The sequence below is a fragment of the Diabrotica virgifera genome, chromosome 5, assembly GCF_917563875.1.
Source record: "Diabrotica virgifera virgifera chromosome 5, PGI_DIABVI_V3a".
Taxonomy (NCBI): Eukaryota; Metazoa; Arthropoda; class Insecta; order Coleoptera; family Chrysomelidae; genus Diabrotica; species Diabrotica virgifera.
The window spans coordinates 141,825,379-142,893,840 of record NC_065447.1 but is presented as its reverse complement, the minus strand read 5'-3'; the positions used below and the strand labels follow the sequence as shown (position 1 = coordinate 142,893,840).

Here is a 1,068,462-nt window from a genome sequence, read left to right as displayed (position 1 = left end):
GAATTAATTGAGTCAGTAATAATAAGGAATTTTTCTGATTTGACTGTTTGTATATGGTTTAGAGCTCTGTATATTGCATACATTTCTCCAGTTATCACAGTGGATTCTGTGGGCAATTTGAAGCTTTTTATTGTGTCTCTTATAACAAATGACGATCCTACACCAGAAGTTGTTTTAGATGCATCTGTGTAAACTTGGATATATTCAGGGAAAGAAGAAAGTATTCTATTATAATTGCTTATAAATATTTGTGGATTGGTTTCGGATTTATGGTATGATAATAGTTGTAAATTTAAAGTAGGCAAAGGTATTAACCAGGGAGGTGCCGTGTTTACATTTGCTGAATGTGTTGAGGGAAAGTTAAAAATTTCAATAGAGTTTAAAATGTTTTTGATCCTTAATTGAAATGGTAAATGTGTCCTTATGTTGATATTAGATAACGATGACTGAATAAGAAAAGGGTTGTCAGGTTGTAATGATGATTGTTTTGAAACGTAAGATAAACTAAGTAATTTTCGTCGTTCTTGTAATGATGGCTCTCCAAGTTCCCACTCGAGGCTTGCAACAGGAGTTGTTCTGTAAGCTCCAGATATTATGCGTAATGCATTGTTGTGTATAATGTCTAAGATTTTTAAATTTGACTTTGACGCTGAAGAATATGCAATACATCCGTAGTCCAATTTTGATCGGATTAGGCTTCTATACAACAGTAGTAATGTATCCCCGTCAGCACCCCATTGTTTGTTGGCTAAACATTTAAGAAGATTTATACCATTTTGACATGATATTGCCAATTGCTTAATATGTGATTTCCAACTTAAAGTTTCGTCGAATGTTAAACCTAAATATTTTATCTCTGTACATCGTTTCAATAACTTTGTGCCGAATTTTAAGGTAGGTATGTTAGTGTGAATAGGCTTTTTGGAAAAAATAATATATTGTGTCTTGTCAGCTGAAAAATTGAATCCACTCGTATTAGACCAACTATCAATTTTGTTTAGTTCTTCTTGTAAAAATTTGACCATGGAATTAATATTTTTTCCTTTGACGAACATTATCATGTCATCAGCATATAATCTAGCCTGTGCAGGTCTCTTGAGATTTTTTATAACATCATTCATTGCAATTAAAAAAAGTGTAGGGCTAATTACAGATCCTTGTGGTGTTCCATTGTCCTGAGACTTAATAGTAGAATGTTCTCCATTACTTCGTACTGAAAATTTGCGTTGATGTAGAAAGTTATTCAAAAATGCCAACATGTTTCCTTGAATTCCCCAAGTCTGTAGCTTTTTTAATATTCTGTATCGCCATGCCAAATCAAATGCTTTGTGGATATCAAAGTAAACAGCTATGCATTTCTGTTTGTTACAGAAGGCTTCATTAATTTGACTTTCTAAATGTAAAACATTATCTGTAGTGGATCTTAAGGGACGAAATCCAGCTTGTTCCGGTATGAGTAAATTGTGATGTTCCAAATGCCACATAAGTCTATTATTTATTATTTTCTCTAGCAATTTGCAAGTAGAACATGTAAGTGATATTGGCCTATATGATTCTGCTGCTGTTGCCGGCTTATTAGGTTTTAGAATAGGGATGACAATAGCTTGTCTCCATAAGTCGGGAAATTTTTGTTTACACCAGATTATGTTAAAAAGGTTCAATAGGAAGTCTAAAGCTTCGTTAGGTAACTGTTGTAGGAATATTGCGGGTATGTCATCTGGGCCTGGTGATGTGTTTTTTAACATTTGGACAGCTTCTAACAGTTCTGTTTTATTAATTGGAGTATTTATATCATCGTTACTAGCTACAGCTTCTATTGGATTTGCTTCTTCTTCTTCCCGATAACGTAAAAAAATATTGTTGTAATTTTCATTTGTAGACTCTTGTCTGTATGTTTCAGCTAATTCTTCTACAATTTTTTTGTTTTCAATAATTAGGTTTCCATTTCGTTCTAGGTATTTTATTCCATTTTGTGTATTGACGCCAGCTATTTTCTTTACTTTTTTCCATGCGGATGACATGTTAGTATTCCTGTTAATACTTTGAACGTATTTTTTCCAAGACTCTTTTTTAGATCTGGTAGTAATTAATTTTGCATATGCCCTTTTTTTCCTTAGCTCTATCAAGTTCTCATTAGTTTTATGTCTTTTGAAAGTATTTAATGCTTTTTTACTTTGCTTTATTGCCAATTCACACTCTTCATTCCACCAGGGAACAACTTTGTTTTTTGCTATGTACTTTGTTTTTCCCATTGCAATTGTGGCGGCTTCAGTGATTAAGTTATTAAACAATTTTAAAGTTAAGTTTATGTCTTCTTCACTTATAGGGATATTTGATATTTCTTCGGTAATTTTTGTTTTAAAGATGTTCCAGTTGGCTTGCTTAATTTTCCACTTTTGAAAAGGATTGGTTTTTGTTGTGGGGTTGGAAATTTTTGTTATTATTATTGGATAATGATCACTTCCATATAAATCGTCTACGGTTTGCCATGTATGATTTAGTAACGTCGATGGGTCAGAAATAGACAAGTCAATTGCTGAAAAATTTCCAGAAGCTGCGTCGAAACGTGTTTTAGCTCCATCGTTCATTATTGTTAAATTCAGGCTATTGATTATGTTTGCTAATAACTTTCCATTTTTAGTAGTTTTTTCGGAACCCCATAGGAGATTATGGCTATTAAAGTCACCTAGAATTAATTTTGGTGATGGAATTTGCATAATTAAGTCGGAAAGTTCATTTCCTTGGATATTATGGTTCGGGGGAATATAAATATTACATATGTTCATTTTTTGATTAGTACCTGTTGTTACTGTTACTGCTATTGCTTCTAAGTTTGTATTAATTGTGATTCTGTGTACTTGTAAATCGGTTTTAGTATATATTGCAACACCACCACTGGCATGATTTGTCTGTCTATTTTGATAGTAGACATTATATGACTTCAAGTCACACACATTGTTGTCTTTAAAATTAGTTTCTTGAAGACATATAATATCAGGAGAATGTTTCCTAATTATAACCTGAAATAAGGGTAGGCGGGTGTGAAAACTGTTTAAATTCCACTGTAAAATATTATTATACATGAATTATATTTTTATTTAAATAATTAGTTTTGAGATACATCACTGTCGAAGTCAGATGAAACAGAAAGTCGGAGCACTTCTTTAGTTAATTTTTTAGTTAGTCTAGTACATTTGATTTTCATTTTTCGATCTTCAGTCTGCGAATGTATTGCATTTATCATATCTATAAGAGATGGAATATTTTCGGTATAGTCTTTAGCAATGCTTAATGCATCACTACTACCGTGAGTATTCTCTAATAGGTCAGTGAATTGTTGACTATCGAGTGGGAACTTAGGATTGTGGTTGTCAATGAAATTGATTATGTTTTGGGGCAGTTCTCGAAATTCTAATGAGGGTTTGCCTTCCGACTTCAACTTTTTCTTTGGAGCTTTTGGGACAGGTTTTGTAAAGTAAGAGTTTGCTTCTGAGGAATTAGTAATATCTGGTGTATCTTCTGGACTAGATGTTGCATTTCGTTTAGAGGTCGTAGGATTAGTTATTGAAGTTGTTTGAACTTTAAAAGAAGTGGGTATGTCGTGATTAGGCTCATTGAGTATAGGAGTAATTGGTGTTTGTTCACATATCATTTCAAAGTTAGTAGTATTTGATATAGACTCACTTGAATTATTGCTGTCTGAGGGATTGTCTAGAGAGGAACTTTGTTGTTGTGATTTAGTATATGGAGTAGGAGCTTGGAGTTGGAGGCTGGCACATCGTGATGCCAAATGACCTGGTAGTTTGCACTTATAGCATAATGTATCTGTTGTAAGATATATGTGATATGTTAAGTCATCATGATAAATTTCTAATACTTCGGGAATTTGGAAATTATCTTCTGGAGGAGATATGTAGACCTGCCTTCGAAAACTAAGTATGTGACTATACGCTGGATCAGGTGCTCCAATTCGTAAGAATGTGATAGGTGACATTAGCTGTAATCCAATAGTTTTTAACTTGGTTTCCAATAAATTATGTGGAATTGTGGGACTTACGTTGGATAGAACAAGTCTTTGTGATGGGGTAACTAGCTTTCTTACTGGTATTACTGTGTTATTAATTTTAATAGAATTATGTTCTTTTAAAAATTTGTCTACCACTGATTTACTTGATAAGTATACACAAACACGGTTGTTTGAAATCTTGGATGAAAATATAATGTTTTTTGGATCTACAATTGGTCCGAGTTCTAATAAGTAATCTTGTAGTTTGAGGCCCTCTATTGCAGAAAAGATAATTCCCTGTTCTTTGCTTGGATAAGTTATTGGTGAATGAGTCAATGCTGTGGAATATTTTTTAGTGTTTGGTAAGTTATCAGTATTAATAATACCATTGCTGTTATTATTATTCATTTTGGTCGTTTTCGATTTTTCGGTTTCATTAATTTGGCTGAGTACGGACCTGTTTTATTTAAAAGTTGACGAACAACCAGATTTTGATAATTGCTCTTTTTATTCTAACCAAATTGTTAGGTTAGTCAGAACAATGGTCAGTTTATTATCATGCAATCAAACAAAATGAGAGTTTTCTTTACTCACGTATGATTTCCTGCACTTAAATAATCACTATTATCACTTTAGTAGTAATTTTAACTTGTTAATTAACGATTTTTACTAATATTATTTCAGAGCTGTTTATAAAACCAGTTGCTGGTAACACGATCAGGTCTGGAATGAGAAGTTATACTTCTATTATATGATTTCTTAAAAATAAATATACTTTAAACAGTTTGTTTTAATTTTTTTTTAAACACCAAACTAATTTTGTGCTTACCGCTTTCAAAAAAAAAAAAAAGTATAGGATTGCACTGGATTCGAACTCAAGACCTTTTGATCTCTGGCCGAATTAGTCGAGGCATTGAAGCACAAAAAAGGCCTTACTGTCGATTTTTGGCGCAGTAAGACGGATTTTAATGCAGTTTGGTGCGTTGGATTCGTGAGAATGTCAGGAAATTTTGTGAACTAATGCAATGAATAAGAAATCTGAAATTGCATTTGTGCATAAGAAAAATGCATTTCAAAAGTGCATTTTGAAATAGGCAATTATTATAAATTTGCAACTCGGTAAATAGTTGGGCAACATCCCGATTAATTATTTTAATTATTTTTAATCATTTTTAAGTCCATATAATAGTCTAAGATGTCAATAAGCATTAATAATAAACAAAAAAATTTTCCTCCTACCTCTACCGAAAGTATACTTTTCCGGACCTGATTGTAGGGACCAAAGTTGTTCCTCCCTAGGGAGGAAAAGTAAAAGTGACGTCATGGTATTTTATTCATGAAATATAACTTATTGACGCCCTGCACAATATCTATTTTCTATTACGTAAGTATCTATACATTTTAACGTTTATTTATAAATCACCCTGTATTTGGCGAATGGTAAAAAACAGTAAATTGTTATTTTGATTTAACAATGTTTACATTAATAATTTGAGCTATATTTGACAGTTGACAGTTATATTGTACCTACTTGTTAGTTTTAGTTTTAATAAATTTTGTTGGTTAGTTACATAAATAAAGTAAAAATGAAAAAAATGACTTGTTATTAATTTGAGGAAGGTGGAAAAACCATATGTATAACATGGGAGTAAAGTGCCCTTTCCTCCTTTGAATGATTACTGCCCTCCGCTACGCGTCGGGCAGTAAACTTCATTCTCGGGAGGAAAAGTAGCACTTTCCTCCTTTGTTATACAAATAGCTATTTCCTTATGGGGAATCGAACCAAGTACTAACATGTCCGTAACTAGATACACATACCGCTAGCCTACGCAGGCACTTGCTAGACACGGTCGATATTAGGTATAAACAAAAACAAATAGGTAAGTAAAAATTGTAAAGAAAAATAACTACATACTTAAATGTACTATAAAATTAATATATTCCTAAATTTTAGAAGAAACATTTGTAAATAGGTACATTTATACAAAACATTCGAAAAATCGACACTTCAGTCCTTCAATGCCTCGACTAAATGCTATACCAAATACGCTACGAGGACTGTGTCTGTATCGGTTCGGACGTACCTAATGACAATTCACGGTAGCAAACAGACAAGGTGAATAAATATACAATAAAATGTTTTAATAATACTCATCTTACTCCTGAGGAAGACAAATCCAAAGACACAAAAATTATAATAAATATATTTACTAAAAACACTAATATATTCTTTTCACACCTTTTCTTGCACTGATATATTTATACATAACTAGAAAGATTTTAGCAACTAAACGCCATACTGTCTGTGTGCGCATGCGCGCAGAATTATGAAATTTTACTCTTAATCGCGCCTAAAGAAGTATAACTTCAAAAAAATGTTACGAGAATTGGAGAACTTTCCGGATTGAAATCTAATCGACGACTTGGTGGGAAAACGGACGATTTATGGTTATTCAAGTAGAATGTAAGATTTATTGGACATTTAGAAATACATATAAAAAGAGATATAGCCCAATAAATGACCGTTTTGGAGTGTAATTTCCAGGGTCAACTCCGAATTGCATGAAAATTTTGATTTAAGTTCTACTTACCTTCCACTTCAAAGTTGAATTTGTGCCGTTGGTTGCTTTTACTTGGGGGATGACATTTACCCCTTCTCCGGGGGTGAAAAACGCGTGTTTAAAATAAGGCCGGAAATGGATAAATTGACTTATTTTAAGCACCTTTTGTTCTATAAAGTTTTTTACGTAAGTCAATACTTTTCGAGTTATTCACGATTTAAAATGTTGATTTTTCGACAAAAAACTACGTTTTCAGACCGTTTCTCCCAAATAACTCAAAAAGTAAATATTTTATCGAAAAAAATATTTTTAGCAAAAGTGTAGCCTATAAAAAAACGAAAAAATGGTGTACCGGTAAAATCTACAAATTGAGTAGAAGCAAAGTTGTAGCTCATGAAAAATACGTTCTTATTCGTCTAATTCCAAATCGAATAATTCAACGCGAAATCACCGAAGAAAGAAGCATTTTTCGGGAAAACCTTATTAACATTTTTAAAGTATCGAAAAAAAGCTTATTATTTGTTTTTTTACAAAAGTTTACAGCATCAAAAATAAACGAGTTACACTGAAAAAAAAGTTGGCCCCTTTTTTTTGGTAAAAAAATCGTGAAAACCTCCCTTTATTTAGCACCCTAAATGAAATTAATCGTTTGGCTTTACCATCTATTTTAACTGTATGTGTATTGTTTATACAGGGTGAGTCACCACTAACGGGACGGAATATTACAGCGAAACGGTAAAAGATTTGAAAAAAATTTAAATTGAATAGTTTGTAAGTTGATAAAAGCTACATTTTAAAATTATTTTGAAATATACAGGGTGTCCCAATAAATGGCGGCGTATCAAAGTTATATTTTTTCTTATGAAACACCCTGTATTTTATTGAATTTTTTAATTGTCCTCAAAAAATAAGGTATAGTTTCATAAGGCTTTCCTATACCTATGTACAGAGTGTTCTGAGTTATGTTGACTTTTCTTAAAATGTAAAGTTTTAAAAGAAGGCTTATTCTCAAGTTATTTAAGAAATTGTGAAAACATTACTTTTACATCTAAATAGTTGGATATTGGTTGAATGTATTCCATGATTAATTATTACACATTTGTCTACAGGGTGTTCAAAATTTATAGTTTCATTAGTGGGGTATTCATTGTGTCATATGATGCGTATTTTAAATGGAACACCATGTATATTAATAAATAATTATACTTAACAAATTTACCTCTTTCGAATGGTATATGGATGTCCTATACCTAGGTCTCATAGTTTTTGCGTAATTTACAATTATTTAAATTCTTACTCTGTAAATCTATTTTAAAACAAAAGATGAAGTTAATTAATGTCATTGTATGACATTGTCATTTTATGACAATACGTTCTGGTAATTATCTTATAATTAATGCATTCCATGATTGATTATTACACATTTATTTACAGGGTGTTCAAAATTTACAGTTTCATTATTAGATTATTCAATGTAGCATAATATGATGGGTATTTTATTAGAACACCATGTATATTAATCAAAGATTGTACTAAACACAGGTTTCTGGGTTAGGAAGTGCAGCATTTACAATATTTTTAATATAACCTTATTTAAAAAAATTACTGTATCATAATAAAATGAAAGCTATGTCTATTAACTAGACGATTATTATTAAAAGTAGGTAGATTCGTCTGTACACAATACATTCTTAAAAAAATCAGGATTTTCTCCAAATTCTAAAGTCTATAAACGAAAAGTTAAACGTTCCTGTTCTGTCTAATGCTGGTGTAGTTGAGTTTTATACGGATGATAGTGGTTTTTCTTATGTATTCTATATACACTTGTTAGACTGATCTCCAATTGACTCGACATTTTTCACGTAGGTACTAGTATTTGGGTTTTCCGTAACAGAAAGCAGGACATCAAGTTCGTTGACGTCATCAAAAATAAATGGTTTATTTTTATTTAACTTTTCCTACCTATGCAAAATTACCAGCAGCACGGAATCTATCGAGAAATTTCTCAAAAAAGTCCTTTTTTGGGTGTCCTCTATCAGGATACTTTTAAGCGTAAACTTTAGAAGCTAAGAGAAAATTCTAAAAATATCCCCCAGTGCAAAGTAGCATGTCTACTCTTTCATAGATAGTGTGATTATTCATTTTTAGGAACAATTAAATTTGAATGTAATTGGCTCTTCCAAAGCCATTTTTAAGTAAAAAAAATTGAATATCATACACGGATGTTTATAGTTTTGATAATTACCAGACCGTACTGTCATAAACTGACAATGTCATACAATGACATTAATCTTTTGTTTTAAAATCGATTTACAGATTAAGAATTTAAATAATTGTAAATTACGCAAAAACTATGACACCTAGGTATAGGACATTCATATACCATTCGAAAGAGGTAAATTTGGTTAGTATAATTATTTATTAATATACATGGTGTTCCATTTAAAATAAGCATCATATGACACATTGAATACTCCAATAATGAAACTGTAAATTTTGAACACCCTATAGACAAATGTATAATAATTAATCATGGAATACATTCAACCAATATCCAACTATTTAGATGTAAAAGTAATGTTTTTATAATTTCTTAAATAACTTGAGAATAAGCCTTCTTTTAAAACTTTACATTTTAAGAAAAGTCAAGATAACTCAGAACACTCTGTACATAGGTATAGGGAAGCCTTATGAAACTATACCTTATTTTTTGCGGACAATTAAAAAATGCAATAAAATACAGGGTGTTCCATAAGAAAAAATATAACTTTGATACGCCGACATCTATTGGGACACCCTGTATATTTCAAAATAATTTTAAAATATAGCACATCTATGTGCACACTTTGTCTTTCTGGCATTAGTCAAATTTAGAACTAAATTATTAAATCATATTTTTTATCATGAATTGTAAAAATTAAAACATTGGAACTTGAAAACCATTAGGATAAAGATTTTTTTAGATATTTTATGTTTTGTAGAAATGTTAAATTAAGGAACAAACCTCACGTTCTAATCCTGACGAAGCAAATAAATTTTGCGAAAGCTTGATTATAACACAGAGTTTATCTTACCCTGTCCCTTAGAAATAAATGACTGCAACCTCAATAAAAAACTAAAGTCTACATATTGTCAGTCAATAATACCAAACTTCTTTATATATATATATATATATATATATATATATATATATATATATATATATATATATATATATATATATATATATATAAGAAGACAATGAGTCTTTGCTGACAGTAATTATATAAATTTGGTTATTGGGTTATGCAGCAAATGAAAAAGTGTACTCTTTTAAATTTCTTTAATCCGAGCTTTCGGTTAAGATTTTAACCATCATCAGGGTGCTACAAAGATATTTTTGGTGTAAGATAATATGAAAACATGTATAAAATTTTGTACTTACAAACTTATTGAGGATATTTCAAATATGGTGTAACTAAAATGAGAATCAAACTTAACATGGTCATGTAAATGCTTCAATGGAAAAAACGTAAAATAAAGTAGTAATTTAGTAAAATAAAAGTTAATTAATTTAGCACAACTTCAAAATCAATAAAAGATAAAATGACATTTAGACATGACATGACATTATTTGAAATATCTTACAAAAATTTTTTTTAATATAGATGAACAATTTATTGAAGGACCAATAGGGTCAATGATAAGAATTGAATATTTTTAATTTTTATAAAATATTGTTAGCACTTAGAGGGATCGCAGTGATTGTGACTATAGGCCGACTATAAATTGACTGTCCTTCAATAAATTGTTCATCTATATTAAAAAAAATTTTTGTAAGATATTTCAAATAATGTCATGTCATGTCTAAATGTCATTTTATCTTTTATTGATTTTGAAGTTGTGCTAAATTAATTAACTTTTATTTTACTAAATTACTACTTTATTTTACGTTTTTTCCATTGAAGCATTTACATGACCATGTTAAGTTTGATTCTCATTTTAGTTACACCATATTTGAAATATCCTCAATAAGTTTGTAAGTACAAAATTTTATACATGTTTTCATATTATCTTACACCAAAAATATCTTTGTAGCACCCTGATGATGGTTAAAATCTTAACCGAAAGCTCGGATTAAAGAAATTTAAAAGAGTACACTTTTTCATTTGCTGCATAACCCAATAACCAAATTTATATATATATATATATATATATATATATATATATATATATATATATATATATATATATATATTGTTATATTTCTCTTTGATATGAAAATTAAATTTTGATAATTATAAACAGAATTCAAATTAATATAAAATATTTTCAATTTTCTCAACCACGGGCATATAAATTTAGAACAACCTGTATACAACAAATTGTTATATTTAATTTTAAGAAGTGATTAAACGAAACTCGGGACAATGCGCTTAAAATAAAACTCAAGTGAAATCGATAATAGGTCATTATCGTTGTTCGCGGAAGGTTCGATCATTAGCCGATGCTAAATAAGACTTAGTGGAAGTAGATAATAGATCATTAAATTTTGTAATTAGTAGAAAGTAATTTTAGAATGGGAATTAACTATTTTTCTTTTGAAATCCATTAAGCATATTTAGAAAGATTAAAAATTGGTTTTGAGGAATACTGCGAATGAGAGTTGGTGGTGGAAGTTTGATTTAGGAATCTGGAAGGGATATTTAGAAAGTAGGGGAATGAATGACAAATAGAGATCAGAATGTTTTGAGCTGTCGAGAAGTGAAGTCCAGTAGTAGACGGTAGTGTACGGAGAGTGAGAAAGCCGGTGTAGTTCCGTGAGTGTGGAGTATCTATCGTGGAACGAGAGGTAGGCCAGGTTGAGAGTAAAAGAACCTCCTTGAGCCAAGAGTTCCCGGTAGCTGATTGCAGTTTCGAAAAAGGTAGAACACAGCATCACGACAGAAGCAGGAAACGAGAGCTATTCGAGCTAGTTTCAGAGGAGAACATTACTGGAAGCCAGGACGAGGTTTTGATTGCAGCCAAGGATAGCAGGAAACGTGTCTTGTGTGAAGACATTCTCAGTTCACCAGAAAAAGGTCAGTCTCATTTGTTGGACATGAATGTATGGGTTTTTCGTATTAAATACCACATTTAAAATTGAAGAAACATAATCAATAATATCAGAAAAGCTTCATCAAACTTAAATAGAATTGTTGCTAATAAATCATAATAGTTAAATGTTAATAAAAACTTTCAATTGGAAACCAAAAGGAAATAAGATTCCCATGTGTAAATGTTATGTTTAAGAATAATAAGATATAGCAAATATTAAGCAGTGATTGCCATTTAAATAAAATAAACAATATTTTGATTACAATTGTAACCCATATGTGTTATTATTTTACTCTTTTCTTTCCTATCCCGATTAGGAACCATTGAGAAATACTTAGAAGCCACGTATGTAAGTAATTAATTTTATAAAAAGCCCTGAGATTGAAAACATATTGATATGTGATCTGGTAAATTAATTAGATTATTATTAATGCATTGATTAAATTAAATGACATATAAAAATATTATCTCATATCAATAATCAAGATCACATCAACTGTCGTCCAATGTGGAAAGCATTGTAAAGTATTTCTAGTGGCAAATTTGAAGGATAGAAAGAGTAAAGCCGGTATTTGAAAATTTATATGCATGTGGTAAAAAGTGAGATACTTACATTTGATAACATAAAATTTTAGATCTCTTTAGGTACAAATTTTACATAACTGATTTAATATTTTATTTTTACGATATTTACATTTGATATATTTATTGACAATTGATAATATTTGGGTGAGAAAAAGTCGTCTTGGCAACATACTAGTAAAATTTCATATTTGGCGGGGACAGTACTTCTTGAAAACAAATGTCTGTGACAAGAAGCCAAAGCAAGGACAACAAAAAACAAAAAGAACATTCAGACCAAGAAGATATTTTAGACACGACAATCATGGCATCAGAACAGCAAGAATTATCAGGAATAGATAAACTATTACAACTTATGCAACTCCAGTCACAAAAAATGGATGAAGCAAAACGAACAATGGATAAAAATCAGGAAGAAACATCAAAGAAAATGGATGAATCACAAAAAAAAATGGATGAATCACAACAAAAAATGGATCAAAAAATGGATGAAACACAACAGAAAATGGATAAAGTGGATCAAAAAATGGATGAAACACAACAAAAAATGGATGAAACACAACTAAAAATGGATGAAACACAACAAAAAATGGATGAAACACAACAAAAATTGGATCAAAAAATGGATGAAACAAAAAGAATAATGCAAGAAAATCAGAAGGAAACAAAACAAGCCATAGAAGAGAACAACAAAAAAATGGAGGAACGCATAGAAAAGTATGAAATGAAAATTCAAGATAAAATAAAGGAACTAGAAAATTTGGAAAATAAGTTGGAAAATGCTATTCAAGTAGACAGAGAAGAAGTGGAAAAAAGAATCACAGAAATAGAAAAACAGGTCACCGAAAATCGGACGCAACAAAATGTAGGAGAAAGAAGAGAAATGGTTATACATAGCACAGATGACGTGAAGATAAGGTTTGGCGGGGATGTAAGAAGATTACACCCAGTGCCGTTCATAAATAGCCTGAAAAAGAAAATACAGCACATCGGAAATTTCGAAACAGCAAAAGAAACTATCAGAAACCATCTAAAATATGAAGCAAGCCTATGGTTCGATTGCAAAGAAGAAGAATTTGACAGTTGGCAACAATTTGAACAAAAATTTTTGAATTATTTCTGGGGAAAAGTCCAACAATTGGAAATTAACAAGGAATTGCAAAATGGGAAATACAATGATAGGATGGGTATATCAGAAAGGACATATGCATTACAAATTTACTATAACGCAAAACATTTACAATATAATTACTCATCGGAACAATTAGTCGAACTGATTGCAAGACATTTCGAAGAAACGCTGGAAGAACATATCACATTGCAAAACTACAAAGACATAGATAGTTTATGCCAATTCCTACAAATAAGAGAATCACGTTTAAGGGAAAGAAAATCAAGAAGGTCGCGAGAAGATTACAGGCTCCGAGAAACACAGGATTACAGAGATAGAAATCAAAATAGGAGGGACTATACAAGACGAGATTTTAATCCCAGAAGGGAAAACGAAAATAGAGACAACGGAAGAGGAAATTATGAACAAAGAAATAGGCAATGGAATGAGAACAGAAATCGAGAATACCAGAATAGAAACACCACACGCTCAAATCAAGAAAACAGAAATAATGGTAGACAAAATGAACAGGGATATCGAGAAAACCGAAACAGATCCGACAGACCAAGAGAAAATAGAAGAGAAGTAAATAATACCCAGACAGATGAATATGACGGAGAGAGACATTATGACGAAAATATAAACAACGATGAGCAACCGGCGTCTTTTCACGACGGCGCTCACTAAAAACCAAAAATCAAACAGGAATCTTTTGTAACCCCAAGGAGTTTATTAAATTGGCAAGAAACAACGAAAAGAAAAATGGAGTTAATTTAAAATTTGTGGATGGATTTATCAACGAGAAACCAATTAAAATTATGATAGACACTGGATCTGAAATAACATTGGTCAACAGAAAACTAATAGAAGAAGTTAACTTAACAAATTTAATTTACAAAATACCTAGGGTAAATTTAGTGGGCGCAAAAAAAAAAAAAAAAAAAAAAAAAAAAACGGACATTGGAAACTATAAATGAAGGCATACGAGTAACAGTACGAATGGGTAAGAAGATGTATGCACTACAATGTGTAATAATGCCAAACATGTCACATGACATGATAGTAGGAGTTGACGAATTGGCAGAAAAACATGTAGTGATAAATTTTAAAAATAATACGATGAATATAACAGAAGAAAAAGAAGAAGAACAGGACAAGGAACAGGAGAAACAAAATACGGACGAATCAGATAAAGAACAAACAGTGGAAATGAATTTGGCAACGAAGCAAGGACAAAGAAGAAAAGGGAGAAAAAGTCAGAAAAAGACAAAAGAAAATGAAACCTGTGGCTCCTCAAAAGAAGAGTTGAGCCCAGAAGAAGAAAAATTGAGAGTATCAAAAGCAAAAGAAAACTGGGTTTCCTCAAAAGAAGAGATGAGCTCAGGAGAAGAAGAAATAAAGCTAACAAATGAAAGCGAAAAAGATATGATCGAAACAGTGGCATTTGAAGAGGAGGCATATGAAAACGAGGATGCAGAATACACGGTAAAAGTATGTGAAAAATCTGAGGAAAAAGACAGAAGATTGATATGGGAAAAAGGGAAAGACAACATAATAGCCGACACTCTAACACAGGATGAGGACACTGAAAATAAGGAAACAATTACTCTACAGGTGGGACTAATTAGAGTAATACAAGAAGAAGGGGTATAAGACGTAGATTAAAGTAAGGAAATATGCAGGGAGCTGGTTTTGCCTCGAGAAAATTTATTTAAAATTGCAGATAAATTTTATCGAATACAAGGCGGGGATTTGTTATATTTCTCTTTGATATGAAAATTAAATTTTGATAATTATAAACAGAATTCAAATTAATATAAAATATTTTCAATTTTCTCAACCACGGGCATATAAATTTAGAACAACCTGTATACAACAAATTGTTATATTTAATTTTAAGAAGTGATTAAACGAAACTCGGGACAATGCGCTTAAAATAAAACTCAAGTGAAATCGATAATAGGTCATTATCGTTGTTCGCGGAAGGTTCGATCATTAGCCGATGCTAAATAAGACTTAGTGGAAGTAGATAATAGATCATTAAATTTTGTAATTAGTAGAAAGTAATTTTAGAATGGGAATTAACTATTTTTCTTTTGAAATCCATTAAGCATATTTAGAAAGATTAAAAATTGGTTTTGAGGAATACTGCGAATGAGAGTTGGTGGTGGAAGTTTGATTTAGGAATCTGGAAGGGATATTTAGAAAGTAGGGGAATGAATGACAAATAGAGATCAGAATGTTTTGAGCTGTCGAGAAGTGAAGTCCAGTAGTAGACGGTAGTGTACGGAGAGTGAGAAAGCCGGTGTAGTTCCGTGAGTGTGGAGTATCTATCGTGGAACGAGAGGTAGGCCAGGTTGAGAGTAAAAGAACCTCCTTGAGCCAAGAGTTCCCGGTAGCTGATTGCAGTTTCGAAAAAGGTAGAACACAGCATCACGACAGAAGCAGGAAACGAGAGCTATTCGAGCTAGTTTCAGAGGAGAACATTACTGGAAGCCAGGACGAGGTTTTGATTGCAGCCAAGGATAGCAGGAAACGTGTCTTGTGTGAAGACATTCTCAGTTCACCAGAAAAAGGTCAGTCTCATTTGTTGGACATGAATGTATGGGTTTTTCGTATTAAATACCACATTTAAAATTGAAGAAACATAATCAATAATATCAGAAAAGCTTCATCAAACTTAAATAGAATTGTTGCTAATAAATCATAATAGTTAAATGTTAATAAAAACTTTCAATTGGAAACCAAAAGGAAATAAGATTCCCATGTGTAAATGTTATGTTTAAGAATAATAAGATATAGCAAATATTAAGCAGTGATTGCCATTTAAATAAAATAAACAATATTTTGATTACAATTGTAACCCATATGTGTTATTATTTTACTCTTTTCTTTCCTATCCCGATTAGGAACCATTGAGAAATACTTAGAAGCCACGTATGTAAGTAATTAATTTTATAAAAAGCCCTGAGATTGAAAACATATTGATATGTGATCTGGTAAATTAATTAGATTATTATTAATGCATTGATTAAATTAAATGACATATAAAAATATTATCTCATATCAATAATCAAGATCACATCAATATATATATATAAAATCTTGTTAATTTTGAGGTTGCAGTCATAAATTTCAGGGGGCAGGATAAGTAAAACTCTTAGTTATTATCAACTGCTTTATATATATATATATATATATATATATATATATATATATATATATATATATATATATATATCTATATATATACATATATATATATATATATATATATATATATATATATATATATATATATATATATATATATAGTGATTTTTTTGAATAACGGCAATTCGGTCAGATGAAATAAAACTCTATTTGTTCTAGGTCTCAATATTTCGTCACTATTTGGTGACTTCTTCAGGAGAACACTGTAAATTTATTAAGATTAGATATGGACAAAAGACAAAACATTTCATTACTTACAACTATAAGAGTGATAATTTAAATTCGTTTAACATATTATATTGAACATTGACTTGAGAAATGACTGATGTTATTTTGACATATATTTCGGAGAAATGGTAACTGCAATATATTTTATGTTAATAGAATATTGTCTAATATTGAAAAAAAATTTTAGTGAATACGTCAAAGTAAACAAGAGAAAGTATTTGCGAAATTTTAAGGTGGAAAGGTAATAGTAGACAAATGAAAAAGGAGATTGAAAATATAGAAAAAAAAAACAAATGAAAAAAAAAATTGAGACCTAGAACAAATAGAGTTTTATTTCATCTGACCGAATTGCCGTTATTCAAAAAATCACTATTTAACACTGTACGGTCGAAAATATTTGTACAATATATATATATATATATATATATATATATATATATATATATATATATATATATATATATATATATATATATATATATAAGAAATACTGGATATTAGTGACTGTCAATATCAACAAACAAGTGGTTTATTAGGGTTGCAGTCAGAAGTTTGGCCAGGATATCAAAGAAACACTCGTAATTTCCATAGTAGAGCCATCAGTCACCGTAGTGACATAAAAGTTAACAAAATAAATGCATGTGCACTAACAGAACATGCTATAACATTGAAACATGAGTTCAATTTCGAGGGTTCCTGTATTTTGGCAAGGGAAACAAACCACTGTAAACGCGTTTTTGTGGAAATGTGTTGCATAAAATCTAGCAACTCATGTATAAATAAAAAATCAGATATAGAAAAACTTAGCAACATATATTGTTATCTACTTGCGCAACACTAAAAACCAAAACATAAAAATACTTGTTTGTTTTACAAAACACACATGGACGTATAATGAGTTGCATACTCTTAAGTACAGTTAGTGAATTTGAACACACCTTGTATGGGCCTCTGATGTTTTAAAAAGAACCACAATAATCATAACACTTAATTACTTTTTTATTTGATACTTTTTAATTTGATTGTTTCTTCTTTCTGTTCTCTATGTGTCAGAGTTTTTGACTTACATTATCAGTAGGTTAACATGACAGAATAATTATTGTATTTCTGCTAATTATTCAAAAATTTTAAAATGTATTGTGTCCTTTGTTTTCTGTTTTCAATATTTGTGTTAATTTGAAATGTTGAGCATCATCAAGCTTCTCTTTAATAATCTCAACGACTAGTAGGTTTACTAAAACAATGTAATATTTTAAAATACTTACATTTTTGTTTTATATTACAGAGTCTTGATAAAGGGGTCAAACAACCCCGAAAGCTAGACAAAAAGTCAAAAGAGTGTTTCTTTGATATCCTGGCCAAACTTCTGACTGCAACCCTAATAAACCACTTGTTTGTTTATATATATATATATATATATATATATATATATATATATATATATATATTTAAAAACATAAGATGTAGATCTTTGAAACACACTCAGTGTTGAATTTATATATATTTAAAATATTTAAAAAAAACACTATATATATTTAAAAACACAGAGCCCAGAGAGGTTGAAGAGGGCGAAACACATTTCTAAGAACTGGTGTTTGGATCTTTGATTCTATTCGAAAAATTTTTCCCAGCCCGAAATGGTGGATGTGTGAATTGTTCGTAAGGGGATTTTTCCACATTCTCTATTTCATCTATTTGATATATATATATATATATATATATATATATATATATATATATATATATATATATATATATATATATATATATATATATATATATATATATATATATATATATATATATATATATATATATATATATTGATGTGTTCTTGATTATTGATATGAGATAATATTCTTATATGTTACTTTATTTAATCAATGTATTAATACTAATCTAATTAATTAACCAGATCACATATCAATATGTTTTCAATCTCAGGGCGAATTATAAATTAATTACTTACTTTCGTGGCTTCAAATATTTCTTAATGGTTCCTAATCGGGATAGAAAAGAAAAGAGTAAAAAAAAATACACATATGGGTTACAATTATAATCAAAATATTTTTTATTTTATTTAAAAGGCAATCAATGCTTAATATTTGCTATTTCTTATTATTCTTAAACATAACATTTACAAATGGGAATCTTATTTCCTTTTGGTTTTCAATTGAAAGTTTTTATTAACATTTAACTATTAGGAGTTATTAGGAACAACTCTATTTAACTTTGATGAAGCTTTTCTGATATTATTGATTATGTTATTCAATTTTTTATGTGGAATTTAATACGAAAAACCCATACATTCATGTCCAAACAAATGAGACTGACCTTTTCCTGGTGAACTGAAAATGTCCTCACACAAGACCCGTTTCCTGCTATCCTTGGCTGCGATCAAACCTCGTCCTGGCTTCCAGTAATGTTCTCCTTTGAAAAACTAGCTCGAATAGCTCTCGTTCCTGCTTTTGTCGTGATGCTGTGTTCTACCTTTTTCGAAACTGCTATCAGCTACCGGGACACTCTTGGCTCAAGGAGGTTCTTTTACTCTCGACCTGGCCTACTTCTCGTTCCACGATAGATACTCCACACTCACGGAACTACCGGCTTTCTCGCTCTCCGTACACTACCGTCTACTACTCGACTTCACTTCTCGACAGCTCAAAACATTCTGATCTCACTTTCTCATCCATTCCCCTACTTTCTAAATATCCCTTCCAGATTCACAAATCAATCTTCCACCACCAACTCTCATTCGTAATATTCCTCAAAACCAATTTTTAATCTTTCTAAATATGCTTAATGGATTTCAAAAGAAAATATTTAATTCCCATTCTAAAATACTTTCTAACTATTTACAAATTTTAATGACCTATTCTCTCTTTCAAATGAGTCTTATTTAGCATAGGCTAATGATCGAAACCTTCCGCGAAAAACGATAATGAACTATCATCTATTTCACTGAGTTTTATTTAGCATAGGCTAATGATCGACCTTCCGAGAAGAACGATAATGGTACGCGTCATTCACTTTGTTTATCTAAGCACATTGTTCCGAGTTTCGTACACTTATTCTAATCACTTCTTAAAATTAAATATAACAATTTGTTGTATACAGGTTGTTCTAAATTTATATGCCCGAGGTTGAGAAAATTAAAAATATTTTATATTAAAGTGAATTTTGTTTATAATTATCAAATTTTAATTTTTATATCAAATAGAAATATAACAAATCCCCGCCTTGTATTCGATAAAATTTATCTGCATTTTTAAATAAATTTTCTCGAGGCAAAACCAACTCCCTGTATATTTCCTTACTTTAATCTACGTCTTATACCCCTTCTTCTTGTATTACTCTAATTAGTCCCACCTGTAGAGTAATTGTTTCCTTATTTTCAGTGTCCTCATCCTGTGTTAGAGTGTCGGCTATTATGTTGTCTTTCCCTTTTTCCCATATTAATCTTCTGTCTTTTTCCTCAGATTTTTCACATACTTTTATCGTGTATTCTGCATCCTCGTTTTCATATGCCTCCTCTTCAAATGCCACTGTTTCGATCATATCTTTTTCGCTTTCATTTTTTTGCTTTATTTCTTCTTCTCCTGAGCTCGTCTCTTCTTTTGAGGAATCCCAGGTTTCCTTTGTTTCTGATACTCTCAAATTTTCTTCTTCTGGGCTCAACTCTTCTTTTGAGGAGCCACAGGTTTCATTTTCTTTTGTCTTTTTCTGACTTTTTCTCCCTTTTCTTCTTTGTCCTTGCTTCGTTGCCAAATTCATTTCCACTGTTTGTTCTTTACCTGATTCGTCCGTATTTTGTTTCTCCTGTTCCTTGTCCTGTTCTTCTTCTTTTTCTTCTGTTAGATTCATCGTATTATTTTTAAAATCTATCACTACATGTTTTTCTGCCAATTCGTCAACTCCTACTATCATGTCATGTGACATGTTTGGCATTATTACACATTGTAGTGCATACATCTTCTTACCCAGTCGTACCATTACTCGTATGCCTTCATTTATAGTTGCCAATGTCCGTTTGTTTGCGCCCACTAAATTTACCCTAGGTATTTTGTAAATTAAATTTGTTAAGTTAACTTCTTCTATTAGTTTTCTGTTGACCAATGTTATTTCAGATCCAGTGTCTATCATAATTTTAATTGGTTTCTCGTTGATAAATCCATCCACAAATTTTAAATTAACTCCATTTTTCTTTTCGTTGTTTCTTGCCAATTTAATAAACTCCTTGGGGTTACAAAAGATTCCTGTTTGATTTTTGGTTTTTAGTGAGCGCCGTCGTGAAAAAACGCCGGTTGCTCATCGTTGTTTATATTTTCGTCATAATGTCTCTCTCCGTCATATCCATCTGTCTGGGTATTATTTACTTCTCTTCTATTTTCTCTTGGTCTGTCGGATCTGTTTCGGTTTTCTTGATATCCCTGTTCATTTTGTCTACCATTATTTCTGTTTTCTTGATTTGAGCGTGTTTCTATTCTGGTATTCTCGATTTCTGTCCTCATTCCATTGCCTATTTCTTTGTTCATAATTTCCTCTTCCGTTGTCTCTATTTTCGTTTTCCCTTCTGGGATTAAAATCTCGTCTTGTATAGTCCCTCCTATTTTGATTTCTATCTCTGTAATCCTGTGTTTCTCGGGGCCTGTAATCTTCTCGCGACCTTCTTGATTTTGTTTCTCTTACACGTAATTCTCTTATTTGTAGGAATTGGCATAAACTATCTATGTCTTTGTAGTTTTACAATGTGATATGGTCTTCCAGCGTTTCTTCGAAATGTCTTGCAATCAGTTCGACTAATTGTTCCGATGAGTAATTATATTGTAAATGTTTTGCGTTATAGTAAATTTGTAATGCATATGTCCTTTCTGATATACCCATCCTATCATTGTATTTCCCATTTTGCAATTCCTTGTTAATTTCCAATTGTTGGACTTTTCCCCAGAAATAATTCAAAAATTTTTGTTCAAATTGTTGCCAACTGTCAAATTCTTCTTCTTTGCAATCGAACCATAGGCTTGCTTCATTTTTGAGATGGTTTCTGATAGTTTCTTTTGCTGTTTCGAAATTTCCGATGTGCTGTATTTTCTTTTTCAGGCTATTTATGAACGGCACTGGGTGTAATCTTCTTACATCCCCGCCAAACCTTATCTTCACGTCATCTGTGCTATGTATAACCATTTCTCTTCTTTCTCCGACATTTTGTTGCGTCCGGTTTTCGGTGACTTGTTTTTCTATTTCTGTGATTCTTTTTTCCACTTCTTCTCTGTCTACTTGAATAGCATTTTCCAACTTATTTTCCAAATTTTCTAGTTCCTTTTTCTGGCCATTCGTTAACTCCTTTATTTTATCTTGAATTTTCATTTCATACTTTTCTATGCGTTCCTCCATTTTCTTGTTGTTCTCTTCTATGGCTTGTTTTGTTTCCTTCTGATTTTCTTGCATTATTCTTTTTGTTTCATCCATTTTTTGATCCAATTTTTGTTGTGTTTCATCCATTTTTCGTTGTGTTTCCTCCATTTTTTGATCCACTTTATCCATTTTCTTTGATGTTTCTTCCTGATTTTTCTCCATTGTTTGTTTTGTTTCTCTTTGATTGTCATCCAGTTTTTGTTGTGTTTCATCCATTTTCTGTTCCATTCTTTGTGACTGGAGTTGCATCATTTGTAATAATTTATCTATTCCTGATAATTCTTGCTGTTCTGATGCCATGATTGTCTTGTCTAAAATATCTTCTTGGTCTGAATTATTCTCTTGATTTGAATGTTCTTTTTGTTTTTTGTTGTCTTTGCTTTGGCTTCTTGTCACAGACATTTGTTTTCAAGAAGTACTGTCCCCGCCAAATATGAAATTTTACTAGTATGTTACCAAGACGACTTTTTCTCACCCAAATATTATAAATTGTCAATAAATATATCAAATGTAAATATCGTAAAATAAAATATTAAATCAGTTATGTAAAATTTGTACCTAAAGAGATCTAAAATTTTATGTTATCAAATGTAAGTATCTCACTTTTTACCACAGGCATATAAATTTTCAAATACCGGCTTTACTCTTTCTATTCTTCAAATTTGCCACTAGAAATACTTTACAATGCTTTCCACGTTGGACGACAGTTGATGTGTTCTTGATTATTGATATGAGATAATATTCTTATATGTTACTTTATTTAATCAATGTATTAATACTAATCTAATTAATTAACCAGATCACATATCAATATGTTTTCAATCTCAGGGCGAATTATAAATTAATTACTTACTTTCGTGGCTTCAAATATTTCTTAATGGTTCCTAATCGGGATAGAAAAGAAAAGAGTAAAAAAAATACACATATGGGTTACAATTATAATCAAAATATTTTTTATTTTATTTAAAAGGCAATCAATGCTTAATATTTGCTATTTCTTATTATTCTTAAACATAACATTTACAAATGGGAATCTTATTTCCTTTTGGTTTTCAATTGAAAGTTTTTATTAACATTTAACTATTAGGAGTTATTAGGAACAACTCTATTTAACTTTGATGAAGCTTTTCTGATATTATTGATTATGTTATTCAATTTTTTATGTGGAATTTAATACGAAAAACCCATACATTCATGTCCAAACAAATGAGACTGACCTTTTCCTGGTGAACTGAAAATGTCCTCACACAAGACCCGTTTCCTGCTATCCTTGGCTGCGATCAAACCTCGTCCTGGCTTCCAGTAATGTTCTCCTTTGAAAAACTAGCTCGAATAGCTCTCGTTCCTGCTTTTGTCGTGATGCTGTGTTCTACCTTTTTCGAAACTGCTATCAGCTACCGGGACACTCTTGGCTCAAGGAGGTTCTTTTACTCTCGACCTGGCCTACTTCTCGTTCCACGATAGATACTCCACACTCACGGAACTACCGGCTTTCTCACTCTCCGTACACTACCGTCTACTACTCGACTTCACTTCTCGACAGCTCAAAACATTCTGATCTCACTTTCTCATCCATTCCCCTACTTTCTAAATATCCCTTCCAGATTCACAAATCAATCTTCCACCACCAACTCTCATTCGTAATATTCCTCAAAACCAATTTTTAATCTTTCTAAATATGCTTAATGGATTTCAAAAGAAAATATTTAATTCCCATTCTAAAATACTTTCTAACTATTTACAAATTTTAATGACCTATTCTCTCTTTCAAATGAGTCTTATTTAGCATAGGCTAATGATCGAAACCTTCCGCGAAAAACGATAATGAACTATCATCTATTTCACTGAGTTTTATTTAGCATAGGCTAATGATCGACCTTCCGAGAAGAACGATAATGGTACGCGTCATTCACTTTGTTTATCTAAGCACATTGTTCCGAGTTTCGTACGCTTATTCTAATCACTTCTTAAAATTAAATATAACAATTTGTTGTATACAGGTTGTTCTAAATTTATATGCCCGAGGTTGAGAAAATTAAAAATATTTTATATTAAAGTGAATTTTGTTTATAATTATCAAATTTTAATTTTTATATCAAATAGAAATATAACAATATATATATATATATAAAACAAGGTTGAAATATTGGGGTAACAGCAATCTCAAAGAAAACTCTTTATAATAGTTCCATTATAAATAAAATTCCATTTATAAAACTATTATAAAGAGTTGTTTGAAAAGAGGTGCTGCTACCCCAATATTTCAACCTTGTTTCCTAACTGTTCAGCAAATATTATATACCTGTTATATATATATATATATATATATATATATATATATATATATATATATACATTGATTTATTACAATTAAGTTTGAAACATGTGCCTAGTTCTGCTTCCCTTCCCTAAACAAATATTTTTCTATCAAACAAACACTAAACATAACAAAATAGCATGTACCAAAATATATAGTCACTGCGCAAGCTAAATAATGACGTCACTGGCTTGATGAAGTTTAATTCGCGTCTACCTAACTTTTTTATTTGCGTACACTTTACCGTGTACCTAGACACAGCGAAATATACCCATAATCAAAACTAATGCAAAACTATGTGACGTCACGGGCCGTTTCAACTATTTTATACCGCAGAAGACTTTAAATATGTATTTCTAAGTTATTACAGGTTTTTGAAGCGTGAAATTTTGGAAATCTCATTTTTAAACAAAACTGAACATTAATATCTAATAAAAAAATGTGCAAGTTCCCTATTACACGAGAGCTCTAAAATAACCGATTTATATCCCGAGTGACACTTTGACAGTTTTAATTTCACAACTCGAAGGGGAGTGAAATTATGTCAAAGTGTCACGAGGGCTAAACAAATCGGTAATTTTTAAGAGATCGAGTGTTAATTCGGTATGATTATTTCATGAATAAAACTGTTTTTAAACCATTTTAACTAATATTTTATTGATATCTTCGCCTGAGTAATTGCTAATCCTGTTCATGGTGTTCTAATTGACAAGTTGTAAAATATTAATTCTTATTAATGTCACTGAATGTTCATTTTTGCCTAGCAACGAAGGGCATCTGACGTAATACTTGACGACGGGAAATTATAAAAAATTAACGCTGTAATTTTCATTCTTGTAGGTTTTTATTGGTCAGAATCTCTATGAATGAAATAATCAGTAGTAATTACTCGAGAGCTCTAAAATTATTGATTTGTATATCCCGAGTGACACTTTGATAGTTTTAATTTAAATATGTCAAAGAGAGTAATTCGTTAAGATTATTTCATGAATAACTGTCTTTTTAAATCATTTTAACTAATATTTTATTGATATCTTCGCCTGAATATTTACTAAACCTGTTTCTTGTTGTTGTCTGTGACAAGTTGTAAAACATTAATTGCCAATAATGTCGCTGAATGTATTTTTGTAATCTAAACTATCTAAAAAATAGGTACTAACTTCCTTATAATTGCGAATGTAACTAACACTTTATTGTGAACTACCGATTAATTTTCTTGTTTTGCTTAATATTAGTATATCCTTACTAATACTTAGTTTTACCACATATTTTAAAGAGTTTTAACAATGTAGGATTTGTATCGAACAACTTTTTGATGATCATTGCCAGAAATATCGTAAGTACAGCACGACCAAATTCACTTTGTATTAGAGATTTGAATGTCCACTGGTGTGGACGTTTGGTTTTTCCAAATTTTTTAAATTTAATTTTGGTAGCGTCTCTCCAAGTAAAATATCGGCACGGTACCAAAATAAAATTCAGAAAATGTGGAAAAACCGAACGTCAACAACAGTGCACATCCAAATCTCAAATACAAAGTGAATTTGATCGTGCTGTAATTCAATCGTAATCTTTATCTGAAAAGGTCATCATCATCATTATCATCCAGCCCTTTGCGTCTACTGCTGGACATAGGCCTCCCTCATATTTGTCCATGGTGCTCTATTTTGAAAAGGTGTCAAATAAAAAAATACAACTAGTGAATAGGCTTAACAAAATATATTAAATTATAGGTATAGCTTACACATATTAGAAAATATCTTTAACAATAATTGTATATTATCATCTAAACATTCATAAATTAGTATAAAATCAGTTATGTGTTATGTGTTGCTATTACAGACTTCATTTAATAATATTTTTGTCATTTTAAAACAAAATTATCATTATTATCTAACAATTATGTAGAAAAGTTTTTTCACAGAGCATTGTGTGAATATAAACTGCCTCCATTTCCATTTTGTAGAAGAAAATGTATCTTTCTTCTATTTTCAACTCTTTTATTTCTTTTTAGTATTAGATATTTTATAAGTAGTGACATTTAGTAGCATACTATAATGCTAGCTAGGTGCTACGATAGTATATGGTCTTGCTGTCACTATCTATAATAATAATGTTCAAAATAAGCCAATTTTTGTGGCTTATTTCCAACTAAAATTCCTATACCTATACCTATGTGGCTAAACAATCATCATCATTAATCAGCCAATCGCGTCGACTGCTGGACATAGGCCTCCCTCAGTTTTTTCCAGTTTTCTCTACACTAGGCCGCTTGTCCCCAGTTTCCTGCTAGTCTTTTTATATCGTCGGCCCATCTAGTCGCGGAGGTCGTCCTCTGCTTCTGTATAGTTTCTGGGCCTCCATTCCATGATTCGTCTTGTCCACCGTCCGTCTTGTGTTCTACCTTGACGTCCGTCTTGAACTCTTGATCTTTGCCTGATTTGTTGGTTTGTTATGTGGCCTCGAAGGTTCACGTTCTGCAATGCTGAACTGGCTAAACAATACCATAATCTTTTTAATCTTTTCTCAGAAGGGTTTGCACACTATAATGAAAATCTTTACAAAGTGAATAAAACGCATAAATGAGAAGAATTATTATTTTAATTCTACAAACTAATACTTTGTCGTATTAAGTTACTATTTTAATTGGGAATAGGCCACAAAAATTGTCTAAGTCCCAACTAAAATATGTAGGAAATAGAGATATAACAAAGGATTATTTGTAAAATTAAAATAATAATTCTTCTTTTTTATGCGATTATAAATTCGACGGTAGACCGCATACTATAGTAGCACCCTAGTTATATATGTATTTTTGATTTTGCTGGTTATTGTGTCATTGTGTTCTTGATCATTTTCTTTACTTAAAAACTCTTCGTATAAATTTGTCTTACTTCAGTCTCGTGTGTCTATATTCTATATACCTAAATCATACCAGCCACTACACTTTTCAGATGATCATTGTTGAAGGCCGTGGACAAACGTAAGAAAACATTGACGTTTTATTCTAATGATTTTTCTTTGGCTTACCTACCTCATAAGAATTCTTTAATATAATGTGTCTATTATAATTATTATTGATTTCCGAAAAGATAAAACATAACTGATTTTAAGAAAATATTTTATCCAATTTCATGTGCAACTTATCCATATCAATTTTTGGATTCTAGAATAGGTCGGAATAATATTTTTTTTAATATCCTAATATTATTTCGCTAAATTCGTTAGGTACTTTAGAAGGACTTTGTATTCTTGTATAATATATTAGACACACTAATAATTGTGAAAAAAATATGTAAATAATATATAAGATACACTAGTTGAGAAAAAAGAAAAAGTTATTTACAGATTGGTACTTCCCGCTTAACAAAAAAAGCTTGCATAGTTTTAACTTTATCTTTATCTAGTACTTATCATAACTATTGTCTTTTTTTTCTTCTTTTTGACGTAAATTAATTAAATTAACATAAATTTGGATTAAACTAGGTATTTGTTTTCTACACAATCCTTCCTCTTGAAAATTCATTACAGTAGTCGCATGTGAAATTCGAAAATGTTAATCACAAAGTCAATATCACAAAAGACAGTTTTTTAGACAAGGTAAGTAATCAACCCTTTACACAAATATAATTCTAGGTTATGAAGATATAATATAAAAACTATTTTATTTTTTATAATTTTTTCAACTTTGTGCACAGACATCAAATTTGACATATATGCTGATAGGATATACTATCACATCAAGTCTTATAATTTTAATTTCAAGAATAATTTTTTTTATTTGTACAACTTTCGAATAAATAGAAACTTTTAGAACAGTAACACATAAATTTTTATAGAATTTTTTAATTAATATTTCTGATATATTGGTGTTAAAATTTTTTAAATCTAAATAAAACTATCTACACTGTTACAGGTATCAATGTTAACATCAGTTTTTGTGACACCTAAACATCAGTCATCAGTAAGAGATGGAGCATATAATAAATGAACTCATTTCAACCACTTCACTGGAATTAATAAACTTTTTATAATAGAAAAACAAGTTTATAACAGATCAATCACAAAACACAACCCTTTTATATAAAGTCCTTTGAAAGTGATAGAAAATCTTATACTTATGTCAGCTTGATACCAAACAGAACAATTCATATAAACGGTATTTTGTAAATCCTTAAATAGATTTTTTTTTCGGGCCCCCTTAACGAACCCCCCCGTGTTAAGAGCCAATATATGGTATAGGTACATCTGCAGGGTACCAATTTTCTCCCCATATGATAATCTGACGCGCTCGAGTAACTGCAAAAATCTCCGCTTGGGCTCCCCTACCATAATAATAAATGTGAGTTTAGAAAAGGTAAAATATTGAAAAATTTTTTAAAATTTTATCAAAATATATATTTACTAGAATTTAAGTTAGTGATTGTCTATACGAAAGATAAATTCTTTTTTATCATTTTCACTAACATTAATTATAGGTATAAGATATTTTGTAGATTTTTGGATACAGTTTTAATACCTTCTAAACAGTTTTAACGTACATTCTTTACAAAGCCGTACTTTAGTATCATAATGTGTACTTATCGAAAACCGTAGGATACACGGTATACTGAATATTTTAGTGCTGCCATTAAAAGTTTTCATCTCCGATTTTGTTGTACCTCCAGCGATTTTCATGAAAATTAGTAAGTGGTTGTCACCCTGTGGGTGGATGCCACCCTTTCTCGAGGGTGAAAATTATTTTATTAAAAATAACCTCATAAATCAGATGGAGGGACAAACTCTAGCAAAATTTGTTATATAAAGTTATTAAAATAAATCAATACTTTTTGAATCATTAAAGAGCAAACATTTTAATTTTTCGTGAAAAAAATGCATGCTTTAAAGCGGTTTTTCATAAATAACTCAAAAACTATAAGTTTTACAAAGAAATTAAATAAAAAATACAATAATTTTCTTACTTGAAAAACCATTTAACCCTGCTCTCCTGTTCGGGTCTATTTGACACAAAAAAAATTATTTCTTATTTTCAAATTATTATGCGGCGTAACGATTTGATGTTTCGTGACTCTATTACCTAATATGAGGTCTTTCAATTGCATAATCTTGTTCTCATGATCATTTTTCAGTGCGTCATTAATTATGACGTCATATACTGTATTGGGCGTGTCGAGACTTATTTCATGTAATTATTGACGAATCTGACAGATGCTAGAATCGTACTTAGCCATAGGTGAAAAGCTTGTGGAATTAAACTAATTAGTAATTTAGTAGATTTGATTTTTACACAATATGTTAACGTGTAGGTATTTTTTATAAAGGGGAATAAAATTAAAAAGTAAACAATATTGTTAATTAAATTTATAAATATGGAAACATTAAAAAATGACACAAAACTATCCATAAACTGTTTTTATTTTCTTCTCTAGGTGCTGTCTCCGCTTCAAAAGTTGGCAATCATCAGAGAGATCTTTATTTCTGAAACCGCAGCTCTAAATAATTCATTGTTATTACATTCAAACCAGTTCCTAAGGTTCTTCAGCCATGAGTTACGTCTTCTTACTATGGATCTTTTTCTTGCATAATGACCTGGAGTATTAGATATAGGGGAAGTCGGGGCAAACTGAACCGTTGGAGCAAAGTAAAGTATCTTTTTAAATTTTAAATTATTCGCGCCAGTAATACAGTTTCAAACGTAAATTTAATATATTTAAGTTGGTAACATTGTGCTTACGACGAGAACACGTTTGACGAAAGCTGCTAAGTTGTGGATGAAATTTTTATTTTATGGTGGTAAAATTCTAATCTGGTAAGTGTGTAATCTAATGTATAACTCAACTAGTTATTATTACATTCAAACATTGTTAATCTATTATGTTAGGCATCTAATTAGAGATAGTTTTGCAAGAAAACGAAGATGATATGTAATGACAGTTTTACATTAACATCAAATGTCAAAAAAGTACCAGTGTGGGGTAAAGTGAAGTTTTTCGCAAGGGGCAAAGTGATCCTAGGTTCACTTTGCCCCCACTATTGTTTTGTAGTAGATAGATTTGTAGAATGTGTTTATTGAAGGTTGAAGGTTAGAAACTATATTTAGTCTCGGTTTAATTTATCCGAGATTAATTTACTAATTCTTGTATCGCCTAAAATTAAACCGGATAAAAAAACTACTATAGATATATTATAGGTCTGGATCCCGCGTATGAAAAAAAAGTTGATTAATAGCAAGCTGAAAATTTGTTAATAGCTTAAGGGTGTCTAGTCGGATAAACTTTGATATATGGGAACACTGGAACAGGGGCAGTTTTAATTGTGGAACAGGTTAAAAATTTGGAACGGTCACGCCACGAAAACGGCACATTTATTTTGTCCGACAGAACAGACTTAAACTCTTCGAACAGAGATTAAACTCTCATGCAAAAATCAGACGGCTATTTATCACCAAATGGGCGTTTTAATGAGTGGAACATGTAGAATATGTCAAATGACAGGAATTATGAGAAAAAAGTTGCAGTAAAACGAAAAATTGCTGTTCCAGAATCTTCTGACTCCGAAGATCATGATGTTGATGATGCCCACTTGTGCGAAGATTCCAGTGACACGGAAACCTTCAGTGATGAAGTTGTTGAAATTTTGCAAACAAACCAGCTTACTGCAGTTCCAACGAAAGATGTGTTTGCCAAAGATTTTATAATAGTTCAACTAACTAAGGATAAAATAAAAAAAGAATTTGTTGCCCAAGTTAAAGGTCCATTAAAAACGGGTATGAAGTAAAATTTCTGAGACGGTATAGAGGAAACTGGAACATCTTCGTCTTTCCAGAGGTAGATGATATCTCGGTAATAACTGTATCTCAAATCATGGGAAAGCTTCGCTCTAAAAGAGTCAGATATGGAACAATCCAGTTTATATAGAACCTTTTATGTTTTAAGTTTGTTTAATTGTATTTCCTGATTAAATATTTAATTGATCTAATATGTTTTACTTTGCCCCAATACCAAAGTTCACTTTGCCCCGCCTGAGGGGCAAAGTGAACTTTTTGCGACTTTTGGGAAATATGTTTACAGCATATTACATAAAACTGTTTTTTAGTTTTTAGGTATTGGATTATGTAGCCAAATGGTTCTGCTATCGTATGAACAAAAAATAGTCGTAATTATTATTTTCGTATGTCATATTATTTGACAAATCTTAACTTGTTCACTTTGCCTCGACTTCCCCTACGTCTCTCATCACATGTCCCATATATCTCAGTTTTATTCTTATTTGTTAGTTCTTCTCGTTCCTTATGCGTAAGTCTCATTACTTCCACGTTGGCTATTCTATCTACTCATGAGATATTTAGCACTCTTCGGTACATCTCGAATGTCTCTAGTCTCCTCACGCCAATGACTAACTTTTAACGAACTAAATTCTAAACCAAAACACAAAATAATGCACAAAAACGTTGTGAAACACAAGGGAAGTCGAATTCGAAATTTCAAAATGACAGGTACACAAAATACTGACCTGAATAAGAACCGTCACTTGACTCTTTGACACTTCTAAAAAATGGCCAAAATGGACAAAGTTTTCGTCAAATGTTCGTAATACGTGTATTTGATTGGCTAGAAAAAACGCGCATTCTAAATATCAGCGAATCAAACGTAGGTTAGGAATAGACATCTTATGTATATAACCATTGAAATGCTGCATTATTTTTGTGTTTAATCACGGAGCTACCGCTTTTTCCGTCTCATCTAACTTAATGCATTAGAGAGAAATCGAAAAACTGTGACGCACTGAAAAATGATCATGAGAACAAGAATATTATGAAATAAACAATCAACTTTATGATTTTTTTGATAAAAATTAAATTGTTACCTAGTTTACGTTCGGGTCAATATGACTCGCGTATTTAAACCGTTAAAAATTACCTGTGTATGCATGTTTAGTTGGCAGTATTCTATATTTTCTAACAGTGTTTGTCAGTCGGGTACATCTATAAATAAAAAGAGGTTTCTGCAAGCTAGAACTTATAAACAAATTGTAGTATAGCTGGACGATGTTGCAAACATAGTTGCAAACCAAATTATAGATATGACCAACATCGAATGACAGCGTATTTTTGGAACCAACTGGAAATACTTGATAAAATTAGTTTCCAAGTATACATTGGTCTTTTATTTTTAGCTCGACTTTTTAAGTCCCATTGTGAATCAACTGAAAGTTCGTGGAATGAAGAAACGGGTCGTAGTAAATTTCGATCAACAACGTCCCTTGAAGTATTTACAAAAAGTTCGCAAGTAATACGCTTTGATAAAAAAACTAATAAGACAGTACAGGAGACGTTATGATAAACTTACTTCAATACGTGAAATTTGGGAAAAATGGATAGAAAATGTACCAAATTTTTTTACCTCTGGTCAAAATGTTACCGTCGATGAGCAACTAGTTGTCTTTAGAGGCCGCTATCCCTTCAAGTACATTCCAAGCAAGCCAGCGAAATATGGCACAAAATTTGGGCTTTATGTACTTATGAACAGTAAAACTTCTGATGCTCTAAAATTACAGATCTATACAGTAAAGCAGGTGCCGAGCAAGAACGAAATCAGGGAATGCGTGTGGTGTGTGACTTAAATAGTAGATTTGAAAGGCCACAATACTACTTGTGATAAATTTTTTACATCATAAAATTTAAGACAATGTCCTCTAAAAAAAAGTAAAATGTCGGGGACTATAAGAAAAATAAACCGGAGCTTCCAGCAAAAATTGCGAATAAAGAAGTTCATAGTTCGTCTTTTTGCTTCACGCAAGATACCACTGTTGACAATATTCCTCAAAATAATAAAAATGTTGTTTTCATGAGTACTCTGCATCATGAATCAATGCATCATGCATCACTTTCATCAAATGAAAAAAGCCACAAATTATTTTAGATTACAATTCCAAGCTTTAGATTACTCTAGATTAGCTTGTTGGTACATATAAATGTAAAGCCGGGCTCAAACGACTCGTGTACTTGGCGAATAATCGTTACTTGCGTTACTTACTATGTCTTTTGGGAGGGTTACTAGAACAATTCTTTATCAATTAATAGTAGTATTAACATTATTATTATTAGTGTTTGACAAATAGTACAATAATTGTACTAGTAACCCACTCACACAGCATTGCCAGTATACGCAAGTGACGATTATTCGCCAAGTACACGAGTCGTTTGAGTCCGGCTTAAGAAGACAAATCGCTAGCCAATGAATGTTTTTTATAATCTGCTGGATATTTCTGCCTACAACGCGTTCGTTTTATGGACGTAACAATAAACTGTCAAAACGGCGAATTTTTTTTGAGGATTTGGGAAAAAGACTGATGAAACCAGTCAACGTTTCCAGAAAAAATATACCAATAACTAAAGGCTCATAAGAACTGGTAAAAAGGACACGAGCAGTAACGAGCGGAATGGGACGTTTCATCGCCGCCGGTTCATCGCCGCCGTTTCGACGCCGCCGGTTCATCGCCAGTCCATTTCATCGCCAGTTAGTCATTTGATTTTATGTTATGGGAGATGACACGACACGACGTTAAATTCAGTTCAAAAGTTATGACAATTAAAAAGATAAAAAATATTATTATATTTACAGCCGGTTTCCGAAACGTTATTCAAATCTCCGATCATCTAATCGGCTGTCAGATTTGATCAACTGTTAACCTGTGATGGGTTTCTCAAACGCCAATTATTGTAAAATTGCATGATCATAGATCATGTAATCGATGATCTGACATACAATTTGGTAGCGATACTGTCACAATTGGCTGTTATCCTTCAAAATTTCAATTATATTAACCTCTAAATCCAAACTTGTATCTTTAGATTCTAAAGGTGCATTCTCTCTTACGTACTGTCACTTTTGTTTGGAGCAAGAATTGAACGAGAGCATTTTAAAAATGAGGCTAGGTAATGTGACGAGAGTTGGAGATATAAAACAGTTTATTTATGATCTATAATATTTTATAATCGTATTTTTATTTTTGGTCTATATATTTACTTTTTATATTTATTTTTAATTTATTTACCGGCTGTTTTATTGTCTTCAAAGTTAGCTGCTATAATTTCTCACACGTTTTCCCTCTTATTTACATCGCTATAATCATTATGTTCTGCTTTTTAGAGCTCTGGCCTCTCAAAAAATAGCTCTATAGGTCTAGCATCCTTGTTATCTTACATTTTTTAAAGAAAAAAAAATATAAATTATATAATCAAATATAAAAAATGTCCGAGATATCCATGTTCTGCAAGTTAAATAAATATTTTAAATTATTTCTTCCACAAAAAATCTTATTTTTATTGAATAATATGATTTATATCATTTATATATGTGTTATTTGACAATTTTTTCCCGGTATTTGTTAATTACAGTAATTAAAAAACTAAAAAAAACTTTTAACAGCCCGTTAATCGACGGATAGTCGCAGATTAGGTAACAGTCCATTTTTACCGCCGTTTGACAAGCGAAACTGATTAATCGACCTTTCGGAGACTCAAAACACTCATGATCGGCTGTTAACTAACGATTAATCTTTTGTCAGGTGATCGACTGTTGTTAAAACTAGTTTGTTTGACGTTTCTGACGCATTTAATCTATTGTTAATCGTCGATTACATAATTTTTGAGATGATCATCCTTTCGGAAACCGGGCGTAAGTCTGTCAACGGGAATGGTCATATCTAAATCATAATTAATACTAAAATTAAATAATAAAAGCAACTGTCGAAAATATAGGCATTATATCAGATAGCGATTAACTGACTGGCGATGAATCGGCCGGCGATGAACTGGCGGCATCGAAATGGCGGCGATGAACTGGCGGCGATGAAACGTCCTAGACCCGTAACGAGTAGACAAGACGGAAATGCTAGTGAACCGTTTATGGACAATCTAACTCCGCCTACTAAACGACCACGACCACGCTGTAAACTTGCTCTAAAAACGATATCATGACTAATTTTGATGTTGTAATCATAAACATACAGTTGAGTCCGCGAATCTTTACCCGTGCGTCATCATTTAAAGCATACGAAATAAGTCGATGATAAGTCGGAAATTGAAATTTACTAAACGCAACAGCAAGTCACTTACTGTCACTTGCTATTGCGTTTAGTAAATTTCAATTTCCGACTTATCATCGACTTATTTCGTATGCTTTAAATGATGACGCACGGGTAAAGATTCGCGGACTCAACTGTATTTGTAAAACCGATTCGTTGTATTACTGTCCCAGCTGTAAACTGAATTAAATTTTTGTAGATATTTGTTACTAGGCTTTTTTTGTTAATGAAAGAAATAATACCTTTTAGGTTTGTTAATAAAGTTTAATTTACATTAACAACAAAATTTTTGTTTAATTAACCATAATTTTTTGTTAGTAAAGTTTTATTTATCACCATTAGCTTATTTTATTTCGATTAAGGAGCGTAAACCACAGTTGGGTCATATTGGCTCGAACAGTACATTCGTGTAGTTGACTCGAACGGGACAGCAGGGTTAATATTACATCAAAATGAGTTATAGGTAATTGAATGTATATTTTTTTCGGCGAGTAGTACTAAAATTTAATTACTCAAGCTTAACAGGAAAACGATGAATTTTGTGAAATATACTTACTAAATACTTGTCAAAATACTCAGGAATATTTATCAAATGAGCTCCAGAAAAAGTTGATAGCATTAAACGCAAAAAAGTTATGATAAAAAGAAGAGAACTCTTTCGAGTTTTTAAGGAAAAAGTGAAAAATAAAACATAAGTACGCCATTTTCACAAAAATTAAAATTTATGATAATTTCCATAGAAAATAATAGATATTTTCTTTATTTTAGAATAAGTAATAACTTCAGGGAAAATACACTCATTGGCACAAAATTCCGCCACCCAAAATTTTTTATTAAGTTTGACAATCTATAACTTTTTTATTTGTACTCCGATTTTCAAGATTCTTACACCAGTTTGTAGGTACATGTATTGATGTCGTTTGATATTAATCCGGTCACAAAATTTTTTTGCTTAGATGGCATTATACGGGGGTGAATGGAAGCGTTGTATTTTGTCCTATTTTTAAAAAATTTTGTATTATCCTGGAGGATATGGAACAAAATCGGCTCTTCCATTTTCCGCAGAATTTTTTAAAGTTAGGAGAAAATACAACGCTTCCATTCACCCCTGCATAATACCATGCATGCAAAATTTTTGTTTTACCGGAATAATACCAAACGATGTCAATACATATACCTACAAACTGGTGTAAGAATCTTAAAATTCGGAGCACAAATAATAAAGTTATAAATTGTCAAACTTAATCAAAAGTTTTGGGTGGCGGAATTTTGTGCCGCTGAGTGTAGATAGCAGAAGGGGTCCAGGGAGGAGGAGACACTCGTAGCTTTAAAACTTGCGGTACTGGTTCGGGTTTCGGATTGTCATCTGCCGAACTATTCAGATCTGCCGTAAACAAAGTCAGAATAGCCATGTTAATTGCCAACGTTCGGAACGGACAAGGCACATAAAGAAGAAGAATGACTTCAAAAATTTTGACTAGTTTAGAATGCATATTTTTGAAAAAATAAATAGAATTTAAAAAAATTAGAATTTTTCCAATTCTCGTAATTTCCACTTTTTTATTATATATTATATCTAATAACTCCCCAAATACTCGATATACGTAAAAAATAAAAGAGAACCAAATTTTAGATTTTTCTTTAGCAAATATCTTACTTTTGTGGGATAAAAAATAACCGAGATATAAACGTTTAAAGGCCAAATTTTACTGCCAGAACCATGTAAATGGGCCCTTTAACCCTTGTCTTTAAAAATAAAGGATTTAAAAGATTCATTTAATTCAATTTTATAGCCCTTAGAATTACATTTCAAATGGTTTTTAGATGAACCTGATACATCTCGTAAAAATTAATGGAGTTATCCAAAAAAAAAAAAACCAATAACATTTTTTAAAAAAAAATTTTGGAGCATACATTTTAAAAAGTTTCTGAAGCATAAATTGTAATGCTATAAACTTCTTCGCATTTTATAGATAATATTGAGTAATTTGACAAATATTCAGTAAATTCGCCGAAAAAAATATGCATTTAATTATCGATAACTTACTTTGAATTAACACTAAAAGATTTTCCAAGTAAGGAATTTATTTGATTTTTTATTATTTTCAATTTTGGTAATAACACCTTTTTTGTAAAAACTTATAATTTCGGAATGACAAATTAGAATCTTTGATCTTTAACATCTCAAAAAGTATTGCTTTGTTTTAATAACTTTAAATGAGGCTTAAATTTTGCTTAGAATTTATCCTTTGATTTATTTATGGGGTTATTTTAATTAAATAATTATCACTCTCGAGAAGGGGTGGCATCCCCAGGGTAAAAGCGCAAGTTGGCACCATGTCACTTTTGTTCCTTGCGGTATCTTCTAACCACTTACCAAATTTCATGAAAATCGATGAAGTTTCAACGAAATCGGAGGTAATAGCTCATAACTACCTTCAGTGACTACACTAATATATCTAACTATGGTTTAACTTCAGTCTATGTTTTATTTTCATATTAACCACTAACATTCTCCTAATTTTAAGTTAATATAAATCTGTAGCAGCGCTATGAACCCTTATGATGTTCTTTAACACCATGGTGAGTGAATATTTTAAAACTTCTCTTAATATGTTTTGGTTTCTAAGAGGATAAGTACGGCTTTGTCTTACCATGCAAATCAGTCTTAATGTCTGTGCACACGTCTACCATGACCATGGTACCTTCTGTCAGAAGCATCGTCGACAGCGTTAATAATCATTCCCCTCGTATCGAACGAGATCCTTCTGTTGCTCTCCATCATAATCATTGGATTTCTGCCGTCCGATACAATGGAATGTCGTCTTCCTTCGAGGACAGCTGCTGGTCGACCATCAACGACAGGAACGTACTTTGTGGTAGCCTGCATAGAAAATCTGCGCCCTCCCGTGGAAAATCCACGATTGCTTGAAGAAATAGCTGGAATATTGCTTGGAGTTACCGGAAAGGAGCATTGTCGGTGCAAAGGTGTGGGTAATTTACCTGAAAAAAACAAGTATTCGATTGTTTTGGAGCAATATTCTTATGACCAATTAAAGTGCAGGCAAGTGCAAGTTGCAAAGTGGAATGTACAGCGAAAGTCACGTTTGCTAGCTTTTCTCCATTTGCATGAATAAAGAATAAAAGAAATAAAATAATATCATACAGCCTAAGAAATTTTATACAGCGTATATACATTTTTTCATTAACTGGATAAAAATTTATTTTATTGTAAACTGTAGACATATAAATTTTAACTTCTTCTTCTTAGCCTTCTATCGTCTATTCTTGAATATAGGCCTCTCCCAACTCCTTCCATCAATCTCTGTCCTGAGCAACATACATATTTATAATTGGTTCCGGCTATTTTTTTATATCATCTCATCTACCCATATCATCTGTAGTCTTCCTCTTGGTCATTTACCTTTGTAAGGTCTCCAATGTTGCATTGTGGCGTTCCAACGTTGGTCTTTTTGTCTAGCAAAACGCTCATTTGAGTTGCCTGCGAAGCTCCATTTGAGTTTAGAAATTTTTATTATGATATCCAGGACTTTTGTTTTTGTTCTTATCCAGTCGTTCCTCTTTTTATCTGACAGTCGTATACTTAACATTGCTCTTCCCATTGCTCTTTCTGTTGTGGCTAGTTTATTCATATTGTTGATGAAACCTTTAAACAACCAATACTGAGCGTGCAAAATGAGAAGACACATAATGGAAGATAAAGAGATGTCAAGCTCGCGGTATGCTGGTGACGCTGCGTTGGTTGCCAAAAACGAGGACGACCTGTAACGACTCTTGCATCAATTTAACCTCAGAGCCAAATGGTTCAACGTAGTGATATCGCCGTTAAAAGAAAATATATGACAACATTAAAGATACCTATAAGATGTAAACCTAAAAACTTGTAAATCAACTAAGTGAATAAATCGATTATCCAGAGGTGAAGTTTAAATAAGTATATACACGCACCGGCACGAAAAACGGGCACCCCAAAAAATCAGTCAGTTTTGATGGCTCGTATTTCCTAAACCTGTTGTCCGATTTAAGTAATTTTTTTAATATGTGTTTTTTTCTAAAAGTTTAAAAAGACAGGGAACACCCTGTGGAATATTCTAGCATTTATAAAATACTGAAATTAAAACCCAACTGCAGCCTCAGGTTTTCTTAACATTCTGTTTTTTTTTATTCATTCGCTTATGTGAAATAATAAAAAAGTTAGGTACTTTAACAACTAGCCCTGTATTTCATCAATTCAAGATGTTTCTAAATAAGTGCGACAAACTTTAAGATGTAATTCTGCATGGAAAAATAATGAACGTTTGCTTTGTAAACATATGTACGCAAATGCTTCGTTTCCGAGATACGGATGTTGAATTTTTTCTTACAAACTGACGATTTATTTATTGCTCTAAAACTGGTTGAGATATGCAAATTAAATTTGGTAGGTTTTAATCAATAAAAAAATCACTTAAATTGGACAAGAGGTTTAGGAAATACGAGCAATCAAAAATTACCCATTTTGTGGGGTGCCCGTTTTTCGTGCCGGTGAGTGTATAATGTACTCTGTATGAGTATATTAAAATACATTTCTATCACATCCAAGTTTGGTTTGGGAAAAATATGGATCCGATTTATTGGGAGTAGACCACACTACTTGAAGGATCATTGCAACCCATCCTGCCTCAACAAAGTCCGACATTACAAGAACTCTTGCAAACGATATTTGCTTCTGCAAAAGAGGATGCAGTGCATCAGTGGCTGTCTAAAAGTTTTATTGGCCTTTTTATGAAGTTCAACTTGTGGCTGATATCCTGGTTAAGATTGCCAAAATAGAGCTTCAATAACAGTTGAAGTAGAGTAAGGAGAAAAAATACCGGTAATGATGATGCCAATGATCAACTTGAATTATTTATTTTATGATTTAATTAATTTTATTTTTTGTTCATTTATGTGACCTAGAATATTGTACATTATACTGAACATACGAAGAAATAATTATTCCTTTCTAATTTTCAAACTTTAATTTTTTTTACATTTTTTAGCTATGAAGAGTGGCCGAACTAACTGATCTAAGTGACAAAAATTAAAAATTGCCGTAAAACAAAGAAAAATTATTCTCCTTCATCTTATTTTTGTGTAGACATGACTGTCTGTTTTTCAATGAGCCTACAGTAAGTTGTTAAATATATCGTTTTCGTGGTTTTCCCTACTGAACGTTTTTCTGTTGGGGAACCGTCTCTCGCCGTCCTTACTACTACTCTATTTGTTGTAATTCGGCTTATGTGGTCATTCCATTCTACGCTTCTGTTTTTTACCCAATTATTAATGTTGTCCACCTTGCATCTCCGTATCGTCATATTCTGCAGTTCTAGCTCTATCCCATAGTGTCTTACCATCGATTTTTCGAAGTGTAAGAAAACTTTGTGGACGTGGACGTTTACGAAAGCAAACATGGACAAGATCATAAAAACGCAAAGATCAATGGAAAGGCAAATGTTGCACATAAGACTAATGGATAAAAAGAGAAACGAGTGGATAAGAGAAAAAACCAAAGTTAGGGATGTTAGACAAGAAGTTACAAAGTTGAAATGGAGATTTGCCGGACACACTATAAGACAAAAAGAAGACCGATGGAACAAAATTCTCATAAATTGGAGACCGTGGGAATATAAACGAAGCAGAGGAAGGCCACAAATGAGATGGGCAGATGAAGTCAACAAGCACGTGGCTCTAGGTGGATAACTGTAACGACAGATAGAGAAGAATGGAAAAGGTGTGGGGGAGGCCTATGTCCAAAGATGGACCGAAGAAGGCTAATTAGATAGAAGAAAATTTGACGGTCGGCCAAGAAAACTTTACCGACCAAAAAAATAAAACAAATATATAATTAAGATCTGTACAGATATTCTTTTTCACGTTTTGATGTGATCTTTTACCATTTATCTATCATGAAGAGTGTACATTTGAACACTGGCACTTAGATCAATTAACAAAGAACATGATGCCGCATTTACAGACTTTGGGTTTTGTTTGCAACCGCTAAAGTGAAGATAGCACGTAGATCTCATAGGGGGCCATTGGCATAGGAACATAGATCATATTGATTGAAAAAAAAAAACAAAAATTATTTTTTGGCAGTTAGGTCACTTATCTCCGTGACTCTTTCTATGAGGTGTAGTTTTAAGGGATGAAAATGTGTAAAAAAATTATATTTTAACTCAGTAAATAGATAGAGGTGGTTAAACACGTTATTCCAAAAGTTTTAAAATATCCCGATTTAGCGGTACTAACAAATAAATATATTATGTGAATTATACTATAAAATAGTTATTTATCGACTCTATCTCATATAAGTTTTTAGTTTGTGAAAACTGTCATTATAGATAGCAGTTCGTGAAGGATTTAAAGTGTGCGTGAAGTAACAATGTATTTTAAATGGGATTTACTTTTTCGCACTGTTTTTGGCACACTTTCATATAATCAAATATATTTAACTTTCGCGTTGTCATGGTGATACATGTGAGCAATAAACTACAACAAAACTTTTGACAGTTTGGTGGTTTGAAAGAAGTTAGAATTTTTAAATGTCAAAGTTCTAAAAATTGTAGAATAGAAATGAATTCCAGTGACGAAGAGTTACAGTTTTTTTATTTGTTTATCGTAGATAAAATTTTATATGAAACTGTGCGTGAAGTATTTTTTGCGAACTTACACGATGTATAGCGTGCGTTCTCTAAACATCGCGTGCGTTCGCAAAAAGCATACTTCACGAACTGTTTTATAAATAACTATTATGAAACAGTTCGTGACGTATATATTAGAGCACGAGCGGCGCGAGTGCTATACATCGCGTAAGTGCGCAAAAAGCAAAAAGTACTTCACGCACAGTTTCATAAATATACTGAATTCGCTCTGCCGAGACACAACTGTCTGGTGACGTTGGTAATTTCTAGATTTGACTGGAAATTACTACACAACCAAACATACCTGCGCATTGCCAATATTATTAATAGGAAACAGACATAAAAATAACATAAACCTTACGCCAATCAATAATATTTATTCACACCATTATAATGTATTGATAACAAATGAGAAAATTATTTATTGTACACAATAAAAATATTTTGTAGAAATAAATTCCACAAAATTTTACTGGCTTAGTATACACTCCCTGCTCCCACTATTTCCAATAATTCTTCTTTTTTTAGTGAACGATTAAGTTGATTTGAGCAGTTAATAGTGTCAGGTAGGAATTTTCCCAATGCGTCAAAGTAAATCTCGGCAAAGAGAATTCAGTATACAATATTTTATCTACTCTATCTCATATTATGTATAAGTTTTTAGTTTGTGAAAACTGTCATTATAGATAGCAGTACGTGAAGGGTGTAAAGTGTGCGTGAAGTAACAATGTATTTTAAATGGTATTTACTTTTTCGCACTGTTTTTTGGCACACTTTCGTATACCTAATCAAATATCCTTAATTTTCACGTTGTCATGGTGATGACATGTGAGCAATAAATTACAACAAAAGTTTTGACAGTTTTGTGGTTTGAAAGAAGTTTGAATTTTTAAACGTCAAAGTTCTAAAAATTGTAGAATAGAAATGTATTCCAGTGACGAAGAGTTGCAGTGTTTTTATTTGTTTATCGTAGATAAAATATTGTATGAAACTGTGCGTGAAGTACTTTTTGTGCACTTACGCGATGTATAGCACTCGCTCTGCTCGTTCTCTAAACATCGCGTGCGTGTGCAAAAATCATACTTTATAAACTGTTTCATAATAGTATATTATTCAACGAGTATGTAATGATGGCTATTACTCACGATGACGAAGTTTGCTACACGAGCCGTAGGAGAGTGTCGTAATTCATCAGAGTGTCTAATAGCCATTACATGCGAGTAGAATACTATACTTTTTCTACGACCTTTTTTTATTTTAATTAGTAAAAAATATCATTATCAACTACACGAGATTTAATCTTTACCCCTAGTACATGGCTAAATAATTGGTTGCTTACTTTTACCAAATTCTTATGTATTGTAAAAATACAACAAGAAATATTCAATCCAAGTTCTATTCGTTTCCGAAAAATTATATGCATAAATTTGTACCTACTGTCAATGAATCTAATAAATAGGAAATGGCTATTATCGGCGTACGTATTTAATTCATGAAGTTTTATGTATATTTACATTTAACTATATGTATAATATAATAATATAACTATACAGTGATGATCGTGCTAATAACCGACAAAATAGCGCAAAAGATGGAAAACGTATTAAATTGTGAGATAAAAAGAAATGAACTAGTCGAGCTGGTAAATTTAGCGATATTAACGTATAAATTTACATTATATTGATTGTTTCTCACCTTTACACGTATCAGAGGAGTATGTCAACTAAAACTACTGTCACTGTGACATTGTCAGTTGCTAAACTCGTCCGATACGTCTAAAGGTGGGAAACAATCAATATAATGTAAATTTTCAGGTTAATATCGCTAAATTTCTCAGTTCGACTAGTTTCATTTCTTTTATCTCACAACTTAATACGTTTTCCATCTTTTGTGCTATTTTTCCGGTTATTAGCGCGCTCATCACTGTGTATAATATGTTATAACATATTTTTTCTACGACCGTTTAATAATATGCTCTTCTTCTTCTTCATGTGCCATCTCCTCTAAGAAGGTTGGCAACCATCACGGCAATTCGCACTTTCGATACCGCTGCTCTAAAGAGATCAGCAGAAGTGCAATTAAACCAAGCTCTCAAATTGTTTAACCAGGAGATGCGTCTTCTTCCGCGACTCCTTCTACCCTGTATTCTTCCTTGCATTATCAATTGTAACAAGTTATAACGCTTGCCCCTCATAACATGTCCCAGATAATCTGCTCATTATTCGCTATTTTTGAATAGATAATAACACCCATTACTTTACCCGTGAGTAATAGTTCATTACTCAAGGGCTGAAATTAAGGTCAACTGGCGAATGTCACTTTTTATTAGTCTTATATAAACTGCAAATAAAAATACTTACTTAAACTTGTTTATTTAACACAATAATTATTGTAATGTATATCAATAATTAACTTCGAAAAATTTTTAAAGGATTTTTAACTGTAACAATGCGTTAGTATACACTCTGGACCAAAATTAACCGGCCACCTTAAAAATGAGTTATTTTTGATGTCTTATATCTCCTAAACCTGTTGTCCGATTTAAGTGATTTTTTTAATGTGTTATAGCCTTATTCCTTGACAATATCGTTATAATAATATTGTTGCTAAACACGCAAATTTTCATTGTATATCGGGTGTACGAATAAAACTGTGTTTTTTTCTTAAAGTTTGCATCACCCTGTGGAATATTCTAGCATTTGTAGAATACTGAAATTAAAACCTTCATATAGCCTCGTGCTTTCTCAACATTTTGTTGTTTGATTGCTTCGCTTATGTTGGATACTAAAAAAGTTAGGTGCTTTAACAACTAGACATGTTGTTTATCAATACAGGGTGTTTTTAAAAAATTTTGGCAAAGTTTAAGGGGTAATTCTGCATGAAAAAATAATGACAGTTTGCTTTATAAACTTATGTCCGCAAATGTTTCGTTTCCGAGATAGGGGGTGTTGAAATTTTTCTGAAAAACTGATGATTTATTTATTACTTTAAAACCGGTTGAGCCATGCACATGAAATTTAGGGAGTTTTAATAAGTAGTTATTGCACATTTTTTGGCATACAATTAAGCATTTCATAGTCACCATTGGCGCGCCTACGGGTAATATGATGGCTCATATTACCCGTATGCGCGCCAATAGCGAATATTAAATTCTTAATTGTATGTCAAAAAATATGCAATAACTACGTCATAAAACCCACCAAATTGCATTTGTATATCTCAACCGGTTTTAAAGCAATAAATAAATCGTCAGTTTGTCAGAAAAGTTTCAACACCTCTATTTTGGAAACTAAGCATTTGCGGACCTAAGATTATAAAGCAAACTGTCATTATTTTTTCATGCAGAATTACCCCTTAAAATTTGCCAAAATTTTTTAAAAACACCCTGTATTGATAAACAACATGTCTAATTGTTAAAGCACCTAACTTTTTTATTATCCAACATAAGCGAAGCAGTCAAACAACAAAATGTTGAGAAAGCATGAGGCTATAGTTAGGTTTTAATTTCAGTATTCTACAAATGCTAGAATATTCCACAGGGTGATGCAAACTTTAAGAAAAAAACACAGTTTGATCCGTACACCCGGTATACAAGGAAAATTTACCTGTTTAGCAACAATATTATTATAACGATATTGTCAAGGGATAAGGCTATAACATATTAAAAAAATCACTTAAATCGGTTTAGGAGATATAAGACATCAAAAATAACCCATTTCTAAGGTGGGCGGTTAATTTTGGTCCAGAGTGTATTTTTTACTTTTATACCTTGTTTACTATTACGACTTTTGACATTTACCATTTTCAATGACAGTGACATTAGCGTATTTGGTGTGTTTATTGGAATTTAAAATTTATAGGTCTGGATCCCGCGTATGAAAAAAAGTTGATTAATAGCAAGCTGAAAATTTGTTAATAGCTTAAGGGTGTCTAGTCGGATAAACTTTGATATATGGGAACACTGGAACAGGGGCAGTTTTAATTGTGGAACAGGTTTAAAATTTGGAACGGTCACACCACGAAAACGGTACATTTATTTTGTCCGACTGAACAGACTTAAACTCTCCGAACAAAGATTAAACTCTCATGCAAAAATCAGACTGCTATTTATCACCTGTCATAATTCCTGTCATTTGACATATTCTACATGTTCCACTCATTAAAACGCCCATTTTGTGATAAATAGCAGTCTGATTTTTGCATGAGAATTTAATCTCTGTTCGAAGAGTTTAAGTCTGTTCTGTCGGAAAAAATAAAAGTGCCGTTTTCGTGGTGTGACCGTTCCAAATTTTTAACCTGTTCCACAATTAAAACTACCCCTGTTCCAGTGTTCCTATATATCAAAGTTTATCCGATTAGACACCCTTAAGATAATAACACATTTTCAGCTTGCTATTAATCAACTTTTTTTTCATACGCGGGATCCAGACCTATTACATTGTGTCAATTTTATAAAGTTATCTTGTGTTATATATTCTAAATATATTATATCATATTCTAGATAGTTATATTATTATATTATATGTATATAGTTAAATATAAATGTGCATTATAACTTTTTAAAAATAAGTCCACGCACCGGTAATAGCCATTTCCTATTTATTACAATGCCAGTAGGTAAAAAATACTTATAATTTTTCGGAAATGAAAATAATTTGAATTGATTATTTCTTGTTGTGTCTTTTACAATACATAATTAAGACAGCATTGCTAATTAATAGTAAGCAACCAATTATTAAGCCGTGTACTATTCATAAACAAAATTTATTTTTGTAAATTATAATTTTAATCTCGAGTAGTTGATAATTATGTTGTTTTACTAATTAAAATAAAAAAGGTCGTAGAAAAAGTATAGTATTCTACTTGCATGTAATGGCTATTACTCACTCTGATGAATTACGACACTCGCCTACGGCTCGTGTCGCAAACTTCATCATCGTGAGTAATAAATAGCCACCATTACATGCTCGTTGAATAATATACTATAACACAATACAACTTAAAAGATAAACACAATATTAGTTATAAATTCCAATTAACACAAACAAAATACGCTAATGCCACTGTCACTAAAATAAATGATATACGTCAAAATTTTTAGTAAACAAGATATAAACGTAAAAAATATACCTACGGACATTTTTACAGTTAAAATTCCTTTAAAAATTTTTGGAAGTTAATTATTGATATAAATTGCAATAATTATTGTATTAAATAAACAAGTTTAAGTAATTTTATTTGCAGTTTATATACGATTAATATTAAAAGTGGCATGCGCCACTTGAATCTAGCTTCAGCCCGTGAGTAATGAACTATTACTCACGGGTAAAGTAATGGGTGCTATTATCTATTAAAAATTAGCAAATAATGAGCATGTTATTAAACGGTCGTAAAAAATAACTATTATCTACAATAAACAAATAAACAAACTGCAACTTTTTGTCACTGGAATATCTTTTTATTCTACAATTTTGAGAACTTTGACATTTAAAAATTCAAACTTTTTTCAAACCACAAAACTGTCAAAACTTTTGTTGTAATTTATTGCTTACATGCCATCATCAAGACAACGCGAACGTTAAGGATATTTGATTATATATAAGTGGGCCGAAAACAGTACAAAAATAGCCCAGTCGGGATAGCATTTGACCTTGCATTAGGAGCTGCCCCAAATTTTATTTTTCTAACCTTTAGGGAGGGTCAATATTAGTATAAATTTAAAATCTCGACTGAATTTCACCGTTGCGTTAGCCGCCATCTTGATTTTAAACGAGAACCGTTTTTGCTCAATATCTCCGCCATTTTCAATTTTTTGACAAAAAGTGTAGAAACTGAAATTGTTGAAAATGCGATTTTCTATAATTTCATTTATTATAATTTTTTTCGTGCGGTCGATATTTTCCGAGTTATGAGGGGAAAATAGTGACAGTTGTAGCATAATTATTGAATTATTGAATTATCTCGTTTATTATTAGTTTTACAACAAATATTTACCTATATAAAAATGAAGAGAATTAAATTTTGTATAATTTTCATGCCATTAATTTTTTTGATAAAATCAATATTTAAGGTAGTACGTATGTGGTAAAGGTGCGAGCGTAAGACCTGATTGATTTTGTAGCAATTGTTTTTGTTCAATATCTCCGCCATTTTCAACTTTTCGACAAAAAGTGTAAGAACTGAAATTGTTGCAATTACGATTTACTACAATTTTTCGAGAGAACCAGTGGCGGGTCTACAAGGGGGGAAATGGGAAAATCCCCCCAACAGGGTCCAAAATTTAAAAAAAAAATTGTTGGAACATCACGATATATTAGCTGACATAAAACTTAAAATATCGACAGACAAATTCAACCAATAAAACCCGCTAGTTAATAAAATTAAGTGAACTTAATGTATATAATGTCTTTTTATGTCTTTTATATACTTAATTTGGTTGATGTTTCATTGGAAGTTTCAAAAATTGTATAAAATATAATTCTCTTTATTTTTGTTTATGTACAATTATGTCGTAAAGTTAATAATAAATGAGACAATTCAATAATTATGCTTCTCCTCCGCTTCCATTATTTTCCCCCTTAACTCGGAGAATATTGATCGTATAAAAAAATTGTGCCAAAGAAATTGTAGGAAATTGCATTTCCAACAATTTTCTTTCCCACCATTTATGTCGAAAAGTTGAAAATGGCGGAGATATTAAGCAACAATAGTTCTCATTTAAAATCAATATGGAGGCTAATGCAACCGCGGAATTCAGTCGAGATTTTAAATTTACACTACTATTGATCTCTCCTAAAGGATATAATTATAAAATTTGGGGCAACTCGGATACAAAATTCAATTCAATAATTATGCTCCCCCCACCACTTTTTACTATTTTCCCATGTAACTCGGAAAATATCAACCGCATGAAAAAAATTGTTAAAAAGAAATTGTAGGAAATTATATTTTGAACAATTTTAGTTGAAAATGGCGTAGATATTGAACAAAATCAATTGCTATAAAATTAATCCGGTCTTACGCTCGCGCCATTACCGCATACGTACTACCTTAAATATTAATTTTAGCAAAAAAATGAACGAGATCAAAATTATGTAGAATTTAATTCTCTTTATTTTTGTACAGGTACATATTTGTTGTAAAACTAACAATAAACGAGATAATTCAATAATTCGATAATTATGCTCCAACTGTCACTATTTTCCCCTCATAACTCGGAAAATATCGACCGCACGAAAAAAATTATAATAAATGAAATTATAGAAAATCGCATTTTCAACAATTTCAGTTTCTACACTTTTTGTCAAAAAATTGAAAATGGCGGAGATATTGAGCAAAAACGGTTCTCGTTTAAAATCAAGATGGCGGCTAACGCAACGGTGGAATTCAGTCGAAATTTTAAATTTATACTAATATTGACCCTCCCTAAAGATTAGAAAAATAAAATTTGGGGCAGCTCCTAATGCAAGGTTAGGCCTGTTATTCGTCTAACCCGACTGGACTAAAAAGTCACATTGAAAATACACCCACACTTTACTTTTTTGTTACTTCACGCACACTTTAAATCCTTCACGCACTGCTATCTATAATGACAGTTTTCACAAACTAAAAACTTATACATAATATGAGATAGGGTAGATAAAATATAATATGTATTTGTAATTTTGCTGTAATGGTACATCATTTATATCACATACCTTTTTAATAATTTTCTTTACATAGCCTACTATTTACATCTACAGTATTGGAAATATTTTTCGGAACAATATATTTCGGAATTATATTCTTTATTTAACCAGTGTTTTAACTATTTATAATGGGAAATAAGCCACAATATTTTAAAAAAATGATTTTTATTAACGTTTCGACGTATTTTTCAGTAGTATTTTGTATTTTGACAACGGCATCCGATTTGGGCGTCGAAACGTTAATAAAAATCATTTTTTAATAATATTGTGGCTTATTTCCCATTATAAATAGTTAAAATTGTAAAAATGCCACAAGAAAATAGCTTCAGAACAACATTAACCAGTGTTAATTTCAAGACAACGTCGCGATGTTTCATATTTAATTCATTTGTTCGACTGCACTGAACTGAGGTGCCAATCGTATTGCATCGTTTATGCGATACCCAGCGGTAGAGGGATTACAGTCGAACAAATGAATTCACTTTAAAAGATCGCGACGTTACATTGAAATTTATACTGGTTAATTGCAAATCAACGATCTCAGTTCGGTGCAGAACAAATGTCCGATCTCAGTTCGAACAAATGAATTAAATATGAAACATCTCGACGTTGTCTTAAAATTTACACGGGTTAATTGCAAATCAAGAATCCAACTTATTGCATTGAAAGTTCCTATATTCCGAAAAAAGATTTCCAATATTGTATACAGTCGGAAAAATGAAAGAATACCTATGAACGATCACATCAATCACTTATTTTGTATTTGCTATATTTTTCTGTAACAAATGTTTGTTATTTATAGAAAAAGACAGCAAATACAAAATAAGTGATTGATGTGATTGTTCATGGGTATTCTTTCATTTTTCCGACTGTATTAGACTCGTATTCTGTATTTGGTCTATAAGACCAGGACTAATCTGTAAAAAAACGTCTATTTGCGGATTTTTGCTGATAAAGTTAGGTGACACCTTCAGTAATAAATATTGACTTATGCTCCTTCTCAAATATGCCCGGACCATTATTAAAAGAATTAAAATATTTAAAAATTTCGAAAAACATCGATTTTTTTCTGCTTTCTTTGCTTATAACTTTAAAACGATTTGTTTTGGAACAAAGTCGTAGAGAAATAAAATAAAGATAATTGAATTTTGTATGATACACGACTGGTCAAAAATGTCTTTAGGTATTACCTTTCCTGCAATATAGCAATAAATACAAAATAAGGGGAAAAATACGCCTGTTGTTATTCAATGTTTTTTAACCAATTTGGTGGCACTTGGAACCTTAGTAATTCGCTTAGAAAATTCTTATAACTTATTTAAATGGTCTACCAAATTTCATTAAAATCCACTCAATGGATTTTGCATAATAAATTTGCAATCTAAATGTTTTTAAAAAAGTTCAAATTTTTTAAAATCTTTCTGAACAAAAGTAGACCATTTAGAAATTGGCTAATTTTTTACATATAAAGAGGTGCTCTGCCTATCTAATACACTTTACAGAATTAAAATCGGATTATTTAAGGGGCCTCAGCAATGTTTTAAAATTATAAACAACTTTTTGGCTTTTAAACAAATAGCTTTGTTTAATAATAATAATAATTTTTAGCAATGCAAATAATTAAAACCGGTATAATTTGACTTAAACTTTCAAATGCTGTCAGCAGAATTGCTATTTTCTTTTTTAATCAAAAGTTATTCGCGTTCAAAAATTGCAATTTTTCGATTTTTTGAAAGTTCCACCGCGTTTATCTCGAAAACTCCTTTAAGGAACTTTATCAAGAAATACAAAAAAATGTTTTATTTTGCGAAAAATCGATGTTATGTAATTCCTCAAGTTCTTTGTTTATAACAGTCTTATCGACATCCGGATCAAATGTTACCCAAAAAATTCGTGTTCTACGGGTCAAAATACATAAAAAAACTTGGCTAATTCCATCTAAATAAAGGAGCCCGTAGCACCCCCTCCTGGCCACAGCACTAATTTGTTTATAAGCCAAAAAATTGTTTATAACTTTAAAACATTGCTGAGGCTGCTTAAATAATCCGATTTCAATTCTGTAAAGTGCATTAGATAGGTAGAGTGCTTCTTTATATGTAAAAAAATTTACAAATCTGTGTATGTTCTAGTTTTTGTTGTGCAAGATTTTAAAAAATGTTAATTTTTTAAAAAAAGTTTAGATTGCAAAATTATTATGCAAAATCTAGTAAGTTAATTTTAATGAAATTTGGTGGACGGTTTTAGCACATTAGAAAAATTTTCTAAGCGAATTAGGAAGGTTCCAAGTATAACCTAAGTGATGGAAAAACATTGAATAAGGACAGGCTTGTTTTGCCCCCTTATTTTATATTTATTGCTAGTTTGCAGCAAGGGTGATAAATTAAAACATTTTTAACCAATCGTATCTGATAGGAAATTTAATTATCTTTGTTTTATTCCTTTACGATTTTGGTTCCAAAATGAATTGTTTTAAAGTTATAAGCAAAGAAAGTAGAAAAAAAAACGAAATTTTTGAAATTTTTAAATATTCTATTTTTTTTATTAATGTTCCGGGCATATTTGAGAAGGAGCATAAGTCAATTATTATTAACAAAGTTATCACCTAACTTTATCCGCAAAAATCCGAATGCCACCTCTCACATCCACCTAGAAACAGATCCTTTCTGGTCTATATATTGTTGTTAAAAATTCATGTATTACGTGTTTTATTCAACATTTGATTTAAATTAAAAGTAGCTTCCTATCGAGTGTAGTGTAAAAGAAACAAATACTGGCCATCACGGTAAAATTCATCATCATCCAGTGAAGAAATCAATAGCCAAAGGATACATGCAGAGTAACCAAATACTTAAAGTATAGGTACCCGTACCAGCTATCTAAGAGACTCATTAATATTAAACTCAGCCCGGTACTATTGTTCGAGATGTGAAATGACATAAACAAGGGATCATTTCATAAAACAGGTAGATCTCTTATTTAGAGAATTCCACACCTCGAACAATAGCATCCCGCTAAGCTGAATATTAATGAGCATCTTAGATAGCTGGTAATACTTTAAATTATTGTTCTCTCCTAAATTTGTTATTTTACAGGTAGATGAGTTATGAAGGAAACTCCCTTAGACCCCAGTAAATTAATTATATTTAAATTTCAAAAGTAATAGTTTCCAGTTCCTTATAATAATCTCTTCTTTACAAAAATATTCTCCTTTATTAAACATTAAAGCAAGTACTTTATCCGAATATTCGACAAAATAACTGCTGACAAAATATTCGGTGGGTCGATATAAATTCAAAAATTAAAATTAATATATTCATTTAAACATTTACCCCAGCAAACGAAACCGGAAAAGCACTTGAAAAATCTAAAAATTACTGGCAGCTAATTTTTTAACTGGAATATCTGGGGGCAGTCACTAGAAAGGCTGAAGAAAGACTGTCTCGTGGGTATCAAAATTTTTACTGCGCCATTTTATTAACATTTAGCAAAAAAGCAATTTTTTCATTTTTCTAAACATTGTGAGAAAAACTAATCCCAAAGAAGAGGAGGACCCAGAACGAAGTAGATTAATAAATTGGAGGAAGACCTAAAGAGGAAGAAATACTGTTCATCAGGCCCTTTAGACTTTAGAGTAATGATTAAGAATTTTGTATAGACTTAAGTTTGAGTTTTGTTTAAAATTATTGTGATTAGGAAAGTTAATGTTAGGACACTGTTTTATAAAAATGCCCTAGGTCTCAACGGCCTGGTGTGCGTATAAATACCTAAATACATTAAAAGAAATGAAAGTAGCGCTCCGGTCTGACAGACTGGACGAGAGTACTGCAAGGTTAAAGGTCCCCTTAGCTATTAAAACCATCCTGCGAACCATTCTCAGTCTATATGTTACCGTAAAAGTCAGATTTCAGTTAAAACCCGAATTTACTAGGAAAAACTAATTTTAACTATGGGCTTTCGACAATTCTAGTTTTAACTGGTTAAAATTAGATTATCAAATATTTTCAGTTAATTCTAGTTGACACTAAACATATTTCAGTCAAAACTAGTTTTTACTAAACTTTTCAGTAATTTTCAGATTTTTCAGTAATTTTTCTAAAACGTAAAATACTGGACAAGAGCATAAACGTAAAAAATGACAGTTCTTTTGACCACGTTGTGCTATTCTCTTGCAACCAGGGCGCTAATTTTTTCTCAACCTTGACTCTTGCTGTGCCTTGGTTTTCCATGAACTAATTTTGCCTCAGGCCAGTTTGGCATTGCCTCATTTATAACTGCATTAATGAACTCTCGGCCATTATTGGAATGTAAAATGCATGGTGCGCCAAAAGTCAAGAATATATCCGTTAATTGTTAAGCAACTACTGCCGCCCTCTTACTTTGTAATGATCTCAATACAACAAATTTTGTTAAATGGTCTTGATAAACCATATTAAACTTGCCTTGATCCTCTTGTGATTGCATATCGATCAAATCTACCTAACAGCGACTACTCATTTCTGAATGTAATATAGGTTTCGATACATGACCATTCTTCGCTTTAGTACTCTTGCATTAGCAGGTTTCACACATTAATATAAAATTATTGAACATATCATTTGTCATATTTGCGTATTTTCTGGCGGTTTCATTCTTCAACGTATCTCAACCTCCATGACCCACAGCAACGTGGGCTGCTTCAATTATGTCAAAAATGTCTTCAGCAGATACATAATATTAATTTGATGGGTTCAGTTCTAGAAGCCAACTTTTTTATTTCGTCAACTTCAACAATTCTAAATCGTTTTGGTGTTTTCTTGGCAGACAATTATTCCGCATCTTGTACTTCGGCCATTAATTTATTATACATGCTTTTGGTCGCAACATTGTAGTGACTTTCTTCTCGCTCTGTTCCTTTTGTAAAAATCTTTTTTTAAAAAATGTTATTTACTCCATTAAAATCTTACATTTTTAAGCCGTACCTTGCATTTCTTAGAGGAGTCAATTTTATTTTTTTAATCTGTAGGGGGTTCAGTAGAAGCTTAAGTTCAAGTTTTTGGGGTCGCCACCCTTGTCCCCCGGCCGCCATCTTGGAAATGGGGTGCAAAGGAGTTTCGCGCTATATCTCGTAAACTACCAACCCTACGGAAAATCTAATTAAATATAAAAAGTAGCAAATTAAATTTTAAACAATTTTGTTTCTATTACTTTTTATCGTCAAGTGACCAACAAAAAAGATATAAACAAAAATATGTAAACATTTTTTAACAAGTTTTTTTTGGAGGTTATAACTTTTTTTCAGTTCATTTTAAAATAAAATAAGATTTTAGCAATTTTGTAGAGGGTTTTTCAGCGAACAATTTACACTATAAAGTTGTTTAATTATATTTATTTATATAGGTTTTACAGCGCTCCAAACTTGACCAGATTCTCGAATGCTCATAGGGATACAATAAAAACAAAAGTTAGGCTTACTTTTCTATGTAGGTATATATATTTTTTATTCATACAATTTAGTATGATTTTAACATTCCTATGCTATTATTAATCTGTTTTTGACCTTTTTTCCCATTATAAAACTTATAACCCTAAGCATATATAGAAAAGGCCCAAGAAGTTGTTTGAGGACAAATTCGCCGGTTCAGAAGAAGAATGGCGCAACCGCAAAATGCAAAATTCTTAAGAAGAGCAAAAAAACGAGTTTTGATATCAAAATCATAAAGTATGATCAAAATTAGCCATTCATACACCGTGGTCAGGATCTCGAGATATAAGCGTTTTTTGGGGTGTGCAGCTTGTCTATGAAGTAGCATAACTTTTTTCCTATTGTATATTTTTACTTAAAATTTTCCAAAAAACTTCTTCATGAATTATATTTTATTGTTATGTTGGTTAAAATTATAAACTAAAAATTTGTTCCTCAACTTTTTTAAGTAAATATGAAACTAACGAAATATGATGACAAAATGTTTAAAAATTAACAACCTCTTTTTTATGTGTTTAAACATTTCGGATAAATTTCGTTCTTATCAAAATACTTTAAAGATGACACAGTAAAATTTTCAAAAGGAAATATTTACAGCGACCAAAGATACAGCGAGGTAAATTTGAAAAATAATCAAAATTGATTTTTGGCATTTTTGTATAAAATTTGATTTTTGAACATGTTCCACCAACTCTAGATAAAAATAAACTTCATATTCGGATTAAGCGACCTCAAAAACATAAAAATAAACTAAAAATGGTCATTCACCTTAAATTTGATTTTCGTGGTCGGCATGTCGCTCGCCTAATACACATATAGATATAGAAAAGTATTATATACCTATGAGAATTCGAGAATCTGGTCAAGTTTGGAGCGCTGTAAAACCTAGATAATAAATAAAATTAAACAACTTTATAGTGAAAATTGTTCATTGAAAAATCCTCTACAAAATCGATATGATGTTATTTTATTGTTAAATGAACGGAAAAAAAGTTATAACCTCCAAAAGGAAACTTCTTACAAATTTTTTTCTTATTTTTGTTTATAACTTTTTTGTTGGTCACTTGATGATAAAAAGTAATAAATTTAAAATTATAGGAAATTTAATTTGCTACATTTCATGTGTAATTAACTTTTCTGTAGGATTGCTAGTTGGGGAGATACAGCGCGAAAGCCCTTTGCACCTCTTTTTCCAAGATGGCGGACGGGGGACAAGGGTCTCAACCCCAAAAACTTGAACTTAAGCTTCTACTGAACCCCCCTACACATTAAAAAAATAAAATTGACTATTCTAAGAAATATACACTAAATGTAACATTTCAATGGACTAATTTCTACGTTCTTATGGTAAGACCCCATTTTAACAGTCCCCGTTTCAGCGGTTCTCGATTCCACTGACTCTTTTCAGCAGTCCCCGGTTCAGCGGTACCCATTTCAGCAGTCCCCGTTTCGGCGGTTCTCGATTCCACCGACCTGTTTCAGCGGCGTTTGGTTCTGCAGCATGCCGTTTGAGAGGCATCGTTCAGGAAAATGAGTAAGAACAGGACCCTCTTGGGGACAGTAGTTTTAACAATAAAAAATGAACATATAAAATTATTTTTTCTTTTTTTATATGCATTTTTTCATTGAGCCTACATACAAGCACGGAACATAAAAAATATCTAAGTTATTCTAATTGTTTATAAGCTAAAAAGTCAGGTCTTTTTCAAACAGTTTTTTAATAACAATTTCAATAAAATGTTAAAAATTTTTTAATACGTCTTAAAATTAAAGTCTCAAATAATCGACTGCGATCTGCTAAATATCTCACAGAGTCACTGTAGGGCAAGAACAGTTGTATAAACAATTGCTCTCTGGGAAAAACAAATTGAATAACTTATAAACTATTTGGTCGATCTGGTTGAAATTTAGCACACTTAAATAACTCATTAATTGACATAATTTAAAGTCATTAAATTTTACGTCATTGTGCAAAAAATAAAGTTATTAATATTTATAATTTACTGCAAAAATGAGGGTTTTTTGAAATTATCTCGGTCAATTGTTTATATATTACAATATGCTTACCACCAAATTAAAGAACTTTTTAAGATCTACATTTATTTGAAACATTTTTCTCTAAAATGTACAAGAAACGTTTTATAGTCAAAAAACTGCTTTTTTCATTCTTTGCAATTGTTTAAAAAAAAAGCAAAAACTGCTGTACGTCTTCACGGAATTATCATCAGTTATCCCTCATCTAACGTTTAAAACTTTGAAAACCCTGTAGAACATTTTTACCTGAAATCGATGATTTTTTTCCCTATTAACTGGGGTATATACCAGATACTTAGATATTACCTGTATATTTTCAAACAAGAATAGGTTAAAATAATCATCATCATCATCATTCTCTTTGCCTTATCCCTATGCGGGGTCGGCTTCCCTAATTGCATTTCTCCACACAATTCTATCTTGGGCCATATCAATGTTAATCCCCTTTACCAACATGTCCTGCCTTATCGTCTCCCCCCAGCTCTTCTTTGGTCTTCCTCTCCTACTCCTTCCAGGAATCTGCACTTCAGCTATTCTTCGTATTGGGTGGTTAACGTCTCGACGTTGAACATGACCAAACCATCTTAACCTATGCTCTCTCATTTTGGCATCAATTGGTGCCACACCTAGACTTCCCCTAATATACTCATTTCTAATTTTATCCTTCTTTGTCACTCCACTCATCCATCTAAGCATTCTCATTTCCGCCACATGCATTCGCTGTTCCTCTTTCTTTTTCACTGCCCAACATTCAGTTCCGTACATCATAGCTGGTCTTATGGCTGTTTTATAGAATTTTCCCTTCAGCTTCATTGGAATTTTTCTGTCACACAACACACCACTCGCTTCTTTCCACTTCATCCATCCAGCCCTAATTCTACTGCATGCATCTCCATCTATTTCTCCATTACTCTGTAATACCGATCCTAGGTACTTAAAACTATTGCTTTTTACAATCATTTCACCATCCAAAGATACCATTTTATTTGTAGTAGCTCCATCTTTAAATGAACATTCCAAATACTCTGTTTTTGTCCTACTAAGTTTTAAACCTTTTTCCTCCAGAGCTTGTCTCCACTGTTCCAGTTTTTGTTCTAAGTCTCTTTCACTATTTCCTACTAACACGACATCATCAGCATACATTAAGCACCATGGAATGTTACCCTGTATTTTCGCTGTTATCTGGTCCAAAACTAATGAGAATAAATACGGACTAAGCACAGAACCTTGATGCAATCCTACTTTCACATGAAATTTATCAGTCTCTCCCACACCTGTCCTAACACTAGTCGTTACTCCCTCATACATATCCCTCACAATCTTTACATATTCACCAGGGACTCCTTTCTTATTGAGTGCCCACCACATAATCTCTCGAGGAACTCTATCATATGCTTTCTCAAGATCAATGAATACCATATGAGCGTTTGTTTCTTTACTCCTGTATTTTTCCATCAACTGCCTTATAATGAAAATTGCATCTGTTGTTGATCTACCCTGCATAAAGCCAAATTGATTCTCGGATATTTCGGTTTCTTCACGTATCCGTCTATCAATTACTCTTTCCCATATTTTCATGGTGTGGCTAAGCAGTTTTATAGCCCTGTAGTTTGTACATTGTTGTATATCTCCCTTGTTTTTGTAAACAGGTACCAGTATACTGCTTCTCCATTCGTCTGGCATTTGTCCAACTTCCATAATTCTATTAAATAGACCTGCTAGCCACCTTGTTCCTGTCTCTCCCAATGCTCTCCATACTTCCCCAGGAATATCATCTGGTCCTACCGCTTTTCCTTTCTTTATTTTTTGAAGCGCTTGAGCCACTTCCTCGTTGGTTATTTTGGTGACCATTGCTGCTACTGTCTCCGTTGACTCTACAGGCTGTCTGTCAAATTCTTCATTTAATAAGCTGTCAAAGTACTTTCTCCATCTCTTTTTGACATCCCTTTCGTGAACTAGTATTTTATTATTTTCATCTCGGATACATCTAATCTGATTAAAATCTTTTGCTTTCTTTGCTCTCTGTTTGGCTATTTTATATATCTTCGTTTCGCCTTCCCTGGTATCAAGTTGATCGTATAGGTTTGAATACGCTTCTGCTTTAGCTTTTGCTACTGCTACTTTCGCTTTCTTTTTGGCGACCATATAGTTTTGAAGATCTATGTCCGATCTGGTTTCTTGCCACTTTTTATATAATTTTCTCTTCTCTTTTATGTTTCCTTGTACTTCATTTGACCACCACCAAGTCTCTTTATCTTCAAACTTCTTTCCTGACGTTTTCCCAAGTATTTCAATAGCCGTCTCTCTAATAATATTGGCCATTTTTCTCCAAATTGTGTTAGGGCTTCCTTTCATGTTCCAACATATTTTTTCTACTATTCTTTCCCTGAATAGACCTTCCTTCTCATCTTTTAGCATCCACCACTTGATTTTTTGTGGTCCTCTCCGATATTTTTGTTTAGTTTCGCTTTTTACTTCGATGGTTAAAATAGGTTAAAATAATATCCTACAATAAAACTAATTACTTATCATTGTCATATTATTATTTTCTAATTGAGACCGCTCTATTGGGGACCGCGTTTATGGGGACCGCTAAATCGGGCACCGTTGAATCGGGGTACCGCTGAAACGGGGACCCGCTGAAACGGGGACCGCTGTATTGAGACCGCTCAATCGGGGACCGCGATTATGGGGACCGCTGAATAGGGGTGAGACCGTTCTTATATCTCTGCTCTCAACCTAATCTTCGACATTATCTCTCATGGTGAATAATACACAGTAGTGTAATATAACCAATAAAAACGATGCGAAAAATTAACAGTTGCAAACACTAGTTTGTTACCAACCAGTCGCCTTCGTCACTAACTCTATCCCGAACAAGCCAAATCGTATTTTTTGTCTCTTCTCGCAACGATTTTAACTGGTATTCGCTAGTAATTCCAGTAAAAACTATTTTGAACTAGTATAAACTATTCTAAATGAAATGTGTTCGGGATTTCTAGTTTTAACTGAATTTAGCAGTCAAATCTAGTTTTGATTAGTTAAAACTAGAATTGCCTAAAGCGCATAGTTAAAACTAGTTTTTCCTAGTAAATTCGGGTTTTAACTGAAATCGGGTTTTAACGGTAACATATATACCAGCGACGACGTAGCAATAGCTGCAAGAAGTCTGAATTCAAACCTAGAACAAGATGCCTACAATATGCTCTAAATCGACTGAAAAATGGGAGCATTCAAAGGAAAATCGTAGTAAATCTAGAAAAGTCACAGGCAGTTATGTTCCATAAAAGATTCGGAAGTGCAGATTGTCAAGTGAGGATGTTTATTAATCAAATTAATGTAAACAGAATTACATACAATGCCAATAACGCTATTACTAAGAACAAAAATAAAGAAGCACGGTAAGATTATTATTGAAACCTATTATTGAAACAGTTAAGCCTGAACATGAAGTTAAGAATGGGAAACAGCATTATCATAACAATAATCCTAATATGGATCAATAGCTTAAAGCTAAACCACTAAATCTAACAGGAAGAAGACATAAATAGCTAAGATATTCGAATATTACATCGTTGCAAAGTCGATTAGGTCACCTCTCAAATGAAGTGACTGCCACCTTGGTTAAGTTTTAAAATAATCATCGGTTACGTCGTTACGCCAACACTGATAACGTAATATTAATGGCCATTCAAAAATAAAAATTAAAGTGTTTTAATATTTTTAAAATTCACTTGATTCTGAAATAAATAATTTATTTAATACTTTGGCTTCATACTGTATAATTGTGATAATTAAATTTATGAGCAATATTTTATAATAATTTTTATTTAAATTTGTTATTCATAAAAATATAAACTAGGGTAATATTTTACATATAATTTACTTTTTCGTGTAGGTTTATTAATTATATTTTAATGCAGTAGGAGTAATACTAATAGAAAACTTATTAGATTAGAATATATTTACAACTTTCTACGACGATTTTTGATACCCAGTCGCCATGTATCTATATCTCTTCATACGTCTTGATCTAAGTTGCTGTCTCTAATTCGTTATCTCTTCATACGTCTTCATCTAAGTTGCTGTCTCTAATTTGTCTGTCTAAGTCTTCTCTCCGATTTTTCTTGGTCTTCCACTTTTTCTGCGTCTTTGAAGTACCCAATTTAACAGTTGCTTTGGTAGTATATCTTCTGTCATCCTCTGTACATGACCATTGACCATACCATATAAGTTGTTTTGTCCTAATAATATACAATATCGTGTGATCGACTTTCATTATTTCTGTGATACGGTCATTTTTTTCTCGTTTTCTCCTAGACTTTCCTGCGGATCTTCACAAAAGGTCCATTTCTGTATCTTGAGGCATTTACCCTGCTTTAGTTTTAGTTTACCAGCTTCACAGCCGTAAGTTGTAATGTTCTTGACTGCACTGCCAGTCATTGACTGCACTTCCTTTCATATTAGCTCTTGTACCCTCAATGGGAGGTTTATGGACACGGAGGTTTATGGAAAAACCCGATAATTCTAAAATAGCCCAGAAACTAATAAAACTGATTCTATAAAGAATGTCAAGCAGACTAAGAAAAAGGTACCAGTTCTCAGAACATCGGGACTGATGCTAAAATTATTTTAGCCCATTATTTTAACACCTTTCAATATTTTTGTCGAACTTGACAAATAGTTTACACATGTTAGGATACTATAACTAGTGTTAAAATATACTTCATTCTCACCTTTCCCCCTCACAGTCTATGCCACTGTCGTAATAATCATTTTAGCATGTTTTTGGATTCTTCATTTCATAACAACAGTCTCTAGTTTTATACCTCTGAAGAGGCTTTGGGATTATAGCAGGATAATCTGCTATATCTAGAGCCTACGATATACAGGGTGTCCCGAAAAGATTGGTCATAAATTATACCACAGATTCTGGGGTCAAAGATAGGTTGATTGAACCTCACTTACCTATATACAATAGTGCACACAAAAAAAGTTACAGCCCTTTGAAGTTACAAAATTAAAATCTATTTTTTTTCATATATCGAAAACTCCTAGAGATTTTTGATTGAAAATGGACATGTGGCATTCTTATCGCAGCAAAATCTTATAAAAAAATTAAAATTAAATTTGTGCACCCCATAAAAATTTTATGGGAGTTTTGTTCCCTTAAACCCCCCAAACTTTTGTGTTCGTTCCAATTAAATTATTATTGTGGTACCATTAGTTAAACATAATGTTTTTAAAACTTTTTTAGCTCTTAGTACTTTTTCGATAAGCCAGTGTTTATCGAGATATTTTGAATATTTTTCGAATCCACCACATATTTGTATATGGTTATGTACGATTATAGACACCTGTTAATAATCTGAAAATTTATTTATAATTTACATGTTTAGGTATATTTTGAAAAAGAAGCCACATCTCGATAAAAGGTGACTTATCAAAAAAAGACTAAGAGGCAAAAAAGTTTTAAAAACAATGTGTTTAACTAATGGTACCACAATAATAGTTTAATTGGAACGTACACACACATTTGGGGGGTTTAAAGGAACAAAACCCCCATAAAATTTGTATGTAAATATATTAAAAAAGAAGCCGCATCTCGATAAAAACTGGCTTATCGAAAAAATACTAAGTGGCAAAAAAGTTTTAAAAACGTTGTGTTTAACTAATGGTACCACAATAATGAATTAATTGGAACGTACACAAAAGTTTGGGGGGTTTAAAGGAACAAAACCCCCATAAAATTTGTATGGGGTGGACAAATTTCACTATAATTTTGTTTTAAGATGTTCCTGCCATAAGAATGATACATGTCCATTTTCAATAAAAAATCTCTAATAGTTTTCGATATATTGAAAAAAATCGATTTTGATTTTGTAACTTCAAAGGGCTGTAACTTTTTTTATGATCACATTTGTACTAAAGTAAGTTAGGTGCAATCGAACTATTTTTGACCCCAGAATGTGTGGTATGATTTATGACCAATCTTTTCGGGACACCCTGTATAAGGAAGGTAACAGGGCCAGTGCTAAGCTTCAACGGCCTATTATTACCAATGGTTTTACCCAAGGTACTCATTTTTCTTGATTTCAATGATTCTTCGTTACTTTATACATAAATATCATCCATTTGTCTCAATGTGATAGAGTAAGTAGTTTTCAAGTTATTTGCCAAGGTATTGGATTCAATAATCAATAAGATACTTTTAAACGCATATAACTTGAAAACTACTTACTCTATCACATTGAGACAAATGGATGATATTTATGTAGAAAGTAACGAAGAATCAAAAAATATGCTGAAATGATTATTACGAAAGTGGCGTAGATTGTAAGGGGGAAAAGGGGGAAAAAGGAAGTATATATTTCTACAGCACGCGTCTGGTAACCGAGGAAAACTATCTTTTAACACTAAGTAGTTAAAGTATCTGTAATACTCCTAGATATAGAATACTCCTAAAATACATATACGACACTACAACTATGCAAATAAATGTAGCAGAAGACACCTAACAACAAGCAAAATAAGAACTGAAAGAGGTGTTAGACAGGGAGACACCACATCTCCAAATTTATTTACTCTTGAATTAGAAGATGTGTTCAAGAAGTTAAATTGGGAACAACGTGGAATTAAAATCGATGGCAGATTTTTAAGTCACCTGAGATTTACCGACGCAGTGGCGCACCTAGAATTTTGCTCTGGGTGGGGTTGGTTAGGTACCGAAATTTTTTTGTATTGTTTGTGAAAGAAGTTACATTGTTCTATAGGCGAGGAAATAAAGCATTACACTTCTAAATTTTTTAAAGTAAGACGGGTCGTTATGAAACATTTTGCATTCAATTCGGGAGAGCTTTAGGAAAATTCTTGAACACTTGGCACGAGAGACAAATTAAAATTGCATTGTTGTAAGCGGAAAACGCATTTTTTAAAGTGCTTCCCAAAGTGTTCAAAAAATAAAAATTTACAACTGGGAAATAGTCATGGAAATAAGTGCAATTTTCATACTCGTTTTGAGGTCGCTGCACAGAAAAATGGGGTCACCGGTGTTGTAAGAGGTACCTTGTGCCCGGTATCTATGTTATCTCCTGAAGTTTCATGAAAATTCGTTATGAAAATACTTGAAATTTATTATCTCGCGGTTTTTGAGGTCGTTGAACACAAATATTGCATTGAAAATGCTGTACGAGGCACCTGTTGCGGGTATCTACGTTATCTCCGGGAATTTTATAAAAATTCGTTGTGAAAATAGTTGACATTTATTGCCTCGAGGTATTCGAGGTCGCTGAACACGAATATTAGATGTAATACGCTGTACGAGGTACCTAGTGCCGGGTATCTACGTCTTCTCTTGGAGCTTTATGAAAATTCGTTATAACATTCAACAGTGAGTAGAAATAACAGTAATAATTTTTATTCAGAGTGCAAATTATGGAAAAAAAATCATTCGAAATTTGTTTCAGCGTTAATAATAATTTTTTTAGATATAAAGATGTCAGAACCTCGAGTATGTGATTAAAACTGTCAGTTGTCTTAAAAAAACCCGGAATAACAAGTGTCAACAAAGTTTATTAAGAATTTTCTTAAAATTCCCGGAGACAACTTAGATACCGCGCACCAGGTACCTCGTACAGCATTTTCGTTGCACTATTCGTGTTCAGCGATATCAGAACACCAAGATAATAAATTTCAACTATTTTCATAACAAATTTCCATAAAGCTCCAGAAGATGACGTAGATACCGGGCACCAGGTACCAGCATCGCCGAAATGTTCAGCGACCTCAAAAACCTCGGGATAACAAATTTCAACGATTTTCATAATGAATTTCCATAAAACTCCAGGAGTCGACATGCATACTGGGATACCGGGCACGAGGTACCTCTTACAGCTTCGCCGACGCTATACTCCTGTTCAGCGACCTCAAAAACCCCTGAATATGAAAATTGAACTCATTCCCATGGTTATTTTCCGAGTTGTGAATTTTTATTTTGTGAACGCTTTGAGATGCACTTTGGAAAATGCATTTTCCGCCTACAAGAATGCAATTTGCCTTTGTCCCTCATGCCAAGTGCTGAAGTGCTCCAGAATTTTTCTGAAGCTCTCCCTATCGAATGCAGAAGGTTGCATAACGATCCGTCTTGCTTTAAAAAAGTTGGAAGTTTTAGAAGAAAAGTTAGGCGATTTTAGTGCTTTATTTCCTCGCCTACTACTATTCTTTATATGCCCCCAAACCCCCCCCCCCTGTACCGACGACATAGTACTCATAAGCAACAATACGGAGGAACTGATCTGCATGCTGAGAGAACTTAAACGGGAATCTGAGAAAATCGGTTTAAAGATGAATCTATATAAAACAAAAGTGATGAGGAATCAAAATATCACAATCGACTTAGATGGAAGTGAAATCGAAAGTGTCGAAGAGTATATACAGGGTGTCCCAGACTAATTTATCCGGACTATATCTCTTAAACGAATAGAGATTTTCGAATAGAACAAAAACTGGTCTATTTCATTTGTAATGCACTTTAATATGGCGTAGAAAAAATCATCCCCTAAATATTCATAGTTTGTTTGAATTTCGAACGAGACAGTCGATATTACCAGTTTGCTTATCTATAGTTAAATATAAATACAAAAATAAAAATCCAGTTTTTGTGGTGAAACAAATTAAACGATTGTTAATGGGACCCAAAAAGCGAAAATGGATTCCGCTTCGACGGCGATAAATCGGAATATTCTGCAATCTAACGAACCTATGCAATGCGACGCAATGGGTACTAGTCAGCAGCCAGTGGCGTACGCTCCAAAATACCAAATGTGCACTGATCAACAATTACAAGGTAATATGCAAATTTCTCAACCATTAAACACATCTTACTCTCAACCCTTAAAGCAACCCCAATATACTAACCCACCTTCCACCTCATTAAATCAAACCGAATGGAAAACAGTCGAAAACTCCAACAAAAGACATCGAACTAGTCCAGACAAAAGAATTGTAAAGCAAACAAAAATAAACGATTACTGGCTGAACTCGCCGACTACCACTTATAACAGATTCGAGGCACTAAATAGCGAGTCAAAAGATGATGAAATAAATGACAATGAAAGCACAAGTGAAAAAGAGAAAATAACCAAACCGCCTCCAATATTTATTAAGGGGGTTAAACACATACCCCCACTTATCGAATTACTAAACCAAATTGCTGAAAATAATTACGAATTAAAAGTTCTTAGCTCCGATCAAGTTAAACTTCAGCCAAAATCTGCTGACTACTATAGTACAATAACAAAAGCCCTATCGGAAAAAAAGACAGAGTTTCATACTTATCAAATAAAAAACGAGCGCAGTTTCAGGGTTGTTCTTAAGAACATGCATTACTCGATGGACAAAAATCTTATAAAAAAGGAAATAGAAGAGAAAGGCCACACTGTTAGAAACATTTGGAACATCAAACACCCTAAAACTAAAGATCAGCTATCACTATTTTTCGTCGACTTGGAACCTTCTGATAATAATAGAAATATATATGACATTGAGTTCCTATTAAACCATAAGATTAAAATTGAACCACCGTACCAGAAAAGAGAGATACCACAATGTTCTAGATGTCAACGATACGGACATACCAAATCATACTGCCACCTTAGACCACGATGTGTAAAGTGCACAGGGGATCATGCAACAGAGCAATGCACTAATAAAGAAAGAAGTGCCAACGTCAAGTGTGTACTCTGCGAGGGAGACCACCCAGCAAACTACAAAGGTTGCAGGGTATACAAGGAGCTACAAACGAAAAAATTCCCAACGATTAGACCCAGGCCTAGCATGCCAATTAATCATGCACAACATGTCCAAGCAGGAGTTACCTACGCCCAAATCGTTAATAACTCACAACAAATTACGAATGGTAATACAAACCAAACAGAAGTAATTACTACCAATACTCCCGCCTCAAATGACATGGCTGAACTAAAGAATATGTTAAAAGTCCTGATGGAACAAATGGGTACACTGTTAAACCTTCTCACCACCGTCGTCACTAAATTAACAAAATGATCAAATTCTTGAAAATAGCTATTTGGAATGCCAACGGGCTAACAAATCATGCTCAAGAAGTTAAAGCTTTTATACTAATACACAACATCGACATAATGTTAATATCTGAAACACACTTTACAAATAGAAGCTATCTGAGAATTCCCAACTATGCAATATATAACACCAAACATCCAGATGGCACTGCACATGGAGGAACTGCAATCATAATTAAGTCATCTATAAAACACCACGAGTTAAATAAGTTTAAAAGAGACTATATACAAGCAACAAGTATTAGCATAGAAGACTGGAACGGTCCTTTAACAGTAACTGCAATATATAGTCCACCACGACATACTATAGCCAAAAATCAATACCAAGAATTCTTCAACACACTTGGAAACAGGTTTCTAGCAGGCGGCGATTATAACGCAAAACACACTCACTGGGGATCCAGGCTAATAACTCCGAAAGGTAGGCAATCATACATGGCAATGGAAACCAACAACCTTAAATACATATCTACTGGCGAACCCACATACTGGCCCACAGACACAAACAAAATTCCAGATTTGGTTGATTTCTGTGTGACTAAAGGAATACCACTTGAATCCCAGACAGCACAATCTTGTTTCGATCTTTCATCCGACCACTCTCCTGTCTTGGTCATGATATCTACGAATATCCTCGAAACACAACCTCCACCATATCTAAGTAGTAAATATACCAATTGGATTAAATTCCGGGCTATCCTTGATGAGAGACTGGACCTAAACATTCCACTAAAATCGGATGGCGAAATTGACGAAGCAGTAAATCAATTAAGTAGGATAATTCAGGAAGCTGGCTGGCAGTCAACACCTAAACAACCAAGAACAATCATACACAAAGATTTACCCAACGAAATAAAAGAAAAAATCGCAGAAAAAAGAAGACTAAGGAAAGTATGGCAAAGAACCCGTGCACCCCAGGATAAAAATAGATTAAACCAAGCTACAGCGCGACTAAAAACTTTGTTAAACAACAATAAAAACAACGACATAAAACGATATCTACAAAATCTATCTGCTACGGAAACCTCCGAATACTCGCTATGGAAGGCAACACGAAAGATTAACAGACCACAACTCTCTAATCCGCCTATCCGGGCCAGTAACGGACGATGGGCTAAAAGTAACAACGAAAAAGCTACAGTCTTTGCCAAATACCTGGAGGAAGTGTTCCAACCACATGCCCAAAACAACAACTCTGATGCAGAAGATAATATTCAATTGTATTTAGAATATCCATACCAACTAGAAGCACCGTTGGAGAAATTCACAGCCAAACAAGTTTTCAACAAAATCCAAACAGATATGAATCCGAAAAAGTCCCCAGGGTTCGACTTAATCACTGCAAGAATTTTAAAAGAACTTCCCAAGAAAGGCGTGCAATATTTGACACAGATTTTTAACGCAATCTTAAGAACTGGTTACTATCCCCTTTTGTGGAAAGTGGCACAAATCATCTTAATACCCAAACCAGGCAAGCCTGTAGAAGAAGTTAAGTCCTATAGACCTATCAGTCTACTTTCAGTGATGTCAAAGGTTTTTGAAAAACTCTTACTAGACAGATTACAGCCAATCCTCGTGGAAAAGCAGCTAATACCCAACCACCAGTTTGGATTTAGACAACAACATGCTACCACCGAGCAAATTCATCGAGTCTGCAATTCCATAAACAAAGCCTTAGAAGAGAAGCAATACTGCTCTGCAGCCTTTTTGGATGTCTCGCAGGCTTTTGATAAAGTCTGGCACACTGGCTTGCTATACAAAATAAGAAAAGTCCTTCCTCTCAACTACTTTCTAATCCTCAAGTCCTATCTCTCCGACCGCCATTTCCTTGTAAAAGTTAAAGATCAGTGCACTAACTTATATCCAATCAACGCTGGAGTACCTCAGGGTAGTGTCCTTGGACCAGTTCTCTACCTACTCTACACAGCAGATCTTCCTACAAGCCAAAACATCATCACAGCCACATATGCAGATGACACAGCAATCATTGCAGCTCACTCAAACCCGTACATCGCCTCGCAACTGCTCCAGACAAATCTCGACAGTATAAATATCTGGTTACAAACATGGCGAATTAAAGTAAACGAAAGCAAGTCAGTACATATAACGTTCACTAATCGAAAAGATACGTGCCCAACCGTCTCAATAAATAATCAAGTACTACAACAAAAGGATGACGTAAAATACCTAGGTATGCACTTGGACCGCAGATTAACGTGGAAGAAACACATATTCACGAAAAGAAAACAGTTGGGTCTGAAACTCAATAAAATGTACTGGCTGATAGGAAAAAGGTCACAACTGAGTTTGTACAATAAAATTTTAGTATACAAGGCAGTGATTAAGCCAATATGGAGCTATGGTATCCAACTGTGGGGATCTGCGTCGAGATCCAATATCGACATCCTGGAGAGATTCCAATCGAAAACCTTGCGCATTATCACAAATGCACCGTGGTACATGCCCAATGAACACATCAATCGTGATCTCCAAATGAAGACTGTCAAAGAAGAAATTGCCAGTTACGCCCAAAAATACGACATCCGACTACAAAACCACCCCAACAGGCTAGCGAAGAACCTAATGAGACCCCAGGCAAACAGAAGGCTAAAGCGCCACACTCCAAGCGATCTACGAACAAGATTTTAAATTTTAAATTTTCAAAAATATTTTATTTATTATAGAGTTTTATTTATAGGGTTTTATTTATTAGTCACAAATAATTTTGTTAAGTACTAAAATTATGATTTTATAGGATATTGTCACTGGACAGTCTCCTGCAAGTCTCTTTTAATTGTTAAACAATTTACTTATTGTAATCATTATTACAGATTGTAAATAAATGGGATGTTAAAAAAAAAAAAAAATATTCATCCCTTAGTTACAACCCCTAACTTTAATTTTTTTGATAGTACCTGTACATTATTTTATAGTTTTGGATGTGGTCTTTCTTCTATGGTCTATTCAACAGATTTTTTAAAAATAAAATCGGTTTGTAAATAATCAAAAAAATATCAGTTTATTTTTTATTTTTGTTATGTGTCCCAGAATAACTTATCCAGGCTACATCTCAATAGAGATTTTCGAATGAGACAAAAACTGATATATTACATTTGTAATACATTTTAATATGGCGTAGAACAAATCATCACCCAAATATCCATCCATTAGTTACAACCCCTAACTTCAATTTTTAATAACTATACCATAATTAACACAAATTAAAAATAAACTGATATTTTCTTAATTATTTACAAACCGATTTTATTTTTAAAAAATGTGTTAAATAGACGATAGAAGACCACATCCGAAACTCAAAAAAATATACAGGGTGCTATTAAAAACATTAAAGTTAGGCGTTGTAACTAAGGGATGAATATTTAGGGGATGGTTTTTTCTACGCCATATTAAAGTGTATTACAAATGGAATATATCAGTTTTGTCCCATTCGAAAATTTCTATTAGTTTAAGAGATATAGCCTGGATAAATTAGTCTGGGACACATAACAAAAATAAAAAAATAAACTGATATTTTCTTGATTATTTACGAACCGATTTTATTTAACAAAACATCTGTTAAATAGACGATAGAAGACCGCATCCAAAACTATAAAAAATGTACAGGGTGCAATTAAAAAAATTAAAGTTAGGGGTCGTAACTAAGGCATGAATATTTAGGGGATGATTTTTTCTACGCACTATTAAAGTGTAATTAGAATATATCAGCTTATGTCTCATTCGAAAATCTCTATTCGTTTAAGAGATATAGCCTGGATAAATTAGTCTGGGACACCCTGTATACCTAGGTCACACGATCAAACTAGGCAAACAGAATCAAACGGCAGAGATAACTAGAAGAATTTGAATGACTTTGGCAGTAGTAGGATACTCAGTGATGTGTTAAAAAACAAAGAGATACCAATAAATCTAAAGAAAAGGGTATTCAACAGTTGTATTTTATCAGTTATTACTTATGGAATGGAGACCATGACACTTACAAAGGTATCAGCCAATAGATTGAGAACGACACAGAGGGTGATCGAACGAGCTTTGTTAGGAGTTTCTTTGAGGGAACATATACGAAATGAGGAAGTGCGAAGAAGGACGAAGGTGGAAGATGTAATTGGAAGAATTGCGCAAATGAAATGGAACTGTGTAGGACACGTGACACGGCAAAACAATGACAGCTGAAACCAGTGGCGGCTGGTCTGTAAGTGAAGGGGTGGTCATATCCGGTGGTTCAAGATTTTTTTGGAAAAACAAGACCTACAAATCCCATTTTAAATAATTTCTTATTCCATCATCTGTATTGGTTTCTTATAACTTATTTTGCAATATGTTGTTTAAATTTAAGCGGATCTTTATTTGACAAGTAAATATGAAATAAGTAAAAGGAACAAGTCTTCATTACTAATTGTCAAATAAATCAGGTAAATAGTATGATATAATATGTAATTATAACAGCCAGAATATCAACAAACTACTTAAACTCAAAACCTAAATAAATAAAAACTTACATTTTTATGCGGATTTAAAAAGTAAATCGATTCTTCTTCAATTTAATTTCATTTGGCGTTGGAGTTCATTTATACTAACCACTACCGACATTTTATAATAATCTATAATAAAATAATATTAATCTCACGAACGCATTTAACTTAACTTTGTAAATTCCGAACTAATCTTACTCCCTGCGTAGATAGTCACGTCTCACTCAACCGTAGATCTACGGTCTACGGTCAACGACCACGATGGTACCAACTTGCATATAAGAGCGTATTTTCGTGAACGTTCGGAATCCCAGTGCTGTATTCTCACAGTGAGGTCAAATAAATTTCTTGACCATCGTGAATGTTCGTATTTAGCTGTTTAAGAGTAATATTGCGGTAGTTTCAGTCAAAGATAAATTTGGATTTTCGGTACTGTCAAACAGCTCGTATTTCATGTTTATTTATCGGTAATCTTTTGGCGGCATCCTTGTTGCTATATTTTACACCAACAAAATGACTGAAAAATCAATACAATAAAAGCAAAATTTAACTTTGAACGATACTATTGTATTCCGAACATTTTTAATACAGAAAATTTTCTTTTTTTAAGGAAATAATTACATTATAATCGTTTGATTGTACAATTATTACAGGGAGGTCATTGACCAATTGACCTAAAGGGGTAACCGCCACTGGGTGAAACGAGAAACATTGTACATTGGAGACCCCGCGAACACAGCCGTAGTAGAGGAAGATCACAAAAACGATGGCTAGACAACATCAAAGGCAACCAAAGTAGGGAAAAACCAAAGTGGCAAAGTTAAAGTGGCACCAAATAGCACAAAACAGAGAAGAGTGGAGAGCTCATGGGGAGGCCTTTGTCCAGGAGTGGATGAAAACAGGCTGAAGCAGAAGAAGTTAAAATATCCTAACAGCTAACATGTGTAAATTTTTTGTCAAGTTTAAACAAAAAATATTGGAAGGTGTTAAAACAATGGGCTGAAATCATTTTAGAATACTTATTTGTAATAAAACACTCTGTATCTCGGTAAGGAGGAAGTGTTTTAGGATAAATCTTCGTATTTTGTGTTAAGGTTGCTCTAGTTACTAAATGGACAATTCTTAATGAAACACCCTGTATAAGCAAAATTAGTGGACTAGCTTCAATTACAAATAACAATTGAGTCCATTCTAGGAAATTATGTGTATCTATCTATTGCTCTTGATCGTAAAATAAAGCAGGCAAGTAAAAATGTTCATTCTGTTTTATTTTTAAAGTAATCAGAGGGCAAAACTAGATTATTATTATTTTTTATAAATTATAGTAATTTTTTTATAAATGGAGAAAACGTACAAAAATCATCTTCCAAATGTTAGAATATTAAATTTTTTATTTTTAATAAATGTTTAATAAAAGGAGTTTTTTTGGAAATCATACTGTATTCACAACAGGTAAAATAAGAACAAAAATCTAATTCAGGCAAGAGAGTGCAAGAAAACATGTTTACCATCAAAGACTACACGAACACAAAACACAAAACCACCAAGTTGCGCTCTACCTTTCAATCAAAACGCAAAGGTGGTCTGGACACCTTCCTACCCAGTTTGGAGTAAATGTGCTCCTCGGGTACTTCCATAATCGATTCTCTTCTCACCATTTCTTTTCTGTGATGTTTCATTACTGTTAGATCAGCTAAGGAGCATTTTCGACTAAGGGAGTTCTTTCCATCTTTTTTGGCTGGTTGGCGTTTGGCTTTATAGAGCTCCAATACTGCTGCTCCTAGAGATACCATTAGAACTATACCAACCGCATAGTTAACAATCGCTGGCACTGAAATAAAAAATCAGAAGATAGGACTATCGCTGAAATGTTGATTGTTGTAAATATTTCAGTAATATTCAAGTGTATCGTTGTTTGTATGGCAATACATGCTTGAGAAAATGTTTTAATATGAAACTTATTTTTTTTTAACTTAATTTAATATGAACCTTATTTTCATATTAAACCTGATTATGGAGGAAATAATAAACAAAATACGAAAGAAAAAAGGATATTACCGAATGGGAGAAAAACAACTTAAAATAATTTGCTATGTATACTACGCAATACTAATCTCTCAAAGTAAAGATGATTTACAACGTATGCTGCACCAATTTAATGTAATACATATCTAACCGCTAGTAAATTTAAAATTATCTCCCAAAAAAGACAAAATGCATGGTTATAACAGCAAATCTGTTGAGATGTAAATTGGGGCTGGACGGTCAGATAATAGAACAAGTCATGGTGTTTAAATATCAAGGCATGACACTATCTAACTAGAGAAAGCTCGAAACATAAGTGAAAGATCAATTGAATAGAACAAATAGAGCAAACAAAGCCGCAGGATGCCCGAATGAAACAATATGGAGGTGCAAAAATTTCTGGATAGAAACGAAAGGCACAATTTATTAAACAGTCTTCAGATCAATAATAAAATCGCGACAGAAACACGACCCGACTCAGAGGGAACAAAGGAGACCCTTTGGTGATGAGACAGAGCTTTAGATATACGAAGGTAATGCAAAGTGGAGTACATCAAGGACTGGGTAAGAAAGAAAAGAGTAGAATGGAATGATCATATAATCGAATGGAAACAAATATAGTAGTGAAGACGGCGAGAAATGGTTTCTCAATAGGAAGACGATCAGTAGGAAAACCACGAAAACGATGGAATGACAACTTACTGAATAGACCAGGCAACGAAGCATTAAACCTAGGAATTTTGTGCAGTAAGATGAATCGTCATGAAACTTTTTGCATTTGATTCGAGAGAGTGTCAGGCAATTTTGTGAACTAAACTGATCTCCGGCAAAAATTTTTGTGCATGAGAAAATGCATCTTTAAAGTGCATCTCGAAGAGATGAAAAATATAAAATTTAGTACTCGGAAAGTATTGACGGAAATGAGTTCATTTTTATACTTGGGGGTTTTGGAGGTCACTGAACCCGAATTTCATGACGGCGGTGGTCTCCGAGGTACCTGGTACCGGGTGGAACTCGTCGCCTGGGACGACCGAATAATTCGGGGGACGATCGAATAATTCGCGAAATGAAGATTTGATCAAAAAATTGAAAAATACGTGCTCAATATTTTTCAAAAATCTATCAAATGACCTAAACACGACCCCCTACTCCACCCCCTGGAGGGGGGTGGGGGTAACTATAAAATCTTATATTGAAACCCCATTTGTTATTACAGATTGGAATTGCTTACGTTAAAGTAAGTAACTCTTATTCGAGACATATTTTCGAATTGTAGATAGATGGCGCTATAATCGGAAAGAATGATTTTTTGTAATACCATAGGTAAATTGGATAGAGTTATTCGAAAAGGAACCAAGCGACAAATTCGAGAATATTAAGAAATTACCACCAACCGATTTCTACTGGAGTATATTGAATATTCTAAAAATATCTAAGCCCCAGAACGACTCCAACGACATCTATTAACAAGAACACCAAGCGCCAACAACAACGATTTATAATTTAAACTAAACTTCTAACGTAATTTTCATTCGTGACAAATTCGAGAATATTTAAGAAATTACCACCAACCGATTTCTACTGGAGTATATTGAATATTCTAAAAATATCTAAGTCCCAGAACGACTATAACGACATCTATTAACAAGAACACCAAGCGCCAACACCAACGATTTATTTTTTAAACGAAACTTCTAACGTAATTTTCTCCGAACTACTATGTAAATAGGCGCTTGGTTCCTTTTCGAATAACTCTATCCAATTATAGATACTGTCTAATATGTCGAGAAATACAGTTACAAATAAAAAACCAAAAAATATTTGTTTAATATTTTCAAGAACCTATCGAATAACATAAAACTACCCCCTGGAGGTGGAGTGCGGGGTAACTTTAAAATCTTAAATAGGAGCCCCCATTTTTTATTGCAGATTGGGATTCCTTACGTAAAAATAAGTAAATTTTATTCGAGACATTTTTTTGAATTATGGATAGATGGCGCTATAATCGGAAAAACACTATTTACATACAACACCCACCTCCAGGGGGTGCAGTGGAGGATCATGTTTGATGTTATTCGATAGGTTCATGAAAAATATTAAATACGTATTTTTTGGTCTTTCATTTGGAAGTGTATTTCTCGAGATATTAGACCGTTTCTATAATTTACCTATGGTATCACGACAAATCGTTTTTTCCGATTATAGCGCCATCTTTCCACAATTCGAAAAAATGTCTCGAATAAAAGCTGCTTATTTTTACGTAAGCAATCCAAATCTATAATAATAAATGGGGGTTTCCATTTAAGATTTTAAGGTTACCCTCACCCCCACCCCACCTTTAGGGGGTGAAGTGGGGGACGTCTTTAGTGTCATTCGATAGATTTTTGAAAAATATTGAACGCGTATTTTTCAGTTTTTCGATCCAATCTTCATTTCGTGAATTACTCGATCGTTCATGGAGACCAGCTCCACTCTGGGCACCAGGTACCTCGAAGGCCATCGCCGTCATGAAATTTGTGTTCACTGATCTCCAAAACCCCCAAATATAAAAATTGAACTCATTTACTTCAATATTTCCTGAGTTCTAAATTTTTTATTTTCCATCTCTTCGAGATGCACTTTGATTATGTATTTTCTCATGCAAAAAATGCTTTGCCGGAGATCAATTTAGTTCACAAAATTGCCGCCTAACACTCTCTCGAATCGAATGCAAAAAGTTGCATGACGATTCATCTTACTGCACAAAATTCCTAGGTTTTTGGGCTTTTTAGTGCTTCGTTGCTTCGCCCCTAGAAGGCAAATTAAAGAACAGACAGAGTCATGCCTACACAAAAAGAAAATGACGAAGGATCTTATTTTCACGATACTGATGCATTAAACATTAAACAACAAAATAATACTTTGTAGCAATAGTACGATTAATAATTATTTTCAAGACTAGTACCTAAAAAATCAAATCGCAAAAAAATTGGAAAACAGTAAAAATTGACAATATACAAGGTGTAACAAAAAGGCAGGCCATAAATTAAATCACATATTCTGGGACCAAAAATAGTTCGATTAAACTTAACTTGCCTTAGTACAAAAATGTGCTCATGAAAAAAGTTACAGCCCTTTGAAGTTACAAAATGAAAATCGATTGTTTCCAATATATCGAAAACTATTAGAGATTTTTTTATTAAAAATGTGCATGTGGCATTATTATGGCAGGAACATCTTAAAAAAATAAATATAGGGGTCTTGTTCCTTTAAGCCTCCAAAACTTTTGTGTACGTTCCAATTAAATTATTATTGTGATACCATTAGATGAACACAAGGTTTTTAAAACTTTTTTGCCTCTTAGTATTTTTTCGATAAGCCAGTTTTTATCGAGAGCCGTCTTCTTTTTAATATGTTTCATAATACACCTTAAAAATGTAAATTATAAAATAAATTTTCATATTAGACCAGGTCTTTATAATCTTTGGCTTATCAAAAAAGTCCTAAGAGGCAAACCTTCGGGGGGTGGGGGGGGGACAAAACTCCCATAAAATTTTTATGGGGTGCACAAATTTCACTGATATTTTTTAAGATGTTCCTGCAATAAGTATGACATTTTCAATAAAAAATCTAATAGTTTTGGATAAAAAATTTATTTTAATTTTGTAACTTTAAAGGGCTGTAACTTTTTTATGTGCACAGTTGTAAGGTAAGTTAGGTTTAATCGAACTATGTATATTTGGTCCCAGAATATGTGATTTAATTTATGACCTGCCTTTTTGTTGCACCCTGTATATTGATTATACTTTTATATTTTCATAGTGAGTGGAAACACTCACTATGACAAAATGAGAGGAGGACTTGAGAATATTGGAGAGGAATGTGATCTGCTACACTGGTAAAAGAGCTGTACTGGGACCTATTAGATGGTCTGAAACAGAATACGGGATTAGGACTAACAACGAAATGAAACAAGAGCTGAAAGATGGAGATATCATTAAAAAAATTAAAATTACAGAGGAGATGGTTGGGGCATACATGGAGAGCAGGTAGCGCAACAACCATCCACTCAATTTTACAATGAGAACCCGGAGTTAGAAGAAGACGCCGAAGACTTAGACTAAAATGGTTACAGGAAGTAAAGGCAGATTCACATAGGACAGGAATTAGAGACTGACAGGGAAAGAGAGGGGATAGAAAGAAATAGAGAAGCATAGCCAATAGTTTCGAGTAGCAGACTGGGAATGATCCCCCCAAAAAAGATGGATCTAGATAGCTTTTTAGCGGCTCAACCCCACCTGGGGTATTTAGCCATTTTATTATTATTATTATATTGATTATACTGACGAACTGAACCACATTCTATAAGAATTAAATATTTTGAAAACACTTACCTTTTGCTTCTGTCTTCCCTTGATATGTTTCTTTTCTAAAATTTCTTACGGCACTTTTAGGAATTTTGTGTTTATTTGAGTTGTAAAAGTCATTTGGTGTACAAAGTTCATTTTCCTCAATTAATTCCGTTAAAATTTCATTAAATATCACCAATGTGTAGCTTTTATTACAGCTATTTTTATTATCTTTTTGTTTGTTATCTACTTGAACATCTTTTGTAATCTCTACGTTTTCAGTCAAAATTCTATCAGTTACCTTCTCAATTTCCTTGGATACATCTATTGTCTCGATTTGAATTTGGTCAGTTTCAGTCGATATTACACTAGTTTTTGCTCTTATGGAATATTCAACTAAAGGTAGCATAAATATAGCAAGTATCACTACTTTTATTATTGTTAGAACGACGCTAAACTCATTGGGTTGTGAATTATTTAAGCCATTTCCTGTAGTATTATTTTGCTCACTCATTTTTATAATTTTTATTTGTTTAATTTTATATAAAAAGCACTAAAATCACGAGCATTCATTTTTTAAGTTCGTAGGAAGTACGAATGTAGGTAACTGAGATAAATCGATAAAATGGCATGAGTTGGTGTAGGACAAAGGGGTAGAGCGGGAGGGAAGACCATTTGATTTATTAGTTAAAAGCGCAAGCGTGTGTTTTGTAATGTGCTTATTTTATCTACAGAGTAATTATTTTTGGAGGAGATATAAATACTAGACTACTAGACAATTGTTTTTGTTTAATTTATTATTTTAAACAAAATATTACTTGAATCGCTTATTTATGAAATGATATAAGTCACAATAATGAAGTTTTGAGATAATTTAAAAAAAGTATTTATATTTGAAACAAATAAAAAATTTGTGATTTTTCCTGGAATATGTATTAAAAAATGAATAAAAGATGAATATTATAAGTTTGATAACAATATTGTATGTATATTGATTTTTTTTAATTAATAGATATTTTATTCAATATTTTATTCGTCTGACATATCTTTTCACTAATTAATTAAAAAAAAAAAATGTCTAAACTATTATTTTTGGCCGCATTTGTCGAAATTAACAAAAAGAAAACGTTTATTGGCCAACTTTATTACCAGTTATTAACACACGAAATATTTTAAACTAAAAAAATAAAAATTAAAAGCAGTTTTTTATAAGATACTCATACGTTCAGTACTTTCCATTTCAGTGGTTGGCCAACCAATTATTTCCGAATAAAATTCTTGATAATATTCTGGAAGACACCTAGTAATCTTTTGAATATCAATGATTTTTATGTTAATTGGAATTTTTTCCACAGGACAAGCTCGTTCCTTTGGAAGTTGAACATTTTCGTTGTTATGACTTTTTAGAACAAAGGAACTGGTTAGTGCTCCATCGATAAACTTCAATGCTTTTTTGTATTGTGATTGTAGCGGAACTCCATAAAGCTGGAAACGGCGAAAGACTCCTTTTGTGAACATTGAATAGATGTAGCGGAAGTTTCAACAAAATAGCACGTTTTTTTGTAATATTTGGACCACCAATTTTTAAAATTCAAAATGTCATTAGTTCTGACCATTCGTACAGTAAATTTCTGCCTCTTTGCAGAACTATAGATTGCTTCAAAAACTTCCATTGGTGTATGCAGCCTATCCATGCGATTGAGTTTGCGTTTGGCAAATTTATGAAACGATATTAGTCAATGACACTTACATCTTTTCATAAATAAATGGAACGTTCTGTTTACTACTTACCTATCAACAGTACCTACTGAACACTTGACTTATATTCTTTTATGACTAAACGCTAGATATAAGTATTGAAAACAAATTTTTATCATAATCTCAATTTACCTAAAATAGTGACCTATATCCTTTCATAAATAAGCGATTCACTTATGATCTTAAGACAAATCCAACTGTAGTAGTGAGTTTTATTTAGAGCTAGATACATATCTATTGGAGATTTATTAATGAAGAAATATTATTTAAAGTTATATTATTCACATTCTTCTTCTTTTGTAGCTGAAACCGAAATAAATAAATGTTTGTGTTTAACTTTTTCTGTTTTACACGCGAAATTGCAGAATTTTACAGCCAAAATGTTTATATTATTTTATGTCTTTGTATTTCCTAGGAGGATAAAGAGGTTTGAGGTAAAAAAATTAGGATGGCCAAAAATACTCCTTCTTCTCCATGTGCCGTGCTCAATTATCGAGAGTTGGCTATCAAATTGGCTATATTATATATAGTAATTTTGTTGACAACAGCTTGGGATACGGACGCAGCGGATCTGTTACACCATTCTCTCAAGTTTCTAAGCCATGACGTTCTTCTTCGACCTGGCCCACTTCTTCCGTCTACCTTGGCCTGTATTAGGGAATGGAATATATTAGATATATATCTATGGGTGGCGCATAACATTGCCAAAATATTCAAGTTTTGACGACTTCCGTAATTTTTCTCATCCGGTGCAGAACAACCGTTACGAACTCTATTCAACCAACTTATTCGTACTATTTTCCAATACACCCAGATTTCAAGGGCTTACAGATTCTTGAGAAGTGTATCCGTTAAAGTCCAACCTTCCAATTCCCATGGTAAAGTCAGATCCCAAATACATAGTGTATCAATATATAGTAGATTACGACAGAGTGGAAAATAACGAGAGAGCAAAAGAAGGTGTTATTATGTCAATAAGCTTAAGTTGCAGGTACTGTTACTGTATCTCTCTCCTGTCGTTTCCCCATTACTGAGGATTGTGATTTCTTCCAATATTCCTAACAATGTTTCTCCATTGGTCTCTATCTTCAGCTGCTCTAAAAGCTTCGCAGAATGAGTTTCCAGCTGAATGCTTTATTTGGTCAGACCATCTAGTTGGTGATCGTGCTCTTGATCTTCTCCCCGGAACGTTTCCAGAAACAATTAATCTCTCCAAACTGTCGTCACCTCTGCGAACTACGTGACCAAAGAATTGCATAATTCGTTGCAGACATATTGTGGACAGCCTTTTTTTAATATTGAGTTGGTTTAGAATGGAAACATTTGTCCTATGAGCTGTCCAAGGTATGCGCAGCATTCTTCTCCAGCACCACATCTCAAAGGCATCAATTTTTTGGCGCTCGCATGCGCGAATAGTCCAAGTCTCTGCTCCGTATAGAAATATTGAGAATACAAGGGCGTTCACCAGTCTCATCTTGATATTTTGAGAGATAGATCTTTCTTTCCAAACTTTAGTTAGGCGACTCATCGCATTTTTTGCCATACCAATACGTCTCCGAACTTCTGCTTCACAGTTACCATCGTTAGTTATACTAGACCCGAGATAGACAAAGGTGTTTACTATCTGGTATTCCTGTAATATGTTAGTCAGTTGAATAGTGTCAAATCTGTCGACCACCATTATTTTTGTCTTAGCTTTATTGATTTCAGACCAACTCTATTGCTTTCGTACTCAACTCTTCGCAGAAGATCAAACATTTCTTTCTCATTTGCTGCTATAAGTGTAGTGTCATCAGCAAATTTTAAATTTGAGATTTTCTTACCAGCTACTGTTACTCCACCGGCCCATCCTTCTAAAACCATCCTCATGACATGTTACTGTATAAAATAATGAAAATATATATTCCCTCGCATCTCAGCCACTGAACTTAATACAGGAGAATAATATATAAACATACTGTCGACTTGTGCATCCCAAGATAATAAACTAAAAGCATACAGGGTGTAATGAAACAGCAAAACCTTTATAAACTAGGTTTTAATATACAAGAAATCAGCATGAGATGATTAATGAAATTACAAAAATATGACATAAGCAGATGACAGTAACTAAGATGAAAAATAACAAACATAGTTCACAGACTACTACATTCACCCCAGCTTTATTTTTCAGCAAAGTCTTTAAGGTAAGCAGGAGCGTTTCTTTCCCTTGTACCTCTTCTAATGTTTCTCAAATCAGTTTCAATGCCACCCTCTTCCGAACGTTAACAGGAGAAATAATTGGATTTTCCTCACATGTATCACTCAATCTAGGGCTTGGCGGATACTTGATAAACTGTTCATTGCAAAGCTCAGACTCCGATCCAGTAACATTGTCACAGCCAAGTAGAGATGCGTCTCCTCGTGGTGCAAGTTGTCTTAAAGCCACTGTTGTTTCTTTGCCATCTTCAGGTCTAACAACAGCATAGTTCGGATTTGCTTCAATCAGTTGCACTTTTTCAACAAGAGGGTCATATTTGGAGTGCCTCACATTCTTTTTCATAAAAACCTTTCCGGGGGTTATCAACCATGAAGGAAGTGCAGTTCCATTTAAAGCTTTTCTAGAATGATGAAACATTCGCTCATGAGGGGTACTATTTGTAGCTGTACACAAAAGAGAGAACGAATTGAATGAAGAGCTATATCAACTACTTCTTCCCACTGTTCAGTTTTTAAATTTTTAGATTTTAAAGCAAGAGAAATAGTTTTCCATATAATTCCATTATATCTTTCTGTCTGGCCATTGCCTTTAGGATTATACTTCTGCTGCTGTGAAAAGTTTGAAATGTTACTTTTGCGGATCAACTGAAAGACATCCTCGTAGCCTATGCCCTGCTAGAGACAAAGTTTTCAAGAAATGCTCGAAAGTTGGACATTTTTCTAAGGTATGTAGGCTTCAGACGTCCAATTCAGCGTCAGCTGCAGTTTTAGCTACTACTGCATCTAGTTCGAATGTTAGAAATCTGGCTTCTGCCCCTTAATGCTTATCTAAAAGTGTTACTAAAATAAAGGTGAATGGAAATACAGCTGAAAGTTTAATAGACACAGGTAGTTCTGAGTCATATATCAGTAAGAATTAATTATGCATTGTCTATAAAAGTGAAAACATTTAGAAGTCATGCAAGCATACTAATGGCTTCAACAGCGCTCATAATGAATATCTCAGGACATTGCTTTGTTAATTTAGAAATAAACGGACATTCCTATAAAAATGTCAAATTATCAATAATTCAAGATTTATGTGCTGATGTAGTAATAGGTCACGACTTACTTAAACAACATTCTTCTCTAGAAATCACTTTTGCGGGCTCAAAAATGCCTTAAGTTATTGACCGTGTGGATAACATCTGTAGTTTGGCATACTTAAATATATATAGCCGCCCAAATTATTCTCCAATCTATCAAATGAGTGCAAACCAATAGCAAATAAATCAAGAAAATTTTCAACTGAAGATAGAAAATTCATAACTGACGAGATAAGGAATCTCCTATTGAATGGAATCATAGAAGAAAGCAACTCTCCTTGGCGTGCACAAGTACTTATTACAAAAAGTGAAACCCACAAAAAGCGAATGGTGGTAGATTATTCACAAACGATTAATAAATTTACTTACTTAGATGCCTATCTTCTCCCAAATGTTGAAGATATTGTTAGAAAGTAGCAAGATATTCTGTCTTCGGTACTATTGATCTTAAAAATGCGTACCATCAAATTCCAATCAAAAATGAAGAGAAACTATACACTGCTTTTGAAGCCAACGGTCAACTATATCAATTTTGCCGGATCCCTTTTGGGGTAACCAACGGAGTGGCCTGCTTTCAAAGGGTTATCGATGACATTATTAAATCCGAATATTTAAAAGGAGTATATGCCTATCTTGATGATATTACTGTTTGTGGATTAAATCAACAACAACATAATGAAAATCTGAATAAATTTATGGAAGTAGCGAAGAAATACAATTTAACAATTAATCAAAATAAAAGTTCTTATACACTCAATTCAATCAAACTTTTGGGTTATCAAATAGAGAATCAGACCTTAAAACCTGATCCTGAAAGACTTGAACCATTAAAGAAGTTACCATTGCCAAACGACTCACAATCACTAAAGAGAGCTGTTCGAATGTTTGCACATTATTACAAATTGATTCCACAATTTTCAGACAAAATACAAAAACTAGTCACATGCAGACTTTTCCTTTAACAGAACAAGCAGCTGAAGCTTTTCAAATTCTTAAATCTGGAAATTATTTCTTCAGCTGTTACTACAACTGATGACAAGATTCCTTTTGTTGTTGAATCTGATGCTTAAGATTTTTTTATGGCTGCTTCTCTTAGCCAAGGAGGAAGACCTGTTGCTTTCTTTTCAAGAACTTTATCAAAAAGTGAAAGAAATCATTCATCAGTGGAAAAAGAGGCTTATGCAATAGTGGAAGCTCTTAGAAAATGGAGACATTTCTTGATAGGTAAACATTTTCGACTTATAACTGATCAAAAGTCTGTGTCTTTTATGTTCAATATGCGTCACACTAGTAAGATAAAAAATGAGAAGATTATCAGATGGCGCCTTGAACTATCATGTTACAGTTTCGATATTCAGTACAGACCAGGAGTTGAGAATGTAGTGCCAGATTCTTTCTCACGAGTGTGCTGTTCAATAAATCGTCGACCAAGTCTATCTGAACTACATCAATCCTTGTGTCATCCAGGAATCACCAGAATGGTCCATTGGATAAAGACACGTAATATATATACTATACTATATACCTATACTATTAATTAAGTCCGTGAAATGACCAATCACTGTCCTATCTGTGCAGAAATAAAAGCAAAGTTTTTGAAAACTCAAGGGAGATTAATTAAAGAAACTTCGCCTTTTGAAAGATTGTCTCTGGGTTTTAAAGGACCGCTTCCATCTAGATCTCATAACAAATATATCCTAACACAGGGAACTTCTCCGTGGTCAACTTCAAGACACAATTGATAAACTAGTAATACCTAACACATTATGACCGACCAATAATCATCCTAGAAGACTTAAATGCCCGCATTGGTAATGAATTTGTATCAGGGGAAATAATAATAGAGATTAAACAAAAATATACTGAACGATTATGGAGAAAAGCCTGCCACCCACTGTACTGCGGTGTTGTTCGACAAGATCGTCGATGATATCAATTCTGCAGTACTGCAGCAGACAGGTCAGTCTCTCTATGGTCAAATTGTACGATTTTGTTGGATGCACGGTCACGCACGATCAAAATTTTTGCCAATTAGTCGAATTCGACAAAATTGAACGACCGACGCTGTAGTACCGTGAGTGGCCGGCTTTAATGATAAACATGTACGTCTTCAACAAACTACTTTGTGTACTTTTTGGTTGGGAAAAAAGTAATAAATTATCGACCGTCATCGCTTCGACCAAGTAAATATTTGAAGTGAAACTTCTTTAGGGACGTTGTGCACTTTTTCGATGGAAAAAAGTATTAAATTAGCGACCGTCATCGCTTCAACGAAATAAATATTTGAAGTGAAAACTTCTTTAGGGATGTTGTGCACTTTTTCGATGGAAAAAAGTATTAAATTAGCGACCGTCATCGCTTCAACGAAATAAATATTTGAAGTGAAAACTTCTTTAGGGATGTTGTGCACTTTTTGGATGGGGAAAATGATTAAATTAGCGACAGCCATCAGCTCGACGAAATAAATTTTTGAAGAGAAAACTTCTTTAGGGGCGTTGTGCACTTTTTCTATGGGGAAAGGTAATGAATTAGCGACCGTCATCGCTTCGATGAAATAAACATTTGAAATGAAAACTTCTTTAGAAACGTTGTGCTCTTTTTGGATGGAAAAAAGTATTAAATTAGCGACCGTCATCGCTTCGATGAAATAAATTGTTGAAGTAAAACCTTCTTTAGGAACGTTGTGCACTTTTTGGATGGAGAAAATTATTAAATTAGCGACAGTCATCAGCTCGACGAAATAAATTTTTGAAGAGAAAACTTCTTTAGGGACGTTGTGCACTTTTTGGATGGGGAAAAGTAATGAATTAGTGACCGTCATCGCTTCGATGAAATAAACATTTGAAATGAAAACTTCTTTAGAAACGTTGTGCTCTTTTTGGATGGAAAAAAGTATTAAATTAACGACCGTCATCGCTTCGACGAAATAAATATTTGAAGTGAAACTTCTTTAGGGAAGTTGTGCACTTTGTCGATGGAAAGAGTATTAAATTAGCGACCGTCATCGCGCCTGTCATCGCTTCGACGAAATAAATATTTGAAGTGAAAACTTCTTGAGGGACGTTGTGTACTTTTTGGATGGGGAAAAATATTAAATTAGCGACCTTCATCGCTTCGACGAGATAAATTTTTGCAGTGAAAATTTCTTTAAAGACGTTGTGCACTTTTTGGATGGGGAAAAGTATTGAATTAGGGACCGTCATCGCGACCGTCATCGCTTCGACGAAATAAATTTTTGAAGTGAAAACTTCTTGAGGGACGTTGTGCACTTTTTGGATAGGAAAAAGTATTAAATTAGCGACCTTCATCGCTTGGACGAAAGAAATTTTTGCAGTGAAAATTTCTTTAGAGACGTTGTGCACGTGCACTTTTTGGATGGGGGAAAAGTAGTGAATTAGGGACCGTCATCGCGACCGTCATCGCTTCGACGAAATAAATTTTTGAAGTGAAAACTTCTTTAGGACGTTGTGCACTTTTTGGATGGGAAAAAGTATTAAAGTAGCGACCTTCATCGCTTGGACGAAATAAATTTTTGCAGTGAAAATTTCTTTAGAGACGTTGTGCACTTTTTGGATGGGGGAAAAGTAGTGAATTAGGGACCGTCATCGCGACCGTCATCGCTTCGGCGAAATAAATTTTTGAAGTGAAATCTTCTTTAGGGACGTTGTGCACTTTTTGGATGGGAAAAAGTATTAAATTAGCGACCGTCACCGCGACCATCATCGCTTCGACGAATTAAATATTTGATGTGAAAACTTCTTGAAAGACGTTGTGAAATTAGCGACCATCATCGCTTCGACTAAATAAAATTTTGAATTTAAAATTTCTTTAGGGACGTTGTGCACTTCTTGGATGGGGAAAAATTATTGAATTTGCGACCGTCATCACTTTGCTGAAATAAATTTTGTACGTAAATAAATTATGTATATGTATACATAAATAACATAGAGCATACGCATCGCGTATATGATATAGGTATAGCACTTTTTTTCGATGGGAAAAAAGCATTGAGCTCGTAATTTATATACTATAAGAAGTTTTCACTTCTGTCGGCACTCCCACGAGTACTTTCAATTTTTTTAAACTCCAATTTTTATAAAATTGGCCCTTTTAAATAGGTCAAACTTCTTGAATGTATTGATAATACATATATAAAAAGAATTACAAAAGGGTGATGATCAATTTTAATTAGGAGGAAAGTTAGGGGGTTGTTTTCACTGATGTTTTTTTGTAGAAAATAGTAGGTACCGACGTTATTTTGATCATGTCGCTTAATTTTTATGCTAAAAACTTTTTCTTATATTTTTGAAATTTCTGATTGTATACTTGAAAAAATATTTTGTAAGTTTTTCTCGAAAAATGCAAAGTTTTCCCGTTATTTGGCTTTGAATATTTCAAATTATGCATTTGACAAAAAAGCTAACCTTTAACATGTCGTATCTCGGTTTATGTTGGTCGTAGAAAAATTATAAAAAAAGAATTTTGTTTGTGTTTCTAAAAGATGCAATGTTGGTATTTACAGTTTTTTGATTAAATGCATATTTTTTGAGTTATTCTCAAAAAACCCTCGAAAAAAGTCGATTATTTCGTCGAAAACTTACGTTACCTTCAACTGCGAATAACTCGAAAAATATTAGTTTTACCGTTTTACGAAGAAAAGGCAAAGAACATTTTTTTCTTAGAATTACTATTTCCATCAATTCCCATAGTTAGAATGTAACGAAAAATTCCCACCTCCAAGATGGGGTGGCAATTACCCCCAAGGTTTTAGTGTACAGCGGCACGATATAGAAAATGATCCTTGGACTATTCCCTACCCTCTGTGAACATTTCAGGTAAAATGTAATTTCATGCTGGACGAAAAAATTGCGAGCCAAAATGCTTATTACATGAAACCGTTCACTAATGCTAACGCGCGTTTTAAGCAGAGATATGTCAAGAATAGATCTGGCTAGGGATATGCTAAACAATGCATCGGGGTGTAACGTCGATATCAAGTACGGTATTCTAGCTATCTATGTCTGTCGTGCGAGTGTGAGCGTATCTACCAAGAGGTGGGAGTAATGGAACGACAGTTACACAGAGGCGGCAGCCATCATACGCTAGAGAGAGAAAGCTAAGCGCCTGTAGAAAGAGATAGATAGACCACCGAACCGAACTGCTCCGCGTTACGCTATATTTCGGAATTGGATAAGTCTATGTGTCATGTGTATAAGATCTTTGGTTTTAAGTCATTAAAGGTGAGGCGAGTATGGGATATTATAGACTGCGAGAGAACCTGAGCAACGTACCAGTTAAATCAGGACACAGTAAAATAATAAATGAGACTAATGCATATGCGTAACCAGGATGATCCTAAGGGGGGGTTACAGCTACCTGAAAGGGGGGGGGTTACAACTACTGGAAGGTACCTGAGGGCTATGGTGTTAAGAGTATAGAGCTCAAAGTACATCCCAATGGGGGGTTATAACCCCCAAAACCCCCCCTGGTTACGCCTATGGACTAATGATGCCGAATGGATGATGATTTCTGACCATATGACATCCAGATACAAGCCTGAGGTACCTTTTCAAGTGGACATTTGCCCACGAGAGGAATGGGACAGAGGAAACTCTCGACCCAGACTGCAGGGTTACACCTGGTATACGGACGGGTCTAAAACTGCAGAAGGTTTGGGCGGAAGAATATTCGGTAGTGGTGGAAATTTTAACATTTCTATTCCACTGGAAGAATATACCTCTCTATTTTTGGCAAGAGATTTTTACAATATTGCAGTGTGTAAGAGTGAACAACTTAAGGGCCTTCGAACTGCAGCGGCTTAACATATGTACAGATAGTCAAGCAGTCATTGGGGCTCTTATAAACCATAAGGTGAACTCTAGGCTAGTGTAGGAATATCGACAAGAACTTGAAGGAGTGGCGCAACATAACAGTGTTATACTGGTATGTGTTCCAGGTCATCCGGGTATACGGCACTTGCCAGGAGAGCATGAGCTACAAAATACCTGGGTCCAGAGCCGGCCGTGGGAGTGTTAAAAAGCACCATCCGCGAATGTATAAAAAAGCGTGGATCCGAAGCCAACACAACTCACACTGGGAGGGTATACCCGGTCAAATACATGGCAAGACGTATATCGGATGAACATGTGCTAGTAGGGCTGAATTACTGCTGAAAACAAGCAGGCATCAGCTCAGAGTCATAACAGGTTTCCTCATTGGGCATGCGCCACTTACGGGTCATCTGCATACAATGGGTATGTCAGAGAACCTGAAACAGTCAATAATTTCTTGCATGACTGCGAGGCATTGGATCGAAGGCGGCAAACACTTTTCGGAGACACCGAAGCGACTCAAAATATATATGGCACGTAATCACTAGACCTGTATAAGCTGATACAAGGTTCTAGAATTTTGGAATGGGTTTCATAAAGGAATGAAAGGTGTACAATCAGCCAAGTGGCTGCAGTACGTCAGGTTCACAACAGACGGCTTCCAGGGAAAAACTGTCCAGCAGTGGATGCGATTGGCTAACTGATGATGATGATTAAGTATAAATGCATATAATTCATGTTTGTGTTGTGTCAAGCCATTAACAAATTTCAGTGCATTAGTCATCATCATACTCTTTAACAAATTCTGTATGTCATTTGTATATGTTACAGTTCAAGTTGATTATCCAGTTGGAGTTGACTTTTCCTAGTTCGAGTCGACTCAAACGGCTGGTTTTAGTAAAAGTTGATTATAAATATAAAATGAAGATTTTTATTCAACATTTACTAGTAAAAGTAGACTCCAACTAGTTAAAGTATACTCTTCCCAATGCCATTTAGTAAAAGTTGATTCACACAAACAACCGATTCTAGAAATTAAATGTTACTGTATATTATGTTCAAATCGTGATATTTATAGTCCACGCTGTATCGTCGCCCCCGTTAGGTAAATTATTCCAGTTCGATTTTTTTGCACAAACTTACTCAAATAGAGGTCCTTATAACGAATCCACAGGGTGTCAGGTGGTACCGTAATCGAAAAATTGTTTAAACAATTTTTTTTAAACAAATTCACAAAAAAAATTCACTTCGGACATTTTTTTACATAATTAATTTGGGTCATTCGGAGCAAAAGAGGTCTTTTGTGATTTTTCTGTAAAATTTATTGTTCTCGAGTTATACGGGATTTAAAATTTGAAAAATGCGAAAATAACCATTTTCAAGGCTTAATAACTCAGTTAAAAATTATTATTATGAAAGTCAGAAAGTCACCAAATCAAATTTTAACGACCCCCCTACAAGGTACTGAAGAAATATTTGTCATTATTGTATTACTAAGCTGCTATTTTTAATTATTAACAATGAGCGCTAGGAGCATATTGAGGTGGCTGTCAATGTGAGTGCGACTGAGATGCACCATTGGACGGTCGGAATGGAGGATCTTACTCGCACTCACATTGACGGCCGCCTCAATACGCTTTTAGCGCTCATTGTTGATAATTAAAAATAATAGCTTAGTAATAAAATAATGACAAAAATTTCTTCAGGATCTTGTAGGGGGGGCTTTAAAATTTCATTAGGTGACTTTCTGACTTTCATAATAATAGTTTTTAATCGAGTTATTAAACCTTAAAAATGGTCATTTCGCATTTTTCAAATTTTAAATCGCGTATAACTCGAAAACTATGAATTTTAGAGAAAAATCACAAGAAACCTTTTTTGCTCCGAATGACCAAAATAATCTAAAAAAATTTGTCCGGAGTGAAATACTTAGTTATTTATAAAACAGTTCGTGAATTATGCTTTTTGCGCACGCACGCGATGTTTAGAGCACGAGCAGTCCGAGTGCTATACATCGCCTAAGTGCGCAAAAAGTACTTCACGCACAGTTTCATACAATATTCTATCTACCAAAAAACAAATAAAAAAACTGCAAATCTTCGTCACTGGAATACATTCCCATTTTACAATTTTTTAGGACTTTGCCATTTAAAAATTCAGACTTCTGTCAAACCACAAAATTGTCAAAACTTTTTTTGTAATTTATTGCTCACATGTGATCACCATGACAAGGCGAAAGTTAAAGATATTTGATTACATGAAAGTGTGCTAAAAAACACTGCGAAAAAGTAAATCCCATTTAAAATACATTATTACTTCAGGCATACTTTAAACCCTTCATGTACTGCTATCTATATATACAATTTTCACACAATAAAAACGTATACATAATATGAGGTAGAGTAGATAAGAATTATTTTTTTGAATTTGGTTAACAAAAATTGGTTAAACAATTTTTCGACCGCTGTACCGCCTGACATTGTGTATTTGTTATAAGGATGTATTTGTTTGAGTAAGTTTGTGCAAAAAAATCGAATCAGAATAATTTACTTAACGGGGGCGACGTTACAGACTGGACTAATAAGTAGTTGAAACGGTCAAAACAAAGAGATGCACACTCATCAAAAATGCACGTGAGATTATACTCGTATAAATTGTATAATCTACTTTTACTAACAAGAGTTAGGAAGAGTCAACTTCAACTAGTAAAAGTTGATTTAAATTTTTCAAATCAACTTTTACTGCTCGTTTCAGTTGGAGTTGACTCGAACTAGGAAAAGTCAACTCTAACTGAGAATCAACTTGAACTGTAACATATATGTGTTACAGTTCAAGTTGATTCTCAGTTAGAGTTGACTCCAACTAGTTGGAGTCAACTCCAACTAAAACGAGCAGTAAAAGTTGATTTCAAAAATTTAAATCAACTTTTACTAGTTGGAGTTGACTCTTCCTGGATCGATTCAGTAAATGTTGATTATACGAGAATCTCAAGTGAATTTTTGATGAGTGTGCGTTTCTTTGTTTTGACCGTTTCAACTACTTATTAGTATAGTCTGTAACGTCGCCCCCGTTAGGTAAATTATTCTGATTCGATTTTTTGCACAAACTTACTCAAAGAAATACATCCGTATAACAATCCTTATAACAAATACACAGAGTGCCACGCGGTACCGCGGTCGAAAAATTGTTTAATAGTTATTTATGTACCAAGTCAGTAAAGTGGCTCTTTATCGAACGAGTCTGATATTACGAGTTGAGGTGGTGCGTACAAAATTGTATCGTCAATCATAAAAAACATACAACGTTGAGGAAATTTTTTTAATTTTAGATGAAATAAAAAATTCGCATGACAGTAATAACAGATGACTTTTGCATGATGGCCGGTTTTGATGTTTAATCGATAGTTATCAATATTGTATACCTACCTAATTACTAAATCTGTAAAGTTTTGATTTACATATTTTGTATGAATATAATTGCGAAACACTACAGAATTTTACTTTTTGACATAAATTTTATTAATAATAAGATAAATTTTGTACAATATTTTTAATAATTAAAGTAAATAAATTTTAATTTCACTCAAATAAATAATCTATTGCTGCCATTGACCACTTACATTCAATCTCGGTTAATTTGATTAATAATCGCGGCAGATAAAGTAACATTCTTCTTTCAATACAACAAAGTGTTATTTTACTGCCGAAAATGAGGGCAAATGATTACAATAATGAATGATTTTAGTGACGTTTGGCGATAAACAATGATTTTAAACAAATTCGCAAAAATAATTTTTTCACTTCGTACAAATTTTTTTAGATACTTTGGGCCGTTTTTTCTCTAAAATTGACTGTTGTCGAGTTATTAGCGACTTAAAATTTGAAAAACGCCAAAATAACCATTTTCAAGGTTTAATAACTCGGTTAAAGATAATTATTGTGAAAGTCGAGCGAGCGGCCGTGGAGTACCGGCATAATCGCTGGCCTCATACGCCAGTGCACGTGGGTTCGAGCCCTGCCAAAGACAAACCATTTTCATTTCCAATAATGACACGAGCCGTCTCACCGTGCCTCGGAGAGCACGTTAAGCCGTCGGTCCCCCTGGGCTAGTGTAGATCGACACTAGTTACTTGAAACAGGGTTAAACATGTAATTGGCGCCGGAACTGTCCGAAAGGCAAAAATGCCATACGATATTATATATTATGAAAGTCAGAAACTAAAACAAATCAAAGATTAAAGCTACCTCTATAAGATCCTGAAGAAATTTTTGTCATTATTTCATTAATAAGATATTATTTTTAATTATCAACAATGAGCGCTAAGCGTGTATTGAGGCGGCCGTCAATGTGAGTGCGAGTGAGATTCACCATTGGACGGCCGGAATGGAGCATTTCTTTATCACTCACCATTGACGGCCGCCTAATACGCACTTAGCGCTCATTGTTAATAATTAAAGATAACAGCTTAGTAATAAAATAGTGACAAAAATTTGTGCTGGATCTTGTAGAGGGGGCTATAAACTTTGATTTGGTCACTTTCTGACTTTCATATTAATGGATTTTAACCGAGTTATTAAGCCTTGAAAATGGCTATTTTCGCATTTTTCAAATTTTAAATCGCGTATAACTCGACAACAATCAATTTTAGAGAAAAATCACAAAATACCTTTTTTTGCTCAGAATAACCCAAATGATCTAAAAAAAAATTTATTCGAAGTGAAAAAATTATTTTTGTGAATTTGTCTAAAAAAATTGTTTAAACAATTTATCGATCAAGGTACTGCCTGGCACCCAGTAGATTTGTTATAAGGACCTCTTTTTGAGTAAGTTTGTGCAAAAAATTCGAATCGGAGTAATTTACCTAACGGGGACGACGATACAGCCTAGACTAATTTGAACATATTCAGTAACATTTAATTTATAGAATCGTCTGTTTGTGTGAATCAGAATCAACTTTTACTAAATGGCATTGGGAAGAGTATACTTTTCCTAGTTGGAGTCTACTTTTACTAGTAAATGTTGAATAAAAATCTTCATTTTATTTTTATAATCAACTTTTACTGAAACCAGCCGTTAGAGTTGACTCGAACTAGTAAAAGTCAACTCCAACTGGATAATCAACTTGAACTGTAACATATGTATAAACGCGTGGACGCAATTACTATAAAATATGTTTCACATAGTGAAATAACCGCTTAACAAGAATTGCCCGCGACATACACTCCGTATATCCCCTCGAAGCTGTGTTTATTTACAAAATTCATAACACACCTGCCTACTGCCAGCAGACGCGATATTATTAATTGTTTAAATATTTGTCGTAATGCATATGGTGTAACCTTTATGCTTGCGATAAGAGCGAAAAACTGATAAGCATTGACCCCTGATAAACCTACAGTTCACCTCAATTTACCTATATTGTTGTAGACGTACTGATGTAGTACCTGTAAACGTTGATTTGTTGGCGAACAATTTTCGTGTTTCTATAGTGAAATTCGGCAAAATTCGAATCCTTCTTTTTGTTTATTCTGCATAGAAAGTAGTGAATGCGTTTGTTTTTGTTTGTTTACATTTTTTAGTGCACATTCTTGCTCGGGACATTTTAATTAAAGGTAGTATAAATGCAATTATATTAAACAAATACAAGTAAAATTATTGTTGATTTATTGATATTAACTATTGTTGAATTTTTGTATAAACAGTATTACATGAGTTTATATGTCGTTTTTATCTTCTTCTTATTATTTTTTTTGTCTCTTACTTTTTGCTCTTTCTTGATCAAGTATTTGTACAAAAAATATATAAATATGTAGTATAAGGTTATGTATTTATTTCATTGTTGTTTAGGTATTCTATCCTACATAATGATTAAGGATATTAATTTATATTATCTTACAAAACAAAGAATTGTCTTTATCTATTTAACCATTTAAAGGGATGTCACCTTTTTAAAGTTGTGTTTTTCCACGATCAGTTTATTAATCAGAATAATTTAAACGTTGCACTATGAATTTCATTTTAACAAAAATAATCTAATCTAAAGATGTTAATGATACGATTATTATGATCGTATAGTAAATAAACATGCCTAATAATAATGAAAAGGGAGTAGACTTCTACAAATATAGCATTATTATATTAGCACCGATCATGACGTACGCGATAGAAACAAGATGTGACACAGCAGAAAGCAAGAGGATACTGAGAACATCAGAAATTAGAATTAACTGGGTATTAACTGTCATTAACTGGGAGAACACTGAGAGACAGAATACCGAACGACAGAATAAGAGATCTCTGTTACATACAAGACATAGTACGGTGGGCGTAAAGGTGGCGAAATAGCTGGCAGTCAACATCACAGCTACGAATAAAAGCTCAAAATCGGTTATACAGTGATGAGCGCGCTAATAACCGGAAAAATAGCAGATAAGATGGAAAATGTATTAAATTGTGAGATAAAACGAAATGAAACTACTCGAGCTGGGAAATTTGGCCCATGTTAACCTATACATTTACATTATATTTATTGTTTCCCACCTTTACACGTATCAGAGGAGTATGTCACCTAAAACTGTCACTGTGACAGAGGTAGTTGCCAAACTCGTCCGATATGTCTAAAGGTGGTAGGTCTGGATCCCGCGTATGAAAAAAAAGTTGATTAATAGCAAGCTGAAAATTTGTTAATAGCTTAAGGGTGTCTAGTCGGATAAACTTTAATATATGGGAACACTGTAACAGGGGCAGTTTTAATTGTAAATTTGGAACGGTCAGACCACGAAAACGGCACATTTATTTTGTCCGACAGAACAGACTTAAGAGGAAACAGTAGCGATCAACAGGTAGCAAAAACGCGTTCCAAGATTGCGGCTGTAATTTTGAATATTTTTTCGAGATATTTGGCACACGTATTCGTAATATAATAAAGAATGGCGGTACAGAGCCCAATTTGAAAAATATATTAATATGTGGAAATTACTCTGTAATTAAAAACAATATTAAAAAAACGAGCCTGTACCGCCATTAAGAAGAACAAAAAAATGCACTTTCTTCAAATAAACTTTTTTATCCGATGCCTAGATTTTGTGTCATTTTGGAACTACTAAAATTTTTTATTTCATTAGTAGTTCCAAAATGACACAAAATCTAGGCATCGGATAAAAAAGTTTATTTGAAGAAAGTGTATTTTTTTGTTCTTCTTAATGGCGGTACAGGCTCGTTTTTTTAATATTGTATTTAATTACAGAGTAATTTCCACATATTAATATATTTTTCAAATTGGGCTCTGTACCGCCATTGTTTATTATATTACGAATACGTGTACCAAATATCTGGAAAAAATATTTAAAATTACAACCGCAATCTTGGAACGCGTTTTCGCTACCTGTTGATCGCTACTGTTTCCTCTTAAACTCTCCGAACAGAGATTAAACTCTCATGCAAAAATCCAGGGGCGTAACAGAGGGCCCCGCAGCATGAAGCTTGCGGGGGGGCTCCAATCGCTTAAGGGCCCCATCTTGTCATCTGATATTATGTAAAAATCTGTTATTCTTATATTATTTTTACGTTGTCTGTTTAAATTTAAAAACGTAAAAATTTCTAACTATGTAGACTGTAGACGTATTTGCCAAGTGAATCATCTCATAATATCTAGAAACTTAATCCCTTCCGGCCTACCTAAATTTTATGGCAGCGACAATAAACTATATAATGTAAACTTTGTATGTGACTCTTGAAAGATATTAGAATTGCAATTTGCTGAATTTAAGAACAATATTTTTAAATCTAAAAACGTTTTCTTTCTCTCTGTTCTTTACCTACTTTTAGTACAATTTCGATACAATATTATCGCCAGTAATTTCATATTGGTTGTTTGCATTGAATGTTATTTATGTATGTGTTGTTTTACGGTTATAGTTGCATCAGTTGGGTACGCATTTATTTAACAATTATTGACGACTTTTCTTGTGTAATCATTGGACAATCTCTCAACAGATAAACGGTAAGATAAGAAAATTATAACACTTACGCTTTAGAGGAGTCAATGTAGAAAAACTTACATAGTCTCGGTTTCGGAAAAAATCAAACAAGCTTATATTCTTCTAAAACATTTTTAGTTAGTTTATATATCTTATCTTAAAGTGAAAAGTTCTACTCACAGATGCCTCTAATAGTTTATTAATTTTTTAAACAATGAAACTGTTTTATATTAAATAATTTTAAAAGATATCGGTGAATTCATCATTTTACTTTGTTCAAAAATGTTTCTATTTGCTTTTTGATTATGCTGAATTCGAATATGTCATTAAATCAGGGCCATAAGTACGATGTTGGGGGCCCCGGGGCAAACGTGATCTGGGGCCCCCCACCGGGGAGTCTGGGGTTAATCACCCAGCAGAAGGAGTCCGGGAAAATTGATATTTAACCACTTGAAAACGCATTTTAACGTACTATATGACTGAAGTTTCCTGTACCTACCTACATATTGCTATTTTAGTTGACCAACACGAAAAAAATTTGAAATCACATTATTTTAAGCTAAATATTTACCATCAATATAACATCTTTTCTGTTTTAATAAAAAATATACTACATATAATGTTACTTACATTCTTCGCGGCTATAATGTAGGTTTTTAATCGCGTTATATTGCCTATTGGCAGTATAACGCGATTACAATCCATTACAGTGCCCGAGGCACTGTCCCGGTTGCCCCAATGTAGTTACGGCCCTTATGTAAATGGTAGTTACGGCCCTGTCAGACATTACAATTTGAAAATTCAAAATAAATTTTTTTGAGCACTTATACAGTATGTCTGCGTGGCTTCGAACCATATGGGAAATATTTTTATTATCAATTTTATGAAAAAAGTTATTCTTCATGAAATGCTCTGAATGGTCTTAAATCTGAGATACAAAATAAGCCAGATAAACCATCAGATATCAAAGCTTATCAATTTTATACGAGTTAAGTCAAAAAATAGGAATTTAACTCAAGAATAAAGTACTTTTATATTTAACAATATACGATTTTAATTTTAATATGTAATTACATCCTTGTAAATAAAAAATTAATTTTTCCAAATATTTCTCAAATTACCGATAACCAACATATCATTTTATTACAATTATAATAACTATTTTATTATTAATTATTTAATTTTACGAAAAAATTCTTTATAAATTTCTTATCAGATTCTTTATAAAAAGCTCTGCATTATCTCAAAACGAAGATTCAATCGTAATATATCACATTTTACCAACTTTATACGAGGTATGGCGATCACATTTTCTATTAACTCTCTGTTTCTTGCAATGTGTATCAGTGATTGTATGTCGGTAATCCCTGTCCATTGCCTTATGTTTCGGAGCTAGGACATTTTCTTGCGTCCTATTCCTCTCTTGCCTTCAATTTTACCCTGGATTATAAGTTGAAGGAACTGGTATTTTTCGTTTAGCCCTTTTTCGTTTTGGCCAATTCTAGGTTAGTATTTATCAATTACGTAAATATAAATATTTTATGTCATTGGTATATTCCGACATTCTAGAGTGAAATTTTATTTTATACCTATTTATTTATTTTTTCCTTAAAATATTTTAAATATTAATATTCTGGAAAATATTTATATAAATATTGATATTTATATAAATATAAATATTCTGACAACTGTCAGATTTAACTGATATGTCATGTAGTGATTTCGCGACATTCTTAAAATTTTATATGGCGTTAAAGACGCACTGAAAGTTTGGGATAAACTGTAATGTTTTCAAGGGGGAAAGGCAGTTTTGTTTTAATTTGATTCAGAGTTGGACCACCATCTACAGATAGCTATTTCTGCATCTTATGCTTCATCAGTGTAGCTATGCAGTCCCAACTCTGAAACAAACATCAACAATTCTGCCTTTTTGAGGGAAATCACCTCGATGCAGTAATTCCACCTTTGAGGCGCAAAACAGCGACATCTCTAGTAAAACTAGGAAGACGACTAAAAGACCCAGATGCAAAGTTTAGTGTAATAAAACAATTAAAATAATTGAAATAAAACAATAAACAATATTTTAAATCCAAGACTTTTCGTCGAAAGAAACTGCTTTCTGGTTACATCCTGAATCTCCGGCTTTATAAGCACGGAGACGACGAATATAGAAGAAAGTAGAAAGAACAACGGTCACGTATCTACTCCCTTTTCGTCTAGGAAAAAGTGCCGAAAGACAGTTTCGAGTACTCAAAAATCTGAGTAAAGAAGAAAAAGGGAGAAAGGCAGTTTTGTTTTAATTTGATTCAGAGTTGGACCACCATCTACAGATAGCTTATTTATGCATCTTATGCTTCATCAGTGTAGCTATGCAGTCCAAACTCTGAAACAAAAATCAACAATCCCGCCATTTTAAGGGAAATCACCGCGATACAGTAATGCATGTAATGTTTTCATTTAACTTGTTTGCATATAAATCATGCCGTTTGGGCAAAGATAAAATGGAACAATTCACATTTTAAATGTTACTAAAGTGAGGAACGGCAACGACCACCGGGACAGACCTGCTACTCTCAGTATAAGTGGTTATGTGTTTTATGGTACATCGGATGGTATACCAGATATAGGAGATAATATAATATTAGGGAAGGAAATCCAATATCACCTCTTCTTCTTTGAGTAGCGTGCCCAAATTTTAGGCGTGAGTAAATTCCCAGAGGATCAAAGATTCCTTTGAAAGAGGCAAATTCCCAGAGTGCCTAAAGATAGCCATGATTATTCCCCTTCATAAGAGTGGTGAAAAATCTAATGCTTGCAACTATAGACCTATTGCCTTACTACCGGTACTTTCAAAAATTATTGAGAGACTCATAAAAACCCGTCTTATGTCCTTTCTCATTGATAACAACATCTTATCCCAAAATCAGTTCGGCTTTGTAACTAATAAATGTACCACTGATGCCATGTTTTCTGTGCTTCATGAGGTTTACCAAGCACTAAACAATAATCTTTATACTGCCACTGTTTTCTGTGATTATGCCAAAGCTTTTGATTGTATAAATCACGACATTTTGATTAAAAAACTAAATTTCTATGGGATTCGAGGTATTTCTTTGAATTGGTTCCAATCTTACTTGAATAATAGGAAACAACTAGTTAGAGCAAATGATACTGACTCTAGTCTCAAAAACATTGTATGTGGAGTAGTGCTGTGAGTCGAGAATATTTCCAAGCGAATATTCGCGAACATTGGAAAGTTTCCGATAATATTCGCCTATAAAAAATGGAAATATTCTCCTGACCGCGAATATTCCCGGAAACTTTCAATGGAAAATTCTCTAGAATATTTCCGAGAATTTTCTAGAATGTTTTCAAGAACTTTCCATAATATTTCCGAGAACTTTTGAGAATATTTCCAAGAGCCTTTTGGACATAAGAGTCAGTGACGTAATTTGAATTTACATGAAAGTAGCGCTATTTAATTCACACAGCCAGCGAACCTATACCACTGCCGAGTACAAAAGGAACATTGATTTGAACATTATAAAGCTATACTTAAATCACAATAAAGATGCACTAGCACTAGAATAATCAAACTAAGACACGTTGAATGTTACGAGGAGTACTCCCGAATCATGATTTACAATGTATAAACTTTGTAAATTATGATTTGGGAATGCTCCTCGAACATTCAATGTGTCTTGGTTTGTTTATTTCTAGTGCATCTTTATTGTGATTGTAGTATAGGTATAATGCATGGGAATATTTCAAAAGTGAAATAATATTAAAAGAAAAAATTCAAAACTGTAATAAAGTTATATCATTAAAACTTCATGTAAAAACTAGATGGAGTTCAGTCGTTAACTGTATAAATAACCTTATTGCATCTAAAAGTGTTTTACCGATGCTTATGATCATAGAAAGAAAAAATTTATAATTTTCACGGAATGTTAAACAGAACTGTTTGGAAGATGATTTTGGATAAAGTTGCAAAAAGTAGCAGTTGTGCCACCAATTTTGAAATGGATTAGGTACTATCTTGGAAGGCAATATGTTTAAAATATCCCAGGGTGTCGAGGCATTTAAGGACACAGAAAATATTTTTACCAAGAATATTTCATTCCTTCCAATCAGTAGGTCTTAGGAAAAGGAATGCTTATATAAATTAGAAAAAAAATGGCAGTGAAGCCTGTGCACTATGCTGCAAACTTACTTGATTCTTCTTTAACAAGATAAAGCCTCACTGGTGAAGAGCATATATTAGCTTTGCAGTGTATAGACAGGATATTAACCAATCATCCCAAGTTTATTGATAAAAAAAAACATTTTTACAGAACTAACAAAGTTCTGTGCAAAAGCAAACCTTTGGTCAATGGATTTTATTTGGCTTTCAGTACGATCAGTAGATTGTATAAGATTCATTTTCAAACAAATTAAGTCAAAACCTAAAGTAAAACGAACGTCGATGTGAATATAACTTTTGTATACTGTATGCTATATACTATATACATTGGCGTACGTTTCACTTTATGTTTTGGTTTAAATAATTTTAAAATGAATCGTGCCACATGGGAAAAGATAAAATGGAACTAGGTACTATAACAAATATTCAGAATATTTTTTTAATAAATTTAAATAAATGTTAAAAGTATTTTTGGACATTTAATTTTTAACAGATTCTTTCTGTAGTCGGAATACCACAACAATAAGTAATATAATAATACTGATTTGTATAATTTATTTTAATAATTTTAATAAAAATGTAATGTTTCCATAAATTTCCGAAAGTTTCCAATATTCCCGGAAAGTTTCCGGAAACTTTCCGTCCTTTGAATCTTCCCGGAAATTTTACATCACTAATGTGGAGTACCACAAGGTTTAGTATTGGGTCCTCTACTGTTCCTTATCTTTATAAATGACATCACTAACTTAAAAATCGATGGAAAAAATTTTTTTTTTGCTGATGATACCAGTATCACTTGGAGCAACTCAACTATTACATCTCTTCATGCAACTATAATTTCTGATTTGCTTATGATAAAAACCTGGTCTGCCTCTAATTTACTCTCTTTTAACGTGGATAAGACAGCAGCATTATCCTATAAAAGTGCTCTTCAACCCTTACTTGTTAATAACAGCCAGATCTCTACCGTTGATTCTGTAAAATTTCTTGGTATTTTTTTAGACAGCAACCTCAAATTGTCCCGTCATATCGATTTGTTAAGTAAGAAACTCGCCTCAGCCTGCTATGCTATAAGATCTGTTTCGAAAGAACTCAATTTAGCATCTTCTAAACTAACATATTTTCCTTGTTCGAGTCTCATCTTCGATATGGTCTTCCTTTTTGGGGTTCTAGTACAGCTGCCCAATTAGATGTTATTTTTAAATTACAAAAAAGAGCAATAAGGTATCTGTTTGGCCTCAGAAGAACAACACATTGCAGAAGTTACTTCAAAGATCACGGAATTTTAACCCTTACATCTTTATATATTTTAGAAACTGTTTGCTTAATTCGTAAACACATGCATGTCTTTCCAGCAAGGCCTCATCATGACTACTCCACCAGAAATTCAAATTTTGATGTCTATTTACCGATCCCGTCCTCTGAGTTAGTAAAGAAATCTATATTATATTCCGCAAAAAAACTATACAACCATCTTCCTTTACAACTCAAATCTGCAACATCTTTCCCCAAGTTCCGTAAAATGATAAAAGCTCATCTATCTAAAAGACTATATTATTCAGTAGAAGAGTTTCTTAATGACTAACTAAGAAGTTACAGTAATGTACAAGTAACCAAACTTATCTATATTTGGGTGTCACATGCAGCAGCTTAAACTTATTAATTCCTATGTCTATAGTTTTCTTTGTTGTATGTTCACTTTGCAATTTCTATAAATTGTTGCAATATATCGATTTTGTTTTTTTCTTCTTTACTTTATTAACTTATATTTTGTATTTTTGTATTTTTTTTTATATTGACGATTTATCAAATTTCAGAAAATTGTATTTGTTATTGTTATTGTTAGATATTATTTATTTATTTTTTCTGACTTCATATTAAGCTTTGTCCATAAAATTTGTATAATTTTCAGTGACAATAAAGGATATTAAGCCTTCGATCTTGGGCGGCATGTAACAATTCATCTGCTAATAAGCCAGTCCATTGACGAAGAATTCGGAGCCATGAATATTTCTTCCTACCAACTTCTCTTTTTCCTTCGATCTTTCCGTTGAGTATTACCCACAGTATCCAGTATTTGCTACCTCTCGTTATATGCCACAGATATTCCCCAGACAGCGCCGGATAAATGGGCGGACGAGGCGGGCGATTGCCCGGGACGCCGAATTTTGAGGGGCGCCAAATTTTAATTTTTATCACCCATACAATATTAATGCAGACTAAAATGTTTTTTACGATTTAAAAAGTTTGTTCAGGTTTTAAAAGGACATTTTTGTCACGTACCTGTCACTTATGGTAATAATGTACCGGGTGTCCCAATAAGAATGGCTCTCGGCCATATCTCAGGAACCGTTTATACTACAGCTTTGGGAAAAAAAAATTTATAACAAAAGTTGCCCCGAGAAAAGCCTGGAAATTATTTTCATAATTGTAGGTCCACCGCTAGAGGGCGTAATTGAATATCAAAAATTAAAAAATTGAAATTTTACAAAATTTGCCTAATGAAAGGGCACTGGAAATCCAATCATCGTATTCTTCATACAATTCTATGCATACTTTATTTCACAAGTTTAAGTCTACCTGTGCAAATAAGAGGAGGGGGTGAGTGGGAACCTTGTTATGAAAAATCGCTGTAAGTCCGATTCTGCTTAATCGATTTTTACAAACTTGGTCTTGTTGAAAACAGCTCTTTTTCGTCAATGTAATAGTTATAATTTGGAAACAGCCTATTACGTAATATGCAGGCTAGAAGGCGCTATTTATTTTTTTTAGAAATCTAGTTTTCTTTGGAAAATATTAAATACAAGTATGTATTTTTTTCCTGTATTACAAAATTAGACCAAATTAGCAACAGAATACCGAAAACCGCATGTCGATACCTTTTTTATATCTCGAGATATCTTGAGAAACGTGTAAATTTTAAACATAACTGTTGCTGTCATATAAGTGGAAATATATAGAAGCACGTAGTGTGCTATGAAAAAAAAAACAAATGAAAATTGTCTAGATATCACCGTATATAATGAATCAAAGCAACAATAAGACAAATAACACTATAAAATATAACAAAAAAAGAGTGTGTGTACTTTGTACGCGAGTAAGAAGTTATACTTCTATTATTACGATTTTAACGAAATAAATATATTTCAAACAGTTTAATTTTATTTTTATTTATATATTACACTAATTTTAATACTTAAAATAATACCAAAAAAATAGTGTTAATATGTAAAGTTTTATGAATTGTTGCCTCCGCGCATTTGCTTTTCCCTCGATGAATCGTAGAAAATGTAAAAACGTCAGATTTTCTACACAAATTTTTAATTTTTATTTCATTACATTTTAATATCAATTATCCTATTCCCAACTAAGATAAATACATAACTGTTATTGTCACCGGTACACTAAGTTAAGGAAGTCAAAGTGGAAACAAGTAGTGTGCTATGGAAAAAATAGAACTATTAGAAGTATTAACTTCAAAAAGTCATCATGTGTCAAATTATGTGTCGAATCAGTAAAACATAAAAATTTGTTCATTGATGGTTTGTTGCGGTTTTGGTTCTATTAAATTTTATATAAAATTTATACAGACTGAAATTCAAGATGATTCTTACAAATTAAGAAGCATTTGACATGATAGCCACATTCTTTGAATGCATGAGAAATGCAACTGTTGCGGCTAGAATATATGCAATGAAATATCCCCAAAGACGTCACCCCAGTAGTAGAGTTTTTCATATTTGGTTTTGATTTATTATATACGGTGACATCTGGAAAATGTTTCTTTGTTTTTTTTTCCATAGCACACTACTTGCTTATATATATTTCCACTTATATGACAGCAACAGTTATGTTTAAAATTTACACGTTTCTTAAGATATCTCGACATAGAAATAAGGTATAGACAAGCGGTTTTCGGTATTCTGTTGCTAATTTGGTCTTATTTTGTAATACAGGAAAAAAATACATACTTTTATTTAATATTTTCCAAAGAAAACTAGGTTTCTAAAAAGAAAAAAAAATAGCGCCTCCTAGCCGCATATTACGTAATAAGCTGTTTCCAAATTATAACTATTATATTGACGAAAAAGAGCTGTTTTCAACAAGACTAAGTTTGCAAAAATCGATTAAGCAGAACCGGACTTCAGCGATTTTTTCATAACAAGGTTCCCACTCACCCCCACCTCTTAATTGCACAGGTAGACTTAAACTTGTGAAATAAAATATGTGCAGAATTTTATTAAGAATACGATAATCGGATTTCGAGTGCCCTTTCATTAGGCAAATTTTGTAAAACTTCGATTTTTTAATTTTTGATATTCAATTACGCCCTCTAGCGGTGGACTTACAATTATGAAAATAATTTTCAGGCTTTTCTCGAGGCAACTTTTGTTATACAATTTTTTTCCCAAAGCTGTCCTATAAACGATTCCTGAGATGGCCGAGCGCCATTCTTATTGGGACACCCGGTACCTACTAGTGATGTAACGAATGTCATTTTTTGAACATTCGCGAATACGAATGCGAATGCGAATATCTGCTACCAACATTCGCGAATGCGGATGCGAATGCGAATATTCAGTTTCTTTAAATTTTGTTTGTATTTTTGTAATGTTTTCTAAAGTTCTAATGAGAAGATAATTGATATTTAGTTTAAATCAATCTGAATCTTAAGCTTTATTACATACATAATAACAAATAATAAAATACCGTGAAGGCTTGATAATGTGATTATACGAGGTTAAGTTACCTTTTCTTAATAAAAAAAGATAAGATGTGAATAGATTTTGATTTTATTAACCTAATATTATCCAAAAATTATATTTTTTTCTGATGTTCATATTCGCAAAACATTCGCACAAATCTCGCGAATACGAATGCGAATGCGAACATGCAAAAATATGCGAATATTCGCGAATGCGAATGCGAATACGAATATTCGTTACATCACTAGTACCTACATACATACTTAAAAAAATTGACAAAGGTCAAAGGACCCCGCAGAAACCTTATGGGAAATGGTTTTCTGTCAAATGCTCTGAAACTTTGGGTTCTGGTAGTCCTTGATGTGTAGAACATAAGACTCACTGGGCGCGTAGCTCCAAAAAATCATGGTTTTAAGATATAGGCCTCTGAAGTTGGAAGTATAGTGAGGACGTTTGAGTTGGAATAAATTCATTTTCTCGAGAATGGGCGACTCTGGAGATAAATTACGAATCAGGTCGATTTTTATTTTTAGATTATAATTGTTTGGCATATATATCATACTAGTGACGTCATCCATCTGGGCGTGATGACGAAATCGATGATTTTTTTAAATAAGAATAGGGGTCGAGTGATAGCTCACTTGAAAGGTTATTCAATTTTCTATTCAGTAATATAAACAATAATATAATTATTTATACAGGGTGCCCAAAATTTTTTTGAATTAAATTAATCGAGACAAAAAGAAGAATGTATATATATATATATATATATATATATATATATATATATATATATATATATATATATATATATATATATATATTTTTTTTTATTACTCCAATTTATTTAACAATCTGTTCCGTTAGGAACAATCAGTTAAAGTTATGACTTTCTTAGGCTATGACATGTAGGTAAGAATTCCAATGATGAAAACTTTCCTTTCTAAATTATCAACAAATGTATAGATAGTACTACTAGTAAAATAAAGTAAAACTTAAAGTAGTTCTAATTTATCTAAAATCTATTTGGTAAGTCAGTTGGTTTATAACGCTTAAGTCTGCGAACTTCACCCTCCGTGTTTAATAATTCACTCGCGAAATCATTTGGATGCGCACTAAGTCTTTCTTCATACTTTGCTTCATACTTCATACTCTTGTATTTGCTGATTTCTTCTTTGATGCTGGGAACTTTCAGGTCTCTCTCTATTATTGCGTTGGGGACGTACCATGGAGCGTTTACTATGGTTCTTAATGCCTTATTTTGAAAACGTTGTATAATTTCCAAGTTAGAGTTACTGGCTGAGCCCCATAGCTGTATGCCATAGAATGTATATAATTTATATAATTTGAAATACATTTTACTGCTATCATCATCAACAGGTACTCGTCCACTGCTGGACATAGGTCTCCCTCAGCTCTTTCCATCTTTCTCTGTTTTGTGCGGCTTGCATCCAGTTGCCGACAATACGCTTCAGATTGTCAGCCCATCTGGTTGGTGGTCGTCCTCTGCTCCGTAGTGCTTCTTCTCGTGGCCTCCACTCGACAATACGTTTTGTCCATCGGTTGTCTGACAATCTGGCGACATGTCCTGCCCAATTCCACTTAAGCGACGAGATTCTTTCGACGGCGTCCGTTGTTTTTGTCCGAGACACCCAACATCTGGCGCCTCATAGCCCTCCGAGTTATGCGAATCTTGTTCACTACCTTTTTTGTGAGTGTTAATGTTTCTGCTCTATAAGTGAGTACAGGCAATACACACTGGTCAAAGATTTTCCTTTTCAAGCATATGGGTAAGTCCGATTTAAATACATAGCTCAGTTTACCAAACGCTGCCCAGGCTAATCCTATGCGACGTGGGAGCTCACACGTCTGGTTATCTCTTCCCAACCGAATTTCATGTCCCAAGTACTTATAAGATGCAGTCTGCTCAATATCCATTCCATCAACAACAATATTACACCAAGGGCGGATCCAGGACCGATTTTCGGAAGGGGCCATAAACTTTTTTTGGGGAGGAGTACCAGAAGTACGGGGGGTAATTTTTAAAAATTAGGGTTACAATGGTGAGTTTTAAGTCACTTTTCACATACTTTGAGAAGTGCCTTAAAACTCCCCATTCCTGCCATAGTACCGATTCCTACACATTTCTTCGGATCCAAGTGCAGTTCTTTCAACAAGTTTAATACTATTTTTTCCAATGCTTCTCCTGCCAGGCCTTGTTCTTTTCCTCTTTCTTGATTTTCACTAATTATTTTTAGGTTCTCATAAGCGTCAATGAATTTGACAAAGTCTTCACGAATGTTGTTATTGTGTATGTATCCCAAATTTAGAGAAAGCTGTTCCACGTGGGATACGTCAGTCGTTTCGTCAAATATTATTTGTTCAATTATTTCTTCACCACAACATGTTATTAATTGATTTTGACTGCTGCTACTAATGCAGGTTGCTCAGGAAGATGCTGTGGATACGTGTTATTTAAGAGTCTTATCTCCTTATGCGATTTTAAACCTTAACACTGTGATGCTAAGGCAAAACCCGATATGTCAAAAAACGTGATTTTGCAGCAGATGAGTTTAAAAGTTCGCGGTGTTGTTGTAATAGTGGACATATCGGAAACAATTTTATTATCTACTGGTTACATGGATGCATTTAGCCATGTAGGGTTTTGTCATCACGTTCTTCATCGCTCAATGTACATATTGGCATTAAAAACGAAAAGTCGATAGTTTTTGACATATTATCGGGTTTTGCCTTAGTACCACAGCAATTTTCTCATTCCTAGGTCCAGCATCTTCGTCCAGAAGCATAAGGCCATCATCACGATGGTCTCTTAGAGGAATATTTTGTCGACCTAAGAACACTATAGACCCTACTATTGGTCGTAGTCTTTCTTTATTTTCTGTTTCTGTTTAGACCTCTGAGAGTCTATCTGGTTAATGACTGATTTTTGAGGGTTGCGATAACTTTTTAGAAAAGCCAGCTCAACCTGAACGCACTCCTTGTGGTATGATGTTTTTTCATGGGTTTATATGACTCCGTCTTTGCTCATGAGTTTGGCGAAAGATGTAGGTTTCGTGACAAGGCTTTGAGCTGTCATCCCGTTATTGTGACCATATTTTTCATTAGAAAAATGAAACGCAATATTTGTAAAACAATTCCTTTTGACTGTGCGAAAATACCAACCAACTCCTTTGTTCTAAGTGCTAGTAACCCAAGCAACGCTTCACTTCTGTTTTATTCTTTGTGTGTATAGAATATGGAAATTTATACGATTTTTATGGCTGTCAAGATCGTTCTAACAATTGGCACTCTGTAAAATTATCAACATTTTGATTTATAAAAAACCCAAAATTCATTCTTGAAGCCTCTCCGTTACTTCTTTTTTCAATTCTAGTCCAGAAAACGTATTTATTCCCTGTTTTGTACATATATATGTGTTTGAAATTAAAAATATTTGAACTGCAACTAAATTCTCGGAGGGGGCCATGGCCCCCATGGCCCCCTCCCTGGATCCGCCCTTGTATTACACTGCTATCAGAATTTAGAAAAAATGTTTATTTGAAAAATAAACATTGCTTTTCGCTTAAATTAAATGTTCAAACTTCTAAGGGGCAGGTGGGTGGCAGCTTTAATATTGAATTTAAGCGAAAAAAAAAACAATATTTATTTATTAAATAAACATTTTTTTCTGTTTTCGGACAACAGTAAAATGTATTTCTAATTAAATAAATTATATATGTTACAGTTCAAGTTGATTATCCAGTTGGAGTTGACTATTCCTAGTTCGAGACAACTCAAACGGCTGGTTTCAGTAAAAGTTGATTATAAATATAAAATGAAGATTTTTATTCAACATTTACTAGTAAAAGTAGACTCCAACTAGTTAAAGTATACTCTTCCCAATGTTATTTAGTAAAAGTTGATTGAGATATTCGTGGTTGAAAACTGGTCATTTTCATTGAAACATAATACCTTTTCGAACGGTTTTTTGCGAATACCTTAAGAACTGTGCATCTAACCAAAAAACTATATTAAACATTTTTATAGGTTATAAAAAAGCCAAGAAACACTTGCCTTCATAAATCTTCTAGTTATAATAGAAACCGAGATATGGTAGGTGAAAATAGTTTGTTTTTTGGTACATTCTCAAATTGGTGTATTCAACTTGAAATAACAGAGAAACGGTCAATTTTAGATGTGTAATGCTACTAATATATTTTGTAATGCTTGAAAAGACCTTTAAAATGAGCTATATTAAATGTCGATTACACTAAAACTAAGCGAGATATGCTGCAAACAAAATTGATAACTAATGTATTTTAAGAAAAAATGAGAAGTAATTTTAACCCCCATCCACCAAAATGTAAATGCATGGTATTACTTCTACAATACCTTTTATTATAGTGTTATTTCTATGTTCAACAGTTGGACGGGTTTAAAATGAATGGTTTTTGAAAATAAGAGATCAAATTATAAAGCGCATTTTTAAATTTTCTTAAAAATCTTCTTTTTTCTCCATGTAACTTGAAAATGATAAGAGATACAGTAGTGAAAAATAAAAAGGAAATTTTTATCTGAAAAAGCCCTACATTTTTGTGTGGTATCTTTTTTTTTCGTATCTCTTATCTTTTTCGAGTTACATGGAGAAAAAAGGAAGATTTTTAAGAAAATTTAAAAATGAGCTCTATAAGTTGATCTTATTTTTTTTTCAAAAACCATTCATTTTAATCTAGCCCAACTTTTTGAACATAGAAATAACACTATGGGCCATTCCACGAACATACGCCTGTTTTGGATTACTTCGACAACGAATATTTTACTGTGCAACATATGAAGTACAAAAGTAAATGGCGCTAATAATTATTCCAATAAACAACAATGTAATTTGCAACTTACTTTCGTTCTTCTTATTTTCCACAGTAAAATATTCGTTGTCCAAGTAATCCAAAACAGGCGTATGTTCGTGGAATAGGGTATTAGGTCTGGATCCCGCGTATGAAAAAAAAGTTTATTAATAGAAAGCTGAAAATTTGTTAATAGCTTAAGGGTGTCTTGTCGGACAAACTTTGATATATGGGAACTCTGGAACAGGGGAAGTTTTAATTGTGGAACAGGTTAAAATTTTGGAACGGTCAGACCACGAAAACGGCACATGTATTTTGTCCGACAGAACATACTTAACCTCTCCGAACAGAGATCAAACTCTCATGCAAAAATCAGACTGCTTTTTATCACCAAATGGGCGTTTTAATGAGTGGAACATGTAGAATATGTCAAATGACAGGAGTTATGACAGGTGATAAATAGCAGTCTGATTTTTGCATGAGAGTTAAATCTCTGTTCGGAGAGTTTAAGTCTATTCAGTCGGACAAAATAAATGTGCCGTTTTCGTGGTCTGACATTCCAAATTTTTAACCTGTTCCACAATTAAAACTGCCGCTGTTCCAGTGTTCCCATATATCAAAGTTTATCCAACTAGACACCCTTAAGCTATTAACAAATTTTCAGCTTGCTGTTAATCAACTTTTTTTTCATACGCGGGATCCAGACTTATTATAATAAAAAGTATTGTAAAAGGAAAACGATGTATTTAAATTAGGATGGATGAGAGTTTAAATATACTTCTCATTTCTTCTTAAAATACATTAGTCAGTAACTTTTTTGCAAAATATCTCGCTTAGTTTGCATGTAATCGACAATATTAGTATTGCTCATTTTAAAGATCTTTTCAAGCACTGCAAAAGTTATTAGTATCATTATACACCTAGAATCGACAGTTTCTCTGTTATTTTAAGTTGAATACACCGATTTGAGCATGCATCAAAAAAAGAAACTCTTCTTACCTACCATATCCCTCTTTGTATTTTAACTAGAAGATTTATGAAGGAACGAATCTATTCGTTTTTTTTATAACCTACAGAAATATTTTATATAGTTTTTTTGTTAGATGCATAGTTTTTAAGGTATTCGCAAAAATCCGTCCGAAAAGGTGAATTTTTCAATGAAAATGGCCAATTTTCAACCACGAATAACTCAAAAAGTATTGAGTTTTCAAAAAATAATCATAGAACAGTTTTTGCTTAAAATTGGGTTCTCTAGCCTTTTCTGTGGCTATTTTAACCAAAAAATTTTTCACCCTCAAGAAGGGGTGGGAACCACCCCCAAGATAAAAGCGCACATTGGCATAGAGTAGGCTTTGTTTCTTGAGCTATTCCCTACTTACTGTGAAAATATCGAGTAAATCGATGTAGTAGGATGGAATTCGGAGCCAAATACCCTCATTGACTGCCCTAGTATTACCAGGCAAAAATGGAGATGGGGGGATATGCTGCAAGAATAAAAGATGACAGATGGACAAAAAATTTGCTTCAGTGGAGACCACTGGCAGACAAGCGAAGCCGAGGAAGAACCCCAATGGGATGGACCAACGACCTCAGAAGAATTGTGACCAATTGGATAGCAGAGGCGCTGAAGAGAAGATGGAAATATCTGGAGAAGACATATGTTCAACAATGGACAAACCAGGGCGGATTGATGATGATATTTCCACAAGTAGGTTGAATTCGCCGGGTGTAATAAATTTCCATATAGTCCAGAGAAATAAGATTTTTTTCGTGACACATCCCTCTCCAGGCCGAAACCAAATTTTTTGATTAGTACGGACATCTATATTAATAACCTCTATGTTTCCTGCAGCCGACATTGATGATATACATAGTTATAAACAAATGAAGACCAAAAACCGGTAAATTTTCGCTTTTTTCGTCTATGACTAAAAAGTGAAGCATTCTAAACAAGGAGAATAAGAATAAATCATATAAAAAACTTCAATATGGCTTTCGCTGAATATGTCTATCTTTATTTGTTTCTTAGAAAATTGCAAAATAAGTCATAAATTTTGAGATTTTATAAATGTTCATAACTTATGTCAAAATTAAGTTAGAACCTTCTTATTACAAGGAATGCTGAAACTTCTTGTGCTTAAATTATATTTTAAATTTCGAAGCAATTGGTCAAATAGTTTAAAAGGTATTTAATTTGTTTATCCCAAATTCATTTTTTTGCAACACTATAAGTCAGAAAATTATGAGGTTACAGTAATACTTCGGACAGTTTATGAAAGAAGAACATTTATACTATTAACTTAATTAAAAAAAGTCACAAAGTAATTTTAAACAGTATAAAATTATTTTGCAAAAACATGTCGATATTTAGCTTACTTATAAAAAATTAGAATAACTTTTTAACCCTTACCACTAGAAAAATTATGTTTTCATATTTAGAGAGACTAAATTTTTATACACATTTAGAAAGAAAAACAATTGTCCTAGGACAATTAGGGACGAAGTTAGTCCCCCCCCCTTTTTTAATTCACACGTTCTTGCAAAATAATTTTGCAATATTTAGAATTATTTTTTGTCATTTTTTTTTAAATTAGAATAATAGTGTAAATCTCCTTTCATAAACTATTCAAAGTATTACTGTAACTGATCATTTTCTGACTTATAGTGTTGCAAAAAAATTAATATAAGATAAACAAATTAAATAACTTTTAAACTATTTTACCAATTGCTTTGAAATTTAGGGTATGATTTAAGCACCGTCTCAGCATTCCGTGCAATAAAAAGGTTTAAGCTCATTTTTATACAAGTTATGAATATTTATAAAAACTCAAAATTTATGATTTATTTTGCAATTTTCTAAGCAACCAATAAAGATAGTCATATTCAGCGAACGCCATATTGAAGTTTTTTATACGATTTATGAGTTTATTACTCTCAAGTTTGTTTAAAATGCTTAACTTTTTGCTAATACATGAAAAAAGCGAAAACTTACCGTTTTTGATCTTCATTTGTTTATAACTATGTATATCATCAAAATCGGCTGCAGGAAACATATAGGTTATTATTACAGATGTCCATTTGTCCATTCTACTCAAAAAATTTGGTTTCGACCTGGAGAGGGTTGTGTCACCAACAGGATATGTTTTTTCCTTATTTCTCTGAACTAATAGAATTTTCGTGAAATCTGGTTTTCAAATAAACATTTTTAGCGTTAGTATTATAGGCCTGGATCCCGCGTATCAAAAGAAGTTGATTAATAGCAAGCTGAAAATTTGTTAATAGCTTAACGGTGTATAGTCGGACACACTTTAATGTATGGGAACACTGGAATAGGGGAAGTTTAAATTATGGAACAGATTAAAAATTTGGAATGTCATACTGTATTACGAAAACGTCCCATGTATTTTGTCGGACAGAACTTCCAATTGATTTGTTACCCTTCCATTAAACTCATCATTCTCTTCGCCTTATCCCTATGCAGGGTCGTCTTCCCTAATTGCATTTCTCCACACAATTCTATTTTGGGTCATATCAATGTTAATCCCCTTTACCAACATGTCCTGCCTTATGGACTCCCTCAGGTCTTCTTTGGTTTTCCTCTCCTACTCCATCCAGGAATCTGCACTTCAGCTATTCTTCGTATTGGGTGAATAACGTCTCGACGTTGAACATGACCAAACCATCTTAACCTATGCTCTCTCATTTTGGCATCAATTGGTGCCACACCTAGACTTCCCCTAATATACTCATTTCTAATTTTATCCTTCTTTGTCACTCCACTCATCCATTAAGCATTCTCATTTCCGCCACCTGCATTCGTTGTTCCTCTTTCTTTTTCACTGCCCAACATTCAGTTCCGTGCATCATAGCCGGTCTTACGGCTGTTTAATAGAATTTTCCCTTCAGCTTCATTGGAATTTTTCTGTCACACAACACACCACTCGCTTCTTTCCACTTCATCCATCCAGCAATAATTCTACTGCATGCATCTCCATCTATTTCTCCATTACTCTGTAATACCGATCCTAGATACTTAAAACTATTGCTTTTCACAATCATTTCACCGTCCAAAGATACCATTTTATTTGTAGTAACTCCATCTTTAAATGAACATTCCAAATACTCTGTTTTTGTCCTACTAAGTTTTAAACCTTTTTCCTCCAGATCTTGTCTCCACTGTTCCAGTTTTTGTTACAAGTCTCTTTCACTATTTCCTATTAACACTACATCATCAGCATACATTAGGCACCATGGAATACTACCCTGTAGTTTCGCTGGTATCTGGTGAGAATAAATAAGGACTAAGCACCGATCCTTGGTGCAATCCTACTTTCACCTGAAATTGATCAGTCTCTCCCACACCTGTCCTAACACTAGTCGTTACTCCCTCATACATATCTCTCACAATCTTTATATATTCGCCAGGAACTCCTTTATTATTGAGTGCCCACCACAGAATCTCTCGAGGAACTCTATCATATGCTTTCTCAAGATCAATGAATACCATATGAGCGTTGGTCTCTTTATTCCTGTATTTTTCCATCAGTTGCCTTACAATGAAAATTGCATCTGTTGTTGATCTGCCCTGTATAATGCCAAATTGATTATCGAATATTTCGGTTTCTTCACGTATCCGTCTATCGATTACCCTCTCCCATATTTTCATGGTGTGGCTAAGTAGTTTTATAGCCCTGTAGTTTGTGCATTGTTGTATGTATCCCTTGTTTTTGTAGACAGGTACTAATATACTGCTTCTCCATTCGTCTGGCATTTGTCCAACTTCTATAATTCTATTAAATAGGCCTGCTAGCCAACTTATTCCTGTCTCTCCCAATGCTCTCCATACTTCCCCAGGAATATCATCTGGTCCGACCGCTTTTTCTTTCTTTATTTTTTGAAGCGCTTGAGCCACTTCCTCGTTTGTTATTCTGGTAACCATTACTGTTACTGTCTCCGTTAACTCCACAGGCTGTCTGTCAAATTCTTCATTTAATAAACTGTCAAAATACTTTCTCCATCTCTTTTTGACATCCTTTTCGTGAATTAGTATTTTATTATTTTCATCTCGGATACATCTAATATGATTAAAATCTCTTGCTTCCTTTGCACTCTGTTTGGCTATTTTATATATCTTTGCTTCGCCTTCCCTGGTATCAAGTTGATCGTATAGGTTTGAATACGCTTCTGCTTTAGCTTTTGCTACTGCTACTTTCGCTTCCTTTTTGGCAACCATATAGTTTTGAAGATCTATGTCCGATCTGGTTTCTTGCCACTTTTTATATAATTTTCCCTTCTCTTTTATTTTTCCTTGTACTTCATTTGACCACCACCAAGTCTCTTTATCCTCAATCTTCTTTCCTGACGTTTTCCCAAGTATTTCAATAGGCGTCTCTCTAATAATATTGGCCGTTTTTCTCCAAATTGTGTTAGGGCTTCCTTTCATGTTCCAACATATTTTTTCTACTATTCTTTCCCTGAATAGACCTTCCATCGTTTAGCATACACCACTTGATTTTTTGTGATCCTCTCCGATATTTTTGTTTAGTTTCGCTTTTTACTTCGATGTCTAGAACAAGCAGCTTATGTTGTTGGCTTACTGTCTCACTAACTATTACCTTGCAGTCCTTGCATTCACGTATGTCTTCTTTCCTTATCATGAAGTAGTCTATTTGGGATTGATGTTGTCCACTTTTTTAGGTAATAAGTTGAGTTTCTCTCTTTTTAAAGAATGTGTTAACAATCGCCATATCCAATGCTGTTGCTAATTCTAGCATGTCATCTCCAGCTTCATTTCTAGTTCCAAAACCTAATCCCCCATGTATTGTTTCATATCCTGTCTTGACTTGGCCCACATGTGCATTGACTAATGTCTATGCCATTAAATAAAAAAAATCGATTTGAAGTTCTGTCCAACAAAATGCATGGGACGTTTTCGTAGTCTGACGTTCCAAATTTTTAACCTGTTCCACAATTAAAACTTCCCCTATTCCAGTGTTCCAGTACATCAACGTTTGTCCGACTAGACACCGTTAAGCTATTAACAAATTTTCAATTTGCTATTGATCAACTTTTTTTGGTACGCGGGATCCAGGCCTATTAGTTTGGTCGCATATATTATTATGTTGCAAAAATTCATCCGTCAATAACATTCTAAAATAATCAATAGGCCTTTCACCAGGAAGAGGAACTAGCATAGCAATTTTTAGCGTATTTTTGTTTTAATTCGACAATTATATGCAGTCTCGAAGAACCCCGTATCAGACTAATCGTACTGATCTATTAATAGTGTGATATATATTCGTGGTCAGAATATATGTTTCATTTTCCGTGAAAGGTGTCAGCTATTTCGAAACGAAACATTTTTAGATTAGACTGAGAGTGAGAGGTCGACGCAGGTCATATTCTACGTTTAACTTTAACCTATGTACTCTCTGAAAAAGATGCTACCGTTCGTCTGAAAATGAATTAGTTTTCAGTCGTGGACAAATTTTCATGTAATTAAGTCAGTTGGGCAAGAAAAGTTGTGCTATAATTTTCTAAATAGTGCTATTTTCTTTTAAATTATATCGGTGATGTTAATTTAATTAGTAAGTTCCAATAATAATATGTTTTCTGTCCTAATGTTTAATAAACCCTAATAATATACAGTCTAGATTAAAATCTAACAAATATCCTAAGATATCTTTTTAGATTTTCCTAAATTGTGTTTTACCCGACAGTTAAATTTTAAAAGTCTTCTATAATGCCTTTGCTATTATTTCATACGATCATTTCTTTTTAAGGTTAAAGCATATAGTTCAGAACTATTCTATTTCATAATTATGCTAATACTAGTTTACTTATAGTCCAGGGAAAAAGTTTCTCTTAGGAGATCTGAATAGCCAGGTATTTGACGAGTTTTTCATTAATACATACCTATAGTAATCAAGCCTATACGTTTTCTGCAGAAATTTTGCCGTGATTTTTTAATTATTAATAATTAAGTTGCGAAAAATGCGATTTTTATACTTAAATGTAAACATGTTATCTGATAAGACATAGAAAAACCTTCAAAACCTTTGTTGTAATCATGTAACATCATCATCATGACATCTACAATCCTAGCGGAGTGATTGCCGCCCTCTTTGGGCTCTTCCAATTCATTTGTGGCGGGGAATGAATTCGCACTAACATTTTGGTTTTACAATTGGTTGTGGGACTTGGCATCTTCTACAATTTTTCTCCATTCGTTCCAATTTTTGTTTATGGTTATCCATTCTCTCCCATCTTCTTAAGGTCCTCGACTATCTGGTTTTGGATCTCCCTTGTGGTCTGCTTAATACAGGTTTTAAATTGGTAATTTTTTGATAACGGCTTCTGGATTTCTTCTTTCTATACGTCCCATCCATCTGAGTCTCTGTGTCTTGATAAATCTCACGATATCTTCTCATTTCAAAAGTTCTCTTACTTCGAGGATCATCAGTTTTCTAAATTCATTATTACCTACATAAGTTTAGTGCGCCTGCTATCCTCCGAATTATTTTTCTCTCTAGGATTCTCAATCTTTCTTCATCTTTCTGTGTCAGACACATTAATTCAGCAGCAAGTGTGATTACTGATCTAATTGCTGCTTTGTAAATTTTCAATTTATCATTCTGCATCTTCTTATCTTTGAGAGAATTGTTGTATTTCCAGTAGGTTGTGTTTCCTGCCTGGATTCCTTTATTGATTACTATGCTTCTATCATTAGTTCCATTAAATGAGACCCCAAGATATTTAAAGTGTTCTACCTTTTCAAACTCTTATTCACCAATATTAAAACTTGTCACAATAACTGAATTTTTTCTTGAGAGCATATTAAGTATGATTTATCTTTTGATTTCTGTTTTCTTTTGATTTATTGATTTATGCCAAAGTTCTTTTTGATGCTTTTTTACACATTTCGCAAATTCTTTCTTTAAACTGTTAGGTGTCTGCTTATCAATGCTATGTGGTCAGCATACGCCACAGGTTGGGACGTCGTTGACAGAATTGTACCTTTTGTTTTTGTAGCTCTTATTGTTCCTTTTATAGCGACATTAAACAGTGACGTTGATAGAGAGTCGCCTTGTCGTAATCCAGTTGCTACTTCTATAGTTTTGGTGACTCCGTCTCTCCGTCATATGTTATTATTTCTGCAGTCGATCCTTCCATTGTTATTTCCGTAAGTTTTATATAAGAGAGTAACTTTCTGTTTTCTGCTTCATCGTCTAATATGAGATTACTAACACAAGAATTTTACTAACTTGTAAAGGTTGTATTACAGATCGAATATACATATACAGTGCTAGTCCGTTCCCCCCCTCGTATCTTTTGGACTGTAATTCTTGTAATAGTGAAATTTGGAGGGAGAAAATAAACGGACGTAAGCTTCTTAACTAGTCATAACAGGTGACGTAATAGTGACAGATGACTTTACAGCGCCACTGTGAACTGTGACCGATAATTTTAAATTGGACCTTATAGCAAGTGATACCTCGTTTGAAAGGTATTAATAATACCTATTCAGTCATACTAATTTTGTTTGAGTTTAATTTTAGTTAAAAGTAAGTAAGTTTAATTGTAGAGTAAAATTGTAGTTTCGCATTTAACACGTTGACGGACAGAACCTATATAGACGTCTAATTTCCATTGATGGAATGTGACACAACGTCTATAGACGTTGCTTTTTCCCTATTCTACTATGCAAAACACATACAGTGCGTTCATAAAGTAACGCATAAATTCGTTATTTCGTAAACTGGCGACTTCAAGGAAAAATCCCGAAAGAGGTTGATTTTTATTTTTAAATTGTGATTTTTTGGCATATATTTCATACTAGTGACGTCATCCATCTTGACGTGATGACGTAGTCGATGATTTTTTTAAATCAGAATAGGGGTCATGTGATAGCTCATTTGATAGAGTATTAACTTCTCTATTCAGTAATATAAACATGGCTATCATTTTTATACAGACTGACCAAAAAGACATTTTTTTTAATTAGATTAATTGACAAAAAAGGATAAATGTTTGTTATTTTAATTCTAAATACATTTTACTGCTGACAGAAAACAGCAAAAATTTTTATTTGACAAATGAACATTGATTTTCGCTTAAACGAAGTGTTCAAACTGACAAGAGACAGGTGAGTGGCAGCTTTAACATTGAATTTAAGAGAAAAACATTATTTATTTGTCAAATAAACATTTTTTCTTGTTTTCTGACAACAGCAAAGCGTATTTTAAATGAAATAAATAACACACATTCTTCTATTTGTCTCAATTATTTTAAATAATTTTTTTTTGTCGCGCTGTATAAATAATTATGTTAAGGTTTATATTACTGAATAGATAATTGAATACCCTTTCAAATGGGCTATCACATGACCCCTATTCTCATTTAAAAAATAATCGATTACGTCATCACGCTCAGATGGATGACGTCACTAGTATATGATATATATGCCAAAAAATTGTAATATAAAATAAAAATCGACCTGTTTCGGGATTTTTCCTTAGAGTTTCCAGTTTACGAAATAATGAATTTATGCGTTACTTTATGGACGCTCTGTATAGTGTCACAACACTTGCTTATACATTTGACGGACTGACCGTCAACGTGTTAATTAATAAAAATTAAAACTTATATCTATCGTTACTTGTCAAAAAGGTTGACGTTGAGAGAACTGAAAAACGTAAACTTTTTTGACAAAAAAAACATAGGCGGACATTTTAATTTTTATTAATTAAATGCGAAACTACAATAATACAGTATGTCCATGTAAGTAGTATCCATATGGAAAACTTTTTATTATTAATTTTACGAGAAAAAGTTTTTCTTTATAAAAAGCTCTGCATGGTCCAAAACGTAAGATTCAATCATCAAATGTTAAATTTTTTGAATATTAAACGAGGTATGTCAAAAAGTTTGAATTTCACTCAAGAGTAAAGTAGCTTTATTTTTCACAATATTGAAAATTGCTATTATGAAAAGTTGTTTTGAATTAAAAACTATATTCTAATATGCAATTACATCCTTCTAATTGATTTTTTTTTTGAAAAATTATGGATAACATATTAATTTCTCTTATTTCAATTCTGATAACTCTTTTATTATTAATTTTACGAAAAAAAGTTCTGTATGGTCTAAAACCTAAAATACAACCATCTCATATCAAATTATATCAATTTTATACGAGGTATGTCAAAAAAGATAAATTTAGATCAAAAGTAAAGTACCTTTATAGTTCAGAATATTTCAATTAGATGAATGTAATTACATACTGAAACATAGTTTTTAATTTTAAATACCATTTCATAATAAGAATTTTCGATATTGTGAAAAATAAAGGCTCTTGAGCGAAATTAAATATTTTTTGACATACCTCGTATAAAATTAATAAAATTTGACATAAGATGGTTGTATTTTAGGTTTTAGACCATACAGAACTTTTTATTAAGTATCACTTTGTACCGTAAAATTAATAATAAAAGAGTTATCAGAATTGAAATAACTGAAAATAATGTTAGTTATCCATAATTCAAAAAAAAAAAAAAATTAATTAGAAGGATGTAATTGCATATTAGAACATAGTTTTTAATTCCAAACAACTTTTCATAATAGCAATTTTCAATATTGTGAAAAATAAAGCTACTTTACTCTTGAGTGAAATTCAAACTTTTTGACACACCTCGTATAATATTCATAAAATTTGATATTTAATGGTTGAATCTTATGTTTTGGACCATGCAGAGCTTTTTATGAAGAAAAACTTTTTCTAGTAAAATTAATAATAAAAAAGTTCATTCATCAAAAAAGGTCAAGTTCAAGTAAAAAATACATACTGTATATTTATGTAATTTATTCATTAAAATCAAAATCAACGTAAACCCCAAAAAATAGTATGACTGAATAGGTATTTTGAATACCTTTCAAACGAGGTATCACTTGCCATAAGGCACAATTTAAAATTATCGGTCACAGTGGCGCTGTAAAGTCATCTGTCACTATTATGTCACCTGTTATGACTAGTTAAGAAGCTTACGTCCCTTTATTTTCTCCCTCCAAATTTCACTATTATAAGTATAACCGTTCAAAAGATACGAGGGGGAACAGACTTTTGACTAGCACTGTATATAGGGCTTTTCGTCGATTGTCATTTATTTCGAGCTTCTGTCATGTGTCACATAATATTAATATATCTACGTCATATTCTTCGGTTTGTATCATTGGTAATACCAATAACGTACGACGTAGATATCATAGAGTTATATATTAGCATAGAGAGAGTGTCATTCAGAGCGAAGTGACGACACCATCTTTTTTATTTGGATTAGTGCTGTTTCACTCTTACGCATAGTAAAGCTGCTACAGTTGTCCTCCTCTTCCGTGCCTATATTCACACTGAATGTCATCATAGATTTTCGATACAATGTGTTAGAAAGAGATGCAGCAAACCAGTCCATGAGATCTTGTCGTTAGGAAGCGCGGAAGGTAGGCTCCCTCTATGTTAATATATACCTCTATGGTAGATATATTAATATTATGTGACACATGACAGAAGCTCGAAACAAATGACTGTGAATGAAAAGCCCTATTATCTACTGCCATTATTTTTCTGATAGAGGTGATGTCAACTCAAGTGATTTGAGTGAGACAGACTAATGGAAGAATTAATTATGTTTCTAAGCAAAAAAAGGAATAATTTGTTAAAATTGTATTTCTTAATCGATTGTCGAGTTATAAATATCATTTTTAATTATCTCTCTCTAGTTTCAACCCCCCTTGTAGATTGAAGGCTTATGCGTTTCTTGACCAAAATGGTAAATCGCTGACTGGCTCGGTCAGCCAATTTTTAATAATTATTCAGTGTAGTTTTTCCCAAAAATACATGGTAGAATATAAAGTATTTATGTTATCGGACAAAATAGTTATACCTCGTAAGTCATAATCATAGTTTTTTACTTAAAAATCTTTTCGTTTGAATGCATCCTATACAATAATAGTCCAGAAAGCCAGTGCGCATCCGCTAGTAAAAATATTCTGATTCGGATTTTTTGCACAATCTTACTCAAAAAGGACTCCTTTTAACAAATTTGTATGTTGCCAGGACCAAAAGGTGGTCAAAAATTTTTCAAACGTTTTTTTTTGTTTTTTTCCTAAAATTATTTTTTTTGCATGGAAAAAAGTCTTTTTTAGGTTTTTTGGATCATTCCAAACAGAAAAGGTCCTTAGTGACTTTCGTCTAAAAACGATAGTTTTTGACATATACAGTGCTAGTCAAAAGTCCGTACCCCCCCTCGTATCTTTTGAACGGTTATACCAATAAGAGTGAAATTTGGAGGGAGGAAATAAACAGACGTAGGCTTCTTAACTAGTTATGACAGGTGACGTAATAGTGACAGATGACTTTACAGCGCCACTGTGACAGATAATTTTAAATGGGACCTTATAGCAAGTGACACCTCGTTTGAAAGGTATTGCAAATACCTATTCAGTCATACTAATTTTGTTTAAGTTTAAGCTAATTTTGATGAATAAATGAAATAAATATAAAATTGTAGCTTTGCATTTAATTAATAAAAATTCAAAATTCCGTCTATGAATACTTGTCAAAAAGGTTGACGTTGACGTAAAAACTACTAGAGAATTGAAAAACGTCAACTCTTTTGACAAAAAACCCATAGGCGGACATTTGAATTTTTATTAATTAAATGCGAAACTACAATATTATATTTATTTAATTTATTCACCAAAATCAAAATCAACTTAAACCCAAAAAAATTAGTATGACTGAATAAAAATTTTGAATACCTTTCAAACGAGGTATCACTTGCCATAAGGTCCCATTTAAAATTATCGGTCACAGTGGCTCTGTAACGTCATCTGTCACTATTACGTCACCTGTCATGACTAGTTAAGAAGCTTACGTCCGTTTATTTCCTCCCTCCAAATTTCACTATTATAGGTATAACCGTTCAATAGATACGAGGGGGGGTACGGACTTTTGACTAACACTGTATAAGTGATTAAAAATTGAAAAATTGCGAAATCGGCCATTTTTAACCCTCAAAAACTATGTGAAAAACTGAAAATTCGAATGTTGCAAAGGTAGGTAGATATTCTTTAAACATCGATTGATGAAATCCCGAAGAGTTTTTTGCAATACAATATTCAAAACTCCTTTGTTTTTTAATTGCTAGTCAAGCGTGCGCGACACTATTTTCCACCGACAGTATGGTGCAAATGAAAGGAATAAATTCGTTATTTCGTAAACCGGCGACGGAAAAATCCCGAAACAAGTCGATTTTTATTTTTAAGTTATGATATTGTGGCATATATGGTATACTAGTGACGTCATCCGTCTGGGCGTGATGACGTAATCGATGGTTTTTTAAATGATAATAGGGGTCGTGTGGTAGCTCATTTGAAAGGTTCTTCAATTTTCTATTCACTAATGTAAACATTTACATAATTAAAAGACTAAGTTTTCACTCTAATGGCATATAACATATCCCACCAGAATGAAAACAATGGGAACCTTCTCTGGTTCCCATTGTTTTCATTCTGGTGGGATATGTTATATGCCATTAGAGTGAAAACTTAGTCTTTTGCTAGCAGTTGCCGCTAGGGCATCTATGTCATTTCGTTCGTTGCAATTCGGGACTGCACGCTGGGGTTTGTTTTGGTTGGATCAGGGAGAGCAGCATATGTGCCTCCTGATGAGAGACTAATAAGTTTCGAAACCGGTAGAGGTGCTTGCAGCACTCTCTGATTGGACTGGAATATGGTTCGGCTGTATTTTCGTTTTGCAACGAAATTGAAAATGGTTATTCATTTTTGATTTACATAATTATTTATACAGGGTGTCCTTCTACTTCTTATTTTGTCAAATAATTTAATTTAATAAAAATTTTTTGGACACCCTTTATAAATAATTATGTAAATGTTTATATTACTGAATAGAGAATTGAAAAACCTTTCAAATGAGCTAGCACACGACCCCTATTCTCATTTAAAAAAATCATCGATTACGTCATCACGTCCAGATGGATCACGTCAGTAGTACCTATACAATATATGCCACAATATCATAACTTAAAAATAAATATCGACCTGTTTCGAGATTTTTCCTTAAAGTCGCCGGTTTACGAAATAACGAATTTATTCCTTCCATTTGCACCATACTGGCATGGTGGTGGAAAATAGTGTCGCGCACGCTTGATTAGCCATTAAAAAACAAAAAAGTTTTGAATATTGTATTCCAAAAAACTCTTCGGGATTTCATCAATCGATGTTTAAAGAATATCTACCTACCTCGGTAACATTCAAATTTTCAGTTTTTCACATAGTTTTTGAGGGTTAAAAATGGCAATTTTTCAATTTTTAATCGCTTATCTGTCAAAAACTATAATTTTTAGAGAAAAGTCACTGAAGACCTTTTCTGTTTGGAATGATCCAAAAAACCCAAAAAAACTTTTTTCCACGCAAAAAAAATAATTTTAGGAAAAAAACAAAAAAAAAACGTTTAAACAATTTTTGACCACCTTTTGGTCCTGGCAAGATGCAAATTTGTTAAAAGGAGTCCTTTTTGAGTAAGATTGTGCAAAAAATCCGAATCAGAATATTTTTCCTAGCGGATGCGCAGTGGCTTTCTGGACTATAACCGAATATTTTTATTGTTGGTGATGAACAATATAAAGTTATTACTGGTTGGTAACCTAATAACCAACTAATTGTACTTTACTTCCTACCCCAAATTTTTTATAATTCAAAAAATGCTTTATAATGGGCATCATACTGCGTATTAAAAAATAACTAAAAATTCCAGTTTCGAGAAATCGTTATTTTGAAAGTAAAATATTTTTACTACTCAAAGATAGATGTCGCCACAGGATCTGATTCAAACAGTAATGTGGGAGAGATTCCATTTCACTGGATTCAAAAATACTGTAGGGAGTTAAATAACTTTCATAACAAACAAATATTTTTAGTCAATTAAATAAAACTTGCTGAGACATTTTGTTTGTACGAATATTGGGTATGGATTTCTCTATTTCTCTCACATTTAACTGTTCCTTTTGGTAGGCGGACAGTTTGTTCTGAAACTGAAATTCACATTATAGGGGAGGAAACGAAACATTACACTTAGGAATTTTGTACAGTAAGATGAATCGTAATGCAACTTTTTGCATCCGAATGAAAAGAGTGTCAGGAAAGTTTGTGAACTAAATTGATTTCTGGCAGATGAAAATTTCCATAAGAAAAATGCATTCAAAGTGCATCTCGAAGAGATGGAAAATGCAAAATTTATAACCCACGAAATACTGACGGAAATGAGTTCAATTTTTATACTCGGGGGTTTTGGAGGTCGTTGAACACGAATTTCATCTCCCCGATAGACTCCAAGGTACCTGGTGTCCAGGGTGGAACTCGTCGCCTGGAGTTTTATGTTATACCTAATTATTCAAAATCGGTCGATAACTATTATTCGGGGATTTTGGTGGTCGCTGAGCACCAACTTCATAACGGCAATAATCTCCGAGGTGCCTAGTGCCCAGGGTGTAACTCGCCGACTGGTGTTTATGGTTATAATCATTCAAAATCAGTGCATAACCATTACTCGGGGGGTTTTGGTGATCGGTGAGCACGAATTTTATGACGGCGATGGTGTCCGTGGTACCTAGTGCCCATGGTGGAACTCGTCACCTGGAGTTTTATGTTATAATCTTAAAATCAGTCAATAACCATTAATTGGGTGTTTTGGTGGTTGCTTAGCACGAATTCCATGACCGCGCGATGGTCTCCGATTTACCTGGTGCCCATGTTGGAACTCGTCGCCTGGAGTTTTATGTTATAATCATTCAAAATCAGTCAATAATCATTACTCGGGGGTTTGTGTGACGATGAATATAAATTTTTTATTAGTAAACAATGTACCTCAGAGACCATCGTTGTCATGAAATTCGTGCTCAGCGACCAGAAAAACCCCCCTAGTAATGGTTATTGACTGATTTATAATGATTATAACATAAACCTCCAGGCGATGACTTCCACCCTGGGCATCAGGTACCTTGGAGACCATAGTCGTCATGAAATTCGTGCTCAACGACCCCCAAAACCCCCGAGTAATGTTAATTGACTAATTTTGAATGATTATAACAGAAAACTCCAGGCGACGAGTTCCATCATAGGCATCAGGTACCCCGGAGACCATCACCGTTATGGAATTCGTGCTCAGCGACCTCCAAAACCCACCGAGTAATGGTTTTTGACTGATTTTGATTATAAAAAAAAACTCCTGGCGACGAGTTCCACTCTGGGCACCAAGTACCTTGGAGTCCATCGCCGAGATAAAATTCGTGTTCGACGACCTCCAAAACCACTGAGTATAAAAATTGAACTCATTTCCGGCAGTATTTCCTGAGTTATAAATTTTTCATTTTCCATCTCTTCAAGATACACTTTGAATGCATTTTTCATATGGAAATTTTCATCTGCCGGAGATCAATTTAGTTCACAAACTTTTCTGACACTCTCCTGAATCGAATGCAAAAAGTTGCATGACGATTTATCTTACTGCATGAAATTCCTAGGTTTTTAGGCTTTTTAGTGCTTCGTTACGTGTTCACCTTAATCAGTTTCAACATTCAACAGGATCAATTTTGTACCTCTTTGCTTTGCACGTTTGAAATAAGTACTTAAATAAATAAATAAGAAATAAATTCTTACAGCTGGAGAAATTTATGCCTTTAAGTTTTAATCCCTGCCAATTTCTTATTTCTTTTCTCATTTTTCATAAATAAAGGGTATCGCTCTCAATAATAAGTAGTGAGTACTTTAGAAAATTGGGGCCAATTTTTATCTAAACTAACGGCATCCGGGATATCATTTATTGTGTGAAAAAGAATTCCATGCGGCTAAGGCTGACTACTAACAGTCTTTCCGTAAGTATGTAAATTTCCGATGGGTCCCCGCTTAGTTCGTGTAGGTGCATGGATGCTTGTAAATTTCGAATAAGTTTCCATTATAATCCAATCATGGCTGATGAACTTCCAGCGTTTTACCTATTTGTTATAGAAACAATAAGTACTTGATAATATTATGAAAATACCATTACAACAATGATTTTTTCTTCTAATTAGACGATTATTTTAATTTTAATTTAATTTTTAATAAATTTATATACCATCTACCTACAAGTGAAGTTTTACTTCCTTAGTAAGATTAAGTTATTAGGTTATTATAAGGGACCCTATAAACATGGCTTGCCCAACTTGGCATGGCATTAGACGTTGGGATCTAATCTCTTTGACTACGTCGCTCTTCGCTAGTCCTATACTAGTATACATCTGTTTGGCGTCAGCAATTGTTTTCATTCGGTATTGGTTAGTATTCGGGTCGTGATAACGTTCAAAGATTGTTCTGAGGATTTCTCTCTCAAAACATCTTAAGTTTTCTTCCATTGTTTTTGTCAGCATCCATGTCTCACACCTTTAGGTACATGAGCACCGGTCTAGTTGTTATTTTTTTTTTCGGTTCTAAGATAACTAGATATAAAAAAATACACTTAGTCATATACTATAATAGCTATTTGAATACTATTAAGGTTTCTCTAGCGACTGAGCAATAAATTGGCCAATATAATATTTAAATACTAATGTTGTTAAATGAAAACAAGTTTAACAGTTGTAAACTAATTTTTATTAAATCAATTCAAAAGAAGTTTATATTAGCATTAAGAAATAGTTGATACTGCGTAACCATGCTTACTTCCGGTTATAAAGATCTTTTTTATTTCTTAATTAAATCCAAAAACTTTTGTACCTAATAAGTTATATTTTGACACTCTTCTTTTGGTAGCTTTCAGTTTTGAAGCTGAGATTATATTCATTGGTTTGTCTTCTTTAGCTTCCTCTGAACAATTTAGTAATTAATGCTATAGCACCTTTTTTTCGAAATCCTTTTGTTGTTATAACCGGTCGTTCTGTAGCCAATTATTGTGTATCTTTCATTGATGTAACATTCTGGTACAGGTTTTAGTGTTAACAACTATTTAAGTAGCCGTAATTAGCCCTCCAAAAAACGATAGGGGCTAAATTAGATTAGAAATTAAAAAAATTCTAAGCATCTGACTAAAAAAAACGTCAGGCATGGTAAGCCACCTAGATGAACAAAGTCATAACTACAGCACCTGCCTTTATGTTAGATGAAGTATCTACACAGAGTGATCATAAAGTCAGACATTGACTTACATTCATTTGTTTCAGTTTACGAGAGTTTTTTTATCTAAATTAAAGGTTTATCCTTAACATTGGATTTTAAATATATTTTTTTTGCAGATGAATCCCTCGGACTTAAAGTGTAATATGGAGATAAACTCTACTGAGGTTGAACTAAACAGTGTTGAAATGTTAAAAAGTGAATGTGATAGTGTAGATGAAGTAGACGATTCCCCCCGAAGAAATGGATTATTTTCTATAACAGAGAATTTAAAGCACCACAAAATACAGGGTAAGGAGAAAACGTTATATTCTACTATCACAATTTTATGTTCGGCTTTTAGATTTTCTTTAAGTTTGTGTCAAAAGACATACAGATAAGCAGGCGCGGAGCTAGAAATTCATAATAGGGGGGGGGGGAGACTTACCTCAACTACTCAAATATTATATTTTCCAGATTTAGCCATACGACTCACACTTACTCTAAGGATAAAATACACTATATAATCCCAGATAGGATTGATAGACAATTCACGACTATTAATCTCACTGGTCGTTCTTTACCATAAAGATTAACCTTTATACCATCAATGGGTAGGTTCGCATGTATTATCTAGTAAAATACAAATTTTTATATCTTTATTGTATCGCAAATTTGAAACGCGACTTTTCATGAGATAAGGTTTATACCCAGTGTAATGTATTTGCACTTTAAAATATCATTTTTGATATTCTTTGAATTGAGAAAAATATTTCCGTTGTTTATGGTTCCACCGGTACGCAAACAAATGCGCCTGCAGATAATTTTTCAGAGAAGGGTTTTTTATTAGATTTTATGGCTTCTTTCAATTCTTTGGAAGCGGTTGTCGTGTAATTTAGTGCTGTACTGATGGCTTAAAGTTTAAAGTTAACAGAAAAAAATAATAATCATAAAAAAATACTTATAGACTAATAGGCTATTGATTATGTACTATAGAAAGGAACTACAACGTTAACGGGGTTTTATTATTTCATATGATCAATGAATCTCTATATATGAAAAAACCGCGGAGTGCTACCATTTAAAGGGGTGCGTTTTTGAGGAATGGGTGAATTAGTCCCTGGGCACAGGTTCACAGGTTACGTTAGGGTGAGTTTTCTGCACTTTTGGTACAAACACGTCTACATAAAAATTGTTCCTGGTTAAATTTCCTATCTAAATATAACTTTTTAAAGTCAAAGATACTTTTTTTTACAAAAATATATTCAAAAGAAAAAGCACAAAGAAACCCAAAAGAAAGAAATTTTGTTTTTTGTCCCATAACTTTTGTCCACAGGGATATAAGTATAGGCATTTCGTCACAGAAAAAAAATCTACATATTTTGTCTTTAAAATGGTGTTTGGTACAGGTCATTAGGATTTACAGTTTTCGAAATATGATTTTTCAAAGTTCGCTACTCACAGCAATTTTGGGCAATTTTCCTTGTTATTTCGCAAATATTGTTCTGTAACTTTTTTCTACGTAACTTTAGACATATTATGCAATGGTACATGTAAGAGAAATAGAAATCAATTACCTTTAAAATATCCTACTGTATAATGTTGTACGACTTCTTTTAAAGAGCTTACCTTTGTCAAGACTTTATACTTTTAAGGAGTTTTTATATTCTTTACGATTATTTTTTAAATTTCCCATTATAACTTTTTTTTCTACATTTAGGTACAATATTATATATTAAAAAAGAAAGCTTATTCTGTTTACTTTAAAATGGTGTATTATAAAAAATTCTAGGATTATTTTTGAATAGGATATGCCTTTTCAAAATGTAATAAGTACTATAGTCGGTTCGCTAAACTCAGACACAACTGGCTAGTGATTTTATTAGGTATTTTTTTTTTGTTTTTTTGCCAATTTTGCCAAAATTGGAAAATTTACTAACTATTTAGTAATTTTTAACTATTTAGTAATTATTTTTTTTTGCCAATTTTACAAAATTGGCAAAATTACTTACTAAAATCACTAGCCAGGTGTGTCTGAGTTTAGCAAACCGACTATAGCAACGATTTTTGATTTCAGGATTATTTTTTAAATTCCTCATTATAACTTTTTTATGTGATTGTGTGTTATGATTGAATCTTATTTTTTATAGGTAATACTTTGGATCCACTTGACTCGGCCGGGCAAACTTCAAAATATGGATTAACCAATATTTACAGTCAAAGCTCCTGCACCACAAGCTTTGCTTGAAAAAATAGCATGTAAATGTACCAAAGGATGTACAAAAAACTGCGGTTGTAGGAAGATAGGAATTACTTGTTCAATATTCTGCAAAGGGTGCACGTGCATGTGTACTAATTGTGGGAACTCTAAGATAACTGAGGTGTCAGAGGAAGATATTGAAGCTAATGCTAACGAAGAGATGGACTTTGATTTTGAAAATTTTTAAATGGCAACGTTTAAATAATTTTAACTAAAGTGATGTTTTCTAAGACTAATGTTTATGTAATTTTTGTTAAAGAAATAATTTTAAATAATACAAGTAAAAAAATATCAAAGAATCACTCGGTTTCCATTACATATTTAAATATAGATGATATACCACTTAAAAGAACAGAAAGTAAGCCCTCTTTATTGAGCAATATATAGTAGGTATATTCATGTACAAGAAAAAAAAGTTATACTGAAAAATTTCAAAAATAATCGTGAATAATGTAAAAAGTAATATTTTTCTATATTAGGTATTATATTATAATATATAATAATACATTATATTATATATACTATATATAATATAATACTATTTAATATATTATAATATGTTATATAATAATATTATTTTATTTTTATATTATATTATAAAAAATCGTTAAAAGTATAAAACCTTGAAAAACCATAATCTCTTTAAAAAAAGTCGTACAACGTTATACAGTAGGCCATTTTAAAGGTAATTGATTTCTATTCCTATTACGTGTACCATTGCATATACCTAAAGTTACGTACAAAAAAGTTACAGAACAATATTTGCGAAATAACAAGGAAAATTGCCCAAAATTGCTGTGAGTGGCGAAATTTGAAAAATCATATTTCGAAAACTATAAATCCTAATTACCTCAACTAAACAACATTTTAAAGAAGAAATATGTAGGTTTTTTTCCGTAAGCAATATCTATACCTATATCCTCGTAGACAAAAGTTGTGGGATAAAAAACAAAATTTCTTTCTTTTGGGTTTCTTTTTGTTTTTGCTTTTGAATATATTTTTGTAAAAAAAAGTATGTATCATTGACTTTAATAAGTGATATTTAGATAGGAAATTTAACTAGGAACAATTTTTATGTAGATATGTTTGTACCAAAAGTGCATAGAACTTACCCTAATGTAACCTGTGCCCAGGGACTAATTCACCCATTTCTCAAAAACGCACCCCTTTAAATGGTAGCACTCCGCGGTTTTTTCATATATAGATGTCCATTGACCATATGAAATAATAAAACCCCGTTAACGTTGTAGTTCCTTTTAGCTATCTTATTTTGAATATAATCAATAGCCTATAAATACAATAGGAGGGTCCATGGACCCGTTGACCCCCCCCCTGTATCCGCGCCTGCAGATAAGATTAAATCAAGTGCAGAAATATTTGGCTGTAGAACAAACACAGTAGCAAATGTTAAGCTCAAATTATTTTTAAATCTCGTAGATTCAGTACGATATGATTTTAATTCAACTTAAATGTAATCATGTTGTTTGTTTGGGTTTACACGACACTAAATCCATTCGCCAATTTTACAATTTTTAATTATTAGTCATATTAACATATAATATGTCATTATAAATACTACTGTTATCCCACCTTTACAAGAAAAAATTGCCATTAATGTTGCCAAATAATAAGCATAATTAATTTTGTTAGATCTAACTGCTTTTGGTGAGTTCTAGCCGTGCCTTTAAACTGATAAGACGTGCTAATGGTTTAAAGAGAGAACCGGATTTCTATTAAGTTTCGTTGTTTTATTAAAAACTCGACAAAAATTTAATAACATCGTTAATAGTGAATTTTTAAACAATTAAATTAAAAGACTAAGTTTTCACTCTAATGGCATATAGCATATCCCACCAGAATGAAAACAATGGGAACCTTCTCTGGTTACACCTCCGAGGCTTCTACAATTTGCAAGCCATACGGATGCTGAGACTAAGGAAGATGAGGGAATTCTACAATTTACAATTCACGTCCCATCTGCTCAGCGCGGTAAAGTTCCAACGAGACTGGTTCCCTTCATACTCCACACAGAGTAAATGTAAATCAAAAATGAATAACCATTTTCAATTTCGTTGCAAAACGAAAATACAGCCGAACCATATTCCAGTCCAATCAGAGAGTGCTGCAAGCACCTCTACCGGTTTCGAAACTTATTAGTCTCTCATCAGGAGGCACATATGCTGCTCTCCCTGATCCAACCAAAACAAACCCCAGCGTGCAGTCCCGAATTGCAACGAACGAAATGGCATAGATGCCCTAGCGGCAACTGCTAGCAAAAGACTAAGTTTTCACTCTAATGGCATATAGCATATCCCACCAGAATGAAAACAATGGGAACCTTCTCTGGTTACACCTCCGAGGCTTCTACAATTTGCAAGCCATACGGATGCTGAGACTAAGGAAGATGAGGGAATTCTACAATTTACAATTCACGTCCCATCTGCTCAGCGCGGTAAAGTTCCATAACTCTCTGATTGGACTGGAATATGGTTCGGCTGTATTTTCGTTTTGCAACGAAATTGAAAATGGTTATTCATTTTTGAATTAAATTAAATTTTATCACATTTAGAAGATAATAATCTTGTTAAAAATAAATTACTAAACGCTCAAAATTTAAAAGCTTACATTCCAAATCTCATAATGACCTTCACCTTTGATCTTACATTCGTTACGGCTGATCTAGTCACGAAAATTAATTGGTCTATACATACATACCTTGGGATTGAATCATTTTATGATCTATATGGGAATTACCGACATTCAGTTGCCTAAAGAAATTATTCCTAAAAGTTAATGGAACACAAGAAAGGCTAAAGGCTGATTCATATTAGGCGCTCAGGTCACGGTCCGCTCAAGCTCCGCTCACGATCAAGAATTTTGTACACTATTTACATTAGACGCTAAGGTCACGCTCCGCTCACAATCTAGAATTTTGGTATATATGGTTGTACTCTTCAATTTGACGGGAGTCAGACAATAGGCACTGTTCTTTGCGTAGGTATGAATTAATTTAAACATGTTTAAAAAAATCTCAAACAGTGATTTGGGTGTCATTGCTTTATGTTTGGATGAAGAAGAGCATCAGTCGACCAATAAACAACTAAGAATATGGGTGCACAACATTTTAAAAACAAGGAAAATAGAAGAGGAGTTTTTTACTCTATATAAAGGTCTCTGTGACGATGAAACTAAATTTTTTCAGTACTTTGGAATGACGAAATATAAATTTTATTACATTTTGAATAAAATTTCGGCTGGAGAAAGTCAGTTTTCTTCATTGCCAAGACAAGGAGGGAATGCTCATCAAAGTGCGTTTCTCGTCCGAGAAACATTCAAAGACTTTTTAACTCTGATGTTGGTTGGGAGTGTCCTTTGGCAAATCCATAAATAGTTATCAAATCTAGCCTAATTATTGTTTCTTACAACAATCAACAATTTTATTCACTTATAACCTTAAATAAAACTATACAGCCAATACTTACTTTACGTGTTTTATTTAATTTAATGCCAGTGTCCTTTCATATTTTATTTTTATGTACTCTATCAAAATAGAGTCTATCTCCCTGGTTATACTATTCCTCACAACAGCGCACCAATTCAATTAACATTTCATCATCCATCGTGGAGCTGCGAAAATCGTACCTTCACCTGATCGTTACTAATTCACACTATCCTCCCACTTCGCTCCGCTCAGCTCAGGCCACGATCAAACTATTCTCTCGGAGAAACCCCGCGGTCAAAAGAGCGGGACGGAACTTGACCGTCGTGTTTAGTGCGGACAGCATGATTAAGATGCGTGTAAGAATAGTTGACCGAACCTTGAGCTGAGCGTGAGCGGAGCGTGACCTGAGCTATAATGTGAATCAGCCTTAATTGGTACATGTACGAAATCTCAACAGAGCAATTTTTCAGTAACTATTACCAAATGGAAAATACAGTGGAATACAAATTATGATAACATTATCAAGGAAAGAAAAGAAGCACTTTTTAAATTATAAACAAAACCGTAACTTTGAAAATTACTTAAAATGTCACGATAGCATGGCTAAAAGTAAAAAAAATTAAAAGTAATAGCTAAAGAAAGTTGGGACCATTTTCCTGATACACTAGCCAACGAAATTTTTGATCAAGTTGCTCCTCCATCAGTTCAATTACTCAAAAGCTACAACTATGCTTCAAATGACCAAAATAATTTTTTGCTAGAACCGTTTAAGATTACAGAATTAGAATATGCTCTTACAAATCGAAATAACACAAGTCCAGGTTTGAGATAATATTAAATTAATATCCCATGATACAAGACCTTCCAAAAATAGCTAAACTCTTGCTATTTTAAATATTCAATGAGGTAATCAGTAATAGAAGTTTAGTTCCTGAATTTTAAGATGTCATTATTATACCAATACTGAAACCAGGTAAAAATCGCAACTTGGCACAATCATATAGACCTATATCTCTTATGTCATGCCTTCCAGAAACAATCAAGCGAATGATAAAACCGAGGTTAGAATGGTGGTTAGAAAACAGAAATTACTTCCCAACTTTCAATTTGGGTACATAAAAGGAAGAAGTACTTTAAATGCCCTTTTAATATTAGTGGTAGATATACAAAACACATTTACATAATATAGCAATTATTTACCTGCAATATGTATGGACATAGAGGGTATATATGATAGAGCCTGTCTAGATATTTTAGTTGAAAAATTAGTCAAAAATTTCCAAATTCCAGCTCGACTAGCAGAAACAATATATATAATTATTACTCATCTCGAAAGATATATCTCTTAGTGCACAACAGTGGTCTCATAGGTCCACGATACAATAACTTGGGGCTGCCCCAATGATCAGTGTTGAGCCCTTCGTTATTTAATATGTATACTGCTGAAAAAAAAATAAAAATTGAAAACTCCACATTGAAGATTATACAATATGCTGACGATTTCCTTGTATACTCATTTTTCAAAGATGTAATTGGACTTCGTTAGTCTTAGGTTTTCACCCAAAGTAATAGAAAGTAGAACTGGAAGTCGATATTTGAACTCTTCGTGTAACTTTGCGTCGATTGATATATGATTTCACTAATTTTGAGTCATTGTTACTAAACTTTGGGTCATCATCGTTTATACAGAAATGACTTCACAACCGGAACTAAAAATTCAAACTCAACTTTTCAATACGATTCAATTGATGTGTTACATGTAGGTATAATACTATTTCTGCGACTACAATGGTACTTCTGGTTAGAAATTTTTAATCGGAAATGATATCAAAACCAAAATTTTACATTTGTTCTCATCTTGCGGAGGCACGTCAAATGATATATCGTTTATACTATTTCGGTGACTTTAAAACAGTAGGTACTTACGGTTGCATTTCTAAAACCAGAAGTCCGATGTCAAATTTTTCATCTTTAATACCATCCTTGGGTTATAAGCTTTCATTCGACACCTCATTTGTCATTCTGTCTGTATTAATAACGAAGGGGTTGTATTCGCGGACGGACAGACGGTCATGAAACCGGAAGTATATATTTTGTTCTTGTCTTGCGAAGGCGCGTCGAATAGTATATCATTTGTACTATTAGCGGTCTGCAAGTACTTGGAGGGGATACGAGAAACGATCGTGCGCGAATAGCGGAGAAATATTGCAACTTTCTTAAATAATTCATATTGTCAATTGAAATAATTGTCAAATTGACGTATATTTCATACCTACTGTCATTGAAGAAGAAAACTTATATGTTGCTCACAAAATTGATATGATATGCAATTATTATATAAAATGTATATTGTAGTACTGCATTTTAATAATTAATTTTATTTACTACATACAATTGTTTACCTTTTAATAACATAACCTAAATCTTACTTTTTCTTCTTATAATTTTTTTGGGCTACGTCCTTGACAATTATCCAGCAACCAGGACCAATATGATTGGCCAATATAATTAAAAGTGCGAAAAAAGTTGGCGAGCTATGAAACCAGGTGTCGGTTTCCCGAACTTGCACTGTTCCAATTCCGGTGACTTTAAAACAGTATTTCTGGTCGTATTTCTAAAACCGGAAGTCCTAGGTAAAATTTCTTACATTTACATAGTACCATCCTTGTATCAGAAGCTTTCATTCGACACTTCATTTGTCATTCTACCTGGTATAGTGGCGGATAAGTTATATTCGCGGTCGGATGGACAGACTCTCACCTTAAGTACCATCCTTGAATTATAAGCTTTCATTTGACACCTCATTTGCCATTATACCTGGTATAATGGTGGAGGAGTTGTGTTCACAAACAGACAGACAGACGGACGGACAGACGGACGTGGATAATTCAAAGATTACACATTTTTTTTAAAATGGGTGAAAACAAAAATATGATAATTGTATACAAACATTAGGTAAAATGCACAACTTATTAAAAATTGGTTCCAACAAAATGGATTTGAAATTTCCACAACCAAATCGAGTGTTTGCATTTTCACTCGACATAACTTACCAAACATTGATAAATAATAACTAAGCAATCGCGAGTATAGTGTCCAAACTTCTATCAAATACTTATGGATGATACTTGATCGCAAACTAACATGGAAATCACATATTGAGTTTATACTAAACAAATGCAACCAAGGAATAAATTTTCTAAAAGCAATAATTTCAAAAACGTGTTGAAACATTATTACTTTTCTGCAAAGCTTATATACGATCAATCATATATTAACAGCATGTATACTTGTATATGGTTCTGCATCTGATCTGGTCCTAAGCAGAATCGACGTAATACAAAATACAGTTCTAAGGACTTATTTATGGTGCTATAAAATCAACTACAATTAATGCGTTACATGACGAAGCTTTAAAAATGTCACTGAAACATAGAAGAGAATATTAGGCTATTGATTATGTACTATAGAAAGGAACTACAACGTTAACGGGGTTTTATTACTTCATATGGTCAATGAATCTCTATATATGAAAAAACCGCGGAGTGCTACCATTTAAAGGGGTGCGTTTTTGAGAAATGGGTGAATTAGTCCCTGGGCACAGGTTACATTAGGGTGAGTTCTATGCACTTTTGGTACAAACACGTCTACATAAAAATTGTACCTGGTTAAATTTCCTATCTAAATATAACTTTTTAAAGTCAAAGATACTTTTTTTTACAAAAATATAGTCAAAAGAAAAAGCCCAAAGAAACCCAAAAGAAAGAAATTTTGTTTTTTGTCCCATAACTTTTGTCCACGGGGATATAGGTATAGACATTGCTTCACAGAAAAAAACTAACATATTTTCTCTTTAAAATGATGCTTAGTAGAGGTCGTTAGGATTTACAGTTTTCGCAATATGATTTTTCAAAATTCACAGCAATTTTGGGCAATTTTCCTTGTTATTTCGCAAATATTTTTCTGTAACTTTTTTCTACGCAACTTTAGGCATATGCAGTGGTACATGTAAGAGGAATAGAAATCAATTACCTTTAAAATGTTCTACTGTATAATGTTGTACGACTTCTTTTAAAGAGGTTATCTTTTTCAAGATTTTATACTTTTAACAAGTTTTTATATTTTTTACGATTATTTTTTAAATTTCCCATTATAACTTTTTCTCTTCTACATTTAGGTATATATTATATAATAAAAAAGAAAGCTTATTCTGTTTACTTTAAAATGGTGTATTATAAAAAATTCTAGGATTATTTTTGAATAAGATATGCTTTTTCAAAATGTAATAAGTACTTGCAACGATTTTTGATTTTAGGATTATTTTTTAAATTTCTCCTTATAACTTTTTTATGTGATTGTGTGTTATGATTGAATCTTATTTTTTATAGGTAATACTTTGGATCCACTCGACTCGGCCAGGCAAACTTCAAAATATGGATTAATTCCAATATTTACTGTCAAAGCTCCTGCACCACAAGCTTTGCTTGAAAAAATAGCATGTAAATGTACCAAAGGATGTACAAAAAACTGCGGTTGTAGGAAGATAGGAATTAGTTTTTCAATATTCTGCAAAGGGTGCATGTGCATGGGTACTAATTGTGGGACTCTAAGATAACTGAGGTGTCAGAGGAAGATATTGAAGCTAATGCTAACGAAGAGATGGACTTTGATTTTGAAATTTTTTAAATGTCAACGTTTAAATAATTTTAACTAAAGTGATGTTTTCTAAGACTAATGTTTATGTAATTTTTGTAAAAGAAATAATTTTAAATAACACAGGTAAAAAAATATCAAAGAATCACTCGGTTTCCATTATTTAAATATAGATGATACACCATTTTAAAGAACAGAAAGTAAGCCCTCTTTATTCAGCAATATATAGTATATTCATGTACAAGAAAAAAAAATGTTATAATGAGAAATTTAAAAAATAATCCTAAAATCAAAAAACGTTGCAAGTACTTATTACATTTTGAAAAATAATATCTTATTCAAGAATAATCCTCGAATTTTTTGTAATACAAAATTTTAAAGTAAACAAAATAAGCTTTTTTTATTATATAATATAATATATACCTAAATGTAGAAGAAAAAATGTTATAATGAGAAATTTCAAAAATAATCGTAAAAAATGTAAAAAATAATATTTTTTTTATATTAGGTATTATATATTATATAATATAATATTATATTATATATACTATATATAATATAATATTATATAATATACAATATATCATATAATAATATAATTTTATTTTTATATTATATTATAAAAAATCGTTAAAAGTATAAAACTTTGAAAAACCATAATCTCTTTAAAAAAAAGTCGTACAACGTTAGACAGTAGACCATTTTAAAGCTAATTGATTTCTATTTCTATTACGTGTACCATTTCATATACCTAAAGTTACGTGGAACAAAGTTACAGAACAATATTTGCGAAATTACAAGGAAAATTCCACACCTGTAATTTTGAACCAATCAAAATACGTTATTTTGACAGATCACCATGGCAACGGAGGTATTTTATCGGAAATTTTTTGCTCGTGGGGTATCCAACAGCGAATTATAGTGGAAATTTTTTGACGTTTACAATAACAGAACATTTTTGACAGACTGGTTTTTATTTGTTTACATAATTTAGTTTTGATTCATTTTCTATCACTTGTAGTTACTCAAAACTTATGTAAAATTGAAGAATATACTATTTTCTATCTTGAAATGGTATTCCCATGCAACTACAATGAGTAGAAATTACGAATTTGAAAGCCTAAATAATTGCTGACAAAGCTATGGCGCGCTATTAATCTGTTCATGCAGCTTTGGATTTTCAAATGCAAATTTGGTGTGGAATTTTCTTACCGAATACCACGCGAAGTCAAATTAATATCCGGAAATTTTTTTTGATCATGAATATTTTTAGAAAATTTCCCTCGTCTGCGACTCGGGAAATTTTCAAAATATTCATGATCTCAAAAAAATTTCCGGAAATAATTTGACCTCTAGTGGTATTACTAGTGAAAATTGCCCAAAATTGCTGTGAGTGGCGTACTTTGAAAAATCATATTTCGAAAACTATAAATCCTAATTACCTCTACTATACAACATTTTAAAGAAGAAATATGTAGATTTTTTTTCTGTAAAGCAATGTCTATACCTATATCCTCGTGGACAAAAGTTAAGGGACAGAAAACAAAATTTCTTTCTTTTGGGTTTCTTTGTGCTTTTTCTTTTGAATATATTTTTGTAAAAAAAAGTATCATTGACTTTAAAAAGCGATATTTAGATAGGAAATTTAACCACGAACAATTTTTATGTAGGTATGTTTATACCAAAAGTGCATAGAACTCACCCTAATGTAACCTGTGCCCAGGGACTAATTCACCCATTTCTCAAAAACGCACCCCTTTAAATGGTAGCACTTCGCGGTTTTTTCATATATAGATGTCCATTGACCATATGAAATAATAAAACCCCGTTAACGTTGTAGTTCCTTTTAGCTATCTTATTTTGAATATAATCAATAGCCTATATCTAAGCAAAAAATTTATTATGAAAATACAACATAAAGATCCTTCCCATCATATAAAGAGCACATTGAGTGAAGTAGATTTAACGAATAAATATTGGAAACATAAGAATTCACCTCCACTTTGTGAAGCTTTTCGCAGTATGTCAAATTCTGATTATAGTTTAAATCCAGACGAAATCTTAAACTTTGAAGATTTTTCTTCTTTATTACATTTGGTAATAGTTATTTATGATATAAGTGTTAAAAGTACACGTTTAAGGCACGCATGTGAAAGTTTGCAGAATGAGCGAAGCGAGTTCTACAATTCACATGATTGCCTTAAAAATACAATATCTTTATATCATACAATATTTTTTCTACAAACGTAATTACAGGACAATATCTACAAAAAGTTTTACAGTAGAAAAACTGAAGAATACCCATGAACGAACATATAAAACACGCTGTATTTTCCTGTCACCGTGTCACACAAAAAATTGGCCAGCGCAAGTACATGTAATAATTATTATTACATGTACTTGCGCTAGGCAGTTTTCTTTGTGACACGGTGACAGGAAAATACAGCGTGTTTTATATGTTCGTTCATGGGTATTCTTTCATTTTTCCGACTGTACTTGAACTTGACTGACATTCCATTTTTATATTTTTTTGACATTACATTAAAATTGCCTATAGGGTCAATACGAACTGCAGTGCCTCAAAAATTTTAAAGCACTAGTATGGAGTGCTAAAATTGCATTTTTAACACGTTTGTAGAAAAAAGTAATTATACCAAGTTATCATGAAAATGCAGCTATCAGGTATAACATCTTAAAAAGTATCTTGAAAATTTTTTCGGAGTCTATAATTATCTACACAGATGCGTCGAAGTCAACGTTTGGCACTGGATGTGCCTAGCCGAGAAGGAGCAAGTGACCATGTCTTATTCCTACCTTAACTCCTGAATATAATAACTGCAATATTATCAACCATATTTACGGTAACATTTCCTGATCTTTCTTATTTTTGTTATGTTTTATATTTTTGCAATGCATTTAGATTTAAAATACACTTATTGTGACTGGCTGCGTGGCGGCAGTCCTTGCCAAAAAAGAAAAGAAAAGAAAAGAAAAGAAAAGAAAAGAAAAGAAAAGAAAAGAAAAGAAAAGAAAAGAAAAGAAAAGAAAAGAAAAGAAAAGAAAAGAAAAGAAAAGAAAAGAAAAGAAAAGAAAAGAAAAGAAAAGAAAAGAAAAGAAAAGAAAAGAAAAGAAAAGAAAAGAAAAAAAAAAAAAGAAAAGAAAAGAAAAGAAAAGAAGACAAGAAGACAAGAAGACAAGACAGGACAAGACAAGACAAGACAAGACAAGACAAGACAAGACAAGACAAGACAAGACAAGACAAGACAAGACAAGACAAGACAAGATAAGACAAGAAAAGAAAAGAAAAGAAAAGAAAAGAAAAGAAAAGAAAAGAAAAGAAAAGAAAAGAAAAGAAAAGAAAAGAAAAGAAAAGAAAAGAAAAGAAAAGAAAAGAAAAGAAAAGAAAAGAAAAGAAAAGAAAAGAAAAGAAAAGAAAAGAAAAGAAAAGAAAAGAAAAGAAAGAAAAGAAAAGCAAAAAAACTGCATTTGATATCTCTTTTCACGAATTGTCACCAATTTGAAAATCAACGTTTTCTTACGATTTTGTTGGGACCAAAACGACACTTTTTTCTTCTCTGCTTTAATTGGTATTGGTATGTAAAACTGGGCAGTAAAGAATTCCCTACAAAACAGCAGAATAGACTACAGATATACCGACTTAATTACAAATATTTATAATAAGGCAACAACAACTATTAAGCTAATGAAACAAACGGAACCTATTAAAATAAACCGAGGAGTAAGACAAGGAGATACCATCTCGCCCAAGCTATTCAACCAAGCGCTAGAAGATGTGTTCAAACAAATACACTGGGATGGTTTGGGTATAAACATAAACGGGCAATATCTGAATCACTTACGATATGCTGATGATATTGTATTAATAGCAGAAAGAAGTGAAGAAAAACAAAGAATGATGGAAGAACTAGATAGAGAATCGACAAAGATAGGACTGAAGATGAATTACAGTAAAACAAAAACCATGACCAATCAACAAGAAGAACTAGTAATTACAGTGGCACAAACAAGAATAGAACAAGTAAAAGAGTATATATATCTAGGACAAATCACTAGATTAAATAAAGAAAATCAGACCGAAGAAATAAAGAGAAGAATAAGATTGGCCTGGGCATCATTCGGAAAACTGTCTTATATTCTAAAGAACAGAAAATACCCGCAATACCTAAAAACAAAAGTCTTCAATCAATGTATACTCCCTGTTTTAATATATGGCTCTCAGACATGGACGTTTACAAAAGAGAATATGGAAAAAATAGCAAAGACAGAAAGAGCCATGGAAAGACAAATGCTAAACATTAAATTATCAGACAGGAAAAGAAACGAATGGATCCGTAACAAAACAAAAGCTTAAATGGAAGTTCGCCGGACACACCCTACGGCAGAAGGATGAAAAATGGACTAAGATGATTATACATTGGAGACCATCATGGAACCACAAACGAAAAAGGGGAAGGCCACAGATGCGATGGTCAGATGACCTGAAGAAACACACTGGGTCAAAATGGATGCAAATTGCCCAAGATAGAGAGGCATGGAAGAAGGAAGAGGAGGCCTATATCCAAGGATGGATGTTTAGGGCTGATTAGATAGATGTAAAATTGGTTGTAATTTTACATATTTTCCTTTACTCAGTTTCAATTATCTAATACATACGTACCAAATATCCTGTCAATTCTGATTGTGATCTTTATTTATGTTTTGTGGTCGTAAATTTTAATTATTATCTTCTATTTTTGGTCAGTATAATAATAAATAACTCTCGGATGTTTTATCCAGACATCGTTGAATTGACAATTCATTGCTTTCAACATGTTTTCGTGTAGAATTCATTGTTAACTGCAGATTATTACCGTTTGAATATATCGTAAGACCTTTGAATTATTTTGATTTTCAAAGTAAGTTATCAATCTAAGTAGCACAGAAAACGATAATAAATATCGTCTCCATACCACCAGATTGACAACAGGTGGAATACTTTCTTTGGTTACACCTCCTGAGATTTTCAAAATTTATAAATCAAATAGGATGCCGAGGAAATTAAGATGAGAGAATTTTAAATAATTCACAACTCATCTGCTCAGCGTGGTAAAAGTTCCAACAAGAAAGATTCCTTAATACTCCTTCAAAAGAGTAAATGCATTAAAAATGTATAAACATTTTCAATTTCTTTGCAACACGAAAATGCAGCAGCTGCATAATACTCTGGTTAAATCGGAGAGTGCAGGAAGAGTCTTTACCGGTTTCGGAGGTCTTTTCCCCCTCATCAGTAGTCCCATATCCTCTTCTCTCCGATTTCTCCACGTATCATACTTTGGGCCCTTCCGAATTGCAAAGAAAGAAATGTCACGGATGAACTAGAGCTATCTACCGAAAATCAAAGTAAGTTATCAATCGAAGTAGCACAGAAAACGACAATAAATATCGTCTCCATACCACCAGATTGACAACAGGTGGAATACTTTCTTTGGTTATTCCTCCTGAGATTTTCAAAATTGTATCATACTTTGGGCCCTTCCGAATTGCAAAGAAATAAATGTCACAAATGAACTAGACCCATCTACCGAAAAACAAAGTTGGAGACGACAAAGTGACTCAAAATATATATGGCACACATCCACTAGACCTGTAAAAGCTAGTTCCGGGTTCCAGAATTCTAAAGAAATGGAAAATCTGCAATACCTAAGCCATTTGGCTGCAATACGACCGGTTCATGATAGATGGCTCCCAAAAAAACAGACCGTATATTATTCGACGCGCCTTGCAAGACCAGAACACATATGTACTTCCGGATTTTATACCACTTTCGGTGGTATAAAGTGGTAACTGGAAGTGCAATATTATAGTAGCACAAATAGTATAATAAAATCTATATATACCTAGTGAAATCGTACCTATATCAATCGACGCAAAGTTACAGGAAGTGTAAAAATATCGACTCCCGTTTCTACTTTTGGTCACGTTGCATGAAAACCTACGACTTACGTAGTGCAAATGCTTGTTGTCTAGTTTGTTGTAGTGTGTTTCTCCTGGTCATTTAGCAAAATTTTAGATCTGGACGCTTAAACTGCAAGTTCACGTAAAGTTCATAACTTTACGTGAACTTGCATTTTGCATTAAAACTGAGCATTTTTTATTAAAATATTTAAGGACTATGTCCTGTTTCTTCTGTTACAGTCTTTGCTGCGATCCGGATCTCTCGTACCATCGTTTTTGGGGTCTTCCTATGGGTCGCTTGGTGTTGGGCTTCTATGTTTTTGCCCAATGCGCCATACGTTCAGGGTCCATCCGATCTACGTGGTCTCTCCACATGCGTCGTCGCGCTCTTGTCCATCTCACTACGTCTTGAACGCCTAGCTCTCTCAATGTGTCTTCGTTTCGTATTCTATCCCTGAGTGTGATACCTCTTATGGATCTTAGGTTTTTCATCTCTGTTGTTCTCATTATTTGTTTGATCTTTGTTGTCTCGGTCCGTCTCAGCTGCGTATGTCAGTACGGGTCTAACACATGTCTTATAAATGCGGACTTTGCTTTCAGTGCTCTTATATTTATTCCGCCAGATTATATCCCTCAGGAAACCAGATATTCTCGCTGCTTTCGTTGCCTGCTGTTTTGATTCTTGCCACAGATGCCTGTCGCTAGATATTTCCACACCTAAGTATCTACAATCCATTACCTGTTCGATTATAATAATAATAATAATAACTTTTTTAATTATCTGCACATGCGACATCCCAATGAGGTCAGCCAAGACTACGTCGACAATACAGCGTCGAACTATTGGTTGACATCAGGAAATATGTTCCCTGAAACGGAGGGTTCATTACTGGCCATTCAGGATCAGGTTATACCAACCAGAAATTACCTGAAATATCTCATCAAAGACCCTCAGATTCAAAACGACAGATGCCGATATGTATGTCAAGCCCAAGAAACCATCCACCATCTTACAGGGGACTGCCAGGCATTTGCTGCAACTGAATACAAGGAATGGCATGACGCAGTGGGAAAAATCCTTCATCAAGAGATAGCTATCAAGCTGGGACTTCTCCAAACGGACCATCTCCCGTATTATCAATACGTCCCCGAGAGTATGCTTGAGGATGGCAACTACAAGCTATACTGGGACCGCACTGTGCTCACAGACCAAACAGTGGCACATATTAGACCAGATCTCGTACTAGTTACTAAATTAACAAGACAAACAACACTAATTAATGTGGCGATACCTAACAACAATAATCTACGTAGTAAATTTACTGAAAAGATCGCCAAGTACAGAGATCTGATCTGGAAATTCAAATACGAAGGCAATGGAGAATGCAAAGTACCCAGACGATACCGATTATTATGTCTACTACTGGAGTCATTCCGAAGACCCTCCTCGAAAGCATAAAAAAGCTGGGTCTAAATGAACACCTTTATAAGACCATGCAGAAAGCTGTTACTACTCGCGACGGCCAGATGCATACGAAAATTTCTGGGAGAAACTCCAGCATACCAAGAAGTCACCTAGGGCTCGATAACACGGAAAGAGTCCCACCAGAGCTCAATCCTTTTGATACCGTAGGTATCTGGGATGAGTCAATTTTCCCCTTAGAGGGAGTGTGAGCCGTATGGCTAAATCTGGATAACTTTTTTAAATGCATTCGTTATTTCATAGAAATATAGTTGCAACAGAAATTTTAATTTATATTAACAATAAATAAAATTTATATTTAAACAATTAAAACTTGGTGATCTTTCCGGGCTCCATTAAAATGCGGGCCCGAGGCAGGTGACTCACGGGCCTAGTGGTAAAATAGGCCCTAAAGACGGCACATAATATAGTCTACAATTGAACCGCAAAGTCAACAAAGGCATGGAATAGTCGATATGTATTACGGTAGTTTCCCAAACGGTTTCAAATATACAGAGAGAGTCTGTAAAGTGGAATAAATTCAATATCTCAAATACTAATTGTTTTTTTGGAAAATGCTCAGACCCGTCGATTAGTATTTCAAATTGTCCTTTTTGACATTCAATAATAATATATACAGGGTGTCCCAATTTAGAGATATGACGTCATCGTCGATTTTCTTAAATAGCAACACTGTCATTTTGATAGCTAATTTGATAGGGTTTGTAAAGTTATACATAACTGCAAAATATCAAATTTTTATTCTCTACCATTTACAAGATAATAGAAAATAACAAAGTTATATCTGTAATTTGGAATATATTCAATAATTAAAATACTAACTGTTTTTTTGAAAAATGCTCAGACCCGTCGATTAGTATATCAAATTGTCCTTTTTGACATATAATAATAATGTATACAGGGTGTCCCAATTTAGAGATATGACGTCATCGTTGATTTTCTTAAATGGCAACACTGTCATTTTGATAGCCATTTTGATAGGGTGTGTAAAGTTATACACAACTGCAAAATTTCAAATTTGTATTCTCTACCATTTAGATGATAATAAAAAATAACAAAGTTATGAAAAAGAAGTAATCAACTAATAATTGAATTTAATTATTTCAATAAATTAAGCAAAAACTCATAATGTTGCCCTCAATTATTGTCAAATTGTCAATGGGCAACGTTATGAGCATTTGCTTAATTGAAATAAATAAATTCAATTATTATTTGATTACTTCTTGTTCTTCATAACTTTGTTATTTTTTATTATCTTGTAAATGGTAGGGAATAAAATTTTGAAATTTTTCAGATGTGTATAACTTTACACACGCTATCAAAATAGCTATCAAAATGATAGTGTTGCCATTTAAGAAAATCAACGATGACGTCATATCTCTAAATTGGGACACCCTGTATACATTATTATTATATGTCAAAAATGACAATTTGATATACTAATCGACGGGTCTGAGCATTTTTCAAAAAAACAGTTAGTATTTTAATTATTGAATATATTCCAAATTACAGATACAACTTTGTTATTTTCTATTATCTTGTAAATGGTAGAGAATAAAAATTTGATATTTTGCAGTTATGTATAACTTTACAAACCCTATCAAATTAGCTATCAAAATGACAGTGTTGCCATTTAAGAAAATCGACGATGACGTCATATCTCTAAATTGGGACACCCTGTATACATTTTTATTGAATGTCAAAAAGGACAATTTGAAATACTAATCGACGGGTCTGAGCATTTTCCAAAAAAACAATTAGTATTTGAGATATTGAATTTATTCCACTTTACAGACTCTCTCTGTATATAAATATACATTAAATCACATATTCTAGGACCAAAAATAGTTCGATTGCACCTAACTCACCTCAGTACAAATGTGCACATAAAAAAGTTATAGCCACTTGAAGTTACAAAATAAAAATCGATTTTTTCCAATATATTGAAAACTGTTGAAGATTTTTTATTGAAAATGGACATGTGGCATTCATATGGCAGGAACATCTTTAAAGAAAAATAAAAGTGTAACTTGTGCACCCATAAAAATTTTATGGGGTTTTGTTCCCTTAAACCCCCCCAAATATTTGTGTACGTTCCAATTATATTATTATTGTGGCACCATTAGTTAAACACAATGTTTATAAAACTTTTTTGTTCCTTTGTAATTTTTCGGTAAATCAGTTTTTATCGAGATATTTTGAACATTTGTAAAATCCAACACAAATTTTTACATGGTAAGTATAGTCCAGAAAGTCACTGCGTATCCGCTAGGAAAAATATTCCGATTCGGATTTTTTGCACAATATTACTCAAAAAGGACCCCTTTTAACAAATTTGCATGTTGCCAGGACCAAAAGTGGGTCAAAAATTTTTTAAAGGTGTTTTTTTGTTTTTTTCTTAAAATTATTATTATTTTTTGCATAGAACAAAGTTTTTTTTAGGTTTTTTGGATCATTCCAGAAAACAGAAAAGGTCTTTAGTGACTTTTCTCCAAAGTTGATAGTTTTTGACATATAAGCGATTAAAAATTGAAAAATTGCGAAATCAGCCATTTTTAACCTTCAAAAACTATGTGAAAAACTGAAAATTTGAATGTTTCCAAGGTAGGTAGATATTCTTTGAACATCGATTGATGAAATCTAGAAGAGTTTTTTGCAATACAATATTCAAAATTCCTTTGTTTTTTAATTGCTAATCAAGCGTGCGCGACACTATTTTCCACCGTTGGCGTTGTATGTGTATACAGTATAGTGATGTAGCGAATATTCGTACTCGCATTCGCATTCGCGAATATTCGCATGTTTTTGCATATTCGCATTCGCATCCGCATTCGCAAAATTTGTGCGAATGTTTTGCGAATATGAAAACCAGAAAACAATAATTTTAAGATAATATTAGGTTAATAAAATCAAAATCTATTCACTTCTCATCTTTTTTATTAAGAAAAGGTAACTTAACCTCAAACATGCAGCTACTCTCAAATGGAAATACATATATGCAGGACACAACAGCAGACAAAGAGACGGAAGATGGAATGAAGCGATAACTCACTGAAGACCTTAGGACTACAAAAGGGGAAGGGGCAGACCACAGACGAGATGGTCAGACGACCTAAAAAGATACCTACACAGTTACCAGATCCGCCAGCATTAGCACGGAACCGAGAAGAGTGGAAAAATAAGGGGGAGGCCTACGTTCAACTTCGGACAGATGAAGGGCAATAGATAGATAGAAGTTAACCTTGTATAATCACATTATCAGCCTTCACTTTTTTTATTATTTGGTATTATGTAATAAAGCTTAAGATTCAGATTGATTTACACTAAATATCAATTAATCAATTATCAATTTTCATTACAAATTTAGGAAACATTACAAAAATAGAAACAAATTTAATAAAAACTGAATATTCGCATTCGCATCCGCATTCGCGAATGTCGGTAGCAGATATTCGCATTCGCATTCGCGAATGTTCAAAAAATGACATTCGTTACATCACTAATACAGTATGATGCAAATGAAAGGAATAAATTCGTTATTTCGTAAACAGTCGACTTTAAGGAAAAATCCCAAAACAGGTCGATTTTTATTTTTAAGTTATGATATTGTGGCATATGTGATATACTAGTGACGTCATCCATCTGGGCGTGATGACGTAATAAGTGATTTTTAAATGAGAATAGGGGTCGTGTGCTAGCTCATTTGAAAGGTTCTTCAATTCTCTATTCAGTAATATAAACATTTACATAATTATTTATACAGGGTGTCCAAAAATTTTTTATTAAATTAAATTATTTGACAAAAAAAGAAGTAGAAGGACACCCTGTATAAATAATTATGTAAATGTTTATATTACTAAATAGAGAATTGAAGAACCTTTCAAATGAGCTAGCACACGACCCCTATTCTTATTAAAAAAAATCATCGATTACGTCATTACGCCCAGATGGATGACGTCACTAGTATACCATATATGCCACAATATCATAACTTAAAAATAAAAATCGATCTGTTTCGGGTTTTTTTCTTAAAATCGCCAGTTTACGAAATAACGAATTTATTCCTTTCATTTGCACTATACTGTCATGTCGGTATAAAATAGTGTCGCGCACGCTTGATTAGCAATTAAAAAACAAAGGAGTTTTGAATATTGAATTGCAAAAAACTCTTTGGGATTTCATCAATCGATGTTTAAAGAATATCTACCAACCTTGGCAACATTCAAATTTTTAGGTTTTTACATAGTTTTTGAGGGTTAAAAATGCCCGATTTCGCAATTTTTCAATTTTTAATCGCTTATATGTCAAAAACTATCAACTTCTGTCAAACTAGAGAAATGTCACTACAAACCTTTTCTGTTTGGAATGATCCAAAAAACCCAAAAAATCTTTTTTCCATGCAAAAAAATAATTTTAGAAAAAAAAAATAAAAAAAAAACGTTCAAAAAATTTTTGACCCATTTTTGGTCCTGGCAACATGCAAATTTGTTAAAAGGGGTCCTTTTTGAGTAAGATTGTGCAAAAAATCCGAATCGGAATATTTTTCCTAGCGGATGCGCTGTGGCTTTCTGTACTAGTAAGATTATAGAGACTGGGTAATACGTGGTAATACCTACTATGAAAATTTATTGTGAATTTGTATTTTTTAGGTATATTTTTAAACATATTAATAAATCGATAAAAAATCGTTTATCGAAAAAATACTAAGAGGCAAAAAAGTTTTAAAAACATTGTCCTTAACTAACGGTACCACAATGATAATTTAATTCTAACGTACACAAACATTTGGGGCGTTTAAGGGAACAAAACCCCCATAAAATTGTTATGTAAACATATTAAAAAAGAAGCCGCATCTCGATAAAAACTGGCTTATCGAAAAAAATACTAAGAGGCAAAAAATATTTGTCGATCGGATAGCTCAGTGCGACTAGCGGCTGACCCGCACTTCACTTCGCCGTGAGGTACGAGAGTTCAAGCCCAAGCCAGGCCATCGGAAAAACAAAAAGGCTAACGCGTCAGTATAAAATTCTAAATATGAATCTGGCGCTTAGACTGGAATATGCGGGCATCTGATCGACCTATGAGGGAGCAGTACGGCAAGGGATAAGGGCTTGCGGCTCGGTGATACTCCCCCATAGATCCCTACCGAAGGGCGTTGACGCCTAAGAACGGTGTATATACATACAAAAAATATTTAAAAACATTGCGTTCAACTAATGGTACCGCAGTAATAATTTAATTGGAACGTACACAGAGATTTGGGGGGTTTAAGGGAACAAAACCCCCATAAAATTTTTATGGGGTGTACAAATTTCACTGTTATTTTTTTGAAATTTCCCTACCATAAGAATACCACATGCGCCAATTTGCAATAAAAAATCTCTAATATTTTTCGATATATTGGAAAAAATCGATTTCAATTTTGTAACTTCAACTTTGTAACTTTTTTTATGTGCACATTTCTACTAAGGTAAGTTAGGTTCAATCGAACTATTTTTGGTTCCAGAATATGTGACTTAATTTATGACCTGCATTTTTGTTACACCCTGTATTTTTATGAATCTTATAATAGCTAAAATCTAGACTACTGAATAACAAACTTCGACAAAATGTGCGCTAGAGACCTAGATTTTTCCAATTGCCCGATATTGATATAAATTCCTAAAGTAATCCCACCTAACGCAATTAAAAATATATTTTTCTATAATCCCACATTGATACACATCTAGTTATTTTTCTGTTGATAGAAATCAGTTTTTTGAATTAAATTATAACAAGGAATTTGTTACATGTTTGTATTCTAGCATTTTGTTACGTGTACACTTTCATCTCACACTCATAAATATTTCGGCAGTTGCTCTTTTTACCATTAGAAAGGAACACGAGGTTTTGTTTTATTTGAAACAGATAATATTTTTACAGCAAGTTATGTCTACATTTTCTTAAAAACATAAGTAACCACACTGTGGTAACAATACTAACGACACAGAGATGGGATCTCGAGATAGCCATCCAATGACATAAAATAATCTCCAACAGGATGTTCTAAAAATAGAATTTACGGTTTATATAAGTCATTGGGGATTAAAAAATAAACTGTTACTATTTTTTTTTGTTTTCTTAAGTTAATTTTTTTATTGCATCCTAATATGCGTATCTGTGTAATCCGATCCCTTATTTAACAAAAAACCTGAGTGTGGCGTAAGTCTTGGTGATATACATACTTGCATATTATGATAATAATATGTATAAATTATTCATCTAAAATGTGCGGATTCCTGACTATTGCCAGGAATTGGTTCCCGACCAATATGCGCTAATAAATAACTCTAAGGCCGTCCGCACATGGGGCGACGCTCGAACTACTCGACTCGATTCCAGTCGCGTAGGTCTCTCCTTGCCAGTCAAGTTCCTTCGTTCTGGAATTGAGCTCCGTACACGGAGCGTTTAGGATTGCAAATCTCCTCGTCTTGTACGACTCTCGTCGCTTGCGATCCGTAGCGCACGAGAAAGTTCGATTGAGACGCACGTTTCCAGTCATATAGGTAGTTTATTTTATTGGTTTCCTTGGTTTTTTGCACAAAATTAAATTTTAGTTTTATTTAAAGATTGGTGCATGTTATGTTCGTTGATTGTAGTACTGCCTACTAGCTTTGTGGAAATATATTGTTTGTAATATAAAATTCTGAAAACATTGAACTTCTGTTTCTAGGTGTTTAATATAAAATTCGTTGGGGAAGTAGAAAAATGCCCTCAGTGTAATGCTCATTGTATTTAAATTATACTAAAAATGCAACAATACCATACTTTACACAGATCGAAATAGTCGTTTTGGTTGATATTTATAAAATGCGTTCTTCCTGGTTGGAAGATGTGAGTAAACTGAATCGACTAGTGTGCGGAGAACAATCGCTTGTACCGCAGGGTTCGTACAAGACGAGCAGAACGCGCGAGCTTCGAGACGTGTCTTTGATCGACCCATGTGCGGACGGCCTAAGGCCGTCCGCATATGGGACGACGCTCGAACTACTCGACTCGATTCCAGTCGCGTAGGTGTCTCCCAGCCAGTCAAGTTCCTTCGTTGTGGTATTGAGCTCCGTAAACGGAGCGTTTAGGATTACAAATCTCCTCGTCTTGTACGACTCTCGTCACTTGCGATCCGTAGCGCACGAGAAAGTTCGAGTGAGACGCCCGTTTCCAATTATATATGTAGTTTATTTTATTTGTCTCCTTCGTTTTTTGTTGTTTTTTGCGCTTAATTAAGTTTTATTTAAAGATCGTTGCATGTTATGTTCGTTGATTGTAGTACTACCTACTAGCTTTGTGGAAATATATTGTTGGTAAGATAAAATTATGAAAACATTGAACTTCTGTTTCTAGGTGTTTAATATAAAATTCGTTGGGAAAGTAGAAAAATGTTCTCAGTATAATGCTCATTGTATTCAAATTATACTAAAAATGTAACAATACCGTACTTCTCACAGATCGAAATAGTCGTTTTGGTTGATATATAAAAAATGCGTTCTTCCTGGTTGGAAGATGTGAGGAAACTGAATCGACAAGTGTGCGGAGAACAGTCGCTTGTGCCACAGGGTTCGTACAAGACGAGCAAGACGCGCGAATTTCGAGACGTGTCTTCGATCGACCCATGTGCGGACGGCTTAAGACTATAGTCAAAGCTATAGTCACCTCTGAGTGTACTTATTATTGTGGAATGCAGGGTTTTTTGTATGAATATCACAAAATTTCTACTGAAGCGACACTTCCTCAAGTTAATTTTACTTATTAAGTAGTCGTTCCCGTTCCCTATTCCCCTTCTTTGTTATTTGATCAAACGTGGTCGATACAAACCATAGATATGAATTTAGAACTAAGTCCTTATAGTCCATTCATTCACGGTCAAATATTACAAAACCTCTAAAATTTTAAACAACCTCTTGGATTGACATGGAATTTGGCATACATTATAGCTAACATGTCATTTATACAATAAAAAAAGTGATATTGTGCGGATGTGTGCTTTTGCCCTGGGGTTAAGTTTCAGCCCTTCGTTTTTTTTTTTATTAACTCCATTGAGTACAACAATCTGCCCATTGGGCATTAAGCATTTGTTATGGTAAAAAATATAGACATGTAGAGAGTTACTCCAGTGAGTAACCTCTTTACAATTCTAAAACTAAATTTTTATCAGTCTGAATACACTTTTGATTACGTTCAGTTGGTTAAGTCGGACGGCAGTTGCCGTTTTAGTCTACGCACTTCAAAGACGTCCCGCACATTTAATTGTCTGGCAAACGCATTAGGATGCACTAACACTCGTTCAAAGTATTTAACACTAAAACGTTGTATGGCTTCTTTCACGGATTCTAGGGGGATGTCGTGTTGAATCACCTCGTTGGATACATAGTATGGCGCATTGACTATGGAACGCAGCACCTTGTTTTGAAATCTCTGTAAGATGTTTGTATTGGAGACGCTAGCAGTGCCCCATAGCTGAATCCCATAAGTCCATATGGGCTTGAGGATGGACTTGTAGAGTAAAATTTTGTTATCCAGAGATAGTTTGGAATTGCGTCCAATGAGCCAATACATATTTCTCAATTTAAGTCCAAGCTGTTTTCGTTTTGTAAAAATATGTTTTTTCCAAGTAAGGCGGCGGTCCAAGTGCATGCCAAGATATTTGGCGTCCTCGGATTGAGGAATTAGACAATTATCAATATATACAGGGGGGCATGTTTCTCTGCGTAGCGTGAATGTTACATGTAATGATTTAGTTCCATTAGATTTGATGCGCCATACTTTCATCCATTGCTGAATTCTATTTAGGTTTGATTGAAGATTCCTTGATGCTGTTGTTGGATCTGTGTGGGATGCCAGGATAGCAGTGTCGTCTGCATACGTTGCAACTGTAGTTGTACTAGATGTTGGAATGTCCGCTGTGTATAAAAGATACAGAATTGGGCCGAGAACGCTGCCTTGTGGGATGCCTGAGTGAATGGGATATATCTTGGTGTGCTCGGTACCGTGCTTCACAAGGAAGTGTCTATTTTCTATGTAGGATTTTAAGAGCTGGAAGTGAGGATAGGGTAGGAGCTTCTTTAATTTTATTTGTAGCCCTATGTGCCATACCTTGTCAAAAGCCTGAGATATGTCAAGGAAAGCAGCAGAACAGTATCTTTTGGAGTTAAAATCCTTGTTTATTTGGTTGACTAGCCTATGCACTTGTTCTATGGTTCCGTGTTTGTCTCGGAAACCGAATTGGTGTTCTGGAATTATTTTATTTTCGTCTATTATCGTTTTCAACCTTTTTACGTACATTTTTTCAAAGACTTTGCTAATCATAGGCAAAAGGCTTATAGGCCGGTATGAAGATGCATTTTCCGGTCTTTTTCCTGGTTTAAGGATCATTAGGATTTGTGCCACTTTCCATGAACTAGGGAAGTACTTTAGGCGCAGAATTGCATTAAATATAAAGGTGATTAGTTTTATGCACTTATCCGAGACTTCTTTTAGAATCTTGCCAGAGATTAGGTCAAATCCAGGGGCTTTTTTGATGTTGATTTCATCTATTATTGTTTGTTTTACTTGGTTAACTGTAAATTTCGTGTGGGGCAGATCCATTTGAAACGGTGCTGTTAGGAATCTGGTTAGTTCTGTTTCTTCCTCTGTAGATACTGTAGAAGGGTATGGCGTAAATACTTTTTGAAGGTGCTTGCCAAAAAGATCAGCTTTTTCTTTGTCGTTCCTAGCCCAGGTGTTTGCCTCATCTTTGATTGGTGGGTTATGCTGTTGGGGCCGTTTGAGCTTTTTCGTGGCTTTCCAGAGTGAATAATCTGTAGCTTCAGTTGGTGTTAAATTTTCTAAATATTCTTGTATTCCATGGTTTTCTTCTTCATGGATTAATTCCTTTAATTCCTTTGTTGCTTTGTTAAGTTTTTCTTTATTTTCTGCTGTTCTTGACTGTTGCCAATTTTTGCGTAATTGTCGTTTTTCTAAAATTTTTTGTTTAATTGTGGGAGACACATTATTTCTGTTTTGAGATGGTTCGTAGCTGGGAGTCGCGTACCATGCAGCAATTTGTATGCTTTCTGTTAGTTTATCTACAGCTGATTCAAGTTCGAGTTCATTTTTCAAGGACAGATTTAGTGAGATCAGGCTGTCTAGTTTTTCTCTAAATTGGGACCAGTTAGTCTTGGTGTTATGCAAAGTTGGTTGATGTTCTTTGTTTAAGATTTTTTCGGAGATTGTTATTATAAAGGGTGAGTGGTCTGATGATAAATCAAAGCATGATTCAGCTTTACATTTTTTGGTATCGATGCCTTTTGTGATGCAGAAGTCAACGACATCAGGTATTTTGTTTAAATCAGACGGCCAATAAGTTGGTTCGCCAGTAGACATTTGTTGCAGGTTATTTTCTACCATTGCTTTAGCTAATTCTCTGCCTCTTGGAGTTGTTAGTCTAGAACCCCACATCGGATGTTTTGAATTATAATCTCCACCTGCAATGAATTTGTTCCCTAGAGTGTTAAAATATTTTAGGAAATGTTCTTTTTTAACGACATGTTTAGGTGGGCAGTATAAGGCAGATATTGTTATTGGGCCGTGTGCTTCCTCAATTGTTAAGCTGGTTGCTTGCAGGTAGTCTTTGTTATATTTTTCCATTTCGGAGTGTTTAATAGAATCACGTATAATCATGGCGCTTCCACCGTGAGCTCTACCGTCTGGGTGATTTGTATAATACAACTTGTAGTTGGGAATCCGCATGTAGTGTTTTTCTGTAAAGTGTGTCTCAGAAATTAATAATATATCAATATTTTGATTAAGTATGAATGTTTTGAGTTCTTTAGCCCGTTGATAAAGGCCATTTGCGTTCCAGACTACTATTTTATATTTAAGTTGTGAAGCCATTAAGCAATCTTATTGATGATTGATGACAGTAGTAAGCAAATTGAGCATTGTGCCCATTTGCTCCATGAGTTTTTGCATCATTTCTTCCAGCTTGGCTAAGTTGTTATTAGGTTGGTTAGGTCCTGGTATTGTTTGGTTGTTATAGCTACACTGTGGTTGATTTTTGTTGACTATTTGAGCATAGGTTAAATCAGGTTTTATTTGTTGAGTATTATTTGTTTGGATATGCGGTTGCATGATTCTTTTCTCTCTTAGTGTAGGATATAGCTTCTGCTGTAGTTGAATGTGAACTTGGCATCCTCTATAGTTAGCCGGGTGGTCACCGTTACAATTGACACATTTTACTTTGTCATCACGTGATTTCCGAGGACAATCTTTTGTTTCGTGATTGCCTGTACATTTTACGCATCTGTGTACTTTGCGGCAGTATGTTTTGGTGTGTCCGTAGTCTTGGCATCTTGTACACTGGGGGATTGTTCTTTTCGTACGAGGAGGTTCGCATTTGATGATATTGTTTCCTAATTTTTCTATTTTATAAACCTCTTTGTTGTTTTCCTTCGATACGATATCAATGAAAAACATTGGCAAGGGGGTTTTTGATACATAATGTTTTATATTGTGAATGTTCACTGCTTCGTGGCCTTGTGCTGCTAGATTTGCCTTTATGTCATCAGTATCTGTACCATGATGCAGTCCTTTTATGACAAACCTGAATGTTTTCTCGCTTTTTGGCCTAAAAGTATGGTATTGAGTATTGTTGAAACTTTATTATATAATCCAAATTCTAATCTTTGCTTTATTACGCCCCTAAAATTATGTCACATTTAATACACGATTTTGGCCTTCTTAAAAAATCTATCTCAAAAAATGAGTGACAATTCCTAAATAAAATATTTGTCAATGTTACATATATTTAAAAAAAACGATAGCTTTTTCAATTATAATAGTTCATAATTAAGTCCAAATTAATATTTGGGACTTTTTTGTACAATATTAATTCTCGATGTGTCTGGCGTAAAAGCTAAACTTAGCTTTAGTAAGTGTAGTCTTTTTAAATAAACCAATTAGGAAAAAGAAGTAATTTATTCTACAACCAAGAGACGGAGAAAACGGTTTGGGAATTAATACCAAAGCGATACTTCTTCATTTGGCCTACATCGAGCCGGATTTTTGACCAGCATAAAACTTATGGAAAGTTCTTCAAGATTATTTGCCGACACAACAACAAAAGGATATACTGGGTGAGATAAGTCCATTTATATACCCTTTGTTTCATTATTCTATTTGGCTATCAGTTATTCAAAGACATTAAAATCAATAAATTCTGTGATTCAAAGACATTTTCGTGTTCCAATATCTTTAATAAAAATGGATGAGTTCAAAAAATACAGAAAAATTGCTAAGTCTTCTCTTACTCGTATGTATAACTGGTTTATAGTCAAAAAAGACGTAGAATTAGATGTTACCCAGTTCGAGACGCGATTAAGTAGACTTCATTTAATATTTCATGATTATGAAAAAGCACAAAATGAAATCGAATTCCTTGCATCAAATACAGGCAAAGAAGAAAAAGATAGAGAGTTTACAGAAAATCAATATTTCAAACTTGTAAGCGATTTGACCGCTTGTGTTAATAAATTAAAAGCTGCACCTTCTCAGATAAGATCTAGTTCATCCAGTGAGGGTTCTTGTAGTGCTCCAATAGCAGTTCGTCTTCCGGATATAAAAATTTCACAATTCTCAGGTCATATTAGAGACTTTCAATCGTTCATCGAGCTCTTCGATGCGCTCATAGTGAAAAATGAGACATTAACAGATGTCCAAAAACTTGTGTACTTGAAGAGTTATTTAAAAGGTGAAAGCCTTCAACTTATAGATTCATTACCGATAATTAATGAAAATTTTGTAATCGCGTTAAATATTTTAAAGAAGAGATACGAAAACAAATTTGCCATAATAAATTCTTATTTGCAAGCAATTTTTGATTGTAATAATATTTCTAAATGTAAGTCAGACACATTAAGAGAATTAATCACTACAATTCAAAAGAATATTTTGTCACTAAAAAATTTGAATTTAACTTCCGAAAATTTATTCGACTTAACACTTATATTCATTCTAAAAAAGAAGTTAGATTTTCAATCGGCTAAGGCGTATGAATCTGAGAGGAATCACGATGAAATACCTACTTTAAATCATTTCTTAAAATTCTTAGAAAAACGTGCAGTAATTCTGGAAAATGTTGAAATTTCTAGTCCTAAAACTACCAGAAAAAATTTCTCATCTCATTCGACAATGCATGAGGCAACTTCAAATCGCCAATTTCAATTAATTTGTATCTACTGTAACAAGGAGGGCCATAAAATTTACACTTGCTCTGAGTTTAAAGATATATCTCATTCCGCCAAATTGCAATTTATTAGGGCAAAGAATTTATGTATAAATTGTTTTGGTAAACACAATTTGAAAGAGTGTAAATCCTCTAAAAAATGTTCTTTTTGCTCCAAGTCACACAATTCGTTAATGCACATAAAAATCGGCGAAAATCAACATTCTCCGCCAATGACTAGTAGTAAGCGTCATTCACATTCTCTATATAATAATGGTTCAAATTCTCAACCTAATAGCTACGCAGGTAACCATAGCTCTCTAATCTCATATAATAGTTCTTATTTAGATAATACTGCTCATGTTCAAAATGGTAATAATTCATCTTCTCATCTCGATAGTAATTCAAATCTTCAAACCCGTTTTCTGGATATCCAACCAGTACAGGAAAATTCAGGAATAACAAATTTTCAAGGTCCTTCGAGAAATTTTACGGAAAATAACCCTACCGCAAATAATCATTCAGCGAATCACTCTGTTCAGTCAGTAAAAAATAGTCATATTCTTCTGGGTACTGCAAAAGTAACCTTACTTGGTAAAAACGCTAATTTCTGCATAGCGAAAATTCTTTTGGACACAGGATCCCAAAATTCATTTATCGTAGAGAAGCTTGTGAACAAGTTACAATTAGATACGTATAACAAGGCAGTACATATATCAGGAATAGGAGGGAGTGGCTCGACTTGTACTAAAATGTCAGATATAACCATATCTTCCAATTATGATCGTCGAAGAAGTTTTCATTTTTCAGTAGTTGTATTACCCGAGATTACTTGTGCTCTCCCTCAATCAAAAATACTAGTGAAAAAATTAAATATTCCGGAACAATTCTTTCTAGCAGACGACGAATTTTTTAAGCCTTCTGAAATTGACATTCTAATTGGTTTGGATCTTTATTACGATATTATTTTACCTAACTTCGTCAGACTTGGCAAAAATCTTCCAGTCTTACAAGAGTCTCACTTAGGTTTCGTGGTAGCTGGTACAGTTCCTGATCATTTTACTGTATCCAATATATCTGTTACAGACAGTAGTTCAGAAGTTTTAACTGAATCTAATTCACTTCTTTCTACATTACAATTAGACAGTCGTTTGAAAAAATTCTGGGAAATCGAGGAAATTTCCAATAAATTCTATCTTTCAGAAGCTGATGAGGCATCTGAAAACCTATTCCGTTGTACAACCAAAATTTTACAAAATGGTAGATTTCAAGTAAGTTTGCCGCTGAAATCACCTTCAGAAAATCTAAAGTTAGGAAATTCTTATTACATGGCCAGAAAGCGTTTCATTTCTTTAGAAAATAAATTTAAAACTAATTGCAACTTTTATCAAGACTATAAAAAAGTTATTGATGAATTAATTGAACTTAAACATGCTCATTATGTACCCCTAACTTTGCTAAATGCCAAATCTGAAAATAAATATTTTATTCCGCACTTAGGTGTAGTTAGAGAATCCAGTTTAACAACGCGTTTGCGCGTTGTCATGGACGCCAGCGCCAAAAGTTCCTCAGGGTATTCCTTAAACGACGTGTGTTTAAAGGGATATCAGGTCCAACCAGAATTGTATGACATTCTATGTAGATTTAGACTTTTTCCTTTTGTATTCACGGTAGATATTAAAAAAATGTTCCGACAGGTCCTCGTGAACCCGGAACAAACTTTTCTACAAAACATTTTATGGCGAGAAAACCCTGATGAAGACTTTAAATGTATCCAACTCGATGTTGTAGTTTTTGGAACCAATTCAGCCCCGTTCTTGGCAACAAGGGTTCTTAAAGAAATTGCTTGTCTAAACTTTTTAGAATTTCCTCTTGCGTCTGATGCAATTCTGAATCAATTCTATATGGACGATGGCCTTTGTGGTTCATATAATCACAACGAACTTTTCAATTTATACTCTCAATTAAATACCATCTTAAATAAGCATGGGTTTGAGTTGCATAAATATTGTTCAAATAGTGATTATTTTCTTAAAAATATTTCCAAAGACATTTCGGAAAATCAAAAAGCTGATTATGACATAAACATAGATGAAGTCCCAAGTAAAGTTCTTGGGCTAAAGTGGAGTACAGCAGAAGATACTCTTTGTATTTCCGTGCCTCAAGAAATCGTGCACGGTCCAGTTACCAAAAGAAAAATACTTTCTATCTTAGCTCAATGTTATGATCCGTTAGGCTTGATAAATCCTGTTATAGTAAAAGGTAAGATACTGATGCAAAAATTATGGTTCAAAAAGTTTCATTGGGACACCGTAATAAACGACGCTTGCATTCTTAAAGATTGGCACAATTTTATTGAACATATCCCCTTGCTTTCACAACAAAAAATAGCTAGACAATATTTTCGTCCGAAAACTATTAGCAAAATAAAAATTCATGGCTTTTCAGATGCAAGCATAGAGGCTTATGGTGCTTGCATTTATTTTCGAGTTCTTTATTCTGACAATGATATTTCTTCTACTTTAGTATCTTCAAAATCTAGAGTCGCCCCACTTAAATCAGTTACCATTCCAAGGTTAGAACTTTGCGCTATGCTCTTGCTGGCGAAACTTGTAAACAAAATTCTACAAGTATTCGAAAATAAATTAGAGTATGACTCAATAAATTTGTGGACCGATCCTCAGGTCGCTTTATATTGGTGCAGGGCACCCCCTAGTAAATGGTCAGTGTTCGTATCGCATAGAGTTGCTCAAATTCAAGAACTGACGCAAAATTGTCAGTGGCGATACGTTAAATCAGCTGAAAACAGTGCTGACATTCTATCACGCGGTTTATCAGCCCAAGAAATTCTGGACAACAAGTTGTGGTGGTCCGGTCCTACTTTTCTTCTTAATCATTCTTTAGAATTCTCTGATGAACCCTCAATAGCTGATCAGCTAATTACAGAGCACAGAAAAACTCGTTCCAATATACTCACAAACGTCAACTCAAAACCTCCTTGGGAACAATTATTTCAAAAATTTTCTTCTTTTTCTCGATTACGTCGTACTATCGCATATGTACTCAGATCTGTCAGTTGTTTAAAAGGAAACGAACAATCTGATTCCCTCACTGTTGAAGAATTGGACCAAGCTCTATATTTTATAGTTCGGCAAGTTCAGCTAACCAATTTTTCTAAAGAAATTTCCGAACTTTCTGCAAACCAGCAACTATCAAATAAACAATTATTATCTTGAAATCCATTTCTCGATGAATTATCAATGCTGAGGATCGGCGGACGGCTTTGTAACGCCTCCATTCCCTACCAACAGAAACATCCCTTGCTTTTGCCACCCCATAATCATACGACCTACCTCATACTAGAGTACGAACATAGGCGGCTCGGGCATGCTGGTGCTCAAACCGTTCTGAGCAATATTCGTTTACGTTTTTGGCCCCTTAATGGGCTCAGAGAGATCAAAAAAATCATTCGAAATTGCAATATGTGTTTTCGATTCAATAATCAAGTCTGCCAACAGATTATGTCAAGTTTGCCCTCTGATCGTGTAAATGTTTCTAGACCATTTCAGAAAGTTGGAATTTATTTCGGAGGATTCTTTCAAATAAAATCCTCAAGGCTTCGTAAATCTCCACTCATAAAATCATACATTGCGGTTTTTGTTTGCATGGTCACCAAGGCAGTTCACATAGAGCTAGTTCTTGGACTGTCTACTGACTCCTTTCTGAACGCTTTAAAACGTTTTGTCTCGAGAAGAGGAAATCCGTCAGTGATCTATAGTGACAACGCCACCAATTTTTTAGGTGCAAAAAATGTCCTACATGAGTTGTATCAATTTTTCAAAACTAATAATAATGTAAATATTATCTGTGACTTTCTTTCACAAAATGAGACCAAGTGGAAATTCATTCCACCTCGATCTCCGCATTGGGGTGGAATCTGGGAATCCGCCATCAAAAGCGCAAAATTTCATATCAAGAGATTGGTGGGTAATGCTTTGTTCACTTCAGAAGAGTTTAACACTATTCTTTGTCAAATCGAGGCAATACTAAATTCTCGGCCCTTAGGTCCAGTTTCTAATGACCCTACAGATTTAACCTGCCTTACACCGGGACACTTTCTGATAGGGTCTCCTCTCACCGCTTATCCTGAAAAGGATCTTTCACATTTAAACGAACATAGACTTTCCACCTTCCAGCAGATTTCTAAAATTCAACAAGTTTTTTGGAAACGTTGGTCGGTTGATTACTTAAATCGCCTTCAGAACCGGCCTAAATGGGCTGAAGAATATTCTAACCTGCAAGTAAATAAACTAGTTTTACTCAAGGAAGATAATGTACCTCCAATGATGTGGCCGTTGGCGCGCATCATTGAAGTATATCCTGGTAAGGATGGCAAAGTCCGTGTGGTTAAGCTCCGTACGGCTTCCGGAGAGTTTATCCGATCCATTTCAAAGCTTTCTTTATTACCAAATCAAACTCAACCTTAAAACGACCAACATGCTTATTTCTAGTTTTGTTACATTCTTCCTAACACTTTGTTTTTTCTGTTTCTGTTACTGTGTAATTTAGTTGAAGCAGGAATGCTTCAACGCGGGGGAGAATGTTGAAACTTTATTATATAATCCAAATTCTAATCTTTGCTTTATTACGCCCCTAAAATTATGTCACATTTAATACACGATTTTGGCCTTCTTAAAAAATCTATCTCAAAAAATGAGTGACAATTCCTAAATAAAATATTTGTCAATGTTACATATATTTAAAAAAAACGATAGCTTTTTCAATTATAATAGTTCATAATTAAGTCCAAATTAATATTTGGGACTTTTTTGTACAATATTAATTCTCGATGTGTCTGGCGTAAAAGCTAAACTTAGCTTTAGTAAGTGTAGTCTTTTTAAATAAACCAATTAGGAAAAAGAAGTAATTTATTCTACAACCAAGAGACGGAGAAAACGGTTTGGGAATTAATACCAAAGCGATACTTCTTCAAGTATTTCTTTTATCAAGTTCAGTGATCAATTTTTTAAAATGTTCGGCCTCAACGACTTGAACTTTTACTGTTTCATAACTAATGGTTTTAATAGTGTATTTATCTCCTGTGGTTTGTTTCAGTAGATCATGAATGTGTTGGACAACACCTACATTATATATGGTTATCGGTGGGGGCTTGGGTACATGTTTTGTATTGTTTTCTTGATCTTTTGCTTCGTCTTGGCTTTCTTCGTTTTCTTCTGTAAGCATACTATAAGAGTTTTTTGTTTCTAGTGGCTTTTGCAGCCAATAATCACTTAATTTTGTTTGTTTCCTGGATATTTCCATTTCGGGACTTCTTATTCTTTTTTTATTTGTTACTTTCTCCCATTTATCTTCAGATTCAGAGTTAGGAGCTGCTTGTTCATTCATGTGTTGGACTACCTGTGGATTTTGTGGATTTTGATATACTAAGTGTTGGGGGAGAGGTAAAGGATTTGGTTGTGAAAGATATTGTGGGAAAATTGGTTGCATTTGAGTAGATGAGCCTGGCATTTGCTGATATACGGCCTGTTGATTTTGATCATGGTAACCCGTTTGGGGCTGTGACATTGACGTAGGAAAAAAATATTGTTGATAAGACATATTATTGTTATTCACCTGATATCCGGATTGATGAGTTGGCACACCATTTCATTTGATATCCCTTTTTAACTCCACTCCACTGGTATGAAATTGGTGAATATTTTCTTCAGTTATTATCACTTATTGCCTTATGATAACTAGCTCGATTCCAAAACACTTATTTACTTTTAAAATGTAAAAATGTAATTAAAAATAAAAACTGAATTTATTTATTAGAACAAGTTTACGGAGACGTTCAAATTACTGATATTAAAACATGTAGGTAATTAAAATCACATTTAAATAATCACATTTTGTACACAAATCGAAATTAACGTTTACAATATAAAATGTTTTAAAATATTCTGGACTGAATGCGACCGCCTTACTCGGAGGTTTGTGGTCGACTGAATTGGTTCCCGGTGAGGAATTGGTTCCCGACCAATATGCGCTAATAAATAACTCTAAGGCCGTCCGCACATGGGGCGACGCTCGAACTACTCGACTCGATTCCAGTCGCGTAGGTCTCTCCTTGCCAGTCAAGTTCCTTCGTTCTGGAATTGAGCTCCGTACACGGAGCGTTTAGGATTGCAAATCTCCTCGTCTTGTACGACTCTCGTCGCTTGCGATCCGTAGCGCACGAGAAAGTTCGATTGAGACGCACGTTTCCAGTCATATAGGTAGTTTATTTTATTGGTTTCCTTGGTTTTTTGCACAAAATTAAATTTTAGTTTTATTTAAAGATTGGTGCATGTTATGTTCGTTGATTGTAGTACTGCCTACTAGCTTTGTGGAAATATATTGTTTGTAATATAAAATTCTGAAAACATTGAACTTCTGTTTCTAGGTGTTTAATATAAAATTCGTTGGGGAAGTAGAAAAATGCCCTCAGTGTAATGCTCATTGTATTTAAATTATACTAAAAATGCAACAATACCATACTTTACACAGATCGAAATAGTCGTTTTGGTTGATATTTATAAAATGCGTTCTTCCTGGTTGGAAGATGTGAGTAAACTGAATCGACTAGTGTGCGGAGAACAATCGCTTGTACCGCAGGGTTCGTACAAGACGAGCAGGACGCGCGAGCTTCGAGACGTGTCTTCGATCGACCCATGTGCGGACGGCCTAAGGCCGTCCGCATATGGGACGACGCTCGAACTACTCGACTCGATTCCAGTCGCGTAGGTGTCTCCCAGCCAGTCAAGTTCCTTCGTTGTGGTATTGAGCTCCGTAAATGGAGCGTTTAGGATTACAAATCTCCTCGTCTTGTACGACTCTCGTCACTTGCGATCCGTAGCGCACGAGAAAGTTCGAGTGAGACGCCCGTTTCCAATTATATATGTAGTTTATTTTATTTGTCTCCTTCGTTTTTTGTTGTTTTTTGCGCTTAATTAAGTTTTATTTAAAGATCGTTGCATGTTATGTTCGTTGATTGTAGTACTACCTACTAGCTTTGTGGAAATATATTGTTGGTAAGATAAAATTATGAAAACATTGAACTTCTGTTTCTAGGTGTTTAATATAAAATTCGTTGGGAAAGTAGAAAAATGTTCTCAGTATAATGCTCATTGTATTCAAATTATACTAAAAATGTAACAATACCGTACTTCTCACAGATCGAAATAGTCGTTTTGGTTGATATATAAAAAATGCGTTCTTCCTGGTTGGAAGATGTGAGGAAACTGAATTGACAAGTGTGCGGAGAACAGTCGCTTGTGCCACAGGGTTCGTACAAGACGAGCAAGACGCGCGAATTTCGAGACGTGTCTTCGATCGACCCATGTGCGGACGGCTTAAGACTATAGTCAAAGCTATAGTCACCTCTGAGTGTACTTATTATTGTGGAATGCAGGGTTTTTTTATGAATATCACAAAATTTCTACTGAAGCGACACTTCCTCAAGTTAATTTTACTTATTAAGTAGTCGTTCCCGTTCCCTATTCCCCTTCTTTGTTATTTGATCAAACGTGGTCGATACAAACCATAGATATGAATTTAGAACTAAGTCCTTATAGTCCATTCATTCACGGTCAAATATTACAAAACCTCTAAAATTTTAAACAACCTCTTGGATTGACATGGAATTTGGCATACATTATAGCTAACATGTCATTTATACAATAAAAAAAGTGATATTGTGCGGATGTGTGCTTTTGCCCTGGGGTTAAGTTTCAGCCCTTCGTGGGGGTGAAAAAATATACGTTCAAAATATGTCCCGAAGTGGATACACTGACTAATTCTAAACAACTTTAGTTCTATACAGTTTTTTCACGAAGTCAATACTTTTCGAGTTATTTGCGAGTGAATATGTTTATTTTTCAACAAAAACAAAACACGTTTTTAGTTGTTTTTTCGCAAATAACTCAAAAAGTAAGTATTTTATCGAAAAAATATTCTTAGCAAACATATCGGTTATAAAAAGACAAAAAAGTCAAACAAAAATGGTGTATATACAGTGAGCACGTAAAGGTTGGAATAAATTCATTTTCTCGAAAACGGACGATTTTGGAAAAAAATCCCGAAACAGATCAATTTTTATTTTTAAATTACGACTTTTTGCCATATATATCATACTAGTGACGTCACCAATTTGGGCGTGATGACGTCATCGATGATTTTTTTAAATGAGAATAGGGGTCGTGTGATAGCTCATTTGAAAGGTAATTCAATTATCTATTTAGTAATATAAACATTAACATAACTGTTTATACAGGGTGTCAAAAAAATTTTTTTTAATTACATTTATTGACATAAAAAGAAGAATATGTGTAATTTATTTATTTAAAAATACATTTTACTGCTCTCAGAAAATAGAAAAAAATGTTTATTTGAAAAAAGAAATCATTGCTTTTCGCTTAAATTAAATGCTCAAATTGTCAAGTGGCAGGTGGCTGGCTGCTTTAATATTGAATTTGCAAAAAACGATATTTATTTGTCAAATAAACATTTTTTCCTGTTTTATGATAGCAGTAAAATGTATTTTGAATTAAATAAATTACGCAGATTCTTCTTTTTATGCCAATAAATTTAATTAAAAAAAATGTTTTGGACATCCTGCATAAATAATAATGTTAATGTTTATATTACTGAATAGAGAATTGAATTACCTTTCAAATGAGCTATAACAAGACCCCTATTCTTATTTAAAAAAATCATCGATGGCGTCATCACGCCCAAATGGGTGACGTCACTAGTATGATACATATGCCAAAAAGTCGTAATTTAAAAATAGAAATCAACCTGTTTCGGGATTTTTTTCCAAATGTGTCCATTCTCGAGAAAATGAATTTATTCCAACCTTTACGTGCTCTCTGTATATGAAGTCAGTAGATCCACTAGAAAGAGAGTTCTAGCTAATGAAAAGTAGGTTCTAATTCGTTAAATCCCCAATCGAATAGTTCAACGTGAAAGAATCAAAAAATGAAGCGCTTCTCTGGGAAAACTCATCTCAACTTTTTTAAAGTGTTTAAGAAAAGCTTTTAACAAAGTTTCTAGCATCAATAGTAAGCAAGTTATGCTCACAATAAAGTTGATACCTTTTTTTAAGCAAAATCAGTCGTTAAAATCACCACCTAATTAGCATCCCAAATGAAATTAATAGTTATCGCTTCATAAGTTGCTTTACTTATGTATTGTTTATATGACCTGTAAGCTTTATCGGTTCAAAGTGCTTATTTTTGAAAAAAATTGCTTTTAAATGATTTTTTTTATTTTGAAAAAATGATTTTTTTTTAAATAGCCTAATTATTATTTTTTTTAGCTAATGCCTCGACAACTAGTGGCCATTGGCATGGTAGGTACGGTGATTTTTTGCAGTCAGGTACCTAGTGTCATGTGTAGTGTGTGTGTTGAGTAAGTGTCTTGTTACTTTGCAAAGTCGACTTCATTGTCTTTGGAAAGAGACGCTAATTGTATCCGAACGTCTGCTGTCCCTCCGGTGAGTACCGATCCCACAAGGACAGAAACTATTTTCATTTATTAATTTATAATAAACGAAAAATTTCTGTCCCTGGTGAGATTCAAACTCACGAGTATTTGGACCTTTCGATCCAAAGGTAGGCGCTCTTACCACTGAGCCACAGTGGGGGTAAGTTAATTATTATTGTTACCATAAATTTTAAAAAGTAAAAAAATGCAAGTTTTGCTTTATGGAATATTTGAGATTTTTGGTTTTTGTGTAAGAGAAAAATTGGTTAAGATAATATGGCGGTTCAAAGTTTGAATACACTCGTGATTAGTGACTCGTTTAAACTTTTTTGACTACAGCTCTTTCAAAAATAAGCACTTTAAACTGATGAAACTTACAGATCATATAAACAATATATAGAAAAAGTAATTTGTAAAGCGGTAACGATTAATTTCATTAGGGATGCTAATTAGGGGGTAATTTTCACGATTGTTTTTACAAAAAAAAGGTACCAACTTTATTTTGAGCGTAACTTGCTCACTTTGAAGCTAGAAATTTTTTTAAAAGCTTTTTTTAAACACTTTAAAAAAGTTGTGATGAGTTTTCCCTGAAAATCGCTTCATTTTTTGGTTCTTTCACGTTGAACTATTCGATTGGGGATTTAACGAATTAGAAAACGCCACTCAAAAAGTTGAGTGGCGAAATTTGAAACTTAGCTTTTGAATTACGATCTTGTTAAAATATAGAGTACAAGAAGTTTCCTGGAAAGTTTAAGATTAAAATGTTTTATATAAACAAATGGTGCAACTTTGAATGCCGACATTATAAATCTCCAAAATAACGCTTATTTTTCGAGATACTGACCATCGGTGAATGGTGAATGGCTAATTTTGGCCCAATTTTATGTTTTTAATGGCGCTGAAAACGAAAATTAAGTTTGTTTTGAATTTTAGGTAGGGGAACATTGTCAAAATAGCAATTTTACCCTAAAAATAAAAAAAATTAAATCACGTTTTTCTTAATCCGGGAGCAGTATCGCTCACTTCTGTCACGTAAGCAGTCGCGCTTAGAGGAAAAAATCTAACACTACGAATTTAAAACAAATTCCTATTTTACAATATTGTTATATACTTGTTATGTTAAAAAAATATATATTTTTAACAATTTTAAAGCAACAAGGCCATATATTCCACAAAAACAAATTAAAAAAATAAAAAAATAAAAAATTAAAAAACAATTAAACAAAATTCCCACGCATCACTAAAATCTTCCCCGAGGCACTTACGAGTGGAAAGTTATGTTGCAAAATTTTTCATCGAGTTATCACGGAGAAGGATAAAATATTGGATTTTTTTCTAAAAAATTTTTTTTTTATTTTTAGATTAAAATTGCGGTATTGACAATGTTCTCCCACATAAAATTTAAAATAAACCTCATTTTCGTTTTCAGCAGTTATAAAATAAGTTTTAATTGTGAAACAGGTTACAGGTTTCGAACGTCAGACTACGAAAACTTCCCATGTATTTTGTCGGACAGAACTTCCAATCGATTTGTTACCTTTGCATTAAACTCTTATGCAAAAAATCAGACTGCTATTTACCACCAACACAATTCCTGTCATTTGACATGTTCTACGTGTCGGACTTATTAAAGTGCCTAACATATTTGTCGGACAAACATGTTTTCATATATAATATGAAGTTTGTTATCGAATAAACTTAAAAATAACCTGTTAGTTTTCACAATCATAAACTTGTCAGGATGACAAGTTCCACAATTAAAATGTTAAGCTTTTAACAAATTTTCAGCTTGCTATTAATAAACTTTTTTTTGGTACGCGGGATCCAGGCTTATTAGTACCTGGTCATTTTGGGGGTGCATACACGCACCCTATCTCTCACAAATTTAATCTGTTTTTCATGACAGTGACTTACAGACAAATACATGCACTATGATGAACATTTATTTATAAAGTAGAAATTTCTATGATATATCATCCGTTTTTACAACTTTTTAAAACTCTTCATTCACTGAATTGTTGTGTTTAGTCACTTCCACTAACTTTATATACTCTTAGGTACTCTATTTTTTTTTCAGATTTAAATAGACTATCCCGATTTAACAGTTAATAATGTCTGATTAAGGTCCATAAAATGTTGCTACAATGACTTTAGGACTTTACAAGAACTTTATTCTTTAATTTTATTTCTATTATCTTTATTTCTGTTCATAGTTAGATAAATAGACAAGATAAATAAAAGCCTAATGGTTACTTCATGAGCAAAACCAATGTGTTGGAATACCTCTTGTTAAGTAGGTAGGTAAATTTACAAACCTCTCAATTTAACGTGACTGTTGTGGGATGTTATCCTTCTTTTCTTGAAGGTTTATACACTTTTCTGTCTTGTCTGAGGTTTTGAGAAAAAATGCAAATAATTTACTATATATTTATAAAGCATATTCAAATATCTTCTCCAAGAGGAAAAGAAAGGAAAAACTTTTATGCGATTGGTTAAAAAAAAAAAACAAGAAACCATAAACTTTGTTATAAATATTTGATTTCTATCGTATACTGTAAAATACGACAGCTTAGTTTAAGTCAGATTAAAAGCTTAGATCTTTTATTATGCTATCAAGTCAAGTTTTGTTGTTTTTATTATCTGCCACATAATTTTTACATAAGCACCAATCAACATATTCTAAAGCGTTCCATGCTTATTGTTTAAATAAAGATGATGGTTAGGAATATTAAAGTAGGATATTTAAAATGTAAAATAGGTTTGAGAAGGTGTCAACATGTTATTAGGCATAAAAGTTATATATTCGTCTTTTATGCAAAGTATCTTAGACGTAAGCTGTTTAAATATTTAGAAAAATGTTTTTACGGTGAACAGAAGTACGATAAAAATATGATATAGTCGGTCCGCTAAACTTAACTGGCACACACTGACACAACTGGCTAGTGATTTTAGTAAGTAATTTTGCTAATTTAATAAAATGGATTTCACCTATTGACATTCATTGTCAGTTATAGCCCGCTATAACATTTCCCATGCGTCACGATTCATTTTCAAACAAATTAAGTCAAAACATAAAGTGAAACGAACGTCGATGTGCATATACATTTTGTATACTGTATACTATATACTACACACATCTGCGTACGTTTTACTTTATGTTTTGACTTAATTTGTTTGAAAATGAATCGTGACGCATGGAAAAAGTTATAGCGGACGAACAATAATCGAAGTTTATGGGTAAAAGTGCATATGAGTTCAACATGTTTGCAAATGGTGTATAGAGTTTAGTGAAAGCCGAACGGGTATTCACGATGACTCCGAAGGCTTTCCGACCCCATCTTCATCGTGAATTTCCGTTCGTAGCGAACATGTTGAACAGATATGCACTGTTACCAATAAACTTCGTTTAATTGACGATAAATGTCAATAGGTGAAATCCATTTCGCATTTAAAAAACGTATCACAACATCAATTTCAGTTTGGCGTGAACAGTAACCGTGACCTCCACCTTCAAAGGCTGCTAGACCGACACTGAGCATACTGAGTTATGCGACGTGTCGAAAGTGGCGAGGTGGGAGAGCACTCTTTCTTAGCGGCATAGGAAACCTATTTTACGAATGACCCTCTAATAATATTATTGCTGGCGGAATGAATTGATCCACAGCATTTACGCAGGAAATCCTCTAAACCAGTGTTTCCCAACCTTTTTTGGGCCATGCCCCCCGTTAGCCTTTCTAAAATCTTATGCACACCCCTCCCTATGTAACGTATATAATTTTAAATATTACAAAAATTTAATTGTTCATAGATTTTTATATGTTAATTTATTATTTTAATTTACTGAGATTCTTGTACTTAATGCTTGGTGCACAGAGATTTCATATTAGCTTCCAACTTGGTTAGTTTCAGTCTCCAGTATTGGTAGAAAATTATTATATATTTTTAGTAGAAAATCATTTACAGCACTTATTTCACATTCAGTTAAATATGAAGATGGAAATGGTAGCAATAGCTTTCTTGCACATTTGGTTGAATTTGGATATTTATTTCTGTTTCCACTTTTTTTATTAAACACACCTTTACTTGACTCATTATTTTACAATTTTTGCGAGTTTTTCTTGATATTGTACATTTGATATATCAGGCAAATCCTCTAACATTGGCTGCATCATCCATGTTCAACATAAATTTGTTTTATATCAAAAAATATTTCTTTTAAATCAGCCGATAGAGTATTCACATGATTGGCAATAACAAGTAAAGCGGTATCAGTTACTTCACATTTTTTGAGTCAATGAAACTGTTCAAATTTTTTCAAAAAGTATAAAACTGAGTCACAATTTTTTTCAAGCATCTTAGGTAGCCATTTTACTTCATTATGAAATAAAAGTCACATTGGGTCTTCATTTTGTTCTTCACAAAATAGTTTGAAGAGACGCTCACATTTGGCATTAGTTTTAATAGTATTAACACACTTTATTACTGAATGAAGTACTTCATTTAGAACAGTCGAGATGTTTTTAGCTACCAAGTTTTCCCTATGGATAACACAATGCACAATAATCATTTCTGGATTCGCATCTTTCATCAATTTTAAGCAGCCATTTTTCTTGCCCGTCATATTAGGAGCACCATCTGCAGTACAAAATGTTATATTTTTTATCGGTATATCATTGACATCAACCAGTTTTTTTAGCTTAAATATCTTTAAAATTAGTGGTGCTTTCTAGTCTTTTACACAACAACAATTTTTCAACAAACTGCTCTTTATTTGTCAGTATATCTTACGTAATCCATTTTCACTGGCAAAGTTCTTGTTTTCAACTTTTCAACAAGTTGTTTTTCAATATCTTCACTCATTTCGTATATTTTTCTGCTAAAAGTATTGTTAGTGAGCTGCACAGCTTTTAGATATTTGTCATCTTTTTCAAGAACCGTTAAGAAATGCTGCTATTGATGGTGTTATCAAATTCTCTCCTATTTTATGATTTTTTCTGTTTAAATGATTAATAAAGAAATTGGATAACCATCCTCAAGAACACGATTATTAGTTGAAGTATGAGTAGTACATAGAGACTTTAATGTTGTTCTATTTTTAAAATTTTAAATTTACTTGAGGCGCCAAAGATGAAATTGGAAATTTGGTCTAGCGAAATTATACCTAATAATTATTTACTGTAATTATTTAAGAATTTGCTTTTTTCGTTTTTGGTACCGAAACCTAGCATTGCATTTAAATGGCCAGTAGCGAAAGGATTTAACTCGTGTTAGGTCCATTTTCGAATTGCCCCCCTTAACAATCAAATTGCCCCCCTGTGGTCCGTGGGCCCCACGTTGGAAAATACTGCTCTAAACCAAATATGCGGCAAAATAAACAGTACTGAAATTCGTATGCCTCAAATTTGTATGTGTCAGGCGCTGAACCGTACTGTGGTTTCCGAACGTCATTATAACGTATGTGAAGGTCATGAGAATGTTAGGTGCTTCAGAATGGTTCTCAGTATTGCAGAAAAAATTTTTATGGTGGAGTACTATTTTCGGTCATACGGAAAAGGTCACGAAAACGGTTCAAGCTTAAAATCAACAATGGTTTCAGCAGGACGGGACAACCAGTCACAACCAGGGAGTCTCTTGCGAATACTGCGCAATCATTTTGGGTGTTACCACTCACCAGAACTAAAGACAACAGGTGCGTGCATATGGGGAATTCTGAAGGAGTAAGACAGTTCCACCGTCTGCCATTTTGGAATTTCTGACTAGAATTTAAAGATTTTTCGTTCCAGAGGCAGCGACTGATCTAGAAATTTGCCTTGGGAGGAGAAATTTGCCTTAGGGGGAACTTCCAATAAAAAACCAACCAAAAGACACAAAAAAGATAAACTCAGATTACATAAAAGACACAAATAATAACGTATAGGCATTAAGTTTCTTAATTTTCCTAACTGGCGTGTTTATTGGGTTGAATTAGTCTTTCTGTAGTTTCGGTTTCATGTCAGCGAATATATTTTTATGTATGAACAAATTTTTTTCTTTAATTTTGGACCTTTCCTCATTTTCTCTCCTCGCAGATCCTCCACTGCTCAGAGGGTATCTTTAACATCTGTTTTATCGGGAACGTGCATCGTTGTGAATAATGTTTGCAAGGCTATATCAGGTATACTAGATATATAAATAGTCATAAACATTTCAATATTCATTTCAGAACTGTTTATTTTGCCGCATACTGTACTTTACATGATGGTTGAAAATTAATATTAATTTTGAAATAGTTTTTCCTGCATATATTTTACTGACTTCTTTGATATGTCACCTGAGCCTGTTTCTATAATTTTTTTACATATTTTGTAACATCCCGCTATTGCACGAATCGCACTAAACCTCTATTTTTGTTTTATTGTAGGTATACGATATAATTTCTTTCGGTGCTTTCGCCAAATATTCCAGTTTGCTCAAATTTGTTTTGTTTTTGTGTTTTATCTTCAATGTTTATGTTGCTGCATCATTTTTTAATTTATTTATGCCTTTAAGGAGACCTTTTGAATTATACAGGGTGTTTCATTGGGAAACGGAAATACTTTAATGGTGAATAGAGGTCACCCAGCCGGTTCTAGGTATACTACATTTTTTGCCCTACCGACTTTTATAACCGAGTTACAGGGTGTTTTATCGATTTTGCCCATTTCTTTCCTAAGCCATAACTTTAGAACCACCCTGTATATGTTTTTGATATTTGGTACACATATGTCTCATTCAAAACCCAAACGACCGACATACTAACCATAAGAAAAATCCAGGTCCGGATTAACACAAAATTATGAAGTAATTGTGACCTTAAAACAACACCCTGTATATTTAAATTTTGAAAATCTGATTGCATATTTGAAAACAGCACAAAAAAGTAAGTTTAATAGTTTGCTTTAATTTTTTGGCCAGACCATTTTATGACTTTAATTTTGAAATTATATTGAATTTTTTAAGAACTCTGACATTAAAAAGCAGATATTATTAACTTTTAGTTATAAATTATTAAAGTTAATGAATAAATACTCATTTTAAAAATAATCAATACTTATTTACCACATTGGAACGACCCAATTACTAATGACAAGAAAAATCCAGGTCCGGATTAACAAAAAAATTTTAAGTAATTGTGACCTTGAAACAACACCCCGTATATTGAAATTTTGAAAATTTGTTTGCGTATTTTAAAAGAGCATCAAAAACTGCGTTAAAGGGTACATGTCAAATTTTTGCGCAGATAATTTAATTACGGCAATTTTTAAATCATATTGATTATTTCTGTCAAGGTCACAAGAAGCTGCCAGAAAAATGAAGAACAATCCCAATGTAATTAGAAAATAGATTCGAAATCTTTTAAAACGAGCAAGGGAATGCATCGAACCAAATGGCGGACATTTTGAGCAACTGTTATAGTTCAAATATTTTTAATTTATGTTAAATTGTTTAATTGTTTAAACAATTTCTTTTTATTAGATATAGCTGTTTTTTTAATTCTTTACTAAATCATTAAAATATCCCAATTCTCGCAATTCTAATTTTTAATGATGTGCATACAACTACAAATCCTGAGAATCCATGAAGCCAGCGTAGTAAATAAGTATTAAGTATTTTTAAAATAAGTATTGATTCATTAACATTGAATTATTAAAAGTTAATAATACACACCTGGTTTTTAATCTCAGAGTTCTTTAAAATTCCAATATAATTTCAAAACTGATGTAATTAAATCAACGGCGAAAAAATTAAAATGAACCTTTCATCACAGTTTTTATGCTCTTTTAAAATGGGCAGACAAATTTTCAAAATTTCACAGTTTTTGTGACTGGAGTTGCATCAGTTGTAATAGTTTATCTATTCCTGATAATTCTTGCTGTTCTGATGCCATGATTATCGTGTCTAAAATATCTTCTTGGTCTGAATGTTCTTTTTGTTTTTTGTTGTCCTTGCTTTGGCTTCTTGTCACAGACATTTGTTTTCAAGAAGTACTGTCCCCGCCAAATATGAAATTTTACTAGTATGTTACCAAGACGACTTTTTCTCACCCAAATATTATAAATTGTCAATAAATATATCAAATGTAAATATCGTAAAAATAAAATATTAAATCAGTTATGTAAAATTTGTACCTAAAGAGATCTAAAATTTTATGTTATCAAATGTAAGTATCTCACTTTTTACCACAGGCATATAAATTTTCAAATACCGGCTTTACTCTTTCTATCCTTCAAATTTGCCACTAGAAATACTTTTCAATGCTTTCCACGTTGGACGACAGTTGATGTGATCTTGATTATTGATATGAGATGATATTCTTATTTGTTATTTAATTTAATCAATGCATTAATAATAATTTAATTAATTAACCAGATCACATATCAATATGTTTTCAATCTCAGGGCGAATTATAAAATTAATTACTTACTTACGTGGCTTCTCAGTATTTCTCAATGGTTCCTAATCGGGATAGGAAAGAAAAGAGTAAAATAATACACACATATGGGTTACAATTATAATCAAAATATTGTTTATTTTATTTAAATGGCAATCACTGCTTAATATTTGCTAGATCTTATTATTCTTAAACATAACATTTACAAATGGGAATCTTATTTCCTTTTGGCTTTGGAGGTTCTTTACTCTCAACCTGGCCTACCTCTCGTTCCACGATAGATACTCCACACTCACGGAACTACACCGGCTTTCTCACTCTCCGTACACTACCGTCTACTATTGGACTTCACTTCTCGACAGCTCAAAACATTCTGATCTATCTTTTCATTCATTCCCCTACTTTCTAAATATCCCTTTCAGATTCACAAATCAACCTTCCACCACCAACTCTCATTCGCAGTCTTCCTCAAAACCAATTTTTAATCTTTCTAAATATGCTTAATGGATTTAAAAAAAAATGGTTAATTCCCATTCTAAAATTACTTTCTACTATTTACAAAATTTAATGACCTATTATCTACTTCAACTGAGTCTTATTTAGCATAGGCTAATGATCGAACCTTCCGCGAACAACGATAATGACCTATTATCTCTTTCAACTGAGTCTTATTTAGCATAGGCTAATGATCGAACCTTCCGCGAACAACGGTAATGGTGCGCGCCATTCACTTTGTTTATTCTCGGCGCATTGTCCCGAGTTCCGTAAGCTTTTTCTAATCACTTCTTAAAATTAAATATAACAATTTGTTGTATACAGGTTGTTCTAAATTTATATGCCCGTGGTTGAGAAAATTGAAAATATTTTATATTAAATTGAATTCTGTTTATAATTATCAAAATTTAATTTTCATATCAAATAGAAATATATCAAATCCCCGCCTTGTATTCGATAAAATTTATCTGCATTTTTAAATAAATTTTCTCGAGGCAAAACCAACTCCCTGTATATTTCCTTACTTTAATCTACGTCTTATATCCTAACTTACTATCTACTTCATGTATCTGTCTTTTATTCGTGATATTTGTATACATCGTGAATATTATAAATTCCTCGGATCTTTTCCGAGTTCCTGTGCCTCAACTCATAACTATTTATCCCATTTTCATTATTCACGATGTACGGGCCTTCGAAAACAGGCATAAACTTTGCGCAAATGCCCCCAGGAAGATTTGATACTCGTAATGCCCTCACGAGTACTTTTTCACCCTTTTGGAAAGTCACTGGTCTTCTTTTTCTATTTTGTTCCTGTCTTTGGATATATTTTTCGTTGCTTCGCCGTAATCTTCTCTGTACGGTTTCAATCACCTGTTGATATTCTTTTGGCTCTTGGTCTTCCCATGGCCTTATCGGCAGTACACCCTTCATGATGTATTCTGGGGTCTCTTTTGTTACTGTGCTCGGAATTGTATTTAGATACCTTTCTATTTCCGCCATTTTCCTGTCCCAGTGGCGATGTTGACCATCTGTTGCAATGCGAAGAAATTTCGTCACTTCCTGTATGAATCGTTCCGAAGGATTACTCTGTGGATGCCTGATGCTGACAAAATTTGTCTCTATTCCTCGTTCTCGAAGTTGTCCCTTGAAACGATCATTTCGGAAATACGTTGCATTGTCCAGTAGAATCTTTTTTGGTGTTCCTACTATGGCTATAAAATTGTCGATTTTTCTTAATATTTCTTCCCCCTTTGTGGTGCGGCAACTATATAATTTTACGTATTTTGAAAACACATCCACCATTACCAGAATATGTTTGTTCCTTTTAGTGGTCATAATTAGATCGCTTAACATATCTATTGCTACAATGTCTAGTTTGTTTCGGGCTTCAATATTTTTGGCAACATTTTCGTTTTTGAAATTCCGACTCTTATATTTTTGACATACATCGCACTTCTGGGTAATTTCCTTTGCAATGCGGTAATCCTGTCGGCTGATGTAATTTTCCCTAAAAACGAGCCAAACTTTTCTGCTACCGATATGCCCATTGTCCTCATGTAATTTCTTTATTATCTTTTCGGCCAATGTCTGTGTCACTAAATATAGTTCCTTTCCGTCTATTCTCTTAAAATATATGTTATTTTCTACTTCCGCTCTTCTTTTCTCTCTTTCCTCTAGGTCTTCCTGGTTTGTCCTTATCTCATTTAACGAATATATCCCTTCTTCTTGTATTAATCTATTTAGTCCCACCTGTAGAGTAATTGTTTCCTTTTTTCCGGTGTCCTCATCCCGTGTTAGAGCGTCGGCTATTATGTTGTCTTTTCCTTTTATATATCGGAACTCAAAATCATACTCCTGTAATAATAGAATGCCTCTATGTATTCTATTATTTACTAATCTATTCTTCATGATATGTACTAAAGCTGCATGGTCTGTTTCGATTGTGAATTTTGCTCCCAATAAGTAAAACCTCAATTTGTTTACGCAGTATACACTGGCAAACTCCAATTCTGTAACACTATATTTTCTCTCATGTGTTTTAGTCACTCGAGATATAAAACATATCGGCACTTCTTGGTCGTTTTGTATTTGAGACAGAACTCCTGCAAATTTTTGTATGGACGCAACAGTTCGGAGTATAAAAGGTAAATTGTAAATGGGGTGGTATATTTTCGTTCCTTTTGCGAATTCTCGTTTTAATGTTTCGAAAGCTTCCTCCTGTTCTTCTTTCCAATTCCATTTTATTCCTTTTTTAAGCAATTTTATCACAGGGATTTCCTTTTGGCTCAAATCGGGAATCAGCTTTTTAAAATAATTAATCGTGCCAAGAAAACCTCTCAATGTTTTCAAATTCGTTGGTCTTGGGTATTCATCTATGAGCTTGACTCTGTCTTCGGCTAATCTTACTGTTTTGGTGTCCAATTGAAAACCCAAATAAATGACTTCTTTTTGAAAAAATTGACATTTTTCAATGTTTAATTTCAATCCCGCTGTGTCCAATTCTTCCAGAATTATTTCTATGTGTTCCAGATGACTCTGAGTATCTTGTGAAAAAATTAATAAATCATCGATATAATGAACTATGAAATCTTCATGGCGATTCAAAATGGTATGTAGAGCTCGGACGAGTGCAGCACAAGCACTCTGCAATCCAAATGGCACTACCTTAAACCGGTAGACAATACCATCAATAGAAAAAGCGGTGTAGTTTCTACACTTTTCAGCTAACGGTATCAACCAAAAACTGTGTTTTAAGTCAATTTTCGAAAATATGTGTGACCCAGTGATTCTTCCAAAAATGGCCTCGATGTTTAGAGGTGATTCATATTGTGATACAGTGTGCTGGTTGATATTCCTGGCATCTAAACATAATCTCAATTCTCCATTGCTTTTCTTTACTATCACAATCGGGTTAACATACGGTGAATCACATCTTTCGATGATTTGATCTTCCAACATTTTATTTATTTCTTCTTTCACCTCTTGTCGATACTTGTATGGAATCGGGTAAGTCTTTGATCGAAAATTTCCCAAGTTTTTCACCTCAAATGAATGTTCGTACTTTTTAGCCACTCTGTTTTCCTCATTGATCAAATTTTCGTAGTTTCTTAACATCAACCGCAATTCTTTTTCTTTCCCTTCTCCACATATCAATTTTCTGTCTTTTTTCTCAGATTCTTCACACATGTTTACCGTACATTCTGCATCCTCGTTTGCATATACCTCCTCTTCAAATACTACTGTTTCAATCATATTCTTTTCACTTTCATTTTTTAGCTTTATTTCTTCTTCTCCTGAGCTCGTCTCTTCTTTTGAGGAATCCCAGGTTTCCTTTGTTTCTGATACTCTCAAATTTTCTTCTTCTGGGCTCAACTCTTCTTTTGAGGAGCCACAGGCTTCATTTTCTTTTATCTTTTTCTGACCTTTTCTCCTTTTTTTTCTTTGTCCTTGCTTCGCTGCCAAATTCATTTCCACTGTTTGTTCTTTACCTGATTCGTCCGTATTTTGTTTCTCATGTTCCTTGTCCTGTTCTTTTTCTTTTTCTTCTGTTAGTTTCATCGTATTATTTTTAAAATCTATCACTACATGTTTTTCTCCCAATTCGTCAACTCCTACTATCATGTCATGTGACATGTTTGGCATTATTACACATTGTAGTGCATACATATTCTTACCCAGTCGTACCATTACTCGTATGCCTTCATTTATAGTTGCCAATGTCCGTTTGTTTGCGCCCACTAAATTTACCCCAGGTATTTTGTAAATTAAATTTGTTAAGTTAACTTCTTCTATTAGTTTTCTGTTGACCAATGTTATTTCAGATCCAGTGTCTATCATAATTTTAATTGGTTTCTCGTTGATAAATCCATCCACAAATTTTAAATTAACTCCATTTTTCTTTTCGTTGTTTCCTGCCAATTTAATAAACTCCTTGGGGTGACAAAAGATTCCTGTTTGATTTTTGGTTTTTAGTGAGCGCCGTCGTGAAAAGACGCCGGTTGCTCATCGTTGTTTATATTTTCGTCATAATGTCTCTCTCCGTCATATTCATCTGTCTGGGTATTATTTACTTCTCTTCTATTTTCTCTAGGTCTGTCGGATCTGTTTCGGTTTTCTCGATATCCCTGTTCATTTTGTCTACCATTATATCTGTTTTCTTGATTTGAGCGTGTGGTGTTTCTATTCTGGTATTCTCGATTTCTGTCCTCATTCCATTGCCTATTTCTTTGTTCATAATTTCCTCTTCCGTTGTCTCTATTTTCGTTTTCCCTTCTGGGATTAAAATCTCGTCTTGTATAGTCCCTCCTATTTTGATTTCTATCTCTGTAATCTTGTGTTTCTCGGGGCCTGTAATCTTCTCGCGACCTTCTTGATTTTCTTTCTCTTAGACGTGATTCTCTTATTTGTAGGAATTGGCATAAACTATCTATGTCTTTGTAATTTTGCAATGTGATATGGTCTTCCAGCGTTTCCTCGAAATGTCTTGCAATCAGTTCGACTAATTTTTCCGATGAGTAATTATATTTAGTCTAAGAGCTAGTGAACCTTTTGACTAACGGTCGTCCTGTAAGGCTAGAAATTTGTAGAGTGATAATTTATAGCACACCAAAGCTAAAAACCATGACCTGGCAGGCCTCAGCGGTGCACGTGTATCTACCAGGTGAATCGAAAAGTGCAAATTTAGGGGGTAAAATAAACTTTCTCCTGTAAGGTTTAAATTTAAGTATGTGTTTGAGTAAGTCATTTAAAAGAAATGTGTAAAATGACAGGCGATTCTGAAGAGCATAAGACCTTGCCAGGCGAGGGGAAAGATTAGGGGTTTTTCCTAAATTTATTTTTTTTGCATCGAACAAATTTTTTTTAAGTTTTTTGAATCATTCCAAACAGAAAAGGTCTTTGGTGATTTTTCTCTTAAGTTAATAGTTTTTGTTATATAAGCGATTGAAAATTTTGAAAATTGCGAAATCGACCATTTTTAACCCCAAATCGGATATTTATCTAAAAATCTCAAAGTTGCCAAGGTAGGTAGATATTCTTTAAACATTGATTGATGAAATCCCAAAGAGTTTTTTACAATACAATATCGGAAACCCCTTTGTTTTTTAATTGCTAATCAAGCGGACGCTTCACTGTAGTATAAGTGAGGACGTTTGAGTTGGCATAAATTCATTATCTCGAGAATTGGCAAATTTCAAGAGCAATCTTCAGACAGGTCGATTTTTATTTTTAAATTAGGACTTTTTGGCATATATATAATACTAGTGACGTCATCCATCTGAGCGTGATGACGTAATCGATGATTTTTTTAAATGAGAGTAGGGGTTGTGTGATAGCTCATTTGAAAGGTTATTTAATTCTCTATTCACTAATATAAACAATAACATAATTATTTATACAGGGTGTACAAAAAATTTTTTTTTATTAAATTAACTTTGATTAAATTTGACAAATAGAAGAAAAATTTTTTTTGTACACCCTGTATAAATAATTATGTTAATGTTTATATTACTGAATAGAAAATTAAATAACCTTTCGAATGAGCTATCACACAACCCCTACTCTTATTTAAAAAAATAATCGATTACGTCATCACGCCCAGATGGATGACGTCACTAGTATTATATATATACCAAAAAGTCCTAATTCAAAAATAAAAATCGACCTGTCTGAGGATTTCTCTTCAAATTTGCCCATTCTCGAGATAATGAATTTATGCAAGCTCAAACGTCCTCAATTATACTACAGTGTAGCGCCCGCTTGATTAGCAATTAAAAAAACAAAGCGGTTTTCGATATTTTATTGAAAAAACTCTTCGGGATTTCATCAATCAATGTTTAAGGAATATCTGCGTACCTTGCCAATATTGAAATTTTTAGATAAATGTCCGATTTGGGTTAAAAATGGCCGATTTCGCAATTTTCAAAATTTTCAATCGCTTATATTAACAAAAACTATTAACTTAAGAGAAAAATAACTAAGGACTTTTTCTGTTTGGAATGATTCAAAAAGCCTAAAAAAAATTTGTTCGATGCAAAAAGAATAATTTTAGGAAAAACCCCTAATCTTTCCCCTCGCCTGGCAAGGTCTTATGCTCTTCAGAATCGCCTGTCATTGTACACATTTCTTCTGAATGACTTACTCAAACACATACTTAAATTTAAACCTTACAGGAGAAAGTTTATTTTACCCCCTAAATTTGCACTTTTCGATTCACCTGGTAGATACACGTGCACCACTGAGGCCTGCCAGGTCATGGTTTTTAGCTTTGGTGTGCTATGAATTATCACTCTACAAATTTTTAGCCTTACAGGACGACCGTTAGTCAAAAGGTTCACTAGCTCTTAGACTAATTGTAAATGTTTTGCATTATTGTAAATTTGCAAAGCATATGTCCTTTCTGATACACCCATCCTATCATTGTATTTCGCTTTTTGCAATTCCTTGTTAATTTCCAATTGTTGGACCTTTCCCCAGAAATAATTCAAAAATTTTTGTTCAAATTGTTGCCAATTGCCGAATTCTTCTTCTTTGCTATCGAACCATAGGCTTGCTTCATATTTGAGATGGTTTCTGATAGTTTCTTTTGCTGTTTCGAAATTTCCGATGTGTTGTATTTTCTTTTTCAGGCTATTTATGAACGGCACTGGGTGTAATCTTCTTACATCCCCGCCAAACCTTATCTTCACGTCATCTGTGCTATGTATAACCATTAGGGTGGGCTGAAAAAAATAAATGTTTTTTTTTTCAAGTGCTATACCGCGAAAAACTTGCATATATACTTCATAAATAAAATGCAACTGAGAAAAAAATTATTTTTTCAATATCACGGTAGCGCAATGCAATTAAAATAGTTCGTTTTTTGAAAAAAACTTGGATTTTTAAAATTTTTTCTCCGGTGTAAAAACTTTAAATAATCAATCGCTATAGTGAAAAAACTGTATAATTTGACTTAGAAAACAGAAATACACAATGAACCAGTTTAAAAAACAATGTTTACGGTAGCGCAAACAGCTTTAAATAACGGATAATTACGCTAAAAGGCGCAGTTTACAACACTGCCGTCCCGCGCGGAATGATTCGTTTTGTATGTGACTGTACCGTTTCCCCCACCACTCGTACCCAACCCACAATTCCTTGTGTTGTGTACGCTTGCTTCGCCATTTTGTGAGCTCGCGTCAGTGACTCGGCAGTGTTTGTCAGTGTCAAAGCTTTTGTTGTGTTACTTTTACTGTTACGTTGAGTGTGTGTTGAGTGTCATGGCTTTGTCCAAGAAAATTACGCGTAGTGAGTTTGATTGTCCAATATTCGGTTACCCAAAGGAACTACCTGTAAGTAAACTGCCTTCCTATGAAAACGTTTTAAAGTGCTTCTTTCTTGAACATTACAATTTAGCTGTGGAAACCAACAACAAATTGTTGAACAACAACAGTTTTTCACAAATTTCTAATATTGTTGCACCGAAAGTTAAGCAATTATTTGATAAAGCCTCAATACCAACAGTCTCCCTTTACAGAATTGTTCAAATGATCAATGCCTACAATAACAGTTACAGAGGTCTTATGAAGTGCTACAAACGAGATAAGGAAAAAGACTCGTTCAAAAAAAAAGTTGAAGATTTCAAGCAAAAGTCCTTGCGACTGTTTGATATCTCCGCATGCAAATGCACAATAACATTAGATTGCAATTGCCGAAAGGCCGTTGACTTGTGTGAGTGTCCGGTATCGATTGTTTGTACATGTGAGAAGTCAAAAAAAGTACCAGTCATTGAACTTAAGTTTTTGTACCTTCAAAGAAAACATAGTTTAGGCAAAATTGGTAACGTAGATGTGAAGGAGTCAAAAAAAAATTATTCAAAGACAAAAAAGAAAAAACACTGAGTCTGAGTACAGCAGATGTCAGTCGAACGTTGACTCATTGTCACAGCCATCGTGCTCAAAAACTATGGAACCTACACAAATAGAAGACTTTGACTCAACTGAAATAAATAGAAATGAGGATAGTAGCGATGAAGAAGAGTTTGAACCTGTTGTAAAGTCACCATGGCAGATGCGAATTAAATTGACTAATACTGCGCTAACAAGTGATCGTTTTGGAGTTTCTGATAGAGCAACAGCTGCTATTGCTTCTAGCCTTTTGCAAGATTTTGGTATTATAACTGAAACTGAACATTCTAATGTTATTGATAAAAATAAAATCCGAAGGGGGAAAAAGGTTATCCGCACAGAACTGCAGGTGCAGAATAAGGCTGAGCTCAACACATTTCAAGGATTGTATTTTGATGGAAGGAAAGATGACACCATTGTGATTGAGAAGGTAAATTCAAAGCATTTTCGGAGAGTGATTAAGGAAGAACATTATTCTATCATTCAAGAACCTGGATCTGTATATGTTGGTCATGTTACACCTTGTTCTGGATCTGCTCAAAACATTGCCGACAGTATAATTACTTATTTGAAAAAAACTGGACTTTCCCTTGATGATTTAGACGTCATTGGATGTGACGGCACCGTTACAAATACAGGGTGGAAAGGGGGCGTAATTCGAACAATTGAAGAAAAATTGAAAAGGCCAATGCAGTGGGCAGTTTGTCTCTTGCACTTCAACGAATTACCACTCCGACACCTGTTCCAGTTTTTGGATGGAGACACTACAGGGCCTACAACATTTAAAGGACCTATCGGAACAGAGCTCAATAACTGCGAAAAACTCCCCTTGGTGAAATTTGCTAGTGTGGAGTGTGAAATTCCAGATATTGACCGAAGCATATTGAGCAAGGACCAACAGTATTTACTGGACATAAGTTCTGCTGTACAATCAGGAATCTGTCCCATAGATTTATCTCACCGTGAACCTGGCCCACTCTCTCACGCAAGATGGCTAACAATGGCTAACAGGATTCTAAGATTGTATGTGAGTGTTGAATATCCATCAGACGAACATAAAATCGTAGTTCATTTTATTCTGAAGTCATACATGCCTGTTTGGTTCAATATCAAAAAAAGCAAGTACTTAACTGATGGACCAGAACACATATTTCAAACTGTAAAATCCTCAAGATTCCTGCCTGAAAATCTGCTTCAAGTAATAGACCCCGTTATTGAAAGGAACGCTTACTTTGCCCACCCAGAAAACTTGATGTTGAGTATGATAGTAGATAAAAGAACTCACATAAGAGAATTGGGATTGAGACGAATCATAAAGGCCAGGACATCAGCACCCAAAAGAAAGTCAATTAGAGCTTTCCATCCACCCAAATTAAATTTTCAAGCCACAGAGTACAGTGAACTGATTGACTGGACTGCCACCACATTGTCACCACCACCATTACTAAGAAGAATCAGCGACGAAGAAATTCGTGCAAAAATCTTCACTGGGGACACCGCAGCTGAATGGAGATTCGACAAATTTCCTTGTCATACGCAAGCGGTTGAACGATGCATCAAACTTGTAACCAGCGCTTCACAAAAAGTAGTTGGTTTTGAAGCAAGAGATGGGCTCATCCGAACTACACTACAGTCAAGAGCAGCTATGCCATGCTTTGAAAGCAAATCAGCCTTCAAACTTCCTAAACAAGAATGATTATGGACTTAGTGATGAAATATATTCTACTAATCAAAATTCCTTTTTGAATTTTCAATAACAATTTTCATGAAAGATTTGTAATGCTATGATTTAAGTTGATGCTAATAAACTATGTTAAAAGGAATTTGAATTATTAATTTGCAGTCCCCACACTTTAAACAACAAATAAATTAAAAGAAATCTTTTTATTAAAAGGCATTGTGAGTAAACTGTCGCAGGACGGCAGTGTTGTAAACTGCGCCTTTTAGCGTAATTATCCGTTATTTAAAGCTGTTTGCGCTACCGTAAACATTGTTTTTTAAACTGGTTCATTGTGTATTTCTGTTTTCTAAGTCAAATTATACAGTTTTTTCACTATAGCGATTGATTATTTAAAGTTTTTACACCGGAGAAAAAATTTTAAAAATCCAAGTTTTTTTCAAAAAACGAACTATTTTAATTGCATTGCGCTACCGTGATATTGAAAAAATAATTTTTTTCTCAGTTGCATTTTATTTATGAAGTATATATGCAAGTTTTTCGCGGTATAGCACTTGAAAAAAAAAACATTTATTTTTTTCAGCCCACCCTAATAACCATTTCTCTTCTTTCTCCGACATTTTGTTGAGTATTGATTTCCGCAATCTTTCTTTCCACTTCTTCTCTGTCTGCTTGAATAGCGTTTTCAAACTTGTTTTCCAAATTTTCTATTTCCTTTTTCTGGCAATTCGTTATCTCCTTTATTTTGATTTTGATTTCTTTAATCTCTAACTCCTGTTTCTCGCTCTTTTCTGCAATCTCTTCTATTTTTTTAACCATTTCCTTCTTAATACTCTCTATATTTCTGTTGTTTTCTTCTATGGCTTGTTTTGTTTCCTGTTGATTGTCATCCATTTTTTGCTCCACTTTATCCCTTTTCTTTGATGTTTCTTCCTGATTTTTATCCATTGTCCTTTTTGCTTCATCCATTGCTAGATTTGTTTCCTCCTGATTTTTATCCATTGTCCTTTTTGCTTCATCCATTGCTAGTTTTGTTTCTCTTTGATTGTCATCCAGTTTTTGTGACTGGAGTTGCATCAGTTGTAATAGTTTATCTATTCCTGATAATTCTTGCTGTTCTGATGCCATGATTGTCGTGTCTAAAATATCTTCTTGGTCTGAATGTTCTTTTTGTTTTTTGTTGTCCTTGCTTTGGCTTCTTGTCACAGACATTTGTTTTCAAGAAGTACTGTCCCCGCCAAATATGAAATTTTACTAGTATGTTACCAAGACGACTTTTTCTCACCCAAATATTATAAATTGTCAATAAATATATCAAATGTAAATATCGTAAAAATAAAATATTAAATCAGTTATGTAAAATTTGTACCTAAAGAGATCTAAAATTTTATGTTATCAAATGTAAGTATCTCACTTTTTACCACAGGCATATAAATTTTCAAATACCGGCTTTACTCTTTCTATCTTTCAAATTTGCCACTAGAAATACTTTTCAATGCTTTCCACGTTGGACGACAGTTGATGTGATCTTGATTATTGATATGAGATGATATTCTTATTTGTTATTTAATTTAATCAATGCATTAATAATAATTTAATTAATTAACCAGATCACATATCAATATGTTTTCAATCTCAGGGCGAATTATAAAATTAATTACTTACTTACGTGGCTTCTCAGTATTTCTCAATGGTTCCTAATCGGGATAGGAAAGAAAAGAGTAAAATAATACACACATATGGGTTACAATTATAATCAAAATATTGTTTATTTTATTTAAATGGCAATCACTGCTTAATATTTGCTAGATCTTATTATTCTTAAACATAACATTTACAAATGGGAATCTTATTTCCTTTTGGCTTCCAATTGAAAGTTTTTATTAACAGTTGAGTATTAGGATTTATTAGCAACAGTTCTATTTAAGTTTGATGAAGCTTTTCTGATATTATTGATTATGTTCTTCAATTTTTAATGTGGTATTTAATACGAAAAACCCATACATTCATGTCCAAACAAATGAGACTGACCTTTTTCTGGTGAACTGAGAATGTCTTCACACAAAACCCGTTTCCTGCTATCCTTGGCTGCGATCAAAACCTCGTCCTGGCTTTCAGTAATGTTCTCCTTTGAAAACTAGCTCGTATAGCTCTCGTTCCTGCTTCTGTCGTGATGCTGTATTCTACCTTTTTCGAAACTGCAATCAGCTACCGGGACACTCTTGGCTCAAGGAGGTTCTTTACTCTCAACCTGGCCTACCTCTCGTTCCACGATAGATACTCCACACTCAAGGAACTACACCGGCTTTCTCACTCTCCGTACACTACCGTCTACTACTGGACTTCACTTCTCGACAGCTCAAAACATTCTGATCTATCTTTTCATTAATTCCCCTACTTTCTAAATATCCCTTCCAGATTCACAAATCAACCGTCCACCACCAACTCTCATTCGCAGTCTTCCTCAAAACCAATTTTTAATCTTTCTAAATATGCTTAATGGATTTCAAAAAAAAATAGTTAATTCCCATTCTAAAATTACTTTCTACTATTTACAAAATTTAATGACCTATTATCTACTTCAACTGAGTCTTATTTAGCATAGGCTAATGATCGAACCTTCCGCGAACAACGATAATGACCTATTATCTCTTTCAACTGAGTCTTATTTAGCATAGGCTAATGATCGAACCTTCCGCGAACAACGATAATGGTACGCGCCATTCACTTTGTTTATTCTCGGCGCATTGTCCCGAGTTCCGTAAGCTTTTTCTAATCACTTCTTAAAATTAAATATAACAATTTGTTGTATACAGGTTGTTCTAAATTTATATGCCCGTGGTTGAGAAAATTGAAAATATTTTATATTAAATTGAATTCTGTTTATAATTATCAAAATTTAATTTTCATATCAAATAGAAATATAACAATACATACATAATCGGTTGCCTCTTTTACCATTAGGTGTCGAGGATTCCTCCTTTACATAATACTCTCTGCAAATTTACGCCACTTTTGCCTATCTGCTGCTAAAACTTTTGCTTCTTGCCCGGATGTTCCTCTTTTCTTGAGTATTTCGTTTACACTAGTGTTCCAGCTTTCCTTGGTCTGCCCCTCGTGCTTTTACCGACTGCTTTGGCCTCCCATGTCATTTTCACTTGTCTCTCACCACTCATTCTTATCATGTGTCCAGCCCATTTTAACTTCTTTTCTTCAACTTTTTCGTTGAGCGATTTTACCTGTAATTCATGTCTTATATCTTCGTTTCTTCTTTTGTCTAATCTTCTTGCCCCCACCACTTTTCTTAAGTATCTCATTTCTGTAGCTTGTAATCTTTTTCTTTGTCTGTCATTAAGTACCCAGTTTTCTGTCCCATATATTGTAATTGGCATATATACAGTTTTATATACTGTCATTTTGGTTTTCCTCGATATTTCTTTTTTGTTTAGGAAATTTTTATACAGTGAATAATAAGTTTTTTTTTTTTTTTTTTTTTTTTCTTTGGAGTTGTATGACTACGGGCCCTTCAAAGCTCATTCGCCGATTCACCAATTTTGCTCATTTATTTTACAATAATATTTTCCTATACTTATCTACTCAACATTTTCTATCCTACTTATTCTACATACTTTATAAGGAATGACCACTGATCAGTGGGAATACCACATCAGGCAAAAACACATTTTTACTTATATATTGTAATAGATTTTAATTTCGGTCTTTACGTTAGTTAGTTTATAATTTGATTTTTATATTTTTAATATGTTCTATAAATAATTGCATTAATTCTGTATTATTAATTTGTGATATTATATATGTTAAATTTATTGGGTGTGTTATATTTTTACAACTGTATAATTTACTTATAAACATATTTATTTTTATTTGTATTAGAGGGCAATTTAAAATCATATGTTCAGCATAACCTATTTCTCCACATTGACAATATGGATTGTCTCTTAAATGAATTTTATGTAGATATGTTGGAATCAATGCATGGTTAAATCTTAACCGGCATATTTGTCTCACTGCGTATTTTGGAAGAGTTGTCATTGCAAACCATGGTCTTGATGGTATTGTACATTGGATTTCTTTATAGTACCTACCTTTTTTAATTTCCCCAAATTCTTTGCTCCAGATTGTTTTATATATATTAGTGCTAATATTTTTAATTTCTTCAGGTGTACATTTGTAGTCAATATATATCCCTTCTTTTAGAGCCTGCTTAGCTAAGGAATCCACCAGTTCATTACCCATAATTCCGCTGTGTCCTTTGACCCACACTAACCGTATTTTTTTAAATCTGTATTTAATTTGTTAATATTTTTGATTATTTCCAAAATAATATAATTTACTTTGGAAGTTATCTTCAGGTGCTTTATTTTTGACAAAGCGCTTTTACTGTCACTTATTATAACAATTTCTGAATTTGTGACAATATGTTGACAATACTTCAAGGCTTCTAGTATACCTATTAACTCCGCCGAATATATGTTTGTGTTTATATTTAATTTTACCATTTTTTTTATACTTAACTTGTGGATCATATATTGCACAGGCTGTTCCCTCCTTGTTTTTTGATGCGTCTGTATAAATTTGATATGAATTTGGTACTAATTCTTTTACATCTGTTTCAAACATTAGATTTCTTATTTGATTTGGATATTTCGAATAATCTCGAAGGAAATTTATATCTATTTTCATCGTTTCTTCGAATTTATAGGTATAGCTTAGATTTATTGATGTAGTGTGAATATTTTCCCTGTACTTAGCCAATTGTCTATAGCATTCTGCAATACAAGGTGATTTCTTTTTTGCCAGTATTTATTCATTAAATCTTGTATTGACAATCGATGAATTTTTTCAATTATATTGGATTCTTTATGAAGTAATTTAATTAAAAATTGACTGCCTAGTTTGCATCTTCTTATTGTCATAGGCATTTCAGAACACTCTATAAATAAATTATTTATTGGAGTAGACTTTAGAGCGCCTAAACACAGTCTTAAACATTTGTTCACAACGACTTCAATTTTTTTGTAGATAACAGTTGGCTGCGTCCGCATAAAATACTGATCCATAATCTATTATTGCTCTTATATAAGCTCTATAGACCAAAAGAGAAAGATTGGGATCTGCTCCCCATGTGGAATGTGAAACTGCTCGTAAGATATTTACTCCTTTTTCTGTTTTCCTAATTATATTTTCTATTTGTTCTTTCCATAGAAGTTTTTGATCCAATATGACACCGAGGTGTTTTACAGATTTTTGTACCGGAAAATTTATATTATTTAATTTTATTTCTACTGGGACATTTTTCCTTTGTCTAGTAAATAGACAGGCTTGAGTTTTATCTTTAGATAATGTAAGTCCATTTTTAAATGCCCAGTTACTAATTGTTATGTAGTTATCATTGATATTTTTGATTCCTTGATTAATTTCAGTTTGATCTTGATAAATTACCACATCGTCTGCAAATTGTATAATTTTTGAAAATTTTGCTGTTTTTTCTAAATCATGTGTATATATAAGGTACAATACTGGACTTAATATGCCTCCTTGTGGTAATTCATCTCTAGCAATTTGAGGTCCTAACAGGTTATTGTTGATGTTTAGGAATATTTTTCTGTTGGAAAACATCTTAATTATTTTTTTATTAAAACTTTCCGGAAGACCAATTAGTGACATTTTGTTATATAGAATACTAAGATTGACATTATCGTATGCTCCTTCTATGTCCATAAATAAAGCTGTAATAATAGACTTATTTTCAGTAAAACTAAGATTAATATCTGTTACTAGATGACCTATGTTTTCTGTGGTAGAATATCCTCTTCTAAATCCGAATTGTGAAGCCGGTATCTTTTCATTAGATTCTAACCATTTCTCCAATCTCCGCTTTACCATTCTTTCAAATAAAAATTGGAATAAATCCTTTGTAAAAGGTATAAAATTTATTAAAATCCCTAAAGGGCTACATCAGAACAAAACGTTTTCGAGTGTAAGATAGTCTGGATGCTAGCTGAGCCACCAAAGAAATATAGGTCTAATAACCTTTCAAATATAAAATGTATGCTTTACAGATGCATATTTACTTAAAATGCCTTGTGATGGGCAAAAGGCAACAGGAATAATGCCCTAAGGTAAGGTACTTAAATTCCCAACATGTGGGATGCAAAATTCTTTCAAATGTTTTACTAATACAAGATCCTAACGAGATTCCTCGATATGATTCTTGCAATTCTGGATTTTTGTATGGTTTTAGAAAGGGTAAAACTACAAACTCTCTCCAACTTGATGGATAACATTCGGTATTCCATATTTTATTGTAAATTGCCAGTAGCATATTCTTAGCCCCTTCTCCCAATTTACTTATCATGATATATTGAACATCATCAAGTCCTGGAGCTGTGTTTTTGTTTATTTTTATACTCGCTTCTAATTCATTCATAGTAAATGATTTTACTAAATAATGTTCTTCTACATTAGTCGAGTATATGATATTTTGAGCAGGACCCGGTTGACAAATTTTATTAAAAAAATTTATTATCCAATCTCCTTCCATAACTGAACTTATGGGTGGTTTATAGGCATTATTTAACATTCGTATTTGACTCCAAATGGTTTTAATATTTGTGTTTCTATTTAAAGAGACACAAAATTCTCTCCACGCTTTTCTTTTACTTTGTTTTATTATTTTTTTAGTAATAGCTGTGCATTTGTTGTAGTTAATGTAATTTTCAATTGTTCCTTGTTTTTTATACTGTTTAAGTGCAATTGTTGTTGCTTTATTACTCTACTACACTCTGGATTCCACCAATTCTTATTAAATTTTGCGTGAAACGATTTTTTCTTCTCTGGAACAGTAATTTTAATACATTTTTTAAATTCTTCAATAAAGGTATGGTAGTCATTATTATTTTTATTAATTTCAGCATATTGTTCCATAAGAGAAGAAAAAAGCGTCCAATCTGCATTCTCTATATTCCATTTTTTTCTAGTATAATTAATATTATTAACGTTATAATTCAAATTTATCTTCATTAAAATTACATAATGATTTGAACCTAATGTCGTATCATCCACGTCCCAGTCAAATAAATGAGCAACATCGGCTGTAGAAATAGTAATATCTATTGCCGACTTATTAATACTTCCCGGTCTAGACAAAATAGTTTCTTTACCATTATTTAAATATATTAAATTGCATTCATCAATGGCCTCTAATAAATTTTTCCCCAAACGATCCGTAGTACTACAACCCCAAGCAACGTTATGACAATTAAAATCACCACCTACCAAAAATGGTTTTTTCAAACTACCAAAAAATTTTTTCCAATCATTCTGTGAAATACTTAATCCAGGTTTAACATATATTGAGTATAAGTTTATTGTTTTTTCTGAAGGTAATCGGACAGCTATGCTAATAGTCATTACATTATTTATTTTATGATATAATGGAGTTGGAGAAACAGCCAAACCGCTTTTAAGCAGCAAGGCCACTCCTCCATATCCATCATGTCTGTCTTCTGTATATATATTATATCCTGAAAAATGAATATTCATATTTCTTTTAAACCAAGTTTCCGATAAAAAACAAATAGAAATATTTTTATCAAAAAGATACCTTTCTAAAGTACCTTTGTTTGCTAAAACAGACCTACCGTTCCATTGCAACATATTAATATTAGCCATTAGTGTTATTTATTACTTTCTCTATATTATTTTTTAAAGCTGCTAATGTTTCTATGTCCATAGTATAACTTAATTGATATAATTTAGTTTTTATAAAATCTAATATATTTTCACAAAAATTTTTAGTGTCCATTTGTAAATTATCACTATTATTGTGATAATTAGGTATATTATGGTAGTTTGAAAAAACCGGTTGTGACTGTACATTGGGATTACGTAATATTTGTTTATGTTGCTCCATTGTTGCCGTATCTTTCGTATATCTTTCCGTGGAACTAATACTTCCAGTCCTTCTAGTCCGTTCTGCTATTGTATAATAACTCGAGGTAGTTGCTGGATTGCTTTTAACCACTGTAGAAAAGTTTTTTTTGTATTTGACGTTGGCTTCATAGTAAGATAGTTTTTCTGAGTTCATTATATTTTTAATATCTTTTTGCTTTTCCCTTTCTGGACAACGTGCCGTCATATCTGTTGCCATATGATTACCGCTACAAAGTGCACATTTTATATCTTTTTTGTCGGTACAATTATTACTTTCATGTTCTTCACTACAATATTTGCATCTATCTTTTCCTCTACACTGGGAACTTACGTGTCCAAATCTCAAACATTTCAAACACTGAACTAATCTGGGGATATATGCTTCGACTTCATATATCATTTTTTCTATAATTACCTGCTGAGGTATCGTTTGACCCTTAAAAGATACTATTATGGTAGATGTAGGGATATACTCTATATTTCCATCTGAATTCTTAACTCTTCTGTTAATTCTTTTTACATTAACTACCTTAAATTTATATCCATATCTAGGTTGAATTATATTAATTAATTCTTTCTCATCCAGGTCTTTATCAACTAACTTAATTACTCCCCTTTTTTGTATAAGGAATGTTGGTAAGTAAACATTATACTCCTTTGCTGCTAACTTTTCGGAAATTATTAATTTATTTGCACTTTCAAAAGAATTAAGTTCGACTTTTACTTTATTCCTACCAATTACTGTTATTAATGTAATATTATTTTGTACCTCCGGCACTGTATTTAATATTATTCTGGCTGTCCCGATTCGGTGCAATTTATCAAAATTACCGTTTTTATTTTCGATATATACGTAAAAAGGTCCGTTATCATTATTTGTGTACAGATTTTTTATGACCTTATCATTTTCATTTGTTGACATCTTAGAATTTTTTCCCCTGTCAGGTGGTTCTGGCGGAATATTGACTTCCATTTTAGTTTTATCAGCTATTATTTTATTATTATACCGTAAGGAGTAACGCCCACCTCCACAGTTCCAAAATGCTTACTCCTATCTCTAGCCAAATATTTTTATTTGACAGTTGTTAAATATTATATGTTGTCAGTTTTAAAATAATTTAATTTTCAAAATTTTTTACTTACAGCCTCTTCCGCTTGTAATTTTTGATTCTTATTTTCACTTTATACTATAATTTACACTAATATCACACTTTAAGTTCAAAAGGCAGTTTATACAAAACTAAAATTGAAATATAACACTGAGCTACTTTCAAACGTCTGTACTAATTGACAGTTGATCTTATGAACGAATAATAAGTTCTCGTTGCCAATTTTATTCTGTTTCCAATTTCATCTTCTTGTGTACCTTTGTTGTTTAACATTATTCCCAGATACTTAAAGAGGTCTACTTGCTCGATTTTTTGCCCTTCCATTTCAATATTTACAGTTGATTCTTTGTTGGCTATTGTCATTACTTTAGTTTTCTAATTATTTATTATTAAGTTGTAGTTTTTTAGTTCTTCAGCCCAGATTCTAATGTTATCTGCGAGAGCCTTTTCAGTTCTTGCAACTAATACAATGTCATCAGCAAATGCACAGGCGTCAATTTTTATTTGTTGCAAATTTCTATACCCTATAGCGCATTTTTTAATTTTTTTTCCAACACTTTTTAATAACTTCATCCATAACGGAAATAAATAACAGTGGGCTCAACACTCCACCTTGTCTAACCCCGTCGTTATTAGAAAATTCGCCGGAGATTAAGTTACTTGTCCTGACCTGGTTTTTTGTGTTGACATACAGACTCTTTATTACACTTACAAGTTCTTCATCTACTTCCTTGTTTATCAGGCTTTGCCATATTCCTTCTCTATTGACCATGTCAAACGCCTTTTTCATATCTAAAAACGCCAGGTACAGTGTATCGTTTTTTAACAGTGTTTTTCAGTAATTTGCTGTAGTTTGAATATATGATCTTGTACGCTGTGTGATGGTCTAAATCCACTTTGTATATCCGCCAGTCGAGGCTCAACTATTTCTCGTAGTTTCTTTTCTAGGATAATTTCGTAGATTTTCAACGCTGAGCAGAGAAGTGATATACCCCTATAATTACCGCACTCTTTTGTGTCTCCCTTTTTGTGTATAGGCAGTATTATTGAAATGTTCCAATCCTCTGGGATTTTTTTGTTTGTCCACGCTAAATTTAGTAGGTCATGTAATTCTTGTTTACCCTGTTGTCCAAGATATTTCAATAATTTAGCATTTATTCCGTCGATCCCTGCTGCTTTACCAACTTTTAGTTTTTCTAGTGCATCTTCAACTTCTTCCATCTTTATTTTAGTTTCATAAACGACTTCTTGCTCTCTTTCAGGTGTTTTTATCTGTTATCTGTGTGCGATTTTTTGCTGTTGTATTTTCATTGTTTAAAAGTTCCTTGAAATATTCTGTCCACCTTTCTATAATGGGCTCATCCTCAGTTATTATATTTCCGTTTCTATCTTTTATCTGCTGTAGTTTAATTTCCGTTTTACTTCTCATATTCTTTAATACTCTATAAAATAATTTTGTATTTTGGGTACTATTTTCTTCCATAGTTCTTCCAAATTCTTCCCACGCGTTCTGCTTTTCTTGTTTTACCCTTACTTTAACTTTGTTGCGCTGTTCCTTGTATTTATCGTATGCCTCTTGATTTCTTTTTTGTATGTACATTTACCATAGCCTTTTCTTTTCTCTGACTTCTTTTTTAATATCGTTGTTCCACCAGCTTGTCTGCTTTTTATGATTATATCTTCTGGTATACCAGCAAACTTGTCCTGCTGTTTCTAATAGTATTGCCTTAAATCTGATCCACTTTTCTTCTACATTTCTACTTTGTCTTCTCTTTTCAATCCTTGCAAACTGTTTTTCTGTTTTTTCTATATACTCATTTCTTGTTTGCAAATTTCTCAGCTTATAGGTCCTTATTCTTCCGCTATAGTTTTTGTTTTGTATCTGTTTTCGGTCCTCGACTTTGTTGTTATTCTTGAATACTCCTTCTAGTAGATAATGGTCACTACCTATATCGTAGCTTCTTTTCACTTTGACATCTTTAACTTTACTCCTTTTTTCTCGAGGAACAATTATGAAGTCTATTATTGATTTTTCATTTCGCTGGGGCATTTCTCTTGTTATCTTGTGTATTTCTTTGTGTTCAAAGAAAGTGTTGGCTATAACTAAATCATTATCTATACAAAATTCTAGCAATCTTTTCCCGTTTTTATTAATTGTGTGTTCTCCGTGCCTACCTATAGCTCCTTGCCATTTCATGTTTTCGTTTCCCACTCTAGCATTGAAGTCTCCCAATATTATGAGTGATCCCTCATAATCTTCTACTGTCTGCTGTAGTTGTTCCCAAAATTGATTTTTGTCGTTTGCTTTGTCACTTTCTCCAGGTGCGTATATTACAATCAAAGTTATAATATCGCTTTTACTACAATTCATTGATACTTTCAATAGTCTCTCATTGATGAACTCCCAATTTCTTATACCTTTTCTTTATCTTTGGGTATCAAACAGGCTACTCCTGCTCTGGCCCATTCAGTTTCCTTTAAACCACTGTATATTAATAGATTTCCATCTCCTATTATTTGTGTCCCAGCTCCCTTTTTTTTTTGTCTCAGTAATGGCTATTGCAGCATAGTTTGTGTTGCTAAGGGTTTCTACTAATTCTAACTCTTTTCTACTTATTCCTCTAACATTCCATGTCGCTGTTCTCCATACCTCTCATTTCTTATCTATAACTTTCAGTTCCATTTCTTTTTCCGTTTTCATTGCCGAATTTGTCATCATTTTGTCCGCCTCTGCTTTTATTAGTTTTTTGGATTAGCTCTGTTGCTCTCTTTTTCAATTGTGCCAGTTTTCATATTCCATTGCCATATTTCATCATTTATAATGATCTTCTGGTATTTAACTTTTACAACATTAGCTTTTTGTCTCTGTTCATTTGCATATTCTCTTAGTTGTTTTTGAATCTCTCTTTCGTGGATCGTATAGTCATCATCAATAAAAAGTTTTCTTCCTTTAATATGTCTTAACTTGTTCTTATTTTTCATTATATCTGCTTTATCACCATATGTACTCAATTCTAACTTGCACATTCTCTTATTCAGTTTCGTTATCTCTTTTATCTCACACTTTCTTCCAAGAAAAGTTTGCAACTGATTCTCTATATCTTCTTTTAGCTCTATAGTATCTCCTGCAGTTTCAAATCAGGTGATAATAATGTTATTTCGACGTTCTTTCTTTTCCATAGTTTCAAGTTTATATTCTAGCACCCTGATTTTAGTTTTCATTACTTAATTTTCTCTCCTAATCTCTTTTACTTCTTCCACACTCTGCTTCCATTCACTTGTCAAATCTTTGACAATTTTTATTAATTCTTTACGCTCAGTTCTCATTTATTTCATTTCATTTGCTATCTCTCTCATTCCGTTTGTTACTTCTTTAACCATCTCGCTCATTTCATCCATTCCGCATCCCTCTGATACGCCTATGGACATGTGTAATATGTGTTGCCTATCTGCTAGAGCCAACGATCATCTACAATTCAACCTTGCGGATAGATAAATCGCTACCAACAGAAGACGCCACGTTATTTTGATTTCAGCCTACCTCGAATATTATTAGTCCTATTGTGTCACTAACACTCTCAGCACTTTGTTGTAGTATATTATTTGCTCACAGTTCACTCTTACAATTTCTAATTCTTGATATTTCCGAAATTCGGATGAAATATCAGAGCACTCAAAATTGCGTTGTTTATCAGCACAGTCTGTATTTTTTTTATATTATTTTATAAATAGACTGTGTAAATTGTTACTCTGTACAGTCTGATATGAAATAATGTTCATCCGTTAAACAAATTAGTGAAGGTAAAAATAAATTAAGGGTAGAGTGACATTAACACCATTTTAACTGTTTCTAATAACCATCCAAATAACATTTAGTTGTAATTACATTTATCTTATCTCTTTTACTGTGACAAGTAAAAAGAAAAAAAAACAAACAAAAAACAAACTCTAAGCTCGCCAGTACTTTGTGCTGCCAGTCCTAAGACTGGATAGATGGTGAAGGGATGTTGATGTTACCCTTGCTCAGATTACAATCCTGTTTGAACACCCTGTATTATGTACCTTATGCTTTCCGGTCTCCTACTGTTCGGTCTAGTGAGGTTTCGGTAAAGTGCTTTTCGGTCTAATGAGTTCGGTCTACTGCTTTCGGTCTAATGATTTCGGTCTTTTTACAGTAAACCAGTACGAATAGCACGAGATTGTCACCAAATGGACAAAGAAGTATTGGCAGACAAAAAAAGGTAGTGCGATAATTTAAACAATTTAGGAGGCTAATACAGTACAACCTGCCATGTCCGGACCTGTCATATCCGGATCTCCCCATATCCGGACGGTTCTGCGCCGTCCGGATCTACCGAAATCTACCGAGAAAGGCAGTCCTGCTGTTGGACAACGCACTAAAAGAAGAACTAAGAGATGGCGAAATAATGTATTATAGAATCTATAAAACGTGTCTATCGACGAAAGTTATTGACGGCGTTGTTTACTGGAATCTGGAATGTATGAAGGAGAAAACGTTTCAGAGACTGTAAAAAAATAGTGGTCTTGATATCCGGATTGGTCTGTCGCCACATTGATCCGGATATGGCAGGTTTGACTGTACTGAAAAAGAAACAGGCATTAAAGCCTAGAAGAAGAAGATTTTAGTTCACATTTCGACTGGTCTTTAAAAATCGTCTTCAAAATAGAGATTAAACAATTTTCTGATCTACTTTAATCGAAAGAAGAAAAATAAAGACATTATGAAAATACTATTATTTTTAAAATTTCAAAAAGAGAAGTCATTACATTTGTTTTAATTCAGTGGCGAAGCTGGAATTAAAATGTGTTCACTATACTACTTGTATTATAGTTCCGCTATCTTCGATACCATAGCGGCGTTGAACTACCTACCATTTCCAGCAATCAATTTTACTACTTTGTTGTCTAGTTATACCCTACAAGAAATATCTTGACGCACTAAAAATATTTCATTCTTCTGAGAAAAAGAATTTAGATGCCCGCCTATGGTTTCCTCTGACAGGGTTGGGCGCGGCCAACCCCAGGGCCTGTAGAAGAATTGTGTGTGTTCGAAGAGAGGTCAGAGTTCATATTGTAATACAGTGGGTGGAAGACACAACACACTGTGGGTGTATAAAAACTATATTTCGATTCTATCTAAAGATTAAGAATTAATATAGTGACCTCGAAACTATGTCAAAAGTGATCTAATAAATCCATAAAAGTTTTAATAATATGTTTAACCTCTTTAGTAAAAATTTAATTATATACATAGAGTGCTACAGCTCAATGAAAACCTAATCTGTATTCTCAATAAGATACGGTTGAATGCTCGAATATATGCATTTTACAAATAATAAAAGGCAAATATCGAGCACATTTCAAGTATTCATATCAAGAATAGTACTTTCTGTCAAGAAAGTACTATTCTTTCAAGTACTTTCTTTCTTCTGTGAGTCTTGTTCAAGGGTGCCATCACTTGCCCTCGGGTGTCGGAGACACCAAGCTAACACCAAGCCGCGGATTTCACGTTGAATTCGCTTAGCACCACACATCCGTTGCTACTATCTTTACTCACCTCTTCCATTATTTCATTTATTTTCCATTTAAAGTCATTCACTGCTATATTTAGCGAGATATGTATAGCAGCAAATGAGACTAACTCTCTCCAGCCTTACACACAGGAAGCCCATGTGGGGTTCCATCTTTCTTACTCTTAACTTTGAATTCCGGATCCCTACAGTGACGCGACCCGAGTCGTCCACAAACCAGCCACGATTCCTGACCAAGGTAGGGTTTGTTTCCGACGCCACCAGAAAGTCAAACATTCCATCAGTGGCGGAAGCAACGGCTACATCGTGTGAAAATCTCGCCGTACCCATGTTGGTTTGGAGAACCCTCAACTCAAGATACCGATTTTTATTCGCCATGTCAGGCAGAGAGCTCCTATCTATCGCAACGCGTTGGCAGACCTACGCCTGGCCTCGTCAACCAAACGCCTGAACTTCGGATACTCGTTGCAGTTAGCGCACCACGATTTACTCTCATTGCATTGTCTGGCGATGTGACCTTCGTCATTACATTTCATTACAAATGCCTGGCATCTGTGGCATCTCACAATTTAGACTCTTTCCTCTACTAATAGACAGGATATTATTCCCACCCTCAGTCTCTCCCTCCGGATCAATATCTCTGCCACGCAAAGTTCTACATCAACACTGTAATTTTTTCCACCGCATGACGGTCGAATGTCCTTCACCTTACATTCGCACTTTTTCCCTGCAAAGTCCTCTATCGCATTCATCACGTCTTTCTCGGTATTTATCACGTCCATGTCGATCAGGGAGATCGTCTTTCTCGGCACTTCGCCCTTTCGCTACGCTTTGGTAATGGTAACACAGGTGTTATACAGCTTTTAGGAATCTGGCTTGTTCATCTCCATAATGGTTCATGTGCTGTTATATTTTTTTATTTTATATGTAGTTGTGGAAAAGATTCTTGCTATTTAAGACGTTACACTGAACCATTTATAGTTATTTTTGACATTTTGCCATCTTTTACCTGGTCCTGGTACTTTGTAATTTTTGGCTTTCTTTGGTGCCTTAGGTATATCTTCCTCTGTAATTTCGGATTCCTCCATCATTAAGGTTATATGGTCTTGTGAGATACATACTGCGGTCTATACTCTACTATTTTTGTTTAATGATTTGTCCACTCCTTTATTGTAATAATCTGGATGATACTTTTACTTCGTTTATTACTTCTGATGTTTTTTTAAAATATTTTTCCATGCTTTCGTTGATCTCTTATACCCTATCGTGTTGTATGTGTCTGCACATTCTCTCCCATTAGTCTTTCTTTTCGAGTCTTATTTTTTGCGTGACTTGTTTTTTGAGGATGACATATTCTTCTCGTGTTCCTGTGGCTCTGTCTTACTCTGAATCTAATAGCAGAATATATTGGTATATATTTCAGGTTAGTAGCACTTTCAAGGTAGAGATTTCAGGTTTTGCAATATATCGTTCTTGTGTTCCTGTGGCTCTGTCTTACTCTGAACCTAAAGTAGAATATATTGGTATACATTTCAGGCTGGTAGAGCTTGCGAAGTCATACTATATTATACTCTGTTTTTAAACCTGAAGAAGTAAACTCAAAAGACAGATTCGCACCCTATATTATCATTAGAAAAATCACCAAATTCATCTTCTTCTTTAGTTGATCATCTCGGCATTTGACAGTAATCCATAAATATTAGGTATATTATACTATGTCTCTAATTATAATATGTCTCTAAGTAGTTTTAAAACAACCGTTTTTTATACAAAAGCAGACTAAAATCTAAAAATTAAAGGAATACTGCAGAGAACACAAAAAATCGCCGATATAAATTATATAAACCTATGGAATGCCAATAGAGACGGCAGTAACGAAAGTGTCAAAATTTCATAAATGTCAATAGTGCCAAGATTTCATAACAGTGGAGTAAACTTGACTAAGGTTGGACCAATTGCAAGCACGCATTACGGCGCAGTAAATTTGAATTACTCCTCCTAGTTTAAAAAGAGGGTATAGTGCCACCGAACAATTATTATAGACAGATACACTCAACGAAAAAGGTACGAAATATTAATAAAAATGTTAATTCAGACAACAAAAGCAATAGGTACTTAAAGTTTGTCCAATTCTTGGTTTTATTGGAACAACAAAGCGATGTTCATCAATTCATTATGTTCGTTAGTTGATCCAATGTATTACGTTTATTGAATGGATAAACATCCATTTATTAATATTACGAATACTGTTCACTGTAATATTGGAACACTGTTCACTGAGCCAACGAACATTATTCATTGAAACAACAACGTCGTTAATTGACTGTCGAAGACTATTCTTTGTGTCAATAACAGTGTTTCTATTTTCTTCTAACGTATTTCGTTTATTTCTGCAATTATTTCCGTTTATTCTTACAATGAATTACGTTCATTCCCACAATAAATACGGGTATTCTTACAAGCAATTCTATTCAGCCCTACTATGAACGTATTTTATATTGATAATTACTGAATGCATACTGCATTAGCTCAATATATGATATTAATTAATTAATAATAATTTTGCAAATCCCCCTTTTTGTCCTAAGCCTAATGGACTTTACACTGTGTGATTTCTCATATGATTTCACTTATACAGTGCGCTGGAAAAAGTGTTGTCCCCTTATTAACTTATTTATTTTTAGCACATAAGCAAAACGTTCAAACAGGTCGATTTTTAAAATAAACAAAGTATATTATAACATCAATGTTTCGAACTTCCCGCGATCCCTCTTCAGGTCACAACTTTGGTTTTTTTAAACCAAAATTGTATAACACTTTAATCCTTTTGGAAAGCGCGGGGGCAAAATTTCGATCGAATTCTTTTTAAACGCATTCATTTTTTTTTGGAATCCTGAAAAAACTAATAAGTATTTTTGAAAAATTTGAACGCAGAATAAAATATTACATTATTACTGAGGGCTGAAAGTCCCTTAGAATGAACAAAAAGTTTCTCTTGAATGGTATATTTGAAATTAAAAATCATACTAAATTTTCTCTTTTTCACCCCTGTGATTTATTAAAATAATCATTAAAGAAGTTCTCAGGGACTTCAGACCCTCGATAATACTGTAATATTTTATTCTGCGTTTAAATTTTTCAAAAATACTAATTAGTTTTAGGTTTCGGCGAATACGAGGAATAGTACAGGATTCGAAAAAAAAAATGAATACGATTATTTCATCCATAGGAGATTCTGACCAATAGAAAGCTACAGAAATCTGAATTAAATCGATAATTTTTGATAATTTCCCGTCGTTAAGTATATTACGTCAGATGCCCTTCGTTGCTACGAAAAAATACATTCAGTGACATTAATGATAATTAATGTTTTAAAAATTATAAAAGTGATGACTTGCAATCGTCAAATATTTATAAAAACTGTGTGTTTAATGGTACTTACATAAATAAATTACAATAAAATTTTGGTTTTGAACAGTTTTATTCATGAAATAATCGCAACAAATTGCACTCGACCTCTGAAATTAATATATAATTTCAGAGCTCTTGTGCAATTACTACTGATAATAACTGATAATAAATACACCAAAACTTCCTTCCAGTACGGACTACACTTGGAAACGAAATGAAATTATTCGGCACTTCGGCAGAGGTAACAGCATTGTTTAACAAAGAACGATAAGGAAAAGCTCAGTACATTTCAAATGGTCAAGCAAAACATTTATTGATTCAACAACTTCGTTTATTGTGACCATGAACGCATTGATTGTGGTTATTAAACGCAGTAATAGATTGATTAATACATTCGTTGTCACAACAATCAGTTTACATCTATGGAATAATCAAATATTACTCTTATTAACAACATTTGTACATTGTTTTAATGAAATCTGTACGTTGCCACGATAAACCAAGGTAATTATCTATCATCTACGAAATCAAGAAAGTGCTTTGCTTCCAGAATTACCATTATTTATTAAATATACGTAACTAACTTATTGTGTGAATAAATTGAGTGTTATTGATTAATGTACTCTAGTTATTTTCACATTTATTATTCAATCATTGTGACAATAACCAAATATATTGATCAATGTCTAAAAGTTCGTTGAAACAAAAAATTAAATTGTTGTTACAACGAAATACTATTCAATAATCACTGTTAATCAATATTATGAACTAATTTTTTTTGTGTGTAATATGAGTTTTTATGCATTGTTTAAAATATCGTGTAGATCTACATCTAAAATTATCTGAAAATACCATTTTTATTTGTAATATTCCTTATTCTTCACAGTCGACCTCCTTCAACTCGAACGATGATTGAATATCATAACAATTCACTAACAATTATTTCGTTGTTTATGTTTTGAAACGAGCTCTGTCGCTTGTATAATTTATATAAATGATAGTTTATTATACGGTGAAATATGCGTTTAAATTTCAGTTTCCGATGTTTGTGGGAACTTTTCAACGGAAATAAGCTGGACATGGGATAGTAGCATAGTGTACACAAAGAAAGAATAACAACATCACCTGAAAAATTTGTAATTTCGTAATATATTATAAAGGCGACTCAAACAAAAACTATTTCTTGACAGCTTGGTTTCAATCAGGTGTACGTTGACAGTGATGAGACAGGCATTAAGAGTAACAACTCTACAACTGGTTTGATTTTATAGACGAAGCAACGAAGCACTAAAAAGCCCAAAACCTAGCAATTTTGTGCAGTAAGATGAATCGTCATGCAACTTTTTGCATTCGATTCGAGAGAGTGCCAGGCAATTTTGTGAACTAAATTGATCTCCGGCAAACATTTTTGTGCATAAGTAAATGCATTTTCAATGTGCATCTCGAAGAGATGGAAAATAAAAAATTTAGAACTCAGGAAATATTGACGGAAATGAGTTCAATTTTTATACTTGGGGGTTTTGGAGGTCACTGAATACGAATTTAATGACGACGATGGTCTCCGAGGAACCTGGTACCCAGGGTGGAACTCGTCGCCTGGGACGATCGAATAATTCGCGGAACGATCGAATAATTCGCGAAATGAAGATTGGATCGAAAAACTGAAAAATACGTGTTAAATATTTTTCAAAAATCTATCGAAGGACACGAAACACGACCCCCACTCCAACCCCTAGAGGTGAAGAGGGGGTAACTTTAAAATCTTAAATGGAAACCCCCATTTGTTATTGCAGTTTGTATTGTTTACGTAAAAATAAGCAACTTTTATTCGAGACATTTTTTCGAATTGTGGATAAATGGCGCTATAATCAGAAAAAAACATTTATCGTGATACCATAGTTACATTATAGAAATGGTCTAATATCCCGAGAAATACACTTGTAAATAAAAAACCAAAAAATACGTGTTTAATATTTTTTAAGAACCAACCAAATAACATCAAACACGACCCTCCACTCCACCCCCTGTTTGTGGGGTGGGGGCTAACTTTAAAATCAAATAGGAATCCCCATGTTTTATTGCAGCTTTGGATTCCTCATGAAAAAATAAGTAACATATATTCGAAACATTTTTAGAATTGTTGATAGATGGCGCTAATAAATAGTGGTTTTTCGATTATAGCGCCATCTATCCATAATTTGAAAAAATGTCTCGAATAAAAGTTGCCTATTTTTACGTAAGAAATCCAAATCTGAAATAAAAGGGGGGGCTCTTATTTAAAACGGGCTCCACACTCTCGGCGAAGTTACTTCGCCAAAGTTGACCGAAGTCCGAAGTACCCTCTCTACACACTCGTTCGAAGTGCGATACCGACAAAGCGCGGTGCGATACCGACAAAGATCCCTTTGACCAGACCGACAGATTTCGGAAGTAGAACGAAGTCAGGCAAAGTTACACAAGGTGGCCGTCTACACTCTCGTACTTGTTAAACCTCGATCGACTTCGGCGAGAGTGAAGTGCGGACTTAAGATTTTAAAGTGACTCCCCCCCCACATCCAGGAGGTGGAGAGGAGGGTCTTGTTTGATGTTACTCGATAGGTTATTGAAAAATATTAAACACGTATTTTTTGATTTTTATTTGGAAGTGTATTTCTCGGGATATTAAACCGTTTCTATAATTTACTTATGGTATCACGATAAATCGTTTTTTCCGATTATAGCGTCAACTATCCACAATTCGAAAAAATGTCTCGAATAAAAGCTGCTTATTTTTACGTAAGCAATCCAAATATGTAATAATAAATGGGGGTTTCCATTTAAGATTTTAAAGTTCCCCACCCCACCTCCAGGGGTGAAGTGAGGGGTCGTATTTAGTGTCATTCGATAGATTTTTGAAAATATTGAAAACGTATTTTTCAGTGTTTCGATCCAATCTTTATTTCGCGAATTATTCGATAGTTCCGCGAATTATTCGATCGTCCCATGCGACGAGTTCCACCCTGGGCACCAGGTACCTCAGTGACCATCGTCGTCATGAATTTCGTGTTTAGTGACATCCAAAACCCCCAGGTGTAAAAATTGAACTCATTTCCGTCAATATTTCCTGAGTTCTAAATTTTTCATTTTCCACCTCTTCGACATGCACTTTGAAAATTGTTTTTGTTATGCACAAAAATGTTTGCCGGAGATCAATTTAGTTCACAAAATTGCCTGACACACTCTCGAATCGAATGCAAAAAGTTGCATGACGATTCACCTTACTGCAAAAAATTCCTAGATTTAATGCTTCGTTGCCTCGTCTATTAGGCTATTTCCTTTAATTCTTCTTTAATTTTCGATTATCGTTTTTATGATTTTATTATTATTATTAAAAAATTATTGTTAACAAATCAATCAAATATTAACAATAGGCAAAAGCCACAAAAAAAATATTAGTAACAAAACCCCAAAAACGGGCATGAGGGGAACACATTGTCGTAAATAAGTGTGTGGTTACTGCCTTCTGGTCCCAATTAATTAAAACTCAGGTTTTCCGATAACATTATATTTAATTCGAAGTCGATGATTCACTACATAAGTTGTTTACAATATTAACTTGACCTATCCTATACGTGAATACCTTCCAACTACATCAATAATCATAATAATCTTTCTCGGCCGAGTTAATGTTTATATACACATTTAAATAATAACAAAACATGACAATTCAATGTTACTTGCGGTTATTGAATCCAAGAACAGATACTACATGGATTAATGACTTTGAATGAGTTTTAAACATCTTTTGTACAGGGTGATATTATAATACCATACCTCCCCGTTTTGTTAAAATTACATATTTTTAAAATATGATGCTCCTCTTTCCCTTTTACAAAAATGTTTATGGTTACCTAATACTATTTTCAAAAATTAAATTTTCTAACTATCCTAACTAACTGTAACATGGTACGTTTCAGAGTTTTTTTTTAATCCTAAAAATTGTTTATTATTATCACTAATTCACTTTCTGTTCCGTCTTGCTTTTTAGTCTTTTCTCCATTCACAAAACAGTGTCCACATAAAAACAGTGACTAAACCTATCGGGATTTTTAATATAGTCTTTTAGTGCCTATATGCATCTCCTATAAGCAGGGGAATAATCTAATCTACCTAACTAAAAATCTCGTATCTAACTAAAAGTCCTAAGCTAAGCTAATATTACTCGAATAAGTAAAAAAATGTATCCTTTACTCTATTAATAATTCCTATTTCAGTCTTCTTTTGATTTATTTATATATGTCTTACTAACTTTAAAATAATGTACCTATAATAGAAATGTAATCTCTCTAAAAAACTTCTAATGTGTCTCTAAAAAACTTCTAATAACTCTCTTGTACCTACAATAAAGATTTAATCTCTCTAAGAACTTCACTGTTTGTGTCCCTTTGCTTACTATCTACTAACACTATTGTAAGATATTGTCTATCCTTAATTCAAACACTTCCATTTTCCACGAAAATTTAACCTGAATTCATTATCTACATTTAAAAAACAAGTTATTTATAATTTACATTACTTTAGAGAAAAAAAAATTTACAGCTTTAATTCTTAGACATATTTCAATGATTAGCTACTTGTTTGCTTAGTATCTTCTTAATTTTGCTTCTTTTCTTGTAATTTTTATGTGTCTTCTTTCATTTTTCCCACATATTTTACTAAAAATTCTCTTTTTTCTTTATTTTCTTCTTGTCTGGTACTACAACTCATATAATTAATTTTTCTTCATATAATAGCACTTCTACAGTGTACATAATTTATCTTCATATACATATTTCATATAACAATCATATATCATTTATCTCATATAACATCATAATCATCACTTCATATACTAGCTCCGATACCTTCGTTTTACCTTAATAAAAGAGGTTTCACTCGGATGTCTTAGTTCTCCGCCAATATTAACCCGAATTTTCGCCCTGATCTGTACGCACCATTTAGGTGGTATAGTTAACACAAAACACGAAATAGGTATTTTATGCGGTTCAAACTCTTCTAAAAATATCACAACCTCAATCCCTTGCTTTGAGGCCGTTGTTTATTCACGAATAATCATGAATAAAATAGGTACCCTTCAAAACACAGAGTGGGTCTCTAATAAGCTATCAAGCTTCTATAAGTCACTTCCTAATTTGACAATACCTTCCAGTACCTTCCTAATTTGACATGAGCAGTGGGTTTCTTATTGTCTGTAGTTGCCTCATAATATTTAGCTTATAATATTGTTAGTTATTCTTCTTATCTATATAGTTCTTCTCCAAATTCCTTATCTCGACTCATCAGGTCGGTTCGTTAAAAATATATCTCTTGCTTATAGCAATGTTTGTCTTAAAGCTCTGATATCAACGTATGTCATCACTAATCATTATTCATTAAAAAAAATATCATTTATCACTCAAAAAATTATTAATTCAGGTTCACATCATACAAAATTTAACACAAAATCGGCAAAAATAGAGATAGCGGGAATAGAGTGCCTCACGCTGGCCTGCATTGATCGGGGTAGGATTTCATAGGGAGTCCGTGTACCCAAGACTCCCATATGATAAGCACTTTGCTGTTTGAAAGCCCCTATAGCGCATCAGAGTGCTATCGGGGGGTAAGTGGATGGTCTGGAGCATTGAAGCGGGGTGGACTGATTCCTGCTTACGGGAGTTAATACTCCTCACCCCAATGAATTGTATCACCCGAATGTCATTCTCTAGGGGTGAGCAAGTCTCTCAGGCTGGGTTAAATCATTATGCTGGCTTGCTTATTATTATTATTATTATTATTATTATTTTATTACAACGTTTAAGGGCCGGTTTCACCAACAACAAATAAATCAATGAATAATTATTCATCGAATAAAATTAATTAGTCGATTATATTTTTATTGTATTTCAATAAAATTTTGATAATTTACAGTTAAACTAACGAATTTGATTTATTTTTTTTTAGTAGAAATAACCCGCATCAACCACAAAAGGTTATTAGTAGTGGTACAATACTCATTAAATTAATATAAAATATATATGGAGTTTTTACAAAGTAGATTATAATTTGAAATGTTTCTTAACGTATCACTCATATTTGGTTATATAATTTCGTTTTTTTTTAAACCTTCATTTTGTCACAATTCGCACTGTCTAATGCACACTTTATATCACTTGGTAGTCCAGTAGCTTGTCTTTCTATTTGATATAATGCACAGTCTATAACAATGTGACCTATCTATAGTTATATTTTTGTAACAGGTGTCGCATATTCTAGGAGGTTTCTTCTTTAGTAAGTATTCGTGCGCCAGTTTGGTATGCCCTATTCGGATACGATATACAACTTGGTCCCTTCGCTTTACTAAATTTGGTGTTTTCGCTGATAGATCGGGGTTTACTTGCAGCAATTTATTGTTTGATAAGATTTGTCATATTCGTAACCATAAGTTATTTGTGTACTCATTGATGCATTTTTTTGAGTGAGGAATTTTGTTACTTACACCTTCGAATCTCTCCATTTTACAAGCTTCTTTGGCTATTTAATCAGCTATCTCATTTCATGGTATGCCCACATGAGATTGTATCCACATAATATGTACTTGTTTATTATTATTTTGTAGAGCCACAAGATCTTTTTTAATCTGTTCTAGAATCGGATGATTCGGATATATTTTCTGAATGCCCTGGATTGCACTTAAGGAAACGGTAAATATTACTGCCACGTCTTCAGGTCGATTAAGAGTTTGTTGCACTGCCTTGGATATTTCAAAAGGTTCGGCAGAATATATTGAGTAGTTCTTAGGTAGTGGAAACTTGCGCACATAATCCTCTGTGACAATGGCAGATTACACTGTTTCCAATTCGGGTGTTTTTGATGCATTGGTGTAAACTAGTTGACAGGATGGATATTTATTTTTAATATTGTAGAAGTATTGGAGAAAAGAGATGAACGGGTGTTGTCCTTAGTATAAGTGGATATATCTGTGTTACAATATGGAATTTGTATAGTCCAAGGGGGTACATAATCAATGCTGGTTTGCATACTACTCGGAAATTGCTAATTTTTTTTCTAAATAATGGTCGAAGATTAGGATTTTGATTGTAATTAGAATGGCAATATGTGGAAAAAGCGTAGGGGTAGGCCGGATTGTTTGAATTAGTTGATAGCTTGCTTGTGTATAACTTAAACGTAATCTTCTAATAGAAAGTGGAGATTCATTCGCTTCGACATAAAGACTTTCAACTGGACTGATCCTGTAGGCTCCTACTGCTAGTGTAGTGCGGTATTTTGTACAATATCCAATTTTTTTAATGTTGGGTCCTTAGCTGAATTATATAGATATAATATATCCATAATCTAATTTACTGCGGATTAAATGTTGGTAAATATTAAGTAACTTTGTCGTGTCTGCACCCCAGTCATGATGTGCTAGTACTTTAAGAATATTTATGTTCTGTAAACATGATTTCTTAACTAGTTCGATGTGTTTATTCCAAGTAAGTTTTGAATCAAAAATCATACCTAGGAATCTAAGTTCCTCAACGTTTTGTAAAACTTGATCATACAGTGTCAATTTTGGAAAATTTGCAACAATCTGACGTTTTCGAGAAAAGCACATTACTTTGGTTTTAACCGTAGACAATTTCAGTCCTGTTGTTTTAGACCATTCTTGTAGGGAATTAATTAAATGTTAAATAATGTTTGATGCCATATTAAGACTATTATGAGAAATATAGATTACGAGGTCCTCTGCATATATGATTGCTTTATAGGCGAGGAAACGAAGCATGACACCTAGGAATTTTGTGCAGTTAAGATAAATCGTCATAAAACTTTTTGCATTCGATTCAGGACAGTGTCAGGAAAGTTTGTGAACTAAATTTATCTCCGGCAGATGAAAATTTCCATAAGAAAATTGCATTCAAAGTGCATCTCGAAGAGATGGAAAATGAAAAATTTATAAATAGGGAAATACTGACGGAAATAAGTTCAATTTTTATACTCAGGGGTTTTGGAGGTCGTTGAACACGAATCTCATCTCGGCGATGGACTTTAAGGTACCTGGTGCCCAGGGTGGCCTGGAGGTTTAGGTTATAATCATTCAAAATCATTCAATAACCATTACTTGGGGTTTTAGGGGTCGTTGAATATAAATTTTTGATTTTCACATTAAGGCATGTACCTCGGAGACCGTCGTCGTCATGAAATTCGCGCTCAGTGACCAGCAAAACCCCCGTGTAATGGGTCCTGTCTGATTTTAAATAATTATAACATAAAACTCTAGGCGACATGTTCCACCCTGTGCACCAGGTAACTTGAAGACCATCGCCGACATGAAATTCGTGCTCAACGACCCCCAAAACCCCTCGAGTAATGGATATTGACTGATTTTAAATAATTATAACAAAAACTCCAGGCAACGACTTCCACCCAGGGCATCAGGTACCTCGGAGACAATCGCCATCATGAAATTCGTGCTGAGCTTCCCCCAAAAACCCACGAGTAATGGTTAATGACTGATTTTGAATTATTATAACATAAAACTCCAGGTGACGAGTTCCACCATGAACACCAGGTATACCACGGTGACAATCGCCGTCATGAAATTCGTGCTCAGCGACCACCAAAACCCCAGAGTTATGGTTATTGACTGATTTTGATTATAACAAAATTCCAGGCGACGAGTTCCATCATAGGCACATACCTCCGAGACCATCGCCGTCATGAAGTGCTCAGCGCCCCCCCCCCCCAAAAACCCCGAGTAATGGTTATCGACTGATTTTGAATAATCATAACATAAAACTCTAGGCGACGAGTTCCAACCTGGGCACTAGGTACCTTGGAGTCCATCGCCGAGGTGAAATTCGTGTTCAACGACCTCCAAAACCCACGAGTATAAAAATTGAACTCATTTACTTCAGTTTTTCCTGAGTTATAAACTTTTTATTTTCCATCTCTTCAAGATGCACTCTGAATGCATTTCTCTTATGGAAGTTATTATCTGCCGGAGATCAATTTAGTTCACAAACTTTCCTGACACTCTCCTAAATCGAATGCAAAAAGTTGCATGACTATTCACCTTACTGCACAAAATTCCTAGGTTTTGGGCTTCTTAGAGCTTCGTTGCTTTGCCTGTTAACAAGGTTTCGGATACTGTTCACGATATCGTTAATTGCAACCAAAAAGAGCGTTGCGCTTAGTGTAGATCCTTGGTGTATGCCATTTTCTTGAGTATAGTATTCTGAAAATTCCTGATTTGATTTAACTCTGAAATTTCTGTCATCTAGAAAATTTTTGACGAATGCTAGAAAATTTCCATCTATGCCCCAATGTTGTAGTTTAACAATAACGCCATATTTCTATAAGGTATCATAAGCTTTAATCATATCAAAGAAGACAGCTATAACTTGTCGATTAGTTGCAAATGCCTCATTAACTGCCGACTCTAGTGACACAAAATAATTGTCAGTTGTGCTTCTTTTTCCTAAATAGTCCAAGCTGTGGGTGAAAAATAGGTCGATTTCAGGATATAATTCAGGAATTTTTGATACCTATCATAGGTCTGGATCCCGCGTATGAAAAAAAGTTGATTAATAGCAAGCTGAAAATTTGTTAATAGCTTAAGGGTGTCTAGTCGGACAAACTTTGATATATGGGAACACTGGAACAGGGGAAGTTTTAATTGTGGAACAGGTTAAAAATTTGGAACGGTCAGACCATGAAAACGGCACATGTGTTTTGTCCGACAGAACAGACTTAATCTCTCCGAACAAAGATTAACCTCTCATGCAAAAATCAGACTGCTATGTATCACCAAATGGGCGTTTTAATGAGTGGAACATGTAGAATATGTCAAATGACAGGAATTATGACAGGTGATAAATAGCAGTCTGATTTTTGCATGAGAGCTTAATCTGTGTTCGGAGAGTTTAAATCTGTTCTGTCGGACAAAATAAATGTGCCGTTTTCGTGGTCTGACCGTTCCAAATTTTTAACCTGTTCCACAATTAAAACTGCCCCTGTTCCAGTGTTCCCATATAACAAAGTTTATCCGACTAGACACCCTTAAGCTATTAACAAATTTTCAGCTTGCTATTAATCAATTTTTTTTTCATACGCGGGATCCAGACCTATCAGGTGTTGTAGAACGATGCCAGAAATAACTTCTACTACTAAAATGTAACCAAAAATTTTGGAAGCTTTTTTATTTATGAGGTTTTTCATTTGTTCCATTTTCAAATTTTAAAGATTTTTAATTTTGCAGCTTAGTATATTCATTTGAGAGAAAAAATTTTAAATAGAAAGTTGTAGTAAATTAAAATACCTACCTTTTGAGCTGTGGTGAATTTAATTTCGTTAATTTGTTATTGCAAAACAGCCGGCGAAAATTACAAATTGGCCTTTTTTGCAGTTGCTTTATTTATTGTAAAAATAACTTTTTTTTAATATTTAAGACTTTTAAATCAAAATTTTTAAATTACACACATAAAAAAATTTGTAAAGCCCGATTGGTGAACTTGTTGCTTAGATATTATAAATTGTTTATCCCGAGAGGTCAAATGTAGAAGGCTATACCTTTTTGAAAAAGAAATCGTAGGGAGTTAATCCTTTATCCTCATTCTAAAGACTTATATTTTCATATTCTGATGTAAATAAATACGTAAAACATTTTTCAACCTATTATCTCGGGTTTGAAAATAAGGGGCCAAATTTCGTTATAAACATTTAGAACTGAAGCGGCCCCTATACATCTTATGAATTTCTAACTTGCAGATTGTTGTTGCTGAAGACAAAACAAAGATTTAAAACAAAATAAAAAAACTGAAGCCGAAATATTTTTTTTGTTTTTAAATCGTAGTGACTTTATTTAGTACAAGTAAGAAATTATTTCACAGTCATTGACTAAAGAAAGATTTATATTATCTTAAAATAAAAAATTACTTTAAAAGAAAATTACCTTTAGTTATTAAAAATTATTTTTAAAGTGGGGTGGAGATGTATTTTTTTTATGATTGTGATTTATTTTTCTTTACGATTGTGAATTATTGTGTCGGTTGCCCTTAGCAACTTATCGTACAGTAAATCACGGTTTTTGCTTCTTTTAAAGAACCGCCTGGATTCACAAAAAATTTGGCATACGCCTGAATAATATGGCACTGGGGTGAGTTTCACCCCTTAAGGGGGATGAAAAAATATACGTTCAAAATAAGTCCGGAAATTAATAAACTAAATCTAAGCAACTTTTGTTCTATAGCATTTTTTCACTAAGTTAATACGTTTCGAGTTATTTGCGAGTAAATACGTTCATTTTTCAACAAAAACAAAAAATACGTCTTTAGTCGGTTTTTGCAAATAACTCAAAAAGTAGGTATTTTATCGAAAAGGACATTCTTAATTCTTAGCAAAAATATAGCCCATAAAAAATGATTTTTGTATAAGATCCCTAGACCCTAGGTTCTTACTCGCTAAATTCCAAATCGAATATTTCAACGTGAAATAACCAAAAAAAAAGGAAGCACTTTTTGGGAAATCTCACTACTCAATGTTGTTCTGAAGCTATTTTCTTGTGACATTTTTGTAATTAACTAGTTTTTGAGAGTAAACTAAAGTAAGACCTAATAATTACGATGTCGGGATGGTATCACGAAGTTTTTTCCTGGCTTTCCCTCCTGATTTACTATGGAATCTCTAACGCGAGAATTTTACTGTCACCGTTGCATGTGGTTGTCTTTTCAAAGACAGATCACATGTTATGATTTTTTTGTGATGGATATTCTTGAGTTGGGAGGATTTCATGTAATCTTTCAGTAAAATCGTCCCAGGAACGCCACTCATAAATATTGGCAATATCATTTTAAAGTCTTCTACTTTAAAATGTATAATATATGTCTGAATTGCCGATATAAATGAGTCAGATTAAATAAATTATTAGAACAATTTTTTACTAAGCAACAACATTTTTGTTTAATTCATTAATATTTTTTGTACTTTCATAACGGCATCCGTTTTGGACGTCGAAACGTTAATAAAATCATTTCTTTAGTAAAATTGTGGCTTATTTCCCATCACAACTAGTTAACTCATTACTCATGGGGAAAAAAGACTTATTATTGGTTTTTAAAAAAGTTTCTAGCATTAAAAGTAAAGAAGTTGCGCTCAAAATAAAATCCCTCTTTTTTTGGTAAAAAATCGTGAAATCGCCCCCTAATTATCATCCCAAATGAAATTAATCGTTTCCACTTCACAAGTTGCTTTACTCGTATATGCATTGTTTATAATGATCTGTACGTTTCATCGGTTCAAAGTGCTTAGTTTTGAAGGGGATGTAGTTGAAAAGACTTGAACTAGTCAATAACCACGAGTGGATGCAAATTTTGAACAGCCATATCTTAACCAATTTTTGCCTTACAGAAAAACAAAAAATTAAAAATATTCAGGAAATCAAAGCCTACATTTTATTACTCTTTGTAATTTTTAGTATCACTAACAAATTTTAAGTTATTTAAAATTTTTTTTTTCAAAATGAAATATTAAAAAAAAATGCTTAAAATCCATTTTTTTAAATAAGCCCTTGCACCGATGATAGTTAGAGATCATATAAATAATAGATAAGTAAAGTAACTTGTGAAGCGGTAACGATCAATTTGATTTAAGCTGGTAATTAGGGAGTGACTTTCCCGAGTTTTTTTGACCGAAAAAAAAGAGACCAACTTTATTTTGAGCGTAACTTGCTTACTTTTGTGCTATAAACTTTTTTAAAAAACAAAAATTAAGCTTTTTTAATGATAAAAAAGTTGTAATGAGTTTTCTCGAAAAAGAGCATCTTTTTTGGTTATTTCACGTTGAAATATTCACTTTGACATTTGACGGATATGAACCTATCTTTCATTAGCTATAACTTTGCTTCTTATGGGTCTAGAGTCTAGAGAGTTCATGCGCACACTATTTTGTTTAATTTTTAACGGGCTATATATTTGCTAAGAATATTTTTTCGATAAAATATTTACTTTTTGAGTTATTTTCAAAAAAGCGCCAAAAAACGTATTTTTTTTTTGTTGAAAAATGAACGTATTTACTCGCAAATAACTCGAAAAGTATTAACTTAGTCAAAAAATTCCATATAACAAAAATTGCTTAGAATTAGTCGACTAGCTGTATTGACAATACAGTATTGTTGTTTGCCTATCTATATTTTACCAATTTATGTGTACCCTACTGATAATAAAATAGTTTTAACTTCGCTAATTTTACACCTTACATAATTTATGGTTGCTAACTATTGAATGCTTATAATCCCAACACACTGATGTTTGTTGTTATTATTGTTTTTTACCACAAACAACTTTAAAATTTAGTGGCTAGTGTAACTTTAAATCATTTCACAAAGCTTCACACGTTGCATTGCCAATCTCGTTGTGAGATCAGCCGGAAATGCTCTTAAACTTTTACTTTAGTTGCCACTCACCGTTCTCAATGTGAAGAAATAATTTTTTCACTTAGCAACTCACGTGCCTGGTGGGAGTCATATAGTGCCGCAGGGCCTTATCCTTAGGGATTATATCCATACTTTGGAGTTTCTAATTAATTTTACAATGTAAGACATTTATTCAACGTTTAAAAGGTTTTAACCTATCTATTGTTAGGTGGCTCAGCATGTCAAGTCAGTAAGTATAAAGAAAACTTTGTTTTTTTACCTTGGTCAACATTTCAATTTTAACTTTTGTCTTCACTAATACGGTTATATTTATTTTAGGTAACACTGACGATACTCTTTTTAGAGAGCGAAAACGTTATGTGATATTTGTAGCCCTTTTAAGGGTTTTTAAATAAATAAAACTTTTATAAAGAAACATTTTTCATTAAATTTACTTGTAATTAATAGTATACATAGAGCCAGGTACAGGATGGCTTGTGGATTTTAAAAAATATTTTCATAGTCTAACTTATAGTAATATTAATACCTTGGGTTATGTCAGCATAAATATTTCTATATCGAATAGACATGTTTCTCTATTTTATGTTCCTGTCTTAAGATAAATTCTCGAATTAATCCAGAACCGAGGTAGGCCTATTAATTAAAAATTTTATCGGATTATTAATTCATTTTCACTTCCTGCTACATTATTGCAACGGTATCACGGCTTCCACAAGATACACTTATATTGATTATCTCGATTTATGAACATCTTGATAATGAAAAAGTGAACGACTCCTGGACATACATACCTACCGGAAATATCATTTTAAAGTCAGCTTGAAATTTATCTATGGCGTTTGTAATTATGAATAAAAAATTACTTTCGATTTTACTTTCCAGTGCTACCCACGAGTGCAATAGTGCAGTCACAGAAGGTTTTCACCTCCGATTTCGTTGAACCTCCATAGATTTTCATGAAAATTCTGGAGTAGTTATAAAATACATCAAGAAACAAAAGTGACATGGTGCTAACTTGCTTGCGCTTTTACCTTGGAGAGGATGACACCCCTTGTCGGGGCGAAAATATTTTATTAAAATGACCCCATAAATCGATAGAGAAGCAACATTTGTTATATAATGTTATTTAAATAAATACTTTTTGAGTTACTACAAATCAAATATTTTAATTTTTCGTGAAAGAAATGCATGTTTTAAAGCGGTTTTTCATAAATAACTCAAATACTACGTTTTTACAAAAAAATTATTACCAAAAATTAAAGCAAATCAAAAATCGAATAATTTTCTTTTTTGAACAACATTTTAATAATAATTCAAAGGGGGTTATAGGTAATTGAATGTATGTACTTTTTCGATGAGTACCTAAGTACAAATCTAAGTACATATTCAAGCTAACGGTAAAACGACGCAATGTATAAACACATCAAAATACTCAGAAATAGGTACCTATCAAACGAGCTCAAGAAGAAATTGATAGCATCAAAAAGAATCCTTTCGAATTTTTGCAAATAGTGATTACATTGTATTTTATATTGATATACCATATACCTATGTCAAAGATATTAAATTATTTAAAAATGACACTATACTGATAAAACTCTCATATGCCATTTTAAATATTTCGAAAATTATTAACTTTGGACCTGTAAAACCTTACACAAACTCTACATGTTTTTAAAAAATATATTCAAAAATTATTTGTAAACATTTTTTTATCGGCATAGTAATATTACAGCTTACACACCAATTCTCTTGGTAGACCGCAAGCTATAGCAGAAACACGATGGTAGACCGCATAATAGCACCCATTTTACTAAGTAATTATACATTTGAATATAAAGGAATATAAAGGAAATTCATAATAAAAGGAATTTCAGAAATATGTTAGTATGTGGAAATTACTCTATAACTAAATAGAATATTGAAAAAAGGAGCCTGTACCGCCATTAAGAAAGACAAAAAATATACTTTCTTCAAATAAACTTTTTTATCCCGTGCCTAGATTTTGGGTCACATTGGAACTATTAAAAATCAATTTTTTTATAACAAGAAATCGAACGTCACTGACTTGGCAACATTTCGCGCCTATACGTATAAAAATTATTGTTTTTGATAGTATAAACGTCACTGTCAGTGCCGAATTACCGACGCACTGTTGCCTCACTTTTGAAAGTTCGCAGAAATTTAGCAATCTTGGACCGCGTTTGTTGCTACCTGTTGATCGCTACTGTGTACTCTTAAATACATTTTTTGGTTTTCAACTACTTGTAACACACTTTGGTTGCTTTTTCATCTTTTGTGAGGGACAATAAAATGTCTCGCATCAATTTTACACTTCTCTCAGAAACATCATTAGGAAGTCTAATATTTTTTAAAAAGTTCATTGTTGTGATAGAAAAATGTGTTGTTTTTTTAACGAGAATAATTTTCATAGTTAGATACTCAAGATATCTTGAAAAAGACTAATAAATATGAAAAGTGAGTAATTTATGATATTTTAATCCCCATAATCAACTTATCATGGCCTGTAATATTTTTTTCTGAATATACCTATATATAAAATAACAGTTAAAGGCAAGTGTCCACAGGTCCGCATCGTACGCATCGGACGCATCGTACGCATCGGATTAATTTTTCATACTGCGTCCACTGTATCGGCAGCGATCGGATTGCCGATGCCACTACCTGCTAGGGTAGAAAAATTACTAAGGTAGACTTTAAAATTTTTTGTTTATTTATTTATTGGTTGTTTATTTAATTTAATAATTAGTTTATGCATATTAACTACATTTATTAGTATGATAGTTTAATGTATCTGTTTAGTAATAAAAAATCCACAAAAACGTAAAATGTTAAACGAAATATCTACAAAACGAAACATGCTAGGTACATACAACCTGATACTAAAAGAAAGCCTGTAACATTTACTACAAAATGCAATACTAATATACAATATACAGGGTGTACCATTTAAAACAATGAAAAAAAGTGTATTTGCAAATAGTGAGCACATTGTATTTTATATTGATATACCTATGTGAAAGATATTAAATTCTCTCTCATCTAAAAACTCTCATATGTCATTTTAAATATTTCAGTTTATACACCAATTCTCTCGGTAGACCGCAAGCTATAGCAGAAACACGACGGTAGACCGCATAGTATTACACATTTTCTAACTAATTATACATTTTGATATAAAGGAATACACAAAGCTGTTACAATTTGGTTTAAATGGAAAATATTAACTACATCAGTAAAAGTTTCTTTAAAGATAAAGATAATTAAAGTTGCCTTTCTGAAATCGGTAAAATACTTTCTGTGTTTTTAAACAGTTTGGCCAAACTGTACTTGTAACACACTTTGAATGAGTAATAATTTTAAAGTGAGTAATATTTATGATATTTTAATCCCCATAATCAACTTATCATGGGCTGTAGTATTTTTACCTGAATATACCTATATATAAAATAAAAGTTAAAACTGAGTTTACTTGTTTCATTACGAAGAAGATCATCATCAAATGCAAATTAGCCGTAGATTAGCTCCCACTGGGCCAAGTGAAATTCCGAACAGAGTGCGTCCACTGGTCGGCATTTCGAATGATTCATCGGCACGCATCGCAAAAGTTGCCTCTCGAAGGAACACTTCGGCATTACCCATGATTCAATCCGTACGATGCGGATCAGTGGACGCAGTTACATAAGTTTTTGTACAAGGCAAACTAAAATCCGTTTCGTACGATGCGTGCGATGCGTACGATGCGGATCTGTGGACGCTTGCCTTAAAACTGAGTTTACTAGTTTCATTACGGACAAGACGATCGTTAAAATGCAAATAGCCGTATATTAGCTCCCACTGGCCCAAGCGAAATTCCGTGGGGTGCGTCCACTGATCGGCATTCCGAATGATTCATCGGCACGCATCGCAAAAGTTGCCTCTTGAAGCAACCCTTCGGCATTCCCGATGGTGCGATCCGTACGATGCGGGTCAGTGGACGCAGGTACATAAGTTTTTGTACAAGGCAAACTAAAATCCGTTGCGTACGATGCGTCCGATGCGTAGATGCGGGTCTGTGGACGCTTGCCTTAACGGACGTATGCGGATAGTGCATCATCTCTGAACCGAAATTAAACATAAGCTGTTTTTAATTTAATATTAGGTTTTTCGGGTCAGGAATGAAAAACCGCTTTAAAACACGCATTTTTTCAGGAACAATTAAAATATTTGATATTTAGTAACTCAAAAAGTATTGATTTATTTTAATACCTTTATATTATTATAACCAATTTTGCTCCTCTATCGATTTAGTGGGTTATTTTTAATAAAATCATTTTTACCACCAAGACGAGGTGGCATCTAGCCAAAGGGTAATCCTCTAATCAGTCACCAATTTTCGTGAAAATCGATGGAGGTTCAACGAAATTGGAGGTAATACCTAGCTCAATTCATATCCTCCTTCAGTGACTGCACTAAAACGAAGTTTTACAGATTACATTTGATCTTTAGTATTCATAATTAATATATTTAAGTGAAAAGGTAAAACTCATTACTATAATAATTGCTTGTTCTATAATTGCATTCTGTTTGGATCATGAAACGTAAAATAAATTATTACTAAGTCATCTGTTAACCCCCTCTGTGGCGCAGTGGTAAGAGCGCCTACATTTGGATCGAAAATTCCGAATGGTGGTGAGTTCGAATCTCACCAGGGTCAGAAATTTTTTCATTTTTTATAAATTAATGGATGACGATAGTTTCTGTCCTTGTGTGATTGGTACTCACCGAAGGGACCGCAGATGTTCGGATACAATTAGCGTCTCTTTGCAAAGACAATGAAGTCGACTTTGCAGAGTAACAAGACACTTACTCAACATACACACTACACATGACACTAATACTCATGTTGTGACTGGCTGAATGATATAAAGTCCATGCCATTAAAAAAAGTGATCTGTTCTATTGATTTTAGTACAGTGGAACCCCGATAAGTCGGCCCTCGATAACCCGGAAGTCCGGCTAACCCGTACCAATTTTCATCAGACAAACATTTCAACAATAAAATTGTATGTAATATAATATTTGAGTGACAATGTGTATTTGTGTAATTTGAACTGTACGATTGTAAAAATGACTCATGGCACACGGCGGCAGAGCGACGTTCATTCTCTGGGATTATCGGTAACAACAGGCTCTTGCCTGTTGCAATTAACTTGCACTGAATGAGTCCGGTTGAATGTGTTTAGCAATAATTATTGTTTGTTTTATGTTTATACTTTTGTAATATTGTCTCCCTGTGAAATTTTATTAAGTAAATTTTACAGGGAGGTAATAAGAATAAAATTGTATAAAAATTTATATTGAAAAAATTAAAAAATAAATAAATAAAAAAAATAATATGTATAAAAAAATTTAAAAAAAAAACAAGAAAAAAGAAAACAAAAAAAATAACAAAGAATATTAAAAACCAAAAAAAAACAAAAAAAAAATAAATAAAAAGGTATAATAAATTATAAAATAAAAAAGAGAAAGAGATTAAAAACACAAAGAAGGTCTAAACCTCCGCGGTGTCTAACCGGGTTGAAGCCTTAGCGCTGTGTTAAAAAAAAACTTATTAAGTTGGTTAGGGCCATGAATGAAGGGTATACCTGCCGGTCAATTTAATGTTTCCACCACCCTTTTTGTTTTTTTTTTTGCTTTTTATTGATTTCAGTATCTACCTATGTATGTATGTGCGTGCATAAGTATTAAATGTGCGCATATGTACGTAATCTTATTATATTTGGAATATTGTAGCAAACAGTAATTTAGTATCTATCGTGGCTGAATGGATCAAGTAATCCAAAGCCAATAAGGAAAGAAAAAAATGGTCTTAGTCTCCACTGTACTTAAACATAACATCGTTCCGATTGTGACCGTATTGTGTGTTGTACAGTCGTATTGTTCGTTTACGTTCTGTAATCGTGCATCAGATGTTGGCGTGTTTTTTTGTCTACGTAATGGCAACAAAACGTAAAAATGTTGTCGTGACAATGGAAAAGTGACTAGAAGCATTAGGTAGGATTGATATAGGCGAATAAAACAATTGCAGCATCATATGGTGTCGGTACATCTACAGTATCGGATTGGAAGAAAAATAGAACTAAAATCTAAGAATTTTATTTCAAAATGTTAACAAAAGACAGTTTGGACAATCGATGCCGAGCTAAGAAAGCTAAAAATGAGACTCTCGACGACGTTTTGTATGTGTGGTTTTGTGCGGAACGGGAACGTGGTTTACCAGTATCTGGACCAATTATTCAAGAGACAGCACTCAAGCTGAATAAAATGTTGCCTGATTGTGAACCAACTTTCACTGCGAGTCAAGGTTGGCTGGATAGATGGAAAAAAACGTCATGGAATACGCCAACTATCTATCGCTGCTAAGTATACCGTATTTTATTAATTTTTACCATATTCTCCGGCTAACCCGGATTTTCGATAACCCAGATCGGCCGCGGTCCCGATTAATCCGACTTATCGAGGTTCCACTGTATTTATATTTATTATTTTTCTTTTGTATTCTGCTTTTACTTCAATAATAAATTCAGGTATATTATTGCATTATGCTAAGTTAATTTAATTTGAAAAATGCTGATTGCTATTATACAAGTATTTTTTTATACATGTCATATACTACATATGACTTTAAGCAGGAACGAGAAGTATAGCTCTAGTCTTTCTAATTACTAAAACATTACCAAATAAACCGTGTTGCTTCTAAATTAAAGTCTGCATGTAGTTGAACACAGTGTATACGATCTTTTTCTACATGAGATTGAAAAGCGCTTAAAATTTTTTTGAGACACATTAAAATGAATCGTCTCTAGATGGATGGAACTAGATATGGACCTAAGAATTATGATTGTGTTAAATAAATGTCGCTACAGCGTCTGAAAGCGAATTATTTTGTATAATTTTGTTTAGGGAGACAGTTTCTTTTTGAATGAACTGAAAAGTCTCAGATACAGAATCCACCATTATAATTAAAAATTAAAATGGTAAATAATTATTTAAATCTGAAACTTTTCTTGTTAGAAATTCTTTCTGGTACATTCTTAATCTGCGACTTTTACAATTTATAAGACAGCAGACGACGAATATAGAAAACAAAAAGGACTCTACTATATGCAGTCACATTACGTTTTCATTCGTCTAGGAAAAGGACAGAAAGAAACTTCCTAGTACTCAAATCTGAGTAAAGATAGAAAAGTAAAAACGGTTTTTGCTTGCATTCGATTCAGAGGGATGCCCAATCCCTGGACAGCTGTATCTGCCGTACAGGCTTCCTCAGCAGAGCTAGCAGCTGTCCAGGGTTTCAGGTATTATTTTTGACTCGGAGCAGACCATAGCCCTCTCTGAAGATCGCCAAAGGGTGAAACGTAAATAAGATGATGATGGTCGCCTCTGAAACGGAATGAAATATTAATTTTCTTTCATTTTCTCTTAGCTTACTCGTATTGTGAGGAAAAGGAATCAACATTCGACGGAATTTTTCCTAAATAAATTGAGGGTAGATGACTGCATATTGTAGACTCCCTTTTGTCTGCTTCATTTATTCATTTGCTTCATTTGCTTTGGAAGTTTTAGAGAAAGCACTTATTCAGGTTGTCTCCAGAATGTTGGTTCTAACGATAGAAGTCTTTACATTCTCAGATTTAAGACTTTTCATTGTGTTAAAACTCTTGCTTAACATAATAAATTACATGAAGAGAAGTATCCATTCCCAAATGTGGTCTCGAGGTAAGGAAGTACAAAACTCAAAGAAGTACCACAAAATGTATATATTAAAATTATATATTAAAAATATATAAAAAATTTTAAAAAATTTTACATTCAAATTAACTAAATAATAATACAACATATAAAAAATAAAAAAAACTTTAATAATGAAGTCTATAGAACCATAAAAATGTAAACTAGTAGATTCTTCTTCCTTCCTGGTCTGGTCAGTTTTGTCTTTGCTCCTGTATTTTTAAGCTGATGATGGCTCGTGAAGAGCCGAAACGCGTCCTTATATGACCATTTTATTAATATATACATTTTGTGGTACTTCTTTGAGTTTTGTACTTCCATAATAAAGTACTCTAAATAATTCTCATTGGAAGTTTGTTTTAAATATTGTTTCTACGTTTGTTTTAATCTACTTCTAAAAAAACCTAGCATCCTTTGCGACCTACTATTGTTACCGGATCTTGCTCTGTTTCACATATTTAAGGCCTCGCCAAATAGTTTTTTGAGATTACATACAATATATTAGGTATATATTGTTATGATTTACTTTTTATTACTTTAATATCAATTAATCTTTATTTGATTACTCCAATTAATTATTTAATCAATTATCCAATTGTCGCAAATCATACAAAAAAATTAAGAAAAAATCTCAGGGTGCCTTTTTATAATACAAAAAAAAAAATAATCTAAATTATCTTATGTTATACTTATCTTCTCTCGTGGTTTCAGTAGGTATCTCTTAGATGGTTCTAATCGGGAAAAATATTAGGAAAGGGAATTAAATAGAAATATAAAATAAGCATACAGAATTGTCTTTTATCAAAATCAATATTTTAAAAATCGATCAAATTTAAAACCTGTGGACACAGCTGTCCGAATGAAATTTTTACCACTTAAATTTATTCTAGTTAAAAAACAATTTATCGGTTTGTTCCCGATGACTTTGATAAAACAAGCTAAACAAAGAAATTTAGGTATTCGCAAAATTACCTATACTTCCTATTTACTTTTTGAAATATTGGAATCTTAATTCATATGCTTTTACTCAAAATTTTAGTTTCCGAACATAAAAATATCTTTCACATAAATTGACTGACCTTTTGCTTCACTCACTCTGATGTCTTCTCTTGACCCAAAACAGCTCTCCCTCGTTGACTATGTTAGGCTACCTATCAAAGCCCTCTCCGTTCTCAAGCTTCAAATCTATCAGCATACCAGCACCAATTCTCCAACGAACCAGGCCTTTTTTTAACCAGTACTCGATTCAAACAGACTCCAAAAATTCTCTCCTCTTCTTCTCACAATAATACAGAATCAAAGAGGTATTTCGTCTCAATTTGATCTGTTTCTCGTTCCACTTTTCAGCTCTATTCTCCACTATCACACAACCACTGGTACTTGCTATCTAACTATCCACGAAAACGTTGACTGCTCTTCAGCGATGCCAATAACATAATAATCTTTTCTTTTTCAAACTGTCTCAACTTTCAAGCTTCTCTTTCCCCCTTCCAAATTGTCTAGCCAATCAGAAACATTTATCTCTCCACCTTCCTCTCTTTTCATTCGAAAACAAACAGTCATTCTTTCAAAAATATTCCTACCATCATAATAATTACTTTCGGGGAATTCTACAACATTTACTCGGGGTTAAACAAAAAGAGATTAAAATTCCAAACTTTCTTTTAAACTATTTTTCTAGAAACTAATAGTTACCTCTACCTGTAGATTCTACTTTTCCCGTAATAAACAATCTTTTTACATTATGATCCTAAACAAATCTTCCTTTCACTTTAATTATTCACAAAAGTCTTTAATTCTTCATCGAAAAGCTCATTAAAGGAGAGACCCACTTACATGCTAGCTAACTTCTAATAAATATTTACAAATCAATATACAGGGCGAATCAAATTTATGTGCCCGTGTTACATAAAAATATAATTTTTATTCTATCTTTGATTGATAAATTGATACACAATAATATATATCTCGAAGTTGTTATACCAGTTTGTCAAGTGATTAATAGATAAACTAAAATTAATAGCACGTAGGGGTAATCCCTAATCCCGCCATGATCAGGAATGATAATTATATAACTACATCTTCCTTGATTTCACCACTTCTTTTGCAAATAACGCAAACTCTAATTGCATCTTGGATTTCTCTGCAACAAATAGAATAGCACATAGTCCCTAAGGCACCAAATTGGTCAGGTCTTCAAGAAAACGTCGTAACAAGAATGCAGAGGTATTTACACAGAATAATAGAAAATCTCATAGTAGACCAGGGCTAATCTGTAAAAAACGTGTATTTTTGGATGTGAGAGGTGGCATTCGGATTTTTGCAGATAAAGTTAGGTGACACCTTCAGTAATAATAATTAACTTTTGCTCCTTCTCAAATATGCCCGGAACATTAATAAAAAAATTAAAATATTTAAAAATTTCGAAAAACATCGATTTTTTTCTGCTTTCTTTGCTTATAACTTTAAAACGGTTCGTTTCGGAACAAAGTCGTACAGAAATAAAATAAAGATAATTGAATTTTGTATGATATACGATTGGTCAAAAATGTCTTAAGGTATTACCTTTTCTGCAATATAGCAATAAATACAAAATAAGGGGCAAAATACGCCTGTTGTTATTCAATGTTTCTTAACCACTTTGGTGGCACTTAGAACCTTTGTAATTCGCTTAGAAAATTCTTGTAACTTACTTAAATGGTCTACCAAATTTCATTAAAATCGACCTAATAGATTTTGCACAATAAATTTGCAATATAAATATTTTTAAAAAAGTTCAAATTTTTAAAAATCTTTCTGAACAAAAAGTAGACCATTTAAAAGGTGGCTAATTTTTTAACATATAAAGAGGTGCTCTACCTATATAATACACTTTACATAATTAAAATCGGATTATTTAAGGGGCCTCAGCAATGTTTTAAACTTATAAACAATTTTTTTAATTATAAACAAATTAAAACCGCTATTTTATTTTTTGCTGATAATTTTTTCAATGAAAAACATTAAATAAGGACAGGCTATTTTGCAGCAAGGGTGTTAAATTAAGACATTTTTAACCAATCGCGTCTGATAGTAAATTTAATTATCTTTGTTTTATTCCTGTACATACACATTTTTCTATACAATCGTGACCCAAATAGAAAAAATTTTAAATTCGCGGCCTCTCTCACCACTGTCCAATAACCGAAATTTTTATGACTGCCTTGCCCCTGGGCATTTCTGGAACTGCATATACTGCTCATCTAGAAGAAGACATCTCGCAATATACCTAATTCAAATAGGTGGAATGTATACTAGGTTGAACTTTTTTGGAAATGGTGGAAGTTGAAGTAAATTCACCAGTTGCAACATGGACCTATTAAAAGATGTAAACCAGTAAACCTGTAATTAATAATTTGCTCTGAAAAATGAAAATATTTTGAAAACTAATAAATTTAGACATTCGGAATGTTATATAAAAATTAAAGTACGGTTTATGGTACTTTTCGATAGTGATATAAAATATAGAGTGCTTCATTTAAAATTACTGAGAAAATAATGTACTTGCGTTTTGACACCCTGTATTCAATATAAAGAAAATTAGCAATGTCAATCATTTATGAAAATTTTGACAATAAATAAAAAATATGGCATCAATAATCCATTGCTTTTGTGCATATTTTTATTTATACAGTGAGTTGAACTTGCTACGATTTTCATATAAAATTGGTTATAACTTTGTAAATACCATGTATAACATAACAAACCTTTATATTTTTCTAACGAAGAAGTTAAGAATATTTCCTTTGTTACTTTGTTCCTGTGTTACTTTACTGCCGCAAATGAGGGCAAATGAGTACAATAATGAATAACTTTAGTGACAGTTGGCGATAATAGTACATTGTTTACCGGGTAGGAAAAGCTTAACATTCCTGGACGACTGTGAAGATTGCTAAGTCGAGGCGCAAGCCGAGACTTAGCAACACAGAGTCCAGGAATGTGGCTTTTCCTACGAGGTAAACATACTATTTTTCCGCAAATCGTTTAAAATTCGACAGATATTGATTGATTTAAAAAAAACGCGATAATTTTATTCCCAAATAAATGGTGCTTTGAAATTCCTAATAAAATTACTTGGGTTACTATGGAAACGTATTGAGGTTGAATTGTCAAACTTGACGCTTATAAATTTAATTGCTGGTGTTCTCGAAAGTAAAATGATAAGTGATGATGAAATTTCCATTCCTGGGACTCCTCCAGAGCTGGTTGAGGCAGTGAATACTGCTTCATTAGAATTATTGCCAAAGAAATCAAGAGAAAAGTACGAAGATGCATACAGACGTTTTATGGATTATTAATAATTTTCTATCATTTATGTAGAACACTAACAACTGTACGGAAATATCATTTCCTTACAGTAAGGAAATGACATTTCCTTACAGTAAGGAAGTCCTGACTTTTTCTTCAAGAAATTTTGACAGGAATGTCAAAATTTCCTGGCGATTTGCGGAAAATAACTTTATCGGTGACGTCCTAACACTCACCCGGGAAATCTTAAAAGGAAAAACAGTTTGCTAGATGTCTCTCCACAAAATGAAAATCAAAGTGTTTGTTTTGTTTTTCTATGCTCAATGATATGGATTAATAAATTTATTCGTTTAATTTGTACGATCCTGTTTAAACACCATATCTGGAAGCAATATGAAACTGTAAGTTTATAGTATGTTTTAAACGTACCGTAATAAGACCATAATTTCTAACTCACTGTAAATTCTTCAACCTCATTTTTCTTTGTATATCGAACATAATACGGTTGGCACGGTGTATTGAGAGGTCACAGCATCAGAAGATTGGTCTTGAAGCAATAATCTTCACGGTATTCAGTGTTCTGAGAGCATTCATTACCAGAAATGATTCGGCAGATTGACTGCAGGTAGCTCGACGGCAGAGGTCACGGTAACTTTTATTAGCTTTTTTTAACGAATACCAGCGGCATTTACCATTAGGATTTATTTGAGGGCAATCAGTCAATTTATTATCCTACTGTTATGATTAGAGCCTGGATTATATGCACTAAAAAATTGTTAAAATATGCATGCAACATTCACTTAAAAAGTAACGAAATATGCATTTATATATTATGCACTTTAAAAAATATTTTGAAATTTCAAGGCTTAAGATTTAGTGAGAAATAAAATGATAGTATAACTTAGAGAGTGTTTATTTATTACTACATTTAACAATAAAATTATGAAAATTCACAAGAAAATGTGCTCATTCCTGCCGTTAAAGTATATAATCATAAGATGTTCAAAATTTCCCAGAGTAACACTACCTATGCCTTCTATCAGTTAATATGTGTTTATAATATGAGGAAGACGATCTTTTAACATTACGAGATGTAATTGGCGCAAATCTAAAGTTTGACACTAGCGAGGGATATATTAACCGCTTCGTCAAAGCTTCCATAGATTATGTTACTTATTGATCGCAATAAAGAAAAGCCTTCATTTCTGTTTAAAACTTCACTAAATTTATCTTTAAATTTATTTCCAATTGTCCCTTAAATATTTATTATTCTTTCTTTGACAGAATCAACAATGCAAATGCTATTAAAGATAATTTTTGACTCTCTAACTGGCTAATTCCAAGAATATATTATGTAAATATGTATAGAAGGCTATTTTGTTTGTGTGATATTTTCAAATACATCAAAATATGCCACAATATGCTCTTCATCAAGTAAATATGAGTAGCATATAGAAACCCACTAATATGCTGCATGTTTATGCACTTGCATTTTGCATATAATCCAGGCTCTAGTTATGATTTTATCAATAAAACTAATATTTACATATTATGCGGAATATGTATAGCAGAAAATACTGAATTTATTTTTATATGCAAATTATTTTTATGGCATTTATAATTAAAAATAACAGTAATTAACAACAAAGGAGACATCGAGGACGATCTTAACAACAGAATGGAAAACACAGCAAAACTATTCCAAGCACTAAATAGAAGATTCCTTAATAACAAAGAAATATCAACAAAGACCAAGATGACAGTATACAAAACATTATATAGACCTACGGTGACATATGGAGCAGAAAATTGGATATTAAACAAAAGACATCAGAGCAGAATTCAGGCAGCAGAGATGAAATACCTCAGAAGAACGATCGGAGTAAAAAGAACTGATAGAATCAGAAATGAAGAAATAAGAGAAAGACTCAAAATCAAACCGATACTCGACGACTCAATCAAGAAAACCAAATTGGCATGGTTCGGACATCTAACCCGGATGGACAATAATAGACAAGTAAATAGAGTGTGGGACGCCAAACCAATAGGGAAGAACAGAAGAGGAAGACCCATTAAAGAATGGAACAGTGACATCTCGCAGATACTGCAGAGTAAGGGTAAGACTTGGCAGGAAGCAACACAGATGGCATCCAATAGGAAGGAATGGAGAAAGTTCGTTAAGAGCTAGGACAACTCAGAAGATTGTAAAATATTGTAATTTAATGAATTGTATTATAAACGGCCCAACGCCCAAATGTACAAATGGGTCTACTGATTAAGTAAAGTAAAGTATAATTAAAAAACTAATAATCCATCCCATTTACAAATTCTTCTTCTTCTTCTCGTAGCACTAACACCCGGGGTGGGTCTTGGCTTAGCTGACTGCACAACCCGTTTCCATATCGAACGGTTGTTCATGATAGTTAAGTCAGTGGATAGCCCTATTGTTTTTAAATCTGATCATACGTTATCTCTTTATCGCTTTCTTGGACTTCCTAAGGGCCTTCTCCTCCCTGTTTAACCCTTAACTACTGACATGGATGTTTCAGGACGTAGAATCTGATATGCGGTATGTCATACCGTTGCCTGTTCTCCTTTGTTTTTAATATGAATTTGTCTTATATATCACTGTATGTGTATTTGTTTTTTACATCAACTATGGAATGATTTTTCACCTGCTGTAGAATAAAATACTGCTCCAAATGAAATAAACTTCATCTGTTTAAGAAAATTACGAAATCGTGTATAAGTACTATTAAAAAATGATGGACGTTCTTACAAAATAATTTACAACCTGAATTACAAAAAACTTAAGTATTAATAACTTAAAAATAGTAAAATAGTATTTTCCACATGAAGATAGAACAACTGGATGAACTTGCTGCCATACCAATAGCGAAATAATATACTGGACGGCTTTTAAGTATAGAAACTTAAACACTGACATGCGGTACGTAATACCGCAAGAAAACTTTACGTCAACGTAGCTCAAAGATGAAAAATGAAGCAGTTGGGAGCAGGTAAAATTACACACAACTTGAAGGTACACAGATGGTGTTCTATAAATCATTTATAAAACACTTTTGTTACAACAAAATATATTTTCGGCAAGGCATGACATACCGCATGTCAGTGGTTAAGGGTTATCTTGGAAAGACGATTATTAAGAAGTCTATAAGTCTTAGACGTTAGGATTTAATCTCTGGGACTAAGTTGCTAGCTCTATACCGACACCTGTTTGAGCTCGGCATTCAACGTCTCATACCCATACATGGGCACTGGGCACCGGTCTAGTCACTGTTTTATAAATCCTGATTATTGATGTTCGTGTTAGGCTCTTCGATTTAACACTGTTGTGGAGGCTATCCATACATCTGTTATATACAGGGTGTTTGGTAAAGAATGGGCCATAGCTTAGATTCCTGAGCTTAAAATATGTCGATTTAAGCTAACTTACCTCAGTACCAAAGTTGATAATAACCGAATAAATTTATTTTATTTATTCTTGAATATTTCCTGACAGACATGGGATAACAACACAAAATTTGGTAAGCGGGGGTTTTTTGGGATGAGAAATCTAAATTCGCCACCAAAAATGATGTATTACCCAGAGGGCGGTACATACGTCTTTCAGCGCTCATTTAATACGTTTAATTTTTTTATCCCCCATTCCACGTACTTTCAAAATTGTTATCATCTTAATATTTTTACTTAAAAAAGGTGTACTACATTCATCTCGCTAAACTCAACTGTTTTCAAGTTAAACGCATTTTAAGTCTGCGATGCAACATAATTTTTTGCATAATATCATTGTAGTTGACCGGAAAAATAAACTTGAAACCATAATAAATGTGTCAGTTCTCATATTTTTGTCATTGCATCGCAAATTACATTTGAAGAAATTTGCGATATATTTTTGTAAATTTTTATGGTTTTGTTATTTTTTGGGTGTAACTACAATGATATGCAAAAAATTATGTTGCTTCGCAGATTTAAAATGCGTTTATTTCGAAAACGGTTGAGTTTAGCGAGATGAATGTAGTATACCTTTTTTAAGTAAAAATATTAAGGGAATAAAAGTTTTGATTCAAAAAGTATGTAGAGTGGGTACATCTCTGGATAATACATCATTTTTGGTGGCCAATTTAGATTTCTCGTCCCAAAAAACCCCCGTTTACCAAATTTGGTGTTATTATCCCATGTCTGTTAGGAAATATTCAATAATAATAAATAAAATAAAAGGTTAAATTTGACACTCTGTATTTCGGTTATTATCAACTTTCGTACTAAAGTAAGTTAGCTTAAATCGACCAATTTTAACCTCAGGAATCTAAGTTTAAGCTATGGCCCGTTCTTTACCAAACACCGTGTATATTTGAATTTCTCTTCATTGACCCTTAGACCTGGTTTTTTGCCACTAACTCTAATTAATTGAAAGTTTCTTCTACATTATTGGCGATCGTGTTTCCCAAAATATCAATGTCTTCCGTGTATGCTGTCAATAATTTTAGTCAATTTACTGTCATTCGATCTGTTCCTTGTACCGTTCTTATACTACGTTCTCCAAAATTATGTTAAAACGGAGAGGGCAGAGCACGTCTTCCTGTTTCAGTTCACTGCTTATTTGAAACGATTGTACTTAATACCGGATTTATACTCAGCCATTGCCACTGCTGCTACCGCTGCCGAAAATATTACCCGAAATACGATATCGACGCGAGTGAGGTGTTTACATCAGTCCTCACCAATGTCATCACAACTCATTTACCGAACGACTCTCAAGAATGGAATGTGACGACAGCATCGTCTTGCTTACTTACTCACTTGCCGTTTTGCCGGCGGCAAGTGAGAGAGAGTAGTTGAATGTGAATACTCTTTCGCACTCGCGCTGCCAGTCCTTTGACTTCCTCCCGAAAACCGACTTTTTGGGGAGCGCCGTGCAATGGCAGTACCATTAGTATGGTATAGTTAGACCCAAACCCAGACATCCAAAGTGAAAGTTATCCTCCAACACCAAATTGTTCTATATGGTCCACATAATGTTCAGAAAAAAGTCACACCATTTTGAGCGTCGGGTTTGGGGGAGAGAGGGGGGAGAAATCTGCAAATTCGTAGTTTCTTAGGTTTTTCGTCAATATTTCTAAAACTAAGCGGTTTAGCATGAACAACCTTCCACACAAAATTGTTCTACATTAAATTTGAAATAGAAAAGGCCCTATGCATAACCCTTCTAAAATGAACGGTTCCAAAGTTACGGAGGTAGTATAGTATAATTGGTCCAAAAAAAGGCCTAACACAGACATCCAAAGTAAAAGTTTTCCTTAAACCCCAAATTGTTCTATATGGTCCACATATTGTTCAGTAAAAAGTTACACCATTTTTAGCGTCCGCTTTGGGGGGGAGATGGGGGAGAAGTCGGTAAATTAGTAGTTTTTTTAAAGTTTTTCGTCAATATTTCTAAAACTATGCTTAAGCGTAAGGAATGTTTTATAAAAAAATGTTCTAAATAAAATTTAAAACAAAAAATGTTCTATACATAATTGTTATAAAATCAACGGTTCCAGAGTTACGGACGGTGAAAAGTGGAGGTTTTCGATACTTTTTATATTTACCGATTTCTTTCCCCTCTCCTCCCCCCATACCCGACGCTCAAAATGGTGTGACTTTTTTCTGAACATTATGTGGACCATATAGAAGAATTTGGTGTTAAAAGATAACTTTCACTTTGGATGTCTGGGTTTTTGGTATAGTTATATCATAAATATTGCCCAAAAAATATAAAAAGTGTCGAAAACCTCGACATTTCACCCTCCGTAACTCTGGAACCGTTGCTTTTATAACAATTGTGTATAGAAGATTTTTTGTTTAGAATTTCATGTAGAACATTTTTTTATATAATATTGTTTACGCTAAAGCACAATTTTAGAAATATTGACGAAAAACGTAAAAAAACGACTAATTTACCGGCTTCTCTCCCATCTCCCTCCCAAACCGGAAGCTCAAAATGGTGTAACTTTTTACTGAACAATATGTGGACTATATAGAACATTTTGGTGTTGGAGGAAAACTTTTACTTTGGATGTTTGGGTTAGGCCTTTTTTTGGACCAGTTATACTATACTACCTCCGTAACTTTGGAACCATTCATTTTAGAAAGATTATGCATAGGGCCTTTTTTATTTAAAATTTAATGTAGAACAATTTTGTATAGAAGGTTGTTCATGCTAAACCGCATAGTTTTAGAAATATTGGCGAAAAACTTAAAAAACTACGAATTGACCGATTTCTACCCCCTCTCCCCCCCAAACCCGACGCTCAAAATGGTGTGACTTTTTTCTGGACATTGTGTGGACCATATAGAACAATTTGGTGTGGAAGGATAACTTTCACTTTGGATGTCTGGGTTATGCCATCTTTTGGATCAACTATACTATACTACATGAGCAGCCGCAGCGCGAGTGAGCTATTTACACATTCACGCTGCCCACTTCCCTGCCCAATTCCCTGTCCAACAGGACTGAGTGTAAATGCGACTTAAGAGTTTGTTACCTATCCATACTCTGAATCTACAGCAATTTACGCATATTTATTTTAAAGAGTTAAATAAGTTTTTCTGGAACTAAAAGTTCTGTCATTGCATTTCAGATCTGATCCAGAGCGACGATCAACTGTTGGTAAGCGATGCCAGTGACATCGTTACAACAAATTTGACATGCTTTATCAACAATTAAATATTGAAATAATTAAGATATGGACCTGAAGAGAAATACGACTGTGAGGAGATTTTATTGCAAGAATTGGAAGGAAACGAAAATTATAAAAAAAATAAGGTGAAAAAACTAACAATAACAATGTAGGAAGACCACAATATGCATTCAAAGCAACGTAAAAGTGTTTAATGAGCACTTTAATGAGCACTGACATAAAAATACAGAAACATATGTGGAGAAATGATGCAAGAGATCGATCATTAATTACAAAAAGGAAATATATTTCGCACATCATCAAGGAGATCAAGTTCCAGAAATTAAAAAAAGAATTGCGAAGGGAAGGCGAGCGTTTGGAGCATTGAGCAAACTTTTAAAAAGTAGTCTTATTCAAGAGCAGCAAAATTGCGGTAATATAGTACGGTGATACCAGTGGCGTAACCAGGGGGTTATAACCCCCTCCATTTGCATGTACGTTGAGCTTAAACTGGCGGTATTCCATACCCCCAGAAACCCTCCAATTGTTTTAACACCCCTTGGGAACATCCTCGTTACGCCGTTGGGTGATACAACCTACAGTATTGCATCGTAGTGATTGTGGGGCTCTGAATAAGAAAGAAGAAAATGCATTGGAAAGATGAGAACAGAGCGTGATGAGAAAGATTTTCGGTGGTGTGAAATTGGGAGAGAACGAATCGAGAAGACGGATGAATGCGGAAGTTTAAAAACTGTTTGGTAAGCCAGTAATCTGTCATATGGTTAAAACTAGAAGAATAAAAATGTATACCATTTTTATTATTCAGTTGCAATGCGAAGGCAAAACAATCTTACTTTTCAATTAGAATACGGAGTGCAATCCAGCTCTCTGAATCGCGATTTTCGATTCTTATTGGAATCTCATCGGAGAGAGCGCAGGCTTGTTCTCCATATCCTAACTGACCAGCACCGAGAGCTTTTCCCACACATTGCAACTGAAACAAATAGGGTAGGTGACTAGCGTCATCTGGCAATTGAAAGATGAAGTTTTTCAATCCTAAAGCAACATTAATAATATTGAAAATATTAAAAATATTACTAAAAGATTTTTAAATTGAAAATCTTATTGGTGTATTTTCCTGGTGACACCTCCAAGGCTTCTACAGTTTGCAAGCCAAATGGATGCTTCAGTGAAGACAAAGGGAAGGAATTCTACACTATGCAATTCACATCACCGTTTGCAGCTTGGTAAAGTTCCAACGGAAAATGCACCTAGTTACTCTAGAGTAACTAGGTTAGGTTTGGAAGCCTTGGAGGTGTCACCAGGAAAATGTACCAATAAGTTTTTCAATTTAAAAATCTTTTAGTAATATTTTTAATATTTTCAATATTATTAATGTTGCTTTTAGGATTGAAAAACTTCATCTTTTAAAACTAGAAGACTTCGTTGGCTGGGATATGTCGAAAGGATGTCAGGAGACCGATGGGCGGAAAGTATAGTGTTAAGAGGTGAGGGAAGAAGAAGGAGGGGTCGTCCGCGGAAAAAGTAAAGAGGATCTACAAAGAGCAGGCGTTGTAAATTGGAAGACATCTGTCCTGGACAGAGTGAAATGGAGAAAGACAACTGAAAAATTTCAAGTAGCGATCACTGTTACATATCGGTCACCTATAAGTACTCTTACATAGAGCTCCATTTTCCCGGTCCCTTTTAATTTCCCGGGAATCGAGAGTTGTTAATTTTGATTTCCCGGGAATACCCCGGGAATCGGGAAATTTAAAAATAAAAAGCAGAAATTGTTTTTGTTCTAATTTTTCAATGCAATTAGTATAAAGAATTTGATTACAAATTAATACCGTTTAGAAAAATTCAAAAATTTAATTAAAAGAAAATTAAACATTTTAAAGAAAATTTTAAAAATAGAAAAATTATAAATTTGTATAATCTGAATTTTCGTTGCTTTTATTATTGAAATATGTTTTAAAAAAACATAAATTGTTGAGTGTTTGATCTTTCAGGCTGGCTCTTTTTTTGTACTTATAGAAATTTGCTGAAGTTGAAAACGCACTTTCTGTTGATGTAGGTCTGATGCTTTTTAGTGAAGTGATTAATTTTTTAAACTTCAGGTCAACTGATTTGCACTAATCTAATACCTACCGTATTAAATTTCCTATGTACTAATTCTCCATAACCAAAATAAATATTTATGTTATAATTCTGGATGCTTCAAAATGAATCGGATCGTCGCATAAACAAAAGAATGTTTATGCTGACGGATGTGATACATTCTGATCTTACCCCAAAACTGGAAGGTTTAACCCGGGAGCAGTCGCGCCAAAAAATGTAACATTTTATCCTCTTCCGTGATAACTTGAATAAACATTTTGTAACATAACTTTTCACTCGTAAGTGCCTCGAGGAAGATTGTAGTAATGCGTGGGAATTTAAAAAAAATTTTTAGTTTTTTTTAGTTTTTTATTTTTTTTTGTGAAATTTACGGCTTTGGTGAGAAACAATTAGCTTTAAAATTGTTAGAAATAGATATTTTTAACGTAACAAGTCAATAAAAATATTATACAATAGAAATTTCTTTTAAATTCGCATTTAAATTAGTATTCTGAGATTTTTTTCTCTACGCGCGACTACTTACGTGACAGAAGTGAGAGCGACTGCTCCCGGGTTAAAATATAATTGAAAAATAAATATTTTAAGTGGAATGATTTAAAATGATTATTAAACAGAGATAATAATTGTATCAGAATCATTTACTCATTGTGAGTTAGTAATATCTCCGCCCATAATTTAAAATAAAATATTTTAAAATCCCGAGAAATCTGTAAAAATTCCCGGGAATCGGGATTTCCATTTTTTACTGATTTCCCGGGAAATGTATCCCGGGAATTTTCCGGGAATGCAGCTCTACCTTACATCTGGAAATTTTAGATTTAGATTTTGTGGAAACAGCGAAAAAAAAGTTTTCAGTGTTTTATTGTTAGATGAAATGAATTTCCATCAAGTAACGGTCGAATCCATCAAGCCCTATGTTTCGTTTTTTTATCTTCTAAAGTTGTAAATAAAAACTCCCATTTAAAAACCGTTTACTCCAGCACTGAGTGGCCTTTAACTGGTCATTTAAGGTCCAACGGCGGCACTTCTTACAGTTGCTTGACTAATGATTGTTGCTTGGAAAATGTGTGTATTTGATGAGAATTCTATCTTCAATTAAATACCAAATCATGGTATGAAATCGTAATATCGTTTTATAGAGAATATTTAAATTGTTTCTCAAGTATATTGAGAGTTTAATGGATTCTTTAATTGTCAAACAAATTCAGCTCAGAAAATTCTGGACAAATTTATTATGTTTACTTTGTGTACTTTATAAAATGGAAATTATAATATATCTATTATTTGATATTATTTACTCAATTTAAAATGTGGAATTTTTTTAAATTTATTGATCTTGGGAAAGCACACGCTGGAGTGCCTTGGGAGATTCTCTGGTGTGCTCTCGATAAGAAAGGAGTTCCCGATAAAGATGTAAGTATGTATCGTGAGTAGCCCAGTAAACGATCAAGAAATGCGGCGATACCGTGTAATTTTCAGGTTCAACTGCGAATTGCATGAAAATTTGGATTTAGGTTCTATTTACCGTCCACTCCAAAATTGAACTTGTGCCGTTGGTTGCTTTTAGTTGGGGGTGACAGTCACCCCTTCTCAAGGGTGAAAAAAACGCGCGTTTAAAATAAGTCTGGAAATGGATAAGACTAATTATAAGCAACTCTCGTTCCATAGAGATTTTTAAGTTGTAATGATAGGCTGACGCTCCGTCCAAACATCGACACTCGGAACCGTGCGATTCTCTCAAATCGCGCAGGTGCCCCCACTAAGTTCCACCTCTCCGAACCAACGCCGCCAGAGGGATATTTAAGAGCATCGTAAGCGACGATCCGGCAGTCCTGAACGACCGTTCTGGGCTCCATAACCAGCCAAGCGAAGTGAGCGAGGCCGGCCAACCTGAATCGCGACGTGCACCGTTCGTGAGGTGATTCGTAAACTCAGGCAGGCCAACTCGAGACGAGACGCACGGTGTACCGAAGTGAGGTAATGTGCGACTCGTAATTCAACGGAGGCAAGCGTATTGAGCGAGCCCCGATAGATATAATATATTTGAATACCTCTGTTAATTTTGGTTCTTCTGTTACAGACGCCCATCCGGAGGAAGACTTCGCTGGAACGGGATAAAATATCAAATTATTATTTTGCGTTATATTGTTATAATTTAGAGTTAATAAATTTGCTTTGTTTTCAACCTGTGTTTTACTGAGTCTGTCGTCCTGAAAGAACTACCCGTTACAAATTTGGCGCCCGAGCAAAAGTCGAAATATACGCAAGTAAACGTCGTTATTCGACGCCCAGATAATAACAAAAATGCCGACAGATAAAGACACAGACTCAGTATCAGGTGCCACGACGGGTACGTCATGGATAAATCGTCTTTCCAAAGAGGAATTACAGCGCGACGCCGAAAGATGCGGGTTGGATTCCAAAGGAACCGTCGACGAGTTAAGATTAAGACTCAGAACCTTTTATAAGGATCGCGGGGAAGCGACAGGAACAATCCCAAAAAGCAATACTTCCAAGGAAGCCGAACCAGAAACACTGACCCAAGAAATTTCATTAATCAGAAACCAATTACAAGACTTAACAATGACAAAACAAATGAGGCAATCAGATTTGCTAAATCAAGTGCGGAGGTGGAACACACACTTCGACAAGAAACATTCGGATGCAGTAGACTTCATAGAAAGGATAGATGAATTAAGCCTAGCCTACGAGGTCGATAAGCAAGATCTGCTAAAAGCATTACCAGAATTGTTAGGAGACCACGCATTGTCATGGTACCGAAACAACAACAGAAATTGGGATTCATGGACGGACTTCGTCAAAGATTTTAAGAAAGCTTTTTATCCCAGAGAATATTTGCTACAGCTAGAGGAGCAAATCAGAAACAGGAAGCAAAGGAAAAACGAACCAGTGGATAGATACATCACGGATATTCAAACATTGATCAGACGAGAGGGATCTTTGTCAAGAAACCAAGAACTCGACAGGATATATAAAAATATGCTGCCAGAATATAAGCTCTACGCTCGCCGCCGGGATTTCGAAGACTTATCGGGATTGCAAGAATTGGCCCAAGAGTACGAAACTTTGGAAGACGAAAGGACCCGAGAAAATAAAAATTTTCACGGAAATTGGAGACGTACAGACCCTACAGAATACGATGCCAAAAGGACATGCTTCCGGTGCAAGATGACAGGTCACTTCCGTAGGAATTGTAAAAACCCATGGAAAAAGTTTTGTTCGCGATGCGGCAAAGAAGGGGTCTACAGCAGTGACTGCTGTTCCAGACGTCAGGGAAACGAATAACAGACTGGAGAAACAAGGAGTCGTCCCAGTCTGAGGAGCAAGATTCGACTCCGCTCGTTCTAGCCGTTACACAACAAGCAGGAAACGACATGCGACTATTCGCATCACTGAAAATCGGACAAAGTTCCTACAAAGCATTAATTGACACAGGGACCACCCAAAATTACGCCGGAGATAGAATAGCGCAGATATTCAAACACTCCCTACATAGCTATAACGGAAGAACTAGACTAGCAAACGGATCTTCAATGGAGCTCAACCAGAAATTAACAATTGACTGCGAGATCGATAATTTACAAACAAGACAAACATTTATAATAATGCCAGGGTTAACGGAAGATGCAATACTAGGAGTGGAATTCCTCAGGGAACATTCGATCGAACTTAAGTTCGATAGGGATACATCCAAACAGTACGAACAACATCAAGAGGAAACATGTAACATTTTAAAAGACTCCACCCAAAATACAGAGATAGAAAGGTTCCTAAGAAGAGAGCTTAGGGAATTCGAGAAGTTAACAGGTCCCACCAACTTAATAAAGCACGAAATAAAATTGAAGAAAAGGTGCGATCCCGTCAAACAGCCGTATAGGCGGCAAAATCCCGCAATGTTGCAGATCATCAACCAAGAGGTGGATAAAATGTTGAAAGAAGGAACTATCGAACCCTCTGCAAGTGGTTGGAGTTCACCGATTGTACTAGTTAAAAAAAAAGATAACTCGTACAGATTTTGCATTGACTTTAGAAAAGTCAACGAACTATCAGAAAAGGACGCGTATCCGTTACCGCGGATATCAGAAATTTTGGATAGACTTAAGGAAGCAAATTTCATCTCAACTCTCGATTTGAAGCAGGGATATTTTCAAATACCCCTGGAAGAAACAAGCCGCCCAGTGACAGCATTTAGCGTACCCGGAAAAGGTCATTTCCAATTCAGAACTACCCCGTTCGGACTGCACTCCGCCGGAGCAACTTTCCAACGACTGCTAGACAAAGTAATACCGCCCGATGTAGAATTCGCGTTCGCATACTTGGATGATATCGTGGTAATATCGAAGACATTCCAAGAGCATTTATATCACCTACAAGAGGTCTTCCGAAGACTAAAAGAAGCCAGGTTACAACTTAACTTCGAAAAATGTACATTCTGCCAGCCAGAACTCAAATATTTAGGACACGTTGTGGGAGCAGAAGGAATAAAAACTGACCCGGAGAAGACCAGCGCTATAACCGAACTTGCACCACCGAGAAATGCACGTCAGCTCCGTCGCTTTTTAGGAATAACCTCATGGTATCGGCGATTCATAGAGAATTATTCGACAATAGCAGGACCACTAAACATGCTTCTAAAGAAGAAGATAAGATGGAAATGGACGGATAAGCAGGAAAACGCGTTTAAGGAACTCAAAGCGAAACTTACGACGGCTCCAGTATTAGCGTGTCCCGATTTCTCAAAAACATTCTACCTACAAACAGATGCATCAAACTGCGGACTTGGAGTTGCACTAACACAAAAATACGACGGCCAAGATAAGGTAATCGCATACGCTAGTCGAACCCTCACACCAGCCGAGACAAAATATTCCACAACGGAAAAAGAATGTCTATCCATAGTGTACGGGATAAAGCAAATGAAGCCATACATAGAAGGGTACAACTTCAAGGTTATATCGGATCACCAATCTCTCAAATGGCTGAAGAATCTCAAAAACCCGTCAGGTCGATTAGCCAGATGGAGTTTAGAACTGCAGCAGTACGATTTCGAAGTCATATATAGAAAGGGAGTTCTGAACAAGGTAGCAGATGCTTTATCACGGCAACCACAAGAAACCCTTAATGAGGAACCAGAGCTGGAGTTGTTAGCATCGGAACTAGAATCATGCGATTGGTACGATAATTTATATAGGAATGTGCTCCAAAACCCAGGTAATTTCCCGGATTTACAGATATCAAACGAGAAACTATATAAACACATTTGGAGCAGCCGCAATTTAGCCGACCCAGAATTTAACATCCCATGGAAATTATGCGTACCAAGTTATAAAAGGAAAGAGATTTTGAAAGAAAATCACGACTCAACCACAGCAGGCCATTTAGGAATTGCAAAAACAATTTGCCGGATAGCGCAGAAGTACTACTGGCCTAAGATGTTCAAACAAATTGCAGACTACGTTAGAACCTGTACGAAGTGCCTTCAATATAAACCGTCTCAAATGCAACCAGCCGGGAAAATGCAACCGTCAGCTGTAGAAAAGCCTTGGCATACTGTCTCAATCGATTTAGTGGGACCATTCCCAAGATCTACAAAGGGAAACGCTTTCCTGATAGTCGTGCAAGACCGGTTCACTAAATGGGTCGTCGCCCAACCAATAAAAGCAGCTTCTACGAACTCCCTCATCGACTTTCTACGATCAAAAGTAATTATGCAATTCGGAATCCCAAAGAAAATCATCTCGGACAACGGCGCGCAGTTCACAAGTAGCAGCTTTAGGGCATTCATGAAGTCATACAATATAGATCACATTCTGACACCACCATACTCGCCTCAATGCAATCCAGTAGAACGAACAAACAAGGTACTGAAAACAATGATAGCTACTTACGTGGAGGATAACCATAAAGACTGGGACAAATTCATACCAGAATTCTGCTATGCCATAAATTCGTCAAAACATGATTCGACAGGATTTTCACCAGCGCTTCTCAATTTTGGAAGAGAATTAGATACAACAGATGTGACAAATGACCAGGGTATACAGGGGTACGCAGAAAACTTAAGCAAGTTAGAAGCGTTGAGGGAATTGGCAAAAGTACACATGGAACACGCTTTCGAGGACCAAAAGAAACATTACGATTTAAGGCGAAGAAACTGGCGGCCACATCCAGGAGACCGTGTCATGAAAAAGGAACACTATCTATCATCGGCTAGCGCAGCGTTCACCAGCAAGTTAGCGCCAAAGTACTCAGGACCATACACAGTAACATCCGTGATATCGCCAGTAATCGTAAAACTGAAATTTGCCGACAGCAACAGCCGTAAGCAGATAACGGCGCATGTGAAAGATTTAAAGCCATGGGTGGGGGAAGACGTCTCGACAGAAATCCCATCCCCACCAAAGGAAATCACTATATAAGCAGCAATATTAGCATTCAGAATTTAGTTCGTCCACATCCACCATGGAAGATATTCTAGAAATTCCTGAACAGATGACCCCCCTAGGAACGCCAGAGAGGCCCGGTCTGCCCGTGACACCAGGGAAAGACGCGGAACGGATGTTAAAGAGATTCCACGAACTATTTGGAACGCCGCCATCCCCGCCAAGGAAGCAGAGTGTCCTCGAATCCCCGGCGGCCCCAGATACACCAACGGGGCTCGAAGCCCAAGCCGCATCCACTCCAGGAGAACCTCAAACCGCAGAATACTCTGACCTATTGGAAGTCGTCCCAAAGCGACTAATTGAAGGAGGGACCAAAAGATACAGAATTTCATGCAATAACGGGAGAAAAATTGTAATAAAGATACCACGAGGGATAGATGGAATCAAACGACTATAGACGCCAAAAAAAAAAGGTATGTTACTTCTTTTTTTTTTTTCGAAGAAGAGGGGGTGTAATGATAGGCTGACGCTCCGTCCAAACATCGACACTCGGAACCGTGCGATTCTCTCAAATCGCGCAGGTGCCCCCACTAAGTTCCACCTCTCCGAACCAACGCCGCCAGAGGGATATTTAAGAGCATCGTAAGCGACGATCCGGCAGTCCTGAACGACCGTTCTGGGCTCCATAACCAGCCAAGCGAAGTGAGCGAGGCCGGCCAACCTGAATCGCGACGTGCACCGTTCGTGAGGTGATTCGTAAACTCAGGCAGGCCAACTCGAGACGAGACGCACGGTGTACCGAAGTGAGGTAATGTGCGACTCGTAATTCAACGGAGGCAAGCGTATTGAGCGAGCCCCGATAGATATAATATATTTGAATACCTCTGTTAATTTTGGTTCTTCTGTTACAGACGCCCATCCGGAGGAAGACTTCGCTGGAACGGGATAAAATATCAAATTATTATTTTGCGTTATATTGTTATAATTTAGAGTTAATAAATTTGCTTTGTTTTCAACCTGTGTTTTACTGAGTCTGTCGTCCTGAAAGAACTACCCGTTACAAAGTAAGTTAATACTTTTCGAGTTATTTACGGTTGAAAATGTACCCATTTTTTGGTAAGAAATATCGTGAAAATCTACTCCTACTTAGCACTCTAAATGAAATTAAGCGTTACCACTTTATAAATAATTTACTTTACTTGTGTATTTTTTATATGATCGGGACCTCGATGTTTGACCCTTCGCTTCGTTATCGATCATTAGTTATCTGTATACTAAACAGATACGAAGCGAATACGTTCGATAACGAAGCGAAGGGTCAAAAATCGAGGTCCTTTAAGTTTCACCGGTTTAAAGCGCTTAGTTTTGAAAGGATTATTTATAGTTAAAAGGGCTTGAAGGAGTCACCAATTACGAGTGTATGCAAACTTTGAACAGCTATAGGCTGTAACAGCTATATCTTAACCAATTTTTGTCTTACAGAAAAACAAAATGAAACTAGCATATTTATAAAACTAAAACCTACATTTTTTTATTTTTTGAGATTTTTCGTACACTAATACTTTTTCAATTATTTTGAAAAAAGCGCCTTTTTCCAAAATTTTTTTAATATAAACACAATCTTTTTCAAAAATAAGCATTTCGAACCAAAATTTACAGATCGTATAAACAATACACATGACATATAAAATAAATGGTAAAGCGGTAATGATGATTAATTATATTTAAGGTATTAAATAGGGGGAGATTTTCGCGATTTTTATTACCAAAACTTTATTTTGAGCGTAACTTCATTATTTTTTATGCTAGAAACAGCTATAAAAATAAAAATACATAATATTTTTTCACTGTAAAAACATTTCATAAGTTTTTCCCGAAAATTGCTTAATTTTTTGGTTATTCACGTTAAAATAATCTATTTGGAATTTGATGAATAAGAAAGTATTTTTATTGAACTACAACTTTGTCTTTACAGCGTTTATAGACTTCATACACCAAGTTTTTCGTTTTTTTATAAGCTACATTTTTGCTTACAAAATTATTTCGATAAAATATTTACTTTTTGAGATATGTATTTGCGAAAAACCATCTAAAAACGCGTTTTTTCTTATTAAAACTCCATGATAGAACGAAAGTTGCTTGGTATTAGTCAATTTATCCATTTTTGCGCTTATTTTAAATGCGCGTTTTTTCTTCCCCGAGGAGGGGGAGACTTATAATTAATCTTGATTTTCAAATCATACTGTTTAAGGTAATGCTAGTGGAACAGTTTAAGAAATATTCTCAAGAAATCAGTGTACAAAGTGTGATAATAAACTCCTTGACATTGACAAAATTTTACCTATAGGAATATCTCTGCGCCAAATGGCTAGTAGTCGGTATATGTCTGGTCGTCAAGGATAAAAGATATAAAAGATGGAAATATTATAAGTAAAAAATGCAACAGTACCCCCCGTTAAGATAGGCAAAATCACTCACTCTCACAAATAAATTTTTTAATTTTTTTACGTTCTATGTGAGTAAAAAATAAGACTTTTTAATCTCAATTTTAATCCTCCACCCCCATCCTCTCATCCTCCACCAAAAACGTAATTTTTTAGTTTTTTTTAGGTGGAATGCAATCACTTTAAAAATCTCAAAAATTCACATACATACTTGAAGCTTTGACAAAACATGTCTATTTTTTATAGAGCCGTAGCTCATATAGGCATCACTTATCCTCAAAATGCATTTTGATTTTTTTTAATAAAGCGTATAGTATGATACAGTTGATCCACAAAAAGACATAACCCAGACATCCAAAGTGAAAGTTAATCTTCAACACCAAATTGTTCTATATTATGGTCCACATAATGTTCAGAAAAAAGTTACACCATTTTGAGCGTCGGGTTTGGGGGGTAGAATGGGGAGAAATCGGTATATTCGTAGTTTTTTACGTTTTTCGTCAATATTTCTAAAACTATGCGGTTTAGCGTGAACAACCTTTTATACAAAACTGTTCTACATTAAATTTGAAATAAAAAAGGTCCTATGCATAATCCTTCTAAAATGAACGGTTCCAAAGTTACGGAGGTAGTATAGTATAATTGGTCCAAAAAAGTCCTAACCCAGACATCCAAAGTAAAAGTTTTGCTTCAACACCAAATTGTTCTATATGGTCCACATATTGTTCCGTAAAAAGTTACACCATTTTGAGCGTCCGGTTTGGAGGGGAGATGGGGGAGAAGTCGGTAAATTAGCAGTTTTTTTACGTTTTTCGTCAATATTTCTAAAACTATGCTTTAGCGTAAACAATAACATGTTCTATACAAAAATTTTCTACATAAAATGTAAAACAACATAAAATCAACGGTTCCAGAGTTACGGAGGGTGAAAAGTGGTGGTTTTCGATACTTTTTATATTTACTGGGCATTACATGGAAATTTTTTTTAACAGGATTGTGTTTTGTAAATAAAATTTGCTATTTCAGTGGCCGATGGTATGTTAGTGTTCAGCCTTGAACACTTCGTGTTGAAGAAACGTCAACCTCACCACCTTCTCAAGGGGCGCTACTTTTTAAGGGAAAAGAGGCTTCCATAGGCCTAGGCCATATAAACCTGTGGTACGGAGAAACCCAGTCTGAACTATCTATGGACAATGTCGCATGAATATCTTTTCAACAGTAATTTCCAACAAAATAATTTTAAATACCCGAAATATTTCTTAATATTAATGATGGTTATAATGCAATAAGTTTTAAGTGCTGCATATGCTTGAGCACTTTAGCCCACTCTTTCTATACTCACAGTTACGGATGCATTGGTCCTTGCAAGTACACACTATGAGGGAAAGTAATTCCTAATAGTAAGTAATTGGTGTCAGGTGTTCGTCAAGGCAGCTTTATCCATTAGGCAATATAGGCAGTTGCTTAGGGCGGCACATTATGAGAGGGCGGCATGAATAATGTACAAAAAATATCTGAGTATAAAAATTATGGATCTGGGTTCTGTCAACAAAGAGTATGAAGCTCTTTCAAATTACTTTACCAAAACTTACTTTACTTTACTTTAAGCCAAAAAATTGTGCCCAAATAAAACATCACCTGATAGACGTCTGGAATCTTATCGACTTATTCATCAATGTTTTCGTGTTACATATTAATATATTTGCCAAAATTAAGCAATGAAGAAATTATAAAAGAAGCTGAAAATCTGATACAAAATAAAGACGATTAAGATACATCATTCATACATGAATGCATTCACTTAAAGGATCTTTTGGATATCACAATAAAATCACTAATTGACATAAGACGAGTTAGTGCAGTCACTGAATGTGGATAAGAGCTATTACCTCCGATTTCGTTGAACCTCCATCGATTTGCATGAAAATGGGTCAGTGGTTAGAGAATATCTCAAGGAACAAAGGGGACATGGTGTCAACTTGCGCTTTTACCCTGGGGGTGGATGCCACCCCTTCTCGGGGGTGAAAATTATGTTATTAAAAATATCCCCAAAATGAGATAGAGGGACAAATTCTAAGCAAAATTTGTTACATAAAGTTATTAAAATAAATCAAAACTTTTTGAATTATTAAAGATCAAAAATTTTAAAAATGCATGTTTTTAACCGATTTTTCATAAATAACTCAAAATCTATAAGGTTTTACCAAAAAGTTACTATTACCAAAATTAAAGCTAATATAAAATGAAATAAACTCCTTACTGGAAGAACCTTTTAATGTTAACTAAAAGTGAGTTATAATAGGTAATTGAGATGCCTGGTTGCACCAACAGATCTTAAGCTCCAGCTTAGCTAAGCTCTACTTATAGATAGTGCCTCCTTGCGTATCACTTACGTTGCACCATAATTTTAGATTCTTACCTTATTATCAATTATATCTATTATTATATTATGGTATTCTTATTGTAATATATTATAATTATATTATATTAATTTTTATGATATTCTCGACTTAAGCTTAAGATCTGTTGGTGCAACCGGGCATGAATATATATTTTTTTCGGCGAGTACACAAATCTAAGTACCTATTCAAGCTTAAATAACGGGAAAATGATACATTTTATAACATAACCTTATTAAAAATTTGTCAAAGTGCTTAGAAATATCTATAAAATGAGCTCTCGAACAAATTGATAGCATTAAAATTTATGCAAAAAATATTTTTCAAAATCTTTCTTTTAAAATTTTTTCCAAAAAAGTTATTGTTTTTGTTTAATAACTCCGTTAATTTTTACGATATCAGGTTTGCCTAAAAACCATTTAAAAGTTAATTTTAATGGCTATTTAACCACGTTGAATCTTAATCTTTTAAACCCCTTACTTTTTTAAAAATAAAAGGTTGAATTGCCCCGGTTACATGGTTCTCGCAGCAAAATTTAAGCTTTAAACGTTTCTATCTCGGTCATTTTTTATCCTACAGAAATAGTAAAAAGGTAAAATATTTGATACAGAAAAAAATAAAATTTGGTTATACATATTATATCACTTTTTACGTATATTGAGTATTTTTGGAGTTATTATAAAAAGAAAATGAAAATTACGATAGTTTTAAAATTCTGATTTTTTTAAATTACATCTGTTTTTCAAAAATATGAATCCTAAACCGGTCAAAATTGTTGAAATCATTATATTTTACAAGTATATTTAATAAAATGCATCGTTTTCTCGTTATTTAAGCTTGAATACTTAAATTTGCGTACTCGTCGAAAAAAATATACATGTAATTACCCATAACTCACTTTGAATTAACATTAGTTTACTTTTTTAAGTGAGGAGTGTATTCAGATTTTTATTATCTTTAATTTTGGTAATAATAACAAAAGCTTATAGCTTTTGAGTTATACGTGAAAAACAGCTTTAAAACATGCATTTTTTACGAAAAAATAAAATCTTTGATCTTTAATAACTCAAAAAGTATTGATTTATATTAATAACTTTATATAACAAATTTTGCTTAGAATTTGTCTCTCTATCGATTTATGGTATTATTTAAAAAATAATAATTTTCACCCCTGAGAAGGGGTGGCATCCACCACCATGGTAAAAGCGCAAGTTGGCATCATGCCACCTTTGTTCCTTGAGCTATACTCTAACTACTCAGCAATTTTTATGAAAATCGATGGAGGTTCAACGAAATCGGAGGTGAAAACCTTCAGTGACGACACTAAGTGGATTGAAAGATATTTTCCCCCTAATTTTGACATTGCTTTGCACATTTATTTGTGCATCCCAGTTGCCAACGTGTCCGCTGAAAGGTCATTTTCGAAAATGTCAAGAATTAAAAATAATTTCCCATCAAGTATGACGCAAGAACGCGTTAAAATTTGTCAATTTTGTTAGGAAAAAAATTTTTTTTTTTGAAAAGAATTCTCTGATGTGATCGAACTGGAGTGACGATTTTTTCTGTTATAGGTATATAAACATCGTAGTTTAAATCCATTTTTAGTGTATTCGTATTTAAATAAAAATTTCTGCAATTTTTTTTTCGCACAAAATGGTAGGTACATGTTTGAAGGGCGGCTACTAGAGAATTGCCTAGGGCGTCAATTGACCTAAACGCGGCCCTGGTGTTCGTTAATCTTCTTCCAATCCTACTCCGGCGGATTCTTCCTCTCATTCAGCCACTGCTGTACCTGGTGGTAGGTTCTGAATGAATGTTGGCTGGAAGCTGCTGAAGTGGGGGGTAGTGCAGCTAACTTGAGCAAAGAATGTATTTATATGCTGCTTCAAGGACTTATCACTAACATAATATCGGCCACTGAAATAGCAAATTTTATTTACAAAACACAATCCTGTTAAACAAAAAATTTCTTTCAACAGTAATAATATTATAAATTGCCCAAAAAATATAAAAAGTATCGAAAACCTCCACTTTTCAGCCTCCGTAACTCTGGAACCGTTGATTTTATAACAATTATGTATAGGACTTTATTTGTTTTAAATTTTATGTAGAATATTTTTATATAGAACATTGTTTAAGCTAAAGAATAGTTTTAGAAAAATTGAAGAAAAACTTAAAAAACTACTAATTTACCGACTTCTCCGCCATCTCCCCCCAAACCGGATGCTCAAAAAAAAACTTTTTACTGTGGACCATATAGATCAATTTGGTGTTGGAGGAAAACTTTTACTTTGGATGTATGGGTTAGGCCTTTTTTTGGAGCAATTATACTATACTACCTCCGTAACTTTGGAACCGTTCATTTTAGAAGGATTATGAATAGGACCTTTTGTATTTCAAATTTAATGTAGAACGTTGTCTATGCTAAACCGCATAGTTTTAGAAATATTGAAGAAAAAGTAAAAAACTACGAATTTACCGATTTCTCCCCCCTTTCCCACCAAACCCGACGCTCAAGATGGTGTGACTGGACATTATGTGGACCATATAGAACAATAATTTGATGTTGTAGGATAACTTTCACTTTGGATGTCTGGGTTTGGGTCTAGTTATACCATACTGATACTAGTATAACTTTTTTGTTACGCAGACGACGCAATATTGATAGCCCAAGATGAAGATAGTCTGCAAAGATTAGTCCACAGATTTAAAATTTCGAATTACCCTTATTTTCTATTTAATTTAAAAGCTTCATTTGGATATATTTATAAAATATAAATAAAACGCAATACAATCAAAATATCAACTGGAATTCGTTACAATCACGCGTCGATAACTACTGAATTTACAAAACTAATTTGTTCGTTTTATTTGTGTGACGATACAGTCATTATAAAGAAAAAAAACGATGGTTATCAGTAAGAGGCGCAAAGTCATAACAAGGATCCAGATAAAAAATGAAGATATTGAGCAAGTGGACAAAATGAAATATTTAGGAGTCTGCGTTACGGAAGATCTAAATCCGAAATCAGAAATCAGAAATTCTTCTTCTTCTTCTTCTTCTTCTTCTTCTTCTTCTTCTTCTTCTTCTTCTTCTTCTTCTTCTTTTTCTTCTTCTTCTTCTTTTTGTATAGACACGACTCTGTCTGTTTTTTCAATGTGCCTCTAGTAAGTTGTCGTTCCATCGTTTTCGGGGTCTTCCCACTAATCGTCTTCCCACTAATCGTCTTCCTATTGGGGAACCGTCTCTCGCTGTCCTGACTATCCTATTTGTTATCATTCGGCTTATATGGTCATTCCATTCTATTCTTCTGTTTCTTACCCTTATCCAGTTATTAATGTTATACACCTTGCATTTCCGTCGTGTATTTCTAGCTCTGTCCCATAGAGTCTTACCATCGATTTTTCGAAGCGTTTTCATCTCCGCTGTTTCGACCAATCTTTTTGTCCTCTCTGTGTCGGGTCGTGTTTCTGCCGCGTATGTCATTATTGGTTTGATGAATGTTTTATAAATTCTGCCTTTCATTTCTTTTCCGCTATTTTTATTTCTCTATATTGTGTCATTCATGTGTCTATTATCTGACCTTCCAACTCTAATTTACATCTTATTGGATCTGCTGTTATAACCATGCATTTTATCTTTTGTGAGGAAATTAACATGTTAAATTTTCTGGCGATTATATAACTGGTGCAGCATACGTTGTAAATCGTCTTCACTTTGAGAGATTAGTATTGCATCGTCCGCATATCAGATTATTTTAAGTTGTTTTTCTCCCATTTGGTATCCTTTTTTAGTTCTTACTTTTTTTATTATTTCGTCCATGATCAGGTTGAACAATAAAGGACTCAAGGAATTCCCCTGTCTTATTCCATTGCCGGCTTCAATTGGGTGAGTTAATTCATCGTCCACACTTTTACTTTTATAGTGTTGTTCTGGTAGATGTTTTCGATCGTTTTAATTATTCCTAAAGGGACCTCTCTCGAGTATAACAAATGGATATCGTCCTTTATTGTGACCCTGTCAAATGCTTTCTTAAGGTCCACGAAACATAAATATGCCGGTTTGTTGTATTCCAAAGATTTCTCTTGAACTTGCCTCATTATAAATATAGCGTCAGTGCATGACCTTCCCGACCTAAAACCTTGTTGTTCTTCTGCTAATGTTATAATTTCATTCAATTTGTTTGTTATCACTTTGGTTGTTAATTTTAATGTTGTGTTTAATAAGTTAAGTCCTCTGTAATTCTCCGGGTCCGACTTGTCTCCTTTTTTGAAGAGAGGTATTAGGATGCTTGATCTCCATTCTTGTAGTGTTCTGTTTTATTCTATTATTTTTTGTACTAGTTTTAATAGTTGTTTAGTTAGATCTTGTACTCCGTACTTTAGGAGTTCGTTCGATATTCTGTCCTCTCCTGGAGATTTTCTATTTTTTAATTATCTTAATGCTTCCTTTATACCTCTCCCTCCTCGATGTTTATTTCTTCGTTTGTTGTAACTTCAGGTGTTGGTGGTTCATTACCGTCGCCTTTAGCAAATAGAGATCGGAAGTAGTCTGCCCATGTTTCCTTCTGAATGTGTTTCGCTTTTATTAATTCGTTCATCTCCTTTCTTTGCCCTTTTTGAAGATGACAAAATTTCTGAGTAACCGAAGACTCAATCTGCAAATCCGATATGGTATGGTAAAATATTTTATCCACTCTATTCTTCCTTGTGTTGTCGAAGCCTGGGCTGTTAATGTTGATTTAATGAGAGAGCTGGAATCTTTTGAGATGTGGTTTTTTAAGAGAATTGTGAAAATATCGTGGACGATCATGTTACGAACGAAATGGTGTTACGCAGAATGAGAAGGGACAGAGAACTTTTGACCACCATTAAAAGACGAAAAACAGGATATTTGGGGCACATACTCAGATATGAAAAGTACGAGTTGTTGCAGCTTATTACGAAGGGTAAAATCGAAGGAAAAATGGGGTCCTGTAGATGACAAATATCCTGGCTGAAAAACATTCGCGACTGGACCGGGTCAAACACACAGATCCTTAAAAAGACAGAAGATAGGGACGACTTTGCAATGGTTATAGCCAACCTTCATTAGTGGAGACCGCACTAGAAGAAGATAATTATATTTAAAACAATATTTATTTAAATATAAAATTTGGAGATTACAAAAATCGAATTTAATACAAAATTTCTCAGGTGCATTGGACCTCCTGAGAACTTATATTTGTTATTACCAATATTATAATTACCATTGAGCCTTAATAGATGACTATCAAAAATATTGTTTTGTTTTTACACAGAAATAAATTGCCTACTAGCAACTCCTATTCTAGAAGTTTTAGGTAGGAAGATTTTTAATTGGATTTCAAGCTATCGATAGATTCATTGATGTTCGGTGAGGAAAATAGAATGTGCCTTTGAACTTGCGATAAAACGAGAAACATTTATTAAGCAATACCGGCTACTACAACTTTTTCTATTAACTAGTCAAACAGCAAATTTTGTACAAGATTTTGATAAGACTAGATACATGACATTAATTAAAATTATATGAATAAAAGATCAATCATACCTATACATATTTGATAATAAATTATACACTTTCTAAAGCGATCGCCGATTAAAAATGAAAAATGCCATGATATGGACAACCTCTTTTATGTCAATCATGTGGTATTATACCTAAGTTTACATCTAAAATCAAAAAGTCAATAAATCCAGAAATCACTGTAAACATAAAAAAAATATAATGAAAATAATAAAAAGTTATTACAATTAAACAGAGAACAACCAACATAACATAAAGCCAGCATAATATGGATAGCAAACTTTTGTATCATAACCCACTTATTAATACACCACAAAATTAACCAATTAACAAAAAATATTATGATCTATATTAGTCCAAATAATGAAGCTTAAAATAGGACAAAACCTTGCAATTTTTACAGAATGGATCGATTTGCTTGAAAATTTGAGAATAAGTAGTGGATAGTCTAAGGATCAAAATCTATAGGATGCCAAAAGGCGCTTTTACCATGGAGGTGGTTGCCACTCCATCTCAGGGGTGGAAATTTTTAATTATATTTTGACCACAAAAGTTGGTAAAAACATTCATTATAAGCAAAAAACGTTCAATACATTTTTTTGATAAAATTAATAGTTTTCGATTTATTTATTCGCTATCGAAAGTGTTAGTTTTATATCGAAAAAATTAATGTTTTTAATCAGTTCTCTGCTAATAACTCAAAAAGTTTTCGTTTTATCAAAACAACTTTACTTAACAAAAATGTACCTTTTAAAAAAATAAATAAAACTGTTTTTTTTTTATTTTTCTTTAAGACCAATAGTAATCCAGCTATACTTTATTATATGTTAGCTCTTCTTAACTAGCTCAAACTAATTTAAAGTATTTAAAAATATCTATCTCCAGAAATAAAAAAAAATCTCGTGACTTATAATGAAAAGAATGTCAGTCCCTATTGTTTTAGCAAAAAATGATCAGAAACAACCCCCTAATCACCACCCAAATTAAAATTACTCATTGATCTGATTTAGTCTTCTTTATTTATGCATTATTAATAGCTTCTACAAGTTTAATCGGCTTAGATTAATTAGTTTTTAAAAAAATAGAGTTAAAAGCGAATAACGAGTTTTTGTAGTTTGGCAAAAATGCTCTTTTCTTCAGAACAGAAAGACTAGCATCAGAGACACGAAAAAATATTTCAATATGAAATTGTAGCCTATTTAATTCCCAAGAACTTAGTTTAAATAAATTTTTCTACTACAAAAATTGCTGAGCTATTGACAATTAAAACTTGTAATAACATGCAAAAACCACCTTCACCAACCATTTCAATGTCACCTCTTTTTGTGATTGAGGATTTTAAAAATATTTAATATTAATAGCCTTAGATCTTGTAAAAACCTACAAAATTCTTTTTTACCAAACTTTCTAAGATAAAAACTAAAAAAGTTACCGTTAAAAAATCAATAAATTTTTTTGAAAAAAAAAAAGGGAAAAATCCAATTATAAGCATAATTAATAATATAAGTTAGCGGTGTTTTTAGTCATTGGCCTTCATTCTTCTTTATAAATTAGTGGAACGGTCGAATATTTCGCGAACTAAACATCGGATCGAAAAACTGAAAAATATGTGTTCAATCATTTTCAAAAATCTATCCAATGACACTAAACACCAACCCCCACTATACCCCCTGGAGGTGGGGTGGGGAGTAACTTTAAAATCTCAAATGGAAACCCTCAGTTTTTCTTGCAGATTTTAATTTGTTACATAAAAGTAAGCAACTTTTACTCAAGACATTTTTTCGAACTGTTAATAGATGGCGCTATAATTGGGAAAAACGATTTATCCTGATACCATAGGTAAATTATAGAAACGGTCTAATATCTCACGAAATACACTTCCAAATGAAAAACTAGAAAACAGATTTTTAATCTTTTTCGAAAACCTATCGAATAACACCAAACATGACCCTCCAACCCACCCCCTGAATGTGGGGTGGGGGGTAACTTTAAAATCTTAAATAGCAACCTTCACTTTTTATTACAGATTCGGATCCGTCATGAAAAATTAAGTAACATTTATTCGAAACATTTTTTAGAATTGTTAATAGATGGCGCCTTAATTGGAAAAATTCGATTTATTAGCGCCATCTATCAGAAATTTTAAAAAATGTTCCGAATAAATGTTGCTTAATTTTTTATGACGAATCCGAATCTGCAATAAAAAAGTGTATTTAAGATTTTAAAGTTACCCCCACCCCACATCCAGGGGGTGGGTTGGAGGGTCATGTTTGGTGTTATTCGATAGGTTTTCAAAAAAGATTAAAAACCTGTTTTTTGGTTTCTTATTTTGAAGTGTATTTAGTAAGATATTAGACCGTTTCTATAATTTACCTATGGTATCAGGATAAATCGTTTTTCCCAATTATGGCGCCATCTATCCACAGTTCGAAAAAAGTCTTGAATAAAAGTTGCCTACTTTTACGTAACGAATCCAAATTTGCAAGAAAAACTGGAAGTTTGCATTTAAGATTTTAAAGTTACCCCCCACCCCACCTCCAGGGGGTGTAGTGGGGATTGGTGTTTGGTGTCATTGGATAGATTTTTGAAAATGATTGAACACTTATTTTTCAGTTTTTCGATCCGATGTTTAGTTCGCGAAATATTCGACCGTTCCACTACTTTTGGGACACTCTATATGTATTATTAATAGATTCTAGAAGTGTGACTGGCTTAGAATGATTAGTTTTTAAAAAACTGGAGTTTAAAGCGAATAACGCATTTTTGTAATTTGGTAAAAAATTCCATTCTCTTCAGAATAGAAAGATTAGCATCAGAGATACGAAAAAATGTTTGAATATAAAATTGTAGGTTATTTAGTTCTCAAGAACTTGGTTTAAAAAAAGTTTTTTCTACGGCCAAAATTGAGTAAATCGGAGATGAGTATACCATCGAGAAAACTATTAATTTTATCAAAAAAATGTATAAAACGTCTTTTGCTTAGAATGAACGTTTTTATCAACTTTTGTGGTCAAAATATAATAAAAAATTTCCATCTCTGAGATGGGGTGACAACCACCCCCATGGTAAAAGCGCCTTTCGGCATTATATAGATTTTGATCCTTGGACTATCCACTACTTATTCTCAAATTTTCAAGCAAATCGATCCATTCTGTAAAAATTGCAAGGTGAGAAGCTTCGGTTCCTGGACTATATAAATAAAAATGAATATTTGTTTGTAAGTCCTTTATATAATCGTAAACTAACATTTAATCATGTGATCATCTTAAGCAAAGTTATTGTGCATGAGGCCGCGAAGGTTTTTAAGTTAGTATGTACAACCAACCTGTGAACAACAAAGTGATTTGATATTTACGCACCGCACGCACCACAAAAAAGATATTGTTTATCAGAAAAAATTTTATTGATTCAACTTTGTATATGCTATAGTCAAACCCCGAAGTTCCGGTACTCCTAGGTTTTACTAGTCAATCCTGAGGTCTGCCTAAATGACTTAGTCAAACCCCGAAATAAATTCCGTTTTCGGCCTTTGACTGAAGTGGTTTTAGTCAAACATAGAAGTGCCTAAGTTTTCGGGCAAACGTCGAAAGAAAAATAATCTGTTTCGGGCTTTGCTTAGGCAATCCTAGAAGCGACTGAAAGACTCGGTCAAACGTCAATCTATTGTTTAATTGTTCAATTGGTCTAATTGTTTAAACAATTTTTTTAACAAATTTATAAGATCACCTTTCATTGCTCAAAAAATATATTTTTAGGTTTTTTGGGTCATTCTAAACAATAAAGGTATCTTGTGATTTTTCTCAAAAATTGACAGTTTTCGAGTTATAGGCGATTAAAAATATAAAAAAATGCGAAAATACGAATTTTCGAGGCTTAAAAGCCTCGAAAAAATTATGCGCATAATGATGCGGCTGTAGTTTCGTGTTGCAACGAAATTGAAAATGGTTATTCATTTTTGATTTATGTTTACTCCCATTGGAGTACGAAGGGAACCATTCTCGTTGGAACTTTACCGCGCTGAGCAGATGGGACGTGAATTATAAATTGTAAAATTCCCTCATCTTCCTTAGTCTCAGCATCCGTTATGGCTTGCAAATTGTAGAAGCCTCGGAGGTGTTACCAGAGAAGGTTCTTATTGTTTTCAGTCTGGTAGGATGTAGAATGACATTTTTGGATATTGTTTTATGTGCTATTAGATTGAAAACTTAGTTTTTTGATAGCAGTTGCCGCTAGGGCATCCCTGCCATTTCGTTCGTTGCAATCCGTGACTGCACGTCGGGGTTTGTCCTAGTTGGGTCAGAGAGAGCAGCATATATGCCTCCTGATGAGAGACTAATAAGTTTCGAAACCGGTAGAGGTGCTTGCTGCACTCTCTGATTGAACTGGAATAATGATGCGGCTGTAGTTTCGTGTTGCAACGAAATTGAAAATGGTTATTCATTTTTGATTTATGTTTACTCCCATTGTAGTACGAAGGGAACCATTCTCGTTGGAACTTTACCGCGCTGAGCAGATGGGACGTGCATTATAAATTGTAAAATTCCCTCATCTTCCTTAGTCTCAGCATCCGTTATGGCTTGCAAATTGTAGAACCGTCGGAGGTGTTACCAGAGAAGGTTCCCACTGTTTTCAGTCTGGTAGGATGTAGAATGACATTTTTGGATGTTGTTTTATGTGCTATTAGATTGAAAACTTAGTTTGTTGATAGCAGTTGCCGCTAGGGCATCCCTGCCATTTCGTTCGTTGGGGGTTCGTAGGGTTTGTCCTAGTTGGGTCAGAGAGAGCAGCATATGTGCCTCCTGATGAGAGACTAATAAGTTTCGAAACCGGTAGAGGTGCTTGCTGCACTCTCTGATTGAACTGGAATAATGATGCGGCTGTAGTTTCGTGTTGCAACGAAATTGAAAATGGTTATTCATTTTTGATTTATGTTTACTCCCATTGTAGTACGAAGGGAACCATTCTCGTTGGAACTTTACCGCGCTGAGCAGATGGGACGTGAATTATAAATTGTAAAATTCCCTCATCTTCCTTAGTCTCAGCATCCGTTATGGCTTGCAAATTATAGAAGCCTCGGAGGTGTTACCAGAGAAGGTTCCCATTGTTTTCAGTCTGGTAGGATGTAGAATGACATTTTTGGATGTTGTTTTATGTGCTATTAGATTGAAAACTTAGTTTTTTGATAGTAGTTGCCGCTAGGGCATCCCTGCCATTTCGTTCGTTGGGGGTTCGTAGGGTTTGTCCTAGTTGGGTCAGAGAGAGCAGCATATGTGCCTCCTGATGAGAGACTAATAAGTTTCGAAACCGGTAGAGGTGCTTGCTGCACTCTCTGATTGAACTGGAATAATGATGCGGCTGTAGTTTCGTGTTGCAACGAAATTGAAAATGGTTATTCATTTTTAAAGTATTTAGGGTATAAATATTTCAATATTAGTTAAATTAGATAAGACTGGTCGAAACTTATTTATGTAGATTATATCTTTAGTATACTGAGTATTTCAAAAACGTAAGGATAATTTGTGAAACAATAAATTATTCCATATTATAGCATACAGCATACATGAATATATTATAGCATACAGCATACATGAATATATTATAGCATAATTTACTTACTTGAATAATCACTTAAACACCAAGATGTAAGGTGACCATTGTTGCCAACGTGGGTAAATCGGTTCGCATATTGAAACTACGCGACCGATTTATCCGGAATTCTTCATTTATCTTAGATTTTAAGACCAAATTTCCCCTTGGGTTAATTTTTTCATCACTTAAAATAATCCTCAACTTCCATAACTAATACTTCTTCTTCTTCTTTTGTATAGACATGACTGTCTGTGTTTTCAATGTGACTCTAGTAAGTTCTCGTTACATTGTTTTCGTGGTCTTCTCACTGATCCTCTTCCTATTGAGGAACCGTCTCTAGCTGTCCTTACTATTGTCACTAATGTTACTAATGTCTATTTGTTGTCATTCGGCTTATGTGGTCAATAACTAGTACTTATTTAATTTATTATTTTCACATTACTCATTTGTAAAATATCGATGTTTCTAGAGCATCGATGTCGCATCCCTACTGCATACTAGTAATGTTGATTATAGTTACTTTCGAATATTCGTTACAAATCGTTACTTTTGTATAAAGTAATCATTTACTGTTTACAGTATTCGTTACTTTGATTACTTTTGTTACTTTTGTATTTGAGTACCGGTAATCATATCGAGAATCGCATTTCTCAGTATTTTGTATAAGTATAAGATCCGATATAACATCCACCTTCACCGATCTATTTAATGGATAGAAATTAAATGATATGTAATATATTATGTTAAAAATTATTAAAAACAAGGGTTGCTCGACATAAGTTTGTCCAGGCTAATTATTAATTAAAAACAATATTCTGTTTGCACCAATTAAGTGCCAAAAACAAACCCTCGAAACTCTAGATGACGTACCTTAGCAGTAACCCTGGGCACCAGGTGCTTCGGAGGTCCCTTCTGATTGCATATTCGTAGTCAGTGACCCCAATTACCCCGAAATAAGAAAATATGGCCCTTAATATACTGATTTTAACATGTTTTTGCATTTTTCGATGCGTTTTATACACTTTCAAATGTAATATTGCATTTCAACCCATTTTAATATTGTAGACTTTTTTCCAGACGTCATCCTAATCCTAAATACAATGCAAAAAGTTGCAGGTCGCTTTGTATCTACTATATTTAAAAATAGATTTATTCCTGTATTTTTAGTGCTAAATGCCTTGGTCTAATAAAAACAATGCCATACCTACATGTAAAATTAAAGTTTACGATCATAGTCTAGAAATATTATCATTTCTACATTTTTTCCGGTCAATCTAAGCTATTTTTTTCTAGGCCTGATAAGAATGGTGTGTATTTATTATTAAAATATAATGTGTTGCATTTTTATTTTCAAAGGAACGAACATTTGTGAAATTCTGTGAATTATCTACCTCGACAAATCGTATAGACATCTGTTTCTGTGTGCATGCTTTGTTAAATGATATACCTCCCTCTGTTTCAGCTACTTTTCAGCACCCTGTAATCCTGTAAAACTCTTCATAGTCTCCATAGCCTTCGCCCTTTACAGATAAAATTTTAGTTAACTGTACTGATACCGAAAACTCGTGGAATCCTGGTCCGATTCCGATATCAACCGATTGTAGATACAATAGGTACTCAAATAGGTACTCGCTCTGATACGATTGGTACGAAGTAATCAGAGTAATCAAAGTAATCAAAGTAACGATTTGCTTCTCGGTATAGTAATCGTTACTTTCGGTATTCCTAAGTAACGACGAGTACTTTGTAACGAATAGATACTTTTTCAACATCACTACTGTATACTCATCAATAGACTATTACTATTAAATAATCTATTTGTCTGAACAGTAAAGGAATTTCTTTTTTAAATTAAGTAGTTTGTTTTTATACTATGTAATATAATTATTCAATATTCAATCTGTACTCAGAGCACATTTTTGAAGAGGCTCTAAAAGATACTGATGGAGGCATCTCAATAAATGGTAACCTCCGGTATGCAGATGATACAATAGTGTTTTCCAATGCCATAGAAGGGCTGCAAAACTTAATGAACAAAATAACGGAAACAAGTAGAACATATGGACTGGATACGTCGATACGTCGAAACACCAGCAAAATAAAGCTAATGATCATCAGCAAGGAAAACAGAACTGGAGCCAATCTGTATGTGAACCAAATGAGAATTGAACGTGTCACACAATACAACTACTTAGGAACTATACCTAATCAATGAGTCCTGGGACAATACCCAAGAGATTAGATGTCGCATCGGAAAGGCAAAAAATGCATTCTTGACTATGAGCTCTGTGTTGAAGATCCATGACCTCACCCTAGAAACAAACATAAGTCTCCTTAAACGTTAGTGTACTCAGTGCTTCTATACGGAAGCTCAGTGCTTCTATTACATTGAAGGCGGAAACTCTTTCAAAACTTCAGGCTTTTGAGCTATGGTTGTACAGAAGGATCCTGAAGATACCATGGACAGACAAAGTCACCAATGAAGAAGTACTACGGAGGATGAACAAACTGCAGATTTGGTTAACATAGTGAGGGGCCGTAAGCTGCAGTAATTGGGACATATAATGAGAAATCAAAGCAGATACGAGCTACTCCAATGCATTTTGCAAGATAAAATTGAAGGAAAAAGGGCCCCAGGACGAAGAAGAATATCCTGGATTTCTAACCTGAGAGCACGGTATAGAAAGACCTCGACACAACTATTCCGTATAGCAACCAAAAAAAATCATCATAGTTAGAATGATCGCTTTTTGGCTGACTGTACAACTTTTTTCCAATTTGTGCGGTCTTCCATCAACCTAGGGTCAAATGGAATGTTCATTTTCCGGAGATCTGCTTGGATGTTATCTCTATATCGCATTCTGGGACGTCCGAGTTGTCTTTTGACTGTAGGAATCTTGTCCCATATCAATCTTACAAGTCTCTCGTTATAAAGTCTGTGCATGTGACCTGTCTATCTTAGTCGCTGTGATTTAATTTATTGGACAATATCGGCGTCATTGTAAAGTGCTTTTAATTCGATATTGGTTCTGATCCTATACTGGTTTGTGGTGAGGTCGTGGTGAGGTTCGAAAATTTTTTCCGTTCAAAACGTCTGAGCTTTTCTTCGTTTGCTTTGGTCATGGTCCAAGTTTTGCATCCATATGTTAATATAGGTCTGACGATGGATTTATAATTTTGATATTTGAACATAAGATCTTTTTATTTTATTGACTTATCCAGTGCGAATAGACAGCGGTTTGCTGATTTGATTCTGTCTTTTATTTCTTCAGTAAAAGCGTTGTCAGCTGTGGTTACGGATTATAATCCAGAACAGTATATAATATTGTTCTGAATTATATTACATACGTAACAATATGGAATATTAATCATGTGTGGACTGTTTATTTGAATTTCAAATATCGATAAAATTTTAAAATATATCGATATTTAACGTATCGATACATCATTGCCATCCCTAGTCCTATTTCTGTCAGGAAGCTTAAGATCTTTATGGTTAGCAGATGTGAATCTACTTTTTCTTCATGATTCACCAACAACTCAGATTCCATGGAATAAATATTTTTTTATTTTTATCTGTTAAAAGTTAAAACCGTAAATTTATGGTTTAAAAGTTAAAAGTATTTAGTTTTAGATTGAAATAGACCAATACATTCATGTATTCCAGTTGTAGTTACTATATTGGAGACGTCCCCTCATTGTTTGCAAGGTGAATCTTTTAATTGTGTACAATATAATACAATACAATAACAGCAGTTACTTAAAAAATATTTTGTTTGTAAATTAATTTCATTTATGACGGTATTTAAAATGTCTTGATTCTTGTCTCTAAAAGTAACAAACACCATAGTTAAACACGTCATTTGTTTTTATTGTAATATTTGCATTTGACTTACTGATTTAATCCACCACACTTAAGCACAAACAAACCGACGACTGCTATTTTCTCTAATTACCAGTGTCAGTAGTTGTAGTCTACAGGTTCATCATAAAAGCAACGTGTACTTCCTTCATCTATTATGGTGTTCAAGGAGCATGAATGGCATGGAGAGGCATGAGCCTGTAACGGACTACGGGCTAACAGGGCACGCGACCATCTAAAACACTAGCGTTACCAAAAGGGTCGCCAGACAAAATAGATAAAAACTTACAGAGAAGTAAAACTTCGTTTGTAAAATGGGATAATGTTTATTAAAAACTTTAAAAAGTCATCCAAATGGATTATAAAATTGCATCAGAAGGTTTTCGATCTTATCAGATCATCAGCAGTGACGTTCTGTGTAGTAGTTGAAGCTAGCCCGCTAGTTGAAAATAAAACTTCAATATTAGATCGTTTTTAAATAAAATTTAAATTTGTGAAACGACACTAGGTTGATGTCGGAAGATTTTTACTTATGGAGCAACATGGCTTCCCTGCTTGCAAAAACAAAAGTGGTACTCATTAATTTAACTGATAAAGACTTAATCTGGCCTGATAAATTGATAAGCGAATTCGGTCTGTATCAATCAAATGGATAAGTACCACTTTTGTTCTTTCGAGCAAGAAAGTCATGTTGCTCCATAAGTAAAAATCTGCTAACATTGACTTAGTGTCGTTTTACAAATTTAAATTTTATTTAAAAACCGTGTAATATTGAAGTTTTATTTTCAACTAGTGGGCTAGTTTCAGCTACTAATACTTTTCAGAATGTCACTAATGATGATCTGATAACATCGAACCCGTCCTGATGAGATTTCATAATTAATTTGGATGGATTTTTAAAGTTTTTAATAAACATAATCCCATTTTATAAACCAAGTTTTTACTTTTTTGTAAGTTTTTTCCTTTTAATTTATACAAAATAATTGTGGAAGACAGAATTAAAAAAAAATTCATACCCTAATATAACTAACGTAATTTAAAAACATTTAAAATAATTACAACATAATATGTAATGGCAACATTACTACAGATGAATAAATAAATGCAAGAATGAGTATTTTTTATAAGATTGATTTAGTTCTTGTGTTACTTTAACTCTTTGTTTGCTTTTTCAACTAGCGCAATAAATTATTTTTATCAGTTACTTTTTATATGATAGAAATTATTCTAGTACATAATAGTTATCATAGAGAGAAAATTTTGCCGGCAATATTTTCGACTGGTATGAAAGTTTGTTGCCTGGCAATTTTCGCGAATTAAATTTTATCAAAATTTCATAAGCAAAAATTGTCATAAGGCAACACACTTGCTTAAAACCAGAAGAAAATTTTGCCGGTAAATAATTTTCTCTCGAATGATATTCGACAAGACTATTTCACGAGACAATTAATGCACCGTATCAACGAAACATAATCTTTATTTATTTGTTAACAATGTTAAATGTACAATTATTATTAGCTATATTAGTGTACCCATTATTTTCTACCAAAGCATGATTTTGTATACTATTGACCTCTAGCATTAGGGAACTCGAAGGACCAGCTTTATTTGCTGTTCTGAGATTTTCGATCAACTTCTGGTGGTGACTGGAATCCAGCTGCAGATATGGTTTTAGAGAGCTTGCATTTGAGTGACCCGTTAATTTAATTAACTCCTGTTCAGAAACACCTTGCTTGAACAAGGCCGACACAGCTGAAGATCGATGAGAATGGTTTGCTATTTTATGTTTTTTTGTGTCTATTCCAATTTTTTCAGCTGACATTTTTGTCCACTTAGATACGGTGTTGATTCCAAGTGGACAGTTTTTGAACCAAGATCCATCCTTCCAGTTGGGGTGAACGGTAAGAAAGAGTCTGTCTGATAAAATCTTGGGTCCCCTTTTTTCCATTAATTTCAAAAATAATCTAACTGGGAATAAATTTTTGTTTGATAAATTTCTTACTAGCCATTTGCTGCTTGCTAAACTTTTCGAACCGCCTTGATTTGTTTTGGAAAAATGCTGTTGTATTCAATTTGGCCCGTAAATTCTCCAATAGCATATCAAATTCCTTCTGGAAAAAGTGAATCTCACTGTGAAGTATACGGCCTCATTGCCTCTCCAAGCAAGTTCAAATAAGCAAAGGTGAAAAAAACTTTTTTTGTGCTTAATCGGGGATTTCCTCGTCGAAGCTTTGAATGATATTTAATAGTTCTTCGGTGTACAATGCTTTTGAACTGAGTTTTCTTCTTTCTTGAACACTTTGAAGTTGCCTCCGCTTGGTACCTCTGGCCAATATTGCACATTTGAAAGATATATCTTTGAAATGGTCGATTTTTATGCCGTACTCCGTAAAATATTTTTCTTGTACCATTTTTGCTGTAGTATTCCACATTGACTTTACAGACGACTCATAGTCTTCGCCATTGCCTTTTTTTCATGGTGAAGGCATAATCCGCGAGAATTTTTGCTAGTTCCGTTATGGTACATCTTTCAAGCGTAAAATTTCTCACCCGTAGGAACTCCGAAAATTGGGTCCAAATAGAGCTTCTCGACCCCTGCGTGTTCAATGGGGCATTTTCCGAAACCAATTTTTTGATTTCTTCACCTGACTGGCATCCAAATCTTGATTTTACGTCTGGATTCATTATATCTGTCAAAAATGTATTACGTCTCAATGACGTTTGTCAAACTGACAATATAATTACCAGACACCTTCGTGACGAATCTGTCATAATTTTGTCGCTGAGAAATCACGGACAGGAATTAATCACCCTTAATGATTATAATGCAAAATACCCTAATCACCTACAAATATATACCGACGAATTCCAATACATCAATATTTTCAGCAGAAACCATAGCTATCATAATAGCATGCCAATACGCCGAAAATAAAAATCTAAAACAAATAAACATATTACTCGACTCATTATCAGTTTTAAAAAGTTTCTCTATACTAGTCAACTAGACGAAAATTCTGTTAACGTAAATCCCTACATCAAAGAATTAAAGATACTATTATCTAATCTAACAACTATGCAGTGTAATATAGTATTCACGTGGATTAAAGCTCATATTGGACTCGAAAATAATAAAAGAAGTAGATCAGTTGGCAAAAGACAGCATTTTCAGTGGCGAGGAAACATGGAATGATATTGGACTTCAAGAATGTATAACCATAAGTAAAACCAGATTACATGATAACTGGAAACTTCAATGGAATCAATACTGTGTAAATTGTCCGACAAAGTATATTCTTTTACATCCGAAAATCCCGACAGATTATTGGCATAAAAATTTAGATTTTTCAAGACACGATATTGTTACTACCTCTCGACTAAAATTTGGCAATGCCTGTTATCCCGCACATCTATATAAAATCAATATAATACAGTCGGATTTGTGCGAAAATTGCAATACAATAAGTGACTTGGATCATATATTTTTTGCATGTGACAAATATGTGACAAAAATAAATTTGTTGCAAGAAAACGTTTATCCGCCATATAATCTGATGAACAAACAAGCTTTGAACAAACCGTCAATCTTTAGGATTCTTCTAAATTATGTTAAGTCGTGTAAATTGAAACTTTAGATTATACAATTAGTCTTGTAAATTAATAATACCCCGTATCCCTACTTAGCATGTAGTTAGTCACCCTGAACGATCTGGGTGCGAAAAGTTTTTTCCCTTACCTACCCTGGATTGTTTTTGTAATGGATTCGGACTTCGGAGATAAATTCGTAATGGTCTTGGTGTATGGTAAGGCGTCGATTTCAAGAAGTGTTGCTGGCTAAATGGGCCAGCAACAAAATTCCCAAAGGCCATAAAAGAAAAAAAAGTTTTGTCAGTAGGAAACGTGGCGTTGCTATGACGTTTCATCAGTTAAACATAGTCTAGTGAAATAGTCGCTAAGCTAGAGTTAATTCCAATTATTTATATTATACATATTAAGTTTTATTAAAGGTGAAACTTCAACTTAATTCCAATCGTTTTTCCAAAAGTTTCACCGTTAACGACCGACGTGGTCACTCAACATTTGAGTGATTTACCGTCCTCTTTTTTCTTTTTGCATTGTCTATAATCAAATAATCATATATAATGCCTTTTGACAATGGACAACTGTTTTTAATATATTGCTAAGTTGCTCTCGTAGGGTATTTAAAGTTTAACTTCACAGTTTTCAAAATAAATGTTTATTTCTTGATGGTTGAATATTAAATGGGAGAAATACATTAATATGTTAGGACCAAATACTTTTCAAACTGAATTATATTATATTATATTATATTATTATTATAGACCACAAAGATTCAGCACACGTTGTCTTTCATTATTTATTCCGTATCTCACTTTTCAATTATAAATCTAGTTTGTTATTCGGCATTATGAGTTTATAAATGTTTTTTAATCATAGCCATAGCAATAAAAGAACAATAAATATCCTAGGTTAAAAATCACCTTTAATATTTTTTCGGGAAACGCCATTGACCGGAAGTCACTGATATGTAAAGAGAGGGACCAAGAGGTAAACCGGAACCGTGCACTATGACTTCTTTTCTTTTATAAATACAAATGGAGGGTATCCGTTAACGAGAAAGAAGTGAGGAAAGATGCCTACTGACCATGACTCCTCGTGCATTCACGATATCACGAGGAGACTGTCAATTGTTTTTTGTATCCGGCACACTTTGTTTTCTAATTAGGTAATATCGTAAGATTGTTAACGATTTCGTGTTAGAATTAATTATTTCAAACAACTTAATGACTGGTAATAATCACATATTTATTTATATTATGTGAAAATTGTAATTGCTCTTTATGGGCCTTTATGATAGTTGTAAAATTCTTTTTTATTGCAAAAATCACTAAATAAAACAGTAAACACGGCTTATATGTGTACACTAAATAGAAAATGTTAATTTCTTGTTAATTGGATACTTGTGATTTGTTAACTTTCTTATATAGCTTTATTAATATCATCTGAAAGTGTGCACAAGGAAAATAGGTGGGCGATGGTGAGAATTTGCTTACATAATATTACGTTCCTTTAACTTTGGTATCTACATCTATATTAATAAAAATTCTTCTTCTTCTTATTGTGCCACCTTCTAACGAAAGTTGGCGATCCCTTCTTTAAACTCACCCTATATTTTGCAACGTGAAATATCTGTTCAACACTGAGGTTAGTCCAATCTCTGATGTTTCTCTACCAAGACTTCTTCTTTCTTCCCAAGCCTTTTCTTTCCTCTAATCTTACTCGCATTACGACGTGTAACAGAGAGAATTTATCGTTTCGAAATATATGGCCCAGATACGATGTTTTTCTTATTTTAATTGTGCTCATAAGCTTTCTGACATGAGACATGACCAATTCGTCTTAAAGTTGGCCACTCACGGCACTGCGGTGTCGTTCGACAAGATCGTCGATGATATCAATTTTGCAGTAGGCACTGCAAAAGGAGACAGACAAGTCTCTCTGTTGTCAAATTGTAGCGATTTCGTTGGAGCACTGTCACAAACGATCAAAATTTTTGTCAATTAGTCGAATTCGACAAAATTGAACGACGGCGCAGTACCGCTGACGCTGACTCAGTCCCCCCCACTACTTAAAAATAGGGATATTGAATCGATCTTTGCGGCAGAATTACGAGCTATTTATGAGCTCTTGAAATGATATAGTTTCGATTTTTGAGCTCATCCCCTTCACCCCAAACAACCCTTTAATTTATTTAACTTAAGAGAAACATGCTTAAAAAAATGAAAATATATCGTATCGCGGATATAATTCCTATAGCTTATATATTCTAAGAATAAACTCTTAAATCACGCTTATTTCGATTATTGAGCTACAACCCCTTCGCAAGAAAAAACCACCCCATCTTCCCGGCTTAAGAAAGAGTTGTACTGAAAATGCATTAAATTAATTATTTGGCGACTACATATCATTTAATCATTTATGAGCTCGCAAAATAAGCGCATTTAGATCATTAAATTGCAATTCCTTTTGTATAGTGCAGTCACTGAAGGTAAAAATCAACTATTACCTTCAATTTCGGTGAACCTTCATCGATTTTCACGAAAATTGGTGTGGTTATAGGATACCTCAAGAAACAAAGGTGACATGGTACTACCTTGCGCCTTTACCCTGAGGGTGGATACTGCCCCTTCTCGGGGATGAACATTATTTTATTAAAAATAACTCCACAAATCGATAGAAGGACAAATTATAAGCATAATTTGTTATATAAAGTTATTAAAATAAGTCAATACTTTTTGAGTTATTAAAGTTCAAAGATTTTAATTATTCGTGAAAAAAAATGCATGTTTTAACCCGGGAGTAGTAGCGCTTACTTCTACTATAAATTTTATAATACTATAAAATTTTTATTTTATAGTATTTTTATTTACTTGCTATGTTAGAAATATTATTTCTAACAATTATTAAAGCTAATTGGCTCTCCCCAAAGCCATAAATTCCACAAAAAGAAGAAGAAGAAAAAAAAAATACCTACCCATTACTACATCCTTCCTCGAGGCACTTACGAAATTTTTTCAAAATTGTAAAATTTTCATCAAGTTATCGCGAAAAAGGATAAAATGTGAGATTCTATCTAACGGCGCGACTACTCGCGGGTTAAAGCGGTTTTTCGTAAATCACTGAAAAACTGTAAGATTTTCCAAAAAAGTTAGTAGTAGTTTAATTCGTATACGTTATATTCTAAGAATAAACTCTTAAATCACGCGCATTTCGATTATTAAGCTGGAACCCCTTTGCAAGAAATTCAGCCCATTATCTCGGCTTAATAGAGAATTGTACTTAAAATGAATTAAATTAATTATTTGGCGACTACATATCGTTTATTAATTTATGAGCTCGCAAAATACACGCATTATAATTATTGAATTGCAATTTTCTTTCTATAGTGCAGTCACTGAAGGTAAAAATCAACTGCGACCCTAGATTTCGGTGAACCTGATTAATTTTCACGAAAATTGCTAAGTGGATAGAGGATACCTCAAGAAACAAAAATAACATGGTACCAACTTGCAGTTTTTGCCTAGGGTAGATGTCACCCCTTCTAGGGGGTGAAAATTACCTTATTAAAACTCCACAAATCGATAGAGGGACAAATTCTAAGCTAAATGTGTTATATAATGTTATTAAAATAAATCAATACTTTTTGAGTTATTAAAGATCAAATATTTTAATTTTTGTTAAATGAATGCTTTAAAGAGACTTTTCGTAAAGTTTTTACAAAAAAGTTTTTATCACCAAAATTGAAGCTAATAAAAACTATAATAAATTCCTTACTTGTAAAACCATTTAATGTAATTTAAAGTAAGTTATAGGTAATTGAATATATATTTTTTTTCTGCGAGTATTCAAATCTAAGGATCCAAGCTTAAATAACGGGAAAACGATGCGTTTTATAACACTTACTAAATACTTGTCAAAGTACTTAGAAATACTTATCAAATGAGCTCCAGAAAAATTTGATTGCAGCAACATTTATACTCCACAAATGATTCCAAAAAAATAATATTTTTTTTTTCGAATAAATCTGTTAATTTTTATGGTATCAGGCACATCCAACTATCTGAAAGATAATTTCAAGAGCTATAAAACTGTATTATATTTATTCTTTCAAATACTTTATTTTTTTAAGATAATAGGTTAAAGGGCTCCAGTTACATTGTTTTCGTAGTATTGTTGTTTATTTGGGTTTGTATGACTGCGGACACTAAATCCATTCGCCATTTTCGTAGTAAAATTTCTTTAAAAATCTTGGTTATTTTGATTCATACAGAAATCAAAAGGCAAGTAAAATATTTGCTAATAAAAAAAACTCAAATTTTGTTACCTATCTAGAATTTTTTACGTCTCTCGAGCATTGTTGGAGTTATTATCAAAAGCAAATAATTTACGAAAATTTCTAAAGTTATGATTTTTTTTAAATCATATATAATATATTTTTTAACAATATGCATTCTAAATCGGTCAAAATGTTTAAGGTCATTACTTATGCCAAAGTAAATAAAGTCTTATAGGGATTACTAAAGATTTTAATTTTTGTGGAAATGGCGTTCGTTTTATTTTTCACTTTTTACTAAAAAATTTGAAAGGGTCCTATTATTTTCATGTTCATTTGCTTAACTTTGATGATATTAACTTCTTTCGGTTCTCATTTAATAGGTATTTCTGAGTACTTTGACAACTGTATATTAAGTATATTTTATAAAATTTTCCTGTTTCCTGTTAATTAGGCTTGAATAATTAGATTTTAGTACTCGCCGAACAAAAAAAATACATTTAATTACCTATAACTCACTTTGAATTAAGTAATAACAAAAGGATTTCCAAAGCTTTAATTTTGGTAATGATAACTTTTTTGTTAAAAACTTACAATTTTTAAGTGATGTATGAAAAACCGCTTTAAAACGTGCATTTTTTCACGAAAAATTAAAACCTTTGATCTTCAATAACTCAAAAAGAATTGATTTATTTCAATAACTTTATCTAACAAATTCTACTTATAATTTGTCCTTCTATCGATTTGTGGAGTTATTTTTAATAAAATAATTTTCACCCCCGAGAAGGGGTGGTATCCACCCTCAAGGTAAAGGCGCAAGATAGCACCATGTCACCTATGTTTCTTGAGATATCCTATAACCACTTACCAATTTTCGTGAAAATCGATGAAGGTTCACCGAAATTGAAGGTAATAGTTGATTTTTACCTTCAGTGACTGCACTATACATAAGGAATTGCAATTTAATGATCTGAATGCGCGTATATTGGGAGCTCATAAATTATTAAATGATGTGTAGTCGTCAAATAATTAATTTAATGCATTTTAAGTACAACTTTCTTAAGCCGGGAAACTGGGGTGGTTTTTTCTTGCAAAGGGGTTGTAGCTCAATAATCGAAATGCGCGTGATTTAAGAGTTTATTCTTAGAATATATATGCTATAGGAATTATATCCGCGATACGATATATTTTAATTTTTTCAGCATGTTTCTCTTCAGTTATATCAATTAAAGGGTTGTTTGGGGGTGAAGGGGATGAGCCCAAAAATCGAAACTATATCATTTCAAGAGCTCATAAATAGCTCGCGTAATTCTGCCGTTTTTAAGTGGTGGGGGGCCAATATAATATTAAATTCCTGCTCAGTGTAACGAGCTCAAAATTTTTGATGTGCGGAATATGAAAGCTCATAAATAGCTCATAAATCAGCGCTATTTGTTTTTTAATTTTTGCAAGTGGGGGGGGGGGAGGGGCAGCTCAACACAGGTCATTTCGAATGCCACCAATTGTTTTACGGATTGCGCTTTCAGTGTCCATATACACTACTCAACAATTGAAGTGGATAATTTTAAAATTCCTAAAATTAACATATAAAACTATTTTTAAAATAATTGCCTGTACTATACTCTATATACTATCTTTATTGCCAATATTTTTTGCATGTGTTTTTTTTCTCCCTATTCTTATCGGCCCTTATCTCGTACAAAGAGAGAAATGTTGTTCCAAACATGAATATATCATTCGTATAAAAGTGCTTGTATTGGCTTTACCAGTTGTCAATAAGTCAAGAAATCTATTTATCACAAAAACATTATGCCGCAAAGACGTTTAGAGCTAGTGCAGCTCGAGCAATTAGTTCGTTGGATCCAACAAGGCATAACTCAACAAGAGGTTGCTATGAGGCTAAATGTGTCGCAAAGTGTGATAAGTCGTGCATGGAATCGGTATGTAGCAACTGGATCTGCAACATACAGGTATGGAGGAGGAAGAGAACGATCTACAACTCGTCGGCAAGACCGTTTTGTAGTTCTGACGGCAAGAAGAAACCCAACATTCACGGCTTCCAGAATTAACAGTATCTTCAGTAGTGTTGCCCAAATGCAAGACCAAGACGAGACTAAGACAGTCTTGGTCTTGGTCTTGCGGCAGTACACCTGGTATTGGTCTTGGTCTTGGTATTGCGCTCCCAGTCTTGGTCTTGGTCTTGGTCTTGCAGCAAGAGTCTTGCAAGTCTCGCAGTTGACCATTAGCCTATTGCATATCTTATAACAACGTAACAGAGAGGTACATTTTAAGCTTGAATATCATAGCCATAGTAAAAACTAGCCAAATTAATAAATATCTAAACAACTGACACCGGGTGGGGTTTGAACCCACGATCTAAAGTGATCGCTGTTATGTTCTAACTAACTAAAGTTAAAACTACCTCTTAAAACCCACAAAATTTCATTTGCGTATTTCAGCCGATTTTAGAGCAATAAATAAATCGTCAGTTTGTAAGAAAAATTTCAACCCCTCCCTATTTGGTAAACAAAGCATTTATAAAGTAAACGTTTATGAAGTAAACTGTCATTAGTTTTTCGTGCAGAATTACCCATTAAAGTTTGCCATACTTATTTAAAAACATTCTGTATTGATGAAAAACATGGATAGTTAAAAAAGTACTTAACTTTTTTATTATCCAATATAAGTGAATGAATAAAAAAACATAATGTTAAGAAAATATGAGGCTTTAGTTGGGCTTTAATTTCAGTATGCTATTATTGCATGCTAGAATAATAAGTTAGCATAATGCTAGAATATTCCACAGAGTGAGAAAAAACACAGTTTGATTGGTACACCCGGTATACACTGACAAAATTGACCTGTCTAGCAACAATATCTATTATTACTGCGATATTTATAAAGAATATAATAAGACCAGATATTAAAAAAAATCACTTAAATTTAAATAACAACAGGTTTACGAAATTTGAGACATTAAAAATGACCCATTTTTAAGGTGGTGCCATGGACGTATAAATAAAGATGGGTGGTGCGTTAATTTCTTGGAGAAGTGTACCTATATCGTTAAAATAATATTTCGGTATTATGTATACACGATATCCGGCATATTATACGGGGCCTTGGCGCTGCATGTCGAAACAAAACTTCCATTGAAAAAATTGAAAATATTCTACAATTTCCCTAATAAAACGCTTTGAAACAGTGTATTGTTTGGATGTCGACCTTTTCGTACAATGGATTCTTTATCTATAATATTGTATTGTAAATCATAATATATCCATTTGCCGCCGTATTCCATAACAACAAAGAAGCTTTGTTTTTGTTTTCAAGTTAGATACTTTTCATGGTTCATTTACCGTTGCCGGTGACACACTGTAAAATGGCCAAATTGCAATTTTTGTTATCGCTTAATCCTTGACGATTTGGAACAGTGTGTATATGTATTGTTTTGGGTATATTTGCGTGTACTTAATCTATTTATTGTTTAGCCCATTTTTTCATTCTCCAGCACCCTTGGCTTACATAACAAGTGTTGTTGAAAAAACTGAATCTGTTTTCAAATCTATTTTTTGAGTTTGGTTTATTAGAGTTTATTAGGTTTATTAGGTTCAATTTGTGCAGTCAATTCAGAAAGTTTAAATTTTAAATTCTGAAAATATTGTGAAGTGAAAAAAATTAGTGAAATAAAAAGAGTGTAGCTGAGTGGAGCGATGAAAAGAAAAATGAAACAAAAAAAGAAAGAAGTTTCGAAGAAGATAATACCCAAAATTTCTTCATTTTTCCATCAACCAGATTCTCAAAGTGATTTAGATTGCAATGGTAAGTACTAGATCTAGATCTCTATCTACTAATGAAACAATAATTAATTCTTATCTAATTGTCGTCTGTAACAGGGGTGGCCAAGGTCCTTGATATTCTTTGATAGAAATTTGAAACTTTTTAGAAGCCGTCATTAAATGCGTATTAAAAAGTTATGCAAAAGAAGTGTTAAAAAATTTTCTACAGAATTTTGTACAGAATATTTATTGAACACGTGTAAATAAAAGTACAACCTATTTGTACTAAATTTAAATATTATAAATTTATTTTACTTCTTTTGATAATTCTTTAAATCTTAGTGAATAAATGGTGACAGCACTTCTTAGTAATTTTTTCAGATGCTGGTTAGTTGGTACTGATGAGTAATTGAATTTCAGGAATTTTAAAGTGGAATGAAATTATTCACACATGTCTTCTTCTTCATGTGCCGTGCTCGATTATCGAGTGTTGGCTATCAAATTGGAGCTGGAGTTTCTCAAACCACTCTCTTAAGTTTCTAAGCCATGGCGTTTTTCTTCGGCCTGACCCTTTTCTTCCGTCTACTTTGCCTTTTATTATTAAATGGAGTATATTATAATTCTCTGGGTGGCGCATTCTTCTCTAGGTGCCGTCTCCGCTTCGAAGGTTGGCAATCATCAAAGCGATTTTTACTTTTAAGAGTGCAGCTCTAAATAATTCGTTGTTACTACATCCAAACATCTCATTCCTGGATTTTACTTACATAATGAAGTGGAGTATTAGATATTTATCTCCTCTCATCACATGTCCCATATATCTCAGTTTTCTTCTCTTAATTGTTAGAAGTACTTCTCTTTCCTTATGCATACGTCTGTCTCATTACCTCTACGTTGGATATTCTATTTACCCATGAAATCTTCAGCACTCTTCGGTACACCCACATCTCGAATGTCTCCGGTCTTCTCACGTCAATTTTCTTCAGTGTCCACGCTTCCATCCCGTAGTATAATACGGATAGCACATAGCACCTCATAGCATGGCCAAAAAAATATTCAAGTTTGCGAGTTTTTACTGTTCTGATGACTTTCCGTAATTTTTCCCCTCCAATGTATAACAACTTCGTTACGAACTCTATCCACCCAACTTATTCGTAGGATCCTCCGACACAAAGGTTTCAAAGGCTTCCAGGTTTTTGAGAAGGGTATCCGTTAAAGTCTAACCTTAGACACCATACAAAAGAGTACACATTCACATAAGTACGGTGTTCCATCGAACATTTTCTAGCACTACCTTATATCAGTTCTTGAAAAGGGCCCCGCGAAAATCTTTGATACGGGGCCCCTGTGGGGCTAGCTACGCCACTGCTGCTGAGAAAGAATGTATGACTAAAAAATTTTATTTTTACATTATAATAATGACCTCTCAGTACATGTCAAATGTGTCGAGTGTTCCTTTAATGGATATTTTGATTTGCTATGTATGTTTATGGTATATACTATACATACTTATGAATACTTTATACTTATGAATAAACATAAATGGAAAGAAACTAACCCACCTAAGATATGCAGACGATGTAGTAGTCATAGCATCAAGTTTTGAAGAACTACAAACCATGCTAACCGAACTAGCAAATGAATCCGAACAAATAGGTCTAAAAATGAATTTTGCCAAAACAAAAACAATGACAAACACACAAGACAATAGAAACGTAATACTTAACGACACCACAATAGAAGCGGTTAATGATTATATATATTTGGGACAGATTATAAAAATAAATAAGGAAAACCAAACAGCGGAGGTAAAAAGAAGGGTCAGATTGGCCTGGGCAGGATTTGGAAAATTAAAATGGGTCCTAAAGAATAAAAAAATACAACAATACTTAAAAACAAGAGTGTTTGACCAGTGCATACTCTCAATTCTCACATACGCATGCCAAACATGGACCTTGACTAAGGCAAACATGGATAAAATAATAAAGACACAAAGAGCCATGGAGAGAGCAATGTTAGGAGTAAAATTGACAGACAAAAAGCAAAACAACTGGGTCAGAAATAGAACAAAAGTCAAAGACGCAGGCCAACATATAACCAGGCTAAAATGGAGCTTCGCAGGTCATAACGCTAGACAAACGGACAATAGGTGGAATAGCACGATACAACAATGGAGACCATGGACAGGAAAGAGAGCAAGAGGACGACCCCAGATGAGATGGGGAGACGACATTAAAAAGATAGGAGGAACGCACTGGAAACAGAAAGCACTAAACAGAAGCGAATGGAGGAAACTGGGGGAAGCCTATGTTCAGAATTGGACGAATTAAAGGGCAAAAGAAGAAGAAGAAGTTTATGGTATTGTTCATAATGCGCATAAGTCCAATTTTCAAAATTTTTGATACAATTTTTTTTGTTTCTCATAGAGTATCTAAGAATATAGCCGAACTTATATACTCCCTAAAACGACCCTCAGTTCTAACTGCAAGACGCAAGAGTCTCGCAGGCTTAGTCTTGTTCTTGCTCAAGTCTTGCACGGTAAGTCTTGGTCTTGGTCTTGCTAAAATTAGGCGGTCTTGGTCTTGGTCTTGGTCTTGGTCTTGCGAAAACGCAAGAAAAAGACCAAGACTGCAAAACCAAGACCGATTTTGGGCAACACTAATCTTCAGACATGCTACTGGACGAGCGATTTCCAGTCAAACTGTCAGAAGACGGTTACATGCATCCAATTTAAGGGCTAGACGGCGCGCTACCCATCCACGACTAACTAGGGAACAGCGTGCATGCAGATATCGCTGGGCGATGGAACACTATCAGTGGAATTTCGAAAATTGGAGGAATTGTCTCTTTACTGACTAGTCCAGATTTCGTTTGTATACGAATGATGGCCGAATATTGGTGTGGAGGGAAAGAGGACAACGTTACAGTGAAAATCTGGGAGTCCCAACCACTCTTTTTGGAGGTGGATCTGTTTGCGTGTGAGGAGGCATATGTTTTGACAGTCGTACGGACTTAGTCCTCTTAATTAATGAGACAATGACTGCTACACGATATCGAGACAGAGTCATAGTACCAATAGTTGTTCCATTTTTTGGTGCAATAGGCGAACAATTTGTTCTGATTGATGATAATGCTCGCCCTCAACCTGGCGAAAATTGTCAACGAGTGTATAGAAGCTCATGGCATTACAAGAATGGAGTGGCCACCGTGTTCACCTGATATGAATTGCATTGAACATGGGCCGAAATGTCTAGGCAACAAAACAGGCTCCTTCAACCGCCCCAAACCTTAGATCAGTTGGCCAATACATTACGCGCGATTTGGGAACGTATACCGCAGCAATTCATCAATAATTTAATAAGAGGTCTTCCAAATAGAGTTAGAGCGCTAAGGCGACACAGAGGTGGACCCACACACTATTAATTTTTATTTTCGGGATATTATAAATTGAGCAGGAATATCAATTTTAGGTTGTTAATTTTACAATTTTTGTTTATTTCCTTTTTCTTTTTTCTTAAAGAATATCTTTCTTTCGCTTCATTTGTATGAAAATACGAAGTAAAAATAAATCTTTATTTATATCACTCCATTTTTCTATTTGACCTTATGAACAAAAAATAAAATACACATTTTTATAATATCCACTTCAATTGTTGAGAAGTAGTAGTCCCCCATATACCTAGTAATTGCGACCAAGCATAACATTCGACGAACCTTAATCTTATAGCCATACTCAATTTCTTACATGTAAACATTGACTTGTATTTTATAAATCCCTTTCCAGCTATTTCTATTCTGACATTTATCTCCTCATCTTGATCTAACTGTGAGTTTATAATTGCTCCGAGTTATTTATACTTGTCGACCTTCTCTAACGGTCTACCCTCCAATGTCAGATGTATGCTGTCAACAGGGTTATTCGAGATCACCATGTATTTGGTTTTATCTGTATTCATTGTTAGTCCCATCTTTTTGCTTTCTCTGTTAATAATTTCCAGGAGAATTTGTAAATCGTACATATTCTCTGCCATGATTGCGGTATCGTCTGCAAATCTTATGTTATTAGTGACGCTTCCTCCAATCCTTACGCCTATAGTTCATTCCCATAGTTTCCGTACACATTAAATAATTGTGGTGACATCACGCATCCCTGTCTGACTTTTCTTTGAATTTCTACTTGGTTTGTCTCACTATTTTTCACCCGTACGAGCGCTGTTTGATGGTAGTATAGAGTTTTGATTAAATTAATATCCTTGGAATCTCGTTGTAGGTATGTGTTTCAATGTATGTATAAGTTTGCCATGTTAGACTCTGTCAAACGCCATTTGGAAATCTATATAACATATAAATACGTTTATCTATTCTATGTCACATTATGTATAAGTTTTTAGTTTGTGAAAACTGTCATTATAGATAGCAGTGCGTGAAGGGTTTAAAGTGTGCGTGAAGTAACAATGTATGTATTTTAAATGGGATTTACTTTTTCGCACTGTTTTTAACACACTTTCACATAATCAAAATATCCTTAACTTTAGCGTTGTCAAGGTGATGACATAGTGAGCAATAAAGTACAACAAAAGTTTTGACAGTTTTGTAGTTTGAAAGAAGTTAGAGTTTTTAAATGTCAAAGTTCTAAAAATTGTAGAATAATAGAAATGAATTCCAGTGACGAAGAGTTGTAGTTTTTTTATTTGTTTATCGTAGATAAAATATTGTATGAAACTGTGCGTGAAGTACTTTTTGCGAACTTACGCGATGCATTCTAAACATCGCGTGCGTTCGCAAAAAGAATACTTCACGAACTGTTTCATAAATAACTATTTTATTATATTCCATTGCATTTTTGTAATAGTACCGTCATTGCGCACAATGCCTGTCTCTCTTGCTCCCATTCCACCTCTAAATTAAAACTGTGTGTTGTCTAACTGTTCTTCACATTTTATATATTATACCCTATTGAATAACTTTTTATATAATACTGTTTAGTATTTTTAAAGTGTTGTGCATAAGGCTAATTAATCGGTACTCTTCACAAGATTTAGGATACATTTCTTGGGTAAGGTCAAAATGATAGATTTCAACCATTCATCAGGGATTTGGCCATCGTGGTATATTTTATTAAATAATTTAGTTGGGCAATATTTTCACATTCAGGATTTTTAATGTTTCTACCAAGGGCGGATCCAGGACCGATTTTCGGGAGGGGCCATGAACTTTTTTTGGGAAAAGCTACCAGGGGGCCTGGGGGTAATTTTTAAAAATTAGGGTTACAATAGTGAATTTACAGGTACTTTTCACACACTTTTGAATGCCATAAAGACATTCAAAACTTATCTTTGTTAAAGTCAGTACCGATTCCTACATATTCCTTCGGATCCAAGGCCAGTTCTTTCAACACATTTAATACTATTTTTCACAATGCTTCTCCTGTCAGGCATTGTTTTCCTCTTTCTTGATTTTCACTAATTCTTTTTATGTTCTCATAAGCGTCAATGAACTTGACAAACTCTTCATGAATGTTGTTATTATGTATGTATCTCAAATTTAGAAAAAGCTATTCCACGTGGGATACGTCAGTCGTTTCATCAAATATGGCAGAGTGATAATTTGCCCTTCGACTCTAATTCATTCATTTGTTCAATTATTTCATCACCACATGTTATCAATTGATTTTGACTGGTGCTATTAATGTATGTTGCTCGGGAAGATGCTGTAGATAGGTGTTGTTTAGGAGTCGTATCTCCTGATGCGATTTTAAATCGCCCCTCAACTTCCCCTCCCAGCATTTTCGTCTAGAAGCAGAAGGCCATCATCACGATGGCCTTTTAGAGGAATATTTTGTCGACCTAAGAACAGTATACTATAGACTCTACTATTGGTCGTAGTCTTTCTCTATTTTCTAGTATCTGTGTAGACCTGTGAGAGTCTATCTGGTTAATGACTGACTTTTGCGGGTTGAGATAACTTTGTAGAAAATCCAGCCGAACCTGAACGCACTCCTTGTGGTATAATGTTTTTTCATGGGTTTGTATGGCCCCGTCTTTGCCCATGAGTTTGGCGAAAAATGTTAAAGGTTTTGTGACAAGGCTTTAGCCTGTCATCCTACCAACCAACTTTATTCTAAGTGCTGGTGACCGAAGTATAACTCTTAATTTCTTTTTTATTCTTTTTGTGTACAGAACATGCAAATTCATACGATTTTGATGGCTGCCAAGGTCGATCTAACAATTGGCACTTTGTAAAATTATCAACATTTTGAATTAGAAAACATCCTATGTCATTCCTGAAGCTTCCGTTATTGCTTTTGTTCAATTCTAGTTCAGAAGACATATTTATCCCGTTTTTTTTTACATAATATATATGTGTTTGAAACTAAAAACATTTGAACTGCAAATATTTAAATTTCTATTTTTTCACATTCTCGGGGCCATGGCCCCCTCCTCCCCGGATCCGCCCTTGGTTTCTACTGGAACTTCATCAGGAGCTGACACTTCACCACTTTTTGAGTTTTTAATTGCCTGTTTCACCACCTATGATATGAGAATTTGTAGAATTTCATTAGTTGGCAATAATAAAAGTTAACCAGATGTATAGATAAAATATACAGGTACATGAACATAAAACAAACTAACATATAATAGAGGAAAGGGAAAGGAAAGAAATGGGAAAGGGACATAATTAATAGCCTTCTCCATTAGTCTTTTCGATTTGTATTTTTGAATCAATAACATATTTTATCTTTGTACCTAATGCTTCATTTCTGTGAACTAAAACGCACACAAAATAATTTGGAACTACGGAACGATAATAGGGAAAGTAGTACTACATCTGCATACTTTCGATTAAATCTTAATCGAAAATATGATGATATAGTAAAAGTAAAAAGAACCAATCTATTAATACTGTAACAAACGCCACGCCTATGTAAGTGAAATCTAGGATTGGACGAACATCTGCATAAATCTTGTCACAAAATGATCTAATATAATTCCAGTTCGATTTGCATAAACTTTAGACAGTAGCCATTCGTTAAGGCCTCGAAAACTTTCATAACAAATAAATAAAATATGAACCTTATCAATTACCTTAGGAACAATTAATATATCTCAGCTAATTGCTACGCCTACCATCTTCAGTTAAGAAAAAACGGTTGAATAACAAATTGTTCACATCATTAATTCTCCTGAAATGTAGACATGGCCGGAGTTTCAGATGTTGTAGGGGTACATTTGAGAAATAAATTAAACCGAACGGTTAATCTGATCGGGAGATGATTAGAAAATAAGATGCAAACATATATTAAAAAGCTTAAAGTAGACAAGATATCCATATCATACATAATAAGATAGGTACATAATATACAGGGTGTCCCGAAAAGATTGGTCATAAATTATACCACAGATTCTGGGGTCAAAAATAGATTGATTTAACCTCACTTATCTATATACAATAGTGCATACAAAAAAAGTTACAGCCCTTTGAAGTTACAAAATGAAAATCGATTTTTTTTCATATATCGAAAACTCTTAGATATTTTTTACCGAAAATGGACATGTGGCATTATTATGGCAGCAACATCTTAAAAAAAAATTAAAGTGAAATTTGTGCACCCCATAAAAATTTTATGGGGGTTTTGTTCCCTTCAACCCCCCAAACTTCTGTGTACGTTCCAATTAAATTATTATTGTGGCACCATTAGTTAAACACAGTGTTTTTAAAACTTTTTTGTCTCCTAGTACTTTTTCGATAAGCCAGTGTTTATCGAGATATTTTGAATATTTGTCGAATCCACCACATATTTTGTATATGGTTAAGTACGATTATTAGTCTAAGAGCTAGTGAACCCTCCGACTAACGGTCGTCCTGTAAGGCTAGAAATCTTTCTAGTGATAATTCATAGCACACCAAGGCTAAAAACCATGACCTGGCAGGCCTCAGCGGTGCACGTGTATCTACCAGGTGAATCGAAAAGTGCAAATTTAGGGGGTAAAATAAACTTTCTCCTGTAAGGTTTAAATTTAAGTATGTGTTTGAGTAAAGTCATTTAGAAGAAATGTGTACAATGACAGGCGATTCTGAAGAGCATAAGACCTTGCCAGGCGAGGGGAAAGATTAGGGGTGTTTCCTAAAATTATTATTTTTGCATCGAACAAATTTTTTTTAGGTTTTTTGATACATTCCAAACAGAAAACGTCTTTAGTGATTTTTCTCTGAAGTTAATAGTTTTTGTTATATAAGCGATTAACCCTAAATCGGACATTTATCTAAAAATTTCAATGTTGCCAAGGTACGTAGATATTCTTTAAACATTGATTGATGAAATCCCGAAGAGTTATTTACAATAAAATATCGAAAACCCCTTTGTTTTTTTAATTGCTAATCAAGCGGGCGCGTCACTGTAGTATGAGGACGTTTGAGTTTGCATAAATTCAATATCTCGAGAATGGGCAAATTTCAAGAGAAATCCTCAGATAGGTCGATTTTTATTTTTGAATTAGGACTTTTTGGCATATATATATAATACTAGTGACGTCATCCATCTGGGCGTGACGACGTAATCGATGATTTTTTTAAATAAGAGTAGGGGTTGCGTGATAGCTCATTTGAAAGGTTATTTAATTCTCTATTCAGTAATATAAACATTAACATAATTATTTATACAGGGTGTACAAAAAAAAATTTTCCTCTATTTGTCAAATTTAATCAAAGTTAATTTAATAAAAAAAAAATTTTTTGTACACCCTGTATAAATAATTATGTTAATGTTTATATTAGTGAATAGAGAATTAAATAACCTTTCAAATGAGCTATGACAAAACCCCTACTCTCATTTAAAAAAATCATCGATTACGTCATCACGCTCAGATGGATGACGTCACTAGCATTACATATATGCCAAAAAGTCCTAATTTAAAAATAAAACTCGACCTGTCTGAGGATTTCTCTCGAAATTTGCCCATTCTCAAGATAATGAATTTTTGCCAACTCAAACGTACTCACTTATACCACAGTGTCGCGCCCGCTTGATTAGTAATTAAAAAACAAAGGCGTTTCCGATATTGTATTAAAAAAACTATTATTAATAATTTACTATTAGGATTGAAAACTACTTCGTCTTTCAATGCCAGATGGCGCTAGCCACCTACTATCATCACTTCAGTTGCAATGGGTGGGAAAACTTCTCGATGCGAATCAGTTAAAATATGGAGAAGAGTGCCTACGTTCTTTCCGAAGAAGGCTCCAATAAGAGCCGAAAATCGCGATTCAAGGGACTGGACTGCACTCCGTATTCTAATTGAAAAATAAGATTGTTTTGCCTTCGCCTTGCAACTGAATAAAAATGGTATACATTTTTATTTTATTTAAAAAAAAACTCTTTGGGATTTCATCAATCAATGTTTAAAGAATATCTACCTACCTTGGCAACTTTGAAATTTTTAGATAAATTTCCGATTTAGGGTTAAAATAAATGTCCGATTTCGCAATTTTCAAAATTTTCAATCGCTTATATAACAAAAACTATTACCTTAAGAGAAAAATCACTAAAGACCTTTTCTGTTTGGAATGTATCAAAAAACCTAAAAAAAAATTGTTCGATGCAAAAAGAATAATTTTAGGAAAAACCCCTAATCTTTTTCCTCGCCTGGCAAGGTCTTATGCTCTTCAGAATCGCCGCCTGTCATTGTACACATTTCTTCTAAATGACTTACTCAAGCACATACTTAAATTTAAACCTTACAGGAGAAAGTTTATTTTACCCCCTAAATTTGCACTTTTCGATTCACCTGGTAGATACACGTGCACCGCTGGGGCCTGCCAGGTCATGGTTTTTAGCCTTGATGTGCTATGAATTATCACTAGAAAAATTTCTAGCCTTACAGGACGACCGTTAGTCGGAGGGTTCACTAGCTCTTAGACTATAATATAGACCTGTTAATAATCTGAAAATTTATTTATAATTTACATTTTTAGGTATATTTTGAAAAAGAAGCCGCATCTCGATAAAAGGTGACTTAACAAAAAAAGGCTAAGAGGGAAAAAAGTTTTAAAAACACTGTGTTTAACTAATGGTACCACAATAATAGTTTAATTGGAACGTACACAAACATTTGGGGGGTTTAAAAGAACAAAATCCCCATAAAATTTTTATGTAAATATATTAAAAAAGAAGCATCTCGATAAAAAATGGCTTATCGAAAAAATACTAAGAGGCAAGAAAGGTTTTAGAACGTTGTGTTTAACTAATGGTACCACAATAATGAATTAATTGGAACGTACACAAAAATTTGGGGGTTTAAGGGAACAAAACCCCCATAAAATGTTTATGTGGTGGACAAATTTCACTATAATTATGTTTTAAGATGTTCCTACATTTATTTTCATTTTGTAACTTCAAAGGGCTGTAACTTTTTTTATGAGCACATTTATACTAAGGTAAGTTAGGTTCAATCGAACTATTTTTGACCCTAGAATGTGTGGTATAATTTATGACCAATCTTTTCGGGACACCCTGTATCGGGGACCATATCGGGATGGGGGACCATGTATCGGGACACCATAACAAGATACATAGACAATGCTGTTACAAGATACATAATTTTTGATACATCCACATAGCGACCAAAAAAAGTAATCGGCTAAAAAATACAAAAGAATAAAAATAAAGGGCAATGTCAAACAAAGTATGCAGATTTTGGGTTGTATTATGGTGAGGTACAAAAAGAAAAGAGGTTAATAGCAAGAATAGTAAGAATAATAATAAATAAACAAGGGTTGACCACCCTGATCTTGGTAAATATTCATTTGATTTTGTAAAAATCTTAAAACAGGTAGATATGGTGTATTCCACGAATATACGACTGTTTTGGATTATCGCGACCACGAATATTTTAGTGTGCAACATAAGAAGTACGAAAGTATTTTGCTCTAATAATTACTCCAATAAACAACAATATAATTTGCAATTTACTTTCTTTCTTCATATTTTGCACAGTAAAATATTCGTTGTCGCGATAATCCAAGAATGTCGTATATTCGTGGAATGGGGTATAGATTTTTATTCCAATAGAATCATCTTTGAACAATATGACATCTGTCATTTGTCAATTTCTTCCCTACCAGCACCACAGACCTGTTATATTGACTCTGTTCTTGTAACAAAGTCGCAATTTGTTAATTACACCTCTCATATAATTAAAAGGAAAAAAACGTTCCGTCACGTCAAAAACTACATTAAAAGAAATTCCCAAAAAGCTTAGTTATTTGAACGTCTGAAGTTCAGAACAAGTATCTACTTTTGATTATTTTGAAATATTATAAATTATAACATATGATGGGAAAACGGACATGGCAATAAGTATCTAATAAACTTAAGAAGGCTACTAACTTGTATTACTCATTAAATATTACAATTTTTAGTGTGTGTGTGTTTATGTTTTATTCGCACTGGTTTAAGCAACCAACTGGCCAGTCAATGTGTTTTGAATTCTCTCTTTTACAAAATATATGCTTAGTATCTAAATTTAAAACTATTAGTACTACTGTTTTTTTTTACTGTTTTTTTTATTATTTTTTTTATTATATTTTTTAACATTTTTTTTTATTACATTTTTTATTTTTTTTTTAGTTTTTTTTTTTTTTTTTTTTTTTTGTACATTTTTTTATCGCGCTAAGACCTAAACCCGATTCAACCTCGCGGAGGTTTAGATCTTAGTAACTTTTTATTTTATTTAATTTTTTTTTTTTTATTTTTTTTTATTTTTTTTTTCTTTTTTTCTCAGAGCTTTAATTTTAAACAATTAACATGGTTGTACAAAATTTTATAAACATCTAGATTGTTTGATTGTAAAAGGTATATAAGATTAAAAGGAAATTGTACATTAACTTGAACTAGATTGGCAAAAAAGTTTGATATTTCAATAAAATGTAAAGGACATTCTAACAGCATATGTTGTAGATCAGCTAGCTCTCCACATAAACATTCATCATTATCTACAAGTCCTATTTCTCTTTTGTAGACTGGAGTCAGACAGTGATTACTTCTTATTCGACAAATAGTTTTGATAAAGCCTTTGTTGGAAACTTGATTAAACCATGTCTTGATGGGAAGTGTAGGCTGGATTTTTTTGTAATAATTTCCTTTGTCTGAATTATTGTATTGTTCCTGCCATTTCGTCCGTTTGATAGATCTCATAATAGAAATTATGTCTCCCATAGGAAGTTGATAAGTATGCAGAGTGGATTCCTTCGTTGTTGCTTTTTTAGCCAGATCATCTACTATTTCGTTGTTTTTTATACCAATGTGTGCTTTTATCCAACACAATATTATATTTTTGCCCGATTTCAAAGCTTCACTGTTCATTGCTATGATGTCACTGATGATATAATTTTCTGCAAAATTATGTACATTATATTTCAATGTCTTTACAATGCTTTGGCAGTCTGTAAATATAACATAATTGAGTTCTTTTTGATTAATACATATTTTGTATGCTTCTTTGATTGCAATGAGTTCAGCTGTGAAAATTGTCATTTTATCAGGTAATCTGTTGTTTATTTTTATACTTTTTTGTGGGTAATATATAGCATATCCAACTTTTCCTTCCATTTTTGAACCATCCGTATATAATTTCTGATAACTCCCCCAGTTTTTTTGTACACACTGAAGGTGGTCTATTTTAGTAAGGAAGTCTGTCGCACGAATATTACTTAAATGACAGTTAACTGGAGATAAATAATCTTCATAATTTAGCTTTCGAGACGAGCTTTGTTCAATTTGGTGTACCTATGTCGCCAATGGAATTAGAAACGTTGAGGAAGCTTTCCACAACTAAAAGCAGTTTCTTTTTTTCCCAGTGATAATGAGTTAGGTATGAGGTGGTTAAATGAACAATTTTATTTAATAGCAGTTTATCGTTAACCGCTGTTTTAACTATAAATTTCTCACTTAGGTATTCCCTGCGTAATGAAAGTGGAGGTTCATTAAGCTCACATTCCATGACCAATATAGGTGTGCTACGAAGATAACCAGTGCATAACCTAAGTGCCTTATTTTTGATCCTCTCGATTTTTTGGAGTACAGAGTTTGATGCTGAGCCATAAAAAATAGATCCATAGTCTAAGATTGATCTTATCAAATTTCTGTATAGTAATATTGATATGTTTGGATCAGCTCCCCAGTTACTGACACTTACAGTCTTCATGATATTCATTGCATTTTCCATTCTTCGTAATATGTAATTTGTGTGTTCTTTCCAATTTAATTTGGAGTCTAAAAATACGCCAAGAAATTTTATTGAAGTTTTATAAGGAATACTAGTATTATCAAATTGTAGATGGCTTTGAGGAACATATCGTTTTTTAGTAAAGATAACAATGGTTGATTTACTCTCTGATATTGTTAAGTTATTATCGGTAGCCCATTTTTTTATAATATTCAATGTCGATTTAAGGTAGTTACTACATCTATCTATTGACTTATTTTCTGCATATATCGCAACATCATCAGCGTACTGTAGGATTTTTATGTGTTGAGGAAGTTTAGTTTCTAAGTCAGCAGTATACAGTATATATAATATAGGACTTAGGATGCTACCCTGAGGTAGTCCCAAAGATGTGTATCGGGAGTTAGATTGATCTCCATTTAATCTAACGTGAACTGCTCGATTAATGTATAAGTTAATGATGTTCCATGTTACTATCTCGGGTATTCCTATTTCCAACATTTTCGCGTATAGTATGTGAAGATTAACGTTGTCGTAAGCCCCTTTTATATCTAAGAACAAAGCACTAACTGCTTTCTTATAAGTAAAGGAACTATAAATGTCTATTAAAAAGTGGCAGAGGCTATCTTGTGTGGATTTACCTTTTCTAAAACCAAACTGACTTCTTGGTAATAGGTCGTTCTTTTCTAGCCAAAATTCCAGACGGTTTTTAATAAGTCTCTCATATGTTTTTAGTATACAGGAAGCCAGACCGATTGGACGGTAAGAATCCCAATTCTTTGATGATTTTCCTGGTTTTAAAACCGGGATAATAGTGTAAACGTGCCAATCGTCAGGAATCTTTATGCGGCGCATCCAAATTTCATTATATATATTTAGTAGTGCAGCCTTACCAATTCTTGAAAGATTTGATAGCATCGAGTAATGGATATTATCGGCACCTGGTGCTGAATTTGAGTTTTTCTTCAACGCAAAGTTTAGTTCAGTGGCAGAAAATGGTTTGACTAGGAAACGGATTGGTTCTGGATAGTCGTACAGAGCATTTAGTTGTAAATCAGGAATTACTAATTCTGCAGACGGCGGTGTGATATTTTGATGGAACTCTTCTACCCACGAAGCTTCCGACAGAATAACAGGGACTTTGTTCATTGTTTTTCTATTTTTTATTCGGTTAACTTTTGACCATACATCTTTAATAGGGACTGACCTATTTAGGGATCCGACATAATCTCTCCAGCTATTTCTTTTAGTTTGTTTAGTGATCTTCTTGACATGTGCATCATCTTTTTTATACTTAAGTAGGTTTTCATGGTTTGGATTTTCTTTGAATATACAAAAACTTTCCTGTCTTCTTCTGACTGCTTCTTCACATTCTAAATCCCACCAGTATTTTCCTCTGGAAGTCGGTTTTTTTATTTTAAATTTGGGGATGCAGTAGGATGCAGTTGTATTTATATTGTGCAAAATTTGTTCATAAGAATTTATATCTTTAAATTGAGAGAATACATCTTCCGAATACTGTTCATATAATTTCCAGTCGGCATTCTTTAAATTCCACTTTTGTGAATATGGATTATATGTATGAGTTGGTTGATCCTCTAACTCTACTCTTATAGGTGTATGGTCTGAACCAAATAGGTCTTGAAGTGTTTTCCAAGTGATCAGGTGGTTTAAGTCAGGAGTACAAATGGTCAGGTCTATTGCCGATTTCGAGAAGTTCCTAAAGAAAGTAGGAGAGCCATCATTTTTGAATATTAAATTATTATCGTCTATACAGTCCATCAAGATTTTACCTTTCATATCTGTTTGGTTGTCTAGGCCCCAGGCAATGTGGTGAGCATTAAGGTCACCTCCTATTATAAATGGTCTTTCTATAGATGTTATGAAATTGTTCCATTGTTGTAACAATAACTTGGTTCCTGGGGGAACATACATAGATATAAATGTGACAGTATATGACTTAAACTTTATTTTTATTGCTACTTTATTGACGTTTATTAAATCTACTTTCATGGTGACTTCCTCGTAATATAGGTTTGAATTTATTAAAATTGCTGAGCCACCGCCAACAGTTACTGAAAAGCGGTCGTCTCTGACAATATTGTACCCGTGAAAGTTATAATACTTTTCTGGTTTAAATCTAGTTTCTGACAATAATGCGATATCAACTTTCTGGTCTTCTAATAGGTGGATAAGGTTTTCTCTATTAGAGTTAGCCGATCTACAATTCCATTGACAAATTACCAATCTATTCATTATTATATAAGAGAGAACTTAAAACTGATTGAATTGAATTTACTAGAACTGATTTTTCTGGAATTTCAAAATTTTTGTGATTTATATTAGAGATAATACTTGTAACTATATTTGATATTAATTCTGTTAATTCTTTTGATGGTTCATGTATTTTAGATCCTTGTTCTGGATTAAATGTAGATTGATACGAAGAAGAGGTGATAATACCACCAGGTCTGTTGGACATGGGGTTTAACTTTATTATTTTTTGATGTTCCATTGTTACTTGGTCTGGTGAGGAAGAGATAGGTCGTTTGTATTTTGGTGGTTTTATTATTGTATATCTATTTGAAACTGAAGGTAGAGCGAACTGATTGGAAGATGTTTGAGACGTGGACAATTGAGTAAAGGAATATGAAGAGGATGGTGCATTCATATTTGGAGTTTGATGAGAATTTATTGAGGAATTATTGGCTGCTATAGATGCATAAGTTATCTTAGGAAAGAGTTTAATTGTTTCCTTAAAAGATAAGCTGTTTTCAGACATATAATGTTTTATTTTCTTTTGGCGATCAAATTCTGGGCATATCTCCCATTCATTAGTGAAGTGTTCACCTTCACAGGATAGACATTTTTTGTTAAACGATGATAAAGAACAAGAATCGGAAAGGTGAGATTCATGACACTTAAAACAGCGAGGATTACTTTTACACTGCTTACTCATGTGCCCATACCTATAGCAGTGGTAACAGATAATTACCTTTTGCTGGTATTTTTCAACAGTGTGTAAGACATGATTAATTACTACATACTTTGGTATATTCTGGCATTTAAAAGACACAATAACTGATTTTGTTGGATTAAATATTACTTTGTCATCTGCTACTATTTTTCTTGTTATTCGTTTCACATACTCAACCGAGAATTTGCAATGGTGATCAAATTCCTTTATTCTATTTTTAAGATATTCTTCCGATATATCTGAATCTATATCCCTTACTACACCTAGTTTAAACAATTGAAATTTTGGAATGTATGCGGTCAGATTTTTTTGAATAAGGAATTTGGAAGTAACTAAAGCATTTGCGCTACTATAATTTTTAAATGAGACCCTAACTCGGTTGCGTCCGATTGAGTCAATTTTTTTTATATAATTGTCAATTTCTGGATGTAACGTAAATAGGATCTCGCCTATTTTAACAGCGTTTAATTTTCCTGTAAAATTTAAACTGGAGTTTTCAATGAAAATGTAAAAAGGTCCTAAATCAATTTTTTCGTATAAATAAACAGGCCTGGTTTTTTCTGGTTGATCTGAGTTTACTAAAGTATTTTGTTTTTCATTAATATTGTTAAGATTAATACTACTACTTATCTTATTTTGAGGCTGGTTGGGTAGAAATCCATTTAAATCTTGTAAATCACAGCTACTATCCATCGAATTCTCAATATCAGGCGGTTCGCCTCCACTAGATGACTCCATAGAGGAGTTTTCAAGTAACGTTTAACTTATGAACACTTTCAAAATGTAAACTAAATAAGGAAAAGTTTAACAAAACTAAACAAACTAAATTAGAACGGTATAAATCAAATAATCCGCCAAAAATTAATATTTTTCGGAGAGATTTCCAAATTTAAATTAACTTTGACAATTATTTTGACGTATATGACAATTTTTAGGAAGTCAGAAATAGACAACAGAACTAAATTCAATCACAATAAAGATGCACTAGAAATAAACAAAGACACGTTGAATGTTCTAAGTTAGAGTTGACTTTTCCTAGTTCGAGTCAACTCCAACTGAAACGAGCAGTAAAAGTGGTTTGAAAAATTTAAATCAACTTTTACTAGTTGAAGTTGACTCTTCCTCTTCGTAACTCTTGTTAGTAAAAGTAGATTATACAATTTATACAAGTATAATCTCACGTGCATTTTTGATGAGTGTGCGTCTCTTTATTTTGACCGTTTCAACTACTTATTAGTTCAGGTTATAACGTCGCCCCCGTTAGGTAAATTATTCTGATTCGATTTTTTTGCACAAACTTACTCAAACAAATACATCCTTATAACAGATACACAGTGTCAGGCGGTACCGCGGTCGAAAAATTGTTTAACAAATTTTTGTTAACCAAATTCACAAAAATAATTCTTATCTACTCTACCTCATATTATGTATAAGTTTGTATTGTGTGAAAATTATAAATATAGATAGCAGTACATGAAGGGTTTAAAGTGTGCCTGAAGTAATAATGTATTTTAAATGGAATTTGCTTTTTCGCACTGTTTTTAGCACACTTCCATATAATCAAATATCCTTAACTTTCGCCTTGTCATGGTGATGACATGTGAGCAATAAATTACAAAAAATGTTTTGACAGTTTTGTGGTTTGACAGAAGTTTGAATTTTTAAATGTCAAAGTTCTAAAAAATTGTAAAATAGGAATGTATTCCAGTGACGAAGAGTTGCAGTTTTTTTGTTTTTTGGTAGATAAGTGATAAAATATTGTATGAAACTGTGCGTGAAGTATAATTTTTTGCGCACTTAGGCAATGTAGGTATAGCACTCGGCCCGCTCGTGATCTAAACATCGCGTGCTTGCGCAAAAAGCATACTTCGCGAACTGTTTTATAAATAACTAAGTATTTCACTCCGGACAAATTTTTTTAGATTATTTTGGGCATTCGGAGCAAAAAAGGTCTCTTGTGATTTTTCTCTAAAATTGGTAGTTTTCGAGTTATACGCGATTTAAAATTTGAAAAATGCAAAATGACCAATTTTAAGGCTTAATAACTCTATTAAAAACTATTATTATGAAAGTCAGAAAGTCACCTAATCAAATTTTAAAGCCCCCCTACAAGATCCTGAAGAAATTTTTGTCATTATTTTATTACTAAGCTGTTATTTTTAATTATCAACAATGAGCGCTAAAAGCGTATTGAGGCGGCCGTCAATGTGAGTGCGAGTAAGATCCTCCATTCCGACTGTCCAATGGTGCATCTCAGTCGCACTCACATTGACAGCCGCCTCAATACGCTCCTAGCGCTCATTGTTAATAATTAAAAATAACAGCTTAGTAATACAATAATGACAAATATTTCTTCAGTACCTTGTAGGGGGTTCGTAAAAATTTGATTTGGTGACTTTCTGACTTTCGTAATAATTTTTAACTGAGTTATTAAGCCTTGAAAATGGTCATTTTCGCATTTTTCAAATTTTAAATCGCGTATAACTCGAGAACAATAAATTTTACAGAAAAATCACAAAAGACCTCTTTTGCTCAGAATGACCCAAATTAATGATGTAAAAAAATGTCCGAAGTGAATTTTTTTTGTGAATTTGTTTAAAAAAATTGTTTAAACAATTTTTCGATTACGGTACCACCTGACACCCTGTGGATTCGTTATAAGGACATCTTTTTGAGTAACTTCGTGCAAAAAAATCGAACTGGAATAATTTACCTAACGTGGGCGACGATACAGCCTGGACTATAAATATCACGATTTGAACATAATATACAGTAACATTTAATTTCTAGAATCGGTTGTTTGTGTGAATCAACTTTTACTAAATGGCATTGGGAAGAGTATACTTTAACTAGTTGGAGTCTACTTTTACTAGTAAATGATGAATAAAAATCTTCATTTTATATTTATAATCAACTTTTACTAAAACCAGCCGTTTGAGTCGACTCGAACTAGGAAAAGTCAACTCCAACTGGATAATCAACTTGAACTGTAACATACATTGTAAATCCCAAATAATGATTTACAAAGTTTATACATTGTAAATCATGATTCGGGAGTGCTCCTCGTAATATTCAACGTGTCTTGGCTTATTTATTTCTAGTGCATATTTATTGTGATTTTAGTATAGGTATGTCAAATTGGGCGATTTTACTGGCCGTTTAATAAAACCTCTTCATTCAATCCATTGCCTAGGAAACCAACTGTTCATTAATGTATCGCCTTACGATAATGACATATAGGGCGGAAACATGGATTGTGCCAAAGATGCATAAATCAATGATAAACGCGAGATGAAATACATGATAAGAATAGCTGGAGTTAAAGTGTGAAATATGTAGAAATGATGATATATAAGGAGGGAGCTGGACCAAAACCGATAATGAGGAAGATCGGAAACAAACAATTGAACTGATTTGACCACATAGAGCGAATGGATCAAAAGAGACTAACAAAGAAGGTACATTAAGCCAAAATGGGAAACAAAAGATAAAATTGAAGGCAGAGGAAGATATGGATGGAGCAAATCCTTCGTATAGACAAAAATAGAGACATAAGACATATTATGACGAACAAAAAGAGAGACATAAGAAAATGAGAAAGAAGAAAAAGAAGTGCTGTTGATATCGTTAAACATCGATATTAAATAAGTATTTTTAAATTCGTTCGAAATGGTTTATTCTATCTTGTATCATATTATATATTCATTCAAAAATGATAACAAGTGCTCTGAAAATCCAATTTTCAAAAAAGAGACACATCACCGCATTATAACTTAATCGTAAGGCGATACATTAATGAACGGTTGGTTTCCTAGGCAATGGATTGAATGAAGAGGTTTTATTGAACGGCCAGTAAAATCGCCCAATTTGACATACGTGGACTTCTTTAGAATGCCAAAATAATGAATCTATAGAGCTAGAGCCGTATTTCTAAATGAAGAATTTACTATGTTGCTCAAAGATCTAAGCTTCAATCTAAAAGACGTTTAATTTTATGATATATTTACTCTGTTCTGTTATACGAAGTCGAGGCGTGGATTATTTCGGAAGCCATGGAGAAACAAATACAGGTATTCGGGACGTGGATATACTGGCGAATTATAAAAAAATTCACGGACAGCAAGAGTTACCAACGAAGAAATACTTAGAAAAATAAATTGCCAAACTGACTTCCTGATAACAATAAAATGTCGAAAACTACAATATTTTTTACACGTTGTGCGAAATGAAGGAAATATGGGTTACTCCAGGGAAATATTGAGGGCAAGAGAGATCCAGGAAGAAGAATGTCCTGACTTGGAAACCTGCGCAGGTGGTGTGGAGCAACATCAACAGATCTATCCCGCAGCGCAGTAAATCTAGTTGGCATTTCCTTGATGGCGGCCCAACATGAGTTCTTCCTATGAGGTTATTTAAAAAGTAAGATTTTAATACCATTTTTGCTTCATGGGAAGAACTAAGACGAGTAAGACGACGAATAGTGCACGAATATATTATAGTCTAATAAGCCCTGAAATGCTTTAAAACAGCGTTACTCAACCTTTTTTTTTCCCTGGGCCACATACTAGCTATTGCCACAGCTTGCGGGCCACATAGGTGGTGTACATTGTATACAGGGCGTTTCAATAAGAATCGGAAATATGTACTTAAATGGTGTATAGAGGTCACTGAGGCGGTTCTAGATATTCTACATTTATTGCCCCACCGATTTTTATAACCGAGTTACAGGGTGTTGTTTTTATCGATTTTGCCCATTTTTGTCTGTATACATAACTTTATAACCACCTTGTATATTTTTTTATGTTTTCCATAACTTTATAACAACACAAGACGAAGATGACCTCAGTTTTATGATGAGGAAAATGGAACAGGAATATACAAAGAATGGGATGGAAATAACCCTAAAGAAAACTGAATACCTAACAGCGGAGAATACAGATATAAAACACCTGGAAATAGACGAAGGTAAACAAATCAGAGGAACAGATAAGTACAAGTATTTAGGTTTTATAATATTAAACAAAGGAACAACTGAGGAAGATATTAAAAATAGACTAGGACAAACAAGAGACTGCATACGAAAAGTGTACCCGATACTGTGGGATAAGAACATCAGCATAAAAACAAAAAGAAGAATATATAATACCATGACAAGAAGTATCCTCACTTATGGGTGTGAAAATTAGACAATAAATAAGAAAACCAAAATATATACACGACATAGATGGAATTCCTAAGGAGAAGCTGCAGAGTAACAAGGAGAGATATAATAAATAACATAGAGATTAAGAGAAGAATGAGAGTGAACTCAGACATAAGAGACTACATCGAACAGAAGAGATTAACCTGGTACGGACATGTCAGAAGAGCAGACCAAAATTGGTGGATAAACCGAATAACAGAGTGGAGCCCGATAGGAAAAAGGAAGAGAGGCAGACCTGTTTCATGGTTCACCTTCATTTTTTTGCACAGACAATTTAATGACTTCAATTAATTTTAAAATTATGTCGAAATTTTTTGAGAACTCACAACAAAAATTTCGATTTAATTTCGAAATTAATGTCATTAAATTGTCTGCACAAAAAATTGAAGCGGTCAATTAAACTTTGTTTTTGTAGTATTTTCAAATGTGCAAACGGATTTTGACAATTTTAATATACAGGGTGTTGTTTCAAGGTCACAATTATTTCATATTTTTTTGTTAATTCAAACCTGGGTTCTTCTTGTGATAAGTAAGTGTCATTCCAATGTAATTATGGATTAATTTTAAGTGCTTTAAAAACCTGCTTTTTAATATTAGAGTTCTTAAAAATTTCAGTCTATTTAATGTCAAAATTAAAGTCATTAAAATTTTCTGAGTCCAAAATTAAAGCGAACCTGTAAACTGTTTTTGTGCTCTTTTCAAATGTGCAAATAAATCTTGAAAATTGAAATATACAGCGTGTTGTTTCAAGGCCACAATCACTTTATATTTTTTTGTTAATCCGGACTTGGATTTTTCTAGTGATTACTAAATGGGTTGTTCCAATGTATCTAGTAAATAAGTGTTGATTATTTTTAAAGTGGGTATTTGTTCATTCACTTTAATAATTTATTATTATCTAAAAGTTAATAATACCTGCTTTTTAATCCCAGAGTTCTTAAAAATTTCAATATAATTTCACAATCACGCACAAACACGCTTTTAAACACAGCGGTACACTATCAAATAATTTGACAAACACGTGAAATTTGACAAATAATTTGATCGTTTACAGGGCCTTTTAGTGAGCCGTCGGGCCGCATGAAAAACGATAGAGGGCCGCATGCGGCCCGCGGGCCGCAGGTTGAGTATCACTGCTTTAAAATGTTCATAATTTCCAACAGCGACTGGATAATTATTATACGGACGTTGGTGAATATCATTTTATGTTTAATTAAATATAGATGATGAGTAAACCATTTTGAATTAGGAATTTATTAATTTAAAATTTGGTTAATTTTATTGACGTTACATTTAATAAAGTTTGCTATTAATTTAATTCCTACTAATAATTTAGCTTTGCAAATTGTGTTTGAACATAGTTTTTGACGGGTAAACATTAACATTGAAACTAGCAAAACATAAACTTAACGCTTAGTTTGTAACAGGTGTAATACTTTCCATAAACTGACACTTTTTCACAAAAATAGAGTTAATATGGTGTAATTCTTTAGCGCAATACCTGTCTTGTTTCTTTTCCTTGTTGCGAGATATTTTATACCGATACTTTCTGACTTATACCTTGATTTTACTAGTAACTCGCATTAACCGATTCTTCTTGTTTGAAATGTTCTAAACCTTTGGCATTGCTTTCCTCGCGTAGCTGTAGCTTCCTCAGTGGATGTTTTAGTTGTTGCTCTGGAAACCTCAGAGTCTTCTAACATTATTATTATCGCCACAAATTTTTCGCATTGCTCCTTTCCCAAGTTAACACACTTCTATTCTAATTTGACTGCACTTTAATTATGACGACCAATAATTAGACAAAAGGGGCGTAATGCTAGTTCGCCTCCATGTGGTGCACCCTGGGTAACGCTAAATGAACTAGCAAAAATTTGGCGGCAGACGAACGAAAAACAAAAACAATATCCTGCCAACATCACAGATCACAAACAGAAATCTTATCTATACGTAAACATACGATGGGAACAAATAAAGGTTTTTCTCAGAACCAACTGACTAGAGATCTCGGACCGTGTATCCGAGTCTGTCACCTTAACATCGAGGGCATAAGCCAGGCAAAATGCCAAGTGTTGCAAAAAATCCTACACGATAACGACATTGACCTGGTTGCCATACAAGAGACCCATACTGAAGACAAAGTCCAGCTTGATTTAACGGCAAAGATACCTGGCTACGATTTACTGGGAGCCACCTATGATAAACATTACGGCGTCGCAACCTACATTCGCTGCAATATAGAAAATGGTTTCCTACTTTCTGCTTCCAATGAAAATAATATACATGAAGTAGTCACCAAGATTGGAGATATTACCGTAGTTAACATATACAAACCTCCAGCCACTACATGGAACCCAGAAGTGCTAAAGACTCATCCACATCCTACTATATACATCGGCGACTTCAACAGCCACCACGAAATGTGGAAGTACACCACGAATGATGAAAATGGGGAGGCACTAGTAGAATGGTCCGAAGAGCAAAACACATACCTAGTTTTTGATGCCAAAGACAGAGGAACATTTAAATCAGCTGCATGGAGAAAAGAATATAACCCAGACCTATGTTTTGTCTCAAAAGATACCAATGACAGACCACTAACAACTGCGAGAAGTGTCCTTGCAGACTTCCCACATACTCAACATCGTCCGGTGCTTATCACCATCGGAATATCAATTCCAATAATTAGATCATATCCTCGACCCAGGTGGAATCTTAGAAAAGCAAACTGGAAGAAGTTCTCTGAACAACTAGACCGGACCTTGAGCTGGGTCCCTCCAACCAGCAAACATTATGAGAGGTTTGTGGGCGCAGTAATAAGCACTGCCAAGAAAACCATCCCTAGGGGGTATCGCAAAGAATATGTGCCTGGATGGACTGAAACATGTGAAGACTTATACACGAAGTTTCTCGAAAGTGGTGACCGAGAAATAGCCGATGAGCTTTTACACAACATCGATACAGCTAGACGCCAAAAATGGATAAAGACTGTCGAAAACCTTTACTTCAAAAAATCAAGCCGGCAGGCATGGTCCTTGTTGCGGAAAATTGGAGGAGCTAACCAGCTGGAATCCAGAGAGTCTAAAATGTCTCCTAACAAGGTTGCCTCCCATATAGTATCTCTATCCAGAGCTCCACGAGATCGAACACATACTACCAACGTGAAAAGAGACTTAAGGGCATTAAAACAAATGAACAGAACGAACTCCGAATATTCAGCAAGAATACTTATTTCTGAAATCACACATGCGCTGAAAGAAATGAAATCAGGTAAAGCACCTGGCTTTGATGGTATCCATCCAGAGTTCTTGATACACAGTGGTGCATACACGAAACAGTGGCTTGCAATGTTCTTTAATGATATACTTCAGTCAGGTAACATTCCTGTCTCACTTAAGCGAACAAAGATAATTGCAATTCCGAAACCGGGCAAATCAAACGATAAGCCAGAAAACTACCGCCCCACAGCTCTACTCAGCATGGTATATAAACTATTAGAAAAGCTTCTCCTCAACAGAATTAGTCACAGGATACAAGAAAATGTCCCCATTGAACAAGCTGGCTTCCGCCCTCATCGAAGCTGTACGGACCAAGTGCTGTCATTAACAACTTTTATAGAAGCTAGTTTTCAAAAGAAACAAAAGACAGCAACAGTATTTATAGATCTAACAGCAGCATATGATACTGTTTGGAGACAGGGATTAATATATAAACTGGCCCGCATTATCCCCTGTAGAAAGATAATTAACCTCATTGACAACATGCTGACCAACAGAGCCTTCCAGGTTATAATGGGAAAGGAGACGAGTAGACAGATGAAACTTAACAATGGTCTTCCACAGGGTTCTGTCCTTGCCCCTTTACTTTTCAGCCTCTATATTGCTGACATGCCTGAAACCGAATCTCGGAAGTTTGGATATGCTGACGACTGGACCCTTGCAACAAGCCACCAATCTTTAGAAACTACAGAAATCACTCTCACGAATGACTTATCCATCCTCAGCGAATACCTTAAGAAATGGAGACTACAGCCAAGTACTACAAAAACTGAAGTATCAGCTTTTCATCTAAACAACAAGTTGGCAAACAGAGAATTGCGAGTGTATTTTAATAACAAGCTGTTAAAACACAATAAATACCCGAAATACCTTGGGGTTACTCTAGACAGAACGCTCACATTCAGAGAACACCTGACGAAAACAGCAGCAAAATTGAAAACACGCAACAATATAATACAGAAACTCTGCGGCACTACATGGGAGTCCACAGCATCAACATTAAGATCCTCTGCTCTTTGCCTGATATATCCGGTGGCAGAATACTGTGCTCCAGTGTGGCTAAATAGCAGGCATACCCACCTGGTCGACACCCAACTAAACCGTACTATGCGTATGATAACAGGCACAATTAAGCCCACCCCTACAATGTGGCTACCTACCCTTAGTAATATAGCACCACCCAACCTACGCCGCGAACATGCATTAGTTAAAGAATATAACAAAATAATGGACAGGCGCCAGCTTCTAGTCCACAACGACATCCCCGATATTCTTGGAAACCGTCTCCGATCCAGGTTACCCCCTCTACAATCTGCTCAAGCGCTGCAGCAATCCAACTTTGACTTAAATACCCGATGGAGAGAAGATTGGGAAAGTAGGACAGATCCGCATTACCATAGTCTACCGGACATCATAGGGAAACCTGGCGAATTTGAACGTCCCCGTAAGATTTGGGCAGCCCTTAATCGAATTCGAACAAACTGTGGAAGATGCGCCGACTCCCTCCACAGATGGGGTAAACTCCCCTCGCCTTCTTGTGACTGCGGCGCTGCAAGACAGACGATCAGTCACATTGTTCAGGACTGCCCACGCAGAGCATACACAGTCAACCCTATAGACTTTGTAATGGCAACCGAAGGGTCAATCGAATATATAAAAAAATTGGACATCTGTTTGTGATGCATTGTATAATGCATAAATCTAAATATATTCTGTGATATACTTAAGCCATACGCTAAATAAATTAGACAAAAATACGTATGCGTTGTTGCCTTCTGTTGGATATTGTAAAGATAGTTTTAGTAGACCACTCTGTAAAACCTAACAACTGTTATCAGAGTAACACATTTCTTATTATTGTAAAAAGTACATTCGCCAAATGAGTATTAAATGAGCCTTCTTTGTAGAAAGATGTGTTTTATTTTAGTAATTTATAGTTGTAATATTCACCCTCAAATTAGGGCTAAAATATATTACACCTTCCATCTTATAGGTATGTATTCAAATTTTTTTTCCCTGTTGCTAGATATGCCGATCCTCTCCGCCTTGATTTTACTATACCTACATACTCAGTCATATTATTAGAAGTGTTACATCCAGAAGGAATAATTTCTTGAACTTAAGAATGACTATTTAAAGCATAAGAAAATGCCTCGAACACATCAAAATTATCACTATCTTAGCGATTTTGACAGGGGTAGAATTGCTGCCGGCAATGGCGGTTACATGTGTGCAGGGGCGTAACAGAGGCCCCCGCAGCATGGAGCTTGCGGGGGGCCCCATCACATCTTGTCGTGTAATACATATATGTAAAAATGTGTTATTGTTACATTATTTTGAGCATACATACGCAACGTATTTAAGAAACGCAGTATTGAAAATGAAAATGCCCATCAGATTAATACAATTTATCGTATGTGTATTGTATGTATCATCATCATTCCCTTTGCCTTATCCCTATGCGGGGTCGGATTCCCTAACTGCATTTCTCCACACAATTCTATCTTGGGTCATATCAATGTTAATCCCCTTTACCAACATGTCCTGTCTTATCGTCTCCCCCCAGGTCTTCTTTGGTCTTCCTCTCCTACTCCTTCCAGGAATCTGCACTTCAGCTATTCTTCGTATTGGTTGATTAACGTCTCGACGTTGAACATGACCAAACCATCTTAACCTATGCCTCTCATTTTGGCATCAATTGGTGCCACACCTAGACTTCCCTTAATATACTCATTTCTAATTTTATCCTTCTTTGTCACTCCACTCATCCATCTAAGCATTCTCATTTCCGCCACATGCATTCGTTGTTCCTCTTTCTTTTTCACTGCCCAACATTCAGTTCCGTGCATCATAGCCGGTCTTATGGCTGTTTTATAGAATTTTCCCTTCAGCTTCATTGGAATTTTTCTGTCACACAACACACCACTCGCTTCTTTCCACTTCATTCATCCAGCCCTAATTCTACTGCATGCATCTCCATCTATTTCTCCATTACTCTGTAATACCGATCCTAGGTACTTAAAACTAGTGCTTTTCATAGGCGTAACCAGGGGGGTTAGGGGGTTATAACCCCCCCCATTGGGATGTACTTTGAGCTCTATACGCTTAACACCATAGCCCTCAGAGACCTTCCAGTAGTTGTAACACCCCCTTTCAGGTAGTTGTAACCCCCCCTTAGGATCATCCTGGTTACGCCTATGGTGCTTCTAACAATCATTTCACCATCCAAAGATACCATTTTATTTGTAGTAACTCCATCTTTAAATGAACATTCCAAATACTCTGTTTTTGTCCTACTAAGTTTTAAACCTTTTTCCTCCAGAGCTTGTCTCGACTGTTCCAGTTTTTGTTCTAAGTCTCTTTCACTATTTCCTAATAAAACTACATCATCAGCATACATTAGGCACCATGGAATACTACCCTGTAGTTTCGCTATTATCTGGTTCAAAACTAATGAGAATAAATAAGAACTAAGCACCGAGCCTTGGTGGAATCCTACTTTCACCTGAAATTTATCAGTCTCTCCCACACCTGTTCTAACACAAGTCGTTACTCCCTTATACATATCTCTCACAATCTTTACATATTCGCCAGGGACTCCTTTCTTATTGAGTGCCCACCACAGAATCTCTCGAGGAACTCTATCATATGCTTACTCAAGATCAATGAATACCATATAAGCGTTGGTCTCTTTATTCCTGTATTTTTCCATCAGTTGCCTTACAATGAAAATTGCATCTGGATGTTGTTGATCTGCCCTGCATAAAGCCAAATTGATTATCGGATATTTCGGTTTCTTCACGTATCCGTCTATCAATTACTCTCTCCCATATTTTCATGGTGTGGCTAAGTAGTTTTATAGCCCTGTAGTTTGTGCATTGTTGTATATCTCCCTTGTTTTTGTAGGTACTAATATACTGCTTCTCCATTCGTCTGGCATTTGTCTAACTTCCATAATTCTATTAAATAGACCTGCTAGCCAACTTATTCCTGTCTCTCCCAATGCTCTCCATACTTCTCCAGGAAGATCATCTGGTCCGACTGCTTTTCCTTTCTTAATTTTTTAAAGCGCTTGAGCCACTTCCTCGTTTATTATTCTGGTAACCATTGCTGTTACTGTCTCCGTTAACTCCACAGGCTGTCTGTCAAATTCTTCGTTTAATAAACTGTCAAAATACTTTCTCCATCTCTTTTTGACATCCTTTTCGTGAATTAGTATTTTATTATTTTCATCTCGGATACATCTAATCTGAATAAAATCTCTTGCTTTCTTTGCTCTCTGTTTGGCTTGTGTATTGTATGCTCTCTATTGTATGCTCTCTTGGTATGTGTATTGTATGTATTGATGTGATCTTGATTATTGATATGAGATAATATTTTTATATGTCATTTAATTTAATCAATGCATTAATAATAATCTAATTAATTTACCAGATCACATATCAATATGTTTTCAATCTCAGGGCTTTTTATAAAATTAATTACTTACATACGTGGCTTCTAAGTATTTCTTAATGGTTCCTAATCGGGATAGGAAAGAAAAGAGTAAAATAATAACACATATGGGTTACAATTGTAATCAAAATATTGTTTATTTTATTTAAATGGCAATCACTGCTTAATATTTGCTATATCTTATTATTCTTAAAAATAACATTTATACATGGGAATCTTATTTCCTTTTGATTTCCAATTGAAAGTTTTTATTAACATTTAACTATTATGATTTATCAGCAACAATTCTATTTAAGTTTGATGAAACTTTTCTGATATTATTGATTATGTTTTTTCAATTTTAAATGTGGTATTTACTACGAAAAACCCATACATTCATGTCCAAACAAATGAGACTGACCTTTTTCTGGTGCACTGAGAATGTCTTCACACAAGACCCGTTTCCTGCTATCCTTGGCTGCAATCAATACCTCGTCCTGGCTTCCAGTAATGTTCTCCTCTGAAAGTTCGTATAGCTCTCGTTTCCTGCTTCTGTCGTGATGCTGTGTTCTACCTTTTTCGAAACTGCAATCAGCTACCGGGAACTCTTGGCCCAAGGAGGTTCTTTTACTCTCAACCTGGCCTACCTCTCGTTCCACGATAAATACTCCACACTCACGGAACTACACCGGCTTTCTCACTCTCCGTACACTACCGTCTACGACTCGACTTCACTTCTCGACAGCTCAAAACATTCTGCTCTCTATTTGTCATTCATTCCCCTACTTTCTAAATATCCCTTCCAGATTCACAAATCAAAATTCCACCACCAACTCTCATTCGTAGTATTCCTCAAAACCAATTTTTAAACTTTCTAAATATGCTTAATGGATTTCAAAGAAAATAGTTAATTCCCATTCTAAAATTACTTTCTACTATATACAAATTTTAATGACCTATTCTCTATTTCCACTTAGTCTTATTTAGCATCGGCTAATGATCGATCCTTCCGCGAACAAACATAATTACCTATTATCGATTTCACTTGAGTCTTATTTAATCACTTCTTAAAATTAAATATAACAATTTGTTGTATACAGGTTGTTCTAAATTTATATGCCCGTGGTTGAGAAAATTGAAAATATTTTATATTAAATTGAATTTTGTCTATAATTATCAAATTTTAATTTTCATATCAAATAGAAATATAACAAATCCCCGCCTTGTATTCGATAAAATTTATCTGCATTTTAAATAAATTTTCTCGAGGCAAAACCAACTCCCTGTATATTTCCTTACTTTAATCTACGTCTTATATCCTAACTTACTATCTACTTCATGTAATTCTGTCTTTTATTCGTGATATTTGTATACATCGTGAATATTATAAATTCCTCGGATCTTTTCCGAGTTCCTGTGCCTCAACTCATAACTATTTATCCCATTTTCATTATTCACGATATACGGGCCTTCGAAAACAGGCATCAACTTTGCGCAAATGCCCCCAGGAAGATTTGATACTCGTAATGCCCTCACGAGTACTTTTTCACCCTTTTGGAAAGTCACTGGTCTTCTTTTTCTATTTTGTTCCTGTCTTTGGATATATTTTTCGTTGCTTCGCCGTAATCTTCTCTGTACGGTTTCAATCACCTGTTGATATTCTTTTGGCTCTTGGTCTTCCCATGGCCTTATCGGCAGTACACCCTTCATGATGTATTCTGGGGTCTCTTTTGTTACTGTGCTCGGAATTGTATTTAGATACCTTTCTATTTCCACCATTTTCCTGTCCCAGTGGCGATGTTGACCATCTGTTGCAATGCGAAGAAATTTCGTCACTTCCTGTATGAATCGTTCCGAAGGATTACTCTGTGGATGCCTGATGCTGACAAAATTTGTCTCTATTCCTCGTTCTCGAAGTTGTCCCTTGAAACGATCATTTCGGAAATACGTTGCATTGTCCAGTAGAATCTTTTTTGGTGTTCCTACTATGGCTATAAAATTGTCGATTTTTCTTAATATTTCTTCCCCCTTTGTGGTGCGGCAACTATATAATTTTACGTATTTTGAAAACACATCCACCATTACCAGAATATGTTTGTTCCTTTTAGTGGTCATAATTGGATCGCTTAACATATCTATTGCTACAATGTCTAGTTTGTTTCGGGCTTCAATATTTTTGGCAACATTTTCGTTTTTGAAATTCCGACTCTTATACTTTTGACATACATCGCACTTCTGGGTAATTTCCTTTGCAATGCGGTAATCCTGTCGGCTGATGTAATTTTCCCTAAAAACGAGCCAAACTTTTCTGCTACCGATATGCCCATTGTCCTCATGTAATTTCTTTATTATCTTTTCGGCCAATGTCTGTGTCACTAAATATAGTTCCTTTCCGTCTATTCTCTTAAAATATATGTTATTTTCTACTTCCGCTCTTCTTTTTTCTCTTTCCTCTAGGTCTTCCTGGTTTGTCCTTATCTCATTTAACGAATATATCCCTTCTTCTTGTATTAATCTATTTAGTCCCACCTGTAGAGTAATTGTTTCCTTTTTTCCGGTGTCCTCATCCCGTGTTAGAGCGTCGGCTATTATGTTGTCTTTCCCTTTTATATATCGGAACTCAAAATCATACTCCTGTAATAATAGAATGCCTCTATGTATTCTATTATTTACTAATCTATTCTTCATGATATGTACTAAAGCTGCATGGTCTGTTTCGATTGTGAATTTTGCTCCCAATAAGTAAAACCTCAATTTGTTTACGCAATATAGTACACTGGCAAACTCCAATTCTGTAACACTATATTTTCTCTCATGTGTTTTAGTCACTCGAGATATAAAACATATCGGCACTTCTTGGTCGTTTTGTATTTGAGACAGAACTCCTGCAAATTTTTGTATGGACGCATCAGTTCGGAGTATAAAAGGTAAATTGTAAATGGGGTGGTATATTTTCGTTCCTTTTGCGAATTCTCGTTTTAATGTTTCGAAAGCTTCCTCCTGTTCTTCTTTCCAATTCCATTTTATTCCTTTTTTAAGCAATTTTATCAGAGGGATTTCCTTTTGGCTCAAATCGGGAATCAGCTTTTTAAAATAATTTATCGTGCCAAGAAAACCTCTCAATGTTTTCAAATTCGTTGGTCTTGGGTATTCATCTATGAGCTTGACTCTGTCTTCGGCTAATCTTACTGTTTTGGTGTCCAATTGAAAACCCAAATAAATGACTTCTTTTTGAAAAAATTGACATTTTTCAATGTTTAATTTCAATCCCGCTGTGTCCAATTCTTTCAGAATTATTTCTATGTGTTCCAGATGACTCTGAGTATCTTGTGAAAAAATTAATAAATCATCGATATAATGAACTATGAAATCTTCATGGCGATTCAAAATGGTATGTAGAGCTCGGACGAGTGCAGCACAAGCACTCTGCAATCCAAATGGCACTACCTTAAACCGGTAGACAATACCATCAATAGAAAAAGCGGTGTAGTTTCTACACTTTTCAGCTAACGGTATCAACCAAAAACTGTGTTTTAAGTCAATTTTCGAAAATATGTTTGACCCGGTGATTCTTCCAAAAATGGCCTCGATGTTTAGGGGTGATTCATATTGTGATACAGTGTGCTGGTTGATATTCCTGGCATCTAAACATAATCTCAATTCTCCATTGCTTTTCTTTACTATCACAATCGGGTTAACATACGGTGAATCACATCTTTCGATGATTTGATCTTCCAACATTTTATTTATTTCTTCTTTCACCTCTTGTCGATACTTGTATGGAATCGGGTAAGTCTTTGATCGAAAATTTCCCAAGTTTTTCACCTCAAATGAATGTTCGTACTTTTTCGCCACTCTGTTTTCCTCATTGATCAAATTTTCGTAGTTTCTTAACATCAACCGCAATTCCTTTTCTTTCCCTTCTCCACATATCAATTTTCTGTCTTTTTTTTCAGATTCTTCACACATGTTTACCGTGCATTCTGCATCCTCGTTTGCATATACCTCCTCTTCAAATACGACTGTTTCAATCATATTCTTTTCACTTTCATTTTTTTGCTTTATTTCTTCTTCTCCTGAGCTCGTCTCTTCTTTTGAGGAATCCCAGGTTTCCTTTGTTTCTGATACTCCCAAATTTTCTTCTTCTGGGCTCAACTCTTCTTTTGAGGAGCTACAGGTTTCATTTTCTTTTATCTTTTTCTGACCTTTTCTCCTTTTTTTTCTTTGTCCTTGCTTCGCTGCCAAATTCATTTCCACTGTTTGTTCTTTACCTGATTCGTCCGTATTTTGTTTCTCATGTTCCTTGTCCTGTTCTTTTTCTTTTTCTTCTGTTAGTTTCATCGTATTATTTTTAAAATCTATCACTACATGTTTTTCTGCCAATTCGTCAACTCCTACTATCATGTCATGTGACATGTTTGGCATTATTACACATTGTAGTGCATACATATTCTTACCCAGTCGTACCATTACTCGTATGCCTTCATTTATAGTTGCCAATGTCCGTTTGTTTGCGCCCACTAAATTTACCCTAGGTATTTTGTAAATTAAATTTGTTAAGTTAACTTCTTCTATTAGTTTTCTGTTGACCAATGTTATTTCAGATCCAGTGTCTATCATAATTTTAATTGGTTTCTCGTTGATAAATCCATCCACAAATTTTAAATTAACTCCATTTTTCTTTTCGTTGTTTCCTGCCAATTTAATAAACTCCTTGGGGTGGCAAAAGATTCCTGTTTGATTTTTGGTTTTTAGTGAGCGCCGTCGTGAAAAGACGCCGGTTGCTCATCGTTGTTTATATTTTCGTCATACTGTCTCTCTCTGTCATATTCATCTGTCTGGGTATTATTTACTTCTCTTCTATTTTCTCTTGGTCTGTCGGATCTGTTTCGGTTTTCTCGATATCCCTGTTCATTTTGTCTACCATTATTTCTGTTTTCTTGATTTGAGCGTGTGGTGTTTCTATTCTGGTATTCTCGATTTCTATCCTCATTCCATTGCCTATTTCTTTGTTCATAATTTCCTCTTCCGTTGTCTCTATTTTCGTTTTCCCTTCTGGGATTAAAATCTCGTCTTGTATAGTCCCTCCTATTTTGATTTCTATCTCTGTAATCTTGTGTTTCTCGGGGCCTGTAATCTTCTCGCGACCTTCTTGATTTTCTTTCTCTTAGACGTGATTCTCTTATTTGTAGGAATTGGCATAAACTATCTATGTCTTTGTAATTTTGCAATGTGATATGGTCTTCCAGCGTTTCCTCGAAATGTCTTGCAATCAGTTCGACTAATTGTTCCGATGAGTAATTATATTGTAAATGCTTTGCATTATTGTAGATTTGTAAAGCATATGTCCTTTCTGATACCCCCATCCTATCATGGTATTTCCCATTTTGCAATTCCTTGTTAATTTCCAATTGTTGGACTTTTCCCCAGAAATAATTCAAAAATTTTTGTTCAAATTGTTGCCAATTGCCGAATTCTTCTTCTTTACTATCGAACCATAGGCTTGCTTCATATTTGAGATGGTTTCTGATAGTTTCTTTTGCTGTTTCGAAATTTCCGATATGCTGTATTTTCTTTTTCAGGCTATTTATGAACGGCACTGGGTGTAATCTTCTTACATCCCCGCCAAACCTTATCTTCACGTCATCTGTGCTATGTATAATCATTTCTCTTCTTTCTCCGACATTCTGTTGCGTCCTGTTTTCGGTGACTTGTTTTTCTATTTCTGTGATTCTTTTTTCCACTTTTTCTCTGTCTACTTGAATAGCATTTTCCAACTTATTTTCCAAATTTTCTAGTTCCTTTTTCTGGCCATTCGTTAACTCCTTTATTTTATCTTGAATTTTCATTTCATACTTTTCTATGCGTTCCTCCATTTTCTTGTTGTTCTCTTCTATGGCTTGTTTTGTTTCCTTCTGATTTTCTTGCATTATTCTTTTTGTTTCATCCATTTTTTGATCCAATTTTTGTTGTGTTTCATCCATTTTTTGTTGTGTTTCATCCATTTTTTGATCCACTTTATCCATTTTCTTTGATGTTTCTTCTTGATTTTTATCCATTGTCCTTTTTGCTTCATCCATTTTTTGTGACTGGAGTTGCATCAGTTGTAATATTTTATCTATTCCTGATAATTCTTGTTGTTCTGATGCCATGATTGTCGTGTCTAAAATATCTTCTTGGTCTGAATGTTCTTTTTGTTTTTTGTTGTCTTTGCTTTGGCTTCTTGTCACAGACATTTGTTTTCAAGAAGTACTGTCCCCGCCAAATATAAAATTTTACTAGTATGTTACCAAGACGACTTTTTCTCACCCAAATATTATAAATTGTCAATAAATATATGAAATGTAAATATCGTAAAAATAAAATATTAAATCAGTTATGTAAAATTTGTACCTAAAGAGATCTAAAATTTTATGTTATCGAATGTAAATATCTCACTTTTTACCACAGGCATATAAATTTTCAAATACCGGCTTTACTCTTTCTATCCTTCAAATTTGCCACTAGAAATACTTTACAATGCCCTCCACGTTGGACGACAGTTGATGTGATCTTGATTATTGATATGAGATAATATTTTTATATGTCATTTAATTTAATCAATGCATTAATAATAATCTAATTAATTTACCAGATCACATATCAATATGTTTTCAATCTCAGGGCTTTTTATAAAATTAATTACTTACATACGTGGCTTCTAAGTATTTCTTAATGGTTCCTAATCGGGATAGGAAAGAAAAGAGTAAAATAATAACACATATGGGTTACAATTGTAATCAAAATATTGTTTATTTTATTTAAATGGCAATCACTGCTTAATATTTGCTATATCTTATTATTCTTAAAAATAACATTTATACATGGGAATCTTATTTCCTTTTGATTTCCAATTGAAAGTTTTTATTAACATTTAACTATTATGATTTATCAGCAACAATTCTATTTAAGTTTGATGAAACTTTTCTGATATTATTGATTATGTTTTTTCAATTTTAAATGTGGTATTTACTACGAAAAACCCATACATTCATGTCCAAACAAATGAGACTGACCTTTTTCTGGTGCACTGAGAATGTCTTCACACAAGACCCGTTTCCTGCTATCCTTGGCTGCAATCAATACCTCGTCCTGGCTTCCAGTAATGTTCTCCTCTGAAAGTTCGTATAGCTCTCGTTTCCTGCTTCTGTCGTGATGCTGTGTTCTACCTTTTTCGAAACTGCAATCAGCTACCGGGAACTCTTGGCCCAAGGAGGTTCTTTTACTCTCAACCTGGCCTACCTCTCGTTCCACGATAAATACTCCACACTCACGGAACTACACCGGCTTTCTCACTCTCCGTACACTACCGTCTACGACTCGACTTCACTTCTCGACAGCTCAAAACATTCTGCTCTCTATTTGTCATTCATTCCCCTACTTTCTAAATATCCCTTCCAGATTCACAAATCAAAATTCCACCACCAACTCTCATTCGTAGTATTCCTCAAAACCAATTTTTAAACTTTCTAAATATGCTTAATGGATTTCAAAGAAAATAGTTAATTCCCATTCTAAAATTACTTTCTACTATATACAAATTTTAATGACCTATTCTCTATTTCCACTTAGTCTTATTTAGCATCGGCTAATGATCGATCCTTCCGCGAACAAACATAATTACCTATTATCGATTTCACTTGAGTCTTATTTAATCACTTCTTAAAATTAAATATAACAATTTGTTGTATACAGGTTGTTCTAAATTTATATGCCCGTGGTTGAGAAAATTGAAAATATTTTATATTAAATTGAATTTTGTCTATAATTATCAAATTTTAATTTTCATATCAAATAGAAATATAACAGTATGTGTTAATAAAATTGTAGATAGGTATATTCGCTGACAGTAGTGCACGAAGAAAGTTGTTCTTCTCATAGAATAATACTATGTAATAATGTATTCGTTTATTAATTTACTTTCTATTATATTCTATACAAATAAAGATGACAAATGTAAGTTGTCATAAACAGTGCATGAATACACTAATAGCCCACTAAACGACCGTTTTGGAGTGTAATTATCAGTAGTAATTGCACGAAAGCTCTAAAATTATCGATTTGTTTCCCGAGTGACACTTTGACAGTTTTAATTTCACGACCCGAAGGGGAGTGAAATTATGTTAAAGTGTCACGATGCAACAAGTCGATAATAATTTTAGAGATCGAGTGTAATTCGCTGATATTATTTCATGAATAAAACTGTATTTTTAAATAATTTTAACTAATATTTTATTGATATCTTCACCTGAATATTTGCTAAACCTGTTTCTTGGTGGTCTTTGTGACAAGTTGTACAACATTAATTGTCATTAATGTGACTGAATTTTCATTTTTGAGCCCATTCAAATAAAACCCATTCAAAGATAAGCACTTTGAATCGGTGAAACTTACAGGTCATATATAAAAAAAGTTAAGTAATTTGTAAAGCGGTAATGATTAGTTTCATTTGGGGTGCTAAATAGGGGGAGAGTTTTACAATTTTTTTTTCCAAAAAAGGCATTAACTGTATTTTGAGCGTAACTCACTTAGTTTTGATGATAGAGATTTTTATAAAAAGTAAAAATATCTAGAACTTTTTTTAAAAGTTTTAATGAGTTTTCCCCGAAAAGTGCTTAATTTTTTTTGTTATTTCACGTTGAAATATTCGATTTGGAATTTGTCGAAAAAGAACAATTTTTCAGGAGCTACAAATTTGCATTTACTTGGTCGATAGACTTCATTTTTGTATAAGCTACATTTTTGCTGCTTACATAATATGAATACTTACTTTTTAAGTTATTTGCGAAAAACCGCATGAGAGCGTGGTTTTTTTTTGAACAATGTTGAACATTTTCTCTCGTAAATAACTCGAAAAGTATTGACTGGACCACTTCGGTGGTCGCATTGAAAATTACACGGTATCGCCGTATTTCACGTTCATAACACATAAGTTTTTGTTACACATAGCGCATTTAGTAATTTTTTAAAGGGGGCCTATGCCGGTACTCCACCCTTAGGAACATCCCATGTTGGTTGGGGGTACTTACCCCCTATGATAGGGGTTGATGAAGTAAACACTACTCGCTGTATACATATTTATTTACCAACTCTAAGTATAACAGTAAAGAGTTGGTGTGCTTACGGTATAACCATCTGAACGAATGATAATTGATAACAGATCGAATTAGAATGAATCACGCTTCTTCTGCTGGATGTATAACTAAAATGTAAGGTGTTGTTGTTTTGAATGCTGATACAGCGTGGCCGTGAATTACAATAATATTGACTAGCTGACCAAGCGTTATTGCCGATTAGTGTACTTGTGTTGAGAAATCTGTGTCACCTACTTAATTGAAAACAAACGTGGTGTTTGTTTTTCTAGGACATTTAAAAATTAAATGTCTATGTGTTGCTCTTATTTTTGGATTCTGATGATCCTGATACTGGCCCCTTTTCCAAAATTCCAATTCTGCGGGGGCCCCGACGGGTTTTGTTACACCACTGTATGTGTGTGTCGTTTGCGGACAAACGAAAGGAGAGGAACACGAAGAAGACCAACTGGCCAACCGAGGTATAACACAGAGCGCCAAGATAGGCGCTTTAGACTTCTGGATCTGCGAGACCGTTTTTCTACTACTCATCAAATCGCTGACCTATGGTTTGGAATAGAAGGTAGACGTGTTACTAAGTATGTGTACGCTAGACCGTCGCATTCGGACCTTTGGACTGGTTTCATTTCGCCCACGGCTAGTGCTTCCTTTGACTGCAGACCACTATCATCAACGTTTGAATTGGTGCAAAGAAAGGCAGCATTGGTTGGAGAGCGGCATTATGTAGCATTCAACGATTAATCGCGATTCCTATTACAACGTTTTTGAATCAGTGTCCAACGTTTAGGAGTGCATAATGGTCGTAGGATGGTAACACGCCGACGTGGAGAGCGACGAGATATCAGGACAGTTGGAGTCATGTTTTGCCGTGGCCACCCCGTTCAACGGATCTAAATCATATCGAACATTTGTGAGATATGATGGCAAGGAGACTGTTCACTTTGCACTGTCCACCTTGCACCTTCCTCCACACACTCTGGCACATTATTTAATCTATGAAGTTTAAGTTGCTTGGAACGAGGTGCCACAAGCAGACATCGATCATCTCATTTTGCCAATGCCTAGACGTGTACAGGAGTGTATTCAGCTACGGGGTCGGCAAACACATTATTATTATTTTTTATTACATGCTAATAAAAATTCTTGCAACGTTATCGTTTTATTCTTGATGTAAATCTACCATGTTGATAAAAAATTAAGTTCAAGAAATTATTCCTTCTGGGTGTAACACTTCAAATGACACTGAGTATATTCACTCACAATAACTTTTTCTTATTTGGAACGTTATAAACGTTTGGCATTCCTTTCCTCAAATAGCTGTAGCTTCTTCCGTAAATGTAGGTACCTATTAGTTGTCGGTCTAGAAACCTCAGAGTCTTCTAACATTATTGCCACAAATTGGTCACATTGCTTCTGTATGTTAGCTTCTGTATTTCCCAAGTTAGCACACCTCTTATTCTTGATGATGACCAAATAGTCAGAAATACATTTTGTTATTTTTCCTTGATGAGAGATATATACCGATGCTTTCTATCTTGATTATATTATAATACCTACTAAAATGTGTTCATAACCATAGGCGTAACCAGGGGGGGTTTTGGGGGTTGTAACCCCCCCATTGGGATGTACTTTGAGCTCTATACGCTTAACACCATAGCCATCAGAGACCTTCCAGTAGTTGTAACCCCCCCCCTTCAGGTAGTTGTAACCCCCCCTTAGGATCATCCTGGTTACGCCTATGTTCATAACTGGGTAAAAAAGAGATTATACTAAGCTGTGCTAAAAACTTTGCGGGTATAGGTACTTTTGTTTGATCAATCAGGATTAAAAGCATGAAGGTAAATAGGGTGTTACTGATGATTGATTTTTAATTAATTTAATAAAGTGTGTTAAGTGTGAGCCACGTAGTACTCCGTCTTAAATGTCCTTGGCCGTAAAGCTAATTTCCACAGCTAATAAATTCCTAATTTTTTAACGCTGATCTAGCTGGCTGCCACCGAACAATGGGCAGTCGAGCGCAATCCGGGGCATCTGCGTCGAATAAATCAAGGCGGCAGAGAGAAGTAGGCGGTACCTTTTGCTAGCGCGGTGGTGGTTCCGTGTGGTACCACTGCCGCGGTACCTGTCTCTCCACAATAGCCTACTCGACTTTGCGTTAGCGGCTCGCATCGGTCTTTGATAATGCCTGGTAGACGGTCACGCTGATTTCCTACCAGAATATGAAATACAATGCGTCATACGTCATAGGTAAGTTGGATTCGACTGTGGCCGTGTCGGTGCTAGGGGGGACACTGGTCGTACTGTAATAAATGAGAACCTTTAACCTTTAATATTACGTTCAGGTGGTTCGCTCGGAAATTGCTGCTGGACGGGAATTTAATTGGAAATAAAAAAACAACATTTCCAACTCTTGATATATTTTCTCCTTCGCTGTAATAACTACCTGTCTTTTATTCTTTGGTTTATATCTTATGAACATACACGATATTTTTTGCCTCAAGAAAACGTTATTAAGAAACTTATTAGAAGTGTATATTTATGAACTGGTGCATATTATAATGTAACGTGGAATAATAATATACCGTTATTATTGCACATAAACTAAATACCCCTTAATTGTATTAGAAATGCAAGCAAATAGTAAGGAATGCATCAAGCATTAGGTACTGTTTTAGTACACTGATCAAAACGAATAAGAAGCCATTAACTTAATCTAATGTAAATTGTTTACAGAACTTAATAACATTTTGGAATCACATTTATTCCGTTATTGAATTTCTGTCGATATTTACGTTAAAATTATTAAGAATTAATGATATATTTTGACGTGCTTGGTGCTTGGAAGGCTTAGAGTATCTACCTATATTTCACTGAGATTCAAATTGCTAGGGCAATAACTTTAATTGAAGAAAAAATAAAATAAAAATTCCATTTTTATTCAGTTGCAATGCGAAGGCAAAACCGTCTTATTTTTGACTTAGACCAGCACTCTAAATCGACGACTTTCGACTCTATTTGGAGTCATCATCAGAGAGGCGTAGCTTTGCTGCTCTCTGCCCGAAGTGACAAAATCACGAAAGCTTATCCCCGCATTGCAACTGACGTTTATGGAGTAGTTGATTAAGTTTACAACAAGTTTTCAATTAAAAATCTTTTAGTAATATTTTTCAATATTATTAATGTTTCTATTAGGTTGAAAACTTACTTTGCCTTTTTAATTGAAGAAGTTTACTCAAGATGCCGTAGGTAAGCAGAAATGTTAAAAGGTTAGTCGTGCTGCGCTGAATAGATCCTTGACCAGAAATGAAATGTATGGAGTTATTAGAAGACAACCTCATACGTATCGTGCAAGCAAGGGCGACTACAGCTAGACAGGATCGACTTTTGCAACTATGGGCTATTGATCGTCGAAGTAGGTACTGCTTGAACGCTACAAAATGAATTGGTAGATGCTACGGGCACAAAAGTAAATACTAAAACTATACGTAATTTGGCTCACGAACATGCTTTGAATGCAAGAAGGCCAGCTAGAGTATCTCCTTTGACCCCTGCATATCGTAGAGCCAGACGATTAATGGACCCATAGCATAATGGAGTAACGTGATGTTTACTTACGTTTCCAGATTTCCTTTAAACCATGTTGATGGACGTGTAAGAGTCTGAAGAAGACCAGGCGACCGCTTTTTGGATTCCATAATTCAAGAAATCCAGAATTTTGGCGGAGGTTCAATTATGATTTGGGATGGGATAGCTTTAACTGGCCGCTCTGACCTAGTAGTTATTCGGCGAGGAGCGATGATGTCAGAGCGGTACATTAACCCTTTTATTGCGCATGTCACGTATTAGTGCCAGGCGGAGATTTTACAGTACCCGTGACACGGATCCGTGACACTGTTGCACATGCACATTGTCACTTTAATTACCAGTAGGTACTGAGCGCTAGTTCAAGGTAGACGTGCGTTGACGGGGGCGTAGCGTACATATCAGGACTTCTAAAAAGTTTGTTCGTTTCGGATTTTGTTTCTCGTAAGTAGATTAATATGGATGTCAATAGGGCATGGGCGTCGGGCATTAAAAATGCTGCTTCTGGGCATGTCTTCCAGCAAAATGTAGCAGTAAATGGGCTAATGAAGTTCTTGAACCACATGCTGTCCCATTTGCTGAAAATATGGGTTCATAATTTATCTTCCAGCAAGATAATGCGAAGATTATCCTAATCCTTACAGGATAGTGCAAAATTATTTGACACAATATTCAGGTTATGGACTGGCCAGCGAGGAGTCCAGATTAAAATTCCATTTAACTCATTTGTGATACATTTAAAAAGCATTTTAAAGATAATCAGCCACTAATGCCGCCTCTACACATCGGCAGACACGTCTGGAGATGCATCTGCCGATGTATCATCACGAGCTGACCACACAACTGTAGGTACACATCTTTAATCGTTCAGTCTGTGTTTATTCTCGGGTGACGCAATATCTACTTTGAATTCACTGCGAAAACTAATGAGTCGTAGAGGTCAGAGATCAGATGTGTGGAGAGGCATCGCACGTTCGCACCGAAACCCTTTGATCTGTGCTGGGAAAACCGACTACAATCGGATATTCCGCAGACGCGTCCGCCGACGTGATATATAAACAACAAACGATCAAATTACCCCATCTACACATCTGCGGATGCATACGCAGATGCCGTCCACGGACGCGTCTACCGATGTATATATATATAGGAGGCATAAGAAGCCTACGGCATATCAAGGAGGTTCTCGTGAAGAATGGGAAAAACTCTATTAAGAAACTATTCGAAACGTGATTGAATGAAAGCATGACTGGACGTTTGTAGTTGTGCAGAAGTTCGGCGAGTTAGAGGAGCTTAGGCACATTTTTAGTTTTATTTTAAAATAAATTTATCAACGCTGTTATTAAAAAAATAAATTTATTTTTATTTACAATTTAGGATAAAAAATTTGCTATATTTATAGCGAAAAGCCTCAGATATTATAAAGTATAAAAATAATATAATTATAAAATGAATTAGTTCAAAAATAAATAGCTCCTTTTTCATTTTGGTCAGTGTATTATGAGTACTTGAAAAGTCCAAAATCATGAAATTTACCAGACTCAGATTCTCTAGTCATGAATTATACAAATCTAAATCTGGTGAGTAAAGTACCTTGGGATAATATTAGATTCGGTGTTTACTGTGAAGCAGTAGAATGAATAATATAAATAGTAGGCTACTGATTATGTTCAAAATAAGAGAGCTAAAAGAAAGGAACTACAATGTTTACGGGATTTTATTGTCTCTTATGGTCAATGGACCTCTAAATTTGAAAAAACCGTGGAGTGCTACCATTTAAATGGGTGCGTTTTTGAGAAAGGGGTGAATTAGTCCCTGGGCACAGGGTGAATTAGGATGAGTTCTGTGCACTTTTAGTACTAACACGTCTACAGGAAAATTTTTTCAGGTTAAATTTACTATCGAAATATCCCATTTTAAAGTCAAAAATATATTTTTTTACAAAACTATACTCAAAAGAAAAGCAAGAAAAAAACACGAAAGAAAGCAATTTTGTTTTTTGCCCCATAACTTTTTTCCACGGAGACATAGGTATAGGCAATGCTGCAGCGAAAAATTACTTCTACCTTTCCTCTTCAAAATGACCTTTGGTAGAAGTCTCTGGAATTTATAGTTTCAGAAATATAATTTTTCAAAGTTCGCCACTTAAAGCATTTTTGGGCCATTTACCCCATTATTTCGCAAACATTGTTCTGTAACTTTTTTCTATGCATTTCTAGGAATACGCAATGGTCCATTTGGTAGAAAGAGAAGTCAATTACCTTTAAATTGGTTTATGTATAAGGTTGTACGACTATTTTTTAGGAAGTTGTGCTTTTACAAGATTTTATACTTTTAATGGTTTTTGATATTTTTTATGATTATTTTTTAAATGTTTCATTATGACTTTTTTTCTTGTACATTTAGGTATATACATTGTAAAACAAAAAAAGCATATTTTCTTTACCTTAAAATTGTGTATTGAAAAAAAAATTAGGACTATTTTTCAAAGGTATCCGTAATTTGAGAAAAATTTTATAATTTTTTATTTTTTTCAATTAGAAGAATATAATTGCATATTATAACATATTTTTTAATTCCAAATAACTTTTCTTAATAACACTTTTCGATATTGTGAAATATAAAGGTACTTTACTCTTGAGCGAAATTAATATTTTTTAACATACCTCGTACACTATTGATAAACTTTTATATCTGATGATTGCATCTTAAGTTTTAGACTATGAAGAGCATTTTATAAAGAATAACTTTTTTCATAAAGTTAATAATAGAAAAGTTTTCCATGTGGTTCCAACTTAGTGGGACCTAATGCATGTGTATACGTCGCACTTTGAAAAAGCATATCTTGTTTAAAAATAGTCCTAGAATGTTTTACAATACACCATTTGAAAGTAAAGAAAATAAGTTTTCTCTTTTATTGCACAATGTACATACCTAAATATACAATAAAAAAAGTTATAATGAGAAATTTAAAAATAATCGTAAAGTATATAAAAATCATTAAAATTTAAAAAAACCATATTTTGCTTAAAAATAGTCATGCAGCCTTCTACAATAGACCATTTCAAAGATTCAAAGCTAATTGACTTTTCTTCCTATTAAATGTAACAATGCACATACCTAAAGCTGCGTAGAAAAAGTTATAAAACAATGTTTGCGAAGTAACAAGGAAAATGTCCCAAAATCGCTGTGAGTGGCGAACTTTGAAAAATTATATTTTGGAAACTGTAAATCATAGGGATTTATACCTAACGTCATTTTAAAGAGGAAGGACGGAAGCAATGCCTATATCTACATCCCCGTGGGAAAAAGTTATGGGGCAAAAACCAAATTTCTATCTTTCGTGTTTTTTTATTGCTTTTCTGTTGAATATATTTTTGTAAAAAAAAATATTTTTTACTTTAAAATGTGATATTTCGATAGTAAATTTAACCTGGAACAGATTTTTCTGTAGACGTGTTTGCACCAAAAGTGCATAGAACTCACCCTAATTCGCCCTGTGCCTAGGGACTAATTCAACCCTTTCTCAAAAAGGCACCCCTTTAAATGGTAGCACTCCACGGTTTTTTCATCTTTAGAGGTCCATTGACTATATGAAACAATAAAACCCCGTTAACGTTGTAGTTCCTTTCTAAAATACATAATCAATAACCTATAGTAGTGAGTATTTTAATGAGTGCCAGACGTACCTTCTCATGAAAAATGTAGGATCTAAAACCAGACATGTTATACTGGATATATGCCATGTCGTTAAAACCAACAATAATATATGCATCAGTATTATGGTGACAAAAGATGCAACAAAAATTTGCTTGTCTTGGAATTAGAAGATCTTACCAGTAGTAGTTATATTGGGATTTCTTTTTTTGCCTATCGTTTTTCTACTTGTGGGGCTGTCTCCTTTAGTGGACGTTAGCGACTGCACTGGTAAATATGTCTCTGTCCAATCCGGCTCATCACAAAGATGTTGAATAAATGCTGGTCCAGTCTCTGATATTTTTAAGCCATGAAATCTGGCGCCTACCAGGACCCCGTTTCCCTTCATTCCATTCTTCGAATGGAGAACCTCCATTCTTGCCCTGGATGATCAGTTGCGCGAGGCGGTACTTTTCGTTTCTTATTATGTGTCATAGGTAGCTAACTTTTGTAACTTTGATGATCTTTAGCAGCTCCCTTTCTGTACCTAATCTCCTCAGAACATTTTCGTCTTTAGTCTTTAGGACAAATGACATCTCCTAAGCTAAACTGTAGTATCATAATTTAATTTAATTTTTGTAAAAAAGGCATTTGCTTTTTAGAGAAGTATTAGTTTATATCGTGGTAGCAGGTTGTAGCGAGTAGGAACTCCTTTTGGATAGTCGTATCAGGGAAAGTGAATCAATCCCTGCCTTCCGCAGATTCCAGGTATTTCCTAACCGGGACACTAGTACCTGCTAAGGGTCCCTTGTCCAGGGTCATGGATAAAGCCTACATCATGGATAAATCCAAGGCGGGGAAGAAGATCTTCAAAACGGTCTGGAGGGCGGAGGTGGCAGCCCACTTGTTTTAGGGCTTGTATAAAATCGAGGGGAAGATTGATCTCCAAAGTCCAGAAAAACAGTCAATCGAAAAGATGAAAACCTTAAGACAAATTTCCTGGCCCTTCAGTTTGGGGGTTGGATCCTTAATATCTAGAAAAAAAAACTACTGCTATAAATCCGAAAACAAGCATCGGAAATATAGATGGATCTAAACAATGACGAAAACGGCTATGAAATAGGACCATGATGATAGGTACATAGAATGTACAAGGAATAAGGGGTAAAACTGAAGAGATCATCAAAGAAATAAAACAACTTGGCTTCAACATAGTGACCCTCACTGAAACAAAGAAGAAGCGCGTTGGATCAGTAATGATAGGAGATTACATACACCTGTATAGCGGCGTACCAAAGGAAGAAGGAGCTAAAAGAGGGGTATCCGTAATTATTAACAAAAAGTTTAAAAGGAAAATAACCAGCTGCGGGCTGCAATAGATGAAAATATCCTGCAAATAAATGTGACGCTTCACCATAAAAAACAATAATACTAGCAATCTATGCTTCCTCAGAGGATGAGAATGTAACCACAAAAGCCGAATTCTTTGCAAAATTAAATGAAGTTATTACGAGAATTGGAAATAGCCGAGAAATATTCATATTAGGCGATTGGAAGAACAGGCCACAACAATGTAATTGGACCTAATGGAGAAGACGTCGTAAATGATAACGGTGAAATACTTATTAATCTCTGTGGAGTAATAGACTCAAAATAACTAATGGACATTATTGTCACAAAACATACACAAATATACATGGTTTCAACCAACAAACAATCTTAAGTCTATAATAGATTACGTGATAGTTAAACAAAATTCACAAATACTGATTAATAATATTAGAGCTATGAGAGGATCAGTGTGTGGATCAGATCACCACATGGTCAGAGCGAAAAAATTGTTTTCCCATATAGATTAAACGAAAATGTCTCACCAAGCCAAGACGAACAGCTTTTAGAAAGAATTGAACTTGCTCAATACAGTCTGTCCTGTTGAATTCATGAGAGCACCTGCACACTATATAAGACTCGAATATCGGCGCCCATACTCATGGGTAGGGGGGCCCCTAGCTTTTCGGGTACTTTAAACTATATATGGTTATTCAAAGTATACAAAATATAATGTGCAATATCTTCACGTCTGCCCCCCTCCCTAAACATAGTTATATAGGCGCCGGTGATCGAATGGACTACAAACTTGAAGAAACACTAACAAATACCAAATACATAAATGAGAACATAATATCAAGATCAAGTATTCATCAAACAGCACAGGAGGTCTTAGGAATCAAACAAAATAAAATTAGTAACAAGCTTCGGTGGAATGACGACGTCTGAAATGCGGTAACAGAAAAGAAAAGATTATACAATAAATGGTTGAGTACAAAATGTGACGCAGACAAAGACCGATACAATGAAATGAAGAGGAAAACTGGAAAGATAATTATGACTTCCAAAAATGAGACATGGGACAGAAAGTGCAGAGACATAGAATCTTATATTGGAGGACGACAATACACTGAGGCGTGGAATTTTATAAACTCTGTTAAGAAGTCGACTAACGAGAAAGTGATTTTAAATCCCATTAATCCCGAGGATTGGACACATTATTACAAACATCTATTAAATGAGAACAGAGACGAATTTAAAGAAGATATGAATTCATCAAAAATCTAAATTCTGGGCGAGGCTATTACCATAGATATCAACAGAGTTAAAAAAGCTATACCAGGGATGAAGAATGGGAAAGCAAGCGGACCAGAGTGAGTAACTACGGAACTAATAAATAAATGCTCAGAGAAATTACAGAATGATCACTAGGATATTTTTAACTTAACGCATATATTAACGGACATCCAGCAACAGATGAATGGAAAGCAGCATATATGACTCCAGTATATAAAAAAGGTGACGGGAGAAATTGTAAAAACTATAGAGGGATATCGGTCACAAGTTCAATGAGTCGGCTATAGGGTCAAATACTACGGGACCTGATAGAGGAAGATTATATCAATCGTCTGAAGACGAAGAATATGGAGGATTTAGAGCAGGTCGCTCATGTACAGATAATATCTTTTGTCTTAAACAAATTATATAAAAAAAGTTGTGACAAATAGAGAGTTACATAATATATGACTTTGGTAGATCTTAAGAAGACATATATGACACAGTCCCCCTAAATAAACGATGGGAAGTCCTGGGTACGTCAAACATATATCAAACATTGGCTAGTTCGCTCAGAGATCTATATTATGGTTCAAACTCCCAAATTAAATTCGGAAACCTCTTGGCTGAAAAATTTGCAGTTACTAAGGATCCCAGACAGGGATGTTGTATCTCTCCGACTCTGTTTAAGATTTATATCTATACAGCTCTGAAACAATGAAAAAGGAAAGTCAAAGGAATGGGTATACAATTAAACAATGAGGATTGCATATATACTTTACAGTTTGTAGATGATCAGGTGGTGATCTCAAATGACAAAGATGACATCGTTGCCGTTAATGTAAAATGTCATATGTTAAATACTGCACTTTTCAGGAGACAAAAAAGAACTAAATAATATTTACTGTGTGAGTAGTTAGTGTGTTTCTTCAAATTTGGGCTTATAAATTTTATATATCATCTTTTTTTTTTTCAGTATATCTTCTAATTTAGAGAAAAACACTACTTACGCAGTAAATACGATTTAGTTTTTTTGTCTCATGAAAAGTGCAGTATTTAACATATGACATTTTGCATTAACTCTCTATTTGTAACGACATGGAATTATATGCTTAGTAAACTAATTGAAGAATATCAGAAATGGGGATTAAATATCAATTTAGAAAAGACAAAATACCTCTCAATTGGCGCTGAAGCAGAACAACTCGATATTGACGACAATCAAAAAATAAATCCATGTGATGAATAGAAATAACTTGGCGTCATCTTCGACTGTAGTGGAAAAGACGAACGAAAAATAGAACATCGAATCATACAAGCACGAAGGGCTATAGCATGACTAAATGGAGTTCTATGGAGTAAAGAAATATCAAAGAAAAGAAAATGGAACATATATGAGACAATGGTTAAAACTAGCCTACTTTATGGAGCCGAGACATGGAGAATAACCGAGAAATATAGGAAAAAGGTCAAAGCCTTGGAAATGGACACCATTAGAAGATCGATGAGAATATCAAGTGCCTCAAGAATAAGGAATGAAGTAATAAAACAACAAATGGGTATAGAGGGCATTATAATTGAGGATATAGAGAGAAAGCAGCTCATATGGTATGAGCATGTGAGCCGAATGGGTGACGAAAGATTGCCTAAAAAAACTATGATGTGGCAGCACCCAGAGAAGAAAAAACGAGAAAGACCACCACAGAGCTGAAATTTGTGAGTTAGGAAAGCGATTAGCGCTCGAAATCTAAATGAAGAACTAACTCATGACAGAATACAGTGTCGTTTGGAAGTCAGACAACGTCGTAAGACGTTATAAAACCGAATATATAGATTTAGTTTATTAGCTATTTATTTGCCCTGATTTACCACTTCTTTTCCAAATTTCACTAAGACCTTAAGTTATTGCCTCCAGCCCAATGTGTTACCAAGTTTGTGTCTAGCGGTATCGACAACAATCTACATTAATCACATGCTATCATTTTTTTTTCATGTCATCATCATTAGCCCATAGTAGTCCACTGCTGAACATAGGCCTCCTCGAAAAAACTTCCAGTCAGATCTATCTTGCGCTGCTGCAATCTAAAAATCGTCTTTACGTCGTCAGTCCATCTTGTGGGTGGTCTTCTCGGGTTTCATCTATCTGCTCTCGGTCTCCACTCTAAGATTTTGGCCCACCTATCATATTTCATTCTAGCGACGTGTCCTGCCTACATTCATTTAATTTTGGCTATGTGTTTTATACACCACTTCTTCTACGAATTTCTTCGATTCTTACCCTATATCTCTCAACATTATGCCCAACAATGATCATTCCATTCTACGTTGCGTTACTTGTTTTTGGGCAGATATCCTTGTTAGAGTAAATGTCTCTGCGCCATATGTAAGAACAGGCCGGACACATTGATTAAATGCTCTTCTTTTTAATCTGATAGATATATTACCTTTAAAAATATCACGCAGTCTTCCATATGCTGCCCATCCCAGAGTTATTCTTCTTAGCAGTTCAGCAGTTTGATTGTCTCTGCTTGTTTGATTTTTTCATGTAATCAAACGAAATAGGTATGTATACTCAAAATAAGTTCAAATCACTCTTAGAAATACTAAGAATAACATTTTAGTAATTACTAGCAACTAGCATCTACTATACTAAATTTACAATCAAGATGCAGTAGAAATAAACAAACCAAGACACGTCAAATGCTACTAGGAGCACTCCCAAATCATAATTTGCAATGTATAAACTTTGGAAATCGTGATTTGGGATTTACAATGTATATACATTGCAAATTATGATTCGGGAGTGCTCCTAGTAGCATTTAACGTGTCTTGGTTTGTTTATTGCTACTGCATCTTTATTGTAAATTTAGTTTAGGTATTCTTTAAAATTTATAATCACGAGTATGTCACTGAAGGTGGATATGAGCTATTACCTCCAATTTCAGTGAACCTCCATCGATTTTCATGAAAATTGGTGAGTGGTTAGAGGATATCTTCTAGAAGAAATAAAAGTGGCATGGTGCCAATTTGCTCTTTTACTCTGGGAGTGGAAAGGGTGGGGTACCAGAGAAAGGGTTTTATCCCTTCTCTGGGGTGAAAATTATTTTATTAAAACAAACCGAATAAATTGATAGATGGATAAATTCTAAGCAAATTTTTTTATATGAAGTTATTAAAATAAACCCATATTTGTTGAGTTATTAAAGATAAATTAATTTTTAGTAAAAAAAATGCATGTTTTAGAGCGGCTTTTCATAAAATACTCAAAAACTACAGTCGAGAGCAAAATAATCGACTCACTTGCAGAATTCTACACGTTAGAAGTCTCGAATTTCCTAAACCTGTTGTCCGATTTGAGTGATTTTTTTAGTATGTTAGAGCCTTATTATTTAAGAAAATCGATGTAATATTATTGTTGCTAGACAGGTAAAGGTCAATTTATACCGGGTTTAACAATCGTTCTGTATTCTTTTCTTAAAGTTCGGAACACCCTGTGTAATATTCTCATATCAAATTATCATATAAAAAATATTAAAATTAAAACTCAATTGTAGCTTTAGGTTTTCTTAACTTCTTATTTTTTTACTCATTCGCTTATGTTCGGTAATAAAAGAGATATGTACTTTTATATTACAAATGCAGTATGCTATTTGGTCTTGATCAATATCATTCCAAATCTCGAGAGCTACTGTTTCTACCTCTTGTAATGTTCTAGGAGGTGGCACACGAAGTCGTAGTCTTCTGCCAATTATGTCACACAAATATTCGATTCGGTTAAGATCTGGACTACGCGATGGCCCATGCGAAGACCGAAGATTTACCTGTTGTAAATATTCGTTTACAGTCCGTGAACGTGAGGTCTTGCATTATCGTGCATAAGCAAAAAATTGTTACCAATATAAGGAGCCAATAGCATAGTAGCTAAGTCATTCGCTATGTAAGATCACTGCTTGAACACAATAATCGCGGGTCAAATTCCTTGTATCACATTCCATTTCCACCAAATCACAAAGAAAACTACGGACGTAAATGAAGCTTTAAATAATAAATCTACTAATTTTCACAGCAAACCAGACACTTTTTGATGTTAACCATATGACATCCATTAAATTGTTAATTTCCCATAGCCTACTTTAGGCTTGTTTATTAAACTAAGCAGAAAATGATGATTTATTGATGAAAAACATGGCTAGTTGTTAACGTACCTAACTTCTTTATTATCCAACATAAGCAAATGAATAACAAAAGAAAATGTTAATCAAGCCTAAGGCTACAATTGAGTTTTAATTTAAATATTTTTTATATGCTAGAATATTTCACAGGGTGTTTCGAACTTTAAGAAAAAAAAAGCAAAACACCTGTCTAGCAAAAATAATATTGCATCGATTTTCTGAAATAATAAGGCTATAACATACTAACAAAACCACTCAAATCGGACATCAGGTTTAGGGAATTCGAGACAAGTTTTTACTTGTCTTGAACAAAAAGTGTTTACAAAAATGTTATAGATATACCCCTTAACATATTAAAACCATTTAATATCTATGTATTAAATAACTCTTAACATCGAAGTCAAAACTCCTGCGTAATAGATATAGTTTTAACTGAAAATGAAAATCTTACAAAATCCAAATAGATTACATAAATGTTGAAATGTTCAAAACGTTTTCGTTCCTATCAGTCCATCTTCAGTGAACTTTTATACTTGCTTAATAGCCCCGGAACCAAACAGTGGCTGAATTTAAAATGCAATTTGCATTGTTAAATTGTAAAATTAAAACGGCTTAAAGCCAATGTTAATGGATAACTTCCGGGAACATGAAGAATCTCTACACGAACAAAATTAAACGTTCTTACTTTGTAAGAACATATGATTTTTGAATTACGCGTCTACTGATATAATAGTACGTGTACCTATAAAGTGTCACTTCCGGTTATAATATTTTTAACCGGAAATGATATAAAAAATGGAAGTCTTGTCTTGATAAGGTGCGTCGAATAATATATCGCTGTACTATTTTGGAGATTTTAAAACATTACCTCAGGTTGTAACTCTGGAACCAAAAGTGTGTGGTCAAATGTGTCACCTTAGTGTCATCTTTGAAATATAAACTCTCATTCGACATCTCATTTGTCATTCTATGTGTTTTAATAACGGAGAAGTAACGATGGGCGGAAATAATTGTCAACAAAATGAAAAATTTAACATGCAGTTTTTGTTTCGTTGTAAACTTTTTTTATTTGTTAGTAGGTAGGTAGTTGTTAAAGAATTATGCACCAATATATCTATAATTTATAGAGTGCTCTGTTTGTAACTTAAATTTTATAGTGAATAGACAGTATTCTACTATAAAAAGCTTAAATTATTCTCACCTAACTGTTACCTACTGTCATTATCATAATATACAAACAGTTTGTGTGGTCTCACTATAACACATGATGTGAGTGTCGGCTGCAGATAGCTTTTATTATTACAATAGAAATTACTATTATATTATTACTGACATGATCGTCCCCAGCATAAAGAATTCAAAACGCGATGAATATGATCAAGCATTATACCGTGTTTCAATTGTTGTTTAAGATGCCATTGAGTGTAAGCGAAAAAATGTTGTAGACTAATATTTTACTGTAGACAGTAGAAAAATATCTACTCAACGTATTTTCACAACTCCATATTGTTGTCAGAAAAAATTCTGAACCACAATAAATGAAACCTTATTGATAAATTACCTTAAAAAATAATATGATTTGTCTGTCCATTTGAGTATATTAAATACTTTGTAAAAGACTAAGTTTTCACTCTAATGGCATATAACATATCCCACCAGAATGAAAACAATGGGAACCTTCTCTGGTTACACCTCCGAGGCTTCTACAATTTGCAAGCCATACGGATGCTGAGACTAAGGAAGATGAGGGAATTCTACAATTTACAATTCACGTCACATCTGCTCAGCGCGGTAAAGTTCCAACGAGACTGGTTCCCTTCATACTCCACACAGAGTAAATGTAAATCAAAAATGAATAACCATTTTCAATTTCGTTGCAAAACGAAAATACAGCCGAACCATATTCCAGTCCAATCAGAGAGTGCTACAAGCACCTCTACCGGTTTCGAAACTTATTAGTCTCTCATCAGGAGGCACATATGCTGCTCTCCCTGATCCAACCAAAACAAACCCCAGCGTGCAGTCCCGAATTGCAACGAACGAAATGGCATAGATGCCCTAGCGGCAACTGCTAGCAAAAGACTAAGTTTTCACTCTAATGGCATATAACATATCCCACCAGAATGAAAACAATGGGAACCTTCTCTGGTTACACCTCCGAGGCTTCTACAATTTGCAAGCCATACGGATGCTGAGACTAAGGAAGATGAGGGAATTCTACAATTTACAATTCACGTCACATCTGCTCAGCGCGGTAAAGTTCCAACGAGACTGGTTCCCTTCATACTCCACACAGAGTAAATGTAAATCAAAAATGAATAACCATTTTCAATTTCGTTGCAAAACGAAAATACAGCCGAACCATATTCCAGTCCAATCAGAGAGTGCTACAAGCACCTCTACCGGTTTCGAAACTTATTAGTCTCTCATCAGGAGGCACATATGCTGCTCTCCCTGATCCAACCAAAACAAACCCCAGCGTGCAGTCCCGAATTGCAACGAACGAAATGGCATAGATGCCCTAGCGGCAACTGCTAGCAAAAGACTAAGTTTTCACTCTAATGGCATATAACATATCCCACCAGAATGAAAACAATGGGAACCTTCTCTGGTTACACCTCCGAGGCTTCTACAATTTGCAAGCCATACGGATGCTGAGACTAAGGAAGATGAGGGAATTCTACAATTTACAATTCACGTCACATCTGCTCAGCGCGGTAAAGTTCCAACGAGACTGGTTCCCTTCATACTCCACACAGAGTAATGTGTGGAGTATGAAGGGAACCAGTCTCGTTGGAACTTTACCGCGCTGAGCAGATGTGACGTGAATTGTAAATTGTAGAATTCCCTCATCTTCCTTAGTCTCAGCATCCGTATGGCTTGCAAATTGTAGAAGCCTCGGAGGTGTAACCAGAGAAGGTTCCCATTGTTTTCATTCTGGTGGGATATGTTATATGCCATTAGAGTGAAAACTTAGTCTTTTGCTAGCAGTTGCCGCTAGGGCATCTATGCCATTTCGTTCGTTGCAATTCGGGACTGCACGCTGGGGTTTGTTTTGGTTGGATCAGGGAGAGCAGCATATGTGCCTCCTGATGAGAGACTAATAAGTTTCGAAACCGGTAGAGGTGCTTGTAGCACTCTCTGATTGGACTGGAATATGGTTCGGCTGTATTTTCGTTTTGCAACGAAATTGAAAATGGTTATTCATTTTTGATTTACATTTACTCTGTGTGGAGTATGAAGGGAACCAGTCTCGTTGGAACTTTACCGCGCTGAGCAGATGTGACGTGAATTGTAAATTGTAGAATTCCCTCATCTTCCTTAGTCTCAGCATCCGTATGGCTTGCAAATTGTAGAAGCCTCGGAGGTGTAACCAGAGAAGGTTCCCATTGTTTTCATTCTGGTGGGATATGTTATATGCCATTAGAGTGAAAACTTAGTCTTTTGCTAGCAGTTGCCGCTAGGGCATCTATGCCATTTCGTTCGTTGCAATTCGGGACTGCACGCTGGGGTTTGTTTTGGTTGGATCAGGGAGAGCAGCAAATGTGCCTCCTGATGAGAGACTAATAAGTTTCGAAACCGGTAGAGGTGCTTGTAGCACTCTCTGATTGGACTGGAATATGGTTCGGCTGTATTTTCGTTTTGCAACGAAATTGAAAATGGTTATTCATTTTTGATTTACATTTACTCTGTGTGGAGTATGAAGGGAACCAGTCTCGTTGGAACTTTACCGCGCTGAGCAGATGTGACGTGAATTGTAAATTGTAGAATTCCCTCATCTTCCTTAGTCTCAGCATCCGTATGGCTTGCAAATTGTAGAAGCCTCGGAGGTGTAACCAGAGAAGGTTCCCATTGTTTTCATTCTGGTGGGATATGTTATATGCCATTAGAGTGAAAACTTAGTCTTTTGCTAGCAGTTGCCGCTAGGGCATCTATGCCATTTCGTTCGTTGCAATTCGGGACTGCACGCTGGGGTTTGTTTTGGTTGGATCAGGGAGAGCAGCATATGTGCCTCCTGATGAGAGACTAATAAGTTTCGAAACCGGTAGAGGTGCTTGTAGCACTCTCTGATTGGACTGGAATATGGTTCGGCTGTATTTTCGTTTTGCAACGAAATTGAAAATGGTTATTCATTTTTAAATACTTTGTCTTCATCTTTATGTACAACTCAATATAACATGTTAACAGTTGTCGTCATTGTGACACGACTGTAATAAGATTGATACTAGTAATTTGATGTGATTGATTTGATACTAGTAATACATTTTCTACCATCTTTAATATAATCAGTGAGAAAAATAATAAGTTTGTTCAGTTAAATGATGGTTTCAGACGAGGAAAGCCTCATTCTGGTGCTTCCATTACATTCCATTCCGAAGTAAACATCGCAGACAACGATCACTATGGATGCATCCAATTACATCGGACAGATTAGACGAGGGCATTTAGCACAAAATAAATAATTTGTTAAATTCAGCACATAGAGACTTGCAGTTTTTGCATTATGTTCAGGATGACGTCAGGAAAAAAGTCTACTATTCAAAAATGGGTGGAAATGCATAATTGCACTGTAAAATGCATAAAATGCATCCAAAATTGCATAAATATAAAAATAAAGCCAAAATCAGTATACTAAGGAACAAAATTTATTATTTGGAGGGTTTTTGGGGTCACTTAATACAACTACGCAATCAGAACTGACCCCCGGATCATCTGGTGCCCAAGGTCAATGCTAGAGACGTCATCTTCTGGAGTTTCGATGGTTTTCGGCATTAAGTCGATGCAAATGGATTACTTACGGGTTTTAAGGGTCACTAAGTACTAATATGCCACCAGAATTGACCTACGGAGTACCTGGTGCCGGGTTCGCACGTCATCTTCTGGAGTTTCGATGACTTTCGGCACTAAATTGATGCAACTGGACTATTCGGGGGGTTATTGAGGTGGTTAAACACGAATATGCCATCAGAACAGACCTCTGGATCACCTGGTGCCCAAGGTCACTGCAAGGGAAGTCATCTTCTGGACTTTCGAGGGTTTTCTTTATTAAATTGGTGGAAACGGATTACTCGGGGGTTTTTGAGGTCAGCAAACACGAATATGCCATCATAATAGACCACCGGATTACCTGGTGCCCAAGGTCACAGCAAGGGACATCACCTTCTGAAGTTTCGAGTGCTTTCGGTATTAAATTGATGCAACTGGATTACTTACGGGTTTCTGGGGTCGCTAAATACGAATATGCCATCAGAATTATTTCCGGAGTACCTGGATCGCTACTAAGGCACGTAAACTTCTGAAGTTTCGAGTGTTTTCGGCATTAAATTTATGTAAACGGATTATTCACGGGTTTTTTGGGGTCCGTAAACACGAATATGATATCAGAACCGACCCCCTGTTCACCTGGAGCCCAAGGTCACTGCAAAAGAGGTCTTCTTCTGGAGTTTTGAGGGATTTTGGCATTAAATTGATAAAAATGGATTACTCAAGGGATTTTGTGGTGTTAGACACGAATATGCCATCAGAACTGACCACCGGATCACTTGGTGCCCAAAGTCACTGCAGGGGACGTCATCTTCTGGAGTTTCGAGGGATTTGGGTATTAAATTGATGTAAACGGATTACTTACAGGTTTTTTAGGTTGCTAAACACGAATATGCCATCATAATTGAACTTCGGTGTACCTGGTGACCAGGGTCGCTATTAGGGCACGTCATCTTCTGGTGTTTCGTAAACAGGTAAAACACGTAAGTAATCCGTTTGCATCAATTTAATACCGAAAGCCCTCGAAACTCCAGAAGATGACGTCCCTTGCAGTGACCTTGGGCACCAGGTGATTGAGAGGTCTGATTTGATGACATATTCGTGTTTAACGACTCAAAAATCCCCGAGTAATCCATTATTGTCAATTTAATGCAGTGAGCTTGGGCTCCAGGTGCACAGTGCACAGGGAGTTTAATGCAAATCTTGCAGTGAGCTTGGGCTCCAGGTGCACAGTGCACAGGGAGTCGGTGTTGACGGCATATTCGTGTTTAGCGACCTCAAAAACCCGTAAGTAATCCGTTTGCATCAATTTGATACCGAAAGCTCTCGAAACTCCAGAAGATAACGTCCCTTAAAGTGACCTTGGGCACCAGGTGATCCTAAGGTCTATCCTGATGGCATCTTCGTGTTTAACCACCTCAAAAACCGCCCGAGTAGTCCAGTTACATCAATTTAGTGCCGAAATCCCTCGAAACTCCAGAAGGTGACGTGCCTTAGTAGCGACCCTGGGCACCAGGTACTCCGGAGGTCAATTCTTATATCATATTCGTATTTAGCGACCCCTAAAACCCTCGAGTAATCCGTTTACATCGATTTAATGCCGAAAACCATCGAAACTCCAGAAGATGACGTCTCTTGCCGTGACCTTGGCACCAGGTGATCCGGGGATCAATTCTGATGGCAAAGTCATATTCAGTGATCCCAAAAACCCCCCAAATAATAAATTTTGTTCCTTAGTATACTGATTTTGACTTTATTTTTATATTAATGCAATTTTGGATGCATTTTATGCACTTTGCAGTGCAATTATGCATTTCCACCCATTTTTGGATAGTAGACTTTTTACCTGACGTCATCCTGAACATAATGCAAAAAACTGCAAGTCTCTAGGTGCTGTATTTAAAAATTTATTTATTCGGGTATTTTTAGTGCTAAATGCCTGGTCTAGATTATTAACTGAACAATACTATACATTAAAAATGAATTAAAGCAGACTCGTTCGATTTAAAATGACTCGTTCCGTCTTCATATTAATAATTAAATCGTTTATATAAGAAACTTAAAATCTAAGATACAGTATTTTAAATATTATACACATTTTTAACCCTAAATAAAACCGATTTCGTATCGCAACCAGTAAAGATATATAAAAATGCAATAATTGATTGCACTACTTTAAATTTAAAGCTATTGATTCAATAAAATTGTGTTTTGACTAGGAAAGTTTTGGGGTAGTTCTGATTTCTTCCATTATATATGGATGTTGGGCTGCTGAAAATTTCTTGCCGGAACATTGAAAAAATCGCGAAAAAACCGAAAAATTTCAGCTTTTTTCCGCTTTTTCGCTCAAATCTCGAAAATTATTAACTTTTAGTAAATGGTCGGTCAACAGAAATTAAAGTAGGTACTTAAAATTATCTACAAATACACTATTTACTTTTTTTTTTCAGACGAACCGTTCGGTCTAAAGTGCAAGTTGAAAATTGCCAATTTTTAACGGTCTCGGCGAAACCCACTTTTTACATTCCAAAATTTTTATCTTTTATTAGAATGCTGCCATTTGATAAATCTCTCCTAGTTTTCTGTACAAATTATAAATGTTAGTTCATAGGTATAGTATGTCTCTTGTGACAGCTTCCATGAGTCCATTCCGTCCTAAGAGGCCGGGAATGTCTCTGCTTTTTCCTTAGAGCCAGAGAAGATCAGGCACAGATGGAGTCACAGTTTCAGTTGCACCGAGAGAAAAAAATTCTTGACCTAAAGAAACTTTATTAATATTTAAGAAAGATCGACTTGGCATATTGCCTAAGAAATATATCTTTGTATGTAAGATATAATTTTTTTAAATATTTCAAATAAATTCTACTATAGCCAAAGAAATATATCTTAAACATGATTGAACTATCACTTTCTGGCAAACTTCAAACCCATTTATCAGAAAGAAATTACACTTGATGTTAATTAATTTTATTAGTCATAAAAATATATTTTCTACACATTAGAAAACTGTTCTTTCTGAGCAATAATATTTCTTAGTAAGGAATATTATTATTTTACTATTAACAATTTATTTATTTAATGTTAAGAAATATATTTCGCAGAGATAAACGTATATTTAGAGTTAAGTTAATATTTCTTGAAAATAAAGTGATATTACATACGGCGAAATAAATCATTGTGTTAAGGTAAAATCATTATTTATTAATAAAACAAGATATAAAACCTTATTATTACATACAAATATTTTCTCCACCCTTAAACCACTGGCTTCTACACAACAATAAAAGGATGGAGAGGCAAATCCAACTTCTTCAAATTTTCCTTCTTTTGTTAATAGCACTTTGTATAACAGCAATTCACTAAAACAAAATCGTTATGTAGAAAGAGTAAACTTACTTTAATAAATTTTTTTTTATAAAGATATAGATATTTATTTTGACAAATTTCGGAAATACAAAAAAAAACAAATACACAGCCCCACGTAAGAACTATTAATACTAATAATAATCAATCATATTTAGTTCAAACATATGGCATTATTTAACCTACATATATTTGTTTATTTTTTTTCTTTTTGTTAAGGAAATATTAATTATTTATCTGTATAATATTAAGTCACACAATAAACATTGTTAGCTAAAACAAGAGGGAAAATACAACCAATGTGAAGCATTGAAGCAGACATAATAATATGTAATTTTTTTAATTTTTATAATCTAAAAGAGACAGCATACCTAATCATTAAGAAATTTTATTACGGGAAAGTATTATTAGTTTACATCTAAGTCATTTAATATATATTTACTAATTCACGGTTTTCGGCAATAACATTTCTTAACCATAAACATATATTTCTTTTAGACTAACTGATTTCTTTATCTCAAATAAATTAACAGAAAAAATCCTCAGCGTTGCACCCGCCATGTTTGATATAACGTTATATTGTATATTTTTATAGAAGACGATACATTCAAGAAACCTATTGTAGTTGATACATAAGTATACACATTTTTAAAAAGGTACTTACATGTATGAAGTTCTGGAAGGTCCCGCAGTTGGTTAATAACTCCTTTCTTAATATTGTTCTGAAGCTATATATTATATCATTCTGTCCCAGCTTTAAATTGTGGCATATTTCCCAGTTAGAATAATAAGCTCCTTTATTTCAGAGTCGTCCATCATTATACCTAAAAAGCATATAAAGATACTATTATATTTCTTTTTTAACCATTCGGATATATACGCAACAATATTATTATCACATCTTAAATTACTCAATGTACTTTTATTTAATACCTATATATGTACGTACCTTCAAAATATCCGTTAATTTTTAAAGTACACCAATAAATCCAACATCCATCTATATGAACATGAACATATCACGCCATCTTGACAAACACTGACGACTAAATCATAAATAGTTAATCTGCGCAATTCTTTTGTGGAAGAAAATCTCTTTGCAAGTAACATTTCGGCATTAATGACAAAGTTTTTATTTTATAACCACAGTTACTACAGATGGTATTTCTGAAGAATTATTTCTTGTGGTTTAAAATATTTATTTAATTGCAAGAAAATTTCTTGTTCACAAATATAAATATGCATTAACTTAACATTATATTTCTTATACTGCAAAATATTTGTAGTTTTCAATTTAAGAAATAAAAACTTTAGGATAAGAAAATTACATGTAGCCATTAATGCATTTCTTAATATTGAAGAAATTATCTGTAAGAAATTATTGAGTTGTGTTTAAAAAACTCGTTTCTTTATATGTGAACCGGTATGTTTAAGTTAATAGGATATGTTAACTTTTAAGAAATATTGCTCAAAGAGATCGGTGTTTTAGGAGAAAAGAAATTGTTCTCTCGGTGTGGTGTGAACATTTTCTTCGGATCTGTTATCTTGATTTCTGATAAACCTTGGGGTTTTGTCCTTTTAAAATGAATTAGTTGAACAGCTTCCTGACTTCCATAAACTTCAGGCTTAGGATAATGGATTGCTTAGGAACTGCATGTTTTGGTGCAATACAAGAAATGCCACATATGACGTGAAAAGTGTGGTATTCGTCGATTGTATGTACGTTAAAATCAGCGTTATCGTACACCTGCTGTGTAAAGCACGGCAGGTCAACTTTCTGCGGATCGCCTGCGAATGCTGACACTTCCAGGCGAACAGCTTCTGTATAGGATGAACAAAACCCCAAAGAGGAAACTGCATCAACCTATTTTCTTGAGCCGTTACTTTTTGTAGAGAAAACGGCCAACCCTGCAAGGAATGGTGAGACCAACTATCTGGGCCGCTACAAGACTTTGAGCAAACGAGTTGCTTATCTGGAACTGTCAGCAATCGCAGGAGATCCGCAGAAAATTGACCAGCCGTGCTTTACACAACAGGTGTACGAAAACGCTGATTTTAACCCTGTCTATGCCAGACCTTAATTTGCATGTTGGTCCCTCAATCCCAAAGGTTTTTCATGCTTAGAGTCCCATTGCCTTATATATACGTTGCATATCAGTAAACAAATAAATGACCAAAACATGTTTTGTAATGAGTTTTTTAACCAACTTAAACGTTTTCTTTTCAAAAGTACTCATCAGAGAGCAAAACTAACTTGAAAAAATGTAACTAACTTAAAAAAAAATAATGTAATGTAAATTAACATTAAAAGTTTCATTTTGTGTGGTACTCCTCAAAACATGACACTCCGCAAAGGCCGACTCCGCATCTTGCACGCATGTATCTCGATTCGCTTCTTTTTTTTCTGGTCTTTTCGGTGGCTATAAACGCTTCACCTTCTAGCAGCTACCTATAAGCGTTGCCACCAGTGCTACAATATAGCATATATCTAAAATATGTGAACAAATATATATGGCAATGGGTCCGCATGACCTGTCTTAGGTGCCAACATTTTGGGGCTTTGGGAACAATAATCTAACATTTTCAGACATATTTCTACGGCATTGGGACATCAATGGGTCTAAAATTTTACAAGCAACGCATATTTTCGGCTTTGGTAAATTGAGACCATAACACCTTGAACGTATATACAGGGTGTTTCATTAATAATTGTCCATATAGTAACTGGAGAAACCTTAGCACAAAATACGAAGATTTAACCTAAAACCCTTAAATAAAATGTGGTTCCTTACTGAGTTACAGGGTCTTTTATCTAAAATATTAAAAATTATTTTTGCTCAGCATTTTAAAACTATTCGACCTATCCTTTTCATACTTGACAGAAAGTGCGACTACTAGATACCCTACTAAATTATGATAAACAAACGTTTCTAGCTACTACCAGAGGCGTACGACAGGGGATGGTGAATGGTTGGCCCTTCTCAAATTCTACGCCACTGGAGGAATTACTATTTTAGTGCCATTTTTAGATTCTCCAATATTTTCTACGTAAATAATGTACTCTTTATTGGTAACGATAAAGTCATTAGTTTTCGAGGTATTTGAAGTTAAATATGAAACGACACAGTTATTTTGATTAATATATGATATGATTCATATGATTAAAATTTAAAAATTATTTGTACCCAGTACTTTAAAACTATTTGGCATATCCTTATCATACTTGGCACAAAGTGTAGGTACTTTACACCCTACTAAATTAAGATAAATAAACATTTCTAGCTACTACCAGAGGCGTACGACAGGGGATAGTGGCTGGTTGACCCTTCCCAAACTCTACGCCACTGACGAAATTGCTATTTTAGTGTAATCTTTTGATTTTGCAATACTTTTTATGTAAATAATATAATCTTCATTCGTAACGATAAAATCATTAGTTTTCGAGATTTTTGAAAATAAAAATGAAGCGACACAATACATTAATCAAAATAACCGTGTCGTTTCATTTTTAACTTCAAATATCTCGAAAACTAATGACTTTATCGTTAAGAATGAAGAATATATTATTTTCATAGAAAGTATTGGAGAATCCAAAAATTGAACTAATATAGCAATTTCGCCAGTAGCGTAGAATTTGGAAAGGGTCAACCATTCACTTTCCCCCGTCGTACGCCTCTGGTAATAGTCACAAACGTTTGTTTGACATAATTTAGTAGCTATACTTTTATTTTGACATAATTTAGTAGTAGTACAGTACCTATACTTCCTGCCAAGTATGAAAAGGATACGTTGAATAGTTTTAAAATGCTGAGCAAAAGTAGTTTTTAAATTTTAAGATAAAACACCCTGTAACTCAGCAAGGAACCACATTTTATTTAAGTGATTTACGTTAAATCTTCGTATTTTGTGCTAAGGTTTCTCCAGTTACTATATGGACAATTATTAATGAAACACCCTGTATACGGCGGCTGGTAATACAGATCCACTTTTTCAAAAATATATATATGCAGCGTTGGGACAGAAAGGGTTAACGTACATACAATCTACGGATACCACACTTTTTACGTTATGGGTGACATTTCTTGTATTGCACCAAAACATGCAATAGCTCATAACCAATCCATTCCTCGGCTAAAAACTAAACCCGCACCTGGGGTTTATGGAAGTCAGAGAGCTGTTCAACTAATACATTTTAAAAGGACAAAACCTCAAGGTTTATCAGAAATCAAGATCCGAAGGGAATGTTCACACCTACTGAAACTGACTCCATCTGTGTTTGATCTTCTGTGGCTCTAAGGGAAAAGCAGAGACATACCATATTCATATTATGAACTAACATTTATTATTTGTACAGAAAACTAGAAGAAATTTATCAAATGACAGCATTCTATTAATAACTAAAGTTTTGGAATGTAAAAAGTGGGTTTTGCCGAGACCGTTAAAAATTGGCAATTTTCAACTTGCACTTTAGACCGAACGGTTCGTCTGAAAAAAAGGTAAATAGTGATATTTGTAGATAATTTTAAGTACTTTAATTTCTGTTAACAGACCATTTACTAGAATTTAATGGTTTTCGAGATTTGAGCCAAAAAGCGGAAAAAAGCTGAAATTTTTCGATTTTCTCGCGATTTTTCCAACGTTCCGGCAAGAAATTTTGTCCACAAACCTCATATTCGAATTCAGCAGCCCAAAATCCATATATGTATAAATGAAATCAGAACTACCCCAAAACTTTCCCACTAGGGAGCTTGTAGAGTACAACTTGACTGAATCATATTGGTACTGAAATATTGATTTTGTTTTTTGACTCTTCGAAATTTTTTGGAAAAATATGTTGGATTTATCTATTCCTAGTTGATAAAATAGTTAAGAAATTTGCATCAGTCACAACGATTATATCATTTTCCTCATATTTTGAGCTTCAAGAGCAGTTTTTACTATTAGTCCATCAGCATCTTCGTTTGTTTGTTTTGTACAAAAATCTTTTTTTAATCTACAAAAGACACCACAGTCTGGGACGACAACGCTCCGGAACTTGAATAGCCCTTTTAAGGCCGAGCAACACATTATAAGTACCTACCACCTTCATTTATCCATAGACTGTCAGCAAGGAAGCTCCATCTGTCAGCAAGGAGCTGTCCTGGCGACCTGGCAAGACGGGGCTCATACACTCTGCCTGTGGGACCCAAACTTGTCATTGGGATGCCCTTTAGTACTGGGTACGTGTTAATCTCAAAGAGCTTCTTTTGCGGAGCTTCCAGTACCCCTAGGCCAGTTGTGGAGGTTTGGGAGAGGCTAGACTCCACAGATTGAGACCATCCCAAAGTCTCACAGCCTAACATCTTCTTGTAGACCGTAAAAGATGCTCCCTGGTGGTAAGAATACTTACCGGCCTCCGTAGACTTCGGCGGCATCTTGCTCTGCTTGGATTGGCGGATGGACCATGGTGCCGTATATGTGGTGAGAGGAGGAAACTGTGTCTTCCGGAAGTGCCCAGCATTGGCCTATCAAAGGTGGTACATCCTGACTTTATGCAGGCGAGTCAGGTGAGAGAGTTGCACTTGAAGAGACTTGTGGCTTTCTATAAGGATATGAGGTTGCTAAACGAGTAGACAATAGGGGTGGCAGGAGAAGCTCAGATTTAGGAGCTCGGTGTTGCCTGGTTTCCATGTTTGGGGCTCACCGGGCACGCTGAAGACCTGGTTCGTATGGACTTAGTCCGTATGATGGGGATGATACAATGGACACGCAGTAGGAGGTCTAAATGTCTTAAGGGCTCACAAGTGGGGCTACCCCGAATACCATATCTTTCCATCTTATCTTTGGCGTTGGTATAGCTATATTATTTCTGCTTTCTTCGTGATTACTGCGCTAATATAATTAGGTACACTAGTGGTAATTTAAATAACTTTAAAATTCTGTAGACTTTGGTTGCGTATGCTGTATCTTCTTTCGTAATTAGTACATCGGGAAAAGGATGTGAATTATTGTTTTAAAATCCACAAGGAAATTGAATTCCTGTAGCTGGCTGTATACCATGAATCACAAAAAATATAAAATTTGTTTGTAAAAGATATATTTAAAAATATTCATAAAAAGGGCTCCATCCAGACAACAACTGTTTTTGGAATGAATAAAAATTGCATCATCAGGTTTTAAATTCAACATAGCATGCATGAGCCACCAATATAATAGGGTCAATACCCTTTAAAGTAGTTAATGTTTACAAATATTGTACATAGTATGTACATAGTGTTGTTTTAAAGTTAGGATGTTTTAAATTTTTCTAGATTTAACTTCAGGCAATATATTTATATAATTCTGCCCCATGTTGGTTAAAATGTCCAGAGGGTGAACATCTATTGACGGACTTCAGGTGGCAAAACAACTTCAGTTGAATACTACTTTTACTTTTACTTTTTTATTACTTAGCAATATTTATTCCCGTTGATAAAATTTTTTGACTTCCTTGTAAAAAATTGTAGGTATCCCACAAACTTTTGTAAAATAAGTTTATTTTCACTTTTTTTATTGTATTTTATTTATAAACAGTAATTTGCTTTATAAAAAGCAGTTGAGTCACTCCTAATACAATCATTTACTATTTTGCCGATCAAAATATAATACACTCACCAGCACAAAATTCTGCCACTAAAATTTTTGAGTAAGTTTGACAATTTATGACTTTATTATTTTTTACTCTGATTTTCAAGATGCTTGCATGAGTTTGTAGGTATATATCTTGATATCCTTTGTCATTATTCCGGCATCAAAAAATTGCTTAGATGGCATTATACGAGGCTGAATGCAAGCAATGTATTTTCTGCTAACTTTAAAAAATTCTGTGGAAAAATTGAATAGCAGATTTTGTTTCATAGTCCTTTCATATTATCCCAGATGCATCCCTAAGATTTTGTTTTTTTGAATTATCCGAATATCTCTTTTCTTGTAAGAGCTGCACAATTTTTGGGTGTCGCGAAAAAAGGTCGCCAACAATTGGTCGAGCGAAAAAATGTCGCGCACATTTGAGCGCGTATCAAAAGGTCGCCGGCGAAAAAACAGCGCCGACGAAATAAGGTCGCGTGCAATTGATCGCGCGAAAAAAGATCGCGTCATGTTTTACATTATTAAAACCATTCAATTGGTTTTCAAAAAGGTTCTAAAGAAATTCTATTTGCATACTTTAACTTTATGCATTATGAGCCGATTAGTCTTGGAATTCCATCTAATTACTTTTTAATGTATTTTGGATGTATAAGAAGATGGGAAAAATAACGTATATCTAAATACTTTTTAATGTATTTTGGATGTGTAGGAAGATGGGAAATATAGGAGAATGGGAAATTATTTCATATGGTATTTTCAGGTTATTCAAGTGAATATACTTGAAAATTGAACAATTTTTAACATGAAGAAAGTATTTTTTTTGTTCTACGTGAATAATTTTAATATATGGATCTAAATTCAGACAGGTACTTTCCTTCACACTTTTTACAGGCTTAGGACTGTCAGCAAAAAACTGGCGTGTTTAAAAGTGTTTGCTCTTCCTAATCGGATATCGTTAAAAATGTACAGTAATAATAGTTCTATTTACAGTATATATTACATACAAACGAATACCAGGTACCAGTTTACCTATTTTTGGTATTTTCAGAGACCGGTAATTAGCATAATTGGTTCTTAGTAGAAAGTCGTTATGCAGATTAGTGAAGAATAAGTAGTTTAGATAAGGGCACCTTATTGTGTAGGTATTTATTAGGAATTCCATGAAGTCATTACGATAAGACATTATTGGAAATGCTAAAATAAATATTGTACAAAAGTTCTTTGTCTAATTGTGCGTTATTCACTAATGTGGTAATTATTATTCCATATTCGTGAAACGTACTTTTATTACTTTTTAATGTATTTTGGATGTATAAGAAGATGGGAAAAATATCGTATATCTCATTATTCATTAGTTTGTCGATTTGTCAAGATGGTCTTAACTTACGTAAAGAGTCAAAAAGGTGCCAATATGTTGGTGTATAATGGATATATCCATAGAAAGGAAAAAACGATTGATCAAAAGACAATTTGGAAGTGCGCTCAGTACAATAAGCATAAATGTACCGGGAGAGTTCACACAGTGGGAGATGAAGTAGTGAAAAGTACAAGTCACAACCACGTTGCCGATGCGTCAATATTAGAAGCAAAAAAGGCTTGTAACAGAATGAAAGAACTGGCTCATCAAGTTGAACTAACAACACAAGGAATCATAGCTACCGTTTCACAAGAAGTGTCTGTGGGTGCAACTGGGCAGCTACCTTCTATTTCATCCCTAAAGCGAACTATTCAGAACACACGCCAAAGAGTGGAAGCTATTCCGGCAAATCCAAGAAGCTTAACAGAGCTTATTATTCCGGAAGAATACACCAGAAACAATAACGGCGAACCGTTTCTTTTATTTGACAGTGGTCCAAACGAACAGAGAATTTTAATATTTTCCACTGAAAGAAATTTAACTTTGATGGCGAGCTGTGAACACTGGTATGCCGATGGAACATTCACATGTACTCCTCTATTGTTTGGTCAGCTGTATACAATACATGGCGTACAGTATAGCAACGTTATTCCAACTGTTTTTGCTCTACTTCCTAATAAAACTCAGGCAACATACACTCGACTCTTCCATGAATTAAAAACGTTACGACCAGGTTTACGTCCTACAACAATAATGGTGGATTATGAAAAAGCAGCAATTAATGCTTTACAACAAGAGTTTCCTGAAGTCAGAATCCGTGGATGTTTCTTTCATTTCACACAATGTTTGTGGAGAAACATGCAAGGTACAGGACTGCAACAAGTTTATACAGAAGACGCGAATTTTGCTCTACATCTGCGACAATTGGCAGCCCTAGCCTTCGTACCTGAAGTAGATGTTGTTGCAACATTCGGAGAGCTACTGGACAGCGAGTTTTACACTCAAAATGAAAATTTACTAACACCTTTAATAAACTACTTTGAGGATGTATGGATAGGCAGATTGGATCGACGACAACAAAGAAGACCGCCAATGTTTCCAAGGAATCTTTGGAATTGCTTCGAATTTATAGAGGAAGATCTACCGCGTACTAATAATGCTGTCGAAGGTTGGCACAACAGCTTCTCCTCGATATTAAATGCAGCACACCCAAATCTATGGAAGTTTATTACGGGGCTAAAGAAAGAAGAGAGTTTAAATCGATTAAAAGTGGAGCAATACATAGCTGGAAACCAACAACCTCAAAAAAAAAATTTATAAAGATACAGCGCGGCGAATAAAAACGATTTGTTTGCAATACGGGAACCGGCCAAATCTAGAATATTTAAGAGGAATTGCCCAAAATTTTCAACTGCAAGTATAAAAAACTAAAAAACAATTAAAAAAAAAATTTAAAAAAAACAAAAAAAAAATAAAAATTAAAAAAACACAAAAAAATAAAAATAAAAAAAAAAAATAAATAAAAATTAGAAAAAAATAAAGAAATTAAAATTAAAAAAACTTTTAAACACGCCAGTTACTAACTGCCAGTCCTAAGCCTGGATAAAGTGTGAAGGAAAGTTAAAGTATGCAAATCTGTTATTAATATAAATGTATTCTTTAACTATGATATCTTCAATAAGTACTCACCAGTGACAATGTATTAATGAAATTGTGCCTGTTATATAATTTTTAACCACAATATCATTATTTTATTTGGGAAATTTTATTTTAATAAAGATGGTAGCCCTTAACCTACCCTATCTATATGTAGTCTATACCCTGTAAAATATATTAAGCTTATATTAAAACTTACTCTTAAATAACCAAGGGTAAATTTTGCGACACTGCCAAGTCGTGAAATAATACCTCTAGGTACTTTCCCTACAACATTTACAGTTAAAATTACCTTAATTCGACCATTAAATTGGTCGAACATTTTACATGATCAATTTCAAATAGGATTATTTACTTCCAATTATTTTCCTATTATTTAAAGTGGAAAATAAAACTAAAGTCATTTAGAAGTCAATATTGGGTTGACGAAATATTTTTTACCAATAGGTTAAAATGACTAATAAGAAAATATTTAACTGTTTGGGTCATTATTTAACAGCAATCCTTTAGTTCTATTGCATCATCTAAATCTGACCTAAGCCTGGATTAAGTGTGAAGGAAAGTTAAAGTATGCAAATGAAAACATATTTTCTGACGCGATCTTTTTTCGCGCGATCAATTGCACGCGACCTTATTTCGTCGGCGCTGTTTTTTCGCCGGCGACCTTTTGATACGCGCTCAAATGTGCGCGACATTTTTTCGCTCGACCAATTGTTGGCGACCTTTTTTCGTAGATCCCAATTTTTGTAAATAAAAACACTGATTGACACATAAACAAAATACCTATATCTTAAATAGAGGTTGGATCGATAAGATTAGAATGGCCAGCATGCAGACCAGATCTCAATCCTATCGAGCGTTTATGGAATGAAATGAAATTCGCTATTCGCTGTCATCCTAGGCCTCCAGAAAATTTAGTGCAGCTATAGGCCTGGTAGAGGAATATCGGGCTAGTTTTCAGGCAAGGATAACGTATCTTAATTTGATGCCAAACAGATTGCGAGCAGTCGTTGCTGATAGAGATCAACCTACCCGCTATTGAATTGTTTTGTTTTGTTGTTAATTTTGTTTTGTGTTGTTAAATTTAATACGTTGAATATTTTTTATTAAATTAACCTTCAAAGCAGTGTTTTTGTTTACAGCTTTTACAAGAACAGAGATATTCGGATAATTCATAAAACAAAATGTTAAGGATGCTTTCTCTTCAATTTTTCCACAGAATTGTTTAAAATTAGGAGAAAATACAACGCTTCCATCCACACCCGTATAATGCCATCTAGGCAATTTTTTTATCTTGAAAATCGGAGTACAAAAATAATAAAGTTATAAATTGTCAAACTTAATCAAAAATTTTTAGTGGTGGAGTTTTGTGCCGGTGAGTGTATGTATCTACCACTACTAATAGTCCCTTTTTGGACAATAATAATAATTGTCTACTGAGTGTGTCGGAATGTGAGATTTCCGTTGATACCTACTGTCTTTTTTATTTCCATACAAATCGTTATGGCAATTATATAAGTGACAAAAAAGACATTATTACCGTAGTTTTTGTAAAAGAACGTATTAAATAATGACCACCATATGTTCAATTTCTTATTCGGTTAAGAAACAAACTTCAAAGGGTATTCATATTATTAGACTATAATTTACTATCGTGTGGTAAAATACCTTTTGTTGTTAAATGTAAAGAATGGTTCATATACCCCTGAATTAATCTAAGCTTTTCTTCACATCAGAAACGTTTAAATAATTTTACTGAGAAAGTATCATTAGAAAAAAACACGGAAAGAAACCTTATGATACTATCCCGACATGGTAAGACTTTGGTCTTACATTTAGTTTACTCTCAATATTAAGATTTTTTACTTATGTTCTTATAAAGTATGAATGAAGTATCCCATATTATATGTTATTGACTTATAAGTAGTGGTCATTTCTTATCAGTTTCCTTTTTATGGGTAACCAGGCGAGGAAATAAAGTATTACACCTCTAACTTTTTTAAAGTAAGTCGGATCTTTATGAAATCTTTTGCATTCAATTCTAGAGCGCTTCAGAAAAATTCTTGACCACTTGGCATGAGGAACAAATAAAAATTGCATTTCTGTAGGCGGAAAATGCATTTTCCAAAATGCATCTCAAAGTGTTCAAAAAATAAAAATTCATAACTCGGAAAATAACCATGGAATTGAGTTCAATTTTCATACTCGAGTAGTTTTTGAGGTTACTGAACAGGAATATCGGGTCGGTGAAGCTGTAAGAGGTAGCTGGTGTCCAGTATCCCGGTATGCAAGTCGTCTTCTGGATCGTTGAAACTTTTTATCTCGAAGGTTTTGAGGTCTCTGAACACGAATATAGCTTCGGCTGTACGAGTTACCTTCTTTTTCTTTAAAGGTCATCTCCGCGACGAAGGTTGGCAATCATCATGGGTGTTTAGACCTTCGAGACAGCTGCTCTGAACAGTTGCCTTGAGCTGCAACCAAACCATTCTCTCAGGTTCTTCAACCAGGAAACGCTTCTCCTACCCTCTATTTTTCCTTGAATTATGAGTCTAGAGATGTTATATCTTTCGCCTCTCATCACATGTCCGAGATATTGCAGTTACCTTTCTTTTATTGTGTTTTCAATTTTCCTCTCCCCGCCTATTCTCCTTAAATAAATAGAAAAAGACTGTTTGACTTGTACACACTTCTATATAAATCTAAACGGGAACTGGTGTATGTTTTCAAAAGACTGATAGTGTGTAAATAAATTTATTAAATCAGCTAAGTACTTTCAGCATATTATGCCATCATCAGAGCTATCCTATAAAAAGACTAAGTTGAAAAATCTTATTCATAAAAAATTATAAAGTGAAGTTTACACCTATAAGACGTAAGTTTCACTTTATAATTTTTTATGAATAAGATTTTTCAACTTAGTCTTTTTATAGGATAGCTCTGATGATGGCATAATATGCTGAAAGTACTTAGCTGATTTAATAAATTTATTTACACACTATCAGTCTTTTGAAAACATACACCAGTTCCCGTTTAGATTTATTCTCCTTAACACTTCTAGTATCGTGTCTATATCTACCCATGAAATCCTTAAACGCTGTTTCACATTATAAGAATTTAAACGTACGAGGGTTAGAACGCACGACAACATTCAAATGGTGGCTCATGTAATCATATGAGCTTTTACACATTATAAGAATTTTGAACGTGCGAGGGTTTTCTCGTGCGATAGTTTTGACGCACTTGTCCTTTTCACACAATAAAAATTGAGTCGCACGAAGACAGTGGCGTAACAAACTCCGTCGGGCCCCCCCCCCGCAGAATTTGAAATGGGGCCCCTTTTAATCCGGGAGCAGTAGCGCCGTTAGAAAAAATCCAACTTTTTATCATTTTCCGTGATAACTTAATGAACAATTTTGCAACATAACTTTCTACTTGTAAGTGCCTCGAAGAAGATTGTAGTAATGCTTAGGATTTTTTTTTTAATTTTGTTTTTAATTTCATTTTTATTTTTTTTTGTGGAATTTATGGCTTTGGTGGGAACCAATTAGTTTTAAAATTGTTAGAAATATATATTTTTAACATAACAAGCAAACAAAAATATTATAAAATTGAAATTTGTTTTAAATTTGTATTGTTAGATTTTGTTCTACGCGCGACTGCTTACGTGACAGAAGTGAGCGCGACTGCTCCCGCGTTAAACAATTACTAAATACGACTTATTTAACAAAAACTTTTTTGTGTTAGCGTTATCATTCACTGTTCATAACAACTTACATTTCTCATCTTTATCGGTATACAGACCCATTCCAAAAAAGTGTGTTTGCGTAGCTTGGAACCTATGGGAAAGTTTTTTATTACATATCTATATTACGAAAAAAAGTTATTCTTCATAAAATGCTCTGCATGGTATAAAACCTAAGTTGCAATAATCAGATATTAAATTTTATTGATATTATACGAGGTATATAAAAAAATATTAATTTCGTTCAATAGTACCTAGACCACCTTTATATTTTACAATATTGAAAAATTTTATTATAAAAAGTTGTTCGCAATTAAAAACTATGTTTAAATATGCAATTATATCATTCCAGTTGAAATATTGTGAACTATAAAGGTACTTAACTCTTAGAGAGAAATTCATATTTTTCGACATACCTCGTATAAAGTTGGTAAAATGTGATATATTACGATTGAATCTTCGTTTTGAGATAATGCAGAGCTTTTTATAAAGAATCTGATAATAATTAATAATAAAATAGTTATTATAATTATTGTAATAAAATGATGTTGGTTATCGGTAATTTGAGAAATATTTGGAAAAATTAATTTTTTATTTACAAGGATGTAATTACATATTAAAATTAAAATCGTATATTGTTAAATATAACAGTATTTTATCCTTCAGTTAAATTCCTATTTTTTGACTTACCTCGTATAAAATTGATAAGCTTTGATATCTGATGGTTTATCTGGCTTATTTTGTATCTCAGATTTAAGACCATTGTTTCCCATATGGTTCGAAGCCACGCAGACATACTGTATAAGTGCTCAAAAAAATTTATTATGAATTTTCAAATTGTAATGTCTGACAGGGCCATAATTACCATTGGGGCAACCGGGGCAGTGCCTCGGGACCCCCGGCGAAGGGGGCCCCGCGATTGTAATCGTGTTATACTGCCTATAGGCAATATAACGCGATTAAAAACCTACATTATAGCCGAAGAATGTAAGTAACATTATGTAGTATATTTTTTATGAAAACAGAAAAGATGTTATATTGATGGTAAATATTTAGCTTAAAATAATGTGATTTCAATTTTGCTTTGTGTTGGTCAACTAAAATAGCAATATGTAGGTAGGTACAGGAAACTTCAGTCATGGAGTACATTAAAATGCGTTTTCAAGTGGTTAAATATCCATTTTCCCGGACTCCTTCTGCTAGGTGCTTAACCCCAGACCTCCCGGTAGGGGGCCCCCAACATCGTACTTATGGCCCTGATTTAATGACATGTTCGAATTCAGCATAATCAAAAAGCAAATAGAAACATTTTTCAACAAAGTAAAATGATTAATTCGCCGATATCTTTTAAAATTATTTAATATAAAATCATTTTATTGTTTAAAGAATTAATAAACAATTAGAGGCATCTGTGAGTAGAACTTTTCACTTTAAGATAAGATATATAAACTAACAAAAAATGTATTAGAAAAATATAAGCTTGTTTGATTTTTTCCGAAACCGAAACAATGCAAGCTTTTCTACATTGACTCCCCTAAAGCGTAAGTGTTATATTTTCCTTATCTTACCGTTTATCTGTTGAGAGATTGTCCAATGATTACCTACACAAGAAAAGTCGTCAATAATTGTTAAATAAATGCGTACCAAACTGATGCAACTATAACCGTAAAACAACACAAACATAAATAACATTCAATGCAAACCACGAATATGAAATTACTGGCGATAATATTGTATCGAAATACTAAAAGTAGGTAAAGAACAGAGAGAAAGAAAACCCATTTTTAGATTTAAAAATATTATTCTTAAATTTGTCAAATTGCAATTTTAATATCTTTCAATAGTCACGTACAAAGCATTATATAGGTAGTTTATTGTCGCTGCCATAAAATTTCGGTAGGCAGGAAGAGATTAAGTTTATTATGAGATGATTCACTTGGCAAATACCTCTAGTTAGAAATTTTTACGTTTTTAAATTTAAACAGACAACGTAAAAATAATATAACACTAACAGATTTTTACATAATATCAGATGACAAGATGGGGCCCTTAAGCGATTGGGGCCCCCGCAAGCTTCACACTGCGGGGCCTTCTGTTACGCCCCTGCACGAAGATATTTCGCTGTGTTGTTTGGTATATTATTTGTATTTACACTATGTATATTATTATATAGAAATATATAAAGATAGAAACTTGACGAGAAATGCTTCGCATGGTGTATACCGTGCATTTAACAGTGAATTTGACGAATTAGGTGATAAAGAAAAGAAAACATTTGGTAAGCACAGCAAAGTTAATTATATGTTACTGATAACAACAGTTATTGAAACTGCTAAGTATATTATAATAAACTTTATTTTTTGCACGATTTATCATTTTTGACTGTTTACCGTGACAGATTTTACGTCAGTAGGTGACATTTACTAGCAACTCGACGGTAAGTAATCCAACTCGACGGTAAGTACTCCAACTCGACGGTAAGTAATTCACTTACCGTCGAGTTAAAAAATCTCTTAATTTTAATTTATTTTTTGAAAGAATAAAGAAAACTAACCAATTATTTATTAATATTGAAACTTATGGTACAATTTGTTAAATTATTTAATGAAATCCCACTTGTTTGGGCTGTGGTTTCACTTCTAACAGAAACTCCTGCAGAATCGCATACATTAGTAGTATCCAACATTTTTTCTCTTCAAATACGCGATCAAAGTTGAAAACTTGGAAATATCAATGCCATCATAAAGAAAATCGGTGGATTTAATCATTGAATATTCTGCCCAGAGGCTTCCAGGATCTTTCAACTGCATATGTCTTTGAACGAAATACGCCAATAGAGTCTTTTCTTCGATTCTTAAATTCTTGCCTTCGCACCATTTTTTAAAACTTTGGTAGGTATTTTGATAACGGATTTTGGATTTTTCGGGAATAATTGCGGAACACCCTTCTTCCCAAGCCCGTTCAATTTCTTCAAATTCACTTTCGCTCATATTTTAATTTATAATAATCAAAATTGTACTTAAAATTATTGACAACTAAATAAAAACTCAATTCTCCATTGTTGTTATGCACCCTAGTTACTACCTAACAACCAAAGTATCTATCTTGATAAAATGAATGAAACTAGTCAATATGACGAAAATGTTTAATTTTATAATTTATAATGGTATCAATCGTGAAAAAAACGTTATAAGCATGTCGAACGTTAAGTGTAACCGATCTCAGACAATAATTGCGTCGTCCGCTCCTCCTCCAAACAATTGTCTTCGATCGGTATAAAACCATTACCGTTCTCCATACTAAAAAGACTATTACATATGTTGTTCTGAAGCTATTTCCTTGTGGCATTTTTATAATTAAGTATTTTCTATGGGAAATAAACCACAATTTTACTAAAAAATGAATTTATTAACGTTTCGAAGCCCAAATCGGGTTTCGTTGTAATTTTATTTAATTTTATTTCACAACGAAACCCGATTTGGGCTTCGAAACGTTAACAAATTCATTTTTTAGTAAAATTGTGGCTTATTTCCCATAGAAAATACTTATTTATTTTACATAGTTGCAATTAACGTTGAGTATAGAGGGTGTTCCATCAATATGTGTGAATATAAAAATCTATAAATCGTATCTTTTTGCGTTCATAGGATTGGCTCTTATTTCTCTTTCTTCGACAATAAAGTAACCACAACGCTATAATTTGATTTCGCTTCATATAATATAACTACCTATACCTTTTATTTTACGAAATTATATTAGTTTTATAGGGTAACGACTCGGAAGTCTGGAATAGGGCCGCCGTCGCGTCTTGTATGAAATTATCTAAAAACAACATTTAAAACGAGGGGAACAACATTTAAAAACGAGTGGATGATGGAGGGTCTTTTAAATTCTGTACATGAGAAACATAGATTGAATGTTGTTCTGAAGCTATTTCCTTGTGGCATTTTTGTAATAAACTATTCTAAATGGAAAATAAGCCACAATTTAACTAACAACTGATTTTATTAACGTTTCTACGCCCAAATCGGATGTCGAAACGTTAATAAAATAATTTTTTTAGTTAAATTGTGGCACATTTCCCATTTAGAATAGTTTATTACATATAATGTATGAGCTAATTAGATGAGTTAATCTCAGATCCCACAAATAGCTTAGTAGAACAACGATTATAAAAACAAATTAAGACTTTTAATTAAAAACATAAGAAATAATAACTGACAAAATAGAAATTGCAAATGAATTAAATACGCATTACAGTACATTAGGACAAAAGTATGGACAAAAAATACCCATTTGTAATGATAAATCGTAATGATACATATCAGACATCGTATCATGTACCGACCTCTGCCACAAAGTGTAAATAAAACTAATATACCAAACAACACAGCAAAATATCTTCGTGCGACTCAATTCTTATTGTGTGAAAAGGACAAGTGCGTCAAAATCGCACTAGAAAACCCTCGCACGTTCAAAATTCTTATAATGTGAAACAGCACTAACACTTTTCTAAATGTCCACATTTCAAACGCGTAAGTAGATTCATTACATTTTGATTTAATGTCCATGATACAGCTTCATAGAAAAACACACTGTGTACATAACATTTAATTAGTCTTATTCTAAATGGAAAATAAAAATGGAACGGTCACTGCTTGGACTGACTCTCAGAAACAGGGACAGAAACGAAGAAATCAGAAGAATGACAGGAGTCAGAGATCATAGAGCGAGTAGCATAGCTGAAGTGGAATTGGGCGGGCCATGTAGCCAGAATGAATGACGGGAGATGGACCCAAAAAATTACAGTGTGGAGACTAAGAGCAGACAGAAGAAGCAGAGGCAGACCACCTACACGACGGACAGACTACGTCAAAAGGATTGCTGGGAATTGGTTGCAGGAAGCCCAAGATCTACAAAACTGAAAGAAATTAGAGGAGGTCTATGTTCAACTTTAGATGCAGAATACTGAATGATGATTCTGAGGACCAATGTCAAATCTTTGCTGCATAAAATCTCTTTCATTTTCACGAGAAGTGAAAGTGGAAAATTTCATCGCGGAGTGTCTCTATTACCGTCCCTTTCAAAACTATTAGAATGGTGCGTAAATAAACAATTACTTCTTTTTTTAAATAAACATAAAATTCTAACAACTTCTCAATATGGCTTTAGATCTGATATGAGTACTACAGATGCAGCATTTTCTCTAATCGAAAATGTGCATAAAATCTTGGAAGCAAAACACCATCCTCTTGGTATTTTCTGTGATTTATCGAAAGCATTCGATTGCGTAGACCATCAAATACTACTGGACAAGATCTACTACTACGGCATTAGAGGTACACCACATAAATGGTTTCAGACATACCTATCACACAGAAAAATGTGTGTTAGAATAAATAATTCTGATAGTAGCTGTGAAGCATCCTATTCAAATTTCGCAGAAGTTCAGTGTGGAGTTCCACAAGGGTCTGTTTTAGGACCAACACTGTTTCTTATCTATATCAATGACTTGGTAGCTAGTTTCCCGAATACCACATTTTCACTTTTTGCAGATGATACGAGTATAGTAATTAAAGGCGATAGTTCTGATACATTAACATCCTGTGCCGCTACTACAGTTGAAGAGATATCAGACTGGTTTCTCGCCAATAAATTGGTTCTGAATATTAGTAAAACACACAGTATCCGGTTTAATTTGTATCAAAATGTGGAAGATGTTGTTATTAAAGTAGATCAAGAAAGCATTAATTCTTGTCATACAATTAAATTTTTAGGCATAAACATAGACAGCAAACTTGATTGGAGTTACCACATAACTGAACTTAATTAAACCCTCAGCAGAGCTACATATGCCATAAAAGCAATTAGATAGAATACAAATTTTTGTGTAGCAAAAATAGTTTATTTTGCTCAATTTCAAAGTATTATGCAATATGGTGTGGAATTTTGGGGCGCGGCTAGCACAGCAGAATCCACATTTGTGGCTCAAAAACGAGCAATTCGAGCACTATTCAACTTAACAAATAGAACTTCATGTAGACCTCTCTTCAAAGATCATGGAATAATGACGCTCATTAATATTTATATTTATAAGATGTCTCTACTTATACATAGAAAACGACATGAATTGTTCAAACCTTATACACAGTCAAGATACACGCAGGCAAGATATAATTCTTCCCAATTATAATTATAGACGTACTCGAAATGGTCCATTGTACTCCGGTATTAAAGTATACAACCATTTGCCCACTGGGATTAAAGCACTTTCAATATGTAAGTTTAAAAAAAAAATAAAAAATTGTTAGGTCAATATGTTTTTTATAGTCTGGATGAATTCTTTTTAATAAATTTTAATGATCTAGACGGTTCCAACGCTTAGGCTAAAATCACATATTGTTCTTGTACAAATATTTTTGTTAAAATTATATTTATTGTAAATTTGTGATTTTTTGGAATAAAGATAACTAACTAACTAACTAACGAAGGTGGCACGTGCTTTATTTATTCTCACCCTTATTTCTGCAGAAAAATTTTTATTTTCTGTGATTATCATTCCCAAGTAAGTATATTTTTTACTCCCCCAATCTACTGGCCGCCTACCGTTAATATTTCGTTTGTATTCTTGTTCTTGCTACTTTTCATAAATTTGGTTTTTTTATGTTAAGAGAGTCCGTATTCTCCACTATATCTTAATATTTTCTTTCAAAGTCTTTCAAGTTGGTACGAGGCACCTGGTGCCCGATAATAATGCCATCTGGTTTCATGAAAATTCGTTATAAAAATAATTGAAATTTATTACCTCTGGGGGTATTTCTTTGGACGCTGAACACGAATATTGCATGGAAGGTACCTAGTGCCTACGTCGTCTCCTAGAGTTTTATGGAAATTCGTTATAAAATTCAACAGTGAGTATTAACGATAAGTTATTTTAATTCAGAGCGCAAATTATGAAAAAAAAAATAAATCGAAATTTTTTTATGATAAATATTAATTTTTTTGGATATAAAGATGTCAGAACCTCGAGTAAATGATTAAAATTTTCAGTAGCTTTATAAACATCGGAATAACAAGTTTCAACAAAATTTATTACGAATTTCCATAAAATTCCCGGAGACGACGTAGATACAGGGTACCTCGAACAGCATCTTCGTTGCAATATTCGTATTCAGTGACCTTAGGGCTACGGCCAGACAAGCGATAATTTACAGCTCTGTAAGAGCAGTAAAATGAAGTGCGAAAATGGGTCCCACGGTTAGTGTAGTGGATGACCAGGCTGAGCTGTAAAATATCGCACAGCAACATAGCATTATAGGATAGGACCCATATTTCTCGCTTCATTTTACTGCTCTTACAGCGCTGTAAATTGTCGCAGGCTCGCCGGAGCCTAAAAATTCCGAGATAATAAATTTCAACTATTTTCATAAAACCCCAGGAGATGACGTAGATACCGGTCACCGGTCTCCTACATCATCGCCGAAGTAATATTGGTTTTCAGGAACCTCAAAATCCTCGGGATAACAAGTTTCAACGATTTTCATATTGAATTTCCATAAAACTCCAGTAGACAACGTGAATACCGGGATACCGGGCACCAGGTACCTCTTATAGCTTCGTCAACCCAATATTCCTGTTCAGCGACTTCGAAAACCCCTAGAGCAAAGGTCGGCAACATTTACCGGATGGCGTGCCATTTTCAAAATAAAACTTTTTTTACGAAATTTTTAACAAACGGTTTAAAACATAGTTTTATAAACTCTGTGTAATACTTTTATGTAATATTTACCCTGTATGCTTTGTCTAGATAAGAAAACCGTTACAAGTAACAAATTATAGAGTTAGAGAAATAGCTGTCGACAGAGGCAAAATAGTTTAATAAATTGTTTGCAGAGAATTTAATCAATAAAGTAGCGGTTGTATTAGATTTTTGTAGATTACTTTTATAGACTCCTCGGTATTATTTACTGCTTCAGCGAACAGAAGCCAAGATGGGATGGTTAAAGAGATAAAAGAGGTTAGGAATTGCGGAACCGAGAAATGTGTGCAAAAAACCTCTTGGTCAGTTATAGTAGATTATTTGGATTAAATAACATAGCGAAGGCGAGGTACTTTGTAACATGATTTTAGTTTCTTGGAATTCTCAATTGATTGAATCATCTCAACAAATATGTATAGTTACTTTCAATAGTTTTACGTTAAAAGCTTTGAGGATGAATAGGATTGTTAATAATGTTATTTATATAAAAAATAGCTAACAATATAAATGAGGAAAGCTCGCGATATAAAAAGACAGAAGATAAGATAATGCGCATAGTGGGCGGAGTCAATGACGGCAGCAACAGAGTTATAGTCGATTCGCTAAACTCAGACACAACTGGGTAGAGATTATATAGTCGGTAATTTTTTTTTGCCAATTTTGCAAAAATTGGCAAAATTACTAAGAATTTAGTAATCATTAACTATTTAGTAATTATTTTTTGCCAATTTTACCAAAATTGGCCAAATTACTTACTAAAATCACTAGCCAGTTGTGTCTGAGTTTAGCGAACCCGCTATATCTCGAATTCTTTATGTAACTTTTGTATTTTATATCGCATTCTTTCGTGTCTTCAACGTCTACCGTGGTTTTATCTGTATATTGAATTTATTGTATATTGTATAAGATTGTGATATTTATTTATAACGTTGTGAATATTTCCGTTAAACATGCGTTGTGCCGTTTTTGGATGTGGATCTGACCAGAGCTGCCGCTAACAGTTGGGCGCCCGCGTGCAATTCCAAAAGCCGCTCCCTCTTTAAATATAACTATTTAGATTTACCTTTCAGAAAGTCCCTTAGTTTTGTTACATACATTAAGGGCGTGAAAAAAGAAAAAAATACTTCACAAATAATAACCATTTAATAATGATAATTTGCAATACAATATTTTAAAACTACACATTAATATTCTTAAGAAACACTTACTACAAAACAAAAAAAGTAATTATCATATTCTTAAATAATACAAATTGTTACAAAATTATTTAAATGATTGCTTGTTTTAAAAATACATTACAAAAAAGTACAAATTTTTATAATAATTATTAAAATTTAAAGAATAAAATAACTCATTATGTAATTATTTTATAATTAAAAATGATTTTAAGCAAAATGATTTAAAGGATAAAAAGAAACACAGCTTTAAAATTTAATAATTTAATTATTTAAAATTTAAAGCTCCAATAAATGAACGTAAAATACGGCGATACCGTATAATTTTCAGGGTCAACTCTTAATTGCATGAAAATTTGGATTTAGGTTCTACTCATCCTCCACTTCAAAGTTGAACTTGTGCCGTTGGTCGCTTTTACCTGGGGGGTGAAAGTCACTCCTTCTCGGGGGTGAAAAAAAATATACGTATAAAATAAGTCCGAAAACAGATAAACTGACTAACTTTAAGCAACTTTTGTTCTATAGAGTTTTTTGACTTAGGTACTAGGTTAATTCAGTAGTACTAGAGTCATTTGCGACTAAAAATGTTTACTTAAAAAAAAACACGTTTTCAGGCGGTTTTTCGCAAATACTCAAAAAGTAAGTATTTTATCGAAAAAATATTCTTACAAAAAATGTAGCATATAAAAAAACGAAAAAATGGTACCTATATTCTTAGTCTATAGAATCAGTAAAAGCAAATTTGTAGGCGCTCTTATCTTTCAAAGTTCAAATCAAATTTTTCAACGTGATATTACCAAAAAATGAAGCTCTTTCGGGGAAAAACCCATTAAAAATTTTAAGTGTTTACAAAAATCTTTATTTTTATGTTTTATAAAAGTTATATACGGGTAGGAAAGACAAAGGAACGAATTTTCGAACGTGGAAACAGACGACACTCCAGATTTACCAATTTCTGGACAATTGATCCAAAGGCTGGATTCTAAAAACGAAACAGTTGTGGATGTTCAAGCTTTCAATGAGAGTCAGAATAAAAATAAACATTAGTGACCTCGAGTATGATGGTTTGGAAAATTTGGCTGGCTGTATCTGCCATAAATTGAAGGACTCCAGTATACAATCCGAAGATTTTTCACGTGGGTTGATCATTTGAGTGAGGGTGATTTATGTAAACCATCAGACACTTTTTTGTCATATATTGAGCAACTGGAGACAATTTTTCGATACACACATGGTGATTTCATTTTCGTAACTAAAAATTATTTAGAAAACCGTATGTCCAAAAGTGTAACTGTAGACTGTTCTAATAAAGTGAAGAAGTTATTTTTTAGGTCTCGGATGTACTTCCAAATTAAAGAATTAAACAAGTCTCTTAACAACCTGATATTGCGTAAAAGAAAAATTATAAAAACTGCTATATAGTTGCTGTATGTATGTCTATTTCACAATCACAAAATTTGAATAAAGTGCATGGCATGAAAACTGTAAAACTTATTTTTGTATTTTCCGAGTCTGTCACTTTAATCTGATGAAATACATTATTTAAAAAGTAAACATTTTGTTTTTTTAACAATCCATTAACTTTATGGTTTCAATTTTTGGGGTTTGTCTTCCCCTTGGTAAAGATTATATTTTCTAATGTGTAGGCCAATAATCAATTTTTGCCAACTAACGAAATATAACAATTTTATTAGATATCGATTATATGATTAATTTTATTTTCCGGATCCCAATATAATCGAGACTGGAAACTTTACAAATAACTGAAAATCTATTTAAATGAAAGGAAATAGTTTAATAATTTTCCTCTAAACTATAAAAATCACTTAGTTTCTTCTAATCATAATTCATTAATTTTTACTATTCTCTAATTTCATTCGCTTTCGTATTACGAACGCATAGACGGGATTATGCTTTACTCTGTTGCTGACGTCATGCGCCAATCGGACGAGTTTCCGTAACTAGAATATCAGGGCCAGGAAAGCTAAGGTCTGTTAAATTTTGTATTTATTTAATAAAGTCAACGTTCTGATTTTTGGTTATTCATATTCCTGCTGGTTTTTTACAAATTTTCTATATCATCATAAACATTTTTAGGCACGGATAAGTTGATGATGCTTGCACCAAAACTATTGTAATTAAATGTTTGTATTGTATAATAATAATTATAATGTTTATAGTAATGTAGATTGTTTACTGAAATTTTCTTGGAATTTTTTTTCCAATGGATCAATTTATTGTTTATCAATTCCAATCCAATGATTTATCAGTTCATAAATTAAGCGTGTACACTTTTTAACAATGGATGTTTATCAATTCGAACATTATGTTTAAGATACTATAATTCGTTATTGTTAATAATTTATTGTTTAAATATAATTTAAAGTGCAAGTGAATGCTGCCGTCATTAGTAGGTACATATAAGTCACAGTTCCAAATTTATATAATTAACAAAAAATAAAAGAAAACACTGAGAGAATACTCTGGGCAAATTAGGAAAAACAAGGAAAAGTTATTTACCAGCTATTAAGATTGCATATTTTAGTAATACAGGTATGCAAAGTCCACAGAAAGTGTGCTATTTTGTTTATAAACAAATTAGCGCTCCGAAATCTTTTTTTTTTCTTCAATTATTGCTCTGTACTAGCTCCGAAGATTTTAACTTTAAACGAAAAACACCCAAACAAAAATCCACCGTAATTTAATTATGCACAGAGCTATTTTTTTATAAAAGGCATTATACTAACGTACTTTACAGAAATGAGGCGCATTGGACTATTTGAGTGGCCTCATGAATGTTTTAAATTCATAAACAATTTTTTGGCTTATAAACAAATAGACTACCTCGGCAACTATCAGACTAAATTAAAATAAAGAAGACGGTATTCAAAAGGATGCGGCAAGGCACCTCTTTTAAAAGAGAAAAGTTAAATTGCGAGGAGTGGTTCCTGAGATACAACCAGTCAAAGTTGACCAACATTGGCGACAAAGTTGTAAACAATAGGATGGTAATCTTCAAACCATTACCTGTTTATTTCGGTCATCTTTCTACATACTTTTTATATCTTCAACAGACTCATATAACATTTATTATAATAAAAATGCGTCATTTTTCTTCCGGACCGGCGATTTGTCCTACTACAAACTACTTGGGCCTTTTCTACATACTTAGGGTTCTAAGTTTTGTTGTGGGGAGAAAGGTAAAAAATAGTTTAATAATAGCGTAGGAATGTTAAGATCATAATAAATTGTATGAATAAACAAATATATACAGGGTGGGGCATTAGTGTGACGAAGTCCAATTACTCGTTTGTCATAAGAGATGAGGAAAAAAGTTGTGTAGGTAAAAGTTGGGGTACAGATAGGACCATAATATAAAAATATTTTCATAATACAGAGCCACCCGTATTGACAGGGTAACACAAACTTATATATTTTTTAAATGAAATACCCTATATATTTTTACATTTTTGGATTGTCTTTGATGCCTTCTCTAAAAAATATAGGGTTTTTTGTTACGTTTATTGTTAATTTCATAACAATATTCAGACCCTGTAGAATTGTAGTGATTTGACATCAGAATTTCTATTTATGTTCAAACGATTTTTAATATAGTCTACTATTATTTAAGATTATTAATATACACAATTTAATTTTAGTACACAGGGTTGGTCGAAACTCGGAATTAGTATTTTCTGAGTTTTCTTGTAGTTTCTGCTCCAATGCTATTTAAATGAGATTGATTTTTTTTTAATCTTGAGAAAACTAATAAGTATTTTAGAAAAATTTAAACCCAGAATGAAAGATTACGTTATTAGCGAGGGCCGAAAGTCCCTGAGAACTCCTATTATGTTTATTTTAATAAGTTACAGGGGTGAAAATCTAAGAGAAAATTTAGTGTGATTTTTAATTTCAAATATCTCATTCAAAAGTAACTTTTTATTTATTCTAAGGGACTTTCGGCCCTCGGTAATAATTTAGTCTTTCATTCTGCGTTTAAATTTTTCAAAAATATTTATTGGTTTTTTCAGGATTCGAAAAAAATGAACAAAATCTCTATGGTAATATTTTCCAAATCTATCTTTGTCATACAACGCACTCAGTCGAATAGAATATTGTCAGCATATTGTCAGTCATACAGTGACAATTTTAAATATTTGACATGGTATCGGGAATATTTTGAGTTGTTGATTAAATAATATTGATAGTGTATTTTTGATAAATAATTGATTTAAGACGTAAACTTAATAAAAAGTTATTTATTGTTTATTATTTATGGAAGATCCAATCAGAGAATACACAAGGATATATTCAGTGATCCAAGTATTTTGTTAAAGATGTTCAATATTATTAAAAAATCACTTTATCACTTTTCCTCTTTTCTCGATTGAATATTAGTTTTTGCTGGACAGTAGATAAATTATTACAATCAGTGAATACATAGTTCGTGAAAAATTATCATATTAATTAACTGAATTAATATTTAAGGCAATTAATTATACAAGTAACAGCTATCCAAGAACATTCAAAAGCCATCTTTAAAGTTAATGATGACATTGTCAAGTAAAGTTTACATATCCATACTAGCGAGAATTTTACTACACGTAATTTACCGTGTAAAGACAGAAAAAGTAGGGATAGCTGTAAAATATTTGCGAATTATGAACCGATGGCCTTAAATGGAACAGCCTGTATTTTAATATTGTAATGAGATGATATTTTTGTACTTTTTTATTTCTTAAGCATTCTCTATACTTAAGTGCTTAAATTTGTGAGTTATTCGTGATTCTCTAAGCCAAACATTAGTTGCAACAAAAATTACGTGAAATTTTATTAGGATACCCTGAAAATATTCAATCAAAAATATTTTTTCGAAAAAAAATACATATCAATCTAGACTGATCGGTAATTTATTAATATTGGATGAGTTCAAAATACCTATGTACCGACGCACCGACGCTTGTCGGTGCGTAAAATATTAATAAAAACATACAATAATATTCTATCTAGTTGGCTATGACACTAAATTTGCTTAAACATTTGACATTATACTAGTTTCATAGTTCCAGTTGCTTTGTTACCATTAGTAATATTAATTTTTCCAATCGTTTTCCAATAAGGAACTGATTAATTTGGTTGTTGTGTTAGGAGTGTATAACAAAAATGTGCTACAATTAATAATAATTTATCATCAGTAATTCCCTGATACACGACAACCAAGAAGAGAAACTTTTGAAAGTATGTAGGACTAAAACGGTTTCAACAGAGTAGACACTTAGATTATGTGAACGGTCCTTCTAATAAGCAGATCTTCAGGGACACTAAAGATTACATTTGATTCATTTTATTCATTTACAATAGTTTTTGTTCGATCAGTTTTTTCTCGTAATCTAAGTGTCCAGTCCGTTGAAATCGTTCTAGTAAACTACACTCTATTAGAAAAGAGTTTCTCTTCTTGGTTGTCGTCTATCAGGGAATTGCTGAAGATAAATTCTTATTGCTAGTAGCACATTTTTGTGATACAGTTATAGCACAAAAACCATATTAATCAGTTACTCATTAGAAAAATTCATATTACATAGTAATGATAACAAAGCATCTAGAACTATAAAAATTGTATAATGTCAAATAATGTCATAGCCAACTAGGTAGAGTAATGTATGTTTTTATTAATATTTTACGAATCAGGAATCTTAACTACGAAGGTATTTTGATATTTCAATCAATATTAATAAATTAAGTATCAGTCTAGATTAATATGTATTTTTTTTTCGAAAAATCATTTTTGATTGAATATTTTCAAGGCCACCTACTAAAATTTTCTCATCATTTTTGTTGCAGTTAATGTTTTGCCTAACGAATCACGAATAATTCACAAATTAAAGCAATTATGAATAGGGAATGCTTAGGAAATAAAAAAGGATCATAAAATAAAATTCCATTATAATACTAAACTACAGGGTGTTCTATTTAAGAAAACTCATAAAATATTCATTCCGAGTTTCGACCAACCCTACCACAGCTATTTCTGAGCTAGAATTATTTTTTTAATTACTTGGTTTGAGGTAGAACATGAGACATGACAGTTAAAATAAAACACTGGATAACTAATATAGAGAGAGATATGTAATGTCAACATAAATTTAAGTGCCTTTTAACATGGAAATATTAGTTTGATTTTAACAGTTTATAAGAACAAAATTAATTTATTTAACCAATGCCCAGCTGTTTCTTTCACATTAATATTGTAACGAAAGAGTTTCGAATCGGCGCAATAAACAGTCCCCGGCTTGGGAGAATTCCAACCGTCGGAATAACAGTAGCCGTGACGTCACAGAAGCGACGGCGCTGTGAGTGAAGATCTCCAGAATATTCATTAGGCCGAGGGATATGTAGACATTTCGAGAACAGGACCTATTGGCTATTTAAGCGGAGCGCGCTGTTATTAGTTTTTAGTCTTAAGCTAAAGTTTGTAAAGTAAACTTGTATAAATAAAAAATAAAGTCGTATATAAATTACGAACCGCTAGTTTTATTGTAATTAGAAGTAATTACACTAATCACGCTACAGTTGGTGTCGGTGTTCGGTTAACTTAGTGCGATATAAATAAGTGAATTACAGAGAGACTTTAAAAGACTTTTGAACTTTATTCGTCGGGAATAACCGGAGTGCGTTAATTGTTCGGTATTCGGAAAGACTTTAAAATACTTTTGGACTTTATTCGTCGGGAATAGTTAAAGTGCGTTGATTGTTCGGTATTCGGAAAGACTGTTAAAAGACATTTTGGAAAGTACGTGTGTGCCGACCAAAGATGTTGCTACAAGAACTTACAGTAAAACAGCTCCGTGAACAGCTCGAGGAACGGGATCTGGACAGCAGTGGGCTCAAGATAGTCCTACAAGCACGACTCGAGGATGTCCTCACGAAGAACGGAGAAGACCCAAAGACGTTCCACTTCCAGTCAGCAGAACAAGCAATCTTATCGAAATTAAAAACTGTTTCTGAAACGATTGATGATACTTCTAAGATAAGCAACGAGAAATTTGAAAGTGTTTCTCAAAAGATCGATGAAACTTCTAGACAGAACAACGAGAAATTTGAAAGTGTTTCTCAAAAGATCGATGAAACTTCTAGAAAAAGCGACGAGAAACTTGAAGAAGTTAGTAGAAGAAGCGACGAGAAACTTGAAGAAGTTAGTAGAAAAAGCGACGAGAAATTCGAAAATGTTGCTAAAAGATTCGATGAGACTTCTCAAATAATTAAAGAGGTCTGTAGGCAAAACAACGAAAAACTAGAAGAAGTTTGTAAACAGAACAATGAGAAATTTGAAGAAGTTTCTAGAACATTCGATAAGATGCAGAAAAGTGTAGAGACCGTAGAAGAAAAGATCAAACAGCTAGAGAGCAGGATAACCGATACAAAAGTACAACCATCAGTTAATGCAGCAACGTTAGATCCTTTAGTGAAAGATGAACTACCGAGAGACGAAACGTCGCATAATATGAGATTCAAATTACCACCATTTGATGGAAAGTCCTCTTGGTCCATATATCTTAGACAGTTTGAAGCTATTGCGACCGCCAATCATTGGACCGAACAAGAAAAGGCTGTTTCCTTGACTGCTGCTTTACGAGGTGATGCTGCAGATATATTAAGGTCAATTCCCAAGGGTCAAGAAAATTGTTACCAGACCTTGTTCACTCGTCTAGAAAAACGCTATGGAGATGCCCATCTACAACAAGTATACAAAGCACAACTGCGAAGTAGAAGTCAACGAGCAAGTGAGAATCTGCAAGAATTTGAAGCAGATGTGGCTCGTGTGGTGCGGTTGGCTTATCCAGAGGTGCCAGACAGCGTTTTAGAAGAAATTGCAGTAGATACCTTCGTCAATGGGCTGAAAGATAATGAACTACAGAAAGCTTTACGACTAGCAAGACCGAAAGTTTTAGATGACGCACTTGCTATTGCATTGGAACACGAAACGGCTAGTCAAACTTCACGAGGCCATAGAGTAAGAACCATTGAAGAAAGTGACGAACACAACGATGAACGTCTGGAGGAAATGATACGGAGAGTATTAAGTAATCAGATGCCAAAGAGACGCGAGCCTAGATGTTGGAATTGTGGAGACGTAGGCCACATTCGTCGTAATTGTAAGAAGATCGTACAGCCGTCGGAAAACTAGAGCGGGTCGACACCAAGGGGCAACTGCCGACCTCGAGAACTAGAGCCCCCATAGTAACTGTCAACCTTACGTCCTCCGGTGGAATCCACAACTTATACATCGAAGGTCGTATCAGTAATAGATGTAGATCATTTTTGGTGGATACAGGTGCAACGAGAACTATCGCACGTCCAGATGTAGTACGAGACCATAATAAATTATCACCTGCAACAGTAAAGCTTAGAACAGCGACTGGTGAGCTAATTAATACATATGGCGAGGCTAATATGTCAGTATCCATTGGCCAGACCACAGTTGAACATCAAGTATTAATTGCTGAGATCTCCGACGAGTTCATATTGGGGATGGACGTACTACGAAAAGTGGGGGCAATATTGGATGTTCAAAATGGAGTTCTCAGGATCAACGGTGAAGAGTTGCCCTTTCACGACCACAAAGAAGATGTCATCCGCTTACTAACTACATGCGACGTAACCATACCCGGTAATAGTGAGAAAATTCTGATGACCATGCTTGATGGACACTGCCGAGAGGGAAGTTTAAGGATGGTCGAAGATGTAGAAAATGTCGAGTTCCTAACGGCGAAAACTTTGGTAAAAGTTCGAGATGTCATCCCTGTAAGAGTTATGAATTTAAGGGAAACTGCTATTAAGTTAAGTAGAGGAGCTTTGATCGGACAGTGTGTTCCCGTGGCTTCAATTTGCTCTATGAATACCAATGAGAAATCATCAAAGTCAAAGTATCCAAAAGACCTTGTCGAGATGATCATTGAAAGATGCCAAGACCTTGACTATGAACGAACGGAAAAAGTAAGGTCTATGCTGATAGAGTATCAAGATGTTTTTGCTATTGATAAGAAGGATAAGGGCAAAACAAGCATAGTAACGCATAAAATAAATACCGGAGACGCTCAGCCAATCAGACAACGGCCTAGACGACTTCCATTTGCGAAAAGAGATGAAGCCGAAGAGATTATCAAGGATATGGACAAACAAGGGGTAATTGAACCATCGAACAGTCCATGGACATCACCAGTAGTTCTGGTAAAGAAGAAAGATGGTTCAACGCGTTTTTGTATCGACTACCGCCAGCTCAATGCGGTAACAAAAAAAGATAGTTATCCTTTGCCCAGAATAGACGATACATTGGATACTCTCTCCGGTTCTCGTTGGTTTTCCACACTCGATTTAAAAAGTGGATATTGGCAAGTAGACATGGAGCCAGCCGATCGGGAGAAAACCGCATTTTCGATAGGATCAGGGCTTTGGCAGTTTACGGCTATGCCGTTTGGTTTATGTAATGCCCCTGCCACATTTGAAAGATTAATGGAGGCAGTTTTAAGAGGTCTAACATGGAAAACATGCCTGGTTTACTTGGATGATGTAATTGTGGTTGGAAGGTCCTTTGATGAACATGCCAAGAATCTAATAGACGTCTTTCAACGATTGAGGGCAGCGAACTTGAAGTTAAGTCCGAAGAAATGTCACATGTTTCGACGAGAAGTTAAGTACTTAGGACATATTGTATCGAGTAATGGTGTAACAGCTGATCCTGAAAAGATTGATGCAATTAAAGATTGGCCAGTACCAAAAGATAAACATGAAATTAGAAGTTTCCTTGGCCTATGTACATATTACCGACGATTTGTCAAAGGATTTGCCAATATCTCCAAGCCCCTAACAAAGTTGACGGAGGAGGGCAAAGAATATACATGGAGTGAGGAGTGTCAAAAAGCTTTCGAACAACTACAAAGGGCTCTGATCAGTGCACCGATATTAAGCTACCCGGGACAGGCAGGAAAATTTGTTTTGGATACCGATGCTAGCAACAGTGCCATAGGAGCTGTTCTCTCACAAATCCAGGATGGACAGGAAAAAGTCATCGCTTATTTCAGCAAAGTCCTGTCGAAACCAGAAAGAAACTATTGCGTTACCAGAAGAGAACTGCTGGGTGTAGTGAAGGCTTGCGAACATTTCCATAAATACTTGTACGGCAGAAAGTTCCTTCTTCGAACAGATCACGCTGCTCTAAAATGGCTCATACAATTCCGTAATCCAGAGGGACAGATGGCAAGATGGTTGGAACGACTTCAAGAATATGATTATGAGATAGAACACAGGGCCGGAAGAGTTCATTCAAATGCTGATGCCCTTTCGAGACGACCATGCAGTGCAAATTGTAATCACTGTGCCAAATTAGAGGAACGATTTTGCCCCGTGAGACGAACCACCGTCGTTAATGAGCAATGGCAGCCACAACAGTTACAAGAAGCCCAAGAAGACGATCCATGTATAAAAAGAGTATTGGATTGGATGCGTCGAGGTGAGAGACCTAGTTGGCAAAACATTAGTGCATGTAGTCCGGAAGTCAAGGCCTACTGGAGCCAATGGAATTGCCTGATACTAAAAGATGATCTTCTGTACAGAACCTTTGAGAACGATGATGGTACAGAATCTAAGCTTCAGTTGATTGTACCTAAAAGTAAAGTGTCAGAAGTATTGCGTCAGTTGCATGACGGTACATCAGGTGGACACTTTGGTATTACGAAGACTCTGCAAAAGGTTCGAGAACGGTTCTATTGGGTGAACTGTAAAGATGATGTAAGAAGATGGTGCCGGAAATGTGAACTGTGTGCATCCGGTAATGGTCCAGTTGGTAAAAAGAGAGCACCCATGAGACAGTACAATGTTGGAAGTCCTATGGAAAGAGTAGCAATCGACATTGCAGGTCCATTTCCAGAAACCGATGCTGGAAATAAATACATTCTGGTAGCCATGGACTATTTTACGAAATGGACCGAGGCCTATGCATTACCGAATCAAGAAGCTGCTACCGTTGCAGAGGTACTTGTTGAAGAATTCTTCAGCCGATTTGGTGTTCCCTTGGAGATCCACTCCGACCAAGGGCGAAACTTTGAGTCAGCTCTTTTCCAAAACGTTTGTAAATTGATTGGTGTCAATAAGACCAGAACAACACCCCTGCATCCTCAATCAGATGGGATGGTCGAGAGGATGAACCGAACGATGGGTAAACACTTGTCCAAAGTTGTATCTGAATATCAGCGAGATTGGGACCAACACATTCATTTATTCCTGATGGCCTACCGCTCGGCCGTAAATGAAACTACAGGTCAAACACCAACCTCCCTGATGTTGGGTCGTGAAGTTCGTTTGCCCTGCGACCTAGAGTTTGGCCGCAGACCTTCTGAGGAACATGTTGCAGGCGAAGAATACGTCGACCGCCTGAAGTTACGAATGAACAACATTCATGAACTTGCCCGACAACACATCCAGATAGCCAGTGACAGAATGAAAGATCAATATGATTCTCGATGCAAGAATGAAAGCTTCGAAGTAGGTGATCTTGTCTGGCTTTATAATCCACAACGTCGTCGCGGCTTGTGTCCTAAACTGCAAAGACAATGGGAAGGTCCGTATGAAGTTAAGAAGAAAATAAATGACGTAATATACAGAATTAAGAAGTTGCCAAACGGTAAACCAAAAGTTATTCACATAAATCGTCTTGCACCATATGCTGGCTCAAATGAAACAGAAGAAGCCCGAGTCCTCCAACAGGAGATGAAAGACGCCGCACAGCCAAGTTTTAATCAATTTATGTCAAATTACGCAGCGAGAAAGAGTGCTAGATTCGGCGTGACCACAGAAGTTCAGCAAGATCTGTTTGGTGTTCCAGAAAACGTCTCTCTAGCCCACTGTGTTGCCCAAGACCTCGAGATGACCAAAGGAATCTCGTCCGTATTCAATAGAAAGTTCGGCCGCCTGGACGAGTTAAGAAATCAACAACCTAAAATTGGAAGAGTACTGCGATTGGAAGATGGTCCTCGATCTTTGCTGTATATGGTGACCAGGAAGTCTTATACGGAAACGCCAAGCTACGAGAACATATGGCGTGCTCTAACTAATTTGAAGAAAATCGTGTGTAATTATGACATCAAAGATTTGGCTTTACCAAAAATAGGCCATGCAGTAGAAAATCTGGATTGGAAGATTGTGAGAAGCATGCTTGAGGTGGTCTTCAGAGAAACTGGTGTACGAATTACTGTGTGTTGCATGAACCCGAAGATGTCGGATCCTTCAAAGACAGTAGACTGTTATTTCTTCTTGAAGGGTGTATGCAAAGCTGGAGAGTCGTGTAGATTCCGCCATCCTGAGCCTTCATCTAGAGTTGCTGATCGGGACGCTCAGATCTTAAGAGGGGAGCAGTGTAACGAAAGAGTTTCGAATCGGCGCAATAAACAGTCCCCGGCTTGGGAGAATTCCAACCGTCGGAATAACAGTAGCCGTGACGTCACAGAAGCGACGGCGCTGTGAGTGAAGATCTCCAGAATATTCATTAGGCCGAGGGATATGTAGACATTTCGAGAACAGGACCTATTGGCTATTTAAGCGGAGCGCGCTGTTATTAGTTTTTAGTCTTAAGCTAAAGTTTGTAAAGTAAACTTGTATAAATAAAAAATAAAGTCGTATATAAATTACGAACCGCTAGTGTTATTGTAATTAGAAGTAATTACACTAATCACGCTACAATATAATAACTTGTTATTTTAGTTTCCTTTTTTAGACCTATTTGACCCAACCTAAATTGTATGGTATGTTAAACAGTAAATGGTTAAGTTCCATAGTTACCACTATAAACAGCCCGGATTAACCGATAATAGTATAAAAGGCCCGGTTTCAGGTAAAATTTATTTTAGGCTTTATTATGGGAGTACCGTCTAGTCAGTGTTAATTGCAAAAGACCAACTCTGTCTACCTCGGTGGCTTATCGCTCCGGGTGGGTCTTAACAATGGGCCAGGTCAGATAAATTTAATAATATTTACGACCGCACTAATTGAAATCAAACCATTTACTGTTGAACAAACCATACCTAGTTTCTTCTTGTTTTTCTCCCATTAAAAAAATATGTTACCGTCTTTTTTCCTTCACTAATACATAATTGCAACTGCAATCTTCTTTAAACTTTGAATGTTGAATATTATGTTAAATTTCAGATGTACTCCTATTATGACTTCTTCAAAGCCCCAGGATTGATAAATACGTACAATTATTGTACTGCCGGAACACCCTAGCAAAAGAAAAAAAAAACAATAAAAATAACTGAACTCTTAAACCTCAAAACCAATAAACTGACCAAAAATGACATCCGCTTACTTTTAACATACAAAAGGGTCCATTAAACAACTCTCAGCCTGGCCACTAATACTTGATTAATATTTGAGGGTTTACCCAAAAATTCTTATCGTGCCCCAAATTTCCAGCACACCAACGGGAACCTCAACAGAAGAACTCCCAGCACATCCCATCAACGGATTGAAAAACTACCATTTCCAATTTAATACTGGGAGTTAAAATCGCCGGCCAGGCTTCAAAAGTGCTTTTTCAAAAATCTATCTATTGAAAAAGAATGAACATTGTTGTTTGGCTACCAAGGCGTTCAAAAACAAAAAAAAAAAAGAAAACTCTACAACAAAAATCTTTTCTCACTAACTCACACAAAAAGCATATACATCCAAATATACAAACTATACATCCTCCAAGCACAAAATAATCGGTTACTAAATAACCAAAACTCAACAAACGTTACTATATATACCTACTAAATTTTCAACCGTAATAACCCTGTATACTAAAATAAAACATTTCGCTATATTAATAATGTTTAACAATTGTAGAGTATATTAAAAATCGTTTGAACATAAATAGAAATTTTGATGTCAAATCACTACAATTCCAAAGGGTGTGAATATTGCTACGAAATTACCAAAAAAAACGCAATTATCTTTTAAACTGCCTTGTACAATATTATAAAACCTTATACTTTTTTAAAGAAGGCATCAAGGAGAATCCAAAAATTTAAAAATATACAGGGTGTTCTATTAAAAAAAGAATATGCGTGTACTTTGTACGCACGTAAGAAGATATTCTTCTATTATATAATAGGTAATTTAAACGAAGTAGATATACTTAAAAGGTTATTTGCACTTATTTTATTTAAAAATAAAACTAACTTCCTTCAAAAATTATATAATAATATAAATAAAATTATATAAAAAATTATATAATAATATACTTACAATCATAAAATCTATAAAAATAAATAAAAAAATAATAACTTGCTTGGGGCCTGAACCCACTTCACGTCTACCGCGCCGTACGAAAGTTGACGCCATTTCAAACTGCACCAAACTCTCGTATACGTCATGTGGGAATATACACAAACTAAACGTTTACACCATAAATTTATATGAATTTAATAAAATTATTAGTTTGATTTTTGTCGAAATAAAATACAACAAAATATAGAGTAAGAAAACGATATATGAGATGAAGATTTGTAGAAAGTTTGTTCGTAATCAGATTATGTAAATTAAAGCATTGCCTACTAATAGGTAACTACATTATTTTGTTTACATTTTCCAAATAGATAGGTATTGAAACTATTAGGTATTTCCAACTGAAACATTTAGAATTACGTACCTGCGGCTTTTCAAAACTATTTAAAAAGTCACTATAATTATAAATTTGATTTTATTTCTGTCCACACATCAATAAAAACTAATATTATACAATATTTTTGTTTACCGATAACCTCCATATTGAACAATTATTGACAGATCATTTCAAAATTTCAACACCCAATCAGAGCTCGTATAACAACTAATACCATACTGTCGGTGTGCGCATGCGCGCGGATCACTCAAATTTTACCCTCAATCGATTCGCCGCTAAAGAAGAATATCTTCAAAAACATAAATATGTGTCACCCTGCCAATACGGGGGGCCCTGTATATCGTCGTCGTCACGGCAAAACCAGTCCATTTTTGTCAAAATTGAGTTACGTGTACTGATCGATTCACATTATCAATTTTCATAGTCTGGCAGATATAACGAATTCCTACAATAGTACATTCTTTCACGGTTTTTGCTCTAAATTTTAAAGAACCGCTTGGATTGACATGAAATTTGGCATACGCATACATAGCTTATATGTCAAAGAAAAAAAGTGATATTGTGCCGATGTGTGCTTTTGCCCTGGGGGTGACCTTCACCCCCTCTTGGGGGTGAAAAAATATAAGTCCAAAATAAGTCCGGAAATGGATAAACTGACTAATTTTAAGTAACTTTTGTTCTATAGAGCTTTTTCGCCAAGTCAACACTTTTCGAGTTATTTGCGACTGAATATGTTCATTTTTCAACAAAATATTTTTAGACGGTTTTTCGCAAATAACTCAAAAAGAGTATTTTGTCGAAAAAAACGTTCTTAGCAAAAATATGGCCTGTAAAAAGTAAAAAAATGGTGTACGCATTAGGTCTCTGGACCTCGTAAAACCAGAGTTATAGCCAATGAAAAATAGATTCATATTCACCAAATTTCAAATAGAATACTTCGAAGTGAAATATCCAAAAAAGTAAGCACGTTTTGGGGAAAATCTGTTATAACTTTTTTAAAGCGTTTGAAAAGAGCTTTATTTCTGCTTTTATAAAAAGTTTTTATCATTAAATTTAAGCAAGTTACGCTCAAAATAAAGTTGGTCCCTTTTGTTTTGGCAAAAAAAAATTGGAAAGACCACCCCCTAATTAACAACTTAATGAAATATATCGTTACCGCTCCACAAATTATTTTACCCATGTTGTGTTTATATGATCTGTAAATGTCATCGATTCAAACTTTTTATTTTTGAAAAAATTTGGTTTTAAAGTGAAATTTTTAAAAATTTTAATTTTGAAAAATATGATTTTTTTCAAAATAACTTAAAAATTGTTAGAGATACCAAAAATCTCGAAAAACAAAAAAAGTCAGCATTGCTTTTCTGAATATCATGTATTTTTTTGTTTTTCTGTTAGACAAAAATTGATTAAGATTTGGTGTTTCTAAATTTGCATATATTCGTGATCAGTGACCCGTTCAACCCCTTTTAACTACAGCCCTTTCAAAAATAAGGACTTTAAACCGATGAAACTTACAGATCGTATAAACAATACATACACGAGTCAAGAAACTTGTGAAGTCGTAACGATTAAGTTCATTTATTGTGATACTAATTAGGGGGTGATTTTCCCGATTTTTTTACCAAAAAAAAAAGGGACTAACTTTATTTTGAGCGTAACTTGTTTACTTTTGATGATAGAAATTTTTTCTATAAAACAAAAATAAAGCTTTTTTAAACACTTTAAATAAGTTGTAATAAGTTTTCCCCTAAATGAGCTTCATTTTTAGTTATTTCACGTTAAAGTATTGCATTTGGAATTTTACGAATATGAACCTATTTTTAATTAGCTATAAGTCTGCTTCTGCTAGGTATACAGACGTAATATATACACCATTTTTTTTTATTTTTTACAGGCTATATTTTTGCTGGGAATGTTTTTTCGATAAAATACTTACTATTTGAGTTATTTGCAAAAAACCCTCTAAAAGCGTGGTTATTTTGTTGAAAAAATGTACATATTCACTGGCAAATAACTCGAAAAATATTGACTTAGTGAAAAAACTCTGTAAAACAAAAGTTACTTAGAATTAGTCAGTTTATCCATTTCCGGACTTACTTTGGACGAATATGTTTTTACCCCCAAGAGGGGGTGAAAACCACCCCCGGGGCAAAAGCACATATCGGCACAATATCGCTTTTTTTTTCTTTGACTTGTTAGCTATGTGTATGCCAAATTTCATGTAAATCCAAGCGGTTCTTTAAAATTTAGAGGTTTTGCAATATTTTACCGTTAAAGAACGGACTACAAAGCACGTAGAGTTGGGTGCCTAAAGCACTGAATATACTTAAGTACAAAATTACCATTTGTTATCAGGCAGAAGTCACTAACTGGGCGTAATGATGTTTGCCAGATTACGATGCGACAGATACTAGTAAAGAGTAATAGTTAATGAACGATAAAATCAATCAGTTATTTTGTATTTGCTGTCTCTTTCTATAACAAAAGTTTGTTATTTATAGAAAAAGACAGCAGATACAAAATAAGTGATTGGTATGATCGTTCATGGGCAATCTTTCATTTTTCCGACTGTAGTGTGAGCACATGTGACTGTTGATTTGTGTAGATCGTAATTGTTGTGTTGTTTAGCGCGAAAAGGATGCCAATGCTGCTAAGGACAGTGATAAGAAAAGAGCAACTGAAAATCCTGGTTTTGTCACTGCTACTTTTGACCTTCAAAGTGTGCTGCAAATACCAAGTAGTGATGTATCACCCTTATAGACTGGGAGATATTATACAGAAGTTCAGCCACGATTTTCTAAGTCCTGCCTTTTGCAATACTGTCAAATGTCAAAAATTTCCTGTGACATTTTCCTGTAAAAATGAGATTTTCCCAAAAAATAAAAATAGGCTTTTGCGATGAATTTCTAAGTCCTGCCATATCCGTAGATAGACAGGATACTATCGATTTTATGAAGAAAATTTTTTGGGCAGGAGGGTTGCAAACGGGGTAACGGAGTATATATGTATACAAACATGTAAGGAAAATAATGAAATTTTCATGATTTTCTACGTCCTGCCAACTAAATATACTAAACATATTTATTTCAAAATGCTCAAAAAAATATTGGCATGACGTCTCCTAATGGTTAAGTATACTTGTCCCTTGGAAAATTCTGCGGAAAATTTTCACCCTGATTTCGTGATTTTCTTAGTCCTGCCTTTAAAAAGTTATAATACTTAAATACAATCAATACCTTTTCGGTACTCGGCAGGAAGGTTAAATGGTTCTTGTAAGACGGCAGGAGTCCTAGATTTGTAAGAAAATTCGTGAAAAAGTCAACGATTTTCTGAGTCATGCCATTTTGCACATGTTTCAAGAATATTAATATAAGTCTATTTACAAAGAGGCAGAATGGTTTTATGGTTATTTTGTATACAGGGTGGGGCATTAGTGTGACAAAGTCCAATTACTCGTTTGTCGTAAGATATACGAAAAAAGTTATTTAGGTAAAATATGGACCGCAGATAGGACTATGATTTAACAGTATTTTCTAATATACAGGGCTACCCGTTTTGACAGGGTGACACAAATTTATGTTTTTTTAAATGGAATACCCTGTATATTTTTACATTTTTGGATTATACTCGATGTTCTCTTTAATAAAATATAGTGTTTTGAAATATTATACGAGGTAGTTTAAAATATAATTACGTTTTTTTGTTAATTTTGTAGGAACATTCACACCCTATAGATATTGTTAGTGATTTGATATCCAAACTTTTATTAATTTATGTTTAAACGATTTTTAATATAGTCTACTATTGTCAGTTATTAACAGTATACCAAAATGTTTAATTCTAGTATACGGGGTTGGTTGAAACTCGGAATGAGTATTTTCTGAGTTTTCTTAAATAGGACACCCTGTATTTTAGTATTATAATAAAATTATATTTTATGGTACCTTCTTATTTGTTAAGCATTTTCTGTACCATATTTATATACTAATTTCGGCAGAAAATTGATACAGACAGATTACTCAGGTGGTTTTTGGGGTTACTAAACAAGAATGTCACATTAGAACAGATCTTTACCTAGTACTCGGGGTGACTGATATACACGCCATATTCTTAAATTTCGAGGCTTTCAGACACTAAAGTGATGCAAGTAGATTACTCGATGAGTTTTGTGGTTGCTGAAGATGAATACGCCATCAGAATCGACCTCCAAAAACCCTCTAAATTCGAGATCAGTCACCCTGAGCACCAGGTGCTCCGAGGGTCGGTTGTAATGTCATATTCGTGTTTTACCATCCCAAAAACTCTCGAATAATCTGTTTGCTTTAATTTATTGCCGATATCCCACGAAACTCCAGATGACGTGCCTTAGCAGCAACTCTGGGCACTAGGTGATTCGGAGGTCGGTTCTGCTTGCGTATTCGTAACTCCATAAACCTCCCAAATAACAAAATGTTGCCCTTAATACACTGATTTTGACAGGTTTATGCCTTTTTGGATGCATGTTATGCACTAAAATGCAATTTCCACCCATTTTTATATTGTACACCTTTTCCTGATATTATCCTGAACACAATGCAAAAAGTTGCAAGTAGATAGGTGCTGTATTTAAAAATCGATTTATTCTGGTGTTGTTAGTGTTAGGACATTTTGCTATTAAATATAGGAAACAATATCAGGACAATATCTACAATCCTACAATATCAGGAAAACTAGTTGAGTGCGGCAACTTAGCGCCTGTTACATGCGTGTGTATATTGTGGGAAGTAAGAAAGCGGGATAAAATTGCTATGCAACAAAAATATATTGATAATAAAAAACAACGTTTCATGAACAAATCTTAAACAAATCTTAAAGTCCGCCTACCAATGAAACGAGTGTGATTCATGCTCATAAAACATTTTTATTTTCGGAGAGTCGCCTAAATGGCCGGACGTCTATTTGTTTAGCAGTGTTTTATTTCCATGAAACGTAATTTACGTTTCATGTTTCTTTGATATGCGGCCTGCCTAAGGGAGCTAAAGCTCTTTACAGATGGCGCGTTGTAATTAGTTTTTTATATCTCCAGAACGCTTCCATTTCGAAAGACAAAAACTGGTCCGCCTTTTTTTCTTCCAGAGATAAATCGATTCCATCAATTGCGAATCTCTAGTACCAATCATAGGAATCTTTTTTGTCTCTTTCCCTTTTAGGTATTTTTGACACTAGATTATTAAATTGTGAGGTATTCCAGTACTAAAAGGTACTCCTGCTTTAAGTCAGTAAGATGCACGGTTTTCTGGAAAAATCCATTTTAAAATTTTTTGTTTGTTGAATTTGAAAAAAAAAATAAAAAACTGGTGTATTTGCCGACTCAAAGCAAGAGTAACTTTTAGTACTAGAATACCTGATAATTTAATACTCTACTCTCAAAAATGTCTAAAAATTTAAAGACCAATAAGTTATGAAATAAAATATCCCTTAATCTACCCAAGACGGATGCCTATGACCAGTACTAGAAATTCACAATTGATAAAATCGATTCATCGCTGGAAGAGAAATAAACGTAGCAGTTTTCGTTTTCCTAAATAGAATTTTTCTAATTTCTTTTAAACTCAAAAAACCAAAAAACGAAAAATTTTTCAAATCGATTTTTCTAGAAAACTGCGTATTTTTCTGAGTTAAAGCAAAAATACCTTTTAGTACAAAACTATCCCAGAATTTAATAATACAGTGTCAGAAATGCTTAAAAGTTAGACAGAAAAGTATTCGATAAAATATCCGTTTCTGTACCCAAAACGGACCCCTATGACCGGTACTAAAAATTGACAATTGATAATTGACATTTGACAATTGACCTCTGGAAGATCAATAAGTACCAGTTTTCGTTTTTCCAAATAAAAGCATTCTGGAGCTATTTTAAAGAAACTAATTACAAGACTTCGATATGCTTCTTCTAGACGAAGCATATCGAAGTAGAGGTCGTCCGCCAACCAGATGGTCTGATGACATCAAACGGATCGACAGAAACTTGATGCAGACAGCACAGGACAGAAATGCATGGAGAAGACTGAGGGAGACCTATATCCAGCAGTGGATAGATCCAGGTTGAATTATGAGGATGATGAATTACAAGACGCCATCTTTAAAGAGCTCTAGCTTTTCACGGAAGCATTTTGAACTAGGTGAATTGAGTTAAATTTTCTTAAAATTATCTGAGGAATCTTCGGTTTTCGTTTGGTGTGAGAGTTTCTGGACACCCTGTACAATATAACGGGAAGGTAAATTTCCTACTATAACCAATAAATTGTAAAAATTGTTTATTTACTTTTATTGCGTTTACTTAGATAAAAATATGATCTAATCACTTAAAATAAAGATGTTACAGTTTGCTATTAGATTTGAAAAGTGTAAAAATTCCGAGACATTATTCAGGAAAATAATATATAATAGGATACGATTGTTTTAATGATATACAAATTAATTTTTTGTATTATTCATCTTTGCGGTTATCCTGCCAAGTTTTAAACGGTTTTAGATTAGTGTTTTTTAAGCATACTCGACATGGCATGACTCAGAAAATTGTGGTGATATGAATATGTTTGTATAACACCCTGAAACATTCTACAGACACACAATTTAATTTTTTTTATACGAAATAACTATACAACCATCCTGCCCCTTTGAAAATAGATTTATATTAACCTTCTTGAGATATGTGCGAAATGGCATGACTTAGAAAATCGGGTAATTTTCCACGAATTTTCTTACACATTTTTTAACTATATATAGTAAAAAAGGTGTAACCAAACATCCTGCCATTTTGAATAATGTCTACTGAAATTATTTATTTTATAACAAAATTTATTTTATGACTTAGAAAATCACGGAACCAGAGTGAAAATTTTATACAGAATTTTCTAAGAAACAAGTGAAGTTAAACATTAGGTGACGTCATTCCCACATTTTTTTTTGGTCATTTTGAAATAAATATGATTAATTTATTAAGTTGGCAGGACTTAGAAAATTATGAAAATTTCATTATTTTCATTACATGTTTGTATATCTGTATACTCCCTTAGTCCTTTTGCAACCGTCCTGCCCAAAAAATTTTCTTTATAAAATAGATAGTATCCTGTTATTCTATGGATATGGCAGGACTTAAAATTCATCGCAACTCCCAATTTTTTTTTTCATGGAAAATCTAATTTTCACAGGAGAATGTCACAGGAAACCAGTGGATTTTTCCACAAATTGTAAGTACCTTCTCTAACCTTCGTTTATTGCAAAGGGCAGGACTTAGAAAATCGTGGTTGAACTTCTGTTAATATCTCCTGGTTTAGTTGAAAATTACATGCCTTTAATTTATACATTTATGAAGGAGCTCACCCAAATAACGCACACTGTTTTACCTGGACTGAACTGCCAGAGGGAGCTTAGAAATTACGACATGTTTGTATCGCTATTTAAAAAACCTCCCTGCGAGAGTCACAGAAGTATGACTGTTTTCCGATACTTGTGGGGGACAAAACAGGAATCAATTTGTCATCGCAATGCCGTATTATTTTGTTCATGTGTTATCTGGCTACAATATTACTGTTCTCGAGCAGAAGTTTCTAGAGTCAGGACATACGATGATGGAATGCGACAGTATGTATAGCGCCATCGAGAGAGAAAAGAGGTATGTAGCAGTACACACGCTTCATGACTGGAAAAATATTTTTGTCAAAGCTAGGTCTAAACGAGGCATCAAAAAGAAGGACCCTTATATAGTCCATGAGCTACAATATTCAGATTTTATTAACTGGAAACTACTTGCGAAAAATATGTTAAAAAACACAAAACTACATAAATTTGGTGAAAAAGTTAGGTGGTTGCAAATAAAATGTTTCAGAGTGGAGAGGGAATATCCAAGAATCATCAAATGTCGCTACGAGCACTACGGTCCCTACTTTGAACTAACTATTTATGGACGAGGAAGACCTCCAACACAAACCTCCCTATCACTTCAACAGGCTTACCTAGGTATGCGTCCAATTTCGTTAGCAAAATTTAACGATTTACAGAAATTATGCACTACCGACGTTTTTCCTTCGGAGTTCCATGCTTGGTATTCGTCTCTGCCAACCTCCAAATCAGTTATTGATAGAAATACTGAGCGCAGTATTTATAGCGATAGTGAATCAGAGGGAAGCGAAGACGAACAGCGTATCTAAATTCATTGAATTTTAGTTTTATTTCTATTAAATGTGTTTATTTTAGTGAGTTACTTTAATTTAAGTAATAAATAGTATTCATAATGTGCTTAACTAATTCACCAAATTTACCTTTTACCAATTTGACAGAAATCACTAAGTTCATTAAAAATATTGTTTTTGACCAAATAACATGGATTTCAAATAACATAGTGTATTCACATATCAAAGCATTACTAGACTTGTACAATTGCATCGGTAATTTCCTTGACTTTTATAAGGATGAATTTTAGACGACAATTTAAACTAAAATGTTCGTTTTCTCAGATCTCTTATTTTAGACTTAATGACTTTTGCCGCGACGACGACGATATTTGAAAATATTTTTAAGTTATGGTCCTATCTGTACCCCAACCTTAACGTAAATAACTTTTTTCGTATCTTTTACGACAAATGAGTAATTGGATTTTATCACTCTAATGCCCCACCCTGTAGATAGAAAAGTAAGCCTAACGTTTTGTTTTTATTGTATCCCTATCAGCATTCGAGAATCTGGTCAAGTTTGGAGCGCTGTAAAACATAGATAAATAATAGTTATTTATGTACCAAGTCAGTAAAGTACGAGTCGAACGAGTCTGATATTATGAGCAGGCGGATAACGGCGAATAACAGACGAGTTCGATAAAGAATCTTTACTGACGTGGTGCATTGTGACGCCTCACAACCCGGCCTAGTTATTCTTGAATCTTCTCGGCGTTACGAGTAAAGGCCAGACCTTCCACGGCGATTCGAGACGACCGCTGTCAGAGTATTTAAGAACAGGAATTCGAGCACAGGCCAGTCAGTCAATGAACGAGCCGCGACGCGTGATATAATTGTATTCGAATCGGATTTAGTGTGTGTAAATACAGTGTGGAATCTTTAATAATAACTAAATATAAATCGTAATAAATAAAGAGTGTGACCATGTCTTCACAGTGTAAGCCGAAACTTTCTGATCTGCGCCTTACGGAGCTCAGAACAGAACTGGAAAATCGTGAGCTCGACGCAGCGGGGAAAAAGGCTGATCTAGTGGTTCGTCTGAAGATCGCACTACAGGAAGAGGGTCATGATCCAGAAACCTACGTGTTTGAGGACAGGCAAACTGCTTTAATTTCTTCAATTTCTAAAGAGATTTCTCAAGTTTCGACAGACATTACATCGTTAGAGAGCAAGGTTTCTGGTGAAATCTCCCAAGTTTCCTCGGATGTTTTGAAAGTTTCTACAGACATTACATCGCTAGAGAGCAAAGTTTCTAGTGAAATCTCCCAAGTTTCGACAGACATTACATCATTAGAGAAAAAGGTTTCTGGTGAAATCTCCCAAGTTTCCTCGGATGTTTTGAAAGTTACTACAGACATTATATCGTTAGAGAACAAAGTTTCGAAAGTTTCGGGTGATAGTTTATCCCTTGAAAACAAGATGACTAACGAAATCTCTAAAGTCACTTCGGATTTTGACGACAAGATATCGTCCATAAAATCTACTTTTGAAGAAAAGATCAAGGAAATAGAAAAGAAAATGGAGGAAACGGAAAAAGTAGACAAAGGTATGGAACCCATCTTAACAGACATTAAAAATGATGAAACCAAATACAAATTGGAGCCACGGTCGATAGTTGAAGGGAGTGTAGGTCATGCTCGTGTTAAGGTGCCAAATTTTGACGGAAAGTCATCATGGAACAACTACATGAAACAGTTCGAATCGGCGGCCAGAGCGAATGGATGGTCCGAAAAAGAAAAAGCTGTAAACCTCACTATTGCTCTTCGAGGCGACGCTTTGGATGTCCTCCAGACCATAGCCGTAGAAGAGACAGATGACTTCGAGCAGCTGAAAAAGAGACTGAATATGCGATACGGGCACGAACATTTAGAGCATGTCTATCAGTCGCAGTTTAAAAATCGAAGACAAAAGAAAGATGAAGCTCTTCAAGAATACGAGGTCGATATTGCCAGGTTGGTACGATATGCATATCCAACAGCTCCCGAAGACATGATGGAAAAGTTGGCTGTTCAAACATTTATTGATGGCCTTCGTGATCATGAAATGCAAAGAACACTGCGATTAGCTCGTCACAAGACGCTGGTCGATGTCTTATCTGCCGCTCTCGAATACGAATCAGCTACCCAGGCCTCTGGTGGGTACAGTAAAGTGAGGACTGTGAAAGAGGAACAGGATGACGACAAACTTGACCAGCTTGTTAATATGATGAAAGACATTGCATCCAGGAAAACGAAGACCATAAGGTGCTGGAACTGTGGTGAAATGGGACACGTACGGAGTTCGTGTAAGTACCCTAGGCACAATAACAATCAAGAGACTCACTAGCAGGAAAACTAGAACGGGTCGGCCTTAGGGGGGCAGCTTCGACCCGCAACTTTTCCAAAGACCCTCTCATACTAATAGCTTCTTTGAAATGTCGTGAAGATAGTGTATATGTGGATGGAGAAATAAATGGTAAAAAGTATACATTGTTGGTGGATACCGGAGCGACCAGGACCATTATGCGACCGTCAGTTTTAAACAGCCGTAAGAAACTCTTACCAACGAGGTTGCGACTGCGGATTGCCACAGGTGAAAATGCCAACATCCACGGATTAATCCAGATACAATTAGGGATTGGAGCAGAAAAGTTCGTCCATACTGTCATAGTTGCAGACATCGAAGAAGATGTTATATTAGGAATGGACGTAATGAATTTGCATGGATTTCAATTGGATTTTAAGAACAGGGTAATCAAACTTGGCAACGAGGAGGTATTTCTTCATCCACATGATGACAGCACTATGCTAGCAGCCATTAAAGAAGATACAGTTGTGCCTGCGAGGAGTGAAACGATCATCGTAGCGCGGCTACAGGGAATTGTAGAAGAAGGAACACCTGTTATGATGGAGCCATGGAACCACGACGAGGAGGTTGGCCGAGGAATCATAATTGGAAAGGAATTGGTTACTTCTGCTAAAGAAATTCCCGTGAGATTGATTAATGTCAATGACTACCCGGTGACCATCAAGAAGGAGACAAAAGTAGGAACTTGTGTACCCGTGACGTCCATAATCCGTCAGACAACAACATCAGATAATTCCAACCAAGTTCGACCAAATGGTTGCAGTTGCAGGCCAATCTCTAAATCAAGTGGAGAAAAGGAAATTAAGGGAATCTCTTCGGCAATATCGCGACATATTCGTACCGAAAGGAGGAAAGACAGGAATAACGACAGTTATCAAACATAAAATTGACACTGGTACCGCTAGGCCAATTCGTCAAACCGCTCGACGATTACCACAGGCGAAGAGAGAGGAAGCTGAAAGGATTGTTCAAGAGATGAGGAAAGACGGGGTGATAGAACCTTCTACGAGCCCATGGGTCTCTCCGGTGGTCCTGGTCAAGAAGAAAGATGGAACTACGAGGTTCTGTGTGGACTACCGTTTGTTGAATAATGTTACCAAGAAAGATAGTTATCCTCTGCCTCGGATCGACGACACGTTGGACACATTGGCTGGAAGTAAATTGTTTTCTACGTTGGACTTGAAGTCTGGATATTGGCAGGTAGAAATGGATCCAGTGGACAAAGAGAAGACGGCTTTTACGACAGGATCTGGATTATGGGAATTCAACGTTATGCCGTTTGGACTCTGTAACGCTCCTGCGACATTTGAGAGGCTTATGGAAAATGTGTTGAGAGGGTTATCTTGGAAAACGTGCCTGGTGTATTTAGACGACATAATCGTTTTGGGAGAGACGTTTGAAGACCACCTGAAGAATTTAGAAGACGTTTTTAATCGACTTAAAGCTGCCCAGTTAATGTTAAATCCCAAGAAATGCCAGTTATTTCAAAGTAAAGTCAATTATTTAGGTCATATAGTCAGCAAAGAAGGAGTGGCCGTGGATAAAGGAAAAATCGATTCCATTAAGGAATGGCCTGAACCAACTGATAAACATCAAGTGAGAAGTTTTCTGGGACTATGTACATACTACCGGAGATTCATTAAGAAGTTTGCAGATATTGCTAAGCCATTAACGCGACTTACAGAGGAAGCAAGGGATTATTGCTGGGATGGAGACTGCCAAACGGCCTTTAAAACTTTGAAGAGGCATTTAATTACAGCGCCAATATTAGGGTATCCACTGCCAGAAGGAGAGTTCATCTAGATACGGATGCAAGTAATGTGGGAATTGGAGGAGTGCTGTCGCAGATCCAAGGAGGACAGGAACGAGTCCTTGGATATTTTAGTAAAGTGCTTTCAAAACCTGAACGAAATTATTGCGTCACGAGAAGAGAACTTCTAGCAGTAGTAAAATCAGTGGAACACTTCTATCAATACCTCTACGGAAGGAAGTTTCTAATCCGAACCGACCATGCCGCCCTTAAATGGTTAATGCAGTTTAAGAATCCAGAGGGTCAGATAGCCAGATGGATTGAACGACTTCAAGAATATGATTTCAAGATCGAGTATCGGGCCGGAGTTAGCCACAGAAACGCTGATTCTCTATCTAGAAGACCGTGTCCAGCAGAATGTTCCCATTGCAACAAAACAGAGTCGAAGGAAGCAGCAGTACTAAGAACAACAGTGGTCAACGACGAGTGGATGCCTACCAAGATCAAGGAAGAACAAGAAAAAGATCCAGTTTTACAGAAGATTCGAAAATGGAAAGAAGAAAATCGTCGACCATCTTGGCAAGAAATATCAAGCCTAAGCTCAGTAGTTAAGACGTATTGGGCCCAGTGGGACTCATTTATCTTGGAAGACAGCTTGCTTAAACGAGTAATAGAAAACGATGATGGTTCAGTGAGGAGAAAACAGTTGGTGATTCCAAAAAGCAGAGTAGCCGAAGTACTTCGTCAGTTACACGACAGTCCATCAGGAGGGCATTTTGGTGTAAAGAAGACCCTTCAGAGAATTCGGGAACGATTTTATTGGATGAATAGTTCCGACGATGTGAAGGACTGGTGTAAGAAATGTACTACCTGTGCTACAAGTAACGGACCCTACCGGAAAAGGAAGGCTCCTATGAGACAATACAATGTTGGAAGTCCGTTTGAAAGAATAGCTTTGGATATTGCCGGGCCATTTCCAGAAAGTGACAATGGATGCAAATACATGTTGGTGGTAATGGATTACTTCACGAAATAGGTTGAGATCTACGCAATTCCAGACCAGAAGGCCGCCACTATTGCAGATGTGTTAATCAAAAACTGCATCAGCCGATTCGGAGTGCCTCTGGAGATCCATAGTGACCAAGGAAGGAGCTTTGAGAGCGATCTATTTCAAGGAATCTGTGATAAACTAGGCATGAAGAAGACAAGAACCACGGCCTATCACCCGCAATCGGATGGAATGGTGGAGCATATGAATAGGACAGTCGGCAAGTATTTGACAAAGATGGTGTCCAATCATCAACGAGACTGGGACCAGTACCTTCCGTTCTTCGCAATGGCCTATAGATCTGCTGTTAATGAATCAACTGGCCAAACACCAGCAAAAGTCCTTTTTGGACGTGAGATGCGTCTACCCTGTGATCTAGAGTTTGGATGTCGACCTGGAGAAGATGTTGCTGGTGAGGATTACGTGAATGAATTAAGAAGAAGAATGGACGATATACATGAGTTGGTCCGTTCTAATCTTCAGATCGCTAGCGACCGAATGAAGAAACGATACGATACCCAAGCCGAGAAGGGATGTTTCAGGGAGAACGACAAAGTCTGGCTTTATAATCCAAAGAAGCGAACAGGTTGTTCTCCCAAGTTGCAGCAGTTCTGGGAAGGTCCGTATCTCATTGTCAAGAAAATTAATGACGTTATCTACCGAATAAGCAAGATTCCTAGGGGAAAGCCGATGATAGTCCACCATAACCGGTTGGCGCCGTACGAGGGAGACCACGACGTAGATGAAGAAGTGGAAGTAAACCAAGTTCGAGAAATACCTGACCTCACGTTCGAGGAGTTCATGGGGGCCTATGGAGGTACCGGTAAAGCGAGACATGGTGTTACCAATGAAGAAAAGCGAGATCTACTCGCACTTCCCGATGACTATTCACTGGCCCATACCATCCCGGCCAGTATCAAAGACGCACGAGGGTTGGCATCCGCCTTCCGAAGGAAGTTTGGTCGAGTTGCAGAACTTCAATGCCAACTGCCAGCTCCTGGCAAAGCATTGAAACTCCAAGATGCATCACGTTACCTATTCTATCTGGTAACAAAAGACACTGTCCGTGACCAACCTACCTACCAAGATGTATGGGATGCATTAATTCAATTGAGAGAGCACGTGTTGGAGTCCGACGTGCAAAAGTTAGCCATGCCAAAGTTAGAATGCAGCCAATTAGACTGGAGAGTTATCCGAAATATGGTAGAAGAAATTTTCCAAGACACCGAGGTCCAGGTGTTAGTCTGTTGCAATCCGCATAGTTACTGGTGCGGAGAGAAGACCGTCCCCTGTCACTTTTATACAACTGGGAGTTGTAAAAGAGGGTCCAGTTGCAGATACCAGCATCCAGTTCCAGTCCCGACAAGGTTCCAGGAGGAACCATCTTTTAAGGAGGGGGCAATGTGACGCCTCACAACCCGGCCTAGTTATTCTTGAATCTTCTCGGCGTTACGAGTAAAGGCCAGACCTTCCACGGCGATTCGAGACGACCGCTGTCAGAGTATTTAAGAACAGGAATTCGAGCACAGGCCAGTCAGTCAATGAACGAGCCGCGACGCGTGATATAATTGTATTCGAATCGGATTTAGTTAAATGTATTTATTAGTTATCGTAATTATTATGTTTAGTTAATTAAATCATAAATTTGAGTTTGTAAATAAATTAGATGTGTTAGTTGGTGTTATTTGTAATTATTAAAATAAATAAGTGATGTAAATAAAATAATATAAGTAAGTCTTCCTTTATTTAAATTAAACTTAGTGCCTAAAGATATAAATAAATAAAATAGTAGAGTCAATCGCGTAACAGCATACAAAATTTTATCGCATTTGATATTGGTTTTAACACCTATAGTATTTTTACTACAAAAGCGATGTTACGTAGGTCAAGATTTTTGACGTAAGAGAACTGTCAAAACATTAGAATGTGACTTTTCATTATTACCATGTTTATAATAAATTTACAATTTACAATTTAAGAACTTTTAAAATTTTAAACGTCATAATAACTTCATGACAGTGATGACAGATAACTTTTGCAAGATGGCTGCTTTCAATTTTTAATCGATAGTTATCAATATTAGATAATTACTAAATCGGTAAAGTTTTAATTTATTTTATATGAATATAATTGCAAATTATTACATAATTTCACTTTTTGACATAACTTTAATTGATAATATCGCAAATTGTGTACAATATTTTTTTCCACCTACCTCTACCGAAAGTATACTTTTCCGGACCTGATTGCAGGGAGCAAAGTTGTACTTTTCCTCCCTAGGGAGGAAAATATTTTTCCTCCCTAGGGAGGAAAAGTAAAAGTGACGTCATGGTATTTCATTCATGAAATATAACTTATTGACGCCCTGTACAATATCTATTTTCTATTACGTAAACATCTATACATTTTAACGTTTATTTAAAAACACTCTGTATTTTGCAGAATGGTAAAAATCAGTAAATTGTTATTCTGATTTAACAATGTTTACATTAATAATTTGACTTATATTTGACAGTTGACAGTTATATTGTACCTACTTGCTAGTTTAAGTTCTAATAAATTTTGTTGGTTAGTTACATAAATAAATTAAGTAAAAATGATAAAATGACTTGTTATTTGAGGAAGGTGGAAAAACCATATGTATAACATGGGAGTAAAGTGCCTTTTCCTCCCTTGAATGATTACTGCCCTCCGCTACGCGTCGGGCAGTAAACTTCATTCTCGGGAGGAAAAGAAGCACATTCCTCCCTTGTTATACAAATAGCTATTAATTACTAAAGTAAATAAATTGTAAGTTAACTCAAATAAATAATCGATTACTGCTATCGACCACTTACATTAAATCTCGATTAGTCGCGGCAGCTAAAGTAAAATTCTTCTTTCAGTACAATAAAGTGTTACTTTACTGCCGCAAATGAGGGCAAATGAGTACAATAATGAATGACTTTAGTGACGGTTGGCGATAAATAAAATTAAACAACTTTATAGTGGAAACTGTTCGTTGAAAAACCCTCTACAAAATTTCTAAGATGTCATTTTATTGTAAAATAAACTGAAAAAAAGGTATAACCTCCAAAAGGAAACTTGTCACAAAATTTTCACTTACTTTTGTTTATAACTCTGTTGTTGGTCACTTGACGATAAAAAGTAATACAAATAAAATTGTAGAAAATTTAATTTGCTACATTTCACTTTATTTAAAGTTTCTGTTAGGTTACTAGTTTACGAGATGCAGAACGAGAACCCTTTGCTCCCCTTTTTCCAAGATGGCGGCCGGAGGATCAAGGGTGGCGACCCCACAAACTTGAACTTAAGCTTTTACTGAGCCCCCTTATATAATAAAAAAATAAAATGGCGTCCTCTAAAAAATGCAACCTTAAATGTAATATTTCAATGGACTAACACTCTTTCTGTAATACGCTTTCATCATTATTCAACCCGGATCTATCCACTGCTGGATATAGGTCTTCCTTAGTATTTTCCATGCATTTCTGTTTTGGGCTGTTTGCATGAATTTTTGTCGATCCGTTTTATGTCACCAGACCATCTGGTTGGCGGACGACCTCGTCTTCAATATGCTTCTTGTCTTGGACTCCAGTATTATTCGCTGTGTCCATCTGTTATCCGACATTCTAGCTATGTGTCCAGCCCAGTTCCACTTTAGGGTCATAGTTATTTTTATGGCATCCTCCCTTTTCGGTTCCCTTTTCTGGTTCTTTCTCCCTGTTCGTAATTAGATCCCTACGAGAAATGCCCAGCATTGGGCGTTCCATGGCTTTTTGGGTAACACAAATTTTATTTCTTACTTTGTTCGTTATTGTTAAAGTTTCTGCACCATATGTAAGTACTGGCAACACACACTGATCAAAGACTTTTCTTTTGAGACACATCGGCAGTTCTGACTTAAGGACATAGCTCAGCTTACCGAATGCCACCTAAGTGAGTTCTATGCGGCGGCTTAGTTCGCACGTTTGATTATCTCTTCCTATGCGTATCTCATGCCCTAAGTACTTATAAGGGGTAGTTTCTTCAATAGACATGCCATTTACTGAAATATTTTCGCTTGACACAAGATTTCTCATGATTTGTGTTTTTGTATGGTTGATTTTTAATCCAACTTGTAAGGAGGCTAGGTACAGTTTCTCCAGTTACGATACTGCATTATCGATGCTGCACTCGGCACTCAACAAAAAAGGTACGTAATATCAATAAAAATGTTAATGCAGACAACTAACGCAATACTTAAAATTTGTCCAATTCTTGGTTTTATTGGAAAAACAAAGCGATGTTCATCAATTCATTATTTTCGTTAGTTGAGCCAATGTATTACGTTTACTGAATGGATGAACAGTCATTATGTATACCATAATATCACTTTATTGATATTACGAACTATGTTCATTGGGTCACCGAACACTATACATTGAAACAACAATGTCGTTAATTGACCGACGAAGACTATTCGTTGTCTCAATAACAGTGTTATTTCTCCTAACGTATTTCGTTTATTTCTACAATTATTTACGTTTATTCTTACAATTAATTCCGTTCAATCCCACAATTAATACGGATATTCTTACAAGTAATTCTATTCACTCTTACAATCAGTTTCGTTCATTCCTACTATGAACGTATTTTATATTAATAATTACTGAATGCATTAGCCCAATGTATGATATTGATTAATAATAATTTTTTAAATCCCCCTTTTTTGTCCTAAACCTAATGGACTCTGCACTGTGTGATTTCTCATAATATGAGAAATCATATTATGATTTCACTTATACAGTGCGCTGGAATAAGTGTTACACTCCCCCCTTTTCTATTTATTTTTAGCACATAAGCAAAACACTCGGACAGGTCGATTTTTAAAATAATCAAAGTATATTATAACATCAATGTTTCGCACTTTACACGATCCCTCTTCAGGTGACAGGCATAACTTTGATTTTTTTAAATGGGAAAGTACATCATGTGACAGCTCGTTTGAAAGCGTTTGAAATAGTGATTCCAAAAATGTATATTACTTTAAGTTTTTTTGAGAGTGCAGGTGCAAAATTTTGATCGAATTCTTTTTAAACGCATTTATTTTTTTTTTGGAATCCTGAGAAAACTAATAAGTATTTTTGAAAAATTTAAACGCAGAATAAAAGATTACATTATTACCGAGGGCTGAAAATCCCTTAGAATAAACAAAAAGTTTCTTTTGAATGGTATATTTGAAATTAAAAATCATACTAAATTTTCTCTTTTTCACCCCTGTGACTTATTAAAATAATCATTATAGAATTTCTCAAGGACTTCAGACCCTCTATAATACTGCAATATTTTATTCTGCGTTTAAATTTTCAAAAATACTAATTAGTTTTCTCAGGATTCGAAAAAATTTAAAAAGAATTCGACCGAAATTTCACGATAATAGACACACAAAAACGTCCTTCTACTACGGACTACACTTCGGCAGAGGTAACAGCATTGTTTAGCAAAGAATTCTGTTTTAAACAATGGTAACACACAGAAACTAGGGGTATCACGATAAGGAAAAGCCGTTACATTTCAAATGGTCAAGCAAAACATTTATTGTCTCAGCAACTACGTTTGTTGTTACCATGAACGCATTGATTGTGGTTATTAAATGCAGTAGTAGAGTGACTAATGCATTCGTTGTCACAACAATCAGTTTACATCTATACAATAATCATATATTACTCTATATTAACAACATTTGTACATCTGGTTCCAAAAAAAACTGATACGACTCTTAAAGCGTAGTTTGTAGAAAATTGAGCAGTGCATTTTGAAGGATAAATAATTATTATTTACATTCTGTCAATGTCACTGCCAAATCTTAAAATTTGTCACATAACTTATTCTGTTCAACGTCAAAAAATGGCTGTTTGTTTGTTTATTTTATTATTTGTCTGTCATAGTAAATATAATATAATGTCAGATCAATCATACACTGCTCAAAATGATCAAATATTACTAAGAGTCGTATCAGTTTTTTTAGGAACCAGCTGTACATTGTTTTAATGAAATCTGTACGTTGTCACGATAAACCAAGGTAATTGCTTGTCATCTACGAAATCAAGAAAGTGAGTTGCTGCCAGAATTAACATTATTTATTAAATATATGAAACTAAATTATTGGCTGAATAAATTGAGTGTTATTGATTAATGTACCGTAAAATGGGGTGACTTTGACTGATTTTGTACTTTAATCCTATAAAAATCATATTTTAAATTTTGCTACATTTTTCTATATGCAAATATGTTATGGGTTTAGGCGTCTACTTTCAGTAGCTTAGATTATAATTACAAGAAAATAATCATGACTTAGAAAAAAAAAATAAAAAATGCCTTTGGTCAAGTTCACCCCATCTGAGGGGAAGTTGACCGTATATGCATTTTGACTGTAAAATTATTTTTCTTGTAAGTGGGGTTAATTTGACCGTTTTTAAACCATTTTTTCTTAATTCGTTATATCGGTGGATTTAACAACCCTTGGAATATTAATTCTTTTTTTTTAATTAAAAATGAATTCTTAGATATTTATAAATTTGAATCGTTAAAAATAATTTTAAAAATTATACAGGGTGGCTGAAGTATATCACAATAGATATTTTTCTATGTTTTCGGTCAAATTCACCCTAGCGGTCAAAGTAACCCCATTTTACGGTACTCTAGTTATTTTCACAATTATTATTCAATCATTGTGACAATAACCAAATACATTCGTCAATGTCTAAAAGTTCGTTGAAACAAAGAATTAAATTGTTGTTACAACGAAATACTATTCAATAATCACTGTTAATCAATATTACCAACTAAATTTTTTTGAGTGTGCCAGCAAAAAGAACAAGATCGTCAGCGGATCTCAAATGACTAAGTATTTCTCCATTGATATTAATTCCTGTTTCACTCAGATTTGCGTTCTTAAACATATATGCTCTAATAAAAACAATTTTGGCGAAAAGAGTAATTTGTTTTACTTTGAATATAATTATTATGGTCGTGTGAGCCCCTTCCCTTCCTAAACAGCAATGCCTTTCTAAATCTCCTTTTGATTTTTCCACTGTATTTTGTATATTTGGCAATATATTATTATTTACCAAAAATTCTTCAATTACTAATAAAGTTATTCAATAAACAGGAACGAAATAATTGTAAATAAATCAACAATTATAAATGAAAATGACCTAAGTCAACATCATATTTTACACCATTTCCGGCAATTAAAATCTACTACTTGACGTTTTAATATGAATCTCAACTATCTCTGACCGAAAAACAGATGCACAACTCCGGATGTTTTCCGCCTTCTTGATTCCACTGACCTGTGACCACTCATTGAGCCCAGCACGGGTCAGGCGAGACCGTTCCGGCACGCGACCACCTCTATTTACAATTGTAATTATAATTTTTGTAATTACAACCCTTAATTGAGAGCGTATGCGTCCATTCACTATAACTGGCATTACCTAATTGATGAGAGAGACTACTATACATTTTTATGAGGTCGTTGTTGGGTTGTAGCTTCCGTTATTAACATGTAATTACTTGAAGATCTACGGAGAGGTTGCCAGAAAGTGGCTAGTAATTAATTATATGTTTTATTATTTTAATTATTACTTAGTGAAGATAGGCTACAATGTAGGTAAAGAGATATTTCTGTTTTGCATAGGTACTGTAATCACGAAAACATCGGTAACTTTGTCTGTAATAAATGTTTCCCTCAGTAAAATAGGTAAAATATATTTGACTTGTAATCACATGGTTTGGCATTAAAAAATAAAGAAAGGAAAATAGGATATAGTCAATGAAAATCAAAGTTTATTACTAGTACCATTAAATTTAAGCAGACCTATAAGAAAAAAAAATAAATTAAGTATATTCAAATATGTATTATTAATTCATAATTTGAAAATGTTACATATCATACAAAATCAGGCACTATAAAAGAGATAAATAGCTATTTGTATAACAAGGGAGGAAAGTACTACTTTTCCTCCCGAGAATGAAGTTTACTGCCCGACGCGTAGCGGAGGGCAGTAATCATTCAACGGAGGAAAAGACATTTTACTCCCATGTTATACATATTATGGTTTTTCCACCTTCCTCAAACAAGTCATTTTTTCATTTTTACTTAGGTAATTTATTTATGTAACTAACCAACAAAATCTATTAAAACTAAAACTAACAAGTAGGTAGAATAGAACTGTCAATTGTCAAATATAAGTCAAATTATTAATGTAAACATTGGTAAATCAAAATAACAATTTACTGTTTTTTGCCATTCTGCAAAATACAGGGTGTTTTATAAATAAACGTTAAAATGTATAGATACTTACGTAATAGAAAATAGATATTGTACAGGGCGTCAATAAGTTATATTTCATGAATGAAATACCATGACGTCACAACTTTGCTCCCTACAATCAGGTCCGGAAAAGTATACTTTCGGTAGAGCTAGGTGGAAAAAAATATTACATATTCTTTGATTATTTATAGTCTGTTCGCTAAACTCAGACGCAACTTTCTAGATATTTTAGTCGGTAATTTTCCCAATTTTAGTAAAATTGGCAAAAAATAATTACTAAATAGTTAATAATCACTAAATAGTTAGTAATTTTGAGAATTTTTGCAAAATTGGCAACAAACAAAAAAATTATCGACTAAAATATCTAGCCAGTTGCGTCTGAGTTTAGCGAACCGACTATAACATATTATTGACGCGTTGTTTCCATGCGTAAGTTAGACATGTATGTTTTACCTGCATAATGTTTCTTCGACTACGAGTTAGTATGTTTGTTTAAAATTTGTCATTGACTGTATTTTCGCTAGTAAATGAAAAGAATCTGCAAGCTGAGTCTTGAGTATTGTAGAAGTTGGACGGAATTCTGCACGTAAAATGAAAACACCAATCCCGAAAAATAAACTTTATTGTACACTGGACCCGGGATAGTCTGTCTGAATATCTAGAAACGGTTGGAATAGATGATAAAGATCTGAGACTTTTACAATATCTATATTGGGATCAAGAAGCTTCTATTCTGGTAGATGGCAAAGAAACAGACAAAATTTGCTTTCAAAAAGGTGTCAGACAGGGTTGCGTGTTATCCCCAACTTTGTTTAACGTATACTCAGAAATAATTTTTAACGAAGCCCTGGAAGCACAACGTGGAGTTCAAATCGAGGGAGAAACTATTATCAACATCAGATATGCAGACAACACCGCGATCATGGCTGAAAGTATCGAAGCTCTTCAATTCTTTATAGATCGAGTCCCTAGAGAATGCTCCAATAACGGACTTAGCATAAATACAACAAAGACATAGTTACTTGTGGTTAGCAAACAAGAAGTCGGCCCATGCAACTAATTGTCAGTAATGAACCAGTAGAAATTGCAAGAGGAGAATTTATAAAATTTAGATCTATTCTGAGCAGCTCTCCGCTGAATTTACAACTAAGAATCAAGTTCCTAAAATGTTATGTGTATCCTGTATTACTATATGGATGTGAGACCTGGATCATGAAGGTTAACATGATGAACAAATTAGAAGCCTTCGAGATGTGGTCATATCGTAGGATTCTCAGAATATCTTGGGTTCAACGCATTTCCCACAAAGACGCCTTAAACAGAATAGGTAACGCGAACGTGACTTAATCAAGATGAAAAAAGAGAAGATTTGAATATCTCGGGCTTAGAGATTTAAAATTTCCGGTACAATTGGGTACAGGAAAAAAACCTGTTTTTCCGGAAAAACAGGAAAAAAGAAAAATACGGAAAAATTGAAATTTGTTACAATATACATACCTACTAAACAAATTCTGCATAACGTATCAACATCGATAAATTTAGTAGAATCGGATATATCTATATTATCAGAAGTGCCTTTTGTCTCTAGGTATATAAAAGACACAATGTAGTCGGTTCGCTAAACTCAGACACAACTGGCTAGTGATTTTAGTAACTAATTTTGCCAATTTCGTAAAATTGGCAAAAAAATAATTACTAAATAATTAATAATTACTAAATAGTTAGTAATTTTGCCAATTTTGGCAAAATTGGCCAAAAGCAAAAAAAATACCTACTAAAATCACTAGTCAGTTGTGTCTGACTTTAGGAATCGACTATATTAAATATTCCTCAACAAGTTGACCAGACTAGTTCTCTTATCGAAAACTTGCTAAAATATGTTGTAGACCGCTACGATTTTTGTTCTTAGCCGATTTACTTTGCAGCCAATCTTCTTGGTGCTCGCTTTAAACAAGAACAATTGAATGAAGACCAACTAATGGAAGCTATAGGCTTATATCTCTGAAATGACTCATTCACTAAACCCAATGTAGGGAAGGTGGTGGCAAATCTGGCCCAATTTAGAACAAAAACTGAATTCTTTTGATCGAAATTCGTTATGGGATAGTGCGAATGGTACTCATCCTTATATGGTGGCAAGGTGTGTGTACATCGCAGCCACTTATGCCAATTGCCTCCCGAATTTTAAATGGATCTCCATCTTCCGGCTCTTCAGAAAGAAACTGGTCTTTACACGGCCTCATACATACAAGAAAAATAAATATAATTATCACAGAATAAAATTCAGAAGTTGTTGCTATTCATTTAAATTTTGTTATAAACGAAAAATTGATATTCATTTATGATGCGAGACCAGATCCACTTTTAGAAGAGACTGACAAAAATCATGTTGTTTTATCCGTCCAGGATGATGAGGCGGAGATCGAGTCTGAATCAGATGCGTCTGAAGATTTAGACTCAGATGAAAATATACCACTGAGCGCTATAGTTAAATAATGTGCTTTCTACGTTTGAAGTTTCGGTTTTCATAATTTGAATTATTAGATAATAATAATTATAATTTTTGACCCCATATACATGTTTGTACTTATATCTTACATATCATTATTACAAAATATATTTAAACGAGTTTAAAATTGATACTTTTCACGTTTCAAGTCTCTATAAAAAATATTTAAATTTTCCCATTTTTTCCAATTGTTCCAATTGTCGGGGAAAATACCGTTTTTTTTCTCAATTTTTCCCGTTTTTTCTGATATGTTAAACCTCTATCTCGGGCATATAATGAGAGGTAGCAAATACAGGATGCTGCAGTTAATACTCAACGGAAAGATCGACGGAAAAAGAGGAATTGGTAGGAAGAAATATTCATGGCTCCGATACCTTCGTCAATGGACTGGATTATCAGCAGATCAACTATTACATGCCGCGCAAGATCGAGAACGATATCGGCAAATTGTCATGGAAGCTACCCATGCCTAAAATTTGGGCACGAAGAAGAAGACCTGGGAGTCATCGGCTACAGGTTCGTTTATAGAGTAGAGACCCTCTCGGCTTTCTAAAATTATGACCCTGTCCTTTATTATGTAATGTGGTTTTATTAAATGATTTTTAAGTCAGCTGTACACGCTTCCATTTATTATAAATATAAAAAGAACAAAGAGATATTTATAAAAATTAACATCGGCATTCATTTGCAATAACTAAAATAAATTTTCCTCCAACACGTTCCAAAATAAAAAAATAAATTAACACATATATAGTTAAAAATGCCTTAACCCGATTTTGCCATAAACGATTCAAATTGAGCTTAGCATGACTTTAACTCTTCTTCTTACGGTGCGCCTATCCGTTCCGGATGTTGGCGATCAGTATGGCTATTCTAATTTATCTTGCTGCTATTCGGATTAGTCCGATTGCAGATGTATTGAACTACTCTCTCATGTTTTGAAGCCAAGATATTCCTCTTCTCCCTGGTCTGCTGTTTCCAAATTTCTTGCCTTGAATAATGTTACAACTAGCCATATCTATGTTCATTTCTCATAACATGGCCAAGATATTCCAATTTGCGCTCTTTGATTATATTAATAATCTCGCATTCCTTGTCCATTCGACATAGGACTTCAACGTTTGTCACATGATCCAGCCATGAAATTCTTAACTTGCGTCTGTAATACCACATCTTGAAGGTCTCGATTTTTCTCAAAAAAGTGTCCAGATCTCCCTTTCCCTCCCCAGAATGCACCCTTTTCTCACTCCTCTGTGTCTATGGAGACTACCTCTTTCAACTGTTCATTTGCTTTAATGTTGGCAGTTTGATTGTAATATAAATTATATATGACTCTAAGGGCCGGTTGTTCGAACGCTAATCAACAATGATCATTATCAAATATTTAATTACTGTCACCAACTGTCAATGTCTACTTTGTTTGGGTTGCTGAAAACATAATTGATTACAATTATGAAATTACTTAATCAATTATGTTAATAATTGTTATGTTAATTGATTAACAAATCTCATAATTATAATCAATTATGTTTCCAGCAACCCAATAAAAGTTGACATTGACAGTTTTGGTGACAGTAATTAAATATTTGATAGTGATCATTGTTGATTAGCGTTCGAACATTACAGGGCCGGTTGTTCGAACGCTAATCAACAATGATCACTATAAAATACTTAATTATTGTCACAAACTGTCAATGTCAACTTTGGTTGGGTTGCTGAAAACATAATTGATTATAATTATGAGATTAGTTAATCAATTAACATAACAATTAATAACATAATTGATTAATTAATTTCATAATTTTAATCAATAATTATGTTTTCAGCAACCTAATCAAAGTTGACATTGACAGTTGTAACAGTAATTAAATATTTGATAATGATCATTTTTGATTAGCGTTCGAACAATGATCACTAGGTACCTATCAAATATTTAATTACTGTCACCAATTGTCAATGTCAACTTTGATTAGGTTGCTGAAAACATACTTGTTTATAATTATGAGATTAGTTAATCAATTAACATAGATAACAATTATTAACATAATTGATTAACTAATTTCATAATTGTAATCCATAATTATGTTTTCAGCAACCCAAACAAAGTTGACATTGACAGTTGGTGACAGTAATTAAATATTTGATAATGATCATTCTTGATTAGCGTTCGAACAACCAGCCCTAAGGGCTAACAATTATTAACATTATTGATTAAATATTTGATAATGATCATTTTTGATTAGCGTTCGAACAACCAGCAAATATTTAATTACTGTCACCAACTGTCAATGTCAAATTTGTTTTGGTTGCTTAAAACATAATTATGGATTACAATTATGAAATTAGTTAATCAATTATGTTAATAATTGTTATGTTAATTGATTAACTAATCTCATAATTATAATCAATTATGGTTGATTCCGTAATTATAATCAATTATGGTTGATTAAGTATGGTTGATTTAATCAATCCGGCCGGTTGTTCGAACGCTAATCAACAATGATCACTATCAAATATTTAATTACTGTCACCAATTGTCAATGTCAACTTTGATTGGGTTGCTGAAAACATAATTGATTATAATTATGAGATTAGTTAATCAATTAACATAACAATTATTAACATAATTGATTAACTAATTTCATAATTTAATCCATAATTATGTTTTTAGCAACCCAAACAAAGTTGACATTGACAGTTGGTGACAGTAATTAAATATTTGATAATGATCATTTTTGATTAGCGTTCGAACAACCGGCCCTAAAGTTTTGAACATCTAAGCCCGCTTCTTTCAATACTGTTTACGAGCTTATCAGGTTTTACTCTATAAAATGCCTTTTTGTAGTCCATATAACAAATATATGCGTCACAGTTGATATCCCTGTACCTCTTCATAACGACTTGGATAGCGAATAGGGCGTTTCGAGTGCCCAAGGCACCGCGGCATCCGAATTGTGACCATGGTACTTGTTCTTCGCATTCTTTATAATATATTCTGCCGTGTATCACTTTGGTACGACTTTTGTAGAACATTATCTGGTTGAATAAAATCCAACTTTTTATGAACTGGTCGGACTGATCACATTCTTGGCTTAAATGGCCTGGGGTGGGATCACGACGAGTAGAATTCTATTTTGCTGACGTCACGTTGCCTAGCAACCGTCGATTCCCCCATTGTAAAATTCGTTTTGTGACGTCAGCAAAATAGAATTCTACTGATCGTGATCCCACCACTGATCGAGTCTAGTCTTACCTTAACTAGTCGAACTGAGAACGTCCTTACCTTAACTGACTATTTGATGACTTTTTTTCTAGAAACGTCTTAAAGAAATTATACATACTTTACCTTTACCACGTGATAACGTGATATTTTAGTTAATATTGATGCAGCAAGTATTACTGGCGCGGTTCTTAATTTTTTAAATAATACTTCAGTGTTTGTTTTAATCAAATGCGGCTGATGCCATGTTGAAATCAGGTAAGTATTCTGCATGCGTGAAAACGTGAGACGTTTTGTGCCGCTCTAGCAGCACTTGATCAGTAGTAGATCTAGACAGGCGCATTAAGAGTAGTGGTAGATCTAGACATTTGCCTTGGGAAGACGAGAACTTTTTCAATAAAACGCCAACCAAAAGACATAAAATAGTCAAGCCCAAACAACATAACAGACATAAATTTAAACTTATATTGTTCGTCCACTCTAACTTTTCCTATGCGTCACGATTCATTTTCAAACAAATAAGTCAAAACATAAAGTGAAACGAACGTCGATGTGTATACATTTTATATACTGTATACTTTATACTATATACTACTCACATCGGCGTACGTTTCACTTTATGTTTTGATTTAATTTGTTTGAAAATGTATCTATAAAATATATCTATAAAATGTATCCCATGGTCAAAGATAAAATGGAACTGCATATGCATTAAGTTCTCTTAATTTTCCTAACTAGCAGGTTTATTGCGTTGAATTTCTCTCTCTGTGGTTTAATTAAAAATTAATCTATCTAAAACCCAGATGATGACAAATATTTTACTCAGCGAAGAGATATGCTTAGGAAGAAGATCCTAGACCTGGTAAGTGCTTATAAATACATAGGTCATGAAATTCACATAGGAAAATATAACCAAACCGTTGAGCTTCTTCGTCATATGAGATTGACTTGGGCAACTTTCGGCAAGCTGAACCATATTTTCATTCCTTTCAATCATCTTACATACCAATATGTCTTAAAAAACCTTTAATCAGTGTGTTTTGCCAGTGTTGACTTACGGAGCGGAAACGTTGACCATGAGAAGGAGAACAGTGCAAAAGATCCGTGTGTCTCAAAGGGCGATGGAGCGTGCTATGTTAGGCGTTTCACTACGAGACAAGATCCCAAACCGCCAGCTATGACAAACATCAGGAGTGGCTGGCAGTAAAGAGAATAGCAACACTGAAACGGAACTGGGCAGGGCACGTGGCTCGAATGACAGATAACAGATGGACAAAGCGGATACTGGAATGGAGACCAAGAAATGATGCCTACCGAAGCAGAAGTCGTGATCCAACACGTTAGATTGTCTATGTCTAGCAGTTGGAGTGTTGGATATCTATGTCCAGCAGTCTACAAGCGAATGTTGAATGATGATGGTTTAAATGTCATCTCAGCTAATATGTTTTTTTCAACAATTTTTTTCTTTATATTGAACTGTGTTGGGGGCAAATTTTTCCTATCTCCCTGGTAGATTCGCCACTGTTCAGTACTTTTTGGGTAATTGGGGTATTTAGGGTATTGTATAAGTGTGAAGCATTCGTGAAAACATGATAATTCTTATGTCGCTGTAGCAGTTCATTTTCTATCGTTTTTTTTTTCAATTTTCCGAGGCCGTTTCTGAGGTTATCTGAAGGCTTAGATGCATAGATTTTTGACCACGGATTCATAATATGGATTCATATTTGTATAAATATGCATTTAGACAAGGCGAAAACGGCGCGTTCGTTGGAAAAAATATTCACATGAGATTTTTTTACATAATCACATTTGTGAGATACCCCAGAATAAGGTTCAAGAAGTCGCTCACGCAAAAAGTGGTCCAAAATTTTTTTTTAATTTTTTTTTAATCAAACTGCAAAAAGCAATATTTTCAGCCGTGATAATTTTTTTAGATTTTTCGGACAATTCCGGACAAAAAAGGTCTCTTGTAATTTTTCTCTAAAGTTGATCGTGTTCGAGTTAGAAGCAATTTAAAATTTGAAAAACGCCAAACTGGCCATTTTTAAGACTTAATAACTCTGTCAAAAATTATTATTATGAAAGTCAGAAAGTGATTAAATCAAATATAAAGCCCCTCCTACATGATCCTGAAGAAATTTGTGTCATTCATTTATTACTAAGCTGTTATTTTTAATTAGTAATATTGAGCGGTAAGATCGTATTGACGCGGCTCTAAATGTGAGTGCGAGTGAGATGCGCCATAGGCGCATGAATTTAAACTTTAATTTAGTCACTTTCTGACTTTCATAGTAATACCTTTTAACGGAGTTATTAAGCCTTGAAAATCGCCATTTTTCGTTTTTTCCAATTTTAAAATGCTTTTGTCTCGAAAACGATCAACTTTAGAGAAAAATTATAAGAGACCTTTTTTATCCAAAATGGTCCAAAAGACCTAAAAAAATTGTACGGGTAGAAAATATTGATTTTTGCAATTTAATTAAAAAAAATTGTTAAAAAAAGTTTGGACCAGTTTTCGCGTGGGCGACTTCTTGAATCTTATTCTGGAATGTCTCACGAATGTGATTATGCAAAAAAATCTCATGGGAATATTTTCTCCAAAGAACCCGCCGTTTTCGCCTTGTCTAATTAAGAAAATGAGTCTCTGTTCTTTCAATAATAAATAGTTTTGTTAACTTGACTCTGAATTATTGCGCTTGACGTACACTGAGCACCTGAATCCAATAACTTCAGAAGACTGTAGTTTCAGAATAATAGATAGTTTTCAGACCTAGGTCCCATGGTTTCATGGGAAGTTGAAAATCGATGGTAAGATACTATTGTCTAGTGCTAGAAGTACAGATATACGACGGAAATGAAACTTTTCCCAATAGGAAAGTATTAGTGGAAAGATCGCGAAAACGACGGAACGACAACTTACTGGAGGTACATTACTGGAGGCATAGAAAAACAAACAGCGGCATGTCTACACAAAAAGATAATGAAGAAGAGGAATAATAAAAAGGAAAAAATTAAACGTAAATGCAGAGGTTTGCCATTGCAAACTTTTGTTATTGTTAGCAAAAGTTTATTATCTTTTAATAACCGCATTATTATATTTTTATTTTGATATCCGCAGCATAATTGTGTGTTTTGTTTAATATTAATTGGTGATTGATATTCATCAGAATATTTTCGTTACTTTTTCTCTTTGAGTATAACAGGAGCTTGGTTCTGTACTTTTACTAATATGTAATTTTATAAATAATATAATATTATGTTGTCGAAATAAATATATCATCAAAGACGAAGCCACTTTATTACAGAAACTATTCAAACTGGCCTACAATAAAGTTCAGAGGTAATAGGTCTTGAGTCAACCATTACGTTCCATCTCATCTCTCATTCGGTCTTAAATATCAAAGTCGTGCTAGAATCCTCTCATAATGACTAGATCTAACTTAAATATCTCGACATTCAATTGGAAATTATTACGACACTTTCAATAAACAAAAGAATTTATTCGTAAAATGCTAGTTTATTATTCTACAATGAAGAATAAAATATAAACAATTTATTAGGTATTATAAAACATAGTGTGTACATTCAGACATACATATTATGATTATGTATTTATGTAAGCATTTATTTTGTGAAATATATATAGTCCATTAAAATGTTACATTTTTTAGGCCGTACCTTGCATTTCTTAGAGGAGTCAATTTTATTTCTTTAATGTGTAGGGGGGATAAGTAGAAGCTTAAGTTCAAGTTTTTGGGGTCGCCATCCTTGTCCCCCGGTCGCCATCTTGGAAATGGGTGCAAAGGGGTTTCGCGCTATATCTCGTAAACTACCAACCCTACGGAAAATCTAATTAAACATAAAATGTAGCAAATTAAATTTTCCACAATTTTGTTTCTATTACTTTTTATCGTCAAGTGACCAACAAAAAAGATATAACCAAAAATATGTAAATTTTTTTAACAAGTTTCCTTTTGGATCTTATAACTTTTTTTCAGTTCATTTTAAAATAAAATAACATTTTAGCAATTTTGTAGAGGGTTTTTCAGCGAACAATTTCCACTATAAAGTTGTTTAATTCTATTTATTTATATAGGTTTTACAGCGCTCCAAACTTGGCCAGATTCTCGAAAGCTCATAGGGATACAATAAAAACAAAAGTTAGGCTTACTTTTCTATCTATATATATTTTTTATTCATACAATTTATTATGATTTTAACATTCCTATGCTATTATTAATCTGTTTTTGACCTTTCTTCCCACTATAAAACTTATAACTCTAAGCATATATAGAAAAGGCCCAAGAAGTTGTTTGAGGACAAATTCGCCGCTTCAGAAGAAGAATGACGATTTTTGATATCAAAATCATAAAGTATGATAAAAATTAGCCATTCACCTCACCGTGGTAAGGATCTCGAAATATAAGCGTTTTTTGGCGTGTGCCGCTTATATATGAAGTAACATAATTTTTTTCCTATTAAATATTTTGACTTAAAATTTTCCAAAAAACTTCTTTATGAACTATATTTTATTGTTGTGTTGGTTAAAATTATAAACTAAAAAGTTTCTCATTCAACTTTTTTAAGTAAACATGAAACTAACGAAATATGATGACAAAATGTTAATAAATTAACAACTCCTTTTTTAATCTTTTTAAACATTTTGGACAAATTTCCTTGTTATCTACGTACTTCAAAGATGACACAATAAAATTTTTAAAAGGAAATATTTACAGCGACCAAAGATACAGCGAGGTAAATTTGAAAAATCATCAAAATTGATTTTTGGCATTTTTGTATAAAATTTATTTTTTTAACATGTTCCACCAACTGTAAATAAAAATAAACTTCATATTCGGATTCAGCGACCTCTAAAACATAAAAATAGACCAAAAATTGATCATTCACTTTAAATTTGATTTTCGTGGTTGGCATAATGGAATGCCGCTCGTAGATAGAAAAGCATTATTTTTCTACGAGAATTCGAGAATCTGGTCAAGTTTGGAGCGCTGTAAAACCTAGATAATAAATAAAATTAAACAACTTTATAGTGAAAATTGTTTATTGAAAAATCCTCTACAAAATCGCTATGATGTTATTTCATTGTGAAATGAACGTAAAAAATTTATAACTTCCAAAAAGAAATTTCTTACAAAATTTTCTCTTATTTTTGTTTATAACTTTTTTGTTGGTCACTTAACGATAAAAAGTAATAGATATAAAATTGTAGAAAATTTAATTTGCTTCATTTTATGTGAAATTAAATTTTCTGTAGGGTAGCTAGTTTACGGGATACAGCGCGAAAGCCCTTTGCACCTCTTTTTCCAAGATGGCGGCCGGGGGACAAGGGCCTCAACCCCAAAAACTTGAACTTAAGCTTCTACTGAACCCCCCTACACATTAAAAAAATAAAATTGACTCCTCTAAGAAATTCACACTAAATGTAACATTTCAATGGACTAATACTGACGCGACGTGTAGAGATTTACTGCAGTGAGTAACCTCCTTAAAAATAATTTTTTCCACCTACCTCTACCGATAGTATACATTTCCGGACCTGATTGTAGGGAGCAAAGTTGTACTTTTCCTCCCTAGGGAGGAAAAGTAAAAGTGACGTCATGGTATTTCATTCATGAAATATAACTTATTGACGCCGTGTAAAATATCCATTTTCTATTACGTAAGTATCTATACATTTTAACGTTTATTTATAAAACACCCTGTATTTTGTAGAATGGTAAAAACAGTAAATTGTTAATTTGATTTAACAATGTTTACATTAATAATTTGACTTATATTTGACTGTACCTACTTGTTAGTTTTAGTTTTAATAAATTTTGTTGGTTAGTTACATAAAGAAATTAAGTAAAAATGAAAAATGACTTGTTATTAATTTGAGGAAGGTGGAAAAACCATATGCATAACATGGGAGTGAAGTGCCTTTTCCTCCCTTGAATGATTACTGCAGTAAACTTCATTCTCGGGAGGAAAAGTAGCACTTTCCTCCCTTGTTATACAAATAGCTATTCTACAACCGTGTTAAAAATGCAACTTTTAGCACTCCATACGAGCGTTAAAAATGCTACTTTAAGGCACTAGTGCTTTAAAAAAATTTTAAGGCACTGCAGTTCGTATTGACCGTATATGCAATTTTGATGTAATGTCAAAAAAATATAAAATTGGAATGTCAGTCAAGTTCAAGTAAAAGTTTTTGTAGATATTGTCCTGTAATTACGTTTGTAGAAAAAATATTGTATGATATGCATGTTGAAAAGTACATTTTTAAGGCACTCGTGTGAGTTGCAGAACTCTCTTTCGCTCATTCTGCAAACTTTCACATGCGTGCCTTAAACATGTACTTTTAACACTTATATCATAAACAACTATTAAAAGTTATAATATGGTTATACTTTATTTATCTGTTATGTCTGAATGCACTTCACTTAATTTGATTGAGACCTGAGGCAGGTCGGATTGCAGTGATTATTTTAGTCTACGTACTTATATAGTACGTGCATATTTCATTGTCTGGCCAGCACATTAGGATGCACAAGCACTCGTTCACAGTACTTTGCACTAAAACGTTGTATGGCTTCTTTGACAGATTCTAAGAAGTGTCATGCTGAATCACCTCGTTGGGGACAGAATATGACAGATTGACTATGGCACACACAACCTTTTTTTGCTCTGTAAGATGTTTATACTGGAGACACTGGCGGTACTCCATAGCTGGATTCCAAAAGTTCAAATGGGCTTATCGATGGACTTGTATAATAAAACCTTGTTATCCAAGAATAATTTTGATTTGCGATCAATGAGCCAGTATTACTTAACTGAAGTCCAAGCCTAATTTGTGTTTCGGGGACCTTAAGAAGGCATTTGACATGGTTAAATTAAAGGATTTTATCCATTAATTGTACGCAAGGGAGGTACCTCTAGAAATAATTAAATCGGTAGAAAATATCTACCCGAAACAACACAATAAAAGTAAAAGTAGAAGAAGAAATAGCTGACCCAATTGAAGCTGGCAATGGGATATGGCAGGGAGACTCACTGAGTTCTCTACTGTTCAACCTAATCATGGATGAAATAATAAAAGTACCAATTTAATACAGTCGAACCCTCATTGGAATAGCCTTCGTGCCAAGCAAAAGAATTCCTATAACCGGGATATTCTAATAATCGATCATTGGTGGCTGGTAGAAACGTTTCGAAACCTGAAATTTCTGTTCCTTAAACCGGGATGTTCCTATAACCGGTATTGTAATAAGCGGGTTTGTCTGTATAACCGCTAGAAAATTTAACACGTTAATTTCCCCAAAAAGACCAAATGCACGGTTATAACAACAAATCTAATAAAATGTAAATTAGAGCTGGAGGGTCAGATAATAAAACGAGCCATGAAGTTTAAATATCTAGGCATCACACTATCTAGCTTCGGAAAGCTCAAAACAGAAGTGGAAGATCAAGTGAATAAAGCAAACAGAGCCACAGTTTGCCTGAATGAAATAATATGGAGAAATAAAAATATCGGAAAAGAAGTGAAAGGCAGAACTTTCAAAGAAGTCATCAATAAAAACAGTCGTCAATAATGACATATGCGGCAGAAACACGACCATGATATACAGACAGGTCAAAAGGAATGCTAGAAACAACAGAAATGAAAACCCTTCGAAGTTCGATGGTAAGAAACAATTATGGGATAGAACTAGAAGTGCAGATATACGACGGAGATGCAAGGTGGATAACATTATTAACTGGGTAAAAAACAGAAGAGTAGAATGGAACGACCACATAAGCCGAATGACAACAAATAGAGTAGTAAGGACGGCGAGAGACGGTGCCCTAATAGAACGACGTTCACTGGGAAGACCACGAAAACAATGGAATGACAACTTACTGAAGGCAAAATGAAAAACAGAGTCAGGTCTACACAAAAAGAAGAAGAAGTCCAAGCTATTTGCATTTGGTAAACATGTTTTTCCAAGTTAAGCGGAGGTCTAAATCAAGTAGAGTAGATGTTACGTGAAGTGAACATTACTGAATTCTATTCAGGTTTGACTGGAAGTTTTTTGATTAATAATGGACCTATGTGGAATGCCAAAATGGAAGTGTCGTCTGCATACGTTGGTCTGCGGGACCCGTGACCGTATAGGATATATCTCCATTCTCCATGTACTTGGTTTCGTGTTTCACCAGGAAGTGCCTATTTTTTAAGGTGGATTATGAGTGCTGGAAAGGATGGTAGGGTAGAAGCTTCTTTAGTTTTATTTGCAGTTCTGTGTGCCAAACATGATCGAATGCCTAATATATTATGTCAAGGAAATCAGCCGAGCCATATCTTTTGGCGTTTCAGTCTTTGTTTATTTAGATAATTTATTTATGGACCTGTTCTGTATTTCCGTACTTGCCAGGGAAAACAAATTGATGTTCTGGAAGTATTTTATCTTTGTCTATTATAATTGTTTGCCTTTTCACGTACATCCGTATATCTTCTCAAAGAATTTGTACAGATCATGAGCAGAAGGATTATATACCGGTAGGAAGTTACATCTTCTGATTTTATAGATCATTAGAATATGTGTCACCTTCCAGGTACTGGGGAAGCAGTTTAAACTCAGAATTACATTCATGCATGCAGCAATGTAAAAGTGATTAGATTTATGCATTGATCCAAGTTTTCTTTATCTGGATCGATTCTAATCTTTGGCATTTCTTCGAAAGATAAAAAAGTTTAATCAAAAAAAGATTAGTAATAAAAAATAATAAAATATTATTTAATACTTATTGGGTTCAAGATTGTGTATCCTGGAAATATTTTTTTATTATTTTATAATTCTAAAAGTAAAGTATCACGATTATTTAAGGCCACGGTTTTGACTACTAGCCCGATCAAGGAACACAAACATTTACGAAAACCTCCAAAAAATAAAGGAAGGATAAAAATTTGAGAATAGGTAGTTGAAATTGTCTATTATTATACAGTGAGCAGAGCACGTAAAGGTTGGAATAAATTCATTTTCTCGAGAATGAAAGATTTTGGAAAAAAATCCCGAAACAGGTCAATTTTTGTTTTTAAATTACGACTTTTTGGCATGTATATCATACCAGTGACGTCATACATCTGGGCGTGATGACGTCATCGATGAATTTTTTAAATGGGAATAGGGGTCGTGCGATAGCTCATTTGAAAGGTAATTGAATTCTATATTCAGTAATATATACATTTACATAATCATTTATACTAGGTGCCCAAAAGAATTTTTTTTTATTAAATTTATTAACATAAAAAGAAGAATGCATATAATTTTTTTAGTCAAAAATACATTTTGCTGCTCTCAGAAAACAGAAAAAAATGTTTATTTAAAAAATAATCATTGCTTTTCGCTGAAACTAAATGTTCAAACTGTCAAGAGGAAGGTGGGTGGCGGCTTTAATATTGAATTTAGGCAAAAAACAATATTTATTTGTCAAATAAACGTTATTTCCAGTTTTCTGATAGCAGTAAAATGTAGTTTGAGTTAAATAAATTACACACATTCTTCTTTTTATCTCAATAAATTTAATTAAAAAAAGTTTTTTGGACGCCCTGTATAAATAATTATATTATTTTTTATATTACTAAATAGAGAATTAAAATATCTTTCAAATGAGCTATCACAAGACCCCTGTTCTCATTTAAAAAAATCATCGATTACGTCATCACGCCCAGATGGGTGACGTCACTAGTATGATGAGTATGCCAAAAAGTTGCTATTTAAAAATAAAAATTGACCTGTTTCGGGATTTATTTCCAAAATCGGCCATTTACTTGCTCACTGTATAAGAAAAAATTTACAATTCTACATCCCCTCCATTTTATAAAAATGGAGGGGTTTACCTCTTCTCGGGGTTGAAAAAATATACATTCAAAATAAGTTCGGATTATAGGAAATGACTAATTCTCACTAAGTCAATACTTTTCGAGTTATTTGCGAGTGAATATAACAAGAAAAAACATGTTTTTGGACAGTTTTTCGCAAATAACTCAAAAAGTAAGGATTTTATCAAAAAAAATATTTTCAGCAAAAATATAGCCCATAAAAAAGTGAAAAAAAATGGTGTATGCACGAAGTCTGTATACCCACCAGCAGCGGAGTCATAGTTAATGAAAAGTAGGTTCATATTCGTCCAATTCCAAATCGAATATTTCAAAGTGAAATAACCAAAAAACGGAGCACTTTCCGTAACGGAACAAGTTTACTGTAATCATTCAAGGGAGGAAAAGGCACTTTACTCCCGTGTTATACATATGGTTTTTCCACCTTCCTCAAATAACAAGTCATTTTTTCATTTTTACTTAGTTTATTTATGTAATTAAGCAACAAAATTTATTAGAACTAAAACTAACAAGTAGGTACAATATAACTGTCAACTGTCAAATATAAGTCAAATTATTAATGTAAACATTGTTAAATCAGAATAACAATTTACTGTTTTTTACTATTCTGCAAAATACAGAGTGTTTTTAAATAAACGTTAAAATGTATAGATACTTACGTAATAGAAAATAGATATTGTACAGGGCGTCAATAAGTTATATTTTATGAATGAAATACCATGACGTCACTTTTACTTTTCCTCCCTAGGGAGGAAAAATATTTTCCTCCCTAGGGAGGAAAAGTACAACTTTGCTCCCTACAATCAGGTCCGGAAAAGTACACTTTCGGTAGAGGTAGGTGGAAATAGTATATTGTTCAACAAGTGAGAAAAAAAACATATTTCTCACGAGCGCAGAAGTTTGTTGGCAGGAGCCGAAGCACGAGGCAAGGGCCGCAAATCAAGCGAGGGAGAAATATCTATGTCATTTTCTCATGTGTTGTACACTGTACTTTTTCTATGGATGCGGTTTTGTCAAGAGTTCAAACTTCAAAATTAAATAATGTAGGTTCTATTAGGTATATTATATACATGAATTAAAATAAAATACATGTACATGTAGTTATTTAATATTCTTAAAATTTATATACCTTACTTTTTAAAATTCTAATTAACAGCTACTTTTAAGAGTTTTGAAAGATAATTCCTGAATAGTTTTGCTTTGACACATTTGTTTGACAACAATAATTGTGTTCTTATTGTGCATGTTACCATGGAAACGGCGATCATAATATGGAAAACCGTAGGAGAACCCGTGAGAAAAAATATTTCTCACTGCAATGGCCGACTTTTCTCACTGCGTGAGGAATTGTTCGTTTTAAATGTATGTAAGTAGTGAGAGAAGTTGCATATTGTATAGCATCCATAGAAAAAATAATAACATATTTTGTAACTTGAGAATTCCGAATAATTTATGAGTATTACTTAGATATTATTTAAATAAAATACTCTAACAAGCTTAGTAAGCTATTTTATTTTAATAATATAGGTGAGATTATTTCTTGTAAAATAATAAGGTATTTTAATTAGTAACGAAAGGGCCCGCAAGAGGCGCTTAACGGATAAAATTAATGCATGTAAATTTGAATTTCCCGCCAAATGGTGATTAGTAACCACTACGGTCGCAAGTGGCGCAAGGAACCAAAATTTTACAGTGAAAAATCGATTCCATCAATTATTGCGAATCTCTAGTAACGGTCATAGATATCCGTTTTGGGTAGGGCAAAGGTTATCTTATCTCACAACTTTTTGTATTTAAGTTTTAAGCATTTTTGATAATGGATTATGTCATTGTGAGGTATTACTAAAAGGTAGATACGTCTGCTGTAAGTCGGCAGGATATAAAAGTCGGATATTGTAAGTCGCTTTCTATAAAAATCGATTTGAAATTTTTAGATTTTTGAATTTGAGAAAAGTTTTCAAAATAAAGCTATTTAGAAAAACGAAAAGTCGTACGTGTATTTATCTTCCAGAGATGAATCGATTTTTATGTATTCTATTATTAAAAGTTACTCTTACTTTGAGTCGGTAAAATACACACTTTTTTTGAAAATTGTTTTCAATTTATATTTAAATTAAAAAAAAAAGGAAAATTTTCAAATCGATTTTTTTACAAAACGATGTAAGAGTACCTTTTAATACTAAAATACCTCACAATTTAATAATCCAGTGTCAGAAATGTTTAATAATTGATTGAAAAATTTTTAAAAATTGATTTATCTCTGGGAGACAAATAGGCATACCAATTTTAATTTTTCTAAATAAAAGCGTTTTGGAAGTATTAAAAAACCAATTACAAGACGCCATTTTCAAAGAGCTCTAGCTCTCTTAGGAAGAATTTTTTTCGGACTAGGTGAAATGGGTTTGTCAGGAGAGTTTCTGAACATCCTATATAAAATAATTGGTAAATTCTATTAATAACATAATAACCTTATAAATGGAGTCGGTACTCTTGCTTTGAGTCGGTAAAATACACTCTTTTTTTTTGAAAATTTTGTTTCATTTTATTTTTAAATTACAAAAACGCCAAATTTTCAAATTGTTTGTTTTCCTACAATAGATGTATCCTACCGACTTAAATGAAGAGTATCTTTTAATACTAAAATACCTCATAATTTAATAATCCAGTATCAGAAATGTAATAGTTGATTGAAAGAATTGAAAGAATTGATTTATCTCTGGAAGACAAATAGGCATACCAATTTTTATTTTTTTTAAATAGAAGAGCTCTGGAAGTAATAAAAAACTAATAACAAGACGCCATTTTCAAAGAGCTCTAGCTCACTTAGGGTTTGCTCACTACGGAGACCAAAGGATGGTATCCTAGCCAAGAGCATGGTATCGTACTCTTCATATTCGTAAATTCTCGCATTTAAAATAATTAGTGGAGTCACTGAAGGTTTTCACCTCCGATTTCGTTGAACCTTCATCGATTTTCATGAAAATTGGTGAGTATTTAGAAGATACTTCAAGGAACAAAGGTGACATGATGCCAACTTGCGCTTTTACCCTGGGAGTGGATGTCATTCCTTCTCGGGGGTGAAATTTTTTTTATTAAAAATAATACTAGAAATCGATAGAGGGGCAACTTCTAAGCAAAATTTGTTATATAAAGTTATTAACATAAATCAATACTTTTTGAGTTATTAAATATCAAAGATTTTATTTTTTTTTTTAAATGCATGTTTTAAAGCTGTTTTTCACGTATTACTCAAAAACTATAATCTTTTATAAAAAAGGTATTATTACCAAAATTAAAGATGATAAAAAATTTAATAATAAATTTAATAATAAAATTTATTAAAAATAATTCCCCACTTAAAGAACTAAACTAATATTATTTCAAAGTGGGTTATGGGTAAGTAATTGAATGTATATTTTTTTCGACGGGTACTCAAATCTATGTATTCATGCTTACATAACGGGAAAACAATGCATTTTATAAAATATACTTGTCAAGCACTTGTCAAAGTACTTCGGAATACCTATCAAATGAGCTAAAGTAGAAGTTAATAGCATCAAAATTAAGCAAGTTATGATGAAAATAAGAGAACCCTTTCGATTTTTTTAGGAAAAAGTGAAAAATAAAACATACGCCATTTCCACAAAAATTTAAATTTGTAGTAATCCTCACAAGAATTTCTTTAGGTTAACATAGTTAATTATTTCAACAATTTTGACCGGTTTAGAATGCATATTTTTGAAAAAAAAAAGATATAATTTAAAAAAATCAGAATTTTTTAAATTATCGTACTTTTCATTTTCTTTTGATAATAACTCCAAAAATACTCAATAAACGTAAAAAATGATATATAACTAAATTTTAGTTTTTTCTATTCCAAATACTTTACTGATTTCCGCAGAGTAAAAAATAACTGAGATATAATCGTTCAAAATTTCAATTTTGCTTCGAGAACCATGTAACCGGGGCCATTTAACCTTTTATTTTTAAAAAACGTAAGATGTTTAAAAGACTAATTTCGACGTTTTTTAATAGCGCTTGGAATCAGCTTTTAAAGGTGAACCTGATATCTTAAAAACTGACGGAGTTATTTAAAAAAAAATAACATTTTTTAGAAAAATTTTTAAAAGATACATTTTGAAACATTTTTGATTCATAAATTTTAATGCTATCAACTTGTTCGAGGGCTTATTTGATAGATATTTCTATGAACTTTGACAAATGTTTAATAAGTTTATGTTATAAAATGCATCATTTTCACGGTATTTAAGCTTGAATACTTAGAGATTTGGGTACTCGACGAAAGAAATATACATTCAATTACCTATAACTCACTTTTAGTTAACATTGAATGGTTTTTCTAGTAAGGAGTTTATTTGATTTTTTATTAGCCTCAATTTTGATAATAATTACTTTTTTGTAAAAACTTATAGTTTTTGAGTTATTTATGAAAAATCGGTTAAAAACATGCATTTTTCTCACGAAAAATTAAAATCTTTGATCTTTAATAACTCAAAAAGTTTTGATTTATTTTAATAACTTTATATAACAAATTTTGCTTATAATTTGTCCCTCCATCGAATTGTGGGGTTATTTTTAATAAAATATTTTCACCCACGAGGAGGGGTGGCATCCACCCCCAGGGTAAAAGCGCAAATTGGCACTTTGTCACCTTTGCTCCTTGAGATATCCTCTAACCACTCACCAATTTTCATGCAAATCGATGGAGGTTCAACGAAATCGGAGGTAATAGCTCATATCCACCTTTAGTGACTGCACTAAATGTATTTATTTTACCTGGCGACCGAAATTATATTATCCATCGCTATGTAAAATAAATGCAATATTTTGAATGTCAGAATTCACGAATATGAAGAGTAGGATACTATGCTCTAGGCTAGGATACCATCCTTTGGTCTCCGTAGTGAGCACACGCTTAGGAAGCATTTTCGGACTAGGTGAATTGGGTTAAATTGTCTTAAAATTATTTTTCTTAAAAGAATTTCCGGTTTCTGAACATCCTATATAAAATAATTGGTAAATTCTATTAATAACATAATAACCTTATAAATGGAGAAGATATTATATTAAAAAGAAAAATCCTTATTACTTTATTAGCTTTATTGCTAACATTTTATTTCGATACTTTTGATGATACTTTCACAAAACTATTTGAGAAAAATAATGTATTACACAAATCTTGTGCTTAATGGCAAGAAAAAATTATCGTTAGAGTTGCATATACAGTGTGTTCCAACGAAAATTTGACCCCCACTAGAAACTCACAAACTAAGAGTTTCTTCACAATTTAAGAAAACACGTCGATTTGTATTGTGAGGGGGACGAATTTTCATGCAAAATTCATGCCCTCAAATGTAACCCCCTACTGCCCCGCATCAACCCCCCGCTTTTTATATAGCACGTGTGGTCGAGTGGCACGTCATTTGAAAGGTTTTTTTTCTCTACACGACACTCTATTTTTTTTTATTTATATAATAACTTGGAACAACAAGATAATTTTGGATTTAACTATCTTATTAGTTGAATATCCACATTAACCAATTAAATGTTCTTAGTGACCTCCAATACAATAATTCAATCAACCTGCAAATCGATAACAACACGCCACGGTGTTGAAGATTTTTTTTCTTTTTGTGAAAACTCACTTTTTCATATGAACTTTTTTTAAAAGATAATGAATCCTAATAATTATCTTGTTCACTCAACGAAAAAGGTACGTAATATCAATAAAAATGTTAATTCAGACAACAAATACTCAAAAAAATTTAGTTCGTAATATTGATTAACAGTGATTATTGAATAGTATTTCGTTCTCACAACAATTTAATTTGTTGTTTCAACGAACTTTTAGACATTGACGAATGTACTTGGTTATTGTCACAATGATTGAATAATAATTGTGAGAATAACTAGAGTACATTAATCAATAACACTCAATTTATTCAGCCAATAACTTAGTTTCGTATATTTAATAAATACTGTTAATTGTGGCAGCAACTCACGTTCTTGATTTCGTAGATGACAAGCAATTACTTTGGTTTATCGTGACAACGTACAGATTTCATTAAAACAATGTACAAATGTTGTTAATATAGAGTAATATATGATTATTGAATAGATGTACACTGATTGTTGTGCCAACGAATGCATTAATTAATCTACTACTGCCTTTAATTCCCACAATCAATGCGTTAATTGTGACAATAATCGTGGTTGTTGAGACAATAAATGTCTTGCTTGACCATTTGAAATGTAACGGTTTTTCCTTGAAAGTGCCGAATAATAATTGCATTTTGTTTCCAAGTGTAGTCCGTAGTAGAAGGAAGATAAGAATAAGATATTACTTATTTTTTATATTTGAATAAAAGTAAGTTTTTTCTGATAAGGTAAATACGGGAGAACATTCTAATTAAAAATAAACTTGTCAGTGTCTTATGTTTGTAAGTGTTTACTTTTAATATTGTCTTGTGATGTTATTTATAAGATGAACTGAAAATGAATTTTCGAATCCTGAATGAAAAAAAATAATTAGTATTTTTGAAAATTTAAACGCAGAATCAAATATTACAGTATTATCGATGGTCTGACGTCTCTGAGAACTTCTATAATGATTATTTTAATAAGTCACAGGGGTGAAAAATAGAAAATTTAGTATGATTTTTTTATTTCAAATATACTATTCAAAAGAAACTTTTTGTTTATTCTAAGGGACTTTCAGCCTTCAGTAATAATGTAGTCTTTTATTCTGCGGTTAAATTTTTCAAAAATACTTATTAGTTTTCTCAGGATTCCAAAAAAATGAATGCGTTTAAAAATAATTCGATCGAAATTTTGCCCCTGTGCTCTCAAAAATGATTAAAGTGTTATACATTTTTGAAATCACCATTTCAAACACTTTTAAATGAGCTGTCACATGATGTACTTTCTCATTAAAAAAAATCAAAGTTACGCCTGTCACCTGAAGAGGGATCGTGTAAAATTCGAAACATTGATGTTATAATATACTTTGATAATTTTAAAAATCGACCTGTCTGAGCGTTTTGCTTATGTACTAAAAATAAATAAGTTAATAAGGGGTGGGGGGAGTGTAACACTTATTCCAGTGCACTGTATATGCGATATAATAATTATGAGAAATCACACAGTGTAAAGTCCTAAAGGTTAAGGACAAAAAAGGGGATTTCAAAAATTATTATTAATCAATTAATATGATACATTGGGCTAATGCATTCAGTAATTATTAATATAAAATACGTTCATAGTAGGAATGAACGAAACTGATTGTAAGAATGAATAGAATTGCTTGTAAGAATAACCGTATTTATTGTGCCAATGAACGGAATTAATTGTAACAATAAACGGAAATAATTGTAGAAATAAACGAAATACGTTAGGAGAAATAACACTGTTATTGGCACAACGAATGGTCTTCGTCGGTCAATTAACGACGTTGTTGTTTCAATAAATAGTGTTCGTTGACTCAATGAACTGAGTTCGTAATATCAATAAAGTGATATTATGGTATACATAATGAATGTTTGTCCATTCAATAAACGTAATACATTGGCTCAACTAACGAAAATAATGAATTGATGAACATCGCTTTGTTGTTCCAATAAAACCAAGAATTGGACAAATTTTAAGAATTGCGTTTGTTGTCTGAATTAACATTTTTATTGATATTACGTACCTTTTTCGTTGAGTGAACGCAATACTTAAAGTTTGTCCAATTCTTGGTTTTATTGGAACAACAAAGCGATGTTCATCAATTCATTATTTTCGTTAGTTGAGCCAATGTATTACGTTTATTGAATGGATGAACATTCATTATGTATACCATATGTTGTTCTGAAGCTATTTTCTTGTGGCATTTTTACAATTTTAACTATTTAGAATGGGAAATAAGCCACAATATTATTAAAAAATGATTTTTATTAACGTTTCGACGCCCAAATCGGGTGCCTGAATTGCCGATATAAATGAGTCAAATTAAATAAATTATTAGAAGAATTTTTTTACTAAGCAACAACATTTTTGTTTATATTAATAGTATTTTGTATTTTTGACAACGGTACCCGATTTGGGCGTCGAAACGTTAATAAAAATCATTTTTTAATAATATTGTGGCTTATTTCCCATTCTAAATAGTTAAAAATGTATACCATAATATCACATTATTGATGTTACGAACTCTGTTCATTGAGTCAACGAACACTATTCATTGAAACAACAACTTCGTTAATTATTGACCGACGAAGACTATTCGTTGTGTCAATAACAGTGTTATTTCTCCTAACGCATTTCGTTTATTTCTACAATTATTTCCGTTTATTCTTACAATTAATTCCGTTCATTCCCACAATAAATACGGTTATTCTTACAAGCAATTCTATTCATTCTTACAATCAGTTTCGTTCATTCCTACTATGAACGTATTTTATATTAATAATTACTGAATGCATTAGCCCAATGTATGATATTGATTAATAATAATTTTTTAAATCCCCTTTTGTTGTCCTAAACCTAATGGACTTTACACTGTGTGATTTCTCATAAGATGAGGAATCATATTATGATTTCACTTATACATTGCGCTGGAATAAGTTTTACACTCCCCCCTTTTCTATTTATTTTTAGCACATAAGCAAAACACTCGGACAGGTCGATTTTTAAAATAATCAAAGTATATTATAACATCAATGTTTCGAACTTTACACGATCCCTGTTCAGGTGACAGGCATAACTTTGATTTTTTTAAATGGGAAAGTACATTATGTGACAGCTCATTTAAAAGCGTTTGAAATAGTGATTCCTAAAATGTATAACACTTTAATCCTTTTTGAGAACGCAGGTGCAACATTTTGATCGAATTCTTTTTAAACGCATTTTTTTTTTGAATCCTGAGAAAACTAATAAATATTTTTGAAAAATTTAAACGTAGAATAAATGATTACATTATTACCAAGGGCTGAAAGTCCCTTAGAATAAACAAAAAGTTTTTTTTGAATATTATATTTGAAATTAAAAATCATACTAAATTTTCTCTTTTTCACCCCTGTGACTTATTAAAATAATCATTATAGAAGTTCTCAGGGACTTCAGACCCTCGATAATACTGTAATATTTTATTCTGCGTTTAAATTTTCAAAAATACTAATTAGTTTTCTCAGGATTCGAAAAAAATTTAAAACGAATTCGACCGAAATTTCACGATAATAGACACACGAAAACTTCCTTCTACTACGGACTACACTTGGAAACGAAATGAAATTATTATTCGGCACTTCGGCAGAGGTAACAGCATTCTTTAACAAATAATTTTTTTTAAACAATGGTCACACATAGGGGTATCACGATAAGGAAAAGCCGTTACATTTCAAATGGTCAAGCAAAACATTTATTGTCTCAACAACTACGTTTATTGTCACCATGAACGCATTGATTGTGGTTATTAAACGCAGTAGTAGATTGATTAATGCTCTCGTTGTCACAACAATCAGTTTACATCTATACAATAATCATATATTACTCATTAGGTTTGTTCTAGCATCAGTTTCAAACGGTTTGAAACCATCAGCGAATAGTGGACCAGCGCGAGTAGAGGGGATAGTACTGGTGACTGTATTACGTTCTGTCACTGACCAACTGTTTGCTGACGGTTTCTGACTAGTTTGACTGTTTGCTAGAACAAACCTTATATTAACAACATTTGTACATTGTTTTAATGAAATCTCTACGTCATGATAAACCAAGGTAATTGCTTGTCATCTACGAAATCAAGAAAGTGAGGTGCTGCCAGAATTAACATTATTTATTAAATATACTAAACTAAGTTATTGGCTGAATAACTTGAGTGTTATTGATTAATGTACTCTAGTTATTTTCACAATTATTATTCAATCATTGTGACAATAACCAAATACATTCGTCAATGTCTAAAAGTTCGTAGAAAAAAAAATTAAATTGGTATTACAACGAAATACTATTCAATAATCACTGTTAATCAATATTACGAACTAAATTTTTTTTAATGTTTGCCTGGTTACCTTTGATTTGAGATTTATCAACGACTGACACAGATATTATCGTAAAGACTTACAAAAATGGGATATTCTAGTGAAGAAAGAATAGCATTGGTCAAGCTATACTATGGAAATAATCAATGTGTTAAGGCTACGGTAAGAATCTTTAATACACACCATCCAGAAAAAAGCGTAAGACAACTATCTCGCATCTTGTATCAGCATCAAGTCTTTATCGAATTATAAAATCCCATAAATTTCACTCTTAATAAATACGATTATTTTGAACATTTAATTGATTAATTTGATGAGATTTTATGTTTGTTGTTATTACTGATGTTCAATTAATAAATTAGTTAAATTTAAAATTACCTTCAAAGTTATTCCGTACATAATATTAAAAAAAAGTAGAGTGACGTGTAGAGAAAAAAATATCTTTCAAATGATGTGCCACTCGACTTCACTTGCCATTTAAAAAAAACTGGGGTTTGCTGTGGGGCAGTACGGGGTTACATTTGAGGGCATGAATTTTGCATGAAAATTCGTCCCCCTCCCAGTGCAAATTTACGTGTATTTTTAAATTTTGAAGAAACTCTTGGTTTTTTGAGTTTCTGGGGGTCAAATTTTCCTTGAAACACACTGTATACGAGAAAAACGGCATTAAAAAAGTACGAATATAGCAGCAGTTAATATTTTTATTGTTAATTACTTTAAAACCTTTTGACATATGTTGATGGCTTTTACCTGTTAAAATAAAACCATATTTATGACTTTTTTTGTCATGTGCTTAAGAATAATGAATAATGAAGAATAATAATAAAGAAGAACGTATGGTTTTTCATTAAACGTCTAAGTATAAGTTACTTTATATACCTATTATTGAAAAATATATTTAAAAGTTCATACTATTATTTTTATGGTAAAGAAATAAATAAGATTATTCTTAAAATAACATTTACAAAGTAAATACCTTGAGCTTTTTTGAAATTTCCTTAAGCGCCGTATCACTACCTGTGTAAAACATACTTAAATTGAAATGTTTTGTATAAATCGACATAATGATAGATTTAGCGTTTTTTTTTTATTGCAAGGCTAAAAGTCGCATTCACTCATTAGCGACATTACTGTAATTAAAAACTAAATTTTGTGTAGCATATTATTACATTTTTTTATGTAAGTGTTAGAAAACCAACTACAAGTTTATAAATGTCGGAATACTTTATGTCGTTAAGGACCACATCTTCTCGACCTTCAAATAACTTTGAAAAATTGTAAATTTTAAAGTGCAGTCACTGAAGGTTTTCACCTCCGATTTTGTTGAACATCCATCGATTTTCATGAAGATTGGTGAGTAATTAAGTCATCATCATCCAACCAATTTACGTCCACTGCTAGACATAGGTCTCCCCTAATTGTTTCCACACTTCACGGTTTTGTGCTGATTGTTACCAGTTTTTACTAATCTGCCTGATATCATGTGTCCATGGTGTAGGTGGCCTTGTGCAGGAGTAATTGAGTAATTAGAGGATACCTCAAGAAACACATGTGACAAACTTTTACCCTGGGATGGATGCCACCCCTTCTCGGGGGTTACAATTCTTTTAATAAAAATAACCCAATAAATCGACAGGGAAATAAATTCCAAGCAAAATTGGTTATATCAAAGTATTAAAATAAATCAATACTTTTTGAGTTATCAGAGATCAAAAGATTTGAATTTTTCATGAAAAAATGCATGTTTTAAAGCGGTTTTTCATAAATAACTTAATAGTTACTTATGATATAAGTTATATAAGTGTTAAAAGTACACAAAGTTAAAAATGTACTTTTTAACACGCATATCATACAATATTTTTTCTACAAACGTAATTACAGGACAATATCTACAAAAACTTTTACTTGAACTTGACTGACATTCCATTTTTATATTTTTTTGACATTACATCAAAATGGCCTATACGGTCAATACGAACTGCAGTGCCTTAAAAATTTTAAAGCACTAGTGCCTTAAACAAGCGTTTTTAACGCTCGTATGGAGTGCTAAAAATTGCATTTTTGACACGGTTGTAAAAAAAACTATTATCTACATACAAGTACAACACAAAATATACTAAGTTTATACAAAAACACACATTGTGTGTGACAAAAAGTTATTATAGTAGGGGAGGAAACTATGCTAAATGTGCAGTCACTCGAGCGCTTTGGGGACCTATTGGATTGCGAAGAGTAGGTTCTAAAACCAAAAAAGTTAAGTAAAGATTTCCATTTTAGTGAAGACTTTCCATGTTTAATTTAATTTTCCATTTCCAACAATCGTTTTTTCCTATTCTAGCGCCATCTATCCATAATTCGAAAAAATGTTTCAAATAAAAGTTACTTATTTTTACGTAAGGAATCCGAGGCTGCAATAAAAAATGGGAGCTCCTATTTAAAATTTTAAAGTACATCCGTGGGGGTTCGTGTTTGATGCCATTCGATAGATTTTTCAAATATATTGAATAAGTGTATTTTTCAGTTTTTCGATCTGATGTTCATTTCGCGAAATATCGTGGGATTCGTATTTAAAATTTTAAATTTACACCCACCCCTCTCCGTGGGCAGTCGTGTTTGGTATCATTCGATAGATTTTTGACAAATATTGAGCACGTATTTTTTAGATTTTAGATCTATCGTTTATTTCGCGAAATATTCGCTTTTTTCTTGTGAAACTTTGTGACTCACTCATTTCCTTACGTCCCGCCCAAATCGTTGGATTTTTGAAATGTACACTGTTTTGTATGTACTTAACTTACCTTATCTTAATCTGACGATTTCGAGTTTTTCTAAGGATTGATTTTTTTTTCGCCCCCCCCCCCTCTTAACGAACTCCCCTGTGTTTAGAGCCAATATATGGTAGAAGTGTAGAAGTACATCTACAGGGTACCAGGGTTCTCCCCATATGATAATCTGACGCGCTCGAGTTACTGCAAAAATCCGCGCTTGGGCTCCCCTACCATTATTACGAAAATTAAAGCTAATAAAGAATTGAGAATTATCTTACTTTATAAACTTTTATAGTTAAGTATAGATAATTGAATGTATATTTTTTTCGGCGAGTACTCAAATCAAAGTATTTAAGCTTAAATAAGGGGAAAACGATGCATTTTATAAAATATTATGTATTTAACAATTGTCAAAATACTCAGGAATACCTATCAAATGAGCTCCAGAAGAAGTTGATACCATCAAAATTAATCAAGTTATGATGCAAATAAGAGGACGTTTTCGAATTTTTTTAGGAAAAAGTGAAAAATAAAACATGTGCCATTTCCACAAAAATTAAAATTTATAGTAATGCCTTTGAGAGTTTCTGTATTTTAGCATATCTAATGACCTTAAATATTTTAACCGGTTTAGAACGCATACTCTTTAAAAAAATATATTAAGTATTTAAAAGATCAAAATTTTTCAAATTTTCGTCAATTTCATTTTTTTTATATGAACTTCAAAAATACTCGATATACGTAAAAAATTATAGAAACCGAAATTTGAGTTTTTTTGTTAGATTTTACATATTCTTTGTTATTTTTGTAGGATAAAAAATAACCGAGGTATAAATATCTAAACCTATATGTTACTGCGAGAACCATGTAACCAGGGCAATTTAATCTTTTATCATTAAAAAATAAGTGATTTAAATTACCTTTCAAATGGTTTTTGGATGAATCTGATATAAAAATTAACGGAGTTATTCTAAAAAAAAAAACAATAACGTTTTTTGTAAAAAATTTTGTAACTTAGTTTTCAAAAAACTTTGGAGCATAAATTTTCACTAGTAATACCACTAGAGGTCAAATTATTTCCGGAAATTTTTTTGAGATCATGAATATTTTGAAAATTTCCCGAGTCGCAGACGAGGGAAATTTTCTAAAAATATTCATGATCAAAAAAAAATTTCCGGATATTAATTTGACTTCGCGTGGTATTCGGTAAGAAAATTCCACACCAAATTTGCATTTGAAAATCCAAAGCTGCATGAACAGATTAATAGCGCGCCATAGCTTTGTCAGCAATTATTTAGGCTTTCAAATTCGTAATTTCTACTCATTGTAGTTGCATGGGAATACCATTTCAAGATAGAAAATAGTATATTCTTCAATTTTACATAAGTTTTGAGTAACTACAAGTGATAGAAAATTATTTTTTGGCGTTTTATTTTAAATTATGTAAACAAATAAAAACCAGTCTGTCAAAAATGTTCTGTTATTGTAAACGTCAAAAAATTTCCACTATAATTCGCTGTTGGGTACCCCACGAGCAAAAAATTTCCGATAAAATACCTCCGTTGCCATGGTGATCTGTCAAAATAACGTATTTTGATTGGTTCAAAATTACAGGTGTGGAATTTTCATTCTTATTTCTTGCTTTCAACTTTTCATGCTTCAACTAATTCTGAAGCTCATTTGATTGGTATTTCTGAGTAACTACTTTGACAAGCGTTTAGTAAGGATATGTTATAAAATGCATCGTTTTCCCGTTATTTAAGCTTGGATACTTAGATTGGAGTACTCACCGAAAAAAAAAATATACATTTAATTAACCATAACTTACGTTGAATTAAGATTAAACGGTTTTTCAAGTAAGGAATTTAATAAGTGATTTTTTTATTAACTTATATTTTGGTAACGATAACTTTTTTTTGTAAAAACTTAGGTACAGTTTTTGAATTATTTATGAAAAACTGCTTTAAGTACGCATTTTTTACGAAAAATTAAAATCTTTAATCTTTAATAACTCAAAAATTATTGATTTATTTTAATAACTCTAATAACTTTAATAACTGTATAATAAATTTTGCTTAGAAATTGTGCCTCTATCGATACATGGGGTTAGTTTTAATACAATCATTTTCACCCCCGAGAAGGGGTGGCATCCACTCTCAGGATAAAAGCGCAAATTGGCAGCATGTCACTTTTGTTTCTTAAGGTATCCTCTTAGTACTGACCAATTTTCTTGAAAATCGATGAATGTTAACCGAAATAGGAAGTAGGTACCTAATAGTTGATTTTTACCTTCATACATACAATGCACTATTGACCTTTATTTTAAAATAAAACTGCAAATGTAATATCTATTTTAGATGTTTGTTTTATTATTAAGTAGAAATTATTTTTTAACTAATATTAAATGACAATGTTAAATTTCCAACATATTATAGCAATTTATCTTATAGATAACCTATCCCACTTGCAATAAAACCGATTTTTAACATCTGTTTTTTGTTCAACAATTATTATTATTTACCAATTCTTCATGTTGACTTTTAACATTTATTTGAAATTCGTATTGCGTAAAACTAGTTTGTCAGTTGATTAGTTGTCGTAATTGTGCAGTTGGTTATTTTAATCTACGCCCCTGTAACTTTCTGACCTGTTGGTCAAAGATGGAAGAGCAGGTCAGAGGTGGTTAAGTTCAAGGAACAAAATACATTTATTTTATAGACTGTGGTGTGTGGTGTTTGCTGGATGGGAATGATTTTTAAACTACCTTCTCTGTTCTTTTTATTTCTGGATTTTACAGAGTGTACCAAAAAAAATAGACATACATTATCATATCACATAGCTTGGAATACTAGAATACTATTATATTTGTGTGAATTAGAACAATAATGTGAAATATACAGGGTGTTCCAAAAAAGTGGTTTATCAAAATTATTTTTTCCTATGGAACACCCTATACAGTGCGTCCATAAAGTAACGCATAAATTCATTATTTCGTAAACCGACGACTCTAAGGAAAAATCTTCTGGTCTATATACCGTACTAGTGACGTCATCCATCTGGGCGTGATGACGTAATCGATGATTTTTTTAAACAAGAATAGGGGTCATGTGATAGCTCATTTGAAATATAATAGAATAGAATAGAAATATCCTTTATTGTCATGAACATTTTTACAATTTTATAGACAAAGCTTAAAATAATCATAAATAAGAACAATAACAAATAACAAATACAATTTACTAAAATGATTTAAATCGTCAATATAAATAAAATATAATATAATGAAGTGAAACAAAAAACAGTAACAATCTATGGCAAAATTTAAAAAAATTGCAATTTGCATAATCTACCTTAAGAAATTTAAGCTGAATATGACACTCAAATATAGATTACGATTCTACTTTATAAATAAGAATACTGTACTTTCTTAGTTATTGGTTAAGAAACTCTTATATTAAATAATATGGTCTTTCTGATAAATAGGCTTTAGTCATTTTACGGAACTTGGGGAAAGATGTTGCAGAGGGAGATGGTTGTAAAGTTTTTTTGCAGAATATAATATAGATTTCTTTACTAACTCACTGGACGGGATCGGTAAATAGATGTCGAAGGTAGAATTTCTGGTGAAATAGTCATGTCTAGGTCTTGCTGGAAAGACATGTAGATGTTTACGAATTAAGCAAACAGTTTCTAAAATATATAAAGAAGGTAGTGTTAGAATCCTGTGATCATTGAACTAGCTTCTGCAATGTGTTGTTCTTCTGAGACGAAACAGATATTTTATTGCTTTTTTTGTTATTTAAAAATAACATCGGATTGGGCAGCCGTACCAGAACCCCAAAAAGGGACGAAGATGGGACTCGAATAAAGAAAAATATTTTATTTTTTAAGAGGCTAAATTCATTTCCTTCGAAACAGATCTTGTTTCAAAGCAAGCTAAGGATAGTTTCTTGCTTAACACATCAATATGAAGGGACCATTTAAGGTTGCTATCTAAAAAAATACCAAGAAACTTTACAGAATCAACGATACTGATCTGGCTGTTATGAAGAGGTAAGGGTTGAAGAGCTCCTTTATAGGATAATGCTACTGTTTTATCTACGTTAAAAGAGAGTAAATTTGAATCGGACCAGGATTTTATTGTGAGTAGGTCACAAGTTATAGTAGCATGAAGAGTTGCGATATTTGAGTTGCTCCAAGTGATACTGGTATCATCAGCAACAAGAAAAACTGTTCCCTCGATTTTTAAGCTAGTCATGTCATTAATAAGGAAAAGTAGAGGACCATAAGGAAAAGTAGAGGACCCAATACTGAACCTTGTGGTACCCCACATACAACATTTTTGAGACTAGAGTCTGTATCATTTGCTCTAACCAGTTGTTTCCTATTATCCAAGTAAGATTAAAACCAGTTGGAAGAAATACCTCGAATTCCATAGATAAAAATCTAGTTTTTTTATCAAAATGTCGTAATTTACACAATGAGAAGCTTTGACATAATCACAAAAAACAGTGGCAGTGTGCAGATTATTGTTAAATGCTTGATAAACCTCATGTAGTACAGAAAACATGGCATCTGTGGTACATTTATTATTTAAAAAGCCAAACTGATTTAAAAAAGGATATTCAATTCTCTATTCAATATTATAAACATTAACATTATTATTTATGTCTACAGGGTGTTAAAATTTTTTTAATTAACTTAATTGAGACAAAAAGAAGAATGTATGTAATTTATTTAACTCAAAATACGTTTTACTGATATCATAAAGCAGGAAAAAATGTTTATCTGACAAATAAATATTGTTTTTCGCTTAAATTCAATGTTAAAGCTGCCACCCCTACCTTTTGACAGTTTGAACATTTCGTTTAAAGCCCGCCCGATCAAAGAACAATCTGACCCCAAAAAAAATAAAGGAAGGATGAAAATTTGGGAATAGGTAGTTGAAATCGTCTATTATTATATAAGAAAAAGTTTACAATTCTACATCCCCTCCATTTTAAAAAAAATTGAGGGGAATACCCCCTCTCGAAGATAAAAAAATACATTCAAAATAAGACCGGAATTGGATAAAATGACAAATTCTAAACAACTTTTCTTCTATAGAGTTTTTTCACTAAGTCAATACTTTTCGAGTTATTTGCGAGTGAATATGTTCATGATTAACAAAATAAAACATGTTTTTGGACGGTTTTTCGGAGATTACTCAAAAAGTAAGTCTTTCAGCGAAAAAAATATTCTTAACAAAAATATAGCCCATCAAAAATTGAAAAAAATGGTGTATACATGAGGTCTGTAGACCCAGTAGAAGCAGAGTTGCAGCTAATGAAAAATAGGTTCTTCTTCGTCAAATTCGAAATCGAATATTTCAATATGAAATAACCCAAAAACGGAGCACTTTTAGGGGAAAATTCATTTTAAATTGTTTAAAAAAAGGTTTACTTTTGTTTTTTTTTTAAAAACTTGTAATATTAAAAGTAAGTGAATTACGCTCAAAATACTGTTGGTCCCTTTTATTTTATGGTAAAAAAATCGCGAAAATCACCTCCTTATTAGCATCACATATAAATTTTAACATTACCACTTGACAAGTTACTTTATGTATGTATTATTTATATAATCTGTAAGTTTCATCGGTTCAAAGTGCTTCGTTTTGAAAAAGCTGTAGTTAAAATGGCTTAAACGAGTAACTAATCACGAATAGCATAACCAATTTTTGTCTAACAAGAAAACAAAAAATCAAAAATATTCAGAAAAGCAAAACGTACATTTTATTACTCTTTGAGATATTTGGTATTCCTAATTGTTTTTAAGTTAATTCCATAAACAATTACGTTTTTTTCAAAATAAAAACAAAAGTTTTATTTTAAACCCAATTTTTTTCAACACTGAGCACTTTGAACCAATGAAACTTATAGATAATATAAACAATACATAAGTAAAGTAACTTGTAAAGCGGTAACGATTAATTTTATTTGAGAAGCTAATTAAGGGGTGATTTTCGCCATTTTTTTACCAAAAAATAAAAGGGACCAACAATATTTTGAGAGTAACTCACTTAATTTTAATGTTAAAAGTTTTTAAAAAAAAACAAAAATAAACCTTTTTTTAAACAAAGTTGTAATTAATTTTCCCCGAAAAGTGCTCCGTTTTTTGGTTATTTCGCATTGAAATATTCGATTTGGAATTTGACGAAGAAGAACCTACATTTCATTAGCTGCAACTCTGCTTCTACTGGGTCTGCAAATGTCACGCATACACCATTTTTTTCAATTTTTTATAAGCTATATTTTTACTAAGAATATTTTTTTCGCTAAAATATTTACTTTTTGAGTTATTTCCGAAAAACCGTCCAAAAACATTTTTTTTTGGTTAAAAATGAACACATTCACTCGCAAATAACTCGAAAAGTATTGCTTTAGTAAAAAAACTATAGAACAAAAGTTACTTAGAATTAGTCATTTTATCCAATTCCAGACTTATTTTGAACGTATATTTTTTTCACCCCCGAGAAAAAATTTTTCACCCCGTATTTTCCAATTTTTGTAAAATGGAGGGGATGTAGAATTGTAAACTTTTTCTTATATAATAATAGACAATTTCAACTACCTATTCCCAAATTTTCATCATTCCTTTATTTTTTTGGAGGTTTTCGTAAAATTTTGCGTTCCCTGATCAGGCTATTAGGGGAAAATCAATGTTTATTTTTCAAAGGTAATACCACGAGTCCTCTAAATTTTATCGATAAATTTTTTTGTTTTTACGAAAACTTCTTTATTTGGTAAAATTACGAAAACAAACCGAATGATAAAATCACCAGTCCGAAGGACGAGTGATTTTATCCATTTCGGTTTGTTTGAGTGATTTTACCCTAAATAAAGAAGTTTAAGTATGAAGACGAAAAAATTTATCAAGCAAAATTTAGAGGACGAGTGGTATTTGAAAAGATTATTTTGTGAACCAATATGTATTATTAGTAAATACGGGCATCTGTGAAATATTTTTAAGACAACTAGGATCAATGTCTTAAGTAGGTTATAGATAAATTATTTTATGATTTAAAAATGAACCAATTTATTTATTATATTGTTAATACATAAAAAACTGTTTAAATCGAAAATGAACAATTATTAAAAACACAATTTTTATAACTAATATGAGATTTTCCAATGTCGTTCGTAACGTATTATGTGAAATTTAGGGTACCTTAAGTTTTATCAGGGAAGAGACTGTTTTATCAAGGAAGAGGCTGTTTTATCAGTATTACACTCAATGATTGGCTAGAACGACGCGTGGTGATTAGCTGAAAAAGCAAAAACGTCAGAATTTGACAGGTGAAAAAAATAATCAAATAAAATTTTTTTGTGTTTCTGACAGCAGTAAAATGTATGTAGAATTAAATAAATTGCATAAATTCATCTTTTTGTGTCAATTCATTTAATTAAAAAAACTTCTGAGACACCCTTTATAAATAATTAGGTTATGAATAGCTGCTTTATAGGATAATGCTACTGTCCTATCTACGTTAAAAGAGAGTAAATTAGAGTCGGACCAGGTTTTTATTATAAGTAGATCAGAAGTTATAGTAGCACGAAAAGTTGCAATATTTAAGTTGCTCCAAGTGATACTGGTATCATCAGCAAAAAGAAAAAAAATTTCATCCATTTTTAAACTAGTGATGTCATCAATAAAGATCAGGAAAAATAGAGGACCCAATACTGAACCTTGTGGTACCCCACATACAGACTAGAATCTGTATCCTTTGCTCTAACCTGTTGTTTCCTATTATCCAAGTAAGTTGTTCTGAAGCTATTTCCTTGTGGCATTTTTATAATTAATTATTTTCTATGGCAAATAAGCCACAATTTTACAAAAAAATTAATTTATTAACGTTTCGAAACCCAAATCGGATTTCGTTGTCAAAATACAAAATACTATTAAAATAAACAAAAATGTTGTTGCTAAGTAAAAAAATTCTTCTAATAATTTATTTAATCAGACTCATTTATATTGGCAATTCAGACGTATATTATACATTTTAAAGTAGAAGACTTTAAAATGATATCGCCAATATTTATGAGTTGCGTTCCTGGGACGACTTTACTAAAAGACAGTTCATTCGATTACATGAAATCAATCCCAACTCAAGAATATCCGTCGCAAAAAAATCATAGCATGTGATCTGTATTTAAAAAGACAACCAAATGCAACGATGACAGTAAAATTCTCGCGTTAGAGATTCCATAGTAAATCACGAGGGAAAACCAGGAAAAAACCTCGTGATATTATCCCGACATCGTAAGTATTTGGTCTTACATTTAATTTACCTTCAAAAAACTAATACCAAATTCTGACTTTAATATGTTTAAATTATAAATAATATTAATAATACATAGATATACAATAAGTAATACTAAAATATAAAATTTGTACTAACTCGATATGTTATTGATTTACTAATCGTGGTATTTTCTTTCTATTGACTTCCTCTTTCAGTATGGGTAACCACATCCTACTGCATTCTACCGAGGAATTTGCGACACAATTGGTTTCATTTAGCATAATTAGAGCCGCTTCTTTGATTTTTCTCTTTTTACTATCTGATTCTTTCAGGACTATACTTGAATCTCTCCACTGAACTCTATGTTCATTATCCCATGCGTGTTGACATATTTGAGATCTATAAAATTCTCTATTTTTAATATAAGACTGATGTTCACTTATTCTAACGTTTAATGGTCTTGATGTTTCACCTAAATAAAATTGTTCGCATTCACAAGGTATTTTATAAATGCAATTATTTGTTCTTTCTTGTTCATTGTTAGGTTTAGTTTTAGATAGAATAGATCTCAATGTGATTGTTGTTTTGAATGTTGTTGAAATGTTGAATTTATTTCCTATTGTTTTAAGTTTCTCGGATAGTCCTTTTATATATGGTATTATTATTTTCCTCGTAATATTTCTTGTGAATGTTCACAATATATACAACATATTATTATGTACGCAGGTCCATACAACATTTTTTGCGACGGATATTCTTGAGTTGGGATTGATTTCATGTAATCGAATAAACTATCTTTTAGTAAAGTCGTCCCAGGAACGCAACTCATAAATATTGGCGATATCATTTTAAAGTCTTCTACTTTAAAATGTATAATATACGTCTGAATTGTCAATATAAATGAGTCAGAGTAAATAAATTATTAGAAGAATTTTTTTACTTAGCAACAACATTTTTGTTTATTTTAGTAGTATTTTGTATTTTGACAACGAAACTCGATTTGGGCTTCGAAACGTTAATAAATTCATTTTTTTAGTAAAATTGTGGCTTATTTCCCATAGAAAATACTTAATTTATCCAAGTAAGATTGGAACCAATTTAAAGAAATACCTCGAATTCCGTAGAAATTTAGTTTTTTTTATCAAAATGTCGTGATTTGTGTGTGAAAATTATTATTAAGTGCTTGGTAAACTTTATGTATTAAAAAAAACATGGCATCAGTGGTACATTTATAATTTAAAAAGCAGAACTGATTTTGTGATAAAATATTGTTTTCACCGAGAAAGGACGTACGTCGGGCTTTTATGAGTCGCTCAATAATTTTGGAAAGTACCGGTAGTAATGCAATAGGTCTAGAATTGCAGGCATTAGATTTTTCACCATCCTTATGAAGAGGAATAATAATGATGGCTGTCTTTAGGCACTCTGGAAATTTATCTTTTTCAAAAGAATCATTCATTAGTGAAATAAGTACCATAAGTACTTCCAACACAATTTCTGGGAGATTTGAGAAAAAATTTTATGAATAGTCCCTAAGTACTACAGGAAGATTTGCTCTTTTTGGATCAGTTCAGATTTATCAACTGGTCTTATAAAGAATGAATTATCTTATAAAGAATGAAGAATGAAGGTCTTATCAAGAATGAAGAAATGGGATCTTCTTGTGGCAAAATATTAGATGTTATATTGTTACTCGCATTAACAACGTATTCATTTAGATTTTCAGGGTCTGGAAAGGAAAATCTTTGAGCTTTGTGAGTTTTATCTCGAAGATAGTTTATTATGGACCAAGTTTCTTTTGCAACACTTTTAGTGTTGCAAACGTTTATGTCTGAAAACGTATTTTAGATAAACTGATTGAAGTAGGCCTTCAATAGAGTCCGACACGACCGACTGAGACAACTTCTAATCGAAAAGAACATTGATGAAAAAGATATTAGAATAATAACTAATTTTTATTGGAATCAAACAGCACAAGTCAAGGTCGATGATGAAATGACTGAGGAGATCAAAATATGTAGAGGAGTAAGACAGGGGTGTATTCTGTCTCCTCTTTTGTTTAATTTTTATAGCGAAGTCATATTTAAAGAAGCTTTGTCGGAGGTTAGTTGTGGTGTAATGCAACGACTGATGGAACGCACTAACCACTACTGCAACAGCTACGGACTTACATTAACCCTCAGAAAAACTAAATGGATGGTATTAACAAAAGATCCACATGCCAGAAATGATTTGGTTGTCAATAACACCGTTATAGAAAGGGTATCCTCCTATAAATACCTTGGAGCTTGCCTGGATCATACAGGCGATCAAACAAAAGAAATAAGAGCAAGAATAGAAATAGCTAGATCAGCATTTAACAAGATGAAAATATTTCTCTGTAGTTGTGACATAAATCTTGATCTGAGAGTGCGTATGCTGCGGTGTTATATTTTCTCCACTTTATTATATGGAGTTGAGTCATTGACCATGAAGATGGGCAGCATTAAAAACATTGAAGCTTTTGAGATGTGGTGTTACCGTAGAATGATCCGTGTATCTTGGGTGGACCACGTGACGAATGCTGAAATTTTACGTCGGATCGGAAAAGGATGTGAAGTTGTACTTACTGTTAAAAGAAGAAAGCTTGAATACTTTGGCCATGTTATGAGAGGTGACAAATACGCGCTGCTGAGACTGATCATCCAGGGTAAAATCTGGGGTAAGAGAAGTATCGGTAGGCGCAGAATATCTTGGTTAAGAAATCTGAGGGAATGGTTCGGCTGCAGTTCCATCGACCTATTTAGGGCGGTCGCCAGTAAAATAAGAATAGCTGTGATGATTTCCAACCTCCGATAGGAGACGAACTTTAAGAAGAAGAAGATTGAAGTAGTTACAAGTTCTTCTAACATTAATCTAAAATCGTTACAAAACTGCGTACATAATAATATGTGTTTTAAAGCCTCATAAATATAACTTTCCATCATTCGTATATTTTTAATATCTAGAAATGTAAAGCTGGATGTTTTTGTTATTACTAAAGATTTGAATGTTTAAAAATATATTATTATGGGTAGGTATACGCTTTATAAATAGCTATACATTCTTGCATGTTTCTTCGTTGAAATTAACAACTTTCCCTTTCCTTCTACTTCACTGTTACGTTAAAACGTTTTTGAAAGAATTACCAAAGTAATGTAACTACAAAAAAGTAGAATTCGAGTTAAAGAACACGGTATATACGAGTTAACTATACGAGGGAAGGTTAGAGGTCCTAAACTCGACCCCGACATATAACCTCTGAACAAGTCAAGACGCCTCGGCTTTCGTACATTGAAACCACGCTGGTTTTAAGTTTTCGTTGAACATAAAGGACGTTTATTAAGAGCGAACTATTTTTTAGACAAAATTTTCGTGTAAAGTAAATAAAGTGAAGTGAAGTTAAAATACGAGTAAAAGTATCATGTAGATATGAATTGATGTGAAAAATATTTATCAGTTCTAGCGAGGAATGCTAACATTTACATTCTTCTATTTGCAAAATACTGGTAAAAATTAGTGTTGTGGTTAAAAATAATTCTAAAATGTTATTTTGTGATTTTAGTTAAGTGTTGACAGTTAAAACTAAAGTGGCGTGCGGGTTTCTTAGCAAATTTACAGTTACTTATGTATCAGTTAACTATGAATGTGATGACGACGAGTATTAAGGCTGAATCTGATTGGGATTGGGATTATTTATTAGGTGGAGGTAAGTAATTCAGCAGTATAAAACATCGTCAAATCTACAGTTCTTCTGTACCATTATTGGAACAGACAAGACAAGGAGAAACTGATGCTCTAACATAGTTTCTGATATTTATTTTAATCTCTCTGTTTCTTCTACCCATATGTACCTCAAATATTCTCACTTATTTTAAAACTCTAGCACCCCCAAAACAAAAAAGTTTTGGTGGTGCTACTATAGTATGCGGTCTACCCCGAGAATACGCTCTACCTACATATGCCTATCTATATTATAGTGTGCAGAATATGTCAATTTTGTGGCCTATTTCCAACTAAAATAGTAAATTGATATGACAAAGTATTAATTTGTAAAAATAAAATAATAATTGTTCTGGTTTATGCGTTTTATTTACTTTGTAAAGATTTGTTTCGTGGGCTCTCTATATCTGCGCCGCTAAGTAACACAATAATCTTTTCTCAGAAGGGTTTGCACAAAATAATGAAAATCTTTACTAAGTGAAAAAAACGCGTAAATCAGAAGAATTATTATTTTAATTTTATAAACTAATACTTTCTCATATCAATTTACTATTTTAGTTGAGAATAAGCAACAGAATTGGCTCATTCACAACTAAAATAGTAAATTGATAGGACAAGGTATTAATTTGAAAAAAATTATTTAGCTTAATGCCTCGACAACTAATGGCCATTGGCATGGTACATTTGGCACGTACAGTGTAATGTGTAGTGTATGTGCTGAGTAAATGTCTTCTTACTCTGCAAAGTCGACTTCATTATCTTTACAAAGAAACGCTATTTATATCCGAACGCCTGCGGTCCCTCCGGTAAATACAGATCCCACAAGGATAAAAACTATTTTCATTTATTAATTTTTTAAAACAATAATCTTGACTTACACGTTTTATTTACTTTGTAAGAGTTTTGTTGTCGGCACTGTACACTTGTGCTACTAAACAACACGGTAATTTTCTTTTCAGAAGTAGTCAACAAACCTAAAGCAGGGAAGCGAACTAGAAATAACACTAGTCAAAAAATAAACAAAAATAAATTGCGACTGATGTTATAATGGCTGTACCGGGGGCATATTTACAAATGCTCCTATACTACGGCACCAGAGTGCCGAAATCGGTTAGCCTTTGAAATGGACTATTACGCTACAAACCCTCATTGATTTAGACACCTATTAAATTATAAGACCTAATAGATTAGGCATCTATTAAATTATGGTTTTATTGTTTTTAAGTTTTTATTGCAATTAATATTATTGTAAGTATTGTGTATTTCAATTTATTGTATTCAAATAGAAACGTCGAAATTGCAATAAACCTAGAATACTTAAGAATGTGTTTTTTGACCGTAACCCGAGAAACAAATAAAACAAAAATTAAAAAAAAAACGCCAATGGATAAAAAACAAATAAATATTTTTTATTTTTATTTATTTATAAGTACAGATATAATTACTCGTATACAGTGCGTCCATCAAGTAACGCATAAATTCATTATTAACTAAATAAACAACATCCTTAGAAATTACCAAAACAGGTCGATTTTTGATTTTAATTTATGATTTTTTTTATATATATCATACTAGTGACGTCATCCGTCTGGACGTGATGACGTAATCGATGATTTTTTCAATAAGAATAGGGATCGTGTGATAGCTCATTTGAAAGGCAATTCAATACTCTATTCAGTAATATATAAACATTGACATAATTATTTATACAGGGTATTAAAAAACAATTTTTTAATTAAATTGATTGACACAAAAAGAAGACTTTGCGTAGTTTATTTACTTCAAAATACATTTTACTGCTGTCAGAAAACAGAAATAAAATGTTTATTTCAAATATAAACATTACTTTTTGCTTAATTTCAATGTTTAAGCTGCCACCCACCTGCCTCTTGACAATTTGAATATTTAATTTAAGCGAAAGGCAATGTTTATTTGCCAAATAAAAAAAATTATTTCTTTTTTATGACAGCAGTAAAATGTATTTTTAATTAAATAAATTACGCACATTCGTCTTTTTGTGTCAATTAATTTAATATAAAAAAAATAGAACACTCTGTTTAAAAAATTATGTTAATGTTTATACTATTGAATAGAGAATTGAATTGCCTTTCAAATGAGCTAGCACACGACCTCTATTCTCCTTTTAAAAATCATCGATTACGTCATTACGTCCAGACGGATGACGTCACTAGTATGATATATATGCCAAATATCATAAATTAAAATCAAAAGTTGACCTGTTTCGGTAATTTCTAATAATGTTGTTTATTTAGTTATTAATGAATTTTTGCGATACTTTATGGACGCACTGTGTACGAGTAATTATATCTGTACCTATAAATAAATAAAAATAAATAAAATTTATTTCTTTATTTATTTCAATGGCTTTTTTTATAATTTTTGTTTTATTTGTTTCTCGGGTTAGGGTCAAAAAACACATTCTTAAATATGCTAGGTTTATTGCAGTTTAGACATTTCTATAAAAAAAAATTAAAGTAAAGCAACAAAATGTACCTATGTATTTATAAAAATAATATTGTAGCAGTTATGTTATGAAATAAGAAATTTATGACTATGAATCTGCAATCAATCACAAACAAGTCTGGCTAATTGGCAAAGACATTTTTCAGAAAGGAAAAGACATTTCTATTCCTATTTTTCAAGCAATAAATTGAAATATAAATATACAATACTTACAATAATATTAATTGCAATAAAAACTTATACACCAAAATTTAATAGATGTGTTATAATTTAATAGGTGCCGAACTCAATGAGGGTTTGTAGCGTAATAGTGTATTTCAAAGGCTAACCGATTTCGGCACTCTGGTGCCGTAGTATAGGAGAGCATTTGTAAATATAGTCCAGGGCGCATCTGTTTTGAGATGGACGTTGAGAGGTGACTAATATTTTTTTGCAGAAATTTCTTGGAATTAACTCCTATAATAATAATTGGGTTATCCTCCCACTCAAAAATATCCGGAACATTGTTTAAATAATCAAAATGTCAAAAAATGAAAAAAAAATTCGATTATTTTCTTCGTTTTTTGATTATAACTTTTAAAGTATTCACTCTTAAGAAAAGTTGTACCGATATAAAAGTTGCGTAATTAGATTTCCTACAATATAGGATTTGTAACAAATTTTAAAAATTGTCACCCTTGTTGCAAAATAGCAATAATTGCGAAAAAAACATAAAAAAACAAGTATTTGCATTTTACGTATTTCAACCATTTATGCTACACTTAGGACCTTCATATTTTACCCAAAATAACTATATAATATATTAAAACAATACTGTAAATTTCATTAATATCGGTGCAATAGATTTTGCAAAATAAATTTTGCAATCCAGCTTTCGCAAAAAAATTCATTTTTTCAAAATGTTGCAGAACTAAAAATAAAGCAGATACCAAGTTGATATTTTTTGTACGTATAGAAGAAAACCGTACCATTCATTTTCAATTTTTAAAATTAAAATACATTAACTACCACGAAGTCAGGAATTTTTTTAAATACACATTAATTGTTGGTGCTACGCGCAGGACAGCGGTGTTCGATTCACACAAGTTGATTTGCACCAAAATTTCTTCCAATCTTTATCTAATACAGAGAGAGTCTGTAAAGTGGAATAAATTCAATATCTCAAATACTAATTGTTTTTTTGGAAAATGTTCAGACCCGTCGATTAGTATTTCAAATTGTCCTTTTTGACATTCAATAATAATGTATACAGGGTGTCCCAATTTAGAGATATGACGTCATCGTCGATTTTCTTAAATGACAACACTGTCATTTTGATAGCTAATTTGATAGGGTTTGTAAAGTTATACATAACTGCAAAATATCAAATTTTTATTCTCTACCATTTACAAGATAATAGAAAATAACAAAGTTATATCTGTAATTTGGAATATATTCAATAATTAAAATACTAACTGTTTTTTTGAAAAATGCTCAGACCCGTCGATTAGTATATCAAATTGTCCTTTTTGACATATAATAATAATGTATACAGGGTGTCCCAATTTAGAGATATGACGTCATCGTTGATTTTCTTAAATGGCAACACTGTCATTTTGATAGCTATTTTGATAGGGTGTGTAAAGTTATACACAACTGCAAAATTTCAAATTTGTATTCTCTACCATTTAGATGATAATAAAAAATAACAAAGTTATGAAAAAGAAGTAATCAACTAATAATTGAATTTAATTATTTCAATAAATTAAGCAAAAACTCATAATGTTGCCCTCAATTATTGTCAAATTGTCAATGGGCAACGTTATGAGCATTTGCTTAATTGAAATAAATAAATTCAATTATTATTTGATTACTTCTTGTTCTTCATAACTTTGTTATTTTTTATTATCTTGTAAATGGTAGGGAATAAAATTTTGAAATTTTTCAGATGTGTATAACTTTACACACGCTATCAAAATAGCTATCAAAATGATAGTGTTGCCATTTAAGAAAATCAACGATGACGTCATATCTCTAAATTGGGACACCCTGTATACATTATTATTATATGTCAAAAATGACAATTTGATATACTAATCGACGGGTCTGAGCATTTTTCAAAAAAACAGTTAGTATTTTAATTATTGAATATATTCCAAATTACAGATATAACTTTGTTATTTTCTATTATCTTGTAAATGGTAGAGAATAAAAATTTGATATTTTGCAGTTATGTATAACTTTACAAACCCTATCAAATTAGCTATCAAAATGACAGTGTTGCCATTTAAGAAAATCGACGATGACGTCATATCTCTAAATTGGGACACCCTGTATACATTTTTATTGAATGTCAAAAAGGACAATTTGAAATACTAATCGACGGGTCTGAGCATTTTCCAAAAAAACAATTAGTATTTGAGATATTGAATTTATTCCACTTTACAGACTCTCTCTGTATATTATTTTCTTACACTATATTTTGTTGTATTTTAATATTTTAATTCCACAAAAATCAAACTAATTTGATTATTGTTTGTGAAATATTGTTTAAACAGTTGCATATGTTTAAAAATAAAAAACTTTTATTCTCTAACTTAAAATATATGAACAAAGAAAGTTTTTGCCAAAAAAAGTGTTATTTGAAAGGATAGAGCATGCGTTTTTATTTTGCAATAAACAAATTTATTTATTTATATCGAAATGTACTAAAAATTAAAATTTGTCAATCATTATCAAAGGTCATTGAAATGCCCAATCAGAGCAAACTATCCGCTGTCCTGCGCGTAGCACCAAAAAAAAAATGTGTATTTTAAAAAATTTCTGACGCCGTAGTGGTTAACCGATTTTAATTTTGCAAATTGCAAATGAAAGGTACGGTATTCTTCTATATGTAAGAAAAATTAAACTTGCTGTCTGCTTTATATTCAGTCCTGCAAGATTTTGAAAAAATTAATTTTTTTGCGAAAGCTGGATTGCAAAATTTATTTTGCAAAACATATTCAACCGATCCTAATGAAATTCACAGTATTATTTTTTTATATCATAAAGTTTTTATTGGTAAAATATGAAGGTTCTAAGTGTAGCAGAAATGGTTGAAAAACGTAAAATTAGAATACTTGTTTTTCATCGTTTTTTCGCAATTATTGCTATTTTGCAATAAGGGGGACAATTTTTAAAATTTGTAACGAATTATATATTGTAGGAAATTTAATTGCGCAACTTTTATGTCAGTACAACTTTTCTCAGAAATGAATACTTTCAAAGTTATAATTAAAAAACCAAGAAAAAAATCGAATTCTTCCTTCATTTTTTGACATTTTGATTATTTAAACAATGTTCCGGACATTTCTGAGTGGGAGGATAACTCAAATATTATTATATAAGTTATTTTTAAGCAATTTCTGCAAAAAAATATGAGTCACCTCTAAACGTCCAAATGTACTAATATTTTTACAGATGCGCCCTGGTCTAATATGCGTACCGGGGAGTTGAAAGCGTCCAGGATGCAAATTCGAACACTAAAATTTTCCAGCACGTATAGGGGAGTGCATATAGATTTTCACTTGGGAAAAAATCTAACTTTTTGTAATTGCATTAAGAAATGTTTAATAAACAACATATCAAAAAGTTCTACTCGAGAATTGGGTGCTTCATTTTTCATTAAACAAATGAACTGCGAAATTAGATGTTTTTTTAAATAACTCTAAATATAAACTTTAGAAAAAAATAGACTTGACCATTAAAAAATTCAGAAAATTTTACAAGAAAATCCTTATATAAAGATTTTTCTAAAATTACATCTGTAGCTTCTATAATTTTTTATTTATAACGCTAAAGTCACCCTTCTCACAAACATTGGTGCACAGTAAACTAGCGTTCGGAGAAGTGCACGGTTGAGTTATTTTCATGTAATTCTTTAACTAATGGATCAAATGAAATTTTACAAATTGGACATGAAAGAAGAATAACTAAGATATCTTATGGTTGTAATAAAGAGAAATAAAATGTATGGGCATAAGTACGGTGTGGGCGAAAAATGAGACTTACATGAATTTTGTTTAAAAATGATTTAAAAATGTGTAAAAAATACAATTTTTCTTATAAAACTCTCAATTTTGTACAACTTACCTTTCAAACATCTTACTAAATGATGTTTCATTAAAAAAAAATAAAATCTCAAAAATTTAATTCAAATGATACGACGGCTGAAAAAATGTAATTTTTGAAAACTACGTAGTTTTACAGAATTACCACCATTTTAAGACGGTATTACTCTGAACAGATCTATTACAATTTTATAGGTGCTTTTTTTTAGCTTAGGATGTAATCTTTAAAATGCTCTAAATTGTTTTACTTTAGAAATAAAATAGACTATTTCTTTTTGAGAAAATTAAGAAAGATAACAAAAATGTAATCCAAAAACCGAAAATTACCAGCGAAAAAAATGTTTATACAAAGTGATCAAAACTATTTCCTGTAAAACTTACCTAAATACTTTTAATAATAAGCTTCATCAACAATAAATGTTCAACAAAAAAAATTTTTTAGCTCTTATACAGTATGTCTGCGTAACTTGGAACCTATTGATAACTTTTTTATTATCAGTTTTACGAAAAAAAATTATTCTTTATAAAATACTCTGCATCATATATAATCTAAGATGCAACCAAATATCAAAGTTTATTAATTTTATACGAGGTATGTCAAAAAATATGAATTTCACTCAAGAGTAAAGTACCTTTATATTTCACAATATCGAAAATTGTTATAAAAAAAAGTTGTTTCTTATTAAAAAATATGTTTTAGTGTTTAATTTCATCCTTCTAATTAAAATATTGTGAATAATAAATGCACTTAACTCTTAAGAAAAATTTATACAGGGTGTCCAGAAACTCTACCGACAAACGAAGACAGGAGATTCCTCAGATAATTTTAAGACAATTTAACCCAATTCACCTAGTCCGAAAATGCTTCTTAAGGGAGCTAGAGCTCTTTGAAGATGGCGTCATGAAATTAGTTTTTCTTAAATAACTCCAGAATGCTTCTATTTATAAAAACAAAAATTAGTATTCATATTTACTTTTCATAGATGAATCGATTCCATCCATTCCAAATTTCTAGTACCGGTCATAGGCGTCCGTTTTGGATAGAGCAACGGGTGTTTTATCGCATAACTTTTTTGTCCTTAACTTTTATACATTTTTGACACCGGATTGTTAAATTGTCAGGTATTCTAGTACTAAAAGGTACTCTTTCCTGAAGTCGGTAGGACACCCCGTTTTCTAGAAAAATCGATTTGAAAATTTTTCGTTTTTGGAATTTGAAAAAAAATTGAAAGAACTTTTCAACAAAAAACGAAGTATTTTGCCAACATAAAGTAAGAGTAACTGTTAGTACTCGAATACCTCATAATTTAATAATCTAGTGTCAAAAATGCTCAAAAATTCAAGACAAAAAAGTTATGCTATAAAATAACTGTTGACCTACCCAAAACGGACGCCTATGACCAGTACTAGAAATTCGCAATTAATGATATCGACCTACCTCTGGAATATAAATAAATGTACCAGTTTTCGTCTTTCTAAACAGTTTTTTTTTTCGAATTTTTTTTTTAATTCAAAAAGCGAAAAATTTTCAAATCAATTTTTCTAGAAAACGGTGTGTCTTGCCGATTTAAAACGAGAGTATCTTTTAGCACTAGAATACTTCCCAATTTAATAATCCAGTGTCAGAAATGCATAAAAGTTAAAGATAAAAAAGTTATACGATAAAATAACCGTTGCCCTACCCAAAACGGACGCCTATGATCGGTACTAAAAGTTTGCAATGGATGAATTAGATTTATATCTTGAAAATAAATACGCGTACCAATTTCTGTTTTTCTAAATAGAAGCGTTCTGGAGGTATTTAAGAAAAACTAATTACAGGACGCCATCTTCATAGAGCTCTAGCTCCCTTAGGAAGCATTTTCGGACTAAGTGAATTGGGTTAAATTATCTTAAAATTATCTGAAGAATCTCCTGTCTTCGTTTGTCGGTAGAGTTTCTGGACATCCTGTATTTCTTACATACCTCGTATAAAATTGAAAAAGTTTGATATCTGATGGTTGCATCTTAGATTTTAGACCAGGTAGAGCATTTTATAAAGAATAACATTTTTTCGTAAAATTGGTAATAAAATAGTTATCATACCTAATTATAATAAAATGATAATGGCTATCCGTAATTGAAAAAAAACTAATTTTTTTTCGATTAAAATGATGTAATTGTATATCAAAACATAGTTTTTAATTTCAAACAACTTTTCCTAATAGCATTTTTTGATATTCTGGAATATAAAGGTACTTTACTCTTTAACGGAATTCATATTTTTGACATAACTCGTATAATATTGATAAAATTTGATAGCTGATGGTTGAGTTTTAGATTTTTTACTATCCAGAGCATTTTATGAAGAATAACTTTTTTTCGTAAAATTTATAATAAAAAAGTTTTCCATGTGGTTTCTAGCTACGCAGACATACTGTATAAGACCATCTATATAAGAATTTTCAAATTGTAAAATCATATTCGGATTCAGCATAATCAAAAACTAAATAGAAACATATTTGATCACAGTAAAATATTATATTATATTTATACAAAACAATTGTTATTATTTAAACAATTAATAAACAATGAGCGGCCAAATTTGCGAGTAGAACTTTTTACTTTAACATGTATATAAACTAACAAAAAAGTTTTAGAAAAATATAAGCTTGTTTGAATTTTTCCGAAACAATGCATGTTTTCGTTCTAATTGCGCTCCCCTAGTATATATTTTGCGTTATCTTCTTTTGGTATGCTTTATTGTCAAAAATTTTTAGCAATTTGTGGACAAAGCTTATACAAAATAAAAAAATACAATAAAAAACAAAAAATAATAAAAAACAATAAAAAACTACAAACAAAACAAAAACAGAAACAGACACCAAGTAAATGGCGTGAGTTATACTACTTAATATAATTTTATAGTTATTAAGTACACATTATATAATGGGTATCCGTAATTGAAAAAAAACTAATTTTTTTTTTCGATTAAAATGATGGAATTGTATATAAAAACATAGTTTTTAATTTCAAACAACTTTTCCTAATAGCATTTTTTGATATTCTGGAATATTGATGCACGGCAAATTAGCTAAACATGTGATGTACATAAACTTAAAAAAATACGTGCTACATAATTTAAAATCGCACCGGCGGCTCTAATCATCAAGAGATTTTAGGGTGTGAGTTCATACAATAATATTTATGCTAGAGAAAAGAAATTATTAATTTTTTGGGCGCCATTAATAGATCAGAATCTATTACTATTTATCTATATAAAAATTACAAAAATGTTACGAAAAAAATGGTATCCCTTTGACTACTAATGGTACTTACCCTTGTTGTCTGTAGTAGGCTGCGTTTCCTAATACAATAAGGATACATAGATGGATTGTGCGAACAGAAAAAGACGAAATAAGTTTTAACATAGTTACCATTTATTTAGATAGAAAATAGTCATTAAACTGAGTTGATTAGAAAAATAAAAAAAAATAAGTCTTTCGCGTTTCATCTTAAAAGTTCAAAAAAAAGAAAAAGGAACGAAACAGTTTATTGCAAAATACCTGGTGATGATCCATTGTTGTTGAATTGCTGGAATCGGTTAGCTCGCCAGAGTTGTGGGTACGACGAAATCACTTTCACTTTTCACTTTCATTTTTAGAGTTAAAGTACTGTTACATAGTTGTTATTATATTATACGAAAAATAAAAATTCCATAGTTCTTTTTGTTTTATGAAAAGAAAATAACTGCATTCATGATTATTAGTGATACTTCTCACTGACTTGATAATTAAACATACTTTATTTAGACCATTGTCTTAAAAAAAAATGGAACTGCGTTCCACGAAGATTGAATTAAGTGCGGTTTATATGAGACATATTAAACGGACATCTTATCCGCAAAAGTTGAACTAAGTTCTGTTTGAACGAAACATATTCACGCCGTACTAAGAAAACTATTATTTGATCGTACCGGACACAACACAGAGAATATACCGGTATGGTATTTAAGACAACATATCGCACTTGCGATTTTCACGACAGAATCTTTAAGATTCCATTTTGCCTATTTAGGCACAGACAAGAAAAAAATGCAGGTCTTCACTGCATGACCGCTAGAACTTAATTGATTCCTTCTTGTCCTAATCTCGGACAAGATTCCTCTCTGCTCTCTATATTCACCTCCCTTTTTCACAGCTATCACCTAATTTTGACCAATAATCATCATTCCGAAATTTTCGTACCAATCACATAGCTGGGAAATAATGTTTAGACCAGCCTTATTATGATCATACGTTTCTTTTTCGGCCAATCACCACGAGTGTCCTTTTTGTAACCGTTTAAGGATTCCCACGAAAGTTACTGCGTTGTAACCTTGTGGAATTCTGATATTTCTATCACTCAAACAACTAGCAATCTTTCCTATTCTTCTTTTTATGAGGCATATCCTGTGCAAAGTAAATACTTTTAGGAAAGTTGTCTTCGAGCCCTAAAGTCTCTTTGTCATTTTACTGCCTGCAATAGCTAAATGACCAGCTTAGGCGTCTAGAATTTCTTAAAATATTAATCCTTCCGCTTTCTTGTGGGTGGCCTAAGAGAAACGCGTTGGGAAGTACATTTCGTCTTACTTCTATCTATAACGCAGAGACGGACTTTTGCGATATTTAGATTGTGATTCTTCGAGCCTGTTTCACTGCCTCCCCCACGATTTCAACTTCGTACTAACCAGTTTGAAATCGGAAACGGAAATAAAAAAATGAAACAGCAAAAAAAAATGAAAACCACATTTGTTAGTCACCATATCGTAATATCGTTCAGAGGCCTTAGGCTTTCTCTAACGATCAATACATGTCTTACAATCTAGACATGGACGCGTTAATCATAACACAAAAAATTCACAAGAATACAACGACGCAATTCGTCATCGTAGACACAAAAAAAATAAAAACACAAAAATAGGGCAAGATATGTTAACGTTTTTTCGGATGCATAGGTTTCTTTCAACCTAGACTAACACCACGAATAACATAAGAATAATGATGTCTTAGCATCATTAACGCCATAAAAAATTAACATGTTATCCTTGACTTGGATGCATAAAGTCTCTCATTCATGACTTATTCCAGAGATAACACAATATAATAACGCCATAAGCAGTTATTACTTACGAACAAAAAAAAAACAAAAAAAAGGAGTTACTGATAGTTCTAAGTTGGACCTTGTAATTCTATAAAGATAAGCCTGTAATTAGTTTATTGTGGAAAAATGGACACATTGCTTTTCAGAAACTTACTACTCTTTCAAGAACATGGGGGATTAGGAAAATATTGATATTTTAACTTCGTTGTGGTAACCAGAACAAGCGATAACTGACGCGTATCATACGCCTATCATAGGAACATTTTCGGTGGGGTCAACTTAAGGTAGGGTCATAGTCGGTAGAGTCTATTATTCAAAGTTACACAACCAAACGGAAGTTTTAGGAAATGACATAGGAAGTCATCACCTAAGGTCTGTGGCTAAATTGCGATTATGAATGGCTTCTCATTCCGACGAGTCAACTGGCGGGAATCCGCTCACTTCATCCCTAGCCTTTCTCAGTGTCTGGCCATCCATACCGTAAAGGGGGTTAGACAACATATTTTAATAGAGGGGGCTGAAATTCATAGGTCCTTGAAGTAAGAATAAACTTAGGCAAAACAAATAGGTTCTATTACGAACTATCACTAGTAACTGTACTAAGGACTTCTGATATCAATCTAGATACCAAAAAAAAAAATAAGAAACGATTTTCAAAAAAAACATAAAAAACATTTTGCCTAAGCTTAAGCTGGATTGCATATAAGCGAAGGTAGTATATCCTAGAAGGATACCAAAAAAATAAAAAAATAAAAAAAATCAAACTTTTTATTATGTAAAAAAAAGTTTTACTTCTATATCGGACTAACGCACGACATAAAAACATTTGAAGAAGGATTTTTAATATTTCCTTTCAACAAAACAAAAAAAATTTTATTCTTATAACTAGGTAAAACAGTTCACAGAACTGGGGTGTGAGCCAAACTGAGTTGCTCTGGAGATCAACGTGCGGAATCCCCTACACTACTTCCAGAGGCTCGTCTCCTTCGCGACAACATCAAAAAAAAAATATATCAAATAGATAAACATTGACCGCAGCGGGACAATTCCCTACTATTGGTCTACACCACACATCAAAAAAAAGGTTGTCGAGACAGCTCTAAAAAATTTATGCGCGTCTCTCGTCCTGAAGGGAACGAGGCACTTGGGGACGGTTTTGCCGAAGCAAAGTTGTATTCAACGTACCACGTACTAGGGTATCAATGCATTACTGATCCCACGCCAAAATTTGTTGGAAGAGAAACAAATCCCTTCCAGGAAAAAGTTCGCAATTTGCGCGACTTTTCCTTTAACACGGACCACGGAGGAATTGGGGTGTCGCTAAAAAAAATTACCGAAGTATTTAGATTATAATAGGCTTTCAGATCAAAAATTCATATGTCCAAAATCATTTATTTGAAATCACACTTTCCAAAGTTGAAGAATTTCGACTAATAAAAAAATTTGGTGCACAAAACAAAAAAATTATTTCTCTCAAAAAAACTTTAAGCACCTGTACTATAAAATAAAAAAACCAAAAATATCTAAAAAATTATATTTAAAGTTGGTTCATATCGCCCTGTAAATAACTGAATATACATTTCTATTCGCTATCGGACAAATCTGAAGCATCTGACGAAACATTGACGGATGAATAAGCTTTTAAATCTTTAATATGCCAATTTCCAGCATTGGAACCATCTGGATTCCTAAGAACGTAAACTAACGAGGATAGTTTTTTAATTATGGTACATAAAATATATTTGGGAGCCAATTTTGCCATGAAATGTTTCGGGGCGCTAGATAAAACCATATTTTTTCTCCAAACTTGATCGCCAACGTTAAACTGTACGTCGCGTTTACGCAAATTATATGTTTTTGCATTTCTCTGATATGCACGAGACAAATTTTTACGCACGGCCGTGAAAACTTCTTTTATTCCCGTTACTTCGGACGCGTAATTATCGCGATCACCCGGTAGGATTTCTATATCAACAAAATCATGGGGTATTTGACCGTAATAATTTCCAGACAACGGTACGTGTCTAGCGAAATTTAAAAATGCCGGTGAATATTTGGTTACTTCATGTTTCGCTGTGTTCATGGCTTGCCGAATTTCATGTATGTGTTTGTCCCAATCGCGATGTTCGTTAATATAACTTCTGATTGCCGTACCAATAGTACGATTGCTTCTTTCAACAAAATTTACTTGGGGAGAATAAACCGCAGAGAACCAGATTTTTGGGACTGCATATCTCTCACAAAGATCTTTCATTATTTTACAATTTAAATTAGAGGCATTATCACACATGAGATGTTGTGGAACTCCAAATATGAGAAACACCTGTTCCTCTAAAAATTTACAGATATTTGAAGCAGTAGCCTTGCGAAGATGATGTAACAAAGTGTACTTAGAAAACCAATCTGAGACCACCAGCAACCACGTAAAACCGTTTCTACTTCTGGTTAAAGGGCCTATTAAATCAACGGCGATAATTTGCCATGGGTATTCGGCTTTTTTCTCTTTACCCATTTTACCCATTTGCGCCATATTTGGTGCTTTTTGTGCTCCACACGTTTTGCAGGCACGGACATATTTAACAACATCTCTTCGCATTTTTGGCCAGTAATAATTTTCTTGGATTCGAGCAAGAGTTTTATAGACACCAGGATGGGCACAAGTTGCAGGATCATGACACGACTTAATAACATCCTCACGTTGAGGTTTGGGAACAAGGACTTTCCACTCGATTAAATTTGAATTAAAAGGAAGACAAGCCGGAATAAATTTGTATATGAGGTCGTTCTCTACTTTCCACTGTGGAAAACTTTCTGGGTTTGATCTGGTTCCATAAATCCTCGTCGTAGTCTTGGGGAAGAAACGTAGCCTTCAAAAGACCAATCAATTCGTTCCATGAAGAAACGGTACTACGAACACTCCTGAACCACACAGCAGCGCTACCTGTAAATAACTCGACAGCTGATCTGAAAAGAACCTCTTGTCCTACATTACGGGATTCAGCCAGGTCTCTAACTTTTTCTATGAAAGGGAAAACTCCTTTAGAATCTCCACTAAACTTAATGTTCCAATCAGCTAAATTAGTTGGATGCGACACCTGAACGACGGGAGCTGGAATATTAACGACCGGCTGTGAAGGAATTATATTCGAAGAAACTGATGGCCCAACAGGAACGACTTTGTCATCTAATTGCCCTTCTAAAAGTAAACAATCTGCAGAAGCCTCTGCCTTATACTCTTCTTCTTCCTCAAATTCTACGGGTAACCTAGCTATTCTAAAAGATAAATGCGTAAGATGAGCCTTTGCCCTACGATAGACCGAATCTCTAACGTCTCCTTCGAAATCTCCAATTAAACTACGGATGTCAACAGCAGTTTCGTCTATCTGCTTCTTCTCATCGTTGAATATTAACCTATTTTCCTCTAAATCAATAACGGCCTTTTTACTAAGTAATTTACGAAGCATTGTTTTTTTGTCACTAAGATTTTTCTTAGTCTTAACCCCTCGTATAAACAATTCATAATCAATTTCGTCATTTTTTAAATATTGAACCACGGAGGATTCCATTTTGAATTATATTCTTTCAAAAATTATGCAAAAAAAATTCAACAAAAATATTTAAACTCAAAATTTACTGTAAACTTGGAATTGAAAACTAGCAGTTATTATTTTATTTACCTTTGGAATTTTCTCTTTTCATATTTACATTACTATCTTATTTCTTATCTGCGCATCCATCGAAATTTTATAAACAGTATAAAATCTCTATTCAGACACCTTTAGACAACAAGGAGCCACATTTTAAATTAGTGCTGGGAAAAATACCATTTACGTGTAAAACAAAAAAAGGAATGCAATGACGTTGTTTTTAAGTACTCGTTAACACGGAGCAAAAAGAAACAAAAAAATTGACAGAAACCTCTAGGTGCGGTCGCCGTTTTATGAATAAAACTTAGGTTGCGTTAAAAATAAAAAAGCCTTTTTGTGACATTACTAATTAAGAGTTAGATGAAAAACTTATTTTATGAATCAATAATGAGCAGAACAACGTGGACAAAATAAGAAAACAAACTAATAAGAATTAGACAAGAGATAGCCCCACGTTCTAGGGTGCCATTTTATGATGCACGGCAAATTAGCTAAACATGTGATGTACATAAACTTAAAAAAATACGTGCTACATAATTTAAAATCGCACCGGCGGCTCTAATCATCAAGAGATTTTAGGGTGTGAGTTCATACAATAATATTTATGCTAGAGAAAAGAAATTATTAATTTTTTGGGCGCCATTAATAGATCAGAATCTATTACTATTTATCTATATAAAAATTACAAAAATGTTACGAAAAAAATGGTATCCCTTTGACTACTAATGGTACTTACCCTTGTTGTCTGTAGTAGGCTGCGTTTCCTAATACAATAAGGATACATAGATGGATTGTGCGAACAGAAAAAGACGAAATAAGTTTTAACATAGTTACCATTTATTTAGATAGAAAATAGTCATTAAACTGAGTTGATTAGAAAAATAAAAAAAAATAAGTCTTTCGCGTTTCATCTTAAAAGTTCAAAAAAAAGAAAAAGGAACGAAACAGTTTATTGCAAAATACCTGGTGATGATCCATTGTTGTTGAATTGCTGGAATCGGTTAGCTCGCCAGAGTTGTGGGTACGACGAAATCACTTTCACTTTTCACTTTCATTTTTAGAGTTAAAGTACTGTTACATAGTTGTTATTATATTATACGAAAAATAAAAATTCCATAGTTCTTTTTGTTTTATGAAAAGAAAATAACTGCATTCATGATTATTAGTGATACTTCTCACTGACTTGATAATTAAACATATTTTATTTAGACCATTGTCTTAAAAAAAAATGGAACTGCGTTCCACGAAGATTGAATTAAGTGCGGTTTATATGAGACATATTAAACGGACATCTTATCCGCAAAAGTTGAACTAAGTTCTGTTTGAACGAAACATATTCACGCCGTACTAAGAAAACTATTATTTTATCGTACCGGACACAACACAGAGAATATACCGGTATGGTATTTAAGACAACATATCGCACTTGCGATTTTCACGACAGAATCTTTAAGATTCCATTTTGCCTATTTAGGCACAGACAAGAAAAAAATGCAGGTCTTCACTGCATGACCGCTAGAACTTAATTGATTCCTTCTTGTCCTAATCTCGGACAAGATTCCTCTCTGCTCTCTATATTCACCTCCCTTTTTCACAGCTATCACCTAATTTTGACCAATAATCATCATTCCGAAATTTTCGTACCAATCACATAGCTGGGAAATAATGTTTAGACCAGCCTTATTATGATCATACGTTTCTTTTTCGGCCAATCACCACGAGTGTCCTTTTTGTAACCGTTTAAGGATTCCCACGAAAGTTACTGCGTTGTAACCTTGTGGAATTCTGAGATTTCTATCACTCAAACAACTAGCAATCTTTCCTATTCTTCTTTTTATGAGGCATATCCTGTGCAAAGTAAATACTTTTAGGAAAATTGTCTTAGAGCCCTAAAGTCTCTTTGTCATTTTACTGCCTGCAATAGCTAAATGACCAGCTTAGGCGTCTAGAATTTCTTAAAATATTAATCCTTCCGCTTTCTTGTGGGTGGCCTAAGAGAAACGCGTTGGGAAGTACATTTCGTCTTACTTCTATCTATAACGCAGAGACGGACTTTTGCGATATTTAGATTGTGATTCTTCGAGCCTGTTTCAATATAAAGGTACTTTACTCTTTAACGGAATTCATATTTTTGACATAACTCGTATAATATTGATAAAATTTGATAGCTGATGGTTGAGTTTTAGATTTTTTACTATCCAGAGCATTTTATGAAGAATAACTTTTTTCGTAAAATTTATAATAAAAAAGTTTTCCATGTGGTTTCTAGCTACGCAGACATACTGTATAAGACCATCTATATAAGAATTTTCAAATTGTAATGTCATATTCGGATTCAGCATAATCAAAAACCAAATAGAAACATATTTGATCACAGTAAAATATTATATTATATTTATAAAAAACAATTGTTATTATTTAAACAATTAATAAACAATGAGCATCTTCTTCCTAAAGTGCCGCGCATTTCTGCGTAGGCGTCCACCGTACATTGTCTGGTCCGGTGAAATGTTGGATTTTGAGTTATAGAATGCATCAAATATTGCTGTTTATTATAAAAATTATTATATACCATATAAATATAAGTTCAGAACTAGAAACAGAAACTATAGTAAGTCTTTTGTATACAACTTTGTGCATATCCCATAACGCTATTGGATTAACACAATGTCACACCTTATCCTGCATAGTAAAAAACGAGGATAGCTCCTGGTTACGGTTTCTAAATACGGTTATAAGTTGTACTGGCTAGTAAATTCCTTTGACAAAAAAAATCCATTGTTGTAATCTATAACCAAAGAGTTAAGCATGTCCTTTGAATAAGTAAAGGTCTCGAACTAAATCATGTAATTCGGCGTGTTGGATGCAATAAGGTGCTTTTTCGTTACTTTCGGGAAAATAGGAATCATTCTTTTCTGATACATCATCAAGTTCACTTTAATCACCATACATTTCCACATCTTTTTCCCAATTTGCCGGAGGTCCTGGAACTAATAAATCTTTTCCATGAAAAACCAGTTTTATTGCTGAGGTAATATCTGGATCTTCAATTTTATGCTTCCTCTTCCTTGAAAACCCAGATATTTTTGTCATGTAGAAGTAACAGTCATTAAAATGGTTTAGTTTAAATGGCTAGGTTTACTGATTAAGGATTACCTTTGGTCTATTCTTTATTTAAATACTAACGTGTTATTCGTAGACATTAGATATCCCAGTGGTGCCAAATTATGCACAATTTTTAGGAAAAACGTTAATTTTATAACATCACGCCCCGATTTATTACAAATGGCTGTTTTAAAAAAAGTTTAGTAAAATACTCATAACTAAAAAATCTTAACTCATCTTTTTTTGAAAAAATCATAACTCAAAAATCTTACGTGTTAGGAACTTTTTATCATCATAATCATTGTTAGAGTCGCGAATTGTTTGTAAACTTGTGTAATCATAATCATACGGAAAATATTGCGAAACGACGCAAACTTTCTGGAAAGCGGTTCATAACGAAAACAGGAAATATCTATAAGATAATTATTTTTAGATGCATCATTTAACTATTCAACAAAGTGTAACAAAAAATATCAAGTGATAAGGGAAAAGCAATTTTTGGGGTATAAGAAGCTAATTTTGGAAAAGGGATTTTAGTGCAGTCACTGAAGGTAAAAATCAAAAATTAGGTACCTCCGATTTCGTTGAACCTCCATCGATTTTCATGAAAATTGGTGAGTAGTTAGAGGATGTGATGTGGTTCCAGGAGAATTATTTCGCGCAGCATCCGATAGAAACGGTTTCAGGAACTTATAAACATGATGACGTCCAACGTCTAAATATGGTCACGGCACCTTAAAAAAAAGTTAGAAGACACCTCAAGAAATAGAAGTAACGGCGTTCTAACTTGCATTATTACCATGGTGGTGGATGCCACCCTACTCGGGCGTAAAAATTATTTTATTCAAACCTCATAAATTGATCGAGGGACAAATTCTAAGCAAAATGTATTATATAAAGTTATTGAGGTACTAGTACACTTTAGAAGACCAGAAATAAGCATTTTTTCAAAAAATTTTGTTCTCAGAACCTTTATTAAAAATAAACATAAAACTTTTAACATATTAATGTCCAGCTCTTAGAGAATACAAAAAAAAATATTTTTTTTTCATTTATGCCGGTACACTAATATTGTAGAGGCCGCCAAAGTCGAGGCGTCGAAAAAAGTAGTTCCGATGGCGGACATTTAATCTTAGGATTTAGATTTCTGAAACAAGTAAATCGTACGGCATTTGAAAAGGGAAGGTTTCTTACCACCGTTAGTGAAAAATTAAAAAAAATTGCGGACATTTGGAAAAAAATAAATAAATCGACGTTTTTTCTTTAGTTTTACATGGTTAAAAATATGTATTTTTTATGTTTTGGTCAAATTGTGGTAATTGTCACGTAAGAAACCTTCCTTTTTCAAGTGCCGTACGATTATTTTGTTTCAGAGATCCCAATCTGAGATTAACTGTCCGCCATCGGAACTACTTTTTTTCGAGGCCTCGACTTTTGCGCTCTCTGCAATATTAGTGTCCGTACATAAATGAAAAAAGATATATTTTCTTGTACTCTCTAGGAATTAGATATTAATATGTAAAAAGTTTTATGTTTATTTTTAGTAAAGGGTCTGAGAAAAAAATTCTTTAAAAAATGCTTATTTTTGGTCTTCTAAAGTGTACTAGTACCTTAAAATAAATTATTACTTTTTGAGTTATTATATCAAACATCTTAAAAATTTTTATGAACAAAATACATGTTTTAAAGCGATTTTTCATAAATAATTCAAAAACTATAAGGTATTTAAAAAAATTATTACCAAAATTAAAGCTAATAAAAAATAGAGTAATACGCAATTGAATATAAATTCTAAAATAAATCTAATAGTAGGGGAGCAAAGTATGCTAAACTCGTGCAGTCACTCGAGCGCTTTGGGGACCTATTGGGTTGTGAAGAGTAGGTCCTAAAACCAAAAAAAGTTAAGTAAAGTTTTTCATTTTAGTGGGCGCTTGCTATTTTTTAATTTAATTTTCCATTTCCAACAATCGTTTTTTCAGATTATAGCGTCATCTATCCATAATTCGAAAAAATGTTTCGAATAAAAGTTGCTTATTTTTATGTAAAGAATCCAAATCTTAAATAAAAATTTTGGGCTCCTATTTAAGATTTTAAAGTAACCCCCCACCCCACTTCCGTGGAGGATTGAGTTTGGTACCATTCGATGGATTTTTCAAAAATATTGATTAAGTGTATTTTGCAGTTTTTTGATCTAATGTTTATTTTGCGAAATATCGCGGGATTTGTATTTAAAATTTTAAATTTACCCCCACCCCTCTCCGTGGATGGTCATGTTTGGTATCATTCGATAGATTTTTGAAAAATATTGAACACGTATTTTTTAGTTTTTCGATGTAACCTTCATTTCGCGAATTATTCGCTTTTATTTTGTGAAACTTTTTAACTCGCCCATTTCCTTACGCCCCGCTCAAATCGTCGGATTTTTGAAATATACACTCTTTTGCATGTACTTAACTTACCCTATCTTAATTTGATAATTTCGAGTATTTTTAAGGATAGATTTTTTTTCGGGCCCCCCTTAACGAACTCCCCTGTGTTAAGAGCCAATATATGGTAGAGGTACATCTGCAAGGCACCAGGTTTCACCCATATGATAATCTGACGCGCTCAAGTAACTGCAAAAATACCCACTTGGGCTCCCCTACCATAAGGTTGAAGCTTAAATGACGGGAAAACGATGAATTTTATAACATATTTATTTACGAAACACTTGTCAAAGTACTCAGAAATACCTCAGAAGTTTAACCGAAGTAGGAGTTGAACCAGAGTATGCTCCAAAAATTTTTCAAAATATGACGTTTCACAAATTTTTCCAAAAAATTGTTATTGTTTTTTTTTTAGAATAACTCTGTAAATTTTTATGATATCGGGTTGATCTAAAAACCATTTGAAAGGTAATTTCAAGGACTATAACCTCGTATTAAATATAATCAGTTAAATTATTGGCCGGTTACAAAAAAATAAAAATAAGTGAAATCTTTATTATTAAAAAAACTCAAATTTTGGTTTCTATCATTTTCTACGTATATCAAGTATTTTTGAAGTTATTATCAAAATAAAATGAAACTAACGCAAATATGAAAAATTTCGATTTGCTTAAATCATAGTTTTTTTCTAAAATATGCATTCTAAACCTTTCACATTTGTTGTGGTCATTACTTATGCTAAAAGTAAAGAAAGTGATAGATAATATAGAAATTACTATGAATTTTAATTTTTGTGGAAATGGCGTATTTATTTTTCACTCTTTCCTGAAGATTTTGAAGGGGTAGTCTTGCCTACAACCTAATTTTGATAAGATTAACTTCTTCTAGAGCTTTTTTAATAGATATCCCTCAGTACTTTGACAAGTGTTTACTACCTATTCAAGTATCTATATTTTATAAAATCCACGGTTTACCGTCATTCAGGCGTAAATTATTTAATTTGAGTACTCGCCGGGAAAAAATATATATTCAATTACCTACAGCCAACTTTGAATTAATATTAGCTTATGATTAGTATTTAGGTTTTTCAAGTAAGGAATTTATTCGATTGTTTATTAGCTTCAAGTTTTGGTTATTGATTATGTTCAAAATAAGAGAGCTAAAAGGAACTTCAACGTTAACGAGATTTTATTATCTCATATGGTCAGTGGACCTCTAAATTTGAAGAAAACCGCGGAGTGCGTTTTTAAAAAAGGAGTGAAATAGTCCCTAGACACAGGGTGAATTAGGGTGAGTTCTATGCATTTTTTGTACAAACACGTCTACAGACAGTGCCGGTTTAACCTAACTTCGGGCCCTGGGCGCTGGAGGTTTAGGGGCCCTCTTCATTATTATTCGTTGTCAGTTTTTTAACACGAAAATACATGCATTAACTATAAAGGTTTATTGTAAAATCCATAAAATATTTTTTTAAACAAGCACGAAGAATAGCAAACGTAAAAAATAATAAAAAAAATACATTTTTCTAAAACCGTGTTAAAAATGCAATTTTTAGTACTCCATAGGAGCGTTAAAAATGCTACTTTAAAGCACTACTGCTTTAAAAAAATTTAAGGCACTGCAGTTAAAAGTGAATTGTCAAATTGTGAAATGTCAAAATATTTATATTTCATTTATTAACATTAATATTAATAGTACAACTTGCGCAATTTGAAAAAGGTGGTTTAAAACGTTTTTTAAAATTGAATTTAAACTGTATTATTCCATTTTTAACACGTGTGAGAAAAAAAAAACTATTAAAATTTGTTAGAATATACAACAATAAAAGTAGATGTTATTCTATAGTTGTTATGATTTACGTATTGACAGTATAGGCAGTTTTGATGTAATGTCAAAAAAATATAAAAATGAAATATCAGTCAATTTCAAGTAAAAGTTTTTGTAGATATTGTCCTGTAATTGAGCATGAATAAATTATAATTGTTTATACATATATAAGACGTTTGTAGAAAAAGTATTGTATTATATACGTGTTAAAAAGTACATTTTTAAAGCACTCATGTGAATTGCAGAATTCGCTTCACTCATTCTGCAAACTTTCACATGCGTGCCTTAAAATTGTCCTTTTAACACTTATATAATAAATAACTATTAAAAACATAAATAAAAAACAGAAAGTTCCACAAAACAACACATGACAAGCAAAAAAACATTCTAAAAAATACACAAAGACAAAACTGGCATTCGCAAATTGCCATATCATATTATCACAATTCAGTTTCTCCAGTTCTTCATTCTCTATATACAATATAGTGATAACGCGTCTAGGTTTTCTTGACCCAAATTTGACCTTAAATATGTTTTTATTCTTTTTAAAGCCGAAAAAGACCGCTCGCCAGACGCATTAGAAATTGGTATCGTCAAATAAATTTTGCAGTAAAGTTAAAATATTGGGAAAAGTTGCTTTTACCTCCTAGAAGAATCAAATTTTTCATAAATTGTATCATGTTTATTTAAATTTTGGCATAACGTTACAAAATGGGTAATTTCATTATGCAAGTTCCCTTTGGTTTCATCATCATCGTTTTTATATTTCTCGCATAAAGTATTAATTGACGTCTCGACTTCTTCTTTATCTCTAAATTAAAAAAAAAAAACATCTAAAAGCTTATACGCTCTGAGCTTCGCTGGTGTCGCTACTAGCGGATTACTAATGCAACTTTCGCCGGTAATTTTTAAATTTATTATTTAATTGTTATCGCTTAATATTGCAAAAAAGTAATTAAATTGTAATCGATTTTTTAAAGATTTTGGTAATCATTTTAACATTCTATTAATGAAATATTAATTTCTTACTTCGGATACTTTCACAATTATCGTGTAGATGGCGCTTAGATTAATTTATAATTACATATTACGAAATATTAATAAAACTTAAACTCATTATTAATGTTTTTAATTTCAATGTTTTAAATTAATCACTATGACATTTACGTCAAATTTCAACCGAACGTTCACTGATTTGTCACTACTGGCGCTCATGATATTTTAAATATCCCCTCTACCGACGAGCTCACAGCGTATAGTATTTAATTCGCAATTCTGAAAACAGCGACTAATTTTTTAGACTCTAGATTTTCTGAGATAGCGATTTTTTTGTCGCTGCGACTACAAATCGCAAGTGGAGTGCTAGCCTTAAAGGCCACTGTATAATGCGAAATTGCAATTTTTGTAATCGCTTTACTTTTGAACGTTTGAAAAAGTGTGTACCTATTGTTTGGGTATTGGCATTTTCGAGAATAATGTATTCTTTATCTATAAATTAGATTTATGTAAGTATATCTATTTTTGCCTTTTGTTTAACTATTTTAAAAGGACTTATATTATTTCTATTTTAAAAAAACTTATTTTAAAGCCGAAAAGTGAGACAAATTATTATTTAGGTCCCGCAATTCAAAAATAAATTATAAGAAACTAAAAAATCTCCGTTTTTGCGATTATTTTGGATACAATTCGAGACATGGTCATTGATTAATAACCTACACAGTTTTTACCCACTACCTGGGTAGTTTTTAATCAATGACATGGCCAAATCTGACAAATTTCTGTAGTTTTTGGAAAATAACCCCGTCACAAACACTGACACGGGGCCCCTGTGGGGCTAGGCTACGGCACTGTGTATAGGCGTGAAGAGATGTAACAATAGAATAAAGGCGTTTGCAGTGTATTGGCGTATCTGCGTATGAGATTTTTCTCGGAGAATATGTAAATTATTTAGAGACTTTATTTTTTTAGAATTAAAAGGAACGGGCTCCTCCGGGGCCCGGGGCCCTGGGCGCCCGCCCCAAGCGCCCAGTGGATAAACCGGTACTGTCTACAGAAAAATTATTCAAGGTTAAATTTACTGTCACAAAATATCACATTTTAAAGTCAAAAATATTCTTTTACAAAAATATACTTAAAAGAAAAGCAAGAAAAAAAAATACGAAAGAAGGCAATTTTGTTTTTTATCCCATAACTTTTTTCCACAGGAATATATGTATACCCATTGCTTTAGCAAAAAATAACTTCCTTCCTTTCTCTTTAAAATGACGTTTAGTAGAAGTCTCTATGATTTATAGTTTCCGAAATAGGATTTTTCAAAGTTCGCTGCTCACAGCATTATTGGGCAATTTCCCCATTATTTCGCAAACATTGTTCTGTAACTTTTTTCTACGCATTTCTAGGTATAGGCAATAGTACATTTAGTAGAAATAGCCAATAAGCATTAAAATGGTCTATTGTATAAGGTCGTACGACTATTTTTAAGCAAGTTATGCTTTTTCAAGGTTTTATACTTTTAACGATTTTTGATATTTTTTATGATTATTTTTAAAATTTTTCATTCTGACTTTTTTTCTTGTACATTTAGGTATATACATTATAAAATAAAAAAGCCTATTTTCTTTAAAATAGTGTATTGCAAAAAGTTCTAGAACTATTTTTAAACAAGATATTGGTAGGATATTCAAGGGTATCCGTAATTTGAGAAAAATTTTAAAATTTTAACTTTTTTCAATGAGAAGAATATAATTGCATATTATAACATAATTTTAATTCGAAATAACTTTTCTTAATAACACTTTTCGATATTGTGAAATACAAAGGTACTTTACTCTTAAGTGAAATCCATATTGATGAAATTTTATATCTGATGATTGTATTTTAGGTTTTAGACTATGCAGAGCATTTTATAAAGAATAACTTTTTTTCATAAAACTATAATGAAAAAAAAAGTTATAATGAGAAATTTAAAAATAATCGTAAAATATATCAAAAATCATTAAAAGTATAAAAGTTTGAAAAACCATATCTTGCTTAAAAATAGTCATACAGCCTTCTGCAATAGAACATTTTAAAGGTAATGGACTTTTCTTCCTATTAAATGTGACATTGCATATACCTAAAGCTGCGTAGAAAAAGTTACAGAACAATGTTTTTGAAGCGTGTAAAATTAATAATTCTTAGCTGAGCGCTTTCGGCTTATAAAGCCATCTTCGGAGCTATGCTACAATAAAAGATCTCTAATGAATAATTGATCTTAGAATTCAAAGTTTAACTTACGTCAAAAAGGTCAAAATACCACTATGAAGAGAGATGGGTTCCATTTATGATATGAAATACTTCTGTTTCTTATGTAGTTTTTTATTTTATTGGTTGGAAAAAACCTTGTCTGTCTGTTTAAAAAATTGTTCAATTTGCTGCTGGTTAATTTTGTATCCAGAAAAGTTAAACATCAAGAACGAGCACAAAGGACTTTCACACGAAAATTACATTATATATAAAACGAATATTTGATCATGGTAAGGTCAAAAAGACCTTACCATTTGAATACTGCGGTGTCAGATAGCAGAATGGTCGCCTCGCATGGAGGATTTTTAATGACAGTCGATGTAGACAGGGTGTGCTCGTTAAGGTGTCTTCACATTTTCTCATATAGTGACAGTTGACATATGACATTTTTAGCAATTGGATTGAACAACTTTTCAACAAAGTCTGTAGTTACATAAATCTGGTTTTTTAAAAAATAATGAAATACATACATATTTTTTAAAAAACCAGATTTATGTAACTACAGACTTTGTTGAAAAGTTGTTCAATCCAATTGCTAAAAATGTCATATGTCAACTGTCACTATATGAGAAAATGTGAAGACACCTTAACGAGCACACCCTGTCTACATCGACTGTCATTAAAAATCCTCCATGCGAGGCGACCATTCTGCTATCTGACACCGCAGTATTCAAATGGTAAGGTCTTTTTGACCTTACCATGATCAAATATTCGTTTTATATATAATGTAATTTTCGTGTGAAAGTCCTTTGTGCTCGTTCTTGATGTTTAACTTTTCTGGATACAAAATTAACCAGCAGCAAATTGAACAATTTTTTAAACAGACAGACAAGGTTTTTTCCAACCAATAAAATAAAAAACTACATAAGAAACAGAAATATTTCATATCATAAATGGAACCCATCTCTCTTCATAGTGGTATTTTGACCTTTTTGACGTAAGTTAAACTTTGAATTCTAAGATCAATTATTCATTAGAGATCTTTTATTGTAGCATAGCTCCGAAGATGGCTTTATAAGCCGAAAGCGCTCAGCTAAGAATTATTAATTTTACACACTTCAAAAGTACACTTCTCCCCCTTTTACCTGTTGTCATAAGTGTGTACAAAACTTTTTCAGTCTTTACATTAGAACAATGTTTGCAAAGTAACAAGGAAAATGTTCCAAAATTGCTGTGAATGGCGAAGAAATCATATTTTGGAAACTATAAATCATAGAGACTTCTGCCAAACGTCAATTTAAAGATGAAAGATATGAAGCAATGCCTATACCTATATCCCCGTCGGAAAAAATATGGGGCAAAAAACAAAATCGCTATCTTTCTTGTTTTTTTCTTGCTTTTATTTTGAATATATTTTGGTAAAAAAATATTTTTGACATTAAAATGTGATATTTCGATAGTAAATTTAACCTGGAACAATTTTCCTGTAGACGTGTTTGCACCAAAAGTGCATAGAACTCACCCTAATTCGCCCTGTGCCTATGGACTAATTCACCCCTTTCTCAAAACGCACCCCTTTAAATGGTAGCACTCCGCGGTTTTTTCATATCTAGAGGTCCATTGAAAATATGAAACAATAAAACCCCGTTAACGTTGTAGTTCCTTTCTAGAATACATAATCAATAGACTATTAACATGTTTTTGTAAAAACTTATAGTTTTTGAGTTATTTATGAATACCCGCTTTAAAACATACATTTTTTTTACGAACAATTAAAACAATTGGTCTTTAATAACTCAAAAAGTATTAATTTATTTGAATAACTTGATATAACATATTTTGCTTAGAATTTATCCCTCTATCGATTTATGGGAATATTTTTAATTAAATGCTACCCCGAAAAGGGGTCTCAACCGCCCCCAGAGTAAAAGAGCAAGTTGGTGATATGTCACTTTTGTTTCGTGAGGTATCCTCTAACTAGAATTTTCATGAAAATCGATGAAGGTTCAACGAGATCGGAGGTGAAAACCTTCAGTGGCTGACTATTACTTATCCCCGTGTTTTGATCCCAACAAGTGACCTAAACATAAGACCGAAAGAAAAGCCCAAGGAAAGAAAGGGTTGTTGAGAAAGGATAAAAAAATATTTTTTAGAAGCAATTAAATACATATCAAGTCAAGTGTGTTGGTACTTTTTTTAAAACATTAATTTTGTCTGAAATAATTGTATGTAGATCTCTAGTTAAAGTTGAATATGGTACGTAACCAGGTACAAATATCCAGGAAGTTAATGAATAACTGAGGGTGTATGAAGCAGATGATTTTCTAATTAGCATACATTTCATATGATGACCCTGAGCAACCTTCACCAATATTGATGAAATCTTTAGTTAGAGATTTCAGGATAAATGGAATGTAACTAACCATCGAATATTTTTGTTTTATAAAAATATCATCAATTTTTTATCAGCAATAATTATAATATTATTGCTGATTAATGTCTGATAATCTGTCGAGTGGGAAGTGGAACATCTTTAAAATATTACTGCTAATATATTAATATTGGGGAAGGTGAGGTAGTTATAACTAGTGATATATTATGCTGACATAATAGGAAAATCACCAAATTACTAATAATGGTAACTGGAATCCAAGATTTAAAACCAAGATCCATCACCAAGCAATATCTTTGTGAAGAAGTCAATACCTACATCAAATTATGGTCAATAATTAAATATTATGTGTATAAAAGAGGATGCGTATTGCGTACCTTAAACGTTAAGAGAATGTATGCTGCAGAAGCAGCTCTTTTCAATTTCTGTTCCCAAGTTAGCGAGCTCTCTGGGGTATCGGTTAATAACCACGTTTTCCACGTACCATGCATCACTTGGTCGTGACGCTGTTACACTTTTTGATTGGAAAGTGCAGTGCTCTCAAAACTAATCTTCAGAGGTTAAAGAGTCATTTGTTCGGCCGCTCTATCTGATGTGCGGAAGAGATAAAATCGCACGTTCCGAAAAAAAGGGCAAATCATTTTTTTTTTCTATCTTCACTTTTCTACAGGAATAGATAAGTAGATCTAAAGCACTATCCCCTAAGAAAACTGTAATAATTTAAGTTCGATCGTTATTGTTTAGATGGAAAAGAATCTCTATCCCTCGGAACAGGTGCATCAGCATTTTCCGATCAAAAGTGTAATAATTGTAGCTATTACATGCTATTACTGTTTAATTTAAAAGTGTTGTAAATTTTATTTTCGTGTTCTCCCGGTAAAAGTGTAACATTTTGAGTTGCTACTCTTATTATCGGAATGTTTACCAATATTTCCACTTAACATCCGCCGAGAAGTGTAATTACTTTCTAGTTATTGCTGTTTAGTTGGGAAGAGTTTAGACTTTTGTTTCGTGTTTTCCGAGTAAAGGCGTAAAAGTTCGAGATTTTTCGAAGAACAGTGTAACATAAATATCAATAATTAAAAAAAAATGACTCATTATCTCAAAAATTCTTTTGTTCCAAAAAAACTTAGGCAGATTAAGGAATAATCATCTCTGTTTGTTCTATTAGCATTTTAAAATTGACAAAAAATTGTTTTTACTCTCCTGAAAAAAAAATTTTGTTATTTTGATTTATTACACTTTTCCTAGATACGTGCGACATGTTTGAATGCTTTTAATTTTTATTTTAAATATTTTTGTCATATTTAAAAAACCTAATGCATTTATTTTTATTTTCAGACAAATCACATAACACCGATTCTCTTTACAACTATGGTAAGTCAGTATTTTGTTTAAAATAATCAGCAAAAATTAATTAAATAAAATATATTATATTCGAAAGTAATGCTGAATTAATTATGGTATTTTTGTGGTATTATTTGGCAGGTTTATTTAAAATAGATTTTAATAAAATATATTTTAATATTTTTTATAGTTTTTAATCTCCGTTTCACCCATTTTTTGACTGATATTGAATATTACTGAAGTGAGAAGAAATTGACAATCAAATTACCAATTGCGAAAGAACTATATTTTGTAAATTAAAATTAATTAATTGCACTTGAAATATAACTACTTAACTACGTACGAATATTAGATATTCGTAGTGCAAATATGCCAGGTTAAGTGATAAAAATCCAAAAAGACAATGATAAATTATATAGGCATTTCATAATTATTATTATTATAGTTCACCTCAAGAGTATTGATACACAAATCGAATGATAATATTAGACAACATACCTACAATACCGCTATCAATTATTTAAACTGCATATCTCATGAGCAGGCCCGCCGAGAGGGGGGTACAGCCGGTACATTTTACCGGGGCCCGGCGATGTAAGGTGCCCGGCGGCGACCAGACCAAAGAAGTAATTTTTTCCGTTTTTTTGCTCTTCGTTTTTGCTAAACGAAAACATTTCGGTTATAAATTCGCAAAAGTCTGTGTGTTATTGCGTTGCCGCTCCTGCAAAACTCAGATCAGATTTATCGATGGATTCTTATGTAGTTTTTTCTTCTGGATCCAAATTTGAAAACGGCATTTCGATATTTCTAACAGTCTTCGAGATAATCGACCTCAAAGTCTAAAATGTGACGTCACAATCGTTTTATTTTCTGCCGACACACTACACGTCCAGCTGAAATCGTTGCTATTAAGTAGGCTAGTTTTTTAATCTCGATTTGTTAAGCAAAGCATAGGTTATTTACATTTGAGTTTGACACTTCGTGAATGTCAAACTAAATTTTAAATTAAGTATTAATAAAACATCAATGATATTTGATAGTGAATTTAATTATTATATAAAATAAATAAGATGTTCAAAAATACAATTTGATTATATTTTAAAAGCAAAATTTATTAACAGCTTTAAAAAGGTTTATACGAGTATACGGCCTCCCCTTTATGATAACTGGACTGTTCCATTTGCTATGAAATTAAAATGTAGTCGGTTCGCTAAACTCGACACAACTGGCTAGTGATTTTAGTAAAGTGAAAAGTGAAAACTCGTCGTTTATACCCCGTTTAGGCTTAAGCCTCTTCAGGGTGAAGGATCCTCCTTTTCAGGAGTGTGGGAGATTGCGTCGATGGTATGTGGAGAAGCAGAATTGCTAGTGGATTGGGTTAAGAAGGTGGTTTTAGCGCAGAAGCTGTAGAAGCGAAAGATAGAAATTGCCATGCTCAGCAAGCGACCAGTCAGTGAGGGGGTTCCAAATCTGTCACCTTAGAGGAACGGCTCTTAGATCAGCGTGTGGGGATGCAGTTGTTTATCTGCGATACATTAAGGGAGTTTGTTCAAGTATTTCGTAGTACTCATCGGGAAGTTCGTTTCTGGCCAATTGTAGAAGATTGGCCGGAGGGAATGGAACTTTGTTTTTGGGAGTCCCGGTGAGTATATGCCCTCGCCGATTGCAAGGGGTAATTAGGACATTTTTAGCCCTTTGGTTGTTACCATTAATCGTTCGTATGACATATTTGTTGCTGATAGAACGGATTCTCTCATTTATGGGGGGTAGTTTAGCGAGTGGATGTACCAATACCGACGGATATCTCCAGTGTTTCCTGAGGCACTTTCTGAGAATTCTACGCTCGCATCCGAGGATTTTATTAGTATATTGTTGATTTAGCGAAGCATAAAGGAGCGCTCTGTAGTCGATAATGGGCCTTATGAAGGTTTTATAGGTGTGCAGGAGAGTCTTGCTAGATGTGCCTCCAAACGTTCCAGATAACGCCCCAAGGAGTTTAGCTCTGTTTCTTACCCTGTTTAGGGTGTGTTGGATGTCGATGTTCCAATTGAGTGTCCTGCTGAAGTGGACTCCCAAGTAGACCACCGACGGACGATATTCAAGAGTTTTTCCTTGAAGGGTTATTCTGGTTGTTTCGTACCTAGCACTACGAGGGTGTCTGAAGGCAATCATTTGTGTTTTAGCTGGGTTGAGGGTGACTCTCCATTTATTGCACCACCTCACTACCTTGTCTAATAGAGTTTGGGCCCTATCGAAGGCAGAGGGCCGTCCTAGCGTGCCTCGCGCAGTGCCTGCAGTGAGCAGTGCAGTATCGTCGGCGTAAAGTAGGATTGACTCGGTTCGATTAATGGGATGGGGAATGTCATTGTTGTACGCTGTGTATAGTATAGGAGCTAATATGGATCCTTGTGGCACTCCTGCTTGAGGAGTAAATGGGGTGGATAATTGGTTAGCGACTTTGACGCGAATTGTTCGATTTGAGAGGTAGGAATGAATAAGTTTGATAAATGTTATAGGCAGTCCAAATCGGTGGAGTTTTTCGATCAGGCCTGGGTGCCAGACCTGGTCGAAGGCCTTTTGGACGTCTAGGAAGATGCCTATAGCATATTTTCTATGCTCATTAATGGTTTGGGAGATGAAAGTAGCTGCTTCAATCAATGCGTTACGTGTGGAATGTTCAGCTCTGAATCCAAATTGAAAACTGGGGAGAATGTGGTTTGTCTCTAGGAATTCTACGAGTCTCTCCTTGAGGATTCTCTCGTAGACTTTACCTAGAGTGTTAAGAAGAGAAATAGGTCTGTAGGATTCTGTGCTGGTAGGTGGTTTCCTAGGTTTAGGAATCATGACTGTGTTGGCTACTTTCCATGAAGTTGGAAAATAGCACAACCTGAGACATGCATTGATTGTGTTTGTAAGCAGGGGTATAATACTCTCTGGAAGTTTTTTGAGGCACCGTCTGTGGATACCATCTGGGCCAGGAGATGTGTTTTTTCCTATGTTACACATCTGCCTGACGGTTTCCTCCTCCACAGGAGCCACCATCGGATGAGGGTAGGCTGCCATGTGTTGGGGGTTTTGGAGTATTTCTTCCACTCTCCTTTCGACATTGCGTCTGTGTCGCTCGTTGAAGTTTGGGTTGTTGGGTGAGATGAAGGCTGTTTGGAGAAAGCTTTTAAAATCTTCGGCCTTATCTAGTGGATTATTAAGGATGACGTTATTGACTACAATATGTGAATGATGTTTAGACTTTTGTTTCGTTAGGATTTTGAACTTGTTCCAGAATTTACTCCCTTCTCTATAGTCCAGCTGAGAAGTAACATGCCTCCACTGAGCTTGTTTCAGCCTGTTGACCTCCAGCCTGATGGACGCTGAGAGTCGGTTGTATTCTGTTTTGATGAGGGGGTCTCGATATCTTTTATACTCTCTGATTAGTCGTCGCTTTGTTTTGATGTTAGCGATTATTCTGGGAGGTAGAGTTGGAGTAAAAAGATTGTATCGAGTTACTGGAATTGCTAAGGATGAGGCCTCCCGTAGAAGGCTCTCGATTTTAGAGATTCCTGTGTCAACTTCGTTGATGGTTGACATATTACCTAACTGAGGAATGTTATGATCGATATAGTCTTGGAATAGTTCCCAATTAGCTTTACGATAATCTTCCCTATATATAACAGGTCTTATTTGCGGAGGTTCTGTGAAGTTAGTTTTAACTAACAAAGGAAGGTGGTCAGAGGTTATTGAGTCAGCAATGAAGCATTCATCATCGAACATGCCCAGCATATTATCTGTGCAGAGGATATGGTCGACGATGGACATTCCAACCGGCCCAAAAAACGTGACTTCGGAGTTGGTGATTCTGGATATTGGCAGATCAAGAAGTAAGTTTGAGAGCATTCTGCCAGCTGGATTTATTGTACTATCACCGAATTGGGTATGCCTGCAATTAAGATCGCCCATTAACACTGCTGAGTTGAGTGTGGAAAAATACTCTAACAGCAGGTTGGAAAGGAGTTGATTTGAATGCTTGTAATAGGAGATTATCGTAATTTTGATGTTATTTTGTACGTATATGTCAACTGCCAGGAAATCCAGGTCTGGAAATTGGATGTGGGGGGAAGGATGTGTGGGGAGGTAGGTATGCTGTTATGTATCAGCAAGCCGTTTCCACGGCTGGCCTGGCTTTTGTGTAGGTGATATGAAGTATAGCCTGTAAAGTTAGGCGTGGTTTTGGACAGGGTATCGGTGAGGGATAGGATTTGTATGTTATTGTCAAAGAGCATTTGCTTAATTAAAGCTCTCTTTCTACCAATACCCTGGCAGTTGACTGTACCCAATACACAGTTGAATGTGACTTATTTTATTTAGCGGATGGGAACAAAGGTTATTTCTAACCCTTTGTTCTTAGGATGAGGTACCATACGGTGACCAAAGTAAGTTTCACAGAGTTGAGATGCGAACTTGCCAATGGAGTCTCTTCTGTCAGGAAGGACATTGAGCAATAGCATGGTGATGATTTCCATCACCATTTTCGCATCCTCTGTTAGGTTGGCTGAGGGAACCTTTCTCTCAGCAACAATCGGTTTTAGCTCCTTATATGAAGCAGCAGGTTTCTGCCTTTTGGGGCAACTCGGATGCCAGGCAGGGTGTTTGCCCTTGCAATTCGGGCATGTCGGGTTAGACTGAGTAGGGCACTCGGTGGACTTGTGCTCGCCACTGCCGCAATAAGGGCAAGTCACTTGTCTTTTGGTGCACTCCGCGATTTCATGGCCACTTTTACAGCAACGGCTGCAATATTTGGTTACTGGGCGGACGAAATTAGGATTCCTCGGTGCCTCGCAAGGTCTGACCAGCCCGTCGATGACGATGCTACTGGACAGAGCACTCTTGAAGTGCACCTCGGAATCGAGGAATAGCCGGACTAGCCTCGTAGGTTTGTCGAATTGTCTGGAGACAATTCGACGAAGTTTATTGAAAGGGAAATTAATTTCTTTGAGGCTTTGGCCTAAATCCTCTTCTGTGATATCTAGGTCGATGTCTGTGATGACTAATTGAAAGTCGGATAATTTGGTGGACGAATTTGGTTTGGTATTGTGGGACCGAGTAGGAGGTGAGTTTTTCAACTCTATAGCAATGCTTGAATCGCCAGTGCGTGCTTGTAACCTTCTGGTTACTTCCTTGAGGTCAACCGATTGGTTGGTCTCAAGGTACGCGATCTTGTCTTTAAAGACAAGTCTAATGTTGACCATGACACCCCTCAGAAGCTTGTGGGTATTAACCAGCAGAAAGAGCTTCCTCTGGGTGTCATAGGTTACTGGAATATTGATAATTTTGTAGTAAAAACGTTTTTCAGGCAGACTGGCTTCCTCCGCATTTGTCGAGGTCTGAGGGACCTCATTGACAGTAGTGGCAGGAAGGTTTGTTGAAGAAGAAGTTGAAGGTATTTGAGAATCGCCAGAGTGCGTCCGAGTCCTTTTCTTGGCTTTCTTGGAGGATTTACTTGGTTTGGGTTTAGCTTGCTTAGGCAAACTAGTAGGTGCTCTTGACCCAGAACGAGTTCTGGGCCTAGAAGGTTTAGAAGGTGACTTCTTAGGAGATTTTGTTTCCTTGGATTTCCTCCTAGAGGTTGCGGCATCTCCTGATGGAGATTCCTCTTGAATGGGAGGGAGAGTAGGAAACACATCATTGTACTTGAAATCAAAATCTAGATCAATGAGTGGAGAAGATGCGCGTGAACTGGTTCCAACCTCCGATGGTGTTGGAACTTTTTCATGGAGCATTTTAAAAATGCGTGGTAGTGCATGCCGAACACAAAGTTTGTGAGAGGTTTTGGAGGAATTTTTCCTCCTCGTCGACTGGTTCGCTTTCTGATTGCACGGTCTCTTGAGACGGGGTAGCCCCCTGAGACGATGGAGTCTCCATCTCAGGGGCCTGGATTATCTCGTGAGGCTTGCGCCTATATGGGGGGAGAATAGTTAAGAAGAGCGGATATTTTTTTATCTTTTCCTGCTAGCCGGTGGCAGACTCACCTAGTACCGGCGACGAGAGAACCTCGTCAGGCTCGAAGAAGTCTTGTCCTTCGCAGGATGAGATTTAGCGCTCGCTAGGCGCCTACGACCCACGCGACCTATCTATGGACACCCTCGAGGGACGTCTAGAAGCAGCAAGCTGCCCCCAGACCACTACCCAAGAAGCTGATCAGACGTACACCCAGAACTCACCAGTTTGCTTTGAAATGCCTCCTATTTACTTGTCAGCGACCGTTACTTCCAACAGTTACAATGTAACAGTTCCAGGCAACGGCCACCTCTAGTGGTATTTTTGTAGGTGGATTCGTTATTGGTTTATTCAGGTGTTGTTAGCCTCTTCTGGCTAGATGGCTTTTTGGTATGGCTATTTTCGCTGTCTTCGACTATCTTCTATAGCTTTTGTCTTCTACTAGCCTACTCTTGAGAGTGTGTGATGCAGTGACCCTCTGCTTTCGGCTATTCGGTGATTTTAGTAGGTAATTTTTTTGTTTTTTGCGAATTTTTCCAAAATTGGCAAATTACTAATTATTTAATAATTATTAACTAATTAGTAATCATTTTTGTTTGCCAAATTGGCAAAATCATTGACTAAAATCACTAGCCAGTTATGTCTGAGTTTAGCGAACCGACAGTATATGAAATAATATTTAGTACTGTTGTTCTGAAGCTACTTCCTTGTGGCATTTTTATAATCAACTATTTATAATGGGAAATAAGCCACAAATTTACCAAAAAAAGATTTTATTAACGTTTCGAAGCCCAAATCGGCTTTCGTTGTCAAAATACAAAATACTACTAAAAGAAACAAAAATGTTGTTGCTAAGTAAAAAAAATTCTTCTAATAATTTATTTAATTTGACTCATTTATATTGGCAATTTAGACGTATATTATACATTTTAAACTAGAATATTTAGTACGTTCTTTAACGGTAAAATATTACAAAACCTCTAAATTTTAAAGAACCGCTTGGATTGACATGAAATTTAGCATACACATAGCTAACAAGTCAAAGAAAAAAAGTGATATTGTGCCGATGTGTGCTTTTGCCCTGGGGGTGAGTTTCACCCCCTATTGGGAGTGAAAAAATATATATGCAAAATAAGTCCGGAAATCGATAAACTGATTAATTCTAAGCAACTTTTGTTCCATAGAGCTTTATCACCAAGCCAATATTTCTCGAGGTATTTGCGAGTAAACATGTTAATTTTTCAACAAAATAATCACGTATTTAGACGATTTTTCGAAAATAACTTAAAAAGTAAGTATTTTGTCAAAAAAAAAACATTCTCAACAAAAATATAGTCTGTAAAAAAGTGAAAAAAATGATGTATATACTAGCTCTCTGTGCCTAGTAGAACCAGAGTTACAGCTAATGAAAAATAGGTTCATATTCGTCAAATTCCAAATCGAATATTTTAACGTGACATAACCAAAGCACTTTTTGGGAAAACTCATTACAACTTTCTTAAAGCGTTTAAAAAAAGCTTTATTTTTTTTATAAAAAACATTTCGAGCATCAAAATTAAACAAGTTACGCTTAAAATAAAATGGGTCCCTTTTTTTGTAAAAAATCGTGAAAATCACCCCCTAATTAGCACCTCAAATAAACTTAATCGTTACCACTTCACAAGTTTCTTTATTCGTGTATGTATTGTTTATATGATCTGTAAATTTCATCGAATCAACGTCCTTATTTTTCAAAGGGCTCTAGTTAAAATGGCTTGAACGATTCTCTAATCATGAGTGTATGCAAATTGAGAAAAACCAAATCTTACCCAATTTTTGTCTTACAGAAAAACAAAAAATACAAAATTTTCAGAAAACAAAGCCGACTTTTTTTATTGTTTGAGATTTTTGGTATCTCTAACAAATTTTAAGTTATTTTTAAAAAAGCATTTTTTTCAAAATTAAAAATTTTAAAAATTTTACTTTAAAACCAATTTTTTTCAAAAATAAGTACTTTGAATCGATAAAAGTTATAGATCATATAAACACAATATAATTAAAGCAACTTGTGAAGCGGCAATGATTAATTTCATTTAAGTGGCTAATTATGGGTTGATCTTTCCGATTTTTTGTGCCAAAACAAAAGGGACTAACTTAATTTTGAGCGCAACTTGCTTACATTTGATGCTAGAAACTTTTTTTATAAAAACAGAAATAAAGCTTTTTTAAAACACTTTAAAAAAGTTCTAATGAGTATTCCCCAAAAAGTTCTTTGTTATTTTGATATTTCACATTGAAATATTCCATTTGGAATTTGGCGAACATGAACCTATTTTTCATTATGTATAACTCTGGTAATATACCAACACAACTAATAGAACTGATAAAAGAGTCTCTAAAAGTAGAAAGTAAAATCCGGATACAAAACGAACTAACGGAAACAATAGATGTGAAAAAGGGACTACGCCAGGGAGACGCTCTATCATGCATCTTGTTCAACATCGTACTCGAGGAAATAATGAGGGACACAACAGTCAATACTCGAGGAACAATAATTAATAAAAGCGTGCAAATACTAGCATTTGCAAATGATGTTGACATAATCGCAAGATCAAGAAGAGAAATGATAGAGGCATTCAATCAAATAGAACGAGCTGCACAAAATAGTGGCCTTAAAATCAACCAGAACAAAACAAAACATATGCAGGTAAGTAAAAACACAGAAATAAGGCAGCCACAAAATATAACAATAGGAGAATACAACATTGAGGGGGTAAAAAACTTTACATACTTGGGATCCCTAGTCACATCTGATAATAACGTAGCAGAGGAAGTGAAGAGGCGAATATTTATTGCCAATAAAAGTTATCATGGCTTAATTCGGCAACTAAGATCAGATAACGTCGCAAGGAAAACAAAATGCCAAATATACAAAACCTTAATAAGACCGGTACTCACATACGGCTCAGAAACCTGGACACTCACTAAAAGAGAGGAAACATTGCTAGCCACCTTTGAAAGAAAAATCTTGCGACACATATATAAGGGCACAAAAGAAAATGGAATTTGGCGAAGAAGGTACAACTTTGAACTATACGAAATATACGAGGATCCGGATATCATAACATTCATTAAAATAGGACGGCTGCGTTGGATGGGACATGTAGAAAGAATGGAAGAAGGCGAAATACCAAACAAAATATTCAAACAGATGCCAGTAGGAAAAAGAACAAGAGGAAGACCGAAGCTGAGATATTTAGAACAAATAGAAAATGATATAAAAACCTTAAAAATAAAAAACTGGAGAAAAAAAGCACGAAACAAATCAGAGTGGAGAAGAATCCTGGAACAGGCCAAGACCCAGAAAGGGCTGTCGAGCCAATGGTGATGATGATGATAACTCTGGTTCTACTAGTTGTAGAGACCTCATGCATACACCATTTTTTGTACTTTTTTACAGGCTATATTTTGTTAAGAATGTTTTTTCGATAAAATACTTATAGTCCAGAAAGCCACTGCGCATCCGCTAGGAAAAATATTCTAATTCGGATTTTTTGCACAATCTTACTCAAAAAGGACCCTTTTTAACAAATTTGCATGTTGCCAGGACCAAAAGTTGGTCCAAAATTTTTTAAACGTTTTTTTTTTTGTTTTTTTCCTAAAATTACTTTTTTTGCATGGAACAAATTTTTTTAAAGTTTTTTGGATCATTCCAAACAGAAAAGGTCTTTAGTGACTTTTCTCTAAAGTTGATAGTTTTTGACATATAAGCGATTAAAAATTGAAAAATTGCGAAATCGCCCATTTTTAACCCTCAAAAACTATGTGAAAATCTAAAAATTTGAATGTTGCCAAGGTAGGTAGATATTCTTTAAACATCGATTGATGAAATCCCGAAGAGTTTTTTTGCAATACAATATCAAAAAGCCCTTTGTTTTTTAATTGTCAATCAAGCGTGCGCGACACTATTTTCCACCGTTGCATGTGTATGCAGTATGGTGCAAATGAAAGGAATAAATTTGTTATTTCTTAAACCGGCGACTTTAAGGAAAAATCCCGAAACAGGTCGATTTTTATTTTTAAGTTATGATATTGTGACATATATGGTATACTAGTGACGTCATCCACCTGGGCGTGATGACGTAATCGATGATTTTTTTAAATGAGAATAGGGGTCGTGTGCTAGCTCATTTGAAAGGTTCTTCAATTCCTTATTCAGTAATATAAACATTTACATATTTATTTATACAGGGTGTCCAAAAAAATTTTATTAAATTAAATTATTTGACAAAAAAAGAAGTAGAAGGACACCCTGTATAAATAATTATGTACATGTTTATATTACTGAATAGAGAATTGAAGAACCTTTCAATTGAGCCAGCACACGACCCGTATTCTCATTTAAAAAAATCATCGATTACGTCATCACGCCCAGATGGATGACGTCACTAGTACACTATATATGCCACAATATCATAACTTAAAAATTAAAATCGACCTGTTTTGGGATTTTTCCTTAAAGTCACCGGTTTACGAAATAACGAATTGATTCCTTTCATTTGCACCATACTCTATACACATGCAACGGTGGAAAATAGTGTCGCGCATGCTTGATTGTCAATTAAAAAACAAAGGGATTTTTGATATTGTATTGCAAAAAATTCTTCGGGATTTCAGCAATCGATGTTTAAAGAATATCTACCTACTTTGGCAACATTCAAATTTTCAGTTTTTCACGTAGTTTTTGAGGGTTAAAAATGGCCAATTTCGCAATTTTTCAATTTTTAATCGCTTATATGTCAAAAACTATCAACTTTAGAGAAAAGTCACCAAAGACCTTTTCTGTTTGGAATGATCCAAAAAACCTAAAAAAATTTTGTTCCATGCAAAAAAAATAATTTTAGGAAAAAAAACGTTTAAAAAACTTTTGACCAACTTTTGGTCCTGGCAACATGCAAATTTGTTAAAAGGGGTCCTTTTTGAGTAATATTGTGCAAAAAATCCGAATTAGAATATTTTTCCTAGCGGATACGCAGTGGCTTTCTGGACTATTACTTTTTGAATGGTTTGCGAAAAACGGTCTAAAAACGTTTTGTTAAAAAATTAACATATTCACTCGCAAATAACTCAAAAAGTATTGACTTGGTGAAAAACTCTATAGAACAAAAGTTTCTTAAACCATGTTAATATATCCATTTCAGGACTTATTTTGGACATATATTTTTTCACCCCCAAGAGGGGGTGAAACTCACCCCCGGGGCAAAAGCACACATCAGCACAATAACACTTTTTTTCGATACCGTGTTAGCTATGGGTATGTCAAATTTCATGTCAATCCAAGCGCTTCTTTAAAATTTACACCAAAAACCGTGAAAAAATGTACTAATTGTTTGGTATAAAAAATTATGGTCTGATATGTGCAATTACATCCTTCTAATGGAAAAAAATATTTGAAGATTTTTCTCAACATTTTCTACCAACAACATTTTCATTTATAACTCTTTTATTTTTAATTTGACGAAGAAAAGTTATTCTTCATAAAAAGCTCTTTATGTTTTAAAATTTATGATGCAACCATAATATGTAAAATTTTATTAATTTTATACGAGGTATATAAAAAATATGAATTTCGATCAAGAGTAAACTACCTTTATAGTTCATAACATTGAAATTAGAATGATATATTTGCACATTAAAACATAATTATTTTAATTCTAAACTACTTTTCATAATAGCAATTTTCCATATTATGAATTAAAATACGTAAATAAACAAAGTTTTCGTTGTGATAATGCTCTTATTTTCAGCCTTTTTATTCTAAAACGGCGGAAGAAGCTTGCCAGATCTTTTGATGATTTGACTGGGTCTAGTAGTGACGCGACTGATAATTTTGAGCCCTACAAAATATTTTGCTGTGAAATATTTAATATTGTTATGAAATGTTTAAGCAATTAAGCAATTTAACCCGCTGAAGAGGAAAGATCCTTTAGTTGTCCTTCTCGCGTTAAAAATGCAATGAAATCTATAATGAAATAGGATCGGTTAACTGACCTAGCAACTTTGTGCATTGATAGTAATTTGGTAAAGTCATGCGATTTTTCAAAAATTATAGACATCTTTGCCAATCAGAAAACTCGAAAGCAAACCTGTATTATAAAATTTTTTCCTAATATAATCAAAATTTAATAAAACTTATATTTGAAATGTTTCTTACTATTTATTATTGATAATTTTATTTCTTATAAACATTGAACAATTTTTTCACTTTTTACGGGGGCCCGCTATTCACTTGTTACCGAGGCCCGTTCATCCCTCTCGGTGGCCCTGATCATGAGCCTATAGTATGTTTTCACTCATCGGGCAAAATCCATGAAACAAACTATAATATTAATTTATTTGCTTCATTTAAAGGCACAGTTGAGGTCTATATTATAATACAAGAATAAAAAACAGCTAAACGCCGTAAAAATGAGTGGCGCATAAAATATTCCAGCTAACAAGGAGCTGATATGAATATTATATGAGCTAATATTATTAAATTCTAGTTTTATTTAAAAGATTTTTCCATAATATTTGCTAAATTTGAAGTAACAGGCGTCAAAAAAGAGTAACCTTGATACAGTTTGCATTTTGAGGCTAGTTTTATTTCAAATTTAGCAAATATCATGGAAAAATATTTTAAAACAAAGCTGTCATTTTATTTTCCATCAAAATGAAAATACATTTTCGCGCCACGTAATATATTCTAATAACCATGTCAGCTCTTTTGAAATTAGACATTCCTTAGAAAGGTAGTGATCAGTATTATCAGAAGATTATTTGAAATTTTTGGGAGTTTTGGGGACGAGAACGAAAAACAGACCCTACATGGGAAAGGCCGTAAAATTCACACCCTTGAACCAAAATAGGTGGTTGACCTATGGATGGGCGAGTGTGGGCCAAAACTGCCGAGTATTAATATTAATCTCATTTCCGTGAAGTATTTCCGAGTTATAGATTTATCATATTTCGAATGCAATAGGTTTCATTGAGATGCATTCAGTTGTAAAAATTTGGTAGGTTTTGGGCTTTATACTGCTTTATTGCCTCGCATTAAACCACGAAAATACGAGGATAAATAAAAATTTAGTCAGATGCAAACTTCTATAATATCTTAATTTATCCACCAGATAACTATTCGTGTAAGTGTTAAATGGGATGTCTTACACACATAAGTGGAACTGTAGTTAAATATTAACAATATTCACTTAATATACATTAGTTGCTTACTTTGTCGGTTAAAATATTTTCTTCATTGGCCTTTTTGGCCCACACAGTTATTCGTTTTATTTTTAAGTTAAAATCCTTACCAATACACTCAGTCTATTAAGCATTATTTCTCAAACATAACCATTAGACTTAAAGAAAATCATGTTGGTTTAAATATTCAAATTCCAGGCTCATTTGCATGTGTGTGGAATTTTATCTGTTATTGTGACAGTTAATAGTTATAGAAACCAATAAAAGTGTTGTAAGATTCACATGGACCACAGATCTAATTAAGTCTAATAAAACAGTTTCGATTATCTAAATAATTTTTTTAGGTTCAGAGGTGGACTGAGAATGAATAAACACTTGTATGGTCATTTATTGAAATTATAGACAGTATCAGTTGTGTAACTTGTGGAGTACCGGTGTTAGTTAGATATGTTTCAATGCCCTTGAAATTCTTTACGTCAAAAATTACTGTGTCATTGAATCGTCTTAATTTCCTTATAATTTTTCTTAAACATAAAATATTGTTGGGACGCTGTTTATCTATGCCATATCCTACTATAAAATTACTACCAGAAAAACTAGATATATACCTAACATCCAATTATCTCTATGCTACCATAATTTACTCTAACATGCTTCTATTGGATTGACAACTTAGTAACGTAAGCATAAAAAAAATCAAATAAAATCATATGATAGAGGAGGAAGCACCTGCTCCACTAACAATGTATTTCAGAAGAAGAAATCCTACTAACAAACGTTTTTGACAAAAAATACATATCCATTGTCATGTCAAGAAATTCCACAAGATTGAAGAAAGGAAACAACAAAACACTACAAGCAATCCAGAAACCCTTACAAGAAGGGACTTAAGGTACCCTCACAAGAAAAATGAGAATAATACTAAATGTAAAGAGTTTATCAGAAAAATTGAAAAATATAGAATACCCTGTGAATGCAACAATTTCTACGTGGCAGACATCACAAGACCGCTAAGTGTCAGGAGAAATGAACAAGAAACATACACTAAGAACAGAGACTTCAAAATATCTCATATATTCCGGTGGCGCCCAAAATCCTGACAGCCAAAATTCCGACAGCCAAAATTCCGACAGCCAAAATCCCGACGGCCAAAACACCGACACGCCAGAATCCCGACACGCCAGAATCCCGACAGGCCAAAATCCCGACATGCAACAATCCTCGCATAAGTAAAAATTCCGACCACTACATTTTGAATATTTATTGTTTCCTTTTCAAATGCAATACCAAATCATAATTATTGAAATTGAAAAATTATTACTTACCAATAAGTACGGGTACTAATTATTATGTATTTTAAAAGAAAAAATTATTTAAACACTTCATTTTATAATATGAAAGCTATACTTACTGAAATGGAAGGTTGTAAGTGACATGATAATATCTATTATATGAAAGTAAACTTGAATTCAGGATTTGATTATACATATCCGTACCTCAGAGCAAAACTGTATTAAGTCCAAAATTTCAGTTTTCTACTTTTTTTAGCTCATTGGGCTTAAAATTTTCCGCTCTATTCACTGGTGTTTCTTATTCGCTGTTTCGACTGAAATTGGCCAAAATAGCCTTGTATGAACAGTATTAAGTCCACACTTCGCTTAGAGCAAAACAGTAGCTCCTGCACTTCAAATGTATTAGATCCAAAATGGTATATAGGTTTCGCAGGGCAAAACCATATTATGTCCAACAAAAAGTATTATGTCCCATATAATGCAATTCAGGTAAATGATTAAGTCCACAATCTTTTGAAATTTGGCAAGTTTGTTCTTAGAGAGCACAAATTCACCGACAATTTTGGAATCATGAGACAACCATAGATCCAAAAAACCGTTTTTATGTTATTATCTTGAAAAAACGTGTATCAAAAGAAAAAGAGAACGAACAGGTGCTCAAGCTAGCCATTGTAACTGGAAATATTTTTTTTACCATTGAAGAAAAGAGACTCGAGATATTTCTCAATCTATTGTTAGATGTTCACTTGAAAAAATGCGAACAAGTGGAGTTTTAGAATGTGACAAAAAAGGAAAGCAGCCATCTAAAAATAAAGTAAAGAATGAGGTAAAGGATAGGATTCATGAGCATTTAATGGCCAATCCATATGAAGAATGACATTATATTCGAAGAAGGACGGCGAACAAATATTTAGGAGGTCACTAAAATATTTCTACAATGTTTAGGATGTTTAAGCAAGAATGAGATTTGAAAAAAATTCCTTCGGACGAAGTAGACAAAAAATGGCTTTACAATCACAATTTTAATACAGACTTTAATTTATCATTCGCTGTTCCTTCAAAAGACACTTGTGATAAATGTGATGACTTTCTAATCAATCTAAGACAGTCAACGTCTGAAGCTGAGTGAGAAACATTACAAGTGATGGTACAAATTGAAATATAGATAAGGAGATGTCCATCAATAGCCCTTTACAAAATGATTTAATGATAGATTTACAAAAATGTCTTTCTTGCCCAAAGATAACTGATCCTCAAGTTTTTATAGTCTAAAACTCTGGTGTTTTAATTATAAGATTTATGATTCAACGGAAAAACAGGCGAAGTGTCTAATGTGGGATGAATCAATTGCTGGTTGAGGTGGAAATGAAATGGCCTCATGCTTGGTCCAATACATTCATTAATTACCTCAAAGCAGAACTTCTATTGTTATTTGGACTAATAATTCCCCATCCCAAAACCGGAACTTACAAATGATTATGTGCTACTTTTATCTACTTTCGAGATATCCACATATAAAAGAAATCACTCACAAATTCCTTCTGCGAGGGCATACGTACATGGAGGTGGTCGGTATACACTCAGTTATAGAACGCAAGGCTAAGAAATGCCCTAATTTTCAAATTATTATCTACTCCGTAGGATTGGTTACAGTTGGCTAAAATTTTCGGAAAAAACAAATATTTCAAAGGGTATGAAATAACAATTTCTAATTTTAAAGGCTTTAATAAACTGTGCAATTCTTGCGATTCGCCGTTTCAAAATAAAAATAAAACTGAGAATGATGAAAAAAATTTAATTTCACAAACAGTATGTACGTTATTCAGAATTCAGACAAGAAAATTCTGGCATTCTGTACCTACTTTAAAACAGATTGCGATTTCGAAAAAAATGTCTTTTTTTCAAAATAATTTAAAAATTATCAGTGATACCAAAAATACTCAAAAATCAAGAGTAAAAAAAATATAGGTTTTGCTTTTCTAAATATGTCCGAATTTTGTTTTACTGTAAGACAAAAATTGGTTAAGATATGGCTGTTCAAAATTTGCATAAACTCGTGATTAGTGACTTGTTCAAGTCCTTTCTACTACAACCCTGTCATAAATAAGCACATTATAGCGGCAAAACTTACAGAGCATATAAACAATGCATAAGTAAAGTAGACTGTGAAGCGGTAACGATTAATTTCATTTGGGATGCTAATTAGGAGGTGAATTTCACCAGTTTTTGAATTATAACAATAAGAACCTACTTTTCATTAGCTACAACTCTGCTTCTACTGGGTCTACACACTACACCATTTTTTTTAACTTTTTTATAAGCTATATTTTTACAAAGAATATTTTTTTCAATAAAATACCTACTTTTGAGTTATTTGCGTAAAATCATCTAAAAAAGTGTTTTTTTTTTGTTGAAAAATGAACATATTCACTCGCAAATAACTTGAAAAGTATTGACTTAGTGAAACAACTCTATTAAACAAAACTTGCTTAGAATTAATCAGTTTATCCACTTCCGGACGTATTTTGACCGTATATTTTTTCATCTCCGAGAAGGGGTGAACTTAACCTCAGAGCAAAAGCACACATCGGCACAATATCACTTTTTTTCTTTGTCATGTTAGCTATGTGTATACCAAATTTCATGTCAATCCAAGCTCTTCTTTAAAATCTAAAGGTTCTTTAAAATCCGGAGGTTCTGCAATATTTCTGTGAGTGAATGGACTGTAAGACCCATCGGTGGGTATAGTATAAATTGAAAAAAAAAAACGAATAGTTCTTGAACCATACCAAAATAATTAACAGCTTCTAAGCAAAATTTGCTTGTAAAATTAATTCCCACATTAAGGGAATGATAAGAACATGGAATATAAAATTCCGTTGAAGATAACTGCTTAATTTTGACTTAAGGCTATGGGTACTAGTACATAATTCGCAAATATTTTACATGTATCCCTACTTTTTCTGTCTTTACACGGCAAATTACGCGTAGTAAAATTCACACTGGTATGGATATGTAAACATTACTAGAATGTCATTCTACTTGAAAATGTCATCATTAATTTAAAGAGATGGGTTTTGAATGTTCTTGGATAACTGTTATTTTTATAATTGGAAATTATTAATTCAGTTAATAAATGTGATAATTTTTCACTAACTATATATTCAGTGATTGTAATAATTTATTTGTACAACAAAGACTAATACTCAATCGAGAAAAGAGGAAAAGTGTTAAAGTGATTTTTTAATAATATATTGTTATGGGACGCTTACAATTTTGAACATCTTTAACAACAAAATACTTGGATCACAGAATATATTATCCTGATGTATTCTCTGCTTGGATCTTCCACAAATAATACACAATAAATAACTTTTTATTACGTTCACGTCTTAAATCAATTATTTATCAAATACACTATATTTCAATAATATTTAATCAATAACTCAACATATTCCCGATGCAATATCAAATATTTAAAATTGTGACTGATTGTCAGTGTCTGACTGACAATATATGCTGACAATATTATATTCGGCTGAGTGCGTTGTAAGACAAAGATAGATTTGGAAAATATTACCACGGCATTGTGTTTATTTTTTTCGAATCCTGAAAAAACCAATAAATATTTTTGAAAAATTTAAACGCAGAATGAAAGACTAAATCATTACCGAGGGCCGAAAGTCCCTTAGAATAAATAAAAAGTTTATTTTGAATGATATATTTGAAATTAAAAATCACACTAAATTTTCTCTTAGTTTTTCACCCCTATAACTTATTCAAATAAACATTATAGAAGTTCTCAGGGACTTTCGGCCCTCGCTAATAACGTGATCTTTCATTCTGCGTTTAAATTTTTCAAAAATACTTATTAGTTTTCGCAGTATTCGAAAAAAATAAATCCCCATTTGAATAGCATTGCAGCCGAAAATACGTACCGATCCTCTTAGTCGGTTGTGTTTTCTTGACATATTTGAAAGAAGACAAAACAAAAAACTGAATTTTATTGGAAATCATAATTTAATCATTTTCTTTTTTCTTTGTCTCCGTTAGCCTTATTTGATTTATTTAACATTTCACATTTTTTATTAAATTACTGCTTAAATAGTTCAATATTAATTATTAAGCATTTGAGTGAAACGCGAGCCCCATCAAGTGCGCGGGCCCTTAGCGGCCGCCTAGTCCGCCTAATGGTTAATCCGGCACTGAGCACAAGTTAAATAAGTTTAAAATAAATAAACTTCAGTACAAAATTTTATAAATCCACGTGCAAATGTGAGGACAGGGTAGGTGATACAGCTTAATAAGTGCCATATTTTTTGTTTTTATCACCCTTAATAACATAATAATAAGGTATTTTAAGTAAAAAAGTTTTCTAATCGTTGGCCTGTGTAATTTAAATCAAAAAGTGTCTGTTTAGCAACTTACTGTCTTCGCACGATTATATCGCGTGCAATCGAGAAAAATAAAGATTATTCACTTGTCCATGCAACTGCTTTAAATTAGATATTGACACACAGTTTACATTCGTTTTGCAACTACAATGCACGTAATAGTTGTTCGCGATTTAGTCTTTAGATTGTTTTAATGCATTCCGAGTCCATTAACTTTGGTTAAATGTGATACCATCTCCAGGAGGTGTTTACTATTAGTTCAAGAGCTGGAACAAAGCAATAGATAAAGTTAAGAATTGTTTTTTAATATCGACAATCAAATTGACTAATAGTGAATTTACTAAAATATTAATAAAATATCTTAACAGCATAGGCGCAAAATTTCGGGCCAATAGTTTTTAAATGCATTTAAATGTACAACATTTTCTCTTCTTTTTCACCCCTGTAAATTATAAAAATAAACATTATAGAAGTTTTTAGGGACTTTCAACCCTCGGTAATAATGTAAACTTTCATTCTGCGTTTAAATTTTTCAAAAATACTTATTAATTTTCTCAGGACTCGAAACAAAATGAATGCATTCAAAAAACATTGGAAGGAATTTTGCGCCTACGCTCTTAAATATGGCTTAATTTTCATCAGTTATTACCTCAATATTATGTTAAAGCCCCACTTTTGCTTAATATGTTTCTTTCAAGAATCTAACCACATACACTCAAAAATATTTAGTTCGTAATATTGATTAACAGTGATCATTGAATAGTATTTCGTTGTATGATTCAGTGAATTTGTACCCTACGAACTCCCTAGTTGGAAAGTTTTGGGGTAGTTCTGATTTTTTTCATTATATATGGATTTTGGGCTGCTGAATCCGAATATGAGGTTTGCGGACAAAATTTCTTGCCGGAACATTGAAAAAATCGCGAAAAAATCGAAAAATTTCATCTTTTTTCCGATTTTTTGCTCAAATCTCGAAAACTATTAACTTTTATTAAATGGTCCTTTAATAGAAATTAAAGTACTTAAAATTATCTACAAATATCACTATTTACTTTTTTTTTTCAGACGAACCGTTCGGTCTAAAATGCAAGTTGAAAATTGCCAATTTTTAACGGTCTCGGCAAAACCCACTTTTTACATTCCAAAACTTTAGTTTTTATGAGAATGCTGTCATTTGATAAATTTGTCCTAGTTTTCTGTACAAATAATAAATGTTAGTTCATAATATGAATATGGTATGTCTCTTCTCACAGCTTCCATGAATCCATTCCATCCTAAAATACCGATAATGTCTCTGCTTTTCCCTTAGAGCCACAGAAGATCAGGCACAGATGGAGTCACAGTTTCAGTTGGTGTGAACATTCCCTTCGGATCTTGATTTCTGATAAACCTTGAGGTTTTGTCCTTTCAAAATGTAATAGTTGAACAGCTCTCTGACTTCCATAAACGTCAGGTGCAGGTTTAGTTTTTAGCCGAGGAATGGATTGGTTAGGAGCTATTGAATGTTTAGGTGCAATACAAGAAATGCCACCCATGACGTAAAAAGTGTGGTATCCGTTCATTATATGTACGTTAACCCTTTCTGTCCCATACACGTCCAAGGTGTTATGGTCTCAATTTACCAAAGCCGAAAATATGCGTTGCTTATAAAATTTTAGACTCATTGGTGTCCCAAAGCCTCAAAATGTTGCCACCTAAGACAGGTCATGCGGTCCCATTGCCGTATATATTTGTTCACATATTTTAGATATATATGCTATATTGTAGCACTGGTGGCAACGCTTATAGGTAGCTGCTAGGAGTTAAAGCGTTTGTAGCCGCAGAAAAGACCAGAAAAAAAAAAAGAAGCGAATCGAGATACATGTGTGCAAGATGCGGAGTCGGCCTTTGTGTAGTGTCATGTTTTGAGGAGTACAACACAAAAGAAAACTTTTAATGTTAATTTACGTTACATTATTTTTTTTAAGTTTTTTTAAGTTAGTTACATTTTTTTCAAGTTTAAGTTGGTTAAAAAAACTCATTAAAAACATGTTTTGGTCATTTATTTGTTTATTTATATGCGACGTATATATAAGGCAATGGGACTCTAAGCATGAAAAAACCTTTGGGATTGAGGGACCAACATGCAAATTAAGGCCTGGCATAGAAAGGGTTAAAATCAGCGTTTTCGAACACCTGTTGTGTAAAGCACGGCTGGTCAATTTGCTGCGGATCGCCTGCGATTGCTGACACTTCCAGATAAGCAACGGCCTTGCTCAAAGTCTTGTAGCGGCAGTAAGTCCCAGATAGTTAATCTCACCATTCCTTGCAGGGTTGGCCGTTTTCTCTACAAAAACTACGGCTCAAGAAAATAGGTTGATATAGTTTCCTCTTTGGGGTTTTGTTCATCCTATATAGAAGCTGTTCGCCTGGAAGTGTCAGCATTCGCAGGCGATCCGCAGAAAATTGACCTGCCGTGCTTTACACAGCAGGTGTACGATAACGCTGATTTTAACGTACATATAATCGACGAATACCACACTTTTCACGTCATATGTGGCATTTCTTGTATTGCACCAAAACATGCAGTAGCTCCTAAGCAATCCATTCCTCGGATAAAAAAGAAACCCGCGCCTGAGGTTTATGGAAGTCAGGGAGCTGTTCAACTAATTCATTTTAAAAGGACAAAACCTCAAGGTTTATCAGAAATCAAGATAACAGTTTCGAAGGAAATGTTCACACCAACTGAAACTGTGACTCCATCTGTGCCTGATCTTCTGTGGCTCTAAGGGAAAAGCAGAGACATTCCCGGCCACTTAGGACGGAATGGACTTATGGAAGCTGTCACAAGAGACATACCGTACCTATGAACTAACATTTATTATTTGTACAGAAAACTAGGAGAAATTTATCAAATGACAGCATTCTAATAAAAAATTAAGTCTTGGAATGTAAAAAGTGGGTTTTGCGAAGACCGTTAAAAATTGGCAATTTTCAACTTGTACTTTAGACCGAACGGTTCGTCTGAAAAAAAAAGTAAATAGTGATATTTGTAGATAATTTTATGTACTTTAATTTCTGTTAAGAGACCATTTACTAAAAGGTAATAGTTTTGGAGATTTGTACAAAAAAGCGGAAAAAAGCTGAAATTTTTCGCTTTTTTCGCGATTTTTTCAATGTTCCGGCAAGAAATTTTGTCCGCAAACCTCATATTCGGATTCAGCAGCCCAAAATCAATATATAATGGAAGAAATCAGAACTACCTCAAAACTTTCCTAGGCAAAACACAATTTTATTGAATCATAACAACAATTTAATTTTTAGTTTCAACGAACTTTTAGACATTGATCAATGTATTTGGTTATTGTCACAATGATTGAATAATAATTGTGAAAATAACTAGAGTACATTAATCAATAAGTTAGTTTCGTATATTTTCTTGATTTCGTAGATAATAAGCAATTACCTTGGTTTATCGTAACAACGTACAAATTTCATTAAAACAAGGTACAAATGTTGTTAATATAGAGTAATATTTGATTATTCCATAGATGTAAACTGATTGTTATGACAACGAATGCATTAATCAATCTACTACTGCGTTTAATAACCACAATCAATGCTTTCATGGTAACAATAAACGAAGTTGTTGAAACAATATATGTTTTGCTTGATCATTTGAAATGTAACGGCTTGTCCTTATCGTGATACCCCGAGCTTCTCTGTGTTACCATTGTTTAAAAAAGAAATCTTTGGTAAACAATGCTGTTACCTCTGCCGAAGTGCCGAATAATTTCATTTCGTTTCCAAGTGTAGTACGTACTGGAAGGAAGTTTTCGTGTGTCCATTATCGTATTCATTTTTTTTTTCGAATCCTGAGAAACATAATTATACTAAATTTACAATCAAGATGCAGTAGAAATAAATAAACCAAGACACGTTAAATGCTACTAGGAGCACTCCCGAATCATAATTTACAAGGTATATTCATTGTAAATCCCAAATCATGATTTCCAAAGTTTATACATTGTAAATTATGATTCGGGAGTGCTCCTAGTAGCATTTAACGTGTCTTGGTTTGTATATTTCTACTGAATCTTGAATGTAAATATAGTATAGTATTTTTGAAAAAATTTAAACGCAGAATAAAATATTACAGTATTATCGAGGGTCTGAAGTCCCTGAGAACTTCTATAATGATTATTTTAATAAGTCACAGGGGTCAAAAAGAGAAAATTTGGTATGATTTTTAATTTCAAATATACCATTCAAAAGAAACTTTTTTTGTTTATTATAAGGGACTTTCAGCCCTCGTTAATCTTTTCAGCCTAATCTTTTATTCTGCGTTTACATTTTTCAAAAATACTTATTAGTTTTCTCAGGATTCCAAAAAAATGAATGCGTTTAAAAAGTATTCGATCGAAATTTGGCACCTCCGCTCTCAAAAAGGATTAAAGTTTTATACATTTTTGGAATCACTATTTCAAACGATTTTAAATGAGCTGTCACATGATGTACTTTCCCATTTAAAAAATACAAAGTTGTGTCTGCCACCTGAAGAGGAATCGCGTAAAGTTCGAAACATTGATGTTATAATATACTTTGATTATTTTAAAAATCGACATGTCCGAGCGTTTTGCTTATATGCTAAAAATAAATAAGTTAATAAAGGGGGGGGGGGTAACACTTATTCCAGCGCACTGTATGAGTGAAATCATATGAGAAATCACACAGTGTAAAGTCCATTAGGTTCAGGACAAAAAAGGGGATTTGCAAAATTATTATTAATCGATTAATATCATAATTTATTAATATTGTATTGAAAATATATTATATTGTGCTAATGCATTTAGTAATTATTAATATAAAATACGTTCATAGTAGGAATGAACGAAACTGATTGTAGGAATGAATGGAATTGCTTGTAAGAATATCCGAATTTATTGTGTGAATGAACGGAATTAATTGTAAGAATTAACGGAATTATTGTAGAAATAAAACGAAATTGATTGAATGCATGAAGTAGTATACGTTACGAGAAATAACACTGTTATTGACATAACGAATAGTCTTCGTCGGTCAATTAACGACGTTGTTGTTTCAATGAATAGTGTTCGTTGACTCAGTGAACAGTGTTCGTATTATCAATGAAGTGATATTATGGTATACATAATGAAAGTATTATATATTAATAAATGGATGTTCATCCATTCAATAAAGGTAATGAATTTGATCAACTAACGAAAATAATGAATTGATGAACATCGCTATGTTGTTCCAATAAAACCAAGAATTGGACAAATTTTAAGTATTGCTTTCGTTGTCTGAATTAACATTTTTATTAATATTACGCATCTTTTTTGTTGATTGTAGACCATATCTTAATACAAGAGAAGTTCTCCAATTTAATAACAAATGTGGAAACTCGCAGCGGAGCAGACGTTAATCCTGATCAATTTTTAGTTAGAATTTGAGGGATACATAGGTACCATAATTAAAAAACATAAACAGAAAAATAAAGTTGAACATAATTTTAATTTTGAAGAGAATCTAAGGTAGTACCGGGTTACCAAAATGATATACAAGGAAGTTATTCCAAAAAAAATGTTAATAAAACAACAAAACAGAACAAAAACTCTTGAAAGTAGCAAAAACGGAAACGTCGAAGAATATACCAAGAATATTTAAAAAAAAACCACTGGTTTGATGACGACTAAAAAACAGACTAGAAAAAAGATCAGAGTGGAGATTAAAAAGTGTGCGATCACAAAAATAAAGCGACCTAGAGTATGCGTAACAACGAAGGAAAGTAAAGAAAATTTTGAGGACACGGTAGAGAAAGAATATATATGGAGGATAAAGTAAAACGTAATGAAGACACCTACAAAAAAAAATAATATAAAAAGTTTCTACCAAGAGGTAAAATACATTAAAACTGGATACTAGGGAAGAACCATGAGTGTAAAAGATAAACAAGGAATCCTGATAGTGGACGAAGACCAAATATATTTATGAAAAATGGAAAGACTTTTTCGAACAGCTGCTAAATGGCAGAGAGACTACTCAAGAAAATTATACTGTTCTTGTGGCCCAATTAGTAGGAGAAGAAATTTCTATCCCCACAAAAGGGGAAATTGAAGAAATAATAAAAGAACTTAAAACATGAAGGAGGGGCTTACCAAACCAAATTATTGAGTTAATAGCAGAAGTAAGAGACGCTGCAGATATGCCCCAATAAAATTGGAACAAGTCCATTATAATGCCCATACACAAAAAGGGAGATAGAACTGAATACGCAAATAATTATGGAGGAATATCCTTGCTAGAGGTGTAATATACAAAGTGTTCGCCATACTAATCAAAAAACGACTAGAAAAATATGTGGAGAATGCACCTTGTCTACAAGGAACACCAATGCTTGGTCAAACGTGTAAGGAAGAAGCGGAAATTCAGTTAAGACTAACCAACAGTAACAGACGCACTGGAGCTATCTTCTTCTTCATGTACCATGTAGTTTCAGAACGTTGGTTACCATCATAGCTATCTTAATTGTATTCACTGCCACCCTAAATAGCATGCTTGTATCAACACCATACCAATCTCGCAAGTTCTTCAACCATGAGGTTCTTCTTCGTCCTGGACTGCGTTTGCCTGCTATTTTTCCTTGCATGATATTTTGTAGCAACCTATATTTGGGACCTCTCATTACATGTCCGAAATACTCCAGCTTTCTCTGCTTGATGCTTTTTATGATCTCAGTAGTCTTGCTGAGACGTTCTAGTATTGTGGAGTTTCGAATCTTCTCCACCCAGGAAACTTTTAAAATTCTTCTATAGCACCACATTTAGAAAGGCTCAAATCAAGGCGATTTAGATCGATTTTATTCACAGTCCAGGACTCTACACCATAAAGTAAAACCGAGAACACGTAGCAGCGAAGTAGGCGGATCCTCAATGCCAATTTTAGGTCTCTGTTACATAACACCTTGGACATCCTTCTAAAAGCGGCTCTAGCCTGCTCTATCCTAGATCTAATTTCGCCGTGACTTTCTGCGTTACAATTTAATTGCTGTCCAAGGTAAACGATTTTATCATCTTGCTCAAGTTTGGTATTATTTACATATATAGACGGTTTTATATGCTGTTGTTTACTCATTACGAGTATTTTGGTTTTCCGTATGTTCAGATCCAGACCTGTCTCCCTACAACTCTCAACGACACTATCAAGTAGTGTTTGCAGATCTTCTTGACTAGAAGCTAGGAGTACTGTATCGTCTGCATATCGCAAATTATTGATGACTTCAACGTTCACAAGTATTCCTTCTTGTTTTTCAGAAAGTGCTTTTCTGAAAATTCTTTCGGAGTATACGTTGAAAGGCAGGGGTGACAAGAGGCATCCCTGCCGTACTCCTCTTTTAATATTAAGAGCCTGTGATTCCACACCATCTACTAAAACTGATGTTATTTAATTCCAATATAAATTTGCAATTATTCGAACATCTCTGCCGTCCAAGCCAATGTCTTTTAGAGCTTCGATCAATATAGAGTGCTTAACACGATCAAATTCCTTGGATAATTGGAAATAATTGGAGCTATGAACATTATAATTAAGGCTAAAGAAATATCGCTTAATACAAAAATAAGGGTCAATATACAAAATAAAACTTAGACCCACAATTCTGAATTGTTCTGAGACATGAATTATGAATAAAAACATACAGAATAGATCGGAAGCCCGGAAAAGAAAGATACTTCATATAATATTTGGCGAAAAAGTAGAAGAGGGAGAATGGAGCAGACGAACGAACGAAGAAATGTACCAACTCTATCCACTATATTCTGCTAGTATCTACCATTATTCAACTTATATTCTGCTAGTATTCATAGTTTGTTTGACGAAAATATTAAATGTTTACAATATGCAGATGATATCTGTATATACTCCACCCAAAAAACCTACGACGACTGTCTACGATCATTGAGGCATATAGTTGAAATTATTATACAATGGACAAATGAAAATAATATGACAATGTCCACAGAAAAATCCAATATTATGTTTTTCACCAGGCATAGGTTGCGCGCACCGGGAAACGTAACCTCGAGTGGGCGTACTATACCAGTGGTGAATCAGTATAAGTATCTAGGGATAGTACTAGATAATAAACTTCTGTGGACTAAACATATTCAATACATCAAAGGTAAGTGTGAAAAAAAAATAAATATACTGAGGTGTATTACCAACAGAAAATGGGGTGCAGATCCCAAAACAGCTTTATTGTTCTACAATGCTTGTATTCGGTCAGTCGTGGACTATGGGTGTTGGATATATGGATCAGCAAGCAATACGAACTTAAAAATTTTAGATCGGATACAATACAGATGCTTGAGAATATGTTTAAGTGCAATGGTATCCACTCCAATAAACGTTATGCTAGCAGAGTGTAATGAAATCCCATTAAATTTACGTAGACAATTTTTTGCTCAAAAATACTGCATAAAGCTAAGAAACACTGAGTCAGACCTTTTAACAAATCTGGCTTTATTAAACATGGAAAACTTAACTAGTAAATATTGGAGAATAAAAAATTCACCACCACTAACAGATGCATTCAATGAAACCAGGAATTATACAGATTTACACAAGAGTAAATTATTACCAATTTATAAATTTCCGTATAAAACTTTGATAAAAAAACCCAGAATCATAATTCCTAAATATACAGAATCAAATCATTTAAATAATAGTTTAGTAAAATCTATACTGAGCGACTTTGTGGATTACACAGTAATTTATACAGACGGTTCTAAAAATCAAACAGGAGTAGGATGTGCTATGTATGTGCAAAATACCCATCAACATAATAATTACAAATTATCTAGTATTAGTAGTATTTTTACAGCTGAGATTATAGCCATCGAAAAAGCTCTAGAATGGATCAAAGAGAATAATATTGAAAAAGCTGTGATAATAACAGACTCCAGATCTGCAATATATGCAATTGAAAATACTGATTTTAGTTCATACAAATCAAAAATTTTATGTAATATAAAGAATAATTTGTCTAAAGTGAAAGTAGTATTTATATGGCCAAAAGGGCATGCCGGTATACTGGGTAATGAGAAAGTGGATGAGTTGGCCAAAGATGCAATAAAAAAAGGTGAGATACTAACTCACATCTTATCGACAGATGCAATAAATGACGTCAAAGTTAGAATAAATAAAATATGGAAAAAAGAATGGAAAAATATTACAAGCATGTCAAAAAATTTATATTTTTCTTTACATCAAGAACTTCCTCCGCCACCTGAATACATATTTAAATATAACCTGCCAAAGCAAGATATTTCTACTATCCTCAGAATAAAAACTCGACACGGGAAATATGAGGCACATCTGCACAAATTAGGAATAATTAATTCATCAGTATGTTTTTGTGATAATGTTTCGATTAGAGATTTAAACCATATTTTCTTGGAATGCAAAATTAACGAGAGATATATAAATCAATTATATTACAATTTACGACAAACACAAGTTCATTTTCCAATTAGTATAGAATATCTACTAAGTTGTCATAAAATGGAAATATTTAAATTACTCATAAACTACTTGAAAGAAACAAATATAATCATTTAAGTGAAATACGTATAAATATAACAAAACTAATAAATTGAGGTAAAAATAAAATAAAAATCTGTGGCTAACGGACTCGCATCCAAGCCATTTTTTCACACTCACACACATACCAACTCTATCCTATCGAGAGATGCAGTGATGGAAGATTTCGGTGAATTGGGAATCAGAGACTGGAAGCTGACAGCTAAACGCAGAAAACGATGGAAATTATCCATCCAGCAATGGGTCTAAAAGTCATGTTAACACTATACATACATATATACGTGTTTCTTTCAAAGGCAAAACAGATTTTTTGAATCATTAATTTTAATAATATAGGATTGAAAAAAATAATTACCCAAATTTAAAACAAGCATCAAAAATATCACAGTGCAGCGCTCTCTAAAGATACAATTACATTAACGATGGTTAAAGATTTTAATCGTACTGAATCGACAAAGGATTGTATGTAGGAAAAATAATAAAATAAGCGTGCCATTCATTAGAAAATCTGGCGCGAAATATAGGAAAAATGTAACAACGAATAAGTTATTTTCAGCGTGTGCAAGAGCCTCTGCAAAATTATAAGATTTTCAGTATCGTCCACAAATCGTGGTTTACATCGCTATAATACCGGGTGTCCACTTATATTTTCCCCCATTTTAACTGCCTATAACTTCTAAACGGCTCAAGATAGAAATATGCGGTTTTCGCTGAAATGTTTTATTTTAGTAAAAGTTTTGTCTGAATGGATTGAATTTTTTATATCGCTTTTAAATACGAAAATAAAAATGGCGGATTTTTGAACAAAACGTTGTTGACTTTTTTTAATGGAACACCCAGTATATTTTTTTTTAAATTGAAAGAAAATTCATTCACCTATCCAGCGATATAAAGTTTTTCAAAATCGGTTGTCAAATCACTGAGTAATTAATTTTTAAAATGAGAGGTGCAACGTGGATATTACATACCTAAATAACATAACTAAGCAAATTGATATTATGTTGTGATTTCCACATTGCATCGCTCATTTTAAAAATTAATTGCTTAGTCATTTGACAACCGATTTTAAAAATGATTATATCGCTGGATAGGTAAATGACCGTTTTTTCAAGTTTTTAGGTAAATGACCATTTTTTTATCGCTTTTAAATAAAAAATGGCGGATTTAAAAAAAAACGTTGTTGACTTTTTTTATTAAAACACTCAGTATATTTTTTCGTAACTTGAAAAAAAAACGGTCATTTACCTATCCAGCGATATAAATTTTTTTAAAATCGGTGGTCAAATGACTGAGCAATTAATTTTTAAAATGAGAGATGCAATGTGGAAATCACATAACATAATATCAATTACCTTCGTTATGGTATTTGCACGTTGCACCTCTCATTTTAAAAATTAATTATTTAGTGATTTGACAACCGATTTTGAAAAACTTTATATCGCTGGATAGGTGAATGACATTCTTTCAATTTACAAAAAAATATACTGGGTGTTCCATTAAAAAAAGTCAACAACGTTTTTTTCAAAAATCCGCCATTTTTATTTTCGTATTTGAAAGCGATATAAAAAATTCAATCCTTTCAGACAAAACTTTTACTGAAATAAAACATTTCAGCGAAAACCGCATATTTCTATCTTAAGCCGTTTAGAAGTTATAGGCAGTTAAAATGGGGGAAAATATAAGTGGACACCCGGTATAACATTTTATTAATAGTATAAATTAGTAGACAAACATATAGGTCTGGATCCCGCGTATGAAAACAAAGTTGATTAATAGCAAGCTGAAAATTTGTTAATAGCTTAAGGGTGTCTAGTCGGATAAACTTTGATATATAGGAACACTATAGGGCAGTTTTAATTGTGTAACAGGTTAAACATTTGGAAAGGGTCAGACCACGAAAACGGCACATTTATTTTGTCCGACAGAACAGACTTAAACTCTCCGAACAGAGATTAAAGTCTCATGCAAAAATCAGACTGCTATTTATCACCTGACATAATTACTGTCATTTGACATATTCTATATGTTCCACTTATTAAAACGCCCATTTGGTGATAAATATCAGTTTGATTTTTGCATGAGAGTTTAATCTCTGTTCGGAGAGTTAAGTCTTCTGTCGGACAAAATACATGTGCCGTTTTCGTGGTCTGGCCGTTCCAAATTTTTAACCTGTTCCACAATTAAAACTTCCCATGTTCCAGTGTTCCCAAATATTAAAGTTTGTCCGAATAGACACCCTTAAGCTATTAACAAATTTTCAGCTTGCTATTAATCAACTTTGTTTTCATACGCGGGATTCAGACCTAATAGCTGTGATATTCGATATATTTTACCGATTAACAAAAATCGTTTTTTTTTTCATAGTGGTGAAATATGAAAATATTATTTTCACCTATTGGCAAAATTATTTCTTATTTATTATAATATTATTTCCTAAATTTTCACAATTTGTTGGTAGTCCACATTATTGCGTCGAACTATTTCATCATGACATAATAGGTATAGGCCTGGATCCCGCGTACCAAAAAAAGTTGATTAATAGAATGCTGAAAATTTGTTAATAGCTTAACGGTGTCTAGTCGAACAAACTTTGATATACGGGAACACTGGAACAGGGAAAGTTTTAATTGTGGAACCCGATTTTAATTTTGGAACGTGTCATCCTGACAAGTTTATGATTGTGAAAACTAGCAGGTTGTTTTTAGGTTTATTCAATAGCAAACTTTATATCATATGAAAAAATGTTTGTCCGAAAATATGTTGGGCGTTTTAATAAGTCCGACACGTAGAACATGTCAAATGACAGGAATTATATTGGTGGTAAATAACAGTCTGATTTTTGCATGAGATTTTAATGAAAGGGTAACAAATCAATTGGAAGTTCTGTCCGACAAAATACATGGTACGTTTCGTACATGGTACGTAGTTTGACGTTTCGAAACCTGGAACCTGTTCCATAATTAAAACTTCCCCTGTTCCAGTGTTCCCGTACATCAAAGTTTGTCCGACTAGACACCGTTAAGGTATTAACAAATTTTCAGTTTTTCTGAAAATTTTCTTGAAAACGATTTCCGGATTGTATATCCAAACATCAAAACAAATGTAACATGTAATTCTAGTCACAATAAATTCATCTGTCGGCGCACCTGAAAAATTATGCAGATAGGAGAAAAAAGAGAAGAACTAATTATAATAGAAATTGAAGGAACAAAAATAGGACATGATAAAACTTTTCCATGCTTAGGAGTAATAATAGAAGAAACAGAATTTCTAGGAGCAGAAATCAAAAGCAGAGTGGAGAGAACGGTATAACTGTATCATATAATGAATAAAAGATTTAAACGAAGAAAAGAAATATCACGGAACATAAAAATAAAAGTTTCAAAGCAGTCTATATTCTGTTCTGACTTTTGCCAGCGAAACATAAGAACAAACGAAATGACAAAAGTATTACCATAATAGACCAAATTTCTATTACCATAAGAGCACAGATATAAGAAACGAACTTAAAATACAATACATATTGGAGTTTATAGAACAGAGACAGCTGAGTTGGTGGGATCATTTACATCGAATGAAATATACTATACCACTGAGAAGAGTGTGAGGAGCAAAGATAATAAAAAATACAAAAATACACAAAAAACAGTAAGACCAAGACAGACATGGGATGAAGTAATCGGAAATATATTAGAGAGAAGAGGAATGACATGGAGAGACGCAAATATGTTGATACCAAATCGCAAAGTCCGGGATGCCGTACTGGACAGAGTAGTCAAACATTTATCTCGGCAATGATATCAATTAAAGCCGGTATCCAACGATAGAAATATCAAAGCTGAATAGCTTTAATAGAAAAATGAGCCCGAACTACATGCTAAAATAGGATTATTTTTCTACGGCCGTGCTAAAAGAGCCACTTTCACGCACGCATTTCGTTTCCGAAAGTTGCACTTTCCCGCACGGCGTGCGTGAAAGTAAATTTTCCCGCACGGCGTGCGGGAAAGTAAAATACCTTGTAATATGGCATTATAATATATTATAATACATGCAACAAACTAATATTTAGATATTATTTACTAATTTTTTTCAAATTTATCTTATTGTGTTCATGTTTTAATGAAATTAGCGCGATTATTTCATTCATAGGAGATTCTTACCAATAGAAAGCTACAGAAATGCAAATGAAGGTGATAATTTTTGATAATATCCCGTCGTCAAGTATATTACATCAAATGCCCTTCGTTAGCAGGTTGTTTTTAGGTTTATTCAATAGCAAACTTTATATAATATGAAAAAATGTTTGTCCGAAAATATGTTGGGCGTTTTAATAAGTCCGACACGTAGAACATGTCAAATGACAGGAATTATATTGGTGGTAAATAACAGTCTGATTTTTGCATGAGATTTTAATGAAAGGGTAACAAATCAATTGGAAGTTCTGTCCGACAAAATACATGGTACGTTTCGTACATGGTACGTAGTTTGACGTTTCGAAACCTGGAACCTGTTCCATAATTAAAACTTCCCCTGTTCCAGTGTTCCCGTACATCAAAGTTTGTCCGACTAGACACCGTTAAGGTATTAACAAATTTTCAGTTTTTCTGAAAATTTTCTTGAAAACGATTTCCGGATTGTATATCCAAACATCAAAACAAATGTAACATGTAATTCTAGTCACAATAAATTCATCTGTCGGCGCACCTGAAAAATTATGCAGATAGGAGAAAAAAGAGAAGAACTAATTATAATAGAAATTGAAGGAACAAAAATAGGACATGATAAAACTTTTCCATGCTTAGGAGTAATAATAGAAGAAACAGAATTTCTAGGAGCAGAAATCAAAAGCAGAGTGGAGAGAACGGTATAACTGTATCATATAATGAATAAAAGATTTAAACGAAGAAAAGAAATATCACGGAACATAAAAATAAAAGTTTCAAAGCAATCTATATTCTGTTCTGACTTTTGCCAGCGAAACATAAGAACAAACGAAATGACAAAAGTATTACCATAATAGACCAAATTTCTATTACGAAAACGTTGCTACGAAAAAATACATTCAGTGACATTAATGTCAATGAATGTTTTAAAAGTTATAAAAGTGATGACTTTCAACCGTAAAATATTTTATATCAACTGTGTGTTTAACAGTACTAATTTGTACTTACATAAATAAATTACAATAAAATTTTGGTTTTGAACAGTTTTATTCATGAAATAATCGCAACAAATTGCACTCGATCTCTAAAATTAATATAGAATTTTAGAGGTCTTGTGCAATTACTACTGATAATTCGATGAAATAAAATTATTTCGACATAATATTTAAAAGTCAGATCAGTAGACAATTACAATGGTTTTGAATCGTCGTCATGGAAACCAATATCATCGTCGTGGTAACCCATTATATTGAAAGTTTGGTTTTGACAACCTTGTCAAAGAATTAATTTGTGTATTTTCACTTCTAAATAAAAATTGATATAATATAACTCTATTTTTGTGGCTTTTTTCCAAACGTACGGCCCTAGAAAAAATATTGTTCCTAACTCATGAGGAAAGTGTCTTCCCCGCACTCGACTGCTTGCCCGAACTCCGCTATGGCGTCGTTCGGGTCAACGGCAGTCTCGTGCGTGAAAGTATCACTTTCCGCACTAGTTAGGAAAATAACTATTTCCTAACTAGTGCGGATGTCCTAGGAACTTCTATCGACACGATAGCGGAGTTCGGGCAAGCAGTCGAGTGCGGGGAAGACACTTTCCGCATGAGTTAGGAACAACATTTTTTCTAGGGCCGTACGTTTGCAAAAAAGCCACAAAAAATAGAGTTATATCAATTTTTATTTAGAAGTGAAAATACACAAATTAATTCTTTGACAAGGTTGTCAAAACCAAACTTTCAATATAATGGGTTACCACGAGGACGATATTGGTTTCCATGACGACGATTCAAAACCATTGTAATTGTCTACTGATCTGACTTTTAAATATTATGTCATAATAATTTTATTTCATCGAATTATCGAGCTAATTTCATTAAAACATGAACACAATAAGATAAATTTGAAATAAATTAGTAAATAATATCTAAATATTAGTTTGTTGCATGTATTATAATAAATATTATAATGCCATATTACAAGGTATTTTAGTTTCCCGCACACCGCAAGCCGTGTGGGAAAATTTACTTTCACGCACGCCGTGCGGGAAAGTGCAACTTTCGCAAACGAAATGCGTGCGTGAAGGTGGTTCTTTTAGCACGGCCGTAGAAAAACGTACTTTGCAGCACGATCTTAGTATTCACCTTCGCGTTCGAATGACATATTGCTATATCTGTCCCATCCTACTGTATTGATTGGAAGCGTTGACTCTAATGCCTGGTTGCACCAACAGATAATGAGCTTAAGACGTACCTTAAGCTTAAATATAAATGTGAATCCTTACGCTGGGGCCACACTAGCGTCTAATGCCGCTATCGCATTATTTGACATATTTATCTCTAATGCAAATAATGCGATAACTAACGGTATTAGAAGTTAGTGTGGTCCCAGCATTAAAGCATAAACTGAGCTGGGCTAAGCTGGAGCTTAAGATCTGTTGGTGCAACCACGCACTAGTAAGGCCATTCTTAAACGCACGAAAGCTTTTAATATATGGGTATATAGACGATTACTAAGAAGAAGTTGGGTCGACAGACAGAGTTAGAAATGAGGAGGTCCTTGGACAGCTGAACCAAAAAACACAACTGGTTAAACATAATGAGACGCAAGCCCTGATACCCTGCACATAATTATGTGCAATTAATACTGGTGATAACTGAGTCACTAACAACTAAGATGACACTGTCATCTTATCTGAAAATATCTTCAAATGCTGGTGACCAGAATAGCAGAGTTTGGACAAGAATACGGGCTAACAATGAATGTCAAGAAGACAAAGTTTAGGAGACTATCGAAAACTCAAAGAAATAACGGAAATCTCTTCATAAATGGATCCAATATCGAACGAGTCGACCAATATGCATACCTGGGGACAATGATCAACTCCACAGGAGATTACTTACAAAAAATCAAAATCAGAATAGAAAAGGCTAGAGCAAATTTTAACAAAATGAGAAAAGTGCTCTGCACAAGAGATTTGAAGTTGGAGCTAAGAGTTAGGTTGGCTAGGTGCTACGTTTTCTCGACTTTGTTTTATGGAATGGAAGCTTGGACCTTGAATGCTGCATCAATGAAAAAACTAGAATCATTCGAGCTGTGGGTGTACAGAAGAAATCTGAAAATATCGTAGACAGAACACGTCACAAACAAAGAGGTTCTGAGAAAGATGAATAAAGAAATAAAAATCCTAAATACCATCAAAACAAGAAAATTGGAATATCTCGGATATATTACACGTGGAGAGAGATACAGCTTGCTCCAATTGATTATGCAGGGAAAGATTCAAGGAAAGAGAAGCATAGGGAGACGCAGAATATCGTGGCTGCGCAACCTGAGAGAGTGGTACGGATTTACATCAAATGAACTTTTTAGAGCAGCAGTGTCTAAAATACGAATAGCTATGATGATTGCCGACCTCCGCCGCGGAGATGGCACTTAAAGAAGAAGAATATTGGTGACAAATAAAAATTCAACCCTCATACCTATAATGGAACGGACAAAATATAATAATAATACAAGGATGAACGTAGTAGTTAATAAACTACCTATTCGAAGGAATATCATTAGCGTTAAATTCTGATTAGCGCAGAGATCACGTTTTCCAATGTCAATATCAACTACGAAACCCCTTTCATAAATCAATAAATACTGGACGCTCATGATCAGAATTCTACACCTGAGTATTCATAGAACAGCTTAATTTGTTAAATAAACATAATGTCGAGGTTACTGACAGTTCATAAAGGCAACAGACAATTTTAATACGTACCATCTACCTTTTATCTACGATTGGTAATGATGGTAAATATTATTGGAAAGCCTAAGAAGCAAGTGATGTTATATACAAAAGACTGGTTGTAGTATTTTTTAAATATTTTGTTTACACAACACTATATAAATTAAAATTGCAGTTAATTGTACTCAACAAGTTATTTCATTAAGAAGATATTCACTGATCAAAATTAAAACAAAAAATATACGGAAGTATATTTTAACCTATAAAGAAACTAATTTTTACATTAGTGATTTTGCCCGTAGCCGCGAGGAGGGATACAATCAATTGCCCTCTACAATTATTACTGCACTCGTTTTTTCTGACTTCCTCCATTCTTTTCTTACTCGCTCAATTGTACCTGAATCTCTCAAAGTTTTTCCGGCTCTTTCTAATTTTTCCTGAAACCCTCTTATTTTTACTGAGTCAATTTGATACTGGTTTCAAAAACGAAAGACAATAAATAATGCGTGTGGCACTTGCGACAGAAGTGACTACTTCTTATAGCTTGTTATTACTATACAGGGTGGGCCAAAGAAAAAAGTCCACCTCGATATTTGGCAGTAGTTATTAGATTTTAAGAAAATGCCGAAACAGGTCGATTTTTATTTTTAAATTACAACATTTTGATATATATTTTGGTATATATTGGTGTGATGACGTAATCGATGATTTTTTTAAATGGTCATAGGGGTCGATCATAATTATATGATAATGTTTATATGATAATGTTATATGTATACAGGGTGTCCAAAAACAAATGTTTAATTACATTAATTGACAAAAAAAAGAATGTATGTAATTTATTTTATTTAATATACATTTTACTGTTGTCAGAAAACAGAAATAAATATTTATTTTACAAATAAACATCGCTTTTGGATTAAATTCAATGTTCAAGCCAGGTCCCGCCATCTATCTGCCTATTGGAAGTTTGAACATTTAATTTAAGCGAATAGCAATGTTTATTTGTGAACTAACCATTTTTTCCTGATGTTTGACAGCAGTAAAATGCATTTTAAATTAAATAATTCACACAATATTCTTCCAGTTTTGTCAATTTATTTATTTAAAAAATTTTTGGTCACCCTGTATAAATAATTATGTCGAAGTTTATATCACTGAATAGAGAATTGCACACCCTTTCAAATTAGCTACCTCACGCTCATTATTCCTATTTAAAAATATCATCGAATAAGTCATCACGCTCAGATGGATGACGTTACTAGTATGAAATATCTGCCAAAAAATTGAAATATATCTAAAAATAAAAATCGACCTGTTTCGGTATTTCCTTAAAATCTAATAATTACTGCCAAATATCGAGGTGGACTCTTTTCTTTGGCACACACCACACACTGTATGTATGTGGGATATAGAAATTTTATGTTTGCTTAGTATTGAACTGTTAATATTTTTTTTTTATAATAAGTGGCGTTATTTAATATTATATATATTTAATTTCCTAAAAATAGTTATTTTTTTTAAATTGTGTGTCATTCATGTAAAATGATTTCAGTAATTTTCAAAAAATGTTAAATATAATACAAAATTTATTTAGCACTTATATTTTCGTTATTATCTTTATTACGATTTATATTTAATAACTGAATTTTGATTATTATCATTATATTGAAAAAATAAAACTACTGAATAAACTATTTGTGGTTTGTGGTGAATAAACTATTCATAAGCTTAAGTTATTTTTTCTACAACTGTTTAAAAACATGATCATTATTCACTATTTTTGAATAGATAATAACACCCATTACTTTACCCGCGAGTAGTTCATTACTCACGGGTCATTACTCACGGACTGAAGTTAGGTTTAAGTGGTGCATGCCACTTTTAATATTAGTCGTATTTAAACTGCAAATAAAATTACTTAAACTATCTTATTTGATACAATAATTATTGTAATTTTATCAATAATTAACTTCGATTATTTTTTTCACCTGTCAAATTCTGACGTTTTTTTTTTTCAGCCAATCACCATGCGTCGTTCTAGCCAATCATTGAGTGTAATACTGATAAAACAGCCCTCTTCCTTGATAAAACAGTCTCTTCCCTGATACAACTTAAGGTACCCTAAATTTCACATAATACGTTACGAACGACATTGGAAAATCTCATATTAGTTATAAAAATTGTGTTTTTAATAATTGTTCATTTTCGATTTAAACAGTTTTTTATGTATTAACAATATAATAAATAAATTGGTTCATTTTAAAATCATAAAATAATTTATCTAAGACATTGATCCTAGTTGTCTTAAAAATATTTCACAGATGCCCGTATTTACTAATAATACATATTGGTTCACAAAATAATCTTTTCAAATACCACTCGTCCTCTAAATTTTGCTTGATAAATTTTTTCGTTTTCATACTTAAACTTCTTTATTTAGGGTAAAATCACTCAAACAAACCGAAATGGATAAAATCACTCGTCCTTCGGACTCGTGATTTTATCATTCGATTTGTTTTCGTAATTTTACCAAATAAAGAAGTATTCGTGAAAACAAAAAAATTTATCGATAAAATTTAGAGGACTCGTGGTATTACCTTTGATAAAATTTTTAAACGATTTTTAACTGTAGTAATAGGTCAGTATATATTTTACTTTTATACCTTGTTTACTATAATTTTTAACGTTTATCATTTTCAATGACAGTGTTTATTGGAACTTATACCTTATATTGTGTTTATTTTATAAGGTTACATTATGTAAAATATATTATAAAATATTATTCGCGGTGTGCACGTACTTGGAAGGGATACGTGAAACGATCGTGCGCGAATAGCGGAGAAATATTGCAACTTTCTTAAATAATTCATATTGTCAATTGAAATTGTCAAATTGACGTACATTTCATATCTATTGTCATTGAAGAAGAAAAATTATATGTTGCTCCACAATATTGATATGGTATGCAATTATTATATAAAGGTAAATTTAATTAATTGTATTTTGCTTGCAGTACTGCATTTTAATAACTAATTTTATTTACTACATACAATTATTTACGTTTTAATAACATAACCTGAATCTTATTTTTTCTCCTTATTATTTTTTTGGGCTATGGCCTTGACAATTATCCAGTAACCAGGACTCATATAATTGGCCAATATAATTAAAAGTGCGAATAAAGTTGCAGAGCGTAGAAATAGGTGTCGCTTTGCCGAACTTGCACGGTCCCAATACATAGTTGTATTGTTATATTATATTATATAGGGTGAGGCAGATAACTGGCCTATTAAAAATATTTAGAGAACTAAAGGCAACAGAATCATGAAAATTGGAATGAAGGGGTTTTGAAGAGTGATCTATTTAATGAAAATATTTTCATAAATTTGGCACTTCCGGTTATACCGGAAGTTGCTTAAAACTTCGTTTTTTTAAATGGGACACCCTGTATATTTTTATATTTTTAGATTCTACTCGATGTCCTCTTTCTTAAAATATGCAGTTTTTTAATGTTATACAGGATAATTTAAAAGGTAATTACGGTTTTTTATTAATTTCGTAGCCACTTTCACACCCTGTAGAATTGTAGTAGTTGGATATCAAAAACTCTATTTATGTTAAAATGATTTTTATTATAGTCTGTTATTATTAAAAATTATTAGTATAGCTAAATGTTAAATTTTGGTATACAGGGTTGGTCGAAACTCGGAATGAGGATTTTCTGAATTTTCTTAAATGGAATACCCTATATTTTAGTATTGCAATGAAAAGACATTTTATGGTACTTTTTTATTTCATAAGCATTCCCTATACCTAAATGCTTTAATTTGTGCTTAATTGTTAATCGCGCCAAGAATGTTAACTACGTAGGTATTTTTATAGCTCAATCATTATTGACAATTTTAAAGATCAGTCTAGAATAATATGTATTTATTTCCGAAAAATTATTTGTGATTGAATATTTTCATGGCCAACCTAATAAAATTTCACGTATTTTTTGTTGAAATTAATGTTTGGCTTGAATCACCAATAACTCTCAAATTAAAGCAGTTAGGTATACAGAATGCTTAAGAAATAAAAAAGTAGCATAAAATATTATTTCATTACAATAATAAAATATAGGGTGTTCCATTTAAGAAAATTCAGAAAATACTCTTTCCGAGTTTCGACCAACCCTGTATAGTAAAATTCAACATTTAGCTATACTAACAATTTTTAACAATAGTAGACTATATTAAAAATCATTTGAACATAAATAGAGTTTTTGATGTCAAACTACTACAATTCTACAGGGTGTGAATGTTGCTAGGAAATTAAGAAAAAAACGTAATTATCTTTTAAACTACCCTGTATAACATTACCAAAACCTCATATTTTAAGAAAGAAGACATCCAGGAGAATCCAAAAATATAAAAATATACAGGATGTTCCATTAAAAAAAACGAAGTTATAAGCCACTTCCGGTATAACCGGAAGTAGCAAATCGATGAAAATGTTTTCATTAAAGAGATCACTCTTCAAAACCCCTTCATTCCAATTTTCATATTTCTGTTTCCTTTAGTTCTCGAGATATTTCTAATAGGACTTTTATCTGCCTCAACCTGTATAGTTAAATAATATAAATGTACATTATAACTACAAAATACGTCCACCAATAATAGCCATTTCTTATTTATTACATTGACAGTAGGTACCTACAAATTTGTGCTTATAATTTTTCGGAAACGAATACAACTTGAATTGATTATTTCTTGTTGTATTTTTTAAAATACAGCATTTGCTGATGGTAGGCAACCAATTATTCAGCCGTGTACTATTGGTAAACAAAATTAGTTTTTGTAAATTATAATTTTAATCTCGAGTAGTTGATAATTAAATTTTTTTACTAATTAAAATAAAAAAAGGTCGTAGAAAAATTAGAGTATTCTACTCGCATGTAATGGATATTACTAACTCCGATGAATTACGACACTCGCCTCCGGCTCGTGTTACATCATTACATGCTCGTTGAATAATATATTCTATTTTACTTCAGATAGCAAACTATCTTCCCAGAATTTGTCAAAGGCTTGTAAGGTGTCTTAAAAGTCTGCCGAGCAATATTATTTTTGTTAATTGCATCTCTTAGGGCCGGTTGTTCGAACGCTAATCAACAATGATCACTATCAAATATTTAATTACTGTCACCAAAACTGTCAATGGCAACTTTTATTGGGTTGCTGAAAACATAATTGATTATAATTATGAGATTAGTTAATCAATTAACATAACAATTATTAACATAATTGATTAAGTAATATCATAATTGTTTTCAGCAACCCAAACAAATTTGACATGACAGTAATTAAATATTTGATAATGATCATTGTTGATTAGCGTTCGAACAACCGGCCCTTATTGTTTTGGTAACTTACCTGCTTAACAGTTCTCTGGCGTCCCTGAAAACAAAGTGGTAATTAATTATCAGATCTTCCTTCTTAATTAGAAATTCACTCTTTGCAAGAATATCGTTTTTAAATAATATCTTAAAGATTTATTATTCTAAATGGGAAATAAGCCACAATTTAACTTAAAAAATATTTTATTGACGTTTCGACTTCCACTTCGGACGTCGCCGTTATCAAAATATAAAATATTACTAAATTAAACAAAAATGTTGTAGCTTAGTAAAAAAATTATTTTAATAATTTAATTGACTCTGACTTATTCCTATCGGCAATTCAGACATATTATTCATTTTAAAGTAGAAGACTTAAAAATGATATTGCCAATATTTATGAGTTGTGTTCCTGGGACGACTTTATTGAAAGATAGTTCATTCGATTACATGAAATCAACTTTAACTCAACAATATCCGCAGGGGCGTAACGGAGGCCCTCGCAGCATGAAGCTTGCGTGGCGGCCCAATCGATCAGGGGCCCCATATTGTCGTCTGATATTATGTAAAAATCTGTTATATATTATTTTACGTGTGTATATATCCTTTCCGGTCTCTAGAACTTTTATGGTGACGACAATAAACTATAATGCTTTGTACGAGACTATTGAAAGATTTGAGAATTGCAATTTGCTGAATTTTAGAACAATATTTCTAAATCTAGAAATGGGTTTTCTCTTTAATCGCTACCTACGTTTAGTATTTCGATACGTACAATTATTCAGAGATACATACAATATACCAGGGGCCCCATCTTTCGTCTAATATATGTAAAAATGTGTTGTTATATAATTTCATACGTACGTTTTTTAGGCAGTGCAGTATTGAAAATGAAGTTGCCCATCCGAATTAATAAAATTGTAGATATATTCGCTGATAGTAGTGCACGAAGAAAGTTGTTCTTCTCATAGAATAATACTATGTACTAATGTAATCATTTAGTAATTTTTGTTCTATTTTATTTTATACCAATAAAGATGAAAAATATAAGTCGTCATAAACAATGCATGAATCCACCAATAGTTCAGTAAATCACAGTTTTGGAGTGAAATTATCAGCGTCACGACGGACGTATTTGCTTGACAATTTCGATTTAGATTCTAGTTACACTCCACTTCAAAGTTGGTCTTATGCCGTTGGTTGCTTTTACTTTGGGGGGTGACACCACTTCTTGGGGTCAAAAACATACGATTAAAATAAGTCCGGAAATGTATAAATTGACTAATTATAAGCAACTTTTGTTCTATGGAGTTTCTTTATCTATGTTAATACTTTTCAATACTTAGGAAGTATTTTCACGAGGGACTCTAATATCCAAGAAGAAATACGTAGAAGAATTATATCAGGTTACCGTGCCGTATATGCTCTCAACAGGCTGTTGAGAAGCAAAAATATATCCCGAGGAGCAAAGTTAAGAACCTACAAAACCGTAATAAGGGCAATCGTAACTTATGCATCTGAGACATGGACTATGAATATAAAAAAAACAGCAAGAAATGCTATTAGTCTGGGAGCGAAAAGTGCTGCGCAAATTCTTTGGTGGGAACGACGTAAACGGTCAATAATTGTCAAGAACAAACAAGGAGCTATCAGAGCTTTATCAAGAACCTAATATACTAGCAGTAACACGAGCTCAAAGCATTAGATGGTTGGGTCACATCCAGAGAATGAGTTCAGCGAGAGTCCCAAAAATGATAATATCTAGTGCATTGGCAGGAAGAAGGAGAAGGGGAAGACCGAAGACAAGATGGAGCAATGAGGTCCAAGATGACATGACAAAACTTAACCAACTGGAAAAGGAAAGCTAACGATAAGCGAGAATAGAAGAGAATAGTAAACCAAGCCATGGGCCTGCTAGGCCTGTAGTGCTCATATATTATTATTATTAATACTTCACGTTTTCAGACGGGTTTTTCGCAGATAACTCAAAAATAAGTATTTTATCGAATTAAATATTAGATATCGAAAAATATTTGTAGCAAAAATGTAGCATATAAGTCTTGAAGTCTATCGACACAGTAAAAGCACAGTTGAAGCTCATGAAAAATGATTCTTATTCGTCCAATTCCAAATCGAATATTTCAACCCGAAATAACCAAAAAATTAAGCACTTTTCGGGAAAACTCATTAAAACTTTTTTAAATGTTGCAAAAAAAAGCTTTATTATTATTTTTTATAAAAGTTTCTAGCACCAAAACTATACCCTTTTTTGGTAAAAAAAAATCGTGAAAATCTCCCCCTATTTCGCACCCCAAATAAAATTTATCGTTTGCTCTTTACCATTTACTTTAAATGGTCCCTTTAAAGCCCATTCAACTAGAACCCTTTCAAAAATAAGCACTTTGAACCTGTGAAACTTACAGGTCATATAAAAAAGTTTAGTAATTTGTAAAGCGATAATGATTAGTTTCATTTGTGGTGTTAAAATAGGGGGAGATTTTCACAATTATTTTACCAAAAAATGGGATTAACAGTATTTTGAGGGACACTGGCTTAGGTTTGATGCTAGAAACTTTTGTTTTTAAACACTTTAAAAAAGTTCTAATGAGTTTTCCACGAAAAGTATTTCATTTTTTGGTTATTTCACGTTAAAATATTCGATTTGGAATTTGACGTTTAAGAAAAACTTTTCATTAGCTACAACTTTTCTTTTACTGGGTCGATAAACCTCATTTTTGTTTCATTTTTTTATAAGCTACATTTTTGCTAACAATATTCTTTTATATTAAATACTCTTTGAACTATTTGCGAAAAATCGCCTAAAAATGTGTTTTGTTTGTTGAACAATAAACATTTTTACTCATAAATAACTCGAAAAGTCTTGAGTTAACCACTTCGGTGGTGACACTGAAAAATTACACAGTATTGCTATATTTTACGTTCATTTACTGGGCTGTATATATGTAAGTATTTGTAACACATGTGGCATTTAGTAATTTTTTAAAGGGACCCCCATTTCTAATTCTCCAGGGGGGTCTGACGGAGTTTGTTACGCCACTGAATATCCGTCACAAAAAAATATGATACACATAGCATATGATTTGTCTTTAAAAAGACAACTACATGCAATGGTGACAGTAAAATTCTCGTGTTAGTGATTCCATAGTAAATCACAAGAGAAAAACCAGGAAAAAACTTCATGATACTATCCCGACATTTTAATTATTTGGTGTCACATCCAGTTTACTCTCAAAACTAACGCCAAATTCTGATTTTATATGTTTCTTATTTTAATAATACATAGATATATGTATAAATAATACTAAAATATAAATTATGTACTTACTATCCTCGATATGTTATTGACTTTCTAATCGTGGTATTTTCTTTCTATTGACTTCCTCTTTTAATATGGGTAACCACATCCTACTGCATTCTACCGAGGAATTTGCGACACAATTATTGGTTTCATTTAAATTTCATTTCAGATTAATATTAAATTATTAGAAGAATTTTTTTACTAAGTAACAACATTTTTGTTTAATTTAGTAATATTTTGTATTTTGATAACGACGTCCGATGTGGAAGTTGAAACGTCAACAAAATCATTTTTTAAGTTAAATTCTGGCCCCATTTTGAATAATAAATTACATAAATGCCACAAAGAAATATTTTCAGAACAATATCTTAAAGATAATGTTTATAATGATGATAGGTGGATGTTGTTTAAATCATTTTTTTTTGTAGCCGTTAATAGACTATACAAGCAGTTTAATTCGTTCCTTTATTTTTTTAAAAAACTTCTTTAGTATGTTATAAACGTGGGATCATGGTTCAATCCGGCTCTGCTGCTATATTTTCTCTATTATCGATAATATTCGTCTATATTTCCTAAAGTGGCCATTAGATGTCTTAAAGGCAGTATTTTATCGCCGAAAAAATAATTACTACTCGTATTATCGGACTGATATATTTTTTACGACCATACAGTTTAAAACCAATTTTGGAGAGCATCAAACAAAATCTTCGAAATTTTAATTGACACTAAATTATATTTTCCTTTATATGCCTCTATTAAGATGTAGTTTTTTCTTTCATCTAATGAAGATATTAAAAATGAATGTGGAGTTTATAAAGGAAATATACATAGAAATTGGTTGTTTAGTCAGAATCGATTTAATTAACTTGATTTCCTTTAACTGAATATTCAATATATGTGAGAACTAAGGATGCTAACAGTAAAACCGGTAAAGCTTCCGGTGATTTTAATATAATTAATATTTATTTTATATATTTTAAACCATAGTCAGAAGAAATCTTCGAAAATTATGATATTCATTCGATTTAAATGTTGAAGAAAACCACAGCCCGTTATTTATTACTTTTTTTTATTATTATCCCGGTTATTTATATCGTTATTCGCCTTTCGGTTCCCAGCTCCAGCTTCGTCGGTCGTTTCATTCGCCAGGGTGAAGATTCCTTTCCGACATTGCCTTCTGAATGCCACCTAGTCAGGATTGTTTCAGCCTTTCTCTCTTCCTTCTTTCCCTTGGCGTCCATTTTAAAATTTGTTGTGGTAGCCTATAAGTAGTCGTCCATTCTTTCTACATGACCATACCAAATCAGTTGTCTCCTTTGAATTTCGTCTATGATGGTTGACTTGACTCCCATTATATTTCTGATTTGGTCATTTTTTATTCTTTCAGGCCTTGATTTTCTAGCCGATCTTCTCCAGAAGTCCATTTCCAATGCAAGTAGGCGTCGTTCCAGGGATTTAGTAAGTTGCCATGTTTCTCATCCATAGGTCACTATACTTTTAAAGATGAAGTTAAAGATGAGATGTTTTCTTTGATTAGATAGTTCTTTTGACCATAACATCGGGTTTAGACGTCCAATCACCCTTTTTCCTTTGTTGTTCCCAAATATATAATATTCCTCACAGTTCTTGATTGTTTCATGTTCGTTAAATATTAGATCCTGTACTTTATTCCCGATGCACAAGTATTGAGTTTTGTTTCTATTTACAGAAAGGCCCCACTCTTCATAGGTTTGAAATAACCGTCCCGTCATGAATTCTAATCTTCCTTATCTGGTGCTACTACGACTTGGTCATACTCAAAATGTAGAGTATACAATGTTGTATCGTCGTCAAGTTGAATTCCCATCCCTGAACAAGATCTTCTCCAGTGTTTTAGTGCTTTATTTAAATAGATCTTAAATAGTATTGGAGAGAGGCAACATCCTTGTTGTAATCCTTTTGTTACTGGAAATTTTTCTGATAAGGTGTTGTTTAGTTTGTTTGTTTATTTATCAATTTTTTATATTATTTGTTCACACAATAATGTACCGATATAAAGTAATATATCAATTTTTTTTTTCGATATATACCGTATATCGATAACTTCATTCGATGTACCATATGATACGATATATTGATGTATATTTTTTTGTGGTGATACTAGAGGTATTTCTATTTTTCTATTTTTCTAGTGATACTAGAGCTCTAGTTTAACATCGACCTTCTTTAGTCTTTTTCGTCAATCGATCATATCCTTGTAAACTGTAAACATGTAGTAGGTACTCAGAATCACAATGTAACTTTGTAACGAAAAAGCGATGGACTACCCCAGCTAACTGAAACAATATTCGAAAATATTACCTCAACTAACCAAGATAGCTATCGTTACACCCTTAGCTTAGCTCAGTCACTCAGGTGTGTGTTCGTCTTGTCCTAACCTTAGAATGAACTCTGAAAATTGGAATGGAAGCAAACAAAACATAGTTTTTAACTAATCATGTTTATTGTTCATAAAGATATAATAAATAAAATTACTTAGTAAATTGCATTAACAAATGTATTTAAATTCTTGCCAAAAACTAACAATTCTGGATTATACTTATGGCTTTTGGTAGCTGATGGTATCTTCTTGATGTCGTATGGTACTGCTGTTGTAGACTTCTCGTAGGCCTGGGCGGATCTTCGGCGCAAGGCCCCTGCAGCTAGAGGTGGTAGTTGTGCAGTCTGGATGTCATTGACTGCGTTCACCAGATGCAAACACATTCACAAATGTTTGCGCTTTGATTCTAAACTTGTTGACAGCGAACTGAACGGTTGGTTGTTTAGGTTAAAATTTGACATTTTGCTTGCTTGGTTTGAACGTAACCTAAAATAAATTTTCTCAATAAATACGTTTTTGAATTTATTTTTTTTATTAAGGGAAAAAAGAAAATTTATTTAATAGATAATAACGTAGCAGAATATCTTCAGTAGCCTTTATTTTATGTATAAAACCCTTATCAATATATTTTACAATATATACAATTTAAATTCCCGCCATATTTCAACACGTTTGCAAAGTTCAACTTAAATATCTTATGTTTGCAAAAATGGCGACCGCTTTCCAAACATGTTTGACGTTAGCAAGTCGTTCAGAACCATAAAGCGCAAACTGATTGCCAACGTTTGCATCTGGTGAACGCGCCCATTGTCTTTGCCTTCAAGTGTGCATCACCGGTGATGTGAGGCTTAGGTTCCCGAAGAGGGAAAGGTTGATCTCTTTCCAAAAAACTATAAAACAGAGACACATATCAATCATCAAGAAGAAAAACCAAAATATACCTTTGCCAAATAGTATTCAGAAATAGTAATTGGCAGGGGTAAATTACATAGAATTTAGATGAGAATAGTTAAAATTCTGATTACTAAACGTGCATATTAATAGATGAAAAGAAATATAGAAACCAAACACATGGTTGAACATTTGAAGGTTAGAAAAAAAAAACATTAGAAAAACTGTTAGACGGAGAAATATAATTACTGTAAGAAATTATTAAAAAAAACTATGTGTAACTCACCCCAAGAGGAAGATGATTTGTTGAAATAGAAATGATTTATTTTTCGAATTACATGCCTTTTTAAGGATTAATTTTTCCCTTCCAGTGTATGTCAGGGGGTAGGGGTAGGGGGTCAAGTCGATGAAGTGACACTGTCATTGAAAACGACATTTAAAATGACAACCAAGTACTATGAAGTAGCCGCATGTTCCGTATTGAAAAAACAGATATTTGGAGAGTATGAATATACGAGGTATGTTCAGTAAGATGATTTAAATGAAAGAGATATATTAAATAGAAGATAATAAAAGAGGGTAATAAAAGAGAGCGCCAACCGATTTTTAAAGGGGAAAATGGGTAAACCAATTAGAAGAAGATAATTATTAATGAAATATTAAAGAAAATAAGGTAAAATAATTATTTAAAAACAAAATATCAAAGATGTGACGTTTGTAACGTTACACACTCCTCTCACCCATCAGAAAAATTTTGAACACACGTGAGAAATTTTTCGCAAAGAAAACAGGAATGTTACACACTCCCTCCACTCATCAGAAAAATTTCGAACACACGTGAGAAATTTTTCTCAAGGAAAACAAGAAATCATAGTTCTAACCAGAAATAAATATATGCAGTAGTAATCGTTCAGAACAAATCAAAAATAAATACTCATAATAAAGTAAATATTAAGTCAATGTATATAGTTAATTTAAATTATTAATCATAAAAAATTTTAAAGTACCAAAATAATTTTCAGATGTTACTCTGGGGAAAATAAAAATATTACCCAATGAATTGTAGTATTCATCACACTGTAAAATATTTATTCATTATAAATAAATGACATCAGAGAATATCTATCTCTGGATAAAAAAAATAAATGTACTTTAAAAAGTATGAAATTAATTCAAAATTATAAAGACATGTAGTATAAAGTCTAAGAAATAATCAAATTTAACTAATAATCCAAGTCCAAGTAATAATGAAAGATAAATAATGTAAATGACTTTTAATCAAAAGTCAAATAATATTGGTATTTATAAAAATCATGCAAATATTCAGGTATCTATATAATATAGAAGGCATATTATGTATAACCAAATCTAAGTAATTATATAATGGATATTACATCCTTAATAAAATAAATAGCTAATGGAGCTACTAAGAAGTGAATCTCATAACAAAACACCAGTACCCTGGATAACTCAAGTACGGAAAGTAAGGTAATAAAAATAATAATCAATATGACAAGGTAAGTAAAAGCATATAAGTAGATAAAGATAATATAAATATAATAAAATAAAAAGAAATGCAAATGCAACTATAGATAAACCATTAAAAAAAATAAGTACTAACTATATGGAAAGCCAAATAAGACAAAGTTCTACACCAAAGGGTTTGAAAAAACTGCATAAAACTAGTCATAAAAGACTTAACCAATAAGTTAATAAATAGAGAGAGATAATGATACATAATGCAAATGTTACTTCCATCAAATGCATACCAGGGATCTACACTAGAGAACAAAATATATGTATAAAAATGCATAAATATGATTTGCAAAGATGGAAAATAACAAATGCTAGTAGCTAAACTACAATCATACTTCAAAGCGCCATAATTCTACACCAGAGGCTCATGAAGAGTAGAGATGCATAGAATTATTTTAACTTCAAAAGAGAAAATTTATAAAATACATCATCCTAAAAATAATATACAGCATTAAACTGTATATCAACAGTCATTAAGACCAAAAAAACGGAACTCAGACTCAATAGATCTGGCCCAACCCTATGGATAACTTATATGTACCCTAGGAGAAAAAAAAAACACTAGGTGTCTATGCAGCTATATATAAGCCATACACAACTTATAAGTGCCGGATGAGGCTTTCGTGCTAATCTGTATCAAAAATCAGTACAACACCCAAAATAAAATAATAAAACAATAATATATAGATAAATAGGGCATTGTTAAATAAAAAAGATGTTAAATATAATGTTTATCATAATTAATATAAGTGCAATAATGCAAAAAATTGAAAAATGTAAAATATGATGCTTTACGAACAAAAATTTTTGAGATTCAAGACAAGAAGAAGAAGAATGATTTAAATTAATTTGCTGAATAAGAAAAGAAAAAGAATAAGAATAATAAAACAACTTAATGAAAGAAAAGAACTTGAAAATTGTCCCAGTCTTTACTATACAAGTAAAGTAGTATATACCATCCGAACAAAAAGTTCGACGGAAACAACAAAATTTTTGGTAGTTGTACAAAATTGGTAATAAATATATGAAAACAACTAGGAAATATAAGAATAAGTAAAAAGTAATTGAAAATAAGTAATAAAACAAGATTTAAATGCACTTTAGAGTACACAGAAGTACCTATGAAAAGAACGTAGAAGAAATAGTACGTATAAAAAGTACAGAAAATATGACAATAAATGGAAAAATTCTCTTGGGTTTTGAAAAGTTACAATAAAATAAGAAAGTAATTAAAGAAGAACTACCAAAAAAACTGGTTAAATTGAAAAAACAGAAAAAACACCATGTGGACATTACTATCAAGGTCCTAACATAAAAATTAGCCAAAAAAAAGTAGGTAAAAAGTATCAAAATGTTAAAATACCAATATTTGCAACTGTAAATGTATTTTAAATCAATTATGCTGAAATATATAATTAAATTATTGTAACTGGTAATACTTTTTTGACCCATAATCTGAAATTAGCGTTTAATATATAAAAATTAGTCAAAAAGTACCAAAATAGGTAATATATATATATATAGATTTACTGCAAAAATTGAATATAAAAATGAAATGTATGAAAATAGTATTTATTAATGCTTTATTATCTGCTACCAAACCACAAATCCACAGCTCAATTCCTCGGATAAGACAATTCAAGTTGGGCGCCAGTGTAACGAAAAAGCGATGGACTACCCCAGCTAATTGAAACAATATTCGAAAATATTACCTCAACTAACCAAGATAGCCATCGTTACACCCTTAGCTTAGCTCAGTCACTCAGGTGTGTGTTCGTCTTGTCCTAACCTTAGAATGAACTCTGAAAATTGGAATGGAAGCAAACAAAACATAGTTTTTAACTAATCATGTTTATTGTTCATAAAGATATAATAAATAAAATGACTTAGTAAATTGCATTAACAAATGTATTTAAATTCTTGCCAAAAACTAACAATTCTGGATTATACTTATGGCTTTTGGTAGCTGATGGTATCTTCTTGATGTCGTATGGTACTGCTGTTGTAGACTTCTCGTAGGCCTGGGCGGATCTTCGGCGCAAGGCCCCTGCAGCTAGAGGTGGTGGTTGTGCAGTCTGGATGTCATTGTCTTTGCCTTCAAGTGTGCATCACCGGTGATGTGAGGCTTAGGTTCCCGAAGAGGGAAAGGTTGATCTCTTTCCAAAAAACTATAAAACAGAGACACATATCAATCATCAAGAAGAAAAACCAAAATATACCTTTGCCAAATAGTATTCAGAAATAGTAATTGGCAAGGGTAAATTACATAGAATTTAGATGAGAATAGTTAAAATTCTGATTACTAAACGTGCATATTAATAGATGAAAAGAAATATAGAAACCAAACACATGGTTGAACATTTGAAGGTTAGAAAAAAAAACATTAGAAAAACTGTTAGACGGAGAAATATAATTACTGTAAGAAATTATTAAAAAAAACTATGTGTAACTCACCCCAAGAGGAAGATGATTTGTTGAAATAGAAATGATTTATTTTTCGAATTACATGCCTTTTTAAGGATTAATTTTTCCCTTCCAGTGTATGTCAGGGGGTAGGGGTAGGGGGTCAAGTCGATGAAGTGACACTGTCATTGAAAACGACTTTTAAAATGACAACCAAGTACTATGAAGTAGCGGCATGTTCCGTATTGAAAATACAGATATTTGGAGAGTATGAATATACGAGGTATGTTCAGTATGATGATTTAAATGAAAGAGATATATTAAATAGAAGATAATAAAAGAGGGTAATAAAAGAGAGCGCCAACCGATTTTTAAAGGGGAAAATGGGTAAACCAATTAGAAGAAGATAATTATTAATGAAATATTAAAGAAAATAAGGTAAAATAATTATTTAAAAACAAAATATCAAAGATGTGACGTTTGTAACGTTACAACTTTATCTTTAAATAATCAAGCTCTAATTGAACAAGTTCTTAGTGATTATTCGTTTAAACAAGCAAAAAAAATAGAATTAGTTGTCGTTGGGAGTGCGGAACAATTATTATATTCTTGGGCATTGCATCAACTGTGGTGCATATATCTTCCCTTCGTTCCCTTCGTACTCCAATCAGAGTAAACATGTAAACCAAAAATGAATATCCATTTTCAATTTCGTTGCAAAACTAAAATACAGCCGCATCATATTCTAGTCCAATCAGAGAGTGCAGCAAGCACCTCTACCGGTTTCAAAACTTATTAGTCTCTCAAATTACAGACTCACTCTGTTAATACAGAGTTAATACAGAGTTAATACAGACTCTGTTTATTTTATTACAATGACATACGATAAATAATGTCATTAGAATATAAATATTTTTACTTTATTCCGCGACGACGAGCTGGCCAAATACCAAAGTAGGTGGAGGCCAATAAACTAAAGAAAAAGACGAAGAATATACCTTAATATAACCATAAACGGAACCATACAGTTAAACTATGTGACGCCACGGGTCGTTTGAACTATTTTAAAATACAGAAGACTTTAAATTTGTACTTCTAAGTTATTATGAGTTTTTAAAGTGTAAAATTTTGGAAATCTCATTTTTATACAAAACTGAACATTATTATTTAATAAAAAAATGTGCAAGTTCCCTATTGCAAGTTCGTGAGTTTCTAAATGACCAGTTTAGTGATTGGATAGGGAGAAGAGACACAATTGAATGGCCCGCGCGTTTGCCAGATTTGTCATCCTGTGATTTTGCCTTGTGGGGAGTACTTAAAGATAAAGTTTTTGCCAATTTGAAGTTCTTTGTGCCAACATGGAAGTTTGTAGAAAGACTTGTTTCACTGTGTATAAGCGTTGCCAAAAATGTATTGATGAAGGTGGTTTACATTTTGAACATAAAATGTAAAGCATGAACTTCTTTGTACCTAGTTATATTCAATAAACAATAAACGCGTTTTTTACTTTAGTTATTTTTGCTTTTATTAATATACAAAACCCGTAGAATTGAACAACTTTCTAAATGAGCTAGCACACGACTCTATTCTCATATTCTCTCTATTCTCATTTAAAAAAAATCATCGTTTGCGTCGTCACGCCCATATGGATAACGTCACTGGTAGGTATGATAAATATATGCAAAAAATCATAATTTAAAAATAAAAAAAAATCGACCTAAAAGTCACCTATTCTTAGAAATATTAATTTTTTCCATAATCTCTATAATAATAATATATTGGGTTTAACTTATAACTATTTATTATAAATCCAACATTTATTGTTTTGTTTTTAAAAATTGCAAAACCCAGCAGTCTGCATAATATTGGACAAATCCTACTTTTACTTTGTTACTTTGCACGAAAATTTTCGTTGATCATTCTAATTTAAATTAAAAAAATCACAAACAACATTCTAATTACTCGTATGTTTTATATTTGTTACTGCCATCGTATTGTGCTCAATATAATGAGCCCTCAATTTTAAACCACTTTACAGTATATTCTCAACATCGTGTACATAGTAAATAGTAGCGTGTTATGATTCCGACTTCTAACAATATTCTTCGGATTATGCTTATTTTAGATCTCCCTAATGGCTGAAAATTCATGCACAGTGAGTAGCAATTACCTGGTCATATTGAAGCAACTGCTTAATCTTTTCCTCGATAATCCGGATCGGACCGTCCGGCCATCCGACATTGCTGGAATGGGAGCAAGAAGTAAGTGTTTGCAGTTAAGATGGCCAGCAGGCTGCAACAATAACAGTGCCGTAGAATAAAGATTAAAAATAAATAAATATATCCTCTACTTTAAAAAAATAAATAAAGACATTAAAAGAACAAAAGACAGAGATAGTGAGGAAGCGAAAGAGACACATCTAGAGAAGCGCAATTGGACGTTTTTTTTTGGTTAGAATAATCCATTGTACTTTTTAAACTTATGTATCTACTTACGTTAATTTAAAATGAAACATTTGAATGTGAACATCTTTTAGTGTTTTGTTCTATTTAGTTGGTTGTTCGTAAGAAATGCCATTGCAATTAATTGGTCATTTCAACTACTTATTTATAAAAATCTAATTATTTCTGTATTAACATTTTCAATTTTGCTGCAACCCGAAACTGCAGCAGCACTATATTCTAGTTCAATCAGAGAGTGCAGGAAGAGTCTATACCGGTTTCGGGACTTTTTTGCCCCATCATCAGTAGACCCATATCTTCTTCTCTCCTATTTTACTAGAATACCTCGACGTGTGCCGTCCCGGCTTGCAACGAACAAAATGTCTCGGATATCGAAGCGACATCTGCTAAGAAACAAACTAAGTTCTCAATCTGGTAGTACATAAACCGACAATAAATATCGTTCTACATACCGCCAGATTGAAAACAGATGAAGACCTCTCTGGTTACCGAGTCACTTAAAAATTATAAGCCACGCAGTTGCCAAGACGACCAGAAGATGAGGGAATTTTAAATAATTCACGTCCCATCTGCTCAGCGTGGTAAAGCCCCAATGGAGAGAAGAAGATATGGGTCTACTGATGATGGGACAAAAAAGTCCCGAAACCAGTATAGACTCCTCCAGCACTCTCTGATTGAACTAAAATATAGTGCTGCTGCAGTTTCGCGTTGCAACAAAATTGAAAATGTTTATACATTTTTAATGTTTAATTTATTTACTCTTTTTGGAGTACTTAGGAGACCTTCTCGTTGGAGCTTTACCACGCTAACAGATGGGACGTGTATTATTTAAAATTCATTCATCTTCTGGTCGTCTTGGCACCCGCATGGCTTATAATTTTTAAAAGCCTTGGAGGTTGTAACCAGAGAAGTATCCATCTGTTGTCAATCTGGTGGTATGTAGAACGATATTTATTGTCGGTTTATGTACTACTAGATTAAGAACTTAATTTGCTAATTATTTCTGTTTTAATTGTAAATTAGAAAAGTTTATAGCTTTTTATCAAATTTTTAGTATTACATAAATTTATTGTATATTAGAGGTATATACAGTGATAAGCGCGCTAATAACCTTCAAAATAACGCAAAAGATGGAAAACATAATACATTGTAAAGCAAAAAGAGATGAAACTTGTAGAGGTGGAAACTATCGATAAAAACGTATAAATAATTAACATTACATTACATACAGTTGAGTCCGCGAGTCTTTACCCGTGCGTCATTAATACCTGGCGAGATAAAAACACAAACTTGTTATCTAGCATCATTCTCTTCCACGCATGAAACTCATGACAAACCAGCTGCCGTTTGTTATTAAGAAAAGACAAATGTTATTTTTATGAACCATCTAGACTCAGTGCATTGAAAAGAGATAGGTACAAAAAAAGACGATTCGGTATGTTTTCATATTTTAAGCACAATTTGTTTGACGTTTCTGCTTTGTTTATTTTTGTGGCTGTCAGTCAGTTGAATTTTTTGCGGTTTTTGTCTAATTTTGGCGTTTTGAAGTTTCTTTATATTACACAAACAGTTGTTTTCACAACTAATTTTATATTGGGCTCTGAAATAATAAGGTAAATAATTATATTTTGGCAATTAATATTTAAAACATGCAAAGCTAACGTCATTCACACAATAAAGAAATGAGTGTGTTTAGATTTCCGTCAAAGTTAATAAAATAACAAAAATAAAATATGTTATTGAATTTTTTTATAAATTGTTTATTTATTTATTAATCAATAATAATAAAAGAATTTATTAAGCTACTTCAAATGTAGCTATAATTCTGCACAAAAATTTTGAAGCAAAACTTACATTTGACATTCTATATATTTGATAACGTCAAATTTTAAAATAAATCCCGTAATCGGAACAGTAGCCACTTTCTGTCAGTTGTTGTTACGTGAAATAGATTTCCGACTTATTTCGTATGCTTTAAATGATGACGCACGGGTAAAGACTCGCGGACTCAACTGTAGTTTCTCACTTTCAGACTTATCGGAGAAGTATGACAACTGTCACTGTGACAGGAGAATTTTATAAAATACTCCTGTCACAGACGTCTAAAGGTGGGAAACTATGTAATGTAATGTTAATTTATACGTTTATATCGATAGTTTCTACCTGTACTAGTTTAACCTTTATTCGGGCAAGGTGGGTCCAACGGGCCCGAGACGCCAATTCTTTTATCATAAACTGATAAAAAAATTTTTATTGAATTTTATGCATCACTGAATTTGTTTAGAAGTATGTTTCCTTCAACATAGTCATGAGCTATTCAAAATATTCATTATTATTTTTGAAATTATTGCGTCGAAAGAATTTTGTCACGTAAAGGGGCAACACGGGCCCGTCGGGCCCTATTTGTATTTATACCTAAAGTCTAAATCTTTGTTACAGAAGTTAATTTGGCAGTCAGGTAATGTTTTTGTGGATTATCTAAACGACTTTTATGATTCCGGAAATCTAATAATAAAGTCTAAACGTGTAACAAACAATGTAAACATCTCTCTGATATGAACATGAAAGATATGCGTACAATAGGTGTTATATCTATTCTAAATGAATTTTAAAAACTGATAATCATTGTTGGAATGCAATAATATTGTTAGGTAGGTACCCACACATATTTTGAAATAAATAATGCATCTGCTATCAGTCGCTTGATATCGAGATTAGTGTCGACAACTAAGCTCCTAAAAATAAATAAATGCCTAACTTTTTTTTGTTATTATCGTTTGTTTTAACCTGATACTTAATAATAATTTAATTTGTCATATCAATTTGCTATTCTAGTTGGGAATAAGCTAATCTTGTGGCTTAGTCGCAACTAAAATAGTAAATTGATATGACAAAGTATTAATTTGTAAAAATAAAATAATAATATTCTTCTGACTTATGCGTTTTATTCATTTTGTAAAGATTGTTTTTGTCGGTACTTTATACATGAGCTGCTAATTATCATAATCTTTTCTCAGAAGGGTTTTCACACAATAATAAAAGGCAACAACACCGTAATCTTTTTCCAGGGTATGCGTAAACGTCAACCCCTCTTTTCAGATAAAATGGCCTGGTAGATTTACAAAAGTTTTTATTTATTTATTAATTAAGTCTTTATTTGACTCCAAATGTTTATTACTTGTGAATAAATATTTTTTATACAAAAGTTTTCTTGCATTTCATTACTTTGTGCAAATCCTTCAGGTAGATCGCATCCTCGAGGTAGACCCTATACTATGGTAGCACTTTTTTTAATCTACACAATTTAAATTTAACTTTAATAAAAAATAAAAACAGAATATTAGAAACATATGGGTAAAGATGAATAGTACATTCAAGAACATTGGTGGGCCCAACGGATCCGAGTTGCCCGGTTACGTAAGTAAAATGTGTTGCCCGGATAAGGGTTAATTGCTTTTTGTTTTACAATATATTTTGTTTTCCATCTTTTGCGTTATTTTGTCGGTTATTAGCGCCCTCATCACTGTATAGCACGGGTTTATGGCCTCCTGCGCCTTCCGGTTCCTATTTTCCAGCCGCGTCGATCTATCCAATCTTCTGGTCGTATTTCCTTGATCTTTTTCAGACGTTGCTTTTCGGATTCCTCTTATCCCTGCTCGGGCGCCAATTTGTGACGGGTAGCTCTTTCAAGACGACAGACTCAGTAAAACACAGGTTAAAAACAAAGTAAATATATTTTAGGTAATTATGTACAGATCAAAATAAGTAAATTAAAATATAATTCTATGTATTGCCTCGTTGTAGAGAAGTCCCCCTGGATAAACGTCTGCAAAAGAAAACAAAATTAATAACAAAATGGAATATCCTTACACCTCACTCCAGTATAAGATACAAATAGTCAGGCGATCAATCTGCCCCTTTTCCTTCTTACATGGAGTTGCCATTCCGTTATCAGCTTTGGCAGTCGATATTTCTCCTTTCTTTGTACATGGTCATACCAACAAAGTTGTTTTTTCTGGATTTTTTCAATTATGCTTGATTTTCTATTCATAATATCTCGTACTCGTTCATTCGTTACGTGCAATTGTTCTAGAATAACTTTGTTTTTACTAAATTCGTGTTAATCTATCAGCTTTTTTTACGAAAAAATATTTCGTCTCCAAATAATACTTTAAAAGTTATTCTAATTTTTTATTACGTTAAAAATAACAGTAATTTTGTAAAAATATTTTTTGTTATCAAAATGAATTTTAATCGTTTTTATACTTTTATTTGGTATGCGGAGAATTGCCGTTTCTTCGTTATTTTCTAACTAATATTATTGCAAAAAGAAGAATTACTAATTGATGGATCGGTCTGAAGATTTAAGGGATTTATTAGAAACCACACTATTTAAATTTGGTCTCAATTACAAATATCTAGGTTTAGTATGGTATAACTAGACCCAAACCCAGACATCCAAAGTGAAAGTTATCCTCCAACACCAAATTGTTCTATATGGTCCACATATACAATGTCATGGGTGTTCAGAAAAAAGTCACACAATTTTGAGCCTTTGGTTTCGGAGGGGGGGGGGGGGGGGAGAAATCGGTACATTCGTAGTTTTTTAGGGTTTTCGTCAATATTTCTAAAACTATGAGGTTTAGCATGAACAACCTTCTATACAAAAATGTTCTACATTCAATTTGAAATAAAAAAGGTTGTATGCATAATCCTTCTAAAATGAACGGTTCCAAAGTTACGGAGGTAGTATCGTATAATTTACAAAGTAAAAGTTTTCCTCCAACACCAAATTGTTCTATATGGTCCACATATTGTTCAGTAAAAAGTTACGCCATTTTGAGCGACCGGTTTGGGGTGGTGGGGGAGATGGGGGAAAATTCGGTAAATTAGTAGTTTTTTACGTCTTTCGTCAATATTTCTAAAAGTATGCTTTAGCGTAAACAATGTTCTATACAGAAATGTTCTACATAAAAGTTAAAACAAAAAAGGTCCCATACATAATTGTTATTAAATCAACGGTTCCAGAGTTACGGAGGGTGAAAAGTGGAGGTTTTTGATACTTTTTGTATTTTTTGGGCAAATTACAGATCATATTATTACTGATGAAAGAAATTTTCTTAAACATTAAACAGGATTGTGTTTTGTAAATAAAATTTGCTATTTCAGTGGCCGATGGTATGTTAGTGATAAGCCCTCGAATAAACGTTAACCTCACCACCCAAAATCATCATCAATTGCCCAAATAATATAAAAAGTATCGAAAACCTCCACTTTTCACCCTCCGTAACTCTGGAACCGTTGATTTTATAAAAATTAGGTATAGGACCCTTTTTGTTTTAAATTTTATGTAGAACATCTTTGTATAGAACGTTGTTTACGTTAAAGCATAGTTTTAGAAATATTTAAGAAAAACTTCAAAAATCTACTAATTTACCGACTTCTCCCCCATCTCCCCCCAAACCGGACACTTAAAATGCATAGGGCCTTTTTTATTTCAAATTTAATGTAGAACATTTTTGTATAGAAGGTTGTTCATGCTAAACCGCATAGTTTTAGAAATGTTGACGAAAAATTTAAAAAAACTACGAATAAACCGATTTCTCCCCCCTCTCCCCCAAATCCGACGCTCAAAATGGTTTGACTTTTTTCTGAACATTATGTGGAACATATAGAACGATTTGGTTTTGGAGGATAACTTTCACTTTGGATGTCTGGGGCATGCCAATATTTGGATCAATTGTATCATACTAGTTAATTTTTGACAATAGTTTCGTGTTTTGCAGTTTTCGAAGCAACGAATTAATTTTACAACTTTTAACAACCACAATTTTAAAGCTTATTTTATTTTTTAGAAGACAAAGTGTTGATTTCAAATATTAAGCTTTTGAACGGTAAGCAAAAATCCAAAAATTGGCTTTTTTTAATCTAAATTGTTAATAATTAAAAGAATGTCGAAATCTCTGCAAAAACGTATAGGTTTTCTATAACAATAGTCTTAAATCGAAAAGACAATGTTACATTTTTTAGAACGCAACAAAACCTCATGTCAAATTTGATTTACTGCATTAGTTCTTTCTCTCAAATTTATTAAAAAGTGAAAATTGCTTTTGTGGATACAATAAATAGTTATTTATGAAACAGTTCGTGAAGTATGCTTTTTCCGAACGCACGCGATTTTTAGAGCACGAGCGATAACGGAGCGAGTGCTATACATCGCGTAAATTCGCAAAAAGTACTTCACGCACAGTTTCATACAATATTTTATCTATGATGAACAAATAAAAAACTGTAACTCTTCTATTCTACAATTGTTAGAACTTTGACATTTAAAAATTCTAATTTCTTTCAAACCACAAAACTGTCAAAACTTTTGTCGTAATTTATTGTTCATTATGTCATTACCATGACAACGCGAAAGTTAAGGATATTTGATTATATGAAAGTGTGTCAAAAACAGTGCGAAAAAGTAAGTCCCATTTAAAATACATTGTTACTTCACGCACAGTTAAAACACTTCACGCACTGCTATCTATAATGACAGTTTTCACAAACTAAAAATTTATACATAATATGACATAGAGCGGATGAAACAATTTATCTAATTTTTCCTAAGTATTTTTTTAATAATTCGGATTTATTAATATATTATGTTCATATAATAATCGGCAAAATAGCGCAAAAGATGGAAAACATATTAAATTATGAGATAAAAAGAAATAAAACTAGTGGAGGTGTTAAAATTAGCGATAGTAACATAAACATTGACATTATATTGATTGTTTCCCACCTTAAGACGTATCAGAGGAGTATGTCAACTAAAACTGTCACTGTGACAGTGGCATTTCTCAAACTCGTCCGATACGTCCAAAGGTGGGAAACAATCAATATAATGTCAATTTTTAAGTTACTATCGCTAAATTTAACACCTCTACTAGGTTCATCCCTTTTTATCTCACAACTTAATATGTTTTCCATCTTTTGCGTTATTTTGCCGGTTATTAGTGCGCTCATCACTGGATACAAGCTCTTGGTTATGCGTAAGAGTTAGAATTAGCTTAGGGCAATTGAGGGGGTCAGACGTAAAAGGGTTTAAGTAGAGTTTTGATAGTTCTGAGAAAATCAGCTCCAAAGTTGTTTGAGTTCTATAAATTCTAGGAGTCATGAAACTAAAATGTGTCTAGTGTGTAATGTTCTATAAAATGATAAAAATATAAGGGTATAATATGTTGTTTTGAAGCTATTTTCTTGTGGCATTTTTATAATCAATTACTTTTAATGGGAAATCAGCCACAATTTTACTAAAAAAAAGATTTTATTAACGTTTCGAAGCCCAAATCGGGTTTCGTTGTCAAACTACAAAATACTACTAAAATAAACAAAAATGTTGTTGCTAAGTAAAAAAATTCTACTAAAAAATTTATTTAATCTGACTCATTTATATTGGCAATTCAGACGGATATTATATATTTTAAAGTAGAAGACTTTAAAATGATATCACCAATATTTATGAGTTGCGTTCCTGGGACGACTTTACTAAAAGATAGTTCATTCGATTACATGAAATCAATCCCAATTCAAGAATATTCGTCACAAAAAAATCATAGCATGTGATCTGTTTTAAAAATACAACCAAATGCAACGATGACAGTAAAATTCTCGCGTTAGAGATTCCATAGTAAATTTTCTGAATTGCCAATATAAATGAGTCAGATTAAATAAATTATTAGAAGAATTTTTTACTCAGCAACAATATTTTTGTTTATTTTAGTAGTATTTTGTATTTTGACAACGAAACCCGATTTGGGCTTCGAAACGTTAATAAAATCATTTTTTTGGTAAAATTGTGGCTTATTTCCCATTAAAAGTAATTGATTATAAGGGTATATATATTATTACTGTTCCTATATCCTTCATTTTTTTCAATTATTAAAAAATGTACTTGAATCGCTACATGGTGTTGACACGTTGCATAATACTTTTGCATAATTATTCTTCAAAATTCGGTCTAATTTATTTACTTGAAATTAATCCTGTATTAACATGAGGTTTTTACAGAATACTAAAAATAGTTTTGTGGTAAAATAATTCAAGAGCACTTAAACCCGTTTACTACTACTTGTTTTTATAGAACGCTAAAAATAGTTTTGTGGTAAAACAGTTCAAGCGCACTTAAACCTGTTTACTACCAATGCAAAATGCAAATGTTTTCATTAAATTAAATGTAATGGCGATATTTGTCGACTGTAGGGCGAAATCTGCTTGAATCCTTTTAGCACTAAGTTATATCATTTAAGTAGGCAAATCTGTACTTCAAGCATAGTTTTAGAAAAGTGCACTTAAACCCTTTTACTTCTAACCTCCTCAATTATAAAGTGGAATTGATGGTTCGTCGATGACCTTTAACGAGGTGTCATTGAACTGGTGTTTGGTGTGCTGCCAAATTGATTTGATCATGCTGCTCCAATCATCAATTATTATAATATACGACATTATTATATGTATAATGAATCAGATCTTCACATGACGAAAAAGTTATATTGTTTATCCAAAAGTTGATATCTTTCGTTGCATAAAATTAATGTGTGGATTCTGGAAAAAGTGATTTAGTATGAATTTATGAAAAAAAAAACATAATTTTTTAGGATTTAAGATAAATCACAACCAGCTTTATTAACGTTATATCGTTCTTTTTATTTCACAATAAAATTTCATACTTTATAACTAATTTTGTTGCAAATATGTATTATACATATAAATATAAAAGGAATTCCACTAAAAATCCTGTCTATTAAGTTCTTCTTCTTTCTTCTTCTTCTTTTATATAGGCAGTACTGCCTGTTTTTCTTCAACGGTGCCTTTCAATCTGTCCCTAAATTGTCATTCCATCTTTTACTTGGGCGTCCTATACTTCTTCTTTCTAACGGTGACATGTCCCTGGCTATTCTTACTATCCGAATCAACTATTTTTTTAACTAAGCACTCCAAGCCGGTTAAATTACATGGATCGTGTCAATTATACCTAAATAAAGTTAATTTCAAGTGGGAAGCTATTCATTTCTATTAGGATTGTAACGACGAGGGTTTAATTTTTACATTTCAAAAAGAAAATAGGAGAGAGCGACTTTATTTTCGTCATAAGTCAGTTAGTTCTTATGCAAAAAACTTTTGTCAGAGCTTATTTGAAAGGTTTTTTAATGAACTTTAAAAGGTGCTTGTTAAGTTTTCCCAAAAAATTGCACAACATTCGAGTTATTTGAGATTAAATGTTGTCCATTTCCATGTTCTTCTAAAATAACCATCCTTTAAAGAGCAATAACTCTTTGTTTTTTTATTAGGTACAATTTTTTTCTTAATGATTTTTCCTATAAAATTAAATTTTTGTAAGTTATTTATGAAAAACGGTTATAAAACGTGAGTTTTTTCAATGAAAAATGCATAGTTTCAATCGCAAATGACTTGGAAAGTGTGAATTTTGCTAAAAAAATTTATAGAACAAAATTTACTTAGCATTGGTCACTATACCGATGTCCATAGTTATTTTGATTAAAAAAATTTCATCTCCTAGATGGGGTTGTTTTCACTCCCAGGGCAAAAGCGCAGTTCGGCATAGGGTAGATTTTGACAAAGGTTATCATTACTACCTAAATCCAAATTTTCAGTAGTAATTGCACAAGAGCTCTAAAATTATCGAATTTTTCCCGAGTGACACTTTGACAGTTTTAATTTCACGACCCGAAGGGGAGTGTCGAAGTGTCACGAGGGAAAAAATTCGATAATAATTTTAGAGATCGAGTGCAATTTGTTGCGATTATTTCATGAATAAAACTGTTCAAAACCAACATTTTATTGTAATTTATTTATATAAGTACAAATTAGTACAATTAAACACACAGTAGTTATAAATATTTGACGGTTGAAAGTCATCACTTTTATAATTTTTAAAACATTAATTTTCGTTAATGTCACTGAATGTATTTTTTCGTAGCAACGAAGGGCATCTGACGTAATATTCTTGACGACGGGATATTATCAAAAATTATCAGTTTAATTTTTATTTCTGTAACTTTTTATTGGTCAGAATCTCCTATGAATGAAATAATCAAAGAAATCGACCTTGGTTCTCAAAATTCCACGAGAAAATGTCTGTTGGGTGGACTATTTAGAGGGGTTTCAAAAGTTTTAATTTCAAAGGCAAGGCAAAGAAAAACATACAAAAAAAATTTACAAAATTTTAATGTGAATATTTTTAGATTTTTAGGAGCAAATTAGTAATATACCGTTACGTGTAAACTGAACTATTATTACCTATTTATAGTTTGACTTCGTTTAAGAGTACGACGCTGATCTCAAAGAAGACTAAGAAGAATCAGGAGCCAGGTCACCGGAAGCGGAGCATTTTCTAGCGCGGTCACGCCATGCGTCATCGTCAGCTATATCCAGCTAACAGCAGCCTCGACCGCAGTGAGTTCGCCAGCCAACTAACTGGCCTCTGGTCATTCTGCCATTGCACCGATCTGTAACGCGTTGCTGTTAGGACAGATTCAACTAGATACATTGCAATGAAATAAACGTAGGGCTCTTTTTACGATACATATGACCTAAATTGATATAAGAGTTTAACAAAATCAATCAAATATGCCGGATATGTCTAATGATGACGATATTTTTGTCTTTATGAAATTCACAATATAATAGCACATAAATAAGGCTTCATCAGTTAAAAAGTCAATACAGTCGAACCCGCTTATTGGAATAGCCTTCGTGCCAAGCAAAAATATTCTTATAACCGGGATATTCTAATAACCGATCATTGGTGGCTACCCGTAATAAGTGTACCGAATATATGTACGTAATAATAGTACATACTATGTTAATATGTATATGTATATGGTTTTAGGTCTTTTTATGTCAATAATACAATAGCGTAACGTATTCATTAAAAAACCAAATTACATTATATGATGTGGATGCATACAGTAATTAATATGAAATGTATGCAATATATAGATTATGTAAATATTTTTCTATTAAAATACATAATATACTTAATAAGAAAATTATTTATTTTGTCTTGAAAAAAAATCGCTAATTCTAGCTTGTTTTTTGTTACATAAAATACTAGTTACTTTTTTTGCTCTGACGTATAAAAATTAGAAAAATTTACAATGGTTTGGCCATCCCGAAAACGTTTTATAACTTTACAAGCGATTAGGATGGGCGAACTGTTTCTTAAAAACTTTATGACAAGCAACTGGGTGGCAATATATGTATAGTTTGTAAACAAAGGAAATTATTTTACGACTGAATTTGTCGGTAAACGATTGAATTGATACTTATAACAACGCAATAAAATATTTATTACCTATCTGACAAACCCAAATAATATAAATAAAACAGCACTACCTGCAGGCATTCGAAGCCCTTGGCGAGAAGCCATAATACAAGACATAATTTAAATTTTTAGGAAATTCGAAATTGTAGGTAAAAATTTATTCGTTGACCTGAATAATATTCAAATAAGCGGTCTTGTTTTATTAATACGTATTCTAATAAACGGATAAATTTATTAAGGTGTAAATGGAAACGTTTCGGGACCTCGAATGTATATTCCATAAACCGGAATATTCCTATAACCGGTTCTCTAATAAGCGGGTTCGATTGTAACTATAATAAAAAGGAATAAAATAAATTGGCTTTAATTACAGTGAATCTAATGCGATATCTAATATTATGTCCTCAGTTTATTTCTTATTATATTAGTCTGTGAATCCAATGTATAGTTCATTTAGTCCACCAACTATATTGTACAATAAGACCCAGACAAGATTAACAGAATAAGAACCAGTGAGAAACTTGGAAATGGACGATGATAGGGAAATTAACGGCACTGAAACATTCAAATACTTAGGATTCATACTCTCAAAGAATGGAACCACCGAGAAAGAAATAACCAGCAGATTAGCACAGACAAGTACATGTATTAAATATATGAACGGGGTACTGTGGGATAGACAGATTACCAGAAATACATAGAAGAGAATATATTAACACCTTGGTACGTAGTATAATGAGCTATGGAGCAGAGAATTGGGTAAAAAACAAACGAAACAGGTCCAAAATTACAGCAACTGAAATGGAGCTAAACGAAAAATGGCAGTAGAACAAGACATCCTCAGCTACATCGAAGAAAAACATTTAATTTGTTATGGACATGTGAGAAGAATAGATCGTACAAGGTGGGTATCAAAGATTCCGGATTGGAGTCCAATAGGAAAGAGAGAAGAGGTAGAGTTCGAAGATCATGCGGGGATGAAGTGGACGAGGCCATGGAAAGACGAGACCTTAGGGACGGAGAATGGCAGAACAGAAACGACTAGAGACGTTGCTTACCTTTTATAGATAGATATAACTATATTGCGATTTCTGCCCATCTAAAAAGATGGACCACATGCATTTCGGATTTAGAAATGGCTGGTAATACTAGATAGGTCTCGATCTTGCGTATGAATAAAAGTTGATTAATAGCAAGCTGAAAATTTGTTAATAGCTTAAGGGTGTCTAGTCAGACAAACTTTGATATATGGGAACACTGGAACAGGGGAAGTTTTAATTGTGGAACAGGTTAAAAATTTGGAACGGTCAGACGACGAAAACGGCACATGTATTTTGTCCGACAGAAGAGACTTAAACTTTCCGAACAGAGATTAAACTCTCATGCAAAAATCAGACTCCTATTTATCAAAAAATGGGCGTTTTAATGAGTGGAACATGTAGAATATGTCAAATGACAGGAATTATGACAGGTGATAAATAGCAGTCTGATTTTTGCATGAGAGTTTAATCTCTGTTCGGAGAGTTTAAGTCTATTCTGTCAGACAAAATAAATGTGCCGTTTCCGTGGTCTGACCGTTCCAAATTTTTAATCTGTTCCACAATTAAAATTGCCCCTATTCCAGTGTTCCCATATATAAAAGTTTATCCGACTAGACACCCTTAAGCTATTAACAATTTTTCAGCTTGCTATTAATAAACTTTTTTTTCATACGCGAGATCCAGACCTAAGAAGCTTTCTTTTTTGAACCGTACTTATACAAAAATGCAGTGCTTTGAATGTGGGTGTAAACGCAGAGAGAGAGAGAGAGAGAGAGAGAGAGAGAGAGAGAGAGAGAGAGAGAGAGAGAGAGAGAGAGAGAGAGAGAGAGAGAGAGAGAGAGAGAGAGAGAGAGAGAGAGAGAGAGAGAGCGACAGAGAGAGCGACAGAGAGAGCGACAGAGAGAGCGACAGAGAGAGCGACAGAGAGAGCGACAGAGAGAGAGACAGCGAGAGAGCAAGCTATGTTTTCCCACTTCTGTTTAATCTGTATTCGGAACTTATATTAAGAAAAGCATTGGCTGAGGACCAAGATAGAAACCATCCCAGTATTTACTACCCAGTTTACCTACTAAACTTATGAAACATGTCTTAGCAAACGTGTCCAAAACTACAGTACTAATCTTTATAAATGCCAATAAACAGAGATTTAAGTGTCAAGAGACAAAATAATATAATGGAATAAAGCAAATAACGTCAAATAAATATCAACATTCAATCTCACCCAAACTGTTTACTTTAGTGTAAAGTAAGATGCTACTGTTAGAGTTACCTCGGCCTTTTTTGTTCCGGTAATTTGTTGGTTTGCAAATTTTAGAAACCACGAAGGTACTACCAGAAGATTGGTCCCAATGAAGTTTTATTTTTAATATTATTTTTAATTTTATTAAAAATAAAACTTTCACTTGTCTTTTGCACATGTCGGCAAGACATCCACATCATCCACTCTCTGATGATATCCTAACAAGGATTGAAACCGGTCAGGTTGCTTTTGACGCTCTCTGGACGAACTAAAATAAAAAGGCTCTTGTTTTACTCCTATTCTGAGTATGGGGGACTAATCTTCTTTGGAATTTTACCACGCCGGACAGGCAGGAAGTGAGATGCAACTGTTAGATCTCCCTAGGCCTTCTTTGCTCCGGCAATTCGTTAGTTTTTAAAAATTAGAAACCACGAAGTTGTTACCAGGAGGCTGGTCCCAATAAAGTTTTATTTTTGATATTTTTTTTAATTCTATTAAAAATAAAACTTTCACATTTCTTTAGCAGATGTCGCCACGACATCCACATCATCAGGTAATTTCGTTTTGAATCGATACTGGCAGCTCGAATTTTAGTTGTTCAGAGAGAATCAACTCTTTGATTATCTCCTAACAAGGATTCAAACCGGTCAGGGAGCTCTTGGCGCTCTCTGGATGAACTAAAATAAGAGGGTTCTTGTTTCATTTTACAACGAAATGATTATTTATTTATATTAGTTTTACTCCTATTATGAGTATGGGGTTGGAATTTTACAACGCTGGACAGGCGGGTAGTGAGATGCAACTGTTAGATCTCCCTCGGCATTCTTTGTTCCGGCAATTCGTTGGTGTGCCAATTTTAGAAACCACGTAGATGTTATCAGAAGATTGGTCCCAATAAAGTTTTATTTTTGATATTATTTTTAATTTTATTTAAAATAAAACTTGCACTTGTATTTACTTTAGCTCTAGAAGATATGGTTCGAACTTTAGAATGGACAAATAAAGGAGTAGCGATTGAGGACGAAAACCTGAAACATTGTTGCGGTAATAGCAAAAGAAAGAGAAGAATTTCAGGAAATGCCATTAGATCTAAATACAAAAACAAAAGAAATACGATTAAAAATAAATCTAGCAAAGACTAAATATCTATCCATTGAATCCCTACATATAAGTGACGATATAACTCTCGACAATAATAATATAGAAAAGGTTGAGTAGTATAACATACTTACGACAAAAAATCGACTGTCAAAGCTTAATTTAAAGGCTGATTTAAATAGAAGTTCTTTAGCATGGGCCGCATTTGGTTGATTACAAACGGTATTTAAATCAAATACCAATTATTATTTTAAAAGCAGAAACCTCCAATCAGTACGTGTTGTTGATTCTCACATATGAAACTGAAAAATGGGCTTTTAATAACAACAAACTTCAAGTCACTCAGAGAGCTGTGGAACGGAGAATCCTTAAAATTAAGCTCAACGATAGTAAGTGCAATGAATAAATTAGACGATGAAAAGTAACAGATGTAATACAACAGATTGCCATGTTAAATGGAAGAGAACCGTTGGACTAAGTGAATTGTTGAATGAAGACCAAGTCCAAGTAAACGACGTAGAGGCAGACCTCAAACCGATGGACTAATGGCATCAAGTGAACTTGCATTGAACTGAGCATTGACTGGCCATGAATGGACGCAAAAAGCAATCAACAGAAATGTATCACACAAAAGGAGGCTTACATCTGATGATGGATCCGACGATGGATGGAATAGCTGTTGATGATGATGATCGTTTGTTTGTGATGTATGATATTTATTTTGATCCTTATTTCTAAAGCTTCATAATTATCTATATCAAAGATCATTGCAGAATATTTTGCCTACGGAAAATATGCAACTGATCATTTTTTTCTCTTGATATTATGAGGAAGTAAGGATTACTTAACAGCAAAATTAGCTGTTATTTTAAATAAATATAGCTATATATTTATTTACCAACATGTATTTTAATTTTTCGAAGATTTCAAACTGGCCTACACCGGTCTCTCGCCGCCATTTTTACACAGTTCCAATCGAAAGGAGATTGTTTTAATGAGGCTCGAGATAGCGAGGCATATCTCCAAGGTGTAAAATAAACTTAAGTGTTGCATAGAAAATAAAAGTCGCCGATAACCTGCCTACCGGTCACTATATTCAGTAAATGCTTTTATTATCTATCGATTGCCTACACTACCATTTACCGTTCGTTGGATGATTGTTTTTGTTCTTTAGGCAGATTTGGAATGTTTATCTTATGTACCGCTTTAGAATGAGAGTATTATAAATTATTTTTAGTTTATAAATCATGAGAAAATTAAAGAAAATTGGATCATCTTATTAAATACACTATTTCTCAGAAGTTACTCATAAAATTCATCCTTTTGTTCCTGAGTGTGAAAAAAAAAACAACAAAAAAAAGATTTTTATTTCAAATGAAAATTTTTGTTGCAGATTTAATTCTTTTCTGTTATATTTGCCATCTACTTTTTTGGGACACCCTACCTATATCCTAGAAATCCTTAGTCCTTCAGAAACAAATTCAACGGTATAAGATTTAGTTATCGTTCTCTAATTACTTTTACTTTGAAACGAAATAAAAAAGGCGATGGACTCCCCCAGCTAATTGAAATAATATTCGAAGATATTACCTCAATCATCCAAGATAGCCATCGCTACATACTTAGCTTAGCTCAGTCTCTCAGGTGTGTGTTCGTCTTGTCCTAATCTTAGATATGAACTATGAAAACTCGGAATGGAAGCAAACAAAACAGTATTTTTAACTAATCATGTTTATTGTTCATAAAAATATAAAAAGAATATGACTTATTATATGCATTAACAAATATATTCAAAGTCTTGCCAAAAACTGACAATTCTGGATTATACTTATGGCTTTTGGTATCTGATGGTAACTTCTTGATGTCGAATGGTACAGTTGTTGACTTCTCTTGACCTGGACAGATGTTGTGGCCCTAGGTCAGTGCAGCTCTAGTTTACAGGTGGTGTTGATCGCTGCAGTCTAGTTGCGATGCATCCATGAAGTCTTCCCCTTATGAGTAGCATCAACGGTGATGAAGGCAGGTGGCTTCCGATGTGAGAAAAGGTTGATTTGTTCCCAAAAACTATAAGATAAAAACACATATCAAACATCAAGAAGAAAAACCAAAAACGAGCCTTTGCCAAACAATCGTAAAAAGTAGTTATTGGCAAAGGAATAATTAAATGGAATTAAGATTGATACTACTAGTTATAATTTGATTACTAAACGTGCATATATGAAAATTAGAAAGAAATAGGTATATAAAACTGGCCATGTGCTCGCAGCCATGGAAGGTTAGGTTAGATACGTAAAAATGATATGATTGTAATTAATATGATAGGAATAAGAACTCACCCCAAGTATTGATGGAAAATAAATCTAATTTTCAAGTTACATGCGTTTTTAAGGAATAATTCTTCCCTTCCATTTTAAGTTTGTCAGCGGGTAGGGATAAAGTGTCACTGTCATTGAAAACGACATTTGAAATGACGACCAAGTACTATGAAGTATCAGGCATGTTCCGTATTGAAAGACAGATACTTACAGAGTAAGAATATACGGGGTACCTACGTTCAGTATGATGATTTAGATTTTAGATGAAAAGGGATACATTAAATAAAAGATAATAAAAGAGGGTAATAAAAGAGGATAATAAAAGAGGGCGCCAACGAGTTTTTAACGAAGAAAACTGATAAAACAAATGGAAGAAAATTATTGTTAATGAAATATTAAAGAAAATAAAGTAAAATAATTATTTAAAAATAAAATAACAAAGATGGGACACTTGTACCGTTACAACTTTATGAAATATTCCAGGAAATGTACAAAAATACTCTTCAACCAATTCAAATTTTTGCCCAATTTTTTACCCCTTAACCACCCTTAAGGAGAGATGATCCGCTAGCTTAATATTCAAGCTAGCAGATTTTAAAAAAATTGTTTTTGAACAATTGTGTGTGCAGGTTTTACGAATTTATTACGTCCTTAATAATTTTTCACCACTAAACCGCCCTTAAGGGGAGCCATTCCGCTAGCTTAAGATTTCAAACTAGGAGACCTAATTTTTTTTAAATACCTCATTATTCGCGAGCACGCCAGTTTCTGGTAAGGCGGTTTGGCAGTATGTGCTGGGCAATCAGTGAGTAGACGTTGACCGCGAAATAGATTTCAACGTAGATACAGAGTTGTTTGTTTCTGGCGTGTATTGACACCGAGAAACCACTCAAATGTGTTTTGACGGGAAACTTGGCTTGAAAACAAGCAGATTGCTCGCAGCATGCACTCAACTTGAAAACACACAATTGTGCATCGAGCCTAATAAATTAAATATGAAAATGTTCCGGTTTTTACTAAACTTGGACCACCACGGTAATTTTCGACCCCTAAACCAATCTTATTTAGAAACGTTGCTGCTAGCTTAATATTGAGTCAGCAGAATTTAAAAAAAAATGAAAGACTAGTATTCGGCCAAGTTTTTAGGAGTTTATTACTACCCTAGTAAATTTTCACCCCTCAACTACCCCTTACGGAAAGACAATAATTCAGTTTGCCTCGAAAATTAAGCTAGCGGCAAAGTTTCCAAATAAGTTTGGTTTCTTCTTCTTCTTCCTCATCTTTATAAACAATTCTGCTTGTTCATTAACGGATTGATACCTCTATGGAAGGTTGTCACTCCATCTTTTGCACGGTCGGCCGATACTTCTTCTACCGATTGGTGATTTATCTCTTGCTATTTTGACCACACGTGTCTCCCCCATTCTGGTTATGTGACTGTTCCATTCTCTTTTTATATTTAGTGTCCATTCGTTTATACCCTGTACGTTACATTGTCTTCTGATATCTTCACTCCACTTTCGATCTCGCAGTGTATTTCCTGTAATTCTTCTCAGTACTCTCATCTCTGCCGTTTCCAGTAGTTTTTGTGTTGTGGCTGTATCGGGTCTTGTTTCTGATGCATATGTCATTATTGGTCTTACACTGGCTTTATAAATTCTTGACTTCATCTCAGTGTTAATATGTCGGTGTCGCACTGTTTTTAAGGCATCCTGCTAGTCTATTTGCTCTTTGTACTTGATTTCTCATTTCTTTGTCCAGGTCTCAGTAACTTGACAATGTAATTCCAAGGTATTTTATTTCCATTACTTGTTCAATACTGATACCATCAATTTCTATTTTACATCTGATTGGTTCTTTACTGATTACTATTGTTTTGGTTTTCTGAGATGAAATTGTCTTATTGAATTCTTTTGCTCTTATGTTAAATCTGTGGACTAATCCTCTTCATCTTAGGCTATCAATATTGCGTCATCTGCGTAGCAGAGTATTTTTACTTCTTTGTTTCCCATTCTATATCCTCGTCGTTTGTTGACTTTTTTTATGATTTCATCCATGATTAAATTGAAGAGCGTAGGACTTAATGAGTCTCCCTGTCTTATTCCGCTGCCTATATCTATAGTTTCTGTAAGTTGTCCATCTATTCTGACTTCCATTTTGTTGTTTTGGTAGATGTTTTCAATAGTTTTTATGATATCTAGAGCGACTTCTCTATTATACAAAAGATGGATTACATCTTTGAGTCTTACTTTGTCAAATGCTTTCTTCAAGTCAATCATACATAGAAGTGCTGGTCTATTATACTTTAGTGATTTCTCAGTAATTTGCTTTTGACAAATATTGCATCTGTACACGATCTTCCAGTAAGAAAACCCTGTTCATCTGCTAAACTTATCCTCTGATTCATTAAGTCTTGTAAAATTTTAGTTGTAAGTTTTAGGCTAGTATTTAACAAGTTGGTACCTCTGTAGTTTTCTGGCTGCTTTTTATCTCCTTTTTTGAATAGTAGAATTAGTTCGCTCGTTCTCCATTCTTCCGGTATTTTATTGTGTTTTATGATTTTGTTAATTATCGTTGTTAATTGTTCTGTCATTGCTGCTCTACAACATTTCAGTAATTTGTTTGGTATTCCATCCTTACCTGCAGCTTTTCTGTTCTTCTTTCGGTTTCGAACTTCGAAGTTTGGTTTAGAGGAGTAAATTTAGCGTAATGGCCAAAGTTTAGTAATTTACCACAACACTTTCTTATGTCAGTTATAAGTAGAGTACCTTTCATTTAATTCATTGACCTCGTCGTTTCTCCTGATTCTCCATGTGTCGTCTTCCTCTTGCACCGGGTCTTATACTTTTCTCAGTATTTTTCTCTCGAATGTTCTGAGTTGGATTTCATCTTTTTTCGTCATTACTCAGGCTTCACAACCATAGGTTACTACGTGTCTAATCAATGTTCTGTAGTTAGTCATTTTGTTTCTTTTGTCTAATAATTTCGATGTCATGAATATGCGTTAATAAATTCGTAAAAACTGAACATGTGGTATCTTAAAAACATTTTTTTGCTAGCTTTAATATTAATCTAGCTAAAACGTTTCCAAATAAAATTGGTTTTGGGGTGAAAATTATCATGGTGGTTAAAGTTTGGGAAAAACTTACCAGAACACTTTTTTATTTCAGTTTAAGTAGAATACATACATAAATTCCAGAAACATTATTTTCACCTTAAATTTAAACTAACAGAATTATTAACGCTCCGGAAGAGGTAGTTGAGATGTGAAAAATTCTAAAGGAGGTAATAAATTCGTAATCACTGTGTTATTTTAAAAACATGTTTTTTTTTAAATTCTGCTAGCTTGTATATTAAGCTAGCGGAATCGCTCTCATTAAGGGTGGTTTAGGGGTGAAAAATTACTAGGGTTGTAATAAATTCGTAAAAACCTACTAGAACACACCCATGTTGAGCTGCCCCCCCCCCACTTGCAAAAATCAAAAAACAAATAGCCCTGATTTATGAGCTATTTATGAGCTCTCATATTCCGCAAACTAAAAATTTTGAGCTCGTTCCACTGAGCAGGAATTTGATACCTTAGTGGGGGGGGGGGGGCTGAGTCAGCCCCCCCCCACTACTTAAAAATAGGAATATTAAATCGGTTTTTGCGGCAGAATTACGAGCTATTTATGAGCTCTTGAAATTATATAGTTTCGATTTTTGAGCTCGTCCCCTTCACCCCCAAACAAACCTTTAATTGATTTAACTTAAGAGAAAAATGCTGAGAAAACTTAAAATATATCGTATTGCGGATATAATTCCTATAGGTTATATACTCTAAGAATAAACTATTAAATCACGTGCATTTCGATTATTGAGCTACAACCCCTTCGCAAGAAAACCACCCTATCTTCCCGGCTTAAGAGAAAGTTGTACTTAAAATGCATTAAACTAATTATTTGGCGACTACATATCATTTAATAATTTATAAGCTTCCAAATTACGCACATTTAGATCAGTAAATTGCAATTTATTTTGTATAGTGCAGTCACTGAAGGTAAAAATCAACGATTACCTTCAATTTCGGTGAACCTTCATCGATTTTCACGAAAATTGGTCAGTGGTTAGAGGATACGTCAAGAAACAAAGGTGACATGGTACCACCTTGCGCCTTTACCCTGAGGGTGGATACCGCCCCTTCTCGGGGGTGAAAATTATTTTATTAAAAATAACTGCACAAATCAATAAAAGAACAAATTAAAAGCAAAATTTATTATATAAAGTTAATAAAATAAGTCAATACTTTTTAAGTTATTAAAGATCAAAGATTTTAATTATTCGTGAAAAAAATGCATGTTATGAAGCGGTTTTTCGTAAATCACTGAAAAGCTGTATGTTTTTACAAAAAAGTTAATAGTAGTTTAATTCGTATAGCTTATATTCTAAGAATAAACTCTTAAATCACGCGCCTTTCGATTATAGAGCTACAACCCCTTCGTAAGAAAACCATCCCATATTCCCGGCTTAAGAGAGAGTTGTACTTAAAATAATTTAAATTAATTATTTGGCGACTACATATCGTTTAATAATTTATGAGCTTGCAAAATATACGCATCTCAATTATTGAATTGCCATTTTCTTTCTATAGTGCAGTCACTGAAGGTAAAAATCAGCTATTACCTTCGATTTCGGTTAATCTCCATTCATTTTCACGAAAATTGGTGAGCGGATTTTGATGCTATCAACTATTTCCGGAGCTCATTTTTGCTAGGTATTTCTAAGTACTTTGACAAGTATTTAGTACGTAAGTGTTATAAAACGCATCTCTCTCCCGTTATTTAAGCTTAAATCCTTAGATTTGAATAGTCGCAGAAAAAATATACATTTAATTACCAATAACTTACTTTAAATTAACATTAAAGGGTTTTTCAAGTAAGCAATTTATTATATTTTTTATTAGCTTCAATTTTTGTAATGAACACTTTTTTGTAAGAACTTACAGTTTTTGAGTTATTTATGAAAAATCGCTTTAAAGCATACATTTTCTTTCACAAAAATTAAAATATTTGATCTTTAATAACTCAAAAAGTATTGATTTATTTTAATCACATTATATAACAAATTTTGCTTACAATTTGTCCCTCTCTCGATTTGTGGGGTTATTTTTAATAAAGTAATTTTCACCCCCCGAGAAGGGGTGACATGTACCCCATGTTAAAATCCCAACTTGTTATTGTTAATTCTTGAAAATGAATGGAGATTTACCGAAATCGAAGGTCATAGTTGATTTTTACCTTCACTGACTGCACTATAGAAAGAAAATGGCAATTCAATAATTGAGATGCGTATATTTTGCAAGCTCATAAATTATTAAACGATATGTAGTCGCCAAATAATTAATTTAAATTATTTTAAGTACAACTCTCTCTTAGGCCGGGAATATGGGATGGTTTTCTTAAGAAGGGGTTGTAGCTCTATAATCGAAAGGCGCGTGATTTACGAGTTTATTCTTAGAATATAAGCTATACGAATTAAACTACTATTAACTTTTTTGTAAAAACATACAGCTTTTCAGTGTTTTACGAAAAACCGCTTCATAACATGCATTTTTTTCACGAATAATTAAAATCTTTGATCTTTAATAACTTAAAAAGTATTGACTTATTTTATTAACTTTATATAATAAATTTTGCTTTTAATTTTTTCTTTTACTGATTTGTGCAGTTATTTCTAATAAAATAGTTTTCACCCCCGAGAAGGGGCGGTATCCACCCTCAGGGAGGGTAAAGGCGCAAGGTGGTACCATGTCACCTTTGTTTCTTGACGTATCCTCTAACCACTGACCAATTTTCGTGAAAATCGATGAAGGTTCACAGAAATTGAAGGTAATCGTTGATTTTTACCTTCAGTGACTGCACTATACAAAATAAATTGCAATTTGCTGATCTAAGTGCGCGTAATTTGGAAGCTTATAAATTATTAAATGATATGTAGTCGCCAAATAATTAGTTTAATGCATTTTAAGTACAACTTTCTCTTAAGCCGGGAAGATAGGGTGGTTTTCTTGCGAAGGGGTTGTAGCTCAATAATCGAAATGCACGTGATTTAATAGTTTATTCTTAGAGTATATAACCTATAGGAATTATATCCGCAATACGATATATTTTAAGTTTTCTCAGCATTTTTCTCTTAAGTTAAATCAATTAAAGGGTTGTTTGGGGGTGAAGGGGATGAGCTCAAAAATTGAAACTATATAATTTCAAGAGCTCATAAATAGCTCGTAATTCTGCCGCAAAAACCGATTCAATATTCCTATTTTTAAGTAGTGGGGGGGCTGACTCAGCCCCCCCCATTAAGGTATCAAATTCCTGCTCAGTGGAACGAGCTCAAAATTTTTAGTTTGCGGAATATGAGAGCTCATAAATAGCTCATAAATCAGGGCTATTTGTTTTTTGATTTTTGCAAGTGGGGGGGGGGCAGCTCAACACGGGTCTAGAACACTGTGGTATTTTAAAAATATTTTCTTAATTCTGGTAGTGAAATTGTTAGGATGGTAATAAATTAGTCAAAAATTGGAGAAAAATATGGCATAGATTAAATATTGGATTTCTCTTATGTGGACCATTTTTTTTTTAAATTCTGCTAGCTTGAATATTAAGCTAGTAGAACATCTCCCCTTCAGAATGGTTAAGGGGTGAAAAATTACTACGGTGGTAATAAATTAGTGAAAAATTGGTGAAAAGGTATGGTGTAGGTTAAATTGGATACCGCTCATGTGGAACAATTTTTTTAAATTCTGCCAGCTTGAATATTAAGCTAGCAAAACATCTTGACTTAAGGATGCTAAAGGGGTGAAAAATTATTAGGTTGGTAATAAATTAGGGAAAAATTGGTGAAAAAATATTGTGAGTGTTAAATTGGGTTCCGCTCATGTGGCACCTCTAACTTAAGGGTCCTCTTTTTAGCGACCACGCATCATGATATGTCATATGGCGTGGTTGGAGGTTGTTACTTTAACAGTAAACCTGCCTTCAATCAGACCTATAGTTTATCATTTTGGTATAGGTGGGTGTTCCATATCAACATTATGGATTAAAGTAATAATACGAAAACAAAATTTCGATCCCATAAATTATGTTAGCAAGACAACCACATGCAAGGGTGATAGTAAAATTCTTATAGTAAATCATAAGGAAAAACTCAGGAAAAAAGCCTTAGATACTACGCCGACATGGTAGGTAGATTACGCTCAATATTAACAACAACCTCTGATTTTATATGTATGTTATTTTAAAACTTAAACCATATAGAATACTCAATACTTTATTGACTTATTAATAATATTATTATCTTTCTATTAATTTCCTCCTGAACTATAGTAACCAGATCCTACTGAATTCTGCTGAGGAATTTGAGACGCAATTGGTTTCATTTACCATAATTAGACCTCTTTGATTTTTCTCTTTTTACCATCTGCTTCTTTAAGGACTATACTTGAATCTTTCCACTGAACTCTATGTTGATTTTACCATGTTTGTTACATATTTGAGACCTATCAAATTCTCTAGTTTTAATAAAATATTGATATTTTAATAGTCTTGATGTTTCACCTAAATGAAAATGTTCGTATACACAAAAATATTTTATACGTACTATTCTTTGTTCTTTCTTGTTCGTTGTTAGTTTAGTTTTAGATAAATAAAGACAGATCTCTATGTGTGTGTTGTTTTGAACGTTGTTGAAATGTTGAATTTATTTTGTATCGTTTTGAGTTTTTCGATAATCTTTTTGTGTATGGTATTGTTATTTTACCTCGTACTAGTTTCTTGTGAATGATGTAGGATCCCGTTTTAAGTTGTTCTCTTTCACTCGGTGTATTCTTGGAAATTCTTTATAATTAATACGATGTAATAAATGAGTTCAGTGGAAAGATTCTAGTTTAGTCGGAAAGAAACAGATGGTAAAAATAGAAAAATCAAAGAAACAATTTAGTTTTAGATAAATAAAACCAGATCTCTAATGTTTTTCTCATGAGCATTTTTCAGTGCGTCACAGTTTTTCGATTTCTTTTTAACGCATTTAATTGTATATGACAGAAAAAACGGCACGTCGGTGATTACTTTGGTAATTATTCTAGTTCGGTGATTATTCTAGTTGTCGATAGATGGCGCTATAATAGAAAAAAATTTATTTACTAATCATATAATATATCTACGAATATAATCTGTACAATTTATAAGACTATGCAAATCAAAGAAAATACCATTTTATAAATGCAATAAAGACAATTGATTTGTTTTTATGCCCAATTGCAAATAAAATTTGACAACTGTCAGATTTAACTAAAATGTCACGTTAGAATAAATGTATATTATCACGGACTTACCTTTTTTTCTATCATTTGTGACGCACTGAAAAATCCTCATGAAAAGAACCATGTGTGTGTTATTTTGAACGTTGTTGAAATGTTGAATTTATTTTGTATCGTTTTGAGTTTTTTGGTTAATCCTTTTATATATGGTATTTTTATTTTACCTCTTACTATTTTCTTGTGGATGCTTTAGGATCCCGTTCTAAGTCGTTTTCTTTCATTCTGTATATTCTTGAAAATTCCTTATAATCAATACGAGATAATAAATGAGTTCAGTAGAGAAATTCAAATGTGAAAGAAACAGATGGTAAAAATAGAAAAATCAAAGCAACAGCTCTATTTATGTTAAATCAAATCAATTGCGTCGCAAATTCCTCGGCAGAATGGAGTAAGATCTGGTAGAACGAAAATACCACTATTAGTAAGTCATAACATATCGAGGATACATCATTTATGTTTTAAAATACCATGCAGGGAGAATATAATAAGGTTTTTTCCTTATGATTTACTATGGAATCAGTTTTTTTATTGATTAACCACTAATAAAATGCTTAAAAACATTACAATCTGATCAAATGATATGATCAATGAGCAACTTATTTCTAACCTAAATTACTACTAAAAACTTAAGACTAAGGACAAACTCACTAGTACTCCTTAGGTTCTGTTAATTTATTGCACAAATATTAACCCGTACCATCACTTGCACTGTGCACTAGTTTTCACTTAACTAACTCGAAGTATTTCTTCCTCTTAAGTCTCCTAGCTAGATCCGTGTTGTCGAGAAGTTGGATGACCTCAACATTGACATGTTGAAGAAGTCGTTGTTCGTGACTCTTGGCAAGTTTTTCAATGGTCTTGTTAACAGTATCCATGTCTAAGTCCCTATGGAGGTCACTCTTCCTATAGTACCAAGCAACGTTGACAATGCTCCTTAGCACTTTGTTTTGGAATCGCTAGATGATGTCTAAATTACTGTTATTAGCTCAGCCCCATAGCTGGATGCCATATGTCCATATAGGTTTTAGAATCTGTTTATACAAACGTATTTTGTTGTAGATGGACAGAGTGGATTGTCTTCCCAATATCCAATACATTTTGTATAGTTCATGTTAAGGGGATTGGTACGAACTTTCGGCTTCAATGCTATTTAAATGGAGATTCAGTTTTTTCGAATTCTAAGAAAACTAATAAGTATGTTTGAAAAATTTAAACACAGAATGAAAGATTACGTTATTGCCGAGGGCCGAAAGTCCCTGAAAACTTCTATAATGTTTATTTTAATAAGTTACAGGGGTGAAAAACTAAGAGAAAATTTAGTGTGATTTTTAATTTCAAATATCTCATTCAAAAGAAACTTTTTATTCATTCTAAGGGACTTTCGACCCTCGGTAATAAAGTAATTTTTCATTCTGCGTTTAAATTTTTCAAAAGTACTTATAATGTTAGTTTTACTTATTATATTACATTAGTTTTCTCAGGATTCGAAAAAAAAATGACGACATTTAAAATACATTGAAAATTTTGACAAGCGTCAAAATTTTGCATTCTGTTTCTTTCCCCTTAAGCTGTTCTCGTTTCTTTTTAAATATGGGATCACTAAAAGGAGAATTTTACTGTCATCATTGCATGTGGTTGTATTTTTAAAGACAACTAACATACTATGATTTTCTGATGAGTATTCTTAATATAAAAGTTGATTTCACGAAATCTAATGAACTATATTCCAATAAAGACATCCCAGGAACGAAACTCATTGACAATATCAATCCCGTGTTTAATTCTGTCCAATCAGATTATTACAGTGGTAATTTTCTACTGTACACAGTTACAGTGGGAGTAAGTCCCTTGACGTGAAAGAAGAAGTAGTCACGTACGAGAATGTTCTAGACGTCATGGAATAACCCAGATATGTCTGGTGACGTCTGGAACGTCAGAAACCTATATAAATATAAATAAATGTTTGACATTTTAAATATTAGTTGTAATTAAGATTTTGACGTTTGCAGTTATCAGTTTGCTAAAGTATTGTAATTTCTGTTCGAGTTCAATAAAGTTCTTTAAAAGAAGTTGTAACAATACAGAGACTTGAATTTTATATGTAAGTATTAAAAAATATCCTTACCAATATTACAGGATAGTCAGAATAAATAAGAAAATGATGCTCCACTTTTTCTCAAACTTGTAGTCATTGGGCAATAGCCACTCGAGTCTACTGCCAGACAACAAATTTTCGAAAAATTGTCGCATTATTGTCAATTTATTCTCACTCTCTTGTGATATTCATGCCGATAATTTTTGATAATTTCCCGTCGTCAAGCATTACGTCAGATGCCCTTGGTTACTACTCAAAAATAAACATTCAGTGACATTCATGACAATTAATGTTTTACAACTTGTCACAGAGCAAGAAACAGGTTTAGCAAATATTCAGGTGAATATTACAATAAAATATTAGTTAAAATGATTTAAAAAGACAGTTTTATTACTCCTCGAGCCCTTAAATTATCGATTTGTTTTACCCTCGTGACACTTTGACATAATTTCACTCCCCTTCGTCAAAGTGTCACTGGGGATACAAATCGATAAGTTTAGAGCTCTTGTGTAATTACTACTGACAATATAATTTTATAGTCAAAAGGTATAATATTTTTTCATTTTTTGTCCATTAGTAAACGACGTATTTGATTTGCACCTCGTACAATTATAGACAAGGCGAAAACGGCGGGTTCATTGGAAAATTCCCATGAGATTTTTTGCATAATCACATTCGTGAGTCATCGCAGAATAAGGTTCAAGAAGTCGCCCACGCGAAAAGTGGTCCAAATTTTTTTGAACAATTTTTATTTTTTCAAATTGAAAAAATCAATATTTTCGGCCCGTACAAATTTTTTTTTTGGGGGTTTTTGGACCATTCTGGACACAAAATGTCTCTTATAATTTTTCTCTAAACTTGATCGTTTTCGAGTTATAAGCAATTTCAAATTGAAAAAAAACGAAAAATGGCGATGTTCAAGGCTTAATAACTCGGTTAAAAGTTATTATCATGAAAGTCAGAAAGTGACTAAATCAAAGTTTGAAGCCCCCCCCCCCCCCTACGAGATCCTGAAGAAATTTCTGTCATTATTAATTTTATCACTAAGCTGTTATTTTTACGTAATAATAATGAGCGCCATGCACGTACCAGGTGGCCGTCAATTGTGAGTGCGAAAGAGATGACATTCCGGCAGTCCAATCGTGCATCTTACTCGCACTCACATTTACAGCCGCGTCAATACGATCTTACCGCTCATTATTATTACTTAAAAATAATAGCTTAGGGAATCTCAAGCTCCTAAAGGAATCTCAAGCTAGACAGCTCACATTACTATGAAGTAAGTGTAAAATCATGAGATTGACATAAAGTTTTACTCTTACTTCTGAAATATGCCATGTATTTTTTTGTTAAATACCTGTTGTAATCTGGTATCTCTTTCGACCCTCGGTAATAATGCAATCTTTCGTTCTGCGTTTAAATTTTTCTAAAATACTTATTACTTTTCTCAGGATTCGAAAACAATGAATGCATTTGAAACACATTGGCGCGAAATTTTGCGCCTACTCCCTAATATGAGTCTTATACATTCTATTAATTTAAACTATTGTTATGCATGCCAATTACCGTCAAAATTACGCTTTCTAAACACGCCGATTAGAATACATAGCATTATTTTTATCAAATCTCGAATGACTTTTGCTATTTGATTGTCTTGTAGTTGTTTGCTGGTTGCATGCAAGGGCAAGTGCAGTAGTTGATGTCGGCGATCGTTGTCCGGTACTCAACGTACACCGTATTTGCTCAGAATGCTTTTGTAACAGATTGTTAAACCATGCGTTAACACCAGCACGATTCCCATTTTTCTTTTGGGCTCGTCTCACTGATGATGATAAAAAGTTAATCGAAATGCTAACCTTTGACAAGACCTCGCTCAGGGTCGGAGATATCAGTTGGGTTAAATATATTGTTATTTTTTCTTTAAGATTTTATGATCTTATGAGTAATCACCAAAATTCGTTATAAACTCAAGTGCATTGAAATCGGCCTACTTTATAATTTTGACGAATTTTTACTCTGATACGATTAGGCATAGTAGACCAGGGCGCATCTGTAAAAATATTAGTACATTTGGACGTTGAGAGGTGACTCAAATTTTTGTGCAGAAGTTGCTTGAAAATAAATCAAATAATAATATTTGAGTTATCCTCCCTCTCAAAAAGGTCCGGAACATTGTTTAAATAATCAAAATGTCAAAAAATTAAGAAAAATTCGATTTTTTTCTTCGTTTTTTGATTATAACTTTAAAAGTATTCATTTCCGAGAAAAGTTGTGCTAACATAAAAGTTGCGTAATTAAATTTCCTACAATATAGAATTGGTTAAAAATTTAAAAAATAGTCACCCTTGTTGCAAAATAGCAATAATTGCGAAAAAACTATACAAAAAGAAGTATTCGCATTTTACGTTTTTCAACCATTTATGCTACACTTACGACCCTCATATTTCACCCAGAAAAACTTTATGATACATTAAAACAATACTGTAAATTTCATTAAGATCGGTTTAATAGATTTTGCAAAATAAATTTTGCAATCCAGCTTTCGTAAAAAAAATTCATTTTTTCAAAATATTACAGGACTGAAAATAAAGCAGATAGCAAGTTTAAATATTTTTTTGCCTATAGAAGTCTACTGTACCTTTTATTTTCAATTTTGCAAAATTAAAATCGATTAACACCACGGCGTCAGGAATTTTTTTAAATAAACATTAATTATTGGTGCTACGCACAGGACAGCGGATAGTTTGCTCTGATTGGGCATTTCAATGACCTTTGATAATGTTATTATAATAATTAATAATAATGATAATAAATACATTTTAATTTTTATTAAATTTCGATATAAACAAATAAATTTGTTTATTGTAAAGTAAAGACCCATACTCTATCCTTTGAAATGACACTTTTATTAGCAAAAATTTTCTTTGTTCATATATTTTAACTTGAAAAATTAAAGTTTATTATTTTTAAACATATGCAATTGTTTAAACAATATTTCACAAACAATAATAAAATTAGTTTAATTTTTGTGGAATTAAAATATTAAAATACAACAAAATATAGAGTAAGAAAATAATATATAAGATAAACATTAGAAGAAATTTTGGTGGAAATCCACTTTTGTGAATCGCACGCCGTTGTCCTGCGCGTAGCACCAAAAATTATTGTTTATTTAAAAAAATTTCTGACGCCGTGGTAAGTAATCGATTTTAATTTTGCAAATTGCAAATGAAAGGTACAGTACACTTCTATAAGCAGAAAAAAATTCAACTTGCTATCTGCTTTATTTTCAGTCCTGTAACATTTTGAAAAAATGAATTTTCTTTGCGAAAGCTGGATTGCAAAATTTATTTTGCAAAATCTATTAAACCGATCTTAATGAAATTTATAGTATTGTTTTACTGTATCATAAAGTTTTTCTGGGTTAAATATGAAGGTCCAAAGCTACACCAAAGTGTAGCATAAATGGTTGAAAAACGTAAAACGCGAATACTTGTTTTTGTATGGTTTCTTTCGCAATTATTGCTATTTTGAAACTAGGGTGACTATTTTTTAAATTTTTAATCAATTCTATATTGTAGAAAATTTTATTACGCAACTTTTATGTCAGTACAACTTTTCTCGGAAATGAATACTTTTAAAGTTATAATCAAAAAACCAAGAAAAAAATCGAATTTTTCCTTAATTTTTTGACATTTTGATTATTTAAACAATGTTCCGGACCTTTTTGAGAGGGACGATAACTCAAATATTATTATTTGATTTATTTTCAAGCAATTTCTGCAAAAAAATTTGAGTCACCTCTCAACGTCCATCTCAAAACAGATGGGCCCTGGACTATAGATCTAATCAAGTTCGATATTATTTCTTGTGGGATGTTAAGCCACTCTTCTTCTATTGCGACAATAAGCTCTGGGATTGAGTTTGGGGTATGAAGTCTAGCTCGAATTCTTTGTTTTAGCTCATTCCATAAATGTTCTATTCTATGGGATTGAGATTTGGGCTGCACGCTGGCCATTCCATGACCTGAAAACCGACTTTGGTAATGAAATGTTCCACGATTTTTGGGGAACGCTGCCTCGCATTCTCTCTCTTTCTTGTCGTTTCCCCATTACTGAGGATCGTGATTTCTTCCAATATTCCTAACAATGTTTCTCCATTGGTCTCTATCTTCAGCTGTTCTAAGAGCTTCGCAGAATGAGTTTCCAGCTGAATGCTTTATTTGGTCAGACCATCTAGTTGGTGATCGTCCTCTTGATCTTCTCCCCGGAACGTTTCCAGAAACAATTAATCTCTCCAAACTGTCGTCACCTCTGCGAACCACGTGACCAAAGAATTGCAGAGTTCGTTGCAGACATATTGTGAACAGCATTTTTTTAATATTGAGTTGGTTTAGAATGGAAACCTTTGTCCTATGAGCTGTCCAAGGTATGCTAAGCATTCTTCTCCAGCATCACATCTCAAAGGCATCAATTCTTTAGCGCTCGCATGCGCGAAGAGTCCAAGTCTCTGCTCCGTATAAAAATATTGAGAATACAAGGCCATTCACCAGTCTCATCTTGATATTTTGAGAGATAGATCTGTCTTTCCAAACTTTAGTTAGGGGACTCATCGCATTTTTTGCCATACCGATACGTCTCCATTACCCTGCCTCGCATTACCCTGCATAAAAATAAATTCTTCTCCAATGTAGTCAACGTAAAATACCACATGCATTGGTAAAATGTCCTTGATGTATCTAGCACACGTTAAACATCCTGTAGACGGTTACCCTACGAATGAAAACAAGGTCGGTTCTTACCCCCATAGAAATTGCACCCCAGATCATGTAGGAACCACTTCCATAAGCTCTCCTCGTCTTCGGTGCACTTTCCTTCTTCGGTCGCTACCATAGAGAAATATTCTGGTGTCATCTGAGAAGAGAACAGATTTCTCTGTTCCAAGTTTGACGATGAGTTGTATTTTAAGAGTTTATTCTTAGATTCTATACGCTATAAGATACGATATCCGCGATACGATATATTTTAATTTTTGCAACTTTTTTCTCTTGAGTTGAATCAATTAAAGAATTGTTTGGGGGTTTAGGAAATGAGCTCAAAATCGAAACTATTTCACACTCATACATTGCTCGTAGTTGTGCCGTAAAGATCGATTCAATATCTCTATCTTTAGGTAGGTTTTGTGGGGGGCTGAGTTAGCTCCCCCACAAGAAATATTAAATTCTTTCCTAGTGTAATGAGCTCAAAATTTTTAATCTGCGGGATATGAAAACTCATAAATAGCTCGTGATTTAGCGCTACTTATTTTTAATTTCTGCAAGGTGGGGTGAGGGGCAGCTCAACAGTAGTGATAAGGGAGCACGCATGCCAAATGTATTTTCATTTTCTCTTTGCCTTTATTCCTATGCGGGGTCCGCTTCCCTAATTGCATTTCTAGAAAGTTTATATCTCTGGTAATATCAATATCAATCCCCTTTACCAGCATGTCCTGCATAAGCATCTCCCCCAGGTCTTCTTTGGTCTTCCTCACCTGCTTCTTCCAGGAACCCGCAGTTCAGCAATTCTTCGTACTGGATGATTAACGTTTCGACGTTGAATATGATCAAACCATCTTAAACTGTGCTCCCTCATTTTGGCGTCAATTGGTGCCACCCCTAGACTTCTCTTAATATCATCATCATCAATGGCACTACAACTCTTCGTGAATCTTTGGCGCGTTTACTATTGCCTTCCATGTTTGTCGGTCCTGTGCCACTAATTCCCATTGTTGCACTCCCATTTTGTCTAGATCTTCTTTGACTGCATCGTTCCACCTTTTTTTAGGCCTCCCTACAGACCTTCTTCCATCTGGCCTTTCCCAGAACACATTGTTTATAAGGCGATTGTCATTACTGCGTATCACATGCCCTGCCCATCTGAGTCTATTGGCCTTTATATATCTGACTAGATTTTCTTTTCCGAATAGAGACTCTAGCTCGTTATTGTATCTGCACATCCATTCGTTTGTCACGCTGTCTCTGCATATATGTTCTCTTAATACACTCATTTTTAATTTTATCCGTCATTTCACTTATTTATCTAAGCATTCTCATATTCGTCACGTGCATTCTTTGTTCCCGTTCTCTTTAACTGCCCGCCAGTCAGTTCCGTACATCATAGACGGTCTTATGGCTGTTTTTTATAACTTTCCCTTCATCTTATTACTCTGTAACAATGATCCTAGATTTTTAAAACCTTTACAAACCTTTTACAATCATTTCATCATCCAATGATATTATTGTTTCATTTCTAAAACTCCATCCTTAAATGAACATTCCAAATATGTACTCTATTTTTGTCCTACTAAGTTGTAAATCTTTTTTCGCAAAATCTTGTTTCCATTGTTCAAGTTTTTGTTCTAAGTCGCTTTCACTATTTCCTACTAACACTATATCACCAGCATACATTCTGATCCAAAACTATTGAGAATAAATAAGGACTGAGAAACGAGCCTTGGTGCAATCCTACTTTCACATAATATTTATCAGTCTCTTTAACACCTGTCCTAACATTAGTTGTTACTACCTGTTACATATCTCCCACAATCTTTACATATTCACCAGGGATTCTTTTCTTATTGAGGGCCCACCACAGAATATCTCGTGGAACTTTGTCATATGCTTTCTCAAGATCAATAAGCGTTTGTTTTTTATTCCTGTATTCTTTTATGAACTATCTTATAATGAAAATTGAATTGTATCTGTTGTTGATCTGCCCTTAATAAAGCCAAATTTATTATCAGATATTTCGGTTTCTTCACGTATCCGCCTCTCAATTAGGTACTCTTCCATATTTTCATGCTGTGACTAAGTAGTTTGTACATTGTTGTATATCTGCCTTTATTTGTAAACGGATACTAATATACTGTTTCTCCATTCGTCTATTAAATAAACCTGTTGCCAACTTGTTGCCCAAGCCAACTTGTTGCCCAAGCCAACTTGATCGTGTCTCTCCTAATGCTATCCACACTTCCCCAGGAATATCATCTGGTTCAACTGCTTTTCCTTTCTTTATTTGTTAAAGTTCTTGAGCCACTTTTGTACTCGTTTGTTATTTTGGGTGACCATTGTTGTTATTGCTTCCGTTTTCTGTCACGTTCACATGTACACATTCATGTAATAAACTGTCAAAGTACTTTTTCCATCTCTTTTTTACGTCGTGAATGAGTATTTTATTATTTTCATCTCGGATACATCTATTCTAATTAAAATATTTTGCTTTCTTTGGTCTTTTTTGACTATTTTATATATCTTTGTTTCGCCTTCTCTGGTATCAAATTAATCGTGTAAATTTATTTATATACGCCTCCTTTTACTGCTACTTTCGCTTCCTTTTTGGCGAGCGTATTTTGTCCGACCTAATTTCATGCCACTTTTTATATAATGTTCTCTTCTCTTTTATTTTTTCTTTTACTTCGTTTGACCGCCACCAAGTCTCTTTATCCTCCAACTTCTTTCCTGAAGTTTTTCCAAGAGTTTCAATAGCAGTATCTTTAATGATTCTGGCCATCTTCCACCAAATTGTGGCATGAAGTAGTAGAGTATTCAGCAAAATGATTGTTTTAATATTGCTATTTATTTTATTTATCGTATGGCAATTACAACACATTTAGAACAAAATTACAAACACTAGTAATATAGGTATATGACAAACTTTAAATAGTTACAAACAAACATCAAGTGTATTAATATAATCAATTGATTCTGAAGTTGCAAACAGGAAGTTTTCAGGGCTACCATTATAGGATCTTGAGGGACACTCTTCAATAATGTGGTCAATGGTTTGGTTCTCCCCACAGTCACATTGAGGAGACGGGTTCTATCCCCATTTATGTAGCATGTATGCACATCTGCCATGTCTGGTTCGTATCCTATTTAGAGTGGACCATGTTTTACGTGGAAGATCAAAACCTCTTGGTGGCGTGTGGGTAATACAGGGCATGTTATTTTGCCATGCGTTCCATTCTTGGGACCATGCATTCGTGATGTTGAACTTCTCATGTATCATTCTTGCCGTTTTTATTGGTGGTTTTATAGAGCGGAGACGGGTATTTCGTGCATCCTCGGTATCTTGGTGGATCGGCAGATTTATATAAGGTTTGTTCTAGCAAACAGTCAAACTAGTCAGAAACCGTCAGCAAACAGTTGGTCAGTGAGAGAACATAATACAGTCACCAGTGCTATCCCCTCTACTCGCACTGGTCCACTATTCGCTGATGGTTTCAAACCGTTTGAAACTGATGCTAGAACAAACCTATTGTTCATGATCTTTTTGTATTCACGTGTAAGTGCGTCAACTCGTCGTAAATGTGGAGGTGGGATGTGACTTAATACTGGAAGCCATTGGGTGGGAGTTGATTTAATTGTACCAGCTATCATCCTCATAGTGCTGTGCAGCTGAGTGTCGACCTTTTTTACGTGTGGGCTGTGTAGCCAAACTGGAGTACAATATTCAGCGGTCGAGAAAACAAGGGCTAAGGCAGTAGAGCGGAGAGTGGAAGCCGATGCTCCCCAGGTGGTACCGCAGAGCTTCTGTGTGATGTTATTTCTTGTACTCAACTTTTGGGCAGTTTTTGTTAGATTTTCTTTAAATGATAGCGTTCTGTCTAGTGTTACGCCCAGGTACTTAGGTGTTTTGTTGTGGGTAAGTGTGGTATTTTCAAACCGTATGTTGAGTTCCTTTGCAGCAAGTTTATTCTTCAGGTAAAAGCAACTAACTTCTGTTTTGGATGCATTTGGTTGAAGTCGCCACTTGCGAAAATATTTGCCCAATATGTATATAAGTCTGCCGTCAGAACTTCTTCAGACGTTTCTAGTGTTTTGTATCGTGTAGTGAGGGCCCAGTCATCGGCGTATCCGAACTTTCTTGATTGTGTTTCCGGCATATCTGCTGAGTATAAGCTAAAAAGTAGTGGAGAGAGCACTGACCCCTGTGGTAGGCCATTCTTGAGTTTCTTTGGTGGGCTGATATCTGTGCCCATCACTACTTGAAACATTCGGTCGTAGAGCATGCTATCTATTAGGCGTGCTATTGGTTTACAGAGGATCGCACGGAGAATTTTGTATATGAGGCCCTCTCTCCATACTATATCGTAAGCTGCCGAAAGATCAATAAATGCCGCTGAAGTTTTAAGTCTTCTTTGGAAACCCGCTTCGATGTAGGTGGTGAGTGACATAACCTGGTCCGCGCAGCTTCGTTCTGGTCGAAAACCTGCTTGTTCGACTGGAATCACCTGGAACAGTTCTGTGCTGATTCTATTATATATAAGCCTCTCTAATAGTTTGTAGATAGCAGAGAGAAGCGCAATTGGTCTGTAGTTTTTTAGGTTATCGGCGGGTTTGCCTGGCTTTAGTATGGCTATTATCTTAGAGCGCTTTAGTTCTTGTGGAATATTTCCAGTTTCCATGATGTCTGTGAAAAATCGAGCCAGCCAAACTTTTGTATACTTGCCACAATTTATTAGGAATTCAGGGTGAATATTATCAAATCCTGGTGCTTTTGCTAGCTTAACGTCTTGAAGAGCCTCTGATATGTCTTCGCTGGTGAACGGAAGGGAATGCTCCGTTTCTGTGGCTACATGTTTTAAAGTTTTAAGTTCTCTCTTTACGTAGATGGTGTGTGCTTTATCCTTGGGTGCCCTGGATGTTTTTACTATATGTGATGCTACGCCGTCTGGCTTTACGGCTGCCTCTCGGCGTTTCGTACGGACACCACTCCCTAATTTTCTTAATAATGACCATGCCTGTCTGCTTGATTTCAGGAAGTTTAGACTTTCTACTGTTTCGGTCGACTTTTGGCTTCTAGCGGCGTCTAGGCTGTAAAGTAGTTCATCTATTTCTTGGTCACTAGTTTCATGAAAGCTCTGATATAATTCCTCGCTATTTTCTGACCAGCCAGGGACATATTCTTTGCGATAGCGTCTTGGTATGTGTTTTTTGGCTGCACTTAGCACGGCACCAACAAATCTGTGGTAGTTTTTGATATTAGGTGTAATCCACCCTAGGCATTTATCCAGATCCGCAGAGAAGTCAATCCAGTTGGCCTTTTTAAAATTCCATCTTGGACGTGGGATAGAATTAATTAAAGGGATTTGCGTCCCTACTTCTATTATTACTGCTAATCTTGCTAAATCTTGCATTAATAAATAAATTTGAACGAAAGAAAAGCTTCAGGTAAACAGGGCCCAGGAGGCAAAGCGTAATGTTAATAATTAAAAATAAATACTAGTATATTAGATACACATATTCAAGATGCGTGCATAATTTGGTTAACTTAAATATGGCAGTTGCAGAGAAAAAAAATTAAGATGTCACATAATATCTTATGTTTCCTCTCCTAAAAATTTTGCGATTTCAGGGTTGTGGCACTAGTTAAGTTGGGGTGCGATATTTATACCAATTGATCGCCATTCAAAAATTAAAATTTACATGATTTAAGATATTTTTAAAAGTCATCTTTTCTGAAATAATGATTTTATTTCATAATTCGGCATCATACTGTACCTATATATAAAATTAAAATAAAATATATAAATAGTAAACTCTTTGTCATATTATGTATAATTTTGAGTACCTATATTATATTTTTTTAAAGTCAAATTCCTACAAGCAATCAGACAAAATGTATGTTTGACACTCAATAAATATTTAATTAATTTCAAAATCGTTAATGATAAAATAGAGTAGAATCTAATAAACTTTCCATGCACTCAAAATGTAGGTGTAACCTAAGATTTATACAGAAAAGTGTTAATTGCCTTGGGATAATCTGACAGTCGTCAATCCAATTAACATGTAACGGTACCGTGTAAAAATCGCGTTTGGACCACATTAAGTGACTGAAAATATTATGTCATTTAAGAGTACATAAAACAGAATTTATTGCAGGTCAAACATAAAATATCGATTTTAGTTTTTTTAAGATATTCAAATCAGTAGCTCTGGATTACTTTCTAATGGCAACAAAATAAAAAAAAGAAGTTAATAGTACTGGTCGTGCGAGTGCTTTTTAAAACGAAGTTTATGTAAATTTGAAATATTTAGGTATAAAAACTTAAGTGAAAATATTTATAACTAAAAATATAATATAAAAATTGCTGGGAGACTTTAATGGTGTAAGCTTAATGAAAAGCAGTCAGAGTACAAGAGAATACATTTTAATTTACTTTACTAGGGGCCAGATAGGAGTAAGGATGGCAACGATGTATCGATACATCGACTTAAAAGAAGAGTAAATTTTAATAATAGAATACCACATAATTTAATAATCTAGTGCCAAAAATTAAAGACAAACAAGTTATGTGATAAAATAACCGTTGACTTACCCAAAACGGACGCATATGACCGATAGTAAAAATTCGCAATTACTGAAATCGATTCATCTCTGGAAGATAAATAAACGTACCAGTTTATGTTTTATTTTTGAAAGATTTTTTTCAAATTCAAAAAACGATTTATTCGAAAAACGAAATTTTTAAATGGATTTTTCTAGAAAACGGTGTATCATACCGACTTAAATCGAGAATACCTTTTAGTACTAGAACACCTCACAATTTAATAATCTAGTGTTAAAAATGCTTAAAAGTTAAAGACAACAAAGTTATGCCAAAAAATATCGGTTGCCCTACCCAAACGGGACGTCTACGACCGGTAAATACTAGATATTTAGTCCTGTCGCCAGGGGGGTACAACGGCCCACTTTATTCAGATGGACTTACTTAAGTTTTTTTTTATATATTTTGACCCGTAGAACACAATTTTTTGGGTAACAGTTGATCCGGATGTCGATAAGATTGTTGTAAACAAATAACTTGTGGAATTACATAACAGCGATTTTTCGCAAAACAATACATTTTTCTGTATTTTTGGGTCATTATAAGTAAAAAATATTCTTACAAGTTTTTTCGTATGATGCACAGTTCTCGAGATAAATGCGGTTGAACTTTAAAAAAATCGAAAAATTGCAATTTCTGAACCCAAATAACTTTTGATTATAAAATAAAATAGCAATTCTGCTTACCGCATTTGAAAGTTCAAGTCAAATTCTATCGGTTTTGATTATTTGCATTGCTCAAAATTAATTTTTTATTGTTAATCAAAGCTACACTGGCGGGCAAAAAATTTAGGTCACTAGGGGAATTATACACGTTTGATGCCTTGAATTTCCTAAACCTGTTAAAGGGCAAAAATGTAGTATATCTTGAACCGGCTCGGTGACCTCTATTCATCATTAAAGTATTTCCGTTTCCCAATGAAACACCCTGTATAAAATGCTTAATTTATTGCTAATTACATACTAATGTACAGTAGTCAATGTAAAATAATGTGCAATAAAAAATAATTAAGGAACTAAGATATTGATTTGCAAAGTTATAGAGCAATTTATTTTAATAGTTTTATATATTACTTATTCTACAGTGCGTCCATAAAGTAACGCATAAATTCATTGTTTCGTAAACCAGCGAGTTTAAGAAAAAGTTCCGAAACAGGTCGATTTTTATTTTTATATTACGATTTTTTGGCATTTATATCATACTAACGACGTCATCTCCATCTGGGCGTGATGACGTAATCGATGATTTTTTGAAATGAGAATAAGGGTCATATGATAGCTCATTTGAAAGGGTATTCAATTCTAATTTTCTATTCAATAATATAAACATTAATATAATTATTTACAGAGTGTTAAAAATTCTTTTTTAAATAAATTACTTGAGGCAAAAAGAAGAATGTATGTATTTAATTTAATCTAAAATACGTCTTACTGTTATCAGAAAACAGGAAAAAATGTTTATTTTTCAAATAATTTTTTTCTCTCTTTTCTGACAGCATTAAAATGTATTTAGAATAATTAAATAAATTTACATTCATTTATATTTTTGTGTCAAATAATTTAATTAAAAAAAATTTGGACACCCTGTCTAAATAATCATGTTAATGTTTATATTACTGCATAGAGAATTGAATATCCTTTCAAATGAGCTATCACATGACCCCCGTTCTCATTTAAAAAAATCATCGATTGCATCATCATGCCCAGATGGATCCCGTCACTAGTATGATATATATGCCAAAAAATCGTAATTTAAAAATAAAAATCGACCTGTTCCGGGATTTTTCTCAAAGTCGCCAGTTTACGAAATAATGAATTATGCGTTACTTTATAAACGCACTGTATATCGACGACAAAGAAAAAAAACTTTTTATTGGACGGTCATGTAAAAATGTGGTCATTCGAATAAATATTATATTGGAGGACATTAGCATTAAATTTCTCACGATACGCTTCTGAATATCCATAAAATTAGTCGTGTCGAATTCGATTGTGGAAGTGAAAAACTCAAAGAATTTCAAAATTCTTTTACAGATTCGTTTTAAAAAGTAGTAAAAATTTATCTATGATAAATGATAAACTTTATGTAGTAACAAATGTTTTATTGGGTATTTTCAAATAAAAACGGTATTTTCTACAGTTTTTCTAAGTTTTTTCATTGCATAATGTCTCCTGACCAAGGTTGGTGGATGGTAGATGCTGGTTGTGTGCTTAATAAGTACCTCCCCTTCTCCTTATTATAATAGTATGTTGTTTTAATAAAATATACTTGATGGCTACTGACTGGACTTATCTTAAATAAAAAGTAAGCCGAGTTCTAATGCAACTGGTACTAAGAAATAAGTCATATACGAGAATTGTCTAATAAGAAACCAAATAGATTATTGACCAAATAAAAACTCCCGTCACAGAAACGACACAGTATACTAGACAAGGCGAAAACGGCGGGTTCGTTGGGAAAAATATTCAAATGAGATTTTTTTGCATAATTACATTCGTGAGACATCCCAGAATAAGGTTCAAGAAGTCGCCCACATGAAAAGTGGACCAAATTTTTTATAACAATTTTTTTTAATCAAATTGCAAAAATCAATATTTTTGGCCCGGACAATTTTTTTTTCGGTTTTTTTTACCATTCTGGATAAAAAAGGTCTCATAATTTTTCTCTAAAGTTGATCGTTTTCGAGTTATAAGCAATTTAAAATTGAAAAAAACGAAAAATGGCGATTTTCAACTTTCATCTCGGTTAAAAGTTATTATTATGAAAGTCAGAAAGTGACTAAATCCAAGTTTAATGCCCCCCCTACAAGATCCTGAAGAAATTTTGTTATTATTTTATTACTAAGCTGTTATTTTTAAGTAATAACATTGAGCGCCATGCACGTGGTAGCCGGCCGTAAATGCTGAGTGCGAGAGAGATGCCACTCCGGCAGTCCAATTGTGCATCTTACTTGTGCTCCCATTTACGGCCGCCTACCTCGTGCATGCCGCTCATTATTATTACTTAAAAATAACAGCTTAGTAATAAAGTAATGACAAAAATTTCTTCAGGATCTTGTAGAGGGGCATTAAACTTGATTTAGTCACTTTATGACTTTCATAATAATAACTTTTAACCGAGTTATTAAGCCTTGAAAATCGGCATTTTTTGTTTTTTTCAATTTTAAATTTCTTATAACTCGAAAACGATCTTAGAGAAAAATTATAAGAGACCTTTTTTATCCAGAATGGTCCAAAAAACCTACAAAAAATGTGCGAGCTAAAACTATTGATTTTTGCAATTTTACTTTTCACGTGGGCGACTTCTTGAACCTTATTCTGGGATGTCTCACGAATGTGATTATGCAAAAAAATCTCATGGGAATATTTTTCCCAACGGACCCGCCCTTTTCGCCTTGTCTATAAAGACTTACTTCAGAACTGATGTTGATTCTGATCATCTGATCATAACGCAGTTATTGCCACAATATCAATACCATCAACGAAAATCAATTATATGAATAATATCACGCCTCATCTAGAAAAAGTTTATGAATCGAATTTAAGAAAAGAGATAATGATTGCCATAGGGAAAATATTCTCAATGGCACTCAATGACTTCGATAAAAACAAAAGCATATTTTTTAATCACATCATCACTTCAAGAATTTGCAGCTATCACTATGATGGGAGTGAAGCATAATATAAGTTCAAGTTAGGAACGATAACATTACACGTTCGATATTTTTGGACAAAAGACAAAACTAAGAGGGTTTCTAGAAAAGGCACAAAGAACAGAGGTATGTGAAAAATATGCAAAAGAACAGTATACTTTCTAACATAGAGGACAAACAAAATCCCAGATCATTGATAGTGTGGTTAAATTACCATTGAAAAAGGGTTTATATTTAACTTTTGGCATCATAGTATGCATAGTAAGCAAAGAAAAAGTTACCAATGTATTCACGTAGTTTCCACTTAAACGGCTCACGATAAAAACCCTTTCTAATACGTTCCCTAATTAATATGATTCCCAATAATTTCTATTACGACTCTTAATACGCTCCTCTGTGGTACAACAATAATTATTATAATTGTTCGAGTCTCATCTCCGATATGTTCTTTCTTTTTGGGGTTCTAGTACAGCTTCTCAATCTGATGTTATTTTTAAATTGCAAAAAAAAGCAATAAGATATCTGTTTGGCTTCAGAAGAACTACATATTGCAGAAGTTACTTCAGAGTTCACGGAATTTTAACACTTCTCCATCTTTAGATATTTCAGTGATCACGGAATGTTAACACTTTCATCTTTATATCGACGCATCCAACGAAGACTGTACTAACTCAATTTTTGGCGTTTTTGAGTTACACCCCTGACAAGTTAGATAACCGTGATGTCTTTCACCGAACAAAGTTCTATATTAATATGTTTACGTTTAGGCAACCAATTTTGCACTTCGATATTGTACTAACTTGTATATCTTTACATTATCCCACGAAAACTATCCTATCTCCTATCTGAGATAGGTAATAAGCTATCTCAATCAAAGTTAGTATAGTCTTCCTCGGCATTCCGAACGGAATCGTCATTGTCTCGTGAGTTAGTATAGTTTTCGCATTTTTAGGTTAAGTAAAATACGCCTACATGAACAACATTGTTTACGTTTTAAAAGTTGTACAGCGTATAAATTTCTATTAGATAAAAATAATACATGTGAATATAATACATTTTATAAGTATACATAAGTATCCAGGATGTACTATCCAGGATTTTCCCGATTTTTTCCAGGGAATACTGTACCAACTCATTCAAAAACCTTATAAAGAAAAAAAATTGACATGTTCAAAAGCACAAGTGGAACAATACGGTAAACACAATGGATAAATATAAAAACAATTTAGTAAATAGGAACCCCTGATTTTATGCGTTAATCAAAACTTTAACTTGCTTTATTCGAAAACTTAAAAAAATGAGTTAGTACAGTCTTCGCTGAATGCGTCGATATACACTCTGGGCCAAAATTAACCGGCCACCTTAAAAATGGGTAATTTTTGATGTCCTATATCTCCTAAACCTGTTGTCCGATTTGAGTGATTGTTTTATTATTTTGTAGCGTTATTCCTTGACAATATCGTTATAATAATATTGTTGCTAAACAGGTAAATTTTCATTGTATACCGGGTGTACGAATCAAACTATTTTTTTTCTTTAGTTTGCATCACCCTGTGGAATATTCTAGCATTTTTATAATACTAAAATTAAAACCTTACTGTAGCCTCATGCTTTATCAACATTTTGTTTTTTGATTGATTCGCTTATGTTGAATAATAAAAAAGTTAGGTGCTTTAACAACTAGATATGTTTTTTATCAATACACTGTGTTTTTAAAAAAATTTGGCAAAGTTTAAGGGGTAATTCTGCATGAAAAATAATGATAGTTTGCTTTATAAACTTATGTCCGCAAATGCTTCGTTTCCGAGATAGGGGGTGTTGAAATTTTTCTGACAAACTGATGATTTATTTATTGCTTTAAAACCGGTTGAGATATGCAAATGCAATTTGGTGGGTTTTATGACGTAGTTATGCATATTTTTTGACATACAATTAATAATTTAATATTCACCATTGGCGCGCATACGGGTATGAGCCATCATATTATTTAAAAACACCCTGTATTGATAAAAAACATGTCTAGTTGTTAAAGCACCTAACTTTTTATTATCCAACATAAGCGAATCAATCAAAAAACAAAATGTTAAGAAAGCATGAGTTTAATTTCAGTTTTCTACAAATGCTAGAATATTCCACAGAGTAATGCAAAAAACACAGTTTGATTCGTACACCCGGTATTCAATGAAAATTTACCTGTTTAGCAATAACATTATCATAGCAATATTGTCAAGGAATAAGGCTATAAAATAATAAAAAAATCACTTAAACCGGACAACAGGTTTAGGAGATATAAGACATCAAAAATGACCCATTTTTAAGGTGGCCGGTTAATTTTGGCCCAGAGTGTATTTTAGAAAAGGTTTGCTTAATTCGTAAACACCTTCATGTCTTTCCAGCAAGGCATAATCATGTCTACTCCACCAGAAATTCAACCTTTGATATTTATTTACCGATCCGTCCACTGAATTAGTAAAGAAATCTATATTACATTCCGCAAAAAAAAACTATATGTGCATCCATCTTCCGTTAACAACTTAAATCTGCAATATCTTTCCCAAAGTTCCGTAAAATGACAAAAGCCTATCTATCTAAAAGTCCATATGATTCAGTAATACTTTGGACTACTACTTACTAACTAAGAAAATTGGGTTTCATTATGCAGCATTATAAATGTTGTATTTTATTTGCTGTAGGTTCAATTTGCAATTAATATAAATTTTGCAATATATTGTTTTTGCTTTACTTTTATTATCTTGTATTCTGTATATTGACGATTTATCTAATTTTTGTAAATTGTATTTTTGTTATAGTTATTTTGTTAATGTATGTAAGCTTTGTCCATGAAATTGTAAAATTTTCAGTGAGAATAGAGCACATTTGTATTTCTAATATCTATGAAATCCTCAATTATAAATCCTGTCTAATTCTAATACCCCTAAAATCTGTAAGAACGTCTATAGACCAGGCGAAAACGGCGGGTTCGTTGGAAAAAATATTCCCATGAGATTTTTTTGCATAATCATATTCGTGAGACATCTCAGAATAAGGTTCAAGAAGTCGCCCATGTGAAAAGTGGTCCAATTTTTTTTCAATTTTTTTTAATAAAATTGCAAAAATCAATATTTTTGGCCTGGACATTTTTTTTTAGATTTTTTGGACCATTCTGGACAAAAAAGGTCTTTTATAATTTTTCTCTAAAATTGCTCGGTTTTGAGTTATAAGCAGTTTAAAATTGAAATAAACGAAAAATGGCGATTTTTAAGGCTTAATATCTCGGTTAAAAATTATTATTATGAAATTCAGAAAGTGACCAAATAAAATATTAAAGCCTGCACTACATGATCTGGAAGAAATTTGTGTCATTAATTTATTACTAAGCTATTATTTTTAATTATTAATAATGAGCCGTAAGATCGTATTGACGCGGCTGTAAATGAGAGTGCGAGTAAGATGCACCATTGACTGCCTCATGATACGACTTCCTCTCGCACTCATCATTGCCGGCCGCCTAATACGTGCATCGTGCATGGCGCTCATTATTTTTATTTAAAAATAACAGCTTAATGATAAAATATTGACAGAAATTTCTTCAGGAGCTTGTAGGGCGGGCTTCAAACTTTTATTTGATTACTTTCTGACTTTCATAATAATAACTTTTAAGCGAGTTATTAAGCATTAAACATCGCCATTTTTCGTTTTTTTTTTCAATTTTAAATTGCTTATAACTCGAAAACGAGCAACTTTAGAGAAAAATTATAGGAAACCTATTTTGTCCAGAATGGTCCAAAAAACCTAAAAAAATATGTCCGGGCCGAAAATATTGATTTTTTGCACTTTGATTAAAAAAAATTGAAAAAAAATTTGGACCACTTTTCACGTGGGCGACTTCTTGAACCTTATTCTGGGATGTCTCACGAATATGATTATGCAAAAAAATCTCATGGGAATATTTTTTCCAACGAACCCGCCGGTTTCGCCTTGTCTACTATTGTAAATATATTATGTATCTGAAATGTATGTTTACGCATATTTACTTCGATGTATGTAAGTGCTGTAACCATTATTTTTTCTTTTGTATACACCAATGAAGTTAACTAAGAACTACAAGAAGATGCAATAAAATCTGTTTACTATAAGATTATTATATTGTTAGGAAAATTTATCGCGGTGGCATCCAAATTGACAAGCTTTTAGTTTACCACTTTAGAACAATCTGAATGTCTAAATTTAGCGGACTACGTTAAACAAGATGACCCGTTGTTGGATGACTTTTATAACTACTGAAAATAATTTGTAATCATTTGGTCTAATGTATTTTATTAGAGGAATACCGCTAATTTTTTATATTCTACGTTAAAAAGGTTATGCTGTATTATTGAACAAATACATAACCGTGTGAAAAAAATAATAAAAATTTTCAAATAAATTTTAATTTGCCTCCAACGTATTATTGCATTAAATAATAGTTATTTATAATATAAGTGTTAAAAGTACACGTTTAAGGCACGCATGTGAAAGTTTGCAGAATGAGCGATAGCGAGTTCTGCAATTCACATGAGTGCCTTAAAAATGTACTTTTTAACACGCATATCATATAATATTTTTTCTACAAACGTAATTACAGGACAATATCTACAAAAACTTTTACTTGAACTTGACTAGACATTCCATTTTTATATTTTTTTGACATTACATCAAAATTGTCTATACGGTCAATACGAACTGCAGTGCCTTAAAATTTTTTTAAAGCACTAGTGCCTTAAAGTAGTATTTTTAACGCTCGTATGGAGTGCTGAAAATTGCATTTTTAACATGGTTGTAGAAAAAGTAATTTAATTTTAGATACCTACTTAAAACTATTATAGATAATAAAACATTTTAGATAATAGACCAAGTGATGGAGTTTAAATATCTAATCATCACACTAGCTATCTAAGAAAAGCTCGTAACAGATCACAGGAAACAGAAACAGGAAGATCAAGTGAATAGAGCAAACAGAGCCGCAAGTTGCGTGAATGAAACAATATGAAGAAATAAAAATACTAGGAAAAAGATGAAAGGCATAATTTAGATACAGAACTTTTATTAGACCAATAATGACATAATATACGGAACAAACACGACGTATTGTACAGGGTGTTTCATTAATAATTGTCCATATAGTAACTGGAGAAACCTTAGCACAAAATACGAAGATTTAACCTAAAACACTTAAATAAAATGTGGTTCCTTACTGAGTTACAGGGTGTTTTATCTATAAATTTAAAAACTATTTTTGCTTAGCATTTTCAAACTATTTAACGTATCCTTTTCATACTTGGCAGGAAGTATAGGTACTGCAGAAGGTACTAAATTATGTTAAACAAACGTTTATGGCTATTACCAGAGGCGTACGACGGGGGAAAGTGAATGGTTGACCCTTTCCAAATTCTACGCCACTGGCGAAATTGCTATTTTAGTTTAATTTTTGGATTCTCCAATACTTTCCATGAAAATAATATACTCTTTATTCGTAACGATAAAGTCATTAGTTTTCGAGATATTTGAAGTTAAAAATGAAACGACACGGTTATTTTGATCAGTGTATTGTGTCGCTTCATTTTTAATTTCAAATATCCCGAAAACTAATCATTTTATCGCTAAGAATGAGAAGTATATTATTTACATAAAAACTATTGCAAAATCAAAAAATTACACTAAAATAACAATTTCGTCAGTGGCGTAGAATTTGGGAAGGGTCAGCCAGCCACTATCCCCTGTCGGACGCCTCTGGTAGTAGCTAGAAACGTTTATTTATCTTAATTTAGTAGGGTGTACAGTACATGCACTTTCTGCCAAGTATGATAAGGATACGCCAAATAGTTTTAAAGTACTGGGTACAAATAATTTTTAAATTTTAATCATATGAATCATATCATAAATTAATCAAAATAACTGTACCGTTTCATATTAAACTTCAAATATCTCGAAAACTAATGACTTTATCGTTACCAATGAACAGTACCTCAATGAACAAAATAGTAATTCCTCCAGTGACGTAGAATTTGAAAAGGGTCAACCATCCACCATCCCCTGTCGTACGCCTCTGGTAGTAGCTAGAAACGTTTGTTTATCATAATTTAGTAGAGTGTCTAGTAGTCGCACTTTCTGCCAAGTATGAAAAGCATACGTCGAATAGTTTTAAAATGCTGAGCAAAATTAGTTTTTAAATTTTTAGATAAAACACCCTGTAACTCAGTAAGGAACCACATTTTATTTAAGTGTTTTAGGTTAAATCTTCGTATTTTGTAATAAGATTTCTCCAGTTACCATATGGACAATTATTAATGAAACACCCTGTATATGCCATAAAATAACATAACATAACTTAACCTAACCTAACCCAACATTATTCCTAGATATCTCACGAATGTGATGCTGCAAAAATATTTGTTGGAAATATTTTTTCGAACAAACACGTGCTTTTTGTCTTATCTAATAAGTTAGAACTAAAATAACCTTGCCTACGCATTCATTATTCATATACGAGTATTTAAATCATCGAAATCTTTTAACACAACAGCGAATGGATTTGCTACACCAAGAAACAATTTGCGACGACGATAGGACCCCATTAAAACAACCCTTAACAATAACCGCTACTGGATTTCTACAGTCCTGCTGCACACCACAATCACCTACAGGGCGAACCCAATCGCCTACAGGGCGAACCCATATAAACAAGAGAAAAGATACTGCATGCTACGCACTAATCAAAAATGAATATTGTTTATACTACTATCGGAATTAGTAATAATTAATCAATGAAACAAGTTTAATTATTAATTTAGTGTTCTATTGGCGATATCATTTTAAAGTCTTCTACTTCAAAATGTATATTATACGTCTGAATTGCCAATATAAATGAGTCAGATTAAATTAATGATTAGAAGAATTTTTTACTTAGCAACAACATTTTTGTTTAATTTAGTAGTATTTTGTATTTTGACAACGAAACCCGATTTGGGCTTCGAAACGTTAATAAAATTATTTTTTCAATTTAATTGTGGCTTATTTCCCATCTAAATAGTTAATCATAAAAATACCACAAGGAAATAGCTTCAGAACAACATAGTGTTCTTAAATCTGTAAATATACTTGAATTTATATTTGTTTTTCGTTACTAATTCCTGACATTTTAGATACTAAATAGGGTACGGGTGTTTATATTACATTTGGATTTTCTGTATCTTAGTAGATGAATTATTTAAATAAATTTTATTAAATCGTTTAAAATTTCGTCAAAAAATCGTAAAAATTTAATTATTCCGGACTCTTTATTAGTTTTAATTCGGTTTGCGTGATTTTTTTTCAATATAATATTTTATTTATATTTGGTGTTAGATGCCTTCAAAGTCTTAAGGAAATTATTAAAGAATTTAAAAACTTAATTGAGTAAAATATAATAAATAAGTTTGGCATCCCGAGACATTTTAGGCCACTTGTTGGTACTTTTATGGTATCGTCTCCACCCTCACTTTATACACATACGTATTTATTTCTCTGAAACATCATTATTGCATATTCTTAAGTTTGTTAAAGGTCAAGCTTTTTTTTATAAAATCTGATAATTTAACTAGTTTGTTTTAATAATAATTATATTCGTTTTATTGTCCCTGCCAACTGCTATTTTTTATAATATTCTCGAACCTCATGGCAAGACAATATTTAAAATTTATGCTGTGGCTAACACAAGATCCTTGTTGTAGTTTTTCTTTTATTTTGAGATCTCTCTGGTCTCCTTTTTGGTGGGACATCCCAAAAAACCACGTTGTGCACGACAGATGTAGCAAGCTTCATCCATACTACCATAGCTGCTACCATATGGAAACCAACAATATCACCATGGGAACTAAACTTCTCCAGGTAGATTTTTTCAGGTAGAGCACTTCTGGATGAAGCTGACAGTATTCTCACATGGAGAAGTTTAGTTCCCATGGTTATATTGTTGGTTTCCATTTGGTAGCAGCTATGGTCATAGTATGGATGAAGCTTGCCACATCTGTCGTGCACAACGTGGTTTTTTGGGCTTAATATATTTAATATATTCAACTACATCCAGAAGTGACAAAAATATAATGTTAACACATTCACGAACACGACTGCTTATGAAGTCACTTACTCCATAAAAAGACGTGGCTACATGTGAAACGTGTCCGTGAATGTGTTCATTGCCGTAGTTATATTTTCAAATAGGATGAAATAAAAAAAAAGTAAGAACAAAAAAAGGATACCAAATGGGAGAAAAACAACTTAAAATAATCTGCTATGCAGGCGACGCAATAATAATCTCTCAAATAAAGATGATTTACAACGTATGCTGCACTAATTTAATATAACCGCTAGAAAATTTAACATGTTAATTCCCCTTAAAAAAGACTAAATGCATGGTTATAACAGCAAATAATAAGGTGTAAATTAGAGCTTGAGGGTCAGATAATATAACAAGTCATGGAGTTTAAATTATCTAGGCATCACACTATCTAGCTATGGAAAGCTCGAAACCGAAGTCGAAGATCAGATGAATAAAGCAAACAGAGCCGAAGGCTGCCTGAATGACAAAATATGGAGAAATAAATATATCGGAAAAGAAGTGAAAGGCAGAATTTACAAAACAGTCGTCAGACCAATAATGACATTACGCGGCAGAAACACGAGATACAGAAAGGACAAAAAGAATGCTAGAAACAGCAGAGATGAAAACACTTCGAAACATCGATGGTAAGACACTATGGGATAGAGCTAGAAGTGCAGATATACGACAGAAATGCAAGATGGACAACATTAATAACTGGGTGAAAAACAGAAGAGTAGAATGGAACGACCACATATGCCGAATGACAACAAACAGAGTAGTAAGGACGGCGAGAGAGGGTTCCCTAATAGGAAGACACTCATTGGGAAGACCACGAAAAAGATGGAATGACAACTTATTGGAGGTACATTGAAAAACAGACAGAGTCATGTCTACACAAAATGAAGAAGATATTTTCAAATAGTTACCTTTTACTGTACAACTTTAGGCAAGATTTGCTATTTATTTATAATAAAATAATTAATTTCTATACATTTAATAAGTATGTAGTTAATATAAAATTTTATTTGAACTTGCCAAACTCATTCTTTAGATTTGCATTTAAGAGCGTAAGCGCAAAATTTCGGGCCAATGCTTAATGAAAATGTAAAACTTTTATAATGTTTATTTTAATAAGTTACAAGGGTGAAAAAAAAAAGAGAATATTTAGAGTGATTTTTAGTTTCAAATATCTCATTCAAAAGACTTTTTTTTATTCTAAGGAACTTTCGGCCTTCAGTAATAATGTAATTATTACTGGGACCGTATCAATGGGACCGTAAGTAGAACTGGAGGACGATATTTGAACTCTGTGTAACTTTGCACCTACGTGTTATTTGAACTTTGTGTAATATACGATTTCACTAATTTTTAGTCATTTTTCTGAAACTTCCGGTCATAGATTTTTAACCGGAAATGACATCAAAACTAGAACTAAATACTCGAGCTCGACTTTTCCAAAAGCGGTCATTGATGTATCACATGTTATATTTCTTACGACAATAATGTAGCAATTCCGATTACACTGTTTTAACCGGAAATGCCATAAAAACCGAAAGTATATATTTATTATCGTCTTGCTAAGGCGCCTCGAGCAATATCGTCGGTATAATAAGCAAATTGCCTAAGTCACAAATTGAAAATTTTACAGGAGAGACAAAAAACTTTGGAGCTTGCCTATGTCCAAAAAACAACAAAAGTAATAAAAGAGAAAATTACCTAACTCCATGCAATACATAATTGACCAAAATTGATTAAACAAAATATTTACACAAACTTTCTACTTATTATAATATATCCATATTAATAATAATAATCAAAATGTATTTACTTACTTACATTTTCTAACCTTTTCAATCAAAACAACTTCAGAAACACTGTTTACAAGCGAACACCCGATCAAACAATGGACATAGGCAATATTAGTATGAATGTGAAAGAAAGAATGGACTTCCGCAAAATTCGTTTAGCGAAATTGGCGAGAAATGAAATAATAATGGCGCTTGTGGGAATTGTCAGGCGGTAGCTTTGAAACGAAAAAAAGGCGAAGTCTCTACCCCAGCTAATTGAAATAGTATCCGAAAATATTACCTCAATCATCCAAGATAGCCATCGTTACACCCTTAGCTTAGCTCAGTCACTCAGGTGTGTGTTTGTCTTGTTCTAATCTTAGATATGAACTATGAAAGATTGAAATGAAAGCAAACAAAACAGTATTTTTAACTAATCATGTTTATTGTTCAATAAAGATATAATAAAAATATGACTTATTAAGTGCATTAACAGATATAGTCCGTCCGCTATAACTTTTCCCATGCGGTACGATTCATTTTCAACGTCGATGTGTATATACATTTTGTATACTGTATACTATATACCATACACATCGGCGTACGTTTCACTTTCTGTTTTGACTTAATTTGATTGAAAATGAATCGTACCGCATGGGAAAAGTTATAGCGGACGGACAAAAACTAACAATTCTAGATTATACTTATGGCTTTTGGTATCTGATGGTAACTTCTTGATGTCGAGTGGTACTGCTGTTGACTTCTTGTAGACCTGGGCAGATGTTCGGCCCTAGCCCCTGCAGCTAGAGATGGTGGTCGTTACAGTCTAGATTTCATGGTCCCATTGTTGTCAGCCTTAGTGTCATCGCCGGCGATAGGCTTTTTTGAAGCTCCCAGAGGGAGGACGGTGATCTTTATCCCAAAAACTATAAGATAAAAACACATATCAAACATCAAGAAGAAAACCAAATTGTGCCAGTCTGCCAATCTTTTAAGAAATAATCGTCAGAAAGAGTAGCAGATGACAAGAATAAATTAAATGGAATTAAGATGAGAATAGTTAAAATTTGATTACTAAACGTGCATATATGTAAATTAAAAAGATATATTTAAAACTAAAATATCAGAACACTTGCTTTTAGATGGGAGGTTAGATATGAAAAATATTAGAAACAGCTGTTAGATGTTGAACTGTGATTACAAGAAAAAATAATTAAAATACACAACTCACCCCAAGAGAATAGTAAGTCTGGAAATAGATAGCTATTATCAGCTCTGTAATTGCCTTTTATAATATTACCACCACCACCACCATTTTGAGAATTGAAATGACAGCTTGTGTGAACTGTAGAGAGGTAGGCATGTCCCGTATTAAGACAGATACTTACAGAGTAAGAATATACGGGGTACGTTCAGTATGATGATTTAGATTTTAGACGAAAAGAGATATATTAAATAGAAGATAATAAAAGAGGGTAACAAAACAGGGTACCAACGAGTTTTTAACGAAGAAAACTGGTAAAACAAGTAAAAGAAAATTATTGTTAATGAAAATAAAGTAAAATAATTATTTAAAAATAAAATATCAAAGATGTGACGTTTGCAACGTTACAGCTTTTAGCGTCTACTACTAGATGACACCATTTTTCGCAAAAAAATGATTTAGGCAATTTGCTTATTATACCGACGATATATCGTTTGCACTATTTCGGCGACTTTAAAATAGTACTTCCAGTTACAACTCTAAATTTCTCACCTTTAATACCATCCTTGAGTTATAAGCTTCCATTCGATACCTCATTTGTTATTCTATCTGGTCTAATGAGGGAGGAGCTATGTTCACAAAGTCTTTGAGACAGACGTGGATAACTTAAGGTTATCACATTTTTTCAAAATGGACGAAAACAATAATAACTTCTAGTCACTTCAAAATAAATATTTAAATTCATGAATGATCACGAGTTTCACATAGAAGAAAAAAGTTAACAAAAAGTTGTAATGTTTTTAGTAAATTGTTTACATGATATTTTATACCAAATTAGCAAGCCCGTTAGTATAAACAATTTTACATCAATTCTTATAGTATTCACAAAAAGATATATAAATAATAACAATTATAGAATTCAACCTGGTTTGAACTGCATGTGAATAACATTCCAAGTATGGCTTTGATCGATTTTCAGAAAATGCCTCTTGCTGAGTGCTATCGTCACTTTGCTGATGTTTATGTCGTCAGTATTTCTTCTTTAAAGTGGCATTCAGTACAGGGCTCGGAAAATTTTAAATATAACATTTGCTATAGTATAAAGGTGCATTGAGTTAAATGTATTGTTCAGAAGAAACTTCAATTTAAAAAATAAACTCTGTGCAATTTTTTGACTTTCAAATCGTATACCGATAATCAATATTTTTTTCTATAAAATTATTAATCAAAAATAGTAGGTATTCTCAAAACTGATTTCAATTTTCTGATGCGTAATAACATATGCATCAGAAACAAGACCCGATATAGCCACAACACAAAGACTACTAGAATCGGCAGAAATGAGAGTACTGAGAAGAATTACAGGAAATACGCTGAGAGATCGAAAGAGGAGTGAAGACAAGAAAATGTAACGTACAGTGTATAAACGAAGGACACTAAATAGAAAAAAGAATAGAATAACCTCATAAGCGGAATGGATGAGACACGTGTGGTCAAAATAGCAAGAGATGAATCACCAATCGGTAGAAGAAGTATTTGTCAAAAAAAGCAATAGATGGAGTGACAACCTTCCATAGAGATATCAATCAGCTAATGAACATGCAAAATTGCCTATAAGGAGGAAGAAGAAGAAAATTGAAATTTTAAAGCACAAATAATAAATAAAAGGCCTGTCAGGAGAATAAGAAAACTCTGTATCTGATCAGCATCCTGCGGGACCAAACCATAAAGCGAACAAACAGCTCATATACAATACCATACTTAAAAGTGTAATCACCACTTATGGCAGTGAAGTTTGGCCACTGAAACAAAGAACAGTTAAAATGTTACTGGGAACAGAAATGGACTTATGGAGAAGAGCAGCAGGCAAATCAAGAAGAGATCGGATACCAAATGAGAGAATACGAGAAATATGGTAAGGCCAAGTACAAATAATGCAGGAGACAGGATCCCTAAACAGATTTTGATGTGGACACCAAAAGGGAGAAGGAAAAGAGGAAGGCCGAGAAGAAGCTGGAGGAAGGGAATTGAAAAAGAACTAGAAGAAAGAGAAATTCCTCCAGGTCTTAACCATAGACCTGGAGGAATTTCTCTTTCTGGAGGAATAAAGAAAAATGGCGGTTAGGAGTCGGGAGGTCGGAGAACGCTGTAAACCGATAGTAGTAGTAGTATTATATAAATAACTTACAAGATAAATTTGCAGTAGACTTAAGGAAAGAGAGACAGTATAATGCTTAAATTAGCAGTAGCACTAGATCGAATTGACAGTAGTAATATTAGAATGGAAGAGGTCAACTTACCAGATGCAAAAGTTAACAAAACTAGTCTTAGATTCTCTTATGACAAAAAAATCTTCTTCTTCTTCTTACGCAATCCATTAATGGATATTCGCGATCACGTTTGACCATTTTTTTCTATCCCTTGCAGTATGTATTAGGTCTGCTATGTTTCTTAGTCCTGTCCATTGTTTGACATTACGGAGCCATGACATTTTCTTCCTGCCCATTCCCTTTTTCCTTCGATCTTTCCTTCAATTAAGGTTTGCGGCAACTGGTATCTTTCGTTTCTAAGTAGGTGCCCCTGGTATGCCGTTTTTCTATGTTTAATTGTGCATAGCAGTTGTCGTTCTGTACCAATTCTTCTCAGGATTTCTTCATTTGTTATTCGTGCGGTCCAGGGAACTTTAAGGATTCGTCGATTAATACACATCTCAAATGCCTCTAGCTTATTCATTGTGTTTATTTTTAGTCCACCTTCCATGCCATATAGGAGCACCGACCATATATAGCATTTCGTGAATCTTAGTCTTAGGTTCATGTCAAAGTCAGTGTTCGTAAAGACGTTTCTGAATTTCATGAATGCACTTCTGGCCGTTTCTATCCGACATTTAATTTCCATATCCGACATCCAGTCTTCACATAGCCAGGTTCCCAGGTACTTAAATTTTCTTACGCGCTCTACATCTTGGTTGTTATATGCTAGTCTTGCATTTTGATGTTGACATAATTGACAGCTGATTGTAAGGAACTTCGTCTTTTTTATGTTGATACTAAGTCCCATGTTCTCACTATGTTCTTCGATTTTATTAAGAAGGTTTTGGAGGTCTTCTATATTGTCTGCTATTAAGACCGAGTCATCCGCATATCGTATATTATCGACCCAGGTACCATTTACTTTGATGCCGCTTTCGCATTCCTCAAGAGCTTCCTGGAAAATACTTCCTGAATATAAATTGAACAGTAGTGGGGAGAGAATGCATCCCTGTCTTACACCTCTGAGAATTTTTTGAGCTTGCGTTGTTTCATTGTCCACCTTGACGAAAGCTGTTTGATTCCAGTAAAGAGCTTCTATACGAATGTCTTTTTGATCTATGTCGAGTTGTTTTAGTATATGTACGAGTTTATGATGTTGTACTCGATCGAAGGCTTTTACATAATCTATAAATCACATCTTACATCTTTCCTTTGATCGACAAAAATATATAATGGTAACTAAAACTCTAACTTAACAATAACTTAACATACCTTTATTTCTATTTCTAGATTCCATTCGTCAGACATCCTTTTGAACGTACCCGAAGCCGCTTAATGTCAGTTTTCGAACGCTCACTTTAAGATCTTCATAGCTAGTTCGACTCCAAGATATACCTCTTCAATTATTTCATCCTTAATTATTATTTTGTATCTTCTCAGTTCCCTAACCACTACCAACGATTTGGTCTTGGCTGTTGATATCTTCATGCCGTAGTTCTTAACCATGGTGTTGAATATCTGTGCTAGGCGCTGGAAGTCATGCTCATTCTCGGAGATTAAAATTGCGTCATTTATTTTTCTCCAATCTTAGATCCTTGTCCTTTACTTTTAGTATCTTCTTTAATAATTTTGCTTCTTACTAAATTAAAAAGTAACGGGCTCAAGCTATCACATTGAAGGATTTAGTCCAGGAACCGAAGCTTTTTGCCTCGCAATTTTTACACAATGGATCGATTTGCTTGAACAGAATAAGTAGTGGATTATCCAAGGATCAAAATCTACATGATCTTGAAAGGCGCTTTTACCATGGGGGTGGTTGCCACCCCATCCCGGGGGTGGAAATTTTTTATTATATTTTGACCGCAAACGTTGATAAAAACATTCATTCAAAGCAAAAAATGTTCTATACATTTTTTTGATAAAATTAATAGTTTTCGATTTATTCGCTATCGAATGTGTTTTATAAATAGTTTTATATCGAAAAAATCAATGTTTTTCGATAATACCCATTTACGATTCACTCAATTTTTGCCGTAGAAATTTTTTTTCAAACCAAGTTCTTGAAAATTATATAAGCTACAATTTCATATTTAAACATATTTTCGTGTCTCTGATGCTATTCTTTCTATTCTGAAGAAAATAGCATTTTTTACCAAACTACAGAAATTAGTTATTCGCTTTTAACTCCAGTTTTTTAAAAACTAATCATTATAAGCCAGTTAAACTTCTAGAATCTATTAATAATACATAAGTAAAGAAGAATGAATAAGGTCAATGACTAAAAACACCGCTAACTTACATTGTTATGCTTCCAATTGGATTTCAACTTTTTTTTTCAAAAAAATATATTGATTTTTTAACCGCAACTTTTTAATTTTGTATCATAGAAAGTTTGGTAAAAAGAATTTTATAGATTTTTACAAGATCTATAAGCCTATTAATATTCAATCTTTTTAAAATCCTCAGTAGCAAAAAGAGGTGACTTTGAAATGGTTGATAAAGTTAGTTTTTGCATGTTATTACAAGTTTGAATTGTCAATAGCTCACTCAATTTTTGCCGTAGAAGAACTTTTTGCAAACCAGGTTCTTGGGAATTAAATAAGCTACAATTTTATGTTTAAACATTTTTTCGTATCTCTGACGCTAATCTTTTTATTCTGAGGGAAAGGCCATTTTTCCAAACTACAAAGCTTCGTTATTAGCTTTTAACGCCATTTTTTTAAAAACTATTCATTCATTCTAAGCCAGTCAAACTTCTAGAACCTATTAATAATACATATGTAAAGAAGACCACATAAGCTCAATGACTAATTTTAATTAGGGTGGTGATTAGGAGGTTCCTTCCGATCATTTTTCGCTGAAAAAAATAGTGACTGACATTGTTTTCATTATAAATCAGTTAATTTTTGAGCTACAGACTTTTTTTTTATTACTGGAGATACATATTTTTAAATACTTTAAATTATTTTAAACAAGTTATCCTCGCAAAATACATATAATAGTTTTCCTGTCTTTTGACTTTGAAACTACAATATTTTGCATTTGACGAAGTATAGCTCGATTACTATTGGTCTAAATAAAATTAGAAAAAAATGGTTTTTTTTATTTTTTCAAAAGGTACATTTTTGTTAAGTAAAGTTGTTTTGATAAAACGAAAACTTTTGGAGTTACTAGTAGAAAACTTATTGAAAACATTGACTTTTTCAATATAAAACTAACACTTTCGATAGCGAATAAATCAAAAACTATTAATTTTATTAAAAAAATGTATAGAACGTTTTTTGCTTAGAATTAATATTTTTACTAACTTTTGCGGTCAAAATATAATAAAAAATTTCCACCCCGACATGGGGTGGCAACCATCCCCACGGTAAAAGCGCCTTTCGGCATCATATAGATTTTGATCCTTGGCCTATCCACTACTTAGTTTCAAATTTTCAAGCAAATCGATCCATTCTGTAATTGCGAGGTTTTGTCCTATTTTAAGCTTCATTACTTGGACTAATTACCGAGTTTGTACTTCCGATCTTGTTAGGGCTCAGACAACCTACTAGTAGTTCATGTACACTTCATATGTAGGATCAGCCGACAGGCAAAGGAAAATCAACCCAGAAAATAAATTTTAGATCAGAGAAAGCTCAAAAGACCCGAAGTTCAAAAGAAATTTGAAAAACCAATAAATATGAAGCTGGCAGAATATGAAGGAACTGAGAGAGAACATTCGAAGACCAGTGTAATATAATAATATGCGTGGATGTAATATCAGAGCGTATTATATCGAGTAATAATAGTAATAATAGCGTATAATACCGAGTAATATAGACCAGTGTAATATAAAATATCAGAGCCTTCTTGAAACTAGCGACCAAGAAATAGCGGATGAACTACTTTACAGCCTAGATGCCGCTAGAAGCCAAAAGTGGACCGAAACAGTAGAAAGTCTAAACTTACAGAAACGCCGAGAGGCAGCCGTAAAGCCAGAGGCCGTAGCATCACATATAGTAAAAACATCCAGGGCACCAAAGGATAAAGCACACACCATCTACGTAAAGAGAGAACTTAAAACTTTAAAACATGTAGCCACAGAAACGGAGCATTCCCTCCCCTTCACCAACGAAGACATATCAGAGGCTCTTAAAGTGGTTAAGCCAGCAAAAGCACCAGGATTTGATAATATTCACCCTGAATTCCTAATAAATTGTGGCAAGTATACAAAAGTTTGGCTGGCTCGATTTTTCACCGACATCATGGAAACTGGAAATATTCCACAAGAACTAAAGCGCTCTAAGATAATAGCCATACTAAAGTCAGGCAAACCCGCCGACAAAAAAAAAATTACAGACCAGTTGCGCTTCTCTCTGCCATCTACAAACTATTAGAGAGGCTTATATATAATAGAATCAGCACAGAACTGCTCCAGGTGATCCCAGTCGAACAAGCAGGTTTTCGACCAGAACGAAGCTGCGCGGACCAAGTAATGTCACTCACCACCTACATCGAAGCGGGTTTCCAAAGAAGACTTAAAACTTCAGCGGCATTTATTGATATCTCGGCAGCTTACGATACAGTGTGGATAGAGGGCCTCATATACAAAATTCTCCGTGCAATCCCCTGTAAACCAATAGCACGCCTAATAGATAGCATACTCAACGACCGAATGTTTCAAGTAGTGATGGGCACAGATATCAGCCTTCCAAAGAAACTCAAGAATGGCCTACCACATGGGTCAGTGCTCTCTCCACTACTATTTAGCTTATACTTAGCAGATATGCCGAAAACAAAATCAAGAAAGTTTGGAGACCCCGATGACTGGGCCCTCACTACACATTGCAGAACACTAGAAACGTCTGAAGAAGTTCTGGCGGCAGACTTATATGTATTGGTCAAATATTTTCGCAAGTGGCGACTTCAACCAAATGCATCCAAAACAGAAGTTAGTTGCTTTCACCTGAACAATAAACTTGCTGGAAAGGAACTCAACATACGGTTTGCAAATACCACACTTACCCACAACAACACACCTAAGTACCTTGGCGTAACACTAGACAGAACGCTATCATTTAAAGAACATCTAACAAAAACTGCCCAAAACTTGAGTACAAGAAATAACATCATACAGAAGCTCTGCGGTACCACATGGGGAGCATCGGCTTCCACTCTCCGCTCTACTGCCTTAGCCCTTGTTTTCTCGACCGCTGAATATTGTGCTCCAGTTTGGCTACACAGTCCACACGTAAAAAAGTTCGACACTCAGCTGCACAGCACTATGAGGAATATAGCTGGTACAATTAAATCAACTCCCACCCAATGACTTCCAGTATTAAGTCACATCCCACCTCCACATTTACGACGAGTTGACGCACTTACACGTGAAGACAAAAAGATCATGAACAATATAAATCTGCCGATCTACCAAGATACCGAGGATGCACGAAATACCCGTCTCCGTTCTAGAAAACCACCAATAAAAACGGCAAGAATGATACATGAGGAGTTCAACATCACGAATGCATGGTCCCAAGAATGGAATGGATGGCAAAATAACATGCCCTGCATTACCCACAAGCCACCAAGTTTTGATCTTCCACGTAAAACATGGTCCACTCTAAATAGGATCCGAACCAGACATGGCAGATGTGCATACATGCTACATAAATGAAGAAAGAACCCGTCTCCTGAATGTGACTGTGGGGAGAACTAAACCATTGACCACATTATTGAAGAGTGTCGCTCAAGATCCTACAATGGTAGCCCTGAAGACTTCCTGTTTGCAATTTCAGAGTCAATTGATTATATTAATACACTTGATGTTTGTTTGTAGCTATTTAAAATTTGTCATATACCTATATTACTAGTGTTTGTAATTTTGTTCCAAATGTGTTGTAATTGCCATACGATAAAATAATAATAGGCGAGGAAATAAAGCATCACACCTCTAACTTTTTTAAAGTAAGACGGATTGTTATGAAACCTTTTGCATTTGATTCGGGAGAGCTTTAGAAAAAAAATTGACCTATTATTGGCATGAGGGACAAATGACAATTGCTTTGCTATAAACGGAAAATGCATTTTCCAAAGTGCATATCAAAGTGTTCAAAAATAAAAATTCACAACTCGGAAAATAATTATGGAAATAAGTTCAATTTTGATACTCGGGAGGTTTTTGAGGTCGCTGAACAGGAATATCGTGTAGGGAAGCTGGTGTCCGGTATCTACGTCGTCTTATGGAGTTTTATGGAAATTCGTTATAAAAATCGCTTAAAGTTGTTTTACCGCGGTTTTTGAGGTCGATGAACACGAATATATGGGTCGGCGAAGCTGTAAGAGGTACCTGGTGCCCGGTGTCTACGTCATCTCCTGGAGTTTTATGAAAATTCGTTATGAAAATAGTTGAAATTTATTATCCCGGGGTTTTTGAGGTCGCAGAACACGAATATCGGGTCAGCGAAGCTGTAAGAGGTACCTGGTGCCAGGTATCTACGTCATCTACTTGAGTTTTATATAGATTTATTATAAAATTTAACAGTGAGTAACAGTAACAGTAAGTTATTTTTATTATAGATACAAATAAATTTTAAATGTATAATTATTTTAAAATAATTTTAAATAAATAAATACACCCGAATATGATGTGGATACCGGTCACCAGGTACCTCGTACAGTTTCACCGACCCGATATTCGTGTTCAGCGACCTCAAAAACCTCGGGATAACAAGTGTAAACGATTTTCATAATGAATTTCTATAAAACTCTATGAGATGACGTAAATACCGGCTACCAGGTACCTTGTACAACATCTTCGATGCAATATTTACTTTCAGCGACCTCAAAAACCCCGAGATAATAAATTTCAACTATTTTCATAACGAATTTTCATAAAACTCCAGGAGATGACGTAAATGCCGGGCACCAGGTATCTCGTACAGCATCGCTGCAGTAATATTCGTGTTTAGCGACCTCAAAAACCACGTGATATCCTAGTTTCTATGATATACATAATGAATTTCCATAAAACTCCAAGAGACGGAGTGAATACCGAAATACCGGGCACCAGGTACCTCTTACAGTTTCGGCGACCCGATATTCGTATTCAGCGACCTTAAAAACTACCCAAGTATGAAAATTGAACTCATTTCCATGACTAGTTTCAGAGTTGTGAATTTTTATTTTTTGAACACTTTGAGATGTACTTTAGAAAATGCATTTGTCTCTCATGCCAATAGGTCATGACTAAACTTTTTTCCTGAAGCTCTCTCATATCGAATGCAAAAGGTTTCATAACGATCTGTCTTACTTTAAGAAAGTTAAAGATATAGGCGATTATATCCTCGCCTATAAATACTTATAACCAAATTAACTGCCCAAAATAGATACTAGGAACTACAGAAAGAAAGAATGACCAAAGATTTGACGATGAGTATAAGGCGAATAGAAAAACGAAATGAAGCACGTAGAATATATTCGACTAGACAAAGTAGAAAAAGAAAAATGGCATTTGAAAACAAAAGACGAATAGCTGATAAACAGAACAGAAAAAGCTGAGAAACAGAAACTGAACACAAAACACGAAATGCATATAAATTGCAAACAAATAAAACAAGGATATACCTATGTAAATCAAAAACTAATCTGTGCAGATAATACATTAAAGAAACTTGATCAGACAAATGTTTAGTACCCCAGCTAGCAAGATAACGTTACATTAACGTTAAATTTAGGTTTTTTTGTATTGTTACGTAACATCTATCAAAAAATTACGTTACTGATACGAAATTTAAATACGTATATTATACGTATGAATTTATTCGTTTCTGAAACGTGGCTCTTTGGTAGGGTTTAATGCGTATGAATTTATTCATCTCTAACACGTGGATTTTTGGTAGGTATAGACACGTATAAGATCTCGTTTGAGATTGCAGCGCCATCGCGTATTTATTTTGAACCTTTCATTAATACCTAACCTTACATTTCCGTGATTAAAATCGTGTTTGTTTTTTTGGAGTATGGAGTTATGTAAAAGAAATCAAATTATTATTGTTGTGTGCCTCAATGTGATTCTTGGATAAAGCGTACCTAATAGTAATTTATCGTTTCATTATTTCCCTAAATAGGATAAACAAAATAGAATTCTATTCAATGACAGTTTAGTTGAAAAACGAAATGTATGGAAATATCTTCTAAAAATGGGGAAGCAGCCTAGTCCTTATATGAAAGTGTGCAGTTTACGAATGAAGATTACTTCAAGGGTATGTTTATATATTGTAATATAAAGTAGCTATCAATAATTTTGTCTCTTTCTCTTACATAAAAGTCAAATATATAATAAATGTTTATTTCAAATATTTAATAAATGTGGCAGCATCATGTATGTGGTTTTATTTACACAATAATTTTAAGTCCTACCTATTTATAAATATCATTTATACCGAAAATTCTCCTAAAAAGTGACGTTTTTGTGACGTTAAAAAGGTTACGTAGAAATAACATAAAATTGTTACGTAACATCGCTGTGACTTTTTTACGTATATTTTAGGTAAAATTTGATGTAACTTTTGTCGTAACTTCTCCCAAAATACGTTTATTTGACGTTATATATACGAACACTGTTAGCTGGGACAATTACTAAAATATTTATGAATTTATTTTAATATCTCATGAGCCAATCAGTACCTGTTGAAGTGCGCTAGTTTTTCTCATTTTATTCTCATGAACCTGTTCTGTTAACCAATAAGCTACTGTTATCCATTTCACTCTACCTTCTTTCATTTATTTTGTTCTGTCTCTCTTACACTTGTTACTACAGAGCTGAGGTCGGTTCATCTCGCTCTTGACAGGTAAGGTCATTGAAGCATCTTATTCTCATTAAAATCTCTATCTCTGTCTTGACTCACGTACAAAGGTCGAGATATCTTTTTTCTTATTCTTCTTCAACCAATAATTTCAGGTTGGGTTGTTTAAGTTAATTCAGTAGCGACTCGTTATTATTGGTACTTTCCGTTCTATGTGGAAAATAATTATATCTCGTATCAGATATTTTAAACACTTTCGAAGCAAAAAACAATCAAAAAAAATATTAGTAATATGAGTGTCAGATACTACGAATTAACAAGTATTGAAGAGGTGGTCCATAGGGTTCCATCCAAGATAATAATATTTATATAGATTTTTATTTAAACGTAATATTAAAATATTAGATTAGTCTTATTTTAGTCATGAAAAAACACATATTTCGCAATCAGAGATAATGGTAAATTTTATGGGGGAGTGGGATTATATCAGGATTCATGGTTAAGTCAATATCAGAGGAGATCAGAGAAATCAGAATAACATCTACAGCGTCCACTACTATGTACTACAAAGAAGTTAAGGTTCAGTGATGAAATAAATGATTATGAAAATTTATATTCTTAGATATTTAGGATCTCTTTTACGTAGTAATGGGGAGAGAAATGTAAATACATGGAGTAATGCCATACGGGTTTTTTATTACTAACAAAATGGCCTTTTACGTAGTAATGGGGAGAGAAATGTAAATACATGGAGTAATGCCATACGGGTTTTTTATTACTAACAAAATGGCCCGTTTATGTAGAAAAAACATAATAAAGTGGCTATTATTGAGAGATCAATAAAATATATTTTACAAAAATGATATAAATAGATGCTGCAATAAAAAATTGATAATGGTAAGACCTACTAGAGATACGATGTCAATTTGTACCTACTTTAAGAAAGGCCAAACTATCTTTTTCCGCGATATACCCAACGGCAAACGAATCATCCTTCCATGCTCTTTAAACCACTGATTTACTATGGCTTAAGTACTACTGAATCTGACTTTTAGAACCTGAAATCTTACTCGGCGATCTTGTCACTCTGTGGTCTCTCAGTGACATCCAGAACCCGTCATTCGGCATCCTCGGCCTTCTTGAGTATACAGTCGCTGACACTGCAGTATACTGCGGCAGGATCTGTTAAGCAGGCCGCGCACTGAGTCGGCATAGAGCAATCGGCAGATTTTGCTATACATGGAAATAAATTAGTCACCGCGCACCGCTTAAGAACGTTCGACTGTTGAACGTTCTTTAGGCGGTGCGCAGTAGAGTATTGTTTATTTCCATGTATAGCGAAATCTGCCGATTGCTCTTAGCCGAGCATATCGCTCTATGCTGATTCAGTTCGTGGCCTGATTTAGTCCTCCTAGATACTTCTCTTATCCGATCGGCTTCACGCAAACCGCAAACCGATAATTCGACCTCTTTCAAAGTCATTTACATAAAACTCCCCGCGAATTCTACACACTCTAGACATTCTGAACAATCACAAAAAAGGGTTCTTAATCAGCTACACGAAATTAAAAATTTAACAAAAATTTCAATAGGACACGCAGTTTTTTAAATAGGTATATTATTAATCATCAATATTGTTTTACAATAAAAATTACCTAAAATATTACTAAAAATACAAAAAAAATACAAAAAAAGTTTAAATAAATTAGATGGTTTATTTAACAATTTATTTATTTAAATAATGCACATTCGTAATGTACACAAAAGTAAATAATAATTAAAAAAAGAAATGTTGAAATCCATAAACAAGAACTAGAAATAAAGTTAACAGCTCCTATCTCCTCCAACGCTTCCGCGAGTTTCATGCCACCACATTTTGGGAACCAGATTTTGAAATTTTGTGAACGATTCCGTTGAAAGGAAATCTTTTTCAAATTTGGCACATTAAAGCTTTAATGTACATATGTTCTGTCAAATGACGCTTTTAATTGTTATAAACAAAGCTGATGTAAATTAAAAAAAAGAGGACTTAGCTTCGTCCCAAATTGTTCTTGCATAACTTTTTTCTTTTAAAACTTGTGAAAGATGCAAGATTTCCAAATATATTAAAAAATAATTGTTCTGCATTTAAAAAGTTATTTTAAATGGTTATAATCAAATATATGACAAACAATCGAAATGTTTTCGCAAAATGATTTTGCCATATTTAAAATTGTTTTTCTTCATTTTTTTTAATGATTACAATATAATGAACCTTTTCTTTTGGTTCCACAAGCTGTACCAAGCTTTTGGTTCCACAAGTACAATTACTGTACCTTCATTATTTTCTGACTTACATTGTTTGAAAAAATTGAGTTTGGAGAAAACAAATAAAGTACCTCGTAAACTGGGTATTTGACTTAAAATTTTGAGCATATTTTAAGCACCACATGACCCAATATTCCAAGATTCCAATTTAACTTTTAAACAAGCTATTAACATTTATATAAAACCGATTTCTGCTTTATTTGGCAATGTTCTAATAGACAAGACGAAAACGGCGGGTTCGTTGGGAAAAATATTCCCATGAGATTTATTTGCATAATTACATTCGTGAGACATCCCAGAATAAGGTTCAAAAAGTCGCCCACGTGAAAAGTGGGCCAAATTTTTTTTAACAATTTTTTTTATTCAAATTGCAAGAATCAATATTTTTGGCCCAGACAATTTTTTTGTAGGTTTTTTGGACCATTTTGGATAAAAAATTCTCATAATTTTTCTCTAAAGTTGATCGTTTTCGAGTTATAAGCAATTTAAAATTGAAAAAAACGAAAAATGGCGATTTTCAAGGCTTAATAACTCAGTTAAAAGTTATTATTATGAAAGTCAGGAAGTGACTAAATCCAAGTTTAATGCCGAAGATCCTACAGGATCCCGAAGAAATTTTTGTCATTATTTTATTACTGAGCTGTTATTTTTAAGTAATAATATTGAGCGCCATGCACGTGGTAGGCGGCCGTAAATGTGAGTGCAAGTAAGATGCACAATTGGACTGCCGGAGTGGCATCTCTCTCGCACTCAGCATTTACGGCCGGCTACCACGTGCATGGCGCTAATATTATTACTTAAAAATAACAGCATAGTAATAAAATAATGATTTAGTGATGAAAACTTTGATTTAGTCACTTTGTGACTTTCATAATAATAACTTTTAACCAAGTTATTGAGCCTTGAAAATCGCCATTTTTGGTTTTTTTCAATTTTAAATTGCTTATAACTCGAAAACGATCAACTTTAGAGAAAAATTATAAGAGACATTTTTTATCCAGAATGTTCCAAAAAACCTACAAAAAAATTGTCTGGGCCAAAAATAATGATTTTTTTCAATTTGATTAAAAAAATTGTTAAAAAAAATTTGGTCCACTTTTCACGTGGGAGACTTCTTGAACCTTATTCTGGGATGTCTCACGAATGTAATTATGCAAAAAAATCTCATGGGAATATTTTTCCCAACGAACTGGCCGTTTTCGCCTTGTCTATAAGCCGTAACCAACAAAAAAGAGAAAAACATTTTAAAAACGTCGTTTTAAAGTTGCTTACTCTCAGATTTATTTCAAATGCTTCACTTTTTGCTGAGGGACGGAAAATGCTAAAATTGATCGTTTTTTAACCTTAAATTGTTAATAACTAATTAAGTCCACAAATTCGACTGCAGGAAAAATATTATAGCTTCTTGTTATAGAGGTATATACTACTCAAAAAAACTGTCGTTTGCTTGACCAGGTTAGTGTCAAAACATTTTTTGCTTATTTCCCTGAACTATACGTACGATCTTCTTCCTCTTCTTGTGCCGACTTCTAACGAAGATTGGCGATCACTTCTTTAAACGCTTCTCTATCTTTTTCCAACAACGTGAAATATCTGTTCAACACTACAATACAATATAGTACAATCTTTGATATTTCTCAGCCAAGATTTCTTCTTTCTGTCCAGCCTTTTTTCCCCTCTACTCTTCCTTGCATGATGTTTTTATTATCTTAATTGTGTTCATCAGCTTTCTGCCATGTCCAATTCGTCTTAACACTTCTTCGTTTGAGACTTTGCAGTCCAAAGAATTTTCAGAATACGCCTATATACGAATATAGCTACATTTCGAATGCTTCCAATTTTTTTACGCATTTGGCTTTTAGAGTCCAAGCTTCTACCCATATAGTAGTTGCGACCAAACATAACATTCGACTAACCTCAATCTAATGGTCATACTCAATTTCTTATTTGTAAACATTGACTTATATTTTATAAATCCTTTTCAAGCTATTTCTATTCTGACCTTTATCACCTCATCTTGATCTAATTGTGAGTTTATAATTGCTTCTATTTATGCTTATGTCTACTCTCTCTAGCGGTTTACCCTACAATATTAGATGTATGTTGTCAACAGGGTTTTTTGAGATCACCATGTATTTGGTTTTATTTATATTCATTGTTAGTCCCTTTTTACTTCCTCTGTTAAGGATTTCTTGGAGAATTTGTAAATCGTCTATATTCTACGCCATGATTGCGGTACCGTCTGCAAATCTTATGTTATTAATATACTCCCTCCAATCCTTACATCTTCAGTTCTTTTCCATAGTGCCTCCTGAAACATTAGTTGGAACTACACATTAAATAATTGTGAACTACCTTTTGATTTAACTAATTTTTGATTAAGTAAATATCCTTGGGAACTAGCTGTATGTGTTTCAATGTATGTATGATTTTACCATGTGAAACTCTGTCAAACGCTTTTTGGAAATCTATATGAATACGTTTTTACTGTATTCCCTGCATTTTTGTAATAGTACCGTCATTGCGCACAATGTCTCTCTTGTTCCCATTCCACCTCCAAGTTCTTCACCTTTTTTATACGCTGTTGAATACTTTTGAGTAGTATTTTTAAAGTGTGGCTCATAAGGCTAATTAATCGGTACCCATCGCAAGATTTAGGGTTATTTTTGTTGGGTAAGGGTAAAAAGATAGATTTGGCAGAAGCTCGAAACAAATGACTGTGAATGAAAAGCCCTATAAGTAGTGGATAGTTCAAGCATCAAAATCTATATGATGCCGAAAGGCGCTTTTACCATGGGGGTGGTTACCACCCCATCTCGGGGGTGGAAATTTTTTAATATATTTTTACTGCAAAAGTTGATAACAACATTCATTCCAAACAAAGAACGTTTTATACATTTTTTTGACAAAATAAATAGTTTTCGATTTATTAGCTATCGAAAGTGTTGGTTTTATATCTAAAAAATCAATGTTTTTCGGTGGTATACTCATTTAAGATTTACTCAATTTTTGCCGTAGAAAAAATTTTTTCACACGAAGTTTTTGGGAATTAAATATCCTACAATTTCATATTTAATCATTTTTTCGTATCGCTGATGCTAATCTTTCTATTCTGAAGATAATGGCATTTTTTACCAAATTACACAAATTCGTTATTCGCTTTAAACTCCATTTTTTTGAAAACTAATCATTATAAGCCTGCCAAGCTTCTAGAATCTATTAATAATACGTATTACCGCCAACTTGCATTATTATGCTTCCAATTGGATTTCTCTTTTTTTTTTTCAAACAAATATATTGATTTTTTATCCGTGACTTTTTATTTTTTCTCTTAGGAAGTTCGGTGAAAAAGATATTTATAGGTTTTTACAAGATCTATAAGGCTGTTAATCTTTTTAAAAATCCTTTTTAAAATCCTTTTTAAGATCTTTTTAAAATCCTCAGTCACAAAAAGAGGTGACATTGAAAGGGTTGGTAAAGGTGGTTTTTGCATGTTATTACAAGTGTTAATTGTCGAGAGCTCACTTAATTTTACACTCAATTACAATTCCATATTTAAACATTTTTCGTATCTCTAATGCTAATCTTTCTATTCTGAAGAAAAGGCCATTTTTTTCCAAACCACAAAAATCCGTTATTCGCATTTATCTCCATTCTTTAAAAACTAATTATTCTAAGCCGGTCAAACTTCTAGAACCTATTAATAATACATAAATAAAGAAGACCAAACAAGGTCAATGACTAATTTTAATGAGAGTGGTGATTAGGGGTTGCTTCTGATCACTTGTTCGCTGAAAAAAAAAAATAGGGACTGGCATTCTTTTCATTATAAGTCACTTAATTTTCGAGCTAGAGACTTTTTTTTTATTTCTGGAGATAGATTTTTTTAATTACTTTAAATTAGCTTAAACAAGTTATCCTCGAAAAATGCTCGAGTATAGAACGTTTTTTGCTTAGAATGAATGTTTTTACCAACTTTTGTGGTCAAAATATAATAAAAAATTTCCACCCCCGAGATGGGGCGGCAACCACCCCCATGGTAAAAGCGCCTTTTAGCATCATATAGATTTTGATACTTGGACTATCTACTACTTATTCTCAAATTTTCAAGCAAATCGATCCACTCTGTAAAAATTGCGAGGTTTTGTCCTATTTTAAGCTTCATTACTTGGACTAATATTTTATTAAATAATTTAGACACTCTATACTTTCATCATTCAGGATTTTTAATATTTCTACAGGAATTTCATCGGGACCTGGCGCTTTACTACTTTTTGCGTTTTTAATAATTATTGTCTGTTTCATCTCTGATATCAGAATTTTTAGATTTCCAGTAGTTGGTAATGTTTCATTTATTTCTTCCCTATTTTTTGCATTATACGTATGATAGAGTAAATATTTTATATACGACTAAATCTTAACATAAAATAAGTTTATACGAATCTCGTCACCAGTTTTCAATGTTATGTTCCAAATAAATACTTAGCAATAGCAATAAGTTTGATCTAATTAAGCGAGTCATGATGATAAAGATCTAAATTCGAACGTTTTTTATTTGATTTAATTGTAATCTTAAGACTTTATTTAGAAATAAAGTGATTAATCCACTTTCGTCACAAGCCGATATGAAAGTTACATTCATTTGAAATCGGTTCAGGTCGCCGGTAACCTCTTGCACCTGCTCTCGACTGATGAAACCATGACTTACAAGGTATTCTGACCCTCTACGGGAGAAATAATGTTTATTAACTTAAACTAGAACTGCACGATTGTACACTGTTAACTTTACCCAAGATGGACATACTGGAGCAAATAATTAAATTTCCTTGATGAATCTTTATTGACAACGGGAAACTTTAGAAAGTTAATTTAAGGGAATATTTTTATCGAAACTATCGAGAAGATACAATTATTACAAATTCAAATTACAAATAATTTTATTAAAATGTGTATTTGAAAATTATCTGCGTTCTATGGACGATTTGTCGACTCGAATAATGTTATAGAAAGCCAGTTTCCCAAACACATAACATCTCTTTTATGGGCTTTTAATATAATAAAAATAATTCTAGTGTAACCAGAAAAGCTTATATCCAAATTGTAATTTGTGGATTAGATTATCCTCTGGGAGCTTTATGATTTTAGCTCACGTGGTACACTCTGGCGGTGCGGTGGACGATCTTATGTGTATGCTTTATGTGTGATTTACAAAAACAAGAGATTATTTAAAATTTTACTATTAATTTTATGCTAATGTATCAATACATTATTAGAAATTTGCTATAAATACTATATATGCTATATGGTAGAAAATGTCTGACAGACTTAATACATAAATATAGTTTAAATATAGAAAAATACGAAGTGATTTTAAGGCTGACAGCCGAAGTATGACATCACGACTCTTCTTCTTCTTGTGCCACTCCTATAGGAGATTGGAAATCATCAAGGCTACCCTGACTTTGTTTACAGCTGACCTAAAAAGTTCATTAGTGGTGCAGCTAAACCACTCTCTCAAATTCCGCATCCACGACATTCTTCTACGGCTTGGATTCCGTTTTCCTTCTATTTTTCCTTGCATTATATTTTGAAGTAATGCGTATTTATGACCTCTCATCAGGTGACCCAAATACTCGAGTTTTCTTCGTTTTATCGTTAATAAAATTTCTGGGTCTCTTCCTATCCTTCGTATTACTTCAAGATTTGTGATTCTTTCAACCCAACTTATCTTCAGCATTCGACGGTAGCACCACATCTCGAAACTTTCAATATTTTTTATGTTGTTCTGTTTGAGAGTCCAGGCCTCTACACCGTATAATAGCGTGTTAAATACGTAGTCACTTAGCATTCTTAATCGTAGAGGGATACTTATATCTCTGTTGCAGAAGAATTTTCTCATCTTTATGAAGGTGGCCCTGGCAATTTCGATACGTCTTTTTATTTCATTGTTTTGGTCTCCAGTTTCGTTTATTAAAGTTCCCAAGTATTTATAACTTGATACTTTTTCAATTTGAATGCCGTTTATACTAATATGTGCTGGTTGTGTCATGATTTTACTGAAGACCATATACTTGGTTTTTTTGATATTAATGTTTATGCCATAATTGTTGCAAGCAATATTTATGTTTGTAAGTAATCGTTGTAATTCTTCTACTGTTCTTGCAACTAGTACAGTGTCGTCTGCGTATCGAATATTATTTACAACCTCTCCATTGATTACGATTCCTTCATTTGCTTGTAAAAGGGCTTCCTGACAGATGCTTTCACTATATACATTAAATAGCAGTGGTGACAAAATGCATCCCTGTCTTACTCCTCTACGTATTTCTATTGCTTTTGATATCTCGTTTTCTATTTTGATGTTAGCTTTCTGATTCCAATATAAGTTGAGAATTATTCGCAGATCTTTATTATCTATGTCTTTTCTTTCAAGAATGTCTCTTAGCCTATCGTGGCGTACTCTGTCAAACGCTTTTTCAAAATCGATAAAACATGCATGTACTTCTTGATTAACGTCTAGGCATCTTTGTGTAAGAACATTCAAACCGAAGAGAGCTTCTCGAGTACCTAGTCCTTTTCTGAACCCCATCTGTGTATTACTAATATCTGACTCCAACTTTTGATAAACTCGGTTGTGGATGATTTTTAGAAATATCATTAGTAGATGGCTCATTAAAGACGTCACGACTGCCATATCATTATTTTGACTTTTTAAACAAAGGTTGACAAGCCAGGATTTGTCCAATCTCCGAAGAAGTCACTATTGCTCTTAAGGATTAAGGATGTTAACACAGGTAAAGCCCCAGGTTTTGACAATATTCATCCTAAATTCTTAATTAATTGCGGCAAATGTGCGAGAGAATGGATATCCCACTTTTTCACGGACATTATGAAGACCGGTATCATACCACAGGAACTCAAACGCTCGAAGGTCATTGTCATATTAAAACCAGGGAAACCAAATGATAACAATCCTAATAATTACAGACCAATAGCCCTACTATCGATGACGTTTAAGCTTCTAGAACGCCTTATCTACAATAGAATTATCCCAAAGCTGCTTGAAACAATACCGGTTGATCAGGCAGGTTTCCGACCCAAAAGAAGCTGCGCAGATCAGGTTCTTTCACTTACCACATTTATTGAGGCAGGGTTCCAGCGAAAACTTAAAACTTCAGCCGCATTCATAGACCTAACAGCGGCCTACGATACAGTCTGGAGAGAAGGCATGATATACAAGCTCCTCCGTACAATCCCCTGTAAATCCACCGCTCGAATAATCAACAGCATGCTAGCCGACCAAACAATTCAAGTGGTCATGGGATCTGACATCAGCACCCGAAGGAAACTGAAGAATGGACTGCCTCAGGGATCTGTCCTGGCTCCTCTTCTCTTTAGCCTGTACATCTTTGATATGCCAGAAACCCGATCAAGGAAGTTTGGTTACGCCGATGGCTGGGTCCTTGCAACAAGCTGTAAGTTATTTGAAGAAACAGAAGAAATCCTCACGGAGGACTTACACATAGTGGGAAAATATTTCCTTAAATGGAGGCTCCAACCAAACGCTACGAAAACAGAGGTTTCCAGTTTCCACCTAAATAACAAGCTTGCAGGAAGAATACTCAATATTCAGTTCGAAAACACCACACTCGCCTACAATAAAACACCAAAGTACCTTGGGGTGACTCTTGACAGAACCCTATCATTCAAGGAACATCTGATAAACACAGCGGGAAAACTTAAATCCAGAAACAACATCATCCAGAAGCTGTGCGGCACAACGTGGGGAGCATCGGCTTCCACCTTGCGATCATCTGCCCTGGGTCTAGTCTTCTCAACTGCGGAATACTGCTTTTCAGCATGGCTTAACAGCCCACATATACACAAAGTAGATGCCCAATTGAATAATACAATGAGAATGATTGCTGGAGGTATCAAATCCACCCCTACGCAATGGCTCCCAGTACTGAGCCACATTCCACCACCAAAACTACGACGCATACACGCACTCACTAGTGAGTACAGAAAGATATTAGATAACGAGAACCTGCCAATCCATCAAGATATAGATGCCGCCAACGGTAACCGTCTACGCTCCAGACGACCACCAATAAAAACAGCAAAGGTTGCTGTGAAAAATGAGTTCTATTTAACGACAACATGGACTCGAGAATGGATGGAACAACAAAATAGCAACTTACCCTGCATCACACAAAAACCACCAGGCTTTGACTTACCACTCAACACATGGTCTATGCTGAACCGAATCTGAACCCAACACGGCAGATGTGGTTACATGATGCACAAATGGGGTAAACGACCATCCCCACTCTGTGACTGTGGACAACCACAAACCATCTATCACATATCACAGAGCAGTGTCCCACAAGATCATATCATGGCAGGTCAGAGGATTTCCTGATGGCGACTCCAGAGTCGATAGACTATGTAAATAAGTTAGATGTACGTTTGTGAACCTATACAAAATATTTGTATGTCTTATACAAAATATATGTAAATGTAAATGTGTCAGGTGCCATACGCTAAATAAAAATAAAAAAAATGTTCAATCTCAGGGTTTTCTAATTCCTATAAAGTTGAAATGTTGCTTCTTCTGCTGCATTTTCTGCTTAAGTATAGTGGTTTTTAAGATAATATGTGCCACCTAAACTTCAATGAAGTGTGTTTTAGTGATACTCCCCAAGCAAATGTTAGGAACTTTTGTAAACCATTGTATTTTGTATAATAAAAATGGCAGTGTGCTTTGTCCTAGATTGTAAATGTAGGAAAATGAAATAATTTCACTCCACTATTTCTTTATGTAAGTAAACAATCAAAAACCACGGCCAATTTGACCCCTGGGTACCTACTCCCACCTTTCAGAAATTAAAAAACAAATGGCTCTAAATTAAGCGCTATTTATGAGCTTCCATATCCCGCAGATTAAAAATTTTGAGCTCTTTTTTGCGAGCTCATAAATTAGTAAACGATACGTAGTCGCAAAATAATTAATTTTATTCATTTTAGGTATAATTCTCTCGTTAACTCGCCAGTGGTCGCTATATGAGATTTTCTCTCACGGTTTCAGAAAATTGCGCACAACCTTTTTTCTGGGAAATTATACGCGCTGTAGTTCCTTCTAGTCTCCTTCGACAATCTAATAGACTCGTCCGCTCAGATAGTGACTCAGTTTACTTAGTATCACCATATTGTTGAGTCAGTGCGCTTCATGTGAGAGATTCTTTCATCAAGCGACCACCGGCTTCACCAACTGTGTATAAGAATTAATTTTATTTTTCCACTTAAAACCTAAAATAATAATATCCTTTTATGATGTATTAAAAGGCGCTGTGGATGTGGTCGATGATATGAAAATCCTATATTATGTTTCACGGGTTAGTTGTAGATGGTCACTTACCATATATTGTTTAATGTTAAATATTGGGGGCATCATTAGTCACATTTTATACATATAAAGATAATAGTAATAAAACAGAAAAACGTAGTGTCTTTTTAAATCAAATGGCTTTATCGTTGATGAAACCTCATCTTTTTTGTAAAATTTTGTAAAGAAATGTAAAAGTTGGATATGTGAGAGAAAATCTCACGCGCGACCACTCGCGTAACAACCTACCTAGCGACCAATGCTGGGTTAAGCCCAAAAGATGGGGAGGTTTTCTTGCGAAGGAAATGTAGCATGATAATGGAAATGCGCGTATTTTACGAGCTCATATATAAGTAAACGATATGTAGTCGCAAAATAATTAATTGTATTCATTTTAAGTGCAACTCTCCCTTCACTTAAGTCGGGAAAATGGGGAGGAGGAGTTGTTGCGAAGGGGTTGGAGCACAATAATCGAAATGTCCTTATTTTACGAGCTCATAAATTAGTAAACAATATGTAGTCGCAAAATAATTAATTTTATTTATTTTAACCACAATTTTCCCTTGAGTCGGGAAGATGACGAGGTTTTCTTGCGAGTGGGTTGTAGCTCATTAATCGAAATGCGCGTATTTTAAGAGTTTATTCTTAGAATTTATATGCTATATATGCGAATTATATCCTCGTTAACATATATTTTAATTTTTCTCAACATTTTTCTCTTGAGTTAAATCAATTAAAGGGTTGTTTGTGGGTTAAAGGAATGAGCTTAATAATCGAAACACTTCGAATGCTTATAAATAGCTCGTAATTATACCGCAAGGATAGGATCGATTGAATATCTATATTTTTAAGTAGTGGGGGGGGGTCCAGGTCAACGTTGACTCAGCCTCCCCATAAAAAATATTAAATTCTTGAGTAACGAGCTGAAAATTTTCAATCTGTGGGATATAAAAGCCCAGTCGGGAAAATGGAGAGGAGGAGTTCTTGCGAAGGGGTTGGAGCACAATATTCGAAATGCCCTTATTTTACGAGCTCATAAATTAGTAAACAATTTGCGAGTGGGTTGTAGCTCAATAATCGAAATGCGCGTATTTTAAGAGTTTATTCTTAGAATTTATATGCTATATATGCGAATTATATGCTCGTTAACACATATTTTAATTTTTCTCAACATTTTTCTCTTGAGTTAAATCAATTAAAGGGTTGTTTGTGGGTTAAAGAAATGAGCTTAATAATCGAAACACTTTGAATGCTTATAAATAGCTCGTAATTATACCGCAAAGATAGGATTGATTGAATATCTATATTTTTAAGTAGCGGGGGGGGGGGGCTAGGTCAACGATGACTCAGCCTCCCCATAAAAAATATTAAATTCTTGAATAATGAGCTGAAAATTTTTAATCTGTAGGATATAAAAGCTCATGAATATCTCTCAATTTAGCGCTATTTGTTTCTTAATTTCTGCAAGATGGGGGCCAGCTCAACAGGGGTGAGTAAATTACACAACATGAAAAATACAATATACTTGTATAACGGTATTTATATGGTTTAAGGTTTTCCTAATTTTCCCATAATTTTCCATAAAAAAACCCTGTAACAGGTCTGTTAATACATTTTTACGTGTTTATAACAAGCTAAATAGTTACCAGTTAAGTTCCTATATGTTTTCTTCATAAATGATCGTTATTAATTCATTTCGTTTTTTCCTATAAATTATGTTAATAATATATGATAGCAGCTCCTATCGTAGTTTTTAAGATTTACGAGAACTTCTGTGTTATATAATATTGACCTGCTATAAAAATCCGAAAACTGTAAATTATCGATAAATCATTAAAATACTAATTAACCACAGGTAAACGTGATTAGTTTCTCACATTATAAAAATTATAAACATTAGCTGAGACTCTTTGCGACTAAAAATATACTCACATAAATTTTGAACATGAGAACGCCATTTGAACATTTTTTATAGTGCGGTTACTTCTTATAATCGGTGGGCTGAAAAGTTCGTAGGCTTATATAGAAAAAAAAATTTTGATAAAATTTTATTTCATTATTATTTAATATAGTTATAATAATAATATCGTATGGCATTTTTGCCGGGGAGATCCTTTGGGACAGTTCCGGCGCGATTTACATCTTTATATTAACCCTGTTTTAAGTAACTAGTGCCGATGTACACTAGCCCAGGGGGACCGACGGCTTTACGTGCTCTCCGAGGCACGGTGAGACGGCTCGTGTCATTATTGGAAATGAAAATGGTTTGTCTTTGGCAGGGCTCGAACCCACGTGCACTGGCGTATGAGGCCAGCGATTATGCCGTTACGCCACGGCCGCTCACAACAAAAATATAGTTATGTTCGAAGGCGATACAACGATTATAGGGGTCATACAACTTTTCAATACCATTTTTATAATACAATTTGCCTTTAGCCTAGGGTGACCAAACGTCCCGTAAAAACGGGATTGTCCCGTTTTTTAACGATTTGTCCCGGGGTCCCGCAAAAGTCTCTCGGGACGCCTAAATGTCCCGTATTTGTGTTGGGTTGATATTATGTATCTGACTATAATATTTTCGCTCTTTAACAAATTGTTCTTCAATTTCGGAATTTGTTTTCATTCTTATTTCTCTCTCTCTTGTTACATTGTGGCCCAGTATTGATCTCATTATTTTTCTTTCAAATTTCAGAAAGCATCTTCCTCTTTCTTGCTCATCATCATTATTTCCATCCTATATACATAAAGAGGTCTTATTAAGGTCTTATATAGGCTTAATATTATACTAAGAGTCTTTCTTCTCAGCAGAGTTCTATTAATTCCATATTATGTTTTTCTGCCTTTGAGAATTCGTTCCTCTGTTCTTTCTTTTCCGGTTTTTAGAGATGGATACAGTTTCAAATTTATGGTTTTGCGTTATTAGATATTTCTGAGTTATTGTGTTATCCTTCCCTGTCGTCATGTATTTTGGTTTGTGCTGGATTATCTCTAGTCCTATTCTCTTCACTTCCTTATCTAATTTTCCAACTGCTTTTATAAGGGTCACTTTTTAGTTAAAGTTGATCCATAATAATGTTTTTGTTTTCAAAGTTTGTCCTCCTTATGATTACTATCAGATTAAATAGTGTCGGAGAGATATAATCACCTTGTTTCATGCCTTTGTTTACATCGATCTCCTCAGAAGTTGTTCCGTTGAAACTGATCCTTGCTCTCTTTAGTTCTTTAGTGTTATTTAGGCTCACTGTTAGCATATGTCTTAATTTCTCTGGGATTCCAACATTATCTAGCTCCTCCATCATTTTCGTCCGATTGATTGTATCAAAAGCGCTTTTAAAATCTACGAATACATATTAGGTAAGTGCATTTCTCTGTTGTACTCTCTCGATTTTTGAATTATTTGCTCCACTGTATGTACGCAATTATTCGTCGACCTCCCTGGTCTGAACGCGTTCTGTTATTCTCGTCATATGCATTCACTTCTCCCTATCTCCTTTTTTATATGTATATAGGTACTATAATACCTGAGTTCCAATTGTCTGGTAGTCTGTTTTGTCCATATTTGTTGTATTAGCTGGTTTATTTCTTTATGTAATTCTCTTCGTTCGTATTTTATTAATTCTACTGCTATTTCATTTTCCCCTGCTGCTTTTCCGTTTCCTAGGTTTTTAATATTTGTGTTTGCAATTCTTGTGTGAAAATTTCTACTTCGTCGTTATCTTGTACGGCCTTACTTCTTCATCGCAGTTTTTTTATAGTGAATAGCATTTTTTCGTAATATTCTTTTTATATTCTGCTGATCTGTTTTTCTTCAAATACGGTTTCTCCCTTTTGGTTTTTTAGTCCTCTTGTTTTAATGATGGGGTTTTTTTTTGTTGCTCTGACTTTTTTGTAAAATTATTTTATTTTATGGTTTTCTGTCTTTTCCAATATCCTCCAGCGTAACCAGTCATTTTTCTTCTTTTTATTTGGTGAGTTGGCTTTATTTCTTGCTATTTTGTATTCTTCCCTGTTTTGTTCTGACGGGTTGTTGATCCATGTTATTCTGGCGGAGTTTTTAGTGATCTGCCTGTTTCGCAGTCTTGATCATACGTAAATTACATATTCAAAGGTAAATTCAAAAGGATTTATAGGTCCCAAATTAGCTAAAAGACCATGTTTCAATCGCCCATCCCTGTTTGGGTATCGCCTCAAACCTTCCTTGGCAGAGGCGCACTTAGGAGGTGTTTGCGGTTTAAACCCCCTTTAACCCAGGGCATTTGAAACATATATAAAGAACAATAGGAAAATGTAACTTGTCTTTCACAAACAATACAAAAAAATTTCGATGACCAAGCCAACCACCCCCAGAGAAAAATTCTAGGTGCGCTGCTGTTCCTTGGATGTGTCCCGTTTTTCAGGTTTATGATTTGGTCACCCTACTTTAGCGTTAAAATAAACCTCTTCATTGGTCTTTTCAACTTGAATTCTCTTGAAGTCAGCGAACAGGTGGTAGTCGCTGGGAACCATATTTGGTGAATACGGCTTCAAACGCTCCAATAACGCAATGTAATTGTCGTTGTTAATGGTTTTTCTCTTTTCAAGATATTCGATGAATATGAATATCATGCGCATCCCAAAATGCTGATGCCGTGACCTTATCAGCCGACTGTTGCGTCTTTCCACTCTTTCGAGTCAGTTCAGCACGTGCAGTCCACTCGGCTTAATGTCGATTGGACTCCGGTGTTAAATGATAGAGCAATGGTTCATCCATTGTAACATATCGATGCAAAAATTCGGTTTTATTAGGATTGAACAGTTTCAAACACTTCTCACAATCATCAATTCGTTGTTGTTTTTGATCGATTGTGAGTTGTCGCGGCACCCACTTTGAACAGAGCAAAGGTTTCGCATACCCAAATATTCATGCACAATATATCAAACACGTTCCTTTGATATACTTAGAGTCTCGGCTATCTTAAATAACTTTACTTTATGGTCATCCCAAAGTTTTTGTGGACTTTTTTTTGTCTTCGTCGGTAACAGCCTCTTTCGGGCGTCCACTGTCGTCAGCCTCACCTGATCCTTGAACAGGATCCCTCGAGGATTGACTTTGTAGTAGTCTCTATCCCTAGTAGAATTCTTTTATATAGTTAGTACTTGTTCTTCTTTTTGTGTAGACATGACTCTGTCTGTTTTTTCAATGTGCCTCTAGTAAGTTGTCGTTCCATCTTTTTCGTGGTCTTCCCACTGATCGTCTTCCTAATGGGGAATCGTCTCTCGCTGTCCTGACTAGCCTATTTGTTGTCATGCGGCTTATGTGGTCATTCCATTCTATGCTTTTGTTTCTTATCAAGTTATTAATGTTATCCACCTTGCATCTCCGTTGTATATCTGTTCTTCTAGCTTTGTCCCATAGAGTCTTACCATCGATTTTTTGAAGGGTTTTCATCTCCGCTCTTTCGAGCAATAAAGTTCGTACAGGCGACATAATAGAGAGATTGGTCTGTACAATGCTCGTTTTTTACCACAATACTTCATTTTGTTCCTGCACGTGGTAACACTTAATTTAATAACCAAATAATTTTAATGTTTTCACCATCATTTTGAGATAGACGGAATATTTTGTAGAAAAATAATCATTGCATTCCTTAAGGGGTAGGCGCAAAATCTTGGTCCAATGCTATTTAAATGCATTAATTTTTTTCTAATTCTGAGAAAAGTAACAAGTATTTTTGAATAATTTAAACGCAGAATGAAAGATTACATTATTATCGAGCGCTGAAAGTCCCTTAAAATAAACAAAAAGTTTCTTTTGAATGTGATATTTGAAATTAAAATTCACACTCAATTTTCTCTTCTTTTTTTTAATTTTTCAAAAATTCTTAGGTATTAGTTTTCTAAGCAGTCGTAAAATGAATGCATTTAAATAGCATTGCACCAAGATTTTGCGCCTATCCTCTTAATTATACCGAAAATCGGAATACCAAATTTTTTCTTTGTTACTGCCATAAAAACTAAAGTAGATATTTTGTTATAAAAATAATTGTTTCTTGAATATAAATGTACACCCCACCAAACTTATATGGAATCATTTGATATTTTTTATTATTTTAAGCGAATTAATGCTTAGTTAAATTTTCTTCCATCGTATCTCTCAAGAGCCTAACTACAGGCTATAGAACCAAATCAATGTAGGTACCTGCGAGCTATTAGAGTTAGTTGGATGGAAATTAAAGGATCTTTTACCGATAATAATTCCTACCCAGAACATGACCGTTCCTCTTTTATATTTATGAACAAATCTGGCAGTTTCCGTTCTAGCTTGTCTTCCTCGACCTCTAAGTACACGAATTCATGAATCATCTGATTTGTACACATCCTACTTTGGTTTGAAAATAGCACACTTTTCCAATTTCCAATGTTCCAGTTTTGGTGTTGAAGACACCAATTTACGTAATCAATCTTGTGCTGGCTGGTTTACTCGGGATCCCGTAACTTCCTCCTAATATATATTATGTAGTCCTTGGATTCGACAACTCTTCTTCTTATCGTTTCTACTAAAATATTTACATATAAACCCGATTTCAGTTAAAACCCGAATTTACTAGCAAAAACTAGTTTTAACTTTGGGCATTAGACAATTCTAGTTTTAACTAGTGAAACCTAGATATATCAAATATTTTCAGTTAATTCTAGTTGAGACTAAAAATATTTCAGTCAAAACTAGTTTTTCCTAAATTTTTCAGTAATTTTCAGATTCTTTTAAAACTCGGTAAATAATATGCTACCCCGGTTATTTGCAAATAATTTCTCTAAAACGCAAAATACTGGAAAAGACCGTAAAAGTAAAAAACTCAAGTTCTTTTGACCACGTTGTTGTGTTACTATCTTGCATACAGGCTGCTAACATTTTCTCGATGTCTTAGTCAGCTCGCTCGACTGAACCTTGACTCTGGCTGTGCCTTGGTTTTCCGTGAACTTATTTTTCCTCAGGCGAAATTACCGATAGAATTTTTTAAGTAGATTGTTTCTGTTTAATGGCAACCAGTTTCCTAGTTTTGACAACTGCCATATTTAAGAAAATATCCATAATATACGTATTAAAAAATAATCTTAGGAATATCACACGACAGTAAGAATAAATAAGAAAATAATGCTTCATTTTTACTCAAATTTGTTGTCATTGGGCAATAGCCACTCGAGCCCTGCGGGCTCTCGTGTCTATTGCCAGACAACAAATTTTCGAAAAACTGTCGCATTATTTTCAATTCATTCTCACTCTCTTGTGATATTATACCAGATAATGTTTGATAGCGTGACCCGTCAAAATAGCCCGGTCAAAACAGCCCCGTCAAAAAAGCCCCGTCAAAATAGCCCCAACACAAAATAGCCTCGACAAAATAGCCCGCAAACAAAATAGCCCCGACAAAATAGATCGCACACAAAATAGCCCCGGTCAAAACAGCCCCGGCTAAAATAGCCCCGGCTAAAACAGCCTCTTATAAACAATTACATATTTATTTATATAAGGTGTCCAAAAACTTGTTTTTAATTTAAATTATTTTACAAAAAGGAAGAATGTATTTAATTTATTTAATTTAAAATGCATTTTACTGTTGTCCGAAAACAGAAAAAAATGTTTATATCATAAATTAACATTGATTTTCGCTTAACTTAAATGTTCAAACTTTCAAGAGGCAAGAAAGACAGGACTCGACTTCTGAAAAGACAATTTTTATTTAATGTGGTTAAGATAAACATCTGAATAGAGGATAATTACTATTTCCTAAAAAATGTATTTTTAAGGAATTATTTCATGATGAATTCTGAAGGGAGCTTTTTTTCGGGGCTATTTTGTCGGGGCTATTTTGTCGGGGCTATTTTGTCGGGGCTATTTTGTCGGCGGGCTATTATTCCGCGTCTATTTTGTCTGCAGGCTATTTTGTCGGAGATATTTTGTGTACGGGATATTAGGTCGGGGCTATTTTGTCGGGGCTTTTTTGACGGGGCTATTTTGACGGGGTACCGTTTGATAGTATCCCGTCGTCAAGTATTACGTCAGATGCCCTTCGTTGCTACGAAAAAATGAACATTCAAAGACATTAATCACAATTCATGTTTTACAACTTGTCAAAGAGAACACCAGGAACAGGTTTAGCAAATATTCAGGCGAAGATATCAATAAAAAATTAGTTAAAAGTATTTAAAAAACAGTTTTATTTATGAAATAAACTCTGCGAATTACACTCGACCTCTAAAATTATTCTCGACTTGTTGCCCTCGTGACACTTTGACATTTTTGACTTTGAATTCAAACTGTCAAAGTATCACTCGGGAAACAAATCGATAATTTTAGAGCTCTCGTGCAATTACTACTGACAATCAAGCGACACCCAGTAATTAGGTACTAGGATTCTCGGCATGAGAGGCTCTGTTAGGAGTGATCATCTAGCTCCTTTTGTGACAAACATCGACTAGGAACAAACAAAAAGAGTCTTCCGAAAATTGTGAAAGTAATCCCGTTACAGGCCACATCTCTAAAGATAAACAGGAACTACTGAACAACAGTAAGTAAAAAGGCAATGGAGCTCTAGACCAGGGGGCATCTGTAAAAATATTAGTACATTTGGACGTTGAGACGTGACTCAAATTTTTTTGCAGAAATTGCTTGAAAATAACTCAAATAATAATATTTGAGTTATCCTCCCTCTCAAAAAGGTCCGGAACAATGTTTAAATAATCAAAATGTCAAAAAATGAAGGAACAATTCGATTTTTTTCTTCATTTTTTGAGTATAACTTTAAAAGTATTCATTTTCGAAAAAAGTTGTGCTAACATAAAAGTTGCGCAATTAAATTTCCCACAATATAGAATTGGTTAAAAATTTAAAAAATAGTCACCCTTGTTGTAAAATAGCAATAATAACGAAAAAGCCATACAAAAACAAGTATTCGCATTTTACGTTTTTCAACCATTTATGCTACACTTATGACCTTTATATTTCACCCAAAAAACTGTATGATACAGTAAAACAGTACTGTAAATTTCATTAAGATCGGTTTAATAAATTTTGCATAATAAATTTTGCAATCCAGCTTTCGCAAAAAAAATCATTTTTTCAAAATGTTACAGGACTGAAAATAAAGCAGATAGCAAGTTGAAATGTTTTTTACATATAAGAAGTGTACTGTACCTTTCATTTGCAATTTGCAAAATTAAAGTCGATTAACGACCACGGCGTCAGGAATTTTTTTAAATAAACATTAATTATTGGTGCTACAGCGGATAGTTGGCTCTGATTGGGCATTCCAATGACCTTTGATAATGATTGATACATTTTAATTTTTATTAGATTTCGATATAAATAAATAAATTTGTTTATTGCAAAATAAACACACATACTCTATCTTTTGAAATAACACTTTTTTTAGAAAAAACTTTCTTTGTTCATATATTTTAACTTAGAGAATAAAAGTTTATTATTTTTAAACACATGCAATTGTTTAAACAATATTTCACAAACAATAATAAAATTAGTTTGATTTTTGTGGAATTAAAATATTAAAATACAACAAAATTTGAGTAAGAAAATAATATTAGATAAAGATTGGAAGAAATTTTGGTGGAAATCAACTTGTGTGAATCGAACACCGCTGTCCTGCGCGTCGCACCAAAAATAAATGTTTATTTAAAAAATTTCCTGACGCCGTGGTAATTAATCGATTTTAATTTTGCAAATTGCAAATGAAAGGTACAGTACACTTCTATAAGCAAAAAAAAAAATTCAACTTGCTATCTGCTTTATTTTCAGTCCTGCAACATTAAAAAAAAAATGAATTTTGTTTTCGAAAGCTGGATTGCAAAATCTTTTAAACCGATCTTAATGAAATTTACAGCGTTGTTTTACTATATCACAAAGTTTTTCTGGGAAAATATGAAAGTCCTAAGTGTAGCGTAAATGGTTAAAAAACGTAAAATGCGAATACTTGTTTTTGTACGGTTTTTTTCACAATTATTGCTATTTCGCAACAAGGGTGACTATTTTGTAAATCTTTAACTAATTCTGTATTGTAGAAAATTTAATTACACAACTGTTATGTCAGTACAACTTATCTCAGAAATGAATAGTTTTAAAGTTATAATCAAAAAACCAATAAAAAAATCGAATTTGTCCTTCGTATTTTGACATTTTGAATATTTAAACAACGTTCAGGACCATTTTAAGTGGGAGGATAACTCAAATATTATTATTTGAGTTATTTTCAAGCAATTTCTGCAAAAAAAATTTGAGGCACCTCTCAACGTCCATCTCAAAACAGATGCGCCCTGGACTACTCAGCAAGGACCAAAAAGGGACCAGCAAATGACTATAATCGGCGCACTGAGGGAAAGGTCTAACTTCTAGCTACATGTTGAAGCAGGACTACATTCAAAAAAGAATCGACAGCAGGCGCTTAAACCTATCTGAAAAGCATAAAAGTTTTATTTAATATTATAAGACTGAAACAATACTAAAGTTTTATTTTATTAAAGATTAAAGTTAAAATCACACAATATTATTCATCAGATTAAAGTTAAAATCAGACAAGCAACCACACTATTCAATTCTAGCTACATAATGTCATCGATAAAAAATGTCATCCGATTCTAGTTTTAAAAATTTAAATGTATTTTTCCGGCAGCTTTTTGGATCTTCGTGGGAATGGGTGAATTTGGGTCACAAGATTAAACTTCCTAAATTATCAATTAATAAAAATGTTTAGAAATGTTTCGATACAATCTTTAATCTATATGTATAATTAATTAGTTTTATTTCTGGACTGTTAGAACTCGTTTTTTGTCCGAATGGCTTGTAAGAAGTTAAGTTATTTGTCTATAACATGAAACATATCACTAAGAAATTTGGACCGTGTTAAAAGTAATTTTGTTTGGTTAAAAATGAAGTCTGTGATCATTTATATGCAAGTTTTTATTGGAAATATATGTAAATATACACTTCGTATAACATAGAAATAATTAATGGATTTTTGGATGTATTTGGGCTATTCCAATTTACACTTTGTTGTTAAGTTGTTGTATCAAGTGATTGAACCATCATGAAAATTTTATTTCTGATTCTTTATTACCAGTTAACGGTTAAGCAAAACATGGCATGTCAAGAAATCCGTGCTTGTTCTTTTATCTCATATCTGACGTTTGTGATCATCGTTTTATTTTTCACTATTCTCAATAAGCTTTACTTAGCTCCACTCAAAGATATAAGCCATGCAATTTTTCTGAGGCCAATGTTTCCTTTGGCTTCATCTGTGTGACTGTGTGGTCGTTACGGTAAACTTGATAACAAAGAGAGCTCAGGAAATATTTATAATATACCTAAACGCATAGCAAAGATACAAAACGTGTATACAACGGTATATGACGAGGATGCAAGATGGAGAACATTACGAGCTGGGCAAGAAACAGAAAAATAGAATGGAACGACCACATAATAAGCCGAATGACAAGAAATAAAATAGTAATAGTCTAAGAGCTAGAGCGAATAAACCTGCGAAACCCTTGTAATAAGAAAAAGACAACCATAAAAATTGCTACGTGGAATGTGAGGAGCTTATTCTCTTCGGGAAAATTAGATAACGCCGTGTTGGAAATGGATCGTTTGAGTATAGACATATTAGGCATAAGCGATACACAATGGCCAGGAAATGGCAAATGCCCCACAACTAATCATGGTATGTTTTATTATGCCGGAAGTGACACCACAACCCATCGATATGGAGTTGGAGTCATCATCTCAAAAAAATGGAAAGATGCTGTAGCAAATTTTACTCCATTCTCAGAGCGCGTGATGTTAATACAACTGAAAGATAAGAAGAACATAATAAACATCATACAAGTGTACGCTCCTACAGCAGACAAAGACGAAGAGGAAATAGAACAATTCTATAATAACTTAGAAGAGGTGATGAGAACAACAAAGAGACAACACATTAACATAGTAATGGGCGATCTGAACGCCAAGGTAGGTCAGGGTAAAGTTGGAGAAAATGTCGGTGAATACGGCTTAGGTAATAGAAATGAAAGGGGTGAACGTTTAGTTCAGTTTTGTCAAAGCGAAGATTTAATAATAACTAATACATTCTTTAAATTACCCCCAAGGAGACTGTATACGTGGACGTCACCTCAACACACACAAGAAAAAGTAATCAGAAACCAAATAGATTACATAATGGTGACAAAAAGATACCGTAATGCCGTGAAATCTATTAAAACTTACCCTGGAACTGATATCGGTTCGGATCATAATCCAGTAGTATCTGTGTTAGAAGCTAGACCAAAGAAAATGAGAAAAACCATCATCCCAACGTTAGACTTAAGGACTTAAGTCAGCTTAAAAGTGAACACCGACGACAAACAGTGCGCGAAGAAATCAACACCGACCTCAGTGTAGCAGAAAACCCAATCCGCAGAACAGACAACATAGATGAAAAACTGAAGTATATAAACACTATAATAAGAACTACGGGAAAGAAACACCTAACCAAATCTCCAAAGAAACATAAGGTGTGGATGACACCAGACATACTAGAACTAATGGATGAAAGACGCAAATTGAAGAATAATTCAGAAAAATACAGAGAGGTTGATAAGAACATAAAGCAAATAATAAAGAAGGCCAAAGAATCATGGATTAAAGAACAATGTGTAGAAATGGAAGACTATGAAAGAAAGTATGACACATTCAATATACATAAAAAAGTAAAAGAAATTACAGGAACCCAAAGAAGACATCAAATAAGTTTGCTTAAGGACAAAGACGGAAATATTATTGTAGACTTAACAGAAAAAATTAATAGATGGAGTGAATACATAAGAGAATTGTTTGAGGACAACAGAAATAACATTGACAAGGTAAATGGTGAAACGGGACCTGAAATCCTAAAATGTGAAGTAGAAGTGGCACTTAGAAATTCCAAAACTGGAAAGGCAAATGGACCCGATGAGGTTCCTACTGAATTACTAAAGCTCTTGAATGATGAATCAATAGGTATAATATTGCACTTATTTAACACAGTATACAATACTGGTATTATACCTCAAGAGTGGCTGCTGTCTACATTCGTTACACTGCCAAAGAAATCCAATGCAAAAGAATGTTCAGAACATCGAACAATATCTTTAATGAGCCATCTACTAAAGATATTTCTAAAAATCATCCACAACCGAGTTTATCAAAAGTTGGAGTCAGATATTAGTAATACACAGATGGGGTTCAGAAAAGGACTAGGTACTCGAGAAGCTCTCTTCGGTTTGAATGTTCTTACACAAAGATGCCTAGACGTTAATCAAGAAGTACATGCATGTTTTATCGATTTTGAAAAAGCGTTTGACAGAGTACGCCACGATAGGCTAAGAGACATTCTTCAAAGAAAAGACATAGATAATAAAGATCTGCGAATAATTCTCAACTTATATTGGAATCAGAAAGCTAACATCAAAATAGAAAACGAGATATCAAAAGCAATAGAAATACGTAGAGGAGTAAGACAGAGATGCATTTTGTCACCACTGCTATTTAATGTATATAGTGAAAGCATCTGTCAGGAAGCCCTTTTGCAAGCAAATGAAGGAATCGTAATCAATGGAGAGGTTGTAAATAATATTCGATACGCAGACGACACTGTACTAGTTGCAAGAACAGTAGAAGAATTACAACGATTACTTACAAACATAAATATTGCTTGCAACAATTATGACATAAACATTAATATCAAAAAAACCAAGTATATGGTCTTCAGTAAAATCATGACACAACCAGCACATATTAGTATAAACGGCATTCAAATTGAAAAAGTATCAAGTTATAAATACTTGGTAACTTTAATGAAAGAAACTGGAGACCAAAACAATGAAATAAAAAGACGTATCGAAATTGCCAGGGCCACCTTCATAAAGATGAGAAAATTCTTCTGCAACAGAGATATAAGCATCCCTCTACAATTAAGAATGCTAAGTGGCTACGTATTTAACACGCTATTATACGGTGTAGAGGCCTGGACTCTCAAACAGAACAACATAAAAAATATTGAATGTTTCGAGATGTGGTGCTACCGTCGAATGCTGAAGATAAGTTGGGTTGAAAGAATCACAAATCTTGAAGTAATACGAAGGATAGGAAGAGACCCAGAAATTTTATTAACGATAAAACGAAGAAAACTCGAGTATTTGGGTCACCTGATGAGAGGTCATAAATACGCATTACTTCAAAATATAATGCAAGGAAAAATAGAAGGAAAACGGAATCCAGGCCGTAGAAGAATGTCGTGGATGCGGAATTTGAGAGAGTGGTTTGGCTGCACCACTAATGAACTTTTTAGGTCAGCTGTAAACAAAGTCAGGGTAGCCTTAATGATTTACAATCTCCGATAGGAGTGGCACAAGAAGAAGAAGAAGAAGAGCTAGAGCCGAAAAATCATCGTCATAAGTAATATGAAGTTTGGCATGTGAAATATGTCTATTTTATATTGATAATTATGACCCCTTTCAGGCTGAAACCTCAGTGGATACAGGAAGTAGCAATAAGGGATGAAAGGGGAAAGTTAGTGTAGTCTTTAAAGGTTTTCACCTTCTATTTTGTTAAACGTCCATCAATTTGCATGAAAATTGGTGACTAGTTAGAGCATACCCCAAGAAAAAAAAATGATTTGGTGCCAACTTGCACTTTTACCCTATGGGTAGATACCACCCCTTCTCGGGGGTGAAAATTATTTTATTAAAAATAACGCTACAAATCGATAGAGGGACAAATTTTAAGTAAAATTTGTTATATCATGTTATTAAAATAAATCAATACTTTTTGAGTTATTAAAGATCAAAGATTTGTCTGTTTAAGAGCACATGCGTGAAGTTACGGATAATAAAAAGAACATACTAATTAATTGTATGTTACTAAAATATTATTTTTATATTATTTCGATATTATAAATTTAGCCAAAGGGTATTCGAATATGTCAAATGTACCCATTATTGGACACCCCCAGTTTCTGGACATATTCAGTTTATATTGATACAAAAAATTCAATTAAATATCGAAATAATATAAAAATAATATTTTACTAACATACCATTAATTAATATGTTCTTTTTATCATCCGTAACTTGACGCATATGCTCTTAAATAGACAAATCTTTGATCTTTAATAACTCAAAAAATATTGATTTATTTTGATAACATGATATAACAAATTTTACTTAAAATTTGTCCCTCTATCGATTTGTGGGGTTATTTTTAATAAAATAGTTTTCACCCCGAGAAGGGGTGGTATCCACTCCCAGGGTAAAAGTGCAAGTTGGCACCAAATCAGTTTTGTTTCTTGAGGTATGCTCTAGCTAGTCACCAATTTTAATGCAAATCGATGGAGGTTTAACAAAATAGGAGGTGAAAACCTTTAATGACTACACTAACTTCCCCTTTCATCCCTTATTGCTACTTCCTGTATCCACTGAGGTGTCAGCCTGAAAGGGGTCATAATTGTCAATATACAATGGACACATTTCACAGGAAAAACTCCATATTACTTATGACGATGATTTCTCGGCTCTAGCTCTCCGTCTATAAAGAAGGCGAGAGACGCGACGGTTCCACAATAGAAATACGATCAGTGGAAAAACCATGAAAACGATGAAATGACAACTTACGGAAGGCAAATTAAAAAAAGAAGCAGAGTAATGTCTACACAAAAAGAAGTAGAAGAAGAAGGTTTCACAAAAAAAGTGGCAATTTGAAATTTATTTGATGTATCAATACTTGTTTATCTATTATCATTTCACTATTAGAACTGCATTTACTTCGTCCGCCTTTCCTAAAGGTGGTGATAGATTTGTCGCTGGAACTTCATTACTTATCTCCTTCTTCTTCTTTCTCGAAACTCCTTATGCCCCTCAGGGGCGTCGGAGGTTTTATTCATCCTCTATCCATATCTTCCATTTCTTGCGGTCCTTTGCTAACAAAAGGAGGTGAGGTTTAACAAAATAGGAGGTGAAAACCTTTAATGGCTACACCAACTTCCCCTTTCATCCCTTATTGCTACTTCCTGTATCCACTGAGGTGTCAGCCTGAAAGGGGTCATAATTGTCAATATACTATGGACACATTTCACAGGAAAAACTCCATATTACTTATGACGATGATTTTTCGGCTCTAGCTCTCCGTCTATAAAGAAGGCGAGAGACGCGACGGTTCCACAATAGAAAGAAGATCAGTGGAAAGACCATGAAAACGATGAAATGACAACTTACGGAAGGCAAATTAAAAAAAGAAGCAGAGTAATGTCTACACAAAAAGAAGTAGAAGAAGAAGGTTTCACAAAAAAAGTGGCAATTTGAAATTTATTTGATGTGTCAATAATACTTGTTTATCTATTATCATTTCACTATTAGAACTGCATTTACTTCGTCTGCCTTTCCTAAAGGTGGCGATAGATTTGTCGCTGGAACTTCATTACTTATCTTCTTCTTCTTCTTCTTTCTCGAAACTCCTTATGCCCCTCAGGGGCGTCGGAGGTTTTATTCATCCTCTATCCATATCTTCCATTTCTTGCGGTCCTTTGCTAACTCTTTCATTTGTTGATGTGTTTTTCCTTTTTCCTGTCCAATTTCTATAATCTGATCGATCCATCTCTTCCTTGGCCTCTCTTTCCTTCTTTTACCATATCTTTTTGATTCCATCACCTGCTTTGGAAGTCATCCTTGGTCCATTCTTTTAATGTGTCCATACCATTTTAATTTTCTTTTTTGGATCTTGATTATTATCGATTCCTGTTTCAGTCTTTGTCTAATATCTTCATTTATTATTCTGTCCAATTTCGTTTTTCCTGCTATTTTTCTCAGCTGCTTCATCTCCGCTGCGTTAATATTGTATGGGCCATTCCACGAACATACGCCTGTTTTGGATTTCTTCGACAACGAATATTTTACTGTGCAACATAAGAAGTACGAAAGTAAATGGCGCTAATAATTATTCCAATAAACAACAATGTAATTTGCAATTTACTTTCGTTCTTCTTATTTTGCACAGTAAAATATTCGTTGTCTAAGTAATCCAAAACAGGCGTATGTTCGTGGAATGGCCCATACTGTCTATTTTTGCATTGTTTACCCATGACTCACTTGCATATATTAAAGTTGGTACAGATATTGCATTGTATACCTTCAGTTTTATTTCTTTATCTATTTCTTCCTTTCCAAATATTGTTTTATTTAGTGCATACTAGATTTTATTTGCTTTTTTCGCCCTGTATGAGATTTCTTGATCCAGCTTTCCATCCTCTGATATTATTACTCCCAGGTATTAAAACGTCGAGACTGTTTCTATTATTTCGTTTTTGCACCTAAATATCGTTTGGTTTATTTCTTCCCTTTTCTTTTGGGAATCCCTTTCTAAGGGAATTTCTTCCCTTATCATTGTCTTCGTTTTCTTTACATTTACCTTCATTTTCAAATTTTCTATTTCTTCCACCCAGATATCGAATAATTTTTACATTTTTTCTTTATTGTCTGCTATTATTACTAGGTCATCTGCATATAGTAATCCCTCCATTCTCACTGGTACTAAATTCATGTACCCTATTGTGGACTGTAATTGCCTTGACCTTCTTTTAGCGCCCTTCATTACTCTATCCATTACTAATATAAACAAAACTGGGCTGAGACTGTCCCCTTGTTTTATTCCTCCATTACTTATCATAATTTTTAATTGTTTGATTTTCTCTAAGAGCGTTATCATTTCTGAAACTTCTTTAAATATTTGTGAAACAAACTCAAACTTCTCGTCCGTCTTTCTAGAAGCTTTATGATTTTGATATACGTTTCTTTAATCATCTCAGACGGTTAGTTAATTTGAAATTTCTTATCATTGTTTCGTCTGACGAATTCGAATGTTTCTGGGTCTTCCTCATTGGTTTAGGTGAAAAGAGAGGAGAATTTATTTCGAATCTTAAAGAAAGGAAAATAACTCGATAATCGGCAAAAATGAGACATAAAAATAATGATAGGGGAGCAAAGTATGCTAAATGTTCAGTCACTCGAGCGCTTTTGGAACCTATTGGGTTGTGAAGAGTAGGTCCTAAAACCAAAAAAATGTAAAGTTTTCCATTTTAGAGGGACTTGTCCATTTTTAATTTAATTTTCCATTTCCATCAATCGTTTTTTTAGATTATAGCGCCATCTATCCATAATTCGAAAAAAATGTCTGGAATAAAAGTTAGTTATTTTTACGTAAAGAATCCAATTCTGCAATAAAAAATTGGGGCTCCCATTTAAGATTTTAAAATAACCCCCCACCCCACCTCCGTATGGGGTCGTATTTGGTGCCATTCGATAGATTTTTCAAAAATATTGAATAAGTGTATTTTTCTCTTTTTCGATCTGATGTTAATTTCACGAAATATCGCGGGATTCGTATTTAAAATATTAAATTTAATGCCCACCCCTCTTCGTGGGAAGTCGTGTTTGATATCATTCGATAGATTTTTGAAAAATATTGAGTACGTATTTTTTAATTTTTCGATCTATCATTAATTTCACGAAATATTCGCTTTTTTCTTGTGAAACTTTGAGACTCATCCATTTCCTTACGCCCCGCTCAAATCGTCAAATTTTTGAAATATACACTGTTTTGCATGTACTTAACTTACCTTATCTTAATATTTCGAGTTTTTCTAAGGATAGATTTTTTTTCAGCCCCCCTTGACGAACTCCCCTGCATTAAGAGGCAATATATGGTACAGGTACATTTTCAGGGTACAAGGTTTCTCTCCATGTAATAATCTGACGCGCTCGAGTAACTACAAAAATACTTTCTTAGGCTCCCCTACCATAATGACGCACTTTTCATAATATGCAAAAATGTAATATTTAATATGAGATTTAAACAGAAAGTGAAGTAAAACACACCATTAAAGAACTGAAAACTGGGAAAGCTGTAGGACCGGACGAAAAATACAGACAGAAATATTGCAACTTATAGCCTACTGCAATATACAAGTAATTGTCTAATTATTTAATATCATATACATGACAGGTATAGACCTAAAGAATGGCTTCTATCAACATTCGTGACTATACCGAAAAAGAGAAACGCCAGACAATATTGCGAACACCGTACCATCAGCCTAATGTGCCACATACTCAAAGTATTTCTAAAGATTATTTATCGTAGAATATACAAAAAGTTAGAACAAGACATTGGACAAACTCAGTTCCGATTTAGAAATGCTCAAAGAACCAGAGAAGCATTATTTGCAGTAAATGTGCTAATACAGAGATGTTTAGATGTAAACCAGGACATCTATATCTGCTTCCTAGATTATAACAAGGCATTCGATACGGTGAAACATAATCGGTGAAATAGGCGTTAGACAGGGATGTGTCTTGTCGCCATCACTGTTTAACGCACACTCAGAAGAAATATTTAAGAAAGCATTAGAAGATGAAGTAGCAGGCATAAAAATAAATGGCCTACCCATATGTGAAATTAGATACGCTGATAACACAATACTAATAGAAGAAAATGTTACAGATCTACAAAGAATTTTAGATAAGATTAGATAAGGTTGTTGCAACGAGTGAAGAATTTGGTCTGTCACTAAACATAAAGAAAACGAAATTCATGATTATATCAAAGAAAAATATTAGAAACATAAATCTACACGTAAATAATAATAAGACGATAGAACGAGTTCAGAATTATAACTATTTAGGGACAAACATTAGTGAAACAAACGATTATACCAAAGAAATCTGAATTAGAATAGAAAAGGCTAGAAGTGCATTCACTAATATGAAACAAATATTATGTAGTAGAGACCTCAGCCTAAATCTTAGAAAGCGAGTACTAAAATGTTATGTATTTTCTGTTCTTTTGTATGGTGTGGAGACATGGACTCTCAATAAACAATGCTTCAATAGATTGGAAGCATTTGAGATGTGGACGTATCGAAGAATGCTGAGAATCTCCTGGACAGACAGAATAACCAATGAGGAAGTACTAAGGAGAATACAGAACAGCAGGGAGATATTGGATTCCATCAAAATAAGAAAACTTCAATACTTGGGTCATATAACACGTGGTGACAGATATGAACTCCTAAAAGTAATTATGCAGGGAAAGATTCAAGGAAGACGCAGCATAGGTAGGTAGGCGAAAAATGTCCTGGCTGAGAAATCTCAGAGAATGGTTTGGATGCAGCTCAACTGAACTCTTTCGGGCTGTAGTATCAAAAGTGAGAATAGCAATGATGATTGCCAACCTTCGTCGCGGAGATGGCACGTAAAGAAGAAATAAAACAAAAATCTTCAGTTATTTTTTAGGATTTTACGTATTATATTTTCATAAATTTTGCTAAATTTTTTCATATAATAAATCTAATTCAATCAATTGCCACACACATCTCGCTTATTCGATTTTGACGTCACTTCGCCACCGCTGTCGAATGTACTTATGTTTTAGCATACACCCAAAAAGAAGATTTACAAGGAGTAAGAGAAGAGAAGAGGGTGTTCATAAAAAAACTCCGTAACCCGGGGACATCTCCTAATTGGCAGCCCAACCTGTTATATTATCAAGAATCTGAACCAGAACATTTCGATGGTCGATGCCCATCGCCCATAGCCTATGCACTCACCGTAAAATTATCAACCGAATTTATAAAGGACCTAACTAAGATCACATTCTAAAATTATTTTGTTGGGCTGGATTTTTTAAAGGAACTTATAATGTGACTACTTAGAAGATCCTTCGCCTAGAATCGATTAAAATTCTTGACTTCGACCTTTTTTAGATGATGACCGGATATAGTCCTGATGGCAAAGAATAAAAGAAAAAAATGCAGTGGCTTCGGCGGTCGGGTCATCGCTTAATGAGCATCTGTATAGGAATGTTGAAAAATGTCTTTGGTTATAAAATAAGAGGGATTTTTTGCTTCTGGGCCGACGAGTACTTAAGAATAAAAATATAGTGGCGAGACAGAGGTCAATATATTTTTGTTTACACTTTGGGTTGCAGTAGCATTGAGATTCCATTTTTTTTATATATCATTGATTTGTATTTATTTGTGGAATGTAATAAACTAAAAAAGGTCAGATTGCAAGTTGAAAATTGCAATTGCAAATTTACCTAAATACTTTTTTCTGAATGGGAAAAAACATTTAGAGTACTTATTTCATATTCTCATAAAAATTCGACTAATTAGACTTACGATTCAGTAAGAAAAACAACAAGAAGAATAATACAAAAACAATACTAAAAGCAATTAAATTACATTGTTTGTCAAGAAGATTTTTAAAGGTTATAAATAGAATTTTATAGACAAAGCTTACAAATAGTCAGAAAAACAAAACAATACCAAATCAATAAAAAAGACAATTTATTAAAATTACATAAATAATCAAAGGTAATACCACGAGTCCTCTAAATTTTATCGATAAATTTTTTTGTTTTCACGAAAACTTCTTTATTTGGTAAAATTACGAAAACAAACCGAATGATAAAATCACGAGTCCGAAGGACGAGTGATTTTATCCATTTCGGTTTGTTTGAGTGATTTTACCCTAAATAAAGAAGTTTAAGTATGAAAACGAAAAAATTTATCAAGCAAAATTTACAGGACGAGTGGTATTTGAAAAGATTATTTTGTGAACCAATATGTATTATTAGTAAATACGGGCATGTGTGAAATACTTTTGAGACAACTAGGATCAATGTCTTAAGTAGGTTATAGATAAATTATTTTATGATTTAAAAATGAACCAATTTATGTATTATATTGTTAATACATAAAAAACTGTTTAAATCGAAAATGAACAATTATTAAAAACACAATTTTTATAACTAATATGAGATTTTCCAATGTCGTTCGTAACGTATTATGTGAAATTTAGGGTATTACCTTAAGTTTTATCAGGGAAGAGACTGTTTTATCAAGGAAGAGGCTGTTTTATCAGTATTACACTCAATGACAATTATAACAATAATTACAACTTGGCTAGAACGACGCGTGGTGATTGGCTGAAAAAGCAAAAACGTCAGAATTTGACAGGTGAAAAACATAATCAATATAAATAAAAAATAATGGAGTAAAACAAGACCAATATATTGCAAAATTTAAAAATATTGCAAATTGCATAAACCTATTAAACTAAACGTTTGATAGGTCTAAACTGCAGCATATGACACCCAAAAATAGACAAAAATACTACTTGTACCCAAGGGTACTGTAATTTCTTAGTTATTCATTAAGAAACTCGACTATTGAATAATATGGTCATTCAGATAGATAGGCTTTTGTCATTTTACGGAACTTTACGAAAGATGTTGCAGATTTAATTTGTACAGGGAGATGGTTGTATAGTTTTGTTTTGCAGAATATAATATAGATTTATTTACTAACTCAGTGGACGGAATCGGTAAATAGATGCCAAAGCTAGAATTTATGGTGAAATAGTCATGGTTAGCTCTTGCTGGCATGATTTATACCTAGATGTTTACGAATTAAATAAACAGTTTATAAATTATATAAAGAAGGAAGTGTTAAAATCCAGTGATTTTTGAAGTAGCTTCTGTAATGTGTTGTTCTTCTGAGATAACAGAGATATCTTATTGCTCTTTTTTTGTAATTTAAAAATAACATCCGATGGAACAGCTGTACCAGAACCCCAAAAAAGACCATATCGAAGATGCGACTAGAACAAAGAAAAATAAATATGTTATTTTGGAAGATGCTAAATTGATTTCCTTCGTAACAGATCTTCTTGCATGGCAAGATGAGGCTAGTTTCTTGCTTAACAAATCGATATGAAGAGACCATTATAAGGTTGCTGTCAAAAAAAATATCAAGAAATTTTATAGAATCAACGGTACTAATCTGGCTGTTATTAAAAGGTAAAGGTTGAAGAGTTTCTTTAAGGGATAATGTTATCGTTCTATCTACGTTAAAAGAGAATAAATTAGAGTCGGACCTGGTTTTTATTGTAAGTAGATCAGAAGTTATAATAGCATGAAGAGTTGCAATATTTGAGTTGCTACAAGTGATACTGGTATCATCAGCAAAAAGAAAAATTTTTCCATCGATTTTTAAACTAGTGATGTCATTAATAAAGATAAGGAAAAGTGGAATACCCAATACTGAACCTTGAGGTACTCCACATACAATGTTTTTGAGACTAGAGTCTGTATCATTTGCTCTAACCAGTTGTTTCCTATTATCCAAGTAAGATTGGAACCAATTCAAAGAAATACCTCGAATTCCGTAGAAATTTAGTTTTTTTTATCAAAAAGTCGCGATTTACACAATCAAAAGCTTTGGCATAGTCACAAAAAACAGTGGCAGTGTGAAGATTATTGTTCAGTGCTTGGTAAACCTCATATAGTACAGAAAACATGACATTACTGGTACATTTATTATTTAAAAAGGCCGAACTGATTTTGTCTTAAAATGTTCTTTTCAATGAGAAAGGACATAAGTCGAGCTTTTATGAGTATCTCAATACTGCGTTTTAATAAATGCGTACGTGTACGCCATTGTAAAACTCAGATTTCCCACAAGCAATAATACACAAAATAGTATACCAGCTATACTACTAGGTCCTTATACAAAACACAATGATCACCAATAAAATAGTATGATTTTGACACTTCCTTTGCCAATTTAATAGAATCAATTTTCCCTATAACAATAAAAGTATCCATTTATAGGTACCAGCACTCCCATAACGAGAAAACAAGTGAAAAATGAGGAAGACATTAAAATATACCAACTTGGGATTTGCTGAAGACTATTCTAATAGTAGTTGTGCAATTCTTTAATGGTCACTAGGTGGTTTAATATAGGAACTTGTCGTGTCAACATTATTGTCCGGCGAACTGGAGTTGTCCGGTGTCTACTATGTTACCTCACACTGTCAATGTATGATAGCGAAACCATTAATAGTGTTTAATTTGGATATTATTATATGGTAAAAGAGAAAGGTACCTAACACAAGTGCAGGTATAGTCAGGATTTCTTGGTTGATGTTGGTTTTATCATTTAAATTACGTTTGATTAGTTTTAAATGATGACAGGAAACGAAATACCAGGATAAAATATTCGCTTTACTAAAAGTCGACATATGATAAATTAGCGATAATGTGTTTTGTATAAGGACCTAGTAGTATAGCTGGTATATTATTTTGTGTATTATTGCTTGTGGGAAATCTAAGTTTTACAATGGCGTACACGTACACATTTATTAAAACGCATTATTGAGAGACTCATAAATATTATTTGAGTTGTTAAAAGAGATTGGGTCAAATAACAAATTCCCATGGATTGGACGGAGGGGATAATTCTGGAACTGCCAAAAAGGGAGATCTATAGAAATTCAATGATTGGAGACCAGACCAATAGTAATATTACCTAGTCTCAAAAGTTTTTACAAAAGTACCCTGCAATAGGTTACCGAATACCAAAAGGAAACAGAAGTCAGCTTTGTGGACTTCAAAAAGATGTTTGATAGAGTAGATTGTGAAAGTATGTGGAAAATTTTAAAATAAAATTAAAGAGACAAACCTTTGTAGGCTCAGAACTATTCTATTTCATCACCAGAGATGCTACAAAATAGATATTCAGAAGTGGCTCAATAAACTAGAGATTAAAAAGATCATCGATATTGTAACTGGCCATTGTCGTTTAAGAAAACACTAAACATACTGGGTAAGGTGAAGGAACCATAGTGCATGAAATTCGAAAGTAAAGAAGAGACTGCCGTACATATCCTAGGCCATTGCAAGTGATATGAGGCAGAAACTCCATTGTCAACTAAGAATTGAACCAGAAGGTATCCTAAAACTACCAATACGGAAAGTGTTGGCCTTCGATGACCCGTTCTGCAGTATGCACTCGCTGTTCTTTCTTTTTAGCTGCCCAACGTTTAGTTCCATACATTATAGCTGGTTTAATGGCTGTCTAGAAGCATTTTCCTTAGTTTTGAATTGCCGCATTTCTCTCACTTAACACACCAGAGATCTACTCGCTTCAATCCATTTCATTGTACGAGGAGAAGAGGCAGGCTCAGAGCGCGATTTAATGGAAGCTGATTCTAGAATAGGCCAAGGCCCATCATGGGTTGTAGGGTAAGGAAAGGGATATTGGTGATACAAGTAATTTGGTGATAATTTTTAATCAGATTACCACACAGTTCCCTATGCAAGCACATGCATGACACAGCGCTAGTAAGTTGTTACGACTGTAAGCAGGACAAACGTATATTACGATTTCGCAATGCGCGCACCCGATTTTAGTAAACAGACTGTTTTGACCGTTGCGTTGTGCGACAGTCGACACTGGAGCCATTTATTATTGAATGTGAGAGACTGTTACTTATTTGTTGGAATAATTGCTGTTTTCTTTATAAAACCTTATAAAACCATTCAATAAACTAATTATCAATAAAAAAAAGCTGCATTGAATTCGTGATTTAGCCAAAGTACGTTATATTCCTTAAATTGCGGTTGTTTCACCAGATTTTCTAACCACTATCACCAATATACCTTACCGTGTCACCAACTTACCTAACATAAGTTTGAATGTAAATTTGACATTTATTATCAGTACTAATTGCACAAGAGCTCTGAAATTATTGAATTTTTCCCGAGTGACACTTTGACAGTTTTAATTTCACGAGCCGAAGGCGAGTGAAATTATATCAAAGTGTCACGAGAGCAAAAATTCTATATTAATTTCAGAGGTCGAGTGCAATTTGTTGCGATTATTTCATGAATAAAACTGTTCAAAACCAAAATTTTATTGTAATTTATTTATGTAAGTACCATTTAACACACAGTTTTTATAAATATTTGACGATTGAAAGTCATCACTTTTATAATTTTTAAAACATTAATTGTCATTAATGTCACTGAATGTATTTTTTCATAGCGACGAAGGGCATCTGACGTAATATACTTAACGATGGGAGATTATCAAAAATTATCGATTTAATTCAGATTTCTGTAGCTTTCTATTGGTCAGAATCTCCTATGATTGAAATAATCATTATTATTCATTTTTTGTTAAATTAACTCTTCTAAATATTTACTTCAAATAATAAGTAACATAATAAAGCAAAACTTATTTCTTGCTGGGTTGTCAAATTCCTATATTATTAGTATTTTTCATTTTTATCACCAATATACCTTTCCTTACCCTAGAGCCAATGATGATGATGATTAGTTCAAACAATTATTTCATTATCGAAAAATATCACCTTATTTGTCCTAGTAAATTTATCTTCAAATTAACATTTTATGAGCAGGTCACATTGTTCGATGGACAGATAAAAGACGGACAAAACGGATACTGGTATGGAGACCAAGAGATGATGCCTACCGAAGTAGAGGCCGTCCACCAATACGTTGGACTGATGATCGAAAACGTTGTTATAGGAATTTGATGCAAGAGGCGATGGAAATAGATGGAAAATTATGAGGGAGGTCTATGTCCAGCAGTGGACAAGCAAAGATTAAATGATGAAACATTTTATATACCCTATAGGAAATGGCTTATAAGGAGTTCTTTGTATATCTTCGGTAAATCTTTGGTAAATCTTTGGTATATCTTTGGTCTAATTCTAATTTTAATTCTAGCTTCTGACTATGTAGTTAAAGCTGCACTAAATTTATTTATTAAGGCCATGGGTACATAATTCGCAAATATTTTACGGCTATCCCTACTTGATCTGTCTTTACATGACAAATTACGTGTAGTAAAATTCACACTGGTATGGATATGTAAATATTACTAGAATGTCATTCTACATGGCAATGTCATAACTAACTTAAAGAGATGGCTTTTGAATGTTTTTGGACAACTGTTATTATTTGTATAATTGCAAATTATTAATTCAGTTCATAAATGTGATAATTTTTTCACTAACTATGTATTCAGTGATTGTAATAATTTATATGTACCTACAACAAAAACTAATACTCGATCGAGAAAAGAGGAAAAGTGTTAAAGTGATTTTTTAATAATATATTGTTACTATCAAACGCTTACAATGTTGAACATCTTTAACAACAAAATACTTGGATCACAGAATATATCTTGATGTATTCTCTGCTTCTATCTTTCATAACCCTTTCGCCACTGCTGGGAATCATAGTTCCCGGCCTCTAGTTCAGGTTTACTGATGGCTATGCTATAAATATAACCGCTTTTACGTACAAATGAAATATTTCAGTAATTGATAGTCCTCCGTCGACAATCGGCAACACTGGTGTCATAATATGATTGAATTTCCTAACCCAACATCGATGTATTGTGACACGTGCATGGCCGTATGAGTTATTATTTATGAAATTGCAAGAATCCTTTACTTATTTCAATTAAAATAAAGGAATAAAGCGTGCAGCCGTTAACACTATTACAAGTAAGTAAAATAAAATAAATAGTTATTAAAATGTAAGGTATTTTAGCAAACAATATTCTAGTGGGATCGTTTGTTCCCTATCGTAATTTTATATGGGATTAAAATTACCCAACAGTAATAAACTTTTTCTCTTTCGGACATGCGACGAAACCGGTATCTTAGTGCAAAAGAGTTAGAAGAAGCTGTAATTAATATAACTGACTCAGAAGAAGAACCATTTTCAGCATCTGATGAGTCCGACTATATTCCTGTAGACAGCGAAGATGAAAGTGAAGGAGGAATCCAAATGAGCGACGAAGAGGAAGAAGGTAACAGCAGTACTGAAGAAGTAGATATAAGCAGCGATGATGAACGCCATTCAATGAATGAAGAAAACTGTAATAACGGGAGTGGCGAAGCACTGACCTGAGTTCCAATGTAAACACGCATGTTGTATCTGTTTCATTGGTAAATGATAAAGGCGTAATGGCAGTTAGATGGCAGGACACTAAATAAGTTTTACTTTTATCAAACTGCCACTCACCATCTCTATCACAGATTGAAAGAAAACTAAAAACAGGCGAAAAATGTAGTTTTGATTGGCCTGAAGCTGTAATATTTTACAATAAATATATGGGAGGGGTTGATTTGGCTGATCAAAAGATTGCAACCTATGATTTAGACAGAAAATCTACTAAGTGATGGCATAAAGTTTTCTACAAATTGTTAATGGCATCTGTAATCAATTCATGGATCATATTTCCGGAAAGTCAGAATAAAAAGGAGAAAGTTCCTTTTCTTCATTATTTAGTAGGTACCTGTAGCTGAGCAGTTGATAAGTTTGGAAAGATCCAAAACCAAAATTAAAAGAAGAGTCTCTGGTCGTCCAGGTAGGCACACAAAAAACAAAAAATTATGACAAATATTGAAGATCACCTTCCAAAACAAACTAGCAGTAAAAGATGATTTAGTTGTTCTTAAAAGAAAAAGGAAAGGCGTACAAAAACTTTACGTGTCGGATGCAATGTCCCGTTGTGCAAAAAGTGTTTTTTTTTACATTCCACTGATACGTGAATTTCATTTATACCTTATTTCTTAATAAACATTTCTTTTGTAATTGCTCTTTTTATTACTGATGGGACCTTAAAATCCCAGTCAAAACTACTGTTGGGGCCAGAAGTTCCCACCTTTCTATAGTGGACAAATCAGAATTTTACGACTAATTATATACATATTGTGTCAAAGTTAATAATTTTGATTATGAAACTGAATATTTTCAGTCTCTTACACGTAAAAATGAATTCAGTGGCGAAAGGGATAAATAATACACAATAAATAACTTTTTATAAATTCCACGTCTTAAATCAATTATTTATCAAATGTTATTGAATCATATATCAATATTATTTAATCAACAACTCAAAATATTCCCGATTCATGTCAAATATTTAAAATTCTCACTGATTGTCAGTGTCTGACTAACAATATGCTGACAATATTCTATTCGACTGAGTGCACTGTATGACAAAGATAGATTTGGAAAATATTACCACGGACATTGTGTTCATTTTTTTCGAATCCAGAAAAAACCAATAAATATTTTTGAAAAATCTAAACGCAGAATGAAAGACTAAATTATTACCGAGGGCCGAAAGTCCCTTAGATTAACCCTTAACTACAGACATCCGGTATTTTTTACCGGCGGGCATTCCCAAAATGTGGATTTCGTGGTAACCTCACAACTTACAAGTTCATGTGTCTCTGTACCTCTCGGGCAGTTTGTATAACAATACTAGTCAAAGCGTGTATTGTGTATTGTCAATATTTTCTTTTCTGGTACACATCAAAAATCTTAACCGGTAAAAATTACCGGATGTCTGTGTTAAGGGAGTATTTTTATATGAGTACTATATTTGTAAATCTGAAATGTTTACATTATTTTTTTGTGTTTTTGGGGAAAAAGTAAAGAAATGGACTGTGGAAGACATCCTGGACCTTCAATGAAGGTTAAATTTGAAGATAAAAATTTTGAGGCCACTTTGCAAAAATGGAATTGCCATTTAATTTTATTACAATTTTACCCCTTGCAGATTTTTTTTCATGGATGTAAAAATTTTCGTGGATGCTATTTTATATTTCCTTTGTGATTCTATGTTACGTTTATTTGTTAAAAAAAAGTTTAAATTTTTGTCCATAGCATTTATGGCCGTTTGTTTCAATAGACCAAAAATGTTACCAAAATTCTGGTTTAATAGATTATTCTTCAAAAATCTTGTCATTATGTTATTAAAATCACTCATTTTACCATTTTTCCCATATCTAGAGACTCCATAAAAACACATAATGCAAAAAGTTTTTGTTTTTTATTATTAACTTTATATTTTGACTCTATTTTATAATGACCGGTAAAAAATACCGGGAGTCTGTAGTTACGTGATAATATTGGGATGTCTGTAGTTAAGGGTTAAATAAAAAGTTTATTTTGAATGAGATATTTGAAATAAAATAACACTAAATTTTCTCTTAGTTTTTCACCCCTGTAACTTATTAAAATAAACATTATAGAAGTTCTAAGGGACTTTCGGCCCTCGCTAATAACGTAATCTTTCATTCTGCGTTTAAATTTTTCAAAAATATTTATTAGTTTTCTCAGGATTCGAAAAAAATGAATCCCCATTTGAATAGCATTGCAGCCGAAAATACGTACCCATCCTCTTAAAATATTATATTACTGATATTTTTATCTTACGTTTAACAGAACTTACAAGATGATTTTACTGATTCATCATCTGTTCTCAGTATATATTTTTTAATAATTGTTTGTTTAACAAGGGAAACACCGGGTATGTTAATAAAAACATATTCTGGAATTTCTGATTTTGAATAACGTTGTCACTTTAAATTTTAAGTAGATGATCACTTTTACTTAAATTATAATACCTAACTTTAGTTTCATATTAAAACAAGACTGGACTTCTAGTCCTGTCGCCAGGGGGGGTACAACGGCCTCCTGTATTCAGATGGACTTACCCAAGTTTTAATTATGTATTTTGGCCCGTAGAACACGAATTTTTTGGGTAACAGTTGATCCGGATGTCGATAAGATTGTTATAAACAAAGAACTTGAGGAATTACATAACAGCGATTTCTTGCAAAACAGAACATGTTTTTATATTTTTTGGGCCATTCTAACCAAAAAATGTTCCTACAAGTTTTTTCGTAGGATGCATAGTTTTCGAGATAAACGCGGTTGAACTTTCAAAAAATCGAAAAATTGCAATTTTTGACCCCGAATAACTTTTGATTAAAAAATAAAATAGCAATTCTGCTTACCGCATTTGAAAGTTCAAGTCAAATTCTATCGGTTTCGAATATATATATTGCTAAAAATTTATGTGTTTATTGCTAAAAAAAGCTATAAACACATAGTGTTTCCCGTGCCTAATACATGCGTTTACATGCATGCTACGTAGAAATAGCCTCGCTTGCACTTGTACCTACTCTACCTACTCGTTCGATTTTAAATGAGAAATCATTGAAAACATCACTCCAGCACTAGGTGTTTATACTTTTGTTTAGCAATAAAATAATAAATTTTTACCAATGCAAATAACTAAAACCGATATACTTTGACTTGAACTTTCAAATGCGGTAAGCAGAATTGCTATTTTATTTTTTAATCAAAAGTTATTCGGGTACAAAAATTGCAATTTTTCGATTTTTTGAAAGTTCCACCGCGTTTATCTCGAAAACTATGCATCCTACGAAAAAATTTGTAGGAACACGTTTTGGTTAGAATGGCCCAAAAAATACAAAAACATGTTTTGTTTTGCGAGAAATCTTATCGACATCCGGATCACCTGTTACCCAAAAAATTCGTGTTCTACGGGTCAAAATACATAAAAAAACTTGGGTAAGTCCATCTGAATACAGGAGGCCGTTGTACCCCCCCTGGCGACAGGACTATTCTTTCTTGGACATATTTCTTCTTTGTTGTACTTAAGGATTTACTAATATTACATTTACATTAATAGGGAACTTGCATAAAATTTTAAATTCGAAAAAATTGATATAAATCACAAATGAACATAATTTAGAACCTGTATCAAAGATAAAAAAGTTTTGTTTGTCTTTCGTTTGGCCCCTAAAGACGACTAAAAATTCAACTTATACCAGCCACCCCAAAACGCGTCGTGACGTCACGGGCACGGGGTTGTATGTTTACATTCTACACCAATTGTATATATAATTTTAAATTAGACATTATAAACGTCAGTAAAAAATACAGTTATGTGACGTTAAAAGTGTTTTTGATCGTTTGAACTATTCATAGAAAATTTGTACTTTTACAAAATGGTTTTATTTTCAATAGTAAACCTTCTTTCCTTTCCTTCACAAACTGTATCAAACTCCAATCTCAACAAACTGGTATATATTATTACAACGACATACGATAAATGTCATTAGAATATAAATATTTTTCCTTTATTCCCGACGACGAGCTGGGCAAATACCCAAGTAGGTGGAGGCCAATAAACTAAAGAAGAAGAAGAAAAATATACGTAAATATAACCATAAACGGAACCACATAGTTGAACTCTGTGACGTCACGGGTCGTTTGAACTATTTTAAAATAAAGAAGACTAAATTTGTACTTCTAAGTTGTTATCAGTTTTTGAAGCGTGAACTTTTAGAAATCTCATTTTTATACAAAACTGAACATTATTATGTACCTAATAAAAAAAATGTGCAAGTTCCCTATTAATATAGTATTTGGAAGTTGGGCTAAAACCAATTTATTTGTAAACAGCATCAGACAATAGCATTACTGTAAGAACTTGAATCTTATATCTAAAACTTATCCAGAATCTTTATTGGAATCAAAAAGTACGAATGAGGCTGAACAAATCCAAGAATACAGAGGAATTTGAAATTTTGAGAGGGGTGCGACAGGGTATTTTGTCTCATGTGCTTTTCAACCTCTATGTGGATGTTTTTGCAGAGGCACTTCGGGTACCCGATAAATAACATTTGTTACGCCGACGGCACCGCGATAATGACTGATAACGAACGTGATATGCAGTTGATGCAGGAAAAATATATGGCTTGAAGATAAATGCTGGAAAAAAGGGCGCACTTTTAAGAGTACAACTGCAAGTAGATAATGCTCCAGTCGAGCAAGTTAAAACATGCAAATACAGTAGAACCCCGATTATCCCTGTGCGGATTATCCGGGCTGCGGAGTATCCGGGCTGCGGAGTATCCGTGCTATGATTTTGTATTACTTAAATTGCATTTTTGAGGTTTTATCATAGTAGCGTCACTGTAAATCACTCGACGGAAACTCTATACGCGGAGAGGGAGACTCATAATGGAATATTAATTTGTTCTGTTGTCTTTTTATATGTAGTAGGTATGTATGTATGGATATACGTACGACGTACATATGTATTATAATAAGAAATAAATGTTCGGATTATCCGTGCTTTTCAATTACCCGTGCCAACGTCCGGTCCCGAGGAGCACGGATAATCGGGGTTCTACTGTCCTTGGAAATGATGATGAATGACCAATGGGATCCTCAACAGGAAATAAAATGCCATACCAAACAAGCAAGACAAGCTTTTATTAAATTTAAACCGGTACTAACTAACTGCAATATTTCCTTCAATCTCTGTTACAGAATGGTTAAGTGCTATGTATGGCGTATGACCCATAATGTTTGACGGCAATATACGGCATGGACACATCTACGTTGAAAATATCTTCCATTAATAAGTTGGAGGCCTTCAAAATGTGGATCTTGCAAAGAATGTTTCGCATACCATGGACAGATAGGGTGAGAAGCGAGGAAGTCTTAAGAATAGCAAATACTGAGAGAGAATTGCTCAACTTGATCAAGGTACGAAAAATTGGATACCTGAGCCATATCTTAAGAGGGAAAAAATGCGCAATCCCTCAACTTATCATCCAAGGAAATATTGAGGGCAAGAGGGAAATAGGTCGCAATAACAAATGTCGTGGCTACGAAAGATAAAGAACTGGGCAGGCATAAATAACACTGGCGAGCTTTTCCATGCCGCAAAAGACAGAAGTCTAATTCAAAATATTTATTTATAAATACAGTAGAACCCCGCAAATCCGAACCCCCGAGTTCGGCTAAACACAAACAATGACACTGGCTCTGCATCAGTGACATCAATATGAGATAGGTGGAAGAGGGAGAGAGTGAGACAGGTGCAGCGACTCAAAATCAATTATTCAAAGCGAAAGCTTTGAATTATTAGTTAGGCTAACTTTCGGATAATCCGAACTTTTCGGAATCCGAACAGACTATCTCCCCAATTAGTTCGGATTTGCGGGGTTCTGCTACATGTACACAATGTTACGTTTCAATTAGTTTCCACATATTTATATACATTATAAATCTATCAGTAGAATTAAAAAAATTAACAAAATTAGCTGTTTTTGTTCGTAAAAGTTATTGATCGATCGCTTAAATAGGGCTTTTCATTCACAGTCATTTGTTTCGAGCTTCTGTCATATGTCATATAATCCGTGTATATTAATATTATACACAGATTATACAACATATAACAGAAGCTCGAAACAAATAACAATCGATGAAAAGCCCTATTACATAGATATTTTAATTAAGATAAGCACAAGTAACAGTACTTAGGCTGATATTGGCACTTAACCCATATGAGTCTCTATACCCTAACTGATCGTTAGGTTTTGAGTGCAATATCGGCCTCCGTAAAGCAGTCAATAATAAAGAATAATTTACATAGTAAATACAAAATTTACAAAATAATTTACAATTTTAATTTAATAGTTATTTATGATATAAGTGTTAAAAGTACACGTTTAAGGCACGCATGTGAAAGTTTGCAGAATGAGCGAAGCGAGTTCTGCAATTCACATGAGTTCCTTAAAAATGTACTTTTTAACACGCATATCATACAATAATTTTATTCTACAAACGTAATTACAGGACAATCAGCCCTGTGATGTAACAAACCCGTTATAAATAACGTGTAGACGTTATGTTAACATAACGTTTGATTATAACAGCCTGTATAACGTGTTGGCCAAAATTAGATGTGATGTATCATATTTTTAACGTGCACGTTATCCAGCATGTTATTTTCAAAACGTATCGTCTTGTGAGACAAGAATAACAGTATACAGAAATTGAATAAGTTAGAGGAAGACAGACATGCAGCGTGCAGCGAAGTACGATCTTTTCATCGCACTCGCACATCTGGTCTGGCTGGCACTGGCACCAAAACCAAGATGTTATTTAAAATTTCCGGCTCTCGGTTCGGTCCGTGAGGTGTTCTTTCTATTGTGTATTTTATTTCATTTTTGCTTGTCGTGTTGTTATATTATAAAATGGCTCAACAAGGATTGAAATAAACTACAAAACGTACAATTCAAATGGATTTACCCAATCTGGCCAAACTGTTCTCTATAGTCTGTATATTTTCTTCATTTATATGAATAAAAAGTTTTTGTTTACAAATAACATAAGCTCAAAAAATAATACACTATTTCTAAAAAATAACTTTAACAAACCTTCTAATAGCATCATCTAATTATTTTAATAACCTGACGTTTACAATCTGACAAAATTCTGGACTAAATTGTCCATTTTTTATATTTATTTATTCTTTATACTACACGTTATTTAATAACAAGAGGTTAAATAGGTCCCGTTAAAATGTACCTGTTATGTTACCAGATAACGTTTTTGAGAAACGTTATTTGTCATACATCACATCAATTTGTAGAATTTAACGTAAATGCAGGATAACGTGCACGTTATCTATAACGTGTTTGATACATCACAGGGGTGAATATCTACAAAAACTTTTACTTGAACTTGACTGACATTCCATTTTTATATTTTTTTGACATTACATCAAAATTGCATATACGGTCAATACGAACTGCAGTGCCTTAAAAATTTTAAAGCACTAGTGCCTTAAAGTAGCATTTTTATCGCTCGTATGGAGTGTTAAAAATTGCATTTTTAACACGGTTGTAGAAAAAAAATATAATATATTCCATCCGATGCAGTCAATGATAGCCGTGGATTAGTAGATAGATTTATACAATTTTATAAATCTATAAGTGTAATGAAAAATTAAGTAAATGATGTGTAATGAAAAATTAAGTAAATGATGTGCCTATTATTGTGGTCTAATCGGTATTTACCTGTACTCTAGCTAATCCTACTACAATTTTTTCTGCCTTCATACATGTTTGCTATAATTTTGTTATAAAGGGCCTTTTAAGTGACAATTGGTGGCTCCTGAGGGTGGATGTGATTGAAAAATGTCTCTTAGCTGCAGTTAACAGATAAGGTCACTTAAGCGGTGGAATCACATCAGGTGGGACAGCTGCGATTCAACCCATTGTTAAAAACATAATTAAATGACAATTACAATTAAGATAATTAATATAGATAAGATGAAGAAAAACTTGAATAATAGTATTTTTACCTTTTTTTATCTTTTAATCGGTGCTAGTATAGTATGCGGTATGCGGTCTACCGTCGCGTTTATAAACGCATAAATAAGAAGAATTATTATTTTAATTTTACAAATAACCCTTGGTATATCAAACCAGTAAAATAAGCCCGAAAATGGATAGATTGGCTGATTGTAGGCGACTTTCGTTCTATAGAGTTTTTTATGTAAGTCAATATTTTTCGAGTTATTTTCGATTGAAAATGTTTATTTTTCAAAAAAAAAAGACTGGTACATTTTCAGACGGTTTTTCGCAAATAACTCAAAAAGTAAATATTTTATCGAAAATGATTATCGAAAATTTTTAGCAAAAATGTAGCTTAGAAAAAAAACGAAAAGAATAAATAATTCATGAAATCTATAGATCCACCAAAAGCAAATTTATAGCTCATGAAAAATACATTTTTTGTATTCGTCCAATTCCAAATCGAATATTTCATCGTGAAATAACCAAAAAATGAAGCACTTTTCGGGAAAAACTCATTTAAACGTTTTTAAAGTGTTTAAAAAAAGCTTTATTTAAATTGTTTGTTAAAGTTCCTAGCCTTAAAAATTAGCAAGTTACGCTCAAAATAAATTTTCTTCGGTTTAAAGGGTTTATTTTTGAAAGGGTTATAGTTGAAAGGGCTTGAATGAGCCACTAATCACGAGTGTATGCAAACTTTGAACAGCCATATCTTAACAAATTTTTGTCTTACAGAAAACAAAATGAAACTAGCATACAAATTTATAGTAACCAAACCTACATTTTTTTAAAATGCTACGAAATAAGGAGTCTAAATACCAGCAGTCATTTCATCATCTACATTTTTTTACTCTTGGACATTTTACCTATCACCAATACTTTTTAGGTTATTTTAAAAAAAGGAAATTCTTACAAAATTTTAAGAAATTTTTTTTACTGTAAAACCATTTTTTTTTAAATAAGCACTTCAAACCGGTCAAACTTACAGATCATAATATAAACAATAGACATACATTTAAAGTAAATGGTAAAGCGGTAACGATTAATTATTGTTGTTGGGTGCTAAATAGAGGGAGATTTTCACGATATTTTTTTTGGGCGCGCGACTTTTACCCAACACGACTCTACCTTATCGACAGAGTCTAAGAGAAGTGTACGGTAAATTGAAGCTGTAATTATCACGGTTTATCACGGTTAACGAATTACGGGATCTGGATTTCAATGCATATTTTTTTTAATTCTCGTATCAAAGTTACGCCTGAAGTTAGTTGTATTGATGACAGTTGGGGAAACGTCCGCGACCCATTTTTTTAACCAAAAAAAGGAGCCAACTTTTTTTTCAGCGTAACTCGTTTATTTTTATTATTTACAGGGCCGGCGTAGCTGAGGCGGTAGTATGCTTGGCTCACGTGCTGGTAGGCCGGGGTTCAAATCCTAGCGCCGGCAAGAATAACTAGACATTTTTAAAATGTCTATAGGCCCCAGGTCGACAGGTTGAAGCGTAGCACTGGCCCTGTTACATTCCTTGTATACCGTAGGCCCTAGATATAGCAGACTACCCTGCTATAATCCCAAAGTCGCGTCAGCGGTACAAAACAGGAGACTAATATTTTATTATTACTCGTTTATTTTTAATGCTAGAAACTTTTGTAAAAAATAAAAATTAAGCTTTTTTAAACACTTTAAAAAATGTTAATTAGTTTTAATGAGCTGCAACTTTGCTTTTACTCGGTTTATAGACTCTACTGATACATCATGTTTTTGTTTTTTTTTGTAAGCTACACTTTTGCTAATATTTTTTTCGATAAAATATTTACTTTTTGAGTTATTTGCGAAAACCGTCTGAAAACGTAGTTTTTTTTGTCGAAAGATAAATATTTTCAAGCGTTAATAACTCAAAAAGTATTGACTTATATAAAAAACTCTATGAAACCAAAGTTGTTTATAATCAGTCAGTTTATCCATTTCCGGGCTTATCTTAAACGTATGTTTTTCACCCCGAGAAGGGGTGACTGTCACCCCCCAAGTAAAAGCAACCGAATCACAAATTCAACTTTGAAGTGGAGGGTAAGTAGAATCTAAATCCAAATTTTCAAGCAATTCGGACTTGCCCGAAAATTAGGGCAGACTGCAATTGCGCGCAGCGGTCAGGGTTCTCGACAGGGTGTCAAGTTTTATTTACTTCTTATTCGTTTTGAACGGAAATTTTGCTAATTTTAAAAAATTAATTAATAAAAAAATTAATATATTATATATATATTATATATTATACAGTACAATTTTCAAAGGAGGAAGACCTAACCCTTCGGTCCTAACTTAACTTTCGGGTATTAGAGTGTAGAGTACCCCAGGAGGTATTTGACCGCTGCGCGCAATCACAATATACCGTATATCACAAATTACACTCCAAAACGGTCATTTACTGGGCTGTATCTCTATTTAATATTTGAGTTGGGAATACGCCAATTTTGTGACTATTTCCAATTAAAATAATAAATTGATATGACCACGTATTAGTTTGTAGAACTAAAATGGCAATTCTTCTGATTTATTCGTTTTATTCACTTTGTGAATTTTCATTATTATAGTGTCGAAACCCTTATAACCCTGAGAAAAGATTAAAAAGATTATGGTATTGTTTAGCCCCATAGGTAGGTATAGAGTGCCAGCAAAAAAATCTTTACAAAGTTAATAAGGCGCATAAATCAAAAGACTTTGTCATATCAATTTACTATTTCAGTTTCAGTTAGGAATAAGCCACAAAATTGGCTTATTTTGCGCACTATAATACATAGGGACAGATAGTATAAGGTATGTACTATGGTACTATGGTAGTACCCTTTCAATCTCCTATATAATAACAATAACCTAGACTCCTAGACCTAGATTACAGTTGATGATGATTTACAAATTCAAATAATTGTTCTGTTTATTATATCTATTTAGCAACAAATTGTTCTAAGATGGTGCTTTTTTTATTTAACTTCATATTATTAATGAAGAACAATCTCAATTGAGGAAAAACTCTTCAATGCACGAGTAGCACGACGGGTAGCAAGCAACCTGCGTATTATTTCGCTACCATGAATGACGGCATCGGTCAGAGCCTCACTACATAACCGGAGCAAACGGGTCGCCCCCAATTCGCCTAAACTGTGAAATGTCGGTAACACAGAAATAGTCACGAAAACGCATAATCGCCAAGTTGGATACAACTGGATACAACCCTATTCATATACACACCAACTCACATACATATTGAGAATAATATTTATTTATTTATACATAATATAATTAGAAATTGAATTAATGATGTCGTTATTATATGTATTATATCGATTAAAAAGTATAGAACATGTATTATCCCACAAATATAATATAAGAGTATAAACAGTATTTTATACTTTTATGTTTGTTGGATGTTTGTATTACAAATGGGAAGAAAAAGAGAAGATTTGATTTAAGTACCTACCTAACCTATTAAAATGATATATCATAAAAATATCATAAAATAGATCATAAAAATAAAATATAAAGTAGTTTTTGGAAAAGTAGAGTATATATTTCTAAAATATGTGTATAACCAGCAGATGATAGATAAAATATAGGACTAAGTTGTTAAAAATGAACAATTTTTACAATCCTGTTTGGAAATTGCTGAAACTTACAGATTTAAATGCAGATGGCAAGTAGAAGGAGAATCAGTGCAATAATTTCTATATAAATTGCAATTTTCAAGCACATCTAAAGTCTGCCATAAGGAACCGATTTGTTTTTGGATTATGTTCCAAAAGAATACAAGCAAGACTATTGGGCACCAGGCACCAGGAATCTAGACTTGGAGGGAGCAGTGGAGATTGCCAGTAGTTTGGAAACTTCTGAAATGGACAGTAATCAATTAAGTTACAATCATTCAATTCATTTTTACAATCTAATAAATCTAGATCAAATTGTATCTAAATTTGTAAATAATCACAATAAATATTTTTAATTATAATAGATTATAGGTACTATAATATACATATTCTAAAGACAGTGCGATTTATGTAAATACAATTGCAATTTTATACCCTGAAAATATAGGTATGTATACCATTGTAATATTTATAACATGGGGGTGAATCCTTTATATAAATAAATCTTAATGAAAATTCATCAGAAAAACATTTTCTTAAAATTAATGGTATGTAATGGTGATTGTAAACAATTATTCATAGTAATAGGGTATTTAAATGCTAGACTAATCATAAAGAATGAGGAAACAGGCAAAGCAATAGGTGTACATGGAGAAAATAAAAGAAGCAACAATGGCTTCAGACTGTTACAATAGGGCTTTTCATTGACTGTCATTTGTTTCGAGCTCCTATCATATGTTGTATAATCCGTGTATTATATGGCTTTTCATCTATTGTCATTTGTTTCGAGCTTCAGTCATGTCGCATAATATTAATATATTCTACGTCATACGTCTTTGGTTTGTATCATTGTTATATACCAATAACATATGGCAGAGGACGAAAAAAATAAGTTAAAATGTTGATTGGAAAAGTTTGAAGTACACTTCCAAGGAAAAGAAAATATTGCATATGAAAGGTATAAATTCTTTACTTACAAACAAGACCCAGGACAACCAACTAATAATTTCATAACCGAGTTGAAGAAAAGGGCAGGTAATTGCAAATTGGAAAAGCTTCAAGATAGTCTTATTGTAACAATGATTATATGTGGCATTAAGAACAATGAAATACGAGAAAGACTATTACAAGAAGATGGTCTTACATTGGAGAAAGCAATCGAACTTTTGCCAGGTAAAGAGTCATCCAGAGCCAGAAGTGAAATGATGAGAGTAGGAGCTCGAGTAATGTAATAGAAGTGGAAGCAGACAACAAATCAGGTAATCGTTATCAAGGTGGTGGGAAGGAGAAACATCAAGAGGTCAGAGGAGATCAGAAGGAGTCAGAATATACAAAATTGTAATAAATTTGGTTAAAGGTTGCATCGAATAAATAATTGTCCAGCCTTTGGTAAGGTATGTAATTTTTGTAAATTACCAAATCATTTTGCAACAGTATGTAGAAAGAAAAAATTTCAAAACAAAAAGGTTAATGAAATAAATACTGTAACTAAAAGTCCAAAGGTAACAAGTAGTTGTAATGATTTGTTCGTAGACAATGTACTAGAAGTTAATGCAGGGGAAAATAATTTCACAAATATAACAAGTAGTTGTAATGATTTGTTCATAGGCAATGTACTATAAGTTAATGCAGGGGAAAATAATTTCACAAATATAGCATGGTTTGCAGATTTAAATATAAATAAACATAAAATTACTTTCAAAATAAATTCAGGTGCAATGGCAAATGTATTACCGTATTACCAATGAGTAGGTATTTTTGAAACTTTAGAAATGATTTTCTAACAGGGTAATCATGAAAACAAATACAAAACTACAATCTTACACTGGAAATAATCTTAATGTGGTAGGTATAGGTAAATGCACATTACACTGTGAAAGAAATAAAGTTGAACATGATTTAGACTTTTATATTGTAAATTCTAAAACTGAAGCAATTTTAGGCTTAAATTCTAGTATTCAATTAAATTTAATATCTAAAGTAAATAGTGTAGGGAGTGTAGGTTATGATTTTGAAGAATATAATATTTTAATTGAACAATTTAAAGATATTTTTTCAGGCATAGGATGCATTAATAAAAGGTATGCTATAAAAATTGATAATAATGCAAAACCAGTTATACACCCAACAAGAAAAGTAGCTTTACCTTTACTTAAAAATTTAGAAGAAAGTCTAAACAATCTTGAAAAGCAAAAAATTATTGAAAAAGTTGTAGGTCCTTCAGAATGGGTGAATCCTTTGGTACTTGTAAGAAAGTACTTCAGAATTTGTTTAGATCCCTTTGAACTCAATAAGGTTGTTAAAAGAGAACATTGTCAAAATCCAACTTTAGATCAAATAACGAGTAAATTACGCAATGCAACTGTTTCAGTACTTACATTAGACACGCAACACAAGGGTTTTATCAAATTCCATTAACAGCAGAAAGTAGTAGATAATTTTTGCACATTTGGTACTCCTTTCGGGAGATATAAATTTCTTAGAATGCCCTATGGCTTAATATCGGCTCTAGAAGTGTTTCATAGTAAATTCAAGGAAATTTTCAAAATGGATGGTGCCGACACATAGATGCCTACATTGATGATATATAATTGTTTGGGGAAAAGACAAGGAAGAGCATGATGCCAAGCTCAAAGAAGTTTTCAAAATTGCTAAGAAAAACAATGTTAAATTTAATTTGTCAAAATGTAAGTTAGGTAAAACTCAAATTTGTTATATGGGTCATATAATTTCAGGCAACGGTATAAGTCCAGATAAATCCAAAATACTCAACTTCGTAGACCAGAAAATAAAAAAGATGTTCAGAGACTGTTAGGTATGCTGACTTAGTGCCGGATTAACCATTAGGCGGACTATGCCGCCGCCTAGGGCCCGGGCACTTGATGGGGCCCGCATCCCACACAAATGCATTAATTAATATTTAATAATTAAAAAAAAAATTTAAAATGTTACGTTTTTTTTTCAATTTCTACCCACCGATGGGCCTTATAGTCCATTCACTCACGGTAAAATATTGCAAAACCTCCGAATTTGAAAGAAACTTTGGATTTGAAACAAGAGCTTGGATTGACATGAAATTTGGTACAAGCATAGCTAACATGTCAAATAAAAAAGTGATATTGTGCCAATGTGTGTTTTTGCTCTACGGATGAGTCCACCCCTTCTCGGGGGTGAAAAAATATATTGTCAAAATACGCCCAGAAGTGGATAAACTGACTAATTCTAAGCAACTTTTGTTCAATACAGTTTTTCCAGGGTTGGTAGGTTTAAACCAACATGCTTAAAACCTTGGTTTAACCATGGTTTAAATCAACTGGTTTTTTTTAAGAAAAAAACCTGGTTTTTTTACTGAACCTCCAAACTGGTGTTTTTATTTAAAGTTTTTTTATACAGCTGCCGCAAATGAAGAAAATTAAAATAAATAAATTCTATTTTTTACTTTCGAACTTAGCTATTTTGAATATGTTGAAAAATAAAAGTTGTCTTAATCATTTTTTTTTATTGTTTATTACTATTATTTTATACAATAATTTATTCATTTTTAAAGTATTTAGACTTATGATACTTTGTATCAAATAAACCTGGTTTAAACCAAATAAACCTGGTTTAAACCAAATAAACCTGGTTTAAACAAAAAATCCTGATAATTTTGGTTTTTTTTGAAAAATCCTTTGGTTTTTGCCTACCCTGGTTTTTTCATCAAGTCAATACATTTCGAGTTATTTGCAAGTGAATATCTTCATTTTTCAACAAAAAATAACACGTTTTTAGACGGTATTTCGCAAATAACTCAAAAAGTAAGTATTTTATCGAAAAAATATTCTTAGCAAATGTGTATGTGTGCAGTCTGTAGAACCAGTAGAAGCAGAGTTGTAGCTAATGAAAAGTAGGTTCTTATTCGTCAAATTCCAAATCAAATATTTCAACGTGAAATAATCAAAAAATGAAGCACTTTTCATGGAAAACTCATCATAACTTGTTTAAATGTTTTAAAAAAGCATGATTCTTGTTTTTTAAAAAAATTTCTATCATAAAAAGTAAGCAAGATACGCTCAGAATAAAGTTGATCCCATTTTGTGGGTTAAAAAACTGGTGAAAATAACCCCCTAATTAGCATCCCAAAAGAAATTAATCCTTACCGCTTCGCAAGCTACTTTACTTGTGTATTGTTTATATGCTCTGTAAGTTTCATCGGTATAAAGTGCTTATTTATAAAAGGGCTGTACTAGAAAGGGCTTGAACAAGTCACTAATCACGAGTGTATGCAATTTTTTTTATTTAGCTTAATGCTTCGACAACTAATGGCCATTGGCATGGTACAGTGGATTTTTTCAATCAGCTACCTAGTGTGTGTGTGTTGAGTAAATGTCTTGTTACTTAGCAAAGTCGTCATATTGTTCTTGCAAACAGACGCTAATTGTATCCGAACGTTTGCGGTCCCTCCGGTGAGTACCGATCCCACAAGGATAGAAACTATTTTCATTTATTAATTTTTAATAAATGAAAAATTCTGTACCCGGTATGCAAACTTTGAACAGTCATATCTTAACCAATAATTTTTATCTTAAAAAAAAAGCAAAAATCTGAAATATTCAGAAAATCAAAACCTATATTTTTTACTCTTTAAGATTTTTGGGACCACTAATAATTTTTAAGTTATTTTGAAAAAAAAAATACATTTTATAATTTTTCAAAATTTCAAAAAATAAGAATCTACTTTTCATTAGCTCCAGTTCTGCTTATACTGGGTCTACATACTTCATACATACACCATTTTTTTAAATTTTGTATAGGCTATATTTTTTCTAAGAATACTTTTTCGATAAAATACTTAATTTTGGAGTTATTTGCGAAAAACTGTCTAAAAAGGTGTTTTTTTTTTTGTTGAAAAATGAACATATTCACTCGCAAATAACTCAAAAAGTATTAATTTAGTGAAAAAACTCGATAGAACAAAAGTTACTTAGGATTAATCAGTTATCCATTATTTTTAATGTATGTTTTTTTACCCCCGAAGGGGTGGCACTCATACCCAGGGCAAAATCACATATCGACACAATATCCCTTTTTTTCTTTGGCATATATTGAATATTAATGAGCAGTTGTTGCGAAATGTAAAAAAAAAGAAAAATGATCTTTTTTACATTGTCGTAATTTATTTTTGGAGTAACTACTTCCCAAAACAACATAAATATCTGTAAATTTGTTTTAAGTAAATGGTCGATATAAAGGGGCCTACTTCTTATGGCCAATGGCCACCTAGGGCCCCATGATGCCTTAAACCGTCACTGTGCTGACTTATGTAAGTAAATTTATTGGTAATTTCTCAGACATAACATATCCGATATCCACTACGTCAATTACTTAAAAAAAATGAATTCATTTGGGAAAATGAACATGAAATTTCTTTTGAAAAATTAAGACAAGTTCTAATTAATAAACCTGTATTACAATTTTATGATATCGTTGATTGACCCATATCAATATTTCAATCAACGATGATATTGAATTAGAGACAGTAGTTTCAGCTTCAGTAGACGCATCGCAAAACGGGTTAGGTGCTGTGCTTTTTTTGTTTACTTCAATCATCAACTAGTCTAATTATTAAAAGAGGCTGCTTTCATATTTATCCTTTATTTCCTAGGATTATATTGGATTATTACAAAAATCATAGAGAAATAAAAACAAGGAATAAAAACAAGAAATAAAACAAGGAATAAAAACAAGAAAGAAAACAAGAAATAAAAACAATCTTGTTTTTATTTCTCTATGTTGTAGAATGAATATTATGTATAAATAAACACTAAAAATAAAAATTTATTTATTATTTGTTTTTGTTTTCCAAGCTAGGCTGTCATCTGTCTGTCAATAATAGTGGTCTAGTCCGATTAAGGAATTACGCTTGAAATGAACGAAGCTAAAACGAATAATTTCACCAGAGTATGTGAAATGTCAAGTATATGAGTTGGGGCTCTCGATGAAGTGACTGTATACGAGTTGGAGCGTATAGGACATGCGCGTGACGTTTGACAAGTTCAAGGTTTTAGGTGAATTGGACGGCGCCCGGAGCAAACAGAGCGCACTAGATCGTGCGGCGTGTTTTTAAAGTCCGTCCTCCTGGCCGGCCGCGCTCGACCCGTAGAGGCCATCCCAACTCGAACTATCAACTATCTCACCTTTACTGCACCTGCCGATCTCGTAAGAGAGACAAAGTCGACCGACAACTGGGACCGCTTGAGTTCTCTCAGCTGATAACTTAGTCAGAATCACGGTACTACCCATCATGTCAGTTAACGCTTCGATACGAATCCGTTGAGTTCGATGCACGGTACTGCTGGGCGACTAGTACCTGGCGATTTGGAATGGTACTAACAGAACCAAAACAATTCTGATAACTTTTCTCTTTAATTCTCCTTCAGTTGAATCACGGTAGTCCGTCTATTGGCATGATTGTGTGCTGTTTTTTTGGATAATTTGCGCGCTAGCTACGATCGAACGCAATTTTTATTTTCGTGCTGAAGTGACAGATTGGATTTTTTTGTGATTATTGGAGGTGTGATATAATTTTTTGTTCAGGTGTTTATGAGTTGTGATGAGTTTTTTAATATTCTTGATATCTGACTCATGATGGCAATCATCAGTCTTGATTTGAATTGAGTAAGGAACATTATAACAATTTCTACTTTAAATATTAATAGATTTCTGAATAAATATTTGCAAAATGAATTCATCAATAACAATATCGATCTTTTAAAACTTTCCGTTTTTTAAGTAATGATCAAGACCGTCAGAATATCTAGATCATTAAAATATTGTAAATAATTATTTTTAAGAGTTGAATGGGTTCATTATTTTTATTTTAAATATAAATTTATTTTAATGTATAAAATTAAAAAATATCGCATAATACACGATCGCATAATTCACGATTAAAATTAAGTTACTAAAGTAGGACTAAATATATTTAATACTAAATATATAATTTTATATTTTCGTTGAGATGAGCGTAATATTTGACCACTGTGATTATTTTCTATCAGTATCTGTCCCATATTACTACTGGTGTTATTTTTCAAATTTGCTCTCAGCTTATATATTTTAAAAATAATTCAGTTTGGATTATGACAATGGTACATACAGTATAACAGAGGAAAACTCTCAAGGTCACTTGCATCGCATAAACGAAACAAATTGGTTTTACTATAAATACTTTGGAACTGATACAATATTTAATTATCAGATAAAAACTAATTCCTTAAGTTCCTTATATTAGAGAAATTTTTCTGTAAAGACCTCAACGATACAGTAGACAAGAAACACACTTTAATTTTCTAAAATGATGCTGTTTTTTATTTTTGTACAAGAGTTAAATTTTTTATATTCATTAGCACAAAGTATCATGTTAAGTCGTAGATGGTGGTTGTACGAAGAAAATTTAAGTAACCCATAATTAGACAAGCATGGAATAAATCATAAAAATAAAAATGATACCAGTAAAATAGAGTTCAGTGTGAGTTTTTTTCGGAATTTCAGTGACAATTATTATTTCCTCTAACCCCAGATTGTATAAAATTTCTTTTTAAGTTATCTTTAATCATGAATTGATGATTATATTATGAAATGTAAAATAACTGAAAAGTTGGACTCGTTTCAAAACATTTTGAAAATTGTCAGTTTCATCTACGGAATCATAATTATCTATTTTGAAGTTTTTGGTTTGTGTTTTGTATATCAAACATAATGTGTGTCCACTGTAGGTATACTGGATATATGTGTATAAATTTTTTTCCAATCTAAAAAATTTAGTTTTTGTAGTTTTGATTTTTGTTTTTGATGTCTGGAAAATAAGACATCAATTAAAATCTAGACAGGTATCAAGCCACATCCAAATTAAAAGTACAAAACATAGAGTCTGAGTTTCAAAACTGTGGTTATGGAGCCAAGTGAAAGAACTCTTACAAGATACAAGAAAACAGGATGAATGATGGATAAAATTTTTGCAAATAATTAAAGAAAAACGAAAATTTTAGAACAGCAAGATCTGACACACATAGTTACAAAGTATATTAAAAAAATAAGTTTAGTATTCAAAAACATAAGAAAAGAAAAAATCAAAGAACTAACTGAACCCGAAATTAAAATACCTTATTAAGTATATACTGCAAGACAGGGAAAACATTATTATGGAAAGTGAAGAAAAATTACGCCAATAAAAGGAATGCATATAAGAATTATTTCAAGACAAGCAAATTCTTTTATGAACAGAGATCTATTATAGGATCCGAGATTACTAAAACGAAAGGTTATAAACAGTGGCGTAACAAACTCCGTCGGGGCCCCCCCGCAGAATTTGAAATGGGGCCCCTTTTAACCCGGGAGCAGTCGCGCCGTTAGAAAAAATCCAACTTTTTATCATTTTCCGTGATAACTTAATGAAAAATTTTGCAACATAACTTTCCACTTGTAAGTGCCTCGAAGAAGATTGTAGTAAAGCGTAGGATTTTTTTATTTTTTTAAATTTCATTTTCATTTTTTTTTTTTGTGGAATTTATGGCTTTGGTGGGAACTAAAAAGCACTTTTTAAATTAGTCTATCTACCTAAATAAAAATAAAACGTTACCTGGAACTACAACGAGCGTAATTAATCTGCTCGACGTCTAACTCTATTTCTGGGTTTTCATTTTAATTTTGAGTAGGATTAGTAAATATTGTTTTCTGACCAAGACCAACTACATCTATTGATGTTTCACCAACTTCACTAGGCTGCTGTTTTAATTCACCAGTGGTCACAAAAAATTATGAAATTTTTGGTACATTTTGTTTTTGTCCGGATTTTTGAGCACGTAACTTTCGTTTTTCTGCAGCACTTTTATATTCCCTCTTAGAACTCATTCTGCAGATATACAGTGCGTCCATAAAGTAACGCATAAATTCATTATTTCGTAAACACGTGATTTTAAGGAAAAATCCCGAAACAGGGCGATTTTTATTTTTAATTTTCGATTTTTTGGCATATTTATCATACTCGTGACGTCATCCATCTGGGGTCATCGATGATTTTTTTAAATGAGAATAGGGGTTATGTGATAGCTCATTTGAAAGGGTATTTAATTCTCTATACATTAATGTAAACATTAACATAATTATTTATACAGGGTGTTCAAAAAAACATTTTTTTATTTAAAATAATTGAGACAAAAAGAAGAATGTAGGTATGTAATTTATTTAATTCAGAATGCGTTTTACTACTGTCAGAAAGCAGAAAAAAAATTTATTTGACAAATAAACATTGATTTTCGCTTAAACGAAATGTTCAAACTATCAATAGGCAGGTGGGTGGCACCTTTAACATTGAACTTAAGCGAAAAACAATATTTATTTGTCAAATAAACATTTTTTTCCTGTTTTCTGACAACAATAAAACGTATTTTGAATTAGATAAATAACATACATTCTCCTTTTTGTCTCAATTATTTTAATTAAAAAAATGTTTTTTTTTGAACACCCTGCATAAATAATTATGTTAATGTTTACATTAGTGTATAGAGAATGAAATACCCTTTCAAATGAGCTATCACATGACCCCTATTCTCATTTAAAAAAATCATCGATTACGTCATCACGCCCAGATGGATGACGTCACTAGTATAATATATATACCAAAAAATCGGAAATTAAAAATAAAAATCGACCTGTTTCGGGATTTTTCTTTAAAGTCGCCGGTTTACGAAGTAATGAATTTATGCGTTACTTTATGGACGCACTGTATTACAATGACAGCGTTATTAAAAGTAGTGGAGTAGTGAGAAATTAACTGAGAAATTAGTTTTTTTAATATACACGAAAATATAAATTTTAGAGAAAACTGACTCGACCAGTGAAAATTCAGAAAATATTACATAACAAAACAATTACAGGTTTTTCTAAAATTACATCTACAGCTTCTATATTTTTTTATTTATAATGCTCTAGTCACCCTTCCCACAAACATTGGCAGTGGCGCACTGTATGGCAGCGTTCGTCGTAGCGAGCAGTTGAGTTAATTTAACATTACTTTTTAAAATTAGAAAATCTACGGTTTCGTTTTGATTTAAATCTGTCTCCTGTCGAATCGAGTCGACATTCATTTCATTACTTTTTAACTAATTAATCAAATTAAATTTTACAAATTGACAATGAAAGAAGAACGTTAACGATATCTTATAATTACATCACAAAGAAAAAAGTTATGTGCATAAGTACAGTGTGGGTGTAAAATGTGGTACTAATACAATTTTACCTATATAAATCTGAAACTTACACAAATTATTTTTTAAACATCGTACTAAACCATGTTTTTTTAAAAAATATATCAAAACTTTCATTCAAATAATACAACGTCTCAAAAATGTAATTTTTGAAAACTTTTGAAAGTTTTACAGAATAACTACCACTTTTAACTGGATATTACTTAAATGTAAACGCCTATATTACAATAATTGTATTGGTGTTTTTTTAAAGCCTAAGGTGTAATCTTTAAAATGTAATTATTTTACTTTGAAAATGAAATAAAGAACTTCTTTTGTTGTTTTCTGTACAACTTACCTACAACACATTTAATAACCAGCTTTAAAAATAGTAAATGTTAAAACAATTTTTCTTGATTTCTTATACAGTGTGTTTGCGTATCTTGGAACCTATGGGAAACTTTTTTATTATCTATATTACGAAAAAAAGTTATTCTTCATAAAATGCTGTGCATGGTATAAAACCTAAGTTGCAATAATTAGATATTAAATTTTATTGACTTTATACGAGGTATATCAAAAAATATTAATTTGGCTCAATAGTACCTATACTACCTTTATATTTTACAATATTGAAAAATTTTATTATAAAAAGTTGTTCGCAAAGTTTTTAATTTTTAAAAACTATGTTTAAATATGCAATTATATTATTCCAGTTGAAATATTGTGAACTATAACAAAGGTACTTTATTTCTCTTAGAGAGAAATTCATATTTTTCGACATACCTCGTATAAAGTTGGTAAAATGTGATATATTACGATTGAATCTTCGTTTTGAGATAATGCAGAGCTTTTTATATAGAATCTGATAAAAATTTTATAAAGCATTTTTTCGTAAAATTAAAAAATTAATACTTAATAAAATAGTTATTATAATTGTAATAAAATGATGTTGGTTATCGGTAATTTGAGAAATATTTGGAAAAATTAATTATTTATTTACAAGGATGTAATTACATATTAAAATTAAAATTGTATATTGTTAAATATAAAAGTACTTTATCCTTGAGTTAAATTCCTATTTTTTGACTTACCTCGTATAATATTGATAAGCTTTGATATCTGATGGTTCATCTGGCTTATTTTGCATCTCAGATTTAATACCATTGAGAGCATTTCATGAAGAATAACTTTTTTCGTAAAATTGATAATAAAAATGTTTCCCATATATGGTTCGAAGCCACGCAGACATACTGTATAAGTGCTAAAAAAAATTTATTTTGAATTTTCAAATTGTAATGTCTGACAGGGCCGTAACTACCATTGGGGCAACCGGGGCAACGTCTCGGGGCCCCCGGCGAAGGGGGCCCCGCGATTGTAATCGCGTTATACTGCATATAGGCAATATAACGATTAAAAACAATATAGGCGATTAAAAACCTAAATTATAGCCGAGGAATGTAAGTAACATAACATTATATGTAGTATATTTTTTATGAAAAGAGAAAATATGTTACTATATTGATGGTAAATATTTGCAAAATATTTAGCTTAGAATAATGTGATTTCAATTTTTTTTTGTGTTGGTCAACTAAAATAGCAATATGTAGGTAGGTACAGGAAACTTCAGTCATGGAGTACATTAAAATACGTTTTCAAGTGGTTAAATATCAATTTTCCCGGACTTCTTCTGCTGGGTGATTAACCCCAGACTCCCCGGTAGGGGGCCCCAGATCACGTTTGTCCCGAGGCCCCCAACATCGTACTTATGGCCCTGATTTAATGTCATATTCGAATTCAGCATAATCAAAAAGCAAATAGAAACATTTTTGAACAAAGTAAAATGATGAATTCAAAGATATCTTTTAAAATTATTTAATATAAAACAGTTTTATTGTTTAAAGAATTAATAAACAATTAGAGGCACCTGTGAGTAGAACTTTTCACTTTAAGATAAGATATAAACTAACAAAAATGTTTTAGAAAAATATAAGCTTGTTTGATTTTTTCCGAAACCGAAACAATGCAAGTTTTTCTACATTGACTCCCCTAAAGTGTTATAATTTCCTTATCTTACCGTTTATCTGTTGAGAGATTGTCCAATGATTACACAAGAAAAGTCGTCAATAATTATTAAATAAATGCGTACCAAACTGATGCAACTATAACCGTAAGACAACACAAACATAAATAACATTCAATGCAAACAACCAATATGAAATTACTGGCGATAATATTGTATCGAAATACTAAAACTAGGTAAGGAACAGAGAGAAAGAAAACCCATTTTTAGATTTAAAAATATTGTTCTTAAATTCGGCAAATTGCAATTCTAATATCTTTCAATAGTCACGTACAAAGCATTATATAGTTTATTGTCACTGCCATAAAATTTCGGTAGGCCGGAAGGGATTAAGTTTCTAGATATTTTGAGATGATTTACTTAGCAAATACGTCTAGTTAGAAATTTTTACGTTTTTAAATTTAAACAGACAACGTAAAATAATGTAACAATAACAGATTTTAACGTAATATCAGATGACAAGATGGGGCCCTTAAGCGATTGGGGCCCCCCCGCAAGCTTCACGCTGCGGGGCCCTCTGTTACGCCCCTGGTTATAAATAATGCAATTGGATCGGTGAAAACTACTAAATCTCTTGATCCAGAACAAATTAATACTAAGCTATCCAACGACAAAGAATGTATATTTTGGTGAAATTATTTAATAAAATATACGCCACTAGATTCAACCCCTGAGAAATGCTAAAACAATATTTTTATGTATTTACCAAAGAAACTGAATGTAAACGAATGAAAATACTACCTAGCACCAGCAATTAGTCTCATGCCACACAAGCTAATTGTGTATGAATTATACAAATTAGAATACACCCCTAACTATAATTAGATATTGTGAAGCACAATTGGGCGTCAGAGCTATATCCAGAGCAAAGGAAGCTATTGAATCAGAAGCAACAAGGATGACAGAGAATGAATTTTTAATTACAAATATTAGGTATTCTGCTAAATCTGTCATATTTTGGCCTTTATTTTAGAAAATCTTGAAATTATAATATATCAAATATTAATATGTTGTGGAGAATATTCTCCCATAACATTAAAATAAGCAAGTACCTACATGAAAATTAGTATGAACAAAAATACTGTAATAGTCGTAATAATATTAATTACCGCGACGAGCCTAGTATACCCTATTCCACGAACATACGCCTGTTTTGGATTACTTCGACAACGAATATTTTACTGTGCAAAATAAGAAGAACGAAAGTAAATTGCAAATTACATTGTTGTTTATTGGAATAATTATTAGCGCCATTTACTTTCGTACTTCTTATGTTGCACAGTAAAATATTCGTTGTCGAAGTAATCCAAAACAGGCGTATGTTCGTGGAATGACCCATAGGCCCATGTCTTTTTAGATCATCTTTAACCTCCATTTTCCACCTTGTTCTGGTTCGACCTCTTCTCTGAGTAATTGTACTTGACACTAGTATGCTGGACTCCCCATATAACTCTCTCATATCTTCATTTGTTCTTCTGATACAAACGCCTTCTCCATTTTTACTCCAAATATTTTACTTAGTACTTTTCCTTCCCATATCTGCACCACTTCTTGTTGTTACTTAATAGGCATTAGTTTTCGTGTTATAATGTTTCTAGATATTTGAAGCAATCAACTTCCTTAAATCTATATGTATTATTATTTGTTTTTACTGTTAAATAATGTTTTCTACTTGGTCTATAAATTTCAATGTTTATGTATACAGAAATACTAACCAAACTTAAACTATAGTAGACGACAACAGTATAGTAAAAGACTAGGATAGTAGGAGACCAGATCAAAAGAGTAAAGACTTGTGATATATTATACATATGTATTAGATCAGAGGTTCTCAATCTGTGGTACATGTACCACTGGTGGTACAGATCATGATTGGCGGTGGTACACAAAACTCAGAAAAAATTAAAATAGTAGTACTTAGTAAGTATTGATAATACAATTTAAAAATATAGGTGGTACCAAATATAATAAAAATAACTGTAGGTGGTACATCACTCAAAAAGGTTGAGAACCGCTGTATTAGATAACAACAGTTAAATTAGAGAAATTATTAGACAGCTTTCCTCAATTTGTTGATAATAACGACATACATATTATGTTCATACACTGTCAGAAAAACATTAATAAGATCATTGGTAATGAATGACATTCTTACGTTACAAAATACGTAAGAACTAAACACTAGTTTACAAATATATATTTTTTTCTTTTACCCAAAAACAATTATTCATACATAATTTGTTTTCTGACTGCCCTCGTATAACTAAAACCTATCTCACAAATTTTTATCACGTCAAGTTTTTGCGGTATTCCCCCCATGAAGTTTTTCAGTCATTTTTTCCTTGCGTCCAGTTTGACCTTCGCTATTGTTGTGTTAAAGTGATTATCGACATTTAAATTAATTTCAAAATGTCATCAAAGGAGTGTAAATTAAGCCCAAACAACTTTTGCCATGTTTGTGGTAAAATAATCCTAACAAAAAAGAAGAGACCGATCTCAGAAGCAGTAAAACAGCATATTTTCAATACTTCCAAATATCGATAAAAAATCTTGATAAAAAATGGGTTCCTGGTGTAGTATGTGACCATTGTAGAAGTATTTTAACGAACTGGGCTGCAGATAATAAAAAAGACTTGCAATTCGGAGTCCAAGAGAAAACTCCATATTCGGAGAGAACCAACAAATCACGCCACGGACTTGTTACTTTTGCCTTACAAAAACAAGAGGCTTTAACAACAAAAACAAAAAGCATATACAATATCCTGATGTTGCATCGGTGACACAGCCTATTGCATTCAGACGGAGTTCCTTACCCGTCATTACCTAGTAGTTCTTGCAGAGAAAATGAACCAGAGTATGTATACGGAAACTGAGACAGAAAACCCGATTTCGATTCCTAACATTAATTTGGATGAATCTGATGATGGAGTGCTTAGTGGATGTGAATTTTGAGATGAAGGAGCACATATGATTTCACAGAGTGAACTAAATAATCTTGTGAGAGACCTGCAGCTTTCAAAAAGTAAGTCTGAATGGCTTGCTTCACGACTTAAGCAATGGAATTTATTAGCTCCTGACATCCGAGTGACTGTTTATCGCAGGCGAAGTGATCAATTTGCTAAGTATTTTGAATCAAAGAATGGATATGAGTACTGCAGTGATATTCCTGCTCTTTTCGTTTCGATGGGCCAGTCTTACGATGCTAAAGAGTGGCGTTTGTTTATAGACTCTTCCAAAGTAAGCCTTAAAGCTGTATTATTACATAATGGCAACAAAAAACTCTCTATTCCTATAGGACATCCAGTTAATTGTAAAGAATCATATGAAACTATGACAACCTTAATTAAACTAATAAAATACGAGGATCATAAATGGGAAGTCTGTGGAGATCTCAAAGTTGTGGGACTTCTGCTTGGTTTGCAGAGCGGATATACCAAATATTGCTGTTTTTTGTGTTTATGGGATAGTAGGGCTAGGAAAGATCACTATATTAAGAAAGAATGGCCTGTACGTGATGAATATATACCCAACAAAATGAATATAAAACACAATCCTTTGATTGATCCCAAAAATGTCATTTTACCGCCGCTGCATATTAAGCTAGGATTAATGAAAAATTTTGTAAAAGCGCTTGACAAAAATGGTACTGCCTATGAATATTTAAAAAATATTTTTCCTAATCTGTCTGATGCCAAACTAAAAGAGGGCATTTTCGTGGGCCCCAGATAAGAAAAATACTAAAAGATGAAAATTTTCACCACCATTTGTCCGATGTTGAAAAAGATGCTTGGTATTCTTTTAACGCGGTAGTGAAACAATTCCTAGGAAACAACAAAACGGAGGATTATGAAGTAATTGTTTCCAATTTACTTAAGAATTACCACAAAATGGGAGTGAATATGTCCCTAAAAATTCATTTTTTACACTCGCACCTAGTTTTTTTACCTGAAAATCTGGGAAGCGTAAGTGACGAACACGGCCAACGTTTTCATCAAGACTTGAAGACTTTTGAAGAGAGATACCAAGGCTTTTGGGACAAAAATATGCTAGCCGACTACTGCTTGTCTACATTAAGAGAAACTGATACAAATCAGTATAAAATAAAAAGTAATCTGTGTCATTTTTAATTTTTTTTTGTTTGTTTAACATATATGAATAATTATGAAAAACTTAAATAAATATAAAAAAAACTTGACCTCCTGATTTTTTTTCACTACCTAATCTTATTTAGGATTGATTATACTACTTATACACGTTTGATTATTCTTCTCTTGGTTCCTTTTCCTATCGGAGGTTGGTTATAATCATAGCTTCTTCTTCTTATTGCGCCCTCTCCTTTGGAAGGTTGGCGATCTAAATGGCAATTGTAGCTTTGGAAACTGCTGCACGAAAAATTTCTGTGGATGAGCGGTCAAACCATCCTCTCAGGCCTTTCAGGTACAAGTTCTGGCGTCTTCCTACTGATCTTTTGCCCTGTAATTACAGCTATTAGTACTTTACTTGCAGCTGCTCTGAATAGGTCTGTTGAGCTGCAATTATACCATTCACAAATGTTTCTCAGCCAGGAAATCCTCCTTTAATCAACGTTTTTCTTACCTTTGATCTCTCCTTGCATTTTTTAGCAAGTTTTAGCATTTCATATTTATGACCCCTAGTAATATGGCCCATGTATTCCAGTTTTCTCATTTTAATTGTTTTAATGACTTCGCACTCTTTTTGTAATCGTATGAGCACTTCGGCATTAGTAACTCTGAATCCAAGATAATTTGAGCATCCTTCTATAAAACTACATCTAAAATGCTTCTCTTTTACCCTCAATTATATATTAAGATCACGATTATTAATAATTTTTAACACCCCACAAAAGCTTGTCTCAAAATTTCAATGCTTATTTCTCTATTTTGTTCGTTATTCCTATTCTCTATTTTATTCTTATTTATCCAAGTTCTTAGATATTTGTAGTTGTTAATCCTTTCTACCTGTTTTTTTTTCGACGTTTCATATGAGTGTAGCTTTGTAATAATCATGAACTAGGTTTCCTTTATTTTATAATCCGTGCTAATTAGTACATGAAGTTGCTCTGTTTGCTAAATGTTGTAATGTATCTACTGTTAGCTAAGATAACAGTGTTATCTGCAAATCTTATGTGGTTCAAGATTTTTCAGTTTATTGCTATACCGTAATCTTCCTCCAATAATGTTTCCTTAAAAATAGATTCGCTGTAAAGGTTATATAACAATGGGGACAACACACACCTCTATTGAATATGTCTTTTCATGTCTATGGTTTCTATTTCATAGTTGTCATTCTTTTATTTTGACGGTAGTTCTTTGATTCCAATAGAGCTTACTTATGATACGTAAGTCTTTACTGGCTACATTCTTTTCTATCAATTCTACAAGCTTCTGATATCTTACTGTAGCAAATGCCTTCTGAAAATCAATAAAACATTGATCTCGTCATAAAACATTGACTCGTTCCCATTTTTCCCGAATATGAACTGGGTATCGTATATGTGTACGTGTAGTCTTCCACGGTTTTTTTGTAGAGTATTCCGTGTTTTCTTTAGCAGGGTTCCGTCTGTAGCTATTCTCCTCAGGACATTTTTGTTGGTGGTGTGGGTTGTCCAAGGTATTTTCAAGATCCTTCTATAAAGCCAAAGTTCAAAGAATTCTACTTTGTTCATCAGCGTTCATCAGACCCCCATTCCATACAATAGTATTTACCATACATAGCAATGCAGAAAACGACATCTAAGACTGATTTATTGCCAATGAGAATGGTAAATTATATTAAGATACCACAAGAAAATAGCTTCAGAACAATATAAAGAATTAGAAATTAGCAACACATTTATAGCTAAACAGAAAATGGTCGTAAGACAAGGGCTAAGGGTGTAGTTAAGGTGGTGTAATAAAATTAGTAAAAATGTAAACAAAGGGAATGATAGTGCCATATCCTACGTTCTACAACAGCTTTCCATCTTAAAGAACTAATAAAAAAGAACATAATAAGAAAGAATAATGAGAAAATAATTTCTACATTTTGATATACATAGTTTAAACAGATGTCAAAAAGTCTCTTCACCTTATATTCCCACAAGTACAAAATTGAGTTGTCTTGCATAAACGACATTTGTACATAATCAACTCGTCCTCGGAATCAACAGTTTATGGGTAATTAGGCTGTCGAATGGTTTTGATTTACTATCCATTACATATTCTCCAGAGATCGTGATTTTAAAAATGTTTCAGGTCACACAAGACATAAAAGTTAATATTCCATTCGTGACAAGAGGAAATCTATGTGTACCTAAAAAGTGACGTAAATGAAATAATGACTCGTGGTTTCGCAATCGACGTAATACAGTCTGAAGAAAAAGTTTTAGCTATTTTAATTTTCCTTTATAATTCTCCTGAATTATATTATGATTATATTTTATATTTTCCCTTCTTCATTAAACTTTTTCAACGTGGAGTATTAAAAAGCAATTTACAATAATCTGTTCCTTTTTGTTTACTTCATTTTTATTTTCTCTTCTTTTATATTTTCTTAAAATTTTTTCATTTTTATTCCGAACTCCACGTCATTCTCGGTTGTTTTGGTAATGCACTTTTCTCGAATATCGAGGGGTTCGAGCGAAAACCAGATAACTAACAAAACCATTGTTTAGAGATAATCGCGATTAAATACTTTAGGAAGTTTGAAGAAGATTTAAAATCGTCATAGGAAGTTTTATCAAATATTGGTTATAGCCAAATGGCAGAGAATTTAATATTTAGTTAGAATAATTTATTTTAAGTTTAATTTATAAAAACATATTTACAAAAAAATAAAACGTGATATTTATCGGGTTTTACCTCGTTGACTGAGTACAGTGGCGGCTCGTACCACTTTAAGAAGGTAGTGCCACAACTCGGGCAGCCGCCAAAATTGTTAGTGACGGATTCACGATATTGTCAAAAAAAGGTATACTGACAACAAAAACTAAAAAAAAATATGCGCGGATACTTTTATCTTATGTACATATCTTAAGTTTATTGATCTGAGGTGCCAAGCAATTGTCCAACATTGATCAAAACAGTTCCGTAAATTAATTAATAATAAAAACCTCTTAACCTACCACCAGCATTTACTGCTGATAGTGCTTGAAAATTGTTATTACGATTTAGTCTCTATTTACCAATTTATAAAAATAATACTATTTCATTATTCACAGACATGCACAAATTTTTGTAATGTCACTTTTAAAGTTTACGATATATGAAGTTCATTCTTCTTTTTTTTGGTTGCAAAGTTTTCAATGACTTTATAATTAAAATTATCAATACAATTTACAAAATGCTTTTCTGCAGATAGCATACCTAAAGCACTAGGTTTCGATGTAAACATCGAAAAACAGCGTTCTGCTTCAGATGTTGATATAGGAATGGTAACTAAAATACTTAAAAGTTTAATAGTTTCTTCAAATGTGCTTTTTGAACCTTCCCTCTACAATAAAACCGATAGCGAAACAGCCCCAGAGGTAGTACTTAATTCGTCTCGCTAATACAGTACCTACTTCTAATTCAGTTTTAAACCGAGTTTTGCTTAAAAATTAAAATTGTCTCCATGGTTCATTAAGAAATGATTCGGAGAACTGATGCTTATAAGCAGAAAACTTCTCCGACATAAATAAATTAGAAGCAACTAAATGTCCGGAGAAGGTAGACCTTTGAAAGATCTGGTACTTTGAATAATATGAACCTTTAAGTCGTTGTCTAATTCGGCGCTAAAATTGACCAGCTCCTTATAATATGCCTCTACTTTCTGAATTTTCTTTTTCGTCGTGACCTCTTAAAGCTAACTCGAAAGCTCCACAACACCTTATAACATTTGTAGTTTTTTTTTCTAGCGAAAAACCACCAAAAAAATTTTTAAAATACTAATCTTTATTGTCAATTAATAAATTAAACTTAAGAAATAATCAAAATATTATCAAAATACCCACGATCATGATGCACCAAAAGTTTAATTATAAATACAAAAACTTTTTAACAGAAAATATACATAATAAAAGCGACAAACCAGCACGTAAAGAAACTCAAAATAAATAGACCTGGCTTCATACCCTCGTGCCTGGCACAGAGATTCTAATGTTAAGGTATACTAAAGTCAAGCGTCCACAGACCCGCATCGTACGCATCGTACGCAACGGATTTTAGTTTGACAATCGATAATGCGATCCGTACGATGCGGATCAGTGGACGCGGTTACATAAGTTTCTGTACAAGGCAAACTAAAATCCGTTGCGTACGATGCTTCCAATGCGTACGATGCGGGTCTGTGGACGCTTGCCTTAATAGTCCAATATAGCTCTTTCTCTGTCACTTACATATAATGCTCGTAAAATCTTTCTCTCTTTACTCGTGCCAGTACTGACTTCGGCGCGAAGGAGATTCTCCTGTCGAATACTCTCCGCTGTCGGCAGGGATTGTATTGCGCCCATAGTTGCCATATTTTATATAATTTATGAAGATCAAAAGAAATACACACAAAAAATTAATAGGAATTAAAAAGTTTTGAAGATAAAAAATATGTTTATGGATAGTTAGCAAGATAGTGCCATGGCTCTATGGCACTACCTCACGGGCCGCCACTGACTGAGTATAACATTTGACTTAATTGGTTTTATTTTGAATTTTTTTAATTATAAAATAAAAGTTAATTGTATATTATTCCAACAAAAATAAATTAATCTGCATTCTTTTTAGAAAATTAAAAGATCAAATGTGTCTTCTTCCGATTCTTCTCAAATCATTACGTCTGAAATTCGATCTACGATATAATTACCAGTTTTTAAATTTGTTATTCAAGCATACACCTCTTCTGGAAAATATTTTCTTGGCACAGCTTTATCAAATCGGTTTTCTTTGCTTCACTTATTGGAAAGGTAGTTTTATATAACTTTGGCAAATTGCCCTGAGTTGGTAGCTCTATGGTTGGTTTTTGGGATGAAATTTGTTTTAGCCTTTTAGGGCGTAGAGTAGGAGTTTCTTTTTTAATTCAAACCAATATTTTCTGATCTTTTTATTAACTGGTTACTGTTTTCCGCTATTGTCTTCTTTACATTATCATCCAGTAGAATCACTGTTAGCTACAGCATTTATTATATCATCTGAGAATATACACAGCCTTTTTTAAAAACTTTTGACACACTGGAATTCATTCATGGTAAGCTAGTGGAAAGAAACATTTCTTAGTAAATGTTCGTTCCTTTCTTTGAGAAGTTTTAGGGACAAGTCTAGTCCTAATTAGTTTGACAGTTATATTGTACAAAATAAAAATTTTTCTAGACTAGACTACTACTACTAGACTCCAGTAATTTCTACAGAGTTTCAATAGTCTTCAGACAAATTTTCAGTACGCTTAAATTTAAATTTACTGTTGTACCTTGGAAGCTCTGAGATTGTTTTTCATTATAAATATGGGCCCCATTCTAACTGCTTTTTTTGTTTTCGTAATATTCAATTATCAATTTACGCCATCTTTTACTGGGTTTTCGCAGGAAAAAAGTGTGCTGAAATTTAATAAAGTATCATAATCTAAAATTCTTTATCGGATTTAAACATGAATATATTTTGTCAAAATGAACAATTTTGTAATCTTCATCTCCGATAATAGCTATTTTCCTAATAAGTGCAGAAAGTCATACTTTTCCGCACGCGACTGCAGTTTGCCGAACGACGCGAAGCAGGAGTTCAGCAAGCAGTCGATTGCGGAAAAGAGACTTTCTGCAAGAGTTAGGAACAATATTTTTTCTACGAGTCTTTAAAAAATGACCAAATCTTAATCAATGAATTTAATTGATATGATTATTTCATCCATAGGAGATTCTGACCAATAGAAAGCTACAGACATGCAAATTAAGGTGATAATTTTTGATAATCTCCCGTCGTTAAGCATATTACGTCAGATGCCCTTCGTTGCTACGAAAAAATACATTCAGTGACATTAATGACAAATGTTTTAAAAATTATAAAAGTGATGACTTTCAACCGTCAAATACATATTTATAACAACTGTGTGTTTAATTTCACTAATTGGTACTTACATATATAAATTACAATAAAATTTTGGTTTTGAACAGTTTTATTCATGAAATAATCGCAACAAATTGCACTCGAACTCTAAAATTAATATAGAATTTTTGCCCTCGTGACACTTTGACATAATTTCACTCGCCTTCGGCTCGTGAAATTAAAACTGCCAAAGTGACACTCGGGAAAAATTCAATAATTTTATAGCTCTTGTGCAATTACCACTAAAAATATATACACAAATTAATTTTATTTGACAAGGTTGTCAAAACCAAACTTTCAATATAATTAGTTAGCATGACGACAATCTTGGTTTCCATAAAGATGATTCAAAACGACTGTTATTGTCTACCGATTTGACTTTCGAATATTATGTCAAAATAATTTTATTTCATCGAATTGTCGCGTTAATTTCATTAAAACAGGAACACAATAAGATACATTTGAAATAAAATAGTAAATTATATCTAAATATTAGTTTATTGTGCGGTAAAGTAAAACGCGTGCGGAAACGTAAAACTTTCTAAACTAAAACGCGTACGCGAAAGTAGACATTTTTGCACGCTCGTAGAAAAAATTAATTATCAGTGTTTAACTTAGAAATATTTCTAATAAAATTAGTAACTTTACACAGGAAAAAAAAGATAAATGATTCTACCGGATTCTCATATTATAAATATGTTTTTCTACGAGCGTGCAAAAATGTCTACATTCGCGCACGCGTTTTAGTTTAGAAAGTTTTACTTTTCCGCACGCGATTTACTTTTCCGCACGCGTTTAGATATTTTAATATGGCCTTAAAATAATTACAATACATGCAATACACTAATATTATTTACTATTTTATTTCAAATGTATCTTATTGTGTTCCTGTTGTAATGAAATTAACGCGACAATTCGCTGAAATAAAATTATTTTGACATAATATTCGAAAGTCAAATCGGTAGACAATAACAGTCGTTTTGAATCATCGTCATGGAAACCAAGATCATCGTCATACTAACTTTTTTTTTTTCTCTGATTCTGGCTTTGGTTTAGAACTAGAACCTTTAGCCACGTAATTGTATAACTTATCACTAAGTCAGGGGAGTAATGTGTAGTGTGTGTGCTGAGTAAGTGTCTTGATACTTTGCAAAGTCGACGTCATTGTCTTTGCAAAGAGACGCTAATTGTTTCCGAACGTCTGCGGTCCATCCGGTGAGTACCGATCCCACAAGGACAGAAACTATTTTCCATTCATTAATTTATAATAAATGAAAAATTTCTGCCCCTGGTAGGATTCGAACTCCCGACCCACTAACTAATTATATTGAAAGTTTGGTTTTGACAATCTTGTCAGAGAATTAATTTGTGTATGTATTTTCGCATTAATTAAATTTATTGATTAAGATTTGGTAATTTTTTAAAGACTCGTAGAAAAAATATTGTTCCTAACTCTTGCAGAAAGTCTCTTTTCCGCACTCGACTGAACTGCAGTCGCGTCCGGAAAAGTATGACTTTCTGCACTTCTTAGGGAAATAAATATCTATTACAACAAAGTATTTTTATCAGTAAAGTTATATATCGGGTTGGTGTTATTTAAAAATATGAGTTAACGGTTTTTTTTCATGTTTGGTTTTTATTAGTTATTGTGCTTAAAAATGTTAATATCAAATAATAACATTTACCAGTGGTAGGAGACGTGTTTTTACTACAGCCGAAATAAAAATACCGGATTTTATAATTATTTTGGTATTTATCGGGTTTTCTCTCGAATCCCTAGATATATTCTTAGGCATATTTATATCACAACTACAATAAATGAATTACCTAAGCAACTTAAAGATATAACAAGGTTCTGAAACTGTTTTCTTGTGGCTTGTCTAATTATTTAGGTATTATGTTCCTATTATGCGATTGAGACACAATTTAATTATTCGTGTAATGAAAATTACATTTTTAATTAACTAATGATTTGACGTTTCGATTTCCACTCCGGAAATCGTTCTCAAAAAAGAAAATAATTAGTGTGAAAAAATTCTGGTAAGATTTTTATAACCTATTGGCATTATAAAAAACCTCACCCACCTCAGGAGGGTTAAGTAACGAATGCACAAAATGAATCAGCATATTCTGTAATTCTCAGTACTCTCGTCTCGGCCGTTTCTAGTAGTGTTTTGGTGATTTCTCACCACACTTTCTCTGTGTCCAGGTTTCCGTAGCTGGACAGTGTAATTCTGTGGTATTTTATTTCCATTATTTGTTCAATACTACATCCACAATAAGCAGGGTTTCGACCAAACTGCAGCTGCACAGAACAAGTCCTAGTACTAACTAACTATATAGAAACAGGCTTTCGAAATCAACTAAAAAACAACAGCGTACGATACCGTGTGGAGATAAGGGGTAATAATTAAATTGATGCGAGCGATTTTATGCAGAAAAATTAGTGCTGTCATTAATGCTATGCTATGCAACAGAAGTTTTTAAGTCATCATGGACGATAAGACCAGTACCCAAATGAAACTGAACAATAGTTTCCTGCAAGGATCGGTGCTGACCCCTCTACTCTTTAGCCTTTATATAGCAAACATGCCTGAAACCACATCAAAGAAGTTCGGATATGCAGACGACTGGGCACTTGCTAGGAGCCCTGAAGAATTGGAGACTACTCAGCAAATATTAACAAACGACCTGGTTAATACCCTCGGAAGATATTTCCGTCGTTAGATGTTGCAGCCAAATACTGCCAGGCGCCAAGACGGAAGTATCATGCTTTCATTTAAACAACAGATTGAACAATTTCCAATTAAAAATCCACTTTGAAAACAAACTCCTCAGCCATACTAAATATTCATAGTAACGCTAAGCTTTAAAAAAATATTATAAAGACGACTACAAAACAGAACATTAAATAATATTCTACAAAAGTTATGCGGTACCACATGGGGTTCCTTATGCTTAAGTCCACAGGGCTGGGACTCGTGTATTCCGTTGCGGAGTACTATGCACCAGTATGGTTCAACAGTCCACACATCAAACGTGTTGATGTTCAACTAAACCAAGCCACAACCAAGCTTTGCGTATTATATTCAATTAAACCAGGTACGATCAAAACCCACCCCAACGTACCAGCTACCAGCACTAAGCCACATAGCGCTCTCACATGCCGTTCAGCTCTTTCGTTGGTATCAGCGACAGAAACATAAGTAAGCTTTGTTGAAGAAAAACTCTCTCGACCGTTGGCGAGAAGATTGGGAGAAGAATGCACGGTCTGACACCCGGAATATGCCATGTATTTCAAGCAAGCCAGAGGGTTTCATCCAACCAAGACGAATATAATAAGAACAAACTGTGGTAGGTTTGAAAGGGGGGACAGACTTGTCGAATTCCGCCAAAGCGAGGAGCTGGTAGTAATGCATACATTATTTAAATTACCTATAAGAAGACTTTATACCTGGATATCACCGGCGGATTCGGAAGATCACATTGTAAGAAACCAGATAGATTACATTTTAATCAAATTCAGGTCATAATCCATTAGTAGGCGTAATGAAGATAAAACTGAAAAAGAGCCAAAAACAAACAAATATACCACGATTTGATGTCTCAAATATAAAAGAAGAACCTGTACGTCAGAGGTTAAAACAACAAATAAATGATAACTTAAAGAAAATCAAACAAGACGTGATAAAAACAACAGATGTTAATGACAAATGGAACATGATACAAGAAACGTTAGTAGAGGCAGGAAAGAAAATATTACCCACAAAAATAATAAAAAAACAGAGATGGATGACTTCAGAAATCCTAGAGCTAATGGAGGAAAGAAGGAAACATAAAGGCAGGAGTAAGGAAAAATGCAAGGAAATACAGAGATTAATATGAAAGAAAATAAAAGAGGCCAAATCCACCTGGCTGGCAAATCAATGTAGTGAAATAGAAGAATATTCTAAAAAGTATGAAAGCTTTAACATGCACAAGAAAAAAAGGAAATCACAAATAGACAGCGAAAAAAGAAAGATGGCCTTGTTAAAGACATAAATGGAAAAATTATTATAGAAGTCACGGAGAAATTAAAAAAGTGGAAGACATATATAACAGATCTGTTTGAGGATAATAGACAAGAACCGGAAGAAATCGACAGCGAAACGGGACCAGAGATCATAATGAAGGAAATCGAACAAGCAATACGAAACGCAAAAAAAGGAAAAACTGTAGGTCCTGACGAAATACCTGCGGAATTACTGAAATGTCTAGACGATGAAACTCTACCTGTACTACTGGATCTGTTTAATGAAGTATATAAAACCGGAAAAATCCCTCAGGAATGGTTGGTGTCCACCTTTGTAACAATACTAAAAACAATATATACCAAAGATTGTTCGGACTATATGACAATATCATTAATAAGCCATACCCTCAAAATATTTCTAAAGGTGATTCATGGAAGATTATACAGAAAGCTAGAATATGATATGGATGATACCCAATTTGGGTTCCGCAAAGGACTTGGAACAAGAGAGGCATTGTTTGCGTTTAATGTCCTCTCTTAAAGATGCTTAGATATGAACCTGGATATTTATTCCTGTTTCATCGACTTCGAAAAAGCATTCGACAGGGTCCCACATGAAAAACTAATAGAATTATTGAAAAACAGAGATATAGACAGACGAGATTTACGAATTATCATAAGTCTGTATTGGAATCAAAAGGCCAATATAAAGATAGAACAACAAGAATCCGAGAATATTGATATAAGGAGAGGGGTAAGACAGGGTTGTGTTCTGTCGCCGCTACTGTTTAACCTATACAGTGAAGCCATATTTCATGAAGCGATAGCGGAGCTAAGTGATGGAATCTCTATAAACGGAAGAATAGTAAATAACATCAGATTCGCTGATGACACCGTTATAATGGCAGACACCCTGGAATCGCTACAAAAATTGCTAAATAGAATTAACGATTATTGCATTCGATACGGACTAAAAATAAACAAGAAAAAACTAAATTTATGATCGTCTCAAAAACAGAACATGGAAATGAAAGGTTAATGATAGAGCAAACCCAAATAGAAAAAGTGAAGACATACAAATATCTGGGAACCTGGGTCGATGACAAAAATGACCAAAGCAAAGAAATTAAAGTCCGAATTGAAACTGCAAGGCAAGCATTTATAAAAATGAAGACACTGCTTACAAACAAAGACCTTCAGTTGCCTCTCAGATTAAGGGCTCTAAGATGCTACATATTTTCTATATTGCTATACGGAATGGAAGCTTGGACATTGAAGAGACAACACATACGAAGAATAGAAGCGTTCGAAATGTGGTGTTACAGAAGAATATTGAAAATTTAGTGGGTTCAAAGGATTACCAATGTTGAAGTGCTACGACGTTTAAATAAGGAGTTAGAAATTATGAAGAGTATAAAAACTAGAAAACTGGAATATTTGGGTCACATTACCAAAGGAGAAAAATACTAGTTGCTGAGAATTATTATGCAAGGAAGGATCCAAGGAAGAAGACGCATCTCCTGGCTGAGGAACCTTAGAGAATGGTTTAACTGTAGTTCATTACAACTGTTCAGAGCATGTAACATCCTGATCATAACAAGACCAGGGCATTTAGCAACACCACACTGTTGGGAAAAACGATGGGAGGAATTCCTCGAACATCCCTTAGGATATTCACAAGAAAAACGTCCACCGTTCCATCCATCAGAATGGTGCTCTGCCCGACTGCTCAGCCCTGGGTTCGTTCCCTGTTCATTCTTCCTTCACACCCATCCCAGAAAAGGTACAGGAAATAAAAAGTCTACCTAATCATTTTTAAATACGCTATTTATTGAAATATAAAAAAAAAACTTAACAAAAATCATTTTTATTGTATACTGATAACAAGTTAATTTTCTAAGCCCGTGACCGAGATCCCGCTGGTAATCGGTACAAAAGTTATAAAGGTAAAAATTTACTCAGCTTTAAGTCCTTCCGTTACAGTTCCTAAAGGAGGTCCCCAATCCCTGTAGAATTTGTCGTCGCCGGTAGTTAAGGGGAGTCTAGGGCTACGTTGTTGGGCTGTCTGGTCTCTGTAGGGCTGTCTTGTTTAATTTATTCTACTGCATCAGGATACGGTTGTAAGCTAATTCGCTCTCCAAGGTAGCGGTAGAAGGTTTTCTTTTCCAGGTGCTTGATTAAAATCTTCTTCCCGAGGTAGGGGCTAGAAAAATTCAAACAAGGATCAGTTTTCTCCCAAAAGAAAAGCCCGATCAGAAATAAAGCTGAGTATTGTGAGAAACACGATCTCAGCAAAATCTCTGACCACGGCGTGGTATTATTAAAAATAAAAAGAAATGGAAAGAATTCTATCAATAAAATATTATAACTATGTACAGGAAATAAAGTAATATACCATAATATACCAGAGAAAAATAAATAAAATTATACAAGTTTTTAAGCTTTATTTCAAGGAGAAAGTAGGTATCTGCTGTGCAAAAGAAATCAGTGAAAAACTTAGGCTAAAACTAGATAATCAAACTTACCCATTGTTTAACGGCCTACACACAAACACGATAATGTATGCCAATATTGTGCCTGATTTACGTGGCAATGGCAAAAGGGAGCTAGTACAAATTTTTATCGCATTAAATAGCTTCGAAGAGATGTACTAATTGACTTGACGGTAGTAGGGTCGCTTCTAGAAATATATAGTCCGAGGGACAAATACCAAGCGGAGCTTGGTGTAGCGTTCAATCGGCTAATTGAAACGTTACAAGCAGAAGCCAACAAAGTGACCATAGCCATTATGATATCCAACCTCCGATAGGAGAGGGAACTTTAAGAAGAAGAAGTGGTAGATTTACCGACTCAATTTTCAGATGGGGAAAAATACCCTCTTCAAATTGCGATTGCGGTGATGTATCAATATCACGCGCCAGCGCGTGATACTGATGCTTCAGTCACGCCCTTCACGCGCCAGCGAGTGATATGCTTACTTCAGTCAGGTGCGGTTCAACAAAATGGCTCCTAGCCGAGTTCCATCCTCTTCGATAGGCAGCGAATGGGTTAAGCATTTAGTAATGCCCAACGAGCTCCTACAACGGCATTCCTTCCGATTTCTAAGTGGCGACCAAGGAGTCGATTGTAAAAACTGTGATATAGCCATAAGCTAAATAAATAACTACAGTCAGGTTAGCACCGTTCACCGTATGATAAACTTAAAAACCATACAGCTCATAGAAACAGGATTATGCTTTCGAAAGGAAATTTTATATATTATGTATAAACAAAATGAAACAGCTCCCATTTAAAAAAAATAGCGAAACATTATACCTAGACTCTAATCTAAACCAAAACAGAGATTGTAAAATTAAAATAGAGAAGAAAATACATTACGTAATACCTATTATATTTTAATTTAAAAGACAAAAAGTTCCTAGGTGGAAACTCAACAATATGCAAAAAAGTGTCCTTACTGTCACTTCGATAATATAGAATTGTTTTAACACGTAAATTTTAAGGTTTTTTTTTCGAATTCGACCGTATGCAAATTTATCTAATAGCGCAGCTTATATCGTTATCATACTAAAATGTCAATTATAGAGCCATTGACATCCGTTACGGACAATTTCTACGTCTCCCATAGTCTTTGCTATAACTTCTTTCAACGTCGAAGACACGGAGTACCAAAGAAATCGATATTATGCATCAGATAACTACTTGATGTTAACGATACACTACTATACTTGTGTAATTGAATCTTCTAAACCTAAAAAACCAGATCTGAAATTTTAAACCTCGGTACTTAGTCTTATTTCAGTTTTTTTAATTATATCAATGGGGTCAAGTAGCGTATAGATTATTTAGGTTGTAAAATTATAGTACCTAAATAGAGCATACAGTTTTTTATGATTTTCTAATGCATATTTTTTCTATTGTATGTATTTGCAATATTATCGATCATCATTAATTTTCTTTGCATTTATCAGTATGTGGAGTTGGTTTCCCTGATACTCTTCTCAACAAGTTTTGGATCATACCATGTATTCCTTGACCTTTCTCTCATATTCCTTCAAAGTTCTTATAATTTAGCCATTCTTTGCATTATATAATTAGCACTTCGACTTAAAACACGCCATAATCATTTTAAACTATAGGTATTCTTTCGTTTTGACATCAACTGATGCCACCCCTAGACCTCTGCTAATTAATCCATTCTTAATTTTATCCTTTTTATTACTCCACTTATGCATTCAGGTATTTTCATTTCCTCCTCTCGCATTCTTTTTCTTCTTAAGTACAAAACATTCAGTGCCGTACATCATAGCTGGTCTGATGGGAGTTTTATATTGAATTCTACTGCATGCATTTCCATCTATTTTCCCATTAGTCTGCAATACCGATTACCGATCCTAGATACTTATTATTACAATTATCACATTTCACAATAATTTCTCCTAGTCCAGGAACCGAAGCTTTTCACCTCGCAATTTTTACAGAATGGATTGATTTGCTTGAAAATTTGAGAATAAGTAGTGGATAGTCCAGGGATCAAAATCTATGTGATGCCGAAAGGCGCTTTTACCATGGGGGCTGGTTGCCACCCCATCTCGGGGGTGGAAATTTTTTATTATATTTTGACCACAAAAGTTGATAAAAACGTTCATTCTAAGCAAAAAATGTTCTATACATTTTTTTGATAAAATTAATAGTTTTTGTTTTATTCGCTATCGAAAGTGTTAGTTTTATATCGAAAAATCAATGTTTTTCGATAACACTCATTTACGATTCACTCAATTTTTGCCGTAGAAAAAATTTTTTCAAACTAGTTTCTTGGGAATTAAATAACCTACAATTTCATATTTAAACATTTTTTCGTATCTCTGATGCTAATCTTTCTATTCTGAAGAAAATGGCATTTTTTTCCAAACTACAAAAATTCGTGATTCGCTTTGAACTCCAGTTTTTTAAAACCTAATCATTTTAACCAGTCAAACTTCTAGAATCTATTAATAATACATAAATAAAGAAGAATGAATAAAGCCAATGACTAAAAACACCGCTCACTTACATTATTATGCTTCCAATTGGATTTCTCCTTTCTTTTTTCAAAAAAATATATTGATTTTTTAACCGAAAGTTTTTTATTTTTTATCTTAGAAAGTTTGGTAAAAAAAAGAATTTTGTAGGTTTTTACAAGATCTATAAACCTATTAATAAATCTTTTTAATATCCTGTCACAAAAAGAGATGACTTTGTTATTACAATTTTTAATTGTCTAGCTCACTCAATTTTTGCCGTAGAAAAAATTTTTGCAAACCAGGTTCTTGGGAATTAAACAAGCTACAATTTCATATTTAAACATTTTTTCGTATCTCTGATGCTAATCTTTCTATTCTGAAGAAAAGGCCATTTTTTTCCAAACTACAAAATCGTTATTCGCTTTTAACAACCATTTCTTTAAAAACTAAACATTTTACTAATAGTTGTTAATTCCAAACAACATTTTATAATAATAATTTTCAAAATTGTGAAAAATAAAGCTACTTACTCTTGACGAAATTCATATTTTTGACATAGATCGTATAATATTTATGAAATTTGATATCTGATTATTGAATCTTAGGTTTTAGACTATGCAGAACTTTTTATGAAGAATAACTTTTTTTCGTAAAATTAATAATAAAAAAGTTTTTCATTTGTTCCAACTTACAAGACTGTATAAATAAATAAATTTGTTATTATAAAACTATCTATTTATTTTTATTTTAAAATAACATGTAATAGTATAACAACAAATTTTTTTACATCTACACCAGTTATCCCTATTTACTAATGCTCGTATTCTTTCCTTTTTATCGAATTCAAAGATTTGTATCTCACAGAAAATGCCTACCAACTTTAATTCTAAGCTTTTAACTTCGATTTAGATCTTATCGGGCAATTAAATTAATTGATATCTAGATACTCGCTAAATAATTAGGAAAATTGGTATATAAGAAATCTCACTAAGAAAACGTAGGTAAGTATGTATGCCTTACATTTGTAACTTAATGCGAAAAAAATTGTTTGAAAGTTTCTAACCTTTATATTTATTATAAGTAATGTATTTATATGCTTACTATTCGTTTACTTTCTTTTTCGTAATCAAGATGAAACTATAAATTTATTATAATTTTAACATTTTATAATCCACAAAAAAATTTGATCTACAAAAATAGAAATACCTACTAAAATGATAATAAATGTGGTTTAGTGAGTTGGTTTTAAAAAATTATAGTGTATAATTATGCAATTGACATAAAAAGATCAATAATATTTAAAATATTGAAAATTTATCATACACCGCGATCAAATTTATACAAATCTATAACCTAATGGTCTACACATACTATTACAGTGATGAGTGCGCTAATAACCGGCAAAATAACGTAAAAGATGAAAAACATAAATAAGCTGTGAGATAAAAAGAGATGAAACTAGTAGAGATGGAAAATTTAGCGATAGAAACCTATAAATTTACATTATATTGATTATCTCCCACCTTTAGACGTATCAGAGGAGTATGTCAACTAAAAGTGTCACTGTCACAGTGGTAGTTTCCAAACTCGTCTGATACATCTAAATGTGGGAAACAATCAATATAATGTAAATTTATAGGTTTCTATTGCTCAATTTCCCACCTCTACTAGTTTCATCTCTTTTTATCTCACAACTTAATATGTATTTTTCATATTTTGCGTTTTTTTTGCCCTTTCTTAGCGTGGACATCACTGTATAGATATGAAATTGATACGATCTGTCATTGTTAATAAATTAGTAATGTTTGACCCATCTTACAACTGCGATATTTGATAAAAATTAGTAGCACCATCTGTTAGAAAAAAATGTGTGTGTGTGTGTGTATATACACACGTTCCTATTACTGATAACTTGCAAATTAGACCAGGGTAATAAGAATACGCTAGAAATAGACCATGTTCGGGACACTCAAAGATCCAGGTAGCTGACTACTTTTTTAGTTATTGTATACCTATAGGATGAAAACCTACCTCTTTCCTGCTAGAGTTCGCGTCCGTTTTTTAATTATTAACCATTTAGTTCAAAAATCGCGATTTTTTCGATTTTTTGCACTCCATTCAAAAACTAAATAGTTGACATAAAATTACAAAACTCAGTTTTTTAGAGCATTGAAAAACCTTCAAAATGCCGATTTTTGAAAGTTAAAAAGTTAATTTGTTGCTACACAAACTGCAAAATAAGTGAAAATCGTTATTTGTTAATAACTTTTACTAAAACTACCTTAGAACTTTAGGGTTTCACCCAAAGTTGGGTATTGGGGTACTTAACAAACCCTCAAAATTTGAGACCGATCCATTCATTAGTTTAAGAGTTATTCTAATTGTTTATCCCAAAGACCTTTATTTTGCAATAACATAAGACAGAAAATAATGAAGATAGGGCAATTCTGAATATGCCAAATGAAAGTAGAAAACTGATACTATCAAAATGTACTAAAAAGCGATAAAAAGATTATCTAATATAGTCAAAAATCCTAATGCCAAATTTGTGAAATTTTGTAGTTTAAAAACATTTAGAATAACTTTAAAAATAATGTCTGTAGAAAAAGTCATTTTACATATTAGAAAAGCTGGTATTTTACACGAATTTTTAAAAATACAGTTTAATTGGTGACTAGTCGTGGTAAGTGAAGGGGGAGCTGGGAGCCGACAAATGCACGAGTTCAAAAACTATAAAAAGCAACTTAAAACTACTATCATTTTCTATATCTCGGGATCTAGTAAATATATTTTGATCGTTCTTTTTTAATTTGTATGTAATTTTTCTGTACATTACAAATATGCAATTTGTCTAGACATTTATTAATTAATAAACAGTCTAATTTGTTTAAACAATTTTTAAAAAAATATTTTTTTCCCAAAAATCCATGATTTTAATCATACTATCCCTATTAATCATAGAAAAAGTTAGGGTATACTTTAATAAATAAATTATCTTTAATAAATAATATAACTCTCTAATAAAAATCATTTATTTATTAAAGTGTACATTAAATAAATAGATTTTTGTAAAAAAAAATATTTTTTCAAGAATTGTTTAAACAAATTAGACTGGTTAGTAATTAATAAATTTATAAACAAATTATATATTTGTAATGTACGTAAAAATTACATACCAATTAAAAAAAGAAAGATCAAAATCCATTGAGTTGATCAGGAGATACAGCAAATTATATTCGTTTGAAATTGCTTTTTCGGTATTTTAACTCGCTGGATTTGTGGATTCCCCCTAGTAATCGTTTGCACTACATTTTTGAAAAATCGTAGAGGGTGCTGTGAAGGTATAATGTTTGTGCAAATTTTTTAAGAAAAAATACAAATCCCATTCTTTAAAATGGCATTAATGAGATTCCTTAATTATTATAAACAAATTAGCTGTGAATTAAAAAAACATAAAATATGGCTAACTTTGTCCCAAATGAGCCCAAGCTAATTTTTTTTATTTGAAAATTCTTGTTAAAATACTTTCTTTTCGAATATATAAAAAGATTGTTTCTACGGACAACATTTTTAAAGTTATTCTAAATGTTTATAAACTACAAAATTTTAAAAATTTGGCATTAGGATTTTTGACTATGTTAATTATTTTTTATCTTTTTTAATAACATTTTGATACTATCACCATTGTGTAGATAAACAATGCTATCACTCTTCTACTTTCATTTGGCATACTCAGAATTGCCCTATCTTCATTATTTTCTGTCTTATCTTATTGCAAAATAAAGGTCTCTGGGATAAACAAATAGAATAACTCTTAAACTAATTAATGGATCGGTCTCAAATTTTGAGGGTTTGTTAAGAGGATGGGTACGTATTTTCGGCTGCAGTGCTATTTAAATGGGGACTCATTTTTTTCGAATCCTGAGAAAAGTATTTTTGAAACATTTAAACGCAGAATGAAAGATTACGATATTTTCGAGGGCCGAAAGTCCCTGAGAACTTCTATAATGTTTATTTTAATAAGTTACAGGGGTGAAAAACTAAGAGAAAATGTAGTGTGATTTTGAATTTCAAATATTTCATTCAAAAGAAACTTTTTATTTATTCTAAGGGACTTTCGGCCCTCGGCAATAATATATTCTTTCATTCTGCGTTTAAATTTTTCAAAAATATTTATTGGTTTTTTCAGGATTCGAAAAAAATAAACACAATGTCCGTGGTAATATTTCCAAATCTATCTCTGTCATACAACGCACTCAGTCGAATAGAATATTGTCAGCATACTGTCAGTCAGACAGTGACAATTTTAAATATTTGACATGGCATCGGGAATATTTTCAGTTGTTGATTAAATAATGTTGATATATAATATAGTGTATTTGATAAATAATTGATTTAAGACGGGAACTTAATAAAAAGTTATTTATTGTGTATTATTTGTGGAAGATACAAGCAGAGCATACATCAGGATAATATATTCTGTGATCCATGTATTTTCTTGTTAAAGCTGTTCAAAATTGTAAGTGTTCCATAGTAACAATATATTATTAAAAAATCACTAACACTTTTCCTCTTTTCTCGATTGATTATTAGTTTTTGTTGTACATATAAATTATTACAATCACTGAATACATAGTGAAAAAATTATCACATTTAATAACTGAATTAATAATTTGCAATTATAAAAATAACAGTTATCCCAGAACATTCAAAAGCCATCTCTTTAAATTAATGATGACATTTTCAGGTAGAATGACATTCTAGTAATGTTTACATATCCATACCAGTGTGAATTTTACTACATGTAATTTGCCGTGTAAAGACAGAAAAATTAGGGATACCGGTAAAATATTTGCGAATTATGTACCGATGGCCTTAAGTACCCCAATACCCAACTTTGGGTGAAACACTAAAGTTCTAAGGTAATTTTAGTAAAAGTTATTAACAAATAACGATTTTCACTTATTTTGCAGTTTGCGTAGCAACAAATTAACTTTTTAACTTTCAAAAATCGGCATTTTGAAGGTTTTTCAATATTCTAAAAAACTGAATTTTGTAATTTAATGTCAACTATTTAGTTTTTAAATGGAGTGCAAAAAATCGAAAAAATCGCGATTTTTGTACTAAATTGTTAATAATTAAAAAACGGACGCGAACTCTAGGCAGGAAACAGGTAGTTTTTCTTCCTATAGGTCTACAATAACTAAAAAAATAATCAGCTACCTGGATCTTTGAGTGTCTCGAGAAAATCCTTATTACCCTGGACTAAATAGCAATTCTTCGCCTTCGCATTGAGTGACTATCGTGTCGACGACTTTAAACATGCCTGAACTATCTTAATCTACGTTATCTAACTTAACACTAATGAAAATAAATAAGGACTATTTAAGCATCGAGCCCTGATGCAATCCTACTTTCACATCTCGAGGGATTCTATCATATTATGCTTTCTCAAGATCAGTGTATATCATAAATATCAGTGTTTCTTTATTTCTGAATTTTTCCATCAGCTGTTTTATAATGAAAATTGCATCTGTTGTTAATCTGCCTTGCATAAAACCACACTGATGATAGGATATTCGGTTTCTTCACATATCCATCTATCAATTACTCTCATCCATATTCTCATGGTGTGAGTAATTAGTTTTATAGCTCTCCAGTTTCTGCATTGTTGTATATGTCACTTGTTTTTGTAAACAGATACTAATATACTGCTTCTCCATTCATCTGGAAATTTTTCTCACTATCATAATTTTATATTAAACAAACCTTGCTTTAGTTGCTCACTACCATAATTATTCTAAAATAAACCTTTTTGAAGTGCTTGAACAATTTCCTCGTTTGTTATTTTTTTGACCAGTGCTTTTACTGTCGCCGTAATCAACTGGTTTTCTGTCGTTTTATGTCAAATTCTTCATTTAATTAACTGGTAAAGTACTTTTTAGTATCAATTTTTATATGCTTTTCGTGCATTAGTATTTTATTATTTTCATCTCGAATACATCTAATCTGATTAAAATCTTTGGTCCTTTGTGCTCTATTATACATATACCTTTGCTTCGCCTTCCCTGGTATCAAGTTGATTGTATAGAGTGGTATAGGCTTCTGCTTCAGCTTTTGCCAATGTTATGTGGCATATTTTCGCTTCCTTTTAGGCGACTGCATATCGTTTTGACAATATATGTTTTAATATTCCGAATAAACCCTCTCTACCTTTAATATGTATAAGTAAAGGCAAGAAGTAAATAATAGCTATTTGCATAACAAGGGAGCAAAGTGCTACTTTTCCTCCCGAGAATGAAGTTTACTGCAGTAATCATTCAAGGGAGGAAAAGGCACTTTACTCCCATGTTCTACATATGATTTTTCCACCTTCCTCAAATAACAAGCCATTTTTTCATTTTTAAATAATTTATTTACGTAACTAACAAAATTTATTAGAACTAAAACTAACAAGTAGGTACAATATGACTGTCAAGTGTCAAAATATTAATGTACACATTGTTAAATCCAATTAACAATTTACTGTTTTTTACCATTCTGCAAAATACAGGGTGTTCTATAAATAAACGGTAAAATGCATAGATACTTACGTAATAGAAAATAGAATATTGTATACGGCGTCAATAAGGTATTTCATCAATGACATATCATGACGTCACTTTTACTTTTACTCCCTAGGGAATAAAAGTACTTTGTCTCCCTAGGGAGGAAAAGTACGACTTTGCACCCTACAATCATGTCAGGAAATGTATACTTTCGGTAGAGGTAGGTGGAAAAAATATTTTTCCACCTACCTCTACCGAAAGTATACTTTCCGGACCTGATTGTAAGGAGCAAAGTTGTTCTTTTCCTCCCTAGGGAGGAAAAATAAAAGTGACGTCATGGTATTTCATTCATCAAATATAACTTATTGACGCCCTGTACAATATCTATTTTCTATTACGTAAGTAACTATACATTTTAACGTTTATTTATAAAACACCCTGTATTTTGCAGAATGGTAAAAAACAGTAAATTGTTCTTTTGATTTAACAATGTTTACATTAATAATTTGACTTATATTTGACAGTTGACAGTTAGATTGTACATACTTGTTAGTTTTAGTTTTAATAAATTTTCTTGGTTAGTTACATAAATAAATTAAGTAAAAATGAAAAAATGACTTGTTATTTGAGGAAGGTGGAAAAACCATATGTATAACATGGGAGTAAAGTGCCTCTTCCTCCCTTGAATGATTACTGCCCTCCGCTACGCGTCGGGCAGTAAACTTCATTCTCGGGAGGAAATAGCACTTTCCTCCCTTGTTATACAAATAGCTATTTTTCGATAACTGAGAGTGATCTAAATTATGTTTGCTGTTGAATTAATGCTGATTTCATTGTACACTAGGGTGGAGCGAAGTTGACCGATATTTTTCATTTTTCTTTTTTTGAAATGGGCTAGTACCCAAAAGTTGTCTATTAGGTAGTATATTATAGGGGAAAAAAATCAACCCCCTGTGTTGTAATTTGGAGGTTCCCCCCGGGACTTGAAATTTGCCTATAACGTTGTATACATTAATAGCAGCTCTTCACTTGTATTTTATATTTTATCATTAAAATGCAACCCAGAACGCACCACGAGGAGGTGGCTGCTAAACGAGTTCCACCACCACCCCCCTCCGCCACCGCCCTCCACCCCCAAAAATTCTTTTCGGCCCCTAACTCATAATGTAAATATGGTATTATATAGTGTCTAGTGAGTACTAACGTTTTGTATTAAAATGCGGCATCTGTTGTCGTGAGTCTAATCTTGATTTGATAAATCCATCCCTGTTGTCCTCCCCACGGACCGCCATAGAAGCTTCGGTAACCAGTCTGACACATCGTTCAACTGCTTGAGTATTACATGGATATTTAACAATTTCCATTTGATCTGGCACTCCTATCATAGCCAAAATATCTTTGTTAGAAATATTAGCTAGTAATGGAGATTACGTCAGCCTGCAAGACTGCCAATCGATGAGTTCCACAAAGTCTGTGGCATTAAAATAAATTTTTGGAATAGTAAAAAATCTTATATATTGATTATTCTGATTTTGCTGACGAATTTTCAAGAGACGACCATAACCTAGCTCCCTTATGGACTTGGTTTCATCTGTTACCATCGCAAGTAACAGATTTTCTGGATGAGCATAGAAACCATTTCGCTGAATGACGGGATCAATAATTTCCAAAAGTTTCTTGTCAAAATTTCTGGACCATCTAATAATATTCAACAGATGACGAGGACCGTCCTTACATAACGGCTTTAGGTTAATATGGAACCATAAAGGTACGTACACCTTTAGTACGTATTCGCTTAGAATTTGAAGATTACTTGAGACTTCATTTGTGGATATATAAAGTCTAAGTATCCTATTTGCAGCTGTTAGCCAACGGGAATGGGATAATTTGCCCGGGTTTCGATTGGCTAGGCTCTCCGTGCAAATGCCAGAAGTAACAGTTTGACATATATCCCACAAATATTTTTGATCGGTACTTAGATCATCAGGAACAAGCACTGGAAAGTTTCCACTCTGTATTGGATTAAATGACACAACTGGCAAATTTTCACAGCTTTCTAAAGCTTTTCCAATGGTACCAGAATATCCGCTAGGTCCTGTTGAAGGTCCATCTAACTTTTGAAGTAAGTGCCTTAGGGGTAATTCATTTGCGTGAAAAAGGCAGATCAACCACTGCACGGGGCGTTTAAGATATATTTCCATCATTCTTATGGCACCATTTTCATTTCCAGTGTTCACAACTGTTCCGTCACATCCGATAGCATTTAAATGGGAAAAGTCCAACTTTGTCTCTAAGAAATTTACGATTGCTTGTTTAATATGAGATGCAGTTACAGACTGCGGCGTCACATGTCCTATATACTTGACGGGGGAGAATCAAATTGATGTTGTATACCATAAAAATACCGTGTATGTAATATATCTTATTATTGTAAAATTCGAAGCGTTCGGGGAACCTCTGAAATATTTTTAATTTATTTGTGCTTTTAACACGTTATTTTGTATACCGATAGACAACTTTTGCACACTACCCCACTTCAAATTTCGAAAATTGAATTTTTCGCTCCACCCTATTGTACACATTATGTACACGGGCCTTGGGTGACTATATTATTAGGGTTGACTATTAATATTATTATTAGAGTGGTCTGTTTTGTCCTCTGACAATAACCTGATAAAGTGTTCGAAGTATGCTACTACTATATCAGTAAGGTGCTTTTTGGAGTAATTTATGCTCAAAAAATCCGCCAGACTTTAGTTGAAAAATGTAATACAGGTTAATTGTCTTTTAAGGTAGATACAAAATAAAAACTATCAAATCTATTATTATATATTTTTTGTACCTCATCACTAAATGTCGGCGTAACTCAGTGGCTATGGTACTGGCTTACCAATCCGGTTAGCCCGGCTTCGATCCCCGACACAGAATACAAATTCATTTTAGATTTTGTTCATATAAAAGTTCATTAATTAAAGAAATTACAGAAATTAAAAGAATTGCAGAAAAAAAAGAATTAAAGAAAAAATTTGTTGAAACATAAAAATAATTAGCTGACATGAAACTTAAACCACAGACAGATAAATTCAATGAAATAATTGCGCTAGCTATTTAAATTAAGGCAACGTAATGTATGTACGTTATTATTTATATTTATATCTTTTATGTAATTTGGGTTAATTTTTTTTGTCTTTTGGTTGGTGTTTCATTGGAATTTCCCCCTTAGGCAAATTTCCCCTCTTAAGGAAAATGTCTAGATCCGCTACTGCTTAAACCTAAGCCAGATCGATCAGTTATAACTAAATGGCTTCTGAAAAAAAAATTAAACCGCTGAACTGAAAGTTAAAATTAAAAAAAGCTGTTGACTGACAGTTAAACCAGAGAATTAAAAAACTTTATTACAACTCATACACTGTAAACATAGTCATTTAAATTAAAACAAATAATATATTTTTCGGTAGACTGTATTTAGAATTTATTTAGTAAAACAACACATCAAACTCAATAATTTCTACAGCTACATCTTAAAACTTTTTTTTGGTGCCTTACTAAATTAGAGTCGGCTTACTCAGACTGAGTGAAGTGTACCCTAACATTGTATAAATGATTAGAGCCTACTGATTGGGATTTTTCCGAATTTCTTAGAAATGGACACTGAGAGTCCTGTTGTTTGGCCCGCATGGTGTTATTCAGGTAAGTAACAAAATAAGGTTTATACTCCTGTATTTTCTCATACTTCTGTTAACATGATGTTAATATTTAAACTAGACCGTCGGTTTCTTATAATAATAATTTCTCTATTTTGCGTTGATCTTAGTTTAGACACCGAAATTTGATACAAAATAAGGTGTTATCTATGCGGTCTACCTAGAATGCGGTATACCTACTTCTCCATAAAGCTCTATTTATAGTGTGCTGTGTGTTACCTATCGCAATTCGCAATCTGGAAATTCCTGAAGGATTAAGCAAAATAATGAAATGCAAGGAAACTCTTGTAGAGTATGTAGAGATAAGTTTTATTCACAAGTAATAAATTAAAAAATAAATAAATTTAACTTTATAATAATTTTTGTAATATTTATCTAGCATACATTACTTAGTTGGTTTACTAAAATGTATAGCTAAAACCGTTGACTTAATGTATATTCAATCAATGCTGAAACTAAATAATATTGAAGTCAGACATTTGTCACTTCTATCTCATCTCCTTGTTGATTCTATTGTCGCCGAACCACCTTCATTGCATTCCAAAAATTGACCTGCCTAGCCTAGATCCCATAAAATTGCACTACACTAACCCTCTCAGTTTACTACCTGTTTTTCACTTTATTCTGTTAAACGAAATATTTATTTGAAGGAACATTTTACAAAATTTTACATTTTACAAGGAACCAAATTCACACTATAATGGTAGTATAGCTATACGTTACATTGTTGGATTAAAGACGTCTTTCGAAATTTTTTAGAGCTAATGAGTAAAATGAACATGTTGTTTTTAAAAGTTCGGTTATTGAATGCTTATGGTAACAGGTAGTGAACACCATTTTTTCCATTGCGCCTATGTTTAGCCTGTGTGTCTGTGTGTATAAAAATGACATATATTTTCGATATATAACAAGAAAAAATGCGAAAACTATAGAGAATTAAGTGTGACGTCATCTATTGGTAAGACTGTGTGGAAAAATTGGACTTCATTAAGTTGGAGGGTCCGAGAAGTTAGCCACATTAGATTTTCATAGAACGTTGAACCAGTGTTGCCGATGTCACGATATGAAATTATGTTAAGCGGTTGCTAAAATTATCAGATTTTGCCAAAAATTATGTTAAAATTTTTTATCGCCAACCCCTGTCACAAGCCACAGAACTTGGACAAAATTTCAGTAGAATTGCTCCTAATTTTTCGGTAGAAATCGTCAAATTTCGGTTGATTTTATTTTTTAATTATTTGGCTATCACATTGCAAAAAAATGATACTTTATTATACTTCTATTATAGGTACAAGTATTCAAAAATAAACTACCTTCGTCATAATATGATGATCAATAATCATCATTCATCATAAAAATCACTCAAAGTTCAAAATCGGTTTACCTTAAAAAATGTATTTTCTCGGCTTTTTATAAAGCAATTGTCTTCATTTTTTTTAATCCATAAGTTACTTAGTTTGATATTAATGATATTTTTTATATGAAAACCACAATCCTCAATAGTAATTCACTATTCAGGTAGGTACATTAGTCCCAAAATCAAATATAAAAGGTGGTCATAAAATTGATATCTGTATCTGCTGAACATGTGTCGCAAGTCGTAGCTAGTATTCTAAATGCAAATGCAAACAAATAGAAGAATTCTTGAAAATTTACTAAACTCTATTGCCAAATCTATCCGTATAAAATTATGTTAAAATTATCAATTATGTTAAAAAAATATTTATTATCAGAATGCCATAAAAATTATGTTAAAATCTGATAATTATGTACAAATCGGCAACCCTGCGTTGAACTGAAGTTTGACAGTGTTGCCATGTGATTATAATGTATATAATGTATAATATATTGCACGCTTCAAATATACAGAGAAAGCTTCGAAAAGTACCTTTTTACATTATTCTATGGATTTTGATATTTTTTAATTTATGTAAAACACGAAAGAATAAATATTTGTTGTTTGTTTAGATATTAATTGCAGTTAATTACTAGAAATTTTTTTGTGGCAATTGCCCTGATAGATTCCTGGAGAGATTTGGCAACAGAGTCAGAACGGTTAAATTTGTGTTTGCCAGATTGCACAGATGTTCCGCAGATATACATTTTATGACTTTCTTTTTATTATATTATATTTCTTTTTATTATTTTATTATTTGGAATTAATGTACCTGAATACTGAAATGCTCTTAGTTACTGAAAAGTGTTCACTTCGTCAGTACGCTATTTTTGTATTTATTTTGTCTTTTTTTAAATATTAAAATGCCTACAACTATTTTGTATCACGTGAAAGACTTATAGTCCTTTTACCCATATTATATATAGCTACAACTTCCATTTTAGACAAATTATTTTTCCTAATAGTACTGTGGACTTGTATATCTGTATTTTCAGTTGTATATATTCTGGCGCCTGTTATTATCACAGCTTTTTAATATTATTTCTGTGGACTTATATATCTGTGTTTTCAGTTGCATATATTCTGGAGTTATTATTTACATTATATTTAATATTTCTATCTTTAATCAATATTTAGATAATCTGTAATATTTATTGTATTGGCGACCTTATTATTTATACAAAGCTTATTTTTATATAGCTAATAATAAACTAAAAGTATATAGTAATAAAATCTTAAAACAGCAGAATTTTACTTATTTTACACTTTTTAATTAGAGAAATTTAAAATTTTTTCTCGTTATTTTATCTACATAGTTAATGTTTTCCACGTTAATAAATAAATTAATAAAAATATATCACATGCTCTTTTCCGATTTATCCTAAGAACACATGGCAACACTGTCATGCCTTCATTTACTTATATCTGTAGCTAACTTCTCGGACCTTCCAATTTAATGTTGCCCGAAAAATTATACGAACTAGAAGAAGAAATGACACATTTAGAAGAGCATAGAGGATTTAGAGCTGTAGGTCTTATATAGATAAGATAACTTATTCTCTCAGACAACTAATTGGAAAAACTAACAAATGCGAAAACTATAGAGAATTAAGTATGACGTCATCTATTGGTAGATTCTATGGAAGAATTTTACGAAGTCGAGTAGAAGAAGTAATGACAGGTTTAGAAGAACATAGAAGATTTAGAGCTGATAGATCTTTTATAAGTACAGTGGAACCTCGATAACTCGGATTAATCGGGACCGCGGCCGATCCGGGTTATCGAAAATCCGGGTTAGCTGAAGAATATGGTAAAATTAATAGAATACGGTATACTTACAGATAAACTCCGTTATAATTGAAACAACATGAAATATATATGCACACGTTAGGTTAGCATTACATAGACAAAAAACAACAAGACTGTACTACACACAATACAGTCACAATCGGAACGATGATATTTAAAAACAGTGGAGACTAAGACCATTGTTTAAAAATGAATTTTAGTTTTTAAGTCTTTTTTAAACAATGCTAAGACAGTTTGAAATAAATAAAGGAATACTACTGGTGCCTGTTGTTTCCGATAATCCGAGACAATGAACGTGGCTCTGCCGCCGTGTGCCATGAGTCATTTTTACTATCGTATAGTTCAAATTACCAAATACACATTATCTCGCAATTATATTACATACATTTTTATTGTTGAAATGTTTGTCTGATGAAAATCTGTCCGGGTTAGGACTTTCGGGTTATCGGGGGCCGACTTATCGGGATTCCACTGTAGATAACTTATTCTCTCAAACAGCTAATAATTGAAAAATCTAACGAATTTGATAATGAACTACATATACTTAATATTTATTAACTTAAAAAAACTTATGGTAGTGCACTCCTGAAAAACTTTTGGCTTACGATGAAACAGAAAAATATCTAACTTAATTATGTAAACGCTGTTAAAGAATTATGAAGGCAACATACAGTTAACAAAGGGCTAAACACAGCTTTGCTGTATGTCACCCATTCTATTTAAAAATATTCGTCAATACTGTACTGAACCAATGGACAATCAAATATCCTATGGAAATTCGAATTGGGATCAGCAAATCTACACTCCTTTATTTGCAGACTACTAGGTTGTCATTGTGGAAGACAGGACGATGCAAGTTGCCTGGAAATTAATGCAAAGAAAACTAAGTATCTCGCAACAAGAAAACATGGTGCAAATAATATAAAAACCGATGCAGGGGACATTAGAAGAACACGATATTTAGGATTTCAGTTAAATGAAGACGTAAAAAGACTAATTCAGATATTCAACACAAAATAGGAAGTTGCAGAGAGAACCTCTGCAGAGAGAAGAAACTACTTGAAGAGAGCCACAAGAAAGTTACATTTCCTACTATGGGAAAAAAGTTTGTCAACTCAATCGAATAAAAAGTTGTTGAGATCGTTTGTAGAAATCACTGTAATGTAAGGAGCAGAAGTGTGGACATTATCAGAAGAGAATAACAGAAAAGTAAATACGGTTTAAAACAAGGTATAGAACATGTTGTCAAGTTACACCGGGTCAGAAATGAAGAAATTCGGAAAAGAAGAGGTATAGAAAATACGTTACTAAACAGGATAGAAGCAAAACAACTGTCCTGGTACGCTCACAGGAGGAGAATGCCACACTTATTACCGAAAGATTACCGAACCAAAGTTATAATTGGTACCACAAAGAAAAAGAAAGAGTAGCAAAACGATGGAAAAAAGGTATCAAAGAGGCGATTAGAAAAAACTCTTGGAATTGTAAAAATAATGGTGTAAGAAATCGTTAGAATATTATTATAATACTATTTCGTCAAATACTTTAATGGATATAACTGTTATGACCTTATGACTGAGGGTTATATGTCAATTAAGTTTTGTATTTGTATTATTTTTAGATAAAATTTGCAAAAGTATGTAAGTACATTTCATTCTTAATAATTTATTATTATAACAGGATATTTATTTTATCTCTCCAAAATTACCTCCTTCACTGAAACTGGCAAGTCGTTTAGAAACACAAAAACTATCAAAGACTCACTTTTCTACCTGTGCTGAGCCTTTTAAAAAGCTTTATTATGGGTATGGGTTGTTTGTTATTGGGCGAACATACCATTGAGATTTCTCGATTTTACGAACTTTGTCCAGTCACTCAAGGGTCACCACTAATGGCTACTATTTACACAAAAAGTTGAAGGTCAAAATACCGAGAGTTTAAAGATAAATAGTAGCATTGGCGTGGGAGAGAAAAAACAACCCAATGATAATCAAGGTTATCAAAATAATAGTTAATATTTAAAATTAAATTAAAACAATGATATTCAGCACATAGCAAAAATTAAAATTAAATCTTATTGAATATTACTTTCGTACGACCCATGTCGCCGTTTGTTTAAACGTACAGCTGAGAAAATTGACTCCGTTCAAGATGTCATACATCAAAACCCAAAAACATCCACTTCACTAGTGGCTCAATAGGGCTTTTCATTCACAGTCATAGGCGTAACCAGGGGAGGTTTTGGGGGTTATAACCCCCCCCCCCCATTGGGATGAACTTTGAGCTCTATACGCTTAACACCATAGCCCTCAGAGACCTTCCAGTAGTTGTAACCCCCCCCTTTCAGGTAGTTGTAACCCCCCCTTAGGATGATCCTGGTTACGCCTATGTTCACAGTCATTTGTTTCGAGCTTCTGTCATTATGTCGTATAATCCGTGTATATTAATATTATACACGGATTATACGACATTTGACAGGAGCTCGAAACAAATGACAATCGATGAAAAGCCCTATAAACAGATTTACCACATGGCTCGGGTCAACTTATTTCAAAAAAAAATTTAAACTATCAAGCTTACAAATTACAATGTTTTTAGGAGACAACATAAACAATGATATTTTAGTATAATAGCCTTTTTTACATGAAGCTTGGTGTTAACTTTTCTGGGTATGCTAATTCACAGGCTATGAGTTGGTGGTGATCTGAAAACCCTTACTTATTTTTTTGTCGAAGAGTCAATACATTTACAAAAAGTCATTAAGGTGATACAGTAGCGATCAACAGGTAGCCAAAACGCGTTCCAAGATTGCGGCTGTAATTTTGAATATTTTTTCGAGATATTTGGCACACGTATTCGTAATATAATAAAGAATGGCGGTACAGAGCCCAATTTGAAAAATATATTAATATGTGGAAATTACTCTGTAATTAAATACAATATTAAAAAAACGAGCCTGTACCGCCATTAAGAAGAACAAAAAAATACACTTTCTTCAAATAAACTTTTTTATCCGATGCCTAGATTTTGTGTCATTTTGGAACTACTAATGAAATAAAAATTTTTAGTAGTTCCAAAATGACACAAAATCTAGGCATCGGATAAAAAATTTATTTGAAGAAATTGTATTTTTTTGTTCTTCTTAATGGCGGTACAGGCTCGTTTTTTTAATATTGTATTTAATTACAGAGTAATTTCCACATATTAATATATTTTTCAAATTGAGCTCTGTACCGCCATTCTTTATAATATTACGAATACGTGTGCCAAATATCTCGAAAAAATATTCAAAATTACAGCCGCAATCTTGGAACGCGTTTTGGCTACCTGTTGATCGCTACTGTTTCCTCTTAATGTTTGGGTTCAAATAAACAACAAGATAACCTTGATGTAGATCTCTCTCTTCAATTCTGACCCCCAGGAAGGGAGTGTAGTGGTCGACGTGATGTGTATTGTCCGTCTCCAAAGATCTCTGTCTCTGGTCATTTCTTTTAACTCATGCATAGGTCATATGTCTTTAGCATAATCCTGATGTAGATGCTAGGTCATAAATTAATCAAAGAAAATAAGCATGCAGAATTAGGTAAAGGGACAAGAAAACTCCTGGCTCTCATTAAAAAAAAGCCACGGAAGAAGTAAATTATGTGCCTGGAAATATAATCAATTGTCATCTTAGTATACTCTTTGTATACCCTAGGCCCTAGATATAGCAGACTACCCTGCTATAATCCCAAAGCCGCGTCAGCGGTATAAAACGGGAGACCATTATATTATTATCTCAGTATCATATTATCAAGTAAACATGAAGAAGCAACATATTTATACTACTGCATAGCAGTGGTTTTTTCTTTTTTTAAGTCGTTTGTTTTTTGTTTGTTTGCTTTGTAAAGCTTCCATTAACAGTAACAGAAAGTACTACCCAAGCTAACTTACTATAATAAAGGTTTGCATCTAGAACGCTGATTGAGGTTACTGAGAGATTTTTGAGGCAGAGACAGAGCCCTATTTGGGGCAGAGACAGAGTCCTAATTGGGGCAGAGATAGTACTATGCATTTCCTGGGCAGATATGGATGTGTGTATGTACCTATGTGTATTTTGATATATGCTGTGCGGAGACTGCAAAGTTGCAGACTAGTACGACTGCAAATACCTTATGTGCCTAGAAAGGTTACCTACTCCTCTATTCAAGGAGATCAGAAATGCTATCATCAAGTTCGTCAAAAGTATCGGCATTTTAGAGTTCGATTAAAATTGTATGGAAAAAATCTTCATAGCTCGAGATGAAGACAAGCTAAATAATCTACCCGTATATGTATTTGCAGAGTGAGGTTAAAAGGTTTTGGCCTCATGAACCTCTACACTTTTAAAAAAATGTTTTGTGTATATCGTACTTCGATGTTTGTGGCTTCTATAGATAGGTTTTAGTGCGTAGTCAGTATTTACGCTTTATTTTCGGAGATCTTGTTCTATAATTTCCTGATGGCTGAGGCTGTTTTGCTTCTTTTTGGCCCATTGTTTTCCTATAGGAAGCTAGGGAGTACCACCACCTGCCAAGACCAATATCGACAATGACGAGAATGAAGTGGAAGTGCCCTTCCACCACGACAAGGTCTTACGATTCTCGGAAAAAGTATACGACCTTACTACAATTAGATCAGGGTGCATCTGTAAACATATTAGTACATTTGGATGTTGAGAGGTGACTCATATTTTTTTGTAGAAATTGCTTGAAAATAACTCATAATAATATTTAAGTTATTCTCCCACTCAAAAAGGTCCGGAACATTGTTTAAATAATCAAAATGTCAAAAAATTAAGGAAAAATTCGATTTTTTTCTTGATTTTTTGATTATAACTTTAAAAGTATTCATTTACAAGAAAAATTGTGCTAACATAACAGTTGCGTAATTAAATTTCCTACAATATAGGATTAGTTAAAGATTTTAAAAATTGTCACTCTTGTTGCAAAATAGCAATAATTGCGAAAAAACCATAAAAAAACAAGTATTCGAATTTTACGTCTTTCAACCATTTATGGTAGGTACACTTAGGACCTTAATATTTCACCCAGAAAAACTTTATGATATAGTAAAACAATACTGTAAATTTAGTTAAGATCGGTTGAATAAATTTTGCAAAATTAATTTTGCAATCCAGCTTTCGCATAAAAAATACAATTTTTCAAAATGTTGCAGGACTGAAAATAAAGCATACAGCAAGTTAATTCTTTTTCCATATAGAAGAATACTGTACCTTTCACTTTCAGTTTGCAAAATTAAAATCGGTTAACTACCACGACGTCAGGAATTTTTTTAAATAATAGTTATTTATGATGTAAGTGTTAAAAGTACACGTTTAAGGCTAACATGTGAAAGTTTGCAGAATGAGCGATAGCGAGTTCTGCAATTCACATGAGTGCCTTAAAAATGTACTTTTTAACACGCATATCATACATATTTTTTCTACAAACGTAATTACAGGACAATATCTACAAAAACTTTTACTTGAACTTGACTGACATTCCATTTTTATATTTTTTTTGACATTACATCAAAATTGACTATACGGTCAATACGAACTGCAGTGCCTTAAAAATTTTAAAGCACTAGTGCCTTAAAGTAGCATTTTTAACGCTCGTATGGAGTGCTAAAAATTGCATTTTTAACACGGTTGTAGAAAAATATTATACGTTTGCTTTGATAAACGGATACGTTTGCTTTGATTGGGCAATCCAAGGACCTTTGATAATGATTGATAAATTTTAATTTTTAGTACATTTCGATATAAATAAATAAATTTGTTTATTGCAAAATAAAAAATACATACTCTGTCCTTTGAAATAACACTTTTTTAGCAAAAACTTTCCTTGTTCATATATTTTAACATAGAGAACAAAAATTTATTATTTTTAAACATATGCAATTGTTTAAACAATATTTCACAAACAATAATCAAATTAGTTTGATTTTTTGGAATTAAAATATTAAAATACAACAAAATATGGAGTAAGAAAATAATATATTAGATAAAGATTGAAAGAAATGTTGGTGGAAATTAACTTGTGTAAATCGAACACCGCTGTACTGCGCGTAGCACCAAAAATTATTGTTTATTAAAAAAAATTCCTGGCGCCGTGGTAGTAAACCGATTTTAATTTTGCAAATTACAAATGAAAGGTACAGTATTCTTCTATATGTAAAAAAATCAACTTGCTATCTGCTTTATTTTCAGTCCTGCAACATTTTGAAATAATTAAGTTTTTCTACAACCACTATTCAAAGTGCACTTTTCTGCACGGTTTTATGTTAGCAAACTTGATATTTTCTCACAGTATAAGATATTTGACATTAGTGTGCAGAAAAGTGACGTTTCTGTGCCGCAAAGTGACGTTTCTGTGCCGCAAAGTTCTTTTCTGCACAGTTGACTACCTCATTCTGAGTAACGTTATATTCTGTTTACATCCGTGGACTACCGCATTCTGAGTAACGTTATATTCTGTTTACATCCGTGGTTAAACTTTAGACAAATATAATATAACCTATAAGACAATTATTATATTTAACTATAGCATAGAAACTAAATTATGGATGTTACAACTGTTTTATTTTACAATTTTATTCTTATTAAACATTTTATAATTATCAAATAACCAATAAGGATTTAGCAACCTGTGCAAGAGACGCCGAATGAAGTAGGTTTTGTGTAAATCCGTGACTGCATAAATATAATGTCAATAATGTGTAATAATTGTTTAAATTTAAACAAACTAAGGCAGTGCATTAATTTTTTAACTGATTTCTGTGCAATTTATTTAGGTATAAGGAATTTAAATTGATTAGTAGGTATTAATTAAATACAGTTTAAAATTTATCACATAGGTACCTATTATAATTAATCGTCGTTTGGAAATTGTGATTTTTATTTTTAGGAAAAACTGTGCTTGTAGAAAAAGTATAGTGTGAAACACGTGCAGAAAGGTAATTTCTCACTCGTTTGAATTGCGGCACTCGCTTGCGCTCGTACCGCAACTTTTCAAACTCGTGAGAAATTAGTACCTTTCTGCACTTGTTGCACAATATACTATTTTTTGCGAAAGATGGATTGCAAAATTATTTTGCAAAACCTATTGAACCGATCTTAATGAAATTTTCAGTACTGTTTTACTATATTATAATGTTTTTTTTTTTGATAAAATATGAAAGTCCTATGTGTAGCATAAATGGTTGAAAAACGTAAAATGCAAATACTTGTTTTTTTATGGTTTTTTCGCAATTATTACTATTTTTTGCAATAAGAGTGACATTTTTAAATTTTTTAACTAATCTTGTATTGTAGGAAACTCAATTAAGATACTTTTATGTCAGTGAAACTTTTCTCGCAAGTGAATACTTTTAAAGTTATAATCAAAAAACGAAGAAAAAAATCGAATTTTTCCTTCATTTTTTGACATTTTGATTATTTAAACAATGTTCCGGACCTTTTTGAGTGGGAGGAGAACTCAATTATTATTATATGAGTTAATTCCAAGCAATTTCTGCAAAAAAATATGAGTCACCTCTCAACGTCCATCTCAAAACGGATGCGCCCTGAACTAAATCTACATTATAAAGATATAGTTGATTTGAAGAAACTGCCTTGTCATTTGAAATTGGTTACAAAATTTACTAAATTCTGAAAAAAGTGTTTTATTAAATGTTCAACTTTTTATTTAATACACTGCGATTAAGTTAACTTCACCAACTAAAATAATTACTATCTCGTTGTATATGATAAAAGCTTACCTGAAAAATATGTCTTCTCGACACTTACCTCACAATCTAAGGACCAATAACATCTATCGAACATCCTGTATATCTCGTGATGTAATTTGAGTCTTTATAGTAATTATCATCGCCGTCTATAACCATTACTGTAAATACCACGAATCACGCTATGTCTTCGTCTTTCCATCTTCGAGTTATTTAAGAATTCAAGTACAATTCAAGAATACTCAAAAGTACCAAGAAGACTTGACGAGTATCGAGTAGATTGGCTACGATGTCCATCTGTCAAGGAATTATCTTAAGAGCCAGGTGGTCAACGATAACTTCGGAAATTGATTTGCATTTGTTTGTAAGAAAACAATTGATTGTTAAATTTTTCTTGATGAATTAACGTACAAGTCAATTTGTATTAGGAAGAATGTGAACTTTTTCAAAAGGTCACGAAACAATGTTCATGAAATAATGTTACCACCACGGTTTGCTCTTTAAATTACGTTGAGGTGATGACAGATATTGCTAATAATTAAAGAAATATTATAAATAAACAAATATTAATAGTTGTATGTATGTTTTGTTGCATAATAGTTTTAGAAATAAGGTGCAGATATTGTTTTTGTTAGTTTTACGTGACTAGTATTGGCAAATTGTGTTTGCTAAAGTATTTCATCAAAAATAATTAATTTCACACATTTTATTGGTTCAAGACCTGGTAGATATTTTTGGGTAGGTATTTGAGGTATTCTGAAAATTTTTCGTATAATTCTTCCTTATTCCAATACAAAATTGCAGGGCTGGCTGGAGGGTAGTGGTCATTTACGTCATCCAAACATCTTGTTCTGGGCCCTTTTTTCGCCTTGCTCTGGGCTTCCATTATAATATTTTTTTTGTTGTTTTTGCATCTTCTTTTCTCTGGACATTTTCCAGCCCTGACAGTCTTTGACTTTTCACAAATTGTGTTACAATATCATACCCTTCATTAATTCGTTAAGCTCGTCGTTTCTCCTGATTCTCCATGTGCCGTCTTGCTCTTGCACCAGGCCATATACTTTTCTGAGTATCTTTCTCTCTAATGTTTTGAATTGGGCTTCATCTTTTTTCGTCATACCCAGATTTCACAACGAATCATGTATAGTTCTTAGTATGAATATATTGTCTGTAGTGGCTCTATTTGGTCTAAATCCATTTTGATAATCACCAATTAGGTATAGGTATGTTTGGGATATTCTAATAATTTATTGTAGATAATACCAGAAAGAATTTTGTATGTTACATTTACCAATGTAATTGGCCTATTATCTTGGCATTCCCTCTTATCGCCTTTTTTATATATTGGCTGTATAAGTCCAACTGCCCACTCCTCCATAGGGTACTACGGGTCTAACTAATGTTTTGTAGATTTGATAATTTTTGTTTAATAATCTCGGTATCATCACTATTTTATTATCAGAGTGTGTATGGTTCCCACTGGAAATACGTGCATTAATTTCGCTAGGGAATTCATTTGATTGATTACTGTGCTCATTCACAGGTTCAATAGTATATTTTTCTATTGCGATATTATTTTCATTGCCAGGTGTTCTTAATGATAGCTACATCGTGTGCACATGCAGTAATTTGTACTGTTTTGGTATTTATATGGGTGGTTACATTGGTTTTTTCTGATGACTGCCTCAAGAACTAAGTTGAATAGCATGGTTGATAGTGTATCTCCCTGCCTCACTCCCATGTTCATATCAAATAGTAGATTCAGTTTTCCATTTATTCTAACTGCTGATTTTGAACCCTGCAACGTCATTTTTATAAGGCTGATATATTTTAGGTATATCTAGATTACGAAGATCTTCCAGAATCTTGTCTCTTTTCACAGTATCAAAAGCTTGTTGAAGTCTATATCGATATTATTAATTAATTCAATTGTTAAAAAAATAATTTTTTTCAATCCAGTTTTCTTGCGTTTGTATTTATTTTTCTCATAAGCTTATCACTTTAAGCATCATGTGTTATATATTTTTGAAATCAGTACAAAGAGGAGAACCCAAATACATATAAAATAAAAAAAGTTGAAGTAATTCAACAAAAATTAATTGATCATACGGGGGTAACAGGGTACCTTTTCCGGCAAGCTTAAATATGGCATAATGTCTCCCTCCTCCTTCAAGTATTATTTGACGTGTTTTTGCGTTTTTCTAAAAATCAGTGGTTGAAAAGTTATTTAAGGTGGATAGTTTTATCTGAAAAGCACTGCAAGTATATAATATGTAGTTATATATCGTATTTATAAGCTTTTTTATATGGTCTGTAGTTACGCCAGTCAATGGGGGCAAGAATAGGATATTACCTCCGAATTCTATCCTACTGCATGAATTTTAATGAAATTTTGGGCCTAGCGTTTACTTATCTCCTAATTCAAAGTCTACCGTAAGCCTATGTGTGCTTTTATCTTGGGGGTGGTTCCCACCCCTTCTTAAGGGTGGAAAATTTTTTGGTTAAAAGTACCACGGAATTTGCTAGAGAACCTAATTCTAAGCAAAACTGTTCTATATATTTTTTTGAAAACTCAATACTTTTTGAGATATTCCTGGTTGAAAATTGGCCATTTTTATTGAAACATACATAATACCTTTTCGAATGGTTTTTTGCGAATACCTTAAAAACTATGCATCTAACTAAAAAACCTATTATAAACATTTTTGTAGGCTATAAAAAAAAACAAAGAGACACTTGCCTTTATAAATCTTCTAGTTATAATACAAAAAGATATATGGTAGGTGAAAATAGTTTGCTGTTGGTACATTCTCAAATTGGTGTATTCAACTTGAAATAATAAAATCTTTATTTTTCTCCATGTAACTTGAAAATAATAAGAGATACAGTAATGAAAAATAAAAAAAAAATTTTATCCGAAAAAGCCTTACATTTTTGTGTGGTAGGAAAAGGAAAATTTTTAAGAAAATTTAAAAATGCTCTCTATAATTTGATCTTATTTTTTTTTTAAAACCATTCATTTTAATCCAGGCCAATTTTTTGAGCATAGAAATAATATTATAATAAAAAATATTGTAGAAGGAAAACGATATACAGGGTGATTGATTAGTAGGGTAAAGCTCAATAGCTCCGCAATAGTAATAGATAGCAATAAAAGTTAATAACAAAAATTTTAGCCACCTTTGAGCTTCACATTACAAAATTAGTTAGAATGTTACAGGGTGTTCGATAACACAGTGGCAGACCAAACTTATGTTTTTTAAATGGAACACCCTATATTTTATTTTAAATTCGAAATCCTGTTAACTTCTCCATCACAAAAATATAAAGGTTTGTTATGTTATACAGGGTATTTACAAAGTTATAACCAATTTTATATGAAAATCGTAACAAGTTCAACTCCCTGTATAAATAAAAATAAGCAAAACAACAATGGTTTATTAATGCCATATTTTTTAACGTTTTGTCAAAATTTTGAAGAATGGTCGATATTGCTAATTTTCTTTATATCAAATACAGGGTGAGTCAAAACGCAAGTACATTATTTTCTCAGTAATTTTAAATGGAACACCCTGTATTTTATATTCCTATTGAAAAGTACCATTACCGTACTTTAATTTTTAGATAACATTCCCTAAGTCTAAATTTATTAGTTTTCGAGATATTTTCATTTTTCAATGGACCAGTAGCGTGGCCACCCAAATCACGAGGATTTAATAAACTGGACTGATTTTTTTGGGGTTACGTTAATAATGAAGTTTATAAAATACCTCCAACAACAACAAGGGATGAGATGAAAAATAGAATACAAAGTGTATTTCGATGTGTTAATTTACAAATGCTCCGTAGAGTAAGTAGCTCATTCAATGATCGCTTTTAGGCGTACATAAATGTGTTAGGAGATAATTTTGAACACCTTATGTAATTAAATATTAAAAATATTTTATTAAAAGTAGCTTCTAATTTTTTCAAACATGTTTTTTTGCAAAATGTATTACTGATAAATTATGTTTCGTTCTTTATTTGTTACATTGTTACATTTACATACAAAAGTAGTGTTTAATTGTCTTCACAAAATATATTATTTTGTGTGTTTTTTTGTAAAATTTATTACTAATTTTCTTTGTTTATTTGTTGCATTTACATAAAAAGATAGTTTTTAATTGTTTCAAAAATGTTGCATGTAGTGGTTGTGTTTTTGTTTGTAAAATGTATTACTAATAAATTATGTTTATTTCTTTATTTGCTACAGTGTTACATTGATTACCGGATTGATAATCGGTAATCTTCAATTGTCAATTCAGTCATGGCTTACTTAAAATTTAGATAAATTTAAACACCTAAAATAATTTGCTCGGAAAAATGAAAATATCTCGAAAACTAATAAATTTGGGCATAGGGAATGTTATATAAAAATTAAAGTACGTTAATGTTACTTTTCAATAATGATATAAAATACAGGGTGTTCCATTTAACATTACTGAGAAAATAATGTACTTGCGTTTTGACTCACCCTGTATTTGATATAAAGAAATTAGCAATATCAATAATTCCTAAAAATTTTGACTATAAATAAAAAAATATTGCATTAATAAACCATTGCTGTTGTGCTTATTTTTATTTATACAGGGAGTTGAACTTGTTACGATTTTCATACAAAATTGGTTATAACTTTGTAAATACCCTGTATAACATTACAAACATTTATATTTTTGTAGAGAAGTTAACAGGATTTCGAATATAAAATAAAATATAGGGTGTTCCATTAAAAAAAAACAAGTTAGGTCTGCCACTGTGTTATCGAACACCCTGTAACATTCTAACTAACTTTGTAATGTGAAGCTCAAAGGTGGCTAAAATTTTTGTCATTAACTTTTATTGCTATCTATTACTATAGCGGAGCTATTGAGCTTTACCATACTAATCAATCCCCCTGTATTTAAATTCTGATGGATGATGGGTTAAATATACTTCTCATTTCTTCTTAAAATACATTAGTCATCAACTTTTTTGGAGAATATCTCGCTTAGTTTGAATGTAATCGACATTTAGTATTGCTTGTTTTAAAGGTGTTTTCAAGCACTACAAAAGTTATAAGTATCATTATACACCTAAAATCGACAGTTTCTCTGTTATTTCAAGTTGAATACATCGATTTGAGCATGCAGCAAAAAATAAACTCTTCTTATCTACCATATCCCTCTTTGTATTTTAACTAGAAGATTCATGAAGGAACGAATCTCTTTGTTTTTTTATAACCTACAGAAATATTTTATATAGTTTTTTGTTAGATGAATAATTTTTAAGGTATTCGCAAAAAGCCGTTCGAAAAGGTGTAATTTTTCAATGAAAATCGCCAATTTTCAACCACGAATATCTCAAAAAGTATTGAGTTTTCAAAAAATAATAACAGTTTTTGCTTAAAATTAGGTTCTCTAGCCTTTTCCGTGGCTATTTTAACCAAAACATTTTTCACCCCCGAGAAGAGGTGGGAACCACCCCCAAGATAAAAGCGCACATCGGCATAGGGTAGACTTTGTTCATAGATCGATAATAAATCGATATAGTGGGATGGAATTCGGAGCCAAATACCCTCATTGACTGCCCTAAAGCCGGGTCCAGACACGTGTAACGTGTAATGTAAGATTACGTGTAATTTAGCATCAACAGTGTGGACGTCACACGAACGTCCAAACGAATCGTTTAACGAGTCTTATTTTCCACTCAGTTATTTACTCTCGAAAAAAATTTTTGGATCCCAAATACCGGGGTTTTGTTGGTATAAGCAGGTAGATTCGTCAAGCGATTGCTCGCCACACGTCCAAACGGTACAACTTTCACGAATGCCGTCCAAACGGGTACTGCGTGCGAGCGCCTTTGTGTTCACGAAAAAACCGACTGGCGCCGGGTCCCGGCGAGCTCCAGCGCGAATGGTACATGTAATGCTCGCAGTGCCGTCCAAACGCAGAATTCGCGTTTCATTACACGTTACGTTACGCATTACATTACACGTGTCTGGACCCGGCTTAAGCCGGGTCCAGACACGTGTAACGTGTAATGTAAGATTACGTGTAATTTAGCATCAACAGTGTGGACGTCGCACAAACGTCCACACGAATCGTTTAGCGAATCTTGGTTTCCACTCAAGTTCTACGAACAGACGAATAAGGGAGGTCGTGACAGCAGGTAGTTTTTTTATACTGCTTTTCTTTGTATGTACATATTTACTAACTGAAGACTAAATTTTTTGGATCCCAAATACCGGGGTTTTGTTGGTATAAGCAGGTAGATTCGTCAAGCGATTGCTCGCCACACGTCCAAACGGTACAACTTTCTCTAACACCGTCCAAACGAGTGCTGCGAGCGCCTTTTTGTTGACGGAAAAAACCGACTCCCGATGGGTCCCGGCGAGCTCCAGCGCGAATGGTACATGTAATGCTCGTAGTGCCGTCCAAACGCAGAATTCGCGTTTCATTACACGTTACGTTACGCATTACATTACACGTGTCTGGACCCGGCTTTAAGTGGCTTTATTTGGTCTGAATCCTTTTGATTACCAATAATTATATTTTCGGAGTATTCTAACAATGTATTGTAGATAATAACAAAAATAATTTTTATATTACATTTAGCAATGTAATTGGCATATCATTGTGTTATTCCCTCTTATCTTATTTTTTATATATTGACTGTATAAGACCAACTGCCCATTCCTCCGGCATTTGTTCCTTGATCCATATTAATGTTACTAGGCAATGAATAATTCTTCCCCGGTGATCGAATTCTCCATGTTTTAATAATTGTTTTTTAGTTTTTTTAGTTTCTTTATTATTTGAAATACTTCTTCGTAATGTGGATTTTCAATGGGCTGCTCCACCGTATAATATATTGTCTCGTTTTGATCATTTTCATTGTCTGCATTTTATATCCGAGCTACCGCAGTCGTTCGGATATAAAAAGCAATTCTTTGTAAAGACAATGAACCCGACTTTATTTAGTAACAAGGCACTTACTTAACACATACGCTACAACAATCACAATGTACAAAAAGTAAATTTGCTTTAGTACGACAAAAAAACCACATAATACATCATAATCAATATTAACAGAACAACTTCACTGTTAGTAATTACGCTGCAAATCTTCAATAAACCGTGGAAAAAACTCATGGTACTATCGGAGCATATTAATTATTTGGTCCAAAATTTAGTTTATTACCAATATTGGCATCGAATTATATATCATTCTGCATTTGATAAAAGTTCAATACCTACGTAAATGATGCTTCCCCTACATTTGTTTTTTTATTACTAACCTGTTAACTTAACCTGATAACGTGAACCTTTAAAATATGTGGCATCGTGCATATTTTGTTTTGAAATCTTTGTTTTCTTATTTTGAAAACGGTTTCAAACTGAAATTCGAAGCGTCAATATAGTATTTCCAGTTTTGAAATTGCGGATAATTTATATTTATATTAAGTATTTTTAATTACAAGTTTTTATATCTAAGATTTATCAAAGTCTTATTTCGTAAAAGAAAGGTCATTCTTTTATTTTGTATTCTTGAAGATTCACCCAAATAATTTTTTGATATTCACAATATATTTTATGGATATAATCTTCTGTTTTTTCTTGTTCATTCTTAGGATTACTAGGATTAGTATTAGCTGTTATAGATAAATAGATTATTATATTGTTTTTTTTTTCAATGTCGTTGCAATGTAGTACTTTGCTAGGTTCCTAGTCTTTTTTTCTTGAGTGTTTTGACAGATCTTTTACACATACATAGTAATGCTATATTTTTCAATAATACATTTTTTCAATGTTTCAGCATATTTTTCATTTTTGTGTTTTTCTTCTATGAATATATATTTTATGGCCCAAAATAAAGTTTGTTATACTCATTTCACCTAAAAGTGCCGTTTATTTGGACACAAATATACAAAATTTGTGCTGCAACAATAGAAAGTGCATCCTGAACTGCCAGATTAATCACTTTGCTTTCGCTGAAGGCAGCTACAAAATAGTTAAAATTGTACTAAATTATAAAATATAGCCCATAAACGTATCGTTATCGAGGTAGCGCCTTGTAATTTATTATACCTGTAGAACGCTAACACATATTCGCAAACAAGATCATAAAAATCGTGACGTAGGGATACCACCGTTGGTTCTGTCAATGCTTTAAATGAAACATTTTCAAATTTATTTTTCGTGTGGTTCTGACAGCTCCCCCAGTGCGCAAAACAAGCTTCGAAAATCGACAATTTCTTTGTAAAGGTCATTAGAGTATGACCGAAAAAGGCCAAATAAATGACAGACTTATTATTTAGTATAGTGTTTATTTTATAATAAACATAATTTTTATATACTATTTTCTACTTAGAATTCTGTGTTATGAATCTCGACAATAAATTAATATAATACAACAAATAGGTATATTATGTATCTATGAAAAAAACATCTTTTTACAACTCATCATTAAACGAGCAATAAAATAACTCTCAGATATAAACAAAAAAAAAACAAATTTGTTGATTGAAAAACACTCGATATTGTACCAAAATACCAAATGATTCATACGATTTGTTTATTTTCTTAAATTTTGTATTTTATATTGTTTGTACCTCTAAATACCTACAAAAATTCTCCAAGGTGCAGCTTCGGCCACTAAATAGTATGCAGTATACACCATAATTTTTACATTGTTAACTGTAAAATCGCAGTGTATGAACTTGCTAAATGTCAAAGGTCTTGTCAAAAATTTAGTCGTATTGAAAAATAAAATAAGCTATTAAATGCGTTTAAAATGCGTAGAATGCATTTGAATGACGTGCAAAAACAAAAACAATTTCCAAGCTCAAAGAAGGTAGGTCACTAAGGCAAGTTGCTGCAGACTGCAGCCAGCCACATTGTTTGATTTGCTTGTCTAGATAATGTTTAGAAGAAATGCGTTCAATGTGCTTCCCCGTTTAGGATTTTGTCCTCTTCAGGGTTTGAGGTGAATGTATTGTGTTGGCAGCAAAAGCAAACAGTCCGAAAAACACACTGGGGCAAGCGCCTTGTCCTGGTGTTCTTGGGTCCTGGGTTATGCCGGACGGTGGTGTCCAGAAGGCTAAGAAGTCAACAGAGAAGAAAGTTTGATGGATTGTTGTTGGTTCCATAGACATTTACGTGTACTGTCCGTGCTTTGCTCTCGACCAGTCTCCCTAGAAACCATTGTACAACGACAGGCGAACCTGCGTCCCTCGTCGGCGGTCAGGAGGTGGCTTTGAGTGCAGCGTGGACAGTGTGCGTTCGAGTGGAGAAAATAGTTGCGGCTATTTTCTTGGGACGAACAGGTATAATTGTGCAATGAAGTTGGGAAACCGCAAAAAACCAACTTCTCCCTGTTCGGGGTAGGGAAGAGGAAATGTTAGAGGTGGGTACGGTAGGCTAACGGGGTAGCCTCAAGGATGTTTTCGTACTCCACCGGGAGTTCGTCAATGCATGTTTGCATTAGAGCGGACGGTACATGAATCGCAGACTGCAGACTTTAACGTGAGCCATAATAGTCCCGTCGCCGGGGTGGAGGGGGTACAACGGCCTCCTTTATTCAGATGGACTTTTTACTTAAGTTTTTTTTATGTATTTTGCTCCGTAGAACAAGAATTTTTTGGGTAAAAGTTGATACAGATGTCGATAAGATTGTTATAAACAAATAATTTGAGGAATTACATAACAGCGATTTTTCGCAAAACAAAACATTTTTTTGTATTCTTTGGGCCATTCGAAGCAAAAACTGTTTTTACAAGTTTTTTCGTAGGATTCATAGTTTTCGAGATAAATGCGGTTGAACTGTCAAAAAAAAATCGAAAATTGCAATTTTTGAACCCGAATAACTTTTGACTAAAAAGTAAAGTAGCAATTCTACTTACCTCATTTGAAAGTTCAAATCAAATTATACCGGTTTTGATTATTTGCATTGCTAAAAATTAATTTTTTTTATTGTCAAGCAAAGCTATAAATACATAGTGTTTCCCGTGCCTAATTCATGCGTTTTAACGCATGCTAGAAATTGCCTGTTTGTAGGCGCGCCTACTCGTTCGATTTTAAATAAGAGATGCATTGAAAACATCACTCAAGCACTATGTGTTTATAGCTTTGTTTAACAATAAAAAAATTAATTTTCGGCAAATAATCAAAACCGATAGAATTTGACTTGAACTTTCAAATGCGGTAAGCCGAAGTGGTATTTTATTTTTTAATCAAAAATTATTCGGGTTCAACAATTGCAATTTTTCGATTTTTTGAAAGTTCAACCGCGTTTATTTCGAAAATTATGCATCCTACGAAAAAACTTGTAAGAACATGTTTTGCTCAGAATGACCCAAAAATACAAAAAACTGTTTTGTTTTGCGAAAAATCGCTGTTATGTAATTTCTCAAGTTCTTTGTTTATAACAATCTTATCGACATCCGTCCGGATCAACTGTTACCCAAAAAATTTGTGTTCTACGGGTCAAAATACATAAAAAACTTGGGTAAGTCCATCTGCATAAAGGAGGCCGTTGTACTCCCCTGGAGACAGGAATATAATGTGCATAATATGAAAAATCAAACAAAGATGAGATCATTTTTACTCTATAGCACGGTTGGGTGGTTTAAGAGGGCAGAAGATCTCCACAGTGCAGCAAGATGAGGTGTTAGTAAACTATCTGAGCAAAGCTCCTTTTGCTCCTTTTGAAGAGCCAGCGTTATACACAGAATTATATTATAAACATATTGAGAATACAATGTTGCTATCAGTCATCTAGAAATTCCTCAATAACAACGTAATGTTAACTAATTCCCGGTACATTCGAGTAGATTTGTTGGAGAATGGTTGTAAGACTCATGTTCATGTCAATGTTCTTTCGTGGCCTTTTCAGATTCCATCCCCTTAACACCATTAAAAATGTGTGGGCAGAGTCGATACAGAAATTAAATGAAAGAAAACTTGGGCCACGAAATATAATATAGAATTAAACTAGGTATACCTAGGAAACAATTGAGCTGGCATGGGAAGAGCTTGTTAAATATAACATACAGACATTTGTGCTATCTATAAACAGAAGATTGCAAAATTGTATTGACAATAATGGGGTTCCAACAAATTGTGTCACTGTTATCATTATTTTAATATTTTTAACCCAGAATTCCTTATTTTCGGTATTAAGAACATAATCAATTTTATTCAAAAAAACTTCTTTCTGGAATTTCCATTTTGTTACTAGAAGATTTAGATTTATTTTATTTTTATTTGTTAATTTCAATCAACCTATTTTAAGTCCGCCATTTGTAATTAACGTCACTTTGACGTAAAATGATATACAGTGATGAATGCGCTAAGAATCGGGAAAATATCACAAAATATGGAAAACATACTACGTTGTGAAATAAAAAGAGATGAAACTAGTAGAGGTGGAAATTGTCGATATAATCGTATAAATTTACATTACATTACATGGTTTTCCACCTTTTGACGTATCGGAGGAGTATGACAACATAACACTGTGACAGGAGAATTAGCTGTCTAAAGGTGAAAAACTATGTAATGTAATGTAAATTTATACGTTTCTATCGATAATTTCACACCTCTACTGGTTTCATCTCTTTTTATTTCACAACGTGAGGGAGCGTTCAAGTATTACGTAACGCGATTTTTGAAGATTTTCAACCCCCCTCCCCCCTACGTAACGCACTCTTATGGGAGTTTAACTATTGCGTAACGCAATTTTTGATGATTTTTGACCCCCCTCCCCCCAACCTGCGTTACGTAATACTTGAACGATCCCTGATATATTTTCCACATTTTGGGTAATTTTGCCTGTTGTTAAGCGTGCTCATCACTGTAGAAAGGTGTTAACTATTCAATGGCCGCAGTCGTACTTGAATTTATTTGCTTGATTTATATTTTGGTCATCCTTAACTAGCTTTTGACATCAAGCGTCGTTGTTGACTATATACTGGGTATTTTATTTTCTTTAGATCTACCTGTTATCCATATTTATTCCTTGTATATAATTTCATCATAAATTCTAAATCATTTGAGTTATGAGCCAACACAACTTGGGTCATACTGAGAGAGAGAGCAGCATATGTGCCTCCTGATGAGACACTAATAAGTTTAGAAACCGGTAGAGGTGCTTGGTGCACTCTCTGATTAAACTAGAATATAATGCGGCTGTAGTTTCGTGTTGCAATGACATTGAAAATGGTTATTCATTTTTGATTTACATGTTTACTCTGATTGGAGTACAAAGGGAACCATTCTCGTTGGAACTTTACCGCGCTGAGCAGATGGGACGTGAATTATAAATTGTAAAATTCCCTCATCTTCTTTAGTCTCAGCATCCGTTATGGCTTGCAAATTTTAGAAGCCTCGGAGGTGTAACCAAAGAAGGTTCCCTTTGATTTCAATCTGGTGGGATGTGGAGTAATATTTTTACTGTTATTTTATGTGCTATTAGATTGAAAACTTAGTCTTCTTCTTCCAGCTCAATCCCTTGAGCAACTAATTTTTACTGATTTTGTGACCGATTTCACGTATTATTTTATTATTAATAACAGGTTATTGTACAATACTCAGATCTTGGTATGTCTTCTGGTATATTTTTGGTCTCATTAGCATTATTGTGTGTTTATCTACATAAATATTTTCTGGTTTTTCAGATGTTATAACTAGAATAGTGTGCCTTCTGTTTTGATATTGTATGGCATTGTAAAATAAATGCCATTACTTTCTAGAGTAATTACTGTGTTTGCATTGGTTTGTTGTAATTCCCTGATTTTAAATCACTGTGCCACCTTTAATTCAAATGATGTAGACTGCTGTTGAAACATACGACTAATGTGAAAATCTAGAAGATAAAAGATAACTTTTAAAGCCATCTCTTTCATATAACGCTTCGTGACAACTCTTAACTTCCTATTCAATTTGTTCTTACAAAATATTCGGTGTTTATCTTTATCAGCAAAATCACTTACTTAAACAAATACCGAAGACTTCTTGACCCTTTGGTCTCTCGTCTTGGATACTCTACCTCTACCTGAATACAATAGTTGAATTTTTATTAAATAAAAACACTTTGACACGAAGACATCGACTGGTTACAAATTCCTGCAGGTAGTGTCGACTCCATCCGAATATTTAGCAGCATGATCGGTGGATAATCAGTATTCAGGTACGTCGTCGAACACGTCTATTGGTTCTCCATTAAGCCGAGGTTGACAGTAGCACATACGCGCATCTTGAGGAAAATAACAGGGATTACATATGATATTAAAAAATATATTTATAAAGGGATATTTATTTAAAAAAAAAGCCCTAAAAATGGCTACAAATATCACATAACGTTTTCGCTTTCTAAAAAGAGCATCATCAGTGTTACAGGCTTGACATTCTGAGCCACCAAAAATACATCGGTTCAAACCTTTTAAATAGCGACTAAATGTCTCACATTGGAATATTAAATATAAAATCCAAAGGATGGATGAAATCCCTAAGGATCTGCCATAAGACATTATATGACTTCCACGAAGCACGTGGGTTGCTAAGTAAAAATTATGTGTGGAGTATGAAGGGAACCATTCTCGTTGGAACTTTACCGCGCTGAGCAGATGGGACGTGAATTGTAAATTGTAGAATTCCCTCATCTTCCTTAGTCTCAGTATCCGTATGGCTTGCAAATTGTAGAAGCCTCGGAGGTGTAACCAGAGAAGGTTCCCATTGTTTTCATTCTGGTGGGATGTAGAATAGCATTATGTTGTTTTATATGCCATTAGAGTGAAAACTTAGTCTTTTTGCTAGCAGTTGCCGCTAGGGCATCTATGCCATTTCGTTCGTTGCAATCCAGGACTGCACGCTGGGGTTTGTTTTGGTTGGATCAGGGAGAGCAGCATATGTGCCTCCTGATGAGAGACTAATAAGTTTCGAAACCGGTAGGGGTGCTTGCAGCACTCTCTGATTGGACTAGAATATGGTTCGGCTGTGTTTTCGTTTTGCAACGAAATTGAAAATGGTTATTCATTTTTGATTTACATTTACTCTGTGTGGAGTATGAAGGGAACCATTCTCGTTGGAACTTTACCGCGCTGAGCAGATGGGACGTGAATTGTAAATTGTAGAATTCCCTCATCTTCTTTAGTCTCAGTATCCGTATGGCTTGCAAATTGTAGAAGCCTCGGAGGTGTAACCAGAGAAGGTTCCCATTGTTTTCATTCTGGGGGGATGTAGAATAGCATTATGTTGTTTTATATGCCATTAGAGTGAAAACTTAGTCTTTTTTTTTAATTATGTCTTCTCATTGAGAACGGTGAGACTTTTAGTCGCTATTTAAAAGGTTTTAGCCGATGTATTTTTGGTGGCTCAGTTTGTCAAACCTCTAAGAACACTGATGATGCTCTTTTTAGAAAGCGAAAACTTTATGTGATATTTGTAGCCCTTTTTAGGGTTTTTTTTTTAAATAAATATACCTTTCATAAAGAAAATTTTTCATCAAATGTTTTGTAATAATTAATGGTATACAGCCAGCTACAGGAAATTGTTCCTTGTGAATACTTATGATATTAATAATACATACATACTCTGTCAAGTTGTCATTTGTTGCATATTATGGCCTACCTCAAGGAAGCGTTCTAGCGCCGTCCCTACTTAACATCTACACCAACGACCAACCAATGCACCCCAGACTGAGAGTTTTGTTTACGCTGACGACCTTGGTATCGCCGTAAAGGGGGAAACACTCACACAAGTAGAGTCGACAATGGAAGATGGAAGAGGCTTTAAACATGATGTCAACTTACTACAAACAAAATTCATTAAAGCCAAACCCTACTAAAACCCAAGTATGTGCATTCCATCTCAACAGCCATCTGGCGCATGTAAAACTGAATGTTTCTTGGGAAGGAAAACGCTTGGAACATACTGATAGGCCCAAATATCTTGGAGTGATACTAGACCGCTTACTAACGTATAAATTCCACTGTCGGAGCACAAGACAAAAGGTTTCTACGAGAAACAACCTTCTCCGGAAACTTGAAGGGAGCAAGTGGGGTGCAAACCCCCAGGTCTTAAAGTCAACAGCTGAGGCCTTATGTTTCTCAACAGGGGAATATGCTTGTCCCATGTGGGGTAGATCTAGACACGCCCAACAAGTCACCACGGCGTTATATGAAACATGTAAAATAATTACGGGTTGTATGAAGCCTACCCCTCTGCCCTTACTGTACCGGGCAGCTGGATTCGCATCACCAGACGACCGTAGATGCGCCTCACAATATGTGGAGAAGTTCAGGCAAACTTTCGATGAAAGGCACCAATTATACGGGTTTGACGAACCGCCAGGAACCAGCCGACTTAAATCAAGGAAAAGTTTTATGACAAATGTCAGCGTCGAACCTCCCGAACTGTTCCCCCTACATCCAGAACGACCTAATGGAATGAACCTGGACTGGAGAACCTGGCGGACACTCAACCGCATACGTGCAGGTATTGCCCCTGTAAAACAGAACCTTATTAAATGGGGCATCAAGACAGATAACGACGCACTTTGCGAATGTGGGGAAATACAGAACATGGAGCACGTGAGAGTATGCAGACTTTGCCCATCACAGTGCACCCTCGATCATTTAAGTCTCGCAAATACAAAGGGTGTGGACGTAACCCGATACTGGGCAGAAAAACTGTAGTCGGATCCAGACACGAAATAGTAAAAAGTAAGTTGTATATTATAACTTTTTCAATTGGTTCTGTGTAACTAGGAGTAAACGTATTTCCGTATCGGGATCTCTTATTGTAGGAGAGCCTTGGGAGCAGTCCGAAATTAAAAAAAAAACACAGACTTTTGAAGCTTCATATCAATGGATTGAAAAGTTTTGTCAAAGACACAACGTAGGTATTCTTTAAAGCAATTTATGGTGAGTAAGTGATCAGTGTTGAGAAGTAGGGAGAAAGGCTATAAATAATATTAAAATACTAATCACTACATCTAAAATTCAGACAAAACCAGCACCTGATGCTCTCAAAATGTCTAAATTAGGCTGTAACAAGCCCATTCGTTTCCAAACTAGTCATAATCAGTGCAGTAGAAAAGTCTGTCAAGTAATACCCAAACGTGAAAGTAATGGAAAAGAAAAAGTATGTAAAAGGGAATTGGAGAAAAACACAACACCAAGTCAAAAGCAAATGCCAGTAAAGAGGAACTCAACAACTGCGGCAGCAGCAACCGCGGCAGCTTATAATTACAACAATATGCTAGTCAATTTTGACATTACCAGTCTATTCACCAATGTAGCACTGGAGAAAACATTTTATAAGTAATAAGAGGCAAACTATAAAAGGATGATAGATTGATAACAAAACTGGCATATTCATGGAGGACTTCGAACACAACATAAGTACACAAACAAGACAAACAGCCCACCATATTTAAGAGATATGTAGATGATGTGTTCTCCATTGGGCCCCACGGACCAGAGGTTGAACAAATTTCTGATGGAGATCAACAGCAAAGAAGAATCCACGAAATTCATCATGGAATATGAAAACAATAATTCACTTTCTTTCTGGACGTGATAATATCAAAAGAAGATACAGGACATGCAACTAAAGTCTTCAGAAAACCAAAGCACATCAACAGATATTTAAATTACCACTTTAACCATAACATAAACATCAAGAAAGGAATTATCAAATCCCTATATTATGATAGAGCCTGAAGCACCTGCACCTGAAATGCACTTCAAGGAAAAAATTACTAACAATGACTACCCGTTGTCATCTATAAACAAGGAATTCCACAAGGTTGAAGACAAATAACAACAAAACACCACAAGTATAACAGAGATACTCACAAGTTGGAATTCAAAGATGACAACACTTACAGGGCTTATCAGAAAAATTAAAAACGAAATGAAGCAAGTACAACATCACAACAACATTTAAAACAACCAACATTCTAAGATCTGTCCTGAACAAAACCCAACAAAATAATACACAAGAAAGATCCTAAAACTGCATCTATAAAATACCCCGTGGATGTAACAATTTCTACGTGTGATAAACTTCAAGACTACTGAGTGTCAGGGTAAACAAGCATGAGCCATAATATATCAAGAAGAGAGACTTCGAGAAATCCCAAATATGCAATCAGGCTTGGGACAAAAAGCACAGAGTACAGTGAAAAGATGCATCAATAATCATAAATGAAGCAGATATGAAAAAGAGAAAATTCAAAGAAGCAGCCTTCATTCTACTTAACGAAGATAAATGTGTAGCAAACCCATCAACAAAATGCGGCGGGCTTTGGTTGCGAATACTAAAAGAAGAAGTCAACAAGATCATACCAACAATAGCGGAGTAAAGGAAGTCGAAGAACAAATTTCAACACTCCCATACACAACACATATGCAAGACACAATACACCAACACATTCGATGTGCAAAAATGTTTAAAAACTAAATTTATACAACCACATCTATGATACTGATTTCACAAAAAAGTTAACATAAAATAACATAAAAAACTGTCAGAATTTGATACCCCCTTTAATCTGTCTATAATGTACTATCGCATATGGCTATGGTATAAAAAATTCATGATCATTTCCAGAAACTTGGATGCATATCAAAACTCCACCATAACACTGAATACTAAGTCCATTAAAAGAGTGAGCAAATTTAATTACCTGGGAACATGAATTTTTGAAGACTGGGCATCGGACAGGGAAGTAAAATGTCGCATTGAGCAAGCTCGACAAGCTTTCGTAAAATTCAGGAAGGTACTCACCTGTTCATCGATCTTACACTGAGACCAAGGTTTACTAAATGCTCCGTGTGGTCGGTGCTGCTATATGGCATAGAGGGCTGGACACTCAAAACGAGGGATATAAACAGATTAGAAGCCTTCGAAATGTGACTTTATTGCCGTATCCTAAAGATACCATGGATGGCGAAAGTCACAAATGTAGATGTCCTTAAAAGAATCAACCAAGAACACCAGTTCCTTCAACTTATAATCTAGGGTAAAATTGAAGGTAACAGAGAAATAGGACGCAAGAAAACGCCCTGGCTCCGAAACAAGGCAATGGACAGGTATTAACGACATACAATATCTGATACACATTGCAAGAAACAGAGAGGTAATGGAAAATGTGATCGCTAACAACCATTAGTGGATTTGCATCTGAAGAAGAAGAAGATATGGCTAAAACTGCGTAGAAAAAGGTTATAAAAAATATTTGCGAAAAAATAGGTGTGCGATCATATTGGCAATAATAACTTTGTTTACGGGAGCCCTAAACAGATTAGCGGTGGTCTCTTGATACCACTCCCGGAGATTTCGGAGCCAGGATGTTCTTCTTCGGCCTGGACCTCTTCTTCTGGCGATCCTGCCCTGTATTATGAATTATGAGGTGTAGAAGGTTATACCTCTGTGGATGTCTCATTACATGACCGAACTATTGTAACTTTCGAATTTTTATTGTTTTTGTTATTTCTGGAAGCAAGATTTCTGGAAGAAGAGGCCCAGGCCCAAGAAGAAGATACTGGCTGCGAAATCTCCGGGAGTGGTATCAAGAGACCACCGCTAATCTGTTTAGAGCTGCCGTAAACAAAGTTATTGCCAATATGATCGCCAACGTTAGATAATCAGAAAGGGTACTGAAAGAAGAAAGCGAATAGTTCACTCTTTCTTAAAAACACAACCCTTTAAATGGTAGCAATTCGTAGTATTTTCTTATTTGCCGGTCATTGACCATTTGAAACAATAAGACACCTTTAACGTTGTAGTTTCTTTCTAAAGAATAGAAAGCTTCAAGAATTTCAATAGCTTATAATAAAAAAATAGCTATTTCCACCTACCTCTACCGAAAGTATACTTTTCTGGACCTGATTGTAGGGAGCAAAGTTGTACTTTTCCTCCCTAGGGAGGAAAATATTTTTCCTCCCTAGGGAGGAAAAGTAAAAGTGAGGTTACGGTATTTCATTCATGAAATATAACTTATTGACGCCCTGTACAATATCTATTTGCTATTACGTAAGTATCTATATATTTTAACGTTTATTTATAAAACACCCTGTATTTTGCAGAATCGTAAAAAACAGTAAATTGTTATTTTGATTTAACAATGTTTACATTAATAATTTGACTTATATTTGACAGTTGACAGTTATATTGTACCTCCTTGTTAGTTTCAGTTTTAATAAATTTTGTTGGTTAGTTACATAAATAAGTTAAGTAAAAATGAAAAAATTATTTGATATTTGAGGAAGGTGGAAAAACCATATGTATAACATGGGAGTAAAGTGCCTTTTCCTCCCTTGAATGATTACTGCCCTCCGCTACGCGTCGGGCAGTAAACTTCATTCTCGGGAGGAAAAGTAACACTTTCCTCCCTTGTTATACAAATAGCTATTTGTATAACAAGGGAGGAAAGTGCTACTTTTCCTCCCGAGAATGAAGTTTACTGCCCGACGCGTAGCGGAGGGCAGTAATCATTCAAGGGAGGAAAAGGCACTTTACTCCCATGTTATACATATGGTTTTTCCACCTTCCTCAAATTAATAACAAGTCATTTTTCATTTTTACTTAATTTATTTATGTAACTAACCAACAAAATTTATTAAAACTAAAACAAACAAGTAGGTACAATATAACTGTCAACTGTCAAATATGTCAAATTATTAATGTAAACATTGTTAAATCAAAATAACAATTTACTGTTTTTTACCATTCTGCAAAATACAGGGTGTTTTATAAATACACGTTAAAATGTATAGATACTTACGTAATAGAAAATAGATATTGTACAGGGCGTCAATAAGTTATATTTCATGAATGAAATACCATGACGTCACTTTTACTTTTCCTCCCTAGGGAGGAAAAATATTTTCCTCCCTAGGGAGGAAAAGTACAACTTTGCTCCCTACAATCAGGTCCGGAAAAGTATACTTTCGGTAGAGGTAGGTGGAAAAAATAATATGTCACCCCCTATATTGATATCACTTTTTCCACAAATGTTCGTTGCCGGTATTTGGAGGTTTTACTATTTACTATATATCTATTATCTATATAATATACAATATCTAATGTATATACTATCTATATTACTAATATAAGATATATAGTAACAAGTCGGAAAAATAGAAAAAAAATAAACTTATACTAAAATCAAATTACCCACCAATGTGTTACGTCTCTGTGACCCCAAGAATGTCTGTCACTTCCTTGGAAGTGACAAGCTTCTGTCTGACAACCAACAATAGACTGGTTACTGGTTAGTTGTTTTCTTTACAATGTCTGTCTAAGTCCAGCTTTGTCTCTTTGACCCGTCATAGTCAATACTTCACATGGGCATGGGCAAAACGATATCGTCGATATTTCTCCTGACCAGAATCATAAAAAGGTTACTTACGTATTGACATTGAAATGATCGTGAGTAATATTTATGATGGACTTGTGTCGTTACTAAGATTTATTGTTGTTAAAGAACGATATAATTATGTGTTTGTATTTTACCGCAGTAACATTTAACGTTACGGATTTTTTCTTATATTTGTTATTTTTTGAAAAACCACTTGAAAAAATGCACTAAAAACTAGAGGCATGAATAATTACTGGACCCAGTGGCTCAATATGTATATTTCATAACCATAATTCTTTCTACATCATGATAATATATCTTTAATCCTGTGACAGTTGTAATGAAAAATTTAAAGGAAGTTTTCAAACCTAAGGCCAACTCAATAATTTTTATCTTTATCATTAACAAATAAAGAACAACTCGTGCTAAATGATAGGTTAAATATCAGTATCGTTTTCAACACTTTCATTAGAATAAGTGACCAGTTATCACGCACTTCTTATATATCACATCCACGCCAACTTAAGATAAATGCTATTTATTCACCAATATCCAAATATATTGATCATTTTGAATTACAGTCTATGATTTGAATAATATGGTATTTTATTCAATTCTATTCGATTTAATATATTTTCGTAATTTTGCCTTTGTCTAAAAGAAGAGAAAAGGTACTAGTACACTTTAGAAAACCAAAAAGAATAATTTTTTCAAGAATTTTTTTCTCAGAACCTTAATTAAAAATGAACATAAAACCTTTTACATATTAATATCTAACTCTTAGAGAGTACAAAAAATATATCTTTTTTCATTTATGCACGTACGCTAATATTGTAGATTGTAGAGGGCGCAAAAGTCGAGGCCTCGAAAAATGATGGCGGATAGTTAATCACAGGATTGGGATATATGAAACAAAAAAAATCGTACTGCATTTGAAAGAGGAAGGTTTCTTACGTGACAATTTACCACAATTTGACCGAAAAATTAAAAATTAATATTTTTAACCATGAAAAACTGAAGAAAAACCGGCGGTTCACAAAATTTTTTCAAATTTCCGTAAAATATTTTTTTGCGGAATTCTTCACTAAATGTGGTAAATGGTAAATTGTCACGTAAGAAAACTTCCTTTTTCAAATGCCGTACGATTTTTTTGCTCCAGAGATCCCAATTCTGAGATTAACTGTCCGCCATCGAAACTACTTTTTTCCGAGGTCTCGACTTTGGCGCCCTCTACAATATTAGGGTACGTGCATAAATGGAAAAAGATATATTTTTTGTATTCTCCAAGAGTTAGATATTAATATGTAAGAAGTTTTATGTTCATTTTTAGGAAAGGTTTTTAAAAGAATGCTTATTTTTGGTCTTCTAAAGTGTACTTGTACACATCTGCCTGTTTTATGACTATTCTGTAAATCTGTAGAAAATAAATGATCTTGCTACTTCATTCTTTCATGAAAACGACTCGTATATGAATCCATACACATCATCAGCTCATCTAAAATTACACCAATACGCTTACAAAAATAGAGACAATTTCAAATTAAAAACTTAAATAATTTAAATATAAGTTGTTATCAGTAGTAATAACCCAAGGACATTGATAATTGTTCGAAAACATTTTATAACAGATTTCGAAAGCTTGTTGCTTGGAAACAGACCGACGCCGTAGGCGGAGGTCTGTTGCCTGTAAGCAACAAGCTTGAGAAAGTTGTTAAAAAATTTTTGAGCATTTATCAATGTTCGAGGGTTATTCGGATAGAAAATTTTTTACTGTAAACAGTATTCTTTGGTATATTTGATTCGATAATTTCATTAATATTCTCATCAGTATTACAACAAAATCGTGACATTTTGAAATATTGAATATTTGAAATGTCAAAATCGAAATGAAACGAAATGTAGGTATCCATAGCTACATAATTGAGTGAAAACAGCCCATGGGATCTGTTTTCAGTATAATGTTGGTTTTATTGGTTGTATTCAATCAAATGACCACAAATTAATTGATTTCATTGGATTTCTAATTGAGCAAAAAATTTTCAGTAGTAATAACCCAAGGACATTGATAATTGTTCGAAAAAATTTTATAACAGATTTCGAAAGCTTGTTGCTTGGAAACAGACCGACGCCGTAGGCGGAGGTCTGTTGCCTGTAAGCAACAAGCTTGAGAAAATTGTTAAAAAATTTTTGAGCATTTATCAATGTTCGAGGGTTATTCGGATAGAAAATTTTTTGCTGGTTATGAAAAAAAAAATACAGAGCAGAAACAATTTATTTAAATGTGCAATTAACAAAGGAACAATTAGAAAAATTTAATGAAGATCCAGACATGTTAGTTTCTATAACTGATGAAGATGTATTTCCACTACGCATGCTGTTAATAATTTTATTATGATGTTGTTCGTCAATGTTCAAGTACGGTTTTATTGAGTTGGGATTGTTATGCCCCGTAATTTTTATAAGCTCTTGCTCTTGAACACCACTTTTAGCCAACCAACTGACCGCGGTCGATCTATTGGAGTGATTAGTAATTTTTTTTTCCTTGGTTTTCAAGCCAATCGCTTCGGCAGACGTTTTTGTCCAATTTTGAATCATATTTTTTCCAATGGGCATATTATCATACTAATGATCATTTTCGGTTTTCCAGTAACGATTTGTTCTTAGGAATGATCTATCCGTTTTAATATTTGGGCCCCTTTTTGATAACAATTTTTTAAATAATCTGACAGGACATACGTTACTGTCGTTGTTTTCTATTAAAAATTTGCTGTCAGTACACCTTCTTGAACCACCTTGGCAAGTCTTGCTGAATACAGGGTTATATTGTACTCGATTTGTTACAGAACCATCGTTATTTGTTTCAATACGAAAAAAGTCAATCAAACAAGCAGCAGCTTCCCCACCTCGCCAAGCTAATTCTACGGCGGTTATGTGATAGAATTTCCGTTGTAGCCCTTCAGGGGTGTCTTCGTTCCACAAATTTATCATTTTTGTTATTTCTACTGCACTCAATGCCTCTGAACTTTGTTTCCTTTTACAGGGATCCGATTGTAGTTTTCGTCGTATAGAATCGCGGGCAGCTCACGCTTGTTGAAATACAACGCTTTTGGATGGGTCAATAATAACTTTCATTTCCTTATAATACTTTTCTTGTAAAAGCTTACTTGTTAGGTTCCACATGGTTTTGACAGTAGCTTCTTTAAACTCTGTACCATCTTTTCTTCTCATGTTCACAGCCCAATCCTTTAAAATCGACGCCAATTCTTCCACCGTCCGATTTCCATCTAATTCATATTTTCTATCATTGCAAAAGTCCATAAACGCTTTCCATACAAATTTTTTACTGTAAACAGTATTCTTTGGTATATTTGATTCGATAATTTCATTAATATTCTCATCAGTATTACAACCAAATTGTGACATTTTGAAATATTGAATATTTGAAATGTCAAAATCGAAATGAAACGAAATGTAGGTATCCATAGCTACATGATTGAGTGAAAACAGCCCATGGGATCTGTTTTCAGTATAATGCTGGTTTTATTGGTTGTATTCAATCAGATGACCACAAATTAATTGATTTCATTGGATTTCTAATTGAGCAAAAAATTTTCAAGTAAAGTATAAAAAGTTTAAAGGAAACAACGGACTACGTCTACTCCTTTATATTTTCTTCTTCGTAAGGATGTAGTGACGTCATGTAATTTGTTTTACTATTTACTATTTCTGTCCAATTATCCCTTTCCTGTGCGTGCTGTTTTAATTTGGAGAATGGATAACCAGTCATGTCCTTAATTTGGTCCGACCATCGTACTGGAGACCTTACTCTGACTCTTTTACCCTCTACGTTGCCTTCAACTATCATTCGTTCCAGGTCTTCCATGTCTTCTAGTTAAATGTGTAAAATATTAGTTAATTTTGGTTGATAGTTGTGGTAAGTCTAGCTTTTGTATTGTGCGGTCTATCCTATCCGCAAAATTCTACTGTAGATCCACTACTTCATAATAAAGCCAAAATCGGCGTTTTTGATGCTTCAAGTCTCTGAAGCGTAGGAAATATTAATGCTCGAACAAGGCGTAACATTGTGTTTTTTGTAATGTCAGTGAAAACTTGAGTATGCACTTAGGACATGTGATAAAACTGCAATAATACTTTTATTACAACTTATTATGCAAGTCAAAATTCGAGAAAAGCGGAAAGTGGGAGACTAATATTATCCTCGCAAAGAATCTGAGAGAATGATTTGAATGCATTAAAGCAAAAATATATAGTATAGTATTTAATAAAAAATGGAACTTGAAGAAAAGAAGATTAAGGCAGAAGTATCATCATCATCACGATCAATCATCAACCTCTTGCATCCAGTGTCTTCCATTGGTCTCCTACATATTCTTCCATTATTCCCTTCATTATTCTATTTATTTTGTGCCTTCTGTATCCAATTTCCCACTGTTTTTCTCAAGTCATCCATCCATCTTTGTGTATTTTATCTTCTCTAGGTCTCCATTCCATGAATCATTTAGTCCATCTATTATCATTTAAACGTGCTACATATCCAGCCCATCTCCATTTGGCTTGTGCAATTTTTTCTACGACATTCGGTGGCTTAGTGTGAAAAGCTCGTATCTCATTTTACAGAAAATTTTACATGAGTGACTTTAAACTGAATTTCAATATAACAATAATAACAATATTATTTTTCTATGGATGCTATACAATGTGCCACTTCTCTCAATACATACATACATTCAAAACGAAACATTTCTCACGCAGTGAAAAAAGTCGGCCATTGCAGTGAGAAAAGTCGGCCATTGCCTTTTTTCCATAAACATGATCGCGATTTCCATGGTAACATGCACAATACAAACACAATTATTTTTGTCATACAAAATGTGTTGAAGCAAAACTTACTAAGAATTACCTTTTAAAACTGTTCAAATATAACTGTGAATTATAATTTTAACCCTCCGTTAGTCGCTATCGGTGTCACACACCGACGACCGAATTATTCATTCGGGATTTACAAAATAACTGATTTTTTCTATCGCCACTTTCTGTACCTCTTCCTATCAACTAACTTCGTGTTAGTTTACATTCTTACCTACTTGGGTACAGTTGTGCGAGTTTTATAGCTATTTTCGGTGCAAGACTCCGTAGCGACTAACGCTGTGGTTATTATTTTATTTGCATAACTTGCAGTTCAGGTAAAGATTTAGCATCTTATTATTGCATTTTATCGGTAAGTTTTGGTCAAATCTTATTTATAGATGTCCTTTGAAGCCGAACAAAAACGTTTGTTGGAATTATGGGAAATGGTTCCTAGCGAATATTTTTATACTACAAATAACAATATGTATATTGTTATAGTAGGGTTTTTCATTTTATATCTGTTGTTTTTCAATAAAACATTTTCAAAAATATTTTTCAGTTATTCCTCTGCACAATATAAAATATTTGTATGAATTTTATAGCAATAACTATTTTTTTTAAGTTGTCGGTCTCTGACACCGTAGCGACTCTTGATGCTTCGTTTATCGTAGCGACTAACGGAGGGTTAAATAAAGTATATAAATATTAAGAATATTAAATACCCACATATGTGTATATGTGTTTTATTTTAATCTAGGCATATAATATACCTAAAAGCAAAAGCACCTAAATTATTTAATTTTGAAGTTTGAACTCTTGACAAAACCGCATCCATAGAAAAAGTACGGTATACAACACATGAGAAAATGACATATTTCTTCCTCGCTTGATTTGCGGCCCTCGCCTCGTGCCTCGGCTCGTGCCAACAAACTTCTGCGCTCGTGAGAAATATGTCTTTTTTCTCACTTGTTGTACAATATACTATTTATTACTAGCTTTAGAGCAGCTAAATTTTTAAGGTTAGACAATAATCAATATTTTCTTTTTATTATACCCAACTCAAAAGATAAATAATAAAGCTCTAGCGGGTTTTCCTGTATATTTGGTATAGGAAATATTTAAAATAAGTTATATGATTCTTGAGGTATGTGCTTTTTTATAGTTTTATAGACGCCAAAATTAACAACAACTTAAGTATAAAGGTAAAAGTATGTTTCAACCTAAGACGTTTACAACTTTGTTGGCTCATTACACTTCATTATAATTAACAGCGTAGGAAATAGTACCGAGAAAACGTATAACTTTAACACCTCTAAGAAAGGAAAAATATAAAATTATTTTGTATTTTTAAAATATCTATATTCTAAAAATAAAAGGCAGATATTGTGCAGTGATTCTTTAAATCTTGCCCAAGTACTTTCGCTCTCAGAGAATCTTCAGGGGCAATTCGTCAAAAAATAAGGGGCTATCCAACACATGTATGTCGTTAACATTCACATAGAAGTTATACAAATAACAGACACTAGATAAAGGAGAAACAGTTTAAAATTATTATTTAGGGGTACTCATTATGGGTAATGTCAGGAGATAATCAGATAATGTTCCTGTTCTTTCGACTTTAGGTAACACAAATGTTCAATGTTTCGCATAATGAAATCAAAACTGATGAGAAACTGCAAAGATCTCCTCAACAACCTGGCATAAGACAATACACTGTCTTTAATATGGATGCCGGGTCACTAAGGAGTGCATATGAACGAACGAATAGCTATGTTAGCAAAATAAGGCTCGAGAGAAACTTTTGAAGGCCAGAACCTTTCTGTGGCATCACTAAAGATTACAAGAAAAACGAGGTTAAGAAATGGCTGATAAGGAATCATCAAAAGAGAATCAGTTTACTGAACCTAAATAAATGAGAGATCAAATCGATCCCTGAAATGGTGAAACGAATTAGGTTAGCAAAATAAGGCTCGAGAGAAACTTTTGAAGGCCAGAACCTTTCTGTGGCATCACTAAAGATTACAATAAAAACGAGGTTAAGAAATGGCTGATAAGGAATCATCAAAAGAGAAGGAGAGCCACTAACGGCCGGTTTCACAAAGTAAAGTTAACTTGTGGTTAAGAGATAACCAGAGGTTACCCCAAAATATGCGTTTTAGTTTCAGGTCAACGGCGAAGTATGGTTAACTCACAGAATTTTTAACCAGAGGTTGGAGTGGGTTACCCTTATGGGTATACCCAGAAGGGTAACAATTATGAAACTGAAACGCATATGTTGGGGTAATTTTGAGGTTATCTCTTAACCACAAGTTAACTTTACTTTGTGAAACCGGCCGTTAAGGGCAAATCCAAACTAAAAATACGATCAAGAATCAGTTTACTGAAACTGCCGTTTAAGAAATCCCGTATACAAACTAGATAAGGTGAATGAACCATCGTGCAGAAAGAGCAAAATGAAAGAAGAGACTGTCATACACATAATAGGACATTGCAATGGGTTAAGTGATGTAAGGTAGAAGGAATTCACTGGTCAACTGAGGTTTGAAGCAGGAGAGATCCTAAAACTACCAATGAGAAAACTGTTGGCCTTCGTTGAGGCCACAGAACTTACAGTTTAAAAAAACAGGATATGGTACAAAGGCCTTATGACCAAGTGCCAGATACTAACGAGTCTCGCCTGATCTCTTAGAAGAAGGAAAGAATGAGAACTTTCACGTAAATTTTAATAGAATTAACTCACTGTATGGTCAGATTCATTGCTCTACTACTACTGCACTCCCTAATCGTGAGGTGTAAGGTGTAACACAAGCATGCCCAGGGGATTCATGGTACAGGGGAGAAAGTGTTCCTTTAAGATATGCCCCAGAGATCTGGCGATCTTTGAAAGTTTATAGCCTTAGCACCCTAAACGCTACACGGCCGTGTCTGACAGTATCTCGTCTTAACTCGTGGCAATATATACATGGACAGCGAGACAAAAAAGACAACAGAAACAATGGAAACAGTCAGAGAGGCGACTCCAGTCGCGGATTTTGTATCTGTTCCAAATACTTAGTCAGATGGCCTTCCGAAAGGAATAGACTGGACAAACTATTCAAAAACGCCTCAACAAATCAGGTTCACAAGAGAGGCTGCTGAAAGATGGACCACAGCAAATCCCAAGAAAACCAAAGTGGGAGTATCGATAACACCAGGGTCTAAAAACAGATCTCGGGAGAATACCATCAGCGAATCCAAGAATTGAAGAGGTTGACATGTCAGCGTTCGAAGTAATTTCAACAGGAAAGTGCCCTGGTAGAATGACAGCCTTGCAAATGAAAGGACAGATGTAAGATTATCGCAATGCTTTGACCGAATATAATAAGAAATTAAGAGGGTCAAAGAAAGAATCATGAAGAACGCATTGCGAAGAGATAGAACATACAGCAGAAATGTTAAGGCTTCATAAAGTTTTCCCAATAGACCCTCAGATAAGTATTCCCTTGATCTGAATGGTGAAGTCACCCTGAACGAACTTTTCAGGGTGCACTTCACTGAGTCTGAAACAAATCTGACTATTGTGCGTTTCGCCTTCGCAGTCACTTTGCAGTATGACCAGCATATCCCCATACAAATCTTATGGAACCTTGTAACTCAGTGTTGCCGGTTTTAAGTAGACGAACTTAAAGTCCAAAACATCTTCATTTGAAAATCTGTGGGTTTTATTATTTTTAACTAATTCATAGTTTGGTATTATGAAAGATATTTATACGATATTAACGACAACGAGCGCTAATGTTTACTTCTTAGAACAGAAAAATATCAATTGCTTAAAATATATCTCTTGGCAACACTGTTCTTCGTAAGAGTCTGCACTGAAAAGTGACAGTGAAACGAAGGATAGACACACTTATGGTTCTACGGAAAACTAGCGTGCAGCAAAATAAGTGGTGAAGTAAGACAAAATCAAATAGACAATAACTGCTTTCATCCGTATAAATCACCGAGCCTGAACGGTTTTCTACAGAGGAGAAATGATCTGTATAAAAATATATGTGTACTGCAGGCTAGCCTTGGAGTGGGCTACATACCAAAAGTATGGAGGTAACAAAGGTGGCTTTTATATCTGAACCTGGCAAAGTCGGACAAGAGAAGGCTATGTCTCTGAGGCCGATAAGTCTGATGTCATTCGTAATAAAGACTCCAGAAAAACTGCTTGATAGGCATATTAGGAATGGTGCATTGGTTGAATTGATTGAATTGGTCCGATACGTCATGGAAAGTATGCGTATCGAGCGGGAGTCTCTTCAGAAACGGAACTGCACCATCTCGTACAGAGGCTGAATTAAGTTCTGGGAAAGCAAAAGGTGATGTTTGGTGCATTTCGCGATCCAAAGAGAGCATTCAACAACATCTCCTATGAAGCAATCATAAGGGAAATTTCTCTAAAACTAAACAAGCTGCTGATGAAACTCTGCAGACTGGGTTCCAGCTCAACGAGGAATATACGGCAATGACTGATGCAGTTGCCAGACGAACATCGGCTACAACATACTTCGGCCCAGAGCCTCCATACACGGGCAGCTTGAAGCGGTCGGTATAAACAGCTTGAAGCGGTCGCTGCTTGGCGAACTGCAGTTTCTAAACAAAATTGTATGTTCGCTATACACGTAGCGTTCGAACCATTCGGTAGCAAAAATGCAGTCAACGTACAGTCGAGTTTTGGCGTGCTGTTGACAGCTTGGATCTGCCGAACTCCCATACACGAACAGCTTAAAGCGGTTGCATCCGCTTTCTCTTTTCCTGTACTCCTCTCGACTGCAGACGGCACCTAATTCTTAATTTGGTTGTTTATCGATCACTGACGTACCGCTAGCCAATGGCATCTTGTTGCAGTTTAGATCCGCCATATACGGTCAGCTTAAAGCAGTAGGTGCTGACAGCTTGAAGCTGCAAAGTTGCAGTTGAAGTCGACCGCAACTTTGCAGCTTTGAGCTATCGGCACCGACTGCTAACCCAAATTCTACGCTAAAGCGAATAACCGACTGGAGACCAACAACAAAGAGACCAGAGAGAAGACCCAAAACAAGATGGAGAGATCAAATCTTAGGAGACATAACGAAGCTAAGAATCTGCAATTGGAAGGAGCGGTGTAAGGACAGGATAGAATGGAGGAAAATTGTAGACAGGGCCAAGTCACACAACAAGCTGCTATATTAATAAAAAACAGCGGACTGATTCACCGCAACAAATGAATCAGAGAGCCCAAAAGGGCGGCAAACACTCTGCCAGGAGTGCGTAAGCCATCATGATGACCAACTACATGCCCTTACCAACCTGCGAGACTCCCGAGATTCCAAGACTACCTTTTGATGATTTCTAAATAAGAATATTTATTGTAACAAAAAATAATTATTCTAGTACGTATTTCTATATAATATATTTTACGATCCTGGTCAATCTGCAACCCTAGAAATAGGTTGCTAGTATTAATTAATTGAATTTCTACCGTGCGTTGTTGTTGTTTGTGCAGATGAATTTCAAGTAAAATCTTATATTGAAATCCTTTCTTCAAAAAGCTATTCAAACCAATCCAATCATCTTTCACGACTTACTTATAATACGTATAAATATAATACTCATCTATACATATTTTTACACTTTTCTATTTACAATGTGTTGTATTATACCACCCACACACTTTACCAAAAATATGTTTTTACGATATAGTGTTTGCCAACTTTCTTGGAAGTAAACATTTAATGACAGACCACTCAGGTCAAATTTTAACCTGACCGAATTGTACGGCCTTGCAATAAAGGTATTTTTTGCGTTGGCCAGTTTTGTGTCGAAACTGTTTGGGATGAATCATGTTTTGAAGAGATAATAAATTGTTATTTTATGATGATGCTGTGTATCAAACTATTATTTTTTATAAACCTAAAATATAATCTAAAATATCAGCTTTAAGGGCGTATGCGCAAAATTTCGGGCCAATGTGTTTTAAATGCATTTATTTTTTTCCAATCCTGAGAAAACTACCAAAACCTTTTTTTTAATGAGATAATTGAAATTAAAAATCACACTAAATTTTCTTTTTTTTTTCACCCTTGTAACTTAGTAAACAGAAGTTTTCAGGGATTCAAACTTCTCACTGTACATACTTTGCTGGCGTGAAGTAATTGTTGGCAAATATGGGCAAATTGCATTAAAAAGTTTCTTCAACTTTTAAAATTTAATGATCTAAATAAAAATGCAAACTAACGACTTCGAAGTATATTCCTAATCATATACCTCAAAGGATATATAACGTATTACAAAGTATTCACTACCTGTTATTAAATAAATATTACCTTGCAACTAACGAATAATATCCATCACTGATTGCTAATATCCTGTAACAGTATCTCTTAGAATGAATTTTTATTGGCATGTGAACGTGAATAGTAAATGCAAACAGTCTTGGTTCAATAGCTATTTATTTTAGCAGACAATAAAAAGACTATTTGACACTAGACAAAGTAATATTCGGAAATTCTTTCCATCTGCCATTTCATTCATTTAGCCATAATTGTAAAACTGATTTTGCAAATAAAATTTCATGGATGTCCCAGATAAAGTACTTGCTTCTGCTTCCTAGTGATGAGACACGGTCAACAATACATTGGCTTACAGAACAGTCTTTATAGTAGGGATCTTGGCCGTTACAGAAAAATGTAAGCGGGTGTGGAGTAACACTATAGTTTCATTGGTGGTGTGCTTGCAAAATCACAGAGGACATGATGCTAATCTAACATTCTACTGAAATAATGACCTCAGCTGATATAAAATGTTCCAAAGGCAAACTGAGCCTCTGTTCGTCTTTTCGGGTAAGGAAATTGTGGGTAATTAGACTGCCTATTACTAGGCATCGTAAACCACCAGTTTTTTTAATGTTGCGGTAAGTTTTTCGGTCCAGATAGAAATTAATAAATTTTAATCTATTGTACTTTTAATCATTATACTCGCTATTCAATATGTTCAGTACTTAAAAATTTAACGATACTACTCAAATACAAATGACTTGGTAGTAGGATATAGCTACGGTTTTCTAAAATATTTTGAAACGTGCTATACTCAAATGTACGAAACAGACTCTTCCACATAGTCTGCCTATCCGCTAGAAGATGTTGGTGATCATATGCGCGAATATGTTATCTCTCCATCGCAGTAGGTATGCATATTTAGTTTTTTCAACACTTCCAGAGTCCCGACGATTTTACTATTAAGTCATTATCTTTTTATTTCAATTCAGTTCAATAATATGACCTACAGGACTAATTATACCTCTTAATGTCATGTGCTCTAGCATGTTGCTACTAGAAACAAGCAAAGCTCAGATATCGAAGATAATTGAAAACTTCTATACTGAATTATACCATTCAAAAAACGATCCCCCCGACTGTTCAAAGCAAAATCTGAAAAGACAAATAACAAACGTAAACTCTGAATTAATGCCCGAAATAAGCGAAGCAGAAATAGAAAATGCACTTAAAGAAATGAAAAGAAATAAAGCACCGGGTAACGATGGAATTCTGGCAGAAATGCTGAAAGACGGCGGGGAAGAAGTTATCAGATACCTAAAAATACTTTTTGATAAATGCCTATTTGAAGGAAACATACCAAAGGAATGGAATACTGCTAACACAATCTTAATACACAAAAAAGGTGACAATACAGATCTGAAAAATTATCGTCCAATATCACTACTATCACAACTTTATAAAACATTCACAAAAATAATTACAAATAGATTGACAACAAAGTTCGATGTATATCAACCAGCAGGTTTTAGAAAAGGCTTCAGTATTGCGACCATCTTCACACACTAAAGATCCTAATAGAAAAAGTTAACGAATACAATTTACCAATCTGCTTAGCATTTATAGATTACGAAAAAGCTTTTGACTGCATAGAATTATGGGCTATTGAGGAAGCACTGGTCAATAGCAGAATCGATTCTAGATATAGGATATTAATACATAATATATACAAACATGCTGAAATGGTAGTCACGATGGATAACGACATGAAAACTAGGCCAATCAAAATCAACCGAGGAGTAAGACAGGGAGACACCATATCTCCAAAACTATTTACTGCCGCACTTGAAGACATCTTTAAATCATTAAATTGGGAAACAAAGGGACTCTCGATAAATGGAAAGTATTTAAACCACCTAAGATATGCAGATGACGTGGTACTAATAGCCGACAGCTGGAAAGAACTGAAGGTGATGATCGATGAGCTTCATAGAGAATCCTTAAAAAAAAGGACTAAAAATGAACTTGAGCAACACTAAGCTAATGTCGAACAAAGATGATCAACCAACGATAACCATCCAAGGAACAAAAGTGGAACATGTAAAAGAATATATATATCTAGGTCAGAATATCAAGGTAAACAAAGAAAACCAAACTACCGAAATAAGCAGACGAGTAAGAATGGGATGGGCTGCATTCAGAAAACTCTCATATATACTAAAAGACAAAAAGATACCACAATACCTTCGAACCAAAGTGTTCGATTCTTGTATCCTTCCCGTTCTCACTTACGGAGCTCAAACCTGGACATTCACAAAAATGAACATGGACAAGATTAGAAAAACTCAAAGAGCCATGGAACGACAGATGCTTGGTATCTCACTCATAGATCGGCAAACAAACGAAGCAACCCGAAACAAAACAAAAGTAAGGGATGCCGTGGAACAAGCGGCTAAATTAAAATGGAAAGGGCTGGACACAACGAACGTCTCGAAAATGGTAGATGGAGCAAGGAAGTTGGAAACTGGCGACCGTACGAAGCGAAGAGACCAAGAGGAAGACCTCAAATGCGCTGGAGCGATGATATCAGAAGAGTCGCAGGACCAATGTGGAAACGCCTCACACACAACAGAGATGAATGGCGAGAAATGGGAGAGGCCTTTATTCGACATTTCGAATAGAAAAAAGGCTATAAAAAAATGACATGTGAGTTTAATTTTTTATTCGTTAACATTTGATTCGCTCCGTGTGTGACTATGGTGAGGATACAGGAAAATATTACAGTGCCCGTAGCGGCGAAATAGACAACTTTGGCGAATAATGATTGAATAATAATTTTTGTCAATAGATATTTCGCTTACCTTATTATTGCCGTTTTGATTTTTATTATATCTATATTTGCATACTGACTTTCTTTACTTCACCGATCTGGTGGTATATTCCTATCGTCATCTATTTCCATTTTGTGTTACACACACCACAAAATTAATAGTTCAATAGACCCAGCTAATGTTAAAAACTGAGACTAATACTTCACACTGCCTAATTGCTTTCGATGTACACTTAATTAATGTTAACACCAACAACTAAACTATAACGAAAAAGTGAAGAAAAACCCTTAAAATTGATATTTTCTTCAGAGCATTTCCAAATATCCGATTTTTAATTTGACGTTTATTTGACACTCGAACTTATTGTTTGTATAATAAATTTTATCAAAAATGGTAAATAAAATATTACATTAACGTCAGATATATCATATGTGTATTATATGTTTAACGTCAAATTGTGTTCGCCATTTTAGGCGACTACGCTAGATGTCGCGTCAAACATGCACGGAGCGAATAGTGTCACTTGCTCTAAGCAGCAAAATATAGGATTGGAATATGTAATGTAATTTTTCCATATGAGAAAATATGTTTTCCATAGTAAAATGCAACACAAAATATACAGTACATGTGCAATTGTTTGTATGTATTTATCGTTTAAACTGCTTCAATAAACGCTTAACGATGAACAAATAGAGTACTAATACCACCATCGATGGATTATCTAAACATAACCATAAAATTCCATAGTTCATTGAATATAAATATAAAGTAGTTTTAGTTGAGTATTCACTGTGCATCTTATGGCCATCGACTAGAGCTCTTTATAGGTTTAAAACGTGAGAAATATGGAAATTTTATGAGATATGCTGCCTGATGATTATTTCAAGGTACTTAAGGCAGTTTGAATAATTCAGATATTTATTGTAATATTTATTTATTTAAGATAGTATTGTTGAAGTCATTCACTTTACAGGTTTAATGTTTTAAGATTTTATTGGTTATCAGTATCTTTATTAATTGGCTGTGTCTATTTTCCTTGAAGGCATGTCCGATTATTATAAATAATGAAGATATCCAGCAGTATCATATTCTTAAAATAAGGAAATAAAATAAAAATATACGGTGACATCTGTTATAGAAAATTCACGATAGAAATTAAGTAAGATTATTAATTTATTAGTTTACCTGAAATTTGTATTGAGAATTCAGCTGCTAAAGTCAAAGCAGGGAACCAATAAAGGAAGTTGTCAGACCAGGGCCCCCGAATTATCCCGGGATACGCTAGCTACATAGAGGACGATTGCTCCGACGGTATAACTATACATGGTATTATACAGGGTGTCCCGAAAAGATTGGTCATAAATTATACCACAGATTCTGGGGTCAAAAATAAATTGATTGAACCTCACTTACCTATATTCACTAGTGCACACTAAAAAAGTTACAGCCCTTTGAAGTTACAAAATGAAAATCGATTTTTTTTCATATATCGAAAACTCTTAGATATTTTTTATTGAAAATGGACATGTGGCATTCTTATGGCAGCAACATCTTTAAAAAAAATTAAAGTGAAATTTGTGCACCCCATAAAATTTTTATGGGGGTTTTGTTCCCTTCAACCCCCCAAGCTTCTGTGTACGTTCCAATTAAATTATTATTGTGGCACCATTAGTTAAACACAATGTTTTTAAAACTTTTTTGTCTCTTAGTACTTTTTCGATAAGCCAGTGTTTATCGAGATATTTTGAATATTTGTCGAACCACCACATATTTGTATATGGTTAAGTACGATTATAGACCTGTTAATAATCTGAAAATTTATTTATAATTAACATTTTTAGGTATATTTTGAAAAAGAAACTATATCTCGATAAAAGGTGACTTGTCAAAAAAAGACTAAGAGGCAAAAAAGTTTTAAAAACACTGTGCTTAACTAATGGTACCACAAGAATAGTTTAATTGGAACGTACACAAACTTTTGGGGGGTTTAAAGGAACAAAATCCCCATAAAAATTTTATTTAAATATATTAAAAAAGAAGCCGCATCTCGATAAAAACTGGCTTATCGAAAAAATACTAAGAGGCAAAAAAGTTTAAAAACGTTGTGTTTAATTAATGGTACCACAATAATGAATTAATTGGAACGTACACAAAAGTTTGGGGGGGTTTAAGGGAACAAAACCCCCATAAAATTTTTATGTGGTGGACAAATTTCAGTATAATTTCCTTTTAAGATGTTCCTGCCATAAGAATGGTACATGTCCATTTTCAATAAAAAATCTCTAATAGTTTACGATGTATTGAAAAAAATCGATTTTCATTTTGTAACTTCAAAGGGCTGTAAGTTTTTTTATGAGCACATTTGTACTAAGGCAAGTTAAGTTCAATCGAACTATTTTTGACCCCACCATGTGTGGTATAATTTATGACCAATCTTTTCGGGACACCCTGTATAATACATATTATATACATATGTTACATACATACCCACATACTTACATATTTATTATATTATGATATATTATTCCCAAGGATTAGGGACTGTTACACTACTCACTCTAATAATGGACCGTGATAGTGTGACGTCAAAACGTCAAAATTTTTCCAAACACGTTGTGTCTAGGTATACGCTAACGTTTACGCAAATAAAAAAGTTAGGTAGAATTAAACGTCATAACAAATATTTTTCTATCAAACAAACACTAAGGGCCGGTTGTTCGAACGCTAATCAACAATGATCACTATCAAATATTTAATTACTGTCACCAAAACTGTCAATGTCAACTTTTATTGGGTTGCTGAAAACATAATTGATTAAAATTATGAGATTAGTTAATCAATTAACATAACAATTATTAACATAATTGATTAAGTAATTTCATATTATGTTTTCAGCAACCCAAACAAAGTTGACATTGACAGTTGGTGACAGTAATTAAATATTTGATAATGATCATTGTTGATTAGCTTTCGAACAACCGGCCCTAAACATATCAAAATAGCGTGTATCAAAATATACAGTCACTGCCCACGGTAAATAGTCACTAGCTTGATGAAGTTTAACTTTTTTATTTGCGTACATTTTAGCGTGTACCTAGACACAACGTGTTTGGAAACCTTTTTTTGACATTTTGACGTCACGAGTATCAGGGTCCATTTGCCTTTTTCTGCTCATTTTAAGTCAGTTACTCTTAATTGGTTGATCGATGTCATTGTCGAACACTTTATTTATGACGATTTACTGACTTTTCATTATTTTAAACTTTTCCACTTTTCACACTAATGTTACACTACTGACTCTACTGATTTGACTTTTTCTTCTTATTATTTGTTAGGCACTAATATTTATTTTGAATTGACTGGTATTAATTTTTTTTAAACACTAACTATTATTTACTTAAATAAAGAGAGACTTACGTCGTACTATTTCATTTACGACACATTTGAATATACAAAAATCACACACATTAATTCCACTAACTAAAATATAATTTATTTCAATATTACAAAGTTTAATTTATTATTAACCCGAATTCGTTAGAATTCACGCGTCGATAAAATACTGAATCTTCCAAACCTAAAATGTCGATTTAATATATCCTTAATACAATATTCTAGAAATAAGAAACACCATCTTGGAAAAGGTTAAACAATATTTACAACTTTAAAATAATTTACTCGCAAAGTCTTTGGAAGTTTAGAACCAATCGAACATCATAAATCATCATATAAAAAAGGGTCTGTTTACAACATTCCAATTGTAAAAAACAGGCCTGAATATTCGGCTGTTTTATTACATTCTAACCACGTAATTCGATGGAAAAAGTGATTCTAAGAAAAAAATGTTTTTTACATTTTCTTCGTAAAACTAATATTTTGCGAAAAAAAAATATACCAATTACATAGAAGTGGTTTTTACTTCATGTTTGAGTTTTTTAACTATATGGTATACAGCCAACCTAGGGAACTACCCTTTTTAGTTAATATTTTTCGAGTTATTCGCGCTTGAAAATAACAGTTTTCCGACGAAAAAATCGACTTTTTTAGAGGGTTTTTTGAGAATACCTCGAAAAATATGTATTTAATCAAAAAAACTTTGGATATCAAAATTGTATCTTTTAGTAACACGAACCAAATTCTTTTCCAATAATATCTTTAAGACCAATACAAACCGAGATACGGCATGCTAAAGGTTAGCTTTTTTCGTCAAATGCGTAATTTGAAATATTCAAAGCCAAATAATGGAAAACATTTGCATTTTTCGAGGAAAACTTCAATAATCTTTTTTCAAGTAGGTGTACAATTAGACTTTCAAAAAAAAAATAATAAAAAGTTTCTAGCGTTATACTTAAGCGACTTATAATCAAAAAAATGTCGGTACCTGCTTTTCTCTATGAAAAAATCAGTGAAAACAACCCCCTAACTACCTTACTAATTCAAAATTGGTCTTCACCTTTCTGTAGTGCATTTTATATTTATATTATCAATACACTCAAGGAGTTTGACCTATCTTTAGTGTCTCATTTTGGAAAAATTGGAGTTTAAAGAAAAATTGATTTTTTGCAATTTGGTATTTTTCACCTTTTACTTCAAAATATCTCCGAAAATACTGAAGATACGAAAAAAATTATTAACTACTAAATTGTATCTTTATTAATGACTAAAATTACCCTGTGCATAGATTTTCATTACAGTGAACAGTTAGCCAGATATAGCTGTTTAAAACCTCTATTTACCAGCAAACACCCCCTTATTCGAGCCCTTTAAACCCACCGCAATTATAAACTAAGGGATCTTACGGAATTTAATTTACACAGTCTTATAGCTCTTTAAAAATCCTACAAAATCATTTTTGAAGAAACTTTTTATCGCCAAAAATATATAGAAGATTTTTCGAGGTATTCTCAAAAAACCCTCTAAAAAAGTCGATTTTTTCGTCGAAAAACTGTTATTTTCAAGCGCGAATAACTCGAAAAATATTAGTTTTACGAAGAAAATGTATAAAACATTTTTTTCTTAGAATCACTTTTTCCATCGAATTACATGGTTAAAATGTAATAAAAAATTTCCACCCTCTAGATGGGGTGGCAACCACCCCCAAGATTTAAGCGTATGATAGCGGCATGATATAGAAAATATTCCTTGGACTATTCCCTACCTTCTGTGAAAATTTCAAGTAAATCCATGCTGGACGAAAAAATTGCGAGCCACAATGCTTCATTTCCTCAATCGACTCATGTGACCGACCGACCGGCTCTGTTCCGTCATACAGCTGACCGACTATAATAACTTTTATTTATATTTAATTTAGAATGTGTGTACTGATTTTCAGCCTTAGTAAATGGATTTAATTACCTTCGTAGGAAAGCAACTTTGATACCCTCTCAGTAACCCCTGTTCTACGTTTCGCTTGACCGACCGCAGTATGTTTCTCTACACACTCACAGTAATCAACTGTGAAAAATCTAGCTTTAGTAAATTCAAAGAGACTTTTCAGCGCTGCCTCTTGGTCTAAAATGGGAGAGGCCTTTATTCGACAATTCGAATAGAAAAAAGGCTATAAAAAAACAAAAGTGATTATTTTATTTATACTAATTGTACGTCTCGATATATTTTTCCGTCACTAACCTATCAACATTTGTATTTTATTTTTAGTAAAATAACAATTCTCACTGAAAACTCGAAACTACAAAACCAACCTACAATAATATATTATTATTACAAAGAGTAGGAAATTGTTATGTTCGGTAAATAAACTTTATTGTTGTTTTTGAATGTAACACCTTTTTGCTATCCATAAAATTAACTACACATTACCTTTACTTAATTAAGAAAATGACAGTTTGACTGCACATCCGTGCTCCGTGGACATTTGGTCATGTGCACATTAAGCTTCACGGTACTGACTTTACTGGCGAAAGTCAATTAAGAAGATCCTGTACTTATAAGGAATTTCATAATTATTTTGTTTGAAACCATTATTTTTCTTGGCTTTTAGTTATTAGTATCAGTATAATACCATAACATTTTCATTCATCTGAAGTACAATATAAATTCTTTCCTGAGTTTTAGAAATTGTTAACTTTCTAATAATTACACTGAAAGTGTGTAAAGGGCTGTTTTGCAAATTTGTTATGCAGTGAGGAGTGCGTTAAGAACCGGTAAAATAACGTAAATTATGGAAAATATAATACGTTGTGAAATTAAAAGAGATGAAACTAGTATACGTGGAAAATTATCAATAGATACATAAAATTTACATTATATCGATAGTTTCTCACCTTTATCGAACGAGTTTTTCGACTAACACAGTGACAGTTTTAGTTGACATACTCATCCGATACGTCTAAAGGTGGGAAACTATCAATATAATGTAACTTTATAGGTTTTTATTGATGATTTCCCACCTCTAATAGTTTCATCTCTTTTTATTTCACAACGATTTCCGGTTTTTACGTTATTTATCCGGTTCTTAGCGTTCATCTTAGGTTGATCACTCTATACCTAATTTTACTTACGAATTTCGACATGAGAGGGAAGATAATATGTCGTTATAACCTGCAAGTATATTATTTATCTTCTTCTACGGCAGAATAACGACAAATTGTTCAGTTGTTAAGTAATTATTTTATTATGAATAATAAATCGATCGACTTCAGAAAATTAATAGGCCAGGAACCGAAGCTTTTCACCTCGCAATTTTTACAGAATGGATCGATTTGCTTGAAATTTTAAGAATAAGTAGAGAATAGTCCAAGGATCAAAATCTATATGATTCCGAAAGGCGCTTTTACCATGGGGGTGGTTGCCACCCCATCTCGGGGGTGAAAATTTTTTATTATATTTTGACCGCAAAAGTTGATAAAAACATTCATTCTAAGCAAAAAATATTTTATACATTTTTTTGATAAAATTAATAGTTTTCGATTTATTCGTTATCGAAAGTGTTAGTTTTGTATAGAAAAAATCAATGTTTTTCGATATTACAATTCACTCAATTTTTGCCGTAGAAAAATTGTTTTCAAACCAAGTTGTTGGGAATTAAATAACCTACAATTTTATATCCAAACATATTTTCGTATCTCTGATGCTAATCTTTCTATTCTGAAGAAAATGGCATTTTTTACCAAACTACAAAAATTCGTTATTTGCTTTTAACTCCAATTTTTTAAGAACTAATCATTCTAAGCCAGTGAAACTTCTAGAATCTATTAACAATACATAAATGAATAAGAATTAATAAGGCCAATGACCAAAAACACCGTCAACTTACATTATTATGCTTCCAATTGGATTTCTCCTTTTTTTTTTTCAAAAAAATATATTGATTTTTTAACCGTAACTTTTTATTTTTTATCTTAGAAAGTTTAGTAAAAAAGAATTTTGTAGGTTTTTACAAGATCTATAAGCAAATTAATATCAACTCTTTTTAAAATCGTCAGTCGCAAAAAGAGGTGACTTTGAAAGGGTTGGTAAAGGTGGTTTTTGCATGTTATTACAAGTTTTAATTGTCAATAACTCACTGAATTTTTGAATAAGAAAAAATTTTTGCAAACCAGGTTCTTGGGAATTAAATAAGCTACAATTTCATATTTAAACATTTTTTCGTATCTCTGATGCTATCTTTGCTATTTTGAGGAAGAGACCATTTTTCCAAACTACAAAAATTCGTTATTCGCTTTTAACTCCATTTTTTTTTAAAACTAATCATTCTAAGCCGGTCAAACTTCTAGAATCTATTAATACTACATAAGTAAAAAAGACAAAATAAGGTTAATGACTAATTTTAATTAGAGTGGTGATTAGGGGGTTGCTTGCGATCACTTTTTCGCTGAAAAAAATGGGGACTGACATTCTTTTCATTATAAGTTACTTAATTTTTGAGATAGAGACTTTTTTTATTTCTGGTGATAGACATTTTTAAGTATTTTAAATTAGTTTGAACAAGTTGTCCTCGAAAAATGCATAGTTTTCCTGCCTTTTGACTTTGAAACTACAATATTTAGCATTTGACGAAGAAGAGCCAACATAAATAAAGTATAGCTCGATTACTATTGATCCAAAAGGAAATTAAAAAAAAAACGGTTTTTATTATTTTTTCAATAGGTACATTTTTGTTAAGAAAAGTTCTTTTGATAAGACGAAAACTTTTGGAGTTATTAGCAGACAACTTGTTAAATACATTGATTTTTTCGATATAAAACACTTTCGAAACTATCAATTTTATCAAAAAAATGTATAGAACGTTTTTTGCTTAGAATGAACGTTTTTACCAACTTTTGCGGTTAAAGTATAATAAAAAATTTCCACCCCCGAGATAAGGTGGAAACCACCCACATGGTAAAAGCACCTTTCGACATGATATAGATTTTGATCCTTGGAGTTCTTCTTCTTGTAGTGCCTATCCGTTTCGGATGTTGGCGACCATCATGGCAATGTGCACTTTGCACACTGCTGCTCTGAAAAGATTTGTAGTGGTTGTGTTGAACCACGTTCGTAGATTTTTCAGCCAGGAAATCCTTCGCCTTCCTGGTCCTCGCTTTCCCTCTACTTTTCCCTGCAAGACCAGTTGCAGCAGTCCATATCTCTCACTGTTCCTCATGATGTGACCGAGGTATTCGATTTTGGCTGTTTTTATTTTGATTAACAGCTCTTTTTCTTTTTTCATTCTCAGCAAAACACCCTCATTAATAATGTGGTCGGTATAAGATATCTTCAGGATTCGACGATAAAGCCACATCTCAAAAGCCTCAATTTTCGTGCAGGTGGCGTCTGTGAGAGTCCACAACTCAACTCCGTACAACAGTATAGGAAATATATAACATCGTAGTAATCTGACTTTTATGGGTATCGACAAATCATGACATTTGAACAACTTTGCCATTTTTTGAAATGCAGATCTTGCTTTCTCTATCCTACATTTGATTTCTATAGAATGGTCCCAATTTTCATTGACGTTCGTACCAAGGTAGGTGTATGTTTTTACTCTTTCTATTTGCTGACCATTCACACTGATTCGTCCAAATTGCTGTTCATTCTTAGAGATCATCATACATTTGGTTTTCTTAGTGTTTAGTGAAAGTCCGTATCTCTGACTGACTTCTGCGATTCTGCTCATTAACTCCTGTAGGGCTTCAGAACTGTCAGCGAATACCACAGTGTCGTCTGCGTATCTTATGTTATTGATACATTCTCCGTTAATTCTAATTCCGGCTTCAACATCATCCAATGCTTCTTGAAAGATTTCCTCAGAGTAGATGTTAAACAGCAGTGGGGATAGTATACATCCCTGACGGACCCCACGTTTGATTTTGATATCGTCGGATTCTCCTGCCTCTGTCCGGATAGATGATGTTTGATTCCAGTACAGATTGCTGATAATCCTTAAATCACAGGTGTTTATTCCAATATTGGTTAATATCTCCATCAGCTTGTCGTGCTTTACTGTATCGAACGCTTTATGGTAATCAATGAAACATGCATAAATATCGCAATTCACGTCTCTACATCGTTGAAATAGCACTTGTATACTAAATAGAGCCTCTCTTGTACCCACTGCATTTCGAAAACCAAACTGTGTTCGGCTGATTTTTTCTTCGCACAGTCTATATATCCTTTGATGTATAATTTTTAGAAATAGCTTTAAAATATGGCTCATTAAGCTGATGGTTCGGAAATCACTGCAGGATACGGACTTTGTTTTCTTTGGTAAAGCAACAAACGTCGACTTCAACCATGCTTTTGGTATTACTTGGAGTATCCACTACCTATTCTTAAATTTTCAAGAAAATCGATCCATTCTGTAACAATTGCGAGGTTTTGTCCTATTTTAAGCTTCATTACTTGGACTATAATAAGGCTATTACCACTTTCTTCGTCCAATGTGCATCTAAGTTCGCAACATAATTGCTCTTCTACCTCTTAACCAGTGGTACAGTCCACAGTGTAAATAAAAAATCGGCCTTGTTTATTCCACTGCATATTACCCATCATTAATAGATTTTTTTAAAATATACTAGCTTGATAAGTGTATCTGTATCTTCGTTAAGGTTAGACTGGCTAATTGATTCTGTAGTTTGAGTATTTTCTCACTTATCTTGTAATTATACTTTTGATTCTTATTTCCTCGAGATTAGATCTCTACCAAAATTGTATATATAGTATATTTCTGAGCGATCTCTATCAGATTGGAAGAACCAAATCCACGAGTATGCTGTTAAATTCTTCAATGTTTAGTACAAACCCTATTACCTGTGATGGTGGATAGCCGAGCAAATATTCCTCATCATCAGTAGGTAGCATTCGAGCTCGTTATAAGCCAAATAAGCTTCTTCCGTATAAGCCGTTATAAGCTTCTTCAGAACAATCCTCCATTCATCTCTGTCTCTGCTGGCAACTCTTTTTCATGCTCTAACTCCAATAGATTTTAAATTATCCTCTAAGTTGTCTTGATACCTAAGTCCCGGCCTTCCTCTAGCTGGTTTGTCCAATCGGTCCTTTTAGGTCAAAAATTTTGTCTGTTGCAGCTTCCTCTCGCCTGATTACATGTCCTACCAATCTAAGGCGTGCTGCCTTGATGAATTTTATAACGTCAGATTCCTCTAAACTTCTATATATCGTCATGCAAACCTTGTTCTTTTATCCTCCATATATTTCTTATTAGCATTTTTCGCTCAAAACGTTTAAGTAGTTCTTAGTCCGTCTGTGTAAGTGACCACTTTTCTGTTGCATACGTTAGAACTAGTCAAGTGATTTATGGACGGTTACTTTAATTTTTCAGGGTAGTTTTGAGGCCATCTGTCTTTTCAAGCCATGGTAACACCGACTGGCAAACACTATTCTTCTTTTAATTTCTTCGCTGACGTTGTTATCTACTTTAGTTAACCTTTTTTTTTGAGGAGGTGGTAAATATTCTAAATACCGTACCTAGCCGTGTCCACTTAAGGATGGCTAAGCGTGTGTTTGATTCAGAGAGGAAGAGTTTACCCCCATGCATTTCCCCCTAAGAAGTCCTGCCTACGGGCACCCTCTGGCTAACTGCCTACCAACTAAAGTCCACCCCCTTCTCCCCCGGTGCACATGGCACAAATTCCTTGGCGGATGTAACTTCGAGTGCAGCGGGGCAGTCTGTCAAGCCTAATACGGCTCAGATAACTTTCCAAAAAATAAAAGAAAAAAGAAAAGAAAACAATGTATACAACAGGCAAATAATTATCTATATGATGTCAGGCTTAAAATATACACATATTTACACATACAGACATTCAAACATACATAGTACACACAAACACATATACACATATACTTCGTCCGTAGTTTAGTCCCATCAATCCAGTACAAGTCTATCCACCTTGATCCTCTCTCGCTCTCTCAAGCGTCTCCTTTTTCTTCATAATTCCGGTTATCAGATCGACCACCAAATTAAAGTTATCTTTGCTTTGCAAAGATTTTTCCATAACGTTATCAATGGAGATTTCTCCTAACCTTGTTTCTAGAATCAATCTCTCTCTTTCAAAGAGCCTGCAGACAAATATGCAGTGTTGAGCGTCGTCTCTGATGTTGCATTCTGAACATTGGTCATCTACTGTCTTCTTGATAACATACGTATACGATCTAAAGGAACCATGGCCGGTGAGGAACTGTGTAAAATAATAATTTAATCTTATATAGGTACTTACATGCAGACCAGGCCACCATATCTGGAATGAGCCTTTTGGTCCATTGAGCCTTTTCGATTTGTACCTCCCATTCACCTTGCCATTCTTGGTACATCTGTCTTCTTACCTCAGACTTTATGTGGGGCAAGTGGCCGTAATCATTTGCATGTAATAGCATTCTTTCTTTGGCTAGGAGGTGAACGGTACGCACTTGTTAGTCTCAAGAGGGGTTTTCTTTGTGATTTTTCCAGCATGTTTTTATACTTTGTCATTCTCAAAACTTCGTACCATATGGGGGCACCATACAGAAGAGTAGAATGCACTACCTGAAGGTACATTCTTCTTTTATGACTGCTTGGTCCGCCGATATTTGGCATGATCTTTGATAATGCAGTGGTCCTTCCTTCTGCTTTCTGGACTATTTTACTAAGATGTTTGGTATATCTAAGACCTGTATCCAGGTGTATGCCCAAGTATTTCGTACAATTTGTCGGCTCTATTCTTGTACTACCTACCATGAAAGTTAGATTGGGTCGTTTTCTTGGGCCTTTTAAAATGACAATTTCTGTTTTATGTGTAGCCAATTCGAGATCTTGTTCCCTCATCCAGTCATATACGTTCCTACAACTTTTATTCACTATATCTTCTAAGTCCCAGTGCGTTTCAGTCTGAATCAGTAGCGCTAGATCATCTGCATACGCAATAGCTTTGCCGAGATACTTCTGTTTCTTTGCAGATCCTCCTCCAGACGATTCTTTATTAGATATTCATAGAATTTTCCCAAGCAATCCAACAGGCAGATTGGCCTGTATGAGTTGGCTATATCGGGGTCTTTCCCCGGTTTCAAAGTAAGCGTTAATCTGGCCTGTTTAATCTGGTCGGGGAACTCTTGCCTATGGAGGAGATTATTGAAAATCCTCCTGATTATTTCAGGATATTTTTCTATGATGATCTTAATCGCTTCTGGAGGTACACCATCTGGACCAGCTGCTTTACCTACTTTTATATTACTTGCTGCTATATTATTTCTTGCTATTTCCTCCGCCGAGAAGTCGTCGGGTTGAACAGTAATGTTGACTTGGGCCAATGTTTGACGGGGCTTTGTGGGAAAAAGTATGTTCGCTATTTCATTCCTTTTTTGTGAGCAGAGGTTGTACGGGGTTTCTGACCTCAAAGTTTTTATTGTGATTCTGTATGCTTCTCCCTATACATCATTTTCTAGCGCTGTGCATAGATTTTGCCAACAATTTCGCTTAGCCCTTTTGATTTCTCTGCCCAGTTCTTTCTTAGAACGCTTGTAATCGTCGATATTTTGCTGGGTCCTATACCTCTATGTTGTTCGTCTACACCTAAAACATTCGGCTCTTTTAGACTGAATCTCGTCGTTCCACCAGTACGGGACTGTGTACGTAATATTCTCACGCGTTCTACTAAGAGTATGTGCGTTGACAATGGTCCGTCGGAGACTTTGAAAGTCAGTAGTATCATCTTCTTGTAGATTGCTTATTTCGGTCTTAAAGCGTTCTATGTTGAAGGTAATTCTTTTCCTTCCTATCTTCATGACCTTAGTTCCAGTTTCGAAGACGATGTATCTATGATGCGTGTAGAGGTTGTCCTCCAACACATCCCAACCCATCAACTTCCTGGCATAATTTCTACTTGCAAGGGTAACATCAATATGACTTCGTGTTTCGCCTCTAACAAACGTCGGTTTGCCATTATTAAGCACTACTAGGTCTTCTGAAAGTATCCAATCGTTCCACATCTCCCCTCTGTTGTCGTTTTTAGGAGACCCCCATATGATCGATTTGGCGTTTATATCCCCAGCCACAATAAAGTCTCTGTATTGTTGAGACGTTTGTATGATGCTTTCGACATGTTGTTGGTAGCGCTCCCTAGTTATGTTAGGGGAGATATAGCAGGCGATGATTGCCAAGTTATCTATTTTGATCATTACATGACCCTCCTTTTTTATCATTTTGCTGATGCATATGTTCTTGTTTACGGGGTATATGGCCACATCAACTTTCAGGTCGGCAATCCAGCCTTGGTTCTTAGTCATGTTTTTATTTGGCTCGGGGACAACCAGTAAATCAGCTCCAATTTCGAGGGCTTTAGTATAAATCATATGGTGTGCCATTTTGGCCCTCCCGATGTTCACCTGGAGTATTTTAAGTCTTTTTTTTCCTAGCGAAGCCATTGCAGATAATTACCCTTGTCTTAGTTTAAGGTTAAAGTTGAAGTTGTCGGTGGAGAGTATTGTCTTATACTAGACCGGCTATATCTGACAAGGGCGGTGCTACTTCCGCAGCATCACCCAGTTCTTGATTCTGGGTCGCGGTGTTTGTGGGGCTGGACGACGATGTGGAAGGTTCCATTTCCACGTCTACTCCGACATTGGGCATATCAGCGAGGGAGACGGTTTTCATATAATCAGTTACGGATATTTCAGATTTATTGCCCGGCATCGGGATATCTTGTTTTTTAAGTTCTGGCTTTTCGGCCTGTCTGGCCATCCTCAGGGCATCTCTGAATTTAGGACAGGCCATACTGCCACATCTGTGCGCCTCATCGCACAAGACGCATCTTGCCGCAACCCGACAGGACTCTGTATCGTGCCTGGTTGCCCCGCAGCCGAGCGTGGTCGAAGGCCCAGCATCTATTGCACCTGGGGACTCGGATACGTTTCTCAACCTGGCATCGGACGATGCCCACCTTTACTGTCTCTCTCTGGAGAATAGAATCGGCCGCCTGTTTGGTGAGGATGACTGTAGCCGCTAGGGTGTTACCCCTAAATGGCCTCATCTCTTTGATTCTATTCGGTTCTTGCCATCGACCAGTGTAAACCTCGAGTGCTTCTTTAAGCTCCTCTTTACTAGTGTCCTCCGACATGCCTTTTACATGGACGGTTACCGTCTTATTTTCTTCACCAAGCTGAAGGGTGCGTAACCCACTACCTTTGTTGGTCAGGGCGTCTCTAATCTGTTTTAGGGCGGCCTGGTCCTTATCCATTGTGAAGGTTAAGAAACTTTAGTTAACCTACCAGGTCGGTAACAAGAGCTCTGTGTTTGAGGAATATCTTTATCATCATCACCATGGCATCTACACTCCTAGCGGAGTGATTGCCTCCCTCTTTGGGCTCTTCCGATTCATTTGTCTCGCAGAATCAGTCCGCATTAACATTTTGGTTTTACAATAATTGGTTGTGTGACTTAGCATCTTCTACAATTTTTCTCCATTTATTCCTGTTCTTGCTTATTAACCCATTATTTACCCATTCATTAATTCCCTTCTTCTTACGGTCCTCGACTATCTGGTTCTCTCATCTGGTTTTGGGTCTTCCTCGTGGTTTACCTGATACCGGTCTCCATTTGGTAATTTTCTTCTGAATTTCTCCCTTCTATATGTTCCAACCATCTGAGTCGCCGTGCATTGATAAATCTGACGATATCTTCTCCTTTCAAAAGTTGTCTTACTTCGTGGTTTATCACTCTTTTAAGCTGCTATCATCCGAATTACTTTTCTCTCTAGGATCCTCAATATTTCTTGCCGTTCTTTTTAAAATTAATATTCTGGAGAAGAAATCATAAATCAGAGGTGTTAATAAAGTAGTGACTTAGTGACAGGACAACATGGATAATTGATTATTTCTTGTTAGCTAATCAGAATTTGCTGCATCCGTGGCTTATTGTATAAATTTTCGATAATTACTTTGACCTTCCGAATGAGTCAAGACACACAGGCGTTTCAAATCTGAAATATGCGGGAGTAAACATAATATTTAAAAATAAATAAAATTCAAAATACTTTCTGACATATTTTCAAAATAAGAAAATTAAACTGAAACATTTTTAGGACTTAAGTTTAAAAATGATATTAAAAGTTATTGCTAAGCATAAACTTTCCACTAAATGGACAAAACACAACCTCGTATCGAATAAAACAAAACTGCAACTTTTCGCAAACTTTTTGAATACTATACTGACGTGTTTTATAACCGTCAGTTAAGGAAGATAAGGCATGACTACTACGCTACTACGTTACTTCCTAAGGTAAGCTATAGTCCAAGAAAAGAAGCTTAAAATAGGACAAAAGCTGGCAATTTTTACAGAATGGACCGATTTGCATAAAAATTTGAGATTACGTTCACAGTACACTCTACTTCAAAAGATATATTGTGCCCATGGGCGCTTTTTATTTTTTAAGGGTGAAAACTACCCCTAATTGCCAAAATCTATAAGAAAGCTTAAAAGAGTGAATTCCGTTCAGACGAATTAAATAATGATTGTCTGATACTCTAACTATAATTATTGACTATTCCAACCCTTTAAAAGTTCATTTTAAGGGTGAAAACTACCCCTAAATGCTCAAATTTATAAAAAAAAGCTTAAGGACGATAAAATTTGGATCGGATAATTTAGGTAATAATGGTTTGATATTCTTAATATAGTTTCTGACTATTTCAGCCTTTGCATATTTATTTTTTAAGGGTGAAAACTACCCTCTATTCCGACCTCTACAAAAAAGTTTAACAACAGTGAAATTTGAGATGAATTCAATAATGATTTTTCGGTGCTCTAAGTATAACTTTTAAATATTTCAACCCTTTGAAGACTCATTTTTAAGGGATAAAAGTAGCCCCTCATTGCCAAAATGTTTAAAAAATCTCAAGATAACAAAATTTGTTGTAGGCGACCTAATGATGCTCTAATATATTTACAATTATAATAATACAATATCACATACAAATATTTGTAAATCATATAATACAGTATGCGCCAAGACAAACGACACTGAAAAACTAATAGGTCTGGATCCCGCGTATGAAAAAAAAGTTGATTAATAGCAAGCTGAAAATTTGTTAATAGCTTAAGGGTGTCTAGTCGGACAAACTTTGATGTACGGGAACACTGGAAGAGGGAAAGTTTTAATTGTGGAACAGTTTAAAACTTTGGAACGTCAGATTACGAAAACGTCCCATGTATTTTGTCGGACAGAAGTTCCAATTGATTTGTTACCCTTTTATTAAACTCTCATGTAAAAATCAGACTGCTATTTACCAACATCATTCCTGTCTTTTGACATGTTCCATTTGTCGGACTTATTAATATGCCTAACATATTTGTCTAATAACCATTTTTTTATACACATAAAGTTTGGTATTGAATAAACTTAAAAACAACCTGCTAGTTTTCACAATCATAACCTAGTCATGATGACAAGTTCCACAATTAAAATCACGTTCCACAATTAAGACTTCTCCTGTTCCGGTGTATACATCAAAGTTTGTCCGACTAGACACCGTTGAACGATTAATAAATTTTCAGCTTGCTATTAATAAACTTTTTTTTGGTACGCGGGATCCAGGCGTATATTTAATATCTATCAGGATTCATTATATTCAGCCTATATAATTATCGCAAGTCGTCTGCTTTAGAATGAATAATGTATGTCTGAATTGTCAATACAAATGAGTCACACTAATAGTACATTGTTTACCGGGTAGGAAAAGCTTAACATTCCTGGACGACTGTGAAGATTGCTAAGTCGAGGCGCAAGCCGAGACGCCGAGACGAAGTCAAAATTTGCGGAAAATTAAATTATTAGCACATAAAGCATGTTTTTTACCCAGCAACATAAACAAAATGCAAAAAATCAGACTGCTATTTGTCACCTGTCATATTTCCTATCATTTGACATGTTCTACGTGTTCCACTCAATAAAATGCCCAGTTGGTGATAAATAGCAGTCTGATTTTTGCAGGACAGTTTAATGAAAGGGTAACAAACTAATTGGAAGTACTGTCCGACAAAATACATGGGACGTTTTCGTAGTCTGACGTTCCAAATTTTTAACCTGTTACACAATTAAAACTTCACCTGTTACAGTGTTCCCATACATCAAAGTTTGTCCGACTAGACACCCTTAAGCTATTAAAAAATTTTCAGCTTGCTATTAATCAACTTTTTTTCATACGCGGGATCCAGACCTATAAAGCTTTATTAAACATGAAAAATTAAATAACAACATTTCAAATAAGGCGAATTTTAAGTTTTACTTCTATACAAAATGTGTTCAAAGTGCTCGCCATTGCGTTCCAAGCAGTACTCATAACGCTTAACAAGATTGCTTAGCATGTTATTAAAAATAGGCTGCTGCATTCTTCTGAAAAAGGTCAAAATTTTTTCACGGGGTTCATCAATAGTTGCCGGTGGGTTTTCTGGAAAACCGGCTTGTTTCAGCATACCCCATACGTAAGCATCAAGAGTTGTTAGATTTGTATCAAATTTGATAAAAATTTAGCATCAAACTACATAGGTCCATTTGATCGTCCATTCCCGTACCTATGAGCGGAAATAATACTCAATAATAAATATTTTTTCTTGCGTTGTAAGCACCATTTCGAATCTTTTTGGCAGTTTGTTAGAATAAACAATGTTTAAAAATACCATGACAACTATTGTCACTTGTTTCATATGACGCGATTATATTTCACATGCTTCCTGATTTCAGTGTCCTTTGTTTTGGCGCACACCGTACATAAATCAAATCTCGCAGATATTATACATTATTAAATTTCATTCGTCGTTCGTGTCACTTCTTTCACCATCCTCTACGTCATCTTCTATTATTGGAGTATTATTACTGCAATTATTATTCGAACAACCAGAGCAAGTTGGGTTACAAACTAACCTTAGTTTTCTGCAGCTATATGAGGCACCGCAATCTGTCTTGCAGTTACAAAATATAATTTTTAATAGTTCAACGATCCATCTTTTGAAAACCAACCCCAGTCAGTTGGCTGAATATTGTAGTTTCCAAGCCACTGCTGGACCTGAAGGTAAGTCCTTTGTGAACGTCCGTCTGAAGCTCTACGTATTCGTACGTGTTACATGAGTCGGGTATGAATCAATTTATGCGTGCATAGAAGTTTCTAATGTACAGAATACAAACAAACATTTCTCCATTTTTTTCCAAAAAAAATAAATTGGTTTTGTAATCGTAACTTTTTTATTTCTTACCTTAGAAAGTTCTGTAAAAAAGCATTTTAAACTTAACATATTAACCTTTAAACCCTACCCGGGCTTAAAGCATCTTTAAACCCGGGTAGGGTTTAAAGGTTAAATAAAAATAAGCGTAAAGATGTGTGAAGGCTAATTTCGGTGGAAATGAAGTGTCCTGTTGGTGATTTGAAGAAGAAAATGGAATCCTTGCTAGGTTCATATCGGTGAGAGAAAAGCAGAGATAAGTATTGCAAGCTGGTGTAAGAATCTCCGATTGCTAAAAATCTTAGAGTAATTTATTAGAACTCGTTCAGTTACAGTAATGACTTCTCTATAATAATTTGTGTTGCGCTTTCTAATTGGTTCAACCTTGTCTTGTTGTTTTTGTCTAATTTCTAATTCTAGTTTGTTCAACATTGTAAAATTAGGCACAGAATTATCACAATAAATGTCCTTCAGTACTTATTAGTTTCCGTATTATTTGCGGCGCTCATAAAGTCTTTTGATCCACATGCGTCTTGTTTTTTATGTCTGTTTACTTTTATTTAAACAATAAATTGATAGGAAGACATTTGCTGCAGCTACACGAATGTCCATTTTGAATTGTTTGAGGAAACTGATGGCTCGGCTTGCCTCGCGAGCCCCGCCTCGATGTTTCCGAAAATCTAGGAAGTTGGCTCGTGAGCCAGCCTCGGTCGAGCAGCTCGGTCGAAGCTGGCTCGCGAGCGTGTTCGCCCAGTGGAGACGGGGCTATTCACTTTTAGATCCATTTATTAAAAACTAACCATTATAAGTCTGTAAAATTTATACCATCTATTAACAATACATAAATAAAGAACACTAACCAAGGTTAACGACTAATTTTAATTAGGGTGGTAATTAGGGGATTGTTTACGCTCACTAAAAAATAGGGACTAACTTTCTTTTCCTCATAAGTCACTCAATTATTGAGTTAGATAATTTTGTTCTATTTTTAAACTGTTGCGACACTTTTTATTCTTCTAACTCTTGTGTCTATTGTCCCAATAAAATTCTGTGGCCAATTATTTAATTATTGAAATAACCGAATATTCTTAGGTAAGTACATATACTTTTAAAAGTATTAGATATTTTGACGCAAACAATATATCTAATACAGATTATGTTACTACTCTCGGTTTTTAGATTATATGTACTATTACTCTCGGTCCGACTCCTAACCACCATTCTTTTCTTTTTAACCATAGACCTGGAGGGATTTTTCTTTGACGTCCACGTCTGATGTCCACGTTAAAATTTGTTTAGGAATCTTGTCATCTGGCATTCTCTGTACAAGGCCGTGCCATATTAGGTGTTGTGTTTTACTAGCACAGATTATTACATTACATTAGTTCCCAATCAATGTAGAAAATCAAGATTAAAGATAATCTTTAACGAATAGAGAAGCATCCGTTTTTGGAGACACTGCATATGGTATGCATTAAAATATAATATAAAATCTGGCAATGACCAATTATGTACATATGAGATGGGTAGCTCACATAAAAGAAATAGCTGGAACAAATTGGAAATATGCTGCTCAGGAGAGATCGATGGAAGGATTTGCGAGAGGCCAAAATCAACGATACAAGGCTAAAAAGAAGAAGAAGAAGAAAGACAAATTATATACATGTTTAACAAAATTGATTCGTAAATTGTATAGCAGTATAGCGTATTTTTCCTCGACAAACTTGTCATGCTGACCGTTATCCATCGTTTATTTTTTAATTTTTTTACCTTTTCCAACAACCCATGCGTTGCAACTACATGCAGTATAAATATAACAGACTTCCTGAAAGAATCTTGATGTAGAAACTTAAATAAGAACAAATATCCTTCACAATAATTGTGGATCATTATTAACTTTGCTTAATGTATTTGAAGTAAAATATAAAAGAATTTATTGACGAGAAAATTAAAAAATATATACATATAAAAGCTAAGCTTTTCTAAGCTTTTATGCATATTAATTATTTTATAAACTTAATTAACTTTAATATGATCAAATTAAATAATAACTTAATTAACTTTAATATAAACTTTTTATATCTTAGATACACCAATGCATCCAATTATTATGTACCTTTAGGAAACGTGGTGGCTATGAATTTGTTGACTTACATCATTAGTATTTCAAGTATTTGATTACCATCAGTTTTAATGAAACTTTATCAAGTTATGATAAAATTATGTAATATTTTATAAAAATAAATTAAAAAATGTGATATATCGTTCAAGTTTAGATACAAAGCAATCATCTTCTCTCTCTCTCTCTCTCTCTCTCTCTCTCTCTCTCTTCTCTCTCTCTCTCTCTCTCTCTCTCTCTCCTCTCTCCTCTCTCTCTCTCTCTCTCTCTCTCTCTCTCTACTCTCTCTCCCTCTCTCTCTCTCCCTCTCTCTCTCTCCCTCTCTCTCTCTCTCTCTCCTCTTCTCTCTCTCTCTCTCTCTCTCTCTCTCTCTCTTTACGAATTCACTTACAGTATTACAGTACATCTTCTTCTTCTTCTAATGGCGCTATAACCCTTTGTGAGTCTTGGCCTGTTTAACAATGTTCTTCCATACTGCCCTGTCCGATACTTTCCTTCGCCACATCGCCACTGCCTGTTCATAGTTTTAAGATTTCCATCTATGTCGTCTATCCATCTTTTGCCTTCCTCTTGTTCTATTTCTTTGGGACTTCCATCTCTGGGTCGATCCAAAGAGAACCAACACCGATTTTAATGAAAATTTGGGTTTAAGCTCTGTTGACACTCTTCTTCAAAATCTACCCTATGCCGAACTGCGCTTTTGCCCTGGGGGTGAAAACAACCCCATCTAGGGGATGAAAAGTTTTTAAACAAAATAACTATGGTTATCGATAGAATGGCCAATTCTGAGTACATTTTGTTCTATCAAATTTTTTTGCAAAATTGACACTTTCTAAGTTATTTGCGATTAAAACTATGCATTTTTCATTGAAAAAACTCGCGTTTTATAACCGTTTTTCATGAATAACTTAAAAATTTATTTTTTAGAAAAAATCATTAAGAACAAAATTGTGGCTAATAAAAATACAAAGAGTTTCACGTCGGAAAGACCTAGGTAAACCAATAATGACTGAGTTATTGCACTTTAAAGGATGGTTATTTCGAAGAACCTCGAAATGAAGAACCTTAAATATCAGATAACTCGAATGTGGTGCAACTTTTTGGAAAAACTTGACAGACGTCTTTTAAATATCATTAAAAATCTTTCAAATAAGCTCTGATAACATTTTTTGCATAACAACTGACTGACTTATGACGAAAATAAAGTCGCTCTCTGCTTAATTCTTCTTGAAATGTAAAAATTAAACCCTCATCGTTACAATCCTAATAGAAATGAATAGCTTCCCACTTAAAGTTAACTTTATTTAGGTATAATTGATACGATCCATGTAATTAGACCGGTTTGGAATGCTTAGTTTAGAAAAAATAGTTGATTAAATCGAAAATGACATTATTATAATTAAAAAAAATGCATTTTTCTTACATAAACCTAAAAGTATTCATGATACAAAAACAAAAGAAAATCAAAATTTCAGTAAAAGAAACTGTACAATTATTATTTAAAACATTTTTTCATATTATGAATACTTTTAGATTTATTTAAGAAAAATGCACTACTTTAAGAATTTTTAAAATGTTATTTTCGATTTAATCAACTATTTTTTCTAAACTAAGCATTCCAAACCGGTCAAATTACATGGATCGTATCAATTATACCTAAATAAAGTTAATTTCAAGTGCGAAGCTATTCATTTTTATTAGGATTGTTACGACGAGGGTTTAATTTTTACATTTCAAAAAGAAATAAGCAGAGAGCGACTTTATTTTCGTCATAAGTCAGTTAGTTCTTATGCAAATATCTTTTATTAGAGCTTATTTGAAACATTTTTTAATAAACTTTAAAAGATGTCTGTCAAGTTTTCCCAAAAAATTGCACCACATTCGAGTTATTTGAAATTGAAGGTTCTTCATTTCGAGGTTCTTCGAAAATAACCATCTTTTAAAGAGCAATAGCTCAGTCGTTATTGGGTTACATAGGTCTTTCAGACGCGAGTCTATTTGTTTTTTTATTAGCTACAATTTTGTTTTTAATGATTTTTTCTATAAAATTAATTTTTTTAAAGTTATTCATGAGAAACAGTTGTAAAACGTGAGTCCTTTCAATGAAAAATGCATAGATTCAATCGCAAATAACTTGGAAAGTGTCAATTTTGTAAAAAAAATTTATAGGACAAAATTTACTCAGAATTGGTCACTCTATCGATTTCCATAGTTTGTTATTCCGATTAAAAAATTTTCATCCCCAGGCAAAAGCGCACTTCAACATAGGGTAGATTTTGACAAAGGTTATAATTACTACCTAAATCCAAATTTTCAAGGAAATCGACCTTGGTTCTCAAAATTTCACGAGAAAATGGCTGTTGATTGGACTACCAGGTCGACTCAGCCTGAATAAAAATGAGTATCTTGGGTAAAACCAATTTGAAATAAAATGAAATTAAACCTTTATTTCTTTTTAAGAAAAAGATAACTACCTCAGTTTTAATAAATTTGGCAAAGAAATGAAGAAAAACAGATCCCAAAACACTGATTAGGATTTAATAATCGTTAATAAAACTTTTGTATTTTAGGTAGCATAGTTGGACGCGTTGTTTCAAATTAAATAAAGGAAAATCGTTACTACCGAAATCACGAAGTTAACTCTTGAATATCTCACAAGGAAAGAGGAATTATTATAAAAAAAGAACACTCAATTTTTAAAAACAAAAACCGTGGAAAAATGATTGTTTATCACTTGTTAATCGTTCATTAAGACCGGTTTGTACGAATGAAAGTAAAAGTCCATAAAATAACGTACAAGATATATTAACATAGTTCCCTAATTTACATATATCACCAGCATTGATTAAGTACTTAACCAAAACTGTACCCAAAATGTGGGTATACTTTTCCCACGGCCACCAATTTAATTTTTCAATTTGTTTAACACGCTGCTTGAAGTTCAAAGTTCAAAATAAATCAATAATGCAGATGAATAATTATTACTCATTTGTGAAAAACACTTCATTGGCGTATAAATGGAAAACTTAATAACTTAGTAAGAGACATAAAATATCCATAGTAGGCCCAAAAATATATAAATATTGCAGAAAATGCGTATACAGAAAATAAACACAATTATTATTTTTATCTTTTATGAACACGTAAAGGTGGAGGGGATGATGACATAGAGCCGGAAATGGTCAAGTATATGGGAAAAGAAGGGATAAAATGATTATGGAAAATATACAAAGAGGCATGGGGAACGCAGTAAATAACAAAAGACTGACAAAGTGACCTTATAGTGCCAATATACAAAAAGGGAGAACACTTCAGCTGCGAAAATGATAGAGCAATATGTTTATCATCGGTATGTTTTAAAATATACACGAAAATAGTAAAGAGGCTAAGACAAGAGGAAGAAAAAGAACTGAGAGAAGATCAAGCAGCGTTTAGACCAGAAAGACAGACAAACGATAACATTTACATTATTAAAAGTATAATAGAAAGAAATATTGACTCGGGGGAAAGCTCATTCTGGCATTCATAGATCTACGAACAGCGTTCGACTCTATAGAAAGAATAATCATATGACAATGCTTGCAGAAGATAAAAGTACAAATTACAATGATACAAATAATTTAAAGTATATACAGGGAAGTAAAAGGACGTGTACCGATACCAGAAAGCAGAGAAAGATCTGAAAAATTCAATTGGAAAAGAGGTATCAAACAAGGAGACTTAAGATATATTCATTATAGTCATGCACGAATTGACTAGAAATACTGAAGAAAGAACCAGCCAAATACGGACAATAATAGGATACCAAAGATTACAGCCAGTAAAAATAGAAGCCTTATTGTATGCTGATGACATAGTCATCCGCATACAATCCTTATAGAAGATTAAGTGACAAAAATACAAAAAATTATAAACATATGGACAGAAGAAATAGAGAAATTAAAAATGGAAATAAACATTGAGGAAAGTAAAATAATGGTCATCGATGAGAAGGAAGAAAATAAATTAAATATAAAATGCAAAAATACTCAACTGGAAATAGTTACTGAATATGATTTTCTTGGAAGTATAATTACCAATGATGGAAAAATAGACCTCGAAGTAACAAACAGAACTAAAAAATCAAACAAACTGTACTACTCACTAGCGCCAGTTCTGAGGGAAAAAATGGTCCCAAGAAACTAAAATAAAAATGTATAATACGATCGTGATACTGACGATACTATATACATACGAGCGAAAATTGGAGCAGAAAAAATATAATAGTAGGACAAACGCAACGGAGAGACATTTACGAGCTATAGCCGGAAAGACCCAATGGGATAAAATAAGAAATAAGACAATAAAAGGGATAACTAAACAGGAACAAATAATGAACAAAATAATAAACAGATAATTAAACTGGTATGGACATCTGATGAGAATCAAACCCAATAGACTAACGAGAACAATTCACGAAACAAGAAATATCACAAATAAGAAAAAAGGCAGACCGAGAGAAAATGGATACATAAAATAGTCGATGCGGGTCAAATTAAACAGAAAACGCTTGAAGCAATAGAAATAATAGCTCAAGACAGAAAAGATTGGAAGAGATGGGTTAATATGTAGCTAAACTAAACCGAAATCCGACACCTGAAAGGGCATAGTTAATGGAAGAAAGAAAAAAACAAAGTTTATGTTTTATGGAAAAAAATTTATACAATACTATATATAATAATTTTAAATCAATGTGTACAATGAAAAAATACTTTTTAAATAAATTTATATTTAACAAAAACAACAAAAAAATTTAACCGTAGTCCTGAAACACTGATCTATTTCAATAATGTTATCGTGTTTAACTGCTTCCTCCATGTACTTCTGAACAATAGAGAAGCTTATAGCAATAGTATCCTGCTGTCAAATTGTCTTCTACAATCAACATTTTCTAACTATAAGAGTATAAGAGTTAGGTATCAAATACTGTCTTCTCTAGAATCGAAGTACTAACACAACAACATGTAACAATGGACACCTGTAAAGATTGATAAATGGTGATTGGTTACCTTGCGTCTTGCTGTACCACGGAGTGTGCAAACACCGGCAATAACTACCTTTTGTTTCGAATTCTGTTGATTTGAATAGTTCTTGGTGACAAGTAAACATTCAGTGGAATAGCTTCTGCACAAAATATAATAAAAATAATATGGCGTCCATATAAAATGTAATCTATCAGGTAATTATTAAATACGATGTACGATTTTTTTTTTCAAAATATAATATTTTTGTATGCATGTACCGGGTGTCCTAATAATAATGGCTCTCGGCCATATCTCAGGAACCGTTTATAGTAGTTTTAAGAAAAAAATATTTATAATAAAAGTTGCCTCGGGAAAGCCTGGAAATTATTTTCATAATTGTAGGTTCACTGCTAGAGGGCGTAATTGAATATTAAAAATTAAAACATCAAATTTTTACAAAATTTGCCTAATGAAAGGGCACTGGAAATCCGATCATCGTATTCTTCATAAAATTCTGCGCATATTTGATTTCACAAGTTTAAGTCTACCTTTGCAAATAAGAGGTTTGGGTGAGTGGGAACCATGTTATGAAAAAATGGCTGTAAGTCCGGTTCTGCTAAATCGAATTTTTCAAACTTTTTTTTTTTTTTAAATTTATGTGTCTCGGCTGCAATGGCCATTGACACAAACAGTATTGGTTATACAATAGTTAATTACAATGAGGACTTAAAATTAATTATTATAACAGTTAATTTCTAAATCTTAAATAACTTTAGGTAAAAATTATGACAGAAATATTGGGGGTACAATTATTGGATACTATAGAGACTTACAACTAATTATTACAATAATTATTAATTATGGATTATAGTGATTAATTATTAATCACTAAATTTTGAATAATAGGTAGAGATTATGAAGACAAAAGATCATATTGTGTTAAATAATCGAATGTCTTTCAAGAAACTAATTAGGTTATGAAGTTGATCGGACGAGTTTAAAATATCTTTAATATTTGGCTTAAGTTTATGTCGATTTCTTTGAGTCACATACTGAGGACACTCAATAAGGATGTGTTTCACGCTCAAAACACTACAGCAAATTTGACAATTAGGCTTCGGTTCAGACTTCATTAAGTATTCGTGTGTGTATCGGGTATGTCCAATTCTCAACCTTCGAATGACTGCTTTTTCTTTTCTAGTCATAGTTGGGAGTTCAAATATATCGACAGTCTGCCGGATCTCGTGTAATGTGTTTTTGATTGTGTTCCAGTGGATTTGCCAAGATATATGTTGTTGCTGCTTAAACATCTGCTTCAAGTCACTACAGATTTGAACATGTACTTTTGAGTGCTGACCATTTAGGGTAGAGGCTACTTTGGCGACGTGATCTGCTTTTTCATTACCGGGGATGCCGATATGGGATGGTACCCAGATGATAGTAACAACTACGCCTTGAGAGGCAAGTGTACTATATATGTTATGGATTTCATGAACTAAAGGATGTTGAGCATATAAACTTTTTATGGAGAAGAGTGATGATAAGGAATCTGTGCATATTGCTTGGTTTTTACTATCGATTTCAAAGGATTTAAAAGCTTCTAATATCGCGTATAATTCACCAGTATATACGCTGCATACATCTGGTAATAAAAATGATTTTATTGTCTTATCAACTGTGGTAACAGCACATCCAGTTCCTATTTCACTTTTGGTAGCATCTGTGTATAAAATTTTTTGGAATTGGTTCTTTTCTATGATTTCTTCAAAGTATTGTCTTATTAAAATGCTCGGAGTTTCGTGTTTGTTATAGGCCAACAAAGAAGTATTTAAATGTAGGATTGATCTGCTCCAAGGAGGGGTAGTTGGAATTGGATATGGAAGTGTTTTGGTAAAATCGATGGCATTTCTTAAGGTTGATTTCTGGATTTCAATAATTGATTGGATCGTTCTCGGTAAATCCGAGAGGGGCTTTGAATTTATTAGACGATAGACGGGGTTAGATGGATTTGCAGATACTGTAGCAAAGTAAGATTGTAGGAGATACTCTCGTCGAATCCAGAGGGGTGGCTCATTAGCCTCGCAATAAAGGCTCTCTACAGGACTAGATTTGAAGGCGCCTAAACAGAGACGAATGAAAGTATTATGCACAGAGTTGAGTAACTTTAAGTCAGACTTTGACGCAGACATGTAAATGAAACTACCGTAGTCCAGTTTAGAGCGAATTAAGGCTCTATAGATATTAAGTAAAATGCTTTCGTCTGCACCCCAAGTATACTGTGACAGTGCCTTGATCATATTAAGCCTCTTCATTGCATTTCCTTTTAGTTTGTTAATATGCTCTTTCCAAGTTAGTCTACTATCAAAAGTTAAACCAAGTATTTTGTAGTGTGTTACAGTTTGCAATGGAATTTCGTTGAGATATACAATAGGATTTTGGTTACAAGGTCTTCTGCTAAATCGAATTAATTTTGATTTGGAAGGTGATAGTATTAATCCTGTGTTTTTAGCCCATTTGTTAAGTTGATTTACGGCGGTTTGCAGTATTTTACATGTGGCGGTTGTATTTTTTCCTTGACAATATAGAATAAGATCATCCGCATACATTACATATTTGACTGATAGACAAACACTCGAACATATGTCATTTATTGCGAGAATAAACAAGGTTGTACTGAGTACGGAACCTTGTGGGACTCCATTATTTTGCGGGTATGTTGCAGATATTTCACCGTTTACTTTTACCTTGAAAGTCCTTTTTTTTTAAAAGTTTTGTATGAAGAAATAAATATTGCCTGTAATATTGTATTGAAGAAGCTTTTGAAGAATGGCTGGTCGTGAAATGCTATCGAAGGCTCCTTCTATATCAAAAGCACTAGCGATAACATCTTGTTTATTCGAAAAGGCGGTAGCTATTTGTGTTTGCAGTAACACTAAATTATCAAGTGTAGAACGGTGGCGTCTGAAACCAGATTGGGCTTCGTTAATTACACAGGCCTACAGTGTTTTTGGTGCCGAAGTGTTTAGAGCTGATTTTGGGTAAATTTGGGGTGCTAATTCCGAATATGGCCTTAGTTTTGCTCTATCAGCTCTAGTTTTCAAGATAACGTAGTTCATGCCCTTTTATGCATTAAAATACGAATATGCTGATATGGATATACTAAATTAAAATAAAAACCAAACAATTAAAAAATACGTATATTTTAAGCCATTTCATTATCATCCAGCCCTTTGTGTCCACTGCTGGACATAGGCCTCCCTCATTTTTGTCCATTGTGCTCCATTTTGAGCACTTTGCATCCAATTTCTTGACATTTTCTTGAGATCGTCAGTCCAACGAGTAGGGGGTCTTCCTCTACTTTTTTTGTCTAATCTCGGCTTCCACTCAAGTAATCTCTTCGTCTACCTCCAATCACTGATTCGGGCGACGTGCCCGGCCCAGTTCCATTTCAGGGTGGCAATTCGGGAAATACATCGGTAACTCATGTTCTTAGTCTAAGTCTTAATTTTCAACTCGGTCACGAAGCGATATAATCAGAATTGACCTTTCCATTTTCCTCTGACCTATTTGCAGCATTTTAGAAGTTGTAGCTATCAATGTCAAAGTTTCGGCACCATAAGTCACCACAGGCAACACACATTGGTCACATGTTTTACGTTTTAAATAAATTGGTATATCGCTTTTAAAGATGTTTTTGAGTTTTCCATAGGCTGCCCATGCCCCATCTTCCTTGGTAGCGGTCCTCAATGGTTTTTATCTCTTAGTGAAGTCTCTCACCTTGCTCATTACTTGTGTCATCTAAGTTTTCAGCGAAATGGTACAGGTGGCTGTGAAGATAGTTGACTTTGATGCTCATATTCCATCCAAGTGATTGAAAGTTATTCAGCAAACGGTTTACCAGCTCAGCATAGTTTTCACTTTTGTGATTTCCCAGAAAATTTTTCATAATATCCACAAATGAAAGCCGAGCTTTTTTCTCTACCTCATTCATTGACCCCACAAAAGCCGGATCCTCTGTAAGAAGTCTGATCTGTCGCCCATCAAAGATTCCAGCTTTAAGTTTTTCCATACTTATCTGGGGAAGCTTCCTTCCTATGTAGGTGAAGCATGGTCCATGGGCTATGAGCCATTATTAGGTGGAGGCTGAATGGGTTTGCAAGTGGTAAATGTATCATTTTAAAAAGTTTAAAAATACTCTCTAAGCTGTTTTATTTCCTTATAAAATAGTAATGTAACGATATTAAGGTATTATTTCTTGCATAAATAAGGCATAATACAGTGGGGAAAACAAATATATACTGAGGAATAAGTTTAATTAACAATGTACATTCTTTGAATAGCACATTCTTCATTATCTTAAATATTAAAGCTCTAATTTCGGATTTTGTCATATCCATAAAACTAGAGCTGATACAAAAAAACGAAATCCATATTTCGATTTATCGCCCCTAATATAGTAAAAATCAGCTTAAGGATTCACGGCACCAAAACAATTTTTTATTTCTGTAGGCCTGTGTTATAGCATATTTTTCAAGAAGCCAGGTTAATCTTGAGTTTATCATTTTCTCGAGAAGTTTGCATGACGAGCAGGTTAGTGAAATTGGCCTATATGATTTTGGCAGATTGGAAGGTTGATCAGGTTTTTTTATTGGTATGATGATTGATTCGCGCCATATGCGATGAAATTTCTTAGTAAGCCATATTCTATTGTACAGATTTAGAAGTTTTGCAAGGCTGGAATTAGATAAATTTTTTAAAAATATGTATGGAATATTATCTGGCCCGGCAGTGGAGTTTTACAAGACGCTAGAGCTACTGTTAATTCTTCTAGTGTAAAAGGAAGGTTGATAGCGGCTATATCATGTCTACTAATTTGAGGAGTGTGAGAAGTTAACGGATTTTGCTCATTTAAACTTTGGTTATGCTTGAGTTCATATCTAAATTTCAGTGCGAAACTTTCAGCCATAATATGCGAAATTGTTTGGTTATCTGTAATTACTTTTCCTTCCCGTGTAATTGCTGGGATTTTTGGTGAAGATTTCTGTCCTTTCATTTGTCTTATTTTTGTCCACACTTGTGTTGGAGAAGTATCACTGGTAAGAGTGGAAACAAAATTTTGCCAGGAATCTTTTTTACTTTTTTTAACAACATATTTAGCTTTAGCTTTTAGTCTTTTGAAGCAAATCAGGCTTTCTTGACTTCTCTTTCTTCGATATCTGTTAAGAGCAGATTTACATTCTTGCACTATTTGTTCGCATTCTGGATTCCACCATGGTACAGCCTTTTTAGAGGGGCATATTGTTATTTTCTGAACATGAGTTTCGGCAGCCATGATAATGCAATTATTAAAAAGAGTTATTGTCTCGTCTATATCTTCAGACCCTTGTACTAAGGATAGTCAGTTTTCGGCACTACTTTTGAAATGATTCCAGTCTGCTTTAGCAATATTCCACTTAGTGACGGGGCAATATTTTTTATGACTATTTGTTATGACTATCGGGAAATGATTACTATCGTATAGGCTGTCTAACGTATACCATGAGAGTGAATCAGCTAACTTGGGATCACATATACTTAAGTCAATAGAGGAGTAACTTCCTGATGCGATATTAAAATATGTGTTAGCTCCACTGTTCATCAAACAAGCATTATTGCAACTAAATACGGTTTCTATGATTTTTCCTCCTCCGAAATGTTTTCTTGGAGCCCCACATAGTATTATGGGCGTTAAAGTCTCCGACTAGTATAAATGGGCTAGGTAGTTGGCGGACTAAATCATCTAACTCGGTTTCAGAGTTATAGTTAGGTGGAATATAAATACTGCATATAGTTATTTTATCTGGACACTAGATGGTTACTGCTATAGCCTCCAAATTAGTGGTTAGGATATGATGTAAAGAAAATAAATCGTTAGACACGAAAATAGAGGTTCCTCCACTTGCTCTATTAAATGTTGTTCGAAGAAAATGGTAACCTTCAAAGTTTTTAAGCTCTCGTTTATGAGAGTGTTTAAAATTAGTTTCTTGAAAGCAAATGATATCGGCTTCTGTATTGTTGATTAACTGTTGTATGCGTTCTAAGCGAGGGTAAAACCCATCGCAATTCCACTGAACTAGCGTGAAAGTAATGGCTTTAGGTAGTTAAGGAAGAGTCTGAGAGATAATCGTTATCATTATTGGTTGATTGAGATGCTGTACTTTCCGTTTCTGTGTTGTCTATATTTAACTGTTTTTTAATTTTCTTAGAGACTCTTGTGAATCTATTTTTCGCTGTTCTGTCTTCAAGTGAGGGGTATATTTTTCTCATATCGTCAAGGAGTGCCTGGACATTTTGAGTGAACTCCTGTGCTTCGTGCAATGGGTTATCACTGCCGAATGTATTTTCTAGGAAGGCCAGAAAATTTTCAACAGGAAGGGAAAATGAGTCTGGATTTTCTTGAAAAAGATTTTGGATAGTGTGAATTGTGGAATTAGTTAATTTAGACTTATCGGGAGAGTCTTTCTTAGATCTTTTGGCTTTATGCTTAGTGGGAACAATTACATCTGGTGAGGGCATTTCATTGATTTTAGTGGGTGTATTTTTAGAAGTTTGTGTTTCTAAAGAGCTTGTATCACTGATGTCAGAACGACTTCGTTTCTGACTGGTGGATGGGGGAATAAAATCATTATTTGAGGTTATGGAAGTAATGGGAACATCGACTGTATTTATTTGTTGACTAAGATCTATATTATTTGTTGGGTTTGATAGTGTGTCATTATTTGATATTTGGGAAGTGGGGATGGGTTCAGTAGGAAACGATTGTTCATTTAGGGAGGGATTTCTAGGAGGATTTTGACAATTATTTGCTGTGTGATTTTGTTGTTTGCATAGAAAACATACCATTTTATCCGTAGAGAGGAATATTCTGTGAGAGTTGTTGTCAAAAGGGATTATTATTGAAGTTGGGAGCTCAAAGTTTTCTGTGGATGGAGTGACATATACTTGTCTTCTGAAACTCATAATATGGGTAAATACATCACCGGGGATTCCAGCTTTTAAATATGACACTGGTGACGCGAGTTGTAGACCAAGATCCTTGAGATGTTTCTCTATGATGTCGTGTGGAATTGATGGACAAGCGTTGGAGATTATAAGCCTTTTAGCTGGGGTTACTAATCTCCGTACTGGTAGTTCAACTGTATTTATTTTAATTGTAGGATGTTCAGTAATAATTTTATCAACAAGTTCAGAATTTGTTAGGTAGATACAGATTCTATTATTGGAAATTCTTGAGGCGAAGCAGATGTTTTTCGGATTAACAATATTACCTATGGCCTTGACATAGTCTAGTAGTACTAAATTTGGTTCTGCATGAATTAAAATAGCTTCGGTCTTCTTCGGATACCTAGGACGTGCTTTAGTCATTGTAGCGGTTGCATATGAACTAGTAAGATTACTTGAAGAATTGGGTATAGACATGGTGTTGCTAACAGTGGGGGAACATTGATTTAAATTGTTACTCATGTAGTCAAAAGTAACTCGAATTTGTTTATATTAACGTTTTGGTTGTCTGGAAATAAGCGACAACTTGGAATACATCACTGCAATACTGGTTGCCTAACCGTTTGGGGCCAGAGAGCAACCGTGGAAAACTATTGACAGTTTCACACTGAAAGTGTTTAAGTTGGAAGATTATTACGTAAAAAAGGTCTTACTGACTGAAGCTACAGCTTGTTCTTGATAATCAAAACTTAACACAATTGTTATTAGTCACTGTTTGAGCGAAAAATAGTTTTAATAACTAGTATTTACAGTAATAATTACAAATTACGGCACCAATTTACAGATCGATACATACACGTTCTGACGTTAGTTTGACAGTGATTTTTCAAACTTGGTCTTGTTGAAAACAGCTCTTTTTCGTCAATGTAAAAGTTATAATTTCAAACCAGCTTACTAAGTAATATGCCAGCTAGGAGGCGTTATTTAATTTTTTTTTCAGAAATCTAGTTCTTTTTAGAAAATATTAAATACTAATTAAAATATTAAAAGTATGCATTTTTAATCCTATATTACAAAATTAGACCAAATTAGCAACAGAATAGCGAAAACCGAATGTTTATACCTTTTTTCTATCTCTAGATATCTTACGAAAAGTGTAAATTTAAAAACGTAACTATTACTGTCACCGGTAAATGAAGTTAAGGAAAAGTAGTGTGCTATGGAAAAAACAAAGGAACATTTTCCAGATATCAGGGCTTTCCAACGCTCTCATTTCTTTCGAAACTCTGTCATATGTGGTACATTAACATTATACACGAACTATACGATATTATGACAGAGGTTCGAAACAAATGAGAAGCGCTGAAAAGCCCTATTAATTAAAGCAACAATAAGACAAACAACACTATAAAATATAACAAAGAAATAAAATCAACTATTTAGTGATGACCTAAATGTTCAAATTTTTGCCCATCATTTTCGATGCAAGCATTTACTCTTTCTAGAGTAGATTGAACAGCAGTCTCAATTTCTGCTCTCAACATGATTTCTCGAGTAATGTAGTAAATGATGGACAACAATTTGAACATATAGGTCGTCACTAAGTAGCTGTGTTTATTTCTTTGTTATATTGTGTGATGTTTGTCTTATTGTTGTTTTAATTAATTATATTTATATACGTTAACATTTGGAAAATGTTTCTTTGTATTTTCCATAGCACACTACTTTTCCTTAACTTAGTTTACCGGTGACGGTAACAGTTATGTTTAAAATTTACACGTTTCTTCAGATATCTCGAGATATAAAAAAGGTATCGACATGCGGTTTTCGCTATTCTATTGCTAATTTAATCTAATTTTATAATACAGGATTAAAAATGCATACTTGTATTTAATATTTTCCAAAAAAAACTAGATTTCTGAAAAAAATTAAATAACGCCTCCTACCTGGCATATTACTTATTAAGCTGTTTCGAAGTTATAACTCTTACATTAACGAAAAAGATTTGTTTCCAACAAGATCAAGTTTGCAAAATTCGATTTAGCAGAACCGGACTTACAGCCATTTTTTCATAACAAGGTTCCCACTCACCCCTACCTCTTATTTGCAAAGGTAGACTTAAACTTGTGAAATCAAATATGCGTAGAATTTTATGAAGAATACGATGATCGGATTTACAGTGCACTTTCATTAGGCAAATTTTGTAAAATTTAGATTTTTTAATTTTTGATATTCAATTACGCCCTCTAGCGGTGAATCTACAATTATGAAAATAATTTCCAAGCTTTTCCCGAGACAACTTTTGTTATACAAATTTTTTCTCAAAGCTGTACTATAAACGGTTCCTGAGATATGGCCTAGAGCCATTCTTATTGGGACACCCGGTACATAAAGTTTTTTTAAATTTAATTCTTTTATTATAAAAGTTTATTTACAGATGACATTATTTTAAAATGCATAAATTTATACTATTTCATATGATCTAGTCAGAAGCTCTTAGATAAATTGCATTAAATAGTTATACAAAAGGTGATATGGCCCATGTGTCCTCCTATAATTTATTCTTTAAAACTTATTCGATAAAGTTTTTGAAATTTTAAAATAATGGCCACACCTTGCGATTAATATGCCTTCGATACCTCTCATATTCAATCAGGGCAAAATTAAGTACTATCCTACCTATTACTTAGTAGATAAACCTTAGTAAAGTCATAATCCAACAAGATAAACTTAAACAAACATAAGGCACCATACTATTTGCAAAACTTACCAATTTAAGTTAAAATTATATTGCAGACAACGTTAAAGATTTGGCCGTTGAAAAAATTAGATATATAGAATTTTGAGGTATGTATTTTAGAGATGATATTAGAATATTATAAATATTATTACCTAATAAACTAGACAAATAGTTCCACAAATAATTCATAAAAAAGAGCGAAGAGTAGGTTGTACACTTGGCATTCCTAGATTGAAGAAAAGCGTGCGAAACAGTGTCGAGGAGTAAACTATGGGAAGTAATAGAAAAGCTACAAATCCATACCAGTTTAATAAACGTAAATTAAAGGACACTGTTAATAGACCAGGGAATTTAGCATCAAAAACATCGGAATAAATCGATTTTTAAATACAACACCTAGAGATTTACAACTTTTTGCATTGTGTTCAGGATGACGTCAGGAAAAAAGTTTACAATAGGAAAATGGAAATGGAAATGCATAGTTGCATTTTATAGTGCATAAAATGCATCCAAAAGTCCATAAACATGTCAAAATTAGTATATTAAGAGTAAGATTTTATTATTCGCGTGTTTTTGGGGTCACTGAACATGAATACGTAATCAGAACCGTTCCCCAGAGCACCTAGTGCCTAGGGTCACTGCTGAGACACGTTATCTTCTGGAATTCCGAGTGGTTTCGGTGGTAAATTGATACAGTGGGATTTTTGGGGTTTTTGAACACTAATATGACATCCGAACCGACCTTCGGAGCAACTAATGACCAGTGTGGACTAATATGCACGTCATCTTCTGGAATTTCGAGGGGTCTTCGGTTTTCGGAGGTCGGTAGAATAGAATAGAAATATGCTTTATTGTCATGAAAAATTATACAATTTTATCGACAAAGCTTATAAAAAGTAAAGAAAACAAAACAATAACAATCCAATTTACTAAAATTACATAAATCGTCAATATATTTGCAATAATAACAATAATAATGAAGTTAAACAGAAGTAATCAATTGCAAAATTTAAGTAAATTGCAAATGCATAGTCTACCTAGTAATTAATAAGTTTAAAAGTTAAGCTGCTGCATATGACACCCAAATATAGACAAAAAAAATGATAATAAAAATACTACTTGTGCAAAGGGTACTGTAATTTCTTAGTTATTGATTAAGAAAATCTTCTACTGAATAATATGGTCTTTCAGATAGGTAGGCTTTTGTCAGTTTACGGAATTTGGGGAAAGATGCTGCAGATTTAAGTTGTAGAGGGAGATGGTTGTAAAGTTTTTTTGCGGAATATAATATAGATTTCTTTACTAACTCAGAGGACGGGGTCGGCATATAGACGTCAAACGTAGAATTTCTCGTGAAGTAGTCATGATTAGGTCTTGGTGGAAAGACATGTAGATGTTTACGAATTAAGCAAACAGTTTCTAAAATATACAAAGATGGAAGGGTTAAAATTCTGTGATCTTTGAAGTAACTTCTGCAATGTGTTGTTCTTATGATGCCAAACAGATATCTAATTGCTCTTTTTTGTAATTTGAAAATAACATCGAATTGGGCAGCTGTACCAGAACCCCAAAAAGGAAGACCATAACGAAGATGTGACTCGAACAAAGAAAAATATGTTATTTTGGAAGATGCTAAATTGAGTTCATTCGAAACAGATCTTATAGCATAGCAAGCTGAGGATAGTTTCTTCCTTAACAAATCGATATGGTGGGACCATTTAAGGTTGCTGTCTAAAAAAATACCAAGAAATTTCACAGAATCAACGGTACTGATCTGGCTGTTATTAAGAGGTAAGGGTTGAAGGACTCCTTTATAAGGCAATGCTACTGTTTTATCTACGTTAAACGAGAGTAAATTAGAGTCAGACCAGGTTTTTATTGTAAGTAGATCAGAAGTTATAGTAGCATGAAGTGTTGTAATATTTGAGTTGCTCCAAGTGATACTGGTATCATCAACAAAAAGAAAGATTTTTCCATCGATTTTTAAACTAGTGATGTCATTAATAAAGATAAGGAAAAGTAGAGGACCCAATACTGAACCTTGAGGTACCCCACATACAATGTTTTTGAGACTAGAGTCTGTATCATTTGCTCTAACCAGTTGTTTCCTATCATCCAAGTAAGATTGGAACCAATCCAAAGAAATACCTCGAATTCCGTAGAAATTTAGTTTTCTTATCAAAATGTTATGATTTACACAATCAAAAGCTTTGGCGTAGTCACAAAAAACGGTGGCAGTGTGAAGATTATTGTTCAGTGCTTGATAAACCTCATGTAGTACAGAAAAGATGGCATCAGTGGTGCATTTATTATTTAAAAAGCCGAACTGATTTTGTGATAAAATGTTGTTTTCAACTAGAAAGGACATAAGTCGGGCTTTTATGAGTCTCTCAATAATTTTGGAGAGTACCGGTAGTAGTGCAATAGGTCTATAATTGCAGGTATTAGATATTTCACCACCCTTATAAAGAGGAATAATGATGGCTGTCTTCAGGCACTCTGGAAATTTACCTTTCTCAAAGGAATCATTAATTAGTGAGATGAGGACTTCTAACACATTTTCTGGGAGATTAGAAAAAAATTTTTATCGATAGACCATCAGTACTACAGGAGGATTTGCTTTTGATATTATTGATTGTTTGGATCAGTTCAGATTTATCGACTGGTTTTATAAAGAATGAATTCGAGACCTTTCTTGAATTAGGGAGATAAGCAATGGGATCTTGTTGTGGCAAAATAGTTGATGTAATATTTTTACTCACATTAACAAAGTATTCATTTAGATTTTCAGGGTCTGGAAGGGAAATTGCTTTAGCAGTGTGGGTTTTATTTCGAAGATCGTTTATTATGGACCAAGTTTCTTTTGCAACACTTTTTGAGCTTCCCAAACGGTTAAGGTAGTAGTCTTTTTTAGCTGATTTTATAAGTTTAAGATAGGTTGCCCTGTACTTGGTAATATATTCAGTGATAGAAACGTTGGTAGTAAATTTCCTGATATAGAGAAGAGAACGCATATTCTTGGAAGATATTCGGATACCTTTAGTAGTCCAGGGTTTGCGATGTTTTGGCTTAATTGCAATTAAAGGAAATGCTTTATTGAAGATACAGACAAGCTTATCCAAAAAAGCACTGAAATTATTATCCACGTCCATAGCAGGAAAGCGCCACTCAGAGGTTAAGCATAAATTTTGGAAATTACGAAAGTTCCGGGTGGAAAAAATCCTGCCTAAACGTCGGGTTTTCAAGGAGGGTTTGCTCAAGATATTAAACTTCGTATAAACTGCTTCATGATCAGATAGTCCAGCATTAATAATTGTAGAGTGGACATCAAGGGGTGAAAAATCTGAGACAGTATAATCAATTATGGTAGATGAAGTTTTTGTAATCCTTGTAGGAGAATCAACGTGCATTGTTAGACCATACGATTAAAATATGTTTACCAAGGGTATTTGTGTAGCACTAGCAGCAGCATAATCAATGTTAAAGTCCCCGCATAAAATTTTTCTACTTTTATGGGGCAGGTCATCTAACAAATTTAGCAGGTTCTGAAAAAATAGTTCCACGGAAGAGTTAAGTGATCTATAAATGCAAATAATATAAAGATTAAGATTCTTATTGTAAATTAACGAAAACTCAAAGAAGGCTTCACTTAGCAGAAAGTCATATTTTGTTACCGAAGAAAAATCATTGCTCGTAGATAGAATTAGGGTGCCTCCGTAAGCTGAGCTTGGACGATCATACCTAGCAATTGTGGTGTATTTTTCTACAAAAAAGGCTCGTTGACTTCAAGCCAGTGCTCTGTAACCACAACTACCGGGGGAAATCCTAATTCCTCTAGGAACAAAAACAATTCATCAGTTTTGTATCTTATAGAACGAATATTAATCAGAACCATGCTAAAGTTGTTATCACTAAAACAATTTGAGGATTCTAGTCCCTCAGAACACGTCGTGATGTTTAAAAAATTCGTTTTGGAGAGGCAGCGGAATAGTAATTTCGGTGACATTCCCTTGATTTTTGCAGGTGAATAATTCTTTCAGAAGTGAGAAAGGATCTGTAAGCATCAAGATCAGCTTCCACCTCATCTGGACCAATCCCATAGGCATTGTTAAATTCCAGCAGAATCCGTCGTAGATCTTCAGTCTTAGTGGGAAGTCCGTCGGAAGCCAAAAAGAGTTTAACGCTTGTATTGGTAAATCCATCATAAAACACTGAAGCTGGTTGGTCGTGTAGATAAGCAAGATGAAGTTTAATGGCTTTTAAGATATACGGTTCCCTTAATCTGGCTAGAAGATATCGACTATTCGAGTTATTGGTTAATCTAACTCTTGGTGGGGTCAAAGGATCCAGATTTATCGAAGGTTCTAAAGTATCCTTCTTAATGAAATTTACAGGCGAATGGAACGGATTCTTAGATTTACAAACTTCGATGGCCTGCTTGTCTGTACTTATGTTTGTGTTTTCTACTTCATCTTTGTTCTTGCGAGAATTGGTAATTGGATTTTCCAAGGTGACAGGACTTCTGAGATTCTTCGGATTCTTATGTGACTCATATGAAAGCGTTGGTTCAGAATTGGAAGATTCTATAGACCATTTGATGTTAACACCAGGTGGCCAAATTTCCTTATTAAATAATAGGTTAGTAGCTGTTCTAGATTTTATACCTATTTTGAACGAAGAGCCAGCTGCTGTGTCGGCATCTTTAAGGAGTGTGTAACATCTAATGTATTCCTTAATGCCTAGCCTCTCTTTGATATAGTGCACAACTTGTATAGGGGTGTACGTTGGGGTCAAGTTACTAATAACTACAAAGTGACATTTATCTTCTGTAATTTTTGGCTTTTGCTCTGGACTTGGTTCGAGATGTCGGGGCTCTTCAGTTTGGGTACTTGCGGTGGCATAAGATGTAGTTTTCTTCAATATCTCTTTTTTAGTTGGTATATTAGATATATTTTTTGTAAGACTGCTCATTTGATTTGAAATTTCACCGATATTTGAAGAGAGCCTTTCTAATCCCAACTTAATCTCAGTTGAATTTGTGTCTTGGATTTCAACCTTGATAGTCTCATCTGAAGAAGAGTACTGATGGCGTATTCGTATTCAGCAACTCCAAAACCCTCGAGTAATCTATTTGCATCAATCTAGTGTCAGAAAGTCTTGAAATTTAAGAACATGACGTGCATATTAGTCATTTTTGGCACTAGGTGGTCCGAAAGTCGGTTCTGATGTCATATTATTATCCCAAAAACACCCCGAGTAATCTGTTTGTATCAATTTGCCGAAAGCAGTCGAAATTCCAGAAGATGACGTTTGCTTATCGTCAGCAGTGACCCTGGGCATCAGGTGCTCCGGGGTCGGTTCTGATGACGTATTTGTGTTCAGCGATCCCAAAAACTCCCGAGTAATAAGTTTCCATCAATTTAGTGCCGAAAACCCTCGAAACACCAAATCTCGTACCTTAGCAGTCACCCTGGGTACCAGGTGATTCGGGGGTAGAATTTGATTGCGTATTCGTGTTCAGTAATCCCAAAAACCCCCGAATAAGAAAATATACTAATATACCCCCTAATATACTGATTTTGACATGTTTATGCACTTTTGGATGCATTTTATGCACTTTAAAATGCAATGATTCATTTTCACCAATTTTTAGATTCTATAGGTACTTTTGACGTCATCTTGAACACAATGCAAAAAGTTGTAAGTCTCTAGTGGCCTCATCACAAAACATAACATTATTTAATCCTACGTTAGTCGCGCGGTTATTGCTGACGAGCTTAGTCGCGCGGTCTACGATTGTAGACCAATAGTCTTTTGTCGTATAATACCGGATTTTGACAAAGTTAACAAATTAATGGTTAATAACATGTTTATCTATGTCTGTACTTCGGTGTTAGGCATGTTTTGTTTCTTGACTTTCGTCATTTTGACAGTGGTAAAGTTCAAGACGAAGTCATGATTTTTTGGGTCTTTATTCGCAAGTAAATGAAAATGGTCACAAAAATAAGCTCAATTTAGTAAAAAACACAAATCCTTTTTATCTTTGAACTTACAAAATGACCAATAGTGATGAATAATAAAGAACAGAACAAAAAAGTAAACAAAGGACAAAACTATTAAATGGTAAAAGTGGCACAATTTTAATCCGTCAAACATTCACTGCAAATGTCCCTGAGATGATCCATGCAGCCAGATTTGTCACATTTTTGGCATGACCTTCTTGTTGACTTATTGCAAATACGTGGACCAATACAACATCATCCCACGTTGTTGGAATATTAGGGAAAGGGGTACGACTTCTTGAACTCCGGGCAGTACGTGAGCTCGTCGTCTAAGTTCTCTTAGCCGGGAAGGTATAGTTGATCCATATTCAATTTGGGAGTTTGATTAGTTCCGTATGTCTTCAAAAAAGTCGCTTCTTGAAACTTTTTCATTTATGTTATTAGATTTATATACACAGCAGGCTACATATTAGCTTTATATAATACAACTAAAAACTGGAACGCGTTTAGTCGCGCGATCTACAGTTGTAGACCAGTGCTCATTGAATAATGCAAACAAATCGGCGGCGTTTACCAAACTGAAAATTAAGTTGGAAGTATTAGTGACAGCTACTAAGCGGGATGGGAGCGTATGTGCAGTTTTCTGGAATTAAAGACCACTTAAAGGAGAGTGGTCTACGATGGTAGACCGCGCGACTAACGGAGGGTTAAACAATTAGATTGCCTGGATCGTAAAGTATACCCAAATTATGCCCGCAAACTCTTCACGTCTATTAAAATTGTCATCTGCCAACTCTTCAACCAACCTTACTTTGTATGGATTTTATTATTGGGTAAAATTATCTTATTATAGATTTTTGGGAAATATCAAGTTCCCTAAATATTTTACTCTTTAGTATTTACTCAAGTACTCAATTGTGGACAATCATCTAAAGAGTTGTGTTTAGTTGATGCAATCCTTTGGTCCTGATTCAAATAGATCTTCTTCTGTATCAGTAATAAAACTTTCCGTCATATCCTAATATCACTAAAATCTCAAATTGTTCTTTTTTAGATAAAGAATCCATTGTGACATGCAATAAAGACCAACAATAGTAGTTTATTGAAATGTCAATTTGTTATTGCTGCTATCATAGCGATCTTAATGATTCTTTTAACTTGGGCGGGTATAATATAAACTTAATGGCGAAATTATGCCATAGAAAATATTGCATAAAATCATTTAGTATTTTTTAAGAATTTCAAAAAGAAAAAACAAAGTACAGAATGATCTGTATGCAGCTGGTCAAAGTGATAAATGTTTTCACCATTCTTGTGTTTATTCAATAATAGAAATTATTATAGAAATATAAATCATATTACACTAAAATATACTATTATTTATTAACTAGTATAAAATCTTAACAATTATGTACAGTATGTATTCTTTACAGGCGAAACAACATCTCCAACAGAAGGTTTTGAAGCAACCTCCCTTCTTCACACCACAACTAAACCTGCACGAAGAAAACGGATGGAGCGTACAATGAACAACAATGGTTCGATTTCAACTGCCATATCAGCCCAAGCTGATTTTATTCTACATAATAACAATAATTTGAAGAATGAAAGACTGAGTCCGATTACACCGGATACTTCCAGTAGATCTAGATCTATTACTCCTAGCTCTTCTTCGCATCCCGATACACCCCCAACACAAGAAAATCCATTGCTAAGCGGGAGAAATTACAGTGATTTTATGAGAAGCTTAGCTGCAAAGTATAATAATACGAATCCAAATGAGTAAGTATATGTATGTATATATATTAGATTTTTAAGCAACCTAACAGATTGTAACTATGTATTAACATAAAAATGCCAGTCATATTTAACGGGTGATTCATTTAGAGTAGGGTGAAAACTTAAACTTGAAAAAACGGCACACATCCAAGGAGCAGCAGTGCACCTAGAATTTTCCTCTGGGGGGGGGGGGGGGGGGTGCATTCTCTGGCTTGGGCACCGAAATTTGTTTGTATTGTTTGTGAAAGACAAGTTACATGTTTCTACTATTCTTTAAATATTTTTCAAATTTTTAAATGCCGGGAGGGCACCCCGCTGGGTGCGCCATTGCCAAGGAGGTTTTGGGGCGATACCCTCCAGCTAACCAAGGGGCCTCCATCGAGACGTAATGGCAGCTAATCTGGAAAGCTCAACGTAGGTGGCGCTCGTGTAGTTGGAGGTCACGTCAACACTTCAAATCAATCTATTTCCAAGTAAATATTGCATATTTTGTTTCGGTGTGTGAATTAAACTTGAGAAAATAAAATCCCTCAATGTTGTGATGTGCATTTGTGCTCATCGAGAACATCAGGACACGTGCTTCCCAAAGATATTCTGATGAGAAAAAAGTGGATTGTAGCAATAAGAAGGGATAAATATGTGCCGACAATAAATGCACGTATCTGCAATAAACATTTTGTTGAAACAGATTACGTATTGCCCCTAGATTCGATTGTAAAAAATAGAATACTTCACTATAAAATTCAAATCAAAATTTATTATAAACGCACGTATTAAGATATGCAATTTAATTGACACTGTTGCCACATCTACAATTGCTTTTTATGGAGTGAACATATAAAAAAAAATATATTTGAAGTTATAATATAGAAACACGTGAAATACTAATTTTAAATAATTCTCAAGTTCTCAATATTTGTTAGTGAATAACATAACCTGGCCAAACCTAACCTAGCGTCATCGAAAATAATATAAAAAAGTCAATAACTGAACATTTTAGTGACACATTATCTTTAAAATATGCTTTAAAATGACTAAAACATAACCTGATCAAACCTAACCTAATCGAAAATAATATAAACAAGTTAATAACTAAAAATTAAAGTGACCTAGTACCATTCAAATATTCTTTAGTGACTAAAACATAATCTGATCAAACCTAACTCTAAATTTGTCTAATTTCACCTTAAATTTAAGCTCGTCTTTCACGTAGACAAACACCCAAATAATTGTACTTAATTAAATTAACACATTCTATATTTCCATAATAAACCGGGAGATATTAATAGAAGTTCAACCACGATTTTCTAAGTCCTGCCCTTTGCAATAAAGGAAGGTTAGAGAAGGTACTTACAATTTGTGGAAAAATCCACTGGTTTCCTGTGACATTTTCCTGTGAAAATTAGATTTTCCATGAAAAAAAAAATTGGGAGTTGCGATGAATTTTTAAGTCCTGCCATATCCATAGAATAACAGGATACTATCTATTTTATGAAGAAAATTTTTTGGGCAGGACTGTTGCAAAATGACTAAGGGAGTATACAGATATACAAACATGTAATGAAAATAATGAAATTTTCATAATTTCCTGCCAACTTAATTAATTAATCATATTTATTTCAAAATGACCAAAAAAAATGTTGGCATGACGTCACCGAATGTTTAACTTCACTTGTTTCTTGGAAAATTCTGTATAAAATTTTCACTCTGCTTCCGTGATTTTCTAAGTCATAAAATAAATTTTGTTATAAAATAAATAATTTCAGTAGACATTATTCAAAATGGCAGGATGTTTAGTTACACCTTTTTTACTATATATAGTTAAAAAATGTATAACAAAATTCGTGGAAAATTACACGATTTTCTAAGTCATGCCATTTCGCACATATCTCAAGAAGGTTAATATAAATCTATTTTCAAAGAGGCAGGATGGTTGTATAGTTATTTCGTATAAAAAAATTAAATTGTGTGTCTGTAAAATTATTTCAGGGTGTTATACAAACATATTCATATCACCACAATTTTCTGAGTCATGCCATGTCGAGTATGCTTAAAAAACACTAATCTAAAACCGTTTAAAACTTGGCAGGATAACCGCAAAGATGAATAATACAAAAAATTAATTTGTAAATCATTAAAACAATCATATCCTATTAAATATTATTTTCCTGAATAATGTCTCGGAATTTTTACACACTTTTCAAATCTAATAGCAAACTGTAACATCTTTATTTTAAGTGATTAGATCATATTTTATCTAAGTAAACGCAATAAAAGTAAATAAACAATTTTTACAATTTAATGGTTATAGTAGGAAATTTACCTACCCATTATATTATACAGGGTGTCCAGAAACTCTCATAACAAACGAAAACCGGAGATTCCTCAGATAATTTTAAGAAAATTTAACTCAATTCACCTAGTCCAAAAATGCTTCCGTGGAAAGCTAGAGCTCTTTAAAGATGGCGTCTTGTAATTCATCATCGTCATAATTCAACCCGGATCTATCCACTGCTGGATATAGGTCTCCCTCAGTCTTCTCCATGCATTTCTGTCCTGTGCTGTCTGCATCAAGTTTCTGTCGATCCGTTTGATGTCATCAGACCATCTGGTTGGCGGACGACCTCTACTTCGATATGCTTCGTCTAGAAGAAGCATATCGAGGTCTTGTAATTAGTTTCTTTAAAATAGCTCCAGAATGCTTTTATTTGGAAAAACGAAAACTGGTACACTTATTGATCTTCCAGAGGTCAATTGTCAAATTTCAATTATCAATTGTCAATTTTTAGTACCGGTCATAGGGGTCCGTTTTGGGTACGGAAACGGATATTTTATCAAATACTTTTCTGTCTAACTTTTAAGCATTTCTGACACTGTATTATTAAATTCTGGGATAGTTTTGTACTGAAAGGTATTATGCTTTAACTCAGAAGAATACGCAGTTTTCTAGAAAAATCGATTTGAAAAAATTTTCGTTTCTTGGTTGAGTTTAAAAAAATTTAGAAAAATTCTATTTAGGAAAACGAAAACTGCTACGTTTATTTCTCTTCCAGAGATGAATCGATTTTATCATTTGTGAATTTCTAGTACTGGTCATAGGCATCCGTCTTGGGTAGATCAAGGGATATTTTATCTCATAACTTATTGGTCTTTAAATTTTTAGACATTTTTGAGAGTAGAGTATTAAATTATGAGGTATTCTAGTACTAAAAGTTACTCTTGCTTTGAGTCGGCAAATATACCGTTTTTTAAATTTTTTTTAAATTTTTTTCAAATTCAACAAACGAAAAATTTTAAAATGGATTTTTCCAGAAAACCGTGCATTCTACTGACTTAAAGCAGGAGTACCTTTTAGTACTAGAATACCTCACAATTTAATAATCTAGTGTCAAAAATACCTAAAAGGGAAAGACAAAAAAGATTCCTATGACTGGTACTAGAGATTCGCAATTGATGGAATCGATTTATCTCTGGAAGAAAAAAAGGCGGACCAGTTTTTGTCTTTCGAAATGGAAGCGTTCTGGAGATATAAAAAACTAATTACAACGCGCCATCTGTAAAGAGCTTTAGCTCCCTTAGGCAGGCCGCACATCAAAGAAACATGAAACGTAAATCACGTTTCATGGAAATAAAACACCGCTAAACAAATAGACGTCCGGCCATTTATGCGACTCTCCGAAAATAAAATTGTTTTATGAGCATGAATCACACTCGTTTCATTGGTAGGCGGACTTTAAGATTTGTTTAGCCGTGTTTTATTTTCATGAAACGTTGGCTTTGATTATCAATATATTTTTGTTGCATAGCAATTTTATCTCGCCTTCTTACTTCCCACAATATACACACGCATGTAACAGCGGCGCTAAGTTGCCGCACTCAACTGGTTTTCCTGATATTGTAGGATTGTAGATATTGTCCTGATATTGTTTCCTATATTTAATAGCAAAATGTCCTAACACTAACAACACCAGAATAAATCGATTTTTAAATACAGCACCTATCTACTTGCAACTTTTTGCATTGTGTTCAGGATAACATCAAGAAAAGGTGTACAATATAAAAATGGGTGGAAATTGCATTTTAGTGCATAACATGCATCCAAAAGTGCATAAACCTGTCAAAATCAGTGTATTAAGGGCAAAATTTTGTTATTTGGGAGGTTTATGGAGTTACGAATACGCAAGCAGAACCGACCTCCGAATCACCTAGTGCCCAGAGTTGTTGCTAAGGCACGTCATCTGGAGTCGGCAATAAATTAAAGCAAACAGATTATTCGAGGGTTTTTGGGATGGCCAAACACGAATATGACATTACAACCGACCCTCGGAGCACCTGGTGCCCAGGGTAACTGATCTCGAATTTAGAGGGTTTTTGGAGGTCGATTCTGATGGCGTATTCATCTTCAGCAACCACAAAACTCCTCGAGTAATCTACTTGCATCACTTTAGTGTCTGAAAGCCTCGAAATTTAAGAATATGGCGTGTATATCAGTCACCCCGAGCACTAGGTAAAGATCTGTTCTAATTCTTGTTCAGAAACCCCAAAAACCACCTGAGTAATCTGTCTGTATCAATTTACTGCCGAAATTAGTATATAAATATGGTATAGAAAATGCTTAACAAATAAAAAGGTACCATAAAATATCATTTTATTATAATACTAAAATACAGGGTGTCCTATTTAAGAAAACTCAGAAAATACTCATTCCGAGTTTCAACCAACCCCGTATACTAAAATTAAACATTTTGGTATACTATTAATAACTGACAATAGTAGACTATAGTAGACTATATTAAAAATCGTTTAAACATAAATTAATAGAAGTTTGGATATCAAACACTAACAATATGTATAGGGTGTGAATGTTCCTACAAAATTAACAAAAAAACGTAATTATATTTTAAACTACCTCGTATAATATTTCAAAACACTATATTTTATTAAAGAGAACATCGAGTAGAATCCAAAAATGTAAAAATATACAGGGTATTCCATTTAAAAAAACATAAATTTGTGTCACTCTGTCAAAACGGGTAGCCCTGTATATTAGAAAATACTGTTAAATCATAGTCCTATCTGTGGCCCATGTCTTACCTAAATAACTTTTTTCGTATATCTTACGACAAACGAGTAATTGGACTTTGTCACACTAATGCCCCACCCTGTATACAAAATAACCATAAAACCATCCTGCCTCTTTGTAAATAGACTCATATTAAGATTCTTGAAACATGTGCAAAATGGCATGACTCAGAAAATCGTTGACTTTTTCACGAATTTTCTTACAAATCTAGGACTCCTGCCGTCTTACAAGAACCATTTAACCTTCCTGCTGAGTACCGAAAAGGTATTGATTGTATTTAAGTATTATAACTTTTTAAAGGCAGGACTAAGAAAATCACGGAATCAGGTTGAAAATTTTCCGCAGAATTTTCCAAGGGACAAATATACTTAAACATTAGGAGACGTCATGACAATATTTTTTTGAGCATTTTGAAATAAATATGTTTAGTTTATTTAGTTGGCAGGACCTAGAAAATCATGAAAATTTAATTATTTTCCTTATTTTTATTTTAAAACCCTATTTTTATTTTTTGGGAAAATCTCATTCTTACAGGAAAATGTCACAGGAAATTTGTGGATGTTTCCACAGATTGTAAGTACATCGTCTACCCTTCCAGTATTGCAAAAGGCAGGACTTAGAAAATCGTGGCTGAACTTCTGTATAATATCTCCCAGTCTATAAGGAATTATATTTTTTTTTTAAATAAGAACATTGCACAATCTACTGCGCTTTAACCAAATTTACACCAAATGCGCAACTGTCATGACGGATATATTTTGAAAATATCACATTTTTAAATGAGATAAACACAAAAATTAATGCTGAGCGCACTTAATTGTAAATTTTAAATTGATAAAAAAGTAAGGCAGATCGCACATATCATATTATACACAGTTATCGGACTCGTGTGGGGAGTGAGTCAATACCAAATAAATACCCTCTGAGCTGTAGAAATAAAACATTGAGACGATGATTAATATAGTTTATCATTCGATAAGGGCTTCCTTTTTCCAGTAACTCTCGCATCCCTTCTCAATTCGTTTTTTCAACGCACAAACAGTCTCCAAGATCCGTATATTTCGGCCATAATTTATTATTTATTAAATCGTAATCAAAAACACCACGAATAGTCAAAACGTTGACCTCCAACTACACTAGCGCCGCCAGGCGGGAGCAACGGCGTACATAGGTGCCATTATTGAGACAAGGCCAACGCAACAAATAAAAAGAAGAAAAATGACTGGTTTCGCTGGAGGATATTGAAAAAGACAGCAAAACCATAAAATAAAACAATTTTACAAAAAAGTCAGAGCAACCAAAAATACGTCCAGCATTAAAACAACAGGACTAAAAAACCAAAAAGGCGAAACCGTATTTGAAGAAAAACAGATCAGCAGAATATGGGAAGAATGTTACGAAAAAATACTATTCGCTACGAAGGAAACACACTTTGATGAAGAAGTAAGGCCCAAGATAACGACGAAGCAGAAATTCCTACAGAAGAAGAAGTACAAAAACAAATTAAAACCTAGGAAACGGAATTACATAAAGAAATAAACCAGCTAATACAATATGGACACATAACAGACTACCAGACGATTAGAACACAGGTATATAGTACCTGTATATAAAAAAGAAGATCGGGAGGAGTGCGAGAATCACAGAGCAATAACTTTATTAAACACCACATATTATAACATTCTATCAAACAAAACATGAGAATTAAATCATGCGCTGAACGAATATTAGGAGAATACCTGAACGAGTTCAGACGGGGAAGGTCGACGATTAATTCCATACATACAGTGGAGCAAATAATTCAAAAATCGAGAGAATGCAACAGAAAAATGCACCTAATATTCATATATGTACTTTAAAAGCGCTTTTGATACAATCAATCGGACGAAAATGATGGAGGAGCCTAATGAACACTACAGCTCGGTTTTAACGAAACAATTTCTAAGGAGATCAATGTAAACACAGGCGTAAAACAAGGTGACTCTATCTCCCCGACACTATTTAACCTGATATTGGAAGTAATCATAAGGAGGACAAACTTTGCAAACAAAAACATTATTAGAGATCAACTTCAACTAGTAGCATATGCGGATGATCTAGTCATCAAAGCGAAGACGAAGATGACACTTATAACAGCAGTTGAAAAATTAGATAAGGAAGCGAAGAGAATAGGACTAGAGATAGACAACTCAGAAATATCTAATAACACAGAACCATAAATTTGAAACTGTATCCATATTTGGCTACTTGGGAGTAACAATAAGGAACACCGGAAAAGAGAGAACAGAGGAAAGAATTCTGAAAGGCAAAAAAAACATATGGAATGAATAGAAATCTGCTGAGAAGCAAGACTCTAAGTGAGAGAACAAAGATGAACCTATATAAGACCTGTTGTTGCATATGGAATGAAAACAACGACGATTAACAAGGAAGAGGAAGATAGTGTTCTAAAATTTTAAAGAAAAATAATGAGAATAATACTGGTCCACAATGTAACAAGAGAGGGAGAAATAAGAATGAAAACAAATGCCCAAATTGAAGAAGAGTTAAAGAGAGAAAATATAGTCAGATACATAAAATCAACCCAACGTAAATACGGGACATTTAGGCGCCCCGAGAGACTTTTTCGGGACTCCGGGACAAATCGGTAAAAAACGGGACAATCTTGTTTTTACGGGACGTTTGGTCACCCTAATTTAGAGGTACTTTTTTCAAAAAGAAAATAAAATGAAAAAAATATGAAATTTATTTGAAAATTATCATACAACATAACCATTTTTTATAATAACTTCTTAAAGATAATTTCTCTTTAAATGTTGAATGAAATAAAAACCACTCAATTAGAAAATACGTATATTTTAAGCCATTTACCTACAATAAAACCCTTTGTACAATGAAAAAGATATACAATTAGTTTCGAGAAAAAAACTGAAATGAACTTTTAAACAGTCTCTGATCAAACTCGAGCAAAAATCTGCCATCATATGAGTGTCCCATCTTCCTTGGTAGCGGTCCTCCATGGTTTTTATGTCTTGGTGAAATCTCTCACCTTGCTCCTCACTTGTGTCACCTAAGTTTTCAGAAAAACTGTCCAGGTGGCTGTGAAGATAGTGGACTTTGATAGTGGCTCATATTACATCCAAGTGATTGGAAGTTATTCAGCAAACGGTTTACCAGTTCAGCATAGTTTTCACTTTGTGATTTCCCAGAAAACTTTTCATAATGTCCACAAATGAAAGCCAATCTTTTTTTCTCTACCTCATTCATTGACCCCACAAAAGCCGGATTCTTTGTAATGCTGGCCACTCACTTACGGATATCGAAGAGGCCATGGCATGCAGACCAGGACTGAAGGCCGTTATTTGAGTAGTTAAGTTAATGAACTGCAGTTGAGACGCCACACACATGCAGTTTTGTGATCGAGCGTGCCAACGCCTTTACGAAAACTGCGTGTATGTGGTGATTTTGGCTTCAATTAACCGCCTGTCAGTCGCTCGGCCTCTTCGATATCCGTAAGTGAGTGGCCAGCATTAGAAGTCTGATCTGTGGTCCATCAAAGATTCCAGATTTAAGTTTTTCCGTACTTATTTGGGGCAGCTCCCTTTCTATGTAGGCGAAGCATGGTCCATTAGAATCAAGTGCCTTAACAAATTACTTCATTAGAGGTGGTAAGATTATTTTCTCTGATTCGACTAAAGACTGGTAATGTAACGACATTAAAATATTTTTAATGTCGTTACATTACCGGAACGGTAATGTCGTTGTAATATTTTTAATGTCGTTACATTACCAGTCATTTCCTGACATTTTTAACATCTTTTAGGTCATTATCATTAAACACATACTATTCTTTCAGTAATTTAATTAAAATTATATTTTTTCAACCTATCATATCAGGCAACTATCATTACTTATTTTCAACTTGATTCTGCTAAACACTCTTCTCTCGTTAAAAACTTTTACAGTAATATATGTATATTTCTTTCATTTTAGTCTGTTTACTCCATTACCTTCTATAGATTTCAAATTATTAGTTCACTTATTCAGACAATATATGAAATTAAAATATTTTTTCAATTTGTTAATAACCATTACAACCACAATAATATGCAACCAACATTACTCTTTTTATTTTTACAACATTACTATGTATCTTATCTTTGTACGTCTATAAGTTGTTCACATTTAATTATTTTTCTTTCGTCTTCTTTTCTTTCTTTTTTCTTTCTTTTCTTTAAATTAAACTTTCGTCTTCTTTTCAAAACTTTGATACTTGACTCTACTAGGAGTAATATTTTTATCAACTTAACATTAACAACAGTTCTTTCTGTAACAGAGAGTTGCCTTTTAGACTTTTTCAATAAAATCTAATTTATTATAATTTAAATTTCACTTTAATACAGTTATTAATATACATTCAGCTTAAGGCCATCGGTACATAATTCGCAAATATTTTACGGGTATCCCCACCTTTCTGTCTTTACACGGCAAATTACGTGTAGTAAAATTCACACTGGTAATGGATATGTAAACATTACTAGAATGTCATTCACTTGAAAATGTCATAATTAATTTAAAAAAATGGCTTTCGAATGTTCTTGGATAACTGTTATTTTTATAATTGCAAATTATTAATTCAGTTAATAAATGTGATAATTTTTTCACTAACTATGTATTCAGTGATTGTAATAATTTATATGTACAACAAAAACTAATACTCAATCGAGAAAAGAGGAAAAGTGTTAAAGTGATTTTTTAATAATATATTGTTACTATGGAACGCTTACAATTTTGAACATATTTAACAACAAAATACTTATATCACAAAATATATTATCCTGATGTATTCTCTGCTTGGATCTTCCACAAATAATACACAATAAAAACTTTTTATTAAGTTCACGTCTTAAATCAATTATTTATCAAATACACTATATATCAATATTATTTAATCAACAACTCAAAATATCCCCGATGCCATGTCAAATATTTAAAATTGTCACTGATTGTCACTGTCTGACTGACAGTATGCTGACAATATTCTATTCGACTGAGTGCGTTGTATGACAAAGATAGATTTTCAAATATTATCACGGATATTGTGTTAATTTTTTTCGAATCCTGAAAAAACCAATAAATATTTTTGAAAAATTTAAAAGCAGAATGAAAGACTATATTATTACCGAGGGCCGAAAGTCCCTTAGAATAAATACAAAGTTTATTTTAAATGACATATTTTAAATTAAATATCACACTAAATTTTCTCTTAGTTTTTCACCCCTGTAACTTATTAAAATAAACATTATAGAAGTTCTCAGGGACTTTCGGCCCTCGCTAATAACGTAATCTTTTATTCTGTGTTTAAATTTTTCAAACATACTTATTAGTTTTCTCAGGATTCGAAAAAAATGAATTCCCATTTGAATAGCATTGCAGCCGAAAATACGTACCCATCCTCTTAACTAATAATCTAAATTCTAAACAGCACTATTTTTAAATTCATAGCCAAATATTGACTACCTGTCTTGTCATGTCGCTTCTGTCTGATAATTAGATTGTCATCTCCTTCACTTTTGTTGGTCTGTGTCCATTGAACTCGCAAGAACCACAAGTTCTTATCGAGCAGGGAACCATGTTGCCCTTTGAGAACTCCTAACATATTCAATCTTTTAACATCGACTTAGAGTCGCTATAAATATCATATAAGTATCATGTAAACCATATTTCTCGATGTTACCAATTTCATAATGTTGCTAGTTTCATGTACTAAGCAGAACGTAAGTACTACCACATTTTTTATTCAACTAGTCACAATTTTAACGTTTTGCATTCGTTCTAACGTGGGAATACTTCGTTCTAAGACCTGACGATGATCTGATCTAGATCGAAAACGTTTTGCGAATCCTTTTGGATGAATTTTAATGGTTTTTAATAAACTTTTTTATACCATTGTACAAACGAAGTTTTTAGTTCTGTATGAAAGTATTATTTCTTGCATAAATAAGGCATAAAACAGTGAGAACAACAAATATACTGAGGAAGAAGTTTAATTAACAATGTATGTATATTCCTTAGAATAGCATATTCTTCATTATCTCAAATATCAAAACTACTAATTTCGGAATGTGCCATATCCATAAAACTAGAGCTGACACAAAAAAACGAAATCCATATTTCGATTTATCGTCCCTAATATAGTAAAAATCAGCTTAAAGATTCATGGCACCAAAACAAAATTGTTTTTCTGTAGGACTGTGAATATGTGGATAGTGTCGAACAAGATCTATTGTCGTCAAAAAGTGTCTGAAGGTATTCTTTCCATGTCTCCAGTATGTCTTCTGCTCCTATAATTATTTCGTTATTATTTCGTCTCAATATTGTTGCTTGTCTTTTTCTGTGTCTACCTGTCATTTATTTCACTTTTTTATGGACATTAGGTGTTGTATCATTTCTGAAGTTATTAGATTTCTAGGCATTTTGCTGATATTAAGTTTTCTTTAGCTTCTCTGCAGTTTTTTCTAATGATTTTATTGATTCGTTTGTATTCTATTGGGTTTGCTTTATGTTTTCGTCTAATGTTCATGAGGTCCATGATCTCTTGCGTTGTCCATTCTTGTTTTCTGTTCTTTTTCATCTTTGTTATTTTCGTTTTTATAGTGGTCCATCTTACTTCAATGTCTGTCTGTACCAAGTTCTCTATCGTTTGTAGTTCTTTCTCAACCTTGATACATATTTCTTTTTTCCTTTCAGGGTTTGTCAATTTGATTCCTATCAATTTGATTCCTAACAATTCTATGTTCTCTGTCTGCAGATGATTTCCAAGTGTATAGCCTTCTAGGATGTTGTTTGAAGAAGGTTTTGGCTATTAACAGGTTGTTCTTTACGCAGAATTGTACAAGTATATCTGCCCTACTGTTCCCGGTACCGAGACCCTATGCTCGAGACCGTAAATGAAAAAGATCAAAGTACCCCGTACAAACCTTATGGAAATTAGGTCCCAGTGGATTTAGTTCATATTTTGGGAAAATTCTCTTTGAAGCATACTAAGAAAAAGTTCTCATGGGCACATCTCGATCGTATGGGGGATTTTCAATTTCCAGAGTTACTGGTTATCTGCCAACAGGTATAAGTTTGGATCAAAGAAAAGTACTAGTAGTCTGGGATTTTTTCCTGACTATCCATTGGAGACCTTTACTTTGACCTTGACCCTTAACGGACGTCATCTTCTAGAGTTTCGAAGCAGCATTGATATAAATTGATATAAACAGATTACTCATGGGTTTTTGGGATCGCTAAACACAAATATGCCATCAGAATTGACCTCCGGAGGACGTGGTGGCCAGGGCCACTGCAACGGACGTCATATTCTAGAGTTTCGATGGTTTTCGGCGTTTAATTGATGCAAATGAATTACTGGAGGGTTTTTTGAGGTCGCTAAACACGAATATGCCACCAGAACTGACTCCCAGAGCAACTGATTTCCAAGGTCAATGAAAGGTGCTCCTGAAGGTTCGAGGGTCTTCGGTACTACATTGATGCAAACGGATTACTCATAAGTTTTTGGAGTTGCTGAACACGAATACCCCATCAGAACAGACATCGGAGTACCTGGTGCCTAAGGCACGTCGTGCTTTGGGGATTCGAGAGTTTTCGGTACTAAATTAATGTAAACAGATTACTCACAGGTTTTTGGGGCTGCTGAACGCGAATACGCCATCAAATCCGACCCAGGGAGCACCTGGTGCCTAAGGCAGGTCTTCTTCTGGAGTTTCGACAGGTTTTGGCATTAAATTTATGCAGATGGGTATTGCCCCTGGGTTTTTGGAGCTGCTGAACACAAATACGCTATCAGAACAAACACCGGGGTACCTGAGGCACGTCATCTTCTGGGGTTTCGAGAGTTTTCGCTACTACATTGATGCAAGCGGATTACTCTTGTGTTTTTGGGGTTGCTGAACACGAATATGACTTAGATAAAAAACTCTGGAGTATCTAGTGAACACGATGAATAACACTATCATACTAGAATATAGTAAATCGATCTTAAAATAAATCAAAGAAAAATATTGTCAGAAATAAATTAAGTTTATATTTATAAATAATTAAAACAATTGAAGAGTACAACATAGATATTTTAATAAAAATCTACAAATACAAAAAAAAAACTTTTCTTCAATTTGTACGCTTTCTTTGAATAGCAACTCAGAAAACCTCCGAGTACTCGGTGTGTATCGATCCGTTTGCATCAATTTAGTACAGAAAACTCTCAAAACTCCAGAAGTTGACGTGCCTTAAGCGATAGGTGCTCCGGTGTCTGTTCTGATGGCGTATTCGTGTTCAGCAACTCCAAAAAACCATGAGTAATCCATTCGTATCAATTTAATGAAGAAAACTCTCGAATCTCGAGAAGATGAATAATCTTAGGCACTAGGTGGTCCGTGAGTCAGATCTGATGGCGTATTAGCGTTCAGCGACCCCAAAAAAGCAATGAGTAATCTGTTTATATCAATTTAATGCCGAAAACCGTCGAAACTCCAGAAGATGACGTCCCGTAGGCACAATGTGATTCGTGGGTCGGATCTGATAGTGTATGCAAAGTATGCATGTTCAGCAACCCCAAAACCCTAAGAGTAATCCATTTGATTCCTCCATTTGATTCCTCCGAAACTCCAGAAGATAATCTGTCTTAGGCGCCAGGTGCTCCTGTGTCTGTGCTTATCACGTATTCGTGTTCAGCAACCCCGAAAACCTATAACCAATCCGTTTGCATTAATATAGTACTGAAGACTCTCGAAACTTCAGGAGCCCCTTTTATTGACCTTGGAAACCAGGTGCTCCGAGGGTCGGTTCTGGTGGCATATTCGTGTTTAGCGACCTCAAAAAACCCTCCAGTATTTCATTTGCATCAATTAAATGCCGAAAACCATCGAAACTCTAGAAGATGACGTCCCTTGCAGTGGCCCTGGCCACCACATGCTCCGGAGGTAAATTCTGATGGCATATTCGTGTTTAGCGATCCCAAGAACCCATGAGTAATCTGTTTACATTAATGTATTGCCGAAAACCCTCGAAACTCTAGAAAATGACGTCCATTACAGGTCAAGGTCAAAGTAAAGGTCGCCATTGGATAGCCAGGAAAAAATCCTAGACTACTAGTACTTTTCTTTGATCCAAACTTCTACATGTTGCCAGATAACCAGTAATTCAGGGAATTGGAATACCCAGTAAATCTTATAATTTTCCTAGTTTGTGCCTCTATATCTTGAAAATCCTCCATACGATCGAGCTATGCCCATGAGAACATTTCATCACAATGCTTCATAGAGTATTTTCCCAAAGTATGAACTAAATCCACTGGGACCTAATTTCCATAAGGTTTGTGCGGGGTACTTTAAATAAACATCTGCATACTTATTGTATAATTAATAACCTCAAAAAACAAAATAGTAAATAGGTACAATTTTACAATTTAACAAGAAAATAATACCTAATAATAAAAAAAGTGAATCTCGTTATTGCACAAATAAATAATTGAATTTTCTGTTTCAGTTATTTCAATGCTGCTAGAAATGGTTTTCCACCACCCATCGATCCTAGATTCAAGCCAAACTTTCCGAGCCTTCTACCTATCACACCACAAAACAAAGAGAATGATGCAAATAATAAGAGGCCGGATTTTTCTGTCATGAACCCCTTTACCAACGTAACGGGGGCTGCTATGTTTCCACCATTAATTGATATGTCATCGACACAAACTTTGATGGCATTGGTGAAGACCGCCAAGGAAGCTGAGCTACAGGTAAATTTTTTATAGACTTTCATTACATCATTTGTTTGTTTTATGTTTTTTGAGTAGGTTGTAGTTATTTTTGTGTAGTGCGTGTGTTGAGTAATGCCTTATTAGTCGGCTTCATTGTCCTAATAAAGAATCGGATTTGCTTGAAAACTTAGATTTAGGTTCCTCTTGTCCTCTACTTCACTTTTGGATTTGAGCCCAGGGTTGTTTTTACTTGGGGGGAGCCACCCCTTCTTGGGGATGAAAAAACATACATTCAAAATAAGTCCGGAAATAGATAAACTGACTAATTCTAAGCGACTTTTGTTCTATAGAATTCTTTCACTAAGGCAATTTGATTTAATTTTTCACTTTGCGAGTGAATATGTTCATTTTTCAACAAAATACACGTTTTTATATCGTTTTTCGAAAATAATTCAAAAATGAAGTATTTTATCAAAAAAAATTTTCTTAGCAAAAATGTAGCTCATAAAAAAACACAATAAATTGTGTATGTATGAAGTCTGTAGAGACAGTAGAAGCAGAGTTCTAACTCATGGGAAGTAGGTTCTTATTGGTCAAATTCTAAATCGAATAATTCAACATGAAATAAACAATAAAAACTAGAGAAAACTTTTTAGTGTTTAGACAAAGCTTTATTTTTGGGAAATATTAAACTCTGTTCTTGTAGCATGTTTTTAGTACATATTGTGATTATGGGATTGAGCCACAATTCTTGGTGTAATAAAAATTACATTTCTTAAATGAAATATTGTCTTTAATGAAATCGTACTCAGAAAATTAAAAAGAAAATTAGGTTCTGAAAAATTCTGCGAAAATCGTTGCAACCTGATTTTTTTAAGTTATGTGTATCTTCCTTGCAAATGAAATTTTGGCCTCAATCTTAAGGCACCTAGTAATCTGTGGGTGAAAAACATTGATTGAAATGATATTACCAAGGGGTAGTATCAAATTCTGACGGATTTTTTGTGTATTGTTTTTTGTTAGTTTGCTTGTGTAATTTGTTAACGTGTTGTGAAACGTATTTAAAATTAAAATTAAAATTAAATTATAATATCCAATTTTTAAATTTAACAATATTCTATTTAATAGCTTTATTGTAACGATAATTTGTTCAATTTCAATTCAAAAAAATTCAAAAAACATGATCCCTATTCAGTTGTTTGTGTGCTCACATATATGAATATTGGGTATGGACTTCCAAGTGTTCTGTTCATTGGGCTGTTATTGTTGTAATTTTCTTTTTCTTGACTTTCTCTTTTAGTGTTGGTAACCTCGGCCTGCTGCATCCTGCTGATTAATTTGCTACACATTTTTCTTCATTAAGTAGAATAAAGCTGCTTCTTTAACTTTTCTCTTTTTCATGTATGTTTCTTTCATGATTATTGATTCATCTTTCAATTGTGGTCTGTGCTTCTTGTCCCAGGAGTGTTTGCATATTATCAAGGATTTCGTGAAGTCTCTGTTTTTGATGTCAACCACAGATTACTAGGTGCCTTAAGATTGAGGCCAAATTTGATTTGCAAGGAAGATACACATAACCTAAAAAGATCAGGTTGCGATCAGGATTTTCGCAGAATTTTTCAGACCTAATTTTCTTTTCAATTCTCTGAGGACGATTTCCGAAGTAGAAATCGACATGTCAAACAATATTTCATTTAAGAAAATAATTTTCAATACACCAACAATTGTGGCTGAATCTCATAAACAAAATACTAAAGCTTTATTTTTGTTTTTAAAAGTTACGCTCTCATAATAATTAAGTTTGTCCCTTTTTTTGGTAAAAAAAAATCGTGAAAATCATCCACTAATGAAGGGAATCGTTTCCACTTTAGAATTTACTTCACTTATACTCTGGGCTACTTAGCAAAATACAAGGAAAAGATATTTACCAGCAATTTTATTGCTGGAATCGAATCTTATGATTGTATATATTAATAATATAGGTATGCAAAGTCCGCAGATAGTGTGCTACTTTTTTATAAACAAAATGGCGCCGGAAAATCGTGTTTTTTTCAAATTTTTGCTCTAAGGTCCAAAGATTTTAACTTTACACCAAAAACACCCAAATTCACCGTAATTAAATTCTGCATAGAGACGTGTTTTTCCCGATTTACTTCGATCAAAACTTTCCCCGGAAAATGCGGGTTTTTCCAACAAAATCTTTAATTTTCAACTAAAATTTTAGATAAGTAATTGTTTATCAATAATTAAATTACTTGGTAATATAAAAGTTCTTTCCGTATAGATTATAATTCCAGAAGCAGATAAAAATTGAATGAACACTTTAGCAACATTTGAATTGTTAAATCAAAATTTACGATCGCTATAATAACCACAATAATTATGATACATAAGAATAACTATGATTTTTGTATAAAAAGACGCTGTACCTATCTAATGTACTTTACAGAATGGAAATTGGACTATTTAAGCGGCCTCAGGAATATTTTAAAATTACAAACAATTTTTTGGCTTATAAACAAATAGAATATCTCGGGAAATATTAAATTAAATTAAATCATGAAATCGGTATTGGTAAAAAAGCGGCAGGTCGCTTTTTTTAAAAGAAAAAACATTTAAGTCTGATGAGTGTTTCCTGAGATACAACCGGTCAAAGTTGACCGGCATTTACGGCAAAGATATAAACAATAGGATCATAATTTTTAAACCGTCACCTTTTTATTTTTGTCCTACTTTCTCCACACCAATTTTCATATTTTTAAAATACTGTATGTTATTTTAATAAAAACTATCGATATTACGAGTGAAAATTGCCAAAAATATCAAAATTCCAATCAAAAATTAGGTTGGAGAAAATGTAATCTCAAAGTTCAAAATCGGTATACGTTAAAAAAATGCATTTTCTCGGCTTCCCATGGAGCAGTTTTCTTCATTATTTTTTTTTTGTTCGCAAGTAACTCGAGTAGAGCCATCTAACTACCACATTATTAAATGTCAAACTTGCTTTTGTTTTGTTATAATAGATTAATTTATTTATAAGAAAAAAAACTACATATTTTTTCCAGTTGTAGACTTTTTTTAGATAAATTTACTACAAGTGTACCTTTTAACGTTAAAAACACAAATATTCTCATTTGAAAGCTGTATAATTATTTAAATATTCTTTATTTAAACAAATTAAAAATTTTTGTTATAATAAATAAATTAATTTATTATAACAAAACAAAAGCAACTTTGACATTTAATAATGCGTTAGTTAGATGGCTCAACTCGAGTTACTCGGGAACAAAAAAAAGATAATGAAGAAAATTGCTCCATGGGAAGCCCAGAAAATGCATTTTTTTTTGAACTTTGAGATTACATTTTCTCCAACCTAATTTTTGATTGGAATTTTGATATTTTTGGCAATTTTCACTCGTAAGATCGATAGTTTTTATTATAATAATATATCTTATAAGTATTTTAAATATATGAAAATTGGTGTGGAGAAAGAGGACCAAAATGAAAAGTTGATCGTTCAAAAATTATGATCCTATTGTTTATATCTTTGCCGTAAATGCTGGTCAACTTTGACCGGTTGTATCTCAGGAACCACTCATCACAATTAAACGTTTTTTCTTTTAAAAAATTGTCCTGCCGCTTTTTTTCCAATGCCGTTTTCATGATTTAATTTAATTTAATAGTTCCCGAGATATTTTATTTGTTTATAAGCCAAAAAATTGTTTACAATTTTAAAATATTCCTGAGGCCGCTTAAATAGTAAAATTTCAATTCTGTAATGTACATTAGATAGGAACAGTATCTTTTTATACAAAAATCATAGTTATTCTTATGTATCATAATAATTATTGTGGGTATTATAGCGACCGTAAATTTTTAATTAATAATTCAATTGTTGCTAAACTGTTTACTCAATTTCCGTCGGCTTCTGGAATTATAATCTATACAATAGTATATTAAGTATGGAGAACGGTAAGGGTTTTATACCGATTGAAGACAATTGTTTGGAGGAGGAGCGGAGCGACGACTCCAATTATTGTCTGAGATCGGTTACCCTTAACGTTCGACATGCTTATAACGTTTTTTTGCACGATTGATACCATTATAAATTATAAAATTAAACATTTTCGTCATATTGACTTGTTTCATTCATTTTATCAAGATAGATACTTTGGTTGTTAGGTAGTAACTAGGGTGCATAACAACAGTGGAGAATTGAGTTTTTATTTAGTTGTCAATAATTTTAAGTACAATTTTGATTATTATAAATTAAAATATGAGCGAAAGTGAATTTGAAGAAATTGAACGGGCTTGGGAAGAAGGGTGTTCCGCAACTATTCCCGAAAAATCCAAAATCCGTTATCAAAATACCTACCAAAGTTTTAAAAAATGGTGCGAAGGCAAGAATTTAAGAATCGAAGAAAATACTCAATTGGCATATTTCGTTCAAAGACATATGCAGTTGAAAGCTCCTGGAAGCCTCTGGGCAGAATATTCAATGATTAAATCCACCGTTTTTCTTTATGATGGCATTGATATTTCCAAGTTTTCAACTTTGATCGCGTATTTGAAGAGAAAAAATGTTGGCTATAGGCCTAAGAAAGCGAGCATTTTTACACGGGAGCAATTTGAAAAATTTCTGATGGAAGCACCGGATGAAGAATTTCTAGTTCACAAGGTAATATAAGCTAGTTTAGGTAAAAGAAATACTCTAATGAAGATTTTTTCATAATTTGTAGGTCGCAATGATATTGGGAATATCTGGTGCCTGTAGAAGAGAAGAATTATATAATATTACTATGAATGACATCCAACAAACCGATGGTTCAATGATTGAAAAAGTACCCAATACAAAAACGAACATCCAGCGTACTGTTCAAGTCGTTAATTTCAGGAGGACATCAGCAACGCTTTTGGCTCATAAAGGTGTTGATGTCCTCGGATTAAAGCGTCATGGAGGTTGGAGTTCATCGACAGTGGCAGAAAGCTATGTAGAAGATTGTCTTCAAAATAAAATAGATTTTGCCGAAAAAATATTGTGCAATACTAGTAATACTACTAATGTACGCGATTCTGCAGGAGTTTCTGTTAGAAGTGAAACCACAGCCCAAACAAGTGGGATTTCATGAAATAATTTAACAAATTGTACCATAAGTTTCAATATTAATAAATAATTCGTTAGTTTTCTTTATTCTTTCAAAAAATAAATTAAAATTAAGAGATTTTTTAACTCGACGGTAAGTGAATTACTTACCGTCGAGTTGGAGTACTTACCGTCGAGTTGGATTACTTACCGTCGAGTTGCTAGTAAATGTCACCTACTGACGTAAAATCTGTCACGGTAAACAGTCAAAATTATCAATCGTGCAAAAAAGTAGCTTTTATATTACCAAGCTATTTAATTAAAAAAAATTGGTTTTAAATTAAAAAAAAATCGTATGGCATTTTGAAAAAAATACTTGTTTTCAAAATAACTTCAAAAGTATTAGTGATACGAAAAATCTCAAAAACTAAAAAATACAGGTTTTGTTTTTCTGAATACAATAGATTCTTTTGTTTTTCTGTACAATAAAATTTGGTTAATATATTTTACTTTATGTACTCTCCTTTAATATTGTCTGGCTCTAATGACTCACCTTAAATTTAATCCACAAAATAAATGTAAAGCAAATATTATTTTTGGAGAGGCTGGTCGTAACTACCACGAAGAAGAAGTTAGAAGAGACTGTCAGAATTTTTAATTACCACTTCCTGACCATTAAATTGATAGACATTATTTTAGATATATCAATATTTCTAATTTTTTTAACTGGATCGTCCAAAGTAAGAAGTTTTCTGATAAAAAATCACTTCGTGAGGACACACATAAACGTTTTGTCAAAATTCTTTGTTCATCCATTTATATCAAGCAGAAATGTAGCTCGTTATTGCGATGTCCGTAAAAAATCAGTTTTGAAAATACTTAAAAAAAAAAATAAATGACATCCATATAAACTGCAAATGGTTCACGAACTAACGAAAAATGATCCAGACATACCAACGGAGTATTGTGAAACTATGACTACCACTTTTGAACAATATCCCCTAATATTAAGCATGTTTACTTTGGTGATGAAGCTGCATTTCATTTGCATGACTAACATGAAATTTATTAATGTAACAGATGGGAAATGTTTACTAATAATCAGTTAATGCATAACAAAAATTATTATTCTTCTTCTTCTTCTTCATGTGCCTTGTATCTTGCGGACGTTGGCTATCATCATAGCAATTTTAATTTTGTTTCCGGCGTTTCTGAATAACTCAATCGATGTTAGTTCTAACCATTGTCGTAAGTTTTGAAGCCATAAGTGTCTTTTCTTCCGGGTCCGCGTTTGCTCTCTATTTTATCCTATATCATCAGTTGCAGTACCTATACGATATTTATCATGTCTCATAATGTGATCGAAGTATTTAAGTTTCCGTTTCTTAATTGTGAAAGAGATTTCATTTTGTTTTCCCAGTCGGCGCAATACCTCTACGTTGGTGGTGTGGGTTGTCCAGGATATTTTGAGAATACGTCGGTAAACCCACCTTTCGAATGCCTGAGCGTTTTCATGTTTATTTCCGTTATTGTCCAGGCCTCTGCGCCATACAGCAAGACTGGAAATACATAGCATTTTAGCAGCCGTATTTTTAGTGGGATAGATATATGTCGTAATTGGTGAAAATATTTCTCATGTTGGTAAATGTTGCTCTGGCCTTTTCAACCCAAAAATTTTTAGTGTAATATACATATTTTGGAATCAGATTGTAATATCTTCTTAAATTAAGTTTTACTTGAACCACTTTACTATTAAAAAAATGAAGGTGTGGTCGTTACTTAATATAGTTTCATTGAAATACCTAAACTGTGACACCGTTAGATATTTGAAGTTTTAAAATCGACGATTTTAATTTTATAATGTATAAAAATACATTATAAAACTCACATGAGAGACCACAGACGTTCGAATACAATTAGCGCCTCTTTTTTTAAAGACAAAGAAGTCGACTTTACTACGTAAAAAGACATTTACTCAACACTCACACTACCTACACATTATACTATAATCTGGTTATGCCAATCAATACGAAATCAACTGTACCATGCCAATGGCATGGGTTGTCAAGGCATTTAAGCTAAAAAAAATACTTTCTAAAACTAACAAAATTGTATTTTGATAACTTCTTCCACAATGAAACCAATAAAGGGTTTATTTTATAATTTATGGCTCGTTCTTAATAGATTGTTGTAGAGCAGTGGCTCTCAACCTTTTTGAGTCATGTACCACAAAATTCTTTGAATTATTTTTGGTACCACCTAACTGAAATACCTATCAAGTTAGGTAATCTAATTAATTACAAATATGCTGGATTTTGGCTGTTTTTGTGTTTTGTGTAGCACCGCAAAGAATGATATGTACTACCAGTGGTACATGTACTACAGGTTGAGAACCCATCTGTTATCGAGAATTAAGAATAGCATAAAAAATAGTTTTGGAGCAATGTCCTCAAGGCTACGTATTATTTTTCGGATATGTAAATTTAAACCCCTTTTTTGTGTTATACATAAGAGATTTTATAATCTGATTTTTTTAGGGTTTACTTAAAAACATCAAACGTCCAGAGTCCTCCTCCCCTTTAGATCTCTCCGCCGCTGCACCTCCTGCGAAAAGGCCAAGAACCAAAACTCCTCTAGGAGGTAGTCCGAGAAGTAGTCCGACAGGTGCTGGCTGTTCTGTGACGAGAATTCCCAAAAGGTCAGAAAGTGAAAGCCCCAAATTACATGAAGACATCTCAAACTGGTCCGTTGATGATGTGTGTAACTTCATATCGAGTATTGACATTTGCGCAGAGTATACACAGGTGAGGCAATTATACAATACTTTACTAAAAAAATAAGCTAGTGACAGACGTAAAAAAATAGCAGTTCAGTGAATAATTAACGATAACGATAATGAAATTTATGAAAATTGTTTGTGCACATATCTCCGGCATACGACTTAGAAAAGAATGTTTTCTGCAAAACAAATAATACTTCGTACCCAATTGGTAATACACTCACCGGCACAAAATTTCGCCACTAATTTTGATTAAGTTTGACAATTTATAACTTTATTATTTTGTACTCCGATTTTCAAAATTCTTGCATCAGCTTGTAGGTACATGTATTGATATCGTTTGTTGTCATTCTATTAACAAAACATTTTTGCTTAGATGGCACTATACGGGGGTAAATGGAAGGCTTGTATTTTCTCCTAACTTCTGTGGCAAAATTGAGGTGCTGATTTTGTTCCATACTCCTTTCGTATTATCTCGGAGGTATCCCCAAAATTTTATTTTTTAATTATCCAAATATCTCTTTTCTTGTAAAAGCTGTAAATAAAAACACTACTTTGTAGGTTTATTTAATTAAAAATATCAAACGCACTAAAATTAACAACAAAAAAATGAACAACAAAATAAAACAATGCAATGGCAAGTATGTTTACTTTTCGCATTAACGGCTGCCGGTAATCTGTTTGGCATCGAATAAATAAGATGTGTTATCCTTGCCTGGGGAATAGCCCGATATTCCACTACCAGGGCCATAACTGTACCAAATTTTTTGGAGGCCTAGGATGAAGGCGAATAGCTATTTTCAATTCATCCCATAAATGCTTGATAGGATTGAAAACTGGGCTGCATGCTGGTCATTCTAATATTATTAATCCAACCTCTATGTTTATAAGTCAATCAGTGATTTTATTTAGAGAAAATTGTGTAGCTCTTACAAGAAAATAGATATTCGGATAATTCCAAAAACAGAATCTTAGTGATGCCTCCTGAATAATATGAAAGGACTATGAAATAAAATCAGCTTTTCAATTTTTTCACAGAATTTTTTAAAGTTAGTAGAAAATACAACGCTTCCATTCACCCACATATAAGCGAAATTTTTTTGTTACCGGAATAACAGCAAACGATATCAATACATTGAAAATCGGAGTACAAATAATAAAGTTATTTATAAATAGTCAAACTTTTGTCAAATTTTTAGTTGCGGAATTTTATGCCGGCGAGTGTAGTATTTTTGTCTCCTGACACTCTGTTAGCTTTCATATAATAATATCTCCTCTTAAAGAGTATTCCCCGATATTTTTTCGAGTTCTTTTCTGGTTTTGTTAACACTCTTCAATGTCTTCAATGGGTTGAAGCCTTTAGAAAAATTAAAGCTTCCCTAGTAATATACACATGCAGAATATTTACGCAAAATAATGTTAATATATAGAAATAGAAACGAAAACATCTGATGAATATGCAAGGTCAAAAATATTAATATTTGAATTGAAAATTCCTTAGAAAATTTGTACATTTATAATATTATGATTTACAGTTATTAATAATTGGAAGATAAACGGGTACTCTGAATATTAAAATTCTGAACCAAGAAAATCATCTGCATTTAACTATTATAGGAATAGTTTTGTAATTGTATAATAATAATGCTTTGCAATTACTAATTTAATATATTATATAATATAGATCGGGTTCCGTCACTGGTTCCTATTAGAAGATACGTATAATTAGATCGATCGTCTAAAAATCAAGTTTTTGGTGGTAAAAAGTGAATTTTAAAACTTATAAACAACAATTAATAAAACTTAATTAATAGTTAAATGGTTTAAAATATTTACATAGTGAAAATTCATAATATTTTATTGTGGAAGTGTAAATTTAGTTTATTAACCTACAAACAAGTAAGACGCGTGGTGACAGAATTTAATAAGGTACTCAAAAATAACAATAACATAAACATAGGCGTAACAATTCAAGGTAAGAATATTCCATATTTTTATTATTAAAAATAGATTTTGGATCCTCTGGACGGTTGGATGGTTAAAGTATTGGATTATAATAGTATAAATATTCTTTAAACCATAATAAATAAAGTAAGCCTAAAATCAACTTAAAAATCAATTTAAAAATAAAATATTTGATTTAAAATCTAAACAAACTACATTTAGCCACTCAAGGAAAGGCGGTTCCTCCGCAGGATCGACTTGGGATAAACCTTTATCGGTGAGTGGTCGTGTAGGGAAAGGTAAAAACAAATACATCGTCATGGAAAAAATAATGGAAGAAATAATAGAAAAACTTAATAAAATGGAAGAGAGAGAGATTAGGGTAGAAAATAAAATAGATGCTATATCAATCGAACTCAATAAGCTAAAATTAGAAAATGAACTGATCAAAAAGGAAAACCTGGAAATCAAAGAGGAGATGAAATTGCAAGAAAGAAGAATCGAGGCTCTAGAAAAAAAGTAAGAAAGAAAAACATTGTGATACATGGTGTAGACGAAACAACAAATGAAAATAGAGCAATCCTAAAAAATAAATTCAAAGAAATAACTAATAAAATGAACATTTCAATAGACGAAAACGAGGAGATACAAGATATCTATAGAGTAGGAAACCAAAATAATAAAAGCAGGCCTATAAAAATAGAACTTAAACATGTGTCGAAAAAAATAGAGATACTAAGCCAAACACGCAGACTCAAGGGCAGCAAAATATTCATTACGGAAGACTACTCAAAAGAATACCAACAGAAAAGGAAATTTCTAATCCACCAACTGAAATTGGCTAGAGATAAAGGTTACAGAGCGTTACTAAACTATAACGGGCTCAAAATAGATGGAGAAATATATACCCCGGAGCAGTTGGGCTACAAAAATGATAACAATGGAGAAATTCAACCTGAAAATGGAGCAGAGGAACAAAAAACAAAGGGGAGAAAAGCGAGTGAAAGATCCCCAGGAAACGAAATACAGCAAATACCAAAATCAATAAGAACAGCAGAAGGGGGAGCATATAACTCAAAAAACTGAAAACACAGGCACCAAAAACTGCAAAGATACTAGTAAAAAAGACAACGCAAATGGAAAAGGACAACGAAAATAATGGAAAGGAAACAACAATAATAGGTACTTGGAATATCACAAGTCTTTATGGTAAAGAATTCGAATTGACAGAGGAAATGAAAACATACGGCATTGACATCCTAGGCCTGAGTGAAACGAAGAAGAAGGGAAGAGGAAATATGAGATGTGGCGATGGTTACAAGCTCTTCTACTCAGGTGTACAAGAAATGGAAAGAGCAAAAGAGGGAGTCGGTTTTATAATCACGGATGATCTGAGTGGGAGAGTTGTAAAATACCAAGCAATAAACTCTAGAATAATTACCGTAAGTATAAAACTAGACGAGTTAGTTAGCATAATACAACTATATGCACCAGTCGAGGGCACAGAAGAACAGAAAATGTCTCAATTCTATAGCGAACTCCAAACAGCTTTAGACGAAGTGAGAGAAGATACTGAGAACATAATTATTATGGGAGACTGGAATGCTAGAGTTGGAAATGACATCAACAAGGGACTTGGAAGCCTTGGGCGGTATGGAGAAAAAGCTGAGAACAGAAATGGGAAGAAGATGATACAATTTTGTGTAAATAACGACTTAAAAATTGAAAATACATTCTGGTATCAAAATATGGAGGACAGATACACTTTTGAAGCACAGGAAAGAAATGCCAAAAGTCTAATAGATTACATCGTGATTTCTGCAGAAATGAATATTATCAAAAATATAAAAACAGAAAAATTTGCAGAACTTAATACTCAACACAAGCTACTCGTAGCCGAAATGACTACAAAGAAAAAGCAATATATAGTCGATAAGTCATACACTAAGATAAATATTAAGAAGCTGAAAACAGAGAAAGAGAAAAGTGACTATAAACAAGAAATATATGAGGAATTGCAAAGAATGGAGCTGGAAAGAGAGCAATTGGATATGGAAGAAAGATGGAAAATACTAAAAGACACACTATATAAAACAGCAGAGAAAATTTGTGGAAAAAAGTCAATAAATAAATATCATAAGAGAACAGAATGGTGGAGTCAAGAACTAAAGAAAATAATAAAGGAAAGAAGCAAGCCTGGAAAAAATATCAACAATGTAGAAATGAAAATAACAAAGTAGAATACATGGAGAAACGTAATAGAGCAAAGATAGCAGTAAGGAAAGCGAAAAATATGTGCTGGGAAGAATTCGGAAAAGAATTGGAAGCAAATTACAAAACAGATAACAGAAAATTCTGGAACCGTATAAAGGGTCTAAGAGAGAAAAAAGGTAGGGAACAGTATGGAATCAAAGATAAAAATAACCAATTGAAAATAGAGACTACAGAAATAGTAGAAGTATGGAAACAATACTACGAAGATAAATTCAAACACGAAGAAGTAGAAATATATGAAGCAGGAAGAAATAGACCAGAACTGGAGGAGGAAGAGGAACCAGAGAGTATAAGGAAGGAAGAACTGGAAGAAGCTATAAACAATATTAAACTTGGAAAAGCGGCAGGAGAGGACCAACTAGATCCAGAAATGATAAAATGGATGGGTGAAAAAGGAGAGGACTGGCTATTACAGATATGCAAGGAAGCATGGAGTACAGAGAAAATCCCAGATGACTGGAAGAAGAACATAGTTCTACCAATATACAAAAAAGGACAACATAATGAATGCGAGAATTATAGAGCAATATGCTTGTCATCGGTCGCCTTCAAGGTATACACGAGAATTATAGAGAAGCGTCTAAGATCAGTGATAGAGAAAGAATTGGAAGACGAACAGGCTGCATTCAGATCAAACCGTCAAACAAACGATAACGTCTACATCATAAGAAATATAATAGAGAGACAATGCCGTAAAGGGAATGAACTATTTCTCATGTTCGTCGATCTGAAGGCGGCATTTGATACGATAAACAGAAAAATATTGTGGAAAATATTGGAGAGCTATAATATACCAAAAAAGATGATAAAAGTCATAAAATCTGTATATATGGAAGTAGAAGGCCAAGTACAAATAAATGGAGAAAGATCAGGCACTTTTAAATGGGATAAGGGAATTAAACAAGGAGATGGACTAAGCCCCTCTTGTTTATAATAGTCATGGATACTTTAATCAAAAATACCAAAGATCAAACAAGAAACCTTCAATACATAGTAGGATATAAAAACTTAAATGCAATAAAGATCAACTCCCTTCTATACGCTGATGATATAGTTCTAATCACAGACACAGTAGAGAAAATGCAGAAACTAATAGATATTTGGCAAAAAGAGATACATAAATTAAAAATGGAAATGAACCTCAACAAAACAAAACTTATGATAATAAATGAAGATGAGAAAAGAGAAAGGAATACTAATATAATAGTAAGGGAAAAAGTAATAGAACATGTATCTACTTTTGAATATCTGGGAAATATAATAACAGATGATGGGAAAACGGACTTGGCAATAAGTAATAAACTGAAGAAGGCAACTAGCGTGTATTACTCTTTAAATAAAACAATTTTTGGAAAGTCAGAAATAAGCAACAAAACTAAACTCAGAGTATATAACAGCATAGTAAATCCGATAATGACATATGGGGCGGAAACATGGATTGTCCAAAAGAAACATGAATCAATGATAAACGCGACGGAGATGAAATACATGAGAAAAATAGCCGGAGTTACGAAGTTTGACAGATTCAGAAATGAAGATATAAGAAGAGAGTTGGAACAAGAACCGATAATTAGGAAGATCGAAAACAAACAATTAAGCTGGTTTGGACACATACAACGAATGGAGCAAAATAGACTTACAAAGAAGGTACATGAAGCCAAAATGGGAAACAAAAGAAAAAAGGGAAGGCCGAGGAAGACATGGATGGACCAGATCCAAGATATAGGTGAAAGGAGACACATCAGTATGAGGGATATGAAGAACCTGGCCACCAATAGAAGCAATTGGAAGAAGTGGATAAAAGGCGGATCCCGACATCCGACGCCCTGAAGGGCACTAAGGATTATGAGAAAGAAGAAGAAGATATATAGATCAGTAAGGATCTGTTTTTAGGTGGATGTGAGAGGTGGCATTCAGATTTTTACGGATAAAGTTAGGTGATAACTTCGTTAATAATAATTGATTTATGCTCCTTCTCAAATATGCCCGGAACATTAATAAAAAAAAATAAAATATTTAAAAATTTCAAAAAATTTCGTTTTTTTTTCTACTTTTTTTGCTTATAACTTAAAAACTATTCATTTTAGAACAAAGTCCTACAGGAATAAAACAAAGATAATTAAATTTTCTATCAGATGCCATTGGTTAAAAATGTCTTAATTTATCACCCTTGCTTCAAAATAGCAATAAATATAAAATAAGGGGGCAAAACAAGCCTGTCCTTATTCAATGATTTTCCATCACTTAGGTTACACTTGGAACCTTCCTAATTCGCTTAGAAAATTTTTGTAATGTGCTAAAACCGTACACTAAATTTCATTAAAATTGACTTACTAGATTTTGCATAATAATTTTGCAATCTAAACTTTTTTTAAAAAATTATAATTTTTTAAAATTTTGAACAACAAAAACTAGCACATACAAAGATTTGTCAATTTTTTTACATATAAAGAAGTACTCCACCTATCTAATGCACTTTACAGAATTGAACTCGGATTATTTAAGCAGCCTCAGCAATGTTTTAAAGTTATAAACAATTTTTTGGCTTATAAACAAATTAGTGCTGTGGCCAGGAGGGGGTGCTACGGGCTCCTTTATTTAGATGGACTTACCCAAGTCTTTTTTATGTATTTTGACCCGTAGAACACGAATTTTTTGGTAACAGTTGATCCGGATGTCGATAAGATTGTTATAAACAAAGAACTTGAGGAATTACATAAAATCGATTTTTCGCAAAATGAAACATTTTTTTGTATTTCTTGGGTAATTCTAAGCAAAAAATGTTCGTACAAATTTTTTCGTAGGATGCATAGTTTTCGAGATAAACGCGGTGGAACTTTCAAAAAATCGAGAAATTGCAATTTTTGAACGCGAATAACGTTTGATTAAAAAATAAAATAGCAATTCTGCTAACAGCATTTGAAAGTTTAAGTCAAATTATACCGGTTTTAATTATTTGCATTGCTAAAAATTAATTTTTTTATTATTAAACAAAGCTATTTGTTTATAAGCCAAAAAATTGTTTATAAATTTAAAACATTGCTGGGGCCCCTTAAATAATCCGATTTTAATTCTGTAAAGTGTATTAGATAGGTAGAGCACCTCTTTATATGTAAAAAAATTAGCCAACTTCTAAATGATCTACTTTTTGTTCAGAAAGATTTTAAAAAATTTGAACTTTTTTAAAAACATTTAGATTGCAAATTTATTATGCAATATTTATTAGGTCGATTTTAATGAAATTTGGTACACGATTTAAGTATGTTACAAAGAATTTCCTAAGCGAATTACTAAGGTTCTAAGTGCCACCAAAGTGGTTAAAAAATATTGAATAACAACAGACTTATTTTGCCCCCTTGTAATGTAAACAAAAATCCAGATCCAAATAGTGCAATATTAAATGACGTCGGAAGCCAATAGGTATTTACGCCGTCAAAACAACCTACCCAAATCTGTTAAAAAATATTTAATTAAAAATGAACTTTTTTATCTATGAGGTAAGATTGAAAATTTGTTGAGGAAATTTGACAGGTTTGAGTAGACGAGTAAATAGTACTTTTAGGAAGGAATTGGTTAGATGAATAAAAAAAAACTTTGATTATTTAAAAAAATAATAATAATAATTTATTAACGAATTGTTAAAGAACGCACATATTACAATATACCTATGATTATAAAAAAGATACTTTTTGTGCTTTTGCATTAGCAAAATCTTGAATAATATCACTTACTTCAATTTTTGTTATCGTTGTTATCACTTACTTCAATTTTTTTTATTTAAATTTATGTGTCTCGGCAGCAATGGCCATTGACACAAACAATATTGGTTATACAATAATTAATTAAAATAAGGACTTAAAACTAATTATTATAACAGTTAATTTCTAAATCTTAAATAACATTAGGTAAAAATTATGAAGAAAAAAAATTGAATATACAATCATTGGATACTATAGAGACGTACAACTAATTATAAAATTGCTTCGGTCTTCTTGGGATACTTCGGACGTTGTTTAGTCATAGTAGTAGTTGCATATGAACTAGTAAGATTACTGGAAGAATTGGGTCCAGAGATGGTGTTGCTAACAGTGGGGGAACATTGATTTAAATTGTTACTCATGTAGTCAAAAGTAACTTGGATCTGTTTATATTAACGCTTTGGATGTCTGGAAATAAGTGATAACCTTGGATACATCACGGCAATACTGGTTGCCTAACCGTTGGCGTCCGTTGGGACGGGATAGCAACAGTGAAAAACTATTGACAGTTTGACACTGAATGGGTTTAAATTGGAAGATTATTAAGTAAAACATCTCTTACTGACTGAAGTTACAGCTTATTCTTGATGATTAACACGTAACACAATTATTATTAGTCACTATTTGAGCGAAAACTAATTTTAATAACTAGTATTTTTAATTTTAATAATTTAAAATAATAATAATTTTAATCGAAAGAAAAGCTGCAAAAGATGGAAAACATATTAAGTTGTGAGATAAAAAGAAATGAAACTAGTAAGGTGAGATATTTAGCGATAAAAACCTACAAATTTACATTCTACTTATTGTTTCCCATCTTTAGACGTATCGGACGAGTTTGGCAATTGCCACTGTGACAGTTACAGTTTTAGTTGACATACTCCTCTGGTATGTCTAAATGTGGGAAACAATAAATATAATGTTTATAGGATTTTATTGCTAAATCTCCCACCATCACTAGTTTCATTTCTTTTTATCTCACAACTTAATTATGTTTTCCATCTTTTGCGTTATTTTGCCGGTTATTAGCTCGATCATCACTGTATAATACTTAATCCATTCCGTCAAAGCATATTTCGCAAAATGAACCCCGCGACACGTGTACAAACGCCTTTGAAAATGCCCGGCAAGTCCCAAGCAATTTGGCCTTTATAGGTTCCACAACCGATTTCGGAAACATTGTCGGTATGTCTTCCAATGTATCAAAAGATAGTCGCCCGGCCGTTGGACGGACAGCCGGGCGGGCGGCAATCTATAAATCGCGCTTAAGTGCCAATGTAATTTTCCATTAATCGTTTTAAAGCATATTTTATGTTGAAACAAAGTAAAGGACCCGCTCTTTGACGCTTGGCGTCCTCAACCTCCCGGCGCCCGTGTGCACCGCAATAGGTAAAGCCGCCTCTGCATATGATTTCAATTGAAAATTCATTAACTAACTTTCTAACTTCCTTGTAATAAATGTTATTACTACTAAATATCATAAAATATACCAACACCATATTATAGGCATATGGGCAATTACTGTGTAGTAATGTGGAGTTAAATATGTATGGATACGGTTCTGTATCAGTTGGTAGTGAATCCACAGTGCTGCAAGAAGTCGCTTCTCAAAAAGCCGGTGGTCACGTTCCGGGTCTTTCGTTTTTACCACCGTGTCACGTACAAGAGTTTACGCGAGAACACATCTGTACCATTGTACCAGCGTGAAACATCAATAAATGACTTTTATTTCAATGAAGATCTCTTTGAATTATTGGAGTATTCCGATCACTCGTGACCGCTATTGTATCGAATCTAATCGCTTTGGTCGGCTTCAGCATATCGAAAACGCTTTTAGTTGTTTTCGGAAGGAAAATGGAGGTGGAGAATCCATAGACAATTTTTCAGTCGATTGGATACTGACTAAAATTGATTTTATCAAATACAAAAAATATTTTATGCTGTAACTTCCTTTCCCGCACGGCGTGCGTGAAAGTAAATTTTCCCGCACGGCGTGCGGGAAAGTAAAATACCTTGTAATATGGCACTATAATAAACTAATATTTGATATAATATGACATATTTAGATATTATTTACTAATTTATTTCAAAGGACCACGCAACACTCCTTATGGAAAAGAGGTCCTGGTCAAATTTGATGAAAGTTTGGGCAATGATACTTCTTGATGTGTAGATTAAAAAAGTCCATGGCACCTGGGTCTGAATAACTACTATTCTCGAGTTACAGACCTCTGAAGTTATTGGATTCGAGTGTTCGGTTTACGTTAAATGCACTAACTTACGGTCAAGTGAACGAAAATATTAATTATTAGAAGAAGAGGAACTCATGTTCTTCATACATACTTGCGTGTTGTATATGAATTCGTGGTCAAAAATAGTTGGATCGTATTTTAGTCTTCAGAAAACATCCGAAAAGTCCTCAGAAAACTAAAGAAATGCGGTATAAAATGTGCTGCTAGATCGATATAAGCATTATCATGTTTACATGAATGCTTCTCAGTTATGGAATACCAGCAAAACTGCAGTTCCGCCTTATCTTTAGAAAACTACTGAACAGTGGCGGATCTAGGAGGGATGAGGGTAATTCCACTCGTAACATGTTCCAGAATAATTAAAGAAAAAATTGTTAAAACATAAAAAAATACATTAGCTGACATAAAACTTGTCCCGCATATTAGAGAACATGGACTTGATTTCAATACAAAAAAAAAACAAAGTACCTGGTAGTCTGTAAATGCTAAATATTAATTACAATTGTCTATGGAAAAATCGGGTTTAAATTATCTTCGACTATTTGTACGTTAACATTTTGCTTGAAAAGTCTAAATACTTATCATCATTGGCATAGAACCCCTGGTGGACCTCGGCCTTTTCGAGAATCAGCTTCCATTCCTTTCTATCCTTCGCCTTGGTTTTCCAATTTCGTACTCTTAACACCCGTAACTCATCTTCTCTGGTCCTTAAATCGTACTTTGGGCCATGGGCAGGGGGGCGTGGCCCCCTGCCTTTTCGGGTGCCTTGAAATATATATGGTTTTTCAAAGTATACAAAATATAATGTGCAACATCTTCACGTTTGGTCCCCCCTAAAAATTTTTATATGGGCGCCCGTACTCTGGGCCTACGTCTTTTCGTCACACTATGCGCTCTTTAGTTATAAAATGTGTTTTGATGGCTCCATCTCGTTCATTTTCGTTAAATAAAGTTTTTTTCATTAATTCTGGAACATGTTACCGGTGGAATTACCCCTATCCACCCCTAGATCCGCCACTGTTCAGTAGTTTTCTAAAGATAAGGCGGAACTGCAGTTTTGCTGGTATTGCATAACTGAGAAGCATTCATGAAAACATATTAATGCTTATATCAATCTAGCAGCACATTTTATACCGCACTTCTTTAGTTTTCTGAAGACTTTTCGGAGGTTTTCTGAAGACTAAAATACGATCCAACTATTTTTGACCACGAATTCATATACAACACGCAAGTATGTATGAAGAACATGAGTTTCTCTTCTTCTAATAATAAATATTTTCGTTCACTTGACCGTAAATTAATGCACTTAACGTAAACCGAGCACTCGAATCCAATAAATTCAGAAGGCTGTAATTCGAGAATAGTAGTTATTCAAACCCAGGTGTCATGGACTTTTTTAATCTACACATCAAGAAGTATCAATGACCAAACTTTCATCAAATTTGACCGGGACCACTTTTCCATAAGGAGTGTTGCGTGGTCCTTTATCTTACCGTGTTCATGTTTTAATGAAATTAGCTCGATTATTTCATTCATAGGAGATTCTGACCAATAGAAAGCTACAGAAATAAAAATGAAACTGATAATTTTTGATTATTTCATTCATAGGAGATTCTGACCAACAGAAAGCTACAGAAATCAAAATTAAACTGATAATTTTTGATAATTTCCCGTCGTCAAATATATTACGTCAGATACCCTTCGTTGCTATGAAAAAATACATTCAGTGACATTAATGACAATTCATGTTTTAAAAATGATAAAAGTGATGACTTTCATCCGTCACATATTTATAACAACTGTGTGTTTAATTGTACTAATTTGTACTTACATAAGTAAATTACAATAAAATTTTGGTTTTGAACAGTTTTATTCATGAAATAATCGCAACAAATTGCACTCGATCTCTAACATTAATATAGAATTTTTGCCCTCGTGACACTTTGACATAATTTCACTCGCCTTCGGCTCGTGAAATTAAAACTGTCAAAGTTTCACTCGGGAAAAATTCAATAATTTTAGAGCTCTTGTGCAATTACTACTGTTATTTCATTCATAGGAGATTCTGACCAATAGAAAGCTACAGAAATCTAAATTAAATCGATAATTTTTGATAATTTCCCGTCGTCAAGTATATTACGTCAGATGCCCTTCGTTGCTACGAAAAAATACATTCAGTGACATTAATGACAATTAATATTTTAAAAATTATAAAAGTGATGACTTTCAACCGTCAAATTAATATTTATAAAAACTGTTTGTTTAATTGTACTAATTTGTACTTACTTAAATAAATTACAATAAAATTTTGGTTTTGATGAAATAATCGCAACAAATTGCACTCGATCTCTAAAATTAATATAGAATTTTAGAACTCTTGTGCAATTACTACTGATAATTCGATGAAATAAAATTATTTTGACATAATATTTAAAAGTCAGATCAGTAGACAATTACAATGGTTTTGAATCGTCGTCATGGAAACCAATATCATCGACGTGGTAACCCATTATATTGAAAGTTTGGTTTTGACAACCTTGGCAAAGAATTAATTTGTGTATTTTCACTTCTAAATAAAAATTGATATAACTCTATTTTTTGTGGCTCTTTTCCAAACATACGGCCCTAGAAAACATATTGTTCCTATTCCTATTTAACTAATGCGGAGAGTGTCTTCCCCACACTCGACTGCTTGCCCGAACTCCGCTATCGCGTCGTTCGGGTCAACGGCAGTCTCGTGCGTGAGGCATCACTTCCGCACTAGTATCACTTTCCGCACTAGTTAGGAAAATATTTATTTTGCGCATTCTGTCTGTTACGTAGGTATTACTTGCTCTATTGCCTCCATTTATCGTTTTTTGCATTGTTTCTGGTTCTAATATGGAATGGTCAAACATTTGTTTACGGACATCCTGGTGAATAGCGCAATAGAAGTTTTCACAAAAATATTCCTGCATTTCTTTAATAATTAATAATAAATTCGACGAAGAGCTACAAATGAACTTCAATCAGTAGGTAGTAATCAATAGATACTTCAACCAGTAGTATCAGTAGGTACATATCGCCGGTCCGGAATAAGAATGACGTAACTGCAAATTTTGTCAATTCCTGTTTATTGCGTAATTAACTTCTAAAATACTGTGTACAGATGATACAAAAGCGACAGAACTGTAACTATGTGCTGAGCCACTACAGAGTAGTTGCGTCGTTATTGAAATACGCACCATTTTAGACTTTGTTTCAGATGAATAATGACGCAACTGCAAACACAGTTGAAAATGAGGAGATTAAATTAAGATAATGGAATTCGAACCAATAGGCATAAAACTAAAAGCCATCATTGTAAGAATAAAGGCCACTCCGATGTTCCGGACGGATACTCTTTATTTAATCATGATTTTAAATAGATTTTAAAAATTTTTAGATGAAGAATGACGAAACTGTAAAAAGGGTTGAAAATAGGGGGATTAAATTAAGATAATGAAATTCGAGCCGATAGGGATAAAAATAAACAATTCATTAGTCAATAGTCACTGTAAGAACAGAAGCCATACCGATGCTCCTGGACGATTACTCCTCAATTAATCCCCATTTTAAATATTTAAAAATCGTTTTTTTGCTCTCCTGAGAAATTTGGCTTTTTGGAGTTACGCCATTCTTATTCCGAACCGCCGATATATGGATGATACTGATTAAAGTACAGTTGTAAATTCTTCTCTGAATATGTAAGTAATAGTTAACGCAATATACGAATAATTTTGTAAAAGTGAGTACCGATTAATAAAGTGTAATAACAAGTAGATAATTGAAACGAAAGTCTAAATATATATCATCAGTGAGCCCTTATTTGTCCATTGTTGAACATAGGCCTCCTCCAGATATTTCCATCTTCTTCTGTTCTGCGCCTCTGCTGTCCAATTAGTCACAATTCTTTTGAGGTCTTCACTCCATTGTGTTGGTGTCTTCCTCTGTTTCGCTTGTCTGCCCGTTCTTCCGGTCTTCCCGATCTTCCCGATCTTCCTCTCCGGTTCGTCCACAAACTTCCTCGTTTCTTACTGTAGGTATTTCTTAAGCTTATTCCAAGCATTGATCTCTCCACCTTTCGTTGTGTCCTTCTCAATTTTTTAGCTGATGGTTTTATGTCAGTTAAGGTTTCTGCTTCGTGACCCAAATACACATACTTTTCCACAAGTTCTATGAGCGATTTCTCGATTTCTATTAGCTCATAGTGGACGAAATTGGTCATCATTTTTGATTTTCCATACTTTTTCTTTAAACCGATTCCTCTCGGTGTTACTTGCTGTAGTTGTTGTAGCAAACTCTAGCTTCTCCTAAGTCGTCTGTTATGAGTTATGAGAACAATGTCATCGGCATATCGGAGATGATTTAATATCTTTCCATCGGTGCTAATGCCCTTTGATTCTCACTCTAGTCGTTTAAATGCGTACTCCATGACTGTTATAAATAGTTTTGGCGACAAGGTATCTCCCTGCCGCACCCCTCTGTCAATTTTTATCTTCTCAGTCATGCAATGGATATTAACAATAATTATTGTCGCATTTTCGTATATATTTCGAATAATATTCATATGCCTGCGGTCTATTCTGCATTCTGATGTGCGTTCACAGTGCGTTTAAGATAGTAACGGTTTCATCGGTGTCAAATGCTTTGCGGAAGTCGACAAAGATTAGAGCAAGTGGTCTATTATATTCAATAGACATTTCCACTAGAGTTTTAAGGGATTGTAAAATATACATATTAACTAAAAGTCAAACAATTAGGCATGTACGTCATAGATTTAATGACATCATAATCCACCGGTACAAATTTGACGGCAAACAACAAAAAATTTAACAAATTTTTCTTATACATTAGTTTTTTGGCTAATGTCAAGTTTAGTAGGAAAGCGCTGTTGCCAAATAAAAAACATATATGTATTTACCGCAGCAACTACTGGCTACACTGTTTCTCTTTGTCTTTAAGAGTGTGAAACAAAGATAACTATCTGTAATATAAGTGTAATATAAGTTTCGCAGTCATGTTGTCCTATAGAAGGTTATGTAAGATTTTTGTTTGTTAATTTTTTTCTTCTTCTTTTATGGCCTTTGGTTGCTGTGTTCATTTAGCTAGAAACATTTCTTAAAATTAACGCCTAAATAAACCTACCTTACAACAAAACTATTACGAAACCAATCGACCAATCAAAAATAGTGAAGGAAAAGTGAAGTTGGTTAAAAAATAAACTGTCGTTAAAACATAAACTAAATAAATAAAATATAATTTGAAAAAAATAATTTGACATCGTATTTAACCTCCAATATTATGACAAACGTCAGTTACAATTTACCGTCTCACCAAATATAATAATGACGTCATATAAACTCGTCACTAATCCTAGCCAATTAAATGCTCGCTGTAATAGGAATGGAATGTCAAAAAAATCTGATTATTCCCTATATATTTTTTTCAAATTTAGAATATGGCAACAATGGGAAATTACGTGCATAGTTGGATTTTTCCTATATACGTAATCAAGTCATATGGTGGCATTTAGCTACGCTATATTGCTCAAAAAAGTGAGATATTTCTACAATATTGTAGATAACAAAAAACACCAGAAAATCCATACTTTTAACGTTTCCATTTAATAATCTAATATCAAATTAATAGGTACCTGTATCAAACAAGCTTAACATGTGATTACCAAGGTAAAAACACTGCAAAAAACGCGATGACACATGCATTTTATTTGAAGAAGAATACACTTTTTTGAGTTTGTGTTTGACGAGTTTTTCCGATAATATAAGAGTATGTACAATAAGCAAACCTATACGTTTTCTACAGCGTGATTTTTAAATTATTAACAACTTAGCCCGAAAATAGTTATTTATGTAGTAAGTCAGTAAAGTGACTCTTTATGGAACAAGTCTGATATTACGAGAAGAGCGACCATAGCGAGCGAGGCGAGTAACAGACGAGTTGGATAAAGAGTCTTTACTAACGTGGTGCATACAAAATTTTATCGCCAACATAATTTGATATTGGTTTTACCAACACTTATTTGCAATTTACAATTGAAGAACTTTTTAAATTTTTGACGTGATAATAATTTCATGACAGAGATGACAGATAACTTTTTGAAGATGGCCGCTTTCGATTTTTAATCGATAGTTAACAATATTGAATAATTTCTAAATTGGTAAAGTAAAATACCAGATTTTCGAATATGTAAAAATATTTTTTGTACGGATAATATTTTTTATATGAATATAATTACAAATACTACAGAATTTCACTTTTTGACATAAATTTAATTGATATATCGCAAATTTTGTACAAAATTTTTAATAAATAAATAAAGTTCATTCAAATTAATAATCGATTACTGCCATCGACCACTTTACATTCATTCTCGGTTAATTTGATTAATAATCGCGGCAGGTAAAGTAAAATTCTTCTTTCAGTACAATAAAGTGTTACTTTACTGCCGCAAATGAGTACAAAAATGAATGGCTTTAGTGACGGTTGGCGATAAATGAGATTTTTTCGAATTTTCGCTTACCTTTACTATTTATACTTAGTGAATAAATTATAAAAACCTTCCAAATTGTATATTCTAAAACTTTTCAGTAGTAATTGCACAAGAGCTCTAAAATGATTGAATTTTTCCCGAGTGACACTTTGACAGTTTTAATTTCACGAGCCGAAGGCGAGTGAAATTATGTCAAAGCGTCACGAGGGCAAAAATTATATATTAATTTTAGAGATCGAGTGCAATTTGTTGCGATTATTTCATGAATAAAACTGTTCAAAACCGAAATTTTATTGTAATTTATTTATGTAAGTACAAATTAGTACAATTAAATAAACAGTTGTTATAAATATTAATTTGACGGTTGAAAGTCATCACTTTTATAATTTTTAAAACATTAATTGTCATTAATGTCACTGAATGTATTTTTTCGTAGCAACGAAGGGCATCTGACGTAATATACTTGACGACGGGAAATTATCAAAAATTATCGGGTATAATAATCACAAAAGACTGAGAATAAATTGAAAATAATGCGACAGTTTTTCGAAGATTTGTTGTCTGGCAATAGACACGAGAGCACGCAGGGCTCGAGTGGCTATTGCCTAATGACAAAAAATTTGAGTAAAAATGAAGCATTATTTTCTTATTTATTCTTACTGTCGTGTGATATTCGTAAGATTATTTTTTAATACGTATATTATGGATATTTTCTTAAATGTGACAGTTGTCAAAACTAGGAAACTGGTTGCCATTAAACAGAAACAATCTACTTAAAAAAATTATATCGGTAATTTTCTACAGTAGATAATTCTCAGTATAATTTTAATCTGATTGGACAGAATTAAACACGTGATCAAATATCTTACTATACGATTGGAAGTTAAAATCATTAAAAAACAATCGATTTAATTTAGATTTTTGTAGCTTTCTATTGGTCAGAATTGTAACAAGAAGGCAAAATCGTTAATTGTTTACAACTGTAAAAATCAACTTTTGTGATTGATCTTAAAACTGAGACTTATAGTGCTTAACAAACGCTCAACATTTTGTATAAAAGAGGCAAATGATGGTTTTCGCTCCCTACCGGTAACCATGCGGATTGGAACAGACTAGTACCTAGACTTCGGTGTCTAAAGATTTCCTCCACCATATTTCGGACAACACCCCATCGAATTGGCGGCATTCTAACTGTAGCATGGCCAACTTTTGAACATTGGACTCCAGCACGTGCCCGTCAATTATTGAAGTATGTAATGTTTCCTGTACCTACATCTTGGTAGGTGGGTTGGTCATGGTCAGTGTCTTATGTTAGCAGATAGAAAAGGTAATGCGATGCATCTTGGAGTTTCAAAGCTTTTTCGGAAGCTGGCAGTTGGCAATGAAGTTGAGAAACTTGACCAACATTTCTTCGAAAGGCCGATGTCTACCGTTGTGTCTTTAATATTGGCTGTGATGGAATGGCCCAGTGAGTAGTCATCTGAAAGTGTCGTAGGTCATAATTTTCTTCAGTAATAACACCACGTATTGCTTTACAGATAACTCCATATGCCCTGATAAACTTATAATGAATTTAAACTTTACCGAGTAAGTATCTTACAAAAACATAAAAAGACATCTTTGGTTATAATAATATAAAGTTATATTATTATATAATCGACTCGTATATACAGGGTGTCCAGAAACTCTCCCGACAAACGAACACCGAAGATACCCCAGATAATTTTAAGATAATTTAACCCAATTCACCTAATTTGAAAGTGCTTCTTAAGGGAGCTAGAGCTCTTTAAAGATGGCGTATTGTGATTAGTTTTTTTAAATACCTCCGGAACGCTTCTATTTAGAAAAACGCAAACTGGTACGCCTATTTATCTTCCAGACATAAATCGATTCCATCCATTTTGAGTTTCTAGTACCGGTCATAGGCGTTCGTTTTGGGTAGGGAAACGGTTATTTTATCGCACAACTTTTTGAAGTTATACTTCTTTACCGGCGATAGAGGGTAAATTTTTATATGGGAAAACCTAGCGACCGGGCGCATGCGCATTATAACTTTGTTCTGATTGGATGTTCAAATGACATGTAAAAATTATTCAATATGGTGGCTGTGGCACAGCTGTAGTTAGATTATTTATGGTTGTTGCGTTTTAAAATTTGTGTGAAAAGAAACAACAAACAAAAGTTAGTTAATAGTTATACTGCCTTTTTAAATAGTTTTCATATACCTATATTTTTGGACTTTTGGACTATTTTGGACAAGGAAAACTCATTCTAATTTGGTAAGTACCTAGTTTTTATTATAATCATATTGTAATTATACATTTGGATTAGGTTGAAATACATACATTTATTTTCTCAAGAATGCGGATTTTAGAGAGAAATCCCAAATTAGGTTCGATTTTTATTTTTAAATTATGATTTTTTGGCGTAGATTTATTTATCTAGTAGGTATGTAATGCTTTGATTTACATACTTAATTTGATTACCAACAAAAGTTCTACCAATCTTCATCTAATATATTGTTTTCTCACTGTTTTGTTATATTTTTATATTTTCTTCCACAAAATTTAAACTACATAATTTTCAAAACAATTGTCAAACAGTAAAACGTTCAGTTACCGTATTTTTCCACATGATAAATAATGTGCGATTGGACGAGTGAGTCTACGCTTCGATTACGAGTCAAAGCGGCACGAAATTCAAGGGTTCAATTCCCGATGCAAGTTTTATTTTTTTATTTTTTTATGCATATTATGATTGTAAGTATATTTGTTATATAATTTTTTTTTTCAGCAAATGCATATTTAAAATTTTTGCCAACAATTATTATCGTCCAGAAATCATTTTTTCTTTGTGGCATTTTTCAATGTGTTTGTGTGCGTTTTATTCTTTTATTTTTTTAAATGTTTGGTATAGTCTTAAAAATCACATAATATGTAGTAGAAGTATAACTTCTTACGTGCGTACAAAGTACACACACATTCTTGTTTTCTTCAACTTTTAAGTATTTTTGACTATGGATTATTAAATGATGAGGTATTCTAGTACTAAAACGTACTGATACTTTAAGTCGGTAGGATACACCGTTTTCTAGAAAAATCAATTTGAACATTTTTCGTTTTTTAAATATGAAAGGCTATGGGTACATAATTCGCCAATATTTTACGTGTATCCCTACTTTTTCTGTCTTTACACGGCAAATTACGTGTAGTAAAATTCACACTGGTATGGATATGTAAACATTACTAGAATGTCATTCTACTTGAAAATGTCATCATTAATTTAAAGAGATGGCTTTTGAATGTTCTTGGATAACTGTTATTTTTATAATTGCAAATTATTAATTCAGTTAATAAATGTGATAATTTTTTCACTATGTATTCAGTGATTGTAATAATTTATTTGTACAACAAAAACTAATACTCAATCGAGAAAAGAGGAAAAGTGCTAAAGTGATTTTTTAATAAAATATTGTTATGGAACGCTTACAATATTGAACATCTTTAACAACAAAATACTTGGATTACAAAATATATTATCCTGATGTATTCTCTGCTTGGATCTTCCACAAATAATACACAATAAATAACTTTTTATTAAGTTCACGTCTTAAATCAATTATTTATCAAATACACTATGTATCAATAATATTTAATCAATACCTCAAAATATTCCCGATGCAATGTCAAATATTTAAAATTGTCACTGATTGTCAGTGTCTGACTGACAATATATGCTGACAATATTATATTCGGCTGAGTGCGTTGTAAGACAAAGATAGATTTGGAAAATATTACCACGGCATTGTGTTCATTTTTTTCGAATCCTGTAAAAACCAATAAATATTTTTGAAAAATTTAAACGCAGAATGAAAGATTAAATTATTACCGAGGGCCGAAAGTCCCTTAGAATAAATAAAAAGTTTATTTTGAATGAGATATTTGAAATTAAAAATCACTAAATTTTCTCTTAGTTTTTCACCCCTGTAACTTATTTAAATAAACATTATAGAAGTTCTCAGGGACTTTCGGCCCTCGCTAATAACGTAATCTTTCATTCTGCGTTTAAATTTTTCAAAAATACTTATTAGTTTTCTCAGGATTCGAAAAAAATGAATCCCCATTTCAATAGCATTGCAGCCAAAAATACGTACCGATCCTCTTAACAAAAAAAACTATTTAGAATAACGAAAACTGGTATGTCCATGGCATGTTCACTGGTATGTTTATTTATCTTCCAGATATAAATCGATTTTATTAATTGCGAATTTCTAGTACCGATCGTAGGCGCCCGTTTTGGGTAGGTCAACTCTTATTGTATCGCATAACTTTTTTGTCTTTGAGATTTTTAAGCATTTTTGACACTATATTATTAAATTATGAGGTATTTTAGTAATACAAGTTATTCTTGGTTTAAGTCGGTAAACACCGTTCTATTTTGAAATTTGTTTCAAATTTATTTCAAATTCAAACAACGAAAAATTTTCAAATCGATTTTTCTAGAAAACGGTGCATCTTAGCGACTTATATCAAGAGTATCTTTTAGTACTAGAATAACTCACAATTTAATAATCTAGTATCGGCAATGCTTAAAAGTTACGTAATTAAACGTTATGCGATAAAATAACCCTTGCCCTACCCAAAACGGACGCCTATGATCGGTACTAGGAATTCGCAACGGATGGAATCATTTATTTCTGGCAGATAAATAAGTGTACCAGTTTTCTTTTTTCTAAATAGAAGAGTTCTAGAGGTATTTAAAAAAACTAATTACAAGACGCCATCTTTAAAGGTCTCTAGCTCCTTTAGGAAGCAATTTAGGACTAGGTGAATTGGGTTAAATTGTCTTAAAATTATCTGAGGAATCTTTGGTCTTCGTTTGTCGGGAGAATTTCTGGACACCCTGTATAAAATCTTAAATTAGAATTTTTAATAAACTAAACTTAAAAACCATTCTAAAGCTTTCACGCAAATTGTCAATGCAGTGCGTGAGCCGCTGCCGTCTTTGCATTATATCTACCGTAATGATTCAAAGAATAAATAAGACTAAATAAAGTAATCCGTTCTTGCATGCTGCATATATAATCAAGTCATGTCTATGAGAAATAATTATCAGTGCCATAATTGCTCATTATTAACCAGATCAACTGCCACTTCCTGATTCCTTCGGTAACACTAACAGACTCACTAACTTGGAACTGACTTGTAATTCCATCTTATGGTTTATATTTTTTTGGTACTCACTGTGGGAAAGAGGGTCATCGAGATCCGTGTGAAATGTAGCAGATATTCCTGCTTTAAGCACTGAGATTACGAGCGGCAAAAACAAATAAACCAAATAGTTGTGGTTGACTTATTCGTTTTGGTTTGATGAAAAATCTAAGTGATGCTGGCATTTGAACCAGAACTGAACGAAATCAAGTGAGGAGGATTTAAATTAGAAATACGAAAAAAGTGGTTTGATTAAGTTTATCTCTTTGGTATAGCTGAAAAGTTGATTTCTAATACATAATTCTATAAGGAGTGATACATTTCCTTTTAATATTATTCTCTAAATAATAAATATATTCAAACAAGTAATTGGACTTCGAAAGTCCTTTGGACTTCGAAAGTCCTAGGTTTTCACACAAAGTGACCGAAAGTAGAACTGGAAGTCGATATTTGAACTCTTCATGTAACTTTGCGTCGATTGATGTACGATTTTACTAATTTTGAGTAATTTTTACTAAACTTTCGGTCATATGTAACTGCTTAAACGGAAATGACTTCAAAACTGGAACTAAAGATTCAATACGCTTCGATTGATATCTCATAATAATATGTACTATTTCTGCGACTATAATATGGCACTTCCGGTTAAAACTTTTTTACCAAAAAAAAAGTATATCTACCAAAGAGTATAAAAACCAAAAGTATACATTTGTTCTCATCTTTCTAAGGCTCGTCGAATAATATATTGCTTATACTATTTCGGTATTTAAAACGGTACTTCCGGTTGCAACTCTAAAACCAGAAGTCCGATGTCATCTTTAGTACCATCCTTGGGTTGTAAGCTTTCATTTGACACCTCATTTGTCATTATATCTGGTATAATGACGGAGGTGTTGTGTTTAAGGACAGACGTACAGACGGACGTGGATAATTTAACGTTTTCCCATGTTTTCAAAATTGGGTGAAAACTATTGTTTCACATATACGTTGACAAATATGAAAACAACTGTGTTCTGGTAACCCAAACGTGACGGAGTTTCATTACCACTATCTAGAATTGCTGTAAAATAATAGATTGTGATTAGTTAGGTAGGTCAGTTAATGTATTACTCTTGGTTTTTTATTTATGTGTACGCTAAATTTTGAAAAAGATCCATGTATTATTATTATCGCTTCTCCGGAGCAACATCGACGCAAGTAACATTACTAAAATGCTGAACAATTTACTTTTAAAAATATTTTTACAAGATAGTTTTAACAAGTGAAAGGTTACGTGAATATTTTTGAAACTGAAATAACTTTTTTTAATGCTAAATTTAGTCTACTTTTAGATGACAATTTTAGTTTTTTGGTAATATAAACTTTTTGATTCTATACTGGTCTCAGAACTTTGCAGCCTCCCAGTTGCGCCATTGCTCTTCCAATATTTTTAAAATAGATTTAGAATCGGTTTGTGTTAGTCTAAAATAGTACTTAAAAAAAACCTAAAAAAAGGTTTAGGTATACATTGATGAGCGCGCTAATAACCGACAAAATAACGCAAACGATGTAAAACGTAACACATTGTGAAGTAAAAAGAGATGAAACTAGTAGAGGTGGAAATTATTGATATAAACGTATAAATTAACAATACATTACATACTTTCCCACGTTTAGAAGTATCGGAGGAGTATGACGACTGTCATTGTGACAGGAAAATTTTATAAAATACTCTTGTCACAGACGTCTAAAGGTGGAAAACTATGTAATGTAATGTTATTGGGTAATGTAATGTTAATTTATACGTTTATATCGATAATTTCCACCTCTACTAATTTCATCTCTTTTTATTTCATGTCTTTAGCGCGCTCATCACTGTATAATTTTATTCTCAGTAAATAATACAAACTACTCAAAATGATGTATTGCCTTTAAAAAATTACAAAAAAAACTACTTAAAATACCCAAAAAGTATCGAAATCAAACTTTCTAGACAAACAATGACGCAACTATCCGTTACGCCGATGTTTCTCTGAGATTCCACCAAAACTTTATTTTGTTTTGTCACAATCTACACTTATGTCGTTGTAGAAATATAAACGAAGTGCTCCGTTCGACAGTCTATAGACAATTATTGACATTCTGAATTCTAAACAATCGGCTGAAAATACATAATTTTGACAACGACACAACTGCTTCCAAGCGACCAATAAATGTACTACTTTTATGGTGTTGTTCCATCCGAAAAAATGACACATTCTGACTTTTTGTGCACATTTAACTGCAAAAAATTGCACTTACGTCATTGTTGCTCCGGAGAAGCGATATGTTAATACATTTTCTTGTCCCTATCTTGTACAAAAGGCGAAATTAGTACCAGTACATAAAAATTTTACTCACGTACTTATCCTTGGCTTTATACAGCATATTTTATTTTCCGTTTACCACAGCCCAATCTCCAATTTCCTCCTTGTCAGTATATCTTCATCAGTGCGGTCTCTTTTGTTCCATTGCTGTTTTTATTTTTCCGTTCCACTGTAATTTGGTTCGTCCTCTGTTTCTTCTTCTATTTGGTTTTTATTACCAAGTTCTTAGCGGTATGTATTGTTTATGTATATCTTGTAAATAAAAATTTTACTTACGCAAAACAAAAACTGATGATTATCGATATTCCAAGATCCAAGAATAAGAAATCTCTAAGTAGACTCCTGAATATTTGAGTACTGGTAAATTATCGGCAAGTTCATATATTTTTATAGATATTATAAATAGCTACTAATTATAGTTTAACTTCTTTGTTAGTGACCTAATAGCTACAAGGAAATATTATAGTCTTAATGATAAATAACATTGATATTATTTTTATATCTCACTCGGTAGCTCAAACCAAACCCACTTTCGTAACAATTCCATCTAGTAAGCAGGCAGCAGATTTAATTTTAGAATCGATACACTTATTTATTATCAAAACGTCATCGTAGTCATTTGAAAAACCAGCTCGGTGGCCTAATGTATTCCGAAGAATGCCTTTTATATAAACGTATCGAGGTGATTCGATCTGCTCTGCTCTCCGCGATTGACCGAACAACTTTCATCTACGTATAGATTAGTCCGGCAGATTCTTTCCTTTTTAAAAATGAATGACCATTTTCAATTTCGTTGCAAAACGAAAATACAGCCGAACCATATTTAGTCCAATCAGAGAGTGCTGCAAGCACCTCTACCGGTTTCGAAACTTATTAGTCTCTCATCAGGAGGCACATATGCTGCTCTCCCTGATCCAACCAAAACAAACCCCAGCGTGCAGTCCCGGATTGCAACGAACGAAATGGCATAGATGCCCTAGCGGCAACTGCTACCAAAAAGACTAAGTTTTCACTCTAATGGCATATAAAACAACATAATGCTATTCTACATCCCACCAGAATGAAAACAATGGGAACCTTCTCTGGTTACACCTCCGAGGCTTCTACAATTTGCAAGCCATACGGATGCTGAGACTAAGGAAGATGAGGGAATTCTACAATTTACAATTCACGTCCCATCTGCTCAGCGCGGTAAAGTTCCAACGAGAATGGTTCCCTTCATACTCCACACAGAGTAAATGTAAATCAAAAATGAATAACCATTTTCAATTTCGTTGCAAAACGAAAATACAGCCGAACCATATTCTAGTCCAATCAGAGAGTGCTGCAAGCACCTCTACCGGTTTCGAAACTTATTAGTCATTAGAATAGCATTATGTTGTTTTATATGCCATTAGAGTGAAAACTTAGTCTTTTTGGTAGCAGTTGCCGCTAGGGCATCTATGCCATTTCGTTCGTTGCAATCCGGGACTGCACGCTGGGGTTTGTTTTGGTTGGATCAGGGAGAGCAGCATATGTGCCTCCTGATGAGAGACTAATAAGTTTCGAAACCGGTAGAGGTGCTTGCAGCACTCTCTGATTGGACTAGAATATGGTTCGGCTGTATTTTCGTTTTGCAACGAAATTGAAAATGGTTATTCATTTTTGATTTACATTTACTCTGTGTGGAGTATGAAGGGAACCATTCTCGTTGGAACTTTACCGCGCTGAGCAGATGGGACGTGAATTGTAAATTGTAGAATTCCCTCATCTTCCTTAGTCTCAGCATCCGTATGGCTTGCAAATTGTAGAAGCCTCGGAGGTGTAACCAGAGAAGGTTCCCATTGTTTTCATTCTGGTGGGATGTAGAATAGCATTATGTTGTTTTATATGCCATTAGAGTGAAAACTTAGTCTTTTTGGTAGCAGTTGCCGCTAGGGCATCTATGCCATTTCGTTCGTTGCAATCCGGGACTGCACGCTGGGGTTTGTTTTGGTTGGATCAGGGAGAGCAGCATATGTGCCTCCTGATGAGAGACTAATAAGTTTCGAAACCGGTAGAGGTGCTTGCAGCACTCTCTGATTGGACTAGAATATGGTTCGGCTGTATTTTCGTTTTGCAACGAAATTGAAAATGGTTATTCATTTTTGATTTACATTTACTCTGTGTGGAGTATGAAGGGAACCATTCTCGTTGGAACTTTACCGCGCTGAGCAGATGGGACGTGAATTGTAAATTGTAGAATTCCCTCATCTTCCTTAGTCTTAGCATCCGTATGGCTTGCAAATTGTAGAAGCCTCGGAGGTGTAACCAGAGAAGGTTCCCATTGTTTTCATTCTGGTGGGATGTAGAATAGCATTATGTTGTTTTATATGCCATTAGAGTGAAAACTTAGTCTTCTTTCCTTTTTCTTGAAAGTAGTTTTGCTTATTTATTTTTAAACTTCTTATAACTTGATACATTTTATTGATATTAGTTTCACTAAGCTAAAGCACCATCAAATTCAGGAATAGAGTAAAGTAGAGGAAAATATATTAGAAAAACTGGAAAACTAGTTCAAACGTAAAGGAAATGAACAGAATTCCATACACAGTTTAATAATTCCTTCTTTGAATCCCAGAGAACGCTAGTTCTCGATAGTAGCGCACACCTACTTGCATTTGTGCATGTGTTTGCGTCACTATAACGCGATGTTTTCGATTTTGTTAACCAAACTGAATTAAAAAAGGGCCAAATCCCATGAGTATATTAGGGGAAGTCTAGGTGTGGCACCAATTGATGCCAAAATGAGAAAGCATAGGTTAAGATGGTTTGGTCATGTTCAACGTCGAGACGTTAATCACCCAATACGAAGAATAGCTGAAGTGCAGATTCCTGGAAGGAGTAGGAGAGGAAGACCAAAGAAGACCTGGGGGAGACGATAAGGCATGTTGGTAAAGGGGATTAACATTGATATGACCCAAGATAGAATTGTGTGGAGAAATGCAATTAGGGAAGCCGATCCGGCATAGGGATAAGGCAAAGAGAATGATGATGATGTTCGTAGATATATGTATATGTAAGTAAGTATCTGTGTGGAAAAGTCACACCGATCTGAATTTTCCTTCTATGTTTCAAGAGGTTGTCTGGGCCGATTCTGAACCGGTGTAGTTTGTGACCTTTGATCACCTATTAGACAGCTATAGCACTGGGTAGGTACAACAGGGCATATCTTTTGGGTGAATGTATCATGTATATATCATGTTCAAAAAGAGATAGGAAAACCGTAAATACACCAAATTGGTAGGACTTGAGTTCAGCTTTTAAACGGTGTCTAAGTAGTCAGGATCGGACATATACACGGCTCAGTATAGTTGAAAAACTGAAAACTTTAACTTTGAAAATTTTGGTTCTACGATAATTCCAAAAGTTCCACCTACCAATTGCGCCAATAACTGAGAGTTTGTAGAAGGACCAGTGACGGTTCTAGTTCAGGGCAGGGGCAGCTACCCCCCAGTTTCTACAGGACTTTTGTACTATAATCTTCTTAAAAAGGCCTGTTATCTTGTTTATTTACCAGTTGTGTTCCCTTGCCCCCCCCCCAGTTTTTTTGGTCTAGAACCACCACTGAGGAGTACTCCAAACGCGTCTAACGGTGTATACCTTATTTCTCGCAAAATTCAAAGTTTTAAGTTCTAGGACTCAATAGTATAATCAAATCCATTTCCTATGGGAAAAACGGGTTTTCAAGCTCACGGCATGCTGAAATATCTTGAGCTAGCATATTTGAACTTGGCTGCGTCAGAAAATAATTGTCAATATAGGTATCTTCCAAATGCGTGTTTAGTAATCAAAATCAGTTAACACGTTTAGAAGTTATCCCAAAATTTACCCAAAATTACGACGCGAAACTTGTGATCGGACAATCCGAGTTTATTTCCCAGCCATACCAATATTTTTTTTTCAATCTATTCCCAATAGAAAAATCTGGTGTACATTGGATGAACACAAAAAAATAGATTGAAAAATAATATTGGGATGGCTGCTGGATTAGAATGGCTTTTGCAATGCGTTTTACTTAAAATTTAACAAATATTATGGAAAAATCTTTCAAGATAAAAATAGCATTTTATTTTTTATTAAAATAAAAATACATTTTTACGCAACGTAATATGCATATCGGAATAATATTAGCATCATGGCATGTTTGCATATTTCTTTAAATGGTCTAAATAAAAGCAACTACCTATGAAGTTCATAATTCAACATAAAAACAACAATTCATTTTACCTGAAACCAACGTGTTTTATCCATTTTAATTAAATACAAAAATACTTCCTCTGTGGCTCAGTAGTAAGAGAGCCTTTGGATCCAATGGTTGTAAGTTTGAATCACAGCTGGGTAGGAGTTTTGTCTTTATTAAAAATTAATAAAAAACAATATTTCTATCGATAAAAGTTTCGTGGTTAATAACATGTAGTTGAGAAACATTACATTCACGTTCATACATTTAATTCATAAAAAAAAATTGAAAAACTCTTGATGAAATAATTAAATACCGCTAAACGCCTTAGAAATGAGTGGCGCACAGAATATTCCAGCTACAAAAGAGCTGATATGACTATTACGTGTTATTTTCATTTTGATGGAAATTCAAATTTTGGTTTTATTTTGAAAGATTTTGCCATTTTTGCTAAAATTGAAGTAAAACGTGCCACAAAAGAGTACCTTTGACAAAATTTGCATTTTGAAGGTCTATTGTGCACGTGGTACTTCAAATTTCTCAAATATTGTGACAAAATATTTCAAAAGAAAACAAGAATTTTATTTTACATCAAAATTCAAATACATTTTTGTGCCATGTAATATTCATATTAGTAGCTTGTAGGCTATTGATTATGTTCAAAATAAGAGAGCTAAAGAACTCTACAACGTTAACGGGATTTTATTGTCTCATATGGTCAATGGACCTCTAGATTTGAAAAAACCGCGGAGTGCTAACATTTAAATGGGTGCGTTTTTGAGAAAGCTGTGAATTAGTCCCTAGGCACAGGGTGAATTAGGGTGAGTTCTATGCACTTTTGATATAAACTCGTCTACAGGAAAATCGTTCTAGGTTAAATTTGCTATCTAAATATCACACTTTAAAGTCAAAAATATGTTTTTTACAAAAATATATTCAAAAGAAATGCAAGAAAAAAACACGGAAGAAAGCAATTTTGTTTTTTGCCCCATAACTTTTTTCCACGGAGACCTAGGTATAGGCAGTGCTTCAGCGAAAACTAACGTCCATTATTTTTCTTTAAAATGAAGTTTGGTGAAAGTTTCTAAGATTTATAATTTCCGAAATAGGATTTTCCAATGTTCGCCACTCACAGTATTTTTGGGCCATTTTCCTCATTATTTCGCAAACATTGTTCTGTAACTTTTTTCTACGCATCTCTAGGTATATACAATGGTACATTTGGTAGAACGAGCAGTCAATTATCTTTAAAGTGGTCTATTTTATAAGACTACACGGCTCTTTTTGGGCAAGTTATGCCTTTTCAAGGTTTTATACTTTTAATAATTTTTGATATTTTTAATGATTATTTTTTAAATTTCTCATTATGACCTTTCTTCTTGTACATTTAGGTATGTACATGTTCGAATAAAAGAAAGCTTATTTTCTTTACTTTAAAATGGTGTATTGCAAAAAATTCTAGGACTATTTTTAAACAAGATATCCGTAGGATATCCAAGGGTATCCGTAATTTGAGAAAAATTTTAAATTATTTTTATTTTTTTCAATTAGAAAATTATAATTGCATATTATAACATAATTTTTAATTCCAAATAACTTTTCTTAATAACACTTTTCGATATTGTGAAATATAAAGGTACTTTACTCTTGAGCGAAATTCACATTTTTTCACATACCTCGTACACTATTGATAAAATTTTATATGTGATGATTGCATCTTAGGTTTTAGACTATGCAGAGCATTTTATAAAGAATGATTTTTTTCATAAATTTAATAATAAAGAAGTTTTCCATATGGTTCCAATTTAGTGGGACCTATTGCATATGTATATGTCACATTTTGAAAAGCATATCTTGTTTAAAACTAGTTATAGAAATTTTCACAATACACCATTTTAAAGTTAAGAAAATAAACTTTCTTGTTTACTGTACAATGTATATACCTAAAGATACAATAAAAAGTTATAATGAGAATTTAAAAATAATCATAAAATATATCAAAAATCCTTAAAAGTATAAAACTTTGAAAACAACCATATTTTGCTTAAAAATAGTCATAGAGATTTCTATAGTAGACCATTTTAAAGGTAATTGACTTTTCTTCCTATTAAATGTAACATTTCACATACAAGGCTAAGGTAGAAAAAAGTTACAGAACAATGTTTGAGAAGTAACAAGGAAAATGGCCATAATCGCTGTGAGTGGCGAACTATGAAAAATCATATTTTAAAAACGATAAATCACACAGACTTCTACCAAACGTCATTTTAAAGAGGAAGGATAGAAGTTTTTTTCTGTGAAGCAATACCTATACCTATATCCCCGTAGAAAAAAGTTATGGGGCAAGAAACAGAATTGCTATCTTTCCTGTTTTTTTTTGCTTTTATTTTGAAAATATTTTTGTAAAAAACTAAAATTTTTGACTTTAAAATATGATGTTTCGATAGTAAATTTAATGTGGAACAATTTTCCTGTAGACTTGTTTGCACCAAAAGTGCATAGAACTTATCCTAATTTGCCCTGTGCCTAGGGACTAATTCACCCCTTTCTCAAAAACGCACCCCTTTAAATGGTAGCACTCCGCAGGTTTTTCATATTTAGAGATCCATTGACTATGTGAAACAATAAAACCCCGTTAATGTTCCTTTCTAAAATAGTTCCTTTCTAAAATACATAATCAATAGCCTTATGTTTGTAGCTGCAATATTCTGCGCGCCACTTATTTTTATGGCGTTTATCGATTTTATATTCTTCTTTTGTTAAACTGGTAAAATATTATCAAGTCAAACCTGCTCGACAATCTACTTGACTATTACAAATTCACATTAATCCTTGACTTCTTGCCAGCGCTCCAATTATGACCGCAATCCTACACGTTATATGATAATTAGAGCGTATTTACTAAATAGTTTGACCATAACTGTGATTGTACTACTACATAGAAAAAATCTGATTACTGATTGACTGAATAAGGACTAGTGGTCCTTAATTTGTTCTAAATACTGTCTTAATTATTTGTAAGAACGTTTGAAGAAAGGGAATAGTAAAATAAAATAAATTTGTCTTGGTAATAACTTTTTGGCTATATTATTATTCAACATATCTAAAAAAGTTCTCAAATTCATTGTACCTATAATATCGATGCTTCAGAAATCAAATGTGTAAGTCAAGTTCTCGCTAAAAATGACTTATGAGATGTAACACCAAAGAATACACTAACGACAAATAGCTGGTCCTTGTTTTTATTTATGAATAACATATTTATATGATGATCAATAAAGACGGTATATTTATTTTTAATGGCTCCTCATTTTTTTTCAACTATTTTCACAAATATCTTATTATCTCATTTCAAAAATTTATTGATTTACACCGATTGGCTTCTGAGGCATCCATATAATAGTAGTAGTCATATCGTTCTTCAATGCGTTATTGTATACAATGTTCTTGTTAATCCATAATTTTTTTCCATTTATCTACAGATGTTATTGTTCGTCGATTTCTACTTCGCGTTGATGGAGTAAGTTATCTTTACCAAAAAGCAATCAATAGTCATATCTAGCTTATATTTATAATAATTACTTCGTTCTTCTGTTTATTATCTCAATGGAACATTAGAGAACGTGAGAGATCAAGTACAAAAAACAAATAGGTGTGTGGCAAAACTGACATATTAAGACTGAGATGAAGTCAAGAAATAATGACATATGCATAAAAAACAAGACCGGAAATAACCACAAAACAAAGGCTACTCGAAACGGCAGAGATGAGAGTACTCAACAGGCAATGCGCTATGATATCGAAAGAGGAGTGAAGAGATCACAAGAAAATGTAACGTGCTGTTTATAAACGATTGGACACTAAACAGATAAAAAGAAAAACTAAATAACTAAGGTTTCAATCTAATAGCACATAAAACAACATCCAAAAATGTTATTCTACATTCTACCAGACTGAAAACAATGGGAACCTTCTCTGGTAACACCTCCGAGGCTACTACAATTTGCAAACCATACCGGATGCTGAGACTAAGGAAGATGAGGGAATTTTACAATTTATAATTCACGTCCCATCTGCTCAGCGCGGTAAAGTTCCAACGAGAATGGTTCCCTTCGTACTCCAATCGGAGTAAACATGTAAATCAAAAATGAATTTTCAATTTCGTTGCAACACGAAACTACAGCCGCATCGTTATTCCAGTTCAATCAGAGAGTGCAGCAAGCACCTCTACCGGTTTCGAAACTTATTAGTCTCTCTTCAGGAGGCACATATGCTGCTCTCTCTGACCCAATTAGGACAAACTCCGGCGTGCTGTCATTGCTTGCAAATTGTAGAAGTCTCGGAGGTGTTACCAGAGAAGGTTCCCATTGTTTTCAGTCTGGTAGGATGTAGAATAACATTTTTGGATGTTGTTTTATGTGCTATTAGATTGAAAACTTAGTTTTTTGATAGCAGTTGCCGCTAGAGCATCTCTGCCATTTCGTTCGTTGCAATCCGTGACTGCACGTCAGAGAGAGCAGCATATGTGCCTCCTTATGAGAGACTAATTAGTTTAGAAACCGGTAGAGGTGCTTGCTGCATTCTCTGATTGAACTGGAATAATGATGCAGCTGTAGTTTCGTGTTGCAACGAAATTGAAAATGGTTATTGATTTTTGAGATAAAAAGAATGGAATAAACACATAATTCAGAATGGGAGGACCACTTTATAGTCAAAATGGGTAGATAAATCACCAATCGGTAGAAGAAGTACCGGACGACCGTGCAAAAGATGGATTAATGACCTTCCATAGGGGTCTCAATCCGGTAATGAACAAGAAGAATTACTTATAAAGAGGGAGAAGAATCCCGAAACGAAGAACCAATCAAAGGTATGGTTATTTCAAGATGAACCAAAGCCAACAAAATTTGTCCGATCTCACAGAATTGCTTAACGAGTGATCGCGAGTTTTTTTTTGGAAAAAGGGACATGATGTCGTCAAGATTTTGTTGGAAAGTGGTACAACCGCTAATGCTGAAGTAGTATACAACCATCTGTTTGCCAGAAAATATTAATAAACTCCTCCAAAGTAACTGTAATCGTCGCATCCTCTTGCAACAAGATACTGCTATCTCTCGCGTAGCGCTTATAACATCCGATTATTCGTGGTTTGGTGGACTATTCACATACAGCTCTGACTTGACTCCGTGTGATTTCTTTACATTCTCGAGAACAAAAACCAAACTACGCGGTAAACGTTTTACGACACCACATGTAGTGCAATCACTGAAGGTTTTCACCTCCGATTTCGTTGAACCTCCATCGATTTTCTTGAAAATTGGTGAGCAGTTAGAGGACACCTTAAGAAACAAAGGTGACATGATGCTAACTTGTGCTTTTACCTTGGGGGTGGATGCCACCCCTTTTCTGAGGTGAAAATTATTTTTTTTAAAATACCATAAATCGATAGAGGGACAAATTCTAAGCAAAATTTGTTATATTAAGTTATTAACATAAATCAATACTTTTTGAGTTATTAAAGATCAAAGATTTTATTTTTTCTTAAAAAAATGCATGTTTTTAAGTTTTTTTTCACGTATAACTCAAAAACTATTAGCTTTAACAAAAAAAATATTTTTACCAAAATTGAAGACAATAAAAAGTTAAATACACTGTTCACTCAAAGTACTAAGCTAATGTTAATTCAAAGTGAGGTATGGGTAATTGAATGTATATTTTTTTCGATGAGTACTCAAATCTAAGTATTCAAGCTTAAATAACGGGAAAGCGATGCATTTTATAAAATATACCTGCTAAACACTTATCAAAGTACTTCAGAATGCCTAACAAATGAGCTCCAGAAGAAGTTAATAGCATCAAAATTAAGCAAGTTATGGTGAAACGAAGAGAACCCTTTCGAATTTTTTAGGAAAAAGTGAAAAATAAAACATACGCCATTTTCATAAAAATTAAAATTTATAGTAATCCTTACCAAAATTTCTTTGTATTAGCATAAGTAATGATTTTAACAATTTTCACCGGATTAGAATGCATATTTTTGAAAAAAAAATAAAAACTATAAATAACTATAAAAATACATACTCAATATACGTAAAAAATGGTAAATAACCAAATTTGAGTTTTTTCTATATAAAATATTATACTTGTTTTACTATTTCTGTAGGGTGAAAAATAACCGAGATAGAAACGTTTAAAGCTTAAATTTTGCTGCGAGAACCATGTAACCGTGGCAATTGAATCTTTGATTTTTAAAGAAGTAAGGGGTGCAAAAGATTAGTTTCAACGCGTTTTAATAGCATTTGAAATTACCTTTTAAACGGTTTTCAGGTGAACCTGATATCTTAAAAGTTGACGGAGTTATTAGAGTAAAATGATAACATTTTTTGGAAAAATTTTTACAAGATTTAGTTTGAAAAATTTTTGGAGCATAAATTTTAATGCTATTAACTTGTTCTGTATCTCATTTGATAGATATTTTTAAGTACTTTCACAAATGTTTAATAAGTTTATGTTATACAATGCATAACTTTATATAACAAATTTTGCTTAGAATTTGTCCCCCTATCTAATTGTGGGGTTATTTTTAATACAATAATTTTCACTCCGAGAAGGGGTGGGATCCACCCGCAGGGTAAAAGCGCGACTTGGCACCATGTCACCTTTGTTCCTTGAGATATCCTCTAACCACTCCCCAATTTTCATGCAAATCGATGGAGGTTGAACGAAATCGGAGGTAATAGCTCATATCCACCTTCAGTGACTCCACTAATGAGCCAGTCCAAGAGTACAAAAATGTCGTTTCTGAAATACCTATTTCAGACTAGTAAATGTTTCGACCGTAAACTTAAACTATTGTGTTTAAACAATTAAATTGTTTCTGATCAATTTCTACACTATTCCAAATATTTATTCTTTTAATTATGTCATTATCGAGGTATTGTCAACTATTATAGCTCTCTAAAATGTCTGCTCTTAGTTGTACCTACCATTATTCCATCATATTAATCATTCCTGGTTGTTAAAATTTAATTTTTTTATTATATTTCATCTATTTTTTGAATACGGTTTTCTAAATAATAACATTTTGGGATTTACGTAAATTTGTAATATAAATATTACTGCAGCGCTTAAAAGTAACAGATATAATAGAAACTATTAAACAACTCTTAATACACTGATTACATATGTTGAACACATCTAGAAAGCGTTGAAATGAGGAAACAATTTAATTAATGAGCTAAATAATTAGTTCCCAAGTGTGTTTAACTAAAAGTAACAATTAAAATTACTTTAAAATAGGAAATCGGCGATTTCTCTCGTGCTGTCATATTACTGAGGAGATGTAAAATGTATTTGGTCTTACGTACATGCTATTTATTACAATTTTATTGAGAATAATAATGATAATACCATCTGGAGTTTTAAGATTTCCAAAGGCGGTTATTATTCACCATAGTTTAAAATTAGTAGTCAGAGGATTTTCAAATTAACATAAAATAAACAGTCGAATATGAAACAACGTAGTAGAGAAACAAACTAAAATGAAATTAAAAATCATGCCAACTTTACTTAGTCGCAAGGCATTTACTCAATACATAGGCAATGGCAAAACGATGGCAAAACGTGCCATCGCAATGAAAGAAGAAAATAATATGTAAATACAATAAAGGAGAAAATTCATATTTTATGGATCAGTATTTCTACTGTACTACATTACTTACTGCTTAATGACTTAACATATTATAGATGACGGCAATAAAAGAAATTCATGTGATTTATAAAGCAAAAAATGTGTCATAAAAGATTTTTAAAAATGTAGGTACATATTTAATATTTCTTAAAAATTGAAAATAAAACCTTTCAAATTTTAAAAATAATAGGTACAAAAATATTGGTCCAAGAGCTGTGAGACATATTTGAGTAGGTATTTTAGGCAACCTGAAAATTTTTCAGGTGACTCTTCCATGATAGCCTAATACAAAAATGCCGGCCTGGCTAAAGGGTAGCGGTTATTTTCCCCAAAAATCCCCCCCAAAGTTAAAAAAGGGTAAAAATTGTTATTACAAAAAATATCACTGACGTGACTTTAGTCAAGTGACTTGGTAGTCAACGTTGGCCTAAGATGGTTGATTAAGTTTCGTGATAAGGTTTCACCATATTCGCGGAGGTTATATCTTATAACATCGGCGTTTAGCCTTTTCAATAATACTTCAAAATAATGTAGATTGAATTGTAATTACAACCATTGTTTGGTTCTGGGGCTATTTAGCAGTATTTGAATTCACTGATGATGGACTGATAGGTCCGAAAACGTTCTAAATGGGACATATTTTATTCAGTCCATTGGGATTTTTAAAATTTTTAGTAAATATACCTATTATATAGAAGTGGTTTTTACTTCATGTTAGAGTTTTTTAACTATATGGTATACAGCCAACCTAGGGAACTACACCCTTTTTAGCATAAATATTTATATTACCAACTATCAAAACGGGACGTCTATAGCTTCCTCCCGATTCCTATTCATATTACTTGCTACTACATTTAAGCTATTGCTATTACTGCCTACTACATTTTAAGATTGAATCATTTTCACTTCGACGAAGTATATTATTATGTAGTTTACTAAGATTTTTCTCATTCATTTACTGTAAATATCAGCAGGTGATTTATTACTTTTTATTTAAATGTAAGTGTATCCGCATTTATTTTCTATCTTTCAACCTAGTTACAAACAACTGACCAGTACTCGTAAGAGAAAAGTCTAGTTAAACGATCCGATAGAACCTGGCACGAGTCAAAAAGGTCAGAAAAAGGATTATCAATCACATGTGGCGAAAGGAGTCGATTCAAATGGAAATAGAGAAACAAAAATTACCAAGTCCGGTTCTCTTTCGAATCAAACAGGGCCGCTATTAGACTGCGAGCAAGGTGTTTGGCGTACATGGGAGATATTTTAAACTAAATATTATTAAAAATATTATAAAAACCGACATAATGGACCTTGTATTCGGACGATTAGGTAATCCTTGTTCAAGATTTTGATGATTTGAATTCTGTAATATTGAAAAAAATGGTCCTGTATTGTTAAAGAATATATTGGGAATAATTAAATATACCATTATAGAAGACAAGAAATTGGACTTCGTATGTCCTAGGTTTTCACCCAACGTGATCGGAAATAGAACTGGAAGTCGAATTTGAACTCTAAAGTGTAACTTTGTGTCGATTGATACACGATTTCACCTCTTTTAAGTCATTTTTGCCAAACTTCCGGTCATAACTTATCAACCGAAAATGAAATCTAAACCGAAACCAAATATTCGAGTTCGACTTTTCAATATCACAACAATCGAAACATTATCAATTTCTCAACATTATCAAAATCGCAATTTTACCCGAAAAATAAAAAAAATTAAATACGTTTTTTTGCGTTTAACTCGCTACAACTCTATTCCATTTTAATATTTTTTTCTGAAATTTTTATAGTATATATTTCTCACCTTTCTGAAGACAATGGGACCTGTTTCAATCTTTCTGTCTTATTATAATAAAAGTTTAAAGTAAAAGGTGCAGATTGCAAAGTTTATTCGCAAAAGTTGAGTGACAAAATTTGAAATTTAGCTTTTTAATCAAGTTTAAGTTAAAATATAGAGTACAAAGAACAAAATGTTTTATAAAAAAAATGGTGGAACTTTAAATTTGACGAAAAACGTGATTTAATTTTTTTTATTTTTAGGGTAAAGTTGAGATTTTGACAATGTTCCTCCATCTAAAATTCAAAATAAACCACATTTTCGTTTTCAGCACCATCAAAAACATAAAGTAAGACCAAGAATTAGCCATTAACCGCACAGTGGTCAGTATCTCGAGAAATAAGCGTTTTTTGGGGGGAGTGCCACTCGTCTATAAATTCACAAAACTTTTTTCCTATTGCATATTTGACTTGAAATTTTCCAGAGAACTTCTTCACGACACATATTTTAATGCTGTGTTAATTAAAATTATAAACTAAAAATTTTGTCACCCAACTTTTTTAACTAAACATGAAACTAACGAAATCTGACGACAAAATGTTTAAAAATTAACAACTTATCTTTTAATTTGTTGAAACATCTCGGATTGATCTCATTGTTCTCTAATTTCTTCAAAGATAATACAGTAAAATTTTTTCAAAAGAAAATATTTACAGCGACCAAAGATACAGCGAGATAAATATAAAAAAATCAAAATTGATTTTTCGCATTTTTGCATAAAATTTGATTTTTGAATACGTTCCACTAATTCTAGATAAGAATAAACTTCATATTCGGATTCAGCGACCTCGAAAACTTAACAAATGACCACAATTTGCCGTTCACCTATCATGGTCGCTTTTTCGATTTCTAAACCTCCAATTAGGGGTGTGCCACTCGCTTATTCGTTCAGAGACGTTAATGACTATTAATGTTTTACAACTTTTCACAGAGAACAACAAGAAACATGTTTAGCAAATATTCAGGCGAAGATATCAATAAAATATTAGGTAAAATGATTTAAAAAGACACACTTGTCACTTTGACATAATTTCACTCCCCTTCGGCTCTTGAAATTAAAACTGTCAAAGTGTCACTCGGGATACAAATCGATAATTTTAGAGCTCTCGTGTAATTACTACTGATTATTTCATTCATAGGAGATTCTGACCAATAGAAAGCTACAGAAATCTAAATTAAATCGATAATTTTTGATAATTTCCCGTCGTCAAGTATATTACTTCAGATGCCCTTCGTTGCTACGAAAAAATACATTCAGTGACATTAATGACAATTAATGTTTTAAAAATTATAAAAGTGATGACTTTCAACCGTAAAATATTTATAACAACTGTGTGTTTAATTGTACTAATTTGTACTTACATAAATAAATTACAATACAATTTTGGTTTTGAACAGTTTTATTCATGAAATAATTGCAACAAATTGCACTCGCTCTCTAAAATTAATATAGAATTTTTGCACTAGTGACACTTTTGACATAATTTCACTCGCCTTCGGCTCGTGAAATTAAAACTGTAAAGTGTCACTCGGGAAAAATTCAATAATTTTAGAGCTCTTATGCAATTACTGTTGCAATTAGATAATTACTGAGGTAATCAGTCAAATCTAATATTTTTTAAAACTTTCCACAATGAAGTAGTGCAGCCTTTAAAAATAACTTTTATGCTCCTCTCACAAAAACTCGATACATACATATGTTTTTTTTTTTGAAATTTCTAATATTGTTGAGTACTTATGCACTTATACCTATAATAAATTGTGTTTCTAATCACATTTTCATTAAAAATGTACGACAGGTTTACTACGACTAGGTTTTTTAGTAGCAACAGCATCGCAATGTTGTTTCTTCTGTTAGTGGCAATAACGTTATCATCGGTTCTTTTAAACATTATATTCAAGGCGTCAGCGACACTGAACAAAAAGTATTCGAGTTTCCCTATAGACAACTTAGTGAAAAACTTACGTTCCTTACGGCATTCAGAGGCAACAAAGGCCTCCATTTTTTTCTTGCAAAACAATATATTAAGTAGACGACCAATTCTTCACAAGAAAATATAAATTTGGGTTTTGGACAAAACTGTTTTAGGCTGAAATTATTGGAAAGGATTCAGACAATAATAAATAACACTGTGAAAATCACAGACAATATTTTCTCTTCTTTCATATTTCGCTCAGATAGACAAGCGGGCCAGGCGGACGAATTGCATAATCTATCGGATCGCTGCACTGCACTGGTTCAAACTCTGCCAGAAAACAAAAAGATATGAGAGATGTTAGACATTTTTTAGTAGGTATTTTAGTAGGTATTTAATCTGAAAATTTCTCAGGTAACTCTTTCATGATAGCCTAATACAAAAATGTCGGTCTGGCTGAAGGGTGTCGGTTATTTTCCCCAAAAATCCCCCCCAAAGGTAAGAGGAGTAAAACTTATTATTACAAAAAACATCTTTGAGGTGACTTTAAAGTAAATTTAAATATTCAAATATAAAGAAAATAGAAAAGCCAGGCGATTTGCGAAAGATTTTAACTCTGCAAGATGCTTGCATAGGCGCCCCAGGATTATTTTCAGGGGGTGCATCTGAACTTTAGGGGATTGCATCTGAATCTATACATTACTATTAACTAGTATATGTACAACCATATATGTATAGCTATGTACTTTCTTTCCGGACAGGGGGTGCAGTTGCTATTTTTACAGGGTATTTTTTAATAATATAAATAAATATTCTAAATAAGACAGGTTTTTTTGGTGAGATTTTCTACCTGCCAGGTAATAAAAAAAATACGTGTGCATGTAAATGAAAAGCGCTATAGATAAGCTGCAGTGTGCCAAAGAACGTATATCAATAGCTGTTTGTGTCCTCTTTCGCAGCGATTCGCTCGGGCAAAATCACATGACCTGATGTTGTGCCTCAAAATGTTGGAGTAATTATTATATATTTTAGATTTCTTAGAAATCTTTTTATTAATTAAAAGAAGATAATACGAACTACAAAATCAATTTTGCAAATGTGATAGAAAAAGAAATTTATTGTTATAAATATAAAGGTGTAAAAGTATAAAAATATAAATTAAATTAATTCGGTTTCCGAATCTTGTATTTCTTCTTCAAACTATTCATCTGAGCTAAAATACTCATTTTCTTCTTCTTTTTCGTCGGACTCCCTTCGACACTCGGATTTCTCTACATATACGATCTATAATAGTTATACGTGTTTATTGAATTTATTCAATCTTCTTCTTCTTCGTGTGCTTCATCCTTTCAGGACAATGGCGATCATCACGGCCCGTTTTATTCTGTCTGCAACAGTTCAGAAGAGTTCTATTTTTGTTTTTACACTCCACTACTTTAAAATTTTTCAACCAGGACATGCTTCGTCTTCCCAGTTCTCTTTTTTCTTCCACTTTTTCTTGTATAACTAATCGCATCAACTCATGTTTTTCATTTCTTATTATGTGATCAAAGTAGCTAGCTTTTCTTTTCTTCATAGTGTTGACTATTTTTTTTTCATCTTTAATCTTTTCGTGTTTGTTACGTCTTACGTCCATGATATTTTTTACATTCGTCGATAACACCACATCTCAAAAATGGCAAGACTTTTTTCAGTTGCGTGATTATCCAGGCTTCGACTCCATAATATAAAAGATTGTTTAATCCGATTTTTTTGTAATCACAAGTTTTACCCTTTTTTAACTTTGGGGAGGGGTTTGGGGGAAAATAACCGCTACCCATCAGCCAGACCGACATTTTTGTATTAGGCTATCATGGAAGAGTTACCTAAAAAATTTTCAGGTTGCCTAAAGTACCTACTCAAAAATGTCTAACAGCTCTCGGACCAATAGTAGTAGCACCTAGTAGTTAAAATCTAAATGGATCTTCTATTTAGACCTGAATACTCTGGTCGCTACATCCTTACGAAGGAGAAAAGATAGAGGAGGAGGGCTCTGGTTTATCGGATCGATTTGTAGCTGGGATCTAAAGGAACGTGGCATGGCGTGCTAAAATAAATAGAAAATATGTAACAGAAAAAGATAAAAACTAAAAACGGGAATTAACGCCACGTAAGATAGCGTTATTTCCCTCAAAAAAAATTTGTGATTTTTGATCCTTGGACTAGGACTGAACTCTCTATGCATGGATTGGCGCAAAGTGTTCCATCGTTTGTCGGTAAATGAACACGGTTCAAAGAAAGTCACAAGCTGATACATACTAGGAGGGGCTGGTACGGTCAGTGCCGTGGTAATTTTACTATGGAGTGGTCTAACGACGTTGGGTGGAAATTTTTATCATTGTATGAATTAACTAACTTACCAAAATTTCTATCGCCAACACTGGTGGTGTACCCTCGATACTCGAGGAAATAAGCTCCATCGGAATGGTCCGACCGAATTTATCAAAAAAGTAAATACTTTGCCAACCGTGCTCTCTATTTTTTTAACTACACTCAGATGCAAAAAAACGCAGCAGAGAAAATTTTGGTCAAATTCAAAGTATTTCAGTTTTTTATTTTTAACCCTATTTTGATGATTTTTTTAGCACACTGTGTAAAAATTTATAAATTTTAAGTTGCTATAGTTAGTTTTTTAATAAAGTTTTGTATTTTACTTATACGGGGTTAATCGAAAGGTAGTTTCTTATCCTAACTTTTAAAAATCCTGTGAAATAATTCCGTTTACGAATTTTCGTAAAACCTTATTTTTCGGTTTCAACCATGTTTCCTAAGCATTGTATTTTTTGTTTTATGTCAAAATATGCCTTGGTTCATTTTTTAGAGCCAAATGAATTTGACACCCACAATTTAGGACTTTCTTAATTATGATTATTTTGGAGTTATTTTGTAATACGACGACGACGTGGCTTTGGTGACTGTTGTCATTATGTCATACATTTTGTTTACCTATGATTGATCATGGTTCTTAGTGTCGAAGATTTTGCGAAAGCCGTTGCTCTGGTTGAAGATGGGCGAAATTATGAATATGTAGTTAGAGTACTACACATTAGGGTGGAGCGAAATTTTTTTTTCGTAATTCCCTAAAGCCTATGTGTGGAAAAGTTGCCTTTTACTACCAGTATTCACCAAAAAAAATCTCAGGTCAATCAACTTAAAACTTCTACTGCCCAAACCGCTTTGAAAATTGGAATTTTCCCTATATTTAAAAATATATATAGAATATCTTATTATTGTCACTAATATCTTATGAATAATTATTACTGGATAATTACGTCAAGAAGGTATTACAAAACATTACTAGAACCAAATAGCAACTCAATATAATGACCTTGAAACAATACTACATGCTCTTTGACACCGCATTGCGCCGGTTTAGCGCCAACGAGGCTAACAGGATTCCACGAACTCCGTCGCAATAAATCGGTTGTGGTCGTAGACCTACGTATCATCTGCCCCCGCTGATTTATGTTGTTGAAATATTTTAGTTGTTTGGCAGCATTAGAGCAGTTAACGTATGTAAAAAATGTCTTTTACGCGACGTGATTCATTGTGCCCTGTGTTTGGTGTACCAAAACCATTTAAGAACAATGTGTTGCTGACCTACGCGGATATTATTAAATGTTACTTATATCGACAAGAAATTGTTGTACAACAAAGTAAACAAAGGCCTAGTTTCGCTGATGATGTCTGTTCCCGTTTAATAAAAGACTTGAAAAACTTGTGGCAGAAAAGTTCCATTTGTGTTGTATCAGACCAACAAATATTACATAAAATTCGAGAATACCACGGTAAATATCGTAACATAATGAAACGGCTAAAAAAGGACGGTAAACTTAATTCAAAACAGGTTGTTTTATTTAGAGAATTGGCCGAAAAGAAACTCTTTGATATATCTTTATGCAAATGTAAAGACTTTTTAAGAACGTGAATTTCTAACCGACCAAAGAACTTAGTGTAAAATGGTAATCGGTAGAGTTGATCAAAAAACTACAAAAGTACTCGAAAAGAGATGGAAGCGTAAAAGTAAAACCGAGGAAAGGAGAATCAGGCATGATGAATATGATGATCAATACAAAGAATCTTTAATTGGCAGAGCATACCAGTCAGTGTCATCTAATCTAGAAGAAGAGACTTCAAACAACAGTTCATCAGATGAAAATGTCATTAAATTAGAAGATAGGGTCGATACTCCTTCAACTTCTCAGATGAGAATAAAACTACCAAGTGTAGCACAGGCATGTGACAGAACGGGTGTTTCTGATAGCACGGCAGCAATTATTCTTATTAGTGCAGCGTTAAAAGATATAGGAATAATTACTACAGAAGATTCATCAAAAACTGTCGACCGCAGCAAAATTCGTAGAGAAAGGGCAAAAGCTCGATTTGAGCTCAAGAGAAAAGATAAAGAAGACGGTTCTGAATTGGTATATGGAATATATTTTGATGGAAGAAAAGACCAAACGTTAGTTCAAACTAGTGAAGAAGGAAGTTTGTCCAAGAAAACGAAGATTGAGGAGCATATAGTCCTAGCTTCAGAACCAGGATCCAAATATATTGGTCATTTGACTCCTGCATCTGGCAATTCGCAAAGTATAAAGAAGAGCATTCTAGAATTTTTGGAGCATAATTTTGACGTTTCAAATTTGCAGGCTATAGGTTCTGATGGTACAGAAGTAAATACTGGTAATAAGAATGAAATTATTAGACAGCTTGAGCTTTCGCTGAACGGTGAACAGCCGTTCGCTGTTCAGCCGAAAACAGTGAGAGAATTAGGCCTTAGAAGATTATTGAAGTGTAGGAAAACAGCAAACCAACAAGAAATACGGGAATTCAAATTGCCATCTTTAAATTTTTATGCCGAAGACTACATCGATATGATTGACTGGCAGTCGACAACAATAACAGAACCTCCCCTGACAAAATGTATTTCCAATGAAGAACTAGAAGAAATGATTTTAGATGTTCCAGCTGAAATTGAAATTCTAAAATATCCATGCCACACGCAAGCAGTGGAAAGGTGCATCAAATTAGTAACATAAGCGTCAGTTGCTGTATTTGGAAATACAGCAAGGGATGGATTTTAAGGGCACGAATTGCTTCTAGAGCTAGTTTGCCAGTATTCGAGACAAAAAGTCAATATCTTCAAGTTTTTAATGAACATTAATCACAAAAGTACAAAAAAGGGTCGGGAGGGCGGTGGAACTCGATATGCAGCTACCTCCACGCAGTGAGTTCTGGGTTATTTTCATCAAAAATTACGAATTTTTTATGGAAATAAGCGAAGAGCTGCATCACGGCTTTAAAAAATAGTTATCTTTAATTTTTTACATTTCACGGTCAAATAGGCAGTAGAAGATGGCAATATTTTAAGCAACTTTTTTTTTTCTAGAATAGACCATTATATTAGGCAACTTTTCCACATATAGGTCAATTGATTTAAGGATATTTTTTTTTCGAGCCAGTTTTCACTCCACCCTACTACACATTCATCGCTCTACCATACAAAGGATAGTGGAACGTTTTATACGAACTGGAACAAACAAGCGTAAAGCGGGAAGTGGCAGGAAGCGCAAAACTACCGCTTTAGATGATCGTTTTATACGAGTCAACGCTTTGCGGGATCAGCATTTAACAGCGGTGCAAACAAGAAATCAGCTTCAACAGGTTCGAGGCAATAACGTAATTGTATTTAAAGTTCGTCGAAGATTACATGAATTTGGTTTGCAAAGTTGCAGATCAGCAACTGGACCCAAATTACTTCCACGGCATAGAGTGGCTAGACTACAATTTTTCAGGGAACATTTACATTGGAATTTAGGACAATGGAGTAATGTTCTTTTTACGGATGAGTCGAGATACTGTCTCCACTCATTAGATGGGAGAGAACGAGTATGGCGTCGAACTGCGAAATTTTAGCGAATCACGTAGTACCCTTTTCTGAATATATCGGCGATGATTTTCTATTAATGCAAGATAATACGCGACCCCACTCTGCAATGTATGTCACGCAATATTTAGAAGAAGTAGGAATTAATAAAATAAACTGGTCAGCGTGTTCGCCAGTTCTGAACCCAATAGAGCACGTTTGGGACATGCTTGGTAGAAATATTAGAGGTCGCGAAGTCGCACCAGCCTCAATTAACGAACTTTGCTTGGCTCTAGAAGAGGAATGGCAAAACATCCAGCAAAATGATATTCGCAACCTCATAGACAGCATGCGCCGACGTGTACAGGCAGTTGTAGATGCTAGAGGAGGTAATACAAAGTATTAAGTTATTTTTTAGTAGTTTTTCTTTGTTATTTGGGTACTTAGGTAAAGTTACATTTAAGTTGTTTTTTTTTTGTTTTGTTATTGTTATCATTGTTCATTAAAACCAAGATCATGTCGTTGCTTTTAATCATTATTTAAATACAGTGCTTCTGGGATGTCGATATGACATTCCTTCGATATCAATCATCAAAGCCCCTATCGTCGTATTACAAATTAATACAAAAGATAATGGTAATAATAGGAAAAGTCGTAAATTGTGGTTCGCAAAGTCATTTCGCTCCTAAAAATGAATCAATCTATATTTTCACATAAAACAAAAAACATAATACTTAGAAGACATGGTTGCAACCTAAAACAAAGTTTTACGAAAATACGCTAACGGAATTATTCCACAGGATGTTTGTAAATTATTATAAAAAACCGCCTTTCGATTAACCCCGTATAATAAGTCAAATACAAAATTTTATTAAAAAACTCACTATACCAAATTAAAATCTATAAATTTTTACACAGTGTGTTAGAAAAATCATCAAAATATGGCTAAAAATAAAAAAACTGAGTGTATCTGTTTTTTTTGCATCTGAGTGTATTATAAATGTTCTATTTCTCTTCTCCGACGTAAACTGGTGAAGAGTACCACGCCATACTCCATCCGTGAGCAGTACGGCAAGAGATGGGTCTTGCATCTCGGTGTTACTCACTACATGGACCCCTACTGGACCGCATATAAATGTCAAAAAATTACATAACTGCAGTTTTAAAGTAAATACCCTACAAGACGTCAAATTTCTGTAAACAAGTACAACACTACTAAATCAGAAATACAAGTACTTAGATCAAATTAATAAAGCAAACATGTATTTAACACGCTATGCGTAAATATATTGATATTCTGTTAAATAATCAAAAAAACGGACAATGCTAACAGCCTCTTTGATACCTACCGATATTTTTATTGGTATTCAGATATCAAAAATTCTCGAGTCCGGTTCTCCTTTGTACCGCGTCTAGGAAATGAGTTCCTACGATTTGTTGAACGTGAATTTAATGGATTTAGAAATGTTTGTCGGTCGCTCTAGACAAGATTTTATCTGAATTTATGTACCTCGTTATTGAAAACAAGGTTGGGATCCTATACATTGGTAAATTATTATTATTAGAACACGAACATATCGTATCGATGATATGACCAAGAGAAGATTATTATAGGCATAAGTATGTTTATTCAGATCTGCTTTTATTATTTCACTCATAATAATTAATTATTAAACTCATACCAACTTTTTTCATATTCCTTACGAAACCTATTATCCACTCGTTAGTGAGCTGGAAATACTTTTCTGTATGCAGTTAGGTATTAAGATACCTTAACATCATCAGTTTATTTATTTTCTATATAGGCCTGGATCCCGCGTAAGAAAGAAAAGTTGATTAATAGCAAGCTGAAAATTTGTTAATAGCTTAACGGTGTCTAGTCGGACAAACTTTGATGCACGGGAACACTGGAACAGGGGAAGTTTTAATTGTGGAGCATGATAAACGAGTCGTCCTGACAAGTTTATGATTGTGAAAAATAGCAAGTTGTTTTTAAGTTTATTCGATAGCCAACGTTATGTAATATATGCGAAAATGTTTGTCCGACAAAAATGTTGGGCATTTTAACGAGTCCGACACGTAGAACATGTCACATCACAGGAATTATGTTGGTGATGAATAGCAGTCTGATTTTTGCATGAGAGTTTAATGAAAGGTTAAAAAAGCAATTGGAAGTTCTGCCCGACAAAATTAATGGGAAGTTTTCGTAGTCGGACATTCTAAACAGGTAAGATATAGACAAAAATTCTGGTGATAAATAGCTTTCCGACAAAGATGAAATTTAATTAAGTAAATTATTCCTTACCAAGAATAACTGTTGTCGGAAAAAAATAAGGGGTAGATTTTCTAGTCGGACAATTTAAAAAAATAATTCTTGAAATTTCAATAAGAGGTGATTATTTTATGTCAAAAGTACCTGCAATCAATTACAATCGATATCTTTCGATTTATCTCAACATCATTTAGATACCTCACTGTAATACATTTATAGTAGATCAGGCAAATTATATTATGGATTGAGTGGTCTAGCTATCTTTGTCTGCCACATGCGCGGGATCGCTTGGTTAAAAGAGATAGATAGACCACCTATCGACTTTTTGCACTGTATTCCCTGTTTACCCTTATGTCTATGAATACATTTCCATTTAAGAAAAACTGTCACTTTTGACAATAATTCATAATAAATTGCAATCGTAACTTCAAATTTAAACTAATCGATTTATTTTGGCAGCAAATTATTTCTTGCCATGTGACATATTAATTACATTATTTCATTTGTAGAAAGTTGAGAAAAATTACGTTATACAATTTTAGTAATAATTTATTTAGGTACCCTTTTTCAATCAAGCAAAGCATGATTTCAATCAAGCAAAGCACGAAGAATGATATTCAATAGAACTTTCACAATTATCTGGCAACTGAACCTCATTGAATTGATGACCAAGTATTTTACTAACTTTGTAAAATGTTCGAAAATTACTCAAAAATGTTCCGTTGAATGGTTTCACTTTTGATCTGGCGACTTAAAATTCAAACTGTTGACACTCAAAAATAGACACAAAAACACTCCATAGTTAATATAAATTTTAACTTCCAACACACGTGGCAAACAGAAACTCAGAGACCATGTACTTTCAAATACTACTTTGTTTAGCACAAAGTGTCACACTGACAAATGCAGCCTTCTAATACATACTTCTAAGCATAATGTGTCATATTTACGTCTATTCTTATAAGCACCGAAGTTTTAGACTCTTCACATTTTTCAATGTCGTTTACAGGGTTAAGATTTGAGTATGGAAAAAAATGTATACAACGTTTTTTGTAGGAAATTTTCCGTACTTTCTGATGCGCCTAATTAGAAAACCCTAAGAGATTGCTTTCACATGTTCCTTGACATTTTTTATTTTCATTTTGAGAATATCTAGAACAAACTCCACCCAAAAAAATAATTCTTTTGCAATATATACATGCATTGATACTTACCTTACTGTTTTTGGAGTGTGCATATATATATATATGTATATATATATATATATATATATATATATATATATATATATATATATATATATATATATATATATATATATATATATATATATAAGATTATGGTATTCTTGACTGTATATTCAAATATCAAGCAGTGATTCTTGAGGATGCAGTCTATTTTGGCCCACAAGACAAAGAAAACTCTTTGACTTACTGTCAAGCTTTCGAATTTATTTTAATTCTTTTTCAAGACATCTGTTGATTTTAATTCTTTGTCTTGTGGGCCAAAATAGACTGCATCCTCAAGAATCACTGCTTGATATATATATATATATATATATATATATATATATATATATATATATATATATATATATATATATATATATATATATATATATATATTGTTATATTTCTATTTGATATGAAAATTAAAATTTGATAATTATAGACAAAATTCAATTTAATATAAAATATTTTCAATTTTCTCAACCACGGGCATATAAATTTAGAACAACCTGTATACAACAAATTGTTATATTTAATTTTAAGAAGTGATTAAATAAGACTCAAGTGAAATCGTTAATAGGTCATTATCGTTGTTCGCGGAAGGATCGGTCATTAGCCGATGCTAATTAAGACTAAGTGGAAATAGAGAATAGGTCATTAAAATTTGTATATAGTAGAAAGTAATTTTAGAATGGGAATTAACTATTTTCTTTGAAATCCATTAAGCATATTTAGAAAGTTTAAAAATTGGTTTTGAGGAATACTGCGAATGAGAGTTGGTGGTGGAAGTTTGATTTGTGAATCTGGAAGGGATATTTAGAAAGTAGGGGAATGAATGACAAATAGAGATCAGAATGTTTTGAGCTGTCGAGAAGTGAAGTCGAGTAGTAGACGGTAGTGTACGGAGAGTGAGAAAGCCGGTGTAGTTCCGTGAGTGTGGAGTATCTATCGTAGAACGAGAGGTAGGCCAGGTTGAGAGTAAAAGAACCTCCTTGAGCCAAGAGTTCCCGGTAGCTGATTGCAGTTTCGAAAAAGGTAGAACACAGCATCACGACAGAAGCAGGAAACGAGAGCTATACGAGCTAGTTTCAGAGGAGAACATTACTGGAAGCCAGGACGAGGTTTTGATTGCAGCCAAGGATAGCAGGAAACGGGTCTTGTGTGAAGACATTCTCAGTGCACCAGAAAAAGGTCAGTCTCATTTGTTTGGACATGAATGTATGGGTTTTTCGTAGTAAATACCACATTTAAAATTGAAAAAACATAATCAATAATATCAGAAAAGCTTCATCAAACTTAAATAGAATTGTTGCTGATAAATCATAATAGTTAAATGTTAATAAAAACTTTCAATTTGGAAATCAAAAGGAAATAAGATTCCCATGTATAAATGTTATGTTTAAGAATAATAAGATATAGCAACTATTAAGCAGTGATTGCCATTTAAATAAATAAACAATATTTTGATTACAATTGTAACCCATATGTGTTATTATTTTACTCTTTTCTTTCCTATCCCGATTAGGAACCATTAAGAAATACTTAGAAGCCACGTATGTAAGTAATTAATTTTATAAAAAGCCCTGAGATTGAAAACATATTGATATGTGATCTGGTAAATTAATTAGATTATTATTAATGCATTGATTAAATTAAATGACATATAAAAATATTATCTCATATCAATAATCAAGATCACAACAACTGTCGTCCAACGTGGAGGGCATTGTAAAGTATTTCTAGTGGCAAATTTGAAGGATAGAAAGAGTAAAGCCGGTATTTGAAAATTTATATGCCTGTGGTAAAAAGTGAGATACTTACATTTGATAACATAAAATTTTAGATCTCTTTAGGTACAAATTTTACATAACTGATTTAATATTTTATTTTTACGATATTACATTTGATATATTTAGTGACAATTTATAATATTTGGGTGAGAAAAAGTCGTCTTGGTAACATACTAGTAAAATTTCATATTTGGCGGGGACAGTACTTCTTGAAAACAAATGTCTGTGACAAGAAGCCAAAGCAAAGACAACAAAAAACAAAAAGAACATTCAAATCAAGAGAATAATTCAGACCAAGAAGACATTTTAGACACGACAATAATGGCATCAGAACAGCAAGAATTATCAGGAATAGATAAAATATTACAAATGATGCAACTCCAGTCACAAAGAATGGAACAAAAACTGGATGAAAATCAACGTGAAATGAAACAAGCCATGGAAGAAACATCAAAGAAAATGGATGAATCACAACAAAAAATGGAACAAAAAATGGATGAAACACAACAAAAATTGGATCAAAAAATGGATGAAACACAACAAAAAATGAAACAAGCAATAGAAGAGAACAACAAGAAAATGGAGGAACGCATAGGAAAGTATGAAAAGGAAGTAAAAGGATGTTTGACAACAATGAAAAACGAGATGAAAGAACAAGAAATGAAAATTCAAAATAAAATAAAGGAGATAACGAATTGCCAGAAAAAAGAAATGGAAAGTTTGGAAAACAAGTTGCAAAACGCTATTCAAGCAGACATAGAAGAAGTGGAAAGAAAGATTGCGGAAATCAATACACAACAAAATGTCGGAGAAAGAAGAGAAATGGTTATACATAGCACAGATGACGTGAAGATAAGGTTTGGCGGGGATGTAAGAAGATTACACCCAGTGCCGTTCATAAATAGCCTGAAAAAGAAAATACAACACATCGGAAATTTCGAAACAGCAAAAGAAACTATCAGAAACCATCTCAAATATGAAGCAAGCCTATGGTTCGATAGTAAAGAAGAAGAATTCGGCAATTGGCAACAATTTGAACAAAAATTTTTGAATTATTTCTGGGGAAAGGTCCAACAATTGGAAATTAACAAGGAATTGCAAAATGGGAAATACAATGATAGGATGGGTGTATCAGAAAGGACATATGCTTTGCAAATTTACAATAATGCAAAACATTTACAATATAATTACTCATCGGAACAATTAGTCGAACTGATTGCAAGACATTTCGAGGAAACGCTGGAAGACCATATCACATTGCAAAATTACAAAGACATAGATAGTTTATGCCAATTCCTACAAATAAGAGAATCACGTCTAAGAGAAAGAAAATCAAGAAGGTCGCGAGAAGATTACAGGCCCCGAGAAACACAAGATTACAGAGATAGAAATCAAAATAGGAGGGACTATACAAGACGAGATTTTAATCCCAGAAGGGAAAACGAAAATAGAGACAACGGAAGAGGAAATTATGAACAAAGAAATAGGCAATGGAATGAGGATAGAAATCGAGAATACCAGAATAGAAACACCACACGCTCAAATCAAGAAAACAGAAATAATGGTAGACAAAATGAACAGGGATATCGAGAAAACCGAAACAGATCCGACAGACCAAGAGAAAATAGAAGAGAAGTAAATAATACCCAGACAGATGAATATGACGGAGAGAGACAGTATGACGAAAATATAAACAACGATGAGCAACCGGCGTCTTTTCACGACGGCGCTCACTAAAAACCAAAAATCAAACAGGAATCTTTTGTCACCCCAAGGAGTTTATTAAATTGGCAGGAAACAACGAAAAGAAAAATGGAGTTAATTTAAAATTTGTGGATGGATTTATCAACGAGAAACCAATTAAAATTATGATAGACACTGGATCTGAAATAACATTGGTCAACAGAAAACTAATAGAAGAAGTTAACTTAACAAATTTAATTTACAAAATACCTAGGGTAAATTTAGTGGGCGCAAACAAACGGACATTGGCAACTATAAATGAAGGCATACGAGTAATGGTACGACTGGGTAAGAATATGTATGCACTACAATGTGTAATAATGCCAAATATGTCACATGACATGATAGTAGGAGTTGACGAATTGGCAGAAAAACATGTAGTGATAGATTTTAAAAATAATACGATGAAACTAACAGAAGAAAAAGAAAAAGAACAGGACAAGGAACATGAGAAACAAAATACGGACGAATCAGGTAAAGAACAAACAGTGGAAATGAATTTGGCAGCGAAGCAAGGACAAAGAAAAAAAAGGAGAAAAGGTCGGAAAAGGATAAAAGAAAATGAAACCTGTGGCTCCTCAAAAGAAGAGTTGAGCCCAGAAGAAGAAAGTTTGAGAGTATCAGAAACAAAGGAAACCTGGGATTCCTCAAAAGAAGAGACGAGCTCAGGAGAAGAAGAAATAAAGCTAAAAAATGAAAGTGAAAAGAATATGATTGAAACAGTAGTATTTGAAGAGGAGGTATATGCAAACGAGGATGCAGAATGCACGGTAAACATGTGTGAAGAATCTGAAAAAAAAGACAGAAAATTGATATGTGGAGAAGGGAAAGAAAAAGAATTGCGGTTGATGTTAAGAAACTACGAAAATTTGATCAATGAGGAAAACAGAGTGGCGAAAAAGTACGAACATTCATTTGAGGTGAAAAACTTGGGAAATTTTCGATCAAAGACTTACCCGATTCCATACAAGTATCGACAAGAGGTGAAAGAAGAAATAAATAAAATGTTGGAAGATCAAATCATCGAAAGATGTGATTCACCGTATGTTAACCCGATTGTGATAGTAAAGAAAAGCAATGGAGAATTGAGATTATGTTTAGATGCCAGGAATATCAACCAGCACACTGTATCACAATATGAATCACCTCTAAACATCGAGGCCATTTTTGGAAGAATCACCGGGTCACACATATTTTCGAAAATTGACTTAAAACACAGTTTTTGGTTGATACCGTTAGCTGAAAAGTGTAGAAACTACACCGCTTTTTCTATTGATGGTATTGTCTACCGGTTTAAGGTAGTGCCATTTGGATTGCAGAGTGCTTGTGCTGCACTCGTCCGAGCTCTACATACCATTTTGAATCGCCATGAAGATTTCATAGTTCATTATATCGATGATTTATTAATTTTTTCACAAGATACTCAGAGTCATCTGGAACACATAGAAATAATTCTGAAAGAATTGGACACAGCGGGATTGAAATTAAACATTGAAAAATGTCAATTTTTTCAAAAAGAAGTCATTTATTTGGGTTTTCAATTGGACACCAAAACAGTAAGATTAGCCGAAGACAGAGTCAAGCTCATAGATGAATACCCAAGACCAACGAATTTGAAAACATTGAGAGGTTTTCTTGGCACGATAAATTATTTTAAAAAGCTGATTCCCGATTTGAGCCAAAAGGAAATCCCTCTGATAAAATTGCTTAAAAAAGGAATAAAATGGAATTGGAAAGAAGAACAGGAGGAAGCTTTCGAAACATTAAAACGAGAATTCGCAAAAGGAACGAAAATATACCACCCCATTTACAATTTACCTTTTATACTCCGAACTGATGCGTCCATACAAAAATTTGCAGGAGTTCTGTCTCAAATACAAAACGACCAAGAAGTGCCGATATGTTTTATATCTCGAGTGACTAAAACACATGAGAGAAAATATAGTGTTACAGAATTGGAGTTTGCCAGTGTACTATATTGCGTAAACAAATTGAGGTTTTACTTATTGGGAGCAAAATTCACAATCGAAACAGACCATGCAGCTTTAGTACATATCATGAAGAATAGATTAGTAAATAATAGAATACATAGAGGCATTCTATTATTACAGGAGTATGATTTTGAGTTCCGATATATAAAAGGAAAAGACAACATAATAGCCGACGCTCTAACACGGGATGAGGACAGCGGAAAAAAGGAAACAATTACTCTACAGGTGGGACTAAATAGATTAATACAAGAAGAAGGGATATATTCGTTAAATGAGATAAGGACAAACCAGGAAGACCTAGAGGAAAGAGAGAAAAGAAGAGCGGAAGCAGAAAATAACATATATTTTAAGAGAATAGACGGAAAGGAACTATATTTAGTGACACAGACATTGGCCGAAAAGATAATAAAGAAATTACATGAGGACAATGGGCATATCGGTAGCAGAAAAGTTTGGCTCGTTTTTAGGGAAAATTACATAAGCCGACAGGATTACCGCATTGCAAAGGAAATTACCCAGAAGTGCGATGTATGTCAAAAATATAAGAGTCGGAATTTCAAAAACGAAAATGTTGCCAAAAATATTGAAGCCCGAAACAAACTAGACATTGTAGCAATAGATATGTTAAGCGATCTAATTATGACCACTAAAAGGAACAAACATATTCTGGTAATGGTGGATGTGTTTTCAAAATACGTAAAATTATATAGTTGCCGCACCACAAAGGGGGAAGAAATATTAAGAAAAATAGACAATTTTATAGCCATAGTAGGAACACCAAAAAAGATTCTACTGGACAATGCAACGTATTTCCGAAATGATCGTTTCAAGGGACAACTTCGAGAACGAGGAATAGAGACAAATTTTGTCAGCATCAGGCATCCACAGAGTAATCCTTCGGAACGATTCATACAGGAAGTGACGAAATTTCTTCGCATTGCAACAGATGGTCAACATCGCCACTGGGACAGGAAAATGGTGGAAATAGAAAGGTATCTAAATACAATTCCGAGCACAGTAACAAAAGAGACCCCAGAATACATCATGAAGGGTGTACTGCCGATAAGGCCATGGGAAGACCAAGAGCCAAAAGAATATCAACAGGTGATTGAAACCGTACAGAGAAGATTACGGCGAAGCAACGAAAAATATATCCAAAGACAGGAACAAAATAGAAAAAGAAGACCAGTGACTTTCCAAAAGGGTGAAAAAGTACTCGTGAGGGCATTACGAGTATCAAATCTTCCTGGGGGCATTTGCGCAAAGTTAATGCCTGTTTTCGAAGGCCCGTATATCGTGAATAATGAAAATGGGATAAATAGTTATGAGTTGAGGCACAGGAACTCGGAAAAGATCCGAGGAATTTATAATATTCACGATGTATACAAATATCACGAATAAAAGACCGAATTACATGAAGTAGATAGTAAGTTAGGATATAAGACGTAGATTAAAGTAAGGAAATATACAGGGAGTTGGTTTTGCCTCGAGAAAATTTATTTAAAAATGCAGATAAATTTTATCGAATACAAGGCGGGGATTTGTTATATTTCTATTTGATATGAAAATTAAAATTTGATAATTATAGACAAAATTCAATTTAATATAAAATATTTTCAATTTTCTCAACCACGGGCATATAAATTTAGAACAACCTGTATACAACAAATTGTTATATTTAATTTTAAGAAGTGATTAAATAAGACTCAAGTGAAATCGTTAATAGGTCATTATCGTTGTTCGCGGAAGGATCGGTCATTAGCCGATGCTAATTAAGACTAAGTGGAAATAGAGAATAGGTCATTAAAATTTGTATATAGTAGAAAGTAATTTTAGAATGGGAATTAACTATTTTCTTTGAAATCCATTAAGCATATTTAGAAAGTTTAAAAATTGGTTTTGAGGAATACTGCGAATGAGAGTTGGTGGTGGAAGTTTGATTTGTGAATCTGGAAGGGATATTTAGAAAGTAGGGGAATGAATGACAAATAGAGATCAGAATGTTTTGAGCTGTCGAGAAGTGAAGTCGAGTAGTAGACGGTAGTGTACGGAGAGTGAGAAAGCCGGTGTAGTTCCGTGAGTGTGGAGTATCTATCGTAGAACGAGAGGTAGGCCAGGTTGAGAGTAAAAGAACCTCCTTGAGCCAAGAGTTCCCGGTAGCTGATTGCAGTTTCGAAAAAGGTAGAACACAGCATCACGACAGAAGCAGGAAACGAGAGCTATACGAGCTAGTTTCAGAGGAGAACATTACTGGAAGCCAGGACGAGGTTTTGATTGCAGCCAAGGATAGCAGGAAACGGGTCTTGTGTGAAGACATTCTCAGTGCACCAGAAAAAGGTCAGTCTCATTTGTTTGGACATGAATGTATGGGTTTTTCGTAGTAAATACCACATTTAAAATTGAAAAAACATAATCAATAATATCAGAAAAGCTTCATCAAACTTAAATAGAATTGTTGCTGATAAATCATAATAGTTAAATGTTAATAAAAACTTTCAATTTGGAAATCAAAAGGAAATAAGATTCCCATGTATAAATGTTATGTTTAAGAATAATAAGATATAGCAACTATTAAGCAGTGATTGCCATTTAAATAAATAAACAATATTTTGATTACAATTGTAACCCATATGTGTTATTATTTTACTCTTTTCTTTCCTATCCCGATTAGGAACCATTAAGAAATACTTAGAAGCCACGTATGTAAGTAATTAATTTTATAAAAAGCCCTGAGATTGAAAACATATTGATATGTGATCTGGTAAATTAATTAGATTATTATTAATGCATTGATTAAATTAAATGACATATAAAAATATTATCTCATATCAATAATCAAGATCACAACAATATATATATATATATATATATATATATATATATATATATATATATGCACATGCAAATATGTGAATATAAATAATAATATACAACTAAAATAGCTTTATCAATATGTGACTAAGTCATTCTGAAAAAATGTTTTTTATTTATTTCCTTCGATTTGCCCAAACTTTTTGTCCGACATATAACTTTTTGCGTTACAAAATATAATTTGTACATAAACAAATCAAAATTAGCTTGCTATTTATCACCAACATTTTTGTCTATATCTTACATGTTTAGAATGTCCGACTAGGAAAATTTCCCATTCATTTTGTCCGACAGAACTTCCAATTGCTTTTTTAACCTTTCATTAAACTCTCATGCAAAAATCAGACTGCTATTCATCACCAACATAGTTCCTGTGATGTGACATGTTCTACGTGTCGGACTCGTTAAAATGCCCAACCTTTTTGTCGGACAAACATTTTTTCATATATTATATAACGTTGGCTATTGAATAAACTTAAAAACAACTTGCTATTTTTCACCATCATAAACTTGTCAGGACGACACGTTTATCATGCTCCACCATTAAAACTTCCCCTGTTTCAGTTTTCACGTGCATTAATGTTTGTCCGACTAGACACCGTTAAGCTATTAACAAATTTTCAGCTTGCTATTAATCAACTTTTTTTTCTTACGCGGGATCCAGGTCTAATAAACATTTTTTCTGTAATTTTTCTTAATGGAATTCTGGAAAAATAAGCATTTCGGGTTCAAAGCTCAAACACTATAAATAATTGTTCAGCAATATGCGCCAGTCGCAAAGAGATTTGATGGCAAAAATAACTCAAGTACATTAATTTGTTGCGTTTCTTATGTTTGTGCACATTCTAATGCCTTCTTTATTGATTCAATTCGTGTAAATTTCAATATTTCGGCAATATTCACGGCTTAAGAGGCAACAGTAAGCGCAGAAAACGCGTTCCAAGATTGCAGCTTCAAGTTTGAATATTTTGTCGAGATATTTGGCACACATATTCGTAATATAGTAAAGAATGGCGGTATAGAGCCCAATTTGAGAGATATTTTATGTTAGTATGTGGAAATTACTCTATAATGAAATAAAACATTCCAAAAACGAGCCTGTACCGTCATTACGAAGAACAAAAAAATACACTTTATTCATATAAACTTGTTTATTCCATGCCTACATTTTGTGTCACATTGGAACTGCTAAAAATCGATTATCTATAACAAGAAATCGAACTTGACTGACTTGGCAACATTTAGCGCGCCCATGAGTATAATAATTATTGTTTTTGATAGTATAGTGTCACTGTCACTGTCGTACTGCTGACGCACTGTTGCCGCACTGTTGAAAGTTCGCAGAACTTTCGAAAAACAAAAATATTGATGACGCGCTGATGTTGACTCCTAATATACAGTGCTAGTCAAAAGTCCGTACCCCCCCTCGTATCTTTTGAACGGTTGTACCTATAATAGTGATATTTGGAGGGAGGAAATAAACGGACGTAAGATTCTTAACTGGTCATGGCAAATGACGTAATTATGACAGATAACTTTACAGCGCCACTGTGACAGATAATTTTAAATGGGACCTTATGGCAAGTGATACCTCGTTTGAAAGGTATTGAAAATACCTATTCAGTCATACTAATTTTGTTTGAGCTTAAGCTAACTTTGATGAATAAATGAAATAAATATAAAATTGTAGTTTCGCACTTAATTAATAAAAATTTAAAATTCCGCATATGATTACTTGTCAAAAAGGTTGACGTTGACGTAAAAATTACTAGAGAATTGAAAAACATCAACTTTTTTGGCAAAAAAACCATTGGCGGACATTTGAATTTTTATTAATTAAATGCGAAACGACAATATTATATTTATTTAATTTATTCACCAAAATAAAAATCGACTAAAATCCAAAAAACTTAGTAAGACTGAATAGGTATTTTGAATACCTTTCAAACGAGGTATCACTTGCCATAAGCTCCCATTTAAAATTATCGGTCACAGTGGCTCTGTTACGTCATCTGTCACTATTACGTCACATTTCATGACCAGTTAAGAAGCTTACGTCTGTTTATTTCCTCCCTCCAAATTGCAATATTATAGGTATAACCGTTCAAAAGATACGAGGGGGGGGTACGGACTTTTGACTAGCACTGTATAAATTTCTCTTTTGAAGTATTTTCTCGTATGTTTAATTTTATTTTTTATGCCTGCATCAGACTTTATAATAAAACTATATTAAACATTTTAGTACTTACATATTGTTTCGGTAAGAAATGTTTAAATTTCAACAGTATATCTACTATGGTTTGTTTTTAAAGCTGGAGGAGTAAACTAAAAAGACAGATTTGCACCCAAGAAAGTCACTAGAAAAATCACCAAATACATCTTGTTTTTTTGTTGATCATATCGGCCTTCGATAGTAATCCATAAATATTATATGTTATACTAATACGTCGCTAAAGAGTTATAAAACAACTGTTTTTTTTAACGCAGAAAACACAAAAAATCGCTGATATAACTTAATTAACCTATGAAATGCCAATAGTGTCAAAATTTTATAAATGCCATGATTGTCAAAATTTCATATCAGCGGAGTAAACTTGCCTGATGTTGGACCAATTACAAACGAGCATTACGGCGCGGTAAATTTGAATTACTCCTCCTGGTCTAAAAATGGAACATAGATATTAACCAAATTTTTATTTAAAATAATATCAAATTTACTGGTTCGTTATGGAAGTAAGGATGGCGACGAAAGTGTAGTAGAAAATATCCTCTGATCACTTACAATTGAGGCGATAAAAATTATTTTACGTCCTTATCTTCGTCAAATAAGGAGAATATGCAAGCTCCTAGTCTATTAATAATGTCTCTTAAAATGTGTTAATCAAATATTCTTGTAACACTGGATTTGCTTATGTGACACAACATTTTGAATATAGACTTTGCGATTATTTATCTTCTTACTTCTTAGGTTAGTATAAGTTAGTTGAAATTTACAAATTTTGTTATCAATTGACGGCTTATTAATAAAAGTTTATCAAACAAAACTTGTAACTATTGCACTTAGGTATATAACAACACAACGATGAAAATTTGATGCTTTAACACTATTCATCATTTATTAATAAAATTATATGCAACCTTGTTGACTCTACTAGTCTTGGTAATTCAACAGTAGAATATAATTTGCTTAAAAAGTACCAACAACCATTCCTTGGGTACTTCTTTGTCTTTGTTTTGAAACTACGTTATGAATGTGACAACAGCACAATATCTCATTCCTCTTTGGCAACTCCATTACCGACTCAGTGTTCGATTTTTCCAATGGAGAGGTCAATAGGTCTCGTCTTGAGGCGCCCGCATCTCTTCATCATCAATTCCATTAGTGCCCGCTGTTTTGCATTTTCATAGCGTTGGCAGACCACTGGCAGAATGCTATAACACAAACTGAACCGACGATGATAACATCTAAAGAGTTGCGAACGTTGTTAGAACGCTGGAACTTTGTTTATTGGATTGACCAACGCCCTCTGGATTGGCTATGTGTACCTACATTATGACTGATGATAAGTTATGGGCGGCATCTACCAGTTTAATTTTGAGTTTATATCTACTTATCCGTTATCCATTGTGAATATTGCTGTTTAAGTTATATACAGGGGCATATACAGTTGGCGATATATTCTACTCAAAACCATATATTGTTAAACTATATATGGTTAGTAAAACTAGATCAACCGCGAAATTAGAACAATAACAAGAAATATTAGCAGTACCTACCCTACTACTTGTCTGCCTCGACAACTAATGGCCATTGACATGGTACGGTTGATTTTGTAATTAGATATCTAGTGTAGTGTGTAGTGTGTGTGTTGAGTAAATGTCTTGTTACTTTTAAAAGTTGACTTCATTGTCTTTACAAAGAGGCGCTAATTTTATCCGAACATCTGCGGTCCCTCCGGTGAGTACCGATCCCACGAGGATAGAAACTATTTTCACTTATTAATTTTTAATAAATGAAAACTTTCCTATCCTTGATGAGATTTAAACTCACGACCCAGGAATTCAAAGGTAGGGGATCTCTTACCACTGAGCCACAGAAAGGGTATATTTTAATTAAATTACAATATTTATTACTTTAGTCCTGATAATAGACAGTTACTTTAAGTTCAAGACTTCTGCTATGATTTTTTCTTTTTAGTATTTTTTCCTTTTACTGATTTCTCTTCTTTCTATTTCATTGTTACATCGTTCTTTGTGTCTCTTGCTTCTAACATTTTATGTTCAGCAGCTTCTGTGTGACTTCTATTTTGAATGATTAGAGAGCATGATAGTTGATGATTTTAAAAAGTTCTTCAAGATCGATAAAAGCACGCTGATAAAGAAGTTGATTTTATAGGAGAGACAATATATCAGCTGACAAATATGTCAGCTTTACACAAACTGCAAGCTTCTAGTGTCTATAATATGTTTCATTGTTGAACAAACAAACAGACTTGTTTAATAGAATTATGGAGGAGGTAGTGCAAATTCCAGTCGAATGTATAAGTAGTATGTAGTACCTCTTTATAAAAATAAAGGAGGAGGAACAAACTAAACAAAGCAAAAAACACAAGGTTCCTAATAAAATTATGGAAGTTGACAAATACCCGATGAATGAAAAGCCAGCACAGTAGTACCCAGTACCTGTTTCCAGAAACAGAGTTCAACAACGCACTAAGTACAGGGTCATAGAAGTAATAAAAATATGGGAGGGAGTAATTTATTGACGGATATATGAGGAAATCGAAATATTCGAAAATGAGTTTGGATTTATACAAGGCAGATCAAGAATGGAGGTTGCTAATGGAAAAATACTGGAATAAAGGAACAAACGATCAAATAATATTCATTGTTCTCGACAAAGCACATGATAGAGTTCCCCGAGAAGTTCTCTGATAGGAGATTAATAAGAAAGGAGTTCCTGGTTAGTATGACAAGCTTGCGAGAGATAAGTATAAGGGAGTAACAACCAGTATTAGCACATGTATGGAAGAGACTAATACATTTCATGTTACAAAAGGATTTCATTAGGAATCAGTGCTTAATCGTTGTTTATTACCATTAGTATTGAATCAAGTAACAAGAAAACTACGGGAAAACATTCTCTATTCTCTGGTGACTAATGTGTGCTAATTATGTACTGTTAATAGAAAGTAGTGGAAGGCATTTAGAAGAAAAACAATGCAATAGTAGAGACAAGCTTTTCAGGAAAAAGGTTTATAACTTAGTACTTGGAATGTTTATTTGAAGATGGAATTACTCCACTACAAATAAAATAGTAACTTTGAAAATTCTGTAAAACTGTCATAAGACCAGCTATAGGTAATTAAGCAACTGAACATTGGGCAGTTAAAAAGAAATCTTGTTCTTTAAGTGCTGTCTCCTAATCAAAGGTTGGATATCATCATCACTATCTTTACTCTATCTACCGCTGCTCTGAAGAGTTCCATCGAACTGCATTCAAACCAGTCCCTTAAATTATTCAACCATAACACTCTCCTTCTTCCTATACTCCTTCCGCCTCTTATCTTTCCCTGTATTATCAGTCTTAGCATTTCTTCGCTGTCCCCCCATTACGTGTCCCACATATTGTAACTTTCTTAATTTTAGTGTGTTTTTTATTTCGCATTATTTACCCATTTCTCGCAATACTTCCGTGTTCGTTTTCTTCTGTGTCCATGCTATTCTAAGCATCCTTCTGTTCTTGCTTTAATGTCCAGTTTTCAAGTCCATATTGTAGTATCGAGAACACGTAGCATCTCAAAGCTCTTACTTTCAGTTCTAAGCTAAGTATAAAAAGGGACAGTAGAACCACTCTCCGAAAAATTGGAAGTAAAATCTTTAGTCGCGCATGGCGACCACGCAATGTTCTTAGTCGTTTTTGCCCCACTCTCGCATTGCTAGTCGCATAGAAACGTACGGGTTTTAACAGGGAAAACCCGCATCCACCACTGGTGAATTATCAATTGCGTACTGCCGGTATTACTTCTAGAGCTCAAAGTGCCGACAGAGAAGTAGTTTTACTGTCCCTCTTTATATTGTGGCTAAGGTCTTAGTTGCAGAGAATTGTTTTCATTTTTAACCCGGGAGTAGTCGCGCTCACTTCTGTAACGTCGATAGTCGCGTGTGAGATTCTACCTCAAAATACGAATTTAAAACAAATTTTTATTTTGTACTATTTTTATCTACTTTTTATATTGAAAATATATATTTCTAACAATTTTATTAAAAAAACCTGTGTTAACGGCCACCTGCCAACATCGGCCACCTGTCCTAACGGCCAGTTTAAAAATTTCCCCAAACCAATTATATGTGCACTACAAAAACTGGCAATACCGTCCACCTTTCTATATCGGCCAATAGTTCTTTCATTTTTAGTGGCCGTTACTGACAAATTTTACTGTACAGTAAAACCTGTGTTAACGGCCACTTGTCCTAACGGCCAGTTTAAAAATTTCCGAAACCAATTATATGTAGACTACAAAAACTGGCAATAGCGGCCACTTTTCTATATCGGCCAATAGTTCTTTCATTTTTAGTGGCCGTTACTGACAGGTTTTACTGTATTACGAAAAAGGATGAAATGTGAGATTCTATCTAACGGCGCGACTACTCGCGGGTTAAAGCTAATTGGCTCTCCCCAAAGCCATAAATTCCACAAAAAGAAGAAGAAAAAAAATTCCTACGCATTACTACACCCTTCCTCGAGGCACTTACGAAATTTTTTCAAAATTGCAAAATTTTTCATCAAGTTATCGCGAAAAAGGATAAAAATTGAGATTATATCTCACCGCGCGACTACTCGCGGGTTAAAAACACATTTCTTGCTATTTCTATACGGGTCCTTATTTTTGTTGTTTGATCATTTTTCCCTGAAATCCAGGTTCCTAGGTATTTGTATTTATCAACTCTTTCTATCGGTACGCTTCCCAAATATATGCTTGTTTGTGTCTTTGTTTTCTTAGTTATTATCATGTAGCGCCGGACTTCACTTGCGATTGGTTTGTCGCGAAGATTGAACATATTGTTTCAAATACAAGTCAATCCACGATTATTTAGTCGCAAATGGATTGACTTGTATTTGAAACAATGTGTTCAATCTTCGCGACAAAACAATCGCGCGGCTACAAATCGCAAGTGGAGTCCGGCGCTTATTTGTTTTTTTTTTATATTCAGTTTTAGTCCATATTCTTCACAGATATTATTTGTTTTGTTTAGTAGTAATTAGAGTTGTTCAGAAGAGCTTGCCATAATCACGGTGTCATCTGCATATCTTGGGTTGTTAATAATTCTTCCGTTAATTATAATTCCTTCAGTTTAAGATAGTAATGCTTCTTCAAAAACAGCTTCACTATTTGCATTAAAGAGTAATGGAGAGATAATACATCCCTGCCTAACTCCTCTCCTGATTTCAATTTCTGGACTGGGTTCGTTATATATTACAATTTGTGCTCTTTGATTCCAGTAAAGGCAGTGGCGGATCCAGAAATTTTGTTTGGGGGGGGTCATGGGTCTTGAGGGTGATTTAATTACCTATCTCTGATGCAACGTGACTTAGTCTTACCAACCTTAAGATACGTGGGTTTAAAATTATGGGGGGTCATGACCCCCATGACACCCCCCCTGGATCCGCCAGTGAGTAAAGGTTTGTTATTATTCGTAAGTCCCATTTGTCTATGTTTTTTGTCTTTAGAATTTCGACTAATATTTCATGTCTTACTTTTTCAAATGATTTCTCAAACTCAACGTAACAAACATGCACATGCACATCTACATTCATGTCCATGAATTTTTGAGCTAACACATTAAAAGCAAATAACGCCTCTCTGTTTCCTAGTCCGTTTCTGAACCTAAACTGACTATCATCTATTCCTTCTTCCAGTTTTTTATTTATACGACCATGTAATATTTTCAAAAATAATTTGAGAATGTGACTTGTTAATGATATTGTTCTGTATTCACTGCAATCTTTAGCGTTTGTATTTTTAGGGATAGCACAAAAGGTGGAGAGTAACCATTGTTTTGGTATGTTTCCTGTTTTGTACACTGTGTTAAACAAGTCTACGATAATAATAAAAAGAAATAGGAACAACTGATTCATGTAGATAAAATGAGAAGACTTAGATGAGTGGAGTGAGAAAAAATATAAAATTAAGAGTAAATATAATATAGATAAAGAATTATGGAGAAATGTAGATAATAATTAGTGTTGCCGACTCCGCATAAGGATAAAAACAAAGAGGATAATGATAATGATAGAATAAAGTCTAAATTCATAAATACATCATTTTAGTAACATTTTAAATTTAAAATGTTATTTTCTCGGTAGACGATTAGATTACATAATGTAGTTAAAATTGAAAACTGAATATGTGTCCTTTTTAACCATACTAGTAAAAAATAACTGTTCTAGTCGAGTTGGAAAAAATGTTCTCCGGTCTCCTTACGTCACCATAAAATATTAAAGTTTGATTAATTCAGGTCAACAGGTAATACCCACCGGTTGATTTATGTTACCTTTACAGTTGGTAACAGGTGTCTACCTTTGTATTATACGTATGTGTGTAGAGTTCTCATCGGCGCAAATGTGAAGGTCATAAAATAAATCAGTTTTGAGTGATGAAATACTATGACATAGAAAATGTTACAAGTTATAGCTCCGTTCGTGTGTAAATCAGCAACAACCTACGGAATATTTGTGCTTTTAAGTTGGTTGATGTTGCTTGATTCGCTATTGTTTATAATTTAGTTGAAACAAAATAACTAAAATAACCAAACATACAGCAAAAAAAGCAAAAGACTTTAATCAGATTAGAAGAATCGGAAATGAAAACAATAAAATACTAGTATGAGCAAAGATATCAATATACATATATGGGGAGCATATGAGAAGAGCACTTGAAGGATGGGAAAAAGACATCTCAATAAATGGTCATAAAATAAACAACCAACATTTCGCAGTTGACACAGCCCTTCTTGCAAATAGTGAAGCAGAGCTGATTGATCTTATAAGACTGATTGAAAACGAAAGTCAATTATTTGTTCTGCAATTAAACATGTCAAAGACAAAGATCATGATAGTGGATAGGCTATCACATGTACACATAACCACAACTGACCGGTTTGGGTTGTGAGCTTATACTTATATTTGGGATCATTAATCACAAACACAGGGTCACTACAGGAAGAACTAAAACATAGATGTGATCTAGCAAAAGTTGCCACAGCAAAAATGACCACAATATGGAAGGACTGTCAAATTTCAAGAGCAAAAAAGATGAGGTTATTCCACTGCTTAATATTCCCAATATACTGACCTACGGATGTGAATCTTGGACCCTGAGAAAATCGGAAAGAAGAAAGATAGACGCAACTGATATCTTCTGTTGGAGACGAATACTACAAATTCTTTAGACCGACCATAGGACAAATAATTAAATTTTAAGAGAGCTAAAAGTTAGCCAACGACTCTCCAGTAAAGTCCATCTCCAACAATTAAAATACTTTGGACATGTTATGAGATCAAACATAGAAAACATGGAAAGACTCATTATACAAGAAAAGGTGGAAGGCCGAAGATCACGAGGAAGATTGCCAACACGATGGATCGATCAAATTACAGGATGATGCAAAATACCTATGCATGAGTTAACAGAAAAGACCAGAGGCAGAGATCATTGGAGACGGACAATACACGTTATCACGTCAACCACTACACTCCGTCCGGGGGGTCAGGATTGAAGAGAGAGATGAGCAAAGAATATAAACAATAAAATACTTCTTTAAACAAAGATAGAAGATGGGTTTATTAAAGCAGTTGGACCAGATGATATCAAAGAATAAGGCTGCCAACATGAGGAGAAACGGCAACAGTTTAACTACCATACTGGTTTAGTTGAGTTGTCGAAATTGGATAAGTGTCAAATAGATAAACAGAATCCTACTATTTGTACAGTACACTATAGTTTTTATAAAGCTACTTAGTCACATAATGCAGATTTGTATGTAATATTATTGTACGAAGATATATCTCTTTTGTATGTAAGTATCTTTTTTTATAGGAGTATACGTACATATTACCTGAGATCTTACAAGAAAACATTTAAAGGACGATGTATTATACAATAATACAATTTTAAAATAAATTGAAAATATCAGAACTGTGGGAAAACAGAAGACTCACCAAACATGTTTATGCCAAGCCAAAAAGGTTAACCATGTCACAGCAGAACTAACCAGGGTAGGTATCAATACAAAGATGTTAAATTAATTTTAACCCATTCGCTGCCTATCGAAGAGGATGAAACTTGACTAGGAGCCAGTGGCGGCTTGTCCTATGAGGCAGGTGAGGCAGTGCCTCACCGGTATATCAATCGACTATTTACGTTATTTCGTTGTTTTATAATCAGTTATTTAAATATAATTTAGCTTTTTGAAATTTCCTAAATACCTTTATTTTTATGAAAAAAATTAAAATCGGTACGGCCCTGACTCTTTATCATATTATATACCCGTCTTCCACGTGCCATTCCAACTTTCTCAAATCATTACCGTTGAGGCATGCCTCATACCATCTGTAACAGTATGGGACAACGCCAACAGTAAAACCTGCAAAATTTGAAAAATGTGCCACCGATTTTAGGAACAAAATTCATCCTACCTTGAGGCTTGCCTCGGGCTCCGCGCAATGGAATAGGAATAGCCGAACGGCCTCAGGCTCCGCGGAACGGAATGGGAATAGCCGAACTGAAATGACTAAATAGTTCAAGCACAAGTCTATTGCAGATCATAGCTTTCTATGTACACGCGGTATATACGAATGGATTATTATATTTTAGAAGTTTATGGATATGCATTTAAAACAGTGTTCATTTTAAATCATTATTCATCATCACCTAAAATATTGTTCTGAAGCTATTTCTTTGTGGCATTTATGTAATTTATTATTCTAAATGAGAAATAAGATTATACAATTTAACTTAAAAAATTATTTTATTAACGTTTCCACTTCCACATCGAACGTTTACATACAAAAGTAGTTTTTCTATGGATGTTATACAATGTGCAACTTCTCTCACTACTTACATACATTCAAAACGAACAATTTCTCAGACTGTGAGATAAGTCGGCCATTGCAGTGAGGAATATTTTTTCTCACGGGTTTCATACGTAGAATCGCGGTTTCCATAGTAACATGCACAATACAAACACAAATATGTTTGTCAAATAAAATGTGTCAAATCAAAACTTACCAGGAATTACCTTTCAAAATTGTTCAAATATAACTACTGGTAACTATAATTTTAAATAAATAAAAGTATATAAATATTAAGAATATTAAATACTTACATATGTGTATAATATGTATTTTATTTCAATTTTGGCATATAATCTACTTAAAAGCACCTAAATTATTTAATTTTAAAGTTTGAACTCTTGACAAAAACGCATCCATAGAAAAAGTACAGTGTACAACACGTTAGAAAACGACATATTTCTCCCTCGCTTGATTTGCGGCACTTGCCTGGTAGGCTCGGCTCGTGCCAACAAACTTCTGCGCTCGTGAGAAATATGTCTTTTCTCTCTCTTGTTGTACAATATACTATTTTAAGTGTTTCAAAAATATGTTGTATTTTGTGTTTGTGTTTTTTTGTAAAATATATAACTACATAATAAATTATTTTTCTTTATTTATTTGTTACATTTACATAAAAAAAGTAGTTTTTAAGTGTTTTTTTTGTAAAAATTTTTTGAACATACTTATTCAAATCAGAGTGAGCAAAAGATTTAAGCGAATAATATTGCAACATGATTCCCACAGCCTTAGCTCATTCCCCATATCTTCTACGATTTTTGAAAAAACGCACACTCTTTTGTTATGTAGAATTTAAGGTTTTCAATATGGAATTGGAATTCAAAATAACTCTCTGCACTGAGGCTGGAAGCATTTGAGTCGATCGCATTCACTGGAAAAGTTTTAGAGAACTAATCGGCAGCAAATATTTCTTGAGGATTTTTTGCCCGGAATTCTTTGTGGGGATATTTTGAATAAAAAAATTTTTGTAGATTATTTGTCCGGGATTTTTTGTGGGGATTTTTTCTCCGGGGATTTTTGTGGGGATTTTTTGTCCAGGGATTATTTGTCTGGGTATTTCTTGTCCAGGGATAATTTGTGAGGATTTTTTGTCCGGGATTATTGGTCCTAGATTCGTCCTAGCGTTATGACGTCACAAAATCTACCTTCTGACCATTAAAGAGAATGACCATAATAATAAAATTCCTCAGGTTTAGTGTGCCTCACCACCTTTTACTATCACGAGCCGCCCCTGCTAGGAGCCATTCTGTTGAACGACGGAACCTGACTGAAGTAACCATATCACGCGCTTGCGCGTGATAATCAGCGAATGGGTTAATACAAATCTTGAGATCTAGTTTTACCTAGAAAGTAGCTAAAAATCCAAATTACTCAAAATAAATATTCCAGAGAATCCAAACTCATTTAAATCCAATAAATCCACCGGCTCAGTTCTTTTCATTTTGAATAACCTACTGAAAAATTGAAGAACAAAAAAATAAGTAAAATTATCTCTTAAATATTAATACGTTCCTAACATCAAAATAGTTACTTTTTTTGTGGCATTTTAATACAATTTACTTATTTACTGGTTATTTTTTAACGATTTTAACTTCCAATCGTGTAGTAAGATTTTTCAAATCACATGTTTAATTCTGTCCAATCAGATAATATCGGAAATATTCTACCTAGGTTATTATACTGGGAATATTTTTAGGTAGATTGTTTCTATTTCTTTACAATGAGTTTCCTAGTTTTGGAAAAATAAACCATAATAAACTTATAGTTCTGCATCTAATGTCAAAATATCACGAGGACAACACAGATCGGCAATTTTAAGCGCTAGAATGTACTTCGGTAAGATTATTTTACGAATAAAACTGTATTTACAAATAATTTTAACTAATATTTTATCGATATCTTCGTCTGAATATTTGCCAAACTGTTTTGTTCACTTTGACACGTTGAACAATGTGTGTCACATTAATTGGGATAAATGTCACTGAATGTTTTTGTAGAAAGACTTGAATTTTGTATGTAAGTATTAATAGTAGGGGAGGAAAGTATGCTAAATGTGCAGTCACTCGAGCGCTTTGGGGACCTATTGGGTTGTGAAGAGTAGATTCTAAAACCAAAAAAAGTTAGGTAAAGTTTTCCATTTTAGTGGGGACTTTCCATTTTTAATTTAATTTTCCATTTTCAACAATCGTTTTTTCCGATTATAGCGCCATCTATCCATAATTCGAAAAAATGTTTCAAATAAAAGTTACTTATTTTTACGTAAGGAATCCGAATCTGCAATAAAAAATGGGCACTCCTATTTAAAATTTTAAAGTAATTCCCCACCCCACATCCGTGTGGGGTCGTATTTGGTGCCATTCGATGGATTTTTCAAACATATTGAATAAGTGTATCTTTCAGTTTTTCGATCTGATGTTCATTTCGCGAAATATCGCGGGATTCGTATTTAAAATTTTAAATTTACACCCCACCCCTCTCCGTGGGAAGTTGTGTTTGGTATTATTCGATAGATTTTTGGCAAATATTGAGCACGTATTTTTTAGTTTTTAGATCTATCGTTCATTTCGCGAAATATTCGCTTTTTTTTGCGAAACTTTGTGACTCACCCATTTCCTTACGCCCCGCCCAAATCGTCAGATTTTTGAAATATACACTGTTTTGCGTGTACTTAACTTACCTATCTTAATCTGACTATTTTGAGTTTTTCTAAGGTTAGATTTTTTTTTCGCCCCCCCCCTTAACGAACTCCCCTGTGTTTAGAGCCAATATAATGGTATAGGTTCATCTTCAGGGTACCAGGGTTCTCCCCATATGATAATCTGACTAGTGTTGCATAAATGCACGACCAAGACTAGACTTAGACAGTTTTGGTCTTGCGCCAGTACACCTGGTCTTGGTCTTGGTCTTGGTATTGCGCTCCCGATCTTGGTCTTGGTCTTGGCCTTGCAGCAAGAGTCTTGCAAGTGTCGCAGTTGCCCATTAGCCTATTGCATATTTTAGAACAAAGTAACAGAGAGGTAAATTTTAAGCTTAAATATCATAGCCCTAGTAAAGACTAGCCAAATTAATAAATATCTAAACAACTGACAACGGGTGGAGTTTGAACCCACGATCTAAGTGATCCCTGAAATCTGACGCGCTTGAGTTACTGCAAAAATCCCCGCTTGGGCTCCCCTACCATAAACAATAACCTGTCGAATATCACACTATAGTAAAAATAAATAAAGAAATAATGCTCCAATTTTTTTTTAGTCACTGGAGCTCTCCGGGCTCTCTTGGGCTCGAAAAATTGTCGCATTATTGTCAATTATTTCTCACTATCTTGTAATATTAATGTTGGGAATAAAACTTTAAAATAAGTTTGGTTTGTTATAACGGTTCAAATTATACTTAGAATATCGTTCTCAAAATACAAAAAAAAAAGTTTCTTTACGTACGTATAATAACAAAATACGTATTTAAAAAGTAATCTCCCGTCATAGAACGACTTAATAAGGATAGTTACCAATTTTTATATCATGAAGTAAATTATAACGTACTACTTTAAGGCCAACTATTTTTATAATAAAAATAGATAAAACTGTTTGCGGCGGTATCTATCTAAAAGCAGTCATAATGGACATTTTCGATGCTGGAATCACGTCAGCATGTACCTTGAGTCGCAAAACTTGTGCTTAATTTTATATTTAACAAAATCTGAAAAAATTCGAAAATTTTTGCTTTTTGCGCCCATATTTTTGCCTATAACTCGAGAGATATTGCCCCTACAAAAAAAAAGAGCAAAGGAAAAGTTTGTTTTTTCAATTTTACATTATATTTGCCTAGTTAGATACTGAAAATTTAATGTTTATCGTTTAACACCTAGCAGTAATTGGAAAAAATGCAAATAGTGAGTTCTTCCTTTAAATTCTTTCGACCCCTTAAACAAACTTACAATCTGTATATCACGCCTAGAAAAACTGTATAATACGACTGAAATGTGTGCTAAATTTCATTAGGATTGGTTTAATAGTTATTGGATAATAATTTTGCAATCCACGCAGCTCAGAAAAATTGCAAAATTACAAAATTATTCTGTGACCAAAACAAGCACTTTTAATAGTCCAGATTTTTTTACATATAATACTCAAGATTTTAAGGCACTTTGAAAATTTGAAATCGGTCCAATCGGTAGAGAGCCTAGTGAATTTTTTAAAATTATGGTGGCGGTGCGGCGGGAGTAGCTAGCCGGCGGCGTTGCCAGCGAAAAGTGATTCGGTTCTTTTTGCTCGGCGCGCGAATGGACGCTCTTAGTTGACCAATTTCAATATTTCAAAGTGCGTTTGAAAGTTTGAGCGTTTCTCTATATGTAAAAAAAAATCGATTATTTAAATTGCTTATTTTGGGGCCAGCATAATTTTATAAATGTGCAATTTTTTGGGGAACTCTTGATTGCAAAATTATTACACAAAAACTATTAAACTGATCCAAACGTAATTCATCACACCTTCCAGTCGTATTGTAGAGTTTTTCTTGGCTTTTTACTTTTTTTTCACAATTATTGCTATTTTTTAACACTTTGGCTCCTATGTGTATCATACACAATACACAACAGGTACTCTCCTGAGCCTATGTGTGTGAATTTGATACACAATAGTAGAACTTATTCAAGCAAAAAAAAGTGGTCAGGCTGTGACAACTTATGAAGATAAATAGGCTCATGAGTTAAACTGAAACAATAAACATTAAATTTTCAATTTCTAGCTAGTCATTTTATTATGTAAAATTGAAAAATGAAACTTTTACCTTCAGTATTTTTCTTGTTGTAGTAATATCTGTCGAGTTAAAGGCAAAAATATGGGCGCAAAAAGCAAGAATTTTAGATTTTTTCAGATTTTGTTAAATAAAATATTGTTTGCCTTGTATTAATAAGCATGTCGTGCTTATTAATACAAGGTACAGGGTTATTCACTATATTTTGACCCCCCTATAAACTGCTTTATTTATAGAATTAGAAAAAAATGTAAAATACAAAAGTTGTTCCATTTTTAAATTATGATTTTTTGACATAATATATCGTACTAGTGACGTCATCCGTTTGGGCGTTATGACATAATCGACTATTTTTTTTTAAATGGGAATAGGGGTCGAGTGCTAGCTAATTTGAAAGGTTATTTTTAAATCCCTGTTTAGTAATATAAACAATAAGATACTGATTTATACAGGGTGGCAAAAAAAGTTATTTTAATTAAATTAGTTGACAAAAAGAAGAATGTATGTAATTTATTTAATTCAAAATACATTCTACTTCTGTCAGACAACAGAAATTGTTTATTGAACAAATAAATATTACTTTTCACTTAAATTCAATGTTCAAGCTGCCACCCATCTGCCTCTTGGCAGTTTCAACATTGAATTTAAGCAAAAATCAATATTTATTTGTGCAATAAACCTCTATTTCTGTTTTCTAACAGCAGTAAAATGTATTTTAAATTAAATAAATTACATACATTCTTCTTTTTGTGTCAATTAATTTAATTAAAAAAAATTTTCTTGGGCAGCCTGTATAAATAATTATCTTAATGTTTATATTACTGAATAGAGAATTGAATTACCTTTCAAATGAGGTAGCACACGACCCCCATTCTCATTTAAAACAAAAGTCAATTACGTCATCACTCTCAGATGGATGACGTCACTAGTATGCTATATATGTCAAAAAATCATATTTTACAAATAGAATAATTTTTGTATTTTACATTTTTTCTAATTCTGCGAATAAAGCAGTTTACAGGAAGGTCAAAATATAGCGAATAACCCTGTACATCTTGAAGTGATTCCAGTAACAAAATAGACTGCTATGGAAATTGTCCAGTTAAAAACAAATTCCGCCTGGACTAAAACAAGATTATAGACATGGATCCCGCGTACCAAAAAAAGTTGATGAAGAGCAAGCTGAAAATTTGTTAATAGCTTAACGGTGTCTAGTCGGACAAACTTTGATGTACGGAAACACTGGAACAGGTTACAGGTTTCGAACGTCAGACAACGAAAACGTCCCATGTATTTTGTCGGACAGAACTTCCAATTGATTTGTTACCATTTTATTAAACTCTCATGCAAAAATCAGACTGGTGTTTATCACTAACTGGGCATTTTAATGAGTGGAACACAAAGAACATCTCAAATGACAGGAATCATCTTGGTTAGTAAGAGCAGTCTGATTTTCGCATGAGAGTTTAAGGAAAGGGTAACAAATCAATTATTGGATGTTCTGTCCAACAAAATACAAGGGACGTTTTCGTAATCTGACGTTCCAAATTTTTAAACTGTTTCACGATTAAACCTTCATCCCTTCCAGTGTTCCGTACATCAAAGTGTATCCGAATAGACACCGTTAAGCTACTAACAAATTTTCAGCTTGCTCTTAATCAACTTTTTCTTGGTACGCGGGATCCAGGCCTATTACGCTGTAGACAGGAATGTAATACGGGGAGATACTGTGCAGAAACAGATAAGCGCATAAAATTAAAGGATTAAAATAAAAAAAATATTTCGATAAATATCATGATTGAAACAATATTATTAAAACTGATAGATACTGTTCTGAAGCTATTTCTTTGTGGCATTTATGTAATTTACTATGCTAATTGGAAAATAAGCCACAATTTAACTTGAAAAATGATTTTATTGACGTTTCAACTTCCACTTAAGAGGTTTTTATCTAAATACAAAATATTAATAAATTAAACAAATTTTGTTGCTCAGTAAAAACATTCTTCTAATAATTTAATTGAAGCTGACTCATTTATATCGGCAATTCAGACCTATATTATATTCAGAGTAAACTGAATTAAAGACCAAATGCTTGCCATGTCGGGATTGTATCATAAGGTTTTTTGCTGGTTTTTCCTCGTGATTTACTATGGAATCAGTAACACGAGAATTTTACTGTCACCATTGCACGTGGTTATCTTTTTAAAGACAAATCACATACTATGATTTTTGTAACGGATATTCTTAAATTTAAGTTGATTTCATGTAATCTAATGAACTATCTTTCAATAAGGTCGTCCCAGGAACGCAACTCATAAATATTAGCAACATCATTTTAAAGTCTTCTACTTTAATGTGTAAAATATATATCTGAATTGCCGATATAAATGAGTCAGATTAAATTAAATTATTAGAGGAATTTTTTTACTAAGCAACAAAATTTGTTTAATTTATTAATATTTTGTATTTCGATAACGACCTCCGAAGTGAAAGTCGAAACGCCAATAAAATCATTTTTGAAGTTAAATTGTGGCTTATTTCCCAATTAGAATAGTAAACTGATAGATGTGTGTTAAATATCTTTCTTGAAGATTTATTTTTTAGATTTTTTTTTTTGGTTAAAACTCCTGCTATGGATATTGAATATACCGGGTGAGGCAAATAATATTAGAAATATCTCGAGAACTAAAGGCAGCAGAATCATGAAAATTATAATTAAGGGGTTTTGAAGAGTCATCTGTTTAATGAAAATATTTTCATCTATTTGCTACTTCCGGTTATACCGGAAGTTGCTTATAACTTCGTTTTTTTAAATGGGACACCCTGTATATTTTTACATTTTTTAATTCTCTTCGATGTCATTTTTCTTAAAATATGAGGTTTTGTAATGTTATACAGGGTATTTTAAAAGATAATTACGTTTTTTAATTACTTTAGTAGCAACATTCACACCCTGTAGAATTGTAGTAGTTTGAAATCTAAAACTCTGCTTACGTTCAAATCATTTCTAATATAGTCTACTATTGTTAAGAATAATTATTAGTATAGCTAAATTTTTAATTTTGGTTTACAGGGTTCATCGAAACTCGGAATGAGTATTTTCTGAGTTTTCTTAAATGTAAGACCCTGTATTTTAGTATTGTAATGAAATGATATTTTATGGTAATTTTTTATTTCTTAAGCATTCCCTATACCTAACTGTTTTAATTTGTGCTTAATTGTAAATCACACCAACAATCTTAACTACGTAGGTATTTTGATAGCTTAACCATTATTGGTAATTTTAAGGATCAGTCTGGATTAATATGTGTTTATTTCTGAAAAATTATTTGTGATTGAATATTTTCACGGCCAACCTAATAAAATTTTACGTATTTTTTGTTGCAATTAATGTTTAGCTTGAATCACTAATAACTTACAAATTAAAGCAGTTTGGTATAGGGAATACTTATAAAATAAAAAAGTACCATGAAATATCATTTCATTACAATACTAAAATACAGAATGTTCCATTTAAGAATACTCAGAAAATATTCATTCCGAGTTTCGACCAACCCTGTATACTAAAATTTCAAGATTAGCTATACTAATGATTCTTAATAACAATAGTAGACTATATCAAAAATCACTTAAACGTAAGCAGAGTTTTTACTGTCAAAACTCTTACAATTCTACAGGGTGTGAATATTGCTAAGAAATTAATAAAAAACGTAAATATCTCTTAAAATACCCTGTATAATATTACAAAACCTGATATTTTAAGAACGAAGATATTGAGGAGAATCCAAAAATGTAAAAATATACAGGGTGTCCCATTAAAAAAAACGAAGTTATAAGCAACTTCCGGTATAACCGGAAGTTCCAAAGAGATGAAATTTTTTCATTTAATAGATCATCCTTCAAAACCCCTTAATTCCAATTTTCATGATTCTATTGCCTTTAGTTCTCGAGATATTTCTAATAGGCCAGTTACCTGCCTCACCCTACATATCACGTTCTTTTGTTGTCAATCCTAAATTAATTCATTTATTTTAGTTGACATTGTTTACTTTTTATTTAATTAAACATAAAACAACGTTTTTGTTTTGGATCATCTTGTTTAGATTAGAAAAACACATTTATATGTAACAATATCATTGCGGATAATATTATCCCAACTATTTATCTATCAAATCCAGTTATACTTTAATATATCAGTGACTTTTAAAATATATATCTCAACAAGATAGCAAGAAATCAGTAAAACGAAACTTGAGTTAATAAAACGGAACAAGTAGAGATATATAAAAATTGAGACCAGAGATCATTTTATCATGGACATCGTTCATTGACTACTAGACGGAACGGTTAAACAATTGAATTTCAACCACAGTTCGTTCCGGTCACTAGATCTGCTTGAATGGTAGCGGTGCCGATGCTGGTGACGCTAAACTACAAAGCGAGATTAGCTCTCTTTTGTATATCCGTTTATTTTTTAAATTATCTTCTTACATTTTATCTGATTAGCTTGAGGTCTATGGTTTTGAAATAAAATATACAAGGTATTTTATTAATCGGCACGAAAAACGGACATCCTTATTTCTAACGAAGTTGCCTCGAGTTTTTGATTTTTTTTTCGGTTCTTTCTACAAAATTGGCAAACTATGAATACAATTTAGCAGAAATCCCCAAAGACAGTTTTTAATGAGAAATGAAAGAATTTTTCAGATATATTTTATTATTAATGTAGGTACTTGTGCTAACAGATAAAGAGTTTCACGCAGTACAGTGCAACATCTCTTTGATCATTTTATAGAGACAGGAGCTTACATTTGACGTCCTGGAATAGATCGCAAGAGAAGAACTACTCATCGTAACAACCGTTTTATAGTGTCTTTAGTACTAAGACATCATTATATAACTCCTAGAGAGGTTATAAATTATCTTTAATATGTCAGAAACGGTAATTTTAATGAACAATGCTTGAACAACCTCTACAAAGTCCGAACTTTCCAGGAAACATCGTGTTACCAGATTACCTACATGTCGTTAGGAAGCATCGCGATTTAAATGAAGACGACTAGATAAATGGATAATCCGGTATTTAGAGTCTGAAGAGAGATGGTGAACAATATGCTGAGTGCACTTTTAGCCCTAGAGTAAGTTTGCAACGAGGTTGCTGGTATAGTTTCGGAGGTGCGCATAGAATTGTACGTTGTCCCTAGGGGATCTCTGACCGCTGATAGGTACATAAATGACCCTATCAAGTTTTTTGAGAACATACACCTGTTGCGCTAGTTTGACCTATACTTTAGAATTGTGTACAAGTGTCGTTTTCCAATTTAAATAAATGAGATACAGTCCGTCTAATTTACTTACCGTTGCACGTCATTATTTCCGTTAGAGATCTAAGTTCACATTGTTGCCTAATTACAAAAAATTCTTGAATTCATTTTAAATCAAATACATCACATATTTTTTGCAGAAGTGGATTATACAGAAAAAAAAATTAATATTCAATGTAAATAAATAAAAACTTTAGAAATAGAAAACAAGAATTAAGTTATAATCTAACGTTAAAGTACATAATAAAAACAGTAAATATAAAGAAACAAATACTTATAGTAAAGAATAAAAACAAATATGAAGTGTCATCACCGCAACTGTCAAATAAATGTTACCAATTTATGCCACAATATCACCTACGTTCGATTACAATTACAGTGTGTTCCGAACAAATGTGCTTCATAAAAACGCTTTATAATCCATTTATACAAATTAAATGAAAAATATTGTTGTGTATTTCTTCAAGTTAACATTAATAGAAATATTTAAATATTATTTCTACGCGTACATATTAAAATATGTCTAGTGGCTGCAGTGCCAGTGTACTCGGCAAAATGATTCTAAAAAAGAACACACCTACCGCCTAAATATTTCGTTTTGGTATCATGTGACGTCACAGGCTATGACGCGGATGACACGCAACGGTAGGTAAATTAGATGGAGTACAGGTACTGCAAAAGCATGTTGTACAATATGCACCATTTATAGGAGAAAACTTTACTTGGAAGTTGGTGTTACCCATATGGCATGGCCAGCGCACAGTCCCGATTTAAATCCTATCGAACATGTTTGGGACAGGCTTAGTAGAAGTGTTCGAAGTCGGGTACCTGTTTCTCATATCTTACGTCAGCTAAAAGTGGCTCTTTTATGGGAAGGGAAAGCAATTCCACAGAATGAAGTTAGCTTAATTAACTATAAGCCAAAAAGAATGAAAGCTGTTACAGGTACAGGTTCATGAAAGTCATACGAAGTATTAGTTAATTGGAGAAGTAGTTTACATATATCATTCCTATACCCAACTAGGCAGGCTCACGCATACCAAGATATTCATGTAACCTTCAATTTACAGTAGGGAACCTGTGTTTCCGGACAGTTATTCGTTTTCATCGGCTTTTAGTCGCCTAATTTTACAATTTTTGTAATGTAGCTAGTACATGCTTTTAATCCAACCACTGTTTGGTTCTGGGACTATTTAGCAAGTACCTCAAAGTTCACTGAAGATGGACTGATAAGTCCGAGAACGTTCTGAAAATTTATGTGATCTATTTGGATTTTTAGTTTAAATTAAAATATACCAATTACAACAGAAGTGTTTACTTCGAAGTTAAATGATCCATTTCTGTTATGATTTTTTCTTCGATTTATTCTTCTCCGACTTTTGGTACTTTTTTAAATTAACTTCTGATTTCTAAGCTTGGAGAACTTCATTTTCTTCAGGTGACTTCTTCATTATAAAGCTTGGTTTTCATCCCAGTTATTTGACTTTTGGGTAAAATTGCAATAAGTAGTTGATTGGAGCGGTAGTTAAATCAGTCTCTTAAATTTCGCCCCCATTACATTTTTTTCTCCTTCTATACTTTTTTGTTCACAATATTTACTTGAATTGTATTTTGCATAAGTTAATATTTGTACCCTCTTATGGGGTCTAGGACGTTTCATCGCCGCCGTTTCGATGCCGATGCCGGCCGATTCATCGCCAGTCAATTAATCGCTATCTGATATATTTCCGAATTTTCGACAGTTACAATTATTAGTTATTTGTAGTATTAATTAGGAATTCTAGGAAATGCGAGATTTGACGGCGATGAAATGGACTGGCGATGAACCGGCGGCATCGAAACGGCCGGCGATGAACCGGCGGCATCGAAACGTCCCATTCCGCCTGTTATGACATTTTAAGTTTGCGATTTTTTGATACTAGTAACTGCTGTTTTTATTTTCGGTGCTTTTAAATTTCACAATTAATTATTTTAGTGTAAAATAGAAAATTTTGTAGTTTTAGTAGTTTTTCACATTTCACAAAGGGTTAATTTACAACTCATTTTATACGCAGAATTTTTGTTTATTATTTTTACTACGTTGGTGGTAGTCTGAGAATAAGATCCAGGTTTCCTTTCTGTACATACGCCAGTCAAGGGACACCTGCTACAATGGGACAATTTTATGGAGATTTTAGCTGCAACTCTGTACCATACAGTTGCAGCTGAAACCTTGAACCATATCTTGCATGACTCCGAGGTATTAAATTATAGGTAGCAAACAGTTTTAGGAGATTATCGAGTGGCTCCAAAAACACATAGTGCCTATCTTCTAGACCTGTACATTGGACAACCTGGAACAGGATTTTAGAATCCTAGAAGGGGTATTACGGATGAATAGCAGATGTACAATAATCCAACTGGCTAAGATAAGACCAATTTACAATAGACGCAATCAAGAAGCTTTAATATTTGCCATGCTTCTGAAATAGTTTCTCAGATAAAAACTGAGATTACGAAAAGGAGTACAATAGGAAGTGCAATATTTCCATTTCCTGAATCTTAATGAAAGTATGTGACTAAACCACTTAAAGTTTTCCGAAACTTTAACGGTTCAGTACATTTTATTCACGTTTTTGGGAGTTCCTATTTTCTCATGTATTAAACGTCACATATCTAAATATGTTATATTTATTTTAACTAATACTTATAGGCCTGGATCTCGCATACCAAAAAAAGTTGATTAATAGCAAGCTGAAAATTTGTAAATACCTTAACGGTGTCTAGTCGGACAAACTTTGATGTATGGGAACACTGGAACAGGGGAAGTTTTAATTGCGAAACGTGTCATCCTGACAAGTTTATGACTGTGGAAACTAGCAGGTTGATTTTAAGTTTATTCAATAGCAAAATATGAAAAAATGTTTGTCAGGCAAATATGTTAGGCATTTTAATATCCAATTTTAAAGTCCGACAAGTAGAACATGTCAAATGACAGGAATTATGTCTGTGATAAATAGAAGTTTGATTAGAGTTTAATGAAAGGGTAACAAATCAATTGGAAGTTCTGGAAGTCTTGAAAGTCTGACGTTCAAAACCTGCAACCTGTTCCACAAGTAAAACTTAACTTGTTCCAGTGTTCCCGTACATCAAAGTTTGTCCGACTAGACACCGTTAAGCTATTAACAAATTCAGCTTGCTATTAATAAACTTTTTTTTTGGTACGCGGGATCCAGACCTACTAATCTTTTTTTTTGTCGTAAAATAATGCTACTACACTTCCTTACTGATTGCTATGTATTAATCAGTCTCCTTCTTTCTAGATTCCATTTATTTCGTGTCGCTGAAAAAATGTTCTAACAATAAAAAAATAATTATATGGAAACTAAAAATTTAAAGATTGCTACATTTCAACCTTGCTGGTGAAGGCAGTGCTTTAATATTTTTATCAATTAATTAAGATCGAGAAATGATAGAGTAGTCGGCCTCAACCTTTGGCGCAAGATTAAGAGAAATTTAGTACACACATTCTTCGCTGCAGAGCGTAAAGAATACCTACTAAGGTAGCAGTCACCGCCTGCATCCACATAAAAACAAAAGGACATGCAACAATAAGAAAAGAAGGTATCCGTAACAAGAAAATCGAATCTAGATCTCGATTGTGTATAAACGCACTTACACACACGCATCTAAAGGAGCGGTTAAGATGCGGAACATATGCGTTGCGAAATGCAAGGAGGAACATGCATTTTGTTATATTTTATATTTTGACATATGCAAGAAAAAAAAACAAGGGAGATACAGTTAATATTAATATTATTGAATCTTTTGAAGTTCTAACAAATATGAAAGCAATTTAAAAGAAAACTATTTTTGTACTGTTCAAAACATCTATTTTAATCTCCATGTAGGACAAATTTAAAACATTTACAGGGTAAAAAAATTCGAGATCCTTTTTTAAGGTTACATGCAAAGAAGGTGCTAGGTCAATTTTTGCAGAAAATGAGTTTCCGGTCGCTTGTGTTAGCCAGCGATCTAGACTACAATTCTGTAAATCAATCACGTCTATGAACGTGTTCAGTCAGGAATAACAACATATTTTAATCTCTCTAGTCAGGCTAAGGCCGATGCCACATTATGCGTTTTGACCGGATGCGGTGAAAACGCATCCGTTTCCAACGCAACCGGACCGACCTGTCACACTATGCGTTTAGTCTGGTGCAGTTTGTAAGCGCCTACCGATGACTCAAAACGCATCCGTTTCCAACGCAACCGGACCGATCTGTCACACTATGCGTTTTCACCGGATGCGGCGGAAACGCATCCGGTCAAAACGCATAATGTGGCATCGGCCTAAGACGGTGACAAGTACGCGCGGTCCCGGTGAAAAAAGTGGTACGTCATGTTGTACATGTAGTGTGATGCCCAGAAATATTCTGCGATTCCTGCGGAGGACAGAACAAAAATTACACTATGTTTCGTTTTCTACACTTTCTAGTGCATGTAGAAAAAAGACTCCATGGTACATAGAGCGCGATAAGGATTTTGGATTTATATCAAAAACACGAGTGGAACTTCTAGAACAATGACAGGAAGTATTCCGAATGGCGGGAAAGAAACCCCTTTCCTTTTCAAGAGGAAAACGTTAATCAAACGTACTTCAGAACCTGGACAACATTCTTGAATATACATTAAGATGAACATGCCCATTTCCTTCTAGGCCTATGGAAATGAAAATAGTAAAAGGACATTCAAGGATAATACTTACTTCACCGAGTGAGCTACAATGGTACATGGTAAACTATTGTTGTTACTGATCCCAAATTTAAAACTAAAATCAAATTAGAAGACAACCAAAAAGTGTATAATATTATTAAGCTGTTTGATAAAATACCTTGTTGTGATGTAAAATTGCAATTTTGTACAACATTTGGATATTTACGTTTAACTGTCTAGCGGGTAATGTTTCAATATATTATTAAATAATTTGTCACCTTTTATTTTCCCATAATAAACAAACATCAGAGAGTCCCACTTTTAAAACCGTTTTTCTCGAAACTTATTATTTTGACATCGCACCTTCTTTGCCTGTATCCTTCCTTTGTAAAAGGTATATTTAAAATTCCCAAAATAAGCGTTAAACATTAAATTGAACGTTTTCGGATTAAAAACTCCATCATCAGTGTTACTAAAAGCCCTAAAATAAGTATACCCTAATTAGTTACAAAAAAATGGTTTAAAAAGTTGACTAAGGTTAAAAAATTCAAGAGGTCATACTTACAAAAAATAGCATGCCTACAGTCATACTTACAGAAAATAGCAAATTTTGTTTAACACAACAACTTTCAACATTTAATGGGTTTTTACCCAAAACATTTTGGTGGCTCAGGCATGCTATTTTTGTATAACCTCTTGCATGTTTTAACCTTAGTCAACTTTTAAATCATTTTTCTTAACTAATTAGGTTATACCTATTTTAGGGCTTTTAGTAACACTCATCATGGATTTTTTAATCCGAAAAGGTTCAATTTAATGTTTAACGCTTATTTAGGGAATTTTAGATATACCTTTTACGCAGGATCTCGTATTTTTGTGATTTACGCTATACAGCCAGCTACAGAAATTTTATTTTCCTCGTGGATATACAGGGTGTTAGTAAATAAGTGCGTTAATTTAAGGGGTAATTCTGCGTTCAAAAATAATGTTAGTTTTTTCGATTAATATATATCCGCAAATGCTTCGTTTCCGCGATATGGGATGTTGAAATTTTTCTTACAATCTGAGGATTTATTTATTCTAATACCAGTTGATATATCCAAATTAAATTTGGTGGGTTTTAATAGGTAGTTATTACCCATTTTTGACATACAATTAAGAATTTTATATTTATCATTGGCGTGCACAGGGGTAATGATCTGATTTTTTTAAGAATCACTGAGATATTTCGGATTAAAAAATACTTATGTACCTATTCCTCGTTCAATTTGCGACAAAAATATACCTTCCCTTTTTTCATATAAGGCGCCGTTTTATACAAAAAAAAACATATTAACGCTTATAAAGTATTCTAAATAAGTTTCTATAAAACAAACCTCACTGTATGCAAATGTTCCGTGACTATAAGGAAACCATTTTAGATTATAAGCTGGTTATTGCCTGTTTTCAGAAGTACGGCTGTATTAACACATGTTCGTCCAATATACATTTTGTCGTGTGCTTGACCGGGGAAGTGGTAGTTGTGCTGTGTTTAAGTCCAGGCCTCATCCGATCATAAACGGTGGTTTTACCCTATCTAGTTATCCAGATTATGAAGAATTCATCTTAGAACACAGGTACACACTAGGCCCGAAGGCACCGTTGCTCAGTCCTGGTAAACTATGAACGGCTCGTTTTAGAGCTGAAAACATGAGAAAGGGTATATACTAAATATTAACAAAAAATGCGAAATAAGGAAGAGGACAACTATTAAAATAAGAAAGGTCGCCACTTTTTTTAAATGTTTGAATCCCTAAAAAACAGAAATGATATTCACAAAAGAAAGAGATTTATTTTTTATTTATCGTATGGCATACAATAAGAACACATAATTAAAATAAAGTATAAGACGTTTCATGGAGTATTACAAATGAACAACTAATGCATTAATATAATGTTAAACATTTTCGGTCGCATTCAGGAACTCAAAACTCCAGGGAACCGCCTTTGGGGAAATTCTTTAACAATGTGACGGACGGTCTGTCGTTGCGCACCACAGTCACACTCAGGAGTAAAGGAGGGCTTTTTCCCATCTATGTAAACTGTCAGCACATCTACCGCTATTTGTTCTTATTCTGTTTAGCGTTTTCCATGTATTGCGGGAAAGTTCAAAGCCTGGCGGTTTCTGAGGCCATTTGGTTTTCTTCCTGTGGTAAGTCGCTCTCTCATTGTTTTCTCCAAGCATTGGTGAGGTCGAAATGTTTCTGATGTAAGGAGGTGGCACTTAATAATGGAGAATATCTGGAGCGCAGTCTGTTCATGTCGATATCAAGCTTATCATGATGGATGGGTATGGGTAGTTAATACTTAGCCTCGATTTTTCGATATTCTCTGAGAAGAGAATGACTTCGTCTTAGTTTCGGCGGTGGAATGTGACTTAGAATGCGAAGCTAATAGTTCGGTGTTGGTCTAATTGTACCTGAGATCATTTGCGTTGTCTGGTTTAATTGGGTGTCAATAATCTTCCTGTGTTTGCTATTGAGCCATATCGGGGAAGCATATTCAGTGGCCGAGTATACCGAGAAGTCCGAGAGAGGATGAACTGAGTACGGAGGTTGAGGACCTCCATGTGGTGCTACATAGCCTTTGAATTGTATTATTTCGCGTCTTCAGTTTTTCTGATGTTCTTTGTAGGTGTTCCTTAAAACTTAAAGTTTTGTCATGAGTCACTCCATAATACTAAAACGGGAAAGTTCCCGGGACTTGGCTGTATACCATGTACTTAAAAAACTCTAACATCGAAGTAAAAAACCAAGTCACTAGTCCTATTCCTACTATGATGTCCATTTCCCCTTTAACTGCCATTTTTCCGCGGATAGCTGCGGTTACTTCTGTAGCTTCCTAACTATTTTGTGGCTACCTACCTGTTCTATGAGCGATATAATTTTTTTGGCAGGTAAGTTGACAGCATCACCCATTAACCCTTCTTCTAATCTGAAGATAATAAGCACACCTGTGACATGCCAAATATAGTCGTTATAAAATTAATTTTTTTGATAAATAAAAATTTAAATAAATAAATTTTCAGAAATTGGGAATTAATATAGATGTATTTATTAAAATTCCAATACAAAAATTATTGGCTTCATCTTTAAGGTTAATAAATAACACAATATGTATATGTGAAATTAAAGAACAGAAACCCACTTGGGGCGGTATGATAATATAGATTTATTTAACAACATATAAATAAATAAAATTAATTGGCTTCCTCTTTCGACGTCAATGAATTACACAATATATTGGGAATTAAAGGGGGGACACAAGATGTGATATCCAGGGCTCGGCATGTGACCCACGAGAGACCGCGCCCCTTTTAAGTCTGCGAGGTCACTTACTCTGCCTGAACCAGATCACAGATCGCTAGCCGCTCCGCGCGGTACCATCGGCTAAATAACCTGTCTTGTCTTTCAAGAATTGACCACTAAGTACTACTTTTTCCGATTATATATTATGATGTGTAGGTATCTACTTGACATCTTAGAATTGCAAAGATCTTTGTGGCAATTTTGTGATAACTTATATTTACTGAAGATAACCAACTATAGGAAACAGAACTAAAGCAGTAACAAAATAAAAAATCCAATAATTAATGTAAATGCTTCAAATAATACATTTTTATATTTTACCTGGTTCTCAAAAAGGTTCTCTAATTCTAAAATATTTATTGTAAGCAATAACACCGTTCTTCACTCTTCTAATAAGTTTATTCAAAATGACTATGCAAATTTTGTGTCTACTGCTTGTAACTTTTCTTTACTCGAGTGATTTATTTTTACTAAAATGCACCCGTATCTCCTTTTTTAACCTTTATTTCACTATAATGCCCGATCATGAATATTTTTTTGTCTATATATATTTCAGTAAAACTTTTCTTGAGAATGTTAAACAGAAGTTTATTGAAGAAATGTGAAGAAGCCAATGGTTGGACTAGGCAAAGGAGAATCCATTGTTAACATATAAATATTAAAATAAAATTATATAGGTCACATCAAGGTTTTTCTTTGTTACATCGACTGCATTTGAACGTAAAACACGAACTAATGATATAAAACATACCAATAGTATGTCTTTAAAATTTTAACGAAATGGAAGATTTTGTAACACAAAAGGGCTTAGGCAAAAGAGTATCTCCAAATTTGTGTAGCCTTTACGCTAGGGATGGCGGTTTTTCACAAAACACCGGTTTTCGGTTATACCGGTTTTTTTTTGCTTACGGTTTAACCTGGCGGTTATAACCGGCCAGAAAAACCGGTTTTTCCAAAAACCGGTTTTCGGTTTTTTTAATCCAATAGTTTACAATGTTACATTTACAATGCACTTTAGTTTGCGATACTCCACTCGACTCGATACTCGATATAAATGTAATCAAAATTAGTACTATCGAAAGAACATCAATATCAATATAAATAAAACACAATTTTTAATAAAACCATTTTATTCTATTAATTATTATATTTATTTATTATTTTATTATTATTATATATTTATTGATTGTTATTAAATATAATATAGGGTAAGATTATTATATACATATTGCAATAATATACAATTTAACCCAACCATTTCAACTTATAAAAAATTTCCCAGACTCTTTCAAATGGGATTTAAAAAAATAATATCAACATAAATATTTTACTTAAAAATAAATTGGATAATGCAATTTATCTTTTATTTTTACTACCATCAAAAAAAAATTATCATCTATATCTTTTAACACGTTTGTATATTTGTAAATAATAGGTATATTTTAACTCTTTTAATACTTCCTGTAACAGGTGTATCGTTTTTAAAACGTAGGGAAATCCTTGAAGATTCGTATTCGTAATCCGTAATTCAATATTCATAGTCAGAACATTATTTTGGTAATCAGAAAAAGTCATTCACCCACTTTCAATGTCAAGAGTCAAGTGTGAAAAATAGATGATGCTTGCGTCTATTTCCACCAGATCACCACTTATGTAAATATTATGATTACAAATACCTTTTCAACGAAATATTATAATAAAACTTGGTTTCTGGCTGATGTGAGTTTGCACTTTCAGTTTGCTTCTGTATTTATAAAATAAAATTTGAACTATGGTTTTGTTTGGAATAATTACTTGATAATAATAATTATGATTGGGATCCAAAATAATACCTAACCTAATCCTAATCACCGTAAAAACCTAATAACCGGTTTTTACTTTAAAAAGAAAAAACCGGTTATAACCGGGACAAAAAACAACTGGTAAAACCGGTTATTGCGAAGTAAAAAAACCGGTAGGTTTTTCCCACCCTTACTATACGCAGAGAAAGCATTCACATCCAGGACCCATCTGTTTTGAGATGGACGTTGAGAGGTGACTCAATTTTTTTTTTCAGAAATTGCTTGAAAATAACTCAAATAATAATATTTGAGTTATCCTCCCACTCAAAATGGTCCGGAACATTGTTTAAATAATCAAAATGTCAAAATATGAAGGAAAAATTCGATTTTTTTATTGGTTTTTTGATTATAACATTAAAACTATTCATTTTTGAGAAAAGTTGTACCAACATAAAAGTTGCATAATTAATTTTCCTACAATACAGAATTGGTTAAAAATTTAAAAAATAGTCACCCTTGTTGCCAAATAGCAATAATTGAGAAAAATACCATACCAGAACAAGTATTCGCATTTTACGTTTTTCAACCATTTACGCTACACTTAGGACCTTCTTATTTTAACCAGAAAAACTTTATGATATAGTAAAACAACACTGTAAATTTCATTAAGATCGGTTTAATAGATTTTGCAAAATTAATTTTGCAATCCAGCTTTCGCAAAAAAAATCATTTTTTTTTAAATGTTGCAGGACTGAAAATAAATCAGATAGCAAGTTTAATTTTTTTTTGCTTATAGAAGTGTACTGTACCTTTCATTTGCAATTTTCAAAATTAAAATCGATTAATTACCACGGCGTCAGGAAATTTTTTAAATAAACATTAATTTTTGGTGCTACGCGCAGGACAGCGGTGTTCGATTCACACAAGTTAATTTCCACCAAAATTTCTTCCAATCTTTATCTAATATATTATTTTCTTACTCTATATTTTGTTGTATTTTAATATTTTAATTCCACAAAAATCAAACTAATTTTATTATTGTTTTACCAATTGCATATGTTTAAAAATAATAAACTTTTATTCTCTAAGTTAAAATATATGAACAAAGAAAGTTTTTGCTAAAAAAAGTGTTATTTCAAAAGATAGAGTATGTGTTTTTATTTTGCAATAAAGAAATTTATTTATTTATATCGAAATGTAATAAAAATTAAAATGTATCAACCATTATCAAAGGTCATTGGAATGCCCAATCAGGGCAAACTATCCGCTGTCCTTCGCGTAGCACCAATAATTAATGTTTATTTAAAAAAGTTCCTGATGCCGTGGTACTTAATCTATTTTAATTTTTCAAATTGCAAATGAAAGTTACAGTACACTTCTATACGCAAAAAAAAATTCAACTGCTCTCTTATCTATCTGCTTTATTTTCAATCCTGTAACATTTTGAAAAAATAAATTTTTTTTGCGAAAGCTGGATTGCAAAACTTATTTTGCAAAATCTATTGAACCGATCTTAATGAAATTTACAGTGTTGTTTTAATGTATTATAAAGTTATTATGGGTGAAATATGAAGGTCCTAAGTGTAGCATAAATGGTTGAGAAACGTAAAATGCGAATACTTGTTCTTGTATGGTTTTTTCGCAATTATTGCTATTTTGCAACAAGGGTGACTATTTTTTTAAATTTTCAACCAATTCTATTAGGTCTGGATCCCGCGTATGAAAAAAAAGTTGATTAATAGCAAGCTGAAAATTTGTTAATAGCTTAAGGGTGTCTAGTCGGATAAACTTTGATATATGGGAACACTGGAACAGGGGCAGTTTTAATTGTGGAACAAGTTAAAAATTTGGAACGGTTACACCACGAAAACGGCACATTTATTTTGTCCGACAGAACAGACTTAAACTCTCGGAACAGAGGTTAAACTCTCATGCAAAAATCAGACTGCTATTTATCACCTGTCATAAAGCCTGTCATAAAGCCTGTTATTTGACATATTCTACATGTTCCACTCATTAAAACGCTCATTTGGTGATAAATAGCAGTCTGATTTTTGCATGAGAGTTTAATCTCCGTTTGAAGAGTTTAAGTTTGTTCTGTCGGACAAAATACATGTGCCGTTTTCGTGGTGTGACCGTTCCAAATTTTTAACCTGTTCCACAATTAAAACTGCCGCTGTTCCAGTGTTCCCATATATCAAAGTCTATCCCACTAGACACCCTTAAGCTTTTAACAAATTTTCAGCTTGCTACTAATCAACTTTTTTTTCATACGTGGGATCCAGACCTATATATTGTAGGAAATTTAATTACGCATTTTTTATGTTAGTACAACTTTTCTCGGAAATGAATACTTTTAAAGTTATAATAAAAAAACGAAGAAAAAAATCGAATTTTTCCTTTATTTTTTGACATTTTAATTATTTAAACAATGTTCCGGACCTTTTTGAGAGGGAGGATAACTCAAATATTATTATTTGAGTTATTTTCATGCAATTTCTGCAAAAAAATTTAAGTCGACTCTCAACGTCCAAATGTACTAATATTTTTACAGATGCGCCCTGGTCTAATAGACAGTAGCGTGCTTTGGTAGGAATATTAAAATAAACTGCATATTTATTAACAACATTAGAGACGCCAACGGCAGAGCGATACTGATAGATATTGGTCCTACAAACTTTCATGAATCTGACTCTCTCATTTGGTGATGTCAACTTTTTTTTGGAGTTTAGAATCTTTGGGAAGGTATCACAAGCGTGTTGGATTCAACTCACTACACCTAACTGTAGCGAGCTACCTACCAACTAAACTCACCCCCTCTTTTCCAACCGACGGGCCTGGAATGGACCTTAGTGGGCATTGCTCTGACTCGTCAGCTCTGCTCGTCACCTACATCTAGCACTCAGTCTTTGCGTGGTGACGTCAACCTACGAACGAAACTATGAAATCCGTAGGTACTGCGCTGTCACAACAAGAGTCAAACTAGGTTTTGCATTAATAAAATAGTTGAAGTATTTATTATTCGTCTTTCAAGGTTCGTTTTTAATACTTTATATTGAATTCAGTATGAAATTAAAATAATTAATATTTTGCTGATTAATTTTTTTCTGGCATGCATATTTGTAAAGATTCGTGAAGTTTTAAAACATTCCTAATATCAATGATTTTTAGGAAACTACCTACTTGGTCAAATTTTACGATACAATTGTCATTACGTAACTATATTTGGAAGGAAAGATAAAGGGTGTAGGAGAGATCTAGGTTTTATATCCATTGTAATGGAAAGGTTAGGAATACTGCTATAAATAGAACAATTTACTCCTGACTGTGTAACCTCTCACCTGTGAAGACAACGAACGGTGGGTGCCTATACAAAAATGACACCTTCTTAAGAAGAAGTCCCTATTTTATCACAACAAATTCATTTTATACATTTTTGGCCTCCCTCTACCTTTCAGTTGTGTTTTTTCTCCACACTTTTACTACACATATTTACTTCTTCTTCTTCTTCTTCTACGGTACTACAGCCCAAATTGAGCCTTGGCCTCCTTTATTTTGTGCCTCCACCCTTGCCTGTATGTGGCTGCTCTTCTCTACACACGGACTCCTAAAAGGGCTTGTGCGTCGCTGTTTACTGTGTCTTCCCAGCGCTTTCGTGGTTTCTCAACCGGTCTCTTTCCTTGCATTCTAGCATTCAGTGCTTGTTTTGGTAGCCTATCCTCTCCCATTCTTATCACATGTCCGGCCCATTGCAATCTTTGTATTCTAATGAAGTCTGACAGGGGCGTTTCCTTATAATATATATTATAATAAACATATAGACATATTTACTACACATATAAAATTGGATGCACATATACTCGTATAAATAAAATTATCTGCCTTTGGTATCAACCATAAAACTTTAAAATAAATTCTGTATGTAATAAGGTTCTAAAAGTGATTTCTTGTGATATGTATGGATGTAAAACAAGTATTTTTTTAACGCCGATATCATAAAATAAATCAGGGCGTTGGAAAGGTGGTTGTGTCTAAGAATACTGAAAATACAGTGGACAAACAAAACCCGAAACTAAGATGTTCTTTAAAGAATAGCAAATAAACTAATAAATATTATTTAGTGACGCCAACTAAATATTTTAAACAGATAATAATCGGACCAAGATATGGGTTCCTTCTGCTTTTTCTTCTTGTGCCTGTCCGTTCCAAACGTTGGCAATCAGCATGACTATTCTGACTTTGTTTACTGCAGATCTGAATAGTTTTGCAGAAAGTTTTGGAGCCACTAGTGCCTCCTCTTCCCTGGACTTCTTCTGCTGTCTATTTTCCCTTGAATGATCAGCTGTAGTACTCTACATTTGAAACGAATGTCGACACGAATCATGTTTTCTGTCCATACTCTGTATTAGAGTACAAAAGATTCGATTCATATGGATTCTCTCAGACGCATGTTGGAATATTTTCCTAGCGGCGTCTTTTGATATTTTCCTATCTGGGTTAACAGAAAACTTGATTCGTGTCGACATTCATTTCACTTAGTTCCCGTTATAAGTCGTTCTAACCTTATCACGGTATAAATATTTTATTTTATACCGAGAAGATCAGAAGTTTTATTTCAAATTGGTCTTCTTGCAAAGCCTTATTGACAATGGGTAGACCTAGAAATAGCTATCGAGGGATGGCAAGAGACAGATTTGAATTAAAACGAAACCGTCTCTCTCTCTCTCTCTCTCTCTCTCTCTCCTCTCTCTCCTCTCTCTCTCTCTCTATCTCTCTCTCTCTCTCTCTCTCTCTCTCTCTCACTCTCTCTCTCTCTCTCTCTCTCTCTCTCTCTCTACGTAATCGGCGTAGTACCTCGTTGGTCACGTGCTCGGTCCAGGATATACGTAATATACGTCAGGAGTTCCACATTTCGAAGGCCTCTACTGTTTTCATCAATTTTGCGGTCATTGTCCACGCCTCCATTCCATATAACAAAACCGGGAATACATAACATTTCAGAAGTCAGATTTTGAGAGGTAGGGTGAAGCTGTTAGAGGTGAAAATTTGTTTCATGTTATATATCCTTCGTATATATCCTTCATGGCAAATCCTTCGGGTTGATCGGTAAAATCAAAGGAAAGAACTGAGTAGGATGTAAAAAACTCTCTTGCTTGAATAATTTTCGACAGTGGACAAAGACCAATTGCTAGACGGGATGTTTTGATGAGACAGACTTAATTTAAATTTAATCAACGAAATAAATCTATCAGTTAAAAATTTAAGTTAGTTATCATTACAATGTCTAACTTTTTCTCGAAAAAAATAACGTTGTGTATTAAAAAAATAATCGGATAGATAACAGAGTAAAATTATTATCAAATAAAACTAGACATAAACTTTTATTATCCCATGAGATGCGTTTATAAAACAATACATGCCTTCCACCTATATTATGTCTGTTTAGATCAAAAACGTTGATTATATGTAGACGCGTGTAGATATGCGTGAAAATTTGAGGAGTTTACATTTTATTACAATGTTATTACCGGAATTATCCTTTTAAAACATAAGAAGATTTAATCTTGTATGTAAAAAGCAACAAGTGTTACTGATTCTAATTATATCGCTTTATAATAGAGTTATTTTGAATATTTACATTTGAACTTAACTTAAGCTAACTTAACTTAATACAAAAAAACTTTTATCCTAAAATACACAATTAATGAATTAGTCAATGTACGCCAAACTTATCTTATACAGTGAGTACTTTTAGGTTGGAACAAATTCATTTTCTCGAGAATGGGCAGTTCTCGAGAAAAATCCCGTGGCAGGTCTATTTTTATTTTTAAATTATGATTTTTCGACATATGTATCATAATATGAGTATGATATATTATATCATACTCGTGACGTCATCTCCCTAGGCATGATGACGTAATCGATGATTTTTTTAAATGGGAATAGGGATCGTGTGCCAGCTCGTTTGAAAGGTTATTTAATTGTGTATTCAGTAATATAAACATTACTAATTATTTATACGGGGTGTCCATAAATTTGTTTTTGAATTAAATTAATTTACGCAAAAAGAAGTACATGTATGTAATTTATTTAATTCAAAATACATTTTACTGCTGTCAGAAACCAGAAAGAAATATTTATTTGACAAATAAACGTTGCTTTTTGCTTAAATTAAATGTTCAACCTGGTAAGAGGCAGGTGGGCGGCAGGTAACATTGAATTTAAGCGAAAATGAAAATGTATTTAAAGACCCTGATGCAAGAAGGGGATAAGTAACAATATGTAAATTTTACAGGAGAAGCAAAAAAAGTTTTATTTTTTAATTTAAAATTTGTGTTGTTCATGAAGTAGGGCCGTACTGATACAACAGGTATATATGATTTTGCCGCCATTCTACAGTCAAACAACAATGTTATTAAGGAAAAAAAAATTGGTGCAATAATAGGATAAGTTTAAGCCTTTTTTGTACTGTAGTTTACAGCAGGTGCAAAAAGGGGATAAGTTACATTAAAACCTATTTTCAGAAGAAATACTTTATTATTAAATGTGGAGTACTTATTAATAAAAATGAATATAAAATAAAGCAACGCAAATTTTAAGAGAAAGTCTACTTCCTATTACCTACATTATTTCCTGCTTTTCGGTTTCTGAAAGTTTTTCTATGCATTTCTTACTACATTTTCAATCATCGCCTTGTTTCCTTTCTGGTACCACTTTTCTCGTTGTCGTAGATTTATAAACTTCACCTCTAGCTCTTTTTATTTTCTGCACATTTCTTTTCCAGCTCTTGGGATCTCTTGTTTTCTTTCGTCCATGTTTATTATTTGCAGCCTCTTTATCAGCGGACTCCTTCTCTTCATATAAATTATTTTCAGATGCACCAGAATCATTCGAAGGCAGAAACTCGCTGCCTGAACTTTGAAATGGTTCATCCTCACTATTTGAACTTATAATAATATCCTATGATCTAGTACTAATAAAAAAATCCTCGATATTTTACTAAACCGTACCACTAGCACTATGTTAACTCTCCAACAGTTTCTCGGTGACTACGTGACTTAGATCGCGTTCGTGGCTCGTGCAGATACCGGTACCTTACCCAATCGCGGCAAGCCACCGGTGCAATAGTGGGACAGAATAACACACATATAAAAATTAATTCAAAATTTGGTGCAAGAACGGGATAAGTTACACATTTCTTATACTGTTCTTGCACCAGATCATACCAGGGGATAAGTTGTTTTCTCTTATAATTTCAGTATTTATTACCTTTACATATCCTATACTTGCGCCAGGCAAGAACAGTTACTTTTCATCCTAAATAAGCACCTATCTCGATTTTGCAGAATTTGGTACTTATCCCCTTCTTGCACCAGGGTCTTCATTTGTCAAATAAATATTTTTGTCTGTTTTCTGACACCAGTTAAATGTATTTTGAATTAAATAAATACATTTGTCTAAACTAATTTAATTAAAAAAAATTTTTTTAGACACATTGTATAAATAATTATGTTAATGTTTATATTCCTGAATAGAGAATTTAATAACGTTTCAAATTCAAATTTCAGTCAATAAAAACTAAATGTGACCTGTTTTCATAGCAACAATTGTAAATTTCTGTACCCTCTCTCATTCTGGATAATCTCCTACCAGACCATTATGACGAATATGAATTTCTTGCTGCAGCACACTGCAGCAGATACTGTGTTTTAGGCTATCAAAAATTTGAATGGAAAAATCGGTTTTCCGCATACCAACAATGCGCCTTGTTTAAATTTGCTTAAATAATTTTAATTATCCCATAAACGTCGTCTCATCATCAGGGACGTATCTTGCCATTCCTGCGTCCTTGGCGAAATTCAATGCTCCCGCCCCCCCACCCTTCCCACATAAAACGAGACTCCAATTAATTGCAACCACAATTCACAGGACTGTAATGTAATAATTTTTCAATAGTTGTAGGCAAATTACTACAACTACTACTTTAAAATATATTAGGCCTGGTAGCCCGATCAAAGAACAATCTGACCCCCAAAAAAATAAAGAAAGGATGAAAATTTGGAAATAGGTAGTTGAAATTGTCTATTATTATATATAAGAAAAAGTTTACAATTCTACATCCCCTCCATTTTACAAAAATTGAGGGGAATACCCCCTCTCGAAGGTGAAAAATATACATTCAAAATAAAACCGGAATTGAATAAAATGACTAATTCAAAACAACTTTTGTTCCATAGAGTTTTTTCGCCAAGCTATATTCATAGCAAAAACATAGATTATAAAAAATTGAAAAACCGGTGTATGCATGAGGTCGGTAGACAAAGTAGAAGCAGAGTTGCAGCTAATGAAAAGTAGGTTCTTCTTCGTCAAATTTCAAATCGAATATTTCAATGTGAAATAACTCAAAAAACGGAGCACTCTTCGGGGATAATTCATGTGAACTTTTTTAAAGTGGTTAAAAAAAGGTTTACTTTTGTTTTCTAAAAAAACTTCTAACATTAAAAGTAAGTGAGTTACGCTCAAAATATTGTTGGTCCCTTTTATTTTTTGGTAAAAAAAAATCGCGAAAATCGCCCCCTAATTAGCATCAGAAATAAATTTTATCATTACCACTTGACAAGTTACTTTGCTTATGTATTATTTATATGATCTGTAAGTTTCATCGGTTCAAAGTGCTTATTTTTGAAAAAGCTGTTGTTAAAATGGCTTAAACGAGTAACTAATCACGAGTTTAGGCAAATTTTGAACAGCCATAGCATATCCAATTTTTGTCTAGCAGGAAAACAAAAAATCAAAAATATTCAGAAAAGCAAGACGAACATTTTATTATTCTTTAAGATTTTTGGTATTACTAATAATTTTTAAGTTATTTCCATAAAAATTCAATTTTTTTTCAACATTAAAAAAATGTTTTATTTTAAACCCATTTTTTTTTCAAAAATGAGTATGTACTTTGAAACAATGAAACTTATAGGTAGAAATATAAAAAATACATAAATAAAGTAACTTGTGAAGCGGTAACGATTAATTTTATTTGGGAAGCTAATTAAGGGGTGATTTTCGCGATTTTTTTAGCAAAAAATAAAAAAGACCAGCAATATTTTAAGCGTAACTCACTTACTTATAATGTTAGAAGTTTTTTTTAGAAAACACAAATAAACATTTTTTTAACCACTTTAAAAAAGTTGTAATGAATTTTCTCCCCGAAAAGAGCTCCGTTTTTGCGTTATTTCAAATTGAAATATTCGATTTGGAATTTGACGAAGAAGAACCTATTTTTCATTAGCTACAACTCTGCTCCTGCTGGGTCTACAGACCTCATGCATACACCATTTTTTTCAGTTTTTTACAAGCTATATTTTTGCTGAAAATTTTTTTTCGCTAAAATAGGTACTTACTTTTTAAGTTATCTGCGAAAAATCGTCCAAAAACATGTTTTTTTTTGTCAAAAATGAACATATTCACTCGCAAATAACTCGAAAAGTATTAACTTAGTGAAAAAAACTCTATAGAACAAAAGTTACTTAGAATTAGTCATTTTATACAATTTCAAACTTATTTTGAACGTATATTTTTTCACCCCCGAGAAAATATTTTTCACCCCGTATTTCCCAATTTTTGTAAAATGGAGGGGATGTAGAATTGTAAACTTTTTCTTATATAATAATAGACAATTTCAACTACCTATTCCCAAATTTTCATCCTTCCTTTATTTTTTTGGAGGTTTTCGTAAAATTTTGTGTTCTCTGATCGGGCTATGGGTTCAAAAAACAATAACAATAAAGGAGGTATTTTTGAAACATTATTTATTTTACTTACTTATAAAATTATTTTACTCACTACTACTTTACATGTAATATTGTGATTCACAATTTGTGAATATGTTACATTCATGACAAAATGTACTTACATACTTAGGTAAATAAACTATCATAACTATGCACTTATGTTACATTACTTTAAGCGAAAACATATTGATACATATATAATAATAAATAATAGCCTACAACAGTTCATGAAGTTTTGATTTAAAATTTAAATTTTTAGTCAATTTAATTTTGTTGAATTAACCTGGTATCTTTTATTACATATTGTTAAAATTTCACTTTGCGTGCTTTAATAGATGCGAATTGATTTATGACATCGTCAAAGTTAAGTTTTGAAGCTTAAAACCCTTTATATACCTACATATTACAATTATTTTTATAATATTTTTTTTTTTTTTTATTTACAAAATTGCATCAACCACTAAGGGTCATTAGCATGGTACAATAATTACATAAATGGCTAAAATGTTACATTAAATTTTGTGAACGAGTCTTGCATTTCTTAAAAAGCTTATAGTTCTGTCGTTATTTAACCCGTTTAGGCACTCTTTAGATGTAGTCGGTAATCCAACTTGATGTCGCTCTAGGGTGTATAAAGGGCAGTCCACTAGCACATGGTTCACGGTGGTTACACTATCACAACTGTAGCAAATGGGAACTTGTTCGCCACTTAGAAGGTAATCGTGTGTAAATTTTTTTTTATAATATTACTGACACCGTACCGGTATTTATGTAGTCTCTTATCTTTTTAATTTTGCTAGAATACGGCATCATATTTTTTCATCGAAAGTATGAAAAATGCTTAGTTTATAAAATTAAAATCTTGGATTTCCTAAAAGTTTTTCTTCCGCTAATTTTGCGCCCCCTCACTCTTGCGCCCTTGGCGGGCGCCTCTTTCGCCAACCCCTAAATACGTCCCTGCTCATCATAAAGCACAATTATAAAAAAAAATAAAGAAAGCAAGAAAGGAAAGACAAAAAATTATCAAAGAAAAACGTTGTATTTTTTGATGGATTCGATGGATTCGTTGTATTTTTTGTATACTTATAATCTTTACATAATAACATAAGAGATCATTTTGTTCGATTGATAAACTGATCCACACTATTTAGCAACGATCATATAAATACAGGGAAACGGAACATGGCGTTATGTTCTATATTTACCTGATATATTATTGTCAATTTTTGGCTGCTGATTTATTAAATATATAATATCTTTAATAGAGGCAGAAATAAAGCGGTTAAAGCAATTTCAATTTTGCCACTCCTCGAGTGATCTTAACGTTAGATCAGACAAGTAACTCAAAGAAAATATGGAATTGACATGAGGTCTGGAATATAATCAGACTCATATTCTTAATGATCGTATTTGAGTTATAATAACTTTACTATAATGCCACAGTAGATTTGTTTTAAATTAATATGAAATGATATGAAAATTTTGAATTAAACTGTTGCAAATAAACATACTTCAGACGAATAAATTCTACCATTATTCAATCACGAAACCTTTGATGATGAAGAATAATATAATGTTGTTGATAAACAATAACACGAAACTTAACAATGGTTCGATCAGGTCGAAACACCACAAGAAAATGAATTACTACAGAAAATGTTGAAGGCGAAAGTAAAAAACACAAAATAGTTTAGAGTTTTAGAGAAAAGAAAAATATAGACAGCAATATGCTGCATATTATCTCTCCACTACATTCTTGTTCTTCCCAGCAGCTGCATTCCTTTGGGTACTCTTCTCAGATCAGCCTGACGATACGTTGATTATGTATCTTGGTATGGTCGACCATATGATCCATTCTGGAACGGTCACGTATGCAGCTGATTGTTCGAGCCGTAAATCACTGTAATGTTCCTTCGGAGTTCGGATGGTGGCATTGGTGTTATTTTCATTTCTTCCATGTCTTTATGGACTCCGCCTGTGTATTTCTTTCTTATTCGTCCTCTTCTTTTCTCACTGTAATATTATTAAGGCATCTATTTTTTCGTCATCCATAATACGTATCCCAACCATCTAACTTTTTTTTATTTAGCTAATGTCTCGACAACTGATGGCCATTGGCATGGTGATGGTACTGTATGGATTTTTCCAGTTAGTTACCTAATGTAATGTGTAGTGTGTGTGTGTTGAGTAAGTGTCTTGTTACTTTGCAAAGTCGACGTCATTGTCTTTGCAAAGGGAGCGCTAATTGTATCCGAACGTCTGCGGTACAACCTAATCTGTTTTATTTTTTCGCTTAGGTATCTACATTAATTTCCGGTTTATTCGTCTCCTCTATTTTCCTTTTATTTTTTTTCCAATAAAATAGACAACCTTTTCATACAAGAGATCATTTTATCTCTCAAAAATTTAACTTTGGTAGGAACAATAAGAAAAAATAAATTTAACTTAAACCAGTGGCGGATCTACGGGAAGGAAAAAAGGGGAAATTTCCCCCCTGACAAGGTCCAAAATTAAGAAAAAATGTTTTTCTTCTTCATGTGCCGTGCTCGATTATCGAACGTTGGCTATCAAATTGGCTATAGTAATTTTGTTAGCGGCAGCTCGGAAAAGGGATGCAGAGGATCTGTTATACCATTCTCTCAGGTTTTTAAGCCATGACGTTCTTCTTCGACCTGGCCCTCTTTTTCTACCGTCTAAAAAATGTTGAAAAATAAAAATATATTAGCTGACATAAAACTTAAACTATAGGCAGACAAATTAAAACCCAATTAACCCGTTAGTATGCAAAATTAAGGGAATTTAATGCATATAAGTTATTATTTATGTCTTTTACGTAGTTTGGGTTTATCTTTTTTATGTCTTTTGGTTGGTGTTTCATTGGAAGTTCCCCCCCTAAAGTAAATTTCCCCTCCTAAGGCAAATGTCTAGATCCGTCACTGACTGACACTAAGTTTTATATATACCAAGGATCGATGACTGTATTCGTCATTGTTTTGATTTCAATAGAAATACACTTAACGAAAAAGGTACGTAATATCAATAAAATTGTTAATTCAGACAACAAACGCAGTACTTAAAATTTGTCCTATTCTTGGTTTTATTGGAACAACAAAGCGATGTTCATCAATTCATTATTTTCGTTAGTTGAGCCAATGTATTACGTTTATTGAATGTATGAACATTCATTATGTATACCATAATATCACTTTATTGATATTACGAACTCTGTTCACTAAGTCAACGAACACTATTCATTGTAACAACAACGTCGGTAATTGACCGACGAAGACTATTCGCTGTGTCAATAACAGTGTTGTTTCTCCTAACGGACTTCGTTTACTTCTACATTTATTTCCGTTTATTCTTACAATTAATTCCGATCATTTCCACAATAAATACGGTTATTCTTAGCAGCAATTCTATTCATTCTTACAATCAGTTTCGTTCATTCCTACTATGAACGTATTTTATATTAATAATTACTGAATGCATCAGCCCAATGTATGATATTGATTTTAAATCCCCCTTTTTTGTCCTAAACCTAATGGACTTTACACTGTGTGATTTCTCATATGATTTCACTTATACAGTGCTCTGGAATAAGTGTTACACTCCCCCCCCCCTTATTAACTTATTTATTTTTAGCACATAAGCAAAATGCTCGGAGAGGTCGATTTTTAAAATAATCAAAGTATATTATAACATCAATGTTTCGAACTTTACACGATCCTTCTTCAGGTGACAGGCATAACTTTGATTTTTTTAATGGGCAAGTACATCATGCAACAGCTCATTTAAAAGCGTTTGAAATAGTGATTCCAAAAATGTATAACACTTTAATCATTTTTGAGAGCGCAGGTGCAAAATTTCGATCGAAATCTTTTTAAAGGCATTCATTTTTTTTGGAATCCTGAGAAAACTAATAAGTATTTTTGAAAAATTTAAACCCAGAATAAAATATTACATTATTACCGAGGGCTGAAAGTCCATTAGAATAAACGAAAAATTTCTTTTGAATGGTATATTTGAAATTAAAAATCATACTAAATTTTCTCATTTTCACCCCTGTGACTTATTAAAATAATCATTATAGAAGTTCTCAGGGACTTCAGACCCTCGATAATACTATAATATTTTATTCTCCGTTTAAATTTTTAAAAATACTAATTAGTTTTCTCAGGATTCGAAAAAAATTAATACATTTAAAAAGAATTCGACCGGAATTTCACGATAATAGACACACGAGAACTTCCTTCTACTACGGATTACACTTGGAAACGAAATGAAATTATTATTCGGCACTTCGGCAGAGGTAACAGCATGGTTCAATAAAGAATTATTTTTTAAACAATGGTAACAGAGAAGCTAGGAGTATCACGATAAGAAAAAGCTGTTACATTTAAAATGGTCAAGCAAAACATTTATTGTCTCAACAACTACGTTTATTGTCACCATTAACGCATTGGTTGTGGTTATTAAACGTAGTAGTAGATTGATTAATGCATTTGTTGTCACAACAATCAGTTTACATCTATACAATAATCATATATTACTCTATATTGACAACATTTGTACATTATTTTGATGAAATCTGTACGTTGTCACGATAAACCAAGGTAATTGCTTGTCATCTACGAAATCAAGAAAGTGAGTTGCTGCCAGAATTAACATTATTTATTAGATATACGAAACTAAGTTATTGGCTGAATAAATTGAGTGTTATTGATTAATGTACTCTAGTTATTTTCACAATTATTATTCAATCATTGTGACAATAACCAAATACATTCGTCAATGTCTAAAAGTTCGTTGAAACAAAAAATTAAATTGTTGTTACAACGAAATACTATTCAATAATCACTGTTAATCAATATTACGAACTAAATTTTTTTGAGTGTAGAACTGTTATTCTTTACTGCCCTAAGAACTGCAAAGTTGTAAGTAACTTTAATGTGAAATTTTGATCCGTTGTTGTTCGTTCCGACCTAAATCCACCCTGTAGTTATTTTATTAGCTGTGCTTCACATAGTTTTAACTTACTCGACAAAAATTTTGCAGCAAATTCGACATATGTATTATACAGTATTAGTACAGTGTTCCACTGCTCTGCATTTTTTCATTTTGCATCACTTTTAAAATCAGTCTCGAGCGATTATTTCCTGTAGTGTTACTCCCCATTCTTTCAATATTCGTTTTTTGCATTCTTTATATTTTTGTTTCTTATTCCTTTTTAGTATCATATGCTGTTTTATTTGTGTCTATGTTATTTCTCATATTTTTGTTTTTCGAATTCTAATTCTCGATTATAATAACACGATAATATTAAAAAAAATACGAAAGACGGAAGAATCATATAAGCAATAAAATAAAATTATTATATAGGAAATATTGCGTAAATTAAAAATCTGAATTCCTTGAGAGATTAAATAACAGTATTACCGCCACACTTACTATTTAAGGAACATTAGAAACTTCACCATACAATTCAAACCGTAACTAATACCCCCAGAGCCCATTAGAAATGCATAAACATCAATACTTTTATACGCCTAATGGACTGTAATGATTTACACTAAAGGCATTACGTACCGAATTAGTTCTGGGTAGGGTAAAGCAGACACCTGCAGCATAGCTAAGAGTACGACTTCTTAAAAAATGTCGAGCTTGCTCTAATTTCAGATTTGCGCGTGTAATCGAACGTGTATTTTTTCCATAGAATGGAAGGAATTCCTCTCGCTCCAATTTAAGATTCGTTGTAAAATTAAATTCTTCTTTATTACGAATAGGCACGTGTTTCTGTATTCCAACGTCGCGTGAAATTGCATATTATGTATAAGTCGAGTGAATGTCAGAGGAAGAAATTAAATAAATAATATACTTCTGTATTGAACTGATCACGTCTTTATCTATTCTCTATCAACTATTGTAAGACGGGGTATAGGAAGGGTTGGTTTTAGAATTCACAATGGTAATATACTTCAAATAGCAGTGCACAAAATCTGGACTTTTGAATATTATGGGACACATTTTTTTTTCTAAAAGATTATAAGTCAACAATTACATACAAAATGTCAAACATGATCCAATAATATATGTTGATAAGTTGATAGATCGATGAAGTATTAATAGTAAGAATTAAAGAAGAATTAAGTTGAAATACGAAGTGTAGTATAAAAAACATAAGATGTAGAAAAAACTATTGAAAATAGTTTCAATAACATTGAAAATTGTGTAAAAAGTAGCAAGAAATTAAGTATGACAACAATATTCACAATTTAGATGTTTATTTGAAGCTAGGGCAAATAATCCCGAACAAAAAATCCTCAGAAATAATCCACACAAACTATCCCTGGAAAATAATCCCCGGATAAAAGTCTCCAAAAGAAATTACGGACAAATAATCCCCACAAATTATTTTGGACAAAATATCCCCACGAAAAAAATCCCCAAGAAATATTTGCTGCCGAATAGTTCGCTAACAAAAGTTCTCCCGTGAATACAATCAACGCAATGTTTTTCAACCTCAGAGTTATAGCAATCGCCATGAAACCGCTTTTCGTCACGAAAATAATGATTAGCAATTAAAATTAAGCATGAATTGTAATTTCGATTACCAAATTTCGAATTCCAGTTATGAGATTTTTCAAAAATCGTGTTATAAATGGCGTTATAACTCTTCGAGAGTCTTGCCGCGTTTACCATTTCCTTCCATGTTTGTCGGTCCTGTGCCACTATTTCCCATTGTCTCACTCTCATTTTGTCGAGATCTTCTCTGACTGCACATCTCCACGTTTTTATAGGCCGTCCTACAGACCTCGCAGCTACGTCTGGTTTGATTTTTGGAAAATTTTTAAAGTTTTTTATCGATGCACACAGATCCTCAATTACATTTTTTAAAAACCGGATATCATAAGTCATGATCAACCGGATATCATGATATTATGAGTCATGCCCATAAATTTGTTTCCAAAAGCACCAAAACAGTTAAAATAAAAAAGCTTTATATAACTTTCCTCGCGATGCGTGGTTCTGATTATAAGACTCTCGAAGAGTTATAACGCCATTGATTATGATGATGACTAAATATTTTTGAAGTTAAATTTATAAAAAGGAACAGGTTTTTTTGCATTACAATCAAGATTATCGTTTTCAGGATCAGCAGTTATCATCACGAATAGGCAATGTTTTGAACTGAGTTTTTTAAAGCAGAGTGAGCAAAATATTTACATATACCGCATTCTCCATATCTTCCACGATTTTTGAAAAAACTCACAATTGGACTTCGAAATTTGGTAGCTTAATTTTAATCGCTAATCATATATTTTCGTACAGAAAAGCGGTTTCATGGTGATTTCTATAACTCATGCACTGAGGCTGAAAATCATTTGCGCTGATTACATTTATGGGAAAACTTTAAGAGAACTATTCAGCAGCAAATGTTTCTTAAGGATTTTTTGTCCGGGGTTTTTTATGGGGATATCTTGTCCAAAAAAATTTGTTGCAATTATTTGTCCGGAATTTTTTTTTTGGAAATTTTTTGTTCGGGGATTATTTATCCGGGGATTATTTGTGGGGAATATTTGTGGGATAGGGATAGTTTATTATATTACATAAACTAACTTGAATTCAAAAGTCTTCATTAAAATGATAATGATGTATTGATGTGAATTATTTTATAGATAATTTCAACGGAAACAAGTGCAATAAGAGAAATTTCTATCCTACATAAACCTCGCCCCCCGTCAGCAAAAAAGCATTGTTAAATGACCTTGACAGAACTAAATCTGTTTATAACTGTATAAGCAAATATCTTGCACTTTGCATAGCCATAACCAACGTACACGTTGATATATTCAGACAAGCCTGTACGCCCTTGCTAGGTCACACAGAAAGGTCAATTGAAAAATACATCGAGTGACATTTTGCCCTCGAGTCCACACCTTGATGTGGTTGTCATTGTTCGCCACACATAATGCATGAGATTCTATTTCAAGTGCGCTGTGTTTGTCTATAAGTCAATTATACAAGGTAGTGCTTATGTATTCTTCAAACAAAATAAATTTTGAATTATCAAAAATATTATAAAAAACATTTCTGTTTGTTAATTCCTTAAGCTTAAACATATATTAGAAATCAATAGACTTGAAACTGATGAACATCTTCTTCTCCTTCAAGTGCCATCTCCGCGACGGATGTCGGCAATCATCATAGCTATTCGGACTTTGGAGATATTCTCTCAGGTTGCGCAGCCACGATATTCTGCGTGTTCCTATGCTTCTCTGATGAACATAATAATTACATTTAATACCAATAAAATACATTGTAAAGTTACAGTTATATGGTACAACTACAGTATCTATGGGATCAATAACATGAAAATTTTACTGTCATCATTGCATGTGGTTGTCTTTAAAAAAAATTACACACTATGGATTTTCTGAGGGATATTCTTAAGTCAAAGTTGATTTCATGTAATCGAATAAACTGTCTTCCAACAAAGTCGTCCCAGGAACGCAACTCATAAATATTGGCAATATTATTTTAAGAATAGAATAAAATAGAAATATGCTTTATTTTCACTAAATTTTTTTACAATTTTATGGACAAAGCTTACATACAGTCAAAAGAAAAATAATATCAATAACAAATAACAACTACAATTTACTAAAATTGGATAAATCGTCAATATACAGTATATAAGATATAAAAGCAAAGACAAAAACAATTTATTGCAAAATTTGGATATAGTCTAGATGATGTGCACAGTAATTGGAAGGTGGAAACACAAAAAAAATCTTATGTATGTCTTTGTACTCACTTTATAATGCTAAAAAAATCACGGCTTCTAGATTTCAATGCATACTTTTTTTTATAATTTTCATTTCAAAATGTTCTATTTTGGCATTAATTTTCAAATATATCCTCCATCTTGATTGTTCTGTCCTTAATGCCATGTCACTTTTCCACCAATGTTGCCATATTTTCAAAAATATTGTCTTGCAAAATTTTGTAAAAATGTAAAATAAATAATATAATTTTGAAAAAACTACATATTATTTTGTTTTAATTTTGTCTTCATCAGTTATGTTTATATTAGTTTCGGTTAGTTTAGGTTAGGTTTGGTCAGGTTATGTTTTAGTCACTAAAAAATATTTAAAAGGTAATAAGTCACTTTAATTTTCAGTTATTAACTTCTTTATATATTATTTTTGATTAGTTTGGGTTAGGTTTGGTCAGGTTATGTTTTAGTCATGTTAGAATATTATTATAAAAACGGTACTTCATATATATATTGTTATATTTCTATTTGATATGAAAATTAAATTTTGATAATTATAAACAAAATTCACTTTAATATAAAATATTTTTAATTTTCTCAACCTCGGGCATATAAATTTAGAACAACCTGTATACAACAAATTGTTATATTTAATTTTAAGAAGTGATTAGAATAAGCGTACGAAACTCGGAACAATGTGCTTAGATAAACAAAGTGAATGACGCGTACCATTATCGTTCTTCTCGGAAGGTCGATCATTAGCCTATGCTAAATAAAACTCAGTGAAATAGATGATAGTTCATTATCGTTTTTCGCGGAAGGTTTCGATCATTAGCCTATGCTAAATAAGACTCATTTGAAAGAGAGAATAGGTCATTAAAATTTGTAAATAGTTAGAAAGTATTTTAGAATGGGAATTAAATATTTTCTTTTGAAATCCATTAAGCATATTTAGAAAGATTAAAAATTGGTTTTGAGGAATATTACGAATGAGAGTTGGTGGTGGAAGATTGATTTGTGAATCTGGAAGGGATATTTAGAAAGTAGGGGAATGGATGAGAAAGTGAGATCGGAATGTTTTGAGCTGTCGAGAAGTGAAGTCGAGTAGTAGACGGTAGTGTACGGAGAGTGAGAAAGCCGGTATAGTTCCGTGAGTGTGGAGTATCTATCGTGGAACGAGAAGTAGGCCAGGTCGAGAGTAAAAGAACCTCCTTGAGCCCAGAGTGTCCCGGTAGCTGATAGCAGTTTCGAAAAGGGTAGAACACAGCATCACGTCAAAAGCAGGAACGAGAGCTATTCGAGCTAGTTTTTCAAAGGAGAACATCACTGGAAGCCAGGACGAGGTTTGATCGCAGCCAAGGATAGCAGGAAAGGGTCTTGTGTGAGGACATTTTCAGTTCACCAGGAAAAGGTCAGTCTCATTTGTTTGGACATGAATGTATGGGTTTTTCGTATTAAATTCCACATAAAAAATTGAATAACATAATCTATAATATCAGAAAAGCTTCATCAAACTTAAATAGAGTTGTTCCTAATAACTCCTAATAGTTAAATGTTAATAAAAACTTTCAATTGAAAACCAAAAGGAAATAAGATTCCCATTTGTAAATGTTATGTTTAAGAATAATAAGAAATAGCAAATATTAAGCATTGATTGCCTTTTAAATAAAATAAAAAATATTTTGATTATAATTGTGACCCATATGTGTATTTTTTTTACTCTTTTCTTTTCTATCCCGATTAGGAACCATTAAGAAATATTTAGAAGCCACGGAAGTAAGTAATTAATTTATAATTCGCCCTGAGATTGAAAACATATTGATATGTGATCTGGTTAATTAATTGGATTAGTATTAATACATTGATTAAATTAAGTAACATATAAGAATATTATCTCATATCAATAATCAAGATCACATCAACTGTCGTCCAACGTGGAAAGCATTGTAAAGTATTTCTAGTGGCAAATTTGAAGGATAGAAAGAGTAAAGCCGGTATTTGAAAATTTATATGCCTGTGGTAAAAAGTGAGATACTTACATTTGATAACATAAAATTTTAGATCTCTTTAGGTACAAATTTTACATAACTGATTTAATATTTTATTTTACGATATTTACATTTGATATATTTATTGACAATTTATAATATTTGGGTGAGAAAAAGTCGTCTTGGTAACATACTAGTAAAATTTCATATTTGGCGGGGACAGTACTTCTTGAAAACAAATGTCTGTGACAAGAAGCCAAAGCAAAGACAACAAAAAACAAAAAGAACATTCAAATCAAGAGAATAATTCAGACCAAGAAGATATTTTAGACAAGACAATCATGGCATCAGAACAGCGAGAATTATCAGGAATAGATAAATTATTACAAATGATGCAACTCCAGTCACAAAGAATGGAACAGAAAATGGATGAAACACAACAAAAACTGGATGACAATCAAAGAGAAACAAAACAAACAATGGAGAAAAATCAGGAAGAAACATCAAAGAAAATGGATAAAGTGGATCAAAAAATGGAGGAAACACAACGAAAAATGGATGAAACACAACAAAAATTGGATCAAAAAATGGATGAAACAAAAAGAATAATGCAAGAAAATCAGAAGGAAACAAAACAAGCCATAGAAGAGAACAACAAGAAAATGGAGGAACGCATAGAAAAGTATGAAATGAAAATTCAAGATAAAATAAAGGAGTTAACGAATGGCCAGAAAAAGGAACTAGAAAATTTGGAAAATAAGTTGGAAAATGCTATTCAAGTAGACAGAGAAGAAGTGGAAAAAAGAATCACAGAAATAGAAAAACAAGTCACCGAAAACCGGACGCAACAAAATGTCGGAGAAAGAAGAGAAATGGTGATACATAGCACAGATGACGTGAAGATAAGGTTTGGCGGGGATGTAAGAAGATTACACCCAGTGCCGTTCATAAATAGCCTGAAAAAGAAAATACAACACATCGGAAATTTCGATACAGCAAAAGAAACTATCAGAAACCATCTCAAATATGAAGCAAGCCTATGGTTCGATAGTAAAGAAGAAGAATTCGGCAATTGGCAACAATTTGAACAAAAATTTTTGAATTATTTCTGGGGAAAGGTCCAACAATTGGAAATTAACAAGGAATTGCAAAATGGGAAATACAATGATAGGATGGGTGTATCAGAAAGGACATATGCTTTGCAAATTTACAATAATGCAAAACATTTACAATATAATTACTCATCGGAACAATTAGTCGAACTGATTGCAAGACATTTCGAGGAAACGCTGGAAGACCATATCACATTGCAAAATTACAAAGACATAGATAGTTTATGCCAATTCCTACAAATAAGAGAATCACGTCTAAGAGAAAGAAAATCAAGAAGGTCGCGAGAAGATTACAGGCCCCGAGAAACACAAGATTACAGAGATAGAAATCAAAATAGGAGGGACTATACAAGACGAGATTTTAATCCCAGAAGGGAAAACGAAAATAGAGACAACGGAAGAGGAAATTATGAACAAAGAAATAGGCAATGAAATGAGGACAGAAATCGAGAATACCAGAATAGAAACACCACACGCTCAAATCAAGAAAACAGAAATAATGGTAGACAAAATGAACAGGTATATCGAGAAAACCGAAACAGATCCGACAGACCAAGAGAAAATAGAAGAGAAGTAAATAATACCCAGACAGATGAATATGACGGAGAGAGACATTATGACGAAAATATAAACAACGATGAGCAACCGGCGTCTTTTCACGACGGCGCTCACTAAAAACCAAAAAGCAAACAGGAATCTTTTGTCACCCCAAGGAGTTTATTAAATTGGCAGGAAACAACGAAAAGAAAAATGGAATTAATTTAAAATTTGTGGATGGATTTATCAACGAGAAACCAATTAAAATTATGATAGACACTGGATCTGAAATAACATTGGTCAACAGAAAACTAATAGAAGAAGTTAACTTAACAAATTTAATTTATAAAATACCTAGGGTAAATTTAGTGGGCGCAAACAAACGGACATTGGCAACTATAAATGAAGGCATACGAGTAATGGTACGACTGGGCAAGAATATGTATGCACTACAATGTGTAATAATGCCAAACATGTCACATGACATGATAGTAGGAGTGGACGAATTGGCAGAAAAACATGTAGTGATAGATTTTAAAAATAATACGATGAAACTAACAGAAGAAAAAGAAAAAGAAAAGGACAAGGAACATGAGAAACAAAATACGGACGAATCAGGTAAAGAACAAACAGTGGAAATGAATTTGGCAGCGAAGCAAGGACAAAGAAGAAAAAGGAGAAAAGGTCAGAAAAAGATAAAAGAAAATGAAACCTGTGGCTCCTCAAAAGAAGAGTTGAGCCCAGAAGAAGAAAATTTGAGAGTATCAGAAACAAAGGAAACCTGGGATTCCTCAAAAGAAGAGACGGGCTCAGGAGAAGAAGAAATAAAGCTAAAAAATGAAAGTGAAAAGAATATGATTGAAACAGTGGTATTTGAAGAGGAGGTATATGCAAACGAGGATGCAGAATGCACGGTAAACTTGTGTGAAGAATCTGAGAAAAAAGACAGAAAATTGATATGTGGAGAAGGGAAAGAAAAAGAATTGCGGTTGATGTTAAGAAACTACGAAAATTTGATCAATGAGGAAAACAGAGTGGCTAAAAAGTACGAACATTCATTTGAGGTGAAAAACTTGGGAAATTTTCGATCAAAGACTTACCCGATTCCATACAAGTATCGACAAGAGGTGAAAGAAGAAATAAATAAAATGTTGGAAGATCAAATCATCGAAAGATGTGATTCACCGTATGTTAACCCGATTGTGATAGTAAAGAAAAGCAGTGGAGAATTGAGATTATGTTTAGATGCCAGGAATATCAACCAGCACACAGTATCACAATATGAATCACCTCTAAACATCGAGGCCATTTTTGGAAGAATCACCGGGTCACACATATTTTCGAAAATTGACTTAAAACACAGTTTTTGGTTGATACCGTTAGCTGAAAAGTGTAGAAACTACACCGCTTTTTCTATTGATGGTATTGTCTACCGGTTTAAGGTAGTGCCGTTTGGATTGCAGAGTGCTTGTGCTGCACTCGTCCGAGCTCTACATACCATTTTGAATCGCCACGAAGATTTCATAGTTCATTATATCGATGATTTATTAATTTTTTCACAAGATACTCAGAGTCATCTGAAACACATAGAAATAATTCTGGAAGAATTGGACACAGCGGGATTGAAATTAAACATTGAAAAATGTCAATTTTTTCAAAAAGAAGTCATTTATTTGGGTTTTCAATTGGACACCAAAACAGTAAGATTATCCGAAGACAGAGTCAAGCTCATAGATGAATACCCAAGACCAACGAATTTGAAAACATTGAGAGGTTTTCTTGGCACGATTAATTATTTTAAAAAACTGATTCCCGATTTAAGCCAAAAGGAAATCCCTCTGATAAAGTTGCTTAAAAAAGGAATAAAATGGAATTGGAAAGAAGAACAGGAGGAAGCTTTCGAAACATTAAAACGAGAATTCGCAAAAGGAACGAAAATATACCACCCCATTTACAATTTACCTTTTATACTCCGAACTGATGCGTCCATACAAAAATTTGCAGGAGTTCTGTCTCAAATACAAAACGACCAAGAAGTGCCGATATGTTTTATATCTCGAGTGACTAAAACACATGAGAGAAAATATAGTGTTACAGAATTGGAGTTTGCCAGTGTACTATATTGCGTAAACAAATTGAGGTTTTACTTATTGGGAGCAAAATTCACAATCGAAACAGACCATGCAGCTTTAGTACATATCATGAAGAATAGATTAGTAAATAATAGAATACATAGAGGCATTCTATTATTACAGAAGTATGATTTTGAGTTCCGATATATAAAAGGAAAAGACAACATAATAGCCGACGCTCTAACACGGGATGAGGACACCGGAAAAAAGGAAACAATTACTCTACAGGTGGGACTAAATAGATTAATACAAGAAGAAGGGATATATTCGTTAAATGAGATAAGGACAAACCAAGAAGACCTAGAGGAAAGAGAGAAAAGAAGAGCGGAAATAGAAAATGACATATATTTTAAGAGAATAGACGGAAAGGAACTATATTTAGTGACACAGACATTGGCCGAAAAGATAATAAAGAAATTACATGAGGACAATGGGCATATCGGTAGCAGAAAAGTTTGGCTCGTTTTTAGGGAAAATTACATCAGCCGACAGGATTACCGCATTGCAAAGGAAATTACCCAGAAGTGCGATGTATGTCAAAAATATAAGAGTCGGAATTTCAAAAACGAAAATGTTGCCAAAAATATTGAAGCCCGAAACAAACTAGACATTGTAGCAATAGATATGTTAAGCGATCTAATTATGACCACTAAAAGGAACAAACATATTCTGGTAATGGTGGATGTGTTTTCAAAATACGTAAAATTATATAGTTGCCGCACCACAAAGGGGGAGGAAATATTAAGAAAAATCGACAATTTTATAGCCATAGTAGGAACACCAAAAAAGATTCTACTGGACAATGCAACGTATTTCCGAAATGATCGTTTCAAGGGACAACTTCGAGAACGAGGAATAGAGACAAATTTTGTCAGCATCAGGCATCCACAGAGTAATCCTTCGGAACGATTCATACAGGAAGTGACGAAATTTCTTCGCATTGCAACAGATGGTCAACATCGCCACTGGGACAGGAAAATGGCGGAAATAGAAAGGTATCTAAATACAATTCCGAGCACAGTAACAAAAGAGACCCCAGAATACATCATGAAGGGTGTACTGCCGATAAGGCCATGGGAAGACCAAGAGCCAAAAGAATATCAACAGGTGATTGAAACCGTACAGAGAAGATTACGGCGAAGCAACGAAAAATATATCCAAAGACAGGAACAAAATAGAAAAAGAAGACCAGTGACTTTCCAAAAGGGTGAAAAAGTACTCGTGAGGGCATTACGAGTATCAAATCTTCCTGGGGGCATTTGCGCAAAGTTGATGCCTGTTTTCGAAGGCCCGTACATAGTGAATAATGAAAATGGGATAAATAGTTATGAGTTGAGGCACAGGAACTCGGAAAAGATCCGAGGAATTTTTAATATTCACGATGTATACAAATATCACGAATAAAAGACAGAATTACATGAAGTAGATAGTAAGTTAGGATATAAGACGTAGATTAAAGTAAGGAAATATACAGGGAGTTGGTTTTGCCTCGAGAAAATTTATTTAAAAATGCAGATAAATTTTATCGAATACAAGGCGGGGATTTGTTATATTTCTATTTGATATGAAAATTAAATTTTGATAATTATAAACAAAATTCACTTTAATATAAAATATTTTTAATTTTCTCAACCTCGGGCATATAAATTTAGAACAACCTGTATACAACAAATTGTTATATTTAATTTTAAGAAGTGATTAGAATAAGCGTACGAAACTCGGAACAATGTGCTTAGATAAACAAAGTGAATGACGCGTACCATTATCGTTCTTCTCGGAAGGTCGATCATTAGCCTATGCTAAATAAAACTCAGTGAAATAGATGATAGTTCATTATCGTTTTTCGCGGAAGGTGTCGATCATTAGCCTATGCTAAATAAGACTCATTTGAAAGAGAGAATAGGTCATTAAAATTTGTAAATAGTTAGAAAGTATTTTAGAATGGGAATTAAATATTTTCTTTTGAAATCCATTAAGCATATTTAGAAAGATTAAAAATTGGTTTTGAGGAATATTACGAATGAGAGTTGGTGGTGGAAGATTGATTTGTGAATCTGGAAGGGATATTTAGAAAGTAGGGGAATGGATGAGAAAGTGAGATCGGAATGTTTTGAGCTGTCGAGAAGTGAAGTCGAGTAGTAGACGGTAGTGTACGGAGAGTGAGAAAGCCGGTATAGTTCCGTGAGTGTGGAGTATCTATCGTGGAACGAGAAGTAGGCCAGGTCGAGAGTAAAAGAACCTCCTTGAGCCCAGAGTGTCCCGGTAGCTGATAGCAGTTTCGAAAAGGGTAGAACACAGCATCACGTCAAAAGCAGGAACGAGAGCTATTCGAGCTAGTTTTTCAAAGGAGAACATCACTGGAAGCCAGGACGAGGTTTGATCGCAGCCAAGGATAGCAGGAAAGGGTCTTGTGTGAGGACATTTTCAGTTCACCAGGAAAAGGTCAGTCTCATTTGTTTGGACATGAATGTATGGGTTTTTCGTATTAAATTCCACATAAAAAATTGAATAACATAATCTATAATATCAGAAAAGCTTCATCAAACTTAAATAGAGTTGTTCCTAATAACTCCTAATAGTTAAATGTTAATAAAAACTTTCAATTGAAAACCAAAAGGAAATAAGATTCCCATTTGTAAATGTTATGTTTAAGAATAATAAGAAATAGCAAATATTAAGCATTGATTGCCTTTTAAATAAAATAAAAAATATTTTGATTATAATTGTGACCCATATGTGTATTTTTTTTACTCTTTTCTTTTCTATCCCGATTAGGAACTATTAAGAAATATTTAGAAGCCACGGAAGTAAGTAATTAATTTATAATTCGCCCTGAGATTGAAAACATATTGATATGTGATCTGGTTAATTAATTGGATTAGTATTAATACATTGATTAAATTAAGTAACATATAAGAATATTATCTCATATCAATAATCAAGATCACATCAATATATATATATATATATATATATATATATATATATATATATATATATATATATATATATATATATATATATATATATATAATAGATGAAATAGAGAATGTGGAAAAAATCCCCTTACGAACAATTCACACATCCACCATTTTTGTTTTTTGTTTCAAAGATCTACATCTTATGTTTTTAAATATATATATATATATATATATATATATATATATATATATATATATATATATATATATATATCCTCAGCGACCAAAACATAACCTGACCAAACCTAACCTAATCGAAACTAATATAAACATAACGGGTGAAGACAAAATTAAAATAAAATATTTATTTTTTACAAAATTATATTTTTTTATATTTAAATTTTTACAAAATTTTGCAAGAAATAATATTTTTTAAATATGGCAACATTGGTAGAAAAGTGACATGACATTAACAAGGAAACAATCAAGATGGAGGGATATATTTGAAAATTTATTTTAAAAAAGGAATTTTTAAATGAGAATTGAACTAATTATAGAAAAAATATGCATTGAAATACACATACCGTAATTTTTAGAGCATTAATAAGTGAGTACAAAGGCATACATAATAAAATTTGTCTAATTTCACCTCAAATTTAGCATGCACTTTTCCTAGACTTTTACCCAAAATTTATATAAATTGCAAATTTAACATACTTACAACAAATATAATACAACATTAGGAACTGTTAGTTTAAGCTACTGCGTATGAAATCCAATTTTCTTAGTTATTCATCAAGAAATTCTTCTATTGAATAATATGTCTTTTAGATAGATAGGCTTTTGTCATTTTACGGAACTTTGGAAAAGATGTTGCAGATTTAAGTTGTAAAGGGAGATGGTTGTAAAGTTTTTTTTGTGGAATATAATATAGATTTCTTTACTAACTCAGTGGATGGGATCGGTAAATAAATATCAGAGATTGAATTTCTGGTGGAGTAAAGATGATTGGGCCTTGTGGAAAGACCTAAAGGTGTTTATGAATTAAACAAACCGTTTCTAGAATATATAAAGATGAAAGTGTTAAAATTCCGTGATCTTTGAAATAACTTCTGCAACGTGTAGAACTTCTGAGGCCAAACAGATATCTAATTGCTCTTTTTTGCAATTTAAAAATAACATCAAATTGAGCAGCTGTACTAGAACCCCAAAAAGAAAGACCATATCGAAGATGCGACTCGAACAACGAAAAATATGTTATTTTAGAAGATTATGCTGAATTGAGTTCCCTTCAGCTTGCATAGCAAGCTGAAGATGAAGGGACCATTTGAGGTTGCTGTCTAAAAAAATACCAAGAAATTTTACAGAATCAACGGTACTGATCTGGCTGTTATTAAGAGACAAATGTTGAAGAGCTCCTTTATATGATAATGCCACTATTTTATCTACGTTAAAAGTGAGTAAATTAGAGTCAGACCTGGTTGTTATCATCAGTAGATCCGAAGTTATAGTTTCATGAAGAGATGCAATAGTTGAGTTGCTTTAAGTGATACTGGTATCATCAGCAAAAAGAAAAATTTCCCATCGATTTTTAAATTAGTGATGTCATTAATAAAGATAAGGAACAGAAGAGGACCCAATACTGAACCTTGTGATACTCCACATACAATGTTTTTGAGACTAGAGTCAGTATCATTTGCTCTAACTAGTTGTTTCCGATTATTCAAGTAGGATTGGAACCAATTCAAAGAAATACCTCGAATTCCATAGAAATTTAGCTTTTAATCAAGATGTCGTGATTTACACAATCAAAAGCTTTGGCATAGTCACAGAAAACAGTGGCAGTATAAAGATTAATGTTTAGTGCTTAATAAACCTCATGTAGTACAGAAAACATGGCATCAGTGGTACATTGATTAGTTAAAAAGTCGAACTGATTTTGTGATAAAATGTTATTAACGATAAAGGAGATAAGTCGAGTTTTAATGACTCTCAATAATTTTGAAGAGTACCTGTAGTAAGGCAATAGGTCTATAGTTGCAGGCATTAGATTTTTCAGCACCCTTATGAAGAGGAATAATAATGTCTGTCTTTAGGCACTCTGGAAATTTACCTTTTTCGAAGGATTCATTAATTAATGAGACGAGGATTTCCAACACATTTTCTGTGAGATTAGAGAAAATTTTATAGATGGCTATCTATAAAAATTTTCTCTAATCTCACAAGAATGATTTGCTATCAGTACTACAGGATGATTTGCTTTTGATACTATTGATTGTTTGGATCAGTTCAGAGTTATCGACTGGTCTTAAAAAGAATGAATTCGAGACCTCTCTTGAATTAGGGAGATAGGAAATGGGATCTTGTTGCGGCAATAGTCGATGTTATATTTTTACTCACATTAATGAAGTAATCGTTTAGACTTTCAGGATTTGGAAGGGAAAATGATTGAGCTGTGTGAGTTTTATTTCGAAGATCGTTTATTATAGAACAAGTTTCTTTTGCAACACTTTTAGAGCATCCCAGACGATTTTGATAATGGGCTTTTTTAACTGATTTGACAAGTTTTAGATATGTTGTCCTGTACTTCGTGATTTATTCAGTGACAGAAACATTGGTAGTAAAATTCTTGATGAATAGTAGTGAACGCATATTCTTGGCTGATATGCGGATACCTTTCGTAACCCAAGGTTTCCGATGTTTTGGCTTAATAGGAATTAAAGGAAATGCCTTATTGAAGATGCGGAGAAGCTTATTTAGAAAAACACTAAAATCATAGTCCACGTTTATAGGACAGTGCCACTCAGAAGTTAAGCATAAATTTTGGAATTTACGAAAATTCTAGGCGGAAAAAATCCTACGTAATCGTCGGGTTTTTGAGGAGGGTTTGCTGAAGATGTTATTTGCAACTCATCTACAAACTTTAAAATGTATAATATATGTCTGAATTGTCAATATAAACGAGTCAGATATACATACGTACCCACAAACATTTGCCCCTTTTTAAATAAAAATATAGTCAAATATCTGAGCTCGGTAACTTTTGAATGGTATAACCGATTTTCAAAATTAGACACGAGTTGAAAAGATAATGATCAATACTAACAGAAACCTCAGAGGTCAGGCTTAAATTTTTAAAGTTTTTGAGAGATTTGGGGACGAGAATGAAAACAGACTCCAAATTGACATATGCATTGGCGAGTCTTTTCCTAAATTTAAAATAGTATTTTGTCCATTTTTCAATTCAGTCAGGTTGACAGAATATCTGCAAAATACACTTTCAAAACATTTTAAAAAAATCTATCGAATGGTATCAAACACGACCCCCCACGGAGGTGGGGTGGGGGGTTACTTTAAAATCTTAAATGGGACCGCTAAATTTTTATTGAAGATTTGGATTCCTTACGTAAAAATAAGCAACTTTTATTCGAGACATTTTTTCGAATTATGGATAGATGGAGCTGTAATCGGAAAAATCGATTATAACGCTCGAGTGACTGCAAATTTAGCATACTTTGCTCCCCTATTATAATACTCTGTTAGATTTATATAGATTATAGATTAGTATTTACAAATTAAAAGTCTTTAATGATCACTAATGAATATGTACTCCCAATATTAATGATTATTCTTCTTTTACTATTAATCTGTTAATACTAAGAGGTACGAATTTTTTCATTGTTTCCATATTACCATAAATCCGTCATATCATCCCTAAGCTGTTTGAACGGCCTTTATCAATAATTTTTAAACGGAGTATAGAAGTCTTTAATTATTAGATCTACTTTTAACATATTTTTGATTTATTATTAATTATATTTCTAGTTATATTTCTTTGTCTTCTACGTTTATCTCCCTATATAAGTAACCTTATTATTGCTTTATATTTGTATATTACTGTTTTGTAAAAAATAAATTACCTATATTAGAGAGCCGTTTTATCTAGCTACCACTTTTTACACACGTATTGCTATTCATATCTTTCATATTATACCTCTTTATTTTCTTAGGCGGTGGTCCCCAATAAACGTTGTAGGCTGCGTACAGCGTCACGTCGCGTCGGCAGGAAAATTGTTAATATTCGTTACTTTTAATAAACTTTGAAGGACAAAAACTATTCTAGAATCGAAAATAGTTAAAAAAGAATAACTGTAAAACAAATTACAGTTCACAGTTCACAGAACACAATTGTGTTCATAATTATATTATAAATTGATAAAAAAATTTTATATAGTATATTTTTATTTATTTTTTTTTATTAATATAAGAAACTGTATCTCCCTGTAAAATTGTCATTGTTTGATCACCACGTAATGCATGAAATTCTGTTTAGAATACCAACGCTCTATGTCGACATATATGTGAGTGTTAAACGTGAATCGAACTTGTCGTTTTAAACATTACAATAAATATAACGATAATTGTTTGTTGAACATATTTTTCTTCACGCCCATTCGATATGCTCGAGACAATGTTCAACGGTTTAATGATTCCTATACAGTCTAGAACGCATTTTTAATGTGACGCTGTGTATATAATCTGTTGGAGACAATTTTTGAATCCAGACTGAGATAGGCATATGGTTCTGAAACTATTGTATTGTGGCATTTCTATATCACCTATTATATTTCATAGAAATTAAGCACATTTTAAATTGAAAATACGTTTATTTTATATTTCGACGTCGGAAATCGTACTCAAAATACGATTCTGGCAAATGTGTTTTGAGTGAGCACATCAAATAAATGTGCTTTCAATTCAATTCAATTTAAATTTGAATTGAAGGTAAATTTCCTTAAAATAAAAGTTGATAAGATAGCCATAATAAAAATTATGTCTTAGATTAGGTCATACGAACGCAACACATAAGTTTTTAATTACTAAAGAACCCGAAACAATTTGTGTGCAGTGTAACGTCAAGCACTCGGTGAAACATATTATTCCAGACTGTCCAGTTTTCTCCGTAGCAAGAAGAAATTACGGTATCCCAACAAACCTAAAGAAAGCACCTTGGTGCAAATTCTTCTTTTACCAATATTTTAAATTACTTAAAGTCTATTAATTTTGTAAATACCTAATATTTAATATTGTAAATTTGCTTCTCGCTAATAACCTTCGGGTTGATGCGAATTTCTAAATAAAAAAAATATTAAAAATAAAAACTACTTCGTCTTTCAATGCCAGATGGCGCTAGCCACCTACTATCATAACTTCAGTTGCAATGGGTGGGAAAACCTCTCGATACGAATCAGTTAAAATATGTAGAACAGTGCCTACGTTCCTTCCGATGAAGGCTCCAATAAGAGCTGAAAATCGCGATTCAAGGGACTGGACTGCACTCCGTATTCTAATTGAAAAGTAAGATTGTCTTGCCTTCGCATTGCAACTGAATAAAAATGGTATACATTTTTATTTTATAGTCGTATTACTCCGTAGAGTAACTAGGTGCATTTTTCCGTTGGAACTTTACCAGCTGCAGACGGGGGATGTGAATTGCATAGTGTAGAATTCCTTCCCTCTCGTCTTCACTGCAGCATCCATTTGACTTGCAAATTGTAGAAGTCTTGGAGGTGTCACCAGGAAAGTGTACCAATAAGTTTTCAATTTAAAAATCTTTTAGTAATATTTTTAATATTTTCAATATTAATAATTTACTATTAGGATTGAAAACTACTTCGTCTTTCAATGCCAGATGGCGCTAGCCACCTACTATCATCACTTCAGTTGCAATGGGTGGGAAAACCTCTCGATACAAATCAGTTAAAATATGGAGAACAGTGCCTACGTTCCTTCCGATGAAGGCTCCAATAAGAGCCGAAAATCGCGATTCAAGGGACTGGACTGCACTCCGTATTCTAATTGAAAAGTAAGATTGTTTTGCCTTCGCATTGCAACTGAATAAAAATGGTATACATTTTTATTTAAAAAAAAATATTATACAAAACGTGACAAAATTTGACGTACCTATCTGCTTATTTTTGGCAGTATTTTAGGTGTTTTCTGTGATTGTAATTATTTAAAAAAAATGCCTAATTTAATCATGAGCGATGATGAGTGTTCGAATATTAAAATTATTGAAAATGAAGTTGTTCTTTAATAAATTTGTTCTGAATCTGCTGCAAGGAAAAAATATTTCCTCACAGCAAGGATTAGTATATTGTACAACACGAGAGAAAAAAGACATATTTCTCACGAGCGCAGAAGTTTGTTGCAAGCTGAGCGCAAATCAAGCGAGGGAGAAATATGTCGTTTTCTCACGTGTTGTACACTGTACTTTTTCTATGGATGCGTTTTTGTCAAGAGTTCAATCTTCAAAATTAAATAATTTAGGTGCTATTATGTAGATTATATGCCAAAATTGAAATAAAATGCATATTATATACATATGTAGGTATTTAATATTCTTAATATTTATATAGTTTTATTTATTTAAAATTATAGTTACCAGTTATATTTGAACAGTTTTGAAAGGTAATTCCTCGTAAGTTTTGATTTGACACATTTTATTTGACAAATATATTTGTGTTTGTATTGTGCATGTTACCATGGAAACCGCGATTCTACGTATGGAACCCGTGAGAAAAAGATATTTCTCACTGCAGTGGCCGACTTTTCTCACACCCTGAGAAATTGTTCGTTTTGAATGTATGTAAGTAGTAAGAGAAGTTGCACATTGTATAGCATCCATAGAAAAATAATATTTCCGTACAGGTATTTTTCGTTTCCAGGCAACGGCTAATTATAAGGAAATATCGAACGTTTCTATCAGAAATGTTGTCAAAAATGTATAAATTCCTGACCGATTTTCGGAAAAATATTTTACTGAAAAACATCACAAATAAATCAAATTTATAAGAAAACCTTGAAGTTAAATCAAAAGATCTGATTGTATTTTTGAAAATGTATTTATGCTTACTGGCTATGTGAAATATTGCACTTTTTTAAATGAACAAGAATTTATGTGGAATGCAGGTCTTAAAGGAATATGTATTGTTTAATTGCATCGATTAGTGTTTTATTCGTTAGATATTATGGTAAATATCCAGTTTGTGTAGATTTATAATTTAGTTAATGCGGTAGAATCTTTGATTCGAATTTTTGAATATTAACTTTTTCTAACTTAAGGTACACACAGTTCGTGATTTACTATTGCGCCCAATATTCCGAAAATCAACTCAATGTACATAAGTTAAACTGTTATAATATACAAGATTATAATTCTGCCGTAGGAGTATAAGCGCAAATATTTTACGGCTATCCCTACTTTTTCTGTCTTTACACGGCAAATTACGTGTAATAAAATTCTCACTGGTATGGATATGTAAACATTACTTGACAATGTCATGATTAACTTTAAAGAAATGGCTTTTGAATGTTCTTGGATAACTGTTACTTGCTTAAATTATTAATTCAGTTAATTAATATGATAATTTTTTCACTAACTATGTATTCAGTGATTGTAATAATTTATATACTGTACAACAAAAACTTATACTCAATCGAGAAAAGAAGAAAAGTGATAAAGTGATTTTTTAATAATATATTGTTACTATGGATCGTTTACAATTTTGAATATCAACAATATGAATATTAACAACAAAATACTTGGATCACACAATATCCTGGTGTATTCTCTGCTTGGATTTTCCATAAATAATAAACAATAAATAATTTTTATTAAGTTCACGTCTTAAATCAATTATTTATCAAATCAACAACTCAAAATATTCCCGATGCAATGTCAAATATTTAAAATTATCACTGGCTTGTCACCACATTCTATTCGACTCAGTGCGTTGTATGACAAAGATAAAGAATGTTCAATTTGGAAAATATCACCACGGACATGGTGTCCATTTTTTTCGAATCCTGAAAAAACTAATAAATATTTTTAAAAAGTTTAAACGCAGAATGAAAGACTAAATTTTTATCGAGGGCCGCAAGTCCCTTAGAATAAATAAAAAGTTTCTTTTGAATAAGATATTTGAAATCTAAATTCACACTACATTTTCTCTTAGTTTTGGACCCCTGTAACTTATTAAAATAAACATTATAGAAATTTTCAGGGACTTTCGGCCCTCGGTAATAACGTAATCTTTCATTCTGCGTTTAAATTTTTCAAAAGTACTTATTAGTTTTCTCAGTCTCTCAAATCAGTCGTGTTTGATATTCCATCCGGGTAGCCTGGCTATGGAGGAAAGCGTAATAAGTGTATAAAAAAAGGGCAATTTGGGACCCAGCAGACCCACTATGTGACGAAACCTGGCTTAACATATATCTGTTTTATTTATTCTTTGCATCATTAAAAAAATCCAATATTTAAGTCAGGTGAATTTAAAAAACAATTTGTAATTTTTTTGTCGATTTTTCTCCACTTTCTGAAAAGTGTAGTTAGTGAGTTTTACCTCTAGTAGGACGATATGTTAAAAAACAAACCAAATGTAACGTAACAAATGATTTCTCAGCAGTCAGTTGGATACTGACTTTTGACTTCATTTCACTCTTTCACTGTGTCCAGAATGCAGCGCCCCTCCACCATCCACCTTTTAAATCCACCCTCCAAGCGACCATCTAGCATCCTGCAGTGCGGCATCGGCTTCAGAGCGAACCACGTCCGATGAGAGAAATCCTTCTGAGTAAAGTTTAGGTGGGTGTACGACCGACGACAGCGTTTCTCATCGGCCATAGTTCGTTCCGGGAGCTGTAGTTATGGATGTACGTTACCATCTGTTTTTGTTATTTGATGCTTTTTAAAAAGTATCTGTTGCCAGCGATCTAATGCCTCGTAGTCATGAAACATATCGTTGCCCGTTGCCCGTTTCAGATTCTCCTCTACAGATTCTGTAGCTATGAAACAACACCGCTGGTGACCTGGAACCCATTCCAGTCTGACACTATTAGGTTCCGCCAGTCTGTCGAGTTCTCTCGACATACACTAGTGTAGAGTCCACATTATGGCTTATAAGAACCTCCATGAATTCTTGGCTATCTTGGGATTAGTATAATTGAATCGCTTATTGTATAAAGGGAATAAGTCCACTTCCGTACGAAATTAAAGTGAGATATACATTTTGTTAAACCAACGTCGACGGATTGATGAGTCTATAAAGAAAATTTGTATGTCTCACCATACGCGAAATATCGCACGATAACATTGTTGTTGAGCGTATAAAGGGAACTAGTCCGGGACTCATTACCTTTATACAATAATTCTTGTGGTGCCACCATCGTTTGTCTCATTTTGTTTACAGGGTCGTTTATTTTATTACTTCGGTTAGCTTACGTTAGTTAGTCTTACGATGTATTTTAGGTCTTGTTTGTAATAATAAACCTTTTTTTTTATAAGTAAATTCATAATTTAACTGTAGAGAAGCAGCATTATTTCGTATTTTATTCATTGATTGTATAAAGGAAACAAGTCCCAGCCTTTACAAATTACTTTTTGGTCTTACTAGTTTTTAAAGCCAAGTTTGTTGTATCACATGTCACTCTACTAGTCTCCTTCTATATTTCAGCTGTAGAACAAAATTTGATAGGTCATCAAGTTTCTAAACTAAGTTCTTTTCGTTTTTCTCAAAACTAGGTATTGTGGACTTATACCCTTTATACAATAAGCTCTTCAATTGATCCGCTTAGGTTCGAAAACCCTAAGTTTATTTCTCCTGCTTGTATGAAGCGATGAAACGTTTACATAAGCATAGGAACATAGGCAGACAGGTCGAAGCAGTGTTCTGTTTTGTTTTCTTATTCTTGGTGTGGATTCTCTTCTTCTGTTTTCTGTTTAACTCGCCTTAAATTAATTTATTGAAAAATCGAAGAGACAGGGATAGCGTAGGCATAGGTTTGTATATGTAGGTAGAAAGTTATGAGAAATAGGAAAATAAATTAAATTCGAATGTTCGGTTACACGGTTAAATTTATAATAGCATGCACACAAGAGTAAACCTGAATATAATGTAATTTTTAATTTAGTTATATAGTAAATCATTTATTGCGTAATACGAAGTAATTAATTTTGTTTCTTTTGTTTCAGGTATGTAGATCTCCGTTAACAAAATTATAGTTTGGTAAGTGCTTTCATCAAAAACGTTTAATCGAAATTAAAGGCGTAATTATTTTTTTATTAGCACTATGTGTTTAGCACCATCTCTTCTTAAGTTCACAGGTACAAAAAACAATTATTCAGTATACCTACATATATAATATTAACATTTTATACACAAATTTTTATACAGTATATCCCTGTAAGTTGTATCCATATATGGAAAACTTTTTTATTATTAATTTTACGAAAAAAAGTTATTCTTTATAAAAAGTTCTGCATTGTTCACAACCTAAAATTCAACCATCCTAAATCAAATTTTATGAATAATATACGAGGTATGTCAAAATGTTGGAATTTCACTCAATAGTAAAGTAGCTTTATTTTTCACAATATTGAAAATTGCTATTATGAAAAGTTGCTGGGAATTAAAAACTATATTTTAATATGAAATTACATCCTTCTAATTAAATAATTTTTTTTTGAAAAATTATGGATAACTCAGCTATGTCAATTCTGATAACTCTTTTATTATTAATTTTACGAAAAAAGTGATTCTTAATAAAAAGTTCTGCATGGTTTAAAACCTAAAAATACAACCATCTTATGTCAAATTTTATCCATTTTATACAAGGTATATCAAAAAATATGAATTTCGCTCAAGAGTAAAATACCTTTATTTTTCACAATATCGAAAATTGTTATTATGAACAGTTATTTAGAATTAAATACTATGTTTCAGTATTTAATTACATCCTTCTAATTGAATTATTCTGAGCTATAAAGGTACTTTACTTTTGATCTAAATTTATCTTTTTTGACATACCTGGTATAAAATTGATAACATTTGATATAAGATGGTTGTATTTTAGGTTTTAGACCATGCAGAACTTTTTATTAAGAATCACTTTTTTTCGTAAAATTAATAATAAAATAGTTATCAGAATTAAAATAACTGAAAATAATGTTAGATATCCATAATTTTTCAAAAAATTGTTTTCCAATTAGAACAATGTAATTGTATATTAGAACATAGTTTTTAATTCCAAACAATTTTTCATAGCAGCAATTTTCAATATTGTGAAAAATAAAGCTCTTGAGTGAAATTCAAACTTTTTGACATACCTCGTATAATATTCACAAAATTTGATATATGATGGTTGAATCTTAGGTTTTGGACCATGCAGAGCTTTTTATGAAGAATAACTTTTTTTCGTAAAATTAATAATAAAAAAAAAAGAATGTGTGTACTTTGTACGCACGTAAGAAGTTATACTTCTATTATATGATTTCAACGAAATCAATATACTTTAAACAGTTTCTCTACTACTTTCCAAAAATTTTTATTAAAACAATACCAAAAATTAAAAAAATAAAAGAATAAAACACACACAAACACATTGAAAAATGCCACAAATGATTTCTGAACAATAATTGTTGCCAAAAATTTTAATTAAATACGTATTTTCTGAAAAAAAATTATATAATAATATACTTACAATCGTAAAATCTATAAAAAAAAATAAAAAAAAATGATATAAGTTGCATTGGGCTTGAACCTACTTCCCGTGTATCCCGCCGTACGAGAGTCAAAGCGATTTCAAACTGCACCACCTTCGCGTATACGTCATGTGGGAATATACACAAACTGAACAACTTTTTGACATTTTGTTTATATGAATTTTTATTAGTTTGATTTTTGTCGAATTAAAATACAACAATATATGGAGTAAGAAAACGATACATTAGATGAAAATTTGTAGAAAATTTGTTCGTAATCAGATTATGTAAATTAAAGCATTGCCTACTAGGGGTATAGCATAGCAAGTACTAGGTAAGTACATTATTTTTTTTTACATTTTCCAAATAGGTATGAAGATAATTTTTTATTGGAATACAACTGAAACATTTAGAATTACGTACCTGTGGCTTTTCAAAACTATTTAAAAAGTCACTATAATTATAAATTTGATTTTATTTCTGTCCTCACAACAATAAAATTATTGTATAAAAATATATTATACAACATTTTTGTTTACCGATAACCTCCATATTGAGCAATTATTGACAGATCATTTCAACACCCAATCAGAGCCCGTATAAAGACTAATACCAAACTGTCGGTGTGCGCATGCGTGCAGATCAATATAAATTCACCCTCAATCCCAATCGCGCCTAAAGAAGTATAACTTCAAAAAGTTTTCTATATGGATACAGATACAACTTACAGGGACATACTGTATATTAATAGTATCAACCTATATTACATAACAAAATTTACATCTAATGTTGTTCTGAAGCTATTTCCTTGTGGCATTTTTATGATTAATTATTTATATGGGAAATAAGCCACAATTAAAATGAAAAAAATAATTTTATTAACGTTTCGACGCCCAAATCGGGTGCCGTTGTCAAAATACAAAATATTACTAAAATAAACTAAAGTGTTGTTGCTAAGCAAAAAAATTCTTCTATAATTTATTTAATCTCACTCATTTATATTGGCAATTCAGACATATATTATACATTTTAAAGTAGAAGACTTTAAAATGATATTGCCAATATTTATGAGTTGCGTTCCTGGGACGACTTACTGAAAGATAGTTCATTCGATTACATGAAATTAACCCCAACTCAAGAATATCCGTCATAAAAAATTATAGCATGTGATATGTCTTTAAAAAGACAACCAAATGCAAAGACAGTAAAATTCTCGCGTTAGAGACTTCATAGTAAATCACAAGGGAAAACCAGGAAAAAACCTTGTGATACTATCCCGACATCGTAAGTATTTGGTCTTACATTAATTTACTCTCAAAAAATAATACCAAATTCTGACTTGTAACATGTTTAAATTATAAATAATATTAATAATACTAGATATATAAGTAATACTAAAATATAAAATATGTACTAGCTCGATATTATTGTCTTACTAATCTTGGTATTTTCTTTCTATTGACTTCCTCTTTCAGTATGGGTAACCACATCCTACTGCATTCTACCGATATATAATACATTTATATATGATATATGATATATGATATATGATATACGATATATGATACATTCTATGTATCAGCTATAATGGAGTTATTGACATTATGTACCCATAATACCTATTTTCAACTAAACAATGAATTCTATAAACAAAATTTTGGTCTAGCAATGGGCTCTTCTTTATCTCCATTATTGGCTAATATATTTATGGAGGATTTCGAAACTAATATTATTTCTAAACAAAATTTAAAACCCACAGTATGGTGGAGATATGTAGATGATGTGTTTTCAATATGGCCTCATAGATCAGAATTGTTGGATACGTTCCTGAATATTATAAACGATCAAGAAGAGACAATAAAATTTACAATGGAAAAGGAATACAATAACAGCCTACCTTTCCTCGATGTTTTGATCTCAAAGAAGGATATTGGATATGAGACTCAAGTGTATAGAAAACCAACACACACCAACAGATATCTCAATTACAAGTCAAATCACAACATCAACGTTAAAAAGGGAATCATTAAATCCTTATATGATAGAGCCAAAATTACTTGTTCTAACGAAAATTCCTTTTTAGCAGAAAAACAATTGTTAACATCTGTTTTATTAAAAAATGATTATCCTTTATCGTTTATAAATAAGGAATTGTCAAGATTGGATCGAATAGAACAGAACAACTTAGAACGGGATCCTACAACATTCACCAGAAATAATACGAGGAAAATATCAATACCATATATAAAAGGACTATCCGAGAAACTTAAAACAATAGGAAATAAATTCAACATTTCAACAACATTCAAAACAACAAACACATTGAGATCTATTCTATCTAAAACTAAACCTAACAATGATCAAGAAAGAACAAAGAATTGCATTTATAAAATACCTTGTGAATGCGAACAATTTTATTTAGGTGAGACATCAAGACCACTAGACGTTAGAATAAGTGAACATCAATCTTATATTAAAAATAGAGAATTTGAGAGATCTCAAATATGTCAACACGCATGGGATAATGAACATAGAGTTCAGTGGAGAGATTCAAGTATAGTCCTGAAAGAATCAGATAGTAAAAAGAGAAAAATCAAAGAAGCGGCTCTAATTATGCTGAATGAAACCAATTGTGTCGCAAATTCCTCGGTAGAATGCAGTAGGATGTGGTTACCCATACTGAAAGAGGAAGTCAATAGAAAGAAAATACCAAGATTAGTAAGACAATAATATCGAGCTAGTACATATTTTATATTTTAGTATTACTTATATATCTAGTATTATTAATATTATTTATAATTTAAACATGTTACAAGTCAGAATTTGGTATTATTTTTTGAGAGTAAATTAATGTAAGACCAAATACTTACGATGTCGGGATAGTATCACAAGGTTTTTTCCTGGTTTTCCCTTGTGATTTACTATGAAGTCTCTAACGCGAGAATTTTACTGTCTTTGCATTTGGTTGTCTTTTTAAAGACATATCACATGCTATAATTTTTTATGACGGATATTCTTGAGTTGGGGTTAATTTCATGTAATCGAATGAACTATCTTTCAGTAAGTCGTCCCAGGAACGCAACTCATAAATATTGGCAATATCATTTTAAAGTCTTCTACTTTAAAATGTATAATATATGTCTGAATTGCCAATATAAATGAGTGAGATTAAATAAATTATAGAAGAATTTTTTTGCTTAGCAACAACACTTTAGTTTATTTTAGTAATATTTTGTATTTTGACAACGGCACCCGATTTGGGCGTCGAAACGTTAATAAAATTATTTTTTTCATTTTAATTGTGGCTTATTTCCCATATAAATAATTAATTACATCTAATATTTAGCCACTATATTAATGATCTCTGCTCTGAGTATTTTTTTTAATATTTTGATGTCTGCTCACCGGCAAGATACTGGTCTTCTAAGCCAGAGCGTACGAGTTCAAATCTCATCAACAATAACGACATTTTCATTTTTAAAAATAATACGAGCCGATCACTCTACTTAGAAAGGTACGTAAAGCAATCGGTCCCCCTGGGCTAGTGTCCATTGACACTAGTTACTTGAAACAGGGTTAAATATGCAATTGGCGCCGGAAGAATCCGAAAGGATATCCCCGGCAAAAATGCCATAATATTATTTTTAAAATCTATAGGTTCAATATCAAAAGTTCCCTATGCCAAATTAAAACATCTGTGATCTGAACAACATAATGATGAAAAACCTGAATATTGATGACCATGTATTTCAATCATCAAGACAATATACATAAAAGGAAAAGTTTGCTGAAAAGTAGACCCATATTTTTCAGGATAGATAAAGAAACAAGATGAGATCAATATCGAATGATAGGTTAGATATATAGTTAGGCATATTGGCTAGAAAAAACTGTACAAATATTGGCATTTGCAGATGATGTTGATATATCATAGATAGAAGCAAAAGAGAAATAATAGAAGCATTTAATGCGATAGAAAGAGCGGCACAAAGCAGTGGCCTAAATATTAATGAAATAAAAACCAAATACATGAAGGCCAGCAAATCGACAGGCCAAAGAAACCTACAAAATCTGACAATAGGAGACTATAATATCGAAAGCGTAAATTTTTTTACATATCTAGGTTCACTAGTTACCGCAGATAACAATGTCAGCCAAGAAGTTAAAAGAAGAATACATATTGCTAATAACACATATAATGGACTAATTAAACATCTAAGATCTAACAACATCACGAGAAAAATCAAATGCAAAATATACAAAACCCTGATAAAACCGGTACTTATATATGGATCAGCGACATGGACATTGTCGAAAAGCGATGAGAACTTATTAGGTACGTTTGAACGAAAACACATATATAAGGGGGTGAAAGAAAATGACGTATGGCACAGAAGATATAATTTTGAACTATACGCAGCATACAACGGACCCCACTTCATAACATCCATAAAGATCGGACGTCTGCGCTGGATGGGCCATGTTGAACGGATGTTGGAGACTGAAACACCAAAAGATATAATGAGGCAAACACCAGTAGGGAGAAGGTCAAAGGGAAGACCCAAACTTAGATACATGGAACAAGTGGAACAAGATCTGAAAACACTTGAGATTACCCACTGGAAGAACAAAGCAAGGAACAGAACAGAATGGTGGAAAATCCTAGAACAAGCCAGGACCCAAAAGGGTTGTCGAGCTACTGATGATGATATATTGGCTGGAAAAATTCAATTACATATTATGCGGATTAGATATATAGATAAAGACAGTAACGTCTAAAACCTGATATACATATTAAGACAGTTGAAATTCTTATAAGATGCGGACTGTCATTTTCCTATCCTTACTCTGTTACATTCTTAGCACAATTTAATTTGTGTACAATTAGATACAAAAAACTGATAAAAACATTAATCAGCCTTAGACGACTTCCTCTCTAACATCTACGTAGATACACTTTTTTATTTACACACTTGTTAAAGCCCGAAGCTTAACTAATTAAGAGCAAGCCACCGTAGAGAATCTAGTAGTCTGCAATATCAACCGTAATTATCTCGGTATGCCTTGACGAGGTTGCAGAGAAGGCGAATGAATCGATCTCTCTTAATAATTCTCTGTGTTCTGTTCTGAGTGTTCCGCGGTATGACATTTAAAATGGAGTCCGGAGATTTGAGATTAGAAAAAGAGAGCATGGCAAAGGTTGTTCAGACAACCGGACGCTATTTATTTTATATGTATATGGCTGCCGATAGCCAAGCCGCAGCTTTTTATGAACTATCCTGCGAGGACGCCGCAATGTGTACATTGGCGTAACTAGTGCATAAGATTGGACCAAATACTAACAACACTGCAATCAAACGATAAATACAAGTATGCACATCAAATCTAAGTTTGTAGAAATTCACCAATATATTTTCGCAATATTTAGCAAACGTTATTTATTGTGTTTAAAATTGCCTATCTAGCTACATTATTTTGATTCTTCCTTGTAAATGTCTGACCTATTTCCATTTTGTCGTTTGATTGTAGATATTTTATGTTTTTCTGTGTTGTTTTATTCAACAGTCCCATACTTGCTATTATATGCGTCATAAATTTCTAAAACATCATTCAATAGTTTTATAATTATTTTATAATTATTTTAGTTAACAAAGCTCTTTTTCTCAATCTTTTGGGAAGTCTTTCGAGTGATTGTTGTCAACTCTCATGAACTAATAAATGCTCCGCATATTTTTGTTCATTACTTCTCATGTTTTAAACATAGCCTCATATCAAGTAAGCATATTTTCAGTCTTACATGCCTTCAGCAGAGCATGCTCAACAAGAATGTCTATAGCGGTTGTATCTCGACATTAAGGGTGTGAGATCAATGTCCTATTATCTTATCGTTACTTATTATGTACTGTGGTGCTAAGGCAAAACCCGATATGTAAAAAACGCGATTTTGCAGCAGATGAGTTTAAAAGTTCGCGGTGTTCTTGTAATAGTGGACATATCGCAAACTAATTTTATCATCTACTGGTTACATGGATGCGTTTAGTCCTGTAGGGTTTTGTCATCATATTCTTTATCGTCCAATGCACATATCATTAAAAACGAAAAATCGATAATTTTTTACATATCGGGTTTTGCCTTGGTACCACAGGTATAATATAATATTATAGAGGCTATATAACCAGAGATTTTAAACCCAGAACTTGGGCTGCTAAACACGAAACAGGAATTCCGAGAATTAACAGAGAAGATATAGCGGAGACATACACAATATATCCAATAGTTTGGAATATTGAAATATTTCATCTCGTTATTGATTTTTATATATCATAAACTCTTCTGAATAGTTAAAAATCATTTTTCTTCAATTCTCTTCGATACTAAATAAAAATCTCAAAACCAGATAAACGATATGCAAAAAAATGATTTAACCCATTAGCGCCCACTGTACTCTTTTAAGTACAGCTGCTATTTTGACATACTAGTGCCATATACAATAAAATAGTGGCAGTTCTTAGTAATTGCAGGAAACTAAATACTCATATGAAGACAACCGTAACAGATTTCGTTGTATGATTCAGCTGGTTTATTAGTTATGATTTATTGTTTATAAAGTCAACACATGCGTTTTGTATTTTCTCGACATCGACTTTGTAAATTTACAGTAAGTTTCTCTTATTTACTTCTTTTTATCATTAAGTGGTAAGTTTAGTAAAGGGCTTACGTGATTAATTTTTTAGAATTTTAATTATATCGTGATCTATTTGTTGTTAAAATTAGGTATACTTATATGAGTACAATGGGCGCATGGGAGTATTTTTAATATTTTAATAGAAATGCCCATTGAAAGAAATACGAAGGTTTACCTTCAGTTTAGAAGATATTTGTGCTTCTAATTCTAATATTCGGTCTGAGGTGGATATTGTTATCATTCCTCCAGACCCAGATATATTAAATGATAAGTAAGACATTGAGGGTGATAACCTTATAGAAGAAAATTTGACACTACCTAAAGACGTTGTAGGAAAAACTGAAGTTCATTGCTCTTCAGATGAACACGAAGACTTAGAGGATGTGCCTTTGGAACTGTATGGAAGTCTATGGAATCTGTAGCAGAAGTAAAACGATGGTCAACTGCTGCTAAGACCAAAGTTGATGTTTCTCAACTTGCTTTATATAAAAATTATAATAAGTCCATGGTTGGTGCAGACTTACATGATCATCAACTACACAGTTACCGGATCGGAATAAGAGGAAAAAATGGTGGTGGGTGATTTATACTAATTATATAAACATGCATAACCTGCGAAAAATCCTGGCTGCATAACCTGCGAAAATGGTTTAACTTAACCACTACCGGACTTTTCAGGGCAGCAGTCAACAAAGTCAGAATAGCCATGTTAGTGTCCAACATCCGTAACGGATAGGCACCATAAGAAGAAGATATAAACATGACTGTTGTAAATAGTTGGAGATTGTATCAGCTGACTAAAGATCAACAAAGTAGTCTTCTTGATTTTCAAGAGTACTTGTACGGCATTATTTAGGTTTAATTCCAAATCAATATACATATATGAAATCTAGAACTTCTGAAAATATTCTGCCATTAGGAGACATGAAAAACACTTTCGAAAAAAAAAAACAGTTAACAGGCTCATTGTCATCAAAGAGCCATATGAAGTTATTGAAAGTGTAATATAACTCTTTGTATTGAGAGAGACTGTTTTAAAACTTTTCATTTAAACTAATTTTTTATGTTACATTATTTATTACGACGCTGTAGTGCCCAGTGTACTCCTTTGGATACATATCTATATCTAAGTACAGTGAAACCTCGATAAGTCGGATTAATCGGGACCGCGGCCGATCCGGGTTATCGAAAATCCGGGTTAGCCGGAGAATATGGTAAAAATTAGTAAAATAAATATTTTTAATAGGAAAATACACATTATAATTGCAAAAACATGAAATACATATGCACAGTACATCTAAATTATGTACAGTGGTATACACTATTGTTTATTTCTTGGTAAAAAACTCAGTCAAAGTGAAAAAATGTTTGTTTGTCTGATGAAAATCGGTCCGGGTTAGCCGGATTTCCGGGTTATCGGGGGCCGACTTATCGGGGTTCCACTGTAATTCTATTCTTTTCAAAAATATAGTTACATTTGAAGTTTTGTTACAAATTAAATTACTAATAAATACCTTATGCAAAATATAGTATGTAATTCTTAAAATTAGATATCGTGGGCGCTAATGGGTTAATCTTTTGGAGTGAAAAACTTAAAATGTACAACTTACGTTTAAAAATGAATTAGTATAGATAAAAATAATTTTTAATAAAACTAATAATCAGTATTTCCTCCATTGGCCTGTATGCATGCTGTAGGCGATTTAGCATGCTGCCGATTAACTGGTCGAGCTGGCCTTGCGGAATTCTCTCCCATTCTTTACGAGCAGCATATTTTAGTTCTCGAATTGTAATAGGGGGATTGTTTCGCTTCTTGACGGCGATTTTTTGTGTTTTCTGTGTTATTCCTTTAATTTTCAGATTTTTAGTCTGCTTTAATATAAGAAGCAGTTGTTTTTAGAACTCTTTAGCGACGTATTAATATAATATAATATTTATGGATTACCGTTAAGGGCAGACATGATCAACCAAAAAAGAAGATGTATTTGATGATTTTTCTAGTGACTTTCTTGGGTGTGAATGTGTCTTTTTAGTTTACTCCTCCTGGTTAACAAATAAACCATAGTTGAAAACGAATGTGAAATATTAATTTGGTCTGCAGTTAAACATATCAAAAACAAAAATCATAAAGGATAGACTACATAACAACTATTCACACATAAGCACGATTAACCGGTTTGAGGTGGTGAGCTCATATTTATATCTGGGATCATTGATCACAAACACAGGGTTACTACAAGAGGAACTAAAGCGTAGATCTGATCTAGTAAAATTCTCCGTAGGAAAGATGACTAAAATATGGAAGGATTCTCACATTTCACGAAAACTAAATTGAGGTTGACCAACTGCTTATTATTCCCAATACTCACATATGGATGAGGATCTTGAATCCTAAAATAAACGGAAAGAAGAACGATAGATGCTACTGAAATGTTCTGTTCGAGAAGGATGCTACAAATTCCGTGTGGACTGACCACAGGACAATTAATTAAATTTTTAAATGAGCTAAAGACCAGCAAACGTCTCGCCAGCAAAGTTCATCTGTAACAATTGAAATACTTTGGACATGTTATGAGAGCAGACATAGAAATACATGGAGAATTTAGGCACTCCAAGCAAATTTATGTATTGAACAAAATAAGTTCTCAATCAAGTAGTACAGAAAACGACAATAAAAAATATCGTTCTCACACCAAAAGATTGACAACAGGTGGAACTTCTCTGTTTAATACCCCCGTGATTTTCAAAAATTATAAACCATACGGGTGCCGAGACGAAATTAAGAGGGAATTTTAAATAATTCACGCCTTGTCTGCTCAGCGTGGTAAAAGTTCCAACGAGAAAGCTTCCTAAGTACTCCACAAAAGAGTAAATGAATTAAAATGTATAAACATTTTAAATTTTTTTGCAATCCGGAAATGCAGCAGCATTATACTCTAGTTAAATCGTAGAGTGCAGGAAGAGTCTATATACCGGTTTTGGGGATTTTTCCCCTTATCAGTAGTCCCATATCCTCCTCTCTCCAATTCAACCAGGTACTTCGCTTTGGGCCTTTCTGGATTTCAAAGAAATTTAGATCAGAAATTTATATCAGCATTTGCCGTTTTAGCTCATTATTTCCCCTATATGAAACTCTTTAATAGAATTTATTAAAAAGAAATATATAAATATTCAAGGTACACCCTTTTTGTAAAGGGATCCGCTTGTGTCCATCCAAGTAAAAAGGTCGTTCACTATACTTTATATAGAGTTAGCGTCGATAAGATGTAGTTTGCTGCTTGCCAATAAATGGCGGCGATATAAATCTTTGCAGCAGTTGTTAATTTTCAATTATAGTTAAGCTGCGGCGCTATCATCGCAAAAATAGAAATAAAACGTTTTGATGAGTTAATTGACACTTTTAACATAAATAAAAAATATAAAGAAATTAATTACTTTTGTGCGATTCCTTTTTTTAAGTTTCCATATCTTATCAAATTCAGTTTTTCACATTTTAGTGTCACAACAAAGACACTAATATCCAATATTCACAAATAACACGTACCTTTAGCATTTTCCTGAGAACTTCTAATATTATATCTTCTTCTTTAAGTGCCTTCTTCTATCGAAGATCGGCAAAAATTTTGGCACATTCTTTTCTGTTTTGGGTCTTTTTTCAGCAAGTCGTTCGAGCTCAAGCCTGTCCAATTTGATAAGTTTTTAAGCCAGGAGTCCGTCTTCGTCCTCGTCCACCCTTACCTTCGATTATGTGATCCAGAAAATCATGCTGTTGTTTATCATTAAACGTCCGAGTTATGCAGTTTTCCGTGTTTTTATGATTTCAATACGCCCTCGTTCTCTGCTCATTCGGTAAAACCTGCAAGTTGATGGTATGAAAAGTCCAAGGTATTCGTAACATTCGTCTATACAATCAGGTTTTAAATACTTAATTTTTTTTAAACTGACAACTTTTAGCGTCCACGCTTTAACAGTGTGGAATATATGTAAACTTATAGACCTTAAGCATTACTGTACCGTATAGATTTATGTGCATTGGTTGGTTCAGATTTTGGTTTCTGATAGCACTGATTTTGCAACGTTGATTTTTAGGTCAACTGATATTTTGTCAAGCAGAAGTTGTAGGCCTTCAGAAGTCCTTGCAATTATAACTGTCAATCTTAAGTTGTTGTATGTGTCATCTACATATCTTGACTATTAATTTCCCATCCACTTTTATGCCATTTTCTGAGCCTTCAAGTGCGTTTTGGTATACAATCTCAGAGTACATGTTAAATAGCATAAAGCTCAGTATGCAGCCCTGTCTCAGTCCACATTTAATAGGGCTATTCAACGCTTCTTATTTGTTTTGGGCACATGTCACATGTCATATAATATTAATATGTCTACGTCATACATTACGGGTATATATCAATTATACATTATACCAAACACGTAAGACGTACATAGATATATTAATATTGGGTCTACCCCAAAATCCCCATAGCCAAAGTCCCGTCAGCTTTGATAAGTTCCTTTTTAACATGTAATTACATTTATTTCTGGTTTTTTGTTTATGGCCATCTGTTTTTTATTTCTTGTTATTAAACAAAAGTATTTACCATTTAATAAGAACTAATTTTCTAAATAGAATTTCTAACATGTGTACTTATGTATATGAATTAAATTATCTTTTTTGCCAATATTATAGTCCAATAATATATGTATAATGAAATACTGAATTCAAGTTTACTTTCATATAATGGATATTATCATGTCACTTACAACCTTCCATTTCAGTAAGTATAACTTTTATATTTTAAAATGAAGTGTTTAATGATTTTTTCTTTTAATAATAATTATTAGTATCCGTGCTTATTAGTAAGTAATTAATTTTTCAATTTCAATACTCTATAATACGATTTGGTATTGCATTTGAAAATAAAACAATAAATATTTAAAATGTAGTGGTCGGGATTTTTTATTATGCGAGGATTGTTGCATGTCGGCATTTTGGCCTGTCTGGACTTTGGGCGCCACCGATTAACATTATATGACATATGACAAGTACCCGAAACAGATGAGAAGCGTTGAATAGCCCTATTAAGATAGCTTTTCTGAGTGTGTTTTTAAACTATACTGCTGCTATAGTTTGCTGTGATTCATAGAGATACTAAATGATTTTTAGATCTTGTGAGTCGAATCCTTTTCATTATAAAATATTTAATAGTGCACTATGCTTGGCACAGTCCAATGCTTTAATCTAATCTATGAATCATATATATACCTCTTGTCGCTAATGTCAACACTTTTACCGCAGGGTTCAAGCGCAAACAAAGCATCACTGGTTCCCAATCCTTCTCCAAAGCCCATTTGTAGTGCGCTCGGATCTTGATTCTATTTAATACGTATTCGATTATACAGTGATGAGCGCGCTAATAACCGGCAAAATAACTCAAAAGATGGAAATCATATTAAGTTGTGAGATAAAAAGAAAGGACACTAGTTGAGGTGGGGGGCTTAGCTATAAAAACCTATAAATTTACATTAAATTTATTGTTTCCCATCTTTAGACGTCATCCCATTCCCATCAAAATAAGAAAACTTTCCACTCCCATCCCATTCCCATCAAAATAAGAAAACTTCAATACTTGGGTCATATAACACGTAGTGACAGATATAAAGTCCTAAAATTAATTATGCAGGGAAAGATTCAAGGAAGGCGCAGCATAGATAGGAGAAAAATGTCCTGGCTGAGAAATCTCAGAGAATGGTTTGGATGCAGCTCAACTGAACTCTTTCGGGCTGTAGTATCGAAAGTGAGAATAGCAATGCTGATTGCCCACCTTCGTCGCGAAGATGGCACGTAAAGAAGAAGATCTTTAGACGTATCAGAAGACTATGTTAACTAAAACTGTCACTGTCACAGTGGCAGTTGCCAAACTCGTGCGATACGTCTAAAGGTGGGAAACAATAAGTATAATGTAAATTTATAGGTTTTTATCGCTAAATTTCCCACCTCCATTAGTTTCATTTCTCTTTATCTCACAACTTAATATGTTTTCCATCTTTTGCGTTATTTTGCCGATTATTAGCGCGCTCATCACTAAATAGAACTTTTAGAAACAACTTTAATACTTAGACTCATTAGCCTGTTTATTCGAAACTTATTAGATACATAATTTTTGCATCGGATCTGTTAAGCCTGGGGGACCAGTGTAGATTTTAGTAGTTTTAAACAAACTCCGTTTTAGAAATTCTGGACAAATTTTATTACACTAAGAACCTTTTCTGTTTCTGACGTTCTTAACGTCCATTTCCCTCTAAAGATCTATAAGAATCCGCAAAATCCCTACACAAAAACTCCCTACATCTGACACAAGCTCTCAACCAATGGAGACAATAAGCTAACAATATTTAGAGTATCACGAAGCCTTGAAAAGGAGTCGAGGAATGACGATGAGGATATACTATGTCTTGTTAAAATCTCCATGTATAAAAGTATCTTAGGGACATCTGGAACTACATATTAAAACAAATTTTTGCTCCTCTTGACAGAAGTCAACTAGGAAACCCCTTCAATTCTTATTCCCATTTAATGACTGTTATCTCTTGCCTATTGGAGCGTTAAAGTCCCCTGAAATCACAGTGATTTCACTCTTCTTAGATTTTCCTTTTCTAGTTTATCAGCAGTTGGAGCATTGAATAAGGGTATGTGGTTACCCTCACTTGGTTTAAAATCCAGGTCGATGCAGCTACCAGAGTGTGGTATGCCTGGTGTGGACGTGTTGAATGATACTACCTCCAGTGTATGACTTTGGGTGAGATCTGCTCAGACAAATCATAATATTTAAGTATATTAGTTTACTTATACAGGGTGTCCCAAAAGTAGTGGAACGGTCGAATATTTCGCGAACTAAACATCGGATCGAAAAACTGAAAAATACGTGTTCAATCAATTTCAAAAATCTATCCAATGACACCAAACACCAACTACCACTACACCCCCTGGAGGTGGGGTGTAGGGTAACTTTAAAATCTCAAATGGAAACCCCTAGTTTTTCTTGCAGATTTGGATTCGTTACGTAAAAGTAAGCAACTTTTATTCAAGACATTTTTTCGAACTGTGGATAGATGGCGCTATAATTGAGAAAAAACGATTTATCCTGATACCGTAGGTAAATTATAGAGACGGTCTGATATCTCGAGAAATACACTTCCAAATGAGAAACAAGAAAAAAGGTTTTTAATGCTTTTCGAAAACCTATCGAATAACACTAAACATGACCCTCCAACCCACCCCCTGGAGGTGGGGTGGGGAGTAACTTTAAAATCTTAAATAGCAACCCCCACTTTTTATTACAGATTCGGATTCGTCATAGAAAATTAAGCAACATTTATTTGAAACATTTTTTAGAATTGTCGATAGATGGCGCTTTAATTGGAAAAATACAATTTATTAGCGCCATCTATCAGCAATTTTAAAAAATGTTTCGAATAAATGTTGCTTAATTTTTCATGAGGAATTCGAATCTGCAATAAAAAGTGGGGGTTGCTATTTAAGATTTTAAATTTACCCCCCACCCTCTCCAGGGGGTGGGGGTTGGAGGGTTATTTTTGGTGTTTATCAATAGGTTTTCGAAAAATATTAAAAACCTGTTTTTTGGTTTCTCATTTGGAAGTGTATTTCTCGAGATATTAGACCGTTTCTATAATTTACCTATGGTATCAGGATAAATCGTTTTTCCCAATTATAGCGCCATCTATCCACAGTTCGAAAAAATGTCTTGAATAAAAGTTGCTTACTTTTACGTAACGAATCCAAATCTGCAAGAAAAACTAGTGGTTTCCATTTGAGATTTTAAAGTTACCCCCCACCCCACCTCCAGGAGGTGTAGTGGGGGTTGATGTTTGGTGTCATTGGATAGATTTTTGAAAATTATTGAACACGTATTTTTCAGTTTTTCGATCCGATGTTTAGTTCGCGAAATATTCGACCGTTCCACTACTTTTGGGACACCCTATATAAACTAATACATATAAAAATTATATGTACAGTGCTTTTCAGATAAAACTATCCACCCCAAATAACTTTTGAACCACTGATTTTTAGGCAAAGCGCAAAAACACGTCAAATAATATTTGAAGGGGGCGATATTATGCCATATTTAAGCTTGCCGGGAAAGGCAACCCCTCACTTCCGTATCATCCATTATATGCTTAAAGTGATTAGCTTGTGAGAAAAATTAATACAAAAGCAAGAACATTGGATAGAAAAAAAAATAATTTTTTTAACAATTTTATTACAAACATTTAAAATGAACATTTCACTAGCAAAAATTTTAATTTTGTGTTTTATTGGCACTGGTTTTCACAACCAACTGGCCAGTCAATTTTATAATGATTTTTTAGACTATAACTTATCACTAACTTGGGGAGTCATGTGTAGTGTGTGTGTTGAGCAAGTGTCTTGTTACTTTGTCTTGAGAGCTGTGAAAGAATTTGCTATGTAACTCTAAGAAGCTCATTGCCTTCTTTAGGTATGAATAGAAAACAAAAAAGTTGTGACTGGCTAATTGACACCCAAGTATATGCCATAAAAAAAAGTCGACGTCATTGTCTTTGCAAAGAGACGTTAATTGTTGTATCCGAACGTCTGCGGTCCCTCCGGTGAGTAGGTACCGACCACACAAGGACAGAAACTATTTTCATTTATTAATTTATAATAAACAACAAATTCTCTACCCAGGTAAGATTCGAACTCACGACCTTTCGGACATTTCGATCCAAAGGTAGGCGCTCTTACCACTGAGCCACAGAGGTGTCTAATTTTAACAATATAGGGGAGTGCATATAGATTTTCACTTCGGAAAAAATCAAACAAGATAGAACTTTTTGTAATTTTATTAAGAAATGTTTAATAAACAATATACCAAAAAGTTCTACTCGAGAAGTGGGTGCTTCATTTTTTATTAAACAAATGAACTACGAAATTAGATGTTTTTTAAATACCCCGAAAATATCAATTTTAGAAAAAAACTGACTTGAACCATTGAAAAATGCAAAAAATTTTACAAAAAAACCTTATATAAAGAATTTTCTAAAATTAAATCTGTATTTTCTATAATTTTTTATTTATAACGCTAAAGTCGCCCTTCTCACAAACATTGGCGCACTGTAAACTAGCGTACGGCGAAGTGCACGGTTGAGTTATTTTAATGTAATTCTTTAACTAATGGATCAAATGAAATTTTACAAATTGAACATGAAAGAAGAATAATTAAGCTATCTTATGGTTATAATAAAAAGAAATAAAATGTATGGGCATAAGTACGGTGTGGGCGGAAATTGAGCCTTACATGAATTCTGTTTAAACATGATTTTAACATGTGTAACTAATACAACTTTTCTTATAAAACTCTCAATTTTGCACAACTTACCTTTCAAGCATCTTGTTAAATGATGTTTTATTAAAAAAAATCTCAAAAATTTAATTCAAATGATATGACGTCTCAAAAAATGTAATTTTTGAAATCTTTGTAGTTTTATAGAATTACCACCATTTTAAGACGGTATTAGTCAAGTTTGAACAGATCTAATAAAGTTTTATAAGTACTTTTTTAAAGCTTAGGATGTAATCTTTAAAATGCACTGAATTATTTTACTTTAGAAATTAAATAAACTATTTCTTTTTGAGAAAATTAAGAAGGATAACAAAAATGTAATACAAAAACCGAAAATTTCCAGCTAAAAAAATGTTTATACTAAGTGATCAACACTTTTTTCTGTAAAACCTACATAAAATACATTTAATAATAAGCTTCAACAATAATAAATGTTGAGTATGAAATGAAGTTATTCTTTATAAAATAATCTGCATCGTATGTAATTTAAGATGCAATCAACAAATATCAAATTTAATTAATTTTATACGAGGTATGTCAAAAAATATAAATTTCACTCAAGAGTAAAGTACCTTTAAATTTCACAATATCAAAAATTGTTATTAAGAAAAGTTGTTTGGAATTAAAAAATTTGTTTTAGTTTTCAATTACACCCTTCTAATTAAAATATTGTGAATAATAAAGGCACTTAACTCTTAAGAAAAATTCATATTTTTTACATACCCCGTATAAAATTAAAAAGTTTGATATCTGATGGTTGTATCTTAGATTTTAGACCAGGAAGAGCATTTTATGAAGAATAACTTTTTTTTCCTAAAAGTGATAATAAAATAATTATCATAATTATAATAAAATGATGATTAGTAACCGTAATTTGAGAAAAAATTAAAAAATTTTTTTTTCGATTAGAATGATGTAATTGTATATTTAAACATAGTTTTTAATTTCGAACAACTTTTCATAATATCATTTTTTGATATTCTGGAATATACAGGTACTTTATTTTTTAACGAAATTCATATTTTTGACATAACTCGTATAAAATTGATAAAATTTGATATCTGATGGTTGAGTTTTAGATTTTTAACTATCCTGAGCATTTTATGAAGAATAACTTTTTTTTCGGAAAATTGATAATAAAAAAGTTTTTCATGTGGTTCCTAGCTACGTAGGCATACTGTATAAGAGCTTCTGTATAAGAATTTTTAAATTGCAATGCCATATTCGGATTCAGCATAATCAAAAACACAATAGAAACATATTTGATAAAAGTAAAATGATGAATTTAACGATATTTTTAAAATTAGTTATACAAAACAATTGTTATTGTTTAAACACTTAATAAACAATTAGCGGCCAAATGTGCGAGAAGAACTTTTTACTTTAACAAGTATATAAACTAACAAAAAAATTTTTAGAAAATAATAAGCTTGTTTGAATTTTTCCGAAACAATACATGTTTTCGTTCTAATTGCACTCCCCTAATAATATTATTAAAAATGACTTTTGAAATTTTGAATAATTATTGCTAACATTTTTGGTACTGAAATGCTCATTCTAAATGTTTGTACTTATAAATTTGTTAAAAAAAATCATTTTTTTTCAATCCAGTTTTCTTGTTTTTGTAATTATTTTTCTCATAGACTAATAACTTTACGCATAATGTGTTATACAGTTTTAAAATCAGTAAAAAGAGGAAAATCCAAATATCAAATAAAAAAAGGTGGAAGTAATTAAAAAAATAAGGGATGATACGGGTGGTGAGATGGTGCCTTCTTCGGCAAGCTTAAACATGGCATAATGTCTCCCCTTTCAAATATTATTTGACTTGTTTTTGTGCTTTTTCTAAAAATCAGTGGTTCATAAATTATTTAAGGTGGATAGTTTTATCTGAAAAGCACTGTATATTCTCCATATACAAAAGCATCATGTTTATTATTTGTGATTTTCATCTAGCTGAACTTGATCGCTTCTTCTCCATCTAGATAAATTTGCTTTTTTATCTAACGCCAGATAGTACGTATAAATAAACTACTTCATTTACTATGAACCTTACAAGATTTCTTAAGTCAAATAATTATATACTCTGAACTTTATCTCGAAGACACAACAGTTATATAATTAATTCTACTTAATCTTGATCAAAGTTTCTACTATATTTTTCGCCCACTGTTAAAAATGTAATATTGCATTTTTGAATGCTTAAACAGTTTAACTTTGTCACACTGAGTGTTTTTGTGTGCTCCAAAATCAACTTAAGTAATGGGTAACATTATTTGAAAATTATTATCATAGCACTTGTATCTGACAGATATGGCAAGCATAACATTTAATGTAGTTTTTGGCGCCATTAAATTTAATTATGATTATTAAAGCTACAGAAAGAGAGATAAATGTATAAATGTGGGTAATTTTAAGTTTTAGTGTATATATTCGTATATAACATATATTATGGATAACGAAAAAATTATTGGCCAAACTTGCAACGGAATAAAAAGGAAAATAGATAAAAATATGGAAGGTAACCTTAAATACTTATTTCTGGCTAAATGGTCGTCATCAAATAAAAAGCTTATTTTGTGACAGTAGCATTAGTATCAGCCTTAGATGTCGTTTACTGCATTGGTGTTAGTCAATACTTTTGTACGAATGGAGATCTGGACGCTCAACATAACGCTGATAAATAAGTTAGAAGCTTTTGAACTCTGGCTTTATAGAAGAATCTTGAAATTACCTTGGAAAACCCACACCACCAACGAACATTTTCTGAGAAGAATAGGTATAGGGAATAGAGAGCTCCTAAAGATCATCAAAATTAGAAAAGATAACTACCTGGGGCACATAATGAGAAAGCGATTAACTCGTGTATTAATAACGCGTTTTGATAATCACGCGTTAAGCGCTGGTCATGTGACCTAAGCAGCAATGGATAACAATCATTGGTAGCGTTTTTGTGTTGGCACCATAAAACTGATATTTTACTCAAAAATTTTGAGGTTGCACAGTATGCGGCAAAATAATCAGTACTGAAATGAATATTGAAATGTTTATGATTATTTATATATTTAGTATGCATGATATTTTGTCAGACCATGGAGTTTAGGGTGCCTACATTGTAAAAATGATGTGAACCTTATCCTTCATGCTATGGCATGCTGGACGAGCCATACAGTCTGTAGTCAACACCCCGAAGTATGAGCGGGAACACAAAGCGTACCAATACTCATACGCTTATGAAACGCACCTGGCGGATCATAAGGGCCTTCACATTTTACTCTTCTTCAACTTGTCTTGAGCGAAATGTCTTTAATCTTTTCTATCAGTCTCTCTTGGCTAACTCTTGTTTTTTTCCGACCCCGAATGGCGATTAGGTTTCCGAAGGCAGACGGGTCACTATATTTCTTTCTACTACAGATTCTTCCCATATACACCTTTTTTCCCTCTCCATCTTACCCAACAAAATGTGGAGAAAACCAGATGCAAAAAATCCGTAAGTTAAGGTGGAAGCTATCGTGCTAAAAACTGAATGGTCACACGTCACGCGGCCGCTAACGATGCTCTTGGGACACCGGGCGAAATCCCATTGAAAATTAGCCTTGTTCCTGTACGCGGGGCTCTACAGGAATCGACAACGATCCCCAGCTACTCGTGGGAATAAATATGAATACTCACCAACATGCAAGGCAAGCACGGTGTTTAAATGCCACAAACCCGACCAGTGTAAACCAACCCCATTCAAAGTGCGTCAAAAATATAAACCTCAATATCGCCACATATAATGCTCGGTCGCTCTCTACCGAAGAAAGGTTCGAAGAAATGGAGGAAGAACTTTCAAAAGTGAATTGGGATATTGTGGGTATCAGCGAAATTAGAAAAAAAGGAGAGAATCTTATCTCACTCCCATCAGGCCATCTGTGGTACTACAAAGGAGAAGAGGAATCGACAGTCGGAGGTGTCGGCTTCTTTTCACAAAAGAATTTCGAACAGAATTGTGTCAATAAACCAAATATCAACAAGGGTGGTCTACTTAAACATCAAAATGAGCACCAGATATATCCTAAAGTTCATTCAAGTATACGCACCTACTACAGGCCATTCAGACGAAGAAATCCAAATATTCTACGACCAAATATCCTGTGCATTCAAGGAAAATCCTGTCCACTTCTTAATAATAGGCGGTGATTTCAACGCCAAAATAGGTACCAAGGAAGACCCCTCTGAAATAATATTGGGAAATTTTGGAGGCGAAGGCAGAAATGATAGAGGCAAACAACTATTAACTTTTCTTTTGAAAAACAATCTCTATCAAATGAACAGCTTCTTTAAAAAGAAAAAACACAGAAGATGGACCTGGGAAAGTCCTGATGGAAAAACAAGGAACGAGATCGACTATTTCTTAACAAACAAAAAAGAATTATTTAAAGACGTAAATGTGTTAAAGCAGTTCAGTACAAGCAGTGATCACAGGTTAGTAAGAGCTAAAATAACGATATCGATCGAAAAGGAAAGACTCAAAATGTTAAATAAGAAACACCCAAAGAAATGAGCAAAACCAACTAATATTCAGGAGTTAGAAAAATATATTAATGATACATTGAAAGATACAACAACAACAGACATTAATATATTGAATAAACAAATAATCACCACAATACAACAGGCTCAAACTAAATATTGTCCAACAACCCAAAAAGATGAAAAAGTAAGTCAACCTACTAAAACCCTTATAGAACTAAGACGACAGATGAAAGGAGATACCAGTTCCAGCAAAGAAGCGTTAAATCAAATAAATAAGACGATCACAAAGGCAATAAGAAAAGACATAAGAAACTACAATGTAGAAAAAACAAAACAAGCAATAGAGCAAAATAAGAACATGGAAGTTTTGACAAGCGTACAAAAAGGAAAAATAGAAATCAACAAACTAAGAAACAGAACTGGAAAAGAAACTACAAACAGAGATGAAATATTAACAATAGTCGAAAACTTCTACACAGAGTTATACAAATCAAGAAAAAAGATGACAATACGCAACCTCCAATTACAGTAAAAATTGGGGTATTAAATCAAGGATCAGATTTAATGCCCGATATAACAAAATCAGAAATCAAAGAGGCTCTGAAGAAAATGAAAAATAATCGAACCCCAGGCGAAGATGGAATAGTATCAGAAGCACTAACAATTGGAGGAAATATACTACTTAAAAAAATTAAGCTACTTTTCAATACCTGCCTTCACAACGCCAATATTCCAACAGACTGGAACAACGCTACTATGATTCTATTACACAAAGCAGGAGACAAAGCCAATTTAGAGAATTACAGACCGATTAGCCTCCTTAGACATTTATATAAGTTATTTACGCGAATAATAGTTAAGAGAATGGAATGAAAGTTAGAGACTTATCAACCAAGAGAACAGGCAGGATTCCGAAAAAGTTACGGAACAAATGACCATCTACAAAGTATAAAAACTCTAATAGAGAAAATAGTGGAATACAATAAACCTCTAGTTCTAGTTTTTATCGATTTTCATAAAGCCTTTGACATAGTTGAGCTTAGCAAAATATTACAGGCGCTTAAAGAATGCAGGCTAGATTGTAGGTATACAAAATTATTACACAAAATATACTTACAGGCAACAACCACTGTCAAATTACATACTAACAGTAATCGCATAAAAATAGAACGGGGGGTTAGACAAGGAGACCCAATGTCACCTAAACTTTTTAATACGGTCTTAGAACATGCTTTTAAGAGTTTGGATTGGATAACAAAGGGAATAAAAATAGATGGAGAATACCTAAACAACTTACGCTTCGCCGATAATATAGTCATAGTAGCTGAGGATCTAGGTATGGCAAGAGAGATGGTACAAGAACTCGTTGTGGCTACAGAAAATGTAGGTTTAAATATAAACATCTCGAAAACCAAAAATAATGACAAATTTGGTACCCAACCAGAACATCAGTATTGTTGGGAAGGAAATATAACTCGTAGATAGATATAAATACTTGGGACATGAAATTACGATTGGCAGGGATAACCAGACTCATGAACTGAAGAGAAGAATAGGTCTTGGATGGGCAGCATTTGGAAAACTGAGAGAAACTTTTAAAAGTGAGTTGCCAACATGCCTAAAGAGAAAGGTATTTGATCAGTGCGTCCTCCCAGTCTTGACGTACGGATCAGAAACACTCACCTTAACAAAAGCCTCGGCTACCAAACTAAGAATCACGCAGAGAAGAATGGAGCGGTCAATGTTAGGAATAACTCTGCGAGACAAAATCAGAAACGAAGAAATCAGGAGAAGAACAAAGGTGACTGACGTCATCGAGAGGATAGCCAGGTTGAAGTGGAGATGGGCAGGACACATAGCCAGAATGACAGATGGGCGATGGACGAAGAGGTTATTGGAATGGAGGCCAAGAGAAGACAAGAGAAGCGTCGGTCGACCGCCTACAAGATGGACTGACGACTTAAGAAAAGTAAATAAAAACTGGATGAGAGCGGCGCAGGATAGATGGGGTTGGAAACGAGGGGAGGAGGCCTATGTTCAGCAGTGCACTTTTGAGGCTGGATGATGATACATGATATAACCTTGCAAACATTATTCAGGACCATGTTCCCGATAAAACATATGTTAAAGACCCTCTGGCACGAAGAAAATCTTTAATTCTAGTTCACAATTCCAGAATATCAGATAACGGATCGGTCTGCCCCCTTCAGCATTCTCCATATGTACGCATCAGGTGGCGTTAGGTTTGGTGAGTAGCGATCTCCTAAAATCATTGCCCAGTATTCGAACAGACTCCTTGGCCGTGTAACAGGTTGCCCCGTCGTGCTGACACCATTCTTGATTTTAAGCTTGGATCGTTTTCGTGACCTTTTTCGTATGAGCGAAAATAACACTCCGCGATAAAAAAAAATTCTGCAAAACTGAGAAGCATCCTGAAGCACCTAACATTAACATGATATTCCACATATTATGTTATAAGCACGTTCGGAAACCACTCAGTACGTTTCGACGCATGAAACATACAAAATTTGAGGCATATTAATTTCAGTACTGTTTATTTTGCCGCATACCGCAACTACAGTAAGGTCTCGTTTTATGCGGTGGATACGTTCTACAGAAAAGCGCAGATAAAAAAATCGCATAAAAAAAGACTTCACTTGCATTTAGAAAGTAGGGGGATACGTTCCGTAGGTTTCTAAAATCACATAAAATGGTGGACGTTTGTCCACCAGAAATTGTATTTGTTTGATGTTTTTTTTCTCCATTAGGCCAAATAAAATCTTAAAGAAGGAATTAAAAACGCAGGCTAACGATATTGAAATTGCAAAAACCTCTTCAAATGAAACATAAAACTTTATGACACTTAATTAAATGTTTCAATCCAGAATTCAAAATGTGCTGTTTGCGAAACTCAGATTGATGTAATAGCTACATGCTACATCATGGAACAAGGGGAATACCCGAATTGCAAACCCTCAGATTAATGACATCTGGATGGGAATAGTTAATGTTAATTATACTAGTTATTAATAATAGAAATTTTTGGATGAAATACAAACCGCATAACTTCAAAATCGCATAAAAAAATCCGCATAAAAAGAGACCTTACTGCATTCGATTTTTTCATTTTTGATATAATTGATGGACAGAAGAACTTTAATAAAACCCAAAATATAAAAAAACACAGACTGGAAATCATCGTTGTCCATTCACTTCGGGCCAATTATAAGGATATGTGGCCTCCGTTGGCGTATACCATCACCAACACTGTGTAGGTTGAAAAAATTTCTACACTAAGAAATGCAAAATCCTAATATAAAAAGATGAAGAATAAGTTTCTGTTTTTATTTGAAATTTATCGACAATATTAAATAAATAATTTCATTGTATTTAAGATTTTCGTTCTCTATTTGTTTGAACTTATATGGATTGTATGCTTGATGGCCAATGACGATAATTATTTTTCTTGCTAAATAGCCAAGATTAGAATACCTAAGTTATTTTTACCTTTAATTGTCTAGATTTATAATAATTAGAATAAAAGACACTAGGAATATTCTTTTAAGTATTTGTTATCGTATAACGTTATGTGTAATTAATTCATTGGTCTTGTTGTAAAAAAGCAAGGCTTATAGTAATAATACTTAAGTAGTTATTAAAGTATTAAGTTTACGGAGAGTTTACTAAAAATATCACTGTGTAAAAATAAACATGTTCATCTTCTTCTTTAGATACAACTCCCCTAATGGATATTAGCGATCACATTTTCCATTAACTATCTGTTTCTTGCAATATGTATCGGGATTGTATGCCGTTAATCCCTGTCCATTACCTTATGTTTCGGAGCCAGGACATATTATTGGGTCCTATTCCTCTCTTGCGTTCAATTTTACTCTCGATTATAAGTTGGAGGAACTGTATTTTTCAAAGTATTTTTCATTTCGCTCGATGTGGCCTAGATATGCCGCTTTCCTTTTCTTGATGGTTTCGAAAAGTTGACGTTCTTGATTGATTCTTTTAAGGACATCTACATTTGTGACTTTCGCCGTCCATGGTATCTTTAGAAAAATCTTAGCCACATTTCGAATGCTTCTAATCTCTTTATATCCCTCGTTTTGAGTATCTAGCCCTCTACACCATATATCAGCACCGACCATACGTATCATTAGTAAACCTTAGCCTCAGTTGAAGATCGAACTCTGAACAGGTCAGTACCTTCCTGAATTTTACGAAAGCTTATGGAGCTTGCTCAATGCGACATGTTACATCCCTGTCCTCAAAAAGCCACGTTCCCAGGCATTTAAATTTACTGACTCTTTCAATGGACGTTCATGGTGTTCAGTGTTCTGGTGGAGTTTTCAAGTGCATCCAAGTTTTTGGAAATAATCATGAATTTTTGGTATTAATCTCTAATCCCATTCGCTTACTGTGTTGTCCGATTATCCATTTACAGTTAATTTATTTTTTATTATGTTACTTTTATTTTTATATACCTTAAACCTTCCATTGCAATAGTATCAAAGCACTATAGAGTATCTGTAAGGTAAGTAAGGTTAGATAACAGTTGAATATATTTTTCTTTTTTAGTCAGTAGTACTGGCTCATATAAAATATTCTTATGCATCTACTAGTACTTTTGGTTGTAAGACCCCTTTTTTCAATTTAACTCTGCAATTTCTCAACTATTTTTATATTTAATTGGTATAAGCTTTATTGGCCCAATATTTCCCTATTCATATTTCGGTTGGTTTAAAACTTTTGCAGATTGCTATGCACAGTCATGTTTTCTCAGTATATTCATCATCACTTCAACCAATACTGGGCACTGCAAAGAAGAAGTCTTTTGTGCAGACGCACGCGAGTTCTGGGCGTTGTAGTCAGATTGGTGCGCCAGAGGCCTACGGCAAACGGCTACATCGGCGGCACAACGTTGGGTCTGTTATTACGGGGGCCTCCGGGCGCGTGCCCGGCTACGGCTACTGCCCCTCTCGTACTCCCTTAGGCTCATTAATGTTCAGGCACGGAATGAGGTGGGTTATGAAAATTGTGCATAATGAAAGTAATTTGAAATTAAGGTCATAAATGTACCGAAATCCACTCAAGCGTTTAATTTACGTTACTTTATGATCCTGTTGCATCTTGAGCATATTTTCCATTTTTTGTTTTATATTTCTCATTATTGTTTAGTGCCATGCAATAAATTTTTATTTAATGTTGGAACCACCTTGCAAATTAACTAGTCAAACTCATTTACGATTTACACGGTTTAAGAAAGGCTTTCGACTGATTCTTTTATGTTAATTAATTCTAAGAATATTGAATCCACAAATTTAGCCAATTCTTTAAGGTCATCTGAGCACATAAGTCTGTTCCTTAAACGCCGTCCACACTCTCGCCTAAGTCGATCGAGGTTCAACAAGTACGAGAGTGTAGACTGCCACCTTGTGTAACTTTGCCTAACTTCGTTCTACTTCCGAAATCTGTCGGTATGGCGCGTCCGAGTCAAAGGGATCTTTGTCGGTATCGCACCGCTTGAATGTGTTCCTCGCGAAGTAGAACGAGTGTGTAGAGAGGCACTTTGGACTTCGGTAACTTTGGCGAAGTAACTTCGCCGAGAGTGTGGAGACTCAAGCGGGGATTTTTGCAGTTACTCGAGCGCGTCAGATTATCACATTAAGAGAAACTTTGTACCCTCTAAATGTACCTCTACCATATATTGGCTCTTAATACACGGGGGTTCGTTAAGGGGGGTCCGAAAAGAAAAATCTATCCCTAGAAAAACTAGAAATCGTCAGATTAAGATAAGGTAAGTTAAATACATGCAAAACAGTGTATATTTAAAAAATCTGACGATTGTAAGGAAATGGGCGACTCACAAAGTTTCACAAAAAAAGCAAATATTTCGTGAAATGAACGTCAGATCGAAAGACTAAAAAATACGTGTTTAATATTTTTCAAAAATCTATGGAATGATACCAAACAGGACCCCCACGGAGGTGGGGTGGGGGTGACTTTAAAATCTTAAATAGGAGCCCCCATTTTTTATTGCAGATTTGGATTCCTTACGTAAAAATGAGTAACACATATTCGAGATATGTTTTCGAATTATGGATAGATGGCGCTATAAAAAAAATTGTTGGAAATGGAAAATTAAATTAAAAAATGGAAAGTCCCCCACTAATTAACTTTTTTTTGTTTTAGAACCTATTATTCACAAACTAATAGGTTTCCTTAACACTCGAGTAACTGCAAATTTAACATACTTTCCTCCCCTACTATTAAGAGTCAGCTCAAAATAGAATAATGTTCTATTTGAATAATTCGCACATGATCAATGAAATGTATAAGTATGAAAATATTTACTTCGATTAGATAAATAATGGCAGAACTGTGAACCAAAAAATAAGTGTTAAATTAAAATAATTCATTAATTAGGTATATAATGACTTAAACTTTATTAGCAATTACGCCTAAATATTAATAAGTATTCGAAGGTAATTCGATATGAATCTTTTTCTTGAATCAAAGGTCAAGTTAACCTTGTCAATTTTTTCTTCAAAATTAATTCAACCTTGATCTCTTGTTGCTTTAGCTCATAATATTTGTAACATAACGATGTAAATAATTATAACAAACTAAATGCCAAGTAGTTTTTTTAAAAATCCACGAGGAAAAAAGTTTTCCTGTAGTTGGCTGTATACCATATATTACAAAAAACAATTAAAATCCTTTATAAAAGGTATATTTAATAAAATTCGCTAAAAAGGGCTACATCACAGAACTAGTTTTCGATCTGATAACAGATCATTATCAGTGCTGACAAGATGCTGACATGCAAACCACCAAAATACAAAAATATTCGGGTAAAAACCCTTTAAACTTGATTGATGGATTCGAACGTTACTTGATAGAAGTTCATTTCATCTAACAATAAAACACTGAAAACGTTTGTTTTCTATACTTTCACAAAATTTATTATAAGTATGTGACTACTACCTTTCTCAGGTGATTTAGTTTACTATGGGTTTGCCTTTTTAAAGTCTTTAACTGAAGAGGTTGAGGAGTGGGGAGGTGGGAGTGGGGACTATATGAAAGGTAACACTACTATTGCTATAGATTAAAGAGACTATAATAACAAAACAATAGAATTTTTAAATAACCAAAATAGTATAACATTAAACAACGACCCCACAGAAAAATACCGAAAACAAATTAAACTAGCCATTCAAAATTCAAAATCCATATTAAATCCAACAGAACAGAAATGCCTTAATATTATGAACTCACAACTTCCTAAATTATACTCTTTTATTAAACTACACAAACCTGACCACCCAATAAGGCCTGTAGTTTCTTTTTATACAGCTCTTTCATAATTATTCTTTTATACAGATATTATTAAAGAATACACTAAATTTTCAGTAGTAATTGCCCAAGAGCTCTAAAATTATCGAATTCTTCCCGAGTGACACTTTGACAGTTTTAATTTCACGACCCGAAGGGGAGTGAAATTATGTCACGAGGTCATAAGTGTCACGAGGGCAAAAATTCGATAATAATTTTAGAGGTCGAGTGCAATTTGCTGCGAGTATTTCTTGAATAAAACTGTTCAACAAAAAAATTTTATTGTAATTTATTTACGTAAGTACAAATTAGTACAAATAAACACACAATTGTTATAAATATTTGACGGTTGAAACTCATTACTTTGTCATTATTGTCATTAATGTCACTGAATGTATTTTTTCGTAGTAACGAGGGGCATCTGACGTAATATACTTGACGACGGGATATTATCAAAAATTATCACTTTAATTTTTATTTCTGTAGCTTTCGATTGGTCAGAATCTCCTATGAATGAAATAATCACCAAAATTCACCGTAAAAAATACACTAGAACTAGTTAATAAAATTTTCAATTGCCCAACAACTCCAAACTAATTTCATTTGACGTAAATTTGACGTCATTTTCAATTGCCCAACAACTCCAAACTAATTTCATTTGACGTAAAAAATCTCTTTCCTAGTGTTACTCCTACAGAAACTTTTGTTTTAGTTAAAAATCTTTTAAACCATAATAGTACAAATCCAATCATTGCATCTGAAATTTTACACCTTCTTGAAATTTGCATAAATCAAGACTATTTTGAATTCAATAATCAACTATACACAAACAAAAGTGCAGGACCTATTATGGGTAATCCTCTAAGCGCATTGCTATCAGATATATTTATGAACCAGCTTGAAACAAAAATTTAAAAAATCTCGTATTTAAACAGTTCTTATATTGGTGGAGATACGTGGATGATATACTAGTACGCTTTACAGGTACTAACAGGCAACTTGACCAATTTCTATCATACATTAATTTACTTCATAGTAATATTGAGTTTACAATAGAAACAGAACAGAATAAGTCCATAAAATTTCTAGATGTAACAATTACCAGACTACACAACAAACATGAGTTCTCCGTATATCATAAACCTACCCATACTGACACAACTATACACAATTCATCATTCCATCCTACACAACACAAATTAGCAGCCTACCATTAGTCCAGAAAGCCACTGCGCATCCGCTAGGGAAAATATTCTAATTCGTATTTTTTGCACAATCTTACTCAAAAAGGACTCCTTTTAACAAATTTGCATGTTGCCAGGACCAAAAGGTGGTCAATAATTTTTTAAACGTTTTTTTTTTGTTTTTTTTCCTAAAATTATTTTTTTTGCATGGAAAAAAGTTATTTTAGGTTTTTTGGATCATTCCAAACAGAAAAGGTCTTTAGTGACTTTTCTCTAAAAATGATAGTTTTTGACATATAAGCGAATAAAAATTGAAAAATTGCGAAATCGGCCATTTTTAGTCCTCAAAAACTATGTAAAAAACTGAAAATTTGAATGTTGCCAAGGTAGGTAGATATTCTTTAAACATCGATTGATGAAATCCCTAAGAGTTTTTTGCAATACAATATTCAAAACTTCTTTGTTTTTTAATTGCTAATCAAGCGTGCGCGACACTATTTTCCACCGACAGTATGGTGCAAATGAAAGGAATAAATTCGTTATTTCGTAAACCGGCGACTTTAAGGAAAAATTCCGAAACAGGTCGATTTTTATTTTTAAGTTATGATATTGTGGCATATATGATATACTAGCGACGTCATCCATCTGGACGTGATGACGTAATCGATGATTTTTTTAAATGAGAATAGGGGTCGTGTGCTAGCTCATTTGAAAGGTTCTTCAATTCTCTATTCAGTAATATAAACATTTATATAATTATTTATACAGGGTGTCCAAAAAATTTTTATTAAATTAAATTATTTGACAAAAAAGAAGTAGAAGGACACCCTGTATAAATAATTATGTAAATGTGTACATTACTGAATAGAGAATTGAAGAACCTTTCAAATGAGCTACCACACGGTCCCTATTCTCATTTAAAAAAATCATCGATTACGTCATCACGCCCAGACGGATGACGTCACTAGTATACCATATATGCCACAATATCATAACTTAAAAATAAAAATCGACCTGTTTCGGGATTTTTTCTTAAAGTCGCCGGTTTACGAAATAACGAATTTATTCCTTTCATTTGCACCATACTGTCGGTGGAAAATAGTGTCGAGCACGCTTGATTAGCAATTAAAAAATTAGGAGTTTTGAATATTGTATTGCAAAAAACTCTTCGGGATTTCATCAATCGATGTTTAAATCATATCTACCTACCTTGGTAACATTCAAATTTTCAGTTTTTCACATAGTTTTTGAGGGTTAAAAATGGCCGATTTCGCAATTTTTCAATTTTTAATCGCTTATATGTCAAAAAGTATCATTTTTAGAGAAAAGTCACTAAAGACCTTTTCTGTTTGGAATGATCCAAAAAACCTAAAAAAACTTTTTTCCATGCAAAAAAAAATAATTTTAGGAAAAAAACAAAAAAAAAACGTTTAAAACATTTTTGACCACCTTTTGGTCCTGGCAACATGCAAATTTGTTAAAATGAGTCCTTTTTGAGTAAGATTGTGCAAAAAATCTGAATTAGAATATTTTTCCTAGCGGATGCGCAGTGGCTTTCTGGACTACATAGCATGATACATAGACTGACAGAAATTCCGATGTCAAAAAATAACTTCGAAATAGAACTGAACATCATTAAACAAATAGCAGTAAACAATGGCTATACCGAACAAACAATTAATAAAATTTTAAACCAAAAACTCCATAAGGAAGCCCTGAAATTAGTCTATCCACCACCACAGAAAGAACCCAGTACCTTCTGCTCTATCACATATACTGGCAAGATAACAACAAAAAGAGCCAGATACATAAAAAAAAGGAATATTACCAGATTTCAGAACTAACAACAGCTTAACAACAACAAAGCAAACAAAGCAAATATATTAAGAATAATAAGAGCAGAAAGAGAAAACAACTACAGAGTGGTGTCTAAAAACTAACTTGTGGTGACTTTCCAAAAACTTACATCTGTCAAACTGGCAGAACCTTTGACAAACGGATAGCAGAACACAAAAGGGCTTTCAACAATAGAAAAACAGACACTTCTACATACGCACTTCACCTTCTACATCATAATCATTCTTTTAATGAAGAGTTTCAAATTCTGCTTATTCAAAATAAAGGCCTTAAGCTATCTTTATTAGAATCTATGGAAATTAATAAATTAAAAAATAAGATATAGTTCTGAATGACCAACTTGAGACAAACAGCTCCCCACTCCTCAACCTCTTGAGTTAAAGACTTTAAAAAGGCAAACCCATAGTAAACTAAATCACTTGAGAAAGGCACTCTACCGAAACAGCTGTAGTCACATGGTTATAATAAATTTTTTGGAAGTATAGAAAACATACGTTTTCAGTGTTTTATTTTTAGACCCTTTAAACTTGACCAGTTAAGGAAAAATTGACTATAATAATTGTGAAATTGAATATGGATGTACCAAATATTACATGTATTCTGCCCAGGGTACCATTTGAGTCCAAATTAAGTTGTTCACATGTTGAATGGTTGGTGGCAACTGTTGTCACCAACTGTTGTCAAGTTGCCACCAACCGTTCAACATGTGAACAACTCAATTTGGACTCAAATGGTACCCTGGGCAGAATACATGAATGTGATATTTTGTACATCCATGATCAATTTCACAAAATTATAGTTGACGTTTCCATGACTGATTTAGGGTTTTTATCCGAATATTTTTGTATTTTGGTGGTTAGCATGCCAGCATCTTGTCAGCACTGATGATGATCTGTTATCAGATCGAAAAAAAGTTCTGTGATGTAGCCCTTTTTAGGGAATTTTAATAAATATACCTTTTATAAAGGATTTTAATTGTTTTTTAAAAACTTATTTACCAAAAAATATTTGTTAAGCCACTCCCGTAATACCGAATTTTGTGAACAAACAATTTATTGTAAAAATCATGGTATATGTAAGTATAACAATTTAAAATAATACAGAATAAAGTCTAATTTCAATACGGTTATTAATGAGGTTCTGAAATTGTTCCCATGTATCGGTTTGAATATTTTTATCTTCTCACGTATTTCAATAATTTCAATAAACAAAATATTTAACATTTATTAATATCTATTATCACTTATCATCATTTTCTTTGCCTTTGACCCTATAAAGGTTCAGTTTCCCTCATTTCGCCACATGCATTCGTTATTCCTCTTTCTTTTTAATTGTCAAGTATTATATTCGTACCGCATAGCTGGTATTATACCAGTTTTATAGAATTTTTTGTTCAGTTTCATTGGAATTTTCCTATTACACTACACAACCAGTCACTTCCATTTCTCCTAATTCATCCAACCCTAATTCTATGCGTACATCTCACATTATTTTTCCATTACTGTGTAATACCGATCCTAGGTACTTAAAGCTATTACTTTTCACAATTATTTCACCACCTGTAGTTATTTTATTTGTAGTAACTATTCTTTAAATAGCTATTCCGTTTTTGTCATAATCAGTTTTAAAACTTTTTCCTCAAAAGCTTGTCTTCACTATTCCAGTTTTTGTTTGAAATCTATTTTAGTATGTTCTTCTACCACGACCTCATCAGTGTACATTATGCACCAGGGAGTGCACCCTGTAGTTTCGCTGTTATCTGATCCAATACTAATGAGAATAAATAAGGACTAAACACCGACCCCAGTGAAATCCTATTTTCACATGAAGTTTATCAGTCTCTCCCCCACTTGTTTTTAAGTTAGTTGTTACTTCCTCATATATTATGTGTCTTACAATCTTTCTTTGTCTATCCTTTTAGGGTGTTGGCTGCTCGAAATATACCAGTAGTTGTTAACTTTCCAGTAGAAAACCATGTGCGTAATTTTTTAAGCCAGGAGTTCCGCCTGCATCCGGCACTTCTTTTTCCTTGTAAGGTTCCTTGCAACGTTTTTTCCTTTCTTCCATTGAGATTTCACCAAAAATCTTTTGAGAAACTCTATTATATGCTTGCTCAAGGTCATTTGGTTCTTGAGCAATGAGAGGACATTGAGAAAAATTAAGACTAATGAGAGGACCTAAATATCACTTACTCCGGTTGATCATTCAGGGCAAAATCGAAGGAAAACGCTGGGTTAGAAGAAAACAATTATTGTCCTGGCTGCGTAACATTAGACAATGGGCAGGTCGAACGGTCAAGGAATTGTTTCATATAGCTGCCGACCAAGAAACATTTCATCAGCTTGTTAGTTAATACGACGATAGCCAACTCTTGAAAACAAGCACGGCATACAAAGAAGAAGAAGGTCAGTTAAAGAGATTGTTTCTAAAATAGCATCTGGTGGTGATTTGCATTTGTATAAATCCAAACTGATTTTAAGTTTTTTTACATATCCTTCTATCAATAACTCTCTCCAGTATTTTCACCGTGTCAATAAGAAGTTTTATTGCCTTGTAGTTTGTGCATTGTAGTATATCTTATTTGTTTTTACAATCAGGTATTAATGTATTTGTCCCACTTCCATAATTCTCCTAAACAAACCTGTTAGCCAACTTATTCCTACCTCTTCTTAAGCTATCCTCACTTCCCAGTGATATTATCTATTCAAACTGCTTTACTTTTATTTATTTTTTGAAGTGCTTGAACAATTTCCTCGTTTTTGACATACTTTTCAACATTATTAAAGTCTTTTTCTTTTTTCCTCGATGTTTGACTATTTTATATACCTTATCTTCACCCTCCCTGGTATCAGGTTGATCGTATAGACTTATCCATATCTCTTTGAGAAAGACGTTGGTCACGCCGTCACTGCTAACGGTGAGAGCTGTACGCCGATGATTATCAACTTTTTGGGCCTGGATTGGATCATCTGAACACCAACGACATGTGGTTTCAACAGGACGGCTTTGCATGCTATATAGTTTACGCCACATTGGTCATCCTGCACGAGCGATATGAGGGCATGCTCATCTCACGTGGATGTGATATTAACTGGCCACCGAGATCGTGGTATATTACCACGTTATATTCTTTTTTATGGGGGGTTTTTAAACTAGTAGGTCTATGCTATTAAACCTAAATCCCCAGCAGCTCTCAAAGGTAACACATTCCATCCCATGCCATTGGTTAAAATTATCCTGATTTATACACCTGCATGGAAAATTGGCTATATCTGCTTCTCACCACCAAGTGAAGCCGCAGAGGCCATTTGCAAGATGCTATATGTCATATTATATAATGGCTTTTCATATCAGAAAATTTAAAATCTCCAATTTAAGATTTGCTGATGACACTACACTTATAGCAGCAAATGAGCAACAAATGGTTGATGATTCTGCAAAGAGTTGAGTACGAAAGCAATAAAGTTGGTCTGAAAACCAATAAAGCTGAGACAAAAATTATGGTCTTCGACAGATTCGACACTATCCAACTGACATGTTACAGGAATACCAGATATTAAACACCTTTGTCTCTCTCGGGTCTAGTATAGTATAACTAACGATGGTAACTGTGTAGCAGAAGTTCGGAGACGTATTGGTATGGCAAAAAATGCGATGAGTCGCATAACTAAAGTTTGGAAAGACAGATCTATCTCTCAAAATATCAAGATGAGACTGGTGAATGCCCTTGTATTCTCAATATTTCTATACGGAGCAGAGACTTGGACTCTTCGCGCATGCGAGCGCCAAAAAATTGATGCCTGTGAGATGTGGTGCCGGAGAAGAATGCTACGCATACCTTGGATAGCTCATAGGATAAACGTTTCCGTTCTAAACCAACTCAATATTAAAAAAAGGCTGTCCACAATATGTCTGCAACGAGTTCTGCAATTCTTTGGTCACGTGGTTCGCAGAGGTGACGACAGTTTAGAGAGATTAATTGTTTCTGGAAACGTTCCGGGGAGAAGATCAAGAGGACGATCAGCAACTAGATGGTCTGACCAAATAAAGCATTCAGCTGGAAGCTCATTCTGCGAAGCTCTTAGAGCAGCTGAAGGTAGAGACCAATGGAGAAACATTGTTAGGAATATTGGAAGAAATCATAATCCTCAGTAATGGGGAAACGACAAGAGAGAGAGAGAGAGAGAGAGAGAGAGAGAGAGAGAGAGAGAGAGAGAGAGAGAGAGAGAGATATCAGAAAGTTGAGGAAGTTCTTTGTCTTCTTTTGTATTCTTCTGCATTATTATAGTATTGTCTTCTTTGTTCCATAAGGTGTAGTATTTCTTCTGCCATCCATTGTTCTTTCTTGAATCTATTAGTTACACTATCTTTATCTGGTATGTTGATCATAATAATGTTCCCGAAATAATTTCCATATTTTCTCAATAACTACGGTATCAAACCTACGATTGTAATAGGCCGCTATATAAAAATGAAAAAAGAATTTATTCCTTAATTTGTTTTAAGAAAATAATTATTATATAGCGTGAAAGGTAATAGGGACCATGAATTTTTTCTCAGTTCTACAAGAGCATCAAATCTAGTTTACTCTCGATAGTATAGATCGTAGGCCGTGGCCTCAATCACCTCATCAAAAAAGTTAATGTTAAACTGTTGACATTTCTGAATTTGGAATCACGACTACGTGTTCGTGACATTATCTGAAGATACTATAAACAGACTTTAAAATTTTATTTCATACTATAATACTGTTTGTTTATATAAATGTAATTTTCTAAGTTTTAATTATGTAAGTCATTCACTTCGCACAATAAGTTAATGTACATAATTAAGTTCATAATAATTTAAAATATTTTAGTAGAGTTATTAGAATAATATCTGAGTATGTACTGCAACTTCTATTGATGTATATGTTACCGGCCAAACCCGATTTCAGGACAAACTAGTTTGGCCTAGGCCAAACTAGTTTATCCTGATATTAACACGGACACTGCAGGATAAACTAGTAAGCCCTTTATAATATAACTACAATATCAAAATAAATAGATAAACTGAATAGAATACTCTGTAATTGGAAAATAATAATTTTTAGTAAAAGATAATGACTCATCGTTCAAACTAATGGACAATTATCGGTAATACAAACAATCATATTATAAAAAATAATCAGTGTTTATTATAAAAGCAATAATAATTATACCTCGATTATAAACATTATTTATTTTTCCATGGAGTGTTTTGTTGACACCTAATTGCGGATTATCATTACATTCTTGCTCTTGCACCTGTTTGTGGAACAGTTTTTGTTGCAGCTACATTTGACAAAACCCTGTTCTGCTCCAACTGCACTTCTCGTAGCTGCAATCCTTAACAATATTTCAGTGCCTTAGTTTATATATTATCTACTACCTCTAAAAAGTGTGATGGCAATTGTCGAATTCTGATCTGAAAACAATTAAAAACCTTTTAGAGACACTAATATCCCAAAAAGTTTGATAAATTATCAGTAGTAATTGCACAAGAGCTCTAAAATTATTGAATTTTTCCCAAGTGACACTTTGACAGTTTTAATTTAATGTCAAAGTGTCACGAGGACAAAAATTCTATATTAATTTTAGAGATCGAGTGCAATTTGTTGCGATCATTTCATGAATAAAACTGTTCGAAACCAAAATGTTATTGTAATTTATTAAACGCTTTTATTTAGTTCAATAGATTGCGTCAAATCTTTGGATGTTAATTTGACTACCTTTTCTTCCATGCAAATGAATGAAAATTTGCAGACATATGCATTCGCGGTGACAATACACGAATAGACAACAAAAAATTTTTGTTTATGTTTATTAATTGATTAAATAAAAAAAAACGATTTTAATGGAAAAAGGCCTAAATTCTCTTGTTTTTTACAATGTAGAAACTTGAAACTTTTACGGATGGTAGCTAATGATATAACCTATACATAATTTCACTTTTTACTTTAATTGTTTACGTTATGCGTCATAAATAAACAATAAAGTTTTAAATTTTGAACACTCATATATTTGTTTATACAGTACGATGCAAGTGAAAGGAATAAATTCGTTATTTCGTAAAAAGGCGACTTGAACCCTGGATTGCTACCTGGGGTACACTTGTACCCCAACCTTGTTTGTAAGTTACACCAATTTGCAGTAGTGGGTGTAGAAAATATGAAAATAAACTTGTGAATAATAATATAATAAAATATTTTTGTATACAAAATAAATTCTCAGCATGTTATCTTAAGATTGTTAAACGCTTTTATTTAGTTCAATAGATTGCGTCAAATCTTTGGATGTTAATTTGACTACTTTTTCTTCCATGCAAATGAATGAAAATTTGCAGACATATGCACTCGCGGGAACAATACACGAATAGACAACAAAAAATTTTTGTTTATGTTTATTAATTGTTTAAATAAAAAAACGATTTTAATGGAAAAAGGCCTAAATTCACTTGTTTTTTACAATGCAGAAACTTGAAACTTTTACGGATTGTAGCTAATGAGATCACCTATACATAATTTCAATTTTTACGTTAATTGTTTACGTTATGCGTCATAAATAAACAATAAAGTTTTAAATTTTGAACACTCATACATATATTTGTTTATACAGTACGATGCAAATGAAAGTAATAAATTCGTTTTTTCCTAAAAAGACGACTTTTAGGAAAAATCCCGAAAGAGGTCGATTTTTATTTTTAAATTACGATATTTTGGCATATATGTCATACTAGTGACGTCATCCATCTGGGCGCGATGACGTAATCGATGATTTTTTTAAATGACAATAGGGGATATGCGATAGCTCATTTGAAAGGTCATTTCAATTCTTTATTCAGTAATATAAAAATTTATATAATTAGTTGTACAGGGTGTCCAAAAATAATTTTTTAATTAAATTATTTGACAAAAAAGAAAAATGTATGTAATTTATTATTAAACACTTTTCTCTAGTTCAATCGTTTGTGTCAAATATTTAGACGTTAATTTGACTGCCTTTTCTTCAATGAAAATGAATGAAAATTTGCAGACATATGCATTCGCAGGAACAATACACGAATAGCCAATAAAAAAAATTTATGTTTAAATAAAAAATTGTTTAAATAAAAAACAGGATTTTATTGGAAAATGCTTAAATTCCCTTGTTTTTTACAATGAAGAAACTTGAAAGTTTTAGAGATTGTAGCTAGTTATATGAACTATACATAATTTCGCTTTTTACGTTAATTGTTTACATTATGTTTCATAAATAAACAATAGAGATTAAATTTTTTTGCCGATTCCGACTAATTTTCGTGTTTGTTAATCATGTTATGTTTTATACATATATTTTAATAAACATAATATATTTTAATGTTTGAAAACTGTTAAGGCCGCGTCTCACCATCAAATAATTTGATCAAACAGTTTGAGCAAACTCAGGAAGTACGTCAAAGTGACGTCACAATTGCAGTTTTTTTGAAATTCTAAAAATCTGTGCTCTCACTATCAGTCTAGTTTGATCAAATTTTTTGTATTGAGTTGTCTAAGTTGTTTGTACTTTATTTAAAATTAAAATTTTTCATTATTATCCACAATGAACACGCAGGGTGTGACGTCACTAACTGTCACTTTCAGTTTGCTCAAACCAGTTTGATCAAATTATTTGATGGTGGGACGCCGCCTTTAGACTAAAAAGTAAAAAATAAAAAAATATAAAAAAAATTTTTTTAGAAAACGCTTTTATTTAGTTACGAGTGACTAAAATTAAAAATATTATAAAAAAATCATCTAAAAAGCAAAAAATAAAAAAAATTCAAACACATTCGTTAAAGAAAAGCGTGGGGCGCAACTTCATCGAATAAACGCCCCACGCTTTTCTTTGACGAATGTGTTTGAATTTTTTTTATTTTTTGCTTTTTAGATGATTTTTTTATAATATTTTTAATTTTAGTCACTCGTAACTAAATAAAAGCGTTTCCTAAAAATATTTTTTTTATATTTTTTTATTAATGTAAGTACAAATTAGTACAATTAAACACACAGTTGTTATAAATATTAATTTGACGGTTGAAAGTCATCACTTTTATAATTTTTAAAACATTAATTGTCATTAATGTCACTGAATGTATTTTTTCGTAGCAACGAAGGGCATCTGACGTAATATACTTGACGACGGGAAATTATCAAAAATTATCGATTTAATTTAGATTTATGTAGCTTTCTATTGGTCAGAATCTCCTATGAATGAAATAATCTCTAAAATATCGCTACAAGGGTTGCAGCTACAGGAGATTCAGTTGGATCGGACAAGGTTTTGTCAAATGCAGCTGGAACAAAAACTGTTGCACAAACAGATGCAAGAGAAAAAGGCAATTATACTCCGTAATTCTAAGTCTTACCAAAAGCCCCATGGAAAAATAAATATTAGTTTTTATAATTGAGGTATAATTATTGATTTAAAAAAAAACTCACTCCTATATTTTTTATAATAAATATGATTGTTTGTATTACCACTTGTCCATTCGACGATTCGTTATCGTTTTAATAAAAATTATTATTTTCCAATTACAGAGTATTTTATTAGTACCATAGTATTACCAGAGTATCAATCTGGTGGGATGTAGAATAATATTATAAATATTATTTTATGGGCTATTAGCTTAAAACCTTTTTTTCTAGTCGCTAGGGCATCCCTGCCATTTCGTTCGTTGCAAACCGTGCATGCACGCGGAGTTTTATCCTGGTTCAGTCAGAGAGAAGAGCATATGTATCTCCTGATGAGGGGCTAAGAAGCCCCGAAACCAGTAGAGATGCTTGCTGCACTCTCTTATTGAACTAGAATATAATTCGGCTGCAGTTTCGGGTTTCAACGAAATTGAAAATGTTTATTCATTTTTTGTTATCAATGTATTCTCCTATTCTAAAATTGTGGACGGCCGTAGCTCAGCGGCATGATACTGATTTCATAAGTCAGAGCGTACGAGTTCGATCGTTTTCATTTCTAAAAATGATACGAGCCCTTCACCGTGCTTCGGAGGGTACTTTCGGTAACCCTGTGCTAGTGTATATCGACACACATAGTAAATTCAACCAGGGTTAAAGATGCAATTGACGCAGGCACAATCCGAAAGGATCTCCCCGGCAAAAATGCCATACGATATTGTTATTATTCTTAAATCTATATAAAAATATGAGTATAATTAACTATGATATGAACGTAGTTGTTCTGAAGTGGTAGATTAGACTATTAATCTTTTAAATTTTTTATAAGTAAATCTGAAAGCACACTCATTATGTAGATACAATAACTTGTCCTTAAATAAAATTTTTAAGATTTTGCACCAAAGAGTATAAGCTTAAGAATCTATTGAAACAGTAGTAAAGAAAGGAAAACACTACATACGAGGTTTTTGGTCAGTTTAGCTGTTGCAAATATATTAGAATTACTTTAGAAAATTAAAAGTAAAATCTCTGGTTTATTTAATTTACCACCATAAAGATAGATAAATAGCACCCTTTCACTTCGCCTAATAAGATACTTCAGCTACCGACTAGTTTATTTTCTAAAGAAATTCCAATAATTAATAATGATGTAGTGCTTTGAGACACAAAGTATTTAATAGGTCTTAATAACAAACTAGCATGTTGTTTGATAAAAATCCCTTCGTTCTAATAGGATCTCTGAGAGTTCTCGGAGCAGTAACTCTTTCTTAGTATTATTTGCTTTATTTTAATGGTACTTCGACCGAAGAATTTAATAATCTTGGTGCAGTAATTACAATATGACCCGTTAATAACTAACCGCAGAAGCAGAACATGCACTAGCTATTAAGTTGTTTTCGAACAGAGGCGGCTGTTACTTTCATAGTCTTTCATGCACGGTGAATATAGTACACAAATTTGCGGATATTACAAAATATTTTAAAAATAAATATGTTTTTAATAAAAATATACTTACAGTTGAGTCCACGATTCTTTACCCGTGCGTCATTATTACCTGGCGAGTTAAAGCACATACTTTTTATCTAGCATCATCCTCTTCCACGCATGAAACTAAAGACAAACCAGCTACCGCCTGTTATTAAGTAAAAGTACATGTTATTTTTATGAACGCTAGTATATCGAAAAAAGATAGGTACAAAAAAGACGCTTGGGGATGCTTTCAGATTTTAAGTAGGTACAATTTGTGCCGTTTCTGGTTTGTTTACTTCTGTGGCTGTCAGTCTGTTGAATTTTTTGATGTTTCTTTGTCGAATATTTGCATTTTGAAGTTTTTTACATTACACAAACAGTTGTTTTCACAACTAATTTCACATTAGAGTTTGAAATTTTATGGTAAGTATTTTATTTTGCCATTAATTTTTACAACATACAAAGCTAACCTCATTCACATAGGGAATTCATAATGAATGGTTGTGTATAATTTCCGCCAAAATGAATAAAATGACAATAAGGAAATATGTCATTGATTTTTTTTATAAATTGTTTATTTATTTATTAATCACTAGTGATATTAAAAGAATTGCTTAAGCTACTTCAAATTTAGCTGTACCTAATTTTTTGTCTTTAATAATTTTTAAGCATTTTGACTCTAGATTATTAAATTAACTTATGCAATTAAATAACCGTTGCCCTACTTAAAACGGACGCCTATGACCAATACTAGAAATTCGCAATGGATGAAATTGATTTATCTCTGGAAGATAAATAAGTTTACCAATTTTCGTTTTTCTAAATAAAAACGTTATGGAGGTATTTAAGAACAACTAATTACAAGACGCCATCTTCAAAGAGCTCTAGCTCCCATTTTTGAACTAGGTGAATTGGGTTAAATCGTCTTAAAATTATCTGCGGAATCTCCTGTCTTCGTTTGTCGGTAAATATTTCTGGACACCCTGTATAATAATATTATATCGATAATTTTTTAATGATTTTAATTTCCAATCGTGTAGTAAGATTTTTCATCACGGGTTCACTGTCCAATCAGATTATTAATATACTGGGAATAATCTATTTACATTATTACACTGAGAATAAATTTTAGTATTTTGTTTCTGTTTGATGACAACGAGTTTTATTGTTCTGACAAGTGTCACGTTTAAGAAAATGAACCAAAATAATCTTTTAGTTCTGCATCTAATGTCGAATTGTCACGAGAGCAATACACATCTGTAATTTTTAGAGCTCGTGTGTAATTCAAATATTTGTCTGAAAATTCCACACCTGTAATTTTGAACCAATCAAAATACGTTATTTTGACAGATCACCATGGCAACGGAGGTATTTTATCGGAAATTTTTTGCTCGTGGGGTACCCAACAGCGAATTATAGTGGAAATTTTTTGACGTTTACAATAACAGAACATTTTTGACAGACTGGTTTTTATTTGTTTACATAATTTAGTTTTGATTAATTTTCTACCACTTGTAGTTACTCAAAACTTATGTAAAATTGAAGAATATACTATTTTCTATCTTGAAATGGTATTCCCATGCAACTACAATGAGTAGAAATTACGAATTTGAAAGCCTAAATAATTGCTGACAAAGCTATGGCGCGCTATTAATCTGTTCATGCAGCTTTGGATTTTCAAATGCATATTTGGTGTGGAATTTTCTTACCGAATACCACGCGAAGTCAAATTAATATCCGGAAATTTTTTTTTGATCATGAATATTTTTAGAAAATTTCCCTCGTCTGCGACTCGGGAAATTTTCAAAATATTCATGATCTCAAAAAAATTTCCGGAAATAATTTGACCTCTAGTGGTATTACTAGTGAATATTTCCTAAACCTGCTCATGCTGTGCACTTTGAAAAGTTGTTAAACATTAATTATTGTGATAAATGTCACTGAATGTTTATTTACAAAGACTTGTATTTTGTATGTAAGCATTAAAAATAATCTTTCGAATATCACACGATCGTAAGAATAAATGTGAAAATAATGCCCCAGTTTGTTTTTAAAACTTGTTGCCATTCGGAAATAGTCATAGCAATAGCGAGTTTTCAAAAAATTGTCGGATTATTTTCAATTTACTCTCACTCTCTTGTGATATTAACGTTGATAATATTATATTATAACATAAGTGTGTGATTATAAAATAAAAATAAAGATAAACAAAAATTATTTGTAATAAAAATCTATAATAACTATACATTTAATTTCTATATTTTTCGAGAGTGACTAATACACATTGTCTACATAAGTATTATACTGTACCCACCTTTGATTAAAATCCTTTTTGAAATAAAATCTTACTGCGGCTTTGATATTTTTTATAGAGCAACCGGTATGAGAACGTCATTAATTAAAGCAAAACTTGTTCATATAAAGCATAATATCCTGATCCTTTACTACTGGACATCGGACAGGAGGAGACCGAACTAATAAATAATTCGCAAAGCTACAGGGGGATTCTAAAATTTTGCAGCATTCATAATAAATAATCTATTTGTTTATTTTAAAGATTACGGAAACTATAATATGAATAAATCAATTTTATTTCGCTCCATTCAATTTCATTTAATTGAAACAAAAACTTAACAAACTATAACTTTAACATATGTACTTTCGATAGGGATATTTAATTTTTGATTTATATACATATATGTGAAAGTTTAATCACTTCCACCCATTCATATTCTAACTTTTTTTTATGAGTACTAGTTTTGATGGGAAATAAGCCACAATTTTACTAAAAAAATTATTTTATTAACGTTTCGACGCCAAAATCGGATGCCGTTGTAAAAATACAAAAAATATTAATGAATTAAACAAAAATGTTGTTGCTTAGTAAAAAATTCTTCTAATAATTTATTTAATCTGACTCATTTACATCGGCAATTCAGACATATATTATACATTTTAAAGTAGAAGACTTTAAAATGATATTGCCAATATTTATGAGTTGCGTTCCTGGGATGACTTTACTGAAAAATAGTTCATTTGATTACATGAAATCAACCCCAACTCATAATTGTGGCTTATTTCCCATCAAAACTAGTAATTATAAAAATGCGACAAGAAAATAGCTTCAGAACAACATGGTTTTATGAGTATACTGAATATAAGTATTTGAAACATAAATTTAAAGATAATAAAATTATTTAAAACACCTTTAAGCCCTTTTGATTACTTGTGGTGTAACATATACACCAGAATTATTTGTTTTTGACAGACAAACAAAACAAACATTGTCTCAAAAATAATTTATATGGGGTATCCAAGGTTCATTGGGTCTTCTACTTTTCCTTATCTTTATCGATTACATCACTAGTTTAAAAATCGATGGAAAATTTTTGCTTTTTGCAGATGATACCAGTATTATTTGGAGCAAATCAAGTATTGCAACTCTTCATGCTACTATAACTTCTGATCTACTCACAATAAAAATTTGGTCCGATTCTAATTTAATCTCTTTTAATGTAGATTAAACATAAGCATTATCCTATAAAGGAGCTCTTCAACCGTTACCTCTTAATAAAAGCCAGATCAATACCGTTGATTCTATAAAATTTCTTGGTATTTTTTAGATAGCAACCTTACATGGTCCCTTCATATTGCTGTGTTAAGTAATGAACAATCCTCAGCTTGCTATGCAATAAGATCTGGTTCGAAGGAACTCAATTTAGCCTCTTCCAAAATAATATATTTCTAAAAATAAAATAAAAATTTTATTTTTAATTCAGTTGCAATGCGAAGGCAAAACAATCTTACTTTTCAATTAGAATACGGAGCGCAGTCCAGTCCTCTGAATCGCGATTTTCGGCTCTTATTGGAGCCTCATCGGAGAGAACGTAGGCTTGTTCTCCATACTCTAATTGATTAGCATCGAGAGCTTTTCCCACCCATTGCAACTGAAGTGAAAATATTAGGTGACTAGCGTCATCTGGCAATTAAAAGATGAAGTTTTCGATCCTAATAGCATTATTAATATTTAAAAAATATTAAAATATTACTAAAAGATTTTTAAATTGAAAACTTACTGGTCCATTTCCTTGGTAACACCTCCAAGGCTTCTAAAAATTGCAAGCCAAATGGATGCTGAAGCGAAGAAGACAAGAGGGAATTCAAAAAACTTACAATTCACGACCCCGTCTGTTCAGCTGGTAAATTCCAACAGAAAATGGACCTAGTTACTCGAAGGAGTAAAGACCAATATAAAAATAAATAAAACTATTATTTTTAATTAAGTTGCAATGCGAAGGCAAAACAATCTTACTTTTCAATTAGAATACGGAGCGCAGTCCAGTCCTCTGAATCGCGATTTTCGGCTCTTATTGGAGCCTCATCGGAGATAACGTAGGCTTGTTCTCCATACTCCAATTGATCAGCACCGAGAGCTTTTCCCACCCATTGCAACTGAAGTGAAAATATTAGGTGACTAGCGTCATCTGGCAATTAAAAGATGAAGTTTTCGATCCTAATAGCATTATTAATAATATTTAAAAAATATTAAAATTAAAATATTACTAAAAGATTTTTAAATTGAAAACTTATTATCAAACTTATTACCAAGGAAATGGATCAATAAGTTTTCAATTTAAAAATCTTTTAGTAATATTTTAATATTTTTTAAATATTATTAATAATGCTATTAGGATCGAAAACTTCATCTTCTAATTGCCAGATGACGCTAGTCACCTAATATTTTCACTTCAGTTGCAATGGGTGGGAAAAGCTCTCGGTGCTGATCAATTGGAGTATGGAGAACAAGCCTACGTTCTCTCCGATGAGGCTCCAATAAGAGCCGAAAATCGCGATTCAGAGGAATGGACTGCGCTCCGTATTCTAATTGAAAAGTAAGATTGTTTTGCCTTCGCATTGCAACTGAATTAAAAATAAAAATTTTATTTTATTTTTATATTGGTCTTTACTCCTTCGAGTAACTAGGTCCATTTTCTGTTGGAATTTACCAGCTGAATAGACGGGGTCGTGAATTGTAAGTTTTTTGAATTCCCTCTTGTCTTCTTCGCTTCAGCATCCATTTGGCTTGCAAATTTTAGAAGCCTTGGAGGTGTTACCAAGGAAATGGACCAATAAGTTTTCAATTTAAAAATCTTTTAGTAATATTTTAATATTTTTTAAATATTATTAATAATGCTATTAGGATCGAAAACTTCATCTTTTAACATATTTCTCTTTGTTCGAGTCGCATCTTCGATATGGTATTCCTTTTTTGGGTTCTGGTACAGCTGCTCAATCCGATGTTATTTTTAAATTACAAAAAGGAGCTAAAAGATATCTATTTGGCCTCAGAAGAACAACACATTGCAGAAACTACTTCGAGGATCACGGAATTTTAACACTTCCTCCTTTATATATTTTAGAAATTGTTTGCTTAATTTGTAAACATCTAGTTCCGTAAAATGACAAAAGACTATCTATCTGAAAGACCATATGTAGCAGTAGCTCTCTGATGGTTCAGGATCACTCCTTTATTTCGAATTGTTATTTATTTATGAATAGTGGAGGTTTAAATATATTACCAATTTGTATTACTAAATCAATTTATAATTATAATTTTATAATGAAATTCTGTATAATTCTGTTCTGGTCAACAGAGGAAATTGTCACCGAAATCATAAATGCCTAGTAATAATAAAAAATTATATCACGATTAAGAATAATCTTGGTCTTTTGCTCTGTATTCATTATATGACGGGCCATCAAGCTGTATGTATATTTTAAATTAAACACAAAATTCACAAACTGCTCAGTACTGGTATATTTCCATATCTGAACGTTTTTTATTTTTATTTGAAGCAAATCAAGTACATACTAAATTTATAACTGTTTTGTCCATTTTATTAAAAACTTGCCACCAGGACAGCATGTTAGTCAAATCTAAAGCAAGGCATTTTATACCCATATAATTTGTAGAATTATGTTAGTATTTTGATGTAGAATTTTTTTTTATAATCACAATTTTGAAAAAATTTATTTATGTTGTCGTGGATATTAAACTAAGCTTAACTTTTATGTTCATTTATTACATTATTCTTATACATAGATAACAAATTATATTTTATTTACCATTTGATATTTCTATTACACATGTTTAAACCCAAAAATGTTACAACAAAAAAAAGTTCTTTAAAACCAATTTCACATTCATTTTCGATCCACATTATTTCTGTTTTTGTAAAAAAGTATCATTTTCCTAAAAGTCTTAAAAACTATACGTAACGCCTGTTTTCCTAGTGTTAATGACAATTTTTTTTTCATCACGTTAAAAACTTGAGTGCAACGCTTCTCTAGTACAAAAATGTGTAACTGTTCTTGGTATAAAGTAGCAGTAGCGTTTAACAGCGATAATTAATAGTATTTTTTAAATTCGTTCGAAATGGTGTATTATATCGTAGAACACTCTGAAATTATTTCCATATTTATTAAAAATGTCAAGTACACAAGAACAGTGAAATTATGTAATTCAATTTATCGCTTACACGTATTAAAGTGCTTAAAACTTGCTTGAGACTGATCAGTAGAAGTGTCAATTCTGGGTCATGTTAATTTGGAACATACTTAAAGTACAACAAAAATTGCTCAAGAATTTGTTTTTTGGCGCACTAGTACCTATCCGCTGAGTACTGAAACAGTACAAGTTAATCCTTAAAAATGGCACTTTGTACAAGAAATAAAAATTATACTTTTGTGAGATTATGACTAGGAAAATAAATAGGAATCACAACAGGACATTTGCTATTATTGGGCTAAAATTAAAAATTCTCGAGATTTTCACGAAGCACATACCCAACGACCATTGCATTAAACGTATGGGAAGGAATTTATCGGGATGGTAGTATTATTGGGCCATTATTCTTGCGACAACATTTGAAGGGAGAAGAATATGCATTGTTATTAGAAGACATCAATTTGTCCCATTTTAACATATTATATAATCGAAAGTTATAATAGATACTAAGAAGATAATTTGTTTTTTCACCAAGACGGCGCACCTCAGCGCCGTATGTATAAAGGAAAGGGTACGTCTATGCTGCATGCTGGTTTTCGGAGTTAGCACCGAGTCCGTGTGCAAATAGCCCCTTTGTATTCAGTTGTCAGCCTGCAGGTGCACTTTGGACAGACCCGTTTAAGTACAAAGGATTATTCGCACACGGACTTGTCGCGAGACTTGAGTAAAATGAGCCTCCATTCGGATCTCCAAGTGAGGACTATCTCAGGGGGAACATCATTGCAGGTTAGAAAAATCAGGATAGGGTCGTGGAATCTTGGTAGTCTACAGGTAAGAGTCTGGAGTTAGTGGATGCGCTCAAACGAAGGAGAGTTCAAAACTAGGTGGAAAGGTCAAAGGGCGAAAGAACTAGGTGAAGGTTACAAATTGTGGTATGCAGGGAGTAGCAACACTAGAAATGGAGTTGGTATAATTGCTGATAGTAAAATGAAAGATAACGTAGTGGAAGTTGTAAGAACGAGTGATAGAATGATGTCAGTGAAATTTGTAATTGATAAAGAGGTATTGAATGTTGTGTGTGTATGCTCCTCAAACAGGTCTGGGTGAGAATGAAAGAAGAGCTTTCTATGACCGATTAGGAGACGTCCTGAGTGATATTCCGTCAGAGGAGAAAGTTATAATAGGAGGTGATTTCAATGCACATGTTGGCCAAGCCAAGGCAGGATACGAAGCAATACATGGGGGATTAGGCTTTGGAACTAGAAATGAAGCTGGAGATGACATGCTTGAATTAGCAACAGCATTGGATATGGCGATTGTTAACACATTCTTTAAAAAGAGAGAATATCGACATATTACCTACAAAAGTGGACAACATCAATCCCAAATAGACTACTTCATGATAAGGAAAGAAGACATACGAGAATATAAGGACTGCAAGGTAATAGTTAGTGGGACAGTAAGCCAACAACATAAGCTGCTTGTTCTGGACATCGAAGTAAAAAGCAGAATTAAACAAAAATATCGGAGAGGACCACAAAAAATCAAGTGGTGGCTGCTAAAAGATAAGAAAGAAGGTCTATTCAGGATAAGAATAGTAGAAAAAATATGTTGGAAGATGAAAGGAAGCCCTAATACAATTTGGAGAAAAATGGCCAGTAGTATTAGAGAGACCGCTATTGAAATACTTGGGAAAACGTCAGAAAAAAAGTTTGAGGATAAAGAGACTTTATGCTGGTCAAACGAAGTACAAGGAAAAATAAAAAAAAGAGAAAATTATATAAAAAGTGGCAAGAAACCAGATCCGACACAGATCTGCAAAACCATATGGTGGCGAAAAAGGAAGCGAAAGTAGAAGTAGCAAAAGCCAAAGCAGAAGCGTATTCAAACCTATACGATCAACTTAATACCAGGGAAGGCCAAACGAAGATATATAAAATAGCCAAACAGAGAGCAAAGAAAGCAAAAGATTTTAATCAGATTCGATGTATCCGTCAAATAGAGATGGAGAAAGTACCTTGACAGCTTATTAAATGAAGAATTTGACAGCCAGTCTGTAGAGTCAACGGAGACAGTAGCAGCAATGGTCACCAAAATAATAAACGAAGAAGTGGCTCAAGAGCTTCAAAAAATAAAGAAAAGAAAAGCGGTAGATGATATTCCTGGGGAAGTATGGAGAGCATTGGGAGAGACAGGAATTGGGAGAGACAGGAACAAGGTGGCTAGCAGGTCTATTTAATAGAATTATGGAAGTTGGACAAATGCCAGACGAATGGAGAAGCAGTATACTGGTACCTGTTTACAAAAACTAGGGAGATATACAACAATGTACAAACTACAGGGCTATAAAACTGCTTAGCCACACCATGAAAATATGGGAAAGAGTAATTGATAGACGGATACGTGAAGAGACCGAAATATCCGAGAATGAATTTGGCTTTATGCAGGGCAGATCAACAACAGATGCAATTTTCATTATAAGCCAGTTGATGGAAAAATACAGGAGTAAAGAAACAAACGCTCATATGGTATTCATTGATCTTGAGAAAGCATATGATAGAGTTCCTCGAGAGATTCTGTGGTGGGCACTCAATAAGAAAGGAGTCCCTGGTGAATATGTAAAGATTGTGAGGGATATGTATTAGGGAGTAACAACTAGTGTTAGGACAGGTGTGGAAGAGACTGATAAATTTCATGTGAAAGTAGAATTGCAACAAGGCTGTGTGCTTAGTCCGTATTTATTCTCATTAGTTTTGGACCAGATAACAGCAAAACTACAGGGTAACATTCCATGGTGCTTAATGTATGCTGATGAAGTCGTGTTAGTAGAAAATAGTGAAAGAGACTTAGAACAAAAACTGGAACAGTGGAGGCAAGCTCTGGACGAAAAATGTTTAAAACTTAGTAGGACAAAAACAGAATATTTGGAATGTTCATTTAAAGATGGAGTTACTACAAATAAAATGGTATCTTTGGATGGTGAACTGATTGTAAAAAGCAATAGTTTTAAGTACCTGGGATCGGTATTACAGAGTAATGGAGAAATAGATGGAGATGCATGCAGTAGAATTAGAGCTGGATGGATAAAGTGGAAAGAAGCGAGTGGTGTGTTGTGTGACAGAAAAATTTCAATGAAGGTGAAGGGAAACTTTTATAAAACAGCCATAAGACCGGCTATGATGTACGGAACTGAATGTTGGGCAGTGAAGAAGAAAGAGGAACAACGAATGCATGTGGCGGAAATGAGAATGCTTAGATGGATGAGTGGAGTGGCAAAGAAGGATAAAATTAGAAATGAGTATATTAGGGGAAGTCTAGGTGTGGCACCAATTGATGCCAAAATGAGAGAGCATAGGTTAAGATGATTTGGTCATGTTCAACGTCGAGACGTTAATCACCCAATACGAAGAATAGCTGAAGTGTAGATTTCTGGAAGGAGTAGGAGAGGAAGACCAAAGAAGACCTGGGGGGAGACGATGAGTCAGGACATGTTGGTAAAGGGGATTGACGTTGATATGACCCAAGATAGAATTGTGTGAAGAAATGCAATTAGGGAAGCCGACCCCGCATAGGGATAAGGCAAAGAGAATGATGATGGACTTGTCGCTGACTCCAAAACCCAGCGTGGACCGAGTCTGTGTGCGAAATAATCTTTCGTATTTACACGGGCCTGTCCAAAGAGCATCTGTGCGCTGACAACTGAATACAAAGGGTTATTTGCACACGGACTCGGCACTGACTCCGAAAATCCGCGTGCAGCTTGGACGTGCCCTAAGGGTACGTCCAAGGTGCACGCTGGTCAGAGGTCAGAGTCAGATCACCGAGTCGTTGTGAGAATTATCATTCGTAATATTTAGTTGTCTGCGCGCTGGTGTATTTTGGAAAGGCCCGCCTAAATACGAAGTATTATTCGTACACCGACTCGGCGTCGGCTGTTGACTCGGAAACTCCAGTGTGTTGCTGGCTCTAGTATGTTGCTATTCAAAATTATTTTAAGTTCTTTTTTATTTTTAAGGATTATTTATTGTCTATATTCTATATTATTCATTAGATATATTTCAAAAATCATCACCAAAGGTAAAACTAAATTGAATTATTGTTTCTTTACAAGATTCATTTCTAATGTTAGTACCATTGTTTAAAAAAGTCTTTTTAAACAATGTTAGTACATTCATCGACATCATATTATTATCCAGAATCGCGCTAAGAGTACTAAGGTTTAGTTTGAATAAACTTTTTTCTACGAGCGTGCAAAAATGTCTACTTTCGCGCACGCATTTTAGTTTAGAAAGTATTACTTCTCCGCAAGCGTGTTACTTTTCCGCACGCGTTTTACTTTTCCGCACGCGTTTTACTTTTCCGCACGCGTTTTACTTTTCCGCACGCGTGTTAATTTAGATATGTTAATATGGCCCTAAAGTAATTATAATACATGCAATAAACTAATATTTATATATTATTTACTAATTTATTTCAAATATATCTTATTGTGTTCATGTTTTATTGAAATTAACGCGAGAATTCGACGAAATAAAATAATTTTGACATAATATTCGAAAGTCAAATCAGTAGACAATAACAGTGGTTTTGAATCGTCGTCATGGAAACCAAGATTGTCGTCATGCTTACCAATTATGCTGAAACTTTGGCTTTGACAACCTTGTTAAAGAATTAATTTGTGTATTTATTTTCATATTAATTAAATTAATTGATTAAGATTTGGTCATTTTTTAAAGACTCGTAGAAAAAATATTGTTCCTAACGCTTGCAGAAAGTCTCTTTTCCGCACTCGACTGCTTGCCGAACTCCCGCTTCGCGTCGTTCGGCAAACTGCAGTCGCGTGCGGAAAAGTATGACTTTCTGCACTTGTTAGGAAAAAAACTATTTCCACCTACCTCTACCGAAAGTATACTTTTCCGGACCTAATTTTAGGGAGCAAAGTTGTACTTTTCCTCCCTAGGGAGGAAAAATTTTTTCCTCCCTAGGGACGTAAAAGTGACGTCATGGTATTTCATTCATGAAATACAACTTATGGACGCTCTGTACAATATCTATTTTCTATTACGTAAGTATCTATACATTTTAACGTTTATTTATATAACCCCCTGTATTCTGTAGAATGGTAAAAAACAGTAAATTTTTATTTTGATTTAACATTGTTTACATTATTAATTTGACTTATATTTGACAGTTGACAGTTATATTGTACCTACTTGTTTGTTTTAGTTCTAATAAATTTTGTTGGTTAGTTACGTAAATAAATTAAGTAGAAATGAAAAAATGACTTGTTATTTGAGGAAGGTGGAAAAACCATATGTATAACATGGGAGTAAAGTGCCTTTTCCTCCCTTGAATGATTACTGCCCTCCGCTACGCGTCGGGCAGTAAACTTCATTCTCGGGAGGAAAAGTAGCACTTTCCTCCCTTGTTATACAAATAGCTATTTTATATCATATTTCAAAATTCATATTATATTAGTATAGTCTTAAATTTCGGTAATATCCTGTAGATGGAAATATTTTATTTTAAATATTACATATATGTTCTTGAATAACCCTGTATAGAATAAAAGAGAGCACCTACTTTATACTCGATACTATTTGTCGTCATCAATTTTTTCAAATAGAGTGAACAACCTGGCCTAGCGGCGTAATAAATCAATGCTTTTTCTTCGGCTTCTAATTTTTTCTGCTCCAAAGCTATACATAATCTAATATTCTCGCATGATTTACATATCGAGTTCAGAAGTAATTTGAATAATGATATAAATTCTAAAAGTGAGGTGTGAGAATAACAAAAATGCTGCTACAACTACCCGGTTTACATGCAACTAGACGAGGTGGATACAAAGAGTTTGAATGTGTATTGCAAAAACTTTTCTACTGCCAATCTATTTATAATAATTATGCGATGTTTATAGCTCTATAAGCAGATAATTATTATGACTACGGTTACGGTTAAAGCTACGGTGGCTATGGCTATCTGTTTACAACAACATTTTGATTGAAACTATTCATGAGTGGTTTAAATAATGCGAGTTTACGTTAGATAAATAGTCTTCTTTTTCTGCTACACTAACATGCCGTTGGGTTTCTTAGGGCACTGTAGAACTACCTACACTGCTTTCAGGTGCTTTTTCAGTAAAAGATAGCCTGTAAGTATACCTGTCTTAAGTATTATATCCTTAATGATTATTGTATTGTCTCCCAAAATTATTCTTGATTGTCTTATTGTTGGTACGTCTTCTAGATCTAGATCAATCACATATGATTTAAGTACTTTAATGCCTTCGGTGCTAAATACGTTATGATGACTTCTTTTAGGCATTCTTGGTATGACACCCCTTTTTATTGCTACGGAGGTCTACATAGGGACTTTGTAAACGAATAGTAATAATTGTGCTGGGGTGGAAAATTATACTAGATGCTAGGATGAGGTTTGTTAACTCTCAGTACTCGCTCAGAGTCGGAAGTTGATACGTTTAATATTTTACATGTACTCTGTTGCTATTTGTATTAAGCAGTATTTTTAGGAACGGCCTTGGATAAGCACTTTGGGCAATTACAGGCTGTTACATATTTTTCATATATTATTTGCAGGAGATATTTTAGGGTTATTGATTCAAGGAGTTTCACTAAATACTCAGCAAGAAGTTCGAAGAACTTTAGTTTTAATGTGTCTGGTGAGTACCTACCTACGGTGGTATGTCGTTTTAAGGACCTCCTTTGCTCTGTTGTTCGAGTTTTCAATCATATTTAGAACGTATCTTTTGCTAAGGATTGGTATCCTATTATGTATTGTTGGAATGTTTGCTATTTGGTGTATTAATACCTACGGATAATCACGTTTTTGACCATAATTTTCCGCCGAATTTGTCTCTTAGTTATCATGATTTTGTTTGTATGTAGTTTCGTTACGGAAATGTAAATTCTGGTGCTGTGCTCTACGAATGGTCTTATGAAAGTATATAAATGTGTATTAACTAGAAGAGTTACATCTAACATAATAGTTTAATAGGTGCTGGTTGTTACGTTTTATGACGAAATAAATTAAATGCAAATTTATCAATTAACTGAATTATGTGTGTATGTAAAATTAAATGCACAGTGCACAGGGTTGTGTTGATTTCATGGTTTGCTTCTTACACTAAGTTGGGGGATTATAAACTCTCTCTCTTACTCTCACGAGGTTCTACGAATAATGTGTGGCTTGCCTGGTGGTTATACGATTAGTGACATGTGACTTATACAAGTCGAATAGTGTTCCTTCTAAGCATCCCTACATATTTTAGGGCAATACTATATAAATGTATTAGCTGCGTAAAGTTAAGACGCACACACGTTACTTAAATGTGGAGTGGAGAAGAGTAACATGGTTGGTGTTCCCAAATTTACCCCGCTCTGTGTCTTACCCTATTCGTAACTGAGGTGATTCTATAGATGGTCAGATCTAAAAGAAGATATAAAAAAGATGTTACTTGTACAAGTTTAACTAGGCGCATCTTTTAATAGCGTAAGTTTTCGAATAAACTTTTTTGATGGTTCATCTTTCTGAAGCGTAGGTGGCGATAGGAAATATTAATGCTCGAATATGATATAATTTTGTGTTTTTTGTAATGTCTGTGTTCTTCCACATATTTCGTGAGTTTGACTGTTGCCAATCTGGCCATTGTGATGCTTCGACGAATCTCGTCTTTGCACTATCCACTGTTAGTGATGACGAAACCCCAGACGAAATTGTCTAACCACTTCGTACCGGCCATGTTTCGTATCTCTGTTTGGGTAATTCTGTTTCCAGCAATGTTCAGTACTTTGTTTTTGTGTATATTTGAGGCGATAAACTACCCCAGATAATTAAAATAATATTCGAGAATAACATTTCAATCAACTATGATAGCTATCGTCTACCCTAGACTAGCTCAATCTCCCAAGTTGTGAGTCCACCTTGTCCTAATCAAAAACATGAACAATGAAATCCCAGAATATAGCAAACAAAACAATAATATTTAACTAATCATGTTTATTGTTCAATTAAGATATAATAAAAATATGACTTAGTAAATTGCATTAACAAATATATTCAAATTCTTGCCAAAAATTAACAATTCTTGATTATACTTATGGCTTTTGGTATCTGATGGTAACTTCTTGATGTCGAATGGTACTGCTGTAGACTTCTTGTAGACCTGGGCGGATGTTCGGCCCTAGGACCCTGCAGATAGAGATGGTGGTCGTTGCAGTCTGGATGTCATGGTTGTCTTCGCCTTATGTTCCATCACCGGTGAGGTTGGTTTGAAGCTCCCGAAGGGAGAAAAGGTTGATCTTATCCAAAAATTATAACAGCAAAACACATACCAACAATCAAAAAGATAAACCAACGAACGTGTGCCGTCTGCCATTCTAATCGTCAGAAAGAGTAGCAGATGACAAGAATAAATCAAATGAAATTTAGCTGAGGAGAATAGTTAAAACTTGATTACTAAACGTGCATATTAGTAAATTAAAAAGATATATTTAAAACTAAAATATCAGAAACCATGCTTTTGACATTGGAGGTTAGATATAAAAATTTTTAGAAAAAGCCGTTAGATTTAGAAATGTAATTACAAGAAAAAAAGTAATGCCTTCTTTCCCAAAGAGAAAGAAAGTCTGGAAATAGATAAGGCCTTATGGGCTCATCTCTTTAAATATATATTTTCCCTGTCCCTTCCATTTTCATTTTGTGTCAGAGGGTAGGGATGAAGTGTCACTTTCATGACAGTGCGACGTTTGAAATGACGACCAAGTACTATGAAGTAGCAGGCATGTTCCGTATTGAAATACAGATATTTACAGAGTAAGAATATACAGGGTACGTTCAGTATGTTCAATTGATGATTTAGATTTTAGATGAAAAGAGATATAGTAAATAGAAGACAATAAAAGAGGATAATAAAAGAGGGCAATAAAAGAGGGCGCCAACAAATTTTTAACGAAGAAAATCGGAAAAACAAATAGAAGAAAATTATTACTAATGAAATATTAAAGAAAATAAAGTAAAATAATTATTTAAAAATAAAATATCAAAGATGTGACGTTTGTAACGTTACATATTTATTTTTAAACCACAATCCGTACTCACCGTGCCCAGCTTATTCATACTTTGTTCAAGTTCTTATGGTGAAGATGCCAATATCATCGTGTTATCAGCATATCGTTTTTTATTTATCTTCCTACGATAGGTGGTCCACTTTGCCATTCATCAAAAACTTGACGCATATTGTGTTAATCATAATATTGAACAGAATTGGGGATATTATATTATTATCTCCCTTCCAAATTCCAGATTTGAAGTTTTTCGAAACCACGTTATTATCAGTAGTAATTGCACAAGAGCTCTAAAATTATTGAATTTTTCCCGAGTGACACTTTGACAGTTTTAATGTCACGACCCGAAGGGGAGTGAAATTATGTCAAAGTGTCACGAGGGCAAAAATTCGATATTAATTTTAGAGATCGAGTGCAATTTGTTGCGATTATTTCATGAATAAAACTGATCAAAACCAAAATTTAATTGTAATTTATTTATGTGAGTACAAATTAGTACAATTAAACACACAGTTGTTATAAATATTTGACGGTCGAAAGTCATCACTTTTATAATTTTTAAAACATTAATTGTCATTAATGTCACTGAATGTATTTTTTCGTAGCAACCAAGGGCATCTGACGTAATATACTTGACGACGGGACATTATTAAAAATTATCAGTTTAGTTTTCATTTCTGTAGCTTTCTATTGGTCAGAATCTCCTATGAATGAAATAATCTCACTAATTAGAGGTATTAGTTACATACTATTTTTAACTGTTACAAATTTTCGGACAAGCGATGTATAAGTCCTGCAGAAATAACTACAATATAGTATTATTATAATATATAAATATATTATTTATATTGAAATTCAAAACTATAGAACTCTTAGTGTTAACCACGTAAACATTTTTGACATCAGTTGTGTTTAACTGCTCTTAAATGTGTTTATTATGTTGTCAAAAGTTACCTTTACTTTTAAAACTCTCCCATCGGCTTAAAATAAAACATGTCTATTAAATCTCATCCTTAATGGGTTCGATATAATTTCACATCAGGTTATCTAACCAAAATTGTATATTAATCTTCTTATTGACGCTTGAAGACAAACAAAAGTAAGCTCCGAAAGAACCGCAAGATTTTGAAATACATTTTTATCTTCTAATGGATACATGGAAGTGTCAGCTGATTAGAAGGTAGCAACTAAGTTATTCCTAAAATTGATAATAAATCTAAGAATAATCTATTACGGTAAGAATTTACTTTTTTATTTATTAACCATTGCAGCCACAGTGGTTATTAGCGACATAAATATAATATGTACAAGTAATGTTACACCAACTTAACATATTGACATAAAACTTACGATAACCAGTGTTTTTTAAAATAACCTATTAGGTATACGGAGAGGGACACAATAATTGTTATGGAATACATTTATTTTCTTTAAAACGGATTGATGCCGAAATGGATCGATTTTTATTTTTTAAATTTTTTGGCATATATGTATATTATACTAGTGACGTCATCCATCTGGGTGTGATAACGTAATCGATGATTTTTTTAACGGGAATAGGGGTTGTGAAGTAGCTCATTTGAAAGGTTGTTTCCGTAATATAACCATTAACATCATGTAAATGCATACATGCAGAGAAATAATTAAAATCAACAGATGAATGAGTTGAAGAGAAAAGTGTGTAAAATATTTAATTTCTAGGTGAGCCATTTTAGCTTAAATAGCTATTTTCAGAACTTTAGTTAAAATATAAAAAGTCCGCTACGAAAGAGGGTTTAGAGAGTGAAAAAAACTTTCTTTCTCATAATTTAAACAGTTTGGAAAGTCTCATAAAACATCAAAAAGATAGCACAGTAAGAGACTCTCCAATAAACATAAAAATTTTTGTTATGATACGGATGCAAGCAGCCATCCATTTGGATTGAGCTGGAGAGGCGAACATAACTAAGGCGGCAAATACAAGACATGTATACCTAATTTTGTGTCGTATGGTTCTCACAATGAATATAATTCCCAATATATTCCCAATCTGAGTGAAGGGACTATCCGCGATCTTGTTTTTAAAAAAGGTATTTCTGGCATTGCTGAGCCCTAACGTTTCAGACAATGTGTTCGCTTGTTTCGCCTGCATTTTTGCAAGGCCTGCATATTGTTCTATCGTCCTTGACCCATTTGTCCTGGCACTCTGTAACAAAATTAATTTTTTGTGCTTCACTACAAACTGAATTCAAAATATATAGACATGATTTGTCCGAGTGAAGGAGTTTTTTTTCGGGAATTCTTGACATAACAATCTACTGCAAGCGAATCTATTTGAAATATTTTACGAGTATTTCCGAGAGCTATTGATAGTCATCATAGAAGAGACGAAGATGACACTTATAAAAGCAGTTGAAAAATTAGATAAGGAAGCAAAGAGAATAGGGCTAGAGATAAACCAGCACAAAACAAGATACAAGACGCTAGGTAAGGACGACACAACAACTCAGAAATATCTAATAACACAGAACCATAAATTTAAAATTGTATCCACCTTTAGCTACTTGGGAGTAACAATAGCGAAAACTGGAAAAGATAGAACAGAAGAAAGAATTCTGGAAGGCAAAAAAACATGGAATCAACAGAAATCTGCTGAGAAGCAAGTCTCTAAGTAAGAGAACAAAGATGAAGCTACATAAGACCTTAATAAGACCTGTTGTTACACATGGGATGGAAACAATATCGATTAATAAGAAAGAGGAAGTTAGCCGTCTGAAATTTGAAAGTAAAATAATAAGAACAATACTGAGCCACAAGGTAACAAGAGATAAAGAAATACGATTAAAAAATGTCGAAATTGAAGAATAATTATGGAGAGAAAATACAGTCAGATATATAAAATCGTTTGGCATAGAATGGATAGGACATATACAGAGACGCTCAAAATCAGATATGTTGCGAAGGATAACTAACTGGACACCACTATGGCCCAGGTGTAGAGGAAGACGTAGAAAAAGATGGCTGGATGATGTAGAAGAAGACATAAGAGCAATGAATGTGAAAGACTGGAAAGTTCAGTGCAAGGACAGGAAGAAATGGAAAATAGTCACGAGAATAGCGAAGACACACAACAAGCTATAAATGACAGAGGACTAATCCACCTTATAGTGATGTTGAAAAAGTAACTATTCGTTACAAAGTACTCGTTACTTACGAATACCGAAAGTAACGATTACTATACAGAGAGGCAAATCGTTACTTTGATTACTCTGATTACTTCGTTACTTCGTACCAATCGTATCAGAGCGAGTAATGACTATTGTATCTACTTTGATTACTCTGATTACTTCGTTACTTCGTATCAATCGTATCAGAGCGAGAAACGACTATTGTGTCTACTTTGATTACTTTGATTACTCTGATTACTTCGTTACTTCGTACCAATCGTGTTAGAGCGAGTAACGACTACATATTGTATCTACAACCAGTACACCTGAGTACTTTCTAGTTTCTAGACTGACCGAAAAAATGTGGAAATGATAATGTTTCTACAGTTGTTATATCTGTGATAATGTTGTATCGGAATACCTAGACAAAATACCTACCTACTGAGAAATACGATTTTCGATATGATTACCGGTACTCAAATACAAAAGTAACAAACTTAATCATAGTAATCAAAGTAACGAATACTGTAAATTATTACTTGTTATATCGGAATACCTATACAAAATACCTACCTACTGAAAAATACGATTTTCGATTTGATTACCGGTACTCAAATACAAAAGTAACAAAAGTAATCATAGTAATCAAAGTAACGAATACTGTAAATGATTACTTGTTATATCGGAATACCTATACAAAATACCTACCTACTGAAAAATACGATTTTCGATTTGATTACCGGTACTCAAATACAAAAGTAACAAAAGTAATCATAGTAATCAAAGTAACGAATACTGTAAATGATTACTTTATACAAAAGTAACTATTTGTAACGAATACTCGAAAGTAACTATAATCAACATCACTACCACCTTACCCAATGCCTAGGGATTGTAATGCTTAATGAATTGAATTGATAGTCAGGTTCTAGGACCATTAACTCTGATGTGTCGTAACAGGGATGAAATATAATAAGAAATTAATTTGGCCTAATTAGTGCCAAGTTAGTACCAAAGGTATATGTTCAACGCTGAAATGATAATTACTCAGTAAGAAGAATCACTGAATATCAAGTTTTTTGAAAGATTGAGAGAGCAATGAGATCGATTGGGAGACGGTTGTACAAGACAGTTAGGGTATTGTTATTGATATGGGCCCAGATAAAACTTATTAAAAAATGTAATTCGAAAAGCAAATCCTGCATAGCAATAAAAGCGAATGTATAAAAATAATAAAGATTTACATATAAAAAACGCGAAAATAATTAATGAAAAGGATAGCATACAGAATTTGAAAATAAAATCAAGAAAACATTACTTACACTTAGCATCAGAATTAACGAACCTCCTTAAAAATGGGACATTTAAAGTCTCGTATTTCCTAAACCTGTTGTCCGATTTGAGTGATTTTTTTTGGAATATTATAGCTTTATTCTTCAAGAATATCGAAGTAATAATATTATTGCTAAACAGGTAAGTGTCATTGTATACCGGATGTAATAATGATAGTGTGTTTTCTCCTCAAAGTTTGGAACACCCTGTAGAATATTCTAGCGTATATAAAACAAGATTTAAAAACCGCTAAACGCCTTAAAAATGAGTGGCGCATATAATATTCCAGCTACAAAAGATCTGATATCAATATTACGTGGCGAGAAAATGTATTTTCATTTTGATGCAAAATAAAATTTTAGTTTTATTTTAAACGATTTTTCCATAATATTTGCTGAATTTGAAGTAAAACGCGCCACAAAAGAGTAACTTAGATACAGTTTGAAATTTGAAACTCTTTTGTGGCGCGTTTACTTCAAATTTAACAAATATTATGGAAAAATCGTATAAAATAAAACTAAAATTTTATTTTGCATCAAAATGAAAATTCATTTTCGCGCCACGTTACATTCATATCAGATCTTTTGTAGCTGGAATATTGTATGCGCCACTCATTTTTACGGCATTTAGCGGATTTTTATTCTTGTATCAGGAGTTTTTCAAAGTTTTTTATAAATTAAATGTATGAAGTTGAATGAAATTTTTCTCGATTACACGTTAAGCTTTATAAACGGTCGCCTTTGTCGCATTATCTCCCAAATGATCTAGCGTCCATCGAGTGTACACTAGATTTTTTTTCTATTCGAAATAGATTGAAAAAAAAATTGGGATAGCCGGGTAATGAACTCGGATTGCCCGTTGCCAGATCAAATTTAGCGTCGTAACCAATACAACTACATAAACCATTTCGGGAATTATCGTTAATTTTATTATACTTTTGTAGCTTAATAACTTCTAAACGGCTTAACCGATTTTGATCATTAAACATGAGTTTAACTCAACACTATTGATTTGTTGTATTTGCGGTTCTCCTGTCTCTTTTTGAACCGAAGATATATACCCCCAAAAAATATGCTGTTTTGTACCTACCAAGTCCTATAGCTGACTTATGGGTGATCAAAAGTCACAAACTACACCGGTTCTGAATAGGCTCTGACCCCCTCTTCAAACACAGAAAAAAAATTCAGATCGGTTTAACTTTTCCAGTCACACACATACATATCCACAAACATTTTCCCTTTTTTAAATAGAAATTGAGTCATATTTCTGAGCTCGGTAACTTTTGAATGGTTTAACCGATTTTTAAAATTAGACATGTGTTGGAAAGAAAATGGGTAGTACTATTAGAAGACGCAAAGGTGGGACTTACATTTTCTAAGTTTTTGGGAGTTTTGGGGACGAGAACGAAAAACAGGCCCTAAATAGGAAGGGCCGTAAAATCCACATCGTTGGACCAAAATGTAAGGTTTACATATGAATGGGTGAGTCTTTTCCTGAACTTTAAGATGGGGGTTGGCACACTTTTCAGTTCCGTCAGCTTTAGAAAATCGAAAATTTCGTGTATATTAGTGTCGCGTGTAGGGGGGTGTGGGTGTGCGCCACTGGCGAGAATTGCCGTTCTCTGGTAATATTGAAATTAAAACTCATCTGTAGCCTTAAGCTTTCTTAACATTCTGCTTTTCGACTCATTCACTTATGTGGGATAATAAAAAAGTTAGGTACTTTAACAACTAGCCATGTTATTCATCAATACAGGGTTTTTCTAAATAAGTGCGACAAACTTTCAGGGGTAATTCTGCATGAAAAATAATGACTATTTGCTTTATAAACATATGAAGACCACACGGAAGAAAGGCGAAATGTCAATTTTTTATTATTTTCGGGTCAAAGCAACAATATGTAGGTTTTTAGTAGTAGTTTTATGTGAGTCATTCAAACATGGGAAAAAGACGAATCCTCATAGCTTAAAATACGTTATAAAATTCTTCGTACAGGGAAGAAAGGCGAATGGTCCTCGCGTAAATCCGGGAAAGGTGGAAGTGAAATGTCAGTGCTTGTCGGGACGTCGCGCGTCGGGGGAGTACACGCCACATTTTGTTTACTAAAAACGTTAAATAAAGTGCGTATTATTGTGCTCGAAAATGACGGATAGTGAAAGAGATGATACGGGTCGCGAAAAAACACTAGAAAAAAGAAAATTACAGGTCGAATAAATGAAGAAATGAAGCGGTTAAGACAATAGAGCCATGAAACAGGTGACGATTGTCAATGTAGAGAGACTTAAGTGTTTTAAAACAGTAGATCAGCAAAACCGATCAAACATTAGAAACAATTTTAACCGTATGGTGCGTGATAAACAAAATATTTATTTGGCAGGCCTAATAACGTTAATGCCCGTAAAGGAAAGAAGAGCCCGAGATGCTACATCAAGATTTCAACGTATTCTTTTAGAGTTAGAATAACGACTGACGATAAAACTACTGACGTCCCAGTTTGTTTTAAAGCTTTTCTAAGCCTTCATTGAATTGGACGGAAGAGGCTTGAAAATATTCAAAAAAGTTTAAAAGCTACTGGTAGTGCACTAATTGACAAACGCGGAAAAAATCCAAAAAAACACGCATTACCAAAACAACAGCTAGATGAAAGTTATTGAACAGATAAAGCGTTTTAAAGGAAGAGAAAGCCATTATAGTAAAAATAAAACTAAGAAAATGTACCTTCCGGATGACTTAAATATTAAGAAAATGTACACTATGTACAAATCCGATAAGGGCGCTCCTGTGTCTTACGAAACATATTATCGAAAAGTTCAACGATCTGGTCCACTTGAGTCAGTTTTGCACATCTGAAAGGGATAGATGGTTCTATAGAGGCTTACCTTACAACAAAAACGTAAATAAAATGAGGAGAAAATAATAAAAGCTAGACAAATGAAGAACAGAAAAAAAATTGTTGTCGTACATTTCGCTTTTTTCCCGTGTTTGTAGTGACTTGTGTTTACATAAAGCAATGTTTCTAAGTTTTGCGTTTTATTTTAAATTCCGTTGATTAAATAATACGTTACAAAATAACTATGAAGACTACTTAAATGAAGAAGTAGGCAAAATATTTAATTGTATGATGATAGTTAGGGTTTGAAAGTTAAAAATTCAATTTTCTTGAATTAACCTCTTTGTGACATTTCGCCTTTCTTCCGTGTGGTCTTCATATGTCCGCAAATGCGTTGTTTCAGAGATACGGGATGTTGGTGAATATAAAATTCTTAATTGTATGCCACAAACTGCACAATAACTATCTCTTAAAAGAAGAAGTAAATATCAGTAAATAATGGGTGCAACGAACAAATGTTCGTTGTACAACGTTGTTTGTTCGACAATTAACAAAATTTGAAACCAAAAGCTCCATAAGAAAGTCCTGACTCACAGAAAAAACCCAGTACCTTCCGCTCTCTCACATATACAGACAAGATATACAGGCAGCAACTCTCTCACATATACAGGAATGATATCAACTAAAAAAGCCAAATACATAAAAAATAATGTAATAACACCAGATTTCAGAACTAACAACAACTTAAGAGATTAAGAACAACACGAGCCAAAAGAAAAAGCAATTGCAGAGGGGTGTTTACAAACTGACATGTGGTGACTGTCCAAAAACTACCATCGGTCAAACTGGCAGAACCTTCGACAAACGGATAGCAGAACACAAAAGGGTTTTCAACAATAGAAAAACAGATTCTATGTACGCACTTCACCTTCTACATCATAATCATCCTTTTACCGAACAGTTTCAAATTCTCCAAAGATCTTAGGCTATCTCTATTTATCTCTATTAGAATCTATTGAAATTAACAAAGTTAAAAAATACAGATATAATTATTCTGAATGACCAACTTCCTTATTCCTCAACCCATTCAGTTCAAAATGCAGACACATATGGTAAAATAAATCCCTTGAGAAATGCACTCTGCCGAAACAGCTGTAGTGACATTAAGTTGTAATACATTTTGTGGAAGTATTTAAAACAAAAGATTTCAGTGTTTTATTGTTATACCGGGTGTCAACTTATATTTTCCCCCATTTTAACTGCCTATAACTTCTAAACGGATCAAGATAAAAATATGCGGTTTTCACTGAAATGTTTTATTTTAGTAAAAGTTTTGTCTGAAGGGATTGAATTTTTTTAATTCGCTTTCAAATACGAAATAAAATATGGCGAAATTTTGAAAAAAACGTTGACTTTTTTTAATGGAACACCCAGTATATTCTTTTGTAAATTGAAAGAAAGGTCATTTACCTATCTAGCGATATAAAGTTTTTCAAAATCGGTTGTCAAGTCACTGAGTAATTAATTTTTAAAATGAGAGGTGCAACGTGGATATCACATACCTAAATAACATAACTAACCAAGTTATGTGATTTCCACATTGCATCTCACATTTTAAAAATTAATTGCTCAGTCATTTGACAACTGATTTTAAAAATTTTTATATCGCTTGATAGATAAATGACCGTTTTTTCAAGTTTTTAGGTAAGTGACCATATTTTATATCGCTTTTAAATAAAAAATGGCGGATTTTTGAAAAAAAATGTTGTTGACTTTTTTTATTAAAACACCCAGTATATTTTTTGGTACCTTGAAAAAACGGTCATTTACCTATCCAGCGATATAAATTTTTTTAAAATCGGTTGCCAAATGACTGAGCAATTAATTTTTAAAATGAGAGATGCAATGTGGAAATCACATAACATAATATAGAAAAGGCGAAAACGACGGATTCGTTGGGAAAAACATTCCCATGAGATTTTTTTGCATAATTACATTTCTGAGACATCCCAGAATCAGATTCAAGAAGTCGCCCACGTGAAAAGTGGGCCAAATTTTTTTTAACGTTTTTTTTAATCAAATTGCAAAAATCAAATCAAATATTTTTTGCCCGGACAATTTTTTTGTAGGTTTTTTGGACCATTCTGGATAAAATTGGTCTCTCGTAATTTTTCTCTAAAATTGATCGTTTTCGAGTTATAAGCAATTTAAAATTGAAAAAAATGAAAAATGGCGATTTTCAAGGCTTAATAACTCGGTTAAAAGTTATTATTATGAAGGTCAGAAAGTGACTCAATCAAAGTTTAATGCCCCTGTGTTTTAATGTTTAAGTAATAATATTGAACGCCATGCACGCCGTAAATGTGAGTGCAAGTAAGATGCACAATTGGACTACCAGAGTGGCATCTCTCTCGCACTCAGCATTTACGAGCGGCTACCACGTGCATGGCGCTCAATAATATTACTTAAAAATAACAGCTTAGTAATAAAATAATGACAACAATTTCTTCGGAATCTTGTAGGGGGGGCATTAAACTTTGATTTAGTCACTTTCTGACTTTCATAATAATAACTTTTAACCGAGTTATAAGTCTTGAAAATCGCCATTTTTCGTTTTTTTTTCAATTTTAAATTGCTTATAACTCGAAAACGATCAACTTTAGAGAAAAATTATAAGAGACCTTTTTTATCCAGAATGGCCCAAAAAACCTATAAAAAAATTATCCGGTCCAAAAATATTAATTTTTGCAATTTGATTAAAACAAATTTTTAAAAAAAATTTGGCCCACTTTTCTCGTGGGCGACTTCTTGAACCTTATTCTGGGATGTCTAACGAATGTAATTGTGCAAAAAAATCTCATGGGAATATTTTTCCCAACGAACCCGCCGTTTCGCCTTGTCTAATATCATTTTGCTCAGTTATGTTATTTAGGTATGTGATATCCACGTTGCACCCCTCATTTTAAAAACTAATTACTCAGTGATTTGACAACCGATTTTGAAAAACTTTATATCGCTGAATAAGTGAATGACCTTTCTTTCAATTTACAAAAAAATATACTGGGTGTTCCATTAAAAAAAAGTCAACAACGTTTTTTCAAAAATCCGCCATTTTTTTTCGTATTTGAAAGCGATATACACAATTTAATCCATTCAGACAAAACTTTTACTAAAATAAAACATTTCAGCAAAAACCGCATATTTCTATCTTGAGCCGTTTAGAAGTTAGAGGCAGTTAAAATGGGGGAAAATATAAGTGGACACCCGGTATATAAGAACTAATTACTAAAAATTTAAGTAGGTACACTTTTTGCATAATATATTATGAATGTGCTAAAAAGTTTATTTTAGGTTTTAAGCAACTGTTCCCCTTATGAATAATTTTAAATTATCTCACACATACCTTAAAATTAAATTATATAGACAATGATAAAAAAATTAAACCATTAATTACTTAGAATGTTTTACAATTTGATTAATGATAAACAAACAAAATGAATATAACTTGGCGCAAGCCAAGCATTATATCATCAACAATCATGATCTTCAAGAACCATCACTCTACCCATTTATTACCCGATTCGCGTGCTAAACTCCATCTTTAAACCACGCGAACATATTCTATTCTTCTTTTTCTTATTAGTCTGTTAAAACTTCTTTGCCGTTCATTTTAAATGCTCTACTTCTTTGCAAAGGCGTCTGTATATTTTTTTGATAAGGCGATTCATAATGTCATTTATATGCCGTATTTAATTGATTATAGGTCTGGATCCCGCGTATGAAAAAAAAGTTGATTAATAGCAAGCTGAAAATTTGTTAATAGCTTAGGGGTGTCTAGTCGGATAAACTTTGATATATGGGAACACTGGAACAGGAGCAGTTTTAATTGTGCAACAGGTTACAAATTTGGAACGGTCAGACCACGAAAACGGTACATTTATTTTGTCCGACAGAACAGACTTAAACTCTCCGAACAGATATTAAACTCTCATGCAAAAATCAGACTGCTATTTATCACCTGTCATAATTCCTGTCATTTGACATATTCTACATGTTCCACTCATTAAAACGCCCATTTGGTGATAAATAGCAGTCTGATTTTTGCATGAGAGTTTAAGTCTGTTCTGTCGGACAAAATACATGTGCCGTTTTCGTGGTCTGACCGTTCCAAATTTTTAACCTGTTCCACAATTAAAACTTTCCCTGTTCCAGTGTTCTCATATATCAAAGTTGTCCAACTAGACACCCTTAAGCTATTAACAAATTTTCAGCTTGCTATTAATCAACTTTTTTTTCATACGCGGGATCCAGACCTATTATTATGTACAATGCATACCAAAATTTAATGCATCTTTTCCGAGAAGAACAAAAATTATCAGTAGTAATTGCACGAGAGCTCTAAAATCCGATATTAATTTTAGAGATCGAGTGCACTTTGTTGCGATTATTTCATGAATAAAACTGTTCAAAACCAAAATTTTATTGTAATTTATTTATGTAAGTACAAATGAGTACAATTAACGTAATATACTTGACGACGGGATACTATCAAAAATTATCACTTTAATTTTTATTTCTCTAGCTTTCTATTGGTCAGAATCTCCTATGAATGAAATAATCAGTAAAACATTGTTTGGTAACCTTTATTATGATTATAAAAGAGGGTCATGAAAATAAGTACGAAGAACAATTCAGTACACACTAACATACCTCTGTTTTAGATTAGTTATCTCAATAATTGGATAATTGACACATATACAATAAGTGATTACAAAATATGCAATCATTATAATTAAAGTTGAACAATTTGTAAAACGTTATACCTACTGATTATATTATAATAATGTCATGAGTAATAGTAAATAATTACATTAAATTAATGTTGAAATAAAATTTTTTTTAAACCGACCAAAACATATATTATAATATACTTTCTGGACATTTTTTGTCCAGAAAATTACGTTTTGCCGGAAAGACAGAAAAAAATCTATTAGGGTCCGCTAAAAACTTTAACGGTCGAAAAACCGCTTTCTGATTCCTATTTTTGATCTTCCAATCGCTGTTTGGTATTATAGTCTGCCTTTACTTCATTATTATGATTATTTGTTACACAGATATTCTGACCAATAAAAAGCTACAAGAATAAAAATTACAGCGGGAATTTTTTTGCGAAAAATCGCTGTTATGTAATTCTTCAAGTTCTTTGTTTATAACAAACTTATCGACATCCGGATCAACTGTTACCCAAAAAATTCGTGTTCTACGGGTCAAAATACATAAAAAAAGCTTGGGTAAGTCCATCTGAATTAAGGAGGCCGTTGTACCCTCCCTGGCGACAGGACTAATACATTTTTGAAAAATATTGAACATGGGTTTTTGAGTTTTTCGATCCTATGTTCATTTCGCAAAATATTCGACCGTCCCGCTACTGTTGGGATACCCTGTCTAAACGTGAACAATAGACATTTAAAACAGTTTTAAATACCACTGTATATTACAGATACACATTCATAAGACACAGTTAAATAATTAAAAAAACATAATTTATTATGTACTATTTCGAAATTACTTCATGTTCTGATTTTTGTGAAGATAAATTAAGATTATACATAAATTCCTCGTATAAAATATCCCTTGAAGATATTCAAGAAAATCTGATTCAGATGAAAAGTCTACTAAACAAAAAAATTTTCTCGCTACAGTACCTTTCAGTTCTCATCTTAATTTCTTATTATAAGTCTTAATTATTGGTTTATAACTATACAACTCTGTCATACTAATTACTTTCTTATTGACACATATGCGTAGTATTATTTCTTTATATACTCACGGACAAAAATATTGCATTAGCATGTGGAATGAATCTTTTTGTGCTACAATCTTTAGCCCTCTTGTATCATAGGAATAGGATTTCTTTTCCGAATGGCGATGTTTTAAAGTATCATATAAATGCTATAATCGGATTTAAATCTGATCTATGCTATATTCTGGTCAGTATAATTTTTAAATTGAATCTTATCAACATAATTCACTGTGCTAACGGCATGAAGAAGCAAAACATGATCTTTTAAATGTTTTCAATGTACATATTACCTGGAATTCGCCTAATCACCTCCATGAGCTCGGTATGTCCTTTTAAAGCAATACCGCTTTGTAGCACTACGCCGCCACCACCAAAACTAACGCTCTGTATGAGATTACAACTGACATACTGTTCGCCAACTCTTCTGTAGACGAAGTTTTGTAAATCTTGTTTCCATGTGGTGAAGGGTATGCTAGATGTAACCTCATCCAGAGTGTTAATTTTGCTGGTGGGGGCATAGTGCTATGGAGAGGTATTTCTTGGAAAAGGAGAGACCGAACTTGTGGAGGTGATTGGGTAAATGACAGCTGATATGTACAGTGGAACCTCGATAATTTGGATTAATCGGGACCGCGGCCGTCCGGGCTATCGAAAATCCGGGTGAGCCCATATGGTAAAAATTAATAAAATGCGGTATACTTACAGATAAACTCCGGTATAATTGAAATACCTTGAAATATATATGCACAGTACACATCTAAATTACGTATAGTTGTATAGAGTATTGTCCATTTTTTGGTAAAAACCTCATGCGTAGATAAAAAAACACGCAAACACAAACCTATCTGAAGCATGATTACAGAACGGAATCGAAAAATACGACTGTACTACACACAATACGGTCACAATCGGAACAATGTTAAATTATTTAAGAACAGTAGAGACTAAGACCATTGTTTAAAAAATAATTTTTTAAATGGTCTTTTAGTCTTTTTTGAACAATGATAAGACAGTTTGAAATAAATAAAGGAATACAGGTGTTTGTTGTTTCCGATAATCCGAGACAATGAACGTCAATCTGCCGCCGTGTGCCATGAGTCATTTTTACTATCGTATAGTTCAAGTTACACAAATACAGATTATCTCTCAAATATTATATTACATACATTTATATTGTTGAAATGTGTGTCTGATGAAAATCGGTCCGGGTTAGCCGGACTTCCGGGTTATCGGGGGTCGACTTATCGGGGTTCCACTGTACATTAAAAACATTGTGGAAGGTCATGTTTTGTCATTTTCCAGCCATATTGGATAACAAATTCGTGTTAATGCAGCATGACGCAGGTCTTCACATCGGTAGAATAGTAAATACCTACTTACCTTGATGAGATTCAATTTACAAATTATATTGGCCCCATATAGTTCTTATTAAATTTAAATCCGAATATACCATTTATATGATACAAATAAAACATTGCATTCGGAAAAGAAATCCTATTTCTATGACACTGGTGGCAGCACACAAAATTTTATTTCACACGTTAATTTCAAAATATGCAATATTTTTGTCCGTGAGTATATATTTCTAATACTTATTTAGACATTGCTTTGCAAATAATAAGAATCATGTTGCTACTATTAGTCTAAGAGCTAGTGAACCCTCCGACTAACGGTCGTCCTGTAAGGCTAGAAATTTTTCTAGTGATAATTCATAGCACACCAAGGCTAAAAACCATGACCTGGCACGCCTCAGTGGTGCACGTGTATCTACCAGGTGAATCGAAAAGTGCAAATTTAGGTGGTAAAATAAACTTTCTCCTGTAAGGTTTAAATTTAAGTATGTGTTTGAGTAAGTCATTCAGAAGAAATGTGTACAATGACAGGCGATTCTGAAGAGCATAAGACCTTGCCAGGCGAGGGGAAAGATTAGGGGTTTTTCCTAAAATTATTCTTTTTGCATCGAACAAATTTTTTTTAGGTTTTTTGAATCATTCCAAACAGAAAACGTCTTAAGTGATTTTTCTCTTAAGTTAATAGTTTTTGTTATATAGGCGATTGAAAATTTTGAAAATTGCGAAATAGTCTATTTTTAACCCTAAATCGGACATTTATCTAAACATTTCAATGTTGCCAAGATACGTAGATATTCTTTAAACATTGATTGATGAAATCCCGAAGAGTTTTTTGCAATAAAATATCGAAAACCCCTTTGTTTTTTTAATTGTTAATCAAGCAGGTGCGACACTGTATAAGTGAGGACGTTTGAGTTTGCATAAATTCATTATCTCGAGAATGGGCAAATTTCAAGGTAAATCCTCAGACAGGTCGATTTTTATTTTTAGATTAGGACTTTTGGCATATATATAATACTAGTGACGTCATCCATCTGAGCGTGATGACGTAATCGATGATTTTTTTAAATGAGATTAGGTGTTGTGTGATAGCTCATTTGAAAGGTAATTTAATTCTCTATTCACTAATATAAACATTCACATAATTATTTATACAGGGTGTACAAAAAAATTTTTTTATTAAATTAACTTTGATTAAATTTGACAAATAGAAGAAAAATTTTTTTTTGTACACCCTGTATAAATAATTAGGTTAATGTTTATATTACTGAATAGAGAATTAAATAACCTTTCAAATGAGCTATCACACAACCCCTACTCTTATTTAAAAAAATCATCGATTACGTCATCACGCCCAGATGGATGACGTCACTAGTATTATATATATGCCAAAAAGTCCTAATTCAAAAATAAAAATCGACCTGTCTGAGGATTTCTCTTGAAATTTGCCCATTCTCGAGATAATGAATTTATGCAAACTCAAACGTCCTCACTTTTACGCACACGCTTGATTAGCAATTAAAAAAACAAAGGGGTTTTCGATATTTTATTGCAAAAAACTCTTCGGGATTTCATCAATCAATGTTTAAAGAATATCTACGTATCTTGGCAACATTGAAATGTTTAGATAAATGTCCGATTTAGGGTTAAAAATAGACGATTTCGCAATTTTCAAAATTTTCAATCGCTCATATAACAAAAACTATTAACTTAAAATAAATAATTTTAGGAAAAACCCCTAATCTTTCCCCTAGCCTGGCAAGGTCTTATGCTCTTCAGAATCGCCTGTCGTTGTACACATTTCTTCTAAATGACTTACTCAAACACATACTTAAATTTAAACCTTACAGGAGAAAGTTTATTTTACCCCCTAAATTTAAACTTTTCGATTCACCTGGTAGATACACGTGCACCGCTGAGGCCTGCCAGGTCATGGTTTTTAGCCTTGGTGTGCTATGAATTATCACTAGAAAAATGTTTAGCCTTACAGGACGACCGTTAGTCGGAGGGTTCACTAGCTCTTAGACTGTATATCTTTCTTATAAAATAAAAAATATAGTTTTAATCAATTTTGGCAACACGAAATTATGGTCTTTATTCTCTTTTTTAAGAAGAACATCATCGTATTTAATGACCGAATATTCCTCTTACTGTAAAAAATCTGTTTTTTTTTATTTTTAATAATTGCTTCATCCTTCAGACACATAACTCTACGCCAATGGTTCTTGATGTTGATGGTTAGTGGGCAATTGTTTCAATGCCGCAAGCTCTTAATGACGTTCTAATTAGTCTTCAGAGGCACGTGATTTTACATTTAGTTTTATCTTTTATGGAAATGAAAGCTTTCGAATTACAGCTTGTTTTTTTATTATTGGTAATTGGTGTTTTATACCACAAGTTGAAGGAACTTTGTATATTATGTATTAAAAATAAATCAGTTGCATTATTATTTGTTAATACTTGTAAGATTGATTTAATAAATGAAATGAAATACCATCATTTGGCTGATTTAACATATTACACTGATTGGATATTACAGTTTTACGTATTATAATACAATTTAGTATTCACTTGAAAGTTACATGCGACGACATTGATTAAGTTGCCGCATATATCTTTTGCCTTCTTCATCAAAACAAAACTTGTCAAAACATTATCCAAAATTTTTGAGAAGTTATTAAGTAAATAAAATACAAAGTGTGTCAATTTGAAAAGTTGCCACCCCATATAATTTGGTCCCTATAAAAAATCTAAAAGTATGCAAAAACATGTAAAATTTATTTGTGAGGGGGACATTTTGTAGACCAGTTTTCAACGAATTTACATCAACCCTCTAGCGGGGGCGGACACAACCCCCAACATCTTTAATGGAAAGGGGGGTTGAGTGATACCTCATTTCAATTACCTTTTCAAAAATACCACATACCTTTTATTTCTTTTTAGTACTTTTGGGAAAATCTTGGACTCAATGCTCTAAAAAATTTTGGAATTCTGAACTCAATAGTTAATATATTTACTGTTTTACTTGATTTTTCCAAAAATACTTCAAAAAAATACTCTAAATACTCCAATACCCAAAAAAATTCAATTTGGAGTTCAATACTCCAAAAAAAGTTTTGGAGTTCTGAACTCATACTTAATATCTGTACGGTTTCACTTGATTTTTCCAAAAGCACTGAAAAGAAATATAATGTATGTGGTATTTTTGAAAAGGTAATCGAACGATCTTTAAAATGAGGTATCATTCAACCTTCCTTTCCATTAAATATTTTGGGGGTTGTGTCCGCCCCCGCTAGAGGATTAAGTAATTTAGTTGAAAACTGGTGTACAAAATGTCCCCCTCACAAATAAATTTGACGTGTTTTTGTATATTTTTAGATTTTCTATAGGGACCAAATTATAGGGGGTGGCAACTTTTCAAATTGACACCCTATATAACTCTCTCTCTAGTTCTATCCCTACTTGTGGAGTATTGGGCGCTATTACGTTTCTTGGCCTAAAGTGTAAGATTGCTGTCTGGGACATCGCAAAAAATATTATAGTAGTTAAAAAAAGGTTTAGAGGGTAACCCTGTACCTACAAAAAATAAAATTATTAAAAGGGTCAAAAGCAGTCAAAGTGATCACTATGTTGAAAATGTGACATAGCTTAGCAAAAATCCTCCTCTATCTTTTCTTATTCGGATGTAGTAGCGTCATGTAATTTCTTTGACTATTTATGTCCAATTATCTCTCTTCTGTGCGAGTTGTTTTGCTTCGGAGAATGAGTAACCAGTCATGTCCTTTATTTGGTCCGACCATCACATCGTACTGGAGATTTTCCTCTGGATCTTTAGCCCGCTACGTCGCCTTCAACTGTCATTTATTCCATGTCTTCTCTTCTTCTGCTTATATGTATGTCCAAAATATCTCAGTATATTTTGGTTCGTAGTTATGATGAGTCTAGTTTTTATGTTATCTAAATTCTGCTGGTATTGAATTATTTGTGCGATGTGCGGTCCATGGTATGCGCAACATTCGGTATACCCACATTTCAAATACCAAATACCTACGATTGGAATCGGATTTTTTGATAGTCCTAGTTTCTGAAGCGTAGGTGGCGATTGGAAATATTAATGCTCGAACAAATCGCAGTTTTGTGTTTTTTGCAATATCAGTGTTTTTTCTCCATATTTTTGTGAGTTTTGCTGTTGCCAATCTGGCCATTGTCATGCGTCAACGTATCTCGTCTTTTCATCATACACTGCTATGATTTGTTTTTAAAGCAGGAGTAGTAAACTAAAAAGATATGTACACAACCAAGAAAGTAACTAGAAAAATCACTAAATATATATCTTCTGTTTTGGTTGATCATATCGGCCTTCGACGGAAATACATAAATAAACTAAGAGCCGATATAGGTGAAATTTGCTAATCATTTTAGGCACGATAAGACCCTATAACTTAAATAGTAGAACATAAAAGAAAACGTATGAACACTTTGCCGTCACTTTTCAGTGGCACATGCGTCGACAGTGGCGCAGCAAACTTTCCACTTATGGACAGGATAAATAAATTAATACCTTTCCTCTCGCCCAGAATTAAATTTTTTTCATTTTTTTTAAGTTCTATGTGACTAAAAAATAAAACTTAGCGTAATTTCAACCCGCCACCCCCTTTCTCCTTCCCCCACCATCAAAAACTTCAATTTTCGTTTTTATTTGTTTTGGGTGGGATTCAATCAATTTTAAAATTTCAAAAAATCCGCACGGATAGTTAAGCCTCTTACAAAACACGTCTATTTTTTATAGACCCTTATTTTGAGTGTACATAACCTCAAAAAAATATTATTTTTATTTTGGAAAAAAGTATATAACTTTTTGTGGGAATGGCTGCAGGCATACTTTTTTTTTAATCTTGTGTAATTCATCAAACACTAGATTTCTGATTTTTTTCAAATTTTTTCGTAAAGTTACTCATCTTCAAAAATCCGAAAAAATCTTTTTTGAGAGCGTTTTTGGGGATTTTTCCAATTTTATAGACCTCAAAATAGATCAAATCAATGTCTTTTTATAGGTTAAATGCAAATTAAAATATCTGAGTCCTTTAGAAAAATCAAAAATGGGAGAAACCCGTTCAACCCCCCAAAAACTCCCTAAAAAACAGTTTTTGGGATTTTTGAAGGCGACGAACCTTATGGAAAAATCTGAAAAAAATTAGAAATATAGTGTTTGATAGAATATACACTAATAATAAAAATTAGACCTGCAGCCATCCCCAAAAAAAGTTATAAGCTTTTTTCCAAAATACATTTTTTTTTTTGAGTTTATGTACACTCAACCTAGAGGTATATAAAAACAGACATGTTTTGTAAGAGCCCCAACTATCCGTGTGGATTTTTTGACATTTTGAAATTGATTGAATCTCACCTAAAAAATATAAAAACGAAAAATAAAGTTTTTGATAGTGGGGAAGGGGGAAGGGGGTGGTGGGTTAAAATTACGCTGAGTCTTATTTTTTAATCACATAGAACTTAAAAAAAATTAAAAAAAAATTATTTTGGAAGTGAGGAAGGGTACCTTTTAATTTATTTATCCCGTTCATAAGTGGAAAGTTTGCTGCGCCTCTGTCGACACATGTGCCACTGAAAAGTGACGGCACAGTGTTCATACGTTTTCTTTTAGGATCTACTATTTAAGTTATAGGGTCTTATCGTGCCTAAAATGATTAGCAAATTTCAACTATAGCGGCTCTTAGTCTAAAATATTACATTATACTAACACGTCACTAAAGAGTTCTAAAAAAAACTGTTTTTATATAAAAGCAGTATTAAAATTTAAAAATTAAAGGAATAACGCAGAAAACACAGATTATCCCTGATATAACTTAATTAACCTGTGAAATGCCAATAGTCTCAAAATTTGAGAAATGTTATTAGTGTTAAAATTTCATAACGGAGTAAAATTGCTTGCGTTTGGACCAATTACAAACAAGCATTACGGCGCGGTAAAGAATTACTCCTCCTGGTTTAAAAACAGACAATAATAATAATGGATCCTAAGTAATTATTAAATTAATTGTCTGACTACTTCGTAACCTGCCATGTTTCTTATCTCATTATTAACACTTGAATTAGTGGTAAGTATTAAGTATTTACATACAATTCTTGTAATAAATATATTAGGTGTTCTGTCGTAGGTACCCATTTCTCTAAGTATATGCCGCATTTTATCCCATTTTACGTTATCGTAGGCCTTGGAATCGTCAACAAAGCACAAACACGCGTATTTTAAACCCTTGAGATTTTTCGATACACAATTCGATAATAAAGAATTAATAATAATTACTATTGACGATATCACGCTTTAGTATATAACATGTAATTACAAAGAGTCATACGCGGACAAAAAGTTAGACATAAGAAACAATGGCTTCGTTTTCTCTTATTAATTAAAAAAACTAACAACAATAGGCCAGGGTAATAAGACAAAAATATACCCTGTTCGTGACACTTCAGCAGCCAGGGTACTGAAGCGTTTTTTCGACAGGTAACACCTATAGGAACAAATTATAACTGTTTCCTGCGTAAGATCTGGCGGCCATTTTTATTTATAAACAATTAACTGTCAAAAAATGTCATTTTCCCCTTTTTTAAAATTAATGGAAAACAGTGAAACTTATGATTTTTTAGTACAAATATCTTCGATATTATGGAAAAAGCGTTAAAATGACGTATTAAAAAGTTTAATATACTCATTTATTGTTAATATAATTGCGAAAAAAGGTCGGAGTTGCAAAAAAAAATATTTTCTCAATAACTTTTGTACAAATTAGTGTACAGCTTTAAAATTTTTGTCAAATGAGGGTTCTTTGGTGCTTAATATGTGATAAAAATTTCAAAGCGATTCATTCAATTGTTTAAAGTTTATTCAAATTGTTTATCCCAGAGAGCATTTTTTTGCAATAACATAAGTCAGAAAAAAATTACCTTAAGAACCATTCCACACATTTTCAACATGGTTTAAAAACGTGAATAAAAATGCATTTATTAGTAATAAATAATTATGCAAAAATGTCGTAAATTTTTCTTTATAAACTTTTTGAATAACTTTTTTCAAAAAAATTAACCTTTTTACCCTGTTTTAAGTGCACAACTACCAATTAATGTTATCTATACCATAATGGATAAAAAATTGTAATAAATATGTATAATTTCTTATATAACAAAATAAAAAGTTTATAAGGAAAGATTTACGATACTTTTGCATAATTATTTATTACTAATAAATGCATTAAATGCAATAAATGAGTATATCAAACTTTGTAATACGTCATTGTAAAGCTTTTTCCATAATCTCGAAGATATTTTTACTAAAAAAACCACAAGTTTCCCTGTTTTCCATTGATTTGAAAAAAAAGTGAAAAATGCTATTTCTTGACACTTAATTGTTTATAAATAAAAATGGCCGCCAGATCCTACGCAGGAAATAGTTACAATTTGCTCTTTAGGTATTTTCAGTCGAAAAAACGCTTCAGTACCCTAGCTATTTAAGTGTCATGGAATAAACCTTATTACCCTGGACTACAACTTGTAAGAAGAAATAAGACTAACAAAATGTATAAAAAAACATATTCTGTCTAGAAGTCTAGTTTTAGAATATCTGCGATCTTTACAGCGTAATATTCATGAACTTTTCATTTACAGGAAATTTTAGAAATACCTATATTATTATTTACCCTTTAATATCATTTTTAAGTTAACTTTTTTCAAAAACTTTGCCATCTATGGAGAATTTGGTTTACGACGCAGTCTAAAATCAATATAAAGTTATTATGTGATGCTTACACTTTTTTTCCTTTGCAGACGTTCCGAGATGAGCGGATAGATGGCAGCGGCCTCCCTCTTCTAACTGAGGAACATCTTACAAACAATATGCACATGAAATTAGGTCCAGCGTTGAAACTGCGATCCATTTTAGCAAAGAAATTAGGATCATGTAATGTATGTTTGCATTGCAGTCACTGTCATAATTCTGCAGGATCACCTGAGTTAGGAAACAATGCTGGAAACACATCTGACTCTGGAGGACCGTCGTGAAACATTAACAGGATATTTTTAATTGTGTTTGTAAATTTTGTAAAAAAAGGCCAAATAATTTGTAACGTGTTTCAATTAAAAAGGACAATATTATTTTATGAACTAATGTGATGAAACGCAAATAATGTTCATTTTATGAACATTTCATAATGTTCATGAAATATTTGTTTCAACATTTTATTCAGCCGATTATTTAAAACAAAGGTCTCAATATTACAATTATATTTAATACGTAAGTAGCAACAAAAGATAACAGCTTCTTTGGGCAGTTTATAATGTATCTTATTTTTCTTCTTTGTTATTCGGTGACCATCTATTACATATAGCATACCTATATTATTTTCTACTTCCCATTTATATTTAATTATTGATAGTGCAGTTGGATATGAGCATTATCTCAGATTTCGTTGAACCTACATCGATTTTCATAAAAATGGGTGAGTGGTTAGAGGATACCTTTAAAGAATAAAAGTGACATGGTGTTAACTTGCGCTTTTACTCTGGGAGTAGATGCCACTCCTTCTCAGAGGTGCAATATGTTTTATTAAAAATAACCCCATAAATCAATAGAGGGAATTCCCAGCAACATTTTTTATATCAAGTTATTAAAATGGAGCAATATTTTTAAATTGATAAAGATCAAAAGATTTTAATTTTTCGTGAAGAAAATGCATGTTTTACACCGGTTTTTTATAAATAACTTAAAAACTGTAAGTTTTTTATAAAAAACTTATTATTATTTACCAAAATTGAAGATAATAAAAAATGAAATAAATTCCTTACTTGAAAATCCTTTTAGTATTAATTCAACGTGAGTTAGAGATAATAATTATTGAATGTATATTTTTTTCGGCGTACTCAAATCTGCGTATTCAAGCTTAAATAACAAGAAAATGCTGCATTTTATGACAGAAACTTACTAAACATTTGTCAAAGTACTCAGAAATATCTGTCTATCAAATGAGCTTCCGAAGAAGTTGATGCGTAAACATTTATGCTCCATTTTTTTTAAATGTATACTACAAATTTTTTTCAAAATTTATGCTCTAAAAACTTTTCAAACTTGATTTTACAAAAATAATAAATTCGTTAATTTTTATGATATCAGGTCCATCTTAAAACAATTTGAAAGGTAATTTCAACGGTTATAAAATCGTATTAAATTTAATTTTTTAAATCCCTTATTTTTTAAGATAAAAGTTTAATTCTCTTCTGTTACATGGTTATCGCAGTAAAATTTATGATATAAACGTTTTTTTCTCTGTTATTTTTTATCCTTCAAAAATAATAAGAAAAGCAAAATATTTGTCAAAGAAAAAACTAAAATTTAATTCTGTATCTTTTTTTAAGTATATCGAATATTTTTGGAGATACTATCAAAAAGAATATACTTTTTCCTAAAAAATTCGTAAAGATTCGCTTATTTCCATCATACCTTGCATAATTTTGATGGTAAACTTCTCCTTGAGCTCATTTGACAGGTATTTCTGAGTACTTTGACAAGTGTTTTAGGAAATTTATGTTATAAAATGAATCGTTTTCCCGTTATTTAAGCTTGAATACTTAGATTTGAGTACTTACTCGCCGGAAAAAATATACATTCAATGACCTATCACCATCAGGAACCACTCATCAATTTTCATCACCAATCGATGAGGGTTCAACGAAATCGGAGGTGAAAACTTTCAGTGACTGCGCACTATGAATCATTTGATATTTTTCTGTGCACTTTATTAAGTTTTTTTCTGATAGCTTCCTAATTTTATTCTTTTTTATTTGTCTATCCTTTATTCATTCTGAAAATCTGTTATTTTAAACCAGTAGTCTAAATAAAACATTTGATTCATACTTGTACGTACCTACTTTAAACAACTTTCCATTGTGCTAGATATAAAAAAGTTGTTATGTTTTGTTTCTAATTTGTAAAAAAGTAAAGTTTTGCAATATTAATGTTGATTCGAAAATGACGTTGTGTATAATTGATCTAGTTACAAAAAGATATATTTATAATATAACAGCTCAATAAAACAATATTTTTATATATATTTTAAAAATAACTTTTGGATAATTTAATAAATATATTAAAGGCTGGTTTCTGTGATTTTCAAATCTTGATTTAATAATGTTAAATGTATTGTGAAAGTAATTTTCTCATAAATCGTGTACAAGTTTTTTCTTATCTTCCTTCATTCTTTCTCCTTTTCTTTAGTCGTCTCATGGCTTTCTTCATCTCATATCACAATATAATTTTATATACTGTCTGTCTCTTAAAATTTGTGGTTATCATTTGTGTGTCATTGACATAAGATGATATTATGTATCTCGTATCGACCATCTAGAAGTCTAGTATATTATTCTTCACTTTTATTTAGGTATATTATTCTGATCCTGTGTACAGTCAATGGTCCTATAATTGTAGATTTTTGAGAGCTAGACCTTTTTTGTCCAGACAAAATATACGATTCCTTTGAGTTTTGCGTGATTCCTTTCTTATATTTCATCCTAATTGAAATGAATAATATTTACTACAAAATTGATATTCTTGTATGACATGCTAAATACGCAGAAGGCCGTTATTACTTTACTTAAGTAAATAGGCCTGAATCCCGCGTACCAAAAAAAGTTTATTCATAGCAAGCTGAAAATTTGTTAATAGCTTAACGGTGTCTAGTCGGACAATCTATGATGTATGGGATCACTGGAACAGGGAAGTTTTAATTGTGGAACGTGATTTTAATTGTGGAACTTGTTGTGAAAACTAGCAGGTTGTTTTTAAGTTTATTTAATAGCAAACTTTATATAATATATAAAAAAATGTTTGTCCGATAAACATGTTGGATATTTTAATAAGTCTGACCCGTAGAACATGTCAAATGACAGGAATTATGTTGGTGATAAATTGCAGCCTGATTTTTACATGAGAGTTTAATGAAAGGGTAACAAATCAATTGGAAGTTCTGTCCGACAAAATACATGGGACGTTTTCGTAGTCTAACGTGCGAAACATGTAACCTGTTCCACTATTAAAATATCCCCTGTTCCAGTGGTCCCGTAGATCAAAGTTTGTCTGGCTAGACACCGTTAAGCTATTAACAAATTTTCAGCTTGCTATTAATAAACTTTTTTGGTACGCAGTATCCAGGCCTAAAGCTTCTGTGAAATACATATTGTCTTTATTTATAATATGACGTTAACTGAGTATATAAATAAATCCAATTTATTTCGATGTAAAAATATATTATAGTTCCTATGTAATTGATAATTCACCTGATTATATACAACGAAGCTTAACACTGTATTTGCTCAATATAAACAATATTTAATGTTATATAGTTTTGTTAATTTATACATAATTTCATATAATTAAGTATGCTCATATTATATCTCTTCGCATATTTGGTTCCAAGATTATTATATTTTTGATTCATTCATATTTTAAAAACAAACTATAAAAACCTTACAAAATTGGTCAACATTTATATTATGACATTAACGTTAATGTCAATAAGTTACACCCCCTCAGATTTTCTGACAATATTGTGATTATAGCGAGTACCTTCGAGGAACTGCAAATTATGATAGAGGAACTCGCAGAGTAAAAGTGAGTGTGAGAAACAACAAACACAATGACAAACACAGATGACCCCAGACGTATAACTATAAATGACAGATAGATAAAATAAATTCAGGAATGTATCGTCGTATGGCCTAGGCCAAATTCTGAAACTTGACTAAGAGAACCAAAGTGCGGAAATCACTAGAATATCAAGACCAGCATGGGCAAGATTTGGAAAACTTAATTGGATATTTAAGAACTGCAAAATACCCTAATACTTGACGAGCAAAGTGTTCAACCAGTGCATCCTTCCTATCACGACATATGGATGACAAACCTGGACTCTAACCAAGGCAAGTATGAATCAACTAGCCACAACAGAAAGAGCTATGGAAAGAGCAATGTTAGGTATACGATTGTCAGACAAAAAGAGGAATGACTACGTAAGATCAAAAACAAAAGTGGAGGATGTAACAACAAAAATTGCCAACTTCAAATGGAACTCCGCAGGCCACATTGCTAGACAAAAAGACCAAAGATGGAACGCCACAATACCTCACGAGATACGAAAGTAAAACCAAGACCACCAATGAGGTGCATTGATGATTAAAAAGAATAGCTGGAACAAATGGGAAGTATGTTGTTCAGGATAGAGACTGATGGAAAAAGTTGGGAGGGGTCTTTGTCCAAGCATGGACGATAGAAGGCACAGAAGAATATAAAAATACTATCAACATTTAACAATATTTATATCATTTTATTATTATTATTTCAGAATGCTGTACGCAATCCTATTTATTGCGCCATAACTGAAGTAATCATTCGATCCTAGGTTTCTTAAAAGTAGTTATCACACATTAAAAGTCCATGAAGGATAAGCGACTGATTCCTTAAAATACTTAAATTCAATATGAGCATCTAAATTGCCAAATATACAAAAAAGTAATTTCTAAAGAACCTATATAATGCAAGTTGACCATCGACAATAGCAGAATTTAGCAAGGGTCAAAATTTGATCACCTAACACTATAATATTAGTTAAGAGATATTTATTAGACATCGCATGGAAAAACAAATTCATGAGTGTAGGGGGCAATATCTGAGTACATAAAACATTCGTCACATTGTCAAAATGCTACAGAAGAACTGGGAATACATGAAAGCGATTTTGGAGAAATAATACAGAGAGGGTGTCCGAAGGAAGATCTGAAATATTTACTAATCGAAACTAAACACGCGCAGACCAAAAGGTACGTTATAGCGCATTTCAAAATAGGACTGTAATGTTTATTAAATTGTGTCAAAATGGTTTTATTGTACCTACAACTTACATTTTTCAAAAAAGTTTCCTTTGATGATTAATATTTTTTAATATAATATAGTCTAAGATGCGAATAGGAGGTCGAAATGTATGTCGATGTTATCTGTTTGCCGGATGAAACAATTTTTTTTTATTAAATTTCATACATAGACAAACACGACCAGCATGGGTTGCCTATCAAAATCGTGTCATATCTATCCCTAAGGGTTGAAATCAACATTTAAAGCACATTTTTGTGTTTTTTTTTTGAAAGTATGATAAAATTATTTTATTTGTAAATTAAATAAGCCTATTTAGTATAATTCAAAGAGTAATAAAAATAAATTCAAGGAAAATTATTGAAAAATAAGCCAACGGTGACAAATTTTTAAATACACCTCGAAAAAAAAATGGATTTTGCGGTGGACAATCCGAACTTATTATTGGATCATGGTAAACAAAAAATTCAAAAATATATTATTAGCTTATATGTTTTTCGAGATAACTATGTCGAGTTTTTTTTTAGTTATAACGATTTTTGACTTTTTGGTATCACTAAGAAATCAAAACAACGAAATATTTTGCACAAAAAATGACGAAAATCAACATATTTATTATTTTTAAACAAAAAAATAAGCGCACAACAAAAAATATATCGACAGCATTACCTCAGGGAATGACTAAACAAAATATATACAAAATTCCAGGTGGGTCGGTCAAGTAATTTTTGAGTTACAATGTCTACAGCCTTTGAAAAAAGCAGGTTTGAGGAAAATGCGGTTAAAGTATTGTCAACTTTTATTTTCAATTTCTTTTTTGTCTGTCAAATCGAAAAATGATGCACACCGGAATACGTTTTGGAATCGCGGAGTAATTTACAAAAGAAAATGAGAACAGCTGTTGAACGTTGTTCATTACTTTCAAGCGTGCTGACGCGAAACTGCTGCAAAGCGAGTCGAAGATAGGGATATTCAACACTATCTCCCTACCTTCGACTCGCTTTACAGCATCTTCGCGCCAGCGCGCTTGAGCGTAGTGAGAAACGGTCAACAGATTTTCTCATTTTCTTTTGAAAATTACCCCGCGGTTCAAGAACATATTCCTGTGTGCATCACTATACGATTTGACAGACAAAAAAAATTGAAAATAAAAGTTGACAATACTTTAAAAGCGTTTTTCTCAAAACTGCTTTTTTCAAAGACTGTAGACATTGTAACTCAAAAACTACTTGAGCACCTCACCTGGAATTTTGTACATATTTTCTTTAGACATTCCTTGAGGTAACACTGTCGAGATATTTTTTGTGTTATGCTTATATTTTCTTAAACAATAATAAATATGTTGATTTTCACCCTTTTTCTGTAAAAAATTTCGTTGTTTTGACTTCTGAGTGATACTAAAAAGTCAAAGATCACTAAAACTAAATAAAACTTGACAGCGTTACCTCGAGAAACTCATAAGCTAATAAAATCTTTTTGAATTTTTTGTTCCCATTATCTACTGATAAATTCTGATGTCCACTGCAAAATTCATTGTTTTTTTGATTTCTTGATTTTTTTTGCATATTCTTTGAATTATACTTAATATGCTTATTTGATTTAAAAATCAAATTATTCTCTCATACTTTCAAAAAAAAATTCACAAAAATTTGCTTAAAATGTTGATTTGAACAACTACGGCCCCCCATTAAGGATAGCTATGACACGATTTTGATAGTCACACGTCTATGTATGAAATTTATTAAAAAAAATGTTTCATCCGGCAAGCAGATGGGTACGTTTTGACCTCCTATTCGGATCCCGTACTTATAGTACTATTAATTCAGGTTAATCATACTGCCAGTATTCATTGTTTTCCATGTCACGAAAATTTAATAATCTTGGCACTGAACAAACATTTTTTATTTGCCAATTTATGTTTTTGAATTTTGAAAAGATTACTGCGATTTTTGAATTCCCTTTATCTTTGTTTTATACTATTACTATACGTTATTTATCAATTTTTTAAAATATTTCTTCTTCAGGATTTCAACCTGTTTAGTTGTAATAATTCATAGAATATATAAATTAAGAGCGACATAAACTTTATCTGAAGATGCATTACGCTCTCACTCAATCTTATTTACAGATGTTTTTTAGTCATTTAAAAATTATGCAACTTGAAATAGTATTTTGTACAGTTATTCGTAGTTATGTCTAGTTAATAATGATTATTTTGTACATATTGTATTTTGTTATATATTTAGTTTTAATTATATACCTTGAATTTAGTCAAACAATTAATAAAAGGAATTAATTTGATGAGTCTTTCAAAATTATATTTAGCCCTTTTAACCCTTTAGTCCCTTTTAACCCTTTCGTCCCTTTAAACATTATGTAATATTCCTAAGTCACAAAAAACTATTTAGTAAATATAAACAAAAAGACTATACATTATTTAGACAACACAAGAGAAACATAAGATGAAAAGTGAAGCAGGAATTGAATTTTATTTTATACGTGTTATTTATAAGATAAAGGAAAAAAATCTAAATCTCAATAAAAAGAAACGAAACACTTAGATAATCGAGAAAACCCTAGAATTCGTATGGACACAAAAAACTTTACAAAGTAAAACCATGAACATAGCAAAATATTATAATTACATTTGTTTTTTCCTTCTTTGGAAGCTGTCGATACCTTTTATACTTCAATCAGTATTCTTATTGCACATCCCAATAACTACTATTCGTACTTCGGGACTACTGGGACTTCGTCGGACCTTTTACATCAACTCCTGCCAATACTCGATTGTCCTTTTATTTGCCATGGTATTCCGATAGTTCTTGTATCAAAGCTACATCAAACCTACTTATAAAAAAAGTTCTGCTAAATCTATCTTACAATGCTGAAGTTTGCCGGCAGGACCCTGATGGAAGACAGGGAACTATTTGGGATGGAGATAAACATCTGTAATCAGGTCGCTTTTCTTCCTCTTTCATTTATATATTTTTTCGTGGACTCAAAACAAACTTTACCTCTAGCAGTTGGTGAGTGGATTGATTGAGTAGCTAATCAGATGTTCCAAGCCCGGATAAAGAAACAGAGAGCCTTCGGACAAAGTTAGCATCCCTTCTAAGGAGTATAAATATATGATTTCTCATAAAACCAAGCATGTGCAATAAACAGGACGGATCTACTAAAGACAGAACAATGCAAATAACCAGACAATGCATCAATGAAAATAAAAAGAATACCTATATTAGTGATAGCCAATTGAAACATTAAATTCCTGAACAAAAGATAACAGGAACTTACCAGAGAATTCACTTATAAACAGATATACATAATATGCGTTATATAAGAAACACGAAAAAAGGGAACAAACAACTACCTGATAGTGTACAGCCTTGTTTGCCTTCAAGGATTCCTTTGCTAAGGATTCAGAAAGGATTATTTAAATTAAATAAAAATAGGAGGAAAACAAGTTAACATCGTAGTAATATACGAACCGAAAAATATTTGGGAGGAATGCATCAGAGAGGAATTTTTTGAAAAGCTAATGTGGACGATAAATGATACTCCAGCAAACGAGTACCTATGTGATTATTTTAGGTAACTTCAATGATTGAATTGGTAACTATATTATTTCAGAAATAGAACAACGATTCAATGAGATTGTTAGATACTAGAATGGGCAAGAGATGCAAGGCGTCAAATACGACGTATACGCATATCTGGTTAATCCCGAAAAAGCGTTTTATCGAATACAGCACGCCAAGATGATGCAACTACTAAAAGAAGCAGGAATTAATAACCAAAGTTTGAAACTAATTAGAAATCTTTAGTGGAATCAAACTGCAAACCGCAGAGTTAAAGGTGAATACATTAAATATGTAAAAATCATGCGTGGAGTGAGGCAAGGCTGTATTGTGTCTCCTCTAATCTTCAATCTCTACTCTGAAAGAATATTTATCCATGCTTGGCACAAAACTGAAAAAGGTAGTAAAGAAGACAAAGCCTATGATCATGAGCAAGAAAAGGATAACAGAAGGTCAACTTTACATCTACCAAACCCCTGTAGCGATAGTAACACACTACAACCACTTCGTCCCATAATAAATGAAGAACGGATTAACAACCAAGAGATAAACGCACGTATCGCCAAAGCTAGATCCACCTTCAATCAGCTGGGGACCACAGCTTCAAGATCCATAAGCTCTCTCTTGGCATTAAACTAAGAATGCTGCGATGCTACTTCTATATTGACTATATCAGAGAATTCTTAAAATCCCATGGATGGAGCGGGTCAAAAATAAGGAGGTTCTCAGAAGAATGAAGAAGAACATAGAGGTACTGAGCACTTCGGAAACATAATGCGAAATGAATCCAGATATACCCACTTACAAGCCATCCTGCAAGGAAAAATATTTGGAATGCCAGGTCCAGGAAGAATAAGAACATCCTAGTTAAAGAACCCCAGAACCTGATGTAACACAACATATGTGCAATTATTCCGCGCTGCTGCAGATAAGATAAAGATTGCCATGATGATCGCGAACATTCGTCACGGATAGGCACATCAAGAAGAAGAGAATGGGCATATTTTTATAGAACTATGTAATACAAACGAAATACGCATAAATAACTCGTTGTTCCCACATGAGAAATAATATAAGTACACCCTTGAGAATACAAGATAACAAAGATCCATGAACTGTTACATAGTAACCAAATAGAGAAATATACATTTACAAAAACTTCGACATGTGAAAATTAACCTCTGCGGAAATATAAATAATCACAAATTAGTAGTAGGGAAAATACGAATGATCAAGTCAATATTCAGCAAGAACTCACAACCAGAATACACTACCAAAATACTAGTACCAAATTTAATAACAACCAAATCGCGAAAAATTATGGAGTAGAGGAGAGCTGTTTTTAAAAGTAAAAACGAATATTCTAAACGCTGTAAAGGAATCTCTCGATGGAAGTAGGAATAAAAAATTCCATAACAAAAAAGTATGGACGAAAAAGAAAAATGCAAACATATCTAGAATACATCATAAAACACAACATTCATTTGACAACGAGAATTCGCAATGAGGTACGTAGGCTTAGTTGAACAACCAAAAAAACCACTGAGAACGCTTCTCAAAAGATCTGGACAACTTCTACGGATTACAAAAGGAAATGTGGAGATTTCTAACAGGACCGAGATAGGAAATAATAGAAATTGTAGAAGCTAAAGACATTGAAATAAACACGTGGATAGATTACCTAAAACGACTATACTTAGAAGACCAGCAGAACCAGAAACACCGGAAATTAAAACTAATGAACAAACAAGAATATGTACAGGAAGTACAAAGAAACCTAAAAAACATAATACGAAGCGAACTGTAAAAATATTGCGGAACAATAATGAGAGATCAATAATTATCCCAACAAAATGTTATAATACAACAAAGTACCCAAAGAATGTAAAATAAGCGTATTAATCCTAATGTTTAAAAAGGGTGATAAAAACAAATCATAAAGCTAGAAAGGAATCAATCAATTATACATCAGCCGAAACTAAGGATAAACATTTTAACCAAATTAATTACCAAGAAAATATCACTTGAGAATTAACAACAAAGCTTCCGAAGCAGAAGATCATGTATAGACGCATATATTTATTAAAAGACAAATCACTAAAAGGCACTAACCTAATACAAGCGACCGGCGGTCCTTTGACTGATTGACTTAAATTTGATAAATTAAGGTCGAATGACGTTATTCGCCTTTTATACCATCGATATAATTTCTATTAGATACCATTAAAAAATCGAAGATATATGCAAGGAAAACAATTTGAGGGTTAACATAGCCATAGCCTGACATAGCCAATAGACACCTGTACGGGTATAAGGCAGGAAGACTCAATAAACTACGTTTAATCTAATAATGGATGAAATAATTAAAACTATGAGGAGACGTGTAAAGGCTATAAGATGGGAAATAAAGCAATTACGATCCTATGATACACAGAGAATACCATACTAAGAGAAGGAAATGAGGATAACTTACAAAGATCCCTAACAACACAAAACATTCCAGGAATGTACTATCAAAGTTCTATTAATGTCTGAATGTCCTGGACATTCAAGGAACATTCGGTGAACATCTGATTAAATTATTGGTGGAATGTTACCACAAGACATTCTATGAACATACTACCAATATCCTATATTTTAAGAGATGTCATTTACTATTCAATTTGGGTTCATTTTCAAATTTGCCACGAGTGTATCTATGTATAATCCAAACCACGTGACTTCTGGTTGGCATACAAAACATATACAAAAAGTTACAGAGGTTAGGTTCATTGTTTATTGTGCTGTTAGGAGTTTATGAAATAGGTGCCAGAGTTAGGCAACACATGAGTCAGGGCGAATATGACCAAATATGACAGGTCATGGGATGTTGGGCTAGGGGGCATAAAAGATGTACATTGGAAAGTAATAAACTGATGTTTATCCGAAGTAATAACCAGGGTATTATTTATAACGCCTCTCTGATAACACGACATGGTGGCAGCTGGTGCTTTGTTTTGTTAACATTAAACAAGCAAAGAGTGACGAACAATACAGCAGTTCAGACATAACCTATAAATCAGAGGTGAACGAAAATGAATACACCTACTCCAAATAAAGAAGTGTTTGCGAACATTTCGCCTCCAAGCGAATTTGATTTTACACAGCCCCAGACATGGCCCCAATGGAAAAAAAGAGTTCAGAGATATTTAACGATAAGCGGATTTGGAAACAAATGTGACAAGGACAAACTAGACCTATTGTTGTATTTAATGGGAAATGGAGCAGAAGATATTTTAGTTCAAAATCAACCAGAGGAGAATGCATCCTTCCAAGATGTAATGCAGATTTTCGACAATCATTTTATTCCCCGACGAAATACAATCTTTGAGAGGTTTCAATTTAATTCGAGGGTACAAAGGCCAGGAGAACCTGTGGGAAACTTTATTTCAAGTTTACATACTCTTGCAGAGCACTGCAGCTACTCAACTCTTAAAGATGAGTTAATTCGTGACAGGATTGTTATCGGAATAGCTGATAAAAAGGTGAGCGAAAGAATGCAACTAAATGATGGTTTGACACTAGAGAAGGCAATACAAATAGCACGCCAAGCTGAACTTCAAGATAGTCAAAATAGAATTATGAGGCAGGAGCAGTCAGTTAGTGCAGTTAAACAGGACTACAGGGAACGTGGTGATAAAAGACATCAAGGTAAGAGGTTTTCTAAACAAGAAACAACTCGCGAGAAAGTTAAAGAAGAGTACAGATGTGGATACTGTGGCATACCTACATGTAAAAATAGGGAGAAATGTCCAGCCAAGTTCTCTGAATGCAGATCTTGTTCACGTAGAGGTCACTGGAGTGTGATGTGCAGGAAGAAAGCTGTCAGAGCTGTTGAGGGCTCAAGGTCCACCAGTAGCAGTAGTACAGAGGATGAAGGAAGTGATTCAGTAAACCAAGTGGTACACACAGATTCCTTTATTGGCCAAGTGTACCTAGACAAGAAGGATCGTTGGTATGTAGACATCTTATTGGATGGCAAATTCAAGGTACCTTTCTTTGTGGATACAGGAGCAGATGTTAACTGTTTTCCCTATGAAAAATTACCTCCAGAATATGTGGGTAAAATTGTGGCATGTGATGCAATTGGTGCAGCGGACGATCATAAATTGGACACAGTGGATAAGCTACATATAAAATTTTCTTATGACGGTTTTACAAATTATGAAACAATATATTGTATTAGGAAGTTAAGACAACCTATATTGAGCAGAGAGTCAATCATTAGGTTTAATGTTCTAAATTTTTCTAAATGTAAGCTTAAACAGGTAAATCAAATCAGTTGCAGTGTTGTTCATTGTAATCAATCTAAGAGTACTAGTATGTTTTCAAAATTTAATTTAGAGTCAGTTGCTAAAACATTTCCTGGTATTTTTAGTGATATAGGTGAATTTAAAATGGAAATGTCCATTAGAGTTAAGCCAGATGCTAAACCTTATGTACAGAGCGTTCCCAGAACCGTTCCTTTACCTTTATTACCAAAATTAAGAATTGAAATTGATAGATTGCTTAAATTAGGGATAATTGAACCCATTGAAGAGCCTACTTCTTGGGTCAGCCCAATTGTTTGTGTGGACAAGGGAGATTGTGTACGGCTTTGTGGTGACTATACTAAACTTAATGAAAACGTATTACGGTCACATTTTCCCCTGGGGAAAATATCTCATACATTAGCACAGTTGAAAGGGTCTAAATTCTTCTCAAAATTGGATAGTACTAGTGGATTTTACCAAATAAAATTGAATAAAGAAAGTCAGTTGTTAACAACTTTTATAACACCGTTTGGCAGATTTTTCTTTAAAAGGCTTCCATTCGGCATATCTTGTGCCCCAGAGTATTTTACGATGAGATTTTCAAAAATTTTATCTGGCATTGAAGGCTGTGTTGCTCATATAGATGACATTCTTATTCATGCAAGGACAATAGAGGAACATGACAATATTTTGAACACAGTCCTAACAAAACTTCATGAGGAAGGTATTACACTAAATAAAAACAAATGCTCTATAGCAACAAAAACAGTTAAATACTTGGGTCATATGGTCTCTGAGCAAGGGATATTAATTGATCCAGATAGGGTTAAAGCTATACGTGATTTTCCTCAACCCAAAAATAAGACCGAGCTGTCAAGATGGCTAGGTATGATTAATTTTGCTGCAAAATACATTCATGATAAATCTGAGATTCTTGAACCATTAACACACTTACTAAAAAAAGATATTAACTTTTTGTGGGGTCCAGCACAAGATAAAGCTTTCAGCACTTTAAAACAAACGTTAGAAAATCCTCCAAATCTAGCTTTTTTTGATGCTAATAAAACCATAATTGTTAGTGCAGACTCAAGTTGTTTTGGTATGGGTGCATGTCTGTTTCAGGAAAATGTAGATCATACACGTGAAATAGTGGCTTTTACATCTAGGCTTCTGAGCTCAGCTGAAACACGGTATGCTCAGATTGAGAAAGAAGCTCTTGCGCTTACTTGGGCAGCAGAATATTTTTACGATTTTATTTCAGGAGTTCCTAACCTAGTTTTTGAAACAGATCATAAAACTTTATTACAAATTCTGCAAACTAAAAATTTAGATGAGTTAACACCACGTTTGCAAAGATTTCGAATGCGCTTAATGCGATACAAGTATACGGTAATATATACGCCGGGAAAAAATTTAATTGTAGCAGATACTTTAAGTCGGGGCCCTCTACAAACAGATACTTTAGCTAATACAGAACTAACTGCAGAAGTAAATGCCTATGTGCAGTCAATTGTTCATAATTTACCAATTAAAGATTATTTTTTGAACTTAATAAAAACAGAACAAGAAAATGAATATATTTGTAAAAAACTAAAAGAATATTCTTTGTCTTCTTGGCCTGAAAAATGTAAATTGCCCTTTGAATTGTTGCCATACTATCAATATAGATATGAAATTTCCTATTCGGAACAATTACTTTTAAAAGGGTCCCGTATAATAGTTCCTAAGAGTCTTCAACTAAAGGTGTTGGAATTTATTCATACAGGCCACATGGGAATTGTAAAATGTCGAGATCGTGCCAAACAGAGCGTTTGGTGGCTGGGTTTGTCATCCCAGATTAATAACCTTGTCACACATTGTCCCCAATGTGTCGAACACAGAGTAAATCGTAGAGAAACATTTCATACAGATAACACTGTACAAAGGCCGTGGCAAAAACTGGGGGTTGATTTGTTTAAATGTTATGATAAGTGGTACTTGATTGCCACTGACTACTTTTCACATTGGTTCGAAATATTTACTTTGACCAATATGACAGAAGGTGCCATTATTCCTAAACTTAAAGATATTTTCTCGCGTTATGGTATCCCAGAGGAAGTTAGATCCGACTGTGGTACTCAATTTTCATCAACATTTATAAAATTTTCAAAAGAATACAATTTTGTTCATAAGACGAGCAGTCCGCACTGGCCACAGAGCAACGGTGGGGTGGAACGCACTGTACAAATTGCAAAAAGGTTAATTCAGAAAAATAAAAAAGAGGACCTAAGTTTGGCATTGTTAGCATACAGATGTACGCCCCTGGAATGTGTTTTTTCACCTTCTGAACTATTAATGAATAGAAAATTAAGATCAAACTTGCCCCAACTTCCAAGCTTATTAAACTTTTCAAAAGAACCAAGCATTGAAAATAAAAATAAAGAAATAAAGCATAAACAAGAAAAAAACTACAATAAGCGACACAATGCCAAGGATTTAGATCCTCTTAAGGTTGGTGATTCTGTGTGGGTGGTTGATATCAGGAAATATGGTCAAGTTGTTGCGATCTGTCAGGAGCCCAGGTCCTATATAATTGAAACTGAAACTGGAAAATTTAGAAGAAATAGATGGCATTTGATTTATGCACCCTACTGTTTTCCTGGATTCGGCACCCAACCAGAATCCTCAAATGATTATGTTCCACCAATTTCTAGTGATAAAAATCTAATGCCTTGTTCTAATCAAAGCAATGGGGACATGCAGGGTAAAATAATGGAGGAATGTAGTAGGGGGGAACCCAGTATAATTCCGGACGACATTGTACAAAGTGAAAATCATGTTTTACCTCCTAAAAGTGATAGTGACACTAAGCATAATGTATCAGACTTTGAATGTGTAAAGCCTAGTAGGCCAAAAAGACTTGCAAAGAAACCTGTTCATTTAACAGATTATGTTTGTAGTAGTTTAAGTTAGGTTAGGTATAAGATCATTAATGATGCAGGGATCTCTTGTAAAAAAAGGGGAGATGTGCTGTTAGGAGTTTATGAAATAGGTGCCAGAGTTAGGCAACACATGAGTCAGGGCGAATATGACCAAATATGACAGGTCATGGGATATTGGGCTAGGGGGCATAAAAGATGTACATACATTGGAAAGTAATAAACTGATGTTTATCCGAAGTAATAACCAGGGTATTATTTATAACGCCTCTCTGATAACACGACATTTATCGTCGTATTTTGTCTATTTTGGATTCATTTGGATTTCGTTTGCTGTATTTTGTGAACTTTATAAACTTTACCACAACGCAAAGTGATTATTTAAGGAAATTATTATTGGAAACTCCAGATGTTGGAGGAAGGTCGGGAAAACAAGTTTTTATTTACTGTTCATTTTTCCCTGATATTTATTAATACTGATGAATTTTACAAGCAACAAAATTATTTCTTTTATTGTTTTAGATATTTATTGAAGCTGAAAATAATTGGGGATTTAGATCCATATACAATTCAGTCAAAATTGGATTTTACAGTAAAGTGGATTCCACCAAATTACTATTATAGACATTTATACATATCTGGTGGAGTCTCATAGTTACTACTCTAAGCAGCAGATGAAAGCATACAAAAGCCTTCAGGCACATAAATATTTTACAGCTGGATTTGTTTTTAAAGTTGGAGTAAAGTTGGAAGTCAGGAGCAACAACTTCATAAGTGCCTACAAGAATATTGAGGAAATCCAGCTCCTAATACTACTGGCCAAACTAGAAGATTGAACAGTACAAAGCCTTTTGAACTAGTTTGAGTGATAGGTGATAGTGAAAAGCAGAGCATAGTGCTTGTGTCCCAGTGTATGTTTGAATAATGCACTATCTTGTTAGATTAGATAAGAGACGCTATGGGGTAAGCTCTTCGTTTTAAGGAACAGTAGTAATTTAGGTTAAATTAAAATTGCTCATTGGTCAGTTATAACCAGATTGTAATTGTAATGTACAATTCAATACAATGAATCATAATCGTAGTGATGATTATGGAAAAAAATATATGACAAGATTTTGTGCAATAAAAATGTTTATATTTATCAAGGATGTATTATTTGGTATGGCTACATATACTTCTGGTATATTGTCGGTGATGTGACAATACCTCCTATCTGCTTTTTCATGAATTTTGTAGGAGACGAAAAACTATCTTTAGGGTCATCTCCTTTTTTCACATGTAAATTTTGACATGTTTTGTAGTAAATAGATAGTTGAATTTACTACAAAACATGTCAAAAAATATCATATGAAAATAGGAGGTGACTGTAAAAAAAGTTTTTAGTCTCTCTTACAAATTACAAAACTCATGAAAAAAAAACAAATCGGAGGTATTATGTCACATCAGCGACTATATCCAGGGAATGTATAAAAAATATACTGTGAATGTCCAAACAACATTCGTAGACATTCATGGAATGTTCCAACAAGACATTCAAGGAATATTTAAAATGCTGACAGAGAACTTTCCTGGGACATTTAGGGGACATTCTTGTGCTTTCGAGGACATTCCAGGACTGTTTTAAATATCCTGTGTGTACATTCTAGGAACATACATGGAATGTTTGGTATTATTAGGGATAGATCTCTAAATTCAATATAGTGGCAAAGAAGTTAAACATGGTCATTTCAGCCCAGAAAACAAAAACAATAGTGGTCAGCAAAGGACCGGCTAGACGTACAATAGAAACTCACCTAACCAGCATTGAGTAGATTATGGGAATGAACTATAAAGGCCTCACACTACCCAGTTACGATGATGTAGAAGCAGAGGTAAAACAAACACAGGAAGCCAATAGAGCAACAGGATGTCTAAATAATAAAATGTGGATGAACATTAGGATGAAAAATAAAACAAGGATTTACAAACCGGCTATAAGCAATAATGACATGCACAGCTAATACGGAATTTTATACATTCAAAACAAAAAAGATGCTACAGATAACAGACCTTATAACTAAGAAGAAACGCGGGAAGCCACTAAGGAATCGAAACGGAAGTGGCAAAATCGGGACAACATTCAAGGTGGAAAAAATTGGCGACTTAATACTAAATATGAAGAGAGGATGGAACAATCATATAAGCACATTGCCAGAAGTTAGGGTAGTCATGGTAGAAGAAGTGTGGGCCGACCACATTAAAGACTAAGTGACAACATAACATAAAGGCATAATCCAAGAAAACAGAACAGATAGAATTGTCTAATAAGAAGGTAGAACAAAGTAGACGAGTACCTAGAACTCAGTTCTAGGTACCCTTCTGGGCCATCCTTTTTTTCCATTTCCGCTAGCTCTATGAGGCATAGGCAAAACTTTTCGCTGCACTTTTCCTTGTACCATACATAATATGATTAGATGATGTTACACCTCCGAATTAGGGAGCGCGGTAGTCAAAATTCTGACAATAGTTACATATTATGTGTACTTTGAGTTGTATATTTCTATTATATTCAATAAACGTATGACTTCTTATGGCATCCCTATGTCATGTTTTCAGTTGGTCTAAAGGCGTTTGTTTACCTACGTTCGAATTAAACCCAGGGGATTTAGTTACTTTTTTACAATGGTAATCGTACACTAAGTCGCTAAGATACATCTTGAACTGTGTATGATCCCCATTATGTTAATCATTGTCATACAGAAAAATGATACCATTTGTAAGCTTTTCGGAAAGTTTATTCTTGTTACTGACAAAATCAATAAGATATACGAATATTATATTTTTATGCAACATTTATTAACTTACGAGAATAACGGTATCATCATACGCAGGTTCTACTCACATACAGGGTGTTTCAGTGGCGGCTTGTCCTATGAGGCAGGTGAGGCAGTGCCTCACCGGTATATCAATCGACTATTTACGTTATTCAGTTGTTTTATAATCAGTTATTTAAATATAATTTAGCTTTTTGAAATTTCCTAAATACCTTTATTTTTATGAAAAAAATTAAAATCGGTACGGACCTGACTCTTTATCTTCTTATATACCCGTCTTCCACGTGCCATTCTAACTTTCTCAAATCGTTACCGTTGAAGCATGCCTCATACCATCTGCAACAGTATGGGACAACGCCAACAGTAAAACCGGCAAAATTTGAAAAATGTGCCACCGATTCTAGGAACAAAATTCATCCTACCTTGAGGCTTGTCTCGGGCTCCGCGCAACGGAATAGGAATAGCCGAACGGCCTCAGGCTCCGCGAAACGGAATGGGAATAGCCGAACTGAAATGACTAAATAGTTCAAGCACAAGTCTATTGCAGATCGTAGCTTTCTATGTACACGCTGTATATACGAATGGATTATTATATTTTAGAAGTTTATGGATATGCATTTAAAACCGTGTTCATTTTAAATCATTATTTATCATCACCTAAAATATTGTTCTGAAGCTATTTCTTTGTGGCATTTATGTAATTTATTATTCTAAATGAGAAATAAGATTATACAATTTAACTTAAAAATTTATTTTATTAACGTTTCCACTTCCACATCGAACGTTTACATACAAAAGTAGTTTTTCTATGGATGCTATACAATGTGCAACTTCTCTCACTACTTACATACATTCAAAACGAACAATTTCTCAGACTGTGAGATAAGTCGGCCATTGCAGTGAGGAATATTTTTTTCACGGGTTTCACACGTAGAATCGCGGTTTCCATGGTAACATGCACAATACAAACACAAATATGTTTGTCAAATAAAATGTGCCAAATCAAAACTTACCAGGAATTACCTTTCAAAATTGTTCAAAGAAAACTGGTAACTATAATTTTAAATAAATAAAAGTATATAAATATTAAGAATATTAAATACTTACATATGTGTATAATATGTATTTTATTTCAATTTTGGCATATATTCTACATAAAAGCACCTAAATTATTTAATTTTGAAGTTTGAACTCTTGACAAAAACGCATCCATAGAAAATGTACAGTGTACAACACGTGAGAAAACGACATATTTCTCCCTCGCTTGATTTGCGGCACTTGCCTCGTACCTCGGCTCGTGCCAACAAACTTCTGCGCTCGTGAGAAATATGTCTTTTTTCTCTCTTGTTGTACAATATACTATTTTAAGTGTTTCAAAAATGTTGTATTTTGTGTTTGTGTTTTTTTTTGTAAAATATATAACTACATAATAAATTATTTTTCTTTATTTATTTGTTACATTTACATAAAAAAAGTAGTTTTTAAGTGTTTCAAAAATGTTGTATGATGTGGTTGTGTTTTTTTTGTAAAATTTTTTTGAACATACTTATTCAAATCAGAGTGAGCAAAAGATTTAAGCGAATAATATTGCAACATGATTCCCACAGCCTTAGCTCATTCCCCATATCTTCCACGATTTTTGAAAAAACGCACACTCTTTTGTTATGTAGAATTTGAAGTTTTCAATATGGAATTGGAATTCAAAATAACTCTCTGCACTGAGGCTGAAAGCATTTGAGTCGATCGCATTCACTGGAAAAGTGTTAGAGAACTAATCGACAGCAAATATTTCTTGAGGATTTTTTGTCCGGAATTCTTTGTGGGGATATTTTGAATAAAAAATTTTTGTAGATTATTTTTCCGGGATTTTTTGTGGGGATTTTTTGTCCGGGGATTATTTGTCCGGGGATTTTTGTGGGGATTTTTTGTCCGGGGATTATTTGTCTGGGTATTTCTTGTCCAGGGATAATTTGTGGGGATTTTTTGTCCGGGATTATTGGTCCTAGATTCGTCCTAGCGTTATGACGTCACAAAATCTATCTTCTGGCCATTAAAGAGAAGCTAACCATAATAATAAAATTCCTCAGGTGTAGTGTGCCTCACCACCTTATACTATCACGAGCCGCCCCTGGGTTGTTTGGTAAAGAATGGGCCACAGCTTAACCTTAGATTCCTGAGGTTAAAATATGGCGATTTAAGCTAACTTACCCTAGTACGAAAGCTGATAATAATTGAAATACAGGGTGTCAAAGTTAAACTTTTATATTATTTATTCTTGAATATTTCCTAACAGACATGGGATAATAACGCAAAATTTGGTAAGCGGGGGTTTTTTGGGACACGAAATCTAAATTCGCCACCAAAAATGATGTATTACTCAGAGGGCGCCACATACACCTTTCAGTGCTCATTTAATAGGTTAAACTTTTTTTATTATCCACTCTAAATATTTCTTGAATCAAAAATTTTATTCTCTTAATATTTTTACTTTAAAAAGGTATACTACATACTTCATTCATCTTACTAAACTCGACCGTTTTCGAGATAAACGCATTTTAAATCTGCGAGGCAACAACATTTTTTGCACATCATTGTAGTTACACCCGAAAAATAACTTAAAACCATAAAAATTTCCAAAAATGTATCGCAAACTTCAAATGATATAAATATGAGAACTGGCACAATTATTATGGTTTTAAGATTATTTTTCGGGTGTAACTACAATGATATTATGCAAAAAATTATGTTGTATCGCAGAGTTAAAATGCGTTTATTTCGAAAATAGTTGAGTTTAGCGAGATGAATTTAGTATACCTTTTTTATGTAAAAATAATAGGGGAATAAAAGTTTTGATTCAAAAAGTATGTAGAGTGGGGAATAAAAAAAATTGAAAGTACTAAATCAGCGCTGAAAGACGTATGTGGCGCCCTCTGGGTAATACATCATTTATGGTGGCGAATTTAGATTTCTCATCCTAAAAACCCCCGCTTTCCAAATTTCGTGTTGTTATCCCATGCCTGCCAGGAAATATTCAAGAATAAATAAAATATAAGTTTAACCTTGGCACCCTGTATTTCCCTCATTATCAACTTTCGTACTAAGGTAAGTTAGTTTAAATCGACCTATTTTAAGCTCAGAAATCTAAGGTTAAGCTGTGGCCCATCCTTTACCAAACATCCTACATAAACGTTAATTGGCACTGATTCGTTAGCAATCGCAAACTAAAAAACAGCACGTATATTATGTTCTGGTGGATTTTAATTATAGGTATCATATTGTTTTTCGTAGACCATGGTTTCAACACACGTTCAACCGCGATTTTATGCCCTATGGTTTTGAGAGTACTAAAAGGTAAAATCAAAGAAGAAAATATGTTAAAACTATGGGGTTTCTTAGGAAAATCTGCGTGCAAATTGAATTATCATTTAAAGAAAGTCGCATGTGCTGCGACGATTTTATCCCTTACCTTAAGAGATGGTAGGCAAAATGGCATAGGCAGCCAAAATGATTTTTTTTTCTGAATTTGACGCGATAAAAACTTTCGATAAGATGCTGGTTGCAAGTGATACAAACGTGTGAAAGATATGAATTTATTGACTCTAAAACACTAAATTAAACAGTAAAATATAGGAAAGTCCGTTGCACTTTGAACTGTCTAAAGTTGGATAAACACGACACGACCACTTTGAAGAGATTACGATGCACGCTAAGGGATTGTTTCACCCATATGATTTGGTCGTGGTGACTCAGCACGTATGCTTTACGAACCTTTCTTGGCTATTGCTTCTTGGCGACTGCCCTTATCCTTATCGTATGAGGACATGTGGATATATCGATATAAAAATACCACGTTGCCACGTCATAAGAAAAGGCATTAAATTAAATAAACTAGAAGAGGGCGTAAACACTTTCTCATAGTCAAGCTAACGGTTCTACGTCACAGCAATTCGAGATAATACTTATTGTAAATAGTGGAAACACTGTCCTCATCAAGTCTTGTGCATTTAACTCAACGACCATCCACGTTATTGGTGTATTTGTGAATAAGTGCTGTTCAGTGCATCGATGTAAGTTTTATTAAATAATTTTGAATCGAAATAAGTATCGAAATAATTTAAGTTGCTAGAGCTTTTTGAATTCACTTTTTAGTAATGTTTTATAAGTACGCTTCATGTCACTTTAAATGTAGTCCGCAAGTACAAAACGGGTGAAATGCATAGCATATGGCGGGGAAAATAACGCAACGTACTATGCCATTTTACCCGTCTGTTTTTCAGTGTTAAGGTACTTATTCAGTTTTTATATTATATTCATATAAATATATATATATATATATAAATATATATATATATATATATATATATATATATATATATATATATATATATATTGTAATGATATATTATTTTTGATATTTATAATGGATATTATTGTGAAATAGGGTTTTTGTCGCGGTGCTGAAAGAATTAGTTTGTTAAATAGTTTTTTAAATGTTTTTATTATAATCTAAATTGAACATAAAATTGAATGTTTAAATGTGATAACAAAAAAAACAGAAATCTAAATTTGAAAAACAATAACTTTAACTTGAAAAACTTCCTACAATTAAACAAAACAAATTCCAGTACCTTCTAATTTCTGTCACTGAATGCCTTCTTATTAATATTTTATAAAATTTGAATTGTTGGATGGCTGAAAAATTATTGGATGTAAGACCAGGTCAATTGTCACTGTCAAAACTGTCAAATAAAATATTTCTTTTCTTTCTTCTCAATATTTTAATTCAACTTTCAACTCCAGGATCAGGAACCAGGATACTATTATTAATATATTATTTCAAAAATTATAAATATTTACAATTATGGATACTTCACAAATTCTTCTTTATATTTCTAATAAACTATCCACACTATGCTGGTTCAAATTCAAGATACATAGTATTTTTATATATTAAAGGATACTTTACCAAATTATAAGTAAGTTTTCTTCAAATATTTATCTAATTTCTTTTCGATTATACCAAATTTATCATGTTTATGCTAAATTATTATTTTCTGTTAATTTTCAAATCTTTTTCTCTATCAAATTTATAGCTTCATTTCTAATTTCTTGACTGCCTTCTTTTTTTTAACATACTATGTCAAATTATTAACTCCACCATTGCCTGGTCCCAAGCCCAGGATGAGAAAGGAGGAGGGTTGTGCGTGAGGTTAGCGACCTCACCACATAAAAAATAATATTGCTAAAGAAACCTCTACAAGCCTCGGAAATAGGACGGATAACGCGACGACGAAAATGGCCACGGAAATGGATTTGAGAAAAACAACGTACATAGGATGTTGGAATGTCCGGACAATGTTTGAAACAAGTAAAACACATCAAGTGGCAAAAGAAATGGATAAAAATAACATTAGTATATTAGGATTATCTGAAATTAGATGGAAGGGATGTGGAAAAACAAGAATTGAACACGCCAAAACGGTTATATACTCGGGAAAATGTGGCGAAAAAGACCGACACGAGAGTGGTGTTGCATTCATGATTTCAAAAGAAGCAACAAATGCCCTAATAGAATGGGAAGCCATCTCAGATAGAATAATAATGGCTAGATTCAAAGCGAGATATAAAAATCTAACAATTGTTAATGTATATGCACCAACAAATGAAAAAGAACAGGACATAAAAGATGAGTTTTACCAACAGCTGCAGATGGCATACGATAAAATACAAAATAAATATAAAAAAGATATTGTGATGATAATCGGAGATATGAATGCCAAAATAGGAACGAATAATAGTGGAAGAGAAACTGTAATGGGGAAAGAAGGATTGGGACAAATTAATGAGAATGGTAACATGTTTATAGATTTCTGCACCCAAAATAGTTTAGCCATAGGTGGAAGTATATTTCAACACAAACGCATACATAAAGTAACATGGACATCCCCCGATGGACAAACACACAATCAGATTGACCACATAACCATAGATAAGACATGGAGGCACTCACTCTTAGATGTTAGAGCAATGAGAGGGGCAGACATAGGGTCCGACCACATGTTGATTAGAGCCAAAATCAAACTCAAACTAACCAGAAGCAAGAAAACGCCAATGGAACAACGAGAAAGATATAACGTTCAGTGGCTCAAAGACGGAAATGAAAGTACTGAAGAATATAAGACCAAGTTAAGAGAATTATATAATAAAACTTACAACACAGAAAATGCCACGATAGAAGAGCTGTGGGATAAATGCAAGTATGTATATACACAAGCAGCAAAAGAAACGATAGGAATACAAAAAATAAGTAATAAACCATGGCTATCGAGAAGCACGTGGGAAAAAATAAACGAAAGGAAACTACTTAAATGTAAAATGCTACAAAATGATCTAAGAGATAGGGAACAAATGAAGAGAGAATATAGAGAGAAAGATAAAGAAGTTAAAAAAAGTGCGAGAAACGACAAAAGACAATATAACGAAGAACTGTTAACAGAAGCAGAAACAGCAGCAAAAAACAACGACATGGGAACTCTATATAAAACGACGAAAAAACTAAGCTCGCGCGGAAAAATGAATGTTGAGCATATAAAAGACAAGAACGGGAAAATGTTGAAGAATGAAAAGGAAATAGTTGAGAGATGGATCGAACATTTTAGAGAAGTATATGTCAACAGAATAATAGAACACGAAATGGAAAATGAAGAAATAAAGGAAGAACTAAGCTGCACCGAATCGGAATTCACAAAAAAAGAAGTAAGTAAAGCAATACAACAGCTGAAAAGAGGGAAAGCAGCTGGAATAGATAACATTACCACAGAACTACTGAAAGCAGATAGAGAAACATCGGAAGAAATCCTGTATGTACTAATAAACAGAATATGGCAGGAGGAGAGAATACCTGATGATTGGAAAAAAGGTATAATTGTAAAGATACCCAAAAAGGGAGATCAAACGAATTGCAACAATTGGAGAGCAATAACACTACTTTCTACAGTGAGTAAAGTCATGACAAGGATGATACTAGAAAGAATGAAAGAAACTATAGACCAGTTGTTAAGACCAAACCAAGCGGGCTTCAGGAGTAATAAAGCATGCACAGATCATATTAACACATTAAGAAACATTGTAGAACAAACAATAGAATGGCAGAGCAAAATCTATATAAATTTCATTGACTTTAGACAAGCCTTTGACCGGATTAACAGAGAAAAAATGTGGGAAATACTAAAGAGATATGGAATTCCATTAAAATATATAAGAATTATCAAAATGTTCTATGAAAACTATACCGCACAAATCATGCACAATGGGAAACTCACAGAACCAATCAACATAGACAGTGGAGTCAGACAGGGGTGTATTCTATCTCCAACCATATTTTTGATCTTAATTGACTGGGTCATGAAGAAGGCAACGAAAAATAAAACAGGAATTAGATGGAATGCTTTCGGTCAGCTTGAAGATCTAGACTTTGCAGATGATATATGTCTGGTGTCCGAAAAAAGACAACATATGCAGAAAAAAACAGAAAAGGTGGCAAAAGAAGCAAGAAAAATAGGACTAGAGATTAACACAAGAAAAACCAAACTTATGAAAATAAATACGGAAAGAGAAATGGGTATATTTATTGAAGGAGAAGAAGTAGAAAATGTACAGAAGTTTTGCTATCTGGGAAGCATAATTGACGCTAGCGGTGGAATAGAAGAGGAAATTAATGGAAGGATAACTAAAGCCCAAAATGCGTTCTATATGCTGAAGAAAACATGGGAGTCCAATAAATTAACAACCAAAACCAAAATCAGGATATTTAATACAAATGTAAAGAGCATTTTGCTATATGCAGCAGAAACTTGGAAAATAGAGAAAAAGATTATACAAAAGGTTCAAACATTTGTAAATAGATGCCTTAGACGAATATTGCAAATATATTGGCCAAATCGGATAAGTAACAAGGAACTTTGGAGAAAAACTAATCAAGAGCCGATAGCCAAAACGATAAACAGACGCAAATGGAAGTTTATTGGACACACATTAAGGAAAAATGAAGATGATATAACCAAACAAGCCCTGGATTACCAACCAACTGGAAAAAGAAAACAAGGCAGACCAATGACATCCTGGAAAAGAAATATTACCAGAGAGCTAGAAGACAATGGGTTAACATGGAAAGAAGTGAAAGCCCTGGCCAGAAACAGAGATGAATGGAGGGGGACTGTAGAGGCCCTATGTTCCAAATGGAATCAAGAGGAGTAAAGTAAGTAAGTATGTCAAATTATTATGTCATCCACCATCCTATAGAGTTCTTTTTGTTTTATTATTTATTTTAATTGATTTTAAGTCATTTCAGATCAGAATTATTACTTCTGTATAAAACTAGCATCTTAAATGTTAAATATTATTATTTTAACCTATAATTATTGTTTGAATTGTCCATTTATCTATTTACATTATCTCAATTATTAAAAAAAAAACAAATATAAGTCCTTACATAAGGTTTTAATAAATTTCCTATGCTAATTTTGAATGTCCTCATATAAATGATATGATCTTTAATAATTTTTATACTATTCTGTGGTATATTTTCTATAAATTACATCTATAATCGCCATTTCAGTCCATTTTGGTTTCTAAACACTTTAATCGGATACTACGTTCTCTGATCGATCTTCGACATACTCTGTTTTAGGACATAGTCATATCGTTACATAATATATATATATATATATATATATATATATATATATATATATATATATATATATATATATATATATATTATATATATATATATATATATATATTTATATATATATATATATATATATATATATATATATATATATATATATATATATATATATATATATATAAATATATATATTTATTCATATAAAAGAAAATCTATCAGAAATAGTTAAAATGATGAAAACGTGCGAAGAGCTATAATAAAGGCAGACCGAAATTTTGAAATGGGTTGGCTTAAAGCAAACAATACATTTCATATTCAAGCAATACCCAGCTTTCGTCGACTTCGTCACTTTCTGTGATAAATATGTTTCTACTTATTTCGGTTATTATTTTTTAAAATAGGTAGCTTGTGGAGTCATCCTACAAGCTTTTGACTTTTATGTTGGTGGTTTATTCAGGTACCTTAAGCTAGCATGGCCACATGAGCAAAACCCAATTTAACCTATGCCATAATTTTTCACCAATTTTTCACTAATTTATTACCACCCTAATAATTTTTCACCCCTTAACCCCACTACAGGGGAGAGGTCACGCTAGCTTAATATTCAAGCTAGCAAAATTTTCAATAAAACGGCATTGCATGAGCGGAATCCAATTTAACCTATGCAATAATTTTTCACCCATCTTAAACTAATTTATTACCACCCTAATAATTTTTCACCCCTTAACCCCGCTTCAGGAGAGATGTCAAGCTAGCTTAACATTCAAGCTAGCAAAATTCTCGATAAAACGGCATTGCATGAGCGGAATCAAATTTAACCTATGCAATAATTTTTCACCCATCTTAAACTAATTTATTACCACCCTAATAATTTTTCACCCCTTAACCCCGCTTCAGGAGAGATGTCACGCTAGCTTAACATTCAAGCTAGCAACATTCTCGATAAAACGGCATTGCATGAGCGGAATCAAATTTAACCTATGCAATAATTTTTCACCCATGTTAAAATAATTTTTTACCACCCTAATAATTTTTCACCCCCTAACCCCACTTCAGGAGAGATGTCACGCTAGCTTAATATTCAAGCTAGCAAAATTCTCGATAAAACGGCATTGCATGAGCGGAGTCCAATTTAACCTATGCAATAATTTTTCACCCATGTTAAACTAATCTATTACCACCCTAATAATTTTTCACCCCTTAACCCCGTTTCAGGAGAGATGTCACGCTAGCTTAATATTCAAGCTAGCAAAATTCTCGATAAAGCGGCATTGCATGAGCGGAATCCAATTTAACCTATGCATTAATTTTTCACCCATGTTAAGATAATTTATTACCACCCTAATAATTTTTCACCCCTTAACCCCGCTTCAGGAGAGATGTCACGCTAGCTTAATATTCAAGCTAGCAAAATTCTCGATAAAACGGCATTGCATGAGCGGAATCAAATTTAACCTATGCATTAATTTTTCACCCATGTTAAGATAATTTATTACCACCCTAATAATTTTTCACCCCTTAACCCCGCTTCAGGAGAGATGTCACGCTAGCTTAATATTCAAGCTAGCAAAATTCTCGATAAAACTGCATTGCATGAGCGGAATCCAATTTAACTTATGCAATAATTTTTCACCCATGTTAAACTAATTTATTACCACCCTAATAATTTTTCACCACTTCAGGAGAGATGTCACGCTAGCTTAATATTCAAGCTAGCAAAATTTTCGATAAAACGGCATTGCATGAGCGGAATCAAATCTAACCTATGCAATAATTTTTCACCCATGTTAGACTAATTTATTACCAACCTAATAATTTTTCACCCCTTAACCCCGCTTCAGGAGAGATGTCACGCTAGCTTAACATTCAAGCTAGCAAAATTCTCGATAAAACGGCATTGCATAAGCGGAATCAAATTTAACCTATGCAATAATGTTTCACCCATGTTAAACTAATTTATTACCACCCTAATAATTTTTCACACCTTAACCCCACTTCAGGATAGATGTCAGGCTAGCTTAATATTCAAGCTAGCAAAATTCTCGATAAAACGGCATTGCATGAGCGGAATCCAATTTAACCTATGCAATAATTTTTCACCCATGTTAAACTAATTTATGACCACCCTAATAATTTTTCACCCCCTAACCCCACTTCAGGAGAGATGTCAGGCTAGCTTAATATTCAAGCTAGCAAAATTCTCGATAAAACGGCATTGCATGAGCGGAATCCAATTTAACCTATGCAGTAATTTTTCACCCATGTTAAGCTAATTTATAACCGCCCTAATAATTTTTCAGCCCTTAACCCCACTTCAGGAGAGATGTCAGGCTAGCTTAATATTCAAGCTAGCAAAATTCTCGATAAAACGGCATTGCATGAGCGGAATCCAGTTTAACCTATGCAATAATTTTTCACCCATGTTAAACTAATTTATAACCACCCTAATAATTTTTCACCTCTTAACCCCACTCCAGGGGAGATGTTCCGCTAGATTAATATTCAAGCCAGCAGAATTCCAAAAAATGGCACCTCGTGAGCGGAATTGTTTATAATAGGTATTATTACTGATGAAAGAAATTGTCTTTAACAGCATTGTGTTTTGTAAATAAAATTTGGTATTTTAGTGGCCGATGGTATGTTAGTGATAAGCCCTTGAAAACGTCAACTTCACCACCCAAAATCATCATCACCTCCACTTTTCACCCTCCGTAACTCCGGAACCGTTGACTTTATAACAATTATGTATAGGACCTTTTTTTATGAAATTTTGTTAAATTTTATGTAGAACATTTTTGTATAGAACATTGTTTATCCTAAAAAGCACAGATTTAGAAATATTGACGAAAAACGTAAAAAACTACTAATTTACCGACTTCTCCCCCATCTCCCCCATCTCTCCCCGCCCCCAAACCGGACGCTCAAAATGAACAATATGTGGACCATATAGAACAATTTGGTATAATTTTTTAAAATAAGGACACAAACAATTTTTTTCCATAAGTGGTTTCCACACATTATAATTTCAAAATTTCACCCTGTATTATTCATAATATACCATACATGATGTAGTTCGATGAAATCAGGTTGTTAAGCAGCTTTTAAAAATATAAAAATATATAGGGTGTTTCATTAAAAATAAAGCTTATGGACTATGCTAGACTTGCGTGAATCACCCTGTACAATTAAATTTAGGTTTAAAAAGCGTATATTTATATTTAAAAATGGACGGGTCTCGGCGTTTTTTTAAATTATTTAAAACAAGGACAGAAATAATTTTGTTTCATAAGATCCTTCCATCCTATACAGGGTGAGTCATGAGTAGGGAGCGGATTTTATGCTAAATGCATATTGCATGCATATTTCACATATTTGAGAACTTTACTAAATTTTGCATAATTTTAAAAAAAACATGCTATTTTGTGCCTATTTAAAAACATTTAAGTCCAAAAAAAATTTTAAAATTTTTAATTCAACACAAAATATTTCCCCGCACAGGCTGTCGTATGAACATATGAAGGGCTTAATGTGAAATAATGACAAGCCACACATGATTTCAAAACAAGTTAGTGTTATTCTTGGTTAAAGTAATAGTATAACAAGCCACTAACAAATTATCTCAGCCCTTCGTTAATAGATGGCCCGATGGTCACACTATTGCATAGGTCTAGTTTGTCTCTAGTATCTACTCGACATAATGACAAGCCACATCAAAATGGCGAACATGGGCGGAAGCAATTCGGATAATTATTGAGTTCTGATGATTCTAGCAAGAAAAATAGTAAAGTTGACTTGACATTCGATGAGAGTGACCGTAACCCTGACTATGTACAATCTAGAAGTGACTCAAGTAATGAAAATACAGCGATATGTAATTTTTTCCTAAATGTGGATTGTCACATTATTACCATTCAATAAAAAGTGTCTGTTCCCATTGTTTAATAATATACAGGGCGAGTTGTTAGTTTTTACAGAAATTTGTATTCGTCATAATTTTTGAACGGTAAGATCGATGTGTCTCTCATTTTGGCCAATTGTTACACTATTAACACCCAATCAACTGATTTATTCAAATTAGAAAAAGAATCAGGTCCGGCTTTAAAAAATTAGTTCGTTTTGGTCTTAGATAAAATTTCACCCTGTATATGGTTTTTGATAGCTCTAATAAGAATTTCACAAATTACACAAAGAGGCAATTAAAATGGCATATTTATTTTTTCCCCACACGATTACCTACTTAATTTTTTATAAAAAAAAATAAAATTTGGCTATGAATTAAAAGTTTGGTAAAGTGAACCATAGAACCATAGATTTAAAAAAATTAACTTTTATTACAAACATTATTTTTTTTTGAAGAAATATTTAATTTATAAGTTACCAATCAATCAACTGATTTATTCAAACTAGAAAAAAAACAGGTCCGGCTTTAAAAATTAGTTCGTTTTGGTCTTAGAAAAAATTTTACTCTGTATATGGTTTTAGAAAGCTCTAATAAGAATTTTACAAATTACACAAATAGGCAATTAAAATGGCATATTTATTTTATTTACGATTACTTAATTTTTTATAAAAAAATCAAATTTTACTATGAATTAAAAGTTTGGTGAAGTGAACCGTAGATTTAAATTTTTTTTTTGAAAAACCTTTTTTTTTTGAACAAATATTTAATTTATACATATTTATGTATTAATACTTCCACAGCTTGTGCTATACGTTGTAAATAATAAAACCCTTTTCCAGAATTTCAAAAGGAAGAGGTTGTTTTGAATACATACTATTAAAACATCGCCCTCTATAGTATTTGTTTAGTGATTCATAGGTAGTGTCGCTTTATTGAATTTTCAGAATTTTATTTCAAAAGGCAAAATACAGTAAATTTATTTTTTAAATTAACGAAAGGAAAATACATATTATGAAGAACATTGAACATAAACGGATTTATTTGCATGTTTAAGTAGATTTAACAATATTTATGTGTGTACAACAATTGTATACATAGATAGATAAAAGAACATAAGAAACAAATAAAACAATAAAACAAATTTTTTTTTAAATTTATACCAGATTTTAGAAATTAAATCCATCTTTGTCGGACCATCAACTGCCTAATAGACCTCCTAAAAGTTAAGGGATCATTTCTAATAATATTACAAGAATCAATAATTTTATCAATTACTTAGTTCTTGTCGCGTATTGATACTTTCTCGATAAACCATTTCTTTTAATCGACTTCATAGGGAATAGTCGACAGGGTTAAAATCAGGTGATCTAAAATCTCCGCGTCCTATCCACCTATTTCTATAAGTTACATGAAGATATTGACGAACAACAACTGAGAAATGTGGTGATGCCCCATCGTACATAAAGTACATACCTCGGGCGGCTATATTGGCAAGTAGATTCGGCAAACTATTTTGTAAAATATGATAATGTAAAAAAGTACAAACATAGTACGTTCTTTAAAGGTAAAATATTGCAAATCTTCTAAATTTTAAAGAACCGCTTGGATTGACATGATATTTGGCATACACATAGCTAACAAGTCAAAGAAAAAAAGTGATATTGTGCCGATGTTTGCTTTTGCCCTAGGGGTGAGTTTCACCCCCTTTTGGGGGTGAAAAATATATGTTCGAAATAAGTCCGGAAATGGCTAAAATGACTAATTCTAAAAAACTTTTGTTCTATAAAGTTTTTTCACCAAAATAATACTTTTCGAGTTATTTGCGAGTGAATATGTTAATTTTTCTACAAAATAACCACGTTTTCAAACGGTTTTTCGCAAATAACTCAAAAAGTAAGTATTTGGTCGAGAAAAAAATTCTTATCAAAAATATAGTAGGTAAAAAAGTGAAAAAAATGGTGTATATATTAGGTCACAATACCTAGTAGAAGCAGAGTTATAGCTAATGAAAAATAGGTTCATATTCGTCAAATTCCAAATCGAAGATTTTAACGTGCCATAACCAAAAAACGAAGCACTTTTTTTGGGGAAAACTCATTTTATCTTTTTAAAAATGTTTAAAAAAATGCTTATTTCTGTTTTTTAAAAAATTTTTTAGCATCAGAAGTGATCAAGTTACACTCAAAATAAAGTTGGTCCCTTTTTTTTTGGTAAGAAATCGGGAAAATCACCCCCTAATTAACATTTCAAATGAACTTAATTGTTACCACTTCACAAGTTTTTTACTCGCGTAGGTATTGATCATATGATCTGTAAGTTTCATCGGTTCAAAGTCCTTATTTTTGAAAGAGCGGTAGTTAAAATGGCTTGAACGAGTCACTTATCACGAGTGTATGCAAATTTAGAAACACCGAATCTTAACCAATTTTGGCTTACAGAAAAACAAAAAAATACAAAATATTCAGAAAAGTAAAGCCGACTTTTTTTATTGTTTAAGATTTTTGGTATCTCTAAAAATTTTTAAGTTATTTTGAAAAAAAGCATTTTTTTGACAAAACAAAAGGGACCAACTTAATTTTGAGCGTAACTTGCTTACGTTTGATGCTGGATTTTGGTATCTCTAACAATTTTTAAGTTATTTTGAAAAAAAGCTTTTTTTTATAAAAACAGAAATAAAGCTTTTTTTAAACACTTCAAAAAAGTTGTAATCAAGAACGCTTAATTATTTGGATATTTCACATTAAATTATTCTATTTGGAATTTTTCGAATATGAAACTTTTTTTTCATTAGCTATAACTCTGCTTTTGCTAGGTATAGAGACCTAATATATACACCATTTTTGTCACTTTTTTATAGGCTATAGTTTTGCTAAGAACATTTTTTTCGACAAAATGCTTACGTTTTGAGTTATTTGCGAAAAACCGTCTAAAAACGTGGTTATTTTGTTGAAAAATTAACATATTCACTTGCAAATAACTCGAAAAGTATTGATTTAGTGAAAAAACTCTATAGAACAAAAGTTACTTAAAATTAGTCAGTTTATCTATTTCGGAACTTATCTTGGACATATATTTTTTCACCCCCGAGATGGGGTGAAACTCATCCCCATTGCAAAAGCACACATCGGCACCATATCACTTTTTTTCTTTGACATGTTAGCTATGCGTATGCCAAATTTCATGTTAATCCAAGCGGTTCTTTAAAATTTACAGCAAAAACCGTGAAAGAATGTACTAACAGTGTAAGAAACACAAATAAATAATAACGATGGCTAACGAAAAGTCAAATTATGTACTCAAACAACGAAAATGTCAAATTATCATTTTTATACAAATACATAGTAATAATACATGGTGAGAAGGTAGTGATGCAAAAAACAACGGGAAAAATATATCTTTTTGTTTATGTTTAATTTAGGTTTATTTGTTTACAGTACAACCTCGTTTAACCGGACTAACTGGGACCGGAACCGATCCGGTAAATCGAAAAGCCGGATAATCCGGAAATATAATAAGGTTAATAAAACTACATGTGAAATTGATAACTTACTATATTTACACCCTATATGATTTAAGCGAGCATTAGTTTTTATTTACAAAAAAGTCATTGATCTTCCTTTGTTTTAATTTTGTGTGACGTTTCAACGTGTGATCACGTAAACAAAATTATTTTTTTTATTTTTTCATTCCGGATTGATCCGGATAATCCGGACATCCGGATGAACGAGGTCCGGATTAACGAGGTTGTACTGTATCTCATTTTTGACAAACAAATATTATACAGGATGATGTTTTAGTATTATTCAAAACAACCAGTTCCTTTCGAAATTCTGGAAATTGGCTAAAATGGTTGTATTATTTAAAACGTATAGCACGAGCAGTGGTAATATTATTACTTATAAATTAAATATTTGTTAAAAAAATTAATTTTTGTAATAAAAGTTAATTTTTGAAGTTATACTTCTTTAGGCGCGATTGAGAGTAAAATTTCATAATACTGCGCTCATGCGCACACAGACAGTATGGCGTTTAGTTGCTGAATCTTTCAAGTTATGTATAAATATATCAGTGCAAGAAAAGCTGTGAAAAGAATATATTAGTGTTTTTAGTAAATATATTTATTATAATTTTTGTGTCTTTGAATTTGTCTTCCTCAGGAGTAAGATGAGTATTATTAAAACATTTTATTGTATATTTATTATACTTGTCTGTTTGTTACCGTGAAGTGTCATTAGGTACGTCCGAATCGATACAGACACAGTCCTCGTAACGTATTTGGTATAGCATTCGGCCAGAGATCGAGAGGTCTTGAGTTCGAGTACGGAGCAATCCTATACTTTTTTTTTTATTTTTTTGAAAGCAGTAAGCACAAAATTAGTTTGGTGTTTAAAAAAATTAAAACAAACTGTTTAAAGTACATTTATTTTTAAGAAATCATATAATAGAAGTATAACTTCTTAGGTGCGTACAAAGTACACACACATTCTTTTTTTTTTAAATATATGGTTCACTTCACCAAACTTAATTTCATAGTCAAATTTGATTTTTTTATAAAAAATTAAGTAATCGTGTGGGGAAAAATAAATATGCCATTTTAATTACTTATTTGTCTAATTTGTAAAATTCTTATTAGAGTTTTCGAAAACCGTATACAGGGTGAAATTTTTTTCTAAGACCAAAACGAACTAATTTTTTAAAGCCGGACCTGCTATTTTTTTAGTTTGAATGAATCAGTTGATTGGACGGTAACTTATAAATTAAATATTTGTTCAAAAAAATTAATTTTTGTAAAACAAGTTAATTTTTTTAAATCCAAGGTTCTTTTCACCAAACTTTTAATTCATAGTCGAATTTGATTTTTTTATAAAAAATTAAGTAATTGTGTGGGGAAAAAATAAATAGGCCATTTAAATTACCTATTTGTCTAATTTGTAAAATTCTTATTAGAGTTTTCAAAAACCGAATACAGTGTGAATTTTTTTTCTAAGACCAAAACGAACTAATTTTTTACAGCCAGACCTGATTTTTTTCTAGTTTGAATAAATCAGTTGATTGGGTGGTAATAGTGTAACGATTGACCAAAATAACAGACACATCGATCTTACTGTTAAAAAATTATGAGGAATACAAATTTCTGTAAAAATTAACAACTCACCCTGTATATTAATAATCAATGGGAGCAGACACTTTTTAATGGTCATTTGTTCTTCCCCATAACGGCCTGCATACAAGGTAGGAGTATGTATGAGTTTTTTTTTTGCAGATGATCTATTCATATAAAAGAAAATCTAACAGAAATAGTTGGAATGATGAAAACGTGCGAAGAGCTTTAGAGGCAGACCGAAATTTTGAAATGGATTGGCTTAAAGCAAGCAAAAAATGCCCACACTGGGCGGGCAAAATGATTTTTTGTTACATTTTTATTTTTATTATTTTTTAATAAATCTCTTTGTTTAAATGATTTTTTGTTGGTTAGAATAATAGAAAAATGGCCTCGCTATCATTATAAATCAAAATGATTGATTTATCTCTATTTATGTCTCAGATTTATGGAAAATAAACTAAGTATTCCATCTTGCCCACCCTTCCCCTATGCCATTTTAAGAATGGATAAAGGAGTAATGGACTATTTTGAAAACATGTAAAACATAAGGGCTACTGGTGCCCTAAGGGTGTTAAATTATGACCTAATCACCTTTTCATTCACGAACCTACTTCAACTCTAAATTTCTTTTTTGGTTGTTTATCTCATATGACATTTTCAGTTGGTACATAAAATGGCACAAGGGATAAAATCGTGATTGAACTTCGTATTGAAATCCGACGGTGTATTGTGTGAGTCAACAAAAGTGCTTATAGACGGAGAGCTAGAGCCGAAAAATCATCGTCATAAGTTATATGGAGATTTTCCTGTGAAATGTGTCCATTGTATATTGACAATTATGACCCCTTTCAGGCTGACACCTCAGTGGATACAGGAAGTAGCAATAAGGAATGAAAGGGGAAAGTTAGTGCAGTCATTAAGGTTTTCACCTCCTATTTTGTTAAACCTGCATCGATTTGCATTAAAATTGGTTACTCATTAGAGCATACCTCAAGAAACAAAACTGATTTGGTGCCAACTTGCACTTTTACCCTGGGGGTGGATACCACCCCTTCTCGGGGGTGAAAATTAGTTTATTAAAAATAACCCCACAAATCGATAGATGGACAAATTTTAAGCAAAATTTGTTATATTAAGTTATTAAAATAAATCAATAATTTGTGAGTTATTAAAGATCAAAAATTTGAATTTTTTGTGAAACAAATGCATGGTGTAAAGCGGTTTTTCATATATAATTCAAAAGCTGTAAGTTTTGAAAAAATAGTTATGATTTATCAAAATTGAAGATAATAAAAAATCAAATATACACTTTACGTGAAAGACCATTTAAAATTAATTAAAACTGAGTTATAGTTGATTAAATACCTATATATTTTTTTCGGTTAGTACTCAAATCTAAGTACGAGTATTCAAGCTTAAATTATGGGAAAACGATGCATTTTATAAAATATACATAGGTACTAACTAAACACTTGTTAAAGTACTCAAGAATTACCTATCAAGTGAGTTCCAGATGAAGTTGATAACATCAAAGCTAAGCAAGTGATGATGAAAATAAGAGAACCCTTTCAAATTTTTTAGAAAAAAGTGAAAAATTAAAACATACGCTATTTATATATTTATTTTGAAATTAGTTAAGACAATAATTTTCAAAGGAATTTCGGTAATGAAGTTAGGATTATAATTTAATAATTAAAATTTAATTTTAATTTTTAATAATATTTAATTTTTCTTTTGCAGTTTTCAATGTTTTTTCATAAATTAATTTCACAGAAGTATCTGTATCAATTGTACAATTTATTTTAAGCACCCAAGTGTATTCTGCTGCCATATTGAAAACAGTTGTATTTTTTGGAGTATATTATAATATTATATATTCAATACAAACGCCGATTCCGAAATGACAGTAGCACGTACCTATAAAATAGCGTCTATTTAAGAGCACATGCGTGAAGTTACGGATGATAAGAAGAATATATTAATTAATTGTATGTTAGTAAAATATTATATTTATATTATTTCGAGTTTTAATTGGATTTTTTCTATCAATATAAACTGAATGTGTCCAGAAACTGGGTGTGTCCAATAATGGGTACATTTGACATATTCGGATAAATTTTTGCTTAATTTTACATAAATGTCTTAAAACAATTTAAAAAAACTTATATAAATAATATAATAATTAAGCTCAAAATTTTTGTAGCCTAAACTTTGAAAAACGTTTGTAGCATAATGTTTAATGGTATCAACTTCTCCGTGAGCTCATTTGATCCATATTTCTGACTACTTTGACAGGTGTTTAGTAAATAATATTTCATAAAATGTATCGTTTTCCCGTCATATAAGCTTAAATACTTAGATTTGAGTACTAGCCGAAAAAACTATACATTCTATCACCTATAACTCACTTCTTATTAATTCTCAAAGGTTTTTCGAATAAGAAATCTATTTTACTTTTTATTATCTTTAATTTTGATAAATAGGTATAACTTTTTTGATAAAACTTATAGTTTTTGGGTTATTTATGAAAAACCGCTTTACACCATGCATTTTTTTCACGAAAAATTCAAATCTTTGATCTTTAATAACTCAAAAAGTGTTGATTTATTTTAATAACATGATATAATAAATTTTACTTAAAATTTGTCCTATCGATTTGTGGGTTATCTTTAAAAATATAGTTTTAACCTCCGAGAAGGGGTGGTATCCACCCCCAGGGCAAAATTGCAAGTCGGCACCAAATCAGTTTTATTTCTTGAGGTATGCTCTAACTATTCACCAATTTTCATGCAAATCGGTGAAGGTTTAACAAAATAGGAGGTGAAAACCTTTAATGACTGCACTAACTTTCCCCTTTCATCCCTTATTGCGACTTCCTGTATCCACTGAGGTGTCAGCCTGAAAGGGGTCATAATTATTAATATACGATAGAAACATTTCACATGCCAAACTCCATATTACTTACGACAATCATTTTTCGGCTGTAGCTCTTAGACTATTAGTAAAAAACGCAAATAAATTCCATTGCGATAGGTAAAAGTCATCGATATACCAATCAATCCTGTTTTCATTGAATCTTTTCGCATAATAACAGATCAAATTTGATGAAAAACCAATTGGTTTAAATTACACTGCTCACCAAATTTAACGCATAATTTTAAAATTTAATTTCAGTCGTATTGAAAATTTTTTGTTTGTTCTTCGGTTACTTAAGGATGTTTCTACAACATTTGAAATAAAAAACTTTTTTTTTACGAAAAATGTATTGTAATAAAACTACGTAACATCTTAAATACATGATGGAATTGAAAATTTTTTAGAGTAAAACTAGTAGGTAGCGAGTATTGCTTCCTCTGGCATTTATTACTACTTAACAACGATCTCAAACTTCAACTTAGTAATCGCAAAAACAGTTGATCTAATGTGTTTCGTGCATTATGTACAGTTGAGTCCGCGAGTCTTTACCCGTGCGTTATTAATACCTGGCGAGATAAAACACGTACTTTTTATCTAGCATCATTCTCTTCCACGCATGAAACTCGTGACAAACCAGCTGCCGTTTGTTATTAAGTAAAAACACATGCTATTTTTATGAACCATCTAGACTCAGTGCATTGAAAAGAGATAGGTTCAAAAAAAGACGATTCGGTATGTTTTCATATTTTAAGCACAATTTGTTTGACGTTTCTGCTTTGTTTACTTTTGTGGCTGTCAGTCAGTTGAATTTTTTGCGGTTTTTGTCGAATTTTTGCGTTTCTTTATATTACACAAACAGTTGTTTTCACAACTAATTTTATATTGAGCTTTTAGTCCATTAAAATGTTACATTTCTTAGAGGAGTCAATTTTATTTTTTTAATATGTAGAGGGGCTCAGTAGAAGCTTAAGTTCAAGTTTTTGGGGTCGCCACCCTTGTCCCCCGGCCGCCATATTGGAAAAAGGGGTGCAAAGAGCTTTCGCGCTGTACTTCCTAAACTAGCAATCCTACAGAAAATGTCATTATACATAAAATGTAGCAAACTAAATCTATAATTTTATATCTATTATTTTTTATCGTGAAGTGACCAACAAAAAAGTTATACACAAAAATATGAGAAAATTTTGTAAGAAGTTTCCTTTTGGAGGTTATAACTTTTTTTCCGTTCATTTCACAATAAAATAACATCATAGCGATTTTGTAGAGGATTTTTCAATGAATAATTTTCACTATAAAGTTGTTTAATTTTATTTATTATCTAGGTTTTACAGCGCTCCAATCTTGAGCAGATTCTCGAATTCTCATAGGAATACAATAAAAAAGATACTTTTCTATCTATATATTAGTCGAGCAGCAATCATTATGCCGACCGCGAAAATCAAATTTAAGGTGAGTGACCAATTTTTGGTCTATTTTTATGTTTTCGAGGTCGCTGAATCCGAATATGAAGTTTATTTTTATCTAGATTTGGTGGAACATGCTCAAAAATCAAATTTTATACAAAAATGCCGAAAATCAGTTTTGATGAGTTTTCAAATTTACCTCGCTGTATCCTTGGTCTCTGTAAATATTTCCTTTTGAAAATTTTACTCTGTCATCTTTGAAGTATGTAAATAACAATGGAATTTGTCAAAAATGTTTAAACACATTAAAAAAGGAGTTGTTAGTTTTTAAACATTTTGTCATCATATTTTCATCACAGTTTGTCATCGTTAGTTTCATGTTTAATTAAAAAAGTTGAGTGACAAATTTTTTAGTTTATAATTTTAACCAACACAACAATAAAATATAATTCATGAAGAAGTTTTTGGGAAAATTTTAAGTCAAAATATACAATAGGAAAAAAGTTATGTTACTTCATAGACAAGCGGCACACCCCAAAAAACGCTTGTATCTCGAGATCCTCACCACGGTGTGGTGAATGGCTAATTTTGATCATACTTTATGATTTTGATATCAAAAATTCGTTTTTTTGCTCTTCTTAAGAATTTTGCATTTTACGGTTGCGTCATTCTTCTTCTGAACCGGCAAACAACTTCTTGGGTCTTTTCTATATATGCTTAGGGTTTTAAGTTTTATAATGGGGAGAAAGGTCAAAAACAGATTAATAATAGCATAGGAATGTTAAAGTCATAATAAATTGTATGAATAAAAAATATGTATAGATAGAAAAGTAAACATAACTTTTTTTTTATTGTATCCCTATGAGCATTCGAGAATCTGGTCAAGTTTGGAGCGCTGTAAAACCTATATAAATAAATAGAATTAAACAACTTTATAGTGGAAATTGTTCGTTGAAAAACCCCCTACAAAATTGCTATAATATTATTTTAATTTAAAATGAACTGAAAAAAAGTTATAACCTCCAAAAGGAAGCTTGTTAAAAAATTTTTACATATTTTTGTTTATATCTTTTTTGTTGATTACTTGACGATAAAAAGTAATAGAAACAAAATTGTAGAAAATTTATTTTGTCACATTTTATGTTTAATTAGATTTTCCGTAGGGTTGTAGTATAGTATAGTTGATCCAAAAGATGGCATAACCCAGACATAAAAGTTATCCTTCAACACCAAATTGTTCTATATGGTCCACACAATGTCCAGAAAAAAGTCACACCATTTTGAGCGTCGGGTTTGGGGGGGGGGGGGTGGAGAGGGGGGAGAAATCGGTAAATTCGTAGTTTTTTAAGTTTTTCGCCAATATTTCTAAAACTATGCGGTTTAGCATGAACAACCCTCTATACAAAATTGTTCTACATTAAATTTGAAATAAAAAAGGCCTTATGCATAATCTTTATAAAATGAATGGTTCCAAAGTTACGGAGGTAGTATAGTATACCTGGTCCAAAAAAGACTTAACCCAAACATCCAAAGTAAAAGTTTTCCTCCAACACCAAAATGTTCTATATGGTCCACATATTGTTCAGTAAAAAGTTACACCATTTTGAGCGTCCGGTTTGGGAGGGAGATGGGAGAGAAGCCGGTAAATTAGTAGTTTTTTAGGTTTTTCGTCAATATTTCTAAAACTTTGCTTTAGCGTAAACAATGTTATATACACAAATGTTCTACATGAAATTTAAAGCAAAAAATGTTCTATACATAATTGTTATAAAATCAACGGTTCCAGAGTTACGGAGGGTGAAAAGTCGAGGTTTTCGATACTTTTTATATTTTTTGGGCAATATTTATGATATAACTATACCAAAAACCCAGACATCCAAAGTGAAAGTTATCCTCCAACACCAAATTTGTTCTATATGGTCCACATAATGTTTAGAAAAAAGTCACACCATTTTGAGCGTCGGGTTTGGGGGGGGGGGAGAGGGGGAAGAAATCGGTAAATATAAAAAGTATCGAAAACCTCCACTTTTCACCCTCCGTAACTCTGGAACCGTTGATTTTATAACAATTATGTATACAACCTTTTTTATTTTAAATTTTATGTAGAACATTTTTCTATAGAACATTCCTTACGCTAAAGCATAGTTTTAGAAATATTGACGAAAAACGTAAAAAAACTACTAATTTACCGACTTCTCCCCCATCTCCCCCATCTCCCCCCCCCCCAAACCGGACGTTCAAAATGGTGTAACTTTTTACTGAACAATATGTGGACCATATAGAACAATTTGGTTTTGAAGGAAAACTTTTACTTTGGATGTCTGGGTTAGGCCTTTTTTTGGACCAATTATACTATACTACCTCCGTAACTTTGGAACCCTTCATTTTAGAAGGGTTATGCATATGGCCTTTTTTATATCAAATTTAATGTAGAACAATTTTGTGTAGAGGGTTGTTCATGCTAAACCGCTTAGTTTTAGAAATATTGACGAAAAACGTAAAAAACTACGAATTTGCAGATTTCTCCCCCCTCTCCCCCCAAACCCGACGCTCAAAATGGTGTGACTTTTTTCTGAACATTATGGGGACCATATAGAACAATTTGGTGTTGGAGGATAACTTTCACTTTGGATGTCTGGGTTTGGGTCTAACTATACCATACTATTGGTAGTTTACGAGATATAGCGCGAAACCCATTTGCATCTCATTTCCAAGATGGCGGCCGGGGGACAAGGGTGGCGACCCCAAAAACTTGAACTTAAGCTTCTACTGATCCCCCTACACATTAAAGAAATAAAATTGACTCCTCTAACAAATGCAAGGTATGGCTTAAAAACTAACATTTTAATGGAATATGTGAAATTTTAACGTAAATAATTATATTTTGGCAATTAATATTTAAAACATACAAAGCTAACGTCATTCACACAGTAAAGAAATGATTGTGTTTAGATTTCCGTCAAAGTGATTAAAATAACAAAAATAAAATATGTTATAGAATTTTTTTATAAATTGTTTATTTATTTATTAATCAATAATAATAAAAGAATTTACTAAGCTACTTCAAATGTAGCTGTAATTCTGCACAAAAATTTTGAAGCAAAACTTACATTTGACATTCTATATATTTGATAACGTCAAATTTTATAATAAAACCCGTAATCAGAACAGTAGCCACTTTCTGTCAGTTGTTGTTGCGTGGAATAGATTGCCGACTTATTTCGTACGCTTTAAAAATGATGACGCATGGGTAAAGACACGCGGACTCAACTGTAGTTGTGGTAGAAGTTTTCCTACGATGTCCCAAATATCGTAGGAGGACAATGTTCTGTTGGGTTGATGTCGGGACTTCTCGCAGGCCGAATCATGACAGGAATCCCAACCTTCTGACGAAATTGCTGCACAATTCTTGTGCAATGTGTGGCCTGGTATTACCTTGTCCTAACAAATGGTGCAAATGATAAGACATGCTCTTCTCAAATGCTTGTAATGTACCTGTGTGATGTAGGCGGCTTGTGATCTATTCTAACTGATGTTTTCAATGTTTTCAATAGTTTTTATAATATCTAGGGAACTTTTCTATTATACAGAAAGTGGATTATATCTTTGAGTCTTTCTGTGTCAAATGCTTTCTTCCAGTCAGTGAGACATAAAAAAGCTGGTCTATTATAGTCTATATAGTGATTTCTCAGTAATTTGGTTTATGAAGAATATTGCATCTGTAGACAATTTTTCAGTAAGAAAACCCTTTTGTTCTCCTGCTAAACTTATTCTCCGATTCATTAGGTCTTGTAAAATTTTAAGTGTATGTTTTAGGGTAGTATTTATTTAACAAGTTGATACTTCTGTAGTTTTCTGGCTGTTTTTTCTCCTTTTTCTGAACAGTAGAATTAGTTAGCTCGTTCTTCATTTTTCCGGTAATTTATTGTGTTTTATAATTTTGGTTAATTAATGTTGTTAAATTGTTCTGTTATTGTTGCTCCACAAAATTTCAGTAATTCGTTTTTTATTCCATCTTTACCTGCAGCTTTTCTGTTCATTAACTTTTCAAGTGTTTCTCGAAATTCATGTGTACTTATATTAACTTTTTCATTTGTGGTAATTTCTGGTGTTTCCGGTTCTAGCGTCATTTGTTCTTCCTCTGCATAGAGCATTTGAGATAATAAATCTTAGTATCCTTTTCTATGTGTTTTGGTTCTATTAGTTCCTTTACCTCCGTTCTTTGACCTACTATAAAGCGCCATATTTCCCTTTTTAGACCATAAAAGTCATGTTCCATTTCTTTCGATAAACGTTCCCAGTGATCAATTTTTATTCTTCTTACGAGTGAATGTGTTTCGTTTCTTATTGTCTTATAATTATTATCTTATGCCTCTTGTGTCTTGGTTGACATGCATTTTAAGTAAACTTCTTTTCTTTTTTACATTTTTCTCCCTTCTTTATAAATTTATAGAGTTCTTCGCCTTGGGAGCGATTTAGTTTAAATAATGTTTCTGTCACCAAGAAATTCGTTGACTGAGGCTAAGATATTAGATTTAATTCTTGCCCAGCTTTCTTCGACTCCTTCACTTTTTGTGATAAATATGTTTCTACTTCTTTCTGCTATTTCTTTTTGGAATAGGTAGGTATCTTGCGGAGGCGTCCTACCAGCTTTCGACTTTTATCTTGGTGGCTTATTCTGGTGTTTTGTTATCACATATATGTGTTTTTATTCTGATTTTGCACAATACCAATTTATGATCGCTTTCTATTTCTGGTAATGGTAGTGCTCTTACATCCAAGATTTGACGATTAAACTCATTGACAGGCTAAAATAAAAATATAAAAGTGTGTGTACATGTATCCATTATAACAAACTTAAGTCAAAATCTAAACGAAAAAAAAAATCGGCAAACTTACAAAACAAAACATAATATTTCTACCCGAATATCATGCCCTTTCCTAAAGAGAGGTAAATTGGGCCCTAAATGTGAAACATGCCATAATGAATGCGGAGCACAAATTTATCTAGAGAAACGACTGGGCAATCACGCCTTGTAGTGCGTATAGTAATCTTTCTGCCAAAAAGGCGAATTAGGTACAGAAACGTAGTTCTGAAAGATATTATATGTATTGGTAATATTAATAATTTAAAATTATAAAAATAATATTATTAAAAAAGACTTTCTTTTCTCTAAGTCAAATCAAACATTCTTTTTCTAATGCTTTAAAAACTTTTTTTATTAAACTTTATTCAATTCTACATGGGGGCGATACATTTTTTAGTTCGAAATTCTGCCCTCAGTATTGTTCTTTATACCGAGGCTAATGTCTTCGTATCTATCGAAATAAATGTATCGGAAGGTCTTCATTTGCAATTCAAAAATTTAATTCAAATAAGGGCAAAGTTGTAATCATAACGATAATAAATAAAAGTTACATGGTGCAAAGTTGTGTAAAGTATAACTTGATTAAAGGGATGGATGTTAAAATTGTTCAAGTTTTTTTATTAGTTCATTCTTTTATTAGAAGTTTCTATTTTGAATCCTTAAGTGTTTTTAACCGAATAAATAATAACCAATTTATCGTAACACATTATTTTCTTGATATTATATTTGTAATATAAATTAAAATATGAGTTTTCTTTATTCTTGACCAATTAATTAATACGTACACATATTAAAAGTTAATAATAATTTGACAATTTATTTGAAAAAAATTGAAATTTAACAAACGCTGTTTAACGATAAATTATGAATAACACAACTGGTCGTTGTATACAGAGGGTCTAAAAAATTGAAAAAAAAAAACTAAACAAGAATACTCAATTAAAATTTAAAAATAAAGACGTAGGCTTTTGTTAGTATAGTGTATGACTACGTCTGTTACTAAAAATCGCTCGACAATGATCTCGCATACTTCTTATCAAATTGTCAATATCGTCTTGCTCAATTTGTTGCCATTGCTCTTGCGTAGAGTTTAGCAGCTCTTCCCTTGTCTGGAACAATAATCCTTGTTCAGTGGCGTACCGATAGATCAACGGGCCCTGGTTCCAGTTGGGATGCGGGCCCGCTCGCCCAATTAAAACACACATTGCATATCAAAAATTTTTAATAAACATTAAATATAAATCATCATATCTTATGTCATATACTTATAAAAACTGAAGCAAAAACTGAAGTAGACAGTAAATTAATATTAATCCTATTAAACCATACAGAAGTAAAAACTTCTTTTGTATATTGGTATAAAAAGTTTTATTAAAAAACATAAAAGTCCTCCAAAAGGATTTGCAAAACGTTTTCAATCTGAATCAGATCATCCTCAGTGCGTTCTGCTTCGTAAAAGAAACTAGCAACTTTTTTAAAAAGGTTACATCGATATAAATGGTTTACATAATAATTAAGTGATATTTGTAGCGACTCCAAGTCGATGTTACAAGATGAAATGTGCTAGGAGTGCTCAAAGGGCAACATGGTACCCTGCTCGTTAAGAACTCGTGGTTCTTGCCAGTTCAATGGACACAGACCAACTGTGGTTGCGGTATCCGGGGTGACCAGACGTGATCGTATAAGAAATGAATACATACGTGAAAGGTGCGGTGTTGGAAAGACCTTAGACAGACTTGAAACGAAACAGTTATCGTGGTTCGGACATATGGCGAGAATGAGTGAAGGTAGAACTATAAAGAGGGTATGGAAAGCGGCATCTGACAACAAACGAAGAAGAGGCAGGCCAGCAAGAACGTGGAATGCAAATATTGGAAAGGCTTGCGGAAAAAGAAATATTGGGTGGAGAGAAGCAGAAAGCCTAGCTACCGACCGAAAGGCATGGAGACGTCTCATTTCTCCACTTACCTCGACACCGTAAGGTACAAGAGGACGGCTTAAGTAAGTAAGTAAGTAAATCAGTAATATTTTTGTATTTTGATAACGACGTCCGAGTTGGAAGTCGAAACGTCAATACAATAATTTTTTTTCTAAGTTAAATTGTGGCTTATTTCCCATTTAGAATAATACATTGTATATGATACAATTAAAAATGACTTAAATAATTGCATACCAACCTCTAGGGAGATACAACGCTTAAATAAAAAATATCAAAATAAAACCTTGGATAACGGTGGGGTTGATATCTTTAACCAAACGACGAGATTTTCTTAAAAAGAAATTAATAAAGCAATTTTTGCTAAGACTTTTATCAAAATAAAATTCATGAAGCTGGTGCAAACACAAAAAATGTGGAATAAACATCTAAAAATATTGAACACATAATATCAATGATCAGAGTATTTCAAATAAATATTTCTGACTGAATCATTTAAAACTAAGTTAAGACTATATGAAACACAGTGAACATGAGGATATCTTTTCGATATTTTGACTTGAACGCCATTATAGACGCCACTCATATTTGCTACGCCATCACATCCCTGACCCCGCAGTTTGTTCATGCATATATTTAGTTTAGTTATTTCGGCCAAAATTTTGTGTAAGTGTACACGCAGTTTGGTCAGTCATTGGAACAAATCCTAAAAATGATTCGTTAATTACAACATCCAAGACATTTTCTTCGGCATACACAATTTCTACATATCGAACAACTAACCAAGTTGGTCTGTTTTTGAAATGTCTTGAGTTGCATCTATATTATCGAAAACATGTAGATGCACTAATATTATGAAGTAGTTCACTTTTAATTGAGTTTCCAATCAAATCTATCACCTCATTTTGAATTTTCAGGCTAAGATAAGTGACCGATTTATTTCTTCGATTTTTTCTTTTTTCTTCGAAGCAAAAAGAGCTTAAAAGCGGGCCCCTGCGGGGCCCTGCTCTGGTTCCGCAGAACCCGCGGAACCATGCTTAGTACGACACTGCCCTTGCTGTTGTACACGTCTTTTTAACATATCCCAAACGTGCTCGAGGGAATTCAAGTCAGGGGATTGAGCACGCCAGGGCAATACCTGAATATTGTTCTGCTTTAAAAAATTTCTCAAGATTTTTGCAACATGCAGAAGTGCATTGTCGTGCATTAGCACAAAGTTTTGTCCAAATTATGCAGGATATGGACAAACAATAGGTTCAAGAATATGATCTCGACATTCGCTTGCTGTTAAAAATTCTTCAATGTGAACGAAAGCAGTTCGAAAACCTATTGACATTTTAGCTCAAACCATCAAAGTTCCTCCTTGGTATATGCAGTGCCGGTTTATCCAGTGGGTGCATTGAGCGGGTGCACAGGGGCCCGGGCTCCGGAGGAGCCCGTAAGGCCCGTTCCTTTTAATTATAAAAAAATAAAGTCACTAAATAATCTACATATTTTCTGAAAATAATCTCATACGCAGATACGCCAATACACTGCAAACGCCTATGTTCTATTGTTACATCTCTTCACTCCTATACACAGTGGCGTAGCCTAGCCCCACAGGGGTCCCGCGTCAATGTTTGTGGCGGGGCCCTTTTCCAAAAACTACAGAAAGTTGTCAGAAAGATGTCTCGAATTGTAGTGAATTTTGCATGTGAATCCAGCTTGGAAGCAACTAGTTATTTCAGAACTGTTCAAGTATCTACACGTTTTTTTCGGCTTCTCCTCAAAAGTGGAATTTACTGAAAGAAAGCGGCAAATGCTGTGTAAAAAGATTAATTGAAACTAGATGGTCGGCCCGATTTGACGCTGTAAATGCATTATTTAGAAATTACGGCTCCACCAAACATATTTTTTTCTACGGCCGTACTATAAAAGAGCCACTTTCACGCACGCATTTCGTTTCCGAAAGTTGCACTTTCCCGCTCGGCGTGCGTGAAAGTAAAATACCTTGTAATATGGCACTATAATCTTATAATACATGCAATAAACTAATATTTAGATGATATTTACTAATTCATTTCAAATTTATCTTATTGTGTTCATGTTTTAATGAAATTAGCGCGATTATTTCATTCATAGGAGATTCTGACCACTAGAAAGCTACAGAAATAAAAATTAAACTGATTATTTTTTAATGTAATCAGATTAAAATTATACTGAGAATTATCTACTGTAGAAAATTACCGATATAATTTTTTTAAGTAGATTGTTTCTGTATAATGGCAACCAGTTTCCTAGTTTTGACAACTGTCACATTAAGGAAAATATCCATAATATATGTATTAAAAATAATCTTACGAATATCACACGACAGTAAGAATAAATAAGAAAATATTGCTTCATTTTTACTCAAATTTGTTGTCATTGGGCAATAGCCACTCGAGCCCTGCGGGCCCTCGTGTCTATTGCCAGACAACAAATTTTCGAAAAACTGTCGCATTATTTTCAATTTATTCTCACTCTTTTGTGATATTATACCCGATAATTTTTGATAATTTCTCGTCGTCAAGTATATTACGTCAGATGCCCTTCGTTGCTATCAAAAACTACATTCAGTGACATTAATGACAATTAATGTTTTAAAAATTAGAAAAGTGATGACTTTCAACCGTCACATATTGATAACAACTGTGTGTTTAATTGTACTAATTTGTACTTACATAAATAAATTACAATAAAATTTTGGTTTTGAACAGTTTTATTCATGAAATAATCGCAACAAATTGCACCCGATCTCTAAAATTAATATAGAATTTTAGAGCTCTTGTGCAATTACTACTGATAATTCGATGAAATAAAATTATTTTGACATAATATTTAAAAATCAGATCAGTAGACAATTACAATGGTTTTGAACCGTCGTAATGGAAACCAATATCGTCGTCGTGGTAACCCATTATATTGAAAGTTAGGTTTTGACAACCTTGTCAAACAATTAATTTGTGTATTTTCACTTCTAAATAAAAATTGCTATATTTCTATTTTTTGTGACTTTTTTCCAAACGTACGGCCCTAGAAAAAATATTGTTCCTAACTCATGCGGAAAGTGTCTTCCCCGCACTCGACTTCTTGCCCGAACTCCGCTATCGCGTCGTTCGGGTCAACGGCAGTCTCGTGCGTGGAAGTATCACTTTCCGCACTAGTTAGGAAAATAACTACACTTGAGAGCAAAATAATCGACTCACTTGGTGAATAATTGTACACGTGGAATTTCCTAAACCTGTTGTCCGATTTGAGTGATTTTTTTAGTATGTTATAGCCTTATTATTTAAGAAAATCGATGTAATATTATTGTTGCTATACAGGTAAAGTATTCACACCCTGTGGAGTATTCTAGCATATAAAATATATTTAAATTAAATTTCAATGGTAGACTTAGGCTTTATTAACATTTTCTTTTTTGACTCATATGCTTATGTTGGATAATAAAAAAGTTAGGTACGTTTAAGAAAAAAACACCCTATGATTGTTACACCCGCAGGTTTAGAAAATTCGAGACTTCTAACGTGTACAATTCAGCAAGTGAGTCGATTATTTTGCTCTCAAATGTATTTCAGTTAAGCAGGTAGAGATGAAAAATTAGCAGATAGAAGTGAAGCCAAGGCACTGTACAATAAAATCGATACGTTTGAGACAGCTATATTGACACTTAGTCCTGTCGCCAGGGGGGGTACAACGGCCTCCTTAATTCAGATGGACTTACCCAAGTGTTTTTTATATATTTTGACCCGTAGAATATGAATTTTTTGGGTAACAGTTGATCCGGATGTCGATAAGATTGTTATAGACAAAGAACTTGAGGAATTACATAACAGCGATTTCTCGCAAAACAAAACATCTTTTTGTATTTTTTGCGTCATTTTAAGCAAAAAATATTCCTACAAGTTTTTTTCGTCGAATGCATAGTTTTCGAGATAACCGCGGTTGAACTTTCAAAAAATCGAAAAATTGCAATTTTTGAACCCGAATAACTTTTGATTAAAAAATAAAGTAGCAATTCTGCTTACCGCATTTGAAAGTTTAAGTCAAATTATATCGGTTTTGATTATTTGAATTGCTAAAAATTAATTTTTTTATTGTTAAACAAATCTATAAACACATAGTGTTTCCCGTACCTAATACATGCGTTTTAACGCATGCTACGTAGAAATTGCCTCGCTTGCACTTGTAGCTACTCTACCTACTCGTTCGATTTTAAATGAGAAATCATTGAAAACATCACTCACATACTAGGTGTTTATAACTTTAACTATTTAGAATGGGAAATAAGCCACAATATTATTAAAAAATGATTTTTATTAACGTTTCGACGCCCAAATCGTTTATAACTTTGTTTAACAATAAAATTAATAAATTTTTAGCAATGCAAATAATCAAAACCGATATAATTTGACTTACATTTTCAAATGCGGTAAGCAGAATTGCTACTTTATTTTTTAATCAAAAGTTATTCGGGTTCAAAAATTACAATTTTTCGATTTTTTGAAAGTTCAACCGCGGTTATCTCGAAAACTATGCATTCTACGAAAAAACTTGTAGGAATATTTTTTGCTTAAAATGACCCAAAAAATACAAAAAGATATTTCGTTTTGCGAGAAATCGCTGTTATGTAATTCCTCAAGTTCTTTGTCTATAACAATCTTATCGACATCCGGATTAACTGTTACCCAAAAAATTCGTATTCTGCGGGTCAAAATATATAAAAAAAACTTGGGTAAGTCCATGTGAATTAAGGAGGCCGTTGTACCCCCCCTGGCGACAGGACTAACTGATTTGGGCAAGAATTTTGGAACGAGTGAATGTAACAAGCAAAACGTTAGAAACTGTGGACTTAAACGTAGAACGTGTCAATTGGGGTAGAATTAATGGTATCTCTTTTGAGCTTTGTCGGAGACGTAAGAAATAAGTTTAGCGAAATTGAACAAAAAGCGAAAACTTTCTATTGCGACGCGAGGATATCTCAAACATCTACTATACAACTGACCTTCAAAGAATAAAGAAAATAAAAACATTTTTCGAAGAAGCAGGTGAAAGTCAAATCATTTTAAAGGGACAAGAGATATTCAGAATTGAAGTACCTATTTAATGTTATATGCGACAATATTATTCAAGATATTTTAAAGTGAATTGAATGTTACAAGGATGTAACATCAGCTTTTAGATGTTCTTTTACGCTAGATAAAGAAGAAGTCAAGATGTCAATTAATACTTTATGCGAGAAATATAAACAAAATATTGATGAAACCAAAGAGAACTTGCACAATGAAATTACCCATTTTGTATCGTTATGCCAAAAATTTAAATAAACATATATTTTATGACAAATTTGACGTCATCCAGGATGTAAAGACAACTTTTCCCAATATTTTAACTGGAAATTTATTTTTAGATACTAATTTCTAATGCGTCAGGCGAACGGTCTTTTTCGGCTTTAAAAAGAATAAAAACATATTTTTTATGGTCAAATTTCGGCCAAGAAAACCTAGACGCATTATCACTATTGTATATAGAGAATGAAGAACTGGAGAAACTAAAGTGTGATAATATTATATGTCAGTTTGCGAATGCCAAGTCAAGAAAAAAAGTGATCTAATTTTTGTCTTTATGTCTTTATGTATTTTTTTGAATGGTTTTTGTTTGTCATGTGTTGTTTTGTGAAATTTTCTGTTTTTGATTTATGTTTTTAAATGTATTTTTACTTTATCGTACTACATACGTAGTATGAGTATAATAGATAAAGTTACAGGATCGTGCAAAATTTTTTTTTCAGATTTCACTTTTCTTCGACGTTTTGAGTCCCCCTAAGTCTAAAAAGCAAATAAAAAAACATGTCGGAAGTATGTACGTAAGTACGTATGTCGCCACCGCCCAGCAAAAACTACTGGACTGATTTCGATGAAATTCGGTATGAGTAAGTTTAAGAGAATTTTGTCGAGAAACTAAGCTTTTGAAAAAAACCTCTCAAAGGGGGGCCGAAATAGGGGGGTTATTTGGGGCCCATTTTTGCAAATTTTGACCGAAATGAATTAAATTTAACTTAAAGTTAGCTTATCGATAGTTGAATAGAAATACGGAATTTGACATTTCCAAATCCAAAATGGCGGCCAGCATGGCCAACTGCCCACCCGATACATTTCCCTACCAATCTAAAAACTTGTTTCAGATAAATTTAATTTGAAAAAACATTTATATAGCCTAAAGATGGGGCTATAACAACAATATTATAGTTTTTCAGAAAAAGTTATGGGTTGCCTATATTTAAGGGGTCAAAATTTGACATAAATTTGAACTAGATTTTCTCAAAAATGGCTCCAAGGAATTTGTTTATTTTTTGAAATATTTCTGATATGCTATCGGTAAATTGAATAACATTAGTTAGATTTCTTAACTCCTCATAGGAGGGGAGTTATGAATTTTTTATAAAAAAATATTAGAGTGCCCGTAACTTCCTCTGTAATAGAAACAAAAATTTGAAATTTGGCAAACGTATAGAGTACTATATTACCTATTAGCACAATAAATTTTACCCACAATATGGCTTCCGCTTGAAACGGAAATGAAAAAAAAACCTTAATTTTTTAGATATGCCCTATATATTTTTACACATTTTGAAAGAATGTAAAATTACCTTTCCAATGACATAAAACTCGTTGCTGTAACTCAAAAACTCGAAAAGTTACAGAAAATAGAAATTTTGCTAGAATCTTGTGTGTGTCCCCTCTCACGCGATCATAGCAGAGCATTATTATAGGGCAGTCAATGAGGGTATTTGGCTCCGAATTCCATCCTACTACATCGATGTACTTGATATTTTCACAGTAAGTAGGAAATAGCTCAAGAAACAAAATCTACCCTATATAATATGGCGCTTTTATCTTGGGGCAATTCCCACTCCTTCAAGGGGGTGGAAAATTTGTTGGTCAAAATAAGCATGGAAGTGGCTAGAGAACCTATTTTTAAGCAAAAACTGTTCTATACTTTTTTTTGAGAACTCAATACTTTTTGAGTTATGCATAGTTGAAAATTGGCCATTTTCATTTAAAAATGACACGTTTTCGGACGGTTTTTTGTGAATACCTTAAAAACTATGCATCAAACTAAAAACACTATATAAAATTTTTTTAGATTATAAATAAATAACAAAGAGATTCGTTCCTTCGTAAATTTTCTATTTATAATACAAAAAGAGATATGGTAGGTAAAAAGAGTTTGTTTCTTTGGTGCATGCTCAAAGTACTCATGCTTTTGTAGTGTTTGAAAAGGCATTTAAAACGAGCGCCGTTAAAATGTCGGTTACATTCAAACTAAGCGAGATATGGTGCAAAAGAATATATGACTAATGTACTTTAAGGAAAAATGAGAAGTACATACATTTAACCCATCATCCACCAGAATTTAAATGCATTGTTTTTCTTTTGCAATACCTCTTAATATAGTGTTATTTCTACTTTCAAAAAGTTAGACGGGTGAAAAAAATAAGATCAAATTATAGAGCGCATTTTAAAATTTTCTTAAAATTCTTCCTTTTGCTCCATGCAGTTCGAAAATAAAAATGTTCTATCCCCGAGAAGCGGTGGGAACCGCCCCCATGATAAAAGAGCCATAGTATATAGTATATAGGATAGACTTTGAATTAGGAGATTGGGCTTTGGGCTACTCCCAAAATTTCATTAAAATCCATGCAGTAAAATGCAAATATTGTAAACTATTAATTTCTCAGAAAAATGAACTAATTTGAAATGAAAGTATGACTAATATTCTATTGATTTATGCAATAATCTATAGTGTGTCCCCGAACATTTTCTCAAATGCAGGAATTAATAATGCGTAGAAACATAAAATATTTTCAAGTATACAAGGTGTTTCTAAAATATCAAAATAACGAGTAACTTTGTTATTTTTATAGAATGCCAGTATCTAGTACGATAACGATAATAGATCGGTACGATAAAGTTCTCGGGCGGCCCTTCCGTCCAGCGTTTTTGGATTATTTTTTTAAATAATAGTTTCCCGTTTTATACCGCTGACGCGGCTTTGGGATTATAGCAGGGTAGTCTGCTATATCTAGGGCCTACGGTATTCAAGGAGGGTAACAAGGCCAGTGCTACGCTTCAACCGCCTATTATTACCCCTGGTTTTGTCTAGTTGTTCTTGCCGACGCCGACGCTGGGATTTTAATTCCGACCACCAGCACGCGAGTCAAGCATACTACCGCCTGAGCTACACCGGCCCCGGATTATTTTTTAGGTTTGCTATTCTTCTTGCTTGTTTAAAAAAATATTTTATGGATTTTACAATAAACCTTTATAGTTAATCCATGTGTTTTCTTGTTTAAAAATTGACAACGAATAGCAATGAATGGGGCCCCTAAACTTCCAGCGCCCAGGGCCCGAAGTTAGGTTAAACCGGCACTGGGTATATGTCAACTTCTTGAACGATTTGCAAGGAAGATGCGTTGTCAGGTGTTCGCCACTCCCTCGATCTTCGTGAATGGGGCTATAAACCAGACCTATAAGCTACAGACCTAGTCACCATTAAATCGTGGTGCGATTCGAATCTCCTGTCATTTAACGTTTCTAAAACCAAAGTCCTACCTTACAACAGTATGATCCAACCTTTAGTACTTAATAACAACAGTCTAGAGGTAGTTGAATCGGTGAAGTTCTTAAAGTTCTTAGGGCTTATTGTGGATAAGTCTCAAAAATGGAACTTGCACATTGATGCCTTACACAAAAAATTAAGTTCTGCTTGTTTTGCACAAACCGATATCGTAAATGGTGTTAAGATTTGTCCAACCAATAATAAACAAAATATTGTTCCTTGAAAGTAAACGACTTTTATTTCTTGTCCCCTAGACCTGTTTGATGTGTGTGTATTTTAAAGCAATTAGATAAACGGAATACTGTAATAGGCCTTGATCCCGGGTACCAAAAAAGTTGATTAATAGCAAACTGAAAATTTTTTATTTCAGGGGAGCAAAGTATGCTAAATGTGCAGTCACTCGAGCGCTTTGGGGACCTATTGGGTTATGAAGAATGTGTCCTAAAACCAAAAAAAGTAAACTAAAGTTTTCCATTTTAGTGGGGACTTGTCCATTTTTAATTTAATTTTTCATTTCCAACAATCATTTTTTTAGATTATAGCGCCATCTATCCATACTTCGACAAAATGTCTCGAATAAAAGTTACTTATTGTTGCGTAAGGAATCCAAATCTGCAATAAAAAAAGGGGGCTCCCATTTAAGATTTTAAAGTAACCTCCCACCACACCTCCGTGTGGGGTCGTGTTTGATGCCATTCAATAGATTTTTCAAAAATATTGAATAGCGTATCTTTCAATTTTTCGATCTGAGGTTCATTTCGCGAAATATCGCGGGATTCGTATTTAAAATATTAAATTTACCCCCCACTCCTCTCTGTGGGAAGTCGTGTTTGGTATCATTCGATAGATTTTTGAAAAATATTGACTACGTATTTTTTAGTTTTTCGATCTGTCATTCATTTCGCGAAATATTCGCTTTTCTCTTTGGGACTTTGGGACTCACCCATTTCATTACGCCCCGCTCAAATCGTCAGATTTTTGAAATATACACTGTTTTGCATATACTTAACTTACCTTATTTAATCTGACGATTTCGAGTTTTTCAAAGGATATTTTTTTCGCCCCCCCCTTAACGAACTCCCCTGTATTAAGAACTAATATATGGCAGAGGTACATTCTCAGGGTACAAGGTTTTTCCCTATGTAATAATCTGACGTGCTCGAGTAACTGCAAAAATCCCCGCTTGGGCTCCCCTACCATTAATAGCTTAACGGTGTCTAGTCGGACAAACTTTGATGAACGGGAACACTGGAACAGGGAAAGTTTTAATTGTGGAACAGTTTAAAAATTTGAAATGTCAGATTACGAAAACGCCCCATGTATGTTGTCGGAGAGAACTTCCAATTGATTTGTTACCGTTTCATTAAATTCTCATGCAAAAATCAGACTGCTATTTATCACCAATATAATTCCTGTCATTTGACATGTTCTTCGTGTGGGACTCATTAAAATGCCCAGTTCGTGATAAACACCAGTCTGATTTTTGCATGAGAGTTTAATGAAATGGTAATAAATCAATTCGAAATTCTGGCCGTCAAAATAATGGAACGTTTTCGGAGTCTGATGTTCCAAATTTTTAACCTGTTCCACAATTAAAACTTCCCCTGTTCCAGTATTCCCATACGTCAAAGTTTGTTCGACTAGACACCGTTAAGCTATTAACAAATTTTCAGCTTGCTATTAATCAACATTTTTTTTTGGTACGCGGGATCCAGGTCTATAAGCAAACTATATAAACTCCTTATGATTTTTTTTGAAAAATATTTGGCAAATTTTACCTGCGTTTGTTTAACAGGTTTAACATTGGATGGTCAACCTAGAAATGGGTAAAACTATATAAGCCCCTATTTATGGATTTTAAAGGGCTCATGTGGTATCCATAGATATTTTATAAGGTTGCCTGTGGTAGAATTGAAAAAAATATATATAAAACAGTAGGAATGAGCAATAATACTATAAAAGCTCCTGACTAAACAGAAATAATTTTGTAACCTTAAATTTACCAATCACCAGATTTGGAAAAAATGAAGAGTTTAATCATTAAAGCTTAAAAAAATCCTAGAATTTTCACGAACATAACGGATATGGAGGATGTACAGTAGAACTCCAATTATCCGCATTAATTGGGACCGGACCCGATCCGGATAATCAAAAATCCGGATAATTGGATTTGTCTCGAAAAAGGCCTTTTCCGGGAAAGAAACGTAAATACAGCAAAACACAATGGAGAATACATACGGTATTTATTATGAAAAACAATATAGTATACACAACAATATGTAAATGACAAAGTTTACATCACGTAATATTGACACACAATACTGAATCACAGTAAAATGAATTATTTTTTTACAAACTTGATTTTTTCTTTTTCTCAATCTGATCCAAATAATTGGCGATCCGGATAATTGGAGTCCGGATAATTGGAGTTCTATTGTATCAAAGAAAATAGAAAAAGGGCACAATATAATACAAGTACTACTTTCATTATTATGTCGTAAAATCCGACAAAAGGAAATAAATACCAGGCTATGATTCAGCCAGTACTTACGTACCGGTCAAACATAAATTTGGGTTATCGATTAAAACATCTCGAACCTTCTTTCCGTCACGTCCATTAAGAGCTTGCAGTCCACACATATACACGAGCGAGACACCCTAGTTTTCAAGATACTGATCACGGAGGGGTGAATGGCTAATTTTATTCATACTTTATATTTTCAAGGGTGCTGAAAACGAAAATGAAGTTTATTTTGAATTTTATGTGGGGGAACATTGTCAAAATCGCAATTTTAACCTAAAAATAAAAAAAATGAAATCACGTTTTTTTTGAGTTTACCTCGCTACAACTCTGTTTGATTTTAATATTTTTTTCTTAAATTTTTACAATATATAGTTCTAACATTTCTGAAGACAACGGTACCTGTTTGAAGCTTTTATTCTTATTCTGATAAAGGTTATGAATTTTTCAAAGGAAAATGTGCGGATTTGTGCATATCAAAGTTTAATCGCAACAGTTGTGTGACGAAGTTTAAAATTTAGCTTCTTAATCACGTTTATGTTAAAGTAGAGAGTACAAAGAAGTTTGCTAGTAAGTTTTGATCAAAATACTTTATAGAAAAAAAAATATTGCAACTTTTAATGTCGACATTAGAAATCCCCAATATAACGCTTATTTTTCGAGATACTAACCATGGGTGGAGAATACCTAATTTTGGTCTTAGATTATGTTTTTGACCGTGATATAACGAAAATGAAATTTATTTTAAATTTTAGGTGGGGGTATATTGTCAAAATTGCAATTGTACCCTAAAAATAAAAAAAATAAATCACGTTTTTTGCATTTAGCTCGCTACAACTCTGGTCCGTTTTAATATTTTTTTCTAAAGTTTGTACACTATATATCGCTCACTGTTTTGAAGACAATGGTTTCTGCTTTAAGCTTTTATTCTTATTCTAGTAAAAGTTGTGAATCTTTTAAAGTACAAGGTGCAGATTCGTGAATTGCAAAGTTTAATCGCAAAATTTGACTGACAAAATTTGAAATATAGATTTTAAATCAAATTCAAAAATAAAACATGAGTACAAAGAAGTTTTCTGGAAAGTTTTGGATCAAAATGTTTTATAGAAAACAAATGGTGCAACGTTTAACATCTACGTTATAAATCCCCAAAATAACGCTAATTTTTCGAGATACTGATCATTGGTGGTGAATGGCTAATTTTGGTCTTACTTTATGTTTTTGATAGTGCTGAAAACGAGGATCAAGTTTAATTTGAATTTTAGGTGGGAGAAAATTGTCAAAATCACAATTTTGCCCAAAAAATAAAAAAAAGTTAAAACACGTTTTTCTTAAAATTAAAAGTTGCACCATATTTTTTCTATAACACATCTAGACCTAAAACTCCCCATAAAACTTCTTTGAACTCTATGGTTTAACATAATCGTAATCAAATAGATAAATTTTAAATTTTGTCACTTAATTTTTGCGATTTAACTCTGCAATTCACGAATCTGCACCTTTTATTTTTAAAATTCATAACTTTTATAAAAAAAGACTGAAAGACTACAGTTACTTTCATAGTCTTCACAAAGGTAAGAAATATATGTCGCAGAAATTTTAGAAAAAAAATATTAAAATGGAACAGAATTGTAGCGAGTCAACCGTAAAAATTCGTGATTTAACTTGTTTTTTTCATTTTTAGGTTAAAATTGCGATTTTGACAATGTTCCGTCACATAAAATTCAAAATAATCCTCTTTTTCATTGTCAGCACCATCGAAAACATAAAATAAGACCAAAATTAGCCATTCACCTCTCATGATCCGTATCTCGAAAATATGCGTTATTTTGGGTCTATATCAAAAGTTTCGCCTTTTTTTTTCTATTAAACATTTGTAACTAAAACTTTCCAGAAAACTTCTTTTTACTCTATGTTTTAACATAAACGTGATTAATAAGATAAATTTTAAATTTTACTTTTTAACTTTTGCGATTAAACTTTGCAATTCACGAATCTGCACCTTGTACTTTAAAAAATTCATAGCTATTACTAGAATAAGACTAAAATCTTAAAACATATATCGTTGTCTTCAAAAAAGTAAGCAACATATAGTGTACAAACCTAAACAAAAATATTAAAATCGACCAGAGTTGTAGCGAGTTAAACCCAAAAAACGTGATTTCACTTTTTTTTATTTTTATGGTAAAATGGCGATTTTGACAATATGCCTCCACCTAAAATTTAAAATAAATTTCATTTTCGTTTTCAGCACCGTCAAAAACATAATCTAAGACAAAAATTAGCCATTCACCACCCATGGTCAGTATCTCGAAAAATAACAGGTATATTGGGGATTTCTAATGTCGATATTAAAAGTCGCACTATTTTTTTTTCTATAAAACATTTTGATCTAAAATTTTCCAGAAAACTTCTTTGTACTGTCTATTTAAACATAAACGTAATTAAAAGGCTAAATTTTAAGTTTGGTCACTCAACTTTTGCGATTAAACTTTGCAACGCACAAATTCGCACCTTTTTCTTTGAAAAATTCATAGCCTTTATCAGAATAAGAATTGAAGCTTAAAGTAGTATCGTTGTCTTCAAAAATGTTAGAGCTGTATGCTGAAAAAATTTCAGAAAAAAAAATTAAAATAGAACAGAGTTGAAGCGAGGTAAACGCAAAAAAAACGTGATTTCTTTTTTTTTATTTTTATGGTAAAATTGAGATTTTGACAATGTTCCCCCACATAAAATTCAATATAAACCTCATTTTCGTTTTCAGCACCTTCAAAAATATAAAGTATGAATAAAATTAGCCATTCACCTCTCCGTGGTCAGTACCTGGTCATTTTAGGGGTATCTCCCGCTCGCCTAATATTATCTAATCTAAATTCACAATCAAGATGCAGTAGAAATAAACAAACCAAGACACGTTAAATGTTACTAGGAGCACTCCTGAATCATAATTTGTAATGTATAAGCTTTGTAAATCACAATTTGGGATTTAAAATGTACATACATTGTAAATTATGATTCGGGAGTGTTTCTAGTAACATTTAACGTGTCTTGGTTTGTTTATTTCTACTGCATCTTGATTGTGATCGTAGTATAGCACTCTCTTTTCTCTTTTTCATTTGTATCTCTTATTTTTGTTACACAAGTTCTATTTCTCCGCATTCCTTGAGTTTTTGTAGGGTGTGGTGACTCTTTTAACATTGTTAGCTTTATGTATTCATTGGCTGATATCCTGTGTCAGATAAACGGCTTCATGTAAGAATTTTCCCACCAGAGTCTTCATTTGGCCTACCCATCGTATCAAAGTTCTTTTTCTTGGTCTTCAGCCCTTTATATTTCTTTCTACTACCAATCGTTCCATAGGGTCCCCGTTATTATGGCTATGTGACCGAAGTAATTAAGGCATAAAAAATGAATAACCATTTTCAATTTCGTTGCAAAACGAAAATACAGCCGAACCATATTCCAGTCCAATCAGAGAGTGCTGCAAGCACCTCTACCGGTTTCGAAACTTATTAGTCTCTCATCAGGAGGCACATATGCTGCTCTCCCTGATCCAACCAAAACAAACCCCAGCGTGCAGTCCCGAATTGCAACGAACGAAATGGCATAGATGCCCTAGCGGCAACTGCTAGCAAAAGACTAAGTTTTCACTCTAATGGCATATAACATATCCCACCAGAATGAAAACAATGGGAACCTTCTCTGGTTACACCTCCGAGGCTTCTACAATTTGCAAGCCATACGGATGCTGAGACTAAGGAAGATGAGGGAATTCTACAATTTACAATTCACGTCACATCTGCTCAGCGCGGTAAAGTTCCAACGAGACTGGTTCCCTTCATACTCCACACAGAGTAAATGTAAATAAAAAATGAATAACCATTTTCAATTTCGTTGCAAAACGAAAATACAGCCGAACCATATTCCAGTCCAATCAGAGAGTGCTGCAAGCACCTCTACCGGTTTCGAAACTTATTAGTCTCTCATCAGGAGGCCCATATGCTGCTCTCCCTGATCCAACCAAAACAAACCCCAGCGTGCAGTCCCGAATTGCAAGGAACGAAATGGCATAGATGCCCTAGCGGCAACTGCTAGCAAAAGACTAAATTGTCACTCTAATGGCATATAACATATCCCACCAGAATGAAAACAATGGGAACCTTCTCTGGTTACACCTCCGAGGCTTCTACAATTTGCAAGCCATACGGATGCTGAGACTAAGGAAGATGAGGGAATTCTACAATTTACAATTCACGTCACATCTGCTCAGCGCGGTAAAGTTCCAACGAGACTGGTTCCCTTCATACTCCACACAGAGTAAATGTAAATAAAAAATGAATAACCATTTTCAATTTCGTTGCAAAACGAAAATACAGCCGAACCATATTCCAGTCCAATCAGAGAGTGCTGCAAGCACCTCTACCGGTTTCGAAACTTATTAGTCTCTCATCAGGAGGCACATATGCTGCTCTCCCTGATCCAACCAAAACAAACCCCAGCGTGCAGTCCCGAATTGCAACGAACGAAATGGCATAGATGCCCTAGCGGCAACTGCTAGCAAAAGACTAAGTTTTCACTCTAATGGCATATAACATATCCCACCAGAATGAAAACAATGGGAACCTTCTATGGTTACACCTCCGAGGCTTCTACAATTTGCAAGCCATACGGATGCTGAGACTAAGGAAGATGAGGGAATTCTACAATTTACAATTCACGTCACATCTGCTCAGCGCGGTAAAGTTCCAACGAGTGACGTGAATTGTAAATTGTAGAATTCCCTCATCTTCCTTAGTCTCAGCATCCGTATGGCTTGCAAATTGTAGAAGCCTCGGAGGTGTAACCATAGAAGGTTCCCATTGTTTTCATTCTGGTGGGATATGTTATATGCCATTAGAGTGAAAACTTAGTCTTTTGCTAGCAGTTGCCGCTAGGGCATCTATGCCATTTCGTTCGTTGCAATTCGGGACTGCACGCTGGGGTTTGTTTTGGTTGGATCAGGGAGAGCAGCATATGTGCCTCCTGATGAGAGACTAATAAGTTTCGCAACCGGTAGAGGTGCTTGCAGCACTCTCTGATTGGACTGGAATATGGTTCGGCTGTATTTTCGTTTTGCAACGAAATTGAAAATGGTTATTCATTTTTTATTTACATTTACTCTGTGTGGAGTATGAAGGGAACCAGTCTCGTTGGAACTTTACCGCGCTGAGCAGATGTGACGTGAATTGTAAATTGTAGAATTCCCTCATCTTCCTTAGTCTCAGCATCCGTATGGCTTGCAAATTGTAGAAGCCTCGGAGGTGTAACCAGAGAAGGTTCCCATTGTTTTCATTCTGGTGGGATATGTTATATGCCATTAGAGTGAAAACTTAGTCTTTTGCTAGCAGTTGCCGCTAGGGCATCTATGCCATTTCGTTCGTTGCAATTCGGGACTGCACGCTGGGGTTTGTTTTGGTTGGATCAGGGAGAGCAGCATATGTGCCTCCTGATGAGAGACTAATAAGTTTCGAAACCGGTAGAGGTGCTTGCAGCACTCTCTGATTGGACTGGAATATGGTTCGGCTGTATTTTCGTTTTGCAACGAAATTGAAAATGGTTATTCATTTTTTATTTACATTTACTCTGTGTGGAGTATGAAGGGAACCAGTCTCGTTGGAACTTTACCGCGCTGAGCAGATGTGACGTGAATTGTAAATTGTAGAATTCCCTCATCTTCCTTAGTCTCAGCATCCGTATGGCTTGCAAATTGTAGAAGCCTCGGAGGTGTAACCAGAGAAGGTTCCCATTGTTTTCATTCTGGTGGGATATGTTATATGCCATTAGAGTGAAAACTTAGTCTTTTAATTAAGGCATGTTCGGCTGACTCTTTTATATAAGCTCTTTTTCAAAATTGGCAGGTTGGCTCTGTTATCTATCCAGGACACGCATAGAATTCTTTTGTAGACCCACATTTCAAGGTCTTTAATCTTACTTTTATCGATTTTTTTTGTGAGTCCATGTTTCATCTTCGTATATAGCAATTGGGAAAAAATAAGAGCATTGCCCAACGCGAGCTTAGTATTCTTTGATCTTTCCATATTTAAATTATATTTAGCTATTGCTAGTTGACGCTTGATTTCTGAGTAGCAATATCCATTATTGGTTATCAGGGAGGCCAAGTATATAAATCTTTCTAGTTCAAAATTTGTAATTTGGTGTACGTGCGGCAGATTATTACCGAATATATATGACCGTAGATAGGGTAATTTACCCTATCTAGGGTCAATGTTTTTATTTTTCCGACGTTGATCTGAAGGCACGTATCCACTATGTTCGCCAACCTCTTGCGCTCCGTGCTCCTTAGAACTGCTCCAATCGATACGGCATGCTTTCTTCTACATATAAACCGCCACCGATTGGAGCGCTGAGATGGAGCGCGAACGTATCCACTATGTGGAGCAGTTGAAAGGAGCGCGCAGCGTAAAGGCGGGTATACATATGCGCTCTGCTCGGTGTGCGAGCCGCTCGCGCGCAGCATATTTGTTAGATTATTACGTGTTTTCAAGTGGCACACAAACGGCTCGCACACGGCGCACCACGATCTAACTTCTGTCGGCTTTTCAACATATGCTTTGATGGTTCGCAATACGTATTTGGACGGGTTTGCGAGTGGTTTGTTGGTTTTGGGGCGCCTGAGTTGAATATTTGTTAGTAATGGAGTGTTAGGAAGGAAATATCAAATTTATTGATGTTTACCCTGGAAAGTGAAAATGAGATGAAGACATTGAATATATTTAAACATGTTAGCTTGCAACCCCGAACTTGCAACCAACTTGCAACCATCTTGCAACCAATTTGCAACCAACTTGCAACCAATTTGCAACCAATTTGCAACCAACTTGCAACCAATTGGCAACCAACTTGCAACCAATTTGCAACCAACTTGCAACCAACTTGCAACCAACTTGCAACCAACTTACAACCAACTTGCAACTCAACTTGCAACCAATCGGAATGAAACCAAACACTTCTCGATGAGAATCGGAGAAGCTACTCCCGACGTCGGCCGATATCGGATCTGATCTGATCGGAGAAAAACGGATCCAATAGGGCTTTTCATCGATTGTCATATGTTTCGAGCTTCTGTCATGTGTCACATAATATTAATATATCTACGCCATACGTCTTTGGTTTCTATCATTGTTATTACCAATAACGTATTACGTAGATATATTAATATTATGTGACACATGACAGAAGCTCGAAACAAATGACTGTGAATGAAAAGCCCTATGTAGGCACCCACAATTAATACTAATTATCTACAATTACTAAATGTTCGTAAGTTTCCTCTGGATCGCGGGAGGTTCGTCAAAATGAAAAATTTTAACGAACATTAACCGCGCAACGAACGCGCGGCGCTCACACGGCGCGGAGTTCGCGGCGCGGATATGTATTTCCGCCTTAAGAGTTTCGGGAACATAGTGGATACGTGCCTTGAAGTCCGATTATTCGGATCGGAACGGCTTAGTCGTTCGGTGATAGTATTCATTTCGACTTCATTCGCTGCTATATAGCATCAGTGTGTGATCTGCGTATCGCAGGTTACGTCTAGTAGTTTCCGCATTATACGGGGTGTCCAGAAACTCTACCGACAAACAACTACAGGAGATTCCTCATATAATTTTAAGACAATTGAACTCAATTCACCTAGTCAAAAAATGCTTTCTAAGGGAGCTAGAGCTCTTTGAAGATGGCGTCTTGTTTTTCTTATATACCTCCAGGACGCTTCTAGTTAGAAAAACGAAAATTAGCAAACATATTTATCTTCCAGAGGTAAGTCGACTCCATCTATTGCGAATTTCTATTATCGGTCATAGGCGTACGTTTAGGGTAAGGGCACGGTTATTTTATCGCATAACTTTTTTGTCTTTAACTTTAAAGCATTTTTGACCCTGGATTATTAAATAATAAGGTATTTTAGCATTAAAGGTACTCTTGCTTTGAGTGGTAGGATACACCGTTTTCTAGAAAAATCGATTTGAAAATTTTTCGTTTTGGAAATTTGAAAAAAAATTGGAAAAATTTTTGAAAAAAAAAAACGGTGTATTTTACCAACCCAAAGCAAGAGTAATTTTTAGTACTAGAATACCTCATAATTTAATAATTTAATGTCAAAAATGCTTAAAAATTAAAGACAAATAAGTTATGCGATAAAATAACCTTTCACCTAACCAAAACAGGTGCCTATGACCGCTACAAGAAATTCGCAATTAATGAAATCGATTCATCTCTGGAATATAAATAAACGTGCCAGTTTTCGTTTTTCTAAAAAGTTTTTTTTTGAATTTTTTTGGAAATTCAACAAACGAAAAATATTTAAATCGATTTTTCTAGAAAACGGTGTATCCAATCGACTTAAAGCAAGAATACCTTTTAGTACTAGACTACCTCACACTTTAATAATCCATAGTCAAAAATGCTTAAAAGTTAAAGACAAAAAAGTTATGTGACAAAATTACCGTTGCCCTCCTCAAAACGGACGCCTATGACCGGTACTAGAAATTCGCAATGGATGGAATCGATTTATCTCTGGAAGATAAGTACGCGTACCAATTTTAGCTAAATTTTAGCGTTTTACTAAATAGAAGCGTTCTGGAGGTATTTAAGGAAAACTAATTACAAGACGCCATCTTCAAAGAGCTCTAGCTCCCTTAGCAAGCATTTTCGGACTAAGTGAATTGGGTTACATTGTCTTAAAATTATCTGAGGAATCTCCTATCTTCGTTTGTCGGTAGAGTTTCTGGACACCCTGTATATTCAGAATATATTTTGTATGATAATGGTGATAGGACACAACCCTTTCTTTCTAGTTCCTTTCTTTGCTTTGAACGCATTTGATTATATTCTATGTACTATAAATTTGGCTGTGATTTCGGCTGAGTCAACTGTCCTACAGATTTCTTATTTTACTTAGATATTTCTTATTTCTTATATTTCTTATTTTTACTAAATGCATGGTTATAACAGCAGATCTAATAAGGTGTAAATTAGAACTAGAGGGTCAAATAATAGAAAAAGTCATGGAGTTTAAATATCTAGGCATCACACTATGCACCTACGGAAAGCTCGAGTCAGAAGTGAAAGATCACATGAATAAAGCAAACAGAGCCACAGGCTGCCTGAATGAAACAATATGGAGAAATAAAAATATCGGAAAAGAAGTGAAAGGCAGAATTTACAAAACAGTCGTCAGACCAATAATGACATACGCGGCAGAAACACGACCTGATACAGAAATTCGCAATGGATGGAATCGATTTATCTCTGGAAGATAAGTACGCGTACCAATTTTAGCTAAATTTTAGCGTTTTACTAAATAGAAGCGTTCTGGAGGTATTTAAGGAAAACTAATTACAAGACGCCATCTTCAAAGAGCTCTAGCTCCCTTAGCAAGCATTTTCGGACTAAGTGAATTGGGTTACATTGTCTTAAAATTATCTGAGGAATCTCCTATCTTCGTTTGTCGGTAGAGTTTCTGGACACAAGAAACAGCAGAGATGAAAACATTGTGAAACATTGATGGTAAGGCGCTGTGGGATAGAGCTAGAAGTACAGATATACGACGGAGATGCAAGGTGGACAACATTATTAACTGGGCGAAAAGCAGAAGCGTAGAATGGAACGACCACTTAAGCCGAATGACAACAAATAGAGTAGTAAGGACGGCGAGAGACGGTTCCCCAATAGGAAGAGGATCAGTGGGAAGACCACGAAAAAGATGGAATTACAACTTACTGGAGGCACATTGAAAAACAGACAGAGTAATGTCTACATAAAAAGAAGAAGAAGAAGATTTCTTATTGGGAAAATTAGGGGGTTAGGTACTCTCATATTTTCCACTATACTCTAGAGAAGAACCCATTTAACTAAACCGAAAGCCTTTGTGTAATCTACAAAACAAAGCAGTATCCTCTTTTAAGTTTTAGTTAATAAGCTTTTTGAAGTTATACTTCTTTACGCGCGATATGAGGGTGAATTTTAATAGGATTAAAACCTTTGATCCCGGCGCAGTCGCATTACAACTTTGTTCTGATTGGATGTTCAAATGACATGACAAAAATTATCCAATATGGCAGCTGTGGCACAGCTGTGGGACTGTGGTTTGGTTATGTATGGTTGTTGCGTTTTAAAATTTGTAGGAAGAGAAACAACAAACAAAAAGTTAGTTAATGGTTATACTGCCTTTTTAAATAGTTTTCAAATTATATTTTTGGACTTATTAACATAGAAGAGATGATTGTTGCATGCCAATGTAAAAGCCCATCAAACTGTGACTAGTATGAGTGCCGCAAAATTACTGATAAAAAACCTATTAGCTCGAAGGCGTAGAGAACTGTGGATAACAACAATCAACCGGGACGATCTACGATCTCGCTTATTCAAAGCTAAAGAATCTTACACTGGTAAGTGTTTTAAAAATAGTTGATCAAATTTTGTTATTATATTTGAACATAGCCACTTTGCACGATGCAAGTGATTGCGAAATTTATTAGTCGCTATACGGGCTCTGATTGGGTGTTGAAATGATCTGTCAATAATAAATAATTGTTCAATATGAAGGTAAACAAATGTATAATATATTAGTTTTATTGTTGTGAGCACAGAAACAAAAAAGTTTATAATTGTAGTGATTTTTAAATAGTTTTTAAAGTAACAGATACGTAATAATTGTAAATGTATCATAGGTACCTACCTATTTGAACCTACCAAAATACATAGTATGTAATACTTTTATTGACATAATTTGATTACCATCAAAATTTCTATCAATATTCACCTAATATATTGTTTTCTTACTCTATGTTTTGTTGTATTTTTTCAATTCTAAGTCATTTCAATTCTAAATCAAAATAATTTGATTTACATAATTCAAAAATGTCAAAAGTTTAATCCGTTTAGTTAGTCGATCTTAGCACATAATATCACACTGTCTCCGCGGCGAAGCGTTTAATGCGAGTGAACCCCAATACAACGCCAATACCAGCCGCGCTAGTAAGTTGGTTCGAATCCCAATAGAAACTTTTATTTTTTTATTTTTTTTATACATTTTATGATTGTAAGTATATTTATTATATAATTTTATTTTCAGAAAATACGTATTTAGTTAAAAAATTTTCCGACGATTAATGTTCAGAAATCATTTGTGGCATTTTTAATGTGTTTGTGTGTGTTTTATTCTTTTATTATTTTAATTTCTGGCACTGTTTTAATAAAAATGTTTGAGAAGTAGTAAGTATAAATTAGTTTAATATTTAAATAAAATATAAATAAAAAGTATATTAATTTCGTTTATAATCATATAATCATATAATAGAAGTATAACTTCTTACGTGCGTACAAAGTACACACACATTCTTTTTATGCCATTTTTTAGTGATTCTTTTTCTCCTTTGGTTTTAATTCCGACTACTATCAAATTATTCCTTTCTGCTTCTTTATCCAATTTTTCACAGGCTTTTCTCTCATCAATAATTTTTCCGAAAATTTTATCTGTCTCTGCAAGACCTCTTTCTCACTCACACTAGAATATATTCCATAAATTATACAATATATTACATTTCGTAATAGAAGTTTCAATACCACTCTCTACTTTCGGGATAAAAGTGGACTATATATTTCATTACACACATCTCGATTCAATGCAAGATTGTAAAATATCAAGGTAACAAACCAGGACAAGGTGCAGTATAAGAAGAAAAGGAAGAAGACAAAATAAAACATATATTATCTATTAGTCTTTGCTCTTACCACATGTTTTTAGTAGGTTCTCTTTCTATTCTTACGATTATTAAAGGGTCACATTGCGACCTATTATACGATATATTATGTCCCTCTTGACGGTTCATGAACGGGTGGGAAACAGATATACTTGTTCTGAATGAAACTTTGTAGCCACAGAACCTTCGTCTAGCATTATTTAAGATGCTCCAAAAGAAATGAAGAGCCACGCAAGGTTAAATCCAGACTAAAAAAATAATCAAGAATATTGATAAAAACTCTTGAACAATTTAATCTTCTTCTTCTTTCAGTACCGTCTCCTATCGGAGGTTGGCTACCATCACAGCAATCTTAACTTTGTTGGCTGCAGCTCTGAACAACTGTATTGAACTGCACCCATACCACTCCCTTAAATTTCGCAACCAGGAAATCCTCCTACGTCCCACATTTCTCTTTCCCGAGATTTTTCCTTGGATTATGAGTCTTAGCAGAGAGTACTTTTCTCCTCTCATTATGTGGC

At 33.2% G+C, this 1,068,462-nt stretch overlaps 2 protein-coding genes and 1 long non-coding RNA gene across 9 annotated transcripts; 1 reads left to right on the top strand and 2 right to left on the bottom strand.

Annotated features, from left to right (window-relative positions):
* Positions 1–26,213: 26,213 nt before the first annotated feature.
* Positions 26,214–78,999, bottom strand: LOC114332065 (uncharacterized). Its single transcript, XM_028281776.2, has 3 exons — positions 78,452–78,999; positions 73,654–73,884; positions 26,214–38,600 (listed from the first exon to the last, which is right to left on the bottom strand). Exons 1-3 carry the CDS (start codon positions 78,918–78,920, stop codon positions 38,266–38,268), a joined length of 1,035 nt encoding a protein of 344 aa, XP_028137577.1. The 5' UTR covers positions 78,921–78,999; the 3' UTR covers positions 26,214–38,265.
* Positions 79,000–94,708: 15,709 nt separating this feature from the next.
* Positions 94,709–1,004,895, top strand: LOC126885168 (uncharacterized). Of its 7 annotated transcripts, none has more exons than XM_050651590.1 (7): positions 94,709–94,891; positions 129,333–129,504; positions 467,550–467,585; positions 768,069–768,417; positions 783,047–783,296; positions 790,878–791,144; positions 997,506–1,004,895. In XM_050651590.1, exons 2-7 carry the CDS (start codon positions 129,333–129,335, stop codon positions 997,737–997,739), a joined length of 1,308 nt encoding a protein of 435 aa, XP_050507547.1. In that variant the 5' UTR covers positions 94,709–94,891; the 3' UTR covers positions 997,740–1,004,895. The 7 variants fall into 7 exon arrangements, with proteins under 7 accessions (XP_050507547.1, XP_050507548.1, XP_050507549.1 ...); XM_050651591.1 differs by lacking the exon at positions 94,709–94,891 and adding an exon at positions 117,450–117,578; XM_050651592.1 differs by lacking the exons at positions 94,709–94,891; positions 129,333–129,504 and adding an exon at positions 437,469–437,879.
* Positions 666,379–667,320, bottom strand: LOC126885169 (uncharacterized). Its single transcript, XR_007698319.1, has 2 exons — positions 667,095–667,320; positions 666,379–666,772 (listed from the first exon to the last, which is right to left on the bottom strand). It is a non-coding gene; the product is annotated as an uncharacterized LOC126885169 (long non-coding RNA).
* Positions 1,004,896–1,068,462: the final 63,567 nt, after the last annotated feature.

Bases quoted from the DNA above. Each gene is read 5' to 3' on its own strand.
- LOC126885168 (XM_050651590.1), top strand. From the start codon at position 129,333: ATGAATCCCTCGGACTTAAAGTGTAATATGGAGATAAACTCTACTGAG. The intron at 129,505-467,549 runs GTAAGGAGAAAA...TTTTATTTTCAG, and splicing joins AAAGCACCACAAAATACAGG to ACAAATCACATAACACCGAT. The intron at 791,145-997,505 runs GTGAGGCAATTA...TTTCCTTTGCAG, and splicing joins TTTGCGCAGAGTATACACAG to ACGTTCCGAGATGAGCGGAT.
- LOC114332065 (XM_028281776.2), bottom strand. From the start codon at position 78,920: ATGAGTGAGCAAAATAATACTACAGGAAATGGCTTAAATAATTCACAA. The intron at 73,885-78,451 runs GTAAGTGTTTTC...TTTTTATTTCAG, and splicing joins AGGGAAGACAGAAGCAAAAG to TGCCAGCGATTGTTAACTAT. The intron at 38,601-73,653 runs GTAGGAAGGTGT...TGTTTTTTTCAG, and splicing joins GCACATTTACTCCAAACTGG to GTAAATTACCCACACCTTTG.